This window comes from Platalea leucorodia (genome assembly GCF_965183815.1).
Source record: "Platalea leucorodia genome assembly, chromosome: 4".
Taxonomy (NCBI): domain Eukaryota; kingdom Metazoa; phylum Chordata; class Aves; order Pelecaniformes; family Threskiornithidae; genus Platalea; species Platalea leucorodia.
Window position 1 is genome coordinate 25,453,843 of NC_138826.1, and position 1,066,218 is coordinate 26,520,060.

Genomic DNA, 1,066,218 nt, shown 5'->3' on the forward strand with positions numbered 1-1,066,218 from the left:
TTGCTTGAAAGACAAGAAACAACAAGTTACAGAATTACAGCACAAGACTGAGATCTGCCAGCTGGTGTCTTCAGGCAAGCTTGTCTGTGTGTTGAAGTCTCTTTTGTACTTTGTTCCCTATGCACAAGTTTAAGGGCTTCTTTATGCTCCTGTACAAAAGGCCCTACTAGTGGGAACTTAAGATTCTTTTGCTCTTGATTAAAAACCATAATGCATCAATTTCTTTATGTAGTGAATTAACTAAGTGATTCTGAAATATTATGAGTAAATTTGATTTTTGGATGCTTCAAAGTTCAAATTACTTTGTAAACCATAAACAGACCAGAATTTTAATAAAGGACAGTTACTGTTAAGAATTGATGCAACTGTGAGGTTTGCATAGTGAACAGTTTGTCTGGCTCCATCAAATAACATTGCAGGTTGCTTCTGTTTATTGCAGAGTGGGCCCTACTTTGCTCAGCTCAAAAACAGTTAAATGACACTGAGAACTTAGAAGACCAGATGAGCAAAACAGACAAGGAATCTTTTGCATTGCCTGTTCCCCACTCCCCACTTTTTTCATTTTTGAGAAATTCTTGCCAGTTTTTAAGGGTCCCAGGAGAGCAATGTTGAAGTTTAAAACTCCAAGTACATGCAAAAGGTGTGTGAGTAGGGAGGTAATATAAAAATAGTACCAGGTTCTGCTAGTGGTTTCTCAAAATATTTTCTGATGAACAGAATTACTCAGGAATTTGGCACCTTGGAAAACATCCATTCTTTGTCACATGAAAAAGATCTTGACTTCTTTTTCACAGTTTAGCTACCCTTCACAAAAGTTGTCAAATCAAAGTTACTTTTCCATCAAGCGTGGATCATGAGCTCCTGAGTTTGTCCAGTATTAATGTGTGTCATGTTCGGAGTCCTATCTAGGTCACTGTTGTTTGCTTAAGGGATAATATTTGAAAGTCAGTAAAGAGGGTTTGCACATCCAACTTCCAATTCCCTCTTATACTTCGGAAACCCTCTGCCAATGTTCTTTGAAATTTTCCTTTGTTTTCTCTGCTTGTTCCCTTCACTGAAACATTGTGTGTTTCTTCCTGCAGTCTTTACTCCAGCCCAGTTTCCACTGAAGTAAAATAGACCATTCAGTAGGTGAATATTTGGTTCCCTATGTGAGTTTTTTTTTTTTAAATAGCTGTTGCAAAAATTATGCTAGTGACACTTACCAGAACTTTTTGCTTACCTACATGTGAGCTGATGGATGTTCGTCTAGATCACAGAAACCACTGTCAATGTTCCAGTCCTTATGGTGCAGCTGATTATTTTGATACTTTTCAGTTCACTGGATAGTGTAAGGCATCTTTCTTTCAACTAGTTTTTGGTTGATTTGGTTGGAACTCCCAATGACGACATGGCTTTTAACCAACAGTAATGTTTTTTCTGGGTCTCAGTTCTGAATCCTATCCATTTAGATGACTGGTCTCATTAAAATCTTCCAATGCAAACAGTAGATTTGGGTTTCATTCAAATAGTAATGTCCTGAAGTTGAATTTATTATAGGACCAGCATTCTGTACAAAGTTAACCCCAAGAATAAAAATATTTATGCTTGGCAAGAATACCAAAGTTTGTTTGCATTACCTTGTCCTGTAATGTTAGGTCAGTCACCATCTATTTTACAGCCTTGCACCAGCATGCATTGTTTAATGAAAGAAAAACATCAGCCTCCCAGGAACATTGAGCAATATTGGCTTCTTGCCTTAATAAAATGAATGATGACCCATTATTAATGAACATCTTACTAAACTATCTAGTGTAATGACACATGACTGTCTGCACATCTTGAATACTACCTTAGATACTTTCGTAGGATCTACATTAGCATCTGTGAAAGAACAACTAGTTTCATTGTTAAATTCTGTATTGGCTCCTGTTGCAGTGAAATTCGTAGCCTGGTTGGATGTCGGGTTGTCTGGGATAATTAGTCTGGGGAATCTGTGCTTAGCGTTTGATTGCTGTATCTCATTTCCCAATATTTTGGATGAGAAACAGCAATATTTGGCTGCTGAGAAATGCTTACACTTATGAACTAGAGCCACCTTTTCCTTTCTTATTTAAAGTTTCTCATTCACATTTCTAACTATCTCTGATGCTGTATCATTCACATTGGCACAAATTATACTGTATGCCTCATTGCTCAACTGTTCATGTTTATATCATACAAGTAAAGACCTATTTGACTGAAAGTCTTTCTTATATTTGAAAGTATTTCATTTCCTCGTCAACATTAGCTGTAATATCACAGTACTGAGAAGCTAAAAAATGGATCTAATCAGACAGAGCTATGAGACAAGGCTCTCTGTCTTTTCCTATAAATAAATTGCTATACCAGGGAGGATTATAAAGTCACAGGGCAAGCAGGAAAGTTTTAACTAGCTTTTGGTTCACGAAAATTATTTCTCACTATTGATAAAGTCTGTGTTACATAAGCTATGCACTTTCATACTAGTTTTCCATGCTCTCATTTTTCTGTTCTCATTTATCATATTGACAGTACTTTGCAGGAGTAATGAGTTATTTCTTGAGATCTTAAACATGAATGGCTAACTAAGTTAAAAAGAAAATATATCTGAACAAATAGTGTTGTCTCTGACACTACTACTTAATCCTTTAAGAGCTTTCCTCTACAGGAACCCAGGGAATTCTACATATTTAAAGATACAGGAGAACTATGTCAAACTAAGCAATCACTTCTGGATTTTTTTTTTTACACCCTGCAGCTCATCTTCTGATTCATAACTCTATCTTGCAACACAAGTTATAAGTCAAATTACATTCATAACGTAGTGCCCTCAACAGCATCATCACTTGGATGACCTTTATTTAGAATTAAAGGAGGATTTTTTCCCTCCCCAGATTTCCTGGGAGAAGTTCTCTGTGTTTGTGTGTTATAAATTGTACTGCTCAAGAAAATTTTATCTCAGGACAGTTCATATACCACAGAAATAAATGAAGATAGGTAAAGAAATATTGCTTCATCTGGCTTCATGTAGGAATATACAATTCACTAGCAGCAAAAAAAAATCTTCCTCTCTAAGTTCTCTCCCATGCAAACTCACTAAAACATTCCTCTCTACTCAATTTCAGTGTCATCAAAATATACCAAAAACCACTTTGGAAGTTAGTCTGGTTTTCTACTTCAACTGGCAAGTAAAGCAATTGTTTCTCAGTGATATACATTGGAGTATTTTGGAATACAAGCTAATGGGGTGGGGGAGAGGTGGTAGCTGGACTGGGTTCCTCACGTGCCTCTGTTGAACAGCTTCGTATGTTCCTGTCATGGACCTTTTTCACCTGTGTAAACCCAGAGGGGACAATGGGAATGTCCTGGAATTTTACTGGCAAGAGCTTGCTGCCTCTGTGGGACCTTCATTACTAATGGGGACGAGTTGGGGGAGGGGAAAGAGCAAACTCAGCTTGGGGTGAGTTTTCAGAGCTGGTGGCTGGGAGAAAAAATATTTTTCTTGTCTTTGTAAATTCATTATATTTGATCTAAAGTTATTGAAAGACATGAAATGTGGAACCTCACAATAGCGTTTTTACAGTAACTTTGCAGAGCAGACTGACATGGCAAATCCTTAAAGGAAGCAATGTTGCTCATATCCTGCATAGAGCTTTAAAAATACACCCATGGTTTTAAGCATTGCTCCATGGTTTCCTGAAGATAAATATTTATCTGTTCAGGTAGATTTATGCCTGAACAGCCAATATACTGAAGGATGGATTCTAATCTAAGCTTCACTACTGCAAGTCCAAAGTAACTCTGGAGTCACTGGATTTCTTTCCCTGTCCATGAGATGGCTGTTATAGCCTTATCTGACTTTCAAATCATATGTTTATGTTGTCATGGCCCTTTTGAAGAAGAATTTAATGGGTGCTTTCTTTAGTCCCAGATATTAAATTGATTAGGATAATCTTAAATTGTCTGATGGTTTCATTTCTATCTCTGACTTGTCATGCTGTAAGAGTGGGGTTTTGGGTGGGGGTTTGTGTTGTTTAGTTTTTAAAAGGGATTGTACTTGCTGTACAGCTTAGAGTTAGTATTCCGTAGTCCCATGTGATGCATTCTACTCTCAGTTGTGTAAGTGACCCATCTGGGCCACTTAAATAAGAGCAAAAAAGAAAGAAAACATTTAAAAAATTCCAATAGGTCAGACATATTTACTGAACTACTGCATCCTTCTTTTCCCTTTCTTCCTCCACTCTTATTGCGTAGAATGCCTCTCCTGTGTGTATATGCTTTATGGTTTATCTTTTTTGCTGGCTTCTTGTGATGAACTCTTAAATCTGGTTTGGTTTTTTTTGACTATCCAAGTAGGATGTGTCTTACTTAGTGCTGTTGTCATCTTTACCTGTAATCTTTAAGAAAAGTTGTTTTGGGAGATTTAGTGGAATTAACTTGTTTTGCTGCATTCTTCATGGTTGTCTGTATTAGATCTGTAATGGTTTCACTATTTCTCATGCTACAACATGTGAAGCTGACATGCTTATATCAGTCATTTTCCTTTTACAGTTTTTGTTTCTTTAGATGGAGTAGAAGGTGTGGATAGCTGGGCAAATGGAAAAGTAAGACATTTTAATTGTTGTACTCATGAAATCCATACCCTTTTCATAAATGAGACTTATCAAATTTGGTTCTTCTGATGCTGGAAGTAAGACCCTCCTTTGAACCACTGATGACACAGCTCAGCATTGCCTTCTGGAGAAATTTCACTTTTGCAATAGATGACAGTAAAGTATAGATAAGAATGGTTGTTTTCACTGGCAGCTATATTTATATATATATTTTTTAATATTATATTTATCTATAGCAGTTCAGCATTATTTTTTTAGTAGTTACCTTGATGCTCTCTTCTGTAGCTGTATAATGGATCAAAATTGCTTTGTTAAATCTAATGGGCAGATATTAATTAAATTGTGAAATTCTAAACTAAAATAATCCTCCTTTTATACCAAACCAAAACCAGTCAGGTTGTATTACAGCTTCTTCCTACACCCTGAAGCCTCTTATCACTGTCTGTCTGCCTTCTATGCTGAAGCCTTTGAGCACCTCCTAGGAAGCTGCCATCATCTTTCAGGCATGGTGAGAGTCACTGTGAATGAAATCCAAATCCTTTGATGAATGAGATCAGTCGTCATGTTTGGCTCTGATGTCAGGAAATTTCATTTGGTGTGGTGTATATATTTAGCCATCTTGCTTTTCATCCAGTGCTTTATTGGGGGGAAAAAAGGAAAGTTAACTGACTTTCCTGAGATCATTTTTAGAGTTATGCCAATTTGAAAGCATGTTGCTACACACTCCTCTTTGCTATAATAAAACTCCCAAGAGTGGTGTTTCTAACAGGTTGCAGACAAGGATGACAGTAGTGCTAAATGTAACATAATTTGAATACTCAAAACTTCAAATTAGATTTTGCATGATTCTTATTTAAATAGTGATACAAGGATTCTGAGGTAGTTCATAGGGAACAGTTGGAGAACTGTCCAATAGATACGTTAAAAATGTGACAATCCCCCCCGACTTCCAAACCAACCTCCAAAAAACCCCCAAGCCCCAACCCACTATTACTCTAGGTACAGCATGATGTTAAATCTAGAACTAGTGATTCTCAATGTTTAGTCAATCATTTGAATAAACTAGGAAAATATGCTCTCTTATTTTTTACTTTGTTTTTTTCAGCATCACTTGTTTAGGAATGTTATGAAACTTATTGCTTATAATGAATGTTTTTGGATTCCTGGAACTTACTGTATGGTGGGATTTTTATTTGTTCACCTACAGTCTTAATTTATTATTAGTATGCTTTGAATACCCAGTTTAGTGCTTGAGGTTCAGTGGGCTCCATCTTCCTAATCACCTACTCTCTGTTAATTGAGAACTTTTTTTTGTTTTATTGGACTTGTTTTTAATTAACATTTAAAATGCAAATTTTTAGACTTTTACATTGTTTACAGTCATCTCCAAGTCTCTCTTCCATCTAACTTATCATATTGTTTTAAAACAATTAGATTTTGTTAATAATAATGAAGAGCACCTCTTTAATTGGGATCTGATACTTTTCTTTTGACAGTAGTGGACATGTTTTTAGGCTTAAAAAAAAAAAATCTGAACAGCCACTGTGGGTGGCAATTCTTTCATCTAGAGTTATGTAGAATATGCTGCAGTGTAGTAAGGGCACATCGGGGCTTGCTCATGCACTGGAAGCTGTACAGGGAAATCAGAATAAACACTTAGTGATTCTCTATAATGGCATGGCTACACTAACTCCAGTAACCAGTCTATGTTGAAAGCTATATTGAGTATCTATGCTGCCTTGCAGTATAGATGTGACCAATTTGCTGATGGAAAAGCTAATTACCTGGATACTGCGTTGATGGAGACCAAAGGCATGGTATGCATAACCAATCAATGCCTACATTAAGATGCCTCAGGAGGAGGAAACCTGATTTTTCTCTGTGTATGGATGATATCCTGAAAAGTCTGAACCCGAGAGAGTAAAGGGGTCCCAAAGGTGGGCACTTTAAATCACACATCACTTTTGAAAAAACATTGTGTGATAGAACTACATGGATTTGTGGTTGCAAGCAAATGCTATTAATGAGAAGCGTATAAGGTATATTTATTTCTATTTAGAAGTAAGTGTGTGCGTGTACATATATATATATATGCACACACGCCAGAAGAAGGGTTTGCTCCCCAATATATCATCTTTACAGTTGCTTGGCATAATTTTCCTAGAATTATTAATTCTCTGAACTGATAGCTACTTTTCATCTCTTACATCACATGCTGTAAACTGGGAAAGAAGGCATGTTTCAGTGGAAAAAGAAGAGATCATTACGAATGGACAGTGAGATTTACTGATCTACAATGTTAAAAACTTAAGTCTGATCCTTTTATACGCCTGACCAAATACTTATGTGTATATATGTACATATACTGCTTTATGCTAATTTCTGTATTTTTTGAATAATTGAGGTATTTTCTAAGAGACTTAGCTTAAACTATTCAAGGTCACTTTCAGTACTTTAGTTTTATTTAGAGTTTGTTTTTCTGTGATTCACCTATCTGTGACACTCCCGTGTAGTCTGAAGATAGTTTCCTTCCATTTTTTTCTTTCTCAGGCTTTTGTGGTTCTATTGTATGAAAATTTATGTTTGTTTTTAACTTAAATTAGTTTCTTGTTTCTCAAAACAATTGCAGGAAAAAATTATGAGTGAAGTTAGCTATTAGCAACCAGACTGGAGTTCAGGTTAGTTTCTATGCTGTTTGTATTGCTACAGCTTCTGAAAGCCTGATTGCTGTGGCTGGAGTCAGCAGGATTCCTCACGAGGCTCAGGCGTTCAGTGTACAGAAGATGGCAGTTGAGATTATGACCCCTAAAACACAAAGTAGTGCCTTTAATGTTCTCCACCTGCCTGCTGTTAATCCTACACAACTGGACAGTTCCTGACCTGGTTCTTTAGTGAACTGAGAAGTCAATTGGATGCTAGTGTAAAAAAAAAAAAAAAAAAAAAAAAAAAAAAAAAAAAAAAAAACCAACAAAAAATGATGGTCCTCTACTCACAGTTGCTACAGAGCAGAATGCGGTAGGTTTTTATAACAAGTCTGCTGCATGCTTCTCTAGTTGCACTGTGTCATCTGCCTTTGGAGTCTATATCAGCATGCTGTGAGTCCTGTCATGGAGGATTAGGAAAAAACCCTTCCAGGAGAGATTACATGCATTCCTGAGCCACTGCACAGAGGAGTTAATTAGAGATGGGGGAGGAAGGCGGGAATGAGGCAAAGACTGTATTAGCCATCTAATTTGGAAGAAAACTGTTGTATCAAATCATGATTATTGCAATCATTGTACCTTTGATGAGCCTTCAGTAAAAGCTGAGTATTCATCAGACTACATAAATTAGAGAGAAGAAAAAAAAATTGCATGAGGTCATCTAATCTGTCCCCTGGGGCCAGTCTCCTGTGGTACAGTTTCTAATGCTTGTTGAATCTATTTCTAAACACCTCACGTGATGAGGCTTGCTTCTCCATGGGTAGCTAGCAGGGGAATAATGTACGAGTGACTGGGAAAAAAATAAGACGCTGTAGTATTCTTGTAACAGTGGCTGCAAGTGCCTGTGTTGAGTGTTTGAGCTTGCCTAGTATAGACATGAACAGACTGAGGAAAGTGTTGTATGAAAGCTATGGCATGGAGCCTTCTCTGAGCCCAGCCGCCTCATTGCTGTGGAGTTACCAAGTGTTGCATCTACCACAGCCTTCCAGCAGCCAGTCAGTTCTCACTCTGGAAGCTTTTCCCTGATGCTCATGCTAAATGGTCTAGGTCAATTTCAGCTCATTACTCCTTGTTACACTACTTTTTACTGAACTAAATAATTCTTCTGCCTTTCTGATGCTTATACCCATCAGATATTTGTAGACCCTAATCATGTTCACCTCCCTGTCCACCCCCCCTTAATCTTCAGTGAACCAAGTTATTTGTCTTGGAGTCTTTTAATCTTTCCCTGTAAATCAGTCCCTCTAGTCTCTTAATCGTTTCTGTAGCTCATACCTGATCTCCCTCCAATTTATCAGTATTGTTCCATTAATGAGGCACTCTGATGCTAACATAGGGGTGCAGGTGAGCAGTAGTTACATCAGAGACATAACAAATTATCTTACTGGTGACCATCATCTGGAAGGAGTGGGAAACACTGAAAATGAATCTTAATGACTAGCTTTGTTTGGATCTATCTCACTGTATTTGTAGTCTATACATGCAGATCTTTGCCATTTCCTCATTGTTTATTTGCTACTCAAACATGTTTCCTTAACAATGTGTATTTGTCCTCTGGATCAGAAATGCAAAAAGAGTTATTGAGTAGAGGAGCATGCAATTTCTGAACTCCTATGGGTACTGAAAGAACTTTTGCAATCAATTACATAGGAAAGTTTCTCTGTCCGTTTCTGCCAGTAGAATTCAATGGCATAAATATTAGCAATTAATAAATGCGAAATCCAGGGGTAAATTGAATCCCTGTGTGAACATCCTAGAGAAATTATATCCACGTAGTCAAAGCTTTTCCCTCTTGTATCTAAATATGTACATGACTCACGTTGGTCTTAAAATGGCAAAGTCATCAATGGATGTTCAGCCATTTGACACATACAGTAAAGTAAATAATAACTTTCTTTTCAGGATGAAGAATTGAAGTGCAGGTATGCTAAGTGACTTCCCCAGAACCAAGGTTGCAATGTGTGGCTAAGCTGAGAATTGAACCCAGTTTCCTTGATTCTCAGAGGCATTATATCAAAGCATACTGCTTGCTCTCAGTTGGCAGTTTGCTGTCGTTAGTGGCAAAGTGATATGTTTCAAAAGATGTTTTTGAGGTTCTCAAAGCATTGAAAATTTGATTTCAGTTTAGTACAAAGAGAATCTTGCTCTTGCTTCATTACTTCTAAAGACCAAATATTCTGCCAGCTTCTTGAAACTTACAGATAAATTTTGCATGTGTAGGAGTGTTTTCATGGCTATAATTTTTACCCTTATCTTTACTATTAGAATTAAGGCAATCTTAACATTTTGGCTCGCTTGACAAAGCAGGCCTCACCAGCATGACAAGACTGAGAAACACTGGCTTCATCCTTTCTACCTCTTTGTATTCTAAATCATTTAAATTCATTTGAATCTTTTGAATGCTGCATTGCCCTTTAGGAAAAATGTATTTTGTGTTTGGAGTGCTGAGTCACTATGCTGTGTCATGTGAAATCAATGCGATTTTCTCCTGCAGTTCTAGTAGGTATAGCATCAAGGTAATGCTGGACAGGCGTGGTGGGTTATTGATCCAGGACTGCTGGGTTGAATCATCTTCCTTCTCTTACTACTGGAGCCAAAAGAAAGAGGCTATGAAATGCACAAGGGATTTTTTTTTTTTTGTTAGATATGGCATAAATGGCTAAATAATGAAGCATGCAGGAGACGTGTTCAGCTTCTAGGCATAAAATTTTAATTTAAAGCGTTTGTATCACTTAGTTCATACTCTCTTGCAAGTGCTTCCAGCCAAATCACAGACATACCTATGCAGAAGACGACTAGGGCAGGACCCAGAGCTTTCACTCTGCCCACATGATTCTCGGTTCTTTGCAGTCAGGAATACTTTAACACTGGCAGTTCTGGGCTCACAACGCTATTGCAGAGATTGGTGTAATTCTTGGCAGCTTTCTGGAGGGTGTTGCACATCAAGCTTAAGAAGAGGTGGTGGTGGAGAATGGCAGCCAAGGTGTCTTGAGAATCTTTAGGAGTCTGAGACTCTGAAGATTTAGTGGTAGCCTAGAAAAGGCTCAAAGGACAATAGATTAGTCACAAGCTTTCTATTAAATCAAGTCTCCTGGCTCACGCAACCAAATCTTTTTTTCATCAATGAAGTACTTTTACTACTCCATCTCTTGACACCACGAGCCAGTCAGAGTAAGGTCCCATGTTGCATTTTTGGCTTCTTTTTCTTGTGCCATCTGTTATTTTGGTGTATTGTTGAAATGTTGGTGTTGCTATTGCACATGTGAGAGTAAAACAAATAGACAGGGCATACTGTGTCAATATGAGATGCCAAAACATGGGCTGCATTTTAAATTAATTTTCAGTAGGTTGAAGCTAATGTTTTTACACGGTTTCTGAATTTGAGCAGAGTGTCAAACTGACACCTAATGACTGACTTTCTGGGCAGAGCTGGTTTCTGAGAGTCATTCAGGTATTGGCACAGTCTCTCCCCTTTTATTCCTTTTTCAATCCTGTATTTCTCATGGGGCTGAGTTTGCCTATCTCATGTTCTCATTCAGCTCATTGAGCTGGTTAATTCTTGTTCAACCTCTGTCTCCCCCTGCCTCCATCATGGGATTCTGAGGTTTCTCAGTTCTGCAGGCTGAAGTTGGATGTCCAGAGCATCAGGACTTTGGGACATCCAGGCTCATATCGTGTATTCTTACGTAGTGTGTATAGTTGGCCCTTTCTGCATGATTCATGTAAGCTGGGTTTCTTTCAGTTGTTTTCCTTTTTCTGATTGTTTCCTCCTGTCCCAGCAGGTCTGAATTCTGTTTTCACTGCTATTCTCCTTCCCTTTTCCCCACTGATTTGCAAAGCCTGACTTCTGGCCTGCTTAGCTTTCATTCTCATCCGCTCTTCGTTCTTCTGTTTGCCTACTGAAAGAATTAATGACGGCACACCAAAAGAGTAAGTGAGACTATACATATTAAAAGCACACATGTTTTTGTTACTGTTATATAAAAATGAGTACTTACGTAGGAGGCATTACATAGAGGTAGGCATATGGTGAGAACGGGCCGCTTTTTTGATGCGGGAGGATACCTGTCTAGAATATGCAATGCAATTTCCAGATACCTGAATGTCCGGGGAATGCTGGAATTGAATCCATATTGTTAATAGACTGGAGACTAAAGTATATGTCTTCATACCCCAAAGGATACTGAGGAAAGATAATTTGTTGCCTGTTTGTGCTCCTGTGAGACTATTGGAGCACAGGACTGATTTATTAGATGCATAATTTTTGAAGAGAAGCCTGAGCAGTGTCTTGAAGAGAGAGACTTATTCCCCCCCCCGCTATTTTCCTTCCCCACCCCCCAACATATACGCGTTAATGTTCATCTTGCAATCATGGCTGGGTCCTGTATTGGATATTGTAGTGCAAATAGTCATCCTTATGATACATGCTGAGAATTATTCATGGAAACGCAAAACAGTTGAGGTTGGAAAGGATCTCCCTGCTCAAACCACGGTCAGCTAGAGCAGGCTGCTCAGGATCATGTCCAGTCAGCTTTTGAGTAACTCCAAGGATGAAGGGTTCAAAACCTCTTTACACAGCCTTTTCCAGTGTTTAATCACCTATACAGTAAATTTTTTTTGATTCATTAAATGGAATACACTGTATTTCAGTTTGTGCTTGCTGTTTCTTGTCCTTTCACTGAATGCTGTAGAGTCTGGCTCTGTCATCTTTGCTCACTTTTATTGTGTATTTATATACATTGATAAGATCCCCCTGAGCTGCCTCTTCTCTAGGCTGAACAGTCCCAGCTCTCAGCTTTTCTTTGTGACAGGTGCTCTGGTCCTGTAATCACCTTTGTGGCTTTTTGCTAGACTTGCTCTAGTCTGTCAATGTCTTGCCCCCCGGGGAGCTCAGCGCTGGGCACAGCACTCCAGATGTGTATCACCAGTGTTGAGCATAGGGGAATAATCATCTCCATTGACCTGCTGATAATTGTCTTCCTAATGCAGCCCAGGGTGCTGCTGGCCTTCTTTGGTGCAAGGGCACATTGCTGGTTCATGGTCAATTTGTCTGCCAATGGGACAATCTAGGGGTTCATTTTTGTAAAGCTGCTTTCCAGCCAGTCGACCCTCAGATCATCATGGTGCATGGGGTTATTCCTCTTCAGGTTCAGGACTTTCTATCGCCCTTTGAACTTGACGTGATTCTCATTGACCAGTTTCTTCAGCCTGTCAAGGTCCCTCTGAATGGGAGCATGATGATCTCGTGCCAGCCACTTCTCCCAGTTTATTATCTGCAAACTTGCTGAGGGTGCATTCTGTCCTGTCATAATAATAATAATAATAAAGATGTTAGTACTGGTGTCAGTATCGACCTCTGGGGTTACACTATCAGTGACTGGTCTCCAGCTGGACTTCATGTGCTGATCACAACCCTTTGAGCCTGGCAGTTCAGCCAGATTTCAGTCTACCTCACTGTCAATTTATCTATCTCTTCTTCAGTTTGTCTGTGAGAATGTTATGGCACACAGTGTCAGAAGCCTTGCAAAAGTCAAGAAACAAAATCCACTGCTCTTCCTGCATGCACTGGGCAAGTCATCTTGTTGTAGAAGGCTTTCAGGTTGGTTAAGCATAATTTCAATACCCGATTGTCTTATCAACTTGTAATAATATCTTATTTCTTGATATCTTATTGTGAATATATGCATTATTTTGAAAACTATTACATTAAAAAAAACCCAACAAACTCAACACCAGGGATATGTGTCTTACAACTGGAAGGCTAACTGTCTAGACTTTCAAACTCATAGGTTTTTCTTCTGATGTAATTGATGGCTCAGGTTACCATCTTTATATAAATATAATAAGTCTTATGGATACAGCAAGGCTTAAACTCTTAGTGTTTTCTTTCTTGGCTGAACAGAATACAAGATAACTGCAAAGTATTACTTTCTCCCTTTTTGGCAGTTCTTAGGATGTGTTTTTTCCTCTTAAAATACAGGAACTGCGAGAAAGGATGGTATATGTTTAATATTCATTGTGAGTTGTAGGTATTGGCTGTCTGTCTCTTTATTATTGCTAATCAGAGCTGCATGGTTAATTTCCCCATAAGTCACAATGAATATTTACCCTGGAATGTGTCATTGTCTTAAGTGAATTTAAGGCTGCTGTCTCTTGCCAACAGGATATGTTTCAAGAGACATCTGCTTATCCTCAGAGTCTGGACAGTAGAAAAGAGAGACAAGGAAACTGTTCTACACTTTCCTGCAGATGCTGTATGTAAGCTAGACTTTTTAAAAACCTTCTCTCAGTTGCTATCACTGGTGCAACCTCACCAGTAGTAGCAGAGGCATAGGGATGCTGGTACAGCTTACAGCCACTGTCTCTCAAGCTTTGTTCACTTTAGAGCTAGGTATCTCTGCTGTTTAAATGCCACTTCCTGACTTTTAGTGCTGCTAGCATTGCGGATTCCAAGTAGAGCTGCACAGATGTGAAACAGTGTTCAAAACTGTCAGGGTGTAGTGTAGACAAAGTCATGTTGTCTCAAGCAGAGCTGGACAACTACGTAAAAAGTTTGGGTTTTCTTAAAGTTCTTTTTCAATATTTTAAACAAATTAATTTCTATTGTGTTCAGGCCCCTTCTGTGATAACTCTGTGCATGCTTTGTTTTTATTGAAACAACAGTAGTAGTATATTTGGAAGCATTTTAAATTTAGAAAAAATGGATTTTTTTGGTATCACTCTAATTGCTTATGCTTGTCTGGTTATGATTGAAAAGCAAACTGAATGACAGGGAGATCCAGCTTGTTCTGAGTATTCAACACTTGTGGTGGGCAACTTGCAATGATACTACAAATAATTTTGAGCCATTAACATTATGGAAATAATATTTTGTTCAATATGCTCATAACACTTTACGAACAGGGAAATGTTTTAATGTATTCATTTTAAGCCAATTTTCCTAGCTCTGGTTTCACCTCTCGCCTGATGAGGCTGCACTTAAGATGTGAGAATGAGAGTTAATTCTCTCTGACCTGTTCAGTATGCAGTGCCTCCCGTGAGATGACATAAGGGCAGTAGAGGTGAGCACCACAGTGTGGTGGCTGTACTGCAACTCAGGAAATTACATCTGCCTGAGTTCCTCCTGAAATTTCTGTCATGTGCAGTGCTCTTCTCTTCCCTGTCCAAGCTGTTGTGGACTAAAGTGATGTAATATGGAATGGGTGCTGTATTCAAATGTTGTCATGGGTATATTAACACTTTGCATGGCTTTCATAGTCAGGAAACTGCATCTTGGGACCCATTCTGATGAGAGGAATTTCATATGGAAGATTACGATGAGAGAATGGAGTTATCTTGCATTGAAACTATTAAAGCGTGTTTGGTTTTTAAAGACCAAGGGATAGTAGACAGCTAGGACAGATCAATTCATAATGGAGATCTAGGGGGAGATCCTTGCTACAGTAATATTGATAATAGTTGATGACCTCAGTGAAGGTAAGTTTGTACCCTCTGTTGTCATTGAGTATGGATGTGCTCATGTTGCATATGTATGAGGGATACACTTATAGGAAAAGGGTGTTAGATATAAGGTAGAGTTCTGCTGTCATCGTGATTTAGAAGAAAAGTGATGTATAGAAAGTAATGAATGCCTATTGCAGGAAGCTTTTCCTACCCTTTCCCATGCTTGGAATATGTTTCCTAAATGGAGCTACTATTTCTTTTAACCTGTGAAGCCTGTCTTGAAGTATTAGGTCTTGCTTACTTCTTGCTCTCTCACTCTCTCTCCCTTTCTTTCATCTACTCCCACACCAACGTATTATTTATCCTTTTGAAGGATCCATGAAAAGGATATGTCCATGCCCATTTATTCTGCCTTGCAGGAAAAAGCAATGAATGCATAAATGATGTTACTTTATATCCAGGCACTGTAAAGAATTGAAAAATGGTTTTTCAAATGAGTGCACTGGAATTTGATTGGGGGAGGAGGGGGAAATCTGTAAACTAAAAATGAAATTAGCCAAAGGTGTAAAGTCTTAATTCAAACCTGAGCTTAGACTTTTAATGTTCACCTCGGGAGTGGTGTTTTTTTTTTTTTCTTGGTATGTGTTTACAAGGTTGAAACCTCAAATGGAGGATAATCATATTGCTGTTTTCACTAGTGCAAAGTTAAAGAGTGAGTCTATATAAAAAGACTTTTCTCATAAAACATGTAGAGTGATCTATGAACAAGTCAAAAAGAGGGGTTTGTGTGACTTTTTTTTCCCATATATCATATGAATAAGATGTAGAAGTAGTCTTTCAGGTTTTTTTTTTTACATAATTTTAAAAAGAAAGAGGTTTGGGCAGGTAGAAAAACAGGGAACAGGCTCCTGTTTGGTTTTTTTTATTCAATAGGAAAGTCTCTCTGCTGGCCACATCCAGTGATAAGTGAAAATGTAATGGAATTAGAGGGTAAAATGGAATTTCAGTGGAATTAGAGGGTAAAGCCTAGCGAAGAAGATGTATTTGAAAAAAGAATGGTGTCAAATAGTCTTTGTACTTCCCTGTAACTCTTAAGCTGAACACATACTCTAGATAACCAGTGTCCAGTAAACATTCATCGGACTTCTGAGTGTCTAAGTAATACGTAAGAATCTGTAGTGAGCATTTGGGCTCCTTAAAAGGGCCACCAGGAAGAGCGGTGAAGCATTCACCAGGAGAATAGGTTTGAGGGATGTTATTGATATTTAAGGCAAAAGTAAGAAATTTCCCTAATTCGTGAAACTCTCAAGGCTTCACTCTAAAGCATGTGAAACGTGGAAGCATGAGGACAGTCTTTTTGCAGGTCACCTTGGGGGGGGGGGGGGGGGGGGCAGAGGAAGGAGGAGAACTCAGTGTAGACAAGGAATGGGAACTCAGTTTCAAAGCCTTGTGATATATCCTGAAGAGCAGACTGTCATTTTAAGCAGCCTTGTGCCAAGCTTGTTTGGGGACCTCCTATTTTGTCTTAATCTCCCAGCATTTTAATTCTTTTTCATAAGCAGTATCTAGGATGTGAACTTTGAACATGTTTTGCCTGATTACTGTAGGACAGGTGTACAGATAGGGTTGAATAAATGCCGTGAAAATGTTGTAGTCACAAAATGGCTATAGATGTCCTAATTCCAGACACTCAGCATTATATATTAGACAGCAGCTCTGCTCAAACAGTAAAAGAACACGTCACTATATATCCCCGTCAGATTAAAAAACTAATTTGAAAAGATTAATGTATTCCATTCCTGTTAGCCTGAATCAGATACCGCTGTGCCTACAGCAGCACTGCCTCCTGATTATTGAATTTTTATGGCCTTGTAATTAATTGCAGATTCCCTGTTTTGTTCTATTTCTTTTTCTCTGACATTTTAATTTCAACAAAAAGCAGCGGTCTCCATGCAGCCTCTCTCAGGAGATCCTAATGGCCTATAAAACAAAATGACTTATAGATATGGCACCCACTTCAGTTGGCTAGCGATTGTTCGAAACCTTGCTGATCACGCGGAATTTAATTTTTTCCCTTCCTCTACTGTACTTATTTCTTGTCTATTAAATTGCAGCTCCAGTGTCCTGACTAACAAATGGATGTAACAAAGTGCCACCCTTCCGTAATACATTACTGTTGCCACATGCAAATTTTTTCTTAAAAAATTGCAGTTCATTTTATCTAATTATAAATGAATAAATGACTCTTGCACATGAATAGAATATTGTCCTTGACTCTGCATGTGAGAATTTTATGTTCTGGTAAATCACTTGGATTTATTATAAATTTAAAGAATCAAATGTGGTTTAGATTCATTTTGCATTTCTTCCCTCCTTCTCCCCAAAATACTGGAATGTGCAAAAATGATTTATTTCTGTGCTTTAGAAAGGCATGTTAGCATGACTCACCATCTCCAAGCGAAACTCCTGGAGTTACTGAAGGCTAGTAGTAGTGAATTATTGTTATTTGTATTACAGTAGTGCCTTGAGATCAGAACCCCATTTTTCTGGGCACTGTACCAACACATAATGAAAGATCATCTTTGCCCAAAAGAGTTTATAATCAAATGAAAGCATCCCCAAAGGGAGGGTTGGTGGTTCGTTGTATCTGGGAAGGGAGGAAAAGGGTGGTGGGGATTGGCAATCCCAGTGTACTGGCGGATGGTGGGCTCCACTGGGGAGGCTCTGTCCTGGAAAAGGGCAAATTGTGTGGGGAGCAGGGATGGCAAGAACCTGGGATTGCCAGAATGTGTCCCAGCAGTGGTGTCACAGGCTGCTGGAAGTGTTGTCTTTACTGTCTGCTCTGTCTGCACCTTCCCTGGGTGAAGCTGGGTCAGTGGATCTTCATTATTCACCCTCTGGGCTACCTGAGCTGTTGTTTCATTAGCGTATTCCTTCAGTGTGCTCCTAGGAACTCCTGGGCAATGTTCCCTCTCTGCCATGAAGTAGTTGTCAAAGTGAAGGGGGTGTGAGGTGGCTGCTGGAGTAAAAGGGCTGTCTGAGAGCTGCTGATGAAGAGCTGCTTGCATTAACTGGCTTCAAAGCAGCTAGCTGAATCATTTGTAATCTAACCACAGCAGCGCTAAGCTTGGCATTGGGTGTGAAACCTGCTTGCAAACCAGAGCAAATTAGCCCCTGTGCTGCTGAAACAAGTCTGTTCTTTAGTTTAAGTCTAGCTTTCCACAAACATATGCGTGTTGTAACCACGCCTGGAGGTCATGACAGTGCAGTGGCTTCAGTGGGTGCTCAGCTGTGCAAGCTTGGTTGCAGAGAAAGGACTTGTGTCTCCACGCTAAGTGCCTTCTTCCCAGGCTTGGAAACTAGAGGCAAAGGCATGTGTGGGCGATTGAAGCAGAGTGACAAGAGGTCACTGATCTAATTCAGCATGTATTATCTTTTAAGTATGTGCTTATCTAAATGGTAGCACTTAGGGGGATAGTCGATACTGACTGTATGCTTCTGGTGTTCCCACACTAGAAGTCCCTAGATGATACAATAATAAAAATGATGGTTTTGCTGGATTGGAGTCTTGCTTGCTGCTTCTTTCAGATTCCGAACTGAAATGCAGGCAGTAATCTTTTCATAGCTATTGCAAAACTATAGAGAGAATTCCTGACAGGGCTGGCAATTGTGTGTATTTCTAAGAGGAGCTATACACATTTTCCATCATGTCTCCTCTGTCATGGGTGTGTGTAAGACCAAACAGACAAAAAAAACCCCAACCAATTCCCCCTTCCCTGAATTTAAAAAAGAATAATTAAGACAAAACAGTCTTTGTAAACATTAATATGACCTTTGCACCTCTGCTGTTCTCAGTTTTCGTGAGACATCTGTGCAAAAGCTGTCCTGCATGTTCATCTTGCTAAAAAGGACTTCCCCTTCCTTCCATCTCTGATCCTAACCAAACCTATGTGGCCTGGTGTCCTTCACCTGGGGTGTCTTGTCCAGTTTGTTTGGGCATCTGAATGGTGGCAGGAGCCTTGGTTGTCCCATTCCACAGATTCCTGGTTGGAGTGTTGGACAACGTGCTAGTTGTGATATGTATTATTATGATATGTTCAAGAGGTCGCCTGATCTCTCTCAGCAAACACCCAGAGAAGCAGTTCCATTTTAAATTTCATTGCTTGACCTAGGCTAATACCTAGTTCAAAGAAGCACTTGCTTGCTCAGGGAAGGGAGGGAGAAATCTGAATCTGAATTCTCTCAGTGCCAGGAGGCACACAAGGCGCGAACATCGTTCTTCCACTTCGATCGGTCTGCGGCTGCGTGCTCTGGAGTCCCAAGGGCCACAGCGCAGTCTTCTGTTTGGCTTTTTCCTCAAGACATGACCGATCCAGTTCCATCTCCTCCTCCTCACTTCATTACTGATTTTCTCCATCTCAGAGTTGATGCTCGTTGTTTCTGCAACTTTTTTTTTTTTTTTTTTTTTGTCCGGGAGGAGGTAGTTGGCCTCCTGCCCAACCCCCATGACTTGGAGGGCCAGTGGTTTTTCTGTCAGGGTGGCCTTCCCTTAGGCTGCGTTGGTTCGTGGCACCTTCTTCAATTTTATCCGGTGCACCCTCCAGAGAGGGATCCCCTATCCTCCACCCAGGGGACGCGCCTTCTAGCTGTGCAGCCCCAGCTGAAGGAGGGAGGGAGAAAGAAAGAAGCTATTTCCATGGTATGCTTGAATGGGCTCTAGCTAGGAAATTCTGGATAATGCATCTGTACCAACTGGAATCTCCTTACTGTCTGCTGACAGTTACCTGCTCTCTTTCAGCCTGGGGAAGACAGCATTCATGAATGGATGTTGCGCAGGTTTTTGTTGTTTTTGTTTGTTGTTTTTTTTTGGTTTTTTTTGTTTTTTTTTCCCCTAAGCTGACATATTTAAGAGTTAAAATCTGCTCTGGTGATATCTATGAAGCTGATCTTCCTGTGTGACCTACTTAGTCTTTTTCTCTGTATAACTGATTAATTGTAGGAGGTTTTAGTGCTTGAATATTCCCAGCAGAACTTGATAGTGTGATGTGGCCTCATAGTAGTCTAGAGGACACATCTTAGCAGCTCGTTTCTTCATGGCACTGAGATGTTTTCCAGGAGACTTTAAGCTGATTCTACTCTGTTACTGCTGCCCTGTGTAACTCTGGCTTGGCATCTCATTTTATCAATCTCTTAAAAAACTTGGTACCATAGCTTCTGTCTATCTCGTGTCTATCTTCACTTTTCTGGGGGTCAAAACTTCTTTTATGGTTTCCTATGGTCAGTCAGCTGAGAGAGGACATCACTAGTGGCTGCGCGTGTGCTGCGCGTGCAAGGGACTGTATGCATTTGCTTGCTGAAATTGTTTGCAGAGCTGGTTCTGGAACAGCTGGGTTAAGAACCACCCAGTCCAAGAGGAGAAACAGCACCACATGACACAGGCCAATGTTTAAGTTGCATCAAACGTGTTATTCTTTTTCTAATATTCTAGTGCAAGAAAAGCATCTAAAATACTACTTGTAAACTTGTAGATGTCCTTTATCTGTGTTGAGGGGGAAAAAAAAAAAAAAAATCACCCTCAGAAGACCGCTTGCCCAGACCTGGATACCAAGCTCAATTCAGTAGTTTAAATGAGGTACTCCTGTATTTATGTACTGTCTTCCAACCAGAGGTATAGAAATATTGTGATTACATTTGCTTCTGGCTGTTTAGATTTTAAGAAATGCTTTATCATCTGTTGTCACTTTATCAGGCTTTGGTTCTGCTGTTTGGTACTAGGAATGTGTGTAGAGAAAAAAAAATTATAGCATCTGCAGAAAAAGAAAGATACAGGGGTAGGCTGGTGGATTGGGAACTCCCTGATTGCAGCTGCATGCGATGTTGCCAGAAGGCCCTAAGCAGGTATGTGCTGCAAAACCGAGTAGACGAAAAATGTTTCTGGATCTATAAAGCTTTCATCCCACAGTGCACTTAAACATCAGTTATTTATTTGTGCAGTTTGCAGCAGAAGTTTTAGCGTACTGTACTGTATTTAACCAGATCAGAATTGGTATCTAAAGGATTGCATCACATGGAAGAAAGTATAACCAACAATTATATTTGTGACTGGAGAAACAGCAAATCTAGATTCTAGTTTTCATTCCTTCAAAATTGACTCTGTTGAAAAAGGGATTTTCCGGACTATCTAAGGGAATTTTGAGTTCTTTTGATTTATGCTTCTCTGATTCTTTGATTTGTGCACAAGTTCAATAAGACTATATAGTGGAAATAACAAGAAGAATCCTGGTTAGGAAGCACTTTGGTGTTCTTTGATTTGGTTCCTTTTTCACCCAGAGTGGTTTCTCCTCTTTTTTTTTTTTTTAACTTTTAAAGAGAAAAGTAATCTAAAACCTATCATTTTCATGTGGGATTTGGTGTATTTTTTCAGTTTCAAATAGCTTAGCAAATCTTTGCTTATGAAAGCAAGAAATCCCAGTGCTGTTCTTGCATTAAAGGTAATGGTGGAATTAAGTTCAGGTGTGACAAATCAAAGGCTAAAAAGTGTTAGGAGAGAGCTGTTTAGGGAGAGTAAAGCATAACTATTTGCTTAGTTGTTGATATCTGGACCGAAATGTCGTCTTTAACCTCAGTGGCTTAGGATTAGGTTTTCTGACAACATGTGTGTTTTGGTGGTTTTGTCACAGAGTCTGAACTCTCCCACAGGATATACTAAATGCTTTTTTTTTTTTTTTTATTCTGAAAAACTGAGACATGTGGAAGCCTTTAGAAGATGTTTCAGTATGAATTTATGAGAGCAGTGTGTGTTTCATCCACAAGAGACAGCCAGAAAAGAGAAGCAGAAATAGTTGTAGGAGAGGTTCTGATGTGGATTCTTCGCTGCCATAAAAGCTATAACCCTGCCTGAATCATTAAAACTGTGGATCCACTCTGGAGATGAAACAGAAAACATAGTGGGTGATGTGTTAAGGGACCAGGCCATGTAAAAAGGAACAGGGCAGTGGTTATGAAGAGGACGGAGGAATCTGACCTTCCACCATCGGATTTATTATTTTAAAGAAAAATTGAAGTCAATATAAAAAAAGACTGGGAAAGTGTTTTTGAAGTATTTTCTTCCAAATGCTGTAACTGAAGGAGGTAAATTCTAATCAGTTAACTTAAGAAGGGTGAATTTGTAATTAGTGGTAATAAACAAGCCTATTATACAGGGTTTTTTTCTGAGCAGGAGTTAGTTATGCATAGTGGAGATGAGTTATGGAGTTAGGAATGGTATTTCAATTTATATGTGCTAGAGTTTTTAGAGGTTCTTAAAGCTTGAGCAAGTGTTTCTTTCCTTAGAGCAAATTATGCTGTCACTTTGATTTTTGCAAAGCTAGAATAATAACTGTCAACTGCTGGCTGTTATCTTGGTGTAAGCGAAAGCAAAATTTGGCCCTCCTTGCAAGAGTCGTTCTTAGTTTTCAGCTAACTTGACCTGCCTTTGCATCATGTTTTCTACACATGGATAGTTTAAACTGTTCTTAGTTTATGGTGGGGGTTAAAGAATTTGAAAAAGGCTGAATTTACTTAATTTGAGTGTGTTACCATAACACTTTATATAGAGCCTTGCATCTGACTGATTTTATTTCTGTGTAAATTCTGGATGGTATTATTTTTCCTAGTGTAAAGGGTATGCAAGTAAATTTCAAAAGATAAATGAGCCTTTGCACTCCAATATAATTTCTCTACAATCCTATGTCTTATTTATACATTCAGAAAATAGACAAAATGGTGATGCTTTTGCTCACAGAGCCTTCAGAGTGTATAAATAACATGTATTATTGCATATAAATTATATTGGAGTGCAGATGCTCATTCATCTTTTGAAATTTATCTGCATAGTTTAGCGTTTCCATCCACAAATGCTTGAAACCAATCTGGCACCCGCAGGAAGTGATACGTCTCTGTGCCAAAAAAATGGCACTAAGGGAAATGTTGTTCTAGGAGTCAACTGTGACATATACTCTGTTTGCCACCACGCCCACAGATAAGAATTTGTCTAATCAAAGGGACTGAATTGTTGGTCCTCTGGTTATTGTGATATACCTGTCTTCCCAGGTTTTCAGGTCCAGAGCTGTTGACTTCTACCAATACCTTAGCAGCTAAAGCCACATAAATTAGACCCTGTACAGCCAGTTAAGCACAAGTGTGCTTTCTCAGTATCATATTCTTTTCCTTTTGCTAATTCTCAGTAAATAATTTTATTTTTTGCATCACTAGTTCCTGCAGGCTAACTGAAGTCCTTAGGCCAGGTTCACTCCAGCAGGTGCATGAGGTTAAAAATTACCTGTGCATCTGAAATAAAACATGTTACTATACCTCTTTTAGAAATAGAGCTAAGAAGACTGTAGGGCTGCAGGATGAGTGGAGACAGTGAATAGGGGTAGGGGTTTTGGAAAGTGTCTTTCAGAAGGGAGTAGAGAAATGGGAGGACCGAATCTGGAAATAAGCTTGTGTGTAGAGTAAGAAGTGGAGAGATGAGGGAGGAACCAGACACAGCTGCAGGGGCATTGCAGCAGTCTACTTTATTACTTGGGTAGAAGCAAAATATGATATGCCTTTTTCATCTCTTTCCCTCAGCTCTCTGCCCTACCTACCCACCTTTCATCCATCAAAATGCCTTTAGGCAGAATATGCAAAAATCCTTCATACTCCCTGGGGGCTGCTTTGTGAACAATCCTTTGGCAGATTCTGCCACTTGCATGTTGCACAGGTTTGTTGAGCCCCTCTCCAAACAGGAGTTGGAAACCTGCAAAAAGCACGGAGTAAATGCTGCTGTCTTGTGGCTGCTTTGTGTTGCCAGAACGTAGAAAGGATGGGCATGAATGCTGCATATAAGAGGAATGTGTGGCGGTTTGGTAGGAAATGTGAGGATGGGCAGCCCAGCAGGAAGCACAGGCAAGAGGTCTCTGTCCTGTTGATGGTGTGGAGTTCCTGGTACACACAAAGCTCAGGAAAGGCCAATTCTGGCCTTATCAGAATAGGTGGAGCACAGCTATTGGGAGATACCTGCAGGTAACAAAAGGGAAGTTTGGTGCGGAAATTGGGAAAATTCAGAGCTAGTCAGAGCAGTGGGTTCATGCATCCTTCTCTCCACTTAAACGCTTCTAGAGCTATGCACCCTACACAGGCTGCCTAGGAATCATGTTCTGTACCCACTGAGGTCTTATATTAGACCTGCTTGAAATGTATTGCCTCTCAGAGCTCCTCAAACTGCTCGTGGCTTCAGTTTGTGGTGCAGCTGTTTTTATTTCATGAGCAGAGAGAAGTTCAAGGGGATTGAGGGTGAGGCTCCTTTGGGAATTCCATGAGGTACTGTCTTTAGGCAGTTAAATGCTCTTAAAAATTCGCCCATAGCATATCACACAGCATATAAATGATGTGGGACAGAACCTGGGGTCTTTGCTTCTAGTCTTAGCATTTGCCAACCCATACAAAATACTGCTTCTCAATTTCTTTTTTCACTATCCCATTCCAATAATACCATTTATCCAACCCCACCCTGCCCAAGGTAGAACGATGAAATTGCGCAGGAAACGCATCTTCCCAAGTAAACCCTGTGGACTATGTATGTTCTATCTTGTTTTTAAATACTATAAATGCAGATGTGTGTGAGTTTTATTGATTCTTACTCCCTCCCCAGTACACTGCTCTATTAATAACAAATGCAACAATATGTTATAAATGCTCAGAACACCAATGCGTTAGCATAAAAACAGCAATAAATTCCCATACTTCGCATAAAAGTGAAAATCCCTAATAGTGTGCTCTGCAATTTGCCCACACTAAGAGCAATCAAGAACCATACATAATGTAAAGGTGCTGCTGCGAGCAGCCAGAACATACAGGATAATTTCATTTTGCTTTCAGAGGAGCTGATCTTTGAAGAGGTCCCTAATGAGATTCTGCTTAGCTCAGAGTAACCTAAAAAATGCTGCTACAGTTTAGCTCTGTACCTTGCATGTAATGGTGGGGTTCAGAGTAGGAACCGGTAGTTACGACTATGTTAATAGGTTTATGCTTTCTCCATCTTATGTTAAGATCTGGAACTTATCCTATAGCCACATAATGAAATGTCTATTAAAAAAAGCAGGCAGATGGATTTGCACCAAACATTAAACTTTCTTATTTTAAATGAGGTTGAAATGTTCAGTTTAATACTGTAATTTCTGTAAGTGTCTGGTTTTGGGCAGTTGAAAGTGTGAACACTGAAATACACTGTAATGTAATGATGCAATGACAAACAAGTTTGAAGGTTTTGCATTTGCCTGTCTATCTGGCCCCTCATGTCATTCGCGTTTCCCAGTCTGAAATGCTCAGCTATCCAAACCTCTACCTGTGTTCAGCTCTGAAATATTTTGTACGCTTGGGTGTTACATTGCTCTCGCTTATGTCTGCATTACAGCAGTTCAGCTTCCATGTGTACAAAGAATTCATCCAGACTGCGAGCAATGTAAGAGCTGAGCCAGCCAAGCGCAGCTCCTGCATTTTGCAGTGCCTCAGACATTTCACACTTCTCCTGTCAGTGTCTCATTCCCTGGGATGCCCACTGGTGGGGCGGTCGGTGTGCAGTGACTGTAGCTTCTTACAGTGGTTGCCCTGATGTTTCTGGAGTACCTCTTTCTGAACCTGCTGTTTCCTGAGGTGTGTGTTAACTTTGTAAAGTGGTCGGTTGGTATCAATACACTCTTTCTGGTTTTGTTTGCGTATAAAAGGATCCTGGTTTTGTGCTGGAGACCCTGAGAGATGGCTGTTACGGGAGTAAAGAATATTGTTACGTGTAAATTATTTTAACTTGGACTTACTGTTTAATTTCTCTGGGATAGATGGCATGGGGATGATGGTAGTGTTAGAGATTGGTGGCCTAACATCTGGTGTGTTTAGTTTTTGTTTATGCTGAATTTATCCCTCTTAGTGGTGCACACGTGCATTCTCTGTCCAGATGTGGCCTTGCCGTGACAAGGTTTTGGAGCCTTTGGTTGTCTTTACAGGTAGATTAAACTCTTTTTTCATTCTTTAGGTTAGTTTCCTTTTTAGAGGAAACACAAAGCTGCTGTTTATTTACACAGCCTCTAATAGATGGTAACATTACACCTTCAAACCAGTTGCAGTGTTGTTATATTGCCATGGTACCTAAAAACACTGAAGAGGTGCACAGCCTAGTTTTGCTGCTAATGGTCACAGTGCTGGCACTGATGGAGCAGTTTTAATATGAAACTGGAAACAGACCCTTTCTGAGGTCCTCTGAAGAGTATTCAGATAGAAGGAGCAGGGAAGCAATTTGCTGCATTTTCTGGGTTTACTAAACAAGTGGAACAGATAGACTTGAGAGCTGTGTTTTAACCAATGAGAACTTGTACCAAATGAGTCAAGGGAAGGGCTTTATTACTACTTTGCTGGCAATAGCACTCTGTGTACTTAAAGTTACATGAGTGGAAAACTCATTCCCATGGGGAAGAAATGTGCTCTAAACTATAGTGTGTACCTGAATTGCTGTTGTATAAAAATGCTGCAATAGGGTTACAGGAGCTAAAGATCTCCTTGTGTCAGGAATGAAACCCAAGAGGACAAGCATAAATACAAATAATTCCAGCTGTAAGCACACTATTTAAATGGAAATCCAGGTTTAGTTTTATTCTGTGTCTTACTGACCACAATTACTACTATGGTAGTTTCTACAGCTCAGACAGTATGTTTCTAGTACAGTATACATGACTTGCTAGTAGAAGGCTCTTAAAGCACCATACAATTTTATTTTCTTTTTGAATAAGTATTTTAATGTAGAAGTAGATTGATTCATAATTCCGTTAAGCCAGTTTCTTTAGGATAAGTGTTACTGAAAGCAGCCTTTTACTCAAACCGTTTCTGATGATATGTGAATGAGAAAGCACTCAGCTAAAGCTGAAACTATTACGTGGTAATTTTTAGGAGATACTGTAGCAGCGGTGCAGATGTAAACAGACAGTATTGTGGAAGCATTTCTGGACATACTTGATGTATACCAGCAATGTTTGGTACGGTACCATGCTGAGATGTTCATGAATACCTTAGTTTTGAGAGTTAATGCCCCTCTTCTCATAAGCCAGCATCCCTACCTAATCAAACTTTTCAAAAGAGACTCGTAAATCTGAGTCCTTAGAAGCCAGCTGGGGATACCATAAAGTGTAATCTTTTATTGCAGGCAGGATAAGACTGTTGAAAACTAGTTGATATTTCATTGTCAGCTTTCCAGGAACTGCTTACCTTTAGACCAATAAAATGTGTGAAAATGGATCTTCTAGTCAAAATTAACCTGTTACAAAACAAAGGGTGAATCTGAAGTTTTGCATGTTGGGAAAACTGAAGTATGAGAGAGCAAAACTCACCGCTGACACAGTAACATTTTTGTTGGGTTGTAGTAGTGGGTTTGTTTTTTTTTTGTTTTGGTGGTTTTCTGTGTGGTGTTTTTTTTTTTTTTTTAATGTGTTGTCAACTATCTAATATGGATGATAGCTAAGGTCAAGTCTCATATCCCTACTTCTAAGTATCAGTTGCATTTGTAGGTTTGACAATGGATAGAAAAAGGGAAACCAGGTGTGAAATGACTAAAGGCATTGATTCATATTTGTGAAATACTGACTATCTGTAAGTAGTTTCAGCACATGTGAATACAAATACAAGTTTTTGCAGAGGAGGTACAAATGTTTTGGATAGTAGCTGAAAATGCAGTTTTATCTTCCTTTTGCCTTCCCAGACCTTAGGGTTTTCGGTTATGTTGTTTTTTTGTGGTGGTGGTGTGCATGTGGTTGTTTTGACCTAAACCACCATGTGAATGCCTAACTTACTGCATTATACTGATAGTGTTGTGCTCTCCCAGGAACGCTGGGGGTGCATCTTTTCCATTGACCTACTTGAATGCAGTTAGGAATAGCAGTCTTACTTACAAAGGTTCATCCCATATGCAATCCCAGCAGGGGAAAAGAGCACTGTATGTCACTGTATAAAGTTAGTGGTGTGACCCTCTTTATGCCCAGAGTGGTTCAACTGGCATTGGTGGTCCTGTCCTCGAATGGAATGGGGTTAGAACTTGGCCTGGGTATTTATTCTTCACCCTGATAGGGATGTAGGAGATAAGCTGCCTTTTCAGGGTTGAAAGATGTTGCTTAAGCAAGACTTTGTTGAAAAAGTCATTGTATAATTATTACCAAAATGTAAGAGAAAGTTGGATCACTTTGAGTATTGTCAGAGGTGGGAGACATCTGGATCTCCACACGCCATTCATGGGATTGTACCACGCTGCTAACATTAGTAAGTTTGTCTCCTCCTTTCTCCTCTCTTCACCTCCCGGGTCAGGCCTAAGTTTTTGCCATCTGTCTCTGGTAACTTGTCTTTTATGCTTCATGATAGTTAGAAGAAATATTTCTTTTATCTCCTAGTATCTCAAACAGTGTAAGAGAAAGCAACACTCTCATGCTGACCGGGCAGTCTCTCACCTCTAGGTTTATCACACACTTTTTTTTTTTCCCCCCCAGTTCAGTAGTGTCCAATTCCGTATCTGGGCAGAATCAGCATTCATTTTGCACCTCAGAATGAGGTGAAGATAAGTTTTTTCGGTATGGCATCTCAGTCAGGGGATCTGTAGCAAATTGTCTGGATTATCACAGTCTTTAATTTGTTCTTCTTAACCTGTTAGTGTGTGTTGGTGATAGTTGCTGATGACTTTGACAAGCTAGCTAGCATGGCTATTCAGTCTGATTTTAGGCATCCTGGAAAAGCAATACAAGATGTATATTTTACCTTGCTTTCTCTAATTCAAATATCACTGCAAAATGTGGACTGTTGTAACCTTTAGACTATCAGATAAACTACTCATTGCAATTTTAAAGCCCTCTGGGTGAGTAAAAGAAATAGCCACAGAAGAAATTGAAGCCCAGCAATAATATGTGACAATGGTTATGATGACTTCGCAATATAAATACTTTCCTCTTTTAGGGACCCATAAATTGCATCAAGATAATGACTGTATAGTCTCCTAACTTGTCTTTTGCACAGTTCAGATTGAAGGCCACCAAAAAAAAAACCAGCACAGGATTAAAGCCAAAATACTTTTTTTTAAAAAAAAATCTTTCTCAAATTTGCCTGAGTCTATATTCTATTAATTTAACTATCCTAAAATGTTTTGTGATATGCACCATGCTTCTAAACTGTGTAAAGGGAGATGCTCCCCCAGGCTTTCATGGAAATTATGTTTATAGTACATGCTTCTGTTTTCTTCTCATTCCCTTAAGCAGAAAGGTCTTCACTGTACATTTTGACTGGCAAAAATGTATACATCATTTAAGTCATTACAGGTCGACTGCTCATTTGTTACAATAAACTATATCATCCTTGCTAGGAGGCCAAAGAGAGCCTGTAGCCATGAATATACATCTTCCTAGGGTAACTCAATTCAAAGCAGCAGCATGCCATGGTAAAGTATTACTTAATTTATACTGCTAATGTTTAACATTGATTCTGTGTGGGAAAATAAAGCCCAACACATTTTGAGAACCTACATCATTAAGGTTTAATAATTTAGACCTAGTTAATGTGATAATGAATTTACTGACAACTAAAGTGCAGTTTCAGTACTTACATTTCTAGAAATACTGACTCTGAAACTAGGTTTTCTAGGCAGAAAATGTATATTATAGGATTGTTTCTGTAATTTACCCGTCCTCACCCTCTTAAACCATAGTGAAAAATATATCTTTAGGTATGTTTACTAACTAGTGGAATACAATACTTCTTTCACTGCATACATCTGGTGAACTATATGGTACTAATGGGGTCTAATAGTGTATTTGTGTGCTAAAAAACTTCTTAATTGATGGAAGCTGCTTAATATTTTTAAAATGTAGTAAAAAGAAAGCTGTTATTGTGGTCCCAAGTACAACATTTGGCTGCTGCAAGTGCAGGAACCATATATCTGAAGTGAGCTCTCTCTGCTGTGCATTTGCATCCCCCCCGACCCTGTCCCACTCAGGGCTGCTGTCACAACTATTGTGTTGGCCCGTATCATCACAAAGTATTTGACAAAATGATATGTAGGTCACTTTCAAAGCTCTAGGAGGGGGAGGGGGTATTTATTTTTTTAAATCTGACATAGTGTAGTCCCTCTACCTCCCTCTGACCTTCCTATGTCACTGCGCAGACTGCAGCCATCTTCTACTGCCCCTGTGGGTGTCTTATATCAATCAGGCTTCCTTTCAAATGGCTAAAATAATGGGTGTCCTCCACATGTCCGAATGTGTCAAGGCTTCTGCGATATAACTTCAAGCAGGAGTCAGGGGCGCTTGGCACCTTGTGGGAGGTACTTACTCAGCAGCTTGCTGTATGTGGCCTTGTTGCAGGATGTTTCTGAATATCCTTCGTGTAGTATCCTTATTTGTTTTGTATAATGCTGCTATTGGGAAGACAAAGGATAGCTAGGTGTTCTGTAGCAGGGTTTCCCCAAAATTTTTGTTGCCCCATTTTGCTAGAAGTGGCAGCAGTGGGTGTGTTTGGTTGGGGTTTGTCTTGGGGGGTGGGGGGATGTTGTTACTGCTGTTTCAAGCTTCAGTAAGCTTTGGATCTGTGATAGTCCATCACCTACTTGAAGTTTATAGCTCAAAAGCCATTATTGTGTATGACCATGAACAGATGGCTATTGCCTGACAATGTCCTGGATCAGATTAGAGAGAGCACGAACCCTGATGTTGGGTTTCACGTAGATGCACCTGTAACTTTTGGATGCTATTCAGAGAATTCAGTGTCCACTCCCAAAGAATTTCTAGGTGCTTAAAATAGTGTTAATGTTTTCTGGAGTGTATAGATGTGAAATTGGATTAATGACATATCTGAGTGTTCCAGTTCTGTCCAGGAGAGGGCAGTTCATATTTATACTCAACAGACAATTATTCTCAGTTCTTTAAGGATATTATTGTTGTTAGTAGTATGGCTGGTGGATCCAGATGAGGAAAAGTTCACCTAATTTATTTGCACCATTCTGCATTTCTTCAGAGATATTACTGACTTCAGTTTAGGAGCAGAAGGTAGTACAGACATGTGGGTTGTAGGCTGTACAATTGTTTCCCTGGTTCTTCTTTAGATCTGATCACTGAACAAGTTATTTTGTCTCTTAATGTATATTTCATCACCTTTTTCTTTCCACTCCTTGTGTAATTGCTGTATTAAGGTTTTCAGCTTTTGGCTAGAATGCTGTCCTAGCGTGTGCTTAGCTTGATAGAGTTTGATTCTTGGTTCTTACAGCAGTATAAATAATAAGAATAAAAGTTGAAAAGAGAACCGCAGTCTTGCAAAAAAGCCTGTTCACAGGAGACTTCTGTCCTTAAACCATGGAGTGAAAGAGTCCAAGCAAACATGCAGATCTTAAGGCAGATGTGATCTAAGCTGACACATTCTGTTTTGTGGCTCACCTGCCGTTTGTGCTAAAATTCTAGCTATAGCTGTATTTGAGCACCACTCTCTGTACTTTACCTGTTAGAATGAAATGCCATTATGGGAAGCAGATTTTCAATGCTGCTAGGTGCCCGTCAATGAATTTAGTATATCTGAAATAATTTACTTAACTCTGGTACTTCAGCAGATAGTACAGTTGCTTCCATTTAAGTGCTGCGGACCAGTGCTGTCTTAGCAGACTGGACAAAAGCCATTTTTGTAACCAAATCCTATGTGCTTTTCTTGGCGATGTAAGCTGTGCAGTGTTGTCCTGATCATGTAGGTTCCCTCTCCAACGTTTTGCCCCCTGCAACCTCTCTTTCTACCCTGTAAAGGCTTCTTTCGTCCGATTTGTTGAAATTGCCTTCCTTCCCCTATGCTATTAGGAGTTTCAGTTTCTGTTTGAATCTAAAGTTTTGTAGAGCTTTTATTTCCTCTTCTTTCTCTCCCAGTTCCTATTCCCTATGTAATGCTGTTCCTTAATAAGTCTAGTATGTGGCTGGCATCAACATAATGTAAGAGAGAGACCCTTGTGACTTAAACTGCCTGCAGTGTGCCATAGCAATCGCTTCCCTGCTAGGAGCTAGTAATGCAGGTAAGTCTTTTTTTCATGCAAGCTTGCAAAATAGCCATATGTGGTTTTCCGACTTCTATTGCCAAATCTTGTTAAATGTCATTAAATATTTGCTTTTCCTTTGTTTCATTTCCAAACACGAACTTGGCAAATTTGGAGGGTCAGTTGTCTGTAAGAATCATTTGTCTTTCCACAAACCCAAAAGACAAAATTACTTTGGAGCTGTCTAGAAGCTGTGGTGGATAACAATTGTTGAATTTCCGTGGAACGGTTAAAGGTTTCTCCTTACCCTCAGTCTGCAAGCCCTTGTTATACAATGGAGGTTGCTATGTGTCTAGCACTCAGCTGCAGTCACTCATGGTCTGGTTGTTACTATACAACATTAGGCTATCAACTTGGTTGGGTAAAGAATAACAAAATGTTTGCTTTTCCCATTTGGACACTAGCTCTCTGTAGGGTGGTGCTGCTTACTTGATACTTAGATCACTGAGTTACATAGCCTGCTTTTGAAGCTGAAGACCAAATTCATGTCCTTTCTTCTATCATTATATACTGGAAGCAACGCCTTTAAAGGCAAGGTAATTCACTTTTGGAGGTAGACTAGTATGAGAGAATGGGACTGTCAGATTCTTCAGTGGCTATCAGAGATTGTAGCAGATGTTGCTGATGTGTGGCTAAATCAATTTTACCTTTTTTTGCTGCATTTGCTTCCCAAGACTGCTGGCAGCTGCTTTGTGACTAGTTAAAAAGTGAGCTGGAGACATCTTGCTAGAACAGACCAAGTATCATTACCATGTACAGTATTTCAAAAGGAGAAAAATCATACATTTATTTCAGCTAATCTTATATATGAGATGAATGTGCTTTTCATAATGTTACACAATGTAACCATAATAACACAGCCAAGATGGTAAATTCATTTTAATTCCACAAAATTCATAATTGGTGACATTGCCAGTGGGAGCAATTGATCTCTGCTTTCCATTTGTTCTTGACTGTTTCCACTTCAGTGAATTAAAAGAATTGGGCTGTTGGGACCCCACCCTCTGCATGTTCATACAGCATATTATGCAAGAGCAATAGCCTTCAGAAAATTGCTTGTAATAGACAATGCCTGCATTAAATAATAAAAGGCGATAGTCCCTGGCCTGACTCAGTATTTTTATCCTTTTCAGGATTTTATTATACCTGATGCCTTTCTGTTCTGTGGTGGAGCTAAGGAACAGGTGTAATTCAGTGTAGCTAAATTGCATTATTTGAAATTAATGAGTTCTGTGTTTTTTCTTGTAAATTAATACAGTTTCTAATAAATCAAAAGAGAATGTGCACTTCTCTGTGTTTGCCTGCATATTACCTCAGTGGGGATAATTAACATCTTGTGACGGTGAAGTCATATGTCAAATCTGAGATCTTATTGCCAGCCTAGTGAAAATGATGTTGCTAGTGACCTATATCATGACCTTATTGATGCAGTACAAGTTCACCCATTCAGGATGCTCAAATCACAGTCTTGTCACTTCACAGTCCTTCCTGTTCTGTAGGAAAGGAATAATGTTAATGTATCTAAAATAAAAACAAAAAATCAGAGGTAGTTAATTGGGTAGACATTAACATAATACCTTTTGAAGTGTGTATAATTATTGTTCTTCTAGTTTTTCTTAATGTTGTTTTTTCTGTTTTTTCTTAAAAAAAAAAGTACCCAAACTATTTGTATTGATGCTAGTTTTTAATTTTTAGTATAATTAGGGCTAGGTTAAACTACTTGCATCTGAAGAAAAGAATCATGTTTAAGGTGTATTACCAGTAATGCTCACTGCGTAGCACAGGTTTCTTGTGCCTGACTCCTTCATCTTCAAGGAGTATCACCAAATTATTTTCAAGTGTCAAGCATTCAGCTAATTATCTTGCCAGCCAAAAGCACAAGATTATGTGTGTATTCTGGGTCAAAGACAAAAGAGGAGAAAGTATTCTGTTGTGGCTTCTTCATTGTTCTCCTAGTTTCATTAGGATTGGAAATGCTACTGAATAGGTGAAGCATTTAAACTTTCTTTGATAAAAGGTTGTAGAATCATGTAAATTGATTATAGAAACTTTTGGTCATCCAGCTTGTATTCTGTCCATTGATAATTCTTATGTTGATCCCAGTTCTGGATGGCTTGGGGTGCTGGTGATGGGAGATGGACCCTTTCCTCTTTAGATGAGAGTTTATGAGCTAATACTCTGAGTGCTTTGGCTTCCTCACACAAGAGGAGGTCATGCACAAGTGCAAGTGAGTAGGCTTCTTTCAGATACTGAACATGGAGATGAAGTGATCCAAAATTAAAAGAAATGGGATGTTTTCAGCTCCTGTGAAATAAGACAAAGCTCTTCGGAGGGGAAAAAAAAGCTCAAAAATATCTTCAATTGTAGTCAGCAGAGTAGTTAAGAATTTACTGAGTGTGACTATGTGGCTAACTTCACATCTCTAGATTTAAACAAAAGAGCCTCTGCCTACTTGAAGTTGCCTGTGTACTTTTTGTTGCATAAAGCCAGTTTTGATAAGTCTAAGTGCCACTTGCCACTAGGTTCGTATGCACTGGCTGTCCAAGAAATGATCTCGTTTTCAAGTGTCAGATGTTTTACCTTCCTTTTTAGCTACTGATGATTTTTTTTTTAACTATTAAGTTGTAAGGGAAACCTGGTGGGTGACCTGATTGTCCTTGATGTGCCATGCCTGCCAGAGTTTGCATGTAGTCTCATACAGTAGCTTTGAGGTGAGAACAGTCTTAGTTTAATGTGTGTGTATACCAACTTAATTGTTTTTTAATAGCAACTTTGTTACCTACTTAAATGCTTATCACAGTATATAGGAATGGAAAAACAGTGTTAATCATTTGAACTGTAGTGTTTACTTTGAGTGTTGGTGCCTCAATGGCTGGAAAGGTGCAATCACTTATATTCACCCAATTAGCATAACCAGCTGTGTCTATTCTAGCTGATGAAAAACTGAGCAAGAAGAGACCACAGTGAAAGAGCCTAACACTAAACAGTGGAAGATCTTTTCATAAGAGCATTATGAGTTATGGTCCTGCATTCTCTGTTAATGTTGTAGGTGGAGATAGAGTACTTATTACCCATTTCCTTTTTCTTATCCTTGCTTTGATGCCTGGACTTTTCTGTTCTTTAAGTTGGGCTTGCACTACTGGGCTTGCTGAACTTTCTAAAGTTTCTTGATGAAAAATACTTTACAGTGATCTACATAGAAAACATTCTGTTGGTTCTGTATTTCTGCTTGCAAAAAAAGTCATCAAGTATTGCTTTGTGTAGTTTAATAGCAGTAGGCCAGATTCCAGCCTCAGTTATACCAGCTGAAATCTAGAGTAGTGCTACTGAAACCTGTAAAGCTGAGATTCATCTTCAGTTGTACAGCTGATATCTAGGTACTTTTAATGTAATGTATTGGTATTTGTATCATTGTAATTTCTTAAGCATCTGCAATCTGTTCCTCCTTCTGTTTGTGGATGGAAACAACCATATTTTTATTTTAAACTAGCTCATTCTTTTTCTGACTTGTCTTTCCAAAGTCTCTTTTAAAAGTAGTATTGGTACACTCATTACCATGGACATCCATTGACTTCTGTGTCTCTGAAGGCTTAATTCATTTCTTCATGTAAAACAAATAGTCTGTTGGGTATCATCAGCTAGGCCCTACAAGCACTGGGCTGCCATTAGATCATGCTCAAATATCCTAAAGCAGGTGGATTGTGGCCTGGCTTCTTAGAAGTGGAAGTCTGCCAGCTTTTATCCTTCAGGTCTCTTTCCAGCTATTTTTGGGATGCAGAAATAATTGGAAAGACTCTTTAGAGAACCCTTTCTTTTTCAGATAACCATCTCTTAAAGATACCGCTACAAATACCTTTTTAAAAAATCTCAGTCCTACAGTTGCCCTTTGGTTGGTGTCCTGGCACACAGACAGTGCTGCCTTTGTTGTTCCTCCTCATCCTGCTCCAGGACAAAGTGACATTCTTTGGGAAAATGTATAGCACTATGTGCTAGATTTCTTTTGGAAATCAGAAATAAGGATTCCTACTGTTGGACTTAAGTAGGTTTTATCTGGAAATGGGTGGATTTTTTTTTTTAACCTCCATATGGTGTTTGCAAACCATCAGATTTATGATGGTTTCTTGGATTGCTAAATCTGGCCCTAGAATGACTAAAGATCCCATGTGAAGGTCCCACTGCCATTAAGTATGTCCTTCAGTGGCCCCATATGGGTTTATTCTCTTGAATCAGGCCCCAAGTGTTTTATTCAAAGTCACTGGTTGAGTGCAAACCAGAACCCAGAACCTGTGACTCCTAATTGTCCTCTACTTTTCTTTTAACTAGAACACAACTGTTAGGCATAATTCCTCTTCACTTCTTCATAACAACTCATCACCTCTAGTTTTCCAGTTTAACTCCCTGGAAAATAATGTGGAAGGAGAAATTCCCACTTCCCTCCCCCCGCCCAAGACTTCACAGCATTTTCTCTGCTTTTCAACATGTGAAAATTAAGTGTCTGTGATTTCATGTAAGTTTTTGTTTGATCATTGCTTGCTCTTGGTCCTTCAGCTAGTGTGCTCTGTGCGAACCCTAGCTACCTTCGAGGCTGAGAAAAAAGCCTTTCAGTCACTTTAAGAGTGAAGAACTAGCATTTCCTAGCTGAAAAAGACAACTTCTGCAGTTTCAATTAAAGGAATTACTGGGATTAGGAAGACAAAGGCCCACTTCTGAAATCAGCTTTAGCAGCATTTATGAGGATCAAGTGATCACTTCAAGTCTCTCATTCTTTTCTAACTGGCTGCTTCTCATGCTCTGAAAATGTTGTGCTGTGTTTGTACTGAGAATGGAAAAATATGTTCAGGCTATAGATGGTTGATGAAATGAACCTGATTGACCATATAGCTGGGGAAATTTATATGTGCCTTTTATCCTTTCCAGCTGCATACAGTGGTGTTCTCTGAATTTGTATGAGTTTTAAATTAACTTTTATGATTTTTAAAGGAAATTTAATACAGGGACTAACTTTGATTGCAGAGCCAAGGCAACTCTTCCAGTACCTGCATCTCTTGCTGTAACAGCTAGCTTTACTCAGATTAGCAGAGTCAGCATCTTTCCAGTAGATACTGAGTTAAAGTAGCAAGTCTGGCTGGTTAGTGCCGGAGACTGGGAAAATTGATTTCTCAGGCTGAGAACTGATTCCTGTAAGACCAGCTCACATTTCTACTGCCTTAGGAAGCTCTAATGCTGACCTGCGTTTTGCATGTGCTTGCATCTTCAGCACTGTGCCATCTAATCCTCCTAGAAACAGGTTGGATGGATGCGATTTAAAAATTGGAGGATAGGTCTGTTAAGGCTCGCAGCTGTGATGTGACTGAACCTGCCTAAGGGAAAAAACAAACAAACAAAACCCATCAATTAAAAACACAACAAAAAAATCCCCCACACCTCAGTTCCCTTAAGCAGGCCATTAGTCAACACCCAGAGATCTTAAGTCAAGTAAGGAGTCTGACAGACCAGTTTCTAGCTCATCTTTTTGCTGTAGTTTAAGGTGTTACCGTGTCCATCTGCCTGCCCCGTTCCTCTGTTTGAGAGTTCTTGCCCCCACAGCAATTTTGGCAGGCTGTCATGTATACCTATGTGTTAGCTGTTGCATTTGGCAATTGATACCACTAAATTCAAGCACCAATCACAATGTGTTTGGGCTAAGATAGCAGATGCTAAAGGGGGTTGGCTGGGACATGGGCATGTGCTCCCCTCTGCTGACTGTTCCCCAGGGCCAGTAATAGGCTGAGTGGGCAGCAGCATGTTAACCTGGAGCAACCGATGTCTGGGTGAGCAGCAGCCGGAGCTGTGCGTGACTGCAGTTTGTCCTGGCATTGCGTACTGTAAGATCACAAGGTAGCAGCCACCTCCTTGGTCCTGTGTCCAGTCCCCCAAACCTGCTCAGAGAATAAGTTGAGTCATCCTCAGCTGCTTCAGTGTCCAGACATTAGTGTCACACTCACTGTTATTAGTGCTCAGATGTATTTGTAATTAACACCTCTTACTGGCTTAACAATGACCAGACTACAGCATGCTCTGTTACTGCCTTTCTTCCAGGAAAAGATTGTGTGCTGCGTGTATGTTTATACAACACAAAAATTGTTCCTTTTCCTGTCAGAAAATGGTAGTCAGGGAATCTTTTTTCCTTTTTTTTTTTTTGTGGGGTGGGGTGTGGTGTATCTATCTATTTATTTATTTTTCTCTTACTGATTCTACCATAATATATAACCATGAGCAAGAGTAGAGCAAACAGGGTCCCTGTATGTCCTGGTAAGCTAGCCTACTTGGTTATTAAGAAAAATTACTGATGCAAACAATGCTTTAATGTAAGGTACTTCTTAATGGAGCATTTTTAGATGGAGGGGAAGGCAGGATTTGTTAGCAGCTAGGAAATGCTAAAGCCTTCAGAAAAGAGGGTGCATGTGTGTCCCCCATGCACATATTTAATATATGTTTTTTCAAACTGGAGATGTCTTCATTCTTGTATTAATATTCCTGCATATGGTTACAGGAGTAAAAGTGCAAGGGTAAAAATACCTTTATTTTTCTAATAGTGATTTGCAACCCCAAGACCTCTTAAGTTGCAGGCTGATGGATCTTAACTTAGTGACACTAACATGGCACTCCCAGAGAAACGTGTTGTGTAATGCTTTAATCATTAATTACCATCATTCATCATGTAGCCTTCCTTTTAATGTCCATTAGCATCATATGCCACTCATGAATGCTTGTAAATGTATAAATGTGCTGGTAATCCTGCTGAGTAGGTTTACATTAACTGTAAATTATCTTCTTGACCAGTTGGTTGGCCTTCCTGGTTGGTGGAGTCGTCTTATTTGTAGCATTAGCAATGAGTTTGGGAAATGAGATACATAGAAAATATGTGCAGGTCTGTCTTAAAAGCTAGGACCAGCTGGTGCTTGGGGATATGTTGTGAAGTGTTAGCTCAGTTGTGCCAGCACGCGTCAACATCTTTTGAGACAAAAACCTACAGTCTGTGATCCACATGGCAACGATCTTGTAGAGATCACCTAACACTTACCAGCTCCACTCACTTTAAGCCAGTCCATTTAACATCCCATAAGCCTTTTAAAAAAAAAAAAAAAATCAAAACAAATGTAACCGTAGACAAGCTGTTGGGGAGGGGGAACCAACCTGAAAAGAAAGAAACAAACAAATGCAAATAGGTGAATGCAAACAAGCAAGAGGGGCCTTTGCCACAGCAGCTTGTGAAAGCCAAGCAAATGTGCGCACATGCCCGTTCTTTTGTTGTGTGATTTTCCTCCTCCACCCCCCGCCTTGTATAAACATTATGTGGGCACACTCCATCTCCAGGAACATAAAGTGGCTTTGGTGGGAACAACGTTATGTTCTGTATTGTTGCATTAATGATTCATGTGAAACATGCAAATCAAAATATAACACTTGACTACGTGTCATTAGGGAGCAGTTGAGAGAACCATGACAGAAACAAATACAGAAGTATCAATGTGTTGCATATTTGAAACGTTTAGTGTGAAATGTTGGTTGCTTTTTACTGACAATCAGCTCCTTCTCTTGAATTAGCACTGATGTGCGTTTTTTTTTTGTCACACAGTTCAAAACTGGACAGTCTTTAAAGATAAACTTCCACCACGTACAGAAGTACTTTTACATAGCAAAGTCATGCAAGATGCACTTTGCTGTTTGGAACTGGATTTGACAGCTCACCAAGCAGCAGAATATTTTCAATATAGTCCTCGCTGTACTGTCTTTGCTGGTTAGATGGAGCATGTGTTTGTTTGCTCCAGGAGCCATTGTGGGATGCAGCTAGCCACCAAAGGCTGGATCCTGATTTCTCATGTGAATGCACAAGGAGTTTACAAGATGTGAATTCACAGCACATTTGAAATTATTTTATTGACCATGAATGTACCAGGAAAGTTTTTGGGTGGTTCTTTGTTTCCTTTAAAAGTACTTATTTTTGGTGATTGCCTGCTGGCATGAGGCTAGATTTTCACCCCTCTACGGTGCATCAGCAATTTTCACTTGACAGATTCTTGAGAAGACAAGCTGACATGTTGTCACAAACACTCACAAATATTTGAGCAGTTTGATATTTTACTTGCATGCTCAGCATCAGGTTTTACATAAAACTCCACTAACTAAGGGACTGTGTCTATTGGCTAGTGTCAAATCCTGGTCCTGCTGAAGCTGATCACAGGGTTTCCATTGACTTCAGCTGGAGGAACTGGGTAAGAATATGGGCTTCATTGAATGAGGTCTGTGAGTTTATTTGAAATTCAGAGGTTGTGTCAGCTAAGTCCTCATTTCTTAGCAAAGCTGTTTGGGATAGCAGAGCCAGATTTTTACACGGATAACATGAGAAGCAGGGTCATTCATATGTGACTTTGAGGCACCTGTATCATGGCCTGCCTGAAAGGAACTTGTTTGCACAGGTCAACTCCTTGGAGATCTGAAGTCCAAACTCTACTATTATTTCTGTGCTCTTTGGTTTTTCTGTGCAGTCCCATAGTGTGGCTGAGTGCTGGGGAAAGGAGAGAACTACTCTTTCACCAGGTGCAGAGGGAAGGTTGTGCGAAGTTTTTCTGCCAGAGCACAAAACTTATATCTCCTGTTTCATTGATGTGGCAACTGTTACTATCATTAAATTCACTGACAGGAGGGTAACACACAGAGTTTTTATCTTGGGTGCAGAACAACAACTGCTGTCTTCACAGAAGGCAGCAGTTTGTCTGAGGTAGAGCTACTAAATTTGTTGGTTTTAGCACAAGTGGGACATGGGAAAAGACATGCTCTTCCCAATCAGCTTTGTTCATTCTGAGATTTCTGCCACCTGTCACGGTACATCCCAAGTGTTGTAGACCTCCTTCCCCCGCCCCCCCCCCCCCCCGCCCTCCCCCCCCAGTCTGTCACATTCTCCTCATATCCAGAACACTGAATCTAGAGCTGTAGCAGACATGGCCATGGCAAAGCTCATTTTTTTTTTTCTTGGAAGAGACCTGTGCAGTCTGGTGAACTGGTGTTCTTCCCACTTGCCACCACCAAAGGTACAACTCCGCTGCTTTCCTTGTATCTGGTAGCCATGCTACATTGAGCCTGGTAAGGGAATTGCTTTCCTTGCTACAGGCTACAGAGACTTTCAGTTCAACCGAACACGCAGTGCCAAGGAGTCCAACCACAGTCCCAGGAGCTGTGTTAATTGCTCATCTAACTCAGGGGTAGAAAGGTCCAACAATGAATTATGATGCTATCCAAATTCTAGTTTTCCAGTTGAAAGCGTAAGTGGGACCATGGGACTGTGTCAACAATTACCTTAGGAAAGGAAAAAAACCTGGAGTGTTCAACAGATGTCTTGACTATCCCCTTTTGGGAGAGAGCAATCCTTCCGCTTCTCTTTAGCAGACTCTGACTATTTGTTCATGCTTCTCTGGGGGCTTATTTAGTGGTTCTGGAAATATTTTAAAAGACATTTAAAGGGGGTTGACAAACGTTTGACCTGTTTCAGTGTCCATGAGCTGAGTTAAATTATGATGGTATCCTTTACGTGCAACCCAGAGGCCTGGAGTTTAAAGCTGGGGAAGACTGTAGGAATGTTAAACCCATTTCAGTGACAGTATCCAACATATGTTCTGTCTGGTTGAAGCGTAAGAGTGAGGAAGTGGTGGAGTTACGTGAAGGTTTTGGATAAACCCTTCCTAATGGTTCAGGTATGACCAAAGCTTTCCAATAAATATGCTGTAGTCTGCCACTGCATTCCTGCTGTTCCAAATGTTGTCTTCCCTGCTACCTGAATCTGCCTGCTTGCAGAGTTTGCAGCAGGGAAGAGAGGCACTATCTCTGCATATAGAGGAAAAATAGGATGATATTGCATTCAGTACTCTCCTTTCTATAACACTCCTCTATTTGTTAAAAATAAAATAAACCTCAAACACCACCCCCCCCCACCCCCAAATTCTTTGCTGATTATGCTGAGGTGTTTGCTGTGCTCTGTCCTTGGCTTTCTCAGCCAAGTCTCTCTTTTGGGGCACCATAGGTAACTGCTGCCAAACTTCCTTCTCTTCCCTGGCAGGTTTGTTTATCTACCTCTTGACCTGGACCATGTTCATCTCCCTGCTCCTAGACAGTCTTTGGGTTTGTATTATGCTGGCTCCTTTACATTCTTCCCCCCCTCTTATATGGCCTCTTCTTCGCAGCTATTCTACCAGGCACTATTATCTACATATATGTACCTCTGTGTCCTAAACCTCTGTCCTTTCTTCAGTGTACTGTCTGCTCTGCTTTGACTTGGTCTTTTGCCTTGTCTAGGTAAGAATGCTCCTGAGCCTCTGTCTCCCATTTCTTTGCTATTCTTATTCATAACTTCTTTTCAGTTGTAGCTACTACCTACTGACAAGCTTGGGGGCATTGTGAATAGTGGGACAGCAGGTCTCACTTGAATTGGTGGAGTTCCACTGGAGAATTTCAGCAGTGTTTGCACAGTGGGTCCCCATCCCTGTCCAGCTGATGTTTCTCACTTAACTGTAGTTCGTGGAAAAAAAAAAAAAATCTAGTTTATAGTTAAATTAAGTCTATCTTTGCCTACTTATTGTCCTATTTACCTTAGTTTATCAATTTCTTCTGTATAAGTTGAAGAACAAACTTTGTGTTAGTCAGAGACTGACACAGATTGCAGTTGCTCCTTATAGAAACTCAAATTAAACTTGTCCAAATATGACTACTTGCAGTTAACGTCAAAAAATTATAATTAAGCATCTGAGTCTCCTGATTTTTGGAAGATTTGACCAATTGCAAATCCAGGTGAAGGGGATGGGGCAGGAAATCATCTCAGGAAAATCAGGGTACTTTTATTTAAGTCTCTAAATAAGAACTGGGGTGCTTATATTTTGCATTTTCAGGTTTTGCAAATGTTTGCTGTTGTGTACAAGTTTCAGTCTGTGTTAATACCAGGAAAAAAAGTCATCTCTCACCCTCATCCTGTGCCCTCCTCAAAACAAAACTCTAGAATAACATTTGCCATGTCTGAATTGTCTCTGTGTATTGTTTAACTTCATTTCCTGCCAACAAGGAGAACCATGACCAAAAGGAGTGAAATGCTGCAAGATAAACTTCTGCATTAGGCTGCCAATTAATCAGACTCTAAGTTTCACATTGTTTAGGAGAGGATCAGAGGATTATTATCTGAGAGTGACCTAAACTGTGAACTTTTCAGATATGCCCTCAAAATTCAAGTTCCCTTTCCTTCTTGGAGGCATTGAGCAGTACCTTTTCTGAGATGTGCTCTTTTCCTCCTTACTACTTGAAGCACAGCTTTCTAATGTGAAAAATATTTTTGTCTCCTCCCCTCCCCCTGCTTCAGCTGTAACAACACTGGATGTTTGCTTGGCTTGGGTGGGAAGGTGGAAAATTCTTCCAAAATTTAGAAACAGAGAGCTTTCTGATGTGTGCAGTAATCTTAAGGCAGTAAATTCTTTTTATTTGATTTTAAATGCATAATTTAGTATACAATATAAAAATGTATCCAAGGGGGAAATGAATTTTTTTTTAATAACATACTTCCCAAGGCGAGTGGCAAAACGTGTGTGTTGATGGGAAAGGGAGGGGATAAATTTATATCCTCAAGGCACGACTTGTGGTTTTGAATAAAATTGAGATTGGTGCTGCTGTTGGCTTAGTTTCTTCTAGGCAGAGATGGGTTATACTGTTCACTGGGAATTCAAACACAGGGAAATTGGGTTCACTTACAAGACTTTGATGATGCAGGGGTTTACTCCACAGTTCACACTACAGAAGTTATTGACTTCTCTGCAGCCTAGAAAGAAAATCTGGAGACTGGGGATAAGTTTTTTGCTCATCAGGAAAATTGTGTGGTCCTGATTCTGCCACATTTCTGCATGTGAGCCACCCCTCTAGCACCAGTGAGGTTCCCTGCGCAATTAGGAGTCATATAAGGGTGATGGTTATTTTGTTTTCAGTCAGTTGTTAGAGTTTCTTAGACCCTGATCTATATGGCAGTGATAAAGAATCACTTTTCTCCAACATTAAACAGACTAATTGAGAATAAAGAAAATAAGTATTACCTTAAAACTTTGCTTGTACATCTTTCTTTGGGGAATGAATTGCTTGTATTCTGTCCTATCTGGCTGCCTGCAAGAGGTTTAAAGAGAGCATTTGTATTTTCTCGTGCTTTGGATCAATTCATACATGTGTTTGTAAGTGTTGGTGGTTTTTTTTTTGTAGATGCATTTTTAAACTCAGTGATGCAAACTGAGAATAATAACTTTGATTTCAATTTAAGTTTGATTTATGTTCATTTAACCTGAACGAGTAAATAGTCTTAATTTGAAAGCGAGTCTGTAAAAAGTTTGACCTGTGTGTCTCCCATTCACAGTGGATTAAAAAAAAAAAAAGTCTACAAAGTCTTGATTGCCTGAACTTAAAAGAATTTGAAATCTAGACTTGTCTAGAAAGTATATGTGTTTCCTTCTAGCAGCATTCATCATTTCGTGATTTCCTAAGTGTTGCTATGGCATATAGTCCATGTTAATTAATCTTTTAATGAAATAAAAATAATTTTTAAACTTATTATTTGTATACATGAAACAAAAAAGAAGTTCAGTTGCATTATCTCTCTTGGGCATCTAAGAGTTTGGGAATATTACAGCACCTGGTTTCCACAGTGCAGTGTACCTTAAATCCGCAGAAGTTTGGAGTTCTGGAGAGGTTGGCAATCCGTAGCACATCTTCACACACTCTCTCCAGCGTGCACTGGAGTCAGGGAAAATTGCGGCCTGTATGGATTTGCTTGGAATAGAATCATATAATGGGATGGTTCTTTCTAAAATAGGTTAAATACAGCAACTTCTGGCAATATTGGTCCTGTGTCAGAATGCAAAATTTTAAAATAAAATGAACAAACGATGAAGATAAAGGCTCCAGTCAAGGCCTGCCTCCAGGAAATGTTGGGGCTGGAGAGCTAGTGGAACCATGCCTGGTGTAAAGGTGATTTCCCCAGTGGTTAAAGCCCACACAGAGACATGGGAAGAATGAGCTGTGAGTGAATCACGCTGCCTTCCACCTACTCTAGACTGCTAAATGGTCTCAGAGGAAGTCACTGCAACTAGCTAAAGACATGGCATGGCCTGGGGTGACTCTAGCTTGCTTTAGGGACGGCTTCAGCTGGGTGAGGTGCTGGGCAAGTGCAGCCACCTCTTCCCCTCCTGCTGTCTGCAGCTGGGGTCAGGCTTGTCCCAACAGCATGGGATTTGCAGCCTGCCCTTCCTTAGCTTCCTGCATCGTATGGCACGAATGTATGTTCTTCTTAATGTGAAGTGAATTAATCCACGGAGTGATGTTCTGTAATGTTAGATCTAAACATTGGTCCACCTGTGAAACATGGGTAAGGTAATAGTTTCAATTCCCTCCCTTTTGCATTATTGGACTTTCTTATGGGTTTTGCTATATTGCTGCAGTGGTATTACAGACCGAATGCCAGATGTGCAACTTCAAACTGCGGTGCTGGGTAGCCTGATATTGCAAATACCAGCTTATATGAATTACATGAAGTAAGGATTAAGTTTTCTGTTGTTTTCATTGGTTTCTGAAATGGCTCTTTTCCAAACAGTTCCTCTCTTTAAAATAACTTCTTTTTACCTTAAGATTTGAAAGTGAAAGGCAATTCGGGCCTAATCCTGGCTGTATAGGGTTCTCTGAGCTTTCAAAGTCGGCCGTAGCAGGTGAGGGGGAAGCAGAGCCTTGTAAGACCAGGTGTCTGGACTATTTTATTTACCACACATTGCATGTACTTTTGCCATTTTGTTCTATCAAGTCAGTTGATCTGTTTTATGCTGAGCTGTAATGAAACCTTACAGCCCGAATGCTTTAAATTGTGCATCAGATCATGTGCTTCAATCAAATAAGGCACCACCAGTCTTGTTCTGCCCCTGGTGCATTGTGGGAATCTCTTAAGATGCTGCCATGCAAATTCTCCTCACTGATGGTCGGCAGAGGGTGATATTGTACAGTAGGTTGTAAATCTGTGAGGTGCAGTACCTCGCACAATTATCTGTAGCCATTCCTTAGATTTTTATCATTTTAATCCACCCTTTAGAGCTATTACTTAAATGATATAGACATGGGTGGTATAATTAGAATGTGCTGTATCTGCCATTAATTTATAACATATGATAGGCTTATAGATGTCATAAAAGTGTATCTTGAGAATGCTGTGAACTCTGTTTAACCCTGATGTTTCAGAAAAGTTTCATTTTTTTTTTTATGGCCAAACTGTTTCATCACTGCAACAAGATCTTTCTTTCTTCTAGAAAAGATGCTTAAAATGAAAATTCAATTTCCTCTCTGGTCTTGATATTCTCTTCCTGTGCTGGAATTGGCATATGCAAAGAAATGTCATGTTGTTACCACAAACATCAATGCAGCTATCCTGGCTTGGATTTGAATTTCACTAGATCCAGGAATCCTTTAAGTTTAATGCATGGGAAATTAATTTACAAGATCAAAGTTAAATTTGTGCCTCTTGACTGCATCCATGTTTTCCATAAAACTTTGTCTTAGTGAAAGCTATATGTTGTGTGAAATACTGTCTGTCTGTGTATTTGTCTCCCTCTTGTGGCTAAATAAATTTTTAGGCCTGTTACTTTGAAACAACTGGTTTTATTCTTTAGCTGAGATTATTGAAGCATTTGTTTCTATACTTAGTTGTTTCTTGTAGATATTTTTCTCATATGCTTTCAATTGATGTGTCCACCAGCCTGTCAGATGGTAGTGCCCATCTTGTTGTTTACAGCCTAGATTTTGACATTCTCTAAAACAGTAAAATGTTGAGTTATGTGTTGCTGTTTTTCTAACAAGAACCGTATTTACTTTTAGAATATTCCATTGACCCGGTTTTATTTGATGACCCAAAATGCTGGTTAGTAAATGAAATTAATAAAGTGGGGTACGGCTGTATGCGCTTTGTGAGGAGGGAAGTGCTGAGTTTTGGAAGTGTCAAGAGTTTGGCAAGATTGCACTTCTGTGCAAGGATGGCTGCATTAATATGGCTCTTAAACATCTGGTTCGGAGTAAGAGAAGTATGAGAGTTTGCCATCTCTGCTCCTGCAAGCTGTATGTACACTTCTTTCTGAGCTTTCCAGAAAAAAGGGTTTCTGACACATTTGTAAATTGAGAGGCCACTATAGCTGTCAGTTCCTTGGGAGGAGAGTTACCTAGCCTGAACAGAGTGAAGAGGGATTTTAAAAGGATCTTTTCCTGTAAGTCTTCAGTGAAACTGGGCAGAAAGCATGTGACCGCACATCAGACAAAATAATTTTATTTAAAAAAATCCTATGTAGTCTTGTAGAACAATCCCTACCCAAAAGAGATCTAGGATTTTAATATGTGGCACTTTAACTTTCTGTGGATCAGCAAATTAGTTTTGACTTAGGTGTTGAAACTCCACGTTAGTTATCCTCCAGCAATTTTGTAATGCAACTGTCCTGCTTTGTGTCTCACTTAACACCACAGTTGCTGGTGGTAAGTTTTTCCTTGGGCTTCTAGCATAGCAAACCACACTATTTGTATTAGAAGGGGTAGAGATGAGTTGGAAAATTTTTGTCTCTTGCAGGCCAGTTGCAGCTGAAAGGCCTTGATACGTTGCATAAAGGGCTTTTCTACACTGCAAAAGCTGTTCCTGGCTTCCACACCTTGAAATTAATATGTTTATCCTGAAAGAAGAAAAGAGGACTTGGTGTGCCTGAGGGGGTTGTCAGTTCAGCGTTAAGACCCAGCCATCAGATGTGTGGGCACATCTGAGTCTCCTATCTAATATGTTGTTATGCACCTTCACGCTTGACAGTTGGCTGTGATGCCTATGTTTTTACTAGTTGCACAGTCAGGTACTCACATGCACTGAGATTATACTTGGATCCTAGGCTTTGCAGGGAAAATTGGATCCAGTTCCAGCTACAGCTGGCTCTCGTGTAAGTAAAGAACTGTACCAAACCCCAGATAACTGAATACCTCCCTGCTTTGCACCAGTAAATTCCTGGCAATGAAGTTCCTATTTCATTCAGTGAAATAGCTCATATCTCTGCAGTTACCATGCTCTGCTGCTAAACTACTCTGGTTTTCCCCTCCACTCCACAGCTCCTTTTAAACTGCAGTATTACTCAAACTCTACAACAGGAGACAAGGCATCTAACAACAAATCTGTTTTTATTTGTCCTCCTATCAAATCCCCCTAAATCAGATTGTGACCAGACATGGAGTGGAAGTATCCCAACCTTTTATAGCACTCGCTCTGTGAGATAGGGAGGAGGCAACCTCTAGTCCTAAATCTTCCTAGTGCCACCCTTAATGACAGGGAGAGCAGGGTGCCAAATTCTATTATGTGCTGAAAGGCCCCTAAGTGTTATTGTAAAGGGCTTCTGCAGACCCACCATACATTTTCATCTGAAGGTTTTTAGGCTTCCACTGCATGGGAAGAAGCTGGTGGAGTATTTGTAGTGTGTACCTGCCATATTTTATAGTAAAGAGCCCTTTCTGAGCAGCTCTCCTTTTTAATTATACCTTAAAATGGTATTAAATGTTGACTCTGTTCATGCCAATTGCTGTTTGGTTGTAATCACTGCAAGAGCTCTTGCTCGTTGGGACATCAATTTTCTTTTCATCGATGCTTTGCTTTTATGTTTGGAAGGGAATTTGAAAGCATGTAGGCTGAAGCAGAAAATATTGCTGAGGCACACAGAATGATAAATTTCTCTTCTGATACAGGAGAGTTTAAGGAGGAATATATGTTTTGTTCCTTTTAAAAAGTTTTCCCTGCTAGATGATGTTTTGAGGAAGGTGGGGGGAGAACAAATTTGTACTTTTATGTGGTGGGGGAGAGGAGGGTGTATGTATGGGTTTGGTTTTTTCTGTCTCTTAAAGTCTACCTTAAAGTGGATATTTTATTGCCTGCTTCTCCTGACTTACGTATATTGGTAATTGAAGGAGAGTGCTGAACTGCTGGCCTAGTGCATTATTTGTGTTTTCTGAGTCTCCAGGATCTTGAAGGAGGTGATTATCCCAACAGCTGCCTCTTGGGGAATGCGAGGGGAGAGGGGAAATTGCCTAGTTGGGTAGATGGGCTCACCTCTGAAAGGTCATGAAGAGAACGAAATGCTGATGTATTGATACCTTATGGACCCTTTCTTCCCAGCTTGACACAAAAGGTAACTAAATCGAAAGAAGACTGTGCCGTTGTGGAAAACAGTTCACACGTATTTCTGCTTTTCTTTCCAGCCAGCCATGATCTCTTTTGTGTATCACCTCTTCCTTCTTCTGGTGTGACTTCTCTTCATTCTCTCTACAAATGTGCAAGAGGGAAAACCATTTACTGTAATCAGCTTATCTTGCTTAGCCTTTAAGAGTGTTAATTTTTCAATATTAAATCTGAATATTATACTAGGATCGTTCTTAATGGTGACCTTTCGCCTGCTTGACTAACTCGGATATCGCAAAAGCTGCAGTGCAGCCCTGTGGCACAGGGATGGTGGCTTCTAATGGGGATTATAAATGAGCTAATACATTTCTTCGTATGTTTGGGTTTTCTGAGAGCATCCTTCACAACATATTCAATAATTCAGTAATTTGCAGCCCTTCAATCACAGGGACATCTTAGATCCTTTTTTTTTTTTTAAAAAAAGTATATTAATTTTGAAATTTTCACTTTTTTTGAGTCTAGGCATAGTTATGTGTGTACTGAATTTAAGCAGACTTGGTACATGCTCTGTAATAAATTCTCTGTCAGGATTTAGGTCTTTTATTTGCAGGAGTCAAATATTTGTAATTTTGGGCAAATGTTTTAATTTACACTCATGCTTCACCCTCTCCTGTCCCACTCAAGCGTGTGCCCCGGACACTAGCCTATAACACGCTTTTGTTGTCTTGCCACGTCCTGCGTCTTTGGCTGCACAGTAGTACACTTTCAGGAGGAGCTATGGCCCCACTACGACGTTTCAACAGCCTGGTAGGCAGAACAGTCTCCTGGGAGTAAGGTGTAGGTTTGAACCATGGTCTCTAACTTCCTTGGTGAGTGCTTTATCCACAGTGCTATTCTGTAAGTAGCTCTTTCAGGTGTTTATGCTTGGGGTAGAAGGAAAGTGATGCCCAAGAGCTTTAGAAATGGGAAGATTTCCCTTCTACCCGAATCCCTGCTTCACTTAAAACTCACATCTGATCTCTGTACTAGAGTGCAGTTGCAGAGCGTAGTTGTCAAACTTGGGATGTGCATGAGTGTTTCACCTCGTGCTTTTGTCCTTATCCTTGAGGTTTTGCTTGTCAAAGTCAAATGGCGGTTTGCCTCCACAAAACTGAGGGCTAAAATATCTGAATAAAAAATGTGAGGGAAGGCAGGTGAAAGGGGAGAGAGATGTGTCTTTTAAAAAGCCATGCTATTCCTGCTTATTCAGAGAGAGGCAGGCATGTAGTCAGGATGTAGAAAAACATGATCTCCATAAAATTAGCAGAGAGACAGTCTCTAAAACGCAACATTCAGGAATAATTACAAAGTTCAATGTTAGCTGGAGGGAAAACTTGTTTTGACAAGCTATGCGTTTAAACCAATATAGATTAAACTTTTTTCTTCCTCATGTATATTCTATTACTGAAGAAATTTCAGAAAAGGGGAGCAGGGATGTGTGAAGTGTGGTGAACCATAAAGCGTCTTGGGATTTCAGTAATTTATGATGAAAACAAATGTGATTGATGAAGTTACATGTCAGCTGTAAGTAGGACCCTAAAGCCCCTACTGTAATTTGGTTGGAGACAGTCAGCTACAATGCACCTTGATCACATCTTGATAGCATGTGGCCAGGAGTGAAGAAAGCAGAAGGCTTCTTTTTTTTTTTTTTTACTTTTAAACAGCCCCCATTTATTCACAAATTTGTGCCTGGAACAGCTTTCATGTAAATCATTTCACTATTTATTTCAGTTCAGGTTGCTTAATAAGTTTACTTTTTACTGATTTAAAGGGCACAATTGACATTTTAGCTGCAAGAACATGAGAAGCATGTTAAGTGCTGGTTGCTTGTTTCCATTAGCCCTCAGGAACAATATAGGCATCCTGATGCTTTTTAGTGAGGTTCGTGTTTAGTGTGGATGACTTCCAGCAGAGTATGTACTCTGGACTCTCTGCTGAGAAACTGTATAGGACAAGTCATTCTGTACATCTAATCCTAATAAAATCAATGGAGCTGTATAGATTTACAGTAGTTTAGGATTTATCTGACTTGCTAGCAGCAGTCACATCTGCCCATCTTCCAAAAAAGGAGATTAAACATTTCCTAGAGTCCAGTAGATTTCTGTTAAACAGTGGAGTGGCAAAGATGCTTCGAGGAAAAAGGAATCTAATTTTCTCCCTTCAGCACCTCCAAATCAAAAGAATAAATTTCCCTCCCTCATAAATGAAAACAAAATCTCTCTTGACTGCTACTACTTCAGCTGCTGCAGGTTTTGAGTTACTTGTAAAACTTATAGCTTTCAAGTTTTCCTCTCCAGTTTCTGATGCAGTTTGCTTAATGTCACCAAGAATTAGTGCTCCTTACATAGTGCATTTTGCATTGTCACATATTTTTGCAAATAATTTTTACTGTGGGAAGTAGTAAGCTTAGAGAGACCCTGTGGGCTTATGGTAGAACAGAGAAATGTATTCTGGATGTACAAGAGCTTCCATGTGAAATATCTCCTTTGGATTGATATCTTTAAGTTTTTTAAATACTGCTCTAGAATAAGTACATCTGCAGCTGATTTGTGTAATGTTGGTCTTAATGCAAGCTTGCATGTGAAGAGAAGTTTTGCTTTTTTTTTTTTCTTCTTTGTTGGCTTTTTTAATGTTTGCACTAATGTGTGAATTTTTGCAGCCAACAGTGGAAATTTATTGGGAAGAAAATTCATTAGCTGGAGAAGTGCTTTTTTCTCCCCCCTCCCCCACCCTTTCTAAAAAAAAAAAACGTTTGAAAATTGGCATCCCGCTTCTCTCAGCTGTGGACCTCCAAATGATACTGGGGGAAAGTCAAAGCAGCATCTGCACTCAGGCCTTTTGCAGCCCTAGTTCCGCTCCGACACCGTGCAGCACTGGGAGCAGCAGTAGTCATTGCAGTCTGTATTGATCCCTGCACTCGATGTGTAACTTCTTTTGCAGGGCTAGGATGTTTTCCTAGTTTCTGGAGTCTGCTCTATGTGTACCGCAAAGTAGATGAGCTCTGTGAGGAAAGAGGCTCCTTTATCTTAATTGTTTCCTTTCGTATGTTGCTTTTAAGGCATTACAATCTGCTTACAATTATAAAGTGTCATTTTTCCTCTATAGGATACCACTTTGTATGGCATGTAGCAGTGAGCACACAGTAAGGCATAATTCAATTTGCAGAAGTAGCCGTAAAACTGGTGCGTCCTGTCTCCAAGTGCTGATGTAGAAGCCTAAATAATGGTCTCATGCCTTGCTCTGTTTTTTTTTTTTTTTTTTAATGTTGTGTAAAGGGGTCAGCTATAAATCAGCAAGAACTATGGAAGCCAAAAGTGCTGTGCTGATTTACAGATAACTGAGTTCCCAGGGCAAACTGGAAAGTAAATAGACCATTGGCACCTCCCAGCAAATTTTGACAAGTGTGATAAGCAGTTTCCAAGCACTGCAACTCTGTTACTAACTCTACTACCAAAACTAATTTTGTTGTATACAATTAGTATATACACATATACAATTAGTATACACAGTTTATGTACCAAAATGAATATGTATGTAGGAGAAATTATTCATGTCACTATGAAATAATTTCCTAAATAGTTGAGAGTCTCTACCTAGACATACAGTTCATATAGAAATTGATTGTGAATGTTTCAGGATAAGGATGCAAACATACAGAAAGCCTTATAATTGTTCTCTCTTCTTTACTTGCCTTATTTCCTTTAAGATTCTCTTTTGTTGATTTGGGATTCAAATCTTTCTGAGACGATATTGAACTTACTCTCAAATTTTGTATGTGATATCATAATAGGATTTCAGGATTTGGTTTAACAGACTTGAGGGTAATATGAGAGATGGAGAAGCAACCCTGCCATAGATTTGATGTTTGACCTTTGACTTTTCTGTGCCTTAGTGCCACAAAATGTGACATGGAACATTGTCCATAGATGTCCAGTGGCTCTGACATAAAATGTGACAAAGCTGAAGTATCATTACCTACATGCTATTTTTTATATACTTACACATTTGTTTATTTGCTGTAATCTCTTTCTGAATTATATTCTTTCTGAAGTCATATATAAAGTTGGTTTTGACTTTCTTAGTCTTATTTTGTGGTTTCAGATGGTTTTGGTTTTATTTGTTTGAGGGACTTAATTTGTATTAACTTTTACTCATTATAAATAATAGATAGTATGCTAGTTCTCTTTCCATCCAGAAATGTCTCTTCTCTAGAAAGCATTTTACTACAAAGATGCTATGCAAACTAAGAAAGATTAATTATAACGATGGTGGAGCATAATTGCTAGAGGCAATCTGATGGTTTCAAATTGATATTTAGAGCATACCAGCAGATCAACAGATGTGGATCTAAATGAGTGACTTGGAGCATAAGGCAGTACACTGTCAGGGAAGTATGGTGGACCCTGATTATTAATAGGCTTTTAATTAATGGACATTCCAGACAAACCTGTTGTTATTATTGTATGTCTAGCTGGATTTAGCTGGTTACAGTCTCAGACCATTCCTGCCAGATCACACATTTTTAAGAAGAAAATTAGATTAATATTTGTCTTTTGCTATTCCTCTCTCGCAAGATCTGCCTGGATTGTGGCTTTGCTTAAGCCAAGAGAGTTTCAAGGACTTTATTAGGGATGCCCTCATAGATAATCAGGGAGGCAGAACACAGTCTTGATCTTAGATGTGGGTTTATGTGGCCAGATGAGCCTGCCTCCAAAGTTTGCAGCTCATCTGTACAAAAAGTGCCTGTGTGGTGTTGGAAACCTATGTCTGGATTATTTAACACAGTGAATGACCATACTAAAGACTCAAAAAGCACGAATGGGATCAAGCCAAATGTAGTGATACTTGGAAAGTGCATGTAGTTTAAAATTGTGTAAAGTATCAAAGTTTCTATCCTGTTTCTGGGAGGACAGGGCTGTGTTGTGGTCCCTGCCATCCATAAATCAGTCTGTCTTTCCTGCAAAGGAAGTTTGCACTTAAACAACCCATGCCTAGAGACAGCACGTGACCCTGTCGGTGTGGGTATGGCATCGTGCATTTGTTCTCTGATCGTGGCTGGCCAGCTGTGTCCTGCTGGCATGGCAGGGTGCTGGAGCCCCTCTAGCTTGTTGAGATTTGAGTTCCCTAAATATGAAAGTAAAAATATGAAAGTCTTATCCTTAGGGTATAAAATGGTGTAGTGTAACTTACTGCAGTAGAAGATCTGGCCCTTCTTTGTGTATGTCTTGCATCTGTGCCTGTCTCTAGTCACAATGTTGTATGTTTTATAGAGTGGATTATTTATTCACAGATTGTGTTTTCAATATAAATATTTCTGTGTTTCCTATTCAGCTTCACTGTTGTTTGTGGTCTACTGTTCTTTGTGATGTTACTTGGCCAAAGAAGTTTTGTTCACTGTATATCTTCATGTGGAACAGAGGAATGGACCGCATCTATGACAAGTCAGCTGGTGTTTTTATGGGGACTGCTAATGTAAAGAGAGGGTTTGTACAATAATTGGAAGTAGGAGCAACAGCAGTGAGGTTCTGTCTCCAGCATGGATGGTATTTAGCTTCCTGCTAAGTTAATAGCCTGTCTGTATAAGGGACTCAAGCCATTCCTTTTTGTCCTATTGTTTTTCCCTTCTGTGTCATTTCTCTTCCTCTCATTAAGTCACTGAGTTAAATTAAGGACTAGTTATCAAAGTTATTCGTGTTTCTCTTCCAGAGACCCCTCTGTTAACATCTCCCATGCTCTATAAATGTAATCTGATGCTGCTTCTTGGTATGTGCTTGCATGCGCGCTCCCTCTGCAACTTGCCTTTCTATCCTTTCTATACTTAACACATCTACAGCATTTGCTTTAGTAGCGAAATCCATTTTCACCTTGGTGTGCTCTTTTTTTCTCCTCAGAGGAAGGTGGATAATGGTCGTGCTTGTGCGTCCTTGTAGCACTGACCTCACCTTTCTGTTAAATTCTTCTGAGTGATGAAGATAGATTTTATATTGGCAGTATTTAGCTCTCCTACCAGTATCTCTCTCATGCCTTCCTTTTTAAAAATTTAATTATGACCATGTGCAATTTTTCTAGGTGGGTACTGCATCTGTGTCATTTGGCTTCCCCTGCTCTCTTCTCTTTTCTCTGCTTCCTCTTGGTTTCACTCTACGGAGCTCTCCTGGCTCTTACTTACATCTCTGTCCCAGCTTTTACTTGCATCTCTCTCCCTCTGGCTTTCATTTGTATTCCAGAGTTACTGAAGACAGGAGAAATAACTGTTTAGTGAGGTTAATGCTATGAAAAGGACAAAGATACTGGTGCGTAGGAGGAGGGAAGGGTTTAAAGCTGCCCTCCTGTAGGAAAGGCAGCTGGTATAAGAAGCAGCATGTTGTATGTCTGTTCAGTCCTCTGTGATGCTGTAGACTTTAGTTTGTACTTGAGCCCAGCTCTGCACCTTTTCTTTTCAAGCATTTACTGTCATTGCCAGAATAAATTGCATAGACCAAACAGCAGGTATCAGACCTGCAGCCCTCCTAAAACCCTGCTTAGCTTTTCATACGCAGCATCTCCATAAGATTTCTGCAGTTCTGGCATTGAATTGATACTTTTTATGAGTGCTCCCATCCCAGATGGATCCACTGAAGGAAGGTGCTTCTTGTGACTTAGGGTTATTGCTCTTGAATATCAGGTGCTACTTGAATCTGCACATTTCTGACTGTTCTTTTTCTCATTTACACGTAGTTCATTCTGGGCTAGGTTACTTTATCCCACATTAAAACTATTCAGTGGAATCAATGTGCAGATTTCAGCCATCTGTGTCCCTGACAACAGCACACTGGTGTGTCTTCCCTTGGATTGATGGTGTCCTGAGGGCAGGAGAAAATGATGTTTATGATGAGCTAAACAACAGCTTTTGAAGTGATGGTTCAGAATGCACTGCAGGAAAAAGAAGAGGGAAGAAGCCACAAATGTAGTACGCTAAAAGAATTTGAGGCTTTCAGAAAGCACAGTTGCTATCCTGCCCCTTCATTCATTACTAATTACAGTGTTTTGTGTCTCTTTGTAAGATTAAATGCCTACCAGTAAAAGAACAGAGGAAGATCACAAATGTAAACCCACCCTTGTCCTTGCTTTCTGGCTCCCTGCTATTCCAATGGAGAAGTCAGGGCAATTGTGTATTAAGAAACAAATTGGTAATTCTGAGACCAGAGACCCACTTTGTATACCAAGTTTTAGCAGGTCCTGTTCCATCCCAGTAAGCTAGAAAGGAACCAATTCACAGATTCTTTGAGACTGAGTTAAGGTGAAACAACACACAAGGTCCAAGTAGTAAACACACTATTTGATGCACGACCCAACAGCAAACTGTAGTCTCTTTAAGTCAAGCCTTGCATCAAGTGTTACAAAATCTAAAGAGAGTCAGCGAGCCACTATTTATAGGCCCCAGCCTCAGCTCCTGGAACCTCTCTCAGCCCAGTTCTGGGAGTGGCTGAGACATCTGTCAGTCAAGAGGAGTGAAACCAGGCCCCTCCCCATAACTTGACTCCCTCTCCTGGACCTTTCCCTAGGGGTATGGTCTGGGCTCACATTACAGGGGCTTATCCCTTACTGGAATTTAAAATATGTCAACCTTTGAAATGCCTTGTAAGTCATTAGGCAAAAATGCAACATTCTTGTAATGGAAGATGGTGTCTTTCACCCGATGTTGACTCGCAAGGGAATGCTTCACCTGTTAGGTACGTTGTAAAAAATATTTTCTTCAAAATATGTGTATTTCCCTGGGGAAATTTGTTACACAAGAGATCAGGGCTAAATGCATGAGAGCTATGCCTTACATGTACCGGTATGTGAGTGTGTGTACATGTGTACTACTTTGGGCCTTGAGATAGCAAGATAATTTATCTCCCTTCTCTGATTTTTAGATGACTTTTATTTTGAAGACAAGAGCTGCATTTTCCATTAATATTTGATTTTTCACAGTGATGTGTCACCATAATTTTCCTTAAGAGCGTATGGATGCAGATTTCTGTCTTGGTGGGTTGTTCTATGTGTAGAGATGCTTCCTAATGTTATCCTGTCTTTAATCTGCCAACCCTGACAGGGAAACGTCACGTTCCTTTTATCTGTCAGAATGAAATCTTCTCTGAAAAGCTCCTGGATTTCAATTTTAGAAGCAAAAATAAAAGCAAAACCAAAGTGGGAGTAGTAATCCAAACCCTTTCTGGCTAGGATTATCGATTACCTAGTCAAGTATTGGATAAGATGATTTGACTTCTGTCAGTAAGATGGCATTCCCAAAGCCTTTGGTACCAAAACAATTTCTTTTAAGAATTCCCGAAAATGATATTTTGCCTCTGATTATTCTGGCGTCTAATTATCCTTTCAGATATATTGCTGTGCTAGCGCAGCCACGTGACAGCATTCCTCAGGAATGGTGTGCATCACTTGTTTGGAAAGTGAAAAGCACTCCAGTGCTTTCAAGTGTATTGTGAACATCAGAGAACTGGAACCATTTAATTTCATTCCTCCAGTACTGCTGAAAGGGTAAATATTAAGACAAATTATAGTGTTGGGTGTTATTTTATGTCAAATTGCTAGAATACCGTAATAAGTTAAGGCTGTTGATACTAACTCTAAGCATGTGCAACCTGAACACTCTTTCTAAATACCCTTGGAAGGATTCTTCTTCATCACCTTGGCAATACAGCGTCAGCATCTGTAACTAGATTCTGAAATCACTTCAGCTGGTGGTTGCAGTTGTTCTTCTTGAGGTGGCATACCTCCTTCAGCTAGCAAAACTTCTTCCCCACCCCTCCCTTTTAAATACTATTGTTGGTCTTTGTTTTGCTTGAGTATGGAGGAAACTCTTTTGGAGGAGAGGGATTTATAAGTCAGGCTTGCACACTCAGTAAGTTTATCATGCTTTGTGCTTTTATCCTTCTGATCTGCTTACCGTATAGAATTTAACATTTAGCTCACTCAATCAACATGTGCTGTCATAAATAAACCTTAGGGCAAAGTGATGCTCTAGAGACAGTGGGGTTTGGATGTTTATAATTGGAAGCAGAATCAGGTCCTTGACTTTCTACAACAACTTGCAGTGACTCCATGTCAGAAGTAGTTAGTATGGACCTTCTGTAGTGATCCAGGATGTGTGCAGGCCCTCTAATGCAAGATTCTTCATAGACTTATACAAGTAGAAGTCAAATTTGACTGAGACTTGTACAGTTACATGAATAAAAACCAAAGATGTGGCTAATGTTCTAGAGGGCAACAGGGCATGCTCTGTTTTGAAGCTGTGTAATCCTGCCTCACATCTGACACTTGTTACTGCTGGAAGGACAACATTCTGCAGCCAGCCACAGCTCAGGAATACTACATGCACGGTGGGTGTCAGGTCCCATCAGGTTTTGGACTCCTGCTACTGAAGGCTGAGTATCCTTCATTCCTTCTAGTATTTGTGGAAGCTGAGGCCACTCAGCATCTTGTTGGTTCAGGCCTTGCATTCCCCCATGGTGTTGGAAAACATCAGAGGGATAGAGGTTTCAGATGGTAATTGTCTCATTTTCAAGCTCCCTTTTTATACCCCAGTCTCACTTCTTTTTTACGTTGTGTTGTAGTTACTGCTGTAAAAGACAACAAAAACATGTTTCTACAAATACATTAACAACAAAAGGAGAGCTAAGGAGGATCTCCGTACTTTATTGGATGAGGAAGGAAACATAGTGACAGAGGACAAGGAAAACGCTGAGGTACTTAATGCCTTCTTCGCCTCAGCCTTTAATAGGCAGACCAGTTGTTCTTGGGGTACCCAGCCCCCTGAGCTAGAATACAGGGACGGGGAGCACAATGAAGCCCCCATAATCCGAGGGGAAGTGGTTAGCAACCTGCTACACCACTTAGACACACACAAGTCTACGGGGCTGGATGGGATCCACCCAAGGGTACTGAGGGAACAGGTGGAAGTGCTCACCAAGCCACTTTCAATCCTGTATCAGCAGTCCTGGCTAACTAGGGAGGTCCCAGTTGACTGGAAGGTAGCAAATGTGATGCCCGTCTACAAGAAGGGTCGGAAAGAGGATCTGGGGAACTACAGGCCTGTCAGTTTGACCTAGGCACCGGGGAAGGTTATGGAGCAGATAATCTTGAGTGCCATCATGCAGCACATATGGGACAACCAGGTGATCGGGCCCAGTCAGCATGGGTTTATGAAAGGCAGGTCCTGCTTGACTAACCTGATCTTCTATGATAAGATGACCTGCTTAGTGGATGAAGGAAAGGCTGTGGATCATCTGGACTTTAATAAGGCTTTTGACATAGTTTCCCACAGCATTCTCCTGGAGAAACTGGCTTCTCATGGCTTGGATGGGCGTACTTTTTACTGGATAAAAAAATGGCTGGATGGCCAGACCCAAAGAGTTATGGTAAATGGATTTAAATCCAGTTGGCGGCCGGTCACAAGTGGTATTCCTCAGGGCTCAGTATTGGGGCCAGTCCTGTTTAATATCTTTATCAATTATCTGGCTGAGGGGATTGAGTGCACCTTCGGTAAGTTTGTAGATGACACCAAGTTGGGTGTGAGTGTTGATCTGCTAGAGGTTAGGAAGGCCCTACAGAGGGACCTGGACAGGCTGAATTGATGGGCTGAAACCAACTGTATGAGGTTCAAGAAGGCTAAGTGCCGGGTCCTGCACTTGGGTCACAACAACCCCATGCAATGCTACAGGCTTGGGGAAGAGTGGCTGGCAGAAAAGGACCTGGGGGGTGTTGGTCGACAGTCAGCTGAATATGAGCTGGCAGTGTGCCCAGGTGGCCAAGAAAGCCAATAGAATCCTGGCTTGTATGAGGAATAGCGTGGCCAGCAGGACTAGGGAAGTGATCGTCCCCCTGTACTCCGCACTGGTGAGGCGGCACCTTGAACACTGTGTTCAGTTTTGGGCCCCTCACTACAAGAAGGACATCGAGGTGCTGGAGTGTGTCCAAAGAAGGGCAACAAAGCTGGTGAAGGGTCTGGAGAACAAGTCTTGTGAGGGGTGGCTGAGGGAGCTGGGGTTGTTTAGTTTGCAGAAGAGGAGGCTGAGGGGAGACTTTATTGCTCTCTACAACTACCTGAAAGGAGGTTGTAGCGAGGGGGGAGTTGGTCTCTTCTCCTAAGTAACAAGCAATAGGATGAGAGGAAATGGCCTCAAATTGCACCAGGAGAGGTTTAGTTTGGATATTAGGAGAAACTTCTTCACCGAAAGGGTGATCAAGCTGCCAGGCTGGTGGACCAGGCTGCCCAGGGAAGTGGTTGAGTCTCCATCCCTGGAGGTATTTAAAAGACATGTAGACATGGTGCTTAGGGGTATGGTTTAGTGGTGGACTTGGCTGTGCTAGGTTGACGTTGGACTCAGTGATCTTAAGGGTCTTTTCCAACCTAAATGATTCTATGATTCTATGTGGTTTAAACCCAGCTGGCAACTAAGCACCACACAACTGCTTGTCCACTCCCCCGCAGTGGGATGGGGGAGAGAATCAGAAGAGTAAAAGTGGAAAAAAAACCTCATGGGTTGAGATAAAGACAATTTAATAGGTAAAGGAAAAGCTGCACACAAGCAAAGCAAAACAAGGAATTCATTCACTACTTTCCATCAGCAGGCAGGTGTTCAGCCAGCGCCAGGAAAGCAGGGCTCCATCATGTGTAATGGTTACTTGGGAAGACAAATGCTATCACTCTGTCTCCCCCCTTCGTCCTTCTTCCCCCAGCTTTGTATGCTGAGCATGATGTCACATGGTATGGGATATCCCTTTGGTCAGTTGGGGTCAGCTGTCCTGGCTGTGTCTCCTCCCAGCTTCTTGTGCATGCTCAGCTTGCTTACTGGTGGGGTGAGAAGCAGAAAAGGCCTTGACTCTGTGTAAGCACTGCTCAGCAGTAATGAAAACGTCCCTGTGTTATCCACACTGTTTTCAGCACAGATCCAAAACATAGCCCCATACTAGCTACTATGAAGAAAATTAACTCTATCCCAGCCAAAACCAGCACACATTGATTCCTTATTAAAAAAAAAGAAGCAGCAGCAGCCATTTTCTACATCTGTTGTATCCTCCATTCTCAGCACTGAGTTTGGACACTAGAACCACACTTGCAAATACTGTAAAAGCAAATACCTTTTATGTTGAAGTAGACTTAGGAAGATTTTGGTATGCACTTTCCCTGAATATGATATCTTGTGTTGAATTTTATAAGAGGAGTTCTTCGGGATTGCATCCCACACCCAACTGTTAAGCAGTATTGGATCCAAATACGGTTTTAAAACAGTTAACATGGAAATGATTGTACAGAGCAACAGAAATGTGACATTTATTTTACTGTGATTAGACAGTATTTTTCAATATGTTTGTCTTATTTTCTGTCAGGATGTCAGCTTGGGTGCAACTTCTGCACCACTTATACAATACCAAACTAATAAGTATATGTTCTATTATTGTTAAAAGTGAAAAATATCATAAATTGATATTTTTCCTTGTGTTGCTGATTTGTAGCTTCTGGGGTTGGTGTATCCCTAGCAACTCAGGCTTCGTTTATACCTGTTGAGAACTGTGCCTTTTTGCAAGGTGGATAGTCTTTAATATCTCTAGAAATTCGTACCAGGGAGATGCTAGTTGTGCTTCATCTGCTGCTTAGTAATCTTTAGTTTTAAATCATCCTGAAGTCTTTACACACACTAATAAACTTAAGCCTCATGACACATGATATAAATTGGGGATTATAAAGTCATTCTGCAGAACTGACCCTCTTACATTCTTGTGGCATTTTCTCCCATAGAAATTCTACTTCGGTCTTTGTGGTGGAGTCTCTCTCTGACACCACTTGCTTTCACCCCAAATTATGCTTCATGCTTGTAAAGTTTAGCCAGATCATTTAACATCAGTTACATCACTGGGTAACTGTTAGGAATCGTATTGTGTTGTCAGGATGAGGGGCCTGAAAGAAAACCAGTTGGTAGCAGGGAACCAAATAGCATTAGTAATGGTAAACAGTGCAATAGTATTATAGATACTGTTATCTGTAATTCTGGATATTTTTCTGGAACGTCCAGATCCTTTCACAGCTTTTTGTAGGGCATTTCCTTCTACATTGCTGCACTTAAAAATTATTTGGCTGAAAATCTAGTGATGTTTAATAACTGTATAATTAAACGCCATTTGTATATTGGGATGATGCCTCTTTTATACAGAGGGTGTTGAAAGGTATAATGATTGTTCTTCTCTTACTCAATTACCTTTACCTTTAAAATCATCAGTTTGATTTTTCAGAACTCCAAAAATGGTAGTATATAATCAATATCCTAATCAGACTAGTTAATTACTTTTGCAGAGACCTATTCAGAGTCAGTTGTCTGTACACAACTGAGTCTGCACTGAAGCAGGGATGCATCTGTACATAATTGTTCACCTAAACAATAGAAGAGTATTACTGGGGAATGTTTAATTCAAACGTAGCAATCTATAGTACATCAAAGCTTGATTTAGAATTATTGCTGAGGCCTTTTGAAGGTAGCTGGTATAAATGAGCTTTAATTTTTAAAAGTTTCAATATGAATTCCAACACCTGTCTTGGGAGGAGAAGGCAGCAGGAGTCATCCAGGGAGGATCTTAGCTAGGTAAAAATTAGAGTATTTACAGTGTTCCATCTTCGTTGTTCCTCTGCAAGTACAATAAAAAATAGCAATACAACAATAAAATAAAAGGAAAGAAAGGCAGAGGGCAAGCCATGTCTGCTGACCACCAGTGGGCAGGGGAGTATCAGGACCATGCAATCCTCAGCCTCCTTTCCCAGAGGAGCAGGCCTGTGGCTGTGCACCCACCTCTGAAGACCTGTGAGATGGGTCTGGCACGTTTTCCCTCCAGAAGGATTCTTTCCTAAAAAATACACTAGATTAAACAGGCTTGTGTGAAAAAGGCTGTTAGTAGACCTTTATGTGAGGTGTAAAGAGACTTGTTCTTTCTGTCTCATCTGTACTGTAGCTAAGTTTCCAGCATTTTTCTCCTTCCCCAATTTTCTTTGATGTTATAGCACCCCCCCCTCCCCACAAAACATCCTCCCTACTTAAAAAGGCCCACAGCAGAAACTGTGTGGTCTAGGAGATTTATTTTATCACGTTTTTGCTTGTGACGTTTTAACTGTGTGGTTTTATTTTTTAATGCTAAAAAGTATTTAAAGGAAATGCTTGAAAAATGCTCCTCAAAACACAGTAATATATTACCACCTTCCCTTTCTCTGTATTTTCTATGGAGTGGCATAGCCAACTAAAGGTTTCTTAAAATGATGTTAAATGGTTCTGGGTACCCCAAGAATAACTGGCTGTTAAAACATTCAGCCTGCTTATCTGTATCAGTTTGCTGTTACCCTCTGAGCTGACCTCCTTTCTGATTTGTCACTTCTGTTGGATCTTGATTAACAAGGGCAAAAGAGTGAAATCAGCTTAACTCTGAGCACAAGTGTGATATATGCAGAGGTATCCTTCCCTACCCTGAAACTATTTCAAGTATTTTTGCACTGTTTTGCCTAAATCTTAAAGGTGTTATGATACCTAATGGTGGTTTATGGTGTGCTTTGAGATCCTTTGGTGATAACTGCTGTGGTACTGGTGACTATCATGATTCCCAGTGCTAACTGTGTCCTGGTAATTATGTTTCCAAAAATCTAACCAAGGTATTGTTAAAGCTTTGTATTCCGAGTGTTTTGCCTGAAACACCTAAATGCAAGCGAAGTTGTAACACTGAAAATTCCCAAATGCTAAGCTCTTACTGAAGATGCACAAGCAGAAGTCTCAACGGGGCAGGTTTAAGGTTCAAGTTTTTGGCAAAAACCCCAACCCACCCAACAACCCCAAACCATGGTATCAGAGTTTATTGACTTGGATGGCTGTTTCACTTGACTCTCCTCAGCCAGTTATTGAATAACATCAGAATGCAGTTTGATGAATGGAGCCTGGAGGTTTATTTGGTGGTAGGAGAGTGGAAGAGTGTTGATGTTCAGGACGCTTGAATACATCCTTGCTTAGGTTAACAAAAAAAAACCCAACACACCAAAAACCAACCAACCAAACAAACAAAAAAAAAAAAACCAAAACCAAACAACCCAGAGTTAAATTGGTGGATCTGCATTCAAAACTGTTTTACAGAGTAGATTTCCTAGGTGAAAGATCCACGTACAAACTCCAGCAAACAGACTCTTCACTAAAAGCTGCAAAAAATAAAAAAAACCCCAACAACAACAAAAACAAAACAAAAACAACAAAAAAAACCCAACTTGAAACCCCACAAAGTCCCACAGCAGGGGTTATAAAGTCTAGGAGATTTAGAGCCATCCCATTTCTGCTCATGACCTATTTGTGCTGATTACTGACAGCTGTACTGCATTTCAGAAAGAATAGTGGAAGGGTTAGAAAATTGCTGAAAAAGTGGCTGAATTTGTTGAGTTTACATTCACTCTGGGAACGAAATGGAAGAAGCATAAACTCTGAACCGAAGAGTAAAATGTTTTGAAAGCAGAAAAATTATCAGCAGCTTAAGGATAAGCATAAGTATGTCTTATGGACACTTCTCTACTCGGTTTTAACAGGAAAGTACAGGGGTGTTGAGCATGAAGTTCGGTTCTTACAAGTCTGCCACTTCTGTGTATTTTGCTGATCATTCTGGGCTATCTATGAGGTGTAATTGCCTGTTGGCTGGGTCATAAATACCTGAGAAGTAGACATGAAAGAAATTGTAGTAAGCTGAGTGCAGAGAGACTGGAAAAAACATAATTGAAAGGAGCTCAGTACTGGCTACTGTGTCCATGTTGGAGCATGTCTGAGGAAGGTCAGAGGAGTAAGCAGCAAGCACTTGGACAGGTAGACCTGAGGTGAAAATGTGCTATTCGTGCCATCTCTGAAGTATGCCAAAGTTGCACTGAGTGTATATCAGCTAAAGGAAGAAGACAACTCTCTTACTTAAGTCACAGTTACACTGTTCTTGCAGCATAGAAGCCTGAAGCAGGGTGTGGCCAAGATTTTAGAGAGATAAAGGAAGGCAAAAAATTTCATGCTTGGGCTGCACACCACAAAAAGCTATATGTAAACTTAAGGCTATGTGTCTTTTAAGCACTTTGGTGGGAAGATTTCAGTCTTCCCAGATACTTAACCCTCAGCCAAGGTAAGCCAAAGCGGGTTCACAAGGTTCACAGCCAAGGCAGAGAACCTACCTCATTATGCAGACTGGAGTAGGAAGCCAGGCATTTGGATGGCTTCCTGGCTGTTATGGAGTTTAAAAAGACAACTTCTGTGTTGGTTGCAAAGCAAACACTCTAGGGTTTCAACCAATAGCTGGTAGTAAAGGTGACCTTGTCAAAGCTTCAGTATAAACTTCCCTGCCATAAATATTTTTCTGGTAATTTATACATGTAAATAACTCTAAGCCATGTCCAGACTACCCAGGCTGTGGGTGAACTTTTGTGAGTGCAGAGATTATGCTTTGTGCTGTTTCCAGTGCTAGCTGGGGAGTGCTGTACTACATACACTTCCAGAGCCAAGCCAGCTCTAGTTCAGGGATCTCAATGGTCCATATGGTGTTTGTTTTTTATTTTTGGTTTGGGGTTCTTTTGTTTTTTTTTTTTTTTTTTTTTTTTTTGTTTTGTTTGTTTTGGGTTGGTGGGGTTTTGTGGAGGGTTTTTTTTGGTGGTGGTGTTTTGGGTTTTTTTGGTTTTGTTTTTTATTTTTGTTTGGTTTTTTTTCTTCTTTTACAGTTCAGTTTTCTCATCTTCTGTAGTCTGGGGTTTTTTCCCCCTTCACCACCCAACTCCTTTCCACCTGTGCTCCTCACATTCCTCGGGATAAACCAGCATTGTCTAAACAGCTAATGATTAGGAAAAAAGTAACCTTTGACTTTGGGAACTCTTCACACATCAGAACTGATCAATGCTATTCAGGTCCTGTTGTTTCTGCTGTTCATTTTTGCTGGGTTCCAGAGACCAAAGGGCTCTCCAGTATGTGTTCTGTCTTGGACAATTAGTCAAGTGTCCCCTAATAATGTCTTTCATGTGCACTCTTAGCTGCTTCTCCTGCAAATGTCTGAGAAAGTTTCTTCGATCATCCAAAGCAGAAGTTCCAAGTGGCTGAAAACTTTTTTTTTTTTTTGCCTTTGCAGTCTGGGAGCATTATAGCAAGGCGAAACATCAGTTTTTCCAAGGCAGAACTAGAAAGCCCATCTCACTTACAATATCTGACAGATTATGTTTGCATGGCTCTGTTTGCTTATGCATTCAACCTCTTTCTAAACCTCTGCTACCAAATCAGTAGCAAGTGTAAATGAATGTAGCTTTCCAACTTTGACAAATACCTAGCAAATGATAGGACCAAGCAGAGAGAGAGTCTGGGCTCCAGCCTTTGCTTAGGACTGCTCCCATTTTTGAGCACCTTTAACTTTGCCATCTCTACTCATGCATGCCCATTCATCCCAGCTAGTATTCAGTCATAATTTCCTATCATGTATTTGCCTGGGGTTCTCTAATCATTCTGTGAGGACCTTCATCTTTCTTTTAAAATGTATTTTGGTACTCGCTTAAGATGGCAGTGAATAGATTTTAAGGGTAACATGATTTGCAACCATGCTTCTGTAAAATCTCTAGAGTGATTCCTAACAGCCAGTCAAAAAGCATGTCCATTTTCTCACTTCAATAGTCATTTTAAATAGCATCAAATTCCATGGAACAATTTCAGTGGAAAGTTGGCCCCACACAAACTTGTGTGGGTGCCTTGTCTGTTTAGGGAAATGAGCATTTTCCCTCTACAAGATCCTGTGAGACCAGCATTCAGCAGTCAAGTATGGGTAGAGCTTGAAATAAACAATTTGTCTTTGGTTGACCTGCCATGCAAGAGGTTGTCAGGGAAAAACTCGTATAGCACAAATTATGTCCTTTTCAGCATCAAAAAATGTTCTGACCAACTGAAAGAGACCTTCATAAAAATGGCAGAATAATTCCCTGTAAAAAAATTTACCCCAGATTTTTATGATTAAAAATGGATTATCAGTTCTGCAATATTTTATTATTTTAAAATATTGTCTAAATAACTTGAAGAGCTCTTTGTACATTGATGTTCATGTTGTCTATTCATGGGGAATTTTTCCCATTATTTGATGTGGTTTCTCTAAGGAAAATAAACAAACAAAGAGAAAAGTAAAAGCTAATGACTAGTAAAGGCCCTTGCCTTTTTTTGCACATAGGCTTCTTTGTTCCTATGAAGAGCAGCCATTTTTACATAGACTTGTTGGCATCATATTTTCAAAAGCATACTTGCAGAAAAAAAACCCGTATTTGCACATATAGTACCCTATCTTGCGGTTCCTGACACAAACATCCCCTGAATAGACCTGCCAGTTGTATATGTGGGTCAGACTTCAGTCAACATTGAGCCCTTGGATAATACAACATCTTTTTTATGTGAAACTTTTCCACAATGGTGCTATTTTATTACAGGAATTTCACTCATAGCTTGGCCAGCTGAAGATGGTTAGTAATATCTGTGCTATTACAACGCAAAGACTTCTTTAACTTTAAATCGTAGAGACCCTAGAGGATTTAATGCATTAATTTCACTAAACATGATAATTTACTACTTCTTTGTTTATATCTTTTAATAACAGCATCTTTTCATTGTTGTAATTCTTGTGATAGAAATACTTTATAAAAAGCCTCAGGTGATTTCTTTGTGCCTCTTTTCTATCCAGGTGTAAGGGGATATATTTTAATGGGAAGTCTCAAGACCATTTTTCTGGTGTATGTGTTTCTGCACTTGCAATACTTGATCTCTGCTGCATGCACTGCTGACTCACTTGAAGGTTTCAATAGTGATCTCTCATCAATCATTAAAAGAAACAAGATTACTGGGCCTAAAATTCAGAGTAATTTTTTTTTTTATCTTGGCAAAAACATTTAATCTTATCCAGCAATCTCTGCATTTTAGAGTGCCGCTTTGAAATAATGTGTTGTGAAGAATGCAAGGCAATTTCTAAAAAGTAGCTACTATAAAATATATTGAAAATGTATCTCAGTTCAGGGTGCTGAATGAGCAGTGGAGATGAAACAGGAAAAGAATGTCAGTATTTTAAGTGTGTAGCTGTTAAGTGGGTGCAGGTGTATATATCTGTGTTCAAGCCTGTGTCTTTGTGTGTATCATCCTGTGGGGCTTTGTCACCCACGAGTAATACCAGTCAGTGAAGTATGCAGTGCTGTGTGTTGGGCTGTGGTCACAACTGCTTCATCTCCTACCTGTTCCTTTACTTCATCTCTCTCCATTTAGAATAGATCTGCATCTATCCCTCACGAATATTTCAAAAGTGACTAAAATGGCTCGGCAGCCTCTCAATTTTCTTATAGAAACTTTCTAGGTCTGAATCAATTGCTACATAATAATAATCTCAGCAAGTAACAGCTGCAGTCCAGGGATCAAAATTTATATTGCGAACTCCAGTATACCTTTGCGATACTCTGAGTGAGCAAATATTACTGTAATTATTTTACAGAACAAGCTGAAATAGAGTTAATTGAAACAGTTTGCTTGGAGTTATCACAAAAGGAGCTTGTGGGCATGGGCAAAAAGGTACTGCATCTCCCTTTTCTTAGACACATATTGTAATGGCAAAGTTGCAAATTAAAGAAATTCCCACCCAGCCTGCTGGCCTGATTGATACATGTGTGACTGAGGCTTAAATCTAGTTCTCTCATTCTCCTGGACAAGCAAATGTTATATAAGATTAAACTTGGATGGAAAGTCTTGATTCTGGCTATTGAAATAATTTGATGAAACTTAATCGATTTCAGTGGCAGGAACTAAGTGGCCCCTTCACACTTAAAATGAGCCAAGTGAGCCTGGCAAGCGTCCCCTTGTCATGAGGATGTCAGGTTCTGGCTGGGGCTGTACCTATGAGCCTGTTTCTGTCCACTGCCAGCTTCTGTTAGCTATGAACTCGCTGAACTTTCTCCTCACCATCTGCATCTCACCCGTGCCTGTCCCTTGCATCTTCCACTTTGATCTGCTCAGTTCTTTCACTCTGTCTTTCTGCCTTTCTGTTTGCTTCCCCCCAGTTAGCATTCCTTCCTCCTAACTGCACATTCCCACAGGAAAAGAAAATCATAAAGCTATTGTGATATTTGAGGTCAATGTATAGCTTTATGTTGGAGAAACTTCCAAAAGTGCCTCTTCTCATCTCCTTTTTCATCTCTATAGTAAGTAGTGTGTGGAATCTAATGCAATGGTCATAATAGATAATATCTTCTATTATCCATTGTTTCAAAGTAAAAGATTGGACTGTTAACCTGTGAAAACTAACATTAAGGTTGCCTCAGTCTTTTCCAGACATATTACTAAAGTGAGTTTTAATGAATTGGTATATTCAAAATAATTTGGAGTAGCTGGAAACTACATTTGAAAATGGTAAAGATGCTTTTTTTTTTCCTGATGCATTCTCCAAAAAAACCAGTTTTTAAGCACCAGCTTAAATTACTCTGTCATGCATATAACCTTGGATGCAAGTTGAAATCAATGAGACTAAAATTCAAATTTAAGATGTTTTTATTCAGCACCTAAAAATGCATGGTACTTCGTTTACAACCAAGAATCAGTCCTTCAAGAAAAGCATCATCTTCTGTAAGTGGGCTCCAATTTCAGTCTTTCACTGAGGAAGTGTATAAAAGCATATGATTGCCTTTACCTGTAAACAGAGACTCAGGATGCAAAACTGTAAACTGGAAGAATGCTATGTGTTTGCAAGGGTCTGCTTAATGTTTAGTTATGTGAAAGCATTGTTTTTAATCTTTTGGGTCCATTCCAAATTCTTATTTTCTCTTCTGCTCTCTGTGTATATGTAATACATAGCATTACAACCTGAAGTTTAGGTGCTTTGTTTCTTTTTACTTCATAACCTTTCATAGGCCTTTGCAAATTAAATTTGGTAATTGAAACAGACAAGTTTCTTTAACACAAATTATAGCCTATCTTAGAATGCATGATCTGTTTCATAGCCATTACTGTGACTAAGTGGGTTGTGTGGCAGGAGACTCAAGACTCTAGCTTAATAAATCATCACCCGCTTGGTCAGTTTTAGGCATGAAAGAACAAAAGCATAATATAATTTCTGGTTCAAGTAAAGGATTATCAAGAAAGATTTGTGAGTTGTGTGCAACCCCCTAACCTTCTGGGAAAGAAGGCATTCTAGGACTCACTTATCTTCCAATGAATAAATAAAACAGTCTTGCCAATTAAAAATCCTTTATTGATAACCTGTAGATTTATTTTGTGCCATAGCTAGAATGTGGGTATCGCAAGACAAAGTTTAATTCAATTGTGTAGATCTCTCAGTGGGAGGCAAGCAATGTGTAAAAGAGCCCTTGCTTGCTTTGAGGACATGAGGTATTGGAAACTTCACACAACTTCCCGATCTCGCTAACCCTGTGATAGACTGCGAAACCATGTTAGTAAGAAAACAAACAACATATACAAATTATAGTTGGAGTCCAGCTTACTGATTTAGAGTTTCAAAAATACAAAAGATATACGCAGCATCAAATGGGAATTTCTTTAGTGGTTAAATTAGGGTCTGGAATGCACGCAGATAAATGAGGATGGTTTAATCATAGATGAATGAAGTTTAACTTATTTAAATGGCACTCTCTGTCTCCGCTTCTAATTGTACCATATGGCATCACCTAATAAGAGCCAAGTGCAGATGCCAGTTACATCACAGTATGATATATTATAAAGCAATCAAATTTGAAGTTAAGATTTATGATGGAGCTCTTCTTTGTTAAAATCAAGCAAACAAAAAAGCCATCTGATCTATTACGGTCACTGAATAATAGGGCTCTGTTTTAAAGCTCCTGTTCCAAAGACTTGTCCCTCGGCATGCATCCTGCATCCCTAGGAAATCTCAGAAGGGGTTAAGAGCTGAGGGAAGGATTCCATGCTGTGACCAAAATACTCTGCTCAGGAAGGACAAAGTGGCAAGATCCTGAAGTAAGCGGAGGGGTTGCTCCCTGCTGGTGTGCAGCTGATGGAGCTGGAGCGTCCATTATCCTGTTGCTTCTGTTAAGTGCATTTAGGAACCCCATTTTGGGATTACCACCAACTTTCTCTCCTCTCCCCACACACCCATGGCTACATGTTAAGGAGGAGGTGGAAGAGACCATTCTACTCCTTTTAATTTTTACCCCTGTGTAACCCGTGCCAGAGAGTTTTGTTGGTGTTGCAGGCACTAGGCTTGATCACACATGACTGTGAATATCTCTAAGGAGATACTCAATCCCAAAGACCCCAAAAGTGCTGGAGAATACTTTGCATACTTTCATCTTTGTCTGGGTAGTAGTATATGGTTTTAAGAAACACAAACTTGAAAATTAAATTAGGTGCTAGTAAGTTTCCTAGCCTGCCTGTGTGTACATCATCATTAAAAATTAATAACTTGATCAATAAGGCAATGTGTGTTTCCTACATTGTCTTCTCATTATTTACATCCAGAATTCACAGCTGTATTTCAACCAGTCACAGTAACTCCTCAGAAGCTGTAAAACTGTCATTTCTTTCCCTGCTTTGTTACAGGACAGGTGGTGAAATTCAAGTTTTTATTTTACTTTTTTATGGAGAAAAATCAGCATAGAGCTCTGCTTATTTCCTTTTTAATATCTCCAAATGATTACTGAACCCTTTAGAAATACCAGGAATAATGGCAAAGCATTTGTAGTTGTTTCTATGGTTAGAGGGGAAGGCATTATGGTGGATCTTCATTTGCTTGAGTTTGTCTAAAACTCAAAATAGCATGGTAACAGTTTAAGAAATAGCTACTTGGAAAAAACTTTGATTTTTCCAATAAGTTTGAGTTTGAGGGACCTATTCAGTGTGTTTAAGAATTGCTCTTTAGAAAAGCTAATCTGATATTATTTTAAACAGTTTATCATTCAGTATCAAAGCAATGTCCCGCTGGAACACCAGGAGGACATCAGCATCCATATGCAAACAGAAGGATTCAAACTGTAATTTCTGCCATTGCCAGTTAGGGAAGCTTTAAAATAACAGTCACCAGGAATAATCTGCAGGTGAAAAAATTGCAACACGTGTGCATTCTGACTGTCATTTGACCTGTGTGCAAGCATGTAAATCTCCCATTATTCCCAAACTGAATAATCCTTGAATAAAACCAAAGCCATCAAGCGGAAATAATAGTCAGAGCTATGTAGCACTGACAGTACACAGAGCTCACTCTTCTCTGGCTTTTGTTGCATGGCTTGCTGAGCGAGGGGTGAAATAAAACAGTTGCACGAGAGTGTGTGAATCTTCAAGTACAACAGAATGATCTGTCCAGACTAAAAATACGGGGAAAGATGAAACAGGAGGAAGATTAGGGTTGATGTACAGGGCCTGAGACAACACATCGACAATGCTTTTCTCCTGCTGAAGAGAAGTGTATGGGTTTGATCAGGTGGGTCAAGCTCTGAACTGAAGGATTCCTAGTTCCTCCTTATGTCTGCATTTGGAGACCAGGGTATTCACAAAGCTATTTTGTTACAAAAGTAAAGAAGCGCCCTGGCAAACTTATGCCATATGTGACAAGAAGCAGATCCTCCTGAGTGGAACAGAACATACGTTTTCTTTTCAGATTTACCCAAAAAGAATTTTTATTGATCCTAATAATTTAATCCAGGTTCCCTTCTCTCTCTGCATGTTATTTACCAAGAAGTTCAATGTATAAACTCATTTGTTTACTTTCTTTTGCTGTTAAAAAGTTAAGCATAATTATGGTTCAGATTTTGGTCTGCCTCCTGAGACTGCCCTGTTTGAGCAAATTCTCATGATGATTTTTCTGATACCTCTCTCTGAGAGTCTGCTGTTGTGCTTTCATTCCCTGGCGTCTCCAGGCTCCTTTTACTGTCAATGGAGAGAGAGAGAGAGAGAGAAATTTTCCAGAGTGGAAATTAAAAGCATCTAAATGATCTTCCTCTTCTGAATCATCCTTTCCAGAGACTGGTCTTTTCCATTGATTATAGGTGGCATGCAAAACTTGTGTTGACAAAACCAGTGCCATTTCCCCGGGAAATTTTTGCATATCCAATACAACTTTAGGTTTGCTCTCTTATAAGTTGATTTATCGCATCTTTCCAGTTCTAGCTGGGGATATCTCTGGGAATGAGTGTAAGTAGTCAAAAAAAGCCCAGGGACTTCTGTTGGGGGGGGTTGCCAGTGAGAAATCTTTTATTAGGCTGTAAGGTGATGAGCCTTTGAAAAAGTCCCCATGCCTTATCGCAGTAAGTAACCCCTGGAACAGCTGTATCTCATGAGAAGCCAATGATCCGCAGTTACAGATGTGTTTGGTCTGTGTTTCTGTGGGGCTGTAGCTGTGCTGTGGATGAAAGGAGGCCTGCTGCCTGAAGGAGGTCCTGATTAAAGGACATTTGCATGACAGCTGAGTTGTACCTAATAGTACTGCCGAAGGCGCTAACTCACCAAGAGTAAAAGCTTCAAGATGTGTCCTTAAGCAAGAGGAGGGCATTATTAGTTTTGTTATTTTTAACGAGAAGGGAGCTGCCAGATTCATGTTAGCAGATTCTGGTTAAATCACTCAGAGCTGATTTTCGAGGCAACTGGAGCAGATGTCCAAGTGTCACTGCAATCATGCTGCCTCCCAAACTATAACCATTGCACAGTAGGCAGAACTGTGGTTTGTGGTTATCTCGGCAGACTCCTGGGCTTGCAGTTGGAGGGTGTTCAGGCAACTTGTGGCTATGTGGGCCCCTGGCTTCCCATGCAGTCTCCTATAGAAGATGTGTTTCAGCTGCCTGAATGCTGTGCCTGCTGTACCCAGCTAGAAAAACAAAGTCTCTGTGCCTGCAAAACCTGTATAACGAGCATTGTTCTGACTGACTGCTCCCTTCCAGTTGATTTCAAGCATCTCTGGTAGAGTCATTTTCCTCTCGTCACCCTGATGTTGTCACTTACACCCACACACTAATTGAAGCACCTTCCCATCATCTACCACGTCACCCTTATCACCAGAGTGATCCTCCATCTTGGCTCTCAGTCCTTTCCAGCCAGCCCATTCCCCATGCACTGCTCTGTCCACTCCCTCTAAATCTCCTGTCTGCGTGCACAGCTTAAAAATGTCTGCTCTTCTGTCACCAAAATTGAAGCAACCTCTTATAACACTTTAAGGTACAGGCAACAAATTCCAAAAGAGAAGGGGATATTCAGACTTCAATAACAAAGAAGATTCAACATATATTCTGTATATTTTGGAAAGATCCATGAGTTTTGGGTTAGTCTGGGAAGTCTTACTGACAACAGTGAATGTTTCAGTGGAATCTCATTGAGCATCTCATCTCACTCAAAATTCAAATTTTCTCCTATGCTATTTTTCTGCTGTTTACAACCACTGGGTATTGAAATCAATAATGTTTAGTTTAGTAGAGGACAATTTGTTTCCAAATTTAAAGTGGCATTTTAAAATCCACTGATAGAAACTTTGTTCTCAAACAAAGAGAACAAGACAATGACACTTAAAGTACTTTTCCTCCTGATAGATCAACAATGGATTTTTTTTTTTTCTTGACAGATATTATTCTGAATACCTCCCATTTCACCTATTTCTCTTCCAGCTGACTTTAGATTCAAAATTACCCACCAATCCTTACTCTACATATCACAGCACTAGAACATTTAAATTAACTGTGGCATGCTCGTTGATAGAACAGAAAATGTGATGAGGTCTGTGTCTCTGGACTGTCATAAACTCTTTGAGAACTCTTTACAAGATTTGTTAAAAAATCTTTTGAGGAAAGTTTCCCATTATTTGATCTGGTTTTGGTCAGTATCCGAGTCATGGATAAGCACATCTTATTTTCTTTAACCAGATGTTTTATCTGTCACATACAATGACGATCAGATTAGGTAATTCCAGGTGATCTTGTCAGTTTGTTCTATTTAAGTCTTTACAGGACAGGCAACCCTTACTGAGGCAGTGCAGGAAATTCATTTGTCTTCTGTTCACTGTCATGCTTGGCTGTCACAGAAAATAATTTCTCACAATACCATATGTGCTAGAACCATTATTCTGCTCTATGCTATATCACGTTTATTTTATGTTGATTGATGCTTGGTTTTCACATTTTAGATCAAGAGGAGAAATTTCATAACACGTTCTGAAGGTGTTTATCAAATCCACAGGTCTTGCCACACTGTGTCCCAGAGAAATGAAAATAAATGCAGTTGGTGTGTAGTCTGCGACCAAGCATTACCATTTGATACAGGTATTGCAACAGTAGTTTGTTCATTTTAGGGGAAAAAGGAGGTCTGTAAAACATGAAACAAGTTGGTCCTCTCTATGTATTACATGGGATGAATGAAATTCTTTGGAAAGTATGTTGGGAAGAGATAGATCGCCTGTAGTTTGCATTGACTTGAACTGCACATAGACTAGATATTTAAGGGCAGGACTTGACATGCTACCTATAGAAATGACAAGAAGATTATGATTAAGTGTTAGCTTTCACCGTGGATTACAAACAAATTTTTAAGTCCTAGAAAGTGGCATTCGGCCAGCTCAGGTTCCTGCACAGGCATTAATCTCACTGTGTGACTCTTCTGTGAATAGAGACTCTTATGGATCATGTGATTCAATGTTAGAGCTGCAGAACCAGGCCCTAAGGAGAGAAACGTTTTCAGCTGATGCTTCAAATGGTCATCCCTATACCATGTGTCACTTCATCATCGGGGCATTTTGTTACCTTCAAATAACATTTTAAAAAAAACCCACTGGGTTCCTGAGAACTGCTCAGTGCACAGGTAGCCAGGGTTGCCACTTGAATTTTGCTATTGCAACAGCAATTAAGGATAACTAAGATCGCGGGGGAAATAAAACCTTTGGCCTCAGTATGGTTTCTGTTCTTGATTTTTAACATTTGCGCTGGGTGAGCTGCATGCCTTTGAAAGAGGAGCTTGTTTTGCTTTGGCATAGTCCTCTGATGGCACCTGACCCGGACAGTGGCATCCGTGCCACTCTGTCTAGTGCTATATCTGCTTTCCACAAGCTTTTGTGCCCACACACTCCTTTTTGTCTTTCGTGCCCCTTTACACCATTTAGAACTGCCCTTGTCCACCTGTGAGGTGCCCCAGGAATAGTTGATTTTGACCTTCTGTTGGTGCTACCTCCAAGTTACTTACGCTTCTCAATAGCTCTTGTCACAATGAATATAAAGGAAATCTTTGTTTTTTGAGGTTGCTAAACCTTTCCAGATTGCTGGAGGGATTTTCCCACCCCACTTGCCACCCCTTTCTTGCTAGGGAGGGAGCTTCTGCTGTGTACAGGGATCTAAACTCCCTGCAGGAATTAAGTCCTTCAAATTCTAGCAGTCATCAGGCAGGGATAGAGACAGATGGGTTTTGATGATTTTGCAGTCCTTGTTCAGAGCAACAGCTTGCCCTTATTTCTTCCTTCCTTCTTGTGGATGTAGTTACACTGTGGGTCTTGCTGCTGCAAAATGTTGCGGTTCCCTCTGGACTGGCTGATCCTATATGGCCGCAAGAGAAACTCATATAAGAACTGCCTGCAAAGGTGTGCAAGATAAAGTACTCCTCTGGCTTGAGGAAATCCTTTGAAACCCAGTGTGCTAGAGGTTGAGAGAATATACCGTGGTTTACAGTTTTTTTAGGTGTGTGTGTACGCCTGTACTTGTCTTGTGATTATGCTTTTCCCGAGGCATGTGCTATTGTCCCTTGTCAGAGAACTGTGTAAGGAGCCAAGTCAGGCCTTGGTCTGACTCAACACAGCCATTGTCTTGTCCCTATGTGTTACAGCAATGGACTGTGGACAGACCATGCTCCAAGCACTCCTGAGAGGAGGAACAAAGAAGAAAAGGGATCAAGCTCTCTGATAAAACCCATCAAGACCTGGTGTTTTACCAGATCTTCTGCTGTGTTTTTTTACTTGCTCAAGTGTCCTGTTAGCCTGCAAGCTTGCAGACGTGATCTGGATATTCTTGAGTGGCTCAGGAAACCATAATTTTTGTTCTTTTCCCCAGACATGACCCATTTCTGTCTAGGATGATCACTCCATTCTGCATCAGAGCATAGGCTTTTGGCTGCTGAGGTATATGTCAAACAGGACTGATTGCTTAAAGCCAAGAATAAATCCAAGAATTTATACATATTTAAGGAGCCTCTCTGCCTGGTCTGCTCGGCCCTAGCAATTTGATTACCTTTTCAAGCCTGTCTTTGCAAGAAGGAAGATCAGTTTTTCTTCTCCCCTCCTCCTTCAAAAATAATATTCTTTATAGCATGAAAAGCTGTCATGTATAGTGAAGGGCCCAGGTGCATGCCATCAATGCTGGGTGGACTTATGCCAAGGAGAAGATGATATTAAGACCTGTTGCAGACAGAAGAACGGAACTTTTTTATTTTCTTTTTTCAGAGAAAGGATTCTACCAATTTATTTTACAAGACCCGAACTCGCCATCCCTACTGGCAAGTATGAGTTTTATTGCCCAGTGTGGGAGCATGGGTATCATGTTAGCAAACTGACCGTGGTACATCTCTAGTAAAATAGCCAGTGGTACGGACTACAGGAGACCTTGTTACTGGGTATTGCTTAGCAACAACACATGTTTAGGTCACACACTTTGGTGACATAATTCATGCTAGGTCACAAACTTGGTGACATAATTCATGCTGGGGATGAATAGGTAATATCTATGTAACACACTTAATGTTCAAAACAACTAACCCTTTCACTGCCTTCTGGCAGCACCATTATCTTTCTGCTTTCCTTTCTTTATAAAACAGTGTTAAGGATGAGAAATTTAAGTTTTTCAGAACCTGGAGAATGGTGAAGTTTGTTCTTCTACAAAAATTTGTTCAGATGGAATTTCTGTTCTTATCTGGCTAAAAATATATAGGATGTGTCATAGTGAAGAGTCATTGTTGCTGTCAAAATCTTGACCTTTTTCCTGATTATTTTTCCTTTTTTTGCATGTTTTAATGTTGTGTTTTTACCTTACAACACATTATCATGAAGGTTTTGATGTTATAGAAAGAAAGTTAGAATTTAGTGTGGTTAAATGGGTTTTAAAGATCATATCTCAAAGAGCTGGCTTTCCTGCTGTTAGCATTTTGAGTCCCTTTTCAAATTAATAGGTCAGGCCTACCCATGTTACCCTTCTGTCACAATGATCGCACCTTTGCAATGGAAAGGCATGTTTGTGGCAAGTGTTTTCACATGATGCTTTTTTTTCTGTAGCCTGAAAATTGATTTTCTGAATGTGTTAGTTTCTCAACTTTAAATAAGCATGTACTATGATACTTTATGTTATGTAGAAGTTCTAAGGGAGTTAACAAAGAATTTGTTGAAGACTACTGTAAGGATATAATTGCATCCCAAGAACCAAGCAGTGTGTATGTCTGCAGTGACTTCTGGAAGAGAATATTGCCTAAACACTATTTGAGTCTGCCTTTGTCCCAGGGTGGATACGTGTGTGGTTTGTTCTTAAGAGAACAAACAAGTAATACAAAATACGCCTGCCCTCAGCACCAATTTGCGTTAGTTCTTTCAAAGCCTTGAGGTGTTCTTGCTCTTGGCAGAGAAGTAAGAATACATTTTTTTAAAACAAAATTGCTACTTTTCCTTCCTAACTAACAAAAAATGTGAGGTTACAGGGTCCATCATCTCGTTCAATATATGTGATCTAAATATTTAGGAAATGTGATGTGCGTCTTTGGTGTCCTCTGTTTTGGAGTATTCCCTAAGGCTGAGGTACTTCAGTGTGATGTTTGTGACTTTCTCATGCAGTGATTTCACTTGCAACTCAGGAACAGTCCTAATAGGTCTCTCAGGACAGAAAACAATATTGTGTGTTGTGGTATGGCAGGGATTAGCTGGAGTTTGAATACTTTTCCTTTCCCCTCCTTTCTACCTCTTTGCTCAGGCAACTATTGAAAAGTAGTTTTAATTGGCTAAAATTTTATTATTAAGCACAGCTTTCATAGCTGTTGGCAGGGTACTGCCCTCACCCACAAAACTGCACAACTGTGATTCTGAAATAGGAAACTGACCATTTCTTTACTTCACACAAGTCAAAAAACAGCATTAAGAGAGGTTTCACTCAGGCTGAGCTTTGTAAAGGGATTCGCATTTAAATCAGAAGGGAATTGTAAACCCAATATTAGCATTTGAGTATCATGTAAAGCCATAAAAGTCACAATTTGTATCTGAAGCTTGTAGATTCATTCGGAATTTGTAACTTTACCAGGTAAAATATTTCTGATTATATGTAGTGTGTGAAGTGTTAACTAGCAGCTCACATTGGTATATATGTGAGCAAGTACTGTGAAAATAAAAACTGAGACCTGCTCACTGCATCCAGGAGACAGGGTCAAACTCCAGCATGTTTTAACTCAGACAAAAGCGTCAATGTCATTAGTAGGTGTAATTAACGCTCTTGATCTATGATGAAACAGGCTTAAAATATCTTGCTTATGAAAAGAAACAGCTTGTGTTCTAGTTTGTGTGGAAGAAGCACCTGGAGTTGGGCTCATCTGCAACTATTGAAAGAGCAATATCTTGCTCTTCATATATTGCACATCATTTCAGATCTTAACGTCTTCCTGCGTGGTCTTGTCACAGCCATCCTGTGACACCACTGGGGAAATAAAGACAGAAAGAATGGAGGTCATTTGTTCAGTGTCCTATAGGAAATGTGTTGGAATTGGAACCTGGCTCCCCTGAGTCCTGCTCCTTTGTCCTGATCAAAAGATTGCTCTGCCTCTCCATAGGCATCTAATGTGTGTTTCAGCTGTCCCTCCCTTCTGTGGGGCACCCTTTGTTTCAGACCTAAATTTAACTCCATTTCACACGCAGCTTGGCTTTTCGTGCTGCTGTTATAAACTACAACCCGAAAGGCTGATTCACCCAGTGGTAAAAACTGTTATTGTTACAGCCTGGAACACGATACTGTTTCAGAAACTGAGACTTATCATAGAATCATAGAACTGTTAAGGTTGGAAAAGACCCTTAAGATCATCCAATCCAACCGTTAACCTATCACTGCCAAGTCCATCACTATACCACGTCCTCGAGCACCACATCTATCCGTCCTTTAAATACCTCCAGGGATGGAGACTCAACCACTTCCTTGGCTGGCTGCTTTGCTGTTGCATCAAGTTTTTTTGTAAGTCTCTCTTTATCTCTGTTTCCTAGTCTGTGTTGATTCCTTTATTGGATCTTACTTTACCATCTTTCATCACGGGAAACTATGTGTGTGCATTTTAAAAAATAAATGTTGTATCTCTAAAAGATACATATTTTTATTGCTATATGTAGACATTTGGGGTGTAGGTGTCATCCCTGACACAGAACACCAGCCTAGGTCTTTCCAAATAATTCAGTGTTTGGATTGGTGGGGAGTGGCGGGAAGGGTTGTGCGCTTAAATAAAAGAAACTGTTAAATTGGGAAGCTGACAGAAAACATTGTGCTAGAGACTGGTACCTAGGCATATCAGCCTCTTGGCTGATGGCTGTATGTCCCTTATTTTGCAGGCCTTTTCTCTAGATGTCTTTCACAATGTGATGGTAGCAACACACATGGATTCAAATCAATCTTTTCCAGAACACCTTCTTGAAAAATCAGTTAACCTGTGGAAAGGGAGCCAGCCAGAGACAGCTTTGAAACTATGCATCTGATCTGAATACCTACGTAATGCAAGTCAGACACAGACTGCATCTGGCTGTTATCTTTTGAATGAACCATTCCAATCCCTTTCTATGTCCACACATGCTCTTGCAGGGAAAATGCAGAGTTAGGTTTAAGTCTGAAATTATTATCTTCTGCAAATACAAATCCTAGATCCTGAAAGTCTCCAGCTTCTGAAAAATCCATTTATAACACCTGGTACTGGAATGCCTTGAAAGTGTGTCTGTGAAGCCTCATTCCACTAACCTAAGCAATTTTTTCAAGCCTCTTTTTTCTAAGGTACCAAATATGTCCAAACCTTTTAATGCTGGGAACCTTTGGATCCAAATTCTAGTCTTGTGCTTCATTTCTAAAAATGCACTAGTTGCTTCTCAGGCTAAGATCAGTGAATGCACAGAGCATTGCCAGGGACAGCCCTTGTGGCACAAGGGAATGTGTATTCATATTTCTCCAATGTTGATCTTCAGAAGCACATCAAGGTCTTTCCCCACATCTCAGCTGATGCTCACAAATTTGGAATAGTTCCCTGCTCAGGGGTAAGTGACTTACAAAACCAAAATCTGATGGAGTAGCCATCACAATTTACCAGGAAGCACACTCTTCTAACTGCACCTAATTTGCAAGAACAGTATTGGAAAATGGAATGAAGGGAGAGATTGGTTCATTCATCAGGAGTTTTTGTTCATTCGATAAATGGCAGCTTGTCCAGGTGCTGTGTTAGAAATCAGTTTCAATTTGATTAAATAATTGGGGGAGGAATACATTGCCCCACTCATTCAAAGTCCATTAGCAGTACGGGGGAAGCTACCTGCTTCCCCATAAGACATGCAGGTGTTGCTCATATTCTGACCATTATAAATTGCATGAATGAGGATGGGGCTTCAGGTAGTGTGTGTGTGATGGAGCAGGCAAAACAATCAGAATAAATCTGTAGGAGGAGCCTCCCCTCGTGTAGCGTGTACCTAGTAGTGATGCTAATTGAGATCAAAGCTTCAAAATGGCACGTACAGTGTAGCAGACTGGTTACAAGATAAGCGCACAAAGAAGTAATAGAGGCATGGGAAGGACGGTGGGTTCTGAAGCTCATTGGGGAAGATGAAAGGAGGACAAGGCAATTCCACCTAGTGGTCTAAGTGACAGTTTAGATTCTCAAAAACCCATTCGACTGTCACCCAGCCCTGAAGACACACAAAATCCATTGATGTTAATGTTGCCAAAGCCCCCGTGAAAGACCAAAGGAGCTGCTTGATGTTGGGATTGCTGACCAATTCAGGGCCTTGCTTGTATCTGAGCCCACCCAGACTCACAAATTAAGTGTTCATGTGCCCATTCATTGGACTAACACCAGTAGGCTTTCTCAGAAGACAGGTTCAAGGTAAGACCTAAAACCTAGGCTGCTGGTTTAAAAGGGAGCACATGCTCTTCTAGAATGTGTTGGAAAAGACTGCAGTCCTTCCTCGTTTCTGAAAAATGGGACTGTAATTCCAAGCTTCATACTCATGGCTGTTGGTTTTAAATGGTAGCTACTAAAGTCAAGGTCTGAGAAGATATCTTTCTAAATTGCAAAGAGGAATGGGAAGTCAGAAGACATAGTCTCCTCTGAACTCCCTGTTGGCAAGCTCAATTTTCTCCCTGTTCAGGATGCTGGTTTTAGGCGCCCATTTTTTTTGTTGCTTTCCTCTCTCCATGCACAATGAGCAGACATTATAACAAATATTAGAATACAAAATTCCTGCAAGTCCAGGTCTGTCCTTCTGAGTGCTTCAGTGCTCATGTTCCCTTCCAGGATAAACAGAGGGAGCTTTACTCCTTTCAGCTGTGATTTTTACCTCTTAACATCACTAGTGCAGTAGAAAGCAAGTGACCTGGTTATAAATTAAGGTCAGAATTGCTGCGTGTGTACACATGGTTTCTACTATCAGATAAATACATAGATAAACATGTGGTAGCTATTTTAATTAATCATACCCTGGGAGCTTTGCCCATTGTGTTCCCAAGAACAGTGTGCAAGATATAGCACTCTAAAGATATTCCACACGTTGCATTGAGTGACCCCTTACCAAAAGCATGGCTGAGAAAAACTGTAATTTCCTTGTTAGAATCACACGTCAGCACCTTGCCAGCTACATTCTTGAATGCTCTTCAGCATTTTTTTTTTTTTTTTGCACTTGTTGCCTACAAACACTGCACATAAACCCATCTACAGGGTGAGTCATAGCATTATTCTGTGTCAAACCTCTTTCTCCGAAAAGGCTGTGCTGGAGTCATTTGATGCTGTGTTTGCTAGTGCCCTGGAGGCCTCCAGGCAATCCCCAAGTCAGCTGAGTTCATGTTACCAGGGATAAGTGAGCTGGCACTCAGACTGCATGCCTGCACAACTGTGACTTTTTTTCAGTCATAAAGTCACTTCCCAATTTATGTGGAAATTATACGCTGCTCACCAAATATAGGAAACAGGTCATATTGCAGTCAATATTTTACAGGTGTTCTATGGCCAGTTCTGTTTGTGACTCATTCAGAAGTTCCCTTTGGCTTTGATTCTTCCTAGCTGGGCTATTCACAGAAGACAGTGTTTGTATTTGGCATATAAACTTGTTACAAATGGGAGTAAACGCTAATTATTTACATGATAGATAATTGCCTAGGGGAGCAATGCTCATCTGCTTTCCTCTTTTGCCCTTTTCTGCCTCTGTACCCTCAAAAGTCTGGATTTCTGCCTTGTGCAACAAAGTTTCTCAAAGAGTCAAGAAAGTGGAAAATACTGAGAGGCTCAGGGAAGAAACAGTTTCTGCACAGCACTTCCTGGGATGTTGGTTTTCAAAACCTTGAGGTCTATGTAAAAGCCAGAACTTTGCAGAGTGAGGTTTTTCCCTTTTTACTATGGATCCAAGCTTACGCAGCTCCCTTCATGTTTTTGGGGAGCATTCATAGAATCATAGAATGGCTTGGGCTGGAAGGGACCTTAAAGATCATCTAACTCCAGCCTCCCTGCCATGGGCAGGGACGCCATCCACTAGACCAGGTTGCTCAGGGCCCCGTCCAACCTGGCCTTGAACACTGCCAGGGACGGGGCATCCACAACCTCAAGCATGGCTTCCAAGAAGTTCTAAACTGGAGAAAGCCCCTTTTAGATGAGGGATTGCGGTTCTCCAAAGTGTAGATCTCCAGCGAGACTGTTAAAAAGAGGTAGCAAACTATCTGAATAAGAAGCCTGTCTATTTTTGCAGGTCCTTTTAGTCTCAGCTCACTCTCAAATGATTAGCAGGGTGTCTGTTGTCTGAAGAAGCTGTAGTGCTTTATGTGTAGTTGGCCTTGCCTGCACTTTCAAGGCATGATCAACCAGGTTTTCCCCTGGACCCCAGAGGACTGTGTGATAGGTCTCAGCATGAGAAAGCAGAACAAGATCCTCCAAAGGGAGTGTACTTGTTGGTTCTCACCATGACGGGAGTGAAGTTATGCTATCCAGAAGAACACTCTCCTGCTACTGAAAGCTCAGCAATCCCTGATAATTTAATGAAACTGAAGCTGAAAAGTTAATGTTTAAATTCATTCTGTCTAAAAGAAGCATTTAAACCATAAGTCTTTATCTCTGGGTTTTTTTACTGATAACATGAGTTGTTTTATAAGCTTAGAATTCACATTTTGTGCAGAGAGAGCTTGAAATATCATTGGGGGTTAGGGTGGCTATGTTGAGAGATGCTTTTTAGGAGTGCATTTGAAGACAGAAGGTGGGACTTTGAAGACTGAAGAGTACTTTTACACCCATAAATTAGAGCTCAGCAGGTGAGAGGCTATGATTCCAGAAAGATAAAAATCCTCTTTGCAAAAGAGAGAAAAGATTTAACCTTTTACAGTTTCTGTTTGGATTTGAGGGAGAGTACAGGCTGATCACTAGACGTAGTGATGTCTGGTGATGTTACTAAATGTATCTATTGTGAACTGGATATATCAAGTTGCACAACTGGTCTCCATTGTTTGGTGGCTGTGCCAGCACACACAGTGGTCACCAGCATGTGTATTTTTATGCTATTTCATTTGTGCGCTCCAATCACTTTGTATGGACATTAGCCTGCAATGTCAGCTCTTTAGGCCTTTCAGAAAAATAGAAAAACATCATAGGGATGGAATAGGAGCTCACAGCAGGAGCTCACTTTCAAGCTGGGAATCCGCTCAGCACTGGAGCGGTTCAGGACATGGGAATGTTGGAAAAGGGTAAAATTCATATTGGCAGATTGCTCAGCTGGAATAGCTACTGTCTACTTGAAAGCCCGGTCATTCTTCTGGAGCCACTTTAGGTCACTGCCTGTAATGTCAGTAAAGGCAGCCCAACAGTCGATGAAATCCTCCATCAGATTCGGTTTCTATACGTTTCCCTTGGTGACATCAGGAGAGAATTTGAAGAGAAAGCTGACAGACCTATTATTGTACTGGCACAAGATATGGCTGTGATCTTTCTAATGCGCCCAAAATAAGCCTCATCTTTGAAAAAGAGTTACTGTGTATGTCCATGGCTCAAGGGCAGACCTGAGAACACTCTCAGTCCTGAACAAGATGCACAGAATGAAAAAGCCATCATGCGTCTCCCTTTCCTGTTGAGGAAATTTAGTTCTGTTCTGGAGCCAGAACCCTACAGCCTACATAGGAACAGAAGTCCAAATTACTGAAGTTATTTTGATAATGCTATCATGTCTAGGGCAGGCTTTGAGAATGCCCATATCAGGTATGTAAGGTCTCTGGGGGACTTTTGGATCTCATATGTTACCACAAATTTTCTAAAGTTTTCAGTCCATTTTCCTTGCGTTCTTTAACACGAGGCCACCACAATAAGAAAACAGTATTTCCCAATAAGCAAAACTATTTTATAAGCGTGAACACAGTTCCTCTGTGTTGGTGTCCTTCTGTACATAAACAGCCACATTTTGCATCCTGCATTTTCCTAGTTTTTTGTTTTTTTTTTTTTTTTTTTTTTTTTTTTTGTTTTTTTTTTTTTTTTTTTTTTTTTTTTTTAAAACAAGCAAACAAACCCCAGAACAACAACCAACCAACCAACCAAAAAAAAAAAACCAAAAAACAAAACAAGCCACAAACCATCAATGGAGCACAAAGAAGCTCTGCTGTGCTAGCTAACCAGCTAGCATAAGGTGTGGGAAAGAAATTAATGTGGCTTGTTGTGACTGATTAAAAGGGGCAAGGAAGGAGCATGGGGAACAATGAATGCATGCTGTGTGGAGTGTGCATAGTTCCGGAAAGTAAGAGAGTGAAATGCTGCTGAAATATTGATAGGGTGGATAGGATCTGGAATGATTGACGGCATGTGTGTGTGTCTTGGCAAGTTTAATTGGATTTGTTGGGGTAGAGAGTAGAAGAATGTGGTGCATTTCCTTTTATGCGTTTCTTTCTTTCAGTCTCTTCTGTCCTATAGAATTGACATTCAATGCATATACTTTTCATTGTCCGCATAGAAAACCTGGTCTTTATTACCCTAAATTTTAAGGTTGAGGGAACTGCGTAGAGGGGATGTAAAGCAACTTTCATTGCATTTTATTTGCTACTTGTCTTTACTCTTCAGTGAGTACTCATGCCTAGTGAGAGTGGTAACTTGGAGGGGAAAAGAAGAAAAAAAGAACATATGATTGAATAGTGGCTAAATGAATCTCAGTGTTATGATGCCAGTCATAACAGGAATTCTGCCTTGAGGACTTGCTGTGTATATGCTTTACTTGAGTATTACTGTGTTTTTGTTTTTGGCTTATCATCAGTAACCAGATTCCTCTCATCTTGCCATGAGATTTGAAGCTGGGACTTTAGGCACAATGGTGTTAGGTTATACCTAACCTAAGTGATGAAGTCCAGTTCCTCTATAATGCTGATGAGCCCTCCGCCTGTTTAGCCTCCTAAATTCTATTGAAACAAGCAGATGTTTGTGGGGAGCTACCTCAGTTGCTTTGATGGTCAAAGCCTGGATTCCCAACAAGTTGCCAGCCACAGTGCATGTGGGCTTTCTTCTGCAAGGCTGTCTTTCAGTCTTCCTATCTCTCTCCTGCCTTTCTAGTGTGAGTATCCTGTGCTTTTAAGCAGGACTGTTGAACCATCTGTTCTCTCCCCAAGTCTGATTTCTTTTTACTCTGGTGTAAATCAGGAGTTCCCCTGATGTCAAAGCTAGTAAGCAGAAAACCACCCTGGATTTCTGAGTCCTGTAGAAAGTTTTGTTTGTTTGTTTTTATTTAATAAAACAAACTGCTTCTATCAGTTGTTTGTTTAATATTTGCATTGAACTTACTGTTGTTGAAAAGTCCCAGCATGGGGACTGCGTGGATGGCAGCTGTAAAAGTTTTACCTGCACTGCTGGGCTTGTGTGGTGGGGTCCTGACCCGGAGGGACACATCTGTGGCAAGCAGGGAGAAAAAGGCATTTTGGCCTCCCAGTTCTTTAGCTTTTCACTGGTATAGGTTAACAAGCTATCTAGTTATTTCACACAGGATGTGGATCTGGAATGGACATCATGTCTGCTGTCACAAGTGAACTTCTCCAGCTCCGTCTTAAAATTAGACAAGTTTGTCACTGTGATTCCAGTTACAAAGTTACTCCCTCCTCTGGCCTTTGTCTGATTTCGGTTCAGGTCTTGTATGTCGCAGAGCTGATGCTGAGGATGACAGCTTACAAGGTGTTTCAAAGAGAGAACCCCAACTGCTGCTCCTGGGCTCAGTGGGAGAGAAGCCTGCCTTCTGCAGAGGTGTGAGTGAAGGAGCAGAGAATTGAGGAGGGCTTGCGTTGTGTGGGGAAGACTGGGGACAGAGGACAGTGCATTTCATCAAAGGGTAAAAGTTTTCACTTGCTCCTGCTCTGAATTTAGCTTAACTCACTAGTCAAAGACTTGGTAATCCCTTTTCAAACTTGTGAGCTTTCCAGGCCCTCTGGCACATGCTTCAGAGTTGTTGGTGTTCCACCTCTTGCCTCTTCCCTTCTTTTTGCTTCACCCTGCCCCACAAGCAAACTTAACAGTCTGTGAAAACTGGTGGGGTAGGTAGGTATAGGGAGGGGGGACTTAATGACATGTTCATTCATCTTGGAAGAGATGAAGCCAAACGTGCCTGGCAGCAGAGTATTTTTGGAGCAGTTCATTTTCAAATAACAAGCTTAATGTAATAATGTAATTACACAGCTCTAAATTCAAGGATGTGTTTTCGCTGAAACACAATAGAAGCTAAGCTATCAGTCAGATACTTAATTTTCATTGAAGTAACAGTAGTTTCACTGGCAGAAGTATTTCTGAATTTTCCACTCTTACTTACTTAAGGCTGCTTTTAGCATGAGATAAATACATCTTCTTGAGACTGATTAAAGGACACTCTAGGGGAAAAAAAGGCAGAGTGTAGGAGAACATTCACTGTCTGCTTGTTTGATCTGATTTGTTTTTATTAGTATGTGTGTTAAATTCAATTTCTGGGAAAATTTATTGATGCAAGAAACCACACATCGTTTTTCTGCTCTGGATGTTGTACCTCCTTTCTTATGAAAAGCCTGAATTTCAGAAAAAAGCAACAGAGGTAGCATTCATGAAGAGTCAACCAATGTCTTTATTACTCCACTAATCAACAAACCTCCATCTCCTTCTTGCTGTAAATCTGCTCCCATTGCCCCAGATGTTAACTCTGTGGTCAGTTCTCTTTAATCTTAGCACCCTCTGCTGTGGACAGCTATAATAACATCGTATTTAATTATTCTTGGTTTATAAGTAATGTATCTTTTTGTACCAAAGGACTTAACAAATGCAACACAGCTTGTGTCAGTGGAGCTGCGTGCATCTTGTATGAAAAATGTATTCTCTTTCTTGTATTAATCTGGAAGGTAGCTTTTTTTTCCAAATGTTTACTGAAGAAAAGATGTATAGAATATAGAAAAAAGGTTTTAAAATGTTCTAGATTAGGGAGGATCCCAAATCAAAATCTTACTCTTTGCAGAAGAGAGATGTAGGCATGCAACCATGCTTAAGTTTGGAGATCACCTCCGGGCTGTACGGGCTATAACAAAAAGTTTATATTTACCATGTTTTCTTCCTGTGGAACATGCACTGATCATACCACTTCTACCTCTGGTGTCAGATTTTCTGCATGAACAGGGGCACATGGGTTAAAATTGGCTTTGGCTCTCCCTTATCCAGACATTCTCTCTTGCCACCACAGTCCCTACCTAGTTCTTCAGGTCAAGGTATCACTTGTACCAGCGGGACTGGACTAGGATGTGGCCCATTGTTTCTTCTTATTTTTTTGAAAAAGATACCACTTTGAAAGTGTTGAAATGGACAAGAAGTGAAGATCAAGTATACGTATCTGCCAATTTATAAAGAGAATTTTGCAGGGATTATATTTTAAAAATCAAACTTAGTTATTGTATCTTTCCAGTAACCAGTTCCATTTTTTAATCTGTCAGTGACAGGAGAGGAGCAGATTTGATTTCAGCAGAGTTACAGCCTGAAAACTGAAGGAAGAAAACTATTTATAGTATCTAAGCTATGGTCAATTCTTCCACATTTGTTTACAGACAGAAAATCTCCTTTTCCTCCTTAATGAAGCTTTTTGCCATAGATCCTCAGATGGGAACACTGTTTCCAGTGACCCTTTCTTCTCTTTCTTCTTCCTCATCTCATATTTAGAATCTTTCTCCCACTCTTGTCAGGCTAGAAGGCTAACAAGATGGCTATACCAAAAGGATGCTTTTGAAAAGTGCAATAATTTCAGATAACACATAGGCAGTTCTCTGTACTTTCAGTGCTTCCTTTAAATGCTTAAGTATTTGTTATCAACGCTCCCTTCATATTTTCTATTTTGTCTTCTAGAAACCAGTATGTGTAACAGCAATAACAGTATGAATCAGTCATTTCCCTTCTCACTTCTCCAACTCCATCTGCTGATCACTCATATGAGAGCTCTAACAGCAGAGCTGCTTCTGAGGATTGTTGAAGATGTGGAACAGTGAAAGCCAGCTTGTCAAGCCTCCAAAAGCAAATAGCAGCAGAGATGAGATTTTGAATACATTAGTAATAATACCGTATTGATCTCAAAACACTTTATAAACATGAACTAATTAAGCTTCAAAACAGTGAAGTAAGCTTGCATTAATAAAGCCCATTTAACAGATGAAGAAGTGGAGGTAAATAAAGGGTAAGTGAAGTGACCGGAGTCAAGTGGTGAGTCAGAGAAAGATGTCTTGATTTCTAGTTGTTCTGCCTTTCATGTGATCTCCTTGAGAAAATTTTTGTAGTGAAGCTTGCAGCCATTTTGAATTGAATTGTTTGGGACATTTTATAACAAGCCTGAGCATTTCTTACAAGAATCAAGATTATATAAAATCTTGCAAAAGTAATAAACATTTTTAGTCTCTCAGGTCCAGGTTTGATTGACAAGGGACCATTTCTGAAAGCAGAGGGGGGACAGCAGTGGCCATGGGGTTTTCTGTGTTGTGAGCCTTTCTTTTCTCATTTGAGTTGCTCTGGTGATGCTAGCTGGATTGAAAACTGCTGTAACCTGCAAAATGGGAATTCACGTGGGTTTGACACTGATGTCATGCACCTATCCCACCCTTCCTGTGGGGAGGAGTAAAGCCTTCTCAAGGGATTGCTCTGCTCCGGTGATCCCGGCCAGTCTGTGCAGCCTCGGGGGCTATTATAGAGTGGAATGGCTTAGAGTCAGTGGAGCAACCCTGGCTTAAAACCAATGTAACAAAGTGGAGGATCAGGCACAGAGTAAGTGAATCATGCAGAGCAGTGTTGACCCAAACAGAGGATGACAGCTTAGAACAGGTTCCTCAGAGACATTAAGTTATCCTTGGAAAGGCAGGTCTCAAAGCCAAGGCTTATACTTTCTTAATGGGTTTCATTAGGAAGAAAGGAAAGGAATTGGAAAAAAGACGTGTAGCTTAAAAGGGAACAGCTTCGGCACAGTCTAAAATTTGTTCCATTTCTCAATAAAAGAAGCCAATCCTGCCTTAAGATTCATGTCCCTTCAAAGTTCAAGGAGGCCTGTATTGTTGGCCTGCTCAGTCAGAACGCTCCAGCCACTTATTGTATGTGGATTGCACTCCAGGGACCGACTGAAAAAATATGATTTAGTGAAAGCTTGTACCCAAAACACATCATTGGCCTCTGATCTCTGAACATTTAAATATTTCAAGCTTACAAGCGGACGCTGTCACGAGGACAGACCCTGATCCCTAGCTGATTCTAGAACATCTGTTGAGGCATTTACCAAGTTAATAGATTAGCTATGAGAATCAGGCAGGTGTTTTTCACCAAAGCCAGAAAACATCAAAATCAGATTGCCCTCCAAGTCTTTCAGCACAGGCAATCGAGTTAGAATGACTCATAGAGTCTAACAGATAATAAAACACACATAACATTTGCTTTAAGGTACAGGTGGGGATATTTTGTACTGTGCTTAGGAGAAAGAAAAACTAACTCTATTTGGGAATAGAGTAATTGAATGCAGATGGGAGGAGGCAAATGAAAGAATTTAGCAAATATCTCAGTGGAATAGCTAATGGGAACGAGACAGAATAGGAAATTAAAAATTATTCGAAGCAGATGGACCATTCTTTGAGTTTTTTAAAATTTATTAGGCCTGCGAAAAAAATGTGTCTGTTTATTTTCCACGGCCATGAAATTAATGACTTGGTGAGTTGTGCTTGTGCAATTTTATGACTGCCATGTCATTTGTCATAATTTGGGTGCTGTTTGATATGGATTTATGAATATTTCCTCCCCCCAACATGATTTATGGGTGTTGGTCATATGTGAATTAGACTGTCACCTTTAGTATGAAAAAGTACAAATGACAGATTATAAAAAAAAAAAAAAAAAAGTGCTCAAGTCCTTAGTGCTGGAAAGCAGAGTTCACAATCCCCTCCTCTGCTTCTTCATTGGAAGTTTTTGTTTGGAGCTGACAATTAAATGTTTGGACTTGAGTCAAGCATATGGGAATGTTGAGAGGGCTTGAATAGATCTGAACTCATCTGAACTTCACCTGTGAAACCCAGCTTGAGTCATCCTTTCATTGTACTGTTCATTTAAAAAAAAAAAAAAGTATATATATACACACACTACTTGCCATAGGAACAACTGTACTGGAGCAGTAAGTTGGCCTGGCAAATTTGCTGTCTTGCTTCCCGTGGTGGCTAACTCTGGGTGAAGCTTCCATGAAAAGTGAAAATAATCTCACACGATATGTCCAGTTATGTAGCACTGCATAGTTGGAGGAGTGAAGTTAAAGGACATACAAGCCAGTCTGGATTTCTGTAATAATAATAGTATCCTAGGTTGAGATCTAAAGTACGAATTTTTATACTAACTGTTATCGCTTCCACCAAAACTATTAGTATTTGCTATTTGTTTTGCAACATGTAACAACAACATACACCAGTTTAGGACAGGAAAAGAAGCACATATGCTCCTGGATTTGAGCCACCTGACTTCAAGCATACAATTGAGGCACCTAAATTAGTACCTAATCACCTGAGGCTCCCCCATTGATGCTGGAAAGTGGTATGCACCTCCAGAGGGCAATTCGGCCCACACATCTCCATCCATTGACTATGCAGACAGACTAAAACAGTACCCTTTCCTAATTTAGCTCCCCAGTTTGGTGTAGAAAGTCGCATGGGAGGAATTAGAGCCCAGCATGGGATATAGCTTTAAAAAGAAGAAACAATACACCTTGCATGACAACAAAACATTGCTGATCATCTTTCATGCTGGGCTAGCAAATGTTTCCTTTACAGGGGAGTATGACTGGTTCATTCTATGGTTCTTAGACAACCATATGCTGAAGCCCATTTACTGAGGCCCAGACAACATTGCTTCTCCAGTGGGAGGCTGGTAATTCTTAGTAGTAAGTATCTCTGCACTTGTGGGGAAAGGATGGATTACTTCACAGGGAGCCACCGGGGCAGTTTTTGCATGTCTGGATAGCACCTATTACCTCTAAGGGTAATTGATCTCCTCCTTTTTTTTTGTTTTTTGTAGGTAGTCAAGCTGTGTTAGCAAACCAGTGTCATCTCTGCTGTTGTGATGGTAGCTGAGATGCTTTGCAGTGGTGTTATGCAGCTTCACAGAACTGGAGTTTCCTGCAAAAATAAACCAGGATTATCTGTACTGAATTCAGGAGTGAGGTTCAGTGATCTTAGCTGACTCATCAGGAAACCTTCACAGCTATTGGAGAAAGCTCGACTTGTCAATTGTGGTACGTTGATATATATCAGAAATATCCCATTGCTTGGGCCAATGAAACTTTTTTCCATCTAGCACATCTAATCAATCCATTCACAGGCTTGTATGTTACTTTTATTGTACAAAAGTAGCTGATTGGTAAGTTGTCTGGCAGTTCTAAGGGGAAAATTTTTCATAATTCAGAAAACTGAAAAAAATTCAGTTTCAGTCAAGTAAAATATTTTGCTTAAATGAAAATGAAATGCTCTGCTTGGGATTTACCTATGTTTAAGAAGTCTTTTTCTTACTTGAAAAATGTTTCCAAGCAAGCTCCTTTTGAATTTTTTTAGAAAACTTTTTTTAAGGTTACCAAATGTGAATCATCTCAGTCCTTTTCAAACATTTTGAGTTTTGTTCCTTTGTGGAAATAAGTGAGTGAAAATGAAGCAAACTTGCAGAACCTTCTGTTTCACCAGGCCTGTGTTCATTCTCCCTAAAATGTTTTGGTCAAAGCATTGAGCCTAGATTAATTCTCCTAGTTACTTTGCCTTTTTTTCTACTTACCGGATGGATTCCCTTCTAAGTTTTGCATTATGTTTTGCCATATTTTTAAATCAGTGAATTAAATATGAAATCCTTTTCTGTAAAAACAATTATAGTAGGTTTGGGATAGAGGGAGGGGATAATATCTGCTGTTGGATAAGAGTAGCGCTCTCACCGATCTTAGATCAAAGCTGTTTTGACCGTATCTGGCATTTAAAAGGCCAACCTGCTCATACCCTGTTACCATAAAGAAATTTGCCAGGAAGGCAGGTGTCTAACTGTACAGGCAATCAGATTACAGAGCAAAGTAATCATGATTTCTGATTTTGAGCATAGCTTGCCACATTAGCACATGTATTTTGGAAGAGGGGAAGAAGTAATCAGAGAAAGATAAGGACAAGGGTGGAGATTATTTGAGACAGTACAATGCTAATAGGGTAGTAAATTTTATGTAGCTTTTATTAAAGTATTTTGTTTTCTTTATGTCAAAACAGAGCTATCTGAAAATGAGAAAGTCCCTGAGTTTGCTTTCATTTGTTTTTAAGAGTTACCAAAATGTAGCAATGTGTTTCTTGGGAGGCACCATTTGCACACACACATCTGCAACTCTGGGTGACTCACAGCTGCAGAGTTTCTTTAAGGCATGCATGCTTGGCTTTGACATGCTGAGATTTATGGTGAGATTTAAGTTCTTGTACCAATGGTGACGTTTCCTGAATGGTTTTTCATCCAGATGGTCTCTGAGAGGATAAGGTTTAACAAGATTTATTCACTGAGAGGGGGCAATGTGAATTAAAATTACAAGGGGTACTGTATATACACTACTTCTTTCCCATTCACTGCCTTACGAAATGTAGAAAATCCTCCCTCTCCATTCCCCCCCAAATGAAGTTAAATGGAGTTGCTTCTTTCAACATATAGTTCCACTCTGAGTAGATTAGGGCTCTGGCAAACAAGTGCTATTGATTTTGTTGGGGTGGAGGAAGGGGTTACTGCCCTTAATTTTTTTACACTGCCACTTTGCCATGGTCTTCCACCCTACTAGTGGAGGCAGCAGATGCAAGCAAGTGTCAGTTTATCAACTGTCATAGCTTGCAGACCATTGGCAGTTAAAATTAATGTGCTGGCTCTGAGCTGTATGGATGAAGGCTGGACCATGTTGCTTTCTGATGGCTCTGTTTCAGCTTCTGGTGGGGGACCAGTGCAGACAGCTGGGAGAGTTAACCTCTTAAGCCGTTACCACTAAATCCAGCACAACCTCTCTGACCGAGTTCCAAGTCTTCAGCCTTTGAGAGCCGTTAGGACTAACAGCACTGTTTGGGGTCCTGAGACTGTATCTTCACTGGGTTGGTAGGCTCAGTTAAAGTCAGTGGAGTGCCAGTGATTTATGCAGGCTGAGGATCTAGGCATGGTAATTCAAATTGTGATTGCTGACCTAGATTTTCTGGAAATTGCATGTATTTTGCAAACAAAAGAAGTGATGTTAATTTCATGTAAAAATCTTGTATGTTTTTATAAGTTTATTGACACACAGTGAAACAATTAAACACATGCTTAACTGCTGCAAGTATCTTCACCAAAAAAACCTAAAAGGTATTGCTCCTGTGCTTAAAGTTAAATGCTTTGTAAGCATTTTGTTGGACAGGGAAGACTTATTGTTTTCTGGGTTTGTCTTTTTAAAATACTATGAAGTCACTATAGAAGTTCTAGTACTATATAGGCTTATTCAAGTTCTGCTTAAAAAAATAAAAAAAGGTTGGTATTAAAAGATCAGTATCTTTTATCCATTTGTTGTTTTCCTCACTTGCAGGCTGATTTTTTTCCCCCTGTATCTTGAAGTATTGAAAGTATCCAACTGTTAATAAGTTGGCTTCTTTAGCAGGATCAACACATTTCAGTTTGAATACCTTTGAATCAAGCCAAAACTCCAGTGACAGAAAGCAACAAGTTCATCCTAGAGGAGCATTTGTAGAAAAATACACTGTCCTGCTTGATAACCAGAAAGAACACTTTTGCCAGTGTATTGCATTTAGGACTTTGAGCCTGTTCAAGAGTTTGTGAGTTTTCTTATTATTTTGCTTTGCTATCTTATATTATTTGGAGAAATATCTTTCACGCATTGTCTGCTGCCAGTTGAGCTCTAACAGACAAGATCTTCACAATCAATGACTGGTCTGGAGTCTTTCAGTTTCTGAGTTGTCAACTTGTCATTCTTTTATTTTTGAAAGGTAGCTACTCAGTATTTCATAAAATCATTAGCACTTTATATTGTCTCAATTTCATCAGCCTCGAGTATAGGTACTGAAAATCACAAATTATTTGTGAAATCTTGGGCTGGGCGAACAGCATCTTTTTAAAACAATGGAAAATAACAAGTGAGAAGACTTTGTGATTGTTCTTTATGGCTAAGAATAGACAGTCTGAGTAAAATGTAGAAGGGTTAATAATTGTAATGAAATAGGCTTCATTGTATTGTTGCAAGTCAAAAATATGCCTCTTGCTGCAGGGCTTGCATTAATATTGTTTGAGAGAACTAGCATCAATGTACTGTAATAGACTTTTATTAATAGGCTAGCACAGTCATCAGTCTCTGGGTTGGTGTGATGGCTGAATACAGTGAACATGAGCATCTTGACAAGCAAGTAACAAAACCTATCAATCACTTTCAGAATGAAGATGCTGTGATAATTATGTTTACAGTGGTAATAAAATACGGATAAATAAAGTGTTCAAACCCATGGAAATTTTAGGGTCCATAGTGAATATCCTATGAAATATAAAAGATGGCATCACCATAAATTCACCTAGCTGTGTAGACTGAGATCATTATTCTCTTGACCCATCTTGCTATTTTTAGAATAAATTTCATGCATTTTTCATTCTGCACTGTTCAATGGTAAAATCACTCCAAGGCTAAAGGCCTAGCTTGCGTTCTTTTCTTGCTGTAATCATGTGCAAGGATGTTCGGTGCCCTTCCTGTTGATGGTGCTGATGCCCTCAGAACAGCAGTGTGGCGGCATTTTTTAATTTGTGTTAGTCACTTTTTCTTTCCAGTATTGGCCAGATAAAGAATGGGGTGTGTTCTGCTCCCTTTTATGCTGCTCTGTGTGGGCAGTTGACGCCATTTATTTCAGTCGAATTACTCTAAGTTTATCGTATAAGGAAAAACAAACTTCCTGGTCTAGTGGCTTCTGGTGTCAATGAGTCAAAGTCTCCTAGACTGAGAAATGGTCTGTCATGTGACTGCTGAGAAGAAAAAGGTCCTGATTTTTTTTCCTGTCCTAGGGCCGTGTCCCTGGCAGGACAAAGAAGCCTTATGTAGTGGGAATCCATTGCATTTACATCAAGTTTCAGTCTCTTTATAACGGTAGGTTAATCTGTACTTTAGCATAAGGAAGAACAGGGCCTAGTCTGAGTCACCAATCTGCCCCACACTAGACAGCGTCTGAATTTTTAAAATTTTTTTATTTTTAAGAAAATTTTTAAATTCAGTTCCTGAAGAAGGTGCTAGTTTGATAGTCCATGATACTGATGTCTTTGTGCTTGACTGTGGCACAGCCCTCCTCAGGCAGCAGCAGAGAAGGCTTCTCCTGCCAATGTGCCTCCACCCTGGCCTGTAGTGGGGGAAAGGTAACTTTGCTTCCCATGCTTCATTTAATTCTTGGCTCTGCTGAGAATGGCAATGGAGTTGCCAGTTGTGGCATGCACGTTTATTGCTAGGAAGTGAGCCAGAACCACCAATCCATTTTGCATAGACACTGAACAGCAATGGGAAATACTTCTTGTTCATTACTAACCTAAGCTGGATTTGAACTGAAGACTTGGAGGTGAAAGACTGTCTCCCGTTCCTTAATCCCCTTAACATTTCAGTCTGCCTCATAAAAATTTCTAAAAACAAATGTAAACCTTGTGTATAAAATGAAATCCAGGAGAGAAAAGAAAATCCAGGGTGAAGACTGAGTCTGTTTTCTTCTTCAGCAAGCTTCTTTGCTAGTAGTGACCCTGGAAAATTGTTCTCTGATTATTCTCTTGAGAGATTACTCTAATTTCTTGCTGCTGTAGATGGCCATATGATCAACTGTCATCAGTCGCTGCCCGATGATGGGTCATTACTTACGAGTGCATACTTGGGAGAAAAACACATGCGACTTCCATTAGGAGGCAGAGTGCACCTATATCAAATATGAAGTATACAGTAAGTTCTCATTAGTAACATTTCAAGACTGTCCTCCTAAAGTTCTTAGCACAGAAGCTGCCTTCACAGTGGAAGAACTGAAACTAAGAAAGATTTGCAACTTACAGTCAGGAAAATGAGTATTCCTGTAAGTAAAAACTCTGATTTTTAGCTGAGCATTTCAATAGTAGAGATTGGCTTTATTGAGGAAGAAAGGTAAAGCTCATTCTCTTCTGTTCTTTGCTTCAGGACCTCCTAGCTTGAGAGAGCTTTTATATTTTAATTAATTCATTTAATTAAATTAAGTTACAGCCAGTATAAATATTTCCTTCTTGTTCTATTTCAAAGTTAAGAATGCCTGCGTGGCACCATGGAAAATGCTGCATCTCATGGGTACTGTATTGGTCAGGAAGTCTGGATGTCTTCAAGAACATAGAGAATAATTTTAGTGAAATTTTTAAATAGATTTCTTTCATATTTTCTAAACATCCTAGCAGCAATTCAAATTGAACAGACCTTCAGCTGAGTAAACTACTGAGAATTAAACAAAAAAGCAAGCACAGCCCTGCTATGCTGAGTGGCCTTTTGAATGGATTCTGGAAGGACAACCTCTTTCCTATAAAGGCGAAGATAGCTTCTGTCTAAATCACAAGGATTTTCATTTAGGCTTTCAAAGTGAGATCTGGTAGACCAAGAGGAAGAAGGTTAGAAAGAGGTGAAATTGGAAGAAGCAGTTGGTTTTTTGGTTCCAGAAAATGGAGGATATTGAAATATGTAGAGATAGGATTGGATGAGATTCAGTGTCATCTAGTCACGTTGCTGTGTCTTCCAGTCTGGCACTGAATGACTCTGGGTCTGGTGCATACTGTTGTAAATGAATAGATATACCCATAGGTGTTCTGTGAGTAGGATTGGTTTCCATGCTTCCCCCTGGCTTCACTGAAGTCTCATGTCTGTGTGGAAGACCTCTTATGAAGAAGTCTGAAGACCAGCAAAGAAAAAGGAAAGTTCACCCTCTGACTAGTGCTTGTTGGTATCTTTTATGCAAACTGCCAGACACACCATGTAAAGATGTACCGATTACTGGAATAACCGCATTTGAAATGACTATCAGACCACTTATTTTTAATCCCCTCAAAGTCAGTGTTGAAATTCTGTAGACATGGAAGGGAGTGGTCAGCTCAGCCCTCGTGCTGTCCTCATGTATGCAGGTAGGACCATGCTTTAGTGCAGAGAGAAGGCTGCACCTCAGAAGCTTTAAATTAACTGGCTTGGTTGACTTAAGTTGCTCAGCTGTGATAGTCTGAGCCCTTACCCAAGACCCCACTGAAGCCTGCACTGCTCTCAGTATTTGAGCTTTAAGTTAGTTTAAGCTACTTGGAGTATGTCCCCACCTTTGGATTACAACGGAAGTTATTGCAATGAATGACAACTGCAACCATTTTGCTTGAAGCATTTGTCAGCTGAGCTTTGGCCTGCTTCCTGATCACAAATCGGCCCTGGATGATTGCTTGTAATATGCTGTTTAACACTGGAATGTGCATTTTGGGATAGGATCTCTTTGGGAAATATCATGGTCTCTACACCTTCCAGCTTAATGCACTATGCTTGCTCATCTGTATTTATTAAGTTGTATGGGTTTAGACGGGGAATTTTATAGAGGAAGTTCGAGCCGCAATCTCATTGAAACGTAGGGAGAGCTCAGTACCTCCTTCCCTTATGTTATAAAATTGTAGGTAAAAGCCCTTTGCAAATTGTTCTGTTTGAAGTCATTTAGGGCTACATAGATGGCAGGTACAGTTACCAAGGATTCCTAAGGTGGTCAGCGGCCTGATGACCACTGAAAGTCAATAGGATTTAGGCTCTCTTCTGTATCCTCCAGTCACTACATTGTTTCTTCAGACACTGAAGTGCGTGTGTGTAAATCTCACCCCTAGTATTCTTGAAAATCCTACCCTTTAGCTGGTGTGCTTCTGCTGTAGATTAACATAACCGCCTCATTGCCCAGCTATAAGTAAAGCAAGACTGCAGTGTTACCAATGTATATTCCTCTCTGGCACCATCTAGTGACTCCAGAACTAGGCTTCCAACCACTGCTCTCTTCCCATTGGAAAACAAGATGTGTTTTCCTTTGGCAATAGCTTAAAATTCATTTCAGTGTGGATGCTGCTCTCATGAAATGAACTCACCTTAGAGCAATGGTTGCAAAGCCTTTTGGGAGAAAGCTTTGTAGTATGGCTCTTGTACTAACAGTTTAGATTCGTAATTCAAGGTGCAAAACTGCCAAAGCACATAAAAAATAATGTGAAGATCTTGTTACAGATATTTTGTTACAGTAAGACTCAAGAATGGGTACGTGTGTGTGTCTGTGTCTGTTTTAAGACTGTCATAGTCTTGGAGCATCTTTTCTAGTCCTAATAAAATAGCTGAGAATGAAATGAGCATAGTTAAATTATAGAATGATTCAGGGCATCATGTTGTTAATAATGTAGAGAAATGAGATATAAAAGCTTTTACTCAAGCATACCCCAAAGCAAATTTAAGTAGAGCACACAGCTATGATGCTGATTGTTTTCACAGGTGTTGGCACCATATGAATTAAATGAAGAAAAAAAATGGTGAAACATTTATGACTCATTAGAATTATGTGGTTTTCTATCCTGTCCTAACAACTGAAAAAAGGTGTAATTTACATTTGCAGCCAAATGGCGTGAAGTAACGTTATACTTTACCAACATGAAAAGAGGAGACTTCCAGATGACTACTATTCTGAACTTCTCTAGTTCTCAAATCCTGGATTTTCAGTTTTTCATGTGGACTTTTGAGAGCTAAAATTATTGCCCCATAAAAAAAACAAAAAGGAATATGGTAACTTTGAATCTATGGAACATGTGGTTTCAAGGAGCTAAGTGCCGTTCACTACACGTAACACCTTTACAATCAGAATATTTCTCCTTTTCATCAAAGAATACACTTGATAGATCCAAAGAGAGCCACATCCGTGGTTTTTTTTTTTAAATAAATAAAACTCTGCATCCTCCTTTTCCTCCTCCTTTTCAGAGTTTAATTTTTTTCTATCAGAACTGTTTTGCTGTAGATGTTAAATATTTACATGAAGGAGGTATCCTGACAGGCTGATCTATAGCAGGAAAGCAACAAATAAACAAATCCATGTCTACAGTATTTTAGATTCTGGTTTCCTGAGCTGCTAAGTGTTTATTTTTCCTATTGTAAAAACCTGCATTGAAATACATTCAAAATGGAATTCACATGGCAGCTTTCAGGCAACATCTAATGTTTTAACAAAGCTGTAATACAAGCTTCAGCTTCCCATACACTGCATAGTTGGCTAAAAAAGAAAGCAGCTGATTTATCAGAGCCTCTGTGCTGTAGATGAGTCTTCAGAAAAAGAACATGTCGTACTTTGCAACTGAGACTTTTTTGCAAACACCTAATAAACCAGAAAAAGAAACTTTTACTGGGCTTCATGAGCACATTTTTCTCCTCTCACCAGAGCAGCAAACCCAAATTGTAATCCTACTTTCATTTATTTCGCCCTCCCCTGAAATTTCTCATAGCACAAACTTGCTCAATTCTGGCTGGCTAATTTGCATCTCATGGCCTCCAGTATCTCTTTAGGAGGTGAACTATTAAAAATACATTAGCCTGGTGTGGATGGTAATGGGCCAAATGCTGCTGGTTTTGAAGGCAATCTGGGAAGCCTCATGCTCTCTCTGACTCTTGATAGCTGTGCAAGTAAGTTGTTTGCTTTTGCTGTCCTTGGACTTTAAAAGTTCTAGCAGCAGATGTAGGTGAGATGATTGTTCTTCTGAAAGTCTGGATTGAGAAAAGCACTTTTCTTCCTTTCCAAGCTTGCTCTAATCTTTAACGTTACCCTTATTTCTGATCTGCCAGAACTGTGTCCTGTTAGCATCCAAAAATGTTACACATAACTTTGGCTTGCTTACAGAAGATGATCCAACCACTAACATTTGCCTTCTGTAGCTGAATGCTGAAAGAAAAAATAATCCACATTTGAAATGTGAGACTTTGCTGCTGTCAGTTTCTGGAGCTGATTATTAGGGCTGTGATTTTTATCTACTCACTTGTACAGTAATTAAAAGCAATTCCCTCATCAGTTATCATCCTGTGAAGCCAGCTTTTAAGCAGTGCTTGATGTACAGTTTATTAACCTAAGCCCACGTTGAAGGAAAGGTGACATAGTTTAAAAAGTAAGAATGAACACATCTGCTCTGAAACAAAGAGCTGAATCTAAAATAGATGCTTATTGTTAAACTAGCAAAAATGGCAATGTGATTTTAATTGGCAAAGTAGGAGTAATCACCTGGCTTGTGCCAGGTGTACACCTTCATTCTGTCCACTCCCATCTATGTCCTTTTTACGTGGATTCTTTTCTGTGTGGATGTATCCTGTCATGATGGAGTAGGTGGTTAAAGACTTAAGGAGGAAATCAGGGAATCAATTACTGTGGCATACTGAAGAGGAAGAGCTGCCTGACAACCTTTGCCGTACCTTCTAGCAGGTGTTGATGAGCACAAATGCTTATCAGCATCAGCTCCAAATCCAAGATGTTTGATATTACCTGAATACTGTACCTCTAGCTACCAATGTCGTAGCTGAGGGCATCTTTATTGCAGGAAAGAGATATCAAATAATAGGCAATGAAGATCATGATATTTACCTGAGATAACTTTCCTAGATGGGTGCTGGAGACAAAAGATTAGGCTGAATGAAGGCAAACCAAAAGTGAGCCCAACTATGAATCTATCACACTGGACTTTTCTTGACCGCTGAAAACAATGTGGAATCTTGTGAGAATGCTCAAAGATTAGAAAAAAATAGGCATTTAGAGAAGGAAATTGAAAGTGGATCAGAAGCCCCTAAAGCGTTGCACGCTTGCAGAGCACCTAAAGCACCGATGTGGGGCTGCCTGAGAAAGGGGTGTAGAAACAGTTCTGGTGTAAAGATGCGGACTGCGGTATTTACTGATGGAGTCCTGGTATACGCAGAAAGGGGAAACAACGAGGTGAAAAGTTACTACTGACTCTGCTCCTTCAAATGGAGCCGTTCAAGGCAGTCCAACAGAACAGCATGGTGCATGACAGGCAGTAAAGCAATTTGCAATCCATGGTCAGCCAGAGAGAAAGGAGTAAGTGCCACAGGAGATTGTGCCCACCCCCAGCCACACTAGGAAGTGAATGAAGAACTGCATGGGTTTTGTTTTAAATGGAACTGAACAGTAATCCTAGGGGCTTTAAGAGCTGAGATCATGCAGTGGATACATATTTCACACCTGGGGATAGAGACATGCCTGAGATGAGCCAGGAAATGTATCTACAGGCCAGGCATGAATACCCAGTTGAAAGCATACATGGAACAGTGCAAGCTGTGCAAAGCATATAGTGATTGACAAGAAACGCTCCATGAAATCCCAGCCCAGCCCTGGGAAAAGGTCAGAACAGACTTGTTAATTTCTAATGAAAGAAACTTTATGGCCACAGTAGATTACTAACCCAGTTTTTGGAAGGTGCACAAAGAACAGTGATCAGAAAACTGAAGGCACAGATTTTGAGATGTGCTATACCTCACTCACTGGGACCAAGTGAGAGATTCCTGATACCTTTCATTTAAGCATTTGAATGTTTTGATGCCTTTAAAAATTTCTGTAGAAGATTTATATTCCTGAAAATACACAAGAGAATAGGAAGATGGCATCAGCCTTGATGGCAGCCAAGAAACTGATGGCAGTGTTAGATAGATAATAAGGGTGTTCGTCCTAGTTATTCTGAACCTCGTAAATGCTAAATACTGCCATGATTTAAATAGAGACATGTACTCAGACACTGGTCTTGCAGTCTAGGTAAGCATGTCTACTAAAGTCTGGGGCAAAAGCAATTGATATCGTTTCTTTACAGTTCTTTGGAAAGTGAGCAAGCACAAAGGACCTAAAACCTAGAGGTTACTATATGCAGGAAGGTATGTATGAAATTAGCGATGAACTTATTACAAAAAGTAACAGCAAAAAAGTTGTTATTGGGTGCAGGATGTGAAATGAACAGAACAAGCAGGAAAAATGAAACTTGAGACACCATGCTGTGACTGGAATCAAAGATAACGCCAGGGGATCATAGTCTGTTAGGCTAATGTAAGCAAGACAAAAAGGATGTGAAGTGTGTGATCAACACAGAGGATCAATATGACACAGCCTTTTGAGTGCCCTCAATAATAAGAAAATAGGGAAGCTGAACAGTACAGAGAGAACTTGGTGCCTTCATCATTGGCATCCGGTGTTGTTTTAGCTATTACAGAGTAGCCTGCCTGGCATCCATTTGCTGCCCTGGTGGAGTGTTAGTCTGCTTTAGGTCCTGCGTCATATCTGCTATTCCCACACAGATGTCCTGGATGCCTTAGGGCCTCTCAAATGCCACTAGGCACCTGTGCATTGGACAGAGGAATCCTGGCCTTCACTTTACAAAGCAGCATGCTCTTGAAGGGCCAAAACAGCGTGGCAATAGTCACAGCCAAGCAAGGCAGTGATAAGCAAGTTGGAGAAATCTTTAAACAGGTAAGTCTGTGCAATAATTATCTTCAGCTTGGGTGTTTTAAGGCTGGCTTTGGGCTTAGCCCTGCAGCTTCCTGCCTTGGCCAAGAATGAATCGCCTGTGGGGAGCTGTAATTCCCAGAGCAGATGGGAGCTGTCAGGTTCACAGTCAGAAATGATGGAAAGGGATACAACATGTAACAGCTCCCTTTGGGCAGGAGAGATTAGGGGGGGACAGGTGCGTCTCTCCAGCCAAGGAGAGGATATCGCAGATAAAGATGCTTCAGGAAGATGCTTTAACAGGCAGTCAGGTGTCTATGTCAAATACCCAGAGGAGAAAGCAATTAAAAGAGCTCTAGTTGATTAAAAAAAAAAAAAAAGTTGAAGAAAATGGAGTTAGTCTGAGAATGAACTTAATCATGAAGGTGCCCTTGAAGTTTATCAGACCACCTAGAGGTGCAATATCCTAGGCAGGCAGTGAGCTCTCAGAAATACCCTTCATCTAATCTTTTTTTTATCATTTTTCCCTACCCTAGAAAGATTGAAGTGTTTTGGTTTGGTTTGGTTGGAAGGCTGAACTAGCTTGCCTGGGGGAATTCGGAGAAATCAGAACATTTTCCCAAAGAGAAGGTAAGGCCCAGCCACACCTTGCAACATCAAATCTTTAATCATGTACCTGCCTGTATAGCAGCAGCAATATTCATTGTTTCCGTAACATCATTCATGCAAGAATTTCAAAGCACTTCATAAGCACTAATTAATCAAACCTCACAAACACTCAGCAGGCAGCAACTTTGCCCACCAAGGAAGCGTAATCACTTCTAAAATGGAACATGATGGCAGTTTGATATCGTATAACGTGACGCAACAGGTCAAGGCAAGTAGAACAGGAGCAACTGAGGGCACTTGGGAAGTACCCATCCTTAAATAGCTTTGCAGATACAGCATTTTTGTTACACTGGATATGCTCTGTGGAAATATTTGGTAAAAATATTTTTGTGAAAAAGCAATTTTTGTATTGCACCCAAAAGAACAATTTGAAATATGTTTTTTAATTCCTAGTAGAGTTCCTAATGCTTAAGGCAAATACCTACACTTTGCAGGGGCAATCCATCAGAATGCTTTCCTCTCGTTGTGGGAGCTATTGTTTCCATCTCTCTAGCCAGTGGCACCTGCAGTCCTAGAGATCATGAAATAAACCACTCCTGTGTGGTTCTTGACCCCCCAGGTGCTGCCAGTTGAGGTTCCCCAGGGGGAGAAGGAAGCTGTGTCAGAGACTGCAGGTTCTACCTTCAGTTTCTCTACATTTTGAGGGACCACCTGGCACATTTAGTACTTTACCCCTGAGATGGGTCTCTCAAAGCTATGATCCCCAGCCACAAAACCTGCTCCAGTGCAGAAGCCACAGGGCCTAAATTAGGGCCTTCTCTTGGCCCAGTTAAAGCTGTCAACATTCCAGTTGACTACAATGGGAGAAAGATTGGGCTGGCCCAGTTTCTTTATGTTTCTGCCAATCCTATCTTGAGGGGCAGACTAATTCAGATGTGTATATGTTGCTAATACCCTGAGTGTGTATCTTCTCAATTAAGCATATGTTGAACAACCTTGAACTTTTCCTGTCTATAGGTAAAAAAACATCCCTGTAGTTTAGGTCTCCTATCCTCTCACTTCTCACCTCTTTTGGAAGCAAATGGGACACCGATTTTTTTTTTTTTTTTTTTTTTTTTTTTTAGATCATACAATAAAATTATATTGTACTTGTGTAAAACAATGTGCAAACTATTAAGTAGAATAATGAAATGCTGGAAGTTAAAACAATAATCTTGGATGATTTAAACCTTGCTACGTTTTAAACGTGCAATATGTTTGCAAGAATGAATTGGTCTTTGGGGCTGAATAAATAGTACAGATATCCAGCCCATTTTGGAAAGAACAAGTAATACCTAGGAACATAATTTAAACCAGTGTTGTAATTAGCTGGTCATTTCACATTACTGGAGTTCTGGTCTTGTTGTTTGGCTTTATAAATGATCCATATAGTTGTCTTCTAATTATACATGATATGTTTAAGAAAACCCAACAAAAACCACCAAACTGTTTGGATGAGAATCTTTCCTTTGGCAGAATAGTGAAGAGTAAATTATTTAGATGGATTGTGTGGTACACTCCCCATTAATATGCCTTTGCAAACTTATTTAAAAACCCAAGATCTGGAGGCTCCTTTAACCATACCTTCAGGATATCATAATTCTCCCTGGCTTCACTTCCTGAACATGAAGCAACATGGTATTTTAAGTCAAAACTCATCTCACCGTACATCTAACTGATAAATAATGCATATTACTGTGAATGCAAAAACATGGCTTTGTTCCTGATTATGGTAGAAACTGTAGAAGCAGAAACTCTATTATAGAAATTCAGTCAAATTTGCCAGACTGAATTGAGAACCTAGGAGGACTGGACTTTTCCTTGGGACTTGTCTTCTGTCTGTAGTATAGGATATGAAAATCTTTCTGACTTTCCTACTTGGTCAACCATATGCCATGCAAATATTGAGATGGAAATCAGAACGGTCTTAAGGCTGCTCTCACTTACCATCACCTTCTTAACACTCTCAAGAAATCATTTCAGTTCCCTGGAATCAGGGAGAGGGAGATGTTCCTAGTCACAGTTCCCTTATAACTCCACCTGTAGCAGATTAGTAAGTGGTATGCTGTAGAGGAAGGCATTGTAAAGCTGCCATGTGAGTTTTTTTATTTTTGTTTTCCGAATCCAGCATTCTCCCAACAGACCCTGAAGGTATGGGTACTTGGTTAAACTGACTTTTTGTCCATTTTATTCTTGCTGATTGCTGGAAAGTAGCTACCTCAGGAGGTCAACATCTGGCCCCAAATTTGAGTTCTATGCAATAGAGTGAGGATTCTTTAGTAGGCTGAATTATGTCATTAATATCAGCATGTCTGCAAATGCAACACCTCAGTGAAGTCATTTCTAGGGAGATTCTAGATTGTGAACCATGATGCTGTATTGTGAAATTTTGGCTGAAATAGCTGTCATGTAAAAGGCTCTCTGAACATATAGATTTCAGTCCTCTAACTAGCCCCTTTTTACCAAACTAAAAATTAAGAAAGCAGTCTTTCATGTATTTACCTCTGTTTTTTTCTCTTGGCTTTACAACTTGATTTAAAATCTATGCTAATTATAGATTTGCTGCAATTAAAAAATACATTTTGTCTGTTCATATGCATACCCTAGAAATTAAAAGTTGGGGGTGAAAAATGAAAAATTCATAGCCTTGGATATTGAGAAAGTCAGACCTGCCGTCTCCCCTTGAAGTCATCTAGGTGAGGCTTTTTGACATAATGGAAGCATCAATGAACTGCTCTTGATTAAAAGTTTGACAGGTTGACACTATCCCCCTGAAAAGGAAGACCGAGGTTGAAAGAAAATGTTAATACAAACAGAATTTCATTAATATCACAGTTTGCTGTAATGGGGGTCTTTTTTTTTTTCTCTCCCCACTGTTATTTTTGCTTAGATGGTGTCATTACCTTTTAAAGGGGAAAGACACTATGCTTAAGCTTTGTCTCAGAAACAATGTCATACTAATGGAATGGAAGCTTTCAAGTAAAATCTGAAACAAACTGCCTGGAACAGTTCTGACTCTCCAGGCACAAATAAAACCAGTTTTAATAGGGTGGTTCCTTTAAATGCAGGCTCTGTTCATTGAGCCAACATTTATTTTGTAGAGAGAATACAGAAATTCATTAAACAATATAAAATAATCAATATAAACAGAATATCAGAATGGCCTTACATCTCTCAAGATCCAAAAATATAGCATCACTTCACTTTATTTACCTTCTGAGACCTTTTTTTCTAATGTGGTAACTGTTAGACTGTATCTGCTCTGCTCAGTGTTAGGGCTGTCATGATGAAAGTGCATAAGCAATATAAATAATAGTTGTTGGCACATGAAAGGAACTCTGAGTGGATTGTTCTTTTGGAATCTAACCATCAGGGTTTTTGTTTGACTCTCAGGGATCTTTTTTTTTATTATTTTTTATGTTTAATCCAAAAATTCTTATAATCTTAAATTGATTATTTGAAAAACCATCATTCTTTTAATATTTACATTGCAATATAATATTTATAGCTTGATGCCAGGCAATTCTTATACAATTCAGTAAATATTTATTAAATCAGACTTGTTTTTAAAGACTTATAGTTTTGTAACCACTCTCTAGTGCTAATACTCTTTGAAACGGAACGTCAGCCTGCGCAAGTCAGTTTCTATATTGTCTTTCCATTCCTTGTCTGCAGTGATCCTTCTTGACTTCTTTTCACTGCTGAATAGTTAAATAGTTTAATCTCTTTCAGATCTCTGCTATTATCAGGTTATATAACCTCCCACTCCATTCCCACTCATCACCTCTGAAATGTAATATTTGCACGTGGATTTTTGACTTCTCATTTGAGATTTGCAGAGGCCTTTAAAGCATTGTTTGAACCCACAACATCTCTCCTCGTGATGCATTTTTAATTCCTCATTTACAGGCAAGTAAATTGACTTACTGCGAGCTTACAGTCAATATTTTCCTGATATCATTTAATTGCAAGTGTTCAGTTTTTAGATGCACAGCTTGAGACATTTACCACCTCACTTGCAGACTCATTCTAACTCTTTTTTGAAGATGATGAATGTTGAAGTACTGACTCACAGTGGAAAGCAGACTGTGTACATCTTCTCAGTTTGGAAACCTAAAACCGAGCCATCTAAATCAATGAACTTGATACAATGCTATAAACAGCTTACCGAGTCACCAACAGAGTCAGTAATAGAACTTGGGCATCTGCTTCACATTTTCTTGTTCTCCTGCTATGCTATTCCTCTCTCCTTAAAGCATCAGTGACAAATTAAGTAAAAGTGGACATGTGAGGAGTATGGGGAAAAAGAATGTTGAAAACAAAGCAATTCAGAGCATTTTATCCTTTCTATCCAAGTCAATGGCAGGTGTTCTACATCCTATTACAGCCTTGATAGCGTGTTATGTTGCATCATTTCAGCATACTTGCTTTCAGACTGGATGGCTAAATGTCAGTTCAGATAGCAGTTATCCAATCCAAATGAACCACAGTTGGATGGCAGCAGGTGAACAGAGGAGTGTCCAATTCAGGAGCCTACACTACCACTCCATACATGGAAGGCTGCAGATATATCAGATATTGTTAGTGGAAAGAAGCAGATGTAAACTAGGAAATATTTTCCTGTGATTTTACAGTTCTTTCATGATTGATTATGGGTCTACACATGATGGAGAAGAGAGCTTTTCAGAATAAATATGAACAGTTCTGATTATCCATCTTCCCGTTTATTGACACAAAATGGGCAACAGACAATGTGTTATAAGCAAAAAATGTTTCACTACATTACGAACCATTTCTTTGCTAAAACACCCATGAAATCAGCCTCTTGGTATATTCCCCAGCAAGTTAATCTGATCGTGATTGGCTCTGAGCGAAATGGAAATGAGAAAATTCCAATAAGCATGTGAACATACAAACTGATTTTCAACCCATTTTAAATACAGGTTGGCTGAAGACATTACTTGTATAGGCGAGTAAGCGAAAAGCTGAAGTGCATCTGAATGTAAAAGCCAAAATCAATTTGATTTTAAATGATTTTCAACTGATTTTAAAAAGCAATGGTGTGGAACTTATGTGTAAGGTTAAAAGGCTTCAATTTTATTCCCTTCAAACTAAAGCAAGCTTATTTTTTCTCCTTTATTCAATTTGTTATTTTTTTATCCCACTACTCTTTTCAAGGACCTGTATATCACTTTACCAGTTTTAGTGAGACTTATTGGACCAACAATGCAAAGTATTTTTATACACAGAACTGAACACCAGATGGGACTCCATGAATATTATATTATTTATGATCATTGAAGTAGAGATGCCTTAAAACAAAAAATTATCTGGTCTGCTGTTGTATAGCCTCATCTTTAATCTAGCTGCAGGTTTCTTCATTGAGTAACCCAACAGACTCTGATCAAAATCCCCTTTGAAAATAGCAAGAGCTCTTCCTGCTGAATGCAGTAGGCTGCTGGTCAGACTGTGATTACCATTCATTCACTGAGCAAAATGATTTTGCGATACAGGATCCATAATGAGTCGGAAGAAATCTGGATTCAATTTTTGTCCTTGTTTTGCCCACTTTTGGCAATCTTGAGCAAAACATTTGTTCTCTCTCAGCTTTTGTTTCCTAAACTATAAAGTGAGAGTAATATTTTTTCTTTCTTTTCTTTCATATTTTGTTATCTGTCAATTTAGGCTTTACTGGTTTTGGTTAGGGGATTGATTTTTATTGCATGTGGAGTAGCAGCAAACCCTGCTTGTCCCATTTGAAAAGTGGGTTGTAGCTTCTTACAGTGCTTGCAATATTGTGGTGCTAATTAATCTGGAATTCCAGAAGTATTTTGATCTAACGGTGACAGGGAAACATAAGGTACTACAGCTCCTCAGGTTGGATGGACAGACGCTAGCCAGGGAATTCGAATTGTTATAAGCGATTGCTGCTTGTGCTTTGGAAGATGCTTCTCAATACAGATATGATGAGGACCCAGAATTGTGGTCAAACACAGGTTTAAATTATGTGGAGAGTTATTCCACAGCAAAGCTGAGCAGGATTTAAATGAGTTTAAATTGGAGCAGAATAGAGCTTGCTGAAAGCTTTGCACAAATATCCATGATTAAGATGGTGACAAATGTGTCTGTGCTATTAATTGTAGAATCCTGTATCATAAAGGATTCAAAAAGCATAATCCATTTGTCTGGCAGTATTTTAAATGAGGAGTAAACAAGCTAATTTCTGAGCCTTCTTTACATCACTGTAAATTGAAGTAGCGTTTTCTCCAGAAATTAGACTGTGCAAGTGTCATGAGATCGTTTGTATCCTCTCTCTCACTTTCAGTCTCTCTCTCTGCATTCCAGTCCTTATGGCTTCCTACTCTATGATTTAGGTTTCTGTTTGTATTTTTTGTATTATCGCTAATGTTTTTGCACAGTGTAATTAAAAAGCAGCTTCCTTACTGAATGCAAGGACTCTGAGTCAGTTCGCCATATTTGATACACCCCTCACAAAGCAATATGATAAATTTTATATATGAAAAGAGATTAAGGATAAGGCCTTTGGAAAGGATAAATTTAGACACTTATTTCTGTATTTATCTAATTTTCAGTGAAAGTGCCTAAGTTCTTGGTACTTGGAACCAGCTTAAGTATCTGAGGGTCTGAAATCTCAGTCAACGCATTTATCCCTTCACTTCCATTTAAAGATTCTCTGTGGTACAAAATGTCCGTTTTCTAATCTGCGTATTTACTCACTGTGTGCTTTTACTGCCATTTTAAACTATTCATTATTTTTAAAGCTTCTGTCTCTGCAACAGTAAAAACTTAGTGATATAAATAGGCTACTAAAATGGCCATTTAGCTAATCCAGTTTCCTTAGAGTAATACAGTCACGTTAGTACTTTCATAATGTCCTTTTTGAAAACATTCAAACTATTCTGAAAAAATACTTGCCAAGCTGAATTTTCTCAAGAATTTGGTGCAAAATCTTTAGTTGGTGGAAATGCTCTAAAGATTTTGTGCAGGTGTATTTTTGTGTGCCAAAATACTGCTGTTAGGTTGGTGAGTAGTTTATAGGGTTTTTTTCACTTCTGTATACCTACTCAGATTCACAATTGCAAAAAATTCTGGGACAATACTGAGTATGAAGTGTATGATATGAATCTATAACAGGTTCGCACCTTGAAAATTATACATTTTTCTTGTCCTTGACTCAAAAAGACCCTACATACAAGATTCAGAAAAGGTAACAGCAGTGAGCCAATTTCTGGAGAGGTTTCCATATTAGAAGAGGCCAAGTAGCATGAGCTTAGAAAAGAGGTCCAAGGGCTGCATAATTCCTCTTGGTAGAATCTTAAATTGTATGAAGAAGTAATAGGGAATGCTTATTCTCTGTGTCTTAAAATTGTAATAGTGCTTAAACAAATGGAAGCGCTTTTCCACATAAAAAAACATTAATAAATTGTGGAACTCTTTGCCACAGGATGTCATAAAAGCCAAAGTATAATTAGATTAAGAAAGCAATTATCTAGACTTGTGAAGTGTATGCTTGTCCTTGCTATTAAGAAACAAAATCCTTACTACTGAAAACAAAGGTCTTGATACAGTCTCGGCTCAGGAAGTCTGGAAGAGCTGAATTACAGGATACTTACCATAGAAAGGAGCCCTCTGTGTTATATAATGCTGAAGCATTGATTTTCCAGAAGTTTTTGGGTTTGTGTTTTTATATTCCACAATGAAATTTGATGGAATGTAGGAAAATCTTACAGCGGTGTTATGCCATCGCAATTGTTGCACCAATTTAAACCTGTCACATAGGCACACTGCATCAACATCAAATATAGCTCCTTTCATTTCCAAGTATGCTGATAATGTACTCTCTCATTCTGGTACATGGCAACTTTATTTCCTGTCCACATTTCATACCCCAGATAATACCCTGTGTATTCTATAAAACAAATGTGGAACATATAGCAAGTAGAAATGGATCTGTTCACGTGGGTAAACGGGCAAGATTTTAAATTTGACTCCCAGTAGCATATGCACGCACCTACATGCAAATGTGAAATAAAGCAAGAATGCCTAACCTAAGGCCTGCAGACTCACTCCAAAAATACCAGAGTTCAACCCTGGACTGTATTCATCTTAACGCGGGACTGAAATCCAGGGTGAGACCTAATGTCCCAGAATTCGAGTCATCCATCTTATGTTGAGGAGCATGTTGTGACCAGCGATGATTCCCCCCCCCCCCCCCCCCGCCCCGAGAGCTAATCTGGCATATAAAGAATGAGAACATTAGACATTTGCTTCTTTTTATTGCAAAGTAGTAGCTGGTTTTTGACAGGACAAAAGTTGGAGGAGGATTGCACTACCAATGTACTTTGCCTATTGCTATAAGGTATTGTCTCAAAAAAGCAGAGCCTACCGTTAGCCATTACTTTCCCTTCTCATAGAGCTGCTCTGGATCAGCCAGGCAAGTCACTGGCTGCTTAGCATTTTGCACGCTACCAGCAGAAATAGTTAGTTCCTACAAGCAACTCACCTTGACAGAGGTGGCTGCACGTTTTTTCCAACTAGTGTTTTTTATTAGAGTTTGACTGTTCATGCACTGGAAGTGCTGACTCAGCCCATGGCTAGAACTCCCCATGGTTTGGCAGTGTGTTGCATATTTCAAGAAAGGAGAAGTCATTCTTTTTATTATTATCTGCGCATGAAGTTGTATCGTCAGTCTGGACATGCTTCATGAACCAACAGACTTCTATTGTGCCAGAATGGAGTTGCTGCATGGCAGAGAATGGTGAAAAAAGCTGGTTTTGTTGGTTAGTTTGTTGGGGTTTTTTTGTGTTGAGTCTTCTAAAAGTAAAACAACTCAACCTTTTCAGGCTGACTCCCCCTTCTCTAGTCCTCCACACAACCATTCCAGTTAGCCCAGCCACTCTATTGAAATATTTTTTTCTATTAGCTATAGCAGCAATAATACATGAAATGTCTTTGAGCTTATGTGTCATCAGGGAGAGGAGAGCTCACCCACCAAAAGGTGAGCAGCAGCCAGCTTTCTTGCTTCACCTTGAAGTGCCCCTTTACTGCATGTAAGCACCTGTAGAGGCTAAAATCACCTGAAAGTGATTGCCTGGATAACCAGTACTGGTGAGTTTGGGGCTTTGAAAGGTGGGGGAGGGCGAAAGTTTGGGTGCATAAATAAGCTGAAAAAATCCTCACTGTCAAATGAAATGTTCCTCTGCTTTATCACCATTATTTTTAGTGAGATTTTGCATTATGGTACCTTGAGTTTTAAATTAAATGTCAAATATAATTTGGCACTACAAAGAATGAATTATGTGACTGCCCTTAGAGAAAATCAGAAGGCTTAGCTCTGTGAGTTAAATTGGTATCTGCCTTATACTGAGCTGATGTGGGCTAATTGATTAGGATCTGACAGGATACCATATTGCAAATTCAGCACAATCTCTTCCATTAAAAAAAAAAATAGACCTAAGGTACCTTTAGGGAAAAGCAAAAAATCTTCTGTAAAACAGAATGGGGAGAGGAAAAGAGTGTCTTCAAGGACTCTCTTTTGCATTGATGGTTTAGATTCCCTAGAAGCCCACACTTCTTAAAGGTACAATATGGATGTTAATGTGCCCCGGGTCACTTTGGAAGCAGACTTGCAATCAGATTTCAGGTTCTTCTGGCCTAATTTTAAAGAGCAGCAAAATATTTTCTCAGATAGCTGACTAAATCTATCTCCATAAGAACTAAGATGACAAAGTGCCACTTTACATCATTAAAGGAGGGTAATACATTTTAATCAGCAATTATATGAGGAAGGACAAACCAAATGCTATAGCAGTGGGTCATTTTATAAATTCAGTACTTGTGGCCCTCTTCCTTTCAAAATGCATGATGTTATTTCCTGGAAACATCAGTCTTAAAACTATTGTCAAGTAAACAAGCCTTGTGTTTCTCACAGCCTTCATGTCTGTGTAGTCTGGGTTTAATTTTCTGTTAAGTACGGGTAGTGTTGCGGGGGGAGGACTAAGTTTGAAGTTCTAATGTAGTCAGGCTGGAATCTGTCACTCAGCTTATTGCATGTTGATGACTCAGTGCAGTTTCAGCTGTAAGCAGACCATGATTTATGGACACCAAGTGAACTCCTGCGGCAAAAACCAGCCATGAGATCAGAGCAGCAATAGGGCCCTTTTTTGGCAGGAGACAGCGCCTGCATTTTTCTCATTCATGCCAAACTGCTTTGCACGGCAATTAGCTCTGTCCTCATTTAGTCTCCAGTCCCGAAGGGTAATGAAAGTCATATATCATCTTCAAGGCTGCTAATTATCCAGCTCAGTTACAGGTAGGCTTTGTAACTGTGAGAAGGGCCTGTCTGCTTGATATTTATTGCTCTTCCAATAAGCAAGCAAAGGAGGGGGGGGGGGGGGGGGAACTTTCCTGAAAGCTTGCCCATACCCCTTGCCTCAGATCCTTGACATACCTTCTGCAAATGTGCTAGTCAAAGGGGAAATGTCTTCATTCCACATATCCATTTTTCATGCTGTAACTAAACATTCAGCAAGAACAGAGAGCAAGTGCTTGAAACATGAGAGAACATACATTTAGCGTGAGCTTGTCTCTAGCCATTTGCTTGTGGAAAGACAATCTTCTGAATACACAGCCATGAAAACAGGAAGAAGGGCAATAAGGAAGAATGAGGAACTTCTTTCTCCTTATCCACTCCTTTCTCCTCCTAGTCCTTCAGCACACGCCACAGCAGCATCTTGGGAAAGCGATGGGGTTAGAGAATGGTGATAGCTTTACTGAAGATATAGCAGAGGAAGCCTAGAACTCCATATTTGAACCCTCTCGTTATCAGGTCTGAAATACAGTAAAATTCAAATCTCTATCCAGAGTGTGGGTCCTGCCTGACTTTCTGTAACAGGCTGAACCAGGCACTTGACAATTTCAGTTGTTTTGGATGCTGGTATTAATAGAGCCAAGTCTTGCAACTAGGAGCTGTCTTTTGCTGTTGTCAATATATTGGCTAAATCAATAGTCCAGGTATTTGAGTCCTTGCTCTGCCTAAGGAGTGAAATTCTTCCTAAACTTGGATGAAATCCTGCTATGTTTTTTTAAAGGTTTGGTTTGCCTTTGACCTCTGTTTCATTTGTATTTTACCTCTTCATTTCATACTTATTTTGATCAGTAAGCCTGAAGACTGCAAGGTCCAAGACTAAGCAATCTTTTGCAGTGCCAGGGTGGCGATATCTCCAAATCCCATCAGCCAGTGAAGGAGTTGCCAGATGTCCTCTGTAACTGCCCAGTAATATCTCACGCTTTGTATGAAAAGCTCACAGAAAAGCTTTCTCTATTATTTCACATCAGTTGCATGTTTTTTTTGACACTGGTGGCAGTGGCTGCTAGGAAAAAAGCTATTGTGCATATGCAGGAAAGTAATTTTGCTAGCGCCAGCACAGGGCACATCAGTGCATACGTCACGCAGCTGACCTGTGTGTGCACAGCATGCATAGAGTGACATCGCATCTCAAGGCATGATGTCTGATCTATCTGACATTATCAAGGCTCCCATTTACTACAGGGTCCATTGTCTCAAAAATCCTCAAGAAACCTTGTTGTGTAGAAAGGCAGCTATCAAAGTAAGCACATGGAAAGGGAGAGCTGGGGCAGAAGCAGCCAGTAAAGCTCAGCAGATAAAGAGCTTTGGCTGGCACTGATCTGTGGCTGGAGGTACAATGGGCAGAAGGAGCAGAGATGTTCATCGTTTGTGCACAATGAGAACAGTATGTGACTATACTGGTAGAAGGCAGAGGAGATATGGACCTATTGTCATAGAGAGATGCTGAGAAGAGAGTACGCTGCTAGGTATACGGCTCTTCGGGTGGGGAGCTGAACTGCAGCGCGGTGGGAGTTCTGCAGCCTTTCAAGGCTTTGAACTGTGCTGTGGCATTGGGAGGGGCCCAGCACTACTCTGATGCCTCTGGGTATCTCCGCTGGGTTCAACCAGGCCTGACTTTCATTTCTGTCAGCAGCAGGAAAGCACTTAGAGGGTGGGGATGTGAAAGAAGGGGAGGAAGTTCCTTATTCTTTTTTACAGCTCCTCTTCCTGTCTTTGCTGTTGTGCAAAAATGGAGGATCAACTTTCATGATCAAATGTGATTTTATTTTTCTTTGCACTGAGAATGGCAGAACATTTTGCACTGTTGTCACTATCTTCTTAGCCTGGAGGAAGCACTGGAAAGCTGGATGAAATCCAAGAGGTTCAAATACTGAGATTCAAAGGAGCATTGCAAAGGAGGGGGTGCTCATCTGTCATGTATTGGCAGATTCCCTTGAACTGAGTGGTACTCATCTGATTTATACCAGTCACAGAGGTGCCCTGCAAACCTTGAGATATTTGTCTGCGTTGTCTTTGCCAAGTTTCCAAACCTGTTGACTTGAACTTTCAGTAGTTGCATTCCAAGTGCTCTCACCCCGCCCTTCCTGGAAATAGGTACCCACACAGCTCCTCTTGACGGCCGTGGGAACTGCTGTTGTGTATCCTACTGCAGAACAGAGCGCTGGTGTCTGTATCCTGCTGTCTTGCAGGATCAAGGCTTGAGGCACCGTGCCACTGGTGGTGACGTGAAGGGCAGTGAGTTGGATAGAAGTCGTTGTTCAGCATCGGAGTGGTGATCTATCTAATCTGATATCTTGGCACTGATAATGGATAGTGCTAACTGCTGTAGAGGAAGCTGTCCCTTTTTCTCCTATCATTTAATTCTTTCTCCGATACAGGTTTAAATTACTCTTTTTACTCATAGCAAGAATTTCTGTTTCTAAAAAAAAAAAAAAAAAAAAAAAAAAAAGTTGATTTTGCACTATTCATTCTGTAGTGCCCTAGACTTTTCTTTTTACACCTCTTGAAGTTTTTCTGCAGTCTTCCTTGTGAATTTAGCAGAGAGGGGGTGATGGAAAATAGGAAGAAACAAATGTTAAAGGCTTCATCCAAATCCTGCTGAAGCCACTAGTGTAACTTTTCCACCATTTGGTTTAGATCTGCCTCCTAAGCTAGCTTTCCACATAGTGCTAATTAGCATGACACCAGTATTAAATATAGTTTTGGAAGTAGTATTCTCTGAGATGAAGATGAGAAAGTAATGAAAAATGAATGTTCAAGCCTTACGGTTCTCTGTCCACAAAACCTTCTCTTAGAATTTCATTTCACTTGGTTTATTTTTTGCATTTATTGTCCCATCTCTTGAAACAAGCATTTGTCTGACCTATATCTGTTTCTATTTGTATTAACAATGACCGCAGTATCATAAAGGCAAGTATCCTAAATGATTATTCTTTATCAGTAATGTGATTTGTTGTTTTGCAGCAAATAACATGGGAATTTGTTTCCTCCCATCAGCAAAAAGGGGTGATACTTGGGTGTAGTTTTGTATCACCCATGGCTAATCTATTTCTAAACTGCTGAAAAGGTGGTGAAAGGGTGAGTGTCTGCCTGCTGTCCTTGCTGTTGTGTCAGCAGCAGCCCTCATCCAGCTGTGCCGGCAGCTGTGCTGGGGAGCAGATCTGGCTGACTGCTGAGGCATGCAACCGCACATGCTGACGCAAAGCGTGGAGGAGACACAGGTGAGGTGCTGGAAAGGAAGGTCTGTCCCTTTCAGTAGCATTTCAAAGTTCAACTAGATGAAGCTGACCATGAAATCATATCCTTACTGTAGCCACATCTATACTCTTTCTGTTTAGGCCTCAGTTTGTTAGATGGCTTCTTCAGCAGGTGAGGGAAAAAAAAAAGAAACATATAGACATGCTTAATGTGTATAGAAACATACAAGATAACAAGACACCTTTTTTTTTTACCCCATCCATTGAAACAGTTAAAGTCTTCCCTGTAAATACTGCTGCTGTTGTACATTCCCAATATACCAGATTGGTGCAGCTGCAAATGGAAACTAAAAGACTGTTGCTGGCATTGTGCGCTTTGGATCCATCACATACAGGGATGTTCTGAAAAGATACGTTGAAGGAGTATTTTGAAGCAGGAGTTTAATTCAAAAACAGGTGTGGTTGAAAGGCCACGTCAGAGGAGCCTGAGAAAGATACAAAAATCAAAAGTCTTTGATGAAGATCTATCTCAAACCTCTCGCCCTTGTTGCATGGACCCTACGCAAGCTTCAACTGCTCTCCCAGTATCTAACCACAGCCTAAAAAGAAAACTACTGTGCGATAATTTTACTCTTCCCTTTCAGATGAAGCTGAAAAAAAACAATATGGGGAAAACTCTATTTGTGGCAATTGAACTGTGGATTTTCAAAATTGTTCCTGAGCATGAATTGACTAAACTGCCATGGGAACCTTGCTCTGCTCATCCTTGTGGTGAGCTGTTGCGATAAGCCTCCGTGTTGAACAGTTTCGACTGCAAGAGAACTCCAGACAGTTATTCAGCACTGTATAAAAATTCACTCAGAGAATTCAGGTCTTCAGAATGTTTTTGACTAAAATTTCTCTGTGTTTAAAATTAGCAGGAAGGAATAGGCATGGTGTCATCCTTCGTCATCCTTTAAACCTTATTTTCATGGAGAAATGACTAAAGATTAAAGAACGGGCTGTACAAAGCACTAATCAATACATGTGATAAGGGAAGATCATGCAAAAGAGAGGTCTGCAGTGTGAGGTACAGGACATAAGAGTATTGCTTCCTCCTTATGATGAAGAGGTTTTTTTCTTTTCTAACTTACATTTCTATGCTCAACAGTAAACGTATTGCTTCTCTTTCTTTTGTAACAGGCAATCATTACAAATTTGACCAGCTTCAACAGGTAAGGCATCAATCAGGTCTTGTCTGGTAAATGTTAAACTCACTGTCAGGACTACAAAGTCTTTGGCATGTGTATGGGGGGAAGGGTTGGGGAGCAATGTTTTACCCAATCTCTTCTTATATATTCTGCTCTGTATATGTTCTTGTACTATGGTCATCTTTCTAATGTCATCTACATGTCATTCTGCTTTATGGCACAGCAACCAAGGTCAAAGAGACGCACTACATGCACAGAGCAAAAGATGCTAAGGTTTCTGGTGTTACTTAGCTCTTCTGGAAATTTGTTCTTCGTTTCATAAAGAAGTCTTGAAGAGCCCACAAGAGATCTCATCTCTTGTGCGGATGAACTCTGGCCTTTCTATGGAGTGTTCTATTGGGACAGAGAGCTATAAGTGATGATTATGGTCTTCATCCTGGTGGTATAAGTAAGTATGCTGGAAAAAGAAAAAAAGATTTTGATCTTGGTTTGAAATTTTATGAAAAGTCATTGTAGGTAGCACAGAACAAAGGTTAACATGCTGACAGTACTACTGATAAAACATACAGACGCGCCCTTTTATGGGAACCAACTAGCCTCCTGTGAACTCCCAGGAGAATTCACTTAAGCAATACACAGTAGCTGGCTAGAATTAAAGCGAGTTAAACGTGGGTTTATTCTCTGCTGATTTTTTGCTACTGAGCTTTTAAGGGAATAATGGAAGGCTCTCTCTCAAATTAAATATTGTGTGTCTCAGCCAGATAGGGTGCCTGTTGTTCATGGTTCTCTTTCTTAATCCAAGAGGACCACCATCCCTGGGTTCCTCCACTGCAACACAGAGTGAATCCTGGCACTTCTGTGCCTTTCCTGCTTTGGGAACACTGGTGAGATAAAGGTGGTGAGTAAAGGCCAAAAGTATTCCTGCTGTTTGAGAAAGCTTCCCGAATATGCAAGATTTTTTTCAAGCAAGTAGGGTGTTATTTCATGACTGCTGTTCTGTTCTGCTCTGCTCAGCCTGTTTAAGGCTATTCCTAGCAAGAGTAACAGTGATTCTGTACCTGGTAACACCACAAAAGTAAGCGTGGCCATGCGTAATTCTTACCTAATTGTGTTTCTAGGCTATATCTCTATATAATTAATTAATATGTTTATTAAGTGAGAAGGAAAATGTTTTATTTACTAATACAGTAAGCAAACTACCAACATACCTACATTTAGTGAACCATCAGTGATAGCAGCTGTTTTCAGATTCAAACATTACTTATCACATTGAGTAAGTATACTCAGAAACAATCCTTTTATTCCTATCTTGCTTCATATAGCTGGACTCATGTTTATGTGGTTTTCAGTCTCCAAACCAAGGCAACCATCCAGTTGTCCTCATTCAAACCAAAACAGAATTTTCTTTTAACAAGTCCATTGCAGTATTTGTTCAATCTAGGCTATTTCAATATCATTGTTAAGAAAGAGACAAGCAAAGGAACACCTCTTCCTCTAGTTGGTCCTGCAATCAGTGCCATAGTATTGTATCATAGCTTTGGCCTGACTCTTAGGAACAGAGACTGGAGAATCCACTAGTTCCAATGTCTCTGCAGTACAAAAATTAGTACCTAATTTGGGGCAGGGCTCAATTATGGCTTGTGGTAGGTAGCTGTCCAAGAAGAGAGCGAGAATTGTAGGAGCTCTTTTTCTCTCATGGCTTCCTGAGTGCACTCCTACCACTCTGATTTCTGCTTTCTCAGCTCCTGACACCTCATATATATCTCTGTCCCAGTTGAGACTTATTGGCAGAGGAATGGATTCAGAGCTTGCCTTTCAGCTTTCCACATCGTTCCCAGAGGCCTACATGCCTTGCAGGCAAAATACCTTTTGTGCTTATTACTGATACAGATATTTTCAGCCCATTTATGGATACATCAATACTAAAAGTGCTGAGACATAAACTGGCTCAGCATGAAGAAAGTCTGGAATCAGGAATGGCGGGGAAGGACAGTGTATGTATCCGTGCTCGCTTTGTAGAACATTGCTTGGTCTAAGAAATATCGTGGTTGTGCAAACACAGCCAAATGACCTCTAGATCTGAGCTCTTATCTCTGCACATAATCACATGGAATAACCATTCAGTCTGCATCCTGAAGTCAGAATCTGAAGTACTCAGTGAGGGAAAATTCTCATTGGAGTCTGGCCGAAGGAACATATAATTTTGTCTAAAAACACTGAATATGCAGTAGCAACTCTGGGTTGTCAAATCCAGCATAGGATTATACCCTACATCATATGCTTCAGTACTTTATACAGACTATGTTTAAATTAATTTTTAATTAGCTCATTATACAGATAAAAGATCTGCTCATCTCAAGTTTCCTAACCACAACTTTGCCTGCAGGTCTCTCTATCAGACAGTTGGATGATGCCAGAACCCATCTTGAGCTGGAAGTGCACAAACCCCGCAGCAATGAGACTAATATTAAAAGCCCTGATAGTATCAGGCACCACCCTCCATTATATCACGATTGCATTTCCATCTGCATGCCCAACCTTCTTATATACTATAAAGAGCTTGTGGAGGGTGGGGGTTCGTGACTGCTGGAAAGCCTACATGCCATGGAGAGCCAAAGCTATTTGACTGTGCATAATGGTGCTACCCATAACCTCTGCAGAGTTTTTGATGATTAAGTGCAAGTTCAGCCCACCCAAAGTGATTCATAATGAATTGTTGGTCCAGAGATTGCAAACCACAGATCTTCTCCCTCTTATGGTTGGCGAAGATTTTGTAGACATACATGCCTAGTGAAGTGTGATAGGGCCAGTTACCTGTAATAGTATTACCTGCTTTGGAAATACCTTCTCTCCCCTATTCAAAATCTGTCCCCTATTGTGAGATACGCTGTATATGTGCATAGCTTGCAGTATGAATAGGCATGGCTGAGAAAGTACTAGCTTTACAGACCTGGAATTAAGGTATGTATAAAGCCATTTGTTTGGGTTTGTGCAGGAAACATGTGGCACAGTGAGGAACAGACCACAGATCACTTAAGGTCCAAGTATTGTCCTTAACTAGAGATCATTCATATTCCCCTGGTACCTATGTGTTAACAGTCTCTTCGTTAGATGTTTTTAGTCCCATGAACATATTCTTCTTGGAGCTTCCAACCTACTCCAGTGTGACACGCTGACAAGAGTTATAATGAGATTATTCAGAAAAATTGTTTTTTCTTTTTTGTTTCCTTCCATTTGCTATTAGAAATACCCTTAGAAAGCTAGTTTCCATGAGACCAGGAGGGAATGCACATTTCATGTGTTTCAGTATGAGTTTTTAAGGATAGCTGCACTGCAGGAGACTACTTGCTTCAGACTGATCAGAGGGAAGTAAAGGCTGCCAATTTAACTTGACACAAACTGTAAACTTGACTCAAAAATTCTTGTGAAAAAGTGTATGACTTGTTCTTTACAGTAGAGCAAATTTTTTTGAAGAGATATTCAATCTCAAGTTAATTTCTATGAAATCATCTTCTTGGCCGGTGTAGAACCACACCACACTTTGGTGACAGGAGGTAATCCAGCTGCAAAGACTCCTTAAGCTATTGTCCAACCGTTCACACCTCTGGAATTTCATAATAAATTGAATCAACTGAACACATGGGGGGCGGGGTTGGACAACGAACAGATCTGAATGAGTAGTGACACCAATGACTCAGTCTCTAATTTCATTCCTTTTCAGATTATTTACCTAGGAAGAACAGGGCAAGGAAATGTGTAAGGATATACGTGCTGTTTATTTAGATCTGTAGTAGGAAGGTAATTCCTAAGCAGAAGCTCTGCTATGAAGCAGAGAAAGACTGATTTGCTACAGGGATATAATGAATTTCTTTATTTTAATGACATTTCTTGTCTTTTGTTTTATGTGTAACAAAAGCAGATAGTGACTTTCTTCAAAGTCCATCTGTTTGAGATCTTTCATTGTTATTGATTTCCATTCAACTCCTCCTAGCTTCTCGGTGTGTTGATGGCATTCAAGGGCCAAAGCTTTATGATATATTTGCTGTGGTTTTATCAATCCCGTACAAAGCCTCATCTCTTCTCTAGTTCCTGATTGTGGCAAGCCTGAGAATGGAAAACTAAGCTGCACTGAAGCATTTCAATATCCTATTCCACTGCAAACTCACATTAAATTTGCTATTCTCTTTGAAGTCAGCAGAAAAACCCTGACTGACATCAACTGAGTGTCTGTGTTTCTGACAACGTTACTGCTTGCCTGGTATAGCAGTCCCTGTGGCCACTGAGAGTGAAAAGTAGCTGAGGCAGTTTCTCAGAGGTCGGGAATACTAAGAGGCCAGATAATTCAGCCTCTAACAAGCCTGGCATCCTCTTCCCCTGTTCTTTTCAACTTGTTCTAACCTGTTAGTACCATTGCCACTGTGTCACAGGTCTGTGCCGAATTGTCAGTAAGCATGTGAACGGGGGGATGGAGGTAACTGTTGGGCATGAAAGGGGGGAGGTGAGCAAATATTTTGCTTGCCAAAGAGTGGGAACTTGCTCTCAATGAACCTGGCTATTTCTCTGAATATAGATGTTGCAGAGGATTTTCTGTAAGAGACAGGCATCCTGCCTCCAAAAATAACTTGTGCCTGATCTTTCAAAACCCTTCGTAATGTACCTTGCCAGTTATATGTTGCTGAGCAGGAGGGTTGAGAGGATTATTTCAGCTGTGGCAATCAGTTTACACCTTGAACCACAAGATCGGATTACTTTTGGTATTTAATTTTGAAATATTTCCCCCAGATGTACTGTACCTTTGCATGTTTCCTGGATGAATTTCATTTTGTTATTTCCTGCTCTTATTTCTAAGCTTTCTCAGGTCTTCTGTGTTATTTCTGTCTTCACTTATGTTTGCAACACTTCCTAATTTAGTATCATCTGCAAATTTAATTATTGTATCAGTTCTTTATATCACCTGATCAGTGGTTTTAAAATATTACTTAAATATTAAAAACTTGAGTTTAACTCAATCTCTGCAAATTTCCCAAGGGGCAGTTCCCTCAAATCGTTTATTCTTGGGGATTTGTGTATGGTTAGTGTATATGACACTATGGATGTGCATAAGACTACACAATAGAAAGTGCTGGTGTCAATTAATGCTTTCTTTGTTCTGAAAGACTTAGTCTACAGACATCTCAAAGGTATGAAATAGCATAAATAGGGAATGGGGACATGGATGTACAATTGAACATGTGAGTTTTCTATGGGAAGCCTCTAGCAAAAGTGAATTCAAAGCTGTCACAAACATACTTCATGTCATAGGTGAGAACATAAAGACTACAGTAGGAAAAGAAGATTCAGATAGTCCAAACAAGCCTGATAGTTCTTTTAAGGAGCAGAAATAGTGAAAGAAGTAGTAAAGAAAGAGGTCCAAGGGCAGAGTTTTGTGGTGCTCTAAAATGGCATTTTGAACTTGATTTATAATAAGTGGAAACCAAGGAGTTGAAAAGGAAGAGTATGAAGAGAAAAATATTTGAAATGGCCATTGAAACAAAGGGAGTAAGAAAGCTGTGAGACCCAAAATAAAAAAGATATGTTGATGTAGCTGAGGCAGCAGATGACTAATGTATGAACTCTGAGCAGTAGAATAAAGAAAAGTCTGAATTTTTAAAGTTTTTAGACCCAGTTTTATGCTAGCATCTAAACAGAGTTGAATATTTCAGGTGACTTTCTATTAAATGATTTACTAACATGTAATGTATGGTACGTCAATTCATTTTTTTAAAATTTTAGCTGTTCGGCAGTTTAGTAAGAGTTTGGCAAGTTCCTTATGCAACCTCTTTGTTACTGCTTTACGTAACCTCATGGTTCTTGCAGGTTATTTTTTCCTGTACTTGTTTGACTTCAGTGGAGATTCCTTACTGGGCTGACATGTCTTTATGAATTGCTTGCTATTCCTTACCTTTTGTGATTGCTTACATTCTTACTACAGAAGAAAGAACATATTTTGTTTACTGTTTCTCTATTTACACAACACAAGTTGTCTCTTGTGTTCTGAGAGGAATTTTTATTTAGTGGCTTTTAGATTATTATTTAATAGCTATATCTCCAGTATAATGGATCATATTTCTCAATTACTGCCACTTTGTGTTTTAGATACTCTATTAGGCCTAATCGTGAACTAGGTGCTAGGTGCTGAGCAAACACAAAGTGAAAGCACGAGCTTTGTCGCAGTGAATTTGCAGCTTATTGAGTGTTGTCACGCATTCATCTGTTCTGGTGTTTGTAACTGATAACATTGTAGTTTACGCATCATTAGTGTTCTAAAACATAGTCTTCACCAAACTGGAGATTTTAATGAATATGCTTTGGCAGAATGAAACTGGAAAGGTTCATTGGGTTCCCTGACTGTGTTTTTAAACCAGTCTAATTTCCAAGACCACAGGAAAGTGATAGTCAGATAGTATTTAAACCAAAATGGTGCTGTTTGTACAAGAGCTTGTCTTGATGCCCAAAGATTTTTGTGCAGGTTATTCAGCATTCACATAGTCAAACTACAAGCATCTAGTCTGTGTGTGTAAGCTAGGTGTCTAGCTTATCTATATATTTGATAAAGAGAGACAGGTACCTACGCCTTCCTTGTGCTCTGGAAGTTCCACTTTCACATAAACCTCCTAGCCTAGGGACCTAAGGGAAGACTGTATCGCTGTCACACTGCTATGTCCAAGCAGGGGTCTGAACAGGCAGAGTCTCAGTAGTGAACAATTAAGTTTATTTTTTTTTAAGAGGTATATCATTGAATCTAGAGCAATCATCCACAGCTGTAATCACAGCTATGCTTAGGAGTTAGTTTTATTGGGAGAGGGTCATCAGGGAAAGGAGATTAGCTTGTAGTTTACACAGAAAAAGAGTCTGTGTTGGAGAGGGTCAGATCAGGAGCTTGTCTGTAAATGAAAGCCCTGCCTTCACTAGGCTACAGTCCAGTGGAGGGGAAAAAAAAAAAAAAAGGCTCAGTGCATTTCTCTGGGAACCTCACTTACTAGGCAATTTTAATATAGCTGTTACAAGCTCCCTTTAAGCCAGACCTTGGGTAAGGCCTTAGAAATGCTCAGCTGTGCCATGTGGCTTGTAACAAATATCACAAAGTATTGATTTATTCCATAACCACTCTCTGCCATGTGTTATGTAAATAACGATGTTTGATAGAATGTGTGGTTCTTCATGCTGTAATGCATAGGTCTTGGGGAGGTCTTGAGTCAAAAGATGAAAGGCCAACTGCCTCCAGTTGTCCTCAGGATGTGTGCATGACACTGCAGCTGCACACACATGCACCAAGCCCTTCCCTTTTGAGTGCATTTTATAATGATGATTTTAATGTTTTATCTGGTTCTGATCTGGGCGCGTATAATCTTCTAATTACATAACTTTGAATTTTCTCAGGTTGTCTCCATCTTTAACGCTGTTAGTAATTCTCCACTGGAAAAACTAAATTCACAGTGCTTTCACTGCACATGCTTATATCTATACGGATTTAACCTAGAAAAAAACATGCAGTCTGAAAACACCACTAATTGTACTCCAGCTTGTAGGTTGCAGAGCAGCCTCGTTCTGTTTTCCCACAGCCAAGAGAAGGCCTCAAGGCCAAAATGTCACCTCAGATTTCTTTTGATCTCAACTTATATTTTATTAACCCTTTTAACTTCACTGAGGGTGTGCAAGGAAACATGTATATTCCCTTTCATATAAAACCAGCATTGTCCTTACATCTTGCGTGCAAATGTATGGACAGTTTTTCATACAAAGGATTATTTAGATGTAATCTATACGCCTTGTGAGTTACAGATAAGAAGGGGCGGGCAGCATTTATTCTGCAATGTTTATGATTTATTCCCCTTTTATTTTCTCTCTTTAACTCCATCCAAATATTTCTGAGAGTCTTAGTGAAATATAATACTAGAAGCCTTTAATGGCACCTTTTCATCTCACAATTGCAGAGTGCTTTTCAGGGCTTAATTAAATTTTACGGCATGCCTTTCAGGTGAGTGTAATTTGAATGCATCCATTCCTGTTTGTGAGGAAACTGAGGCAGGGAGTGGTGATTAACTCAAGGCTGTGAGCCAAATAAAATGTCAGAGTGAGAATTATGGCCCAGGAGATTTGATTAGTATCATATAATTCCAGCATGATTTGGTTCTTAAAGATTTCATCAAATAGACGACACAAACAATGGCCGCCTGATCTGGCAGAGGAGTCAAATAGCTTCTCCAGACTCTTCCTTTCCTTAGCCTTTTTGATGACTAGTGGCTTATGCCTCAGTCCAGTTTTGGAGACTCTCAAATCTTTGGGCGTGCCAGATGTTTGCTCAGCCCTCCAACATGATCAGAAGAAAATGAGTGAATGGTTACATTCTACCTCCGTCATCTTCTCAGCATATGGCATAGGCCTTTCATCCCTTTCCATTGACACTCCTGTTAGGGTGGGATCTAAATGCATCCATCAACTCCTAAAGCCATGGTTTTCTACAAGATAAACTCTGTAACGTGAGTTGTAAAAGGCATGGGGCTCCTTGCCTAGTCCTTGTTAGTGGTGAAGGGGGAGTTTTTCATCCCTCTCCTCACTGAAAAGTATTGAAAGCAGCCTGTCCTCTTCTGCAGGTAGGCTGGTGGAAGGGAAAAAGCTGCTGGGAGGAAAGTGTTCATTTCCTCTGCACATTTATCTTACAAAGATCTTTTATAGGTTCAATCAGCAGCAGCTAGTACCCAAACACGGTTACAGACGATGCTGTAGAATAGACCATAAAGCATCATATGGGAGTGGGTTAGGAAAGTGGGAAGATATACTTTCTGAGCCCTCAGTGGTCACGGGTTGAAAATCATACCTGCTTTGACCAGAGCCTGACTGTGAGGGGAACGGAGTTCTGTCAGCGTCTCGTGCACGTCTGGCTCCCCACTCTGTGCTCCTGTCTGAAGAGGGGATGGTATTATCTAGCCTGTCTGGCAGACCTGGAACTGGTGTACGCTGGAATTTATAAAGTGGGGTATGGCCGTTTCTTTGAAGGTATGTGAAACAAAACTGAAATCAAACACGTGAGAGATCACACAGATACAGTCTGCAGGCCAAGAGTGCCCTTCCCTTTGTACCAGTCACCATGGTGAGAAAAGCTCCTCTGGCTGTGAGATGGACTCATAACAAGCAGAGCAGTAGTTTTAATGAGGTAAGGAATCCATCTTTGGGACATCAGTGGTTTGAATTAACTTTTCATTCTCTCAGCAGAGAAGCCAAAGATTGAATGATGTCCCTTTGTCACGAGAAACTGGTCTCAGACCTAGGGGAAAGAGAGAGGACACTCTTGCTGTTGAATGCACAGTCCTTCGCTGCCTGGCTCTGCTGAAGCCTCATCCGACACTAGGCAAGCATTACCGCATCTGGGCTTTCCAAAGCCTGAGCAGGACTTGGCAATCCCAATGTCTGACTCCAGTCCCTCCAGGCAGGGTATGCAATGTGGTAACGCAATATGTTTTCAGTGTGCTATATAAGACAATCGGTCAGCAGCCACCAGGCAGGTATAACGGAGGTGAGGAGATGTTTTCTATTTACAGCATTGTCAGCCTGGTCTCTTAAAAGTACTTACCTGAGAGTGAAATGGCTCCTCACTATGCAGAGGCCAATCTTCCATTGCTGTTTTATGAAACAGGCACTGCATGGTTGGTCTTTTTATCAGAATAATATAATCAGAGTACAAATGAGGCCATGCAATTGCTGAACAGTTTTTGCCACTTATTGTTGGTCATCTTTCTAATATCTTTCTTTTCTCCTTCATGCTGACCTCTTCTAATAGTGAAGTCAACAGCTGTGCCCATGTGCACGGGACATACTTTGACAGCAGCAGGACTCAGCTGACAGACTCTGGAATATATTATTTCAGCAGCGTCATCTGGGTCTGTAACTGGCTCTTCTATAACTGTATTGAAGGTTGAAGGCCTTGGTTTTTTTTTTTTTTTTTTTTCTTCTTTTCATCTTCTTTCCACTACACCAGCGTTGCAGAGGGACCTTAAAGTATGCATAGGAAAGCAGGCCTTGGGGACAGGCTTTACTTCAGGGTTAGAAACCCAGCTTTTTTTAATTTACAAGTGCTTGGTTGTGTGTAAATCTGTTTCACTACTCTAACTTCACATCAAAGTATTTGAGCTGTGCTGTACTCAATGAGAGCAAGAGTGCATGTTTGTCATTGCTCAAGCAAAACAAAAATACCTTCAGGAACAGGGAGACAGAGACCTGAGCGCAGCACGCCTTAGAGGATTTGCCACTAATTTCAATGACAGAAGGGTTTGGGTTTTTTTACGTTATTAGCATTCCCCCAGATTAAAACCCCTGCAACAAACGCCATTTTGAACCTCACTTATGATTGAGGCTATTTCACAAGGATGCTTAGGCTCCTTTGAAACCTCTGTGTGGGGTTGAATTAGTGACTTGGGAGACTCGAGGCCACCAAGAAGGAGTGCAGAAAGTGCCCAGGAGCCTAATTCGTGTCTAATTTCTGCTGATCCCATGCTGGGTAAAGCAAGAGGAATTCCCTGTGAGCAGAGAGAGTGCCCTCAAGATCAGGATGCATCCCAGCTCTTTGGTGAGAATGATTCCAGAGGAGTGTTTAAGTGTTTAGTTTTCAGGAAGATTAGCTGCACCTTTCATTTGTCCTTTGAAGATTATTTTTGTTCTGTAAAGAGATTTTAAAACTGGCAAACCAGTGCACAGGCACATGTAAAAAACAAGAAAACACAAGGTTATGGGAAGAAGCTGAGATTCTATCTGTTTTATTGAATGATCCTGCAATACAGTAACAAGGGGACAGTCGCATGCTTAATCATCTCACTCTTACAAGTGGAAACGATGCTTGACAACAGAGTGCACTGATATGAAAGAGTTGGGGAAAGAAAAAAAAAAACTAAGGAACAAAATAAGCATAAAATGTAAACAAAATTCTGCTAGGACTATTTGTAGTGACAGATGCTTTGGTAGATAGGGCAAAAAATATATTCCTTTCTCCTAAAGGGAAATAGGTGGAAGTCCATCAAATAAACTTTGTCCTGGCATATTTTATTTTTGCACGGAGGAAAAGGAAAAGATCTTTTTTTGATGTGGGCTTTTTTTTTCTTCTGCTGTTTTTTCCTTTTCTGCCATACCAGAAAAAAGATCATGGAAGATAAGCCAGGCAAAAGAAGGAAAAAAAAGAAAAAAAAAAAGGAGGGGGGTAAGGAGGGGGGAAAAAAAAGGTTACTCTGAGTATCAGAGAGGGGGCTAATTGTCAAGGTTATATCTCCAAAGATGATTGATGTGAGGCTGGGTTTTTCTGTCAGCCTGTCACAAAGCAGGAATGTTTAATGTTCTCATTATTGGTTACGCTGTTGTGTATATTTCTCTGTCAGCACTGCGGACCCATCTGAACTGCCAAGGCACTTCAAAGCCCTGCAGGTCATTTATCATCCTCCTGACGCTGCGAATGTTCAGCCTCAGCTGAGTGCCAGGGATTTGTTATGACTTGAGAGCCAGCTGACAGACAGGTCTGCTGCAAAAAGGATTCCTTTTTGTCACACTGCGAAAACATCAATGTTCCTATAATGGCCTACAACTGTCAAAGGGGACTGCCACCTGACAGTTGTGTGGTCTCACTAATTTGCAGCCCGGTGACTTGTTTCCTTGAGTTTAGATTCAGTTACGGTGTCACATGCAAACAGGTCACCATCTGTCGTCCTGTGCCGGGGGCACATGGTAGGGGGTGGAGAGAGAGAGGAGGAAAAGATGAAGTGGCAAACTGGGGGTGGGGGAGATGCGAGGGCAAGAAAAAAAAAAAGGCTATGCAAATCAAAGCCGCATCTTTATTTCAGATTCCCGTTTCCTGAATGTTTCTAGCCCACCACAATGTGAATCTCTGAAAGTTGTGATGAAAATCGAGGCAGGGAAAGAAAGGACCTTGCAAACAGCCAGAGCTAGTGAGAGAGAGGGGGGAGAGAGAGAGAGAGAAATATCAGGGCTTTGTTTCCTTTCCCAGGCCATGACATGATTAATCGTTTTCTTCTGATCTAATTTTGGAACATGAAAAACAGCACATTTGTCTTGAAGAAAAATGATGTGCCGTACTGCGCAGATGGAAATTTCGAGCAATGAAAAAGATTAAAGTGAAATTCCACTCCTTAGACCTAATCATGAGTTGTAGATTATTCTGTCGTTCTAACCAGATGGTAGGCTTGATTCCACAACCCCCTTCTTATATTAATGAATACTAGACTGTTATATTTGACTTAGGTAAGTGAAATGTCTATCAAGCCTAATGGACTGCCAGCCAGCATAACACATGTTGTACCACTGAGGGTCCTTGCTGCATTTTTCATGTTTTATACTAATGTAGAACATTTTGTTTCCTACTGTTTTCCATCATTGTCACTGTTTGCTAAATATTTTCACATGTAGGGGGAAAAAAAGTAAAAAACTTGTGTCCAGAGCTAATTTCCTCACGTTGGTTGCAGCTATAATTCTACAAGTAAAACAGTCACCCGAAGCAATGCATACAAGAACTCAATAGTAACTTGATTAAGTTCCCAGTCAACAAGACTGCACTAGGCTGTATGTTAACAAACCTAATTATAGGCAGCATGGTGATAAATTGTGCAGGGTGCGTGTAGCACATCTCTGAGGTCATGTCTAGAAAAGAAGTTTTGCCTCAGGGGACAGGGATGGGGTGTCATTTCTAAATAAAGTAAACACGGGTTCACTGATGTTTCCCATTGGGTTGCCTTCCGCTTTCTGACAAACGTTTTTCTAGCAGGGGTGTCCCAAGAGATCCTTGCGGGAAAGGAAGAGCGGAGGAGCAGAGGAATGAGAGGCTGGGGGATTCTCTTTAACCTTTCCAACTGTGCAGTCCTGTGACCGCCATGTAATTTGTACCATGCTTGGACTTGTCAGAGTCACGGGTACTGGTAATCATATGTCAGGATGGATGCCACCACTTGTGCTCAAAAACCATGTTATCATTTTCAGCATTTAGCCAAACAAAGTAATACTTGTCATGTGTGCTGAATGTGAGAGTGGAGTGGGATCTTTTCCTTGTACGTAAAGCAAAAAGTAAAAAATCTCGGGTTTCTCCTGTCAAAAAAGCAACAGTTGTGCCTTTGTTGCACGCAGCATGTGCGTGAGTGCCTGCCCCTGGTTCTGTTGGGGAGCATGCCACCAGGTAGGTGAAGTGTGCGTGCACAGTGCTAAATTTAGACATTGAAAGAATCAACAGGATGCGTGGATCAAGTTACTCTCTGCCTAGGAGAGAACAAGTCCAGAAACCTGAGTAAGCAGGGAACAGTTGTCCAAATCTGGACTTACTAAAGTGTGATAGATACAGTAAAGTTCATTTAGGCTGAACAAATCCTGATAAAGAAAAGCAAGGCACCAAAGTACACCTCTTAATTGAGTAACTAGGATATTTACATTTGAAGAGGAAAATCTTTTTGATAACGGAATGAATTTAAAGCTTACATCATTGCTTTAGTGATTTTATTCTCAGTTTTTTGAAACTATTTCTTAAGGTTAAAATCCCAAATGCCAAAGGACATGCCTTCCTCAGTGAAACTACCGTTGATGTTAACTGCTGAATAAAGACTTTTGGGTTGTGCCATAGAATAAACTCGAAATGGCCCTCCATTGTGAGTGCCCTGCACTTGCGACCCTTTTTGTTGACAATTTTCCCTTTTTCTCATACACATAACATTTTTTGAAAGGGTAAGGTGAGGAAGTCCTGTGCAGAATGCCTGTGTTTTACTCGTTATATCTTGCCCATACTAAAAGCAAACAAATTGGAAGACTTAAATTAGTATGCCTCAAAATGTTTTTCTTTGTTATTAATTTTAATTACAAAAAAATTTTTTGTGTTTGTACTGATCGAATCTGCCCAAGAATACAAGCTAAAATACCAAGACACTTTCACCACATTTCTGTTATGATTTGATTTAGATTATGTCTTAGCCTTCCTTAAAGCTTGCTCTCATGGGATTAAAAATTTTCCTTGATAAGAATTCCTATGCAAAATGTTACATGGCAATTTTTTTTCAATTCATTTAGGACAAAACTCCCACTTGCCCTGTATTTCTTGAGAGCAGTATAGAGGAGTAAGTTACCCCTTAAAAATGATCTGTGCAGATTACTAGTCTGTGTAGTTCATATCCTCTGGGGAAAACTGGCTTTTTGCAGTGTTGCTTCTCTTCTGCGCAGGGCGTGTGGAGCTGAGTTGGCAGTGAAAGGAAAGTAATTTGTTCCTGACAAGGGCCAGTAGCAGACTATTTCTTCACTGGAAGAAAGTGACAATCAAGCAGGAAATTGCGATTGCAGTTCCTTATTTGAACTGATCTTTCTTAGGAGCTGGTAGACATATCTTAACTTAGCCTTTAGCTTGTTTTCCTCAGTCTCACAGTTTTGCTTTCCGTGAAATGTCAAGGACCTCGAATTCCTGCAGTGTTTACAGTTTGGCCTGTGGAATTTGTGGCCTGCTCAGAGTGTCACAGCTTTACAATTTTATCGTGAAAGTAACACAGGAAAGGCAGGCATTGCTCTTGCCCTGGTAGCATTTCCCGAGAACGACGGCAGCTTGGAGAGAGGACTTTGATCCACTGAGGAAGAGGATAACACACCTGAAAGGGACAGCAAACTGTCTTTTGTTGTTGAATCCTTACTAAGCCAACTCATTTCCAAACACAGGGTGGGTGGGCTGGCTGGCTGGCTATGCTATAGTTGTATGCAAGCCCCAGAAAGCACTTGTCTTCCTGGAAGAGTATATTACAGCCTTTCTATTCTGCAGTGTGTTACCACCCTGCTGTAACTTTGACCGATGGCAAGTGATGGGAACAGGAAATAAAGGTCCACAATCTGTGCTCGTAACACTGCCCAGGAGGGCAGGACCTCGACTGCATAGAGCAGGTTTGGAAGAAGGTTACCTAAAGCAGGGTCAGCAAGAGGTTTGCCAGTTTCCATGTGTCCAAACTCTGCATGAGTACTCGGAGCTGGGGTGCTTGTACTCGTGTTTCAAATCAGTATGCCTGCACAGGCCTCGTGGCTCTGAATCAACCTGATGTTAACTGGCTTCTAGTATTTCTTATGAGACAATCACTTCCTAGTGTGGTGGATGCCCTTCTGAAATCCTAGACCATCCAAAGATGGCTTTTGCACGCTACCTTCACACCCCCTACTCTTCTTGGTTGCCTGCCTTACTTCTGAGAAAATGACTCTCTCTATCCTTCTGACCCGAGGCTCAGATCATCGGATGCCAAAGCTGTTCCCCTCCGGGCAAAGTGGCTCCCTCTGGTGGGACTGGGGCGCAGGAGGAAGGAATATGCTCTTTCTCCTCTGAACTGCAAAACCATAGCTTACAATAGTTCTCGTGAGAGGGGTGGCAAGTCTTTTTTTTTTTTTTTTTTTTTTTCCCAAAATATTTATTTCCATTTTACACATATTCCTAACTTCCTGTCCTCCATGCACTCTTCTCGCTTTTGTACCCTGTAACTTTCATCGGTTTGTTTCTTTCCTTTCAGATGTGCTCAAGGCACAGCAAAAGTTGATACAATCTAATACAAACTTCCCTGTTTGCTGTATCATAAAATGTAGTGCCTGGTGTGTTCATTCCTCTCCTGTCATCAAGTGCCAGCTTCGGCAGCGCTTAGTACCTCCAGGTTCTTCCTGCTGTCATTTTCACTTCCCCCAAAGGACTAAACATTTAAAAACTGAGAAATGCTAACTGAGATCCTAAGTAACACTTGAACCACGCTGATCTTGGGTAAACAGTTCCCAGAGTGTTACCATTCCTGATGTTGAAAGAGCAGATCAGTGAAAGAAGAGAATGTGCATACAAATTCTCGGTAATCAGGCAGCCAGCTAATTTCAAATATTGAAAGATTCCTTTAGAAGCCATTAATTTTGTTTACATTTAAACTGACACACAAGCTAATGAGCCTACCATTTACTCATGAAAGACTTTTACCCAATTTTTAATAGGAGCTAATAGTTTAAGGCTTAGTTTAGGGAGAGGAACAAAAAAAAATGTAAACCTGGATGATTTTTCTGTCTATTTCTTATATAAGTATTTATATATTTAAGCTTTTTTTTTTTTTCATTAAACTGTTTTTTGCAGTTTACGCAACAGACAAGTAAGAGGAAAGGCTACCTGTCACCCTTTGGGTAGAACTTTTTTTGCCCCAACATATGCCTGTGTAGGAGGTGTTATCAGGTGCTGAAGAAACACCTGATCTTTTGTTGGCCAGAAGCCAGCCTTTCAGCATAAGAGTGGACATATGTTTTTATTGAAAGGTAAAACCTAGGTCTTCAGTAAGCAGCAGCATTTCTTGCTTAAACAGGGCTTTAGACTCCTATCTCCTTCCAAAGTATAGGTTGGGTTGTGTCAGGGCCCTGATGGGCCTTAATGGCTCTGGTGAGGTTCACCTGGGACCCCCACCCACAACCCTTGCCTGCAGGTCCAGGAGCCCCATTTCAGCTCAGCCTTGGGCACCTAGCTGTTCCCTAAGTCAAGTTATAGGTGTTCCTGTGCCATCCATCTGCTGCTCTGGATTCCTGACTGGTTTTCTGGGGTGGACTCCAGACCTGCCCTGCAAAGTAGCTTTGTTTCCTGCCCTGTGTCCTGAGTGGACCTTAGACCTGTGTCACAGACCCATTTCCAGTCTTGTCTCCTGGCTAGGCTCCCTGGGAGGATCCTGCACTTGACTATTTATCTCACCTTGTCTGGGACTTTCAATGGACCCCATCACAACCACCAGTCCAGTCCTGTTCAGACAACATGGAGCTGTGCTCAGGTTACCCTCATTTCCCAGCTTGTTCTCTGCTTGGAGAAGCCCTGCTCTTGCTGCTCCCTGATGAGTGGCCTTTTTTAGGATTCAAGATCAATAAGTATGCAATGCAGCAGGAGAGCTCCAAGCCAGCCTTCCTTTAGTCAAGGTCTGGCCCCTCCGTGGCCCCGTCCCATGTTCCCTGCTATGTGTGGTACAACTCTGCTCAGGGCTCTTGCACCAAAGTTGAAGACTTCTTCTCATGCCCATGAGCATGGGTTTTCAAGGGGCTGGGGACAAGTCCATTACTGATTCTATTTGGTTTTGCACCTGTATAAGTAGTTCCTGCTTCAACACATAATCTTTTTGTTTTATTTAGGCACAGAACTCTTTAACCTGCTGTGTGACTTTGTGCAGATTCAAAACGGTCTCCCTGTGCCCATTTGTTAGTGGAAGGAGTAGAGTTTCCCTGATGCAGTGCCAAATTTATATAGAATTTGAAATGTTCTTCTAGATGAGATGCTGTATTCTGTAATCCTCAAGGAGAGCATAATTTCTTTGGGGATATATATAAATATACTGGTATCTGAAAAAAACTATTTCTGAATGAAACAGTTGAACATCTAGCCTGTATTTCAGCTTCTGTTGTTGTTATTGGTTTTTAGAAGCATATACTCACAGTAAATTCATACTAAATTTCTCAGAAAATTTGACAGAAGAGTACTTGAAGAAAGGCTTCAGCATTATTGGTGACTAGCTAACTTTAGCTGACAATAGCAGATGACTGTGGTGAAATACTGATGTTTCCTTAGTCCTGCCTCTTCCTCTTTCTGGGGTGTTGGTTCTGAGAGCACTTATTAGCCAATGGTTTTACCACATTGCTAAAATTAATCTCCAGACTGATGTAAATTTAATTGCAGAATTCTACTTTTATGGAGAATAGTAGCCACTGGAAATAAGGAAATCTTTCTTACTTCTATCCTGTGACATGAACGTTAATAAAGTCTAACCCAGGTTGGTGTCAGTGGCAAGAAAATATAGGTCAGAACTGTGATTTATATGATCAACTATCGAATTTAAACACTAAGTTCTTGTTAACCTCAGTGACAATTATTTAGCTAAATCCCCATATCCTTTCAAAGATATGCCAGTGTTCTACTACTAATTTTGTCATGTTCATACATAGTGACAGATTCTATAAAACTACTTTCATAAAAGAACAAAACCCCAAAGTGCCATACTGATGAATATCAGTAAAAACTTAGCAGACAATCTGATTAGATTTCCTGTGGTAGAAGTATACTATCAAACAACATAGAGGTTTTGAAATGCAACACCCCAAAAGAAATACAGTAGGCTGAAAATTCCCATAATGAGAAATCCATGAGCCTAAATATTTGGTGTTTCTGATTTGCTCACTTCCTCAGGTTAATGTTTCTTCAACATGTTTCCAATTCTTTTTTTTTTTTTTTTTTCCAGCTGAATTGGTAGTTGTACTTTCAAAGGTGATGATTTGCAAATGATGATTTCCAGCCTACTGTATTCTGTGTATGGAAGAATGTCCATCAAGATGCCTGGAGGTGACATTAGTAGTGCAATCATTCAAAACGCAGCCTGACAGCATTTCAATCAATTCATTTTTCAACACTAGACATCAAATATAGATTGCAAACCAAGCACCTGCTCTACTTGTAGTGTGACATCAAATAGGTTAGCCTCGGGTCCTAAGACAGAGGCTGTCTCTTGAACTGCTACATTAAGAAGTGACTTTGGCAATGATACTCTTGGAGATTAACACTCCACCAAAACTGGCTCTCAACCTACAATGCAATCTAATCCCTTTACTCCTTGTATTTCTCTCTCTCGGCACAGCCCACAGGAGCTCTGCGTCTGCTAGATGAGTCAGCCACAGAGTCCAGCTCTTAACCATGTACTGTAGAGATTCACATTTACAGCAAAGGTGCGAGCAGAGTGGCAGCCTTACGTTTATAAAAATTTGCCCCGGCTCTGAGCTCCTTGGGGTCAGCTTCCTCCCTTTAGTAGCAGCTGCACTGCAATACCCCCAGAGGCACCTTGGGGTGTCAAATTTTGCAACTCTTCATGCTGTCTTGGTGGGTGTATCAAGATCTGCCTTTTTAAACCAGCAGGGAAATCACTAGGATAATATCCAGTTCTTGTCACACTGCTCTTGAGATGAAGAGGTCTAGCTACGCCATCCCAGGACTTTATTGTCTTTTGCTGGGGATCAAGAACAGGTCAGTTAATGGTGCCCTTGTAAGTTCTCATATCACTTTTGTAGTTTGGGCTGAAGTAAGGTCTATTCCTTGACCCACAACAACCTATACTGCATCTGCTGGATCTTCTGAGTCAGATCCACAATTCCCTTTAAATGAGAGGACAACTAGCTACAGTAAAACACCACGGAGGTGCCTGAGCAAGCAGGCAGGCACTGCATGTGCCCAGGATTTCAAGTTCAGAGGAATAAAAAAGGCATGCCAGCACTCATAAACCTTAGAAGGATGGTGTGAATCCCCCTCTTTCTGTTCTGTTTGCTATGAGGCTTTGGTGCTGTGGCATAAATCAGGAGGATGAACAGCTGGGAGATGAATCAGATGAAACAGTACTGGAAAGGCATTGTCAGCTGGTCATAACAGGGGCGTACCCAAGGGCATGCAGACCACTGTGCAGCACAGGTCCAGTTTGGGCCTTCTGAGGGGACCCTAGGAGACAGGAGTGGGGACCCAGGTGTGACAGGTTTATAATGAGAGAGTTTTGATGTGGCCTGGTTACCACATGCCTCACCACCACCCCTGCTAGTGCTGTAGAAGGTATGTCCCTGTAGGCATAAAAGATGAACACCTGGTTCAGTCCTGATTCAATCCCAGGCACTAGGCAGGATGGTGCTGATCACATCAGCACACTGATCCTACAGTCAGGGATTGCGGCTTCACGTTTCTTATACGGGGCAACGTCTTCCTCTCAGCATACGCAGTGAAACACTTAACAGGTGGTCTCACCATTAGCGTTGAGCCCACAGTGGGCAGGAGGTTTGTGTCCCCTCACCCTGCAGGAACCGCCTGCAGTCATGTTCCTGGAGCTCCCCAGAGGGCACTGCCTTGGTTATTGCTGCCACTCTGGCCGAGAGACGCTCCACATCAGGAATGCAAGTGCAGCGGGAGACATAGGTCCCATGTGGCACAAAAGAGGTTATTGTAGGGCCCAATAACCTTCACAGATGAATCAAACAGCTGAGTAGAAAAAGCTGTCATAAATATTTGCAGTCCTAGCAGAGTTAATGGAGGAAGAGGAATGCTGTCTTAGAAGATGATGCAGTAGAAGCAGTATATGGACAGACTTCAAGAAAGGTAGGAAACCGTATAGAAGTAGGAGAGATTATTCAGAGCTGCTTAACTCAGTTTCTTTGGGCTGGAGGGGTGCTTTTCCCTCTGAGGAGTGACTGAATCTCTTCCCAGTGGAAATGTTGGGCTCTGGAGGTAGACAGACTAGATGCTGGTAAATCCCTGGTTAGGGCAAGGTCCCTGCAGGCCTGCCTAGTCTGCTCTTTGGGACGTTCATCTGGCTGGTGCACTGTCCACATGCAGGCTCACAGATGGTAAAAGGACTCACAAGGCAGCCTGAGTGCTTGCTGGGGACACAGATGTGCTCTGAAGATTGCTTTGGTATTTATGTGAAATGACTGCTTTTTATTACAAAGTGTTGAAACTAATAATAAATATTTATAAATTACTTTAGTGTATTAAATTGTTAAACAAACACAAATATTTCTTAGGAAAGTGAATAAACATATAAAGCTACATTACTTTGTAAATGAATTCATTAGTATTTATTAAAGGAAATTACAATCAATTATTAAGCATTATGATGGCTTGCTTAGAGAATGGATATATTATTTTCACTATTATTAATAACTTCAATTACTAACTTTAAGTACTGGTGATTTCCCCTACATATCCCAGGGCACTAATTTTTATACAGCATCTAAAATACACTTAGTGTTTTTGTTTTGGGTAGCTTTGTATTACACAATAAATAGTTGAAAATAAAGTTAATTTCCTAGTTGCTAAGTGGAAATAGAAGCTCTGGGTGTCTCTTAATCAGTTATGACCTAGCTGGGGACAGCTGGTTTATATTGTGCAACAAGAAATGTATTTTTCTAAAGTCTTCTGCATCATAACCAAAATGCCAAGAGGCCAGGTTTCCCCCTGCTACTGATTTTTATGTCCTTTCTACCATCAAACAAGAGTTTGTATGCTGAAAAGCCCGCTGCCTTTACACCTACTGTATTAAATTGGTCTAACAAAACATATTGCCCCAAAAATGTCTGTAGATTATGATGGTCTCACTGTTGGACCTATAATTATCCCTGATTTAACTATCTTATATATACTGCTATTACTATATACTTATATATAATATTATTACTCTATTACTTTATATAAACTATTAACTATAGTTATTCCTGACTTTTCCCCAGATATAACCTGGCTGCCCCAGGTCTTGTCTTGTAGATCTCAAGTAGTTAGACCTATTACACAATATTCAGACAATATATTTTCAGGTATCTTCATTTGTCAAGCAGATGCATCACCTGAATGTAGTTTTTTGGCTTGTCACCTCAGGTCTTCCTGTCCCCAAATTTGTGCTCTACTTCTCTTCCCACATAGAGCACCTCTATGGTCTGATCTCTCAGGTTGCTACTTCTGACTTCTTAGCTACCTGACTGATGTGCTGTGCTTGGGATGCGCAAACTCTCATGTGGTCATGAGCATTTTCACTTCTCAATTACCACAATTAACTTTGCCCCTGGTATCTTGGTAGAAATGGGAGTGCCTGGCCAACTGTACCTCTGACCACCCCACCCTCTCCTGTGGTACTGCAGCGTCCCCTGAACTCCAGTTGTCCTTACAGTCTCCCACAGGCCTCCTGCTGATGGGAGCAATGGCAGCTAGGAGTTGTTGCTATCCCTTCAGTGCCCAGGCAATCAGCATACAACCCATAGCCAAAGTGAATGAAGGTGCTAATGAGGACACCTGAATTGATTTGGTGGTGATATTCAGCTGCTGAACCAATCACCAGACTATAAAAGCAGCGAGGTGGATTAACAAAGTATTTTGTTTAATACTGAGGAGCAAAGGCATTGTCTGTGCATGGTAGGGTTGCTTTATGATACCTCGTAAAGTACTTTATGCTAGAGCAAAGCATGGTTATTCTAGTTTTACTAGAAGTGGGATTTAAAAATACATGTAATTAAATTTTTACACAATCTTCTGTGAGTTGCTAAATAACTTCGGTGCTACTAAATGAATAGATTGTGGATGTTGTGAATAGGTTTGGCTATCTGGAGGGGGGTGAGGGGAGGATATTATAGTAGGGCTCTTTTTAGCTTCCTCAATTTTTTTCTTATATTTTCAACACAGAGAAATGAATGAATTCTTCATGAAAGTTGCTGGATGGACAACTCCTGTTTATCTTCACAAGTCCTGGAGGAATAGCAGGGGATTCCCCTGCTTTGCTTCACCTCTTAGGCTGGTCCCTTGTGTGTGTCTCGCACATAAGGAGCTCTGTTTGATCACTACCCTACTTTTCTGTTGAGACTGTCTAAGGTAAGTGTTTGCTTCATAGGGGTTTTTTTCCTCCTTTGTTTTTTTTTCTTATTAGGAGTGGTTAGCCATTGAGTAGGTATGACCAAGTCAGCTGATACAGATTGAAGAATGCTGATGTGATGTTAATAGCTTAATTAGCAATAAGTGTGCAATTTTACTAATGCTACCTAAATAATCATTTTGCATTGAAGTATTTTCTAAGCAGGAATATAAAAAAAATTGCCTGGAATTTGCTATATGAGGTTATGTGATGAATGTACATTGATTCAGCTGACCTGTTATTCTATTAAATCCCTTATTGTCATGCTTTTAGTTCTGATGCATTTACAGTAACGTTTTCCCTCTAGCAGGGTTTGACTGAGATGGGATCCTTTGCCTTCCATTGTAACAATTAAATATTTATTTTGATTTTTTTTTCCACATTTTAAACAGTAATTTCTTGTTGCAAAGCGCTTTGATATGCTCTGCTCAGATGGAAGACATTATAGAAGAATTCTGTTGCTGTCAGAATTTGAGTGAATGCTAAAAAACGTAAGTAATTATTCAAATTTAGAAATAATTTAACTTAAGCTGGATTTGTGCAGTTGTTGCTCAATGCAGTAGTGTTTGAAAGACTTGGTCACAAACTGGAACCCTACTGTGGTAGAAGCTGTGTTGACACTGGACAAAAAGGTAGCCACTGCGCTGAAGCGCTTTCAGTTTTCCCACAAACATTTAAGCAATTAAGTTGGAGGTTCAGTTTGTTTGCTTGCTTTAGTGCTTGCTCCAGCTTTTTTGTATTCTTCTTTCCTGAATGATAATGAAGATTTATGTTGAATGCAGATGTGCTTTTAATTGCCTAGAATACACATAGGTCTTGTTATCTGAAGGCTTCATCTACTGAAGTTAAGGAAAACCCTTCCCTTTACTTCTCTACTCTGCAGCAAGTTCTCTGTTCTTTGGCTACCTTCCTTCACGTTCTTGAACACATGTACAAAATCCATGGTAAATCTGAATGAGGGCAAGTACCAGTGACTAGGAAAAGTATATTTTAAAAGGGGCATAGCCATCCTCGGCCTGTTCTAGGCAATCCTTACCTGACCTCCAAAACCAGAACTACAGAATGTGGCATTTTCAAATAAGGCAAAAAAGTTGTGGCTGTTTCAGTGCTATATTTACCTTGTGTGTATAATTGCTCTGTGACATTGGAGGCAAAATTAGAAAACCAAAGTCATCGGTGGTATTCCAGAAGGGACTAAGCTCGCTCTGCTGGGACTGTTCAGCTTCACAAAAATATTGTGTTCCCAGCATTCATCTACTAAACCTGATCTGAAGGTCATTTAAGGTCTGGAGACGATAGAAGTTTTTCTGTTTGCCTTGGGGGCAGAATTGGGTCCTAAATGATCTAAGGCCTTCCTTTCCCCAGAAAGGGGCCTACATTCACTTGCACAATTACTTGGTGTGAACTAAATTTAAACTCTGTAGCCAGCTAATAAATTTAAAACAGTTTAATTTGTTTTTCCTAGCAACAGTTCTTTAACTAAGGCCTGTGAGATTCAGAAAGGGAAATGTGCATGTCTCTACACGTGTGTGTGTGTGTGTGTGTATATGTATATATATATATAGTAGTAAAGCTTAAATTGTAGTTTTGAGTACTTTTGATATTAATTTGCTCAGTGTATAGATACTAATGTAAATAACTCCATAGGATTTTTCCATGATACATAAAGGAGAAAAACATCTGTTTGCAGACCAAAAAAGATGAAATCTAAACAATTGAAGACTTCTGAAGTTGTTTTTTTCCACTTTTTCAGGGTATGAATAGCAAAGGTCAAAGGTGTATGCTTTTGCTCATCTCACTGGAGTGTTAAATACTGACAAAGTAACTGAGTAAATTATTTAAGTATGTACTCAGCACTAATTATTCTATGTTGTGGTTCAGTGAATTCAGAAAATGAATTCCGCTGAGCAGATCTCTACTTGCAAAAGGTATACATTTCGTTGGGTGATGCTGTATTTCCTTTATGGCCTGAAAATTACCCAGTGTTAGGTAAAATTTCAGTACCCTAATAAGTATTTTGCACTAACTTATCTATTTGGTTAAATGTTTTTCCATTAATATAGTAAAGCTTTTGTCTGCTCTGTTAGCTGCCAAGGTACATCTAGATAGTAATAAAGGCCTCTGGTAGCCCCACAGTCTTTTGTAATTAACTTGGTTTGGGTTTAGTGTCTTGTAAGTAGCTGTAGTGGCCCTAAGCATGCAAAGGTGTTGAAAATAAGGCATCATGGTGGGAGCTCAGGGGGAGGGGGAATGAAATAATCAAATGGATTAGAGAAGATAGATGGGGAGAATTAATATTAGTAGTGTTGGTTGTATTCCGTTTGTATGTATAGTTGATTCCAGTTGGTTGGATATCTGATACAGTCAGTATCACATCTGCGGGTGGAATCACAGAGGCAAAACAGTATGCGCTCTGCCCTGAGGAACTTGTGCTACAAAATGTGTGTGTAATGGCCAAGGGAAGGAAAAGGAGGTAACGTTACTTCTGCTGTCACTTGACAATTCACTCCTCTCTAGATTCACTCCTCTCTACTCTCACGTCTCTGTGAGAGCAGCTTTGCTAAGTACTGGACTGAAAATTAGCAAACAATGCTTGAGGGTGCCTGCAGACTAGGAAAAAAATGTGACAACTGTGATTTTCACTTGCATGAAAAAAGCAGCGTTATCTTTTATAAAGGGCTGTATAAAAGGCAGAAGGGGCAGCTCCACAGCTGGTGTAAGCTGGCATGGCTCATTGACTTCAATGGAATTGAGTTGCTTGCTACCAGCTAAGGCCCCAAATGCCACTCAGGTATTAGGACAATGTGTTTGATGTGCCCTTTGATCATATAAGTCAAATTGCATGAGTTATTCCTCAGAGTACAGAAGAAAGTTGTGGTTTCAGAAACTGCTCGCTTCCCCGTGAAAATTCACCGAAATATTTGCCCTAAGAGTCCTGGAATAAAGTTAAGAAAGCATCAGAAGCCACAGACTTCTCCCTGAGGAAATTTATAGGAGGGAACTGACACACAAGCGTGAAGCATATTCATGATGTTAGGGTCAATCTCATTCACTTTGTCTTGGCCCAAGATATGTTTCCACCTGTTGTTTTCTATGCCTGTGAATTCCCTGAAACTGCCATAAGTATAAACCAAATCCATTTTTGTCTGCAAGCAGTATTTCAGCCTTTTAGGCTTGGGGATACTTGTTCTGCTTATTAGTTTTGTGCTTTAGGTGAATTCATACAGATGGTGAGATAGGGCAAGAAGATTTATGTTTAGATTTATTGGGGGAGCCTATTTTTCCCCTCCTGGCTGACATCAATAGGGTTGCGTGGTCTATTCACTCCATCAGAAAGTGCACCCTGAGAAAGTACGGAGAGGGCCCTGATTGCAATCCTGCCTTCGAACAGGTCACCACTCCATTGTGCTGGAACAATAAAGGTTTTATAAACAAAGTCTGACTAGAAAGATTGTGAGTTATGACACTACAAAGAGCCTTGCTGAAAGCAAAACAAGGCAAAAAAGAAAAAGGGTAAGGCATAGAAAAACACTTATAAACATTAAGTTAAATCCCAGGTCTTGAGTGAGACATTGATCCATTGATGTCGGAGGAACTGTGCTACCTTACAGCAGTGCTGAAGCTTGTCTATTAGTGTTTACACCACACAGTGTATATGCTGTATAGTTAAAGTGAAAATAAATGTGTAGGCAGACAAGTACTTAAAAACCTGATTGCTCCTGACTTCAAAGACATTGCTTGCATGCTTCAAGATAGGCATATACTTGGGCTTCTTGTTGGGGACTTGAAAGAGGCTGTGGATGATGCCCTTCTACTTGCATTGCCTATCGCAGTCATCTCACGTTACCTTAAGTTACTATTTCCAATGACCATCTGTTGCCTTTCATCATAAATTTAGCACCACCCCTACAGACTCTCCCATTGGCAAGGCCTGCTACAGTTACTCATAGTGGTAACTTACGTGGAAGTATTTTTGCAGTACTGGAACTTGCTCCTTTGAGGCATGACTGTCTTTTCACTGCACAACGTGCAGTACTTGGTGTAACAGGTGAGTGTAAAGCAATGTAAGCGAGTAATCGGCGCCACTCTTAGTTGGGGTGGCACAAGTGACAGATGCTCTGGGAAATACAGAGCACAAAAGGAAGCCTCTTGAATTCAAATAGCTGATGTGTTGAAGGCATTCAGACTTGTATATATTTGAAATTAAAAATAACTCCACTAAGGTAATCTGGTTAACTTATCCTTTGTGCACAGATATTTAAATGGTCTCTTTATCTAGGTATTATTCAGTAGAAGGGAAATTACCAGCATTTCAATCCATCCCACCAAAGCCAAGAAACTTTCGCTCTTCAGAGCTGTTCTGTAAAGGTAAATTCCCGCCCCCTCCCCCCCGCCCTTGGAACTGTAGGTCTCTGAAAAAGCAAGTTCATATTACTTTGTTATATGAGCTGCTAAAGTTTTTAATTTTGGTTGCTGGTGCCCAGAGGACGAGTAATCAGTTATTAAGCTAATCAGCCTTATGTTGTAGTGCATTGGTTTGAGGTTAGTGTTAAAAACCTGGCATAAGTATTTGCAACCTTCCTGTGTTACTGGAATGTAATGCTTTTCCATGCAAAGATCAACTTAACAAGCAGATTTAATCTGACACTGGGGGGAGAGGAGGAGGGGGGTCAGGGCAGAAGGGACTGAAACCCTCTGCATACTAGACTTCCACCTCTATGACTATGGCAAGCAATTTTTAACAAATGAAAGATTCAGAGTGTATTTTAGTAAAACAGGTGGTCAAAATGCTAGGCAATAACAATTTAGAAGTTGCCACTTTTCTTCTCTCTCTTTTTAATGTATCTATAAAAAGCATCCAAGAAGGCTGTGTGCAACTATTTAGAAACATTATAATTAACTAGCTCTTATTTGTTAATAAGTGGATAACAAAAGATTAAAAGTATCCACTTGCTATTTTGTTTTGCTTTTTAACTAAATTTTAAATGGGTCTTGAATAAGATTTGTTAGTATGATGTCCGTTTTCTAAAGGTGCCAAGCAAGTTTTTGGACAAAAAGCAGGGAATTTGAATAGGACTGAAAAATAATTATTGTATTGTACGGAAAAACACTGCAGTTCAAGCTTCCAGCTAGATGAAGCTGAAGTCCAGAGTCGCTTAGGATTACATTAGTTCCTAGTGAGAATGTGTTCACTGGTTTTTATCAAGAAACTAGATGCCAGAGTTTCTGCATCAGGCTTGTTTGGGGCGGGGAGTGGGGGCCATCCAGGTTTATCGAGCCGAATTCTGCATTCTGCAGCCTTAATCAGTCTGAAGCTAATTAGCAGCCTCTACGCAATAAGGCCACAAGTCATTAATCATGGGAGATGAGAGCAGTCAGCCCCCCATCCTCGACGTTTCAAGGAAAGTTTTCTCTCGCACTTTTTTTTGTGATAGGGCTTCAAAAGTCGCAAGATTGCTTTTCATGGTCAATAGTGTGTGAAGTATAAGCCATGTCTTGATGTGACAGACAAGGAACCACTGTTCAAGGACCCATTGGACATTTTTTTTTTTTAAATGCTGTCCTCTAATAGAATGGAGTCAACTGATGACTTTATTTGCTTTGAGTTGAAGCATAGTTCAGCTGGGAATAAAAAAAAAAGTGTTAACAAGTATGATTTTTGTTAAAGGGAAGTTTGAATTTTTTACAAAGCCGCTTAGTTCTTTTTAAAAGTTACAATCCTTTCTTATGCGCAGCTAATGAGGAATGAAAGTCCTTTCACATGCCTAATAGTTTAGTACAGTGTGTCTTGAAATCTAATGCTAACAGCCACAGGCTAAGCACTCGGAAACCCTTGTAGGGAAAAAAAAGAATTCTTGAGGTTATTGATCAAACTTCTTCCAAACAATTTAGAGTAGTAAATTTAAATAAAAAGTTTGTTCTCTTAAGTGACACTGAGAACTAGATTATGCATTATACTTTATTCTATTTTGGTTTTTATGTGCAGATATCTGTATTACTCACATAATAAAGGGATAAACATCTGAAATAACTAGATACGTTCGTGGAAACATTTTCTGTGATGGAAATTCTGCTTCCTGTATCTTTCTTACCCTAATTTTTCTTTTTTGGTAGTGTGTGGGTGATATCTGTATTCCTGATGCACGTCCCTAGCAGGTCTTACTCTTCTGTGGTCCATAGTGTGTCCCTACACCTGTTAATAGCATCACCATTTCAGGCTGAGAAAATTATGATGATATTACAGCCATTTAGAGCTGCTGGCTTGGACAGGTGGGGAGAGGAGGTGATTTTATAAGTAACAAAGATGTTCATACAGTCTCCTTTTGCTAACTACTGAATTTCCAGTATAAGCAAAACTGTTTCTTCCAAGGACAGGTTTTAGAAGGATTTCTTGAAGACTTAAGTGTATCTCTAAGGCTTCCTGGTTATCATATTGGCCTCCATGGGGTTTGTAATTTTACTTCAGGAATTGCAGTAACACTGAGGGCAGCTAATGGTCTTCTCTATTCAACTGTCTGGGAGTTCCTTGTCCTAGCAGGCACTATACCAGACTCTGCATCCGTCCCTGTGCCTGGAGTCATCCATGGCAGACTGGGGATGGCCACTAGCAAGTGTTAGCTTGAGCAGCAAAGCTGTACGGCAACATAGAACTGCACAGCACTGCCAGCAGCCTAGACACACTGAGGCCTATTGCTCCTGTATAAGCAGTTCCAGTTGTGCTTTGATTTGCCTGTTTCCCCTGTTTGTGGAGTCAAAATAATGGTGAAACCCGTTTGCTTTGGGTTTTTGTTGTTATTTTGGTTTCTTTTCCTGTTATCAGTCTTTGAGATAAAAACAGTGAAAGTGAGGAAAGAAAAATTATAATTAACAGACTCAAACAAATGAAATCAGAGTTCTGTCTCCAGAAGCTCAGCAGGCAGCTATCTATACCTGTAATATGGCTGTATGTTGGTGTGTTTATTTGTCTGGATTTTGTCCTTGGACCACTCTTTTAATTCAGTAAGAATGATGTCTCCAAGCTGTTTCACATCTTGTACTTATTCTGGGATCCAGGAGTCTGTGGGGATCATCAGATGATCATTTTGGGTAATGGTAGGGAGGAGATAACCACCAGTTATAAGACTGTGGCTGAAAAGATAACTCCAGGTAAGACTTCAGAGTGAGAAGGCCTGTGTTTTGGTGCCTGAGTAGTATACCTTTATTTTGACATGTTGTTTCCTCATGGGAAAAGGGTTGGGAAGTCCTGTTAAGTGCCACCTTTTCATTGTATTTTTGGTTGCTACCCCGTCTCCCCACACATGCGTACTCCTGTGCTCACTCCTTGCTTTCCAGTTCTCTGTTTTTGAAATGTGAATCCAGTGACATTCCAGTTCAGACCAAGCTTTCAGTTCTGGCCTGAGTGGGCCTCGCAATTAGGCAAAGTGTGTTCATGCATCCCTAACAAAAAAGCCCCCATGCAGAAACTTCAGCAAAAAAACCCTAGGAGCACTGAAAGAGCCATTACATTCCTCTGGTTGTATCAGTGTGATGGTACACATTTTGAAAAGTTCCCCTAATATATCTTTAAACCATAGACCATAGCACTGGTTATGGTCTATTGTATCAACTCATACATTTCAACGAGAGGGCATTTTCTTTCTTTTCCTCACTTTGTAATACTGAGGGGAAAAAATATGACAAGCATCCACAAGAAAAAATTTGTAATGAAATCACATTAAGGATTTGACCAAGCCCACACAAGCAGAGAGTTAAGACTGATATTCTGTCATTACCTCAGCTCATTACAACTTGGGGTTTTGTTACTCATGTAGTCTGCAAGATCACCCGCTGTCTGGAGAATCCTGTACTACCTGGAAACAAGAGGACATGTTATGCTGTAGCTTTACCTCTGAAATTTCCTTGCTTTGCCAACTTTCCTCAGTGTTACCATAAAACAGTTTTTTGGTGACTTATATGTATTAATGGCATTAATTAAACTATCAGCACAGCTGAATGGGAGAAAATGTGTCTTCTGAACTTGTTTCTTGAATAGGAGTAAATGCCTCATTAATCTTAAGCATCAACCCAAGAACACTGTGTTTGTTAGATAGAATAATAAATGACTTTACAGGAAATACACAATAGCCGATGCTGGAATGCATCCATTCATTAGTCACTGTGCATAAATATCCCCTTATTTCCATGAAGAGACATTTAATGGAGGGCCAGTCTGACAAACATGCACAAGCTTTCACTCACTCACTGAGAAAACGGAAGGGAGAAAATGTCATACAAATTTGCCTGCTGAACACAAAGCATCACACACCTTATCATGTGTGCTTTTTCTGCTCCTTGCCTATCTTTCATCAGATTGAAATGTGCATTAGCAAAGGCAAAAGTGTTGGAGGCATTATAGTTATTTCTGCCTCTTGGTTACAAAGTCTGTCTCACTGGTGTGTCATCTTGGAGACAATCACCAAGTTCACTCATATTAATGCGGACTCAAAGCCCAGTTCGGTGTCTGGTAAAGTCAAAGTAAGGCTTTTTGCTTCAGAACCTTACAGGAAAATATTGTTGGGTTTGTTTTTCTAATCAGTGTCTCCCAAGATACTAAGAAACAAGCTTGTTTCAGTGAATAATAGCATAAAAAAAAAATTAAAAAAAGAAGAGTTGCTCCCCACCCTGCTACCCCTGCTTTCTGTCAACCTTTAAACTTGTATGTGTTTTCTAGTCTTGTAACATAACTGAGCCAATGAAGAACCTCTGGCAAACAGGTACATCTACAGCTGTTCAAAAAAAAGTTAAGCCTGTATAGTAATTGTGTGGAGGGGAAAGCAAAATAGTCAGAACTCCTGTTTTTCTCAGACTTGATTCAACGCACAAGAATCTTAGATGTATTACAGCAGTGCCTAAATAATTTGCTTGGTATGCTCCCTTGTTTCTCAATGCATGCCTTAATGAAATTTGACTAAAGGGTTACATTTTAGTATAATAGTTCTTAGAAAACATTAACAGAGTGTTTGTATGTCCTTTTGTGTTTGAGGTCTATCCAGTTTCTAAGGCTAAATTGACCAGAAAGACAAGAAAACCTTGATTTATGAAACAAATTCTTAAGCTGGTGATTGCATTGTGTACCAAAGGTATCCGTGTGCTGTAACAGCACCCATCCCACTCGAGAAATCAAAAATCTTCCATCTAAGCTTGCAGGTGCCTTGTGTCGATGTATTCTTCATTGCTGTCGTCGTGTTTCATGCTAGAATACTAATCAGGGTGCTTGGATTTTAGCCTGCACAGGCTCAGCCATATAACATAAGGGAGGACAAAGTTTAATTTCTTATACTGGAAGTTTCTGAATGAGTATGGATTTGAAAAACTGCTATGCGTGATTTGGTGAATCTTCTCATCTGAATTGAGAGCTTGGCCACACTTTATGATATTGTCAAATCAAACATTTTTGAGCAAAAGATTCAAGCTGAGTACTGTGGTAATGGGAGGTAGTGCTTATTTTTCTACTGGCCTAAATTTGCAGTCTTTGCTCAGAAGTCCTACTTGCATGAACAAGCATCAGTTTGCTTACAGAATTAGAGCCATAGATCAGCAATGAATTATTAACAAAGTCAAGGGAGGGAAAGTTTTATTTAGAAGTAATACATAATGATGATAGCCTAAAGTTTCAGAGGTGGGATTTTTTGAAACTGAAAATACCAAAGAGCTTGGTGTTCCTGCACATTCGTCCTCTGAGAACTAGGCCCACGCCAGTCGGTCACAGAAATTACTACTAGGCTAACAGTTCACTAATAATGACGGACAATATTAGTACTTTATGAAGCGAGATGCAAATTTAAGTTTCTAACCAATTTTTCACCATTAAAGACCCCAGGGAAACCTCACTGCAGAACTAAAGAATTTTCCCTTTTGTGATTGTCAGATTTGCTTTTGGGGGGTAGCTTGCATTTTTCCTGCATTACACTCCTGGTATGGTTTCATGTGGGCAGGTATACCGGTACTGGGATTTAAGCGTTCACATCCTTCAAAATCTGTCCCATTGTTGTACTATAATTATATTTCTATCCCAGGAGCAGCTACATTCCTGAGACCAGCTGAAATCCTTTCAATATATACAACACTAAACTGAATTACACCAAATGTAACCATCTTAACATTGATTAGACAGGTATGCAGCTAATAAAACACACCATTACCCTTTTCTCCCAAGGGGTCATGCTGTGCAATGGTAGTGGATCATTTCCACTATTGGTCCCAACAGGTCAACCATAGCTGGAGCCAGAAAATTCCTTTTGGAAGAGAAGGGCAGAGTCGTTCTTTACAACTGGAATGCTGGGTGGGAATCCTCTGGACTCCATCTGGAACAGCTTTGACCAAACAAAGGCCCCAGATCCGCTCGCAGTGCAGTCGGTGGGAATACTGCCACGGCATTCCTTGGGAGCAACATTAGGCTTCGATTATGGTCACAGCAAGAGAGTAGTATATGTACAGCTGCCAAAAAATATTAACAAATAATTCTAGAAATGTTTGTCTCTGCTTTCCTTTCTTTTCATTTTTCTTTAAGGCAACTAACAGAAAATGCTTTTGCCTGTCAGGAAAGAGAATTAAAAGAAGAGTTTAAGGCCCAAGCTCCCTCTGCTTCCCAAGAGAGACAGATCAGGAAAGGCATGGCTTTCAAAGTGCTCTGAGCCACTTTCCCCTCTTGCAAATGCAGGGTTATGCAAGGGCCTTGACAGCTGCTGGTGTTGCCCCTAGCCCTTCTGGGGAAGCACAGCATTGCTGACTGCAGCCTGCCTTTGCCTTTCTCCGTCCAGCCATGAGGGTCTACGCTGGGACTGCCTGAGTTTTACGGCCAGGAGGCTGTTGGAGCGAGCTCAGCAAAGTAATGGTGCAAGAGGTGAAGAGCAGGGGCCACGTTGCCCTGAGTCTCCGAAGAGCCAGAGAGCAGCAGCACCTTTCAGATAGCCCTTTCCCACCAAGGGCATTCTCCTCAGGCACTTGATGAATCTGCTCCATGTTCTGTGCGTTAGCTCTGCCTGTGCCTTTTTTATTAGTATTTCACAGCATGTGTGCTCAGAACAGCTTTCTTATGTTGTAATCTTGATGAACTAACTTTGTAAATCAGAATAACCTTAACCAGGAGGAGAGGATAAAGCAGACTCTGCGGTTGCTGAATTCTTTCTTGCCTGAAACAATTAAATGTTTTTTAGACTTTTAGATATTTTTTAGACCTTTTTGACTGCTGATTGGAGTAGAAATTAAACAAAAGAGAGTACAGTGCGAAGAACCAACTGCAGAAGAGTTTTCCTTAAAACACAGTGTGGACAGATTTAATTCCATGAGATAGATTTTAAAGGAAAAGTGGCATCAATTATGTTGTATAACTTCCTACAGTTATGTGTTGTTTACAAATATTAGTCTTATGCTCCTGAGGTCAACAGGTTTTTTTATTATTAACTTCAATGGAAGTACAGTAGGATTTTTAAAATGCTTTGTCTAGAGACCTTTATAATTATTCCTTTCCTGTGGGGCCTTTTAGAAAGGCCTATAACATAGATTTGCCTTTTTCATAAGAAGTAATTCAAGAGATGCCTCTTTCTAAATTTTCTAGCTGTATAATCCTTTATACAGGCTTCAATGCTAACCACAGTGTGAAAGCTGAAGCCTCGAGTCTGGAGTGCTTTGTATTTTGTCCCATGATGTTTCTTCCATAAGCTACAAAGGAGAGGCCTTTCCCAAAATGAAAATATTTGAGAGTATGGTCCCGCTAGTCCAAAGACAAGTCAGGATAGTCAGTAAGGTATGAGAAAAAGAAAGCCAAAGGCCAAAATGAATGCTGTCCATTCTTCTTATGATTGAAAATGTTATGTGTAGATAGTGGTGAAAACATAAGCATATAAATAGCTGCTGACACCAAAGATCTCATTGCAACTAGATAAAATTACTTTGGTTTCTAATTCTATAAAGACTATTCAGAAGCATATAAAAATCAGTAGTTCTAGACTGCTCAGTATCTTTGCATCACATCAGCCTAGGGAAGCGAATGTAAAACCAAATCATTCTCACTTGCTGGGTTTCAGATCCACTTTGTCATCACTTGGCAGTGGCAAAACGTGGCATAAACTTCAGAGCAATTCAGAATGTAGCTACAGCTTTCTTACAATTTAGATCATTCACTCCAGCTACTCAGAGTCATCAAGAGACTGCTTTGGATGTAGAAATTAGTGAATTTCATTTCATGTGTTTTGGAAATACCTTTCCAAGCCCACAAAGTGGGGAAGAGTATATGTTTACTCATTCACTCCTCCTCTGCGCTTACAGAGGCAAGTACTTGCTGTCTCTTAACTGATCTGTCAATTGTCTTTGATGCAAACATCAGGGTACTATGAAACATGGTAGCACAGAAATATGCTTGTGGGGTAATGAAGGGAAAAGATCCGCAACCGAGCTATTTGGTCTAGTCTAGTTTTCTAAGATGCTGTAGGATATAAGGACAGTCTGTGGTGTCTGAGAAAATCAAAGTGAACACAGATGTGCAATCCCTATTTGTTCAGCTTCTTATCAAGTAGATGAGAGAGATTGTGGTGGGTATATATCTAGATGCACTTGAAGAAGGGCTCCTACCCTCTACTCATGGCTCTTCAGTGACTCATTATGTGGCTCAAAAAAATTGGATGACACCATATTTTTGATCTTGCATATAATCAAATACGCATTTCACTTTGCATATTTGTTTTGCGTAGGCAATTGGCATGCTGTTTTAACTGTTGTAAGTTCTTGCAAAGCAATGCACAAAGAACTGCAGCTGTGCATGGTATGATATCTGTTGCAGGCACTATGTATATGTTCACGTGCAGAGTGCTGAGACTGTGATCTCGGTGTGCTACACTTTACACTGCTTTTAAGTGCATGCCTGTTGTTCCAGCTGTGCTGGCTGTCAAGCAGTGGCTGAGCTATGGTCTTGCTGTGTCTGTCCGCCTTCTAGAGCTAAATCCTCCCGCTTCTGCTCTAGGAGTTCAAGGACCGACACAATTCACACCCCTAATAAGGAGTTATGAAAGATAAGGCACTCTGGTTCCACATCTTTTTTTTCCCCCTGCAAGCACAGATGCACAAACTAAGCCTGTGACTAAGCGTCATTTTAACTTGGATTCAGCAAAGCGCTCACTCAGGCTTGATCTTAAGCATACGGGTAATCCATTGCTATTTAGCAACTTAAATACACCATCTTTAGAGGGACTAAGCATGTGCTTGGGTGCTGAAATGAGATCTTTGGGTTTTTAAAATAAATTCATGCCTAACTATAAGTACAAACAAATGCTAACGTAGATGGTTAATGATGCTCTAGCCAGAATTGCTCATCCTTGCAGCTGTACATCAGAGTGTAATTTTAATTAGAGTTTAATTATCTTTTCATTTATTTTATTCAGCAAGTAAATTTATACCTTGCTGTAAGTTTTCTTGGGAGCATAAATTAAAGTAACATTAATAACATTATATTTGTCCTAATTTGTGTATCTACGCTTATTTATCTGGGTTTTTTATTAGTCATAATGAAGTATGTTTGGAGAACTGAGGCAACTAATCTATGTATAGAAGAAAATAATGCTAGGCAATATCATTATAATAATAAGAGACTTTCTGATTTACTGAATAGGAATAATAATATCATAAATTTGCGATTAGGGTTTTTAATATATTTTAAAAATTAATTTGAGGGAAAGTTGTCTGCATAACAAGAGTTTAAGTAGAAAAAAGTCTGTATTTGACACTGGAAATGAAATTGTGTAAAAATGAACCTGATACATCAAAAGTCATCTATTAATGGAACTTAATGTCAACCTAACTTACAATTATTTAATACTTCATTACGCAAATTAGTCTCTTCCAGAAGATATTTCTGGGAAAAAGTTTGATTCGAGCATTTTTACCAACTTAGGGAAGTTCAGATTGTCCAAATTTTCCTATTGGAGTGAGTTAGTCCTTAGACATAATGCCACATAATACATAATTTAAGAATTTGTATTTCTGCTGACACATCTCCTCCAGTCCAAATAAATGCTTTAAAATCATTCATCAATATATGAGAAAAGTGGAAAACTTATGAGCCTCACTGTATACAGCAGAAATCTCAGGCACAGGGAAACAAGGTACAATGAGTGTAGATAAAGTGACCAATAATTTGAATGATCAAATTTTTGTACGCTTTACTTAAAATGTCTTAAGAAGTCAACTTATCTGTAATGGACATGTATAAACTTTTTCTGCATCTTCTTTTGTCTTTCTACAGTCTGTGGATTATTTCAAAGCATTGCTTAGCCAGCATCCAGATTAGCGATGGGCGGTTCTATTGTGTTCCTTCTGTTTTGTAGTTCTGAGTTACTTCTCTCTGCATGCCTGAGTCAGCTGGCCTCACTTCTCTGAGGCATCTGAAAGTTCACAAGACATTTTCTCCTTTTGTTCGTTCTTCAAATTTTATAGATTTTTGGATGGCTGCTAACGTAGGAGGGCTGAGAGTCTTCTCAGATGCACATCACTTAGAGAATGATAAATAAACTGTCTGCTTCCCCCCCACCCTTTAGTTTCCACATTATGAAAAATAATCTCTGGTTTGTTTTTGTTTTTTTTCCCTTCCCCCCTTTAATTCTGGGATGCTATCTTTCTAGCCTCTCCAAAGTAGCAAGACTTGCTGAGGAGCTAGCAAGTGCTTTTCTACTTTACTTCCTGTATGGCAAAATGCCTTGCACTGTGACGTGATATCTAGTCGTAGATTGCGTCTGCAGAAGGCACAGGATTCTTGCTGTGGATGTCCAATGGTAGGCAAGGTACTAAGGGATTGGAGGGGCTACATGGTGCCAGGGACCAAGGCTAATTGTTACGGAAATTGCATTTCTGCAGGCTGCTGTGAGACTAGAGGGTGTCACTGAGTAACGCAGATAGGAATAGTGAAAACATTGTTTAGGAAGGTTAGGACCAACCCAGCAAGGTGTGTAGTTAGTATTTACCAGGACTGTGTTGTCTGTTCTGCATGACCAGAAACTGATGGTAGGGTGGGTGATAAACCTCTGCCTTGTAACTTTAGAGTTCTAACAGAGCCTTTCTTTGACTAAATTCCATGTTATATTCCTCCAGGCAGTCACGAAGTTGACTATAAAATAAATGTGTTGCAATGATAACTTTAGCCTTAACAACAGCCTGTCTCTCCTGTAAAGTGACAGGCCATTCTTTCTATTCCCCAACTTGATGGAGCCATTAAGCTTTGAGTCTCTTCAGAGTAGCGTAACACAGAGAGCAGAAACTGGGTAAACCAGGTTTACAGAACTTTTGCAAATGTTTTAAACATTTTCCTTTCTAAGCCACACAAGTCTTGCCTGAGGCACCATTCCTAAAATAAAATTAGGCTTCTGAAAGATTTATTGGCTGCTTTTGGAATTCAGCGTAGTCGTCTTTTTGCTCATTCACATAATGAGGCAGTTGTGAAACCCTGACTCAGGGGTTAACTAAGCCCTCTTCAAGATGGGGGCAAATAGGAATGTGTGGTCACACGCATGCAACTGAGCCTCTGCATGCAGCACAAACTGTGCTGGAGAAGGGCGATGCGTAGCACCCCCAGCTTCCTGCTCTATCCACTCCTGCTGTACTCACGGTGAAGACTGCTATAGTCCACAGGTATCCATGAAACAACTGGTGCTATATAGGGAATAAGGAGTTGCAAAGGCATGCGGAAGCAGACCTGTGTGGTCCCAAGTGATGGCTACCCTGTCCCCTAATACAGCTCATTCTTGCCTATAGTGACATTCTGATCTTTCTTATTTAATTGCCTCTGCGTTGGCTCTGGTTCGTAGTAGGGGGTGATTAGAGAACCATGTTCCCCTGCTGTGTTAAACAGTCTTGTCTTAAGTGAAGTGTACCAAGTGCATTATATTTAGTGTTGTATACTTCACATAGGAAAAGACTACAGCAGCATTTGAAGCTGTTTCAGTTGATTGGAGCTAAAAGACCAGAACTTCCTGCTGCTAACTGCCACTCCCAACCCCGTGCAATTTCAATGTCCTGTTTTGCTGAAATCAGCCCCCCTCCAGGTTGTTTACTCATCAAAACTGGTTTTGCGATATAGAGGACATCAAATGCATTTCAAAATGTGGAATAAACTCCAAACCAGATCCAGGAAAGGGTGTGTATTTGTGCACACAGCTTCTGTGCCAAAGATGCTTTTTCACTGAAATCTTTCAATAAACACTCTGAAAAGTGTTGGGTTTTTTCCCCAGCAGTGCTTGCCATAAGATTGATTAGATTCAGGTGGCTTAAAGGAACTAAAACTGTTTCTACTCTGCACCTAATTCTTTCCCTTTTGTCTTCCTGTGCAAATACAAATAACTAATGCAGGCAAACAGTAAATTGCAGTGAGCAGTGGAAGTGCTAAATGGTAGCAACACTTAAAACATTGCTGAAATTCAAAAGAGCAGCTGTTAGACATTTAAACCTATCATTCTCTTCTGAACATACATCAAATTTATTTCATAGCACTGTCATAAAAATGTATGAGAATGTAAATGCTTGAGTGACCCATTAATCTTTTGAGTAGTAAACATAAAATCTTCTTAACCCCAGTGATGATATAACCATACTTTATTTTGAATGAAGGCTTTATCATAGAAGTGAAGATGTTCTGTGTCTTCCTGTGGTGTATAAATAAGAACAAATTAATATTAAAGTCTGATGTCTATGAAAAGTGTACCATTATATTGATTGCAATATCAAGATATATGTAGTGAACAAAACTACACTCAATTTGTGATGAGCACAGAAAATCTAATAATAAATACACAAAGAGCATAATCTTGTTACTCATTGACAGCAATCACCAGTCTGATGCTGTTAGCATTATTATTTACTAACTAACTCAATAATGAGTGTTTGTTCTTACAGAATTGTCCATAAAACCTTCCTTTTTATGCGTGTCAAATGATAAACCTGGTTTCTAAGCCATCTTTGTGGTGAAAAGACACCCTTAAATACTGGAACTGTTTGTTCATTTCCGTGCATAGGCCAGCCAGCTTGTTTCTAACCAAGCAAACCTGTCATTTATATCAGGGTGAATTTTGCTTCAATAAGGACTAGAAAAATATATCTTTTGGCTCCAATTTTGGAACATTACTATTCTTCTATTTATTCAAATTCTTTTATATACCTTCTATTGCCTCTTGAAGCCTTGTTTGAAAGACATCTTGACTAGGCTTTAAAGCCAAAGGTATTGCTCATGAACAACAAACTGCTTTCTTGTTGCAGAGCTTGATTTAGCCTTGGTATAAATAGGAGAAATTCCATTAAACTTCTGAAGTTGTCCAGTTCAAAGCATTGTGCCCACAGGGTAAAAAACTGGGAGAGTTGGAAAACTTCTATTAAATAATCAGTTTCATCCTCCCATCCAGCCAGGATTGTTTCCAGCAGTACACTAATATTTCTTAAGCAATGAGACTTCATGTGTGAGGAACTTAATTTATTCATAAAACATTTGAAACATGCCCAAGTAAACATGGGAAAATTTAGGTCCATCAATTTTTAGTGATATTTGGAAATGGAGGTGATTCCAATGGGGGGAAAAAAATGAGAAGTAAAAAATTATAAACCTAATATGCAGATGACACCAAACTGAGTGGGGAAGTAGACACTCTGGAAGGGAGAGCCACCCTGCAGGAAGAGCTGGATAGGCTGGAAGAGTGGGCTAACATGAACCTTATGACGTTTAACAAGGACAAGTGTAAGGTCTTGCACCTGGGAAAACACAATCCAGGAGTGCAGCTCAGACTGGGATCCACCTGGCTGGAGAGCAGCTCCATGGAAAGGGACCTGGGGGTCCTGGTGGGCAGGAAGCTCAACATGAGTGAACAGTGTGCTGCTGCAGCCAAGAGGGCCAATAGGATGCTGGGTTACATCAAAAAGGGCATCACCAGCAGGGATAAAGAAGTCATCATCCCACTGTACTCGGTGCTTGTCAGGCCACACCTGGAATACTGCGTACGGTTCTGGTCCCCGTTACACAAAAAAGATGTGGACAGGCTGGAGGGGGTCCAGAGAAGGGCCACCAAGATGACCAAGAGTCTGGGAAGCCTGCCATATGAGGATAGGCTGAGAGAGCTGGGCTTGTTCAGCCTTGAGAAAAGGAGGCTTAGAGGTGATCTCGTCACCATGTACCAGTGCTTAAAGGGGAGCTACAAAGAAGATGGCGACTCCCTTTTTACAAGGAGTCACATGGTGAGGACAAGGGGTAATGGGTACAAGTTACTCCCAGGGAGATTCCAATTGGACACGAGAGGAAAATTTTTCTCAGTGAGAACAGTCAATCATTGCAATAATCTGCCCAGGGAAGCGGTTGACTCTGCTATGCTGAACACGTTTAAGACTCAGCTGGACATGATATGGTGCTGGGCCATCTTGTCTAGATTGTGCTAGAAAGGTTGGACCAGATGATTCTTGAGGTCCCTTCCAACCTGGTATTCTATGATTCTAAGTAGTTTAACAGATGGAGATGAGCTGTATTAGTTTAACTACAGATGCAAACTAGCTACCAGGCTACAAACTGCATGACAGGCAAGTGTCTCTAATAAAAAAAATTTCCACTACATTCAGCATCTTGCTCTCTTCCCACTGTTCCTTGAAACTGTCTTTGAAGGACATCATATTATATTAACTCTCCCTTTGAGGCGAAGTGTGTCTTGGTGAACAACAAACTACAAGGTGTAGGGGCCTTGATGATAAGTCAAAAAGATTATCTGAATCTGAAAAGCTTACCTTAGCTTGAAAGGCAGGTTGCAAAAATCAAGCCATGGAACAGAAGCAGTACATTAGAAAGTAGAATCAACCCAGACTTTCATGTGTTTTGAGACCTCCCTTCAAAAAGAGTACGAAAGTCAAACCAAAATATCATTGATGTGATTAATGTACATGGTAGTTTAAGCCTTGTCATATTTCTTCAGTATTAGTATTAAAAATACCCTATTACTACTGCCTAGCTTTGGAACAAATGACTGGCTTTAACCAGCATCCTAGAATGAAGGAAAATTTTTGAGGAGAGTTGGGGTTGAGGGCAGCAGGCTGGAGGAGCAGACCAGATATGCTTCACCAGCCAGACCAGAGCCATCAGAACCCAGGCTAGCACTGCCTGCACTTGTACTGTAGCACAAAGTCCTACAAAATCAGGTCCCAGCAAATTGGAATGAGGTGGTGTGGGTAAAAGGCTATTTATAGAAGTGGCAGAAAGGAAAGGTAAGGGAGGAAAGGAGTGTTTCTATGAGGTACCCTAAATCTTCCCACATGCTAGACTTCTACTTGTATTTCACAGTCTGAGAGAAAGGGGAAAAAAAAATCTTCCCATGCAACCCACTCATCCTTTGCCACAGCATGGAATGTTGTTGCTTCCAGTAATGAGGTCAAAACAAATAATACTGTTCTTTATCTGTGGGCAGCAGAATCAATTTTGCTTACAGAACTCTAACAAAATTTCATTCTTCAATATTACACTTAGTACTTTCATAAAATCTGAGTTACGATATTTCTGAGTTTACTCATGCTTTCCTGAATTACCTTCCTCTTATTCTACCGCTTTGGCACCACATGGTTGGTCTGGGTAAGAAATGAAGAAAAAATGGTTACACGTTACGCTGAGCGTAGATACAAAAGTATATGGAGTGTTGGACAGATGGCATTGTTGTAAGGCAACCTTTATAGAAAAATAGCTACTCATTGTGACTTTCAGTCTTCTCAGTGTTCAAGTGTATTTAATAGTATTGCAGTGTTCGTAGTGGATCTAACTACATTCCTGGGGAAATTCCCACAGATCTTTCTCTTTTTGAATAAGCTTGCATGACTCATAGCACCTGCAGGATACGGCTGAGAGATGTTAGAACACCTGCCAGTGAGGTTAGGGACAACTTGAACATACTTGATGAGGTACTGTGAGGTCTAAGCTGGAATTATGAAAAAGACATCTCTGAGATTAAGACCACAGTACATGAAGGAAATGCAAAAGATTGGGCCTTAAGACAGGACAGGCTCTAGAGGTAGCAATGCTGATACAGGCATTTAAGAGGAGCAATTCTGCTCTCTTTATCAACTTTTTACTTTGATTAAAAGAAAAGTTTCTCACTCTGGCTGAGAGCGCTACTGCAGTCCTTGAGAGCTCAAGTGAAAGTATTGCTCTTGCTGGAAGGACACTCATGAGTTCAACAGTATATTCATTAACCAAAAGCAAAGAACTGCAGATAACAAAATAGATCTGAGCCAACAAGCCCTTAATAAGATCTTATTAATAAATGACAAAGCTGTCTGAATTTTGATACCAATCTTTCACACACACTGTAATTGAGACTCAGGTTTGATATCCAATGTATTCATGAGCCTTCACCTGGGCATGTCAGAGCTTGCATGATCTTTTGTGTAGACTTCTGTGATGCGTATTTATTGAAGGCATGCACATTCTTCTGTTGCCCATCAAAACGAGAACTCTAATTTAAAAATGAGCAACAGCACTTAAAAATGTGCAACTCTTAAGGTAAATGTTTTCAGCAGACTATTGTGTCATGCCGGAAAGGGTTCCCTCTCAGCGGCCTTGCAAGTAAGTGTAGAGCTGTGATGCCTGAAATTATAGCTGGAGCCAGGCTAATGTCACTGTGCATTACTTCGTCAAGCAGTGCCTGAGCTCTGCTGGAAGATGGCTCTGTGGCTCTTCCCCTCAGCCCACTTCACAAAGAAAGAGCTCCCTTCAAGAGCTAAAAATTGCCTCCTCTTTCCATTGTGAAATCAAACAATTCTCCCACACTTATGCGTATGTGAATGCAGCATCAGTTAAACAGTTCTGGAGTCTGAATACACACACACATAGCTGTCAAAATGTCATTGCAATTGTGCACAAGATTATCCTTCTCCTCTCAGGTGCTTTTCCCAAAGTGCCACAGACTGAGGACTCAGTCATGGCATCTTGTCCCTTGCAGAATCTTCAAAGTCAGCATTGCAAAGAGGCGTCTAGGGCAATGCACATACCTGAAGTGGTCACTCTCAGCGTCCTGCCTCATAATTCTGTGGGTGAATAAGGCAAGTGAATAGGGCAGAGCTTTTGATTTCTTTTAATCAAAATGGAGTTTGTATTAGTCTAGAATAGACTGGACCTTCTTCACATAAAGATACCATCAAAGATACCTCCTTTGACATTCAAGTCTCCATAGAAATATAGATGTTTCTCTCAGCTATGCATTTTCAGTATAGTTCTGATTTTCTGTTTATTTTTTGAATACCCCAAGTGAGCCACATCAGTGCAGAAAAAATCTGAATGGTCTGTAATAGTGGAAAGAAGAATACAAAAGCAAACCTTTTCCCCACTTATCTGGATATGGTTTTTCCACTCACACATAAAAGGAAGGACCAGTCTCTGGTCACCAGTCTTGCCCACCTCTTCTCTTTTTTTTTTTTTTTTTTTTTTTTTTAAGCTAATGTAGAAAGTTATTGAATGCATTGACTCCAGTCTGTCTTGAAGCTCTTGATAAATGCTCCTTCACTACATACTTAAAGGCTGCTGTGACTCGCTGTTGAGTATCAATTCCATTTTTTTTCACTTTCATTTTGCTTGTGTTTTTTTGTTACTTTTCTAGTCACCTTCTAGAGTTACTCAAGGCAATGAGCTTTCTAGCAGGACAGTTCGTAGTAGCCGAATATTTTAATTAGGTATTGGGAATGTTTCTTGAAAGTAAAGAAACCTGTAAATGTGAGAATTTAAATCAGAAGACTGAATCTTAAGAATTACACCTGTCTAGTCGGGGACAAAAAATTATCTAAAGTTTGCAATCAAAATTGCTCTAAACCCAGCTCTTATGTTTTACTACAGAATACTTTGCAACAAACTATCTAAGACCAATAACTCTTTGCAGAAAGTACTTAGTTGGAAAACGTGAATTACGAGTAAATTAGAGAAAATCACTATCTGCTGGTGTGCAATTTGCTAGAATAAAAAAAGAGATGAAATGTATTGAATATGTTACTTGTTATGAATTATTTGCCCATTACAAATTGATGCCCTGCTCTTCTCATGGATCTGAGCCATATAGTATTTCTCATTTTCTCTTCCTGTGCAGTTTATTAATATTCATTTTTCCCAGTTTCTCCTTACTTGCAAATCTTTCTTTTGCAAATGAAACAACATCTGCAACTAGCTATAAATATTTATCACTTGAGAATAGTCATGACATAAAGACATCTGAAGAGTGAGATTGGAGGACATTTGGTGATTGTGGGTCACTGATGCTGCAAAATTTAGAAATACTAAATCTGAAGTACAAATTTACAAGAACCTGTACTGTAAGGCATACAATAGCTCACCAAAATAGTAAAGCCTCTCAGACCCACCGCTCACCTGAAGAGATAAGTTCCTATTTATGATTAGGAACACATTTTTAAATTATGATGGTTTACTGTGGCATGTAAAGATATCTATATCCTTCTTTTCAATTCATGTTTTCTCTGTGGGGGAAAAATACTTTTGCATGGGCTAGAGAGCGAATATACTTAGAAACAAATCAATGCTATAGGTTTGTTCTGGTCAAAAAAAACCTATGAAGTGGGACAGTGACCCTCACCCAAATATATCCTTCAGTATTTAAGGATTAAGGTTGAGCCTTTCAAAAGTCCTTTTTAAAATGAGAGGATATCATAGCTAATTTAACCAGTCACTGAAAAATTTACTCACCGCTTGAACCTGAAAGGTGCTTTTTGCTCACTGCAAACAAAGCATGACAACAAATATACATTGAGAAAAAACAAAATTAGAGAGGTTAGCGCTATCCAGATTTTTCTAACCACATGGCCTTCCCTTGCAGAGCCATTGCATCAGAGTTATGGTTGGGTAGGTTGTTTCCACATTCTTCTGCTCAGCCTCTCCTGGGGAAATTGGATCCTTTGTAGTGAGAATTTACAATGCTCTGCCCAGATCAAGGCTTCTTCACTTAGTGAACTTAGCCACCTTTTATAAAATGGATTTAATTCCCATTCAGAAGATCAATACAGAGTCTATGTGCTGCTGGTCCTGAGCTCAGAAGTGAATCTAATTCCATATATGAAAATGGGGTTTTCCAGAAAGTCAGGATCAAGCATTAAAGTGCAGGTATGGACAGAGCTCTTGAGACCACAGCGTGAGAAAGATCAGGGATGCAGACCGGCAATTCAGATACAGCAATGGGTGAAGTCTGCAGGTCTGAAAGCTCCTAGAGGATGCTGAGGCACCAATTTCCATGGCAGTTGCATGCTAAGATTAAACCATTATTATGCTAGTAAAAAATCCTTTGTCCTTTTTACTCCCTCCGGTTTTCTGTGTGTGGGTATTAATGGAAAGCAGATGTTGGAATTGGCCTGCAAAACAGAGATGTTTGAAACTGTTTTTGCACTGACAACCACAGTTTCAAACCATGCGGACACTCTTCTCATTGCTGTTGACCCCTGAGTGCTTAGCGACTGTTCTTGTAAAGTCACTGAACAGTCTCACTGCATTCAGGGAGAATGATAAAAGTGCTAAATGCCTATTTCATCTGGTGTATACCTAGCATATTCTAGAAATTCTGGAAAATCATTTGCAAGGTAGGACCTGAACCATCAGCTGACTCCACTGGGACACAATTCCTTAACTTTTTGATGTATGCACCGATAAAAGTCCTTCCATGAGCAATTGTTTCCAGGTACAAGGGTGTATGAGTGAATCATTTCTCACAGTAATGACAAAACGCAGTCCCTAGTAAGCTAGCTAACCCTTAAACACTCACTATATAAAATGTCATTTTTTACAGCTAAAACTTAACAGGGAATTTGGGGTACATGCAATGTAACTCATCAGACTGGAATTTGCTCAGGACTTCTTGCAATGGAATTTGCAGTTGTCACATTTGTCAGGATGTCAGCTGTACAAGGCAGCATCTCTCCAGTAGGTAGTAGTTTTGTTAGTGGGCACATTTATTACTGGTTCATTAGTGATTCAGAAGGGAAAAATGCTGCTAAATTAATAGCTTTAATCACTTCTTGCCACAGCCTGCACTTTCCTTAGAAACTCCCCAATCAAACATATTGACCCAATTCTCTCTAGGTGTAACTTCTCCAGACACAGAGAAATAGCTCAGAGAGAGCTATTCATTGCAATTTGACCTGTATTTGTCAGTGCAGTGTCTCAGTGCACCAGGGCTAGAAAGGAAATGAATGAATACAAATATTTTGGTATCATGGAAAAGCCTGCCTATCCTGCTTCTTCTTTTAAGATACATATATTATGAGGAGATGTGATGATGGGTGACAGAATCTCTCTCTTATCTGTGGTCAAGCCACAGTCACACCCTTCCAATTATTGTGTTGACGACTTTTAAAACTACTAGCTGAAAGCATACACCTCTTCTGGAGGGAACAGCAACAAAAATGAGGGGGTTTTTTGTTGGACTTCTATAGAGAAATATGCACCAAAATTTATATTTTCTTAGACCATGTGAAATTTTAAGGCAACGAAACTCTTGGAAGTAATGTTGAATATCTACCAAAAGTAAACTTGGACTAGCTTGTTCTTTGGTGATTTTATCAGCTTCTGCTCAACAGTCATCCACTAAACAGACATCTAATCTTTAAGGTTCTGAAAAAGTCCATAATGGGACTACTCGTGTTGAGCTTGTAATAAAAATTAAACAATACAGGGACTTTCATATTTCAAAGTGAATTTGGAGGATGTTAACTTCAATGTCATCAGCTGCATTTATGGCCACTGTATCCAGCTACTCTAGGACTGTGTGTAAGGGCATCTTCAAAATTATGCCTTTGGCCTGGGAATAGTTCATCATGTTTTTCCAACAGTTCTCTTCTGTCCCAGGCCAACCATCAGTGCAGCAAAAATTTGGATTGAAATAAATTTCAAGAGAATGTTGGGTGCAAATCAGTTGGGTGTGGAATAATTTAGAAGTCCACTCTGCAGCCTCATGCACCCTCTCTAGCAGGAGAACTTCTTTCTCCCCTTCCCCTTCAAGTAGTAATATGACTCTGAAAAAGGACTTTTCTCCACCTGCATCCTTGCCCACCCATATTGTACAGAACTAAATAATGCTTTTGGAGATTAAAGTACTTGGGATTGGAAATCTGGAATAAATTAAAAAATATTGCACAATTATCAAATTAATGGGGTTCACACCTTGTGATATGAAGAATCTGATGCTCTCGGCCCAATTAGGGAAGGAATACAGGATTCTTGACTACTGGAACATCTCAGTTAGCATTTGTAGCCAAATGTTGGCTTACCTGTCTGTCTCAAAACTGTTTCTTCTTTTTGCCCATCCTCACTGTACTGGATGTTTGATGACTTATTGTAATCACAGACCTGTATCATAAATCAGGAAATTGGTGCTATGAATAACAGCTAACAAAATTAATCTCTGTTGTCCTACAGTCCCGTTTCCCTTTTCTCTTTATTTGCTTCTCTGTTGCAGACCTAAGTCTGATCATTCAATTGCTGCTTAAAGATACAAGTGTAGCTCTTCTCTGGGATGGTACAGAGAAATGAATTGGCTTGAAAAATAGATCTTGGCTTTCTTACTTGCAGTGATAGAAGTGACAGGTGAGCCACCACCACATCACTGTGTTCTACCAGATAGATTTTTAAAGTGTAACTCTAATTTCTGTTTTAGTCTTTTCCAGAATAGATTAATATGATGATAAAACAAAATTTTCAATAAACTATCCCAAGGCTGTAAGTGAGTCAAAGAACCCCCATTCCTAACCTGCCAAGAGAAAGGCAGAGAGAGATCTTCTGGCAAAACAAAAGCATTTAAAATGTCTGGAACCACTTGAACTTCTCTATCTTATGTAGGGAATGAAGCAGCATACAGGAAATGTGCTGAATCACTCGCTGTCCCTTAATATACTACTACATAAAAGGTCTTTGCCCAGACTTAGTGGTGTCTTCATTTTAAAGGCAAGCAATTAGCTGAAAGGAAAACTGTAAAGCATGTCTTTCCCATTCCACCTTTGTACATTACTATATATTCAGGCTGATAGAAAGAACCTGACTCAGAATAATTCATTAGCATTTTAAGGGTTATATAGCATATTCATACTGTTAACAACAGAGCAAATCAACACAAGGAGAAATGCTAAACAGTATAGTCTTTTTTTATATGGTGATCTTCTAGAAAGTTCTAGTACATGGTTTTAAGATCCCAACTCCAACAAACCCTGCCATGTTACACTGCTTCACTGTAAATACAAGTTAATTTTTTCTTCAATAAACCCATAAAAATAACAACCACACCCCACTGATTTGCCATTAGCAATGGCGTCCTTCCTTAGTATGGTGTCATTTCACCTTTCCGCCTTCCTGTTACCTCCTCAAGAACTGTGCCGGCTCCTGAGTTTTGCTCAGAGAAGTGCAGGGAAAATGGAAGTGGAGCAGTAGGTGGAAGAACACCATTGATTGTTATTCCCTCTAGCTTCAGCAGCTATTCTCATGTGAGTAAATGCTATGCACTTAATAAATTGCAAATTGTTTGTGGTGGTAAATGAGGGAAGCTGCAATTCAGCTAAGCTGGGATCCATGTTCCTGAATGAATTTTTTGGGGGGTGGGGTGAGGGGTATCGGGGAGTCTTATTCCAAACCACAAACAGTAAGAGGATCTTTACTATTTATTTTACAGGGAATAGGTTTGAAATTACACCAAGTAGCTGTGATTTTAATAATTTATTAATGATTCTGGATGGCTAACTGGAGACATCTTAAAGCAGAAACTGCTGAGCTGCTTTTCTCTCAGAAAGGAACACTCAAATTCACAGCCGATTTTTCAAACCTTAACCCAGGTCTTGCTGTAACAGTTTGAGATTAGTCTATATGCACACATTTGTACTACTTTGAGTGTATAAGACATTTGTGTTGTAGGCTATTTGTAACTATCCGGACTTTTTTTTTTTTTTTTTTTTTTTTTATAAAATCCACACTACCAGTAAAATAAAACTACCTAAACTCAAACTGGAATTGTTTGCACTAATGATGTAGAGAAGTTAATTTACCTCTATAGCTTTCAAGCATAAGATGGAATAAACCTCTCGTGATCTTGAGAAATGCATAAACTTCTGTGCATTTTCCTTTTAAGTCTTTAATATCTGCTTAAGAATTAAGCATTAACTTGAACAAGTTCACCTTAATCATTCATAAGGAAATAGCAAATGAAAGAGCTTTCATTCCCAGAATAAAGGCGGGGGGAGGGAGCACACCAATAAGTGAACTTCATTTTAGTTTTGACACTTAGAAAACTGCATGTTTAGCATATCACTTGGCAGAGGTTAATGCTAACTGTCATTGGAATGAGCTGATGAAGTAATGATTAATATAGTCAATGTTTGCAAATGAAATTCCCTGGTAAAATACAAATAAACCAAAGGACTTCTTAAGATGGTCACATTTGAATTTCTCAGTTGGAAAAAAAAGCAGGATAAGTTAGGAGTGGAGTTCTTGCTATTTTTCAGTATTGTTCAAGCTCCCACCCCCATTTTTTTTTTTTTTTATTACAAGGCCAAAAAATTACTGCAATAGAATTTATCTTAATCTGCTTCATAGTTTTTAAGCAAAACAGTACGTTCAAAAGATTAAATAAAACCAAACTTTTTTTCATTGATATACCAATGAGATTCCACTCCTTACTTAGTTTATATGGCAGACAGGTTTATAACTGCTAAGCTAGCATCATGTTTTACAGCAATTATTTAAAAAATCTTGCGAAAGTGGGCAGTAAATTTAAGTGCTTTCTAACAGCTGTCTTCAAAGGCCATCACCCCATATCAGATATTCAATAAATCCTCCATTGCAACAGTGAGTGCTTACATCATGCCAAAGACTATTTTAATTGTTCAATTTGGATATTAAATGCCAGGTGAATATTTATTTATTTATTTATTCATTACAGGTTCTGGCCTTCTTGTTACTGAAGTTATTTAATTTACTAGCCAAACCTAAATTACTAATACTCAGAGACTATGTCTAAGCCTGGTGGTTCTGTTCCTGTTTTCAGGAAAAATAAAGTCAAAGGAGCTGCTCAGTTACATAAAGTACAGCATCTCTATTAGTATTTGTAGACTAATATTAGACAGTTACTCTACAGAATTTTATGATTCTTATGAGTAAAATATAAGGAGGAATTAAAGTCATGCCAAGTCATAGAGGACACAGCAGCTAAAAATTTCCAGTAGCCCCTGATGCTCGATGAAAGCTCGATGGTGCAGTACTATAAGACCCAACATGCTGCTTTCAGTCCTAGTCTGCAAGAGGGTCCCTGAATCCTGAAAACACAATGAGCAAGGACTGCAGGTCACAGCAGTCAGATATTCCAGGTAGTCTCATAGCTCATCAACCCTGAGCTTTCTGCCTAGGAGAGAGGACGCAGACGTAATTTAGGCAGGCTTCTACATTTACTAAACTTGTAAAGGAACATCAAACTAATACTGGGCTATTTCAGAGGTTGTTACCATAGCTGGCGGCCAGTGGGTCCAGTATATTATAACTCTGAAAGAAGAAATAATCTCTTCTTTCCTTCTTGCACTTCCCAAAGTTAAGAGCAACTGCATGTCTTCTCTTGGGGGCGTATTTGTCACAATTAGGCAAGAGATATGTACTACAGTGTATGCCTTTTCTTCCTCATTTTGGCTTCCTTCCCTCCTGCAAAGTAATAGGTCTGACTGCCTAGTGTGCTAAAAGAGTCATATTTCAGCAGCACCCCAGGCTGTGTGTCTGAACAGCAGGTTTTTCCTCTGTTGTTCTATTGAAATTAAGTGCAATGGTTTGCTTTGTTCAGAATATTTTCTGTCTGGTTTTGCCTGTCTTTGTTTTCATTGCTCCATGCTAGAACTTCTTGGCCATTAGCCTAAATAGGGGCACTGCCACCTTGGTGAGATTCTGCCAGCCACAGCAGGAACCACAGTGCAGCAACTAAATGTGCTTTCTCAGTCAGAACCGGTGTTACTCAAGGATCCCTTTAAACTGATGTTGTCTTTCTTTCCCTTTGGCAGAAAAAGTTTCCCCTCACCTGGAAATACTCAGTCACCACAGAAATAGTGCTTGCATGCCCTAGCCATCAGGAGCACTGAGACGTAAAGTGACTACTTCCATATACAGAATGAGGCTCCCAGGTGCCAGATGTAGTTATGGGTAACTCCAGTGATGCTAGGGATGAACTTGTCCCATTGAGTTATTCTCTTATAAACGTTCACTCAAGGATAGAAAACACAAGTAGGGACATATTAAATACTGTATTTCTATAAAAGGCCTGATCCAAAGACCAGTGGAGTCAGTGGGAATCTTTCCAATAATTCCTGTATGCTTTGAATCAGACTATAAATGCTTTCAGCCAGGAATGTGACTCGGAACCAGATCCTACGATGATCCAAGGTCATCAAGACAACTCGCTTCAGTGAAAAAATATGTGAGGGGCTAGAATGCTTTGATATCCTTGTCATTAACTTTTACACTGTATAGACAAACCTTTTGCCTTATGAATGACATGAGAAAGATATGACCCTGGAGAATAAGGATTGAGAGAACAGAATACAACCAGTTTTGTTTTCCTGCCATGGGTTACTGTATTGTTCTGACTGTGCAAGATCCAGACCTTGGTGTGCAGCAGTCAACTGAGAACCTTTCCCTGTCCATTCTTCTTAGTTAGTTATGGGGGGGTTTATAGTTTTAGAACTTACTTATCAGTCCTGAGTGTGTACTTGGGCTATACTCTGTAATACAATTTACTCTTCCAGTTACTGTATTTCTATCTGAGAAACACAGCCATGAATGAACGTGAAACTGTCTATTAGGTGGGATCAAAAGCACTGTGCATCATCAGGAAATAAGGTAAGAATGAAATGAAAACATTTCTTAGGGGCAGATAAAATGGCTTACAGAGGTTTCAGACACTAATCCAGTCAACCAGCACTGTGATTACTGGAACTTTTACAGAGTAGTTTGACAGGTTAAAGTAGCAAGAACACTGACATATATTTATATTTTTATTTAGGTTACTTAAACTGCTGTACCTCAGGAATAATTCTTAATCCATCAGATTCTGAATACAATATAATAAAGCATAACTTAAATTCTGCTGGGAAAATGCCTTCCCTGATACCTATAAAATCTCACGCATTAATGTTCCCATATATTTCTAAGGCAAATATAAGCAAAATAATCCATTAGTATTCAAAGAGGGAAATGTAATTAGAAATAAAAATGTAAGATAAACACATCCACCTTCCTAAAAAGAGATTTACATTAAAGAATAAGATGAAAGTGTTTGCTCTTAAAGCTTTTTTACTGGGTAATTTCTAACAGAACAGACCTCTTTTTCCTCTTGTTTCACATAGCTGTCCCAAACCAAGTAAGGGCTATATTTATCTTCAGTTCTGAATTTCTGAACTTGTGCTGTCGTTCAGCAGCTCTTCTTGGATAAAATACATCATCATTTACTCTATTAGAAAATACATGTATGGATGTATTATGGAATTTGCATTCCATTACCTTGGTTTGCATGCCATAAAACATTTATTACACCCTTGGGCTACAGTCTTAATAATGACTGGGTGAAATGCACTAATGTGGTCTTGGCCTTGCTATAGAACAAAAGATTAATGCTCTTTGATGTCACCCAGCTAATAGTTGTGCTCGCCAATTTGTCCCTTCAAAAGACATTACAGTCACACAGACAATCCCTGTAAGACTAAACTGAGCAAAAAATGTTTAAACCAAACCACAAGCTGAAGCCCAGTTAACCAAATAAGCATTACATTAGATTTTCATCTCTAAAAATAAAGGTATGCAAGTTCCCTTCAGCAAGGGAAGAAAGATCTTCCATGTTTTATTTTATCCTCTCCTTTTCTGATTATACCCTGCTGACATCAAGTTTAAAAAAAAGCCATCAATATTTTCTTATATTTTATGGCAGATACAAAATAACATTTTAGTTAAGCTCCTGGAAGACATATATCAATACCGTCTACAATCCCAAGCCTCTCAGGCCCTTCTCATGTAATAAATTTCACTTGCCTCTGATAAAACTATTGAATTTTTTATCTACCTGCTCCTCTTTAGAGAGAGGAGGAGGAAGTTATCCCTTTAACCTTAAGAGACAACTTTGAGATTTTTAAACTCTTTTGACAAAATGCATAGCTAATGTTGGTGTAGCTTATAAAAAAACCAATTGCAATTAAACCACCCTGTCATACCAGCAAAAGTTGCAATCTTGCCAGACTTCATGAATTGAGCAGTGGATCAATATTTGGATGACAGACACCAGGGGAAAAACTGTAAGGAGGAGCCTTGTGGTGCAAGAGGCAGGCATGTCCCTGAGCCAGTGTCCCAGTAGCAGGGGGATGTCTGTGCTGCTGGATGTGCCAGCTTTCTAATGATCCTAAACTGAGAAAGAAGGCCTGGTTCACCATATGATGTAAATCAGCATTGCTATTTTGAAAGCAGTGGAGTGACAGTGACTTACACCAGCTGAGTATTTTGACAAGACTATATTATTTGTCACACTGTGGTGTGTTCCAGTCTGGAGATATGGCACTATGCCCGTTTGAATTTTCCAAATAGTTTCAACAGACAATTTTCCTGCTGCTGCAATTTCATATTTTGACAAAAATGGTTTTGCAATGTCCTTTCCAATGGAAAACCAGCTGCTGGTATTTCCAACTAGAGGTGGCTGTGCTTCTGGGATGAAGGAATCCTGTATCTGTTTGTAATTATGTAATGTAACACACTAGATATATAATCAGCATGTACTAGATTAAAATCCTTTCAAAGCTCTAGTGTATTGACTGACAGGCTATCCAAAAGCATGCTTATATAGCATAAAAAATGTATAAAGCTTTCAAAAACACTAAAGTAGTGGTCATAAGGCAATCCTTTGCAAGCAGTTGTGATTAACGTAGTAGATGAGCCACAATGAACATCTTTTTTTTCTTTTTTTGTTTTTCTTTCATATTGCAAGAGAAAGCACAGTCTGTTTTAAAAGTCCCAGTGCACAGGGAATATGGCAACACAGACAGAGAACTAAGACTCTACGATATCTTTTGATAAATAGATTATAAAAATGAGTGAGAAATTGATGTTTGTTGAATGGCAGATAGAAAATGTCTTTTTATAAGTAAAGTATAGCTCCGCAAATAGTGCTAAATACAGTGTGCCTAACACTGCCTGCAAATGAGATGACAAGGAAATAATCCAGATTATGTTCTTTTTCCCAAGACTTATTTTGAAGTAAACGTTTTTAACACTTCTCTAACTAAATGGCAGGCCTTGTGTTGCTGTTAGTGTATCTTATACGTATCAGATATATAACGTATGAAACATCAAGCATTAACAGTAGGGATAGATATCAGCAAATTTGTTTAGATTAGCAGTTTTAAAGGGAAGTCTTTACAAACCTCCACAAGCCTGTGCAAAACTTTAATCATTACGTGTGCATAAGCATAAAAACTTTTCTGTTCTAAACATATACGTTTTGCATTACAAAGGTAATATCTTCACTTCAAACCCCAAACCCTGAAGTAAAATGTAACAGGACCAGCCATGCAAATTTGGGGACCTAATATGGGGAATAATACAATACTTAGTTAAACAGCAGGGAAATTAACAATCTAAATGCCAGGGCTTTTTAGTTGGCTGTGTAGAATGACCTTTCTTTCTTCTTTTCAAAATGCCAGATTACCTGTAATGGTCACAAGACAATTGGACTGCAACCTTAAAAAAAACCTCTACCAACACTGGTGCATGGGTCTGTGCAGTACCGTAAGACATTTATTTCAAAACCAATTTCAAGCGACTCGCAAGTGCCACTTCCTCTGCCTGGTTGGATTTGTGATTTAAGTCTCTCATCTAAGTCCTAGTTAAACCTGCCTCTCCTCAACTTGAGTTCTGGTGAACTCAGGGTCTGGTGTCTTTGTGTTTGGAAGCTACTGAACTGTCTCTGCCTGCCTGCCAGATAACTGCTATAGGGAAGAATAAAGATATTCCACTTCCACGTATAAAGTAGGCTGATCTCTTCATATTTCTCCTCCCGTACGAGCAACATATCTCTCTTAGCAACTGCGTTTATGCTGGCTTCTGCCTGTGTTTCTGTTTTCCCTTAGGCTGACTGGCGAGTCAGAAATTCTGCTGGTTTGCAGTTAGACTAGCAATACCTAATTGTAGAGCCCAAAAGAGAGAGGCCAGGCCTGTTCTGCTCCTCTCCACAAACCCTTCCCAGCATGGCAGCCAGATGTGACTACTGTCTGAGTTTGCTATATCACAGCGTGATGCTACAGCTCAGAATCACAAAACATCTGCCCCACGAGAAGTTGATCATTGCTTTTATCCCAGGGCTCGGTGGGTAACACACGTTATCACTGTCAACCTTGATTCCGCAGTCTCCTTACACAGATACGTTCCACAAACAATGAAATATCTTTGCAAGACCAAGTTTAACCATTAATTGACTACTACTCAACCAGCTTAAGGTCTTGAATCAAAAAGTGGCATGACAGAATACAGAAGGTTGGCTGGAAGCTCCTACCTCCTTAGGACTTCTGTGTACTTCTCTATACTTCACTAGGAGTTGTTTCTCTAAATCAACTACTTCTCAGGAAACAGAGCATCTAAAATGCTCTTCTCCCCCAACAACCCAAAATGGTATGTTATGGTTAGTCCTTGCTGTGATCCTATGTTATTTCCATCAGACTCTTGCCTACTCAGTAAGACAGTCATTTGTTTACCTCTCACAATTTTATATTCACTGTATGGCCACAGACTCTATTTCAAAACTACAACTGAATTATCTTTTTCACCTTTCTCCCTTTTTTTTTTTTTTTTTTTTTTCTTATTTTATACACACAGAGTTCTGGCATGGCCAAAAAAAAAAAAAAAAAAAAAAGAAAAGGTAAAATTGTCCAAGGTGTCCATGTTGAGACATCTACAGCTTTTATTTCCCTCAGCATTTGGCTTTTTACAAAAAGGATCTAAAGTTCAAAGTGAAGCTCCAGTCAAAACCAAGTACAGCTTGAATTGGCCAGTGTTTCATGTTGATCACTTGAAGCTTAAGGAATAACACAGCTGGTGACTCCTAAAGTCTTAAAGTGGCTTGTCCAGCATCATATAAAAATTCTTTGGCAGAAGAAAGATAAGCTCCAATTCTTAACAGTGGCATTCAGTTGGTTTAGCCATAACTGCTTTTTTCATGTGTTTTAACTAGTGAAAGAGATGAGGTAAGAATCCTGCCACACACGAGGTTCATTGCACTGGCCTGGGTACAGCATCCAACCTGTGCTCTGAATAAGGAAGTAGTTTTATGGAATAAATAGGATGCTTCATTGTGTACATGGCAAAGGAAGCAAAATAAGGCTGAGTGGCTAGTTTGGTTTTCATTACCTAAATCTTGACTGATGGACTTAGAACTAATAAAAGATGACTTTATTGTTCCACATTTAAAACAAACATTTACAGCATAACTGCTAGTTTATCTTCAAGGGATTTTAGATTATTAGATCAATGCACAGACTGCTAGCATTTAAATTATCAAGTGGTTGCCAAAGAGGGCTATTATCCTCTCTATATATTAGTCTTTAGAAAGGAATTAGACGCAAACTTTGTCGAAGAGTTTCACAGACAGCTGTTGACAGGGGAGGAGATGAGACCCAATATTAGGCTCAATTTCCAGAATGTGAACTGCAGGAATAAGCTCCTCTGCCCCTGTGAAACTAGCCTCCTGGCTATACCTTTATACTCTTGCTCATCCCACAATTCAATCTCCTCCATCTTCCATCTGCCATTCGGAGCCCATAGCAACTGCAGAGAAAACATTGCTTAATGTTTGCACTCCAGTCAGAAGCATGCATCAGCGCTGCGTAGCCTGTGTGACTCTTCTGGCACAAAAGGCACGAAGGGGATGTGGGATGTAGGTTATACTTTACACAGTGAGCAGAAACCAATTTGAGTGGCTGTTCTTGACGCATGCACTTCATGATCAAATGTGCATCCCAAGGGTAAAAAACAGTATGTCCCCTGTAATTGTAGGGTCTAACATGATGTGCAAGGATGGCACAGTAAAGCTTTCAAAATTAAATTCTTGCTTATGTCTCATACATAGAGCCTACTGCTATTTCTTAGTCAGCTTTGAAGTGCCTGGTCTTCAAATCAACTCTCTCCTGCTTTTCCATCCATGTGGTGCCACCAAACTCTAGGATTTAAAATCTCTTCCTTCAGCCTTACCCACTGCAATAACTTTGGTAAGTAATGGTTTAAAAAATCTTATATTTCATGAAAAATCATTTTACTTCACTTACATACTGCCGTTATTAGTACTTGAAGTGTCATACATTCATTGTGCTGTTGATGAGTTAGTTCTCTTTTCTGCCATGTATTATAATGCCTTCCAGGTCACCAACATAAGTAAGTTATTCAAATTTTAAAAAATCACATTCCTATTACAGAAGTCATTGTATCCTAGAATGGGGACTTGCTTTGCATGAGAAAACATCTGTCCACCATTCATTCATAGCTTGAAAACAGGAAATTCTAACAGAAGGATGGCTTACTAAACTTTTTCTGCTTAGGCTATCTCAAGGAAAGTACAACAGCTCTTATGGCATAGCTCAATCTAGGAATAGTAACCTATTATCTATTCATAGCCAGTAATGATCATCTGTGAGCATGAACCTTGCTTTTCAGTACAACGAGTGCTGACTTGGCCACAGCCCAGTACGTTAATAGTAGCATCACTGTTTAAACTGGGGGAAAAAAAACAACTCTTCATGGAGTGCCTGTGTTTGACAGGGCCTTTGGTTTAGTAGCCATTGAGTTCAAGGAGCTCCTGCGTGTTGAAAAAGTTGAAAAGGGGTAAATAAAACCATTTGCTGTACGGCTGTCTTCTACTAATAAGTTTCTGGATACAAGAATCACTGCTGGCAGGTCAGTGTGCATCTTCCTTGCAGACATGTAGATAGCCCACTTTTCCATGTGGTAGGTAATTTTCAGTGTACTTTGCAGATCATAATATTTAACAGGCAGATTCTGAGAAAGTGGGAGTGTTTTTTAGGGATGCATATATATCAAAGTTGTTGGGTGTTTTTCTTCTTCTTGTATATGGAATTTGGAGACACCTCTCAGTTACTTTTTTTTCTACAGACAGAAAGATAGTGGTTGGCCAGTTTGGCTGAAAAAAGGGCAGTGGTTCACTGACTGAGTTTTCAGCATTTTTCTGTAGAAGACTAGGACATGGGTTACCTCTAGCAGGTCATCAGGACACATTTCAAAAATCCATCTCCTGCAATGGGTAACAGCTGGTACAGCTGCCTCATATCAATCTTGTGCTAAGCCTGACAGAGATCAAACTCGGAAATTGAGGAAGAAGGGCTTTTGCTGCAAGGCACAAATGCATGCAGTTCATTTAATTATTTCAGGAAGTCATGCATACTTTGCTCATTTTGGACCAAAACGCATAATCGTTGTATCTTTCAATTGCTTTTTGTACAATAAATTACAAGATGTTCTTGGCTTGCCTCGGTATCTGGTAGGAATGGTATGGTTGATCTTTGCCGAGTCACTTCTTTTACTTCCAATAAATTTTAAAGAATGTTATGGGATGATTTTTTTAGTAGGCTCTTTGTTATGGGAAACTCTACAGGATGGCGTTCTGTGCAGCTCTTTTATTTGATGTGTATGTGAGAACGTTTGAGACCGTAAGTGGACTTATTAATGTGCAGATGGCACTCAGCTGTCTGTCTCTCCTATCACACCAGAAGGTTTAATCTCTTTGCTCTTGTAGAACCAGATCACTTGGGAGGCTAAAAGGCAAGCTGGGCCAGCCTCAATTCAGATAAAATGGAATTTGGACAGATGGGGGGATGTTCCTGAAGATGATTGCTGACAAGGCAAATATTCTCTCTGTTCTAAAGTATGACTACATTTTTATTTTCCTCTGGCAAAACCAGTATGTTCTTGTGACTTTCTGTAACTTTTTCCAATATTATCAATTTGCCTGCACAGGCCATTGAAAGAAAAACAGAACACTGGTGCCTCAAACTGCAAGCTGTGATGGCCAACTCCCGGCAGGAATAAATATCATACCCCCAGCTTCTCATTGTATTCCAAATTCTGTGCAGAAGAGATCATCTAGAGAAACCCAAAAGTTGTCATAGTGGCCATGATTTTCTTAGTCTGTCCTAAAGGCCCATCACCTAAATGAAAAGTGATATAACTGAAAGTATATGACCTTAGTAAGTCCCATCCGTATTGCAGTGAGGAAGGCTGAAAACTGCTGGAAGCATGGCAAATCATTGTTAAATATACCTCAGTTCTCAAACTGACTCGTTTGGCATATCTAGTCAATTTGGAGCAAGTAAAACTTAGACTTAACCTTTAGCTATATGAATCAGTGAACTCCATTGTAGTCTGTGAAGAGCCAGTGATTTAGAAAAGCTGGTTTGCCCCTATGCTTTTCTTGATGCAAGCATGCATAGAGCCATAAGTAATGTGTTTATATACATTAAAAATCAAGGAAGGAATAAATAGAGTTCAAGGAAAAGCATGACAGAACAGAAAACCCTTTTCCTACCTGGCACATTCCTCCATTGCAAATAATCAGTCGATGATATGTGCAATGAACAAAGAATCACTGCATGAAAAACTGCAGCCTCCCACAGTTATTGCTTTCCTCACACTTCCTGCCAGAACAAGGGAATAGAAGGCTTTCAATTTGATGTTGACGTTATTTCCTTGAATGGTTTTGTTAAAGTGCTGAACGTACAGTTTGTTTGCTAGCAACCTTTGGATTTACGAGTTGCCAGTCCTGGAGACGTTACTGTTTGTCATGCATTTTCCTCCTGATCTCCCTTCTTTATTCTCCTGCTTTCAAACTTTTTAAAGTCTTTCCATTGCTAATACTCGCTCTGATGCTAACTGGTAGTAATAGAGTGCTGTGCAGCTGTGGCACTGTAGCTTCCCTCTGGATAATGCTGACCGCAGACTTAGCAGCATGTGCCAGCTCAGCACATCTTGATAACTCATAATCCCTACCATAGGTTTTTATAGTTTGTCTGGTCTACTGTAAATCTCTAACTCACTGTCATCGACAGAGCTCTTGACCTGATTCATAGGCACCAGGAATTAAGCTCCTGTCACACTCTGTTAAAAGACGACTCCATTTATGCTGTAATATTAGACAAACAAAAATAGATGCTCTTGAATATAGTGAATCATAGAACAGCATCAAAGGTCATGTTGTTATTTTGAATCTTATTAATTAAGCCAAGTGACTAAAAAGAAGGAATTATAAAAAAGAAACCCACAAAAAAATAAACCCATGCACTAGCCAACACTTAGAAGTACAGGCAGGTTATATTATCTTTTCTACTAACACATCTGTAATTTGGGGCAATCTAATGTGTAATAAGAAAATCATGTACATGTACATTACTAAAAAGAAATAGTTCTGCATTTTTCCCCCTCTCGTCTTACTGTGAATGTATAAGTTTTGTTCTAGTGATAGATAGTCCTCAGTCCTATCGCAGTTTGCATTGGTTCTCAGCTATAGATAGATCCTGTCCCTCTAAGAAAAAAAAAAGACCTCAAAAGTATTAAAAGAAAAGAAAGAAAGAAAGAAAGAAATTAAATCATTTTTGACGTTTTGACGCAGCAGAAATTAGATAGGTTGTGCTGTAAAAAGGAGCCTAGTCCAATTCTGTCTAGTTTCTCATTAAAGATCAATTTGTCCAGTAATGAGGACCCTGGATAGGGTACCAAAATACCAGAATTTTATTCTGGATCAGACCTTGGCTTTTCATGGGACTTCTGTACTGAGGTTTCACTTTGCTGTGCTTTTGATTTTTACCGTATCATTTGTAAGTCTTGCCCACTCCTATCTTAAGGTCCTAGGAGACTGCCTCTTGCCATGTGTACTCACTGCATCTGGCCTAGTGGAAGCTCTGACTGCAGGTGGAGGAGCAGGATGCTGTAATAAAATAAACTTGATCTTCAGGGGCTCTAATATAAGACAGAACCATCGAGTTGCTTTGAGTAAATCATATTTAAAAATGCATGAGCTGACTTTATTCAATCATTCCAAACATTTTGCCTTTGTTACATGAACAAATATAGACATTTTCAGCTGAGAAAGTGAAGTGGTTTTGATAGATACACGATATAATAAGAAGCTGATCTTCATGGAAGTCTTTTTGTATTTTTAGTTATCATATTTGCCAGCCGGAAATCATTTGATAATTAGTAGATTCCTTGACTTCATAAGGCTAATTAAACATTCTCAGTATACAAACATGATTCAATAACAGAGGCCTTGTTTGAGGGAGTACAAGTTTCTTTTTGAGAATTACAGAGGTTCCTATTTTGCATTTTTTGGCAAATGGTGCTGAACTATAACTGCTCCTCCAGTTGTATTTTCCTGAAAAAAATATGGCTTGACTGACCCACCTATCACATGAAGACGTTAATGCTCAGAAAAGTAGTAGTAGTAGTATTTCAGACAGTTCCCAGTCCCCCTAGTTCAGTTATCTTCATGATCAAATTCCCAAATTGTAAAAATCTGGTGAGTAAAAATACATAAAATTGCAAAGTAATCACACAGAGATGGAATAATATGGCGTTTGTAAGAGAGAAGACTACACAAAGACCACATTACACAGCCTTTCTGCTGTAAGTAACTGGTTTTACTATAATCAGTAGCTGATATCTGAAAACTGGTTTGTGAAGCAAGTTAGTTATTTTAGTTCACGTGCAGAGGAGCTGGCAGAGAAGGGGACAAGTACTTCACGATACTACTCGATCTCCTTTGAGCAAGTTCAGTGCAATTAGTAAGGACTAAATGGGCACACACCAGCTCCTTGGAGGATTTTTTGCCTTTTGGCTGTGATAGAAGGGCACTGGCACACAGAATAGTGAGCACAGTGTCTTCCCCTGTCTATCGTGTTGTCAATCTAGGATTTCAGTTTCTGCAGACAATGATTTAGCTTCTTTCATTCATCTTAAGTTCACTTGAGAACATTTGTTTTGCACTTTGAATTGTAGAGGTATATCTTGTCATTAAAATAACTTTATTGAAAATTTGGCCCCATTTAACCTCACAGACACATTTTTCCTCTAGTGATGTCAAGATTAGATGATGTAGCATTTTAATTTGTCATAGATATGGCCTGACAATATCTAAAAAATCGAAACACTTAACTGCATAATTCAGTATTCTAAATTCAGTGACCTATCCTTGGTGTGATACATATGATCTATAGCACTTCTGTCTATATCTCTAAGGCACATTGGTGCCAATTGATGGTGCTAAGGAGACACAGAAGGAAAGACAGCCACTTCTCTGGTATGTATTCCTTCTAGCCTTAGGATACAGCAAACCTTTGTGTGAACTCTCTAATGCTCTCACTGCACTGATCGGAAAGGAGAAGATCCAGCAGTTCCTCACCCTCAAGCCATGCTGAATTGGGTACAGGTTATTCATGCCAGGGCAGTCAGGGATAGGGTAACTGCTGCAAGGCTAGCACTGCCTGGAGACTTGGATGGTCATAGGTACTGTTTCATGTCTTGGTAGCAAAATCCTTCCATTTGGATGCCTCTAGCACTGACAAATGCAGGATTTCTAACATACCTTCACAGACGGGTAAATCTCAGTTTCTCTTGAAACCTGCTGATAAGGACCTTGTCTCAACTTGGGTCTTTTGAGTCCCCTGCAGGAATAAACAACCCATTGGGACAGGATGGGACAAAAATGTAGCTAATTTGTAGCCTGTTGTCTCCATAATCCTAAACCATTTTAACCATAACAGAGGCAACTGTTAGAATTGATAGATACCAATCTCTCCAACAGAAAAAGGGTATGGACTACTTGTTAGTCTGATGCATGTCAGCTGACTAAGTGCTAAAGCTCTGTCACTACCTTAGCAACATCATTGCATGTCTTATCTTTATTACAGAAACAAATTAATGAAAAATTATATAGATTAAGGCAGGTAATATTCAGATCCAGTTCTCTTCTGTAATAGAGAAGCTATCTAACAATGATAATTTCCAAATTCCGGTATGTTTCTCTGAACGTTCTGATTTGATATTTCAGTGTGCTGTCACTGGAAATTAATTGCCACTAATTAAAAATGATCCAGTTAGGACAATTGGACAATAGTGCTCTGGAGATTGCTTCATTCCCAGAGGTTTTAGTGGCTTGCTGCTGCACTGGTTCAAGTCTTCAGAAGGGTGCTATACATCATAATGTCATTTTACATTGTTATTTCTCTGAAAGCAGCAATTTAAGAGAGTCTCCAGTGAACCTTGAGCAACTTTGCACTAAAAAGAAAAATGTTACTGTTCAAGATCTGTAAAATATAAAATATAGATTCAAAGAAATCACTTGACATGAATAGTAGCATTAAATTTGTGCCATTATTTGCATGTAATATATAATGTTGTAGTAAAAGGCTAACAAAGCATTTAGGCTGCTCCGGGGCTCATTGATTTCTCTGCACCTTTGTTCAAACTAGGTCAAAAACAATGTTGGTCTTATTTCATCACACACATTTTCTCACATTTGAGACATGTCTTAAAGTGATATAACGCAGTTTAAGCCCACAACATATTGTGGCCTACAGCACCTATTTAGAGAAAAGCACTAGTCTTGTTTTGGTTTAAATTACCCTAACCAAGCAGCTGGCTAATGTGAACTAAACTTCAGAATATATAGAGGGCCCATTTTTTAGTAACTTGGGCGAACTGAGGGCTTAATGGAATAAGGCTTGCTTTCATGTTAGGGTGAAGGCCAGTCATTTAAAGAATTATGAAAATGAACCTTGTAACCAGTGCAAACGTGTGGCTCTAACACAGCTAAACAGCTCATTTGATATTCTGCCTCACCACTATAAGCAAAGCACAGAGCCTACTAAAATTAGATTTTGTCCCAAGTCCCAAAGCAACAAATCTTACTGCTTGTGCAACCCATACTTAGCAAACTTTATTCTGTGAGGAAATAGAGATGCAGAATTGAGGATCACTATAGTTCTCAAAGAGGAAAAAGAGGCTATTTTTAGACAATGATGAGGCTTTTAAACAAATCGTATATAGTCCTGACATTTCACATCATTTCTCCTCTGTGAAACATGTGTTTTATCATTGAAACCAGCTTATTTGTTATAGTGTGTGATCTTTCCTCCCACTACAGCACAGCTGGAACATCACCTCCTCTCAACATATTTTGCTTTTCTTAATTCATCTGATTTCTGAACAGGACCATCAGTCAGTCTTTGAATAGGTTTGATTCAACACTATGTTATTTCATTTTTACACTGCCATAATAGCACAAAAATCAATAGAGTTGCACTGACATACAAATGGAGTAACACATTGGCAGATTAGACCTATTGAGTCTATTTTGCTCGCAAGACTGCTAAAAATGGTTTTAAAGAACTTCAGCCATGAGATAAGCAGTAGTTTATTTTCGTACATATAATCCATCCTGTGTTCTAATACTTGTGCATTAATGGAGAATGAGTGGATTCTTAACTTTCTTGTCAAGAAAGTTTTGAGGAAAGTTATGTTAAAAAATGTGTGTGTTTCTTTGTACAACAGTAATCTCCATGTCTCTCACACAGACAGAGAACTGATCACATACAGATATGCTAATGGATAAACTACAGAGCCAAAAAAACAGAGACAAAATGCTGATCCCGCTACAGTAAGTTGCAGTTTTACCTCTGACTTTGCTGGAATTACGAATTTATCACAGGGATCTCCTTTCTTTATTTATCCCAACTCAGCCATACTAACCAGTGTACACAAGCACATGCTTCCACGTAAGCATGGCATTATTATCTTCTTCATTAGATCAACAGAAATCTCAGTGTTTTTCTGGGACTATCCCAATATCCTCTTGCTAAATGCAGAGTGAGATTAAGCAGACTTTACTTGCAGTGTGTTTTGTACACACTGAAGCTCAGGCTTTGGCAGACTTCAAGAGAGAGAGAGAGAGTTCCAGAGTGAGTCAGTAGGAATGTTTTGTCCATCAAGATGTTTGAACCAGACAATAAAAGCACTCCAGGCAGTTGTAAGTTATAACCACTAGAAGATACAGAGAAAAAGGCAGTCTCAGAGATAACTGAATCCTAGACAATGTACTTTGGTTGGAAGATAACTCATGTCACTGTTGCTGCAGTTGGTTTTTAAAAAGTAATCTTTTTCTATTCAAGGCAGGGAAGAAAATCACTAAAACAAATAAATGACTGGGTAAAACTTAGAGAAGTCTCACATGCATTAGCCTTTATTTTGTTGGTAGACAGATATGTTTTGCTCAGAGGGCTGGTAACAGATCATAGAGTTAAAGAGGGAAAGAGTAGTCTCTCTCTGCTTCTCTCTCTCTCCCCCAATCCTCCTTGTCTCTCCCCCCCACCTCTTTCTCTCTGCAAGTTTTGAACCTGATTCAGGCTGTGGTCTGACGTTGACTGCAGAAACTGCTTTACTAGCTTAAGACAAAACTCCTGCTGGTTTTACTTCTTCCCCTGCTAAAGGTTATTGCCCCCACAGCAGTACAAAGTTAAGTGGATTACTTCAAACAGTCTTCTATGGTAGGTTAAACTGCCTCGGCTGACTTTGCAATGAAGTGGGTGAAGATCACTCAGCTGCCCCACTCTGCTGGCTCTGCAGGAAGCTGTGGAGAGCAGCACAAACAGCTGGTGGCCAGCACAGAGCTGGTGGCCCAGCTACCTCTGCAGTGAATGCCTGAACACATCCTCAGTATGATCATAAGCAAAAGTTAACAATTTTAAGTATAATTTGTGCTAGATACTCTTTACTAAGGTCTCTGTGGCACTGGAGCTGTGTACTTCCATACCCATTCTGAAAGAACAGCTCAGGATTTCCTTGGTTTTAATCCACTCTCTCGAGCAGCCTCTGATGGAAGAGGTAGCGGGGGGGGGAAAACCTTGACAGATTAAAGCCCTTAGACCCAGCTCCCATTTACTGAACTTAAGGGAAGTTTAGCTGAATAAAGATAGCATGGTTTGATCTGTATTAAAGAACTGTCTTATGGTATTTCAGAATCACTAGGATAATAATTAAAATAATTTTACGTATTACATATACTACAGATTTCATCAGAGACAGACATAGAGGGACTGGATAGTCACTGTTAGTACATATGTGACATTTCTCTAACTTTAATTAATAAAAATTATAGGAAAATAGTAGCACAGAGTCCCATTCTTTCAACTTCTCAGTATAAACCTTCTGGTTTTGTATTCTGGCAAACCAGTAAACAGAAATCTGGTTTTTGCAAACATTTTAAGGGCTCTACTCCATGGTCTACAACACCTGGTGTATCTCAGCTCTTGGCATAATTTAAACAAACAGGCCATGTAACACATCTCTCTCTCAGTCAAATAAAGCAGACTTGGTGTGCTGCCAATTCTGGTCTCATTTATTTGCTAACCCTGGCTTGTATTTATTCCCTGAATCATCAAACACGTTGCAGAGAGTGACAGGAGCAGACAATATTACATCTAATAGCTATATAATAATGTAAATAAAATATGGTAAATCATCAGGTACATTACTTGCCTGTTTTTAACTACCCCACTTCATTTTGTGCACTTGAACCAAAATTATAGTAAATGAAAAAGCTTTTTGCACACAGCAGAGTTAGAAAGAATATACCCATTGGATACTGAAGCCCTGTCATTTACATTAAGTGAAAAATACCTTTTACATAAAAATACACCTGGATGTAATACAAAATTTGCTGCATGGGCCTCATCCTATGCTCATTATCGTCTGTGGCAAAATCTCTTCTGACTTCAGTGACTCAGAGATCAGCCCAGTACTGCCTAACTGTGGAATACAGTCTTGTAAACAGTAACGGATGTGAGGGTCTGCGATATGCTGGAATGCTTTCCAGTGTTGAGTACGAGTTACTGAGAGGATTTCTATGATCAGAGGGAGAGAGGAATTAAGGGGGAAAGAGGGGAGGAAAGCAATGTTCTGAAGTTAAGAAGTGTGAAGGAGATCACTCTCAGTTCCTACAGGGGAGAAGAGTTCATGGTCAACAGACCATTGTGTGGATTAGATAAGCAGAACAAGTGTGTAGGTGACAATAAAGCCTTGCATTTGTTTAAGGTTTGTGCTTTAATGAGATTTGTCTAGCTAAGGTCTAGCTCAACTTTACATCAGATTGTTTTCCACTAGAGAGTTGATTTAAGCCCTCAGCAGATGAAGGGTTGGAGCTGACAGGTCACTTAGATGTCATTTCTAACATTAACTATTGAAGAGAGGAATTATAATTTTTATATCTGAGGTATTGCTGTTGAAACACATTTCTGAAAACTGATTCCATGAAGAGTCTTCAAGAGCAGCATGCAAATAATGAAGGGAAATTGACTGCCTGAAGACTTTTGTGTACAGTTTCTGACTATAAAGTTCACCAAACACTTACTTTCTTCTGTTTATTAGTTGGCCATTCCTGCTAGGTTAACATGGGAAGAGAAGACTCTGCAGTACTTGGGGTTGTGCCTTGACCACGTAATTGGAAAAGTAAATGGTTTCCCTATGATCAGAGTTGGAATCTGTGCCAAAACGACTGAGCTCCATTCAAAAACCCCTTCTCATGAGTCATTTTGTGGCGATGCATGTTAAAAGAGATGGCAAAATACCAGGAGTAAAATAATCAGCACACCTCAGGCTGCTAATAATAACAAAATAAGCTTTTCCTACTGTGAAGCTGGCTCCTCTGTAGAGTCTTCAGATTTACATGAGCTTCCTATGCAAAAGTCTAAGTCAGAATCAGGCCACTATTACTTTTTCTTTAAAAATGTACATCAAGAGCCCAGTTTATCTCCTGCCCTAAAATGTAAAGAAGCAGTGCTTAAATTTCCACTTTGTTAGCTAGTCCCAATGTCCTTTAGCATGTGTCTGCAATATTTTGCATCTGAAAAAGAATGAATGGCAAGGCACAGTTGTAGAGGCTGGAATTCAAGAATCATTGGCCTCACTACTGAAAGCCATGAATCACTGGCTTGACTGTTCCAGGTCCAACTCTAGACACCCCTCTGTCCCCTAAACCCATCACAATGTATTAATTTGTGCTGAAGCTACTCATGCATTGTGCAATACATTCATTTTTACTCTCTTCTACTCATGCATTGTGCTCAAAAGACGCAACAGATTTTTTCCTGCTGTTCTAAAAAGCAGCAGAGGGCTGCGAGTCCTCACAGGTTTGAATGGAGTACATGCTAGAGAAAACAACTATTTCTCATCTTCAGCTTATCAGTTAGTTCTCCGGGATTTCAATAGCCATATTGAGGAGGAGACTATACCCCTTTATTTCTGAGGATTTAGCTCCTTCCTCTATTATGTGGGCTGGGCAAAGAGCATGGCCCTAAGTATTCTTCATGTGATTTATTCTACATTGACAACCACTTAAGTGGAGGCAAAGTTAGACCCAAAAGGCACAAAGTGATGAAAGCTGGAACTAAAAAATAGCATGACAGTCAAAATTGCTGAGTTTCACACAGCCCCTGCTCTGACAGCATTAGAAAACTCTTGGTCTAAAAGAATCCCAAAGAGCCCTCTGGAAACCCAATCCCATGACTCATACACTCTCCTTGAAGGCTTTTTTCTTTCCCTCTAGTAAATGACACTGAAAAAAACCTTGTGGACTTCACCACTTGCTGCAATTTGACAGCTTTTAGTCAAAATGTTTTCCATTTACAAGAGAAAGACTTCTCTATATCCCAATCAAAGTTAAATGCATTAGCATCTGCAAGTCAGACTGGACTGTTTCTGGTTGGGTCATAGGCTGGATGATCCCATAGAGGTGCAATGCCTCCTTGGCAGGGGATGGGAAGGGATGCAAAGGAGTTGTGCTTCCTCAGGAACTTCATGAAGAATTAACTCTGGTGGCTCAGGCACTGTTTCCCAAGGACTCCCAAGAGCTCAGATGTCACTTAATGAATCATCACTTCTGTGTTTGCCCAGTTCGCTAGACTGGTTGAAAGACTGACAAGCCCATGCCACTGCATTACCTGCTGCAGGTGAAGCTAGGAGGAAGTGTTTGTGGTCACTAGGTATATTACGATTGTTCCCATGCAAAAGTAAATGGGAACAAAGGACTACCCTTTCCTTCCCAGAAGCCGCCTGTGTTGATTCATAAAGGCCAGATGTTATCTGATCTTCCCACAGGGATTCGGTTAAGAATGCAGTCATGATCTCAGACCCTGAATACTCAAGCTCCCTCTGAGTATTACACAGAATGAAAAGTTAACAGAGCTACTAAAAGGAGCATGCACTACACACAAAAATAAAACTTATTTGAGGACAGAGGTGTTGCTTTGATGATTGCTTTTGAGACTAGAACTTCACATTAAAATGAAGAGCTAGAGAATTGTCCATATAATCTCGGAAGTATTTTTAAGATAGCTAAGGTTAATCCATTGAAACCAATTAGTCTTTTCAAATTTGTGTGTTCAAGACCCTTTTATAATCCAAGCAGTATAAAAAAAAAGTGTTTCCAGTGTTTTCCAACTCCACTGACAACAGCTAGGAAATGGGTCATCATGTGTGTGCTTTGATCATCTTCTGTATGTATGAAAAGGCAATAATAAACTGATTTATTTTTTTCCTCTGGTGTAAGAAATGGCATTCAGAAGGAAGGAAAAAAAAGGAAGAGAACAAAGGAGCATAGGCAGGCCTTTTCTAAGTGATTTTTCTAAAATAAAAATTCAAAATTAACTAATTCACCTTATAGCAAAGGTTGGCTAAAACTACAAAAAAAAGGTGAGTTTTGTTCTAGCTTGTCTTGTCTTCAGTGTGCGGTAAATTAACTGCAAGGATCTCTGTGTTTGCATGGCGTATCTCTGAGTACTTTGTAGGCGAAAGAAAACTTTGAAAGGAAACTTTCAAGCCAAGAGTGCAATAACGAACTTTTGTGTAGTTTTATATGGTTTTGTAATACAGGTTTAACAAAGGGTGTATTTTCTCTTCTCTTCAGTCTGGATTTCCCTCTTTTTCAACAAGAGAAAATTAAAGCTGAAAGATTGTGTGTTGAAGTCCATGCTTATGTCACTGTTAAGTTTGCAGGTGAGAAAATGAGAGAGGCTAATTTTGCTCACTGATGAGCTATGTGTATTTTGTATGTTTATATACAGTGAGTATAAAAAAATGTTTTCTCTTTTCCTTAGATTTGAGTTTGCAGATCTGGGACTGCTCCCCTTGCTACTATGCGTAACAACCTTTCATCTCTCTAAATTAGAAGCTCTACAGTCAGCTGGGATGAAAATGAAGGTGTCAGCTACAACGTTAGGGTTTTCTTCTACGTGACCCAAACAGTGGCGATGTAGATTACTCATCAGGAAAAGCTAGTTCGAAGAAGTGATGTGGATCATAAAGCAGGCACCAATTTGTCACTGCGTAGGTGCATAAACCTATTATACTTTACATATCAAATGGCCAAAAGGAAAACCAGCTGTCCGGAGCTTTTTGCTATGTTCATAAGGTCTCTGTCACCTTGGTACCTTTATGGAACTAACGCTGCCATGCCACTAGATACATGTTTGAGGTATATTCCACTGTTTTTTTCACTGTATTATTGATGTTACAGATTGAACTCTGTATATCTAGCTTATGTTAATTCCCATGGCTTCTTAGCACTTTTTTATAATAATAAAAACTCTTCCTGTAGTCTAATTATTGCTTCAACCTGTATCCTTTACATTGACTTTTAAAAGCATTCTAGACTTCAAATACAACCTTACAGCTACAATGCAATAAGCAACAACCTATTCCACACTGGTTAACAAGTAAGAAAGTAATGATTTTTTTCACTAGTTATTACAAACCTGAGCCAAAGTCAAATTGACAACATACTGGTCAGAGCTTTAGGGCCTCAATGTCCAGCACTGCATATTCCACCATCATTTTCACCAGTGCATCATGGTAGTAAAATGATAACTCCATTGTATGTTGCTTTGAATATCCTTCAGCATACATTTACATGCAGGAGAATCCAGCCTTGTAGACCAGTGTTGGATACCCCGCATCTTCTAGTTGGCTTTATTATTCTCAACTATTTAATGGTCATTTCCTCAGTAATCATTTCTGCATTTCTTCAGGTAATATTATTAGCTTGTAACTAGCAATGTTACTAGCATTAAAACTTTGTTTTGCAGTACGTTGTGTAGTAGATTGATTTATTAAGTTGCACTAACATAAAACAGCAAACAACATATATGCATAAAAATTAAGATGCTTTCTATTCTTAACCTTTTTTTACAGGTTTTTAAAGCAGCTTTTCAGCTTGCCTCCTTTCAAATAGCTCCTAAATAGCGTAGTTTATTTTGGATGATTGATTATAGGAATCTTGTGCATGCAACCAAATTATGGTATTTTAAATCATGTCTTCTTTTCATTTTTACAGAATGAAATGATCTTTATATCTTGACATGTTTTATCATTTTGAGACTGAACCAGTTATCTGTATGAATTCAATGTGTAGCTCTTTAAACTGATAGAATATTATCAGGACTTATTAAAAATGAGCACAGCTTCCTAATACAGCTGTATTTCAAAAGAGGAAATAGATTAACAAGTTCTCTGTAATGTTATCATTAGTTAATGGTATTTTTAAGGTCTTCTGCTAAAAAAGTTAAGATGATATGGTATTTTAGTACTACAGTAGTGGCTCTTATGTGAGTCCCACTGCTAAATACCTTACACAAAACTCTCAGAGACGTTTTTTATCATGTATTTATTAAAACTTGTTCTCTGGGAGGACCAAATAATAAGAATAAAAATAATACATCATTTTACTCTTAGTTATCGATTAGTCCTATGGGACTGTCCTTATCCTTTTAATGGTGGTCTTTGTCCTAATCCCTAACAGGCATAAAAGTGAGCTATCAGAGGCACTCCTGCTGTCTTTTGCACACTGTGTGTTTGTGTTCCTTCGTTTCTTGCAGATAAAAGTGAGGCATTCCATCTTTTGTCTTTTTAGATCATAATTATTTTTGCACAAGTGCAGTTTCTTACTAAGACTTGGTCTACATGGGAAAATTTTGGTAGCACAGCTATATCAGAGACTATTTTTTCCCTTTACTTTATTCCACCACAGCTGTGCTGGCAAAACTTCTGCTTTATATGTACTTATACCACCAAGAAGTCCTATTGCCAGTTTTTCTAGTATTGCTTGAAATACAGGTTTGTTTCTTTTGCCTACCTAAACCACGCCCCTTCAAGGACAGATTACTTTCATCTTGGCTTTACTAGTAAACCTTTGTAAGAGTAGACATGCCTAGGAGGTACTAGGACACAGTTTTGGAGGAGGACTAGCTCAATGACACCATGATCTCACTAAGACATTATGCAGTAGCACAAAATCCTATGAGAACGATGGGGGTTTTTTTTGTCCTTCCTCATCAGTGATACTTTTAGTCCTCTAACCACCACTGATGAGCTCCACAGATGTCTTCAGCCTGTCAAAGATTAAGTAACTTGTTATGTAGGGCTTCAAGTATGGGAGTACTGAGAATAAAAAGGACAGTGACAGAAAAGGGAAAGTCTTCACAACCCCAACATTAAAAACACACCATAGATAGATAGAAAAAACAGATTATTAAGGATTCCTGGTAAGTAATGTGACAATCTAAGTCTTAAAATTTTTAAAAGCTCTTTAAAGGTCAGTGGATTCCAGTAAATTTGACATTAGGACTTTGAGGTTTTGAAATTAATGTACTTATCGAAACATTTTATTAGCATTTTTTATTCTGGTCAATAGATGTGACTTTTACAAAAGTAGATCTTTGTGGTCTACTTCTTCAAGCTGCCATTATGTCAATCAAAAATTAGTCCAGCTAAGAAATTATTTTGACAAATAAATGAAATGCTTTTGTGGTTGGTTTAGCATTTTCCTCAAGTCCCAGCACAGTCCAGGAAGTATTCTGCCTTCTCTCTTAACCAAACTTACTGATTGCTATGTGTCAGCCACAAGCAGTCTCTAACATTGTTTTTGCCTTGCCCTTACAATCTTACTAAGATGCATCTTAACCCACACTGGCTTAAAAACAAATGCAAAAGGCAGTGGTTGCTGCTAAAATTATTACCCCAAACATTTCCCTGGTGAAACATAAACACATATTAAATAACATGACATTAATAATTGCATAAAAGGAATGTTAAAAAAATAGTTTCAGGAGAGAGAATAAACCATTAATGAATTACTACATTAGTGAAGTAGTTTGGGTAATAGTTGAGATGTTTGCACTAAGTTGATAAATGCTGTGCTACTAAATCACTTGCATATATCTTCTTTTCTAGCCTTAGTTCAGAGTCCTTTAGATCTACAAAGGTTGTAGATAATTTTTGCACCCACTCAGTCAATGACTGGCAATGCGGCATGTAGCCGCAGTCATTCATTCTGTCAGTCAGCAGCCCTTGATAATGTGCCTGTCAATATAATTCAGTGCCTGTTCAAGGAAAGTGACACTTTGAATAGTGGACACTTTTCAAAAGCATTCATACAGGGTCAGTTCCATGATAAATAAATATATTTTGTGTTTGGAACAAATAGGCAATGCGCAGGAGCTGGAGTCTGAGCAGAAATACAAAACCAGTCTGCAGGACACAATAAACTGCAATGAAAAGTGAATATCATAAATGCAACTTTGTTTTTCATGTTGTATTAATTATGGGATAATGGATAATAAAGTCTTCAGGATCCTACTTGGCTCAATGGAGCTCTGATCCATGACCAGGGGCATTATGCACTACTACACTACAAATGAGATATTAGAATAATACTATCAATAGTTCTCTAAACCCTATAAAAAAGGGCACGTATTTTCATTGCTGAATGAAAAACACAGGCAGAAATCTTTAATTACCACTAACGGCATGTTAAAGAAAGTATTTATATGGCATACAGCGTTTAGTTTCTAGTTTCTATTAATACAGGCTGAGAATGTGAGGAAGAAATATGTGATAGTGACAGGATTTTTAATGGTACCTCACCTTAAATGCATTTTAAAATATGTAAATCAATAAAAAAATTATTTGTAATAGCAGACTAAGAGTGCTGGTTAGCCTTACTGCTGAATGAAATGTATGCTACAAGCCCTATTACCATACATCGTGGGAGCTGTAGTTAGGATTAATCTGTCAAAAGGGATGGTTTAGTGTTGATGAATATGACATGTGACCATTAATGATGTTGATTTTATCTCCTGAGATTAGCATGATTTACTTCAGATGGATAATAATGTCATTTGCTTGATGCAGTAGATCTGTTTACGAGCTGATTAAATTGTAAGGCCTTGCTTCATTTCATGCTATTTGGTTTACAGCTTCATTACTGCAATCACAAAAGCTGTGGAAATGTCCCACATCCCATGTCACAATAAATCATTGTTTAAGATTGCAGCTATGTATTTTAGCATTTCAGTTTTGCACGGACCATGCATTCCTTAACAAATATGTGATTGGGAATACATTAACAAGATATTCTGGAACATACTGCTGCAGAAATGTAGAAAATCAGCCTGAATCTTTTAATTGAGATTAAGGAAGCACTTGAGTAATTAGCTGTAACAAATTACCTTATTATTTAGACAGTGAAGTAAACGTTTTTGTTGCAAGAATGATTATCATAAATCTGCAGAAAAGTGACAGTCAAACAACCATAAAGGAAACTTGTAAGCAAACTACATTTTCTGCCTATTACCTTTTACATTTAAATAGAATTTATCAGAGACGTACTCTAAAAAGAATGTATTTGTTGTTTAGGGTTAGTGTATGTTACAAGCTATACCATCTGTAACTACTGCACTGGGAAGAGTATATGCATGTAAATCACAAAGAAAAAAAAGAATCTGTTAATTATAATGGCAAATGCTAATGTTGCCATAGTTAAGGCTGTGTCAACGTTTTCATTATAAACCCAGTTATAAAGAAAGAAGGGGGGGGGGGTGATAATCAGCCATCAGAGATTGCTGTGTGCTAAAATTTTGTATACAAAAGGGCACACTGAGCTCTCACACCATGTAAATCAGAGGTATCTGTGAAACCATGCTTGCAGTCCCGGTGAGAGGAGGACCAGGGCCAAGCTCTCAGCTTGGGAGCAAGGGTGACTTTTTGTTGCAATAATTTTTTCACACTTCACATAAAATGATATTGCTACTTTTATTGTACAAATGAAAACAATGTTACCTTTATCAGTCAAATGGCGCTTTTCAGAGCTTATGCCTTACCACTGGCTGAATTTGATAACTACAGTTGATTAAGTCTTGGTTGATGTGCTTAATTTTAATGAAAGTTTTTATAAATTTGAAGAGCATGCTTAAATAATTAGCTTAAGTTGCATGTTTTATTGTAATAGAATGGAATTTCTTTTAGTTCTTTCCCTTCTTTTTTTTTTTAAAACTCCCCAAGTTGGTTCCCAGTGGATTTCATGGAAACATCTCAAGTTACTTTACATGTGAATTCTGCTGGGTTATAATATGGTCAAATGTGAACTTTGTAGTGTATTTGTGAACTTTTTTTTCCCCTTAGCTTTTACCTAGCAAAACTCCACTCTCCACCTCAAAACACTTCAGTTGGCAGATGAAGAAGTGGTAACCCCAAGAGGAACTATACTCGTGTATAGTCATACACATGTACCTGAATGATATTCTAGGTCAGGCCTAGAGTATCCAAGGATTTCCAAATGTGTTGCAGCAATGACCACGGTCAAGATTTTTTACAAATGATTCATGACTTGGCTATTCAGGTCACCCAACCTGAGACATTTTGAAAAGCCTAGGTTTTTTCTTGTTCGTTTGTTTGTTTGTTTTTAATGGCTGATGTATGAAACATTCTGGAAAGTGGATTCTTTCAGGAGAGTTCATGCTGTGGATTTGGAAAGAGGGGACATCTCTAATGCTTGCAACTCAATTCTGTCTGGTGGTTCAGGGACAGATTTACAGAGTTGATTTAGTTTTCCAATATATTGTGGCTGCTGGGCATAGATCTACCACCTTTGACTTTTTGCAGAGCCAGTCCCTGCTGACATTGATAAAGTTAATGAAAATATTCCACATGTTCAAATGTTGATATTTCCAGCAGCATTTCAACTAATCAAATTAAAAGTGATAAACATTTTCTCCTGATTTCCACATAGCTCTAAACATACATTAATGAAAACATATCCTTGAAAATAAATGGATGGATAAGTTTATTTTTTACCAAAAAAATTTAACTGCTGGGGCAAAAAGAAAAGGCAAAAAGAGGAAACCACACTTCAAATCTTCATCGCTTCAGGAAACGTTTGGTAATATATTGCATCCCTGCTTAAGTTGGCTGAAATGTTATTACCACAGTTTCACAGTTTTATGTTTTATAACTTTGAAATTAAACAAAACAAAGGCTTCCTCTCTTGATGAGCTGCACCTTTTGACAGCAATTTGGTTTCTGGCCAAAAAGAAAATGCAAAGGCAGAATTTTTCAGGGTGCACATTTTTTTCACTGATATTCCTGTTGAAACTAAAAGAAGAATGCCTTTGAAAATCCCAAGTGCTGTCTTCACTAAAATATATAATTTCACCACCCACCTGCCAGTGATGGTTAATTTAATGTAATTTATGAATAGAAGAAAATCCCTTTCTAACACTATGAGGTGGAGAGGCTATCAGCCAGGTTGATGGAGTAATGGTAGTTTTGTAGAGAGACCTTTAACCTGAATAGCTGAAGTCATCTCTACAGACTTTAGTAACCACTATTCATATTAAGAAGGACAAAAGTAGTAAGGACATATAATTTCTTAGTTCCCTTACAATCTGTCCCCAATCTGCCCTCTACCATTCCTTAGACTCCATGACGTTTGGGCAATCTATTTAAATACAACTAATGAATTCTGGTTGATGCTTTGAGGTTGTTTTTCTGAAAATGATGGCACTGTGTAATGCATATGTGTCTACCTTACTGATAAAGCTGCTACCATGGCAGGAGTGAAGATACCATTTGATCTTCGTAACTGAACCCTGAATAAACAATTTATACATTCAGAAAGTTGATGGTTGCTGGAAGATGTTTCATCGGTCTTCTCTGCAGGTGCCTTCAAGAATGATAATTATTGAAATAGGACAGAAAGAAGTAAAAGAGGGTTTAAAATTATTCAGATGGGTGCAATTAAAGGACAGAAGTTGAATCTCTGAGTGGAAGAGGGGAAAACCTATGCAATATCTTGCAACAGGAGAACTGGTTTACCTGCAGGTCTGTTCACTGATTAAGGAAGCAAACTAATCTGAAAATAATAATTTTAAAAATTGTGGTCTACAGTAGAAGACAGCTTTAGGCCAAAGAATTTTCCAGACTGGTGTTGAAACTCAGGCAGGAGAATACACTTTTAGTCTGTCTTTGGATCTTATACTTCTACATAGAATATTCTTAAACGCAAGGCAAGGTCTGCAGATAGTATACCTACTGCATTTGAAGATCTAAATTGTATATTCCAGGTCGCCTACATAGCTGGAGCTCCTGGATACCAAGAAACTGTGGTATTTTGGAGGACAGTACTTCTCATAAGAACTTACAACAACTGGATTGCGGAATTCAGGAATTTGCCTCCAGCAAACAATTTATGTTCTTTCACAGACTTGCTGGTGTCAGCAGAGTCAGGCAGGCATGTACTGGGACCAAATTTTAAGAGGTTCTTTAGGAATCAGCACATGCTAAATCCTTGGCTGTTCTAGAAGGCATCCAAATGGCTTCTGAGGAGGGTCCAAGTTGTAAGCAAAGAAAATCTACAAGGCAGTGCGTGTGCATGTGCTTACACTATGTCCATTGTGAGCCTCGTTATAACATTTAGAGGCTGCTTGATGGCACTTACAGCAGTAAGTTCTGGGCCGCTTTAGGAATCAGAACCATGTGTCTTCTGAAGAAAGATTCCTAAAAGATATCTTGTTAGATTTCAGGATAAGAAAAATCTCTATGATGATGCAGTCTGATTTTCTGTATTACCAGGGCCACAGAATTTCATCAAGGAGCTCCTGCATTACGTGCAACTATGTTTGATTGAGCCAGCTAAAGAATATGAAGAGAAATTGGGGCAGACAACTTGTTATTTTCCCCCTTCATAGAGTTCAAAAATAGGTTTTGCAAAAAGCAATTGTGCCTCCTGCAATTATTGCATTACCTCTAACACAGAGACTGCCGTAGTCAAGCCTTTTAACGAACAAGTTTTGTAGAATTTAGGGTCTCTGAAGTGTAAAGCCACAACAGAGTGTGGCTCTTAATGTGCCATATGAGCATTATGTTACTTGCTTTCTCTGTCAAAGCTGGCATGTATCAGAATGCAATAAAAGAAAAACTATTTCATTCAAAATTAAATGGCGACATCCAATTAAAGAAAAGACTCAAGCCTGAAACCGTAAAATCTATTGAAAGTTTCTTTCTGTTTTAGAGGAAATGTACCAATTGCTAATGGCAGAGTTACTCTAAACGATTGGCTACTAGTTAACTATTATGTGTTCTAGCAGGATTTGTGGTTGGATTTTTTTTTCATTCCTCCTCCTCAGAAGATTTGGAGAAAAGAACAGAAAACTATTGAAAAGATTTGCTTAGTCTTTTATCTTTTGAATCAGTGTCATACTAACAAAAAGATGTTTTGAAGTCTTTAACCATTAATTGACTAACTGGTTTTCTTTAGACATAAAACTTGTCAAGGCCTTGATTGTTGTGAATCCATGGTGATAGATTCTGGCTGACTGCCTAAGTACAAGGTCTCTGAACACTAGGATAACACTTTTTGAAACAATTTGGGCTTATCCCCCATAATGTCATTTAAACAAACTTAATTGACTAAAACTTTCATTTTTGTGCATTCTGTATGAGGTACTATTGAGAGAAGAGGCCTTTTAGGAACAGACCCTAAATGACAAAATCTGACCTCTACCTAGCCTTAGATTTCTCAGTTCTTGTTTATTTACACAAAATAAGCCAATATTAACTGCATTAAAAATTCACTATAAGCAGAAAGCCTGTTATATACTCTCATTTTCCTTTAGTGAATAACCTTTAGAATGGGTCCAAACTGAGACTCTCTGAATAGCATAAAATTCACACACTTCTGCAGTAAGACTAATCATTATCTTCAGATAATTGCCCATGCATGTCAGTCAGTAAGCTTGTTGTACATGAAAAGAATAGAAAGTTTCAGACTGAAAGTTAAGACTTGACATTTTTTTGTTGCAGTGAAACTTTACTGAAGAGATGCTCCTGGGATGATTTTCCTAAATTTAGAGTTCTGGACATACTCAGAATTACACATCCATCTCCATGTAATAGCAATTTGCATTTTCCACTTCTCTTTGACTGGTAAAATAACTTGGTTTTGAGTGGAAGTAGTATGTCAGATTTAAATAATATACAGGAGTGATAAAACTGTACTCTAACACTATCTCCAGGGAACATGACAACTCTGGAATGACTGTTTCATCTCTAGGAAGTCTCCAAACATCAGAAGGTAAAAGTTCTTAACACCTAATGAGTTTTGAAAGGCCCACACAACATGAGTTGGTGATAGTACTCTACTCTGTAGTTGCCAGGGCCCTCAGGGCTCTAGTAGGCCTTAATGGCCCTCACCAGTTTCACCCAGGGTCTCCCTCAACCCCTGCCCACAGGCCCTGGAGCTCCCTCAGTCCCTGCCTGAGCTAGACCATAGAAGTGCCAGTCTCCAGCCTGGCCATGGGCCCCACTGATCCTGAACTTGACCCATGGGCTGACAGCCTTGGCCTTACCTTGTCACCATGGACCTGCTCAGACATCATGACCTCAGTTACAGTCACTGGGTCTGATCCTGACCTGCAGATAGACTGCCAGCTTGACCTTGGACCTGCCTCATCACCACAAACTTGTCTGGTGGTCTGAACTCTTGGCTGACCATCAGCTGCTATCTGTGGTCCTGCCCTGCTTTCTCACAGGGACAGCCAGGATCCTGCCCTTGTGACTGTGCCATTGCCCTTGGTTCCACATTCCCTGTTGGAAAAGCTGCCCTTGCTGCACAGTGGTGCAAAAGGTTTTATCTTACCAAAACAATATCACAGATAGGACCCATAGACCAATCCTTACTCTGCTGTAGTCAAGGTGTGACTTCCAGTGATGCTGGTGATCTTTTTGTTTGGGACTCTTGCTAAGAAGCCCATCCAGTGAAGGAAGCTCCTGTTAACAGTGTACTTGTTTCATGACCAGAAGATTTCTGTCTCACAATTCTTTTTCTAGAATAACCACAGAGTTTTAACACAAACTTCCCATTTTCTTGTAGTCTTTCTTAAATAAAAAATTATTCCAAGAAAAGAGAAGTTTAGCCTAAGCAGCTTTGTAATGAGTTAAAAATCATATGGCTGAGTTGGGACTTGGTGTTAACAGGCATATTTCACTACAGACAAAGTCTAGCTGCAACCTAGAATAGTGTGGAATAGTTATTTCTGTCTCTTGGATGCATAGATGTACTACAACTCTACTGCAAACCTAAGTGCCAAGCAGCCACTATACTGCTCAAAGGGTGCCAATCAACATGCCGGTTATTTCTCCTAAGAGAACGCAACTATTATTAGGGGTTGTTGTTAGTAAGGAAATCTTTCAGATTTGAGGGAATTTATTATATTTCATTTTGAATTGACCTAGGTTTTTCCAACCAAAACAGAAAAAAAACAAATCTCAATCTTCTTTTGGGCCCAATGTTATTCAGTATCTTCATAAGTGATCTGGATAATGGGATCAAGTGTAGCCTGATGAAGTTTACAGATGACACCAAACTGAGTGGGGAAGTAGACACTCTGGAAGGGAGAGCCACCCTGCAGGAAGAGCTGGATAGGCTGGAAGAGTGGGCTAACATGAACCTTATGACGTTTAACAAGGACAAGTGTAAGGTCTTGCACCTGGGAAAACACAATCCAGGAGTGCAGCTCAGACTGGGATCCACCTGGCTGGAGAGCAGCTCCATGGAAAGGGACCTGGGGGTCCTGGTGGGCAGGAAGCTCAACATGAGTGAACAGTGTGCTGCTGCAGCCAAGAGGGCCAATAGGATGCTGGGTTACATCAAAAAGGGCATCACCAGCAGGGATAAAGAAGTCATCATCCCACTGTACTCGGTGCTTGTCAGGCCACACCTGGAATACTGCGTACGGTTCTGGTCCCCGTTACACAAAAAAGATGTGGACAGGCTGGAGGGGGTCCAGAGAAGGGCCACCAAGATGACCAAGAGTCTGGGAAGCCTGCCATATGAGGATAGGCTGAGAGAGCTGGGCTTGTTCAGCCTTGAGAAAAGGAGGCTTAGAGGTGATCTCGTCACCATGTACCAGTGCTTAAAGGGGAGCTACAAAGAAGATGGCGACTCCCTTTTTACAAGGAGTCACATGGTGAGGACAAGGGGTAATGGGTACAAGTTACTCCCAGGGAGATTCCAATTGGACACGAGAGGAAAATTTTTCTCAGTGAGAACAGTCAATCATTGCAATAATCTCCCCAGGGAAGCGGTTGACTCTGCTACGCTGAACACGTTTAAGACTCAGCTGGATGTGGTGCTGGGCCATCTCGTCTAGACTGTGCGAATTCTTGCCTAGAAAGGTTGGACCAGATGATTCTTGAGGTCTCTTCCAACCTGGTATTCTATGATTCTACAATTATTTGAAGACAATTTTCATGGAAAACTGTTGTTCCAGTTTCCAATTCATGGAATACATATTCAGACCTAATTATTTTCTTAAGAAGTATTATATATATTTATATATATATATAAAATCACATTTTTGCTATGAAGAATTTTGTTGTCTTGACTTCTGTGTTTAACTAACCACTTTGGTGTTAAAAGGCAAACATTAGTAATGTGGCTGTGAAGTTTGTGAAGCAGCTAATAATGCGACATATCCACAAACTGAGAATGTTCTTAATGTCTGAAATAGTAACTTTGAGACTGTGCCGCTTTGTTAAGTCCATTATCTCCATCAATAGCACTTGTATATGTGATACCTAAAAGGTATTATTTAATTATTATGTAGGTCTTGTTTGACTACAAAGGCACTGAGTACCACTCAACATGAAGGCGCAGTGTCCTTAGGCTAACTTTTTTATTTATCTGGACAAGATAAGATTTTCTGAATAACAGTGTGTCTTGCCATTGTTTTACAGAATCAAGTCTACTGAGAGCATACGGCAGAAAGCTTAACTACACAGTTGCAGAACAGTAAAAGAGGGTGTCTTTGAAGGAAAAACAGTGCTGCCAAAGATGCTGCTAGGATGCTAAAGTGCCCAGTGATTTTTATGTTATTTTGATGTGCTGCATCTGTACAGCTGAAAATTAGATGCAGAGCGAAAATTACTACTGAGAAAAGGCTCAAGGCCTAGTACCAACAAGAAGAAAGCATCTGCCACCACTGAAAAAAAGGATGCGTAATCCTTTTGGGGCCATGTACCCCATCTCCACAATGACTGGTAACTTGTGTGAAGGAGTAATGAGGGAATGGAGTGTGCTGTTGTAGCATACTGTTTATTTACTGTTGTTTTTTTCTAACTTTATAAAATAGTTTGAACATTATGACAGTTTTCTGATATAACTTCATGACCCTTCCTTTTTCCCCAAACACTTAATCCTTAACATATTTTACAATTAAACCAATTTATTAACAAATAAAAAAATATTGAAATACTGTAATGAAAACCATTACAAGAATCCCTTCTGCCAGTAATAAATAACAAAATGGAAAGGTATGTGTTAAAGGAACGTTAATATCAGGCAACAGTCTCACTGGTAGCGGTAGTGGAGAGCTGAGTGGTTGCACGGGAATTAGGGAGAACCAGGAACAGCTGTTCACTGCACAAGTTCGTGGACTTGTTCCTCATCTGTCAGTCCCTGCACAGCTGTGAGCGTGAAGGACTATCCACAGGTACCCATGTATGTTAAAGCAGGGTTCAGCAATTTAACTTAGTGGCCAGTAGGGTACTCCTCCAACTGCTGTCAGTTCTGCTCCTTCATCTCTGGCTCAGCATCAGACAATGAAGGGGCCGCAGTTTCATCGCTGTTTTCTCACTTCTCTCTCGTTTTACACTTTTCAGTTCCTCGCTGAATGAGAGGTGCTGGTTCAATCTGCGTTACAAGTCTTTATGCATTTCTTGCCATAGGTCATCTAAGAAAAATTTCCCTGTTGGTTCCCCATCTGCTCTCCAGTAATCTGGGTGTTTGTCTCAGATCTACCTAAGGTAGAAAGTCCTTAGCCCAATTTTTTATCATTGGAAAGACAGAAAAAGCCTTTCCTTCTACACTAAGCAGCTTGCAAGGCCAAAAGTTGATAATTTTACATAATTAATATGTCTTTCTTTCATCTCTGATCATCCACTTTTTCAAAAGCTGTTTTAGGCCAGTTTACTAACTCACAGACAGACCAGTAATTATTGTAGATTTAAGACACCTAAAACCAAAAAACTGTCAGGCCTGACTATTGCATAAGGGGATCAGACTAAAAGGCTGACACATTACTACTTTTTCAGATTAGCGAAGCCTTGGATGTAGGCTTCCTTCCATCATTCCTAAAATGATGCTAATCCCTAGACCTAAGGTTTTGCAATTCTATAGCTGGACAGCACCTATGCTAAAAGGATTTTCCATTGCTGCTGTCTGCTTAGCAGATTAGTTATAGGAGGCAACTCTACAGAACAGGCCATGCTTGACCTGCACAGAATGTCCAGCTCTCTCGAGTTTTTCCTGTTTAGAAAATTCTCAAGCATTAACAATTAGCAGTGGAGAAACATTAAAATTATGTCTATGTTTTACTAACTACAACATCTGCATTTTTGCTTTCTGAAAAGGGGAAGACCAGTGGCCTGAGATGGTTGTGACTAAGGAACTTCTTAATTTAATCTTTAATTTAATCCACTGTGACACAGCATAGACTATGCTATAAAGCTAGCACCAGTAAAAATATATTTAACAGTATAGCAGTAAGACAAAGTTATACAGTGAAAGTGCATGAAGAAGTATGTACTCATGTCTCCTATAATCTCAGCTTTGATTTTTTTTTCCTTTTTTTTAGTAATCAATTCAAGTATAGCTAGAAATAAGTAGCTGATTTTAAAAACATTTACCTTGCTTTGAAGCCATCTGGGCCCACTTCAACATGGTGGGCTAGAGGTTATAATGGAAGAAGAGTGGTGACAAGGAAGTAGCATGCCTTCTCCCCTCAGTGAAGTTAAGGCATTTCATAATGTGATACACCATAAACAATGACTCTGAGAGTCACAATCTGGAAAATCCTCCAATGTATAGAGCAATTGGTCTAGAACAATAGTAAAGATGACAACTTCTCACCAGCTAAAGCTCTTTATGGCTTCTTCTCTACCTCTTGCCCCAGCAGACCCTTGGTATTGTGTCCCAGACCTTCCCATTTGCTCAATATTCTGAGTCCTATGACTTCCTCTTGTTCCTGTTTCTCCCTCTGCAACCTATTATTCCCTAGTTCTGCCTTGGACCATTCCTTTTATGTCCTAAAACTCACACTGTGCTGCTAAAGACTTTGCTTGTGAGACTGCAATCTCCATGCTGATTGAAGGGTGATGAAGGAGAAGGTAGGACATTCTTAGTCCTTTCAAGAGAGGAAGGAAATAGATAATTTTTAGAACTGCTTTGGTCCTTTATTATGCAGGATCTGATGCTGAAATTTTTAGTTCTCTCAAGCCTATGGCTAATAATTTATTCTGTCACCTTCTTGCACAAGCTTTCATAGAGAGCACAATTGCAGCTGTCCCTCCTGAAATGACACTTTCTGCTCTATTCACTACCAGAAGGCAATCAGAACTCACGTGTGGTTCTCCGTCCTCCTGGCAGCTCATAGAAACATCTGACCAGAGACTGCTGATGCACAGGCAGCCGGAAGATGCAGTGTGTTATACAGAGAAGGAATGTGGGAATAAGTAAACAGAAGGGCCAGAAATCCTCACCTTAGGGAACTGTGGAACTGACACTGGAAGACTGTCAAGTCAGTATGTCCCCAGAATGAGAGGACATGGGTTCAAGCCACACATAAATCCAGATTTCAGAGGCTTGAGCTCAGGTAAGATTCTGTATTACAAGAAATTTGTAAGGAAAGTACAGGAAATCTACAGCGATTTCATGTATTTAAAATCTGTTCTCAATCAAATGAAGACAAATTAGTTTCAACAGGAAAAAAAAAAAATCCTTGACAGGATTCCCAGAATTTTGAATGAAGAGGTTTCTAAAAATTCAAGTTTAAGATATTAGAGTACTTGAAAATTATTTCAGGCTGAGGCAGGGTGTGAATTTAATGGTAACAGCCTTACAAAAATATTCTACATATAGAAGCTTATCACATAACATGATTACCTTATTCTACTTTGTATTCTAGAACAAGCATGTCTGCACAAGAAGCTATTCAGTAAGAATGCTGCTTTTATTCTTGAATAATTCCATGTGCAGTCAAGCCTTTAGTCAAATCAGCACAACTCTGTATGTAGATAAATTGTCAGTCTATCCCTGCTTGCATTTACAGGAAATCTGTATCTCTGTTACTAAATGCACCTGACAGATCTGAAAACATCACATTTGTTTGCAGAATAAGCATAGATCTTACAAGCCCCTGCCCTTATTAACCTACTATTTCTTGTTTCCTTTGGAGATTTTATGAACTGCATATCCTTTGTATTTTGTGTTCAATGTCATTAGCAAATTAGTAATAAGTGCTATGGAGAGAAGGAAAACCTTTTTCTTCCCTTGTTTGCTGAATAGCCAAAAGGGAGAGTTTTTGAGTGTGACAATGCTCCATCAACTTTATATAAAAGTCCAGGAGAAGAAAGCAAAGTTGCTTTTCTTCTGGGGGAAAAAAAAAAATCTTTGTTCTAGTTCAGTAAAAAAAAAAAAAAAAAAAAAAAAAAAAAAAAAAAAGTTAGACCTTTTAACCATAAAGGCTTTCCTTTCTTCACATGGTCTAAGTGTTTGTGTTTGTCACCTGTGTTTCCCTACTTCTGTCATGAGTGCTGTCTCAAAGCCTTAATAAAACATTAATGTCCAAGCCCCAGAACTTCCACTGTTACATTTCTATCATTTATCTCTGTTACTGATTTTAGCTGTGGTTACTTTTTAGAAAAGTAAAATAGCAAGCTATACATTTCAAGGAAGACACAAGATTAATGAATGTATGCAACTGGAACCTGCTGCTCATGATTTAAAATATCAGTAGGAACTCTTAATATGTAGTTAAAATTGTTTGTTTTCTATTTTGTATACTTTTTGTACCTCCACTTTAATATTGTTCTCTAATACAGGCTTTAACAATTCATGTACAGACTGGGTAGCCTTATTAGCATCTTTCCCTGAATAAAGAAGTATATCTTTTAATTCAACTGTGCCTAAAAGTTGCCACCACCAAATGGCTACTTTCTAGTCCATAAGAAATTATGTGGTGCTGGCTGTTCAGGCAAGTTTAATATGAACTTGCCCCAGCTGTATTCTCAGCAGTGAGCAACTCCTGAAGAGCCCATGAAGACTGATCCGCTTTTTTTCCTACTACAATTACCTCTCCAGTACCCGTGCTTCCCCCAGCAGACTGGAATGAAGAGGCCAGTACTATTATCACATTTACAGTTTACATGCTGTGGGCAGGAGTCCACATCCCTGTTTAACGTCACAGCAGACTATAGATATCAGGCATTACACAAACCTTCAGTGATAACATTTCTCAGAAGTGCGTGAGCCCAAGAGCAATTGGGTTTCTTGCTGGGGAGGTCATTCTAGATTTCCAAAATAGGATCAGTGAACAAGATAATTCCTCCATTTTGGATATGTTCTTGTTCTTTAAATATGTATCATCAGCCTTACCAATTATTGGCTATTCTGATCTATGACACAATAAAATAAAGATATGTTTAGGAATGATGCAACCCATACTTGTGTCACTCCACTCGCACAAGCCCAGTATTCATTTCAGAGAGCATCAGCTCCACAGTATTCAAGGTAAAAACTGCTTGGGAAAAGAGTAATTACTAAGGCCTGGCTGTCTCTCATTTGTATACGTGGGATACTCAGCATGTGTGGAATCCAAACCACCCTTCCTTCATCCTAATAAACACAGGGTTCCTCAGCTGGCTGGAGCCAGGGGAGTAGCCAGCACACAGGGTGTTTAGACCTCGAGTTTTCCTCAGGGCTGTCATGTCAGTAGCACCTTATTCACTACATAAAATGCCCATTCCCACATGCATTGGCTGTAAAAGCAAAGCTGAAATGGCTCCTGCAGCCACACGTGCCGCCTGAGGCGGCCTGCACAGGGCTGACAGACACTGCTGGCAGCTGGGGCCCAGTGGGGCCAGGTGGGCTTTCTCCTCCAGGGCCTGCAGCCCCATGTTCTTCCGGCAGCAACCTCCCTTCCCCCCGGCGGGTTCTAGAAGGTTCCCCACCGCCTCCCCTCAGGAGGAGCCACACCACTGCCTCAGCTCTTCAGCCATGAGGGCCCAAAAGCACCTGTGGAATCAGCCATGGCTGCTGGAGAGGGGGAGGATTTTTGTGTCCCCCCTCCCCAGTTACTCGTGAGAGGAAACCCAACCTGACTTGTAAAATGCCTGGGCACAGCCACTGCAGGCATCTCCCAGACTTTACAGCCACCTCACAGAAATCTGCAGGGCCACCAGCATCCATCACCAGCGTAGGGTGCTGAGTAACACTAATTGAGCAAATTGAGAGAAACTGTGTGATTCAACTTGCTCACCTGGGAAAAATCAACCCTTGTCACAGCAGGCTCCTCTTGAAAAGGGAAAGAATGGCTGCTAGGAGGTTTTGGTGTAGCTAGACCAGCATTCGGCTGCCTGAGAAGATAGAAGTAGGAGCCATTTTCTGCTACCCGTAGAGCTGGACAGTAAGAAGCAGGTGCTGAGCTGCAGCTGGGTTGGTGCAGGCCTGGTTCTCTGCATTCCCTGAAACTCGGCGTAGGCTGCGTGGCCCTGTGGGGGAGGCCATGCACGAGAGCAGCAGGGAGCACCTGTGAGGACTGCAAGCAGGTCAGTGACTAAGCAGAAATTATATTACTTTTTTTTCTCTGAGGAATTTTTGTTCTCCCGTTACCTTCTTTCAGACCTTTTTAAAGTATACATCGAGAAAAATCCTTTCACAAATCATCATCTACTTAAGTCTTCTTTGGTTCAAATGTTATTCCCTTGGTTATTGAAAGTAAAGTTTCTTTATAAAAAGCTATTTTCCTTTAAAACAGAGGATTTTATGTTTGATATCAAGCTAGTCTTTATGTTGTTTGCTGCTTATGTATCTTGCAGTATGATGTTTCATTTTAAGGAGGAAATTTTTTTGGCAAGATTATTTTCTTCAAAAATATAAAAGTTGATTTGTTCAACTTAAGATTTTATTGATTTGCTAGTCACTCATTTTCCATGGGAAAAAGTCATAGTTTGTCAGGATGGTTTTCCTCTTCAGAAGGAAGTTTTGTAACATTTTTTTTATGTGTAACGTGGTTGGCTCTAACTGGTTGTTTTGTGATTTACTTCTGTTGTTAAAAAACAAACTGGGGCTTCTTAAGTGTTAGAAGGAAAAATACACAGTTTTTAGACTATTGTTTACCTAACCATTAGTATCATGCAGTTTCTTCTATCACAAAAATGTTATTTAATCATTTAATTGTGGTAGATTTAATCCTATCTACCAGCTTCTCCATTGTAAGGCTTTAGAACAGGAAAGCACTTGTTGGGCTACTGAGTCCTCCCCTCCCTACTGCAGACATCACATCAGGTAATTCTTTTAATTGTGTTGTACTCTATCTTAACAACAGTTGTGTGGTTTATTCCCACTATTCCCAGAGGATGGCTGTTACAGAATGTGATTGCTTTACAGCGCTGCTGGTGAGCCATTTCCCATTGGTACTGACTTGGGATAGAGTCAAAAACAATGAGCCACCACCATACACTTTAAAAAAAAACAAACAACAATAACAACAAAAAACCTGCCAAAACCCACAACAACAACAACAAAAACCCTGCACCAGCCATGAGAAAGGTTCATCACCAGTGCTCTGTTGGTTAAGAACCATCTTCTAATTTCAAACTTAGTTTATTCATGGCCAGCTAAAGCCCATTTGGTCTTGTGCCAAAATTCTCTTTTAAATTAAATAGTCCTTTTTTTTTTTTTCCCTCTCAGCTTTTTAACTAACACAGTTAGACAGCAATCCTATCCTTGCTCAGCTTTTGTTATAGTAGACTAAACATATCAAGCTTGTTTAATCTCATTTCATAAAATAGGCTTTCCATTGCCCTGATCCTCCTAGTAGTCCTTCTCCTCTACCTGCTCTAGCTCCAGTTAATCTCTCAAATGCAGGTGACCAGAGTGTATGCAGTATTTCAGGTGAGTTCTTCCCAGTGCTTTACACAATGCCATTACTTTTCCTTGTCTCTGGAAGTTACACCAGCTGCCTTAGCCTGGTGATCCATAGCCGTTGTATTTTAGCACAGCCTTCTTATTAATGTTGAAAAATGACACCAATGATGCTTTTTTAGCCTAGAATGATAGTTTGTTTTTTTTTTTTAAATCAGAGAAAGTTATTTAGTGTGCTGTGATCTACTTTGAATAATCCCAGACTATATCTTCTAAATATTTTTTTTTTCTGTGCCTTGTTACTTTCAACTTGTCATTGCAAAGTTTTGGCTATTACTGGGATTAGAATGATAAACGTATCAATCTCAGACATCATATTTCCCTTCTTAAAATAGTCTTTATTAGTTTTGTGCCAATTTTGTTTTCGTTAAGTTTGGTAGAAAGTCCTTGCTACTATTGTGGTCTCACATTCTAGAGTTCTGAGTTGGGGTGGAGATTAACTAGACTCTTGGAGTTTAGAGCTATACCAGATTTGGTTTTGTTTCTACTTCACCTGATTTTCATTCTCTAGCATCATTCCTATTAGCTTTTTCCCTTTCACCCCATGCTCAGTATTGCTCTTTTTATTTAAATTAATGCAACATTTCAATTTGAGGTTGGGAACATGCCTGCATTACCCTTAATCTCTACTGCATTCCTTCCTTTCTTTCATTTTATTTATGTAACTGAAAAAATACCTTCATCCATTTTAATATCCTTTGTGAAGCCTAACACAGCTCCTCTTTTGGCAATTCTTACTTCACCCCTACGCTTCTAAGATAAGGACTGATTAGCAAATAAAAGCTTTTCTCATGTGTTACTTTTGTTTCTTTTTTCACATGTAACATGTTTCTTGAGGTGATAGTGCATCCAGTTAGGCCTGGAGTACCTTCTTCTGGGTTTCTTTTTCCTTTTCCTGTGTTTGGAATATAGATTCTTGACCACTTTAACATTCTTGATGTGAAGTATTTATAAGACTTTGCTCCCTACTCAAGCTATTAGCTCCTCAGTCCAGCCGACATGACTACACCAGGTTTGCCCATCTGAAATTGAAACCTTTAGAGACCTATTTCATTTGTGCTCCTGTTTAACTTAAATCAGTTTTGTCTGACTTGATCCAGAGCTGACTTCTACAACAGGCTTATTTCTAATATTCTCATTACTTATCAGTAAATAAAATATAAAGCATCTTATCACCTCTTATTGCTCTGATGAGGATTTGATTAAGTGCGTTGTACATTGCATCCAAAAATAACTGGATGTTACTGGCATGGATAACATTTGTAGTCCATTCCGTCCCTGTTTTTGTAGTTATAAACAACTGCCCTTAGCCGCCACTCCAGGAGAAGAATACCTGTGTCACACTGCACACAACGGACCATGGCTTGTGGAATGCCAGAATCTAAGATAATGTTTCCCATGCTTTCCTATACTGTAGTGAACCCTGCTAATAGTACCACCAGAGTTAAGGTGATTTTTTTAAGAGTCTCGAGCACCTGTAGTTCAGCTCCTCTGAAAATCAATTTCTTAGCCTATAAAACGGATTAGTCTCTAGCCAATCTTTAACTTGCTTTTTGAGTAGGTATGCATATGTAGCCCACTGTTCACTGTGCTATGCCTCCCACTCTGTGTCTGCATCTGGCCAACAGCGGATATGAGTATGCTACAGCTGCTTGCTAGGGTATTTAACTTGAGGTGTAAAGGTTTGTGATTTAGCCCTGGAGGTCCCAGGTAATGAGCAAGATGATGATTATTACACTTCCAGAATTGTATGTACTAGCATTCCTAAGGACAGCTTGCGATGGGGGTGTGGAGAGCACAGTTTCCTTTTATCTGTTCTACAGCTCACAAAACATTTTTTTCCTAGAATTAAACTATTACAAAATACATCAAAAGAGACTTCACAGAAATATGCTTGCCCTCATTTTAATGTCCACAACAAAAAACCTGGGATAATGTTGCACAAATGAGTTTAACATTTAATAGATGATGAAATAACATGGTTATGCAATAATTGTTTTCAAGATGGAGATGCAAAACTCACTACCTCATTCTGCTAGTACTCAAGTTAGTGCATAGACTAGTCTGTGTATCTATGCATACAAAAACTGAGTTAAATTACTGAGCAATAGAACTAAATTATTGCATTTGCTTCATCAAAGATGATTAGCTATTAGAAGAGATGTAAATATTTTCAGTAGTGCTCTGCATAAACAGGTTATTCTTTTACATGTAGAACCTTTCATTTTCCTTTATTTCCTTATTGATTTAAAGGATTTTTTTTTACTTAATTTTAAAATTACTGTTCTATGATTTTTCTTGTGAAAAGACCTGGACAAGTCTTTTCTGTGTAAATAATATATACAAGGTAAAAATGCACACATATTACCCATCACTGAAATGCAGTGATTTCTTGAGTAAAACATGAGATGGCTGATCAGACAGATGTGCTAATTAAACTCCCCATGCTCTTATTACCTTGAGAAGCATCAGCTCAAAGTTGACTGTCTGTAATACAATGGCCAAGACCTACTCTGTTCTGTTTTGCATAACATCTGAAAGTACATATGTTCAATGTTTTCTTTTTTACCTGTTTACTACTGATCTATCTTGCATGGTCTCTCTTCGAGTTTTGTCATCTGAACCTTCTCATCACAGACAGAAAACTAAAATTCCCACAGTTTGCTCCAAGGTACTCCCAAGGCCCTTCCCAAATTGTCATGAATTGTACAACTGTGTTGCACGTATTTAGTTCTTATTTATATGGAATTAGAACTTGTAAGCTTTAGGGCTTTTTTGTCCCAGGAGAAATCCTGCCTGCCTTAGGATTGTTAGGAAACTTCCGCTGATTTCAGGCTGACTAGAATTTCACACTAGATTGTGAACTTAGAGTGTGTGCAAGTTTAATAGCTTAAAAGTATAAATGTAAATTGACACAATCCCATTAACCAGCAAACACAATTAACCATGTGGAACACTATGTTTATGCAAGTTTAAGTGTTTTAGTTAGAACAAATATTTTTTTCCCTTACAAAGTTTAGCTTTTTTCATAACCTGTGACCTGCTATATGCGCAGCTATGATGATTCACAAGTACCTTTTCTAATAGGGATAAACTATACTGGTGTCATCTATCAGTAGTGGTAGAGTTTACTGGTATTTTTACTTAATTTGATAGTATCTACATGTAGGAAATTGTACCACTCAGTCACTTTAGAAATAGGTAAGTTTAAAATAGTATAAAAAGTGTTGACTGTCTATTGAGGAGGTAAGGCCTGCTATATCACTTTTCCAACTTATTTAACTCTAGAACAAGATAGTGGCACTTTGAGTAGCCAGTTTTCTCAGAGAATTTGTCAGTACCTGATTTGTAGATACATCAACAACCATTTGTTTCTTGACCAAATGATACAGTTAAACTAGAAAAATTAGTTGCTCCATCTGGTCTAAATTCCTTTCTCAGTCTTTTTATAAACCTATTGATGTATGTAGGATATCTGCTTTTGATCAAGCATAACATTTTACCCTAACTCCGTAAAGTCAGCCTGAAGACCATAATTATAAATGTGATTAGCTCTCTTCATAAAATCTGTTTGACACCTCTACTGGAATGTATTTAGCAGCTGATCCTTCTAAAAAAGAACTTATTTCTACTCATCTGTTTTATCTGGAACACATTCCCTCGGCCTGCTGGTGCAATATATATTTAAGGAAATTTTAATCTTGCAAAGGGAGGGGAATTGGGGGGGCAGAGGGGGGACGTAGGACAAAAAAAAGTCATGTGAATGTTCTCAGACTCATGAGCTCAAGTATTGCATGGTGGAAACTGGCTATACAGTTATTGTTTTCTTTAAAAAAGTCAACAAAATGACCTTTAAATCTTGTTGTAAAAATACATGTAGGGACAAGTAAGATTTTGACTGGCTTTGTTTTGGTCTCCATCAGTGAATTTCTGTGGTAGCGTGATAAAGGCAGGGGTGAGCAGCAGTGAGACTGCATGTGTGCCTGGTTAGAGGGGATGGTCACCAGTGGCTCTATATAGGGTGGGACAAAGTAACAAAAATACAGGCCAGAGAGGAGAAACATTCTTACTTGCACAGCCAAAACTCTGCTACAAGAACCTATTTTTCTGCTCTGTATGATCGATGCATGCAGTGGAAATACTGCCTTTTTACTAAGGCCTTGTCAAGCAAAGCTTGCTATCACCTAACATGCCATGGTGGTTTCTACTTTCTTTTAAAAAACGGTGACTTGAAGGTCCCTATTCAGGTAACTATTTATCTAATAACTTAGTGGCTACGGATCTGTATTTTTTTTCCTACGCATGTGAGTACACTCATCTCCTCTAATTACCATCTAGGGTGGAAAGGGGATGTCGAAAGTGTTACTTTGTGTGTGTAGAATGTTTGAACCTTTTTCTTGGGCAAAGAGAGAGTAGGTGGGAACATGATTAAATCTGAGCACTGACTGGGAGACCTGAGCTCCGGGCTTTGGCAAGCACCATAACCAGTAGACTAAATAGTCTTGTTCTTTCCTTCTCTTTTCCCTCTGGCCTGGTGCATTTTTATGCAAAGTGAAATGCCTTCAAAGGAGGGGTGGAGATTTTTTCCACATTAGAATAGCCCGGTGATTAGGAACCCTAGTAAGAAGTGAGAATTGTGGATTTGAACACTTTCAGATCTAGGAATTGATACGTATTCCTCTGCCTCAAGGCAAGTACTTCAAGCATGGAGAAAAGTGCAGTAGATGATGGCAGCAGTTGATCTTTCCTGGTACGAAAACATGTGTCTCCGCAAAGAGGATTGAGGGCTGCGGATTGTACAAGAGGGGAGACATTTCACCACAACAGTAAGGTAGATTGGCTGTGCTTGAGAACCTGGGCCCATGCTTATTAACTTCAGTAAAACTAAAACATTATATTGCAGCTGCAGTTTTAGGTCTTGTGATGGCTGAAAGGATGTTAGGAGTGGGACGGCTTCCCTTGCACAGGGTGTGTGTCCTCACACCTGGGCCGTCTGTCCCAGTCCCAGCTGAACTGACCCCTCTAAAGCCACGGCAGTGGATGAACTGCAGTGGTGGCCTTTCCCAGACAGGGTTCTTTGCCTCGAAAAAGCGGAGCTGCTGAGAACGGCCCTTCTCCCGGGCTTGCCACAGCGGGAAGGCCTTTCCCGGCCCAGCCCTGCCGGCGGGGCCCCGAGCTGGCTGCTGCTCGGGCAGGGCGCCCGGGTGCAGCGCTGCTCCACCGCCTCCCACCGGGAAGGGAGGCAGGGAGCAGAGATGCCCCGGCCTTTCTCTCAGACCCCCTCTCAGCCGAGAGGCAAGGCGCCGTGAGGGCCGTGCTGAGGCTCGGCGGCAGGGTCCCGGGGGGGCCGGGCGCGTCCGGGGCCCGGAGCCCTGCCCTGCGCCCGGGCTGCCCGCCCGCCGCCCCGCAAGCGTTAGGCGCAGGCAGGGCGCAGCTCTCGGCCTTTAGTCCCCTGTCCTTCCCCTCCTCCTCACAGTATAACTAATGACGGCGTTACGAGCAACTGATGCGTTTACCTTTGCAAAACGTCTTAGTGGGTAGCAGCGTACGTGAGTAAGAAGGCTGGGCAGCCAAGGATAGGGTACAAACGCTGAGCCTGTAATAGGAAGGCTAGGTTCATAATTACCGGCATTCTGCTGTCCTACCTAAAACAGTCAGTTCTGCACGTCTTCTGTGATCTACAGTAATTATCCCTATTCATTTTACAAGACTCTTGCGTCACTGAAGTACCTTGAACTGAATCCGCAGGAAACAGCCGTCGGAGAGGACGCCGACTGGTTAGGTCTGGCGGTAACGGCTTGCAAATGGCCGTGCGAAGGCGCACCTCGCCGCTCGGGAGCGCCGGGCCCCGCCGGGGAGGGGGCTTGCTGCCGGGGCTTGGGCTGCGCAGCCCGGCTGCCGGGGTGCGGAGCGGGGCGGCGGGAGAGCGCTCTAAACATCAGCCTCAGCTTTTAACGCTTTTAAATAATGATCACGGGGCTAGCGTGACAGGTAAAGGAACTGGAAATTAGCCGATATTAAGTGAGAAATCATTAATCAGTTTAAGGCTGGTTGGGTCCAGTTTTCTTAAGGTGATTGAGGAAAAAGGGAGAAGGGTTTGAGGAACCTGGAGCCCGTGGACTCACTTCGAAACGGCATTGAACTTCTAGTTACACATCGCAACTCCATTCCTAAAAATAACTGCTGTCCATCCATTAACGTAAATGACTTGCAAAGTGTTTCTTAGCCTGTTTGATCTCGGTCGCCCGGTAGCATTTCGTGCCTTCCCCCTTCTAAAAACAATGGGAAAATGTGGTGTTTGCATTTAGACTAATTTTTCACCAGCGATAAAGGGGCTGTTTTCTGTAACAGCGCAGATTATTAGAAACTTGTAATTTGCAGTTCACATTTGCCATCAAGATCACAGCAGGGGGAAAAGAGGCTGGAGTCTGCAGTAGCTTCGGCAATTCCCGTTCACGGGTTTCATATGACGACGGAAAAAACAACGCTTTCGGAGCAAACTTGCTCGAGTTTAATATACAGTGACTTCAGAAAGTGTAATAAAATCAATTAATGTTGCAAAAGCATTGGCCGAAAAGAAAGCGGCGAAAGGATTTATGGAAACGTAATGGATTTACAAGCGTTTATCCTGCGACTTGATAAACAGCAATGGGAAGCCGAGATGGTGAAAATAATTAGTCCCACAGCCTCAGCGAATATGAACAATTTATTGTTACAATTTTATCCTTTCAGTGGTTATTCAAATTTATTTTTTAATTTTGTGATCTGAAGCGCAGGAGGATTAATCTAAAGTTTGGTCTCGGCTTCCTCGGGGGCTGGGATTCTTCTTCTGACATTTTCTCTCTTCGCAAAGCAAAGCGTGATCTGTCATTTGCCAGGGCTTCTCCACGCAGAGAGCTCATTCTTAGTTTTTCGGCATGTGTTTTAAGGGCTATTATCATCGGCCTTAGTAACCGGTGTTACCCGACGGGGGAAGGATCAGCTGTTTGCCTCCCTGTGCGCCAGGGTTTTCTCTCCTTTTTGGTTTTCAGGCGCGTTTTCAGCGAAACTTTGAAAGAGCCGCGATCGTAAAGAGGCGGCGGGAGCAGCTAGCAACGCTAGCGCCGAAAACTTTTCTGCTTGCTCTCAGAAGTTTGTAGCTCTATTATTGCAGAAGAAACGAGACATCTAACATGGAGTAAAGATTACAATTTCCAGAAGTCAGAATTTATTACGGTTAAACTGTGATAAGATCCCATCTGTTATGAACACATGTAGCACCAATTGTTTTTCATACAACTGCAATTTATTTACCCTTCAGAGTGAATGAGATTACAAGTGTGATTAAAAAAAAAAAACAAAACCAACACCACCACGGTTTTTGTTTCGTCCGGCCTATCTGTTTTTATCTGGCTAAATCCATTTATACTGCAATACTTCCCTTCGGATTAGATCAGAGATTCCCTCTGCCCCGAACAGGCGATTTTTATCGCGCTCGGGACCGGCGGGCCGGGTGCCGGCGGAGGCGCGGCGGTGCGGGGCCGACCGCGGGGGGGCCGGGGCCGGGGCCGGCGCCCTCCGCCGCGGCACCCCGCCGCCCCGCGCCTCCGCCGCCGGGCCCGGCAGCGCCGCCTGGCGGGCGGGAGCGCGAACGGAACCTCGCCGGGCCGCAGAGACAAAGGGACGAAGCCGCCTCTTGCCTCCCGGGGAGCTGAGCTGCTCGGCACGAGGTCCCCGCGTGGGTCTCCGCGTAAAATGCGCCACGCTCTGGCCTGCGCTGCAGGGGAGCAGCGGCGTTTATTATTAGCCGGAACGAGAACCTGAAACGGTGGAGGGGGAGGGGAGATATTTTTGTGTTTCCATTGGTCGTAGTAGTTTAGGAGCGAGGAATGTGCCTGCTCGTCGTCTTACCCCATCCCACAGAAGTAGTTTGGATCAAGGAGCACGCGCTTCGCAAAATAAAGCAGGAAAGACTAAGCAGTTAGTTACACAACATAATAATAATAATACCCCCACCACCACCCGTTCTTACCGCGATAGCCTAAGAACGGTAATCTAATTTTGTTCTCTTTCAAACTGTTTCAAGGCATATATGTGTGTGTATATATATGTGTATATATATCCTCCAGGTTTCAGTGGGCGTCTTTCTGCTGCTCTGTTATCATTATTTCTTGCCTTGATGTGACGTTGAAGATGGATGACTGCATTGTCAGGTTGTCTTTAATTCATCTGAAGACTTAAAAAAAAAAAAAAAAAAATACACACAAGGCTTCTTACAATATTCAAAGCCTGAACGGATTTACTTTTTTCACATAGGGGACGGGGTGGCTGGGAGGGGGGAAACAGTTGATGAATTTCAGACATAAAGAGAGAACAAAGTCTGTGCATCGCTGTGCGCGCACACACATGCACAGAACAAGCGGCCGGAGGTGGGATTTTTGCAGCAGCAGCACCTGGTTGATCTTGATGGAGAAATACTCAGCATTAGGACAGTCTTTTCGCATTTATGCACACATAATCTGCTCAAATTTCAGCCCCGTCTCTGCTGCCAAAGCATTCCACCTCCAAAGAGGTGGGAGCATACAGATTCAGGGTCCGTCTTTTTTCTTTTGACGCCTTTATGCTTCATCGCAACAACATTTTACCTTTAAAAAAAAAAAAAAAAAAACAATCTGCCCCGAATTTCCTAGGACTGAGCTGAGAGAGAGATTTAGCAGGGATTAGACACCTCCGATCAGGACTGATTGCTTGCCTGCCGCAGGTCTGTTTGTGAAGAAGTACGGGCTGCGCTTTGTGGTGCTGAGAGAATCGTGGGGTGTGGGTCTCAGCCTGGGGTTAGAAATGTCCGAAATTATACCCAAAATCTGGATGGAAAGGAGATCTGATGCTGGCAATTCCAGCGATTTTTCCAACTTTAGATTTGTTCCTTAAAAAAAAAAAAGGCAACAAAACCAAAAACAAAAAAACAAAACACACAACAAAAAATAAACCGAAAACCTTAAACGGCGCTCTACTGAAAGCCTGTAGTGAGAGCCAACAGTATTAAAGCAAAGCAGCATTTTTCTCCGTCTTTTCTAAATATGCAAGAATGAAGTTTGATCCATGTTTTTACAGAATAGGAATGCACGTTTACTTTTGTTTTGGAAAGCCTGGGCCTTTCAGGACTCCACTTGCCTGGGTGATTTCGATTGTAGATGCGGGCAGTTCATTACAAACCTCGGAGAAGAGAGAAGAGGGTCAGCCCCCGTCACCGCATTGCGCGTACCTTGCTGGCTGCGTTGAGGGTAGTTTCAGAGGTAGTGGATGGGCAGCGAGTGACTTTCCGGTCTTAGAAAATGGAGCCTCTTATCGCTGAGGAAAATCTTCCCGTCATAAAGGCATCACTGTATTTTAGCTCTAGCATACGTTTTGCACTCTAAAATCAGGCAAGCAAACGTATATGTATGTGTTTGGTGTGGAGTTGTACGCATAAGCCAAGATACATATGCCCATATAGGTTCAGATATATTACAGGAACTCCTTTGCTGTCTGTGGAGTCTGGTGTTTTATTGTTTCATAAAACTAGCTTAATTACATTTCCCCATAGATAAGATAAACAGAACCCTTCTTTTCTAAGCGCTGCTTATCAGAGGTATTTTGTCGAAGTGGCATCCAGAGTAAGCCTTTGAGAGGGGATGGAAATGCATTAATTTTTATTTTGGTTCTTCAGTTGCACTTAGCATCTGACAAGAGTTGATTTAAATATTACATGAGTTTATCTTTAATGTTCAAGAAAGATTTGTGAGAAAGGCGAAACTGTTTAATTTAAACTAATGTATGCCTGACTCTGGTCAGATTGATCAGAGTTTTGGGGTTTGATGGGTTTTGCCCTTCTGTTGCTTGTCCTCTCGAGCTGGTTTTTCACTGTGAAATTATTTTAGTTCGGTGGCATGGACCAGCGGCTGCTGTCAACTCCACAACCCATCCAGTTAGTAAGAACGGGGCGGGGGGGGGGGAAATAACAAATGCAGTCCTTTTACCTAAAAACATTAATGTCCATAAGTCAATCTCTATTAGGCAAAAAAAAGCAAATTTCCTAGATTAATATCGAAATCCTATGTGACACTTGCCAGGTCAAATACTTAACAAGCCTGGAAGAGAGACCTCCTTACCACCACTCTACATATAAAATAAGCTATTTTAATTTTTCATTAATCTCGGGGACATTATCTGAGCAAAACGGTAATAGTAACGTTAAGTGTTCATTTCATCACTTGCATCAGAACTCTTTACGTGTATAACTTTTCAGAGCTGAAATTCACAAAACTGCAGTTAGGGCTCCAGGATACAGAAATCCCTCTCGCGCTTTTTTTAAAATAGCCCCTGCGACACCTGGTTGCTGATGGGCTGTAGCCAGCGAGGTCCGAGCTGCAGCTGTTAGAAATCTGTAATTGTAAAATACGTGAACAGAAGAAGAGCGTGTGCGGTGGTGGTGGTTTTTTAATCGCGGCAAACCTGTAATAGTTGCTTGCACACCCAGATGGAGCCTGAAATGTAATTTTCGTCAAATTAAGGGTGGCTGAAATCGCGAAGCGGAGAGGGCAGGCTGGCCGGGCTGCCCTGCCAGCGCACGGCAGCCGGGCTGCGGGAGAGGGCGTGGGGAGAGGGTGGCGAGCCTGTTCTGCCTTTCGCGGACTCGCTGGATGAATCCCCCACCACCCTCTCCCCCATCCCCGACCCGCAAAGCCCTTCTTTCGATTACTTGTTGTATTCGCTTCCTATTTTATTATTAAAGTTTACTTGGTGCAGTTAACAGCGCTGCCCTCCCCTCCCTTTCTCTAACTCACCAGTTCATAACGACAGCTCATTTTACATTCCCTAAAGCAGAGATACGCGATGGTCCCTTTCCCATTTAAGGGGAAAAAAAATACATGTGGTTAAAGCAGAAAGCATTTCCCGTGCCGCTTTCGGATCAGCGTCCCAAAAGAGGCGCAGCGCGGCCCAGCACCCGCCGATCCCGGCGTCCCCGTGTGCATCCCGGGCGCGGCCCCGGCCCCGGTCCCGGCCCGGCCCCGGCAAGCGCGCCGCGGCGGGTGCCGGGACGGCCGGGCGAGCGCTGGAGCTTCATTAGCTTTCTGCTTTTCTCCCCTTTGCACATTAACGCTAACTTCCACTAATTATCTGGAGCAAATGTATTAGACTAATTAGCATCTGGGCACCACGGGAAACTTTGAACAGTAATTATATTGTGGGGGATACAGAACGAGGGAGAAACCCCAGTGATTTGTCAAGCAAAGTCGCCGCTTGCAACTTTTCCCCCTGGCAGCGCGGCGCGGCGGGGCCGGGGCGAGGGCAGCCCGCAGCGGGGGGAGAGGGGCTGTGCGAGGGACGCAGGTACTCGGCTCCGCCTGAGCCGCTCCCGGCGAGCGCCTGGCGGACCGCCGGAGCGGAGCCCTTCGCTGGCATCGCCTCCACGGGCTCGGGTCTCTCTTTTCCGCCTGCCTCGGCGGCAACGGTTTGTTCCGCAGTTTTGCTAGCTGCTCTGGCTTTCCCGTCGCAGCCCCCGCTCCTACCTGAGTGCAGGACGACGAGCCGGAGCCGGGCGGTGGCCCTGGGCGCTGGGGAGCCCGGGCTGGGGAGGCAGAGACGCGGCGCAGGCAGGGGCAGCCCCTCTCGGCATCACGTCGAGTTTGGCACTGCACTTCAGCAAAGAGCAAACTCGGACCAAATAATGGATGGGCTTCTTTTTTTCCCCCTTCCCTTCCTTTTTAAAAGAAAAGGAGTTTTCAGAGCAGTCCGATTTTTTTTTTTTTTTTAACGTGATGATCATTTGTGCTGCTGTACGAACTGAAGAAAGAGATTGAAAATAACTGGATGAGATCAAACGGCGCTTCCCTAATTGCTTCTGAACTTCTCATTTAGAAAAAGAGACGAATAGTTATGCATTACACTGTAAAAAAAGCTTTCAGATAATCTTCTTACTCTTTTACAAATAAGTCCTGCCTTCCCCGTTTCTTTCTAAAGAAAGAACGAAGTCTTTTAATTGAAAACCAGTTTTAAAAAAGAGGTTTTCACAGTAAAAACATTTTTTTAAAAGTTAATCTTCCTTAGGAAAGTGAAAGAGATTTAACCGATTCTCAGTTTTCCTATTTCGTGCCTATGAATTCTACTGATGGGGAAAAAAAAAATACTCCCGTCTGATTTTTTTTTTTTTTTAAGAGAGCCCTGGGGTTACAATAAAAAAACTTTCGGGTTTTCTTTTTTATTTTTAATTAAAATTGAATAAACGCTTAAGGAGAAATTAGCAGTTGCCTCCATCCAAGACCTACTCGGGTTTTTATAACAGAATCAAAGCGTATTTAAAAAAAAAAAAAGTAAAACCTTTTAATACATCAAATATACGGAATTTTAATCTTTAAAGCGATACATTGTCTATTTTAGTACATGACGTAAACCTTACTTAACCCTTTTTACAGGGTGGACTTAAAAATTAAAAATAGTTAAGTGTTCCTTTTAAAGAACAAAATAAGGCAAATGAGGTTTTTGGAATAGAATTGTTTTTGTTTTTCTTCCAGAATACATACAAAAAAATACCAATTCTCTTTCAAGGGTATACACCTTAAAAATAATTGCAATTTGAAATTATAACTGACAAATTGCGAGTTGTTTTTTAGTAACAAACATGCATGTAAATTTTTTTGTTTCAATGAGACATTAAATAAGAACGTACAATACAATCATAGCAATTTTAAAGTAACATTAAAGAGAAGACCTCTATCTTTTTATTTATATTCTACAATGGGTGTTCCACTTTTACCTATTGAGCTCAGTTAAGTAATGCACTTTATGATTCGTTGTCCCGCTTGAAGCTAACATAAATAAATACAGTGCTCATGGATCCAGTCCTCAAATGAACACTATTTTATAAAAAGTCAGATTTTTTTTTTTCTTTCCAACTTTTATAAAGTTATGCAGGGCTTCCTTCCCTCACCGCTAGACTCTGTTGTGTTGTGTTGTGTGTCAAAGCCCCGCTGCCTGCACTCACTGGTACCCCAGGGCCGAGGCTGTGGTGAGTCTCTGCCCGTAGAGTGCGTAAGGGGAGTAGTAGGGTCCGGTGGCGGCGGGCACGGGCACGGGGGCCCCGGGGGTGGGCAGGGGGCTCTTGGAGTAGGGGTGGTAGCGGCTGCCGAGTCCCAGCGCATGGTGCGGGCTGCGCAGGGCCAGCGTGCCCGGGCTGCCCGGGGCGCCCGTCGTGGGGATGTGCATGTGGCACGCCATGGCCGCGGCCGCCGCGCTGGCCAGCGACGAGGAGCTGGGGTAGCTGGAGAGGAGTTTATCGGTGCCCGGGAAGGCAGTATGGGTCCGCAAGTGGCTAAGCAGCTCCTCCGAGGTGGCAAAGCGCTTGTCGCAGGGTCCGTTGGCCGACACCCAGTTGCAGATGTGCGGCTGGGGGTCGTTGGGGAGCATGAAGCCGTAGGGGTACAAAGGGTGGCCGGCCAGCGAGGGCGGCGTGGCGCCGGTCAGCGAGGAGTGGACGCTGTGCAAAGGGTGGGTGGGGTAGACGAGGGGGTATCCGGACTTGAGGGCCTGGTCGTGGGCGCAGGAGGCGCCGGCGGCGCCTGCCAGGTGGCTGGCGCAGTGGTAGCTCAGGCAGTACGGGTCTCGGCACAGGCTCGCCGTCATCACCGACGGCGGCGACGCGCCCGCCAGCGGGCTCGACCCCGCCGGCTTGCTGCAGCCCAGGCTGCTGGCGGCGGCCAGCTGGGCCCCCACCAGGCTGGAGGATTTGGTGGGGTCCAGCGCCACTCCGTGCGGCAGGAACTGGGGCGGGTAGCCGGCGTAGGCTCCAGCCAGCGTCCCCGGGTAGCTCATGCCCGCCGGGGGCAGGGGGAAGACGGTCTGGCCCGGCTTGTAAGGGGAGACGGGGGCCACGAGGCCGGAGCCCAGGACGGAGGTGGAGGAGGTGGCGGTGGTGCTGCTGCAGGAGGAGGCGGAGTCCGAGGCGATGGGCTTGGAGCCCGGCGTGCTCTCCTGGTGCTGGTTGACCTCCACGTTAATCCCGGCACAGCTCACGCTAATCCGGCTGTGGCTGATGCTGGTGGAGCCCGGGCCTCCCTCCGAGCCGGAGCTGCCGCTCTTTCCGCAGCCCTCCGAGTCCTTCTTGTCCTCCCCGCCTTTGCCCTCGGCCGGCAGCAGCCCCGGCGAGCAGGCGGAGGCGCTGGAGTTGGGGCTGCCTGTCCTTGGGGTGAACGGCTGGCAGGTGGCGCTCGGCACCCGGAATCCCGACTTCTCCCCGGCCGCGACCCCCGCGGCGGGGGCGCCCGCGCAGCCCGCCGCCCCCGGCTCCTTCTTCTCCGCGCCCGGCTTGGAGTACGGCTTGAAGCTCGACTTGTCCTCCACGCCGATGTCGCTGAGCTTCAAGGGGCCCGACTTGGAGTCCTTGTCGCCTCCCGAGCCATTGGAGGTGACCGAGGAGAGTTTGGAGGAAGGGGACGGGTCCGGCTTCCCTATCTGCGAGCAAGTTTGTGCCAAAAGGGCCAGGGGACTCTTCTTCGCATCCAGCTGCGGAAATCAGAAGGACACACAAAGACAGAGGTTTAATCGGGGGTCTCAGAAAAACCCCGGGGCGTACCTAGGGCACTCGTCCCGTACGTTTTCGCAGAGAACAGCCTGGAAGTAATGAACAATTTTGTGCGCATTCATCACCCTGACAGCCCCCTCCCCTGCATGCACCATTTTCCACAAAGCCTTTAAAAAGGGCTGGGGCTTTTCGTATCCCTGCGAGCCCACCGCGGCCGCCCTCAGCGCCCGCCGCTTCCCCGGCAGCGGGGGCAGCGGCCCGGGCGGCGCGGAGCTCGGCGCCTCGGCTCTCGCCGCTCCGGCCGTGCAGGCGCACAAACCCGCCCGTGAACTACAGCGACTGCAGCATTTCTGCGCCCTGACCGCTGACACTATTTATAAACAGAGCCCGAGCCAGCCGGCGAGCCGGGCTCCGGGGGAGAGCGGTGTCCTCGCTCCGCAGAGACCTTAGTGAAATCATTCATTCCCACGGACACACCCTTCCCACCACCCGCTCCCTTTCGAGTGTCGGTCCCTCAAACAGCGAGCTACGCAGCGGGGGACCGACAGCCTCGACAGAGGAGAAAAGGGACGAATAGGGCCCCCGAAGTACAAACGCCTGTCGGTACTTGAGAGGGAGCGGTCGGGGAGCTGAAATAGTTATCCTGCCGCACCCACGCTTGAGCCTGTCCCTCTCCGCGCCCCCCCCCCCCCCCCCAAACGCTCCCTGCAAAAGCAAGGTTGTTTGGCACTCGGAGCGCTGCTTAGTTGCGTGGCCGGATCGTGGCCCCAGAGCGGGTCGTTTCCTTCCACTCACCCCTCCTCTCAACAACAAAAAAAAAAAAAAAAAAAAAAGGCTAAAAAGAGCAAAAATTAAAAGTTAATTTAGACAGGAATGCAGAAATTAGCCCAGTAAACATGGAAACAATAACCAGGAGCGGTTCCTCGCACTAACTCTAGATCAAAAGGAGCCCATTTCCTGGTGTAAGTGCATTTCAAAGCGCAGGAAAGTGCCGAGGGAGGCTGGCGGAGCCGCCATGCACAGCGAGCGCCCGGGCAGGGAGGGGAGAGAGAGCCGGGGGGCCGGGGCCGGCTGCGAGGTCCTTACCTCGATGGGGCTGACGGGCGTGGAGGGTAAAGGCTGCAGGTATTCGGGGTGTAAAATGTGTCCAGTCCGCGCCGTGAGCATTTTCAAGACTTTGATGGGAAGGCGGTTGGCTTGGCGTAGCGGGTCCGAGGGGGGGACGGCGTGGAAGCAGGGCTTGGCGGCGGCGCTGCTGCCGTTATTCCCAGCGTGCCCGTTCGGCCCGGCGAGGTCGGCGGCGCTGCGGCTGCGGCGGGGGCTGCCTCCGGGCTCGCTGAGGCTGCTGCTGCGCTTACTACTTCTTATAGCAGAAAGCGAGGGCGATGTGATCATGACCCAAAACCTCGCATGAAAACTGGGGCAAGTGGCGCCGCTCGCACTCGGAAACGCTCGCTCGCTTTCTGCGGGCGAGGAGGGAAAAAAGCCACACGCCCCCCGAGCAGGAAAACAAACATAAAATGTCCCGTGGCTCTCTCTGGCGGGGAGGGCGTGGGTGGGGAGGGGGAGGGAAAGGGGGAGCCGGCCGGAGAGAAAGAGGAGGAAAAAAAGCCGAGTAATCCTTGGGCTGTGCTGGGGGCGGGGGTGGGGGCTGCGAGCGTGTGCCGCTGTCCCCCTCGGCCGCTCTCGGCTCCCCCGGCTGGCGCGGCGCGGAGCGGAGCGCTCGCCTCCGCCGCTCAGCTGTGATGCGAGCCGCTGCCCATCCAGCCCGGGATCTGGCAAAGAAACTCACTTCAAAAGCAGCTGAATTAGTCTGAGATTAAAGCCTTTGCCGCCTTCCAATCAAATGGGACCCCGAGGTGATTGGAGGGTCAAGGGGATGTGACGTTCCCTTTTCTGGGGCTTTTTTTCTCTGTTTTTAATGGTCTCTCGCTCTTTTTTTTCCCTTCCCTTTCTCGTCCGCCTTCCCTCTCCCCTCCCCTCCTTCCTTGTTTTCGCTCCTAGGACGGGCTGGGCGTTAATTCTGTGTTTCACATCACGCGCTGCGAACGTTTTTCTTCCTCCGCAGCCGCCGCGGATAGCCCGGCGGCAGCGGGGGCGGCCGTGGGGCAAAGGGCGCCGCGCCTGCCAGGGGGAACGGCCGCGGGGCTCCGCCGGCCCCCCGCCCCGTCCCCCGAGCGCGGCCCCGCCGCACGCACACCGCCCCGAGCACGGCCTGCCGCCGTCCGTCCGCCACGCACGGCGCTTACAGGCCCAGCCCGCGCCCCCCCCCGCCAGGGTCAGGCCCGCTGGGACAGCTCGGTGGCCTCCGCCGCGCCGCGTCCCCTCCAGGCCCCGAAGAAGGGCGCCGGGCTCTTCCCCCGCCCCCCTCCCGCCTCACAACGCGGGGGTAGGCTCGGACGAGAACCTGCAGAGCGCCGGCCTGCACGTCGCCGCCCGCGGCGGGCGGGAGCCGGGGCGCTGCGGCGCGGCTTGCGGCGGCGCGGGGAGCGCGGCGGGATTGGGGGAGGCCGGTCGTCACACGCGGGGCTGTCACGCACCGCCCGCCGCCGCCTTTCGGGTCTCTCCGCCCCGCCGTCAATTGTCAGTGCTCCCCAACCGCAATCAATCAGTTATTTGTCAGCCCCTGTCAATCCGCCCTTGATTTATGTCAGCTTTTGTTGCTGATTACAAGCCTGGTGTGACTTGAAGGGGAAAAGAGAGAGAGAGAGAGGGAGGAAGGAAAACAGAGGGAGAGACGGGCTCCTCGGGAGAAAAAGCCATTCAATTTACGGAATAAATCCTTCGAGTAAACTCGATTTGTGTGCCAGCCCCCGGCAGCCCTGCCCGGCCCCGCACCGCGCTGCCCTGCGCGGACGCGGACGCGGAGGGCAGCGCGGTGCGGAGCCGGCAGGGCTGCCGGGCTCTTCTTCCCCTTCCCTCCTCGTCCTCTTCGAAGAAGAGCCCTTCGTCCCTGCACCCGCCGGGCTGGCCCGGTCGCCGGCACCGGGGGCCTGGGAAGGCGCCCCCTCGCCTTAGCGGGAGTATCGGTTCGCCATTTATGTGTTTGATTTCAGTGGGGCTGTGTTGAGAATCTCGTGGGTATGCACACGGTATCCACCCGGGCGTTATATACGTCCTGCTTTGTGTCTGTGCGCTCCCGAAGCGTACCGAGTCCTCTGCCCTCAACCCCGGTTTTACCGCGCCGGCGGATGCCCCGAGCGGAGTCCGCAGCCTTTCTGTCGCTCCCTGGACTGCCTTTTTCTTTTCTCTTTGTACTTTGCATCCCACTATCCCCCCACCTCCTCATCCCATAACATTTTTTCACAGGCAAAATGTGTTAATCAATCTTTTACTTTTGTTTCCGGATCTGACATGGTGGCCCACACAATCTACAACATTAACAAAAAGGTCACTTAGAGATAAAACACGTTTGACAAGTGAAGAACAAGGCAAGTGCTTTAGGGGTCGCGTCCAATTCCTGACCTGGACTCCGACCAGAACAGGCGCTGATCCTGGAAGGGGTGGGCGAGAGGAAGGACTTTCACTTTCTCGCGTTTATATCTGCTGAACCAAGTCCTTTTTCTTCCCTTGAAACACCGATCTCCCCCAGTCCCTAAACAGATGTGTCAGATAGCCTTTAATGATCTTCTCTTCTTACGACGTAGACATAAGGCAGGTTTTCCTAGATATCCCCCCCCCCCCCCCGGTAAAACGGTACCCTTTAAATCCTGCAGTCAAGTAAGTATATCTGCTGTCTTTTATTAAAACCACTTTACTCTTTTACTATAATATATAGAGTAGGGTAAATACGCGGAACTTCTCTAGCTTCTATAAAGATATAATTAATTTTAACAAACTTTTTAATTTCTATATTTTCTCTGAAAGCATAGGGCTTATTGCCACAACTTTTCAGTGGAAAGTCATAAACGTACTTTCATTTTGCAATCACCGCGGTCATCTTACAAGATGGTGAAAATTGAAAGGTTGGGGGGGTAGAGAAAGAAATCTTGCATAAAACCCGACATTGCAGTAGGGCTGACAAGACCCACAACTTGCCCTCAAGGAACTCCCCCCCTTCCTTTATATAGAGTGGAAGTGACTTGAATCTGCCCCAGGTTTTCCCCCAGTTCTTTCTTTTGTTGTCAAGTCCAATTGATAAATGGAGTGCAGTAAAACTCTGGAAGAAAAAAAAAAAAAAGCTGAAACCTTCATTTGTGTTCATTTGCATTAAAGTGCTTGGAACAGCTGTTTTCCTTACAGGACCGGGGAGACTCTTATCTGTTTTCTCGTTGTATTTATCCTGCCTCCCAGGGTGAAAGACTAAAGATTAATTGTCTTAAGGTAGAGTCAGCTGTGGGAAGGCTCCCCCCTCCCCATTTTCCCTTCCCTCTGTCTCTTCTTGTGGAGGTGAGGGTGATTTCGGGAAGGGGTTGTTTACTGGTAAGCCAGGGAAGCAAAGGCGATACCCGGTACATGTGTAAAACAGGCAGCGCACCGACGGGAAAAGCGAGGGGAAGGAGAGGGGGAACAGCACAAACCCCATTCTTTCTGGCTGAAGTAGAAGCATCAGAGGGTAATTTAATTAGTAACTTCAGAGGACAGCTTTTTCTTTTTTTTTTTTTTCGCTCAGCCTTTGGAATGAGATTTAAATCACACTAAGTACTGTAAACTTTTTATGTAGAAGCTTGTAAAAAAATCAGCCCCAAGACATCCCCTCCCCCTTGCCCCCTCCAAAGCATTTCTGAGCCATGAGAGCTTATTCCCTGCGCTTAACGCACGCAGAAAACGATTCCCGGCGAGGGTCTCGGAGTTGGGATGCACCCGCGTAGGATCGGGCGGGCGGCGGGGCTGCAGCTTGAAAGCGGTGCGCAGTTTTTGTTTTGGCTGCTGCGGGCTCCTTTCCTCTCTTGAGCTGAAGAAGATGGATTCCGTCCTGCTCGTTACCTTCGCGAGGGATCCTTGTTTAATGAGTCCGTGCAGACGGTTTGCTGTTTGGCATTTACTTGTGTAGTCTTGTTGAAGTTTTGGTGCCGTTGTTTTTATTCTCCTTTAAAAAAACCCAAACCAACAAACCAAAAACCTAAGGGTTGGAACCCGTCTTCCTCCTCTTACAAAGGAAAATTGTAACTTAAAAAAAAGGAGAGCAAAGGAGGAATTAATTAACAAGTGCCAGTCCACACTTTCCTTTACCTACCAGCTATTGGCAAGCATGTCAAGTCGATTTTATTTGCACACAATGGAAATGATTTATTTTCTCTTAAAAAGGAGTGGGCTGGCAGATATTTGAGGAGGAGAGGAGAGCGAGAGCGAGAGAGGAAAAAAAGTTTGAAAATGCCTTGAACTATTCACTGTCGAGATGGCTAATCAGTATTGAGGCTCGAGGGCACTCGGGCAGCTTTTCAATGCGGTTTTCCTTTCATCTCAAGCTGGATGGAGGCGCTCAATTAAAAGCCTATCAGTTTGTAAGTAAATCAACGCCTATCAAAGTTGTCACATCAAACAAAACGATTATTATTGCAGCCCGCCTCCCCTATTAATCTCCCTCTAAAATAATCCGCTTGACAGGTCAGGCTGGCGAGCTGCAAACCCTGGTCAGGATCACCCAAAAAACCCGGACTGACTATTTTTCCCTCGGGAGAGGGAACTGCAGAAACCTCGGCACCAGCGTGCCTGCTCTGCGAGCTTGCTCTCTTGCCATTTAAGTGTCAGCTTCTGTAGATCATGTTGGAAAAGGGCGTTTAGTCTTTTAAACTGAACAGCAACAACCCTACAGGCCCTTTCGTTTGGTGGGTTTTTCTTTTTTTTTTTTTTTTTTTCTTTTTCTTTCCACCCCCTCTCTTTTCTATCGTTTAGAACAAGGTTAAGCTTGTAATTAACAGAAACGTAGTTGCTGAGTTATGTCTGGGTTATATTTCCATGCGTAACACAATTCAGCTACCTGTCTGTCCGTCCTGTGTGTCAAATTTATTTGCTTTGGTAGTGCTTGCGTTTCACTATCTACCCCAAGGCTTTTATTAAGGTATGCATTGCAATAGATTTTTATAAGCGGTGCATCTCCTTTTTTTTTTTTTTTTTTTTCTTTCCCTCCTCCCAAGAATGATAATACTTCGGATAAGAGATGCGATGGGTTATCAGAAATACCGCACCACGAATTCGTACATTTGGGGAGAGGCGCTTTTTTTTTTTTTTTTTTTTTTTTAATACGAGACTGCATGTGCTCAGATAATAGCTGATGCATCTGCCCAGGTATCCTGCAGAGGTGTGGGGTATTTCTTCCAGAATGTTATTAAAACAAATAGTTTGAATGCTTGCCAACAGAAACTAAGATTTCCAAACCTCTCCCCTGTTTGCATAGTACTTGAAAATATTTACCCTTATGATTGTAATTACTTTCCTAATATATATAAGCAATATATATTTTACTCTGCATGAGATGTAGGTAATCGTTTTATAAGCGGTGATAATTTTAGAGCCATCTTCAAAATAATAGTCACGTTTAAGTGAACGTGAATTTTAGTCGCCAGTGGTACTTTTACTAAACGAGTAGAAAATCACTTGTTTGTTTGTTTGTTTGCTTACTGCTTTCGGAAGTATACCTTCTCCTAAAATGTTTTCGAATGAGTTTGTCTAATTTTGTTCCTTTTGTTACGCTGAGATAAGGAAGAGATTAATGCACCTAATAAAAACCCCCACCTTTCTCTTTTAAGCCCTTTGATAGATTCCCCTATTGACGTTGTTTCATGTGTGGAAATTTTTACTCCCGTGTTGAAACCCTTTTACAACAGCTATTTTCCAAATCTATCCTCTTTTACGTTTAAGGTGTTTCTTATGCAAACAGCTTTTATTTTAAATAAGCCTTAAGGTAACTTTCTAGAGGGCGAGGGAGAGAGCAAGTCAAACGAGTGTGATGACACGGGAAAGGCTGGGTATGTTTCCTGTTAAGTGCATGGAGATTTTTAGTGTCATTTCACGTTATTAAACGTACTACGACTAAAATGATCGAGCCCAAAGCAAGTGAACATGTTTCCTATTTCGTATGTATGTACTCGAACTGGTATTTGCTGCCTAGATTTTAAGAGTGAAAAAAGAGTCTTTCAGCTTCTGTAACAACCTTGATCTGATCATTGAATCTCAGCAATCGTAAAGGCATCTCTGTGTTTGTCTTCCGCGAAAGCCTGGAGGCTACGGGAGAGAATTATACCAACTAAGCACATATTTGGTTACAGTATTCCTCCAGAAATTAACTGTGGCACGCAAATGGAGGTGATCTTCAGCTTCGTCACTTGGAGCCCAAATGTGGAGTGAGTTTATTGACAACTGTGTTACAGAAACTGTGCAGATCAAGCAGATTCGTCTTCAACAGCGTCAGGAACAACGCCTTTTGAGATACGAGGAAAAGTTTTAAGGATATGGCTGGAAAAGGCATTGGAACCCCAATAATTAACCTTGTCTAAACACCCAAATGACAAATGAACAATAATCCTTGACGCAATTACAAGAGAGCTACGTTTGGGCGTGGGGTAGGGGCAGGGAGAAGCATGTAATATATCTTAGCTATCTTCTTGAAACAGTCTGGGTCCACGATCCGAAAAGGTTAAAATAATCTTAATTTTAATAACTATTAGCTTGTTTTCAGTCATCCCTAATGATGCATTTAGGTCTCCTCTAATCCCCACTGCTTTCATCTTTAGCTTTTTACACCCTAAAATTAATTCCACCTAAAGTACATTTTTCATTTTGTACTGTACTAGCGACGTGCAAATAATTTACATCAGCGTTCATCAGGACTGTCCTGAAGTGATGGATCATTTTGTTGAGTTGCAGTAAAAGTGCAGAATGATCTATAATGATGTAATATATACATTAAAAGGGTGTCTGGATGATCAGAGTTTTGCTAAAAATGTAAAAGGGCTTTTTGATTGATAACAGGGTTGCTGTTTTTCTGCAAAGGCTGTCACAGGCTGACACAATGCTTGAGTTATTAGGGCAGAGAAGGGCAACCATAAATTTCCAACGTCAGGCAAAAACTCTCTTTATTGTCTATATGATGGATGGGCCTCCGTACTAGACACCAAATACTTCGTATCACCCTTAAATGGGAACACATTTTTCGTGGCCATAATTCATGTTTTTTAAATAGAAAGTTTGAAATGCCTGCCTATATTTCACGATCCTGACATATTTATGAATCACTCCCTGCATGCAAATATAATTATTTAAAGCACTGAGGTGACATATGGGTTAGAAATGTACCAAATGCTGTTAGCGGAGTGATTTTTTTTAATTCCCTAAATTGAACACCATAGAAAACTCTGCCTGTCTGTTCAGATCAATAAAGTCGAAGGTGAAGTTTTACTGATTTTGTCAGTGCCACATACAGATATTCGGTTTTGATTAGGTGAAGCTGACAAAAAGGGAGTCTTTTTGCAATTACCATTAGGTTAATGAAAGAAACACTCATCTTTCTCCTGGCACCCCCGCGCAGGCGTACGCGCTTTCCCCCCCCTCTCTCGTCGGGCGATGAGCTAGCCGGAGGTAAATTTGACAGGCGTTATTTTTTTTAGAATTTGTTTTCCGTCCAGCAGCGCTCGTCTCGGAGGGAGCGGGGGCTCCGCCGCCCCGAGGCCGGGCAGGGCGGCCAGGCGCCCGCCGGGGCTGGGCGCTCCCGCCGCCGCGGCTGCCTGCCCCTCTCGCCCTCGCCCCTTCGCGGCGGCCGCAGACGAGCCCGTCTCTCCCGGCGTCCGCCTGGAGCTGCTCCCGGGAAGCCGCCGCCGGCAGAGAAACCCACCGCCTCTCCCCGCCGGCACCGCGCCCCCCCGCCGCCCGCCCGCTGCCCGGCGCCCACCGGCAGCGCGGGGCAGGCGGCGGCGGTCGCCGTCCCGGCGGCGGAGCTGCCCTCCCTGCCGGGCACGGCGCGACGTTACCTGCCGACCTAGGCGGCGGGCTCGGTTCGGTCACACCGACCAGCGGCAGCACGGATTAGGCGGCCGCTCCGCCGCTGGTTTGTTTTAGTTAATTACGGGGAAAACCATCCCACCCTCCCGGCGGGGAGGCCCGAGCAGCAACGCCTGCAAAAGGACGCGGCGCGGCGCGGCCCGCGGTGCCGGTGCCGCCGCCCCGAGCCGCCGGGCAGCCCCGCGGCCGCCGACACTTCCGCCGGGGCGGGCGGAGCCGCCCGTCTGCGCTCCGCCCGCCGGCTGCGCCCGCCCCCCGCCGCCGGGCCGGGGGGAGCCGCGGTAGCCGAGAGGGAAGGGGAGACGTGCCCGACCCCCAGTAAGTACCGCGGGAAAGTGTTGAAGCGGGTCGGCGCCCGCGGTGGGGCCGGCACCTGGCGGGTGAGGCTCGTCGGCGTGGGCCTGTGCCTCTTGGCGGCGTGCGGTGAGCCCCGGGCACCGCAGCCCCACCGCAGCCTGCCCCGCGCTTTGGCTGAGCTCCTCCTGTCTTGGCCGTGTGAGCCCGCAGACCCAGAGCCGCTAACTCTGCCTGAGGGTCTGGCCTGTAACGTACACCTTTGTATTTATTTAACTGAAACTTACGTTATTTTCGACAGAGCTCAAGCGATGTGAGCATCAAAATCACTTGGTATCTTGAATGTTTTTTCCCGTGGACTTGTAATGTGTAAATGTGTAAAATGTTTGCAGTAGTCCAAACTTGCTATAGCAGGCTGACTCTTTGCCCATAAAATGTTAAATCAACCATGACCAGACTCATTTTCCCATGTCAGCCAAGAGGACTCTGTAAATCAACACATTAGGGCTTCACTGGGTAGGAGCTGCGTGTGCTTCATGCAAAATGGCCCTGACAGCCGCTCTCTTGGTGCCGTGGTTGTCAGCCTGTGGCTGACTGCAGAATTGTCATGTGGCAGCGGGAAACCTTGCAGGTAGAGTGTAAAATCATTGGCGATGCAATATGCAAGAGACCGAGGACTGGCACAGCAGAAGGAAAAAGCACAGGTTGTTTTACCTTCTGATGTGATTGTGTTTTTAAGACTCACAGGTGTTTTGCAAAGCCACCAGCCTGAATGGCTTAGATGAGCCTGTGCCTCCTGTGAAGGCCTCGTTACTCGTATGGGGGCAGAGATGTTCTGCAGGCACTTCCTACCATCTCAAGATGGAACCCACTTGGAAGCCATTACAGAAAGCTCATCTCAAGGTTATGAAAGGGCGTGTGACAGCTATACCTGGATGCCACTGAGCACAGTGGATAAATACAGGCCATAGGTGACTGTGCAAAAACAACCAGGACAAACTCTTGTCTTTGTTCAAGAAACAAATAAACAAAAAAATCGCCCTCCCCCTCCACAACTCTAAACAATATGCTGCATTCTGTAAAAAGCCTCAGCCAGCCAGCCCTTATCTAAAGCACTATCTCTGGGTAAGGGTTCAGTTACTGGAAAGCTTATTTCTGGGTGCTAGTAAGTTGAAAGGAAAAGGAGACATAGTATAGCATTTAACAAAATAATATAACCCCTTACTACCACACAACCAATCCCAATAGTTATACACATTGAATCAGATTAGATTCAGATATCAAGGTAGAGCTTTGTGCTATATTTCATGAAAGGGGCCTCAGCATAGAGAAATCATTATCCGGTGCTCCTTGCTGGATTGCCTCCCACTCAGAGGAGTGACCCAGCTATGACCCAGGCTCTGAACACTTGTGTGTAAATTTAATTTTCAGCATTACATCATTTCAACCGGAATCTCACCTCTTTGCTCACTGTTGTGCTATGTGGCTTACCTGGAGGTAAAGAAAGAAAAGGAGAGGAAGAAAATGTGCCAAATATTAGGAAGTGTAAGTTTAGCTTTAAAGTATGCACATAGCCACTTCTACCCTGTGGTCTAGTGAGACAAAATGCGTAAGCCACCAGTAAGCTGAGAGGAAAAATCACATGATAAGTTTACAATCCTACCAGATGTCAAAAGGAAGAGTGTTACTTATGAAGTGATGATACAAACTCTGCTTACAAATTTTCCTCTGTTTTAAAAAAACAAAAGTCGGAAGGCATTAGTCAAACAAGTGTCTGTAGCAGCATTTCTTCTTGGTCACTACTCTCAATACCTGAAGAAGGTCTGAACAATGAAAACTTGTTCTTCAAAATTCAATGTACTTTCTCCTGTGGTTTTTGCATAATTGCTGTTTTTCTCCAGCAAATTTTTGGAATATGAGTTTATGGAAATCAACAAAAAATAAAAAACTAAGTTTTGCATTGTGGAATTTTCCCTGTGAGAATTATCTGTCTCAATGAAGATACATTTTTAAGGGAACTAAAGCCAATCCTCTTGCAAAGGCTGCCTGTTCTCTGAAACATTAAAGGGTTTGAAGCAGACCAAGAACAAGAAAGAACCAGGCACACACCCTTCCTCATCTAACTGTAATTTTTATTTTTCATTAACTGAGCAGAGAGTTACCCTTTATGTCATTTCTTTCCCATAAAAACCATATTTCGTTCTTCTTTTTCTATTTCATTCACAGAAAGTTCATATCCTCAATGGATGACAAAGTATGCGGAAGCATATGAGTGTGAAGAGTTTTTTTCCTGACCAGCTTCATTCAGGTACTCCCACCTCTGATAAATGTACTACCTTTAGTGTCAGGAGTAGAGATTAAAGGCAGCAGGAGCTTGGCCAAGGTCACAAGTCCTTACAGTAAATAAGCAGTCTGTTCAAGTAAATTTATTAAATTGTGGCCACAGAAGAACAGAAACTGGACAGAGTTAGCAACTCTTACATTCCATTTCCAGGTTTACCATTAACAGTGTGCAACATTATTGTGTGGCTCTGTATCTGTAAAATGGGATCCTGGTACTTAGTTATCAATTACAAAGAGTTTTAATGAGCATAAGATAGTAAATGCTTTAATGCATTACCATAGCATAAAAACACAAGAACTCAATGTCATGTTCCCTATAGAAAAGCTCCGACACTGTGCAGTGTGTCTTGCTGTATAATAGCAGACTCAAATCAAGAGTATCATCTCATTCCTGTTTAGGGTGCCGTGCTCTCTTGTCAGAATTAAATATGCCGGTGCTGCTGCAAGTTCTATGTTTTGCATTACTCAGTGACCAGAAACAAACATGCTTCAAGGTTTCTCATTCCTCCACCGATTTTCAAATTCATGTAATGATGTAATACAATATATGCGTGTAATGATGACGTATATTTGGTCCTTTGAATCGGTAGTTGCCACATGTTTCTATAATATTTGAAATTAGTGTTCTTGTTGTTTTCTTTGGATTGATACAATATGGTGTTTTTACCTGTGACCTTGAAATCATGAATAAGCTCCATGCTAGTACGACAAAGGTACAAATATATTATAACCTTGGTAGTCTTGTTTGAATGTTATTAATATACAAGGGTAAAATCAATTAGCAAAACACCATTTTTGAAATGTAATTTATTAACGCTGTATAAAAGCATTCTTCGGTTGAATAGCTCTAAGACAGAGATAATATAATAGCATTGTGGCTACTTCAGTTAGGGCTTGCATCTTCTCTCCGTGGACTAAAAGGCAAAATTTTCTCATTTACTGCTACATGAATGAATTGGAGTGTGGTAAGCAGCTGTTTTGGTTCAGTAATCACCCATCGTCTCATTCCCACCTTTCTACCATGATCTCAATGGGAAAAAACAAACTTAAGTAGGATGACTTCATATGTATTATGGGTATTTAATATCAAAGTATGTTAATAAGAAAGAGGAATGGTTGGATCCAAATTATAACATCTAAGAAAAACAGTAAACATTACAACTCAATTTAAAAAGATGCTTCACTTTCCCTAGACTGTTGGTATCCATTTATATCTGTTATTGTTAATAATATTAATAAACCAAAGGAGAAGATATAAGAACCTGATGCCATTTTTTGTTACTCATCATGAAAACTATGTAGAGTAGATAGGATTTTTAAAAGGGTACATTTCTAATTACAGCACTCATATAAACAACCACGGATCTGTAATGGGCTCTTTACAGTGGAGGTAAAAGCTATTCTTGGCCAGAACTGCCTGCTTCTTTCAATATGCCTCTTAAAACCACTTGTGTAACAAAGACAATGAGAAAAAGTTTCCATGGGGCTCAGTTGTGGAAGTGGAGATAAGTTCATCTTGATTTTTTGGGCTGACATTTGAAATTTCTGTGACTTGGGTGGCATGAAAATCCCTGTCACATGCAGTAGCGAAAGACAAGATTAGCTCAGTTGGGTTCTGGGTGAGCAACCTGGTGTAACCGAGAAGTCAAAAGGAAATACGGTTCTTTTCTGTGGCAGGATTGTAGTTCTATTTATATATTTATTCTGGAGTAATGAAAGCAATAACATTTTTACAGTGAATAGTAAATAATCATGGGATGCCAAAATACCCAACCCAGGGTAGGGTATATTTATGTTTGTAGTCTATACACACAAAAAAAGTATTATCTCTTGGAGAAGTGTTGGGCTAAAGATGGTTTGGTATCTTCTACACAGTCTTGGCTGCATGTCTCTGGATAGATCAAATGTTTATCAGTAGTGCCCTTATGTCTTCCCAGATGGCCTAGGTATGCTTTCTTGTGGAATATTATGAAGTGTCCCAGGTGAAAAAATGATTCGCAGCACCCACAGATTTCTCCGGTTACCTGTCCTCAGCGTGGGCACTAGAATATCAATGGATCTGTTGCACTGGGGACTTTCTAAGACCTTGTAAGGCAGGGTGAATTTCATCCTCATAAGATTAAGAACTGAAACAGACTCCTGAAGTACAGAAAAATTAATTTAACAGTTATAAAGACGTCAAATTGATGACACCAGAGAATGAAGTGCAGAATGTCCTCCTCTGCCTTGCCAGAATAATTAGAGAACAGTTCATTCATATCCTGTCTGTTGATTCTGCAACCACACCAGTTGCGTGACTGGACTTCTGTGACAGAGATGCCCACTAATTCATCTCACAGGTTACCTAACAGCTAGAGTGTGGTAACATCTTTGATACAGACTTTGATACAGTAGCCAGTGGCTACTGGCTCCATGTTTCATTTTCTAAATGTAAAGTTATTTGAATTTTTTACCTCTGCTCGTATACTATGTGGCTGATTTTGAATCTTTGCCCTTTACTGCTAAAGATTTTTAGTTCACCTTTAAGTGACAAGTTCAGATATGAACTTCTTGGCTTTTATCAGTTTAGGTCAAATTGTGAGCAGAGTTTTTTTGGATTAAAAATGCTTAGTCTTCCACCCTTCCATTCCATGTAAAATAAAATTGCCTGAAGATATCCACCATAATCTAATCTATGATATTCTGATAGGTACTGTATACTATCAACTTTAACATTTTTAAATCTTAAGTGAATATCTGCTATCACTGTTTAATACAAATAGTTCTGAAAGATTATAAAAATATTTAATGCATAATGCATGTCACTCAGGTATTATTGTCAGTAATGGATGAGGAACAACGTTTGGATAATTTATAAAGGTAGACAAAAACATTTTTCAGTAGTTAGTGTTGTCAGGGTGTTGGTTTCTAATAATAACATTTTGGTCATAATACCTTTTTTAGCATAACTTAAATGACTTCACTTATGCAAATTGGTGAACTAACTTGAGTGCTTTTATTCTACCTGAAACACTAAAAGTGGCTTGCATTATAGAAATGTGTATAAAACCAGTTTAGCTCTTTTGCTTGCTTCAAGTCAAACAGCAAAACAGATAACAATTTTTCTCGGTTACAAAGTAAAGGAGCCCTCCCCTCACCCCTGTGTGTGACTTGTGAGGTGCCAAGGAGTTGCAGAGGAACCTTAACGATAACTGGGTTTCCGCTGACAATGGGGAATCCTTAAATGGCAGAGATTTACGGAGACAGCAAATACATCAAGTGAAGGAGGGAACATAGCTCAAGCACGTTGTGGGCTGCAGTGGTGCTGAACCTGGTGTGACTGTTCTCATTGAGGGTGAACCGTCACGCTGGGGACAGGTAAAAAGGTTTTCTTTAGTTTCTACCATGACTTTGAGGTGTGCCAAGCCTATCAAAGGCTGTACCCACCCTGTCAGTTTAAGATGCTCTCAGGCTTTGGTACCCCAGTTGTGTACACTGTTTGCTTTTAGGCTTCCACCTGCAACCAATAACTTCCTTCCTGCTAAGAGAAAGTTTGGGGCCAATTTAACAGGCAGTTCACTTCATCGGCTGCTGCCCTGGGACAATATAGACCCACACTGAGTTTCATTTCCTCTACCCATGTGAGGTATACCAATTATATCCAGAAGGCCTTGGAGATTCATATGTCCCCTTAGTGCCATCAGACATGCACCACAAATTTTATGTCTCATACCAGATTATAGAAATCTGTCTGACTGCAATGCAGCCTTTAATTTTTTAGCCTTCTGACTTACTTTCAAGCAACAAATAAACAAAACTATGATGTTGTAAGGGCACACAGGTAAGAAGTGAGACCTGAGGAGGTTAGGTCTGCTGGAGGTAGCCCAGGCCTATGCTGAGGAAAAGTTTCTTAGTAGCGCACAAGAAGAGGTGACTTGGTGGCACCTCGACATGTCTGGTTCTGACCACAGAGACAAGCAACTTGAAGGATAAACCCTGAAAGCCACCTACTTAAAAGATGAGGATGTCAGTAAACCACTTGGGTAGCTCTGCATAAGTATCTACATTATGCAGAGCTGCACTGGATTTCTGACCTGAAGACCACTGCAGAGCCATCTGGATTCCTTAACTTTTCAGTTTAGGGCCTGATCTCTGTGCTAGGCTGGGTGAATGTAGAAGCTGAGCCTCCACAGTTTTCTAGGGACAAAAGGAGAAGGGGCTGTTTTCTGCCTGTCTCACATCTCCAGGGTAGCAGTGTGACAGAAATTCCAGGACGAGACAATAGACCAGCTTGGGTAAGTAAGTGCCCTGATTTTATTATACCTGTTTGAAGTTGGGGAAGGAAGGAGAACATGGGCAGCTTGTAGGGAATGTATGCTATATGGCAGTGGACAACCAAGCAGAAGGTGCCCATTGCAGAAATTTTCTGCTCAAAGGCCAGAAATGGCTTCAGGAATCCCTTAATTCCATATCACCCACAATCAGGAGAAAAAAATGACCTCTTTAACCAACAGTTTTGCAGACTTTGTTCATTGCTTGCATAGTATTCACTGTCGTACATGCCTATACACCAACAGTGACACATCTTAGCTCACTAGCAGCCAAGCGCAGGGTGTGCAATCTCAGCAAGCAGTATTGTGCACGTCATCACTAGTGCACAGTATGCTTACAACTTAAACTCACTCTGACAACCATCTGCATTTGTGTTCCCACTGGCACCTTCCCCACCTGTATGAAATTTCATAGCACCATTTTCAAAGTGGTGCCACACAGTTATGTATTCCTGAACATAACAACTATAGGTGACAAGAATTCAGGTTATTGAGCTTACATGGGATTCCAGTGGATTCTTCCCTCTCTCTAACATCCCTCTCGTGCTTTCCCCTCAGCTTTGTGTATCAGTCATATTGCTGGCTCACTAAGGCGTAAGATCGTGTTTCTCTTCTGATGCTGCCACCCTAGCTTGGAAAACATAAGCCTCAGCTCATTCCCACAGCCCCTTCAGTAACATGGATGGTCCATTCACTCAGGTGGGAAGGTCACCAATTGCTTTTTCCTGGTGTGTAGTTTCTGGATGTAATGCAGCCTCATTTCTAACTTTTTGGATATGGTGGTATTGGAATTCCTTTGTTGGAATTCACGTGGTAAAAGAGGGTGCCCATCTATCCCAAGATAAAACTTCTCAATGTAACTGGACATGTTCTTCACCACTTCTGTAGTAATCAGTGTAGGTCAGCAAGACCATAGGTTGGTGTCTCTTCTCATTCATGCAATTAAAAGAGCCAGGTGGGAGCATCGTATTGGGTGGATGACAGTCTGCATGACCTTAGGAACCTCTAGCTGATAGGGACCACACAGGGTTAGAAAATGGATGTTACAGCCTTCCACTATGACATACTGATTTTCCCTCTTGAGGGAGCTGAGGCTGCCAGACACCACAGCGTTATGGCCATCCTCTAGGTATCCTCTAACAGGTTTCTGGAACACTGGGAGCTGCCACTAATTAATTGATACATTGAGTCAGATTGCTTTTACAGAGCATACCTGAGAGGTCACGTTAGACACAAAGCATTGATTAAGTGATTACAGTATATGCAGAGTACTAGAATGGCCTGTGGCTGGAGCTGGTAAGGGACAGTTGTGGCGCCAGTTTGGAGATCAGCCCACCTACATAAATAGCCCTTGGAGGGTTTTCTCCTACAGGGGCATTCTAGGTATCTGGCTCAGAACCTCAATAACAATCATAGTGACTCTAAATTGAAAGAACATTAAGCATGCTAGGTCAAGCATGGAAAAAAATGAAGTGCCTGAATGGAGATTGCCTCTACAATCTTGGTTCTGTCTGTCTAGTTCATGGACATGATGACAGTCTTGATGATGATAGAACATGAAGATCAAATGGTATCACCTCTGTGTGATCCCTGCCTCATTTGGTGCAAAATCTGCAACAGAGTGAATGCCAAGGGACCAAAATTTGTCACTGACCCCTCTGAGAGGAGTGGTAGTATAAAACCAAAATAGCACAATATGGGAAAGTAGCATATTTTTTTCTTCACCCACACAGAACATGCAGAAGTCTGATACAAAATAAGAAACCTGTAGTGGTTTCTGTATCAAGTTAGAGGACTAAAAGCAATAAAGGATTGTAATTTAAGGTAATAATAAAAATGCACTTCTAAAACAGTAAATTTTGAATTCTAGATATTAGTACTGAAGGCATACAGAAAAATTACCCACTTATAATTACTAATACGGGTTATATTTAGGATGTGCACCTGGAAACACATTGGTTTACCATTTTATAATCAGTGACAGCCTATAGTACCTCAGAAACAGGATAAACAGAATGACCTTTCTCTATTCTGTGTATTGAAATCAGAATAGAAAATTGAAATAAGATTATTTTCTAGTGGCATTAGACTGACAAGTCTGATAGAACTAATGTGATGTGATATTATACGGTTATGTTAATTGGATACCTTCATTTTTACTGTTCGAGCAAGCATAAAGTGGCCTGGACCTGCTCTAAGGTAGCCAGCTGACAAAAAAAAAACTCTCCAAGTGGTACAAAGCTGAAATTCTGTTCAGTTCAAGATGTTTAGTCTGGCTTGGGAGGTGGGGAGAGGCAAGGTTTGTATGGACTATACTTCTATGCTACTGTTTTTTCTTTGGTCTCCAGGACCACAGCTTGTGGAACTTCTTATAGAAATCTCTTGATCATATGTATTCACCTCTCTCCAAGAAATTTGTAAAGCAATAACTTGTTTGACAAGAAAAGGTAAAAGTTCTGTAAGAGCCCAAACTTTTGTCCATTTCTTTTGCCTTTTATTTTTTGTATTTTCCATTCTACAAGAGGGAAAAGATTTTTCATTTTTCATTTTTCATTACACATAGAGAAGCAATTGTCATTCTCGGGTTTTATCCCCATTCCTGAGTGGTATTAGCAAGACAGCTAACCTTTCAAGCTATCCTCAGTGTAACTAACTGTAAAATTGGGATATTGATGCCTAATTGAGATGGGTATAGTAGGGCTTAATTGATTATTATACGTAAAATGTCATGAAATTTGCAGGTGAATGACACTTTAGAAATGCTAGGTATGACTTTCTTTATATTTTAAAATAACCAGTATAAATAACACTAAGAACTCTTCATTATGAACAATTTTTACAAACATGTTTACTTTTATCTTTCCACTGAAAGACGAATTATAATACTGTACAGTGAATAGAATTTGAAACAGTAAAAGTAGAAGGGAATTAACATGCGTTTGCATTCACTAGAAGGGGAAGATGAACACTAATAAAATTTCCTTGTAGATAAAACTTTGAAAATATTATTTTCAATATGTCAGTTTATGGGCCTGTATGATGAAAATATATATATTCCTGTAAGCAGTCATTAAGCTTAAAATGAATCTCTAAAACCTTTCAATGGACTTGTCAAGTCTTTTTGCTCACTTACCTGTTTAGTTGTTGATGAATGTTTTGGTCTTTGTTTTTCTGCTTAAACAGAACAATTTTTAATTAGTACTATAAAACAGACACCCTCAAACTTTTCAGGTAACAAAAGATATTCAGACCTGTGGTTATCTTCTAATTAGAACTTCTTTCTGTTTGTGACAGTGTAGACAGTTCTGTAGCTTCATTAACATATGCATTTTTTCATGATGAAAAATTAACAGTAGGGAAGAACTGAATTTAGTATCTTGCTATCCTTTCATATGATTTAACATATGGAATAAGCAGAAATACTCTCCATGCTGCTGCGTCTTTGAGGTTATTTCACCAGAGGTTTTTTTTTTCTTCACTTCATGAAGAGTTTAATGTTTTTTTCAACCCAATTTTTTAAAGTCAGACTTGTACTAAACATAAGATCAAAGAAAGAGGAGAAAAGTATTCAAGTTAGCCATTAGGTCCAAGGTAGTCAGGACAGCTAGAGGCTCCACTTGCTGTATCCAGGCTTCTGTATCTGAAGTGCATGTGAAACTTCATTCTCAGAATACGTGGCTTCAGTGCCATGTCTGAGGTGCCAGAGAGCCAGAAGGCTAGGTGAAACCTTTCCTGGCTGTGTATCACCAGTGGCATGTGAACCAGAGTGCACGTTCTCAAGAGAAGAAAATGAAGTTTTAATTCCTAAAAACCTTAGTAAATTATCAATAAATATTTTAATAGGAGGTTAATGAATTGATGTCAGGTTAAGCAAGCCAACAGACACTGCTTATAGCCACCCATGACTGCTACTGCATAACCTCATCTTCAACACATGGTTCTCAGGCTGTAAAATTTTGCAGATTCTCTTACTTACTGGTTAGTAGTGCTTTGAAAACTATTTACAAACAGAACCTTCTTATAAAGTACAGCCTAATGGTTGTTTCTTTCTTTCTCTTCTTATTTCAGTAGGGAAGTCTAAGACAGCTGACAAACTGGGAAAAAATGCTAGAGACTTGGCTGGCTAATCTGGGTATTTCTATCCCTTCATCGTGAGAATTAACTGTGCATATTTCTCAAGAGTTTTGAGCTGAGAATAAAGAAGTTTTGTTGGTTACTGCCAGTTCTGTAAGAGCTCAATTTGCAAAGCTGTGTTTTATTCCTCTGTCCTGTAGTCCTGATCCATGATGATATTTGTTATGACAGCTTCCTTTTTGCTGGGTTCTGTCACATAAATCGAGTTACTCCACCAAAAATAAACAAAGGTTTTTTTTCCTCAGAGAGAGAGGAAAACAATTAATGTGCAAAAGTTTTATGAATAATAAAACTGTAAACTTCCTGAACCTTTTTTCTTTGGCTTGGTATGAAGTCTTTTGTAATATTGCTGTGACTGAATTTTAAAAACACAGCATCATCTGTGACTAGATCTCTTTTAGCCTTCACTTTTTATTACAGAATTCACCCAGTCTTGTCTTAACAAGGTACAGAATCTTCAGTAAGTGACCCAAATGTAGCATGGTAGTCTAACTCACTATGTAATCATGTGAACTATTATGTCACTCAGATACACTGGTATAACCATTACTAGAAAGAAATCCCAAACCAGATCCTTGTGGTGTTTTTTTGGTTTTGGCAAGTTAATGGTATTGAAATATGCTACACTGTCAACTTCGACATTGAAGTCACATGAAGTCACACACCATCACGGTGTGACTCATGCTATCTCAGTTCTGATCTGGAGACAAAGGCTGGGAGAGTTTGAAGTGGTTTTATTCTCTATGTCCATTCAGTCATTGCTTTTTTTTTTTTTTTTTGCAAATATGCCAAATCTGGTATCTGTTTCTGTGCTGATTTTGTAATGTAGACATCTCTCTGCTAGAACTGAAATAGTTTGTTCATAACTAGTCATATATGTTATCCATCACCATCAGCTGATAGTAGCTTTACGCATCTGACTGGGATTCCAGCAAGAAACATAAGCATGAAAAGCTTTATATTTTATTGTTAACAGTTCGTCTTCATCTTTACTTGAGAGCAACAATTATTAATCTGAAGCTCTGAACTGTTCTCTTGTGATTGTGGAAAAATTCCCCAGTATGATGGCCAAATATCAGCACATTTTCGGATGCTTTTATATGTATGGAGTCAAAGCTGGATTCCAAAATTAAGACAAGAATTTCCTTAGGTTTAGCATTGGTCTGCCTCTAATAATCTCTGCAGTATAAACAGGAAGTCTCTTTGGTTTTAGTCTGCTATTTCTTTTGTGTTTCTCACCAAAAGAAGGCTTATCAAAATATTTTTTTTTTGTTATTTGGACAGATGGCTTGGAGACTAAAACATAACATACAGCTTATGGAGTACAACTTTGTTCTCAATGAATGAAGCATTACATTGGCTCAGCTACTTTCCTTCTTTTCACTTTCCCACTTGGATAGTGAGAAGGGTCTAGAACAGGTTTGTGGAAAGAAGGAGTGGGATAGTATTTGGAAAATTGTGATGAATCTAATCCTAATATCACAGGACTGCTTGACCCAGAAGTTGGAATTTTTTCTCTGTATTTCCTTTTCACAGTAATAACATTTTCTTGTTAAAGAGTGGTTCCTGCAGAAAATATCTTACCAACTGCACTGGTCTCCTTTGTTCTTCCGCTAGCTTGCACATGGTTTTCTAGTTCTTGAAGAACTGAGCATTATGCGACTAAATTGTGTTAGGTGCAGGACCGGAGAACTTAGGACAAAAATGTCTCGGAGGACCAGCAGGTACTATAGAGGCTACAGTCTACAATTAGGCACTCTGTCTGCTTAATCTTTTCTAGGAAAGGGGATTATGCATGTTATTGGATTTGAAGGATTTCTAAGTTAGTATATTTGCATGCAAGGAGAGTGGAAGAGAGGAGTAAAACACTAAAGTCACCAGCAGGAAGATTCAAGAAGAATCAAATTTAACTAAACCACCTTGAATTCCCATGCATTTTCTCTCATTTTCAAGAAGTGTAAAACCTGTTTCTTGTAGTTGTCAGGTTTACATATCTCTCTATATATTAATTGACAATATGTTGCTTGCAGAGACTGTACCTCTGTAAATTTCAGCTTTCAGCTCTTCCCTCTTGCATCATGTGTGTGCATGTTCTTTTCCTAGTAATGTCTCCAGATGATGCAGAATTAATGCTAGTTGAGCTATATTTATCCCTCCTCACCCAGAAGGATGGGTGGATGAAAGTGGTGAGTAATGGGAAAAGTTGCTGGTTAACAAACTGCAGAGGATGGTGGCTTTTGTTTGAGCTCTGTTCTTTCATAGCCATCCAAATTGTTAGCAACTTCGATATGTTTCTGCGGGAATCTTTGGTACTTAAAAGGTATAATGAAAACTAGCAACTGGCTTTAGAACTGAACAATAGGGAACTAAAACTTCTGCTCCTTAAAATACAGAAGTTATTCCATATTGAACTGTACCATGTTGACTTCTGATTGGACTGTATACCTGCTTACTGCTCTCTTTTCAGCAGCAGTATCATATATCTGTCATCTGTGTGGAAGGCTGTGGTTTTGCCCTTTGCAGGTATAACCAGCTCAAAGATGTAAGATTAAAAAATGGGGCCATGAGAAGCAGGGAAGGAACCTGTTTGCTAATGTCAGGTATTCCCACACCTTGGCTTGAACTCCTTCCTGATCACATAATCTTCTGTTGGGGTAAAGACACCTGTCTTGAGGGGCATAGGGTCTTAGGGGCATAGGACCCCTTCCAACATGTATTTTCAATAGTATATGCCTATTTATAGATAGGTCTCTCATTATGCAGTGTTGTTGGCAAAATAAGATGCAGATTGTGCCTCTTTGGATTAATTGAGTGAATATAGTTCCTTCTGCAAAAAAACCAACCCCCCAAACCACCTCTGGCTGGCCTGGTATTTCAGTTCTACATTGAACTGCCAAGACAGCTAGAACAAGAGAGATCAGCTCAGCTACAAGCTCCTCTGGCCTCTGCAGCCACTTCCTTTGTTGTTTGATCTTTGTATTCAAGCATTTCCTGCAATAATTTTGTTTTGTCTTTGTGTGACAGACAGTCGCTGCCCCAGACATTGTGACAGAGACCTGAAACAAGAAAACACCTCACTGAACTTCTAAAACCTCAAATCTGTTATTTAGAATAGAACTGCAATGTTGGATGGCCTCAAATCAGACTTTATCCTAGCTTTAATCCTTTTTTTTCCTCAGCTCCAATTGTTGCATTCTTATGAGCAAGCAAGCATCAATGCACAACAATGTACAGTTGCCTCAGTATTGCAATTTATTTTCCCACGATAATACAGCTAGCCAACCTGAAATTCACCTGTACATAATGATTGTAGGGAAGCATAGCACTTCAGGTTTGTTGTGAGTCAGTCATCTTAGGGTTTGAAAAAAATAATCTGTGTGTATGTGTGCAACATATAATTATAGGAGAAGAAGGAGCAACAGCTTCCATACAAAGATTATTGAATTCTTTCAAATTAAAAAATTCTTATGATCTTTTATTAAGTGCTCTGTGCCTCCATGGTTAGCAACAGGCCTTTGAAACTTGTCAGGAGGATAATCCTGCCATCCTCTATTTGGCTTTATGAAAGAAACATTTAGATTGCATGAATTGTAAGCTACTGAAAAATACCATTTCTTGTCCTTGGTTTGTGCTATACATTTAGTTTTGGCAACATGTCAAAATCCTGCAATAATGTACAGAGCTTGAGGATGCCCCATGTCAGCATCTTTCTTCTGCGTGCTATATACTGTAAGTGGGACACACAAAGAATTGTAATCACCCTTCAGCTAGGAATATCCTTTTGCCTGCAAGTATTGTCCACTGGGAGCAGAGAAATAATGGTTCTACACTTGCTTCTTTTCCTGACTGGAAATAATAATTTTTATTATATAATACCTACTGTGCATTTACACCAAATAGGACAAACCAAGACAGAGTGTTGCCTACAGTTCGAGTATCAGCCTAGGTCTTGGGAGGTGTAGGTTCAGTTGCCTAGCTGACTACAGATAATGAACATAAGTTTTTACACAAATAAATTAGCCTTCCTGTGCCTCAGTTCCTTTTCTGTAGGATAGGAAGAAGAGGAGTTTTCTCTTTTCCTGGCATAGGGTGAGAATAAATGCATTCAAAAATGCTAGGTGCTCCAGTAATACAGTGTATTGAAAAACTTAGTGATATTTTACTTGGTTGAGTTAAATTTAATTAGCTCTGTTCATTCTATAGTCTAAAGGAAACAGACTCCCATATGTGAAACCCCCCCCCCCCCCAAACGCAAAAAACCCAACCCTGTACCATAACATATATTATGAGAAGGCAGAATTAAATTGCATAATGAATTGTTGCTATGTCTTAGTTGCTGAGCGCGTCACTTATTAAATGTAATTCTAGCCTAATAGCTGTAGTGTGCTATATAATGTAACATAAGGGATTTTTAATTGTATTTGGGCTGTACCATGGTCGACAAAACTGTCATTAACTTTAGTGGAAGCCAGATGAGATTACTGGATAAAAATTTCAGGAAAGTTGGTGTTGGTTTTTTTTTCTTCCTTCTGTCATCAAAGCTTTTAGGTTGTTCTGGTTTTTGAAGACTCTTAGCTTATAGTATATTGCATTATAAAGCCTATACAAAAACTTACCTTAAAAGAATGCTAACACGATTACAAAGTGAAGCTTTTCAAAGACATCAGAAAATGCTGATCTTCAAGGTGCCTTTGCAATAAAACAGTGAGCGAGCTTATGTCAGAGCTGCATTTATTCACAATCCCATGTAGCCTCACTGTGCTCATACCACACTGCTGCCATATAATAGGAAAGTAATAATTAAATATATCCCAGAGGTGGTTTTAGACATAATTCTGCTTTGCCTGGGGACAGGGGAGGAATCAAAGAGTCAAAATGCAAGAGGTTTTCTTAGGAAATATATCAGATTGGACACTCTGCTTCTGTGTTGCAGAACACAAAGTCCTTTTAAAGGATAAAAAAGCAAAGACACTAGATTAAAGTAAAAATATTAGCCCTCTTTTCTCTTGTAGGAGTCCCCAAAAGAATGGAAAAATGTAAATCAAAGCCATTAGTTAACAGCAGGAAACTCAAAGCAAACTCATAGGTATTGTATGGGCCCATGGTAGTACGGGATAACCAATTTTCATCGGCTGCTTTTATGGACAAATGCATCCTGCAGAGTTTCAAACACACAAGTGTGGGCATACACTTCTGGGGAAAAAAAAAAAAAAATCACTCTACTGTCATTTTAATTCAGCAGCGAAAGAAAGAAAGAATTTGGCTGTCCTTATCTTCAAGTTTTATAGCACTATATCACACTGTCACACTAATATAGTTCAAGAAAAGGTGTACTAGTGTATTGAGTGTACATGCATAACTTGCTTTTCAGATCCCTTTAACTTGTTTATCATTGGCTGTTAAATGTCTTTGTAAGTGGGAATATAAGAAATATGTTGGAGATAGGAAAAGAGAAACCTAATTTCCAGCAGTTCAGTTTAGGAATGGCAAATGATGTCATCAATACTGCATTTCTTTCTGTCATTGTTAATAAGATTAAACTACATACTTTGTTCTATTTTATCTTCTTTCCATCATTTTTTTCCTGTGTGTTTCACAGCAGAGAGTGCTAGTGATGTTATTTCCTGGGAGACATCTGAAGTTATTAGTCTGGACATTAAACACCATCTTCAACTGTTTGTGATTAAAAACAGGTGCAAGTGAAGCTATGTATGAATAACATGTTCCTCTGCTAATACGGACAAAAATGCCTGTACTACAGTCAATCTCTTTCAGCTGAATTGATTCAGTTTGTATTAAATGTCGTATTGCTGTGGATACTTATCGACAAATATTTTTAGACATTTTCATTGTGAGCGTCAACAAAATGAGTTATATGGGTAAACTCTGAGCCAAATTTTCTGATGGTCAAGTTGGAAGAATTCTGTGACTTTTCTGAGATTTTTTTTTCTGAAATGTTTTGCTTCAGAAAACTCAGTTTGTTCAAGCACACCATTTTGTCAGGAGAAATTGTGTTTTGTTTAAGAAGACAATATGTTGTTGTTTGACTTATTCTGAAATGTAAGATGATTGTATTCATGCGCATGCAGACATAAATGCATAGTGTGCTGTAAGCTGGAAAACAGATCATTTTGATTAACTCAGTCTGAAATATTTTTATAACTTTCAGTTAATAAAACATTCAGGATTACTACTTTTTTCCTTTTATAAACTTTCAATGTTCTGTTAAGATAGGAGAACAATTGTATACATAGGTTTTCTATAAAATTATATAATTCATTTGGTGCTTGCTGCTGTGCCAAATTTACTGGCATGTATTAGCTAATTATTGTAATCAGTCAATGAGATTTTGTAATTGTAGCTGTGTATACATTTTAGGCTAATGACTGCTAAAATGACTTAAAGCTCTGTTATTATGTGAAGAACTTAGAAAAAGGGACAGATCTGATGGGTAGCTACCATGGTCCCAATAAATCGCTTCCCAGTTGTTTGGAGGATGGTTTACAGGTATTATCTTATTTTGAACATCTAGTGCTCTTTATTCAAGGAATGGGTCTGCTCAATTTGTAATATATGTATGTGTGTGTATATATAAAAAATATACTGACTGTATTAGTAACTCATTTCTTGTAGCTATACACAAGAAAACTTTATTTATTTGTTAAAAAAAAAAAAGTTGGTTTTGTCTGTCTGTAACTCATAAATCAAGCAGTTTTGGCAATATTTGTTAAAAATCTAAGGAAATCATATTTGAATGGCCCATACAGAATTGCTACCTTTACTTGTAAAGGCAGCTCGATCAAAGCTAAAGAAAACATTCAGACGATTCAGGTTGTGTGGGGCCAGGACTCAAGAAGGTAGTCTTTTGGGATGCTCAGAAGAATGAATATATATTGTAAGGTGAAAAACATTATAAAACCAGAGGCAGCCTCACAATCATCTAGAATCTGTGCTATAAAGTGACACTGATGATCAGCAGGCTCAAAAGCTAAAAAAGCCCTCCTGTATTTATATAGCACTGTAATGTATTTTAGCTCCATAATAACATGAGACACAAACTAATGAGAGCATTGACTCATAGGTTTGAAATCTGAGACAATGTTATAACTTCGTTACAATTTCAGATTAGATGTTACAAAATACTCCTTCAGCAGTAGACAGTTGCAGCTGTGAGTTTTCATTCCTTTTGAAAATTGCGTGCAGGTGATGGGTGCTTAGAAATTAAGGAATAAAACAGAGACTCCGAAAAAACAAAGTTTGAGAAATTTGCCAGTCATCCTGCAGGAAACTGGCAGCAGAATTAGGACTTTCAAGATGTAAGTTTTCAAAGTCTAGGGAAGCATCATAACAAGACAGTCATCTCTCTTCTCCATTCCTCTGTTCTAGAGAGTTTTGTTTTTCAGTTCCTGTACAGTATAATAGGCCCATTTTGTCACTGCGGTTGGTAGCACTCCCTGTTTGTTACACACCATGGGATTTGGATCTATTATTTTATCCATGGCAGATAATAATCTAGGCCATGTCTCTACAAGAAAATGTTGAACTGGTTTCAAAAGAATGATTATAAGCCAGATGCACTTAAAACAGTTTGCCACCTCCTTAAGTTGTTTTTGTAATTTACAAAATTCAGCTCAACTGATTGAAGAGATGATAAAGTCAATTTAAGTCACCCAGTTTAGGGATCTGCACCTGCAACTTTTCCCTCTAGACAAGGTCTTGCCTAGTAAGTAGGAGGATCAATGGCAGGTTAATGCAATTGGCAATGTAAGAAGCTGGAAAAAACAGACCTGTTATTGTGTGTGCTATTTTGTAAACTATTCAGGCAGGAATTTTTTCTTCGTAGATATCTCTAAAGTGACAGCTAACACTCTACTAAAATTAATACCAATAATGTAGATAATGATGTGCTAAATTGTTTTCAATATAGTTATGCCGATTTTACAGGAGTGTGGTATTGAACTGAATTTACTCCATTAAGACAAATACAGGTAACTATAGCAGTGGGCCACTTTGTGCCTTGAGCTCTATGTGTTCATTCTGATGGGAACCGCATGCTTGTAAGTAAAGGAGAGATAAAAAGGAGTAGATCCAGGAAGAGGAGAATGTATTGCTTTGTTTAAATTTACAGTTCACAAAGTACTTGTTTTCCTTGGCATATGCTATTTAGTATATAATCTAGTAAAATAAATAAAGGCACTGATTGTTTGAAGCATGCTGAGTGATGACCTGAACTAGCAAGTATGCCTTGATGGAAAGTTCTTACTTAAGAGAAACAGAACTTTTATTCATCGGTGTAGGACCAGCTTATTTGCTGTGGATGAAGGGTTTGATTCTTCTCTGTTTTACACAATACAAGGAAATTTAGATCCATGCAAAGCAATGGAGTGATTTGTTCATTGACTGTGTTTTGATTTTTCTACCTGTTGGTCCATTTCTATTTTTAACACAATACATTAAAATAACAGGGAGGGAAAAGCGGTACAAAATGGTTTTTTTTCTCGGCTGTTTGCTCTGTGTTTTCTGTCCAGCATTCAGCGTAAAAGGAGGAATGGCTCCAGAGAAGGTCTAATGCCTCAGCTGTACCAAGAACTGATTCTGTTGATATCAAGAGGCAGAGCAGCAAGTACAGTATTAGTTTCTGCTGTGTTTCTGAATAAACTGTAGAAAGTGGTTTGCAGTGTAGAATACGTATCCTCCTGAAACTTATTTCCCCTCACAGCATGTGCCTCTGCTTTCAGCAAGAGCGAGTTATGCTATATTAGCAATAAAGGGGAAAGAAGAGCTAGATTTTTAAATGTGCTTAGGCAGTGAAGAGGCAGGTAGATGACTAACAGGATTTAGGATCCAAGCCTGAGAAACCTAAGTATCTTTAAAAGTCTCACATAAAATTCTTACAGAAAACCTTCAGTTTCCCTACTCCACCTAACTAGTGGTAACCTACCATCATGCCATTATTTTAATTAGCAAATTCTCATGCCCTGCAAGGACTGTTTTGACACTGTTTTGAAGGACTGTTTGTTATTTCTGATAATTCCAAAGATATTTCTGTTTTCCACACAAATTACCCTTTATTCTCTAGACAAAAAATATCCCTGTGGGGATGCGACCCTCTCCGGTAGATAGCATGGGTTTATTTCTGCAAGCGCTGCTTTACCAGTGACATGCATCTCTTCAAAGGCAAGTTATGCTCAATGCCACGAATTAATGGCCTGCTCAGTAGGTGGAAAGCCAGTCCAGGTGACCCTCCCAGTCGGCTAGCTCCTTATAGGGAATGAAATCCAAGCCCCAGTTCCTCTGTCACTGTCACACCTATCAGCTATTTCCGTCACTTCTTCCCAGGGCCTATTCCACCACTGTCGTACCCCAACGTGCGGTCCCAGCCTGGTGTTGACAGGCGGCAGGCGGCTACGTGACGGCTGGACCTGCACCCCAGGCAGGGCACCGCAGCGGGGCCTGCCGCAGCCGCCGGACAGGGACGTCCGGGGCCTGGAGACGCAGACCCTCGCCCCGCGCCAGCCCCGTGCTCTCGCCTGTCGCCTCCGTCAACGTCCTGCGGCCTCAGCGGGACGCTCCTGCCGGGGAGCCCGCGGCAGGGCCTCAGGGCGAGCAGCCCGGGGGGCCGAAGCGGCCGCCGGGGGCGGCAGGACCCCCGCGGCCCTCGCCGGGGCCGCTGCGGGCGCGCTCAGCCCAGCCGCAGCTGGCGGCCGGAGCCGCGCGCTGCAGCCCCCGCCCGCGGCCCGGCCGCGCTTCCGCCCGCGTCAGCTGACTGCTGCGAGGAAGCGGCGGCGGCCCCGGCCCGGCCCAGCCCCGAGCCCGCGGAAGCCCCGGCGCGGCCGCCCCCGCAGCCATGGCAGGGGTCGTGGTGAGCGGAGCCCAAGTAAGTGTCCGCGGCTCGCAGGGCCCGGGCGACGGCGGCCCCACCTGCCGGGGGCAGCCCGCCCCGGTCGGCGCGTCCCCGCCCCGGCGCTGGTCGTGGCTGCCCGAACTCCACGCCGGCTCTCCCGCCGCTCCGCCGGGGCGCTCGCCCGGCCGGGGTCGGGGTCGGGACTGTTCCTGACCGGGGGAGGCTCCCGCGGGGGTGGGGGGCGGCGGGCTCGCACGGGGCCGGGGCGCTTTAGTTTCCAGCCGCACGTAGGCACCGCGCCACGGGACGCTGCTCAGGTATCGCCCCTCTCGCAAGCACGGGGCTCCGAGGCCGCCGCCGGGAAGGAGCCGAGGTGCCGTCCCTGCCCCGGGGGGAGGCGGGGCGGCGGGGGGGGAAGGCGGGGCGGCCCCTGGGGGTGTGCTCAGGGTGGCACGGGTTGAGGGTGTGCGTGTGGGCAAGGCAGCTCTCTTTCTTAACGGATAGGTAAGGGAGCAGCGGGGTAATTGGTGACAGGGGATTACCACTCTGCCACTTTTGCTACTGCCGTAGCCTGCTCGGATGCAACAGGCGTCTTTCTGAGGCTTTGCGGTGGGAGCAGCGCGGCTGTAACAGTTGACTCCCGTGCAAGATCTGCAGCTGGCGGCGGAGCCCGATGCGGGGTCCGGTGGGCAGAGGAGGGTGTCGTGCTCCAGAGCCGCCTCTGGTTGCTCTTGGACCCTGCCGCTCTCAGGTGTGAGTAGGCTGCGGGAATAAACTGAAGGAGAAGGACTGAAATACGCTAAGTGTTGTTCCTGCTGAAAGTAAACACTATGTATGTTTCATTTTGGTTAAAGACAGAAGCTGGGAAGTAAAACATCCTACTGGCCTTTACCCAGAGCCTTGTTTGGCCACTGAAAAATTTTCTGGCTAAGAATTGATGTCATTACTGCTGAGCCTCTGGCTAAAAATAGCAAAGTATTTTCTTTTTTTTTTTCCCCAAAAAAGAATAATTGAAGCTTATCCTCTCTTTGAAAATGGTTTGCCATTAAACCAGGGTGCTGCCCATCTAATTGCTTCTTTAATCTGGTCTCTATTTCTGTGTGGAATTCATGTAATTGTGTGTGTGATATGGAGGCAACCGGCTAATTTTGCAGCTGCTGCAGGAAACTGTTCTTGTGGTCTCTGTGGTGCACTATGGCACTGAGTAACATGCTGCCTTCTTCCCTCGAGCATGCCTTGAGCCCCTTTAAGTAAAACATATTCTTAATTTGGCTATGTGCCTAACATTCAATCTTCTAACAGCGTAGAGTAAAATATAATGCTCAACTGACTGGAAATATTCTCCAGATGTAATTCCCTTCGGTGGAAGGGAATACGCAATATCTAGAGTTCATACATGACCTATTTGGTGACATTCTTTAGTAAAGATGTTACTTTATGAGTTACTAAGATTACAATATCATTATAAAATGATCGCAGAGATTAAATGGTAATATCCTCTGAAACTATAGCAGAAGAGATTTGCAACTGCTATTGACTGGTTAACTTATGTTTTATACAAAATATTTAAAACATTGTTTTTTCCTGAATTACATTCAGTGTGTTGAAGAGTCTGCAAGAATGTCTGAGATGTCCATAGCCTATCTGATGCTGGGCTTTCTGGGAAACTTTGTGAACATTTCAGTGGTATATTGAGGAGGGCACCAGTACTAAGAATGATTGACTGTGACTAACCTGTATTAGATTTGAGTTGGAGAATTAGGCAATGAAAACATCTACATCCAGTTTTTAATCCCATGTGATGTTCTGTGACTGGTATAGAAAAATCTCAGAAATCTCCTGTTACTGATGTGCCTTGCACCCAAAGAGCTGAGGAGTCTTGGGAGAAGTATGCTTGCTCGCATCTCTCAGTGATGACATCTCTGGATATGTACTTGAAAGCTCATTTTTAGGGTATTTGAGATGGATGCAAAAGGAAAAATACTGAATTATGTACATTTTATTGCTTTCTGGGTAAAATATTTTGAACTGAAACAATGAAAAGAAGAAATGTTATTCTTCTGTTGTCCAGACTATTGAAGTCTTGTTGTATATCAGCATTGTTCAAGGATTAAAGAACAGGAGAGTGGGGAAATAACTCTTGAGAACTTGTTCAAAAAGGCTTATTTTCTATTGTATCACTGGCAGTTGCTGCTGTTCTTACAGTAAAGAGAGTTCTTGGGTATCAGAAGCAAGTTCATGTATGTGGGGTATAGGGATCTGAAGTTAAATGCACTTTGTGTATTTTGTGGAAAAATAAATCTATTTGTTTTAAATTGAAAAAGGTGCTTGTACTGTGAGTGTGCTGAGGTGGACTTTGTGGAAGTAAAATTCCTTTTACAAGGCCTCAGCATTAAAAGGTCACGACAACCATATTTCCTCTGCAAATATGCTTGTGAATAATCTGTTTGTAACAGTTGTGCAAATGTATTTGTATATTATAAGAGTTCAAAGGCTGAAGCTTTGCAACATTTAATGTATTTTGCCTCCTGTGTGCTCCAAAATGCGTTTGTATGAACTTTTTTCTTCAACTTCTGTTCTTGTGGAGCTAGAACATTTATGGCCAGGTAAGTTTCTGAAGCAGTGGGAATGCCGGCCAGAGTCTCTTGCTCCTTCTCCACCACTCCTCCTTGGGTGAAAAGCAAAGAGGTGATCTGTGCTCTTGCTGTGTTTGTAGCTGCTCAGGATGGTCTTGCACTCCTAGTGTTAATAGGCATCGTATTTTAGTCTTTTCTATTTCAATGTGTTACTTTGAACAAAATGCTTAATCCAAAGTATTATTCTGCTGTTAATGTGGTGTCTTTCCAACGGTTTGCAAGCATTAGTATAAAGAAATCTACCATTCAGTGAAGAATGAAGCAATTTTTGTATGCATACCTGCATGTATGTTGTAAAGTGTGTTGTAGTTGTCTTGGATGAAAACTGGAGAACAAAAAACCATATTTAATTCAATAAATTCTGCAAAACGGTTTCTGTTATGTCCAAACCATTAGGACGCCAACTACCTAAACCAGTTGCTTTCCCTTTTGTCCTTATATTTGCTAAAGTCATGTGTATGTCTGGTAGCAGAGTTTATTGCAAAAGCAGGTAGGTTTAACAAGTGAAAGAAGTTGTTAAATTGAGCTTCAAGCTACCTGTTTTCTGCTCGTAAAAATTATTTCACTGTTGTCAGCTTTATCTGTTGAAGTTATTGAACAAAATGAATTAAATGGGATGCAATATAGTATTATCAGATTGCAATCATTCTTAGAGCGTAAGAGACTGGGATGACTTGCAAAAGCACATACCATCTGTCTGTTCTGCAGAGGAGTCTCTACTTTAAAAGAAAGTGAAATACTATCAAAACAAAGTTTGACTGACTTTTTTGTGTATTTTTGATATAACACCTTTTAGACCAATGGGATATGGTCTTGAAATTGACTTTATATTAAATATTTAGATAATAGCAATATCTTATAGATAGCGGTCTAACACAGTGTTGAATTCCACTTAACTAGCAAGTTGCCATTTAAGGGCAACTAAGATTCCTTTAGCATAAAATCTGAAATGTCTGTGTTTATATTGATATTTTGAACACTGGGAGGATGAGCCAATATAGATGTGTAGAATTCATGACAATAGGTTTGGCAGGCTTTGTGGGGATTCTTTGAAGAAATCAAACGAAAGACTTCTAAGACAATGCAGCGAAGAGAATAGAAAAAGTTTAGCTGTTCTATTGTTTGTGTTTTTCTGGAAATATTATCACTCACTTCATCCTGACTTAAAAAAAAAAAAAAAATCTCAGACGACTGTATTTTTGCCACCACTAATTCTTCCTGTGTTTACTGGTGGGTTAGATGGGCTGGTGTGAAAAAGAAGAAAGACATTCACAAGTATTTTGGGTATAAGGAGAAGTGTGAGCTGCACATAGGTGTTGAAGCCGGAAATCTTAAGACTTACATGACTCTCTGAAAACAGCTGCATGCTTGGCTTTTCAGATCTTGTGCAGCCCTCCTGCTCTGTCCCTAGCATATCACTGGCAATAATAATCTCCTCAAGGAATGGTTATAAGAATGGATTGGCAGTACACTGCTTAGGTATTTCTGGACCAAACTTTCCAAAGTGATCTTTTAGTGTGTTGTGTACTGAGAGGCAAACTAGGAAGTCCTTTGAATGGCTTCTGATCTTTCAAAAAAAATTTCTTCTGGAGTGAGTCAGAATGGTAATACAAAGTAATGTTAGATCAAAGTATTAACAGTGGAATAGAAGAAATGAGATGTATTTGATCAAATTATTTTTACCTGAAAGGAGACAACACATTGTACATAAGACTATAGATGTAATGAGTATTAAGCTGATTGTATCAATAGGAAAATGAGATTGTGATAGATTCTATAGTAGTGAAACTGGTGTAGCTTAAAACTGTAAAGAATATTTACTATATTGTGTGTTGTCATTTATCAATGAGACAGAATCTGGACAGGAAACTAAATAATCCACTTATGAAATGTTTCCTTTTTGTTTCCAATTCTCAGGTGTCCTACATTAGTCAAGACTGTGAAGAAATTCCAGAATTCCTAGGAAGAAAATATGGACGTATGGCAAAAAGGCTAGATCTTAGCTTCAACTTGTTAAGGTATGTGGCAATGTATAGATTTTCATGTGCAATATGGGACACCAACTCCAAAATAGAATTTTTTTTTTTTTTTTTCCAAAGTAGAAACATACATGTATGTCAGGTACATTTAGTTATCAAGTAGGTGACACTGTTTTATAGGCAATGTTTGTCTACTTTTTTTGCACACTTGGAGCACAAATAACCAGGTGAGTCTGAAAATTTCTCGAGTTAATATAAATGATGCCCAATGAGGAGCTAATGGTTTGTTCTCTGCTCAAAATGGAAAATAAACATCATTACCTGAAGAAGTGAAGAATGGGATCAAGAGTGAATTGTTCTTAACCAAAATACAAGTAAGTGTGTGCTTCTCTCCTTTTTATTTGTAGATCTCTGGTTATTACCCTAAGTGGTTTGTAATACCCTTTTCCCAGATGATATTTTTTTGCTGTATGGTTTTATTTTTGGGCAGCTGTGTAATTAAGTGCTAAAACTGAGTGCAGTTAGAATTCATAAATAAATTCCAATTATTTTAATATATGGATTGATTTAGAATTCTATAGTATTCCCATTAGTTATTACAGTATCCTTTTTCATTTAATCCTTGTTGAGATAGCCTGGTGAGGTTCAGCAGTGTATCTTTCAGGTTGGCAACTCTGTAGGTAAGTAGGGAAAAAGGAATGGAGTGTAGCTGTCTTTAAGAAAAAGCACAGTTTTTCAGTGGTAGGGCTGGGCTCTTTTGAGTTTTCCTTTTATTTTATCGAGGGTAAGCTTAGAGTCTGCTTGTGAGGAGTAAGACACATAAAAGTAGTGTGCAGGTGCCTTGTTCTCCTAGGGGGAACAACCACAGGTTTTAACTTACTTAATACTCATAAATGTTATGCTGAGCCAGTGTCAACTCTGAAAGACAGATTCCTACATGGAAGAGGTAGCAGAACAAAGGAGGCACTAAACAATCTCTGGATTGTTATTGTCTTACACTTCTCGCTGATGACTCTGTACCTATGGAAACTGTAATCAGAAGAGAGAATTTTGCTGGGGAAGGGGATTGAATGAGCATTTTTTCTTATTTTTGTGAAGATAATTCAAGTTTTGCATGTGTATTCAGATTTAATGTCATCAAACAAGACTGTTCCTTCTTTACACTTCTGGAGGTACTGCCTCTAAGGAAAAAAAAAAAAAAAAAAAAGAGTTTGTTTCTTTAATTTAATGCATGATTTGAAGAACAGTTCCTCTGAGTTCATTCATAAAGTAAAATAGTAACATTAAATCTACATGTAATAACCTAGTAGAAAATACCACTTTAAAACTTTAAGTCATTAGTTCATGTTTTCATGGAGAGCTTAATTGGTAGTGTATTTCTCAAATATGTGTTTTCATCCCTTCTTTCCTTCCCTACCCAAAACACTATCACTTAGCCTATTTTTCAGAAGGGATATTATTTGGTTTTATTAGGGCTTGGGGAAAAAAAAGTGTGTTAAAATCTTTTGTGGGGAAATGTGAAAGAAAGTGCTAGTTTTTGCAGTAGCTGCAGCCAACTTTTGATGTAGGATAGCTTGCTGTTGTAAAGCTGTAAAAGTATTCTAAGGCCAGAAATCAGATCTGGGAAAAGGGGAGAGGTGGGGGATTTTTTGTTATGTGGTTTTTGTGGTTTTTTGTTTTTTTTTTTCTTTGTTAGCTTAGGTACTACTCTCATCACATTTAGTATTAGCTTAATGTTTTCTTATTTGAGATGTGATAGATTTACTAAACATGTAGAAACTAATAATGAAGTATTTATTATACAGTAACTGTTCAGACTGGTCTGCATTCATATATGAACACTGTGCCTGCATACTGTAGAGAGTCAGATAAGATGTAGAATAAATGTCATAGCCTTAAATGAATGTGAATATAGAAGAGATGTCTTGGGCAGTTGTTGAAGCAAGTGTAAACAGTAAGATCACTGTTGTCTTTAAAGAAATATTATTGCTTGAAAAATCTGACAATGCTGTAGTATAGTGATGAGTTTTATGATTTTTATCAGTGAATGCTTAATTTGAAAAGTTCAGTTTAGTATGTTGTTTTCAGTGGGGAAGAAACTCTAAACTTAATGTCTCTTTAGAAAGGAGTTTGATTTTCTAGAAAAAACTTGCTATCTGTTGGTAAAGGTATAAGTTGAGTGAAGAAGACCAAAGGTGATCAAAATCTAGGAAAAGATAAAGAGAATATTGGCACAATAGTTATTTGCAGTAAAGATCTTGGTTTTCATTACAATGTGATTCGTTATTAGATGTGAGTGTGTGTGTTCTTTGAAAGAAAAAAATATTTCAGTGGTCACTAATTTTATAGCCTGTATTTAAGCTAGAGAAATGCTGAAATATTCAACAGTTACCTGTCCTCAGTGTTAGGCAGTAAATAAGTACTTACAGACCTTTTTTTAATGTTATTTTGCATATAGAGTTTCTGTGTCCTGTCCTCTGTAAGTAATGGCTACTGCCAAGTGTATTTTGGGAAGGAATCATCCTCCTGTAGCAGGCAATAAATTCTGTTACGTAAAAGTGTCAATAGAATTTCTGACAACATAACAAGTACATTAAGAATTTAAGAAATTGAGATAGAGGGAAGATTTTTTTTTTTTTTTAAATTTTGTGGGCAGCAGTATTTGCAGTCATGTTATTTGATATTGTTATCATGAGCATAGTTGCACGGAGAGAGATATCTCTATGTCGTAGTAATGTGTTCAGCTTTGTGGTCAGTTGGCAGCAGGCTCTTCTTGCTGAAGCGGTACTGTACTTTTCGAACCAGAAGTCGTGTGCAGTTGTAGACTTGCAGTCTTTACTGTGCACGCACAGATGTGCTTATCCACATAAGAGACTCTTATCAATTTGTACTGCATGATATAGATGTCACAAAACTTTCTTATGCAACTGATATAATGTAATACTTGATTGAACGATTGCTTTAGTGAATCATACCGATTTTGATACCACTGTAATGTAGATAACTTTGTTGCAAAAGTCAGGATAGATCCAGGTAAGTTATTTGCCATTTAAGGCTTTCCACTACAAATGTGTGTTTTCAGAGGCTTATCCAGGTATACTGGAAAAAGGGTGGGAAGACTGTCTGAGGCTGTTAGTAAAGTGGGAAATTAGTCAAGCATGCTATATTTTGTGACTTACGTGCAAAAAACTTTTGCCAAGCTTGTCCCTTAATAACATATTTCAAGAAATGCTGTTGTGTTTTTCTAGGAAATATAGCTTATTTTGTACAAACCAAGGATTTTCTCCCCCCTTGCCTCCCCCACCCCCCCCTTTTTAAACTTGTTGAGTTGATACACATTTGGATAATAATTTTTAAAAATTTAGGGATACCTTCTAATTAATTATTGGTTGTTATGGCACTTCTGTCTGTCTTCTTTTTTTCTGCAATGAAGAGTAATTATGTGGACTCAATGTTCTTAGGTGTGGTGGTTTTGTTAGTCAGATTTCTCCGAGTTTTTTTCTTTTTGGGTATGATGTAAACACATAAATGTACACAGGACCAGAGGACTAAATTGGAGGAGGGGAAGGTTGTTGTTAGTTCTTTTGTATTGGCAATTTAATAGAGAGGAAAATGTCTATTTTTCACCAATTTTTTCTGACTTCAGGATTTTTCCTAGGCTAGACCTCCTTTCTCTTTATTAACTAAAAATTAGGGCCTGTGTAGATGCTTAATTGTCTTTGCATCAGATGTGGTAAATCTAATAGCAACGCTTGATTAAATAATCACAAAAAGTTGTTCTTCAAAAGAATTGTCTGTCTTGTTTGCCTTTGTCCAAGAACTAGTGTCTCTCCTTGATTACCCTGAGCGATGCGTGGATCCAGCTGTCTGTCTTCTGGCAGCCAAAGCAAAGTGACTGTTAACAGTTGCAATGGTTATGCATCTCCCCTTTTCCCTGGGAGGGAAAGGAAAGATAGAGGTGAATGGCAAAACGGAAATTTTTATGGGGATTTTGGGGGAAAAAAGAGAAGTAACAACAATTTGTTGTGTGTAAAAACTGGTGTGCGCTTAAAAGCATGCTAGTTGTAATCAGCAAGATACGGTGCCACTGGATTGCCTCCTGTTTACACCTCTGGTGGATGGAAATCCTTCAACCCCAGACCACTATAGTCCACTTGTGAATTATTTCTTCTCATGCTGTTTTCCTTACAGGTTTTGTTTAAATATTTTCTAATGTCTTTTGTTTCCTTTTGGGACTAATGGGGGGTTGTGAAGAAGATGGAGCCAAACTCCTGTCAGATGTACAGCAAAAGGATGGGAAGCAGTCATCACAGGTTGCAGCAGGGAAATTTCCAACTGTTTGTAAGGAAAGGCTTCACGATGAGAAAGGTTGAGTGGAAGAGGTGCCCAGAGAAGCTGTGGAATCTCCATCCTGGGTGATGTTCAAAGCGCAACTGGACAAAGTCCCAAGCAACCTAATCTAACTTTGAAGTCGCCCTGCTCTGAGCAGGGGATTGGACTAGATGACCTCTTGATGCCCTTTCTGACCTAAATTATACTATGATTCTGCAGCTTTATTGGTGTGGTCATCATCAAATGGCCTGAGTTGTAGCAGCTCTTTTGATTTGATATTGGTAGTGATTTTCAGCTATTTTAGAAATGAACTATTTACACCGTGTGTTTTCAATAAGGCATGTTTCGGGAACAGAGATGTTTTACTTTGGAAATCTGCTCCTGAGTCTCTTGTGGCAACTGTATTTGATAGCCTGCCCTGATAACAGAGTACTGTAAAGGCCACTCTTTTGTTTCATAATATGTGGAAAGCATTCCCTGGTTCCCATTTAATGAACACATAGAGTATGGGAAGGAAAGTCACTGATGCGTTAGTGTTAGTGGGAGGCTTTACTGAAAAGGATTTCAAGGGGGAATGAAAAACTACCATTGGTCATTGAAAGTTAAAGATATCATTGGAAAAAAAAAAAAGGTAAATAATAATCACTGGTGAAGGAAACAAAGGAATAAATAAGAAGGATGTAAGGTAGGAGGAAGTAGAGATTTGGATGAGTTTTTTTTTTTTTTTTTTTTTTTTTAGATGCATCTTGCTGTCTTGTGGAGAGAAACTCCCACCCCCTGTTCAAAGGTTCTTTTATTTGTCTTAGATAACTTACTTTGTGCCAAATTTCTCCTTTCACATTAAAGGCTAAATGCACTCCAGTGCTTGAATAACAGATGTCAGTGTTTTTGTACAAATAGGTGCCATGTTTTTATAAATAACATCTGCAGTTTGATTCACAGAGAAGCCCATCTTCCAATTTTGTCCTCAGTAGTTTTAAACATGTGAGTTGTTTTCCTTTTTCTTGCAGAGATTTCTTCTGGGTCTAAGCTATGAGGTGAAAGGGAGAGCGAATCTTTAATCTTGGCCAATGAGGGAGGATTAATCCAATAATTGTGATCGTGGAGCTACAGATATCTCTTCCCTCTCTCTAGGGTGCAGATTATTTCTGCTAGAAGCATGAATAATTTGCACAGTGTGTGCTTGTGCATATTTTCCACTGTCCGATTAAGAGGGTATATGTATGAAAACATCCCCTTGAACTTTAATCCTAGTCTGGAATGTTCCTCCATGACTTTTGTGAGGCTGAGGCTTTGTAATATTCTCTCTGTCGACTAGAGATTGTTTGTTTCTCTCTTCTGCCTACTGTTTTCTTGCCTGGGGCAATATGCAAGTGGCAGCTTGAAACTGGACTTCAATTTTACAGGATGTGGTCCTCTTTGTGAGTTGAGTATGTGAAAGAGAGGCTTTTTTTTTTCTTTTTTCTTTTTTCTTTTTTTTTTCCTTGCCACCTTCCCAATCTGTGCAGCAATAAGACATGCAGAACAGGAAGATGAACAACAAAAGAGAAATGGAAATAAAAGCCAGAATTCAAAACAAAGCATGACATATTTTTTAAAAGCCTTTAGACTGATCTTTATAGCATTTTAAAATGTTGAAGAAAATGCACTATTGTTAAAACTTTTTGATGGTTTTATTTATAAGGTAGAAAAATATTTTCACCATAATTGGGTAACTCTTAATCGTAGCAATTGCATATTTATCAGTGTGAGGGGCTGTTATTAATGTAGCTGTCATGCACAAACACATTTCTGCATTAAATCCATTTAGTATGTGCATTATTTGGTCTAGAATGTCACCAGGACATCAAAGCCCCCTTAGGCATAAGAGCACAGTGCCCTGCTGTGGCTGCAGAAAGGGCTTGATCAATAAATGTAACATGTTAATGCAGAGCAAATAGAATAAAAGATTTCTTTGACAAGACATGAAAAATCACCTTGTGGCAGCTGGCATGGTGATGCCATTTCAGCGGAGACACTAGCAAAGTTGATCTGACAAGTAAAGAGGAGAGATGATGGTTATAAGGTGCTTTTGTTTCAAACTTCTTTCTTGACCTGTCAGGTTTTGAAGGAGCCTGAATGGCCCTTTTTTGTCATGTGAAAATTGTAGTCTTAGGCAGTTATGAAGCAGTTATCTCTTCTCAAATTGTGAATGCTGCTGTTTAATTGATTCACTTAGCATTTGAAACTGTCACGCATTAATAATTGCTAAATCCTGTAGATACTGCTCCAGTGTGTCATGCTTAAATGTGTAGTTATCAGAAAATTAATATCCTTAATGAACCGATGCTTTCAAACTAGCATTGCATGAAATCTCTTTTGCCCTTTCATTTGCTGAAGGTGTATCAGCCAGTTTTCAGAGAAAACCCTCCCGACAGTTGTGTGGTTTTATTTATTTATTTTTTTGATGCCCGACAAATGCCAGCTTTGCTTTGGGTACATAGTGTGCTCAATGACAATAAATATAGTAATTATGCTGGAGTTAGTAATTAACATAATTATAGTCAATTACGACAAATACAGTGCAGAGCTAAATAAATGAGGGTGAGAAATTAGCAAGCTAATTGATTTACCTTACTTGCTGCTTTTTCTTGCAACCAGCAGTTGCAGATTTTCTGCAGGAGGAAGAGTGTTGTTTACAAATAGCTGATTGTGTTTTGAAATGATTCTGTCTTATGGCTCTCACTCCTGTTTCTTTTACACTGAGGTGAAGAGGATTGAAATATGGGGTAGTGGTTAGAAGGAGAAAGGAGCTGCTGTTTTGTCCTCACTGAATGCTTTGAAGGAAAATGTATGTACTTACTTTAATTTTAGATGCTTCTTACAGTATCGAAGGGAAAAAAAAAAGTCATGATTCTTTACAAACAAAACACACTGCTACAGAAATTTTGGTCATATATTTTAATCCCCTTAGGTGTGGCCTGAATTATCTAAGAGACATCTATCTATCTGTGTGTTTATTGACATTAGAGAGATCTGCACAGCACTGGGTAGCTAAAGAAAGAATTCAAATTGTTCAAGTAATCCAAGTATGTTGAAACAATATGCCCTTGTTCAGCCATCAGTTTCAATAATTTGGAACCACTGGACCAGTAGAGATGCATAGTATCATAACATTTGTGCACATTATAATTGCCTGTTTTGTTTCAAGATGATTTATAGTATGTTGTCTGAAATAAGTGTATTGGAGCTATGCAGTTAATCTGTTTCACTCTCCGTGTTTTTTTGTTTTCTTTCAAGCATGACCACAGTTTACTATGTGAAAAGAGAATTAATATGTTTAAGTATTGAAGACTTTGTATTGCTTTTTTTTAAAAAAAAAGAAAGATGTTTAGTAGTAGCTGAGATTCCTTTCTTACTCTAAGAAAACAGTGGTTTACAAATGTTTGTAAATTTTATACTTGAAATAGTTCACTGTTTCAAGGTAAATGGAATTGTGTTTAGAGGTTTCAGCCACGAGATAGCATTTTCCACAGCTAAGCAATCTGAAATGTATAAACTCTTGATAATTTTTCTCCTACTATTGGAGTAATGTATCAAGTTGAAATGAGTAGGTTTGTAGTTTGAGGTGGATACTTAACGTTTACCCATATGGGATGTCCTACAGTAAGCATAAGATGCTGTTTTTTAAGTAATGTTGAAATGTTATGAATGTCTGAAAATAAATGTACACTGACACTGCCAGCAGTGGTCATTCTTTAGAAGCAATTCAGCTGGAAATCAATTTGCTAAATGAAATACTTATATACAAGGAATCCTTTAAATTATTTAAAATTTACAGATGTAATGGTATTTCAGATGAAGTCTTACATGTTTATTAATCACTATGGACTACGTTATGCATAATTATCTTTCTAGTAAAATAACTATGAAATAATCTTATCCTACTAGATGGACTGAAGACAAGGGTGATGGTGGGTTCACTTTCTACATGGGTGATACCTTGGGAGTTGTGTAAGATAAGGTTTTATAGGTGTATGTCTGTTGTAAAAATGGAAGGAGAGTATTACCAGTAACAAAAAGGATTTTAGACTTCAAATATTAATTCTACTTTTTATAGTTGATAGACAATCAAAACTAAATCTACTCCTTGCTCTCTTCTTCCCCTCCTTTCCCCTCCCACCATGCTTCCCCCTTTTGAAAAGAGGCATTTCAACAGGAAGCAGATGTGATCTGGGTAACGTATAAGGAAAACTTTTTTTTCCCCCTTTGAAAACTTTGAATAATATTAAGAAATATTATTAAGATATACCTTATCTTGCATACAATAGCCATTCCTGTGTTCTGTTATTTTGTCAACTTTAAATGTGACTATAGAATATTTGCCTTTACAAAGTATTATCTGTGTGTATTTTTGTCACTTGTATATTTTCCTGCTGTGTTTTATTTGCAGTCATTGGTTTATTTTTGACATGAAGGGGACCAGTGAATGACTAATTTTAAAAATATCAAATTAATGGCTTATGATATGTATTTGAATATCTCACTGATTTCAGCATACTGTGCCAAGAATGTAAGTTGTTTTTTTGATGGATAAGTTATTTTTCCAAACTCGGTAATATGTAAGGCCAAACTTAGAGTATAAATTGTTGTATTTCAATCTTGTACTGGTGGTTGTTATCTTCTTTAGTCCCAACAGCCTCTCTTCTTGTCCATTGATCCTTGCTTGACTTTTTATGGCCACATAGCCACTAACGGACTGTGAAAACACTGTAGTATATATACCTCTGACCCCCAGTGCTGGCCATTATCCATTGATTTACTGTATCTGACAGATCAGAACATAAGATTGTTTTCTATTCTGCTTTTCTCAGGAAGGCTTAACATTGTGGAAGGAGTTGTCTTGAGAGTGTATCACGTGGCAGAACTGGGCAAAAGCTTGTTATCTGAACCTTTGGCGGGGGCCAGTCAGCGTGTGTTTGTATTGGTTAGTGGAGAATTCTTGGGGGGATTACTAGAGCTGTTAAATCTGGTAAAAATGTTAAACATATTGCACAGTTTGACATTAAGTAAAATAAGGTTGTGAACTTGAACTGTTACATCCTTAAATATAGCTAGTGAACATTGCTGTGATGGATGATGGAAGTTGGTTTTTTTGGTGACATCCATCTCTAAGTGGCTGTTGCAATCATAAGTAAAGGTGAAATCTGTACTCCTGAACAAAGGTGAGTAACAAACTCCTTGGACTTGAACAGAGATTGGATGTCGTATTAAGTATACATTGACTCAAGGCTGTTAAGACCTTTTGACTGACGCTGAGTATTTCCCAGTGAACTGATGTTTGCATCACATCATTTTCTCTATGTACAAATGAGCAGGGAGTGAACTGCTTTCTCTTGATCTGGTTTTCTGGTGTGAGATTGAAGTTGGGTTTTGGAGTGATGCTGGAGGCGAAGTCCACGCAATCTGCACTTGTTCTCTGGGTACCTGGAGGGCTTAATTCACTGGCACAGTTAATCCAGGTCCTCTTGTGAGAACTGTAATCAGTCTTAAACAAAAATTAGTTTTTGTTTTGAATTCCATTCTGAATGACAGAAATCTGTGTCAGATTGAGATAAAATCAGTTAGTTAATAAACGGAAGACTACTGCAATCTATGGAAAGTATTGGCATTTGGAGAAGGAATAGTTTGATGCGCTTGTTTTAGATTTCAAAGAATGTCAATAGATTGCAAATAATGACTTCTCCTGCATAGTCTATGGTTATCTGGATTTTAAGACTCAGAACTACTTTTTTTAAAAGAATATTGGGGGTTAAAGAAAAGGGCATGACGAAGAGCATGTTATAAGTATAGTAATCTGATGGACCATTCTTACTTTCTGACTTCCTTAATTTCTCTTACTCTAAAACAGTATTTCCTCATCACTGCTGTTGTGAAACACGAGCGAAGGACTGCAGAAATAACTGTTGTCTGAGGACAAGGAGCTTTATTGAAGGGAAGAACCTGCATTAATCCTGGAGCTATTGTCTCTGTATTTTCCTCTCTGTTTTGTTGAAGGTATTTTCTTCTTTCTTTAATGCAATGCACAAGATTCCCAGCATCTAGTTGCAGATGTAAAGAACTTGACTAGTTTTGCTTACCAATCACTAAATAAGAAGGGTGTCTCTCCTCCAGTATTCAACAAACCTGCTGAGTGGTCATGGTACAAATAGCTAGTTGGCATTTGGCAGGTAAAATCCTTACAAAGCTCCTGTTTATGCATTGCTTATTTGTTATATGTTGTCTTGTGTGGTCTGTGCCATTTTTGAGATCTTGCATTTTACATAAATCATCTTTACATAAATTATGTTAGAGATGATTTTTCAGTTTAAAAAGACAATCCCCAAACCCTTAGCTCATGCAAGTGTGAAGAACGAGTATCATATAAGTGCAAAAGGGCCATGCATTTTTCTCAGGCTCAGGAGCCAGCATGTCAAACCAGACATGCTATACAGTAATTATACTGTCTTTAAGGTCATACTTAATGCAGTGTTATAGCTCAGTTGTAGGCTTTACCCATGAACTGGTGCTGACAATCATGCAAAGTTTTATGATTTTTATTTCTGTTTTTGTTTGGTTTCTCCTGGTATTTCTTTTTGACCATGCTTGCCTGAGTGAGTTGCTCATTGGTAGAGTTGGAAGATAACTTCCTTTCTTTATAATTTCTTCTCCATTTTTAACTTAGTTTGCCCACTGAGTCCATAAGCGGTAGCAGTGAATGTGCTTTGTATAACACAGCCATAAGAGTTTGTTCATTTTCAAAACTATCTCATTGCTCATGTTTGTAGGAACTCTTGCTATGGTGAAAGACTATAGAAATCACTTAAAGGAACACAAATAAAATGCAAAATATTTAATGTTAGGGTATCGTTTGTAATGCATCCAAAACTCAGGGAAGTTGACAGCTCTTGCAAATTGGACCAAACTCAAATAGCTTCTCTTTAAGTGCTCAAGTCTCTAATGTTTTCCCTGTGCAGCTGGTATATGAGCTGTACTGGTATATAACAGTACTTGAATGTGTGCACACCTCCAATTCATTTTTTCGTAGAAAGCATAGTGTGTGTGGGATGCTGTTGTCAGAAGTAGTTTACTGGCATTTAATACATACATGCACACACAGACACACACACACAAACCAAGATCTTCTATTTAAACATCTTTATAATATATGTATAATGCCTTTATATATATGTATAATGTATAAATTATATTTTTAATAATAAAAATGTGGGGGTGATACTATAGTATTTGGTCTACTTTGATTCAGCACTTTGTCAATGATAACCTTCTCATACTCAACCTAGAAAGAAAGAACATATTACAGGTTACTAACAAAAAAAGATACAACATATCAGACATGGGTGATTGGGAGACATAACTGACCTTGAGGGAACTGGACCAAAATGGGAGCAGTCTTGGAGTGAAAAAGTACTTGAATAACAAGAAATTACAAATTTCTATCTCCCTTTTGATTGTTTTATCGAAACCTACCTACATTATTACAGGTTTTTGTTATTTTTAACCTCTCTACTTCTTTCTTCATTCCCTCATCCATAAGCTCTCAGAAGTACTCGGTATAGGTCTTGGCATCAGCTCTTATTGAGGCTGATAGGAGGAAAGTTACATCAGCATGGTGTTAGTCCAGTGGTGACTGATGCATATTTCAGATTATGAGCTGTTTGGCATAGATACCAACTCACTGTGTTTGGGCTTGGTAAAAGTTAGGCTCTTGCTCTGTTGATATTGTTGCACTGAAGACTAAAGTGACAATGTTTGGCTTATTGCTTGTCAAGTCCAAACTTAATTTTTTATTTTTGTAAAACTAACAAAGGAATTTAAAAATGGGGGGGGGATTGGGGGAGGGGATTTTTTGTTTGGGTTTTGGTTTTTTTTTAGCATGAAGCTTATGTGCTCAGTTCTCTCAGCTGGTTCAATTTTATATAATGTATTGGACTGATGCAACCATTTTGAGTACAAATGCTCAGTCCTTAATTTTTTAATTTGCATGAAGCACCATTTTTCAATGCGTGCTTTGCTGAATGTTAAAAGATGGGGAATATATATAGTTAAAATATACTTAATGATATTGAAAATGTGGCTCATATTTTATGAGCCAGCTCTGCATTTGCCATTTGGCAGGTGGGCTGACTGGTGCTGTTTGTTCCTTGTGAATATGCCCAATGGAAAGACATCATAGTGCTCAGTGTTTTTAAATTACATTCAGAAATGTGAGCTGCCTTTCCCTTAGAATGTTAATCTATGATCAGACATGTTGACAGGGAACTCAGTTTATAAATTTAACAGAAAAGCTACCTATTACCTGCACGTAATAGTTTTTTAAAATCATCATTTCCAACCATTAGTCTGAAGATCAAAGTTAGTATATGTATTCTTTGTAAGAGAGGCATGTACTTGTGGTGACTTAAATGAGTTCTTTAGTAATTAGTTTAGATATTTATTCATCATGAGTATTTTTCCCTTTTCCCTTTTCCCTTTTCCCTTTTCCCTTTTCCCTTTTCCCTTTTCCCTTTTCCCTTTTCCCTTTTCCCTTTTCCCTTTTCCCGATTTCAAACCCAGTATATTTTAATTTTAAATCCTTAGGTGTTTGAGAGCATCCAGTTACCTACTTAGAGCAACAGAGCAGCTTTTTATGATGAGTATATGGTTAGTGAAGTTTTATTTTGGTGGCAGTGGTTTGAGGTTTTTGTTCATCTGTTTTTGGTCTCATTCTCTTTTACCAAATGCTAAAAATGCATTTTGTCTCTTGAGCGTAAAGCCCAAGGAAATGCAGCAGAATTGTCCTTGAACCATTTTAGATGTGAAGGGTCCAAGACTTGCTGCAGTGCCATGACTCTGCAAGGCCACGTGGCCACAAAAGCACTGGATGAGGATGCTGTGTTTTAGGCTCCTAGGACTTTCAAGACCTTTTAGCTGGAGAGAAAAGATGAAAACTTGACCTAGTTATGTAACTAATAAAGTGTACTGATTATTTTAAAGTACTTAGAGGCTGAGGGAAAGGTGTTCTAGATGTGCCAGGATTAATAGTATATTGAATATTCAGAAAACTCTGCTTCCAGCACAGTTACGTTAAGGTAATTTGACAGTCCGGTGTGTGGATGTTAAAATTACAGCTGCTCAAGGATCTGAACACTTTATTTTTCTACTTATTATCTTGCATTTAATACACTCTCTATCTTGGACAGTGAAGTACTTTGGAATAGCACAGAAACAGTCAAGAAGGTGATTATGTTGGAATGGCTTTGGGAAAAAGATGTCAAATGCTATATTTTCTAAGAAATGGAAACTAGCCAACTAAGTGAGAGGCTGTGTATGTGTCCAGTTTACTTCCCTCCCTCACTCTGCCGCCTTTTCTTCCTCCCCACTGCCTCCAGCAACTTAAATCAGCAGAAGGCTGCTGAAGGTGCTGCTGAGAGATTTGGGTGCAGGTGCAACATGAGGTTCTTGCTTTCTTGCAGATGCTCTCTCTTTTGTTCACTGTGTTGCTTGTAATCAGGAGCCAGGCATTAGCTAGCTCAGCTGTTCCTGTACAGTATTGGTTCCAGTTCTACCAGGTGCACAATTAGTAAATTGTCTTCCAGCCTAAGTGGGGAATGTCAGAGGGTAGTTCTTTCTCTTTCAGTGTTAATTCTTTGGCTTCCTTTAAATAAGTCATATCAACAAATGGTCTGTTACCACCACTAATAATAGGGCTTTTGAAATGTGGACATATCTCTAATGAGAATCTATCTCAACCCATTTAATGCGGGCTGCTACTTTGCCACCGAATTACAGACTCTGGTCACTGCAACCACAGGTGGCTTGAAACAAGAGCTTCACCTGCATTTAAATGACTGAGCAACAGAAAATTTTCTAAAGTTAAGGCAACTAATGCATTGCTGTATCTTTTGTTTTAACCATCATTTGTCTCACTTTCTACTAACTGGTAAATGGAGGAAGAGAGGACATATGTCACGCTAAAAGTGAATGAGCAAGTGTTTCTTTGTGCGTACAGCAGATTAAAATCTTGGTTGCTATAGCCCTAGTATTTTAAACCAAAGTAAAAGGGTGAAGTCAGCTTTAAGGTACTGTCTTGCACTTTTTTTTTCATTTTCTTTCTGCGTGGGGACCGAAGTGCACTAGAAGCAATTAAGACTAATGTGGGCAGGAAAAGTAGTGCTAGAAACCCTTCAAGATAGCTGGTAGGTATGAAGTTGATACTTATATTTACAGCATAGCCTATTACTATCATATAACCTGGAATGAATAAATAATTCCTATATTGTAGCAGGTTCATCTTAGCAGTAGGCAGAATAGTGTCCGAACTGGTCAGTAAGCTTCATTGTATACACAGAAGCATCAAATGTTTCAGGTTCTGTACCTTTTGTTTAATGCACTATGAGGTCATAGTCTAAATCAGATTTCCTGAATGATTTCTTGACTCCAAATTTCCATACAGCTCTCATTCTTTGGGGAAAAAAAAGGAAAAAGGCTTCTGCACCCTAGTGAGTGGAGTGAAACCCTATTCACACCCTTTTTTCCTAGTAAAAAAGCCCAAGAAAGTCTACAAGAGAGATATGTAGGTACAGACCTATGTTAAAGGTTTATCTGTAAGTTCCTAAAATCAAATAATATCTGAACTTAGGTCTGTGTCAAGAAAATTTGATTACTTAAATTATACTGCTGCTTTTCAAACCTTTTACCACTTGCAGAAAATAATAGATATTTCCTTTCACTAGATTTTGTATGCTGAACACAAGTGAGATCCTTGATGTTTGAGTCTATCCAGTTGAATAGAAATAACCTTACTCATATTATAGAGTGCATTCACATCTGTGCAGGTATGTAGAAAGCTAGGTGTTACTCGTTTCCATCCTGTGCAGGTCTATTTTTCTGCAATGTTTTTAAATCTGTTCCGTGTCTTTTTGCTACAGAGCATTTTATTTATTTATTTATTTTAAGGCTTTCATGTCTTTTTAAGTGGGCATTGAACAGAGAAAGTAAATTGCTGTTAAAATTCCCTCACTGGTGATTCCAGTGAAACCAACCACAACTAGTGTATTAAAAACAAACAAACAAAAAACCCCTTGCTTTTTCTTCATTGGTATCTAGCTAGCAGAGTGCATGAGAGTAGAGAGCTTTGACCCCAGAGAGCTTTGCATGATAGACTCTTTTCAGATTCTTGTGTAAATCACACTAAGGCTTCGTGTGTAAACTTGACAGTACCTCTCTGCGCTTGACATTGTAACTTCAAGCTTTTATGTTATTTAAATATACTAAAATGTACCCTGTATAAAACTGCAGGTGCTGCTACACTTCTATTAGAGCACGGTAACGCTTGCCTTGGAAAAACTCTGAGGCTGGTGAAAGAGTTAAGCAAAGCAGCCAGAAACCATTTTCAGCTTTTACTTTGCAGATACAACCTTTTAAGCATACCTACATTTACCTGCAATGGCAATCGTTTTGCATTTTAATGACAAATCAAGTACGCTAACTTGCATTTGAAACGAAAGTGCCTTAAATGTCTCTGGCTGTCAGAATGAGATGTTAGGAGCTTGATGAAAAGAGAACAAAGAAGACAAAGTATGAAGCCTAGATACAGAGCAAAATGAAATAAAACCTTGTATGGCCTGTCAGGGGTGTCAGTTGATATTCCTATCTAAAGCACATTATAGTATTACTTTGCAGCTCATAGCTTACTCATCTGTCTTTTTTAATTCATCACATTCTAGCCCACATCTTTTAAGTCCCATGTGTCAACAATGGAAGAAATCTGTTAATTGACAAATGAGTGTCACAAATGTGAATTGGTGCCTTTACATCAGAGGCAGGTAGTCTCTGTTGTTTTTTGTCGGCTCTATTATTGGCATAAGCCAGTGTAAGACATCTGTCTTTGCCAGAATGAGAGATGACAGCCAAAGAAGGGCTGTCATTGTTTTAGTGCATGTTCATTCTGCTGAGATACTGTATAAAGATAAAATGTCAGTTAAAAGAATATGAAAAACTATCGGGAGGAAGTCCTTAAATTACTTGGGAAGGGGATCCGGGAATTGGTGCCAGAATTGAAATCCGAACATTCCAGTTTGCATCTATCACATCAATTTAAAAATAATACTTTCTGAGTAACTGGGTCAGTTTATAAGGCTTTTAGGAAAACGTTATGTTGTGTTGGCATAATTAGCTCATAAGATGGAAGGAAAAACATACCTCCACAGGATATGAGTTTATTTATTACAAGTTCATTTTTCAGACATGTATAGAATTGTCTCAATAAAAATATGCTGTGTAGCATCTCTGGCGTTGATTTGCATCTGTTTTGAAATATTGAAATTGCTCCTTTCCAATTTCTTTTTCTGTTATGGTTCTATTTTAGATTGATGAATAACATAATGAAATAAAAAGCATAGCCAGCTGTGAGTTGATGAGACAATTAATAGGAAGAAGATTATTAACATAGTTCTGGGGTGTCTAGAGGGTGTACAGTGTACAAAAGTTACTCCCAAATCACTAAATCCCTTTATTGCAATAAATGACTTTTTAATATTGGATAGTGAAAAAGAGAGGAGGAAGATGTTTTAATGGAGGAGGTGGAAAAGAGGGATAGAAAAAAAAATGTCATAAAAGGCGGCCATTTTCCTTTTTACTTTGGATCAAAAGTCATAAGACAGATAGATCAGCACATTAACCTTCAGCAACTTTAACAGCCATATGCTATAGGTGCTACAGGACACTCCCTGTGTGTCTCACTCCTTCCAGAATAACCTGTGACTTGGGTCCTAAATGACCTGGTCTGAACTTGGGGGTTTTTGAGGCTATGTTGACAGAATCTGGTGAAGGACTAACTCTTGATCTGTAGTGAGACTGGCTGCATTGAAGTTTCAAGACGGATGTTTCTAAACAACAATTTATTAAAAAGCTTATTTTTAAAATTACTTGGTTTTGAATTTTAAATAGAGTTGTCACTATAGTAGATTTTAAAGTTATCAATTTTGATACTACTTAATAGAGGTAGAATTTTCATTCATAACTGTAGGATTTGTCTGTGTTTTTTTTCTTTTTTTTTTTAATTTTAATTTTTTTTTAAAAAAACTTGCTTCCAGCAACTAGTTGAGCAGCAGAAAAAATGTCAAACTGATGTTTCTCTCTCCCCTCCCCACCATCTAATGTGGGCCTCTCAAATTTTGTTTGTCTTTGATAACTATGTTTATCTCCAAGGTGCCTCCTGGCTGTTTTACTGCAGTCCGTGGTTAATGTTGATTGCAGTTTTAATTTTAATTCTTGAGACCAGTAACAGTTAAATACTTCTAATAGGTGCTAGTAATTTTATGGGTCTTTTGTATCTTAGGGTCTAAAAAACTAAGAATGAGTAGCATACAGCTTCCTTTTATTTTAACTTTTTGGATAGAAATATTGTGACTTTGTAAATAGATCTTCCTTTAAAGAAGAATGCTAAGAGAGAAAGTGGTTTGTCTCTTTAAAGCCTACTTTTTTTTTTTTTTTTTTTTTTTTTTTAAGAAAAAAAAGCTAGTCTTTTCAAAGTTCTTTGGAAATCATTTTGGAAGATTATAATCCATGAAATTTAAGAAGTATTTGCTGCTTGTATACAAAGGTTTATGCACCTAAATTGAACAACTGTAATTTTATTAGTGGAAGCCTTGTTCTTCTAATCCCATCCTTCACTGATTCTAACTAAATGTTTAAATTTCCAGTCAAAAGCCATGCTGTTGGTGGTGTTATGCAAAGTGCCAGGCATATCTTTTCAGGCATGGTTTTTAGTAGTGTGTTCTCAAGTTCAGTTTCCTTTGAGAAGTGGAAAGACAGCACTGTCTCCATTTTACAGATGGCAAAACTGAGATGTGAGGAGGCCTTGTTGATAAACTATAGATGCCAAGTATCATTTTCAGCCCTTCATACCAGCGTGCGTAAACCACTTCTGCGTCTTGTCAGGAGTGATGGTTGATACCTGTCCACCTGCCAAATCTGTAGTGCTCCTAGAGGCAGTTTATTCCCATGTGCTACTTAGCTGCACTTTATATTATCTGATACTGGGTGTATCAGCAAGGTGATGATACAGCTGAGACTAAAAAGAAAGTAAAAAATTGAATGCATTTTAGACATGGAAGAAATTTTTTTGCCTTCAGGTCGATCAGGATTTTCTCATATTTGCTCCCTTCTGGTTGAATGGTATATAATTACAAAAATAACAACAGTAACAACAAAAAAGATGTAGACTGAGACTGTATCTTCTATTTTTGGTGGACTTTCTTCCTGTCCTAGCTAAAAATTGAGATGATCAGTAAGGGTAAGTAGGAAGAACAGATCTCGTATCTCTAAAAGAAATGAATGAACTTCATTGTGAAAATTCATGTGCAGGAGATACAGTTGGAGCTGGTTAGGATACCATCCTGTTCCATACTCAGTGCTTACTGCAAGATGCCAGGTAGAGCCTACAGAAAAAATTCAGCTTACAGAATTCGGCTATGGGACCGTGTGTTTTTATGACAGTATTGTCGCTGTTACGTTAACTCTAGAAAGGGAAGACACTGGAATCTAAATACAGAAACGTTGTACATGTGTGTGCATGTACCCTTTTGGCGATTCCTCCTTCCCAACTACCAGCTGTCATACAAAATCTGAAACAGACAACAATTTATTGGGTAGTATTTAGAAACATGTCAGTGGTAACGACTGGATCTCTGATTTCAATTATCACCTACTAAATTTAGGCTAATGTAATGCATTTGTAGACCTGTTGAATGCACTTGACATCATGTTTAAAACATTTGAAACTGCACTGTTTTTTAATATCATATGTTGACCACTTTCTTTTTCCTATACACATCTGGTGCATGGCAGCAGGCATCCCATGTGACCTATAAAAACTTCATTTGTGCTAGTTTGAGAGTTTCTTTTTTTCTTCAGATAATATTTCAGCTGACGAGAATAAAGTAGTCTGAGACTACAAGACAAAAATTGGCTTAATGAAACACTACTCTAAGATCTGTAATTCACCATTTTTTCCCCTTTGCAATCTGTGTGTAAACAGCATTTTAAGCTTTATTCCAATGGCTTAGGTTTACCTTTTCATTGAAAATCCTTGGGATTTAGGCACCTGGGTCACTTGGGTGCTCTTAAAACTATTTTAATAACAAGTTACCTATAGTCACTATTTTTCTGTAGAATGAGTGGGTGAGATTTACGGTGGAATCTGTGATTTTACACCGTTTCTATTGTTAAATTAGCAGAGATTAATGTTTAAATTCAAATTACTTTTGAGTTCTGCTTTACTTACTCTGCGAACATTTTATGTGCTATTATTCCAGGATTATTGAGGGGGATCTTTTTAAAAAAATGTTTCCTTTTCCAAGTATTGGAATAGTTTGTTGGAGTGCTGCAAAATAGGTTTCTATCTTCCAATCTTATATTCTTTCCCTACTCATCATTCTCATACATATTCATTAAATTTATATGCTGATGTTTGCAACTCTGAGCTTGCCTTCTATCTATTGGAATAGTAACTGTTGAAGGCATTTGTTTGGTAGTACTCAAGAGTACTACTCATCACAGCTTTTAGTTTGTCTTTCACTGTTTTTGTGAAAATGTTATGAGCTTTTAAAGTTACATCCACATCTACATGCAAGTAATGTAAGAAAATGGTTTCCAAATATGTGGAGGCTACTTTGAATAAGTTCATTGTCCACATCTTGATAGCTGCATAGACAAACTTGGGGAATTTCGGAAGAATAAATATCCTTCTCCTTTAAAGCAAGATTCCTGCTTGCTTGTACTAATTTTGCTTTGTTGTGGTTTCTCATGTCTTGGAATGTCTTTTTTCAGTAGTATTCTCCATGGTGGTTGGCAGGTTCTTTTTCTTCCTGCCCAATGCTTCCAGACATCCTTTAGCTGACTTATCCGTAAGAATCTCAAAATTATTTTAAAATGAAATTGTTAAAAAAAATTCTAAGCATGTTATCTGTTTCTGAAATACAAGTCAGAATAGCAGAAGCTTTTCAAAAGGCTATTGGAAACATGCCTTCTGGGAGAGAAAACAAATCTTGGAGATTAAATTTCAGTAAAGTTGGCTGTAGGTCTTCTGGTGAAATGGGTAAGGATGTAAAGTCTTACTGATGATTTGTCATTTTCAGAATTGCTAAAAGTGTCTTGTATGGTAGGTTTCAGGAATAATTTCCTCTGACGCTTATTTTCTGTGGATTTTGTTTGGTTTTGGTGTGGAAATTGTCTATGATTCCTTAGAAATTTTCCAAGCCAAGCATGGATGTAGATGGCATCCAATAATTGCAATGGGTCTATGTAGTGACTTCATGGTGTAATCGAAGTTACTGTAGAAAAGGAGCAATGTTTCCTATTCTGATTTAAACTTGTCCAGTACAAGCCTAAAACTCATAATTGATCACAAGCCACAGAAAATGCCTATGTAACTTTATTACATCCAGGCTATATATAGGCTATATTTATTTTCCTTTCATAGAGATACATTTTTCTCAGTGGAGGATCCCTTTAACGTGAGCCCTGCATTGTGTTTATTTTTCCTTGGATGTTTGAAAAAGGAAACCTAAGGCCTGAGAAGTCTTCAAAATATAAATTTCAATCATAAACTAAGAACAGACTAAGTTTTAAATAGCTTGCAGAACTCGCTTTGCTCTGTTACATATTTCTTGATTAGTTTGGGACCTCCTGATGAGTGGATTCTGTTCTGTGCCATCAGTTCTAACAGGCTTTGTTTTCCCTCCCAGAATGCTGAGATTTTGGAAGATTGCATGGTGGATATTTCACTTGTCTGTTTTGATATGTTCTAATGATAGTATATTGGTTTGCAAATAGAGGGAACTCCTCTGCTGCTCCATTTTGCTAACCTTTCTGCTTGCTCTGTACTTAGTTCTTCTCAAATCACTCCTGTGCTGCCTGACTGCCACCTTGGATGACCCAGTTTTGGACAGTTTTGCTGGCTTCCACTTTATTCCCACAAATTCTTCTAGTCTGTGTGACTGCAAAAATGTTTTCTCTGCTTCCAGGTATCTTCTCTCACTTGATAGCGTGGTGCCTGCCAGCCATATGTTTCTATAGCACCTAACTGTACTTTTGCCTTTTCTTTAAATCAATAGCACAGTTATTGCTTTCAATACATCAAGATGGAACTTCTTCACAAGTATGTGTTACTCTGTTTATTGCAAGTCTGTTGTAGATGGTGCATCTGTTGTCCACTTGCTATGTCAGAAGACTATATATACTTGAAGATTAGAGAGGGAAAAAAATTTAGCGTGTTGCTGTTTTCTCCTTGTTAAAGCTGGTAGGTCTAATATAGAAAAAGTGCATGCTACAGTCATGAACTTTAAACTAGGAGGCTCAGGAATTTTTATATTGCATAAGCAGACAAATAAAATGTATTTTATATATCTGTAGAGGAGGAAGGTAAATATTGTGGTATTGACTGTAATTTATAAGCCCCATCAGTTATAAAAGTCTTGAAGCGTATTAAACTTAAGCCTTATGTTAAGGACTCTGTCCTATTTTCTTGTTACTTCTCACAAATGCTTCATCAACCATCATAGTCCTGTAACGTGATTTCTGTGTAGTAATCAGAGGTCATTGTGGAGAACTGTAATCAGAATAAAAACCAGTTTATACTTTGTGGACAAATAATAATTAGTTGACTAAGAAGAAGGAAAAAGCATTACACAATTTCATGAAAGCCAAAAAGAAGGGACAAAAGTAGAGAAGGGTGAATGCTTATTTTTGTTTTTAATATATGGTTTACTTTCAGTTCATGACTTCTGTCACACAGTGCTGTCCTATTGAATGATCTGAATGTGCTTCTGGCATAGATTAGGTTAATCCTTGTTTTAAATGTGAACAAATATGCATTTACTCCACTGGAGAGGAAATAAGATGACAACTAAAGAAGTTCATGTTTGGAGAGAATAGAAAGGAGTTTTATATTGATATTGGCTTTGCATTTTGATAGTGCTTTGTGATGCTTTCTCATTGCATGACATGGGTTATGTGAAGACAAATGACCTGGGAACAAAAATGGCCTTTTCTGCCAAAGCTGGAAGATTGTTCTAGCTCTTCTTCCCTCCTTCCCCTTCAAAGAAGTCCAAGGAAACTGCTGACACTGACAGAAGAGGAAAATATGATTTATGATGACATCATGTATTACCCAAGCAAATCTTCTTTTGAGGAAGATTGTTTTTTATGATATGTTGAAATAAAGGAACAGTGAATCATACTTGAAGGAGTTTTGGTTCAGATTCTTCTCCCTTCTATCACCACCACTCCACCTCTGCTTTTCCTTTTCTACTTTGTCCGTCTTTGGGGGTCTTAATATTGATGCTAGCTACAGAAGGTTGTTAAACAAATTCTCTTCAATCCTTAAACATAGCTGCTTCATGTGTGTTGACGTTATGCAAGAATAATCTCTGCCATGTGGCTGGAGGCCATACCCAGCTACTGCTGAATAGCATTGGTACTGATTTACTGGCTCTAACAACATTTCATTGCAAACTTTATTTGGAGGTAGTATGTTTCCTTTGCTGAAGAACTGTAGCAGCCTCATCTACTAATGGAAATTGGTTGTTTTCAAACAGTATTCCATATATACAAATATGACTTAAACTGGCCTTTGTCTATCAAATGCTGTGAATAAGACCAGTCACAATATTTGTTCAGATGATGATGACGTCATCAGCAACAGAGAAGAAAGCAGATGGATAAAATACAGACAATATTCCAACATTGAATAGGTCAAAAAGAAAGCTAGCTGGTAAAGTTAGGTGGATTACACTAGTTTTACAGATAATGCTAGGCAATAAGGCTAAAAAGGAGTTGAGGTTAGTTATGTGAGTGGCCGGAAAGAAGTGATGACTTGGTGTAAGTCTTAGACTGTGACTTGAGCAAAATTCTCAGACCAAGTACCAGCATCTGGGCTGAGACACGGGGAGAGATGGGAGGCCAAGTGTCTGTTGGCTGCTGGGGTTACAAATGATTCCAGAGAGGGGGATGTGACACAAACCTTGTAAAAGCCTTTTCCTTCAAAGTTAGGTCAGAAATGGACATTTATGACTGTTTTGTGAAGTTCTTTTAGTTTGTCCTAGTTCTTAATTCCAAGGAAATACAAAATATACAGAAACAATTGTGAAGATGTCCAAATTGGGGCTTAATAAACGTTGCTTGGTTCTTCTATAGTTGATATTAGTTAGCCAATTGCACTCTGCCTAATGTCTGAGGGCCCCATGCATTCTTTTTACTAAAAGAAAAGTAGCATAGATTTAAGTAGCTGTTTATACAACACATCTTGTGCTACAAAACAAAACAAAATAAAACCCACCCCCGATGGTACAACCAAATTCAAGCTGACTGTGATGCCTGTATTCATACTGAGCAATCACTTGTTTTGTGAATTTTTTCTTTTTTCTTTCCCCCCGCCCTGTTCTGTAGATTGGGCCTTTGATATAAGGTAAGTATCTAACCTCTTTTTCCTGTTATGTACCCTTCTGAATATGCCATGCATGCCTTTCCAACTAATGCTGTTTTGAGAAGGAGGGCCAGGGTTTGCAGTGGGACATAGCCTTTTCAGAAAGCAGTTTGAGACTTAGGAGTTCTGTGTTGTGTCAGGCAAGATACTTCTGATCAGTTTGTCAGAAGTGTTTTGCCACTGCAGAAACACAGGAAGAGGAAGGTGCAGCTGTCTCCACAAAAGCAAAATCTGGAGCCTCACGGGTTAAGTGGAAGTGTGGCCCATGAGCAAGGCAGGGTCTTCAGGCTCACAGTGAATTCCTAGCTTGTTCAGTGCAAAGCATTGACTCTCTTGCCTTAACTTTGCCAGGAGTCAGTGCTTTGCAGGGAGCTAAGAGTTAATGTACAATACTTCATTTCTGTACAAAGCAAGTGTTGCTGTGTGGTTGGGAGTCCTATCCCTCATTTCCCCTCACTTTGAGCAGTGGTATGATACATCTTACTTTGTAATTCTTGAAAAGTCAGCTTGATTGATTTTTATGTAATACGTGTTAGGCCTAAACCTTTCCCCAGTCTCCTTTTAACCTTGTCAGATTTCTCTCTCTCTCCTCTTATTTTGAAACAATTAAACTCTTGTAATATAAATTGATTTACACCTCAACTTTGGTAATTATTTTTGAGAAACATGAAGGAAAATAATGCTTGCAGAAAAAACTCAGGTTTTTCTTGGGGAGACCCTACATATTGTGGACAGAGCTATGAAGACTGAGTCCTTGCAAACTTTCAGTTATCCTGTAACTTATTCAACAGAATCTATATAAAGACTACAGCAAAGTTGGTAAGAATCCTTTCATCATCCGTAGAAAACACATACCAGCAGAGCAGTAGTATAAGTCTGTCTATACTATAAGGTAGACTGCCATGGCACCTGAAAAGATGACTACTTTTTCCTCCAGTTAAATGATAGGCATATAGAATGCACTTAACCATGTTCTTAATTGTTTTCTAATACAGGAATGGAATTAATGTCCTTATGTGCTTTGCTGAGTCAAGATCTTGGTGGATTCCTGTACTCATGTTTCATGGTGTTTACTCTCTACCGATGTTCGTTCTTTCTGTTAATAGCGATAAAGTCACAAAGCAATTATAATCCCACAAGCTGTCCTTTAATAACCTTTGTCATTTGTCAGAGTGCATTAGGCCCTTGCAAATTTTTACAGACAAGCTATTGGTCTTCATGAACTAATAGAATGCTCTGATGTGCCAGCTCATCTGACTTGCCAAATTGCTGGTGGTTCAGAGGGGAGCTCGCTTCAGTTTAAAGAAATATTTTACACCTCTTCCTATTAGAGCAAAAGATTTTAAAACAAGATTAAAACCTGACTTAGCAACAATCAACAAACAATGTTCATTTGAACCGTCTCGGTCTTCCAGTCCTGCAAAGCTTACATTTTCGGCTTTTCAATTGTCTTTAGATGTGAATGTAATTTATGTTAAACTAGAAAATGCATGATGATATTCATGTGCTAAATTGTGGTGGTCTTGTCATAAGCATGTATTTATGATGCTACACCTCTGTGACATCAGACACTCTTGGTTATACTACAAAGGTATAGTGTGATTCTGTCTTCTCCAATTATTTTGTTTCTTGAATTAGTGTTGTAACTAGCAGCCAAGGTGTATTCCTCCTAGTAATTTACCAGCATGAAGTGGATATTTGGGGTTGGCACGTTCTTAGGTTACCTGCTATAAAGGAAAGTATGTGAGAGGGAAAGAGTAACTACCTGTAAAACCATTTAATGTTTTCTGAGCTGTCTACTCTTAAGGATTAAAAAAAAGTGATAATTCTTTTGCGGCTGTGGTAATTTAAGTATATACATGTCCCTTCACTCCTGACACCCCCTTCAACAGCTAGAGAGCTCTGATGCTTAGGGTACAGATTGCGTCTCTACTTCAGGGACTGCTTTCTCCTTGGTTAGGTCATGTTGAAGCCTGATGGATCGCTTTTACTTTGTGCATGTGTACACTCCAGTATTCAGTTCTTGGGTACACAAGGAGACAGATTAAGTATATAGAAGCCAATCAAATAAACATGCTTTGCTGACCTCTGACTGGAGCTGGGATATAGCAATATGTACAGTTTGTAATAAAAGTAACCTGTGTTCTTTTGAAATATTCAAATGTATTTTTAACATGGTTACTACGTGAAAAGTAAAGCTTTAACATAATCTGCATCCCACGTTTCTAGCTGTTCCGACAGAGTTAGACTAGAGACTATGCATGTCATTAATGAACAATATAATTCACAAGGAATGCATTTAAATCAGCAGGTAAGCAACCATTACAAAATGTTATTGACTTTGCCGGAAATCTTTTGTATTGTACTCTCTGATATCCTCTTTGGAGCAAACATTATTATTTCTTTCTTTTTCTTTTTTTTTTTTTTTTTTTTAATTGCTTATCCCACCTGTGTTACTTTATTATTGTAACAAACTGGGTAAACTATCCGGCAGAGAGATTTCAATATTACATTGATGCTGTTTCTGTTACGTCTTTGCTCTCTCTGTCGCTTGCATGAATATGCACATATACATATTCTGCTGCAATTCTGTCTCATTGTTGAGCTGTTAGTCTCAATATTGTGTGTGTGGCTTTTATTTTTACTTTGCAAATATTCATCTGGCAGCTGAAGACAAGTATTTTGTTGGTGGATTAGAAAAGTTCAAGGTTCTTGAAGTTTGCACGTCCTGTGTAAAAGACAGGTCAATTTTTTCACTCTGGGCATCTGTCTCTCATAAGTTCATAAATTGCTCTTGAAGCTAGATAGAAAAAGTACTGAAGGCAACATCATATTTAAGAGTTTAAATGTGCTGATTGGAGTGTCTGAGAGTCTAACCTCAGGCAAAAGGTCTCCAGTTCAGTCTTTTTGACTGATGTGGAGTGGTCCACTGTTAATAATTTAGTTTTGAGACCTACTAAATGAAAAATAGGAGACTCATAGCATCAGTATCGCTGTTGATCTTCTCTAGAAAGTATGAACTTGTATTCTGATGTGTGTTTCCATTCTTTACACACTTAACTGTTCTCTATTGTAGCCACTGCATCTGAACTTTTTTTTCTTAATGAGCAATGATTCTATATCTACAGAACACATAGCTTGCACTGCAGGATCTTATGTTCATTTTTAGTCTGCTCTATTTGTGTATTAAATAAAAAAATGGGTAGCACTCTGCCATTAGCCATTTTATATGCATCACTCCTGACCATGCTTGTGAGTAATCTGCTAAAGATTTTCCAAAATAGTGTATAGTTTTTATAGATTTTGGAGATGAGCACTAATTCTTCTGAAGGTAAATAATTATGTACGTTGTCATTAGCTTGCTGAAAAGCTTTTTTTTTTTTTTTTTAAAGTGATTGTGAATATGAGAGAGTTGAACAGCTGCTGTAAGATTTGTAGCTCATCCAAAGCTCTAAGAGTGCAGAAGCAGTAGTGAGGAAACTACCTTTTCTTCCACTGATAGTTAAGTTATTACTTTTAAAAACTTGTCTAGGTTGACTTTCTGTATTGTTTTTCTTTGAGATGTTTCCCAGTAAGTAAAATGTCAAGTAACCTTGACATTTTATAAATTATTTAAAGTAAGATAGACTCTTTTGAAACTAATATCATTCTTCAAAAGTACCACTTAATACCCAGCCTGTATATGGGGTATGTACTTAGAATAACCCTGAACGTCAGGTTTTAAGTGCTTGTATTCTAGATCCATGTTGAAAAAAATATAAAAGTGCTAGTGAGGATCAAAACAAGTTTTAAACTCTTAAGCATTTACTATACCTTTGGAAATGGAATGAACTTTGGTAGCAGCTATTATCTTGCTTACAGTTCATATAATGTTTACTAAAATAAAGATTTATAAAACTGAGCATTTTAAAATTGTTCTTCAGCTTCCTCAGATCATGATAACCTAGTTTAGCTGTACTAATTTGAAATTGGTGCTCAAACAGAGGAGGAGGGAGGGGTAACTGGGCAATCACTGTGGCTCCAGAAAGTATGTTTTTTGTCCTTGTTCAAGGCGGGTGTTTTCCGTTAATTGCCTCAGAAGTGTTACTGCCTGTGCCTGGCATTTGCTGAGACCTACACAGAACATATAACTGAACTACATATAACAGAATAGGTTTTTAACATTTTTGTAATAAACACATATACACTGATTTCCCTTCTCCCCTGCCCTCACCCAGAGGCTCACTTGACTTCAGTCTTTTTAGGGCATCTGTACCATGTGGTAATTTTTTTTTTTTTTTTTTTTTTTAATGAAACCGCAAGTTATAAAATAGAATCCCAGGAAGCTGCATGCTTTCTGTTTTAATCTGATCATCAGAACACTGTTTAGGTTTTTGTTGCTGTCCACTCCTGTTGAATTTTTTTTTTCCCTATCTGCAGCTTATATACTTTCTGCCTCTCATTAAAATCTACTCAAAAAATTGAATAATTCTATGTGAGATGTCTGTAAATCAATAGACACCATTTCTGTATCAGTGTACCAGGCTTTCCCCTTAAACAAAAAGAATGTGCTCATGGTTTGGTAGGGGGAATAGAACTTTCTCTATAGAGGAGAAGAGGAAGTATATTTCTTCACAACTGAAGATAATTAGGTTGTTGTAGTTGTTAGGTGATCACATTAGCTATTTAAAAACACATCAGGAAAGTACACAGTGCGCTTTGCCTGCCTCTTCATTTCCTTAGATGATAACAGGGAAAAGAATACGTGGAACAGGACTCTCATTTTATTTGGTACATAATACTCTAAAATTGAGCATGGTTACCAGAACTTGCAGTATGGGAGGTGAGAAGGTAATGAGACAAATTTCTTCTCCTGAATTTGGAGATTATTTTTGTATGCATAAATGTGAATTTCCTTAAGGTATTCAATCATGTTCCAACTTTCCTATTGTGGTATATCAAGCATACTGTAAAATCGGAGAAATCGACCCTGTTTTTTTGCAAACTGAGATGCCTCAGGGCATATTTGTGCTGCTTCTGTGACATGTGGACCGGTCTGAGGTAGCTTCTTGAACATCTAGGCTGAAGGAGGCAAAGAGCACATCAGGCTGCCTTCAATCTTGGCTTCCTATGCAGTCTTCTGGGAGAAGTACTCACAATGTCTACAAAAGGAACTCATCATAAGTGGCTTGAATACTTCCTATCGATTAAACAAAAACTGGTGTCACAAATCTGTTGAAATGAAGAAGTCAAATATCTAAGGAACCACGGAGTATCAAGATACTTGTTTTTATCCCAGTGATGGTTTTTGGCTGTTACTTCCATGTATTGCTGTTTGTACTGTGCTGACAGACTGAAAAGAAAACTGTGTCTCTAATGTACAAAATTTGTAATCTAGATAGAACTTGTAAGCCCCATTCTCTCAAATTGAAGCACAGAACTTAATTCCTCTTCAAGAAAACAACAAACTCTGCATCTCTGTTCCCATTTTTAGCTTCTTTTTTCATTCCAGTCAGTGAAACAGAAAATAATATTGGATACTGGAAGGGACCTTATCTGGCTATATCTTAAAGATAGATCCTGAAATCTGGTTGTGGTGTCATTATTACAACTGCTGCCTTTCTCTCTTTTCTGTCTCCTTCTTCCCCAATGAGATTGGCCTGAGTGTAATATTTCTGAATGTTATGGGAAGTGGTTCTCCATCCTTTTCACAGCACAGCATTTCAAACAGCAGTGATATAACTATTACTTGACATTTAGGCTGAGCCTGTACCTCCTTGGCTTTATGTAAGTGTTTTCTTTTTTTCCTAGAGCCTAAAAGGACCTTTTTGAAGGCTAATTGTACTTCACTGATAAGACCACATTTCTTATTCCCATCCTCCCAATTTTTTTTTTCCTATTTGACTCTCTAAAAAAAAATTCTGATGGTTGAGTTACGCACAGCCAAATTGGCCAAATCTTCTCATCCTCCCACCCCTATAATCATAAGGTTGATTAGCCAAAGTGATGAATAAGAAAACGTGGATGCTGAATACATTACTTAACCTCTCCTTGCCCTACACTTGCATTTGTAAAATAGAGACTGAAATACTAAACCAGACAGAAGGCTGAAGCTTAATGCATGTTAGTAAATCACTTGCAATTGCCAAAGATACTACAGAAATACCTTGTTAATGTTATCTGAATTATGTCATTGTTTGGTCAAAAAATAGAATCAAATGTGTTCTTGCTTGTGCTGCTGAATTTATGGTTCAGCATATTGTTTTCCAGCTGTGATGATCTTACAACATGCTAAAGTTGGTAGGGGTCTGTGTTTTGATAGCATTGGTGCAGCATTTTATTATTAATCAAAGACAAAACCATTTCTGGTCCAAGAATTACAAAGCATGTTATGTACTTGCTATATAGAGTTAAATTTCTCTTCCCTTGTTCCCCAAGTAAATTGCAAATTAACACTAATAAATCACATTGCAGCAGTTGGTAAGAAGTGAAAGTATTTTAATAATTAAATAGTTCTTTTTGCCCCCCCCCCCCCCCCCCCTTCCTTTTTTTATGTGGTGATTTTCTAGGATCAAAATCAGCGTGTCTCATGCAGGCTACCTATAATATATAGTTGTTTCAAATCAGCTTTACTTACTGAGCTTTTCTAGTAATGGAGCTCTGTCAGCAGAAAGCATATGCACCAGCAAATGATGAATGATGGACTTGTGTCGATGGAAGCTTGAAAGGTGCTTCTGTGGTTAGATGGATTAGTCTGAACCAGGAGTTCAAAACTCCTCAAGTGTAATTGTTTCAGAGAAAAGGTATCCCTGGATTGATAGGAGAGAGTAAGCACTGAGTTGGAGGAAGAACTACTTCATCAGATGAAAGTGAGGGTTTACGAATCCACAAGAAGGATAGGCTTTGTTGTCATGAGATTGCTTGCTTGATATTTCTGTGAGTTTTCTTTTTTTGTTTTAAAGTGAAATTTGTAAAGATTTAACTTTGTGTCAGTGAAACATACTGATATTTTGGTATTTTTCTTACAAAATTAGCAAGCCTAATTCCAGTTATGTGGCTATTGGCAGCAGTAATTTCAAAACAACCTGTTATTTTTTCATATGCTTTCTAAAAATGTTGATTCTTGTTTCAGTAGTCATTGTGTTAGCTATGAAACCTCTTTAATCTGCTATAGTTGTTCTATCAGTTACAGGCTGATTAAGATAATTAGGGTTAACTTTCAACGCAAGACATTCTTGTGTAAACTGTCTGTAAATTGTAATTTTATATAAATAGTATTCTAATACTCTAGTTCATTGTTAAATGTATTGTGCTCTCATATTGTTATTGTGTATTGTATATCTCTTTGGGAAGAAAAAATTTACAGGGGAAGAAATTTACATTAGGAATTAAACTTTTGAAATATTTTTCCTGATTTTTATGTATCGTTTTGGCTGTGCTTTAAATGGGTGTGCCATAAGAGTGTTCAACAAAAGAATAACTATAAGCAGGGAGGCTTTCACTGCTCCTCAGTCTTTCCGTTGTGCCAGTTTTTCCTTCTCTTCTGCTTCTTTGCAATTGTTAGCCTTCATGTGAACTGAAAGGTACTTCAAAACACTGGAAGAAAATAGTCTGAAAGCTTCATGCGCATTTGCTTCATAGTAAAGAGAAGCGAAGAAGTTGAAGACTTTTTCCACTGACAGGTGTTTGTGTGTCAGAGCAATGAATGCTTTGATGGCAAACCCACTTGCTTTTCTTCATTGTGCTCTTCTTTCTAAATATAATAGAGAAAAAAAAAAGGCAAATTCTGACAACAAAAACAAAAATTCTCCAAACTGTATAATAGAAAGCTTGCTTTATTTATTTTTTTTTTTAAAGAACAAATTTAAATTATTTCAATGGCTATTCATTTTCTTTCTGTGTGGGGAAAAAAGATAGAAGTTGTAGGAGTGCCTGGGAAAGGTGAAGGCGCTTGTGAGTTGTATTCATCATGTTATAAAAATATTGTCATCTGATGATTGGTTGATGCAAAAATGCATTGTGTTACAGATTGCTGATCCTCCTTCTTTAAAATAATATAAATTGTTAGAGCCCCATCTTACAGAGCATAAAACTATTGTAAATCACTGCTTGTTTTTAAAAATTGTTTTCACATTTTTAAATCCTGTTGTGCAAGTATTTTAGCGTGGCACGTGTCTGTCTTCCTTTTTTGCTTAGTTCATAATCTGACTGAAGACAGTAATTGAAGATTATTTTGCAGGTGTTAAATGGTCTGATCTTTGGTTGTTTTCATATGTTAAGCCATGCAATGCAATTGCATCATATGGAAATGTAGATGCATCAACAGCACAGTCAAAATGAGCATGTGGAAGAGATTAAAAACAAGAGTTGAGAAAAATACAATTTAGGTAGTAAGCCTGTTCTTTCAAACATAAGAAAAAACCTTCCTATTTAATATGAAAACACAAAATGTAAAAAAAAAACCCCAAAACAACCAAACCCCAAAAAAACCCAGAACAACAACAACAAAACCCCCCTAGTTTGGTTGTAATTAAGTTCATTTTTTCTTTCCGTTAACAGTGGAAGCGGTTTGAATGATGGTAAAAATGGTGCTAAAATGAAATCTAAACTTATGTAGACAAATGTTTGACAGAAGTGCTGGGATATTCATCCATGCAGAAAATAGAAACAGATGCTATGTAAATTGTGCTGCAGACTAAAACTGACCCAGTAGCATAAAACAGCCTTCTCCAGGAATACTCCTGATCAAACCACAATGGGCAGAAAAAGCAAAAGTGTAACTGTAGCATATTAGGTTACTCTGAGTGTAAAGTGAGCAGAAAGCAGGTTTAATCCAAACCAGTTGTCCTCTTCCACCTCAAAGCAATTTCAATATACATGATCCAGTTTTCGCTATTTAGCTTTTATGGATAACTATGAAAAATATTGTCACGTTGTCTTTGATGGGCAAATGAAGTATTATTTCAGAATTTCTGGAAATCTTCACTTTTCTGTACAGTATGTCTAGAAAGTTATTTTATAATACCCTTCCTTCAAAGCCTGGTACAAAGTTTTATGAAGGTCAGGATTTTTTTATGTTTGTCTTTTTATTTGTGTCACCTAATGTGCAAGAATTCACTAATATCACATTTGAAATGGATTGCCAAGTAATGTAACTAGACTTCTGAAAGTCTCAACATATAATATTGTACCCATTAGGTCCTGCAAGTGCAGGAGAGTGAGGAGTGTGCTCCTGGGTTCTTTGAGTCACCCGACGGGGAAGGGAGCGGGTTTCTCCAAGCATGGTTCTATTAAGCACAGGGCTGCAATAGCAGCCACATCCCTCCCTGTAGTGCAGGATGCTCGTGTGTCAGGCTCATCTAGCCTGCAGACCTGTCATGGGGGCCCTGTATCAGGTTAGAGGCCAAGGTGCGTGCTGCAAACACTGTATGTGAGAGTTGCAGCTGGGGGGTATTAGGGAAAGGTCAGATCAATGACTCTTCAGAGAATGTGCAATCCCCAACAGTTTTGAAGAAGAGCCTGAGAAGACAAGTTAGGTGTCAGGGCACCTGAACAGCGGATGTTTTGCCTGGTGAGAATGCACAGACCGGCTCCCCAGAAGCTCTTGTCATAAGGAAGGTGAGTTTTGCATCTTGGCTGAAGCTGCTGCATTGTTGCTGGCCCTTGTGCTTTTCTGTTCACCCCAAGAACTTGAGGCAAATCTCTTGTAGAAATAACACAACAGTAGGAAGGTGCAAACAGGATTGCTCTTTGTGTTACATCGCATAATTGCATAAAAGTGTAAATTTTAAAAAGAAAGTATCCGATATTGAGGTGATGTGTAAATGCAAATTTTGATCAGGCCTTGGCATCGGCAAGGTTACTGCATAGTTTTGACTGCTACCTATATATCAGTGATATACCTGTAAGTCCAGGAGCGCTGCTTGGAAGCTAAGATAGCCCAACAGCAGGAGTTCTTGTCGTGGAAAAGAGGAAGATCTGAGTAGCCAAAGTACTACAAAAGTCTTAAGGGAGTAGTGGAAACCCTTGCCAATGAGATGGGAGATTTAGCCTGGGCTGTCTTTTTAGTGGTCCCTTTAAAAAAGAAAAAAAAAAAAAGTGTGACCTGAAGTCACGCTGCCTTTGTCTCATGTGAAACTGTACCTTGCACTATTTCAAATCTTTTCAGAAGTGGACTGTTTTCTACCCTCCCCCATAGCTTCCTCTTGATGTTAAAGCTATAAACCAGTGTTATGCCTGAGTGGAGCTAGTCACAGATGCTCTGCCAGCATGTGACTGGTGTGCCTGAGCTTTATCATTCCTGCTAACTGACCCTTTTACTAAAAGTTTAATAGGGGATAAATTCACATGTGAATTCATAATCCCCTCAGTTGTGCCAGAAGGATTCCTTAACAAGCAGGCAACAAAGAGAATCTTATACAGCTAGACTTTTTTATTCTTCCTCCTCTTCATTCTGTTTCCAAATTTACTGAGTAGAGTACTTCAAGGATGTGTCTTTAACTGTCATCCCAATATTTATTTGTGCATAACCTAAACAAACAAAGGCAATATATTCAATGTGGCTTTCAGAGCAGCTCTATGCATGGAATTGAATACATTTTTGAGCTTTTAAGTACAATAGGTGGAAATATTATATCTTCCAAATATTTATTATTTAGTATTTCTACTTATTCGCTGTAACTTAAAATTATGCTTTCATAGCATGTATCTCTTGAAACTTAAATGAAATGTTTATTGTGCGATATTAGTTCATGGGGGCTTTTTTATTATTTCAGAATTTTGTATATCGTTTGCTACTCTTACCTAGAGAAGCATGTAAATGCAGATACTGCAAATATTTTTAGTAGAAAATGCTTTTAATCAACTTGGTTACTGTTATTTTGAGTTTGAAAAAAGAAAATTGTTTCTCTTGTAATGTTCTGTTGAAATGCCTTTAAAGTGATGATATCATCACTTTAATATATTTAAAAGCTTCAGGGTTGCAACATTTATTGAGCAATGCTCATTGAAAGAATATTGTAGATGTCTGGAAGCTTTCTACTGTTATAAAAAGGACACTGCTTTTTGTGGTCTCTATAAAATAAAGCTTAATTTTTTTTATTTCCTATTATATTTCTGGCATGGAAAATGAGGAAATATGCGTCATTTCTTTACAGTACTTTGTTTTCTGAGCCAAAACCTACTGGGGTATGCTAGCCTGAATGAAAGGTCCTCAGAAGCTCTTGTTCCAGAGCTCCAACTTCCCATAACTTCATTGTATATGCAACCAAGGTGTTGCAAAGAGATGCTTCTTCTGGCTAAATCCTGCCTCTCCTATCAGTAGGCAACTACTTTTAAAGAAAACTTTTTTTCCTGTCAGACCTGTCACATTCTAGAGTTCTCTGTAACTTTAGAACTTGGCATTTCCTCAGTGGAACCAGGAAAATGTGGTTTTGTTCTGTTAAACTTTAATGGAAGTAGGATGCAGCTGTCTTTGGCAGGAAGAAATTCAGTGTGAGTATACTGTCCTAAGGTGGGGGGAATATGTGTGTATGGGGGGTATGTGGGGTGTGGGAGGAGGTGTATTTGGAGTGAGAGCCAGGTTGTGAGATCAAGAAAGTCGCCTGCGTGGAGTCTCAGAAGTTAGTAGTGAGATGTTGCTGGCCATGTCTGATTCTGATGCTGGGTTTAGGTTTTCTTTTTTGTTTGCTTTTTATTTTTTTTTTTAAATAATTTGAGACATTGTGCACTGAAATATTTTAACTTCTGAAATACAATGGATGCATTATCTTTCAAAAATTCAGCAACTAACTTCTCTTCCCTTTCCTCTCTGCTCTCCCTGTTGTTCTCCCCCACACCCCAAATAGAACTGTTTTAGGGACTGAGGATAAATAAAATAATTTTCCCCTTAGTAGTTCTTTGGAGTTGCAACATCCTTAATTTAGAAGGAGCTTTTCTGTATTTTGTGATGATGGTCTGTAAACAAATTTAAATTAATCAAATTTGGGCAACTGATACTAGAAAGTTTTGGCAGCTGCCATTAATGACTTTGAGCACCTGTATGGTTGCAGCATATGTTACCCAGCCCACAAATCTTGAGATTCAGACAGGTCATAGCAGCAGCCAGCTACTAGTTGAGGATGATAAAAAGAAGACCAAGTTGAAAGGTGTAACAAAGCTAGGTTGTTTTGGTTTTGTTTTCAATTTTTTTATTTTTAGCTCTGTGACTAAGTGTTCATAATCATTCCGTATTTGGGACCAAGTGAGATACTTTTCTCAATTTACAAATGAAGCTTTAGAAAATAGGCAGAGCCCTGAGACACTTCTGAATTCAGTTCCAAACTCTGCTCCATTCTCTTTGTTGTTTAGGAAAAATCAACACCAGATAAGAGAGCTGCATGCCCTAAAATACTGCATTTTAGTTGACTGAGGAATTGTTGCTTCAGAAAAGCAGCCTTAGCAAACTTGGAATTTGGACCTCTTTGCAGATCAGAATTAGGCAGAAAACATGCCTGCAGTGTCCTCGCAGTCACTGAAAAAAATGCATAGATGATTGTGTTGCTGAATCTTCATTTTGATCCTATACACTCATTGATCTCAAAATACTTATTGCATTTTATGGTTGATACAGAGGTGTTAAATATTGCTGTTTTGGTGACATTGTTCTTTATATCTAGTACTGTAAATAGAAAGCCTGGTAAGTATACCTTACTGTAAAGGTATGATTTACATTCTAAGATTTTAAATGATATATGAGCTTTCAGTATAAAAGTAACAAGGACAGTTTGGATAACCATTTATGAAAGTGATTGTTACATTAGTAGTTTATACAGGCTTCTTAAACGATAAGCATTTCTACTTCTGTGCAAGACTTCGATGCAAAATGTACAGCAGTGTCTTAAACTGCTCAAAAGAGATGATTAAAAACTTCCCCCAGAAATTAATACCACTGTATTTTTCATAGTATCTCTGAAGTTCACAGTGATTTGCATTGATGGGTAGGAGAATTATCAGTCCTACAAATACCATTGAAACCGTAGCCTTATGAGAAGGTTAATTATGAATTAATTTCCTAAATCAAAGAAGAATATTCTTCCAGGAATATGTGGTGTTTGAAAAAATCATGTGTCTTTTCACACTCTGAAGTAGGATGCAGTTACTGGTTGGGTGTTTAAAGTGCTTTTGGGGTTGTTTGCCCACTCAGACAAGAATGGGTGTGGATTGTCAAATTGTCAGAGCAATGTCCTAACAATGATAGGTATAGAGGTGTGAGCAGAGAGGACTGTTTTGCACTCAAATTTTGTGGCCTGAACCTGTCAAGTAATGTCACCTGCAGTCTCCCCTTCCTGCTGAGCCCCAAATGAGTATCCCTTTATCATGACGTAGGGTTGGTACAGTTCTTACTGTCCTGTTTTTCTGTGTTGTTTTTAAAACCTGTCCCAACAAGTGTCCCTGGGAATGGTTGGAGGAGCCAATCCAGTATCCTGTTGCTCCCTGAGCACTCTGGATCCTGGATGCTGGGTGCTGTAATTGTACATAAGCAGTTGGATGAGAGTAATGGAGTACGTGAAAGGGCATCGCCTGGAAGGAAAGGCTTGGGATTCTTCAGGACTAGGACCTGTGGGGTCTAGTTTGAATCTCTAAACACTATTTGTAGGGTGTAGGTGGTTAACTTTCACCACGTGTTGTTTTGGCAGGCTGTCCTGCTGCCTTCCTGTGGTCTGCTGGAACTGCTGCTGTTCATTTTCCCTTGGGTATATTGGACATAACTGAGACCACTTCTATGCTAGTGTTTTTGTTTGGAGCAGCAGTGCGATTTTAAAAGCGAATCCCCCAGAAGTCCCTGCTTACTGATCATTGATTTGTTCCACAAAGTGATTTAGGCATGTGCAGGCTAGACTCTTTTTGGAGAAAACTAGACAAAACTGAAAGCTGTGTTCTAGGTTTGCACAGAATGAGCTTTAACCTCTAGTGAAGACATAATGATTGAGGCCTTTGAACATCTTCAAACTATGTGGGTAGTGGCCTTGTTACTCTTACCACACTTTTTGGGGAGAGGATTTAGTGGGAGATGCATAATGGAAGAAGTATCTTGACAGATTATTGGAAATGTGAGGATGAAGATAGCTTTCTGTTTCTGACAGCTAAGTTGTTTTTAGACCAGAATTGCTTTGTTACTGTGCTGGGCAGCGCATCCCAGCTTGTTGTTCAATAATTACTACAAGTATACATGCATATGCATGTAAGTTGTTTGTTTGTGGTGCACACTTTGTTACAATGATGAATGTCATCACAGAAAAGCATACAAGAAAATTAGTGATATATACTGTGCTAGTTGCAAGGAGGCCATCTTGTATGGGCCTTTTTCCAACTTTTTGTTCCTTAGGGCGACTAAGCCATTAATAGTAAATTACATTCTGTTTACGATTTTAGTAGTTCCTCCTCTGCCGGAGGATCTTGAGGCTCTTTTAACTAGCAGTCACTTAATCTGTACTCATTTCATCCACCTCTGAAAAGCAACAAACCAATTTAAAATTCTAAACAACCAGCTAGAAAAGAAACCAAATTAATTTAACTTCATCTTCTAAACCTTTCTCCTTCAGTGATGAAATTGCTTGCAATTTTTACAAAGCTACAACAGCATTCTTTCAAAATGTAAATATCTTTGTCATTGCCATCTGTGTGTTTTAGGGTGTGTTAAAACTCCTCTCTTGCACCATGTCACAGGCTTTTTATAGGCCCCGTGTTTCTCTGGGTGTATGGCACATTGCCAAAGGCTAACTATATTGCCAGTAAAATAGTGCTTTACAGAACTTTTTTGGAAATTGCACTTCCACTCTTTTATTCCAACTAGTTTTTCTTTATTTGGCCCATTTTTTTAATGCTTTCAGTGTAGCTGGTTCATGCTATATACCCAATAGAGCAAAAATATAATTTAATACCCTAATCCTGATAAATGGGCAATAGCACTCATGGTATACCTTTCCTTTATCAAGATACAAAGTTTTCTGAAGAATTCTGTTTCATGTTATTAATACTGAATTTAATTTGGTATCTAATGAGTTTTTAACCTAAATTAAATAGGTATAGATTAATTTTGGCCTTTTTTTTTTTCTTGCTTCCATATACACTTTTCACAATAACAGTGTATTAGAGGTAGCTTTGTAATTTAAAGTGTTTTACTTCTTTACCATGTTGTCAATACCGGTCTAAAAGCACTGCCCAAGTCATGCTACAGTATTGTACACTAATATCATTGGTTTTGATGTTTAAGCTAAGACTGTAATTTTGGTTTTTAAACTTTCTGGTTCTAGGTCTGTAAATGAATTTGCAAGGGGCATGAATGGACAATGAAGTTACTGTGTTATAGACTTAAACCACGCAAAGTCTGATGTATGTTTTATAATCTATGTTTCGATGCTACAAATTGTTCTCTTGTGAAAACAGGTTATACTTTGCTAGCTAATGGTTTGTCTTCTGACATAGCTACTGGTGTACTAGTCTTCAGGAAAAATGTAAGCAAATGGAAGCTATGAAGGTAGTTTTATTGGCTGAGCTGCATGGAAACAGAGCAGAAGTCGTCTTGCTACTCTTAGAGATGCTGCTTGTTTGCTGTGACTGGTAATAGTACCGCCAGCTATTTGTCTTGAATTTCTATTCTTTATCGAATTTTTCTGTGCCTGTGATGGTGAAACAACTAGGAAGAGTTTACGCTGAGAAGATACATTCATTGTGCTGTGGCAAGTGACTAACTTGTTTTCTTTCAGTGTTATATTACAACTTTTCTAATACCATTGCGGTCATCTGTAATTGTTTGGGTGTCTGGTATGCATTATTTCTAGCCATTTTAATGAAATAGTACAGTTATTAACTATGACTACTGGTTTATAGTGGCTGTAATCCTTGAATGTTGTCTGTTATTGTAGTTTAGGACCACTTTGTTAGAGCATTAGCCACCTTCTGGTTTGCATCAAGGTGGCTGTCTAATGGACCATTAACTGCTAGTGAGGCCTGGGTCCTTGGGGACTTGCTGGGTACAGCAGTTGTGGTATGAGAAGTAAAGCTCATAGAGCAAGCAATCTGAATATAGTGAACCCTGTAGCAGTGTAAAATGAAATTACTCTATCCTCTTAATATCTTGGTTTTTGCTATAACACTTTGTTGCCACAAGTGCAGCGTGTGTTTTAGATGCTCTGAATGGGCAGGTGTTGATAAAGTGGAGCCTCCTTGAAGCAAGTGCGACTGTTCTCTCCTCTGTTTAGGGTGATAATCTTGATACTACTTCTTGGTAAGGATTCATCTGTTGCTGGAGAAGATTGTTCTTATTCTCCTCACTAACTTTGAAGATGACACATTAACAGTTATAGGTGGGGTATGCGTGTTTTCTTCCCCAGCTTTTTCTTTTGTGTCCACTCCCCGCCAACTCTCCTCCAAATAAGTGCATAATAAGTGCATAACTAGCACAATATGAAGAACAGCTGATGAAACAAACTTCTGGGGAGGGGGAGTTCATGTCTGTGTGTATTTTCTGGTAATCTGCACTTTTCTGGGGCCCCCTTCCTGTATTCCCAACCTTCTAACAGTACAGTTAGCATCTAAACTTCCCTTTGTGGGAGATGCTTCTGTGGTTAGGTCAGCCTTACTCCTCAGCCTCAGTGTGATAGTTGAACGCAACAAAGAGAGTCCTCATTAGGTTCCTAATTTAGAATATCCTTTTTGGTCAATTAGGACTTCAACTTGCATCATTTAGAGGTTGGTGAAAGGTGGTGTCAGATGTCTGAGAAGTGTTCAGCTCTTTCGAGATAGCTAAATATTTGGTCGTCTTCATCTTCAGTCTTGTTTATGAGATTGTATGTGTTTTGTGTGTTTTTGCCAGATGTCAGTTCTAGATGTCTTTACCTGTATTTTAAAATTCAGCTGAGAGACGACTTCTGTGTCTCTGACCTTGCTGAAATTCATGTGTCAGCTGATATATAGTAAATGTCACAGTTAAGGATAAAACAGTGATTTTTACTACAAATTGCTGCCATGGTTTATCAAGTATGAAGTCAGCACTTTTCCTTAAGTTAGGATTTCATTTGGCTACCTTTTAATTTCAAAATGACAACATGTACTGAAAAACACTGCTTTAGTCCCTCAAAATATGAGTAAGTAAGTGTGGACTGTGAAATAATAATTACAGAATTGAATCTTATTTGCAATGGGATCAAAATACTAAAGCTCTAATGCTTATGCAACAAAGATCTATCAGTGTTTGGCAAATAATGAACCTCCCAACACCTTTCTCAGAGGTAGAAGTACTCCTTCAAGCAATGTATATGAAGAGATATAAATCAGTATAGTAGGCTGTAGCTGCTATTGGATTAATCTGTTTAAAATTGAGATGGGTATGTGCATGTTGGTTTTGACTGACATAAAAAAGCATATAAACAGTTTATTTTCAGCAAATACTGTCGCTCAGTTATTTGACTGGTCTCTTGGCTGGACATACCATTAGCTTATTTGTAACTTAAAATTGACATATTTATTCTAAATAAATTAGGAAGATAATGCAAATGTCAATACATTTTGGGTGGAAAGGAAGAGAAGGAAACAGGAACTAAAATAATATTTAGAAATGTCAGATTTTTCAGAGGTGAGGAGGTTGGGGAAAAGGAAAGTTGCATTTAATTAGCTGTAACTGCCTGCCCACATGTTCCTGAGCACATGGAAGTATGGTCCTGAAAAAATGACACAGTTCTCAACTGCACCCTGTTGATGTACAGTTTTAATTGTGTCAGGATTTAGTTACCAGACTGACACACACAGCTATGCTTTAAAAATTCAGGATTTGTATCTCTTTCATTGTCTGGTACTACTGAATTATGAATATATTCTGTCACTGTTAGATTTTCCTAATCTGTAAAATTACCTTAGTGTAAAAAACGTTATTGTTAATGTGTGTTTGATAATTACAAAATTGGTAAAACAAGCATTGCTGCTTGACTTCAAGGAGTTCATTTGACCCTTTTGACGCAAGGCCTTGGCTCTAAGCAGCAGCAAATTAAGCTGCTGTTGTTTTGCCTTCCCCCCCCCATTAGCAATCATTCTGTTGCACACAGTACGTGATAAATCAACCACAGGAGCTTTAGAGTTGCCATAACATGACATTACCTATCAGCTCGTCAAGTCTGTGTTGACTCTGCGCCTTTTAGGCTGTATATTTCTTCAAAGTCTAGCGCCAGTTACTTAGTCAGCTCTAACTAATTTCAGAGTGGAAGGGAAACTTTACTGGAGTGCTGTTTGGGATCTGCTTTTTAATCCTGGTCTGTTTAATGTTTGCCTCCTGACATTCTAGGCCAGACATCATTTTAATGGTATGTGTGGTGATAAAGCCAATAAACTGTCAAGATGATTGATAATCTAAGCATTATAGCAATATGACTTTCCTGTTCTCCTCTGTGCTTTAGATGATGGTTTCCAAATTGAATTCTTACAGTGTGCTGTATGCTTGTTGGAGAGTCTCTGAACAAACGGTTGGAAGGAGCTAGCCTGCGCTAATGCAGGCTTTTAGATTTCTGTTATTTTTGGAAGGACTTTTAATTTGGGAAATGTTAAGTGGGAATTCTACCATTAGAATAGGCTTGGTCTCTAAATTTTTGAAATTCTGTTATTTTTATGGCCACCTGGGATGAATCTCAAAATTTCACGTGGCCGATTCCTTTATCTGTACTGTCTTTCAACTAGAGATAACAGAGCGCAATGCAATATGTGCGTGGCTTCCAGGTTCCCTTAAGCAAATTCAGCGGCCGTTTTTTGTCATGTTAATTGAAAGTCATTGATCAGACTTGCTCACTTTTTATTTTGGGGACCCTGGAGGCACTTGATTTGGATTATTTTTGCATGATGCCTAAAATTAATGGTTTTCATCTTGTAATTTTGTGCTGGCCCCTGGACAGTGACAGGACCAGAATAAAAGCATGGTGGATATTTGCGTTTTGGAACTGCTCTGTGTGTGCCTCCTTTTGTTTAAGTTTGCCAGTACATCAGTTTCCTGGTTATATTTATTTATTTTTCTTTAAACCAGAAGTTAGCACTCCTGCACTGGCTGAAGAAATTTTACACAGGTAATCCTCATTAATGTACATCGATTGATAAATTCTGCATACTTTCAGTGATCCCTTGTGGAGTGAGGTCAAAGCCACTTGATATGTTTACTTAAACTGTGTACAATTCCCCCCCCCCCCCCCCCCCCCCCCCAGCTCAGTTTACTGTCTGGCCATTACAGCCAGACCCCAGATTCTGAGGGTTCTAATACAAACCTCACTTGAATGATATTTAGACTTTGGGCAACTAAATACTGCTTCCCCCCTCTCACAAGTTTTGCTAGAAACATTTCCCTATTGGAAATTGTTGATTGTGTTTTATGGGTGAATGTAAAGTTCTGATGCATTAGAAAACCAAACCTTTATTCAGTAGGTTTTCACTGCAGGGTCAGCCTGAATGACTGGGATTAACCTGGTTTTGTTGGGAACAACCAAACTGAAAAGTCATGTATGCATTGCTGTGCCCTCACCAGTGATGCACCCACCGCTCCCCACATGTGCTGGAAGATGTGTCCCTCAGTTGTTGGCTTCTGGGGGTAGAGCCCTGTTACACTTCCATTCCAGTGGAACTGCTGGCGAACTGTTTCTCTAGGCATTGGGTGGGAGACTGTGGAAAGGCACTAGGAGACCCCAGTACTCTTTTGAAAGCCCTTGTTCTATCTGGAAAGTCAGTGGGTTAACCAGACTGGTGAAAGGCTTTTTCTGTCAAAGAACTAGACATTTTATGTAGGAACTAGATTAAAGATGGTAGCTCGAGAGCTTTGTTAATTCTGCAGTGAAGATGCATCTCTTAGAGCAGTCAGACCTGAGAAAAGAATCTGTCCCTGTTTGTACCTCTAGGGTAGCTCCTCTGGCTGTTGAGAGCCACTCTCCAAAAGGAGTCTTTTGCTTTCAGCTTTGTCTTTGTTCCTCCACCTTCTCTCCTCTTCCTACAGTCATCGCATCTTTTTTCCACTGACAGTTAGCCAGTTCAAGTTGTGCTTCTTCATGTTGCCAGGATGATCTAGTGTGTTGCTGTGTTCGTAAAATTGCACGAAAGCACTCTGTTGAATAAAGAGGATAGACCAGAAATGACTTTGGGAGGTATTCCGCAGAATGGATTGGTAGGGCACTTGGGGGTTTATTGCATTCTCTTGTGAGTTAGAGGAAGGAAACTGCAGGATTTAATCCAAACTTAAGAACAGACCTGATGTACAGTGAATCTTTCAGCTGGGCTTCAGGAGAATTCTGTCTGGGTTTTAGGGATCTTTCTAAGGTGTCTTGTTCTGCTCCTCTACTTTTTGGAGTGCTTGCTTTTTACTCAAGGAAGAACTGATATGTATCAGTAGTGTTTGCTGGTACTGAAGCCTTTCATCTTGGGGGCAACTGCCAGGCTCAAGCCTTGGCCAGAACAAATAGAAGGTTCTATTAAAATTCAGGCAGATGGAGAATGGGTGTTGACAGATACGATGGCCAGATTAGATTTGATTGTGTACTCCTTGAAATTATGTTCCTCAGAACTGCTGGGCCAAATTCTAGTTGTGTAACTCACCTGAAAAAAATGAAGCTAAACTGGCTTTTTTCTTCTCAATCTAAAGTCTTCCCAATGCAACATTGCACTGGTTCTTATCCGCAAGCATTAAAGGCTAAAGCTTAATTTACTTTTGAAAAATTAGAGCTTGTGTTTTGCAGAAACAACTGGGCAACAGTGAACTAAGTACTATTACACTGTGCCATTACAATTTTATTTGGTCAGCTTTTTTAAGACCCTTACAGTCAATTTAATAACAGTGCTCTCTGGGGAAAAAAAAAAAAAAAAAAAAAATTGTTTCAGAGTCAACTTCTTTACTTTTGCTTGCATGATTACCTGTGGTCTCTTCAATTTTTTTGTAGCAGTGATTATTAAAAAAAAAAGTTTAATAATGGCTTGTCTACTGAGGCAGGTGAAACCTTTGTTTTCCAGAACACATTTGGTCGCTTTTGAATAGATTTCTCTTCTCCCCAGATGTTCCTAGGGTAGCTTGACTTTTTCTTTTTTTTAATTTTTTTTTTTTTATTCCCCCCTGAAGGTTATATTTCCCCAAGAAGAGTGGTGGGGGCCAACCGTATAGTGGAGTGATAGAAGCAAAACAGGAATTCATAATGTGAACAAAGGATCTTAGACATGCAAAGAAGGATGCATCTAGTTAATTGGTTTCCTCCCCTGTCCTGTAATGTCTGAGATGGTGTACACAGCTTCCTGGTGTCTATAAAACTTTTGTCTTTTTTTAAAGCTGACTTTTTACTTTCCTGGCATGTTATGTATTGATAGGAAAGAAAAATGTCTGTAAGTAGCATTATTTGCTACTATTCATCTGTTGTATCTGTATATATATGTTATAATTATTGGGAGACATTACATTTTTGATTATTTAACAGCTTTAAAATCTGTAGTTCTTTGGCCAAATATGTCTGCTGTAATCAAAGGATTACTAGTAAAGCTCCCCGTTGTTGAGTCAATTTATACTGTGGGTTTTTTTCCCTCAGATGACAGGGATATGGTTTGGTGTAGATATTATTTCAGCCATTTTGCCCCGGGAAAAACATTAGTAATTTATAAATAAAATATACATAAAAATAGGAGAAGTCAAATGTAGATTTTTCACAACAAAGGCATTACTAATTTCAGTACTGTGATGTGAAGTTGAATTAGTTTTAGTTACTGATTTATGAACTGTTTATTTTAGAACTAGGAAAGTCAGTTAAATTCCTGTAACTTGTGTAGAAGAAGAGTCCTGGGTTGGGTTTCTGATCTATAAGAAAAGGGAGCAACAAATATCTTAATCTTGTTTTCTGAGCTTTTGGTTGCATCTCCAAGTGATACTACTCAGCTAGCAAACTGAGCATGTGCTTTATGTGACGTGTAGCTCAAGTGTGGTTCCATATAGCTGTGTGGATGTGAGAACTTGCAGAAAACTGGTTGGTTGTTTTGTTGTGTTTTGTTTTTTTTTAATTTATTTTATTTGTTTTTCACAGCTGTTAAACGGAAATTGACAGCATTCATAGTAAAAAACAAAACAAAACAAAACAAAACCAACAACAAAACAAAACAAAAAACCAACCAGCATTATCCAAAAGAAATTTTTTATCTATTGTATCAGGTGGGATTTGGGAAGAATTTTCAATTTTTTTTTTTTCCCTTCTCTCTGGAGTGTGGATGAAACTGGGTGAGTTGTGAAGGCAGCTTGTTAAGGTCTTACTGACTATCCAGAACTGTGAACATAAAAAGTAGAAATTTTTACAAGACCTTTCTAATTCTGTATCTGATCTTCCATTAAATTTTAATCCTGTTATTTTGGCTAGTTGTTATCTTCTGGTTGTTTTAAAGTGATAAATCGCTACTTAAATGTAGGCTTTTTTTTTTTTTGGTAGATTTTTTTTTTTCTTTAGGTATTGTTTTATTGTTAGATATTTTCCTTTAGGTGTTTTTTTTAGGACTTGTTTACTTCATTTGTGGACTCTCGTCAGTTCAGAAACATTGAGAAGCTGTCTACATTGTGTTTCTGCAATGTTTTCTGAACAGTGTGGAATAACCCCCCAAATTACTTGTTTTCAGAGTGTTTGCATATTTTAAAGCTGTTAAAGAGCTGCAAAATAACAGGAAGTTATACAAATTTTTTTTAAATGGCAAAGGATCTGCTGATAGACTGAAAAATGGGGGTAGAGTGGGATGGCAAGTCTTGGAAATCATATCCCCAGTTGAAAGTCTCCTTAGTGATAGCTGAATAAGTGCTCTAGCAAAAAGAGGAAAACCATGTTTATTTCATCTCATCTTTTAAAATAAAAATTACAAACTAATGACCATTGATCAGAATGTATACAAGTAGTTGTAGAAAGAGGACCTGAAGTGTGGTAAATCATTGGTCAAATGCATTTAGTGAGAAGGAAATATTGTGCGATAATTGTTTTGCGGGGTCCGGTTCTGGCCCCTGGGAAAACCCAGGTCCTGCACTGCCCCATGCAGTCTTGTTCTTCTGGAGGCCAGCATGTTTGGGTTTGTGTGATCTGTCCATGGTAGCTCTGCTCTACTCTCTTCCATTGCCTGTCCCAGTCGTGTTTCTTCCAGGCCTAAAGACATGGTTAAATTACACAGGGTACTGCATGGTTTCATCTGAGACTGTGATAAAGCAAAAGAACACTTCTCCTCTATGGGAAACTCTAGAGGAAAGGATTTGGAAAACACTCCCCACTCCCCTTTTCAAGTCAACTAGTTCATTTCTGGATGTGGCCAGTAACAGGACTGTGAACTTGGTACTTGGAAAATGAATGACTGCTTTGTGGCTGTATATTTCTGCTATAGTTTTCCTCTATGCTCTTTAACAACAACTGTTTGAGTATTGATCTGCTAGTGCCTAATAGCTTAGAAACACTGTGAATGCAATATGAGGATTAAAAAGCTATGCCCCTAAACCCAAAAGCATTGAATACATATATATTCCTCTCCCTGTGATTTAGTTCTGATTGAAATTTATGGTACTGGTCATGTGAGTAAAATTACAGGATGGTGACTCTGAGTGCTTTTTATATGACTGGAAAAGCATATGGGATACACGAACATGATTAAGTGAACTATATTAAATTGCTTACTTTGCAAAATTGTTCACCAATTATTAAGTTAGACTATTTAGACTGTTTATACATAGAAGGAAAACTGGATATGGTTCAAAGTAAACAAAAAATGCTTTATTTTGCTTAGCTGATCAATAGAAAAGAACAAGTCTATGTGGTTTTGCTTTACATTTAAAAAAAAAACCCTTACCATAAATTGTTAGGCATGGGTTTTTTTTTGTGTCAGTCAAAATAATTTTTCAACAGAGCATGAAAATGGAAGACAGAGAATCTGAATGGTTCTGCTTTAGAACCACACTGTAAGTTTTTTGTTTTATGTAAATAGAGATTGATGGAACATTTTACACAGAGTGCAGGTTTTTGACAAAAAGTATTGATGGTTGCTTTCAGTAAGTGTTACTGGAGATGACAGAACATTGCATTTTAAGATGAATTACAGTAGAAACTCCCTCTTTGGGAATGTCATACATTTTATTTCATCTGTTGTTTTGAGAACGAATGACTAAAGTCATAAATACCACAGACTGATCTCTCTTTCCTTAACATCTTATAGATCTTGCATTAGTTTGCTGTGCTTAGTAGAAGTTATATTAAAAATAATTAGGTAGATCCGTGGTTTTTGCTAAGATCTGCTTACTGTACTTTGTGGGTTTTTGTTAACTTGTATTGATGCTAATCCTAAAGGAATGGTCCTTTTGTTTTTTATATTGGCTTATATTTAAACCTTCAGAAGAACAAAATGCTTTGTCTGATGCATTTGGAGGCAAACTAAATTTAGACGTCTGGGTTGAGTGGCAGGAGACTCCTTTTTGCAAAGGAAGTTGATCAACTTTACAGCACCCAAGTGCTAAATTTTTAATTAACACTTCCAAAAGCAGTTACATTGTCTATAAACAGAAGAGAGGTCTTAAAAATGTTTTGCCCTGCTACTGTAAATAGTTTTGCTGAAAACTCTCTTGAAGAGATAACAGAGAACCAGACCTATGAGATGACTGAATTCCTAGTACTGAAAATGCATTCTTTAAATGTATTATTTTTTCCTGTTCTTGCAACATTATATTGTCCAAAATTATTTTGAAACCTAGATAGATATGAATCTTTTTCATATGTTGATTCTTTTCTTTCACCACTTAATGGCTTCTTTTACCAACCTGATGATAGCTTGGCTTGGATCCGTGCCCTTAGCTGGACTAAGGAACATGTCATGAACCCTGGCTAGTTGGTTGTTTAAAAGGCTAAGCCCACCGCTTCTCTGAAATCCCCCATGTGGCATTCCGTATTTGAATGGTGAAAAACAGCCAGGTAATGATTAGATACCATTGCATAGACATCTTTTTAACTGTTGCGTGAACTGAGTAAATACACAGAAGAGTCATTGTGGAATTTGTCTCTTACATTGGACTGAAACTTGTCAGTCAATGTCTCACAGTATTCACTAGCTTATCCTCTTGTTTAGTTTACAGATCCTCAATTGACTTCTCGATGGCCTCATTTTCCCTGCAGGTTGCTGACCTGAGCTGGAATACATGGAAACTTCTCCCTGGCTGCTTTGCTCTAGGACTGTCATTGTTTCTGCTGTGTCAGTGTCCAGCAGCTGGGCCTGAAGCACATCTCTTTCCCACAGGTAGAGCAAGGGTTTTCCAGCTCCCTCACTGAACCATGCCTTTCTCCGCAAGGAACGTCCTGGCAGATTGCAGCAGGCTGTTGTTTCATAGCAGACTGTTGCATGGCAGGCAATGTTGTGAAATGAATCATCAAGCCTTTTTTAAAAACATCAATTGATTAATGTCTGGATATTCAACCTTAGTTGGAGGAAGGGAATTAATAATCAGCTGCTGTATGGAGAGAATGATCCTCTACTGGTGTCAGGCTTGAGGAAAAGATAACAATTTTGTGGAAGAAAAAGGCTTTTCCGTATTCTGTAAATGTCCTAAAAATTCCAAGTGTAGTATAGTCCGCTCCAGGACAAGATTTGAACAGATGCTTCAAGGGGACCTTAACCCATGAAATCATCCTATCCTGCAGACAAAACTCCACCTTCTAACTCCTGAATAAATAGATTCTCATGACAGAATAATTCATCTCCAGTCATGAAAGCATCAGCTTTAAACGACAGCTTGTAGAGACCCTGTGCTTGTTAGGGCCAGATCAGCAGCCCAGATGCCTTGGATGTAAACTCATGAAGGGAAGATTAATTTATCTGTCATCCTATGTTTTGACAGTTGTTGTAAATCTGATTTAGCTCTGAGCAGAAATAGGGGGACCTTTGAATTTATAAGGATGATACTAAGAAAACCTAACCTAGACTCTCTGAGCCTTGAAGAAACAAAATGTACTTATGGTCAGTGAGATCTTAAGTAATCTTCAGGCATAAAACATAAAAAAAAGTGGTGGTGGGGAGGGTGGGCAAGGCTCACGTTCCACAGTCACTAGTGTGTGTGGTGTGCCCACTGGAACTCTCTCCGGTGAATAGAAGTAGAAGCAAGGCTCTGTGTTTATTGATCTATGGTAGCAGACAACTCCATGAGCCAAGTGCGTGTGCTTTTTTTAAAAATATGTCGGCACTGTTTTTAGAGCTTTTCCTTTTCTGACATTTTGAACTTTATAGAGGTGATTTTTTTTTTTTTTTCTTTTTGAAAATTCATAAAGCTGTCAGACTGATTTATTGTGGACTGATACTGTGCAGATTTTAAACATCTACGGCAGTACATTTGTAAAATCTAAATGAAAACTCTAATAGTCATGACCTTATTGGAGATGGACTGTTGTCTTATGATAGGAGCATTTGTCTGTGGAAACAAAACAGGTGGTTAAAGCTAGGAAAATTTTTTCTTGTTAGTGCTACTCTGCTGGTGGCTTGTGCACTGTGGGAGTTGGGCAATAGCATGTGTCTTGCCTTCTTTCTTATTCCAATTAAAACAACTCCAAATTAAACATAGTATAATAGCTGTGGAAATTTCATTTTCACTTTCATATCAAAGAATTGAAAATAAAATCTGTAACACTGTTTTAAAATCTGAGCTCCCTAGGGTAGAATGGTGCTATTTTTGTTAGGGTAGTATAAGGGCATCTGCAAATACTGTGGTATCTGCTGTGTATGTTCAGTGCAAAGATGGCTTTAATCTTTATGGAGGTGAGTCACTGTTGATTTATGCTGAATTCAGACTGTATAAAACTTCTGAGAACCTGCCTGTAGTATGTTACCTTACATATAGCTCAGGTCTCTAAATGCATATCATTACTCTGCAGGACTAGATTGCAGTGAAGTACACGATTTCCATCCGCTGGTAAGTCGGAAACTGTGCCTTTGCTTGGTGATGAGGAGGTGACCTGTGTGTTAACTGCTTCTGTGTTGGGCTAGAAGTGAACCAGTGAAAAATCACTCTTCTTTCTTGAAAGCATAGAATACTAATAAGCTCCTTTCCTACTTCTTTACTTCGAGCCTGCATCACCTGCTAGTTCAGGACCTCACATCTGATTTTGTAAAGCTGGTGGCGAGTTAGGGACATCACCCTGTTGTAAGCTTTCAGTGTGTTAGCAAAAGTTGTTCTGTTGTTACTCCCTGCAAATTGTAGGGGCGTTAGCTCAGCCCAGAACTGCTGTAAGGGAGCCGTGTCAGTGTGGCCTTTTCCTTCTGGATGAGTGTACAGCATCCACTTCAGTGGAGGGACAACTAAATTACTGCTGCTTGCTTTACAAGTAGTCCAAGAGGGAACTGCTCTGAATTTTAATGAAATAAAATGGTGTGGATCCCCACACTGTTGATTAAATTGCTGAATGAGTGCGTGTGTTAGCAGAAAAAAGTATGAAAATAATTTGTGTCCCTATGTTTTAAACCTCTTTAAAAAAAAAAAAAAAAAAGAGGGAGGGAGAATTGTCCTGCTGTCTTCTCTAGCAAGACACTATTTAAATGGAAATTATTTGAAAAACCAAAACCCCAGCTTTTCAGGTGTGCAAGTCAGAGTAGTTGTTGAAAAATTCAAGCACAGGTAGATTTTATGCCAAAGTAGTTACTTACACTCTATGAATTCTGAATGGCTTAACATTACACCCAAGATTCCCTAGGATTTTTTTGAAGATTTTTTTTTTTTGACTCATAATAAGGTAGTAGCTTAGTTAGAATTCCATAATTTAGGTTTGGTTTAGAGTGCATACATGAGGTTTTTAAGATTTTATTACAACTACAGAAATAAAGACGAAGGCAAGTGAAGATGGCGTTATTTAACTGAAGTTAGAATCTGAGACCAAAATCTTGAGGTAACTTTTTATTTTTAATACTTCAGCTTGATTCACTGAAGAACTGATTTTAACTTCAGGTGTAGTCTTTACTAGACTTGTAGAAAGAAAAATGGCACACTGTCAAATTCTCCTGAAATAATTTCTGCACTTACTCTGGGATTGTGTAAAATTGTCACTGTTGCAGCAGGACATTGTTTTGACAGTGTCTTGTACAACTCGGAACAAAAAAGTCTTTGCTGCAAAGAGTTTACAATCTAAGCAATAATGCTGTAAGGACTTTCCAGCTTCCTAATCAAATGAAGCTTTAAAATCCTTCATGAATATTGTGTTAAGGTCAGAGACATTCATAGTAACATGCAAAAATATCAGTTTGTTCATAACAGTAGCTCTGAATATTTTTTGTCTCTGGAATAAAAAGCAGAAAACTATATTGTGTCTAATTCTTATACTGGCCTGTCATGAAAATAATAAAGATAGCTGTCCTAAAATGAATCTTCTTACTTACTACTATTTTTTTCTCACTTTTTTTTTGTGTTAAACTTGATATAGAAGGATATGAGTGTTAGCATTAGAGTCAGTTGTGCCAGCCGCTACTTGAGTATATGGTTTATTTAGGAATGTAGTAGTAATGAACTTAGTGACCTGTACTAACTAACACACTTGTTCTTATTGTGTGCAGTCATCTTCTCTAAAACATTCTCCAGGTTTCTGTTTCATTGTGGTGCAAGCAATAGAATTTGCTAAATTTTGCACAGCTATGTACTAGACTTGCTCATGAAATGGCTAGGATGAAACTTTATTGTTTGTACAGGTGTAGTAATTGCAGAAATTGAAAGTACAGTATTATGAAAACTTGGCCCAGCGTGTTCCTATTGCTTAAAGTAGGAGGTCCGATTTTTACATTGTGGTGTGGTGAGATCTGAGTATTTGAGGAAGGAGGATCAGTTGTGATGTGACGATGAATACTGATAGTGTTATCAAATCACCATAAAGAAGGCATTTTGATATTTTATATTCTCCTCCCGTTGTAACTGAAATCAACTACACAGCTGAGATGGAGAGGCTGAGTGTGTTTGTGCTTACAGTCTTTAGCTCTGGATGGTGTGTGATAGTGTGGCGAACACATTTTTGCAATTCACCTAATTTATACTAGTAAAATGAATGAATTTTTGTGAAAGGTGGGATCTTATTAAGGACTTCCCTAATTCTAATGCTTAAAGAATCTAAGTAACCTCTAGGCAATCCACTAGTCTCTCTTATTGATTGTTTTTGCCTGTAAAGCAGTGTCTCAAGTGTATCTATCTCAGATATTTCATTTTAATGGCAATGAACAGAGCAAAGTTATTTTGAAAATAGCTGAGGTGGATGGCCTAGTGTGCTACTCAAAGGGGAACCAGTCTGGGGTCACAAAACAAATCAGTAGTAGGTGTTACAACTGTTGAGCGCTGCTACAGAAACCTGTTAAGAAGGAGTTGCATGAATTGACTGGATGAAGGATGGAACTGCTTTAAGAATTAGATTCTAGAAAATCTTTGGCTTTAATTTCTATAACACTATGAAGTGTTGCTTGTCACTGACTGAACCATATAAATCTTTCTCCAATTTTCACAAAATTTCACATTGAAAATTTTTTTTTTTTAACATCCTTTGGGCAGATCAAAGTAGTTTTCTGTTCTGTGATGCTACAGAGAAACATTATTTCAGTGAAGTGTTGCTTCATGTGTTTAATGGGACAGGATTTTTACAAAAGCAAATGAATTCTTCTAGAAGACAATATACACTAGACATCTCTCTAAGGCAAATAAATTTGCATAAAAGAATTTTTTCTTCTGGATAATTTAAGCTATTTCGATCAGGAGATAATTAAAAAAAAAAAACAACACCACCAAACTTTGCACAATATTTCTAAACATTTTTTTTTTTCCCACTTTTAAAGGCACAGTAGGGAGCCATGGGAAATGTATTTTCATCTAAGGTTGTAGGAGGAATACATATTGTTTGTTTAAGGCATCAGGTATTGAGAAATGGCAGGGTGAAAAGTTTGACCTGAACTGCCAGATCTGATCTGCAAGGGGGTAATTGAGTTGCCATGTTTTTTTTCTCCTCAGTTTAAATCAAGTTTTGCTATAGCCCATTTAAGTGTCAGACTGGTAGCAAAACTTGACAACTTCAGGGTGCAAGCTTGCTTTTGATCAGGATTTACATGCAAATCATTTTTGCCTTGAACTGTCAACTCCTGTTTTGACACTGTGAGGGGAGGTGCCCCCATTTCTTCCAGTCTTTGCCTTTCAGGCCATGGGGATGATGGTCAATGCAGTTGGCGTGTGGAAGAAAATTATTCTAGTAATATGGTGGCTAAACTTTTTATATCTATGTATTTTTTTTTACCCCCTTTCCTGTCAGTCAGCTGTTGCAGCTGGGCTTCTAATCTCCTTTTTGCCTAGAAGAAAATCTAACAATAATCCTGAGTTTGATGTCAGAGAGAAACTAGAGAATTGGGGTAGAGGGTCACCAGTGTACTGGGGAATGGGTTTAAGCTGCAAAACAACACAAAGGATGCTGACAGTCCACATTTTCCTGGGCTTTAAACAAAGTCTTTGGTAAGTTTAAAGAATCTTCTCCTTGCATGACTAAACCTATTGATGGTTTAGAGAAACAGCTGCCTTAGAAGGCTTAAGACTGAAACTTCTTTCCAATTTTACTGAAAACCTTAAGATGTTAAATTTTTTAAACATTGTATAATTGGAGAAAAATTACAGAGGGGCCTATGAACTATGAATAAACTATGTGAATGAACAGTATGTCTTCTTTCTGCGGCCATATCTAGTAAAACTCGTGTAATATACCTTTTAGATTAATTTAATTTCCATTTACACTTTACATCTGGAGCTAATCTTTCAAGAAAATCCCACACAGGAAAGTAAACTAATAAAACAAAAGTTGTAATTTAATACTTAAGGGTTTCCAAAAATAAAATCAATTTCAGAAATAGACTGGTGAGACTTTATAAAAAAAACGAAAAACCACATAAAATTGCTATTTATATTAAACTGAACAAACGATGCAAGAAGTTACCTCTTGCAAGTGATGTTGCTATTCTGTTTTCTAGTTAAACAATTTTTTCTTTGTACTATTAGTAGAGTAGGGACATCAAACACACTGTTTCACTGAGGTGGCAGTCCATGTCATGTTTGATAATCTACATATGAAAGCATAACTTTTAAAGTCAAGATTTTGAGATCGAATCTGCTTTATCTGTCTTGGACCTTATTTTAGCAGACAAAAACCTGAATATGCTAACGTGTGCTGTGAAATTTTAATTGAATTGTTAATGACACTTTTTGGAGTGACACAACATGTGAGAAACTTCCAAGAACCGATCATGGGAAGCCCTTTTTCTTACTGTTACAAAACAGAAGACACTGGGAACTTGACAAGTCCAAGTGTCTGAGGCCAGGGGAATAATTGATAGCAGGCTGCCTGTATCCAAGGTCCTTTAGCAGTAATTGCAAGCAGGATCTGACTCTCTGATCTCACCAGTGGTATTCACCATGCCAAAACGACCAGGCTTTGACAGATTGCTTTCCTACAGTAATAACTTAGGCATGTTCCCTTTCTCACATGAGGCCACACATCCCTCCCACTGGAGAAAATGAGTTGAAAATGAGTTGCTTCTTTTTTTAACAGGGCACTGTTAAAATAACTCTCTTCTATTATATAAGCCCAGTAGTGCCAGGGGACTAAATTTATATGGTTATAAACAAGAGATATTACTTTAGAATACCTAAATGTAATGTTTCACTATTTCTATAGGATTTCAAAAGTTTTGAAAATAATGTGTGAGGTTTTTTCCTCCTCCTTGCTCTTAAAAGAGACCCAAAATGCCACATTTTATGTTTAATTGCTTTCATCTCTCTGAGTTTTATAAACTGAGTGCTGACTTGTATTCAGATTTATATCTTGGAGGAATCCAAGTCCCCAGAGGGGGACTTAGAACTATTATTTATTCTGCATAGGTTGAAATGAGACCTATTTTATTTGAGATTTTTAAACTCTCCCACTGTGTTTGGTCTCTGTTATTTTTTGAAACTTTTATGTGTTGTTTGTTTTTTTTCCTTTTATTTTTTATTTTTTTTTTTTTTTTTTTCTTTTTTCTGTAATGTCATTTTGTCTGTAAACTATGATTGGAAGCTGTAATGTCCTAGGTGATATATAGCAGTTATGGATTTACACTCCTTTTAGTGACAGGATTTTACTAATTCTGATATAAGGACCCCTATGTGCTACTCTACGGTGGTCTGTGTTCTCTGGCATAGTTAAAAGCCTGGCAGCTCCACCCTATAGCTGTCTAAACAAGGTTTCTCACCAGGCACTAACATCAAAAGAACTACAGTAAGCTAAGGCTACGGGAAATTGTAACCACAATATTAAGTTTATAAAAACTGAATATCTACTACAATGACTGGCATTTTCATTAATGCATGCAAACCTCTAAGAAGATTAAGGTATGTTTCCATAAGTGTTAAGGGTGGATGGTTTTATAACTTTCAACTGCAAATAAAAAGCGGTAAGAATGCAAGGTTCTTAGCTGTGAAAATAAATTGTATGCACATGGTAGAATACTTATGGTCACTATATGGCATCTAGTTAGTTACTCCGCGGTACTTTGGAATAAAGAACTCTAAAGGTAGACTTACATTCTTTAGCAAAGGTAAGAAAATCAGAAGGTAATGTCATGTGGTTGTTGCTCATTAACTCCAAAATCTGTGAGAGACTGCAGACAAATTCAGGTGATCTGCCTGTAAATGCCATTGGAACCAGTGAAGAGGTTCTCTTAGAGTCATTATGACATCGGGGATCCTATCCTGTGGTCTTGTTACAGGATGTAAAGAGCTAACTTTAAATTTTTTTACATAAGGAATGGTGGGCCATATACTTGTGGGTTTTTTTGTTTGTTTGTTTTTTTTTTGTTTTGTTTTGTTTTGTTGTTGTTGTTGTTGTTGTTTTTTGGGGGTTTTTTTGGTTTTTTTGGTTTTTTTTTTTTTAACTCCTTTGTCTCCCTTGAGTTGGGTTAATCTCACTTTTTGTAACTGTAGAGAAGAACTTGAAAATGATTACTGGAAAACTTCAATCTGTGAATGTACTGCTGTAGATGCACAAGAAATAACTTACTTTCTTCTTCAAGTATGTAGCTTTAAAGTGAGATGAATTGTTCACCGTATACCTGATGGGTCATGTAGCTTACTCATAAGCTTCTTTAAACTTTAGGGATCATGTGAACACTTTTGAGGATATTCCTAGAGCTTTGACTTGCTTTGATTGTAGTAAATAAATCTTTATTTGTAATAAGGTGGAAAAATACAGAACAAAAATTTAGCTGGGATATTAAAAATAACTAAGTTTTGGGGTCAAGCCCGATTCATTAAAATGAGAAAAGCAGAGGGGAAAGTACAGCTTGGCACTGATTTTGCAATAATAATTTATCCGCACCTTGAGCCCATCCTTTGGACAGACCTTTGTTTGAACTGCAGCTGGCTTGGTTTATCTATGACCTGCTGGGAGCTGAGGTTGTAATGAAAAACAGTTATTCTTTCAAATTACTCACAAGAAGAAGTGCCTATTTTATCAAGTGCTCTTCTTAATTTGGCACATGGTAAGACTTTTAATATTTATTTTTTCTCCATTAATCACACTGTATCTTATAAGAAGTCTAAACACAGTGATGAAATACTGTATATTTTCCTTAAAGCATTCTGAGGACAAACGCTTCTCTAGAGAGCAGCTGTCAGGAGCTCTTACCGTTAATTAATGAAGTTATTTGTTGAGGTTTTTTTCTGCACATGTTGCCATATTATGAACTTTTCAAAATTCTTTTTGGATCAGGATTGAGTTTCATAATTTTCCAGACTAGCTAGCGAGAGGTTTACAGGACAAAAATGAATGAGGAAAGAATAATGGTTTAACAAAAATAGAAATGCAAAATTTGCAGTCCTTTCATTGTCTAAAACAAATTAAAGATGACAATTTACTTATGAAATAAGTACATACAAATGGAGATTGACTTAGAGTTATCCTGGTTGTCTTTTCTTTGGATATAACCCTACTTTTTGTTAATGTAAACTGTATGCTCAGAACTGTACAAGGTAAACATAGCTGCTCTCCTGTTCAATCTGAACAGCTAAAGATTAAATACTACTAGTTTCAGAAAAACCTGAAGATGATGATAACTTAAACTGTGTCTTTGCGTGTCTGCTACCAAATAGCAGAACTCAGATACTCAAGCAAAATGGGAATGCTAAATTAAGATGAATTAATGTATATACATTTTTTTCATTTCTAAGGTCTGTGATTTCCTGAGATATTTGAAGAAAGTGCTTCTGTTCCTTAGGTAGGAATAACTGACCCTTTGAAGTCATACATCTGTTAATCCTTTAAGATCGTAGACTTCGTGCGTAGGACATAAATTCTAATAGCAGATTTCTTGTAATCTCAAACCATTAGTGGAGTTGTTATAAGCAGAGGTGTTGATTCATACAGAGCTTGTTGTAAGAATCAGGACTTACGTTTTTGGGAATTCAGACAAGTATTAAACCAGTGGGTTGTTCATGCATTGCATTAACCATGTGATGCTAGTACTGAATCCTGAGTTAAATTCCCTGGCATTATTTCTGTTTCCATTATTCTTGCAGTTGCTGTTTACAAATCTAATTTATGTCTTGTCTCCTGTTTTAAGATATTTAAAAAACCCAAACATGACTAATAATTTAGCACTGAGAAATACTGATGAGATTTTCAGTACTTCTAAAAGACAACTTTTTACAAATGCAATTTGATTGTCCTTTCATTTAGATATTTTCTACATGGGAAGGTTGGAAGACAAGTGTCAGAATTATTCTCTGTAAATGATGGGAGGAAAGTAGAGATTTTTACATATAGGCACGTTCTTTCAGAGAACAGAATGACATATTACTTGGAAGACAAGGGAATGGATGTGTAATAAGTAGTTCTTCCTGATGTTGTTAAAGGATAGTGCTGACAATACCCTCCTTCCACACTTTCTCTAATATTTTTGTCCTCATACAAATGTAGCAGTGGTCTACTCACTGTTTTGTTATGCATCTTCTCTCATTGCTTTAATCCACAATTAAATAGTCTGTTTATAATAACCTCTTGCCACAAAAGGAAGAAATTGAATCTGCTGCTGAAGATGACATTAGAATAAGAGGTTTTATTGCTCCCTTTTGTTTTGTGTAAGCTGGGAAGTTTTGATAAGTAGGATATGATGCTGAAATATTGTTGGTATATTGTATAAATGTTGAAGACTTGGTGCAAGATGAGCCCATCAAATACTGTTGTAATCTCCTCACTTCCTAGCACTGACAGATGGGGTGGGCTTTGCACCACAGCGTTATATCTTGTGCCTTGTCTTGGTTGTTCAGTTTGCTTTTTCTAAAACAGCGTACTGGAAAAATGTAGTGGCCTGTTTATATTAGGCAAGCATTAAAATGATTATTGGGAATTTTAGGGGTTTGAATTCTCATATTCTAAGCTAAATGCCTTACCTTAAGATGTTTGGGAGCATGTTCAGTATGACTTTAGCTCAGTGCTGGTACAGAATAACCCTGACAATGAGTTGTTGGAGTGGAGTAGCTAGGACAGCTGTTGGTGCAAGTTCTTGCCACGTTTTTACAATAGCGTCATCCAATCAGAGAGGCTATTTAGTAATGCATTGACTTCTACTTTAGTTTCACTGTATTAAAAACATAAGCTTTATGGATGTAATATGTCCCTTGTTATATGGAATGTTGGCAGTGCTTTCAGGCATTATATATATTTTGTTTTTTCTCCCCTACAAAATCTGTAATATTTCTTCAAAGTGGCTTAACTTCCTTCCTGTTTTATTTGTGGGTTAAAATTGCACAGTTTTGTTCATTTTTAAGCAAGTTATTTATATATCAGTGCACATTTATTGCGTTGTACTAATTACACGTTTTGTAGAGCCTGTGCTGTTTTATCATTTATTTTGTAAGATACCATTACGTACACAACATATATCTATATTAGGCACACAAGTCCAGGTTGTATTGCAGGTGCTACCAAGAACCAAGGAGAAATCATAATAAATAGAATTTACTATGGGCATGAGAGACACAGGCAATTAGGCAAACCTGGTTGTAAACTTGTAACCAGTTCTAAAAAGTGCCAGTCATAGCTTTATCTACTGCGCTTCCCATGCTAGAAACTATTGAGCTGTTTTTTCTACATCTTTGGGAGAAAAGATATTTTCATCTGAAGAAAGTAGCAGTGTAACTGCAAGGTGGCTTCCAAAATACACTTCATCTTCAGTTTGGATTCTGCAACTTTTAGTATTTGGCACTAAATCTGATTATTTACACTCCTCTAAGTGGTACACACAGAGCATCAGAGTTTGTTTTTAATATGGTTCACTTTGTTAGGAAATACATTTGAAATCAGCATATTGATCTAAATTATCAATATGTTGATATATTCATCAATGAACCTTTTAGTGAGGATCACTAGTAACATTAGTTGCCTTATGTCTGTATAATTATTTGTTTCCCAAGATGTTTTTGAACAGTATTGACTCCAACATGCTGTTTTAAAGTATGATTATCAGTTTCCTTTTCCTTGTGTTAGGGATGCTTCTGCAATTTTTGGCATGAATAATTTTTCAGTTTCATTCTTACCTAATGTACATCACACAGCACCTAACAAAAATTACATGCTTTGAGCAAAATTTAGGTGGGATTTCTGAAACTACTTGTCTCCTAAATCATGATTGTCATTGAGGTAACTGGAACTACAACTACTTCATCCTACACTGTATTTTTCAGTATCAAGTGACTCAGTAAAATTAACAATGAGCTCTGAAGGCTTGCTCAGTTTCATTGTTTGAGTTGAATTTTCTTGGTTTAATGATTTCCCATTAGAAGAATACTGTATTTGGACTTTCTTACAATGTCCTTTGTCTCAGTAGAAGTGCTGAGAAGATGGAAGTATTTGCTTAGAGAATAAACAGTCTGGTTTAAATACAATGATTTTATTTCCTTTTTTTTTTTTTTTTTTTTCCTGAGAAGTGAAAGCAGAGCAGTATATTCTTTCGTTCAGGCACAATGTCATTGTTATAGTATATTTTGCATTAATTCATGGAGGGACACTTGCCTAAATTGCTTTCTGTCTCTTGTGGAAGTCTTTGATCCTGGTGACAGTTCGACTGCATTAGTGAGAGAGTATTGGTTAATCCTTTGCTTAACTTGTTCTTTTTGGCACAGCCAGGGGCCTTTCCAAAGATAATCTGTCAGCATAGGCTAAATCCTAATCAAACAGGCCAAAAGAGGAGCTGGGAGATGTGTTGTAGGCTGAAGAACTCCTTTTGGGACTAGATATTTTTTTGATATGGTATTTTTTTTTTTTTTGTGTAGTCTGAAAATTTAGGCATGTATATAAACTCCATCTAGTCATAAGGGCATGCATCCTCTTTGAACACATTGGTTAAGGGGTACATTTCAGATGCTATAAATGCTGTACATCTGCTTTGCTACCAGGAGTCAGTTTTGGTAGGGGTCTGGATGTTTTCAATGCTTTTAGTCATTTAGTATTGAACAATACATCTGAGTTTCTAGTTTCGTAAGGTCAAAAAACAATGAAGACAAATCTTTCATGTGAAAAATGTGGTATCTGAAAAACCTGGTCACACATGGATGGCTAAGTTTCTAAGCCAAAAAACTTCTTTTTCACTGCAAGTGACTGAAATAGGAAACTATCATCCAAATCAGGAGATGTCTAGGTTACTTTTAAAGCTGATCCTGACTCTAACAAATTACCAGCAATAAAGCCTAGTTTTTGCATTTTGAAGAAGCTTCATTTAATTACACAAGACTTAAAGTAACAATCAGTATCCTTGACTGCATAGCATAAAATCAATGGGTGTACATTCATCTACTTTTGCAAAATAAATTGGAATAACAAAAGATCAGGAGAGGTCTTTTCTTTCTCTAAAATAAAAGTATATCTTGATATTATTCATTATTAGTAGAGAGAAACTCAGAGCTGTTCTTTCAGAATTGAAGTGTTTCAGTTTCTTTGCAGAATGGTGCTTAAAAAGTGCTTATTAATGTACAAGTGGAGGGAAACCTGAGATACATTTTTCCCTCTTGTCAGTTCAGCAATCAACTGTAATAAGAGCTGATGTAAAATTTTCATACACTTTAAGGCATTCTTTAATGTCTTTATGCTACTTGAAACACTTTCCATTTTCATTTCACTTAACAAGCATATTGGGATATTCTTTATGCAGATAAAACAAGCTTAAATAAAGTTGTTAAAAGTGCCTGCAAGTAAATTGCTTGTACATTCCTTTTACCCTACTTCTCCCTCCCCCTACACTTAACATGATTAAACTGAATATTATAATATAGTTCATGCTAAATGGTTCTATGATTCATATCAACCTTATTACTGTCAGCTCAGCCAAAACAATTTCACTTTCACAATCTTATGCTACTCAGCTATGTAGTGGTATTATGGCAAACATGGGATGCCTGGATTGAGATGCAAATGTGATTCCTCTTTCTAAATAACATTTCTTCCCCTGTTTCCACTTAGCCAATTTTTCACGTGGTTCCGTGTTTTTCATTTAGATTTGGTGGATGCCTTAGGCCTGTGCCAAAATAGTCCATTGATATTAAATAGAAAAAGTGTAGACTGATGAGCTTCCACATTATTTAGTTACCCTAAATAATGGACTAAAGGATTTTTTTGGGGAAAAAAACACACATCCAAACAACCTCAAAACCTACCTAAATGGTTAGCTTTTTGGCATCTAGACAGAGATTACGCTGATTGTCTAATCAATGTTGTCTCAACTAATAGAAGGAGAGGGGAAAGTAACGGAAGTCATCTCTGTCTGAGCTTCTGATACTGAAGGGTTTTGTTGATGAAAGGGCAATTGGCATTTTGTGATCCAGAGAGGATTTGGTTCTGCCTGTACATGGCCATACTCTTTGTATGCTGTTCAGGTTGGGAAGAAGTTGTGAAGATACTTCTGAACTATTTAGGATACCCATTTACTTGAGAGCCTTTCCCATTAATCATATTGCAGAGAATGCTTTACAATGGTATTGATTTTTTAGATAACTTCAGAGCCAATACCATGAATGGCATTTGAATCTGTATCCTCCACATAGGTTCCATGTGTCTTACACTTCTATTAGAGCTAGGGTGATTTCATGGCTCCTAGGGTGGCAGCTTCAAAGGGTGTTAGGGATCTCTCAAAAACTGTAAAAAAGACGGGACACAAGGAACTATCCTTTTGTAGTATCTATTGTATAGTGCATGGAAAAATTCAGATCACAGAGGTGGAGTTATGTGCTCAGTAGACACAGATGAATTTTTGTTAATATGTTGGGCATAGCTTCTAGAGCTAGCTTTGAATCTCAACCAGTTGGGAAATATGATACCTCGCCTTCTCTTGCTCAAACCACATCTCAAGTCTCTTTTATGGCTTTTTGTAGCTACATATTTATGTGAAGAGCAGTATATGGTTTTTGGAAAGAAGAAAGAGTTGCTATCTGTTGTGAATATAACAAAATACTGACTGACTTGTTTTCTTTGAATCTTTTTGGACTGCTTTTTTGCCCTTTTCCCCCAAAAAATTATTTTCCTAGTGTAGAGAGGGAACTTCAGTCTCAGAGGGTTAATTTTTCTCTTTCCAGGACTTACGGACAGTGGATGGAGCCACAAGGTCTTTGGACACTTCTTTGGACAAAGTCTCTTGGATTTTACCGAATTATTCTTTATAGTTCTAGTGAAAAGCTGCTACTGGGTGGCTGCAGGAGGGAATACTCAGGGTTTTCCGTCCTGATTGTAACATGGTGTGCTGACCCATGCTTGATCTATTAAACGGACGTTATATACCTGAATTTTAGGCACCTGTTTTTGAAAACTGTGGTATGTAAGTAATCCTAGTGAGACAGGGATATGTTTGACAGGTTGTTGTTCTGTCCTTTGGCATGCTATTTTGATTCTTCCTCCCACTTATTTTGTCTGCATTTTTTATTTTTGTTGTGTTATACTATTTAATGTTTACCTTTGTTTATGTTCTTTTTTGTTAATTGGAAATACTAGTCTCATTAATAGGAATTTCATATCTTGGCCTACTCTTAAGGTTTGACAAATAATTAGAATTTTTTTTACACACCAGTCTGAGAGAAGTTTGGATGATCATGGATATCTGTCTCAGAAATTTCTGTCAGCACATAGTGAGAAAAGTGTGTTGGGATACATAAACTCTGAGTTAGGTTCGCAATGTGTATCGTCAAATAAATTATGCCTACTGTTTGAAGTAGTAGGAATAAATATGCACTCTTCAGTTTGAACAGTGAGTGGCAGTTTTCTGCCTGGGCATAGGAATTCTCTTGGGGCTTTTCATATGGTGGCAATTATTTCCCTGGCTGCATTAGCATGACTGTGAAGCAAACCAAGTAATAAATTAGGAAGATGGAGCTGAAGACGTAGAGCCTCAGCCTGGCTAAACTGTTTTGAACTATGCAATCATATCTGTGATGGAATAGAGGAAGGTAAATAATTGTTTCTATAATGTGGTGCTAGTCAATGTAGTGCGCTGTGACACTTTGGTTAGCTACTATCTTAACAGGTAAAAGAATAAACATGTTGGGGGAGCGCGTGGCAGGATCCTGATTGACTGCAGCAGCAGGCGATTAATGGGCAACAACGCTCTGACAGGAACTGCTGACAAGGCGATAATGAGATTAGCACCTTCTGATTCTTTTATTAACAAGTAGCCAAAGAATCATTTGGGCATGTCAGTAGATAATGATGGAAATTAAGGGACACTCTGGAACCTTTGGGTAACAGATCATACACCTAGTGCTCTGCAGGGTAACTTGCAGATTAACTGAACCATCTCCTTTTGCATATGTAATCGCTGAATATGATGGTATTAGTTAGAGATAATAAGAGTGGATGTATTGTTTCATTTATTTATGTATGCTAGTGATTCAGGCATATTGCAATGCAACAGTTCATTTTATACATGGAGCACTTGCTCACTTTGAAAAAGTATGTTCATCAGTAGTTTGTACCAATATGAAAAATTTCTTTTTTCATGGAGCTTTATGCTAGGAGTGATGATTTTGAGTTATTGTTTCTCAGTTAGCATCTTTTCCTCGATGTGATGCTTGTCTTGGTCATGGTGTGTAAAAACAATTACTTTTGGGGTAAGAGAGTGGGAAATGAGTATGAATGGAAGGAGGTGTCTGAGGGTTATGGGGAGGAGCGGGAATGAAGAAAATGGAGAGAGCTGCAGATAATTTCAGCATGTGAATACTTGAGAGGACTAGAGAGTGGCAAGAAGTACAAGACTGTAAGAGTAAGGAGATGTGAAAGGGAACGGACAAAATCATATTGAAGAGTTTATTTTAGGTCTGGGAGATAGTGCATTAGTTTCTGGGCAGAACCTGGAAGAGAAATACACCTGTTAAAGCAAACAGCTCTGTCGGCATCATTCTGGTGGAAGAGTAGGAGAGAGAAGACCAAGGCCTAAGGAAGACAAAAAATGAAAGAGTAAGAAAGGACAGGAATAAACATGAACATGATAAAAGAGTTAGGCTGTTTGTCTTGGAGACCGTTTGGCATTTTTCTTATTTCACTGTTGTTCTGGCAGATATCACTCCATAGAAGTTTAATTTTCCTTATGGTCATTTAGGAGTAGGCGGGAGAAGGAAATGAATTGTTATTTTCAATGGTTTTCAAATATTAATAGCTATAAAGGTATTTTATGAATGCATTTAATTGACTGTTTCATTGACATTAATCCCACTTGACAAGGAAATCTGATAAGAATGTTGCCATGATTTTGCATTTGACCAAGTTAAAACATCTTAATATTTATCATCATACTCTAAATTGGCTCGGAGGCTTTTTCCTAGGGGCTTACATTGATGCAATTACTCAGGTTGTACGAATGTGAACGGAAGCACAGATGCGCAGACTGACATGAGTTAACCCTCCTTTAGATCAAAATAATTTCAAGATATAACTGATACAAATGCTTACTTCTTCTGTCTAATTACAGTCAGGATGGCTGTTCTCCACAGAAAACAAATCTGATTTTGCATTAGGGTTTAGGTTCGCAGGTCACATAAGTACTCTTGAAAAAAACTACTCAAACTTTTCTGGAATCAAAGAAGATTTTGTAAGTCTGGAACTTCCCACCCTGAGGATATCAGAAGTGCTCCATGTGCCAGGTCCCAGAACTTCGCTACCATTGCTTTCTTTTTTTTTTTGGATGCAACATGGGCTTTAATTGTGTTCATGTACTTGCTAAAGATCAGTGGCAAATGCCACTGTCATCCTCTTCAGTTCCTTTTTTTGTGTGTGTGGCTTTGAGAGTCTCACAGTACTCTGCTCAAACTTATAATAGTCTTGAAATCTCCATTATTTGGATGTTGCTGTTTTCTTGAGCAGCTGATAGCTCAGTGTTAGAAGGAAATCAGCAGTGCCAGCATAGCAGAGAGAAGGCTGTCTGCTTACCTTTATATTAATATATCTCTAATCATTAAGAAAATGAAAAGAGGAAAAAAGGGAGCCATTCTGAAGTCAAGAATAATGGCTTGCTTTACAGCAGTGTTTTCTTGACATGGCAGAGCTTGCTCATTTGTGTCTCAGACTTTCCTGTTATTCAACCAAGTAAAATGGTTGTCAATCTGTTTTAAGCAAAGAAAATTGAACTGGGTTTTTCAGGAGTATTGGTTGGCTTAGTTATGCCAAGCTGTTTCTTTGGATGGTAGTAATAGATTTGTGCTTCAGCAGTATCTCTGACACAGTTGACTAGTTTTTAGGTTTACTTTTTTTTTTTCCTTCCCTGAGAAGCAAGCTGCCACCTGTACCTGGAATGCAAAGATGCAATCCAGTTGCTCCTCTTAAAAAGCATTTTTTTAAAGAGAAGATATCTGATTTGGAATAGTTGATTTATATTTCACTCCTGTCTGTCTTTGCTAATTTCTCTCTTAGAGGCATATTAGAGTAGATTGAAATATTTTATCAGTAACAATATATTAACAGGGAAAACGATCAACCTGGGGCGCTGGTTCTCATAATTCCTTTTTAGATCACTTACTTTCTTTAACCAGTTTTTACAAACCAAATGTTAATGCATATGCTTGATTGCTAACCACCTCTGGGCATCAAACCTGTTTTTTCTTGAGTGCAATAAGTGATTATCCAACTCATGCTGCTCAGAAAAAGAGGTTTTGTTTTAATAAGCAGTTTGCAGTTTGGCACACAATGCTGAGGAAAGCAACATTATCTCCAGCAGTAAACTCTGCAGTCATTGCAAAGCTTGACAAGAAAATGATTGAGTCTGTTTGTTATACCTTTGTGGGGCTGCCACTGCTGCTGATGGAAATGTTGCTGTTTATTCAGCAATGCAATAACACTTTCTGTAATTTATGGATGCACATTCCCCAGATTACTAAAGGTAATATTGTTGACTAAAGGAAAGTATACGAATGGATAGTTTCAGTTGTTCCTGTCCTTATAAAAGTGATTGACTGTTCACTTTGCACTGGCAAGAATTTGCACAGGCTCTTTCCCTCTTAACAATTACAGATTTCCCTTTCACTGACAGTTACAAATAACACAGAGGGTTCTAAGTGGCAAAAATGTACTGACTTCCACAGGTCCAAGGGAAAAAATCCTAGAAATGCTAGAACTTGCCCCTCACAGGTTGTATTTATACTATTTAGCAGCCCTTTTCCATCAGTAACAAGTTCTGTCCCTATACGCAAGGAACTTAAGACTTCTGTTTTGTTGTATTTCTACACATAGAAAGGATCAAAAAGTTGAGGGCAGTGTGTGTATATCTGTCTCTCTCCTCCTGTCCACCCCAACACATTTTCTGAGAAATAATATGTATTCACCTGGGGGCCCTACTGTGGCCATGTAAGTTAAGCAAGGCCTGTATATGCTGTGGAATTGGCATGGGAAAAAAAAATCAATGTAGTACTTACGGTTACCAAATCTGGGAAGCAGGCAACTCCAGCAATACTAAAATTCAAGCCTTTGCTCTTCCAACATAAGAAATTGACTTTCCATCTCCTGCAGACGAGTTCTCTGTTTTGTCCCTCCTCAGTGATGGCTCAGGTGCTGGTGCAGTGCTTCAGCTGCTTTAGAGCCCCTCTTCCAGTGGCTGTCATTTTATGAAAAGTTTTCTAAACCCGCTTACTTCTTGTATTATTTCATATTCTTCTATAAAAGTGATGTTGTTCTGTGTTTAAAAATGTTAGGACTAAAGGAAGATTTGAAGAAAAAAAAAAAAAAAAAAAAAAGATGATTCCCATGACTGGAAAAGGAGAATGCGCATTCTTTTTTTCCAAGACATCCAGCCAAGATGGTCGAACCTGAATACTAACTTACTGCCCATAACATCTAGTTAACTGTTGATTATCTTCAGGTAACTACCATAGTCCTTTTGCACAGGGGTAATGGTCACCATGGGAGCTATGGAAGTAACTTATCTTTTCCTCCTTCATAAGGCTGGGTATTTTGGGGAGCAGGCCAGTGCAAGTAGTTTTGAGACATACACCATATGTCATAAGTAGTTTATCTTAGCTGACGTTTTCAAGAAGCAATGTGGTTAACCTTTGTTACCAGTTCGAAGGTACCTGTTTTGAAGATCCCATGATTTCTGATAATTCTGTTTTATGTAGGTGTTTGTTCCTATGCCTCAATGGGAAGTCTTCAACAGCCTGCTTAAACTTTCTTTCTTATCATTTTGCACTATCAGGGCAGTCCCCAGGAACAGAAACATGAGTAGCAACTGCGCTGGAAATATCAGTGAAGCTAGGCTGTTAGTTTTCTTGAAAAGTTGCCTGTTAGAAAAAAGCTTTTGTTGAATATTAATTTTTAATTCAAACACTTTCTAAGTGCTAGGAATTTCTCACCTGTGTTGTTTATTTCTTTTTATTTGTAAAATGGTATTCCCTTTCCTTCCCCCCGCCCCTCTTAAGCAAACGTAAGGCTACTCTTAAATGTCCACATGAGTGGTGAGAGAGTGTAGGGATGTGCTGCTGTGTTGTTGGTTTTTTTAGTTTGTGGGTTTTTTTGTTTGTTAGAACATTTTGCCTAAGAGTGTTCCTACTTTCTACACTAAATCATCACAGAAAGGAAACCAGGGACTTGTCAGTGAAGTACTCGACTTTTCAGTATCTTAGATTAGGTAGCAAATGTAGAGAGAGCACATGGTAGCTACAAATGTGAAATAGCACTCAACTTGTGCTATTGTAATTTGCACTGATCATCAGCTTGCTGTATGTGTGCAAAGTGACTTGGACAATTAAAATTTCCAGTAATACCTGAGTTAAAAGGAAAGAAAGCCATTTCTTTGAGGTCTCATTGGCTGTTTATACAAATGTTTATACATTTTTGTATATATATATATACACAGTTTATACAAATGATACATGTATTATTAATTGCTTTTATTATCTAGCAGCTTAGTAGAAAGCTCTTACTGTTGAATCTTTATAAACTATGATTTCAAGCTGCTGAACACTTTCAGTTTTAAGTAAAACACCACAAACGACTTTTTCTGTCCTTAATCACAGGTACAATTTCATTAATATAATTTTTTCCAGGTTTAAAGACAGCTGATTTAGTACTTCCTGTAGCATCTCCTGTGGTACCTGGAACATGGCCTTGTAGGGAGTTCTCAGAATACTTTAAAACTGCATAATTATAAACATCGTATCAATTTCATCATCTGTGGAGTCAGAAAGACCTTTTCAGAATTACTGTATTGCCTTTATATTCCTTTGTAAGGGTTAGCATTAAATGCTGTGCTTTTCTCTTGCATAATACTGCTTATGGAAACACTGAACACTTAGCATTTTAGCTAATGTCTGTGTGGATTTCCACCAAAGCTGGACAGCAAAATATAGCTTGAAAAGTCTTACTGGTTTCCGAAACTGCAATTTTGCTCTTTTAACAACTCAGCAAGAAAAAATAAAACAAAATAGCCTCCCAAAGTAAACAAGAAAAACCCTCTTGAACTTCTATCAGCAAGAGTGGCATTGACTAACAGCTCTAACGTAATGGATGCATAACAGCATTGCAATCTGGGATATTGTTTAAATACCGTAAAAAGCCTTGCTCATTTACTCTGTCTGAGCACTGTAGAGAAAAATGGTGTGGTAATCCTGCCATAGCAGGTGGTACTACTTTCATATCAGTATAAAATGAAATTCTGTGGATGGCTTTTTTTTTCCTCGTTCACTCTTTTTAATCTTTAAATAAGACGATTGGTAGCCTGTTGGCAAGAAAATGGGCCCTGAATTTTTATTCAAAGTTATACAAGGATGATAGTTGGAATTTTTGGCAGGAGGCAAGCCATTGCTTTTCAGAAAATGCTGTCAGGGGAAGCTTTTTCTGAGTTACCTGCTGGGTCCAAGCTCTTTTATGTTGTTGTTGTGACAGGTAGATTTATAAGGCTTGAAATTTGTACAAATCAGTTGTCATTCAGTGCAAGCTGTCAATGTGTCAAGCTGTCATGCCTGCTGTGAGGGGATGCCTGAGGGGGTGTACAAGGGGGCAACCATGGAGAAAGGAAATGAGTTCAAACAGACCTGAAATGGAGCTCACTTCTCTGGGTTTTCTGCCCCTGTAGAGCTGGCATTGATTTTTCTTGATGTTGAGCAACAGCAAACCTTAAATGACATGTTGTTAGCAATCTAAAGTTGCTGTTTATTGTCTTTTAAATGGCAGCAAATCATGCAGAAGAGAATATAGTGTGTGTTTTTGAATTGTGCATGTTTAGCAGCATCCTGTTTGTGTCACTTTCCTGGCCTGGCTGGTTTCAACTGGGAGAACTGCTGCTGCTGAACTGATGAACACAACTTTATGTAGTATTTTGCAGGCATGACGTGAAAAGACGTTTTGCAGTCTTCTTTCTCAGGACTGAAGATCATTAATGAACATGAAGTTAAAATGGGAGCGTAGCAGAGGTGTTTAAGCAGCAGAAATGGACGTTTGATGTACTTGCATGTATTAGAAATTACAGTATGTTAAGTTGGTTTATTGATCACATTCTCTGGTTCTTGGACTCAGTAAGAAGATGCTTAATGTAGCTTCATAAGCAGGATCAATTGTTAAATTCAAGCCACCCTACCCCGCCAGCTGACTGCTGAGCAGTACTAATTTGTTCATATTGTCAGCTTCCAATCATTTCTAGAGTAAACCAGCGTAAAATGTGAGTGAGTTTCTTAATCACTTCATAGTATCTGTGGAGCTCCTACATGTGAAGTGTTTTCATTTGATCAACACTGCACACTTGCTTTGACTGTGAGCTGTGATGGTAAAGTCTTACATAGCATAACTCCTGTCATGTCACCTTACTCTTCCGGGTGGCAATATCAGTATATGTTGCCTAGCCTGGTAAATATCATTAAGAGCTCCATCTCTTGAACGATCGAGCATTTCATGTGTGTGACCTGGCCTCCCTCCAGACTTTGTGTTCTCTCCACATCTGGACAGGCTGTATTGGCTTTAATTAGTCATAAGATTTTTGGCCCATTCAGTTGATTCTTCATCCATCAAGCAGTACTGGGAGGGGGAAAAAAATACTGGCTAGGGATGGAAACTGGGAAGGTGACATTTGAGCAACAGTCAGCGTCTAGAGGTAAAAAAATTAATCAAAGATTTCCATATAGCCGTTACCAGCTGGCATTCATGGCCTCTGAGCCGTTGAGCTAAAAAGTCTACAGAGAGGCACATGGCGCAGCTGAGTTTGTCTTGTAAAAGCGCAGCTGTCCAAAACATGACAGCTACAGCATTAGCAGGGCCATTAAGAGGTGTAGAACATTTCCAGGGAAATGATTTGAAAAATGACAATGCTGGCTCCTGTGTGATATTAATTATACCCTGTGCTTATGGCAAATAAGCTAAAATAGTTGGCAAGAAAGACAAAATGAGGTGTCTTGTTTCTGATAGTCATTTTGATCAGTCATAGTACAAACTGGTATAGCTTTTTAAAGAAACAATAGCACTAATGGACAAGCAACATTTCTAGATTAGTTCTTTTTGAGCTCTTCAAAATAAAAAGGCAAAGCTGAAGCCTGTAGGAAAAGGTAGTGCATGAACCCTGAAAGCCGAAATGATCACGACACTGTAACGTCTTAGCTCTGGGCCATATGTCAGAGAATACTTACTGCACAGCTCCTAAAAGGCCTCTGAAGAATGGCATAAGGCCCATAAAGTGAAAAAGTCACATATGAAAATAGGAAAATTTGGTAATGCAGGAATCAAATGTCTTGAGTTGTCCTATAGTGAAGAATGAAAGATTCTGACAGCATGTAAATAGTGCTGAAATAAGATGAAAAACTACATTGTGTGAACATAGACTGAGAAACAGGTATAAGCTAGATGTAATTTTGATGGTCCTCTAGGAAACAATGTTATACATTTGTTCCTAATAAAATGTATTTATTTGCATACTCTGCCTGTGTGCTTGTGGATGCAAAACCATATGCAGCACAAAATTTATGCTAATTAGTAGGGTCTTTGGAATAGTCATGATTATTTTTCATATTTAGTATTTTGCTTCTTAATTCCTTTGAAGGCATGCATGCTTCTTGTAAAAGAAGAAATACGGCCTTGACTGCCTTGACTTCACCTGGAAATAATTTTCAAGGTTTTGTGTCTGTATTGGTAATTCTATGTCTGCTGATGGCTGTTCATGCTATTAGGCTCACAGAGATGGCCAAACATGATACCAACTCCTTGACCACCAAATGGCTGATGAGGTTTCTGTGCTTCCTGTAGCGTCCATTCTGCCCACTTTCCTAGAAAAGGTTTGGAGCAGGATATTAGAGGGGAGCATACCTGTTAAGAAGGACAGGACCAAAGCACCTCGTCTGAAGTGCACACAGGCTGCATTGTCTTGCTCTTCTGTTTGCTCTCTTGCGAAAGCGTTAGTGCTGTAGCATGATAAGTCAGTTGAGGGGAATGCTGTAATTGAAAGCTGGTCCTATTTACTTATTTGTTTATTAGTAGTTTTGGTTTTCTGCTGGATCACTTTTCCTAAACCAGTTAAGCATGGTATTGGCTGACCAGAAACTTCAGCAAGTAAGCATTTCTGTTATTAGCTACAGTCTTTCTGTAAAGCTTGACACCTTGTTTGGGTGGTGCACGGAGGTCAGCCAGCTTTCCTTTGTCTGCAGGTTGCTAAAAAGTCAAGCTTTTTTACTTTATGCTGGGAGTAGTTAATGCTATCTGCTGTTTGTTCCAAGGAAGGATGAACCCAATGTAACTGTGGCCTTCTCCTAGTATGAAATACAATATTCAGCTTGGTTATTCAGCTTGGATGATGGGAAAGCCAAGCTGCTTGGATTTGCCAGCTCTATTATCAAGCTTATTCGGTTAAAAAAAAAAAAAAGATTATTTAAACTCATTTCTTTGTCTAGGTTGTTGGTATCTGTATTTACAATGGAAAACCTATTGGTATTATGTAGACCTGAAAGGGGGAGACACTTACACAGTGCAGAGGAGTATCTAATGATATTGGTATAAAATTTTAATGCTTTCAGGCTTTCTTGAACTGATAAAGCTAAGTTTAAATTCTGAATCTCTATTAGGGGTTAGAATAGTCTCTTCCTGGGAGACAGTTCACTGTGCTGCCACAGTGCGCTTTTTCCTCTCCTGTGAGACTCGCTGCTGCCAGTCAACGTGTAAATTTTAGGTGGTCCACAGGTCTGATCCTGTTAAATTAATCTCATAAAGAGGCTCATAATAAATTACAGTTTGCAAATAGCCTGTCATAAATGAAAACACAAGTGTAATGATGATAAACTAAGCATAGTTGGTAATTCTAAATTCTTTGTATTGGAAGAGATTTCCCCCTGTGTAGCAAATTCTATTGAATAATGTTGAATTTATGTAAATAAGTACTGCCTTTCTCCCCCGGGATAATGGAACTTCAAAACTTCAGAATTGCAGCAGGGCAGGGCTTTAACACCCTGTGGAGACAGAGACCCAGGATCATTCCTGAATTCGTTTTTTTTCTATGCCTATACATGAAAAGAACCCCAATTTGCTGGCTTGCCCCAGGAAAACTATTCAATAGGCTTTTCTCTAACACTGGTGAGCAATGCTTTTTTTCTTGGTCTGTGGATCAAATACATCACACTGCTCCCTGCACTGATCCTGTAGTTAAATTACCCTATATAAACAACTCTTTGTTATTCCTGCCTGTGAAAAATGTTGTGTTCTTTTGGTAAAGAAGAAAATAGACCTGGAAATAGGAGGTCACAAGCAGGTCAAAGTGTTTAGCTGAAAGGCTGGCAGAGTTTCAAGCAGTGAAGTTTTGAGATCTAAGATTGAGATTTACTTGAGATGGAGGTTAAGTTTTGGGTTTTTTTTAAGTGTCTGGTCACAAGATTAAGGGGGAAAAATCTACTAAGGTCAATGTAAACTATTTGAAGAGATGTTTAAATGTTTTGGCTCTGTTATCTGTTAATCCTTCCCTGAATGCGTTGAACATGAGAAATAATATGTAGTGTTAAACCACCAAGTGCAGAGAAAATGTCTTAAAATTACAGTGTGTAGCAAATTAGAGACTACTTGCTTTTTCCTTTTTCCAGAGCTGAGGCAGACTGTTTTTCTTTTACCTTGTTTACCTTGAAAACATGCTTTAATGCCTGTGGTGTTTCTGTTAACCTCCTTGAACTCTTGTGATATCATTCATGTGATTTGTTATTGAATGACCTTTCCAGGATTTTACAAAACATGACCTTTTCTTGTCAAACATTCAAAGGTTTGTAAAGAAAGGCTGTCATGGGGACAATACTTGTTTGGCTAATTATAAGTAATGTTTCCAAACATCTTTGAAAATGCAGATTCATATTTCTGCAGCCATTGATTGTTCTTTTTTTTAATAGTAATGACTATTTAAAAGAATTAATGTGTGCAATTTCTGAATAAGACTTAGAAGTTTTGTATTAGTACAGTATATAACAGTGATCGTTGAATAATTTGTTCACTTGTTCTGAGACTGTATTGCTATAAGTGATATTATTAAAGGGAAATATAGTTCACCTTTTCAGTAAAAAAGTATTTTCGAGTAAATCATTAGTTTAGAGTGTTTTAGGAGTAACTGATAATAAAGTATTATATGTGCCAATGTGCTTTGATTACAAACCTTGTCAAATGGGGATAAATGTAATGAAGATACTGCTACAGTTTTGAATCCTTACAGCTGTTTTCAGGTGGCTTGGAATTGCTTTTTCATACTTTGAGAAATATGATAATACAGTCTAGGGCATTCTGAGATCAGACTCTATACAGAGTGTTGTTCCCCGCCCCCCCCCCCCCCCCTTACTGTGTTTAGTTAAAGTGTGGAAAAGTCATCTCTTTTTTTAAGAGAAATATAATAGCATAAGGGGAACTCCTAAATTATTTCCACTGTGAGTGCAGCAAAAAGGAAAGTAGTTGAGCAGTGGATGCAAATTGCTTTATAACACATGAAAAAAAAATCTACTAATACAACGAATACCGATTAATACAATATTGATTGATACAGTACAAAATGAAGATTTTTAATAAAATTACTACTTCTCTTTTTTTTTAATGAAGGAAGTGGCTAGACATGAGGTGACTGTGAAAAGACTCTATAAAAAGGAAATGATAAATGTGAAGGAAACCTGCAAATATTTCACTTATGGAAGTTTATTTCGGAATGTGTGGGGTTTTTATGATTTTGTTGGTTGTGTTTTTGCAAACATGTCTTTTGTCAAATGTCAGTCCACTAATGTATTGACCTAATATCAGAGTTCCTTAACCTACCAGTGTCCAAAAATGAGGCTTTTATAAACTTATGTAAATAAAAAAGACTGCAATACCAGGTGAAACACTGAGAGGAAAAAAAAAAAGTAGGATCTTTTTGCAGAACGTTCATCCTTTAACTGAAACATGGATCTGTTTGTATTTTTGGAGGTATGTGCAGCATCTTGTTATAACACCAAGGGAAAGTATTTGTAGATGGTAGCTGATGAGATTTTTTTTGAGGTTCAGTTGTCTGGTAATTCACAGTCTAATTTTATCTTTTCTTAAAACTTCACTAGAGGTAGAATAGATGTTGTTCCTTTTCTATGAAAAATGTTTGCTTTTCTCTTCCCAGCTCTCTCCATCTTTCCCTTGCAGAGGAATTACTTTGTTTTTTTCCTTTTTTTTTTTTTTTTTTTCCTGTTGACATTAGGCACAGTATTGCTCTGAATTACCAGTATACAAAGTGAGGTGCGGTGTCAATGACATGCAATTAAGTCTGTTGTATAGCCCTGACATTTAGCACTTATGTTATGCTGGGTAGTTTGGTTTGTGAAGAGCAGGAAGTGGTCAGCGAATAACACAGCAGACAGGAAAACTGAAACATAAAGACCACTCATAGAGGAGCTTATAGTGAAGCATTTTTTCGAACTTGCTAACTTGCCTTTAACAGAGAGATGTGGTAACATATGCACCTGTGCTGTTCAGTTTTATTGAAACTGCCATAAATAAGTCTTTCTATTAGCATATGTCCTCCACCCTCCCAATCCAAGAAAGTTTCACTTTCTTGAACTGAGGAGATGACATGACTTGTATAGAAATCCATTTCTCTCTCATGTATTTATGTAAAGAATTATAATAAAAAATAAGATGATGTGACATTGATGGTTCCTGCATTAAAACATATCTGTTACTTCCAAGATGTCTGTCTTACTTTCAACTTCTGTCTTACTGGTTGACGGATATTTTGTCTTGCCCAGTGCTTTAGGGACCTGAAGATGTATGTTGCTCTACTTCTGTGACAGAAAAATATGTTAGGGTGCTGCCTCCAGGACAATGTGGAAATCTAGAATGATGCCTTTGGATTTTGAAGTTTTAGTTGGTTTTTTCCTCCCTGTTGCACAATTGCAAGAGGCTGTTTCTCCTCCTCTCTCCTCCTCCTTTGTGAGAAGTCTAGTAAAAGAAGAGGGAGAAAAGATCAAAACCAACAAACTCACATGAATTACAGGAGTGCAGAAGGTGCAGTTCCTATCTAAGTAGCTGGAAAGCTGAGGAAGAAGTAACCAAAGACAATACCCTTGTTTGCAAGAAGTCAGACAATCAATTAGCAAATATATCCAAGGAAAATTTGGAATCCTGTGAGTAGCAAGATTTACCAATTCAGGCTTTAATGGTTGTGCTTTCTGATGCCTGGAATTCAGAAGTCCATGTCTGAAATCCGTACTATTTGCAGTCAGGTCATTCCTGATGTATGGTGTCAATTTAAAACCTAAAGATTTCAAGAATATTTGATGTACAAGCTTATTTCTGAGGCGCTACAGCCAGTTCTTTGTGTGGAGTTCTCTCTCACTTCTTTATTATTCTAGCCCATGAAACATTAATTAATCTTCTGAAATACTGTCACACCGCAGCCCCCACCCCCATCAGTAGCACCTTCTCCACTTGTTGCTCTGAAATGGCTGCTTAACACACTTCAGTTTTGTGATATTTTATGTTAAACTTAGTTTCTACTTCCATTAAGTGAATGTTAGACAATGTTTTTATGGGATCTGATGCAGCACAATGTGGTACATATTCTATGTCATTTGAAAGGAAGAAGACTTTTTGTGACTTGGCTGTCTATGTACTGGCTTATCTGCCTGTGTTTTTTTTTTTTCCTGGCTCCTGTTTAAAGCAACCCATCCAAAACAGACCTGTGGCTCTTCTGCCTTGCACTCTATTTTTCAAGAAACAAAGCTCTTTCCAAGCTCTTTCCAAGTAGTGCAAGTGGCTCTGTACTGTCTTCCATGGTACAGTGATGCATCCATGGAGGCTCAGAGAAGCTATATTTTTACTGTATATAGGACAAAAAACCTTGCTGTAAGGATCACAGCCGGCTGTGGAATTGAAGGAGAAAGAACTGTGTTCCTTTTCCTTCTCCTCCCATGCTGCCGGTCCTGAAACACAATCTTGTCAGTGGTCTTAGCTGTACTGGGAAGTGCATTGCTCCAGGTCAACAGCAGAAGACTCTCTGAAGGCCTCTCTCTGGCCTGCGGACCACTGTGATGATGGAATGATGGTGGTGATGAAAGTTGCCACTAGTTTTTAAGATTAAGTATGGACAACCTTTGTTCTGGCTAGCTGCCTTTTCTTTTTGTAATTGAAATTCTGTTAAACTTAGAAGGTAATTGATAATGACAAAAGCAACTATGTTTCGGTTCCTAGAGTTCATTATAGTTTAGCCTGTATAACATCCAAGGTTTTAGTCTTCCACAGAACAAACCCCATCTGGAAAATATATTTACTGGAGAATCCTCTGTTTATCTAAAGGCTCAAAATCAAAGGACAAAATGTCTGTTAAATAATTAACTTGTTTGTTTCTATGCTGCCACTGACCATTTAGCGTAAATGGATGTATGAGATAAATTCAGACTAGTACTACTCTTAAAATTCTAGAAGTGTTTAAGTTTATAGTTTCAAAAGTGTTTCCAACTTTTTTTTTTTAAAGTCTTTAGAAGGCTTGGGATAGAAGTATTTTTCACTTCTTTTACGAGACTGTTCTTGAGAGCCAGGCAATTTGTTGTAAAAAACATAAGAAATACTGAGAATGAGGAAAGTTATACATTCCGTAAAACACGTTCCTCTTAATACTTATCCACTACTGCCTTTGATCTTTCATAAATCAGCCCAGGATGTCAGTCTGTGAACAATGTTGTCCGATAGGTTATTTCAAACATACTGAAGGTGTTTATGATGGGTAGTGAGATTTCAACTATATAGTAGTCTAGCTTTGTACAAAAGAGAAACGTATGACATAGAGCTTAATAGCAAATTTATGTATTCAAAGTTTATACAATTCCTGATGTGCTCAACTTGAATTGAATTCTTTAGAATTCTTAAAAATTCTTCAAAAAGATATTTTAAAAACAAATATTATTTTCCTGTTCTTAATTAAAATTTGTATAACCATTAAAGAAGTACTAAATGTGTGTTTTTGTTTGTGTTGCTATTAATTTTAAATATGATTGTAAGATAGCTTGAATACAGTACTATAATAACTGTTTTGATCTGTGTAAACTCTGAGGCCAGATGTTTGTATCAGAAATGCATTTGGACTTATATTTGACCATTTCAGATCCCAAATATGAAGGTGGGTGAAATTAAATTGAAATGGCTAGTGATGAAAAGAATGAAAGTGAACAGAAACAAAACTTGAAATGTCAAAAGCTCAGAATTTAAATGAAGGCGCTCTCTTTCCACTTTCTTTCCTCAGTCATTGAGCCCCTTTTTTTCTTTTCCACATTTTAAATGATGCAATAAATACCACATACTGGTTATGGAATACGGTACCAGTTACTTCTGCGTAATAGAAATAAGCTTGTCCATTCCATCCCATCTCTTCTTTAAAATCTTGATCTCTGTGCTGCCCTGCAGTTTATTCTTCTCTAGGGAGTATCTCCATTATAGATCGTGTGTGTTGGGCAGTAAACTTGCCCCAAATACCAGAGCCAAAATCATAGTCTTTGTGTAGACTGTGTAGACTTCTTTTCATGACTGTAATATTTTTGGGTATATCTATAATCAAGTATATTATGCTAAGTTGAGAATGAAGGGGAGAAAGAGTATTACATGCTCTAAGTAACTATAAACAGTTAGGAAAAGTGTATTTTGTATTTATAGTTCAGCTGTGGGGAAATAACCACTGAAAGAAAAATGTGAAGAACTTTGTGCACTTATTGGCTAATGGATGTCAGGCAGCGTGGTGATTTGCCTGCTTTATGGTTATTGAAAAATAATATACAGTGATTATGCAGATTTAACACCCAAACAGTCTATGGGGAATAGCATAAATGTGTGTGTGGGGAGAAAGCTATAATTCAGTTTCAGAATAATTCTGATTCAAAGTGGAGCTGAAGCGAGCTGTACTCTAACAGTGGGTGAAGAGACCTCTTGCAGCCTTGGCATTGTGCTCTCTTCCACCTAATTTTACAAAACAGGCTCATAGATAAGCTCATAGGACTTATAGCATACATGATAGGTTATAGAGTTGTTGCAATGAACTTAGTTGCTCTGAAAATGTGTATGCTGGTGTATCTCTTGGCAGAATATTTTGAAAATGTTCTTAACCACATGTGTTTCTGTGTGAAGGTGCTGTTCAGCTACTGGTTTATTTATGGCAATTTATGGGAACTGAGCATATTTCTAAACTGGACAGGTATTGTAGGGAAAAATAAATTTAACCAAAAACTAAAGTGCAGGAACCTAAGTGAGTGGCTTCCATTTCAGAGAGACTGCCATCTCTCCCTTCCACTCTTGAGTATAGGTGCTGTGAAGAACTGGAGCTGTATGATTAGTAATGTGGTGGTATTGAGGAATTTGACTAGGATTGGAGTCCTCTTTCTGGTAGATAGACACACGTAAAAATACAGTTCATGCTCCCAAAGAGTGCACAGTGTAAACACAGGATTAGAGACATTTTTCACCCTTAACTATAAAACTATCATTGTCCTGGAGATCATTGCTGTGCAGCTCAGTGTAGAGTTTATTTTTGGAGGGAGTAAAGAGAGCAAACTGTGAGGTGTTTTTAGAAACAGAAGACTAATAGATTATATGCAAGCACAATTGCAGCTGACGGGTTACAATCCTGGCACCAATTTACGTCTAATAGTCTGGCATGCATTTTCCCTCTTAATACTTTCAGGAAAAATCTAGAATATCAGCAGAGGACAGCCAAATAAAAATGACTGTTGGCTAAAAAAGTTGGAATCCATTTCTGACTCCATAAAACTGACTTATGAAAAGGCTATGACAGAAGGTTATTTCATTCACAGATAAATCTGCTCCCTAGGTCAGTGTCTGTGACTGGTGGGAACTGTGTGCAGGGTGGAATAAGGGACAGGGTCAGCTTTAGGGAACTGCCCTGGGAAGACAGGCGTGTGGAGACTCAAGTTAGGCTCTTTGAAATGGGCAGCATATGGATGAAGGTGACTGACGGGTTTATTGCGTGTATGAAAGCTCTTGAATTCAAAGCTGTGCTGTAGAGCTGGGTAGTGACTACAAAAGACACATCAGTCTTCACTCTGAGCCTCTGAAACTTTACATTGGTGTACGTTTACCAGCAGTTTTCTACTAGTCAGACAGTACAGTAGAGCTAAACCCTGTGTTTTGAGGGAAAAAAATACAGAAGAACCTGTGGCAAGACTATGTAGGATGGATTATTTTAATACTGAGATGTCAGGTCCTTCCTTCTTTATCCTCTCCCCTACTTAAAAATGAAGTCTAAAATAATTTATTTTTCATAACAGTCTTCTGTGAAGGAGAAGGGAGGGAGCAACAAGAATGCCCTATCTGTAGTAACCTGATATATGTTATGGTTTCCATCAAGTGCACAGTTTGGATTCTGCTCAGGTGTTAAACTGGGGAAAAACTGCATATGTAGTAATTTGGGCATTCTTTTCTTAGGAAATTTTTCAGTAGCAAGAAAGAAGGTGCTTGCTAATTCAGAAAATCTTATTTACGAATTACTAATTAAAGAATCTGTCATTCTTGGTGTTTTGGGCATTGGTCATGATACAGTATCCTGTCACTTCAGGGTCAGGCTTTGTAAAAGAGCCTGACCCAGGCTGGAGTGGCTCTCCCCTCTGCACTGGGACCATGGCATTCATGTACTTACATGGAAAGCCATATTTGAGCAATGCTAGTCAAAGGTTAAAAAACTCATGTAGAAAGCCAGTCTTTTAACTGCCCAGCTCCTTAAATGCATTGTGCTCCATGCCCCCAAGGACTAAAATCTTGTGTTTGCAGTTGGACTTCTGCCAAGAACTCTTCATTGACACTATAGGTTTATAGTTATAATAAAAAGGACGTGTGTACCGATAACATGTTATGTATCTGAGTTAAAGGTGGGTGTTGAGGCCAGGGTTTTCAGTAGTTTGCTATCTGGAAGCTACCAGTTAAATATCTAGGTGAACATAAGGCTTTTTCAAGCATGCAGTGGCAACTGTTGGCCTTTTGAAAGTGTGGCACTTTTTGGTTCAGACTTAAATAGTTGTTTGAGTGATGTATTAATGAAATCTAAATTAATTTGATTACTAACATATGCTTTTTCATATCTTTAGAAAAAAAGGGGGGACAGTGATTGGAGCCAAAACCTCACCACCTGTGTTCATGTTAATCTTGATATTCATACCAAATGATGCGTGGGGGTGCATGACTTGGTTTGCTGGTTCGTTTTTAAAAGGGGAGAAGATGGGGCCTATATGTGTGAGGGGAAACAAACAAGCAGTCCTGTCAGTCTTGATTAGTTCTGAATTGTTGATAATTTTCATAGACAAATAACAAAGAATTTCAGTTCGCCTTTCAAGTAGTGGTTATAAGCAGTAAGAAGCTGCAGGTATCTTCTGCATTTTTAAACTTTTGTTTTGGTATCTTAAGTGCCTTGGGATTGTGGGCACAAGACAAGTAACAGTCAATGAATGAAATAAAAAACCAATTGCAATATGTTCTTTTAAACTAAAGCCTTTAGAAAAAAAAAAAAAAAGAAAAAAAAGACATACACATAAGAAATTTCAAGAGTTATGATTTTTGAGTTAAGGCCAAAGTGTCAGTTTATTAATCCTCTGAAATCTTTGATGGAACAGTAAACACTGCGTTTTTGCATCTATAAGCTGTCATTTGTTTTCAGCTTCCTTTTTTCCAAGATTATCCAAAGTGACTTTGATGATCCACTCCTATACAGCTAAAGCTTAAACCACTGAAATGATTATTCTTATTTTTGCTAGGTTTTATTTTTTGTCTTGGGCATAGAAAATTAGCACTGCATAATGGTTTTTAGATATGTAAGTTGTCACCAATGTATTTTTTAAAAAGTTTTAAAACTTAAGAGTATCTTTTATGTTAGAGAAAATAGTCATTAAATGGAAACTGTTTATTTGGATACAAGCCCTGAGTGTGCAGGAGACATGTTAGTAAGTCACTGACATATGGATGTGATCGCTGTTTCTTTGACCAGATTTGGTTTCTGCAGAGTGCGTGAGAAGGGAAGATAAATTTTGTCCTAGTAATACTGTAGTGACTCATAAATAAATGGTTACCCTTTGGTGCTTACAGTTTTCATTAAAGCGGCCTGAGCTTTGTTATTGACACCATAGGTTGCCTATTCAGGGAAATGCAGTAAAATTTATCAGTGTGCTTTCTACACCTAATAAATCATCCAAACAGGGAACCATATGGCAGATAAGACCTTGAAAATGTGGCTTCAGCATGTGAAGAGTCAAGTTGCTGAAATCTTGAATGATTACAGCTCGTGCATTTTCCCCTGGAATATCTTATAGTTATTTTACATGCCATTTTCTTGTTCACCCTATTGCCTCTTTGTCTCTCTCTCTCTCTCTTTCTCTCTCTCTCTCTCTCTCTCTTCCCCCCACTTCTTTTTCAGCAGTACTGTGATTTCAGAAAAAAAGTCAAAAGCAGATAAGACATTTTTATAATGCCTTGCTGGTAGGAGAAAGAGGGGCAGGGAGGAGCAGAGACTGATGGGAAAGGATGATATATGTGGCGGCTGTGTCCCAACTCTCCTCTAGCCCATTGTCATTAATCATGGCTATTAGTTTTTTCAGAGCTGCCTTGTCTGCACGGTGCCTCAGAAAAGCCATTGTTTTTTCATACCACAGCCCAGGGAAAGCAGTGGGGGGTTGGGGGGGGGTATGGACTGGACCTTCTGTAGTATTCTTTTCTCCTGTCTGCCTGAATCTCTTTTTTTTTTTTTTCCTTTTTCTTTCTTTCTTTTTTTTCTTTTTCACCCCCTTCCTCGAAGGGAAAAAGATCTCAGTTGGCTGTTTGTACCTGCATGTAAGCACTTATCTGGTGACATAAACACAGGTCAGACAATTGTAATACATATTCACTGAATAGTAGCTTTGGTATGCACTCTGCCTTTCTTAAGGTGATTTTTTTGAATAATGCTGTAGATGACTGGACTTGGACACCTTATAATCGGGGGGCATCAGCAAGATGTGAAGACCTATCTATGGTACATTTTAAAAGAGGCATTTTAAAATCTTGGTGTTCTTTCTCCCCCAGTTAAAAAGACAGTTTTTATCTAAAGTTGTTATGGTTCTGCAGTTGCTATGTCCTTGACTGCTTCTTGAGTAGGCATAGGTTGAAAGGAAAATCTTCCCTTAAAAGTGCCCTCCTAATGAAAACAAAAGCAAGTGGAGAAAAAAAATGCAAAACTTTCATACTGGCTAGAGAGATTAAAATGTAGTCAGTCAAGCAGCTGTCAAAAGTTTGCTTTCAAAACATTATAATTGAGTTTGTTGTTCTAAAAAAGTTTCACAAATATATGCTCTGTAAAATATACAAACAGCACTAATGATAATAGCATTTAAACATTCATGGGTTGGCAGCCCAGGTTCAGCAAGGGTTTATACCTTGAAAACTCAGGCATGTTACTTGTACTAGCAAAGGCAAACTTGCTCTTCAGAGGTACAAATTTTGATTACATTTTATTACAGAGAAAAATAGCACATTTGGAAACTATCAAATTTTGGCTTTTAGAACATTACAATATGAACATAGGTGTATGATCTAATTACACTTCTGCAGATTAAAAGGAACAAAATGTTAAAGCTTTCAATCCTAAAGCAAGTGGTCTTACTATTTGTATTTTCTCCTATACAATAAAGCAGTAATAGCTTGAAAGTTAAGGATATTACAAACAGTCAGTGGCAGCTGGTGAAGAGGGTACTAATTGCTTAGAATATTCAATATTATAAGTACCTGTCTTTTTGAATCAAATAGCGTGTTGATCCTTGTGATTATAAAAGTTCAAGTGCTTCAATGTCTGTGGAGTTAAGAGAAAACTTCACGAAATGGATAAGAAAAAAATTGTTTTTTCCATCACTGTTTTAGAGAACTTCAGTATTTGAAACTTTAAACCAAACACTGCTAACCACCAGGTGAAGATGAAGCTCCTGCTATAGGATAGCAAACCAGTAGTGCTCTATGAAAGAAAATGGTTCTTGCTATCATAAGCCATCTTTGGCGCAAAATGTTTTTTCTGTTTGCAGAATTGTCTTTTTTATGATCAAGAGCCTCAGATTTTTAGAGCAAGTACACTTCTGACAGACCTGCTCCATAGCATACTGGGCTTCTTGTGAAACTTCTGCTATATATAAGTGATTTCCCCCCCCTCCCCCCCCCCCATCTATTTTGCTAGTATCTCTGTGGAAATATATTTCTGTATGAAGCCCTAATAACTTAGTTTGCCCAATTTGCCTGTGAACACAGAAGAGGAAGGTGGCATCTTGAGTGGTTTTTCATGTAGGCTGAGACTTGTAAAGCTGTTAATATCCTACACTAGGAATACAGCCTCCAGGGAGATTGGTTTTAAAAACTCGGTTTCTGTGGTTGCCTTAGTTATGCTAACATGGGATGATTAAAATTCTTCCACAGGAAGCAAAACCTTTTTCCACTATACTTTAAGACATCCTATCACTAATGGTTTGGGCCAGTGGTTACCAAGCCCTTGAATTAATAAGAAATTTATGCTAATTACTTTTCTAGAGAAACTAGAAGATTGACTGTTTTACTTTAGATGTTATTAGTGGAAATTTTGCTAAGTTGAAGTTTCCCCTGAAAGAACTAGGCTGTGGGTATGATCACTGTGTCTGGCTTGATTGGAGCCAACAAATGGGCATACCAAGACATTCTCCATGGTTGGATGGGCTCTCTGGTTTCTGGTCTATTTTCTGTTTTTTTTGTTGTTGGTTTTTTTTTTTTTTTTTTTTTTTTGTTTGTTTTGTTTTGTTTTTTTGTGTTTTTTTTTTTTTTATTTGTCTAGTAAACAAATACAAGTTTTGGTTGAGATTGTAGTCAGTATCAGTATTGGATTTTGGCAAAAGGATTTGGAACTGTATTTAGGCCTTAATACTAAGGTGTACATTTCAGCTATCTGTCAGTACCTGAAAGAGGGTTTGGGGAGTGAATTGATATGATATATCAATATTTGCACTCTCGATGTAAGAGTTCGTGTTTCCTTCCTGAAAACATGGTGTAGAATGAGCAAGCAGTTGATAACTTTTCAGCATTCTGAGTGTTTTTCTTCGGTGTGTTCAGAGTTTCCTTCAGTTTTGTAGGATGCTGAGCCAGTACAGCGTGGCGAGGTGAGGCTTCAGTTCTTCTGTATTATGTATAGAATATACATATAGTTCTATATATAGTATAGAACTATTGCCAGTTCTGTGGGATGGTAAGTGTTATAATGTTCTTGGGGGAAATCCTTTACTTACACACCTCTTAAACATAAATCCACTGACTGTATTGCAAGTGTCTCTAGAGTTGCTGTATCCCCTGAATTGCATAGTTTTCACCCCCAAACTTCACTTTTGAGTGCTGTCATGCACTTTTAAATCTTCATCTCCATCTTATTCTGTTAATTTTTCCATCCAAACCTGGCTTGTTTTCCCCCTCTGTTTTTTCCTCCTATTGTCTTCTCCAGACGCTTGTCTTTTGCTTCTCACAAGGAGATTACTCTAGACACAATAGTATGTACTCTATACTCTTAGTCGTTCGTGCAGTTAATCTTGTTTTCGACATCAGGAAGGAAAAATCCCCGAAACATGACTATTACCAGATTTGCTTCTATCCTTGTGACCATCAGCGAACATCAGCCAGCTGGCATGGAAGATATATTCTTTTAAATATCAGGGCTGGTTTATCAGGGATTTTCAGAGAGAAAACTGTTTATACATCCTTAGTTCCTTATTCTGATCTTGGCCCTCCAACTTCTTAACACCTGAGCACAGGTATGCTGTCTTATTTCAGGAAGAACAATTTAGAATATATTTTGGATTGTCTTAAGATAGCAGTAAAGATGGGTGTGGGAAAAAGAAACGAATCTTTTCTCCCTTTAGAGACAAATTATTTTATATCTGTGTGATGAAAGAAATGCATATGCATGGCAGTACAAGATACAGTAATCAAAATAATGCAAGAAAAAATAGCTCAATCTGTAATTTGTTTTAATGAATTTGCTTTAATACATCACCAATTTGATTACATTCCAATCACTGAGTAAGGAAGTATGTTCTGTGAGGGGAAAAAACCCAATTGTAGTGGTTTACGTGTAGTACTTTTTTAAAAAATATAACATCCATCTAGCTTGTGGATTATTATTCCATTGGCTTAACTAATACTTTTTTTTTCAGAAATCTCTAGTGATGAACAGTAGTGCAATTATTATTATTACATTAAATCAAGAAAAAAATCAAGCCAAAAAAGATTTGCCTTGGCATATCTGAGAAACTGGAAGCCTGAAACAGCATTAAAATAAATAAATAACGTTAGTCTGGTAGTATGTATACACAGCACCATGTGGAGCTTTTTCTACAATTTTTATTTTCTGCAAAGTCATATGTTTTTAGCTGTGATTGTGGTCTGTGCCAAATGGTTCACCTTGTCTTGCGTAATGAGTATAAACAACTGGTCACTGCACTGACCAATGAAACTAATAAAGATATATGGCACTGTGCTTGCTTAGGGAGTCACATACACAGTCTTAAACTATATGTGACATTTATTCCAAAGTAACATGGTTCCAAACTCTCTCACTCTCTGCTTACAAATTCTGAAGAAGAACAAACTATTTGACTGATGGTTTGCGAAATTTAATATGCTTAGCAAGTGAAATTATTGCCTACTCTAATGCTGTGTAATTATTAAGATACACTGCTTTTAAAAATACCAAGTGAATAATATTGATTTAGTGAACTGCTATTTAGAAAAATGCCAGCAAAGGAGGAATATTTTATTTTAGCTGCCTTAGAGCTGTAATGGGTCTGTACTGAGATATGCATGTGGAAATAAATTATGCACAAGGTAAATTTCGTTATACAGTACCCATAATATTAATTAAGCTGTAATTTTACCAACAAAGCTTTAATTTAACAAATAAACAGGAATCATCTGTACTGTTCTTTGAAATATACAACTTTGGGGCTGTAATAAAACATTCAGGAGCACCTGCAATTAATTTTAAAGCAAATAGTGTGACTAGCAACTTTAAAGGGTAATTGTAATTTATAATTTATTTATTTGACTTATACTGGATATAATTACAGTTATAATGCATTATTATTTTCATACAAATGTTAGATCTATCTAGTTTACATTTAAAGTGGGCAGATTGGTGTAATAATAGCATATATATTTTCTACTCTTAACAACATGCAAAGTAATAGATACAGATGGACCATTGTCAGCCAGAGCAGTTCCAAAGACACTTTAGCTTACATTAAAATAGATGCATGTATTTTCCCTTTATCAAGACATTTATGCTGTGTTCAGAAGTTCTGTGAATGCCACATTTATACAGTAAATCTCCTAAACTATTGGTATGACTGGGTGATATTTGTATTGGAGTATCATGTCTTATGATTTTGCTGGAAATGTTAAAAGTAGGTGATTGTGGCTGTCCTGGTTGCCATTTTTTAAAGAAAATTTTCAAGACCATTACACTTTTGAAATTCTATTTATGATTTTTATTTGTATTTTTGTGTAGAGAAATAGAACGGAGAGAAATAACGGTGCAGAAAAAAGGAAGCAATTATATGGGCCTGTTTTGTTTGTGGCTAACAGAATGCTGAAGTGGCAGATTTGCAAATTTGTAAGCGAGAAAAGCTTAGTGTTCATCTTTATCAGCCAAAGTGGTTTCTTGTTAGCTGAGCAGCAAGCTAGAAAGCGACCGATTTTGACAACATAATTTACATCTTTGTATAAAACTATTGCTGGCAGCCGAACTAATTTGCGCTGGATTAGGTTGTTTGTCTCTGCTGCTGACTAACCATGCAATCTATCAGGGACCGTTTTCAAATATCACTTTTCAACTGTGCCCTTGAGAGGAGGAATTGATCGGGAATATACAGAGCAAAATTACTCCAATAACTTTATAGAAAAAACAATTACTGAATCATACAGATGTGAATAATTCTGAAAAGCTGAAATAAATGTAATGAATTTAGCTCTGTGTCTGTCTTTAACGTACACGTCCAATGTATTAACATAAAACACCCTTTTGTTTTCTTTCTGTTACTTTGAACATGAAGGATGGTTTGCAGTGCATATATGGATACTTAAGTATACAAGCCTTCTGAAATACAGTCTTATTTGTGTTTGTGAGATTATCTTTTCTCTTTTTCAACCACACTTTGCATTTCCTTCCCATAGAACACATAGGAACGTTCTCTGGTGTGAAAGTGCAGAATAACTTTGCCAACTTTTCCAGCAAAATTATTAGTTTGGGTTCAATGATACATAACAGAAAGAAGTGCTACCAACACAAATCCATGCATACTTTATCATATATTCTACATACAGACATACCTGCAGTTTTATAACAGGGGAAAAAAATTATGATTTTCTTTTTTTTTTTTTTTTTTTTTTGCTATGAATGTGGCAGTGTTTTCTTCTTCTTCTCTAAGATTATGAATGATAGAATAATATAAGGGAGGAAAAACTGGTTTTGCAACTGATAACCAATCCTTAGTCATTTATAAGATGCTCTAGATTATCTAGCAAACAAAAAACCATTAAGCACCTATTATTTTAAAGCAGTGGGTACATTTTTCATCACATTTCTCTGATGAATTTTCACTTGTGCATCCTGCTGGAGGTAATTAATTGCTTTCAGTTCAGAGGAGTAATAATGCAATAAATTATGCTGGTATTTCTTGTCAGGGAAGAATCATATTGCTGCTTCCTTACTAAAGCAGGACTAATAATAATCTAGCTGGAGTCACAGACTCCAGAAAGTGCCTGTACCATTAAAATTTATGTAAGGAATCAGAAGACTAACTACTCCCTAGAATTACATTAAAAATCTGATTCTTCTGTGTAAAAATGGCCTCTTGTGATGACAGCACAAGAAATGGGAGGCTGATGCTGTGTCTTAATGTATATTCCTTTTTTTTTTGACCTTGGGCATGTTACTTAACCTGCTTATGCTTCCGTTCCCTATCTGTGAAACAAGGATGACGGTAGTGGCATTCACATTGACCTTGAGGCTTTACTACATTAACGTTTAAGTTGCTTGATAATGTAAGGAACAGGAATCCAGGTAAATTTACTGTTTCATGATTATCGATGAGTAATCTGCTAACATTATTTCTCTGGATTGCAGTACTATAATAAAATTATTTTAGGTAACATTGTCATATCAAAATAGTTACTCAGAATGAAACATAAGTTAAATAGTGCTGCTGTTTTGGGTTGTGTTTCATTGGAGGAAGAATGGAGAAATGCATTAATGCCTAGAGAAAGGATGTTCGAGATGATAGCTAGTGCAGAGCTACTGTGCAGACTGACCAATACTTAATGATAATAATGCCTTGTTATCATTAAGGTAGCTTTCAGCCATATTGTGGTTTCCAGGTTTGCATCCTGAGTGGGCAGGTAACATGTAGCGTTGAGTGATGTTGCAGCATCTCTCAGAAAGCAGCCTGGACATGACTGCTGAGACAGACGATCATGCTTGGAAATAATCCCTGTTCTGAAGTTGCAGACAACTGTAAGGTTGGTAAGCCAAGCAGTTAGAAGTAAAAAAATACTAAACTTGCATCGCTGTAAATGCAACCTATAGTGAATTTTTTTAAAACTTTTTTTTCAAGTTTTCTACCGTATGGTGGCTTTGCCAAAACTCTGTCACCTTGACTTTGCAGCCACAGTTGCAGACACATATATGGGTAACTAAGTGCTCTCTTTTTTTAAAAGAAAGTTGAAAATAATAAAAGATTGCATCATTGCATGCTTCTTTATCAGGGTTGGAGTCTGCGTAATGGATATATCACTAGAGGGATTGTAACAATGGCATGCATGAGTTGTCATCCCTCATGTTGGGTAGGTGCAGGAAAAAGATCAAAAGGGGACATGTACTACCAGTCAATTCACAGGTATTTGTTAACAGCAGACAAAAACTTGGGAACCCTTCTGTCAGAATCTGGAATGGAGTTTAATGTAGTAGACACAGTGAAGCAGAAAGCTTTTCTTTCTACCTTCACACTTCACCTCTTTACCTTCCTGCATCTAACCGTTCCTCACAATTCCCACTTCCTGGGTTCTTATTGAAGTCATCCTGGTTCCCACCTCCATGTCAGGTTAGTTTCTATTGCCTCCTGTCTTTCTCTTCGTTGGCTTACAAATGAATTTCTTAATTTCTTTACCTGATTTATCCTGTTCTCATTACTGATTCCTTACTCAAGCTTCCTGAAAGGGTGCTGCTTTGTCTGAGCAGGGGGAGTAGAGCTTTGTCATCAGAGAAGACTGAGTTTGGAAAGTTAATTGTGAATGTTTTTCAGATTTCAAGAGAGTATGGATGAGTCTTCTATGATTTCTTCTAGAGGCTTTGATTTGATGAGACTTTAACAAGGATAGCAAGCATGCTAAGCAATTGATATTTAGCGAAGTTTTAAAAAATACCCATAAATACTGGTGAAATTCAATGTCCTTATTTAAAATTACCTGGACAAGTTTTAGGAGTTCAAAAGTAATGCCTTAAACTCTTTGACAGGATTGACGGGCTGATGGACAATCTGTCTTTCTGAGCTGTCCTCCTTTCAGGAATTCTGTTCTCTGTCTTACAGATTGATCATCACAGCATCTGGTAATTGGGCACCTGAATGTTTGAAAGTATGCTATTTCACTTTTAGCTAATACAACTAAGATGGATACTTTTTATGTCATTCTGAGTAGCTTGCAAGTATCACAATTTTTAAATTAGAAGATACAATGTGGATGAAAACTTTGTGTTACTTTCTTGGGGGTTAAGGTATCTGGTATTTTATGACTACTGTGAGAGAAAAGTGATCTAAAAAAATCTTTTCCATAATGTTATTCCCAGGTTATTTTTGGTCAGTAGCTTGCTGAATTTTTGACTTTGTGCATCTGGCTTTTTTCCATACCTTTCAGTTCTGCCTGAAGGTTTTGGATTGGAGGGAAGGGAAGGAGGGGAAGGCCTGTGGGCTTTATTTGGAGGTGGAGAGGGAGGATTTTTTTTTTTGTTCTTGCTCAGTGAGTGTAGTACTCATGTAAGAAAATTACTTAGCTTGCAAATGACCTAGACCAGAGGTATTGAGAAGTAATTGCCATGTTTGGCATTCGGCTTTGCCAATACTTTAGTGTTCGCCAAAGAGTACTGCAATTTGTTCCAGTTTAGGGCCTTTTTTTGCCAAGAACTACCAGAAAAGCTGAATGATTACTCATGGAGTGGGAGTCTTATAATGAAACCTGAGTGACAGGAAGAGATCTGGCATTTCATTGTCCCTTTTGACCTAAGTACAGTTTCAGCTTGACCTTCTAGGTTAGAGAAGCTTTTGTACTACAACACTCTTTCACTTGTGTTGTATCTACTGTTGTGTGCAGAAGTGATAGCTGGTTGAATGGCATTCTTAGGAGTTGAGAGGCACAGCTCTGCGGTCCTTTGAGGTTTTTGTTTGCCTGTCTTTTTGGGTTTTGTTTTTTTTGGGTGGGGGGTGTTTGGTTTTTTCAATGAAAGATTATTACTTTTTCAGTGCCAATGATGCCTGTATTTGCTTGTATTTATACAGCTAATATCCTATTTGATTGTGAGCTGAGTGAGACATTATGAATAAAAAAAACCCAACCTGTAGTGTTTTTTTCTATGGATGATTGCTGCACTGTGTGTACTCCCTCTGCCATCTTTCCATGCAAATTTGTTTTAGCAATAGGAACTTGCAAGATGAAAGCCTTCAGAACTACCAACATAAGTTTTCAGCTTGTGTGGAGAATACTGCATTTCCTATGCCAGTTTTCTGTGAGAAAGTCGTCTTGGAGGGAAATGAGCCCAGAGAAAAACATCCTCCCACCCGAGAGACTGAAAAAAAAAATCTTTCAGATTGTTAGGTCTCAACCTAACACTGGTAGTGCATAGCATCAACCTTTCTGGTGATAAACTGTTCCCTCCTCTTAAGCTGCTACATGGCACTAGAAAGCTGAGGGCAATAGACGTAAAGTATTTGTCACAAAGGTGTTATCACTTAACTGTCTCTGTTATAGGATTGATGGCATTTTTAAAGGTAGATAAGACTTTACCCAGCTGTTCCAGTTCTGTGTATGGTGTAAAGCTTTCCCCTTTCACTACCTCCAAATTGAGCAGCTGTTAATAATTTTAACTTTTGAGATAATTATAGGTCTGCTTTCAAAGTGGTGATGACATGTGGATTTTGAAAGAGTTGTTTTTGCCATTCCATACCAGAGATAATGCCAGCAAATATTTATACTAGTCTCTCTGGGGGCTCTAGCAGGTGTAAGAGTGCCTTTAGGAAATGCCTCGGTGAGAAGGTCTCATCTAAACTGAATCATTTTGAGAACCCAAATCATCATCAAGTAAAATACTCCAATTACATACTATAAAAAATGGCTGTTGCCTAGACTGCTTTGTGTGCTCAAAGGGGCACTGCCAGGTTGCTTCCTCTTCCTCCTGTCTGTAGTGCACTCTTCACCTGATAACTGACCCAGTATATCAGACAGTTTGACTGATATTTGACAGACTTCTGCTGCAGTATTGTTGAACAGGGGAAAAAGGTTGGTGAGCAGTTATTTAGGCTTGTGAGTGCACTCCTGACATGCAATTTGGATATTTATTCAGTGCCTAAAGTACATGTTTTGAGGCAGGGTGCAAAAACTGATTCATCACGGGATGGCATATTCTGTTTTAGTACTACAGACAGTGCAAAAAGAGAACCTTTTTTCCAGTAGATTTGAAAGTTAGTGATCTGGGCAGCTACAAAATTCTGTGACATGTCAACCAGAATGAGTTCCTATGTGAACAGCAGTAACTCGCCCATCTTCAGTTCATAGGTCTGAATTTTCTTCTAGCTACTAGTGAGGCTTCTCGCTAATCATAAAATGTGTCGGGAAAGAACGTGGAGAGTAGACTTCAATTGTACCTTTACCTTTGACAGAACATGGTTGCCCTCACTTTATTGATTGATGTCAGACAATTTAGCAAGCCTAGTATTTTCAGTTACATACATACCAAGTTAGTTAATCTAATAGTAGGAATCTTGCAAGTTGCTTTTTTACCATTTTCATAAAATTCCAACCTTTTTGCTTGTATGCGTTGTTTTTTAATTCATGATAAATAGTTTTGAGCAATGAGATCTGAGTTACCTTACTCTGTAGAAATAGTCTGTTGCCTTTGTGATCCAGCCTTTTAGCCTCTTAAAAGCGTTACCTCATCCTCTTAAGTCCTACTTTGCTAGAGTGAGCAAAAGATCCTTTTTTCCAGTAAATAAATCTATCCTGTGACTGCTCATTTTAAGACTTAGGTTGAGCATTGTCCCTGGAGTATGGAGCATACTGAATGGAGAAATCTTCCCGAGTTGCCAATGCTTTCGTTTTGTGAATGTGATAAAATTAGACACTGCTTTAAGTGAGAAGTCTGTCATTTCCCTTCCTCTCCCGGTTTTTCTAAGTTCCATATTAAGCTTCAAGCCCAGTGTAGTGTTGTGAAAGTCAGGCAGGTGTGCAGTTAGCAAAGCTGAGAGGCTTAACATCTGTGGGAAAAATCTAGGTAAAGATCCTGTAATAATTTTGAAAAAATGTGGTTTACTGGATATTCACAGTGAACCGGCAAAACCCAGGCTTTCTTGGTGTCTTCTGCACTGCAAACTGCATAGAACTTGTGAGATCCTGAGTTTCCAGGAACTCTGTTAAAGTCTCCTGTGGATAAAGTGAAGGACAATACTTCACACTGGTGAAACAACATCCATACACAATGCTCTTGTGCTTGATGCACAAGACCAAAGATCAACGATGGACAAGATCAAAAGACTCCTGGGTCTTTTTCCTTTCTTCTTTACCAGCCACCTTTGATTTGCCTCGTGATGAGGGCTTCTCAGAGATGCTCTTTTGCCATGGCGCTAAAGGGGTTGACTAGAACCTGATCTCATTTGGCCAGTGTGGTTAGCCAAGGGCTTGCTGTTGCTAGCCAGCTCGGTCTCAACACTGACCTTACTGTAGGCTCTTTAATCTGTCAGGCTGTCATCTCCAATGGCATCAGTCAGGATCCCTTTGCCAGGCTGGTTGTTGCTAATTCACTGCTGGGAAGTGTATCAACATCTTATTCTGACAAAGAAGGTTCTTTAATGTTGTTGTTTATGCAGACAAATAGTTAAAAATTTCCCATCTAAAAGATTAAATATTGTAATCGCATAATTAGAAAAAACGTTACATGATTTAACATCGCATTTTTCTATTTATATAAGTGACAACTAATGGTTTCTTTTTTCTCCTAGCTTTAGGAAAGATTCTTCAACTTTGTAATTTTAAAGCATTTTCTCCTACACATGTCATTGTTCTTTTTAATAGGATCTGCCAGAACAACTCTGAGCAAAAGCTCTGCATTTTCACATTATTATCTCATTGTCTATCCCTAGTGTTATAGCCTTACTGTGACTTCCTAACTAATCAGCTATTTCAACTTTCATTCCATAAGCTTTATGTCTGAGTGTAATTAAATGAGCATTAAGTCCTTTTTTTACTAGCAAAGCCTGAAAGTTCTGATATTACAGTAATAAGTGTGAAGTGAATTTTGAATGGCATTTATATCCTTTCATGGGCTCTAAATGTTTGATTTGCATAACTAGTTAAAATGATATCAGAGCAGCATATTGATTTAATTCCATCTCAGAAAACTGTTAATTAATAATGATAATAAATGTGTCAGTCCTTTATTATCTGCTTTGAATTGGTGATGATGTCTATATTAATACTACTTCAGTAATAGACCTCTGCTGGCTATTGTTGGCAAAGCTTTGACGGCTTGAATAACTAGCAATCAGAATTTATAAAATTTATTACAGATCAGATTTTAAAAGAATAGTCATTTTATCACATGTGTAATTTTATTAACACCTACTACTTAACATTTTATTTAAATAAATCACTAAGAACAGAAACTGGCAAGGCTTTTGAACAAAGAAGAGGTTTTAATTTCTTAAACTTTTTTTGTCCTTGCAAGTTAGATTTTAGTGAGTGAACACACTCCCTTCATGTAAAAGAGATAACTGAAAGAACTATGTACATTTCAGTTTTCCTTAATGCCTCAACAGGAATATCTTTAAAAAACCCTAAATATACCTAGGGGTATTTTGTGGAAAAGAGATGCTTGGTCAATAGAGGTTTTCTTTTTATTGTTGTTATTTTGGTATATGTTTTTTCTAATTTTGTTGTGATATGTGTTACTTTGACTCCTTCTTCTTATTTCAGAATGAAATTAGATTATCCCCTATTCATTTTTTGCTATCACTGTTTAATGTTAAAACAGAATTGGTTTAAGGTCTTACTTTCCTTCTTCCCTTTTGGAGACTGGCAAGAGTCTCCTTTATTCATTCTATGTAAGACTGGATTTTGGTTCCTTTTTCAACAAGAAACATTAACTGTCCTAATATTCAGCACCACACTACCTTACGGAACTGCATTACAAGTGTCTAGAAAGGAAAGCACTCAGCTTTTGGCAGCAGATAATGTTCTGTACATTCTTTTTTAGATGAGGAAATATTTAGGAAGCTGACTTTGGAGGCATTGGATTTGGTTTGCATGGACCCTTAATGTATGCCTTGAATCAACTTTTAAAAAAATGTATCTTGTCTCTTAATGTTGATTACTTTCCCTGCAGCTAAATCCTTGGGCTCTTGAATTTATACATGCGTTAGTTGTACTAAAAACTATCTAATCTGAAAGGATTTGGGCTAAAAACTAGAGAAACAATTCAGCTGCCAATAAAACTTAATGTTAGCAGCACCCAATTAAAGACTTGCCTGCCAAGTTTAATACTCTGATTGCAATTTTAATCACAAAAATGTAATTCTTATGTATCTGAAATGTTTGATTCCTTACAATGCCTTTGAAAAATCAGGGGTTAATGACCTTTTCCTGTAGAGAGCTACAGCTGATTAATATGAGTAGCTCTAAGGACAGGAAAGTAGGGGTGACAAAATAATGATGTACTTCTAGTTTTCTAAGCACGACACTTCTTTAAGTTACCTGCACGCAGTGTTGTGTGGACAGTGGCAAACTTGCTCTGATGTGATCAGACACCATCTGAAAATAGTTACATGGCACCAAACCTGCGCTTAAAAATTCGGTTGAGACGAAGTTAAAAGCGCTGTAAAGAAAACCAAACTTGGATGTTACAAGTACCATCAGGTTTCTAGAGACTTCTGGTTTTGTTTGCACAACTGTGATGATTGCTGTGACAACAAAACTATCTTTTTTTGTTTCCTTACAGTGAGAGCGTATGGCTATCAAAAGATGCATATAAAAAAGGAGGGTTATTTATATTAAAATTTTGACTTTAACCAGTGAAATTCTTTGTGTTTCTGGGAAAACACTACTGGAAGTACATTGCTTTCTGACAATTCTTGCTTACCAATTGAGCTATGTTTAGAAAAGTGTTGATCTGATTTTACACAATGGTAGACCAAACCTCTTAATCAGACGTCAGATGTGATGTTTAACCAGCACTATAGAGCATGGTGATGACTCAAATGAAAATACTGAATCTCTCTTTAAAAGGATGGGCAGGAAAGCGCGATTTGAATAGTGAATGCTCTAAGTCCCTACTAATAAATGCAGATTTTAGAAAGGATCTACCAGTCTCCTACACTGTGTTTCAAATATTGAGATCCAAATTTATCCCCATATAAGTGTTGACAGATGGTGACTATGTCTTGCTTGGATATCTTGCTCTCCCTCTTAAGAAGCTCTGATCTGTTCTTTGGTGCTCCAGGAAAGCGATATCATATGTCCAGCTTTGTCAGATCACATTCATTCACCCCTGATCCACCGCTGATTTAAAGTTTCTTGCTCCTGAAAGAATGGGAATTTGGTCCAATTCCGCTAAATGCTTTGGCCACCTGGTTTTCATGGGGTTGATAATTTAATTCCTTTTCTGAAAGCCTTGCTCAGAAGTTGTTACCCTTTGAAGCTGGGGGAGAGACAGTGCGGAAGTCTAAGAATAGAGACAAAATGTTGTGTTATGTTTCCTTTGTCAGTGGGTTGCCCTTTTATGTATTTTCTTAAGTTCCTGACAAGATGATGTATTTTGAGATGAATAGCCATCAGTTACATTTAAAAATGCCTTTTCTCTTTCTGTAGTGCTTTTATAAATGACAGTGATCTTACCCAGTATTACTGGGTCTCCATATGATCTTTACAGAAATTATAACTAATTTTACAGAATTCGTCTTTGCTGTATTTGTTGGAGGCAATGTTAAGCAGAGACCACTGCAGCAGCCTGTTATAATGAGTCACAGAGAACATTATTGGCAATTGAAACTTCATAAAGGTAATAGAAGGGGTTTAACTATCCATGCTGGAGTTTATCCAGAACTTTGGAGTTAAAATCCGTTCTGTTTTTTTTGGTGGTGTTTTGTGGTTTTCTTTGTTTTGTATTGTTTTTTAATGCCAGTTTTAGATACTTTACAGCTACAAGCATCAAGAATCTTGACTTACTGAATTATGGGTTTGTTTTTTTTTTTTTCCCTTTTCCACTAAATTTTAACAACCACACTCTCACAATGTTGATCCAGAGTGGGTGAGGAGGCAAAGCTAGACAATGCTTTGCCTAGGAAATTATTTTAACTTGCACTTAAAAAAAAAAAAGAAAAGCTGCATAAAACACACACACCCAACCCAACTCCCCCTTCCCCAAGTCGTCATCTGTCCCCCCCGATTTTATGTGCACATTGAAATATATTTATAGTTTTCTCCACTGGCATAAATCAGATGTAGGTGACAATATATCCAAATAACCTCTTTGATGCATGGTTTTTGTTAATAATTATGTGCTGCTAATAATTAACAGGTGTGTGAAAAAATGAATTAGTAATGAGAAGAGAGTTTGTAAGCCGTCTGTTATCATCCCTTGACAAATGCAAGCAAGGGCATAAGCTGAATACAAAGGCCCTTGATTATAGTTTAATGGGATTTGATAAGTTAACCCCTTTTGTCACATAATGATGTTGAGCTTTTATTGTGGGAAGTTTGCTGTCTGATAGTAACAACATCTTTTTTTTTTTTTAAACCCAGCCTTCTTAAAAAGAAAATAGTCAGTAAAATATCTGCAGTATTTGGGACTTCAGATTTCGAAGTCTGTTTTTGCAGTGACTTGGGAAGTTTTGAAAATTCTGTACAGTAATTGTTCAGTGGTTACTGAAACAGAAGCGTTTATGGGCTCTTCCTCAAATTATGGGAGCAAGTGGATCCATAAACTGTCTTAGGTATTCCCTGAATATCAGTCCTTCAGACAATGAATGCTTGCAGCCATTTGCAAAAGAGACTATTGTGCCAGGGAAGCACAAGGTTTCACAAGTGGCAGTTTTGGTCTCTTAAACATGAAAACCATGACAGAAAGTGTGATCTTGATTCTGGTGTGGCCTTCTAAAAATGCTCAGAAAATTCTTGTTTTCAAGAGCTGGGGGCCTGTTTGTGGATAAAGTTAACAGACAAATGATGCAAGTTGAATAATTTCAAATTTTTCTCTAAAAAGAAAAATGTCTGTTCCATTTTCCCTGGATAATTTTGTCAAACCTTTGTATTGTTTTGGCTTATCTAGTATTTGGTTTTTTAATTATTATTTTATGATGCCTTAATCCACTGTTTTTCTAAGGTCCTTCTCTTTCCATTCTATTGGTTTCAGTGTTCAAAAGGCCTCTTTGTCTTTAAATGTGTGTAAATAACCATTTGACTTCAGAACTTGAAATTAAGATATTAAATTTATGATGGAAGAATATCTGAAAAACTTTGTACTATGCTCATGACAGTTGGCTGGCTTGAAAAATGTAATATACTTGACCTAAAAAGAGATCTGGAGCTGCAAAGCTGGATGGCTGCAGGCACTTCTATTCAATATTTAAATTGTGTTCACTTTTGTGTTGAGAGACAATCAAAAAAAGCAACTGCATTGTTGCTGCTATTCCTATATTGTCATCTTTGCTGGCAATAATATATACATAAAACATTGGGGATGTGATTTACAATGAGAGGAAGAAAAGCTTAGAGGGTTTATGAAACTGAGACTTGCATATTTAGTGAGAACCAAAGTCTGCCAAAATTTAGTTTGGGACTGTTGGTTTTGAGGCATGGTTGTAGGACAGATCTGTCAGTTTTCTGTGCAGTAGCTTTGTGTTGAGTCAACAGCGTCTTTCAGGAAGAGTCTGGAGAAAAAGATCTTGTGTTCTTAAATTCTTCAGAAGAAAGCTGCACTTGAAATGTCTCAAATGCTGATTAAATTTTCGATGTTTCACTGGCAGATTCTCCTGTTGTAAACTCTCTAGCAGAAGGTCACCTGTGATTTGAAAGACAGATATTAGTGTTTTCTGATCAGTGCTCATTCATGGCGTGTCAGTCAATGCAATATTACTGTTTTATTCTAAAAATGGTGTACTGCCTATTTAGGTACTAGAGGTTATCAGACAAGATCAACATAGTACCTGAAATCAGTGACTGCAGTGCTTGAAGAAATGAGCTGGTACTTATCCTGCATGAACTCTTCTGAAGTGTGGGGAGCCTTGCTAGCTAATGAAGCTCACAGGTCTAGCACCAACCCATCCTGACTTAAAGACAGTCTTTTGGATCTTCATGTAACATGGAAGTTGTGTCCTGTAATATACTGGGTTAGCATTCCACTTTTTTGGGAATAGATAACTTTTCTGAAAAGTAAGTGTTCTTAAACTACTCCAGAGATTTGCGAGGATTTCTCGTTTGTTATCTGAAGGCTGGATCTGACTCTCTTGCTACCGGCAGTGTTTGCAATTTGGCATTTGTACATTTGTATTAGTTAACAGAAGGGAGTTCCAAGCTGCTTAGCTTGAAACTCGTGCATGTTTGTCATCTTTGTTCCTTTTTCGGAGTAGTTTTCTGTGATCCTTTTGGGGAAGAGGAATCTGCCTAACTCATTTGCTTCCCAGAACTGAGAGATATAACATTGCACAAGACTGCATTGCAGTGCAGCGCTGTTGGAAACAGTCACTTTGTCTTTTTTCAGTTGAGTGGCATGATCTCCGGAAAGTGGTGAAAGCTCATACTGACCTTTAGCAGGGCCTGCAGGACCACACTGCCCATTGGGAAATTCGGTCAGTCTCCATAGTGGCTTGTTGCATAGACTGAGCCTTAGGTTTGTGCATCTATCTACAAGTTAGGTTGCTTTGGTTTCAGCGAGGTGCCAGTTACTCTTGGCGAGTCTGTGAGGTGATCATGTTTTATAATTTTGAAATTTCAAAGTTAGTTGAGAACGTGTGTGTTGCTAATCTCTTTGGATGACTCTGAATGCTCTTTGAGAACTCCCTGTATAGGTAATGAACCAAACCTGCTCAAACCTACTTGAGATCAGTATCAAAGCAAATGCTCACAGTTGCAGTTTGCTGTGTTTGTATAATATATGTAGTGAATGGCGGCTCTTCAGCCTTTTATTACCACTGCTTTTGCACAGTGAACTAAAATATCCTTCTCTTTATCTTCAATTCTTCATTTCCCTTTTTTCATAAGCAACTTCCCGAAGGGGAGCCCTGCATTTGTTAACTAGTGTTCAGTGACTGGTGCGTCAGCTCAGCTGTGCAACATGCCAACACTAACTGCTCCTAAATAACATCTATTTGCATAGTGCATTGAGAGCTGTGAACTCTCCTCTCATTAAGTGTGTGAGAACTCTCGCTCAACCAGAAACACTAAAAATTGAGCTGCACTCCTGTGGGGTTTTTCTACTGTGAGCCCTTCCAGTGTATTATACCACTGTGACACTTTCTGGGGTGACTGATATAATAACGTTGCAATGAAGGAAAGGAATAATCTAAAGGGATCTCATGCTTTGGCTTCCCATTTAAACTGTTTCATATGCTCTCCCCCATTACTCTGTCCTCTTATACATTTCTCGATGTGGGAACTTAATGTTTTTGGTGATATTTCAACAATAATCAGTTAATGGTGGAGTAAGGAGGAAATGAATAATCTATTGAAAACACCCCATTGCCAAATTCAGCACTCTTGAACTTCAGTTTTGCAGTTCTTTGTGTGAAATTATGTAGTGATGTCCAGCAATATTTTATTGCAAGTTATGTTTTGTAATACTTGAGCAATATATAACTGTGATCAATGTTGTGACCTCAGGGAAATTGCTTATATAATTACAGAAAGTTTACAGTAGTAAGACAAGGAATGGGGGAAAATATATCACTGTAAAATATAAATATGTTTAAATTACATTTAGGTTTTGGAATAGTTCCTTGCTTGTGTTTTACAGAGTAATCTGTGATTTAAATCAGGTTTAGTTGTGGGTTTTTTTCTAAATTGGGTATTATAAATCAAGAGTAGTTGCTGCATATAGCACACAAGAGGATTTCTTATACATTTTAATGTTGCATAAGTAAGAAATACCAGTAGTTCAGCAGTAAAATTGCAAATGTAAGCAAAAGTGAAGATTTTTCTAAATTTAACTAGGTTGCATTTGTTTAGTAAACTCTAGCTATAATTTACTGTTTTATTGCATTTGCTGTTGAGAACTTGCTAGCTTTAAAAAGAGGGGGCGGAAATAACGGAAGCAGCTATGTTATAATTGCTCTGGAACTGGGGGGAGTAGATAGAAGAGGGGAAAATACTAAACAGTCTGCATACAATAGGTTAAAGTAGAGAAAATAAATCTTGCCAAGATAATATGCTTCTGGAGAAGTGTTTCTCTGAGACTAAAGATCTTTTAGCTATGTGCGTTCTGTATTTGTTGGATAGCACAATTCCTAATAAAAACATCAAACTCAAGATGCTGTAGTTAAGCCCTCTTAAGACTTTGGAGGCATGAAAGATAAGAGGCAGCTTTTATTAGTGAGTTTCAATATGTAAAACCCCGAAATTCAGGTAGTTATACTTTAAAACAGAATAAACACATTTGTTTTGTAACTAAAGAAGGTTTAAAACTTGATTCGAATTTGCCTTATAGTTCTGCGTATGCATACTTTATCTCTGGCTAGATTTCTATCTCTCTCGGTCCGTTAATATAAAACCTGGCTTAGTTTAACTGTGGTTTGAAAGAAGTGAACGCTGGGATTGGGCTGGATGATGTTGATTAATAGGTGTGCGAGGGTGAAAGACTCCAGGGCCAAGCAGTAGGTCCATCTTGGTGGCATCTGATGTTGATTGGCTTTGTCCTGCGCGGCTGCGCTGGAAGAGCGGACATTAAGATTAAGTGATGCTGTCGTGTTGAGGAGCGCTGCACTGCATCATTCTGGGAAGAGACAGCTGTGGTGGTTAATCCTTCATCACCAAGGGAGTGCTGCCAGCAGAAAGATATACAGCCAAAGATAACCCTCCATAACTTGTGCTAAAGATCAGAAAACTTTGAATTCACATCCATCTGCTTAGTCTGGGGTGAAGATGAAAGATAGGCAGAATAAGAAATAAAAAAAAAAACTCCTGTGGGATTAATTTTAGACGCAGTATGCAGCACACGGTGAAAAGGAAGGAGCTAAATTTTTACATGTATCTTAAAAGAACTGGACCATTCAGAATCCAGAAATTTAATTTTATTTCAATTGCTGTAATGTTCATACTCATGATGCTCATTTAATATGTACACTGCATCTTTTCTGGAAGCGGTTCAAAGACGCCGGTGTTCATAGTGTAAGGTTTAAAAAACACAAGTGTCTATTAAAGCTGCACTTCTAACTGATGCACAGGAATGGATGACAATGGAGCTTTTAGCATAATCTGTGGTAGAGAACTTTGTTATTTACTTTTATACTTAGCAGGTCAATTCCAAATTATTATACATCAGATGAGAATATATTCTGTCTCGAATGGTTGTGAACAGAGGCAGCTATATTGTTATGCATAATTTATTCATACAAAGTGAGAACCATTACAAAGACTAGCTCAAGTTGTCATCTTTGGAAATTAATTGATATGAAAGAATAAGATAGCCAGGAGGAAAATATGTACAAATGTATTGCTTTGAATGGTATCTTCTAAGCAATAACCAAATTAATAAAATACAGTTCAATGGCAGTAGTTAGTGATAATAATTTGGGGCATTTATCCATTATTTTAATGTAGACTGTTGTTTTAACATGCATTTAAAACCTTGAAGTAATACTTTAAAAAAGTTCTGTATTGAATGGTGAAGAAAAGGGGGCAGCACACTTTGTGTTATTATCATGGTGATAGTTATTGCTGTGAGGATAATGGATTATTTCTTTAAACAGATTGGTGATTGGCTGGGGGCGGAAATAGAAGACCTCCCTGTTACGTGCAGAGGAGGGGAACATCAGCGATGGGCAGGAGCAGCGCTCACCAAGCCTGGCCTCTGGTCTGCTTCTGCTACAGCTGTTGTTTGGCAATGAGTGATTCGGTGAACTTCATGTTGTCTATTTAATGTCTGCGTGCTATAGGTTGTCTATTGAAACAACTGTAATAGAAGTTAGTTACTCGGGTGGTATAAAGGCTTAGTTCTTGTTAATAAAGTCCTTTAATTAAATCCCTTCACAAAAATATAGGCACTTAGACTTATTGTTCCAGCAATACAGGTTTCTCGTCTACCTGGGCATAGTGAAGCTATAGGAAAGCCTTCTAGTCTTGGTGCCTAACTACTTAATACCTGGGGCAGATTATCTGCCCTAACTCAATGAAATGGATTCTCAGTCAATGTCCATGGGAATTAGGCACCCGAATGCTTGAAAAGTCTGGCCCAGAGGGTTCAGTGTTCTTGTAGGTTAGTATTTCATATGTCACAATTACTGCTGCACCACACTTTGTTCAGAGGCTGGGAATTGTTAGCACTATTAGAGTACTGAGAAAGAACATGTTTTCATATGGGCTTTTGAAAATGCTCCCCCTGCTCAACATGTCAGGTCCTTCTGTTCTAGAGTCATGGATGCTTCAGATAGAGTAACTGCATTTTATCAAATCCAAATTTTCTTTAGAGTTTGGCTAGCTATAAAATATGAATGTTTCTTTCTTAAACTATTAGGTATTGGTGTCTTACAGCGTTAAGTGAGATACTTAGTTGCACTTTGATGGTGGGTGAAGTATTTTAGTTGGGACCTGCTGAACTCCTTTGAGAGGAATAATACTATAGGTGTAGGTTGTCTTGGATTAAGAAAATGAGAATGAGAGCTGTAGTAAATCTGTTGATGTTTTCTCAAGTGTGTAACGAGATAGTGTTTTAGTTTCTTTTTTTTTTTTTATTGAGCATATTCACTTTCCTATAATCATAAAAATACCAATTAAAAGAGAAGAACATTTCATCGTTTGCAGAGAAACAGTTTTAGTTGTATCAGCAAAGTGCCCCTTGAAGCTGTCTGCACTTCTTGTCTCTCACGCTTCTGCTCTCAAATGTAATGAATCATGTTCCTGTTTTTTTTAGAAATACTTGTATTAATCTTAACAATTGGTGTTTCTTGATAAATTCATCCTCCAGTTGAATCTTAGGTTATGACACCTCTCAGGTAAAGGTGTAATATATATTAATGTGTCATTTGAATTTAATTAAAAATAATGAACCAATGAATACCAGTTGATATCATATGGGACAAGTATTTCTAAGCAGGCTAAGTGTGTTAGCAAGTTAATTTAACTTTTTGGCAAAAATCCTAATTACCTTAGTATCTGCATTACAGTATTATCTTAGAAATCAAAATGGCATTTTTGACTGTTATAAGTGAAATGGAAAAAATTAAAGTTTGGATAGCATTATGTATTGGGAGGAAGAAGTATATGCAAATATGTGAAAAATGACCACTGTCTTTTCTTAATAACTAACTGTTCTGCAGGTTCACCAAAGGAAGAATAAGAAATAATGCCCACATTGTAGCAGGAGGAATATAGGCTGAATATAGGGAGAAATTTTCTCACAATAAATACAGTTAAACATGGGAATGGGCAAATGAGTGCAGCTTCTCAGAAGGGTTCTTTTCTTTTCTCTTCTCTTCTCTTCTCTTCTCTTCTCTTCTCTTCTCTTCTCTTCTCTTCTCTTCTCTTCTCTTCTCTTCTCTTCTCTTCTCTTCTCTTCTTTCGACTGCAAACTGTATAAACTTGATTCTATCTACAAATATGGGATGGATGAGGTGATCTTTGATCTTTTGAGGTCCATTTTTAGTCTTGCTTTTCTCTCATTTAAAATTTGGTGATGGCTTAACATTGCCTTTTATAAGTTCTGGCAGTTTAGAGGTTAACAAAAATGAATGATTCTTTGTATGCTCATATATTTGTCCAAATCTAAATGTTTAACAGAACACAGGTTGAAGTGAGCAAACTTGTTCATGATGAACGCTAAAAAGGCCAAAAATTACAAAGGAATGGGTTAATACATTGACTAATGTTGTAGGTTTATAAGAACTGGCCCTTCTCTTTGTTCTTTTTTTATCATATACATTTATCATGTTCAACCTGGCAACTGAAGCAAATAGCTTTTTAAGTTGTAAAAAAATGAATCACTGTGCAATTTCTTGAACTGTATGATACAACCAAGCCTAATAATATTATACAGCAGAAGTTGTAAGCCTTGGGATATTTTGCCCCACTTTTAAAATTAATATTTTTTTTTTAAATGAGCCATGACCTTTTGCTACTGTCTGTATGGAAAATCAAAGAGCATTCAGATGTGTTTAATGAAGCTGTAGTTTCCTGTCCAAACTGGTAAGGACTAATGGTGAGTGCTTACTTTCTGCTGCTGCTGCATAAACCCCAGTATATTTAGAAATGGTTGAACTGATGGATTATGTGAAGATTTGGGATGCAGGCTATTTGACTTAACTTAAAAGCTTCTGAAGAAGTAACAGAGAAAAATAAAAGTTTGAGCTTTCTCCTTAAAAAGAAAAAGATGCTGCGGGAAGAATGTTCCATCCTCTCTGCACTGTAGACCAAAGGGTAAAAAATAATATGTATTTATTGTGTCAGCATATTTTCACACTGCTGGATGTTGCATGTTTACAGCTGGTTCTGATGCAGCTGTCAGGGTATGATTGATGAGCGTCATCATTTAAAGTGTAAAGGAAAATGTCTTGGCATAGAGGGACATGATGAAGTGCCATCTACCAGGCATTGTGGACATACGTGGTCACCGTTTCCTTTTTCTCCTTCCTCTCTGCTTTTCTTTGCTGCCCTTGCCAGAATCTACAGAAGTCATCGGGAGCAGCTCAGCCCAGCCTCCAGCCTTCTAATATCACTTTGGTAGTTGTCAGATCATATGAAATGTCAAAATTCATGTGGCCTTCGTGAAGAGATATATTTAGTACAGCTGCTGCATACCTACGTAGTACCTCTGACATTGACATATTAGTTATGCTGTCTTTTGCAATCTGATATCTTTAAATTTGCCACCTTGTTAAGTTTTGATTAATGTGATTCCATTTCACTAAAGTAATTGGCTTGGCCTGTTGTAGAAAATAATCAGCCTTTCTACGGAACAAATGCTAGAACATGCTAATGAGGGAGTGAGTTCGTTAAATTGATGGTGTGGAGTGACAGTTATTAATGATTGTTATGATAAACAGACGAGTGCGAATTGGGATGAGTTGGGCAAAAGTGACAGTTTAAAAATAACGTATATTGGAAAGTACTAACGAAGTAATATACTGTTAGGAAAACAATCATGCAAGTTGTCAAGGGAAGAAGTGTAATTATACAGCTGCACGAGCTGCCTGGGAGGACAGGGACCTGGCTGATAATGGACACGTTTTTTGTTGGCAAGGGGAAAATATGTTATGGCAGAGAGGAGTACAGATTGATAAATTAATTGGCCTTTCTCATTGTTCCAAGAGCAAACTTGGCCAGCAATAGCCAAGCAGATTAGGTAAATAAATGAAGTGACCAGCTCTTCCTCTGCATCTGACCCATTCCCTGCCCTTTCTTTTTAATCCACCTGTGCACAAACTGCCAAGCCCAACTGCCTAGGGTGGCAGTGTTCACATAAATATATCTTTCCTGGAAATATTTATAGCTTTTTAAAATGAGATGCTTTGTATTATGAAGATTTTTATCTTAAGATGAAGGTTAATTATAATAAGCCATTAGCCTTATGCAAAGCGGTATGAAAGCAAGATGGAGGATGCAAGTGTGCTGATTTTTAGACTGACCTCCCTCTTCTTTTAAAGTAAAATTTAAGCAGAGCTATCCATCTGAAAGCTTGCAAGAAAAAAAAAAGGAAGATATTCATTGCTAGTAGGGGTGTTTCAGAGGTAGAGGTATAGTGCCACTTCTGCTTATTGTTGCATAAGTTTGGCGCTAAATGGCTTCAGGTTGTTGGCTGTTGGAGAAAGACATTTGTATCTCTGAGACTGACAGCAGTGCCGTACATAATTCAGCTGTCAGATTGCCTGTATAGTTGTTTCAGTGAAAGAGCAGGGGATAAATGTGGTATATTATCCTAATAAGTATAAGGAGATACAAAGTAAGTAGGACATTAAAAAAAAAAAAAAGGTAAAACAGGCATCAGAAAAATTCAGTATGAACAGTGAGACTCCAACTGCTTATGAAGGTTGGAGCTAATAAGAATACTAGGTGGCACATTGTGGATCACTTCAGTCTCTGTTCTAATGCAGAGAATTGTGGGGATACATTTGGGCAGGCATGGAACTGAGTAGTCAGTGCTGTTCCACTTCTTTTTCTTGCTTGTTTATAGTGCCTTGCATTTAAATATTATCTTTCCTCCATGGAAATGTGAGCAAATTACCATATTCTTCATAAAGATGGGGAAGTGATTTTGAAAAAGTTGGCTAAGAGAAAGCATTGTCATCATTGTCAAATTCCAGCTGCTCAGGACACACCAATGAATAGAAGATGGAGAAGAGTTTAGATTTTATATGACAGGCTACAGCCATATCAGCACTGAATGGAGCCTGTAAAATGCTTACTTAGCCATTTTGCTAGATGTTTTACGGGATTCAGCTTGGTCTTGGTCTTGCATGGGCTCCAATAATCATGTTACCAGTTCCTTCTGACAGCCCTCAAGAACACGATCTGTTCACTAATCTTGCCATGTTTCCTTCGCTGCCCTAGCTTTCTAGTTTTCTGTCATAAGTACTAGTTTGTGAACACTGCTTGTGAGCACTGATTCACCAGATACAATCATCTAACCAAAATGAGCAAGGATAATCATCATCTTTATTTGATAATTAAGTCTAAGCCTTTCTCCTAATAGTTTGTTATGAGTGAAATCCCACTAGTCCTTGGTTTTCACTGTTAGCGAAAGGAAGAAAGAAAGAAGTTTTGGTTTCCACAGAACTTATAATTTTCCTAATAGTGTCATAGATTCAATGTGTGTCAGATATAGCTTAAGAAACTGCTAATTAGTAGCTTAATGCAATTTATTGCATATAGATTCTATCATACTGAACTTCATTGTTCCATTCAGAACATGCAAATCAGTGACTAAAATGCCTTTTTTTGAACAAAAATGTACCAATTACCAAATTTCTTTGTAACAGAAGAAAACGGGCATTAAATTCCAAACTATACGGCACTTCTCCAGATGATGAAGTCTTGTTTTACCATCATATTACTTCTTGAATGGCTTTATGTATTAAACTATTACCTAAGCTTTCTCTTTCAAACCAGAGTATAAGAAGGAGAAGCAGCCTTAAGAAAATCTTCATTTTAGCATTCACAATTTTGCTTCTGGCTCTTGACAAACTCTGTTGTTTACACTTTGCTTCCATTGCCAAACCCTTGATTTAGGCCCTTAGTCTTGTCTAGTCCAGAGGGATAGTATTGCTTTTGGTCTCTCTGACTTTTAGGATGTGCCTGCATTGACGTTTTAGTCTGGATGAGGCTTATGCTTTTGAAGTACCTCTTCTGCTCTTCCACATTTATTGAATTGCATTTTGCTCTGCAGAATCTGGATTCTTTTCTAATGAACTGGAGGATGTTAGAGCATCTGATGTTCTCTAGCTGCTGCTGGGCATTCAGTCTGTGGAAACAGGTTACATCAAATACATATTAAAATGCATCTAATGTTGGACATTGGGTCCTTGGCATCAGATGTTTTACTCTGAAGGTCTGCTCTGTTTGGATCTCACTATTTGGTCATACAGATATAGTCAGTCTTGATAATACTTTAAAGTGAATCTTCACATGACATTACTGTTCCTTTGTCTTTTTACTTAAACCCATTTTTTCTCTTCATTTCTGCCTAGCTGCACTGCTCACTTCTGTCTAGTGAACAGTATCACTATTTATTTTGGGACTAGGGGCTGGCCAAAGTGGCTTGAGGCCACCTTTTGGTTATAAAGTTTACTTCTGCCTTTGTACTGTTTTCCATCATGCTTCTTGAGTTTGACCATCTACTTGTACGTTAAAAATTCTTTTCTTGTTGAGACCACTTAAAAAATACTTGCTTTTTATTATTTTTATTATATTGCCTCCTCTGTTAACCTCTTAGATTGGGTTCTTTTTAATTAAGTCCCAGAAATTATATTAGTAATTTAAATTATTTTTGTCTTGAACAAAACTTATCCCTGAAGGAGCTTAACCTTCCTGTCTTTGTGTTGTGCTTGACCCTCATGTTTTTTACGAAAAGGATTATAAAACCTTTTGAACAGGAAAGATTCTTTGGTTGAAAAGATACTTATATAAAAAAAATGATTTTTTTTTTTTCCTTTTCCTCTCTAAATGCATGTTGCTTGCATTTTCAATATGGAAAAGTAATTGATTTTGTATATTTTCTATCCTAACAAAATTACTCTTACAGTGCATTGGCTCCTAGGCAAGGAACTTGAATTTGGAGGAGCTCTCATTTAACCTTTTTGTTTGGACCAGTCTTCACATAGCAAAAATGCTATGAGAAATAAAGCCTTCTCATTTCTTTGCGGTAACAGCAAAGCCAGTTGACTGGATGTCTGTACAGAAAGGTTTCTTCTATGAGACTGAAAACTTGAGTGAGAGTGGGTAAGTGGAAGCTAGCTGCGACATGGATACTGAGAAATGGTATAATCTACTGTTTGGGTCTAGATTTATTCCACATTCTGCAAATGACCTCTCATCAGGCCATAATGAAGTCATGGCACTACTGTAGCAACACAACATTTCCCCTATGATAAAACAGGAATGATATTTGCTTTCTTTAGGTAGAACACTTAAACTTCTATGCATTAATATCATGTAGCAAACTTAAGTGTGGTTGTAGGGAATTGGCTCTTGAAGGGTAATATGTTGAATGTATTTTATAAGCTAAGGTTACTGAAACATGAGATCAGAAGGTTTTAATATACATCTCTGTACAGATGCAAAATAATAAGTTGCTAATTTAATCTGAACAGCTATTTACAATTTTAATGTGTACATAGTAAAGAAGTTTTTACTTTCCAGGCATTTTTTTAAGCTTTTTTAAAATCTCTAAGGGGACAAGTTTTCTAGATATTCTTAGTTTTAAGTGAAATCTGAGTTTTCTAGGTTACACTAATCTTAAATTCTGTTCTGATGTTGTATGCCATCCTCATGGTCTTCTCTATGAGAAGACCATAGCAATATTAAACAGTAATCAAAACAAAGATTCATAAGAGGTGTCTGCTGCTTTTTCAGACTCTCAGAGGTATAAAAATGCCTACATTTTAGAAGGAGCTATCATCTTGGGTTTTTTGTAAGCTAGAAAGGTTTTAATTTTGTATCTTTCAATCACTTCTGAGAAATCTGTTTGGTAGTCTTTTGGTAAATCTGACTTGACTTGGCTTTGTTTGATACAGCATTAATAACAGCTATTTCCCTAAGAAGAGATGTTGAAAGAAAAGAAGCTACAGCTGATCTAAAAGTTGTGAAGAGGCATTTATTTTATCCTTATTCTGAACAGTAGAGGTGTAGAGAAACCTTATTTTTTGTTTATTTGTCATGGTATAAGAAGGACTTACATAGTGAATGGTAGGTTGTTTTGAGTTGTAGAAGGCAACATTAGGTAGCATATGGTTCACAAAGTGAATCGAGTCTGTGTCCAAACAATATGTATAAATAATTTACATCAGTATTAGCAGGAGTCACACATCCTCAAAGAACAGCATGTTACAGCTATGCACAGATTTCTGCTTCTGACAATAGCTTTGCTTTGTAAATATAGACACCTATTATACTAATTCTTTTAAGATAATTACGGTGTACTTCTCTGAGGCTTTTCTTTTTTCCTTGTCAGGAAATAAAGCATGTGTTTTTAGGTTGTTACCTATGGAGACTGAGTGCCAGCGCATGTGTTGTGTGATCTCCCCAACTAACTGTGGAACTGGTGAGTTAGCTCCTGCCCAGGGGAGTGCATGGAGTTGGTGGAAGTGACCAGGTGGATACCTCCCTGAGGTATCCAGCTTTGGCCAGAGGGAGGGGCCCTGCCAGCCTCTCGGCTGTAGAAGGGCTACAGCATGACTCCATGCCATACTGAAGAGAGAATCGGCTCGAAGAACAGGCAGCGTGAAGTCTCGTGGTGTCAGAGAGAGGGAGCTCGAGCTGCAAAGGAAGACCTGCTATTCTGTGGACACCAGGCAGGCACTGGATGCAACTGTGTAGGAAAGCAGAAGTGATTAGTTCAGGTATTTGTAGAGTCATGGGGTTGGAGTGGATCTGTCAGGAGAGATGGCCTCAAGGGGAACTGCTGCAAAAATGCCCATTTTGCTTTCCTCAGGTGTATAGAGACATGGTCATACTTCCAGTTCTCCTGTATTCAGTATTCTAGATCCCTGAATATCTGCTTTAAGAATAGCAAGTGGTAACTATTAGATGAACGGACAAACAAGCCTTCATCAGGCTGGAGGGGAGGCTGCAACTGAGAGCTGGGATGGCTCTTGTCGCTTACCAGCCTAAATTCTACTAAAATGGTCACCTCAGATACACTCTTGACCCACCCCTCTTCCCTCAAGACAATCCCAGCTGTGTCAACCTGGCATTTTAAAAAGAATGTGCTGGTTGGAAAATGATCACTCGCTCCTTCTAACTGCTCCTCTGATCCACTTTCATACTGTGCTAAGCCAGAAGGTTAGCTGTATTTACCATCTCTGTGCTATAATGAAATCATTATTAAAATAATGAAAATGACCTATAATTAATTTTAAACAGGAATAAATACTGAGGAAAAAACAAAAGTCAACCATGCCGTGAAAAGTGACTGGTGTCCAGTTGGTCATCCTTCAGTTTTTCAGGTGTGGTCTTCTTACTTTTATATATATAAACTGGGAGAGGAGTTTTGAGGAGATGCTACAATAAGAGTCTGACAGGAGAGAAGTCACAGCTGGGCAAGAAGAGTTTTACTTCACTGTGGCTGCCCTTTCATGCCTGTGGTCTATGTTGCCTGTTATCTGGTGTAGACAGGTGAGTTTTACTTCATATGGTTGGCAGTGATGAGGTAGCTGATAGAGGCACAAAGACGATCAAAGGGACTTCAGAGAACTGGGGCGATTACTTGAAGGATCAGGAGCGCAGGTAGTGTTTTCCTCCATCTCGTCAGTAGCCAGGAGGCATACGGAAAGGAAGACCCATCTCATTAACACGTGGCTCAGAGGCTGGTGCCAGAGGTGGAATTTTGGGTTTTTCAATCATGGGGCAGTTTACATGGCACCAGGCCTGCAGGAGTCAGATGGGGTTCACCTGTCACAAAGAGGGAAAAGGATTCTGGCTCAGGAGCTAGCAGGCCTCATTGAGAGAGCTTTAAATTAGACGCGAAGGGGGAAGGGGATAAAACCAGGCTTGCTGGGGATGAGCCTAGGGGTGGCATGCCTGTGTTGGAGAAGAGATCTATAGCCCAACTGAAGTGCATTTACACCAATGCCCGCAGCATGGGCAATAAACAGTAAGAGCTGGAAGCCATTGTGCGGCAGGAAAACTGGTCACCATCATGGAAACATGGTGGGATGAAACTGGTCACCATCATGGAAACATGGTGGGATGACTCACACAACTGGAGTGCTGCAATGGATGGCTACAAGCTCTTTAGAAGGGATAGGCAAGGAAGGAGAGGTGGTGGGGTAGCCTTGTACGTTAGAGAGGGTTTTGATTGTCTAGAGCTCAATGAAGGTAATGATAAGGTTGAGTGCTTATGGGTAAAGATCAGAGGGAAGGCTAATAAGGCAGATATCCTGGTGGGAGTCTGTTATAGACCACCCAACCAGGATGAGGAAACAGACGAAGTATTCCACAAGTGGTTGGCTGAAGTCTCACAATCTCTAGCCCTTGTTCTCGTGGGAGACTTCAACTTACCAGATATCTGCTGGAAATACAGCACAGCAGAGAGAAAGCAGTCTCGGAGGTTCCTGGAGTATGTGAAAGATAACTTCCTGACGCAACTGGTAAGCGAGCCAACCAGGGGAGGTGCCTTACTGGACCTGCTGTGTACGAACAGAGACGGCCTGGTGGGTGATGTGGTGGTTGGAGGCTGTCTTGGGCTCAGCGACCATGAAATGATAGAGTTTTCAATTCTTGGAGAAGTAAGGAAAGGGGTCAGCAAAACTGCTACCCTGAACTTTAGAAGGGCAGACTTTGGATTGTTTAGGCATCTGGTTAACAGAGTCCCTTGGGAGGCAGTCTTGAAGGGCAAAGGAGTCCAGGAAGGCTGGACGTTATTCAAGAAGGAAGTCTCAAAGGCGCAGGAGCAGGCCGTCCCCATGTGCCATAAGTTGAGCAGGTGGGGGAGAAGACTGGCCTGGCTGAACAGAGAGCTTTGGCTGGAACTCAGGAAAATAAAGAGAGCTTACCACCTTTGGAAGAAGGGGCAGGTGACTCAGGAGGACTACAAGGATGTTGTGAGGTTATGCAGGGAGAAGGTTAGAAAGGTGAAGGCCCAGCTAGATCTTAAACTGGCCACCACCGTTAAAGGTAACAAAAAATGTTTTTACAAATATATCAGCGACAAAAGGAGGGCCAGGGAGAATCTCCCTCCTTTGTTGGATGCGGAGGGAAACATTGCCACGAAGGATGAGGAGAAGGCAGAGGTACTTAATGCCTTCTTTGCCTCAGTCTTTAATAGTCAGACTGGTCATCCTCAGGGTTTTCAGGCCCCTGAGCTGGGAGATGGAGATAGGATGCAGAATGAAGCCCCAGTTGTCAAAGAGGTGGCAGTCACCGACCTGCTCCTCCACCTGAATGCCCACAAGTCCATGGGGCCAGGTGGAGTCCACCCGAGGATACTGACGGAGCTGGCAGAGGAGCTGGCCAAGCCACTTTCCATCATTTATCAGCAGTCCTGGTCAACCGGGGAGGTCCCAGATGACTGGAAGTTAGTAAATGTGATGCCGCTCTACAAGAAGGGTCGGAAGGAGGATCTGGGGAACTACAGGCCTGTCAGCCTGACCTCGGTGCCGGGGAAGGTCATGGAGCAGATCATCTTGAGTGCCATTATGCGGCACGTGTGGGACAACCAGGGGATCAGGCTCGGCCAGCACAGGTTTATGAAAGGGAGGTCCTGCTTCCCTAACCTGGTCTCCTTCTATGAGAAGGTGACCGGCTTAGTGGATGAGGGGAAGGCTGTGGATGTTGTCTACTTGGACTTTAGTAAGGCCTTTGACCCTGTCTCCCACAGCATTCTCCTGGAGAAGCTGGCTGCTCATGGCTTGGATGGGTGCACTCTGCGCTGGGTTAAAAACTGTCTGGATGGCTGAGCACAGAGAGTGGTGATGAATGGAGTCAAATCCAGCTCACGGCCGGTCATGAGTGGTGTTCCCCAGGGCTTAGTGTTGGGGCTGGTCCTGTTTAATATCTTTATCAATTATCTGGCTGAGGGGATTGAGTGCACCTTCGGTAAGTTTGTAGATGACACCAAGTTGGGTGGGAGTGTTGATCTGCTGGAGGTTAGGAAGGCCCTGCAGAGGGACCTGGATAGGCTGGATTGATGGGCCAAGGCCAGCTGTATGAGGTTCAACAAGGCTGAGTGCTGGGTCCTGCACCTGGGTCACAACAACCCCATGCAACACTACAGGCTTGGGCAAGAGTGGCTGGAGAGCTGCCTGGCAGAAAAGGACCTGGGGGTGTTGGTTGACAGCTGGCTGAACATGATCCAGCAGTGGCCAAGAGGGCCAATGGCATCCTGGCTTGTATGAGGAATAGTGTGGCCAGCAGGACCAGGGAGGTGATAGTGCCCCTGTACTCGGCACTGGTGAGGCCGCACCTTGAACACTGCGTTCAGTTTTGGGCCCCTCACTACAAGAAGGACATCGAGGTGCTGGAGTGTGTCCAAAGAAGGGCAACAAAGTTGGTGAAGGGTCTGGAGAACGAGTCTTAAGAGGAGCAGCTGAGGGAGGTGGGGTTGTTTAGTCTGGAGAAGAGGAGGCTGAGGGGAGGCCTTATTGCCGTCTACATCTACCTGAAAGGAGGTTGTAGTGAGGTGGGGGTCAGACTCTTCTCCCTAGTAACAAGCGATAGGATGAGAGGAAACGGCCTCAAGCTGCACCAGGGGAGGTTTAGGTTGGATATTAGGAAAAACTTCTTCACCGAAAGGGTAGTCAGGCATTGGAACAGGCTGCCCAGGGAAGTGGTTGAGTCTCCATCTCTGGAGGTATTTAAAAGACGGGTAGATGTGGTGCTCGAGGACATGGTTTAGTGGTGGACTTGGCAGTGCTACGTTAACGGTTGGACTCGATGATCTTAAGGGTCTTTTCCAACCTTAACGATTCTATGGTACAGTGGTGTACACTTCCTTTATCGGCTGAAATTTTTGCCCACGTTTTGGATTTCAAGCTAAAAACCTTAACAACATTTTCCTTTTTTATTTTTTGGTGGGGTGTGGGGTGTGTGTACTGTTAGTAATTTTGGTAACTTGTGCGAAGTCTGCTAAGCAATTTTGAATTTATTTGATGAGTCAGATCTATGCCTTCCTACAGTTGTCAACTATAGGCAGATATGCATACCTGTGGATTAGTGGAAGCATTGAGGCAACTGTTGAATTTTTAACACACACAGGTGGTTTATCGTCAGCATTATAGGATACTTTTGTCTTTCCTAGTACCTCATATTTATCAATAGTAAAACAGAGAAATCCTAGAACCAAAAGAAAAAAAATTAGTCTACATTCTTTGGGAAAAGGCTGTTTCTTTGAATGAATGTTGTACTGAGTATGGTTATATATATATATATATATATATATATAACCATGTGTATATATATAACAATATATAACAAATCAGTGATAAAGCAAAAAATGAGTAAAACCCATAATATATATTAAAAAAAAAAAAGCAGAAGTGGAGTGGTGAGAAGGAAGTACTTTTGTAGCAGCTGTTTCAAAGCATGCTCAGCATTCCTGTTATAACTGACTGTGTCCCAGGAATTGTGAGGTCGGCAGTGAAGCTAGTTGCCTGCTTTGGGAGACCATCAGCACTGAGTCTTTGTTTGAGTCATGTTTGTTGCTGATTGTATTCATTTGAGTAGCAGCCTGTGCACTTTCTCTAAGATGCTATGGCCTAGGGCTGTTAGGGGAAGGACAAGTTTTAATTGTACATGCCACTATTCAGCCGCACTCTATCCAGCAGCCCACACACTGGCTGGAAAAACTTTTCTGGGGAACAACTGTTGAACTGCTGCTCAGGACCCTATTCTTAAAATTGAAAGCTCTCAATTATGTTTTTCCATTCAAGGAATTGGAAAGTACAGTTGCTCTTTTTTTCTGCTGTCCATAAAGATAGTGTTTTTGATGTCATTGTCTCTGTTGGAAAAGGCAGTGAAACATAAGCCCTTTTGGCAGAGTTTCCACATACCTTTTATTTTGTGAGGATGGGGTTAGTCTCATGTGAATTTCCTGTTGTTTCAGACTTGCATTTTAGTCAGCATTTTTAAAAGCTACTCTACAGTACAGGAGAAAAAGCAAAGTTGGATGTGAAAGAGAAGTGACATCTCTCTGAGCTGATTGTCTTCTGGCTTTCAGTACATACTGCAATCTTAAAAGAAAGCAAATGACTGAAATAGGTTATCATTAAGCCTTGCTTTTCAGCAGCAAATAAGGACCCCCACCCCACCCTCTGCCACAGCTGAAATCACTCAAAAGGGGTAAAAGATTTTTCTGTTCCAGGTGTTTCAGTTTCAAAGACTTATATAGCTTCCACCTGGAGCTTATTCATAAGTTCATGCGTGGAATACATTTCCCACTTCCGGTGAAGAGGACTTGAGAAGAAGAGAGTTCACTTGCCCTGTAGTTCAGCACCTCCAAACAAGGCTGATGAACTTGAAGAATTCAGTAAAAATGTTTTGGAACTGAAACACACAGGGGTGCTCTGCCGTTGGAAAGAATTGGTGCCTCTTTAGTCCCTAAAAAGAAAGAGGTTTTTAAGCAGGGGCTTGCGACTGTGTGCTGCTACCGAAGGAGGTAATGTTAGCTTTCTTGCTTTACATGTTACTTAACTGTGATTTGTTTTGGTGAGGTATAGCATTGCTATTTCATTGTACCTGAAAAACAGATGTTTTGCAGCAACCTCCTTTGCTAGGAGTGGTGTATTCTGAGAATTAGAAATTCAAGGTTTTTGTTTTCTCTTCTGGATTCTTTCTGGAGAATGGAATGGACTTGAGTGTATGTTTTCTTTAAGTTTGTTCAGCCTTCATCAGAGAGGCTAGGTGTGATTCACTGAAAATGCAAAGCATAGGCAAAGACATTTTGGATTTCTCCACCTTTTTTATGTAATGCATCCATGTTCTGGAGAGGTCATCTTAAGTTCATTTATGGGGCATATTTGAGAATAATTGTCTTTTCTGCTGAGATTGAGGGTGCGGAAAAAAGGTCCGCCTAAGTTTTGAATAACACTTTTCTAGTTGTGAGCAGTAAATGTCTTTGAGGCATCAAGCTATCATCTAAGAAAAATGATTCTTTATTGTTATTATCTAAATATAATTATTCCTAACCTTTGCTGATGTTTAAAGATATGTAATAGTGTATTTTGTGGAATTGAATAACTTAAGCTTTGTAGAGCACTGGGGTCTCTTCATGATCAATCCATACTAATCTCTGTTTCATTATACAATAAACTTGGACAAAATGACAGCAGAATTCTTCATACAGTTGTATTAGGGATGATATTATTAATTGATTCCAGAATTAACGGTGTTATCTTAAGGGTGAAACAAGACACATACAGTGTCTATTTTTGGGTATTGGAAAACAGTTCAATTTTAGTTACTAATCCAGGTGAAGATAAAGGAATGAGCTTCCTATTGAGCTGACATGAGTTCAGAATTCATTAGATTACAGACTTTCTTTCAAGCTTTACATGGGATAGTGAAGGGAGAAAACCTGTAGTAGTTTTTCTGTGCCTTATTAGCTGTTCTCACTGTATAATGTAATGCAGGAAGTACTAATTGTCAGTCATATTGATTTGTTATGGAGAGTAAAACTTTGAGGAAAGTTCAATTCTTTTTGTAGCAAATACTGGAGGAGAAAAAAAAGTGGGCTAAAAATGTTTGGTGTTTTCTAGGGATGCTACTTCTGAAAAGCAGAGATACGTTACAGAATTCAAGTGGAGCAGTGCTTGATAATTCTTATCCGTGGTCAAGGAACTCTCATCAGACATTAATTAATGAATATTTTAATGCAATAATCAAATAAGGTAGTATGCTTAAATACTAAAAGTTTTAACAGAGTATTTTGTAATAATTACATCCAGTGTAACTTGTGAAATAGACTCTAATACAGTCACAAATATTTAGCTGATAGAATTTGTAATTGTCAAACTGAATCCATCTTTGACAAAGTAGCATTACTGGTTCCATGGTGTGTTTTAGGAATGTGAAGTTTAAACCATAAATTTAATTTGTTTACTACTGTCTACCTCTCCTGTTTTTACTATGAATGCTGAATACTTGTTATAGAAGTCTTATTTCCATCACAGCTTCTTAAAACAAATGTAAAACAGCTTGCAGGCACTTAGAACTTTTCAGGAATATCCCAATAAGATTGACTAATATTCTTTAATTTAGGCTTAAGAAAGAATGGAAAGCTGTATGCATTATTTATTCAAGGTATTTATTTTAATACTAAATTTGAATAGTAGTACGTGAAAGGGTTTTGTTGCTTTCTTATTTGCCATCTCAACGGTTTAACAGATGTGAATATCCCTCTCTTCCGGCTTGCAGAGGATTTAGATGAGATGCAATAGAGCCCTTTTTTCCTAATAATAATAATGATAATCCCATGGTGTGAAGTTGAAATCTAATCCTTTCAGGAGTTTGTTTTTGCTGTGCTTATTCTGCCTGATGTTAGCTCAAGTGAGTTACATGAGAGAGAGAATACGAACGTGAATTATTCTCTCTGTGTGTGTATGTGCATTTTGCTGTATACTTATACAAATTAGGTATGTTACAAATGGTTTTAAAGAGGAATAAATCCACTTTACAACACAGATGAACTAAAGTTTTGCAAGCACAAAAGAAATAAAATTCAAGTTCTATACCAACTAAAAGCAAAGCAAACATAGAAAATTAAGGTAGCATTGTTAAGTAACACACCACAGCTCATGGAATTATGTTATATGATATCACACTTTAAAGTTTATCTTGTTTGCAACATTAATATATTAATATTCACTTGACAACTTTTAGTATTAAGAACTTTGCATACACACATTTTCACTTTGAGAATCTAGGTACTTCAGCAGGTACACGTAACTGATAAATCTTTTTGTAGTTGTCAAAACAACTTTGTACTTTTTCTTTTACAACTAAAAGCACTTTGACAGTCTGAAACCTGGTATATCAATAGGGAAAGCAAACAGACTATTCATTTTAGTACCACATTTCACTGAGAGTTTTGACATTTTTGAAATATATCACTTCAAAACACTGAGACACAGATGATTAAAGGTTGTTACTGGCAAAAATGTTGTTGGTTATCGATGTTATTGATATCACACAGTGACATCTTTGCATACTGGTAGAGTCGTCTTTGAAAACCAGGGTAGTTTGACCGTATGGACTCTATCTGCATACCTCATTGTAGTCTGTGCACTAGTTTCTATGCCTCGAGGGCCTCCAAAAAATAAATAAATAAAAATGCTAACCTAGTTGCTGCTTGGTGACTGTCATTGTTTGCAGTCTACCTGTCAGTTCTCAGTTTTGCTGATGTGTGGAACAGCATTGTCCTGATGTCTGAAGTCACTCACAATTAACTTGAACTAGAGATGCTGCCAGGGTTGGACTGGTTTAGAAAGATAAAACAGGCTACGGTGACCTGATATTTGTTTTTCAGTCTGGGAAAATTCCGGTGTGTTTGTTCATAGCATGCATTGTAGTCTGAAATAGGATCTTCGCAAAAACACTGTGTGGTGCCAGTTTCCCCAGTGCAGTCATGCTGGCTTTTGGTTTGTGATTGTTTCTATGTTTAACTGGATAATTTTCTCTTTTTAAGCTTTTGAGAAATCACAGATGTTATTGGGAATGTCTTGCCAGACACCAAAAGTAAATAGAAATATACAGTTGTCCTTCTCTTGTAGAGTTTCACAGCCGATGCAAGAGCACACTCCAATGTGGTCTTGTAGAAGAAGATAACTTAAAAAACAGTGGTGCAAGCCTGACTTTTTAATAGCATTGTTAATATGGAGCTCAATCCATTGAGGTAACTTGAATACTCTTTCTGTGCTAGGGAAAGAAAGAAAGAAACATAAAATAAGCATGCGTTGCCTGACTTGAATCTGGGGTGCTGTGGAGGTGACTTGCAGTGTGTGCACAGAGTGTGCTGGAGTCTGGGTGCTCAATCTGTTGCAGCGGCAACTTCTTAAGTCACATGCATGTAATATTGTTTTGCTCACTATGTATGCCCGGATTAGTTAATCTGGGACAGTCTAAAACTTTCTCAAAGTTCCCTTGAAAGATGAACCTTCTAAACTTTCCTAGGCTAAAGTTTAGATTTAGTATTGATTTACTTGTATTCAGATATGAGTGTGTGTGTGAAAACTTTTCTAAGTGTTAATTAAAATATGTTCATAATTCTTTGCATTTTTAAAGAATTTAGTTGTCTACTTTTGATGCCGTTTTTTGTATTTCAGTGAAACTTTGGAACCTTTTAGCTGAAAGGTCACTAAACAGTAGAGTCTGGCTATCTGTTTCGTTTTGGCTGTCAGTTTTTGTAACTCCAAGCCTTCTGTGTAGTATATAAATTCTTCAGCACGCTATGTGGTTTAAAAAACAAATGCAAAAAAAAAAAAACCCAAACCCACAAAACAGAGAAAGTAACTCGGGGAAAATTACCAATCGGTGTTGAATACATATACTTGTTTTGAGAGATCTGTAATCAAAGATAGTCTGTGGAGAAGAAAATCACCAGCTCTCAATATGTAGAATATATCTAGCACAAAATTATTTATCCAGCTTTCCTTTGGCATGGATGAGTAACACCTATACTGATTTGTCTGCTTACTTAGTTTTTTGTTGTTACTATTGACAGAAAAAAACCCAGAAACATAATATGAGAATGATTGATTGTGGGATGGAGCCATAGGCTGACTCATCCCATATAAAGTAATGACACAAATATTAATGGAAGCACATTCGACATGAGCTTCATTTTTTCAACGGAGTTGTTTGGACTCCTGAGACTTATCCTAACAATAGTTCCAGACACAATCAATAATAATTTTTATTGCTTTTGCAAAGTGAATTTGAAAACTGTGTAAGTGAGGCTGGATATCTGGAGATGAGTTGCTTTAATGATTCCACTGCCAAACTCTTGGCAGCACAATTAGATGGTTTTAAATTAAGCCCATTTCTAAGCTATGGATATCTAGGACTGGAGAGGTGTCCTTAGCCGTGCTAGGCTTTCACAGGTCATTCGTAACTTACTAAAATTCTTGTAACAACTTCAAAGCTGAAGTATGCTAGCAATCTTTATGTTGACTTTGTTACAGAATTTCATGATAACTGCCTGTCCAGGAAGAGTTATTTAATGGGTGGTGGTAAAAATCAAGACTGACACAAGCTTGTCTTACTAGAAATTGAAAGATTGTTCTCAGTGAAAAAGGGAAAACAGTTTACATACCGTGCTGCTTTTTCAGGTGCCAAAATTTACTCATATGGAACTAAACAATGCTTTTCACCTGTCTGTGATTAATTGATAGGAAGTTCAGATACTCTTGTATCTCTAGATAGGTGCCCATCCTTTAGCTGGAATCACAATTCAGATATTAAGAAAACTTCTAAATCACCTAACACTTGAGTATTGTGTAGAATTTCTAATAGAGACATATATCTGAATAGGTGACTTCCTCATAAGGAAAAGATTTCTAGATTTAAGTTGCGGAAACATCAAGCACTGCTGCTGGACAATGGAATGGTTGTACAGTGAGGTCCTGACATAGGACCTCTTTCATTTCATTTACCAAGTATTTATTCTCTGTATGGAAGTCTTTGAAAAGGTGTTAATTTACGTGGAGGAAAAGGATTATTTGCAAAACAGATGCTGTGTGCCTATAGCTTTTTGTAAGGCTGAAAATGAAGTGCCTAAGAAATCTGTGCTTTATCAGAAAGTATGTCGGAGTTTAAGATGTCTCCTAACATTATATAACACAAAAGCAAATTTCCCAATATTGGAGTCAGTAACGCTACAACCAATGAAGATTAGCTGAGGCTTTACCAGATTATATACTCAAACATTAAGAGGATTTGTCAATAGCAAATGTAGAGTTGTGGGTGTTGTGTGGGGTTTGTTTTTTTTGTTTGTTTTTTTTTTTTTTTTAATTAAATGTAGATGAGGTGAAATTTACCTTTGGAGAATAAATATGTTGAGTTGAGAGAAATTTGAAATGCGCAAAACATTCCTTTTGTAAATTTTTATGATTATTTCTCAGATATGAGCCCTATGATTCACATGTGGTACTGATTTTGTTGTTCCCACTGTTGCCTTAATATCCATTCCTTTGATGTTGCAATGAGATTGTTTTTGTTTGTTTTTCTTCTCTCAGTAAAGTCATTTGTATGTACGAGAGTTTCAGCTCGAGAGACAACCAACCAATATTTTCCTAGCGCATAAGGATGTAACTCTACATTTAAATTTATTGTAAAACATTATGCTCATCTGTAATTATATTACTTTAAGATAAAGCCTTCATCCGCTCTAAGATCTTTTGATGTCCCTTCCCTGCTGACTCTTTTTTCTTGTTCCCACTTACGTTAATGTGAAGAGACAGTTGAGTAAATGCACAATGAACTTCAAAACCTAGTAATTGTTTTTCAGAAAGAATGAAACTTGTGAATTAGATATGGATTGTAAAAGAACACCAGAGCTGATTAGTGTTCGTTCGGTTTGCCTGCTGGACCGTTCTGACACCTGTCTTCCCGCTTTCCCCATAAATGCCATTGCTGATCCCTCTATACTGCCAGTCACATGACAGCCAGGGAGAACTTGTGGGTGGGAGTTAAAAGACTCCCAGTGAACCTTGTCAGGCTTAGCAATTCATGAAACTCAACATAAAAGGCAACGTTAAACAAAGATGAGTTGAATCCATTTACATGCAAACTGTAGTTATCTGTATGAAAAAAGCCGGGAAGGGGGGAATGTTGAAGGGGTTACTATTTCTTTCTTCCTTTTAGGATGTGTAGATAATGAGTTGTGTAAGGCTTAGAGGGAGGAAAATAAGCCAACTTTCAAGGCATTGAAAAATTGCTTTTTAGGAAAAATCCTTTTCATCCTAACCATCTGGTTGCATCTTGTTTACAGCACAGTGTGCCAGTTTGTGCTTATTAATCATGCTTACACAAGTATCTTAATTACTCCCTGTGTAGCTGCTCTGTTTTGAACTCAGAAGTTGACCTTTCTCTTTTTATTCCTTTAAACCATTAATCACACATAATCAACGCCAACGGGGCAGAGCCATGGAGAAGGCTACCCAGTTTCCAAAAGCACATGCTAGTCCTGAGAAACCATGTAGACCAGAGTGACTGCAGTGCTATCAGTCAGGCATATCTTAATTAATGACTGCTTTGTGTGCGTGCATACTTACACGCCTGTAAGCCAGTTCTGTTCCCCCCTTTTGCTTCCATCTACCAAGATAACAGTTGCTTTCCTACTTTATGATACTGGAGATCATTTTAATAAGTCTCTGTATATAAAGGACCTTCAGAGACATCATGTGACTGAAAAGGATCTGGTTCTCTTGTCTATGTTCTGTGGTTGCTTCTGTAATAATTAAAATTTAGAGAGGATATAGGATAGCCAGAAACATTTCTAGGCTCTGGATTCTTCTAGGATAAATAACTGTGTTGGTAGATGGTGAAGTTTTAAAAAATAACTGGAGTAACAAGTGGATTCCTCTTCTTCCCTGCCTTCCTTATTAAAAAAAAAAAAAAGAAAATAGAAAGGGGAGAGAGAAAAAAATTGTTTGAAAGAAGCATGTGTGTGAGAAGACTGAAGGAATGGAATTTCAGAAATGGCAATCTGGTTTCTAGTGTACCAGACAAATTATAGTATGCAAAAGTAATTTTGCCTGCCCTGAAACTCTTCAGTGTGATGAAAATTTTATCAGTATTCTAAAAAGAGAGAACTATCCAGCCTGCTCGTTTAGTCAGCTTACATGTTTATATACCGGGGGGGGGGGGGGAGATTTGCAAGTATGACTTGGATTTTCTCTCTATTGCTGTTGGATTTTTGTTGTTTTTGCTATAAATACTGTATTTAGAATTTATGCTGTCTGATCTCAGTTGTGCTTACTGGAGATGAGATTTCACTTATAGAAGCTTTAACTGCAGTTGAGGCTCTCTTAAAAGCCTTATGATTATGCTATCATAATAAGCAGTTTGTTTATTTTTATTGCCACCATGGAAAAAGAAAATATCTCCCAACAAAGCACAACAGGAACAGAAAAAGATGAAAAACCTGTATCAGAAAATTTACATCATGAAAATTATTAATATTTAATTCAGGTAAAAGCTTTGCCATTCCAAACGCAGAAAGAATGCACAGCTGTCTCTTCTTATGTTAAAAACTACTTGTTCATGAACTGAGTATACGGTGTGTGAGGTGAACTGTTTCATCCAGTCTAGTGTATAATTTGGCCACTTCAAACAGGCTTTTTCTTTTATTTGAACTTAAAAGTTTATTTGGCCTTTTTGCATATTTTGGGTGTCTTGGTGTGCTTGCACTTTTGATGTTTCCTAGAAGGTTTCTTGAATGTTGTAAAACGGTTTAAGCACAAACAAGCAAGAAAAAGTTTCTTCTGAGAAAAATATTTTGAGAACCGAAACTGAAACAGTTACATTTTGAGTAGGGGAAGCCCTTGCTGGCCTTAAACTATAGGTGAGTCTCCCTGCCCTTATAGGCAGCTAAAGACTTTTTCTAAGGACAGATTGTAGGTTCCTGTAAAACAGAACAATTTTGTTGATTAGATTCTGTATTGATAAAATATGCCCAAACAGCAGGGTGAATAGGAGATTTTTTTTTTTTTTTTTTTTTTTTTTTTTACTCATGTGGCAGATAGGACCAGACTAAACAGGCATTGCTGGATATTTATTTTTTGGCAATTTTATTCAAAGTTGGTATAAAAAGAGAGGAGATTGTGTTAATTTATGTGACAAGATTGCAGGCTTCTGGTGCGTCTGAACCTTGTGATACTTTAAGTGCAGATGTGAGTCATGGTGGTAACTTCATCATGGTAGCACAGTCACAAGGAGACCATGCTGATGACTTTTCCTTGCTAGCAGATAGCCTGAAGATGAAAGGTGCCTTACCAGCAATGTAGCCCAACTGACCAAATGTAGTTATCTTAACCAAAAGACTCTAGTAGTTGAGGAGTTAGTGATCCATGTAACAGTTAACCTGAGTAGGGCCAGGCCTGTGCTGTGCTGCACATGTGCCTTGGCCTTAGGATAAGCTCAGCCACTGACTGAGGGAGAGGAGCCTGCGGGCAGCTCCTACTCGGCACCAGTGATTATGCCACCTGCGTGGCCTTGCCTTTATCTAAAGCTGCAGCAACAAGCTCTCATGTGAACATCCTTTTTATTTGACAGTAGAAATGATAAATAGAATTGTTTTCATTGAAGAAAATCCTATAAGAACTGAAATGAACAAAATGGGGTAACTTTCCAGGGACAGGGATCAGCATGGTGTGCTGGTATTTTTTGTTTATAGTTTAGCTCCCATAAATAGCATATTGGGAGATATGTTGCAGAGTCTGAGTGCCTTTCTTACTGGGATCATAATGAACCAGCACCTCCTGGTGTAACATGCAAAGCGCTTGGCTTTCCTAGGTAGATCACTACTGTTGCCTTCCTGCGTGGCTGTGTTCAACTGACTGCTACTTTGTGCTTATTTCATGTCTCTCTGCTTTGAGCATTTAAATTGTAAGTCAGAGGACTGAGTGAGAGGAGATTCCGCGATGGAGGCATGCATTTTGGAATGTTTCTTGTTCCTCTGTTCGTACAATGCCATTATGTTGAGAAGATAAATTGTAAGAGTTGTTAGCCTGTGTAATGAATAGTTACAGTGAAAAGGTAGAGGGAGATTGATGGTGGGGCAGTAAAGTTACCTTTCATCAGAAGGAGCTTTTACTACCTGAATATTTTTCTGGTAGAAGCTACCTTTCAGAAATTTCAGTCAGTTCATCTGCCTGTTGACAGCTTTTAATTTCAAGTAAGCTGAAAGGATGATGATGACGTTATACAGAAGAAATTCCCCTGATTTGTAATAAATTAAGAGAATGTAGAAACAGTTGTTTCCATCAATGCCTATTAAAATGTGGTGACCTACTGTACCTTTTGTTTTACATCTTCATTCTGCCTTGTTCTTCTGCTGTATGGCTGATAACTTTGTTATTAGGTCTTCGTGTACTCTATTGTTTCTCCTCCTCCAGATTATTTTATAGCCTAATATTATGAATTTATCTCCCTAATCAGGAGTGAGGTTGTTTCCTGAATAAAATGCCAGAGTTTTCATCACACATGCTTCTAATGGAAACATTTTGTTTCTAGTTGTCGTATCATTGAAGACAGTAGTGCTTTATTGCCCTCTTTCCTTTTCAACATGTTTTAATCATTGCTTTTACTTCATGTTCATGATTATATATTTGAGTTTCCATTCATGTGATTCCTTCTCCTTAATTCTAGTGTCAGATTCTAATGGAAAATGTTCTTATTGCATATTCTGGCCTCTTGAAGTTGAAATAAATACATGACTGTCTCAAATGAATTTTAATTGTCTTCTGTGAAACTCTTCATTGGTCTGCTCATTGATGAGTCCACAGCAGATCTAAAAGGGAAGAATGCCTATGTGAAACGGATGTTCTATAATTTTAATTAGTCACGGAACAATTTGGTTAAAAAAACAAAATGCAGAAATGTACTATTTGAGTGCTGGAAAATGGCCTATGTGCTCAACTTAATGTTCTTGGAACTGTGCATCTGTGGTGACTATATAACTGTAGTGTTGTGCCAACAAGTAGTTGTCAGCTTCTGTAAGTGGACACAAGGACATCCTTCACCTGGAAAGTAGTGTTGTGTGGGGTTTTTTTGTTTGTTTGGTTTTTTTTTTCTTTTGCCAAAAGCAATCATTTACATATACATACTATGGAAAAAAAAGTGGCCCTCAGCTTTGTACAAAAGGTTAGCTTTACCACTGTGCAACAGACTCTGTTGTTATTTTGGTAGAGGAAAGAAAAACAGAACCGTTTTCCTATGAATGTTTAAATATTTCCTTTAGATTTAGCAGTTAAATAAACTAGCTGTTTCTATGTTAAATTTCAAGTTTGATATAAAGATGGAGCTTCATCTAAGGAAGCTGGATTGACTGCATATCCTGTTGCCTCAGAGAGATATGCTTAAGCCTGGATTCTATAAAACTCACAGATACAAACTTGGGAGGTGATGTTTTATATATCATTTTCCTGGCAGCAGTATTCATTGAAAATATTTCTTCTATCATCACTGACTACTTGTTTTCACTTCTGTGTCACCTCCTCAGCTGTCCTAGCATATCTGACAGGCAATGTACTGTGCAAGCAAGCCTGAAAAAAAAAAAAAACATTGGGAGGGAGGTGGAAAGACTGCAACATCTTAAACTGGTGTCATCACTGAAGACAGCATGCCTGCAAGCTGCAGCCTCAGTTCTGGAGGGTTTCTTGGTCTGTTGGTGGGGTAGAAATACAGAGATATGTTGCTTATTTTGGCTTTTTTTTCTCCCCAGAGTTTTTGGGCTTCATGGTAGAACTAGCACTTGGATAGTTGAATCCTGTTTGTTTATGTTTTTTCCATGTCACTCAGAAACCCTCAATATAAGTTTTATCTCTGTATCCATCTATGTAACACATCTGTAGTACAGGATGGATGAAGGAATAATGTATTAAAATGGAATGTTTTGTATGATTGTGTTATGATATGTTTGGAAAACATCTTTGTTCTCTAGTAAACACTAGAGGCTTGAATTCTAGCATGAGAAATTATTAGTAAAAGAAACAAAACAGATGAAAAAATTTTAATAAGCATAAACCACTTCCATTATAGCTAGCATTTCATATTGTGTATTGAAATACGATTTGATCTTAAAATGGATTCCTAATTCTCTAATTAAAATGCTTTGTTTGTAAAAAGCATGTTTTCTAATGTTGTCTTGCATTCCTATGTTACTTTTCGCCAATAAGCTGAGTAGGTACATTAGGGGTGGGAGGAAGCCCATTAGAGCTGACTAAATACGCACGAATCTTTTAAGTGATTGTGAGTATGGCGAAAAGGATATTGTAACAGGTAGACTGATGAGCTCCTCTTATTTCTCTTTTTTCTTCCTTTTTTCACTGGTGCAGGTATTAACTTGTTCATAATATGTATATTATATTGTTGCCTAGTGTGTGTATATATTCCTTTGAATATGGGAATTATTCCCCCCAGAAATAAGCAAACAAATGAAACCAGCCCCCCAGACCCTGAGTTATCTGAGTTCTAAATTAGGGATTATCAATATTTAGCAATGTCTTTTTTTGGTAGAGTCCCTGGTAATATGCTGTGGTGTAGATTAGAGTCACTTGAATTTTATTACCTTAGTTGCAGTTGCACTGGGGTGATGTCTCTAAGCATCATACTGGTTCCTTTCTGTATGGGATGATATCATTGGAAGAAATGGTATGTTTTTGAATGAATTACTAACATTGCAAATTAGAATTAACAGAAGTAATCAATGCCATCCTTTACACAATATTGGACTGAATTGTAAATCAGCCAGCTATACCTGTTTATAGACTCTGAATCATTTTGTGGATTATCTCAAATGTTGATCTGTCCTTGACATCACTTTGGTGCCTGTGCTAAACCTTTGGAGATGATAGCATTAGTGCAGTGTCAGTTTTGTTGTTTGGAAGCCTTCCTCAGTCACATTGCAGTCTGAAGACAGTCCAATATAAGAGTACACAGATGTCTTTAAAACTTGGCTTTAACCTTCAAAGATTAGTGAAGGATAACAGAATATTTTTTTTGCATTCAGAAATAAACTTAAATATTGATAATTTTTTTAAAGGACAGCTTGAAAGTAGAGACTATACTGGTGAAGTACTGCTATGGGTAGCAATCTCAGCATGGTTCTTGATTTCTCTCTCCTTTATATTGTAGCTAATTTAAGTATTGCAGATTAAAAAGTCTTGTTAAGACTCACCTGATAGCAGCATAACACTTTAAAAATAAAATATAATCACTTTTTTGCTCTTAGGATCACTTAACATCAAACACTGTTTCATTAACTAAGAGTACCTGCTTCTAGAATTAGGAAAATATTCTCTTCTTGATAAAATAGTGCTATTGTATAACTTTGTGCTGTCTTGCAGTGGAAAAATTGTGATAATGGTTCGGAAGAAGGAAAATGGATGTAGTATTATGGTGGATAACCTAGCCTTAGTGTTCATTTTCAAAAATCTGAAGTGGTTTTTGTACCAAAACTGCAGCCTGTGTTTTTCTGGCTATCAGATAAAGATTATTCTGGATCTTGGAGTTATTAATTTGTTTTAATATTAGAATTCTGTTCTTTCCTCTTTCTTAAACTTTTTTTTTTCCAATTTATTTGCAATAAAATTTTTAGAGAAGAAATGATCACAAATAGTTACTGTACAACCAACCCTTTTACTGGAAGTTAATGACACTATTTTTGTTGTGATATAGTGAAGTCAAGTCACTGCAGTGGAGAAACCTGCCTTCCTCCAGTCTCCGTATTCTGCCTTCTAGTAGGGTACTGTGATGATACAGTTTGACGACACGTTTACTGAAATACATTGAGGATTTGTTTAAACATGTTTCAATGATAAAATATGCATTTAATCTCATGGCTAACACTAAATGGACTCTTAATTTTTCTTCCCAGTTGTACTGAACAACATTGTCATGCTGAATGACTGTGCAAGCGCTACAGTAACACTTTCCGAAGCTTTGGAAGAAATTCTACCATATTTTTTGACGACTCTCTGGTCTATAGCAAAACAAATAGAATTGACTGTTTCTTACTCCCAAGGGTATTTGCATTAAACAGAAGAATAGGGATGGGGAGGGAGGGGCAGGAAGGAACAAGATTATTTAGCATGTTAATATTGAGCTGTATTATTTCAGATTAAAAGTCTCATAGAAAACAATTCTTGTTTAAATCCTTGCTAAATTGAGCGATCTCAATGCATGAAATTAGCAAGTTTGTGCTAGTATGTCCTGCGAAAGACAATTGCCCATCTTGGGATAGGTGGTTAGTATTTAGCTCTTCCTATTTGCAATGGCGTAGAAACTTGTCAAATAAGCTTCATGGGAAAAGCCTAAAAGTTGCACTATACTGTGGCATCAGTTCTTCGTTTTATTCCATCTAACACAGAGCTAAAAATGCCACACGCGTTAATCTAGATGGTAATTAATATAATCATTCACTGTTGATGCATTGTTGATTCTGCAAAATCTGTGGGCAGTTTTAACATGCAGGCAGCATGAATTGCTTTAGTTAAACCATGAAATGCCTGGTGCAAGTGAAATTCTTTTTTGCTAGATTCTTTGCTAAATACAAGCCACTGTTATAAAATTAAAGCACCAAAAGATAGCTATATGCTTTGACTTGCTTCTCTGCTCCATATAGTCTTTCTAGAAATCCTTCATTTGAGATGATCTTGCCTATTGCTAGCTCTAAATTGTGTTTCTATGAATTTTTCAGTTAAAGGTATATTCAGGTAGGTTAAGAGACAGCAGTACTATTTCGGCCTCTTCTATTTGAGGATATCTATTCTTGCCTCCTATTGTCCACACTGAAAACCAAGACCACAATGTGGTCTGTTAAACAGAGTGTAAAGAAAGCAAATAGAAAATGAGACTAGGCAGAACTGTGGCGCAAATTCTAGCCAATTATTTCATTGGAGGTTTTTGTATTTATTTACACTAGTGCTTCTATAGTTTGGCTTCTATTTGTTGTGCTGAGTATTTAGCTGTACTTTTATAGGTTTGCCTTTGAGAATAAGAATCATTAAAGAACAAAGACCTCCAAAAAACCTAACCCTCTGGTTTTCTTCCAGAAATTTTCTTTTGTTTGCTGTTGTGGTAATGATATTTTTATTTTCTTAAAGGTGTAAAATATTTAGGTTATTTTAAAATAGACATTGGCAGTGCTAAATGTTGAATTAATGTTCTAAAACATGTCGTAGCTGTGGATTTCATTTTGCTACTGAAAGTCTATGGCAGCCATAGACTTTATTAAGAGCACAAAAATGGTAGGTTACAGAGCCTTTTCTCCTCCAGGCTGTCTCCTCTAATACATATATCTATGGAATTGTAGTAATTAAATTCTCTTTATGTTTTATGATTTCAGTTGCATGAGTTGAATCTTAGCTAATTGTTTAATGAACAAATGGAAAGTTTTCTTGATCTTAAGCCATTACTGTAGGCTGACCACATTTTGTGTCTAAGCAGAAAGACCAGTTCATTCTGTTTTGTGTAGTTGACACTTCAGAAGTATGTGACAGAAGTATATGGTACATACTGGGCTGCCCCAGTGCTGATAGGCCTGTCCTGAGAACAGATAGCAATGTTTTTTAGGTTGTTGAGTGATTTCATTTACTATTTCCCCAACTGGGATCTTTCTCCTGTGTCAGTAGGAACAATCCACCTGCATCTAACTGATGCTGTGTGCTCAACTCTTGCTTGAAGGAGCCCTCTCCTCTTATTAGAAAGAATTAGAACAGCAACAAACTTGAGTAGTACTTAGTGAGAAATAAAATCCATGTCAATTTTCTGTGAGTTCATATAATGATAAAACAGTTTCATTTTTAATGCGTTGCTTGTAAAATCATGAGTTTGCGTTTTAACATGCAGAATTTTGAAGCATCAGCTCTGTAGCAAGAATTGATCTGTTCTGAAAAATAACATTGAACATCTCAAGGTTCTTAAAATAAGGTATTGTTAAAAACGATCGTTTTCCTGAATGAAAATGTGAAGTTACATAAACTTTTGGAAAAGAAATCTGAAATTCTTCTTTTGTTGTTAATATTTTGCATAGCTTTCCATATGCTTTCTGCTTTTCCCTTCTATACAAAATATTATTCAAGACATAGTTAACTACAGAATCCTTGTAACTGAGATGACTTCAGGGAATCTAAGTACTGGCTGTTATTTAATGGGTGTGGTAATTCTCCTTAATTGGGGTACTTTCTTGTGATTTTGTAATGCTTCCTATTTGTCTGTGCCAGCCTAGTTCTTTGCTCTTTAGGAAGCAGTTTTCTACTTTGATGTGCTGCTTAATAAACAATCATACTAAACACCACGTGATGGTTTCTGGTTGGGGTCCAGGTCTTATTTTAGTGTAAGTGATCTGCTTTCCAGGCTGTAAGTTCTGACTGAGGGATAACCAGACTCTTCCTCTTTATAAGGCTCTGGTACTGCTGAGGTGACAGCCCTGCTTCCTTCTCAACTTTGCTCCATGGTGGGACCCCTGAGGTCCTGCATCTCCTGATTTCTTCGACCTCTCACCTTTGGAAGACAGGCATTACTTTTCTTGTGGGTTTTGCCCATTCAAACACACTACGATATGTGACTTCCAGGTTTGAAAAGATTGGCTCATCCCTGTCTGAACCAGTTATGTGAATGCAAGTAATTTTTGCCCTAGGTGGGTATCCAGCTTCTCTTGGACTGACTGTTTTTATCTAAATGTTTAAGCAATCAGTAAAGATTTTTTTTTTGTGGTGTGAAAGATTTAAATTCTGATTACGTTACTGAGTCTGGTAGTCTGGGATTATTCAGATATAGTTTAGCAGTTTATGATGCAGTGCTTGTAATAGTCAGTACTTGCCTTTGTAGAAAGCTACCCAGATCCTCATTTAAGATATGCTGTTTCAGTTACTAAGAAGGAATAGACCACAAGTTTACGAAGCCCCAGCTGTATGTTATCTCTGGACTCTTCCCATAGATATGTGTAGTGAGGATATATGCATGTCACTTTACATGGAACTTGCGTGTATAAAGTATATACGTGGAGTAAAAAATAAAAATGGAGTTTCTTTTAGAAGTTCATTTCTTTGCTTTATTCTCCTAAAATGAACTTCCCAAACCTCTTGATTGCCTAGCTGAATTATATAATGAAGAATAACGAAACCTTGAAATGATCATACGTGCCTTTATGGTAATGGGAACATTGCTATTAATATTTTGTTTATCCATAATTCAGTTGTTTGGAATACCTTTCATTTACAAGGACTCTCCCATACTTCTCCTTTGAAGTACAGGCTGTGAGTGTAAGTATACTTTTCTGGTAGTATTAATAAATATTTGCTTGACATTTGGTCTCATTGATCTTTAATCAGTTCTTAGTATTTGTGATAACTAAAGTTACAAAGTTGAAATAACTTCCTTTCTGTACAAAAACATGAATGCTGATTTCTTTTATTTGTATATGCTTTTAAAGATACTATGCCATGTCATTTATTTCATTTGACTTAACCATTAGAGAAGATTAAAGGTGGCTTATTTCTTAGACATATGTTTAACAAAGAAGGATTTTACAAACATCTGTGCAGAAACATACAACATCTTCCTGCTTTCTTATCAGTAAATGCAGCTGTTCCTGTTTTTAAAAATCAGATGAGTGTGATAATGTGGAGTAGCAGTGTTTGAAGGCTTCATTTTCTGATATCTAAGACATGTTTCTTTTTGCTGAGCTTGGATAGGTATAAATAAGAGTGATAAATTTACATCTAATGTTGGTGGGTTTTGGTGGGTTGTTTTTCTTTTTTTTTGGTTACGGGTTCTGGTACTGTTCTGCCAATGTCATCTGCTAAGTGAACTGCAGTTTCTCATCACGTATATGCTGGGCTAAGAAAGTCAAATTAGTCTATACTCTGAATAGTGTTAAGTTGTATACAATAATTCAGCTGTTTACATGATTTAAAATCTCTATCAAATTTATAAATCTAAAAAATATATACATAATATAAATTACTGATAAGAGAAGGAAGGTAATTTCTGCTTTTCACAAGAGGCACATTACCAAAATCCAAGCCCAAATTTGTCTTTTTTAGTCATTCTGTTCTTAGTTTAAATGTACTTAATCTGTTTGCTATTGGTATTCACACATCTATGCAAGCGAAACAGGAAACATCATTGTTGGGAAAAATAGATGTGCAAATCTGTTTGTAAATGATTAAGTTACTATTTTAAGTAGCTAAATTAGAGTTTTACCCTGCCATTTTTACATTTCATTTCAGTTTTGCTTTGTTTCTTTATTTTTGAGCCAAGTGATGTGATATGATGTTAGTCTTCAGAATGGATAAACATAGTCAAGCAGAGTAGCCACAAAACAGTGTCTCATGAGAATCTCTCTCTGGCCGAAACCACGTAAACTCATGGCAGTATACGTCTTTTCATCCAAAACCCCTCTCATACATGTCGGTTGCAACATGTTATGGATAACATGCAGCCGCCTTATTAATAGTAGGGTAGAATCTTATCTGTGTAGTCATGTATACCTCATCGCCATGGCACATAAATACTTCTGTTGTTGTGCCAAAATTTTTTTTAACTCGGAGCTTCACAGAATCTTTAAGGATCACAGATGACCGCTGTTTCTTAGAGCCACTCCAATGTTCTTTTTCAGGCCATATTGAGATATTAATTCAAAATTTTTTTTTTTAATTACTGGCAGTATAGAGCAAGCTACATGGTTTACCTGTATTTGTTTATTGCTTAGGTCCCTGGCTGAAGTATCAAGCAAACCTGATCATGCTTAGTCTGAGCTCTGGTTGCATCATGCCTGGAAAGTTGTCTTTTTTTTTTTTTTTCTAGATGGCTAATAATTTTTTCACGATCAGATGGTGGTGTAAGGAAATCTGGGAAATCTCAAACGGAAAGCTGAGAAAGAACCAAGTAAAGCAGATGCATGCTTAAAAGTCCAAAATATTATATGCTTGTATTTCTTTTGTAAAAATAGTATGAATCTTTAAAAGGTGTTAATCAAAACATCAGGTGTCTAAGATGGCACTGTGATTTTTACACACACGATCTTTTTAAAAGCACTACGTGTTAATTATAGCACTCTCTGTGAGGAAAAGAAAGTAAGCGCTTCACAGGTTTTGTTTTGGTAGTTAGAAAGCTCCTTAAATAGCTGTTGTAAAAGCACAAATAGGTAATCTTGGTGGAGGGGAAGTTTATTTTGGTCTATTATGAGTCGATTAGAAAATCAACTTAAGCTAAATCAGTTTGCATTGCCCTCAAGTGAAATAAGAGTGTAAGTATAGGTTTGCATCCATGTATCTATAATACTTCAAAACATATGTTTTTCGTGGTGTAGTAGTGAGGCTTTTGTATAAATTCAGTCTTAGTATTCAGCCATTGAAAGTACTGTTTAGAAAAGTTTGTGCGTTCTATCAAGAAACATTAACTACCAAGTCCTGCAATTGCAGGAAGTCTGTTTTACAAATATGGTGGTATGAATTGCAAGATATGACATATTCTTCTTGCTTCTTTCTAGGATCCTTTATATTATCTCCTTTATTGTTTCTTGCAGAAGCTCATTTTTTGATTTAATACCTTGGAAAAACTATGTCTTATTCTGGTTGTTCACCTTGAGATTTGATGAGAAGTGGGCTAGCTGCTTTTTTCCACCACCCATAAATTCTTGCCTTACAAAAGTCTGCTTGGTACTGTGGGGCTGAAATAGGGAGCAAAATCAAAATACTGTTTTCAAACATACAGATTTCTGATTTTAGGAGCTTTAAGATATTCCTTTTTGACTGCTCGTGTCTGAATTCATCACTATTAAAGTTATTACTGAAAGTTTGGATTTGCATTCCTATTCCCCAAACCAGATTTAACTCTTGGTTGTATAGCTGGAGTTCAGTATACGAAAGTGAAGAAAGCTTTTCTTCTAGTGTTCATATTTGCTATAATCAGATTTTTCAACACTTCTATTATTCTTTTCAATGCAAAGGAAAGGAATTTTACTGCTATTTTGCTTTTTGCTATTACAAGATATTTAGTGGCAGGCATATTTTCATTGTTTGTATAGTTATAGAACTTAAGGTCCTGTATCCCAGGTCAAGACCCCAGATAGGATATCTGTATTTTGGATTTTCCTTTAGAGCAGGCTGTTTTATGCAAAACTCCTAAAGTCAGGTATAAAATGAGATAAGTCAAGCTAAAAATCTGTTTTTCTTGCAGGGGGAGAGGAGGAAGGCATATGCTTTTGTCAACACCTGTAAACTGACAGCTAAATAAAAATAGACTGACAATGCATGTGCAAGAAAGGGGATAAAAATTGCCTCAGTCAAAATGTCTTTACAGGCAAGCCTTAAGACGCCTTTTTGCAAAAAGAATGCAGCATTGGAAACTGAACAAGCTCCTCCTTCAGGAGCTGAAATGATTAAAGTTATTGCTGAATCACTAAAATATGTAAAGAATAAATCTTGTTTAGAAACAGGAAGCCAAATATTTGGCCAGTCATACTTCGGTTGTGCTTTCTAAGACTTCCTGTGTTGTTGGTGCTTAAACAGTAGTTCTAAATTAAATAAATGCTGGATACTACAGTATGATAATTATTGACTTACTGAAGAGATCTACATTCCGTTTTTTAGCAGTGCTTTCTACAGCTGTGTTTCACCAGTACTAATATGTTTACCTGTATCAGTTTATTCCAGAAGTCTTTGTTGTTTATCTTATTTTTATGAAGTAATTTTATTTTTATTAATATAAGTAATAGAAGATTTTGGCAACTAGATAGACAACAGACATGCTGTCTGTTTTCTCTTCTTCGTTTATTTTTCTCTTGTTAAAGTCATCAAAATGTTGACAGCTGCATAACTCTTTTTAAAGCTTTCATATCTTGACAGATATTACAGATATTTGTCATTTTACTTACAGTAAGTGACAGCTAAATTAGCTTTATGCTGTATTGGAGGATATCTCAGATGTAGCGAGTCCAGTCAAATTTATATTGCATTTCTTTAATGTGCAGCTGATTTTTGAGTGGTTATTAAGGAATGAACAGCAAAGAGGTACATGAAGAATGTGAAAATCTTGAGCTAGCAGATATTCAAGGTTAACAGATGAGAAATATGTTTCCCTTTTATTACTTCTATCATGTTGGATAGTCTAGTTTTTCCTTCATTTTCACTTCTTATTTCAGTTAGATGTGGGGTTGAATATCTATACATTAATCCTTCTTTAATAGATATCCACTTCCCAGCTGAGTACTTAAGGCTGCCAGCAGACAGTGTAGGTGTTTATAGGTCACAGTGGAAGCTACTGAGTGGAACAGCATTGATACAGTAGCACTGTACCTACCTACTGTATGTGTAGTTAAGTATGGTTCATCCATTGACTGACTGCAATATAGATTTATTTCAGAATGTATATGTACATTTCTTTTTCAAAAGTTTGGGTCAAATTAAGGATGGGAAGAGAACAAACGGAACTACTGAATGGAAAAAAATCTTTTTGCTGTCAAGTAACTTATTCAGTAATGTCACTGTACTTTTTTGTGCTACGCATAAATACAAAGCACAATTAAAAAAATTGCAGCAGTTTTTTAGAGTATTACACTAAGAGTGTCTGCAAAAATGTACTTGGCGGGGGGGGGGGGGGGAGAAAAAAAGAGAAAGAGCTTGTTGCCTTTTATCCAGATAGCTTAATTACACAACTGAGTGTTTCTTACAATTGTCTGTTTAAATTGCTGTCAGAAATGGAGAATTCTGTAGTATGATATTTTCACATTTTAGTATGTTCAATGTATTGCTAATGATAGCCAGACTTTCAAATTACTATAAATGTATCAAAGATGAGTTATACATGTTCAATGTGTTAACCTGCTCTATTCTGTTACTGCTGTCTTACTCTTGGGAATCCCGTTAGCATTTGGGCAATTAGTATTTGGAACAAGCCCCCATAAGGTCAGCTTGGTGTTATTCAAATCAAAGTAGAGGAAGTGAAACAAAACACCAGAATTGTAAGAAAACAACTTATTTAACAGTGTAATATACCTTAAATACCACTTCTTGCTAACTAAGAAAATTTTGGAAACCTGGAAAGTAGTACTTGTGTCTTGATCTTTTTTTGGTTTTCTTTTAAGTCACATTTTTCATGTTTTTTTGGAGGTGCAGCCTTCTCTGAAACTAACTTATGCTTAGGTGGGCTGAAGTTTAAGTTAAGCAATACAGTTTCTCTTACAGGACCACCAAAGTAGGGGCTCTGTGTGTGTGTGTGTGTGTATGTATGCACCACTTTGCACGCTGAGGAGAGCAAAACCAAGAGTGTTGAAGGAAAAATTTTATTTTCTGGGATTACTTTGGATACTGGCCTGAATCAGGCACAGACTTACATCTGTTCTATCTGAAGCTGATGCTGAAACACCTACTGACCCCTCAGAGAAGAGAAGAAGGTTTACAGCAGTGTTACAGAGAATCATATCTTAAGTAGGACATTGCCTTATGTTCTGTTTAAAGATATTTTCTTTCAGTACTACAGACACAGCAGATATGTGGCAGGGAGTAATATTTATTAGTAGAGAATTTCTTGAGAAAGTCTCTGAAGTGGAAACAATGCAGAAAATTACAAAAAGCTGGAATAGAGCTTTCACACTCCGCCTGAAAAGAACGTTTGCTTTATAAAAAAATATAATGCATAAGAATTTTCAAGAGATGGACATATGCTGTAAAGCTTTATCTACTTTATTTCACAGCACTGAAGGTAGGCATTTCACGTAATCCTGAATGCCAGTAGCTACAGCCAGTGATCCTATCAGTAAATACTAGAATTTGATCAGTGTTTTCTTTCTTGTTCTTGAATGAGAGCTTTCTGTAGTCCAGAAAAATTATATAGCTTATTTAGCTCTCTCTAAAAACAATAATAGGCCTATTCAGATTTTATCTGTAACTTTACTTTGTGTTGAGCAGTATTTGTAATGCTGTCATAAACTATACTAAAGCGCTGTTTCCTAGGCTTTAGTGATAGGATAAATATTCCCCAGGAAAACGCAAGCAGAACATGCGGATTGTTTAGCATGGGTTAAATGCACCTATCTGGAACATAACTATGTTAATATTACATCTTTCAGATTTGGCAGGAGCCTTAAGAGTGTAGTATTTCAACATTGGTTTTATAGAAACTTACTGCAGAACTGGACAGGATTAATACTGGATGAGATATATCACACTTAGTACAGTATTAAATTCTAGCAGTGGAAAGATGCAAACCAGTTCATAACCTTACAAGAACAGTGTGTGCTACAGTAATCTTGGTAATACTGTACAGTCAAATTAACGATGAATAAATGTTGAGCTCTGCTTTCTGTCAGAAATAGTACTCATGCAGTCTCTTGTCAGTCTTTGTGCATGCTGTCCTGAGCAGGTCACAGGAACGATCATAAGACAAAAAGATGTAATGGATTATTCTGGCTGCATAACACATTATAAATAAGGTGTTAAGGACCTCAATAAAAACAGGCAATTTTGCATGTTTCAGTTCTTGGGTGAGCAGCTTGAGAACAGAAGCATGTGTATGTAAGAGTGTGGGAGTACCTCCCTCCAGAACATCTCTGTTTATCAAAATTATATTAAAATGGAAGGCTGGAGTAAATCTCATTCTTAGCCAGTAGGCAATTGATTCAGTATAGGCTTTTTATTTCAGATTTGACAGAGGAGGCGAGACCCCAGGGGACATACCTTACAGTGCTACAACTTTTACCATAAAGCACATCTGGGATCTATCAATCAATAGCTTTCCTTGTGCAGGTTGTGCTTCCTTTGTACTTTTACACTGCTTTACTGGAGATTTCTGTCACTGTTTATCAGTGGGTGGATACTGTCAGTCTCCACCTTCTTTCATTCCAAGGGTTACCAGCATCCGTTCTTAGGAACCTTATCACCTTCTTTTGAGGTGTTTGGTGATGTGTTGGAAAGAGATGGCTCTCTTCTCTCTGTATAAGCTAATAGGTCTTCTGTCACTTCCAATTTGAACTACCGGGGAATCAGAAACTGTTACTTTACATTTTCTTCCCTGGAAAACAAAACAAAAATGAATGAGACTCTTTCTTTCAAGCTGCAGCGGAATGAATTTTGAAATTTAAACCCCTTCCTTTTCTCTGAATAGAAAGGTAACAAAAGACTTGGCTTTGACCAATCAAACTGTTGTACTTTTTGGGCAGGGGTGAAAGACTTTAAAACTGTGATTACTGTAATGCCTGCATCACTACAAAACTTTGTCTTAGACCATTTTTTTCAGAGAGGAGAAGGGAGCAACTATAAGCACAGTGAACAGCATATTTATCTCTTTGTAGACATGCGGATGTGGATAGTTTGTGCAGCATACTTGTAGCAATCCAAAATATCTTCTTCATAGCCCCATGGGGCCAAAGGCTTCTCTTTGGCCTTTGAAAGCCCTCCCTGTAAGACTGGCTGAGGTAAGGACAAGATTTGTCTTTTTGGAAATTCAAACTGAGGCCAAATGAACCAACCACTTTGAAAAACTTAGCGTCCAGAAGACTGATGTACATGGTTATTCAATTCACTCATTTCTGTAAGAAAATATATTTGGTTTTCAAAAGTATATCGGCCTTTATGGAGTGGAAAAATTGTGTAAATAATATAGTGATTTTCAAAAATTCTATTTATTAGTTATTGCTGTCTCAAAGAGAAGGGTTAGTGTTCTAGATTCCCAAGCTGGGACTGTGTGACAGGAACAAAGAAGTAAAATAGACCTCAAAACAGGGGAACCTCATGTAGGGTGCTTGAAGAGATTTGTTAGGGTTTCCTTTTTGAAGTGGCAATCTGAAACTCTGAGAAGAAATGTGTGTCCTCAAAGTTTTATATTAGGAAGAAAAAAAGTAAAGGCTGGATTAAAAGTTTTAGCTCTCTGCATTTGATCCTTGATCAAAATGTAGACCAGGCTAGTAAATGTTTGAAATACGGTTGTTAGAGGCTCCTCTGAATTTTTATTAGGCATTATGAAATATTTGTTTTAACTTTGAAGAGTGCATCAATTAAAAAGAGACGGTGCCTCAGAGAAATGTTTACAATAAATGTCAAATGACTGAGCTGACCTCCTATTTATTTGAAGTGTTAGTTCTGAGGCAAGGTTATAAAGTATGTTGATGAGGAAATTGGGGAAAAATTTATTTAATTCTTGCTATCTTTACAGGTAAAAGATTTATTTCCAGGATTGTTGTTCATGTTAGGACTATACTTGCAGATCCCAATCAACCTCAAGATAAAGTTTTAGGGGACACTGTATATGCTAAAAAGGTACCTTTACCAGAGTGCTGCATAATCTGAATGAAAGTTAAAATCTGGTGAAAGTAACTCTGTTTTCACTGTACATGGAGAAATTCAGACAGACGTGGGTTTTTGCAGTATTTTGAAACGCTGCCTGGTCCCTGACTTTTGCTGCCAAACTGCCTCTCAGCAGTCAAAGAATAATGCATTTTTCTTAAGAACTGTAAAAGAAACGTAAAAGAAGTTAAAGTTTTCCTCTTTGTTTTTAGCAATTCAAAATGGATCTGAATTTCACGGAGAGGGAAAGATTATGTTTATATATATATAAATATAATTTTTATATATCATAAATTATAATAATTTATTTATATAATATATAAAATTATATAAATATAATTTTTATATATACATATAAAAGGGCAATATTCATTTTGCTTGGCTCTACAGTTTGAAAGCTTATATTTTAAGGTATTGAACTACTTGGAAAAGGAAAAAGAATTAAAATAAACTGTGTCACTTTTTTTGCCAGACTTGCATGCTGTGATTGTTACAGCTCAATGAAATCAACAAACTGCTTAGAATAGTCTTGTTTACCAAAATTTACCTGTTTACCAAAATTTACCTGTTTACCTGGTCTTGTCCCAAAAACGCTGTTTTGTTTTTTAAAGCTACAGTTGCTTAGAAAGTGGAGATGCTAAAATATGTCTTTTTGTGCTGAAATACCATTTGCTCAGAAACTAAATGCACATATATATATATATATATATATATTTAATGTTAGTTAATGAGATTTTGTTAGGTAACCAGTAAATGATGGTCTGGAACCTTGCTGACATTCATATGTGGTGATTGCCATTGGTACTTTATCTCCAAAGTAGATCTAAAACATAATTCATGAGATCTTTACACTTCTTCATATTTCCCAGTTATGTTTAGTGTTTCATTGTATTTTAAAATATAATAGTTCTTATGTCTTAGATTTTGTATTTAGTTTTTTCTTTTTATCTGCTAGTTAGACTAGTCACTTAAATTCCATTCTTTGTAGTCTCCTAGAGTTCAAAATAATGCATACTTATCTAGCCAGACCTAAAACTAGTTCAGCCCTGCCCTACTTCTGGGGTCATTCCTGTACATATAATGATACCAATAAATAAAAAGAAATCCTGAGACACTTTTGCTAGAGGCAAAAGACAAATCTACATGAAAGCGTTTCTAGAGTCTATATATTCCTTGTTAGAAGATGTAAAACCTTTCATGTTTGCTTGTTGGTTTGTATAAAGGGAGAGTTCCTTAGTTCTCCATGATGCATGTGACTTCTTTTGTCCTGACAACTAAGGGTGTTAAGACAAATCCTGGTTTTACGTTCCAGGTACTTGCTCTCTTTCTGGCATGCTGGCAAAGCTTTCTTTGGTATGGAGGATATGAATGTAACCAAGTGAGGTCAGGAGCTGGGACTGGAATTCTTTGAATGGGATTCTCCTGATGATAGGTGTTTTTGCAACGTCTATATAAATAGGAATATTTATGAAAATATTTTGCACAAGGGCAAAAATGGGAAAAAAATATGGGCAGCTAGCAGAAACAGGGCTGTGATGATATGAGTTACTGCTATTTTTAGCAGAAGTCAAAACAGCAGAAGTTCTTAATAGATCCTTCCTATTGCAGACTTACTCTGTTGCTTGTATTCAATGTAATAATGGTAGATATGTTGCCCTTTTCAAGACTTGGGATGCTTGTATCTCCCACAAATCTTGGTTTGAGGTTTTGGTATCTTGGTGTGTTCCAGAGTTATTTGTGGTAGGTTTTGACAACTGTTGTAGGTAGTTTTCTCAGCTAGTTTTTTGTTCTTCAATTTTATGTCTGTGTTTCATTTTTCAGATTAATTCCTTGTTTTTTTTTTTTTTACAGTCTCCAAAAAATCTGTAAGCTCTTTGGTTAAAGGTTGTTGCCTCAATTTAACTTGGTTAAATTTAACGTAATTTCATAATAGTCATAGAGGTTGCTGCATCTTTGGTGGTGTGACTTGACAGCTTTACCCCTCCCTCCTCAAATATAAAGCTGAAGGTGAAAACCTCTGAGACTGGCTTTACTCTGCAGGAATGTTTCTGTGCAACAACCAGTGTGACATAGTGGCTCACTGTCAAACTAGGCTGAAGAATTTTGGACATCTCAACTCTTTCTATAGAACAACTGCTCGTCCCCTCTTCTTGCCTTTGTACACTTGTCAGAGTTCTTTTGATACCCTGTCTCAGGCCTCTTTGTTCTTGCGTTGTCTCAAGAATTCTTGTCAAGTGGCAGTTTATCTTCAACTTCTCCCCATTTTGTTGGTATTTTATTCTCAACAGCCTGCAATTAAACTAACCCTGTATAGTCAAACAGCAACTAACTCTGAAGGGTCTAGTAGTAGTATTCACAAATTATGACAAAGCACGTCTAAAATGGGGAAGATGGATCACAAAAATAGGATTGAATGCAGAGTCTATGCTGCTGGAGTCCTCGATATCTGCTGTGGGACATCTGGTCAGAGATGCATTCTGAATGGTACTGTACACTCTAGTGCAGAGAAGAAAGACCAAGGTGGAAAACAATGAAACAAGGAAATTGTTTATCTTAATATTCGCACTTCTGTCTAACCTAATATTGTTCAATACTAACAAAATAGTTGCAAAAATAAATTTTCAGAGCTTGGCAAAAAGATGCGTGTGCAGCTTCATGTACCTCCAACTACCATAGTGCACAGTCACAGGCAAAACCCATGCTGTTCTAAAGGAATAACGTTGTCTACTTAGACAATTTACTTCCTTCTCCCTCACCCCTTCTAGCACTTTCAGTCTTCTCTACAGAAGTGTCCATGTCTGTAATCTGATTTTTTTTTTTTGTTTTTTGTCATGTATGATGCCATTCTAACTTTCCAGATAGTCCTTAGGCTACAGGTCTTTCTGTGATTAGGCAATATTCTGGTCTTGAAGGTTTGCCCTTGATGTAAAATTTAAATACACTGTAAGTGGGTTTTGAGAATTAGGTTGGGGTACATGATAGGAACTTGTACATGGGACTTCTTTAGACTTCTGGAAAACAACTTTGGAAAGCAAGTTAATGATCACAGATCTTTGGGTAACTTAAGCTCACTGTGACATTTTGCTCGTGAACGCTTTTTGACTCAGAGGTTGAGAACCTGTTTGTCTAATGAAAGTGACATGCTCTGTGGTTTCTCTGCATGGACACTGTGTTATCTGAGTTCTGTTAGTTCCCCTAGTTCGATAGAATTTAACTAGAAATATTTGCTAGGTTAATCACAGCACATATTTTATTAGCTGAATACAGTTGTGTGTAGTCTAGGCTCCTCCTTGTTTGGACATTCATCAAAAGTTTGATCCAGAACATCGTGTCTTCTGAGCGCGGGATGTGCAGTTGATGACTCGGCATATTTGGAGCGTGCAATAAAAGCAGGAACAGTCACAGGAATGCATTTCATTTTTGCTCAAGAAATGGGATGAAGTAGATGATTGATTGAGATCCTTTCCAGCTCTTTGCCTTTGTATTTTCTATACTATGATTTTTTTTTTTATATGACATAACGCTTTTTGGTATTGTCATGATTTTGCATGTTATTTCTATTTTGAGTTTTGTGGCTGTTTTTATGAATAAGTTAGTGATGTGAACAAGTGAGATTTTAGATGTAGGTGGAATTTATCCATAGAAATCAAGGACTAAATAAACAGAGACACCAGTGATACCTGTTGCTTTAGCCAGGTAGCTTTCTGCTTTGTAATGAAATTTTCCCACAGTTTAATGCATGACATTCAGGCCGTCAGTGTAAATAAAATGAAGTCATGTACGTCAGTGCTTCCAGAAGTTAAAAAACAACAATGGCTTCACGTTCTGTACCTTAATTATGATAAAAATCATGTTGGGCAAAATATCTAAACTAACAGAACGGCACTTTCTTCCTCATAGCTATGTGGAAAAATGGGACATGGTAAAATAATCCAGGAAGTAAACAAAATATCTGTTTCGATAATTGTATTACATTACATTATGTTACTGTATTCTGTATTAGATTCAAGAGGAAGACATACAGTCTCATACCAAAGGCCTCTAAAGATATAAAACAGAAGAAATATTTGATTTCATGTGAAATATAAAGAAGTAACATAACTGCCACTGATGACAGTGGGGTAGAACAATTCATTTTCAGAAATTATCCATGCTAAAAATGATTGCATAAAATATTTGCTGATTATCATAATTTGGAACAAGTGGGTGGATTATGGTTTTGGGGTATTTTGTTTCCCAAGTGGCTTTATTCTCCTTTCAGAGGAGAGTAAAGAGCATGAAATTTGCTGTGAACTTTAGAAATCCATTTCTGTTGTTGCTGTATCTTGGTTGGTGGGTTTGCTGGCTCTGCATGAGAAGAATTTATTTATTTATTTATTTATTTTTTTAAGCACTGATGCTGGGACACCTTACTTTTTTTGAGGAGCTGTAATTCTTCCTCTATTTGAAGTTGGGAGGGCTTTTCTGTGTTTTCTTTCCAGGTAAAAACAACCATGTGTTAAGCAACACAACACATGACAATAGGAAAAATTGGGAATTTTTCTAGCAGGTCCACCAGGGTGGAAGAAAATTAGGTTTTCCAAACTGTTCTAAGGGAAGGTGCTGCTGCATCTCTGCAAGTGTCTTTTGTCTTTAAATGCTGTTTTTAATGATGACAGAAAATTGACTGGGGATTTGTAAGGCAAATGCAACATGTAGAATTCTGACTTCAGGGTGGGTTGTGGTGGTGGTGGTGTTATTTTGTTTGTTTTGCTATTTGCGTAATTTTGTTGAAACTGTGAATGTCTGGGCATTATAGGAAGTGGACTCATGCAGGAGAAAAAAAAAAAAAGGAAAAAAGAAAGTCAAACTAAACCAAGCTGAATTAAGTACTCCTTTTAGACTGTGCATTTAGATTGCAGCTGCCAACTATTTAGAAAGCTTACCATTGTTGCATCCGACTTGCATTTCATATGCTTGACTCTTCCTAATGTTAATAATACCCTCCATCTTAAATTCCAATGTGTCAAAGGATTATCTCTATTATGTCTTCATATTAATCTTCATATTAATCGTGACTGTAGTTTTGTACTTTATATAGGCATACACAACCATATGCTGCTTTAGTGCAAAACTTGCCATCCACAAAAATATTTTTTCTATGTTGCTCCTAAAATAACTCTTGGGCTTGGATATAAATTTCTTTAAATTAATTAGGAAATAGCTATTTTATTTTTTTAATATAAAGACAGGTTTTTATCACAATAATGAATCATTGCAAGGGTGATTGCAATCATAATTTCGTTCCATAAGTTACAGTTAGAGATCTCTTGCGATTGCTCTTTCTTTGTAGATCTGAATTACATACCGTTCTGTCCGTCTAGCTATTTCCATATGAAAATCTAAACTCATTAGAATAATATCCAAACCATGGTATGCTGCATTATTGTTCTGTTTAATAAGCGCCTCGGCTGCTTCTCACAGCAATGCTATAGGCTGGTTTTCTATTTTTTGCGGATCACTGCCATTGTTTGCTGAGTGCCCATGTGGGAGCACTTTTTGTGATCTAGTGCTTTTGCTTGTATAATACTGATTCAGAAAAACAGCCCGCTTAGAGAGAAACATTAATTAGGTACAAAGAAGGCGTTATTCCATGCTTTGGGGGTGGGGGGAAGTACAGCAAATAAATTATCTCCTATTTGTGCAATGTTTTATGGTTGTCAGCTGTCTGTTGCCAAAGAACCCCAATGGAGTTAAATGCTTGTGACACCTTGCCCAGTCAAGGTATAGGAAAAGCCTGTTATGGAACTCGCTTTGTGACAACCTGTGCTAGTTTATATTAGCTTAACCAATCACTTTTTTCTGTGCTTGGCAAAATTTGTTAAATTAATTCAGTTGCAATTAGCAGATTTATGGGAAAGTACCCTGTTATCCTTTAATTGGAGAGCATAAAACTACAAACTGAATCTGCTGGTTCTATTTGTGTAATAGGCAATCTATCTACGACAAGGTTTGATCGATGGAGTCGTATGATGCCCTTGCCTTGTTTTATATTGGCTGTCAGCTCTTAACTGGGACTGAAGTATCTGGGTAACAAAAATTGATATAATGACTTAATGCGCCTTATTCTCTTTGAGCTACATCAGTTTAGAGCACTTCTGAGAGAAAAATGTCTGGAAAATATCAGGGAGTCATTTATCAACCTGTTTTCATTAGCATACTGCCTAGCACTGGCAAGGATTTGAATAAAAAAAAAAAGCAGGATGGTACAATTTATTTCAGGTCTCATATTTCTTGGATGAAAGGAGACTTCTAATAAATGGAAAATATAGAAAGATGCATTTCTTGCTGATTTTTCCTAAATAAAAGCAGTACAAAAACATGTCTTCAGTTTGATTGATAATAACACGGGAAGCATACATGTACGAAGATAATCAGAAAATTAGCAACAGTATCCTCCCTTACTATGTTTTGTTAATTTATTTGAGGTATACCGCAGAATAAACCTCATGTCTTATATGTGTACATATGAAAATTTGTGTGTGGGAGTGGTAGGGGGTTGTCACTATAGAGGGCTTTACAAAAACGTAAGATCTGATCTCTTTAAAGATAAAGCTGTTAAGCTATTCAAGAGTCTGCTGAAAGTGAAGTGAAATAGGTACTGATCAAAATGTTTGTATAGTGGGCAAAACGTGTGCACTGTATCAAGTAATTTGTCCTACCTACTCTATGATGCTAACCAGAAGAGGTAATAATAACTGAAAAGCAGTTGTGTGCAAGTAAGTCCTTTTTTGCATGAAATTTTTATGCATCAGTCAGACTGCATACAGTGTGCCTAATGTATAAAATAAATTGGTGCATAAATCAGATTATGAGCAGCATGCAGGCAAGTCCACATTTGCACACAGGAATCAAATCCAGACATGGGAAATTCCCATTTTAACCTCTAGCATGAGGATTTATCAGGTGGCAGTTGCATGCTTAATTTTCTAATAATAAAAAATAAAATGTGCCCTCCTCCCCGACAAAACCCGAACGCAATGGAATACAGAAAGGCCCTGAAAATAAAGGACTTGTGGCAATGCAGAGCATTATCTTGTGACCCTTTCTATAGCTTCCAATTATGTCAAGGATTTGGAATGCCAATCAATAGAAAGTGATTTATGATTGGTATAAGCAATTGCACATGGCTTTACATTGATCAGTATGTAGATTCCCTGACATAAGAAGTTATTATCTATGACAGATACTTGTCTAACTGCTAATTGAATTGCACATTTTTCCATCAGTGTTATCAAACTACCTCCAAATATAGACCATAACTTTGTTGCTCTTTGCATGTGAAAATAAAACTATGATGAACAGCAAGTGTCAGCGTATAGGTTGTCTGACAGTAACCACTATTTATCGATGCAACTTGTGCTTGCTATAGATGACAATATCACCCAGTGTTGCCATGACAATCCCAATGAGTGTTGGGTCCATGATATTTTCTACAACTCAGTAGAAAATCTATTAAATCTAAGTTATCTATTGCTTGTTACCCTGTAAACTGTCTCCAGGAGTGCAGTACTGGTGCTCTAGTAAGGGAGGCTTTGTAGTATATGGATGCTTCCCCTTCTCCTTTTATCCCCTGATATTTTTTTTTAATCATTCTGATTAGGTGGTCTAAAAGCAGTGGTATTCTTATGCAATGGGCTTTTATCTTTCCAAGAGTTTTTGGTTGAAATTAAAATTTGCTTGGTGTCCACTTGCTCAAATGCTCAGTGGAGTTGCCATTCATTTCAGTGTTAAGGAATGTTAACCAAAACATTACAACCTATCTTACTGCATACTGCCAAATTTATGCTGATCCTTTGACTTACCTACCTGTTGAAGCTTTCCTTAATGAGCCATGAGGTCTTTGAATACAAGATACACAATATTGAGCATAACAAAGCCTTGTATTTGATTGGTACTCATAGAAGCATGTACTTCATACTTGCTTTCTGTACTTTTAACTGTTGTCTTTTCTCTGATCTGACCCCAAACAAAGGGCTGTTTTTTTTTTTTAACTACATTAAGCTTTTGTGCTTGAGAATAGCAGGCTCCATTCTGCAGTCTGTCTGAACCTGTTCAGTAATTCCATTTTCTTGTAAAACTACATAACATTCTTAACAAGAAATTGTCCATCTATGCATCCCTCCCAGGATAAGTCTGTGACACCCATGTTGGTGAGTGAACAGTGCAGACCCTGGCATAGCTGCAGGAAAAAGATTTGCAATATACCATGGAAGAAGGACCCCTAAGAAACAGTAGGTCTGTTTTGGACTGCAGTCTTTCTCTGCTGCCTCTTTCCAAGTTTAAAGAAAAAAAATTTTTTATAGTTTCTTTTCACATAATACATGTGTTTAATACATACATAAGCAGAGACACACAGAGGCCCTTTTGGCCTTGGATTAACACAGGGCAAAGCCTGAAAAATAGAAATATAGGGAAATCTAATGTTTTCTACATAATGCTTTCACAAATTTTCAATCTAAAGTTTAGGATTTTTTTTTCAAATTTAGTTTGGTACAGGTTTGAGATGTTTTCAGTGTCGAATAATGTCTCACGTTTGGTAATTATTTTCTTTCATTTTTCAAGGGTTGTTATAGCCTTTGAGAAATTGTACTGAGTTCTGAAACTCACCTCTCCACCATGTTTTAACCATGTTTCTAGTCACTTGCAGGATAAAGTAGCAAATGAAATGTAGCATTGAATGTAAAATTTCAGTCATTTTCTATCCAATTGCACTACTGTATAAACAATCTTTTCTTCCTCTCTAAATATATAATTTCCATAAAATAAGCAGGTGCTACATCTATTGTATCACATTCACTTTTTTTGTTGTTGTTTTTAATTAAAAAACTTATTACAAGTTTCTAGATAATGTGACAGCAAATAGAAGAGATGAAGACTTTTTGGATGTATCAGAATAAAAGCAATTAGAATCTCAGTTTTTGTGTACTTGGTATTTTCACACATGTACAGCTAATTAAACAAGGGAGACTAGCCTTGGCCTTTAATTTACAGCAAAAGATATCCCTGTGCGTGTTCTGAGAGGAAGTCAGCATGATGTGCTTTGTGTATCATCTGGTACATAAGTGTTCAACTACATAGTGTGCAGAACATAATGTGTTTCATTAGAATAATTTCCTCTTGTAAAATTCTTAAAGAACAAAACCAAACAAACCAACAAAAAACCCAAACCAAAAAAACTCACCCCAAACCCACAAACCAACCAACCAAAAAGAAAACTACACCAAAAACTTTTCTGAAATTATTTTTAGATGTCACTTTCTGTTCTTATCATGTCAGCTTTTTAATTTTATTTTTCATTTTTTTTAAACTGCAGTATGTTATCTAAAACTTCTGGTAGATCACAGGCCACAGTTTTTTCTCCTGACTGGCAATGTCCCAATGGTAGGCTCAGTACAGAGGACTGTATACCTAAAATTCATGTAATTTTGGATTAAGGTTATGGAGTGCATAAAGATGGGACAAAATGCAAGAGACATGCATAGAACAATTGCTCTTCAGATTTAATGAAGCACTTCTTATCTGAAATTTTCCAAGTGTTTTTTTTAGAATGACGAATTAAGCTTTCAGACTGAATCTACCAGTTAGTGGAAAATATTATTGCACTGTTTTTTCTGTATACTGAACATCCTGAGGTACTGAAAAGCTGAGACTAGAAATAAGACAGAGCAGGGATATAGTTCAGAGGCGCTCACTTTTGGTTTAGGTATCAGTCAGTGCAGTATCATTTATTGTCATGGTTTCTGGGTTTGTATGCAAACTTTTGTGCACAGTTCTAGAGTGGTGAGTCCTAGATGTACTGTATAAATGTGTTCTTTAGTTCATCTGTGTGTCTCTGCTTATGTATGTATTAAACACATGTATTATGTGAAAAGAAACTATAAAAAATTTTTTTTCTTTAAACTGGAAATTTGGGGGGGCGGAGGAACTTCTGTTTTAGCCATTCCTGTATGTTCTGTATTGAGCATAGCAGAGAGAGTGTTTTGAGTACTTACTGTGTGGGCGAGGCCTTTCTCTCTCCACAGCAGGTCTGATTTAGGCTGAAATATCTGGAAAAAAAAATCCTTTCAAATAATCAAAGAATTTAAATAAATGTGATTTAAAAATGAATAAAAGGAACCATTTTTTTTCAGACTGGACAGTATGCAAACTAAGGACAAAGAAAACCCTTTGCTAGTATAATACTCTTTTTAGATCCCTGCAGTGAAGTCGGTATACCATCCTTTCATTGTTCCCCCCCTTTTCTAGTGAAGTTACCGTTGATCTCCAAAACAAATAACTTAAGAACTGCTTTGATTTTTGCCTCTTGATTCCAACCAAGATGCTCTTCTGCTTATTTTGGAAGTGGAAGAGAACATAATCTGCAACCTCTTTTCATATCCCCCCCCCCCCCCCCCCATCTTTTCACCAGATCAAATCATCCTCCTTGCTAAAGGATGTGTGGTCCGGATGTAGTGCCGTGTGAGGCTGTGGCTGTCATGATCAAAGATTGGGGATTGTGGAGCGTATGATTAGTGAAAGTAATGACTATTTCAGGGTTCCTACCATCTGAGACAATGTAGACAAGCATATCTTTTTCAGAACACTTATAGTGAACCAAGTTTTTGGAAAGGACTATCCTAATATAGGCACCCATAATCTAAGAATAAATATGACCTCCCAAAATACAATTTCTGTTGGCACATGTAAAAGCATTTACTGCATTTTTAATCAAAGATGCTTGGCCTCTTTCTGGTTTTATGGCATGACTTCCCTTTTTATTTTGTACATCTCAACAACTGAAGACCATAGGAGAGCTGAGAAATCTCTATCTGCGAATATAGAATTTGTATGTAACTAGTATGGATCAAAGGTTGCTTTTATTTTGGGTGATGAAGCAAAATGCTCAGGTATTTTAGAGGTGGGGCTTGTGGAGTTCACATGAGTTCGGTGCAATGTAATCTTGACACCTAAATCCACAAGAAGCATGTAGCCTGTATGGATGATCAGGGTGGATTCAAAAGCCGTTCTTTGTACACATTCTTTTTTAAGGAAAGAGAAAGGGTATAATTTGTTAGTTTGCAGGTCCTTCAAATATATTTGAAAAGGAATCAGGCAAGTGCATTGAGGATGTAATGGAAAAGTCTGTTAGTCCTCTCACAGAGTGGAGAAGAGTGGCAAGAAGGTTGAGATAGCAGAAAATGGATATCTTAGGGCAAAGCTGATTTAAAGACCATCCTAATGCATCTTAGGTGTGAGAAAACATTGATTCCATTTGCTATTGGAATTGAAAACTGTGGGAACAAGAAAGAGGCACATGACATTAAAACTAGGTACTGGTTGTATAGAGTTTGTCTTCATAATGGAGCTGTTTTGAATGCTTTCCATTAATAAATATATTTTCAGCTGAGCAGTATAACAGGTCATATAATGGTGTTTCAGTGTGAAACAAAATTTCAAAACAGTTTGCATTAACACACTTGTAATATAAAGACGTACAAACTGAAACATTTTATATTTATTAAGACATCTTACTTGTTAACGTCTAGATACATAAGCTGTGTAGTACACTTTGCAAATCTTTGAAGAGTTTTAATAAAGCATCTGATGAATTGCATAGAATTTCCAGTGCTGTGGTGTTCAACAGTTTATAAAAACACATGGGTGGGCGGGAGCTATTGAAATTGTGAAATGAATATTGGTGGTTTAGCAATTACTGTAAATACCTCAAATTTTTTCACTTTTCTTTCCTGTCAGACTTCACCTGCACAAAATCTCTTATCTTTCTGGAAAATATATACACACTAGTGAGAGTATAAACACATCATTACACTTTCATGACAGATAAGCTTGCTCTATTGGAGTGTAAACTCATTTTTCTTTAGGTGACCTTTAAATAGTATTGTGCTATTGGATGGGATTTAAATCAATAATTTTGTCAAAACAAAATACAATGTTTTTCGGTTTTTTTCTTTTACCATTTAACCAGTTCTTTAAACTATCAAGGAATAATGGATTTCTGTGTGTTATACTCTATGAAAAAATACTCTAAAATTCACTTAACTAGTCTGGGGAAAAAAAACCCAAACCTCTCTGTTGTTGTTAGTACTTAGTTTTATGTTGAAAAATGTTGAAACAGCAGGATAACATACAGTATTACTATAATTAGTGACTTAATGCCTCTTCTGCATTCACATTGTAAAACAACAGTGTCCCAGGTGTGAGAAGGTTAAAATGAGAAGTACCCAGTAGTTATGAAGCAGCAATAATGAGTTTCCTTCTACTTACCATGGATTTGTGTGATATACAACTTGCAATTAAGCATGGCTTGGTGATTCAGTGATTAATGTATATACGACTCCTAAAGGAGCAGCACAGGCCTCCCGTCACATCCTTCATGATGTTTACAGCTGGGTACCTATTAACAGGAAGATGGAAAGGGCCATTTACAATTCAGTAACCTTTATGACAGTGAACTCTTTAATCAGCATTTTATTTCCTTTGTAACACTTTAGTCATCTACAAATGTCAGAATAAAATAGGGCTATGAAATATTTAGGATCGGCATGTGGAAATTGACTTCCTTGATTTAAGCTGCTGTGTCTTTTCATTTTGTTGTTTTGGGAGCTTTTACTTTTATTGAAAGACAATTTATAACTAAATGCTCCCAATAGTGACTGGCATTAGGGCCAGAGAAATTACAGAAACCCATGTTCTTGTTCTGTAGAATGTTGATGGTTGCTGTGTTGAGTAATAATTTATTCAAATAAAAGCATTAGCAGTGGGGACCACTTTTCAGAATACTGTTTCAGTACAAATACAGCAGACTTGGGGAGCTTATGACAAAATATCCCAATGTACTCATAGAAGTAATTAAGTATAGAGTATATCCTAAAATAATTTGTCATTTATATGTACCTGTGTGCATGAAATGTGCATAGTGTTTTATGATTTTCTTAAAACGATTCCAGGGCTCTCCAACTTCCACAATAATTGTCTTGCACTTTGTGTGATGACAATCATCACTCTTTAGCACCAGGAAGAAGTATTCTCCCTGCCTGAGAGAACTGCAGTAGAAATACAAATCCTTCTAACCAAGTATTTTTGTTGGTACATATGTATGCTGTTTGTGTATAGGTTATAAATTGGGATTTATCAAAATCTTGCCATAATATTTAATTCTTGACATCTAGAATATTTTAAGTCAAAGTATGGCTCAAGCATTTTCTAATTGGTAATGTAATAATTTTAGAATCAGCAAGCTGGAAGGGGCTTCCTCTGTCCTGAAGGGCAGGGCTTCCTCCTCTTGGGGACATTGGGAACTTCTGACCTAGTCCTGAACTGTATTTAAAACATTGCAGTAATGCTGCTTAGGCTTGCAGCATTAAGCCCAGCATGGTTTTTGTTCAGTTGCCTGCTGCCGTGTTGTAAAATACTGACCTAGGTGACTGGAACTGTGCTTTCAGGGTTATTTGTAATTTTGTATCACAGCTGCAGATTGGTAACAATGAAGGTAACTTCCCCTTTTGCAGGTGTTAATGAGGTTTAATGCATTTGAGAGATGAAGGTTTCACCTGCTGGTCTGTGAGCAGGAGCTATGTCCTGTCCTTATCTGCTTTATCTCTGTATAGGTAGTGATTTTGTGTGCTGTAGTTTATTTTTAAAAAATGAAAGGGAAAAGCCCTCTTAAAAATATCAAAGATCTGAAAGGCTTAACAGGACAATGTTGAGCACAGTTTTAAATCCAGACCTTTTCTCGCTGAAACATTTTGCTTGGAGAAAGTATTTGGTCGAAGAAGGGCTTGTGAGCCCCAAAACTTATCTCTTTTCTCAATGGTATCTATTGGTCTGGTGGAAGACATCACCTTAAATAAGAAGCCTTATCCCCCAAGTATATATTCAAACTCTAGAAAAGTTATGCAGGCTATGAATGCTTGGTATTTTATGTGCTTTTCAAGTTACAAACTGCGTTGCTGTTCTTTGGTTAATAACTTTTTGTTTGGCCTCTTTACTTTGGAAGCTGTTGAAGTTGCATAAACTTATATATGTAATTCTGAAATACGGCGATGTTCAAACCTCGTTTATGTATCTTGATCATGACCATACTTTCTTAACCTCAGTATGTTTAGGTAACATAGAGACTAAGCCAAATGGATGTTTCATTGAGTTTCGAATTGTGAAGACCAAAGAAAAAGACTGATTTTTGACCCCGAAGTTCTGTATTAGAGACAGTATATCTAAGAGATGAATGACATTATAAAAGGTGGAAATTTGAGAGTGTGCAGTAGTGAGGATGAGGGGAAGAAAAGCACTGTATGATTTTCAGCCAGTTTGATGCAAAATGAAGACATACCCTTGATATGAAAGACTTTATCAAACTGAAGTTCATGATATACAACTGGGAGAACAGCTCTTAGGAAGGAAGGAAAGACAAGTTGGTAAATTTATTGATTAAAATTGAGGTGCCATGACCCTTACTGAGCCATGAAGGTGAGTGCTTGTCAAGCCAGAAAACAGCTGAGTGGTGATAGTTGCCACCTTTGGCAAGCAATGGTGGGAGCTCATCGGGTGATGGCTGCAAGCTTGGCTAGTTGTGTAGGACTGGTGCATGCGTGGGTCCACAGACATGAATTCTGTGATGGCATTTTTATATTAATATATCTGTTTTTCCTATTTGTCATTAAAAATTTGTGTAATATTCTCTTGCTTTGGTTAAAAGATCCCTCTTCTTGATGTGTAGTTGGTATAACTACAGTATAGGGCCTGAACTCTGCACATACACCTGTTCTGCCTGTTCCTAGGAATAATATAGATGCAACAAGGGTTGGCTTAGCATAGCTTTTTTTAAAAATATATTTTAGATGCATAAGACTTAATTTTGCATATACAGTGTTTAGAAAGACCTAGTAAACAAACATAATTGGTAAAATTAAAAAGCAAAAAGGGTAAAAAATGCTGAAGATTGGTGTTCCAAGGAAGACAATAAGGAATGGATGGATGGTGCTGCACAAATTAGACATGGACGAACTGTCCGTTATCCTTGGCTACCCTATTAAATAGGAACGTATCTGAAAAAAGTATGAAAAAGTTGGCGATGGTCAGAGATGTAAAATAGCTCATGTAATTTCAAGGAGGATGCCTCAGCGTGTGACAGTCAGTATAAGTTCATGGTTTTTGATGATGTATTGTCCAACTGTACTGCTCTAATATACCTTGTAGTATCCTACTTGCTGTATGGACCAGCTTTTCTTGAGGGATGTAATGAAATGTATATTATTTCTTTAAAAATGGCGTAAAAGGTGAGCAAGAGGTTTAAGTTAAGAGAAAAAAGTGTATGCAGGTGGTGACAATGAGCCTAAGAACTGGCATTGTATTAATTCAATGCTGTCTGCATTGCTTGAAAATACAACTGCAAGTTTAAATGATAAAGAAAAAAGAGATGAAGTGGATATAAACAGAGTATACTCTTTTGCCATGAGTACTCCAAAAAGAAATAGGTTTATTCTAACTTTAACATTCTACCATCCTCTGAAGAAAAATCCATTTTTAATTTGAAGAAGAAAACCTGTGTCCCATTTGGTGATAGACTCAGGATACCTTGTATGTCTGTGTTTTTATAATTGGTGGGCCAGCTGAGGTAAATCAGGAGAGCTCTCTGCAGTATTAATTCTGGTACTGACTCTTTTTAATTTTTTTTTTTTGTAGTATCTTTTGTATGAAGAACTCATAGATGTCCTAAATGTTAAAAGCATTTTAAGAAGGTAGATACAGGAAATAACTCATATTAAAAAGGGAAAAATAGAGATGCAGGTTTCTTTTTTTCAAAGTTTGGTGTTTGGCTTTGTATGTGGGGGAGAAGGGGTAGTGGTTTCCCTGCCTGACATCCCACTTTGAAGGTACAGCTATCCTACTTGGTGATAATGGAGGAAGCAAACAAACATGCAGGTAAGTGCCCCAATGTGTAATTGAAGAAGGGAAACTCTGAAAGTTAATGCTACCAGTCTCAACTGTTTGGGGCCTTAACTTGAGGCTTCAGAGGCTTGGGGTTTTTACAGGTCTCTTGCAGTTTCACAGCTGTGAAACGTTGCTATGTTTTTGCTGGGATTATTTAAATATTTATCCTTTCTTGCTACTTGACCTTTCCTGCTTGGTTCTGGTTCCTGTGGCCAGCTTGCTTTGTGTTTCATGAGCTCAGTAAACCGTGGCCTTCAATTCCCTTGTTCTAGTATTTTCACTTAAGACCAGGAGTGATGAGCAAAAGGTTTCAGGCTCAATCCTTGAGCAAAGGGCCGCTGTGACAGGGATTATTATTTATTTGTCATCTTGGATGTAATAAGCTGTAGGTACAGCATCGAGAGCCCTTGATTTATTGCGCTGTCGACTGCCACTAGCAGGACGTCTGCTGTACCATGCAGGATGAATACCACACTGTCAGCTCTGTCGATCTGTCTCTGCCATTGCGCTCTCTCTCATAACACATTCCCATTTCATGCCAGAATACATAAACAATCTTTCATTATTTTGATGCCTTTTTCATATTTGTTCTTTACAGAACATAAAGTTTGAATTTATGGGTTTCCTTTACATTATTTCAACACACTCCACCATTTTCCGGGTTTGTGGTTTAACTCTCAGAAATTGGCTGCCAGGTGATTTAGTTATTTTGGCTTTCTAGTTTTATAGTTATTTAATATCACAGTGCCAGATACTGAGAAAATGTAGTGTATAGCAGGTATGGGATTTGCAGTCAGACTCTGTCATCAGCAAAACATGGCCATGGGGACACAATGTGGAAATTAAAAGCTAGGCGTGCAGAGCAGGAAATACTCCTTCCAACCTTCATTTTTAATTTATTTAAATACTTTTCCAAAACATTTTTCCTTAGATGCTGTTATGAACGTAATGGAGACCTGTTTAATTGGAAAAGAACATGTGAACAGTGAGCAAGCCATTTCCCTTGAATAATTGCAATTAAGGGAATTTCTAACTTGGTGGCAGAAACGTTGCTCTGATTCTTCTCTTATACTTTATTGCAGGTGGGGAAAGGGGAGGAAATACTGTCCAGAAAATTATCTGCTTCGTACTATGCATTCTTCGTGCTTTACAGCTGTGATCTACATCTGTTAATATCCTCTAATTTTGTTTACCTAAGGGTTTTTTCTTTAATACTCTGAAGCATATTATTCATCGAACTCTGAGGAACTGAAAGTCATTGCTCAAATGAGTGAACTTAAATGTCACTATAAATACAGCAAGTCAAATATGAATATATGTCAAAATAGTTAAGAATGTGTTATAAAAAAGGCTTATGAGTGGTACTAAAAAAATTATTGCAAACTGTGCAGAGCATGAACCAGAAAACGTAAAGTCTTTCTGCCAGCGTAACATCTGTACATAACTTTGGTTGTGTGAACGGCCTTTTAGTCCATGGGCACAAAATTAGCCTGTAAAGTCTTTGGGGAGGGTATGGAGGGGGGGAAGGAAGGTGTCATCTAACCTGCTCTGTACAGTATGCAATGGAACAGGGATCTGTTTCTGACTGGGGCTTGAGATGCTACAAATGATTTACCCTGATCAGTAACATTCCTTCAAGTTACTCATGTACATAAACATTTACAAGGTAGTAATGCATAATTATTTTGTGATATTACCCTGTGTTTTCTGTTTGAGATGTATTAACGTCTAATAAAGACCTGTTCATTGCTGTGTTTGTGTGCAAAGCTTGCAAAGTTTTTTGTGTTCAAGGGGCAAGTGTATAATTGCTCTTAAATTTTCTTCTGTTGAATAAAGTAGGGCTTTTTTTTGTCTTCAGTGAAAACATCCTAGTCTTTTTTTATATATATAAAAATATATAATATATATTTTATATATATATAATATATAATATATATTTTATATATATAATATATAAACATACACACACCCCCAAGGAGAGAGAAAGCATGGCTGTGCCATCAATACTATATCTGGTAAAAAGAAACTTGTTTTAATTGGCTGTGAAAATAGGCATATTTTTCTAGGATGTGAACAAATGTGGATTTCACTGTATAAATGCAAGACAATAATTGTCAGTTCTTCCTCCTCAATACAGCCTATATTAGGACAGCTGGGAATATGCTTAGCTCACATTACATAGTGAAGATTTGTTCTAGCTGCAAAGAAACCAGAGTTAATTAATATGAGAAATTTGTTTTTGTGTCCCTGGTAAAAAAGGCTGTGCAGGTTGGTGTTGTCAGCAAAAGCTGCTTGTCACTTTGACCTGCTCTGTTAAGTGTTTGATGTGTTTTCTCAGAGTAATCTGTGAATAACATTACATCCAACCAGCAGAGAAACAGAGGGAGCGATAGCAGAATTAATATCTGGAAGCGTTGATAATTATATATCAGAATCTAATTTTTAGCACAGAAAATGTGTTAATGACAGAGAAGAAAACAAAAACCACTAGCTTCTCCCAGCAGGATCCAAAGTGTCATTTATTATTTCTCAGCTGGATATCTATCAAGTTTATGGGTTAATTTTTCTGTAGACTGTTATTTATGGGTTTTTGTTTGTTTTCAGCCATCATTACTAACAATACGGTTAATAGCAATCATTTGTTATCCGGCACCAGCGGTGATGCTTCAGATGCGAGCAGTGAACTGAGAATACTCATTTGGTAGCTGAATAAGGCTTTGACAGGGCCCATTTATAACAAGCTCATTCCATAATGTCCAGCCTATTAATAAAATTTTGTTGCTGTCTAATTAGAGATGTCTGATGTGTATAGTAGCACAGCAAAGAAGACTTTCTTCTGCTGCTTTTCAATTCTACTGTATCATACCTGAAACATATCTGAGACCAATGGTTCAGGAAATAAACGTTGGGTGTTCCTCTGGGGTTCAGTCTCTCCTAGTAAGTGAAATGAAATACAAGTTGTATGGTAGGAAGATCCTGGTCACAAACACAAATGTCTTGGGAGAAGGTCGTTATTTTCATTAGCTAAGATAGCCCGCAAGTGTCTCTTTTCTTCTTTTGTCTATTTTCTTTTATTGGCTTAATGTTCAAGTTTTATCTAAAAATAACTAATAAAGTAAAAGTAAATTATGTATGTGATGTAACAATTAAACGTATACATGGACACAGAATGTGATTTTTGGTTGGGTGTGTTAGTATGTCTTTGAGGAAAGAACAGTTTGGTGCCTGAGGGAAGCAGTTTGGTGAGAGGAAAAAAGCCTGGGCCTGATTGTTAGTTTTATTTTTTTCTTCATTCTGTGTCTCTGAGAAGTGGCGAATCAGCAGCATTTTCTGAACTTAGCAGTAAGGGGATGGATAGTAGTATAACTAGGACTGAAAACAGAGCTTCTTCTAGCCCGGCAACTCCCAGAATATTTGGAGTGTGTTGTACAGCTCATAGAGCGATCATATGTTTATGTGAATAGGATCTTTCATTCAAACATCAAAATATTTCATTAGCAGTGAACTAAATAGTGCATTCACAAAGTTGTTGTGAGTGAGCAGTTTGTAAACTAAAACACAATCAGGCAAAGAGATTTATCCAAGGACACAGAAGTTGTTTGTGGGAAGGTTTTAGTTCCTTAGTGAGTGATTTCATGCCAGCTTTGTATTTCTGTTCCCAAAATGACCTGTCAGAAACATTCTTGTTCCAGTTCGTTTTTACAGGTAGAGTCAAGTACATGATAATGATGAAAATGAGTTAATTTTCATTTCATAAAATGCTTTTGCTTGCTTAACTACCGATTTAGTGATAACGTATACTCTTCCAGCCTGTTTCTACTTTGCAATGCACAAATGGAATGTTTGAAGAACTTTGTCATTTGTAGCTACTGCTGAGGTGATTTTTTTTTTTTTTTTTAAGAAGCAGTACCATGTTTTAGCAAGTATCTAGATACTAATTAAAAGAAAAATACTAATAGGAGTTATTGCATGCTTAGAATATTGCATTTCTGAACTGAGAAAAGGAAGCGGGGAAAACACTGAAGAATGATTTAATATCATTTCATTGCTAGGTAACAATTTGTTTCCTTTGTCATCTTTTATGTTTTTCCAGTTGAATTATAAATTTTTGTAAATTACCTTTTGAATAAAGCCACATCTGGTTTTGGTGTGTTATTTTCCCAGAATGTTGCTTTTAAGACAGCATGTTTTATGCAAGAAAATTATATGATATTTTAACTTAAAGTTGCCATGAAACTGCTGTATGGATTTCAGCTGGCAGAGAATCTGTATAAGCTGGTGAGGTGGTATTTTTTTTTTCCTAAACTGCTCTTGACATAGAGCTTATCAACCCTTAATTAGTGATACATTTTCTCCTTGTGATTTCTATTGATGTTTTGTAGAGCTGAAGATGAATTGAGCCTCAACCTGACTAGAGTACGAATTGTTTTAGAAAATTCAGCAAACATCTCTCTCTCCCCTCCTCTGTCTGTCTCTCTCTTTCTCTATTCCTCCCGATAGGAAAGGTGAAAAGCTGCACGATAGAAATCAGGTTCAGTATTAGTGGTTTTGCTTGCCTGTGCAATAGAAAACGACAAGCGTCAGGGCCTCAGTCAGCAGATCAGGGAGACGCAGATGGGAGGCGAAAAGCTCCCTCGTGGCAGCAGCCTTGCTTGGATGTGATTGTGAGAGCCAGGATGAAGTCAGCACTGACAAAGTGTGTGGATTGATGGATGGACAAAGCTGGGAACTGGATGTGAGAATGGATGAGGGCAGAGGGGGAATTTAACACAGACAAACAGAATGAAAGACAGAGAGGAATTGCCTGCTAAAGTATTCCAGCACTCAGAGCCCACAGCAATTTACTTACTGCTAACCGAACACAGGAGGATTCTTTGCATCTTTGCAGATTTTCTTGAAATATATGAAGAAACCAAGCAGCAGAAGGAGCTAACAAATTCCTGTTAGTGCTTTTTATTGCCATCTCTCTCTCTCTCCTTGTCTTGAGATTCACTCACACTCAGTTAATTCAAACTGAGCACTTGATTATTTTCAATAAGTTCACACAGTATGCTAGAGCAGAATAAATTTTCTTTCCACAGCCGTTATTTTAATGTTTCCACTAAATTTACTTTAATCAGTTATTGTTGCTTTTGCTATCGTAAATAAAAATATTTATTTCCCTTACAAACTGTGCTCCTGCTAGGAGGCACACCTTTGGATACTGCATTCAGATGCATGGTAATAATAAACCCATTATGTGCATTTTCTTTTTAAAGAAGAAGAATCAGTTGCTTTCCCACTCATGTAGCTTCTCAGTACCACAATATTATTGTCTGTTTTTAAGAGAAAAACAGACCTGTAACTTTAGACTACTACAAAATTTTATTTACATGAGAGGATCACAAGGTGGTTTCTGTTATTTCACTGCTTACATAAAAACAGAAAAAATCTGACTTACCGTACTGGAGCAAATCAATAGATCTTAATTTTATCAACTGCCTTAGTTTTACAAATTTAAATATCATTTCAGCAAAGAATGCAAATAAAAATGAAGGTTTAGATACAACACAGTGAGCAAAATATTTTCTGCTGGCAACTTTGAGTGCTTGTGTTGGCTCCAGTGGGATTCCTTTAGACTCACACAGACACTTCAAAGAACATGATTTGGCCCAAGCTATTACCTCCTCCTTCACCTCAGCATATTATGAAGAAACCGAATGTGCTGTGCTAACAAGACATTTCCATGTAGTGCCCTGATGTGCTTTCAACTGGGGAAAAACACAATTGATCGGAGTAAAGAGAAACTGTTCCTCAATTGTTGGCTTCAGTAGTATGTTGGAAACAGCTATTTACCAAGTAATATCATGTGTTTAATTGAATTTTAACAAAGGCAATTTAGTCTTATTCATGTCAATGTATAAATTGCTATTAAGATAATTACAGTATTTTTTTTTACTGACGAGTTTTCTGGAGTATCCATGAAACACACAACCATTTTTAAACCGGAGAATTTGTCTTTATTAATAGAGTCTCCAAACATATCCAGGGAATTATTTTGGACTTAGAAAGATGCATGGAAGTTATGTGGGAAAAACTAGTATTGTTCACGTTGTATGATATATGTGCTAATCTGTTTTTGAAGCCTGTGGTCACCTATGGTGTTCTCCGGATGTGGACACTGAATGCATTGTGAGTGTCTTTGGAAGGCACGGGAATTGCTGGTGTGAGCTATTTCTATCATCTGCTACTTTACCCTGTACTCTCTCTTTGAGGACTCTCTAATCGGGTGGAGTAATTCTGGTCACATGGATGGAAGAAGGAGATGCTGTATATCCCTTATGCAGTGTATGCTTACAAATTTCTTTCTGGAAAGAGGAAGCAACTGGATAATCTTTGTCTTTTAGAGCTTTTTGGTTAGGAAAGGCATCATTATCAAAGATGACAAATATGGGTGCTATTCTTACTGCAAGTAGTAACTGGTTTCTTAGGGCATAAGAGATTTTGATTTAGATTAAAAACAAAGCAAATGCAAAATATGGAAAAGTAATTTGGCTAACATCAGGAGGTGATTTGCTGCATCCTCTGTTCTTGCAAAGAAGCAATGCTGTGCAAAGTTACCCTGGGAAAGGGGATTTAATCTTGTTCTGGTATGGAGTGGAGTTCTGTGGAAGAAAAACCCAAAACACTAATCTGCAGTTTCTCCAGTTCTAATCTTCCATTTTCCTTAAATTTTTGAATTAAGAATGAAAGTGAAAATTAAGATTGTGTAATTCCATGTCATGTGTCCTGGCTGTTTAGATGCGTGATTGATTTATATATATATATAAATTGTTTTTTCCTAAAACTATAAAATAAAACAGCAGGGTTCTTACTGTTCTGGGCAAGTTCTTTTGGGAGTGTGTCAGGTCAAATATTACTGTACTTATAGCTATACGCAGCCCTGATATAAGCCCCTTATGCCTTGTCAGGAGCGACCCCTGTGGTATGATATATAAGAAGAGAACATTAATTCATTTGCTAGGTAACATTTCTGATAAGTATCTAAATAAAAAGTACTGCCAGTCATTTATGTAGGTAAGTGTGATTAGAGGCCTGTCCTTCTCAGTGTAACTGTATTTTTGAGGGTTTACTTAGGTTATTTCATTGAGATGGATTGTGTCAAGATGTTTCTTTAGTGTAGATTGAAGAGTCTAATTTTTATGTTGAACATGGATGGGTATAATATATCTGATGTTTGCAGCAATTTTTTGGCATCTTTCACACTTTGCTTTATTTTTCTATGCCCCTGTATTTCTGTAAATACAGGGATATGATATTTGTAAGTGCTACTAGTGGGAAGTACTAAATAGAGCGTGTTGGGCCTGCATTCACCATACCCTTCAGTCATCTTTTTTGTAGTCATCCCATTTAGGTGTCAGCATTAACTGTTAAAGCTAAACTAATGGCACAAACTGATCTTCCTGTTGTGCTTTGCTGAGGAGAAGAAAAATGTCTAGTTCTTTTATAAAAATAGATCATTTGATACTTTCAGAGTAAGTACTGAAATGCTTTGTTTACATTATAGAAAGCTGTTAAGTACATTTTAATAAACTTTTCTTTGGTAAAATTATTATACTCTTGGAAAATTAGTGTAGTGCTGTGCCGTGGTCATTCATAGGCAATGTGAAAAGACAGTTTTATTTATTGTCTTCTGTATTGTCTTCTGTTTCCATGCCAGACACTAAAGTACACAGGAGTTTTGGGCGTCTTCAAAATAGGCTTCTCAATGGAGAGTGAAAGATGTTTGAGGTTTGACTGCCTTTTTGACAAATCCATGGCTATTTTGTAGGTAACTCATGAATTCTTCACCATGTTAGTTCCTCATTTAAAATAGTGAAATACCACTCTGCTTTCTCAGGTGGAACTTACTGATGATCAAATCACTTGGCTTTGTTAGTTAACATGTTGCAAATTATCCCTTGAGTTAATGGGTTACTTTTGGGCCAGGTCTTCTGGGTGTGCATTCATTCATAATTGTTATGTACATGAACTCATGGAGACTTTGCTTTGTTAATCTGGCTGAAGTGGAATTTATGCCCCAGGTTTGATATTTAAATTGAAGTATAAGAAAGGAAGGGGGGGGGGAGGGGAAAGGCATGCTAGTACTCGACTTCTGTAGCAGTGATAATTTCCATATTATAAGTTGGAAATATTTATTATCTTGCTGATTGAAAAAAAAAAAAAAGTAATCTTCAGGCACTGCAAATAAGTAGAGACAAATGACTTCCTTTTTATTGAAATTTTTACGTTTATTATGTATCCAATCTGATAGCCTCTACTGCTTACCTTAATTTTTATAAACAGTAATGTCAGTAACATATTTCCTCCACGTAAGAAGAAAGCAAATCTGTTTATAATAAATCTTAGTGTGGTACGTATGCTATCATTTCCTTCATTTGACCTTGGTGGAGCAGGCTGATGGGGCAGTGAAAAGTATGATATGAAAAATGAGTGAACAGAGCGAGGTGAGCAGTGAATCAGTCTTGTGTGTGATTAGCTGTGAAAATCTCACAAACATGACTCTGAGTCACTTTTCTTCTTTCTTTCTCGCCTGTTTCTCTCTCAAAGGTGTTTCTTTTCTGTGTATATTAGTCATTTAGAAGTTAACTAACAGAACAGAGGCTCTATTTTAATACTAGTTGTGGTTTAATGGTTTTAGGTGATGAGAACAACAGTAAGTGCAGCGTGTCTGAGGGTTCACTGTAGAAAAATCACGGTCCATTTAAATTTGTATAGATCTATTGCTAAACAGTAATAGTAGTAGTCATTGCATCACGTTTAGAGACATGAATGTGACACTGATTTCAACATGGTACTGCAAATCTGCAATTATAACTGTAGATTCAGTGACTCATCATTGAGATCTTATTTTGCCATGTCAAATACTGCAAAAACAGAATTCCATTACAATAAAACAAATCTCATTTGAAGTATGGATATAGGCTGTGCAAGTCTTTGCTTTATTAGAGATGCATTGTATTTTCTTAGCTTGTTCTATTTTGTGTCTCTCTTCCTGGGTGGTGTGTTTAAAATCCAGCTATATGAATGGTCATGATTAGTTTTCCAAACTAGAACCGAGATGACTTTAAATTTGGGGGTCATCTTGTCCATATGGAAATTGTAAACCTTCAAAGATGGCTAAAATAGTTTCTCTATGTTGATGAATACTATTCAGTCTGTGTTACTGCACTGAATATTGCAGCCGTTTCAAGCTGATACCATGACTAAACAATATTGTGAGATACTTAGGAATTATTCCTTGTATAAAGCTATGTAATATGTTTTTGTATATGTAGATGAATTCTCATCTTATTTTGGTTTTGTATGAAGCTTGGAACATTAATGCTTTTTTGCAGATTTTTGGCACTGGACTTAGGGCACTTTCGTACCTTCTTGTATCAACATGAAAAGATCAAATCGACTGCTTAACTGATGCTGGTGCAGTTCCTTTTTGTATGAGGCCTGTTAGCTCTAACTCTGTCCTGATGAGTATCTCTTGAGCACACACCTGTAGATGGTGTTTATGACTGTTCCAGGTGAGGGGACCACTGTGGCTTTTCTTCGTCAGGCCTGGAGCAGGTATTGGAGACCACCTGAGCAGATGCTTGCTTAAAGGTGCTTTCTTCTGCCTTACTCTGCCAGCTTGGGTTTGGGATTCTTGAGGGATCTCAGGATTCTCAGTTTCTTCCTTCTGGAGATGTGAGAGCAGGTCAAGGCAGGCAAATAAAGAAGGCCTTTATTCACAAGCATTTGAAAATAAAAGCACTTATTCCTCTGGATGTTGTAACTGTGTTTGTGGGATTATTTTTTTCTTTCCAGGCAGTTCATTGTCTACATGAATCTTATTCCTGAAATTTAGAAATTGTCTCCCATTTAGAAATTCACTCCAATTTAGAAAAAGTGCATCCTCTGAACCCATCTCTGTCCTGGTTTCTGTGTAGTTTACAAACACTGGCACATTTACCAGGTTGCATGAGTGTTTCTTCTCACCCTGACTGATAAAATCACACTGGTGAAGGTGCTAGTGTCATTCAGGTGTATATTATCTCCTTTAGGGAACTGGTTACACATTGAACCATCAACAGTACTTCTGGCAACGTAAGGTGTGTTTCCAACTCTTTCAGGTGTGGTAAGGCCAAGAGCGCCTTTCTTTTCATATATTTCGGGTAGTTTTTGGAAGATGGTGATCCGTACCAAAACCAAATCTGTTTTCACTTTTAGGTGCCATGCCCTTTGTACAAAAGGACTGTGACAAACCGTAACAGAGATGGACATTTTATGAAGGGCATTATAAACTGTAAATGATAACTGACTTGATTTTATAACACTTAGTGACTAACTGTTGAACCCATTTAGTGAATAGGAATATTTTAGCTTCTAATATCTTTATACCACAATTGTATAATTTTAAAAAAGAAATCTTGCAATCTCGTTAGCTTGATTGCTGTAAGGGATCACGTCTTTTTAATCTCCTAAAAATGGAGTAGTTGGTAATGGAACTGTTTACCATTAAGGTTGCTGAATATATAGAATTGATCTGGAGGCCTGAGGTTTTTTTATTCTGGTAGCTGTTCTTCTGTATAACATCTTCCTTGTTCAGGTATTAATGTATGTGTGTTTTCCTATTGAAAACCAACTTTTTTTAGCTTGTGTTTATGCACAGTGAGCATAAATACATTTTTTATATTGGCTTGAATTTCAGCCTGATGTATCGCCTCATTAGCAGCTCCTGTTTTAGAAAATATTGAAAGACCTGTCTTGAGGGGCACAGAAATTAATTTTTCAGCTATTAACCTGCATTATTAACAATCTCAAATAGATCCATAAGTGAAGGTATTTATAAATTATACTTTGATTGAAATATAACACTTTTTACTCTTCTGGCACAACTCAAGTGTAATAGTGGATATAATTTGTTATTTTCTGGTAACTCAAGTAGGTGGAAGTGTATTTGAAGAAGGAATGGTATTTTCACTAAGGCCCTATACTAAACTAAGGCCCTTTTCCTTCTGTTCTCATCTTTCCCTCTTTCTCCCCACCCTCCCAGCCCTCCTCCCACCTAAAATCCCACCTGTCCCTTGCGAAAGCTTTTTGGCATCTCTGCTAATGAGCTGATGCTGTCAAATTCATCTTTTTTTAAAGAGATTCAGAATCTGTTCTCCTGAGGTGAAATAGCAGGGCTTTCAGACTGTATTCTTCTTGTAAAATATAACCTAGATCCTTTATGATGAAATAGGCACTTTAGAGGCACCTGGGCTTATCTTTCAGTTTTTCTGCTCAGCTCTGTTATGCACAAAGGTCTTTTTCTAGGTGACATATCATGTTGTATTCCAAAGTACACTTTCTTTTAATTTACAACTTAATTTTCAACCTAATTCAGAAGATTGATACTATAATGCTATTTGCAGAAGTATTGAAATGTCAGTAAGTTTTATTGTAGTAATAAAGAGAATTCCATATATCACGCACTCTATAGGGATCCTTGCTTTTTGCATAGATCTTCATAGCAACAACCAGTGGCTAAATGCTGGCAATCATTAATTTTTAAAGAAGACATGGTTATGATGAGTTGAGAAATTAAGACCATAGTGAAGAATGAACTTTAATTTTTGACACTTTTCGTTAGAGTCTAAGAGGAGACAGAGGTGGATTGGGGGGAGGACGGGGGGGGGGGGGGGGGGGAGAGAGAGAAAAAAAATGGCCCAAATCCCAGGTTCCTAATACTTAAAATGCTGTCTGCTCGTAAAAGATTTCAGTCAGGGAGAGGCCATCTTCGAGCTTCTCTTAACAAATGGGTATCAGTGGTCCATGAAATAATCAATGTCGATAATCCATCCTAGGGTCTGCCAATATGTTAATGGCTCTGCCGCATCGTTATTGCTACAAGGCCATAAATCATTTCCGTACCAGAATGCTTAGCAGTCGAGGACTCAAACCCCTAGCCTGGAATAAAATGCTGTCTCTTAACAATTAATGTCTAAACATTTTGCAGCTTTGTGCCTTGATTGTTTTCAGATGCTAAAAAAGTAAGTAGGACAGATTGTAAATCAATAAAACAATAAGACAAAGTGTTTTAATAATAGAAAGACTCGAAGTAAATCATAGTTCTGTGTTTATTATTGCTTTGGAGGTTATAAATAAATAGTACCAACTGGTAAAGGTTTAGTTAACAGGGAAAAATAAGTCTGGTATTGACGTTTTGGGCATACGTTACATTATGTTTTCACTCCAGAAGGTGAGGGAGATGAGGGTTAGCTTTATTATTTCTGCTTTTAAAATGGGAGAATGGGAGCGAAGAAATGTCTGTATCTTTGAATTGTCATCCAATAGGAAGAAGGTCTTTTCTACTCTGCCCAGCAATACATCAGTGATCTGGCTCTGCGTCTGGCGTACACCAGCACACAGTCATTGGTACGAACGGCTGTGCTGAGCTGCTGGCAATCACAAGGGGGTCTTATTTAGAAAATAGACTTGGATCAAACTGATCTGACTTAGGTTAGTTTATGTCAATTTAGTTTGCTATTAAAGGCAATGTAAAATGTGATGGTAAGTCATTAACTCTATATTGTATAGACATAGCTTATTTGTGCTGCTTACTGTCTCTCGTTCTTCAGTTGTACACTAGGCTGTGTTTTGGCGGGATGGTAGCCAATGAATAAACAACAGTCTAAGTGTGAACATTTCTGTGCGGAAGGAGGAAGGGTGCATGTGCCCTTCTCTCTGCTTATGCTTTATCTCTGTGTTGAGACAAGGAATTATATATACCCTTTCTGTTCCAAACATTAATACTGTTTTATTTGCTCATTTTTAACTAATGAAAGTGGAACTTAACGTACAGTTGTTTAACTACCAATGTGTTAATTATCACAAGTATGCTGAGTTTACGTAGTATACCGTTAATGACTACCCATGGGGTGGTGAACCATTTTCAGCTGCAGGTAAAACTAGTATTTATAAATAAGCTCTTAATGAGCTTAATGTATTTTCTTTAATTTTGATCTATTCAGATCCCAACATCTCATTTCACACAGTACAAAGTTAGTCCCATGTATGTCTGTATGCAGTGAACACCATACCTTCATGTTAGGATAAGAATGACTAAAGAGAGGTGTGTTTATTTTGAGTATTCAAAGCAGCCTAACTTGTCAACCTCATTAAGGTCTTATTGTTTTCGTTTGTGCTACTTTTGTAATTTTTTTATTTTAATGCCCATTTGCCAGGAATGAGATTTCATCTGAGGTAAAGGTTTTGAAGTTAGAGTTTTGCATGGTAATATTGATCCAACCAACCCTATGTGTTGGATTTACATACTGTGTTGTTCAGGCTAGGTCAGAGCTAGTTTGTTACCTTGAACACCCCCACCCCCCCCAACTTTGTTTAGGAGAATGCAGGGAAGAAGGCTAATAATAGTGGAAATGACAAGTGAGCTCATGGATTTATTTATTTCTTTTTAGAGCACTGACTTGCCTAGCATTAAGCAATTTGAGATGGTCATAGTTTATTTTGGTGCTCAGGATGTAAGGGCAGGAAGGAGCCAGAAAAACAGTGGCTCAGTATAGACAAAAAGACAATTAAAACTGATATGTCTCTTAATAGAAGTGGCAACAGCAGCCAGGATGGAAGTAATTTATTCAAAAAATTGTCCAAATGCATAAACTGCACTGATGTATGGTATGGTGGTGGGACAGTGGAAAACGTGATAGTTGTTTCCGTTGTGTGAATTACTCAGGCAGGATGCCTTTGTGAAGTAAGGGGGTTTGTTTAATGTTCTGACAACAATTTAGATCCTGTTATGGTTATTGCAGTGTAATGCAGTAGTAAAAATTGAACATGACACACCAGCAATTTATTATTTGTGTGTTTTTTAACCTTGAGTATTGGATTGTTTGTCCAAGCATATCCTTTGATTTGCTATGAAATTTATTGTTGATAAAAACAATCAGATTTCCATTAGAAGCAAAAAAATCATTTTTTTTCCATGAACCATAGATTTAGGAAAAATTCAAGCTCGGCTGCAGGACTTATGACAGGTAGGCTTATGACATTATATGGTAATTCAGCATGAAAGAATAATTGTGACACTCTACTTGGTGCTGGAGTATAATCGTGCTGTGAGGTTCAATTCACTGAAAGGCCAAATTATCTTCAACTACATTAGTCTGACAACCTATAATGCTTTGCAGAGGCAATTTGTAGATGTTTCACAGAATGCCAGCAAACATGGCTTACCATTATGTTACCCATTAACAAATTTATGTAGAGGGAAAAAAAAGTAACTTTTCCATTTTCTTAACTGTTTTTGAGCTCTGGCATACAATAAGTGTGTACTGGGTAATAGTAGCGTATGCTTTGCTATTTGGTGTTGGTTTTTAAACCTACAAGGGACATTACAAGACAGATTAATTTTTTGAAGGGTACTTTTTCAGAAATATTTATATTTCTTTTACACTTTAACAGCAATGTCCTAGCTTTTGTTGGAAGAATAACATGGAATCCAAAAGAAGGTAAAAAAAAAAAAAACAAAACACAAAACCAAAAAAAAAACCCATAGCATATTTTTGCCATAAAAAGTAAGCAGTAGTGAACAACTTGGAAATACTGCTGTGTTATACCTTAGAGAGACTTTGAGCATGTGTGTGATTTTTCTCTCTTGATCAAGCGGGAGTTGTGGCTGTTAGAAAATGGCATGGCCCTGACTGCCTTATGTGCATGTTATCCATCTTTACCATCCTGAACTTCTGAGCGGCTGTGGAAGGGTGTCTTTTGATTGTTTGAGAATGAAATTTTTGTTTCCTTTTAAGTCACAATATTTTCTAATTTTGCGTTGAAGCTGATTTCAATTTGATTGCTACTGTACTTCCAAAGAGTGGAATCAACAGCCATGTGGCAGTCTAACATGTGGCAAAGTCAGGATGAAGATCAGTTTAAGGTCCGGTGTCTTGTGGTCCTCATCAGTACATGAATTGTATACCATTGCAAAAGTGGATTATCCCTTTCAAGGTAGAAGTGCTGGAAAATGCCTATGCACCAAAATTTATATTAGATAGTATTTTAGAATTCTTAGTTTGTCACCCGTGTCTTGCAATAGCAAGGATCCCCCAAACATGGGCTACGGAGGTGACGATGATGTACCTGACGAGCCGGCAGTCAGAGGTGATGGAACACTGACTCTTATTTGGCTGCTTTACTGGTAAGCAAAGTGGTCACTCTGTAACTTAGAGACAAACATCAATACAATGCAGTCATTTTTGTCCATTTCCCTGAAATATAATTTAATGAATTGGCTTGGCAGAGCTATCTTAAAAACGATGTAAAGAAGCTGATATGAATCTGCTTTTGGTTAAACTCTATTCTGAGTTGCTCTCTTGGTATCTCCTGCTTGCCATCTTAAGACTGGCTATTGTAATGTCCTTGAGGCATTCCAAATATTTTACTAATTTTATAGGTGAAAGTAGCTGGGATTTTGTTTTTGGTTGCAAAATGAGGAGGGATTAAAAAAAAAAAAATTGTTACTGCAGAAGAGTACCTAACTAATGTTTAAGCTGGGAAGAGATAGAAGGGTTGTGTTGTTACTTTGTATCACTGAAGTTAACCTTATTGTAAAATACCAACTGTCTGCATGAGCTGCTCTGGAGAAATATTTACTAAAGTACACAAACTGATTTTCACCCTTTGTCATCCTCAAAGTAAAATACAGCAATACATCTACCTCCACCACCTGGAGGTAATTCTGGAAACTAATTCAATGGTATTTGTAATTGCAGACTGAGTTTTAGGACTGCTCATAATTAAGCTACTATAAGAGTTTAGCCATTGAACTCTGCTGACAAAATCATAGGTCTTATATTGTTTACTAAATCTGCCAGATGCTTATCTCCTTAGTGTTTTCTGTGAAGGAATTAATCCTGGAAAGCAACTGAAAGAATTGATGAGATTTTGATTTTGGAACAGTGTCAGACAATTGTGTGTTTCGGAGTTTCCAAGAAGGTGACATGCTCTTTTCCTCTTGCTTGTAGTTAATAGCAAAGAGCATTCAGCGCTGCAATACCCAAAGGGAAGGGTTTGAGTGACTGCATAGGGAATGTGGATTGTTATCATTCCAGTCACAGGGCATTGCACGAAATCACAGGCTCTGTGCTCTTCAGTACTGCCACTTGAACGTAGCAGCCACTGTTACTCCTACACTGCTTTTATGGTACATATTATAATGTTTTATTTGATAGTGGTGGTTCCCTTGGTGTGTCAGGCTTTGTTGTTGGTTGGGTTTTTTTTTTTTGTTTGTTTGTTTGTTTTTTTTTTTAAGTACTAAGCCCTAAATCTTCTGTTCAGGCAGTGGAAGAAGTCAGATGAATTTACAAAATATGTTCTATTAGAAAATTTTTCACAGAAAAATGGGGCTTGGTAGGAAGACCGGCCCATATAAAAATCTGGTCATTCTTGTAAAGACCAATTGAAATATTTTTAAAATTAAATATGCATTTTAGGCAACTTCAGTCTTTGGTATTACAAGATCCTGACTGCAATCCAGCAGTTGTAAGAAAGAAGAAAACAATCTTGATTAAATACTGTGTTGGGCAAAACTTGCTAATAGAGGCATATGAGTAAATTTTGTTCTCCTTAAGAAGAAAAGATGCATAATCCTCCCTTCACTGAAAACTCGCCTGCCAGAGCAGGTGATACTGGTTGTTTTTCCTTGCTTAAAGGAATCCATGACTGTATGTAAAATGAAGTTGTCTGCATCACTAGCCTAATCCTCCACTGAGTTTCTTCTCATGCTCACAAGAAATGCATAGATGCATGAGCTGAGGCTGTACTGGAGAACACCAAGGAACCCAGAACTTGTGCACCTCCAGCAAGAACTTTCCTGCCCTTCCATTCAGGACAGGGTCTCTTCGATGCAGTATCTGCCCTGTGATGAAAGACTTCAAAGTCTTTGTTACAGGGTGAATAATTTTTTGTCCATGATGGGGGTACAGAGTTAACCAACAAACAGCAAGTGTCTTGGTACACAGTAAAGCAAATAAAAATTACAGTAATCTTCCAGTAGATTTTTTTTTTTAAGGATCCCTGGTTAAAACAAAACAATGTGAATGAAGTAAAAGAATTTTTTACGCAGAGAAAAGCACTTAACCTTCCACTTTGTTGTAAATATTCCTTTTCAGTTTCAGTGTGCAGAGTACTTGTGTATTTGATACCTGGTTGTGTCAGTATATTGGGTCCCTAGATGTCTAGAAGAGGGACTCTGCTAAAAGGGGAGGAATTGCTTCCAAACTTGAGGAAGTTGCTTTTAATTTTTATGGGAAAGACTTGAAGGAAAGAATGAAACATCAGGTAAGAGGAGCATTGAATAGCTTTATAATGGGAAAAGGCTTTTACAGAGGAAAAAAATATCATATCAAGTAACATTATTTTGCAGACTATAGAGTCCCAGTTGTATAGTTAAGGACATGCTGCAGCATTAATGTTTACACATAATGCTTTCCAAGTAATTTAGGCTGAACTGCTACTGACTTACTTAACATTTATAGGTCAACCACCTGCAGAAAGGGCATGTAGGTAGATTATTGTTGACTTTATGGTTATAGAAGGTAGCTAATCAGTGAGCATGCTGGGAAATAACTTGTTATGCCTGGATAGCTCTAACACCAGGCCCTACGATTTCTTATGGGCACAAGGTAACAGAATAATTTCTCATGACTAAGGCACTTGCTGAGAGGGGAGGTGGCATGTGGTGGGGATAACAGGTTTAAAAAAGGGGAGGGGAGTGGCTACAAGATTTCAGAAGTAGATTACAAGTGTAAAATCAAATAATTTAATCATCCTTTGCCAAACATACTATAGTATTTGCAGTGAAGTTGTTGACTCAATAAGCAAATTTACCGACTCTGTATTAGGAGAACGAAGCATTCATGTTCTGACTGTTGCGTGCTTTGCAGAGCTATTCACTAGACCCTTGTGAGATATCCATTCTTGCCTGTACTGACACAAATATTTTTTTTCCTTGATCATGGAACATCGAATAACTCTGGAATTTTTTTTTTTTCTTTTAATTTTGTAGCAAAGTATTTGAAGACTAATCGTTTTCCCTGCTTTACTCCTGTTTTTTTTTCCCCATTACTTGTCTCTGCAGAGGTACATGTACTCCCTTGTGTGCTAATTGACAACTTTTACCTTTTAAAGTTCACGGTAAAAGTCATAGACTAGAATACTTAATGAATCAATTTGCTTAATTTGGTTTGGGCCCTTGGGTTGTAGTGCAGGCATCATTGCTAGTATTCACATAGCTGTCTCAATTCTGAGGTTCCTCTTATGAGAGCAGGAAAAAAACAGGATGCTTTGTTTATTTAAGAACAGAGCCCCCAGCTGAAGTCTAGAACATCCAAAGGTATCCGTCCATATTTAGTCCTGTATACTGGACCTGCATGGGATGCATCTCTGACAGATGCTAATGTCTAGAAACCCTCAGTTAATGTTGGTCACTAATTATAGCTTTTTTTCCCCCCTCTCAACTGTTCTCTGCTTTTCAGAGATTTGCGTGTATGCTCATGTTACCCATATATAAACACAGCACACACACAAAGTAAACTTAAACGTATTTCAAAGGTTTTGTGTTTCAATTACATTTGAAGGCATGATATATTCAGTTTGTCTTTTCCTCTCTTCAGCTATGTTCACACACAGTATTTTGTGCATACATCTGTACATGTGTGCTAATAAATGTAGTATATTCTTTTATAGCTAAAAATGCTTTTTCAGCATAACAGTAGAGGAAAAAATATAAAAAGGGATTGCAGTGATCTATTTACATATCAAAGAGTGGTAAACTGTAGGAGATATACTTTTCACAGTTAGTTTCTTTCATGTTTGTACTGTATTGACTATGAAAAAAGATATTCGGATGTGTAAAGCAGTATAATTAAATGAGTTTTTTTTTTCAAAATGCTAACATTTTCTAGCTGATAGTGTCACATTATCAGAAACATTGTGAATATTTTAATGAACAAATTTGTTTTCTAGAATTTCAGATTCTTATTTTCTCTCTGGAGATGAATGCACAGAGTCCTCTGTAATGATGATATGTGAGTGTATAACTTTTCAAGTGTCAAACTGCAAAAAGCAAAATAAATGGGTTGGTCAGATGTAAAATGATTGAAATGAAAGATAGAGGACATCTCAACAGTCGTAGGATTGCTGATAGTGGAAGATGACCACAACTATAAGTTTAACTGAACAATACCTTTATTGAATAAAATTGTGGTAAGACCCCAAATGTTTTAGGATAATTTAATCAGAGCCTTGAATTACAGTTCTGAAATTAATATTATTCTCCATTAGAATTGTTATTTATTTTTCCCCAAGAAAAGAACTAGGTTCTCATAAGCAGCAATAAAAACATCCTAGTTAGGAGCTAAGTTCTGTCTTTATAGTACTGTTGCTATTTAATTTTTTTTTTATGCTCACCAGGAGGATGTGTGTTATATTCATGTTTGTTCAAGCAACTAGATAGCTTCAGTCTCTTTTTTTTTTTTTTTTTAAATGTGAGGATACACAAAATGACTCGTTTCTTATTTTCTACTTGAGCTTCTTACCTGTTATAGTTAGAATTAGTTGGATTTGAATTGGAAGTGTAAGCTACGTTTTGATTTGTGCACTCATTTGTTAAATAAATCTACCTTAAAATGCTGGATATGTAACAAATAAAGGTAAGTTTATCAAATTATGTCAGCATGCTTTTTGTGAAAAAAACAGCCTCTGAAAAGTAATATTACCTGTAGTGGTGAACTGCATTCAGTAGTTTTTAGTCACTGTTCCTTCAAACTGTAGAAGTGGGTCTCACCATTTCAGATTTCATTTGTTGGTGAAATGAAAGAGAGAAATTAGCTGCTTTTCCAGTTACCATTGATTCATTCTAAAGTTTGAGCTGCTCATTGATCAGAAAGTACTCAATATAACTTCTTAGGTCATGTCAAATAGAAGAAAGTATTTCTGTCATTGTGTAATAGTCTATCAAAAGCTGTTTTGGCTTTCTAACAAGTTCTACTTCCAGGTGCTAAGCTGGTGGCTTCCTCCACTTGACTTGTTTGACTCAAGGGATTGAGTAGTAAATGAGTTGTTTAAATTTTAGATTTGTTAAAATCCAATTTATTATGAGATTGCAGTAAATCAAGACCTTATAATATTAAGGCAGTAATTTGAAGTTCTTCAAATTTTAAACATTGTTTCTTAAGAAAGAGAAACAAAGCAGGTAAATTAAGAACTTTTTTGTGGGGGGAGGGCAGGTTGTGTTTATGTACTAGTTGTCAGTCTACTCTGATGGGACTTCCACATTAAAAGCTAACATTCTTGCAGCAGAGCGTGTTGGTACTTCTATTGATGGCCTTTCCAAGTAACTCTTTGTAGATTTACATTAGCAGGATGCAATAGCCCTGGGAATAAGCATGCTATCTGAGTATGGATATCTGTATAGAAAATGCAAGTGTGAGGCCAGTCATTCTGAAAACATGTAGTAAGTGTCATATGGTAATTTCATTTAGAATACTTGGAAATGGGTAAGGTAAGCCCTAATGACAACACTTAACTTGTTCGGGTTGTTGGCTACTGCTTTTTTATTATGACTGTTTGTAAATAAAGACTATATCCTCATGGGATTAGACTGGTAAATTGAGCAACCCAAAGGCATGGTGCCTACCCTTTTTTTTTTTTTTTTTTAAATTATTTCTGTCTTGGATACAAATGAAAAGTTTTGTGCTTATTTTTGGTTTTCCTTTTGGTCAGATAAAAGGTTGATTTGTGACTTGGCTGAGAGGGGAAACAAAAACCAAGCCTAAAATACTGACCTCTGTTCATGCTAATCTATATTTTTAACTGTTATTTCTGAGGGAGTGATTTATTTACAGTGACAGCTTGTTACTTATGGTAGCTGCTGCCAGCTTCTGAAGTAATCTGATAACGTCAAATTGTGAAGGGAAGCTATAGGCTTTGCCTTGAATGACTTGCTATAAATCATGTTCATAGCTGGTGTGTATAAGGATGCTTGGGTTGATACTGATAGAAATACAAATCAAATACAACATATGGTAACCCAGTTCAGAGCCAGAGATTCTGGATTAAGCCTATTGGGTTCATATTTTTAAATGAAATGAATCAGGCATCCCTGCTTGTACATCAAAACTTCAAAACTGGGGATGATGCACCAACTTAAAGGCCAAAAAAGAAAGAAGAGAATATACAGAAAAGAGTTAACACTGAATGACAGGCAGGTTTGAACGTTCGGGGGGGGGAAAAAACCCATAAGAAGTAATGGACAAAGCTGCCTGGAGAGCTCATCAACAGTCAAACAAAGTGACGGCCAAGGAGCGAGTTCAAAGTCACCAATACAACAGCGTATTACGGCTTCCATGGAGACAAGTGTCAGTGCAGAATAAAAATTGTGCTGATGTTCTCATCTGGCTGTTGCAGCTTTCATATCCACAGCTAATAATAAAATTAGTTATGTGGTTTTTGGTTCTGCGAGGTGTAAATTTGTTTGATTTATGCATTTCCTGAAGAGGGAAAAACAGAGAAAAAGTCTTGGAGAGCAAATGGTCATTAGCTGTGTAGTAAAAGCGACAGTTGTGTTATATTAGATAAACCCATAGTGCCATTTTAATTGCAGTAGTTGGACTAACAGTGTGACATCTTCCGTGACAGCCAAAGTGAAGGCCACCAAGTGTCACGTGTCATGTGAGGAATTAATATTTAGAACCTCCTTTTTTCCCCACCTCTTATACGATCAAGCTGCTCTTGTGCCTTCAGCTTACAGTATGGAAACAACATGTTCTATTCTGTGGATATATGTAATTAATTTTAGAAAAGTAGGCTGTTTCCGAGGTGTTCAGGAAAACTGTGCTCTACAGACTGGACTGAAAAGTCCACATTTCTGAAATAGGTCTATTGAGAAGGAGAAGCTGCCTTCACCGGTCACTGATTCTGTGTTTATTAACACTGCCTACTGGGGGAAAAAGGGCTTGGTGCTAGCCCTTTATTACATTTCGTATTTGGCTCTGCCTAACCAAAAAATATGGAATTCCTTGTTGTTTTTGATGCATCTCCCATTCAACCGGCATAACTCAGACTTTGTGTAAGAAATACTGCTTTTTTCTTTAAAGGCTACCAACAGCTCAGACCACAGTGGAGCTATCCTGGAACTTGTTCTTCCCTTTTTCCTTGTGCCCAATTTCTGGCTTTCTGTCTCAAGCTCTCCCTTCCCTTCCCTGCCACGTGCTTGTCACTGTGTCCAGACATGTAATAATGTGGTGTTTTTTCAAGTGTGATCCTCACGTGCATAATCAGCTCATCAGAAACAGATGCAAATTACCGCAGAAGAATTTTGCACATATCCTTATTTTTTTCTTATGGGAATTAATGAACAAATCCTCTTTTTGTTTGAAGATAAATAATAATGCCACATTTTGTCAGAGGTAGTGGTAACTGGTAATTAATACCACAGTGTTTTATATCTCCTGATAACCAGGTAAAATAAAATTACTTTCTGACTACGAGGTAAAACTTAAATGGTACTGGCACTGACAAACTGTGAAAGGAAGGGAGAAGTCCCCTGTGAGAAGATGAGTTTATTATACAGATAAGATTTCCATAATAACGGATAGTGATTATGGGGAAAGGCTGAAACTCCATTAACTGAAACAAATTACTGTGACAAAGCCAGAGGGAATGCTTTGCCAAACTTACAACTCCTTTCATAATATTCAAATGTCTGTTGGTGCACAGTAACCAGCATATGGACCTACGAGTCAGGTTTTGGTCTCCTTTGCTCCCCGCCGCTGACACAGCTACAGTTTTGTATAGGAAGTGAGCCCACTTATCTGGGCGTATGGAGGATGTACCTTGCTAATGTATCAGTGAAGCATCAGGCGTTTTCCCTACAGAAATGTCACCCCTCTAATGCCACTGTTTCTCTATTAAGTGAATCTTAATTGTCAGAGAAATATATGAAATACATAAGCTCTAAGGAAGTGTGGAGAACTTTGAATTTATCTGACCATGACAACATAGCATTCTGACTAGGATTTATATTTCTTGCTTTGGCTAGAAAAGAAATCTAAAACGCTGATTCCATTTCTGCATGTATGGTTATGTGTGCATACCTCTTTCCAGAAGTGACTTGTGTATTCTGCATGCATGAACACAGACAAAACTATGGTGGTTGTTCTCTGATGGCTCTGTGTGTGTGTGTGTGTGTATGCAATACATTTAAAAGGTGCTTATGGCTCTCTAACTTGTATTATTTGTGTAAAATACAGTAAAAGAAGTTATTTAAGTATAAATGTTGTCATCTTTGTACTAATTTTTGTGAAAAAATAATATTGTAGTAAAGGATTTTGTGTAAAAACTGTTAGAGTTTGCAGTTAGAGCTCTGGTAAGAACAGCAGGCAAGACTATAAGCTTTAATTTATGTTGTGCTTTGGACATTTTTCAGAAACTATTTACCCATTACCTCTTAGGTCAGTGGCCTAATAATGCAACAAAGCACTTTTTGAAATTGCAGATAATTTTCAGTGCTCAGATCTCTGTGTAGTATTGATGGGGAGGAAAGCTGATTAGGATCTTGGGAATTGTGGTTGATGGGAACAATCTGGAAGGAGTGAAAAATTATTAAACACACACAGCGGGAGTTGTAGGATTTACCATTGTCGTGCAGTGCTATTAATTCTCATTGCATCGTACAGCAGCTTGATTGCACACTGTGAATACTGTTTATTGGAGAACGGGTACAATTTTGCTGCAGTTGTTGTAATGTAATACTAAATGCTAATTAGACTTCTAACAATAATTAGAACCTCTTGCTAGACTTAGAAATAGAAACACTCAATTGAATTTACAGAAACAAAGACCTTTAAGCTATGCCAGGAACAGTATCTGTAGCAGCAGTATCAACTTTGTAAAGTTATGTGGGTTTTTTTTGATTTTTTGGGGGGCTGGGGGTGGGGTGGGTGGTTGCGTGTGTGTGTTTGGGCTTTTTTTGTTTTGGGTTTGTGTGTTTTTTTTTTTTTCCTTCCCCTGGTTTATACATTTCACTTACAGGACTACAAACATGTATTTTTACGGTGAACGTAATGAGCTCATTATGTTCTCAATAAGGTTATTTTCTTAATGAAAGGGTAGAAAAAACAAGTAAATATTAGAAAGAAAACTGCAGATAAATTTGACATGAAAAACTGTTAAGACAGATTGTTGTTGAGTGGCTGGTATTACTAAGTATAATGCACTATTTCTTTTAACTATTTGGTAATATGAAAAGGAAATAACAAGACCTGAATCCAACATCCTGAATCAAAAGCTACTTCTTCCCAGCCTCTCCCTGCTAGAGACCATTTTTTTTTTTTTCTGAAGATCTTTGAAGACCTATGTAATTATTTTCAAACATGACAATAAAGGTGAGCTTTAGTTCTGAATAATTTAGTACTCGCAATATAAACTTTCTTTACATTTTGGAAGTAAATGTAATTTTTATTTTATTTTCAGTGAGTGTTTTGTTGGAATCAGTAGTATGCCAGGATGTTAACAAATGCAACTGACAGGGAAAATGCATGGCATACACATTTTGATCTTGTTTGCTGATAATTTTGTTATTAGATATCCATATATTCACAAGGCTAAATGTACAGAAGATAAAGGCCATTAACCTGCATCGCTGCTTTAAAAAAAAAAAATAAATAAAAAAAAAAATCAAGTAATCTTTTCCATCCAAACCAAAGTTTTATAGTGCATATGTTGAGAAGATACTGAGCTTGGGTTCCTGTTTTGAAAACCTCTTTTGTATTAATGAAAACAGAACCTAGGATTCTTGTTCAAAACTTGCTTTTAAAGGCTTAATGTAGATATGCTGAGTTTTGGTTTAAAAACTGTCTTTTATAAGTTGTCTTTGAATAAGAAAATCAGGAGCCTTTGAAAAAGAAAAAAAAAAACCAACAGTGGAAATGGTTTTATCATGGAAATACTGGAAGAATCTTATGTACAGTGCTACTAGCGTGCAGCCATGCTATAAGCAGTTTGCTATCCACTACAGAGGCTCTAGTTATATTGAGCATTTTTATCATATTTGTGGCAGTTGTTATACTTCCTTCTGTTCCTTGGTTAACATTTCATCATAATATATAACCAAAACTGGTCACAGTGCTTCTTGCTTTCATCATCTTACTGATCTTCCCTAGGTTTCCATCCTTGTAAATTTATCTAGTGCCACTGATAATGGTAAGAAACTTTCTTATGGGGTAACTTTATGGCACACCTTGCCAAAAAGTTTGATTTTTTTTTTTTTTTTAATTTTTTTTTTTTAGTGAGGTTTAATGAAATGAAGCTTCCCAATACTTTTCAAGAATGGAAAGAGCACTCAAAAGCAAACCTGTTGCTTAATATTTTCAGTGACATGGCTTCAGTGTTTGCACACTCCTTTTGAATTTATCGGTACATTTTCACCCTGTAATTTGTCCTCACCCCCAAGCCATGTTTGAACATTGCGTAGTACAAGATAGTTGTGCTGTTTAAAAAATAAAAAATCCAGTCCTAACATTATTGGTCATGTGTTGCACTAAATAAATAATGAGTGGTTTGTAGTTCATCACAAATTATTATAATGAATGCTTTAACTTATGGTTATTTACCTGTACAATTTTGGCCCCAGTTCAAGGTCATAAATTCTATTCTGCAACTTGTGAGAATGTCTGTTTACAGAAATTAGAACCTTAGCAAATGAGATTTTCTTAAATGTGCCTTCTTTATGACATCTTACTATCTTTTGAGTGGCCTGTGTTTTTCTTTAAGGCTTCAGCAATCATCTGGAAAAGATTTAACTTGAGCAAGACAGATTATTCTGTTTAATTTTCCATTAGCAATTTTCCTTGCGCAAGTCAATGTCACCAGCAAAGAGAAGGTTTGCTGAGATATGACACCCTGCTGATAGTAAGTTTTAGTCTTCTCCTCAAACACTGACCATTACCTTCCCATTATATTATAGGTGTGTTCGTGCTCTGGAGGCAATCGGGGTCAATCCAGTATGGCTGACATGTTATACGTTTTTCTTGTAGGGTGTCACATGTAGCCCACTGTACAGACTGTGACAAACTGCTGCTGTATGACCTGGTAGTCTTGGGTCAGAGCGAGAGAAATTGGTGTTGTACTAAGATGTATGTTAATACATATATTATTTATATAGGCATTAGTGAATGCTATTGTTGTCTCAGCACAAATCAAGGTCCAGGCCATGGCCTTGGGGCTTTCAGGGGCTCACTTTATCATGTGTTGTGATTTCCACCCCCCCCCCCTTCTTTTTTTTTTTTACTTCTGCTTATGAATAATTAAAAACTTAAATTACTTGCCATGTTCAAAATTCATATGCTGGGGAAAATAGCTACATGAAAATTAATTTTCTGTTCTGTGAGACTGACGGGAAATCAATTAATCTTGATGTATTATTTTATGCAGAACAGGGTGCGGGAACCAGCAGAGAGAATGGCTACAGCTGTTCTTGTTGGTCGGGCCATATATTATTGTTGGCGGGTTTGACAGCTTCTGAAGGAAATGGCTGAAGGGTATCAGGCAGGTGAATCAACTGTAAAAATTTATTGGAGGATACAAACTGTTTCCAGGGGACTGATATAAAACTCACACTTGAGAACTGAAGTATTGAATGTTTTTGTGACTGAAGCAGCTTGTTGTCAATATTTATAGCTTTTCTCTTTGTTACATGTCCTATTTGTTTGATTAACTAGTCAGATGTTAGTGTCTGTTTGTAATTTATTTGTTGTGCCTTCTGTAGCATTTTTGATACATAAAGATTTACCGCTAGGTAAATAAAGCAGCTCGTGCAATGCAATATGCTAAATAAAGTGACAGAGCTGTTTACAGCATGTTACAAGTTTTATAACTCACTAGGTAGATCAGTAACTTTTGTTTACCAGTGTCACTGTTAAGTTGAAACATGTCGCAAGGTATTAAGTACTGTGGGGTAAACAGATCTCCTTTTAAATAACTGGAGATTATAATCAATATGTACCTTAACGGTAAATCATTTAAGAGAGTCTATAAAGCCCTCCATGTAAACCCATACATAATGCAAACATTTCCAAAATAAAATGAAATACCTTCATGCTTTTTAGAATGTGCTTTATATTTACCTTCCTTTCCAATGTATCTGCACCAGTTCTCTTTATAAATAATAAAAGGGAGAAACACTAAAGCAGCCACTAACAAGCTGTGTGTTAAATGTTGGTCCCCGTCTGGATGTGCGGGGTCCAAAGTTCTAGAGCAAAGCTGAGTCTCATAACAGCCTGTATGTTGTAATTCTTAACTGTTGGAGAAAGAGACTGAGTCTCCCTGGCATCACTTGGTGGGCTGGGAGCAGCCTGCTCTGAATCCTCCTCGAAGTGCAGCAGGTCAAAGCTATTACTTGATCAGAGATCATGACTGCAGCACCAGGGAGTCTATGGAGTGGGATCTCTGTACAACTTGTAGGTGTAGGAAAGAGAGATTAGTTCCCACCTGTCACCATCAGAGCTTCCTCTCCGGTGCTCTGAAATTGGAGTGTATAGCTACGTACTATTAAAATGGCATGTAGTGGAATATCTAGACTTACAATACAATGAAAACCAAGTATTCCTGATGGAGAAAGGAATGAGAGATGGCAATATTGCCAAAACCTGTAAATAATCATAAAGAGCATGTCTCCTACAGGTTATTTCATATATCTCCTTCCAAAACAGACTACAGCAAGAAATGTGAAGCTGTAGGTCATGTGAAGCTGATGTGGTGAGGGAAGGGGAAAAGAGGTTTGGATTTCCATAGGGATAATTACTGTGTGTGCAATGTCGAAATTATTAGTGGTGTCTTCTCTCATCTGTTCTCTTTCCAAATTACTAGGGTTTTTTGATCTTCAAAATAGACTGTGTATCTTGTTCTTTTAATCATTGTCTCCTATATTTATGCTATTATTAAAAGATCCTTTCTTTCCTTTTTCCCATGAGCTATGCACATTTAAGAATTTGTTATGCACATTTAAGGATTAGGTAGTTGTACACCCTACAGTGCTGAACCTGCACTAAAATCCACTGCCTGGAATTCCTGTATCCCCGAGCCCCGTGAGGTTTTGGCCTAGAGGTTTCCACTGAGGTGTCCAAACCCATAGTGGAGCTCTTTGTTTTAGAAGTCTACAGCAAACTTCAAGCATTGCCATATGTTATGGGTATGAACGCGGTAGAAAAATTCAAAGCTTTGAATAGATTTTTCAAGATAATTCTATAATCACAAACCATTTTATCAGCAATAAGAAATATCCAGGGTATTAAGGAGTTTTGCAAATGAATCATAAATCTGGTGTGAATATTGGTGGGGGGGAAGTAGGAAAATAAAGTAAAAGGAAATAAGAGCTGGGAGATTCTGACCCTGTTCTGGAAATATGCTGAACTCTTAAGACCTAATTAGAAGTGTTGTTTCCCTGTGTTACAGTAATGAGTGAATTAAACAAGATCCAAATATTAGGGGAAGGAAAAAAAAAACTTTTAAAAGTTTATAAATATTCTAAAGATTAATATTATATGAGTTTGGAATAAACTTAACAGTTTAACTAAGGTGAACTTTACATGTCCTTCCTGAATTAAAAAGCTATAAAGAAAACTGAAGTTTAAAGTAATTGTTAATGAAAGCTGGCCAGCATGACCTCCTGAAAATATGAGCATTTGCTGGTCCAACTTTCACAGATGTTAAACATTTGGTGATGTTACTTGGGGCTGCTTGAACCACATTAAAGTCCAGCCACTAGAGTGTTGAAACAGTTGGGCGCTATAATAAAATATACATAAAAAGAAATTGTGAGACATTAGGTGTTGTTTGGTGATGACATTTAGGAAATTACAATTTTTCCATACATCATATTCACATCTCCATAAGTTGTTTAGATATTTAAAGTAGAAGTGGTATATATATCGTTTGTAATTGCTACTACAGTTCTGGCAGGTGCACATAATTTAACAATATGTCAAATATGACAAATTATTGTTGAGTTACAATATAGCCTTAATAAGAGCACATCTGTTCGCGCTATACAGTATAGAGGATGCCTGATTTAAAGAGTTTACTTACTGATATTGTATTGTTTAAATATTTAACAGGATCTTAGACACGAATCATAAAAAATACAGAGTAGTGTATAAAAATGAAGAATCTTACTTGCAGTAATGTTTTTGCTGCTGTTAAATCTATTCATCCCATCACAAAGTTCTCCTGTATTCTTTAAATTGTGTCATCTGCACATGCATGTATTGTGTATGTCTATGCAGAGAAAGAGCTAGGAACAAAACCCAACTTATCACAGACACACTGACACACTTGGCGTAAAATATGGGAACTGTTAAACAGTGTATAGGAGTCTTACAGTAGTGCTCAGGCTGAAAAGTGGAAATTACTATGCCTGTTTCAGCCTCTAGACAAATATAAATAAGTGGGGCATACGCTTTCATTGGAACTGGTTAGAATTTCAGGAAAGCATCCTGGCACCTGAATAAACTTACTTAGCTTTTTTGTTCTACTCAAAACACTAGTGCAGTATTATGTCTACAAGCAAGCATGGAAGTATTGGTTCTGGTGTTGCTGATCAAGATCCGAAGAACAATTTAATTTTCTTCTCTTATTTCACATATCTTTTTATCTTGCATCATTTACCTGTTGATCTGGCAAACAGGGAATTGTTTGATGCTTCTTAAGCCAAAACAATTGCTAGTTGCTTTATCTGTTTTGTCTGGGCACAGCCATACTGCACAGTGCTAAGTACTGCAAAGAAGCCAGAGTTTGCTCAGGTGACAAAGCTGCCTTGGTTGATACTGGGAGGATTTCCGTTGCTTTATATTCCTTCAGCAGAATGGGGCATTATGGGCATCATTTTTTGCTTTGTTCATCAAGGGGGAAGGACAAACTTTACATTTTCTGTATGCTTTTTAAAGGGGATTTATCATACCAATGGTCGTGATGAAATTAAGTGGGTTTGACTGGTGTCTGTCTTTTACCACTTCTGCTATAACCATTTAGTTGTAAATGAGTCAAATTTTACTTAGTCCTAATGCTAATTTGGCATTATTTTATTACCACAGTTATGTTATATTTTACCATAGAGTAGTGAACCAATTTAAGTAGCAGCTGTGATGGTGGAATATCTTGTCTAAGCACAAATAATTCAGGGAAGTTTTCGGATGTGATATTTGATTGTTGTTTTACTTATGCCTGAGTAGAAATCCATACCGAACCGAAAAGAAAATGTTTCGGGTCTTTGCATGCGTGTAATATTACTTCCTAAGAAACATCACACTGTGGCTGAAGCCAAGTCCATCTGGGTCATCATTCTCTCTCTGACAGTGGCAGCAAGTTGCTATTTAGGAAGAAAAGGCAGGTTGGCCACTTGCTGTTGTCCAGCTCCCCAGCATCCTTGTATTAAGGATGTTAGGGCATACATCCCTCTGCATATCCATTTATTGATCTGTTGTCCAGGAATTTGTAGAATTCCAGTTTGTATTTGCTGCAACTATCCGCATTCACAACCTGCTGCAGCAGAAAGCTCTAGAAGTTCACTAGTCAATTTTTAAAGAGTACTTTATTAATTTTAAGTTGATCTCCTACCAGTTTCACTGAATATCCCAAAGTTCCAGTATTGTGGAATTTGGTGAATAACTGTTCTGCCTTCAGCTTGTTTGGGTAGCCCAAAAAAGTGGTTGGCTGATACATGGAGAACTGGGGCTATTTTCATAGCGCTGACAAATCTACATTTCTCTCCTCTGTGTTTGCTCTCTCACACACTTGCTCTGGTGCACTGTTTCCCATTTTACTTATAAACTCAAGCTATATAGAAATAATGCTGCTCTTAAAGCAGTTCATCTTTAGAAGGCATTAAAACATCCTACGGGAGATGACAGAGTCAGAAATGAGATGTAGCCCATGCTAAGGAAAACCTAGAGAACACCTTGATAAAATGCAGTTGTTTTAAAATGCCAGGCTGAGTATATCTAGGTGTATAGGCTGTAGAGGACAATCAGGTTTCATCAGTTGCTTCTGCGTATTTTTTTAATTGTATTTTTCCTAGCATTTTGAGAAGAGACAAATTAGTGCTCTGTGTTAGTGCTGTGAGCCTTGTGCTGCCTGTTCCTTGCCTGGCTTGTCCCATTGCAAGGGATACGCGTGCCCTAAACTTTGCTTGGAAGGAAACCACAGACATGTCTCACGTTCGTGAGGGAAAAACATCTTCACCATGTTGTTGTTCATTTCAGCTTTGGAGTTCAAGTCAGATCTAATGTATGTGCCAAACAAGTTTTCTGTTATCAGCTTAAGCTTGCTGTACTCACTTGAACATACTTGCCAAAAATAAGTATCCGCTCATGCCACAGGATAGAATTTAGGTTTATAAGGAAATAGTTTCATTTGCAGTTCAACACAAGTGAAAAATAGTTGGTTTATAGTTTTTTAATGAAATTTCTAAAAAGTTTTTCTTCTTAATAAAAGGTAAAAAATACTTTTGATGTTTTTTAGTGTTTATTTAGTATTTCCTATTTCTTGAGAAATAGTAGTGTTTTAAAAATTCACTTCTGAAATGTGGTTGTTAATTGTTTGAAGAATATGATCTCATTTTTTTTGCATGTTGCTCTTAAGATTTTCATTTAACATAAAACACTGCTTGCTTTTCTCAGGGGCATGGTATCTCATAACTGTATGCCCTTCATGCTTTATTATGCAATTTAGTTTTTCATGTCTCTCATTTATTAGCAGTAAAATGACTTCGGAAAAAAATAATTCGATTAAGAGGCTAAAATCACGATTAAGATTAAAATTATAGTTAATTAAAGTGAGTTTCCTGATTTTGTAAAATACATTTAGTTATGGTATTGAGTAAATTTTGAATACTTAAAGGAAGCTCCTCTGTTTTTCCCAAAGCATTACAACCTTCAGAATTGCTAGCAAAGATACATTTGTTGTTTGGTAACTTCTTTTGGAATCACCCTTTTGATTAGGTAGTGGCCTTAGAAAAATTTTCACTGTGAGAGATCAACTAATACATTCTGTAACCGTTCAGCAGAATTTTTCACCAGATAAGATATCCATTTGCTTATTCTTTCAGAGTTAATAATTTTGAAGATTTGATATATAAATTCAGAGCAATGCTTCAGTGGTTTGATTAAATATCTGCTTTGTGTATCAGTTTATACCTTTATCAGATAAGCTTTGCTCTTATAAACTACTTTTAAGCTTTGCTCTGCTTATAGGAGGAAACCTGACCTTTCTGATTCTGAAAATAGTAGTGTAATATTCCTAAACATATAAAGCAGGAATTTTACTGGGAAAAACATATTAAAATTTGCTGAAAATCTTGTATGGAAAACAAATGAACAATAGGAACAGGGTCAAATGCATGCCAAGTGAAATAGGCTAAAAATAAGTTGATTGGTGATTATTTTTTTGTCCTTATTTTAACTGCAAGCTAATAGAAGCTGTTGTAGATTCTCCCACTAGTCACTGATTTAAAAGTCAGAACAACATTTTTGTATAACTATCATGGTTTTTGTCACACTTGGTTTTTCAAGCAAAAAACCTCTAATCCCAGTGTTTATTCATGCTAGATACATTTAATAATTTGAAAAACATTCTATGTTGTACTATGGTTGAGGAATTATGAGACATGGTAATAAGTACTATCTAAGATAGATAGTAGTTTGTTTTTCAAAAGCCAAGAAAACGTGAAACAAATAAATCTTTAACTACCTTAATTATATTGAATTGAAGCCTTTTTTATTTTTCAGGTCTGAGTGAGACTAATATCCTAAAATATTAGTAAATAAATCCTGTGTTCTTTAAGACATTGCAGATGTAATTTTAGTAGCATTACCTAGAAATATGGTGTATGTTTGACAGTTTATTTATATAAGGATTGTCCTAGTAGTGATAAAACCTACGCGTTATTGAGGTGGAAAAATAATATAGTAAAGCAGTTTAATGATATCCTCGTTCTTAGTTCCATGACACCTGACTGCATCACCTGCATGAAGACTGAAATACTTGAGAGAACAGCAGACATGGATAATGGACTACAGAAAACCTGAATTTGGGAATGTGCTTTATATTTAGCAGAGGAGATGAGACTTTTCTTTAAGTTACAGTATCCAAAGATGATGTAGTATTGGAACATTAGTATATTTGTTTGAAAGGCCACATTAATTATAACACCCATAGGTATCAATCCAAAGCATTAAACAAGTTCCTATGACTTAAATTCATGCTTTAAAAAAGAACATGTTTTCTATTTTTCTTGTAAAAGTTGGGGATGAGGATGAGTTCTTGATATTTGTTTCATTTCCCAACACATAATGGAGGTTGTATTAGAACAGATTGTAAGACTAAATGCTTTTTCATCTAAAACGTTGAACGTGTTCTCTTTCAGCCTAACTGCATATAACAGGTTTTTTATGTTTTTATGGGCTTTGTTGGTTTTGTTTGTCACAGTTACAGGTATTAGTTCACTAGTAAATAATGACTTCTCTTTATTAAGAGAGACAGATGACTTATTACATGTCATGAGCAATCCACAATCTTTTTAAAGCCATATTTTTAATGCAAGCTTTCCCCTTGATGTTTTTTCTTTTCTTTTTGCTTTGTGTGTCCAATGAGATAGACTTCCTGTATAGCAAAGTCTTGTAGATTAGCTCATTCATCAGCTGTGATTTGACACTGACAACTCAGCTCTCTTTTAATTTTCTTTCCCTCTAGAACTATTTTGACCAACTTGAATGCAAGCCCACCTACACCGGTGGTGAATATAAGTTACATGCAAAGATGCATTATTCAAGTCATTGGTCCTTGTCTTGCAAGTGGTTCTGCAAGTGTGGTGCTGGCTGTTTCTGGATGGCTCTCAGTAAAGACTGAATGCCATAGACCTTGGTGATATCTCAGCACTCTCATTAGCCTCCTCCCATTTCAAAGCATGCAGACCAGTGCTGTCCATGCTGGGTTTGCATGCTAGTGGTGACTTAGGTACTTAGCTCTGAGCTGATTCACAGGCAGAATGTTGCTTCCTGGAGGTGCAGTAGGCAAAAAATCCCTCCAAAAGAACAAACCAAACCAGCAGCAAAAAAACCCCAAATACCTCAATAAGAAAAATACTGGTGTTTCCTGAAAACTTTGTTGTTGCTTTTCAGCTGTTTTATGTCAGTATTGAAAACAAAGAAAATGAGTTACCATCCACATTAGGATACGTGCATAGTTCATAGCATTAGTAACTGAATGGATAAGAATCCATTATACTAACTGGTTGTACAGTCCAGTAGATTACATGATCAATAATGCACATACTGCTTATCTATAATACCTTTTAACAGCTTCTAATAATTTATTAATGCTTTATCTACTATATCCAATATTTTATCTTTGTATGCGTATAAAACAAGTGATATCGATGATTTTGCATCTTGCTCTGTATCCTGGGTTTCAGGAGTTCCCAGAATTGAGAGTGCTACTTTACGCTATCTGAAATATGACTCTTAAAGCTTTCAGGGATATTTTGATTTTTGATTCTGTAAAATGGATGTTCTCAAAATATGCTTCTACCTAATCATCTAATCCATTGCTGATACTTAAACCGTGTTTACATGTTTCTAATCTCTATTCTAGCATTTGTGTTGTCCCTAGATAAAAGAATGCAAAGCCTTGCCATGCATATTGGTTTTGAATGCAGGTAGATCTCCATATGGGATTCAGGGGAAAGTGTATGCCTCACGAGACTGCTCAGACAAGACTGATGAAGGTGATACAGAAAACAATATGATCAAGGAATTCTGCAGAGGGGCTCTGATGTTGTGTGTTATGGCTTGCTATGGCAACCTGCTGCTCTGTGTTAAGATTTTTATAATGATAATCAATTGCAGCTAGACTTAGAGGTTAAATATTAACATGAAAATTATTAAAAGTTGCAATGTATTGTTTATCTAGTTGATCAAGTTGAAAAACAATGATTTAGGAGAGCCTGCAAAGCTTGTCTATTTTTTTATTTTCTGCAGTTTTATCAGTTGGCGTGGTAAACGGTACTATTAAACTTCACATTTAATTGTATAGCATTTCCTTTGATAAATCAGTGTCGTCTGGTGGCAAATTTGCCCTTTCAACGTGTGGGGAAAAAAGCTATATAAATGAATATACAGGCCTAGAATGCATATATAATGTGCTGTATTATCCCCTACCCTCTCTTCAAAGTTCTGGGAAGGAAGTGAGCAATGTAAGTTAAGCACTTACTAGGTTAATGGCACTTTTCAGCTGATGCTTTTCCTCGTAAGTGCTGCTACTTTTCATCATGGATAGTGGCGCTCTGAGTACCAATACTGTGTTCCTATGAAAGGTGTGAGACTCTACCCCTTTGCAGTTTGTTGTAGTTGCATCAGGAGTAGTTGCTGTGATTTTCTATGACTGGAAACCGAAAACATTTTGTAAGAAATCTGTTTAAAGCAATATCCAGCTTATGTGTATACCTTCCTTCTTTGGTAGCTGCTTAGTCTAACAATAATTTTTTTTTTTTAGTTTTCTGTATATAAAATACTTGGAGTTCTCCTTACAGAGTCTGATCCTCTTTTCTTGCATTTCTCTGCCTTAGACAGGGCCTCTTGAGTTGGTGGAGTTACACATTTTGCATCTTTTTAAAGCCTTGGAACAAACGAAACATTCCCCTGAGGATGAACTTTTAAAAGACTGCTGCCCCGTCCTTATGGAGGGGGAGGCATGTGGCAATATAAAGCCTTTAGCCTCCCCTGCCTGTCCACGTCAATTCCAGTCCCCACATGATGATGCAGCTACAGCATCTGGTAATCTCCCAGCACCATAGTTCATAACTACTCTGTTGCATCTTTCCCGAGGATCTGTTCTTGCAATCCCAGTGTTATGGCAGAGGGCTTATCCAGATCATGTCCTATATATTATACACAAAATAGATAAAAAGAATGAAGTCGAGGTTGATGGATATAAAGATGGTCTGTTGCTGTGAGGACTGAAAAGTAGGTTCTGCATGGGGTTATTAATGAGTAGTGTGTTAAGCTGAATACCATAGTTACATACTTGATTGTAGATGGTGACTTCTGCACTTGCTAATGTTTAACTGTGAGTTAAGTTTCTTGGGTTGTTTAGTCTGAAGAAGAGGAGGCTGAGGGGAGACCTTATTGTTTTCTCCAACTACCTGAAAGGAGGTTGTAGCGAGGTGGGGGTCGGTCTCTTCTCCCTAGTAACAAGGGATAGGATGAGAGGCCTCAAGCTGCGCTAGGGGAAGTTTAGGTTGGATATTAGGAAAAACTTCTTCATTTGAAAGGGTTGTCAGGCGCTGGACCAGGCTGCCCAGGGAAGTGGTTGAGTCCTCATCCCTGGAGGTATTCAAAAGACGTGTAAGACGTGGTGCTTAGGGACATGGTTTAGGGGTGGACTTGATGATCTTAAAGGTCTTTTCTAACATAAACGATTCTGTGATTCTAGGTGTCTGTATTACTGCCTCACTAACAGCTACTGTCTTTTTTGATCCATGTTGGTGAGAAGAAACTTTTGATATAAAATCAGCATGCCGTCATATATTGTTATCTTCAGCTGGTGTTGGGGCTGAAACATTAGCATGACTTAATTTGAGGTATGACTTCTTTTGAACTTCTGATATATTTATATTTTATTTTTAAATGAACTTAAGCTTCTTAAATTCATTCCAAAGCCATATGCCATCAAGTCTCATCACCAGTCACTTAGATTCCTAATTAACTTATACTCTATAGACCCATTTCTTTGCTTATATTTCTTTCAAGTTTCTCTAATGTGCTGTGAGTTACACTGGAAGGAACAATAAGATTTAAAGGAAGAATTAATTTAGAAAGTTGGGAATAGAACAGATAAGGGAAAATGAGAAAAAGCAGCTTAGTATTTTGTCTTGTAAATGGCCTTGCTCTGGTAGACCAAAGAACCCATTTATTCAAAGAAAGGAGGAGTGTTAATGAAATAGATCATGAGCATAGCTATTACGGTAATGAATTTTAACACTCACTTTGTTATATGATATTTTATTTATGAGCTTCCTGATTATTCAGATAAAGACAAGAAGTTTATAGCACTAGATTATGTCTTGTTTTCATAAACATATTTAGTAGTTTAATAAACATAATTTATTTTTTCTCCTTAAAAATCAGCAAAATTTATGAGAGATTATCTTAGGGTTAATGAAGTCTAACATTAAGGAAATATTACCCTATAATATTGGAGCCTTCAGTGCTAGAGTTGTAATTGCTTAATGCTTCTTTCTACAGGCTATTTTTATATAGTACATGCTTTGTACCATTAATCCTATTTTTACATGTTACTCTTAAGCCAATTCATTGGAAAATATATATCAGTGTTTATATTTTTCAGTCACTGCCTTCATTAGAAGTTATAATACAATTTTGATAAAAGAAGAAAAAAAAATATCATTTTTTCATTATGAAAGGGGCAGCATGTGTATTTTAAAGAGCGTTGTTTTGTGGAAGAGTTATGTTGCGAGTTTACTTTCTTGTCTTGAAAAATATTGAAGTGTCTTGGAACTCCTGTACTTAAATTTCTTTGAGATCCTGTCAGTAATCAGTTACAAATGTAAACCAATTAATAATCTACAGTGGAAAAAATTCCCAAGCAGAAAAAAGTCTCAGAGATGTTAGTGTGTGAATCTTGCTAATTAGCAGCATAGTAGTTATCTAATTGGCATCTTTAAAATGTAAGATTGAAGGTATACGCAGGAAAGAGAGCACCTCACAGATGCACTTATTGCCTGTTTTTCTTAAAAGAACCCAACTAAGGAAAACAAGAGAGTGCAATGGAGGTTTAATTTCATATATTAAAAATCACTCTTGTGAATAGTTCAACCATTGTGAAGAGAGTTAACATTTTAAGACATTAGTGCTTTTGGAATGTAAAAATATATTTCAAACTGTAAGAAAAAACCCAGAATATGCAGCATACTGACTGATCATTCTGTATTGATTGGCATTGCAGAATTGTTTGTAGAGCCGTACCCATAATGCATTACACGAATCGCAGTTATACATGACTTAGAGCAATAATTTGGGGTGATCTGAGCAGGGAGTTCATCTCTGATCTTTAAATAGATACATTTTTCAGGCTATGAATATGACTAACAGGATATTTTATGATTGGAATCAGTTATGAAGGTAAATATTAAGTGGTATATTTCAATAAATTACATCAGTGTCCACTGAAAAACAATTTAATTTTCTGTGTGTGGTAACCTTGTTCTTGCATGCCTTGCATGTGGCATGTTAGGAAGGAGGCACACAAAGGAATAGTGGAAAGTTGGGAAGCAACTGGCAGGTAGGTTTGCATTTTTTCAGGTTAATTCACTTGATGAAAAGCTGCTCTATGTGATGTGTCATATATCAAAGGCAGGGCATCAGTAATCTTTGCTCAAGGGCACGGGTAACAGACAGAAAGACATGTGAATGAGATGGAAAAAAGCAACTCATCCTTTTCTGCTAACACCACGAAGGAGATAAAGGAAGATTTATGAGTCATCTTGGACCACATACCAGCAAGAAGCATACAGTATTTTTCACATGTTCCAAAAATTGGTGGTAGAAGGTAATCAGACTGTCACAATGTCCATCAGGTACTTTATGAAGAAATTGGGTCCTTTGGGCTTTTGATTGCATAGTCAGCTTTTTCTTTATCCTGTAGTAGTTGTATTTTTTTCTTTTCTGAAGCAAGTAATTTGTAAGTTTAAGAATGCTACCTGTGTGTTTAGATGCTTTTAGTTGTTAGCGTTGCTAATGACAACCAAAATAATAATAAGCCAACCATCTGCACTAAGCTGATGCTTTGTTTTAGCTTCAGATTTTCAGGTAACTTATTTAACTAATCTTACTAGAAATACTTTATGGGGCTTTCCCAATGTCCAAAAGTAGTTATGTCTAATAGGAGGAAAATATTTTTGATACTGAGAAAGATAGAAAGTAATCTCATGCCTTCATATAGGGCTGACTGTTGATGTGTGGTATTTTGTTATTAATTAATATGTTCTAAAAAAGAAGTTGGGAAAACCAGCGTGGCTGGAAAAACTTTTTTTAATTATATTACAACAAAGATTGCCAATGTGGTATTTAATACTTGGCCATCGGAACCATATGCCTTTGTTGTCAGGACTTGATAGCTAAAAATATGATCTTGTTAAAACTGATAGCAAACTTCTTCCGAAGTATTGATCCTATACTTTACACGGGCCCTAGTCAACCAACTGGACTATTTTTGCAGAGGAATGAAGGGAGAGCGGGATTAAACTGACAAGCTAATACCTTGCATATGCAGATTTTAAAATGCAGCTATTCATTTGCATTCAGCTTTCAATTAAGCAGTATTTTCAGAATACTTCACTTTTGCCTAATGACTTTCCTATGCTCCTGTGTTGTTTTTTCCATATCTGATTGATGAATTTGTCATTTCTGTGTAACTGTTAGTATTCTTTTCATATTCATGTAGCTCACATTTCAGTTTCAAGTGATTCACATCATTTCAGATATTTATCCACCTAACGCAGTTCAGAGGATGCTGTGAATGCCTGTGAACGCTGTTCTCTCTGGCAGGGCTTGCCCCTCCTTGCTCCCCACCGCCGCACTGGATGCTCCTTGGGGTGCCCATAGGCTTTGCTGTCTCCCTGCCTGAGTCCAGTTGGTGGGAGCTGAGCAGAGTTTGGAGCCTTACAATGCCATTGGGATGGACAACCTCTTGCAGCACCTTTTCTTGTCTAGCAACTGACCTCTGGGACCAATGCCAACGCTTTCTGCTCTCCCACAGTTTAAACATAGCCTTCCCAGTACTGCAGATGTTCTTGGTGCTCTGGGTCAATAGTTTAGCTTCTCAGAGGTAGATGTTAATAGAAACAAGGAGACAAACTTTGCACAGTACTGTGAAACATGATTGCTCCCTAATTAGTGATGTTCGAGGTATATTTTCTAGGCAAAATTATATAGTCAACACAGACTTATGTGCTTCAATCTCTTGAATGATCTTTGGGCTCAGAACAGTGATTTCTGGCAAACTGGAATTCTGTTATGGTTTTCCTTCAACTTCTTGAGTCAGCTTTTTGTCCTGGTCTGGTCCCATAGTTTCACGTGATAGGTGATTCTTGACAAAAAAGCTATTTTGCGTGTTTTTTGTTTGTTTGTTTTTTCTCTTTTTCAAAATGAAAAAAACCTGTTTAATTTTTTCCTTTCTTTTTTAAATCATGTCACTTCCTTTGGGGGGTGAGGTGGGAGGGTGTTTCCACTGTGCTCTTTCATGGTGTTGTGGGAAAGGAGGTGGGTCTAGAATTTATCCAGCTCCACCCATCTTTTCTTGTCATCCCTTTTGTTTTGTCACAGTACAACCCAGGAAGGTAACAGTCCCAGTCTACTACATATATATTAATGGCTTGGCAGCAAATAGTAATTCCCCATATATTCAATAAATACAGTTTCATAACAACTTCACAAGTTGTGTGTAAGTTTCTAAATGGCCAGAACATACTGTAATTTTATCATTTCCTCAGAGTTGATTTTTTTTTTTTTAACTGTGGTTCATTTCTTTTAATTGGAATCTTGCATCAAAAGTGAAGATTGATTTCTGAAGTGAAAATTATGTGCTGTTTTCCTTCAAGCAGATGCTTAAAATACCGGACTGGAAAGATCTGAAAGTGCTCTAAAACAATGTACAAAAATTAAGCTGCCAGGAGGTCTTGGCAGAGTGCTGTCTATTTTATAAAACTTTTTCCTTTTATGGGGCAATAAAGTATGAAGTAGATCTTTGTAATGAGAAACTTGCTTATCTTACATTTATGCTGTGATAATTTCTTTCTCGGTGATCCTGTGCTCCTTGTGCAATGCATTGTTTTGCCATGAATTGATTATGGTCTAACTAAGGAAGTGGTAGAAATTTGATTGAATCGACTTTTGCAAACTCATCTAGCAGTGTTTGAAAGGGACACTCTTGCGTCTGACATACTTTGACGTACGCTACTCTAAATATAACTCCTAAATACAAAATTAATTTCAAATTGGAGAGAAACCTGTCCACACAATAAAGACAAGTAAAATACACAGCCAGACAGCAGATGAAGAATGTCTTTTGCAGTCCTGGTGTACAGAACATGGTACGTGCATCTCATGTGACACTAGCATAGTTTACTGTGGGGTAGGTGTTGGGCTTCTTGTTCTTCTAGTTTTGTTTGTTATTAATGTGATATTATCTTTAGAAAGCTGTAGTTTTGTTGTGCTAGGAATTACAGAAATTATGTAGCATGTATAAAGACCAAAGCAGTGTGCATGAAGAAAGAAGACAGCTTTAGAGAGTCTGCGCTTGTGTGGGGATACCCCTAAAATATGTCGTGAGTTCTGTTTACTTGGTATCTTGTAAAGACACATTTTTAAATTTTAATGTATGTTTTTACTGTGAACGTTTTTGGTTTATTTGATTTTTGCATGTTAGTGCCAAATGGAAAGAAATTTCTGAAAATTTCCTGATGGACTTCTAAAGCTCAGTTTGGCTGCAGGTGAGACCGTCAAATGTTTTGCAGTGCCAGGGTGGTGATTTATTTACATGACCCTCTAATTGTTCATTATAGTTATCTCAACAGAGAAGGAATAAATATCATAGATTAAGTAGTCATTCAATGTACAATTTAGGATAGCCACAAAATGGAGCATGCACATGAGACGTGGTCTGTTTTTCCTTCTGTAAATAAATAAATGCATGTATTTCCAGTTTCTTTTAAAGAAAAAAAAAAAAAAAACAACTACCACGCTTTAATGCTTTTTTCCTCTTTCCTCCTTCCTCCTGTTGTACCAAAAGTCAAAAATTGAATATCTGTCACAACTTCTTGGTATGTTGGAGAGCCTGTATCAGATATGTGTAAAACAATGGAAAGTTAATTATAACAACTGTTGCTGAACAGCTCAGAGCAAGGATTTCATGTGAGAAAGCTTGCAGTACAGAAATATAGTGACTGACAGCCAATGCACTTTCATAGTTAACACTACTTGACTGGTAATCATGTATTTGAGATTCTCCTTGTTGCTCTTCATTTCACTAATATTTCTGTGACCGTTCTGTGAAGCACTTCACCTGTGTGTGCCCTGAAATGCATGGAATTGGGGAGCTCTGATTCTTAATAGTCAATGATATCTTCAGAGACTCGAGTATAAAATAATAGGTAATCTTCAGGTTTTGAATTTGTCAATGATATTTACTGAAAGTTAAGAGACTATGATGTCTTTCTTATGGTCTTTGAAAGGTGCTTTTTCAAACGTTTAAAAAATTTAGTGGATTATTCAGCATTGCTTTCTTTCTGCAGATTCTGATTTGCCTACCACTACCAATTTCAGTTAACTTTTTATTTTCTTTAGTGACAGCAAGTCTCTTCAGAGACCAAAGATTTAAGAAGTTGCTGACCCTTAATGATGTACCTATTATTTTAGTGATGTGTTTTCACTGTTCTGAGTTAGTAACAGTCTGGTTTATCATAATGGCAAAACAGCTGTTTTTAAGAGCATCTCACACTAGGTTTTGTGAAGGCTTCTTGCTGGTGAGAAACCAAGTGTCAGGGTTTGTGGAGTTATTCTCTGGTTAGTTTTCTCATCTCCTTCTCTGTTCTATGCCCATTCAAGAGTGTGGACTTATTTGAAATATCGCCTGCTTTAATTCCTTACTCATGGATCAATCAAATTCGATAAAACTTCAAATTTAGATATTTGTTTTTAAAGCTAAGGCTTCTGAGCAGAGCATGTGGATCTCAGCACAGCTCTTGTATGTGGGATAAATTGTTTGCTGGAAGCCAAGACAGATATGTGTTTTCTTCTTGAAGGTGCAGTGGAGGAGATGAGAAAATAATTATTTAATCAATGTAAGCTGAGTTTTGTTGAGTGAATAAATGTTGATAAAGGATCGTGTTTTAGTGGGATAATTTTTAATTACTCCATCTTAACTCACTAGTGGCTAAAACGAATTGAAGAATCTTTTTGAGTTTGATAAACTGAAGGAGGGAGATTGCTATCTGACTGAGATCACCTTATATATGAGCCATATAGTGTAGCACAGCAGTGGTTCTCTGCATACTGGGGCAACTGGCTGGCAGTCAGTTGATCCCTCTTGCCTTGTGAGGTTGAAGAGGTGCAGAAGGGCTGCAGTGTAGATGCCTTTTTTGTGTCAGGTAAATAGGAGATGGGTGAATGTGGAGAACAGAAGCTAGTTCTGGCCCTGAATTGATTCAGTGCCCAAGTACATTTGTGGGTAAGTGTATGAGGTCTTTTCAAAATTATGTGATCACTTAAGAAAAATCTAAATTTCCAGAACTATAAAACAATGAGGAATGTGCACTCTTTTGTGTAAATTGTGTATTACAGTCAGTAGGGGAGAGCTCTACAAAATGGCATTTGTGGCTCTGTGTGCCAAATCACTTCTTGTTTGCGGTTGTTCCCTGATCTTCTGCCTGGAAATGTACCTCAGAGTTGCTGTGGAATGGGCTCCAAGTTAACCTGCTAGACCACCTTGTGTGGTATAGTGGTATCTTGTCAGATACTACAAGCTAAGCAAGATTTGGGCTTGATTAGCCCTGTGAAGGGAAACCCTTAGGGAAAACCAATGTTTCTGAAGGAACTTGCCCTAGTGACTGGGTAGGTGAGCTCTTCTCTTAGAAGTTTGTTTTGGTGGGCATTGGAGGACTGCTGTTTTTCATGTGCTATCTTTAACCAGTATTCTGAGTAATCATTGGAGCATATGTCACTCTTCAAAAAGCTATCAAAAACCCCATATGTATTTTGATTAAATACCCTGAGCAAATACATAAATCATACCTACTTAAGCACTTTCTGTACAGTCAGTTTTAATTTCCTTAGTCTCCCATTTCATTCCCCATGTGTGCTACTATACTATTACATATACTCTACCAGCCTTAGTGTTGTTGCACTTCTAGTAGTAGCTGAATTTTTTCTATTCCTTCCTAAGTAATATATTTTGAGATACTGTAGAGTGGAAGGAGTTGAATAAATGTAATGATGATACAGTTCTGCAATTGAGTAGGTTTATCTTACTGATGAGAAGTTTTAGAATACTAGAAGATTAGTGGTGTTCAACATCTACTGTTTTCTGGCTTTAGATATTTTGTTTTAGAAATCAAACAGTTTTGAGGAAAAAAAACATAACATACTATTTTTGGTAGAATAGCCTGCAATTTTAAATATGTTTCTGAAGGTAGCGACGGATTACTGTAGCATAAAGCATCCCATTAAAAAGACTTCCCACAAATATGCTGTAAGGTTTACTGTAGCTATTTGCTGTCAGACGTACCAGCAGCAATGTACTAATGCAGCAAGCACAGTTAGAAAGATGTTAACCTGGGTTTCTTGCTGGAAATGGATTTGGTGGTTTTATTTGCTTCTGTATGCAGCAAATTTTGAATAAAAGGAACTGAATATGGTTCATGCAATTGAATTTTTAAGACAACATTGTAAATCACAGAATTATAAAGAAGTGAGAAAATCCCTTAATTGCAACAAGTTTCCCAATGCATAAAAGGACTATCTGGCAGAGAAAATTGGCAGTGTGCTGGTGATCAGATGTAACAGCTGGAACACTTCTATTCAAACTACTTTAGGAGTAATAAACCTAATAATTTATCCGCAAACTGCTGTGATAGCTGTAATTCTGTTTTGTTAAAAATCTCTCTTCTCTATACTTATATATGCTTATATATGTTCCTATTACAACTATGAAAGAGGTTAATGCTTTTTTTTTTTTTACACATTACCAGCTTTCTGTGTCAAAATATTTTCTCCAAGGTTTAGGATAATTGGAGTTTCATAATGACACCGAGAATTCCTTTATGAATTGCTGCTTGTTGCTAGTTCATTTCCTTATTAATTTTCTGTCTTTCAATCAATATCACTTACTGTGTTGCTTGGTATGGTACATCTTGAAAAAGGCTGAGAATCCTTGTGAAACTGGGAAGTTCCTGTACTTTCAATAGCAATATTTTGCTTGTTCAGATAGTTGGGGGGTTTTTGGCCAGAAACATGTCTTAGAATGCTGCTTACAAATAAATACTTTTATTTCTTCGTAAGTCCATAACCAGAGTAAAAGTTAAAATTTATCCGACTTGGTGTAAATAGGATAACCAAAATGCAGGGGAAAAAATCCAGAATAAACCCAAAAGAGTCTACATTGCTGTGACTTTTTAAAAACTGTGGGTTAATCCTTGAAAGAGAATGGAAACAGTATTATAATTATATCGGGCTGTTGCTTTCAGACCTCATGTGTTGCAGGGCAAACAAAATAGAAGATGGCTGACTAAGCTAGGTTGTTTTTTTGGTTTTGGTGTTTTGTTTTGGTGGGTTTTTTTGTTTTTTGTTTTTTTGTTTTTTTCCTAGCTAAAGTGAAATATGGATACTTTTCCTGGTACTAGACAATTCTATGCAACACTTAAGTGCGCCTCACTTCACCCCGGAAACGTTCAAGGCCAGACTGGATGGGGCTCTGAGCAACCTGATCTAGTTGTAGATGTCCCTGCCCATTGCAGGGGGATGGACTAGATGACCTTTAAAGGTCCCTTCCATCCCAAAGCATTCTATGATTCGATGTCCCTGATCGTTGCAGGAGGGTTGGGCTAGATGACCTTTAAAGGTCCCTTCCAATCAAAACCATTCTATGATTCTATACTATGTCTGTAGGCTGCATTGCAGAGAAGCCTTGATCTGAGTGTGATCTGTCCTTATTCAGATGGTCAATGGAGTCTTGTATTTAACTCCACATTCACCCATCTCCCAATTCCCTGATGCAAAAATGGCATCTACACTGCAGCCCTTCTGCAGTTTTATTATTACGCTGCATTTCCATTCAAAACCCCCCAGATTATTTACATTTATTTACCTTACCTTTGGTTATTTACTTGTTATTTACCTTTCAAACAGCTGTCAGGTCAGGATTGAATATGAGACTATTGTGTGTTTCAAATTGCAGTACACAGGACACATTTAAAAAGATGAAAAATAGAATATACTATAGAATGAATAATAAAGAGGTGATAAACAGCAGTGCTACATAAATATCTACCCTTCTTTTTTGATTCTTTCTGTTTGAAAGCAGTAGCAAAGAAAGAAAATGGCAAATGGTCTTTCAAGACACTTATGCTGATGTGTTAACTTGGCATCAGTGTTTCACTGTCACCACAAAGGGTCACCTGGCTTCCCCCTGGCTTTTTATTCCTATCCTCCCCCTTGGTATTCTTCTGAGTCAGTTTGGTATGGCCCATGCTGTGCCTACACTGGCACCAACGCAGGAATAAAAAAGTGGGACCGTCAGGAATGTGTGGAGACAAATAAGGGAGCTGGAGGAAGAAATACCCTTTTTGGCTGCAGCGTGGAGTATTCTGCATTAAAGTCTCTTTGGACCTGAAGAAAACTATTATTAATAGCAGTGTTTCCCATGCAGATGTTTTCTGTGTCGTATGAAGCATGACTAATGTTCAGTGTCCTAAATATCTTCTAGGAGTCTTGATTTCTATAAAGAACTGTGCTGCTTGAGTGAAATAGTCTAAATCTTTCTCAGTGTTTAACGATACAGTTGGATTTCAGGCAAGTTGGGGCACTTTAAAGATGTCTGAACTACAAAGGCTATGAAGTCCCACTTTAAGAACAAACAAAAGAGTGTTTAGATGCAGCACCACCTATATTTGTGATGTGAATTTAACCGTGGCTTTTGAGTGTCTGAGATCAAAACAAAAGGTGAGTAGGTTTAAGACAAAAAACAGTATCTTGCCTAATTAATCAATGGCATAAAAAAGGAACAAAATGTCATCACTGAAAATATTTTATATCTGCTTGCACAACTGACGTTTGTGAGCTAGTGGCTTGTATGAGCTGGTGTAATTGATTTCCAAAGTGAAGCCACTTCTCTACTCTTTTTTTCCCAAGAAACAGAGGTTAATGTGTAGTCAGAAAAGAATAGAGCCATTGCAACTTATCTGTTTAAAAGTAGTATCAAGGACATGTTACTGTGACCTTCACTTCAGTATAAACGTTTATATCCAATTACTTCTGGGCAGTAATTTTGAATTACTTAAGTTTTGGACTCCAAAGTTTACTTTGAATCTGTGATACTCTTCAGGACAGAGAATCTCCATCTACTTCATGCTGAAAGGTACAAGAGAAACACACTGGTTTGTTTCGAGTATTAATGTTTGGATACTTTTTTCCGTGGTTTTGAACAGTATGTCTGTGTGCATGTTGGTTACTTGTATCACTGTACAAAACCATATGCTTAGCAGAATGCAAACTTCAGATTTAGTTTAGCTTTTGCATTTCCTCTGTCTTTTCAGGGTTATTTTTTTCTGTTACAGAAGACATGATGTGTTAGTACATCACACTCTACTGATTGCCTTTTTGTGGAAGACACTATTGTAAATTACGAGTCAGAAAGATTATTTAATGCTGTGAGAGTATTGGAACAATCTTGAGTTTTCCTCAATTAAAGTTTTGATAATAACGTTGCCCAAATAAGACTCTTAATTGTGAGATATAAACCAGATTGTCTGGATTAGTCACATGATGTACAATATGTAAGTGTGTGTCATATATATGTGTCAATCCATCTGATGACAATTTACCGATTAAATACATTAAATGTAGATTTGATTTTTTTTTTCTCTTGATCTTTATTTGGAGATGACATCTAACAAAGTATTGCTTACATTTTTACATGTGTATCTAGTAGGTAAACTTAAATCTGGTAAAGAGCAGGAATCTTTTAGCATTACTTACCAAGTTATACAGAAGTTTGTTTCTCTTCCTGTGGATCTCTTATGAAAACAATCCAAGCTGCTCCTTTTTAGACCTCTCAGTGAAATAGTTTTAAGTGTAAATGGTTGATCTTGGAGTGCATTATAAGTCAGTATTGTTCAACATGGCAGTTTATTGATGGTAGTCTTTAATTATGTCCATGCTGTCAACCTCTGCAGTCCTTATTGCTTTGTTGTAGATCAGATACAAAGTGTGAAGTTTTCAAAGCTGTAGAGATGAAAGAGTAAACATATTCAAACAGTTCATTCAGATATGCTTAAGGAGGAAAAAAAAAAAGACACTACTAGAGCATGCAGGGAAGCCAATGAAAACCTGAAAGCACTTTTTTCTTTTGATTACAGTGACAGCCTTAGAGTTCTATCACAGATTAATCTTTATTTAAAATGGAAAAATGCCAGAGAAAGAGTATGATTAAGTAGTTTATTAAATAATGGTAAACAAACACAGATTTACAGGCCTGAACTTTATTAGATACATGAACAAAACCATAATTTTTCATAAATGATTGCATGTGAAGTTTAAGAAACTACAGTACAAGGCCTGCGCTCCCCCCCCCCCGCCCCCCCGAGCAATGGACTCCAAACTGGTTTAGCTTTTCATGTGGATGAAGTTGTGATTGCCACTGGAGGACTTTTCTACCAAAAGAGGAGGCAATAGATTTTTGGTTTCTTCCTAGCTTTTACCTATGAAGGCATAATTAAGGGAGATGTCATGGCTGATCCTCAGTGTATTCTCTGAAAGGCAACCAGCAAACCATCATGGAACTGAGATCCTGCTTAGCTATATCTTTGTTACATACTTGTGTTCGCTTGGATGCTCCAGGCACTCCAACCAATAAATATTGTCACCATCTCCACTATCCGTACCCAGACAAACCTTTTTCAGAAAGATTGTATCAACTTAAGATCTTTATTAAAATGTGAACACTTTGCACTAGCACTTTGCTAGAGCATCAAGTGTTAATGGTAATCAAGAAAATAGTGCAACCTAGCTGCAAGAATGATATCACTTTTTCTCTGATCTGTAGTGCCAAAACTTTTCTTGCGCAGTGACATGTTTGTCCGTAAGCCGGTTTCCATTTTCTTCTTACTAATGTTTTAGTACCTTGTGTGTTCTTTTTCATTCATGGGGGCCCATTCTTACTTATTTCATGCTGTTTACAGTCTGGGTATGTTTCATGTTTATCTTAATATGTTCATTTTCATGCTTTTGAGAGCAAGTTCACAGTCGTTTTATGAATAATTTGAGATATGGCTATGGCAAATTCAGAAATGCAGTTGGTGCTCTCTTTTTACTGTCACAAATACAGTATTTGGGTATTGGAAATGATATGTGGTAGGAAGGACTTTTCAGGGGGATGTCCTCAGTAATATTAAGCTTTGTCATGATTATTTTTTTTTTTTTTTTTAGCAGAAATAAACAAAGTAATGTGGGGGACTCCCGCTGTCTGTGAAACATGTCTATGAAATCACAGCCAGCATGGAGAAGGGGGGACAAATTGTTCAGTCCCCTTATCTGTAAGGATGAGAAGAAGTAGAGGGAGGGGGCTACGAGCCAAGTTCAAGCAAAAGTAAGTGGTGCAGTGTTGTGGATGCTAGAAGTTTGCCTAATTTGAAGATGAGACGGGGCAAAGTTTTTCGGGGAAAAAATCTGTTGAGAGTTATTAAACATGTAAACCATACTGGATTTGGGAAGTTCTTAAGCTGAAATCAGTAGGAAGCTGGTGGAGCATCATATTTGGTTGCCTTATTCCTGTATTTGTTTCCAGACATACCCTTTTGGCTACTGTTGGACAAAAGTTGCTGGACTACAGAGACTTTTGCTCTGACCTGGTAAAGCTGTTTTTATGTCATAGTTTCTTCTTATGTGGGATGGAAAGCCTGAGTGGATCACATCTTCAGCCAAACACCCACAGTTGTTAATGCTAGATTTTTTTTTTTTCCCTCTATAGATTGTTAGCTCTTAATATTAGATTGTTCCTAATAGTTAGAACAAAATATTTAAAAATTACAAAACAGCTAACAGTCCATTTAGAAATTAATGTGTGCTGGTTTTGTTCTTTCCCACAACTATAGAACCTTTTCCACAACCATGAAATTTCCTGAATCAGTAGGCAACTAAAAATGAAATGTTAAATGACAATTATTATCTTGGTGATATTACAGATATACCGTAAATAAATACCCACCCCCTACCTTTGCCGGACATCTTCAGAAGGGGATGGTGCTTCTGTCCTTGCTTCTGTTGTATGGAGAGGCAAAATGAGACTGTCCTTTTACCTCTGTAATGCTGTTCACCCTCTGGATTTGCAAGGCTTCCTTGTCTTCCCTCCTGGTAGGCATGACTTCTGTTTCTGGTGTTACTGATCTTGTGCTATGGGTTTCAGAAACAGGAAGAAGCTGGGGAGCAAGTCATATTTGGACAGTTGGAAAAGCGAAGAGTCCTATTCCAGGCCCTTCATTTCTCCAGCAGTAATATTGGCTGTCTCTCTCTCTCCTGCCTTGCTAACTGAATGGTGTGGTTTTGTGAAGTTATGTGGTAGAGGTTAGCTACCTGATTATAAAACTCCAAGATACCTTTGTTGTTGTGAATGATCTTTTTTTCAGATGGCTTAATATGGCTGCCTAGTACAATGATAAACAGAAGTTCTGTGATGGACCAGAAGAGTAAATTGAGTCTTAGTATCAGGAAAATATTAAGATATATTATACAGCAGAATATTGATCCCCAACACCCCACCCTGGGCGAAAAATTTTTTGGGGAGGAGTGCTGCACTGGCAGAAAGAATTGTTCCTATTACTTTATTAGCTAGTTTGATTGTAACATTACTGTATGCATTACTGTTTGTAACAGTAGAAGTTGGGCAACTTACATCAATAGCATCAAAAAGCATTTGTTAAGTGATATGCATCTGTGTGCTGAACTGACTGAGATCTGTGAAATGTGCCAGTAAAGAAATAATTGTTTCAGTCTGTGATAGATTTATTTCTGAAAGTAATTAGTATTGAGAGCTGTGACAATGGTGTACGTATCTTGCTTTCTTATTTTTAGTTGGAAAAATTAACTGTTCTTTTTTTTCATGACACTTGTAGGTGTAGGTTCTCATTAAAAACAGGAACTGAGCATTCGCTACTTTTTGCACATTATCTGGCGGCTTCTTTTGGCCAGCTTTCATCTCCTCTTTCCCTCTCTCCCTCCTTTTTTATTTTTTGTAAAGTAATAAAGCAGAAAGCGACAGCAGGATCAGCTTAAAGTAACAAACGTATTGGCTTTGATTTTGTATGTGATACTGCAAATGCAACTTCCATTTTACATTACTGTCAACAGAAATCGCATTAGTACGGAAGCAGCAGCCCTTGCTTTGGGATTTCCCCGACTGGTGTTTGGGGATGTTGTGTAAGGGAGGACGCCCTTCTCAAGCAAAGGGTCACTTCACTGCTGAGTTCTCTTTATTTTTAGTAATAACATCCAATACAATTGAAAGTGGGGTCAAGGTGAGGCTAGGACACTTTCAAGAAGAGGACTAGGGAGAAACAACAAACAGATGTTCTTTGATGATAACTGTTGAAGAGAGAGAATTTGGCTGAGAGATCTGTAGCTTTCACTTGTTGAGAGCCTTTAACTTGAGCCAGTGGTGCTGTTTTTCACCCCCCAGAGTAGTAGTGTACCTGCTGTTGCTATCAAGCCACTTGCCAACAGTGGCATCTGCTCAGTGTAGACATCAAGAATTTGAATGTCAATATCTTTTCCTTGAAATGAATGGGAAAGTATTTGTCACTCAGCAGCAATCATTCTTCAAATAAAAGGTTAGCCAGACAGAGCCCTTAATCAAAGAGTCGGTCTTTTCTGTCAGCAGTGCCTTTTAAATAGCAATGATGAAGGCTGGCTGTCAGTGAATGACTTGATGAGCTAGGTGATTGATCTGCATAAATCATTTTCTTTTAACATTGTCAGTGAAAAGTAAATTGGTGGGAATTTGGGGGGTATTAGCTATATTGAAATTAATATATAATATTTTAGCTGTGTCCTTAGTCTCAGAGTTTCCATTAAAAAGTGAAAATTACATAGGATCTTAGCCTATATTATCCTAATGATGAAGTATTATTGTTATTGCAATTACCATGCAAATTAAATTCAAAAGTTGAACATGTAACAGATTTTATGAGCTGCAAGAGAAATACTGTTAGTAAAGGAATTACGAGGAAGCTGTATCATTTAGTTAAATTTGCAGAAGCTTTTCATTTGAAAGACAAAAATCAGGAGTGTGGTTTATAAGTATAAGCTTAAGATTTTAATCATGTTATCTGCTTCAAAAATAACAATAGAGGTAATTTGCCCAAGTATTGGAAAATCTCATATACTGGAGGTTTTATTGTCACGGTAAAGTGCATTCTGTCAGTTTGTCTGCGTTAATTTCACTGCTTTTTATGTAGTGATTTTTTGTTGTTGTTGTTTTGTTTTCTTTTGTTTTCTGGAGTGTCTGGGGCATATGTTACTAGACTTTTGTGGTGATGGCCAGCACATGCTGCTCCTATCGATGGCAGCAGAAGTTCAGTGTCTATCCCTACTATTGGTTTTAATTAAAGCTGTGGAGTGAGGGGAGACTTTCAAAGATGCAACTCACACCTAGTGTTTTTTTGTGCTTTTGAAATCTCTTTACAAATACCGGTTTGGGTCACTAAGAGAAATGGTTGTTTTTGAGGCTAGGAAACATTTCCTACTTCAGGATACAGTTCAAAAGATCACTTAGTTGCTTTTTTTCCCCCTTCTTCAGATTAATTTTTATTTTTGGCGTGAATGTTCAAAAACCTGTGAAGTTACACCCACATGCACACCTCCTTACCTCCACCCTGTCCCTAAAGGCCCATAATGATCAGCTGGATGACACTCCTGTGTGTGAGGACCTATTCAATGAAATATATATACACACACTGCAAAAGACCTGTTTCAGAGAAATCTACATCTATGGGGCTCATCGATCAGTTTTCAGCTTTTTAATCTTTATTTCTAAAAACCTTTATTCAGGTTATCTGAATTGCTGCTGCCATCCCACCCTACCCCAACACCATAATACAGGACCTGAGCTAGCAGGACTGAGAAATACAATCAACACAAAAAAAAAAAGGTTCTCTCCTTCCCCTCCTCCCCCTGCTCCCCATTTGAAAACCTAATTTTATTGATTAGGTATCAAAGTGTTTGAAAATGTACTTTATATGTCTTCATGCACTGCCTGTCTACCTGATATATCAAATAAATTGTTTAAAAGGACATTGTTGACCTATTCAAATTGTAACATTTACATTTCTCAAAGGTAATTCCCAGCTAGTGTTCTTGGATAACTAGATGTGTATCTGGCTAGGTAGGAATAGAGTTTGGATGTGTACAATTGCCTCATTCCTGGTGATGTGTTCTCAAGTATCTGAATGTGCAGTAGTAATGAAACCAAGTGTGCATGCATTACAAAGTACATGCACAGGCATCACTTGAAGTTGTAAATTTATATTAAGCATATTCTTTGAGACTTGCCAAAATCATTCTTGTGCACTTGGAATTTTTTCAGTTTCTGCATTCATTTCATTCATTTTGGGATCTATGCTTTGTAGCAGATACAGGGATGGGTTAACCATAGAGGCATTATACTCTTGATTTTCAGACTTGCTGTGGATAGGTATGAGTGATTATGGGATTTGCTGGTGTGAACTTAGTTGGAGAGAATCCATTTTGTCTGTGGTGTTGCTTCATTTATATACGGTTGGGTTGTTGTTTTTTGTGTTTGTTTGGTTGTTTGGTGTCCCCCCCCTCCCCCAAGACTGATGTATTTAAAATGCAGTTTGGAGTAATTGTCACTGAATAGTAAGTAACTGAATATGTAGTTGCAAAATGACTGTTGAAGCTTATTTTCCATGTTGTTCTTAATTTAATTGTATTTCTTTTGGGCCTCTTAGCACATGTGGCAAAAGCTTGATATTGTTGATCCTATCCAAGTGCATGACCTTTTTGTCCTCTTACTGTGTTTGGTGTTACAAGTCAGAAGCGTCCAGTTTGGCTGCAGATCTTGCTGTTGACTAAACTGCTGATCCAAATGACAGCAGCAATCTTATAATTCCGTGGTTTAGCTTTGTTTACATGCCTGCAATGGACTTTTGATATACCAAGCTTTATCTAAGATTTTATTTCATCTTCAGCAAACAATGCAATAGTTTACTGAATAGTTACTAGATTGCCAAAGTACTTAAATTCCATAGCCTTTGTTTATACTTTGTCAGTTATTGTGTTTGTCCCTTTAACTAATAGCTGTTCTTGCCAGTATCCTGCTAAGTTTTGCTCAAGCTTTTAAACCTATCACCTTTCTCTTATCAGTTATTTGTTGAACCTTTGATTGTATGTCTTTATCTAGAATCAATGAAGAGAGCTTCATGACAAAATCTAAAATTTAAGGCTTCTTGTTATTAATCCAAGATTTTCCACAGCTTCTTTCTTCCAGTCCTGCTCCTGCAAGTCTGTCTCTGCCTAATTTGAAAAAGAGTGAAAGACAGTGGTAAATATCCTTCCTTGATTCTGTTACTCTTGTGAACCTTTCTGTTCAGTTTTGCTGGTGGAATTTATGCAATGTGCCCTGCCTCTATAATGAGTTTGCTGTTATTCTTGGCGGTATATTGCCATTAGTTATTAGATTTCATCAGCCATTTAAAACAGTGAAGTTGTTGAATAATCTCTCTCTTAGAGGCAAAGAACTTAAAGGAAAAAATGTTCCAAAATGAATGGAGATGGTGGGAGTGATTAGGAGGAGAGTATTGCACAGCAACTTGACTGCAATGCAAGAAATAAGACAAGTAGCCAGTGTGAATGGAGAGGTAGGACTGCTCATTGAACTCCTCCTCTGGTGAAATCTGTATCTGTAGTAGAGCCTTTAAAATTACTGTGCTACGTATGAGACCAGTTCTACCTTCAGATTGCTTGCGTATCTTCACAACTTATTGAGAGCTGCATGCAAGGATAGGATAACAGAACCCAGCACTAAAACTACTTTCGGTCATTAGCAGTGATGATGAGAATAGTTAGTTTGGGAAGAATCTTGGAATGGCTTTATTTTTTGTGTATTTGGAGAATATCTTTTAATGTCTCTCCTCTGTTTCTGTTGCTGCTTATTTGATCTGAATGGATTATTTTTTTTTTTTGTCTGTTGTGCCTCTCAGTGCAATGGCTGTTCACTCCTATGTACCAGAAGAAGCAGCACTGCAGCTGTGTGTGTGTGCCTAATCTTTTAAGAGGAGTGACTCTGCTCTGCCTGCTTTATTTCTCCTGCTCTTAAATGGTTCTTCTGAGGGATGGCTCCTCTGGGCTGACCTTCATACTCATTTGTGTTATTTTGACTTAGCATGGATATCTTGTGGTAGTAGTATTTTTTTCCTTTCATACTCATTTGTGTTATTTTGACTTAGCATGGATATCTTGTGGTAGTAGTATTTTTTTCCTTTCCCTCTTCCAAGTGTGGACATTGGCTTTTTTTGTGGGAGGTTTGATCAGCTCTGCCATGTGCATAAGCTCCACCTGAAGCTGAATAAATCATCGTGTAGCAATTCTGTGTATTTTTAGCTCTTATGATGTGTCCTGTAACTGAAACTTTATGGGTTTAAATATGCTGGGAATTATGAATAAATACATCTTAAGAGAGGAAATGAGCTACTTCTCCCTATGAAGATGTCCTTTCCAGGCTGATCCTGCCCCTTTCAGTTTACCTGGGAAAAGCAGATGTAGGCAGCCCACTCTGAGATGACCCTTGGGGATCCTTGATGGATCCTTGACAACAGCTGATAATTATTAGATTTCCTGCCCATATTTAATTTCATGGAATGAAGATACTACACTGTGTGTTTAAGAGTTTGTAACGCTTTATCTGTAGCAGCCAATAAAAACTATAAATACACAGACTGCTTTTGCTGGATGTGAAACATAACAAAGTCTGGTAAAGATTTTCAGTTTTAATACTATTATCTTTAATACTTTCTTCATATAAGTGTTTGTGTTACTATACCTTTGTTTTATAAAATAATATGAAATATGTTTTATTTTCTCAGATAGTTACCTGTTCCATCTTGCATACTGCTTTATCAACGTAATATGAAAATTATCAAGGAAAGAATTGTTTTTGTGAGGATTTCTTTTGAAGAAGGGCAAACTATTTGTAGATTTTCTTTTCATAAAAGCACATAACTAGTTATCTTTGCTGTACTAAAAATTGGTAATCATAAAATATAATTAATAATATTTTATCCTAAATAAACTAATCAGATTGGCTTGGTGTGTCATATGCAAAAGGAAATTAATAGTAAGTACACAAACCTGGTAGTTTGCGTTTGCAAACTTATCTGTGTCTTCACAGCATTGTGATTGTAGGTGCCATATTAGTAGATATGTCTCTGTGTATGCATGTCTGTGTTCTCATCCTCATTGTTCTTCTGTTAACTGAAAATCATATATATTTATTGAAAAAAACAGAGAACAGTTTTCAGAATAAGTCAACCTGATCATTATTTAGGTATAGTAGTACATGCAATGCTAAAGTTGAATACTTCATTTTTTTAGCAGATGAATTATAAGCAATAAACTGTGGCATCTCATAAAAATTCCTGTTCAGCAGTGAACCCTCTGATTTTAAGGCAGTTCCTGGCCTAACAATCTGGTCACTTCAATCAGTAATTCATCACATGGCTTTTTATAAACTGTTTAAAATGAGATTGAAAGCTAACTGATAAGCTTGCTTTCATTCAGCCTAGCAAAGGTTGAGTGAGTGTTTGCTGGAAGTTGGCAAAGTCCTCTTAAAAGATCACTTCCTATCAAAAAACCTAAAGGGTTGCACAGATGTGTAGTTAAGTATTCATTATGAACATGCAAATAATGCTGTCCCAAAGGAACATTCTTTGATTTTTGAAACTGCTGTTGCTTTATTTGGTAACTGGCATGAAACATGCCTTTGCATTGATAAAGTGTCTTTCAGCAGATTTTTCACAGAGAAGTAGAGGAGACCATAGGAACAGCCAGTTTTCCCCATTTTGTGTAGACATGACATAAGTGTTTAGGTGAAATTATAAGCATCTGAGAAATTAAATAAAACTAAAGAACATTTTATTTTGTTTGAGTTGAGGATGGTTAAAATGCTGAGTTGCCTACTTGTTTATACCATGTCTTTAATTTTGACTTCTACTGACATAAAAAGGTATGAGAAACAAAAAATAACAGGAACAGTAATAAAGAACACTATGGTTTCACAGGCTTGTTTTACCAAGACTTGGTACTGGACTCTAGTTAATCTTGGCTATAGGGGAATTTTCTCTCTGAGGGGTATTTTCTGGAAAAAATGTTACCTCTAGGTAATAGATCCCAAGCTGCAAATTTGGGTTTATTTGATTCAATTTTATTTTTGGAGGGCAGGGAGGAAGAGGCTGTATTGTCTTCTGAGCCATGGGCCTACTGCTGCAAAATGCTGACTTTTCTCCAATTAAAGTAATGCTATTGCTTAGGAACAAAAGGCTTTGTAAAACCTGGGTCACTTCAGTAATTGAGTTTATAACACAGTTCTGCAAAAAGTTATAGGAGAAGGTAAAGTGAGGTGTGGGACTAAAAGGTTGGGGAAGAGGAGGAGGAAATTCATAAGCAGGTTTACCAACAAAAATACTACATCCCTGTAAACATTCCCTAAATTCTGGTAGCTTTTAGCACCTTGCTGACGATCCAGCTTCTGCAGCAGGTGCTCTTTCAAATCTTTTGATCTACACCCTTGCTTATTTTGTAGTGTATTAAGCATTGGTTACTGCTTTTCCACAACCTTGGCAATTAAATATGTTTTGTTAAAAACAATGTCTGTGTTGATAATTGTAAAAGTACTACTTGGAGACTTGTAACAGTTTAGAGAGAAAAAAAAATCTGTGGTTTTAAAATCCATTAAAATGGATTACATGATGTGCACTGTTCTGGGAGAGTTTAAAAAACACAGGTGGTTCTTCCTACATGATGCAGTTGTGACTTTTTTTTTTTTTTTAAATTTGCTTAGTTTGGGTTTGAATTTTCTCTCCCTTCTTGGAACCCGTCTCGCCTAAGGATTTAAACAAGATTACTTATACTGTTAGAATATCTAGGATTGCCTGCTTGTTTGTCCTTCTAGTTTGTTAATATTTTTAAAGGCCACTGTGAAAATGTAAAAAAAGAAGCTGCCTTTCTGTAAGGTGTGTAGCTGTGTGTGTTATGAAAATGACTTTTAAGTCTCGGTCAAGGTTTGTGAAAGTGTATGAGGGGAGAGTTTATAAATTATCCACATTCAGGAGAAATCTTGTCCTTTTATACTTAACAATAGATATTTCCCTGAGATTGCATTCTATTTGAAGAGTGAATGCTCAGTTGTCCCTTTTTGATTCCTAGGGTAGTTGTGTTGGCTACTCTAATGTTACAAGGAAGGCTTGTTAGCTTGCTAGAATAAAGTAATATAAACCATTCACAGGGTTTATGCTTAAAGTTGTTTTTTCACCAGATGAGTTGTGGGTTACGTTTTATCTATCGTAGGATCTCTTGAATGCTGTATCGTGTAAAAGAGCAATTCTAACTTTTTTTTCTGGCTGTGAAGTGCTATTGCTACCATTGGTGGCATTCTCTCCCCTGCTAGCACCTCCAGGATGAAATGCTTCATCTGACATTGAACTCAAAGTTCTCACATAGCAATTTGTTGAGGGGGGGAAAAAAAGGCTAATCTTTTATTCAGTGCTAAAACTTCCAAGTAAAGGCAGAAGAAAACTTACTCTATGTTAGTTCTGTCAACAAGAGTTAAGATTTATATTACTTGTGGCTTCATGTCTTATACTTCTGGTTAAGGTACTGCAAGAAACACACTGATATTTAAAGAGCACTTATGGAAAAGTAAGTGTAAAGATGGCAGCTTCTCGCTCAAAGATTCACTCCCTCTTTGCATCATGAATGTGTCCCTCTTATGGCGTCAATGGGGAGATGATGTGGCTGCTTCCAACTCCTTTTAGTTATGTGGAGCTCAGAAACACACAAGAGCATGAGCTAGAGTCTAAGATAAGTTATGAGTGGTTTTATACTTCAGCTGATGTGGGAACAGAAAAGAACTGAGCTTGACTTTCAGATCGGGGGATCAATTTGCATGGCTGTCAATTACCGAAGACACCGATGTGGTAATTACTGAAGAGTTGAGAAGCGTGGAGTGCCACGGGGCCACTTAGCAGTTGCTTCTCAGAGGACATTTGTACTTTCATAGCAAGACTTCCTGGAGTAAACAATGCATTGGATGTCCAAAGATAGGTATCATATAAAGTCTTGGCTTTGCAATTACTAAGCAGCTACCTTATAAAAGACAATTTCCTTTAGGGTCCAAAGGAAAATACAACAATTTGTGGCAACTTTGAAACTCTTCACTGAGTTGGTTTTGTTCCAATTCCCCTCCTCTGTCTTGTCAGCACTGTAGTTCTTCCTTGTTTACAGTTTAATTTCTAACCATTTCAACTAACCATGGTACAGAGGCTACAATTACTTCACAGCTGCAGTTGTACACCAGGCTTTGTAAGAGACATGCCTGTTCTCAGAGCAGGCTTTGTGTTATTTGCCATTGCAATCCTTTGTCTCTCTAAGCCAATTAAAACATTGAGTTGAAAGAGCTCGGAGTAAATGGAAATGGCTTCCTATCACCACTCCTCCAGCATTCGGAAATGTACTTAACCATGACTTTACGTTGCCTCTTTTTGCTTAAAAAGATACATGCAAGGGTATTCCAGGATCAGTTTAATTCTGGTACAATTTTTGGTAGGAATATGTCAATAAAAAGTTATGTATCAAAAAGATCAGCTTTATGACTTCCTTGGACTTCAGCTGGAAATTATATTCATTAAAAAAAAAAAGAAAGGAAGACTATGGCTTTAAAAACTGTTGTGAGGGGAGGGGGCATACTGTACATATAATCATGTTCATGCATGCATACATACATATTTGATATGGACAGGCAGTCATATTTTCTTCTACACAGATCAATCATTGTCTTTCAATTCCTGTCTTGTCTGGCATCTGCTGACCCATGCTTTAATTCTGTCAGGTCAGAGATATACGGGCCTTTGTAGTGCGCTTGTACTTCATGTCATGTCCCAGCGTTGTTGTACATCTTGTTTCAGAGATATTTTGCTGTAATGTTCTGTGACCTTTTCCATTGAGTGAGGCAGTTGGAGAGCCACTCAGTGCGGGAAAATTGAGCTGTTTTATTCCTCCCTAAGGAGCCTCATGTTTCCTTTCCACCATTCATTTGAAAGCTATCATTTTCTTGATTTTATAGCTGAAAAACACCATTGATTCACTGGATGCTAGATGCTAAGAGTCTTCCTATTGACATGCCTATTGACAGTTTTCAGTATATTCTGTGTCTAATTATCACTCTTGGCTAAATGATACACCTTGTGGACTTGAGAGATGGAGTCAATAGCTCTCACTGTATTGTTCCAGCAGCCCCTATTGAGGTTGGTGTCAAAGCACTGTGATTTATGCAATCAGAAAGAAAATTTCTGTTGGTGTACTGCATAATTAAACAAAGTACAGAGTGACTGGTGACAAAACCAGGTCTGCCAAAGTCATCAGCAAATGAGAAAAGATCTCTACAGTAAATGGCTGAGACATTGAAGAATCTCTTTTGGCATCTTGCGTTTTTCAATTTTCAAGTGTTCGATTTTTCTTCCTGGTATGTTGGAGAGGGTTTTTTTTTTTCTACTTTCCATCCCTTCCATTAGATAGTGTTAAAAACTAAGCATATTAATTTATGTCTACGTTAGTAAAGTTATGCTGCTAATGCTATTATAGATGGGAGTATTGGTACATTTTACATGATCACTTTTAAATAAAGAATCTAATTATGTGGCTTGCACGCTGAGACAAAGAAGCAAAGCGACTGCTCTTGTATTTTGGAAAGTGAAACTGTTAGCATTTTATCTGCATCTCGTTGTTGGTCGTTAATGTTTATAAATGCTATTTTTATTTAATGTGATATAATGTTTTGATTTGCTCTGAAGTGTTTTATCTTTGGAGAGAGAATATGAAGCAACCATATAAGGAAAGGTGCTCCTTTTGCATACGTACAGGCTTGCGTATCATCTATATATATGTATTCAAATATGTGTTCAATGAATTAATACATTGAAATCTTAAGAATAGATTCCACCACCCACCCCACCCCCCCCCACCCCCCCCCACCCCCCCCGAAATGTAGCAAATAATATAGCTCAACTTTACGCCCTGCTTTGGAATTTAGGTGTATCTAGTTGTTCTGGGTTTTTTTTTGTTTGTGTGGTTTGTTGTTTTTTTTTTAAAGGTATTTTGGCAGATGGAAGAATTTTGTGAAGCATCTATAACAAAGTTTCATTTGCATGGTATTTTATTTATTGATGGTTAGTGGAAATGGCTTGAAGCAAGAAGAGTCCTTATATGCCAAGAGCCAAATTGACAACTCCATAAAAAAAGTGTTAATTGTATTTTTTTTTTTTAGTCTTTTCTAAGCAATTTCTTGTGTACTTATGGGACCATGAAGGATCTCACTCAAGGCTTTCCCAGTGAATATGAAAAATAGCATACTTGCCAATTCTTCCCTTGTCACTGTTGTGTGTTCTTCTTGTATTCACTGTGGAAGAAGGAATTTGAAGGCTGATATGTGACTATGCCAAGAAATCACAAGACGTTTCTGGAACCACCCAGAGATGAGCTCCCATGCTGGCTTTCCCCTCCTTCACAGTAGTACAATTACTTATTATCACTAAGGAATAGGTGAGTAAATGATAGAGGGAGGAAAAAAAATTAAAAATCTCAAAATAGCATTGGTTTACTGTATGCTGTTCAGTCCCCTCAAATTTTACTTTCATTATCATAGTAGAAGAGTGGAATATGCCAACAGACTGCTCTGGAAACGCTCTGTCTAAAGCTATTAAGAACATGAAGATAAGGACATCCAATTATAAACTCTGAAGAGCAGTATGGACAAAAGACCTAAGGGCTGCTGCTTTTGTTTTCTTCTTTTTTTCTTTTTTTCTTTCTCAAGCATGTGAATTCATGCTAAATTATATAATGCCAGATCAAGCTGCTGCTTGATTCCATATGTTTCCAATGTATTTTTAACCAGATTAAAGTATATATTTACACCAAAAATGCCTTACACTGCTACAACTATCATTTTTGTTAAGACATACAGATATATTCTGTAATAGATTCGTATCACTGTTGACTCCTTTGCCATATTTATTCTTTCTTAGCAGATCTGAGTACTGATGAGTTGAAACAGAGATTTGATTCTACAGTTACTATCCACTTTCTTATCTTTTGACTTTCTTACCCATTGACGTTTGGCTCTTGACTGTTAGTATCACAAAGTAAATATTAACTATATTTAGTTCCCTTTAAAATAGGATGCCCAGATACACCAATACAAAATTGTGGCTGCATCCTACTTCCCACTGTACGTATTAAGACCATGCAGAAGTAATATTGTTTCTATGGTTCTCATTTGTCATGTAGTCTCTCTAGGTTTCTTCTTTTTTTTTTTTTTTTTTTTTTTTTTTTTTTTTAAAAAAAATCCGATTCACAACTTCAAGCCAAAGAATCCTGCAGCTGTCATTATTATACAAACAAGCTTGTGGAAAAACAGTGCAAGGCCGAACTAGCAGCAAGCATATGGAGTGTTCATTTTGGAGTGGTAGATGGGAAAGAATGCAAGGCTGTGTTTTCCCTCTGGGATTGTCAAGAAAGGTAGAGCCCTCCGAGAGCGAATCCAAAAGCACAGCAGATCAAAGTGTGTTTGTGACTGGAATGCCCTAGGGTTAGTGCAGTGTGAGGTGTAGCTTGGCAAATCACCATGCTTACAAACAAAAAAGTGTACTATATTCAAATCTTCCTCCAAGCGTTCCAGTATTTCAAAATGACAAATTATTGTTTTTGTTATTTCTGCATTTGGAATTGTTTATGCATTTCAAATGATCTGTAAAGTGAATTGTGTGCACTCAACAAACTTTTTCTTTAAAGTAGGCGGGTTGGAAAAAGCGATGCAGTCACATTAAATGCCAACTATTCTGCTCTTCATTCGGTTAGACAAACAGTAGCCTAAAAAATGGCAGTAGATTAAATTGATATAATGACAAGAATTCATATAGTATACTGTAGACGGGTAGAGGAATAATGCAGTGTCTTTGAACTAATGTAATGCACTTTGATCTGCTATACATGAAAAATCTAATATACCTGTATTTGTGATGATTCCAAACAGGCTCGCAATATGGTAAATGCAGTTTTTATAACCTGCTGTTTAATTTTAGAGACTGATCTATTTCATCTAGGCAGCATTTCTTAAAAATAAGTATAAAAACATGTTTGTTTGTTTGAATTGGACCTCTACTGAAGATTTCACAACAATGTCTCATTGCTAATATGTGTATTGAACAGAAAGATTAATGGAATATATGATGACTTGAGGGGTTTAAATTATTCATTTGATGAAACCATGTTCTTTTGTGGAGAGGGAAAGCCTACTTTTTCTATATTTAAAAAACATTCACATTTTTAAAACTGTAGCAATTTCAAGGTTGTATTTTTTGCACAAGGGAATCATGTTGGAAGATAAAAGACAAAGATAAAATTCTCCGATGTATTAAATATAGGAACTTAGTTGTTCAAGTATGCCAAAAAATTAACAGGATTTTGTTAATTCTGTTTTCAGAATCAGTTAGTGCGGGTTTTTCAGAGAGGTCTTTCCCTCTTGAAATTTTCCAAAATGCAGCATTATTAGGATTGGATTATAATATCTTCATATTTACTAGTACCTGATTTCACAAGTGGTTTCACTTGAGATCAGTGGATACTAAATGGAGGGTAAGAGGGTAAGATATTATTGGTTAAGGTTATTCACATTACAGTCACAATTCAGTCCATGAAGTTAGTTATGGCTTAAGCCCCTGACACCCCCACATTTTTTCCTTTTTTTTTTTTTTTTTTTTTTGAGGACTGTTATTGTTCTAGTCCATAATTAGACCAGCAACAGGTCTTTGCTATAAGGTGTTAAAAAAAAAAAAAATTGATACATAATATCAGACACTGTTAATATTATTAAAGATACCTAGATTGATAAAATGAACGTGGTGTAGAACATCAGCTCACAATACTTTTCATTTGCTCTAAAGTTAGAAGAAAACTTTACTAATGGAAATAAAATGTGTTTTGTGGTAATTTTTTACTACAGAGTTAATAACTGTCTTTATTTTAACAAGTTTTATGATAATATTTGAAGTTCACTATTAAAATAGGAAACAGTAAGGGAGATAAATGTTAAGAGTTATTACCTCAAGCAAAATCTTACCCTGTTCTTGTTTTGCACAAGAGACTGTAGTGTGATCTCCATACTTGAAACTTATAGCCACATTTACTGGCATATTTGCCACCTTGAAAAGTCCAGCTGAATAGAGCCATAGTGACAGTGCAACCTCACTTGATGCCCTGTGGAGTAAATGAACTCTGAAAGTGTTGGAAGAAAGGAACGTAGCTTATGATTTCATAATTTTCCTAATTAGTATTTCTTCATGTCATATCAATGATGAAGTGTATTCTATCAGATAGTGATACGAATATTGTTTGTGAAATCACTAATTTCTCCATTCCTGAGACAGACACTAAATTGTAACATAGGAATTTAATCTATATCAGAACCACTGCAACTCCACAGGAGTTTTTATTCTGGCCTCTTGCTTTCCTTATGCCTGTTAGGTATCTCTCACTGTCTTCCTGAGAAGGTAGCCATCAGAAAAATGAAGAGCAGAGACTTGTGGGTTTCCAACTCACTTTCAAGCACAAAACCTACTTAATTTTCCTGACGCATTTTGTTTTTGTGGTGGTTTTTTGTTCTTTTTTGTGCTAGTTCTCCCCTCCACGCCCCTGCCCTGTGTGTGTGTATTTATACACGTTGATAAGATTCCCCCCTGAGCCTTCCCTTCTCCAAGTTGAACAGTCCCAGCTTTGTCTCTTCTCATATGAAAGATGCTTCTCTTTCTTAATTATCTTTGTGGCTCTTCCCTGGACTTGCTCTGGTATGTCTGTGTCTCTCTCAGATCTAGACCCATCACTCCAGATGCAGCCTTACCACTGCTGAGCAGAGGGGACGGATCACCTCGCTTGACCTCCTCGCAACATCCCTAATGCAGCCCAGGATTCTATGGGCCTCTGCTGCAAGGGCACACTGCTGGCTCCTGTTCAGCTTGGTGTCCACCAGGACGCCCAGGTCCTCCTCTGCTGAGCTGCTTTCCAGTAGGTCTGCTGTTCAGCATAAACAGCAAGATTTTGCAGTGGTAACACCTGTTTACAAGGAAGACCTTTTGTGGTTTTGGTAGTGTAGATGAGATTTGGCTCAGGCAAACTCATTAAAACTAAGGAGTAGTGGTTTCACTTCTGACATTTACTTCGTGTTTAACTTAATGCTTATATACCACAGTCGTCATTTACCGGTGATGAAGCCAGATCAAGGTGTCTGATCCCATCTCCTGTCCTTATTGCAGCTATGTTGTTTATGATCTGTACTCTAAAAATCATCTCTCTCTCTCAATATATACATATATGTCTTTTTTTAACCCAGATTGTTTTACTGATCCAGTTTTAGATCATGATTTCACAAAAAAACCTTGAATTGTTGCAACAGAGAAGACTAATCTGTGGCGAGACACTGAGCAACTGGGGAAACGGAAAGTGAGAAATGATATCATGAAAGCTAATCCTAAGTCCATCCTTTCATCATTTAAGTTATGCAACGGAATTCAGTTTCATTGTTCCTTGTATAGTAGTAGCGAGGTATTGCTGGTGCTTGCCCTATAGATGCTGAGGACTCTTGGAGAGTTGTTCTTCTTTTAAACTGTGACACCTAAGGTATCTCTTGTGAAAGATCTCTGGAATGACATTGTGTTGCAAGAGTTTATATTTTTAAGACTCGATCATTTTCTTAATAGATTCCCTTGGGCCCTCTGAGAGCCTTCTATTATTTCCAGTATTGAAAATGTGTACCTTTTTATGTAAATTTGTGATGGTAGGTCCCATTTGTGCACATCTGGAAAGGAAGAAGAATTCTTGCCCCTTTTGGCACCTACTTTGGGATGCATGGTGACAGGTAGGGAAAGAAGAGTTTAAGTACACACAAACCCAAACTCTAATCTTGGTATTGCTGAGAGTTACTGCTTTGGCAAAAGTGGGAGAAATGAATTTGATGCTGGTGGTGGCAACTGGCAGTACTTTGAAATGACTGTAAATGTTTGATTTCCCCAGCAGTATCTAAGGTCAGTAAATCCAGTCACAGCTTTCATATTGTTGTATGGATTCATGCTTGTTAACTATTATGGTTACAGCTGAGATATCTACTGCCATATGTGATTTCACTGCAACTTTGTTAAGGGCTGTATGCTACTGAGAGTAGGGAAGACGAGTGGGTTGGCCAGGGTTTTATAAACTTCCTTCATATAATGTCTGGCCTAGCTTAGCAGCAGTAACTCAGTGGTGGGTTTGGCTTGTCATCAGGGCAAACATCCTGGCACATTTAGATGTACAGAGTACCACCTTTTACACAGTCTTGAATATAGCAACCTACTAGCCAGTCTTCTGCTCCATTTGAGACAATTGGGCATACTTAAGAGAGACCCCGTCGTGTCAGCAATCTGCTGTTTTGTTATGAGCAAAACTGTTAGCTACTTTAGCTTTAAGTCTTTCTTCTAATATTTTCCTCGATTAAAGCGAGTGTGATTCTTATACTGCTGATTCTCCCACTTCAGGCTGCAGACAACTTGTTGTCCATATGCATCTGGCAACTTGCACAATCCTGGCTCTATCACTATGCTGCCTACTGCTTCTACAGATGTCTAGTGCTTTCACTGCAAAAAGGAGCCTAGATGTCTGTAATAACAGTTGGAAATGAGGAGGAGCTGCCAGCCTGCTTGCCTTTACTGTTAGGCACTGATGTTGTACCAAGTAGAAATGGAAGTAGAAGCCACCAACAGAGCACTTAATAGTGGCTGAATAATTCCACAAATTAACTTATCTTTTTAAGCAATATTGTAGACACTGGTGGGAGGTGTCAGAAACCTGATTTAACATTGGTTTTGGCCCCACTTTGTGTGGTATTTGTACTATGTGACCTCCAGAGGTCCCTTACAACCTTGATTATTCTGTGACTTGTGATAGGGAAATGTATCCAAAATACTCTTTGTATGACATAGTTATGTATTGTGGAAAAAGTCTGGCAGGTACTAGTATTTTTCAGGAGACACAAGCTGGTAAACAGCAGCCCTTTATTACCCACAAATTAATAGCTATTTGCTAATTACTGATACCTCTTTCTTCTACCTAAAAAAAAATCCTACTGCTTAATGGATATATATTTAATGAAATAAACCATACTCTGTCTCTTCAGGACTAGACATTTTTTAAAATGTTCTAAATTTAAACTGAAATATTTGCACAGGCTCACCCTAAGGTTCCTGGCAGGTAGTATGGCAAAGTAGCAATAGTAATTTTCTTTAGTATTTTTATTTTCCCAACTTTTGGAGATGATCATATTCAGAAAGCCACCGCCTTGAACAAAAATAGTCATATTTTGACTGAAGAGAGATTACCAACTGAGAACACATAGCATTTTGACAGAACCAGATCAAAATGCTTTGAATTTTGGAAATGATTTTTCTCCTGCTATTGAGTACTCTGATAAAAGAGGAACAGTTGTCACTTTGAAAGCAGTGTTCTGTACATAGTGAGGATTTCCAATTAGCACATTTTAAGACTTGTATGAGATGATGCTTAAAAATGGGACATTACAAAATGAAATTATGTCATAGCACTTTCTAATAGAGTTCTGAGAAAAGTCATTGTATGGCAGTGCATTTCATGTGCTTGTCTTAAGGCACTGATTCTTGCTTTCCCATTCCAATTACACGAAACCTTTCATAATTATCCGAGTTGCATGTAAACAGTATTGCAGATCAAGTAACGGGCATATCGTATGCTGCATGACATGTATGTGGCAAAACTCGTTTGAAATACAAACATTATGGAATAGTAGTCAGAAAATAAATATTCAGTACTTGCTCTTCTAAATGGTAATTGCACCAGCTAGGCATATGTCTAAGGGTAAAGAGTCAGAGTCCTACCAAAGTGGTGGCAGATGGACAAAGGCAAAAAGTTAAGGATGTGCCAGAGAATAAATTAGTTACATAATGACAAATCTGTAGCTGATTGTAAGCTGACTGGCTGTAGGTTATGAACAAGCTTACCATAGACAGCTCCTGCAAATAGATCTGGACCTAACTTGTTTAATGCCTGAAGAAGTAACTATGGAGATCCTGATGGCGAAATGCTACGCTTTAGCCTCTAGGTAATATTAGGAGGGATCACAGAGGACCTAATTATGCAGCCCACACTCACATTGCTGTGTACTTGTTAGAGCAGAACTCCTGGACTTGAGTGGGGTTATTTCTGTGAGTAGTCTTCCAAATAGTGATTTTAGTGATTCATTAAAGTGTCCAGGTATAAAACTGTTTTCTATTACAAACAGTATTTCTCAGCTGAAGATAGTCAAAAGCATTATCGTTCATTCTAAAAGCAGTATGGATGGTAAGTGTAAATGAGATTTTATAACTAGTTGTCACTCTTTTGCACACTAAGTTTAATTATCAGAAAAAGAAATATCACTTACAATATTTACATGAAAGGTTAAAGACACGAAGTACTTTATTATGCAAACAATGACATTTTAACAACAGGATGCATCCTGAAGGGAGCAGTTTTTTACCTTTAGCTTTATTTGCTAGTCTCTGACAAGTCACCTTTGAGCAGATAGTATTAGATGGTTAATGCACACAAAGCTAGCTTTTACTTCCAGATTAGATCTTAGAAAAGCATTCTAAATTTATGAATGCATCTTACAAATTACATTCTACACTGGGAGAAGTAAGGAATGCCTTTTCATCTTAAACATACTTTTCCAATATACGATATTTAGCAAAAACAAATGAGTAGTATAAACACAACTTGTACTGCAAGTCTGACATAAACCCATATGGCACTGTCAAGTTAAAAAATACCTTTCCCTTAATGGTGCCTTGTTTTTCCTTTTGGTTTCTTTAATAGCAGAAATACATAATGGAACAGTCTTTCTTAAGAGATCATTGGCTTCATACTGTCCTTTTCATGTATTTTTGAGAGCTGGTTTTGGCTGGGGAAGATAGCGGCTGTATACCCTATCAATTCAATGGGTCTTCTGTTTGTAATATAGTGGCTTAGGCTGCCTGGTTTGTGTTGAAGCATGGGGAACTTTCCTGCAAGTTCTGTCAGGATGCCTAGCTGCAGCTGAACAGACTCCACTGAGGAGGAGCCGTTGTGTGCAATCTTTGCCCCAGAAAAGGGATCTTAGCATTGTGCGAGCACAGACTCCTGGATGCCTGTTGTGTCAAGATTCATTCTGAGCAGTAATGACTTGCTAAGAAAGTTTGTAATGTAAATAAGACGCAGTCTATCAAGCTGAAGATCATGAGATAAAACCAGAGCAGAGTGGAATTGTTACAGATATTGTGGTTTAGTCATTCGAAACAAGCTAGTCTTATATTTGTGTGGCACAGTGTTCTCCCTTGTATACATACCTTAGCAGGCTGAGGTTGAGGGGGTTCCATCCTAACTCTTATTGATGCTGTGAATACTTGAACTTTTAAGACTTAGTTTTTCTTGACCACTACTTGGGAATTCAGTAAAACACATCTGTTTGTGTTTTCAAAATGTTCTTTGGCAAGTTATATGCCTAAACCCACAGGAGTTTGAGGGAGTAACCTAGCCCTGCCTTGTTTGTTTGGGATGTTTTCTTTTTATCTTCTCTGATGTTGTCTGTTCTGTTTTGAATCTGAATACAATGAAAGAGCTTCTGTCTTTAGTAGTCTTTGACTTTGATCCTGCTGTTGTTTCCCTGTGAAAGATGGAAGGAATCTGAACCTGTGGGTGTGCTTGTAGAATCAGGGCTATCAGTTGGGACTCCAGATCTTTGCATTAGAAATTTGCTCCCTTTTTCTCCCACTGTTTGTGTGCTTTGCTCCTAGCATTTTGGGATCCGAATGTCAGCTCTGAAGGCTTGATGTTCTAATGTTGCACAAATCATACCCAAAAGTTAAAAAGCAAATACAAAGAAATAGTAATGGACTCTTCCAGAAATAAAGATAGGTGACTGGAAATTTTCTGGGCCCTGAAGTGCATGTCATCTATCTGGCCGTTGTTGGTTTTTCTCAAATAGTAGGAAGCTAGAAGAGCAGGGGGAGATTTTTCCTGCTGTGATAATGATAATTTGCAATTTAGAACTCAAAACTAGCAGATCATCTCTTGCTAGCTTCTCTCTTTCTCTCTCTCTCTCACTACTGGAACAGGTTGCTAACTAGTTTTTTTGTGTTCTTGTGTTTATGTTGCAAAAGAAAATACTGCAAAAGGATATGTAATGTAATTTTTGACAGGTTTTCAAAAAAACTGAGGCATTACTCTAGAGATGAGTTGTCTGTTGTGTGTGTATATGCTTAGGGCCGTGGTGGTTTCACAGTAGGCCAAGCTCATTATACAGGCAGCTCTATGTATATTTTTGTCCACAGCTGACAATTTGCTCATTTTTCAAACCTGTTGAACCATCTTTCTCTGTGCCAGGAGATCTTTCTGCCTTTAATCTTTTTTTTCTTCCTTTTTTCTCCCTTAGTACACTGGGAGTTTTCTGGACCTTTGTTTCCCCTCGTACCAAGAGTTGAGTTTTGTGCCTCATGTTCTCCTTCCCATGCCAGTACTCCCCCCTTTTTTTTTTTTTTTTTTTTGTCCCTCTTGCCAGAAGTTCCAAGAGCAATCTCACCCCTTCCCTAATATTTTCGGTTGATTTCCACCCTGCACCCATGTCCTGTTTTGTTTCTGTGTCCTTTTGTATCTTCTTGTAGTTCAAGGAGCCTCAAAGAGTTTCTCAGGTGTTGGGGCTGACTGAATGAGAGCCAAGAGCAAGCAAGTGTTGTTACAGCCCAAGCAAGGCCTCAAGAAAGAACTGTGTGTTTGTAACATTCATTAGCAGTTGTATTTCCTGTGTGTATAGGTGCTTTTATCTGGGAATCCAAAACGCTTTACAAATATTAATACAGCCGTATAACACCTCTTTGGGGCAGGTGATAACATGTGTCCTCCTGACTTCTTGTTTTTGTAATTTCATTTTCTTAACTCATTATGACGTATGAGATTGAAGGCTACATGCGATGCTGGGAGCAAATGAGATGAGTTAATCTTTATTCTCTGAGAAGTTTGACTAGAATAATTAGTTGGGTTGATTTGAAATGAATTGCTAAGAGATATTTAATCAGAATTTGAGTCTGTTACAGACTGAGATGGGAACCCCTTCACACTTAAAACATTTGTTTACTCTAGTGCTCTGCTACACAAAATTTATCTAGGAAATAGTAAAATGCAATTTTTAAATAGTTGTATTTATATAGTTATATTCTTGATTAGTTTTGCTATGAGTGTTCTTACTCCATAATGAATGTCTTTTCCAGTCTAGCTTAATCTATTTTTTCAAAGTGTATTAAGTTAAATCAACCAGGAAGCAACTTTGTTATTACAAAATAACATTCTTGAACAATTACAGGTACAGATCAGACTTGTGTCACATCTCAGCAGCCAGGAGTAGACCAAGCCTTATATTTATCAGGGGTTTCTGCTTTTTGTCTGGAATTTCTCAGAAAGAAAAATGTATATCTGCTCTATGCAGTGCATTAGGAAGTGAGCTAATGCTTCTGGAAAGCAGTTAACATGCTGAGCGTGCAGAGCACCAATTGTTCACTTCTGTGGAGGCATCTCTGGGACTTACGGACTTACTGATACCTGCCTGTGGTTCTGTCCAGGTGTTCACTAAAACCCAAAACTCCTCAAATTCCGTTCCAGCAAAATTTGCTGATGGAAAAGGAGGGCACACGCGGGGCAAGTGGACCAATAATGCTCTACTTGCTATATGAAATGGATGAATTACAATTTGTGAAAGGGGGAAAAAACAAAAGTAAATATACTCTTTAAAGTATGTGTGTACTTGGAAGGCAAAGTATGAGAAAGTGATGATTGGAGAGGTTTTTATAATGAAGAAAACTCTATCAAGTAGCCTTTTGTGCTAAATCTGTCTCCAGAGAATGTGTTGTACTTGTGCCATATATGCTCAGAAGATGGATGTAGCATTGGCAAGGTTTAGGTGTCATACCCTAGAAATGATCCTAGAGTAAAACTGTGCAATATAACTCTTCACACAGTGCAGCAGTAGCACTAAAAATTGTAAATTCTTGCTAATTCATGATGCCATCCTTCCTTTATTGCAGTAATGAAAATCATTTGCCATCTGTGCTGGATTAATAAAATAAAAAAAAAAAAAAAAAAGATTTGAAAGCATAAAATTATACCAGAAGAAATAACTTTTTTGGTATTCAAGTTGTTTTCTTAAATATATTTAAACTTGCTTTATCCCTTCAAACTAATAAAATGGCCTCTTTATAAGAGACAGACCAACAATGGCAAAATGCTTCTGCTAAACTTCATTCTTTGAGTGTAAGGTTCTTACTGCCAGATAATTGCATTTCTGGCTGAAGTTCTGAGCACCAGTCATGTCTCTTGCCCAGTTAAGTCAATGACAGGTGTGTGGTCTGTCTGATTTTGTAAGGATACACAATGCTGACATGTCCTATTTAAAAGATGTGAACTCAGGTGTGTCTAAAGTAGAGGCTGCTTCTAGCACACACAATATTTATTCTTTATATGTCAACCTTTTATTAGTCAGTGTGAAATATTTATATGTGTCAGTCTAGATTCATGTGGTGACTTTTTTTAAATAGGGTTGTACAATAAAACTAGATGAAAACAAAATTTCTCTGAATGCTACTAGCAAGCACAACATTATTGAAGAACTTTTTTTTAAAGACATCACAGTGTAGTAAGCATTTAGAGTATTTCGGTTGTCCTATTTCTTTTGAGTCTCTGCTGAAGGAAAGAGCAGTATAATTTTTCTGCGAGGGGTATTGCTGGGCCTTCTCAAGTTACTTATAAAGTGCTACATAACTTGAAAGCATTGCAAGATTTGGATCTAAATATACCTTTTTAAGATTAACTTGAGTTAATCACATGGGAAATTTTGTTTAACACATTGAAAATTTTGTTTGTTTGTTTCCAAAGAACACAAGAAAAGAAATTACTGAGTTTCTCATCCAAGAATGTGGCATGGCAATCAATGAAAATATTTATGCCATTTTAATATATATTGTTGGAAATACATTTATATGAACAGATTCAAGTGATTCAAGCTGACATTATTTGGTATCTTTTTCATCTTCTCTTGTCAAGTGTTGGAGGCTGTTAGGGCAGTCCTGCCAAATGTTGTTCTTAGGCAAGGCAAGTCTGGAGTTATGGAAAAATAACACCTAAGTTTAGAGTTTGATAGTGGGATTATTTTTATGGATGTTGTTTTATGGCTATGTATCAACAAGAAAACAAGGAGAATTAAGAGCACCTTTATCTTCAACTAAGCAAAAAAAAGACCTCGTACCCTTGGTTTTATCTTGCCCTTAGAAACTTGCTGTTATCTATCTTTTATTTAGTTGTTAAACTGGATGGAGCACGTAGACCCCTTGTGGTATGCAATTTTTTACTGTTGATGCTAGGCATCAGGTGGTTCACAGGCAACAGTACTGAGCAAGGTAGCATCATACTGCTGATCAGTTTTGGCCTCCATTTTAACTTCATTTTATTTCCTGGGCCACATCTATTCTGTTATCACATGCCACTCGGGCCTCTGTGTGTTTTTGGGATTTTTTTTGTTGTTGGTTTTTTGTTGTTGGTTTTTTTTTTTTTTGTGTGTGTGTTTTTTTCAGATGTGACTAGGGAATCTGACAGGCAGCCTATCTGAAAACGTGGTCATGTTCACTGCATATCCTTCTAAATTCATTGGAGGAGTTGGGATCAAAACCTTTGGGAAGAATAGGCATCCATATCTTCTCTGTTATATTCTCAGGCTTCTCTGGCTTTCATCTTTGCCCAGACAATTTTGGTTGTCAGATGTGAGATCTCTTTCATTGTTTCCCTTGCATATCCAGCTTTTTCTTGCACTTGTGTTGGGGCCTGCCAGGTCTCAGGGTCAGTTATCCCCAGGGTCTTTACCCCATCCTGGCTGGTTGTTGTGTTCTCTTTGCTCAGCTGGTTCCCATTCTCCCCTAGTACCCTGGTTCTCCATCTACATGGCTGTCCTCTCATCCCCTCTTCTTATTTGGCAGAGTATTATTTAGAGAATTGAGTAATGTCAGAAGCGAGCATGATTGTGTTATTGCAGTATACTTGAATATATGCTAGAAGACTGCATTAAAGTTGCACAGGACGGTCTTAATTTGACACTTCCTAAATAACAAGTGCATTTCTTAACAGCGTGCGTTTGTGGTTGCAACATTTCTTCAGATCAGTGGGGAACTCATGAGCTTAAGGAGGAAACCGCTGAATACTGAATGGAAAACTCTTCTCATAAAGTCAGGTTTGCCTGTTGTCATTAGGACAAAACACTTAATCTCAGAATTTCTGAAGTGTTGTATGGGTTGCCTTTTGTATTGTCCAAACCCGCCAAAACTAATTTGCTATATATCCTCCTGTTATGAGTGTTTTACTATCCCACTACCGAATCCCAGTACCAAAGACTTCTTTATTTTATTTATTACTTTTTCACAGTTGTAAATAAATGGAATTGGTCCAGATTCCTCAGTGTGTCTGAGGGCCTTTGACAAAGTTACCTGTATACCTTGGCGTGGAAGGAAGCAGCACACTTAACTGTTTATAAGATACAAAACTGGAGGAATCCTGATCACTTGTTGAGGTAGGGAAATGACATAAAGAGATTGGTAGAGATTAAAATGAACCTGGGAAAAAAAAGAGAAGATTTTCACTTGGTGAAATTCCAGCTATCACATCAGAGAGAGGGCTCCTAAACAGTCTCCCCAGCACAGTCAGTCTCTATACAGGGATAAGAAGCTAGAAAGCAGTTATGGGGAAAATTGTACCTGATGATTGATAAGGGACATCCAATTAGATGAAACCTGGCATGAACAGTGAAATTTTGGGAACCATATACAGGCAAATTATAGTTTTGGTGTTTGTTTTGGGTTTTTTTTGTTTGTTTGTTTGTTTTTGGTTGGTTTCTTTTTTTCTTCCCTGTAGCACCAAGCCATACCTATCCACAGTATTGCTTTGTTCATGACATGTATTTCTGGAAAGTGTGTTTGAGGGGACATGGAGAAAGAGGGGAAGTGCAGTTACAAATACAAGGGAAGAACTTTTTAAAAGGATAAAGCAAAAATACGAAGAGTGGCATTTGGATTAAAATTATAGCTGGCTGTAAGGAGGAGAAAAGTTTAAAGAATCTGTTTTAGGATATGGAATTGTCCCTAGTGGAAAGCATCAGAATTAAGTTATTTGGATAAACTGCTTTTTGAAGTGTATGTTAAAGAAGTCACAAATATCCTCTGTCAGCAGTTCTTCCAGCTTCTGCCTTGCTATATCCTGTCCCCATTCACATTTCTGTGATTTCTGTGTGTAAGATTACTATGTGTCAGATTGATTCTGTAGCTAAATAAAAAAAATGAGCTGCCTTCATTGCTGGATAATACCATACATTGGAGGGGAAAAAACAGAAAAAGCGAGAATACTTGTATAGAATCTCTGATTCAGTCCATAGGAAACTTAAGGCGAGGCTTAAGACAAGACCTTTGTCGAAGAACTTAAATCTTGTCCTAGGTGCTGATTTTTAATATTTCATGAGTGACTAAGCATTGTTTTCAGCTGAGATCATCTTATTTGTAAGGGTCTAAAATATATTAACCCTTTTGCTTCCTCAAGGAAAAAAATGAAGTACAGCCCCCATAGCTCACAGGCATTGTTGTTCCATAGAAAAGCATAAACTCAACCTGCAGTAAAGGAAGAAATTGTGCGATGTTCTTGCAGGTAGCAGAAACAGTGCCCTTCAGATGCTTTGAATTGTTGTATCATTTACATTTTGTTTCTTTGTGATGCTTTTCATAATTTTCTTAAAATATACCACACTTGGTGCTATTGAGAAGAAATAAAATGTATGTAAGATGAAAAGAAGTGCTTTACTGCCAGTGTGCAGCTTTTAGCCCTGACTTGTTATAAAGCTAAGAGACAATTTAACATTCGGGATGGGGAGAGAAAGGGGATTACCTAAGGGATACTGTTGTTGAGGAGAGTGTAATTTTACTGTCAGATATGCTTGGACTTATTTTTGTCAGAGTAATTTGCAGTAATCTATGAATCTATGGGTTATTTGTGCTCTGATTTTCTCAAAAGTACTGTGATGTGTTTCTTGAGACCTATTGTACAGTTTGAGTTAACGTATGTCTTAGACTGTACCTGCCTTGCAAGTTCTGTAGCCTCCCTTGCCAGTCATAGAAGGGTGCACTGACATTTGTGGACTTGTTGGGACCACTTGCAAAGTAGACTGCTGCTCTTCAATTCTGGTGGGAATGAGTGCTCACAGCGCTCACTGCTATTCTGCATGGGTAAGAGCACTATCATCTTGGTTTTCAGCTTCTGTTGTTTATAGAGGTATGGAATTGTACTTGTTGCTTTCAATATTGTTCTTTTTCCCCTCCTCTTCTTTTTTCTGTCAAGTGATTAATTATGTCTATAAATTTATTTCAGAAAATCTAATAAACTATCTATACTTATGCATATGTAAGTCATGAGAATGAATGTGATGGCTTTTTATCTACATAGTACAAAATACATCTATCGAATTTAATACTGCTCTAATTTTAAATTAGCAAAAGGTGTCGTCTTCCCCCCCCACCCCCCCCTCCGGAAACTATGCTTTGTGGCTTAATCAGTCTGTCACTTAAATAAGGATACAATTTAAATTACTGCAGTTATATTAAATCCTGTTCATTTGTATGTTTTATGTATTTTGTAGGCATATTTTTAAACATCTATTGCAAATACATTTTAGAATTCTAGTAGAAAATTACTTTTTGTGTTTCTGTAATGATCCCCTTGAGGTTATTTTTGCATAAATCCTTTCTTCTATTTTCAGATACAGATCTGTTTTACAGTAAAGAAAAAAGCATTTGTGGTAAAAGATGTAAATTAATTTTTTTTTATTAAAAAAAATCCTCTGTGGGACCTAATTTCTGAAATATGATGATCAGAAGCAGTCTCTTTTTTTTTTTTTAAGGAACTAGTAATTTGTATATTTTATTGTAATTACAAATTTCTTTTTATAACAAAAATACGCAACTGCTATCAGTTCTTTTACAGTGTTCATTATAGATATCTAAAAAGGAATATTTTCTATCTAGCTTATAAATTTGTCATGGACAATTTTCTGTTAAGCATAATAATGGATTCCTTGTACTTATACCTCAGAGAGCCTGAATAGACATTTGTTGCAATTTCTATTACATTTTAGTGATTCCATTTTTATGTATTTCATTTGACTTACTATGTAGTTCTTCCCTCCGCCCTTCTTTTTATCCGTGTTGAGACATCACAGGAAGTTCTCACTAAACTTGGGCAAAAAATTGATTATTGAAATTCTTGATCTTCATTTTACACTGTACTAATTTGTGAAAGGGTACACCATTGCATGCTGATCTATGATAACTTTTATTGAATTTGAGTATATTTTCATCTGTATTCCATAATTTCATGCATTTTTGTTATGGAATATAACTTACCAACAAATGCTGCTTTGTGGTAAGTTTGCCAGTCAATATCTCTGACTCAATGCCTTCAGATACGGTTGAAGAGAGCTGATACTAGTTTTTACTTTAACATATTAGAAGAGCAGAATATAACTTGCAAAGGTTTTAATTTTCATTTATTTAATGTTTTGATGCCTTCTAAGTTATGTGTAGAGTCTCAGGAACAGGATCAAGTAGCATTCCATGTCTCTTTTTAACCTGGGTATAATAATTTTAGGATTTATTTTTTATAGATAGAAGATTTTTCTTACGGAATAGAAGTCCAAAGTTCCTCACTTCTTTTTGTCCATAATTATTTTATTGTGAACTATTACAAAGTACGTTATTCGAGGAAAATTGTTGTAGAGCTTCTCAGAAGGAAGGCAAACTATGGCAAACTTTATAAGAACTTTTTATAGAATCTGCTTTTTTCCCTAACCTATTTATTAAAAGGGTAACATAAAAACAAGAACCATGACACTCCCCTGTATCTTAGATGCCTATCTTGCAATAAACATTTTTCATAATAAAGGTAATTCATATTTTAGAATGTAACGTGCTTCATCCAACGCACCCACTGGGCTCCTGGATATAACTACTACAGATGAACCCAGAGTAGCAGTACAGACCAGAAGGGGCTCCCAAAGGCTTGATCAGCAAAGCACAGAAATACTATTAAGCAGTGGCAGAATGCCTTGACAAAAACCTCATTTAATCTACATAGTTTTTGGAAACATAGAAAATATTACCAGATGAGCCTGAGAACGGTCCACTGTATACTGCATCAGTAAACTCATAAAGACATATTTAGGAAAATTAGTATTGGGATGAACATTTTAATTTTTCTGTGTACTAACTCAAATGAAAATTGTGAGTTGCTCTAAATTCTGAAAGATGTTCCATATTTAATATTTTCTGAGCGCTTTCTTTGTATTAGATTTGATTTTTTAGCTCTGATTACTCGCTAATATTCTTTATAGTCCATTTTTCTAATTGATAAAAATATAATGAATTTGACATGCATTGTTATTCACAGTTGAATTCATTCCTAGAATGGCATTTGCAGCATGCATGTTTTCTGAGAAACCTGTCTTTTCCTTTAAATATTGGTGTGCTTTAAAGGAGGAAAGCTGGAAAATGGAAGGCAGATGTCCACTGTGATGTATTGCTGGCCTGGTACCAAAAGATGCTGAGTGTCCTGTGTCAAGGCATTGTGTACATCACAGAATCAGTCCCCTAGCTGATCGTAGTGAGACATAATACATCACTTTCATGAGAAGACTGAACTACTCCTGTTGGTATAGGATAGAATGTTTTTCTGATATGCTGTTGAAACACTGTATTCTGCTGTGTAGTGTTTTGAAAATACTGTACATCTGTATGCACCATTTAGATTTGTGCATGTGAACTTTTATACAGTTTAAATGCATGTAGTATTCCATTTTCTAGTAAAGTTACCAGAGGAGTAAAAGAAAAATTTGCTGGGCCTATTCTTCACTTAGCTTTTTATTTTTAACAAATGAAAAATACGTAGAGCAGTTGTCATTTGTTAAAGTGTAGCAGAAAGAGCGAAACAGGCCAGTGGATGCTTCATCAAGAACGCTCATTCAGAATGATGAATGTGGCTAAACACACATTTGTTCGTAAAACTTGCAGAGTGGATGAGCATCATTAAGCATGAGGAATAGGTGCAGCACGCTGAGAAGAGAGTGGAGCAAACAGATGTTGTGAATTTTCGCAGACATCCTTCATCCACCAGTCCATCATTAATATGGTTGAAGGTGATCCTTTCTTTTTATTTAATAAGCACAAACAAAGTGTGTGTGCTATAATACTGCTGAACACACTTTTTCTAGAGGGACTAGAGTTTAGATAGAGGGCTACAAAAATGCAGATAGATTTACTGTTTACTCATGGTGATAGCGTGTCAGCCTCATGAGCTTGCACGTATGGTTTGACGTGGCTACTTTCTTTCCTCTCTGAGTGCCTTTATTTGACAGGCTTCCCAATATAAAGGTCTGAATGTGCAAAGGATGCCCCAAAAATCCATTTGATCTGTGGAATTAATCTTTTTGATGGTTTAAGTGCTAACGCTGATTTGTTGCTTCTCCGTTCATGTGGGAAAATTCCTTTATATATTGTCATCTTTCCAGGAATTTCTTAAATTTTCAGTATTGGATGTTAATTGCAATGTATATCTCTGCATCAGATTTTAAATCCTGATGTCCAAAAGGGTTGGAGGAGTGCATTTTATCTTTTAAAGTTCTTCCGATCTTTCTTTATACTTCCTTCTGCAAGGATGAACTGTTACATTAAGGTATCTTTGAAGTATACTTTTAGAAGTACGTAACAATCTTCTTTTCATGATGGAGAGCTGGTTTTGTGGTGGTCATCTACATCTATAAAATGCTTATCCTTAAGTTATCAAAGTTTTTTTTTTTATGTACTAGTTCATGTTAATTATTAGTCATCTACATAAAAAGGAGAGTAGCCTTTCACAGCAATAGATGTGCTCTTACAAACAAAATGGTGCTTAAAGGTTTTCCCACGTACTTGCACAAGCTAGGCATCCCCTCTACTCCTGAAGTTCCTGCTAGTTCCTGGGAATTCTATGTGTGCTTAGCCTTGCACAACAAGTGTGTTCGAACTATTCACATGTGTGAATTTATGCAAGTACAGAAAATTGTTTACAGGACTACAGCTTAAGTGAAAGTTGCAGGAAGATGACCTTGAAACAAAGTGAGAAGAGAGCAAAAATATGGGAAAAACCTGATTTTGAGGTACCATAACCATGAGACGTGATACAGTGATCAGCCATGTTTCTCTGTGTAAAGGCATACTTCCCCTCTATAGACATGTCCCAGGATGGAAATGATCCTCTAGAGTATTTTGCACCAGCAAATTAAGAGTAAGTCAAGCAATCCTAATTATCTCTCCACAGAGTAGAAGGAGAGGGGGAGAAAAACAGTAACTTGATAGTGCCACTTACTCTAATTTGTTCATCTCCGTGTTTTGTTATATTAATTATAATTTTCTTTGTTAAATTTTTGATGGCTTTTGAAGTGTTAGTGAAGATGTTGCATAGAAATATTATTATGGAATGTTATGTCAACCATGTTAAATTCCTCTCATTAGGGAGAAACCGAACAATCTTTCGTATCTTTTCTGAGGTTAATACAAATAGGTGATTTGTACCAGAGGCAAGGTCTTTAGCAAGAAATCCCAAGAGTCCTTTTTGGTTCTGCAGACTTTTGAATTTTGCAATATAGAACTTCTAAAACCACTTTCTTTCTTTTTTTTTTTTTTTTTTTTCCCCCTCTGTTTTTATTTTGCAAGCTTTATTTGTCTTTGGCAAGGCATGCAGGGTTGTTTTTTTTTTTTTTTTTCCTTGTTTAGTTATGAAAAAACTATCATAGATTCTTCTTAGCCAGAAGATTTTTATCATTAAAGAGAGATCAGCTTGTGTCCTTGTTAATATTATACCTTTCTGTGCTTTGATTTCAAGTGACTATTATTGTCTAGTCAGATTTCTGGGCTATGCCAGTTGTTGTGCTTAATTGCTTTCCTAAAAAGAGACTTTCACCGCAGTAGTGCGCTGTGCTTGTGGCCACTTCTGCCACCATATTTTTAGTCTCCTGGCTGGGAAGGATGTACAAACTGATATTTTATATCTGGAGAGAAGGAATGCTTTTAGGCTTGGGGACTGGTCGATATTCTTCTTGAATACCAGCCTGTGTCAATGACCTGAGTAAATGTCATGGGTTTTGAATTATGACCTATTTCTAAAAGTTTGCTTTAATAGGCAAAACCTTTGGCAAGTAGAGAACATAGGCCTGTTGTTATAAGCTGCGCATGAATGTGAACTTGGGGCTAGAGAAAGAGCCCAACAGGCTAAGTAGAGGCAATTCCGATATACTGAAAGTAGTAACTTTTTTTTACTGACAGAGTGGTAATATGCAAGATTATTTTATATTCTGCGTACCATGTTAGAAGACTTAAGTAAAGAAGGGTTTTGAGGTTAAAAGTCAGGAGGCAAGAATTCATTCAGGACGGCATAGATATTCTTGTGCTCTCTCTCTCTCTCTCAAACTAAATGACTTCAAGGAACGGAATTGCAGTGATTCAGGTTGATAAATTTGCTGTAAGTAGGTTTTTTGAATATTATTGGGAGAATTGACAGAATTTTTGTTCTGATATTTTGCAAATCGTTTATCCTGTCATTCACGGGTGAGTGTCTGATTGTGGGGGCCAGCTCTGCTTAGACATTCCTGTGATTCCCCTGCCTTTAACTGTTAATATTCTAAATGGAATTTAAAGTCAAATATATTTTGTGTAGATAAGTAAAAATGGCTGGACCTGTATTTTCACAAGGTCTCCTCCTCTGAAAACAGACATCCATATAAATTCAGTACTAAATATATAGACGTATATTTTTATACAAAGTGTGTTAAAGGCAGAACATATTCTTTCTGTTGTGTGCCTCTTGTGTGCTTTTCCAAAAGCATCTAGGAAGTCACCTCATTTTTACCTCTTCAAATTTCCTTTTGAAATTCTTCTAATACATAGCGCATGCAAGGTTTGACAGTGGCCTAACATTGTGGTGTTGTGTAATTTACTTTTGCTCTACCATCTTCCTTTGCTTATTGTTTTTCTCCTGTTTTCACAGCTGCACTTTTAAGCTTTTTATTCTATATTAGATATTTCTCTGTGTGTTCTGAGACTGTAAATTAATAAGCAGTAATGTGATGAGCAGTGTCACCTTATATAGTCCTTACTGTTTGTTTCTACATTTTTATTGACCGCAGGACACTTCGGTTGTTTCATTCTTATTATAGTTGGGGCTGAATGGTGGACCAGATCAGAAACTGACCCATGTCAAAAATGATCTATGAAAAAAAGGATTCTTAGTCGACTCATTTCCTTATTGCTGCTTATCACGCAACTCCACAAGCAGTTGTTCCAATTGAAGGGTTAGTGTGGAGGTATTAATGAGTAGCTGAAGCTGAAGGTAGTGGGCCTGCAAGTCGTCTTCAAACTACACTGTGAACATCCTAGGCAGAACTGTCTAAATACTACTTCCACAAAATCATATCATATTGAAGTTATAAATTTGTGGAATAGTCATTTGTCTGTTACAGATGTTCTAAAGGGGACAGCTTTCTGTGTACAATTTAAAAGAATATTTAGCAATGTTGCTTTATTCATGATGGCTTTTCCAAGTAGACTTAATGTTAAAAAAAAATGTACTTTATATTCAATAAGGAGTTCCCAGTTTCAGTGTAAATCAGATATAGCTCTTACCACATTGTGCCTCGGCCTCAGTCAGCACACCATTTTCATCTGCTAAACTTTATGGAAACATATGCTGGGTGGACAGTAAGCAAAAATGTTTTCAGGATCCATCTTGATGTGCTGATCCATTCAATTTTATAGTCTCTGTAAACACAGTCTGTAGTTCATTTTTCGTTGAGAAACATAAAACAGAACCTTCATAAACTGAGAAACCTGTAGGGAAGTAAAATTGATAATGCGGGCAATTATTTTAGATGTTAATCGGGGCCCACATGTAGTAGTTTTAGTTAGAATTTATTAGTAACACGTGAATGGAAGTGTCTATGTCAAATCAGGATGTTTTCTGAGATACTGAATTCTGTATTGACCTAATTTTAACCCATAATGTTTTTCCCAGTATATGTTGTGTATTCCTTTTTTGGAGCTTAAATTTACAATTAGATTAATTTTGATTGGCTTTAGGGTTTGTCATACAGACAGAGAGAAGAATACAATTCTTGAATTCCGTCAAAGTTAATGCCAAACTACCAAACTGAAACAGTTCTTCAATAAATTTTAAGTATTGAAATAACATACAAATAAAAGCTCCTTGAATACTCTGAGATGTAAGTATGCCTGTCAAGTCTAAATCCTTTTACTGATAGATTAACGGTTCCCCCAGTAACCTGAACCTTTATCAGTAATGTGCAAATTTACAAGGAAATGATTGGATCAGTAGCCTGTATAGGTTGACACCAGTCTGAACGTTGCATGCCAGCTCCAACGTTTGTGATACAAAACGATGTGTGTGCATGTGTAGAGATAATCTTCCTGCGTGGGGGTATTGGGTATGTTCCAGCAGCTTTCTCTTTAGTTAATGGGGTGTGTGCTGGTATGTGTGCATGTGCTGATACTAAACTAGGGGAATTATATGCAAATTGTGGTGATGGTGGATGACATCTCTCCCTGCCTGAAGAAAATGCTAGCACGGAAGTTTCAATTCCTAATTCTAGAGCTATTATTTTTACCCTGTAAGGAAGGTATCTAAACTTTCTATGCATGATTCTTTTCTTTTTGTTAGGAGGGGAATAATGATAGTGGCTGACTTGAGAAGAGGTAAGAGAAGACAGATGTACTAACTAACCTTAACTAACGGGGGCCACAAAGTGTTGTGTAAATGCAGATGAGAAGATTACTGTTTAGTAATAGGAAAACCTTTCAAATTATGGTAAAGGGAATCAGGGATATGCACTATTTCTCTTTCAAAATCAGTATCAGGATATTTGGAGGACAGGCTATCACTATTATGTTAAATTGTGCTACCTACAACATAAGCTTCTGTCTTTGCTAAAGCTGCCAGTTTTTATAAACCACTGAAGACAGAAAGGGTTTACTAAGAATAATGTTGAAGCCCAAAAGAATCCTGCAGCCTATAAATCTTAATAGAGGTTCTAAGATTCCAATGGGCTGCATGTGTCTCTTTTACCCAACCTCACTCCATCTTGGCTCCCCTGTGATGACTGCAATTTTCTTGAAACAGAGGCACAGTGACTTGAATTTACTCGTGGCACTATTTGCCTACAAACAGGAATACATGCATATAACCTATGCAAATCAATAAAAGCATGTCAAGACCCCTTAGATCACAGTACTCTGCTAAAATGCAATTTATCATGCTGCAAATGAGAGTAAGAGACTAGGTAACAAATAGTGTCTGATCATTTAACTAGCACCTGTTGTCATGCATTTGAAAACTGCATTTTTCATTTGACGTACAGTAAATTGCATTTTCATATATATTGAATGGAAAGGGGGGGACTTCGGGATGTACATATGCGGGATTTTATGAACAATGGAAGTTTTACAGCTGCTTGCTTGAAGAGGTCATATTGGAGTCTAAAAAACTATTTGTTCAATTGTTGGGAATGCAAAAATGACTCTAGCTATTTAGAGAGAAAAATACAAAATGAAAAGTTTCAATGCTAATTCATAGCATTGATAAATGTATAATTACTAAAAACTGTTTAAAAAATCAAAATCAGACAGCAGTGTTATTTATTTATTCTAAGAATGCACCAGCTTGGGGAGGAAAAAGGAAACTTTGTGAAGCACCTTTTCTCTTTCTCTTGTGGACACATTCCTCCCCACTGCACCCCCTTCTTATAAGACTGCTTTTTTTTTTTTTTTTTTTCCTTAATTGAGTTTTATGGTTGATTGCAAACAATAACTTCAGATATGTATATGTAAGGGAGACCTCTACAGAGTTTGGAGATTATACTAGTGTGCAAAGATAAGAGATGGATTTCAGTCTTGAAGCATATCCCTTTCCAGAATACGTAGAAAATTTGTTGGCTGGTATAAAACTTGTTGCTTTTGCTGAGATGAATCCAGTTATGGTTTGTGGTGGATCTTTTACTTCATTACACATGGTCTTGGAGACACAGGGAAAATATGTATGGCAATTCCAGGGTGATAAAGATCTTTTCCCCTTTGCAAATGCTCATGGATTTTGCTGCCACAGTTGAAGTAAACTAATCTTTAGAGCATTTTCTCTACATATCTCTGTGTTTTTAATGATATGTAGTTCAGTTCTTGGACTTAGTGGACATATTCATGTAGGTATCATAGTTTTGTTCAGCACGGAAAAATATTATCTCTTTGTTTTACCCAGTACCTGGGCCATTTCTCACACCTTTGTTTTGTGCTGCTGTTCTCTGTGCATTAAGGAATTTAGTTTCTTGGAAAACTAGTGTGGGTGTGTTGGGGTTTTTTTTAGGTTCACATGACTTATTAAATAGGTCTGCTTGAGAGTTTCACTCAAGGTTTTCATTTTATATTGTCTGTCCAAATGAGAGATTCAGGAGACTTCACTTGCTCGATATTTGCGACAGATTAATCCAACTTCTTTTATGTAATAAGCATGTGATTCAAATGCTACTAAGATCCTGAACTTTTACTGTCCTGCTATTTTCACATTAGTACTAGTATCTACTATATTAAGTAATTACTATAGATTAAGGTTTTTTCCATCCAGTCTGAATGTTGGCCTAGTGCTGGCTATAGAAATGGGTTTCTGAAGTGAATGAGCAGTTTTATATGTTCTAGAACACTTGCGAATTTTGTCTGCAAGTTGAAAATTTGAAAACAAACTGAACAAAAAAAAAAAAAAAATCCTTCTTTTTGTCTCCTGCAAGGAGAACTGTTACACAAGAATATTTTTCATATTATGTTTTAAGGATTTGGTGTGCTGTAATCAGACTGAAGACTTCCATTAAAAAAAAGCAGATTTCATTGATGTACCTACTTTTTTGTAAAAATGCATTCATTAGTAGTAAAAAGAGATTATACCCTTATATAAATGCAGAAATTTGAATAGTCCTAGGAGGTTTGAGTGTACAGACAATTTTTAGTAATAGAAGAAGTGACAGAATTTTGGTGAGTTAGGTGTAAATGCTTATTTGAGAAAAATCCTTTTAATGCTTATTAACAGCAAACAAAATTCAAGCAGTGTAAAGACAAACTGGTTTGCAGTGTTTCAGCTTGATTTTACTAGCAGTGAAATGTAAATTGTGTTATGGTGCAGAAAACTATGCCAAGTCATGGGTTTTATTTCAGATCATTAGTATGATGAGCATGTTGTGTTTATGTGAACAAAACTGATGAACACTAATCTGAATGGCTACTTAGTAATTTCAATCAGTTTGTAATTATTGTTTGGCAACAAAAATACCAGTTTCGTCCAATAAAACTGGTAGCCTTATATAATTATTTTCCTAATTCTTGCATTCTAGATTCTTGCCTTAGTGTCATGTGGTAGTACAATTATTCAGCTTTTACTTTTCTAATTTTAATGTCCCAGTGGGTTGACCTCAGCCTATGGGCAAACATATACGGGAATCACCCTTTGCACGCAGTGGGGCGTATGTATGTGCCCGAAATAAAAAATCCAATTTCAATAGAGTGGAGGTGCTCCAGAAGTGAACAATTTATTTAAAAATAATTTAAAAAAATTATTAAAAACTTTAGAGAAATGACTGGTAAACAGTTTACTTATGTAAATGGAAGTGTTTAAGGAGGGTAGAGTCTTTTAAGTGTGTGTAAACGACGTATTTTGAAATATCACATTGATACTGTGTTTACTTTTTTGGAGGGAGGGCGGTGGTGTTTTGTTTTTCACACTAAACACCGCTTTCTTTTGGAAGATATGGAAGACCCCTCCGAATCCCCAGTTAAAGCCACGCATACCTCAGGAAGGTCCATCACCAGCATGCGGAGCTGTGCCTGCAGGGGCATTTTTGGCGGTGGGTTTCTTTCAGCTGCCACCGCCGACCCCGCGTGGGCGGTTTCTCTGGGGGCAGCTGGGCCGGGAAGGCCGGGGTGCGGGTTGTTAGTGCCGGCTGTCCCTCGCCAGGCTGCCTGCCCCGGGGAGGGCGGCGGCAGGCAGGGGACAGGCCGGGCGCGGAAGCGCTGAGGTAACTCCGCGGCCGGCGGGGCTGTAGGCGGGAAGGCGGCGGCAGGCCTCCGCCCGGGGGGGGGGGGGGGGAAGCGAGCACACAGGGGCGGCAGCAGCTCAGGGCTGTTTTTCGTCCCTTACTGTACAGAGGGGGGGAAAAAAAGTATAAATTTCTTCTGAAGGCTCATCGTTTCCCATCTTTTGACACCACACTTGCATGTGGGGAGAGAGTAATAGCAGTGGAAACCACTGCCGTTGTCCTACTCCGTCTCTGCCTTGAAAGGTGACAGTTTTTTTTTCTTGGCCTGGAGATATTGAGGTTATGAAGAAAGCTTGGATATCTTTGCTTTTGCACATTTAAACTTGAGGTTTGTTTAAGGAGGAATGGATGATATTTTCAGGAAGACTGCCACGAGTGCGTGTGGAGGCCCCAAGGAATCGTTTTCTGTCTCTCTAGATTTAATGTTTTATTTCTTTCACCCCATCTATGCTTAGCATTTAAAACTTGGATAAAACAGAGCAGAGACTATTGCCCTGTTAGGAGAAGGTCCAAAACTATTCCTTAGTATGTGGCGGTGCCTTTCTGGTAAATTACTGGCTGCGTACTTCACCTGAGTTTTAGAAAGGTCATGGACCTACATCAGAAGGTCACAATCCAGTTTGAAGCAGTTAGCCCAAGGCGGGCTGTATAGAAAGCCCTCAGGAAATCAGAGGATAAATGCATGTCAAAGTGCAAAGGTGTAAAAATATTGAAATGAGATTTTTGTGCTCTGTTCACCAAGAGCAAAATAGACAACTAATTTCCGCCCCCCCCCCCCCCCCCCCGGAGGATTTTTTTTTTTTCCCAAATGATTGAATATGATTTGGTGTTATTACTTGCTGATAAAACTCCATTTTTGTATGTTTAAGTTTCAGTCTGATCTATTTTCTTGTGTCTAGAATACATTCAGATGGTTTTAAAATGAGAAATATGCCAACTAGAATTGTTTTGGTGCAAAGATTTCCATTTAGTTAGCAGAGAGAAAGAGAGAATTTTTTTAAGTAAAGCATCTCTGAATTGCTTGCAGAGGGAATGGAAAACACATATTTTGAATATTTTGACATAGGAGGTCAGATGGAAAGTGTTTCATTTTATTGTTTCAATGTTTCATATTTATTTTCTATCCGCACAGTCTGCCCTATTTTAAAACTTCTGTAAAAAGTAGTTCTTGCAACTAGCCCCTATGACATTCATTTGTAATACTGAGCAAATGCTGTGACTTTGCCAGCTGTGCTTCTTTTTAGTGTAGAAGGCCCCAAACTATTCTTGATACTTGTTCTGAAGATAAATTAGTGGCTTCTAAATAATGCAGTGAACCCTAATTCTCTTTGATTAGTAGCGAGTTAGATGATAGCGACCCATTGAAATTGGTCATCAGCATAAATAATGAGTGAATGAACTGATAAAATGCAAAGTCACCGGCCATCATAAATCAAATGAAATCCACTTTCTCTGGAAGTCACTGAAATTAGAAGTCCATGCTCCTATTAATTATTTTGCCTTCTGAAGACGACAGTGTTATAAATCAGCCTTGAAAGGCACTTCACTTAGGAAGCTGGAAGAGTAAGACTGCCTGCAAATTGTTTTGTATATGCACCTAATTGTTTCTTAAGTAACCCACCTTTTGTAGTATGACTACTGAAAAGCAGAAAGTGCACCCAAAAGTGTAGATTAATGAAAGCAGCAGATATTGCTGTAAGAAAATTATTTGGTCAGAATAATAGCTGTGCCTTATGCATTGGTCAGTCTGAAGCTGAACCTACTGTTCTTGTTAGGCAGGGTTCCTCCAGTCAGTTTGGGCTTGAAGTGATTCTCATTTATTAGCTAGATATAATTACATGGCAATAAGAAACTTGTTAATAAAAAAGTCCGGAGCAAGAAAAATGGGGCATGCACACTGGTTTAGTTCAAAATTGTGCTGTGCATTTGTCTAAACAACTTACTGCAAGAATTTGGAATAGCAGGTAAATGTTTCTTGCAGAAAATGTATACATATTTCTGTAGTAGTTTATGTCTAAACATTTATGTGTGTGTATATTTATATATGGAGACTTACATATACATGGGTGTTTTCCAAAAAGACCATGCTTTCTCTGAAGTAACTGAACACTTCTTGCACAATATCTTAATTTTTCTTTGTTGTGCTGGGAACTCCTCACGTGTATCGTCTGATCATGCCCAAAATGTGTCTTTGTTCATCCCACTAGTCATTTAATGAAATACAAGTAGACTTGCTTGGAATCAGAGAGAAGGTGAATGGTCACAGAACTTTCCTTCGAAAATGTAGAACAATGGCATTACTGGCTAGGCTGTTATAGTTCCAGCTTTTTATGTCTTCTCTGATCTAAACTGATTATAGATGTTGAGGTGATGTGGAAAACACTTTATAATAGGTAGGTGAGAAAGACTGAAAGGTTTAAAAAAAAAAAGGATAAAACTATATACAGCAGCGAAAAACAGGGAGAAGAACATGTACGTATTTAACAAAAAAAAAAAAAAATATATATATATAAAAAAAATGATATATATGAAAGTATTGTGTAGTAAAAGGTTACACTTGGTACCAGGCTCTTACCTTACATATGCTTATCTGATTTTATGTCAATACATGATCTGTGTACTAGGGAACCAATTATGGAGAGAGCAAGATATATAAATATGTATTCTGCGGGAATTCTACCTCTTTGCACAAAAGATATGACTTCATGTTATTTTCTACTAAGGCATCATAAAATATATACCATGATTTCTTATGCCTATACAACTCTCTGCTTGCTTATCCATATTATCTGTGGAAAAACTGGATGGGAAACAGAGTTGAATGATTTCCCAGTTTCCCACAAATGCTTTGGCACTCCTGGAATATGAAAATCATTTAAACTGCAGTATTCTACACTCCTCTCTTCTGACTTCATTTATTTATTTATACATATCTATATGGTATAGTAAGTTTTTTTTCCTATTTAAAAAACAATGTAATTTTCAATGGCAATTTTCATTTGCAGTTCAGCATGGTGGATCTTCTGCTTATAAACAGATCTGGTAACTGGATAGGTTCTTGTATGGTTTCTAGCTGTTTGTGTGCATTGAAAGAGTACCAAAATGCAAGGCCACAAAACTGGAGTTTGCACTTATGAAAATGCCTATCTCCTTACCCATGAAAATTAGACTTTCTCATGTTATATTTGCACATTAATTCTCATTTCATAGGCATTATTAATAAACACTTCTGGTTAATCGATACAACTAAAAATGCTAAAATATTACTCATTGCAGGAGTTTGTTGAATTCTGAAACGTTGTCCAAGTGAGTCTAGAGTACCTGTAGACCAGACAGGATTGGCTAATAGACAGGACTGTCTTGGGAATTTGCAAATGTTTATTCAATTTAAGATCTAAATACATTTAAAGGTTTGTTTGTCATATGGTAGTGCTTTAATTTCTGATGCCTTGTAACTTGTATGCTTGTTGAGACGTACCTTCAATAGCATGAATCAACTGTAAAGTTCTGCATTTCCGCTCTGTTCTACAGTATACAGTTTACAGCATCTCCACCCCCCAAAACTACAAGAGATTAAAGCATGCAGATACAGTTGTTGGAAACAGCAGTACCGTTAAACTACTGGTACAAAGAAAGTAATATTACTCTTCCCAAAAGGTTTGAGCCATGTGAGCTGTGGAGACTCTAAAGAGAATAAATCCTTCTCTTTGAGTTAAAAATGGGAAGGAGAACAATCTGTATGAAGCCACCAGATTTTTCAAAGGACTTCTGTCTCCTCTCATGGCAATTAGAAACAGTTTTCACTGTTCTCAGCCAAAACAAAATAAATTGGGTGAAGTATGGAGGAATGAAGTTATTAGCAGGTATAGTAAAAACTTGTTTATCTTCTGACACAAAGTAATGTTTTTAAGTGGTTATTGTATGCAGTGTTTGCTTAAGTATGTTACACATTGCTAAATGAAAGAGAATGCTTTTAGAATCTGGATCAGTCAAAATTCAGATCATTTATGAATTTCTCTGCAAACTCTGCTAGTGGGCAAGGCTATCTTTGAGATTTGAGCTTTCAGTTTTATTGTCCAATATGTTTCTGCAATGATTATTTATAATCTAGTGATGACGAAAGGCTGCTAGAGCATAAAAAATTCTTTGTTGAGAAAATGCAAGCAACTGTACATGAGCAATTGCTGTGGTAATTGAGTTACTTATTTTAAAAATAAACTTAGGTTGTATTAGATTTGCTTGGACAAAGATATTTGATTCGTATGTCAGTACTAATTAGCAATGGGTGAGTGTAGGGAGCAGTCCAGTAACTCGTTGAAAATGTCAGTTCCAATGCATCATTGTAGATACCTCTTTCACATCTTCCCTGAAGTGGTCTGGTGTCAGCGTTTCTTTTTTTTGATTGTTGGTGTAATTATTTTTGAGTGCAGTGGTCTGCTATGAAGGAGACTTCCCTTTAGTTAGATGTACTTTAGATGAACTTGTGTTCTTGTTTTACAGACTTGTGTATAAGTTGACAATCAAAAGAAGTGAAGTTGTGTCTTTACTGAAAAAGCATTAGTCCCCATGCTGCTTTAGAAGGTACCTTATTTTAATTGCATTGATCCACTCTAACAAGTCCTGTACGTCTTATATGTTATTTGATAGAGGGTGCTACTGAAAAGTCTTTGACTTGCTTCTGTCGTTTCTCGTTAGGAACGAGATGATCCTCGGAAGTAAATTGCTGTCTTATGCTTTGATACAAGATGATGAATTTGATTCTCTTACCAACTTCAAGGACAGTTACTTAACCTGTGTAGTGTTTTTTGTTGCAAGGCAAGTTCAATAAATATTTGAACAGTTCCATTGTGGTCTCTGTAAGAGAAAGGCAATGTAAAGAGGAGTCTAGAAGATGGCAAGACCTACACAATTCTTCAGGTCAACAACAGTAAATGTTGACTGAGAGGGGAAAATTGTTGTGGTTTTTTTGTTTTTTGTTTTTTTAAATTTTTATAGGGGTAAACTTAAGCAATTAAGTAATTTCCTGACTATGGGAGTAAGGTTTCACTGTAAGGCTTCCCAATGAGATACTGACAAATAAATAAAATGGAATCTACTGGAAAGTTTTTAATAGTTGTATTGAAAAGATAATATCCAAGTTTGGACATTGTAGAAGTATCTGATGACAGTATTACTAACTAGTCTGAGACACAGAAGGCTAACAGTGCTAATCCTCTTTACATTGCAATAGTACGTGACACTGAACCACAGAGTACTTGAAAAAGGAACTTATGCGATAGCAGAGGAGCTCTCAGGGTTTAATGCAAAGGACATTCAGTTGTTTGATTTAATGTTTAATTCTGGCCGCAATAATTAATCTCTAGATTAAATATCTACTTACTGACTTTTGAAAGTGTCTATAATATGGAAGTGTGGATTTCGCTACTCAGCTTTTTGACATGCCTGGTTTAAAGAAGTGTATAGAAACTTTTGTTTGTTGCCTAGGATATAATTTATTTCAGAGAGATTTGGTTGAACGCTTGTGGATTAGAGATTGAAAACAAACAGCCATTGGCTACAGTATCATGGTGTGTATTTCACTGCACAGCCATTCTAGTAAAAACAATGTTGTATCTCTAAATAGTACATAACCTTGATGATCAACAGAAGTGACCATTTTAAGACTGGTCCCCAAACCCAAGTGGAAAAGCTTTTGCTTCTATGCCGATAACCCTAAGTGGTGTAGGCAAACCAAGAGAAAAATGTTGACTTGCATTCTTCTTGTATCAGCTGTTCTAATGCCATCTTGTGCCTATTAACAGAATTACTAAAACTTGTTTCCACCGTGACGCCGTGGGTTTCAGTTGGTGGAACAACATGGTAAGGCAATGCAAAAGACTGAGCCAAAATCCAGTTCCGAGACTTAGAACAGGTTTTGATTAGTATGTGCTGTAATATTTTGTACTATTGTGGGCTGTTTGTGGTTTACGTGCTTTATTAGTCCTTAAAATGCTAACAAGCTTTAAGGATCTCAAAATGTGTTACAAATCGAATCGGGGACAGAGCCTGAAATAAAACTGGCATTTGTTGAGTCTTTACTATGTTCTGTTTGTTATTGTAGCTGTTGTGCGTACATACCACTTGATGTTTTCAAAATAGCATCTAAAATAGATTTAGTATTGCAGTACAGGAAATCTACCTCTCTAACCTGTAGTTAAATACTTGATATCAATTCTGAGATGTTATTAAGAAAACATGCGCTGTCGTGAATTGCTTTTCAAAACATTTGACTTTTCTAAAAATTTGAATTTATACAAGATACTCCACCTGCTTTTGGAGCTATTCTTTCAAACAGTATCTCCGAATTGTCCACTCAAAGGGCTGAACACATACTTTCATTTTACTTTGTATGCTAATTAATAATGTAATTTGATTTGTTATTTTATGGGGAAAAAAATGGTTGTATGTTCTTGACAGTTGAGTAGAAAACCAAAATAAAAATAACAGGAAACTTTGAATGATTAAGCGAATAAGGAGTTAAGTTTCTTATAATTTTTCTGGTTTGATCCTTGGTTTAAAAAAAAAAAAAAAAACCAAAAAAAAAACCTGCATGTAAATATATTTTTATGTATGCTAAGCGTAAAGATAGCTCTGTCCTACCATATTGATTTATTAGATTCTCTGACATTTTAGTTGTGGTCGTTATGTTATATTTATGAGATGAATGTTGGATTCCCTCATTATGTTATCCTCATTTATTTTACATACTTTTATGGTTGGTTGTGCTCAGCTTTACATTTAAAGCTTTATTGCAGCTGTTAGTGTTGGGGGGAGGGGGAGGCAAGTACTTATTGATCAGAATTTACATGTTTACTGTTGTAATCATGATTTATTTAATCTCTTCCTACATGTAAGTATATGGTCTTTCTCGGAAATAAAATAGTATATTTCAGGAGGTCTCTTCAACTGAAAGAGGGTTTTGCTTAGGAAGTTAGCAGTGACTGGACTTCTCTAGGGGAAGATGGTGAACGCTTCACAATATTGATGTGGAAATTTTCCCTTTTATAAAAAGATGCAAGTGATCTTTATAATTTCCTACTTTATTTGCATTTGCTGTACACTTGAGATAAGGTAATGCTAACTTTAGAAAGGATTATTTGTCAGAGGCTTTCCTTTGTTTAATGATCACATGACCACTTCGAACCTTCCTTGATTTAGTTTAACGACACAATGTACTAGTCCTGTGTGTCCTTTTTACAGCAAGGGAAATCGAAGCCCTGAGATTTGACAAATATGGCTGCAACTGGGGTACCCTTCATGAGAAGCTTTAAGCGAACCCAAGCTAGAAGTGTGCTGAATGTTTACCTGCCCTTCTGCAAGTTTCTGAAGTGTGCTGGGAAAGGGATCCCACCACAGGGGTAACATCCTTCTGAAAAACCTACATTCAAGTAGCTTGAGTAGGGTGAAATAGTATGGTGGTGGTGGTCAGAGCAGTATTGTGTCTGAGAACTTCTGTCATAGCTTTGCTAATGAAATATATGCAATTTTGTATAGCATGTTGGGATCTGGCCCATAGTTTATAAATGCCTACTTTTGAAGGTGGAAAGAATTGATGTGAATGTTAAGTAGCTATTTTTATGTAAAACAGACTTGCTACTGTAGTACTTTTACTCTGTATTTGATAGTGTAGTTAAAATTTGGCAGCGATCCTAAGAAATAATTTCTTATATAATCTATACCTTCCTTTTGATTTTCTAGGAATAATTTATTTGGAAATGCCGTGTGCTATATAAATTCATCATTGTTTTTACAGACTCCGAGTGTAGTGAGCAAATGATTTCTAATCAAGATTTCTAGGTTACTGTTCATAATTAAGCTTAGTATTGTGTATAATTCACTATACCACATTTTCCAGTGACAGCCACGTAAATTAGATATCATCACAAGGGTTCTGGAGATTTATATTGTTATAAGGATACACTGTAGCCTTTTCCCATAAACTAAAGTGTGTTTTCCTGGCATGTAAAAATTCTGTAAAAACCTGCATTTTGTCACCCAACTTTTGAGCTAATGTGTATCCGCTGTGTAGTCTGCAGGCATGTTTTACAGCTCTTCTGTACTTAGTGGTGCTTCTCCCACCAAATATACTTTGGGTAACACTGAGTAGATAGCACAAATTGGAGGGATTTATATCTTGTAAAGCTAAGCATAAATTATTTTGATTAATACATCTTAATATCATTCTTCTGTAGAACTGTATGCACAAGTACAGGATGTACTCTGATGTTAAGTCTTTTATTGTGGAATATTATTCATCCCCAAACTGTCCTCTGCGTCTTCTGGCATTTGATTTTCATTGGTATGATTTCTGACTCTTTTTTTAATATGCATACTTCTGAAATACAAATTAGTTTTTTTCTAATGAATCATTATCATGTGCTATCATCAAAGGTTATTAACTGAAAACTTGAGAAAAAGGCAATGAAAACTAATTTTGATTGTTAATGGAAAGGTATTTTTAGTCTTAAACAGCTTCCCTCAGCAATAATTATAGTTATGCCTCTTGGGTGTTTTTGGACTTCTAAATTTACATCCAGCAGTTCTTTTTCATTTAGTAGTTAATCTTTTACAGAACACTGCAAATTCATACTTCTACCTAACATTAGGAGAGTCGAGAGAGTATATTCATCTATCCATCCTTTTAAAATATAGATACAGGTGTGTTCTCTGTGTTACTAAGAAATGGCCGTGTCTACACCGTGTATGAGCTAAAGCATTTATATTATTGTGCAGTTGAGTTCTGAGTGTCACTTCTAGATTTGAAAAACGTGAATTCAATCAGTTAATATAATTTATAAGGATTAACAGCAAGATAATTAGGTATCCTTATTGAAACAGATTTCTGGTATTCAGTCACTAAGATACAATTTTTGTAGAAAAGCAGAAGCATAAAGAGTATTAATTTGGGGGTTTAGAAGTTAACATAAGGTACAGGTCATAGTAATAAATAAAGACTGTATTAGTTGAGCAATATTTCACTACTGAAGTAGTTATTAAAAGATGAGGCTTTTTTCCTCCTGCAGTATTTTCATGTACAGTTGTTAATCACGTGTTTATGTATACTATTTGAGGTGTAAATCCTCCCCTCCCTACTGGAAGAGTTCATTTTGAAAAGGGATTGGTGTGTGCTTTTTTCATCCAACTTCCAGCAAAACCTTGCCCATGTATTTAAGGTCTTGTGATTAAAGTTCTGGTCCTCTAATTAAAAGCAGAAATATGCAAGTAGCACTAATCTGGGTGTCTGAACTTTTTTTTACCTGAAGTATGTTGTTTTTCAGAGTTTAAGAAATGGTTAAAATTAATCCTGTGTGCAGTTACTGAGAGAAGAAGCAGGCAACAAATGTCAATAAATCTAGATCTGTTTGAAGCAAACGTCTCTAAATCTTAGTCTTGACTGCTCTCTGGTAGTGTCAAGAGCTGCTCTGTAAGATGGATTTGAGGGGAGGATGAAAAAGGTACCATATTAAACCACAGCACTGATAAGTTTAGTTAAGAGGCAGAAGATGTGTCCTTGCAGTGACATTCAGTGGCCGATATTTGTTTCCCTTTAAATAATATGCTGTACATCTATGAGAATGATGGCTTGGTGTTTGTGACATTGCATCTTCACCAAGGTTACTGGCTTCAGGACAGGCAGTCTCCCCTCTCTTTCTCTCTCACACCCTGTCAATAAATATCCACTTGTCTGAGGAAGTGAGATACAGATTTTACAGCTGACACCAGAGCATCTTCATTTCCGGAAGCAATGAGTTTCAACACATGTGAACGTTAAGTAGGGGAAAAAAAATTAAAGGGATATATCTTTCAAGTCTTTGTCATAAGAAAGCAGTTATCGCTTTCAGACAACAACATCCAAGGTTTGGCAATAGTATAAAATTTAAAGTCTTCCAGTGAAACCAAAAATTTCTATTGTAACAGTCACATATTAAATTTAGCCCAAAGCTTTGTCTTGAAACCAGATAAATATATTCCCCTTTCCGTATTATATATTTTTATATATGTATATGTCCACTTTAAAAGGGGAATGTAATTAAGAACAATATCATATCTACACTGTGATTTTTCTGCTCTGTTAATTCAGGGTGTTCACGGCCTGTTATTAGATAAACTTCTTCACTATTCTGTTCTCCCCAAGCATGCAACTTCCCCAGCTCTCAGCTAAAAAGGAGGGAGAAGATACTCCATACATACAAATGTATGTATGTACAATAAACCAGGGATGTGTAACACTGGGATTTCTACTACAAGTGGAGATTTGGAATGAAAAGTTATGTAACAAAATTAACAAATCTCAGTCAATTGGAAAAATATCTTAAATTTTCTAATCTGTAGCCCATTCTTTCCCTGAAGAAAAAAGCAAATAATTCTGTGGAAATAATTTGTTCATTTACAGTTTATTTAATCTATAATTCTAATTTATGTCAGCTTAACATCTGTGAATAAAGAGACTCTCTTGCCCGTTCTTCTCCCTTTTGTTTTTTATTTTAAAACTAAAATGTGTTAAATGTAACTAATCAGTCTGATTTATTGTTAGGTGGTACCAAGTTTCTAATAGTCTCTCTTGCTCTCCCTCCCCTTCTCCCTACTCTTTCCGCTCCCCAACCTCCCCCTGACCTCCAGCTGAGCACTGATTGTTGTCCCAGTCCTGATTTCTTACCACTAATAGTACCACTGCAAGGGGTAGAATTAAGTGCTTCATAACATTTTTCAGCTGCTTAATGGCTTGTTCGCCTCAATACAATAGGCAGCACCTATCCATTCTCCCATGAGGATACAGTTAGCCATTACAAGAGCAGAGATGTAACCATATCCACAGTACTTTTTCAGTGTGGGAGCAGCTTTTTCTGGCAGACTTTTATAGCACTTGCATCAGGGGCTCTGAAGGTTCATTTGGCTATATCGTACAGATGTGCTGCTATGAGCAGGACTAAGGCAAGCTGTTCTTCTGAATATAATTTTCTGAGCCCTTCTTGGGATTTCCTGCTTTGCATCAGCTTCAGGATATGTGGAATACTTACAGTGTGTGGTATTGGGTTGCTAAAGACTCTTAATCTCCAAAAAGAAGCCTCTGAAATGTCCAGCCTGAAAACATACGTTGCTTAATACTAAAAAATGTGGATCAATTGAGAGCTGGTGTTTCCAGTTGAGAATCAAGTCCTGGAATCTTTCTACAGAGCTGAAAAATCCTATGCAGCATAGTGTGCTATGTCAGGAATGTCTCTGAGATTTAAACTTTTATTTCCCAGTGTAATAGATAAGTGTATCTCAGGTTATAATACAAATATATGATAAAGGTTTCTTTAAGTATCTTGAATGCACAGATTGCATTTGCAAAGGTGGTGTGTTAATAAAAGGTGTCTGTGTCCTCAGGAATTTCTTATTACATTGTTGCCTCCGCATGTCTTGCACAAAATTTCTATCTAAATATGAGGAATTGTTTAGATTCAGGACTTTCTAGGAAAACCTTGCTAATAGGCTCTTTGGAGGAAATTGTCTACAAAGTTCTCAGTTATGAAGCAAAGTTTTCAATCTTTAAAAAAGTGACTTACATAATTCTGCTATTTTGAATCACAAATATATGATAAAGCAGCCTTGGTTATCTGTTTGGTTGCAAGAAAACCTGGAAAGCATTACTTTTCTCCTATGTTTCTAGAGAGCGTAAGTTGTGTCTTTTGAGTCCTTGTTTCTTGATGAGAAGCCACCAAAGGCAGTGATTTCCTTTCGTCCTTCTGCCTCTCTTAAGTAGGAGAGCTGAAGGCTGGTTGCAGCCTTTTGTATGAGGCTTAAGAGATTTGATGTAGGATTGGTAGGTGTCACTCCAATTATGTAAGTTAAAGCTGCTTATAACATGCTAGAGTATATGAAATGCTGTTCTGTTTCTAAGAAGATGTGGGTATGGGTTAGTCTTGTTCCCTATGTTGAGTGGATAAAGAGGTTAAAGGTGAGTGGATCTCATCATCAGCACTGGATTCAGGCTTGACCTGTTGTTTTTGAGTCAGAATCTAAATGGTGTAATTGTGTGCCTCTTCAATATTTGTATCCATACAAAATGCTGTTATGACCAACTGTCCTAGAACCTGTGACTTAGGCACTTTCTCTCTTGGGTGTTCAAATGTTGCATGAAAGAGATATAAACTGAAACATCATAATTAAATGAATAGAACTGTGGCAGTTGATGGTTTGCATTTTTTTTATCTGCTAAATGTGGACCTAGCATGTCCTAACCATATTAAATGCTATAGATGTGTAAAATTGCTTTGAAAATATTTAGCATAGCAAAAGAAATTCATTCAGCTGCTACAAAATTTACAGTATTTTCAGTCAAGTTCACCAAACTGCAAATTAGGAGCTGTAAATTAATTGGAGTATCAATCCATTTCTTTCAGTTTTGTGTTACTACTTGTTACTTTGTGATCTTGTAGTAAGCAATTACGGATGAAAAGTGTAGTAAGAACCTTTCAGCAGCCTTACTGAAAACTCCTGTGTGAGTTAAGTTTTAAGATATTTATATTCTTTCTGAACTTTTCAGAGTTGTAAGATTCAATAATAATGTGGAACTGACAGAATAAAAGAATTTTATGTCTGAAAGCAAGCTCTACAAAGAGCAATGAGGTGCTCTTGCTGAAGGGTGGAGGATTAAGTTTCCGACACTCTTTAGTTAAAAATCAAAACAAAAAACCAAACACAAACAAAAAAAAACCCAGATCCCACAGCTTCTTAAAAAAGAATATGTAAGAAACCCATGTATGCATGGAATAAAAACTGAATGGAAATTAATACCAAAGAAAACACCAAACCTTATGCATAAGATAACTGTGTAATTATTGCCTACTACAAGGATGAGTAGTCCCAAACTTTTGTTCTCTTATAGATATTATGGATTACTTATAAATTCTTTAAATAGTCTTTCTCCCCTATCCCCAACAAGTAGTCTAGATGTACTGTTTGTTTAAAAGTTAAATTTTAACCTGTGAAATGTCTATAAAATCATATGATGGCTTTATATACATTTTTCTGGTGTGTTCAAAGTATCTGCTGACTGTTAGTGACAAAAATGTATCTTTTTTTTCTTTTTATTTTCTATTAGTACTGCAGCTTTGAGAGGGGTGATAATTGAATTAGCGTTATATGTCGGTAAAGAGAAGTATTAGTTTACAGCTATAGGGTCAGGTTTTAATCCTTCTATTGCATCTTTGTAATCCAATCTCCGAGTTCTTTAGAAGTGCCCATTGACTTAAGTTAAAGCAGAATATAGCTCACAATAACTGTTACTAGTGTTGTGCACACCATACTCTGGTATTTTAAGTCTGGCCTGAAGATCCCAACCTGCATTTCAAAGGTGTTGGCACGTACAAAACTACATATTAACTGTAAAGTGATAACTACAGAGAAAAATAGACAAATATTTACTCCTTACCACAACTTCACATCAAGCTCAGGAAAACTTATCTATTTATTTAATGTGCTTGTCAAACACAGAACCACATTACCTTCTTTCAGGTGTTTTCTGTACCCGTGTCTTTGTTAACAGGAATAGCTCTGTCTGAGAGGACAGTACATCCTTAACATTAGGTAAGCACTCCTTGCTATGTCAGTAAAGGTTTTGATTCTCCAATTCCCAACCATAGTTCATTTCAGGTAGAGCTATGTTATTAAAAAAAAGAATATCAGACTGGGATATCTAATTTAGAACTGAAATTCAGCCCCTGCACTGGTCCAGACAACTTCATAGAAGTGCTTTGTACATGTATTGAGGGGGGTTGATATTGTTATTTTCAGAAATATTTGCACAGGGCTAACAGACCCTAGCTTATTATTATTGACTCTAGACTAGTAATTAACAATTCTGGAGGCCACTAACAGGCTCTGGTAAAAGTAGTTGTTCACTTTCAAGAATTCTCTTACAGACATGTTCACGGTCATTGCAAATGTTTCTCATTAATTTATTGATGTATGTTTTCAATTGATAGACAAAGGGAAGGGGGAGGGAGGTCTTCTATTAAATTGTATGTTTTTCACTTCGAGAAATGGTGAATTTTCACAGTGGTTCACAGGGAGTTCTGTTCAGTTACCGCTTACAATAAGATGTAATGCTACCTTCCTGTGCACCATTTTGAGTGGTTCATACCTGCTCTCTCTAGGGCCCTTGATTACTCATCTGTTTAGGGGTGCAAACCTAAATACATAATTTGCAAAGGAAATGTGATGCTGCAATAGTTACTATATTATCTGAGTCTTGAACCAGGGCTCTCTTCACTGAAGTTTTTTATTAATATGATTATCAAGAGATATAACAATGCCATAGTAACAAAATATACCTTATGTTTACGCTATAACTGAATTATTCTTGCTAATTATAGTAAGTATTTTTAGTCATTGATATATGCAGCCACTAAAACACTGCATTTATCAGCTGAGTGTTTTTTCTCTTTGGCTTTGATGTTGCCAGTGTATATTTAATCTCAATTTATTTCTACTAGTCATTGTTATATAAAACCTAATGCATGGAAACACAATATTTATCCCAGCAGCTGTTAAAAATCTGTGGATATGGATTAATGTCAGCTTTTAAATGTGTAGTGCTTTCGTTAATTCCATCCAAGGACAGATGATATCATCCACTAGGAAGGAATATATTAAAAGCTGTCAGCCAGAAGGTAGTAAAAGTAGGTGATATGTTATAAGGAGGACTAAAAGGTCATTCAAAGAAGAGATATTGCTAATAAGTCAATTAAAATTTTCAAGCTGACATTTTACAAATTTCTATGTAAGCCCTAAAACGTTTTCAAAGCTAGCAAAATTCACATCCAAGATTGGAAAAACAGGGGTCATGCTGAACCGGCACAGTTCTTTCATGAAATGAGCAAGTTGGGAGCTGGCTGCTTTAGGTTAAGTCACTGAGCAGATCAAGCTTGAGAGGGCCAGTTGTTTAGCCAGGTTAGTGTTGTCTGGGCTGTATTTGTAAGTATAATATGTGAGTATTGCTTATGCATATGTAAGCAAATTTATTTCAATAGATGCCTTCTGCGTTGTCTTGCTGTCCTTTCCAAGGCTTACCTGGATTACGTGCAAGTAACTACTTCTATATGGCTAGATAGGGATTGTGTATGAATATACTTATTTAGATTACATTCAAATGTGAGAGCAAATTCTTTTAAATTTACTGTCCAATGAGTGGGCAGTCATTGTATAGTACATATTGTGGCAATTTATTCAGGATGTGCTTTGATACTATCCCTTTGTCAGGTTTCAAGGCTCAAGATTAAACGCCAGTGGAGGTGGGGATGCAATCTATGTCAAGGAACTAAACCCTCACTTCCAACTTGTGGTGTTCTTCCCTCATGCTAAGTTTGGTAAAGTTTAGGTAAAACATGAAGAAAAAAAAAAAAAAAAAAAAGAGGCTTAGTCCTATTAAAGATATTGGTACATCTGACTGCCTCAGTATAAGAAAAAAATACTCGAGTACCTTTCAGTACCAGGCTCAAAATTAAGAAAATCCAGCATTAAGCCTATTTCTATGTTGTGTTCAAAGACAAAGAAAGGGAAGTATATTTGATGAAAACACGAAATGCAATTTCTCTTCTTTAACATTATCTTAAATCCAAAAGATGATCTTTTTTCTCTCTAACCTATGGAACAAGTTTTATACAATAAATACGAAATGGACATTTAGATTTAGTATTGGTTAGGGCCCAGGTTAAAAAAAAAAACAACCAAACACCATAGTTTGTAACTTGAAGTATGTAGAATAAAATATATTTTCTCCATGCAGTTGAAATAATTTCTGCACATTTGTTGTTGTGAACTCTATAGCCATACAGTGACCAAAGGGTACTGTATTTGATTTTGAACACAGGGTCTAAAACATACAAAAAGCATTCTGTCAACTAGAGCCTTAGGCATGGGATCTCAGAGACTTACCTCTTTCCACCTGAAATGTAGCTCTGGCTGCTTTTGACAATGTTCTTTTTTTTTTATGCCCAGGTTGCTTCACATTTTGTGGGGTAGGGTGACAGGGGATTTTTTTTTTTTTTTAATCTTTATTATACTTTTCTCATGTGATATTTAAGTATCTTGATTCTCAGCTATTCTTAGGATACCTTTTTCTCAGATAATCTGAGACCTGGACTATCTGCATCATTTTTGGTAGTGTGGAGATGCTTCTTATTGACTCTTCTACTTATCAGTCAACAGGGGTATCAGCTGAGCAAGTATTTCGGTGATGAATGATCAGATGGTAGTAGTCAGATTTTAGTTTCATATCTGAAATAGACATTTTCTTGGTTTGCACACTTTGCCTGATAAGATTTCTTTTTTTTATGACCTTCTTACAGAAGGTCTGTTGTCTTCAGATATTCTCACTTTTTAAAATGTATTGTGCTTATTACCAGAAGATAGCCTGACTGTATATTTAAATCTGCATATTACTCTGTTATCTAGAAAAGGTAGTTGCATCGATTTCACTCTAGATTCATAGTATAAATTACCTAGTTCAGTATACCAATGCAAAAAGAAAACTAATGAATCAAGCCTCCAGAAAATATGTGGAAGGTCTACTGCAAAGTCTTGAAAATCCATCAATTTTACTTGCATATGATTACAGGAGTAAAAGGAAAAAAACCTACCCCAAACCCACAGACATTATTTAAGAGTTTGATAATAATACGCTTTGTCTGATACATAGTGTTATTTGAAAGATATGTTTATATGCCCGTGACTCTGTGCATACACACTCTACGTGCATATCTATAACACAAAAATATTATATCATGTCTGTATCCACTAATCTAACATGATTAGGTTGGCCCTGCTTGTTTCATTTGACAGGCAGGCAGTGACATCAATCAAAATTTCTGCCATTCATGTTGCTTTTCACAGTGCCAGTGAGAGTCCTGACAGGTTTCTTTAAAGTGCAATAGTCATTCATGTATATGGATCATTTCCATATTTAATCTGTGTTTATTTAAGCTTGTATGATAGTGTACATTAAGAGATACCCAGGTGTTCTCGGTAATCTCGAGTGTTTTATGTTCTGAACCAAAAGGTGATTTGTTTGGAGATTTGGACAAGTATTTTTTGCATGTGACTAAAATATGTCATGTGGAAAACCTTTGTGGTGTGGGGGTTTTTTTGTTTGTTTGGTTTTTTTAAACAAATAACATTTGGAATTTTTTCCTATCTGACATTTCATTTTGTTTGAAAAGGAGTGTGAAATATTAAGAAAATAATGCGTTTAAATTTTATTTCCCTGAAAAGTTGTAGTAAAAAAATCCACTTGTATTTTCAACTTATGTTTTCTATTTTTCCCCATTTCATATTTCCCTGAAGTTATTGCAAAATAATAAATGTTCTATGGTTATCAAATCCAATGAAACCAAAGCAGGAATTCATCTTTATCAGGTAATCTGTTGTCCTGAAACCATTCCAAATATATCTGACAATGTGGAGCCCAATTTTGCTCCATATAGGTACATAATTTTCTTCTGTCCTTTCCTAGAGCTGCAAATTAGGGTAAAACAAGGAATCCAGATTAGGCCATAATTACACCGGTGCAGTATGTCTCTGGCTTCAGCCTGTAGTTCCTATACATCCGTTGCACCAGAGCTGTGTTCACTCATTTCTAGGAGTAGAAGAAAGGTGGGAGGAGGAAAAAGAAGAAAGAAAAAGTGTAAACCTTGAGTGGAAATGCAGCTGAGGTCTCTGATTTCCTGTTGAATTCCTGTTTCCATTACACTGCCTCTGCAGGTTCTTAGCTCCTATGGGTAAGAGACTGACAGGGCTGAGAGGTGTCTGTGCTCCCAGAGAGGTGGTCTTCCACATGCATGTGACTGCAGCTCAGTTGGGACAATACTTTCTGCTATTGCATCATCTCCTTAGAACCATGTCCTTTATTTTTAATTATATTCTTTTTTGTGCATGTGCCTGTTTGGGGGGGCAAGGACACCAGAAGTTCAAAAGACTCCAGGGTGCGTTCTGGCACTATACTAGTTGATAGTTTGAAAGTAGAGTATGGTGGCTTATTTTTGGTATGTTACTAATTTGGTTAATTTTAAATATCTCTTGAACTCTTCCAGTTCTTTTTAAACTCTATCCTTAGGCAATTGTTGACAATTGATGCTTCCGCTAGAAATACTTGTTTTTCTCTAGCAAAGCTACTGGTATGCTAAATGCAATTTTGGTGGCTAGAAAACTACTTAATGTATTTTACAAGGTTTTTAGATGAGGTGGAAAAGACATTTGTGTAGTTTATATAGTATATGTTGGATATTGTATACTGTTGTCTCCGTTTTTATCTCAAAGTATTGAATTGTTTAAAGCAGTTATATCAGAAGTTATATCGTGGATGACATAGATGGCACCCAGATATTTAATAGATGTCTTCTGATGGATATTGATGCATTGTGACTTTAACAAGCATTTTGGTTCAGCGGATTGATGAGCTAAGAATTGTTTTCTGCTGATGATGCACTTGATGGAGAGTTACTTCTGCCTTAAGTTCTAAACTCAATTTGGCTTTTCCATTGGGAAATATTTCTGTCCTCTCTGACTAAATGCAAAATGCTATTTAGAAAAGCACCTAGTCTTTATTGGTGGGTTTTTTGATATTTTGTTTGTGTGCGTGCCCTGCGCAGGGCACACAGTTTTAGAGGGAAAGAAGAAGCTAAAGCAGAGTTTACTTCAGATACTTCATTGCTGAAGCTTGCAAATGTAGTGAATAGACACTGACAGTTCTGTTACTAAAAAAAAAAAAAAAAAAAAAAAAAAAAAAAAAAAAAAAAAAAATTAGGCTGTCGGAGTAGCCATTCAGTAATGGATACAGTACCGTGACTGAAATATCTACTTTTTAAGTGCCTCCTGTGCAGTACCAAATGCGAATGTAGGTGCCAAATGGGAATACCCTCTACCACATATAAGATGAATGAGGCACTTCAGAGTGGGATCCAAAACAGCTGGCAAACTGAAAAGTGCATGATTGTAAAGCTAGTTCACATTAGAACTAATCAAAATAAGGTGCTGCAGATGAGTATATTCTAAATGAAACTGTTATTTAACTGAAATTTCTTCACCTGTGTTCTTTCTTTGGAAACCACCCCCACAATCAAGGAATGCTTGTCATGTAAAAGATTGTAATAAATTATATAAATACTACTTCAAATTTTTGCACTTCCTGTCCCCTCAGGTGAATGCTTTTTCCCTTTTTCTCATTCCCTTCCTTCCATTGTTGTTGTGGCACAGTGAGTTGGGTATTTAATCCCCACCGCCTCTCTTCCTCTTCCCCCTCAGGACAGTAACAGTATTAGGAAAGGAGAAATGGAAACTGCACCGTAGTCTAGGAGGTCCCATACCAGCTAGTATGCTGTCCAGTAAAGTTGTGTAGTTTTGAACCATGCTGGTCGCTTCCAGTCTAGTAATACTGGTGCAACCATGGCAACTCTGCTTAATTCTTTTTTCCAAAGATCGTGTGATAAAGAGTAGCTGGAACAGTAATCTGGCCTTTATGAATTAATCCTTTGTTCTGGTAGCGCTTTTTACTTCTGCTTTAACAGGGGTGAAAATGCTGTTTCCCTAAATAGCATGCCCAGTCCACAGAAGTGTTTCATGTATCTTTGAGCAGTGTGAATTCACTGGACGGACTCTACTAGATCGTTCTCTGGATGTCATGACAGAAGGTTGACTAGGAATCTACGCAGGTGTAATCCTAAAATAAATTTGGAGAGGACGTAAGAAAATTTTGGACTCAAAAATACACATATTGTGTGGGAGAAGCGTGAAAAGAATTATCTGAAGTTGTTTTTTGGGTGACTTTTGAAAGAAATTACTTTAAAAGAAAACATGAGGGAAACTATGATTTAAACATGTAACACTCATTTAACGCCATAATGGGGGAAGGGGTAGATATGATGGCTGCAAAGTATTGATTTTATTTGTGAAAATTGTAGCGGATATAGCTAAACTTACCTGTATTTCATGGGTAGGATACTTTTTTTTTTCTTTTCAGTAAAGAATTATGAGGTGCCACTAGAATGTTTGAATATTATTCATGTTAAAGCAGTGTATGTTTATCATGATTTGCTTTGCAGTTTGCTTTGTGGTATTTGATTTAAAAGCTCCATATAATTCTATTTCTTATCTAAACTGTGTAAGTTGAAACCCCAACTGCAGATGTGAATTGACACAGGAAAATTGCAAGATTCTCATCATGCATAGAGTGATTTTTCCCAAATTTAAACATGTAATCAATAATATAATGGTACCTAATGGTCTGTATTTCTGGCCTGCTGCATCAATCAGTAATTGTATTCCAAATAGTGTATCATTTCTGTAAATCAATGCATGTCTTAGTTATTGACATAGTGATGACATCTACATGTAACATAAGAAAAAAAACTGTGTCTCAGCACAAACCAAGTCAATCCCTCTTAAATCAAGCAAAGTTTGGGATGGATTAAATGATGCAAACAATTTCCTGGGAATAATTCTTAGAAGCTGTCCCCAAAACTGTTTTACCTAATCTGGTATGCTACCTTTTTGCGTGTTTTGATATGTTGAATCAATCCAATTCTTAAAATGATGGAAAGATTATTCTTTACAAGAGAAATAAACTTAATAGCATTTAAGTGCGCTTTAAGTGTTGTAATGAATTCTCTGATTCATACATTAGTTATGTAATGGTCTTGCAAAACCACTGAAAAATGCCCCCTTTCACCACAAAAAATAATTCTTCATTGTTTTTATTTTTTTTATTTTTTTCCTTTTTGCCCTTAATAACCATAAATAAGGCTGACTACTCTGGATTCTATTACTATGTAAAAGCTATTTTAAAACATCTAACCATCTGCTTAATGGCTGGTAATACGTTTCTAATGGTCACTCTTGATAAGATACTTTCAATTTGCTGAAGTAATAGTAATCAAACAGCCAAGTACATTCTGCAGTGATGTGGCTGAGATTATTCACTACTTTCCTATCAGCAAAAGGGTTGTTAGTCTTTCATAGAGAAAGAATAGCAGCTTTGGAAGTTTTCTGTTTAAACAGCATATTTTCTGGATGAGAAATACGGATCTGAAATGTGAATTTATCAGATGTTATACAAACGGATAGTTTTCAGTGTTTATGTGTCCAGGTGTTGTGGCTACTGTGGTTGTAACAGGTCAGTTTAATTAATAATTATCCTTTTTTTTTCCTGGATGATACATACTGAATTGCTGTCATCTAGGGCCTTGCATTCTTTTGTGTGATCCTGGCAGCTGGTGACGGCTCTGCAAATTATGAGTTTCTTGGCTTAAAACAGACTAAATTGCAGACAAAACAAGCTATCAGCTGAGTAAATACTGCACCTCTGTTTGGCTTCAGTGAGAAGAAGGAGATTAGTGTGAGTACTTAGTGTTCATAATTACTAGTAAGAGGCAAATAGTAGGCTCAGGCTGACTGGAGATTGTTCCATTATATCCAATTAACACCCACTTGATTATTGTTAATTACTTGTGTTGGATGACAGAGGAGTAAAGATGTCATACTTCAAACATACAAATACCATCTGGGTCATCAGTATGCTGACACTGATAATATCGTGCTCAGTCTCAGATGCTACTAGGTATTTTCTCTGTACAGTTTTTAGACTTCGTTGCTTTTATTACTACTTAAAATTCTCCTTAAATACACCGTCTAAATAAAGATTTTTTTTTTTTCCTTAAAAAAAAAAAAAAGAAAAAAGCTCTGTTTTTCCTACTGAGTTCTTCAGGGTAAAAAAGATCTCTCAACAACACAAGACTTCTGTCGATAATAATTTTTTTGTAAAGGCCTTTTTATGAGGTAGCCAACTGAGGTTGAGACTCGGAATATGTGGTGGAAATGGGTAGAATGTAATGTGTTTGTTATGCCAGTGTCAGAGTTAGGATTTTCAAATTTAATATGTTGGGATATCCAATTCCCTTAGACTTCTTCAAAACCTGAAAAGTTCAAATATAGTGATGTACATAAATTTTAGTGTCACTTTTCTTGGTTACTGGTAATGCATTGTGATAAGTGACTGAAACTAATATCATAAAAAGTTGAGTTCCCCAAGTGCAATGAGTTAATGAAGACCTTTCTCATTTTACGTTGTAATATATATTTAAACAGTAAAGGAACAGGCATTAGAAAGTCTATTGAAATAAGGAATTCCAAAGTATATTTAAAGATTTAAACAGGGAATTGAATATCTTGACTAGTCATTTGGAATCTATAATGTTAAAATAGTCTCCTTTTAAAGGGCATTCTCAGCATTAAAAATCACCTTCCAAATACTGTAAATATATATATTTTATAATGAACAGATATCAGTGAAATGGAATATTGTCATAGGATAATAGGTTCTGGCTGATGAATGCTGAAGCAGAGCCAAAATGCTCAGTTTTAAGGTATGAGACATTGATCCTGTGACAATCTTTTATTACAATTTACTTTTATTTCTCTTATGCCACTTGGTCAATGTGGATACCATCATTTTGTCTGAAAGGGACACTTAGAATCATAGCGTGTAGAAAACTGTACCTATCTAGAAGCTTCATATTATGTTGTGCTGCTACTTAGAGGATCACAAAAGAAACAGCTGTCAGACTCGCTTCTTACTTTTGCAAAATAATTTCTGCATTACCAATGTTGGGTCTGCTTTATCAATGTTGGATTCAGCGTGCTTCTAATAAGCAGCATTTAAAGATATGTTATCCAGCTTTATAATGTAGCAAAGAGATAGGTAGGACAGCACATTTTTGTATTTGTTCTTCCTTAGCAGTGCTGAGCTATCCTTTTGTGAACTTTTTCTTGTATTTTGTTTTAGCCTTTTTTAGTGTGTCAAGTGACATGACAGTCACTCCTCTACTTTAAGTGTATGACAGCTGGACACAGCTTACTGTGAGGTTTTCCTTACTGTAAACTGTATGACTCAAAAATCTTTAGTGGCCTCTGTTTTTCTCTTGTGTTTGTACAGTGCCCCACAGAGTCTATTCCTGACCCTTGATTGTACTGATTTCTAATCTGATTTACACATGCTAACCTGAGTGCTCATTTCAGAGCTTGGCTAGAACTAAACTATATTTATCTATATTCCTGCAGTAAATAGACTGAATTTGCAGATGAGAAAGGTGATGTCAAAACCTCCTGAAATTCACTGTTTTTAACAGAACAAAGCATGATGAATTAGGTAGTTCCTCCTGTTATTTTCAGGTGTTCTTTAAGGGAGTGCTTAGGAAGTTTTACTTGATTTAACTTACACATAACTAATTCTCAGTTCAGAGCAATGGTTTAGAACTTGACTGAATGTCCTTTTTGTGAAGTAATTATCCTGATTTCCTTGCTAAATGTTATTTTATGCATTATGTTTAATAGCCTCTTTTTCTTTGGTATGGTAGAACAGTGATAGCGTCTTCTATCACTTAGGGACAGGATATATCTTCTGTTTGGTTCATTCACAGATTAGCATTCAGGCATTAGAGCAGTGTTGGTTTTTTTCTGCACATCTTCACAACTGATGTATTAGAACAAACTGTGTAAGCTTTTTAACTCGTTGATTTTTTTTGCTTCTGTGTCTTCTAGATACTTTATCTAGGTGGCAAGATATACTGTGTTGTTGTGCCTCTTTGGATGATGTTGTGTACCTTGCCTGGATAGGGATATTAGGGACTTTGTGAATAACTGAAGTCACTTCTATACAATACTAGTTTTGCAGTACTTGAACATCATGTCCATCTAGGATACTTTTCTGATTATGTTCATAAATGCTTGGGAGGCACACTGTGTATCTTTGAGCGCATGAATGTGTGATTAAGAAGTACCATTCAATTTTTTGTGACAACTTCAGGTGTATATTGTTTGCGACACCACCTATGTCGTTTTAGTAGTGCAACATTCATTCGGGATCCTGATTTCCTATAATGAAGAACATCCCATGCTTCCTTGAGATTTAACTTTCCTGATAGTTTTTTGATGGAGATCTGGTAACTCAGTGGTCCAATAACGGATGTAGAAATCATTCCCCTGGCTCAAATATGCACTGATGACTCAAGAAAACAGTCAATTGATGGGTGAGCAGATATTCCAGTGCCCTAGCTGTTTAGTACTATTTTCGTTAGAAGACAAAGCTGAAAGCTAAGATAATCACACTTAATTGTATGTGTTAAGGTACAGATAATATATGAATCTCAACCTAGTAAACTACCACCAACAGATGAGCTTGCTCTCTTCACCGCTGTGCTGAGCAGAGCCCTGATACAACAGAGTATCAGCATATATTGTATATGTTCTAATAATGTGTAGTGTACTAAACTGTGAGGTTTCTTAATACCCAGCCGTACTTCTTATTGTTTGTTGGTGTCCAGATTCCAAATCTGTCTGTTTAATTTTTTGGAAAATGTTTCTATAAGTTTCTTGGTGTGCTCAGTCACTAACAAGGACATTATGGCATAGACTATGCTTTCTGATAAATCTCTCAATGGGTTTGCTTTGCATTATGTGTTTCCTTCTGCAGTCTTCTATGATATAAATACAGTTTCAATGGTTCTTTCCTCTCTCCCTCAATTGTTTTTATGAGAAAAAAAATAAAGAAAAAGCAATGTTTGTTGCAAAGTTTGAGTTCTGTGACAGGTTAACATGTCTTATAAATTCTAGGAATTAAAGCTTTGCAGTAGAAAAATTGAAATGTATTCATCCTGTAGCAAATTGAACGGTGTTACAGTATATGTAAGGAAATTCTTACCATGATTAATACTGCATTGAGACTTAGAGAGTTTGATTCTGTCAGGAAGTTGAAAGAACTTTTAAGCAGAATACGTCTTATGAAGGGGGGTCCAAAGTATATTTTAGCTTTGCAATGAATGTGTTCTGTGCATGTGAAATTAACTGTTTTTGAATAGTGGCATGTATGATCACATTTTATACTCTTACATCAACTGCAGAGGAGATAATATGGCAGCAGTCATGAAGACAAAGAACAGCTGCGTGGTTCTGTCACTGCCCACTTCATGGGACATGGCACCAATAGGTAACCTGTTTCTATGACTAGACTTCAGCCCCATATGTTGGAATCCTTTTGTAATTTAAAAAATGCTTTTTGAGCCTTTTTTACTCTGACCACACACTGCAAAGGGAAGATTTTGCTGTGATGGACTCCAAAACTTCAACCTCTGTCCTTTGCCTGACTGCCACTTAAACTCATGACAGGCATTCCAGATCTAAGGCAAATAAGAGCCCTGCCCTTATATCAGGTATTTTCAGTGAGGATTTTTAAGAAGTACAAATTCCTGATGGAAAATATTCCTGTTGAAACACAGGAGCCTTAAATTCCACCTTAAGAAATCTGGAAAAAGTTGGTTTAATGTTACCTCCGGACAGGCGGGCTGTATATAAAGATGGGTGAGGTGTGGAAAATCTCTTCCCTCTTGCCTTGCCTTGCCTTTTTGTTTATATTTGTTGGATGTAAGAATAGTTTACTTGTTTTCATTACATGAATCTTCGAAATCAGAAATAAGGATTTTCTTTAAAAAGTAAATATTCTTGTTTTGACTTCAGTACTTTCTAAGCCTACTGAATCACTATTTGTTTAGAAGAATAAGGATATTATGTATAAAATTACTTAAAAATTTCATAAGCCTTCCTCACTTTTGAAGGATTAATGCATCCTAATGATGCATCAATATCACAAAATTATTTTTCATATATTTTTCAAGGCTAGCTGAAAATGTGATCTCTGACTAAAAAAAAAAAGCCACATCTTCCTGCTCCTTTTTCACCTTTTCCCTTCCTCCATAGCATTTTAGATTAGTATGCTATAAAGTTTTGTCAATTTTGAATATTTCTGACATTTACAATTTTGCCAAAGAGTGTGAATTTGAGCCTTTGTTTTTACAAGCCCCGGTGAACCAAACTGGAATCTTTGTAGGAAGATAGTGTGGGTTCCTTTGCATTTGTTTTAATGCAACCGTAGAGATGTAGGATTTATATTACTAATAAAGATCCCATAAATGTACATTCAGAGCATCTGTGTGATTGTACACAGTGCCTAAAGAGAAGGTCATTGATATGACATAGATGATACATTATATATGATTATTGTTGCAGGCCAGTCGTGCTGTATGCACATAGGACATTTTGTACATTAAAGTCCCTTTCAGGTCCTTAACCTGACCGATTTAAGCAGAAAGCCCCCGCCCCCCTCCAAACCTTACTCAGTCATTTGTTAATACTATAAATAGTTTTCAGAAGCTGAGCCATCCTGCTTTTATTTACATTGCTTCCTTTGCTTGCCGTACTAAAGAGGCACATGACTACCATGATTTGCAGATAAGGGTGAGCTGCTTGAGCCTGGTTATGAGAGAAAACTGCTGACACTTGAAGATTTACTGAAAGCATCTTACCTGTGCAGGCAGCACGGTGCAGGTACCAGACTGAGGAGTCCTCTGCCGGGAGGCAAGGCTTATTAGCTCAAGCTCTAGCACTGATGTGGTCAAATGCTGAGGGAGCAGATCAAGTTTGTTTGTAAGAACTGTGGGCAGAGGGGAAGCTTCTATCAGTCTCTGAAAATCCGTAGTCACACCAGTAGAGACAGGAACTGAAAAAGCTCTCCTTACTTATCTTGAGTACTGTGTGCAGTTTTGGGCGCCACAGTACAAAAAGGGTACAAAGCTACTAGAGAGCGTCCAGAGAGCCACAAAGATGGCAAAGGGTTTAGAGGGGAAGCCGTACGAGGACCGGCTGAAGTCACTTCGTCTGTTCAGCCTGGAGAAGAGGAGACTGAGGGGAGACCTCATCGCAGTCTACGGCTTCCTCACAAGGGAAGGAGGAGGGGCAGGTGCTGATCTCTTCTCCCTGATGACCAATGATAGGACCTGAGGGAACGTCGGGAAGATATGCCAGGGGAGGTTTAGGTTGGACGTTAGGAAAAGGTTCTTCACCCAAAGGGTGGTGGAGCACTGGAACAAGCTCCCCCCCGGGAGGCAGTCAAGGCGCCAAGCCTGACAACATTCAAGAAGCATTTGAACAACGCCCTCAGACACATGGTGTGAAATTTGGTATTGTCCTATGCAGGGACAGGAGTTGGACTCGATGATCCTTGTGGGTCCCTTCCAACTCAGGATATTCTATGATTCTATGATTCTTTGCCTCTGTGTTTAAAGATCAGGAAAACACTGTATAATTGAATTCTATATTGTAAGTAGAACATCCTGAACATAGCTCTGAAGCATCTGACATAGATGGATTTAGTACCAATCTTTTAATTTTTTTTAAGTTAAGCAAAAACATTAATACTTTACTGAAAAGTTCTTATTTATACATATCCGTTACTGCATACATGACTTCAGGTTATTTTGAGCAATCCTTAAATTAGGACTTAATCATTTGGGGGAAGATGACATGGGTTTAACATTGTCACATCTTTCATCATTATTGCTTCTTTCTTAAATAATATAATTTGTGACAAATGTGAACATTAATTACAGTTAACAAAGCAATGTAATATGAAGTGTTCTTATTTTAAAAAACATCCAGTTAGTGAGATTACATCTTGCACCAAGCTTTAAGTCAAAGTTCAAAAGTCAGAAATCAAATACCATCAGTTATCAAATTATGTTAATGGTTCTAATGAAAGCTTCTGGTATTTTGCTTGACACTGTGTTGCTATTATGGTAACTAACAGGACAAGAAAAGCTGATGGTCATGAAAAAATTAAAACTGACTGCTAGAGGTTGGTTTTTTTTTTTTTTTTTTTTTTTTTTATATTTGACAATCTGTTTAGTCACCCATAGTTTCCATGTGGTGCACTCAGCTTTTTCATTAGGCATAAGAAGGGTATAAACTATATTTTATAACCATTTCAGCACACTATACTTCCCCCTCCTTAAAAAACACTTTCACATAATAAGTTTGAGTTGCAAACCGACAAAGCAAAGAAAATTAAAGGCTGACATTTTGTCACAAATCTTTACATGAAACTCTGCAGCATTTACTAGATACATTGACCTGAAATCTCTGTATTGTTTACAGAGTTGACAAAAGAATAATGGATCGCAACTTCTGTTATATTAATTTTACTTTGTAATTACACCATTTATAAGTTATAACTGCAGGGAGCCAGCACAGGTAGCTTGCAGGGATGTGATTGGAAGCCTGCTCACTAAGCACAATGAAATCCAAATCTGAACCAATGAATGCAAAGTTTACAACTTTTATGTTTTTATAATATAAAATGGAGCAGATCAAAAAGTGCGCATTTTGAAGACAGGGTATAAAGAGTAGATGTTTAATGTATTTGAGGTTTGATTGTTTTAAATTCTTGCTAACATGAATGAATACCTGCGACATCAGACTTTTGGGTATTGTCTATGAACTGTGGAAATTCCTCTGTTTAGTTGAGGCAGTGCTAGGGAGTGTTGTGCTGTTTTAAGTCATTGAGCAGACGTTTCAACATCTTACTGTCATTGTGGAATGGCACTACTTAAAGCTGTCAAAAAAACCCACAGAGAGAGACCCATTTGTGATATCACTGAGACTTGCATGTGACATTTGCAACTCACACTGTGAAATTTTGTCTTTGAAAAAGTTGAGAAAATGTCTACGTCTTGACCGGTGTTGTCCCGTTATAGGCAATTCTCTTTCAATAAGAAGCTAAAACAGAACTGAAGTTTCACTTTTCAAAACTCTTCCTGTAATTTCTTTGCTGCTGTGTTAACAGCCAACAAAAAATGTGATTATCAAGACATATTTGAAAAATGGAGTAAATTGTACCTACAGTAGTTATGCTCAAAACTTCTGTAATAGATGGGAGCTTAGCTGATGGAGCTTGACCTGTGAAAAGATCATTGACTGATGCATCCTTTGTTAAAGATCTAGGCTCTTACTAGTAGGAGAGTTTGTTTTTTTTTTTAATGTACTTTAACTAGCTTTTATTTTATAGAAGATGCAAAATAGCGTCCAGATATCAACATATAAACAATGCTACAAATGAGGAGGATAAAGCATTTGGTTTACTTAGCGGCAAAACTATGTACAAAAGATCACTGCAGTAATTTAGCAAGGGCAAGTTTTTTACTGCTTTGCTATATGGTAATACAGCCAATTGCAATTAGCATGGTGATTACCTGAATAAATCAAGTATGGACGATGTCAATGTCTGGGACTTGAAATTGTTGAGGGGCAGTTCTATTTTGCTGTATATTGACTTGAAGGGTTGAATGCCGCAATAGAGAAATTCAAATGATTCTGAACCATGTTGTATATTAATATGGTTCAGTATTAGCTGAAACTTTCCAAAGTTTCCTAAGAAATCTGAAGGATTGATTTTTATGAAAATAGCACTCCCTTTTTTTGATAGCTTTGAAGGATCAAGTCTTAATTTCTTTGACTAAAATTATTTCATAATATTTTGTGAAGTAAATTATAGCATTTATTTAAAGATCCATAAGTGTCTTGACAAACTTGCGCATTTTAATTCACACACTTTAATTACTGATGGGACTTTGAGCATTGGCAGTGTGTTGGTAGTTAACAGATACTAGATTAAAGAAGAGATATAAGTTCTTTTACTTTTATAAAGCCCAAAATCTGAAGTTGTAATCCAAGATAATATAAAAATAGAGGAGATTCAAAGTACTGGCAGTACAGCATAGATAGATTACAATTATTAAAACTGTCAAACACCCAATTTTAAGAGAAGCAATGAGTTAATTGGGCCCAGATTTGAAGACACGTCCATGTAAACATGCTAAGAGAATTTCCAAGTCTGAGGAATAAAAAATAGTCAAAACCTAAAATTAAAGTCAATTAAAGAAGATAACACTCCTGATGACATTAAGGAATTTTCAGTGGCGGAAATAAGATTGGAAAGTATGTGTGTTGGTTGAGCATGTTTTGTGGTGGGAACGATGTGGAATTGGGGATGAGTGGGAGGAAATACATAGATGGTAGGTAGGATAAGCAAGCCAACTTCTGAGGATCGAAGAGCTTCCGTGTAACTATCATATTCCTTTCAAATTATACCTACAGCTAATCATGTTCAGTCACCAAATTTTGAAATTGGTGGCCATTAGGGTTTGAATTTTTTATTCTTGAAAGCAACCTCTCTGTATATACATGGGGCTGAGAAATGGCCCTTGAATGATGAGCAATCCCCATCTTCATTTCTTATGGATATATTCTCCTGTTAACTTGTCTGGCTGCCAAGACAATGAGCTCTGAGTGTATTTAGTCAGTGCTATGCAATTGGTGTCTCAGGCGTTCTACTTACGTTTTCTTTACCTGGCCTCGCGTGAGATACCTGAGTTTGGACAGCCCTTTGCAAAAAGTAGATTGCAGGGATTTCCGTTTACATGTAGAAGTTTCTCTGCATCTTGTGCTATACCTCTTGATAACATAGATGGAGTTCCAGTTGTTGAATAGAGAAAACAACCCTTTGCTTATTCCCTTCATATTTAAGTATGGTGAAAGGACAGTGTGCTATTTTGATACCTCTCTCCTCCAGGATTTTTTAATTAGAAGATATGCTGTGAATATTTCTAAAATAGAGGCAGGAGGAGCCCATTGGCAAAAAGGAGAGAAAAGGACAGTGGGTTTATTTATTTTCTTTTTGTAATACTGGGAGTAATTAAATTATCTTGCATGACTTCCCACTGCTGCTCCCCCCCCCGCCCCCCTAGACAGAGAGAGGTGCTTTTGAGTTTAGAAGCAGTGGAATCCTCTTTTAATAATTTTGAACCTAGAAGCTAAAGTAAGCATGATTCCTGAAAAAGTGATCAGTGTGGAAAATCTATATACAGAAACTTTTGTGTGTGTGCAACGCAGAGGTTTAAGACATACATTTGGATCTATCTGTGATGATGATCTGACCATAAATTCACTTGTTGCAGTCCAGAGTGATGTTCTTGTAATGGTTGATCAGTGCAGATGGTAAAAGCTGCAGTAAGTTAACAAGAACCTTAAAGTTAATGAATAATCTTCACTCTATATAAAGTGAGGGGAACAAAGATTATCTAGAAGAGGAGACAGACGTAGCACCTTCTCATTTCAAAAAGTAATAAAAATAATAGCTGAAGATGTTAATGTTGGAGCATGCTACTGTCAGTAGGGTCACTGAAACCTCAGCCTATGTTTCTGAAATTCAGTATCGGAACCAGTGTGAGGCCAGTTCTGATGTGAGCTCTTAAACTTTAATGCCAAGTGTGCAATACACTATACTTTGCTATGAACACAATGTAAGCAAAACTGTATTGTTAAAGCTTTGACTGCACTAGTTGTTTTGGGGTTTTGTCTGTTAAAAAGTCCATTGCAAAACTGCAGTTAAAAACTACAAGAGAATCTTCAAGTGCATGAAATACTTTTTGTTTCTAATGTATTTAATAAATGTAGGGAGATGTGTGCACATCTGGGTACAAAAATACACCAAATTTATTTCATCCACTATTTACTCAAACAGAAACTGATAAATAATACTTTCACATTTTTGTTGTGTTTTATTTCTGCCACACCAGGGGCTCAAAAAATGAATGTGTCAGTAAAGGATTTGACAGTGTGTTACGACAGTCATCAATCCAGCAAGCCCTGTAGCCATAAATAAGCTTCATACAGTGCCACACTAAAGAGGACAGTTTTTCTTCTGCAGGACATTGAAAATGTCACGGCAAGGGAATTGTTTGTCCCTGTTGCCACGACAACGCCACCAGCAGTTATCATTAACTTTCACACCAAGATTTTAATCAGCGGTCTTTGTGGCATAAGACGGAGACAACATCAGCCCAAATTTTCGAAGCCGTTATTCTAATTATGACGAGAAGCTATAGATTGATGAGCTTAGTTTTCTGCAAGGACTGGTGGCAGTTAATTCCTGTGACCTGTGTGCCTCCAGTAGTCTCTTTTCGAGATGGAGTCTTGAAAGTTCGATTATTAGTGACAGGTTGTAAGTGAGAAGAAGCTTATCTCTCCAGAGAGTGTTGATAACTTGAGACAAGGTTTAACTAGGAAGTAGTGAGACAGTAGATGGCAAAAAAAAAAAAAAAAAAAAAAAGGCACCTTCTCTATCTCTGGCAAGCACACTGTAATGAGAAAATACAGACAGCCGCAATTTCGCAAGTTGTAAATTCTGGTAGCCTTCAGTTGTAAATTCTGGTGGAGCCTGTTTCACTCAGCTATCTGATAATGTGTGAAAATATTTGTCCTGCTGCTTCTCCTGCATGAACACATAGTGCTTTTCAGCAAAAGCATTAAACATTCAGAGCCTTGGTATATGCAGTTCCATCAGGTTTGTAAGTCCCTGAAAAATGAGAAGAAATATGACATTTCCTTATGTAAAAGGGAAAAAGAAAAAATAGAAGCACTTACTGCCTCATTTTCATGTGTATTGAGACTGGCCAAACCAGTATTATCATTGCTGTTAATATTATTTATGTGCAAACAGTGTGCTCAGAGCTGTACAAGTCAAACAAGACATGTCCTTGCTCTGAGGGGCTTGTAATCTAAGTAGACAGACAATGCAAAATGCACTAGGAAAACCCAGAGGAGAATTATGTCTGAGTTTATTTCATTTATTTGTTCTTGGTGATCGGTAGGCAATGTTATTTTTGCTGACTAGAATCTGTGTTTGCGGAAGGAGTGTTGTCAGGAAGGTGAGGGCCCTGCATGTGTATTGAATGGGGAAGTATGGGAGCAAAAATGTGCGAATGGTCTGCAGAAGGATTTATTAGTGGAGGAGAAAAAAATTGTTGGGCGAGTTAAGCATCAGTATACTTCTTTCCAAGAGAATAAATGGGGAGACAGAGAGGCAGAGTAGTTATTGAAGATCATACAGTTAGGCAGTGGCAGAGCTGCAATGATATCTCAGTATTTAGGAAGCTCTAACCAGAGATGGATACTACTCTACTGATTAATTGCCTTTTGTCTCTGATTTCTGTTAGGGATTAAGTAACTTGTGGAGCTGTACCAACTAGGTAGAGAACTAATTCTGGGAGATCCCTGACTCCCTGCTATTTCTTCTGTTATTTGCTTTGCATTTCTAAAAGCATTTTGGCGAAATGGATGTATAGGAACGAAATCCTGCTGAGCTGCATGAGAGAGGTTTTCTTTCAAGTGGTCTGGAAACACTTGAGCTACTTCTAGGATCTCCGGGTCTCATTTAATCAGCAAGGTCATGGCAGATAGGTTCATTCTTAAATGTGTTCAAAAAATCATAAGCATAGCCAGGTACTACAACGCCTAGCAGAGCAGGGAGAACAGTGGAGAAAAATAAAAGAATAGAGGTATATGGTCGGCTTGAGGAAAAGCAAGGACTGCAAGAAGCACTCAAACATGTTTACCATAATTAACAGTAGTAATGGAAATTGTCTGTTGTATCACTGATTCTGCTGCTCATTAAATCAGAGATGTCACTCTTAAGTGCTGAGTGCTGTAAATATGAAAGCTGTTGATTTCATTTGCTATGGCAATTAATAAACTGCTTCAACAGAATTCTTAAAATTGTTTCCTAGTGGAAAAAAGCTTTCAGTTTCTTTTAGTTTCCTCCTTTTCTCCCCAGTTGTTTCATTGCTATGGTTGGCAAGCTGATGGAAAAAGACACTGAGACTTGATAACGTACATTGTCTTGAAGGTTCAGCAAATCACATGATGAAAACTGTTCTTTTTAATAAGGATTTTGAAAGAGCCATCTGCTTTTGAAGGATGAATAGTGTTCAAACTTGCTAGCAAACTAAATGAAAGCAAGTTTTAAAAATCTTGAGTACAGAATACTTTCTCTAATCTGTTGTATTGCCTAGCTTGAGCTTTCAGTGAGTCTTTTGTCTGAAAGTGTTCAAGTCTTCACTGTGGCCAGATAGATATAAATTGCAGTTGGAGTTTGACCACATTTTCAATGCGCGTGCCATCTAGTTGTACATAGCCTTTCCTAGCTGGGGGCTTGCCTGTGCTAGGGCAGTGTCTTGCCAGTTGTGCTGGCGTAAGTCTGCTGGCAGAGTTTCCTGGGGGAGAGCACGATATACCAGAAGAATGGGCATTTTCATCTAGTGTTGTTGAACCTCCTTGAACAAACTCATTGTCATGCCATCCTGACCATGTCTATACTACAGGTTTTGCTGGCACAGTTGTAATGGTATTTTTTTCCTCCCACTCTTTCAGCTGAGTTAGCTGTGCCAGCAAAACTTTGTGACTGCTTACAGCAATGCAGCTGCTTCTGTCTCTAAACTTCAGATTCACAGCTGTAAGACCCAGTTTTTTTCAGTGAGTCAGATTTTTCTATTTAGAAAAGGATAGAAGCTGAATTAATATTATGATGAAACAAACAAAAAAAATGTAATGGGCATATGAGTATTAGGAGGTGGGGAGGGAATCCCTTTCTTGAGGTTATCAGTATGTACTGGAGACAAGCAAAAGGGGATGATCATAAATGAGGGAATATATCCTTAAGATTAAACTAGATAACGAATAAGATATTCTTTCATCAAGAAGCACTATTTTGTATGGTGATAGCTCTGGTCCACAATGACAGTAAGATTCACAAACTATATAAATAGGGCATTACAAAGTTAAAACTATGAATTTATTAAAAAACTCTTGCTTCTTTTGCAGAAACCTAACCCTGATTTCAAATTACTGTGAAGACAGTGGTGCAGCCCAGTTCTCTTTTAAGTTGCATGTTGTATTCAAAGGATGAGTTTGAAATTAAATATGTTTTGCAGAAGCAGTGGGTTGCTGCACTGCTGTAAGTTTTTGGCCCCTGATTTTAATCTATTGAAAGTTGCTGTAACCAATGGAGCTATTCAGCAGTTTTTTTTTTTTTTTTTAAAATGCCTGTCTGTCCTTGTTAATTAGAAGTGTACATATTGGGAAATTAACTATGAAATACTAAAAATGATAAATTATTTCTTATTTGAAAGTATAAATTAAAGGTTTAGTGTATATAAAATTTGTCATGTTTAATTGCAAGTTCAATTAAAATTCAGGATAATGATGATTTATACAGGTTTCTGTGTAATTTGATATTCATTAGCTTAGCCAGACACATGCTGATATTAGCTCGTTAATTATGTTTCCTTTTGTTGAAAGCAGCCTTGTGAAAGCAATCTGCTCAAAGTTTTTTAAACTCATTCTGCTAAATGAATATTTGGCAGCTGTTCATGTTATTGAGATGGTCACTGTGGCTTCACTTCACTCATAACAGCATCAATCATACCGACTGTATGACAAACAAGGGTTTCTCGTTACAAACCCATTTATGAAGGTTATGGTTGACATTAAAGAGCTATTGCATGGTAGCATGATATTGCTTTACCATAATGTTAGAGTATAACTACAGCTAGAACTGGCCTCTCCCACACAACCAAAACAAATATAGTTTAATAAGAGGGGAGAAGAAAAAGCTGTTTCAGATGCAAGTAATGTAACCAGTGTATGAAGTGCTGAGGTGCTTTCACATCTCTGGAATGTGGAAGGCAAGTTACTCCACACTGTAAAAGCTGTGAGATGTTAGTGTATAAAAAGCAACGTGTGTAGTCTTCTGGGCTGTTAGCTCAGTGTTCTTCAGGTGTTCTTAACACTCTCTTCTAAGTGGAACTGACCTGAATAATTTTAGAGATTGATGTGACGAAGTAGATCCCAGTGAGACCTGCACCCCAGTTTGGGAGGGGAGCCATCCTTTGTGAGGAACTGGAACTCTGGAGGCCTCTAGCCTTTGCATTAAGTAATTTTACAGAATTGTTAAGGCTGCGGGGGATTGAGCATCTTAATGTTTCAGGATCACTAGAGATTTTTATCTGAAAATATTTGAGGTAAATGCATTTACTGTTTAATGAAAAGACAAGTATAGCTTTGAAGGATTGATGGCATGAAATGTAATCCTTTTGTTTCTACTAAAAAGAAAATGCAACAAATGTACTGATGGCTGCGGCACTCAAAAGGAGTTATCGTTTCTTGTAGTGCTTGCTACAGGACTGTATGTGTATCTTTATCTTGGAGTGCTGTCTAGCCTTTGTCCTTTTCATTAGCAGTCAGCAGTGTTGCAGACCTGTTTGGATTCTCAGATCTGGGGAGGAGATCTTGCTTCTGGAGTTCATGATTCAGTTTTTAATCTGCTGAAGTGGGGTAAACTCATGGACTTCAGGAAGAGAAGTAGTGCTGGACCGACGTACATGTTAGACTTTTTGTCACCTAAGAGAATGAATGTTGAGACTCAGGATCAGAGTGATGGACTGGGAAGAACTCCCTTTTTTTCTGTCCCTTTCAGAACTTGCTCTTGTGGTGTGCTCTTCCTTTTTTTTGCATGTTATCATGCCATCCAATAATGGTAAATCAGTATTACTTTAAAGGAAGGGGTAACAGCGAAAATCAGTAGATTTTCCTCCCACCCACCTACATCCCCCAAACATTTTTGGGAAGTGCTAACTATGAATTTAGTTAAAAACTCCTCTTAAAGGGGAGTTTACAGTGTTAAATCAAGTGGGAGTTTACCTGTTGATTGCCTTAGCTTGGACCAAGCCATTAGTACACAGTGGCTTTGTGTTGCATTGATGGTGGGTAAATCACTGTTACTTATCAGTCAGAAGAATTTCACTCATCTGTGGTTATTTTTCTTAAAACAGCTCAGCTTGGTTAGCGTAAAGTTACTCTTATATCTGTCAGCTTTCTTGTATAGTGGTGTAGGGCTAGTAAAGACTTTTTGACAAGACAGTTCATTGTTGATTCTCTTAGAGGTATAGCCTCTTAGGTAATAGACCCAGGTGGTGTGTTTCTGTAGGCAGTATGCTAGTAGCTACTGTAGGCTTGGAAGAAGAGCTCAATATGAGACGCAGATGTGATAGAACAGATTTGCAAATCAGATATTAAAATATTTTCAAAGGGGATAAAAATTTTGCAGAATGATAGAAACTTCTTAACGTTCTTTCCCTGACCCTGCAAAGTGCCTGGCTTCACATTTTTTGCTTTACTTTTTAGATATCAAACATCTGCTTTGAAAATGAAACTAATTTATTTTCCGTAATTGTCCCAAATTCTTTTGATTGTATGGAATATTGTTTCAAGTCTTCAATTGGATAAAAATACCCATGGAATATATGTCTAGGGCTGACTGTTAGGACAAATTTAGATGCATGGAGCAGTTTGAGGGTTGTTGGTTTTTAGGTGTGCACTTAACGTGTTTCCTCCTGTCTAACTATAGAAGTGACTATTTTAAATAAAATTTTATATAATAATAAGAATGTGATAAAAAATATTATTATTTTTCCTTCATTATTTCACTGTGAAAAGAGCTATTAGAGTTCTGTTTGTTATGAAGTGTTGCACACTGATCCCCTAAATCTCATATCCTTGATGAGGAAGCAATAGAATGGTTGTATTTTTTTTTTATGATTTGTATGTCCATCCTTTAATTTAGTATTTCTCACATAAAAAAGGCCCGTGAAGAACCAAGAAGATACAATTCTAAGCAAGCATAGATAGCAGACCTATTGACTGAGCCTGCCATTTTTTACCTAGTTATTTTGAGTAGAATTGCATTTAAACTTCTCTTTGATAGCATTTTGATTAGACAGGACAACATAGAATTTCCCAATCAAGTAGTGGACAATATTTTAGGAAGTGTTCTGGAACAAGTTTTGAATGCTGCTGCTTTTCCTTTAAATCAAAATGGTCTATAAGCATATGGACTAAGTTTGCTTTGTAGAAAAAAGGTAAATCTCTGGGATTTGGGGTGTGTCCCCCCGCCCCTCCCCCGTTTTTTTAGTAAGTTTAGTTTTAAGTTGCGCCAATATGAGGAAATAATTATTTTTTTTTTCTTCCAAAAATTACCAGTTAGTAATTAGAATTTTTTTTTTTCTTTCTTTCTTTTTTCAGTGGATTGGAAAACCATTTTTTTGTATATTGCGTTTAAGGGAAATAAGCCTACTTCTGCTGTAGAATAATTCTGTTATAAAGCATAGAAGAGTTTGATTATGGTATTTGTTGCTGTTTTGATTCTCAAGATTTTATTAATTTTAATGTTCAACAGAAGGAAGTATCCCACTGATTATAAGTGACAGCAACATGTTTATAGAAGCACCTGAAAAATCACTGTAGGCATTTAAGAAAATCTTTCATCCCTAGTAGCAAAACCATGCCAGTAACTGATTGTTGAGCAAGACCTTGTCAGCTTTTTATCGCAATACGTTGTTGGGTAATAGTTTTAAAATTATTTATAGAACGGAATCCCAGCTGTACTGAAAATACCATCATTTAATATGTTGTCTGTGATTCTCATTAGCTTTTTTTGCCTAAGGGTTATGAAGAGAACAAAGGTTTGGCTGTATGTCTAAGATTGAGCACTATATAAAATTTTTGTCAGGGGACTTGTTGACCTTATGTATAGTTACCTCTTTCAGAAGCTCTTTGTATTATGGCTGCAGTTGCTATGGAAGTTGCATAAACCTAGCAACAGCCAGCGTGCCCTGGCACAATGTATTTCAGAAGTTTGGCCTCTAAATGGGTATGTTTGCTTACTGCAAAGTTTACCTCCAGTACAGTATAGAAATAATGATTAATCAAGTGAACTGTGTATATAAAAAGCATAGGCTGATATATTTTTACATATGTAGCATATACCTGCATGTATAAAATATGGGAAATCTGTTACTCCACACAGGATCCTACTTTCTCTACTGATTGTTGTTAAAAATAGCAGCCTTCAAGTAAAATAATTTATTTATTAACATTCACAACTTCTCTGTAACTTCAGGTAGAATATTGCAGTACCTTTTCAGTATCCTTGCATTAGTTTTATATTTTTTTTTTTTTTCCTTTTGATACTTGTTTTCTTGTAGTGTGGTAGCCTCTCTAGCTCTTTCATCTTAAACTGTAATGTTCTACTGTTATAAAAATATTGGGTTAATCTCCTAATATATTCAGCCTAGAGCATCACTTTAGTGACAGTAGCTGTTCTGCATCTGGCAGTGCTCCTGGGAAAGGTAGACTTGAGCAACAACATTATGATTGCTGCCTGCTTGTATGTATGGCTGACTCAGCAGCATGTGGTTAGTCTGACTTAAAGGATAAGACAAAATCCTAGTATTACCCTTCTCCTCAGGGACAACTGCCCTTCTTCATCAAGAAGACAACCATTCAGCCAGAAAGACTGACTCCCAGAAATTCACCACAATCACTTTAGTCTTTTAAATTTCAGGTGGGACTAGAATTGATGGTGTTGAGGGTAGAGGCTCAGAGCCTTGAATCTTTATGTTTAAGTGAGTTAAGCAAAACTGCTGGCTCTGAAGAAGTCTCTGTATTTCTTTTTAACAGCTAGAAAATAGGATAAATGAGGAAGGGAAAATGCAGTCACTGTTGGGGGGGGAGACATTTTAACCCTTTTGATGATGAGAAACTGAGTCCTAAATTATTATTTAATCCTGGATGAATACTATTTGTGTGTTTGTGTCAGTGTGTGATTGGTTTTAAAAAAAGATATAATGAACATATAGTTTCTATAGTAAGTAAAATTGTTGAAGAGAGCCTTAAATCTAAGGCTTAATCTACTGTCTTGTTGACAGTAGATGTCAACATACCTAGTAAGCTGAGTTGCACATTTTTGTAAAAATAAAAAAAATATAAAATAGTAGTTAAGTGAGATTAAAAGAAATAGTGCAAAACCAGACTATCATTTTCTATGAAGTGCTTGGTTCATGACAGATAGTGCTGCTCCTGTTTACTTGCCATCAGAAACTGTACCCACTCAATTGGGTTACCCACATTTCTAGAGAATCTTCCTTTAGTCTGTATTCATTCATACAAGAGATCAGTGGAGCTTTCCTAATGCTATAATAATGTTCTTTGAGGTATCTCAGTCTTTGAGATGCTGAGCATTATTTGCATTTCAAAACTGCACTAACGTGTTTTAACATTTTACAAATAAAGCAAATCAGACAATGGAAGAATATCAGCAGAATACCAACGCCTTGGTTTTTTTGCTTTTATTATTGAATAATTTTAATAAAAATGTAGTAATAAGCTCCAGTATTTTATCAGACTACTGTATGAACGTATTCTCATTTCTGCTCCTTCCCCGGCAGGTGTTTCACCTGGAAACTAGAAAAGGTAACAGGTCAACAGAGGAAACAAACATGTCATCCACTGTAGCTAATTTTATGTTTTGTAGTGACACATTTAGAAGACTGTGGCAAGTTTCAGAGCATGTTGGGGTAACTGGAGCTCGTGCTTGCACTTGATTGTTAGTTCTGTGCTCTTGAAAACATAATGTGTTTGAAGCAGAGCATGGCTTTTGCATAAGCAGAAGTGTAGAATTTTTTTTATGGAAGGAGGAAGTATTCATTGTTTAGAGCACTGCTGTAACCCATAGTAATAGGCTGTTGTGAAATCTGGAAAATTCTGCTAGTGAGAAGGTATCATCATTTTTCATTAGCATGTTGAAAGTAAATTTTTCTCTGTCACCATCTTTCTGGTACATGTGTGAATTTAATCTCTAAAATAAGCGGCAGGAACTAAAAGGACATCAGTCTTTGTAACTCCAACTTGTTGTTTACTCTGCCTTTAGAGCACCACCACTGATGAAAAGGGTGCGGTCTTATGAACACAGCTTTTTCTAGCACTCTGAGGGATGGCTGCTATTCATTGCCTTTAATCTGAAAATGGGTTAAAATCACTTTATGTGAAGTGTAAATGGATGTTTATTTCATAATAGGAACTCGTATCTTTTTTTTTCTAACTTTTCCATATGCATTCTCGGTCTTCTTCACTTTGTGGAAATCTGCTGCCTCCTTTTACGGTGCACAGGAATCTAACCTGCTATTAAAAATTAGGTTATTTCAGCCATAGTGTATTTGTAAAGTATATCTCACCTTCAGCAGAGAAATGGATAGGCTTTGTCTGGTTTTGGGAATATATTTCTGTCTCTTTCAGGGTATGTAAAGCCTCAGAACTTTAATTACAAGTATTGGGATGGTGAGTATGGTAAAGAAGGGAGAGGATGACTTCTACAGCTGAATGTTTATCAAGCTCTCAGAGAATTAAAGCAGTTCCATGAAAGAACCAAGACATCATCTTCTAAGTCAACCTGATAATTCTTCCATCAATTAATGATGATGTTTGTATCATAAGGTGGGAATTACTTAAGAATAATTTAAAATTGAAAAGAGAGTGGTGTGGAGAATGTGTAGGTTGGGGTTTGGGGTTTTTTGGTTTTTTTTAGATTGTGATAGAAGAACCTGCAATGGTTCCTTGGTTATTTGTTTTAGTTTACCTTTAATGTCCTTTGGGATGACTTATATGGTGTATTAAAAAGTTTGTTTTCCCTTTGGACCAATGAGCATAGCTTGATAAACTGTAAAATGCCGCTTCCCAAACAAACAAATCCCCAAACCAACAAAAAATCCTCCACCCTTCAAATGAAGTGGGTGACAGCAATATTAGTTCTCTTTTAGTTGTTGGAAGAATATAGTATTTTTATGTGGTTATCGGAGGAGATGATAAAACGTTCTAAACATTGCTAACAAATGTGTTTAATACCTAAACAGGCTCCTCTGCCTTGGTGGCGTGTGAGAGATGGATTTCGAGGAGGTACCACTGAGGTCTATGTTGTTACAGCGCTACTAACTAATGACCCTATGGCAACTAGTCTATATATATATTTTTAGTCTGTTTATGTGTGTCTTCATGTAAAGTAATATGAGATACAAAGGGCAAAAGCAGATTTTTTTTTTTTTTTTTTTTATGGTGGTGTCTTTGAGACAAGTTTGCTAGAAAGTAGAATAGCAAGATGGATAAAAGGCGGAGATAAGTGACCCTCTCCATTCTACTTTTTTAGTAAATTGTACTATTTTTCCAGTGCGTGAGGTCATTGCTCATTTTCTGGTAGAAAATGGATGTAATGCACAAAAACCATAACAGCAAAGTGGAGAAGATATGTTTAAAGCTGACCTTAACTACAGAGGGAACATGGAAACTCTTAAACTCTGTTCTTCCTTTATCCTGAAAATTGACTTCACAGATTTGTGGATAATTTTGATTTACAGATTTTCATACCCAAATATCACACTCCTGGGCAGTGTGATTTCCTACAGGAAGCTTGGGCACAAACGGGATTCAGAAAGAAATAGTGAGGTTCTCTGGACCCAACTTTAATAACCTTCCCAGTGGAACCAATGCACAGAGGTTTTAGTACCAGTACCTGCCTCTTACTCTACAGTTTGAAAGGGAAGATTTCTGTCTGGTTTTGTAAGTGGTTGTAAGACACATTGTCCCACATAAGATCTGACTGAAGTATCGTCACAGTGAAAATTTGAAAGAACCAATTGTACGTAATTGAATCAAACTAACTCGAAAGGAGAAAAGGAGGTTGCAAGCATCAAGCTTGCTTTGCTTTCACTGAAACTGGATGCCTAAATGTTGGTGGTCTTGAAAAGGTCTTTATTTTTGTTGATGTTTTTCTTGGTTACTAGCTTCAAATAGCAGTTAAAATTCCAAATATTTCGAAATACCAGTTGTAACCCAAATTTAAGTTGTTCTGTTAGTTTTTACTTCCTTGTGGAGCTATTTCATGTTTCACTGTCAGTTGAGCCTCTTTCTTATTGGCTTATTTTTCTTTTCCACAGAATAAGAATTCTTTAGATTATCAAACAAACAAACCTCCCCCCTTTAAGTCCCTCTAGGTTTGTCTATGTGGATTCAATTTATAGATGGTGGATAGTGATGGCTGTTCTGGTGGCTAAGATGAGACACTATGAAATATGTGTTATGGTTGCTTTTCAGCAACTTTTTTGAAAAAAAAAAAAAAATTAAGTACATGGTATCATTAATGTCCACTTCATCCTGGTTTATATTTATCTTTTAAAATTGCTCCACAAGTAGTCTAGCATCTAAGTTGGAAAATGACCTGTCACAGTGCAGTACAATAGTTTCTTTAGCACCCTTTATATAGAGATGAACTCGCTCAGAGGCTAAGAAAATGCAGCGAAGGGTAGTGGTTCATGTTTGAGCAAAGGAGAACATTCTGAAGGAAAGGCAAAGATGTGAAAATTTAAGAATATAAAAATGTACAGTGAGCAGTTGTGGAACAAGGGAAAAGATGAAAGGAAAAAAAAGAATAATGAAAGAAGTAGTTGTAGTGGAAAGCTGTGATAGATGGGTTTAGTGCACTGTTTGAAGAAAGGTGGTAAAGGCCAGGGTCTCAATGGAAACTACTAGAGAAAGCAAGTGGAAAAACCTGTTTGTGCTGAGTTGCAAATTGGAAATGGTAACATCAGTAGGTTACTACAGAGGTTTAAAGAAGGTGTAGTATCTTTAGTGGGTTGCTTGGGTCAGAATGACATTCTTCAATTTCTTCAATTGACATGAAAATAAGAATGTTTTAGTAACATAGGATAAATGTAACTATTGATGTACTTCAAGATCACTTATACTTTTGCTGATTTGTATTAATTTACATTCACACATTCCCTGTTTTTCTTATTGGGTTAGACCTTATTCGTTTTAAACAAAACTTAGTGTAAAATTAAGTAATACATCTGTTTATCTCAAGGTTCTTAAAAATTTCAGAAAATTCACTCAGTGCTTTCATTGGAAGGGAAAGAAGGGTGGAAGGATTTGGGCAGAGTAGCTCAGTGATGTGGGATAGAAGCAGGTGTATAACTCATACCCTATGCGCTTTCCAGTGGTCATGTTCCCCCTGAAAACTGGAGCCAAAATCAGTGACATATTACTACATAGCGGGTGGGACTGAGATAATATGATCAGCTTGCGGGTAATGTAATATTTGGTTGCAGTTGGTTAACATAAGGGAAAGAGTTTCAGAGTTTTGGAGGCCTCTAATAATCATGATGGAGAACTTGGAAATTTGGTGTGCATGGTTCAAAATGGGAAGAATTGCTGTTTGGAGAAACATGATTAGGAGAATGAGTGTAAAGAGTACCTATTACCTGCTTTCATGCAAAGCCTCTGTAGTATGGGAAAACCATTCAGAATAAACTTATCTTAAATAGATCTGGAAAAGATAAATCATGCTAATCTGTAGATGAGCAGCTCTCTTTCATTCACTACTTTTGTTGGGGATTATCAGATATTGTTTCATTGAAAGGCATCTGTGTTGAGGCTGTTTGACTGAACAGCTGTGGCTGGCTTCATTTAGTGTTGTCCTTGCCTCTTTGCTTTAAATAAGTTCCAGAAGTCTGAACTTTACCTCTTCACATGCTTTTTAAGAAATGACAGGGTGAGTCTGAGAAGATTTTACCTGAGGGTGAGAGCTTAGCTATGCCAAACAGACTTAATTCTCTTTCTTGTTATAGTCAAAAGAGCAACTTCACTGATGCCACTTGAGCTACATACTATGTTTGCGTACTTATAGCAGGTTTTAATTGTATTGAATTGTAAAAAACGCACAGTGGTAACTGAATGACACTTGGGAGAAGCATTACTTACCACTGACTGTTGCCTGTGCTTTTGCTACAAGGAAAAGCCAAGTTACCAATTGCTAAGGGTAGGATTTAAAGGCTGTGAGCTACTGTACTAAAATATGCCATTAAAAAATTTGCTTTTCACACGAATCCCTATCTTCCAAGCATTTTGACAGCTTGATGAACTTTTCGTTTATACCTGTGTCTGTTTATGTAGATTTATCTTCCTGTATGTAAGAATGCAAGCCTTTGTGTATAAAACACTGCATGGAGAGCACAGTGGTGTTTATCACCGGACATGTCTACTGATTGTACATTAGTAAATCATTCCATCTGCCTTTATATACAGAAAAGGGTGGGGGAGAGAGGCTAATTCTTTCCTTGGTTTTTAAGTGTGTGTCTCTGAAATTGGTTATGAGGCTTACATGAAAGATATTCCTCAAGAGAATGTTATTCCTGTAGGGATTTTTTTAGTCCAGCAAGAGAGAGTCACTGTGGCATGGGACCAAGTTGTAGGCCAAGTGGAAATACAGCAAAGTGATTTAATAGAAAAGGTAATTCCTATTCAAACTGGATGGTCCCTTATTCATTTCCTCGGATTATCATCAAATTTATGTCACCAGCAAAGGAGCTTTATTGAGTTTCACAGATATATTCCTTTTGCTTTCATTGTCATTAGTTGGCACACTGACATTTTCATATGTGTCTCAGCTAATGCCTCAAAATTACTCCATCTACAAATGTAACAATTGAACAGATAATTTTAATAAGATTCAGCTTGACTTCAGACTGCACTCCTTCCTTTCTTTATAGAATGCAAATTGTAACCTGTTTTTAAAGCTGTGCAATGCAGTGAACTTTAATGGGATTTGACAACATCATATTAAGCACAACAACTACGCATAATGTACCGAAAAATTGGACGTGAAATTGGAAACATAGCTGAGAACAAAGTAAATTTACATGGTTTGGTAGTTTGAATGTCTGATATCATATTCTCTCATGCAAGCTCCATAAAAAGCAAGGGATTTAACAATGGATATCAGCGGAAAGTGCTTTTAAAGTTAAAGCTGATGGATGGCTTGTCAAAAAAAATAATTGCATTGGTTGGAAAGTCGGGATGCGTGCTGAGGGGGAGAGAACAGGATATACAGAGAGGATGATGGGAAGTGACAGTGGTCTGTCAAGAAGCAGTGGCTGCCCAGAGAAGTGTGAAGCCAGAGCTATAAGGTGGCAGAGTAGAACAGGCTGTCAGAGCGGGAAAGTGGCTTTAATACCCTGAAAAGCAAAGGAATCCGCCTGTCAGCCTTGCTCAGCCGTGCTGAAAGAGGAAAAGAACATGGCATAAAGTTAGAGACATTAAACGGGAAAAAAAGAGAGGCCAACGAAAGCCAGTAAGGAGGGGTGGTGAGCTGTTATGTTTTTAAATAGACAAATGACACATTTCTACGTGCAGCAAGAAAGCAAACTGTCTAAGAAATTTAGAACTGATTAGAGGCTTTTCTGAAAAAGAAATACAGGATGATCAGCATCTATTTCTGGCATTTTTAAATGTACCACGTAGCCCTGTGACCTTCCCTTCACTTCCATCTTGTGTAACTGTACTGGCCCATCACTGCTATGAGAGGCAGAAATGGTTTTGTTATGGAAGCAGCTTTGTCCCTGTATGCATTGGAAGAACTTGGTGCTTGAACCAAAATCAGTTGTCTCAGAGGTCTCTTTTTCGCCATTCATAAGGTATTAGCTTATAATAGCTGATTATCAACCTAACCAAACAATTTTTTCCTTAAAATTTTTTAAATGTTGAGATTAATTCGGCTATACGTCATTACGATTTATACCTTGTACTAGTGCAGTGCCACACAAATAGCAGCGCCTATCGATTTTAAGAGTTTTCCACAAATGCTGGAAAATTTATTTACATCTTAAAGATTGTAGGAAAAAAACCTGAGTAACTGTAATACAAGTTTTTAAAATAAAATCAGTGTTTTTCAAATACAGTTCTCTGTAATCATCTGTTACAAATATATTTTAAGGAGAAATGAAAAACAAGTAAAATATAAAAATTAAAAAATCTTTATATATATGATATATATTTGGTATAGGATAACACATTAAAAGGTGCTGTGCTACATAGCTGCTATATAAGAAAGGCATTAGAAACACAGTCCATGCTATACTTTTTCAGTCCGTTACCTTAACTTTTTCTGAAGAAATCGTGTCCAATAGAAAAATGCAAATAAAAGGCAAGATACAGCTTGTGCACAGACATTCAGAAAACGCACACTGCGTGTTAAAGACGTTCCGGAATACAACTAGATCTTGAAAAATACGGAGTGAAATGAAAGCTGCAAGGAAATATTGTTTGGTAGATTTCAACACTTTTCAGAATTTGACTCAGTTAACAATTGTGATAGAAGTTATTAACTGCAATTAAGTTTGTGGATGTTACTTCGCAGAACTTGTTCTGAATGCTACCACGGCTGTGTTTGAAATAAAATGCAAGTTAGCAGTTCTCATGTGCAATAGAAAAGGAAACAAAGGTCACAGTTTTTGATCATAAGTGGTTCCAGATTTTGGCTTACATCTCAGTTATAATGACAAGCTAATTCAAATAAGGACTTGTTAATGCTTCAGTCCATACATGCTTTCATGTTTTATTTCTGTTGCAATGTGTTGAATAGGAGAATTAATTTTCCATCTACAAATACATATTATCTAATTAATAGAAAACAATTGTGTCATGATTATAATAGAGACTAAAAATCCGTATAATTGGCTGCTCTCATAGCATACTTACTCTTTCTGTTGGTCTGAATATCATGTGTCCAAAAATGTATTACATCCTGAAGTAGAAGGCCCCCAGTTAAAATGTTGTAAGTGTTATGTTACTAGTCCTTTCATTGAAAGAACAGCAGAAAATCAAGAATACATTAACGCGGAGGAAAGATCTAGAGTGTTGCTAGGCATTTTAAACATATTTTTTAAAGAAAGCGTATTGAAAGACAGCATTGTTTGCGTTTGAAAATCAACATGTTCATTATTCTCTTTTAGAAATGTATTAAACATTGAATGTATATGCTTCGGGGTTGTATGATGGCCCCAGCTCTTAAGGATTCTCAATGCTGGACCTAAAGGGCATTTTGGTTTTTTATGGGTGCACTTTCAAATTACATAATGAAAAAAATCAAATAAAAGTTTTCACTTCTCCCTTCTCATGTTAGCACCTAATATAAAGTTGCAAAACTAAACAAATGAGGAAATTACAGTAATCCGTGCCTTTTATGTTTAGATATTTTGTGAGCTTCTAAATGGCAGGTGATCTTACAGATTGTATGTCTTTATCCAGGCAGTTTTCCTATAGTGTCTGTTGCCAGTACATGTGAATACATTACAATATATATAGTCTAAGCAAATGCATGAATGATAAAGCTCTCTACTTGGACAAAATGAAAAAAAAAAAAAAAAAAAAAGAACATTCCTTCAGAGTTTGAATAGCAGCATTTGCCTGTCAAATAAGATACTTTCTTTCTCCCCTTCTTTAGTCAGTAAAAGTCCTAACTAGAAATGAATGAATGCAATAAAATGCGCTGTATTTGCTAGGCACAAAACGGCAATGTTAGAGCTAGAACTGCAACCTCTGCTTGTTTTTCCTTACTCCTTATACATTCAAAAAATCCGCACTGTTGCTTGCAATGTAGTGTTTTGTGTATTAATAGCTCTTTTGGTTTGCAAATAACACCTCTTTGTGTCACTTTGTGGTTCCAGAAGGGTCACTGGTTTTTTACACTTTAGGAAGATTGCTGCTGTTATCTGTAAATCTGTTGCTTGGACAAGAATGGAATTACATGATATGATTTAAAACAGTATCAGCTGTATTTTATTCTTTTCACAAGGAAATGACCTCTTACCTTATACAGCTTAAATAAATAAATAAAGCTTCTACGACATAGAGCAGCAAAGCTTCTGCCTTTGTTACCTCAGGAGTATCTGAATAAAATGTCTTATTAAGCAAGATGTAAGAGCAATGAAGAGAAGAATCAATCAAATTAGTTGACATCTCAAGCTTGGAGCACCAAGTGCTAGTAGTTATCTGTTTAGTAAAATGGATTTAATGAGAAATATAAATGCTGGTATTTAGATGGCTGTATTTTGGTAACTTGAATATTGCCTTCCAAAGTTGTATAATGATGCAATATTACAAAGTTTTAAAGTACAGCAGGAACTGTTGAAATTACTTTTGCCTCCCTGCAGCAAGGTTACACACAAAAATGTGTTGGGCCTTAAAGAAAGGAGAGCAAATACTGGATTATCTTTTGTAATGTTATACCCCAAACCCAACAGAGATTGGGTTTGTCTCATAACACTGGTTGTATATGGAGTTTGCGTATTATTAACCAGCATATCCTAAGGTATTCAGCCACTCCTGTGGGCTCACCTACAAGGTCTGAATGCCGAAATTGGTGGTTAAACTGACTCTGAGAAACCATGATGTATGTGATTTTTATAAATATGTTGCATATTTGTTGTCATCCTGTGTGAGAATATTGCTTATTTCTAAGCAAAATTATTTCTTACATAAAAATTCCATTGACAGAGTAAAATTTGCACCTTGGAACAGGTAACTCCTAGCGTGCAAGGAATCAATTTTCTGGTGTTGAAAATGCCCTGACCTTCCATTTCATTATGATTTACTGCTGATCTGCCCACCCAAGATCCTCATATGACTTTCATCAAAATAATTTTGGAAAATTTATTTCTGTAATACCCTATGGGGTATGTAGTTACTTACAAATAGGAAGTAGAAGATCAAGCTTCCTGTTTGAATGACTCCAGGTCAAATTAAAAACTGTGACACAGCAAGAAGTTTAAATCATGCATCTCAAAGACCCTGCCTCTCTTCTCTCACTTCCAAAGTTTATATGTTTTACTTTCTTTTGCTGTATCAAATATACCATGTCCAGGTGTATGTATCCATATATATGTGTGTGTCCCAGTATTGTGGAGATTGGTCAAATGCATCAGTCTTTGTAGAGAAAACATGCAGAAAACAGTAGCATGTGATATTGCAGCAAAAGATGTGTTAACTTGATTTGTGTGTCTTTTATGGCTTTGGTAGGGAGCCAGACACTATAAAGAAAAGCCCCACTTATGGTGATCTAGAAGGCAGCAGGATTTTTAAGGTTTTCCAGCAGGCCTCTGCTTAGTAAGATCTTAGAAGAGAATAGTTGCTGCTTAGTTTGCCTGAATTTAGATTTTCAGGTATTAGAAATAAAGGATGGGAGAAGATAGAACTAAACTGGGTATTTTTAGCTGGGGTAAAGGATCAGGTTAATGGATGTATTGAATGTTAATGAAAGGAGGTCTGCACAGTGCTTGAACTTGTATCAGTGGTACTTACAGTCTAAGTTTCTCCAGCCTGTAAGTGCTCCTCTTGCTAATCATTCCTGCTTAGGGTTTTAGCTCGCGTACCACAGTTTGGCTAGTATAAAGCATTCTGTCATGTTGAGAAGCAACAGTAGTAGGAGCTTGCATCTTTCCATTTTACTTTCTGGGAGAAATCACCCTTGCATGATGTGCAATGCACTCTTTTCCCATTTGTGTTATTTAATAGGAAAGGGCTAGACCTGCACATGATATGGGGCAGTGCTTTTGTAATTGAAGCAGTTTGGGATCAGAGCTTCTGGCCTAGTTCACTGTAGTGAAGGGTATCTCTTAGAAATTTGGTGTAGAGATTTCCTCTCTCGTCATGCCCTTAAAAATCTGGGGGTGGGCATGTCTGACGGCTAGGTGTTAGATATTGACTCATCTCTAACCTGAGACAGGAAACAATAATAAGAAGCTATTATTGTGGAAAAGCTAGTTGCTACTAGTTGCTTTTGTGGGAAGCTCTAATAAACTTCAGGCATTTTTACCTAATATCCAGCAATGACAAAAGCACCTTAATAACGTTGTTTGCAGGCCTGTTTGAAATATTAGTAGAGGGGCTCGAAGCTCTGTGAATTTGTTCAACCAAACGTGACTGTAGCCGCATAAATAACAGATACTAACTTCCTTTTCTTTATTGAACAAGTCATGTCCTGAAGGCTTCTGTAAGTCACTATGAACCAATATTCTGCTTAGAAACTGGTTTTATTGTAATATAACTTTATATGACTTAAACCTTGTCAAAAAGGTCATGCAATCCATTACTATTTCTGTTCCAGTTAGGTGCTGGGTTTTTTTTTAAACATAGAAGTGATTTTTTTTTTTTTTTTTTTTTTTTGAGCACCTTTGTAACAGAACTGAATTTGTTATGTTAGATTCTTCTCTCGCATCTAGTTTCTCTTAATACAGCAAAATTTTTTTTTGGCATTCTGTCCCCCCTTTCCCCTGTGGTTGTGTGGGGTGTTTTTTTCTTCTGAATTTCGTGTTTCCTTCAAGCAAGTAAGGACCCTAAAGATACAAGGGCATTGAAAAATATAAAACTGGTCAAGATGGATGGCAAAAACCACCATGCATAAATAAAGTACCCTCCTTCTCTCTCTCCTTCTCCCCCCTCCCAAAACGAACAATGATTGTGTGGTTGAAGACCTGGCTGAATAAGTGTGTCAGGTACTGATTGGAAGAATGATAAATGGAGTGACCTAACAAAGGATTGACTTCTCCAAAAGACAGGCCTTTTTTAATGGATGGAAAGGGAGGAAGCCTCATTTAGAAGGGAAAGGCTGTTGGCAGTGCAGATATGACAAAGGGGAAGTCGACAACCATTGATTTACGTTCGGGAATGACAGTTGAAAAATTCAACAATAATCATGACAAATGAGAAGCGATGCAGTCAGAGGAAAAAATGCCAATACGTTAAGCCTGAGAAGAAATGCCAAGGTCACAAGGAAAGGTTCCCAAACTTCTGCCTTTGACAACCTTAATGGAAATATTGGAAAAGATGGGGTACAGGTTAAAAGGTATGGTTTGGAAAGAGGAATTGTAGGCGATGCTAATTAGAGTTTGTTCTTTTCAAGGAGGTCGTGCATGTTGCCTACAGTAGTGTTGAGGCGAACTGACCGTTAACAGACTGTTATCCTCCAGAGTATCATTTTTTTTCTTGAGGAACTGCTGAAATAAATTAATAGCAACAGGCAAACAATCATGTTCATTTTAAAATATCACTTTGTTGCTCATTGAATAAAGCAGCTCTGTAGTGTTGTTGTTTTTTTTTGTTTGTTTTTTTTTTTTTTTTTTTTTAACCCTGGTCTTATGCATACTATGTGACTTATTAAAAAAAAAAAAAATTGAAGTATGATATAAATAAGATTATAAAAGATTTAGATGGACTGTTAGGTCAGATCTGAATAAATAAGTCTGGCATCTGAGAACTCTTTAAGAAATGTAAATCTAAACACAGTAGCATAATCTTGTTGTGAAGAGATTTTAAAATAAACAGTGCCCCGTTTATTTTTGTTTTTCAGCTTATTGAAGCAGTTAGTGAGACAGCAGACCATGTGTATAAAAGAGTTTTCTTCTAGTGCATTAGGTTTACATTACATTATTAAGTAATTTACAAAATTGCAATATGCAGATAGTCACTAGTGTAATGAAATGAGCAGATCTCTTTTTACTTGGAAACCTGAGAAAACAGCGTTGGTGAGAGAAACATGCCAACCCATCATATCTTATGGAAATGAGTAGGAAGGCAGTGAATATCAAAACCTGTTTTGTGTGGTATTAAGTGGCACGAATTGCTTTCAGATGTGTCTCACTTGGCAAATATTCCATGATATTGATTTAAAAAAAAATCTCCACCCAACAAAACTGCCTTTAGATGGGGCTAAAAAAATAAGTTTCTTAATGAGAAGGAATGATCAGCTTTATAATAGCTCTTTATTGTAGTACCTCTTTCAAATTTAACTCATTTCAAACTCCTGACTTGTAAACGGTTAAGCCCTCACACACAAGTACTCATTTAGCATGCAGTGGTCATTTTAACCTTACATGTACTGAAGAAGATTATACATTTAAAAACAAATCTGAAATATGGTCTGGGCAAATAATACCTGAGCTTGAGGGGGAGAAAAAAGACATGGGGGGGGGAGATAAAAACAACCCCAAAACAAAACTAGAAAGGTTATAAATTGCTAGGACCTATTATTTGAGGTAAACCTGGATCTATAATGGGTTTTTACTAGTCCACTTATACCTGGGGCTGTAAAGTGGAATATAAGGAAACTAGCCTCTTTAGATTAAACATTTTCTAATCAGCTTTATCACTTATATCTGAATTTATCTTATTTGAGGAAAATGCCAATATATTAGCAAGCATATATGATACACAAGGTGACCCTACCAACTTAATGACATAATACATTATCCTTAATGAAGTCAATATCTTGTCTTTTAGCTGTCTGTCTATTGGGGCGATTAATTGCAGTGTCATTAAAGTTAGCTCTCTTTTCATTTGAGCTTGACAAGTCGCATAAAACTAATGTTCTTAGTTATCAGCCACTGGAATAGGATGGAGGATGGAGGGAATTGTAGGACAAATAAGGGGGTACTGCAACAGCTAACTTGAAGGAATTTTTCCAATGACTGTTTTCCAAGCCTTCTATTGCCAGCTATGCACTAATAGTTAAAACATTTGAAACGGAATGATCCAGATTGGGGTTTTGCTTCCGTGTATTGAGCTTGAAAGAGAACATAATGAACAGCAAACTATTGGAGGCCACTGTGTTATTAAGACATCAGGACTGAAAAATTTGCAGAAATAGCCCCATGAGTAAAGTTAAATGAGATTACCTATCCTAAGTTAATGCAATAAACAATATAAAAATATGTATTTTTCTCTTACTGTAGAGTTTCTCATTTATCAGAGTGCGAAATAAATATAAAGCAATTTAGGAAATGAGTTTATATGAAATAATGGGTTTGCATCTTTGATAAAACAAGTTCCAGTCACTAGTGATGATAGCAGTGAAGCTCTGGTGCCCAGTGCTAATTGTAGCGCAAAAGCATCACTCCCTGCCTTCCCCCTACTTCTGAAACTACAAGACAGGATGGCTGTAATTTACAGTGTGTTATCTTTGTCTATAGCGGCAAGATGATATGAAGTAAATCAAGGTACGAGTAATGAAAGACTGAAAATTTATTCCTTGGAGCACACTTTAAAGTGTAGTATCTGTTATAGTGGCACTGCCTGAAGACCCTGAAATGAGACTTGGATGAAGGGCAATAAAGAAGCATAGAGGCTCATGTTAATGTTGTTTGTCTGAGGTTAGTAATTGGGTTCCACTGATGAGTTGTGTGAAGACAAAGTGAGAATCCTAGCAAGTATTGTAAATCTTACATTGTTGGAACAAGAAGCAATCCTAACAAATATTGATCCTTCCTGTGCCCAGAGGCGAGGAAGAAAGCAGCATGCTGCTGAGCCAGTGTTGTTTCAATAGCACCAATTACCTTAGTGAGGCTAGTGCTCTGCATGAAATCCCACCAGGCTCACAAATTGTGAATTATCAATGATTAGGCTTTTTAGATACATCCCCTAAAATCATGCCAGGTTAGCTTTCTGTATCAATTCTCCTTTCAGTCCCCAAAATGTATCTCTCAAAAGCATTTATTTTCAGCTTTTAAAATGCTCTGGATATGTTTCAAGTACATCATATGCACTTAATCCTTTTCCTCCCATATATCCCCTTCTCCCCTGCTACCTACCCCCCTCCCCCCCCCAAAAAAAAAAAAACAAAAAACAAAACCCAAAACAAAAACAAAAAAACCACACCAGGACAGATCTCGTAACGCTTGAAAATATTCTTGGCAATATTTATCAAAGATTTAACTTGTATTTTGTTGTTTCTAATTTACATAAGCTACTAGAAAATACATGCATTGAGACAGTTTTAAAGGCTTATTTTAATAAAAACTCACATTCTGCATTTGAAACTTTGGTGTACTTTTAACTCCAAATTCAGATTTCTTCTAGAGAAAACTCTCAATCATTATTAAGTAATTTACAAAATTACAGTGTGCTAAAAAATTGATGTTTGACTCTAAATTCATGTGTAGTTAAATGCCTCTGCTTCCATGCTTGCTTTCTGTCTTGTCTCATTTGAGGTTATCTGTCCCTATAGAGTGAGGCTGCTAAAATGCTGTCTGAAGGAAGGACTCCTAGTAGGGTGTGAAGGGGAGGGTGCCAATAGTAGTCTGGGGGTTCAAACCAGTGATGTAGCGTCATGACAAGTCCCTGTCCTGATGAGCTGCAGGCGGCACGTGCATGCTTGGGGCAGAGAAAGGGGGAGTCAGAGGTCAGAAGCAGACACAGGAAGAGATCCTTCTCCTGCCATCTTCTAGCCCTGTGCTCTATCCACTGGAGCATGCTTGTGTCTTCTAGGGTATCTGTGGTTATTGATGACTTTAAGACCCGTAGGAGCTTCATAGGAGATTTATTGAGAATCTCTGCTACGCTGTGTGAAAAGGGAGGCCTAGTAAGGTAGAAGAGTAGTGCATTAACGTATATAATTGCTGCTGCTTTGTTGCTTGATGGTAGGCGTTGACCTTGAGGTTAGCTACTACCTCAACCTATCTTTTGGGGGATACCCTGCAGTGTGACAAACCTTCTTGCAGGAGCTCTCTTCAGTAAAGACCTGTGCCTTTTATCCAGGGGAGTGGATTTTTGATCCGTTCCTACCATTTTTACCTATATCCTCTCCCATGTTAACTCTTCTATTTCTCTTATGCTTGCTTTTGATTTCTTATTATGTTGTATTTGCTGTATTGCCAGGCTGACAGATTCTCAACTGAATCAGTTCAGAGAGTGGCAGGGCAACCCCTTGTGCCTAGTCCCCTATGCTGTGCTAGCTGAAAGGACATGAAGGGACATCAGGGAAGGGTGAACAATTTGGATATTTTTTTTTCTTTCTTTCTTTGTAGGTAGCATACTGTCACTGCTCAAGGTTGGCAACCACTAAAAGGGAGCTAGATAGACTGGGGTGCGTGCATCTGTGCTACAGGAGTGTGTCGGTTTTGGGGGGGACCCTACTTGGACTGAGTAGGCTGGATGTGAAGGTTCCTAGCACCTGATACCTGGTTTTGAAAGGTTCTGTAAATTTTTGCACATGAGCCTACCTGAAGTTCCCATGCAGGTTTAGAAGATGTTATCGTTGAAGGCTTTGTGTTTTGAAGCATTTTCTTGCAGAAAATGAGAACCAGCATCCACTGTTTCATTGTACAGTTCTTTTTCAACTGATCACAAGCCAGCAGTAGTTCCAGTGATTTAAAGTAGTTGGTTGATAGGTTTAGGAATCTGTATAAATGCTATCATATCTGCACCAATAGCATAATGAGAAATTCATGTCTTTATTTTATAATAATCATAACATAAAAATGCTGAGCATTACTGCTGAAACAGAGCTATGAAGCTGGCGGCCTGTATATGTGCTACTTAATACTATTTAGTGTGTATTGGTATAGTACACAGAGCAGAACCCTCTCTGTGCTGAAAACATTTTAATTGCGAGTGCAGAAACCACCAGTCTATTTTCAATAGGACTACACAGAACTTTATTGAAACTGTGTTTTTCCCTGGGGCTCAGACATCTGTTGGAAGGAATTCTGCACTGCTTATAATATCATCAAATATATTTTTATACAATATTAAACAAACTGGGGCCTTGAGAAAAGAAGGTGGCTATAGTAATGGTCAATTTGCAGTATGAGATAATTTCCCAGTGTTATAAGAGACTCTTAATGAGGAAAGAAACCATGGAAGTAAGTGCACCAACGAAATTTGGAATATAATTGGTTTGTTTTCTTTCTTTTACTATTCAACTGCATTTGTCCACCATTCTTGAGTAATATAGTTTTCCCAAAAGAAAATGCCCTTTTTTTTTTTTTTTTTTTTTAATAATTTGTGGATTGCTATATGTCAAATTGAACTACAGGTGATCCTTAGGCTAGAAGCTGACTGACAGTGGGCTATAACATCAAAGCTGCAGGCTAAGGGAAGTTGCGTTTTTGCAGGAGTCAACCCTTTCTATTTAAGAAATAATGCTTTTTCTTTGTGAGTGCTAGTCTTTGAATAAACTGTATAGCTTTGATTCCCTCCCCTCCCCCCAATACACTTTTAATTGTTTATGTTTAGACATGCAAAATCTGTGATCCTCCAAGCCCAACATGCCAGCAGCAGTTCCCTCAGTAACTTCAATTTTGTATTTAATTCTAAAGGAGGACACAAATAATTGTGATGACAGTTGTTCAGTGTTCTTTAACTTTTTTTCTCAATCTGCTTTTAGATTTTCATGATGGGATATGTGTGTTATCAAGCTGAGGTTTGTGAGCCTTCCTTTTCATTTAGAGCTTTCCATGTTTACTTACCCTGGCCGTTGTCCCACTCCATTGTCTGACTACCACAAAAAAATGTACGTGAGTTTTAGTGCAAAAGGCTGTTCAAACTCTTCAATTAGCATAGAACATAGCTGGTTATTTCCCGTGTTGAGTTTACTGGGGTAAGTGTAGAAGACTAATTTCCTGCCTCACCTTCGATTTAGTTCTTTTTAGAACTTGCAAATGATTTAAGGCATTCTGATAATTAATCTCTGGAAATCCAGATGACTCTCAGTCCAGTGCTGTACAATATCATTTCTTCAGTTTGCACTGCCACCCTGGGACACAGTGAGTCGCTGGCATGTTCTTAGTGTTTACACCCAGATGTTTAGACACCTAGACTTTGTTTCTTCTCGCAGCTTTCTGCTGTTTCTGGACCTGGTTCTGTGATCTAAGTTCCAAACTCAGTAAGCTTTAAGGCTAGGATTTACCTGTTTTAATTAACTTGTTAATCATTTGGACAGGCATCAGTTCTGGGACAGAAATGGATGGATATTTTGATTAATCTTGGTGACTAGTTCTGCCCATTTTACAGTATTCTTTTCTTACCATTTAATTTAATATATATAGACTAATTAATTCATAAGTAGTTTCCTTGGTGCCTTACAGTGCTCTGGGAAGCTTTAAACATCTACCCTGTCCTGACTGCAGCTACTGAACAACCTCACTCTTTCTAGAAGTCCAGAAGTCTGAGTAATGCACAGAAGCATAAACCAGCCACCAAAGTTCTCCCTTTGTGCAGACTGTAATATTCCTCTTATACCCTATGCAGTATTGGAAAATAAATGCTTTTTCCTTTGATGCAGGTAATCCATAGCTTAAGTTTTCCATCCTGTCACTTGCAAGACCAAACTTTCTAAGGGAAGGCAGAGAGAAGAAGCAGTCTTGCATGCTTCCCATCATCTGGCCAGTTGCTCTGCTGGAATGAAAGCTATGCGACTCTCTCTGGCAGGCTCATAAATGTCTTTAGCTGCCCTTTTCATTTGTGTCCTTGGACTCTGCTACCTATTTCAGGACAAGGCCAGAGATCCATTGACTTTATGACTTGGTCCTTATACTCTATCCAGAGATGACTGTAGAATCGGGTATGGGCAAGGCTATTTAGTAAAATGTGTGAAATGGTTAATGTACTCCATGAAATTTTTTATTGTGCTTTTGAAAAAAATTTTCACATTATTCACTAACACAGCAATATATTTTTTGCATGCATTTGTTTTGTTTATGTGTAGGGAACATCTTGAGAGAAAGAGCTGAGGGGTAGGGGGATGAGAATACAAGATGCATTGCAGAAATCTAAGCAGCCCAGTAATATATTATAGATAACATTGCTGTAAAATAACTGTTCTGAAGATGCAAAAAAATGTTGGAAAATTCACAGGTTTCCAATGATTTTTAAGCTAATCACTTCATTATTTGAAATAGAAACATCTGTATTGAAGATGTTTATTATTTTTTCTGTGCTTTAATCATACATTTTACCATGTGAGATTTCTCTTGAAAGCAGAAGTTTATTCCAGTTTCCTTCAGGTAATTATACCAATACACTGGAAAGAGTCTTCTGGACTAATAGTTGTATATATTTGAATCCTCCAGATTTGTGATTTTTCCCCACTGCAAGCAAAGGATTAACCCATCTCCCCCTATACGTGTGTATCATTTTGCATTTTGCACTGCAAATTAAGAACACAGACTACAAACCCTGTGTTTATTGTACAGATAGAATGATATTTTTATATTTTTATGACACAGATAAGTGGTGAGTATTCATTTTTGCCACCTAGCCCCAGATGCCCATCATAAGAGTGTAGCTGTTAATCATACACTGATCTCTCTTCCTAAGCCTCAACAAGAAACTAGGGACCACTAAAAACATGCTCCCTTTCATTAAAGAGGAAATTATTACCATATATTTTTGTAATAACCAATAACATTTCAAATTACTCACATTTATAGCTTGTAATCAAGTTTATGTTTAACCTCTAATCCCCGTGAAGTAGGTAATGACTGGTTTGTTAGTTAACCACTCATGGGAAGTTAAGGGCAGTTAACAACCTACCAAACCAGTCATTAACTACAGTAGTGACTGATTTCTCAGGTGTTATTGGCATTATAAGCTTCCTTCAATGGTTTGTAACAGAAATATTAATTTGTAAAGGAAAAAAACATATTTCAGTTACTACACTGTGACAGGCTGAAAAATAGTTTCATTTTATTTCCTTTCTCCTCTTGTCCCCACCCCACCCATACATGCACTAACAAGTACGTAGAAGACGGAAGGTACTGGCTGTAGTCTTAGACCATGTCTATGGGTCCTTTCAGAACAAGCACAGTGGCAAGTATGCTAATAGGATCAGTTTAGACAAATGTGGACAGCTAGGGTTTGAAGCACTCTTGGATGAGATTTCCTGCTGGTAGGTAAATATGTCCTCCCTTGGTAGCGCTTAGAGCCTGTAGCAACAGTGTCATGGCACTGGTGTATTGTGATATAAATGAAGATGATTCAGCATGACATGTGCTTTAATTATGTGTTTCATTTAAATACTTTTTGTTCCATATTATAAAGCATACAAATTAAATGGTAGTGTTGCACAAGCGTCATTTTGACGCAGAATGAATAAGAGTAGCCTGTTTATTTAGGTAATTTAGGTATCACACAGAGGTTAAAAGTAGAGTCAAGCGAAAAATTTTCATTGCTTACCTAGGTTAGCTTTTTCTTTGGTTTGAATACTTTAATAATGAATTAGCTAGCTGTTAAATACGTAATTTATCTAGATGAATAGCTTCCAGCTTTTCTAGAACTGCACAGCAGTGTGGGTTCATACAAGTATTGGAGCTTGCTTATACTAATCAGTTTAAATCATTAAGAGCTTTCAATAAGTGCCTGGTACATGATCTCACATTTGCTTCATGTTGTAATTAATTTGAAGCCCATATGAAGCTTAATTAAGAGGATCCCTTTTTGGATCCTGGGCTTTAGAAGGTGTTTGGTATGTTCTTTATCCCATGAGTGCTAAACTTACAGAAAAAGAGACTCTCAGAGTTTTGGAAGCTTTCATGCTGCTATATCCATATTTGGTGTACTCTTCATTTTAGAGTAAAGAGTATTTTCTCCTCTTTATGTGAGAGAGATCAAAAGGAAAGGCAAAACGTAGTGGATGTCTTTCCTCAGGCTATACCATCCAGGACTTTGGTTTCAATATGGAAACATTTGAATTACATTTAAGCTCTCTGTAGAACTCCCATTGAACCTCTGTCTTCTAAAGAGGGGAAAAATCCCCAACTTTGTTGTCTTAGAATAGAAGGTATCAGCATGAAACAGTTGAAATGCTCTTTTGCATCTCTTTTTATTGCACTGTTTCTTGCTTAACTTCAGGTCTTGGCCTTGTTCCCTCTATTCTTCTGTTTTATATAAAATCTTCCAATTTGGCAGAATACTTGAAAATGTAAAATAAAAAAAAAAAAAAAGGTAGGAAACGAAAAGTACTCTTTTAAACTGAACTTTCTGTTTTAATGTACTCTTTTCTGTGTGTGAGTTATAAGCACTTGTGGTAAATACAATCTGGAGTTTAAAATTTAATTAGCAGATTTCACAGCGTGTTCTGTGAGGGTTTTGTTTGTAGTTTAAGTTATCTTAGGGAAACATTTGTTTTACTGGAAAGCAATCTCACAGGGCTAAAACTTCCAGCCTTATGAAATGTAGGATGCGAGTGTGTGTCTTTTCCAAAACAGGCTGTGTATGTATAGCCGCCCCTACTTGGAGTCAGTGCCTCTGGCAACCATGTCCATACAGTTCCTCAAGCTGCTGGAAGCTCCTCAAATGCTTCCAACAAGGATGATAATTGATGTCTGCTACAGCTGTATGTTCCATGTGGAGTGGACATCTCCCTGATAGGTACCGGTCTGAATCTGCTCATTTCACATTGGTCATTGAACAGCTGTCAAATAGTAACAGCTTTAGGTCGCAACTAGCTTGGCCCACATTTGAACCAGTGACCTAGGGGTGAAAGGCATTTTCCGGCACTATCAATCCCCTCAGACATCAAGTCCCCCTCATAGGCTTTCCACTGGAACTTCCACCAGATAAATTGTGTCTGTGATTTCATTTAATGTCATGCCAGATCTTGCAAGAAAAATATCTCACTGACTTGTCAATGAAAGTTCTTTGATTTGTATTTAACAATATATAGCACCACTTTACAAAGCATCACATTTTTTATACCTTGGGTATTACATGGGTTAAAGATAGCCATACTCAAATTGTAGTTTTGCAGTTACAGGCTGATCTACTGTACTGTATGTCCCTTTGGGGAAAAAAAATGCGAGTTCCAGCAACAGATTATCAGAAAATTCCAGCCAAACTGCAATTGCATTGTGATAATGCAGTACTTTGTTACTGAGCAGGTTAAGAACTGATATCCCCATTATGTAGCCTATCATGAAATGAATGTTATTGTTAAGTATAAGGACAGGACATATTAGAGGTATCTTTTATTACATAGTCTTCATTATAAAAGAACAGCTAGTGCTAAAATATTATCCATATGATAGGTAGAGGTACATTGTTCTTGTGCTGCTGTCTCTGATTAAGACTAGGATAATGCACGGTTCCTGCCTTTTATGTCCATCAGGAAACAAGACAGACCAAAGTAAAATAGATGAGCGTATGTTGGCAAAAGATTAAAAAGACCAGTAGTAAAGTCCATTAATAATTCTCATATTTAGGATTTGCTTGGTACTGTACTTACAGAATCTACAACATTTAATCTCTTTTCAGAAAGATCAGCTGAGAGAACCTTTTTCCTCCTCTGAGTGATAGGCCTAGATTTTCGGAGGCAGCACATTTGTCTGTCAGAGCTCTTGGCTGGTGTTGTGATTTAGTTTCCGTCAAATGATGCTGGTGTCCGGTTGATGATATAGCCTTGCTGGATATGGGGAAATTTGTTACCTTTAGCTTTGACAGGAAGATAATTGCTGATGGTTAACAGAACTGTGCAGAATCCATTGGTTTTGCAGCAACACAAGCAATGGAATCTGCCTCAAGAAGTCAGTCTTTTCACATAAACTTCTGTAGGCTGCTTCTTCATAAGACAAATTTTATTTTTTGTTGCACCAAAGTATATCCGTGTATCAGTAGCTTTGGAAGCTTATTGACCTGAATAGAAACAGCTCATCTTACAATGACAAAGACTTGATGTTGTAGTGTTATGTTTTTTAATCATAGCACTTATGATTTTTTTTTTTTTAACAGCTGTCAAAAGAAGGGGAGGAGTCAGTGATTGTTTGCTTTTGCTAAGTGAAAGCATCTCCTGTGCATACAACTTGTTAAATAAAAATGGTGAAAATATTAAAACAGGTCTCAGAATTAGAGTGGAATAGGAAAAACAAACAAAAACAAAACAAAAACAAAAAGCCAAACTTAAGATAAAGGAGTAAATATTCAGTTAATACAGAAGAGATTTTAAAACCCACTTAAAATGCTAGAACTGATCTGAAAGGAGTTACCATAAATTATGGTCAGTGGCAATATTATGTGATCTCTTGCTTAATTTTCATCTTTTTGTGGACAAAGGCTTTACTGGATTTTTGCCAAGAATACTATAATTGTTTGCAATATTTAATCACTATATTAATATGCCTTTTTCCAGATTTCTTGTGGGCATAAAAGAAAGCATCCTTCCTGTCTCCCCATGCTTATTTCTCAGGCCTGGACTGTGAGATACAGAATTGCCTGAAAAGCTTCTCCCTCTCTTCCACCCCTATATGACAGTGAAAAATAAATTGGTTTTTAATAGCAGGAGAATAAAATCTCTAAATAGAGTGACCAGTAGTATCACCTTACTTGTCTTATTGATAACATTTTTTATTAGTCCTGGACTTCTGGAATGGTGTAAACAAGGATGAACTAGACTGATATTAGTAAATATCTCTATTGGAGCTCTTTTTTCAGTAGAGAAATTCTGACAAAAATAGGATAATATTAGGCTCATGCAGCAAGGATTACCTGGTCTCACACAATATATGTAATATATGCAGTACTTTGCTTTCAGAATTACTATTGATTTTGGAGGTGTTCCCCTTTAAAAGGTTTATGCTTGGATTGACTGAAAGCTAGGCTCACCTTCATACCTTTCTTCCCGTTCACTTTTCTTTATAACCTAGCCTCCAAAAATTTATCTACTTACTACCTTCATCGCTTCTCTTCAGTTTCCAACATGCGTCCTCACATGCTTTTTTTTTGTTTTGTTTCCAAAAGTTGCTTTTCCTGCACATACTTTTAAATCCCCATTCTTCTTCTCTACTTGTTTTGGGCTGTTTGCCTGTCTGTGTCCTTTCCTCTGTCTGTCTCCTTTGCTCAATTCTAGCCTGCAGCAGCCTTGGGTGCACAGCACAATGAAAGCTCAGGTTCCCCTTATGTGTGTGAGCAAATTTCCTTCGCATACATTAAATTGGTGAGCCAGAAAATGTTAAGATTACGGCAACTGCTGGCACTTAGCTTTCATGCCTATATCCTATTGTCCTGGTTTCAGGTGGGATAGAGTTAATTTTCTTCCTTGTAGCTGGTATAGTGCTGTGTTTTGGATTTAGGATGAGAATAATGTTGATAACACACTGATGTTTTAGTTGTTGCTAAGTAGTGCTCACACCAGTCAAAGGTGTTTCAGCTTCCCATGCTCTGCCAGGTGCACAAGAAGCTGGGAGGGGGCACGGCCGGGACAGCTGACCCAGCCTGGCCAAAGGGCTGTTCCATACCGTACGGCATCATGCTCAGCACACAAACTGGGGGAGTTGGCCGGGGGCAGCAATCGCTGCTCAGGGCATCTGTCGGTGGGTGGTGAGCAATTGTATAGCATATCGCTTGCTTTATGTATTATTATTATATATTATTATTACTATTACTACTATTCTATATTATTTGACTTCAATTATTAAACTGTTCTGTTCTCAGCCCATGAGTTTTCTCACTTTTACCCTTCCAATTCTCTCCCCCATCCCCACCGGGCCGGGGGGAGTGAGCGAGCGGCTGTGTGGTGCTTAGTTGCTGGCTGGGGTTAAACCATGACACCTATATTCGTATCTTGTGAGGAAAGAGATTTGGGATTAAACTGCCCAATCATTCCTGAAGGCACAGAGTAACCAGCTAGTGGTTACTAGTGAAGGCCAAGGTCATTAGTGAAGCGTGGGTCCTCTAGCATGGGTCCTTATTAGCAAGTTTCACCTGCCCTCAAAGGAAGCAGTGCTTTCCACTCTGACAGCCATGTGATTCCACCTGCCAGGATCACTTGTGAAAATAAGAGCATGGGGGAGGGGGAGGAGAGAGGAGGAGCACAGAGGCCCAACCTCCCCCCCCCCCTTTTTTTTTTTTTTGAGAAATATTAACCATATAGTTTACTTTCCCATTTTATTAAGGAAAAGGAAGATTCATGAAGTAATTTGAATTTCTTGGTCATTTAATTAATGTATATTTTTATACCAACCCTGAATTACTACAGATTTTGTGTAAACTGGTTGCCATTATGCATTAATTTCTCAACAGAGCTGCGATAAGGAGTTTGTCATTGTAGTCCAACATGCAGGAAGTGTTTCTTCAACACGGTACAAATGTTTGACAATACAGCTCTTTCCCCAGCAAAGAGCTGTGTTGGTCAGGACTCTGACCTAAGAGTCTGACTTAAAAATTCTGTAATTTACCCGTAGCTCTCTTGAATTGCATTTATCTACCTTGTATAGGGCTGGTTTAGTAGTTAAAAAGATGTAGGTTATGATGTGCAGTGATGGAATAAAGAGGAGGATTTTACTGAAAGTGCCATGTGGCAGCAGCTCAAGTTTAATGACTTTTTAAATAGCTTATGGGAAGAAAGGAAACTGTGTTGTATTCTTAGTGAGATATCACCAAGATCTAAAATTAGAGAAGTTATTCTGAAACACCTAACCTTTCCCCTGAAAAACAAAGCATGTTTAAATTGCATGTTGTGCCTCAAAGTTTCAGTCCCCTCCCACTGCCCCCTCCCCCCCCAACTCTGCATCGTTTTATTTTCTTTACTTGGTTTTACCACTGTATGACCTCATGTTGTATTTTTTCTGAATGACAATGAAAGTAATTGAAAATATTGATTGGCAGTACAGTTAAGTTGTCAACACAACCATTTAATTTGTCAGGAGGACTTGTTAAATTGTCAAAAATCATATAAAAAAAACTCCTTCAGTCACTGATGATATACATTAGAGATGTTCACGAATCAAATGGGCCATTTTTGAGATAAGTGTTGAAGAAAAATTCTGAAATGGCTTTCTCCAGATTTTTTTTAAGGTCAGATTAAAAAAGAATACCCAGTGAATACCTGGCTGGCAAACACATTCAGTAGAGTAACTGGACACAATATTACTTACGTATTTTTCAACAGCACCCTTACATGCTTTGTATTTGTAACAATCTGGGTTGAAGTTTGGCATTACTTCTGCAGCAAGTGTGTTTATTTCAGCAGTTTGTTTGTTTTAATGTTTGGGTACTTTGATCTCAGGTTTTATATGTAGGCTGTACAGTAAAAGACAATGCTATTAGTGTTTTATGGACCTTATCTCTGTCTTAGGATAAATGTTGCATTTTGTCAATGTGAAACTATGCAAAAATCTCCTTACACACAATTTGAATCTGTACACGTAAGCCGTACCAGTATCCAAGATTAAGGTATGCTACACTTCAAATAAAACTGTACCAACTTCTCTGTGGTGTCTTGTTTTTTCTTGTTAATGTAATGGTAATTTGAACTGTAGGTGAGATTTTCTAGGCTGCCTCAGGCAGTCAGTTGCACAATTCTGGCTGGCCTCACAAATCCAACCAATTTATAATGCAATTCAGAGGGAAGTGTTCCTACTGACCCAGGGCATTTCTACAATTCTTCCTGTAGCTTTCCTTTTCTTGGGGCTGGTGGTACTCTGGAAGATGTCAAATGTTCTTGTTTTCCATTGGTTTTGCCAAGCTAACTGGGGGAATTGGAATGTGAGTTCCTTAATTCACCACCATAATAATGATATTTCCTACATTAGGACTCTGGTAAAGGAAGGTTCTTAGCTTTTAGTCCTGCAGGTTGAAAAAATGATGGATTTTGTTGTAAATGTATTAGAGAAAAATCTTTCATTTTTTTTTAAGGTAACGAAAAAGATTCATAACTTTCTCTTATACCTTGGTATTTGGTCCCTGGTCTTGACTTCACAGAAAAAGGCGTTAAGAAATCTGCAGATTATGATTAGAAAATATGAGGAGCTACATTTTAAGATCAAAATTCATATAGTGTAAGACAGTGATATTATCAAGACTTTCTGAAGATATTAAATGATGTTGTGATCTTAGTTGTGGACAGTTGTAAATGAGTTTGTGGTCCATATCATCATGTGTTCTTAAATGAAAAGCATGTGGATGTTGCTTGCTTTTCTCTGTTGATCAGGATGCTGTATTAAAAGTCTTAAAAAATGTTTCAGGCTCATTTTGCCAATCTAGGCACAAAATGTACTTCCATCTCTTTTTTTTTTTTTTTTTTTTTTTTTTTTTCTGCCAGGCCCATGCCCTTTCATTTCTATCTAAAGGGATTTTACTTACCTGGCAAAAAACCAAGTAGTCCTAGTATGTGGAGTTTTGCATATCTGTGATACTTTGCAGATTTGTACTTTTTGTAAGTACTTTGGGATGTAACACACTGCATAAATATATAAATACACACAATTAATTATTGCAGCTTATTTTCTTTGAATAAAAAGCTTTCCCTTTTTGTATTAGATCTGTAAGGTAGTTTGTGAAAATACTAATATTTAAAAAGTACCTGTAGTATTTACAGCTGCAACTCATTTTTAACAAAATAGACTGTTCAAAACTGAGACCTGTTTCTCTAAGCAATCATTCTTCAACATGAAGAGCCATTAAGAGGGAAGCAGAGATCAGATGGTCTGCAGCTGGATTTAGGAAAGTGGAAGACTGATGAATAAATAAATAAACAAGCCCAAAGCACAGCAGAGGGGTTTAGGGAATAGTTAGCAATAATAGCTTGTCTTAGGTCAGAGAATTTCAACCTTATCACATCAGTGTGTTAAATAACATTTTCTGAAATATGGTTTTGCCTTTTCAGGTTATAAAAAGTCTCCTCCTGCCTTCCCCCAGTGTGGAAAACCATACCATCTTCCCTGTGACAGTCCATGCCCCTCCTGCCCCCAGTACATACATTTAAAAAAAACCTACAGTATTATAATACAATTGTCAATATACCTTAATTTATCAAAGATCATTTAAGAAAAAGCTTGCATGTTTTATAAGCATGTTAAATTAGCCACGTGTTCATTATATTGGAGATTTTACATTTTAATTATGATTTGTGATGTCCAAATTATAGGTCGGTGTGTATGCCTTTGTTGCAGTGGCTTTCTCTTCTCTATCAGTTCATTTGAGCTGTAATATTACTTTCTTCCAATAAAATTTTAAGCTCATCAAGCCAGGACAGGAAAATTGTCCATGGATTGGTCTCCTACTGAGTTCCAAGTATTAAGAGGGGGGTCGGGTGTCTTCAGAATTGCTCATTTTGCTTGCAGGATGCAGAGAAGCTTTGTGCCAGAGTCCTGACATACGAGAGAGAAGCAGCTCTAACCTGAATGTTGGAGAATCCTGACCTTAATTGTTCAGGACAGGGACAATGAATCTTGATCCTTGGAACACTCTTAGCTATTCTGGGAAATGTAGTCATCTCAAAGTATGACAGTTTGGTTATTACTGATTAGACATATTTCAGATGAGATTTCCAGGGATCAGTGATTAACATACACCATCTACAAGTAATATTTTTTCAGGGTCATATTCTGCGGGGAGCTTCATTACCTCAAATCCTTCTTAAGTCCCTGCTTTCTTATTTAGCTATTGGATGGATCTTAGTACAAAAGCTTGCAATTTCTTCCCCCCCTTCCCCCTCCCCCCCGTTTCCCCCCCCTTTCTCCCCACTTTCCCCCCCTTTCTCCCCACTTCCCCCCCCTTTCTCCCCACTTCCCCCCCCTCCCCCTACCCCTTTTTTATTGGTTTGTTTTTTTGCCATGACTTTACAGTCTTGAGTTGAATTGTAACTCACTATTGAGTATACACCAATTTTAAACAGGGCAGATAAATATTGTATGCTCAACTAAGCAGCATAGCCTTTCAGTCTACTAAAAATGCAGGTCTTAGCATGATTCCTTGTTCTTCTAGTAACCAAAGAAGCTTACTTTGCTCAGAACAGTGTATTCTATTAAAAAAAAAAAAAAAATCCAGTATATATTCTGCTCTTCTGTGTTCTCACTAGCGTTTAGAGAATAAGCAGAGAAAAGCAACATGTCTTTGTCCTCTATACACTTCATAAAGCACATTGTAAGCATTTTACAAGCATAAAGTATGACGTTTTTGTTCAGTACTTCACATTTGAGGATTGTAACTAACCAATCCTTTTATCCAGGCCTGATATTCTCTACTTAGTTTGTAAAGATGAAGATAGAAAGATGGACTCTTGCATAAGAAAACTGGCCTAAAATTTATCCTGGGGTCAATTTCTACCACTGTGTCAGGCTTTCATGTGATCTTTGACAAATAGTTCAATTGCTTGTGCCCCGGTTTCCTGTGCATAAAATGCAGCTAAAACTTCTATTTGTTGATAACTGTGTATACTGTGGTGATATTTATGTAGGTCAGAGGCTTGTTCTTACAGTCTGGTTTTGGCCTCTTAGAGTGACTGTGGCCTTGGTCTTGGATTGTAGTGCAAACCACATGCTGATGTCTATAAAGAGGTTTTTGTCTTTGAGGCACCTAGGCAGTCTTCACAGCAGGTAAAGAGCTGAAAGAAGCTGGCAGAGTAACAAATTAGTATTTGTCTATATGTTTATATCTGCAGTTAAATAATAAATTAAAAGTTTTGCATAGTTATTTGTAAACCTCACACTAACAATGTCTTGGACAAATAGCATTCTAATGTGCAAAAGACCTTGCACTGTTAGGTTTGCTTATTTGTGAATGACTGATCCATTGCGCCATCAAAAAATTATAGTCAACGCAGTTAACTCAAGTGACACAAATTTTGGACTCTTACCAAATCACTGTTTCGCTCATCATTGATTGCTGTTTGCTTATTTATGTTCATCAGTTACTATTTGTGTTGTCATTCTTTTATGGCTATGTCAATGTGATAAAATCATATATGTAGCTGTCTCTCTTGCATCCCTTGTTAAGAAATCTGTACTACATTTTTCATTGTGTCCTATATTTTTATATCAACTGCTCACACAGGTGCTGGCTATTCCCTTTAGAAAAAAAGTATGTTCCATCAAAGTATTCAGTTATGGCTTCCTTACTTATGACTGTTGTTTTCTGAAGAACAGACTCTAATGTGGTTTTTGGTTTATTGTGGAATATCTGGCACCTATTAGCCTGTAACTGTCAAAAAGTGATGAATTAGTGATAGTGACTCACACTCGGTCCTTTAATGTTATCTACACCTGGAAGTGAGTTTAAAACTTCTTTCATCTCCTTTTGGTACGATCTTCAACAAAATTCAGATAAAAAAGCATCCCCCACACTAACTCTAACTCTGCAGTCTTTGAACCCGGGACTTGGTGACAAAGCAGTATTGCATTAATTCTTGCACCATTTAGTCTCCTTATCTAATAGCACAGGCTTATTCTTTATAACTAACAACAATGAAGGGTGCCTTTAAGAAATCTCCAGTGAGCATCGAGGCATTACAGATTAGGTCAGTAGAACTGCTGCTAGGTTGAGCATGATGGATGAGTGGGAGAATGAGTTTCTGCCGCACGGTATTGTGAAATCTTTTCATTGTCACCAACGGGCCTATGAGGGGCTGATGAATGAGGGAGCAAGTGTCAGAAACGCCCTTCCTTGCCCTGGTACACTTTTAATATCTCCCAGAGCTACAGGATGAGTATTGATAAAAGTAAAGTTTAAAAATAACCATGGAGTGATAGGTAGCAATGATTTAAGGAGAAAGTGGCGATGGGGTTAGAGAGGGTTCATTTTCTAAAAGTGCACAGAAGAGAGGAAGCTGAACTGTGTGGATCGGAGAAGGAGCAGGAGGCTTTTTATAAGAAGCTAATGTGATGAGGATGACGAGTTCCTTGATGGATGAGTTACTTCCATCTGCTTGCAGTATATGTAATAAATAGCTGTGCTGATGTTTGACCTCTTCCACTTACCAGCCACATCTTTGTCTTTTGGGATATTCAGGAGGGAACTGTCCATTACGGTCAGGGGGAAGGGGCAGTAGGGAAGGGAGAAAGAGTGACCAACGTACAGAGCTTGGGAGGCATATAGGTTTGCATATAGGGCAAGGGAAAATGGTATCAAAGTTGTATAAAGTGAACAAGAAATTGTTCCATTACTTCCTGTGCAATGTCATTTTAGAATAGGAGGCATATTTTGAAACGGTTTCCTGCATAAAAATCTTGCAAAGTCTGATTGTTCTTGTTCTGGATTTGTAGATGAAGATATTTTTTGCCTTGACTTCTCTTTTTTCCAGATTCTTTTTTGTGTCTGGTCCAGGGAAAACTTGACAAAAGAATTGTGTTCCTTAATGTAAACATTTAGCTGTAGGGCAGCAAGAGTTCTTGCTTATGGATAGAACATGTCTCTGCCTTTGGAAAATTTTATCACAAAGATAGACAGGGATGAGCGAAAGACTTCTTTTGCTTGTGGAGAACTTCATTCTGGAAATAAATAGTTCATTATAGCTTCAAGAAGTGTGCTTAGAAACCAAAATGTGCTAGATGGTTTTAGTGTTGTCAAAGCCTTCAAAAGTAATCTGAATTCCTATTTTTCTATTGATTAAGCTTGAAATGGTATGTCAGTAGAAACATTGGGTGAAGAGCCTGAATGAATCCTGTGAGTGTAAGGAAGTCAAGGTCTTCCACTGCAAACATTAAAACTGATTTCCCCCGCCTTTCCATTGAAATGCCTTTTTTTCTTTTTCTCCGCCCCGGCTGCGCCCCCCGGCCTGAGACCAGGATTTCTTCTCCTCCTCTGTTTCATACAGAGTGGATCACATAGTCCTGGAGTAATGATATGAAAGGATTCCAGATGACTTAACATTTGTTTGCATGTGTAGCTGATGTAACCTCTTTTTAACACATGGCTTTTTGTGAAACTTATGGCTGAAAATATTTTTGAGCTCAGCTTTTTTTTCATATTAAAACTCAATTATATGTCACCTAATGCTAATATGAATTCAACAGCACATGTTGTAATGGTTCCCATGAAGCTACTGTGATGCCTGCTGTGAAGGGATATAAAGTACAGACATATCTGGATGCTCAGTGATGGATCCATAATATCATCCAATACATTATAAAAATCCTTTTGAAAGGCTGTGTTTATTCAAGGCAGGGGGTTACATTTTGAATTTAGTTTGTTTAATGTTTAAATGTTCTAATTAATAGCAAAATAATTGATAAAGTTAATTTTCAAGTTACATGATAGAAACTGTTATCCTTAAAAATGAGGACTCCTTTGCATGAGTATGTATATTGTGTATATGTAACCGCATTAAAATGCATAGTGGTGGTTATAAACAGGAGTCCCAATTGTACTTCATGACAGTAGGCTGGGTTTCAGTGGATGAGAGACAGAAGTTAAAATCTGTTTTCTCCTGAATTGCCGACATCCAATGTTTACTTGGCAGATTTCTTCTCTGCAAATGGTTTCTTTTTTCTTTAAAGATGGTATAAGAATGAAGCAATTTGACATTTCCTGGTTGAGCAATAATCAGTTGTTTTTTCTAATCACCTACAGTTGCCATACTCAAATCTGTCTTTTTGTCTTAATGTTCTCCCAGTCTATTGTGTTTCTTTCCACTTTGAGATGTCTTTCCTGCCTAGCAACTGTTCTTCGAAGGGATAGTGGTGATTACTTAAGTAGTATTAGTTAAGTAACAATACTAACATTGCATACCGTAGTAGTAAACAGTAGTAGTATTACTTAATTAGCTGGGGAGATCTAAGAATACCATCCTCCTGTGGAGGCGATGTGGTGGGAGTGTGCGTAGATCTTCTCTTATTGTAGTCACAGTTAGTTGAGACATTAGAGAGGTGAGTGTTCAGTCCATCCTTGGTAGCTCTTTAAGTTGGATAGTTTCTCTGGGTTTCCTTTATGGTCAGCGGGCACCAACAGGCTCCTTGAGTTCAGAGCAGAAGCCTGACTTAGGTCCCTTGATTCTCCCCCCTGCATCTATGGCAGAGTCTATTATTACCAATAAGTGTATAGTAAGCTTGAGGAAATTACTTAGATATTCTGCATCTCATCCTGTGAGGGAAAGAGCTCAAAGCGTCTTTTTAGTATGGGTTGCTTAGGCTCTGCACGCACAAATGCTGCTGTGCATGTGTGTGTTGGAAGGACAGGGAAGAGCAGAAGATAATGTCCAGAATGCCAGTTTCCCCTCTGCTTCTCTTGGAAGGGCACGCAAAGGTACATTTGCTTCATAATCTAGCTGTCATTGTGGAGGATATAGGAGTTTCTTGATAAGCATCAGGCTGCATTCTTGCTATAGCAGTTGCTGATTTGAGCAGACACAAGCTCATGTCTAAGCTTAGGGGGAAATTAAGACCTTAATAAGTGGAGCTTACCATTTCTGTGAGTAGACCTGTGATGCACGTCTTGTTTTTCTTCTCCACCATGAAGCAATTCTTGTTCACCAGTCTTTTAGAAGAAGATTTAGAGAGGCAGCCTAGTAATTTTAGTGGCTTTATTACCTCCAAAATATTTTGCATGAGGAGGGCTCTAATTCCGTGTGAACAGACACACACTTTGAACATTCAGCAACTAAATTCAAATTAAATCCAACTGTTGTGACTATATCCTTTTTAATTAAATTTGTTTGCATAGCAAATATGCTAATGAATTTAATAGCTACTGGTTTGCTTTCATCATTTAAGTCTTTGGTATATTGCATGTAATTTCCCAGTAATGTAGGTCTGCGTAATGATTAGCACTGATATTTACCCCATTTTATTAATGTTAGTTTTACGACAGTGCTGGAGATAATTAGCGTTGCATTTTTATTTTTCTGCAATTCTGCATTGTTGAATTGAATTCTAATGTGTCTCTCTCTCTGATTGGTAATGTGGCTGGGACTTAGAAGAGCAGAAATAAATGGTGGAAAAAATACCGATTAAGTAATAACTTCAGCTCTAACCTAAGTCTGCTTATTTAATAGGGACAAAAATTAATAGCATCTAGATTCTTGTTTATCTACCTAATATGAATTGAAAAACCAATTCCTACATTCTCAGTAGCTACAGTAAAATGCTTCATTTTATACCTGCCAAACTACTCAAAGATATGTTTGTCTTATTACGAAGACTAAGTGTAGTAAATAAGGGTCTGAATAGTTCCTTTATTGTATTTCTTTGGCCGTACTATTAATTTGAAATATTTAATAAAAATCAAGCTGCTTTTCATCAAGCTAATTAACTCAATTTGGTATGCGAACTAATTTCCTTCTGGCTGCGCCATCATTCACATATTCATTTTATTGAACTTTTCTTTCTTAGGAAATGTATTTCTATTTGTTTTATAGAGGATAGTTCTGTGCTTGGAGCTGGAGGTTATTTTGTCTTAGTGGTCACATCAATTAGAAGTGTAGGAACAGGTTTCTGTACAACTTCTTTTGACTAACTTTTGACATGGTATGGTTTTAACGAACATTTTTAATTTTTCATTTGTTATTTATGTAAGAACTCTCTTTCTCAAGTTTTAATTTCAGTACTGTTAAAAACAGTAATCCGACCCAAAATGGACCTCAAAAAAAGGTTAATTGTATGTCTTGGTTGGTATAACTGACACAGATAACTGCACAGACTTAGCAGAGCTGAGTAAATATTCCAGTTGCCTCATATTCTTTCCCTCACACTCTTCTTAAACCTCAACCTATGAGTTTCAGCTACAGTCTTTTGCAGGTATGTCTAATTCACTTGTTCCATTCTTGAACCCCCAATTAAATTACTGTATTCTTTAATTACAGAGCATCTTAAACTGTAGCTTTGAATTTAATTGAACTTTTTCATGCTCCTTGCTCCCTAGCCAAACAATTTGTACAAAAAAAATTGAATTAACAATCTGACTTTTTTTGCATTGATTATTATAACATTAAGAGAGTCCCAGGAGTTTCCAGGCTGTAAAAAACTAAATTGTATAACATTACTCACAATAACGCATATGTTATAATCGCAAAGAACTTACTTAAAATTCAATCCACTTTGGCATCATTATCATGTATCAACATAATAAATGAGTCCTTCAGAGCATGGTAATTATAATTTGATAAATCATCAGCAGAAAATTAACTGGATGTCAAAACATTCATTGGAAAGGGTGATGAATCGAGGATGATTGTGGTGATGAATTGTGTTAATCTGCACAGTATGAAGCCAGCGAAATGGCTAAGCAGCCCAAGATGGATGGGGCATAGAACCAGCAAGGTCAGGACACAGAGCTGCAGAAAGGAGGGGAGGAGGAATGAGAGAGACAAGAAGGAAAAGAGGATTGTTTAGCAGGGACATGGGGAAATTAACCCTTTTCCCTAATGGTTTAAAGACCAGAGAAAGCATATTAACATAGTCCAGTGAAGTGCTATAAATACCCTGCACAGTATGGAGAATGCTTTAATTGAGAGGAATATATATTTCATTAAAAATAAAATGTCCAGTGGAAAATCGGGTGTGCTGCCACCTTCAGTATTGTGCTTATGAAGGAAAATGGCTGTGACTTACACATGACTCCACACAATAACGCATAAAGGTGTCTTTTCACTCTAATCCTTTTTTTTGTGAACACGGCTGAATGCAAGTCAGTAATATATACTATTAGTATGATGGAGCAGAACAGCTGGAGAGCAGCTTTCTCATATTACATGAAGAGGGATGGTCAGAATACCCTGAGGGTTAAACATGGCCTGTTCCCTCCCTACCTATTCCTGTAATTCAGGGCAAAGGACAATTAGCAATTTCCTACAAGTCTGTAAATGAGAATGCGTCTACAAGACCTTGTCCTGCTTTTATGTTTTTTTCCAATTCATTTAAAAATGCTGCTAAGCTTTTACACATAAGAGGAAAGCTTGGAAAGAAAATGGTATGGTTGTAAATCTTGCCAACTTTTTGAGTGTAAACTTTGAAAACGGGGTGTCTCTCTATCAGTTGCCTAGAAAGAACGAAGTTGTAGTTATGTACCTTTCCTTTTTCATTGAAGAAATGACATGTGTTTTTCTATGAATGTCACACAGACATGTGAAAACAAACAGTAATCGTGAGTAGTCCTTCTGCCAATCCTGTAAATGAAATACAGCTTTCATAAGAAGGAAGGTACATGTTGAGGGCATCCTAGTGACATCTCTCATAGAAGGTTTGTATTGCTTGATGCCTCTCTAGTTAGGTGATAGATATGTTCTGTGCATACATTTGTTTTATTCAGAACAGGTGGGTTATAAAATGGTGGTTGGATTTTAGTTTTGGTTTGCTTTAAAAAAGAAAAAAAAAATGGTCGCAGATTTGATGATGATGTTGACTCTTTGAAGAATTAGCCATACCAAATCCTTAACGTTCCTAACTGCATTCCTTGCCATAGTTAGTCAACTATTTATTGTATCAATGAAATGGTTTCATGTGGAAATAGCTCAAGGGTTTCCTTCCAATTAACTTATATTCTTAATGATAACTGCAAGTCAGTTTGCTATTCAGGTGTTTCCATAAGGCAGTTTCCCTAACATTTTTAAAGACAAAAATACTGTGATTGGAACAAACCATCAATGATCAGTTATGATGAAACTTTATTGACATAGAGCAGTCACCTGATGAAGAGGAGTAAAGCCAATAGAGGAACATGTAATTTTTCTTCTGATAGAGTCATGTAAGGGTATCTTCATGTAATAAATTAGAGAGGTCCCTATGCCTAGTTTGTGTGCTGACTTCGAAACAGGTTGTCAGAATTCACCACAGAAGTTAGCACTGAATAACCAACTTTCTAGTGCTGTGTTTTTTAGATAAAAGTCACTACTGCTTTTTTCTTCTATCCACTACTGCAATTTCTTTTTTGTATATTTTACACCTGTTTATTAATTCTGCTGCCATCACACAGTAATTGCTGAAGCTGAGGAGTGAATATGGAGGCTGTGCTAGCAGAGATTAAAGATACAGTATAAACAATGCTTCGGTGGTTGCCAGTGTTTTATGGGTTTATTTTGACCTTTTCAGAGCTCATCTGGAAGATTGTAAGAACTGATATTTAAAAGTACCAACTACTTGGAACTCCTTTGTAGACCCTAGAAATCACAAGTTGTAAGTGTCTCTGAAAACTGAGGACCATTGTAGTTAAAAAAAGCAGTGGCTGAATGGATCCCTGCATTAAGTAATGTAGTCACTGCTATCAGTGGTGCTGCACATGCTGGCAAGAGAGGAGATTCCCCCCCCCCCCCCCCCTTTAAAAAGACAATGTGAACACAGCCAAAGAGAACTATGAAGTGTATTTGGCTCTCTGCTGTCTCTGTCTTGTTAGTGGAGAGGTGTATACTCCTATCAAGTGGTTTTAATGACACTAACCGCTATATTTGCTGAAGAATGGAAAACCATCTTTTTTTTTTTTTTTTTTTTATTATGAGAATTTCCTGTGGGTCTTTAGATTGTGGAAGGGCTAGCCTATAACACCAGAAGCTTGTAAGGGTACAATACAATATAAATTGGCAGTTCAGCCTCTCTAGTCAGCCTATCTCAGAACAAGCTGATTTAGAGACATATCATGACATACTTGGAGAAATGTGCACTTTAATTATACATATAAATAAAAATTTTCAGTTAAAATCTAAAATTATGTATTTCATTATATATGTTTATATATTACATATGACTGAAATAATTATTAGAAGTTGTTGCTATATGAAAACAAACAAGCAAATCTGTGATTGCTAATAGTTTTTCATATATGTTTCAGTTTTTGGTGTGACAATTGCTATGTTCAGAAAGACTTTCTCAGACTATAATGCTTACTCTGACCTATTAAAATTTATCAGAGCTGATATCCAAGCTGTGCTGCACAGCACGATATGGGCATTTTGATATTCTGACCCCATCTCTGAATTATGACATTTGATTCCTGATAGATTCCATTTACTTCCAGTAGAGGAAGACTCCACTTTGCCAAAAGCAATAAGAAGTTGCTTCATGTTCAGTACCAAAACAAGACAAGTTAACCTCTGAACTTTGAAAATTAGTTCTCCAAAAATGTGAAAGGTACTAATAAAGATGGATTTGATGGATAAAAATGCATAGAATATGGGATCTGGTTCATTTATTAAATATTCCTAATAATGATTAAGAGAAAGCAGCCTGTTTTCAACCCGTTCCTCTGCATCAACTTGCCAATACATCTAACAGCAAAAGACATCCGCAAATACAAAAGAAAATGGACATTCTTTTGAATGGTGTGTTAGCATAAAAAGTGTATATAGCAGAGAACCTCCTCTAAAGGCTTCCCCAAGGATAGAGAACAATATAGAGCAAAGAAGTAGTAAAACCCTGTGTTATGTATTCATCTGAATTAATGCTATGTTTGGAAAGTAAATTTAAGTTTTGTTCACAGTTAGGATAGAAGATACTACAGATGTACCATATGATAGATAAAACCTTGTTTTATATTCCTAAAAGAAGGGGTGAGGAGAGTGTGTGATTTTTTTTCACAACTGATGCTACTAAGCCCGGCTTATTAAAGGTGTTTCAGTTGGATTGAGTAGGCCATGTTAGTCTGTTTCTTGGTGAACAGCCATTAACACCTTTGCAATTAACACAAACTGAGACCAGAGAATAGATGCTTGGTTTAGGTGAGATCAATCTCTTTAAAGTCTACGTAAATTAGACCTCCATTTTTAGTGTCTTGTCTGAGAGTGCCTCGCAGTAAACAGCATTGTAATTATTTAGTTGTCTTTGAGAATGAAGATATGAATGAACTCTTGACTAGTTTTGAACATAACCCAGCAAAAATAGTGGTTATATTTAATCTGATATTTTGACCTGTGTGACATCTGCATTAAAGCTGGAAATCAGTTGTCATCTATATATCTTTTTGTCTTTTTTGGGGAGACAATTCTTCCAAATGAATCTTTCCTGCCTAAGTTCAGATGATAATGTCACTTAGGATGGCTCCAATGGATACATGACAATCAATGGATTTGGTTCTGTCCCCAAGCACCACAGAAGGGCTAACAGAATAGGATATTTGGGATCTGTCTTAGCAACTGAAGCATACACTCCCGAATGTCAATATTAACACCATAACAAATGTGAAAGATGTTCTAGTTGTGAAAACCTGGCGGTGACACATGGATACTAGAAAAGCTTTTTCCTAGTTGTTGAAAGCCAGACAAAAACATTTGCTTCCCCTCCCTCTATTTTTGGCCTGTTTTTCCTCTTCAATGAGGTAGGATTTTTTTTTCTTCATGTGTATACCACGGGCAGCTATGTGTGAAGGTAAGGGTGGAAGTGGGACAGGGTGCGGTTTCATTGTAGAGCTGCTTTGAGCTTCTTGAGAGGAAATTTCTCTTATCTACAAATTTCCTCTGATCTTCATCAGCATCTGTGTCGGGGTGATTCTAACAGCATTGGTTAGATGATTATGTTGTAGTCTCTTAGAGGCGTTAAGGGTTTATTTAGTGCTTGTAGATTGATGGCTAATGGGCTTTGTTGGCCTGTTTAAATGGAAGTTTCCTACAATCTGATATTAAAATGGAGGCTTTGAGTGAAGCTTTTATCACTCTTTCACCAGTCTCATCAAGAACTTCCTTTTTCTTGCTAGAAAGGGAATTTCATGCTGTGTATTTCTAATCCAAGTATTACATCAATCAGCAATCTAGAAGAAGTTTGTGGTTCTAACAAAAAGAGCATTTTACATGCTGTGAAGTGGTTTCCTAGTCTGGCATTTATGTCTATCCCAGACCCTATGGAAACTACTTAAACTGGAACTTGCCTTCGATTTACTATGCTCAACTTTTATGACTTGATATCAGACACGTTTTCACAGCTGCTTCTCAATTCCTTTCCTGCAATTAGAGAGACTATACGCAGGATGTGTTTGACAAGTGGGCAGTGTCCAAATCCATGTTCCTTGTGTGGCATTAAAATGCCAGAGTAAACAAATCGGCAATGAGTGTAATTGCCAACCCCAGCAAAAAGGAATATGTGCTTGTTGTACAGCACATTTGTGTTGTAAGCAAATCTCAGTGCACTTGGCAAGGAAGTCTGTGCCCATTTAAAAATGAGGAAAATGAGGTAGTAAGAGGTGAATTGTCTTAATGTAACAGGCTACAATTATATTCCAGTCTCCTGTATTTGGAGTAATGTTAGACAACATTATCTCCCCTTTAAGAAAAAGCAAAAAAATAAATCAATTACGTGTGGTAGTCATTTCTTCACAAATAGAAGAAAATTCTGTAACCTTAAGACATTTTTGTGAACTTCCTGATTATTGTTTGGACATTGGAACAATTGAAAAAGTGGGGCACTTCAGGAAGTGATACTGACATGTAATAGATGCTGATCTTCTGTTTGCCATTGGGATAACACCCTAGCATACAGGTAGGAAGCATTGCCATCATGTCAATACCATATTATACTGAAGTTCTGACTAGATATATGTCCCCTGTAGTACTTTGTGAAAAAGTAGTAGTAAGCGTTAATTCCGATGCCAGTTCTGTGACAAAGCAGTCATGTCAATTCTGATTCTTAGCCAAATTCAAAGTTTGATAATCACTTCCTACTTGAAGCGAGAAGTGGCCACTGAGAAGTGGCAGCTGCATTTCAGCAATGGCCCAAGAAACTGGAGTTTAGCTAGGACATCAGAGCAAACCTAATCTGCCTTGCTGGTAGACCAAGAGCAATGCTGATAAAGCCATTTTGCAAATATTCTTGAATTCACTTGTTGGTTAAAATTTTGAAAGTGTGGTGGAGAAGGGTTTCATGACACACATGCTCATTATATATTGCACCTTTTTTGATTTAAAGATCCTTGGTGTTATTTTGGTTTGATATTTTAAGAAATTATGATTATGCACAAAGGCAAATTTTGGAAGATAATGGCTGTTAACTATTATTTCTATAGGGAAAACAGTCATATGTATAAGTCTTATTCAGGATTTAACCGTGACTGATATTGTAGGACAAGAGTATATGTAAGTTAAAGGTTAATTTGTTTCTGTTTTTTTTTTTTTTTCCCTTTATTTTGCTTTTCTGTTTTGTTCTTTTTTTTAAAGAAATGGGGAATTGTGAGGAGTTTTTTTAATTGCATAAAATATATTTTGAATGTAGAATGTGGGACTGAACTAAGTTTTTGCTTTCTGTGTTTCAGTTCCAATGTTGACCAGAAGACTTAATATACTAGTTAATGTACATAATTCCTAACTCAGTGAGGTGGTCAGCATTCATAATGCCCATGCGAGTTGTAATTTTTTTCAGGTTCAGGTCACAGCTTTATCAGTGCAGCCTCAGTTATTATAGTCGTTTCAAAAGGAAAGAAAAAAAAACTTTATCAAAGTATTATGAGGTTTTGTTCAGAGTAGAAGGCAAAGTTTTGGACAACTTTTTCTTTCCCCTTAAGCTTTTGGTAACCCCTACCTCACATACTGACAGGGACATCAGTGCTGTCTGCATTTTTTTTTTCTTCAAAAGTTTTATCTCTCCTTCTTTCAGAAGAGTAATTTTTGAGGCAGCCATGACAGCTCTGTCATTTCACTCACACCTCTAAATTTCTCCTTCTGTTGTCAGTCAGCAGACAGCAGTCACAGTATCTTGATGATTGTGATTGATGGCAAAATATAGGAGAATTGTAAAAAAGGGCATTGAACATTATGTCTAAAACAATCATTTTATGCTTTTATTTTCATAAGTACAATAAGAAGTTAGTAAAGCACCTGTTTACCTGTAGGTCTTACATTTATTTTTGCATTTTATACAATGGTGTGGATATACCTATAGATATATCTGTAAATATTTTTTTTTTTTATCATAAACCTAAGTACTGAAAGTTGTCTGCACATTTAGTCTCAGTTCGGTATGTATAATATTTTGCCAATGTTATACTGTTTTTCAAATTTCCTTTTAAATGACTAATTTCCCATCAAACTCTAGGGCTTAAATGACAAGCAAGGAGCTGAGAGCAATAGCATAAAGAATCTTGAGTCATATTTTCCTTGAAAGAGCATTATGTGTTCTTGGAAAGTAAAACACATCAATTATATTGTAAGTAAATAAAACACATTTTTGGGGAAGGAGAAATGACTGTTGGGCTTTCATGTCAGCAAAATTTCTATACAGAATGGGATAGAAAACACCAAAGAAAGCTCTTTTTTTTTTTTTTTCCTAGTCGGTCCTGTGCATGAAATTTATTACAGATTATTTTTAGGAAAAAAGAAACCAAGCTTTATGAGTTTGAGTGCTGTACAATGGCCATTGGATTTTTTTCCATTTATACGAACTAACGCCTATTGAACTTTGAAAATCAGCATAGTCTAGTAGCTGGTTTGTGTGCCTGTTAAACAGCAATATTTGAGGTCAAATAAACATCACTTGTACTCCATTACTACTACATTGTCTGTACTGATGGCTGTAGTCTTGTTTGTTTACAGGCATCTGTATACAGTATCTATCTTCTACATTTTTTGACAGCTATATGAGGCAAAAGGACTATTTTTGCTATGTATGATGATCAGTTGTGTGAGTTTGGTTGTTTATTTTTTAAATGCTTGCAAGTGACATAACTGTAGGCAAATTGTTTAACGTGGATACAGTCATACCATAAAAAAGAAGTCTTGCTTGGCATATAACTTATTCTGAGCAGGGAACTGATAAAAGTTGTACCTGCAAAAGATCTCTTACTGATAGAAGCTGCGTGTCCAGAAGGAAGTTGATTCTAGGGGTGGTATTCTGGCAGCTATACTGGCAAACCCTTCTATATCTCGGTCATGTATCAGGAGAGCTGTCATGTTACCCACCAGTGTGCAGTAATTATTAAATGTGGGTCCTGAGGCACCTTCTAGATGATGGCTGGTAACAGTTACGGTCTAGGATTCTCAGAGGGCTGAGAGATATTTACCTGCTCCTTTAGGGATGAGAAGTGAAGATACTGGGGAGAAGCCAGCAGGCTCCAGTAAATTTTTTGAAGAACGCTGCTAAGTGAAGGAGTAGAGATTAATCTTTTCCATTTGGAATAGGTCTTAAAAGTGTCTCTGGCCACAAATTTAAAACATGCTCTAGTGTTATCCAGAAATAACTTGAAAAACTTGTCTTTGCCATTTGTTTGAAATGAACATTGTGCACAGCTTCAACATGGGGCACAGATTCCCTTCCTCTGCTGTAATGGGAATGGGTTGTAGCATTTACTTTGTCTCTTCATGGCATAATCTTTCTTCGAGCTTTCTCTGGTTTTAGTCCCTGTTCTAGCTGAAAATTCAGGAGTTTGTGAAACTCGTGAGGTTAGATAATAAGTTTATCTGCAAGACAGTATAAAAGTATATTCTACTTTTAATAGCACATGTGCATCCCATCTGGGTTGGGCTGGTCTACAACATTGGGGACTGAATTGTGTGTATTCCAGGCTAAAAGATGTGTGGCTCCAGGAAAATCTTACTGTTTTCAGTTTTTTAGCTTGTTTGCTTGGGACCGTTTGCAGAAATGCAAAAAAAATGCCCTCTTCAAAGGACCTTGTCGTTTTTATAAACATTCCCCTATTTCTTGGGAAACTGTAAGGTAGCATTTTACTTCATAATAAAGTAGTCAAATTCAAGAAATGCAAACATTACTAATGACACATATACAGTTGAAAAAAAAAAAAGAATATTAAGTGAGTGAATGCAAAAGGTGAATCTAAGACACATGAATCACTGGAAGCTCTTTGGCACAAAAATTACTCACAAAGTTGTTTAAAGACATGAACAGAAGGGTTGGGGGGGAAAGGAGATTTGTTTTATATAGCTGTTTGATTTTATATTCAAATTGTAGAAATCTGGTTTGATGATCATTTTTTGAACATGGAATCATGGGAAATATTTTGTTTTCCCTGAGAGCCAAGGCGATGTATTTATTTCAAGTTTTATTAAATGAGTTATAAATTTTCCTAGCAATTTACTCATAGCTCAAGAGGTTTAATTTGCATGTGTTGCCTTTTACAATATGCTTTTCGTAATGTTGCAGATGCTTCTTCCCTAGCTTCAGTAAACAACAGGCAGTTGGCCAGGTTTTTGACTGAACGTTTGCCAACTCTGGGAAATATTAGTTAACTCTCTAGTGGCCACTGAATGATTTTTAGCCGACTTTATCCAAAAGAATCTGTGAAGATTAAAAATAATATGAAGTAAAAAATAAGGTACAAAACCAGTAATTTGCTGGACTAAACACAGGAAAAGAGGTTTCTTTCTCCATTATAACAATTTCAGATTTTCTTTTTTTAATGTTTATTTCCAAAATGGTTTGTTTTCAGAAATTTATTTGAAAATGGATGATGATGATGATAATAATAATAATAAGCATTTTTTCCTTCAGATTAGTGAAGATTCTTTAGTCTTGGAGGCACTCAAATACAATGAGGTTTACCCCTAGTGTTCTGCTCTAATTTTGAAAAACCTACAAGGAGAGTCTTTTCTTCAACACAGTCACCCAGTCCATGGCAGGGATATTTTGCAGGTGGGATGGCAGGTTGTTTCATGAGCAATGGAGGTTACATGTCTGGTTTCCTGTGGATTTATGCCCTAGAGTTGACAATGCAGTAGAGCTCAGCTCCCATCATTTGTGTCCCCTGTGGTGCTTTCAGCTTTCTTCCAGGATTCTTACGTACTTTTGGGGGCTGTCTCTTGAGCAAGTCATGTCATATTCTCTTCCAGTTTGGAGCTACCTGCTTGCTGATTGTTCAGCTACTGCCAGTGTAATATGTGGTGACCAAATTTATGTTTCTTCCTCTTAGTGAGAGATTCAGTAGTGTTTCACTCTTTCTCATTCAGCCTCTCATCATTGTGGTATTTCTAGTAATGTAATGTGATTTCAAACTTGGTTGAAGTTGGTGAATTTGTCCCAAAGCTATGGTTCAAAACACGTATGCAAGGATGATTTGTCAGCACGCTTTGCATAAGGACATAAGGAAATGAGGCCAATCATGAATAAAAAAAGAAACGTCAAACATCTTCAGCATCTTGCATGACGTGCACTTGGAAATAATTACAGGCGGTCCCATGATTAAATGCTGTTAGTGTAAGTGAGGCAAAAGGACAGGCTGAAGGAATGAGTGGAGTTTGAATTACCTGACTTGACATTCACTGCTCTTGGAAAACTTCTATCTGTGGGTCCGTGAACACATTTTGGGTAACTGTCTTGAAGAGATGATCATAAATGAAGCATGGTGCAACATCCATTGAAAGGGGATGAGGCTTAAGAGGTACAAAATTCTGAATCCTTTTGGTATTTATCCAGGTTACCCAAGGCTCTTTCTTTGGATATCTGAGTATGTTTTTGTTTTTATTGGTGTTTTTGCTCCACAAGTGCTCTGATGATGTGTGGCTAGCTTTTGCCTGAAATGAAATACAGAAAAGATAACACATAAACCAGTGATTCTTCATGCAGAAGTATTACACTCAACACCTTAAGAATGTAATGGACTAGAAGAAATGAAATATTCTGAAGAGCAGGTGATTGTTTGTACACACCCTTCCAAACTTCTTTTCAAGCTGTAAGGCAAAGCAGCGTCTATCAAAAAAAAAAAAGGAAAAAAGGTTGTGATTTTACAAGTTTAGTGTTAGAAAAGTTACCTTGTAGTTTCTTCAGCAAATTTAAAGTGAGGCTCGAGTGGTGCCACTGTTAGGATCCAGAGAAGACGAATATCAGATGATTTGTTCTGTCTTTCGTACTAGAAACATGGCGCATGGCTAGCATGATGTCATAAACTGATGTCTTACTGCGTCCTGCAGGAATTATGTGCCCTTTTACTTTTCTAACAAATAGCACCTATGACCCATTGAATTTCACTTAGACTGGATGAATCTGTTTTCCCCAACATTTCTCATTTTCTGCTTCCCTCTGTCTTTTCCTTTATGTGATACTGGGGAGGGAGGAGTGTTGCTTAGCAACCAGTTGGAAATGGTCAATACAGGTATAAATATTAAACCTTTTCAGCCATAGTGAGTTTATGGTAGAAAATGGAAAAGTGTTCCAATTTTTCCTCATGAAAATTGAGGTAAAGTGGTAATGTAAATCCTTTTTGATAATCAGGACAAAATCAGGACCTCAGTTTCTCTGAGTTTGACCTCCTGTACATGGAGAAGGAAACTTCTTATTCTCTGGTAAATAAGAGGATGCCCATGCAGACCTCATGGATCTCCAGTATGGTATTTTGCGTGTGGGGGGGTTGGTTTGGGTGGGGTTTTTTTGTTTTTTGTTTTTTTTTTTTTTTTTTTAATTGTGTAAGAGTCCAAGACTGTAAGTTTGGAGATTGGTACTAACTCAGTCATGTATTATCGCTACTTACTACAGATATAGAAGTGTGGTGTTTTTCTAAATGTTTTTAATATGCTTTATAATTTTTAGATGGAAGACAGTAGAAAGTACAGTACATCACTACTTGTTGCCTTACCACAGAAATTATGTAAGAACAATAAACTTCACTATTGTGGTTTAATGCTACTGCTGAAGAGGGAGAAAATATGTGCCATCACACATGGTTTGAAAAATGAGTGTATTACTTTAAGGGAATGCCTGATGTTGGTAAGGCATTTCCATTATAATACTGATAAAATCCAATCTTAAGGCAAGTAGAGGGACTTGAAACCACAGCTAACTACTGTGATCTGCTTAAAGCAATCAACTGAAAGTGTATGTCCCACAGTATGCGTTTATTTAGTAATATTATGTTAGTGGCTAGAAGACACAGTCAAGACCAAGGCCTGTATTTACCTAAGCACCAAACATTTTGTGCCCTGTAAGGTGAGGAGAGTGCGTGAGCAGTAAAATACCTTGCCAAAGATCATTTATTAATCATTCAACTACAGCAATAGAAGCCTGGCCTCTGGCTCTCAGTGTCCCAGTTGCCCAACCCACGCTTCTCCGTTCAGGCAGCATCATACCATTTGAGGCTGTCTGCCCCATGGATGTGCATGGGTTATTGATCTCAAGCGTTACTGATTGCCCAAAAGTGTAAGCTGGAAAGTAATTGGAAAAAACACGCTGGTCTGCTAGCTTCAAATCTGACTGGAAGTTGTTCCTGGAATACAGTGTTTATAGAAATGATATGTGCAATCATATTCCAATCATTTCATAACAAGGAAATGAGAATATTTAAGATTTTTCAATAGTATTTTCTTGAAAAGCAGACTGTGAATTTTGATTGATATGACACTTTAGAACTATAACTGAAACTGTATTTGTTACAAAGGAATGACCACTGAATCAATTTCTTTAGTATATATTTCTTTAGACTTGCATCATTAATATTCAAAGGGGAATGACTTTTACATTGTGCTGCAGTTTATACTAATGTGGGTTCATTTGCTTTCATGTTATTAAATCACTTTTTTCTATTGGAAAGATAAAATGAAGCAGAATTGTTCATGTGCTGCATATAACTGTAGCAATGTGCAGTTTGGTATCTACTGCATTTCCAAAGCAATAAATACATGAATAAAAAATCAAAGAAAGGAGGCAGGATTTTCCTTTGATTTCCACAGACACAGCCTGCCGTTATTATAACAGAAATCTAATAGGGAGATAAAAATTTGCTTGTATTTGCCAGCTGTTTAATGCAACAACTAGTGTAGTCTGTATTATTTCTAAGATGATCAGAAGATGTAAAACCACTTCTTAGCTCAAAATAAATATATATTTTAGAAATAGATTGAGTCTTATTATATCAAACACATACTTCTAAAATTATTTTCTGTATATAACACTTCAGGTGTTTGGCTCAGGCTGTATGTTTCACTGCAAGTCTATTTAAAACGATCAACACTTTTCTAAAAAATCAATTAAATGCAGTTTAGAATTCTCTTCTGCTTCTATCCCGCAGTCATCCACGTGTTTAACTGGGTATATGTGACTAATCTCTTTGAAGTGATTGAGAATTATACTAATAAGTAGAAGTTTAGAACACACATGGCTTTATTATCGCTTTGTTGACTTAAATTCTTTAATGGTTTCACTTAAGAAAAATTCATGGGCAGCCTGAATTCTACCTAGGAGCCCATTTACAGTGTTTCTGTTTGGCTGTATCTGGTTGTTCAGAGGAAACTTGCCAAAAGGAAATGCAACCCTCAAGTTGCTGTCTGAACATGGATGCTGCCTCCTTGGAAAACTATCAGGGTCTTTCTTTTGAACTGAAAAGTTCATGTTTTCCTCCAGGTTTTAATGGAAGTAAGATTAATATTTCCCTATACACCTTACCTTTGAAAATGCTTTATAGATATGTGTGAGGTGTCTGTACTGAAACCATAGTTTAGTTTAAAAAATAAAAAGTTTTCCTTCTACTCTCCCAAATAATCTTGTGAGCTATAATGTAATATTTTTCCCTTCGGTATCATTTGCAAAATATCTGTAATGAATCTTAAAGGGGAAAAAAAAAAAAGTCCTTGCCACAAAAAGAAAACCTTAAATTATTATTATTTTTAAAACTAGGGATGCACTTATAGGTGGGAAGAGTTAGACTGGCCAGTCTTTTTAGTAAGAATTTGTTTGGAAAACAGAATTTTCAGAAAATGTTGTTTTTTAAGTATATCATTACAGAGATGGTTGATGTTTTATGCTCTTACGCTCCAGTCTGGGAACACTTTAAATTTGTATCTTTATCATAATGAATTTCAGCAAATTCTTGAATCTGATACCAATGTAGTATTGTTCATGTGTCTATACAAATAAATTAATGTAGAAAGTTCTTCATAACTCCTAATTCTCAATTTTTGTCAGTATTTTAGGCTTTAAATAGTTTGCTTATATGCTAACATTCATCAACAATGCTGTTGAGAAATGTGCCAGCTTTATCAATACCTTGTTTTATTTTGGTTTATGATGTGTTTTCTGTTTCTATTTTAAATTTTGTATCTTTCCTTTCACTTGTAATATCTCTTTAGTGCTTTGAATTAGAAGCGATAGTTTGGAGATTCCATGTAAGGGTCAATAGCGAAAGAAAAATGCTTAAATATGGTAAAGAAAATGGTTTTGTCTTGATTTTATGTGTTTCCTACATTGATTAGTGGTGAACTGCTGTCAAGGGCTCAGTCCTCTGCAAGCACATGCTGTGTCAGGCAATGAGTGTATGCACGCTTACCATACCTGTATTACTATTATTTTTTTAATGACTCTCAGTGGTTGATTAGCTGACTTTCATGCTTGATGTAAAGCTGCACACATCACTTATGTTATTCTGGAACCTTTATATCAAATTGTGTAGGCAAACATTTAAATATTCTGATAACTTCTGGATCCAAACCAACAAGTTGTGAAACAGCTAGAAGAGCAAAAGAGCCAAACTATACTGAACTGCCTTGGCAATGGAGGCTTCAGTCATGGAGAAAAGAAAAAAGAGAGATGTAGATCCTGTCAGTATGTACTTCACAAGGCCTATCCCACTCGCAGTGAGGTGGTGAGAACCTGATGGTCCTGCTGCTTTAACAAGTACTGTCATTTGTCACTGTCTTGACATACACATTTCTCCGTGAGGGACACAAAGAGAAAGAAGGCATTAGCATCTTTCATGCAGGAAGAGCATTGTTGGTTTTTGCACATTGGGAAGCATAAATCTTGGTTTTGCCACTGAACAAAACTATTCCTGTTAATTCAGCAGGCATCATTTAAATGAGAGATCTGAGAAATGAGCTGTGGATGCTTTTTATGAAGCATCTTTTATTAACCTCTATTTTCACCATAATATGTGTTTATAGTGCAAAATAGTAACATTGCTGAAATTTCAGGAAATATCCTCTGTAATTAATACTCAGTTTTCTCCTGTGTGAAGGCAGAGGCTGTGGAAGTAGAACAGAACCAACTGTGGAGGTTGCTACTTTGGGGGTGGGGTGGGGCATTCTTTCCTCTCTTGTGTGTGTGGCTTGTTGTGGCTGCTTACAGTGGTTACTATTTCACGATCTTCACAGCTGTAATGGTATGTCCTTGTCTATACATGCATTTTTATTTTATTTAAAAAACGATTGGAAAAAAAAGTTTTGAGGAAACTAAGTGTTTAAGGGAATTAAGTGTATTCTGTGACACAAGATGTTAGGCTTCAGGCACGCTGACAGGAGTAAGGAGATGTGAGTTAAACTAGCTTAAATGGGATCAAGATGCCTGGACTTGTTTTGATTCTGTTCGCTGATAGAACTTCATATGAGATGCTGAATTTAAAGTTAGGCTTTAAAATAAAATATATTAAAGTGAGGGGAAAGGGACACTAAGACTTTCCTTGACACCTTCTGTCAGTAGGACAACACGATACGTATGGTAAGGTTATAGATGTAGTCTTTACAAACATCTTGAGTTCCTTAAAATATTTCATTTCAAAAGAGATTTAGATAGGTATGTCCTAATGCATAGCCAGTTAACAACATGTGATCTTAGATTCCTCCAGATTGTGATGCTTGAAAAAATTATGGTGACCCTAAACACTCCTGAGCATCTGTCCCAGCTGTAAAGATACAAAATCAGGCTATAACTTCAGGTTCTCTTTTTTTACTGAGTTTTAAGATAAGTCACATATCTTATCCCATTCCAACTGCAAAGAGAAGGAACAAATTAAATTATTATGGCTCAGCTGATGAGAGATAACTTTTTAAGTTGCCGTAAATTTGTCCCTTCCCTATTAAGGTGTACATGTACCAGGGGAATTGACAGACTGAAGCCCTTTCAACAAGACTGGTCTAAATTAATATACAAAGTACATGTCAAATGATGGAGCTATATCTGTACAGCCTTATCCCTCCTGAGATTGTGTCGTTCCATGCCTTTTGTCCAGAAACTGTGATTTTTAAAGCTGCTCCCATAGATGTCTTTGGAAAACTTTTATTTTGTTTTGACACTTTCTCAATTTATACAGAAGGAGCAGTCATAGACTGGAAAAGGCTGAGAACAGAAAAAAAATTAGTAACAAAAGACAGAAATGAAAGAATACATAAAATATCAAGTGATTGGGGGGGGGGGAGGGGAGAAAATGGACAAAAGAAAGAAAGAGTGAGGCAACCAGAAATGTGAGATTAAACCACTGATTTCTCTGAAGCTAATATAAATCAGGTGACTAAACATGGGGAAGAAAAAAATCACTAAGAACACCCCTCCAACTGTATGCATAATTGCATATTATAAAGATAAACACAAGTAAGTGAAGTTAAAGATGCTAAGGCACCTTACTTTTTGCCCTGCTTCCCACCGACCCCATACCTTGTCAGTAATATTATTGTGCTTCTCTGATTTTGACTTATAGTGCATGCACTGGTGAATGACCAAGGTTTAAACATTTGTTCAGTATTAGCATGTATAAGAAATGTAGGATACTTTCATTAATTGGATTAGAGTTATATGTGTTTCATTTAAAAGCTGCAGTGATCACTAATGGAATGACCTTGAAGTCATTATCTGTTAAGAAGCAGGAGAAAAGATTGTTCTTCATGTTCAGTTGTATTTGTCATTACTTGTGAATATAATTTTCAGATAAAATATAGTTCCAGCTCTCTAACTACTTTTTTTTTTTTTTTTTTAAAGCTAAGGTTGGATGGTCTAAGTTCTTTCAGCTATTGTTTTATTTTGTCACACTGACTCTAAATAGTGCATTTTTTGGCAAGCTTTCTTTGTAAGCTGTGTTTTTTTAACCAAGAACACTGAATACTGTTCACTATTTCCTTTTTTCCTTTTGAGTCCTCCTTTTTTAAATTTTCATGTCATAGCTTTTACAAAGACAGTGTAGCCAGGAAGGCTACATATATTTCAGATACCATAGTGTTACTCAGACATCCACCAGTTGGTATTACAAAAACGTACCTACCACGTGGTTCAGAGTACCATTCCTTTGGGTTTTGTGCTTTATCTAAACAAGTGTGTAGCAAATGAGTATTGCACTAGGTCACTAAGATTTTCAGTCTTGTTGCCCCCTGGCACCTTCTGACATGCAGATCTTTTTGCTACTGAGAGACCAGACTAGTTGCTGTGATTCACATCATCATTTTATTTGTCTACCCCTGTTGAGCTTGCCACTCAGCATTTGCAGAAATGTGTGTACACAGAAGAAAAAAAAATAAAATTACAGATTTAGTAATAGAAGTTATTTCTTCACCTCTCTCTCAGAAAGGTTTGCTCAAACAAGGATCAGCAGTAACATTGTATGACTCAGGTGATGAGGTGCACAATGCAACGTTGACTTCTGACGAAAAAGACAGAAGTAGTACATCCATAGATTTCAGGGTAAAGAAACAATTTCCTGAACAGCAGTTGTATTACCTAGTATCTGGATAAATCCTTAGGCATAGCAAAGTTTAATCCTGACAATTTTTTTGTTCTGATTGAATCAAGTTAAGAGCATCTTTGGATTGACTTTAATTTTACAACTCAGCACCATGGCCAGACCCAACCCTGTTGAGTTGGGAAGAAGCAAGCCACACCATGAAGAGACTGTACTGTTGTTCCAGGAAACAGAGTGAGCATGTTGTGTTATTAGTGAAGAAACCACATCTTCTTCCCTTCAGTAAAACTCCCTCTGATTCTTTGGGATAGTAATGGGGCTTTCTAAGAGCTGAGGACTGAAATATAGTAGTGCTTTTGGATATACTGTATCTCTTTAGGACAGAGCTTTTATCTGTCTTATATAATGTATTGGGTATTAGTAACAAATACAGGAGTTTAAAAAAAGAAAAAAAAAAAAAAAAAAGTCCTGGTTATCTACCTCAGCTTGGTGGTGAGTGTAGCTTATTTAGAAGACTTTGCAGGTGCATTGCATTAGTTGACCAAAGCAAAAGACAATAAATGTGGCCAGCTGGTAACTATTTTAAAAAGGAAGAAACAAAAATGCTCTTTTCTGAAGGAAGAGGAATTAGGTGACTGATGAGGAAGTGCTTTCTAGGCACGTTTTCATGTTGAATGGTAGCATCAAAACTGATTAATTTAAAAAATCACTTATTGTTCTGGTAGGTTTTCATTAAGATCATAGAAAATCCAGGACAGCATCCCTTCTTTTTCTTAGTATCATACTTGGTTTTAGTTCTCATTTAATATTCAAATTTCCCCTTTGTCACCTTACCAACTGGGCATTAATTGCTGATATTCACAGAAGAGGGGAGATGGATGAAATACTTCAGGTGAGTCATCTGATCTAATTTGGAAAGGTTTCTGTGAGGAAAGAAAAGTTTTTGATTTATAAGGGAAGGTTGTCTGTTATCAAGATATACATGTTGGAATTTATTATCAAGAATCTGCTTTTAATTTTAGAGATTGTTTACCTAAACTACTATATGTCAGAGCTCAGGACAAATTTCTACTTAGCATTTAATTTTAGATACTTGCCATAGTGGACAGTAAAAAATGGGTCCCCAGAATTTGTGGCATCATTATGAATCTTACCTTCTGGCAGCCCCTGCCCGCAGTTCGTCTTTGAAATCTCCTTGGTGCTTGTTAACCCTGCTCTGACATGTAAGAGCTCCCGTTTATTTATTGGACTTTGCCCATTTATGAAAAAGTACAGGAATTATTAATGGTTTAGTATCTATTAATGCATTACTTGGGTGGAATTCAAATTCCAGTATTTATGGTAAACCCCTTTATAATGAAATGAGCATAGAAACAGGAAGGCTGATTCTTAAAGTTAAGTATCTTTTGCTATAAGAACAATTGTCTGTAAAATATGGTCTTACCAGCTTTTTATTTATAACCATAAATAAGAAATAAGCACTTTATGTATGAAGGGAAATGATTAAGAGTATTTGTGTAGATGATAAAGAATAAATAACCTGAGTCAATGAACCGTATATTGGGTACAATGTCATGGACTCTGGTTTTCTGTAGAAAGCTGATATTGCTCTCCATCCAGCAGTGAGTTCCTATCACAGGACTGGGCTCACGTGGTATGCCAGAGCAGGTACCAAGTACACCTTCTGTATCGCATCTGAACATCCAAAAGCTGAAACTAACCCAGGGAAACGAAACTCTTATGTGATTTGGTTTTGATCTTAAGGGCTTGATTTTGTTCTCGCTTACCTTGGTGCAGTGCGGGAGGAATTTATACTCTCTTGCACTCTGTAAAAAACCCATCTTTTTGCTTTCTCTTGAGGGAAGCGCATGAAGTCTTGGGCTTTGATTTTCATTGATAGCATCTTTTTCTTTTTAAATTATAGTATAGAATATAATGACAATAATGGGTTCAAACCAAAGGTCCATACAGCCCAATACTCTGTCTCTGACAGTGGTCAGTAGTGGAAGAGAAGAGTACAAAACCAGGGAAACCTATAATGACACTTACGATGTGTTTCCAGTGATTTGCAGAGACTGGGTGAGAGAGAGAGGCCTTAGTGCATTTGAAAGACATCCTATTTATGAGAGCACTGTACAAAAAAATCAAGCAGTGAGCAATTGTGCTGTATATAATAGATGTTAAACTGGGAGAGGACAGAGATAGCCATGTGAAGCAGAGTGGATGTATGTTGTAGAGTTTATAAATCAAGAGATGATGCAAAAAAGGGAGCAATTCTGTGTAATGTAAATAGCACTACAGCTTTTGTTCATTCGGCTGAACTTTTCACGCTGTGTGGACCATGTGAAAGAAGTGCTTTAAAGATAATGGCGTTTCTGTATTTTTATAACTTTTTAGCAGTGTTTTATTCAGTGAAATGTTAATCTTGAAAATATTCGTCATCAATGCTAAGTATGAACAATAGTAATCAAATTCCATGGCTCTTCATATAAAAGCTGAGCCCATCCATCACAAAGCATGCCTTATGGCTATATATCAATTTTAAGCATTAAAGTTACACAGTATTATCTTAGCATTAGGTTAACTGTCAAATAAAAATAAAAATTAATAAGCTGGAAAAAAGAAAGAAGAGGAGACATTCCTCATTTAAAATCCTTAACTGATTTGGCATAATTGAAATGTCTTTTAGCAGAAATGTTAGCTTTAATTCAGATAAGACTCAGCTTTCAATACCATTTTTATGGTAGTCCAATAATTCCTGGGGTACAAAACTACCAGGTATAAATGCTGATAAAGTCCAGCCTTCTTCCTCGTATCTCATTGACAAGAAGCATATGTTTGGAATTAAAGAAGATCCAGGCAAGCTTTCAACCTTGAGATCTCTGCCTCTTTGCTCAGAGAGGTTAGTGAGGTTTAAAATTCCACACAGTCACCACTTTTCAAACTTCTGCTGCCATTTCTGTTGCAGTCTGTCAGAGACATTGTGGAGTTGGGGCATCTGGCTGCAACATTTAAAAAAAAAATTGTACAGAAGAGCTGAACACTGGTTTTGGTTTACAGTTTAGTAACTGTTAAAGCAAGTGTGATAGATTTTTGTCTGGTTAAATATACATCTAGGACTAGATGGAGTATAGCTTTCTTTCTCTTTTTTTTTTTTCCTCCTTCTTTCCTGTTCTCTAGGTACCCTAGATAAGATATTTACTCTCTGAAGGTATCAGAACAATATAATATTGTTGTTATGTTCTCATTTACTTGACTTTAGTTGAATGTGATATGGGAAATATCATCTTTTCCTATGTCTTTTCCTAAAATTAAGCACATCTAAGGAAAGAAATTGTGCAAATTTCATCTCTTATATTCCATTTGAAATACTAAAACCATATGTATTTCTTTCATCTGACTTGTCTTAACAAGAATCCAATGCAAGGAAATATTTTTAATCAGTCAAGCCTTTAATTTTTCAAGCATTGTAGGGAGGCAGGCTGTTCATCAATGTTGACTCTGCATTTTTCTAAATTGCTTGGTTTTGTCATCACAATTATTTTGTATATAATTTCAATATATTTTTATGGCACTTAAGTCAATATGTAGCATTTTCCCTGCTCTTGCTTATATTTATTTTAAATTTGCTGAGTATATCTTGCTTGTGCTGAGATTATTAGTGATAATATTGTAGTCTTCGTGAAGTTTGCACATTTCTTGTAAATGCTGAATGTCAGAGTACAAAGTTGTAGTAAAGCAAATTTAAAAAAGCTCCTTCTCTTGGTTCACTTTAACACTAAAAAACCCCCACCTTGTTGATGGTTCTATTTTTGCTGGTAGTCAGGTTTAAGCTATAAAACAAAAAATATCTATGCGGAGTAAGTTAAGTTTTGATCTTGTCATTTCTGCAAGATCTGTCTTACTTAAACAGCTTTTAACATTGCAAATACATTTACAGGTATAATAGAAACAATTTTCCCTTTCCTACTAAAAGGAACATATTGGTGTTGTGAATATATCATATTCCTTTCACTGCTTCTGCTATTTGTTCTCTGCTTTGTTTTGAAGAATGAGAGAAGCTTGGGTCTCTGTCCAGTGAGCTAATGAATAGGAATCTATAGAAATTAAAATAGTCTCTTTCCATCTCTAATTTAAAATAAAAAAGTAAGCAAAAACATTTTTCTTAATGTACTGTGAGCTTGAGCAATAAGCAAATATTTCTGTTCTGCTATAAACCAAAGAATGAGCACCAAAAATATTTTGTCTGATGATGGTGGGATGCAGGTGGGGTAGGAGTGATGATATATCATGTTGCATTGAGAAACAATCAGGTGAAGCAGTATGCTGGTAGTTCAGAAAGATCTATAAAACATTAATATCACTGCTAAATAAGTTACTTAACCTTGTGCTATAAATGCTTAAGATTTTGTTCTTTTCAAGTGTGATGACAAAAGACCAAAAACATTTCTAATGGAAATGTCTAATGCATTACTGTCATAAATGTTCTCTCAATGTGTATATATAGAAATAGAACAATGGGCTACAATGTACTGCATATTCTGATAAAATTCACTTAGCTGAATAAGCGATCTTAAAAGCACCTGTTTCAGACCTCTACTTTATATAACTATATTTTGTTCACTTTTTGACTGCTCTCAAACTTGGCTGTTGTCTTGTTGTTTGTGTCCTATGTGAGTATTTTATATTGGCAGAGATCTTTAATAAAAGGTTGCTAACTCCCCTCTCCCAAATATTAATTGTGTAATAGACATAATTTGACATGATAAAAAAAAAAAAAGACAAAATCCCATAAAGCAAAAGGTTGAAATAAATGGCTAATTTTCACTGTTCTGAAAGATTGGTGGTAGGATAACTCACTGGTTTGTAGCTCTGTACCAGTAGGGTAAGTGACAAGATAATGACATTTGTTGCTCATGATATTTTTTAGGTTAGTTATGACCCTTTTCCAGCTATAATTAGGATAGGTGTGTAAGCAATATGACAGCACATGAAATTCATTGTTGATGAAAATAACGCACATTAGTTTGAAAGAAATGGTACTGTTCACCATCAGACAATTCAGAAATAACTGTCCAATTATGGAGATTGACCTGAGTTTTGCTCCATGTGAAAAATATGAATATGCAGAAGGAATGAAATAAAAAAAAGACTACTAAAACTTTACAGTGGCCACTCACCTTACATATAAAGCTGTATTGAATCTGGTCACCTTACCTAGATTTATAAATATACATGACAGGTATAATAACAGTTTGACTTTGAGTATAACAGATTATAAAACTAATTTCAAAATTAATTATCATGTAAAATACAGTATGTGTTTTTGTATTGATTTAAAAACAAAACAAAACAAAAACCCCTAACCCCAGCACTGAAGAGGGCTCCAAACTCTGTCCTGTTAAAAACACACTTCTTATTCCCAGTCTGGAGTTGGGTAGCTTTCTTCTCTAAGCGTTCAATCTTTTTATACTGTCTGTTGTATTGAAGAACCCGTAACTGAAATTTCATACTCTTTGTACACACTTGCTAACTGAATTCAAGTCACTCCTTAACTTTATTGTACTAGTGTTGAAACAGATTGATCTCCTTGCGTTTTTGACATAAGAGATGCTACCTACATTCTAAACTTTTCTTGTGCTTCTTCTCTAAACCCTTTCAGTTTATCAGCCTTCTCTAATTGGGGATGCTCTGGCTGACAATGATATTCACATCTTATTCGCCCTTGTGGCAGATATAAAAGAGAGTTTCCTTACTCCTCAACATTTTTATAAATATACACCCAGTCATCTTCAGTGTTGTTTTGTGTAACTCGGGAACAGCGGATTACCCATCATGGCCCTCAGGTCATCTTAGAGGTTTGGAAGGTCTCCACACAGCAGTGTGTTCAATCATGCCCTGTGCTTCTGCAAGAATGAATTTACATTTAACAATATTTTAAAATAAATCGTTTGCTTTTCCAAAGGGGTATTACAGAACAGGAAAGACTTCAGTACAACAGGGATGATAAATGGTGTGAGACATGGCAAAATTCATGAATGGAGCAAGAAGAGATTATGATAGCTTTATGTTAGAATGGGCACAAATAAGAAAATAAGATGAAAACTATTCATTTGTCTGGAAAAGATAGATACAGAATGCTGTCTTTATAACAGCAGTAAAAAAAAAAAGGGAGTTCAGTTAAACAGGCACATTTGCAACTGGTAAATGTTTTCATTTGAAGGGTGACTACATTATGCAGTTTGGTATGGAGTGTTATTGGTATCAAGAAACAGAAGAAAAAACACCTCAGAGTGTTGATAAGATTATATGAATGATAAGAAAATCAGCTATTGACACAAGGGTGTTCGCAAATGGTGAAGAAACTCATTTCAGAGTCTGAACCAAAATTAAATTAGCATGAAATCTTAACTTCTGCCTACTTTATTCCGAAGTATTTCATTAATGTTGCTTAAGACGGTGTGGGGAACAGTATGAACTGAGAGTGACGATTTTAGTGCAGTTTTAACCCATTAACATTAGGTCAATCTAGCCTTGTAATAGCATGTCAGCATTTAATATACCTGTGTTTAAGATTGAGCTAATTTTAGGGACAGAAAATACTGGGTCTTGTGGAAAGGGAAAAATGAATCATGAAAGCTTTTGGAGCTTTCTGAGCCATGTCAGTTCACAAAGGAAGTGGGTTTTGCCAGTCTCAAAGTAGGTAACACAGCCCATTTTCTCTTCAGGAAATAGTCAAAGAAGGGTTTATAGAGACTCTTTTGGGGGTAAAATTAGAAACATGTTTAAGTATCAAGAAACAAAGTAAATCGCCAGGTAATTCTTGGCTTTATATATGAGAGTCCCTCCAAATATGACAACAATAAAATTTACAGAACAAATGAACAAACAAATGATGTAATAGCAATTTTTGTCATGTCCTGAATCAATCCTACTTATCTATAGTATTTAACATGAATTCTACTTGCAACGGTGTTGTACCTGTTAGGCAGTTTCATAAAGGCACTATGTTTTTTATATAACATTTTGTCCCTTTAGAAATTATCATGACGCATGTCAGGAGCTTTCACACTGAAAAAAATATGTCACATTAGCTTCCAAGTTTCTGATTGTCTAAATAACACAGTAACTCAACATACAGCTGTCTGGCATTTTGACAGTACAATAACCCATAATTCTTTCTGCCACTCAACACTTCAAGGTTAGCATTTTGTAGTTTGCTCTCAAGGAGTATTCATTTAAATTTTCAAGAGGCGAGGAGTTGAATGCTGTCTTATACAGCTCTCCTGATTTATTTTTTATTTACTTTTCTACTGTATTCAATTTTTTTTAACCATATATATATATGTATTTTATTTTTAACCTGCAACTTTCCAGGAGGCAGGATGTTCATCTACATCTCTGTTTTTCAGAATATTGGAAGCAGTGAGTATTTACAGGAGAACTTCCTATAGCAGGAGTTTATCGTACAATATTCGAAGCATCGCCTCCCTTAGTATATTGCAGGGGACCATAGACTTGCTTAGTTATTGAGCAATTTCTTTACGGGAAAATGTGGAGTGAATCAGTGGCCTTTGCGAAGAGTTGCTTTCAGTTCCAAACTTAAATCATGGGATTTTGAGGCAAATGAAAATTTTGAAATTCATATTGAGATGTTTGAGCGAAGTCTTGTTTCTGAACTTAATGTAGTTTAATCTTGTTGGAACTAACTTCTAAATAAAATGCTTAATGTTAGGCAATTCCTTCAGTCTTATACGCTCTCAGATGCAGAGACTGACTTTACTAGAGGTTTTAATAGCTCAGACTCCTCAGTGACAAAAGAAAGAGTTTTTCTTACAACGGGAAATTTCTGTTGATAAAATGGGGATTAGTAAGTAAGGAGAGGTCTACATTAGAAATAATGTTTATATTGTAGATTTTGGTGCAGATACCATTTTAAATTTTTGGTGCAAGTTACTCCTTAGATAAGTGTTCTGGCCTGCATTGATGCATACCAGTACGCATGTCCAAAGACCTTCTACCATGTCTAACTGAACTTCTTGGGAAAGAAAACACAGAAAGATAAGAAATTCTGAACTTCATCTTTTTTGGAACAATCCACCTGGGGCAAATTGTTAGAATTGTCCCATTAAGACAGAGCCCCAACCTATATGTGCAGATTCATGGTTCAGTGAAGACGTTCAGGCATAAGGCCAAGCATTGTGTTATTTTTGCAAAGATCAACATATTAAAACTTGACCTACATGTCAGAACCTCAGAAACAGCAATGCTGTTTACACTAATTTTCTGGCTATTTTGAACTTAGCATGTGTATTTATGGTCACAATAATTACTGTATTAAAAAATATTTAGGCTTTGTTATTAGAGTGTGAATAGGTTTTATATATTGTAAGTGAATGAGATAAAATACAAATATACCATGATTTAGAATACAGGAAAAACATTTTTTGTTATTGAAAAACAAAACAAACCAAATTCTCCATGCATTCCCCTCCAAATATTCTCTGGCTATCAAGAATTAATTACATCTTTTAAAGAATCAAAACCCCCATGTATTACTAGCATGTGTGTGCACGCGCAGAGTATAAATATGTCCTAGAAATGCACAAGAATTCATTAAGTGGATTTTTTTTTTCTTTAGTGCGATTACTTTTCATATGGTTCTGAGAGGAATATAATTCAATTTTTTTAAGTCTCAGGAAAACAGGGTAGTTTTTGAGCTCTTTAAAAGAGCAATTTGACCTGTTTTGACCAAAAGAATTGTCAGCAGCATATCTGAATAAAATGGGGTGAAATTAAGAACTGTTTAAAATTCACTGTTGAGAAACAAACCAGTCTCTATATTACTGCCAAGTTCCTCCTGAACACCCTTAAACTTTTACGTGATCACTCCTTTCTTCTCTTGTGCTATTTTTTCCTTTCACTTCTTGAGCTGAGCTGGAAAAGATTAAAAGATTGAAGTAGTTAAAAAAAAAAAAAGTCCTTAACTAGTAGTAAAAATAATGGAAATTGAATACTATTCCAAAATGCACCTGAATACCCAGGTAAACACACAACGGTTGTTGTAAGGTAAGGCATCTGGGGGTTTCTCACCAAATTCTTGCTGAAGTACAGAGTTATAACTTCTCAAGGCATAAAAATATGTCTGTGGCTAGTGCCTTCTTCAAGGTATAAACCCCAGCGGATAGTATGAAACATAGCTTAATAGAGCTTTATTGTGCTCCCTTCCCTTGTCCACCTTTGCTTTGTCTTTATCTCTTGCTGTCTCTCACTTGCTGAGTTCTTACTGTCATTCTCATAAGTTTTGATTGCTCCTTCTATTGTTACTCTTTTGGACAGGCTTTCTCTCCCTCTACATCTCATCTTTATCTTCTGGGGAACATCATTTCTGCTTCAGGGTTTTCTGTTCTTTGAGCAATATTTGTACATGATGGAGAAGATGCTGGACCTCAAGATTATGTAAGTGACTGCGACATGCACGTACCTGTAATCGCGTGACAGATGATAAGCTGGATAGTGGGGTGTTTGTCAAGGGGGAGTAGAAATATTGCCTTGCAGCTAAAGAGCGTGCTCCTTATCAAGCCTTTGTTGATCACAGGGCTGCAGTAGAAAGCGCGTAGATCCTGACTTGAGAGAGAGCCCTGTTGTGGCAGATACAGCCAGTCAATGGGTGAAGCCACTGAGCTGTGTCTGACTTCGGAGATAGATGGACTGAGAGAGGGGCCATAGCTGTTCATTGAAATCCATAAGGTACAGGTGAGAGGGTGGTACAAGATGTATCATGAGTCTTTTCAGAGGCCTCTTGCTTTTTGGATTTCTTACAAGATTTCTTTTTTCTGTATCTGGAAGATGCCAAGTATTTTTTTCAGTTTGTGGTGTTTTAAGTAACCTACTCTTTCTATTTTTGACTGTCTCATAAAACAGTTTGCCGTCTATATGACCTCTTTAAAATTTTGCATAGAATAAAATAAATTTGTTCACGAATGCAGTATTGACAATGGGGGAAAGAGCAGGTGCACGTTTTGTCTACTGCTGGGATGGTAGCTTGTAAATCTACAAGAATACTTTTGTTTAAAATTTTTGTTCAGAAGAATAATAGCATGTTCCAAAGGGTACAACTGATGCATTTATTCAGCTCACCTGGCAAAAACTCCTATCCTATCAATATGTCATCACCATTTTGATTTCCAATACCTTTCAGATGTTTGAAAAACCTTTGCCTACTCTTCTTATACTAAGCCTATATATTAGTTAACTCTGTGAACCTGTCACATCACGTCTTGGAAAATTGATTATGAAAGCTGTGACTTAGTGTTTTGTGATGCACTTGGCTACCAAAAATAGGCTTTAAGAAATAGATGCCATAAGGAAAACAAAAATTAAAAAGGAAAGCATTGGAGACTGTGGATTTTAAAACATATATAATTATATGTTTCTTGGATGTATTTTGATTAAAAATAAAAATAAGATTGGAACAAAGCAAGCCTTTAAGTGTGTGCCTGCAGTTCCTCTTCTCCAAGTAATTGAATATGGGATTTCTTCTCTAACCCTGTTCCAGCAAGAATATGCACTGCTTAGGTATTCATTTCAGTGGCATTGACAATACTGACAATATAATTGACCTAAAAAGTTCTGGATTTCCTGTTAATGCACTTTAGAAATGTACATCAACTACAAAAAAATCATTTCTATCTACATTTCACTTGATTTCCATTTTCAAGAAAGGAGGTTTCATCATTATTATTCTATTTGAATAGCACTGATATCTTGAGAGATGGAAGGAGACTTCTATTGTATGCAGGAGTACTTTATTTCGATATTTTCTTTGTCTGATTATACATGATAAACACACATTAGTGACATTCCGTGCATGTTTTGAAGATAAATGGGATATCTCTTTAAACCATTCCTGACACTTCCTAACCTGTGGGCTTAATGGCATATTCTTTCTTTGATTCAATAATTTGTCTGTCAAAAAAGCTGTGCTGACATTCTCGTTGTTGTGGGACTGAAATGGAAAGAAATCTCTTATCTAAGATAATTTTTGAAAAATCGAGGCGAACATTTTAGGATAAAAATGTTTTAAAAATGATTTCAGTTGGAAAAAAAGATGTAAGTGTTGACATTATACCAACTGCTAGATGGCAAGTGATAAAAGGAAGAATGTTATCTAAAACTGTAAGTCCCCTTGAATTAATTAGGGAATGTGTGAAATCTTAGAAATGAAGACAGTTTCTACTACTATGCCTTGCATAAGTATTAGTTCTGTCAAATAACTAGTAACTTTTAAAATAATGGACTATAGATGTAGCTAAAAGAGCCTGGTTTGCCAAACCTATGTCTCTTCTCTGTGTAAGGCAAATATTAATATATGCATGCACATATGAACATGTACTTGTGTATGCATATTGTCTGTGTATGTATTGATACCTATGTGAATGTACTGGTACGCTCTCTATCTAAAATAATCTACTTGGAGCTATTTTATTTACAGAACTGATGTAGAGAGGATTCTTTTAGACATACTATGCAGAACCCTTTCATTTTTCTTAGTGCAGTCCTTTCTAAGGTGCTGGTGTAATGTGGAAAATGAAGTGCATGAGCTCTGCGTGAAACAAAAATAGTCTCTCCTCAACCCCCAAACTCTCTGGTTTTAATCTGATCAAGTAACACGGAACAGTATCAGAGGCCAAGAGTTCAAACAGTGTTATATGATTGTGGAAGCTGCTTTCATGCTTTGAAAGTTTTCACTTGAACCTTGTGCACCAGGTCTGAGTTCTGTCTGCTGGGCACGCCAGTTTTACTTACCATTTTTTAGGGGCATGACAGATGCAGCAATTCTAATAGTTTTAACCTTCAAATATTATGCTTGTATGAGAGGTAGTTTAGTCAATAGGCTCCACAAGAGAATTAACTAATTCTGAGCATTTGATTAAACACTCAGGTCTTGCTTTCTTCATTGTTTTCCCTGAGTTTCATTTTTGCCAATGAGCACTCCTCAGCACTTTTTCCAGAGCTGAGGATTCCTCAGAGCTCCTGTCAAATGTGCCTCTGGCTGGATGGCTGACTAACAGGGATTGATCTTGCACAGGGTGTCTGCCTTAATTTGTCTTTCCTGATGATTAGTCTTTTCCCGTTTATGTTATAATTGTGAAAGGCTGACCTGGTGACTGTAGCCTATAAGTTACGATTTGAGGCTGAAGCTCCTTAGTTCACAATGCTCGCAAGGGCTGGAGAGCTACAATGTGTTTTGAGATGCTTGTCGCCATGGTGGAGTTCAGAGAACTCAGGTGGTTTAAATATATCAGCCAACCAGCAGACCTGCTCACACAATATGTGGAATTGATAGGGAAGGAGCAAAAGTGATAGCGAAAGAGGAAAAATGATGCAGACCTGTTGTGAATTAAGACAGAGAATAACAGAATTACCTGGAGTCCTCTTTTCCAAGATTCATAACAAGTGGAGCAGTCAGACTCTTAGCTAACTATGCTCAAAGGCAAAGAGAGAATATCGTTTTTAGCAACAGATGTAAACAAGATGAAAACCCCTCCCTCAAGTAATTCTTACCCTCCAAAAAAACCCCTTGAGCAAAAAACCCACAAACCTAATAAAGATGCAAGGGCTGTGTTGGTCTAAATGAAACCAGGGAGTTAGAGATCAGAACACTGAAATGAACTTTTTTTATGCACTCAGTTTGAAACCTGTCTACCCTGTAGCTGCCACCATTTGTAAATTCTAGTTACAGTGCTTTCTAGATCACCTGTGACACCAGAGGGGAGCCCCTTTGGTCAATCTCAGCAGAAAGGTATTCTTTGTTCCTGTGCTTGCATGGTTGAACAACAGTTCTTGAGATGTTCTAGGGGGTAGCTATCTTGGGGTGTAATCAAATAATTTACTAAATAGCTGTATTTAGAAATAATGAAATGTGTATTGCCAGCTCGATAGTCTATTACAGTTTATGAAAATGTCTCTTAACTCTCTAGTAGCATTGTTCTTGAGTGTAAAGTTATCAGGTGTGCTAACGTCCTCTCAATTAGTCCTGTTGTTGTGCTATGTGATATATTTAAAATAGGAGATTATTTTCAGGAAGGATGTCTGCCAATATCTTTTAAAAGGAAAAGATGGGTTTTCCTAGTAGCAGCACAGAATCTAAAACCTGTGGTCATGTTATGAGATTTCATTGGCTGATTCTGAAATTATTCATAGACTTTTTGGAAAGCACAGTGTCATATTTACATATGCTGTGACTTTTCCTTCACAGCTCTTTTTCATCCAGATGGAATGAAGTCTAAGGTTTGAGTGGTTTGGGAAAGAGTGTTACAGATGTGATACCTGGGAAAAAGGTGGTAGCTTTCTTTCTTGACAGTGGTGAAACTTGTGCAGAAGCTGAAAAATCTAATTCAACATGCTATCAGCATTAATAAGAGATGTTTACATTTCTGAGGTCCGACATCACAAATGTTAATCCTTAAACCTAGACTTCATAGTTAAGCAGCAAAATTTGCTGGTAGATTGATATTTGACTGAGATTTTTTTTAATACTAGTAACTAAGATTAGGATCAATGTAAATGTTATTGTAAGCTTATCTATTTTTAATCTTTTCAGTTGGAACCAGAACTGGTGGTGTTTCGTTACCATCAATATGAAATAGTAGCGGTTTCTAAATGTCCTCTGGAATGAGACAAAAGCTGTTGACCTGATTGCATATTAAACCTTAAGCTATTATTGCAGCACTGTTAACAGATTCCATTGATGTGAAATGGCCTGCATAGGGTTGACTGATCTGTCTTTGCACTAACCAACTGATGAAGTATTCAAATAAAATGATCACTCATAGATCCCTCAAAGAAGGAGTGGGGGAAAGAAGGGGGAGGGGGAGCTCCACACAATAAACAAAGCAAAAGCACTCAATCCTATTCAAAGACTTATAAATATTTAATAATCATCTGTCTACAGCCAATCTAGAAAAAGAAATCTTTAAATAGACTATTCTAAAGGCCGAAACCTGAATTTTAATTGAGGTGGTTTGAAGTACATATTAGTTAGTCTGGCCAAAAATCTTTCAAAATGTAAATATGATAACTGTAGGCAGATTTGGATTTTTGGTGTGGCAAAATAATGCTGCATGAGACAGTATTTTTTGCTACTGGAAAAATACTTTTAGCCTGGTCACTTCTGTTTTGACTGAAGGTAAATCTCAGCTGCTGTGATTATGTACAAAAAATTCTATGTCTATATGTATAGATATTAAAAAAAAAGTGAAATGGCATGATCTTTAGCAACATTAACAAGTTTTTAAGAACTGCCTTTATTATCCCCGTCCTTTCTCCTAGGTCATATCCCTGAAGGCACCTGATTCAAGTGTCCCCTTGGATGAACCTCCTGTATCTCACACTAGCCAATTTCGACAGTCTAAGTGCTCAAATTGAGCCATTTTGTTCTCTGTAAAATAAACCCAGGCCCATTATGCGTGATTTTTCATTCACACACCCCTCCCCTTCTCTTCATTTTCTCCCTCCTCTCCTTACTACAGCTCTGTGAATGTGGAATGGCAACATTGTGAGGACTAGTGTTTTCACTCCAGGCATGTCAACTTCAATCTGCTGCGATTTGGTGTGAAATCTGTGCCATGGTGTGGGGCAGAAAGGTCAACCCCCCCATAATTGATGTTGCTTATTCATCTGCTTCCCATGTATTTTTCTCTCCACACACTGGCCTTTGTTTGGATAAATTGTTTGAAGATTTACTGTAGTTCTTAAAGCCTGAGAAGCGGCTCCTGCTGTACAACTTCAATGTCCCTGCTAGGCAGGAGGCTCAGCTAGGATGACACATAATGGCATTTAGACAGAAAGATCTTTTTCTCCCAAGACAAAACGTAGAGGACATCTTCTGGCATAACAATTAAGGCAATTTTCAGACTAATTTACTATGGAATCACTTTGTACAGTCCCCTTGTATACTGATATTTAATATGTTAATTGCTATTAAAACCTGAAATATTATCTTAAAGAATTCATAGACTTCAGCAAGTCAGTGTATATCTGGAGAGAGTGAGAAGGCAGGGATAGAGAAGAAAGAGAAACTTTTACAGAATGTGATGATTTAAATTCCACATAGGTACTTTTCAGATTATTAAGGAAAACCCTCAATGATCATAAAGAATCTGAATGTAGTAATTTATTGTATTTTGGGTCATCAACCTTTGTTCTGCTTATGTTAGCAAATGGTATCATTTGAGAAAGGGGGGGGGGGGAAATGCTGTTTAGATACTTGGAGGGGCATAATGGAGATTTGAAAATAAGTTTTAGTAAATGTAATAATATTAAAATTCCTTGCATTTTCAGATTTCTAGTGAGTATACATGTAAATATTTGAGCCCTGTGGTAATAAATACAAGGACATAAACCTACAAACTTTAAAGAATGTCTGTGTCCTTGTGGCTGTAGTCCTGAAAAGGGTGCATAATTTACTGAAAGAAATCCTTAAAAATAGGAGAAACATTTGCTTCTTTAGTAAAGAAAAGAAGGCAAAGGCTTTATCACCTACTAATCCTGCCTGTAGATTGAATAAAATAGTTTGAAATAATTGTTTTGATTCCCATTGACTGAAGGCTAGAGTAGCTTTATTGGTTAAGCTGTTAAATCTGCTGTGGTTTAAACACTTTTATTTCCTGATGCACCCTTGCTTCGGATGACCTTGAAACGCATTATCTCATCCTTTTTTATTTTTCGGAAGAAAATGTCTATTGCATCAGATCATTTGAAGCTGTCTTAAAACACTGAGTAAGTATGCTTTACTACTATTCTTCTAATCTTTTTCAAGGATAATATGAAAGTATAATCCCTGAGTATTTCTTCTGCGATCTACTAGATGGTGCCAGCTCATCTTGGTGATTCACTAAGGAGACTCTACCTGCAACTAGTAAGCAGAGTCTAAATGTGTGTGGCGCTGTGAATATTTCTTTGGTTTAGTTATGGAATACAAATAAACTGCATCTGGAAAAACACCCAGCACTTTCTTACTAAGGCGACCAATACAGGGCAATGCTAAGATGTTGAAATTTGGAAAAATTGTTATCTTGATCAAGAATAATGGATTAAAGAAAATCCTGTTAGAATTGAAAGTAATTGACAGTAAAATTCAAATAACTGAAGTGTTATAGAATGCCCATTACTTAGGATCTAGAGCAGGTTTATGGTAGTGCACGCACCCAAAAGCAAACCTCTCATGCAATCATACTGGTTTCATGCTGAGTGTAATTGTATTCGTGCACTGAAAATCTTACTAGCTGCTTTTTCAAGCTCAAATATAGTTACTGCAACATTTTTGTATGAATATTTTGCTTTGTAATATCTTCTTGTTATATGTCTGTCATAACTAGTTTATGTGAAAGGAGTATGCAAAGACTCTTATAGAATTTGTACATATCTTAGTACTGTGGCATTTATTTTATGGATTTGGCATTTCTGTATATTCTTATTAGTCAGGTTTTGTTTGTGCTCATTCTTTAAATTAAAAATGCCTGTCATTAACTGAAATCTTCCAAAAAAACCTACATGTCACCTGTCATTTTTAAGACCACCAGTATGCATCAATAATTGAAATTTCACTTCCTTTTTATTCCTCTTAAATAATACACATGCAGTCTTGGATGTATGCGGAATTGTATTTTGAACAACAATAAATCTGAGATACAGACATCTGTAGGAAAATAATGAAATATTTCAAACAGCTCCACCCAGTATATCAGACAGCGTGACCATTGAAATATTGGTGCAAAGAATCTATAGTGTTGAAAAAACAGCAGCACATACCGAATTTATTTTTACATATGTTCCATTTTGAAATGGTGGGGCAAAAATCATGTCATATCTTGGATATCTGCAAACAAAAGTTAAATGAAATGCTTAGCAGAAATTACCGTTCCTTTAGCTTCCTAGCTACTTTAATCGAGGCTGTTCTCATCCCTTGTAATAGTCAAAAAAGTTTTAATTTATTCACGTTGTTCTTCCTACCAAACTTGGAATATAACCTTGCAGCATAAGGCTAATTTGCTCTCCTTTCTTTATTTACAAGTGGTTAGAAAGCCTAAAAATATCGTATCACTTTGCAGGGTAGCATGCCTTTCCTGTCAGGTGAAGAAGCAATATTTGAATTTACTTCAGATTATTTTTAGTGAAGTGGCAGCTGTAATGCAAGAACAACTGCTTCTTGTACACTTTTGGAGGTGCACTATAGTGGGTCTAAACAATCTGATAGCCTGGATGGGTGTTTTGCCAGGGCTCCATTTGTTTAAAACTTTTAAGTGTTTTGGAACAGGCTGGATTAATGGGAGAATTAGAAATACAAAGCGTGTTAAAATCTGGGTGACTGGTCTTTCTCGTGAGCAGCCTTGCCAAAAACAAAAAACTGTACAGCTCCCAGGACTACAAAGCACATATTTCATGTTCACGTCTATGCTTTATTGTTGCATATTTGTACCCGCCTTTTCTTTTTGCAAATAATGAGTATGAGGAACATGCAGAGTGTTTTCTTCCCGGGCAATTTAGACCTAACAATTGCAGAAAAGAAAGATTCTACAGTTTTGTGACATGGGAAGTTGGATTTTGGAGGAAGGTTTGTTAGTGATAGGAGGAATAGGTTAAACAGATTATTTATTTATTTATTTATTTATTTAAATAGATTTTGTCCGTTGTATATAAATATATGAGACTATATATTTGCCCTGTAGTTAGAACACATGGTAAATATGGAGACGAGCTGCATTCCTAAATTGTGAATTTTTAAGACTCTCTACGTAATAAATATACTTTATGGCATAATTTTTGATGTCTGTGTAATACTAATCCAAACCTTGTCTACTCTTGTAGTCTTTGTAATTCCTATCCATTTTGTAAGTGGTAGACCAAGTCACTCTGAGATGGCTTGTTACCTCACATACATCTCTGCCTATCTTGTATTGCTAGTAGTGAGACAGATATATCACACTTTCTTTGGGAGTAGGATTAGTCATATTTGTTTAAATGAAGCATGAATTCAGTGTTGGTGAAAAGTGCTGGACTGACAACTCTTGAAGATGAGCTCCTGGATCTCTGTGGAACAGGGAACAGAATTGCTTTGCTTTACCGGTGTACCCTCTGCCCTGACCTTGGGCACATCACTACTAATAATTGGGCAAGTTTAGTTTCCAAGTTGATTTTTGAACCTGTCTGCTGCTTTGAATCTGATGGCAAACTGCCAGATGAATTTGCTGGAAATGAACCTCCTCTTTGGCAGCTGGACCAAGACTATAGAAAATATGTTCGCTTTGTCCATGAAATAGTCTTCAGTAACAACTTAGGGCAGTTTAGCTTGCTGCAGTTCTGCTTCCTGCCTTCCCTTCCAGCTCAATTTTAACTGGATCATATCCTTGAACTGCTTAACCGTGGGATTGCACGATAGTCGGTATGTAGCTGAAGGGAGGAGGAGGTGAGGTCAAACAGTAAAAGCAAAGAATACGAATATAAGAATGTGTCAGTCTAGATTCAGATTGGCTTAATTATTCTGACACTGTAACATTGCAAATTAGTGGTCTGAGCTTGGTTTAAACTAATAATTTGGGGTGAAAATGTCTAGCACTGAAGTCCTATTATGGCCAAAAGCACCCAGCTCAGCTGTGTCATTCTAAAATGAGTTAAAATAACATATATGCAAACAAAGCCTTACACATTCCTACAGAAAAAAATATTTCTTCTAGCCTTTTCATTTTACATTGAAACTGATATCATAGTGAGTTATGAAAAAGACCCTTGAATTGTTTTGTATGTGTGATATGGTTATATTGACCATATTGCATTAATCTTGCCTGTTGTAGTCCCACTATGTTTTCCAAAAGTTGGGTCCACCTGTGTCTGCTTGTTGGCTCCCCCCCACCCCGCGTTTTTAAAAATCTCACCCTGAATGAGTTTTGTAAATATTCAGTCTTGACTTCAGCTTGCATTGCGGTGTCATCAATTATGACAGACTGCTGCCTCTTCTCTCCACTCTTCATCTTTTCCCTGTCAAAATGCACCCTTTGGCAGAATATTTTTCAAGGGCTAAATGTGAGTCTAAGGGAGTCACTGTCAAGGTATTTTTCATAATTTCAAAAATATTTTTCTCTTCCTCTTGTTTATAATTACCTCTTGGAAACTTCAAATTGAAATGTTTCTTTACTGGTTTTTCATCACATGCACACTGTACTGAGATGACAGGGCAGATTTGAAGGTTATTGATGTATTTTTTAGCCTTTGGGGTTGGGAGAGAAGAAGGGAAAAGACTTATGGCATAGTATATGTAATATATTTCCCCCTCACACCCCTACCTCAATAAATACTAAAGATTTTATATGAGTACCAAAAACTGGTCTGAAATCCCTTTCGTGGGAGGGCTTTTCCTCCCTTCCTCCGAAATGTTAAAAGGCCAGCTGCTTGTGGTCCTTGCATCCCATAGTAGATGAATAATGAAACCCTAAGGCAACAGCAACTGTTTGCAATCTGGAAAGAGCCACGACTGAATACCTAGAGAAGACTGGGACTTTCTTTGTCCCTTTTCTCTGCTGTTCTGACAACTGGGGATTTGTTTAGATCCCAAGGTATCTAAAAAGCTTGTAAGGTAGCCAAGCAAGTTTTGCTCACCCAGAAGCCTATCAGATATTTTAATTTTATTTCTTGATCTCCTTAGTAAATATTGCAATAGCTTCATTTGCATTGTTTCTGAAGCATTAGACATGACAGTCATTTTCCTCCTTTTGCTATAATATGTATGTTAACTTTGCCTACTGTGCAGCCAGCATATCATTTTATTGTGAGCTTCGTGATTATGGATTTTCTTTTCTGTAGTTTCATCTCTAATTTTTTGTTTGTGAGACAGTTTTTGCTGTTAATTGAAAAGAAGGTATCTCTGATGAACATGAAAGTAGTTTGTACGTGCAAAACCAAGAATAGACAAGAAAAGCTCAAATGAAAGAAAAGTGATATAATAATTTAGGAGCTTATAATTTTGAAGCCAGTCTAATTATTTTGCCCATTGGGGTGATACTTCAGCGTTGTCCATGAAGCAGCTCTGCTAAAGTGAAAGATATTTGCTCATGTACCCCTCTTCTCTGCAGCTGCCTTTTCCCTGAAACAGGTTTGGATTTTTTGCTTGTACGTTTGATTTTTAATAAAATATCTTTCTTCAAGAGATCTGATTTCGTAAGGTGAAAGACCCAAAGACTCTCTAGAGAGTGTTGTTAATGTTGATTTTGCCTTAAAGTTATAGGCTATTTTAGTAAAAGGTGAGAATATGGCAGGTTGCTTCTATCACATTACATTAATATCACCTTCTCTTTAATGATGTAAAATGCTGATTTGGGATATGGAAAGATACATACATGCATACATACATATACACCTCTTTTTCATTAAATTCTGTTTTCCTCCATGCTATGGTCCAAATTCCAATTTCTTACAAATTTCAGAATTCGTAATTTTGAATTTAATTAGAATCTAAGAATTTAACATTTGGTAAACATGAAAACCTGCACCCAAGATACATTACATTGAGTGTAGAAATAGCTGTGCTGTTTCTAAAGGCTACTCTGGTAGAAGAGACAGTGTAAATATGTTTTTGCATGGCTTACATAGCTGCCTAGTTTTGGCTGAGCGTTCCACATGATCTGTTTTGTTTGTGTGTGCTAAGAGCTGAGGTATGGTATTCTCTTAACTCGTGTTGGTTTTGCAGGGATTGCCTGACATGTTAAGGCAATGGTGACCATGCACTAAGAAGGTAAGGAGACTAGAACCATTACATTAGGTGATTCACAGACTGTTGTTTTAATTTTGCTTTCTTCATTTAGCATTTTGAATCTATAACAAATTATTTGAAAGACTTGTGTTTGTGAAAAGCCTTTTTTCAGCATTTCCGTGGCTGAAAGGCTAATCCAGTCTCCTGCTTCTAGGACTGTTGGTTATTGTGCATGCATAGAGGAGGAGTATGGCCTGCTGTTTAAAATGGGGAACTACTAGGATACCGAAATGCACAATTCCTGGCCCTGCTATATAATTTCCATATGACCTAGGACAAGATATGTCAGATGAAACTTACTTCACAGGGGCTTTATGTAACTGAACTGATGAGATTGTAGTGCTTTTAGATCCTCTTGAGGAAAGTTACAGAAAAAGAAATTACTACTGTAGTAGAATAGTTGTGGAAGTAAAGTAGAAGAGCTGGCACAATTAGGAGACAATTTATTGACTTTCCAGCTATTTAAAAACTTTTCTAAGTTCAGGTTAGAAAAGTTGATGCACTGTTGGTTTGTTTCTGTCCTTGATATGCACGTGCAGCTCCCATTAGTGCCAGCAGGAGCCCTGTGCTTGCATCGCGAGAGGAGAATAGACCCCTGTGCCTGTAATGATAAGTTAGATAGCCTCTTGTGGCTCTGTGTGTGATTTCTGATCTATTGTGCCAGAGATACTACAGCATGAGAGCGAGCTGCTGTCATTTTCAATAGGAAGTGAGAACTTTAAGAGCTTGAGAACTGTCCTCTTTTTTGAATAGCACTTTTGCTGCATGAAGTGTAATTTATTTTTATCACAGCAGGCATAAAGCTTCCAGGTTTTCATAAAGAAAAATGATCCATATAGTGCCCATTGCGATTGAACGATCATTTGAAAACCTGTAAATTCAAAACACAGCCCTTTCTCAATGCAAAGTATTGTTCCCTTTTGCTGCAGCTTTTAGTTTTTTTTTTTAATCTTGGACTTTCATTAGTACTTCAGACATACTATAAAACAGTGTTTTCATCTCAGTAATTATTTTTCCAGTCATCAGTTTGCCTGTAGTAGGACACATTATTTAATTATAGTAACAAAAACTTCTTCAGACAGGACTTTCTGTGCTTTCAAAATCTTTCATATCAGGGGATACTTCCTAAATTTTTTTTTTTTTTTTTTTTTTTTTTTTTTTAAGTACCAAATGTGAATCAATCATTAAAATTTGGGAAGAAAGGGGAAAGGAGAGGAAAGGGTGGGAGAAGGGGGAAGAGAAAGAAACTGTTTGTATCTTGCCTGATACACAAACACACAAAAAGAAAAGAAAACAAAGCAAGACCTATTATTAGTCCTACAACTTGTCAGTTTGATTAGTGAACGGTTGCCTCTCTCTCCTCTGAGAAAACACTACATCTTTAAATGATGTCCATTCTTAAACGTAGAAACCCTGCATTGTGTCTGTTAGTGCATAATTGGACTGTCTTTTAATACAAGCAGAGGCACTTGTTTCTGAATATAAACCCTGCACCTCAACAGGTCAGGGAGATAGCAAAAACCTGTTGTTTGGCTTTGTCTTGGGGAATAATGGAGTCACTAATCTACTTGATCTCTGGGAGTCAGATAAAGAAGAAAGTGAACGATGCATACATTTCAAAGATGGAAGGCACTTGTAAAAGCAATTTCTTTGGAGGGAAAAAGTAGAGCAAAGGCTGTTGGAAACCTTTTAATTAGTACTAATTACCTCAGCAGAAAACGTTGGAGGCTTGAAAGGATTTGTGTCAGCAAGTGAAAGATCAAAGATTGCGGCGCTCGCATTTTAATCTGTTGGCTATAAAAACGAATAAGGGGGTGGTAATGGGGCCCATGAGAATGACAACCCAGGTGGTGGAGGCCTTAATCCCTTCTTTACTGCTAGCGCCTGAGGCCTAGTTCCAATTACATAATAAGATGATTTAATTTTTGCTTTAATTTTAACAAAAATTAAGTTTATTTTAGCCTTCAGTAAGGATGAGACAAGGTTTCCAGACAAAATCCTGTCAATTTATTTCTTTTAGTGTTTTAAGTCCAAGCCTTTATTTAGCCATTTTTTTCCTAAGTGGCTGAAGTTGCTCTATAAAAGGCCATGAGGCAGCAACGGTGCTTTGATGTGGTCTCTGGAAATGGGGAGGGGCTGGCAGCGGGTGACTGGTGGCCACTGTGGCGGCGCTTGGAAATCCGGTAATGCCATAAGTGTGAACCTTCTCGATTTTATTTATTATTTGGTTGGTTTGGTGGGGTTTGTTGTTGTTGTTTTGGTTTTATTTGGTTGGGGTTTTTTTTTTTTGGTTTTTTTGGTTTTTTTTTTGAAAACAAAGTGCCTAATCATGTCAGCAAGGAATAGTTCATAGGCATGCTTGATGTGATAGTCTCTTCACTGTTTTCTTTCAAAACACTCCAGGCGGGTTCACATGATCATGTGTGAGGTAAATTACATCTTTATTTTTGTTGCTTGAGCAGATTATGTGCCCCTCAGAAATCTAATTGTCATCAAATTCCTCTACGGACAAAAGCATGAGCATATGACTTAGGCTGAAGATAGGCTGATGGCTGTAATGTAGACTTCAAATGGATAAATTTGTGTCTCGCAATCTCCAGTGCTTCCACACAGCCAGGCCCAGCCGTTGTGTTGAGGGGGGAGGTGGATCCATCTTGAAGTAGCATTGGGCTTACAATTCAACTCAACATGCAGTCAAGTGTTATCTATACTCAGTGAAGTGGTAGGGTTTGAGTTTTTTATTAATTTGACTTGTACAAAAGGTTATATTATTTACACTCTAAGGATTCAAGCATAGTAAGTTGTAGCTGCTCATGTATTTATTTTTATAGGTAATTGGACTAAAAAACTGGAGGCAGTGGCAACACAAATAATCAGGCCTCTATTCTGGGCTACACCTTTAAATTCCTCATTCAATATTTATTCAGCAACTAAAGCTTGAAATAAACTTTGAACTACATACTTTATTGAGTTTTATATTGTATTTTTATATTCAAATGTGTTTTATATGTTAAATGTGTATATGACAGATAATTGTTTGACAGGGTGTATATAATAGCACATCCTCAGCTATTAGCCTCTTCTGCTTGTAATTCAGCCTTCAACCTCAGGTTCTTATGGTGTTTGATTTTATTCTGGCATGATAGAAAACAGTGTTGATTTTTAAATAATATTGTTTTGAATGAAGTCTTGTGGTCCCTTAGTAGGCTCTGTATGTATTGGCATGACAGTGAAACGTGAAAAAAACCCAGATATCGAAGTTCAGTGTTGTCTTCCTTTTGCTTGCCTTTTCCTAATCTGTGGAATATCTGTTGTTTTTAAGAATGGTTCAAAGCTGTGCCAGGGGAGGTTTAGACTGGACGTTAGGAAGCATTTCTTTACCGAGAGGGTGGTCAAACACTGGAACAGGCTTCCTAGAGGGGTGTTTGATGCCCCAAGCCTGTCAGCGTTTAAGAGGCATTTGGACAATGCCGTAGTAATATGCTTTAACTTTTGGTCAGCCCTGAATTGGTCAGGCAGTTGGACTAGATGATCATCATAGGTCCCTTCCAACTGAAAAATAGTATATTCTCTTTCTTGGGCATAGAAAAACAACTGAACTGAGACCTGAGCCTCTTTCAAGGGCAGTATAGGGGAATAACACTAGCTTGTTTTTTCGAGATGGCTCTTTCCTGTCAGAGTGCTCCATCGTGGGCCATGGTGGGTGACCGTCCCTGTGAAACTGCTCAGAAGGACCCGAGGTGCTACAGGGTTACCTGTTGCTCTAGGACATGTCAGGATGGTCCCTTTACTGTAACATGATTCTGGGACTTTTTGTATTGCTGTCTGATGTGAAGAGCATTTGAATATGTACGGGCATATAGTGACCAACTAAGACTGTATTGATACAACCTATGTTTTAGTAATTGTTCATCATCATCTTCCTCATTCGTAGCCTATCAAATCCACAGTTGTGTATCTTTTGAAGGTGGGATTTATGCTGGACTGTACTTTCCCAATAAGATTTTAGACAATCTTATTAATTTTAGGGATTGAAGGGGGAAGAAAACCCAACATGAAAAAGCCTGCCATAGATTCTGTAGTCCATCCTCTTGGACTGTAAGATTGTTACCTGCTGCCTTTCCATGCTAGTGTTTTGTATGCTTCAATTTTAAATATAGTTGCTGTGTAGAAATGGAGGACACTGACAGGAGGACACTATCCGGCATTTTTTGTGATGTGCACGTTCCTTTCCTTTTTTTTTTTTTTTTTTTTTAAAGTTATGTATTGATTTGGAAGAAATGTATTTGTTATCCACCATGTACATTTCTAGGAAATTTTATTTGCTTACATTTCAGAGTGTGATAATCTTTGTAATTTCAGAGGCTGAATTCTAGAGTCTTGTTTTGACCAAATGCTTTTCACTATTAAATACTGTATGCTTCCATTGCTGAGGTGATGTGTTAATATCACTCATTATTTTGCATAATATAAACAATGAGAAAAATACCCAAAATAAGAACCAAAATGAACTTTAAAGTAAACTAATAAATTTCTTTGTTTTGACCGTGCATTTATTGTTAACTTGTGTAAACACTTATGAAAACAATTTTAATGCATGTTGCAAGAGTTGCATTGAAATGCAAAAAACTCCAATTTGACTATACAGATTTAATGAACAGATTATTATGTTAAAGCATTATCAAAAATCAGAAAGATGTAAGCACATGCTTATCTCTGAATTTGAACTCACATACATAAATCTTTGCAGGATTACCATAAGGCCCAGTAACACAAAAAAATTGTACAAACATTTAGTCCTGAGCGGTTATCATGCAACAGTGTTTGACTAAGTGCAGTGTGTGGTAATGATTCCCAAAAGTCATGGGTTGTTTCCTTGCTTTCTGCTCTTTGCAAGGGTGATTTATGAGTTTACAAGTTCCTTCCCAAACTCCATAATTGCCCCGACAGTTCCCCAGATAGACTATATCCAGCTTGGTATAAAACAGTACTCATTGCAGCTGGGCCTTCTAATTCATCTTGAGTTAGGTACAGGACTTCTTGTTCTTTTTGTCTTTATTTAGATTTGTTATCTCTCTAGAAGCACTGTACCATGGTAATTGGTACTACCTTCCCCTCAAACACCAGATATACCTGAAAACAAAATAAAGTTCTATTTAGTAAGACTTAGCCGAAAGCTTTTAGTTTTAGGAATGGAAACAAGGACAAATATGAAACTTGGTCTTTGTGTATACTTAGCAGGTCACCTTTCCACTTGCTGATCAATCTTCTCTAGGATTCCTGGAATGGATTCCAGCAGGTACCACTTCGGGTCCAGGTGTCTCAGCAATGCATCTTCTCAGTCCTGCCATCAGTTCTGATTTAGTGCTGTCAGAAACCAGAAACTTTGGTGGTCATGTTTGGAAACTGTTGGTGATTCTCTGTTTTGTATCAACAGAGTGGCTCCTCCTTGCCCTGAACACAACTATTTTTTCTTTCTCCCCGGGAGTGTCAAACTGGCCAGTTACCTCCCACTCCAGCTGGACTTGTCCTTCTGTACAGGATTCATACTGTCCTGCTAAGTATTATACAAGACATACATACATTTCACAAATGATCTCTGGTATGCCGCTAGCTTTCTAGAAAGAGATGAAACAGGATATAATGTTAACACTGATGACAGACTGAATAACACAGTTACTTTGTTTAAACAAGCCCATGAAAAAGCATTTCCCCTCTTACAGTTTTTCTGGTGTTGCAAGCTTCCACTTGCATAATGTACAATTCACTGGAGATTGCACAGACATAAGTAAAAGAAAAAGTTGTCTCTTGCTTGTGTATACTTGCATTTTAGAGTAAAGCACATCCATGTGGAAGATGTGCTGTTTAGCAGTTAGGTAGTCTCCTTGAAAGGATTCTAGTTATTCTTATTTGACTCAGTCGTGCATAGATCTTGTATGGTTTTATCCTAAGTTTTATAGATCCTAATAATCTGTTTACTAGCTTTTGGGGCCTAAATGCTAGTTACAGTAAGGAAATCTGTTACAAATAATGGTTTGAGTGCAAAAAGAAACATTGAAGAGTAAAGATGAAAATTTGCCTTACACTTGGAGATTGTTAAAAGATTTTTAAATACACCAAAAGTCAAATTTCCTAAATTGTTATTAAGGTACCTAAGTGATCTGATCTTTTTAAGGCACTAATGTCCCAGCTTTTTTTTTTTTTTTTTTTTTTAAGGTCTATAAGAACTGTTGTTTGCTCAGTACATTTAAAAATAAAAACATTCTAGTTTCAAAACTAGATGTGTAGCTTCCTGATTCAAGCACCTGTGGTAACAGAAAGCTTAAGCCTGCAAAGCTTGAACAGTCACCTTTTTGCTGTCCTTGGACATCTCTGGACTGATATTTTGCCTTAAATTTTTTTTTTTTTTTTTTAAGTATACTGCAAACTTAGTATGCAACAAGTGCTTGAGTGTTAAGGATGCTGGTGAACAAAATGTTTAGGAAGAGGATATTAAAACTTGTACTGTGATGAAAATAAATATTGAAGGACAACCTAGGTCTTTGCACTGGAAACATAAGGGTGTAAAATATCCTTGAACAAAATTTTTAAATATATAACAAATTTGGAAGCTTGTGTGAAAAATTTTGTTGGTGCAATTGACAAAACTCTTGTTTCAATAATCAGCAGCTATGTGAATTTTGGAAGCTTACCAACAGTGGCTTACGTGTTGATTCAGTTACTCATATTTGTTTGAGCAAGTGTGCAGTTTAAGATCTTATCAAAAAACATGAATACAATGAATCTCACTTCGGTACTTTATTAAATCTATTTAAATATGCACTAAAATACTTCAGAGACATCAAACTGAGGATACCATTGAGCGTTTAGAAAGAGATGAATGCAGTGACCGTTAAGTTTTAATTGTCTCTAATCTCTTGCTACCATGGCAATAAAAATAAAAACTTTTTAGAGGAATATTCTATATAATGCATTATTTGCTAGGAATATTCTTAGTCAGCAAATCCATGTAAGCAGGAACATACATTTTCTGCTCTTCCATCATCTTAATATGTAAGTTGTATGCTTTTAATAATATTTGTGTTCTTCTTATCTGCATTTAACAGCATTTAGAAATCTTTCTTAGTATTATTGAAAGCTGAAATATTTTTTAGTCATCTTCTCCTTCTTCCCCTTTTTAACAAATTTCATGAGAAAATTAAAAATTTGAAATTAATCTACTCTATCTTATTTTGCTGTGCAGTTCTAAAGTATTCTGATGAACCTGGATAAGCTGATGTGGCCTTCAGGGAGAGACACATCAAATATAGGCAGACAGCTCCTGTGTCTGGTAACAAAGACTGAGGAGGTCAAAACTATCCCAACAGGCCTGAGCAGGTCAGTCAGAGGCAAATGTTGGAAATAAAATTTGGTGGGGAGGGGAGTAAGGGGCCTGGGTCAAGTCCTGTTCAAAAAGTCAGCTTTGTCAAAAGCTTCAGTCACATTCTTACCTACAGGCAACCTCTGCTGATCCCAACTCATTAATCGAACTGGAGAGCCGTCTTGACCCTGGCTCCTTCCCTTTGAAGTGTGGTGTCCTCTGCAGCATGAGGAAATAATTTGCTGCCTGATTCAATGAGCCATCAGTAGAGCCAGCAGACCTAATGACATGTGAGAATATTAACCTCCTACCACGAAGAGCTGTGAATCTTGAGAGGCAGTCTATAATTCACCCAGCACTCCTGAGCCTTCCCGTTCTGTCTTATTCTTCCACTCACTTTCTCACTCACAGGGAGAGAGAGAGAGAGAGAGGAGAGACCCTCTTGTCGTAAAACTTTATTTTCTTCAGTAGTGGGAGCCTTACTGAGCTGCTTGATAATAAGTTACTTTCTTTTTGCAGTTGGATAAAATTTATACTGAAAACTACACATCTGTCTTGCATATAATCATTTCTGTTTAAAATATGATACAGGCTACATAACTGACATCAAGGGGGTGGTAGCATGAATGCTTACCCAAGTAGACTATTTTATGTTTCCTTATTTATTTTTCATCATCAAAGGAAAAAAAGTAAAAAACAAGAAAACAAACATGCATAACAATGATGTTATTCTGTATAATGTGTTTTCTAGCTGCCCTCAGTCAAGAGGATCTTTCTGCAATCCTCCTCTTCCTTCTTTTTTTTTTTTTTCTTTGTTTTTCTACCTAAAGGGAAAAACAGTTCTGCCTGGCCAAGTACTGTGTGTTGTATGCACACATAAGGGTGTGTTCTTGCCCTTTGATTCTTAACAAAGAAATAGATTGTTGGTCTAATCTCACTGCTTTAAAAGTCAGGGCTGTTATTTCTCTTGTTGATTTCTTTAGCATTTTCAGTCATAGATTCAGGTCTCAATGTCTGGTAAGCTTCAGAAAGTGAGCCACTGTTATTCATGTGGCTAAATAATGAGAAAGGAAAAGCAAAAATGACCCTGTGTGTATATGCTATTCACCGTGAAAATGGTGGTGATTACCAGACTTTACGCTATTATATACCCATATACAGTAAAATACTGTAAGAGTTTTGTTTTTAATGTCTTTTTGTAGTGCTGACTGGTGCTGCAAAAGGTCAGAACTTGGAGGTTACGGGTACAGATGGGGAACAGTATCCAACATAGCAAATCCCAGACCAAAAGGACTATTGCTGGCAACTTGCTATTGTCTGTGCTAGAAAGGTTTGGGGTTTTTTTGTGATAACTGTACTGGCAAATTTCTCGTATTTGGTGGAAACATAGCTTGCAAAAGCAAATGCAGTTACACCAAGTGTGACCACTTCTGATGGTAAAAGATGTTTCTCCACTGGGAGTGAAAGTTAGCAGTATAGTTTTGTAGCCAAAACTTTTCTGGTGGAACTTGAGCCTGAATTCTGTTGGGTTACAATTAGAGGGTTATTTTGATTCTGAGGAGTTGTTGGTAAAACGTTTGATGTGTTGTGTGGATCTAGGTACAGACTAAGATACCATGCAGACGGGATAAAGGATGTTAGGGAGACAAAGCAGAGTAGGTAGCAGAAGGAAATAATAAATAAGTGGCAGTTATATGTTGTTTAGAAGTACTACAGTGTCTGTGGTATGCGCATATGTAGATCCCTGTGATTTTAAGTTGTTCTAAAGATACTTTTTAACATCGAGGAATTCCGTGTTACGTCCATTAATAATTCTCTGCTATCATGCTTGAGCAGTCTATTAGTCGTTCTCACCTCTTATAGCTGGTCACAAAGGCCAGTCTCCTTGCCTCTCTCTGCTTCATCTTTTTTATTAAGTTTATTAAAACTAGCCAGATTATACTTTCTTATGGCACAGGCTGTGCTTGGTCCATTCATTATGGTTTCTTATCTTGGCAGGCAATCTGAATTGAACGGCAGCTAGTCCATTATGCACATATGAAGCCCATCACTCCTCCAGCAATGGCCAATTCATCAAACATTTATCTTTTGCCCTCTGAGCAGTGCGTCAATTTGCTTGTCAATCCTCAGCCTTGGTTGTTGTGGAAGATGGGAGAAAAATTACTTTTCTTTTCCCCCTTCTCACTGAACTCTAGTAGTCAAAATGGGCTTTACTCACTCTACAGGCTTGTTACTCCCCCCTTCTCTGTGCAAAAAGGGGAGGGGTCAGGTTACTATCTGAATTGCAGAGTGACAGATTGATCCAAGATACAGTAAAGCTTTCATTATGGTACAGCCTTTGCAGTTGAATTTGCTCATGTTTCCATTATAATACTGTTTTTTAGAGGGTTTATAAATAGGTTCTTAACTTGGCACATGGAGCTGAGCGGTGCTTTTAAAAATAAATACATTATAGGGTTTTAGGGTTTTTTCTTTCTTTTTTTTTTTTTTAACCAGGTAGATTTATATTTTGTAAACCCTGACTTGTTCTTTTGCTATTTCTAATCACTAATACTTCCTTGAATTCTTTCGAGTTCAGAAAATGTCAGTGTTTGCATTTTTCTTAAAATGCCATTTGTTTATTAGGACTGAATTTCATGTTAAAATTGGGGAAAAACAAATGAATCAATAGACACTCACATCCAAGTTTTTCTCCTAACTCCTCTAATCTTGTTATTCTTCATCGAATACTTTCAAGAAATTTCAGCAGAAGGATGCTTAAGTCCATACTTAGGAATATTATTGAAGTGATGCATTCATTGAACCTCAGGGACTTCCTAGTGGTGGTTTTTCCAGAATCCCCTTTGATAAAATATGAATGCATACAGTCACTTGCTCTCTGTTTGGTAATGTTTAGCTGTGTTTTGCAAACTGTATTTTGTTATATGATAGTTGTTCAATCATTTGATGACTAAGAGCTCATTTTCTGATCCATTTTGTATTGTTTTAAAATATTTTATATGGTTTATGGGAAAACCGCCTTGCCACAGGTGGTGGCAAGTGTTACACTGATTGTCATTTTATTTAAATTTACACAAAATTGTAAGAGTAATATAATATAAGATCTTGGCATGTTTAATCCTAAAGACGTAATCTAAAAACTTCAGCAAAAAGAAGCCTAACATAAAGGATAAAGCCTGAACTGTATTAATGGGCTATCCTCTTGAGTAGAGCTGTATTAAATACACATAGTGAAATCTGAGACTTTAGGATGTTCATTAGAAGAGAAGTTGAACCCTGCCCCAGTCAATCTGGTTGCTTCATGGTAGAGTTAGGCCAGGAAAATAAATTATTTTCTTTTTTTTTTTTTTTTTTTTGACTAGAGTCTTGGTAGGAGAGAATGGTGGTTAAACAACTGAATGGTTGACTCTAGTATGTTTTTGTGGGCTACTGAAAACTGTAATTGGGATTTGTAGTTTATTTCACCGGTTAAAAAATCCGCCCATCTGGGGCACAGCTGTAACAGTTTATTTTATCTTAACGTTGCAATTTCTTCTTATTTCATTGCAAGACTTTGGACAAATAGGCTACGTTCATCCCTTCCAAATATATATACTTCACTGAGGCTCACCTGAAGGTCTGATTCACCTTCTGGAAGTGCCCCTCTTTTGTCACTGGCTGTAAGGAGTTATGAATAACTGGGCTTCTACAGATGGATGAGATAAATCTGCATTGTTGCTTTTCAGATAATTCCATCGTTTGGGGAGCTGCTGCTTAACAGCAAAATCTCTCTCAAGAAATCCTGTATTTCTGTTTTGTAATTGGTAAGAAAGGGTTTGAAATGCTGTGAACTTAACATTTAGAATTCAGAAGGCCTCTTATCTCGTTTTGTCTATCTGTTTATTGACTCTACTCTTGTTTGTGTTTTCTTTGAGGTTTGGGGGTGGGTGGTGGCTTGGAGGGGTTGAGTAGTTTGGGCTTTTTTTTTTTTTTTAGGCAATGGAATTTGCTGCGTAAGACTCAGACCAAGACTATAAAAACCAGATGAAGATTCTGGGGTTTCATGAATCCTCACCATTTTAATGTGCTTACATAGCTCTAGTTTATGATTGTTGTGCAAGATGTTTTCACCCCAATCTTTTTGGTAATAAGGTGTCCCATGTAGTCTTGTATACTTTCAGTGTATAAGGAAAGGGGATAAACGAGGGATGGATATTCATTTTATTGTATGTCTGAAAGTTAAGTATGACCTTTATATGAAAAGACAGAGGAACTAATTGTAGATCCAGTTCATAACACAGGTTTAATCTTTTCTTATGGAAATCTCTTCTTCCCAGGTATTTAATGATTCTGCTCATTCATTTATTTCCACTTTCTCTTTTGCTGACCATATTCACAGGTTTGCCTTAAGTTTTATTCAAAGAGCTGCTTCAAGATATTTTCTATCTAGCAACAGAAATCTGGAAACAGATTGACTGGAAGTGACACAAAATGCTACTTCTAGATAGCCTTTTGCAAAATACTGTTAGGCAAAACAAAGCATTTCACATTTCATGTTTTGGAAACATTGGTAAGCTTGTTCCCCATTGAACAGAACTTCACAATTCCTGTTCTGTGCCTTGTCTAGTCTAACTTGGGGCCTGGCCCACACTAGAAATGTTGGAGGTTCTTTACTTTCACTGGGGTGCCTTTTTTTTTTTTTTTTTGTTCTTGTGTTGTTTTGGATGTATTATCACATAGAAAAATGGGTATAAACATTAAGTAGGACTGCAGAAAAGAAAAGCTATTATGCTTGAATAGTGCAGAGGTCATTTTTTGATGCTTTACTTGTAGTTTATCTGCCATTACTATCTCTGCATGCAGGAAATACATAAACCTTCGATTCGCAGTATTTTTGTGATTATAATAATGATGAGTGGGTTTTTTTCTGGAATTTGAACTGAATTCTAGCCACAGTATTTTCTTTAAAGCAGATTATTTATTTTCTGTACTCACAGGTGAGAGGTGTGTTTAGAGCAGAACCCCCCAAAGCAGGTTTTAGAGTAGAATTCTGACAGAGGCCTCAGGCCGAGGGACTTGGCACAGAAGACTCACTGAACCCATTCTACCATCAGAACACAATTGGAAATGGCTTGGGTTTTTCCCCTTATTTGTATGCTATATTTCAGATTAAATGGAATTTAAAATTGAACAGGAATCAAAGTAAGTCAACCCAAAATGATGTTTTGCATTCCCAGGGAATTATGCAAACTGTAAACTTACACGTGTCTGTCTTATGCTTTTATATATATAGCATTTATTTATTGCTCTTTGTTTTGTTTTGGTGAGGTTAAGTCAAAGGACTAGAAGTCAGGAGCTCTGGGTTTTATTCCTTGTCTCTTAGAAAATTGCTGGAGGTCACCTTTCGTTAGTCACTTAACCTCTCTCTGCTTTACTACAAAATGGAATTTTAAGCTCAGCAGGTTTTTGAAGAGTAATTCATTAATGTTTAAAAAAAAATGCTTTGTGCTCCTTGGCTGGCAGGTGCTGGAGAAATAGAAATTACATTTCTGTTCTTTAAATACTGAAATTATCTAGTACTAGGGTTCTCATGTTGATTCTGCTCTCCTGTAATCTGTTAAAACATAAAAGGCAAGAAAAAAGGTATTTTATAAAGCTCTTGTTTTGTAACAGCTCTGCCTTTAACTTCTGGTAATGGCTATCTCTTGTCAACAGAGTGCAAATCAATTTCAAGGCTAAAGCCAAACTCTCTCATTTACATATTGTTAACTGCTCTCTCTTTTCCTGTTAAACAGGAGGAAAAAGTCATTACATATGAGGCAGCTGTCTTATTAATGGAGGGGTGGGGTAAAATGTGAGGAACACTTCTTTTTCAGTGTGTACTTCTGAACAGCTTGTTCTTCTGGACAAGGACAACTGAAGAGTACCAAGGTTTGTCCATTACTTGAGAGGCTTCTGCTTTTTTTCATTTATAAAATCTTGTGTTTTCATTGTCAAATATTACCAAAACGAAGAGCTGCTCTTTACTGTTATTGTAACCAAATCCCCGTCAGGCCAGAGGGACCGTATGAAATAGTGTAGTTGACAATTACCATGAATACACATAGGGAAAAAAAAAAATCTCTGCCATGACATTCCTTTATGATTAAAACTTTTTTACAAACCATGAATGAATTATGGAAAAGAAAGCTGGAAGAAATCATACTGATTAGCCAAAGGACTTGGATAAAATGACATTTCTGAGACCTTTGTATTCCAAAGGATTATTTACTGTCTGCTTACAGAACATCTTAAGTCGTTTTGCAGGGGGAGTCAGTTTCCTGTTTAGCGCAGTGTTTTTGTAAGCTAATGAGGGCAAAGCGTGAGCCATAGGCAATGATGCTGCAATATTAGCTGTGACAGGGAGCTTGATCATAATTATCTTAACGAGGATAGGGTTAATTACAGTGGAAACTCAAAGTTTCTTCTGTTTGAATGAGGCGGCACGGAATACGTTGTGATGTTGTGTCGGTTTGATGTGACTTTGGAAATTGCAATGGAAATCTCTTGGCAGCACTTGCTCTCCTCTGGGAGCAGAGTGTGAGCCCTGCAATGAGGTAACTGAGATGGTACCTGTGGGTGAGACAATGGGCAGCTTTCATGTCATTAGAGCAAGGAAAAGCAACCTGCAATACACCTTAGTGATGTTTATTAGCCTTTTGAAACGAGGGAAAACAACGGCTTGCCACTGCCCCTTAAGCATTGGTTGTATTGTGGTGGTAAGATTGTGTGTTTGTTTTGATATACCAATACAGGGAGACATTTTTTCTTCTGTGAACTACGAGAAAACAGCACAGATTTAATTTTAGACCAGTTCTCTTTCTTGGGGGATTTCCATCTTTTTATACTCATCTCTTTTAGGGTGTTTGTGTGCTTCTTGCTATGCTGTGTATATATACACACTCCTTTCCTGTTTTGTAAAGGGCTCATGAGGAAATACTTGGATTACATTAATATAACTATCTCACCCTCGTTAAAAATAAAAATGCCAGTATACTGATTTCTGCCTCAGCTTCTCAAAAATGCTTTCTATATAGTAATTCACAATGGCAATCCTTTCTTAGGTAAGTGATGTTATCTCCCATCTGCAGGTGGGAAATTGAGGCACATAGAAGTCACGGGACATGCTGAAATTTGTACCATAAAACCTATTGTGTGGATTGTGCTTAAAACTTTTAAATGGTGGAGTACAGCTGCTGGGCAATATTTCCTTATATATTATCATGGTAGAGATTGTTGCCTTGAATTTAGTAGCTAGTATCACTGAATGATAGCAAATACATTTTTTTCTTTTTTATTTCTTTACCAACTGTCTTACCAATTTTGTTTTGGTGCTAGTTTTTTTCTTCTGTTTAAGATGAAAAAATAAGAATTCTGTGGATAGCAAAATAATATATGATGTAAATTTATGTTAATGGCTACACCCTCCCTATGTACTGTGGCAGTCCCTCCCATCTCCATGGACTCTGAATTTAGGTGATTAAATCACCAAGTGCACACTGCTCTGATGACATGAAAACAATTAATAAGCAACCCCCTGTGTAACACGGCTCCTTTTTAACTGAGCAGCTAATAACGTTATATGGCAAAAATTATCAAAACCAGACAGGTGTAAGGAGATTTGCGCACAATTTTCTCTGCCTGTCTATGAAACTAGTACCCTTGTGTTCAGCCCAGGCTTCTGAAAGAAAGGCTGTTTCAACAGGCAACTCCCTCTAGTGTTTCAAGGCCTTTTGTCCTACTTCATGGCTTGTCATTTTGTTTTATGCCTCCCCTGCAGCAGTTTTGGATGTGCGCTTTCTTCTCCTTGCCAGTTGCCAACCATTTGCTGATTCTCATGATAAGAGTATTATATTTGCGTAACATAACTCAGGAACAATGTGTATTTTGATGCTGACACTGACCAGAGCCCAAGCAATGTTTTTTCACAAAGGACCTATTAACATCCCATAAGACTCTGTGGTGTTGACAAGAAGGTGGCCTTCTCTGAACTCCTTTGGCAAGTCAAAGTCTTACATTGAAATGTGAGGTTTGGAAATAATCCACTATTTATATAATAAAGAGTATTTAAGGGGAATTTGCTAAACTAGGTTTGTCAAATAAACTGAAATGAAAACTTATAACAGCTTGATAAACTCACTGCTACTTCCTCTGGGTTATTTTGCCTTTTAAAGGTACTTGGGGGAAAGCACTGTATGAAATGTTTGCTGATATCTCGTCTGATCTTGACTTTGGCAAAACCAAGTCTGTTGCGACCCTTTGCTGAAATAGCTAGCTTAATACAGCATGCCAGCACAGCTCTTAATGGCGTACAGTTTATGTAGGCTGAATCGAGTTTTTCTGAAACAGCTTGTTAAAGGCAAATGCAAAATGTGCGACTGTTACTGTGGTGGTTGTTTCAGTATAATGTTTATAATAGAGGCTTTTGTTCTTTCAGCTTCAGAAACTGTAGTCTCAATGCATTGTAACGATACAGATATGCCATAGGTTGTAGGCATGGCAATTTTTCTTCCGGTCTGGCTGCCCAGCATCAAAATGGCATTAGTAATAGTTGTACCTCCCTTTCAGAATGCCAAGTTAACAGTGTAAGTACTTTGGAGTCTTCGGACTGAAATACACTGTTTCAATGTTGTGCAAATGTTACTTGAATATTCATAGGTTAGTGTACAGTACCAAGCGTAAAGGTCACAGACTTGATTTCTTTTGGTTGTTTGAACCCTCTAACTGTGATTTATAAGTGGTCAGTAAGTTGTATCTACAAAAGCAATATCTTGTTTTTGTTGGACAGATGAATGTTAAATTGTCTAATTTGAAACCCATATACTTTCTAAAAATACTTTTATTTGCCTCCAGTATTAGTGCCTGTAGAACTCTCTAACAGTGACCTTGTCTGTATTTTGACTTTTGCCAAAAACTAGGGGAGGGTGAGGAAATCCCCTCAGTATAAATGTCATTGGAAACTGAATAAATAGTATAGACTGCATCTCCCTTATTAATCACATTTTATAAAACAGCCAGGAGATACAGTGATGATCTTCCCACTGGTAGGCATAGTAGATCAGCTGTCAAGTCATGCAATCTCAGCATATCTTTAGGTGTCTGGTAGGTGAATGAGCTGTGAATGCGTGTCTGTGCGTATGCTCCATATACCATGTGTCTTAGTTGATTAATGTGTGGTTTTTTTTTTTTTCCTGTTGGAATGTGCAAGCATTAAGAATCAAGTTTGGAATAGATGCCTTAACAAGGTACCAAAGTGTTCTTTTTAGTTTTTTTCCCTGCACTTTTCTATCAGAGGAATGAATACCTCCAGAATCTTGTTTATTTACAAGCCATCATCTGCACTTCCATATTGTGAAATGTTCCTTTTAAAATCTGCTCTCTGCAGTCTGACCTGTGGCTTGACAGTGGGACAGTAAGTTCCGAAAAGAAAGCAAATACCTTTTCTGTCTGGAGTAATTCTGCATTTGATTTTGTAAAGAACATTTTATTTTGTTTGCAGGGACTCAAGAAGCAAATTAAGTGGTTAATAAAAAGGAAAAAAAATCCCTTCTCTATTTCCTATTATTGCATGTAAGGTAACTGCTAAGAAATGATACTTGAAGTTGTATTTATTATTGTTAGCAGGGTATGATATTTCTTGGCAGAAATGATGGATGACAACTTAAATTTGTGTCCAGGGAATGAAGGTGAACTGTGACAGAGTTATTTATCTTGGGAATGGAGGTTAGGGTCAGGCGAGGCTGGGTGCCTGAAGGCACAAGACATTGACAAATTCATCCTGCAGGCCCCATATCTGAAGCCTTTTGTTTTGGATCCTGGCTACTCACTAAGTGACCCCCATCCTTCATCCTGCCAGCATGTGAAGGATGTGTTGCAGTGCCAGCACTCCCCTTGCCACTAATGCTTGTCATTCACTCTTCTGACAGACCCAAACCAAAACTATTCCCACTCCTGAAAGGGAAGGTTAAAATATTTATTTCAGCTCATAATGGCCTCCCTGATTTAGTGGAGTATCATTTTTCCTGTTGCCTTTGTCGTTTGCAGGTCACTAGAAGGACTGAAAACATTCAGTTACTTGGAAGAGCTGATCTTGGACAACAATCTACTCGGAAATGACCTTCTGTTACCCAGGTTACCCCACCTCCATACCTTAACGCTCAACAAGAACCAAATATCCTTTCAAAGAAATACCTGCAAAATGTCAAATGAGTTTTATGTGTCAGCCAAATTAAAGTATGTGAAATATAGTTCATGTGCAGACAAAGCATTCTCTCGTTTGGCACCTGGAATACTTCATAGTAATTTATTATAGGTCATTCATAAATGAAATGCACCATTATATCTTCCTGTTGCTCCATTTTAGTGAGAGATCTAAGTTATGGCTCTGAAGAAATCTTTCTAATAGATAAAATAGAGAAAGAAAATAATGTCAGTGCTACCAGTGTGCAGCAGTTCCTGTGTTTGCTTGGGGTTCTGTTGCAGGCTGACCTCTAGTGGAATAGAGAGTGCAGTGAAATGCTATTAAGTTTTTATACTTTAAATAGCTCTTAAAACATGAAAGTAAAATAAAATTAAAAAAAAAAGCCCAAGAAATGTAATACCTTTCTCTGTTTTAATGAACTTGGTAATATTCACAATTTGGTAGCTGCTGTGCAACCGCAGCTGTAAAAGCAAGTCACTGTATTCTTGGTGTTCCAACTCTGTATAAATCCATCTAAAATGCTGTCCAAATCAAGGTTTTAATCATCCATTTAAATACTTTAATGTATTAGGTCCATTCATAACCAATCAGGCACTTCTCTATATGCCTGAAGTTAGTGCCTGCTCAAGTTTATTCAGAATAAATATTTTAGCATTTGCTTAAGTACTCTGCTGAATCAGAGCCCCTAGTCTGTAGGCTTGTAGATAATGGTCTGTAAAAACTAATTATCTGTAAGGGCTGGGCATGGACTTGATTATTAAATAATTTTCCCATACTTTGACCCTTCTGGAGATTTGAAGATGCGTAATATATGGTTTTACAAAAGTGAAGGGTGATCAAATTGTGGCCAAAAGGCCAACTGAGGCTTGCAGAGTCTTAGAGCACAGACCATGAAAGCCCTCTTCTTGTAATTGCAGTGTGAGAACAAGGCTGCTCAACTGCAGGCTTTTATTACAGACAATGTAAACAGAGAGCAATTTACCTCCTACTAAAGCAAAATCTTCCTACTGAGGAGAATAAAAATAACTGCAGATTCTACGATTTCTGCACTTATTTTTGACTCTATAAATAAATAAAAATCAGCAGAGTAACTTTTATTCTTCAGGCCCTGGAAATTTGCTAAGAGTGTCTCTTGAGCAGTGACAAGCATTACTACTAGGTATTTGGCTAGACTTCTGGTTAATTACAGGATTCTGTGGGGTGAATTTGAGTAACTGGTTTTATTGTTTGCTGCCATGGTAAAATCTGAACTGGGCATGCTTTGATGAAGAATGTACAAGAGCATTTTTGCTGATGCTATGGGTGGTGGTATGTCTGGTGCAGCATATCTTCTTCTACAAAGTGTAAAATGTAAACTTGGCCATAAGACCCAAAAGCATGTGAGTGTATTTGTCCTTTCGGGGGTGTCAAAGAGGAGCTTTGCACTTACCAAAAGGATGGCAGGTGTATTGAATAAGAACTCAGTGAACAAAATCAGAGGGAAAAAAATGAACTTGACAGTAGTATTCTTTAAAGACTTTCTGCTGGTCTCACAGACATACTTAAAGTACTATTGTCAAGTGAGTAAACTCTTAAAGTCAATGATAACATGATAAGAAGGATTTGACCTGTCTTGGGATTTTTTTTAATTCAATCTTAAAACGATGAAGTTAGAGCTTTTAGAGTATTGATCTACCCAGGTTATAGAAATAAGGTATACATTTTGTAGTGTGCTGCCGATAATTTAACAGGCAGAGGAGTTGCAGAAATGCTTGTAAAACATCTAATGTATACAAACTGCCCAGGGAAGAAAAAATAACCGCTGTCCATCATTAACATTTTGAGCCCTAGGGAGTAGTGATCTCTTGTAGGGAAGATACAGCAGTCTTCAGAAGCATGGAGACCTTCCAGATTCCTCTCTTCAATGTGAGTACCATATTTGAAAAAAGGTCTCTTTTGAACTCGAATCACTTCTTTTAATGAATGGTTTCTTTATAGAATTCATTTGAAAATGTTCAAATAAAAATGTACATTTAATAGAACAATGAAATACATTATAGGAAAGATTGTTTAGTATATGACAGTTGCACTACAGAAAGGACACAAGTGAGCAAAGGATACTGATCTGAAACAAAACTTCAGTTGATGGAATATTACCACGTATTCATAAATACATACATATGGACAGAGAGAGATGAAAACAAACAAAAAGCCAAATTGACCTCTGTGAAAACTGGAATAACATGTAAGCTTTAAAACTCATGTGAGAGCTTTCCTGGGTATCTCTTAACATTACTGTACTCTTTGCTATTTCTCTCCTTTTATTTTGGCTTCATTTTGATCCAGATCCTGTTTTGATAGTTCTGGTTAAAGCTTTCTACTCCTTTTACATGGTCCACTTATTGTGTGGTGTTGTATGTGTAAATAACATTTGGCCCCTCCTAACATAATGTCTGGATACACAGTACAAATATGAAAGCTTATCTCTGAACCAGGTAAATACTTAGAAGAATCATCTAGTATTTTTTTTCTTCAAATAGTGGTTGTGTGTTTCAGTTACAGTTAGGCCACTACCAGTTTTTCTACTAGAAGTGGAAGAAGGAAGTTTAAGTATTACTATTTTAGAAACAGTTTCCTAGTGTTATACTTCAACTTTTCTGTAATGTCTCATCTGTTAAATATATTTTACAATGCAGTCTTTATAGCTGAAATACATAAACGATAGTTATCAACATTGTGCCGTATTGGATTACATGTCTCTAACATGTTTTTTTTCATGTGTATAGTATGTTTGTTTTTACAAAAGTCTGATTTACTTTGGGAAACATATCTTAGTTTCTCTATCAGACACAATGGGTGGCAGAAAGCAGTACAGACTGAGACGGATGGGTGGTAGGTAGGAAGTCGGTTTTGGAGCAGCACTCATGACTGCAATCACCTATGCTAGTAATGGGAAGCCTCATTTCTCCTTTTATGTGTGTTCACTAGATAGTAAGAATCAGTCAGGAAACTTCTAAATAGATTTATTCCTCTGTGTGTGTTATAGCAGTGTGAGGTTTCATGGCTTTTCATGGTGCTGATCATGGCTGGTGTTACAGTGGGACTATATAGTATAGACATTTCAATTTCCTTTACATTTCAAGCTTTTTAGTATTTGTTAAAACTACTCAAAAGGGCAGCAGTGATAGTTTGTCAAATATATATACCTGTATGCTGAAAATTAGTTGGTGTTCACTGCCTTACTTCAAAATAGACAAGTCTGATAATGAACCAGATCTGTGATTCTCTGAAGTTAACGCCTTATTTCTTTACTTAGTCCAGTGAGCTTGTCATCTGTTTAACATACATTCTATATACTTCTGAAGAACTGATACCAAAATTGATTTAGAATGAAGGTGTTGAATGCAGATGTAGAATGCAGACACTGAATCTAGGTCTAGGTTTTGAATGGTTTAGAGGAAAACCAAAATATTTCACACCATAGAGTGGGAAATCTAGAGCTGGGCAGAATGCCCATGATAGTATATACATTACTTATGGCAAGAGGAGTTAGCAGTGTGGTTCAAGTCTAAGGAATTATGTGTTCTTGAGTCTTTGAAAACAGCATGGATCGAGTACCTCAACTGAAGAATCTACCAATAAGTACTTCTGGTATAATCTGTCTTCACAAAGGTCTCATCATAATGCCTAACAGTTACAGATTTGTTTAACCCCTGAACTGTAGATTGTAATTTATTTTGCCTTTGTGCTTGTTCCAACGTTATCCTGAAGTGCTCGAAGACCTAGAAGTCTCAGTCTGACCAGAATCTCATTATGTTAAGTGCTGAGGACTTGATGTTTAGATTGAATAAATACATTAAAGACATAAATTGTCTCCTGTTATGCACAGATCCCTATCTCCACTAAACAAAGATGTAAGCTGAAATGGTGCAGCAGTCTTCCTGCATATACTTCTGAGCCCTCAATGCCACAGTTGTGGATTTGGCTAAACCTGAGTGTGGCTTGTTAGAGAACCACAATACCTGATGAGCCAAATATCTTGCTTCTAGAATAAAGTGTACCTGAAGTAAAAATTAAGTAATGTAAATGCATATGCCGCACATCTACGAAAGAGGGAGGTAGTCTTCAGTCCAGGTGATTCCTTATCCTGTTCTACAGCAGTGCTTGGACCAGTTCAACTCCAGATGTCAGAACTTTGAAAAAAATGGTGAGCTGCTGCTTTATTCTTGGTTATCTTTGTGTTGCCTTGGGAACCTTGAGCAACATTTGGGCAGAATAGTGTTTAAAAAAGAAAATCCAAGCGAAAAACAAACTTTGAAAGAAAGGACGTATGGTTTCAGGATGGACCTCTATAGAGAACTAGAAACGTAATTCGATTGCAGGAACAGAAACATTTCTCCTTCTTCTCATGTTTGTATACCTAACAACATTGAAACCTGGTCTTCAAATCTGCAGCCTTCGAACCATGGGCTTTCTGAAATACCCTTAAAAGCACTAGCAACTCCAGCTACACAGAGAAAACTAATGCTGCTCCAGTAGGCAGAATGGGATTTTTTTTCCAAGTATTCACTATACAGGAAGCTCTCCATGAGATCTATGGACTTAGTTAATTACCACCTGTGCTGCACCTTTTCTTTCTTGAGCAAAATGGTTTTAAAGTCAGTGAACAAGGCCTTATCTCAAGGTCTATCTCCCTACCAGATAGGGTTCAGGCCAGAACGCGGCATACAAATGACTGTGTGTGACATCCTATTGCACATAGAGAGGGGGAAGATGTATACTTGCATATTGCAAGCTATTTCTGTGGTTATCCAACCTTGAAGACCTAGCACATTCTAATGGAAAAGCGTTCAGGTGGCAAAGATCTTTTCACACTGTATTCAGAGGAGAATTGGTAACTTCTGCTTCAAGGCTATTTGCCTGTGGAATAGCTTGTGATTGCTACATCGTGTTTGTGATAAATTTAATTGAAGCAAATGTTTCAAATGGAAATAAATATAGGTACCTTGCTCATTTATGACTCTGGTAGAAGTGCTATCCAACTGTTTTAATGTTAGGTTGATTGCAGCACTTGTATGATGGATGGTTAGTTGGCAGAAGACTTTTGAATGACAGTTTTGGGTCTTTCCATGTGGCAGTCTGGAATTCTGTGTGATATTTCTGATATTCTCTATGTACATATTTCAGAAATATTTTCAATGTGAAGCTGGTTGCTCTTTACTTTGTCTTTTTGCTTCCAAGAACTTGCAAAAGCTCTAATCATGGAAGGTCATTAACACAAAAAGCTCTCCTGCAACTCTCTTGGGGAAGTGGGATGGCTAAAAATTTGAAAAGACTAAGTACAAACTTTTTGAAAGAAAATGGTGGAGCAACTTGGAAAGCACTGAGAGAAAGAACAGGAGTGGTTACTTTTCTTATAAAGTCAATGTATTTGAGTGTGTGACTAGTAAAAAGAACTCTTCGCAGAGAAGAAGGTTACAGAAAGAAATCCCAGATTCTTCTGCATAGTTCAAACTATATGCAAAAAATAATTTAGTGGTGAGATAGGAAATAGGTATAGGTTAGTTTGTTTGAACAGTTATATGTTAGGATAGATTTTGTATAGAGTTATACAGAATAACTTCATTTAGAAACTGTTAGCAAAGGCTGTGTTTCTGCATAGGTTTGACCAGCAGTTGTCCCTGAAGAGCAACGATGAATATGGTTATACCAAGAATACTGGTAAGAGAGGAAACAGTACGGAGTTTGGGGATGACCAGCATCAGTCCTCAGCACTTAAAGCAGCTGGACCCTTATATTGCTCTGTATAAAGGATTCACGCAGTGTCTGTGCCCTGGAAATAGGCTGAAGGTACTAGTGAAAGGACGCACCTAAAGAGACTCTTGAGAATACAGAGGTCTGGAATAGTGGAACGCGTGAGACATCATCCAGTAGTTTCTGTGTGAATTCACACAACCTTTCAGAAGTATAACAGAATGGTCTTTTTACTATGCTGGCTGTCACAAGACACAGATTAGCATCAAAATGACTGTTCCTGCTTGTGAGGTTCTCCTAAAATTGACTAAGCAAAGTGGCATTATACTATCCACTCAGAGTTTACAGCTTTGACCTTGTTCAAATGTAATATTCCCTGGGGACAGTTTAACTTTGAATCACACCAATCCTTCCTTGGCAGTAGTCTTGAATACTGTGGAACAAATCTTTAAAGGGTTTGTAAGGGGCCATAGTCCAGGCTACAGGATTTTCTACAAAACAAACAAACAAAAATGTTATGAGCTGGCATAGAAAGTTAATTCTTAACCAGAGAAGGGAGATGCATCATTTGCTTTGGGCTTTTGCTTGTTCTTTTTGCCTTCTGGAGAACCTCAAAAACTATGGTATTGGGTACCAGATAGTGAGTGAAAATAGACAATTTAGAACATACTTATTTGTAGGATATTTTTGGTTGCATAAAATGTGCAAAAAAATATATTGCTCTGCAGCTTAACTGGACCCACCATAGTACTATATTTTCCAAGTAATTCTATTGCTAATGTCTAAGTGTTGCTGGTAGCACTTGTTTTTCTGAACAGAAAATATGGTGACATGGCTGTGTATGCTTGTGCATATGTATTCTGTGAACTGTCTTCTGTAAATATGCCTGTATGGTATACATATGTGTAACATAATGAGGCTTACAAAAGTTGATCTGAGTATGAGATACAGCCAGTTCTTGTAAATGTTTCCCTAACTTAGACCTAGAAATAGTGCAAGAAGTCAGTATAGTCTTTTGATGAGGATAAAATTTTAAAGTATGTCTAGTATGCTTCTGTTAATTATTCATGGAGGCCAGATTGTGTTTTTGGAGGGGACCATTGTTGTATAATTGCTGAGAATTAATGCTTTAGCTTGTGAGCTAAAGCGCTGAAGAGTTTAAAATTATTATTGTTACAAGTTTTTATTTTAGTCAATGTCTGTTAGAAAGAGAGGCATTAATAGATTGGTAACGATGACACTGTTGAATGACGAGATGGATTGCTACAGTAAGGCAATTTAATTATCATAGCAGTGACACTTTAAGCCAGTTTTCAAACAATAGACTATAGTTTAAGTATTTGCCTCACTGTTACGTATTCACCTGGTGACCAGTGACACTGACTTCAGAAAGATCAGTTCAGGCCTGTTGTCACAGAGCTTTAAATAAATAAATAAATAAATATTCACTAGCACTGTCCATGGATTTAATTGCGGCTTTCCTTTTCGGAGAGAATGGAGCTGAAATTGGTATTAGAAATGGCACAGCAGGATTTTGCAGCTCTTTGGCTCTGATTGCACCAATATGACACTCCTTAGGCTGCAACAATAAACTATAAAAAGGAAGCTGTCAATAAAATTTCAGACTACTTTTTGATTTTCTCTCTCTGTATTTTCCTAGCGTTGTTTTAGAAAGACTTTACACTTTTTTTGGCATCATATAGTTCCAATATTGTGATTAAAATAAGTATATGACATGCTAATTAATTAAACAGTACACTAGAAGTGCACCATGACTTATGTCTCATCTCTGAGAAACACTTAATCACAAGAATCTGAACAGGGTATCATTTATTTTTTCCTACATGCTTTGTAAAGAATAACTGTGATGGCGGGTGAATGGGGCTTCTTGGAAGAATAATCTGTACCTTGCATTTCGTTTTGTTTTTAAAAGGGGTGAGAAAAGATAGTTAAAGTTCTAAAGAACAGAAATGTTAATTATTTTATTTATGCTATCACTGCTGATTCTGGCACAAAAAAAGTTGACTGTCATAAGCCACAGGTTAGTTTGTTCTCAAGTGTTGCTGGTGTCCTGTTATTTTTGGTCTGTCCAAGCCTGCAAAGCTTCAACTTTTCTGTGAGTTAGTGACCTTCTACTTTTCAGGTGATTATGTCTGATTCTTGGGGTTTGTCCTGTGCACATGTTTCTGTTTCTGTTGCAGCTGAAATTGAAATAATTCTAGGATGCTAAATATCTATTTCAGTAGAGGGATAACAAAGAAAAGATCTGGGGAGTCTCACACAGAACTGCACGGTAAGGGATCTGTGTATGATTCCCGGTCATCCTTGCCTGGGATAATTTTTAGGGGGGTGTTTCTGCATCTGAAATCAATGCTAAGGGTTTAGATATGAGATATCAGAATCTAGATACTAATTTCCAAATTTGGGGAGATTTAGATTTTCGAGATGCAGATTATCAACTACTGTTATTTACCCAAAACTCGGTGAATTTGGTGTCTCTCCCTTTTGCTTTCCATAGGACTTTGATGCATAGTCTTATGCTTTTTGCAAATCTAACCTGACACTGCTCTTCATCATTACATATCTAAATACATTTTGATATTTGCCCCTAAGCCTGCATGGTCGGTTGGGAGTTAGAATACACGTCATACTCCACATTCAGCAAATTGTTTGGGAAGAAAGCTTCTACACCAGAAAAAGCTCTACTGAATTGACAAGCAAAAATTCTGCATGTTTACTCCATAGAAGAAGCAAAAAGTTTGGGTGTTATTTGTTTGGTTGGGTTTTTTTATTTTTTTATTTTTATTTTTCCTTTCGATAGGAAATGGCCAAATACAATCTAAGCCTTCCAATAGCTAACCCCAAGTGTGTGATTGCTGTCATGGAAATAACTGTCTTTTGTAATAATAAACTGTTTCTCTCAGGGAACCTTTTTGCAACTTAAGCAATCCTGCAAGAAATTTAAGTGTTGCTCCTGGCTGAGGAAGGGTGCCAGATTCAAGCACTTCTCTAACAGTCTTAGGAAATTTTTAAAAAGCCTTTCACTAGAACATGTGTGGAAAAACAGTTTGTGACCTTCCCATCCCAGTTACATACTTCCTGAAAGAACCATGAAAAAGTTTATGTATAAGCTTGAGGTCCAGATATGAGAAGATGAGAATTAGCACCAAATTTTGATTGGGAATTCATCCTGGCTAACAAAGATTTATATCATATGCTGCTACAAAAAGACAATTTTCCTTAGGGTTTATTTGATTGCTTATTAGCATATAGCATTCCATAACATGGCTTTGCCAAATTAAAAGTTAGCATTTTTACTTTTTTAATTAATTCATAGAACTAATTTCAGACACTCATTTTTGTCACTCATGCAAAATATTTGAGTATGATTACTCAGACCTTATGGGACAGAACATTAACTATGATTGTAGATACACTGATTTTAATATATTAGAATTAGTAGTAGTCAGCATGACCTTCATGTGTGTTTGGAAACAAAATAAAATTTCAGGCTTACAAAAGGAAGACTACATTTTTAACAATGAAGCTGCTCTTTCCATTCTGTATTGCTTCTGCTGCCCTTAAGATATTGAGGTGAAGAAATAAAGTAAATTCCATCAGCTAAAAATAACAAAGATAACAGAAACACATAAATCAAGTATAAATAATAGCAACACAAGTGAACTGAGGATTTAAAACAATAGTTGTGGTCTCTAACGGCAGGAGTGGATAAAAACAGAGCAATGAAATGTCTTTTAATGGTTTTGAATAATTATTACTTTGTCAAAGTCAGTCAATTTTTAAGCATTGAAAACTTTTTACATGCATATGCATGGCATCCTTTTTGAGAATCATGCCTTTTTCTTTGCATGTAAATTGAAGTAAATAAGAATGTATAGTTCAAGTCCTAGAGACTGTCACACTATAACAAGATAATTTGCTTTATTTGATCAATCAACAAGGTGCAAATGGTTGAATATTGTTGTTATGCTAAAACCTTTAAGCTGTGATTTCCAATAGTGCAGTTGTTAAAAGATAGTTTAACCTTTGTTTGCTTGTTTATTTTAACATAGTTTACAATATCGAAGGTGTATCATCATTTTTTATGTTCTGAGGAATATAGTTAAGGTAAAAAGCCTCATGAACACCAAAATATAAGGTTATTTTAATGAAAAATTTTATGCTTTCCAAGACTTTAAAGCTTCATATATAAAATACTTGTAACACTGGAGTCCTTAAGTTGCACTTAGTGAAGCATTAATTCACATATTCTGATTGAGTAATTATGAATGTGTTGCTGTGACACTCAAAGCATTTACATGCTGGGAGTGAAAGTGGGTTGTTGTGGTTTGACTTTTTTCTTTTTTTTTTTTTTTTTTTTTTTTTTTTAAAAAAAACCTCATTTTCCAGTGGACTGAATATATTAGTGATGAATGTGCTGTGAAACTAACTGTTTGTTTCCATGCTGGAAAAGTTTCATGGCTCCAGCAATTGCTAGCCATTTTACCACACTGCATCCATCATTTTGTCAAAGTTTTAAATGTTTTGTAGTGAACCACCTAGGAAAGAAAGGAGGAGAAAAGAATGACAAAATGGCCAAATTCTTTCATTCCATGCCAAAAAACTGACTGATGTTTATCCCTGTTTGCCCTTGGAACAATTAATGTGACATTTTCCTGAATGCTATACTAAATTTGATCGTCAGTTATTGAAATGTATGTTTAAATCAGCAATGACGCAACTCTAAATGCTTTTTTCATTAATGTCATTGAATCCTTAACCCACAACCTTTGACACATAACAGAATTAGAAAGCCTTTTGGACCATTTGGCTGAAGTTGTGCCCTCGCTACAGTATCTCAGTTTGCTTGGAAACATGGCCTGCCCAAATGAACTGGTCTGCAAAGAAAAGGATGAAGATGACTACCAGAGGTACAGGTTAGTGTTTTAATTTCTAGATATGAAAAGGTATGTCAGTTTTATTACCAGAAAAATACTGAACTAAAACCAACTTAGAGTCTCAATCAATCATCTGCTCTATTCAGAAAGCATTGTGGCATATTCTGCCGTGAAACACCTGAGAATCTGAGTAACCCCATTTCAGTGAGATCACTCTGAGGAACCCTATTTCAACAAATATTTCTGTGCTGTGCAGCACATTTTTGAGTTGAGCAGGTGTGCATAGCATTTCCTGAATGTGGGTGCTCATATGTGCCTACTTACAGCCTTTCCTTCTTTAAGGCCAAGGTAAGGCAACATTTACATATACTAAGGGTGACAGTCAATAAAAAAAAAAAATCACTACGCTCAGCCAGTTGCATTGTCTTCTGCTAACATTTGATTATGGCGATGAGTTTCTTCTACTATAGTTATCAAGGCACTATTAAAGAACACAGAAGAAAGGACTCCTTCTGTACTGTCCTGCTTTACTCAGAGCAGTTAGTGTTTAGATTCAAATAAAAAAACCTCAAACTATCTCTATAATGTAATTTTAATGAGCTAGATTACACAAAAGGTCATCTGGAAATTAATATGGAAGTCTGATAAAATACCACATGTCCAACTGATCCAAGTGAAATACTGCTAAAAATTACACGGGTTATTTTTTAAAAAATAAAAATACTCGTGACTGATGATGACTGTGAGTATAGATCCAGAATTTACAGAATGTTTGCTGAAGTGACATAATTTTCATAGCTATAACGTTTAAGCAAGTGAGACATTGATTATATTAAAAAAAAAAAAAGTCATTGGATTTCTTTTTCCTTGTTCACATCTGATAAAAGACTTCAGTCTTTGTGTGCTGGCATTTTTCACATTGGCTGAAAATGGCTGGCTGAGGCAAGTCAGAGAGCCAAGCAGCACTGGTCACCATGCTGCTGACCTTGCAGAGCCTGAGCTTACTTTTTATTAGCAGATCACCGTCAGTATTTAGAGTTATATAATAAAACTCTGATTTTATCTTCATGTAATCCAAACTCTGCTGTAGGAGTTAGTATCGAACAATACAAAGTGGTAGAGACTAAAAGCAGGTTTATTGGGAAGTGGCATGAATTTGATGCACCAGTTTATTGCTCATAAATGCTGTAGATTGAATCAGCAGCACAGATGTCCCAGGTGTGCATATTCTTTTTCTTTCGTTCCAAATTTTTGAGAGGGATTTCTAGGTTATCATTAGCCTAAAGACTTTCAACTTTTGAATCCAGCTCAACTGTTGCATTTTGGTTTTCACCAAGTAGAGCAGCCTAGATTTAATAAAATATTTTCCCATTGCTTTCACACTTAAGTGGAAGGTATGCCTACTATCCAGCTTATGAGAGTCTAATAGTGCTGTCTCTATGTAAATTTATGTGACATTTGCACTAGAGAATTGCTTGAAAAATGAATGATATTTCTACAGTTTACTGTTTTTCACTTTAAGTATGTTTTCTGACAATATGTCTCCTATTAATCATTTAAGCAAAAGTAGTACGTTAAAGGAGCCATTCAGAGGCAAGAACCCATGGTTCATTTAGTTCTGTCTGAAAAAATTCTTTATTGATTGACATCCTCTGTGGTTATGTGATGTAATATTTATAATATGTCACATAGCCATACATCAAAACAAGCATGTCTTTTGTTTCATTTCAATGCAAAAATGTTGATTTCAGGGAGGTCAAAGTAGTTTTAGGTCACATTGTGGCAAACCACCGTGTCAAAGTGTGGAGTGATTGTATTTATGCATCTGCTGGAAACTGCAACATTGCTTCCATTTATTTCCCCTCAATTTTTCAAAAACCTGGATATTTTTTTCTATATAAACTAGGTTAATTAAAGCTCTTTTAAGAAAGGAGAATGGGCTTCTAATTAGTTGAATGATTTATGGTTCTACTGCTATAATGAAAGCTTTCTGATCCTTTTCCATAATTATTTGTTATATTATATGAAATGTGTTTGCCAGACAACACTAGGCTCAAAAATGCTCAAAAGCATCTGTCTATCCATCTATCTATCTTTAGGGGAATATATATTCACCTACATGGTGGAACCAATTAAAAGTACTCTGCTAATTTTACCCTGAATAGGGTAAAATTCAGTGTTTTGAATACATGTTCTGAAGCATCTTGGACACAACTTTTTTCTTCCTTCCCCCAAACATACAGATTTATCTCTCAGATTTAACAGCAGCAGCCTCTCCTGAGTGAGGAAGTGTTTGTACTTTATCAAATGTCTTGATTCAAATCCCAAAAGCAAACATTTGAAATGGCCCATTTCAGCATTTTTTTTTTAATGGTTTGAAGTAACTGTTTTCTATAAGATTTTTATTTCTTTTGAGAAAATTTGTCACACAGAAAGCATCAAAAGATGGCTTTACAGTAAACGTGAATTATGTAAACATTTTGCTTTGCCATAAACTTTAACTGGTTTGGTTTTGTTCTGAGTAGGAACTTCTTCTTGTAATTTTTTGCAGTGACCATTGGAACCACAGCTTCATTTTTCATTGAGCTTTAATTTCATTCCTACTGAGTTCAATTAGAGTTCAGGCTATTTAATTCCTCAACCAGAAAGAGAAAGGTGCTAGAAATCAAAGCTTTACTTAATCTTCTCATTCCAACAAACTGAAAAGATCTGTAAAACCCCCAAAATCTGAACCTTAAAAAAACGTGGAAAATCAAATTTTTAAATACTGAAGGCCCAGTGATTTACTATTATACAAGTAACAGAGATAAAAAGTAATATTACCTCTTTTAAGAATAATTAGGTTTTATTATAAATACTTGGAAAATGTATAAAACTGTGCTTTTTTCAAGAAGTTGAGATCTAGTTCCTCAGGTAATCGATTGGTACACCATTTTGTGTATTGATGTGAAATTGATAATTTCAATACTAAAGCTTTTCCCTAGTTTTTCAATAAAAATAGGTTTCATACAAAAATGTTGTTGTGACTTGTTCTCAAAGTAGATATTTTTTTCCTAAGAAGCATCGTAATATTTCAGTGGGATTTCTTTTTTTTTTAGAAAAAGAAGAAAGAAAACCTATTTTTTTCCATCCCTTGTATTCCTCTTTACCTTTCAAATGTGTAGCAGAACAAATTGATGAAAACATTTCTATGTTTCTTATTGAAATTTTTGCTTGGACAGGAAAAGAAAATGGAAAGTTCCCTTCTGTGGTATTCTTATAAGCAAATTTGTTTGGTTCCTTTTAAAAACTCATGGTTTTTTTCCATCATTGTAAAATGGCTTTCATTTCTTTGGGGGGGGGCAGGAGGAAGTGCCATAAGTTCTTACTTTTTATCTAATTTTTTAAGCTTTCTATATTGGGAGGTGATATTTTGTAAAGCTATATCTTGGGAGTGAGAGCAAGGGAATGCAGAATATCTAAAATATAATGGCGATAGGAAGTTTTTAAAAGCTTTTGGCTCAAACAGGAAGCAAAAAACAGAAAAATAGCTTGCAAAACAGTACATACTCTAAAATAACCTATTCTACAATCTCTACTTTGAAGATTGCGTGAAAGCAAAGGTCATGACCCGGAGATCAAAGTAACAGAAGTCAACACAGTAATTGCTGGTTGCTTCTCTTGTACCCGCACTTGGTCAGTCCTGTGGGTGTATTGTTTGCAGTGAAAACTTCAAACGTGGTGTTACTGAACTGTGAAAAATCATCTGGGTCAGAATGTATTACAAAGCATTTGCTAATGCTGCAGGTGACCTCACCTATTTTCATTAAAGTGATATGATTGTGAAGGATGTATGCCATGTGTGAAGTTTTCAGTGCTTGTTCATTCTTCTTTGCTCCTTATTGACATTTCCTGGAATGATGCATTCATTAAGTGCTGTTGACATGGAAACAAGGGCAAGTGGAAACAAATGCCTGAGTTTATTTTAAATTAGCTTAAAAGTACATATAGTAGATATGCTATCTTTGGCAGGGGGAGCAAATGATGATAACCTTATGAAGTCCTCTTAAGATACAACAGCAAGAAAGGAAATGCATGCATTTTGTATGGATTAACTTTTCAAGCTAAATCAGCTATTCCCATCCCACAGGTTTGATTCTGTGAAATGCTGGGTCCTCTTATAGCATTTTCAGTGTCCTTGCAGTTTTGTTTTGTTTTATTGTGGTTTTGTTTTGTTTTAGTGTTTTGTTGTTGGGGTTTTTTTTGTTTTGTTTTTTTGGTTTTTTTTGTTTTGAGACAGAACCTACTCATGTATTCTAAATAGTCTTGTTGAATTTGGATGGTGATATAAATACTTAAATACACATTCAAGAAGCAGTAGGAGACTAGAGGTCCTCAGTAATGAAAATAATGTTAATATACGTCATCAATATTAGTGAACTTAGAGTTGAGACTCTCTTTTAGCAGGAGGGATTGAAGTCTGTGGTACTTCTGTATATGTTTTTTTATGTTCTTCATAAGATGACTAGGGCATTCCCTTACATCTGTATAATCTATGAATCTGTGCTACGTCACTGTTTGCATGAGGCCTTGTCATTTCTACAGTACCTGGAAGAAAAAAAACTGTATTTAATAGAAATCAAATAGCCACACAACTTCCATCTGAGATTAGCCACTGTAAGGATTTATGAGCAAGGGCTATTATAATGTTGTTGTTCAGCCAAATAAATTGAAGTCCATAATACCTGAATTTGTCCATGCTAACACAGTAAGTCAAGCCATAACTATAATTATTGTTATATGTGTAGAGAGATATTTTTCTAATTCACAGAGCTGTTTGCTACATTGAAGTAGAGCAGAGGATGTTAAAATATTAGGAGGCGGTCTGGATTGCTGAGTGACTTGAGAGCCCCTCAGGATTACATGGTTATCACCAAGCAGTGCCAAGGTTGCACAGAGGCTATGTGATCCTCTAACATACCTCATGCCAACATAGATCATAGAATCATTTAGGTTGGAAAAGACCTTCAAGAAAATCAAGTCCAACTGTTAACCTAGCACTGCCAAGTCCACCACTAAACCATGCCCCTAAGCACCACATCTACCCGTCTTTTAAATACCTCCAGGGATGGAGACTCAACCACTTCCCTGGGCAGCCTGTTCCAATGCCTGACTACCCTTTCGGTGAAGAAGTTTCTCCTAATATCCAACCTAAACCTCCCCTGGTGCAACTTGAGGCCATTTCCTCTCGTCCTATCGCTTGTTACTAGGGAGAAGAGTCTGACCCCCACCTCACTACAACCTCCTTTCAGGTAGTTGTAGAGAGTGATAAGGTCTCCCCTCAGCCTCCTCTTCTCCAGGCTAAACAACCCCAGCTCCCTCAGCCTCATAAGACTTGTGCTCTAGACCCTTCACCAGCTTTGTTGCTCTCCTCTGGACACGCTCCAGCACCTCAATGTCCTTCTTGTAGTGAGGGGCCCAAAACTGAACACAGTACTCGAGGTGCGGCCTCACCAGTGCCGAGTACAGGGGCACTATCACCTCCCTGGTCCTGCTGGCCACACTATTCCTGATACAGGCCAGGATGCCATTGGCCCTCTTGGCCACCTGAGCACACTGCTGGCTCATGTTCAGCCAGCTGTCAACCAGCACCCCCAGGTCCTTTTCTGCCAGGCAGCTCTCCAGCTGCTCTTCCCCAAGCCCAAGTGCAGGACTCTGCACGTATCCTTGTTGAACCTCATACAGTTGGCCTTGGCCCATCAATCCAGCGTGTCCAGGTCCCTCTGTAGGGCCTTCCTACCCTCCAGCAGATCAACACTCCTGGCCAACTTGGTGTTGTGTGAGGGTGCACTCGATCCCCTCATCCAGATAATTGATAAAGATATTAAACAGGACTGGCCCCAATACTGAGCCCTGGGGAACACCACTTGTGACCGGCCGCCAACTGGATTTAACTCTGTTTACCACAACTCTTTGGTCCTGGCCATCCAGCCAGTTTTTTACCTGGCGCAGAGTGCACTCATCCAAGACATAAGGAAAATGTTGGTTTAAGTTTATGACCTGGCTTCCTTAACTCTGTACTGAGGAAGTTTTGTTGCAGTTGGAAATTCTGCGGCTAGCTATATGCTGTTTGGTGGGGTAAGGGTGGGGATAGGTGTTAAAGTGTTTCGTGGTGCAGAAGAAACAATTACGGGAGATAATCTAGTTCAGTGTCATAAACATGTTTGCTCAATCCTTCTGATTTTTGTTTTCATCTCTCCCCATCTGAATGCTGATGTAACTTTGCCAACTTCAGGTTATTTATTATTTGTAGTTTACAATAATGTAACTGAGAGCATAATCAGGCCTTCAAAGTTTGAAATAGGTATATTATTTTTATGTTCTGTGATTGTCAAAGAAAGGAAATACAATAGCACAGAAAACAGAAAAATGAAAGTAAACACTTTCTGAAACAAGGAGCATGTTGCAATTATGATACAGGTAGAGCTAGACATTTCTGTATTCTGGGAAAATATTTCTCAGTTTTTCTGTGCCAGATTAATTTTGCGTTTTAAACTTAAATACTGATGCATATAGTACAGTTTTATATTCCAGTTTTTGTTAATAATAAGTACAGAATAAAGGACTATACAGAATCTAGTTCTTAACGTAGTCTTTCACTAAAGGTTCAGTGAAAGAGTTTATTTTCTCTGAAATGCTAAGTATACAAATTTACTATACTTTTCTTGTAGTAGAAGGAGAAAAAAAAAAAAAAAAAAACCAAACCCAACATTCTTTCCCCAAGTAATTTATTGCCACTTTTAAGATTTTCTTATAGCGTGGCTCATGGGTGATGCCATTATCTTTCAGTATCAGGAGGCCAACCATGTTCTACAACTTGTCTGCTTTTCCAAGGGAGGTAATAAATGAATCAAGGCCCTTAGATGCTATGATATTATGTGATTTTTTTTGTGGTTGTTACAGCGTTCACAGCTCTAGAATAAAAATTTCATAGAACTGTCTGATAATAGTAAGGAGTAGTGTACTGAAACTCATTAAGACTGAAGGAACTTTTATGCCTGAACCTAAATGGCTACAAAAAAAATAGATCAGAATGAAATTACATAGTAGCTATTTAACAAAAATAAGGAGTTGACATAAAAGTTATTTACACCTGTGTGTTTTGGATCAGGATTGACAAATTTCTTGCATATGTTTAAAATAGATTTGTTCCTTTCTCCCATGTGATCCTTTAAGGAACACTTACACATTCTCTTTGAACCCTTTTGCTTCACCTGTGAAATTCTCTCTTAAGATTGTGTGAACCATAACTGATTTTTGGGGAGTGATGGAATAACCCAAGGACTGTGTTTTAAGTAATGACTGTTAGACAGTAGAGAACTAGAAACATATGCAGAATATACCTGCAAGGTAACTGATAGTTCTTAGTATCCGTGTTTGTAAGGCAGAATTAAGATGACAAGCCTGTGATTCATTAAGGACTGTAGAGTGAGTCAGTATCAGAGACAGTATTTCTTTATATAAAAACTAGAGTTGTGTATTGTTTAATAAATAGCAATAGCTGATCTCAAAGCTGTCTTTGTTCTGTCCCTTTCTGAACTCTAACATGTTTCTTCAAAGGAAGGCTTTGCCCCACTGAGCTTTTGCCCATGTCAATAGCAGCTGAATCCCAAACTCACTGCATTCCTTTGCAAATGCCCCCTCAAGCCTGTTCCTCTTTTCCAACATCTTGACAGGTCTGTGTAAAAACCATTAAAATAATACTAATCACATGTAACACTTACAAAATCGGTAAATGAATTGTTAATCTTTATTGTCATTTTCACTTAACTAAGACTGAAATAACATGAAATGTGATATTCTCTGGTCTTTTTCCCTCTCTGAGTGTTCCTGTTTGTGTGTGATGGATATCTGTTATTACCTTATTTTCACAGGACTCTTGGCATTGGGAGTCAAGGAGGGGAGATGACTGGACAAAAGAAGATATAACTTTACTTACATAGTTAGTTTCTTTAATTCTTCATGAATTAGAAGATCAGTTTACAGGCAGTGATAAATGGATCTCTAAGCACCTTCCTGGTGTCTCTGGTTTTTTTTTTGTCTCTCTGGAGATCACCTTTATTCTCATCACTGAAGATAATAACCTTTTTTCACACCACTGCAAAGATGTTAAAACCCAGTAACAGCAGTCTCAGAGCACATGCAGCAGTGCTAAGTTTCAAAATGATTAAAAAAAAAAAAAAAAAAAAAGGGGGTGAGGGGACAGGGATACCCTGCCCCCCCCCCAACCTAAAATAAACCTTTCTAAACTTATAATGTAAAATTTAGATGGCTCCTTCTTCATTAAACAGCATTCTCTTAACAAGTCTAAAACAGGTGCAATGTGTCATGCAATTTATGGATCCTAGTACCTGCCATAAAGTATTAAGTATTTTATGATAGCCGCATTCTGTGTTATTAGTAGCTGTCTTTTTCTGCAGCCATTGGTGTTTGATAATAGTCTTAAAACACCCAAAATTACTTACCTGCAAGCAACATTCCAGATAGTCCGTGTTGACAGTTTGAATAAGTTTAGTGCCCTTTTGTTGTACTTTACCTTCAAAACAAACTGATTGAACCATCAATAGCTCCTGAAAGCTGACAGAGGCATGTCATCTGGTCTAACCCTCTGATAGTAGGTTATCTGTGGGAGTTAACCTTCCTGCATTGTTAACTGAAATGTTTTATGTACTATGCAACTTAAGGATACTGCTGTGATAACCTTAGTAACTAAGTCATACATCACAGTAAAGAGATTTTGTGCAACAAATAACCCTGGATTAAATTTACAAGGGTTGAATTGATATTGTAAAGTGTTCATTCCAGGGCTTTGGTAATCCTTTCCTGTATTTTTTATGGCAAACTTGTGTTACATTTAGATTGAAGCTGCATCTTCATATTTCTAGCTAAAATATATCCAGGAAGCCCAATATTTTTCTTCAGCCATTTAGTAAAAAAGGTATCATATTATTTTCATATAATACAGATTAATTTTATCCCACATTTAGTCAAAGGAATATGAATAAATAGGACTGTATTTTGAATCACCTTTTAAAAGACTTAATCATTGATATACCTTTGTTCTACTGGTGGGATAACCTTTATGGTACTTACTTTTTAATATTTGCTCTCCTTAAGGAGTGCAAGTTTAAAAAAAAAAAAAATCAACGCCAAACGTGTGTAGTTTACTGTTTGGTTTATGTGGGTAGGGTTTTTGGTTTTGTTTTTGGAATTGGCAAGTACTGGTGCTAATTCTGTTTTTTGAAGTGCAGTCAGGATGGCTTAAAAATACAAAAATACATTTGTATCAAGGAATGCTATTATAATTTTAAGCTCTTTTGAAATGATTGAGAGACTGACATTAGGGCTGTGATCCAAAGTCAGCATAGATGACAGTGCTGTCTTAGTCTGTTGTCATTTTTGTTGCAGCCTGCTTTTCAATAGCATATTTCATTCCATCATTAAACATTTGCTGATTTTCTAATACTGATGTTTTCTTCACCTGAATATTCATCTTTTCTCACCCTACACTTAGTGGGTGTCTTTACTCATTTTTAGCTTCACTCTTCTTCACTCTTGACATATTGTTTCCTTCTGTACATGTCTTCATTTGAAAGAATCTGTTGTCATCAGAGTTTTTCTGCCAGTAACGCAAGATGGATAGCTTCTCTTCCACTGAAAGATAAGGGCCAGCAAAATGCCAGGGAGGACTGGAAGGGCAGCCAGGAAAGCTGGGAGGAGTCTGAGAATGTGTCAGTCTGCTAGATCTGTAGCTGTTATTTAATAAATGGTCTTAGGACATGTTCTGTTTTGTAAAGTGACTTTTTTCTTCTTCTAATATCATTGAAAATCACAGATTGAGGATTCACATTTAAATTGTCTGAGCATTTTAGTATTAGCATGTTCAGCTGATTTGTTAACGATTTATGAAGCTGTTGCCTCAGAGGAAAGGTGTACTTCACGGAAATGTTTCTTTGCAGCATTAAATTTTGCCTGGTTGTAGAACGGGAGTCTTGTAGTCTTTTTCACATGTTTATCTGGTCTTCAGAACAGTATTATGAGATAACTCTAAATCTTACCTTTTAAAACACATTTTTTGCGTGTTGTTCTTTTTCAAAATGTTATGTTACGTAGAGTTTTCTACTACTTCAATTTCTTCCTCCCAGTGTCAGAAGGGATTGGTATGATTAGGAGGCTCTCTGACTGGAGTTTTATGCAAAGCAGATAGTCATGAGGAACATTATCAATCACCTTTCTACCCCCTGCCAGGAAAAGTCTGGCACTTCCCTTGCTTTGCAATGTCTGCTTCACATTTGGTTGACTAAATGTAAATAGCACGTACTTGAGGTGGTGAGATATTTTGATTTGCCATGGTTGTGTGCCTTACTTTGTTTCTGATCTGCCATGTTCTGTTCCTCTGCAAGCAAGGAGCCAATGGTATTTTTTTTGAGGCTAAAAAGCTGCTCTACTTTGAGTAAAAAGGATAAATAGAATACAGTACTAATGGATCGTAACAAGAACTTTGAATTCTTAAAATATTTTTCATAAAAGTAGTCTCTTCCTGTGTGCTTGTGCATTTAATCCTGAGCTGGGATCCATATACCATAAGGACACCTTGTCTCTCTGGCAGGACCAAACTGGAATTCTCCTTCCAAATGATGCCTGTGTCAAAATATAGTCCTGGAAAGCAGAGACTAGGAAAAACTCTTCATGCTTTCTCTTGGCAAATTCTTTTTCTTTAATGTTAAGAGTTTTGAACACTGACATACACTCCTTTCAAGACAAAGGATGGTGTTTTAGGATGCATGGTAGAAAACAAATTACACTCCTCCCTAACTTGCTGTTCACATGTCTCTAATGTTGCTGATTACTGTGTTTTTAGGAAAATATAATAAAAATCTGAAGAGGTGTTGGCAAATGAATGTTTTCTGAGAATTCTTTCAGAGAAGATAGATGACAGTTTCCCATGTTCTCGGATTGGTTTTCCCCTGCAACGTAGGATGGAATCTTTGGAATCACTCAAAAGTCCTTTTTCCAAACTGGCAATTCAAAACAATTTCCAATTTATTCTATTTCTGTGTGTACCATATACCACACTAATACCTATAAAGAACACACATGCCCATGGTGATAATTTTCTTATCTGTTTGATCCACCCAGTATTAAATTGTTAAATTATTAAATTAAAGTTTCATTTGAGAGATTAAAGTAAGTATAATAACTTATTATATAAACTATGTTGCATGAAAAATGTGATTAGAGAGAGGAAACAAAGGCTGTTGATGTTTATTGCTGTTATTTTTTAGTCATTTAGTCTGTGAGTATGTCTTTGTTTATTATTGGATTTTAACTATGTACATTTTGCTATCTGTCAGGTATTTTGTCCTGCACAAATTGACAAACCTGAAATTTCTTGATACTCGGAAAGTAACCAGGAGGGAGAGAGAGGAAGCCTTGGTAAGAGGTGCCTTCATGAAAGTGGTTAAGCCCAAGGATGCTAAGGTAGGAGAGTAAATGGAAGAAGTAACAACAATGTGAGTCATTAACACTGTTTTAAAATTACTGCAAGAGCTTGGCTGTGTCTTTTGCTAAAGCAACAGACAAAACCTTTCAAATGAAAGGACTGCTAAATGTGGTCAGGTGAGGGACAAAAGCCTTAGTAATTTTTCTGTGGTTTAATATCAAACTTTACATCTGGTTAATGGACTGTGGTTATGTTATCAAATTTCTGGTTTTCAACCTCTTGTTTCATGTAACAAACTAACTAATATGTGTCACTGAGCTTAAAAGAATATTTTTACCCTGTCTAAAGATATGTAACAAATGTGTGATATGCTTTTGTGAAAGAATGCAGTTTTTCTGACAAGTTGTCCCCTGCCTTGTATGTTAAACACAAATATCTATTGCAGAGCTCACACCTATGGTGTTTATTGGCTTTTAGTGGACTAGCTGATTCTAATTTCGTATGATGTTACTTAATGTGGTAGCCTGCTAATAGCCATTGACAACATCAGAGAGACAGTTTCAGTAATCTGAGCTTTTGATACCACTTGCATCAACTCTGGGCATATTGCATACTGCTGGTGCAAACAGAATGTGAATGTGAATTCTCCACTTGACCTTCTTTTTCCATTGTTGATCAATCCACAATAACAGCAATCTGAGCTTCAGTGTGTTTTAGTGCTGCAGATCTTTTTTACTCCACTCAAGTTTTCAGTGTGCTTGCTTTCTGTTTGCTGTTTTGTTCTCTAAAATATACCATCAATAATTTATTGCATATTTCCAATAATGCTGAATAATAATGTAGCAGTTATGGAAATGCACTGTTTGGTAGCATAACAGTGTTGCTAGATAAATGCATTATCACAAGTACAATTGCAGTGCATAACAAATTAATTCAGACTGATTCATTTATAACTACTAAAATGTTAACAGTTCTGATACAAGCATAGCTTTGATATATTGTTTACCACTGCCTTTAGTTATTTCAGCTTCATATATGTAGTAAATGAAATAATTTATTTCTAAGCTGTTGTGGATATCTTATTCACAGCAAACTGTCTTTACTGAATCTGGCCAAATGCAACAGCTGAAATGTGTTAGAAATAGCATACGTATTTTGTCATCTTTTATAATTCTTCTTATTTATTCAGATTTTGGATCTGGTGAAGTGTTTTTTTTAAATTTAATTAGCAATTAGATTTTTTCATTTAAGAGACTGCTCTTTGAATTTTAACCAACTTAATAGTGTAAGAGAAGAAAAAAAGTGTCTGTTTCTTAAATTTGAAGTTCCTTTTCTGGATGAAACCTCTTTATAAGTCAATAGCTAAGGGTAAATTACTTCACAAATGTAGGGATAACATCTTTATCTTTTATATCCGTAATTGAACCTTTTGTATAGTTTTGAATTATTTACCCACTAAATCTTATGATAAAACATACATTTATTTCAGCAAATTTGCAGAAGGCTCAAATTTACTGTTGTTATTGCCATACTAAAGGTGTTTTTTTCTTCTTTATAAATGGTTTGGTACAAAGTGCTGATGGTAAAATCATTGTAAGTGCTTTTCATGGCATGAATTAATGCTTCTTAAGGTGCTACAAAATTACTCTCATCATACAATACTATATATATTACAGAAGTGGCTAATTCAAAATAAATATTAAATTGGATGCAGAACAGATATTATAACCCTCTTAAAATTGTTTTGAATTTCTGCTTGTTTCCTAGGATATTCATGCTTATAGTACACATGTGTGCAAACTCTTTTTATGTCTGAGAACACTCATAATAGTCCTTTCTGCATATGTTTTCAGATGCAGATATGTACGTATATAGCTATTTGCAGCTATACTCAAAGACCATAACAAGCAGCATTCCTCTATATATCACAAAGATGATGTGCACGATAACTGTACGTTCAAATTCTATCATATGTTATATATTGAATACATAATGCTTTTTTATTCTTCAGTGTTCAGGTTTCCTGAGTCTTGCACTCTCTGTTCATCAGTTCCCCTCTCATATACTTGTTGAGATTTTTGACCAGCTTCAACCAAACTTAACAGACAGCTAGTGGTAATATATCCTAAGCTTTCTGAAACTAGTTAGAGGAGAATACATCTTGATCCAAACTAAGAGGAAGACTACAGCACATCTGGTATTGGTCATCAGAAAAACTTCTTAAGAAGTTGACCTAGTGATATAAGACCCTGCTGATAGTGAACTTCCTAAGAATTTTTTTTCCTTCCCTCTAAGGTAGTAGCCACTGTGTCAGCCAATGCTTGCCAGGAATGAAGTTGGAGTGATTAGTATTTATCTTGGTGGTTGCCACATGGAAATGTTGTTCTTCCAGGTGTAGTAATAACGGTGACCCTATCAGACTTGCTTTTTCAGGAGAAAAACAAACAAACAAACAAACAAACAAACAAACAAACCCAAAATCCTAAGTTAGGTGCGTTTTTTTTTTTCCCCATTATGATATGTTGTCTACTTTGACTTTAGTAAGGCCTTTGACACTGTCTCCCACAGCATTCTCCTGGAGAAGCTGGCTGCTCATGGCTTGGATGGGTGCACTCTGCGCTGGGTTAAAAACTGTCTGGATGGCTGAGCCCAGAGAGTGGGGGTAAATGGAGTCAAATCCAGCTCGCGGCCGGTCACGAGTTGTGTTCCCCAGGGCTCAGTGTTGGGGCCGGTCCTGTTCAACATCTTCACTGATGATCTGGATGAGGGGATTGAGTGCACCCTCAGTAAGTTTGCAGATGACACCAAGTTGGGTGGAAGTGTCGATCTGCTGGAGGGTAGGAAGGCCCTGCAGAGGGACCTGGACAAGCTGGATTGATGGGCCAAGGCCAGCTGTATGAGATTCAACAAGGCTGAGTGCCGGGTCCTGCACTTGGGTCACAACAACCCCATGCAACACTACAGGCTTGGGCAAGAGTGGCTGGAGAGCTGCCTGGCAGAAAAGGACCTGGGGGTGTTGGTTGACAGCTGCCTGAACATGAGCCAGCAGTGTGCTCAGGTGGCCAAGAGGGCCAATGGCATCCTGGCCTGTATCAGGAATAGTGTGGCCAGCAGGACCAGGGAGGTGATAGTGCCCCTGTACTCGGCACTGGTGAGGCCGCACCTCGAGTACTGTGTTCAGTTTTGGGCCCCTCACTTCAAGAAGGACGTTGAGGTGCTGGAGCGTGTCCAGAGGAGGGCAACAAAGCTGGTGAAGGGTCTAGAGCACAAGTCTTATGAGGAGCGGCTGAGGGAGCTGGGGTTGTTTAGCCTGGAGAAGAGGAGGCTGAGGGGAGACCTTATCACTCTCTACAACTACCTGAAAGGAGGTTGTAGTGAGGTGGGGGTCAGACTCTTCTCCCTAGTAACAAGCGATAGGACGAGAGGAAATGGCCTCAAGTTGCACCAGGGGAGGTTTAGGTTGGATATTAGGAGAAACTTCTTCACCGAAAGGGTAGTCAGGCACTGGAACAGGCTGCCCAGGGAAGTGGTTGAGTCTCCATCCCTGGAGGTATTTAAAAGACGGGTAGATGTGGTGCTCGAGGACATGGTTTAGTGGTGGACTTGGCAGTGCTAGGTTAATGGTTGGACTCGATGATCTTAAGGGTCTTTTCCAACCTTAACGATTCTATGATTCTATGATAAGCAGGAGATGGTACAGCTTATTCAGCATAAAAAGCAGACTGATGATCTAAAGAGGCTGTGATGTGGGGAGTTGTTTTCATTTTAGTCTTGACATGAAATATTTGGGAGAGCAAAATACCCCACCAAGAAAAAATACACAAAATGAGAATAAAAGCAAGAAATTTCCATCTGACTAGCTTGTGTTTACTCAAATGCTAAAGTATCTAGCAATCACCAGTCATCACTAAGTCATAAATATTTTACTTTGTATAAATTTTTTTACTTTCATTTTTCCCTCTTTTTTCTTTTCTTTTTTTTTTTTTTTTTTTTTTTAAACAGAACACTGCACTTGTGCTTTGCTTCATTTCATCCTTTGTTTAAAATGCATCTGTTTGTGATGTGACTGTCTTATGGAAAGATGCAGTCATTTATTAGAAAACAGTTTAATGTTACAATGCAGTGTTCCATCTCGCTATGTAAGTGAGCTAAACTTCATTATTCTGTGATGTTTATGTTTTCTTTTGTCAAAATATTGAACATTGTATCATGCCTGATTTTAATAAAGATTGGGTAAGCCTGGCTGGATAAGAGGCATTGAGCCAGACGAGGAAGCCTTGTTTAATGACCAGACCATGACCTCATTTCACTGGCATAAGTGTAGATCAAAGTGGAAGATGCCTGTCCAGTGTGAAGTGTGTTTCTGGGCATGACAGCACTTCACATCAGAAAGACAGCTCAAGAATACGACAGTCAAAATTGCTTAATTATGTCCCAGCTTTGTAATTATTCATCCCTGCTTCTACAAAGAGTACAGTTGTCATTTCTTGACATAATTATTTAAAACTGTACCTTCCTTTAGTTTATAGGTGTATGAATTGTGCTTCCAGCTGTTTCGTCTTTAAAACTTAGAGATGCAAAACAGAATGTGATTTGAGAATACATTTCAAGACTCTATATTTTTACATTGCATATAATATAAATAAACAAAATGAAATTATGATGTATCAAAGCACACCATAATTTCGTATTTTAAAGGTCTATATTCATGATCATTTAATCTAGATGATAAAATGTGGATATATCTATTGTATCTAAAGTGTGTTGCTATGAATAGAAACACACTGTCGTAGGTCTCTTTAAATATAAATTTAATTGCTTAATACTGGGTCAATGCACCTGCTTTTATAAAATAAATATATTTCTTGGTATTTTGCAACCCGTCTGCCCAACAATTATTTTTTAGCTTACTGTATTTTTATAGCTTACTGCATTTTTAAGGTTAACATTTTTAGCATTTTTATTTATAGTGACAAAAGCAAGCAGTGTGCATTTGGTCACATGTAACAGTCTTGCAGTTTATAAGACCAAATCATCAGCGGGTATGCGTGGGTATACTTCCAAGTAACCGACTTGTTATGTGGAGTTATTCTGCTTTCTTGCAACTATACCGAGAGCATCTTGTCCACTGGGTATAAAGGAAACTCTGTACAACAAAAGATGGCAGTATAGGTGTTTTGAATTCCCCCTCCCCCCTGCATTGTTTTCATCACAAGTTATAATTATAAAACCTGACATAGTATTTGTTCTCTAAGGAACTAGGATGGGGACACTTAAGCAGAAAGGCAAGTCCAATATTTGCGTTTCATGTAATGAGTCTATGTGATTCTTGCTCACACCGTTACTTGGAGGGTAGAGGGAGATTATTTTATTATGATAGGAAAAATAAATATTTAGGCAATACAGTTTAAGAAATAAGGTGAGCTAAAATCTACAGTGTTGTTTTCAGATCATTGTCAGTATTCTTGTGTTTAAGCTGGTAGGAAAAGCTCATTATCAAAGTGACCAATGCTGATATATGCTTTTTTCAAATTCTGTTAAAATCAGATGAGGCATAAGGAGTGATTTTAGTAATTTTTGTCCTTAATTATTTAAGAAAAATCATATTTTTCTTAAATAGATATATCTTACCTGCTTCCAAGAATTTAGGCAAGGCATATAATAGCTTGCTGGCTATTATTAAGCTGACGGAGCTAAATTCAGTCATTTTAAAATTTTCATTTTTAAATCCTATTATCTCAAATGAATGCCATGATCCAAAACTAATGTAAGCAAACATACCTATATAAAAATTTTATTAAATAATTGTGTGTGAGTGATGTTTGCATTTTTTTTCTAAACTTGTAGATTTTACTTATTTTCTAAAAGTGGGGCATGGCATCTTGAACTAAGCCTTTCTTTCGTCTGCAGGGGAATAGGTATGATGATTAATGTGGTAGAATAAGAAATAAGAAAAGTGTTGTGAAGTTCCAACATTAAGAAGTCATCCAGGTGCTGGAGAACTGAGAGATGACCTTAGGTTTTTTTCTTTCTGTTTTCCGATTCCTTATGGTATACCGATCCACATTTTCAATTTTAAATTTAATTTGGAAGTTTAGATTCTTGTATATTTGTATTATCCAATTAGGTGAAAAGAGGACCAGAAGAAACTTTTGGATATGATCCAATCCTTGAAAAATCAAATAGTATTTTCTGCCTCTCTGTCTCTTAGAGTATCTCTATGTCCCCTTGATAGTCACATTGCAATAATAGCTGTCTGTTTGGTATGTGTATGTGTACATGAACTGACCACGAAGCACAGTGAATCCAGAAATGGAATTTGAGCTGTGATATTCATAAATTCAAGAATACTTTCTTCAGAAGACTTTAAAAAGGTCACTAAAGCTGTCCTCAATTTTTGTAGCAACAAAAAATCAATTCCCAATATATGGATATGTCTTGATTCAATGTTGAGAAATAAAATCTGCTGTCCCATCTCATGGTGCTTGTAGGGTAAAGCAGTGACGTGAGATTTTAAGAAATGGGAAATCTAATTACTGTAGCTGTGCAAGTGATAGGGGGCTTAAGGGTGTGACTGAAAAGTTATATACTAGACTAATAAGCAGAAAGCTGGTAATTCATCAAATGGCTAAGGAAATTCTATAGAAGACACCTGTGAGACACTGTGGAGAATGATATGTGGACCTGTGAACATACAGTTACAGTATATAAGGATGCAGGTCAACAAGCAGTGCTACTGTAGTTTGGATCTTGCCTAATATATAGTCTTTGGATGAAGTAATTCAGTAATTAGCAATATGTGTATTCTTTTACATTTCCTTTGATTATATATCAAATTAAATGTGCATATGAAGGAGAGCCATAGACTCCATTCTTCGGTTCAAGTTATTGTGCAATAGATTCCATTGGTTTTGCATATGATCAATAGCAGACCAGTATTGCACTTGCTACATAGCATGTTGTCCTTGTGAAGAAACCTAAAAATAAATTTGATCTGGCTGTGAATTTGTGCATCATGTGAGGAAGTTCTAGCTCCTGGAAAAGGTGGAATTAATAACAGGATCTAGAGCAGTCTACTGAGGCCAGTCAGTAGAGTTGCCTTCAAAGTGCCTGCAAGGGCAGGTGGGTTAAAGCAAACTGAAAGGCAGGCTTGGGAAAAAGCAGGCAACAGAGGGAAGAGAAGGGTCAGTATCCGAAGAGGAAGCAAAGACAGTTACGATAGTAAAGTTGAAGATGGGAATCTGAGCTGCAAAGAGCTTGGAAAGTAAGAAGCTTGCGTGCAATACTTGAATCTGCAAGCTAAGGCATTTAAAGAGAGTTGATTAGTTTTTTGCTGTATTTTGTGTCTTCACTTATGACAGGTCATATGATTAGATAGGAAGAACCTCAGTAAATGAGAGAAAAGCAATGAGTTTAAATAGTGGGGACTAAGCTGCAAACATGCAGCTGCTGAAATAGCAAAGGAATCTCTTCTCTTTGCTTAGCCTGCTGTAATTCCAGCTGTCAAGAACGAAGAATAGACATGTGTGGGTCATATGTGTGTTAGGGTAGGGGGAAAGACTCTTCTCATTGTTTGTTCTTGTGGTGATAATTCTTGAAAAACTGATACATATTTAGTTCTTTGGGAAGGTATTATGTGGACTACATTTCGGTATCTAATTGCTATTGAAGATACAGAATACAAAAGGTGATGTCTCTTTCCTAAAATTATTCCTTTAAAAAAAAGTATAAGATTGTCATGAAGCCAGTGTCCTTTTAGCCATTAATGATCCCAATGCACTTTTCACATAGGAAGGGGTGTTACTCCTGGAGCCCTGGCCTGATTCCAATTCAGGTAATTACATTCTGCCTCCATGGATTTCTCTGCAGTCTCAATTTACTAAGGCATTCTTCTCCACCTTCTGCCCTAAACTGTTATGTAGTGTTGCAGTGTGCTAGTTAACCAGCTGCTACTTTGCACCTGAAAGGTGTCTGTCTTTCAGTAGTAGTGAGCAAATTGATCCCTTTGTAAGACTTATTTAATATTTGTAAAGCACTTGGATGTTCTCTGATGAATGGTAGTAGGCACTGTATATCATTAACACATCCATTTAATTGAAGAAGCTAGCATGACAACTTGTTTATTACTGCTGGGGATTTTTTTGTTGTTAATTTTTTTTTCTATTTGTGTGTTCAGAACTATGGAAACTTCAGTTACTAGATGCTGTAATCATATGGTCTGGCTTTTGTCCTGTGATCAGCCTATTCAGTCTACTTAACAAAATGCCATTCAGCAGAATATAATACTGTGATATCAGACAGTAGGGCAAGAATCATGATTGGTTTAAATTCCCAATGGATCAATATGGCTAGAATTTTATCCTCTACGTTTTGTTTATTTTTCTTTTGGAAATGGAAACACTGCTGTTGTACAAGCAGAGCTCACTGCACTCTTCTGTAGCTCCTCTTTTCAGAAAAACTAATGCAATGGATCTCATAATCAGATGACACCACTGTTAGGCATAGGAGTTGTTCATATGTTGCATTTTGTCAAAGAAAAAAAATGCGTTTAATATGGCATTGGGAAAACTCTGGGCCAGCTTATGTCTATTCTTTTGTTCTTATAGGTGATTCTTTTTAATTCCTTGACTTTGTGGCACTATGTGTCTCAGGTGCTCTCAATCACGTTGATGAGTCATTCCCATTGAAACAGTAGTAGTTTCAAGTGTGATGGTTAGAATATATGTTAATTCCTAGCCATGAAACAAAAGTCCAATTATAAAATATTCTTTTTTTTTTTTTTTTTTATTTTCCTGAAAGCTGCTTCTCACAGCCAGATTTCTGAGAGAGAAAAGCAGTGGCAAACTACCACTACCAAAGAGTGTACTTGTAATTTTGTAAATGTGAAGCAGCTGGTTCAAAAGTTGGAAAGAACTGTCATGGCTGAGTTTATATTTATTGCTTGTTTTGGCTAGAATTGGATGTCATATAGTTCTCACAGCAAGCTCTGGAGTGTATATGTATCCTGTGTTAAGACCTGGCTTCACTGTTTCACTGACCCATTAAAAGGTCACTAGCTGTTAGAGATAAACGTGGTCACAAGGGCCACTGCAAATGAAGACAAAAATGATTTGTTGTTGTGATCTTCTCAGTAGCATATCTTGCAGTAAGGGACAACATGCTATCAAGATCACGACGTAAAGAGAGTTGTATTTTACATTAACTTAATCAAGTTCATCGGCATCCTTCCTGACAGAGGTCATACTGCATGGTTTCTAGAAAGGTGATTCTCACATACAAAGCAACATTGTGTGAACTTTTAAATAATTTTTTTATGTCATGCTCACAATTATGACTTGTTCTGTCACACCAGCTTATGTGGCCACATAATTTTAGGTTGCTGATATTTTGAGAAGCTTTGAAAAGCTAAAGGTTCATAGAGTTTAAGATAATAATTATAGAATCATAGAATGGTTTGGCTTGCAAGGGACCTTAAAGATCATCTGGTTCCATCCCTCCTGCCATGGGCAGGGGCACCTTCCCCTAGACCAGGTTGCTCAAAGCCCCATCCAACCTGGCCTTGAACACTTCCTGGGGGGGGCATCCACAGCTTCTCTGGGCAACCTGTTCCAGTGCCTCACCACCCTCATAGTGAAGCATTTCTTCCTTAGATCTAGTCTAAATCTACCCTCTTTTAGTTTAAAGCCATTATCCCTTGTCCTATCACTGTGTGCCCTTCTAAAAAGTCCATCTCCAGCTTTCCTGTAGGCCCCCTTCAGGTATTGGAAGGCTGCTAGAAGGTCTCCCCGGATCCTTCTCTTCTCCAGGCTGAACAAACCCAACTCTCTCAGCCTGTCCTCATAGGAGAGGTGCTCCAGCCCACTGATCATCTTCATGGCACTCCTCTGGACTTGCTCCAACAGGTCCATGTCATTCTTATGTTGGAGGCCCCAGAGCTGAACGTAGTACACCAGGTGGGGGTCTCCCAAGAGCAGAGTAGAGGGGGAGAATCACCTCTCTTGAGCTGCTGGTCACGCTTCTTTTGATGCAGCCCTGGATACAGTTCGCTTTCTGGGCTGCAAGCCGCACATTGCTGGGTCATGTTGAGTTTCTCATCAATCAACACTGCCAAGTTCTTCTCCTCAGAGCTGCTCTCAATCCATTCTCTGCCCGGCCTGTATTTGTGCTTGGGATTGCCCTGAGATAATAAGATTTGTTTAACTAGACATCCATGTTCAATTTAACATCCATGAAATTAATAATTCCAAGTCACATTATATAGATTATTTTAGTTGTTGTCATGGCATCTCTGCGTACTCTTCTGTTTTTCAGTAGTCTCTTCTCTTGTTGGTAAATCCTAGGATCTAAATTACTGAAAGCTTCCCCCAGTGTTTACAGGATAGTTTTTCTGTATTTCATGGTACTTTTCTATTTCTCTGCTGTAAATTTCCTCTTTGATTCCTCTTGCCTTCTTCCCCTCTCCTTGATTCTTAGGGATTATGGAGGCTGAACAGAAAGTATTTATTTGGAGCATTTTACCAGATCTTTTTGATTCAAATGACTGCATTCTTTTTTTCTTCTTTTCTGCCTTGAATTACTACTTTCCTTCATTAACGTAAATCTTTCAAGAGACTTTCTCTCATGATGTGGTTGACAGCTTTGTGGTAGTGAAGTTTCTATATCCAGACCAAAGTAGTAAATAAACAAATAAGAAACAGAGTGCCTTCAACATGTCATTCTCTGCAAATTGTTATTCCCCTAGTATTCTTTGGTTTTGCTTGCCATTAGCAAAATGGTTTTGGCTGCACAATGACATTTTTAATGATGTCTGTGATAACGCTGTAGTCCCTGATTCTACAAAAGTGGATTTTATCTTCCATGTGTTTCCTTTTGACATCAGTGGGATTGTGGTCAAAAAAGAACAGTCTACAGCGATCTGCAGGTTACAAGTTCAGGTGTGAAGACCTAAATTATATTGAGGGATAAAGAACCATGTCTTTGTCATATAAAATGTGGTGCAAGCACATCATATAGCATCTTGTTGTGAAATGAATGCTAGATTGTTTTTAGTGTTGCCATAGTCAAATTAGATGGATGGAATGAGAGGACAGGAACAAAAGGGCAGGTAAGATGAATGCACCTGGTATTGGCTAATATTTCTAATCACTTTGAAAACAATGCAAGCGCCTAAAAATAGCAGTCTACTGCCATTTCAGATACCCTGAAGTATACAGCAGGTCTCTGTAGGGATGGCAGATAAGTGTCTATGGGAGATGCAAGCTTTTCTGGAGCCACCACGGGAGGCCGGGCCCAGATACTGTAGGGTGGCTAAAACGGCAGTAGAAGCTTATGTTTAAGCAACTGAATCCTGCCTTTCTTGTTGTGCTAAAAGAGAGACCGTGTGCTGCAAAATATTGACAGGTCAAGAACACCACAGCATTACACTAATAATCCTCCCCCTCACTAATGTCAGATAGAGTGTGGTCCAGGAGGCACATAGGGCTGGTAGTGATGAGGTCATCTCCTAAAAGCTCAAGCATATCGGTCATTCTCTCTTCATTAATGACTAAGAACATGACCAATTTGTAGCTGGTTTATGAGTTATTTCAGGAAAAAAGAATTAATAATTTGTTTTCAGAGAAGGATTAATATTCCTCCCCTTGTCTCCACCCTTACCAGAAAATGTATAGGCCAAAGGGGTATTTTGCAAGAGATCCAGAACTTTTTTCCTAATGAGTTTCTATATCTTCTCCCTTTGTCAAAGAAAAAGGATGCAATACAGTTTTATCTGCTCCCTTAAGATCATATTGAACTTACAGATTCTGGTTCTAGTTTCTGAATGTTAGTTGAAGCTGATGTTAACCTCATTGTATTAAAATACAGGGAGAATAATCTTATTGAATTCTGTGCCTGGTTGCAGAACACAGTGCTAATTACAGCTTGTCCTAATCAGGCTGGCCATTGAAAATCTTACCCAGTTTTGAACAAAGCAACAGATTTTCAATTGACATCAGGGACAGCGGAATAGTCTTTATGGTCAGTTTGCACACCTGGAATCTTTATTGATCTAAGTGAAAGGCATACACAAACTTATCCTGATCCAAGCACCCTTTAAAACTCTTAAGAAATCTTCCACCAAAATCACATTATGATTTCTCTGAACTTTGAATTGTCATTTTTTTCTTTTTTTTCCTTTTTAAAATTTTTGCTGTCCACTTTACAGACCAATGTTCTAACTTTCTTGAAAACGTTGACTGAAGAGGATTTTGCCCATCTTGCAGACAATGGAGCTGACATAAAACATTTAAGATTTGGTGACTTTGGTTACGCATCCTTGTTTCAGGGGAAAATGAGGGGTTCATTGTGTGGATAAAAAGCTCAAAAACATTTGTGACTGGGGACTGGTGTTCTGTTTGAACGAATTAGTAAGATTATAAAACTTTTGCAGTAAATTGTCCTAATTTATCTTTGTTATTCACAGCATCCAAGGACAAATTGTTTATAGGAAAACATACAAATTGTAATGAACTCTGCCATTAGGAACTTCTCTGATAGATAATTTCAATCATGTTTCAAAAAATGGCATTGCTTTGAATCCTGTTCTGTGAATGATTTGTTTTGGAGCTGGGGTTTCTTGTGACTTTAGCAGGCAGGGAATCCATCCTTAAGTTACGTGCATTTAATTTTTAAGTTTATTTAAGGTATGCTTCCGTTCTAATGTATCAAATATCATTATATCAAGGTGCCTAGTAATGCATGTGCGTTGTCCCAAAGATGATTCATTTGTCTTTCAACCATGGAGGGGCTTGAAAACCTTAGGCATCCTTTCTTGTAAAAGAACCTGTGGGATATTTGCTTAATGATTAAATTACAGTTGCCTTTGTGTTTCTAATTTATGAGCTTGAAGCAGAAGGAGATGAAATTTTCTGTTACGTCAATACAGCAAACTATCCTACATATCTTACTCTGGCAAGTTTCATTAGGAAATGTATCATCTGGCTTAAAATAAGAAGCAAATTCAGGATTGAGAAATTAAGACTTTCTTTTTTTTTCTTCCCACATTGTAAGACTAAATATACAACTTTGTTCACATAACGGTTACAAACAGTTCACTGTGTAGGCCAAATGCTCTCTAATGCAGTAAAATTAAGAAATAATATGCTTTGAAAGTGATTTATGAGTGTGGTTAAACTGCCAGATTTACAAAGAAATAGTTCAGATCTTGGGAAGCCTCAGGAGTCACGTCAAAAATGAATTTGACCATGATTTAAACTGCTACTTTTCTTACATGACATTTAATATGTGTACTTTGGAGGCCCATATGTCTTTAATAAAATAGCATTAAGTTTTAAATATGATATGAATGCAGTCAGTTTCTAAATTCATAACCTTTTCCACAACTCCAAAATGCTAACCAATAAGGGAGTCATACATGCAATAAAACATAAACCTTAGAAAATAGTTTTTTATTAGAATGGTTAGACAGTTGGCAGCTGTGTTGTAATGTAATAAATACATGCAGCCAATGTGGGTTTATTAGTCTTTGTTTACACTGTAAGCAACTGGGACCAGACAACTAATTATAACTGAGGACCAAAGGTCATGAAAAGTATATTTTGTCCAGTGAACGTGTACTTGCTAGGTGAACCTTATAATGCTAAGAAAAGTAATTTATTAAATAAGAAACACTATGGTACGCTTCCCAGTTGAATTTGTCTGAGAATATAATGTTTATCAGAGTCATATACTTTAAGACTGTTCTGAAGTACTAAGTATTTCAAAAATTATGAAAAGACATATACAGTTTACAAAGGATTTCAGTGTTTAGCAAATGGTGGCCAAAAGAGTTTAGTGTTTCATGAAAACAGAAATATGTGAGTCTGGTCTATGCTGAAGTTTATACTCAATAACAAAAGAATGTTAGCATATTTTGATGGGTATTTCTTTTCAATGTGAGGTATTTTATTAATTTTGTTAAAAAAGTGTATTTTAAGATTACTTTCTGAAACAGAAGCTAGCCCACAGCAAAACCAGCTTTCTAGATAGCTTGAGCTTTTATTGAGAACAACAGATTCTGGTTTGCTTGCTGAGTTACCCATTTATTCAACATGCATAGAACAGTACTGCAACCCTGATCACATATTCTAGGTAGTCTGACATTCTAATGAAAGCTATTGAAATGGTGTGGGAGTCAAGAGAAGACAGATTTTCTGTTTACTCTTAGGAGTGTGTGGGGGTGGGAGATAAAAACTTGATTGATTGCGGTATACTTTTTCCTCCAAAATGCTTTCAGTGATTTGATTTCTGGTTAGTGTGGTTCTAGAAAAATGGCAAAAAGTAAATTAAAAAAGTCTGCTTTGAGATGTATTACAAAGCATATATTCAAATGCTAATCTGTAGTCCTCCAGAATTATGGGTCCCCTAGAGCATCCAGAAAATTATTAACAGCATGTAATCCAGCTCAGTGTGAATGCATCTTTACTCTGTTAGCCAAATCTTTACATAATACAAGTCATTCTACCTATAAAAGCACAAATATGTTATTGTTCTCAACAGGCAATTTAATGCAGCTATAGGGAGGAGAATAAGAGAAAAGAAGATTACAAGCTAGCTGATCATGCTTTTATTTCTCTTAAATCTCTCAGCGTTTCTCTGTGGTTGTACTTGTTTAAAGATTGTACACAACTGTGCTATCTATATGATTTGGAAAGCAAATCAGCCGAAATATGAAGTTTCAATGGGTGTAGTTTTTAGGGGATTTGATACATTTATCACAAATATACATTTTACCCCAGAAGCAGTGCTGAACCTGTAATTTTTTTTGCTTATAATTCTTTTCAAGCCTTAAGTTTTGCTGTAGAAAGCTCATTTATATTTGCCATGAAGTTGTGCAGCTTCAGCTGCAGAAGAGCTATTAAAGTTAATTATTTTCTGGAGGGTTTTATCAAAAGGACTATTAGTGTGAATACATACAGAAAGTATGTGAATGAGGAAGAAAAACATTTTATTGAAATAATACACAGCTATCTCCAGTCATGCTGTGGAGTCAGGATCTTGCTTCAATGGTATTATGCGAATGTGACTGAGTTTAACTGGTAATTCTTGTAAGCAAGGAGGTGGATCCACTCTAGCATAAGTGTGTGGATTGTGGTTGTCTTTTATTATTGCATTCTGCTCTTTTTTTCCCTGCTATTATTTTGCCACCAGACTGCGGCTTGTGACTCTCACTGTAGTTTTTCATCTATATGAAAATAATAGTTTTGCTCTTTGTATTGCATTTGTTATTTTCAACTAAGCATGTGTCGTTATGGTGTATGAGGACTACCTAATCACCAATAATTGGAAATCTATGTAAAACATTTAGATATGAGTAAGCACTCAGATGATGATGATGATTATTATTATTATTATTTCCAACAGAAAACGTAAAATAAATGTTTGTGTTAAAGTGAAAGGTGGAGGTACTAACACCAGAGAAGTAGTCTCTCTAGGAAAAAGAATGGAGTGGTAGAGGCAATACACTTTCCTGTTCTACCTGTTCTCGTCAAGCCCATCAAGCACGAACTGGGAAGAAACTGTACATAGTTCTATGGAAAAATAGCATTCCTGAGTTTGAAACAGGATGTCACTTGCATGTTTTGCAGTTAGCTACAGGTCAAGTCCCTTGGACTGTTGAACATACAGCATAAAATATTTGTGCTGCTGGGTCTTAGAGCTATTCTTGGAGAACTTGCTCACTTTGCATGTATTTTGGCAGGAGTTTTGTGCTTTGTTTCATATTGCATATTGTTCCAGAGAGGTCTAACAGGCCACAGTATTAATCCATTGCCCCAGGTCTGCTCGAATTTATAACTATGTTGCTTTTCTATAACGTCCCCCAGCTTTTTCCCTTCCTCTTATGTGATGATTTTTCATATCTTTATGATCTGAATAAGACTCTACAGTGCTATTTACTTGTAAATAATGAGACAAAGATGATGTGTGCAATTTTGAAAGATGGAATGCGGGACTAGGCAAAAGAACTGTATGTGTGGCACAAAATTCTTCTTTCATATGAAGAAAACCTTTGAATCTACTTTTACTCCTGTTGAGTAGACTCTGAAGTAGTCTGCTGTGTCAATGTGAGCAAAAGAAACAAACGTAGATCTGTGCCATGTCAAATGATCTTTTCAAAGCAGAACTCATTAAAATGTCCGCACATGTGATTCTAGTTTCAAAACAACCAAACAATCATTCTCTAAATATAAAGAAATATTGCATTGGCAAGATTTTCAGCAGGAGCTATACAGGTAATTTGCTGATAGGAGTACTTTGCATTTTATTGTTAATCTCTGACAGTAGATAATTCTTACAAATTGGGAAAATAATTCAGATTGTGAAGAGAAAAGTATCTTTAAATTGAGTTCATGTACTAGGCCAGAATGTAACATGGCTTCTCAGTACAGGACACACCTAACTTTCTGGGAAGCATTGCTGCAAGGCCCTTGACGATTGCAAAGTAAGGAAAGAAAAAGAACAGAATGGATTTTATTTTCCTCATTTATTTTTGAACATGAAACTGGAGATGTTATTTTTCATAGCAACTTCTTCATTTCAAGGCAACAGCAACATAGCTTTTGGGTCTTTTTCTCCCCTATATGTTTACCAGTTACTCTGGAGAGAACTTCTGAAGAACTGTTGTTTATGTGAAGTGCTCTTTTTCTCCACCCTCTCCTCCACCTCCCCCCAAGTAGAAATGAATAGATATGTTGTTGGTAGAGAACTTACTCAGTTTGTCCTCTTGAGGTCAAATTTTGGCAAGTGGGAAGTCTATTTTTTTATTTGATAAACCCCTAGTGGAATATGGTTTGGCTTGTAAAAACTGCTGTACACAGAGCCAGTGGTTGTCTTGTCCTTTACAGCCTGGTCTTCTACCTTCTGCCCAGAATGCAGGGGAAACCAATGATCACTGGCTGAGGCAGTGTCATAGTAGGACTACTGAAAATTTATGGAGCTCTAATTAAACCTAAAATGCACTAATTCAAGCCCTATAAATCTTGTGTAATACCGGTACAGTGAAGTTAACATGAGGGCTGGTGTGTCCTGGGAGAACAAGGCACATGCCTAATATTCTTTGCAGTTTTACAGCTGGGAAGCAATTATATTACAATCTAAACTGTCCAGTGATCCCAAAGAAGATTCATGGAAATTAATTTCAAGTTTATTTTCAGTCAGGAGATGTTGAAATGTTCTATGTAGATAGACCAGCTATTGCAAATTTGAAAGATCGGGTATCTTTTATTGGCTTATATGTGGAGAAAACATTCAACTGAAGATTTTGCCTATACTATAGTTACCTGAAGATGAGAGTAGTTGCTTCCAATCCCTGTATTGATAATAATTATGAAAACACTGTACTATCAGGGTTGTGTTTAGCTGGATACATGATATATCTGTCCTGTGTGGCAGAAAATATTATTCTTTCCTGTGCCCTCTTAAAGAAATAGATTAATCAAATACTAATATGCCATGTAAATTGAAAATGGTAGCTACTTGATCTCAAGATGGAGAAGAGCTTAAATTGCTGGTGTATCATTTTCTCACCTATAATATTGGTGTGGTGGAGTAGTTTTAGTTGGTAGAAGCTTACTGTAGTGGGAATAAAATAAATCATTTACTTATCCTGTGGCTGAACTTCTGGGTCTAGGCTGAAGGGCTGCCCCTTTGTATCTGTCATAAAATCCTGCCTGCAGTGCAGTGGCTAGAAACAATTTGCATTATCAGTGGAGACAGAATGTCATGCTTTCTCTTCTGCACTATTCAAAGAAATACTTACTTTTCTGATGTAATTTGTATTGGAGAAGGCTTTTTTTTTTTTTTTTTTAAAGGGAGAATGGACTGCAGGTTTGGCTTTCAATTAGGCTTTCAGTGCTGGTTCTTCTGTACTCAGAAACAAATCAGGAAAACAGCATAATCACTTTTTCCTTTGTTAGGGCATGGAAAAACCTGTCTATCAAGAAAAGCAGATAGGCCAGATAAGAAGAAAAATCTTATAAGGCATCCTGCGAGTGTAAGATATCACTATTGGAAGGCTGGTAGCGTGGCCCTGATGTGAATCTTGTGTGCAGATTTAGACATATGTTTGTGTCCTATTACCAGCCCTCCAGGATTTAAGAGGGTTTTTTTAAGGGCTAAGAGCTGCATTGTCTTTACAAAATCTCTTCTTTCTCCAGGTTCTGTATATGTTGAGAAGTCTTTTAAAGCCCTGTGTCAGATCTGCTCTTCATGTGAAGTCTTTATAAATATTTATATAACCCTACTGAGGAAGAGTCAATCCATTAGAATGCTTTAGGCTAAGATTAGCACTCGTGAAGCCTGTTTAGCCAGATAGGAGTTTGCTTTATTTAATAACATTAAAGAGATAGTAAAAGAAAGCTTCTTTATCAGATAGTGGTAAGATCCATGAAACAGGTTTATTAATGGCTAACTATCAAATTATACTTGCCTCAGAATTCATAGAAGTAGCAGAGTAATTGCTTATTTGATTTGAGGCAGATTAGCATGTTTGTTAATGTCGAAGCTGCTTCCCATGTGTGCAGGCCCTTGATGAGGTCATCAGCAGCCAGCCGTGCTTTCTTGACTCCCACACCTAATGGAGCAACGCTGGTCTGAGATTGTATGTCAGCTAATGCTGATTTTTTTTCTTTCTTCTCAAATACATATTATTCTTGATTTTATGGTGTTCATGCAGAAGTATCTTGTGATTCATAGTTGACTCATGCAGATATCTATAAATCAATGAATATTTGCCACAGACAACTTGCACACAGTAAAAGTGGAGTGAACCAGCATCAAGGTAGTGATATTGGGAACTGCTGATCTGCTACTGGTTCAACTGTATGCACATAAGGGACATCAGCCATTGCATGTGTGGATGTCTCTTTATAGTAACCATCCAACCACAGACCTCTGAAAGAACCATGTCCTTTAATGTTATATATATTTATTATCCCTGAGTCTCTGGTATGTTTTCAGAATCTTACAGTATTCTCTTGGCAGTAATATAAATGAGTGGGGTGTAGCTCCTGAAAACATTATATTGTCATATTTTAAGTGTACCCTTGAGTTGAGGATTATACAGTCCAGAAAACCATTCTTGCTATTCCTTTGTTCCCTTTTCCTGCCCTGTATCTAGAACATGTTGGTCCCAAATTCGTTCTATGTCACTCAGAGAAAGAGGATTTGAGAGACAATTGTTACAATGTGAATCTTCATTCCTTCTAATTACTGTCTCTGAAATAACAATTGATGAATGCAGTTCCTCAGTTCAGAGCCACTCCCACCACACACATTGTTTTTTTTCTTTTCTTTGGAACAAAGATATTCAGATCTCCCTTTTCTATCTTTCTCTACCTGTCCTTGCTTCCCAAAGTAGGGCAGATTGACTCTCATATACCCAGATGGTAGGCTTTGGAATGATCTTAAAGATGATGTCAGAAGGGCACCACCAAGTTACTTTTCTAGAGTGAGAAAATGCAGTAATACGGAAACATTTATTTTCTTTGCAGTCACAACAGTTCGGGTCAGTTTGCCTTCTGCTGTGCCTCCCCTTTGCCACCCCCTCAAGAAGAAATGTAAGCTGTATTAGAAAAGCTTATATTTTCAAGTAGAACTTTTTCCCCGTTTAATGTGCTTGTTGCAGCCCTAAGAATATAAATGCTGTAGACTGTTTTAATTTCATACATTTGACTTTTTTTTTAATGAACCTCCTGCAGACAATTCTGGAACCGCTAACTACAAGTTTTATAATTGACTACTCTGTTGGTTCCTTTTGAGTTTTCTTCTGTTAACTGGGCTTTTTTTCATTTGTATTTGATTCTCTAACTAACATAATTACAAGAAGTAAGTCTCAAGTAGCAAGTGTAGGATTTTAACTTTTGATTTGTTTACCTTAATTTAATTTTCTGAACACTTCTGAAGTTAGTTCAGTACAATAATACCTCCATGTTCTTCCAAGTGAAAAAAGTTATTTTTATTTCTCTCATTCTCTTTCTTTCTTAACCGACTCTAAAATGTAGTAATTTAATTTGTGAAGAGGAGATCTGCTGTTTTTTGTCACCTTAGATCTGCACTTTGGTAGGTAATGAGTAGACTAGACTAGAACTGCAGAAGTTGCTCTTGAGAAGTGAAAACAGGTTGTAGCTGTGGAGAGGTGGTAGCTGGGAAAATCTGAACAGTTTGTTGTTTAAAATAACATGCCTATAAGTTGCTTTGAGCAGCAATGATCGAAAAAAGTTTAAAAAAATCCAAGAAAAATATAAAAAAAGACAAGACTGAGTGTTAACTGGATGGGATGAAGCTAGAAGTGTAAGGCAGCTTATATTTATTTGTCTTGTAGGATCAGAAAAGTATGTCATCTTGAGTGAAGTTAAGAAAATTTTAGATAATGCAGATGTTTCCATTATAGAGAAGTTGCACAGAAGGAAAGCAGTCTCTGAAACCTCCTTAACACAAATCAATTAAAGCATTATGTTTACTGACCACTTCAACTGTTGAAATACACCAAGTTAACACACATTTATGAAAGTTAGCGACTTTTGTTAATTGTAATTCAATAGATACCAGTTTGTTAACAAATTCTGTGTTTTGAAGAACTACGTCCCCAGGTCCAGGTAGCTGGTGATTGTAACTCTTTATGCCTGTTTTAAAGTACTTCCGGGTGAATTGAATCCTGTCTAGTATTGAAACCTCTTTAAGTTCTATTTAAAATGTAGCATTTCTGTGTAAGCCTTGTTCATCAAAAGTGAACATATTTTTACTAGAAAGTGTGTGAGTGTTGTGTTTTATCACTGCATTTGTCTGACTAATATTAAGAAAGATTGCCCTTTAAGTTTTACATATCGCCTCAAAGATAACAAGAGGTCACACAGCAAGCCCCGCATCCACAGATTAGTTGCATTTGAAAAGCTGAGTCATGTTTTTCATATAAATCATGTGGAATGGCCCATTATGAACACCTTGTAAAACTCAAAAGGCTTTATGATTGTTAATAGCTTCTGCAGTAGTGATTTACTGGCTAATTTGAGACAAAATATGTTGCAGCATGGGCTAAGAGAATGTGTTATCCTATCTGCATAAATAATAGCATGTTATTGGTTGTGCACTTCGTAAGCAAGTAGAATGTCTATTACCTTATATCTTCCAAGTAGATTTGACATTTCAACTTTTACTTATGACTTAAATCAACCTGGTTAGTGACAAACTGTAAAGTTGAATCATGCATTAATTTTTTTCCCTGCATGTTATCCATCACTGTACTAACCTGTGAACTAAATGTAAGTTGTAACAGTGATAATCACTCTGTAACTGCAATTTATTCAATTGAAGACCATCTTATTAGTGTAAAAATAGTTTGAAGCGACATTTTTATAATGACTGTGATAAAACTTTGATGTATCCTAAATGTGTGCAATGTAAGACATTTATAATGGCCCCAAGTGTAATATTAACACAGCCTTTTAATGCATGTAAAAAGAGATCAGTTAGTTTTGATTATATTACCCAATATAGGTTAGATTCTCTTTTGGAGTTAAAGCATTGATTGCTGGTTCTAAATGTCAAAATTAGTAGAATTTCAAGACAGTTAAATGAATTCACATCTTTTGAGATGTGCTGGACAGGTAGCATTGCAAAGAGGAGTTAGATATTCAGTTCATACACGTGATGGCCAATGTCACTTTATCCCCGCTCTGTACACATGGGCTCTGCTAGGGTACTGTGTCCTGTATTGACAAAAACCTCGAGAGTTGTAACTGCCATGTCAGCTCAATTCTCATCTTCTCTGTTGGAAGTGTTAAAAACATAACGTTCAAGCAATGAACAGAGGTGAATACTGTCAATAATACAGATGTTGGTCTCTGAAGAATGTTGTAATGGGATCTTGCCCACTACAGATCTGGTGATAGATTCCAAATGATAGATCAAGAGGTAAAACGATGAATATCCCATCATCCTGTGTGGATTCTTGAATATAATGGGATTTTCCACTTTTTTTTTTTTAATTTGTTATTTAAAAATATTTACGTTATGCCTTTGTAAATACAAGCAAGAATTGAAATTCTCAGAACAGCTGAAGTGAGCAATAATGATTGGCTTTTGTAGAAAACTTCTCCAAAAAATATGAAGTGATGGGAAAGAATATTATCAAACACTTCAAGTTCAAAGATTGTCTGATAACTGCGTGCCTCTATATCTGCTGAAGATTTTGCAAAATTCCACAGAATCTCTTCTGGAGATTCAAAGTTTCTTTATATTCTTCAGACTTTAAGACTAAAAGCCCCTCCTGCCCTTCATTAAAAGCAAAGAGATGCCTTAATGTACACTTACATTACTAACACATGATTTTTCACTTGGAATGACATTATTACATTAATGTTTCTTTTTAATCCTTCAAGTGTATCACTTTTCCTAAACATTTCTTCAGTGACCTTCTTATCTCCCACGAATTCACCTTTTGTCAGAGAATTTCCTTCATTTTTCTTTTTTCTACCTATGATTAAGTTTCATTAGAGTAACCAAGCACAAAATTCCTTGTATTTCCAGGAAATCCATCTGTATTTGATAAGGCAGTAATTGCAGGTAATTTTTATTTCTGTGTAAGGTGACGAAATAATTAATCGTATTAACTGTTTAAAGTATTGTTGTTAGATTTTGGATTCTGTATCCTTTAGATAAATGAACTTGCCTTTAGAGTGGTTGCATAACAATTTCTCTGAATAAGAATGACTTTGTGGTGGTCTGTAAGATAGTTGTGTTGGGGGGGGAGGGGAAGGGACAAAAAGATTCTACTGAAAATAGTGGTTATTTAAATGTGTAGTGCATCAAGACATCCCCGAAAGCCTGTTTGATTTAAAGACTGAAGTTTCAAGAAATCACCTAATTGCCAGATGACTCTGTTGTAGGAGTATATTTCTCAGTGATTTTTCCCTCATAGTAAAATTTGTAATAGAATAGCTGCATCAGTCATTCAAACAATTGTATGACTGAATCCTTTCAGAGTTGATAGTGGTTATGGATGAGGTTTGCTAAATGTCAAAAGAAGCTAGTATTTTGGCATTATATAAGGCACATTTTTATTTGTATTGACATTTTAGGCATAAAATTCTTCAGTTTATTTACATTTCGTGAGAAATATTTTAAACATTAATTTCATTTAACAATATTAAAACTATGTTACAGACTGTTGAATAATTGTTTAGGTACCTCTATGCTTTGTTTGCTATGCAAGCCTCATAGTCTCTTTGTGAAGTAGGTAAGAGATCTGGATATAATACTGTTGAGCTGAAGAGCTATTGTTCATCAGAGGACTCATTCTAGGATGATTATAGTAGAAAATCATTTCCCATAAACCTTGCTGTAAATCATTTGAGTAAAGCCCACTACGCTTATTATAGGCGGCCTGTCTTATCTGGTGATGGTCTCAGTAAGCTGTGATGGGTCACTGGCAACATGTGGAGATTCAATGGGAGTCAACTTCCAGAGTTAAGATTCTGCTTTCATATTCTTGGATATGCGAGTAGTCTGAATTCCATCTCAGGAAAGAAATAATTAAGTTTACTTTCCAATTAAGATCAGACTGCAGAGTAGCAATTGGCTTCAGAAAAAGCCTACCATTATTCAGACTAGAAATTACTCTCGGTGGCCAGGTCTTGGCAGATAGTTGGACATCACTATTTTTGGAGGGACCTGCTGCCCCCACCTAGTACAGAATGGAAAGTTTCATAGCTAGTTTAATAAATTTGTAGTTAGGCTTGTCAAGATTTCTGTTATGTCCCTAGTTCAAAAGCTTTATATGTACCAATAACAAATAATTTTGAACTTAAACATCTTCCCCCTCTCCCTGCCTCGAATCTCTGCCTAAGACATTACTGAAAAATAAATGCAAAAATGGAATGATTTATTTGTACAGAGACGACTGTAGAGAAAACTGCTGTGATATTAGGATTGCTGGAAGAATTAGCTGTTATAAACCACAAAAACTTGTACATATGATGAAGAAAGTAGCTCAAAAATAATGTAAAATCTGAGATAAATAAAATGTGCATTTACAGATACATTTTACTTAAAAATGTAAACTAAGGAATATAATAAAAAAGATGCTAGTGTTGAGACAGAAAACCGTTAACATTACACTATTTCTCAAAGCTTATAGGAAAACACAAAGTAAAAGGTAATTTTTACTAAGAAAGATACAGAAGTTCCATTAAAATGGTTTTTATCAGAAGATTTGTATGAAGTTCCCACCTCATCACAGTAAAAAAATAATCCTTCCATAGGTAAGAAATAACCACTGCTTGCCTCTACAGACTTTCATCAGCTAAATGAGGTAGTTACCTAACAGTTAAGGACAGAGGAAAAAGAGTATGAAACAGGATAAATTATAAGTCTTTGAATATGAAAAGTGAAATTGTTAAGTGCATCTTTTTAACCACAAGTAGAATGCTAATGTATGTTTCGTATTAACTTTATGCTAAGCAAAATTGCAGTGTGTAGCAGGAGATAACATCTATAGGCTGATTAGGATATTTTCTCCCTTTGTCAGGCAAAGAGGGGACATGTCTATCTTTTGAATGCGGTAAACAAAAACAGAACTTCATAATTTCAGCAATGAAACCCAGTTTGATATATGCTACAGAAAAAACAGTAATTTAAGAATAATTCAACTCCCATTAGTTTTTTTTCTTCTTTTATCTCAGGTATCTCTGTCCACATAGTATTCAGAGGAAGCTGAATTGCATTCCCAGTTTCCAGATCAGCTTCCAATGAATTATTTTTGTGGATGTCGCTTTGTGTGCTTTTTAAATTTTTATTCAGACAAGGTAGATTGTAACTTGCTATAATAGTAGCATGGTCTCTGTCTAATGCACCATTAAATGGTGTTCTAATTAGTTCAACAAACCTGAATGCTATCAATGCCGCTGAATCGTACAGTTTTCCAAGTAGCAGTAGTTTTGACTTCTAAATGCAAGTCTGTTTCTTTGTGTCTGTACTTCACAAAGTACAAATACCTTTGAGTGTTGATGCCTTACAGGTTGAAATGTGGACTACAAACAGTAATGAATATTTCTGTCTTGAAACAGCAGCCACATTCCTGTGACAAAACACAGTATTCTTTTAAGCTTCTTCCTCCCATTTCAGTGAGTCAGAGTGTTGTGTTATTGTTGAAATGCCTACAGTCTTCTTTAGAGATTCCCAAGTCAGAACAGCCTAAAACTTTCTCAGGACATGGCTGACAACTCCTATGATTTATGAAGTGAGCAGCATGGGAAGGAAAGAAATTCTTAACAGCAAATTCTCCCTTTGACCATTTACCTTAACAGATACAATTTTTACAGTAGTGACTTTATTTCTTAAATCTCTGAAGCTGGTTAGAGGTTTAAAACTTCAAGGAGAAAAAAATAATATATATATATATATATATATATATATATATATATAAAAAAAATTTATATATATGTATTCCCAGTTCAAAAAATAACCTTCTCTGGCTAAAAGGGCAAGGCAAGAATAGTACTGAGTGGCTGGTTTTCAAGTGGAAGCCTCAACTTCTATGCGAAATCTGCTCAATTTTTCTGTGCATTTGGGACTATGTTGTTGCGTCTTGAAAGCTTAATAATGTTTATATTGTGCACAGATGCAGGAACTGTTAAGAATTCATTTTATGTTGCTACTGTTCAACTCTTATGCATCAATATTGCTGGGAAATGTGGAACGGTTACTGAGAATTTCTGCATTTGTGGATACATGACAAGACACCTGGAATCTATATAGCTATTCGAATCTGGTATTTATGTTCTGAAGATGCATGCCACCTTTATGGTGCTCCAGATATTAATCTCAAGAGTCAGCTTTCACTTTGTAAGGTAAAATCGCGATACCTCTAGTTGCTGTATCTGTAACAGGGATAATTATGGCTGTGCCTACATTGTAGTTTTGATTTGGGCTTAATTTAGGCTTTGATTTTTAAGCTTTGACCATGTGAGTTTAGCCTCTAAGTTGTTCCTGGGAGGTGGGTCCTGACGACTGGGATTCTGCCATAAACACTGCCTGTTTACATGCCCCTGTTGCTCCCTACTGTTCTGGCTAAGCTTATCAGATTGCAGGCATGAGCTTTCATGGACAGGCAGGAGACTCATCTGAGACTGATGCTAGCACTTGAGTGTCTTACGTTTAAATACCGTTGGAGCAGAGGGTGAAGATGTGTGTGCTAGTCACAGCTGAGAAGCAGTCATTTTTGCTACCCTGCAGAAAACAGCTCCTTTCTGTACCTATGCCTCCTCTGCTATGCTGTGTTCTAAACTAAGCTGGTTTAAAGACACTGGTAGAGCAGAGTCGTCGTTCCACTGACTTTATTTGGGAAGCAGGAACAGCAGCACTATTTCCTACCTGAGTTCAGGGCCCATTTGCATAAGCACAGTGACCTTCTTCCTGGGAAGGGGTGCATGTTGATCTCGATTCCAACTTGGTCCTTTGTGTTCCAGCTTCCCATAGATGCAGCAAAGAATGAGTATGTGTGCAGTCAAGCTCTGATTTTTATCTGAGAAGCAGCAGCTAGAGCTTTCTAAACCTCCACAGTTATGACTTGCTGTTTTGCGTGTCAAATCTCAGCATAGCACCATAGCCCTGAGATTCACATAGCTTAAAGGGGCTTAAGTGGGGGAACACATCCTGGAGTTTAACAATATAGAAATATACAAACTGTGGCACAATCTGTGCTCAGAGTGGGGGCAAGTATACAATACAGAAAAATAGCTTGCATGTTCCCCCAGGAAAAAAATAGGGAATTATTTCTCCTGTTTCTTTTAACCTAAACCAACTCACTGAGACTGAAAGAATATAGTCACTTTCCAGGTAAAGCTAGTATAAGACAATTCTTAGAAAGGCATAACACTGTAAAGGAACTGTCTGTAAACTGATAGACCTCAAAGAGATATAATCAAAATTAACTCAGCGTAAGGGTAGGTAGACAGTTGCATCTGACTTGGTCATATTTTTACAGAAAAATGTTTAGGACTCGTGAAGTGGATCTAATAAAGAGACCAAAATTATAAAATCGAAGCAGCAAAAATGGTTCCTCTTGCATTTTTTTTCTCTTCCTCATTCCAGACTCTTAACACATATTTAGGTGTTATCTAAAAAGCAATTAGATTACTTGTCTTAATGAATTAATCTTTGGTATTTTTTCACGTGAGCTTTATGCCACATTTCTAGTGCGTTCCATTCATTTTTTAGGAAGGTGTGTTTAGTATAATCTGTATTTATTTTGTATGTTTCCTCTGTTGGACTTCAGCCATATAAAATATATGCTATGTTTATTATGCCCTTTGACTGCAGTATTTCAAGGACTTTCCCTCTTGGCCCTTCTCTTGGAGGCTCCTTTCCAAGGGTTCTTTATGTCCAGGCCTGTTAGATTTTACAAACTGGGATGAAAAGATGTGTGTTTGACTTGCCTCCCTTGAATGCATGTTCACTTGTTTCTGAACTAATAATGTGGCATTTGGAGCTATTTTGATAAAAATTTAAAAATTCTTAGAAGGTTTTGTGCAAAATGGGCAGTGGAGTAAAGCAAATTTGCCACAAAAATATACATGTACATATAAAGTATTTCTGTATTGTTGAAATCATTATGCGTTATCAGATACTTGTATGACTGACAAGTTCTGAAATTAAACTGGTTTTAACGTACACTTTAAAACAGTTATTTTATAACCATATCATTTTCAGGAAATTGTAATTTTTTGTTGTATGTTTATGTGCTTTACAAAGCTTGTAGAATTTTTAATTGACTCCTTATCCAGAGGACCTTGAGGCTTCCTTTGTGCTGGAACAGCAACTCAAGTGGTACTAAGAACCAAAGAGGCTATAGCCACACAAAAATTAACTTCTGAGGAGAGGTACGAGCTGAGTTACAGAGCTTCTTATGTTGGTGTAACCCCAAGGATAGTATGCTGAAACAGTGTTCACTTAGCCTAAATTTGGGATTTGCATTTTAGGACTCTTAGGTTGCATTTATTATTTCAGCTGCTTGTAAACTCCTCAAACAGCATTCATAGTTTCAGAAGAGAGGGGATGTGACTGTTTCTTGGAACAAGATTGCTTTTCCTATACACTGTTTTAAGGGGCTAATATTAAGTATTTGCTTTATGAGTAACTGCTCTTTCTTATCCTAGGGCTTCATGGTTTTACTATAAATTTTACTAAAATAAAAATAATAGCCACTTTTCTGCAATTTTATGTTCTGTCTGTAAATGTGAATTAGCTACATCTGAATTTACTTTTCACAAATACTGAAGGACAGTGATGTGGAATGCATCTACAAAATCAGGTACAAATAAAGGAAAGGATCATTTTTATTAAATAGAAACATTAAAGTGATAAGAGCACAAATTGTAACAAAGCCACAGTTGAATAAGCTTTTGGAGAAATCTGGAGGAATTAAGAAAAGGAAAGAAATTACTGAAGTTCCCCCCAAAACTCCTACTTCCTTCTGTTCTCCCTCAAAAGCCATGTGGGTCTCGCAACCATATTTGACTTTAAGGTTCATATCCAGTTTCAGCATGTCAGAATTTAAAGGGCAGTTGATACACTGTTGGAAGCATAGGTGAGTTTAGACTTTTAAATCAGTCTGGAACATACTTTCTCTCGGCTCACACCGTGTACTGAATAGACAAGTGCAAAGCTGAGCAGCAGTGAAATACTGGTCTTGCCTCTAATGCAGCAGGGATTGCCTTTCATTCCAATGGTTAGGCCTGGATTTACAGGGGTGTTGAGGCAGATTTTAAGAGGTATCTTGATAGACTTAGAAATCCAGCCCTGGTTTCTCAATACCCGTTCCAAGTCAGTGGGAGTTGTGTTTCTATCTGCCTGAGGAGTTACTACAAATCTTGGCTGGCATGTGTCTCAATATCTGTACAGATATAGATCTTAGTAAATCAGAACATTCTCCTACCAGTGGAGGGGTGATTGTGATTAATGCTATCCTCTACCAAGGTTGCAAGTGGGGCAAATGGGTTTGAGAAAAGCTATGTGAAGTTGGAAAAGGACTAATTTTAGGAGGAGTGTCTTCATGGCAGTGGTTAAAGAAATGATGGATAGGTCTTAAAGAAAAAAATTGTTCTTCCATCTTACATTGTTCTTTCAGACACTCCAAAGGTTCATTTCTTTCCACATTTATGCCCAAAATGTGGACTGTGCAGTCCTTTGAGAACCCAGGATTTTAGGAACAATGTTAAATTTTACTTGACGTCTTGTGCCTAAAATTGTCAAAACACTAGGCATTGTTGATTCCCAGCAAAGTTAGTGAAACCTGGGAATGCTTGACAGGTAATGTGTTGAAACCCCATGAAAGTATGGTATACATTGGCTTAATATTTACTAAGCAGATGTGGTCTTTTAGAATGAAGAAAAAAAAAATAAAAATGAAACAACCTGGTATATTTAACAATACAGATACAATTGCAGTGTGCTGTAATAAGTATATCAACTTATAGGAGACAGTATGGATTTATTAAGGTTTATTTTACAATCAATCTCTGATGCTTTGGGATGATGAAATCCTAGTTTAAATTCCATTTATTGAACCTACTAAAATAAACTTAACAGGGAAATAGCAGCATTAAGGAATTGCTTTCCCTAATCTTCATTTGGAGATTGCTATTTTCTTGACAAAGTGCTGCACCTGGCAGGAAAGTCAAATCAGTATTTGATAGATGTAGCCTGTTTGAAGGTATTAATGAACAATTTGAAATTACAGTCATTATTTACTTTATGGGAAACCTCTTAGAGAATATGATTTACGCCAATGACAAGCTTTTTGGTGCAGTATAAGAATCTAGAACTGCAGACTAGAAACCAGAGAGCTTAGACTACAGAAAGTTCATTTAAAAGTCATGTTTCCAATATAAATTACATGCAGTTGTGCAAACATGTCAAAGTTTGGTAAATTGGATTTGTTTAATGTAAACAATCTTTGACCAAAATAATAACATAGCTTCAGAAAAAGACATTATGCTCCCACTTTCAAAAAGTTTGTATAACTCAATGCAAGAAGGAGGTCAACTGTAATTCTATGGAGAATTATGATTTATTAGATCCAAACTCCATAAAGCAAGCTCATAAACATGTTTTAATTTCTTTTATTGGCCAGTGTTCTAGAGACAGTATTAATACACAAGAACATAGATACATTCTTTTTCATTGGTTGAAATTGCTTGGACATCAGGGTTATAATAGGTGCTATTAGAACTAACTGCTTAAACAAAGAATTAGTTTGTGCAGGTGTTGGCTAAAAGAGTGGAAAGAAATTTAATAATAGCCATGTCTTCCAAATGCAGCAAAAATCAGTGCATGTAATTTTACTTTTAAAAAGGCATATCTTCAATGTGAAGAGGCACCTACAGTTGTAGCATCAATAAATATTATTTTTGGATGAAGCAATATTATTGCCACTCTCCAGAATTCTGTGCATGGGTAGGAGCTGTATAATCAGAACAGAAGTGGCAATTACTTTCCCAATGAATTTAACATTTCATATGTTGAGCATGGGAGAATCTGAAATTTGTATGTAGGCCTAGAACCAATACAATTTGTATTTTTTTTTTTTTAAAACGTGTATAAATTTGTGAACAAGATTGCTGACAATTAATTACAGGCTTTTGGCTGAATCTCATGAAGCGTTGAGTATTATGGCCCTAATCCAGGACATTATCATGGCATATTGTAAATAGTTCTGTTGATGTCTTCAAAAATTAACCTTATCCTAAATTCCTAGTTGTCTGAATGAAGGCTTTTCAAGATAGAAACTGAGGTGAATTATTGAAATTTTATGATTGTCATGGAATTGAGGAAGAATTCTTCATATCAACCTGGTTCAAAAGAGTAGGGTCCAAAAACATGGGGCAATGAACAGTGGGTTCTTTCCAAAGAAGTCTGTGCAGTGTCACAGTTTGCCAAGAGGCTGCCAAGGGAATTAAAGGTCAGTGCATACCAAAGTAATGAGTCTAATCTAATCCCTGGAAGAAGTAGGCTTTCCAGCTAGAACTGGAAAGTTTAATTACATTTTGAATTATGCAGATTCAGGAGATATATTTTCCCATGAACTAGGGAGGCTGGGAAGGGGCTGCAAAGTGAAAACCAGATGAAGTTTGTTGTTACTGGTTTGAGGAGGGAAAGAGAGCTCCACCAGTCAGGAGATGTCTGAGGCATCTGTACTGTCTTATATTAATATGGTCTGAAATGTCTGCACTGAATCTATCGGGATTTTTTGAAGCAGAAAAGGGAACATAAATTCACATTGACCTTACCCTCCCACAAAGCAAAGTTAAAACTCACCGTTACAGTCCCATTATTAGTTAATGAGTCATTCATCTGCAAACCTGTGCTTAACTGAGACATGGGGCTTACCTTTTACTTTCCCTTTAAAAGGGGAGAAAACATGTATGGCTGTTCCAGTTTATCAGCAGTTAAAATGGCTAACTAGTATGTATTGAAGCATGCAAAACTGTGTGGGCTCAGTCAGTTTTTGTGTCCTCATTTATAGGTCAAATCCCATGCAACTTTACTTCTTTTGCAGTTCCAGCTACCACTTGTGTGTAGATTCTCTGGAGAGAGCTTTGGTTTAAAAGGAAGAGAAAATGCTGCTCTGTTGTTGACATTGGGGTAGCCGTCAGGGACATTTTGCCTTCCACGGAGGTCATAAGTTGTCACTGAATCCCATTGTTGGCAAGGAAGGGTCTGGTTTTCATGGTATTGCTATTTGTTTTGATTTGGTCTCCTCCTGGGTGCACAGATTATAGGCCAGTAAACCTCTCTTTCACTGACTAGTGTGGGAAGTTCCAGTCTCTCATAAACCTTAAATAAGTCTTAACTCCAGAATGCTGCCTTTTGGAGATTAAATTTCTCAATGTTTTGCTGTGTTTTTAGCCCAAGAGTGCTGTTGACAGAAAGCAGTGTTTTTATTCCCTGATTGCTGTCTCTCTTTATAATTTTTTTTCTGTTGCATTTTTCTGCATTAGTGGAGGTATCTGTGTTTGAAAAAGGATTACATTAGTCAAAACTTGAGACAGATGATTTGCCCCCTTTCCTTACTGACTGACAGGAGCCTAAGCCACACATAATCTTTTGCAAAATACAGCCCTTTTCCAGTATATCAGAAATTTCAGAACCAGAAGATTTAACCTCTTAATATATCTAATTGAAAAGCTGTTGATTTTTGACAGTGCCAGCCAATAGTGGTATAAGCTGCCTGAGATTTGCTGACATTGATTTTTTTTTTTTTTTTAACTAAACAGATAGTTTTCCCCTATATTTCCCTTATTTAGGATAATTTATAGTCTTTACTGTAGTGAAGGAAAAAAAAAAAAAAATCATTGCTTTAAACCTGAATTTTGAACGCTGAAATTTTGGAGTAGGAAATTTAAGCAGATCACCAATGTTCTATCGAGAATTTCCTGTAACATAGATATATCAAAGGCATAGCATGTCTGTGTGGCTTTCAAGTACTCAAAGAGAGTCTTTCAAATATTTTTCAAATGCTCTGAAGGAAGATTTATCAAATCTGAGCATATTTCAGTCAGATGAAAAATTGTTTTGAGTACAAAGTACTAGAGCTGCCTCTTAGTGCAGATGCTTGTGTCACATTTTATTTTTCTTCAGGAATAGCTTCCAGAATTTTCACAATCCTCTGTCTTGTGTTCCTCCGTCCTGACATGAATCTGTAATGCAAAACTGATACAGACTTTCTGGAGAGTTATTTCCTAAGACCTTCATTGATAAAGCATTGAAGTAGGGTGCATTCTGCACTCCAATCAGAATTTTTGTCCTGCAGTAGTTCACAAGTTCACAGGTAAAGTTAAAAGTTACTTGCTGCTTCTCTCGCAAAGAAAGCTGTCTGTTTGCCTGCCATGGAAACCTTTCCTGAGATTTCGTAGTTGTCAAGGATGGGTTCAGAGTTCATAGAGCTGTTTATTGTGCCCTTTTTGAGGGATAGAGGCTGATTTGCAGCACTATTTAAAGCAAAGATGCCAAATGAAAGTTCCTCGTTTTAAGTTTGTGCTTACACAAAGCTTCTTTGTGGTTTTTTAGGCCTGTCAGACTTGTCAGGCGTGGTAAGAAAAAGTATATTGTTTCCAGCACTTGGATTCCTTTCCTTCTGACATCTGCCACTCTGTAAAGATGATAAATTCCTGCCTCATTAGCCAGGGGTGTGGGATTACAGGCTGACAACACATTAATCACCAGCTTCTGTGGCAGGCTGACTAGCAATAGGCATTGTTAACAAAACTTTTCTAATATGTCACTCTTCTCTATGACAGCCTGTAATCAATCATCTTGATTGACAGTGCTGATAGATTACACTATTTATACTTTGTGTAATGAAAGATAGCGTTTCCACCTACTGTCATTTCTAGGCTAGCAATGGAGGATCACTGAATAGAAACAAACACAACAAAAAAACCCAGGCCTCAGCTTGGCATTGTGAAGTTAAGTCAGACAGTGTTGTAGGTCTTTTGTGGTAGCTTTCAGATGAGGTGTATTGTTGGGGAACCTGGTAAGCACATGCCTTTAAGTAACTCTTGAACTGAGTGTTTCTTTGCCGTCTTTGTTGCAATAAGCTGTCAGGTCAAGTTCAGGCAGGTAGGAGACTGTGTTAATCATACGGTGGCTATAGCTTCGTTTTTCCATCCTGTCTGTCTTCTCCCACTGACACCCACCCCCAACCCCAGCCAAGATGAGAGATGATTTAGATGTTGATGAAGTATGTGTGTTTCATGATTTAGAAGGCAAAATTATGCGTGTTTCCCGTAATTGTATGGTGCAGGAAAAGTAAACACAGGGAGGAAGTGCAAAGCCAACTTGCCAAGACACAGCAGAATCTGTGTTGGGGCTTGTTTGCCTTTTTAAACTTAGAAAATTAGAAACAAGATCAGGATTAAAGTGCATAACCAAATTAATTTGGTGTTTTGGTTTTGATATAGCTGTTTCTTGTTCTAGAATCACTTCATTATTACCCTTAATTATTCTTTACCTCCTGAAATTATTTCATTCGGCTGTAGTGGAAGATTTAACGTAGACAATAATAGGACGAGAAAAGTTCCTTGTAGCAAATGTCTGTTAGAATGGATTTTTTTTTTTTTTTTACAGTTGGCTCCTTTAATTTCATGTTGATTAAATACAAATAAATGCTGCCTTAATGTTATTATAGGGGCTCAGTTATCTTTATATATCTTTATTTGTATATGCATCCTGAGAACTTTAGTAATATACTTTATCAGTAAATTTATTTCTTTATCACTCTATCTGCCCCTATAAGTATACATGTATTTTTTTCTCATTGGAAAGGTTTATGCACTCAATCACAGTAAGAACCTTAAAATCAACCTTTGGATTTGAGGAAATAGGAGTTGGAGCTTAAATTATAGTACTTAGGAGTTGAGCTAAATTTAGGCAGTTGGACAGGAACAGGGGTGGAGAAGATCGTCTAAACTTTAATCTCCCTGAGAAGAGTTTCATTGTGAGGCCACAATGATTAATGAGAAACCTGACCATCTGATTAAGCCCCTCTGTGTCACAGGACATGATTAGTAGGTGACAGAGACTGTAACAGTATCCAGCCAAGCCTTGTTTCTTTCACAGCTCAGACTGTTATATGATTAATGTCCCCAAGGGCTATCTCCAGGTCAGGCAGGGAGAACCTGTCAGAACAGGTGGAAGTGACAAATTCTGCAGAAACTCCTTTTGCAAGAGAGGCAGCACGCAAGAATGGATGAATGGGGAGGATTCCAGATGGGCTGGTTGACCTTTCTGTACTCTGAACAGACACCGAGAGCATCATGGGAATGAAACATAGTAAGTATCAAAAAACTGCAGATGTTCCATAGTTATTGAAGAATTATAGCATTGCCAAGTTGGGTTGGTAAAATGCACAACACATCATGTTATCGCCACTGGTTTATGCTTTCTGATATGCTACAGGAGACTGTAGATCTAGCGTGTGTGTGTATAGACTAGATAAAATACCACACACTGTGTTTTATGGCAAGAAGGGAAGATTCTTTGCTTCAGTACAGATAAGGCTTGATAGAGTTGATGCTTTAGGGTAGTGTTTTCCTGTGCTGGTATATATAATCTATCTCATTCTCATCAATACTGCTCCATTTAGGGCAAGACAATCTTGGAAGTTAAACTAGTTTATAAAAATCCTCATTCCTTTTTATTAGGTGGTGGTGATCTAGTAAGGTATTTTATATCTTCCAGAGTACTTTTACCTCTTAGGTCATAGGTTCAAATCCCCAGCTTAAGTATCCTGACATGCTCTACCTTGCGATATCACACAACACAGAATTAGCAAGCGGATTCCTAAAGTATCATCTTTCAGATAAACAGACCTTTTCGTTTTATCATAGGAACGGTATAAAATACCTTTGTAGTACTACAGAGGCAGAGAAGGGAACGGTAACACTGGGGTCCTTATGGAACTCCCTCCAGACATGGTTAATATTCAAAACAAAACCTAAAGTGAAACCACAGAATAGGATTCCCCCCCTCCCCAAATGAAGACGTTTCTTCTGTGCAAATTTGATTGCTGTTATACCATTGTTATTAGCGTTTGGTACTATTTTTAGCCATTTATCATCTTGCTTTCTTCGGCTTCTGTTTTAGCATATGCAGACTATCTTCCTCAGTTTAACTGTAATAGGTCAATTTTCTTTTACATAATGAATGTTTTTTTCTCAACCTTACATACCTTGGAGAAGAATGGCTTCTTTCCATTTTATAGATGAAAATGTGGAGTACAGAAATCTGACATAGTACGGTCAAGCCAGCACAAGTTAAGTTATTGTGCTCCAACATTAAAGTTTTGCACTTAATTGAACTTCTTTAGTCTGTATTTTCATCACTTTAAGGGGGGGTCATTCTGAATAAAGGCTTTCATTTCTGTCGTTCTAAGACTTACTTTTTGTTCTTTGCCACTGTTTAAGCTGTCAGAGCCAGCTTTGGGTATGGTAAATGCCATGCTCCCTTGAGCAAATCGGCTGCCATATGCTATAATTTACACTTTCTGAATCTTTATTGGTTAGGCAAAAGGTCATTTTTCAGAGTGGTTTTCCCAATATAGAATTAATAGAGGAAACAGACACACTTCAGTGGACCAGTGACTGGAGATGGCAAAGCTCCTCTATGTGCATAGTCACAGAGTGGTAAATAGAGAGAATTTAGGTAAAAATAAGCTCTAAAAGCTACAGAGGGAGCAAACCAAAATCCCTCACTTGAACACTCCAGACTTTAAAGTCCAAGTCAGTTTGATTTTTATTTTCTATTTTTGTTAAAAAAGCCACAAATGCACAAATCTCTGGTAGCATAAAGATTTTAATAGCAATTTCAAGTACTATCTCTTACTGTGTTCCCACAAAAATGATAGACTTTGATAAATTGTGACAACTTATCTTGTAAATAGTTTGCCTAGCTATTGTTTGTTTCAAACTTTGCTACCAGTTTTTCAAACTCTTGTCACTGTATATCCTTTCCTGTAGGTTGATCAGTAAATCAGAAAGTAAGCCTGGATATGAATTGCTTGTCAGATATAAGAGGAGACAAGACTGACTTCTTAACCGTCTGTGCAGCCCTGGGGGGGAAATGAAAGCTGTATCAGTAAGCAAAATGCATACAATTTTACTATCCAAATGAGGTTAAAGAAGGACATGTTAATTTTGGGGGTAATCTGCTAATCCAGATGCAGAAAATCAGTATCATGGTGGAATATTCCAAAGTGACCCAAGTCCTTCAATGAGCTTTAAAAACCTTTGCCTTTTTGAATGTGATTGCATTAGCAACTTATGTCATTTGTCTCATACAGTGTGGTGCCTGAGGCACTCTAGCTGAATTTTGAATTACCCTAATGATTCTTAGGAGTAGGGAGGTGCAGGCATGCATCTGTTGTATTTCGTAATACGCTCAGGTGTGTTTCTGTTGTTATCAGTAACACTAATGAAAGCTTAATGTCCGTTTCCATAGAGAGTTGCAAGGATGTCTCTGTTTCCTTAACTTGTAGGATGCGTGCTTATAGTGTGAAAGGATCTTGTGAAATAGTTGTAATTAAGATGTATGATTCCAAGACTGATTAAACATTCCTGTGGAAGAGCACCTGCAATAGAATGGACATAATGATCCAGAGAAAATGCAAGCTGCAGCTGTAACAGAGCTAAAACACAAACCTATGTCTCTACAAAAAAGTGCATTAAATTTTTTAAATCTAGTGAATATAGTATAGGGCATAAAGGGCCATCCATGTTGTGCATACAACTTGTACAGTGATATTTCTCACCAGACCTGTATTGGGCCTTGTAGAGAACTGCTGCTGCATTGCCTAATGAATGGATTGTGCAGGCGTATTTCTGGTTTTCATTTGAGATATTTACTGGCAGTACCAGGAGTGGGAGGAGGGAGAAGAATCATTCTCCTCACTAGCGTAGCTAAGCCCACAATGAACTTAATGTGCATGCCTGCTCCTTCAAAAAAAAGCCTATTTCATTGAGGACTAGCTGCAACTATGCAAGCAAAATAATTCTTTGAGCTGGTGTAGCTGCACAGAGAGGACTTGTGTGTAGAGCGTAGAGCTGTTCTGATATAGCTGTATCTGTAAATTCTTTCTAGTACACATAGAGCCACAGTTTTTGACAAACTCCGTGTGTGCATGGTCAGCAGCCTCAAAGATACAGCTAGGTCTGTCTTGCCGCTGCTGCATTGCCACAGGAGATCTCAGCTATTCTTCACAACCATATCCTTCTTTCCCAAGAGAGAATATGAACTGAAAATGAGTTGCCATTTTCATCATATTGCGGCTTGCGGGGACAGCATAGTGCTCCATCAGCAGGGCTGAAATGCTTGGGTTCCTTGTAACCACAGACCTGAGCTCTGGCTGAGCTGCTGCTGTGGAAGATAACTTCAAGTTTCACGCAGTTTAATCCCAAGTAGATACTTTAAATGCATCTCCTCTCGTCCATCATCTTTACAATATATAATAACGATGAGGACAGTTTCTCTTGTAATGAAGATGAGTTTGTCCCTGTATTCTTGGCCAAATTAGGAGTAATGCTAATTGTCAGCCTGTGAACATGGGCACAAAAATGGCCATTTTAAGTTTTGGACTCTGGTGATTAATATATGTAGTAGGTAGAGGAGATCTTGATCATCAGCTTCTTTTTGTTATGGGGAAACCCAAAATGTGGCTTTGGGCATTCCTGAATGCCCAAGTACTGTAACATGTCTGGATTTTCTTTATATTAGCAGGTTTTTTTAACATACACATTTATAGTGTAAATGCTGCTGCACTTCCTTTCTACCTGAAACACTACTGTGCTAATAACTGTCTATAATTTTTCTTGGCACAATCCATTATGAAATTCAGATCAGGACTGTGCAAAAGAGAATCTTTCTAATACTATGCCAGCTACCATACCACTTTTTAGCAGTTTTTCAAAGAACACAGGGCAGTATGCCAATAATGAGCTTAGAAAGTATGTATGAAGTTCCTGATAATGTGACATGATTTTTTTTCTTACTTTTGCTCTTCATTTCATCTTAATTAGTCCCAGTAGGAAAGATTGATTTTTTTTTTTTTTCTTTCTTTCTTTTAAAGCCTTGTAGCTAACATCTGTTGGTATTCTTGGGGTCATTCTTGCACTGTCCTATGTTTGACATTTCTTGTAAAAGAAGAGGCATTTGTTCATATTGACATTAGCTGCCTCGGTATCTCTCAGTGGTGCAGATGGCCTGTGAATAAAGACATCAAACTAATAGGCAAGATGACAAGCCTCGATAGTGCTGGTGCTCCTCATGCTTAAGTGGCAGGGCAGCATAGATTGCTTTTGCTGGGGAGGTGCTAGGTCTGCTGGCACTAAAGCATATGGAATTAGTTAAAAATGCAGTGGGATCCTGGGAAAAGAATAGTACCATGAAAATATACCCTGGCTGGCTATAGCAGTTTCTTTTTTTCAATGTAGTATGCCAATGTAGTATATTTCCTATGGCAACACTTAAAGAAAAGTGCATACATATGGAAGAGAGATCCCTAATTTACTATAGGTATGTAGTGATTGTGACCATTTAATACATCAGAATAAGGCATTGCTGAAAGATTTCTTCTTTACATTGTTTGCTTGTGTGGTGGTATTAGAAGAAAATGAGTGTCTTGTGTGACAGGAAAGGTAAAACAAAAAATGTGAATCTAAATGAAGATGCGCAAGATGCATTGTAAGTGCATATTAAAATATTATTGTGGGAGTGTTTTGGAAAATGTCATAGAACCCCAAATATGGAAGGCCTGTTTCTTCCACGGTGGACATTTATATTGTCCTCTGGAGAAGGCACACTGGAAAACTTGGCATTTCAAAGTCAGCTGATTATTTCTTGGGGTAGAATAGAAAGAAAAGCTGGAAATTCAAAGTCTAACAAACAAAGCATGAAAGAGAAAGATAATTAAGCTCTCAAGAAGCAGAAGATTAATAAGTTGCTATAATTTTAACAAGGCAGTTAGTTGGCAGAGCTAGTGGCTTGGGGATCCTATGTCTATATGATGTGTAGGTACTTTTCGTAGGGCTCATTTGGGGTAAAATATAGCTTAGGAAAGTTCAGAGAAATCAAAGGGATTTTGCCTAATCTGTGTAGGCTCCAGATGCAGGGTTTTTAAAGGAAGCATTTACAAAGACTGACTTTAAATACTATTGTCACTGTGTTAAAACTGGTAAAAGGGGGAAGGAAGGAACAGAGCTTTTCCCTCCCCCTACTTCTAATGGGAATAACTTTATTTTAAATAGAAAGACAACATTCTCTCTTCTCCAACAAGGTTTGACACACAAACACTGTAAAGTTAGTAAGCTCCTTATTATAAAGGAAAAGCAATCATGGTTGAAATATTTCCATTTAATGCAAAGCAGAAAGTGAACAAATATATAAATAAAAGCCAGATTTTATTTTTAAATTCAGTTCCCATAATCTAGGGTATATATAATTATAATTGGGTGAAATTGTTGTTAAAACAGCAAAGCAAAGAAGGACAGTCACTTAAAAGTATTTTGGGATCAACTTTGACCACATAAAAACAATATTTTCTTCAAGTTGTACCTCTTGAAAAATCATATTTCAATTTACCAGAAACTCAGTGAGCAATGCAATCAGGAATGATCATGTGTATTGTTGCAGTGTGTTTGAGCCTACTGTAGCTGGAAACTGCAGGTTGTGTGAGCTTAGAATCATCTGCTCTCACTTGCTTTGGACAATGTTTTTGAACTTCTCAAGATGAAAAGTGATTTCAACTACTTTAATAAGGGATTTTAACAGTTTATTTGCTGTTTAATAGGGCTCTGAAGGCAAACACCTGCATCAAGAAACATTTACATTGGTGAGGATTTAGGAGTGTTTGTATCTGTAACGCATAATGATATAAATGTTGCTGATGTTAAGCAATACTGTATTTCTGCTCTGCCTTCTCTCCTCATCTCAACTTTAAGAATTCATTTTTGGGGTAGCCACATAATAACTTTTCTATGAGGATCCCAGAACTTTTCAAACATGAATTAATTAAGCTTCTTCGTGTACTACTTAGAAGGAGAAATTTGCAAATTACTTTTGCACAGTTTGTTGAGATTACATTGCATACATTAGATATATGAAGTGACACGGGAGCAAAATGTTCAAGCCCGGCAAACTTTCAAAAGGTTCAGGTTTGAAGTCATAGAACTGCTTATTCCAAAAGGTTCAAAGAGCTACCTGGTAACCAAAACAGACTTGTTAAAGCAGAAAGTCATACAAGCGGGCTTGGCAGTTGGCATAGCTTCTGGGAGAGGTGTGTGAAGCTTCACATGCAAAGATTTTCATGCACACAGTTGGTTCAGGATGGTGCAAGTCCAGGGATGTTGGCAGAAATGGTGTCTTATTCTATATCTGTCAGATGTTAGGCCATCTATCACACTTGAAATACAGCCATGACTAAGGCTTGTTAGTGTTCAGTTTACTGAATTAAAGGACAGTTTTTGCATAAATGGTCTTGCATATCCAGACCTCTTAGCAGCTGAATTACTCCATCTACAGCTAGAGAGTTGCTCTTTAGTTGCTTCTTTGCCAGACCTGTTGCCCTTTGCACACCTGCTGAGATAACATTTCCTTCTTTTCATCTTCTCCTGGTGTCTCTTCTAAGCACTTCATATGGTGCACAATATTGTCCCCAAAATACGGGCCATCATTGGAGGGACCTGCTTTGCTCTTTCTGAAAATGAAGGACTTTTTCACAGATTTCATTCTTTGCATTTTTTCCTGTATTAACATTAGCAGTGAAGGTAGATCTAATAGACCTATTAGGACATCATCTGCTGTTCTTTAGCTGTTTGTGGATGGCTGATTTAGCTATTGGCAATTTATTCATATATATCTTATTGTGACATACTGTGAAGCCACATGATTTTAATAGGGGAATTGTGCTATTCATGCCTGTATCTTGAAAGTAGTGCTAATTGCACAGTCATAAAGAAAACTGACAGCCGCAATGATGATGCTTCTAGACCATGTGGCAAATTAATCCTGAAAGTGAGCAAAGTCTTCAGTTTAATAGTCACATAGTAGGCTGTCTTTCACTATAAATATGATCTGTTTTACACTAAGGAATCTTTAAATCCCTTTGTTACCGATGATTCCATAGTTCTTAAATGGCCCTCAAGGAATCTGCTTTTCAAAGACTTTCTAGTGCTCAAAATACATTTATAATATGTCAGAAGACATCCTGAAAACCTGAAAAGAGACTGATTTTTGTACAAATAAGACATAAAATTTGTATCTTCAAGTTTCATTATATGCAGGCTCAACATTTCTGGAAAATAGCTAAATTTCATTTATGCTGAAGAAGCTGGAAAGCTGAGAGAAAGTGTAGGCAAAAAACACATTGCTAGTTCTTGGTTCTAGCCAGTAGAACTTAGATGATTATGGATGTACTTGAGGGGTGTGTGTACAAATAGGTTTTATAATCAGTGCGTATGCATATACATACTATATGTGAAATCACACAATATATCATTTTAAGAAAGCTGGCTGAAAAATAACTGTGATTAAGATTGATTGCAGAGTATTATTTTGCTTGTAAGTCGAAGCTTCACTTAGAACAGAACTACGGTCGGAGAGAGGCTAGAGAGATCTCTTTCCTTAGAGCTGAGTTTTCCAGTCCAAGTGTAGAGCTCTGCTCTGTCTTTTGGAGCTACTACTTCATCTCAACACACAAAAACCCCAGGCATTGTCAATAAGATATGGATTTTCATTTGTGGGTTTATATACTGCTACTTCTTCCTACTTTAATTTATTTTGTTAAGGGCTTGTTACTGTATTTTGCTGGGATTTATAAGCAAAAATTTTCCACATAGGCTGCATTAGGCCTCTTTCAGTCACATGTTCTTTTATAACTTAATGCTTCCATTCGTCCCTCGGGTCAATGGTGTTAAAACTAAAGGAGGGTAGACTTAGACTGAACATAAGGAGAAAATTTTTCATGATGAGGGTGGTGAAACACTGGCACAGGTTGCCCAGAGAGGTGGTAGATGCCCCATCCTTGGAAACACTCAAGGACAGGCTGGATGGGGCCCTGAGCAACCTGATCTAGTTGAAGATGTCCCTGCTCATTGCAGGAGGGTTGGATTTAGATGACCTTTAAAGGTCCCTTCCAACCCAAACTATTCTATGATTCTATACTGATGGGTCTCCTTTTAGAGAGAACTTGTTCTGGTTTAAAGTGACTTTGACATAGCAATGGCTTTTACTTAAAAACATCTTAAAGATATGCATTGTATTGAAATGAACTAAGTAGGTGCTCGTTAATCTGCACATGGATGTGCTCTGGATGAGATGCTACTTGCTGTAATGGCTGGTTATGTTCTGCTATTTTGTACCAATCAAGTTATGATAAGTTTTGATACAGTAAGTGAGCCCTGAGCTCTCAGTGTGATCATTGTACAATACTTCTGAAGTACCGCGAGGTGTTGCATGATAGGAAAGCTCATTAACTTTAGAGTGTTACTAAAACCTCCTTTAAAGTATCCTGATGTAAACCAATAGAAAGTGTGGTTTATACTTTTGTTTCTTACATGTGTTAAATCTGAGTTGTCACGTGCCACTTTCATATAATTAATTTCTTATTCTAATAAGTAGGTTTTTTTGATAATGAGACTCAGCATGCTTATTTTTTGTACTTATTCAGTCTTTGTCTCCAAAATGTCCCAGATAATTTTATAGCACATAATTTTTGAGCTATGCATTTGCACAATGATATGTTTTGCTGCAGCTTCTTGTGATATTCTAGAGGGACTGTACAACACCCCAGCAACAATTGGCTTGATGTGATCTGAAGGGTGGAGCCCTACCAATGCTGGTTTGCTGAACTGAAGTCTTCAGAGGCAAATCCAAGGACTTGCATGTATCTTGAATGAAAGGATTATGTGACAGGTGCAAAATGAACACTGGGATATCGTTTTCAGATATGCTTTCTGTTTTTAATTGTGGCTCTCATTGCCACAGGATGTGATGGATGCTGCAAGATTTAGAGGGTTCTAAAATATGACTGGTAATAGTTATGGTTATGGACACACACCACCACCACCACCCCCCCCAGATGCACATAAAAACAAAAAAAGACTTCAATAGTTAAGGATTTATTTGAGCCACAGACTCATGAAGCCTTGGAGAATACAATGGGAGAGTTATCACAGTATACTTGAGCTGTTCTGCCTTCCCAAGGCATTCAGAATTGACCAGGCCACTGTCAGAGAGTGGCTGAATAGACCTCTTTTCTTCTGATCAATACAGCTGCTTTTATGCTTAGTTTACTGTTTAATAATTTAGGAGAGGAGTGAGGTTTAGCGATCAAATATGGACCACTGCATCTCAAGGTGACTTAGTGTATTCTATTACAAACTGGTGGTAGTTACGTCCTGTTGTTTTCTTATTCTCCATGGCTGGTACATCCAGTGAACATATGAGACAGTTCAGTGCTGGAACTGGCACTAATTGGAACATATGTTGTCAATCATGGGCAAAGAGCCGATGAATACTCTTTCTCAATAAGGATAAATGGAGCAACAAATGAGAGATCTAAATAGAGTTCTGTGAAAAATGATGTTTTGAATTATGTAGAGGCTTGTGTAACCTTATTCTGGGATGTGCCATTTACAAAGTTTTCCATCACCTCAAATTTGCATTTCTTTTTGGACTTGGACAAAAGTTTGGCCAAGCCTCAGTATTCAAACTGGGCTGAAGTTGCCAAAAGCTCAGGTCAAAACCACGTAGAGAAACAATCTGATGTTGCAATATTTGCTACACAGGACAGCGGTTGGAATTGGAAACTATTACACTGGATTAAGTTTAAATAAACCTGAACAGCTGTGGCCCTGTCTAGACAAAGCAAAAGGAATCAATCAAGGTTTGATATTTTTATGATGAATATATTTGATATCAAAAATCTGTGCATGAGTTCATGTAGTTCCTCCCTGTAAGCTGTCGAGAGTTGTTAATAATGTTATATAACAATATATTTTTGTTCTTAATTCCATTGTTTTGCTTCATCCTAACCCCTTCATTAGTTAAAAATAAATAAATAAATAAGCAAGCCCTTGTTATTAAATATCCTTTGTCATATAGAGAACAGCACAGGAATGTGGAGAAGCCACAGGAAGAAAGAACTTGCATTTCTTGCTTGGCGCATCATATCTATAACATCTCTAGAGGAAGTGTGAAGAGGAAACATGATGTGCCACTTGTATTTTAACACTTTCAGCAATAATGTTTCTTCAGTGGTTTACACTGCAGTGTGCAAGTACATAATGGCTGAAACTAAAATGTTCTTCTCAAGCTGAATCTTTACTGTGCATACTGCCCTTTAAGTGTCATAGCTATTGAACAAAAAATGAAGTCATATTCAGAAGGCAGCTAGTGTTACCTCTGTTGCAATTTTTTATAGTGCATCTATTTAGCAGACTATTTACATTTGATTGAGTTCCAGTTTTATTACTTCTAATTTTTGGTTGCTGTTTCTCTCCAGCACTCATTATTAGTTTTGCCATATATTTTTTTAAAATTCCTTAACTTTTTTGCTATTGTAAAATGTCTTTTCCATACATTAAAATCTGCCGCTGTGTATGTATACAAAACTAGCAGTCATCATTTCTTAAAACAAGGAATAATCTCTGTTCCTTTGAGTTTTAGTTTGTGAAATATGGATTTTTAGGAAGCTTTGTTATTCCCAAAAGTAGCTATGTAATTTTTTCACAACTTCTCTTTATTTGGATAAAGAAACAGGGTGCAGTTTGAGTTACAAGGAGATTTATCTGGTACAAATCTTTGCATGGTATTTGTTTATTGATTATGATCTACTTGCAAGTAATCCAAGTGTCAGGTCCTCTCAGCTGAAGCCACTTGAAATGTATATTGGGTGTTTGTAAGGCTTTTTAATCCAATTGAAAGAACTGGGAGACAGTGTGAAAAGCCTCAAGCAATAACTGCTTCAAGTAACCAATCTGCTTGTATTGCTGAATGAATTGCTGATACAGATACAGCCTGTGTGTCACATTCTGGAAGGTTTTGGTCTATTATGTTACTAGCTTTTTCTAGTTACTGAGAATTGTCTCATTTGTTTCAGACAGTTGTCTCATAACTGTATCTATTCTTTTCAAGTTAAGATTAGCTTTCTTGTTAGCAGAGTCCTTTGAAAGAATTAAAACTAAGACTTTGATCTGTGTTGTATACGTTAAAACTGTTTATGTGTAAACCAGTCTACAGGGTCTTCAAAGAAATTTGGTAAGTTGCTAAAGTGGATTTAAAACTTTTAAAGGTCTATGAGCAATACAGACAAGTTCTAACATATTCTTAGCTCTTAGAATTGAACCTGGAAGTGTTTGTCAAGGCTTAGTCCCTCTACTTAACCAGTAAAAGGCTTAGTTCTCACATTGAAACTTTTACAAGTTTTACTTTGAGGTGTACAATATATATTTGCTTCGTTTTATGGAAACAGCAGAAACATGCTGCAGCAAAGCTGTTGCAATAGCTTGTTGCTCAGGTGTGTATTTAAAGAGTCACGCTTCTAGTTTTGGTCCCAAGCTGCATTTCTTTCTTAACTGTAGTGATTTTGCACTCTTTGAGAGAGGACAATGTTTTAAAACTAAATATGGCACGGATCTGAAATTTCCACATCAGAAAAAGATCAGAAACATCCTTCTTTGTTCCACTTCTGTTAATCAACAGAACAGAAACATACCCACATACCTGTTATTAATTTTACTTTTCAGCTGAGTTTTGCAATTGATATGGTGAATATAGTTCTGAAAGTCTATATTATATATTTCTGTCATCAAAACACATTTGTTTACATTTAGCAGATTTTTTTTTCCTATCTGTCTGTGGTCTTCAAATATGTATCTACTGCACATTGGATATTTTTATTTCAACTTTGGTGAGTTTTTGCTGCTTCTGCTGTTGCTGGCACTGGAGACAGGTGTCTCTGCATTTTGTACTAATTATTGGAGTAATGAAAGAAGATGGGCCCAGTTATTTTTCTGAGGCTGTTGTCAAGAGTTAGTTGTCTCAAAAGGTAAATATTGATTGAGAGGTGTAGCATTTTATGATACCTTTAAAGTGCCTAATGCACTGTGATACTCTGCCAAATGATAGTAAATAAATTTTCCCTTTAAGAGTGCTTATTTAACTGAAAAAGTCTCTTAAAGGCTTGAATTAGATTCTGACTTACTGTGTCATTGTTATACTGAATATCTGTGTTGTTTTTAACAATAATTAATGGTAGCATGACACAGAAAGAAGTACTGTGTTGTGAACATGAAAACTACTGTATTTGGATAGTCAGTAAAAGAAATACCATTTAATTCAGGTCTCAGTTATGTTAGTTATCTGGTTTACATGGTTACTACCAAATGAAATCGATTGAGACTGTAAGAGAGTAAATAATCTAACATACGTGAGACGGAGATGCTTTTTCAGGAGTCAAAGGTATGAAATTTCATGGATCTTTGTGAAGTCCATTGAAATGCTCCTTAAATGTTCTGTTCATTAAGCATATCTGTGGCTTGGGACAATGCTCAGAACTAATGGCTGAAGGACTAAAGCTTGTGTTCATTACACATAGAATCATAGAATAGTTTGGGTTGGAAGGGACCTTTTAAAGGTCATCTAAATCCAACCCTCCTGCAATGGGCAGGGACATCTTCAACTAGATCAGGTTGCTCAGGGCCCCATCCAGCCTGTCCTTGAGTGTTTCCAAGGATGGGGCATCTACCACCTCTCTGGGCAACCTGTGCCAGTGTTTCACCACCCTCATCATGAAAAATTTTCTCCTTTTGTTCAGTCTAAATCTACCCTTAGTTTTAAAACCATTACCCCTTGTCCTGTCGCAGCAGGCCTTGCTAAAAAGGCTATCCTCATCTTTCTTGTAGGCCCCTTTTAAGTATTGGAAGGCGGCAATAAGCTCTCCCCGCAGCCGCCTTTTCTCCTAGCTGAACAACCCCAGCTCTCTCAGCCTTTCCTCATGGGAGAGGTGTTCCATCCCTCTGATCATTTTTGTGGCCCTCCTCTGGACCCTCTCCAACAGGTCCATGTCTTTCTCATGCTGGGGACCCCAGAGCTGGATGCAGTACTCCAGGTGGGGTCTCATCAGCGCAGAGTAATGGGGCAGAATCACCTCCCTCGACCTGCTGGCCACTCTTCTTTTGATGCAGCCCATGATACGGTTGGCCTACTGGGCTGCAAGCGCACATTGTCAGCTCATATCCAGCTTTTCATCCACCAGTACCCCCAAGTCCTTCTCTGCAGGGCTGCTCTCAATCCCTTCATCGCCCAGCCTGTACTGATACCAGGGGTTGCCCCGACCCATGTGCAGGACCCTGCACTTGGCCTTGTTGAACCTCACGATCTTCACATGGGCCCAGTTCTCGAGCTTGTCTAGGTCCCTTTGGACGGCATCCTGTCCCTCAGGCATGTCAACTGCACTGCTTAGCTTGGTGTCATCTGCAAACTTGCTGAGAGTGCTCTCGATCCCACTGTCTATGTCATTGATGAAGATATTAAACAGTACTGGCCCCAGTATGGACCCCTGAGGGACACCACTTGTCACTGATCTCCATGTGGACATCGAGACATCCACATGATGCATATATAAGCAAACATTAATTTCACTTAGAGTTTTTAAATACATAGCTGTTACTGGTAGCAACCACAATGAAAACATAAATTTAACGCAAAGGAAAGAAATTGGGCACCACTGAAAGTGAAGGATGGGCAATCTTGAGTAATTACCGCATAGTTAGGGTTTATGCTTCTCTACTCTCACAACTGCTGTTCTGGTGAACTCTCCACCCTTCACCTGTGTTTCTTTACTCACTGTTTTCCCCTAAACATTAGATGTTTTACACCTGGTATTATTATATTTTTTTTAAACTAGCCGTGAATGAAAGCTATGTGGTATCCCCAGCCTCCTTTTTGGGCTCACTGACTCACAGGACTAAACATGGCTGAATAAGACTATTGTCTAAGTGCCAGTTTCACAGTGGGGTAAATCTTGAAACCTCAGATGAATCTTCTTCATTGACAGGAACTGCAAAAACCTGACTTGGTCATGTAAACATTTTAAGTTTCTGTCTAAACATTTTTGATACTAGAGCGGTGCCATTTGTGCTTGCTGTTTCTAACATCTAAGACAGCTTTTCTAGGGCTTCAGAAGTAATACATAAAGAACATTTCAGGACTTGGCCTTCCCATGGAAGGGCTTAGCAACCAGGGAGCGGTTATAATTTCTGTTCTTGCATTTGTAATTATTATTAATTGGAATATCAATTTAATTAAACCGCACAGAAAAACAGGAAGAAGGACTGGGATTTTATGGGTTATGTGAGCATATGGAACATGGAACCTATGTTTCATATTTATGAATCCATAAAGGGTAATATTATGTAAGTGTACATCTAGACATCTTAGACAAGCCTGGGTGTGTTCTGCCAGAATGAGCAAATATTCTTTAGAGCTTATTGAATTCACCCCAACAGGTTAGCTATCTGGTTCCTTAGTTCTGCTTGCCTGCCTCTAGCACTGTCCAGGGTTCACAGGATGACCCCAAATCCCCAAAATGCAATAGGGAATTAGTGTAGTGTTATGCCTGGGGAAGACCTGTTCATTAATGTCTTCAACATGACATTTTATTATGCTTGTCTTAACGTGTATAACTGCAGAATAGTGTTATTGGTCAGAAAATCATCCAGTCTTGAATACCTGTCTGTTTGCTCTGATCTCCTGTAGAGATGAAAATAAATGCAGAAAAAGCGTGCAACTTGGGGATGCTTCAGCGACAAACATCTGTTTCCAAATGTGCTTTGCAAGCTGAAATATGCTTTTACCCGTAGACCAGCTTAAAGAACTCGTTAGCATTTTTTCCATAGCAATAATAATTGCGTTATATATTCTTTAACAACAACAACAAAGGAATGCAAAGACCTTGCGCAGAAAGTACAGATTCTAAGCCAGTGTAAAAAGCACCTCCATTAGCTGCTGCCTTATGAATCATAAACTGTATGTTATATTTACTCTTGTTATAGTATATTAATACAGGGAATAGTAAGGGCAGTGTCCAACATCTATCACTATAGTAAAACTTCATTTTGAATCTAGCTTAAGTAATTGCAGCTACCTTAGATCCTGTATCCTTAGAGATGCCTCAGAATGTTGGGTTACTTGTTCCTAAGTACTTTTTTCTTCCCCCTCCTGCCCCACCCCTTTGGCTTGTTGATTGAATTTCTGCACAAGACAATGAGGCAACAATGACATTGTCTTCATCTCTTGCCATTCACCCAGCTCTACGGGAAGCGTTAAAGGCAGGCAGTTGTGATTTGGCCACATGTGGCGCCCAGCCCACTCTGTCCTATAGTAGAGGGTACAATTTGAACTGACTTTCCAAGAAGATTGCTTCCTGATCCTTCAAAGTTGATGAAATCTTCAGTGGGATTTTTCATAGTGTGCTTCTGTCCTGGTTATTATGGGAATAAGAGATGAATTTTAAAGCTGTCTAGTTTTAAGTAGTAAGGGGAGTTTGGTATGTTAAGCTTGAGTCTTCAGTCCTAGTGGGATGCTCAAAAAGGCCAAGTCCCTTGAAGTAACACAAAAGATCCAGGATTCCATTAATCTCAAAATAGAAAATTGTAAGGGTTTGGAAAGAGTTTGAAATAATTACATTCTCTATTATGGAATCGTGTGGTAGAACTTGATATGATGGAGCATGAGGAAGGTTGTGCGCAATTTTGAGCATTAGGCAAAAGTGGACGTTTCTTGAGGCAGGCATGCTTTCCCCTTGCTTGGATAGTTGTTGGGTTGTGTGGTTTTTTCTGTTTTTTGTTTTTTGGTGGTTTTTTTTTTTTCCTTTCTGTTTTTCGTAATACTTGTTGAGACCTGATACTTTAAAATTCTATATCTGCATTCTTCTTTGTCCTGTTAGCCACTTGGCTCACAGTTTAGAAGATGATGCTGAAACAGTAGTGGCGTTGTAGCACTGATGATTTAAGGATATATGCAGGCCAAATTTATAAGGAAAGGTAGTACTTCTGTTAGCCTAGCTGACATAGGAAAATTTATTTTAAATACTTCTAAAAATATATCGATATCATCGAGCAAGGATATCTTTAAAAGCAGATAGAAGTTTTCTTAAGATCTTTTTTATTCCTGATCTGTTCCTAATCTTTCTTTTTTGGCACGGACAAATAAACACTTAGAAGGTGGATATATTCTCCAGTCACTGTCCATCTGCAGAACAATTTAAAGCAGTACTTTTCATGATATTTGTGAAACATTTTCTTGTAAACTTAAAACCTGAGTAGGCCCAAGAGCAGCATAAAAACAATAGAGGCAATTATTCATAAAATATTTTGTTCATACTACAAAATAAAATTGGAGTCATGTTGGCTTTCTCTTTGGGATGACTACATGAATGCTTATGCTACAAATGTCCTTTAAGGATTGTTGAGGCAGTGGCAATCTCTCTTCTGAACAAAAAATCTGCAGAGGAATATGGATTTCTGTACTTTACATAGGATAGCTGTTTAATGCTCTACAATGCTAGACAATGTGTTAAACTTTCTGGTTCTCATTCAGAAAGAAATATTTTGTGAACTAGCTCTGAAGTTGAGGATATGAGGTGAAGAGCGTTGGCATGAAAAATGAATTTTCTCCATTAAGTTGTCTTGCTCTTTGCTGCTCAGTAGACTTGAGGCATGTTTACAGGAAAGTGGTAATCTTCATGGAAATTTGTTATACTTGCAGGGATAGGAAACATGAATGCTTTTCCTCACATTCATGCTGAATTTTTCTTTAGAATAATTTTATTTTTTTAATAAATCAAAGGAGAAACTGATTTAAATGAAAGGTTACAAATTACATACTTCTCTGTATGAAATTGTTTCATTTATTAAAGTTTTTCTTGTACTTCTGGTGTCTCCATAAAGTTATGGTGCTTTTCCGTTCTTCACACGGAGAGGAAAACATTTGCAGCTGTGTTTATCTTCTGGCCAGCTCCCATTGCTTTGTATCTTATATATTCTTGTATGAATGCTAACAACTCTAATACAGTTTCTAAGCATCTGTCCAAATAGCATCCAAATAGCAGAGTGTTACATTTCAGCATAAAAATGGAAGCTTGAATAGTAATAGAATCTGAATTGTTCTTCTCCTTGCTCCAGTCTGGAAATCAGGTTTGGGGCACCCTGTTAAAAGAAATTGCGGTCAGCTTAAGTCTTGTTCCCCCATAAGCTGCACCAGTTCATAAAAGTACAAGAAAGCATAATTGCTGGTGATACCAACCTGCACATTTTCACCAGCATGGTATTAATTTTAAGTCATTTACATGACTAAATCAGTGGTAATCATTAGATGATAATTTTTGATTTGCAGTAGTATGATAATGAAGAGAGTGCTTCTCTTGGGTGCTGCACTTGAGATATTTCATGATCTGTTTTTAGGGGGTTTTATATGATTTGATCAATTACATTATATAGTGATAAATTTATTCTGTGTAATGTTCGCATGCTTAGAGCACAGACTGTAAGTCAAAGGCAATACATTTTCATCAGCTTGTTTGAGCAAGTGACTGCCTTGTTTCACCAACATAAAGTTAGAATAAAACATTCCATTATTTCTTTACATGCAGCAAAGCTTAATTTAATTAGTAAGCTTATGCAGTTTGAGAATTGCCAAAAAGGGTGATGATGCCCAAAACAGTTGTCTAGAAAGCATGCTAAGTAGTCAAATGCTCAATAAAATTGGAAATTAATTAATGGTGTGGAATCCTAGTTTATGAACTATGATGATTAATATCAGAGGAAAGTCTGATTCTCTAGTTCAGTAAATACAGTGCTGCCTTGTAATAAGGTAGAGGATCTGACTAGCTCAGGAACCAGATTCTAGGTAGAACTGCCTCTAGGTGAGATGCTCTACCCTTTATCTGTTTGAAGTGCCAGCAAAAGCCAATTCACACCATTAGGAAAAAATTACTGCCTACACAGTAGCTGGTGAGAAGAACCTTGTGCTGCCTAGAACCGTTGAGTAATTTATGTCACTAAGGACCAAGAATAATTTTCCTGGAGTAATCAAATTTACTGAGTTGAACTTCAAGGCAGCAGGATGTCAGTCACACAGGATTTGGAGTACCAGGAAATGAAGGACAATCTCTCAGAAATGAATAATTAAATACCATGCAATGAAATTAAAATACTGAAGTAGATTGTGCAAGCATGATCTATTCCTATTCACCAGCCTATTGCAGAAAAGTTTTGTTCAGGGTTTGGAAGAGCAAGAATCTTGGTGAAAGGGTAGAAATCTATGGGTTTATTGGTTTTATTTGATTCAGTAGATGGATCCTGAGAGTGCTCTATAGCAGAGTGCTATGTGTATATCTTTTCTCATATGTATTTATAAAACGTTTGGCGTTCAGTGTCAAGTGCTTATATCATCCATTACCTGTGTATTTGAGATGGTGAACATAATTTTAAACAGTTTTCATTATTCATCATGATCATATTTATCAATATATGTGTGTATATATATGTATTCTTGAGGCTATGTATATTTATGATGGTTTTAGCTAGAGATCAAGGGTACTTTTTAATTGTGAGGAATAGTTTATCTGGGAATCAACAGACTGGATAAAACAGTCAAATTGCTAGTAAAAACTTGTCTGTGATATGGGCTCAACTTATCAGTCTAATACCAGTCAAGTTAGAAATGAAGAAAGGTAGAGCTGTATGTGGAACCTTTGACATTTGCCAACTTGAAGCCTTGCTGTCAGAAAAAGAGTTGCCAGTTGGAATAAACAAAAAGCCTTTTTCAGGGCTGATAAAATGTGCTGGAAGTGGCAGCTAGATTAAAGCCTCCACATCAAAATGAATGCAGAAAAAGCTCTTTACAGGACTAAAAAGGAGATTCAAGTTGTCAGCAGCCAGTCTGAGTCTGGCAAACAACGTAAAGCACTTAGGGCTAGAGAACTTTAATTGGAGCTCTCTTCAGGCTAAACAAAATTTCTTCGTCTTCATCCTTGATAACTCACTGATTGGCTTCTGTTGTGCCGACAAATATTGATATTAACTTTGACAAGAGTTCATGTATGAGTGCCATGCAATCAAGCCCTATATTGTTATCTGAGCAAAAAGTTCAGTCTTGTTGGGTGCAGTGGATAACGTGGGTGATATATTGCAGCAGTGGTTCAAAAACAAGATTGTTGAACTTCTGTTTCTTTATATTGTGTGGGTGCTGTTTTATATAAAAGAACCTTTGAGCAATAAATTTCTTTATATTTTATCTTTCCCTCACAGCAAAATCATTGTGTATGATTTTTAGTAAGGTTTATTACCGTTATGAAGTGAACTGATCTTGGCAAGTTTTGTAGATAGATCAGGAGTGTTATTATAATCTATTAGTTTCAGTGTCAAGAGAGTTTTAAAAAAGATAATTTGTTTCAAAATCATGCTCTTGTGACTTGAAAAATTAATTAGAAATATATGCTAACCAATGGCATACTAAAAAAATGAAGTATATTATTTATGAAATGCATTAGAATTTGATCAGGAATGTTTTAGAAACAATATTTTTGTACTTTGATCAAAGTCTAATTATTTTGACCTTGAGTGAAATTATTCTTTAATTTTTGTCTTAGATTGTAAGGAAAGATCCCTGTATTCCTGGTAATGACTTGGTTTATTTTCTCAATTTTATCTCAATTTTTTTCTCAGTGTATCTCATGTATACATGATGGTGAGGCTAAAATTTAATATATATGTATATATAGTATGTAGTTATTATTTTTGGTGGAAGCAAGATATACTGCACTTGACTAATCAGTGAAAACAGATGTTTCACTACAGCAAATCTATACTATTACAATTAGATACAGAGATGAAACTCTATTTAAAGTTTTGCAAATGTTTCATTGAATCTACAACTATAAATAACTACATTATTTGAAGTAACTTTATGTTCTAGAGAAACTATTTAATTCATTTGTCATATTTGTCAAAAATAGATTTTTCATAACCATGAAGCAAAATGCGTCCTCTTTTGGAGGTCTGTTTGCCAATGGTTTTTGTGATCTTATTCCTCTTATGGGAAGTGTATAAGTTCCTAAAATATGGAGAAAGCTCTTGAAAGTTCTTACCATTAAAAAATGTAAATAATGTTCTTATAAGAATGTTTCTGCTTTAAAATCCTTATGTGTTTTATTTGCAGATTTTAATTCCCTTGCCAGGAAAAGCAGCATAAAATTAAGAATAAGACAACTTCAAGACATATACTTCTTTGATCTATTTAAGGCCTTTTAGATAGGCAACTAACAACATTAGCTTTAATTATATTTTTCATGTTCTTTGAGTATTTATTTCTGGTAGTCCTTTAGACCAAGGCACCTGAAAAATTCCAGTTCTTACTGGAGTTCTTAACTTTGGTCTGTTTTTGTTTGTTTGTGGTTTTTTTTGTTGTTGTTGTTGTTTTTTATTTGGTTGGTTTTTTTGTATGCTTGGCATCATACTTTCATAGTTTTGATTTTTCAGGTTTGTTACTTTTTTCTTCTCCATGATCTAAGCTTCGCTTCTAGGAGCATTTCGGAATGGAAGTGACAGTAGCTCAGATCTCTGTCTTCCACTTCCTTCTTGCTACTTAGATTAGCCCCAGACAATGCCAGAGGTATTTTAAATTTTGGTTCATTCTGAAAATCACTGTGACCATTGGTTTTTGATAGCTATTATATAATCAATTGTCTCTGGTCCTCACTAAGATTGGTTTTGAAACTAATGGGGACCATTGGACTTTGGACTAGGCCTTTTGTCTTTCTGTTTTCAGTGACAGATGAAGTGAAAGCTTTTCTCTCCATGAAGTCCATCTGTGTTGTGTTTGGGAGCGTTGTGCTAGTAAGCCAAGGATTTAGAAGGCCTTTGAGTTGGCAATATTGAGTAATTCATGGAGGAAGCTCTTCTGTGTCAATGTTGATGAATCTGTGAAGCACTACTTGCTTGGATTTGCACTGACTATTTCCAGCCCAAACTGGGAAGATATAGAAGATCATGAAGATATAGAACATTATCGACACAAAACTTCCTTTAACACTTAACTTTCACCTCCACCCACGATGGAACAATGGGTGCTATGCCATCCTTCAACACCACTGTGTCTCAATTCTGGTGTTCAGCATCTTGTCAGAGAAACGCTGTTTCAGTTGTGGTGGAAGGGCTCAGCTCCAGACTATGTAGAATGCTTAATTACATTAAGGGTAGTGTCTAATGTTGTGAGATTCCACATCATCCAGTGTTTAACAGGTTTATATCTTCCAATGGATTTCCAGAGTAAATAGTAGCTAGCATAGATTACAAAGAACTCCTGTAGCATGCTTAACTGCAAGAGGAAAAAAAACAAAACAAAACAAGTGATGCAGTCACTCACGACCTCACATAGTAGGCCAATGCCCAGCTAGTTCCTGAGCATCCTAAACCCACCTCTTTGCTGTTTAATTGCTGAGCATGATGTTATATGGCATGGAGTATCTTTTTAGCTAGTTTGGGTCATCTGCCTGGTTGTGTCTTCTCCCAGCCCCTTGCACACACCCAATCTGTTCGCTGAGGGAGAGAGAAACAGGGAATGACTTGATGCTGGGCAAGCACTGTTCAGCAATAGCTAAAACATTTGTTTGTTGCCAGCACTGTTTTGGTCACAAACCTAAAACACAGCACTATGTAAGCTGCTATGAAGAAAATTAACTCCATCCCAGCCAGACCTAGTACAATTTCCTACTTCCCCCTTCTTTGCCCCTGCCCTGAGTTTTTAGTTTTAAAATGCTCTGTTCAAAGCCAAGAAATATAAACAGGTTGAGAGGTGTAGTTAAATGGAATAAAGATAATAACCAAAGGAAAAACTCTGTGTATTTATTATCCTAGGTTGGTCAGAACCTAACTCACTTGACAGATAATTGCTTGACAAGCAGTGTCTTTGATGTTAAGCTTCAGTGAAGTAGAAAGTAAGTTCCTCAGCTGTTCCCCAACAGTCTTTGGGTGGTCTGTTGCTGGCCAATGCTGGAGCACCCTCTCACCCTGCTGAAAGGATTTTTTTGTGTGTGTGACACCTTGAATACACACAGTTACACACCACTTTCTCTATGAGGTCTTGGGGAAAGAGAGAATGGGAGGAAGCTAGAGCAGCCAAATACAGTTTAAAATAAACAACTTCTAAATTAAAAAGAATGTTAAATACAGATCATCTGCTCAAACCATGACAGCAGATTTAATTCCTTCCTCCTTTTACCTGATGGAGATGCGCCTGCAGGGCTCGCATCAATTACCTGTCGACATGTGGAAAATGATTGATGAGCTGCCTCAGGCACTGGAGTATACTTTGTCAACCACTCATAATTTATACATCTTATCTCTGCCAGAACAAAAGACAGGACAGCATGCACACTGAAAGAAAAAAAAGAAAGGGGGAAAAAAAAAAAAAGAGAGAGAGAGAGAAGGAAAAGAAAGAAAAAAGACTGTTTGGGTTCCAGTATGTAGCATGAGTTGATAACATTGATGGCTATCTATTTGCTCCCTCATCAGACATCTCCTGCCACTTTCTACTGTGGCTTCTTGGGTTTGCCAGGCTATCCGGCCATTCTTTGCTGGAAAGATGCTGACATAGAAAGCATGGAGCAGTCTAGAGTTACATTTTAATTACACTACTATCTACAAGAGTCTCTGGAGCACTGATGTTTGCTCTGACCTTTTGTTTTAATCAGCACTCTCAAAGCATGCTGTTAACCACCACTGACAGAGATTGATAATTTATACAGTGGGGTCTTCTTAAGAAGCGTTCATTTAGAACCATTACAGAAATCAGATACTTTTACCTTTGCATTCAGACATAATTTTAGAATGTGCTTCAGATAAGGTGAGTCTTACAGTAACATAGAAACTAAATTTGAACTTTGACCTCAAACTGTAATTCAACCCAAAATAATATTTTTTAGTATTTTTGGGGGGATAAAATATTATTTGTATTTCTTTGAGGCTCTTGAAGCACTTTCAGTCATAATCTTTATTCAGTACTTGCTAAGGACTTGCAGATAAGCCTCATATTCTAGTCTTTTCAGGAATAGCTGTTAATTTAGGGGGAGGAAGGGGGATTGTTTGAGTGCCAACCCGAGACAGTGTGAACAAGGCTACCTTCTGAAACACCTGATATTTAGTATCATTCAAGTGTCTCATACTGAAAAGAAAAAATCTCTTATGAGTTCTGAAAATTTTATTTTCTAGTTTAATATATTAATGAAATTTAATGTGATCATTTCTTTACCTGGATAAGATAGTATACTACCTGTTCAGTGTCTACTACATTGGGAACAAAATAAATCTTTTATAGGGATATTACTCTGTGTTTGCTTGGAAAGCTGTACTGAAGTCGTCTACAAGTCATATTCATCCTAGTGTGTGATTGTAAGCATCTGTGCTGTTCTGAACCCACATGGTAATAGTGAAGAATTAAAAAAAAGGTTAATACAAAACCAATCTGTGTTGAAAATTTAATGATACAATGTTTTAGAATATTGGAAGTTTTAGTAAATGTCATGCACTATATGTGCACCTGTGGTATATCAAGTCCAGTGCTACTGTAGTGGTAAGTTTAGTTTGTATAGTCATATTTTCAGGTGCTTCTCTTGTCGTCTGTTGTCACCTTACCATTTTTAGAGGCAGTTGCCCAGACGTGTCAGGATGTTTTACAGATTTCCAAGAAATATTCAATTTATGTGTACGTTTTTTCTGACACTGTGTTTCAGCATGTCTGGATTGAATGGGGTTATGAGGCATCTTGGGACCATCTTACTATAGAAGCTGTTGGTCTGTAGCTCAGCATTTGAAGAATTAGGTAGTGTAACAAAGAATGCTTCTGGATATAGACATCATTTTATTAGTCATAGTTTTACTTTACACAGTGAAAGCATGAGCAAAGCTTTCAACCAAATAGATCTATTTTGTCTGTGTTTTTTCCTTTAAACTACTCCAATACAGTTTTCCTCCCTCTATCCTGCTACACATCCAACAGTGGATCAGATTACCAAGTTGCAAAGAATTAAATCAATTACCACAAGCCCAAACCTGCAGTCATGCATGGACTTCAGTAACAATTAAGTATGCACAATAGCTGCTGGTTGTTTAATTCCCACATGACTATTCATATATTGTTCAAAATGCTATTTGGTTGTCTTAGTAGAACTGCTAGAAAAATGTGACTATTTGTACCCTAACTAAATAGAAGACTTCTCTTTCCTGATAAAAGGATATATGTGTTTGTGCTTCCTTGTTACCAAAATAGACCTAAAAATCAGACTAGGTAAATGCAGAAGCAAACAAGAAAGACACTGTTTTCTGAGACTGGCACTGTGACCTTGCATAGAGTGACAGCCAAACAGGTTTAGCTAAATAATATGAGAAACTGGGACTGAAGAAAGCAAATTAAAAGTTTTGATCAGGCAGGTCATTTTGATGATTACAAGTAGCATTGTAACACTGCTGCAACCCTTTTAGTAAAAATAAAATAGGAATTGCTTACTCAACTTGTTAAACCCATGAGACTAGTAAGTGGTGAGACAGAAACTTACTTTTGCCCAAGTTCTAAGCAGTTGTAAGCTTGCTTTGCTTGTGCTTCAAGCTGAGAAAAAGCTAATAAATGTAGTCAGTGTGAGCCTCACCCTGTGAATCCAGCTTCTCAGCAGGATTTATTAGCTTCAGTATAGCAAAAAAGTAATACAGGTATATGATATTTTTTGGTTTGGTGTGGAGAGATAAGTTCCTTTCTGTCTGTAATGCAGTGTATAAGCACATTAGTCTTGTTTAGAGAGGGCAACTGCTGAAAATCATAGAACTAACATGCACTGATCAATATGAAAAAGAATTTCATCCAATATTGCTTTGAGAGACAAGATTATATATTACAAAGACAGTTTAAAGAGACAGCAATTTCCAGTCAGTGGGGGCAAGAGATTTCAATGTGAGAGAAACACTTGTTTCTTCCTTTGCCATCAACATGCTATATGACATTGAACAAGCTACGTATATCTGTGCTTTATGCTATTTTTTTGTCTGTCTTGTTAAGTTAGATTGTATGCTGTTCAAGGCAGGGCCTGCATGCTATTCTGTGATTGTGAAGAGCCCCGCACTGGCGGTATCTGACCTTGGATAAAGCATGTAGGTGTTGCTCTAATATGAATGAATAACAATAATGGTGTCTTTAGGTAATAGGAACTGCACTGCTCCTGTTATGTAGGACAGATCGGTAGCCATCATTTGAAAATAAACCAAAAAAGGTCAACCAGCTTTGTGAAAATCTTGTCTAATTACTAGGGTTATAGCTGCTAAGCTATGAAAATAGCACATTTCCTTCATTTCTGTGCTCTTTCATCCTTCTGTGCTGCAGTCCTTCATTTTGGGAGTAGTCTAAGGAAGCTAATATCCCTTGCCAGGTAATGCCATGCTTATGACTTTTTGTAAGAGCATGTGTTCTTATCCAGCTTCTGTGCATGGTGTTTTAGAGATGTGTGGTACACCTTCCCATAGTTGCCTCTCTATTTTCCTGTAATCCTGCCCTGCTCCCCAAGCCTGCATCCCATTGTCTGTGGTAAACCAGTCCTCATAGATGTCTGAAATGGACATGTTTTGTTTTTGTTTTTTTTTTAAAAAAAAAGGTGTCCTTACTTTGTTTTTAAGTATTTTATTTCTTCCTAGTGCTGAGCTGCTTTTTTGTTTTTGTTGTTTTGTTTGACAGGCTGCATGCAGATAGAACAGTTTTCCATAAGGAATTGAAATCATACATCAAATGTATTGTTTTATATGTAAGCCACTTGAGAACAATGAAAGCAGTTGCTGGAACCCAAATACCATTACAAATAGATTTATTGTAGTATGTTTTCTCCCACCTTTTTCTAGAAGTTATTACTTTAATCTTAAGAATTTATGTAAGTAGGCTTGTAGCTTTTATATGCTTTATGCATTCACTTTTGAGACTTTTTAGCTATTTAGTGGCATGGTGTTTAAAACAAGTGTTATCAAGGAAATAATTTCAGCTTTACATCATTTTTTTTATATTTCCCTCTGAATGCTACATATAAAATAGCCAGATGGTAATATAAAAGAGTTATAGTAAATGTCATGGAAACTTATCTTCACAATGCCCTTTAGCTTGGTGTGTTCATCTCAACCTACAAACATCAAGAAGAGATAAAGATGTAATATCCCTTTGTCACAAAAATTATATAAAATTTCAATGTCTTCAATCTTTAAATGTATCTAAGAAAAAACTTACTAGAAATATGTGCAATTAAAGTCATTCCAGCATTTGTGAAATAGTAGATATGCTTTTAAACTGCTCTCCCCTCCTCAGCAAGAACCAAGCTGTTTTGAAGTGAAAATAATTCCCAAACTATAATTATGACAAACTAGATCAGATGTTCCTAAGAGAATACATCTTTATTTTTCTGTCATTTTAATATTGCGCCTAAATCGGATCTCAAAGGGGGAGAAAGTTATTTACATATTATTGACCCAGAACTTAATACATTCAATAAGCATCAAAATGGAACAACACATTTCATTTACAGCAACATATTAAATGCTTTAGTCATCATACTGGATGAACTAGTCTTGATAATTTTTTTTTGTTTCCTGGTTTCAGAGGATACAAGATTGCCAATTAGTCAGGAAATATATTTAAAGTTCACTGTGTTGATAGATGAAAAAACTGCTGATTAGATAGTTGTTATAAAAGGTGGTGTGTTTCCCTAGCATTTCTCACACTTTTCCAGTCCCAATAGACACATGTATTAAAATGGTGTCAAATGGAGTTGTTACTGATCTTAATTTATTTTAAGTGAGCTATTGGATGAAATGTACTGCTGAACAGAAATTAACTGATAAAGCTGACAGTACAATAGAAACGCAGCATTCTTGTTGAGTACTCAACTGATGTCCAAAAATACTGGAGGTAATGTAAATGGTAGGTTGTGAAGCCATACTCTTCATTGTTAACAGACACGAGATTATTAAACCACTCTGAGTTTCCACCTAGAGGAGGTGGTTACATTCTTCCAAATGTTGTGGCTTTCTACAGATTGACATGAAGAAATTAGAGAAGTAAATATCTCGGTGAAAAAATAACAGTAATGATCAAATGAAGACAAAAACCTTGAAAACAAATTAAGAAGGCTAAAAAAGCAAAAATTGTAGCTGTGTTGAACTAGACTGGTAATCAAGATGGTGTGATTGAGCAGTGAGCAATTTCCTGCTGTCTAGGGCAGTCCTTACCTTCTCTGTGAGAGTGGCACAGAATTAATTGTTATATTTCAGAAATGCATTACTTGGGAAAAGAAAAAGGCTATTTTACTTTATGAATCTAGTTGTCATGTATCACTATTAAAGTTTGCTGAAGTGATGTCAGCAGAATCTCAGATTTGCCGTTAAGTAACCTTCTGCCTTGAAGTCTATGGTGTATATTTTAGTTAAAATTTGGAAGAAAGTGAGGTACAGGTTTAATGTTAGTCCCACTCCTGCCTTACAGCTACCAGAATATATTTAAAAAAAAAATAATCTTTTGACACTTGGTCTTGTTGAATTTCTTAGATTGAGGCTGAAAACAAATGACATCAGATGCCAGAAAGCAAGAGTGGACTTTCTGCTTGTTTGATGACAACTCATTTGAACTTCTTTGTTTCATAAGGAAATCAAAATGATACCTAACCTGTACCTAAGTGATTCTACTACCTTGTACTTTAGGGTAGATCCATAAATAGATCTATGATTTGACAATTCTTCTTTTTTACTTCATGAAGAATCTCATGAGTGCTACTTGCTACTGCAACAGTTTTGTTAAGATCTCTTATTAATTAAAAATGAATTGCTGTTGAACAGACAACAGCTGTTCTGTGGACACCACAGCAAACCAAATCCAGACTACTTCCATGGCTACCTACTAAAAAGTCTGGAGGGAGGGTGAACTGAAATAACTGTATAACAGGGCCTTTTGGCATTTTCTTTTTGGCTTTTACTTTATTAAACTTTTCTGATAACAAGTCCTTACTTTCACCATGTTCCACCGTTTTTTCCCCTGAACCTTTGGCTTTAAACACTAAGCTTTCCATGGCCCTTCTAGCTTCCACATCTTCCTTAATATTGAGGGTAAGAAGTTATTTCTTTCTGTCTGAAGAAACCTGCAGGTAATATCAACTTCTTTACAATATTCTTTGGAGGGAAGAAAAGATAAAACCACCCACTGTTGGCCCACTGCCTTTACTGGTCAGTAAAGCTGATGTGAAAAGGAAACAGACGAGTAATGCTTCTTCACTCTACTCATTTTGTGCATATTTTTTCTCAGGGGCATCAAAACGCAGAATGCGGACACAATGAAATCATAATAGATCTTGTAATGAAAGACAGGATTGGTGATGTCAGACCCTTGTATGGGTGTGAGTCAATGGATTCCTGTTTAGTTAACCTTGATTTAGGTTTTTAAACATTAACCCTTTACAAGGAAGTTTTCATGCATACCTTCGGTCTCCTTGGGATTCTCTGGTTGTGTGATAAGTGTTATATCCAATCTTATAGAAATTTTGCTGATTGGTTTTGGCTTTGCAGTTGTAAAAATTAAGTTCCTTTTTTTATAAGAAATAACTGTAGGCTGAGAAAAACAGCACATCATCTAGGCTGAGCTTGTTACATACAGAAAGGGAGGAATCATCCTCCCTCTTTTCCTTTTAATCCTGGAGCAAATGATGGACACAGCAACTCAGAACCTGAGCTCCCATTTATTTTCCAATATGTAACAGAATTTGAAATGTAGTTTCAAGTTCCAGGCCAAGAACCTCAATTAGTGCCCTGTGGCCATAGAATATTCCTAAAAAATTGAAGTTGCCAGGTTAGAATATATTTCTGGAAGTAGCCAGTAGCAAAAAATCACAGGAGCAAAATGCACTAATTCCTAATAAAATGTCCTGCTGTGCTTGGCCACATTGTAACTAATAAAGAGATTTTTTTATACATATGTGTGATATAATATATAAAAACAATCCTCCTTCACCATATAGCTTTAGAGGAAAATGGATTATCATTTTTGCATGCACAGCAACAACAGTTAAAAAAAAAAAGGAAAAAGGAAGTCTGAATGAATGATGCATGAGAAAAATGAGCATGTAAACATAATTTTCTGTTTCATTTTTTGAACATATGAGTAAAAATCTATTCAGACTACTATTTTCTGTTAACTGGTCAAGAGAGACATTTTTCTCTATTCTTTCAAGAAAATTTGGATTGAACATAAGTGCCCCATAAGTGCATGATCACTTTCATGGAAGAAACTGTATTTCTGTCGGTATAGTAGTTCTTTCATTTGATTCTCATTTTCAGTCTCTCTAGTTTCTACTTTAGAGAGTTGCAGAACCCAGCATCCTGAATCCATTGTCTCTTTATTGTGATGCACGCAAAGAGAGCATATCTAAAGTATAAAAAAATTGGATTGCACATTCGAAGTGGAATGAAAATGATGCATAGAGAAGTAGATCATTTTATAGGCTACTGTTCTATTTTATGGAATGATAAATAATGATGTAAAATATGTTTTCCTTTGCCTGTTTAAATTGCTTAGTGTACATAACTGAATTTAAAATAAATTCAAAAATGAGTGCTCAGCCTTGCTGAAGGACTTGGAGAAGTGCTTTATTCTTACTGTCTTTTCTAATAAATAAGCTGCTATGAATACAGCTTCTTGTTTAGATCTTAAATTTTAACTGGACTTTGACAGATTTAAATTTAATCTGGGCACTGTAAGAGTCTATACTGTCACTATTTGTCTGCTGAGTTTCAAGTGACTGATTTCTCCCTCCCATCCCCCAGCAGTTTTCTTTACCTTCCTTTCAAGAGCCAGCTATGCTATATAAACTGACTGACTGATTTCTTTAAGTGTATAAACTTGTACTTGGTCTGGCTGGGATAGAGTTAGGGTTTTTTTGGATTTGTGACTGAAGCAGTGTTGATAGCACACCAGTGTTTTGGCTGTTGTGAACAGTGCTTGCACAGCGCCAAGGTTTTCTCTCTTTGCCAGACAAGCAGGCTGGGACTGTGCAAGGGGTTGGAGGGGACATAGGTGGAACTAAACTTTATAATGAAATCAGTAGCATCAATTAATCTAATTAATTGGATTTAAAAACTGTGAAGAGATATTGCAACTCCACCAAGAAAACAATGTTAAATCTATAACTTCTTCCTTGCACATGCACTTTTCCTAAGCATGTGGTGTTAGTTCAAATTAAATCTTTTCTAAAGAAATGTTTACTTTGCGGGTGGTGCATCAGAAAAAAGGATAGGAAAGCTCAATATTTTTATTTTGGTTTATGGAGCGTGCCTTGTATTACCTTATTACTTTGCCTTACTCTTTTTTTGTCTTTGGAGTGACTCAAGTTAACACGAATTGTTTATTCTGAGATTAATAAACTCAAAATGGAGGATATAGATCAATAGAGAGTGTTAAGGGATTACTAAATAAACACATTGCTATTCACTTTTCCTGTTATTTTCAACTACATTCTCTTATCATATAAAACTATTTGAAGTACTGAGGATTGATGCTTGTATTCATTCTTCGATACTAGTGTTGCCTAGCTGTTTTAAGAAGGGCATTATTTGGTTTATACGTGTGTGTACACAGACATATATATGACAGCGTTGTGACAGAGTAAATTAGCAGCAACATCCTTTGGGCGCTTTTCTTAAAAACAAGACAACTCCCTTCACTGGACACAGTGACTCTTCTCACAAGATCTTTTACCCTTGTGACTCACTATTTGTGAGATGCGTGCCTGAGTTAACAAGAACAAATGTATGTGGCCAAGAGAAGGTTTTGGTTGTTCCAGGGATTTGAATGCTTGATAGTGTAGATGTGGCATAAATGTCTTGGTTTTCACTTGATTTTATTTGCTCTTAGAGTGTGTGTCACACTTGGTTATCATTTTTAAAGCTTCAGCTGTGAGAGAATGATACTGGTGTGAGAATGATGTCACAGCATGAAAAATCCAGAGAGGCTTTTCCAGTCATTATTCATTTAAGTACATTTCACCCACTAGCAGAGATATGGACTAGATGACCTAATATGTCTCCTCTGCCTCTACCTTCTGTGACTCTATGAGTGATAGGGCAGTACAGGAGATCAACAGTGAGTTTATTGGCAGTTGCAGAAAGACAAGGCACTAAAAATGCCTGCACATCCTCGATGTGGATATACGATTGCGTGTGGCAGTTACCTGTAGACATCACACTTGAACACTGGGAGATTACTTATTTCCCTCCTTCTGCTGGTCCCCCAGGAAAATATGGCTTTCAATATTGAAGTTGATACCTCTTAGTTACTCAGATGATCAGTTTTCATTGCATTCTTAAAGTAAAAATGGTATGCTGGCACGTGTGAGAACTGATACAGAACACTTCTTTAAGTTGTCTCTCACCTCTTAGGACATCTGGAGAAGAACCCTTACCTTCCTCCCTGCCCTCACATTTCAAATTTTACATCAAAGCTTTTTAAAGAAATTGTGATGGGCAAGAGGAGAAACTGTTTCTGAAAGGTATTATACATTAAAATAAGATCTGCCCGGGTTTGATATTCAATCTGAACTGGGCTTAGAACTCGAAAATTAGAAGGCTCAGGCAAATTCTACAGTATTTCTGTTATATAGCACATTCTGTATTTTGAGATATATACCAAGAGAGGTTTTAGCTCAGAGTAAATATAATCCATCAAGAGCTTTCAAAGGAATCTATAGCAGTTAGTTACTCAAGTTTAATTGGAGATTTGACTTGGAATTATTTCTAAAAATATAACATTAAAGAAAATAATTGTTCTGATTAACTGTCCAAAATGTGATTGCATTTTTTTTTTTTTAATACAGGAAATAACATCAAAAAACAGTGTTGAAACTTGGGAGAATTTGGGCACAGTAAGGGAGTGTTCTCTTTAGTCTCCTTTGAATGCCCTTGGTAAATTCAAAAAGTTATTGCAGTGTATAAGCTAGTCCATATAACATCAGCATATGATCTGGACTCACCAATGCAGTTTCAATTGCTAGATGAAGGTTTTTTGAATAAACAAATATCTGAAGAGTCCTCGCAAAGTGAGAGCAGCTTTGGTATAAGGAGTTTTGCCATGCCTTAGAAATGGGAGGGAAGAGGCCAGTGTCATATGCTTCTCTGCTTACTTCACGTACTAAATATCTTTCTCTAGGGCTCCTTATGAGTCTTCAAAAAGCACTATCTTGAATGCATAGTGGAAAAGTGCAAATTGTATTCTGGTAGTTCTTGTATTACTTAGTCTACTTTACTAACCTTTGGGAAAAAATGGAAAATTTACATTGTTTTCTCTACAAGTTGCCCTGATAACTGTGGGTTTCCTTATTTGTTGAAAATGCATCTGATATTGACACTTCTCAAAGCAGAATTATAGTTCTCTGTGAATGGAGTTTGAAGCAAAGTTTTGCTTTGTGACTTAGGAGATATTATGCAGTTGATGGAGAAAATTTAAATATTGTAGAGATGGCATATAGTTGATGGATGTGAAAGTAGAATCCTGAACAAGTTTGTTCTTGCAGAGGAAGATGAGGGTCTTTAGCAGAAAATGTGGAATGCTTTTTGTGCATGATCTCACCCTAAGTTTTGAGCTTGTTCAGTTTTCAGATTGTCAAGCTGTTTGTTAGAACAGACTTTCTTTACCAGTCATAAAGGTATCAGTTTGGGGTGTGTTGCATTATGGTAGAGAGAAGAATTTAAGTAATATAGAATGGCTTTCTGCTCCACCTTATCTTCACAGACATTGCAGGGAGAAAATCAAGCAGTGAAGCATACAAAAAGAAGCTATGTAGTAGGAGGATGGATGAGAGGATGGTATTGTATGGTAAAAAAAGCATGGACAGGAAGCTTAAAGGAATATTAATGATGATTTGAGAGGATAAGAATATCTCGACTAAAAATGTAAAATTCAGTAAAAAAAGGTCTGTAAATAAGTTGTATAACAGTATGGAAAGAATAAAGAATTTTTTTTGACATTATATACAATATTGAATCCATAGCAACAAGAGGAAGTTTTTATTCTCATTTGTCAGTAACAACAAAATATTTATGTACTGTGTTGTCTTGTTAGAAGATGCGGCTACTTATGGCATTACTTATGCGATTATGCACTTATGGCATTATAAGCTGAAGAAAAAGTTATTTTCTCTATCTTATTATGGCATTTGCTCATGTGTTGCGAGGTTTTCATTGTGGTTTTCTTTTTAACATTTTCTGTACCTTGCTGTATATCCCATTTTATTAGAGGTTTATTAGATTTGTCCAGTATGTTGGGCAGCTGATGAAGGGAAACAGACTATTTGTGAAAGCTACTACTTTTATTTAAACAGACAAACAAATAAACAAAAACTACCTAACAAAAGAAAAAGCAAGGTAACTCAAATTAAAGTATATATTTAATTTGTCTGTGTTAAAGTTTGAAAATGGCCTAAGCCATAAAGGTGCTGGACTATATTCTGTTTATCAACTTTATTGCAGGGTTTTTCATTCAGGAATCATAGACATTTATATAGGATATTAGGTATCTGTAGTAATCTGTGGAGAGTAGCTGGGAATGTTCATTAGCTCATTTAAAGGGAAAAAAGCGAGTATAACTTGCTTTAGGTTTAAAAGCCGTCACAATTTTTTTAATCTGAAAGGCGTCTGTCTCAAATGTAGCCATTTGAAGAGAAGGATAAGGCCTGTCAAGCTACTTCTCCTGGGCCGCTTGTGTTAGTGCTTCGTCTGCTTTGTTTGACATCTCTAAACAACTCTTTAAAAATGTCGATTTTGGCATGCTCCACAAAGAAGAACTGAAGGGCGTTGTTTAAGTTATTTGGGCCTTCTCTGTTTTTCTTTCTGTGGCACAAAAATGTGCATTTTTTTTCCTCCGCCTTTCCCCCCAACAAATGTGTGTTTTAGCCTCAAATGACCCCGGCATCTTAACATGTCAGAGTGTTAATAAAGCGCTGAGGCTGTCATAATGTGGGGTTAAATAAAGTCTTCATGAGCTGTCTATTAAGCTGATTTTTTGTTTGTCACTTTCTGTAGTTTCTTTATGGATGCATCTTGTCTTGGTTTGTGGGCAGCCAAGCAAACGGGCTTTGTCTTTGTTCACTGCTCTGTTTAATTCTCCCCCTCATTCATTAATCATCCCTTTGACTATTTATACCAGTGGCAAGTATAGCTAACACACTTAACGTTTTCCTTTGTCTCAGTGGCACTCTTTGTGCAGGCCAGAGGAGGGCTAATTATTAACTGTAAAGTGACATTAAAAACCCGTAGATAAGCATACAAATGCTGCATCCAGTGAAATGCAGCTTTTTTCTTTTTTTTTAACCTTCAAGTGGTTGTGGCCAAATGAATTTTTCTTGCTCTGTATAGTTGGGAGTTCACAGTAGCAGTGCCAATGTCTAGATAATTAATGAAGAAGCTCTGTTAAACCCAGAGAGTCTGCCAGTGTCAGGTTTTTTAGTTTCATCTCTGGACAGCTTAGCTGGATAGTTTGTGCCTTATCAGGCAAAAGCAGGGATTTAAATTGCTGCTATTTAGTTGGAGGCAGTTCCTTTTCTCTTTAAAGGTCCCATTCCTGTATTTATTAGTATTCTGTATACACAAATCTTGGAATGTGTTTTTTGTTTTGATTTCTTACAATGTGAGAGTTTTTAACGTTTTCTTTCCAGCTCCCTTCCTTTTATGAGTTGTCCTGAAATTAGAAGTTTGGTCTTTTTTTGAAACACTGGTACTGATCACACCTTCCTTGCTTATTCAAAGTCTTTCTGACCCTCTTCCTTCTCACTCATAATTTCATGATATCAGCACGACGACTATTCTGGAAAGACTTCTTTGAAAGGGTAATATTTAGAAAACGTGTATGTTCTAGCTGTTTGAGGGAACTCAAGATGTCACAAGGTCTTTGGTGCACTAACCATCTTTGTATTTTGTTTGTACTGTAGCGTCTGCCTAATTCCATCACTTGCTATAGGTTTGAAACAAGATTTTCTATTTTTCTGTGCCTTGAAAGTAAAGTGTTGGTCTGTGAGGTGGGTTCAGAGAGATTACTGCAGGATTTGAGTTATGTCACAATCAGCTCTATTAACTTGGAAGTATAAGTGACTTTTCCATTGACTGATGCTGCGACTGGAGCCATGTGTTCATGGTTAATCATCATGAATATAACACATAGATGAGGTCTGAAGTTACAGCTAATACTTTCAATGGGTGAAAGAATAAGGTCCAGTAGTGATCCACTGAACAGAGTTTGAGCATTCCTGGCTTGTGTCATAGCTAACATTTTTCTGGCTTTCTGTGTGAGCAAAGATCCTACTGAGTGAACATAAAGCATAATATCCACTGAGACAGGTCTTTCATAACAGAGCTAGGATGAGGTTATGCTCTCTTATTCAAGCCTGTATATAAATGAATAAACCTATTACTTCATTCTATTGTTATTGTCAAATTAAATGTCTTTAAAAAAATTTCAAACAAGCGATAATGTTGTGAGGGTATGACAGGGCAGTCTGCTTCTTGCTAACTTAGGCAGATTACAGCTCCAGCTAAAGCAGTAGATCAATAGTTACAGATTGCTTTCTGCATGTTTCAGATAGGAAATCGGTATGTTGAATACAGAGAATCCTTACTTAGGATGAAATTGTGAGTGGTGGGAAAGTTTTCTGTTTAAAAAAAAGTATGGTGATACAGTAGACTGTGTTGCATAAATATCTTTGTATTTGTTTTAAGTGCTGTGTAACTGAACAAGTTTTAACATTTAAAAATAAACCACTTTAGAATGTTGTGGTTTTGGTTTTTTGGTTTTTGGTTTTGGTTTTTTTTTTTTTAAGATCAAAGATTGCTTCTGTACCTCAGGCTATTTTCTTGTTTTCACATGCACTAAGTAAAACTCTCTCTCCCTCTGCGTTATAAGTCAGCTTGAATGAGCTAAACAAAATGAGTTTTGCTATGTTATTATGGAAGAACATTTACTTTTCCAGAGTAAACTTCCAGCACTTAATTTCTTATTATTTTGCCAGCCTGAATGCTGATATATTTCATATCTATTTTTAGTAGCAAGGTCCTGAAAATAAGAATTCTTATTTAAGGAAGTTCTCCTGGCACAATGAATCAAATTGATCTTCAGGCAGGTAAGCATCCTGATGCAAGAAAGCAAAGCTTATTGACTTTTCATTAGCTTTTGAGTGTGTAGTTTATACAAGACTGGGCCTGTCTTTCAGGTAGACTGTCAGCAGCCCAATAACAAAAATGAGGTGAGAGTCTTTGATATTTTAATATACTGAAAGTAAGAGATAAAATCTCTGCACAAAGAGAAGTAAATACAATTAATTCATCTAACCTGAATATATAAGTATGCAGTACCTCAGCCTATGGCATGGACAGGCAATCTCTTAGATGAGATCATACCTACTTTGTGATAACTTGATTCATTTAACAGAGATGTTAGTTTTAGCAAGGTAACAGTTTTAAATAATCTTACAATTTCTTTTTTTCTGGATTCGGTTACCAGAAAATGTTTGCTGATAACAATCTTATGGAAGTATACAGTACTTTAACAGCTAGAAGGCTCTTGTGAAATGGTGCTGGACTTCTGGCATTAGAAGATGCTGGGATCTGATTGTAAGGAATGTGGAAACAGTCAAATACAGATATGATCTTCTCTACCCGAGAAAAGCTGTAATGATATAATAGATGCAAATGACCATAAATATTGAGTTGAAGGAGCAGTATGTGATACTGAGCTTCTTACACATTGTTCCGTTCTACTGACGTCTCTGTTGGGTTTGCTTTTGAGTCAAGTAGATGAAGTCTGTATTCACAGATTTATTATGCTTATTCATTTAAATGTCCTATGCAGTTATGGATCCCTTCATTTCTTATGGACTGCATTTTCTTAGTTGCGTTTATTGCATCAACACCACTACACAATATTGGCATTTCTGTACACTGAGAAAGCTGTGTTGAGAGAGATGAGTCCATAACTCAAGTTACATCGCACTGAATACTTGGTGCTGTGGTGAATAAATTTTTTAAAAAATGCAATCATTCTCATATGTCAGCTTTTTCATGAAGTGTTTCTCTCATCGAGAACATTTTTCACATTAAAATTATTTATGAAGTGTTTTTAAAAAATAAATAACAATGATTTACACAATGTCAGCATATGCACCCTGGGCATCCTCTGGCATAATCAAGAGTGTCGACTCCTGTGACCCAAGGGTGACAATTTTGATCAGCTTTGCTTTACAGTTCTTTCATCCTATGCAAGTGTGAGGCACACTCATGATTAGCCAAGAGGCACCAGATTACACCTACATGCACACATATGTGCATGCATTTAAAATAATTACAAGGTGCCGGGATTAGGAGTTCCATAAATTTTTGGCAATGAGGTTATTACTAATTTTTCATTGGAGAGCTTTTTTATGTCAGACTTAAAAAATCAAGATAGTCTGGTGTTCAGGAACTGTGTTGGAAAGCTAGGGAAATTGTTTCCAGTTCACATTTCTGCCTTTGACATGTTATGTAACCTTGGGCAAATGATTTAGTCACTGTCTACCTCTGTTTTCTTTCTCCTTTTTCGTCTTGTCTGCTCAGCTCTTAACTTCTAAAAGTCTAGAACTGTTTTCTATTATACTTCTGTATTCTACTAAGGAGTGTAATCATTAATATAAGTAAACAATAATTTTATGTAAAATATTAAACCTTCCCAATTGCTGTTATAAATATTGCTGGCGGTTGGTTTTCCTGTAACACTTTTTGATATAAAAATAGCTTACAGAGATCAAAACTGGAAACTGTTAAATCTTCTTTGGTGCTTAATGTTGCTAGAAGGTATAGTCAGAAGTTTTTATGCCTTAAAGGCACTAGACTGGACTAGACTATCAAGAAAATGGAGGTTCATCTTCCAGTCTTGAGAAACTGCTGAGATAGAGACAGAGACACATATGTGAGATATGAAGAAAAACAAGAAAAATCAAGACACTTCTCAAATGTTTGGCTCTAGAAAGAGAGTATGTATTAGAAGTTTAATTGAAGAAATATAAAAGGGAGAAAGATTCTGTCCAAGTCTCAGGTATTTCCATTTAAATGAATAAACGATGACAGAGAAACTATAAGTTTCCTTTTATTTGAAAAGTTTCTTCCTCTTCTGGTTCTTACTGAGTCTAATCCTACTTTAGGAGGTAGAAGGGCCCTAAGCATTGACCTTACTTGAGTGTTTCCTTTCCTTCCCTGTGTAATGTTTTTTTTTTTTTTTTTTTTTTTTTTTTTTTTTAAGTTAAGCTATTTTCAAAATTTGCAGAACTGCACAGATTGAATTGTATCTATGCACAAAGGTTGCCAGCTGGGATTTAACGTCTTTTCCATACACGTAAATCTTTACTTCTTTCTATTCCTTCACAATTCAGGCAGCCACGCAGCCTGTTATTGTGACTTTGCCTTTATGGTATAGATATTTTTATTTTTATTTCCCTGACTGTTTAGCCCAGTTATCTTTGACAACACTGGAATAGGATTGAGTATAAAACAAATTAACAGGTCACCACTTATGCCCACATAGGGGCAGGGAAGAAGTAAAGAAGCAAGAAATCTAACTACAAAGTAATTTCAGCCTTAAGATTTCATATTTGTTGAGTTAAGGTCACAAACCGTGCTGTTTTAAAAATTAAAAAAGGGGAGAGAGGACTAGATTTACTTTCCTCTTTCACTTGTCACACCCAATTATAGTTATTAATTTCTGCTCATTGTATATGGATGCTCTTGAGTTTAATTTAATATCTTGACTCTTGAAAAGATTAAATCCAGGCAGGGACTACATGACTGTCCTTGAGTTTCATTTTCTATATTCAATCTTGCAAATATTCCTTGTTGTTGAATAATAATCTTGCTTTCCAGTGTTTTAAGGGTCATCATCTAGAAGGAGTTTGTGCAACTAACTCACCTGAGTTCAAGGAGGCATAACCTAGGCATCAATATTCTCTAGTTTATGGTAATTATTCTTTCATTCAATCAGTTTTTTCATGTTTAGGAAAAGTGCATAAATGAGATTGTTGATAGAGGACTAGAACTGAACACGTGCTAAGTGGTGCCTTGATGTATCATAGAATCTAGAATGCTTTGGGGTGGAAGGGACCTTTAAAGGTCATCTAGTCCATCCCCCCTGCAATGGGCAGGGACATCTTCAACTAGATCAGGTTGCTCAGAGCCCCATCCAGCCTGTCCTTGAGTGTTTCCAAGGATGGGGCATCTACCACCTCTCTGGGCAACCTGTGCCAGTGTTTCACCACCCTCATCGTGAAAAATTTTCTCCTTTTGTTCAGTCTAAATCTACCCTTAGTTTTAAAACCATTACCCCTTGTCCTGTCGCAGCAGGCCTTGCTAAAAAGGCTATCCTCATCTTTCTTGTAGGCCCCCTTTAAGTATTGGAAGGCGGCAATAAGCTCTCCCCACAGCCGCCTTTTCTCCAGGCTGAACAACCCCAGCTCTCTCAGCCTTTCCTCATGGGAGAGGTGTTCCATCCCTCTGATCATTTTTGTGGCCCTCCTCTGGACCCTCTCCAACAGGTCCATGTCTTTCTCATGCTGAGGACTCCAGAGCTGGACGCAGTATATAAGTATCAAGGACTCTGTTATTTATACATACATGGCAGGTGGATCTATGTCTCCTTGTAATACTGTCAGAGAAAGATAACTGTAGCTTTATTTTTCAATATGTTACTTGTGTTGGGCTGCTTGTTGATGGATACTATAACCTTTAATTCCAGTACATGATGTCAGAGAAGTGAGCTGTTTAGTTTAAATGCTATACATCTCATTTGTCATTTGTGAGTGCTGGGAAATTGAGAAATCTGAACAAAAATGTATCCATTTGTGCAAAAGTAAAAATATTGCATAATTCTATTTAATATTAATACCAGTTACTTTAATTTTACTGTAAAGTTCCAATATGTGGATTTGGATTTAATCATGAAGCACTATTGATTTTAAAGCCTGTTGAATGAAGGTGCTTTTCTAGAACTGAAGACAATTCCCTATTTAAGGGAAGTTATGGTCAGGAGGGAAGGAGGAAAGTGCTATTGGTCAAGAGGAATAACTGGTAGGTCCAAAAAGCATTGAATATAGTACTGTTTAATTACAGAGATAAAGATGTAAAACGTAATACTTGTGTTAGGCTGCACAGCAGAAGAATCTACTTTTTAAAAGGTTTTAGGTGAGCTAAGATGATGTCTGTAAACTTGGTATTTTTCGGGACAAATTATTGGCTTGACTTGCTTGATCTTCTGTCAGTTACCAGAGAAAAGGGCAAATGTCTAGACCTTAAGCTGGGACAGAGTGAGAACTCCAGACAGGATTCCTGTTTTTTTATATGTGCTCTATAAAGAAGTGGATATTAGTTGCTTCAGTCTCTGAAGTAGATACCTGTTACTCCAAATGGAAAGTTCTAAATGGTAATTGAGAACCTCAGCAAAACTAGCAACTTATTAGGTTTTACAGCCTAATATTATCATTACAATATACAATTGTGATTTTTTGGTTTGGTTTTTTTTTTTTTTTTTCTTCAGGAGATCTAGGCTTAGCTTTCCTAACAACAGAACTGCTTGTGAATTACTTTCTTTCCATAGTGCTCATTTCTCATTCCTCGGTTTTTAGCCAAGACTGCATACAAATAATTTCTGCTTACATGCTACAGAGTATTTCATAGATTCATGAAAGATCTTGCCTAATAACCTACCTTGTATGAGAATGAAACCTCACATTTTATCCTGAGTGCTTATAAACTGCATAACACCTTATTACTACTACTATTAGTAATGATAACTGTACAAACATTGATGTTATATTGTTCTTCTAAATCTTGGTCCTGCAGAGTGTGGTTGTATATTTCTTTTTTCACATTCTGCGTAATTCTCGTGCAGAGATCACTTGTAAATATGAATCCTCATAATGTGATGCTTCCTGATGCAAATATAGGTATTAAAACTTTAATCCCAGTGGACATCAAAAGGAAAATCTGGCATATAGGCAATAATAATTTGTGTATCATTGCTGGTCAGACACCACTGTTACCCTCCCTTGTTGTATGGGGTACATACATAACAATAATATATCTAACATTATAATCTTCCAACAATTTTCCCTCTTTGTACCTTTATTTTTTCCCAATAAGCTGAATATGGATGTCATCACCACTGTGTTGGCAGGGTTAAAAACATCCTTGTTTATAAAAATGAATGAAGTTTGTAATATAAAGGAGGAATAAATTACTTTGACATTGTATTGTATCAGGCTTTCCAGTTTTGCTGCTTAATCACTTGTCCTCACACTGAGGTAGAGAGAGGAAAAAAATCTTTATACCCCTTCACTGCATTTTACTGTTGCAGGGGATGGGAGAGGCTAGGAATTGTAGAGAAATGGGCTGACCAGTGATAATTTGTTACCAAAACTATGGTGAGAAATATTATTCTGTAGCAGCCAACAGACTTCACCTGGTGTCTGTTTTCACAAGCCCCAAAAGACACATCTTTAAGGGAGAATGCTATTAGCCAGTACAGATTGAACATCTTCATCAGCAGTGCGAATGGAGGCCTATTCTGTAATTGAGACGCATGTGGCTCTGTCAGCAGGTGATGGCAGACAGACACACCTGAATGACAGTGTGACAGGGAGCAGAGACAGGGGGCCCCATCTAGCCACTCTTACTGCCGGAGTGATGAGCGCACGGGAACACAGTCTGTGAATTATCAGCAGGCCAGAATGAGATGAGGCTTAGGGAGGGCTGCCAGACAGTTTGCAATGTGCTACACATTTCTTTCAGCAGTTACTATTTTGCTATGCATAGCCCCTTGCTATTAAGCAGACAGAACAGCTCATATCCTGTGGAAGGATGATAGATATGTCAGATCACTGAAAAATTGTTTGTCTTCCACAGGTGTATGGGATGCCTTCTAAAGCAGACAGAGCACATGACACTTTTCAACACTCTTTTCGATACTGATTTGGCATTCAGGGTCTATCAAAGGAGAAATCTTTCACATGCAATTATGACAGAAAATAAAGGTGATGAAGTGTTGTATACAAAGAATGGAGAGAGATCAAAGGACTGTAATGAAAACTGATTACAATAAAAGAGCTGCTTCAACCCTGAGAACTGCACAGAACTGCTTGGGGCATGACAACACACACACTTGCATGCACAAAGGAGAAGTTGTAGATAAAATCACAGACACTAATTCATAGGAATAAATGAGGAAAACTGTACATAGCTGCTTGCTTGGATATCATACGGCATATTAAGACACTATGTCGTAATGACATAGTGATGTGAAGCCACTATTCTAACTTGGGAGAGTCTGATCGGACCCTTTTGTAAAGCCTTCTTTACTGTAGTATCGGTATAACGTGAAAGTTTGTAAATTTATAACTTCTGATAAGATTGTAGGATAGATGACTGTTTTCAATTCTTCTATTGTTTTCTTGATTAATCTTCTGGGGACCACACACAGAATAAGTCACTCATTTAAGATTAAATATTAGCAAGGAGACTGTTTAGTACTGTTAGTTGCATAGAAATGAAGAAATTAATCAAGTTTAGTCATCTGTCCTTTTGACTGCTGTTCTGATTTAAAGCCTATTCAAATGAATTTTCATTGACTTCATTGTGTCTTTCCCAAATTCCCGAGTTGAGTATTGAAACCATTCATTGGCCAGTTTCAGTTAAGTGCCAAGCAGTTTTGTTTCCTATCAAATTTAGGGAACTTTATGCTAAGCACCTTTCACATGGCTCAAAAAGTCTTGTGCGATTGAGTACTAAACAGATTTTTTTTTTTTTATACATGTATTCTTTAATAACTTGCCAGTGTCTTTGTAGTGAAAGACCTATAATTTTACACAAGGTGAGGAATTGTCACTCTTTGCAACTGTGTTGTTTCAAATTTTTATGCTCTGCCAAGATTTCTCATAAATAGTGAGCTTAGCTTCAAACCCAGAAGGAAGAAGCATTTTTGAAAATGCTGCAGAGCTTACTTTTTTACCCACTTATATTCTGAATGAACGATTTTATTTTTAGTCCCAAAGCAGAGTCTGTTACCTGGAGCAACATTGACTCAAAACACTTATTTTTGCTAAGAGTTTTATAAGTGATTTAGCTCCTTGACTTGTGTGAAACAAGAACATTTCATTGTTTGAAAACTCAGCTACAGAACTAGCAATGTTACCCACAGCACCGATGAAATTTTAACTAAATCCAGAAAAGCAGCTTACCGGTCCTAATATCTTTCAAAGGTCTGGCTTCTCTTCTCAAAATTCTATTCTGTCTCCATGAACATAAGGCTTACTACTACTTATGGCAATATATTTTGCCCACCAGTTAGTATTTTAAAAATACTGTCTCCCATAATAGGCAAAACTACTGCTTTTTCTCAGCTCTTATGTCGTTCAAAAGTAAGGGCTTTGTAAGGGCTATGGTGCATCCCAGAATGAATATCCAAAATGTAATTAGAAATGTGCTTGTGTAAAGTGCTGAAACACTCTACAAAATTTCTGTTTCATTAGACACCTATTAGTGTGTTCTAATGAATGCTGGCCATATCAGAGCATTTTCTGCCCCCCCCCCCCCAGTTTATTTCTTACTGTTAAATACAACTGTTAGAATACCAGACTTAAACTCTGTTTGTTGTAGTTTCTCCCTTTCTCAGGAAGTGTTCCTTTCTTTGTGTCGCTGTCAGAGCCAAGAAAACCTCTCTCTAGAGAGGTCAGTTTTCAGAGAGGTGACCCTTGATAGTAAGAGTGTCTTTAAAAGTGATGGCAAAATCAAGCCCAACCCAAAACAAGCCAGAAGACTTTGATAAATTCTCATTTTTGCTCTTAAGTTATTCCAAATAGAATGATTGTAAGGTGACTCCCTCTTTCTGTGTTGGTTGATTGAATAACTTCCCCTGGCTAATGATGGCTATGGCCATCTTATATCATAAGCCATGTACCACTGGCTGTGGAGAATGTCTGTGTCTGTTGCATCAGGCATTTTGAGTTTTATTATTTTTGGCAGACCTTTCAATACCATTTAGACTCATGTTCTTAATTTCAGATAAGGAAAATACACGTAATTAGCAAATGGACTGGGCTGATTGGAAAGAGTTTTAAGGCATTTCATTTGATACAATGGTCACTCTTTTAAGGATAGTTATTTAAAATCACCAAAACCATAGCAACAGCTTATGCTCCAGAGAAAAGGACACAGCAGGCTAGCATTATCTTAATTTTTGTTGCCCTTTTCATGACCGTGATACTAATATTTCAAACTGAGTATCATTTGGTTAATGAGAGATTTAAAGTACAGATTGACAGAAAGTGAAGCTAGTACAGATTCAAACAAATTGACCTCTGCAAGATTAGCTAGCTGAGCTTTGACTTAGCCTTCTGAGAAGACATCTCTAAATTTTTAAAGGCAGAAGTCAACTTATTTTGCATATGAATAGCCTTTTTTTTTTTATTTGTATAACCTAAATCTGCAAATGCAGGTGTTACCGAGCTTTCAGGGTGAAATGAGTTGGAACAGATTTCTAAGTGTTGTATACAGTAAACAAATAGCATAAAGTACATCTACAAAAGTACACTTGGATATTCTAGGGGGTGTGTGTGTTCCTCTCCATTTAAACTGCATAAGAAGTTCCTGAAATTGTCAAATATTGTTAATCTGAAAAAATGCTTTTGTCACCTGTATGTGTAACAAAATTTTTGGAAGCTGGACAATCAGTACTATTCACAAAAAAAGCTAATCTACATTTCTTGAACTAAAGATACTCCTACTGCTTAGCACAGTAGAAGTTGCAATGCTAGCAAAAATTGGCACTCAAAGTGTTAGTCTTTCCTGTATCTTTAAAAGATATCCTTTTTAAGTTATGAAAAAAGAATGTTGACTGTCTAATGTGCTTCCTGAGAGGGAAATCTATTGATGTTTTTCATAACTGAAGAACCAGCACAATAAATAGCAGAAAAATCTTGTAAATTAATTGTGCTGTTAGTCGCTCTTGTATGTTCCTAGCAAGTTATAGTACTTGCACTAAAGAGCACTAATTCATTGTTAGGTCTCTGTCCACTGAGAAAAGATCTTCTTGAAATGTCCATATCATGTATTAATGGTTTGAAAACCAGCGACTCATTCGTTGAAATCTCTAAATAGCCTGTACAGATCCCTTCCAAAGTGAAGAGCTTACAACTTAACACACGTTGTTCAATCTTTGTGTACCTTGTTCAGTAGCTTCAAAAATAACTTTATATGGAAAACAAAATGTGCTCAGAAAGTAATTTAATTAGATGATTATTATGTACTAAGGTTCACTTATATTAGTAGATTGAGAATAATTGTCATTTTTTTTAAAAAAGATGACTTTTAAAAATAGCCTTCATGATTCTTGACAGTGGTGGAGAGATGCAGTGAGTAATTCTGGGCCTATTGTAACACAATAAGATGCTCCTGTGTAGTTTAGAGCTGCTAAATTAGGTTTTAAATTACATCTGCTTTCAGGTATGGGGAGATCTAAGGTACCTGAAAGCCTTCTCTTCAGCCCTCTTTTACAGTTGCACTTTTTTTGGAAAGCAGGTGATCTTGGGATGTCTGCACCAATTCTGTACTGCTGTAGCACTCTCATGTAGCCCTATGTGCTCAGTGACGCTCCATTTTCAGTTTCCTATAGTGGAGGTGATACATAATGTGCCAGCCACTGGATTGGGGCCTTTACAGTAAGTGTAAACTTTCTGCTAAATTTTGTATGTATTACTATGTTACAGTTCCCTGACAACCCATTTATATTTCTCTGACAAATTCTTTTTAGTTAAAATTTTCTATTTTTACATGTTAAGTTTTTGGTGTATGAAGGCAAAATATGAATCCTTTTTGGTGTGAGATAATAAAAGACTACTTTTACACTCGTCCTTTCAAAATTATCAAAATGCATATCTGAAGTTTGCAAACTAAACATTCCTCGTGCTATTTCTCAGGAGCCTATGGTCTGTACTAATTTTGGAAAATGACTTTGTGGCAGAAGGAGAAATAGTCATTTATAAAGGCAGAGTATGAAATGCCCTCTAAGTATGTTTATATAGAATGTTAGCTTTGTAGTAACTGTATATTGTCAGCTTTTTAAGGTTTTATTTATTGTCTTCTGCAGTGCCATATTGCATATCTTTCAGATGTGCCACTGTGTAATTGTAAACAATTTAAAGTATGCTTGACCTGTATAAAATACTCAGAAAAACATGGGCTGTGAGGGTCCAGCAGACCAAAGCTTTAGGGGGACTTGTGACTTTGGAAATATCAGTCTTCATCTGTTGAAGATAATGCCATTTGTGGATGTTTGTAGAGATGCCAAAAATTCCTTCCCAACCACATGCCTGTAGTTGATTTGGCTCTTCTGCTAAAGAAGCAGCATAAGAGTTGCTGAAGTGAAGGGAAAGTGCGGGAGTGCAAAAAGCAGCCCAGTCTGAGAAACTGAGATCAAAGGATCCCCTGTGGCTTCTAATCCTGGCTCTGACTTCAACTTCCATTTAATTAGAGTCAAATCACTGAGGCCTACATTTTAAAGTGTCTGCTAATTTTGGTGAGTTATTTTTTGGCTACCTGACTTTGAGATATGTGGGGTTATTTTTCTTTCTTTGTGCATCTGCATCTTTCATGAACTACATGGAATTATGGATACTCAGTACCTCTAAAAATACGGTAATATCTTATTCCACATTAGGCTAAGGATTGAAATGCTCTAAACCTATGGACTTGTTAATGTCATCCCTCTCTCTTCTCTGGGTTAATTCTCCAATGTTAAATTCAAGGGAATCCATAAATAAGTGATTGAACAGTTATTCAAATATACAAAGTTTTTGCTGTTGTTTTTTTTTTTTTTTTTTTTTTTAAATGAGCACTGGGTAAAAGTCCTAGTACAGTTTCTATGGCCAACATATGTTTTCATAGAGATATTATATCTTTACAGTTGCAGCCTACAAAACTATTTAACTTTGGAGAAAGTCACCTCTTGCCTCTGTGATGCAATCACAATGCTTAGAGGAAGAATTTTTTATTTTTTTTTTTTTAAGAATATCAATCATGATAAGGCCACACTTGTCTGGATCTATGTTATTGTACAATAGAACCATGGTATGCTGTATTGATGTATGTTTGTATACTGCATGGTTTATGCCTAACAACTTTCATGCATTAAAGTATAAACATAAAATTTACTGCTCAGGAGTAAACCCAACTTGAGGGCAAGTTAGATCCTAACTGTGGACAAGGTATGATATCCTTATTTTTTTATCTTCTGAATTTTGCTTTTAGAATGATAAATTTATATTCATATTAATGAATGTTTGGGCACAGAGAAAGGGAATAGAGGTCTATAAACAGACCAAGTTGCGTCTGCTCTCTTTCTGCATTTGTAAGGGTTATTCCTGTACCTCATGTATACCTACTTCTGTGAACGATATCTGCATTCTCAAGTCTTATAAAAGTCAATTTTGTTCCTAATTAAAGTCCTAAGCATTTAACATGCTTAGTCTCCTCCTTCACCCTTAAAGGAAAAAAAAAAAAAAAAGTTTATTGCTTCCTTACTGCTAGGAATACTAAAATCTGTACAATCCAATAATACCAATGGCTCCTATGTAGTGTGACTTATTAAAATGAAATTTATTGTCAATTTAACAAAATACATTGTTTAATCTTATGCTCTGTATAGCTTTTACAAACACAATGTGCATCTTGTTAAAAATACCTGCAGATAATGTGATGTTTATTAAACAGATCTCTTTTATATTACTATGAAGTACTAGTACTCATTTGCCATATCCACGAGAAATTTTATAAATCAAAAATAATCTGTACTCTGAGGTGTGGAATATTGTCTACTATACTGAGACTGTTTATATTGTGAGTCAGATGGGCAGGACAGGCTTCTGGCAGCAGTCGTCTTTAGCCACTGAAAAGGTGTTACTAGATCTTCACTCCCATGTAACTCAGTCCAGATCTGGGGTAGGGATGCCTCTTTAAGTGCCCAGACAGCTCAGTCCTCATAATTCTTTTGCTTTCCGCACTTGGTCTTGAGAACATAGTATCCCTTGCACTGCTGTTAGCAGGGCCTTCAGTGTATATATTTTTCATATTTTTGGTTGAAATATCACTCCAAAAGAGTGAAAGTTAATCAATTCCTGGACTAATTCAAAATGAGAATTTTTCTTTGAAAAAAATCTAGCTATATTGGAAAATTCCACTGATAAATATCGAAACTGCGAAAACCCAAAAGGCTTTTGTAACATGGAAAGAGAAGTGCGATAGCCTAGCTAAAATACAGGTTGAAGGAATTTTCAGTCATCTCAGAAGTACTTAATTTTCAGAAGTGCAGCCCAGCAGCACTTCTTAGTTTATTTCTGTCTTGGGTATTGCAATCTACATTTATAGGGAAACAAAGTGGTAGTTTTCACTTTTTGTCGCAGCATGGCTGATTCATTGAGGCATTAGAAGTGGTTAATGACTATCAAGGTACCAACATTTTGTGGTTGGAATGTAGAAGTAAGCAGTCAGCAATTGGTAGCTCAAATGTTTTATTGCAACCTGTCTAGTTTAAATAGAATCACCTCTTTCTGTCAAGTAAACACCAGGCATTTTATTTTACTCAAATACAGAACTCTTGGTCAGTATGAAAGTTACTTTTCTGCATCAACAGGGTGTGAAAGATTTCTCAACGTTTACATGCAGTCGTCTACTGCGTCCTTTCGAGGTTGATTTGCTGTGATAAAAAGTTAAAGCACATTTGAAGAGTGTCCTGGAAAAGGGCTGCACTGATCTCTTTCAGATCAAAAAAGAAAAAGCAAAAACAGAACTAGGAAACCCAATAAAAATCTTAAAGGTCTGTGTAGAGTATAGGGCTGGCTTTCTGGCATAGCTCTGTTAAGATTTGGACTGCATCTTTTCACAGCTTCTGAGTGACTGGACTTGAATAAAGCACATCACATGTGGTGATAGGAGCTCTGGCTGTGGTGCAAAGGACTCAAAACTGTGAGCAATTTAGTTCTGTAGCAAATCTGCATGGGACAAGTGTGTGTGTGATGTGGATCAGTGTTAGCATGTATACTTTCTCAAATTTTTTTTTTGTTCTTAAGAAATGACAGTTGCCTTATATTCAAGGCTGTCTTGTGTTCAGACTGATCAAACTAGCTCTCTGTCTCTCTGTCTCTTCCATCTCCACCAGAGGAGGAAGTGAAGATCACTGAGCTTTTCAGTCTAGTACTTGATTGATTGATTCTTCATTGTCCAGGAGATAACAAAGACTTGATGCTTCAAAAGTAACTTTCTGGGTAGCCTCCACATGTGGTTTCTGAAACATGCTTGTGCAGCCCATTAACTGGGGAGGATGTTTAATAATTTTGTTGTGTATGTGTCGATGATAAAGCTTACTGAACTTATGGCTTTGGCTTAATGTTATATTGGTGGCTGAAAACTGTGCTAGTGATAATGGAGCTCCACATCATGCTTCCTTGTGCTCCAAGACAGAGCTCCTTGGAGACTTCTTCAGGAAAATACCATTCTTCCACACAGAAGTGCTGCTGCTGGGAGAAGGAGCTTCTAGGGTGCTTTTGAAAAAGACAACCCTTGCTTTACAGGTTTTATCATATGGATATGCTGCTCTTCTACACCCCATATATACTCGCAAACTTTCCTTGGAGCTGCTGTAATCAACCCTTTTGTTTCAGAACAAATGGCTTTAAGCAATTAACTTTTTGTGAGGCTTTACTTAGTGTTTGTATGAACACAGTGACAGGTAGAAGCCAGTTTAAAGTCATGAAGTTGTACAGTCAAAGCCGTAGTATTTATTTACCGTGGCACAGTCTCTCTGGCAGTACAAAACTCTGAATCCTGAAATACTTGCTGCCAATTCAAAACATGTGCTCATTCTGCTGAAGTTCCAGTATGTTTATAATGAAGGTATAAAGAATATTTTTTCAGTTTTTAGTTCAGCTGTCTCACCAGGCTTGCTTGAGCTGTAAGCAAAGTAGTTACTTGCCTCGAGCAGCAGGCAAATAGGGAAGGTAAAATCACGGCTTTAGGCATATGTGAGCCAGGCACCCTCTCCTTGTTAACACTTCTCTTTGCACCACAGATATTAACTGGTTTTTCTCTCAGATTGTCTCACTGATTAGCATAATCTGGCTAAATTCCTATCAGCTTTTCTCAACTAGTATTTAGATCAAATGTTACTGATTCTGCTTCAAATGCGAAGAATGATACGCATGTCAAAAGGCTTGTTCAGTTTTCATAACTGTATCTCTTGGTCTAATAAGTTATTACCTCTACCATTCTTTGCTCTGCTTATACTGTATTCTTGCCTATTGCGTATCCTTGAGTTTACAACAACTCAGTTAGTTGCCTCTTGATATAATAGCAGCCTTGAAGAGGTAGGGTTCATCTTTTTTGTTGGATTGATTTCCTCTGCTGCTGTCTCTTTGAGAGCAGTTTCCTTGGTTTTAGGTTTGCTGTGAAAGCTTTGCTACCTAGTAGTTTTTGTCTGCTAGGGAATATGAGGACAGGAATTTAGTGTTCCTAAATCAAAGCGTGGTGCCCTTGAGCAGAAGATGCTTTGTTTGAGTAATTAAAAACAAAAGTAAATTTTACTAAGGTTTTTTGTCTAGCTAACAACTGCATTGCTCGGTTGAATTACAAACTATAGTCAGTTTATCTTCCTGGATTTACACTGCTGAGCCTTTTGTATTTCAGGAGCTTCACATTTTCTGGACTGTTATGACTTTATATATATCTTGTTGCAACCCTGAGTGGCTTTCTACACCAAGGTTTTCATAAAATTTCTCCTTGGTGAAGCACTGCTATGGTTAGCAATGATCAGAGTTGTAGTATAGAAAAGGCGTCAGCATTTTTACCACTGTGTCATCTACTGTTTCTCAGACTGACCCCGTAGTGGTAATATTCTGGCAGCTGATAGTATCTTGTCTTTTTTTAGTATCCACATTGTTGTTCCTGTTAGCAGTGGTGTGCTGGTGGGAAATTTCAAAAGAACGGCTGTTGTAAGCAAGCTAGAAAAAGCATACTGTCAATCTGCAGAATAGAAGAGACAGTACCGCTAAAGAGAATGACTCCTAGTTTTAAACACAGTACAATAAGTTTATACCCTTAAAAAAGGAAACGGTAATTTTAATGTCTATATTCTCTGAGTGGTTGCCAGAGCAAATCATGAAATCCACATCCACTGTTCCTTCCATGTGTTCACACTAATAGCAGCATACTCAAGTGTTCAAAGTCTGCTCGACCTTTTTTAAGGTATGCAGTAGAGGGAGAAGGTGGTTATTTTTTCAATCAGGCAAGTGACCTCTATTTGGATTTGTTGACAAATATGAGCAGGCCTGTTAGTATCCATAAACCTAAGTGTAAAGGATTGGCTTCTTAAAGTGATTCTTGAGTGTTCATAGGCATTGGTGGAACTATTACCGGGTGGCAAAAGATGCAGTTAATTGGTAATGATTAAAGCTGTCTGAAACTCGATTCCTTGCATTTTTAGAACACATAATTGTTCTATGTAATCCAGAGCGGCACTACTCTTTCATCTATATGAAGAGATCAGAAAAGAGAGATTTACAGCTTAGTTTGCCCCAAGCCACACATAGCTGACTTAATTTTCCTTTCCAAGGGAATTTAAAGATTGTTGTTGTGACTGGTTCTTGGTGGATTATGTGTTATTTTCAGGTCACCTGTGAGTTTTTGTTAAATGATTGATTGACTGAAATTAATTATTCTGTCAGGACTGTAATGGAGGTAAGATTGAGGACAGTGATAAGTACAAAAGCTAAAGCAATTCTTATAAATGCACTTATGTCTTTTTCAGTTTAAATAAATCGGGCAGAATACATATATCCTTTATGGTGTTTTGTGTCCTTGTATTTTTTCCCTGCATAGCCAGAATGTTTTCTGTTTGGGGATCCCTAGCTTTGAAGAGAAAATTCAGCCTGCTTACAATGGAACAGTACTTAGCAGTCAAATGTGTTCTCTGACATATCCTAAACATCTGAAGTCAAATTCTCTTTCTCTGTTGTTTTTTTTTTTTTTTTTTTTTTTTTCTCAGATAAGCCTTTTTGTTCTCAGTCACAGACTAATTTCAATTCAAGTTATGGATTAAGTGAACAAAGTGCAGACAAAACACACAAGATTAACAATTGATTTAACACTGGAAGTGATACTGGAAAAGTAGAAACCTTGTATGAGTTATGTTTGTTAGATTGACCTTCATTTAAAAAGGGGAGAGGGGAGAAAGACAAGGAGGGACCTTTCAGCTCCTTATCCATGTCTAAAATATGCCTGGTCCATTGACCTCTTTTAAACTTGTGGCAAGGTGAACGTATTTTTGTTGGCTGTTACAGGAGATGGGAGTTAGTACTATATGGCAGAAAGGTATATTCTGTGTTTTGCAGGTGTACAGTTCTGAGGTTATGTGACAAGTGCGGAGGGGCTACCTGCTATTAATTTTTACTCTTGAATCGTGTTGGAGATATCTAGGGTTTTGGATTGGAATCGTTTTAATTTCACTATGGAATGCAAGGCAGTGATTTAAAGGCAGGATGAAATTGTTCACCTAAGACCTTTAGGCCTTTTGGAACATTCTGGTCAACGTAAATATGTTTGTTCTCTTCTAAAAATATTTTTTTTGGGGGGGAAAGTAATGTAAAGGACATATTTAAAATGTGCTGCTGTATATCTTACTTTATGTGAAGGTTCTTATTAAACAAGCGGTCCTGTTCTGTTCAGGAAGAATGATATCAAGTGCCATGCCTGTCTTTGTGAGTTTGGATTCTGTGATTGGTTTATAGACATTTGGTCCAGTTTTTTCTAGCTTGCAATAACAACTAAACCTAACAAAATCCTTTAATATGCTGTATATAACTCTGAAAGTATTAAACTGTTAGTGAATCAGTGAGTTCATCAGATGTACCTATTTTACTGATTATTGACTGTTCTCTTTTGACTAATAGTGTGAGATAGAAGGTCTCTAGAAGCGTATATCCATTTTAGTCATTTTAACCATGTATCATTAAAAAGAAGCTGTGTTAACAGTGTAATACTGCACAGGCGCTACCACGATGGCAGATGATCACATATGTGTTATCTCTCTCAATAAAGCTGTTTTGCAGCTGCAAAAACAAAAGTTTAAAGGGTAATAAAATGTTCTCTTGTACAAGTCAGTGTGTTTTTATGATTAGAGTGTGACCCGCTTTCCCCTTGAGAGTCCCAATATATGTGTGGGCAAGGGTTCACTGAACACAGTAGTAATCTTTCTCATACTTGTGCATAGAAGATGCCAGAATTTTCTTCAGTTCATACTCCAGTAGTAGGTGAAAAGAGTTGATTCATATCTTGGTTCCTGAAGACACAGAGGCCTTTGTTTCATGTAATTTTTTTTTTTTTTTTGCATTTTTTATCTATTCAGTTCATCCTTATTCCATCTTTTTGATGTCCATGAAGTAATAGTTTAAATAGCATTTAGGAAGACAAGATGTAATGCATTGAACAGATCTGTTCATGAGATCTTGAATCAGGTCTGCACAGAATACTGCACTTTAAAATGTAATAAATGCTTTTCATGTGAGATTTCTAATTTATAGTATATCTCTTTCCTTGAATTATTCTGTAAGTTTTGGGCATACTACTATAATCCTTTCTTTGTTGTATATTCTTTAAATTTATGTTTTGTTTAAAAATTAGAAAAAAGAAAAAAGTTGGTCCAGTTTGGCACTATTGAAAAAAATCAATCTTTACTGTATAAATCTACTGTAGTCTTATGTATTTTAACAGTATTAAATAGTTGTATGATAGTTAACTATAGTCAGGAAACCTCCAAAATTTGTTTCTGCAAATTACATTCATTGACGGAATCATAAATGGAACAATAGTTTGGTCCAGTGTATGTTCGACCTAAATTGAAATTGATATGTAATTTATACATAACTAAGTTTTGTGTGTGTGTGTTAATGAAAAAGGGCTGCTTATTTTGAAAAACAAGCATGAAAACTGAGTGTAACTGTCCTGTTATTTGTGACTCTCAATATTGGAACTTATATTTAAAAGCAAATCAAATGCTGTGAAAAATATTTAAAACTGAGGTTTACTCTAAGATTTATTGCTGGTCAGCACATCTTATAAAAATCCTCGTAGACTGCTCATTGTCAGTCTTAGATACATTGCATAAATATTTAGCTGTAGATAAGACTGTGTTTCTTGAAATCCAACATGTGTCTGGGTTACGTTAGCAATATTTTAAGTTTGCTTTATTTTTAAATATAAACTGGAAACAATGAGAGACACTTTTGAAAACTTAAACACAGAAAGAACATTTTAATTTTTAAATACATTAATCATGTTTTTGAAGAGAGGCCTCAGTCTTGACCTCGTTTACAGTTCCAGCAGCTATTTCATATATGCTATTTTATCTGCACTGCATTATTTGCACTGGGTTTTTTATTCTTGTAGATTCTGTTATAACTAGTATCTTGTCTAAAACTGGTCTGATTTGAATACATCTTCAGAAAATCTGTGTTGGAGAACTTGCAGATGTGCCAGTCAGTGGAGGTGGATATGTGGTTAGTGCAGCCTTAACCAAGAAGTGGTTAAGATGTTTGCCTTGCATGGTCCTTTTACGTTATCAGATCCCAGCCAGTTCCAGACCGGAGCCTCAAAGAAACTCCACAGAGGACAGTTATTGAAATCTCCTGCCCCTGGGTAAGGTTTCTACTTAACCTCATCAGTTAGTTGTTGACTGATGCATAAAAGCTTATGTTCCCTTGGAGTCTGATCTAAATGTGCAAGTCTGTTGGGATAGCTGGAAATGAATGATGTACTCAGCATTCGAATGTGTAAGAGAGACCATGGTTTAACAGTAATTTGATAGAAAGGAACTAATATTAGAGTCCCCACTAAAACTAATATGCTTAGTTAGAGAAATAAATTACAGGTTTTCAGAACTTTGTGTCATTCTCAGGCATCTATCTGTTGTTTAGTGGTACTTTGCAAGCTTCACAAACCAATTGTATCACCTTCTGGGGAATTAAACAGAATTTTATTGCAGGCTTTTTCCTTCATGTAGGTATGTATGAACTGTCTGGGACAAGTCACTGCAGATGTGACTTAAATATATTTCTTGATCTTAAAATTTACCCTGTTGAAGCTCTGGGGTTTGTCATAATTGAGCGATCAGCTCACCTCACAAACTTCAGAGTGATCTTATACCTTTTAAACAGATTCCAGGGATATTACTTTTTTGAACTGTCACGTTGAGCATCTGAAATTAGAGCTTAGGCCCTTATGTATATCTGTTGTAAGACCCTTCCAATTCCTATGCTTGCCTCTTAATTTTCACCTGTTTTCCCAGTTCTGTTACCTGCAATTTTTGCTATGGATTTTGTCATAAATTCTCAAACTGGAGCTGTAAGTCTGTCATTCTTCTCTGAAATAAGACCAGGATGCTGTCATAAAGCAGCAAAAACTTTGATGCAAGAGAAACCAGTTTAATGTTCATTGATTCATTTAAGAAATTCAGTTATTCAAAATGCAGAACCAAAATGGTATAGAATCTGAAGAATAAGTGTGCAAGTTAAAGGACTGTTTTGTGAATCAACCCCCTCTTTTAATGCCTCCTTGGTAGATATGTATGACCCATTTCCTGTAGAGTTTAATACAACTTTTTCAAAGATGTCACTAAATAAACTGGGATAGGAAATTTGTTTGAATATCACTGTCAGTGTTTCACTGCAGAAAAATACCATCCAGCATGTCGATGAGAAGATACTAAACATATTCATGTGATGTCAATTAGTATTTTGCTGAGGAAATCTTGTGATCTGTGCCCTGAGGTGTAAATTACAAGAGTTACTCAAGTGGTAGATGTGGTTAAGAGTGTTAACAAAGTGGGCCTTCAGGGTGAGTACAGCTGATTCAGCAAGCTACAATTACCAGTTGCAAAGATCTGTTCTCTGTCTTTGTGAATGATTTGTCCTTCTTCCCTTCCTCCCTTCCTGCCCCCTCAAAATATGAGAGCAGGACCACAGTATCTTTTCATAATGCCTCAAGAATTTTTCTTACTTCACCTTTAGTTTGAATCGAAAATTACAGCAAAGTGTTAGACACTCACTTATAAACATGAGCTGTGAGGTCAATCCAGTGGATGATAAAGTACATGGAAGTACTGCTGATGACCTGCATACATCTGGATTTGGATCTGTGTCTGTTTGGTTCCAAAAACCTTTTTCTTTGGTTTTCCGTCATCATAAATACATCATTTTGCTGCATTATTTGGTGGGTATACACTCACATTCATTCCTAATGTTTTTCTTTTTTTTCCTTTTTTTCATAAGCTTCAGTCCACAAAGTTAAAGTGCCATATTTTTGCCTGTGCTCTTTGGCCATTTTGTATTTAAGCATTTCATACCAGGATCTTGATATCTTTTAGGCATTAGCAATAAAGTCAAAATAAAATGCTTCACATGAGTGTTAGCCAAGAGATGAGAGAAGATTTATATTGCCATGTGACTTATGACTGTAAAAAAAGTGGGGGTTGTAAGCTTTAAAAGCTCTATGAGAGAGCTTTCTGGGAGAGCAAGAGTTGCATCCTCTAAGGATATCAGGCATTTACCATAGGAAGCAGAAGAATACCAACACATCTGAAGTTTACGAAGTATGTATTCTTATTAGAAAATGTGACCCATCTGGTGCATGGTGTTGAACTGTTTAATTGGTTTGTTTTGAATTTGATCTATGTGGACTATATATCCTATTAAAAAGAAACCCCAAAACAACAACAAACACACAAACCCCAAACCGCCCCCCCACCCCATGTGGCTGAACAGAGAGAGAGGAAAGCTCTTTGTTTACACTCTATAGTACTACACTCACTGTTGGTTAGGTGAGACCCTCTGGAGGTAGTGAGAGATCAGTTCTTGCTTGAAAGCAACTGAGCCTTTGTCATCAGAAAGCCCACCTAAGCATAAGCTGAAGCAGGCAAGGAGTGAAAGAACCAGCAAACAGGGAGTTTGCAGCAGGAATAAAGTCATGGGAGGCTGTTGGAAGGAACAAGGAACAGACAAAAAGACAGCCTTCGTTAAGTAATGGAAAGAAGCAGGCTTCTTCTGAGGGAGGAAATTGTTTGGCCTAGAGAACCATCGATGCTGCTGGTCTTGAGAGTAAGAAAGACGAGAGACCTCACTCTCTAGACACAGTGTGGGTCCAGGATAAAGGAATGAAGATCCATTGGGCTGGAAGTGGGGGAACTTCTTTAATATTGAATTAAGATGATACTTTTGAATGCCATGTATTATCTTTTTAAGAAAGTTATAGTATAATGACTCGTTGACAGGCTTACAGTATTTGTATGTTGAATTATGTAAGGCTATTGAGCAGCCAGTAGGAAAAACCTGGCAATGGGTTTAGATAATTAACCATGCAAAAGCAGTGGTTATCCCATTCAGAAATAGTTGTAGGCTGTTAAAGAGAAGTTGTGTTGGGTTAAAATGACTGTTACTGAACCATTTTCTCCAAGCAGGTGGTCATCTTCTGCCTTTTGAGTTCTTCTGGCTAGAAGGATGTCTACAGTGGGAAATCAGTAACTTTGGGCAAGAAGGAGTGGCAAAGTGATAACCTGTGAATCTTACAACATGAACAGAAAGTTTCTCTTCTCCCCCCCTAGGGAGACTTTTCTCTGCGTGGGATACGCATGCTTCTCTCTTCTGCTGCATTCTTATTTAGGTAGCTGCTGTGAGTACCACAGCTTTAGATCCACATGGAAACTGAGACATCATTTGCTGTAATGTTTAAAATTCTACAACACTTAACGCTTCTGTAACGCAACTGTAAGAACTGAATGAACTGTGGTCACCAGTCTAAGCCACTGGTCCCAAGTGCTTCAAGGGAAGACCTAAGGGACTAAACTCACTGAACCCGCAGAATACTTATCGCTGGCGTGTGAGGTTACAGGCTTGATGTTCTGCCCAAGTTTTCAACTCAGTAGCAGCTCCGCACCCATAGTGGGAATGACAAGACAGGTGCATTCAGAGAATTAACAGAAAAGGTCAGTTGTTCAATGAACTGTTACTTTGACAAGTGTTACACCTATCTTTTAACATCTAGACAAACGTGGGTAGACAGCCCACTGCTTTACGCTGCACTCTACGCTGGGTTAAAAACTGGCTGGACGGCTGAGCCGAGAGAGTGGTGGTGAATGGAGTCAAATCCAGTTGGCGGCCAGTCACAAGTGGTGTTCCCCAGGGCTCAGTGTTGGGGCTGGTCCTGTTTAACATCTTCATTGATGATCTGGATGAGGGGATTGGGTGCACCTTCAGTAAGTTTGCAGATGACACCAAGTTGGGTGGAAGTGTTGATCTGCTGGAGGTTAGGAAGGCCCTGCAGAGGGGCCTGGATAGGCTGGATTGATGGGCCAAGGCCAGCTGTATGAGATTCAACAAGGCTCAGTGCTGGGTCCTGCACCTGGGTCACAACAACCCCATGCAACACTACAGGCTGGGGGAGGAGTGGCTGGAGAGCTGCCTGGCAGAAAAGGACCTGGGGGTGTTGGTTGACAGCTGGCTGAACATGAGCCAGCAGTGTGCTCAGGTGGCCAAGAGGGCCACTGACATCCTGGCTTGTATGAGGAATAGTGTGGCCAGCAGGACCAGGGAGGTGATAGTGCCCCTGTACTCAGCACTGGTGAGGCCGCACCTCGAGTACTGTGTTCAGTTTTGGGCCCCTCACTACAAGAAGGACATTGAGGTGCTGGAGTGTGCCTGAAGAAGGGCAGCGAGGCTGGTGAAGGGTCTAGAGCACAAGTCTTATGAGGAGCAGCTGAGGGAGCTGGGGTTGTTTAGCCTGGAGAAGAGGAGGCTGAGGGGAGACCTTATTGCTCTCTACAACTACCTGAAAGGAGGTTGTAGCAAGGTGGGGGTCAGTCTCTTCTCCCTAGTAACGAGTGATAGAACGAGAGGAAATGGCCTCAAGCTGCGCCAGGGGAGGTTTAGGTTAGATATTAGGAAAAACTTCTTCACCGAAAGGGTAGTCAGGCATTGGAACAGGCTGCCCAGGGAAGTGGTTGAGTCTCCATCCCTGGAGGTATTTAAAGAACGGATAGATGTGGTGCTCAAAGACATGGTATAGATGGACTTGGCAGTGCTAGGTTAACGGTTGGACTCGATGATCTTAAGGGTCTTTTCCAACCTTAATGATTCTATGATTCTATGATTTACATTATCAGTTACTACACAAAGGTAGTGTAGACTTCATCAACGTTTTCTGTTTCCACCATATAGAAGCTACTGTGGTATCTGGTGTAATTGTCTGTAAAAGTGAAATTGTTTCCAGTGGCCACCATATAGATGTGTTGTAGAGATTATGGAGTATAATGTGTGCATATATTATAATATTGCTTTACAGGTGGTTATTCAATAATGTTTCTTAATAAACAAAATATGCTGAGACTTAAGAAGGGAAATATTCTTCTATGTTTTGGATTCTAGACTTGTATGTTGAGCATCTCTGGTTTTGCATGTTTCTCTTTATTCTGTAAGTCAATAATAGGTGTGTTTTGATAGCTGCATTTTCCTTACATTTGGCTTCCTAGTTCTGAGCTGGTTCTGAGTAGGAAGAAGTTTTCCTTCTGAAATGATAACAAGACCAGTGCCGACTGTCAGGTATCTCAATCTTTTGCTCATTTCACCTGGCATTACTAATTGATGGTCATCCTTCTGCAGAAAATTATTCATATCTGTCTTCCTTTGGGAACTCTATTCTCTACCAGAAGCCAAATAAGCTTTTCTTCTATTCCAATCTGAATATTTTCTGATGTTTCTGTTTTCCTCATGTGACCCTCTCAGTAGCTAATAACGTTTAACCCTGCTTGCCTTGAGACAAAATGAGTAGATGATGACTGAAAAATAAACTTAAGGATTAAGTGATACCAGTTCTCTGTCCATTACTTTCATGCCTTGGTGAAGGCTGTACCTTTATTGGGGAAATGAGAACACTGAATTAAACGTACTCAACATCTGTTTCTCAAGAGACACTTGAGCAGCGTGGAAGTAGCACTTTTCCTCTGGTACTAGCAAGGTCTAATCCCGTGACTGTGTCTCTGTCAGTAGCAATTATCCAGCTTTTGGTTTACCCATCCCAGGGACTTAAAGGAGTGGGAGAATGGGTCTTTGAACTGACAGGCTAACTAGATTTACAACATTGGAGAGCAGAATTAATTCAACAATTTTGGAATCTCTCCCTCTGTTCTGTTTTGTTATGTCTTCTGTTCCAGAGATGTCTTCTCTCTCCCTCTCTCTTCCTCTCCCTCCCTCCCACCCTCTTAACACTACTCTTCTCCCTCCCCCTCTCCCCCCCCCAATCTAATTTTAGATTAATTACTTGCACGAAAAAATCATTGGAAGTACACTTTGAACAGAATATTTTTTCCACGTACTGAAATAACCATACAGTTAGGCTAGATACATTCCTCATCTTGAGAGATGTTTGCAACTAGAACAGTTTTTTTTTTTTCTTTTTTATTCAGGTGTAACTGAAAGGGTTAATATGAACTGGTAACAATACCATTATTGAGTTACCAAAAAAAACCCCTACATAAATAATTTCTACAAAAGAAGTTATTTCCATGTGGTTTGCAACTCCCTCCTATAATTTTTAGCATCTTGCTTTTGTCACTTGTCACATTTCAAAAGGCATTTCTTTACATTGAGAAGAGCCTGAGAAGTATAAATTCAAGAACATATTCTCATAATAGTGGTAAAAAATATTTTTTTTTTCAAAATTTAACAATCTAATTTTTGTCATCTGAGGGTTTGTTTTTTTGTTGTGTTTTGTTTTGTTTTTTTTTTTTAAAAAAAAGAGAAACTATACAAACCAAAACCAAAAAAACCCAAAAGACAAACAACTTGAAAAACTTATGAAAAGAATATTTTGAGTATTCAGTGACTGCTTCTTTAAAGACATCAGTTGAATCTGGAGATAAAGCACATCTGAGATCTCAGTTTAGGACTGTGATACTCATAAGTGATACCATCATTACCAAAGAAACACAGATTTCCTTTTGTCAGCTTTCTATGTGAAGGCAATGATATTTTCCTGCAAAGGGGAATGTTCTGTAATAAGATAGAAGAAATAAAAAACAATCTGACCAAAATAATAATTATAATGGCCTCAGTTGTAGGTGCATGATCAACAGAATCTCAGAAATGGAGTGGTTGAATTGGTGAGGAAACTTTATGAAGATCTGGGACAGGTGAGACTTATAAAACCTTGACTTCATTGTTGTGAGGTATCAATTAGGTAGATGTGATTGAGTAGGAAAGGATTTAAGCTGTGCTTGATTTGGATCTTGGGAGCTGTGATCACTATGGTGGTTGTTAGTTTCATTAAGTTACTCTCCTAGTCATGTTCCCATGAAGACTACTGAATATTTCTGTTTGAAAGTTTGACTTCGTTGCTGGAATTTAACTTTTGATCCCTGTAAAAATGGTCTAATAGGAAACAACCGTTGTGATAAGTGAAAGGTTATCTTGTTGTCCTTGATTGTCACATAGCTTTTACATCTCCTGCAAATAACTTGTCTTCCAGGACCATTTTCTTGTGCTGAATCATTTGTTCATTGCTATCACAGAGAACTGAATTTTACATTCTGTTTTTCCAGCACTGTATCAGCAGAATACTGACAGGGTCTGTGCCTCTGTAGCTTGTGAGGTTTGTTATGCATAACTAAAATAACCTAAAGAAACTATTCTTACAGTGTTGTCTTGTGCCTACATTAAAGAAAAACAAAGACTGAGAAAGACTTCTAAAGCCACCTGCCCCTTCCCTGTGGTGGAGGCATACTGGTAACTCAAACTTGTAGATACAGCTCTGTAGTGAATTTGAATATGAAAAATGTTTTGGATCTCTTAAAGATGGATATTGGCCTGGAAATTCAGTAAGGACTCAATATTTCTGCTTCTGATCATGCTTGAAGGTCAGAATATTCAGCAATGAATATTTTTGTTTTAATAATTAGTTGAATGTTTTTAATCACAGATTTGGTCCCTCTGTCGTTCAGTTCCAGCCTCGGGGTTTTGTTGTCTTACTCTTCACTCTTCAAAATCTTTTTAAGAAAGCAACTTTCCTTATATCACAATAATAACAGAAGCTATTTTTTAAGAAAAGTAATGCACCTTTGAGTTGGATTACTGTCACAATAACCTTTAAGTCACGGGGCATTAACATGGGTAGTCATTTACACATTAGTGCAGCCAAAGAAACACAGCCCCTAATGGACGGGTGTAATGATGCTCAGCCCACAATGTCACACAGTCGACAGGCAATTTTATTTAATTATAACATGGTATTTGCAAATTAAAAAAAAACCCAAACACACAACAAAAACATAAACAAAACAAACCACTATTTTTGTGTGGGAACTGTAACTGGAAAACATTTCCGTAATGAAAACTAAAGGAAAATACTCTAATCACAAGTAATGGAGTGTAATTTTCACTTGTTTGTTTTTCAATGTGACACATCCTTTGTGACTATTTAGAAAATATTCTAGGTGTTGATTTTATAACCTTTGACTATAGAGTCATAATGTGTTGAATGTAGTAAGTATTAAATCCCTTCTGCCCCTTTCCTGTTATGAATTTCATGGATGAGGTAATAAATTAGGCCATTTTGCACCATTGTATATCAAAATTGTTTAATGAGTTCTTTGAGTTAGTGAAATCAAATAGCTCTATTCTTATATCTATCATTATATTTTTTGTTTATCATCAATTCAAAACAGAATTTTCAGTATAAAATGTAATGGGTTATCCATTAGAAGTACAAAAACATAATCAAACACGCTTCATGAATCTGGACCTTATGGAAAGGAGAAGTCACAGCAAGGATGTGGAGGCTATTGGCTCTGTATTTTTTGTAATGACAAGTTGCAATGTTTCTATTTCAGTTCTTTGCCGAGGTTTGTGAATTTTATGTCAAGCTTTTTTCTTGTTCTTTTTGGTGCTCTTTGGGTTTTTGTTGTTGTTGTTGATTTGGTTTGGGTTTTTTTTTAATACCCTGTTTAAGTAAAGCTTTCTCTCCCTAGCACTCGGGAGGGAACTTTTCTGTAAAAGTGTTGGCAGTTGAGCTTGGATGTTTTTTAAACTAAGACAGACAAAAGCTTGAAAATAAAAACATATGTTTGGTTTTTTAAAGAAAAAAAAAACAAACAAAGAAACCCAAAAACTTGTCTTGGTATTATGCTATATATTTAATGAATTATTAACCTCCAAGACTATAGTGCCTGCTTCAGCGCTGTTAAATTTTATCATGTTAATCTTTTGCTGTGAATGTGAATATGCTAAATTCCATATAAAATTTCAGAGACGGGAAAAAACTTACGAAACACAAGCAAGTATATTTTATGAAAATCATATTTCCACAGCAAATAATTCAATCTCTTTTTTATTGGTTTGTTTTTCATAGCTCCCACAGGCATTCGTCTATAGTGTAATCCACCTTGTAAATACGTAGGCTATTTTTAGCTGGTTTTATATTTGTAGGAAATGAAAGTCTGAAGCTGAGAAATAGCATCCTTATTTTCTCTCATCACTTACAATTATTTCCTCTTCAATGTACTTTTCTCCTTTCCTATCCTTTAAATATTCTTTTAAGTGAGCTTGATTAAAATGATTAAAAATGAGGATTCATGCAGGAGTGTTCTGTAACTTTACTTTTAAAATGAAAGCCTTGTCATGTGACGTGGTCATTCGGGAACATCCTAGCCTGTCATCCAATATGTAGTGCTGAAAAATATCAAGAAGGATAAGGTCCAGAAGCAGGACAGTATCTGGAGCCGTGAGGCCAAGGCTGATGGTGCATTCTGTGAGAATATATGGTGAGAGCAACGAAGCCAGCAGCATGCACATTCCAGGAGCATAGCAGTATCAGAGCAAATAGCTGGCTTAAGTTCTTGTGTTACTTTCCAGCATAGACAAGATTCAAATCACATCTTAAAAAATGAGTTCCAAGCCTAAGTTTTATTGAAAGTTAGAAACAGTTTTTCAAATATCCAAATATGTCCGTTAGAAATGGGAGTACACCCACCTAATTTACATGGAGGGTTTTGAAAACATTTTATTGAATTTGCTGGTTACAGTAGTATACATCTGCATTTCTTGTAACTCCATCATCATAGTCCTTATTTGCAGTATTTCAGTGTTAATATTAGGAACTTACTTTGCTTTATTGTTAATCGACAGTTATGAGATCACAAAGAAGGCAAAAAAACTTACAGAATAGAACCAAACATATTTTGTGAAAAGCACAATCCCAGAGCAAGAAATTTAAGTAATTTAAATGAATTAATTTTATTGGTGTTTTTGTTTTTCCTCCATAGCACTCCTCTTAGTAGTGTGGTTTTGTTTCCTTTTTATCAGTTTTCCTGTTTAGAAATGTGCTTGATTATATGAGGAAACAATGAAATGACAAGTACAGTTTTTTTAGAAGATGGCTTTTTATTAAAAAAAAACAAAACAACAAACTATAGCTAAGCCCACTTAATGGCTTTTTAATTCTTACCTGAAGTCTATGTTGAGAGCTTAGGCTTACGTGAGACAACTGTTCACGATGTGAAATCTGGACAATGAGCAGTGTATCAGTTGACTGTTTATTAAAGATGAAAAAGAATACTTTAAGTTCTTCAGATATGCACGTGAAGTCCTTGGATAGTACTAATAGTGACAGCTATAACCTTTAATACCTAAGGAAAAATAATTCACTTCGTCAGATAATTATGCCAAGAATATCTTGTCATGTTTTCCCAAAACTAATTGCAAACATTGATATAACTTTTTGATGACTGAAGATGAAATCTCTCCTCCTTTCTAAGTCATTAGCATTTAGAAGTGTAAGTAGTACGAACTGAAGAGATGTATGTGTAGTATTGTTAGGACATAGGTGACTGGGTTTTGTATTTGGAGCAGAGAATCCTTATTACATAATGCTGGATTTACACAGTGAAGCATGCTGAGAGTTGTGCATCGTGAATGTTGAAGGAAAGCTTTTAAATGTGATTTATCCATCCATCCTATGATTTATACGTAGTGCAACGTGCATGTCCTGCCTTCCTGCTAAGTTTTGCAGACAGCACTCGCTCTTCTGCACTCTTGCACAATGGAAAATTAACACCAGTAGGTGGAATAAAATTGACCAGTCTTGAGAATGCATAATGGGACCACCAAGAGACAACTCATTTCAAAAACACATCAAACCATCTTTGCAGTTCTGATTTTTCAGGTTCCATGTCATGTGGAGCATTGGGCATCCTGTTCTCTCGCAGGTCACATTGACATATAGGTGTTGTGCAGTGGGGGGATTTGGGTTTGCGTATACCCAAAATTATATCAGCAGTGTTCTTTTTTGAGTAAATATGAGTCAGAATTCTCAGAGTCAAGTACACTTTTATGTCTGGAAAAGATCTAGCTTGCTGCATTTAACCTAGAAGAATTATTCCTTAGGTTGCAGTCTAGAGAAATCTGCTGAATAATACTTGTTTGACCCTGGGCTGCTTAGATATTGGGATCACAGAAAAAAAAAAAAATATAATTCTATTTTCCATTGGATTGCTTTGATAAATACTTTAATTGTGTATGTTGGGGGTATCACTTGAAATTGGCAAAACCTGCGGTTTCAGTCACAGCATATTCGTGTCTTAAGTTTATTGTTGGATTCCTGTGTGACAAAGCTTGACAAAGAGTTTATTCTTCAATTTATTCTTAGATAGAGACTTTGTATTTTTATCAGCTGATTGAATCATGACACATGTTATTTGGGGAAACCAGAATGCTTCTGGTTATGTTTTCGTACAAATTCTTAATGTGACTGGATGCAATTAAGGTACTATAACAGTGACAGAGATCATACTGCCTCTTGGCAGTGTCAAGCATTATACAAAATAGTAAGGTAATAATTAGCAGATAATAACACGTGTATCTCTTTGTGCAGATAAAATGGAGTGTGAGGTCTACAACAAATTGTACTTCCTACTTTTTGTTAAAAGCCTGTTTTCAGTGCCTACAACTTGGCCAAGCATTGACCATGCTGATTGGAAAACATAAATGCAGCTTAATTGCATTTAGGAATTTGCTTTTATGTGGGCATTTGCTAAAAATTCCCCTTCAAACTTGCTAATAGAACCCATCTTTTTTGAGTCTCGGACATTTCCTTGTGTCCTACAGCGGCATGTGCAAGCCACTCAGTAGTCTCTTGTCTGGTTCAAAAAAGTGCAGCAGCTAGTTTTGCCTTCATGATATACCTCTTGGCTGTGCATAGCAAGGTACTGATTATCAGGGTTATTTTTGACCTTTGCAAGATATCAGTGTTATAGTATGTAACTTCTTTTAATCTAGGAAATTGCATATACTAAAATATCTTTTAGGTGATGAAATTAAGTACTCAGTGTTTGTGCAATATTAGAAATAGCTTCCTTTATTTTTTCCTCCTTGTGTGCATTGCATCTTATGTCCAATTTATAATTATACAGCTACAATTTTCTTGTCTTGCTAGGTCTAAGCATGATGCATATGTGGATAGGAAGTAAATAGAATAGATTACTACAGAACCAAGGAGACTGTCGTCTTGTATTTCAGATATTAACCAGAGAGAAAAGGTTTATACTCTGTGCTTTGCTATTAGATTTGCTAATATTGCTGTCATGTGAAGAGTAGTTGTACAAAGGAGGTTTCAATTACACTTGCACAAGCAACATTAATCCTGGCATTTCTAATTGCTGAGGGTTTTTTTTTTATATATTTTATTTTATTTTGCAGCCTCTTATAGAATGTCTCTTTATGTGCATTCTATCTTTATGTGTATTATCTAGATGGACGGATACAGGTAAAATTAATGAACACAACTGTAAACAGTAATAATTCACTTTGATGACAGTTTTAGCAGGGTATAATTCAAATTCTTTTTCCACCTCAAGCAATTCTTCAAAACTGAGGGCTAATGTTTTCTCTGAAAACAAAGTCTTCAATAACCATCACAAGATCTTAGAGAAAATCACATGGGATATTGCTAGAGGGCAGGAATGAAATTCAAACATGACACCGATGTATGACATGTAACAGAACTGCAAAGTAAATAAAAGAATCAAAACAAGCTCTCTGTCTTGGGAATAATTATTAAATAATTTTCGATAGCTTGAGAAAGGTGTGTGATTGTCTGTTAATGTGGTGCTGAACAAATATGAAACAGAATACAATACCTAAAAAAGCTTGTGAGCTAAACAGAGATATGATGAAATCAGAATTGAATTTGAGCTTCTGGCCGAGGAATTTTTCAGCTTAAATATATATTTCCCAGGGTGCTGGAGAGCCAGCATCATCGTTAATGCATAAGAAATGTTCTCAGATTTCTTGGTGAAAAGATTTATATGTGTGCAAAGGTTTATTTTGATTTATTATTTCTTTTATTCAGATAATGGTGACTCCTTAACGCTCTTACCTTGCTCTAGTCCTATACATGGTATTTCATTTCTATTAGCACATAGTATAATCCAACTAACTGTCTTATTATGATGATATTGATGATTCTGCTGTGATATTAGCAGTGCTTCAGTCTTGAGAGTAGGGGATGACTAAACCAAACTAATACAAAATGTATGCTATTGCACTTGGTAGGCATATTGGGCAAAGTATGCCTAACTGGGAAAAAATAGGTTTGGAATTTTTTTTTTCTGGCTTTCAAATCCATTGCTCAGAACTATTGAAATATACTATCTCAGCCCATTATTATTTTTCTCTGAGCTCATTTGAGAGTCTGCAGTATATGTAACATTCTAGCAGAAAAAAATAGTGTTTTTGCTTTTTGGTAACTCTTTATCATGCAGTTTGATTTTGCTAATTCTGAACTCTTCCTTTAATTCTTCATGTCGCTAAATTATGAGATGTTCCAGAGCCAAGCCATCTGGCTTCTATAAAAGCTACAGGCAGATTGAGGACATCTCCAACTGCTTTTATTGACCAGAGCACCTCATGAGCCTTTAATGGGAATAATGAGGGTGGGCAGAAAGTTTGGTTTTCTTAGCTTAAAGTGCTCTTACTGATGGACCTCACAAGTGCAGTCAGCTTTCTACACTGTGTTTCATAAACCTTTTATGACTGCAAGAGTGTAAACAAGGTAAAGGTCCACTATGTTTCTCACTGAATAAAAATGATATCCTGAAAATTTGATATGCATTTCTTTATTTAAAAAAGTTCTTCACAAGCTCCATATGATATTTGTACTATAGTCACTTTGAATTGAAATGTCCCAGTATTTAATGACTTGAAATGAAAGAGAAATAAAAAAATCTGTCTAGGAGTTGAAATACAAATGGTGGTTGGCTAAGACCTTTTTTCATGTGTTTATATCTGCTGTCTGTCACAGTAAATTTAGGTAGAAAATGTTCCTCGTATTTATAAAAGACAAAGCCTGTGATGAAGTTTTAGCAGTTTGGGGAACTGTGCAGTCACTGACAGTATTGCTGCATTTAAAATCATTGGCTTATTACAAGTCCATTATAAGTGGCTAAGCTTACTCTCTAGTCTCAATTTTACTTTCAGTATCATTTACAGAGAAGAGTTGGGATATTGATGACTGTTCTTGACAGCATTTTGCAGCTGTGTAGAAAGTTTTTATTTATGAATTGGAAAATGGCTTTTAATGTTATAGCAGTAAAAAAAATGCTATAGGTAGAAGAATAGGAATAGTAAAGCTTTCTATCTTTGTTACTTCTTGCAAGGTGCCCAAGACAGTGATCTCATATTTAGGAGCTTCTTTGTCTTTTGAGTAGATGAAGGCTTGTTGCCTTGAGTAAATGACTTATAAGAATATAGTTATAAATCAGGGCTCAATAGTAAGATCACAAATATAAATCTTCAGTTGTTTCATTCATAATATGAGCCCCTTGCTTTCATACTTCTTTGAAATCTCTGTATGCCCTGTCTACCCTATGACATCTTGATGCAGCTGATTAATATATAGAGCTTTATGACCCTGACTGTCTAGAAGCCAGGGCATGGCCTAATGTCAGGCACCTTCGAGGCTTGATTGCAGAAGACATACCTTAAATGATTTTAATACCTGTTAAGTATTATTGACTTGATCCATATATTTCTGTAGTTTGTTTTGCTTCAGGTGGTTTTGGGAGGATGCTGAGGTTAAAAAAACAAACAAACAAACAAAAAAAACAAACAAAAAAATGAAAAAGAAGTACCATTAGCATCCATGACATACGGTCCAAGAAGATACAGCCAAATATCTTAGTCCTCCAGAAACCTGAAACTGCAGCATTTGTAAGCTAGTGTAAGAACAACTTCAAGCCTGCTGAAATCAGTTATATCTATTAATTTAACAAAATGTGGCACATCTTCCAGATGAGATACTGATGTGGGCCAGTGCTGATGACTATGTGAAGCATGTGGGCACATTTCAGTAGTAGCCTCCAAGCATTAACATAATGGCAAGCCTTCACTGGAAGGCATTAGAACTGCCAGGGAGTTCAAGAAATATCTTCATTACATCAACAGATTGCCTTAGCTGTTGTGCCCCAGTCAAAAATTGATCTACAATGGTCAGGTAGATTTGGCATCAGTTTCAAACACCAGAATTGCGTGTGGAACAAATAATGCAAATCTCTTCCAAGTTCTATATGCTTCAATGCAGTATCTGCCCTGAACAAAAGTAAGACACGAGTAATTTTTTTTCTAGAAGTAGTTTTGTACAAATGTTTAGTGAGGAAATAGAACAATGAGACAGCAAGGAGTTTCACACTGGTGCTCTGCTTACGACAGCAACAGAATAAATTGCATAAGGAGAAGAGTTCATCCATTTTGTTATTAGATAAATTCAGAGCATTTTATTTCTGCAGCATAACCATCTAATCTGCATTACAGACTAATAGAGAAATTCAGAGTATGAATACACTGTTACACGCAGTACATGAGTAAAGCATAATAGGAAAATAAAACAGATAGAAAAGAGTGGGCAGATTTACCACCTACCACCCAGAACTCTGTCTGACATCATCACTGGTTAAATGAGAGACAGATCTCTGCTTTGGCTTAATTACACATAATTTGTCTGACAGTTGAAATACAAACCTAAACAGTCAGTCAGCTAAAGATACACAAAATTAAGTATTTCACGCAGTGTCCAACCCCTTCAATCTTTATTAATAACTTAATTACATTAATTACACCATGGTTTAATGTATTGGTAGTACAAGAGGGGGAAAAATTATAGACTCCCCTAAGTAATGAGCTGCATAGCAATTCTGTTAGAATTAAGACTATTAGCAAAATGCAAAATAGCAGTATTTGTAAATATATACTCCACAGTTTATAATTCCTGTTGTTCCACCCCATAATTCTTTTCTTTAGCAAACTCCAGCAGACATCATTTTGGAGGTCAATCCAAACATGCCAGAAACATTATGAAGGGAAGACTGTTTTCAGGCTGAGTGGATATCTGAAAAACTTGGTATTTCCACTACATTTTCACTCCTTTGGGTTTGTTGCTGTTGTTGTTTAGAGGGTTTTTTTTGGCCCTATCTTCAGCAACCATCTGTAGCACTAAAATAACACGAATTTTCCTTCTTCTGTTCCATTCCATGATGCAACACAACTGTCTTGCATTGAAGTACTGAAGCCTTTATATATCAACTCACATCTAAAGACAGTGTGGTAGATCCACGTAGTGGATCAGGTTTACTGACCTTTAGCCTCTTGTCTAGGTACTACTCCCCTTGAACAGTATAAATGTGGGCAGTTCTTCAGAGAAGTTATGTCTGTTCTAACCTTTTGGACCAAGCAAGACTATATGAAATAGCAATTTGACAGTAAATGTTTACAGTAGTTAGGTACATCTACATTGTACCTTCTTATGGAAGCAGGCTGAGCATAGTTATATAGACTATAATAATCATGATTAAGAGATATTTATAAATATAACTTCTCTATTTCACCTATATTACTGTACACATCTGACAGTGCTGAATTGTAAGGGTATTTACTTTCTTTGTCATTTAACTAGAGAACTTATTTGAATCCTTGAAATAAAATCGGAGTATGTTTAGTTTAAGTAGAAAAAAATAATTATTTCTGAGTTGTAAACTGCTTCAAATCAAAAGGATAGCACCTCCTTAATGGCCAAGTTATAGCTGGGATATTTGGTTAAGCATCTTTTGTAATCAAATTAGAATTTGCATCTTAAGTTAGGTTTCTAACTTTAAAATGTCTTTAAAAGGTTCTTTCTTTGAGGCGTTACCTTTGGAAAGAAGGCCCATATCCCTTTCACGTGATTCTTTTACAGTGAATTATTCTGATGACTGCAAATACACTTTCCTACAAGAATATTCCTGTAAACTTTTGTAAATTATTTCAAGATGTAAAATTATTAAAATTATTTCTATTGTCTCCAGAATAAGGTTTGTCTTTATTAAAATGTAGAACCAAGTGTTATTCACAGGTGAAATGTTACTATACCTCTTGGCTGGAACTGATAGGGACAATTTGAGAGATCCTGCTAACTGTAACATTTTAAAATTTAGAGATACAACAGAATGGAAAGGTATTTAAAGCATTCATATTTGGGCTTGCTTGAGTAGTCATTCAAAGTTAAGGAGTCAGTTGCATTTGCAGTTTGTCAAGGATTTTGGTGCTTTGTCGTTTCCATGCTACTTCACTGAATGTGTCAGTGTGTCTGCCTGGGAGACATCGATAACTAAATCACTGAAGTGCCTGCCTGAAGTGTTTGACTATTGTTCTACTTGCCATCTAAAGAAGCTGAATAGCTCTATGGTATACACTGCATGAGCTACAGAAAGGTGCTTTTCTTATTCTGCCATGATAAATTATGGACGTGTCCATTGTAGTCACTTTATTACTGTTCTTTCTTTTACTATAGTCACCTGTCATCTGCCGTTATCATTCAGATCAGTGATTTGATGCTTATTCTTTGAAGATTCCCTAGATGTGATATTTTTCTATTCTTTAATACTTCTGAACTTTTGAATATCTAGTTAAAAAGCTGTCAACAGTGATAGATATCTACATAGATGTCTCCATATTGTCACAATGGTGATTCTGCATACCTTCAAAATTATAATGAAAATATTTTTCATGGTAGAACTGTTCGATTAAAACATACTATCCAAGGTTGCATGTTTGGGCTAGAAGTCGTCAAAGGCATGCTACATAGACTGCTTATTTGTCTAGGAGTAATTCAACGGAGATGGCAAGAAATAAAGAAATGCTCTTTGCTTATTTGTACCCCAAGACTCTCGATCTCATTTTCCTAGATTTTAATTCACGTACTCTTAATAAATTTATTTTGGAACTGAAAAATGGAAAAATTATCACATTAAAAAGAAAAAGAAAAAAAGGAAAGCCTGTTACTTTAAAAATTAACTTTCCTGAAATGGAAAACTATTATTTGTTTAGCTTAGTCGTGTTTGTCTTTAGGAAATGCTGATGCATATCTGAGAATATTGCTGTATGTTCCCATTGAAAATCTTGAACTAGCATGACTGTATCAACTAGAAAGTGTGAATATGGTCCTGAATAGTGCAGCATTACCTTTATACTTCTTTTATTGAACCCTGATTAATACAAACAAAATTTTTATTTTTTATTTGATTTTTGGAATGTCTTTTCTTAGTCTTCTGTAGCCTCAATCCTGGGATTGTATATGGGTGAATACAACTGAGTGATTTGTTAATTGTTCTGCCTAGTGAATGGTGCTACAATACATACTGTAGACTCTATAGGAGGTATCTTTTCTATTCCTTTCATGATAGATTCCTAAAATTCATTTAAGTTACCTTAGTGTTATTTTTGTAACATGGTAGAAAGAGGAAAACTCTGGGAAACTTGCATTTTGAGGTTGTTCAGTTTTAATTGAAAACTGCTATCTTTTTTTAAAATAAACTTAATGCCCAGTTTAGAACTCTAGGCATGGAATTCCCAAAGGGAGTTCTTTATGCAGTGTTTTTTAGAGTCCTAGTCTTTATTTCTTTTAATCAATGGGTACAGAGTTACTGTTTCCTGAAGACTATTGCATGAGAACTATTTATAGTGAATTATGAGACACAGCACATGTGTAAGTTCTGTGACGATTTTCATTCCTTTTTGTAAGATTGTCTTGATGTTGTAATGATACAGGGAAATAAATATAGACAAATAAATACAAAATATAGCTGGGCATAACTATTTTTTATTAAAGAATGTTGAGTTTCTTTTACTTGAGTTTTATTTTGCTGCAAAGGCATCTAATTTTGAACTTTGTAAGACATTCAAAATGTAGTTAGGCTGCTGTTTGGTGTTTGGATTTGTGAATCTAGATGAATTATGCCACAGAGTAACAGTCACTGTATAAATCTGCATTATGGCTGGCTGTTAAAGAAAAGCAGTAGGAAAATAGTATATTGAGAAAGTATGACAGTATTTGCTTTCTCAGTTTCTTTTTAACTTGCTCCTTCACTGAACCTGTTGGGTATTTTCCTCTAACGTTGATGAATATTGGAGCAGTGAATGTTCAGGTGTGTCCAAGGTTGGATCAGAGCTGTTTGTCCAGCCCTGAAAAAGCACCTGTATTTGAAGTGGATTCTGCTATTGTAATATTTGGTGAATAGGATTTCACTGGGAACTGATCTGTGCATAGTGAGAAATAGGTCCTTTTGCACACTATTTGTAATGGAGTGGAAAATTACATTTGCCATTGCAAGAACAGCCCCATTAGTGGGAAAGCAGATTCTCTCGCAGAGAGCTAGAATGCACCTCAGGCAGTGTCAGGGTGACAGTCCAAATAATGGGAGTTTGGAATGAACCAGGAGATACTAAAATGAAAAAATGCTTCTCTTCATACATTGTGGTTCCTTCATAAACTTATTGCTACATAAGGAACAGTTTGATTTAAAACAGAATGAAACTAAAAAACCTCACACATTTGAACAACTGTTTATAACTTGTTTTGAGGATGAAGCCTGCTGTTGTGAGAAGGAAATGCAGTGATTTTCTTCCTACACCATTATCTAAACCAGTGTGAAGCTACTAATGTAAACAGGAATGCTAAAGTGTTGTTAGAGGTTTTTTTGGTTTTGTTTTTAAATAACACTGCAAGTGTTGCCAACTCTATCTCAACCATATGAATACTTTAGGAATTGAATAAAGGATCTTCTGTGCAAGTGCAAGCATCTATGACATGGTGCAGCCGTCCCTGACCTACCATTTCTAACACCTTTTCTTCTCAGTGAAACTATTTTAATCTTACTCCACCAATGAATGATTAACTTCTGAGTAGATGTATAAAAGGAATGGTGTCAGTTGTATTTTAAGCTGCTTACAAGTCTCTGACAATGAAGATAAATTGCAGATGCTGGCAGTCCAAAGAGCAAAAATCGTTTATATTGCCTTGATGCTTAAAAAAAAAAAAAAAAAAAAAAAAAAAAATTAGAACTCTTAATGACTCTGAAATATGTAATATAAAGAACACTAGGACCGCAATTCACTTTGCTTCTGTAAATGTGTTAGAGGGCTAAAAGAAGTTCAGTAGAGCTAGACTGTGCTCTAGAATGGCAGTCACACTTGAACTTATTTAAAATCTGCCATTTCCCTATTGAAATTGTACCTTTGCTGATTGAAATAAAAAAAAAAAAAAGGGAAAAGTATACACCAGAATTTTTTTTTGTTTTGACTGAACTGTAGTAACTGACAACTTCTGCAAAGTCCACTACAAATGGTTGTGAGGTAGCAGTGTAGAGAAACGGTAGTTCTATCGTACAGACCAGTTTAGAGAGAATTAAAAGGTCTTAGGTTTCATTGTCATTCTTCTGTCAGAGTTACCCGCTGAGTTTATAGTCATTAACTTCTCTAGGAACTGATCTAAATGGTAAAATTCATATCAACATTTGAATGAAATATTTGCTCCCAAAGATTGCTGCAAATAATTAAGCGTATGAGCCTCGATGATTCACAAATCCCAGGCCACTTAGACTGAAATATCTGTTAGGGTTTTCTTATCCATGCCCTGTTTTGCAACAGAATTTCTCTGTAGAGCATCTTACTCCTGTAGTAATTTCTGCTGGCATTTTTCTTATTAGTGTTAATACGTGATGATTCTGTGCTTTAAGTAAGAGCTCATCTTTATTTTTTGGATAAGAAACTTTAATCATTAGAAATTAACAAATTTGTTAAGTCCAGTATTCTTACCTGTGCTTAAGGTATGAATTAAGCACAAGAATTGCATATGGATAATGCAATTAAGTTGCAGCTTTTTAATTCAACTGAAAAGGTAGGCATCAGACATTAGGTATAGTGAATTTGTAGAGAGAATGGGTTTTGGGTGGGGTCACCAAAAGTAAGAGAGATACTTGATCTTCACACCTGTTACAGGAATGACCTGATTTTTGCTTTGTTCCTCATCTGCAGCATACCTCTGACCTGTCTTTGTCTTAGGAATGACACCTTCTAGTTACCAGCTTAAATTTCGAATAGGTTCCCTATTCTAACACAGGTGTGAGAGGATTGAAACTTGGGAGTAGTTAGTATTTGTAGTCATTATGGGGTCCATCCACCTTCTTTTTGGTCCTCCTCAGGAGTGAGATTTGTATGTGTTGGCTACTGTCCTCAAAGATATAAGGAAATGCTTAGTGTCAGGCTGATTTGTATGTTTCTGATAAAAATATTTTTCATCATCAGGACAAATTACCACTGTGTTAGGTTTCCATTGTATTTATTCCAGCAGTGATTCTAAGGTGTGGTTTATGTAGGGGAGTCTGCAGTTTGCATTATTGAGCAAAGACTGGGGCTTTCCTTATCTAGATCAGATTCTTCCTTTGGTAAGTTGGGATAAGTGGGATAAAAATACAATAAGTGAACAGGGCCTGATATTCATGCCTTGTGAAAGGCTAAGTATAGAGTATAGCATCTTTTGATTGTTACGAGGGTGTCTTGACAATCTGAGTGAGTGAACACCAGTTAGCCTCTGGGCCCATTAAGGCAACTCTTATAGTTCATGATGGACAAATGAGCATCTTACACAAATTTTAGTCTTTGTTGAAACGTAATCAATTTTTGAGCTAAGAATATCTTTATCAAAGGGGAATATCCACAGCTGCACAGTGCAAGCCCCTGTACTGTAAGGTTTTAGACTAGAACTGTAATTGAAATACTTAAACAATCTTGTTAGCGATAAACATTTTTTCAAGTGTTCTTCAAAAACTTAAAATCTTGAGAACTTTTAATTGAAATGATATATTCTGGTTTTATTTTCTCTGATAAGAAGGTGCAAACTGTGTGGGGTGAAATAAATATATGTTTCTGGATGACACCATCTTGGCATTTCTACACATTCTTTTCTAAATATATTCTTTATCTTAGCTGTCTTGAAATACTTTTAATATAATTAAAAGCACAGAATGAGTGCCAGACTTGTCAATTCCAACAACAAAGTGCTGAAATTTTCAGTGAAATGGAGAGATCCATCTCCCACACATTGTAATGAATAGGTTCATAAAAGGAAAATAGTTTAATTACATTTTAGTTCATGGATTGTTAATAGGCTGGAGTATCTAAATTGAATAATGTGATTCTGGTAATAATTATGTGTAAATGAACTTGTTTAAATGATATTTTACAGCTTCTTTATAAAATTACAGCTAGAGGCAATCCAGTGATAGACAGACAAAGGCCATGCAAAAATTATCATAAACTATTAGCTTGTTTGCAAAGGGTTTTATGTTAATCTTTTAATACTTAAAGCACTCTGCAATTAACATATCACGGGGAGCTGCCTTGCAGCAAAGGCATGCAAATTAAAGTGCTTAGATAAAAAGCCATTCACATAAAAAAAATCAAAGAAAGGGTGGCATAGCACTCAAAGGGTACTGGTTTTATATTTGAGATTAAGGAGGTGTAATGATTGTGTTATCTAACTAGGGTTGTAATTAAAGCTTTTCTCCTGCAGACATGACAATAGATACAGCATTGATTTCGGTGTTTTAATTGTGAAAGTCATTTTATTTCAGGGCAGAAGATATGAATAGCCTAAATCAAAGGGCTAGAAGATTGCTTTGTTGATAGTACTTGTTCAACAGCTGCCTTGTTGCTTAATACACAAATGGGGAGAATGGTGAAAGAGATCCTGGGAGGTGCTCCGTATTGTAATTCTCCTGCTGGTTTCCTTTCCTTTCATGAAAAAGGCAAGGATCTGTGTACGGATTGTAAACAAGCAATCTTTTCATACACCACCAATGTTTTTCCTCCCTTAGTTTCCTCTGAACAAAAGAAGTCATAAAAGCCTTGAACTAACTTTTACTACTGCTCTTTCCAAACTACAAAAGTTTTTGTAATAAAACCATCATCTGCTCTCAGAGATATCACACTTTTAGTGGGGAACAAAAAGTCTCCATGTGGCTGTAATTCCTGTTATCAGAAATGCCACTGTAACAAAAGGGATGTGCTGTGGGGAATTGGATGTTAGATTTTATTTACATTATGTTTGTGGCTGTACAGTCTCCACAGTGTTAGATTGGGAAGGGGTGACTTTTTTTTCCCCAATCACTACAGTAACAGCGTAGAAAACGAATGATCAAAATAAATACATCTCGCTAGATTCTCAGCTGGCATACGTAGCTGTCGTCTGCTCGTGCTAGCAGGGAGTTACACACTCAGAATGGGCAAGGCCTAGGAGCTGATGTGGGAATAAACTGGACTCGTGGATACAGCTGATCAATTTGAAAAACATTTTTATCAATATCGCTTATTTCTTCTCTGGTATGGAAGGGGTTAATTCAATATGACATGTCAATGTGGCTTATTTCCTCTCTGATGTGGAAAAAGTTAACTCAATATGTAACTACATGCATGCAAGAGGAATTGTATCGTTTTTCATTGTACTGGTATACTTGAAGTGTCTACAGCCTTTCTATTATAGACAAGATGTGTGTGTTTTCTCTTTGCTTAACAGAACCAAAATAGGGTTTAAAATGGTGCAGGGTCTCACATAATAAGAACTATCCCAAATTCCCTTGGAGCCTTTCTGAGAGACTCAAATACAGAGAAATAAGTCTGGCTTTCTGCCAGTAGACCTGCACATTTCCTAATTTGGGTTTAAAGTAGGAGCCTGTATGTAACAAGAGAAACCATTCTCTTGTAATTATAAGCAGTAAGGAGTGGTGACACTTTGTCTCTGGGACTACACTCCACTGCTGGTCCCCACCCTTATTGCTGCTGGGTTATATTGGGTTAAATTCACATTTTTTCCCCATAATTTTCAAAGCCCTCCATGGAACTGGCTCAAACTATCTAAGAAATTGCTTTTCTCCAACTGTAGTGACAGATTCCCTTGACAGCTACGTTTCACAGGAGCTATGAAACTGTCAACCTTGAGGATGATACTTGTGAGAGCAACAGACAGAGCTTTCTCAGCAGCTGGCTCAAGGTTGTGGAGCCTAGTTCTGGAGGAGGATAGAATGACCACAAATCTCGCTCCTTTCAAAACTGTAAATTTTTCTCATTCAGCTGATGCTATCCAGAGCCAGAGGAGAAACAGTGATGATTAAAGTAAAACGTGGAAGAGACTGCAGACAGAAAAAGTTCATGCGGAAAGCAAAGAGACAAGACCATCTGACAGGTTGTGTAGCAGGGTGGTTATAACCTTTGTTCAAATAAGACATACTGAGGAGCATGGCTTGCTTATTTTGGAAGCACTGGAAACAAAAATGTTGTAAAGATCGTCTGAGATTTCTAGCCTGACTTTTAAGCCAAGGGCTTCAATAGATTCTGTTTATATGTGGTGCTGTAGCTAAGATGGTATAGCTTGATGAGCATTTAGGAATACAGTGTGGTCCCTATTTATTCATATTTATGCATGTATATATAGACTGTTGAAATTCATCTCTGTGTGATATTATTAGTTTAAAAATATTTTAGATTTGGGGATTTTTTTGTCATTACAGCCAGCCCTGAATGGAAGAATTGCACAGCTACCTTTGCGTAAGCTTCTTTACTACCCCTCCCACCTCCGAACGTTTAATGGAGTAGTAACTTCTTGCCTGAGATATTTAGAAAAAGTCTGAGGAGAAATAACAAAGATCTTGTGAGTGTTTTCCAGTAGATAGTGTAAGAATTTCCAGTGTGGTTTTTTGGAAGGTAGAGATTTTTGTAGCTGTTATATAGACTTTATTGAATCTTACCGAGGTTTAATCTTTATTCTTACAAGCTCCCATATTTGCAGGCTTCTACCCATCTAATTACAGAGGACTTTAAGGTAGGATACACTCTCACTGGATCTGGCTCTTAATTCAGTATGAAAAGTCAGACTGAAGATAAAGATATGTCTAGATAGGTTGTGGTAGATTTATCTGTAGCCCTGTGTGGCTGTTTTCAATATTTACTTTTTAGGTGGGGAAGATTATAGGATAATACTGTCTAAGAAGGCACACCAGATAGCATAAAAGCATTTTAGAAAACTTCTCCCAATTAAAGAATTGGTGTAACCTCTTTGCATATAATCAGATTATTTCTAAAAAGTATTCCTTGCTTCTGAAAAAAAAAAAAATTAAAAGCTGTTTAACTGCATTAAAATTATTTAGCAATGCAGTGAAACCTGTTATCAGTAAGATCTTTAAAGCATCTGCAGAGGTCTTTGAACAGGGCTTTGTAGATTTCTTTTTTGTTTATTTTCAAGAGACATTTTCAATATAACTCCAACTGGAAAGGTACATGATCTGCATATTACTCTATAGGAAAAGGAGTTCTTGGAAGCCAAGTGCCTTAGGCTCTCAAGAACTGTACTGATGACTAGGAACTTGCCAGTAGCTTGAGTACAGCAAAGGGCTAGCCAGGAGCTTGAGTCTGTCACAGGGCTAGACTTCTGAGAAGAAGAAAAAAAAAAAAAAAAAAAGGGTTTACAGTGCCTCTCATTAGGTTTATGTGTATATGGTAATTGACACAAAGAGATGCACATTTTGAAAGCATTCCAAGAGTAATCTCCTTTTGTCTAAGTGGTAAAGTTCTAGTCAAGTAATACTGTCTGCCTGTAACTTCTGGCTTTGGATTTCTCCCAGGCTTGAATGCTCATTACATTTAACCTGGAGTCAAAGATCTGATCCTTTTCAGACATTATTTCTCATGTAAGGCCTTTGTTGCTCTCCCATGGATACAGCTCTCCTTTTGGGTTAGTAGTTTCTCAGTTAAACCAAACCTTTCTATGAAAGTGTATTCCTCTGTTATGCTCTCCTGATCAAATTTTCTGTGGTTTTGTTAGTGTCTTTAGTGAAACATACTGAATTCACTCCCAAATGTCTCAGGCTTGGTGTTTTTTCAAACACAGCATCAATTTGCTCTTAAATTTTCTAATGAGGATGTCTGCTGCTGAAGACACTGTTACTTCACTGGGACTAAAGTTGTTTTGCTGAAGTTTCTTTCTTCCTAATAACTGATGGGAAGAGCGCATATTCAGTGCTTTGGTCAATGGCCATCTGTGCTTGTGCTTAATGATTGCTTATTATTGTCATGTCATTGCTCTGAATTCTGAAACTCAGACTTTGTAACTGTGCACTTAGTAATAACTGTCTTCCAAGTTATTGTAGGGAAAAAACCTAATGGATGAATAAAATGGCCACTGCCATCTTTAGCAGTTGTTAAAGATGTAGGGTAAGACAGAGGATGATTAGTATAATTCCAGTTCATTCAGTGTTGCAGAAAGAACATGAATTCCTTAGAGGTTATGGAATTCCTGCATCATTGAACATCTCAGTTTGTGTGGATCAAGTCATATGCCATATATCTCCCATATCAGGGACAATGGAAGGTCATCATCCATAATGACTCCTATTTCACTGGGTAACCTACGGAAATCAGTACAGCTAAACCCTCACATTAGAACGCCTTTATCTTCAGAAAGCTGCAGTGGAATAAAAAAAGGGGGGGGGGAAGGACTGTGATTTTAAGTGTGCTATTGAGTCATTACGTTCAGGGAAACTACTTTCTTCATTTTAGGTATGTGCCTAAGCTTCTGACTGTCTCACAACTCTGGATAAGACTTTTGCTCATAGAACTGGCTTTAAGTTGACTACATTTCTGGAATATATCAGATGAACTTCTTTTGCAAGATCTGACCCTATGAGTTATCCTTACTGATAATTTCCATTTTAGGGCTGAGCACTTTTAGCTCCCCATGCATTAGAGCATCCTATGGAAAGAATTCTTCAGTGGGACTGAACTCTTATTCACTGGGAATTGTGAGCTCGGAGGACTTACAGCACTAGATCCTGAATCAACAGGCCTTTGGTTTTCTGACCAAATTTTGCTTTACTTTTCTGAGCTTTGCAGTGTCAACTTAGAAGTATGTGTTAAAAAATATTTTCTCTGAGTGGCTTGCTAACTACCATGTATCACTATGGGCTATCAATTTATTTTACAAGAAGTTGGAATGTCAGAAATATAAGATCATTCAGGGTTACTAATGGACATTTTATGTAGCACTGACACGGGGATTTGTTATCTAGAAGCAGAAGCAAGTGCTGACTTCATTAAAGTGGAAGAAGAAAAGCCCGCCCAAAGAAACAACAAAAAATCCTATACCTTATTTATCACTTCTACTCTTACTTTTTAATGCTGGTGAGTTTCTTATTAACCTCACCATTTTTATTTTGCAACGTGTATGTTCATGCAGCAATGCAACTTTAACAGAATAGTTAATAGACATGATGACCCTTTTTTTTTTCTTTGATTAAAAAAACATTATTCCTCCTGTACATTGTGGGTTATGAAATAGTCACAACTATAGAAAAATTGCAATCAAGGCTTGTCATGGATTACATGATTTTTATGGTATTCTGCAATTTTTCAGGCCTAGTTTCCTTCCTCAAAAATTTTTGAACCATAATATTCTTAGTTTTTTCTTATGTGAATCTCTCTAGGCTTCTACTGGTTGGTATTTTGAAAAATGCTAGTCTTTTTGGTGCAGGAGATGGAAAGGATTGCAAAAAAGCAGCTTTAAAATTGCTCCAACAAAGTTTGAAATTGAAAGCAGGAGCTAGGACAAATATTAGGAGTGACTGAAGTGATGCTGGCTGGGGAAAGAATTGCTGGAGGACTGTCGACGTATAGCCATAGCCTTACAGAGTGTTCCACAGTTTATAAGAACATGCAGTCATGAAGTCAAAGTCATCACAGATGGTAGACTCATCACAGACCTGCATGCGAAAATAGGAATAATCACTATCTCTTTCCCTCAAAGCAACATTAACAATTCTTTATGTATTATGGTCAAAGCATGTGTTTATTCAATACAAGTCTCTTTGGTAACTCTGTTGTCATTAGTCAAGTTAGAGAGTTCCCAAAGAAACTAGTCTTTCATTCAAGAGACCATTTCCAGGGCAGGACAAATATGAAGCATGTTCGAGCACTGTGTCTACAGCTGAAAATAGATGGTCACCAAGACTGGAATATTTTATGTATTAGGAAAAGGGTAATAACTGGAAAAAAGTACTCATTTCAAAGTACTTATTCATATATAGATTATGTATCACGTATCCCAGCCATGAGCAGACAGGCTTTATTGTGCTTCCACCAAATTCTGGTCTTGTAGTCTGTGTTTGTCCTGCCAGATTCCGCACATACTGCTACATTTTTCCAGTAAGAATTGTAATTTCTTTTTGCAAGTAGTTGGTTTTGGGTTTTTTTGGTAGTTGTTTTTTTCCTTATGAGCTAGGTGTCTGTCCACAAGAAACACAGAGAGAAAATGGTCTTTGTTGTCAAAACAGAAACATATTCCTGGGCAAATCCTGGCCCAGTCTGTAGCAGGCAGGTGTCTGAGAGGCACCTTTGTGCCAGATCAGTCCTTGGCATTGAATCAGATGATGTGGGCCCATCTGCTGTGTACCGATTTTCAGACAGAGGTGTTTTTCCTTCACTTGGCCATTTCTGAGTCTTCTGCAGGATTGCAGTTTATTTCAGCTTCCAGAAACCTAAGGCAAGCTGTAGTGCTGAGATAGAAATATGCAGTACACCTGCAAAAATGGGAGTAATCCCACTCTTTGATGGGGGGTAGTATGTTTTATAGCAGGTGAATGGAAGTTAGGGCCTTTTTTTAGCTGGTTCAGTCTGTCTGTGGTTGCTATGCCTTGACCAACAGAGACAGAACTAAGAATTTATGTCGTCTTCTAGAGAGCTGTCAGTGTCTCGTGTATATATGGCAGCTAGAAGAAATGAAAAAAATTGATGTAGAAATTTAGCAGGAATGTTATGGGAGAAATGGAGATGTGGAACAGTGGATAGACAGGAGGCAGTGGGATGGAAGTCCTCTAGTTCCAGCCCAGGCCAGAATCTTTGATCGTTGAGATAGTTTGATGTCCTTGAGCTTGCGGGACAATTCAGTTGTCATTGCACTCTAAAAGAAACAAAAGTAAAGAGGCATGGTAATTAACCTTCCGCTTTCAGGTCAAGGTTGGTAAGCAAAGGAAAAGTTTTCCCCACTTTTCAGTGTATCTTCCTTCACAGTAACTTTAGTAATGTCTGTTCACCTGCACCAAGAGAAAAAAAAAAAACTGAATTGAGGAAAATGAATTAAAGAGAGAAAATTGTGATCTAGCATTGGGCTCAAAAATGAGCTGAATGCTTAGAAAGGAAAAAGCTTACTAAGCAGTTCTAACAAGAGAAACAAACAGTTCTGTATGTTAACTTCACCTTGTGTTTAGTCTGAGAGGAACAAAGCAATGCCTGGAAAACACAGACAATATCCTCCCCCATGTAGCAGCACAAAAGATGGGTGGCACCATTATGGTGGGAAACCTGCTCAGCTCATGTAACACCTTTCACTTAAACTGTGCAGAATAGAAATCTCCGAGTACATAGAAATGCTCTTTTGAGTTAAATAGCAAAGCTGCACTGAATCCTTCAGTACTTGCATTTATAACAGAAATAGCCTCCAGAGTCGACTGTTTATTTATCAATTGTTAATTGAGTTGATGTTTACTCATGATTGCAAACAGATGATTAATTTATAGCTGAGTGTTATTACTATGATAGCGAAGAGATCATTAGAAAGAAGGATTATAATAGGGTTCTCTGCACTTGTGAGGCTAATAATAAAGATTGACTAATATAATTAGATAAAGCTTTGTAACAAATACTATTAAATTGAATCTGGACTTTATTTAAATGCACTGGCCTGTTATCTAAAATGTATTAACAGAGTGTGTGGGTTAAGTAGAACCCCTGCTTACACTGTTTACTGTCTCCTTCAGAGATTAAAATGGCTCTATACTCGTTGGTTAAATTGCAATATTATGCTCTATGCATGAGTATTATTTCTGTTGAAAACTCTAAAAAATATTATTGTAACAAAAGAAAAATATGATATTTGCTTTCAATTTTATCATGGGATGATTTCCAACTTTAATTTTGATGATAGGTTAACCAAACTTAATTCAAGAAGATGGTATTAGACTTCTTCATTTGCTGAGCCTGGTAACTCTTTTGCATAATTCTATTTAATGGAAGTCAGAGTACGACTTTTGTGGGAACCCAATGACAATCTTACGGAGCATTTGATTTTTTAATTTTCACAGAAGCATGGAAGGCAACAACAGAAGCTGAAGTTGGATGGGATGAAGCATTTCAAAATGTAGATCTACCTCACTCCCCCTCTCCCCGCCCCCCCCCCCCCCCCAGCTTCCCCCCCCATTTTTGGAGCAGTGTATATTATTTCATGAAGCTATTCCAAATTGGCTAGAGCTCTATAAAGATTTATGTGTTATCTTCCAGAATGAGTTTATCATGGAAAGGCTCTTCTCTGGCCCATTTTTAGTTGTGGGTACAGATGTAATGTGAATCTAGTGTGAACAAGAATAGGTGAATATTTTATTAGTATTTTAATGTAGGATGGGAAGAGACAGAACTTGCAGCTGTAATGTAAACATCATTCTAGCAGCGGCATTTCAAATTGTTTGAAAATGCAATGGCATCATAGCAAATAGTGAAATAATATTACAGGGGCTATAAAACCAGGCATTTTTTTTAGAACCTTAATAGGTTACACACTCTTAACTACTCTGTCGTTTCCTGAAAACTGAATGCAAAATTTCCACTCTTTATCATGAGATTCTTTATGGGTAGAGAAACACAGTTCTCACCTTCTGTGGCCTGAGTGCTTGAAGACTTAGCATCTTCTGGAGTTGCTTCAGCTACAGACTGCCAGATTATGAACCCTCAGGCTATGCAAAAATGCTCTCATCCTGATAGGTACTGAGTCTTAAATGAAGTGTCTTGAGATCAGTGCTTGCTAAGCACCTATCAGTATCTGTTTCCAGTTGACCACAAAGCATTTCTGTGCTCAGCTGAGACTTGAAACCCTTATAATATTTATAATGGGAAATGAAAAGTTCTTGCCCTGTGGTTAGAAAGGGCTCCCACTGGGCTGTGCAATTACTGTTGTGCTGCTCTGCTAACTGTGTGCTCTGTGCTCAGATACACGATACTCTTCACAGTTAGCAAAGCCGACGGGTCTCCTGTCACGTTGCCACCCCTGTCCAAAAGTTACTGGGGTATTTCAGGTTAAAAAAAGTCTTTGGGTTATTTTCATTCTGCTTAATGGAATTTCTTTGTTGGAAGAAGAGATTTGCAATAGATTAATTTATATAAACTATTTGATTACTAAAAAGACATTTAGAAGAAATATTGAAATCCTGAGCTTCAAAAATAACAAACTGGACAAATGCTTGAGCTACAGGTTCCTTACACAAAATGCTGTCACTGTCAGATGAGTGGGTGAGAATGTGAAAGTTTAAATGCTCTTCATAGAAATGACTCGGAAAGGATTAATAATGGCTCAAAATAGTCTCAGGGAGATTCTGGACATGTTCATAGAGAGTTTCCACAGAAAGGGTCTGCTGGTTTGAGCCTTGCACAGCAAGTGAAGAGAGCCTTTTCATCTTGACTGACTTGATGGGACATGGGATGAAGCAGACTTTAATCACAAGTGATTAATAAATCACTCCCAAAATATGATTTGACTTTCCTAGAGAAAGTCAATTTGTTTGAAACTCTGTGGGGAAAATAGAATTTTTTAATGCTTTGTATAAATCTGTTGGCAAGTTTTAGCATTATCAGTTTTCACGAGCGCTCTGTCCCAGGGCTGTCAATTTGACTATGCTGAAAAGTAAGTTGTCATTCTCAAACAACTCTTGTCACCTGCTTGCCTTCTGAAATAGTGCAAAGGGAGGTATTATAAAAAAGGTGGGATGAGAAATGAAGAGGGAAGCATCCAAGAATGGAGTCGAAGGCAAAATATGTAGAAAAAAAATGTAGAAAAATAACATTTAAAGTGGAGTTTGAGAAATTTTCATGTTAGAAATACATTTGAGGAAACAAATGCAAGTTGGTAGAGACTGTGTCATGTTATTTAGATTTTGTTCCTTTATGAAAGTAAAACATGTTTTGTTTTCCCTGTGAAAAATGTGCAGTTTGAAGCCCAGCACACAGGATGGGTTTTGAATGGGTCTCAAGGAAGCAAAATAGCCACTTGTAGGCAATTCACAGAAACCCAGTGCTACTGAAGGGAAAAACTTGGCTTTCAGATCAAATTTGTATGGAAACAGCTCAAGGTTGTTTCTAAGAAGCCAAACCCAGGCATAATTGTATTAAGTACTGTTCTTCATGAACTGATGAAGGCTTTAGTTTTCAAAAAAATGTAATAATGTTGGTGGATCACCTTTCGTAGAGATTTTAGTTTTCATTCTAGAATTTGTCTTCTTCCAAGTACCTGGTACTAGCGGTGCTTGTAATCAGGATCCCAGTTGCAATGGACCACTAATTTGTGTTTTACATTATTTTTACTCCTACAAATTCTGTGTTATGGTATAAATGAAAAGACTTTTCTACTATTAATAATATTAATAATGTAGAATTGAACCTGTTAAAAAAAGGTCATTCTTGCTTTATTCAACTTTCTGCTATTTCTTTGGATCTAGATCCTTTATTGTTAGGTTATATACTCTGGAGACATTAAACAAGGGGGGGGGGGAAAGTAGTCATTCTTTGTAGAAGTTTATGAAAACTGGCACATAGCTGGCATGAGAAAAGCTGTCATGATAATCAAATCTTTGATAGATTTGACAATTATATACTTGCACAGATAAATCCATGCAATCCCAAAAGACATCAAATGGGTACTTAAATTTTCTCAAATACAGACCATTTTATTCAGTTGCTGAACATTAAGCGTAGAAGAATTAGATAATTTTAGCTAGTGTATATAGAGCAACTACAAGTTGACTTGTTTTGTTTTCTTCTGATCTTTTTCAAAGTTTCCAGGCCAGCCTTTCGCTGAAGAATATACAATATTTTAGTTGTTTGATAAGTCTTGCAACAAGAAAAGAATAAAAGGCGGCATAGTACAGCTGGTGTTTTTAAAGTAAGTAGTTGTTTGACAACCATAGAGATATTATAATTGTAATTCATTGAGCAGGGCTCTATGAGGAAGCAGAAGTCCCTGTTGGAATTACTCCACAGTTTCCCAGCTGTTATCTGTTTTCTTCACACAAGGAGGGCTTGAATTGCATCTTAAGCCTTGAAGAATGTATGGTGCGCTGGATATAGTGTGTATTTAATTCTGGACTGGAAAATGAAGCCAATGTAAACTCCAGTTATTGCTGGGCCTTTTCATTTCTCTGACATCAGACACAAAAGGTCATGACTGCTTATGTCCCATTTAAAACAGCAGTAAAGATTCAGAAAACTAAAAAATGGCAGTGTCTTAATCAAACATTTCCAGAGCAACAGTCTGTTTACAAGTGCAACCTGTAGCTCTGTTTATATTCATATGCCATTTTTTACAGTGATGAGATTTGCAGATATGTGGAAGAAGATGGCCCTCATCTCCAAAATCAAATGGTATTTGAACAGTCTTCATTCCACATTTATGGGAGAGGACTTTTTGAAACAAACCATCTTGTAAGCCTGTTGTCTGTCTGACTGGGGTGGAGCCATGGGATTGTGTTTTGCTTTTCTAGGACTGAAATTTGCACAAAAGGGTGGAGCAGAAGTGATCAAAATCCCAAAACTTACTATGGAGTTGCGATCCAGTATGCACTGTTATCCCTGTTGAGCCTGCTATGCTTTTTTACAAATCAGAAAAGCTAGTTTAGGATCACTCAGTCTACGAAAGAACTGTGGAATGAAGGATTAGCTCAGCTGATGTTTGTTCTTTCTAATACTTTCTGTTTACATTAAGGAAAGGAGGTTGTCTTTTGTATTACAGTCTCAAAGAGTGTGTAAGATTGAAACAAGATGGGTTTAAATGAGAAAAAGACAATCCTTTACAACAGAGAAATAACTTCAGGTATTTTTTTCTCACTTAAAATAGAGAAGTAACAGAAACTGGACCCAGCAGAGCTTCTAATTGATTTGGAAAAGAAAATCACTAAATGCCTATGCATATAGCTGAAGACATATATTAATCAGTATAGAATAAGTAAACTATTTATTCAGCCTGGTGAATAGTAGGAAAAAACCCACTTAGATTTAGAAAATTATAGTGAAATGTGTCCTGAAAATTATTCACTGCTGGTACTGAACATTGTCATCTCATATCATGAATTTGTAGTATAAATTTTCATATCTAATTCAAACATTAGAACTGCTGAAGAAATTTTCATTGACAACTTCTTTAAATTAGTATCATTGTGAAAGAGCTATTAAAGAAGGCTGTAAAATGAAAACATACTTGAGATTTTTTTTTTTAAATCACTTGATATTTTTCACTGAATGTTTTACAACATCTTACATAATTAAATGTTATTGATTTCAGATTTATTAAATATGTATAATAGCTAGAGGAACTGCTATTGTTAACTAACTATCCAAAATGTAATGAAAATTTGGCTCAGGTGATAATTTTTTGCTTGTATTGGGGGAAAAAATGCAAAAATTTGTTTCTCTAGGAAGACACAGATGAGAAGTTAGCTTTTAATTAACATTCTTCCATCTGTCTCAAAACCAGACAGTAGACCTGTATTACTGGTAAAAGATATAAGCAGATATTCCAGTATTTCTCTTCCGTTTCTCCTCTTTCTTAACAAAGGATGAGAAAAAGCAATGAGCACTAAGTTAGAAAAGCCACGTGCTTTACAAGTAACTGAAATTTGTAATATTTCCTAGGATAAGGTTTAGCATGTTGGCACCTTAGACTTCAGGATTTTAAGACTTGTTTAATACAGAATGCTGGACAAATCCTTTCAAATATAGCCTGTGTGACCAAGTCTCCATGGTCAAAGGGCTTGTTCAAGGAATATGATTTTGGATTCTGCATCAGCTGGAGCCATATTAATGTTTTATTTCTAAAATGCTGGATCAGATTTGTGTGTATTGGTGTCAGACATAGTCTTACACTTATTTGATGTATTTAATTAATTTGAAAATACTCTCTTTTGTTTGGCGTTCATTTATGAATGTCCCAAATGCTAAATAGAAGTCAAAGTAAGGAATTCCAAAAGAGGCTGAGCAGATAAGCTGTCCACTTTCTGCTCATTTTCAGTGAACTTTGACTGTTCAGCTCCCCTACGCTCTTTAAAAATTCTAGTCAGTGTATGCATAGAGGAAGAAAAAAGCCAACAACTTGCTGATGAATGCAGTGACATTTGGTTTTAGGAGGTCATGTAGTGGGGAAGTCACAGAACTCTGCCCTGTCTATATAAAACATGCTTTACTTGGTGTCTGAGTGCTTAGCTAGTGATGGATGATTCAGTCCAAATGTTAGCTTTGTGTACTGACAGTCTGTCTCTCTGATATACTTTGAACTCTGGATGAATTTTTATATGGCTTTACATGAGTACTCATGAAAACAGGAGCAAGTTATTTCATTGCCAAATCTCAGGTGGCCATCCTGGTGCAACTGCTATAATTTTTGTAGGTGACTTGAGAAATATAGTTATTATCCAGCAGTGGGGAACAATGAATGTGTTAATGGCTAGACTGGCAGGGCTGCACTTGAGGTATTCCAAACAAACACCTTAGTCAGCAGTCACAGGTGGGAAAAAATACCTTTGACTGTGAAAAATATCACAAATGCTTCATTCATTTTTTTTTACAGTACTTCGTCAAATAACTTTACCTGAGGCTTAGTCCTCAGCAGCTGCACAAAGGTTTGTTCAGAGAAGGCTGAACTGGTGTAGAGGGAAGAAGGAAAGAGTCTATTGAATCTTTGAGCATGGTTTCCAAACTCTAACCATTAGCTTTCTCTTTGTAGGGAGTTGCTCTTGATCAATCAAGAGACCAGAGATATTTTCCCTTCATTCTTAATGCCTGGTGTTTGCAGGATCTGGGCTTTCATAGTCTATCTTAAGCAGAGGTAGTTGTAGAATGTCTTTATGAGAGATTTGTTCCTGGGAGAAGGGCAAAAACTACTAAATTTTCACCTGCTTCTGCAGAAAAACCATGAAGCACAAGACCTTGTTTCTTCAGGCTCTATTAAATCACTGGTTACTTTATTGAAGGAATTGTTGGTTACGGGCAATGTATTACAGCTACAAGTCCATTTCTCAAACAAAAATAACCATGTGATGGTGAATATTTGAGAGCTTTGTAGCACAGAACAAGACCTAATAAATGGTATCTTAATGCTGAAATACACCTGTGTGTTGAATGGGCCATGTAAAGGAGAGATGTGGTGGAAGGCATCATGGACACATGATTTCTAGCAAAATAGGCATCAATGCAGAAGCCCTTTAAATAACGGAGATTTTGTTGCAGTCTAGCCCTGACATCTCTACAAAGCTCTCCTTTTCCTCCTCCAGTCACAAGTAAATAGTAAATAAGACATTTTTGGAGGGCACTGAGGTGTGAGGTTGTGCAGTGAGAGAGGGACCTTTTACCTTAAAAAAGGTGAGATGGAAGTGCAGCAGGCAAGAGTACAAGACAGGGGCCAAGTGAGTAAATCCCACATGAAAAGCATAGCACTGGAAAACCCTACTGTCTTGCCATCAACTGCACAGATGTATGGTCTGATTGGTGTAAACATGTTAATTACAATTTCCCGCATCTCATGTGATAATGAACCTTTTCTATTTTAAATCCTATCAACTGTGGGTTTAATTAGACTTTTTTTAAACTAGACAGTTTTGTTCAGATCATGGTGGTTACAACCAGAAGAAAATTTTGAAATCTATTTTTGAAATGTTATTAAAGAGGAAATACCCCAAATCAGTGCTGCTTTAATTATCTGGATGAAAGAAAAGTGGTTTCTAAGTAGATTGCTTTCAAAATAAAATGTTTCATTTTATTAATGTTTAACCAAGTCTGACATATACATTTTCAAATTTTTAAGGCATGTGAACAAGACCTGATGCTATTAAACACAAGATTTCTTAAGGTTTTAGGCAACGTGGTGTGCCATGTGAGCCTGTGAAATATCATTAGTGATTTTCAAGTTGACACTGAAATGAAAGTTAAAACAGCATTTGTATATTGTACAGATTAATGGAATCAGAAGTATCTCTAACTGTCCTGAACATGTTTTAAAATCTACTGTAAACTGCATTCATCTATAGAAAGCTGGATCAATGCTTGATGAGATGATGATAGTACTGTTTGTGTTAAGACTAAGCGAAGTTAGATTTTCCCAAGAAGTGTTTTCTATATTGTAATAGCCTCTGGAATTAGATTTAAGCAGGAAAAGAATACTGTTTTCTGGTGCTTTTTTTACATTTACTGTTGATTACAAAGATTATCAAGGCAAACTTCTGTGGGGTTACTAAATACTAAAAATACTAAATCTTTTTTTAAAATAGCTTGGCAAAGAGTGTATAGATATTTAACGTCTTTAGCATATATCTTTGATTTCACCGTGTTAGGGTTGTGGGACATGCTTGTCTGTTTTAGACTCTTTGAAGATGCCCCATAGGCTTCTTTCAGATCAAATCACACCTCACAAAAACAATTAATTGAGTCCAAGTTCCTCTTTTGTTGGTCTTCAAAAGCATTAAAAATAGTCACTGAAAATAAGCCGTCCTTTTAGGGGAGATACAGTGCGAATTGGATCTCTGTGAAGCTGTTTAGAAAACACGCTTCCTATTTAAGGTTATCTTCACTCATTTCTTTCAGTATCATGTGAACATTTAACAAAAAAGCTGACATTCCTATCATAGTGCTGTGTGTATTCTTCTTCTGTCCTATGCGGCTATTTCCCACATTTGTCAAGGCAAAGGTTGAAGGGGGTATGGACAAGGGAAATAGGTCTCCCATTCATTCCTATCTGTCAGGAGTTCACTTTGTCATGATAACATTCAAGGAGTATATTTATCTATCCTGCTACTGGAGGTTAAAGCAAGGGTAAAAAAAGGAGAAGGGAAGAAATCATGTTTTAAAAGTTTACAAATTCTGCTGCAAAGACTGTAAACAGAGAGAGGCTTGCAGTGGAATGTGTAAAATACTGCTGCATTGATAGCGATGGGGCGGCTAGCTGCTACAAATCCGCTCGTATAAACAGAGGAACTCTTGCTGCAGATTGGGTCTGTTTTGGCTTAAAGTCTGAGGAACACATTGCTTTCAAAGTGAATTCTTAGGTGTCACTTCCCATAACTTATAGCAGAAGATTACAAAGCTACTGATATAACATATTAGTTTGATGGACAGAATTATACCCCCAACGCTTCCTGCTCTCCCCAATGACGCACACTAACTTAGTGTGCTGTGACAGCTGCCTTGATTTACCACCAGGCTGGGAGGCCAAGTGGGAGAGGGAACATTCACATGAACGCAGGGGCTGATACTGGCCCACAGCCTAGTTTATAAAGCTGCCCTGTAATTCACCACAAATGTGTCACCATTAAAAGGGAAAAAAGGATTGCAGATAATAAATACTCTTTAATTTATTAGCTAACAACAAAGAGATCAGAGCCAGTTGTGATGTGATTGTTTGACATAATATTGTCAAGGAAAAAAGCTAAGTTGACCAAAGATGTATATTACACATTCAAGCAGATGCATCAACTCTTGGCTTGTCACAAGCGGAGCTAAACAAAACGCCAAACAGAGGAGAGAACTGGCAAACAGCACAGCCATTTATCTCTGAAAGAGACATATTCAAGAGCAAGTGAAATAAGACATAGTTCTTTGGGCTTGGTCAAGGGCCAAGTTCTAACTATTATAAATTAAATGTTTTGTGTATCGATTTGGCAACTGCAGCAGCTCTTACCATCTTGGTCATGGTAGGAGAGTGTTAGATTTTCCTGTCTCCTTTTGCCAGAATGATGGCTTTTGTTCTGGGGGACAATATTAGAATGTGTCCATGCATACCAATAGCTACAATGAGTGCTATAAAAAAGGCATATAGGTTTTGCAAATACAAATAAGAGCTGTTAGGCTAGGCACCCTACAGAATTTGAATTTTCCAAAGAAAACTTTAAAAAGTCATGACTCTCAAAATCTCGCTCTCTGGATTGTTTGAGTTCACAGAATATAGTCATCAACAAAATTATTTCAGGTTCGTATGCTTTTAATCTGAATTTTGAACTTCATGTAGTTTATTTTGAGGAATCTTTGCTTTTTGTTTTATAGAAGCATTGTTTATGCCACCACAGTTATCTTGGTGTCAGCATTTCCATTATAAATTATGCTTGAGTGGTTTGGATGTCAGCTGTAAAAATTTTTGCCCTGGTTTGAAAACTGATGCACAGAATCAGAGCATGCAGATTATATGTTTATGCAAGCACATGCACACATTTTTTAAAAAAGAAAAAGAATATTTAAAATTAGATTCATTAATGTTATCCCAGAACATGAGTATCATGTTATACAGTCCCAAATGTGTCTCATCAACACTGCACATTATATTCTAATATTGGAGGCAAGTAAATAACATGCACAGCCCCAGCTCTTGGTTGTTCGGTGCAAAAGTGGAGTAAATTCAGTGGAGTATCTCCAGATGTATTGTAGTCTAACTGAATGCCAAAATTTCTGAATGGTGTAATGTAATCTACATTCTATATGTTACTCTTATACACACACTTAAGATCTGTTAAACATGTAAATCTGTAGCTGAAAAATATGTTGATCGAGCCAAAACAATGTTGTTCATATTGTTAGAACAAGGAGCTGGGGAATCAGGTATTATTTGGGGTGCTTTTATGTGTGTCTTTTGTAAAAAGAATGTAGTTCTGTTCTGTCACCTCTCCACCTTTCAGAAATATGAAAATTTAAGAAGTGTTATGTTACCTGTGTTAAATAGAAAATGTTAATTTCTGTGAAGATCATGCCAGCACAGGACCTGAGCATTATTTAAACTGTCAAGCTAAAGCCCAAACAAATTTCTTGTACTACATGATCCTCATGCCAAGCTTTGCACAGGTATAAAAATTCTCCCATAGTTAAAGGTCTGTGAAGTTATTTGCTTCGACATCAGTAACATCATCCTACAAACGTGAAAAGACTGAACTGCTGGAATTTTTTCTGCTTTTAGTACACTGACATTGTCTTACAAACTTTCACAGATTGAATTTGGAATGGAAATTGAAACTCCATATATATTCTTCAAGGATTTGCCCTTTCTCCATTTCTCTTGACAGCTAGACCATACAGTAGTTCTCTGAAATAGGAGAGGAAAGGTATAATGCACAGTGAAGAACGGAAAGAGTCTCAAGTCATCCCCTCCCTGTTGGGAGGCTGAAAGTTCTCTGGATGATCCAGGTCAGCAGCTCTGAAGGTGAACATGCTTCTTGGCACAGTGGCATGCAGATGTGTACGGGTCTCTACAGTAATGTGGCTTTTCAGATCTTGTGCAGCCAGGATATAGGAGCCTCTGCGGAAGTACGGATGGAGCAGGGGGCCTTCCTGCAGCAGTTTGTAGCACATTTAATGATTTCTGTCCTCAGGCCAATATAGGCCACGTTTCAGCAACCTATCTGTGATGAGTAGTTAAGGGAAACTTTTCAGATGATATCCTAAATTAAAAAGAGAGAAGAGGGCAGGCTGTGCCAAAATTGATAACTTAAATTGCTCAATTTTGATGAGCAGGGCAGTCAATTCCCAGGGAGAGGGAACCAGCATGTGCTAAACATGGAAAAACATTATTTGGGATAGAGAAATAGCAGTGTGGAGTCCACTTTGTGGCATTACTCAGGATAATTAATGGCAAGTCAGATGGATATATACCAGGAAGTACTTTACCATTTGTTAGAGGTAATACATGCAAGTGTTTCATATTTGTGCAAAGACATAGGGAAAAACAACCTGTGCTTTAAGAGTCTGATGGTCTTGCAGTCCATCCCTTCATTCTCAACTCCAGGGACATAGCTGCAGATAAGGCCAAAGTTCATTTTCTGCTTATATGGCAAATTAATTTTGATTTTATGCTGATTTTCATTATTAACATCATAGTTTTTAACAATCATGTTGATAGTTAATAATTTCTTACACCCTTGTCTTCTGAGTCAAATTATTGTTCAAATCTCAAATGTTTTTTAATAAAAAGAGGCAGACATTTAAAATTTCTGTTTCTCATGTCTGCAAAAAATCCCTCAAACATGGCTAAATTCCCCCCCCCCCCCCAAACTAAACAAATACAGAAAAAAAGAAGGAATCTACAGTTCACTAGTACTTAAAATCTAAAGGCTAAAAGCCATAGAACTGTTTCAAAATCATACATCCTGATTTGCAGGGATTATGTTCTTTAAATGGAGAGTTATGTGCTTCAAATGTTTGGAGTTTGCTGTTTTATATCCTTATGAAATGGAATTCCGCTTCTTATTACTTAAATTCATGAAAGAGAAGATCATAGAAAATATGAAAATGAAATATAATATATAGGAGTCTCCTATAGTTTTCAAAAGAAACATTATAGTCTTAACTCCCACTGAATATGACATTTAGAAATTCAGACACAATTCAAATGAATTCAACAGCACACTGTGGTGTCTTCTAGGAATCATTCTTTATAAAGTTAAAGACTAAATCGTACATGTTCATGCTTATTAACAGTAACCACATTATATTTTACCTCACTGCTCTTTAAATATGAGGTAGCTTACAGAAAATTAATGCAGGAACAGATGAAAAACAAATCACGTTAATACCACACAAATGCTGTAAAAAAAATTAGAAGCAGAATGTAAAACCATACCAAAACAGATACTATGTGTGCTAGAACACATGACAAAATGGACGTAACAGATGAAGAAATGGATACAACATGCTGAGGGCTTAATGTAACATACAGCAAAATGGATATAACTCATACTGAAATAAATAAAACATAGCATAATATATATGTTGTAATGAATTGAATAAAGCAGATAAGAGAATTAATTCGAAAGTGTACTGAACTGAATAAAATGTAACAATATTATGGATTGAGTCAAATAAAAATATAACAGATTGTATATTGAAAATAAAAAGGGTGGATCTAAACCATGCTAAGTTGAAATAAAGAAAATACGCAGTGCGTAGAGCTTGGTAAAACTCTGGGTACTAGTCCATCAGGATCACATGACTCATTTCATCATTTTGGCTGTATGCCACAAGCAGAGAAAATCATTAAGGTACTGAGTTTTGGATAAAGAAGGTGTATGTTTCATATCTGGCTCTACCAGACAAACTTAATTTGATTTTATCAAAGTATCTTACTCTCTCTCAAGCGCTATTTATCCCTCCTTCTCTTGCCCTTCCTCTCTCTCTCTCACCCCCATTTATTTACCCCCTTTTCCCCTTTCCTCTTCTCTTCTCTCTCCCTTTCACCCTCTTTGCACATGCTTTCTCATTCTCACATGCTCCTTTGCTTGCCTGCACGCTTTCTCTCTTTCACTTTTGCTCTTTCTCTCTCTCCCCTCTCTCTTCCTTTCTCTCCCCCTCTCACACCCTCTCGATCTTTCACATGCCCTCTCTTTCTTGCGCTCGCTTGTACCTCTTGCTCATGCGCTGTCTCTTTCTCTCTGCCTCTCTGTATGTTGTCTGGGTAACAATGATTCCTGTATCCTGGTTTTCTGTATATTTTGAATATATAAAAAATAGAGATGACCAATAGAAATTATTACCAGGTTAGATATAAACTTGATTTGAAGTCAGATGTGAAAACCCCAATATTTTGTGTGGTGATGATGTACAGAAATGGAAATTGCACAAAACCCATCTCTCTCTAGGCTATCCTGTTGGCATCTGAGCAGCAAGCCTCCCTGCTCCACTCTTTTCATGTTTGTCAAAACTTGAGTTTAAATTCAGATGTGGAGCCCAAGTGTGATTGGAGCACTGTTCTTCTAATTCAAGCAATAAAAATCAGACCTGAGGTCTAGATTTTACTCGCTCCATATTGTGAATGTGAGATCCATGTTTTGGCTATATTATTGGGTACAGAGATTCACTGATCTCATTGTTTTTCTTTGGTTTGATTATATCACAAGCTTTAAAAAAAAAACCCTGTACATCAAGCTTTGCCAAGACAGATTTTAAAATTTAGGTTTTCTTTTCTTTTCTTCTTTTTTTAAAAATTCACCCATTAAAAGTCTTAAAAGTTGGAAGGCCAACAAGCTCCTATCTTTGTAGTTTTATTTCTTAGCTATTAATCTCAGACTGTAAATGAAAATTGTATTCCTGCCAAGGCTGGCTTCAAAAGTTTGCCCTATTAAGTTCATTTTATTGTAATCTTTATTCTAAATGAAGTGTTCATTCTGGTTTAACCAGAGCTGATGATGACGTGATAGTTTTCTACTGAAGTAATACTTGACATAGGAAAGAGGGACAAGAGAAACTTGGTTGTGTTTCATATTGGTGTTGGTGTGGAAGGAATTTGACTTTTGTAGCTGTTTGGTCACGAAGTATTAAAAGGAAAGCAATGTTTATGGATTTTTATCTTCAAAGAACATCAAAGTGTGTGTATCACAGTAGAATACCTGAGCTTCTCTTCCAGTAATGAAGTTGGCATGCTATGTCCATGTTAGTAAGTACCACAATGCAACAGGATATGTAGAGCAAAGTCATTGGTGCTGAAGACTCAGTAATCCCCACTGTAGGCATTGGAGTAACTGAGAGGTGGAGGACTTTGTTTTGTTTTCTGTATCTCTAGAATACACACAGAGTAGTGTCTGGATAAGAGAGTGCACCATATTGAATGGCTGTTTGTTAAAATTTGCAGAACATTTCTTTCCTCTGTATACAGTTTAAAAATCACTTTATTAGAGAACACAAGTAGTTCTATCAAAATTCTTGAATATGTTTTCCAATAAATATACTCTTAAATAAATAAATACTGATTTAAACAGAAGCATGATGCTATTAGATGTTGCCCCATCTTTCCAGGAACATTGTGAAGTATTTGAAAGCTGTGGTGGGTAAATCATTTGGAAGTGTAAGTGTTGAAGGTAAACAGGTTCTAGGAAAAAAAAACCCATGGGGGTGAGAAAGCCATCTGTGTGCTTTTTTTATTTGGTATTGCATAGAATCCTCCTATATTTAGTATTTCACATGATTAAATAGCTGGTTTCTAACTCTGCTTCATTTTGGGGTTGCACTGGAGAGGCTTGTTTGAAAGTCACTGTAGGATGTTAGTCAAGATAAGTACCTTCAGCTGGTGTTTTCTTGTGAATTCTTGAAGCTTAACAGTAGCTGCATAAGGAAGCTTGAAGAATGCCCTATATGCAGTAATTTTTACCAGCTTAGATTTTGTTTTACTCCCTAACACTTAAAAAAATTTTCTTATGAGCCCAGGTGGGCTTTTATACAAATGAAACAGAAAGAAATTTTGAGCTGTGAACTCCAGCTGCAACTCTGTCATCTTCTGCTAGGATGTCCTGTGAGTTTCCTTTTTTTGCATTATATTTTACTTTATTTTTCTGTAGATTATGCATTTAAAAGTTTTCATCTCATTGCCCATCATCATTCTTTCTGAGGGGTAACTGACAGCATATCAGCAGAAAAGGGAATAAATACCCTACTCCTAACTTAACCTTCTGTGCTTGTATCTCTGACACTGGTTGACCATTCTAATCTATTAAACAAGCATTAGTCAACTGTATACTGAAACAGCCACAACTCTCCATCAAATGGAAAGACATTAAGCTTTCACAGCAGGCATCAGACAGCCTTCGAAATGTAAAGGAATCTGTTGTAATTTTTAAACATTCAAACTGTATTAATTCCAGTGACAGTTATCCCTTAAGTCATTTCAGGCAGTTGCACACTTCTCAACTTTCACAGCTTTCATGTGGAGATCATGATTTTATTCTGATTGAAATATTTCCCCCATCTCTCATACTTGTATTCATACTGGGAATGTTTTGAATCTGAAAAAAATACTTAATAAGTTCACAGGTAATGGATTAAACAACTAGTAGTTCCTTTTAATGGCACTTTAACTGTGTCTCTTATGATAGTCTAATCCTCTTGGTTTAAATGGATTCGCTGGCTGATACTGAGTAATTTTCAAAGACAGACCCACCATCTCTTAGTTCCAGTGTAAGTTTATTGGATATTTTTTAGTAAATTCTTGAGGAAAAACAAGTCAGTGAACTAAACAAAAATATTTTTTTTGTGGCTTGCCTGATCTCTTCCGTGTCCCTTTCATAAATTCTTATTCAAAAGCCATTAATTTACATAGAGGAATTTTAAGAAGTTGTCTGCTCTGGATTTGGAAGCCTAATCTGAGGAGTGTATTGTTTGTGTCCTGATCTAACTGTTCTTTTCTGGAGCAGCCGAGGGAGTAAATGAAAATTTCGTGTGGTTAAAGAAAACGAACAATCAGAAGGCATATGCATAACTTCAATGTAATGCATCTGCTGTAATAATTTTTGTGAGCCAGTCTTACAGTGGCTTTGACTGCTGACCTCTGAGAACTTAGCCATTATGTATTACCAGTCTTGAATTTACTTCTCCAAAGAGTGTAATCTTTGCTTGAACTACGAATCATCTTTTCCCTTTGCCCTTTTCCACCACTGGGCTAAATTACCACGGTGTATTTAATCATTTTCATTTTTTTCATAGTTTTCATTTTTGACACTGGGTCTGCATCAAGGACATCACTTAACTTCATTTCAAACTATGGCCACAATGACTATGTCCATTTCCAACTACCATACACCAGCCATAAATCAGGAAAAAGTGCCATGCTGCTTAAAACTGCTGAAATGAGCTTTTGAGCATTATGCTTACAAGAATGTCAGCCTGTCACAGAGTAAATCAACAAAGTGTCCTTAAACCTTTGTTGCATCACGGAAATCTCTGACTTCAAGCCTGGTTATTCATTTTACTGCCCTATTTCCTCCCATTGCAATGCACACATGTGATTATTATTTTGTTTGGACACTACATCGTGCTTATTTCTACTTTATTTATGGCTAGTAATTATAGGTTTTATTGCTTACTCCTCTTTAAATTTTGTCTGAAAATATTAAATGAAACTTCTGGTGACTTCTAGGCTCTAAAAGGCCACAGATTTACATTAATGCTCTAGGAACTGTGAGTTTATTTTACAATATTATTAGATGCTAATTCTACAGATTTTTAGAATTCCCGTTCCTGCCTTTCTTGTAATGTTTCATCTCTGCCCTTTGAGGTCAAAGTTCATGTGTTGAAAGCAATCATCCCTGGAGATGGCCACTTAATGCTGATGCTGAGTAGTAGTGCAACATACACATCAGATTTATTCATTATATTTGCACTATTTGAATCTGGCCTGCTGTTATTGGGCTTGTCGTTCATCTCTGAATTACTCTGTGTACTATGAAAATTTGCATGAGCCCAATATATTTCTTATTGTTTGCTGTTCACTGTCATTGAAAATCACTTTTGTTATGTCCAGTTATTGATAATCGATCTCTAAGATGATATCATGTTGAAGGTTATCCCTGGACAGCCCTAATCTTTTGTAAGAACGTTCTAGGAGTTGAGTTCTTCTCCAGTATAAGAAGCAGCTGTATTCCACTATAATCTTTAAAATAGCCAAAAGCTGAATAGGAGTATGTGGCAGAGTCAAAAATTCTGGATATTATTTCCATTGCCAAGCAAAAATTTATTCCTGTTACTACTGAATCCCAAGGAGCTGGCAAAAAGGAGATTGTTCAGAGGTAGTTCATTGTGGCTTGAAGTAGTTAGGGGAAGTGACTTCAACACAGTGTAATTGATAGTGATTGCTTAATTGGGTTTTGAAATTTTCTTTCTGTTTTTGTTCTGTTCTCTCTGACAAAATAGCGTTGAGGGTAATTCCTTTTTTTTTTTTTTTTTCCATGTATCACAGAGCTCATATAGCAAGTTCAGTGCATCAAAATAGATCAGAATTAAAGTTTGCATTTTCATGCTTTACAATGTTTCGATTTCTACTAAGCTTGAGTTTAATCTCTAAATTTGTTTATGAGTGATCAGTTTTAGGGTTATGTTGGCATTCTTGTGATATATATTATTGTCAATTGTTAATGTTTAAGTAATTTAATCTTCAAACATAATTTAATATTAAATTAGATTTTGCACTAGGATTTTTTTCTTCTTCAGTAGGATTAAAAAAAAACCACCCAAAACCATTTCAGAAAATTTGATTATGAAATGTGTTTGGAGAATCTTCAGATGAAGATAATTTGAAAATGAGATAGGGAGGCTAGAGCAGTAGAATGACAAGTAATTATTTTAAAGTTCCACTCTATTTAATTTATAAATTAAACAACAGTTTACCTGTACATTAATAACCAATTCATTCTGTGATCAAAGAGTATATATTTGAATTTTGTGGAATATACCTTACATTCTTCATGAACAGTAACATATCTAAGTCATGGTTTCATGAGTGAAAATTTCAATTTATCTTTAAATGTGCTCTAAGTACTACTTTGGGAACATATTTTTCTACATGGAGAGAGAAAGAAATGACCTGAAGGCAGTGGTATTCTGAGCTGTAATTGTGGGATGTTAGTTTATCTTAAATCTGTTTAAAGTAGCTGCAAAGTATTCTTACAAGATGACTGCAAGTCAGTCTTGACTCTCTTCTTTTTTGGAGTGTCTTCGTTTAACAGTCTTTTGCCTGTTTCCTTATATTTGGCAATTGTATTTGTTCAGGTGGATAGGGTTGTCATACAGGGTGCATAACGGTGACAACGTAAATCAAGTGTTAAGTAGGCCATATTAATTTGCATAATCCTTTTGCAAATCCTTCTAGGTGCATATTTGTTAATGACTTAGATACAATATTAGGAGAATATGGTAGAAAAAGCATATTAATGGAAGCCTAATATGTCAACTTTTAATTTGTTCACAGCTAATTTTGTTTTAATTATAGATTTACTAGCAAATGTTATATTGATAAACAACTTTTTAAATCTGGTAACATTAAAAATGAAATATAATAAATAGTATAATGTATACAGTTAATAAAATACTCCAACAGTACTATCTAAAATGATTAACAGGTTATATCTTAAACTCATACAGAATAAGCAAACACTATACTGCCTTTTCTGAGTTTATATGGGTTACTGTTTTACCTCTGTCTCTAACTGTAGAAAGTTCCTCATGGCTCAAGTCACTGAAATTACACAAAAGAGCGAACTCCAACATTGCTTAAGTTATTTGGAAGGATGTTTTTGTTCCATATTCTCCTCCCTAAACTGATGTCTTTTTTTTTTCCTCTTTTGTACTAGTATCTTTTTCCTGGGAAGAAATTTAATTGTAACTTTTTCCTAAAATGGTTATTGAAATAATTTTTGAGCCATTGCTTCCTCAATGTATATCATGATGCAAAAGGAAAAATATATGTGCAGTAATTTAAAAAAATGGCAGTTTCTGAAAATGTCTTGTTAGGGCTCAATTAATCTACAAGCTTGAAAACAAATCTGGTATTTACATAGCAGCATTGGGTTTCTAGTTGGTTTTGATTTACTGTATATCGTGGTGATTTTTCAGATATAGAACCTGAAGAAATCTTGATTTTCCTAGTTGCTTGCCTGTGTTCTAATGTTATAAATTTTAAAATAATATTACATGTGGCTAATTAGATGTTTAGAATTGCATTTTAACAATCTGTTAAATGCAAAAATGTATCATTTAGGCAATATTTTTTTAGTGTGAATCAGCAAGTAGTTTTTGCTGTCATTCATACGTACCAGTAGTGGGATAATCAGTTAAGTTGGACTTAACTTTCTCAGGAAAAGACAGAGTTTATGTACGCTCAAATGCTGAGTGAATAGGACAAGACTATACTTAATGGTTCTGTATCTGCACCAGTCTCCTCCTCCTATGTCTGTTCCTTCCACAGTTTGTCTCCTTCTCACATTTTCTGAGAATTCACTTCACAGGGCCTCAGTGAAGAATATATCAAAAAACATTTTTAGAAAAGATGTAAAAGTTGGGGCCAACCTATCTTTGCACAGCCTAGTCCAGCCTGGGTGTCTAGTTCTTGAGTGTTTTTTTTTTTTTTTTTGGAAATACCTCTGCCATGATAACAGAGTCCCGTTGTGCTGCCAATAAGGATACCGTCATGTTGCAGTCCTCAAGGACTTAACTGCCTGGTCTTCTCAGTGGTTCAGAAAAAAAGAGAAGGGGACTGTGACTGTGCTAGAGGAACATAAAATATAACAACTATGAACACTATGGAAAGCAAAGGAGTACTGATGATTAATAATACAGTGCAAATTACATAAACTGTCTAAAGTATTGCTTCTCTATTAGTTCAGGCAGTGGAAGGAATTTCTGTGTGGTATATCCCCCCTGCCTCTCCTCCCTATTTTTTTTACCTTGCACAGTCTGTGTCAGAGCTCAGGACTATAATGCCAATTTTTGATTTGTGTGTTTAAATTTATCCACTCAAATGGAGAAAGATGGGGTACTGCTTCTTAATTAAGTAAATTTACACCTGGAATGAATTACTCTTATATATAAAGAAGGAAGTGAAGCATTCTGAAAGATTGCTTATGCTCCTTTAAACAAGCTGTAATTTTACCAAACTGAATAATTAATCAAAACAAGATTGTTCTGCTCACAGTATCCCCAGAAATGAAGTTTTGTATTACATTACCCTACTTCAAAATAATGCTCTTTAGTGGAATGCAGTTACCATCTAGAAATAAGTATGTGGCCATTTCTATCAACTAATTGTTTTAATTCTTTATAAAGATGGGCATTACCTGTGTTACTTCCAATTAATCTCTGGCATATGTTACTTGAGGCATTAGGACACTGATGAACCTTAAGAGACCTGCAGTAAACTGATCCAGTAACAGGTCACATCAATAGTTTCTCATTCCGTTTTTTCCTTGTTTTCTGCCAGGACTTTGAGCTCCATATCCTATTTTCAATATAATCACTAAATGGCTGTTATGTAGTGTATTACGTTATACTCCTGCGTGGATGGACTTCTGTAACATGAAAGGAGATTTAGCTTCTAGGTCTCTGGAGCAGACACTGTCTGCCCTTCTGTCTGTGTGTAACAGTTACCTAGCGAAGGCATGGAAATTTTACTGGTACTTGTAGATGATCTCACAATCTACATACACAGTGATGATAATCATATGATCTCATTGTATAAGTGCCTTGTTAAATATAATAACCATGTTCAGAATAGAAAAAGATGTGGCTCTCTGATGATTTTATGCAGTTTATTCAGTAATATTGCTGTAGTTTTAATTACACTTTAATAATATTGCTAAAACCTGAAAAGAAATTAATGGTGTTCTATGTAATATCTAGAACAAATATGTTTTCAGCTCACAAGGAGTACTTGCCAAAAACCTATATATGAATAAGGTCATATTTCTTGTTCCTCATTCCTCTTTCTCATTGTCTCCTAAGGGACAAAATCAGTTATTCTTATTCAGCTAGGAAGATACCTAAGTATCTGGGCATCTTTCGCCTATTCTGGGCCTACGTCGTGTCTTATAAAACAGGGTTTGCGTGTATGGGAATTGAACTTTTGCTACATGCAGTTTAAATAAAAATTTCCTGGCAGAATTAATGCTGCTGCCATAGTAAAACACCCAAATGTGGACAAATGAGAAGAGTAAAGAGCAGAGGAGGAGAATGTTTGACAGAGATGGTAACAAGGAAAATACAATACTTAAACCTGCAAGTATAGATGCCATTTGATTTTGGTTGGTACCTTAGGGACACAGCCTTGTAAGTTTACCTCATTCTTCCAGAACTTAAGTAGCATGAATCCTCTGTAGTTATCTTGTACTTTAGGAATGAGGACTACAAGTCAAAGTTGGGATGCTTTTGCTATTGTATAGATATGAATTAAATAATGGAATATGAAATATAGTGGTTTTAGTGTTTTGAATTTTGAGTGAACTTACATATGGCATCATTAGAAGTGAATATGTAGATTTTCCTCAATTGCTTGGTCATTCCACTTTTTTCTTCTCTACCTTAAAGAGTGGTGGGAAGGGATTAGATGATTTTGCGTTCATATGCTTCTCTTTCTTGAAGTTTTTGCTTTGTTATGGGAAAGATAGTGTAATTGGTAGGAGATCAGTTAATAAAATTTGAAATTTATATTGTGGCTTGGTAAATGCAATTATTTTTGATGGCTCTCATGACTATAGTGTGAGGGGAAGACACTATACAGTTTAATAAAATTTCAACCAAATTGTTATTTTAGAAAAATATTAAGCCAAATTATATGCTTATTCCAGCAAGTAGAAGGATCCCACATGTAAATATGATGCAGAATATGAAAATTTCCTTTTTTCCCACTTCCCAAGGAAAGGACACAATAAACAACACTTTTCTATGATCTGTGAAGTCGTCTCCAAATTATTTTTTTTTCTCTAAAATATTTAAGTAGCTCAATTTAGTTGTAGTAATTATCAAATGCATAGAATTCTGTATCTTTTCCCCAAGCATTTTTTCCAGATTTCCTTTAAGGATTTCACAAATTCTTCTAGAAATCTTGAATGCCCAAAACATTCAGTGGATGCTCTGTCTCTCTTGGGATACTCAAGGCCTAGTGAGTAGCATTGTATCAAACTGCAGATGATATGTGAAATAATAATAATAATAATAATAAAAGTTTATTCATTGAAGAGAAAGTGCACAAGGAGTACTTTAATGTTTACCATTGTAACGTAGTTTGGATGCAGAATACTGCCCCTCCCACCATCCCACCCCTCAGTTTATAAGGTTTAGCCTGAAAAGTTGGGTTTTTTTTTTTCCTTGAAGCTAGAGTATGGTAGTTTGTTGTCCATTTTGAAATTGTTTTGATAGAAGATTTCTTAATTATGCATACTCGTTCTTAAGCAAGTCTAAGATATTTTTCAATGTAATCACTCTGAATTAATCAAAGCATTTTTTCATGGATTTTTTTTCTTTTTTTTTTTTTTTTTTTATTGGTACTGTCTTCCCAAAATTCTGTGTCTGGTTGTATAGTTTGTGTCTACTTTTTTTGCCCTTTTTTTTCTTCTCTGGCCATTTCCCATTTTTTTTACTGAAAAGTTCAATTTTGTCCATATAGGAGAGAAGTGTAAGAAAGTCCTTGACTCAGAAGTACCTGATTATTTGATTACTGATTATTACTGATTACTAAAGTAAAACTTACCTTGTATTCTTTTGCAACCATTTCTAGAAAACTGAGAATAGTCACGTAATATTCTTGAACAGCTTTCATAACTAATTTCAGAAATGCAAGTTCAGAAAGAAACTAAAGTCTGCTTGTTTTTAAGCATGTTCAAAAGTCCTACTTTCTTCAGACAAACATCTATCTACTTTAGAAATAAGGATAGACAGTGAGGGGTATTTAGATGTTCTATTATTCTTACATTATTCCTTGCTAAATGGAAAATGCTTTGAAATGTTTTTCTTGTATACTATTTGAAGATTGTTCCAAACGCCATGAGCCATCTATCTCCTAGACTTTGTGTTTGTTTTTTGTTTTCTTTCCCCCTCCCCCCCCTCTCTCCAGAACGAAAAAATGTCTTGAATCAGTCATTAGAAGAGTTCACAACTCATGTCAGACTAGTGTAACTCTCAGGAAAATGTCTAAAATAAACCAAGCTGACTCTTCTTCAAAAGAAAATGAAAACAACAGCCCTTAAAATGAAAACAACTGTCCTTCAGACTTTCCACCCTCCACACATTGTCTTTGATCAGGACCATTAGACCTCTGGTTAAGGTTAAGAGTGTAGCTTTGTAACATTAAAAACAAAAAAAAAGGCACAAAGCCAAAACAGCCCCCCGCCCCTCTCCCAACAATCTGGAGAAAGTCATAGTTTTACTTTAGCTTTTGGTTCAAACTGCAAGAAAAAGCTGCACAGTATGGCTCTTTGTCTTGTGAGCCTGTGTAGGTGCATATGAATGGCACTGTTCCTTTGTGACTGTGCTCTGTGGGTGGTGTGGAAATGAATTTTGGTCAATTCTGTCATAGAAGACTCTTCATCTTTGCTCCGTTTTGCACCTTGACATCTTGTTCCTTGGCTGTGATAGGACCTTAACTCCATCAGAACTTTGAGGAAAATTTTCCTTCTTTCCTTTCAGCGTTCCCCCCTCCCCCAAAACACTTATCAGTTTGTGAATCACATGGTTTTGTTAGATCATAAGTTAGAACAACGAATACAAAATAAAGAAACTCAGGAAGCAAACCAAATACAATTAAATTAAGTTTGTCTACATATTTCTCCCTATGCCTACCTCATTCTTTGGAGCAGGTCCTTTCCTTCAGGCTTGTTCCTTGACACAACTTCTTGGCTTTATAGATTCTAGAAAATCCATACAGTCCCCCATGGACACCTTGAGGGCTGTGGCAGAACTTGCTTTCTGTCAACTTTAAGGCCTGGCTAGTCGTCTTAGTGATCTGCTAATCTTTTTCTGTAGCAGATTCGCTTATGGCTGAATCTCCCTCTCTCCTTCAGCTCTAACCTGCATCCCAGAAACTTATCCCAGTTATGTGTTCTTGAATGAGCTTAGTTGCCCATGGCAGTGGTGGTCTCCTCCCCTCAAAAGGGTTCCATGCTGTTATCCAGAGGACTACAGTGAGAACAAATGAAAGTTCTTCAACTTCCAAGCTCCCCAAATAGTTTTGACATCACCCTTAAGTGATCAGCCTTTCCTAGATATTTTCTACTACGATTTCCCATCTGCCACAGGTACAATTAGTATAGGTTTTAAAGTTAGAGTTCCCTTGGTGTAATTAAGGGTACTTTTTTTTCCAGGAGTTCTGACCAGTGGTGCTTGCTTCCTGAACTGCTCTGCCATAATTGTACTTCAAGTTATTATATAAGGCCCACCTATTTACTCAAACTCTTTGTAATGAAGAGAATAATGGGGGGGTGGTATTTGCAGATTGTTTTATTTGACTCTTCTTTCTCAGGCATTTTTTCCCCCCTTGGAATTGTATGATGAAGAATTTTTGCTTTTTTATGTTGATTATGCCATTAATTATTAACCTTTCAAAGCTTTCTACAGCTGATTCATTACATATTAATGAAATATATAATATTTATATCTTAATTTTACTGAAGACAGACTAACAGAATTGCATGCAAATTAAAAAAAAAAATTAAAAAAGTCATATAACCACCACTGTCAAAACATTTTGTCCATGTTGTTACCTAGGGTCATTACCTACCTCTAATAAAAGTGAACCATCTATATAGAGGCAAAAGCCACTCCGTATTTTAATTAATACTCTAATTTTTATCTGTTGGAAAAGACTGTTTCATCTCATAGTTAGCTGTGACTGGGATATATTTGCTTTCACTTCAGGAAGAATGTGTGCATGGGGGAAGAGGGTGAAAGAAGGTTAAAATAAAAATTATGAAGTACTTACAAATGTGCATGTTCTCATGCAGACCGGTTTTATGTCTATAATAATCCAAAGTAAGTAGCTGTATTCATGCCTCTGTCAATCTGCCCACTTTGATTTGTATGGAGGGCATAGTTCTAAATTTTGTCTTGCACTGCACTGCTGAAAATGTTTTAACTGATGTGAAGACACTTTGGAAAGAATAACTTTTATTCATTGTTGCGGGGGAGAAAACACCGGATTATCTCCACCCACTAATTATGACTACCTTATATGTTTTTGTGTGTATGCGATAAATATGCATGCAAAAATGCAGTTTTAGAAGCTTGAAAATAAAGTAATCTTAAAAGCAAGCCTAATTGACAGTGTTTTACTTACTATAGTTCTCAGCTTTGATAATGAGCCATTTTTTCCCCCAACAACAGTTCTGTATCCTTTTAAGCACTGTTTACATTTAAACACAGTGTTTTAGAGGAAAACTTGCATATTTTTTTAGGAGGAAATGTCGTATTTCTGTGAGGCTTCTGTAATTGTCTGAAGTTTATTTCTGTCCCCAGATGTCAGCAATCAAAATCTGCATAAATATATTTTGTGTAAATCTGTTGGCAGCTGCTCTCCAGTCAGGTTCCTCAAGATATTAGCCTGTCTTTGAGTTTATGACAAAATTAAAAATTATTCATTAAACTGACCTGCAGTATATTCAGTAACTGTAAAATTGCCTTGCAGTTCTATTTGGTTTGTAGATGTGATCACGAGTAAATTTTTAACTTAATTAATTGGCCGTTTCTGTTGACAAGAAATTTATGTGGTAATAATTTGCTCGAAATAGATGCCGACTGTAGGAAATGAGATATCCATCATAGGCTTGTGTTCCACCAGCTGCACAGTGGCTATTATGAAAGTATTTCAGGCTGCGACGACCCCACTGTTTGTGCAGTCAGGATTATATATACCCACGATCCATTGCCTGCCTGAGAGGCGCTCATGGAGGTCTATGATAACAAAGACTTTGTGATTTATGGCTTGCTGTGAAAGCAGAGCTTGATGAGATTAAACAATTTCATAGCACAAGTGTTTCTTAAGACCTGATTTGTAGTTGCAAGCTGATGGTAAATCACATTTATATATCTGAAAGCATGCTCAGCAGAGGAGTGCAATTACAGTTTAAGACAGCTACTTTTTATTTAATTTTTATCCTGGTTTTGTCTCTTTTATATCCCCTTCGTCTGCAAACCATTCACCTTCACAAGTCCTTTCTTGGTTAGAAGGCCAGAGACTGAAGTCACTGATGTTCTTCCTGTCTTGTGTGCACTCTTATTAAAAAAAGAAATGAAATATCTTCGAGTCTTTTCAGACTAGCTTTTACTGGTTCATCTTGGTTGAACTGGATTACTGGGTTCAGCCACAGTTCTTGATTTGCTATCATGTTCAAAATCAAGCACACTTTTAGGCAATTTCTAATCACACAAATACATTTAAATTTTAAATACTATGGTTAGAATATAGAAGAGTAAAAGAAACCAGTTTTAGTATCTTGCACTTTGTATTTTATATTTAATAATTTTTAGATTCCTTTTTTCTTTTACACAATAGAAGACTATTTCTAGTAATACCAACCTGCTTTGGGTTTGAATAGATATTGGCATTATCAGTGACATCTTTGCTATGCTTCATAAGCAGCTCCTGCTAAATATTGCAGCAAAGCTGTTTGCATCAATATTAAACCATGATTTGTGGGGCTGAGTGCTTCAAAAACAAAAGCAAATGCTTATGATACACTTGGATTAGATGGATATGTTTATTACTCTTTTGACTCAAGATCGGGTTGGAGTCCAACATAAAATCACCAATAAAACTGAATGGTTTCGGCTGTTGCTACAAAAAGACTTTCATGTTGGTGAACACATTAAAAAAAGAAAAGTAGAACAAGCCATGGAGTGAGTTATCATTTAAACTCTTTCTCCATTTGCTGCTATAATAGAAGACCTAGTTTCTCAATATGCCAGATATTTCCTGTGGGGCTGTGAGCAGCTCCTCAGCTCCCATCTGTTCTCCCCAAAGGCTCTCATCATCTCTAGTCAGCAGGCCAAGGTTAGTTTTGTATTGGGAGAGATGGTGAAGAGAAGTTTTTCATAACGCAGTTTCTGCATTCTGAAATCTTTTGTTTATGCATCACATTCCTTGGAATAAATTTCTGTGCCACAAAGAAAACCAATAATCCTATTACAGGATCAAATACAGGGAGAAGACTGAATTTCACGAGGGTATTATTCTTTAAATTGCTTTATAATAAGTCAGCGCTGAAACCTCATAAGGCACTTGAGAGGTAAATGCATGCTCATACAGATGTTTAGAAGTTAGAAATCCTAATGATGAGAAGTATAACTCAAATATGCATGTTGTTTTTACGGTCAGTTTTTCACACCCGTTTCTCATCACAAACAGTCCACTTGGAGTTAGTTGTTGGAATGATAGAAATTGAGATGTCTTTGCCATAGCATCTAGGAAGTGTTCATAAGGGACTAAGCTTAAAAAAGAAAGTGACTTACAAGGAATTTTTCATTACTTTGCATATTTTTTCCCCAAATTTTCAACTGAATTTCCAAGTTTAAAATTTTAGTCAGGCAATAAATTATACACTGGAAAGTGCAGAAATATTGAATGGGTGTATTTAAAGTTAGATCCGCTATTCCATAACACCCCTCCCCCCGACATATTAATTGTGAAATAATAGAATGGAAGACCATGTTCATGGAATGCCTATGTTTTCACATTGCAGTGATAAGGTTTTGAAAGTATGTGGGGTTTTATCCAAAATTATTTGAAATAAAAAGCTGATATTGCCTTTTGTGGATTTTGGATAAGCCCCGTGATGATTCTTATCCAAGGTTTTAAACCACAACATAAAAATTTGAGAAACTAAAACCTCATGGCATCACTGTTAGACCAATATCTGTTTTGCATATGCAGTGACTGAGATTACTAATCCGTTTTGCCCCAGATGATGATAAATTTCTTCTAAATAAGACAGGAGAGTCGGCAAAATAGGATTTATAATAAGGTGGTCATTTGAGCTATAGAAAAAAGCAGTTTTGTACAGAAAAAGACAGGCAACTTGCCACCACTGCTGTTTTTTATCAGGGACTAAGTACCAGATTCTACCTTCTCTCTTTAATCAATGGGAGAAAGATGGGAAAACATATTTCCCTTGCCTCTTGCAACCAAAGTGAATTACCAGCCCTCTTGCTAGTCATCCCTGCTAGTTTCCCCCCCCAGGGTTACTTTTCCTAGAGGAAGCCAGTGCACCAGAATGTGCTATAGATGTTTGAAGAGCTGATGTAAATGATACTATGCAAGGTGGACTTAAAGAAAGGAAAAGGAATGCTTGGCTTCTCCTGATGTTAGGCAGATGCCTTGGGTTCCTTCAGGCTGTACAACACATCTGCAATGGAGATGATCTCTTTATTACCAGGTCTGACTCTCCTGTTTCATTTTATGCTTGCAGAAAACATGCCATGAAAAGGCTGCTTAGTGCTGCACATATTTGTTACCTACTGGAAAAAAGTTTAATCTATTTTATCCTCTTAAATTTAGGCTAATCCACTTCCAGTTAGCCTTTTCAAAGGAACTGACATAATAAAAAATACACTCAACATGCATTCAGTCCTGTGGAAGTTGAAATTTGGCAGGAATATGGTGGCTTAGGACTGCATTTTTTTTTTTTTTTTTTTTTTTTTTTTAATATATATAAGCATTAGTGTTTCCTCGATTAGGATTCTGACAGATTGTGGTATCACACAACTATGCTTTTTGGAGAAAGATGGGGGGGTGGGGTGGTGTCTGGGGGCTTTTTTGATTTTGTGTCTGTTTTTATTATTAATATGTCTGCCAAGAAGCATGGCCAAGAGTACATGATGATTTGTTTGGACCTTTTTCTGGTGATTGGTGATTGTACTAATTTAAATCTCTGAACTATTTACTTGTATAGCTTTTAGAGCCACACCTACAATGTCATTCTCAGTCATAAGGATTAAGACAAAATGTTTCAGGTGAAATGCTACAAGCAGGTGCAATGTCACAACTGACAAAAGAAATTTTTCAAGATCTTATTGGTGACCATTAGTATAAACACAATTTGCAGAATAGGCTGTAATAATATGGCTCTAATATAATTTTAAGTTTCAAAATCTATTCCATTTGGTAAATCTTACCACTTTCTTGTGTCTCAGTTTCTTTGGCTGTAAGAAGTTCTTATTTGTGAAAAATTCTTTCTGGATTTTTGAGCCTCCCTACATGTTGAAAACTTTTTCTTTGTTTTTTAATTTTCTTTTTTCTTTTATTCTTTGTTCTTTTTTCTTTTTTCGTTTTCTTCCTTTCTTCTCTTTTTTCTTTCCTTTTTTCTTTGTTTCTTTTTTATTTAATTCCTTTCTTTTTTCTTCCTTTCTTCTTTCTTTTCTACTCTTATCTTCTATTTAATTAGGAATTAATTATTAGATTTTATTCACATTATTTTCCTTTTGAATGGGTTTTAAACAAAACAGTGTGTTCAGGTGGGCTTTAGCCTGCAAACAGAGTAAAAGTTTTCTTCTCTGAAGTGAATAGCAGCCTCAGCCTAGTGTATCAAAGCAAAGAAAACACTAAAAGAACATGACAGAGCCTTGTAAGAAATGGGAACCCAGAAACACCTGAATCCCAGATGGCAAAAGCGGGTGTTTGGCAAAAGCTGTGTAGATATCCGGTCTTTTGAAGTCGTTCTCGTTCTAGCATTCCTTGGGAGCAAGCTAAGACGTTTGACCAGACATGCTAGAATGGATCAGTTCTCATCCTCAAGCACAGGAGAAAGTAATTTCATTCTTTCAGGTGCTTGCCCATCTCTGATGATAATAAAAATAATCTTGTGTTGTATAGCTAGAAAACTGGGATGTATTTATGCTAAAAAGAATGTGGTCCGGCTAGATTTCATATTTTTTAACTCATTGTTTACCAATATATTTTCTGAAACATAAACCAGTAATGTTTGCAGCATGATGGCGCTTTGGTCTTGACTGATTTATTACTGTAGCGTTGTTCGTGAGTTATGAACTTTGGTGACAGCATTTGACATAGTTTGTGTTTAGCTAATCTTGAACATTAAAAACACTGAAGAAAGATATCTGTTTCTATTGGAGTCAGTGGCAAAAGTTGCAGCATTTTGTTCCTAAAATTAAACAAAAAGAAGAAAAAGCAAAGCATTGGGAAAAAGCTGTGCCTGGAAATAGGGTGAATCAGAAAGATAAGTTGCTTGCTTTTTGTACAGCTGGAGACTGTGGCCTATTAGAAAATAAGTTTGCATGCTGTGTGTGTAGGTAGTGTATATACACACAGTGACAAGCAATCCTGTATAGAAGAACTGAGAATTCAAAAGACAAGACTGACAAATGGGGGAATGGGGAACAGACATGCAGAGAGCTGAACAATGAATGCAAGGTTAGTGGGAATGCCAGGAGTGGGGCGTAAGACTCGTGGTTCTACATCCAGTCACCAGTGGGTCTACTGCTAGACAACGCGCTGTTGTGTCGTGCCTGTCATTCCTTCAAACAAACAATGGTTTACCTTGTTGGGTGCTCTAAGACTGCGTTGCCACTGAAAGGAATGGTCCTCTTCTCTACCTGTGTTTTTGGCTGATGGCGGTACAGTGAGTCAGTTTAGTTTGTTGACCTGATGGAAAATTAACCTTCTTATTTATGTATTATTTTTCTTTGGAAGCTTTCAGATGGGTCAGAGAGGTCATCCAGCATGCTGTGTGCAAGTACCCGCTCATGGGAAAGAATGGAAATGCATTTCAGGCATGACTGGGAGGGCAGGAAAGCCTTTTTTCTTGGTGGCAATGCATCTTCACTGGCTTAATCCAATTGTAAAATTGCATTTTATTTTTTTTTTTTTTGACACAGAGCATTATTGTGCATCTCTAGCATGACAGTGACTGTCCAGTACAAAGTTTTAGCTCATAGTAAATACAAGGTAATTTGATTTAGATCAGCTGTCTTCTAATCTAGATTAAGTTGACTCAAATTTCTTCACACTGCCTGTGAGTTAAGAGCTTGCCCACTGACAGTTATGGGAATACTGGTGATGCTCCCTAATTTGTTAACTCAGACATTTGATCATGTGCCAAAGCCAAAGGGGGGAAGTAGTAAGTGAATTGAAATACATTTTAATGATAAAATTCAAATCTTGTTTGACAGTGTAGATAAAGAAAAATAAATAGGCATAGAAATTATCTTCATATACATAGGCAACTAAATTTGTGTAAATCGACAGCATACCATTAGAAAGAGAGAGAATAATATAATTTGAAAACTCCCTCTGTATCTTTTGTTATTAAAGTGGATATCGAAATATGCGGTGTTTGATGTTCATTAGATATTTTCCTTATTTGGAAAACAGAGTTTAGGAACTGTAAGATTTAAAAACCTTTGATTTCTTTTACTATTTCATATTCATTATGTGAAATAGTAAGGCTGAGATAAAGCTTACAATAAAAGGAAACAAGACCTCATTTGAGCATCATTACAAATAAATTTGAAGTTCTCTCCTGTCTCAGGATTGATGTTACATTTGCTACATCTGGCTTTGTCTTTCTTTTCCTTAAGTTCTTAGAACAAATAATACATGCCCTTCATCTTTAACTTCAAATAATCAGTTACTGACACCTGGGATAATGTGATGAGCAATGTAAATTTTATACACATATAATAATTTAGAATGTCATCTTAATCTATTTATGATCGGCTAATGACTGAAATGTTTTACCATTGTGTGGGATATTTTATAACTGAAGTTTTAATGGGTGAATCAGTAACACCTGGCTGTCTGCAATGCTTTTCTTTTCCCCCGTTAGACATTTAAATACGTCTCTGGAAGGCCCAAGGGGTGTGATGTGACATATAAGCTCTTAAAAGGAGGAAAATTAGTTCTTGATACCATAATGATCAGTGGGATGAACGTTTGCATACTTAGCATTAATGCTGTTAAATGTAAGAGTTTGATTAAGACTCTTAAGGTTTTTTTTTTCCTTCCTCTTTTTTAATGCCCTTTCTAGTTTCACTTTGTGAAATTACAAAAGGAGCTGATGTTTTTGCTTCTGCCTCTGGAGGAATCTTGAATCTTTTTATAGACTTTTCTCTCTTAGTGCCATTGTCTTTGTTTTCTTCTCAAATCATCTATGACACCAGCAGAGCTTCTAAGCTGGTAAGTATATTAGACACCCAGGTGCCAACAATGCAAATTCAGTGAGACACTGCTCCTAACAGAATATCTAGTATTGCATTCTTACATCCAAAAATATCAGTTCAGTGGCAGTCCGCTTTCTATTATTGCATGAAAACAATGCGTTTGTAACTTTTTATTCCTTGCTCTTTTTCCTTATAAATATTACGCATTTTCCATTTATCCATTTTAGATTTCATACCTTGTCATCTGTTTCAAGTTTGAAGTGTACAAAGCTAAGAATGATAAAATCGCAATAATTACAACTTCTTCTCTTTAAGTGACTAAGTCTATGACTTTTGTCTTAACAAGTGCACATGCATATATACTCACGTTGTATTAATTTATTTTCTTGCTTTAGTGTGCCTTCTGGGTGGATTTAACTGTTGTTTTTATGAGGTAACACTGAGGGTCTCGGCAGTCTTTCTACTTAGTGATATCTATGATCTGATAAATTTCTAATAAGACCTTTTTTTAAAAAAAGAATGCATATCATGCATCATTTTCCAGTTGAGTAGTTAGCCTTCTGAGGCATTTTGATATTGCAGAGTTAGTCCTATAAACTGTAGGATGACAGCTAGTGGCATTCTTCTGAGAAGACCATAGCCATTGTGGTAAACAGGAAGATGGCGCAGGGGAGAACTGTGGTGTTAGTAACAGAAGAGTTGTTAAATATTGGGAATAAAGGTATACTTTGCGAAATAAGTAAAAGGAAACATTTTTGTTGTATTCTTTACTGTTATTTTTCCAGAGGATACTCTAAAATATAATCACATTGTGTGCCAGATGCATCAAGGAAGAAAACAGGTTTGAAATGTGGGCAGATTGTCTTGCTCATGTATATTTTGGGAGGAGTTTTGTTGTCTTTTGGAGCTTCTGTTAGGCAAATGAATGGATGACAAGGAATAGCTAGTTTCTAGAACCATTGGCACCTTCCTTGTCACATTTTGTTGTTCAGGTGAAATATGTAAGAAGTGGGTATCCAGCTTTGTCTCAAGTTATATGGTCTGTGATAGAGTTGGACTTCATAAATTTTAGTGCCTTGTGTATTTAGAAATGTGATTTAATGGTCATAATTAGGTGTTTTCTACAATACTTTCCTTCATGCTCTATGGAGGAGTTTCATGGTAAACTTTTGATCCTCAATTCTCAAACACTTTCTCCACAGAATGATCCTGTAATTACAGTTACTTTTAAGGGAAAAGTATCTAAACGGAGCAATTTTCTGTGCAAGAACGAAGATATTTTATCTGCTCTTACAAGTGTAATATATAAGCTTTATTTCTGTTTGAATTCCACATACCTTGGCTCTGTTCATACTCACTACGTGGCACTATTTCCCTTTTCCTTCTCTTCCCTGCTGTTGAAGAGATGGTCTCAAGTTTGGAGTAGAAACGAAGGAGACCTTTGATTTGTAGAAACTGTCAGATGCGTATTTGGTCAGATAGAGAAAAGAAATGACTGATATATGTTTCAAAAGTCATTTGGACAAAAGTCATTTTAGGTACCAGTTATCTAAGAGTACGTGAGCACCCAAGAAGTGAGGCTGGCCAACATCACTTGTTGCCTTCAGTGTAAGACATCGGGATGCTGGATTTTGGCTCATCTGTTGCTAAGTGTTAGATTGCTAAATGCAATGGAAGGAATAGTGTGGCCGCACGATTCCTTTCCTTTATTCTTGCTGCATAGGATATATTTTGTAGGAATCTATTAATTTTTGGCTACTTTATGACAGTTAGAATTCCTGGGAAGTTAAGAAAGGCTGACAATTTTAATTCCTCTTGTGATGTCTCCTGTTGCTGTCTGTCACCTTAAGTGTTTTTATATGTACACCACTTAATTTTAAGGCTCAACATGTGTTATAAATAAAATAGATGTACTTCCAGTGTACTGATTTATAATGATCAGCAAAGAAAGTTAGGCTTTTAATCTTTTCTGTAAAGTAATGAAAATAACATTTTTTCTTTTAATTATATTTCTTGGGAAGCACTACTTCTGATCACTGCAAATAGGTAGTGAATTTTCATCTTTAGTTGAATGACAAGAGAAATAGCACACTTCACATGGGTCTGGAAGGCCAATGTATTATGTATCTGTGATGCATGGCCCTTTTCTTAATGGATTTCAAAGCATTTTCCAAGGCTGATTAGGAATCCAGAAACACACAGCTGGGGAAGCCTTAGATTTCTCAATTTACAGAAAGAAAGGAAGAAGGAGCCAATGATTTAGTAACAAGCTAGAGACAGAAAACAGACATTCCCTTATAATAAGGCTCCTGCTAATCAACGGACATTCCCTTTCTAGAGAGATGCTAAAACAGTTGTGTTCCATTTTACACAGAAAACTTATGCCCACAAATACTGCATGTATGCCCTCAGGCTCTCACAATTGCATGTTTATTTTCAGAATCAGCCTCCAAACACATATAAGGGAGTAATTTGATCCTTTTCCAAATCAAACTCAACATGCAACATTTGATATTTTTAATAGTTTAATGTGCAAATAACTATACAGATGTTGTTTTTCCAGTCTTCTTTATTATTAAGTTAGGCTTTGTTTCTGAGTCTCAGTTCAAATTGTAAACAAATTATTTTTGCATATGGATCAATGTAAATTTAATAAACTTTATTAAAAATTTATATTAGAACCAAGATACTCTTTTTCTATATCATAGTATTTTCTAGCTACATTAGAATGATAAGTGTAATTTAAATATAAGGGGTTTTTTTGCTATTAATAGTTTAAGTATCAAAAAACTGTGGATGACATCATACAACAGCTAGCAAGTATTACTTTTGGTTATTGAGTTATTTATACAACTGCATTCAAATAAATGAATGATTTTAAAACATTATTAATTTCTGACCATTAAATGTGATTTTAGTTTTCTTTGTGGAATGTTTTTAATACACGTCATAATTTTAGGGATTTTTACATTATATCTTTTGTATTCAAAGTGTATTCAAATACTTTACAACTACTTAGAAAGTAAATAATAAGATGGCTCAGAAAACAATTAAGTCTGTGCTCCAATTCCAGCAGGTTCTCCTGATGTGAAATATTGCTATCAGTTTTTAGATTTTTGCCTTTTGTCTAGTACTGTTTCTGTTGCTTATGTCTTGTACAAGGGCCTTTCTGACACTCATGGGGGAAACTCCTTCTGGCTCTTGGTTCTCGTCAAAACAGCTCCTCACGGAGAGTCTTTGCAGCTTTGCAGGAGCATTCTGTGTTTCCCAGGTACCCCTACAGAAATCTTGAAGTGCAGGTGCCCCAGGGTTGCCTGCAACAATGCTTTTGTTGAATTTCTCTTTGATTTGAATTTCCTCCTTCCCTGAAGGTATTATGAGTTTGCCAGTTACACTCTGATTTACCTATTCCCCAACATCAGACTGTCTTACTGGTAAAATAAAGATCTGTATTAAGCAAGATTTAAGGCTAGGCATTTAGGTACCATGCTGGAAATGAAGATTACAAGTGATATTAGTATAGCCTTCCCTTTCTCCTGCATCATAGTCTGGCCTTAGCTTCTGAACACTCTTCCCGGCTGGTACCAAGAAGTTCCCAGGTGAATCTAGTCAGGGCTTTTGCTCAGGGGTTCAGGTACACACTCATCTTCTGTGTGCTATTTTCTGCCTTGTCCCTAAAGCTAGGTCAGATGGCTATACTTACCAAATTCTCCCCATCTTTCTCTTTTATCCTAATCATTGTTTCTACTTCATATCAAATACCTCTGCAGCTGTGATGACTCACATTTCTAGTGTCTTTAGGAGTTTAGGCCTTAAGCAGAGAGGTAGATGGTTTAAACATCTCTTAGTAAAATGGAACGGTTTTATTTTGGATTCTTTGTGACTATGAGTTCTTTGTTCATAGCTTTACTACGGCCTCGTTTGTCACACAACCTGGACAGTCTTCCAGCCCCAGTTGAGGCCTGCCAGCATACTCCTATTAAATCTGATGCAAAACATCAGTCAAGCATATAATCTTGTCAGGTTCTTGATGTCTAGACAGGCAGTTTCTAATGCACATGGATAATAGGTGTGGCAGCAAGTTAGTTTGCCTGGGCATGCTTCTGCAAGGCAGTTCCTTCTTCCCCCTGTATTTCCTGAGCTTTCTGTTTCGCAATGAGCATAAAGCACACAGGGAAATGTTAGCAAGAAGCAGTATCCAAATGAGCCTTATTTACAGTAGTATTTTAGCAGAATGTTTCTTTTCGAGGGGATGAACAAAGCATTAGAAGTTCTATACTTCAGGCGAGACTAACACGTAAAGGTAAAGTTTTGAAGTGAATACTCGTGTTCTCTTCAAGTTGAAAAGCAGTTAATAATTCTTCATTTTAACCTGTCTAAAATCTATGATGTGGTAAAGTAGTTTTAGACAATTGAAGACAAACTTTTAAAACAGCAATTATATTTTACTAAAACTTAAAATTCTTTAGGGAAGGCATATCCTATTTAGATTTTATGTAATCTGACACAAGGATCTCCTCAATTGTCTTTTATTCATATAGTATCAGAAATAATATTATTTGCATTATGGGTTTTAGGTGCTTGATTTTGTTAGGTGCAGATAATAGATTTTCCAAGAATGAGTTTCCCTTTGTAGGTTGCATTCCAAACAGATGTGCAAGATCGAAGAGAGGAAGGGGTTGTTCTGTTCTGCTGCATGATCAAAATTTAAACGCATGAAATACAGGTTTATGCTCTTTCATTTAAATGGGATGCTGTTGTCTGCTAGATTTTAAAAGTAATGAATGGAAGTTCTATGGTCTTTTTGGGTTAAGAAGTCAGCATAAGATACTGACTGGTTTATGATGGGAGATTGAGGCATCTTGTTGCTGCTAGGTTGAATTCATGGACTGAGGAATAAATAGAGAAAAACTTAAAATTCTAGGGTTTAGTGCCTGTACTTAGAGTGAAGAGAAGGTTTGATTTTGCAACATATGGGTATTAGCAAGCCATCAAATGTCGGATCCTGGACTGTCAGCTAGAAAATAAACTGAGATTTGTGAAGTGCATCCCTGCTACCATGCCACTCAACTGAGATAACGCATGCTGCATAGTGGCTGAGGGTTACGTCCCCCTTGCCCTTCCTTCTCCTCCTCCAACGTCTTTTTATCATGTATCTTCAAATATATCTATCTGGGCATGTAGAAGAATACTGGGCAGCTATGGAAGCTATGAAAGTGTTGGCGTTGTTCTTCTCTTGTCTACAGAATAGATGAAATACAGGTTGCAGGGAAAAATAACAAAATAAACTAGGGAACCTAAAAAAACCTTTTACCTGGGATAGTATGCTAAAATTCATGTGGAACAATCTGTAAAATGAGTAAGAAGTCTTTAGAGCAGAAGTTGTTTTTTGACCTTAAAACCTTTTGACCTTCCTCACATACCTAGTGCCAGTTCTTTACACTATTAAATAGCCCCACTTGACAGAGAAATCCATTAGTTCTTCATTAGTTTCAACAGTAGTACTGAGAAAAATATTAAAACAGAGATGAAGGTGTAGGGCTGAGGATCACTGCCTTATAAAGTCTCTTACATTTGGACATCACTTGTGTTTTCTGCAACATGAACGGTGAACATTTTTTGTTAGGCTCAAGCTATGTAACTAGCAGTTTGCTGATCACTCATTCTTTTAGGTTCATTTTGAGCAGATGAAATTTTCTGAGCTAATTTGGTTTATATTGTATTTGTCCTTTTTGGTGTGACTGTAATGTTTCTATAATTTTCAGAAGAATTCAGTATTTTTTTAATGGCTGAAGCACTCATTAGAAATGGAGGGTAAGGCAACATTAAGTTTAAAATTAATGGAATTGTTTATTGCAGTTTTACCTTTGTGTTACCTGAAGCACAGAATCTTTTGTTTTGTTTTGTTTTCGTTTTGAGTCCTTTCATCCACAGAGAATGGGGATTAGCCTTTGGCTAAAATGGTGCTTTCAGGCCCTTTCAGCATTCAGTAACTGTTTACTTATCCAGGTATAAATGGGTGAAAACACAGTTAAGGCTCCCAGCTGCAAGGTCAGCTACCTTTTTAAAATTCAACCTCATGAGCTCCATTCAGTTGAGGGCTTGCTGGTATGAGCCATTAACTGCCTGTTGCATGTAACCTTCCCTTGTCTTACACAGAGCTGCACACGAACCTCTGGTACTGTACAACAGACCCTCGGTTCATGCCATGCAAGAAACAAAAGCAGTTTAACTTGTGATCAGCGATCATATGATCCATTTACAGGGTGCAAGCTCAGTCAAGTAGAACTAGTAAATCATTAAAAATTCACTCAACACCATTCCTGCCGAGTAGGACATCACAATAATATAATTTTCTCTAAGTTGCCAGTCCAACACTATTAGCAGCTTTGCTTGGTATAAAACAAGCTTTTCAGATCCTAAATTAATTTAAAAAGTATAAAATCCATGGCAAAGCACAGGATATTAGTTAAAACCTCTAATGCATGGGAAAAAAATGATCTCTTGGACTAAAACTGTCTCTGCGGAAGCTAAAACACTGGGATATGCACACTGTAAAATGACGGTAGCTACTATGACTGTTGCATCAGACCTACTTCAGGAAAACACTTAAACTCACCTCAGTTCAGAATGTCACGTAAGAATATGGTTAAATGCACGCCTGAACAAAATAAAGCTATGTAGAGGTCTCCAGCCCTGACCAAGTGGTTTCTGTATGTTTTGCTTTTACCGATTATCATACAAAGTTTCTTGCCTTTTTTTTTTTTTTTTTTTTTTAAATTTTTGCAATGCATTTTATCCAACATCTGGAATCAGCACTTTTCCTTGTTTTTATTAGCTTGGTTAATTTTTCTTTAAGTGTGGTTATTTCAGAAGGCAGCTGCTGTGCATGAAAAAATAACTCTTTTTCATCAGTCTTCTAATGATTTTAGTTATTTGGGGAAATGTACTTTGGAGCCATATTAACTATTGATGGATGAACCTTGCTGTTTTAATTTCTCTTGGATGAGTATCCAGCATTCAGAAAGATACTGACTGCTCCTTGTTCTGTGAAGCTGGTAAAGTCTTGCTTTAAGATTCATTCACTAAAAAACGGTAAAAGTTTTTAAAACAAACAAGCAACTTCTTTCTTCTGTAGATGGAAATGGAGAGAAAGGGAGTGGATAAGGTAATTCTGTGGTATTAAAAGTAGGAAGAAAAAGTCAAGTACATTCTGCAAGATGAGAAACCAGTAGATGAGTATTTGTTTCACTGAAAAGTCTTCTGCTTGCTTCAGTTTCATGCTTCTTTTTCTCAATGAATCTGAGCCTGAGGAAAAAGGTTCTGTACAAGTAGTAATGGTGGTGTGTGATGGTTGCCTTTTCATTTTAAATAGCTGAGGTGGAAAAGATTTTTTTCTGTCTCCAGGTGGATTTCTGATGTTCCTGTATTTGTGGCTGTTCATTTCAGAGAGGGCGAGTGTGGTTACAAAAAAATATAACTTTGGAAATATGTTAACATGTGTAACGGGCTTTTTTTCCCCCCCTCAGATGAAAATTGAGGTTAAATTGTTCATACGTTAAGTACTGTGTTTACGGTAACCATTACTTAGTTAGCTGTTTCTCCTCTTTCAAAATTATATCGATAAACTAACAAATGGATTGAGAAAGCATTTGTATTAGCTTCTTTCACTAGTACAGAAGAACACTTAGCGGTTCTATTTCAGGCACATGCTTTATAGAAAAAAAACCAACATAATTTTAATATCCACAGAGCAGTTTGAAAAATAGGAACTTGAAGAAAATAAGATACAGAAGAATCTTACATATATATTTTAGACAGCAAAATGAGATGGAGGAGTCTTAATCAAGTCAATGTTTTAACCAACCTAGGACATGCCATTTTTCTCATATACTGATGTACTTGCAGTTCTGCTAAGTACAAATGCCTAAACCTCTGTGTGTTAACATGGGAATAATTTGTGAAGTGATGCAACAGTTTAAAGATCATGCTAGTGGGAATAAACTTAATACCTTTAGTGTTTCAATAGGAAATTAATGAACTGATACTAGCCTACAGGTGTCTACTGCAAGTGAAAGGCATATGTCTTCCGATCTTCTCTAGCCAAAGTGCATAGAAGTGAGACTACTAAAAAGTGACCGTCTGTTGGGTGCTCCTCTTGGGAAGAAATATGAAATAGCAAATGTTGGGCATTTTATTTGGTACATAACTGGACATTTCTCAGGTACTCTTTGTAATAACAAAATAACGTTAAAACCAGAAATTCAGTACGTATAACTATGTAAACTACTGGGGACATTTTTGTTTTCCTGCTGTGTTGTATTGCCCTGTGCTGTTAACACGTAATCTTCTGCATGTGGAATCAACAGGAGCTTTGACTTCAGTTTTTTGATTTAACATTCACTATTAGGTGAGATGGTTATTGAAGGCACAATTTAATAATATATTTTGCGGAGGAAAGTGCAGTTTTATTGCAGTAATAAAGTATTTCTGAGTAATAAAATCATATTGTATCTAAAGCGCCAGAGTCAATGGCAAAAAAAAAAAAAAAAAAAAAAAAGAGGAAAAAAGTGTCCTTTAGCACAAAGGTGCTTCAATGAGAGAAAATAAGTGAACTCCAGATACAATAGTTGTACTTCAAGGAACTGAGCAGTTCCAGTACTTTAAATAATGCTGTTGGAGCAATCATTTTGCAAAGTGTAAAACATTTAATGCATCAGTCTGTTTCTAATAATCTAAAGGTATGAGTAACAGAAAATGAGTTCTGACATGATTAGTCAAAATATGTCATTTTATTTTTAACTTGGATGCTTTATGCAGTCTACAGATATAATATTAACAAAAAAAAGTCATGCCAGGAGGTAGGTGCTGAGACCAAAGTCCAATGCTGAAACAACAGAATGTTATGAATAATCTTTTTTTAGCATTTCTTCCAAAAGTTTCTGAATAAGTGTAACTGGAAATAAATCTTTCATTTAAATCTCAATGTCTGAAGATATTTGCCGTAATATTTATTTTTGTTATTCCATGCATGAAGCCAGATAACTGGAGCAGAGGAGTCAGAGATATGAAAGCTGTCTCTGTTCATTTTGTTTCATTATGTTGTCTGAGAATTTGTGCTTATAGAACAATTAACTCAGTGTTCTAGAAAGTAGACCTAAACGTTAGATTTTCTACCACAACCCCCATCTTCCAATTCTGTATTAATAGACAAAAAAAAGAAGAAAAAGAAAAAAAAAATCAAAAACATTCGGATAAGCATTTTGCAGTATAATTTGTATAAATCCATAGAAACACAACTTGAAGAATTTATTTCCCCTCCTCCCCCCAAACTATTACTGCCAACAGATGCCATAGCAATGGTATATTTTCTGTTGCTATGTCAGAGACTTTTATTTGGGCTATGATCTTGAGGCACCTGTCAGAATGGAAGAAAGTGGTCAGAATATGATATGCTGGTCTTGTGGGCAGTACAGAGCTGACAAACTTTTCACATCAGGTTTGTGTTAAAGTCTGCTATGAGAAGTTCACAAATACACTTAGCAATGCAAAACTGAGAGAGTATCTAGAGTATCTCCCCTTCCTCTATAAGGCTACCAGTTCTGTTTCAGATGGGTATGCAAATTCTGGTTCTGATCCCTCCTGTTAAATTCTGACCCTATGCAAACAGGAAAAAAATCTGCAAACTGATGCATTTGGAATTGCCATTTCTAAAGCTAACACAATGTAGGAAATGTAACTTCTGAAGAATACGTGAGTCATGTTCAAACAATGGGAAGGACTATATCTCAGAAATATGCTGCTGTGCCTTAAGAAACCACTGTCAATGCAGAATCGCAGACAATGACGAATCTTTATATTTGGTTGGTTAGCTGAATTTTAAACTCACAGTATGTCTATTGATCACACCAAAACAGTAGTTCAGGAAAAAGGTAACTCCATTTATGTAAGTACAGTGAATAATTTTGGATCATTTTCATTTTATGCCGCTGTGTTGTGAACTTGGTTGTACTACAAATGTGAATGCAAGCAGCTCTTAAAATTATCCACTGTATAACCCAAGTTTATTTTCTCTTTCTGTTTAATTTCAGTTCCATAGTAGTTTTACTTTGTCTGAAGTAATTCTGAGTTGTCTGCTTGTGGTATCAGTATTGTTTCTACCCAGTTTTGTATATTCAGGGTGGGGAAAAGTGAAATGTTCTTTCCACTCCCTCTACCCACCCAGTTTTACGGCCCATGCTTATATCCGTAATTTTCAGGGTTCCTTTGATATTTGTGCTATTATAAAATGAGAATACCTCCAACTTCCGTGAAAAATATTACAATTCACAATGTATATATAATACAATTCACAATTCATTTGTTACATTCTGTAAAATGTGTATGCTTTTTCTGAAAGTGTCATTTTATTGTCAAGTGGTAGATTCAACTGCTGGTGAAAAGAAAGAGGGACAGATGAGAACAGGAATGGAAGAAGGATGTCTTGTTCCTTTAGTCCATCTTCCCTTTGGTCAGCACAAGCTGTGGGCTTCAGTATTGATAACAACAATGACTTTCATTTGTTTTTATGATGTAATTAAGCAAATATGGCATACATTATTTTGATTAAGAAGCTAGAATAGTACAAATTCAACATGGCATATATTCAGTGAATTAAGTACCAGTGAACAGGTTTCATGTTGATGAAGTAGACACGCTTTCATGGAGATCAGTTCTTTGCCTGGTGCTGTGTAACCTTTACATTAGTGAGATAAAACATAAAATCATTATATTTTAGTGCACACCTCTGATACTCCTTTAAGGTATCAAGTATGAGGGGAAATTTTAATATTATCATCGTATTTGTTAGTGGTACAACTGCTACTAGAACACCATGTTTAGATTTGGAGAAGCCTGTGGTTCTAGAAAGTTGCTGGGAGACTGAAGAGAGAACTGAGGGGACAAGGCAAGTGATTTCTTAGAAGACTTGATAACATAAGTTATGGTGAGAAATTCCAGGAAATTCTATCTATCTTGAGTAACCAAGGGGGCATGAAGAGGAGAGCTGATCACAGTATGTCAATAGTATCACCTCAAGTGAACAGGAACATGAGCAATAAGATTCAGAGCTTCCATCTAATTGGCAGTGGATATGAAAAGAACCAGCTGTTGTAACAGAAGCTTATGCACCTAGGGTAGAAAAAAGAAGAATTTTAATGGCAACACTAATTTGTTGGAACAGATTTCCTAGAAGTGTGACAGACTGTACATAGATGGCAGTTTTTCAGCCAAGACTGGAAGCACTCAGTACATGTCAGCTGTGTAAGTAACCATAGTAACACCTGAAACCCAGAAAAGTTCAATACTCCTCTAAATGAGCAGTGACTCTGTCAGTCTTACAAAAAACCCTCCCCTCATCCCTGAATTGCAGTATGTCCTGAAGTTATGCAAATTTGGGGGAATAGTTTCTAGAGCTGAGGGAAAGACTTTGTCAAGTGCTTTCTGCATTTAATGGATAGGGACCACTAGTTAGAGCATTTCTTCAGTGGGAGCATAGAAAGCCTCTCAATGAGGCAGAACCCAATGCATTTTAGGACAGCGTTCATTAAATCCATCACCTCAAGAAACAAAAAATTCTCACTTCCTGGTATTTCATGACCAGACTGAACGCCAAAAGTGCACACAGAGCTTGGAAAAGGACTTTTGAGATAAAACAAGTCTTCTGCTGTCTTTTCTCTCCTCTCATGCAGGTTGAAGGTATCTTCCAAATAAAATTAAAAAATGAACTTCACTTATTAATAAGTTCAGGAAAAGTAATTATAAAAATTTATTAGCTTAATTATGTTATGGAGTTCACCTCCCTCTTGTTATGCATTTCTGATATATAAGTAGTGACAAGAAGTCTCAGACAGCTCTGAACTACTGTATGTAGGACATGTCTTTATTTTGGATAGAGTTAAACTCTAAGGCATTAAAGCTGCAACAGTGTTTCTTGTGTACTCCAGTTTTGCCTTAGTGATTTTTGTTTTTAACAAATTTATATAATTATATTTTGACAGGTATTTTTAATTGCCTCCCCCTCTTATAGTGACTAGTGTCTCCCATTGTTTTTAGTTTATTTTGAATCACTAAAAACTAGGTAAATATACTGATGTGTTACGGTCATATGGCTCTGCAGTTTAATGCTTTTATATCTGAATTCTTTATCTCTCATGCCTTAATTTGTGAAGATCCTAAAATTACTTCCTGTTCCTGTGGTTAATAATTCCCATCAGAGTTTGTTTTCTAAGCAGGTGCTTTACAAATTAATAATATATTGGTTAACCACATGATTTATATCCCCCAAATTCCTGTATTTGTATTGTATTGTGTCATGTAAGTCATAAGGCCTAAATGCTCTTTCCATTACAGCTCAGCTTTAAAATTGGCTGTGACATTGCCTTCTTTTGGCTATCCACTGTGGAAACAAATCTGAACATAGACACATTTTTAAAATCATCAGCTTTCAAGAAGGTTTTACATATTGACAGGTGGTAGCTGAAAAGCCAAAAGGAAGATGCAAAGTGTGTCTAGCATACATGCTGGGTCGTCTGTCTGGGAAAGAAAAAGTCATAGAAAAGGGAAATCTCACTTTATAAACACATGAACAGTTCATCCTGCCAACTGTCAGGACATGACAGGGGCTCCAGTTCTTCTAATTGGGATCCAGATGTGAAACCCTTCAGAAGATACTTTTTCTGCCTCTTGCTCCCTCCCCACTCCCACACCCCCAAACCTTGCAAAGTTTATCTTCAGTCAGGTCATCAACTCTATTAAGGAAGAAAGAAGTAGGAACAGAGGTAAAACCAGAAATCTGTTCTGTATTCTTCCTTTCTTTTTCTCCTGACAGTGCTGTTCATGAGTATTTCTAACTGGAACAACACTAGCTTCATCTTTGCCTCCTCTCTGTTTCCTGTGAACACGCTCAATTAAATAATATTTTTCATGTATCTGGAAAAAGTCCCTTTAAAGGTTGCCATTGTAGACCAGTGCTCCTTATTCGTACTTTATTGCCTGATGACTTTGATGCAGTATTATCTTGTATTGTGCTCTTGTATTATCATGATGATACAGCACAAAACTATGAGGCAATAGGTCTTTTTTCACAGACCTGTTAGTGTTTTTTTTCAGTTTTCTCATGACTAAAAGTACCTTAAAAACCCATTGGACATTGGGCAAATATAGCAAATTGCACATACAAGCCATTTCAGCAAAATCATCCCTAGAAATACTAGGATGAATGTCATGTTTGAGTTACTCATATGACATTTTCTAACAGGAGTTGTGTTTTGGTTTGGTTTGTTTGTTGGTTGGGGGGGTGCGCATGTGTTTTTGTTTTTGTTTTTTTTTAACATCATTTTGTACCTGCTCGTACGTTCTGAAGAAAATGATGCTTCCATAGGTTAGCCCCCACAGTAAGCAATACCCACACTAGCTTTAAAATTCAAACCTTTTATTAGACTACCTTTTCCACTGGCAGCTTTTGTTACATTCTGAAATCCTTCAAAAGACACTGTAGAACATGCAGCTATCACATAAAGTTGATTTAATGTTTTCCCAGTCTCTCTCCCTAACTCAAGCTACTTAGTGCAAATAAAATTTTGTGCCAGTCAGCCCAAGATGTGTTACAGCACTGTTAAAGCCCAGCCTGTTAATTTCAAATGTTTTGCACTGTTTGTGTGATGCACGGATTTCTTGGAAATAGGTTTCCTTTGGCAGTATGTAGTTTTACAGTACAGTCAACAGAATGTTGCAGAATAGCAATTATGGGAATAAGGAGAATGCACAAGCTATTGGAGTGATCACTTTAATGCTGATACATTTTTTCTGATAAAAGCAACTCAGAGGATATTCAAGTTATTGTAGCAATTAGTTTTTCTAAGATGTCTATCTATATGAAATGTTTCATGGTAGGAAGAAAAAAACCCAACTCTGTAGTAGAATACAAAGTTTATTACATTTCTAGACTACATTATCCTTGTCAGCTAGATTAAAGCATTCTCCTAGTTTCTGTCCTATATTACCATAACAAGTGAGGAAATAACGTAGTGTTGTTACACAGAGCAGCTTATAAATTTTGACATAAGTGTGAGAGAAATCACTTGAAATGTGAAGCAACCAAGAGGAATAATTAGGAACAGCAGAATGATCTCAGTAATATGACAACAGTTTCTAAAGCACCCCACAGGACTGAAATCATCAGGTTTGCTTGACCTATATCTTTAATAATACAGCTCATTGCCCTTGTATTGAAGCTAGAGGGTAGGACAAAGTATGAGCTTTATCATGTTTTAGGAGAAATTGCAAAAAGTTTATTTATTAACACAGCACAAAATGGCCCATTTCTATGATTACCAAACAGGAAAGCAAGTTGGGCCACAGTTCACCACACAGAACGCTTTATAGTCAGGCTTGGCTGGCAAAAAATATTATGTAACACTCAAATAAGATAAATGGCTGCATTGGCAGTGGAAATAACCTTCTGTTTAATTAGAAAATAAGAGCTATATGGGACAATAAAAATGTTTACTGCTGCCCTCAGTCACTGTTTAATAAATATGATAGTGCTGAAGATAATGCTAAGTGTTATTTATTTGTGCAATATCATGGGCTCAGTAATTGTTCATGTTCTTGATAGTTACCCTGCACGTAGAATGAGTCCATTTCACATTTTCTTTGTTTAATTCTTAAAAAGGGAAGAGGATTTTTTAAACTTTTAAACTGCTTTTAAAAGCCAAAGATGTGTGATCAAAGTTCATTCAACTCTCAGTGGTGCTGTAACCAAACTACTGGTTTTCTTAGCTTACCTTCAGGATAATTAAGCTTTGAAATGAATTGTTTCATATTTTTCCAGCTGGATTGTCTGTCTGCCTTGGATATGTTTCTACATCTGAGAGAGGAGAGCATAATTCGAATTTTTAGCTGTCCATTTCATCACAGCTCTCTTTATCATTAGTATAGTTCTAAGGTCTGATTTTAGCATGGTTTTACCTTCGTTTGGCTTCATTTGGAGTTTTAAGCACTAAACATGTACAAATCAAGTCCTGCAGGGCACGGTATAGAAGACTGGTGATTTCAGTGAGGGCTTCTCTCTCAACGGAATAGTTTTTACTAGTAAATTGAGTATCTAATAGTGTTGTGTGCATATGTATCAGAAATTTCCTTTCTCTGTAGAGCATGTTTATTAGATATGGACATTGTTGCTCGTTCCATGTATTTAGGAACATACACATATTTATCAAACGCTTGACAGAAAAGCAGGGCATGGGATGCATTTCTCAATATACTTTTAACAGGCTTGGTATCCCAGCCCTCTTGCTTTTGCTCACAATCTTTATATTTTGAATCTACAGTAAGTACAGGGATTTGAAAAAGGATATCAAAGACTTTGCTTGGTTTTATCCAAGGGGAAAATTCAGAAGATGTTTCATCAACAAGTTTTAACCCCTCCTTCCTCCCCTACTTCTCCCCCCACCCCCAAATGTAGACTGTATGTCAAGAGGCAAACCAAACCAAACCAAACGCCCTTTTCTTCACACAATTCACTTTAAGCTTCAAAATCCTCCAAAATCCCCAATCTCCCTTTGCAGTCTGGTTCCCACTCTCCAGCTTTCTTCATCTCCCTCTGAAAGAAAAAAGCTCTTCTTTAAGGGACTGATAGGTTGTAGAGCGATGCTTAGCAACAACATTCCTGTGCCTTAAGTAGCTGCAAGCCCCTAGCTGAACCCTTTGATGTGACTGTCAGGGCAGATTTATTTTGTTTTAGCACATTGTCTACTTGTCCAGATGTATCAGAAGATAAAAAGGAGTCATGTTTACACTCTTTTTGGGAGGGGGAGGGTGGGGAGGAGATGTAATTAAATAGCATTTTTTATGAATCTGAGAGATCGAGATGAAGAACACAGGAATTGGCTTAAACATAGAGGAGAAACCCACTTGCCTGCCCTAACACCTGACGTTGTAGGAAAATGAAGTGTAAAGCCATAGCACAACGTGTTGATTTGTTTCTGCTGAGGCCTTCGACTTTATTCTCTCATGTGCTGGTAGTTCACGAGAGTCCAGAAAGGCCTACTAGAAAGTAGTGGTTGTGTACCATAGACTCTTTCCTGTGTGTCTTACTTACTAGATTTATTTGTCCAGGTTGAAAATAACTCTGTTTTTCTCTAGAATGTTAGTGTTATAGATCACATATCCCAGAACTTCTGGCTGTGGTAAGTGGCTGTCAATCAAATACTTTAAAAAAAAAAAAAAAAATTGAGCCTCAGTGATCTTGGATAAACAAATGTGCAGTGTAAGGCAGGCCTTGCTGAATTCTCCCAGAGAACAAATACCACAGATAAATCCATTTTTGTTTATTTGCTTTTAACTTGCACATTTAGCAACACCATTCTGAGCTCTATTAATAACCTGCGGTGTGCAGTGACGAGTCTGATTCCAGCATTCAGTATGCTGTGGGTATGCCAAGTGAATAAAATGCTAGTTTTAATCTGCTGTTAGAAAAGTTACTCCATTTGCATTTTAAATAGGTTACACTACAGCACCCCCTTCTGCTGACTAAGTAGTGTGACAAGAGGTTTTAGAAGCAATTCACTTTTATTCCCACGACAGAATGAAGATGTCTTGAAAGCATTTTTAACCTTCCCATTTCTTAATTCCTGTGCCTATTAAGCAAGGACATCAGTACAACTCAAAAATAGTCATTAAACTACTGCTATCTTACAATTTTTAGGATCTAGCTTTCATTTTTGCATCATTGTCCATACTTCTGAAAAAATTAAGCAAGCAGGGGACAGCAGAACGAATAGCAAAGCAAAGTAAACCCTCTAACGTTGCAAACAATTACGCTTGGTCAGTGAAAGATAGATGCAGTTCTGCATTCCTCTGATTGTCATTGGATGTGCTTGCAAGTGATGGTACTATGTTACTGATTTACTTTATGGAACATTTTCAGAGGTTCCTATCCAAAAAAAGCAATTTACCTTGCAGATTCTGTCTTTGCTTTTAAAGAATCTATGGACATCAGATTGGCAAAAACAAGTCTAAAAGTTCTGAATCATCTATATTTCAAAATACAGGTCTATGAAAAGTAATAAGTAACTGTATTGTATGTAATGTGTATTTGAGTTCTGCATCTGTGTTTATATGTAGCTTGTATACTGTTGCTATGCCATAGAATAGCATAAATCTCGGTAATTACTCCAGTAGTGCTGTGTTTAGTAGCTGTGATATAATCGGTTGAAAAAAATATTGCAGGGAATGACTGAAGGAAACTTGGAATCTAATACATTATCAGTGTACTTCCTTTCACATAAGTGACTTACTTATGCTTTTGCACCTTCTGTTGAAGTTGTAATATCTAAAATACTGTAAGTATAAAGTCCTGTAAGTATAAAGTACTGTTTTTTCACTCCTTCATAGCTGTTGGGCAAGGAGTGAGATGCAATAAATGGCATGTTTGGGCATTACTGAGGTGGGAACTTAGAAAAAGGTTAGCATCTGCTAGTATGTAGAAGTTCATTTGCAGTTCACTTTACAAGACACCTCAAAGAATATTTGTCTATGACAACTCAAAATTCTCTAGCAAGAGTTACAGAGTTTTCTGGTTTGGGCTATGACAGGTTTATTTATGTTTTTTTTTTCCTTGCACTTTATTTTACTAGAGTGTAAGCCTATTGAATCCTGCGTACTGTAAATGAAAAGAAGGTAGCATGTGTGTTCCCAGGAGGTGAAGAAGGTAAAGATGCTGCTAAAGAAATGCGAGATAAAATGTATACTTCTTGCTTGCACTTACTTTCCCTAAGTCAGACCAGGAGTCAAGACCAGCAGATTTTCCTTTATTGTTTTATACTTTTGGGGGTCTTTTGTCAATTTCCTGATTTTCATTAATACCAGTCTAAGAGAAGAAAAAGCATTCAAAAATCTATTTTAGGGATGAGTACGATTTAGCAACTTGAAATTTATTTTGTAGTGTGATTTTAAATGGATTTATTCTTATTTTAAAACCTAGTATTAAGTTTTACAGTGAACAGATTGCTTGTTGGATTATATTAATGGGTATTTCTTTCATTCACTGTTGTCTTGCTAGGATGTGTAAGTGCTCCTTTAGGCACAGATCCTGTTACCTACCATAATGAAAGATACTGGGCCACTTGAGCAGTGAGGTTTAACTCAGCACAAATGAAAATATTAGAATCTGGTATATGATTCAGGAGAGATGGTAGCAGTGAAGTTACTTTTCTTCAACTCGGTAAACTGAACTGAGTGAGCAGCAGAACCTCTTGCATCCTTCTGTTTTTAAATGTAGGTAGCTAAGATACGATTTTTAAAAAGATACAAGGGAAATACTATGCAATAAGAAGTCACTTTTTTTTCTACTGAGATTGAAAAAATAATGTTAAGAAGATGCTAAAATTCCTGTCTTTGAGTGACATAAGTTGAAAAAGAATGGTCTTGGAAGTCAAAAAACCTATCGGGTGTTTTTGTATGCTATATGTTACAGTAGAACAAATCAATTCAGGCTCCTTAGATGCAGTCATTGCCTTGTGATTATATTTGTGTAAAGTCTTGGAGCCTTTGATCAAAGAAAGGCATTTGTGACTAGGTCTAATCCAAGCTCTTTAAGGTGTTTAACTTGCATGGGGGGGAAGAGGTTGATAACAGCTGGGATTTAAATTTAGTTTTGCTGAACTTTTGTTTTGAAAGGATTTCTATTATACACTGCTTCCTTTTCCATACAGAAGATGGATCATCGAGTAAACCTAAAAGGGAAAGAGGATATGGGAGGAAATGGGTGGGGACTTTGAATTAATCTTCTGAAGAAAAATGTTTGATCAGTGGGTAGGAGAGGATGAAAACCTCTGATGTTGACAGCAGGCAACTTTCTGACTAGTGTGTGATTGACAACTTTGATGCTCCAGTGGGGAGCGAGTGTCCAGCCGTGCTCAGGCATCCTCTGTCTGTGGGTGGTAGTGTTAATAATGTGGCAACTGGAAAGATTAATTGTGGACAAGCAGCAGGATTACGAGGAGGGCTTCACAGGTCTAAAAGGAACAGTGGTAGGAAGGCCTCTGATCTGTCAGCCCAAAAGGAAATTAGTTAGGGCAGGCTGGAGCAGGCTTAAAAAAAGGGGGGGGGCAGGAGGAGGGGGAAAATGGAGTAATGGGAGAAGGGAAGCATTTAGGATATTAAAGCAATATGAAGAGGATATTGAAAAAGGTCATAAGGGGATGGGGCCAATGTTCTTGAAAGACCTTAATACACTACATCCTCTTACACTACGTGCAGAGTTCAGCTTGTTTTGCAGGGAACTGCAAAGTGACTTTTGTAGTGGTTAGAGCTGCCACATTCGGTAAAACCTGTTACTTGTTTTCAAAATGAACCTGAGTATAAACTCAAATTAAGAATTTTCACAGATCTCTAAATGAAAAATATATAGGAGAGAGTTTACTTAAGCTGTTTCTGCAAGTTACTAGCTGCTATGTGTTTTACTTCGCACTCTTTTTGGTAGAAGTAGGGATTTTGCCAATAAATTCTGTGTTACCATTAAAGAGGCTATTCATCATGCTTACTAATGTTATTAATCAAGATACACCACAGTACTCTTAAAATGAGATCATTTTGATAAATCATGTATGACATGAAAAGACTTTATTCCTTTTAAGTGCAATTTAGACTGTAATTTTTTTCCTCATTTATGATTCATGGGAGAAACATGGATAAAATTCCCTTGCACATTTACACCTTATCTTCAGTAATAATTCAAAACTGCTCTTAGATGGAATTTCAAGGTCTGATTCACCAAAGCTGAATGCCAGCTCATTATTTTCTGGCATTCAGTAGTCCAAAAATAATGTCCATACATTAGGTGCTTTTCACAATAGTTGAATTTGGCTGCACACCAGACGTATCGATTACACTCAATTAAGCCTAAATGCATAAGAATTATCTGATGTTCATTTACATTTTTGATCCAGTTGCACCCTGCTTTCAACCTTGCAATTTAAAATTAAGTGAAAACCAAAAGGTGAAGTAAATTCAAGTGAGAAGTGGTAATCTCTCTTATGTGAGAATAAGGGAAATATATTCTGAAATGCTTTGAATCTTCATAAGCTCCACTACTTCTGTTAAATAAGCAAAATTGTCTTGCCTTTTCTTGTTAAAGGTCATTGGAATTGGAAGGCCAACCAAAATATAAGATCACTGTTCTCCATGTAGTCCTAGTACCACAATAATTTGGCCTAATCTATTAATAGCATCACATATGAAAACAGGCTGCTAAAATGACTGGAATGAATATTTTTTAAGTTCAAAGTCACACTCTTGATTATAGCTGAAACGCTTGTGTTATTTATTAAATTTAAAAATGTCAGAAATGGGTTGCAACATTTTTTGCTAACATAGGTATAAATATTAGATAATTTTTTCTTTATTCTTGTGTTTAGAAATATAAAAAGGAAATGTCTAGTAGAGAGATATAATTTGGAAAGCAACGTCATTTAAATTTTACTGTTTCTCAAACCATGGTTCAAAGAGGATTGGCTTATCTGAATTGCAGTCCCCCCTTTACTTCCTTCAACACCCGAAAGTATTTGAAGGAATGTGTGTGGTTGCCAAAAACAGCAGACCACTTGTATTTTTGAACTATTGGTCTCTACAAATTTGTTTCGATGCAGCAGACGTACACAGGATGTTCCCTTACTGGTACCATCCAAATATTGGGGTTTTTATTCCCTGAAAAGTGGAATTCAGGGATTAAACAAATGAAACTTTTCTTTAGTCTAATTAGATTCCCCGACTCTTGAGAGCCAGTTGCCAGTGTGTGGCTGACTTCATTTTCTTCTAAATGTTACAAAGTGTTATTCTCTTTTTTTTTTTTTTTTTTCTTCCCTTCACACTTTACTTTGTGTTTGCATACTAGAAAAACATTTTTCACTTCCACATCATACTAACAGTTATGCGTCACAGACTTAGAAGGTCAGACTCCCGACATTTTTTTGAAAAATTATTATTATGAGTATTAGATTAGTAGGCAAAAGAAGCATAAAGCCAAAAAAATCCCTTATCCTACCAATACCTGCCCTTAAGTTCCTTTCTTGTCCAATGAATTCTCTTGATTATTAATAAGAAAAAAAAAAAAATAAAACAACCTTGGGAAAAAGATTACCTATATTTCCCTAGGAAATTTTTTCTAATTGAGATACTTTTATAAAAATAAATTTAAATGGCATATTAGTTCAGAGTAATCAGATTGTGTTTGTCTTCTTTATTAGGACTGGTTAAATTACTATTTTTAATTTTTTTAAAAAATGGCTGCTGATGAAAGAAAGTCATTCAGATCTTTGCGACATTCAGCAAAATATGAGAACCACAGTTAAAGGCATGAGATTGAGACAAAAGTGGGCGATACCCTTTTCCTTCCTTCCCATGTTCCATCCAAAACTCATCTGCTATGTTCTTCTGTTTTTCAGTACCGTGGTCAAACGTCTAAAACCAGATTTTAAAATAAATCACTATTTCTATGCTGGGTTAGGAGGTTATCTCAGTAAACCTACAGAGATCAGCCAAGTTGTGATACATCACACATGTGTTTCCCCTTCTCCCCATTAATTAAAGTGACTCTAATCTGTGCTGGAGGTTTAGTAAAGGCAGCTGCTAACTCGTAGTTAACTATGCTTGGATGTGGAGCAAGGGAATTGGGAAATCCCATTCCATCAAGGAAAGCTGTCTCTCCCACTTCAGCATGCCATGCCACCTGTTGGTTTTCCAGAACATAACAGTGTATTGGGATCAGTCTCAAACTCAGGCTGGCCCATTTGAGACCTCTAGGCTAGCTCACAGTTAGGGAGAAGAAAGCAAGACCTTTTGTAGCCTGCCATATATAGTGGTCCTGTCAGGTCCTGCTTTTGCATATTTTTCTAGTCTCTTTCTTTATCCCTTCTTTCACACTTTATCCCTTTTTTTCACTGCCTGTATGGTTCCTGAGTTAGTAGAAAAGCAAATGCATTGTAAATAAAGTCATTCTTCCCTAACCATTCCCTAGGATGGAAAGGTTAAAGACTCGGTGTATTGTTGCTTCCTGTAATATTTTCTGCTATCACGAGGCTCTCAAAGACCTCACAGTGAAATCAAAGCCTCATTGTGCTTGGTGCTCTGCAAACTCCTGGGAAGAAACAGTCCCTCTCAAGCAGTGTTTTGATACTCTCTGCAAGCATGTCATAAATTCAACCCCAAATGGATACATTTAAATCTTTTTCTGTTACTAGGCGGACTATGTTCCTCATCACACATTTATAGATGACTTTTATATATATATATATATTTAATCTGTAAACAATTAATTTCTAGTTAGTTATGTCTAAAATTTTGGGGAAAAAATTTTTGAGGAGGAGTTCCATGGAAAGTTTCTGTACATTTTATCACAAATGTCAACAAATCATGATGGTCCAAAATACTCATGGGTTAAGACACATGAGTTGCTGCTGTTAGTGTTACAAAGGGGTTGAACTGACACATTGCTGACTTATTGGTTCACAGATATTTAGGCAAGTTTTCAAAATATATATGAATTATTGAAGACTGGTGCCATTGTGTCTTTTGGGGAAGATATGTGTGCCCAAGAGATCCAAAATGAGTCCTTAGTCTAAGCAGACGTTTATGCAGGCATTTCTTAAAATTATAATAAGCCATGTATCTGTTGAAGTATGATTAATTTTAAGCATTGAGTGCATTTGAGACAGAATAAACTTATTAGGAAAACACTACAGTTTGTTTACATAAAAGTAAAAGTTTTTCAAAAGCAAGTATGAGTTGATCCTTTAAGCTGGAACTATACGACAGATTGTCCCATTAATCATATACCTTTCTGGAGGAATGTTTTTGTCAGTTTAAAAAAAATTGATACCGCAGTGATTTCCCTCATTCTTAATTGTAGTTTTCCTGCAGCTGTATTAAAAATTTTTTGAAATGAATCATACTTTCTTACTAAATCCAGGTTTTGCATCTGATAATGTGATATGTACCATTGGGCTGATCACTGCAATGTCACAATATTGTTTTCTGTTTTTATTTGAATGTAAATCACCAAATGAGAAGCAACGAGCTTTCAAATTGCTAAGGTCATTTCTCTATGACCTTACTAGATGACTTTGACAAGTGTTAAAACTGTGATGAATGGAAATAAACAACAGTATCACAGAACACAAGAATTCTTGATAATTGTGGGTCAGACTTAGAGAATGAGTATCATGCTGTCCCCAAGAAATTTGCCTCTTCATTGCTTCCCTGAAAAAAATGAGTCACACTCTGAAATGCTGGAGATCTGAGATATTCCCATACTAGATGAGAAACATGTTGCAAAGGAGAAATCCCAAACACTTAAAATCTTTCCAAGGTAACAGATACATGAGAATCCTTAGTTTATGTCTTGAGCTCCCTAGTAAATAATATGTTCTTAATTATTTTGGTTTTTGCTATCACATCTCATTCTGCACTCTCCCATCTCTCTTTCAGATGATGGCTTGATCAAACTAAGATTTCTCTCTGTGACATCCTCTGAAAATATTTTGGAATTAAATGTATTTAGCTAAGGAAATCTTCCTTTGTATGTATGTGTGTATTGAAACAATTTTACTTATCACATCTTTCCATAAGCGCATTGTATATCTACTGAACCCTTGTCAGGAACATGCCGACATGCTGCTTTTCTTCCTGTATTGTAAAATTTGTCAGGTATAATACATTAATGGCTACTACAGTTACTGGTGTGTATGAGTGTATAAAGAATTTGTGGCATGCCTTAGAAATAAGGGTAATATTAGTAGAGAAATACTAGGATACAAATAGAAGAATATCAACTATCAAATTAATATTTGATAATTAATAATATTCTGTTATAGCCAATATAGCCTAATATCAAGCTGCATCTTACTCATCAACAGAAAGTAATATTTCCTAAACAATCACCATTGCTTTAATTAAAAATACTCGAAGTTTATGTTTCAGGGTTTTTTTTTTCAATTTTTTTTTTGTTTGTTTGTTTGGTTGTTGTTTGTTTGTTTGTTTTTTTCCTACTGCAGCTTCCACAGTACCTGTAATTTTGATGAACACGGTTTGAAAATCTGGTACTCTTTTACAATCTATTTAGTATCAAGTACAACAATTCTTAGCTCAGACAAAACTTAGAGGTTAATATGAAGACAGAGATACCTCAATTTAGCAAATGTTTGATTACGTGCATAACTTAGGCTGTGAGTAGTCTAACTTTATTGGCCTTGTAACTTCTATACCTTGTACTATGATATACTTCAAAATTTGGATTACTATAATGCTTGCAAGAATACAAGCTTCTCCTGTAATAATACTGTTAGAATTTCTTTACTGAGCTACGTGGTGACCTGTTCCTATAAAACTGAAGCTACCACCCATTTTAACCAGCTTTCCTCAAAGCTATTTGTATTTGTAGTTACTTTCCACTGCAACAAGAACTTCTGATACATATGTCACCAATACTTGAAGACATAACTGTCACATGTCAATGCTGTCACTGTCAAAATATTCCTGTGAATATTAACAGTAATACAATCTATACAAATCTCTTCGGAAAATAGCTTAGGGCCAAATGTCAGTATGTGGTAGGGAAAATAAATAGCTGTCTTTCTGGTGGTGCATAGTCTTACTAAGAAACATGGTTCAGAACTCTAGCCAATGTTTGTGCAAAACAATCCTAACCCTGGATGATATTCCATAGAATTAAAATTGCTCTAACTGAATGCTTAGCTCAAAGGTAATGAAAACTGTTCTATATTTGACAGGGAATTATATACTGTACATAAAATAACAGCAGAACGCCAATAAACAAACCCTCCTGTTCTTGCTTTTCCTAAAATTGGAAATAAAGCTAAATTGCCCCTTCACTCCAATATCCTTTTTAGAAGCTCTTGAATTTTGCTAGCTCAGTGGTATATTGCTGAAAAGGCAAAGTCTCTTCCAGTAATTTTAGGAAAAGCTATCATCAAGCTGTCAACAGCCTAAATTGAGATTAAAAGTACCAAAGAGAAACCTTCACTATTATCAGAGTCCCAAATAAGTACACTTGAATAGGCAGATAACATCTAGAGTGTACAGTATGAGACCACTTATTCCTCCAGCTTTTGGAGTGATTTACAGGGATGAAGTCTTATGTTAAATAGTTAGTGACATTTGTCATCTTGTCTTACCCAGACCAACCAGGCCCAAAGAAAACAGATAGTTGTGAACAGATGCCCGTTCTTGGAATTCATTTCAGATGTTACATTACTGCGTGTTAGGGGCATCTATCTCATCCTCTGAGATGTTATGTGCCCGCAGCTCATATTGGTCATCAGAGGGAAGATTTCCAATAGTCTTCATTGTCTAGGGCAGATTGAGCTGCATGTTTACAGTTCACTAAAATCAAAGGATTATTCACTCTAGCTGAAGGTGAGTTGTGTCTGTAACATTACCTCTCTGAAAAGGAGGGTATGTTTTCATGGGTGAGAAAGCAAAGGTAGGATTTTCTAGATTTTTATTCATATCTGATAAGTAGCATCCTTGCTGTTTAGGCAAACCTGTCTCTATTAAAATGTTTGTGTTGATGCGTGATGCATCTTCGTGTTATGACCTGATTTTTGCTAGAGACAAAAATGGCACTGTAACTATGGTCTGACATAGAAACTGACAGCTGGCCTCCAAAGGCAAAGGTTTAGTATGCTAATCTACTCAATCATTTACCTCTTAATATTTTAATATACTATCATCTAGGAGTCCAACAGCTATGACAAAGAAGATTTCAAAGTTACAACCTTTAACAAACTATTACTATGACTAATTTTCATTATTGTGGATTTCTGATTGTTGTTCTCAGGTTTAGTCTGGCAATTAAGATTTGAATTAGTATTTAAGCTTTTTCTTCTCCAAAACATTATAGCCCTATTTTACACTTCTATTTTAACCAGACATTGTAATCTGGTTTTGAATTCAATTCAATTAAAAAAAAATATAAATTTTGAGGATATGATTAATTACAAAATAATAAGTAACATTGAGGTGGATTCCTTAGATTGACTTTTGCAGCTTATATGCCAATATATTATTAGGAAACAACCTGCACAGAAGACAGCAATTATTTCCTCAAGACTCCCTTTTGCAAATTATCATGAAATTCAAGAAATAGTTTAGCTTTTGTATTTCTTCTCTTTATTTGCCTTACCTTTTCTATTAGAAATTACCGTGTAACTTTTAGTGAACACTGTCCTTTGTGCATTCTGTTAAAACCCATCATCTTTTTTATGTACGTTGCAATGGGTAGATTGTAAACACTCCAGAGCAAACTCTTTACCTGAAACTGGACATGTCACTACCAAGATATCAATCGATCTAGCTTAAGCTAAATTTTAAAAACTGTGATGATGATTCATATTCACTAACACGATCCTTTATTTTCATCTCTCCTCCTAACAATGCAACGCTGCTGTATAACTAAAAAGCAAGATGGTAAATGTGGCTTGACTTGGCTTTATGTTCCTCTTTCCTTCAAATGAAACCTCCAACTGGATGAAAATGAGTTTATTGCAAACTATAGCTCCACAGTCTAATATTTTTAAATCGGAATCATAGGATCTTGAAGTTTATATTATGGGAAAGATTTGGGTTTCCTCTCTTCTTCCTTAACATTTTGCTTTTAAGGATTCTGAGCAAGTCTTCTTGATACTTACTTCTTTAAATGCATTAGACTTCTGGTGTGGGTTTTAAGTGTTTATTATTAAGAATTCTATATACTTTTCCACTTTTTTGCATTATAGGCATTATAATTTTTAAGAGATCCCTTCATTTAGTTCACAGGGCAGTGGAATGGCAGAATCAGGTTTTTGCTTAGTTTTGAAAAGTATGGTATCTTATCCCAGCCAGAAATGTCTCCTTTCTTACATATGGACTCCATCATAACTTCCTTCAGGTAAATATTAATCTGTTTCACCAAGAGGAACATTTTTAACATTGCCCAAAGATTTCCTGATAAACATGGTAATTTTTTAAAGCTCTGAGTTGTACGAAAAGATTCTTTTAGTAATGATACTTAATATCATTGTGTAAACTCTTGTGAGTACAACTCAAGCAAATTAATCCTCCATGGCTGGTGACTCTGTGCACCTGTAACCACATCATAGAACTCATCTTGCAGGTGCAGCCTCTTTGCATAATCATTGACTTTCACTCAGAGTACTGATATAATTTGTTTTATCACACAGGCCTTTAGTGATGCTGCCTCCACCTCTCCAGAGATGCACTATACACCTCTGCCTTCAGGATCCAGAGACCTCACCAATCACCGAGGTATGAACTAAACTTTTATTGGTATGAACTGCTGCAAGGTGGTAAGCTTTGCTGTAAGGCCTTCTCTGTATTAGTTACTGCCTCATTGGCACTTTATGGAGAACACTATGCCTTTCAAGCACTAGATGTGAAAACCATACCTGTCAAGACTGCAGATTTTAACTTGTATTAAATAGGATTTAAAGGTAGTCTACTGGGAAAGCAAATAAATCTATGGATAATAACATTCAGTGATATTTTTTTGTGTGTGAAAGAAAAATGTAAAGAGATTAGAGTACTTAAATATTGCTAAGTAGATGATTACATGCAGCATTGGTAATTTTGAGAGAATTTGTAAACTTTCTAATGTTTGTAAAGAGAGAGCTTTTTGGCAGTTTAACAATTTAGGGCTATAATTTTGAAATGTTAACACGTTTTCATTGCAATAAAAAGGGATTCTTCTGTGTTTTTCAACATTAAAGGTGGAGCAGTGTTCAATTTCCTTTTTCACCAATCCTTAGAACTTAAAAAGCACCTTGGGCAAATTCTCAAATTCCTTTTGAATACCTATGGAGCAAAAAGTTCAGGGGACAGGTGAAAAACTGAAGCAGTCAGGAAGGGTGCATTCCAAGCTCTTTCACCTTTGTTTTAAAAAGGAGAAATTTATAAAGCTTGCAGCATTCTTCAGCTTGAAACTGGAACAAACATACTCTTATTTATTTCTCACATTACACATTGATTCCATGTTGATCACGTAAACCATTTGTGTAGAGGCAGGTTTTGTATAGGATAGCAGAATCAAAGTCAGTCTTACATTTATGAATTGACGGTAGCTTAGTTTTAGTGTATGTTCAAATTCTGCAGAAGATTGAGGCAGCGTTAATAGAATGCCTTGTTACTTTAAACCTTCTGAAAAAATCAGGCAGGCAATGCAACTGAACAAAGATCCATGATTCAGGTGGGAAGTATGAGGAAAGCAACTGATTAGACTTTGTTGCAGCCTATATCACTGTTGTTGTGCCAGGGCTAAAGATAGGCGTGAAGCTATGTTCTGGATGGTTTACTGAAAATCAGATGTCCTGAAAGTACTGTAGTGCATTGTGTTCTGACAATGAGCTCATGTGATAACTGGTACTTTTTAAAGAGAAAGGATCAAACCAATATTCTGGATTTGAGCACACACCTGGTCTTCAGAGATTAAAAAAAAACCAAATTAAAATAACTGCAAAACACCCCCACCCCCCCACCCAGTTCCCAAGATATGTTGTGACTTTGATTTTCAAGTAAGCGTATTGGCTTTGAGATTGGATTTCTGGTGTTGGATTAAATGGCTAGGGTCTAGGAAGACAATAAGTAGAGTGACAGAATGTTGTAAATGCCTAAGTTCTATAAAAATACCTAAAAAGTACTTTTAAAAGCCAGGTATCCTTAGATCTGTTTATTTAGATGATAGTGAATTCGAAGGGTGGCTTCATGGCAATTTTTGGAATCTGACTTGGTAAAAGAAATGCCAATAGCATTAAGCATCAAAAGTTGTGTGCCTGCATTATTGATTGGATTGTCTTGCAATAAAGCAATTGTGTGGCTCTAGCAGGCATTGCAGACGTGTCCATATAGGTGTCCATTCAGAGCTGGAGCTTACCAGGTTCTAAGTACCACTGTCTTCACTAGGGTTTGAGAATGCCTGCTCTCTTGCTATAAAAGGGGAAAATTATATTCCTCAAATTATCAACTTTTTACCCTTAGCTGTTCACATAATTCTTTATTACTTCTGTCTTTACTCTTCCCAGAAATATTCTGCTTTGCATGCTAAACATGTGCTGAAAATTTCCTTGATGATTAAGCACAGTTATAAATAAAGTGAATGGAGAAGAGAGTGTCATCCAAAAAAGGGTAAAATTGGCCCTAAAAGAGACATTGTTAGCATGATCCAATAAGCTTTATATATATGTGTATAGATATATATAATATATTCACAAGGAAATAATTATGAAAACTTTCCAAAATTCCAGGTGTTGTAAATAAAGCTTGGAACAACCTGCTGGCAGGGCGCATTAACTCAATCAACTTCTTTTATACAAAGAAAAATCTTGAAGTTCACAAGCCCATAAAAGATTAATTGGAGTCAATAGAAAAATCTCCAAGAAAAGAATGAAATACTTAAACATGCTGTTTTAGGTTCTGAATATCTTCATTTTTTTCTTCACTGAATGCTTTCAGTGTTGTAAAAAATGATTGAATCAGCTGTTTCATATGTAAATATTGGCAGTTTTCAATGCAAACTGGAAAGAAGAATGCTGTAAGTTTGCGAGTGCTCTTATTTGTCCCTGGAGAAACTTGTGTTTACCAGAATCTGAAAGCCTGGCAAATGGTTTGGTATCGCTGTGAATTGATTTTTGGGGGATTGGGAGGGGGAGCTGGAGCAAGCTGAATGTATTTGAATGGTACAGTTTTACTTGGACATTTCTCACTCTATTTAGCTATGAATTTTGCAGGAGAGCAAAAATATATAATTCTGCATGTGTTGCACCATGCATCTTATAGCTTTCGTGTTCATGCATACAGTATATTATTTCCGGACAGGGTCTGGTCTTTTTGGGTTGACTCCGTATTTTGTACAGACAATATTCAGGAATTGTAAAAATCTCTTGCTCACTTTCAGAGCCCTCAGAAACACCATATGACAGTGTAGCATCAGTGTGGAATGATATGGAATAATTACTGTAAATATTATATCAAGCGTTATGATGCTTCAGTATAGAAGTACACAAAGAGAGCAATAAATATTGGATACACATTTTTAAGCTTTAGAAAATTTCTCCCCATCTTGGGAAAGTTGTTTTCCCTTAAATTACTTTGTTGTTTAGACCCACTTTTCTAAGTTGAACCTTTACTTGGTCCCAGTGTTCATATTTTAGCAGAAAGTATATTGGCCTTCTATGCAGGTTTTGGGCACCTGGCAGCAATATGACTTGATTCTTCATGAGATCTAATTGCTGTCCTATTAGCCAAGCCTTCCAAAGTGGTAATTTTATAGCTAGCTTTATTTTTTTTTTTGATTCCAGGACAATGATCTCGAACTCCTAAGGGTCTTTCCTTGGTCTTTGTTAAACTTTGCTAAACTAACATTTTGTATTTCATTTTATATGGTTTTAGATATCAGTGTGAAATTTGTACCCTTCTGTTCCTTATGACAATTTATTCACTGGGTTAATATGAAATCTTAAAATAGAGGTTTCAATTACTTAACATAGTTGAAATCGATGGAAAAAGAAATTTTAAAATTGTAATAATGTAATTTTAAAGGTAATTTGCTTGATGTGTGGAAAAAGGATCCCCACTCTCCACCCGCCTCAGGTTGTATATTCCTTTTTCATAATGGCATCTTTGGTAAGGAAGTTCCTTTGTTATGTGTAAACATTCAAACTCAAATTGCCTTCTAAAAAGAACAGTGCTTTCCAGTTGGTGGGGAAAATAGTAATTTATCATTCTATCTCTTGAGAAGCAATATTACTAAATCATGACTATCATGAAAATCTGGTTTTCCCATATAAAAAAAAGTGCTGGATGCCCTTTGTATGAACAGGTATTTTATAACGTTGTCTATTACCTGATTTACTTGAAAACTGATTTGTTTGCCAAAGCCATTTGGTTTCCAGTAACATTTTACAAATGACTCCTTTTCTTGTGCTCTTGTTTCTGGGAAAAAACAGTGGTAAGTCTGCCCCATAGCTTACTGGTAAAAGGAATAAGAATCAGTTTCCATTAAAAACTAAGCCTGTATTTATGTAAGTAGTTTTTTAGAGCCTTAGCTTGGATTTATGCCAAGGTTTAACGGTTCCAATCTATTCTGGCTTGTAAGAACTTCCTGAACAAATCCACTGTCCTGTTTTGGTGTCTATTCAGTTAATTATCCAAGTGTTCTGGTATGTGCAGACATTTTCTCTCTTTATATTTGAATGATGAGTTCCCAAATGAAAAATTGTTATTTATTCTACCAATATGTTTGAGTCAACTGACAGACACATTTTCTTATTTTCTGAAACGGTCTAATCTGAGTTTGAAAGTCATAAACTGCATTCAGAAGCAATGCCCAGAAATCAAGGGACGGAATATTTTTAAGCTTCCTATTAATGCTCTGAAGGTAATTTTACAAAGCATTTTTGAACAAAGGGAAAGAGAGGTTCCTCCTGCTTTGAGTTTCTCTTTTTGTCTAACAGGGGTGTGCTGAAGATTTGTTTTGGAATTAAGATCTTTCCAAACTTTGGCATTCCTAAGCAAGCAAAAGCATGTAGGCATATAATCTGTTAGAGAGACACCTGAACTTGATCTGAGTTTTTTCTGTGATCATTATACTATGCTATTGTACTCAGAGTGTTTGGTATATTAAATTTTCAGTAATGACTGGTATGACTATACAGAATGCATTCTGACTGATTTTTAGGGTGTACTGTATATAAAAGCCAGCTACTAGCTTTGTAGGAATTGAGATATGCACTAGGTCAAGACAGAAATGAATTTACAATCCAATAGGAGTTAAAGGAGACCTAGTACTTTCAAAATTTGGTGTTGAAGGAAAAAGGTAGAATTTTTTGAGAGCCAGAGGGAGTAATATAATTGATGTGATGCGTGAAAGCCCCAGACTATCCTCCAGGGATTTACCTGTTCTACCTCAATTCGCTCAGCCTGCTCATACTTTAGAAATAAATATTCTCAGGTTCATCTGGAACTAATAATATCTATCAATCCTTCAAGAATTGGATCTAGAGTTTTAAGATAATACTTTAACTTTCTTAAGTAAAATTATAAAATTGACACGTACTTCTTAAGAACTTTGTGTATTAACATTTATTATTATTTTTGAAGGCTTTCAACTCAATACACATGCACTCTGAAAAGCTATGCTGTCTTTAAATCACAGACATAAAAAGAAAAGGAAATCGGTTTGCATAAAAACTTACTTCCAGAAAGATAATTATCCTGTTTATATGATCATTGCAGTCTTCTCTGTTGTTGTTATTGACACAGTTGTTAGGTACTCATTGTGTTTTCAAGCCAGAGGCTTATTTAGAGTTTGAAATTGATTGCTGGGAAAGTCACAAAGCAATTTATGTAGCAACTTATCATAATTAGTTCGTTTTCTTAATGTGAACTGCACTTTATGCTTATCAATTGATTTTCCTGTATATCTGCATAAAGCAGCTCATTGTGTGCTGTCCAAAAAGAGAATAATAATAATAAAAAACCTGTGGGTAGTACTTTATCATTCAGTTAATCTAAGGAATCCTAAACAATTTTTAACAAAAGGTGTCTATATATGTATGTAAGAAGTATTTTCTTTAACTTGTGTAATAACTAAGGATAGGATGAATAAGAGAACTGCAAGCGGATGCAATATATGGAAGTTCTGTATCAGGCAAAGATGCTGTGAAAAGTGAGAAATTTTCTTTGTTGGTTTATATGAGATGTCCTTTGGAAATACCATAGTTTTTAGCTGCATGACGTTATGGTGAGTGATATGCAGTCGCATACCTCTTAGGCCAAGATCTTCTGAACATGAGATGAATAACCTTAAAACAAACAAACAAAAAAAGTTCACAGTAGCATGGAACAGACAAGATCATATTTTCCAGGGGCAGGAACACTCAAAAATAAGCTGTGACATTTCCTATTAATGCCAGGAAATATGTCCCAACAGTGAGTGGTACTGTGCTCATGACTTAGCCCCAAGGGGAGTGGGTGGAAATCCTCTTCTTTTGGCACTGTGGGAGAAGACTAAAATAAGGAGTTTGTTATGAGGGGGAAAAAAAAAAAAAAGGAAAAAAAAAATCTCATTTGGCTTTCCTGTATGAAATGAGAAATTGGGTTCTAGTGCCTTGCTTAGTTTTTCAGTTTGGGGAATTAACTTTAATGGAAGCACAAGAGAAATGAGAGAAGCATGGAAAGCAAGGTGATGGTAAAGATGAGTGCCAGTGTGAGGGAAGACTTGGTTAAGAAAACATTTTGTTTTCCTGTCTTAGCTAGTTTCTCTTAGTTAAAGGGATTTGAAAGAGAAAATCTGTCAGAGGTAGATTGGAGTCCTTGCAGTCTGGACGTGTGAGAAGGTAATGTCAGATGTTTAAAGAACTCTGTTGTGAGCTGTTTCTGGTGCAGTTGAGAGAAAGGCAGGCCAGGCCTTTCTCATAGCCACTGCTGGATGGCCCCTGCTTGTGCCCATAGTCCTGCCAAACCTTAGACTTGGAGATGAGGTGAACAGTACTGACCCATGTCTATTTCTTCAGTGGCGCAGCTAATTTCGTACCTCTAACTGTGATTTTTTTTTTTCCCTTCCAAGCTGCACTCTAGTTTACCCGCTGCCTCAGTTTTTCTGATGTGGTCGCTTTGCGGGGAGAAGAATAGGTAGAAAGGATGAGCGAAACAATGTAGGTGGGGAGAAATGCTAGAAGGCACGTTTTCTTAGAGAGGCTTACTGCCGTGAAATGCTTCCATCTGATAATGGAAGCCCACCTGAACTGATATTTGCCCTGAGTCTGCAAATGCATTAGACATCTGTCCCTGTTGTGTGAATTGACACACAGTCACAGATGCTGCCTTTCAAAGGAATCAAGAGGTCTAGTACACATACACATGATCCATTCAGCTCTCTGCTGTGGAGTGGTTTATTGCTGGGCAGTAATGAAAGAGCAGATTAAGGAGGGTCTCATGTAGTACCTCTCCTGAGCCCTAATCTCTTTGTTTACTGGAATAGAACCACCACCAATAGCAGTGGTCTTTTGTGGACCAATTTACCTCACTTGCTCGGTAGTGATAGTCTCTGCCAGTGCCTGCATGTTTCTCTGTAAAGCACAAAGACTTTCCCAAATGTGGAATAAATTGTGGTTGGATTTGAGTGTGACCTTGACTAATATGGTTCAAGAAATACATTTTCTGGGTCATTGGATTCATGTTCTTGTCACTTACAGGGTCAACAATTTCTTGTCTGTGTATACAAGGAATGTTGGATTTGAATCAGGGTACTGTAGATTATTAAAACTTCAGCATAAAAATGTACTGTTATCTTGCTGTATATTGCAATCATGAGAGCAACTAGTCATGTGAAACTACGGTGGGGAGAATGAGTTGGGGATGATATATAAAGTGCCTTGCAGTTTTGTGCAAAGTCTTTCTTGACGGTCAGAAAAGTTAAGATTTGGTTTTAATGACAGCATATTTTAATTTGTGAGCCTTCTCTGTATTCTGTGGTTTGAAAGTGAACCCAAGGGGTGTGACCAAGCTGACCAGCTGTAAGTTCTAGGAGGATCACTTCCTGGAGTGCTATGTCTCTGTGGGAGTAAAATACGGGTGTTTCTCTGCAGCAAGACTTTAAAAGACAAAAAGAGACTAATTAAGTGGTTAATCAGACTTAAATTAAAATTTTATTAAATATCTAAGGAGTTGGACACAAAATTCCCATTCTGCATCTAACGGGAATTAGGAGTCTAAGATTCAGGCAGCCTTTCAAAATTGTCAGCATTTTTTTTCCGAATATTATAGAGACTTTCATTTTTCCACAGTGCACATTCCCCAGTCTGGCTGTTGAAGATCTGACCATTTTCCATATTTTTGTCACTATTCCATAATTTCTGAGGTTTTCATTGCAACTTTTCCCATATTTGCCAAAACTAACCTAGCAGCCTGGGCCCCAGTCACCCATACAAGTGTCATATCAGAGGGAATATGATTAATGAGGAAAAAACTGTAACTTCATATTTTTGGGTAGACTAGAAAGTGTCTGATATTTCACAACATAGCTCATTTTGTCATGCTGGCAATAAGAAACCATGAGAATGCTGAAGCTCCAAGCAGCATGACTATAAAGTGGCAGAAAAAAATAGAAAACATTGGCTTCTTTAAGTGGAAACCTGGGATCCAGAACCATAAACCTATCTAAAATTTTCTTTAGATATGTAGGAGAACTAATGATGCAATGAGTCTGCAATTGGCAATTTAAAAAAAAAAAAAAAAAGTCTGCTAAGTTTGCCACTTGGCTTTATAATCTTTTACAATAAAGAAGTCCAGTCATGGGCCACAGCCCTTCCAGAGAAATCAGGTTCAAAGCATACGCAGTGCTGTGCAAATACAGTCTCCTGAGAGATCCCCATGTTTAGTTAGCCCTCCAGCCTAGCCTGTTTTTGCAGGAGTCCTCCAATTTTATCATTCAGGCATTTTTACAGCCTCATTGGAACAAATAAACAAACATCTGGAATCATGTGGTATATTTAATTAAAAACTTTTTGTTTGCCCAGAAATAGTAAAATCATGAAAAATTGCCTGTCTCCAAGCTCAGAAAGGCCAAACGATGAAGCTGTTGGCTACAGACAGTTTTACAATGTATTGAAATTCATAGATATGCACACCTGCTACAAGGCCCCCCCCCCCCCTTTATTTTGATTCATAACCATTAATGAGTGTTTAGAGCACAGATTTTAACCCTTGTTTAAATGTGAATTTGCTGTTTTTAATAACATATAGACACGTGTTTCTATATTCCATGCAGCCTGTACTGTTCTGTAGTACACAGACAGGATAAAGCTTTATACTGCTGGTTAAAAAAAAAATCTTTACAGTACATGTTCCATTTGAATATTCTGTTATTTGAGCATGTTTTAATTCCAGAGGCAGTAAACATCTGCCCCATGCTAAGAGTCTATGTATCAAATGATGGAAAAGTGAAAAATAGTGTTTCCTCATTAAAATTAGAGTCTGTAATGAAAATGTAAATTTTCATTTTTTCATTTAATGCATTTTTTGAGGAAAATTTCAGGAGATTTTTGATGCTTTCGCAGATGAAAGTGTTGCTGTCATCTAAGATATTACTGTATGGTCACAAAATATTCTACAGACGAGGATTCTTATTTATGAAAACTAATTTGCCTAATGGACTGCTACCATTTTGGATGCACATATGTAGGCCTTTGAACATATGGGACACAGAATCTTATTTTTGAGTTTGTACATCTCAGTTTGTAAACAGCTGAACCCTCTATTGAGAAAAAGAAAATTACACGCACAGAGAAAGTACTACTGCATCTGAATATTTTTCACTATTCTTCTTACTGCTTATGATTAAAATCATTTGGACATTCCATTTGGAGCTGCATTTCTCTGAGGATTTAGACTACTTAGCAGGATAGGATGCTTACATGACCTTGGCTGCTGTCCTGTGGTTAGTGTTACTGAGCTGAATGAAGGGGATGTGGGTGTCATCAGAAACAAAGTACTAATTCCCGCATAGTGAATACATGTAGAAGCCTGCTTTAAAATTGGGGGCGGGGAGGAGACGTTTCTTGCACAGTCAGAAGGGCAGCTATCTGCATAACAGCAAGGAAACTATTTTAGCCCCTTGTGTTTTAGTTCTTTATGGTGCCCACATCTTGCTCTGACATGTCCGTTTCTTCCAAACTATCAACAGCCAAAAAGATGCAATGTATTTTGCGTTTCTTTGTTCGGTGTATGTGCTGTGCAAGGAGTGGGTAAAGGTTCCTTTCTTTAATTTTGCCTGCAGGAAAGAAGGGGGGTGTCTCTGTGTGGTTTCATTGTGTGTTCTTATGCAAGAAGAGAAAGCTGTCAACATTTTATAGGATATGAATATCTGTATTCATGATCTAATGATGTGTTTGCTGATCAAAGTTTCTTTCAGAGCTCTGAAAGCAAATGTTAAGTAGGTTGACAACTTCCCTTTTTTTCCCTGTTTTGTGATATTTTTGTGATCTGTTAGTAGCATCAGTGCTAGAAAAGTAAATGACAGAAAGTACCATGATATCCTTCATTAGCTTTGTGTGCCCTTAAGCAGAGATCGCACCTGGGGAGAAGGGGAGGAGACAGAGAGGTGAACAATAAGTATAAACAAGTGACATTGTTTTGTGTCCCTTACCAAACAAAGGATGGCTGATCCTTTTTTGTTGATGTTCATTGTGTTGCCTTTTACAGTTTGAGAGATTTTGAAAGTTATTGCTATTTACACAGGATGAAATTCTTTTACTGCATGATTGACAACATTGGTGTGTTTTGTAAGACCCCTTTACGAACGCTTGTCTATGACTCTAAAGTGCCTAGTAAACCCAGGCAACCACCTGAAAGACCCCCCACCTGTGGCTGCATAAAACTGAAATAAAGAATGGAAAATAACCCATTGAGTATGCACTTTCCCACCTACTGAGAGCAAAATGCAATGCAGTGCAATTTTAGTGCTTGCGTGCCACTGGGGAAAATAGACTCCTAAAATCACATAGTGAAGCACTGGAAAAATTCAGTGAATTTGTACTAAGCTCTATGTTATAAAACCTAAGGAACCGTAGACTTTGCTTCTCAAGTGAAACAGATTTGTATTGCAGTTCTGTTATAATGTCTACCGAATGTAATGATGATATTTAGCACAGTAGGCTGAAAAAATGTAAGGCTAGTGAATAAGAGTCCTTTCACAGGAATGCTATACAGAGAGGGGTGCAAGAAACCCTTGTGATGTCTACTTAAAGACCAAGCAAGACTGCAATCCCTGAATTTGTTTTCTTTTACTTTTGCTCAGTGTCAGGTCACATATAGAGAGGTGGAAAGAGCACATGGCCCAAGTTAGGTCTTTCAAAACCATTTGTAGTAGTAGACATGGCTTCTCACAATTAATAGAGAGCTCAATTAGCATGCATGTCTGCTCCGAGTGGAGTTAGAATACGCGGGTACCAAAATTACAGGGCTACCATGCCAACATGCTGGATCTCCCCACACTAGCTTAGCTTCCTCACCAGCAGCTGCTGCAGTAGTGGCAACTCTAGCAGCTTTAGCGCACTGTATTTAGTCAGAGATGAGCTTAGAAAAACTACATCTATCCCATCTCTACCTCTTCCTCATAGGAGGGCGGCAACTCCCAGATGGTATTTTTGCTGAACTGTGAGTGGGAGCAGCCTGTCTTAACAGTCATTTTTGTTTCCATGAAATAAAAGGAGCAGGCTCGATGCAAATAATCCCTTGGGCCCTGATGGAAGAGCTGGAATCTATCTTAAAGCAAAAAGACTGGCAAACACTACCCCCCCCAAATCAGTGAAACGCACCCCACTGCCCCTCCCAAACCCACCCAATTAATTAAGTTGGCAGATTGTCTCCTTCTTAAAGGCAGTGGATGATAAATTCCATGAAGGGAAAAAAAGAGAGCAACTTTATAATAAATATATTAAATAAAAGCTATTAGATCATTGAGAAGTAATTTGGTGCTGTCTAATGCCAACCATTACTGATATAAAGTACATAATGTGTCAAGAAAAAGAAATACCAGGTGAAATTACAGTAAGGTAAAAAAGAGACATGTAGACATCCACTCAGCTGCTAATCGTGGATGTAAAGTTTGCCTCTGCCGTGTAATCTGATACTAGATAACAATGACAGTAGAAACGTGGAGTATAGCTGAAGGAGTCCCTCTCCTAACTGTTAATCATTGCACTGCTTTCTTTTCACTTTTGTTCTACACTGTCATTATAAAAAGTAATCCCTTTCCCAAGGTGAGTTTAATAATAAAGTGAAAGAGAAGCTGTCAGCTAAATTATTTTCGGTGTTGAAAAATCTGTTTGCAATAACGGAGTATAATGTTTTTATTCAGTGGTCCCACAAATGAGCAGAATTAGAAAATCAAGAGATGCTACAAAGGAGAGAGTGCTTGAAATATTGTTAATGTCTGTAAATTCTCTTATTCTGCCAACCCTTATGTGCTTTTTTTCTGCTGTCTGCATGTTTAGGGAAGATAGCTGTTCAGATCTGGACAAAATGAGCTAGTTAAAATAGATTGCAAGACTTGTAAATGGCATTCATTTGGGAGATACAAGAAACATCATTCAGGCAGAAAAAGTTCCCATGAGAAGTTAAAATATGAATTGCAGTTAAATAAATAAAGAAAAAAATGCAAAACGCAGATATCTTCTGCAGAATACAAAGAATACTTGAAAAAGTTCTAGTGGTGACTTGGTCAGTGAAAATAGATGCCAGCTTGCTGTGGCTGATACGGTAGCTAGAAATGCACTGAGTGGGAGATCCATGTAAGAAAAGTCACAAGCCGGGATGCACTTGTAACCTTAAATCATGCATCCTACAAAGAGACAGTATTTTCCCGACAGATTAATATTTAGGATCTAAAATCATTCGTTGTCAACATACCCCCTAAAGAATCTACAGTGTTTCACCAGGGAGCCGAATCTTACTCTGTCATTCTTTTTTTCACTACCACAGGCAGGAAAGGTGAAGCATTAATACAGCTACTGTGAAGTTCTGGAGGTTGTTCAGGATCTGTTCTTGTGTGGGACACCAAATACGGAGCTATTCTGCAGAAATTTTAGAAAGTGCCGGTTTCTAAGTTAGCTTAAAAAGTTGTGCACTGCTTCAATCCCATGGAGACAGTTTGGGAAGGCAGACAGCATCTGATTTATAAAATGAGGTTTTGACAGTAAGGAACCCGGTTTTGAAATCTATGTAATTATTTTGGTTGATGTTATAGGACCTATTTAAAATTCAAACAGAATTATTCTCATAACACTGAATTTTAACTGGTTCTTTCTTCAGAAAGTACTTTTAAATAAATAAAGGCGCAACAGCAAATTCTAATCAGTTTGATCTGTGAAGTTCAAAGTCACTTTAGAGTAGGGAGTGAAATGCAAAGCAAAAACCAAAATATGGATGGTCAAGCTAACATTTATAGTTTTTAAGTAAAAGAACTAGTGCATTCCTTATCTTAAGTTTTTACTTGTTTCGTTATTGTTTTTTCTTCAGGGGTTTGGAATATTTTTCTTAAGTTCCAAAGCAAACTATTTAATACCAGTTTGTAGGTATTTTGAACTGCCGTAATTTATGGATTTTGAGAATTTTTTTTTTCAAATACTATTCTATTATTTCCTAATAAAAAAAGACATCTGATTTTTGTTTCTTGTCAATTCCCAGATTTCATAAGGTTAATACAAAAGATTTTTCAACCAGTCTAGGGAATCGTTTCTCTGATCTGTAGGTTAGAAGTACTGTGTTGGAAACAAATATCTTAGTACAAGAGGGGACTCTCTAGGCAGGTTCTCCTCCTAGCTGTAGCTAAACCTGCAGAGATTATGGGGAGGAAATCCATACACATGCTAGGCATCTCTCTGCTTTAAAACAACTACCTGCAGGTGTTTTAGCTGTGCACATATGGCTGGATACATGATGAGGCTTTTCAGATTTTCAGCCAAGTCTTCACTTGCAGGGTAATGAAATATTGAGGGAGGGGGGGAAACAAGATACATATACATGTAGAGGTTATGATGTCATATGTAGTGAGTTATTGCTGCATTGATACTTCTCATAAGTTTATTCCAAATCAATTGCTGAGCAATATTTTTGTACTATTAATTTAAAATCTTTGAGGACAAGAGATGCTATGTATGCATACATGTAATATGCTCTCTGTATTAGCCATTGTCTGCTGAGCTTCTGAAGAAAGCACCTTCATCTCTATAGAGCTTCCCTGTCTACTCACTAAGCTACAGCTATATTCCTTACTACTAAGTTCAGGCATCTTGGGAGCAAATTTAGGTCAGTGTGGAAGCATCTAATATTCCTTTCTCTATAGGTAAAACGTAGTCAGCTTGCCACGTATTTTTGAGCATCACAGCTAGACAATATGTCAGTTTTGTATCACGTCCTAAAGTATAACCCCAAGTAGCTTAAAAGTTTGTTGACAGTATATTAGGAGAGTAACTCAGAAGGAGAATTACTACTTCAGAAGTGTGAACATTTGCTGTAGTGCCTAGATAGATACTAGGAAGCCTTCATCCAAATATTGATCTTGGGTATTTTGATCTTGTTTGCCAAGCTCTACATGGCAACAGAATAAATGGAAGCTTATGAGTGAATTCTATCCAAGACGTATGCAAGCTTTCTGCTCCTCTTTTAAAGTAACTTAAATGTTTTGATTGATCATCATCAGTACTAATATTTTGGTGATTCTTGATTTGGAAATAGACTTGGAGACGCCCAAGAACAGCTTGATGAGATTTAACCTCTCTAATGAGAGCTTGATAGATAACATGTTTAAATTAGAAGGGGGAGGGGGGCAGTGTGAAACAGATCATATTATAATTTCAAACGCAGTGAAATATGTCATTGAAAAGATACTTATGAATCTTAAATCTTAGGATGGCTGTCAGATTTCTTTTAGTCTATGAACAATGGCAATCATAATTTGGAGATGAAATACGGTCAGAGCTTCTGTCTCCTTGACAATCACTCCAATATTTAGACAAAAAACGCTGCTCTCAGATTTCATTAGTCAACTCATGCTTTTTACCTTTTCCCTCATGTACCTCTAATACCCTGTGAGAAGCCTAGACAAGCAGAATTGAGTGTTAACTCGTACAAACATAGAAGAAATTACATATGAGTATGTAAAGCCAGAGGAACTTTAAGGCCAATCCCAGAGATTGCTTGTATGACCCAGGAAATAATAGGGTTGCATTTGATGAGTTTGGGTGTGCTTTTGAGCAGTTACAAAACCTTCTCTAACTGATTTAAAGCTTCCTCCTACATTTTCCTATGCTTGTTGCATAGCTGAATTAAGGTTTTTAAGTTCATTTTTTCATATGTTGTTGCCTTGATGCTTAATAAAGAAAAGGGAAAGAAAGAAAAAAAAAAAAAAAAAAAAGGAAAACTATCAGCACTGGGAAAGGCTTGAAGAGCTGCATTGGCTAACAAGCCAGAGAGTGAAGAGATTCTGATTAACAAAGCAATCTGCATTTATGAAGTATCTTTTATGTAGGGTTTCTCTGGGCACTTACGATGCAATAATCTGTGGAGCTTGGCTAAGCAAGTCAAAAAGCTTGAAAGAATGGGAATTTTGAAAGCAGGGAAAGAAGGGAGCTTGATCTAATGTCATAAGGCAGGGAGCTTTGGAGCCTTGGGGCACAATTAACAAAGGCTCTGGCACCTGCCGTCTCCAGTCTTTGTTTAGAGAAAGATTTAGTAATTCTGCTCATGGGATGTGTTTCCTTTTCTTGACTTCAACCCACCGTGGTGCAGAGTCTGTCTGAATATCTGTGTGGTAGTAACATGTCATATGCATCCTCAACTCAGGTGAGAGTAATAGGGAAGTGTTACTTACTGAAGCTCGCAAGAGAATGCCTTCTTTTTTGTCTCTCCCCTCCCCCCCCCCCCCCTTTCCTTCTTTTTAATATCAGAAAGGTGGTTCTAAGAGAAAACAAGCAAAGGAATTTATGCTGCTTTTCACAGCATGATTATTGCGGAACTTGCCAAGTTTTATTTTATTTATTTATTTTTATCTGCTACTGAAGTAAACGGCATGTCTACTGAAAAGTCAATGCTGGCCACTACTGTTTCTTACTGAAACACAGGAAGAATTTTAATGACATATATGCTGCTTTGGAGAAAAGTTGAGCAGTTTGGGTACTACTATGTTTCCTTTACTGTCCTTGAGGATGTTATGCTTTCTCGTTCTGAATGTATAAACAACAGCTGTTTTCTCCTACAGCTATATTGTCACCTTATTTGAATATCATGAAATCTTTTATGGGCCCATTGCCAAGCATGTGTGTAGCAAGAAGTTATCCATGGCCCAGTGCATTTACTTAGTTAATAGACAAGATAGGCAGTAAATAAAATAAAGAAAATACTGTTTTCCTTTTATATTTGAGAAGGTGAGGCAGAAAGCACCATGTACAGTGGTTAAGCCAAAATGTCTGTGGCACTGTATGGACTTAAGTATCCTAATTCTTGGTCCACGGATTTAATAACTAGAACACCCCATCCAATCTGAATGTTTACGTCAAAGGCATACATGCTTCTTAGATAATTTTAATGGTATGTCATTTATCCCTGCTGTCTACAAAGTGCTTGTTTTCATGGTATCAAGTGTTAGTACTCCTGTCTGGATCATTCTGACTTTCCTATGTCACTTATCTTCAAATTTTACAATCTGGCATTATATTTGTACATCTTTTAAAACTTCCCACAGGATAAAATGAGCATATTAAGCATAGTCCGAAGCACTGTATAGTCATTGCAGCTTGTGTTGTTCCATACATAGTTGTTAATCCTGATGATTAAATCTCATCAAGTATAAAAATAAATAAAAGAAACAGGTGAGTGGGGATGTAGACAAGCAGATGAGAATTAATAGTGCTGGGCATCTGACATCACTATCCTGCCGAACATGTCAAGGAGCCTTCAATACAGGTAGGCTACAATTTTCCAAGTAGCTTCTAGAGGTTAGTTTCTTCTAAATCATATAGAACTTTCTAGGAGAATCTAATCTGTAGTGGGCTGTTGGGTTTTTTTTGGTGGTGTACAATTTGCATTTTAATAAATGGTTTCCATTTGCATGCGTGATATAGTGCCCTTAAAAAGATTTTTTTTTTTTAATTTTATTTTTGTTTTTATTTTACTGAAGGAACCCTCTTTTTCTAACAGCCTTTCTTTTCAGCAATTACAAAACACAGTTTCAGGAAAGAAGCAATACCATATTATTTAGTCTGCTCAAACCCACTCTTCTCTAAAGGTATTGTGAAGAGAGTGACAGCAGCCCAGCTCAGCTTTAATGGGTAGGTGATGAGCAAGCCAAGAGCTTTTTCATCAAAGCACAAGTTTTTTCCTGTCCAGTAAACCCAAAAATCGAAATGAACCACACTATACTTTTCTGAGTTGTTCACAAAAATAATTAAGTGTTATGTGATCACTTCTGATGCTGTGTCATTTCTTTGTTGAAGCTGATGCTATTATGGCTATAAACTACTATAGCATAACAGCTGTTTATCAAAATATTCATGAAAATTTTCTGTGACAGAAGAAATGGGCATACTTGTAATACTGTTTCCATGGAAAAAGATGCATGTGCTTAGATTTAGTCAAAATTATGGCATACTGTTCTAAACTTGACAGAACTAGTTCAGCACATAATCCATAAAAAATAGGAACTGTGGTATTTAAGCACTAATTCAGTGCATATTGGTTTGTATGCAAAAACTCTGTTTAAGATATTGCAAAACAGGTTTTCTTAGTAAATGCTACCCAAGCTATGGCATATATCCCAGTCCTGGGATATGAGTAAGGTCTTTATCTGGGGTCCAAGCTATGGTTCCATGGTTTGCTGTCTCTGCCCAGTATAACAACTAGTGGATGTTACATGCATTTTTGATTGATGAAGTATTGAGGAGGATTTGGGAATCTAAAAAACCATATTATTATAAAGATTACAGAACAGTGGGAAATGGAGCCAGGAATGTAACTATAATTTAGGGTAAAGAGTAATAATGAGTGCCCATAAAAATAAATAACCATGATGTTAAATAGACTGCAGATCATTTGCACCTTGAGGCTTTTCTCAGATTTTGTGCCAGTAAAGAAATGTGGTAATAAGCCCTCATGTTTTTAGCCAAAAGAGTTTCTTATGCACAAATTTTATTTGCTTTAAGTCATTTGAATAGTCCCAGAAATATTTAGGAGCATGAAGGGGAGGAGAGGAGGAAGATGAAGGCAGAAGTCATAAAAAGCCTGGACTACTTTGAAGAAGTACTTTATGTTCAGATTGTCCTTGATCATATTTTTTTTTATATTGCTTCTGACTCTTTCATAGCTGATAATGCCATTCTGAAATCTGTTCTGAGCAGTTGTAATTATTTCAGTTCTATTCAATAAGAAATCATTTTTGATCACTGTAGACATGCAAAATGAATCGGTGTGATTGCTGGCCAATTCTTATAACAATCTTGAAAGTTCTCTCTTAGCTTGTCCTTGTCAGTCAAAAAGAAAAATACTTTGTGTCTTTCTTCCCCCTTAGAGGCATGTTATTGCATGTAGATACTTTGGGCTACAGAGTGAAGGTTAGCTTTTCCTATACTATATACCTATATTCTATACTATATACCCATATACCTGTATACCTATATATACTATATTCCTATACTCCTAAAGCAGGAGAAAGTATAGCATCAGCTTTCATCGTTGAGGAATTAAAAGCTTCTGTCCAATGTATGGCCTTACTTGATGCTTCTGCTTTATCACAGAAGAATTTGATAAAAATTTCCACACTGATGATTTTTAAATAACATTCATCCATGTCAATATTTATTCACAGCCATGTTGTAATCAGATTTGTTTATAATGGAGTAGAGTCTGTATGTGCAAATCCACATTGGAACCACATTTTGCAGCTTGCTTTCTTTTCATTCTTGAAGTTTCATAGAATTTGTAAGTTAGTTATGTGTTTAACATTGCAGATCAGTGATTTCCATCTTCTGTACAGATTCAGGCAGTTTACAAATCACTTGGTTGTCATACTGTTGTGTAAGAATTTTTGTGGATGTCTTCTTTCTCTCTGACTAAATTTATTGAGCCTCAGTGAAAGGAAATTTGGAAGCAACGCATTTTTAGTAAAGTGTTGTTAGTTCAGTGAGAGGTGGAATGGCCAACAGCTTTCTCCATACCTCAGGTTCCCAAAGCAAAAAGGAAATTTATCCTCTCCATTGAGGTATAAACTAGTTTATTTTCAGTCATTTATCTGCAAAGTTGATGCTCACCATAGTAATTCATCAAACATTTTTGTGAAGTGTATCTGGCAGGACTTCTTGGCATCAGCCTTTGTAATTCTAAGAGTTCTTGCATCCTCTGGGAACAGAGTGACTCTCTCTTCTTATTGCACATCTGGAAGGAATGTTGCTGCCTTTTTGTTTCAAGAGGGAGAGATTGTTAGGATAGTGATTTCACCTTTCTAAATTGTGTGCTAGTATCTTCAAATTTTTGAAGATGGAAGAGGAAAAATGCTACTATTTATAAAATATATTAATTGCAAACCATAAAATAATAGTTATTGCATAAGAATAACAATGGGAGCATAAAAAATAGTGGGAAAGATTTATTAAGTGTTATCATTAAATTAAAGATTTCAGTAACTATATTAGTACTTTATGGGGCCTTTCATGAGGACTGAGAGGCTAAATTCTGTGGGTATATTTAATGTAATGTGTGTTAACCCTGTTGTGGTATTTAACCTCATCAGGCACTCTGGTTAAACAAAACATAGATGCTTACTTCTGTTGAGTATAATTGTCCTTTTTAATGATCTAGAAAGCTTAGTAACACTTTAGACAAAAAAAGAATTTTCATTGTAAATATAAGATTTTTTTTTTTAACACTGAATTTAGCTATTAGAAAAAGTTCCCACCTAGTATTCAATTCTATAGCCTTGTCTGAATGACAAGAAGTGTCTTAATTCCTTGTTGCAAAAAATCAGTTGTGAATGTTTATGCTTAATTATTTAAATTATTTATTCCAATAAAAAGAAAATCTGAATTCAGTTTACTAATGTAAACATAATTATCTAAAAGCTGATCCTCCTAATCCAGCAAAACATCTGAACGGTGCTTTTGTCTTTTGCTGAATATAGATGGTTTTAAGCATATACCTAAAAGACTTATTGAACGAGAGACTATTTATTGGAACAGGGGTTAATGCTGTTTGCAAGCTTTATGTTACTAAAAATCTTGAAAAGATTGAATTTGGTTTAATATTTCAATGAAAAATGGTATAAGGCAGAATGCCAACAGGAGATGCATTAATAATCCATAAACCTGTGGTAGCCAACTAATTTGGGACATTATAGGAAATCTTGGCTTTATGCTGGCCAATATTTTTAACATGACTTTCCATCAATAAGTGCAGGATATACTAAACTGGGTTATTAATCTGCAAGGAAGAAACTAACATTCAGAGAGATCTGATTTCTGTTCAGGAAGAACTTTTCTTTTAGGAATTAAATTTTAATTCAGTTTATTAAAAAAAAGGAGTTCTATATTGTTATCGTGGACTCCAGCAGAATGTTTTCACACTACTAATTAGTGACAAAATGTCAGTAATCTTTCATAAGAGAGAGTCTTTTTTCTTCCATTTCTGATTCAGTCTCCCACGTCTCTCTATTCCTGACTGGAAGCCTTTGCATAATGATCTAATATGTATTTACTACTACAACTAATAGTAAGTATCATGATGTACGTACACACTGTATTATCAGTCTTCCTTCTTGCCTCTGCACTACCATAATTAAGTGGTCTATGGTACAAGGAATTGTGAAATTGAAAGTTCAACATTTTCAACAATATACTGAGAAGCAGAATCCAAATATAAATCAATTAGAATAGTTAGTGGACATTTACAATCTCACAATGTTCACTGTCCTTGGCAGATATGTTTGTTTCCTTGTGGCTTGCCAACAGGGTTTCCTATGTTGACTGCTAAAATCTGAAGTATCTCATGTGGCTGGTATTTGGCGTTTGTTTTTAAATGAACACAGTGAGATTTTAGGCTAAATAACGGGTTAGATTTGATTTCAAAATTCCATTAATTATTTTTTGAAATTTGCTCCAAAATGTTTTTAATTTCACCTTGTTATTTGATGGGAATGTCATATGTTCACCTTTGCCATAAGGTTTCCACAATATTGGTCTGAATTGTCATATGAACAACTGTTCCCATGTTCTATATCCATTCTGGAATATTCATATTCAGATAATTCGTGTTTTCCCACCTGTAGTCTTGTATGCTATTATTGTTTCCATAGCATAGAATTATCTTGGTTAAGGAATCTAGCTGCATGAAGATGCTGCTGCCTTACTAATATGAATCTTAAAAATGCAGCCCTTAGACTATAAGAGATTAATATATTCACCTTCAATAAACATGTTTGAAAGGATAAATTTTATCTATGGTTTCACATTCCTTCTCCTTAATATCTATGAAACAGAATGAAGGTTTCCTCCCATTGTTTCACTTAATCAGGTGAATTAGTGTATTCCAACACATCTGTGTGTGGGTTTTTTTTTTTTTTTTCTTCCATCTTTGTTAGACCAAAGCTTAATGCTTGTGTCTCATCCCTTTGGGCTCTGACACTGTTTCCTGGATTTTCCCTGTCTGTTTCTAATGGCAATGTATTTCATCTAGGAAGATTTGAAAACAACACCACTGTGATATGCAACGTGATCTGACAGTGACAAGAAACTGTCCCTGTGGAATTGTATCCATTACGCCATCCCTCTGAGACTTACATTCCCAGGCTCTTAGTCTCTCCCTGAACATTTTGCCTGAGCTGACTCATCTGAACTAACTTCTGAAGAACTTAATAACTGTCCTCAGGATTAGCATCAGTATGAAGAATATAGCCAATATATTGACTGTTTTGAGAAGAATGTGAAATCAATAGGTTTATTATAGTCCTTTTAGACTGCAAATTCTTGTACAACAGCTTGGTCACCATGGCTTCCATGACTGCTGATCTCTTGCAGGAGACTAACTAGTATTTTGACTGTATTCTGCATTACTGCAAATAACATTTTCAGAAAGCACTGCATCATTTGGTAGAAATTTCTTTTTCACCTGTGTGAAAGCTTATTAGAGGCTTGCTGATAGGAAACATGTATTGGAGTAAAAATTCATGATTTTACAAAATATTCCTATATAGTTTTATTAATTTTATACATGGGCTTCCCTCTTGCCATAGCAAAGTTTTCTTTTAGTGGATTCTACAGTGCTAATCTCCTTGGAATTTAGTGATTATCACACCCAAAGTAGATATTAAGTGTGACATTCCAGAAAGGATTATCACCTTCTACCATCTAGCTAAGCAGGAGCTATGACTAGCACGTTTCTTTTCAAAGAGAGAATGGACAAATGAGGCATTTCTAGTTTCAAATCATACTGCAGCCACCACCACTAGAAAGAGAGGAGGAACTTTCTATGAACACCTGCAGGCAGCAGAACAGAGATACCTCCAGGGGTGGGTTGTGCTCTTCACGGCATTCACACTCACAAGAAATGAATGGAAAAACAGTGTGATTAAGGATGATGTTTATTACCAGTCGTTTATGTTCTTGATCCATATATAACTCATCAAAGAAATTACATACCTTTCCCTGCTTGATCTGAAATAGTGAATGTAATAGTGCTTATTCCATGAAGCTTATAGAGTTTTATGGTTTCCAGCAGGGGTACCCAAACAATGCCTCCAGCCATATGTGGCCCTCTAGACCAATTTGTCCATCCTCTGTTCTATTTCTGACTGCTCCCTTTCTCAAGAGTCCCTCCAATGATGGCATGGAGTACAGTGTAGCCCTGATGAATTGTTCTGGCAGTGACAGCCCATTCCTGGCTAGTCTTTTTCCCGTGAGCCCTTCAGGAATGGGCAAAGACTTAGCTGTGTGAATGTACTATAAAGTTAACACTAAAGTCTGGACTTACTGCTCATGTACAGATCAACTTATATTGTGTATGTGCTGTAGCTCTGGTCACTTGACAGAGGACTCGATCAAGCTAGGGCTGACTGCTGCCACAGAAAAGTTGGATTGAGTACTCCTGGTTTAAGGAGTGAGTGAAAGCTGAACTTTCTAGGAATACGTTTATTGTCCTCATTTTCCATTTTAAAATGAAAATTCTGATGCAGTGTTTGAAATCTAAAGAACTATTTAAGATTTAATTATAGTACGTTCTTTAAACATTAAATACAATTAAAATCAAGTTCAGTAGCATTCAGAATGTAAATAATGAAAATTTAAAACAATGAAATTGCTAAATGGTAAAAATTTGAATTTGGAATAAAACATTTTAAAATTCATGTGGAACTTTTTGAGCTGTTAGCTTGCTACTGTTTTCTTGCAAAAATTCCAAGGTTATCATCCAAACTTTTGAAAGGATCTTTCTCAATCTTGAAAATACCCTAGGTATGTAAGAACTTTATCATACCCAGGCATCATTTGAATAAAGAGAAAAGTTCTTGACTTTTTTCTGGTACTTTTACATTATTATAACAGTAAAAAAAAAAAAAAAAAAAAAAAAAAATCTTTTTAACCACCCTTTAGGGATTCACTTGGCTTTATGTTTTTGCTGTAAGGGCAGTCTTAAAGTTATTTCTGAGTTACAGTACCAGTGTTTAGAATCTGCCTTGTGTTTTACCTCCTTAAGTGTAAGGGTATTAAGCTAAGGGCAATTTCAAATATGTTCTTCCTATAGTAGTATAACAACTAGTTGGCTGTCCATCTTTTACAGTAGTCAGTACACTATGAAAGGAAATTGTATTCATATTGGATTTTATAATAGATAATAAACATAAATAAGTTTAGGTTTAGAACACTCAGGAAATTACTGCTACTGATGGTGTGTTTTGTATTCAAACAGAGAAGCGATGAAGTTTTACCTCATATAGCTGCTCCAGCCACTGTGCTCAGTTCTAGTCCAGCAAAGACTTTGGTAAAGAACTTTTAGGTCTTAGTGAAACAAAAAGTGAAAATTAATATTCCGTTCTAAATGCTGAGCTGTTTGTTTTTTGGTTTTGGTTGGAGGTTTTTTGTTGTTGTTTTTGAGTTTGTTTTTTTTCCTAGGGATTTATTTAATCTCATTTTTTTGTGGTCTAAACTATTATAATAGTTCTGTTGTGTAGTTAATTCTGTCATTTATTCCTCTGGATTTTTAGAGAACTGCTAGAGGAATTGATTGAACATGAAGTGATCGAATATTAGTGCAAGTCTTACAGTAGATATTCCAGTAAACTTGTTAGCTGCAAGTAGGAAAAAAAAGAGTTCTATATCGCACTAATAATTTTTCCCACTTTCAAGTAATGATGTCTATAAAATATGCAATGTATTGAGCATTTCATAAGATATTCAGAAATCTATCTATAAAGTATAGCATAGTTTGAATACTAAAAGTTAAATTGGATTCTGAAGCAAATGAAAAAGCACAGGTCTTTACAGTAAGATAAAAATGTAAATTTTATAAAAGAGCATCAATACAAACATTGATCTCCTGTCTCTTTATAGTCTAGTAATTGCTGAGGAAAAAGTGTCTTCCTATTTGGATTACAGCTTTCACGGGCATGCTGTAATCACTGGAACAGGGTAATGACTTAATCTCCCTAAGGAGTTATCCCATTGTAGTTTTCTGAGAGATGTTAGGTATTTACCCACATGGCATACACCATGAAATTCAAATTGAGCAATGAAAGAGATGTGATTCAATTCTCTACTACCTTCTGCTGGACGCAATTCCCAGAATGACAGTACATGTAAAGAAAGAAGTAAGATAATGTCACAGTTTGACTGAAGTTATGTGCTTCCTGCTGGAATGCTTGGATATCATTCTGATGAACATGAATTGAGTGTGAACTGCATGTTGACTTCTTCACTTGGATCCAAAGGAAAAGTAGAAATAAATGATGGGAACGTGAATGGATCATCTTGTGAAATCCCATATGCTGCCTAAATTTTCTGTGCACTTGTCCTTTCCCATATGCCTATTTCAGTATTTCTGTCTGCCAAAGTAGTGCAGACTACCTTTTTTTAGTTATGGGTCCTTTGGATTTGCCCCACAACCCTTTGTCTTGGTAGCATTTGCGTAGTCCAGTCCTGTAGCTCTGCTTCTCTGTTTGTCTCTGCCAGACCCTATACTACTTCCATCTCTTTTATCCTTTAGCATCCTAATCCTTAGTGCAAGATTTGAGTGATGCTAGGAGCCGCTTATGATTTTTTTTTTTTGTTGATCATGGGGAAAATTATTTGTGAGGACATAGGGGAACTAAACAGGCTAAAAATAGAATTCTTTTTGAAAACAATGCAAGCTAGAATTTTAGAAGAAAGTGAATGGTTTAAATAGATTCACAGAGATAAAACTAGAAAGTATGTGTATGTGTCATGACACCCAGTGATATATGTGAGAGTGAACAGGAAAATTAGAAGGTTACAATATGATAGGACTGGAAAACAAAGGCAGATGCTTGAGGACTGGACATGCGTAACCCCTATATTACCCTCTGTAAGTGTCTCTGAGAGATCTGAATGTTGTAGCTTGAGTAACTTGTTTGAAAGATATCTGTAGACTGTTAGGAGTTCAATATGTGGTAACGAATATGGTCAGGTGTCTAGAAAAATTGCCTTTGCACAAAAAGAAGATTTAGGTAAAAGATACTTGGTATATCTTTGCTAAGCAACAGGAAGAGCATTGGTTGGATAAGGAGGCAATGCATTTGTGAGTAATTAAGTACTGTGTATATATAAGCAAGGACACAGACAAATCATCCACGTCTTTCGGTACCAATGAATAGCTGAACGGTAGAATAGAATGAGAAAAATAAAACTAATATCCAGGAACGGATGGGGAATAAGTAAAAAAGAAAATAATGCAGGCCTACCACAGAGAGCTATTGAAAAAAAAGTGAAAATAATGTGTATCGCTGGCAAAAAAAGAGTCTGTAACTGTCTAGTGAAAGGAGGCAGAATTATCACTGGGATGAGGAAATGGAAAGAAAGTGAGTGAAGTAAAAGCAGAAGCTGAGTAGTGGGAAAAGCTGCAACGTTATTACCTGCAGAAAAGCCTTCTATATTCAGTTACAGAACCTTTACATTGAAATGGACTTTAGCTAGCAAAGATCAATATTTAAGGGAGAGGGAATTCAGAGCTGACCACTTAAATGCCTGAGACATTACAGAAAGAAGTTTTGAGAAATTATTTATAGTTCCTATCTTGTTTGGCTAAACAGTGAAAAGGAACAGGAATACCCTTTGCAATCCATAGGAATGCAATAAATGTTGATGAAAATGTTGAAAGATTAAAAGATTTTATTAGTCTTTGCTGCAGTTTACCAAATTTTGGGTTATGTCCCTAGAAGACTGTTCTTTTTAATGTTTTCATTTTTAAAAAAATTAATTAAAAGTGCCCTCTGCTTGGTTGAAGTGCTTTTGACATTTTTAGGTGTCATCAATTGGAGTGAATAGAAGGTTCAGTATTTCCCCTTTCCTATATTAGAAACACTGGCATAAGAAAATTCATACAAATTCTATACCAAAACTTGGTTTTGTACCTTTGGATAAGTGTGGAAGTTTTATGCTCAGATATCGTGAAGTTTATGTGACTTTTTATCTGCATAAAATTAGAGCTGTTTTTATTACTGTCTTTGCTATAACCCCTCAGATTTTCCAGTCTAATTTAATCTATCTTTAATAATCATGACACACTGACAAAATATGAATTGAATTATCAAAGGATGTCATAATTTCTATCATGCCCATTTCAAGCTTTCTGGTTTGTCTGGATGAAGGTGGAATTGTAGAGATAAAAACAAACAAACCTCAAAAAAACCCCTCAAAAACCAAACAACAGAAAAACATGCTCCAAAGGCTTCTTTTGAAAACTCAGGACCTCTAGTTGCATGTCAACAAACTGATCTGAAGCTATGTATCTGGTAAAATGCAGTAAAGAATTTTTTTTTTTTGTTTTTTTAAATGTCTCTTTCTCTGGAGAGAAATTCTGATGAGTCTAAACCTCTTTTTTTGTTGTTGTTGTTGTTGTGTTTTTTTGTTGTTGTTGTTGCAATCAGATTTTCTCTAAATATAGTGCGCCCTGCAGGTAAAAATGATTTACTTCTATATTTTGGACATCTGAGTTCTATTCTACTGTTGCCAGTGTGTTTTCAGCTGTGCCAAAACTGAGCAGGTCTGTGGTTCCTTTGTAACATCAAAACGAAGACATTTATCATTGAGATTTATCATGGGACAGCCAGCCAGATGGTTTGGTATTTTAAAGGTGAACTGTTTGGGTCTTGATTAGCTCATGTGATCTTTTAGTTAAAGACAACTATATCAGCTGCTCACTGGAAAGGCTTCCCCCCCCCCCCCCCCCCCCCCCCCTTTTTAGTAATGCGGAAAACTTTAATATAATAGCAGATGTGGCATAGATTGTCATTTTAGAAAGCAAACCAAGTCCTAACCAATTCTGTTGATTGTATTCCAATTATAATGTGACCTCCTGTTGCTTTGCATTGAAGCAGCATTTATTTCAGACACATGCTGATAAACAACATGCACAATAAATGACCCTTTAGAGGGGCAATTGAAAGACTCAAGTTTGGAATTTTTGCTCATACCAAAGGCATTTCTTTTGCCAAGTCTGTAGTATTAGGGCAGAAGGAATGCATTTCATTATATAGAGACCAGAGTTATTGGGAACAGAGCCCTGTGAGCTTTGAAATGCTTTCATTCAAACTATATTCAGATTTTAAGTCATTATTGATTATGATACAGACTAACCATTGTAAGGCACTGAGGAGACAAATGAAAGACTAGACTCTTGTCTATTTTCCTACTAAAGTTAGAAGAATCTTCAGCTGGTTGCGTGTTTTGGTACTTATTGCTAACAAAGATGAGAATGCTTATTTGACCCTGAATTGTAAATCAGTTTGGAAGTCTCAAGAGAAGACTATTTCCCATGAGATTTCTAGTACTTCCTGGTGCTTGTCAAAGTGGAAGTATCACGACAGTATCTTTTCCTATAGCATTTTGGTACTTTGGATTCTGGTCTTTGCATGACTAAACAATGCAGAGACGGGGAGAAGCGGGTATTTCTTCCCTTGCATCTGAATTACTTGAGGGAATTTTCAGAGTTTGTGCAAGATGTGAAAAGGAACTGAGGCAAGGTTTACAATGACAGGTAACAGCTTTCACGAGAGCAACTGATGTAGAAAAAAGAAATGTTTAAACTTTTTGGACACACATGCCCTTCTTCAGGTCTGTTGTCAGGCCACAAAACTTATCTGTTTGATCAACTGACAAAAATGAATAAAACAGACAAAGTCTGGGAGGAAGACCAAGCCTGAAGAAGGGTATATGTGCTCAAAAGCTTGTCTATCTCTTTTCTCTACATTAGTTGCTCTAATAAAAGGTATTATTTCCTGCTACAAATGATATCTTGCCTAGATCCTTACAGTTACATCTGCAACCACACTACTGTTACAACAGGCAATGGTGACATTTAAGTGAAAGACCAAATCTGATTGTTTCTCCCTGCTCCTCCCCCTGCCCTTAATTTTACCTGATTCATTGTTCCCTAATTTTCTATTCTAATTCTGGTGTTCTTAATACTTTGATGTATACTACAGCTTAGCAGCCTTGCAATATCTCTGTCTGGCACATGTCAGAGTGGAAATGGGACTGTTGGCCTGAGTGGCTCTTTGTACAGCATGATCCCAGACTAGAAATTAAGGAAAGGAAGTATGAAGTCCTAGCTGATGTCTAAGGTGAGCTATACATGACCTTAAGGGTATTGTTCTTTCTTTTTTATATCCAACAACTGCATTTACAGAATCTTGATAAATGGCATCAGACAGATTGTGAAAATAATAAGGCAACAGACAAATTTTTAGTGTCTTTAAGGGTGATAACAGGATTTCTGTGTTTATTTTTTCCATTCTTTGTCTTTAGAGTCGAGACCATGTATTTCAATTAAAACAAGTATTATTTCTATAAAAAAATAAAATAAAAGGGGCATGGTAGCAATATTAGATTAATTGATGTATTATTATAAAAGGTCACCTGGCAGTAGAAAGGGGGGTATCAAACTCCTCTTTTACCTGCGACCACCTCCGCTTGGAAAGTAAAAGCAACAGCAGATTGATACATTCTGCAGTTGTCACTCTTTACTCAACATTTCCAGTCTTGGGTACCATTGATGATATATAAAGGCACTGATATATTTTAGGCCTAAAACACCTGAGCAGCAGCCTTTCCCACTTACTGTTTCTTGCTTTGTTTGCCAAGTAGCTGAAGTCCATGGGATTTGTCCTGCTCACTCTTGCATTTTTGAGTTCTTTCTCAGTTGGAAGCTTTTGCCATGCAAGGTTGGACTGCATTCAAGTCAGAGTTTATTTGTTCTGGGCATATCACTCTTGGTCTCTTTTAAGAGTAGTTTAAGTAAATAGAAAAATTCGTGTTGTTTTCACCTCTCATTAGAATCTTGAGTTTCAAATCATTAAATGTTACTTTTTATTTCACCATCTCTTTTTTGATAATATTTGTCCAGTTGCAGCCGTACAGTCTTCAAAATCATTTGCTCCCCCAAGCCCTGCTATTTTTTTTTTTTTCTGATTTCACAAGAAATTTGTCATGTGAACTGAGTCTCAACTAGTCTATGAGATTGGAAAATTGCACACAGTCATAGCCTGTATTGTACACAGTTGACTGAAATTAAATCTGTTCTTAATCAAAATTACTTCATAGATCTCCAAACTGCTTGGACCTTCTTATAAATTCTGTGGTCTTGGAGAGTAAAATTAGACTGTATGTAAAATCTGTTGCTGGATCAGAACCAGCATTAGATTGATTATTCAGAAAAATGCGTATTTGTTGTTTTGGAACAAATATGGAAGAAATGATAATACATTCCTGTGGGTTGACTATGTTTCTGTAAATAAGTCAAAGCTTCCTTCCAACCTTAATATTCAAGGACCAATTTTTTTTTTACTCAGAAGAGGCAGCAGGATTTGATGGTTTGATTCCCCCACCCCCCCACCCCCCCAAAAGGCAGGCATTCTTCTTCTATATGTACCAGTGGTATATAGTTAAATGTGTTTTGGGAATTGAAGAAGAAAATCAAATTATTTTCTGCTTAATAGCAAAAATTTCGAATTCAAAGAAAAGAAGAAATGTGCTGACAAATTTCTGATGTAGGGTTTTTTCCTAAGTTTTACTTTTCTGTCAGACTGCAAAACAAGAGACAGAAAGGAATGCTTTATTGAAATAGTTTGCACTGTTGATAAGTCAGAAGTAGAAAAGTTATTTTATTGACATTTCCATACTGTTTACCTGTGTTAAGTCTCATGGGCTACCTCTTGGCTATCAATCCTGGTTCAGTAGCAGATACTTCTTTTAGATGACATTCAGATCATTTTATGATTAGTACTAGGATCTTAATTCCACATTCACACCCATAAAAAGTTAGAAATTTCTCAATTTTTTACATGTCCACTTGCTGTCAAGAATAATTGGAAAACTTTCTGCATTGTTGAGTCAAGATGAAGTACTATGGAGCACAGTACTGAAAAATCTTTAAAGTGTACACTCCACCCTCTTTACTCATTTAATCCTTGTGTTTCCTTTCTGACATTAGTTTTTTGACAGGAGGAGCTGTGTCAAGTTTTTTATGGAAAAGTGTTTCATTTAGAAAAGAATGACAGAATCTTAATCCTAATTTTAGTAATTTAAGGCCCTGTTCTGTGCAATGTCACAGCTCTCTATGTAGTTTTTAAAACTTGTGATGTTTAGTGATTTCAATAACTTCCTTTTAGAGTATTTAGAAGTCAGACAAGAACGTATTATGCACAACTTTGTCTTGTGATGATAGTGTAGCAGAGCAGGGATGCAGCAATGCCTCCTGCAATATATATTAGAGGTGAATTTGGCATGCAAATAGAAATCAGGAATATCACATTAGATAATCATGTCAGGTGTATATATATTTAATACATTTTAAGAAAGTATCAAGTAATATTTTATTTCCAAGGGTCTCTTCATTATTCCTTTGTGGCAGCTTGTATCAGTATGTGTGTGTATAAATAAAAGAAAGATGGAAAATAAGTTAGAAGAGATGGAAAACTAATGATTCAAGAAATCACATAGCATCAGATAATTCTATTTTGAAATCACAGCAGTAGCACCCAGAGGCATAAACTCCCCAAATTGTTAGTAAAAACCCCCTTTGATATATCCAGTGCTACAGACGCCTGAAGGCACTCTTTTTTATTAGTGCCTAATGTTTCTTGAAAGAAGCATTTAGCAGACATTAAAATCCATATATACCTGTTTTAATTTTATAATCCAGTTTCTTTGACACTTATTTACTGATGCTTCATCTTGCTGTTTGGCTTTAATGTTTGGTATTATCTTTACGGCTTTGAGTATTTCAGGATTCTCTAACAGATTGGTATGTGTAATTTAGGCAAGCAGTTTTTATCCTGTCTTCAAGACTGTCTTTTACCTTCACCCTTTCCATACACCTTTTTAAATGCCCGTTTCCTGCCTACTGGGCTATATGGCTCTCAGTAGAGCAAACTGAAAGCCTGGGAAGCCCATATCCGCATTTCTCAGCCACGTCTCTAATATTTTACAGTGGGATTTCTTTTCAGCTGTAGATGGTTAAACTAAACTCCCTTCTGTTTCTCTCCTCCAGTCCCATGGCACAAAGATGGATTAGTGTGTGTTTCGACAAAATGTTCCTCATATGCCTTTTCAGCCTTTTCTCTGCCATCTCATTTATGCAGAAATATGTAGTCTAGGATTGTGTTCAGAAATGCAATTGGTCTTAAGAGTCTTAGACTCAAAACATTCTGGTCACCACCAAGTGAAGAGGTAGAGAAACAAGTTAAATGGACAGACATTACTAAACCGCTCCTTTTGAAGAATCAGCTGTTGCTCCTAATGAATTGGGCCCTCTTCTAGCTTTGCCCACAATAAGATTCATAAGTGTAAGCTCTCTATGCAGGAAAATATGTCTTCAGAAGTGATACACGAGCATATGTTTTCATCCTACTGAAGTGAGACTTAAGCATAGTTTTCTGGCAGACTGGATGGAGGGTTGGGATCTCACTTTTCAGAAGTTTTGTTTGGGCTGGGCTAACCATGCTGAAGAAATGTTGTTGGGAAGGGACCAGCGTGCGGGTCTGTCATTCTGCTTACAGTGAAACCTCCATCAAATAGAGAATTTTGTGGCACTTTTCCTTAAAAAGGACAGAATTTGTTGCCCTGAAGTCGAATATGTGAGCATGACTGTGAACAAGGGAAGAAAGGAGGAGCTGCAGGGAGAGTGATTCCTGAGGTTTCAGATATTGGCACAAGTTCCCCTTTGTTTCACATCTGGTTTAAAATGAAGACATCTTAGAACACAATAGAAATATTCTCACCTACTTTGTCATTCATTCAAATTGTGTCAATTTGTCAAAGAGAATTTTGATTACGTGTCCTCTCCCCCTTGCCCTTTGGAAGACTAAGGGATAAATACTTGGATTGTGATAAAGTTCCTGAAAACAAAGTTGGATCCTGACAGAAAAGCACAATGCAACTTTTGTATGGAAAAATCAGGGTAAAGTGTCATTTTAATTTGAGAGGACAACTCACTTCAGTTTAAGAATTTGATTGGCTGATGAGTTTTGACAAGCAATGTCACTTCAAGAAGATTCAGATGAATGAATTCCAGAGGTCACATCTAACAGCTGACTCCAAAATACTGTAACTTTGCCTAGTAATAGATTGATTTGAACCAGAGGGGAAAAAAAAAAAAAAAAAAAGAAATGGTATGTAATTATGTGGTTAACCTTAGTACTTAGGGTTTTTTTCTGTCTTTGCAAAGCCAGTAATTTAAGGTGATCAGAAAAGCAAAAAGCCTCAAATTTTCCTTTTTTCATCCGTATAAAAACCCATCTGATTAATGATGGAACTCAATAAATTACAAAATAAAAAATTGAGCTGGTAGATTTGGTTTACAGTCTCGTGTTATTTATTTAAAAATTGGATTGCACTGGAAAACTCCTGACTGTGGGCAAAGGAAGTATTGGTGGATGGTTCAGAAACTGGGGAGACGCATAATCGTATTATTTGTTTCTATTAATCTGATATACTGAAAAGGAGAAAGTATCATAATATTTTTGCAACTGGAGGATGGATAGGTAAGGAAGAAGCAGCTTGATTCCTAGCACACTTCCTTTAAACTGCTGCAGTAATTCTGTGTGTCAGTCTTTGGGCTTGCATATGTGACTTATGCATACTTTTGTGTGGTAGCTGTTCATTCAAGCCTTAAATTTGTATAGAAAAGTTGTTGTACATCGATGTGGAACAGTATGATAAATGCTTCTCTTGGTCTCTACTCTTGTTTAGATTTGACTTTGGATCTGTTGTGGTCAGTCTGTGATAGGGTCAATAGGTGTATTTTACAGCAATCTGAGGAACAATCCAGAAGTAATCTACATCTCCAGATTTTGGCAACAGGGGGTATTATCAGTTTCGTTCACAATATTTTCTTTTATACTGTTTGGTTATTCTTTTAAAAGATCACTTTCTTTTTCTGCTATATCTTTATTTGAATTTTATTACACTTCCCTACTAGTTTGTGTAAGGCAAGCTCATGAAATAGGCACATGGCCCCCTGAAGCCATGACAAAAGGGATCATTAGAGTCCAAATCCTAAAAGGTTGACAGTATTTGCTGGACAAATTTTTAATCGACTATAGGTCACTAAAACAATGTTTCTATTTGTTATTTATTTCTTATGGCTTTTGGTTTCCCTACCCTTTTCCCAAAACATTATATCCTCATTTAACATTCTCTCTAACAAGCTGTGACTTGGGAAATGGTTTACAGGGAGGAGTTATTGCCAGAAGGGTTCCAAAAATACAAACTGGTGAAACTATTTGAAGTAATCATCATAGCTCAAAGCTTAGATTTTCCCTCTAAAGTGCTTTTGAGCTGGAATCTGCTGTCTTTGAAGCCAATGAAGAGGTTTGCTATTGACCTTATTGATTAACCAATTGGTCTGTGTTTCCACAGAGTGGGAATGGCAAAAATGCATTTATTTACTATTTTTGGTATTACCAAAATTAATAGAATTTTCAGTTTGATTTATTTGCAACACTTTCTTAATAAGCTATAATTGGCATTACTGAGTAACATACCAATTTTTCTTCTGTCTAGTAAAAGAATTTAGATTCGAGCTCTAATTCAGACAACAACTTTGTGCCATTGTTGGGCCTTCAACAGTGACATGTCAGATACCCTTAGTTCCCCCTCCCTCCCATGCCATGGTCATCATTTTTCTCTTTGGAAGTCTGTATTTCCAGAGATATGTCCAGCTGGCAGGCAAGTTTTAGGTAAGACTTGGCTGCAAACTATTTTCAACAAATAATAACTCTTATTGGAAACTGTGTGTTTTCCACAATGATGGTTTTAATATCTGTGTGTGTGTGTGAGATGGGGTGGATAAGGAGAGTGGGGTAGACAAAGATATACATTAAGGTGTGTTGGAACAGTGCCACATGGAAATTGTAATTTGATTCCCTCATGTCCTCATTCTCTTTGATGGTCTATGAGTCTCAGCTGGACTAGAAATCTATTTTATAGACACATTTCTCTCCTTTGCAAGTCAGTAATGTGTCAATAAAGTAACATAGAACCTTTTCAATTCATTGGCAATTAAAAATAATTGAACAACCTGGGAAATTTCAAAACTGCTTTAAACCAATATTGAAAATAGTTAAAAAAATAGTGATACAAAACATTGGGTTTTTTTCAAGATTTATTTTAGTGTGTCTCCCTCTTTTTACCAAATTTGAATCAAACTGATGCATTCACAAAACACTTTAGTGCCACTAAGTCTCCATTTTGTTACCAAAGGAATTTTGTGTCAAAAGTTTTGCTTGGCATTGAGCACTATATCCTGGTGACACAGCAATTAATTTTATAGAAAAGAAACATTAGGAAATATATTGACATATAAGCTGTGCCTTACTCATCTCTTTTGCTTTTAGTATTGAAAAGGAGAGCAAAAGGCCAATTTTCTATCTTTTTTCTTTTCTACAGTACCAGTAAATTGTTTGTTCAGTACTTACAGTGTGTTGACCGTCACTTGGTAGCCAGTGTTACAGAAAAGTCTTATGTCAAATGCTGAATTTTGCTATCACCAAGTTTTACATCCTACGTAGGAGTAGCTCATAATTTCTTTAGAGCTAAAACCTGAAAGATTTATTCCCCACCCCCCCAATCTTCTCCTTAAGGAAAAGTTTAGAGAGCATCCAATATTCTCTAACTATATTTTGAAAACACTGTATTTTGCACAGTATCTCTGCATTTTCAGCTAAACAAGGGATTATTTATTTACTTATTTTCCTCCACTTTAGATTAAACTGTAATCCATTCTGTACCTAAACCGTATTTCCAGTTTGTTTCTCGTTGATATGTTCTTCAAAAACTTCCTTCTAAAGGTTATTTGTGTTACCAGAAGGACACAATGAAGAGCCTTTATTGTATGTTTCATTCAGTATTCAATACTGAATATTTCATTCACTAATAGTATTTTATATTATTTCATGTAAGTGCTAAAAATCCATGGAAGTGATTGTATCTTGTTTTTACCTTGTTCTTTGTTTTATTGTAACAGTTCCCTGGTCATTTACTTGTCTTTCAGGTCATCCCCTTATTATAGGTTTTTTGTCTTCAAGATTGGATGCACAATTTGGGGATCTCATTTCCCCTTTTGGCTACTTCTCTTAATTGTCATTCATTTTTTTTATTGTGTTTTCTGGAGTGTGTCCCAGTTCCATCTCTTCTGTAGTTGATATTATCAATGTCACACTGTCCACATTAATTACTGCTAGGTGGAAAACACCTAGCCATGTGTACCTCACATTTTGTTACTTGAATTAGGTGCCTTGCAATCCATAGCTCTGAAATATATTGAGCTGATATCATGTGCCTGGCCCTGTTAGTTTCAAAGCAATTTTGGCAATAAAAATGTTTTGTGGTTTTGGGCATGACATTAACATTTGTTTTCCCTTAGTTCTTGTTCCATTTCCTTGATAAAAAGTCTTTGATGCCCAAGGGGGTGACCTTTTCCTTCATATTTCCATAAATTGAGTATTCACATAGTTGCTTAAGAAATTACATGTGTAGCCTGCCTGTTCACAATCTGCATTTTGGTCTCTGTGCTTTGACTGAGTTTTGGTGGCCCTGTTTTCCCTGCATTCATGTTAGGGTCTCTCCATGTCAGTCATATCTCAGTTACCAGAAGCTTGCAGGACAATGGGAAGTTTTAAATTAACAACTCACTTTAAGAGGCAGAATTTTACAGCTGTCACACAAGACATTTTGCTTCTCTTTCCTAGTTTAATGGCTCACTACCTGCCTGGTTTCTCAGTAGCTGAATAACTGCCAGTCCACCAGTTATTGCTATACTATTCGAGGTTTTTTTTTTTGTTTGTTTGTTTGTTTGTTTTTTTTGGTTTTTTTCCTCCTCTGGATCTTGATTACTTCACTGTTTCCTTTGTGCTGCTGGAATCTAACCTCAGCAAAAAATGCTTTTAACCATGAATGTTACTCCTGGAGAGAAGTAGGGACTAACATCTTCCTATTTGTATCTGCAGTCATCTCCCAAGAACTTTTTTATACCCCTTTGCTGATACGGAGGTGAACACTTGAGTCAAATTCTTTTGAAATACCATGCTGTGGGAGGTCTTAAACTTAAATACAAAATCGTATAAGCTTTCTACATGCTACCCAATTTGAGATGGGATTCTTTCAGAAGCAAAACATGGTAGACATAGTTAGCAAGATGTAAACGTATAAAAAAGATGGGCAGACTAAGCTGTTGTTAAAAGGATGGCATAATATCTGACACATCATAATTTGTAAAATTTACTACATTTGGAAAAAAGAAAAGATATTTTTAGGAGTGCGCTTGCCAGTGCAGTTCACTCCCCCGAGTAACCTGTAAGTATGTTTTTATGAATAACTTTTTTTTTTTTTTTTTTTTGACAGGAGAACAATTTCAGTAAATTAGATAACTGAAACCACGTAGATGTGCGGTCTCAGTCTGGCAGTATCACTCAAGTTACGTGTCTATGCACATGTGGAATCTCACTGTAGTCAAACAATGGTGCAAAGGCTTGCTGACATCAAGGATGTTATTTGGAGTTGGGATCCATTATTTGGGATGGCTTCTCCACCCTACGTTCGAACAAGGAAAATGCAGATCCTTCTACGGCATGATTTGCCATAGAATCATTATGTCATACTGATTAGTGTTTGTATAAAATAAGAGATGTCCCTCATCACAAGTATACAATATAATTTAGTCTAGGGCACTAGCATCATATATTGCAATTCTGGGACTATTGTAAGATAGAAGTTTTTGTTTTCCACCTGAAAGGTAGACATGAATAAAACATAATAAAAAGTTAAAAAGAAATTAAAAAATAAATTTATAAGCTAGTTTTTATAAAGAAAAAACACAGACCCAAAAGAACAACAACAAAAACCCCAAGAAGCCTGCTACTGTTCAATGCAGTCGTTTAGTTATTTATGTTGATGGTTTATCTAACAACAAAACAGATGCATTATTTTTTGGCTGTTCTCTCTTTTAATGTAAGGGAATGGCCAGTAAAGGATTAGGATTTGCATTTGTATCAGTCATCCTAGAGCAGAAATGGACTGTGTCTACGTGCCAGGCGATGGAGGATTAGTAGGTATTACATAGAGTAGGGAGGTATATTGGGGAAAGGAAGTTTCTACAGAGAAAAGCAAGACGAAAATGAATTTCTATTGCAAAATGAGAGGCTTGGAACACTGTTCTGATGTACTTTGTTCAGCATTTCACTGGAGGCTTACATGGGTTTGTATATGTTAGAAAATACCGTGGCAGTATGTATTAGCTGTGTTCAAATTTTGGACTAACTTTCAGTTTGCCGTGTGTATGTATATATACAGATGCACTTTTGGGGGATGATGGAAGGGCAGGGAAGATGTGATTTAAGTCTCACAAGTAAAAAGGACTGCACTACTATGGATTAGCCTTTGGTTTCTTCAAGAGTTAAGTACTTCCAAATGGAAACAGGGTTGAGTTCAGAAATTCTCACTGCTTGCTTGCTTATGAGGAGTGTATGAATATAATACGTATAATACATTAAACAATAAAAGTAATAGCCTCTAAGGGAAAGGGAATTATTTTCTTTTCAAACCATGATGTCATGGTCTTACCTCACCTTTAGTTTCAGCCAAGCAAATAATGTGTACTGAGCTCTCTATCATGTACCATTATAATTAGCTCTGTCAGGTCTTAGCCCTGCAACCCTCATGCAGATAATATGATAATATGTCTTCATAACCAAGTGACCTTACATGCACAATATTTCTCCCCTTATGAAGATTGCATGTCAATAAAGTAATTGAGTCTCAGAGGCTGCAGCGAGTGAAGATTTAGATGATTGGACTTTCAGGGCAGTGATGTATGACCGTTATTATTCTACTTGTCAGAGAGCTGCATACAAGCGAGGATGGTCAGAAGATGACAGGGATGAAAGGTTGTGTTTCATTAAAAAAAATATTGCTGTTAATCACCACTCTATTCTTTTCAAAGTCATGGAGGAAAGAATCTCCTTTTTCATTTTAGCTCTGGTTAAGAATTTAAACATGAACATGTAGCAGGCTTTCAGAGCCCAGCTATCCAGCTTCATTATTGCTTAATTAGGGAAATAAATTATTATTTCAGTTGATAAAATACAACAAAATGCTAAACACTAGGACCACCTCTATACTTTTATCACATCGTTTTAAATTAACATTAAATACATCATGTTAAGCTTTAAATCACATTTTGTCTACAGCTTTAAGTAATTATAACAAGTGCTATGAAGCTTGTACAAAATCAAACTGTACTGAATTCAACTATTTTTGCTTGTACTAATTTGTTTGGACAGTTGCAGTGCTTGAAACATTTATATTTCCATACTTTGTAAAAGCAAATATTTTTTTTCTCACCAAGCTGTTTTGTAGCTGTAAATTTATCTTATGATATCATAACAGCTGGAAACTTGTAGCTTGACAAGGTTTTGTTCCATATTTAAACAGCTCAGAAATTATGTTTGAAACATAGTATATTTCTTTCTCTCTGTGAGACTTTTCTCATTTTGTTGCACATTATCTTGAAAGTATCTGCAATATATTTTAAAACAGATTATTTATGCAATCATTTAGTTAATAATTCCTAATGATTTATATGTGTAGCAGACCTTTCTTATATACATAAAAAAAAGACCAAAACAAGCCCAAAATAGTATTTACTGGTGAATGCTATATAATGAAATACGGATGTAGGTTCTGGAAGGCTGATGAGCAAAGAAGCTTGACAGTGCTTTTAGTGACTGGAAAATCCTAATAGAAGCACATCTTTTCTGAAGAACTAGTTTCAGAAGTCTTTAAATCTTCACAGTTAGAAAATTGACTGAGATATAGCAGCTCTGACAGAGGCAGAGCTTATCAGATGATTTTTGCCTGTACATAATAAAGCAATAATTTATTAACTAAAATTACTCGCTGCATCTTTTCAGGATTGACTCCCATAGGGACAATTTTACAAGCACAAACAACAGAAAAAGAGAATGAAATCCGTGTATGAAAAGTGACAAAAATCAAGCTCTTTTACACTTCCTCCTGAACATGTTCTTAACCTAGCATGTAATTGTAAAGATGCAGAGTCAAGTTTGTTTGCAAACTCATCTTCACCATTATTAATGATTTTTTCAACAGTAATGCTCCATGTGTAATAGGCCCTATTGTTCTATGCACTGTAAGAAAAGGAATATTCTCTGTTCCAAGATAAAATGGGTATTTGAGTAAGAAAATAGAATCCAAAAAAATTACAAGTGTTTAATATTTGTATTACCATGTTGTTGGTTAGTGGGAGTCAGGAGCACAAGCCTCAGTCTTGAGTTCTCTATTAGATAACCTGACCACTTCTTCTCCTCTTCTTCCTGTGTATGTGTGTAGCATTATGAATACAACTGTTGGTAAACCAAGCAAAATTCATAATTCATACTTAAAGTTGGTGTCTCTTGACGTAGGCGTTCTTGAGTCAAATCACTATACTGTTAAGTCAGCCACAGCATTAACAAGAATGTTAGTTGCTTTCACTGATGTGGCTGTAGAACCGTCTTTAAAGCACTGAAAGTCCTGAAGTGTTCACAATGCACAGGGATCACTAAGGAACTAGAGGGGAATGAAGAACTTATCAAAACTAACTTAAATAGCAATGCAAAAAGAAGAGTCAATAGCCCATTATATTTTTATATGTCCTTTTAGATAAGGGAAGACGACTGATACCTTCCAGTCAATGGAAGACTGACATGAGTGATCTGACTCCTCTATCAATGTGACATCTGACTCGCTGTTAACAGTTATTGGTGTTGATAGGCACACCCCACACAGAGAGCCAAATGCAGTTGTTTTGATCCCATGTTCTTTTATTTCTATCTCTTCTCCCTGTTTTCTGTCACAATGTCATGTTGAATCATTGTTTGGTGGCACATGCAGGACCTCTCAAGTAGCAAGGTATCAGACTTCAGGAACTGCATTGAAATGAATATAATAATGAGAACCAGAAGGCAGAAAAAACCCACTTCTCAGGGAAGGAGGCAGCTAATAAGTGGTGCTAGTGGATTCTGGGGAGAAGAACCAGAGGTGCATCCTGTGGACAAGCAGGTATAAACTGGCTGGTCTCAGGGTCCAGTTACAGGCATGCTGAGAAGATCAGTGCTGATGTCTGTCACTTTATACACATCAAGATGCTTATTTGAGAAAACAGAATAGCCAGTGGTTGTCTTGTAATCAACCCTGGTATGAAGAACAGCATAATATTAAAAAGAAAAAAAAAAAAAAAGGGAAAGAAAAAAGTATTGTTCTTTTTAGATTTCTATGTATGTCTTGCTAGCTCAGCTTTCTGTATTCTCTTTGAAGGGAATTAGATCTATATCTTCCTCCCCTGTTGCTTTTACTAGGCTTATTACCTTATGATCCCGAACTGTCTAGATCCGTGCATATGTATTCAACATACAAGCATCATGTGTGCTCTTTTCTCACACTATTTAGGCATTTAGTTGGGACTCAGCTTTCAGATTAATTAATGGTGCTTTCAGATCAATTAATGGTGCTTTCTGTGTACGCCTGTTTGGAGGGCAGATTACAAATTTTCCTTCTGATTTTGTGAGCTTTTAGCTGGAACTTTGGATATTTGTTCCATTTTGTCTGAGTCAAAAAGTTTGACAACGATGAGGAGTTTGAATAATATCCCAGCTATAGCCTATTTTTGTATGTGTTGATGTGTATATATACATGCTTGCATGACAATAATTCTATCTACAGTAATAGCAACAGCAATGATTGATGTGGCCTAAGTGTTTCCATTTGCTTATAATTGTATCACATTTTTTAGCTATATGAGATAATTTAGTGTCTTATTTCTGGCTGGAGGAGAAGGTTCTTCCAGTATTTTTTTTTTTTCTTTCCTAATATTTAATCAGATAATCCCATTGTTTTTCACATGTTTATAGATTCATGCAGTCCAAAGCTATGGAGACTGGCTTGATGTTCTGTACCTCACAGGCTTTGCATTTCACATAATTATCCCTTTACTGCACTCAGTAAGTTGTATTTGCTAATGCCTGTCTTCCACAAATGCACTGGCTTGATTCAAAAATGTAGACTCCACCGATTTACCTGATGGTCTGTTCAAATTGTTAATCACCATATTATAAAAAACGTGTCTAATTTTGTCTGGCTTCCACTTGCAGCCTTGGGAGCTACTTTTGTAATATTAATACTGAATATTAGCCCTTTAATATTTAGTATTTTGTCCTTGTGTAGGGTAGTTATGCAGTGTAATGAAATAGCCTCCCAGTCTTTTTTTTAATAAACTAAAAGCATTGTACTGTTGAAACCCCTCACTGAAGTATTTTCTCCAATCCTGAAGTATGGATTGTGGATCTTTTAATCACTTTTTCTAGTTTTTCAACACGCTTTAAAAAATATGGCCATCAGAACTGTTTGTATTAATCTAGTCTCATGAATGAACAGAAGTAAAATTATTTTTCCACACCTACTCTGTTCTATTCATTTCCTCTCCCTATCTCTTTAACCCTCAAAGTAAAAGCAATTACTTTAACCCATCTTGCTTTAACATCATGTTAGGACTTTCTGTTGAATTGTTTGCCCACCATCTTCCCTAAATTATTTTCAGAGGCTCTGCTTTGTGTTATACAGTCTCACATTTTATGCATACGGCTAGTGCTTCCTCAATCCCTGATAAACACCCTTAGATGATGATGATGCATTGATGACTGGCATATCAGCCAATGTATTTAACTTTTATTTTATTGCTAAAGCGTGGTACTAATTTAGTATTAGTTATTACAAAGTGAATTCGTATCTCCTTTTCGCTTTTTCATCAAAACTGAAAGCATCCATTACTAATGACTTGGACAAGGATCTCTTTTGTTTGTAAATCAATCTCTACCAGATGCTTCTAACACCGCTGGAACCTGGAAAGTATTCTGTGCCGAGGCAGAAGTAGGAAAAGGCGAGATGTTGGCATAATGCAATCCTAGTGTTCATTCACCCACCTTCCAGAAGTGCCCAAAGATTGTGCCAGGAGGCTAGATAGGTTGTACTGGGGCAGAAAGTGAGAACGCCCTTGAAGCCATTTTTTTCTTCCTTCCTCCTCATCATTTTGAGAAAGTGTATAATGAGAATCTGCCTCGCTTTGTCTCTAGCAGCATGTATCTTTCCATATAAGTATATACTGTACTATCTTTACTTAAATTATGAATATATTTATCTGTTTTTCCTTAATGAAACAGCTCTTTCTTCTAATCCTTTCTGCTTCCTTTACCTTGAACTTGCAGCTTGCCTTGGGTTTAGTCTTTAATGTAATTAGTTTGTAACAGAAATAAAAGTGATTGGTGGCTTACCAATGTTTTCTTCACACCCATCTATTTTCTTTTCTGCCTTTTAGTACTGGGGAAAGAATGCACTCTTTCATTAAATCTAGCACAACTCAAAGGTCACTTTTAATTTGCATTTTTAAAAAGAAACGTATAAAAATTAATCAAATACTCTTGGCCTAGTCACAGACAAGTCTAGGGACAAAATGTCTTAACTTTCTTGTTTGTCTTTTCTAGATACAATCAATTTACTTATAAATGTACCATGTACCAGTACCTAAAGGGGAGCTACAAAGAAGATGGAGACTCCCTTTTTACAAGGAGTCACATGGTGAGGACAAGGGGTAATGGGTACAAGTTACTCCCAGGGAGATTCTGATTGGACATGAGAGGAGAATTTTTCATAATGAGAACAGTCAACTATTGGAATAATCTCCCCAGGGAAGTCGTTGACTCTGCTACACTGGACACTTTTAAGACTCAGCTGCACATGGTGCTGGGCGGTCTCGTATAGACAGTGCTCTTGCCTAGAAAGGTTGGACAAGATGATCCTTGAGGTCCCTTCCAACCTGGTATTCTATGATTCTATGAAATGACTTTGCTTTGTAATCCCAGTCTCAACACCACTGCCTTTCACATTTCAGGAGTTATAATTACATGCAGAAATGTCTGTAGTTTTCAAGATGGTGACAGGAAGTCTGCTTTACAGTTGTTTAATATTAAAGAGAAATTATCTCTATGGTCCAAAAGTGTTCCACCTAGAGCTATCTTTTAACTGTCCCTGCTAGAAGACAGTGGAGACCTTGCAAAACTGAATGACTTCTACATGATGATGATTTTGAATGGAAAAAAGACTAGCTGGGGAAGTTATTTACATTTCCATATTTATTTCTTCCTCTAAGTTTTGCTAATTATATTATTTTTGTATTTTAAAATCTCTTTACAACTATCATGGAGGTTACCAAAAGGGTGATTTCCAAAAACATTGGAAGTAGTGACGTTTTACTAATCATCTGGTAGTTAAGCTATCTGACCTACGGAATGACATCCACAGGACACAAGAAGACACTGAATAATTCTTTCTTCAACAAGATGATATTGGCTGCCAAGTGTATAACTGGATTTTTATTTTTGAGTATGTCTTTCATTTAAATATCCTCTTCTGGCCAATTCTTAATATATGCAAAAAACAGGTGCTGAAAAGGCCATGCTGGACTGACCAGCTAAAAGTGTATGCAGGAAAACTGTGGATTTTAACAAAGAAAACTTGTAGATTTCTTCAGTTGGGTCAGCTTCACATAGGGCCACTCACAATCTTTTTGTGTGACTCAGCATTAGAATTCAACCATTGACCAGGAGCATTTTTTGATGTGTCTGACATATTTTGTCAATCGAGATATCCCTGTGTAGTAACAGTTGTTGGCTGGAATTCAGTACTATTTCTTTATCAGCCTAAGTGCTATTTTTGAAGTATTTAACTGTGTTAAAAACTAGATAACATTTTTTAAAAGTTAACAGTGAAGATACAATTCAGTTTCTTTAAGAAGTTGTTTTTATTGGTGTTTTGTGTCCCTCCATTTTTCCTCACTTCCCAAGTACTTCTGTGGTTTAGAAAAGAAATAAACCACAAATGTTTCTATCCTGTTGCTTCCTTTTAAAATCTTAGTTTTTAACCAGTTTTTCACAGATAGTCTTTGATACCTGCCAGAACAGTTACTCATCAGAAAATGGATTGTGTGAGTATCTGATTTAATGAAAACATATGTTATATCTGTAAGCCCCTGTGGCCTGCCAAGCATAACATTATCCAGATCTTGCTTGTGTGTTTGCATTATTTGTCAAATTCTTTGATAATAGTGTTCCTTCACTCAAAAAGATATGAAGAGCCCCCAAAACTGCTGCTGTAAGTGGTAGCCAGCTGAAACTAGACCTTGAGCTGGTGAATATTTTAAAAGCTGAAATGTACCGAGCTGTGACTGGCCACAAAAATACACTCCAAGTTTTTTCTCTTTGCGTGCTGTCCTGGGAAGAGGTGCTAGGGAGGATGTCCTCTGAAGACTCATCTAGAGGTAGTGAGAGCATATATCTCATATATCTCATAGTGAGAGCAATGTATCTGTTCATAGCAACTCCAAGCTTTAAGAGCTTCTGCTCTTCAAGGTGAGTTGGAGAAGCTCATGTGAATGAATATTACAATAGAAACACATGATTGTTCAGTGTGTGTTTGGCCTGATCAGTGAAGTGAATCAGCCCTGCTTATGTTTACAAATAAATAATTAGAAAATATTTATATGCGATATCAGAATCTTCTAATGTAACATTTTTCTTAGGTACACATCTGACAAATCTGGGTGGCTGCTTATTATTACACAATTTTAACATGTAGAATATTCTCAACTTCTTTCAATGTTTTCAAGGGCCTGTGTTAGCGCCCTTACATGGGCAAATAATGCTTTTCACTTGTAAGGCTCTTTTTATTTAGGGTTCTCAAAATACTTTACAGTCTAGAAATAATTCCTCTAGATTTGATGTTGATGGGCGTTGCTTCTTGGTAATCTTGTTTTAAAGCATATAGCATGTCAGCTCTGTGTCAATGCAAACTAAGAATTGTAGCACGAGTCCTGTACCATGGACCTTTTGCAGAAGGTTAGTTAGGTTACAGGAATAATGTATCTTTTTTTTTTTTTACGGAATAGAACCAACTGGTATATCATCATAGTACCATCATATGTATTCACAGAAGTAGAAAATCCCTGCAGTTTATGGGGTATAGCTGTTATCTTTTTTTCAGTAGAGTTCTGTTGTAACTATGACTATCAGGAAGAATGTCTGCAAAAGTGACTTGTGAAAGTGCTGTGCTTAAGCTTCAAAACTTGAGCTGAAACTCTTCCAATTGTTGTTTCATCAGCATGTGCCCTGTTATACTCACTGTGGACCTTCTAAACCACTCCATCTGAATTATTTTCTGTCTAGCAGCAACTGCCCCAAAGAGGAGAGTGATTCTGTGTTCTGGCACATGAAGATTAAAAAGCTTGCTCCACTTAGAAGTCTTAGGCTTTCTGACCCAACCTCCAGCACAGCAGAACAAAGCACAAGTACAAAGGCATTTTGACATCTGAGTGCATGTAGCTTCTATATTAAATCAAAGGCGGGTGGTAGAGTATTCTGATAGCCAAAGCAGAAGCAGCAGGGTTGGGAGAGTGGGGGGAGAATGTTTCTTTGCAAAGCTGATGTTTGCAAAAATAGCAACTTGGATCCAGCCTATTTCCTCCTTAAACCTAGAGATTTGAACACAATTGTTGCTAATCAAATACAGTAAAACAGCGGGGTTATCTTAGTTTGTGACGATTGTGGGTTCTGTTTCATTTATCAATACCTGAGGATAGTGCAAATAAGCATAACAAGAGGATGAATATGACATTAAGTTGCATGTTTTAGGCAGATTAATTGCAAGTGGGAATCAGAAGAAAGGAATCTTATTTTATGTGGTAATATCTTACAATACAGGGCTCTTTCAGACAAGAACAATAAAGCACAAGATTTTGGAATGATAGAAGTATGTGTCAGCAATCATTGTTTTCTCATTGGATTTATGATATTTTGTTGTTCTTTACACCAATGAAAGTACCGAATTATTCAATGAAATGCTAGTACATATTCAGTTAATTATATGTGTAAAAAAAAAAAGTTAAAAAAAAATCCGAGAAATGATAAAATTCAGTGCTTGTTTACAGTCGACTAAAAAAATGCAGTGCTACCAGTTCCTGAAGGCAGCTGAATTTCTGAATGTGACTGAAAACTTAAAAAGAATATTTTAAAAATGTATAAGATTTAATTGTTTAAAAGGGATTTGAGAAACAGATAGGCTTCAAAGAAAGTGTAAATAAATAAACTTTGCTAAGGAAATCTGGAGGTATTAGTTTATAAGTGGAAATGGAGAAGCAGCATCCTGTCAGCATTGGAAAGGGGTCATTCTCCAGAACAGAGCAGAATTTGACCAAGAAATTCAAATATAGTTTCAGTTGTGTTGATACATGCATGGAAACAGTGCAGCAAATAACTTTTAGTTAATCTTCTGGTGCCAAATTCAAACTGATGAATACTTATTCCTTTAAAGTCAGTGATGTGAATTGATCAGAGATGACGTTTTTCATGATTTCTCTCTTTCTAACTAGCTAGGCTCTTGCAAGCTAATCTAAAGGGTGTGAATGGTTTTTTGGTTGATGTATATTTTGGATGTCAAAAAATGTAACATTTTATGGTCCTTTATTCTACCTCCTTGCCCCATTTTTTCCTTTCCATAATATTTCATTTGAAAAGTCATTAGTGGGAATGATTCCCAGCCAGCCAGGAGGGGTGTGGCAAACAGTTTTCTCAGACAGTATTCAGTCCCATAATATTGATTGTGATACACTCTATGGCTAGGAATACTGTAGTTGATCCTCCTTAGTACAGGATAAGCACATGAAGCTTTCTGGTAAATATGAGAGGGCTCTGTCTGTATCTGATATATAAACAGAAGGAGAACATAATGTGGCAACTCATATATCAGGTGTTGTAATTCACCTCAGAGATAATGCAGTGGTTTTTGATGTTGTGTCTTTACTTGCTATTGGAAATTTGTAGAAAATTATAATTCTGAGCAAATGGAGTGTCTGGGAAACTATATTTGGAAATTTAAATTTTGAAATGAAATGTTGTGCTGAATTCCATATCTTTACTTATAATTCAAATATAAACATAAAAATATATTGATATTTAAGCAGAAGAGGTAAAAACAAAAGCATGCTATCCTAACAAAACAATCCACTGCAAAGGTGACTGCTTCCTTTGTTTTCACTTCTTCATAAAATATCTGTCTTAGACAAGAAGACTTAACTTTATAGCCCTTTCTAGCTATCATAAATTGAAAGTAGTGTTGCATTATTATTATTATTAATCTCTGCTATGTAAAGAAATACTAAAACCTAAGAAGCAAAGGATTTTCTATAAGATAGAAAGAAACATGACATTTCTTACTGTTCTCTAGCTACTGACAGGTTACTGCCTTGACAAAGAATTATATTAACAAATGTCTTCAACTAGGAAACTGGATCTGAGACAGCACACTGAAAGGACCTGTAGGAAGGGGGGATATGAGCCAGGATTATCATCCAGAATTCAGAAGAGGAGAGAGAGGCCTAAAATGACCTGACATACCTCTCAAAGGGAAGCTGTATCACTTGAGGGCTGATGCTCCAGCCTCTGTGCCACACACTCTTCTGTGCTCCACCTGCCTGGGATACAGACAGGGCTTTTCACAGAACCAGTCAGAGCATGACAAACGCTCGTTAGGTTTAGGTAGCTAATGGGTCTGATGCCTCATGGACTATTTCTATTCTTGTGTCTCAACTAAGTCATTCTGCATTCAGATGAACATCTGTGTAGACTGCTGTCATTCAGGATTTTAAAGGACACTACTTTTTTTGACGGTTTGTTTCGGTAGCAATGGAGCACACGTTTTTTTGGGACCTATTTTCAGCAGCCTAAGGCTAGGAAGCTCCATTTTTCAACAAGATTGTTTACTGGAAAGAAAAGGCTACATGATCTTGGTGACAACTTGAAGACCATTGTCTCAATAACTAGTGATAGGACTCTGTTACAGACAGGGCAATGCTAGCAAGAAGCAGCTCTTTATTTTTAACTGTGATGCTGTGATAGCAAGCTTGTAAAATCAGGATGGCACTAGAGAAGAATAAAATGTATTAGAAGAATTATGAAGTCCAATCTTGTGTGCTACACTCTCTCTCATGTTAGAAACCATTTTTGAGAGTGCAAGAAATGTGATCTGTGATTTAGACTAAACGACTTTTAATGAGTTCTAGTCCTTCTTTTGCCATCGAAACATATGATTTAATCTCTCTAAGCCTTTGTTTACTCTTTTAAGCAAAGTTAAAAGCTTCATATGGGAGACCTGAAATGGACATTTGTTTAGTAAACATGTATGAAATACCTGAGAGGTGGTTCTGGAAAATGATAGGTCATTCAATATCTTTGTCGATGATCTGGATGAGGGGATTGAGTGCACCCTCAGTAAGTTTGCAGACAGCACCAGGTTGGGTGGAAGTGTTGATCTGCTGGAGGGTAGGAAGGCCCTACAGAGGGACCTGGACAGGCTGGACCCTTGGGCCAGGACCAACTGTATGAGATTCAACAAGGCTAAGTGCCGGGTCCTGCACTTGGGTCACAACAACCCCGTGCAACGCTACAGGCTTGGGGAGGAGTGGCTGGAGAGCTGCCAGGCGGAAAAGGACCTGGGGGTGTTGGTTGACAGCCACCTGAATGTGAGCCAGCAGTGTGCTCAGGTGGCCAAGAGGGCCACTGGCATCCTGGCTTGTATGAGGAATAGTGTGGCCAGCAGGACCAGGGAGGTGATAGTGCCCCTGTACTCGGCACTGGTGAGGCCGCACCTCGAGTACTGTGTTCAGTTTTGGGCCCCTCACTACAAGAGGGACATCGAGGTGCTGGAGCATGTCCAAAGAAGGGCAACAAAGCTGGTGAAGGGTCTAGAGCACAAGTCTTATGAGGAGAGGCTGAGGGAGCTGGGGTTGTTTAGTCTGGAGAAGAGGAGGCTGAGGGGAGACGTTATCACTCTCTACAACTACCTGAAAGGAGGTTGTAGCGAGGTGGGAGTCGATCTCTTGTCCCAAGTAACAAGCGATAGGATGAGAGGAAACAGCCTCAAGCTGCGCCAGGGGAAGTTTAGGTTGGATATTAGGAGAAACTTCTTCACCGAAAGGGTAGTCAGGCACTGGAACAGGCTGCCCAGGGAAGTGGTTGAGTCTCCATCCCTGGAGGTATTTAAAAGATGTGTAGATGTGGTGCTTAGGGGCATGGTTTAGTGGTGGACTTGGCAGTGATAGGTTAACGTTTGGACTCGATGATCTTAAGGGTCTTTTCCAACCTTAACGATTCTGTGATTCTATGATTTTATTGCTGTTGCTGGAGCTGTAAAGCAAACAATAGTTTCAGGTGTTGTGAAAAGTTAAAAGGTATTTAGAGATTTCTATTATCTAATTCAGGTTCATCAAAAATATTGACTAAAAATGCATGTTAACATCAACTTTTGTTAGTTCTTACCTAAATAAAATCCTAGCATCCAATAAAAATTTGGACATCTGGGTGTCTATTTTATTATTCAGTGTTTATTCCTGATCAGTCTTGGATGATTAGAAGCATAGCATCCTTAGCCAAAGAAGACGGTCCTCTATAAAATGCTTTTTATAATAGTGGAGTCAAGAGTTAATGCTATCATTTTATCTATTTCAGAGCACTGATTACTTCAGCAGCTTGGGGAGAGATTTGCCTGACCCAGGACTTCCCCAGCTTTCGGTGTTTCTTTGCTTAAGAAAAATGTTGATTCAGTGATTGTAGTCTTGTATACACTTCCTAGGAAGTTGCAGCCAAGAAGATTAGTAGTACTGACCTTCATATAGGAAGAATAAGATGGTCGTCATAATTATTGATGTTTCTCTTTGGTTACATGAATCTTTCTAATTCTTGTGCTGCTGTTGCCTTTCTCAACTGCTTTCTGCTTCTCATTCTGTCTTGAAGTCACTTTAGTCTGATGACCATACTGCCTGCTGTTACTTCAACACTTTTTTTTTAAAATTTGTTTCGCTCTTCTGAAACATTGCTCATGGTGCCACCTGAGACTGTCTTTAATCTTTTCAAGACCAGTGGCCATCCGGCTTCAGAGATGAGCAAAACAGTGATGTGAAGTCAGTAGCAGCACAGTGTTAGCCCAGTTACTTGTTTAAAAAAAAAAACACCCCAACACCTGAATTCCTTATCAGAGAGAAAAATAATAATATGTGTAAATGGTATATATCATCCATGTATAGTAATGAGAACAGTTTTCTAAAGTTCTGTTGGAATTGCTAAATTGCTGCATGCATTGTGTGGAGCACAAGTGGTTTTAAAAAATGTCATTGTACAACCCATGGTAAACATCTCTCTTCAGCATGGTATTACTGTCACTGTAGTGTGGCCTAAATGATATTATTTCATCATCTACCTTTAGCAGTAGGTTACTGCTGCTTGTGCTGTAATACTGCTGCTTGTGTAACTGTGTAACTACTGTAGCATTACAAAGACTCATGAATTAGTTTGTCCACCACATTGGTATCATCATATCTACTAAGGATGTGTAAGTTCAACCTCTATAGAAGCATTAACAACACTACAGGAAATAAAAGGTCATATCAAACTGAATATAGGCAGCAGCATAATAGGGGCTGGCAAAATAGAATAATTACCTGAAATCCGATTTTGGCATTATTTCAAAATTGATGAAGAGATCTTTAACCCTGAGATTCTGAAATTAACCCTGAGACTTTTAAAACAAAATGATACCCTCTCCCATACACCCAAAAACCTTCTTACGTAGGATTCTTTTCTTTAGATTTCTTTCTGAAATTGTAATATAAATTCAGGTCAATTTTCAAATTTGTGTTAAAAAGCAGGAAGGCTAAAAGCTTACACAGATACCTCAGAAAAATAATGTCTTGATTCCAGCTAATGGAGGTTAAAGACAAACACAGACTTGGAAAACAGTAGGATTTACAGTGCTACTGTTTCAGATACACAGCCACGTTACTGACATAGGAACATTAATGCATGCATTCATTGACACATTTTATAAGATTTTCTTATTCAAATATCAGGTTAAAAAAAACCATGCATGCCTAGTTTGTGTAAATAAGGAAGCGGTTTGTTAGGTTTTTTTCACAGTAATGTGAGCTTAAATTAGTGCATATAAATAAAATTAAGCTTTTGAAAATCATAGCAATATAGCTGAAATTCAGAGTTAAAATAGCGGTATCACAGATATTCATTTTGTGTTTAACATACCTTGAAATGATCATCTTTGCCTTTTATCCTTAGCTGAAATTTCTTAAGGACCTTATTTTCACAGGAAACTAAAATCCCATCAACTTCCAATAAGACTTAGGATGTACAGTGCATTGGAATATGGGACCAATGAAAAAATGCCTTGATATTTTTAAACATTTTTTTCCTCATGTCCTCCTGGGGATTGGATAAGGTTTGATTTAACTTGTGCATATATAAGCAATGATATTTTAGGATACAAGCAAGCTTACTGGGGATGATTACTGGTCTTGTGTCACTGACCTTCAGTTATAACATTGGAGCTGCTTTATTTTTAACCTTGAAAATAAGGTTGCTGAGATCAGGAATTCTACACTGCAGCTGCTTTTTTTTGTTTCTCCTAGGTAAGTAAGCACCTGCAGAATTGAAATGTTGCAGAGAAATTTACTTGTGCAAGTATTTCAGAAGATACTGGCATTCTTACCAGATACTGAGTCTCAGATAGACAAGCTCTTCATATGCTGTTGAATACCGGAAGATTACCTGGCTGTTGACGATCATTTTGGGTTATGGCAGGAGGAGATTAGCTCAAATTTATAACAGCTCACATTTTCCATTTTTTTCTTGGTTTTCAGAGTGGCATGGAAATTATATTTGTGAATCCCTGGGGACTCTCACATTGGTGTCACTTTTCAGATTTTCCCAGATACATCTAAATGTGGACATAAAATGTAATGGAATGAAATTGAAAAAAAAATCTGTTTCTTGGTTCTTTATTACTGAAGAGTTAAGAAAGCGATTCCTCAGGCTATTACACAAATCTTAAACTGGGAATAAATGTTAGAATGAGATCAGATTGCTTAAGGTTCTTTTGCCTGTGCATCTCTTTATCATATCAGAAATATAGCAGGCACATGTGCTTTGACCATTATATGGAAAGGTTGAACCCCAATAAGAATTTGGATAAAATGTTTATTTTAAGACCAATTTTATAACAAAAGCTAAGTGTATTATATGCATATGGTGCCAAAGATTCTTTCATCACCTCACTTACACGTTCAGCAACTCTTTATCCACCTCAGTATTAACAGCAAAATATGTGAAAAGTATAGGTGAGCAAAATATATTGAAAAAATAGAAAAATTAGAAATTAGAAAATAGTAATTTTAAATTAGCAGTAAACAGGAATATGTTGAATTAAACAAATAAGTTACATGAAGTTATTTCTGTGCTATATTATATATAAAAACTGTGCATTAAAACGGAGCTGGTTACACTCCTTGGAAAGTCTTGTGTAAGTGGTATATAATATCAGTACAAAATACAAAACCCATCAGGTACTTTCTCTAGCATTCTCATGGTATGTCTCCATGGATGCTAATATTGTAAAGAACCTAGATAATGCTGCTGCCTATGAATCGAAGTGACAAAAAGCATTTCAAATATTCAAAGTGAAGATTGACTCAAACTTCATTTTTCCAATATTTGGAATCACTCAAAATGGAGAACTGGGTTTTTCCAAATACTCCTGGTCTTTATGTTGAGCTGCATGTGATCATGCCCACTCCTGAACTTTGGAAAGGGTATCTTCAGATACTGATGTCATGGCTTCGATTATTTCTTAGAAATTTTAACGTATATCTAAAACTATAAAAGGAGAGAGCTTTTATCGTGCTTAAAATTATCATTGGAATTTATATTGAACTCAATTTAAGATATGTTGGAGAAGCCAGAGGGAAGTAAAAGGCTTTTTATAGTCAGTGGTATTTCATAACATTCCAGCTGGCCAAAATGTTGGAGAAGTGTCGGGACTTCTCCAGTATATATGAAAACTCAGAACAGATAAAGGAAATCTTTTACTATACAACAATCTCTTAAAAAACACCAGAAGCTTGCTGAAATGGAGACAAAAGGCGCCAACAAGGTAATTACATTATTTATGTATCTTTTCAATGTCACTTGACAAAGAGAAATTTCTCATATACAATTTAAATAGTTCCCAAGAAAATTGTTTTGAGGAATGGCCACATTATACTTTTACAAAGATAAGAATTCTGGTGTGTAGATGAAGTCAAGTGGGGAGGATGCTGAGTGACTAGTCTAGAGCAGGTTCGAACCTCTCTCCTATCCTTTCTTTTCTTTGTCTTTCAGTCAAAACTTCCCTTTATCCCACTTGGAAGAGAAGGATCTTCTTGTAATCAACTTTCTTCCCTCAACCTCCCCAATGTAGTCCTGCAATAGTGATCGTAATTTAGTCCATGTATATGTATGTATCTTTCCTTTTTTTTACTTCATAGTATCTCTTGTAGTGTATTAAGCTGTGTAGTAAGTGATTCCTGATTCCTGGTACACTGTTACTGGGAAGTCTGGACTAATATTTGACAGCTGTAGCTTGGAAATGTGTCTGAACTTGCTGTTTTGTGTTATAGGTTAAAGGTGATTTATTGCATTTGATTTTTGAAAGGTGCTACAAGAAATAATTTGATAAATAATTGCTCATAGCAGGGTAATTAACAGAAGATACTTCTAAGTTCTACTAAATAGTGCTATTGCTATTCCAATTTAAAGATGTTGGCTTTGTTTCTAAACTATGTGTATGCCCTTCAGTGCCTGTTTTAGTAGGAGGAGATGTCAAATATTAAATCTCCATCAGTAGACAGGTGTGCATTATTTACAAGTTTCTAGCTGTAAGAAGTGTAATTGACCAGTTCAATCCTTACAATATTTTGAAATATGAAATGTGCCTATTCCTCTAAAATTTAGATATTACTTTAGATATTAAATTAAAGAAATTACTGATAGAATTATTAACATTATTATTATTACTTAAATTCTATGTTTTACAGTTACGCCACCATGGTTAGGATGTTGTGCCAGTATGTAGTTGAATCTGTGAAAACTTGTTTTGATACTTGCAGAGCACAAAGTGGTGACAGTAACTATAGTTCGGATTATATTATATGTGCATTTTCAGTTACTCATAACTAAAATATTTACAAGCCTAGGTGATTTTTTTAGTTACATTTTATCCAAAGGTGAGCATTTTTTTAAAATAAAAAAATAAAAAATTTTCAGTGGCATGGAGATGTAAAGAATTTGAGGTATAAAAAGAGAAGGAATTCAGGGTACAGAATGAAAATCATTTTTCTTAAGGGGAACATCTTTGGAAATTCCAAAGTTGGTTTGGATTTAATTTACTACATGCTGAAAATTATCATTCAAGTCTCAGATTTTGTGCTGGATTTCAAAAAGCATTTGTATGAATTCTTATGTTATGGTGGAGTTAACCTGAGTTTACATGCCTACGCTATTTCATGAGCTTGCTAGAAATTTGTGCTCAGTCATCTACTGTATGTCTGTTTGCACCCCTCTTTGGGTGTGGAGTAAGCCAGCTGTCTCTCCAAGGAGGGGAATTCTGCTAAGAGGAATTAGCTTGAATGTGAGCCTTATTTTGATGGGGGTCAGGATGGAACACTGTTGTCTTAAATCATATGGAACCACACACACAAGCCTGCTCTTGGATTCAGTAAAAGGAGTGGATATAGACTAATCTTTAGGACTATTTACATTTCTAAAAATGAACTTGCAATTAAAACTGTATTCAGGAGGAGACTGGAATAATAATAATAATAATTTTAAAATTGCATTTGTGTGAAAACTTCACTTTGGATTGCCAAACTCAATAGTAATCTGTGCAAACAGACAGTAACCACTCAATTCTCATGAATTTCAACAAAGGACAGGTTTTGTAGCAGTCAGTTATGGATGTTTCAATTGCATTTTCAGAAATCCTTTAAGCATGTAACCCTTACAATAAGGATGTTAGCTTCATGTGCATACCTAACTACCTGGTAAAAATTATCCAAGAGATATTATAAGTGGAAGCAAGAGGTTTCTTCCTATGATCCTCGCTCTTTTCCACACAGTAAATGTCTGTATTCTATCTAATCTAATGTGTTGGGCCAGGCATTCCTTTGACTTTTAGCCAAATATTTCAAAAGTGAGGTGTTGCAAAGTGAGCTTTTCTTATGAACTAAAAGAGCTTCAAAGTCTTTGAGAGTGCAATTTATGGTTTGTTTTTTGAAAATAAACAAAATAAAGACTTCCCTATCAAAAATATTTTAAAGAAGATGTTAATGTTTCACTTTTTATCTAAAAAAGGCTCTATCATTTAATTGTGCAAGTAGGAAGAGCTATGTTAAAAATAATATTTATCCTTAATTTTCTGCCTTTGCTTACACTCAATTATAGTTTTTTCAGATGAAACTTTCTCCCTGTAACTTTTCATTTAGATGTGAAAGAACTTAGAATGTTCTACAATAGTTAGATTCAAGGTGAAGTTATTTACTAAATAACTTGGAAAGCCTTGTAAAATGTACAGTGAACTCCTTTCGCTTAAAATTACACCCATGCCTGTCATGCCCTCCCTAACTTGAAGGGCAGATTTATGTGATCGCCTGCACAGAGATTCTTTTCTGACACGTGCTAATAATTTTTATGACTTTTTTTCAGAAATTCTATAACAAAATAGACTATAGCTTTTTTTTATACTGAGTAGTAATGAGATTTTTATATCTGTATTTGTTACTTTAAAAGAATGAATTCTTGGTTTGTTCTTAAGATCATGATCTACATGGACACTAGTGACAAAATTTAGTAATTACTCACTTTCTTCTCTACAAAGTGTGTAAACAGATCACTGTTACCTGTCATTAAGAAAAAGAAAAATTCAATAGTAGCAAGTGCAAGTAGCAAATATTTACTTAATATGTAATTATTGTTAAATATTATTTAAATACTTAATTAAGTATTTATTTAAATGCTAATATTAAATGCTATTTAAGATGTTAATAAAATAAAGAAAAAGTTTATGTGAAGTAGCTGGAAAGTAACTTAGTATTCAGATGATGTACAGTATTCTCAGAGAAATAGTGTGGTCTCATTTGACCAAGATACATGAAATCAATTGGCCTGAGCACACAGATTGGTATTAAAATTTCAGGAAGGGAGCATTAATTTGGATGTATACCTTTAATCTGTTCTTTCCCTCTTTTAATATTTTCAGTGTATTCACTATTTATGCGAACTATCCATACATTTATGTAGTGAAGTGTAGAACTCCAGAAGTCCTCATTTGGAACTCAATTCAGTTTTCTTTGCTTTCCAACAGCTTTGTACTTTTTAGCCAGAAATAGAGAAAGTGACAATATCTGCATGTAACTTTCAATTCTCTAGAGTTTCCTGATATTTTTAAGACTTTAAGGTGTGCAATTGCTATTTATAAATCTGCAACTTGGATTAAGTCACTATTAATATGAAGATAAGGGACACAGATCTTGATGGGCTGAGCTAATTTAAGCATCTTAAAGTTTCTATATCTGAAAGTAATTTTAAGTGTCTAAAAGTTCTAACAATGGTCATGTTTCTGGTGTATAATGCGTAATTTACTAGTGCTTATACTAAATATATGCACTGCTGTCTCGAGCTTTATGCTTGTTTTCCCATATCAATAATAGATGGGGCATAAAAGAACTTGGATCAAATTAGCATTTTTGTCTGTTAAAGCAAGTTTTTCATATAGCTTCACTATCAGGATTCTGCTTGTTTCATTTCCATAGTAAACTGTCTTTCTCATCAGAGCTAGTTTTATTTAGTCTCTTTCAATCAATCCCCCTCCTTATTTTACAAAAGCTTGTTTTGTTTTAAATAATGAGATTTCTCCTCATTGTTTATATAACATTGCATGAGTGTGATGTAACTTTGTATAGTACTCATTATACACAGTTTTGAATACTTGCTTTGATTACTTCCAAAACTGGTGATTTTAATGCTCTATTTTCTAGTATCCTCTGGAGATGCTTTCAGCTAGGGCTGTTGCCTTCAGGATCTTGCTGTCTAAGCTATTCAGAAAAGCTAAGAATACTGAATCATCTTATATCTTGGTTTGTTCTTAAGATCATGATTTGTTCTTAAAAATTATCATTATTATCATACTGACAATTTAAATTATTATTATCATTAAAAAAATCATGGTTTGTTTTTAAAATCATCTTAAGACCATACATCGTCTTTAATATCAATTCTCCACTTGTCAGTTCATTGTAGAACTGAGTCAAAATTGTTATTATTTCTGCTTATTCCAGTAAGTCCTTTTCATCTTCTTATTTAGCTGAGTTGGTGGCTCCACCTTCCCCTCCAGCTCTACAGTTTTTGCTCCTTGTTCTCTTCTGGGTATCTGAAAGTGAACAAAGTTTCATAGCACCAAGAAGGTGATTTTTAAAATCTGAGTGACTGATACTATTTTGATATTTTTAGGTATATTTTAGCTGTCTCTTTTATACAATGTTGATTTGGTGTTTAAAGAATGTATGTAGGCTTGAATCTTGAAAACTGACAGCAACTTATATAGCTGATTATAATTGTATGAATAATACTGCATAATTCATATACTTCTAGTGAAGCATAGATGCAAGGGCTGATGAGATTCATCTTAATGTTTTCACTAATAACTAAAAGCTGTATTCATGCAGCTGAAGGCTGATATGGACCCTAATAATTAATCTGCTACATATTCTTACTGCAGTGTCCATACTTTATTGCTAATACTACCTTTTATGGTGCTGTAGTTTTTTTTCATTCTTTCAGTTAGCTAGCACACTTGTTGCTGATGGAGATGGTTTTTCTACTGTAGGACTAAGATCTAACTCATATGTTGTCACATCAGCATCAATTAGACTATAGTTGTTAGTATCCTGAACAACTGCCACAATGGTTTTTGCCATTGGACTTGGGGGCATGAAGAGAGCAGAGCCAGTTTTGCGTGGGGAGGTGTTCTAATATAAAGGTCTCACAGGTAACTTTCTATGACTGTGTTCTGTTTGTACCCATCTGTATTTCAGCTCAAGACTCCTTCTTCCCTGTGAGGAATCCAAACAAACTTGGCACTTCAGTATTTACCATTTCTGTCAGTATTGGTAAATACGTAAGTCCCCCTGTTTTGGAAAGTGCAATATCCCATGTGCTTTGTAGCTGTGTTAGAAACAACATAAATACTTCTGTATAATTAGCTTTATATATAATGTGCATGAGGAAAAGAGAATAGTTGCCTTAGTTAGACACTAATCTTTCATGCCTGGTCCTTAAAACCTACCCACAGTGTTACTGCTACAATAGCACTTGCTTTTTATCCCTTTCTTGCCATGAGAGTTATGGGATGCTGTATCAAGGAAGTGCTTTTTCCCCTTTCTCTGTCAGGTCATCTTCATCTACTGTGGTCATGTTAGAAAGCCTTTGCCATCTCAAAGGACAATTACTGCTTTTCTCTTTATTTCAAGGCCTTTATCCAGCTCAGCCTGGTAAATTAGTATAAAGTGCTTGCTCAGAATAAAACTGGAATGATGTGATTTTATTAAATGGGGTTTGCAAAGGCTACCGTAAAAGTGAGGAGTGATTTTTTTTCAGTCACTTCTTCTGGACCATATTCAAGTTCATGTCCCTGAAAGAGCTTAAAAGAGCTGCAAGCACTAATTGTTTGTTTAATGATTTGGCCATGTTTATAAAAACTGCTAAACTAAGTTTTTTCATTACGGGTTTGGGTCATTGCTGTAAAACCTCTGTGTTAAACAGTTAATCATAAATCTCAAGTCTTTATTTTTGATGGTACTTTTTGATATTTCCTAGTACTTGCACAGCTATCCACAATTGCCATTTCTGGCAAGCCAAGAATAAAACATAACTGATGGGTAATTGCAATGATTAATTTTACAGTCTTGTTTTTGATTAAAAACATAGTGTTTCACATACCGCTAGTAAATATTCAAACTGTTACCTACTGTAAATTGCAATTTTTTTAACATGTATCCCCAGGATTTCAACATTGGAACATCTGTTTTATTTTGAGAAAAATATGATAAGCATCTGTTTGCATGGAAGATGTGAATGAAACCAGACCACATTTGTTTGCAGTGTTATGGATTATCTGGTCTTACACTGTTTATGAATAAATCATGCAGGATGGATAGCACTGGTAACCACCACAGTATGTTTTATACTTGGTTTAAAACATAAATTTATGTATTTGTGATTTTTCCTGTAGACACTCAAAAAATTTATGTTTTAAATAAAGAAGAAGCCTGTTGCATTTCTAGGCCAGTATTTAAGCTCATGGATACCAGAAATTCTTTTAAGCCAAGCCATGCCCACTTCTGTTAGTACATATGAGAATATAGGGTGAGACTTAAAAACAAAGCAAAAAAAAAAAAAAAAATTACTGTGATTTGGGAAAAAATGCTATAATATATTTTATTATTTGAGAAATAGTGTGTTCTCATGTAACTGGACTGCAACATAATGTACATGTGGATTGAGTTAAGTTTGCATGTGTAGCCTGGAAGACACATCTTGCAAACCCTTATGCCTGGTTGTGGTACTTACTGTCATGAGTCCTTTGTATAGATTCCAAAATAGTTCATATTCAAGGGAGTGGGTGGATGTACAAACATTTTTGTGTTCAAAACAATGGGGAGATGCTCAGGTTTGAACAGGCCAGTAGTTTGTACAAGTGTTTGTGAGTTGTGTCCACTTGTCCAACAGTATCTGTACTAAAATGTTTAAAGAGTTCTGGCTGAATTTGGTCATAGCTGTCAAACTAACAGGATCTGTTGGTTCTGCAATATGAAAAGATGATGTTCTACAGGACAGTTTATGGGCTGATTTTATACTTAGTAGCCTGCCAATACCATATGGGTGCTTTGGTATTGTTGCTCTGTCACTTCTGATGTTCCTTGGAGCCAGCACTGCTGGGCTCAGTGCTTTCAGGATACCTTTACAAAGGCAACCCAGCGAAGCCTAAAACTATCTTGTAAGAATATGTAAACTTTTTGGTGCATATGTAGGCTGAAGCCCAACATGCATGAAGGATTCCAGTGGAGAAACTAGGACTCTAGACCTAATACTAACCACTGGCTTTGTGAAATGTGGACATCAAGTTCAATGCTTAACTGTTAGCTTCACCCATCCAACTACGAGCTGATTTAAGGCAACTGCTGCCTGTGAGCGGTTAGTTACTGTCTTTCCTTTGATGTGCTGCATGTGACTTTGTGTGGATGACATGTTACATATTAAGATGTCAAAAGTTAGCACAAATTTGGTGGGTTAGCATGAATGCTGGAATGCGTTTGGAATGGAGTGAGATCTCCTAACCATGTATGCACACCCTTAATCTTAGCCACTGATTTATCTCTTTAGATGCTTGGCTAGAACTGGAGATGGAACACATATTTCAATTAAGCAAGTGTGTCTATATTATGTATTAGGTAATTGAGTTTCTCTATCCAGCAGGAGTCATTTTTTCTGGCAAGTTGAATCTTTCATCTTTCCCCTTGTTTTGGGGCACTTTGAGTATCTTTCTTGTTATGGTTCTGGCTTTGAGGCTTTTTCCCCCCCCACCTTCTCATAGTTCATCTCCTCAGTCAATTCACCTTCAAAACAGACTGGGCAAAATCTAGTGCAATATTTCTCTAACATTGTAAGTTGGATGCAGATTTCTTTATCCTGTCTTCCAGTGATGTGAAAATACATTGCTCTTTTGTAGTCTGTTCCAGGTAGGCTGAAGTTAAAAAGGCAAGTGAAATAATTTATATGCACATATAGGAGATGGGAAAAGAGGTTTTGAATGGAAAATTGGTAGGGGGAGGTACTGGGTAACTTCGTATCATGTTCCTTGCTATGTTTTTTAATCAGTTAGAACAAAGAGGGCCTTCCTTCCCCAGTAACTCCAGCTGTTAAGAGAAGCTGAATCCTTGCTGTAAAGGGCCAGTGGAGAATTCCTTTTATGGGAACACTTGTTGATGTAAAGTGGCTGGGGTCAATGTTCAGGGCAGCAGGATCTTTCCCTCTTCTGCCACAGCTTTCTAATAGCAGGAGGAAGGGGGGTAAGGTGGAATTTTACTGTACTCTGTCAGTTCACAGTTGATTTAAGGTTCCTAGAGGAACATGTGCTAGAGAAACAACGTAGAAAATACTTATGTTCTGACAGGTTCTGCAGGAGCAGAATAAAAACTCTCCCTGCTGTATCTTTCCTGTGCAGCAGCCCAGCTCAATTGCTCAGAGGATCAAGCCAGCTATTTTGAGATTCTTTCTGAAAAGCTGCTCTTTAGATATAAACAAGTGCTTATATTATATCAGTTTAGATGATACACAGTAATTACTACAAAGTGCGAGTCTTTATAAAGGTATCAAGTATCTGTGATTTAAACCATGTTTTTCAAAATATTCCTATATATTTGTTGTTTGGGAGTAGAGAGGAGCAAACAAAGTAATTGACTAAAACAGTCCAGACGTTTTCATTTACGTCTTTGTACCACTTTAGCTGGATATTTAAAAGTTTTGTATGATTTTATTACTGTGCTGTACTTACCATTTTGACAATACTGTTGCTTTTTAGTTAAGATAACTACAGACTGGGGGGGGGGGGGGGGGGTAGGGTATATCGGAGTTGACAAAGCAGTTCGCTAACAGCGATCTTCAAAACTGACTAAAATAGTCAGACTCTTGAAAATTGTGGCTTTAAATTCCTGAGAGTTAAAACCAGTACACTTGGAGTTTCTTTTTTTTGGTTACTGGGTCTTGAACTTTTGGGTTCACAGTCCTAAAAAGTTTAGTCCTAAAGCACTTCTTGTGAAAATAAATAATTCCTTGTTACCACATGACTCGAAGTTGAGGTTTAATGAGGAGCACTAAACTGAACAGAAATTGACAATATCAGAACTGCTTCCTTCCCAAAGGAACTTTTTGATGGGACGAAGTGCAGAGACTATGTTAGGACAGAGAAGAACGGTTATTGCCATGGTTGAATACTGAATGGAATGGACTAATCATCAGCAAATCCCACTTTGCTAGAAAGGTCACATTTCTCTGCCATGTTTTTCCATTGGTATTCCAAGTACTTCCCCCCACCTTCCCCCAATACTTAGGAAAAAAAATAGATGTGTGGGGTAATTACATTTCCAGTACTTTAATTTAGGCCAAAAATCAAGTCCTGGAACAGAAAACTTCCCAACACGTACATTTACTCTTGGAAAAGTTATTTCATGAAAATCAAAGCTTTCAGTCAACACATCAAGTTTTTGACTCATGATGCTTTGAAGTAGCAGAGGTGATGCCTCAAGCTCATGAAGTGTAACTGCTAAAGCAATTATAGAGCAGTGTTAACATGATGAGAAAAAAGATCTATTCTTACTCAGGCCAATTTGGATGAATTGATACAAATAAGGAAAATTCCAGTAACAGTTTAATAATAAAAATTGTTGTTGAAGTAGTGATCAGTGTTTGTGGTTTAGCCATCTAGCTTTTTATACTATAAATATAAAATATTTATAGTATATTATATTATAATGTTTCACAAAATACATAATAAGATATATTTTTATAATACATAAAAGGAAAATAACTGTGATTAAAAAAGGTCTTTTATTAATGGAATGATTTTTCAATGAGGTTCATGTTAGATGCAAATGTGTGGTGAGATACAGTTTGAGATTGAATAAAACACACACACACACACACACACACACACACACACACACTTCCTGTAATGGTTCTTGTCAGTAATGATGGTTTGTATTTTCAAGAGCTTCTTTTGTTGTTGTGATTGATAACATTTTTCTCTCCTCTTGGATCTGTTGCTGAGATGTTCAGCTGAAGATGTTTGCTTAGTGCCCTGTGGGATGGTGGAATTTTGACACCGTAGGAGGTGTATTTTTTACTCTTCTCAGTCTGTCTGTCTTCATTCTTGCCATTTCCATGGTAGTTTTGTGATGGGACCAGTTCACTTTTGCCTCTAGTGTAGGCATAACTCTCCTACCTGGTATGCACATAGAGAGAGAATGGAGTGATGACAAGGAGTTATGTGTTATTACAGTGCTGCTTGGCCTAATTTCTTGTTCTAATTCTTCCTTCCAGGAGTCTCTGGCAAATGTGCTCGAGTATAATGGTCCAGGCAGAAAGTCTCCAGACTGAAGTTGTGAATGCTTGAAAGTATTTATTCACATGTTGGACAGAGAGTCTGACAGCTCATGATTATGTCTGTGATGACTTAATTGCAGGTGTAGAAGCCCTTATCCATAAAGTCAGTTAGCACCATATTAATCATAGACTTGCAAGTGTGGAGATGCTTAAGTCAACAGAGATAGTTATGGTTGGATTGGTAACATCACCTGTGGTGGCACTCATCTGCACCATGAGGGGAGGCACCGATGAGGCATTTTACCTTGGAGGGGATACAGAGCCCAGGCATTGCTTCCACCTCTCCATCCTGTTGTGCTGTGCCCCGGAGCATCTGGAATATGAGCTCAGAGGGTGCCAGGATCCCCACTTCCAGCTTAGGGCAGAGCACAGGGGGCCAAGGAGGTGCTGAGAGCTACACGCTGTAGGCTGACAGAGGTCAGTGTCCCAATTTGGGGATGTATTGTAGGAAAGATGTGGGGCCAAGCTAGGTGGAATTGTGTGATACAGTTTTCATAGTGGAGATGTACCTGGAAGGTAAGAAATGAAGGACTGTAGGAGTGGGCATGATTTTGGTGGCAATTAAAGGACTGGAGAGGAGAGAATATTATCTGTTTAGGATGCACCAGCAAAGCACAGGTGGGTTAGGATCCTGTTTTGAGTGGTACACCGTAAGATGCTGGGAAATGAAAGTGGAAGCCTATCACTTCCAGTAAATGCCTGGCCAATAACCAGAAGCTGTCATTGCTCCAGTGTGTTGCTTGTACTGCCAGTGGTGCCAGGATGAGTCTTTTGAGCTGTCTTCACTTGCTTTCTAAGCCAGACTTACATATCTTATTCTTAACCTAATGTTCTTGCCACATTATGGACAATTACATGTTCCTCAGCCAGGCTTTGGCTGATTTTAGCAACTAACGTGTGGGTTCAGCCTTTTCTTCCTTTTCTGCAGGCAAGCTATACATTTACAATACATTTAAAACAAGGTGAGTGAGTTTCGTGTAGGCCTTGGCAGTCCCTTGGAAAACAAGGGGAAAATGGGCACTTCCTATAAAAATACATATCAGAATAGGGGAAAATTTCGCATGATCGACCCTCCTACCCTTTTTCTTTAGCTTATTGTGTTGCTTCCAGAAAGGATTATTGTTCATGTCCAACACCCAGACCATGTTCAGGACATATCTGAAACCTGAATTCCAGGAAACAGTTATAAGAAGATAATATGGATTTTATTGAGTTCTAGGTTAAGGTTCAGACTGCTAAAATAAATCTTAGGAGTCGAAGCCATGTTATCTAATATTCAGTACTGTTTGCATTTCCAGTACTATCAGTCTTGAGACTCCACTGTGTTTTTTTACTTACATGTAAACATTTAGATGAACATTAAGGAGCTTATTGATTTTCTATACACAGAATGATTTATTGATACTTTTCTCAGATTTCATAATATTTGTTTACTAATAGCTCCATTGATTTGTTTTCAGCAAAGAACCTCCCCAAACAACAAAAAACCAAACCAAACGATGCAAAACCTTAGGAAACTGAAGGTCTTCTTTTTACATGTAGTATACCTGTGTGCAGAAACATGTACTTAGAAATAATAGGAACATAGATATTTGTAAACCAATGTAGTAGGTTCTGAATATGAAACCACAATCTCTGCTAGGTGCATTCCTGCAAAGAGTTGCCAGGAACGTGTGTCACTCTTTGTAACATTACCATTGGCTGCAGTGGTGGCTTTGCAATTTAATTGTTCATATTTGAAGGAACATTTAACTTCCTTTGGGACTGAATGCTTAAAGGAGGCTGATCTTAGTTTGGGGCTTTTCTGTGCGTGTAGGCAGGCTCACTTGTGGGATTTTGGGCAAGTTCTGCCACCTCCCTTTCTGTAACAGCTTGCAGCAGCTTGTAGTATATATTCCATCACTTGAAGGCAGCTTCCTCAACTTCATGAAGTATGTGAAAGTTGCAGCTTCCCAGCCTTGTTTCATCTTTACTTGAAGACTCCCTTTTAAAACATTTTCATTCTGCATTTAATCTTTAGTATATTGAATAAAGAATAAGACTACCTTGTTACCTAAATCAGCGCAACAATGGCCCATTGTTTGTTACAGTATCTTCAGATGATTTATTTCTTTATTTAACATATGTTAAATTCAGCATTTCTGAACCTCCTATTTTGTATTTACTTGGCAGGCAAAATAATAAAAATATTTAAACACACTTTGAATTTCCTTTTATTGCTATCTTGAAACTTCATGAAGGAGACAGGTAGTGGGGCTGCAAGCTTCAAAATGTTATGAAAGTTTTTAACCTCATCTGCACTCACAGAATGCAGTGAGTTCAAGGAGACGTAAAATTGAGCATCTACTTTGCAGTTTTCAGAATTAAGGCTGAATTGTGTGCTGAAGTAGTGTTTGTCCTTTAAAGGTAACACACTGGAGAAGAGAGGTTCCACTGACTGTTAAGTTCCTGCAAGTCAATATTTTGTTCCTAATATTAAAAGGAGTATATGTGTTTTAATATTGGAACCAAAATAATAGTAAAAAGCTCATTACTGTCTCTCGCAGAATGTACTGACTTCTCTTATATTGCATTGTGTGAGCAGGGGTAGCATGGAACTTAACTAAGTGAAGCATTTTGCCCTTAGTACTGTATCACTCTGTCCCACAATACAAAACCTAATTAGTGCGTCCAAAGAAGCGTTAAATAGATTTCATGCTGTTTAATAAAGGCATTACGTGTTTTTGTCTATTGCAAAACATTAAAGGGAATGTTCATAGTGTATGTTTCTGCTGCCTCTTTCACAATTAAGGTGCAGTTTTACATTGTATCTGCCTCAGGAAGGCTCAGTAACTTTTTTGCTCATCAAATCTTTCCTCTCATTGTTATGCTCTATTTGTTTTGGTGTTATTGCATAATGGTATTGAAATAGACTCTTAATGAACATCTTTGCTAGCCATTTCAAATTGGGGGGGGGACAGCTCTTAGCACTAGAATATATCAGGCTGTCATGACTTGAGGTTCAGTAATTCTTTTTTGGTGCTGATCTTTAACTAGTAATTGAGGAGGAAGAGTTTACTTTGTGACATCTGTAGCCTGAACCTTTTCATTCTTGTGAGTTCTCATTAAAATGTGAGATTTCTTCCCGAGGGTCACCATTACTGTCAGGTTTGCACAGCCCTAATGGTGACGTTTTGTTCCTGATTTCATCCCTTAGCTGGCCTTGTCTGGCCTAAAGTGTCTGAAGTGCAGACCTTCTAGACTATATATGCTGAAGTTCAAAAGGACTAAAATACTACCTTAGGGAGGGGTAGAAAGGCTTCTTGAATTCTGCCAAATCTTGCCTTGTTGTACATGAACCTATAAAACTATCTAAGCAATTCATTAAGAAATATCTCATTGCATCTAGCTAATCTGTTGCCTGCTTGTTGGTAAGGTCTCCATTTGACTTTTTTGGTTTTGTGGGTTTCTCTTTGGCTTTAGCTCAATTTCTTCAGATGTGTTTAAGTGATCTGTTTTGGGGGTTTTTATTAGGAGGTTTATATGAAATGTTATACATTAGTCATCTGTCTTGCAAAACATTTCTAAGACTTTGCAAATTGTACTGAATTAATCTTCATAACCTGTATTTTATCTAGCTTCATGGCAGTCTGAATTGATGTAAAGCCCCTAGCCCACTGTAGATATTTGGTTTAGTGATACGTGAACATAACTATCATAGCATAACTTCCGCTCACAGTATTTTGAGAACAGGTACTTTGCCAGCTCAATACTTGTCTGGAAAGCAGCTAAAACTGTACCATAGCACTTCAAGATCAAAATGCTGTGGGAACTGTTCCATCATTATGCTCTCAGCTGTTGATGTAATATATAAATTTGTTTAGGCAGCATTTTTCTGCATCTTGTTCAACTAATTGGCATAAAATAGGTCTGATTATTGCAACAGTCTTTGTTCATAGTGAACACAACTTCCCATCTTGGAGTCACCAGCTCCTTAAATGTATGCTGTTTCAGGAATACTGAAACAGCTAGCAGCTCCCAGAAACACTGAAAACATAGTAAAGGGCAACATAAGAAAACACTTAATCAAGTCCAGAGACAACCTGTGTCCTTATGTTGTTACTTTGTGTGAGCATACAAAACCACACAAGTAGGAGTGTGATCTGAAGGTCACTGAGTGCAGTGAATTTTCCAAATGTTATATAATTAAAGAAACACCTGTGCCCCAGCCAAATAACTTCATGCTGATCTGCTGTGAAAATGTTGTGCTTAATAACCCTAAAAATGTCTAATTTCTTACGCCCAGTGGAGGTTGCAAACAGAGCAGCAGTATATAAAACATGAGACATTAGTTCAAGATGTCTTAAAGGGTCTCTTAAGATTGATTTACTAGTGTCCCAGTGTGCGTTTCTTAGTTTCTGCAATTATGTTTAGAACACTTCAGATGGGACAAAATGGGATTTAAGACTGCCGATGATTTATGAAGACTTAAATTCTACTCCTGAACTCCTGATGTTCTTAAGCCAACAGAAGTTTTAAAGGAGATCACAGGTCACACAACCTTTCCTAAGGAGAAAGTAAAAAATCCATATCGCTTGATATTGGTCATGATATCAGTGTCCTCATTTTACACTAAAAAGAGTGCTGTTGATATGACATCTGAATGTTATTGGTTTGTATCAGGAGGGAAGAAAATCAGTGCCAAATTTCAGAGTTTCTTGGAGGCATGTAAACTTTTCTATACAGAAGGAAGGAAATAAGAGGAAGGAGGGATGACATTGTTAACATTTTAGGACTATGAAGAATCTGTAAAAAGTTGGAGGGAAATCCTGCATTAGTGAAATAAGATTCCAATGGGAATGGAATACATTGAAAAAGCAGGAAAAACAAGATAAATGAAAAAGCAGGACTGATAAGCTGGATGGATATTTTTCTGTCTCTAAATTTTACATATATGTTTCTTTGAAACCTTCCCCACTTCGGCACAGTAGTGCCAAACTACTGACTCCTAGGATGTGCCACCAAGCACATGAGGGCAGAGCAGTAAAAGGTGTGGTGATAATTCTTTATTCATAGTCATTTCGTCTCAAGGTGCACATATCTGTGCATGTTATAAGTGCAGAGACTTATTTTGCTATTACTGAACACATTCCAAATTTTAAAGCAGATTTGTAAGGATAAATTGACAAAGGACTTTACAACTGAGAAGTTTTTGCCCATGACTAGTACCAGCACTAGTTGGAAGAGAAATGCAGATCTACCTCTCTCCCTCCCCCAGTCTAGAGCATGTCCTTACTGTTAGTTCAGGAAACACTGTTAACTATCTGAGTAATTGTAAATGGCTAAATTATATAGACTAGGCAGTTTGTGGGAAGTCACTGAATGACTGATCTGGGCTAATTAACTGTTCTCATTTAGTCTCTGGTTGCTTTTGACAATAACTGAAAACCACTGTGATTTAATGCTTGCTAACTGGAATTTCTTAAATGAGTAAAGGCCATAAGCCAGTGAGTGGTAGTGATATGCAGGCGTTCATATCTCTAAACCTGCACATCACCTGCTAAGAAAAAAGAAAAATCATCTTATGTTTGAAGAGTTAGGGGTTCAAATAGCTACAAAGACAGTTTTATACTTATTACTAGTTCCTAAAATGTGTGGTATGGAATAAAGGTCCATTGAAAGATAAAAGATGGTGGTGGTATTGAATTGGGTAAGCAGAAACAAACAAACAAAAAGGAAGGTGGGTCCCAGATCCCTAGCAGTGAAGGTGCCTTTACAATTCACTGGTATTTTGTGTAGTAGTCGTCACCCATCTGTATAGATCAGAAACAGAATGAGGACCTGTAGGATAGTCATTTACCAAAATTGTGTTGAACTGTGAAGGTGAAGGCAGCATCTTTGCTTGGACCAGGAAACATATGCATGCACACGCTGCACTCTGCAAAGTGCAGATGATTCATTTGTGAAATTATTTATGAATTCCGTAATTATGCAGGTAGCCTACTTCCACACAGTCTGAAGTTTCCAGTGGGTCCTCTTGAGTAGCTCTTGACAGACACATGCTGAGGTATACATTCCTGAAGTTACAAAGGTAGGAATAACAGTGGCAAGGTCTGAGGACACTGTCTGTTAGCCAAACAAAGATAAAGGCACAAAAAGCTTTTTGGATATCTAACAGAAAGCAAAAAAGTCAATGCTGCGTATGCCATTAGCCATATTATAATAGCCCTTTAAGCTAGGACAATTCAGTATGTCCCCTACCCTCCCCAGACAATTTGCTAAATCCTCCAGCGTGCTGCTCTTCCAATGATCTGTTTCTCTGTATGTAAAGCAGACAGAGCATCAGGGTCTGAACAACTGTCCCCTTTTACCCGTTCTAAATTTTTCTCAAAATCTGTATCTTTACTGACCATCGCTACCTGAATACTAACCTTTCCATGTTTTTGAGTTATCTCAGATTTAGATATTCTCACTATCATTTTGTTTTTATGCATTATAGGAATTTGATATTAGTGTTCATATTCCTGCTTTAAATTCATAATGGTACAGATTGTGTTTACAGTTTATCTGTTGAGTTATAATTCTTCCTTTTTAATACTGAAACTCTTCTGGCATAGCTTGTTTGACTGTCTTCCTTATTTGAGTATGGAAATGTATGACCTTTCAACCCTCTATTGCTGTCATCATATTCTTCCTCTTTTTTTTTTCTTTTTTTTTTTTTTTTTTTATCCTGGCAATGTCCTTCAATATACATGCCAAAGGTGTGAGGTCATCAAGGATATCCATAACATGGACGTGTTATATCAATTTAGTACACACCTCATATGGCTTCCTTCTGTGGCCTTATCCTGAAATGAGGCATCTTCTAGCCTGCTCTTCCTAGTCAAGACATGAGATTTTTGTCCAAACAAGAGGATAGTTTAAATCAGTTTGATACTTTCTTTTTATATTCCCTCCTCTGAAATTTGATAGGCAACTGTGTATTGCCCTGCATCTGGGTGATGCCACATCTGCTTCCTTCAATTTTGTTGTAGTTTGTACCTACAAAAACTCAGGGTCTGATTGTGCAAGATGCTCTGGGACCATTGTAAAAGATTGCTACTTTTCCAGAGAAGTTGGAACCTAAACTGGCAAGATGTAGGAAGGATGCAGTAAAGAACGTGATTATATTGTTGCTCTGTTGATGTGGTATGAAAGGGGATATTTTAAAACTCCAAATGGAGTTTGGATATGCAGCCACCATTGTATCTATCCTTGGTCCATCTGAAAACTCTTCTACCAGTGATGACATAGGTCATAGAGAAAAAAATGACTCACTGGGATTCTGCTCTCAATTTTATCTAGAAGATAGTTGGTTTTTCCTCCCCAGGAAGGTATTTTTACTACCTTATCCCTCATGCTTATAAGTCTATGTACAGATCAACCAGTGAGAAATGCTTGCCTTCCACACAGGAGTGAATTACAGAACCACACTGATCTGAGCTCTTTTCAATGCTTCATGGTGAAATCCGACAAATCAATTAAGCTGGATCATATGTGTACAGGCATGATTGTCTTCAAGCTATATAACCAGATCTATATGTGCCGTAGGTTGAAATCAGCTCATTAAAAATGAGTCCATACTTTGCCTTACATCCTCACTGAGTCAGGCCCTAAAAGGTGAAGCATCAGCATTTATAAATAAAGTGATTACAGTTTATGCTCATTTTAAAGTAGTGTTGCATATTAGTTTAAGAAATCTTCATAACTGATTTTACTCCAGAGAATTAAATTCTTCCAAAGTTACGGTGCTTCACAAATTGTTTTACCTAGATTTATTTGCAAAGCAAAATGTTGAAATCTATTTTGGCATACTTTGAAAGCTAACTTTTTTTTTTTAAGTGAAGCTTTGACTTTGACTTCTTTAACTGGATTACAATGCTAATTTAAGAAAGGTGAAATTGAGAGAAGGCAATGTAGCTGAATGCAAATGGATTTATTTTGGCTTTTTCTTTTATTGAAGATACCAATATTATAGATTATGTTCTCAGGTGGACTGAACACAGATCTTAGGATGTTTAAATCCTTTCTAAAACAGAGTTTTTGTCCTATACATCCGTAGTAAGTTGTTAATTGAAAAAGTGCCAATAAATGGTGTTCAGGAACAGGGAATATATTTCTTGGATTTGTAGGGTGAATAAAATGGTTTCTGTACTCCAAATGCCTTTCTCCAGGAACAATTTACATCAGTTGTTAACAGCTCCTAACTGCACCCCCCCCCCCCTTTTTTTTTTCTTTTTAGACACCTAAACAAGCAGGCTGATTTTTCAAATATGAGATACTCAGCAGCTCCTAGTCAGTTTGGCTAAGTCATCAAAAGTTGTTGGACACCAAAGCAAGGATTTAATAGCTTAGTTTTAAGCACTCAGTTTTGCAGTGTTGCCTAGTAGAGAATAAATAAAATATTTGTAAATGAATAGTTGTTCAAAAACCAAACAGACTTTGAGTACATCAGAAATAATGGAAAGCTGAACACTTCAGCAAGATGAATATAGTGACTAGATTTAGTGTTTGAAAGAACTTAGGTCAAAGCAGTACCTGAGAAAACATTGTTTCTGCTGCGGTTGGAATAGGAAGTGATTTGGAGATATATTATATGCCTTTACGTGATAACTGTGCGAGTGCTCGCTTTTTAATGGAGTTCACTGTAATCTACTCCACCAGCCCTATTTAATAAAAACCAGTATAACCCCAATACTGCTTCTTTTATACCCATTAAAGGAGTAGTTCTAGTTTTTGCACAGTGAATTCAAGCATTTGACTTGTGTTCTACGATGTTCTGAAATGGACCTTGGATCCTGAGGTCTTGAAAGTTTTATTCAGAGTGTATTTCTTATATGATGTACTTGCTGCTTGGAGGACAGATATGATTTATGGCACCCAGAGATTTTGGTCTATTGTAACATTCATGTAGGAAATACAGGGCACTGGTAATAGTAACAGAAGGAAAAAAAGTACTAGGGAGGGAAATATCAGAAAAAGAGAAATTTTTAAGTTCTGAGGATGGGGTTTATTATTTAAGTATCAGACATTAGCCAGTACCTTTTCAAAATGATGCCAAAGTGTCTATTTAAGAAAGTGGTTATTAAAGAACGATGAATAATCAAACATCGGTGTGGCTTCATGCTTTTGGCTCAGGTACTGTGTGCTGATTCATGAAAGCAAATCTTAGATGCTACCATGTTTTTGAACCAAGCACAGAAAATGTGGTTTGCCCTGCAAAAAACCCTTGATTTTTCCAGTGTAGAGAGTTATAGGCAGGACTGGTATGTGCACATATACGTCAATGTTATAGAAACCAGAATGTTGAAGCCATAAGGAAAACAATTTTTAATGCCCTATAAATTTGTAAAGATTACTGTGTTTTCAATTCTGTTATTAGTTTCTAATAATAGAAATTATCTATCCTAAGGATAGATAGATAGATAATTAAAAATCCATATAATAAAATAATACACCATACTCTTTTCATTTTTTTCTAGACATACCATGTATTTTTGACACACATTTCGTAATTTCTGTTTTAAGAATAACATGTTTATAAAAATGTGCTCTTCACCTACTGTAATTGAAGTTAGTAGTTAAAAATTTTGATAGATGCTAATATGGTCTACATTTCCTCTAAGGGAGAGTTTCCTCTTGTTTCTTTGCTTTTATTTATTAATTTGAAAAAGAATACTGCAGTAATCTTGCACATTTTGTATTCTGTTTCAGACAATAGTGATAAGCTAGGGTTTTTTATCCGACCAAATGAATTGATAAATACAGCTGATTCAGAGCATTTACATAATCTTTCCAATGTCAACAGTCATTTAAATTATCCTAACTTTATACTGAATCTCCAAAATCCAATTACCAGCTAATAATAATTGTCAGTTTTACTCTAAACCTTTAATGATAGGTCACAAGGGATGTTGTACCAGAAGGATTAAATCATTGTAGACTGTAGCTATGCCCAGCCTTAAATTACTAACCTCTTATCTCATGGTAACAGAGCTACTATATGTTTTGTCGCCATTTTTGCTAAATAGAATAAATGTCACCAAAATTAATTTCATCTTTCTTAAATTAGCTTCTTAGTGTGATTTCTCACTTCAGTCAAAATTTATTTCTTGAAGAATTTAATTTCCTTCTTAATCTATTTTATTTGAGAAAGAGGAGGAAGAACATTCAGGAACAAATGCCTTTTAAATCATTCTGCGGCTAATTTTGAAATTTACCCTTCATTAATAATTGCTGACCCCTGCAGGATTGAGTTTTTTAAGTCACTGTATACTTAAAATCAAACTGGTTCTGCCTAGTTCATCCTGGCTGTATTCAAGGCACTAAAAGATAAAAGAGGGTAAATCGTGCTTGTGAGGAAAGGTAGCGCTTAATCATGTAAATACAAGATTTCCCATGTGATGGATGATCCAAGGGAATGCTGTAATTAGATGGTTTAGTTTAGTTGCATTTATTAGTTTTTAATCATATTAAGGACACATACAAGTGAAGGAAAATAAACTTAATGTAAGGAATAGTATATAGCTGGAAGAAATGCTGCCTTGAAAAGAAGGCATTGAGAGTTGGCATTGTCGTACAATATAGTGATAGCAATTTCTGTCTGAATTGCTAGCATCCTTTAAAATATTTCCAATGATGTGTATTTTAAAATAGTTTTTTTAAAATGCAACTGTTGGCTTTCTGTTACATTTCCCATTCTTTTGGTTTTGATGAACTCAGTCAAAAACTGTAATAATTCTTTTAAGGAAAAGAAATTGAAAGGATGGGGCAATTTAAAAAGGGAGGATTCAAAAGATAAACCTCAAGTGATAGGCTCTGTCTGACATTATCACTCAGCTGGTGTTAAGTAAAGAAGACAGTATAAGGCAAAATGGTGTGGGGGAAGGATTTTTAATGCTCATAAATAAATTCCGTTTGAAAATATTGAAATCTAGGGGAAGTATATTGTATTGGCTGGAATAGTAAAATCTATTAATTGCCTATGATTTCCTTTTGGAAACGTGTTCCTGTTTAAGAATCTATAGTATAAAGAACAGAGTTGACTAGAAAAAAAAAGAAGTAATTTCTTCTGTCAGCTGCACATGATTATCAAGGTTTTGTAAACTTAATTAGTAGAGAAGAATATATCCAAAATCTGATTAAATATTAGTGCCAGCAGGGCAGAAAATTAAACAGAGCATAACCATTAATAATCTATTAAATGTTCTATCAACTTTGAACAGCTGTAGCAGTTGTAATCAGGCATTTCTTTGTGGCATCCTACAGATTTGTATAGGACTAGGAAGTCACTACTAGATTATTGCAGTGGGTGGAAAGTCAGAAGTGTCTGTCACTCTTCTGACTGTGGAGGGTATCTGTGTATAGGAAAATATTTGGGTTTGTGTTCAGCAGAACTGTCATTTCCACTTTTACTTGAGGTGTTGATATCTGTCTGTATCATAGCACTGTATTTGTGTCATGATATTTGTCTGTAAGATGACTGAAATATGACCTTGGAGAAGAGCATTGGAAAATCCTTAGAACCTTTGCAGAAAAATGGCTACAGTTACTACCTTGCCATTTCTAAAAAAGAAAGCATACCAGTCAGGTTGGTAAAATGGTAGGTTGCTTTGCAGACAGAATGATATACTGAAGAATTGAGCTTTTAAATCTTTCATAGAAGATGGATGATACCCACTAGCCAAAATACGTGAAAACAGAAATATAGATAGTCTCCAAAAGAATAGAATTAATTGTAACTTCTTGGATTAAAATAGGAAACCAAATATGGTTGTTAATTTCAATGCTTTTGAGAAAGCATTATAGGGACTATAACTGGTGTGTTCACATCGGTAACCAGTCCTGTGCATGATGGGGAACTGCAGCAAGAAAAAAGAAATAAGCTGGTGAAGAACAAAGGACCTTGATGATCACGTGCTTCCCAAAATATAACATAAGAACATGCAGAATGCTTCCCCTGGTTCAGACCAGCAGCCCAACTGGCTCAATATTCTCTCTTTAAGTGTGGCCAGAAAGCAGATGTCTGGAGAGGAACTGAGCAAGTATATACGATACTTCCCCTTAGTACTCTTCCAGCATTTGACTTTCTTCAGCTAAGTTTGTTTACTAACCTGTAATGGATCTCTAGTCTCCCTTGGAGTTCATATAAGCTTCTATGCCCAGCAGCCTCTGGCAAGGAATTTCGCAGGTCTACCACTTGTGTAAAGAGCCATATCTTTCTGTTTGTTTTGAACCTGTTTCCCACTGCTTTCTCTTGATGAGCCCCAGCTCTTGAACTGGAAAAGACAGTTGAAACTTAATCTCTCCTCACCTTTTTTAAATCATCTGCAATTCTGTAGGCTTTCAGTAATTTTAAGCCTCAACCTAGTATGGCAGGATTTCCGCATGTTAATAATTAAGCAAAACTGAACATGTGTATGCCTAGGTTTCTATATGCGTCCTTGAACAAATTTTATATGACATAACCCTATATGTATAATTCAGAAAAAAATATTTCGTATCTTTCATCTTTTCTTTGTTTGTTGCTTGTTCTATTCCAGACTGTATTTATGTAAAGAGGGCTGTGGTCCTAGAGTACCATCTCCAGAATAAGTAATTGATCTCAATCAATCTCTACAATCACTGATACTGCATGTAGTAGAAAGGAGGGCTCTTTCATTAGTCAGTCACTACTTGCTCTCAAGTCCTTCTTCCCCTGCCTTTATGTAAAAACAAAAATACAACAACTACCACCAACAGATTCTGAAAGTGGAAAGAGGTTTCTCCCTTTGTAAATGCCCTTTCTTTATTGGTTTGGTTTTGGGGTTCTTTTGTTTTTCTCTTGGGGGTATTGCTTTAATGTTCCTTTGGAGTTTGTTTGTTTGTTTGTTTGTTTTTAATTTAAGGTTTGTTTGCTTTGTTTCCACTTAATAGAAATGGAAAGAGACAGTATGACTTTGGAAAAACTGAAGTCTTTACCATTTATGAAACCACTGAAGTCTGTGTTGGAGTGAGAACTTAGAAAGGCTACAAAAATGGGCTGAGGCTGATTGCATGAGATTCAACAAGGCCAAGTGCTGGGTCCTGCACTTTGGTCACAACAACCCCATGTAACGCTACAGGCTTGGGGAAGAGTGGCTGGAGAGCTGCCTGGTGGAAAAAGACCTGGGGGTGTTGGTCAGCAGCCAGCTGAATATGAGCTGGCAGTGTGCCCAGGTGGCCAAGAGGGCCAATGGCATCCTGGCTTGTATCCGAAAGAGTGTGGCCAGCAGGACCAGGGAAGTGATTGTCCCCTTGTACTCGGCACTGCTGAGGCGGCACCTGGAACACTGTGTTCAGTTTTGGATCCCTCACTGCAAGAAGGACATTGAGGTACTACAGCGTGTCCAAAGAAGGGCAACAAGTCTTACCAGGAGTGGCTAAGGGAACTGGGGTTGTTTAGTCTGGAGAAAAGAAGGCTGAGGGGAGACCTTATTGCTCTCTACAACTACCTGAAAGGAGGTTGTAGTGAGGGGGGGGGTTGGTCTCTTCTCCTAAGTAACAAGTGATAGGACAAGAGGAAACAGCCTCAATTTGCGCCAGGGGAAGTTTAGGTTGGATATTAGGAAAAACTTCTTCACTGAAATGGTGGTCAAGCATTGGAACAGGCTGCCCAGGGAAGTGGTTGAGTCTCCATCCCTGGAGGTATTTAAAAGATGTGTAGATGTGGTGCTTAGGGGCATGGTTTAGTGGTGGACTTGGCAGTGTTAGGTTAACGTTTGGACTTGATGATCATAGAATCGTAGAATTGTTTAGGTTGGAAAAGACCTTTAAGATCTTAAAGGTCTTTTGGAAAGATCTTGAAAAGATCTTAAAGGTATTTTCCAACCTAAACGATTCTATAATTCTATGAAATAAAGTTGGGAATGGAATAGCAGGGTGAAGTTCTGACTTTAATTTATGCCTGAGAGCCAAGGTATAGCAAAGTTTTGTAAACAGTTCATGATAAATAATAACATGCTTTACATGTTCTAAAACATACTCAGAGCAATTTTCCAAAATATATTTCTGGTCTAGCTTAGTGATACATTTTGATTTGTTAGAAAGTGTTTACCGTGCTCCCGTGGTTGTAAATAATCAGACTAATTTGGGCAATGCTAAATGTTTTCTTTCAAATTCTAATTGTAACTGGGTTTAGTTGTACTCACATCCAGATAAAAATCATTTTTGTAAGATTTACGTGCATATTTCCAACCTGGAAAATGTTCTGGATGGACTTATGTGGCATCATTTCTAAGAACAGCTTTTACAGTGACCGTAAGTAATCCTTATTGCATTAGTCATTTATCCTTTGTTCCTTTTTAGTCTTTCCTTTGAGTTGTTTTTCTGTTCATCCCTATACAGGCTAGATTATAAACGAAAAAGATTGTTCTGGTTTATCCTTAAAAATCCAAGTCTAAGTATTTCTTTCTCTCATCTTTTCACTTGTGAGTACAATTTACTGCACAAAGGCACAATCCCAAATGTCTGCACTGTGCAATGAACTCAAATTAGGATTAAAGATTGTCAATTTTATTCTGAAAAGCAATGCTAGGATAATATTGGCCATCTACCAAAGCTGTACAGGCTTGAAAAAGTTTTGCTGAATGTGCACAGAACTCCATTCAAGCATGGGCAGTTCACACTGGCAAAGGTCAGTTCTCTTTCTCATTCTGTAAGGCCTCTAATTTTTCATGATTAGTGTCTTTAAAGATTGCTGTGGGGGTTTTGCAGGAGCTAAGGAGTGGACACTGGTTTGTAGTATGATGGCACAAGGACTGTTAAATATTTAGAGCTAGGTGTCAGGGAATATCTGGAGATTCAGGAGGGTGTGGCAAATGCTGAAAAATTGGAGCATTACTTTCTTGCCTATAGAAAACTGGGCTTCTCACAGAATAATGTATGTAAAGTCCATGCTGGTATGATCATATAAGTACATTTCTCTTTGGTTTGCTATGTGAATATATGCAAAAAACATGGGAGTTATTCAGTTTGGGGGTGGGAAAGAAGGGAAATTAATTGTATGGTAATAAGGGAATAAAATATGTGATGGAATTAAGCAAACAGGATGAAAACCAAGTACTCGAGAGTGAATGTTACATTGCATAATGCTATGTAATATGCATGTTGTAGCAAATAGCAATAACTGACTCCTTACTGCAAGTTTGCTATTTTTCCTCCCCCCCTGCCCCCGCTATAGTTTTACACTGTCTTGGGATGCCTTCTTACTTTCGGGTGGGAGTTATTTCATATCACACTGAGTTATGTTCTATTCGAGTTCTTGACCTTTTTGTGGCAAGGCTGTAATGGAAACCTTTCCTGCATTATCTTTTATAGTGATATGGCTATGCAAACATGGATATGTCTCTCCAGTGAAGAGAGAGCCTATGACAACAGATGGCATTTTTCTAAATCTAGGCACAACATCACCTTGAACAATATAAGCGAAATCTGTGGTGTGGTGGTCACCACAGAAACATCTGTACTGGTTTGCCATGTTACAAATTATGGGCAAAGTCAGAAAGTTAAACTGGGTCACAGCTAAGCTGGCAGAGGTTAGCTTAGCTCACCGTTGAAGATTTTGCAAATTCAGTCAACTGACTTGGTAGTGGAGCAGATGAGGGGTCTTGCACAGGCTATTCCACTAGCTCAGATGTAATGGTGGTGACCCTCAGCAAAGGATGTCAAAAGCAGTTAGAAACTGAGATGGGGATTAGCATCCTAAATAGGCACAGGCTTTTCTCTAGTGACCATTTATCATGGCTTGCAGGATTGATAGATTCAGCAACAACGCTACATTGTAAAATTCAATATTGTCCTGAATGTGGAACATCATCAAATAGTCTGCTTCTGTGCGTCAATTCTTATCCATGCCATGTGTGCAGGGATAGCTCTGAGTGTTTGGTTTTAACAATAGGCAAAATCTGAAATATTGGAGGAAAGGGCTTGTAGGGGATGTCTCAGTTGAGCCACTCACCAAAGTTCACTAACAACAGCTAGCTCAAATCTTGATATTCCGAGCCTCTTGCCTTTATATATGGTGCTGTTCTAAGTATGTAAAAATCTGCTCAACTTCTGAAAGCAGTTTAGCTGCATTCAAATGGAATAGCACCAAAGCTAAAAGCTTTTCTTCACTGACAGACCGACTAGTTAGGTGTATGTCAAAACTGCTGCTGTTTCTGTAATGGTATAGTGACCTGGATCTCCTTTATAGTCTGTTGCAAGATGTAGCTGTGCTTTCCCTTCAGTTATTCCATTGGGTATCCTGTCTATTGTTGTTTCCTTTTATATGGTGCTTATGGCTTCTCCAGCACAAGGAAATGTGAAAAGAGATGCAGTCACATTTTTTGAGTCTACATTTGTGCCATTAATCAGAATATATTTCCTTCTGACCCTGAGAACATTCAGGGTTATCCTAGGGCTTGGTGATTGCAGGTGATTCCTCACTCTCAAACTGCCTCCACATATCTCATTTCCAGACATAACAAAGGAAACATGATATTCATGGTACATTCCCTTTCTTCCTTTGAATGTAGGTGAGTAGGCTATAGACAAATCTTTGCTTCCTTCTCTGCTTGCTATTTCCGGCAGCGAAGAATCTGCTAACCTGAAAGGCAGAAGGACTTGATGCATCCCTATCCTAGCAAGCAATAAAGAGAAAGCTTCTCTGTGCACCAGCTATTCCCTGCATGGGCTAATAAAATAGTTTCTACTGCTGTTAAATCGTCCCAAGAGGAATCAGAGGAGTAGAATTGTGCGCTTACTCTTTGTAAGGCCCCATACCTCATGTAAATGGTTCCCCAGCCTTTAGCCACTTCCAGTGTGGTTTCAGTCCACCAGTAGTTCTGCCCAGAGCCAGATCAATTATGCTTAGTGAAGATGTGGATGTCTATTGTGTGAAAAATGAGAAACCACGTGACAATAGACATCTCTTTCTTGCAGTGCTGAAAGTTTTTATGTGGCTTAGAGAATTTTGAATAGAAGTTTAACAAGCTTGGGTTGGGTAGGGTGTGTGTATAGCTTCACTGGATACAGTAATTAAACACAATACTGGCTGGCTGCTGAATTTGAAGCGGTTTAGATAATATGACAATGTCTTTTCAGTTCTTACATAGAAGAGATTTACTATGCATGTATTATAAACCTGTGATTTATAAACCTCATTGACTTCATTAGTCCCCAGGGGCTTCATTCTTGTTAGCCTGGAAATGCCTGTTAATTTTTTTTTTTATTTTTTTTTTTTTTTAAATTATGACCTTATTAGAGTGAAAACATGGCTACAGCTCCTTGCCTTGTGTAAATCAGCCAAGTCTTGTGACTAACCCCAGCTGAAGATCCAGGCTGTAAATCAAAAGCCTGTCCTTTCTAGTTGCCTCTTCCAATCCCAAAGGCTGGTCCTAGTGTTAGAAACATCCTCATACTAGTATAAAAGGGTGTTTCAGTAACTTGTTTTGTGTGGCTTCTCCCAGTTAATGCAGTAGTCTCTCAATGTGCCCAAGACTTAGGCAGACACATGTATGAGAAGTAATGCAGTAAACTTCTTCAAAGGAGGAATTTGAGGTAGGATGTTTAAAAATAATACGCAGAAGTGCTGAAGGCTGGGGCTGCAAAAACTGTGAATAGTGAGATTAGGTTTCAGTCTGTCACATTTTTTTGAGTGGTAAGAGGAGCTTCATATTTGTAGTTTTCTAAAGTACTGCAGTTAATCTGAAGAGCATCTCATAAAAGTTGCTCAAGGTAAAGCAGAAAAATGGCTTTGCTAAAGTTGTCAAATTCCACTTAACAAGTGTCTTTTTAATGGTCCATTATTCAAATTCAAAACCATCTTGAGATTATTGTTGGATTGTGTCAGTTGCACAAGTTGTTGGGGGTTTGCTCTTCATAACAGGTTTCTTTTTCTTTCTCTGTTTTAAGATATTGAAAAACCCTTCTACCTAATCTTTTACACTAAATCCCAAACAGTTTTATTTATAGTTGCCAGAAGTTCCTAATGTCTTCTTAATTAGAAACATGTGGTGAAAAAAGAGACAACTTTTAAGCTGACACTATTTTTGAGTTAAAATCTGGCATCCCCTTTCTACTGACAAGCCTGACAACTGCAGCAGCAATCACCTCATCAAATCTCTCCATTGTGTCTCTCCTGGTTTTTGGCATCCTTCCTGTCTAAATTTTTATCAGATGAGTGCTTTTTTCTTGGCAAGTATTTTAAATACCTTAGTGTTGCTTTATCTCAGCACCGTCAGCCTTTGCCCTTAATGTCATTTCTCACATGTAAGACTGTGGCAGAATTCGAAACAAATTAGTTAGGAACGTAGATTCAAAGACCAGTTTTTCCTCTTGGCTCACCAGTCTCTTCTACCCCCACTTTTTAACCACTAGCATGTCACAGATACCACAGGAACACTCAGTTTTTAAGATGCATTTTTGATGCTTTAAATCCTCAATGCTACATCTACCTTCTTTCTGCTATGGCGTGTCCTGTGTTGCTTTTCTTTATCTTGCCTCTTCACACCATTGAAAGGTTTTCAGCTGGTGATATCTGGATCTTTAATCCTGAGTTTTGGGAATACTCAGTAGGCTATGTCAGAATAAGAATCTTTAGGTATCGATGCTTTAGACCACAGCCAAACTAGATATCCGTTCTGCATCTTTCCTCAAAGCTGGGCTGGAAGAGACTTTCTTGCAAGAATTCTGGTATTTTCTCTTCCAGTTGCTGTTGATTGCAAAGTTGATTCTGAACCTTGAAATTCAAATGAAACCAAGGAAAATGTTTTTTTGGGAAAGTTATCCAAATAATTTGTTTCTTCAAATAAATGCATAAATATTGGATGACATTTGCAAGCTGAATTTATATGAATAAGGATAATTTTGGCATGTGTCCAAAGAAAATTCTTGTTTATCCTACAAGACTTCAGTTATATGTCTTTGCTAAAGATTAGAAAAGTGCTGAATCTCAGCTGACTTTTGTAAGTAAAGGAATAGAAAAATAGAATTCTGTCTTCCCCTTTAAATATTGTTTAAAAATGAAAAATAAGTTTCATGGAAGCAGTATCCTATCGGCCTTTTATTTCTCAGTTGAGGTGTATGGTTTATCAGACTCTTAGAATTTATGGTTCAACACTCAGCCTAAGTTGAGACTGCTTTTTGTAGCTTAGATGGAAAAAAGGAAAGAAAGAGGGGGGAAAAAAGGCAGGCAAGGAAAAAATTAACACAGTTTTTGAGCCTTTAAACACATCCATGGTTCCCAAAGTAGTGTTACAGAGGCAGCCTTATTTTGCGAGAACCTGATCTAAGGATTTTTAGAGTTAACCAATCAGCGAAATAGACTTTGACTACAAGGAAATTGACAAGTAATGTGGGCTTTTGTGGTCTGAGCCTTAGATTTAAATGTGCGGTCTGCAATGTAGATAAAATGTCCTGTGTGAAAAATGAAATGCATGGACACAACTAGCAATCATTGCCCACATATACTGTGGATAGGACTCTTTAGAAGAAAAAGCATTGTCACTAGGACTTTATTCTATATAGTACTAGAAAGATGTTAAAAATCTTTTTGATACCTTTTTATCATTTAACTTCTGTGACTAAAAGACTATTAGCTGCTTGTTAAACAATCTGACTGTGCAAGTCTTGATTAAGTTCCAGTTGTTGCCCCACCAGGGTTTTTTTTTTTTTTGTGAGACTGCTGTATTAATATAAAAAGCGAGATACAACTGCCTTGAAATGAGTTTTAACCCTGAATAGGTACAACAAAATTAGTGACAGTATAGACAACTCTAATTGCTGATGTCAAGGATAGCCTCTGTGGGCAAGGGCCCATGTCTAGTAATTTCTGCCCAATAATGAGAGTTGGTACCAGTGGTGGTGGTTGTGTCTGCAAAACTGAATCCATTTCTTATGGAAACCATATCAACGTTGCAAAATCCTATTTAGAAGCTGCTGGATTGCCATTAGGTTTTAATGTAGTTATTTTTACATTACTAAACAGGCTGTATTTAAGCAATTGAGTTCAGCGATGAAAGGTGCTGGCTCCAATTCCAACTATTTCTGTATTGTTAAATTGGTCCTTCTTATGCACAGTTGTTTAGGAAAAAATATTTCTCCTCTTTCAAAGCCTGCATTGAAATTAAAATTTTGATTGAAAAGAGGAAATTTATTTACCAGATTCCATTTTGTTTGATACTGGCATCTTCATGCTGTAGGAACACAGGAAATAATAATTGTTTGTTGTCTGGGGTGGGGTTTGTTTTGGGTTGTGCTCTGTTTTGAAATTAAATTTTTAAAGATGCTGTGTTACTATAGAGATTAGGCTTCTTTGATTGCAAAAAGCAAAATGAGGTGTTCAGGTTGGGAAAAAACCCCACATATTCAAGTTATTCAGCCACTTTTCAGAAGGCCTTCTAAAGCAAAAATCTGTCAAATATAAGTTGTGCTCTTCTAAATCTACTTTCAGAGGGCACAGTCCATCGTAACAGCTCTTTGTAATTTGTGAATATGTGCTGCAGTGCTGTCATTTTATGGATGTTCTTGAAGTATGCAAAATGCTGTCTAAGAATGTGTCTTTTGTGGATGCCTGGCTGTCAGTTTGTCCCCTCCACTGCATGGGAAAGGAGTGGAGGAGAGGCTAACTGTGCTTTAAGATGTAATCCATTCTGTTGCAGTAAAGTATTCCCTTGGTGTATTATGTTTGCAACCTGTGTTATACTTGAAGGTTAAGTTTTTTGAAATGTGAGCCTAAAATGAATTTTGCACAATCATATTTTCAAAAATAAATTAATATAGTAACTCTCACTGAGAACACTGTAAGTTGCCGAATGCTCAGCAAATGAAACCCCTCTTCAGGGTGCTGTGAACAGGCAATAAACTTCAAATGGTTTTGAATTTGAGTAATGGAGCATTAAGGAAACATACTAATTAAGGTAAATTTGGCAATTTTATTGGAGCCAGTGTTCTGAATTCTTTAGTCAATGAAGAGCAGTGTAAGCTGCTGGACACAGAGCATTTGGAGATGCTGGCTGCTTCTTTTCATTGCCTAATGGGAGTTAAGCTCTTCTGAATATCCAGCTACAGTTGTAGTGCTAAGTTCTTTTGAAAACACCAGCCATAAATCCCAACTTAGGCAACTAATGAAGTGGGCTCATTTTCTAATGCTAGCACCAACCCCCTGTGAAGGCAGTAGAAGCAGCTAAGTATGCAGTGTTCATTTCTATAGACACACATCTAAACTCTAGGGGCAGGTGTTTTAAAAGTGGCTAAGTGCTAGGTTCTAAGGGCAAGATCAATGTGGTTCAAGCTTTTAAGAGTAAGAGAATAAGGCATAAAATGCTGATCAGGTGCATAAGTGACTGAAAGTCTCTAGCTGTCTATGTTTTCATTAGTGAAGTTGCCTAAGCATTTAATGCTCTGCTGCTGCACGTGTCAGCAGAGGCCGCCATTTTGGCTGTGCTGAGGCTTTGATGGCTGAGTCCTTTCCCCGGCCCCTTTTGATTTGCAAATTCTAAGTCCCTTGAGAGTACCAGTGCATGTCTGAGTGGCCAGCACGCAATTCAGTGCAGATCATGGCAGTCACAGACACGTTCACTCCAAAACACCAGGCAGAAGGGTAACGGCATGCTATTCACAGGGTTGGAGAGTATTCTGAATGTCCAGGAGAGAAACGGGATTTTCATCTACCTCTCCAGTGCTATCTGACAATTTATTTTCCTCCTCCTCTCTCACACATTCTGTTGAGAATCCTCTCGGGTAGTTCTCCCCTTATGCTGCAGGTCACAGCGCTCAGTGATGTGCCCAGTTGTCCTGATTTCAGCAAGTGCACCCAGGCCACACCCCAGCTGAGGGAACGTGTCCCCCACCATGGGGCTCGAGCTTATCCCACCAGAGGCTGCGCAGGAGCTTCTTGCCCAGATGATCAGGGAAATGGAGCAGAGACTTGTTTCTTCCCAGTATAGAGATGTGCACGGGGACCAGCATTGCAGTATATTGCAGTATATAAACACAGGTTTAGCCTCTGGATATCTGTTTTTCTTTACGATCACGTTATAGGGATCTTAGGTGCTAGCTTTTAACTCAAAAAGGCGTAATGGTTCTCTTTGTTGCTGGTTTAATATCTTTGTGGGTTTAGGCCTGTGTATGACCTTTTTACTCAAGCACCTAAATTAGTTAAAAGTAGGATTTAGGGACCCTTGTAAATTTAATTGTAAAATACTTTAAATTCATTTGAAAATATCATATGAACTCTCATAAGATTTTCTTTGACACTCATGGTATAATATGCAGTTGTTTTAGTAAATCATGTTGCAGAGGAGTAATCAACCATTAAAATGCATGCAATCCTGCTTCATAGTGTAGAGCCTTCCGATGACTGTAGCCTCAAAAGGTGATTCAGTCACCACTTTGCATCACAGTGCCATGTTGTTACTTAACAAGAAAAAGTATTTTTGGATGCTTTGTATATGACAGCCAAGGCTTTAACTGACCTGTCCCATGGAAATTAAGATGAATGGTAACTCTCACGTCTGCTACCAAATGTTATTTGTAGTTATTTTCCAGTCTTACACAGAACATGTGCTGTGAGGCAAAGGCCGTGGCACAAATGGACAATCAGCCTTCTTTTGACTTTCTGACTCTGTCATTTTGAGGCTCAATTTTGATGTTGCTTAAAATAGCATGTAACTATGTGGAGAAGAGAAAGTTACAATCATATGTGTTAATAGAGGAAAGTATTAGGAACTGAGATGCTCATTTATTAAAAGATCTTGTGGAAGAGCAAACCAAAGCTCTTTGTTCAAAGGGAATGCTTAATACAAGGATTTAAGACCAAATACACTTCTTTTTCAGTATAATGTAATGCTGATTTGTAGAATCAGTGCACAGAAAAAGTATTATAACAATAATGTTGTTGGAAGAATGTTAAGCACATCTTTATGAAAAACCAACATCGCACGAGCAGTCTTATTGCTGGTATTGTTCTCTTATTGCATTGTAGCATGTGCAACATCCAGGTCACTGCCAGTGCAAACCAGACAAGCTTAAGCTGCGATGAGTGATACTGAAGGGGGGGCAGGGGAAGGGGGGGCTGTGCGTGTGGATCTGGATTGTCTCAAACTCAGACCCCAAGCAGAGATCCAGTGCTGGCAAATACAGCAAGAGTCTGTGGGGAAACTCTGCAACTGAAGTCTGCAGGGAATGGGAAAGAGTAGTTCCAGATAGGCCACCTTGACAAAGGTATTAGGTGTAGCAGGACATGCTGGTGTTCTGAACACATTGACAGTTATGAGCTTTTTAAGCAAATGTTTCTCATTTCTTTTTCCTCTTTGTTAGTTAAGTTGGATTGGGTGGCTGGTGCTGAAACAATTTAATCCTTGTCTACAAAGCAATTTATTGCAAGTTATTGCATCCTATTGCAATTGATTGCTTTATTGTTGTTGGCGTGTTCTGTGCTTTTTCTCTTAGAAATTTCATTTTGCAAATGTAGTAATAATATTTTACATGTGTAGAGTGCCTTTCATCACAAAATACTTTACAAACTAGATAGTTTTTGCAGTCAGTTGTTTGAAAGGAACTTATGCTGGTATCAGGATACATAGCCATCTTTGCCCATGTAGTCCATCCAGGCTGAGGCTTTATCATACTATCTACTTTCTTATAACCTATATTGGCACCTGAGTAATAAATAGCTGACTTCCCTTCCTGGCTCAGATGCATTTACTGCTGTGACTCAAAAACTGAAGTACTTGCTGGGTAGGGAAACAGTTTCAATTATATTGTCTGCTACCCCGTTTGCCTGATTGGCCACTAAACTAAGAAAAAAAAGTGTAAGAAAGGAAATTGAGACCTAAACAAATGTATTTTTAAGTCCTGTTATTTTTCTTTTTGTGCATTGTTTTAGGCAGGTATGATTTTTAAAAGTGTTACTGGTCTAAGTCCTGTGTTTATTTGACCAACTTCTGTTGGTTTTAGAATTTAATTATATTTATATTTATTTTATTGTGTGCTATGGCCTAAAGCTAAGACACTGTATGAATAAATTTGACCAGCTAGAGGTAAGGGCACAAGACTCTGTGCTCTGTGGTAAGCTGGCCTTAAATTTGAGAAAACCCTTGGAACTTCTATGGCATTCAGTGAAAGAACTGAATTAATTTAAACTGAACTGCACACAACCTTTTAAAAATTGTATCTGCTACATGTATGGATAATACTACTCTTAAATATTCGGCCTCTATTACTTACTTTAATTCAGTGGATTTTTTGCTGTCTCAACATAACTTCCATGTAAAAGGAAAGGCTAATCTACTGGTTCAGACAAAAGACTTAAGCTCAGCTGATCTGTGTTCTGTTTCGTTTTTATCATGTTCTTGCAATTTTTTTCTCCATCTGTAAAAAGGAGATGACAGCACTTCAGTTGCCTCGTGATTGGTAAGGATAAATACGTTGATTGTGAGATGTTCAAAATGATTGAGACAAGTATGTAACTAGGCCAATTTATATATAGAGATGCTTTCAAATTAGAAGTTGGGATATTTTGTCTTGGAGAAGTGTGGAGGAATGGATTAGCTATCCTGCTTAAAGTATTTAGTAGTGAAATGGTTAACAAAATATATATACAGGCAATGTTTAGGTTTCAGAGTTAACACCCTATTGAGATGATTGAAAATAGTTCACATCTTGCTGAACTGTCATTTTGAGCTGTCTGCCACTTTAAGAACATATTGCTGCCTCAGTTAACATATGGTTCGAGTTGATACAGTTTTCTGTGCAACCATGAGAGCTAGACACATCATTATATGAAAATGAAAACAAATGGCTGAGTCCTGAGCTCACTGCTTTAGGCCCCCCGGTGTAAGCATGAGTTCAAAGCCACCTAGTCTTCCCATTTGGAGATTCCTGCAGCATGAGAGAGTCCGGGTATGATGGTGAGCCACAATAGCCGGCTCCTGTGCCACAGAGCCATGGCACGCAGCCTGTAAGGGACGTTCCCAGGAAAGAAGTTTTACAGCCTGGGCACAATGGCAAATTATCCCCTGGGTTGCTGTACCTAATTTGTCAAGATTTAATTAGATCCTGGGATTGGTGAGCCTTCCTTTGGGATTTCTACTCCTTTACCGTATCACTGGTGTTGCAGATAGGTTGTACTTGGCACGTTAAAGAACTGAACCCTAAGCTTTTGCTGCATCTTAACTGTGTTGTAATGTAAGTTAATGCTAGCAAGTAGAAAAATAAAGGTTAAAGTTTCAAAGGAAACACTCTCTTTAGTGAGCACCATGAGGTAGCTTTTGATATCTGCAGAAGTGAGGTTGAAAAATTTTCCACTGAATTTATAATGGCTCCATTCTAGGATACCTGCAATTGTTTTGCATACTAAGATTTTTTTTCTGATGTGATAGAAATTCCATGGTTGTGCTACAGTTTGCTTTGCTTTTCTTAATTTAATTTACAGTTTTAGCACTACATCTTTTTTTCTACTTAGGCCAGGTAAATTTTGCAATATTTCCAACTCACTTGTTATCCAGGTGTTTTCATTGCTGAAGTTCCTGGTACGTCTCCTGTCATAGTAGAAAACTAATTCACTACAAACAAATTATAGTTAAATTATTTTAAAGGTCTAACTAAAGCTGACAAAACCAAAACAAAATAAAAACCTGAAGCTGAGAGTTCATCTTTTCCTTGTGCAGTGGGGCAAGGTGCAGACTAGAGTGATTCAGGTTATGCGTACAGCATAAAACTATCCAGATTTGGATAAATGGACTTTTTTCCTTGTACATATGGTTTTGTAACTGGCTCGTTTCCCAACATTCTTTTTGACTCAACTTTCAGATTCAAAGGAATCCAAATATCTGACCAAAACTCATTTAATTTTCTCCTGCCTATTAGAACTAAGTATTTGTGCAAAATGAAACCACAAATCAACTCAGGTTTGCTTGTGAGATTGATGAACCATAATGAATCTTTCGATGAACTCAGTCTAAATTTCAGGCATGTAATAAAACAGAAAAGTATATCCAAAAGTCACTTTGAGTATATCCCTGCATAACTGCTGATTTATTTTTAGGTCGCTTATTTTGGGGCATTTACAAGTCAGTCAACTGACAGAGAAATGCCGCTTAGCAATGCCACCTGCAGATTGCCTGTATACATACTGGTATACAAATTGCAGAGGCATGCACCAAATGGCAGATTTTTGGCTGATAAGATAATGGCAGGGCAGCATCTATTTCTTTGGAGCTACACTGCTGGAGGATATAGGCCAAAATCTCTTGCTGCTCCACAGATTAGGTTATTCAGATACCTCGTCGCCTCCTGTGTGTTCCTTGGACTTGATTAGAGCCTGCTGCTCCCCGCTGTGCCTTAGCAGAGGATGTCCTGCAGCGGGATCACAACTTGCTATGGATGTAAAGAGGCCAGGTGGGACTGTGCAGGCAGGTTGAGCGTGGCATCGGCCTTACATTGTGAGGATTACAATAAACAGGACAACACATTCGCATCACGTGTTTTGTCATTCACGCATATAACGTTTGCCTTTTCCAAATCTTTGTAGAAAATCTTTATTTGGCCAAGTTGGCAAATTATCTCCCAGAGTTCCAGGGCCATGTTTTTGGTTGTCGTCTTCAGTCCTACAAACTTTCTGAAGCGACATCCTTGTGTAGTTTACCGTATTTGTTCTTCTGCACCCATGCTATGGCTGGGATTATGCTGAATTCGGGTCCTCTCTGCAGGGTTCACTTCACCCAGGTTGATATTTAACAGTAAGCTGATCACTGATATTAGAAGCAGATTGTCTCATTCTTCCTTGTTTTCAAATGTATGCATAAATCCACATTTTAAAATGGCAGCACAGTGACTATTGCTGTTAGGTAGAGATCATTACACCCTAAGTGATGTATTAGGCCTATGTGGAGTTTTCTGTGTTTGTTACAAGGTGCTATTATGCTTGTGTTCCTGTCTGCAACAGGGAACCTGTCGGATTTGTCTTATAAGAGATCTTCATTTTTGGAATCTAGATTACTGCCGTTAGGCTCAATGAGTCTAATGCCCTACCACTCTGTGTTTACCTAGCAGAGTGACACTACTTTATTTATGGGTAGCAAAGAGGAAAGAAACCAGGATGCATTTCATTGATCTTTCCATGTTGTAAATGTAAAATTCATGTGCATTTTTGTTTGCTTTATAGCTGTTCTCTTTCCTTTTCCTTATTTAATATGCACTTCATATTGTGCCAAGGGGTCAGTAGGGCAAATCAAGGAGCCAGATGGCTTACCTCTACCCTAAGGAAACATACCAATATTTAGCTGGGCATTTTACCAAATAAAGGCAGGACTGGAATCCACAATAAACGTGAGAGTTGGTTAAAACTGCATCCTTTTCTTAGATTCACAGCTACATCCTCCTTGAGGCATGAGCTTTTTATACTTCACTGCCACTTTCTAGCTTTCTCCAAGTAACTGCATCTTAGAAGATATTAGAGGGGGGTGCAACTCCTTTTATTTATGGCCTTTGCACAGAAACAAGTTTCAGTTATTTTAATCTGACTGAAATAAGAAACCATAATCCATGGATGAAAAGACAGTGGACAAACTCAGTTAAATCCCTAGTACCCTGAGGACGTATATTTTGTCCATTTCTGATTTTTTATGTTCCCTTTTTTGTGCTGTTATTCCCAACTTTAACTTTTGAAAAGCCAAGCAGTTTAAGTGGCTGGGCCTGGGGAGCTTATTTGTATGCAGCACAAATTTCAGGATCTGTTCCCAAGCCTGTGCAGAGTGAAAAATGGCCTGCATTTTCTTGATAGCCCATGTGGTTGTAAAGAATAAATGGCTAATGAATTACAGATGAACATTGACGCAAATTAATCTTCCTGATGTCCCTGGGTTATATGGCAGCCATTTAAAAGTTTAATCAATACACTAAAGTTGAAAACATGCAGGCACTGCAGTTGTTTGGATGTAATAAACATCAGAGGGAAACGGGAGGCTTGTACCCAGTCCATGTATCATAATGACAGGTATTTATGTTTAATGGACTAAATATTTTTTATTGGAAGAGAGCAAATGTCAGCTTAACTTTGTAAGCCCCGCATTCAACTTTCCTTTGAGGTTGGTGAGAGACGGCTGACATGTCATTGAAAATGAAATGTAAAAAAACCAATTGAGACAAAGCGAGGATAAGGAGCTGTTTTGCCGACGAGATGTTGCTTTAATGCTCTGCAACTATTCATTAAATAAAATGTAAACTCTACCATTTCAAACGTTGCAGTAAAATGGTTTACTAGGGCAGACTTTTAATGGTTATTAGGGAAAACAAGAGCCAACTGCTGCCAAATATTCTTTTCTGGGAAACATTTTATTTGAAAAGTCTTTTCCTGAGTTACAATTTCAGAAGATTTATAATTATGGAGCAGTCATTCCCCCCTCCCCCTTTCCTTTTTGAGACAAAGAAAAACAGAAAAATAACTTTCAGAATAACCATTTGATGGTCCTTTTTTTCCCCCTTTGAACAGAGTAATAGCTTTATATAAGCTTCCCAGAGGCTTGGATATTAATTGCACTTGAAGTCAATAAATTTCAGAGCCATGTGTGTCCAGGACTTACCCATCATTGCTATAAATGGGGAAGGAGGCTATACAAGACTGCCAGATTCACCAGGCCTGCATAGTTGCTTGGCTATGTGAAAGACCACATGAATTTTTTTTTTTTTTTTTTAGATAAAAAAAAACGTTGTTGTCATATCATTTGGTCTTATAAGGAGGCAAACTTCTTCCATGTTAAACAAAAAGCTGCAATAAATGGAAGAAAGAGGGAAGATCGTGTTTTACCATCTTTCTGTAATCTGTTTTAGTACTCTATTTGTTGGCTGATCTTACCTGAATGGATTTTTGATGGTCTAGAGTGGTCTCATGAAGCTTCTCATAATGTGTACTGTGGAACCACTTCAGAAAGGGAGGATGGTCTCAAGCCGATGGGTCACTGTTTGCTTCTTTGGTGATTGGTTGAACTGGTTCTCTCTTGACTTTGTCATCTCTCTAAAATATTCCATTCAGTTAAATAATTGCTCTTAATAACAGTGCAGTGAGTCATCTGGTAGAGGTTTGATGCCTGACCTCCTACTTTGTGATCTCCAAGTGTATTGTGTTGGCTTTACCAAAAACTGTTTAAGGCAGAAAAGTGCATTGGGGGCGTGGCAGAAATCTCATATTACTACAGAGGCACCCGACATATCTAACTTCTGTTTGGCAGGCAGGCAATTTTATTTTAACAGCAATATCTATCTCAACATCTCTTTGTTATGTGGCAACAGGTTCTACTTCAGATAAGGTGGCTACTAGCATTGTAAATAAAGCCAGATTTGGCTAAATAATGTTGTAGATGGATAGTGTCATGTTTATAAGGATCATACATTGCTTCCTGATAATAAAATAATTGTTGAAGAAGCATCTGAAAATGTTACTCTTGTCTGCTCCTTGGATGATGAACTATTTGCATTTTTGAGCAAGCCCATAAATAAATACATGTTCACACCATGAAAAGTAAAAGAATGAAATGAGTACATTGGCCAAAAGTCTGTGAAAGCTGAAGAACTCATAGTGCAGCATAAGGTTGAAATAACGCAAAAATGGCCTTTTTTCCTCCTATTCTGCTGACCCTGTGTCACTTGTCCCAAATAGAGTAGCTTCCTAGTCTTGAGGACCTAGCATGGCCTAATCTGATGATGCTTCCAGACATGCTACTTTCTCCTGATCTTACATCCTGCAGTAGAGAGTGGGTTGCTCCTTCTGTTGTATGGCTACACCGGACTATGGCTAGGATTTATCTGGAATGCAGTGCAAGGCAACTGAGCCATGACATACTGGTTTATGGCCATTAGAAAGGGTCTGTTGAGTAGTTCTGAGCTGACTTCAATGTGACTGGTGAAGGGGAAAGTTGGAGCCTTATTATTGTCATAATGAAACATCAAAGACTTAGAAGGAGGGTTGCAGTGTCCTGCTGAATTAAGTTACGGTTTGGTTCAGTTTCAAAAATTGTCTTCTGTTTCATAAAGCTCAAAAGCAGTTTTCCAAAACTGCTCAAAAGCAGTAAGCTTTAGTGGCATGTGAAGTAAAACAGCAGGTATCTACAGCAAAACATTAACAAGATTGCACCAGACAGAGGTGGTGCTAGTAGAAAATTGGAGGTAAAGAGTGGGTGACATTAGATTGATTCTCTCTGTCAGATGGAAAACTCTCTTTTCAGTAACTATTCACAACAAAATATGAAGTCCTCTGTAAAATGGTACATTGGGGAGTACAAGCTGCCACTATCCAGCACACTACTCCCACAGCAGAAGACATAATAAGTTATTTTCTTGGTCAACCCATTATAGTATTTGACTAAATTACTCCAAGTTAGATTTTTACAACAGGAAGCTTGAATTTCAGACAAAGAAATCCCTTTTACTGTGGTTTCTGAATATTTAAATTCTGTAGAGAGCCTGCTGCTATGTATTATAGGCCTAATGGATAAAATACAGAAATAAAATAAAATCTGCTGTAAAAGATTTCTTTTAAAGCAAAAAGCAGAAAAGGTGAGAACTCCAAGGCTTCACATTTGAAGTGAGGTTCAACTTCATTGAGAGAAAGTATCTAAAGATGCATAAAAAAATATTGTCAAATGACAGAATTATTAGTGATTAAACATGGCTTTTTGAGAGCACTTTTCTTTCAGTTCAAAGTTACGTGGGTGTATATATGTACTTAAGTACAGCAGCCTCACACAACTGTTTTGAAGATTTACCAGCCCAGACACACAAATCTACGTGCTTACCCTTTGCCTTAATAAGTGATGATGAAAAAAATTTAATGGTGTTTTATCTGTCCATCAAAAAAATTGCCTCTGACTACTGGCTGGTTAATGTTTTGCAAGGCTGATATGTACCGTGCATTTAAGTACATATTTGTGTTTCGTTTTTTTTTCCTACGTAGTACCAGTGCAACAAAGATAGATGGTATGTCTGTCATATAGTCAAAATCATTAAATAATGATACAAAACTATTAATCTAAAATAATTTTAATCTAAGTGAAAAAGAAGGTAGGAAACCATGATTTGGCAAAGTACCTTTTTCTTTACCATGTTCATTTTTAATTCCTCAGAAATATGAATGTGATGTTAAAGGGTGAAAGCAGTTTGAGAATTATGGCAGTTGCAGCCTGCTTTGAACTGGGACCCACAGCCCTGACAGCTATTAAAACCTGAAGTAACTTTTGGTTCTGATATTTGTATAATGAGCGTATGACAAAAAAGGGGTTTAATTCTACATTATCCTGCAGGTGTAACTCTGCTGTCTGTCAGCTTATCCTGTATTTTATTTTGATGAAGAGATAACATTAGGGAGAAAAAAAACCCAAAAACTCTTCATCAAAAAGCTTAACAGGAAAGAAAAAAGTCTCAAGACAATGTCATGTATTGCTGGTTATTTGTGATGGTTAAAAGAATTATCTGAAAACAAAGAAGTCTTTCACAATGAATCTAAAACACAAAAGCTTTAATAACATTTACATCTGTGTATCATCCATGTCTCCAAATGCAAGTCATGAATAACACATAAACTAGAGCATATAGGGAACAGAAGTGCTAGCACATCATTTAAAATCCAACACACCCCATCGTCAGTGGAATCAAATACACAGCAGGAATGGTTCCAGTTGATAGACACACAATGAAGTCATTGAAAATGAAAACATATTAATTATGTTCCTAAAGGTTAAGATAGTAATGGCTGAATTCTCTAATCCTGGAATAATATTAATGCCCCAAATCCATGCAGGAAAAGTGTGTAACATTCCAAAAATGGTAGAAAATTTAGTTTTGAATTCACTTATTTGTCTCTCACCCATGACTGACTCCACAGCATGGGGGGGTAGCAGGGAGAAGAGCAGGAAGTGCAAGACAAAGACAAAACCAGGGAGAATTACCAACAAAAAAAGATGTTCTTGGTCCAAACAAGCCACTTGCACTACATGAGCTAATTGTAAGAATAGACCATTTCTAAACTGCAGCTGTTATGTGCTTAAGCAAACCCTGCTGGGAGAACTGCTTTGTAGGACACCTCTGCTAACACAGACACACAGAGAGTCCTTTAATTCAAAGTGCAGTGTTTAAGGGAAAGCTTTTCCGCTTCCAAATTTTCCTTATTACAGGATGTGATCCTAGCTTGTCACTCTGACATAGGTTTTCCCTTAAATGTTTTCTGTTTTCATTATCTTTTTGCCTATGTTAAATCAAAACAACGGAGCCTGAAGGCTGTGTGTGTGTGTGTGTTGGGAAATGAGTAAGGCGGGCTGAGGGGGAATGCTCAGGTTGTGTGATCGAAAATGATAGGTGTCAAAAAAACCCACAAAACACCTAGCTTGGTTGTGGTCATTTTCTTTATACGACAACATCTTTTTTGTTTGTCCCTGGGGACTAGTAAGATCACTCGTATGGTAGTTAATTTTAGATATGTTCTTTTTCTACTCTTCTATTTTATTCTGCCTCCCCCAAATCCTCATCCATGCATCTTTGACACAAGACTATTGCACCTGGGTTCCTAACTATATTAACTCCATTGTGTTGGTGTGCTGAGTGCCCCTGATCCTTAACATCTTTATGCTGAAACCCAAATCCTCCCAACAGCAAGGGGTTAATTGTCTGCTTTCAATGCATTTTAAAACTCTCAGCTCTTGGGAATGATGTTTCCATGAGGGTTGAATGTAATTACAAAATAATATAGGCACTCTGTCTTATTTTCAGTGAGTGATACTTAAGTCCTTGCTGCTGTTGCTGCATGTGCTTATATTGGGGCTCTACCTTCAGTGTGCTTGATGCGAGGTATTTGCAAATTTGAGCCTTTGGGCTTTAAATGTTGTGCTGCTTCTTCTGTTCCTTATTCACTACAGATTATGTATAATTGATGACCTGCATTTACAGACATGGGTGGTATACAGATGTAAATGTTATTATAGCTTTTATATTTTATGTTCTCTCTGAAAGATCATTTTGTCTTTGAATAATACTCCTGTTCAGATTTTGGGGGGTTTATCTCTAAAAGAGAATATGAAATGGATATTGCACATCGTATATTTCTTAAAAGTAATTTGGAATTTTAGGGTATGGGATTGGTGGTGACTGATACACTGCCTGGATGAGATATATCCCTTTGAAAATAACAGCGCCAGTACATGCCTGCATCTGTCTAACCTCATAATTCACTTTCACATTGGGTTATGGATGTCTGCATTCAGTGAGTCTATCTTCCCTTTAGGTATTATTTCAGCCCTTTGAGATAATAAGGAAAGTTTAATTGCGTTGTTAATTGATTTTTTGCACAACATTATTACCTTGATTGATTGCAGAGTTGATGAAAATGTTAGACACAGGCAGTGTAAAGTATCAGCCCAGTAAGGAGTGGGAGCCTTGTGGAGAATAGATAACCTTGATGTTAAGAGCTATATCCTTCAGATATGTCTTCCCTTGACATATTGATGGCCCTTGAAAAGGGAAAAGCTGATTGTATGCAGAATGTAATCATTAAACCCACTTCAGCTGGCTGTTGATTAATTTGTTTTTTCCTGAAGGATCTAGTTAAAGAGAAGGCCTCACTAGTATCAACAGCAGCCATTTTCCAAGCTTCAGATTATTCTTAACCCTCTCCTAGAAGAAAGAAAAATGATACTGTCTTGGTTTAGACAGGCAAATTGTCTGAAAACATTCAGTCCAACTGCAATTTGGGGATTATAACACTCACTTTACCCCGTTAACTACTGCTTCCTCTATGACCTCTCCTCCCCCTGCCTTCAGTATTCAGCTTTGCCACAGCCACAGCTAGCAGAAAGTCATGTTTGATGTTTTCTGAGTAAGGCCAGTGTCTGTCCTCAGCAGAGATGCCAACAGGGATGTCAAGCTTGTTTTGCCCAAAGACTGAAATACTTCAGTAGCATAGAGCTGCTTCCCAGGAGCCTCTCTGAAAGGACAAGAGGGTTCACTGCCCACACGTAAGTTGTTAAGCTTTTATTATCCCTGAAAAGATCTTTCTTGTATAATTTTTTGTTATTGCTTTTGAGATCTTTGAGGTCTTCAGTAGGGTAGTTGTGCTGTGCGTTGCTTCTGTCAGAGAGCACAAAGGATGCTGCGGAAGTCGGTGTGCCCAGTACTTACTCCTTCAGGATAGACACTGTTCGGTGCCACCCTAGGCTTAACAGCAGCAGCCAGGTACCCTGCTGTTGGATAGGTTCAACCAAACAGTGACCGTATGTGACTAGCTTTCCCACTGTGAATTCATGTGATGGTCTAATCCTGGACTACCTGCTACCTTCAGAGCACTTTCTGTTTTAACGGCACCCACTCTGAAAGTGAAGGTGAAGAGTATTACCTGTAAGAGCCATTGCCTAAATGGCCTTTCTGTGGTAGATGGGGCATCCTTGGCCGAAAAACATTCTCTGGATTGAGGGACAGCTTCTGTATTAAACATTTCTTCCATTTGTATCAGCAAATGACCCAAGGCATCTAAAATATTGATGCAGCTTTAACCAAGCGATTGAATGTCTTGGAAACAGAATGTGGTGGAGGTTTTATCCTTCAGTTAACCATTTAAAGGATATTTGGTAAAGTAGTAGGTAGCAGGTTATTGCTTCCTGTTTAGCTTGGTAGTCTCAAAGACAGTTGCTGTTAATTTGTGCTTGCAAGTGATAGTGATCAGTGTTGCTCGATTGTTTGGCCAGATGTGTTTTATTAGGTCCAATGTGCACATTTGCCAGTTGGCTCCTTTCTAATATGGGGACATGTTAACTTACGACATAGTCAAGTCTGACAAATTTGAACCAGCCAAATAAGTGAGTAATATTTCAAGCTGTCAAAGCGAGTGAATACTGATTAACTGACACACTCCAAAAGCTCTCACCAATATCCGTGCTCCAGTGGAAAACATTTACTAAGCATAATACTTGTTAGAAAGTCTTTGGTGCTTTGACTAAACTTTAATGACTCCGACCCTAATGGAGGGGTTTTAATGTGCCTCTCTTGAGCTATTTCTTAGCCCCCTATCTTTTATCTTTAGCAAAAGCTTCCATAGAGGCTAAAAGTGCACTTGTAAACTATGTTCTGCTGTCCACTGTGATTTAACCTTCAGCCTCCCTCTCATTAGCATGTTTTTAAAAGGAGGCTGAGGAAGGGGGAAAAGAGTTGAGGATATGAAACAATGACAATGTTTTGGCATGCAGTACTAGAGGCAGTCAATGTTTGGGAAGTAGACTATGGCCAGTAAGTATTTAGCAATAGCAGATGGTGTTATATGCGATATAGCATAGAAAAAAGTTCTGCTAAGAGGCAAGCCCAGACTTAGTCCAGAGAACTACATATTTGCTGAACACTTCGGATGTCTGGATCCAGATGCTTTTCTGATTTCATTTGGTGCTATATAGCAGCAACCTATAGAGGAGAGAAAGGATCTCACCAGTTGTGTGGGGTCCGGATGTGTCTTACCAAGTGCCAAATGCCTTCAGCTTCCACTAGAAATTAAGGGTATCCAGGGCCTTATAGTATCAGCTTCTTAAAAACTGCTTGGTTTTGTATTAGGAAGAATCACAGCAATCGTATCATTAGCAATTAGTTAAATGTTTCCTTTGTTTCTGAGGAAGGGTTTATGGAAAGGAGCAAGTAATGGCATGCAAAGAAGGTTCCCTTAACTGTATCATAATGTGACAGCAGCACTATTTCATTATGCTCTTTAATTTTATTTGAGAGACTTTCTTTCCCAGCTTTAAAAATAAAAAGCAACTTGTCTTTATTTCAGATGACTCTCCTGAGAAATTTCAAACCAATTGAGCCAGACTGGATTTTGTATGGCTTTTTTTTTCCTAATGTGAACTCCTCCAGCAGGAACACATTTGAGATCCAAAAGCAAGTTTTACTCGTGAGATGAGCCAAATTTATGTCTAAACTCTCCAGAAGGGCCCTGCTGCTCAAATTTTTTTCACATAAGAATTTGTAATTTTATTGTAATGCTTGCAGACTTTCCGAACAATTATTCCAAAAGTTTGCTTTCTGCCCCATAAATCATGGTACATTTGTTTAATTCTATCACAGTTACTAAAAGAGCTTACTTCCCTCTTTTTTTCCCCTTGCATTTTACTGCTAATGCAATCTGTGCATGGTTAAAGTTTGTGAAGTACAATATAATTATACTCACTTTCTGTTTTCTTAATGATCCTGTCATTCTTTATGGTTTAACTCCATTGCTGATTAATGTTAAGTATTATTAGTAGAATGTAGCCCAAAATATAGAGCAGCCTACAGAAATGCCATTTTTGCAAATGTTAGCCAAATTAACTGAGAATCTTCTAAGTTAATACGGTGAGTGTACACTGAGCAGCTGAACTTTAGTATATGGTAGGGATGGGATTTTACAACCTCCTTTTCCTCCCCTATTCTGAATATATTAAAAGTGTCTTTTAAATCACTTCAGTGATCATACTTTTGCATTATCAAAAATAATAGAAAGATCGTTCAAAACAGCGCTATAATTTATATTGTGAATGTGAGAGAATAACAAGTGCCACCCCAGCTGCAGTGGAAGCCGGTGGTGTAGACGAACGGCCACCTCCCCCCCATACAACGTTTTGAGCCTTTTGTTCAGACCAATACCCAGTGACATCCTTTTGTAGCCATCTGTATACACACACTGATGCTCACTGAGATTAGCCCACCAGAAGTCAGGCTCCTGGGCGAAAGGCTGAAAGCAGAGGTTGTATAAATATAGGCTTTGATCATGACAGAACAAGAAATTGGCTGCAAAACTAACAAACAGTATTGCTTTAATTGTCATATCGGAATATTTAGTTTGCCGGTGTGGTCCGTTTTTTAGACAAATGCATGCTGCCCTCTAGTGCTGATGCTCTCGGCTTGAAGCTGTCTGACGGGAGGGAAGCCAGGCAGATGGGTCTGTTTTGGCGGGGAGTGGCTTTTTGCCTGGTTACTAGAATTGCTAGTCCATTTTGGCGTATTTGGTCATTAATAGAAAGCAATTAAGCTCTTGTGACATTGGTTTAGAGATGAAGGGTATTTAACAGATGTAACCTGACTTGCACTGGGTATTTACAGTACTTTGTTCTGCTTTTACTCTACTACTTTTATTTAGACCGTATACGAGAGAATGAGATATATGAAGACGTATTTAAAAGACTAAAAGAACTGTGAACCCATACTTCCTTTCCTCCACCTCTTTCAAGGGTATTCAATGTATCCAAGTTTAAGCATCAGTTCACCCATAATATCTGGCATACTGATGCTTTCTGTGCACTTGGGTTTCTTTGACTGCAGTACCTAGCTGACTATACAATTTATGTTTCTGAGTATTTAAAAAAATTTGCTTTAAAATTTCAACATATTCAACAAGAAATATTTCATTGTAAAGTCGGCATTACTTCCATCCATGACATTACTCGAGAGTGCAAAAATGGTAAAGATGCACTGAAGAGACAAAAGCATTTGATTTTTTTTGTTTGGTGATCTTTGCTTCATTTTCACTAGACAGAGACATCCCCCCCCCCCCCTTTCTCTGATGGTGGTTACAATAAGCATGGAAAGATTCCAAAGAAATCCCAAGTGTGGGACCTTAAATTGTAACAATGATACCCAGAGGAGTATGGAACTGGTTAATGATTTGAAGTATTATGCCCTAAATGCTCCTATTTTAGCCAACAGTAGAGAATCTGTAGACAGCACATGCCCAGATCAAAGCTGATCATGTCAATGTCATTGAAGGAGGGAGAGATACCCTCCTTTTCCCCCTTCTCTCCCCCCTACCCTTTTTTTAAACAAAGTATGACATCTGAGGAACAGTGTGTTGATTGTTCCACTGCCAGGATATGCATAATGGAAACATTAGCTCCAAGATAACTTTTAATCTGTCAGCCTAATGGCTCCTTAATGTGTAGAGGGCTTTAAATGTATGTCAGCCAGGGCTGTATAAAGTAATATAGTTTGTGGCCTGACTGGATCTAGATGACTCCGCACCATGACACAATATGGTTTATTATTAAGTATCAGCTCATCAGCTTATTCCCACGGACTTGGACAAGCTTCTCAATTTTCCAGTAACAGATTATGTGAGAAAAAGCTTGCAGTGCATTTTTTTCTTTCCTCTTTTTTTCTTTTACTTTTTCTTTTTTCTTCCTCCCCCTCCCCCACTTCCAAATTACAAGTTTCATCTCCAGCTGCATTGGGAGCCCTGAAGTGTATTTACAGCAGGCTGCACTTTATCACACATCAGCTTGACTGCTAGTTTACACTGAACATTTATGCAGCTCCCTTGGCCCGGGATGCAAACTTCACATCTTTGTATTCCTATCACCTTCATTGCAATTTTTTCCAACATCCTCTCCCTGTTGACTGCTTTCCTTTCCCTCCCCAACTCTCACTTCCCCACATACTCCCCCTTTTTTCCTCCCTTCCTACAAACAGGCCAGTGAGACTTGACATGTCACAGTACTTGTCTGTGAAGGATACTTGCAATAATTCAGTGTTTTAGTTTGCCTGCTCTGATTCCTCTCAGCTCCAGCTTAGGTGTATAATTCCAACACCATTGCTGTAGACTGGATACAGATTTGATTTTGTGCCTTTCGGTAATTTCTTTCAGTCTGAAAGACCACTTTGTGCCCCATGCTGCAGGGTGTCCAGAGGAAAATATTATCACTTTTTGGCATCCCTGTGCAGGGAGCAGAGCAAAGAGGTAATTCATCTCTCCTGAATGTGAAGGTTACCTTCCTTTAGTGTTGTTACCCACAGAGGGAGAGGCGAATCAGGATCAGCAGTTTGCCACTGAAGGAATGTCCTTCTCCAGGAACCCTGCAATGGACTACATTCCCTAATCCATGGGGACCTCTCTGGGAGTATTTGGGGACCAGTCTCTGAGTATTGTGGCCATGGTGTGGGAATTCTGCTTTGGCCACAGTGAGCTCTCTCCTAAGCCTTCTCAAGCACAACTTCATCCCTTTATGCACAGATAGTTTTGGAGGAATTATGCATTATTTTTGCTTACATTTAGTGTTTCTATCCTCTTAAAAATAAATTAATTAGTTTATAACATAAGAGAAGTTAATATTTGTGCATTTGTTATTTGAGCACTTGTGAGTATTTTATGATACTATTTTAGGGAATTTTTGTTTGGTTTTGGTCTGTTGCTATGATATTTCAGGTCTTTATAAGATAACCCTTCTACAGCATTCAGCTGTAGCACAACCAAAGGCATTCAGGTCCTTATCTGTCGTATGCTCCTCTTTCTGTTGTTCCCTCTGCACTGATTTAAGGAGTCTGGATCCTGTGTCTTGACTCCAACCTGTAGTCTGGCATTCTGGAAACTGCAGTTGCAACAAACAAATTTAATTGTAGTAGTCAGAGATCCTGTCACATTAGCAAGGACAGCTGCAACTCTTCTGTTCTTTTCCTGTGTCACATTGCAGTTTTTGAGCTTGAGCTTCTCCATACTGACAGTGGTTTGTTTGCTGGGGCAGGGTGAAAGTCTGAGTGGACCTCTCCGAGTTACACACTTGGCAGCTTTTGGGAGGATGTAGTGACCCAGGTTATCCTTTACACCTTTTCCTATCTTCCAAGTGATCTTCTCAGATTCCTGTGTCAGAGAATTCATAGGCTGGATCATGTTCAATAGAAACAATTGTTCTGTTCTACCAAAAATCAACATGAAGTACAAAAAGTCTGTCTACAATTCCCTCCCTTCTTGTCCTATAAGTTTATAGTTATAAATTTTTGATTAAATTTGGTCCATTTTAAGAACATGAACCAACAACATAACTCAACAAGCACTCTTTTCTGCTTTTGGCTCTAACAGATCTCCAGAAGTAAAGGATTTCTTGTTTCTAATTGCTCAAACTATTGTTCTTGTTTATAAAAATGTATTTCTACATAAACAACTATGAAGGCCCAACTATAAATAAATAAACGTCTACAAGTTAAAGCAGATGGATGAACCTTAGAAGACTGACTGACTTGGAAAAACACTCAACATTTTTGGAAGAAAAAAAAAAAATCCTTTTTTTTTGCTTTTCTAAAGTGTCTCCCTGACATTACAGCCACAAGACTCAGTAGAACTGAAGGAGTACTACTTGAGTCCAAGTAAACTTTGTTTAGTCTTTTTTTTCCTAGCACTGTCAGATATTTAGCATCTCTCCTTTCCTCTCTTCCCACCCCCTCCCAGGCCCCCACCCTTGCGTGCTGTGAAGCTTTGCATGGATCTGTGCTCCCCAAATTTCAAGCTGATTTGGCTGAATGTCAAGCTAATGTTTTTGCAGGTTTGGTTTGGGTTTTTTTTGTTTTTGTTTTCTTTTGGTTTTAATGATTCATTGAGGATTACAAAGCAAATAATATGAAGGAGCATGTTTGGAAATATGTTGATATTTTTTACAGTATTCAGTTGATTTAATGTTCTTAATGATGAAGAGACAATAAATAGCTCAGGTACAATTAGATGGAGTGATTTTTTTTTTTTTTTTTGAACTAAAATGACTGTGAGAGTATATATCATTTAATTCTCCTGATTTAGCAGAAGAAAATAACCTACGGGTTACTGAAGGTGAGAGAATTAGGCTCCTAATTTCTTGAAAATCTCTAGTACTTCATTTCTTATAGAAAGTCAAAGTAGAATTGAAAATTAGTTGTCAACTAGACAACCAGATAAAGTTGTTAGAATTTCGATGAAGATAAATATAAAATGAAAAATTACTAAACTCCTGTACAAAAGGATTTGTTGTTTCAAACCAGCTTTACTTATCCATCAGAGGAAAAGGTTTTTAAGAGTTTTAAATTAATTCAACTGATGGAGGTGTTTTGCCTAAATCAGTAGCGTTGTAGACTTGAAACTGTTGATAGGTATTTATTCTCCCTTAAATGTTGTAGGTAGGGAATTATTTTCCTTTAAAGGAAGCTTTTATTAATATTTAAGGGAATTTTGCAACTTCTGTTCATTAATTGTAGAAAATGCCCAAGTGCCTATGAAAAAAATTATAATGGTATTGATATTTCATCCTGAAGGGTCTCCAAACAATTTACAGATTGGTAGTATAACCACACTGAAATGCACCCAGCTTCTTGGTGGAACATGGCAGCTGTTTAATAGCCCATAGCAAAACTATACAACAGCAGGTTGTGGAAAAAGAGATGAATATGGATCAAATACAAATTGGCAGTGGAGGATTTAGGTACTGTACTCAAATTAAAGTTAAGAAAAGTGGAATTCCCCTAAAATATTGAGTCTGTGTATGGAGTGCTACACTTTATCTGACCACAGCTCCTACTATGAGGACCTGTGGTTAGCCCATGTGAAAGACAGGCAGAGGATTGTATGCTGAAATGTAATCCCTGATGTATACTGTAGACCAATGTGTTTGACAAACAAATTTAATTGTGAATACTTTGCTGTTTGCACTTGCAGAGGGGCTTATTAAAAACATTTGATGTTAAAATGGGTGCCTGGGGGGGATCTTGGGCAGATGTGGCAATAGCTTTTGATAGGGGTGGCAAAAGTTTTGGCTTGACTACTTAGTTTTGGTAATTACTGTTTAAAGAAAACAGAACGCTACTGGAGAAGGCTGTGTTGCTAACAGCTGCCCCAGCTGTGATGGCTGAGAGGTGTTTTTTTAATAGATGTAGATCATTTCTTTGCTAGGGAAAAAGGTGAACCAAGAAAGGCAACAAGATGCTACCAGACAACAATTCCCTTATGTCACTATTGGCCTGAGCTGAATTTTGACCTGTGACTGAGGCTGTATGATCTATAGGTCTAGCAAATCCCATTGCAACTTCTTTTTACCATTTTCCATATAATACATGAAGATCTGCAAACTTTTTTTGCTCTAAGAAAGTGTATGGAGGTCCAACTGCATCATAGCTCTCTGCAACGCATGCCCAATTTAAAAGGAGCAAACATGACTTTAACAATTGTTAATGTGCTTTAGTATGCATGTATGTATGTATTTATTTATTTGGATAATTGGGTTTTCCCTCAGCTAAGGAAAAGCTGGTGTTGCTGACATTACAATGTGTTTGTGAAAAAAGACTGATACCACAACACATGCAAGCAACTGCAAGGCCATTACTCACCCAGCATAATTAGAACATCCATTCCAAAGGGGGAAAACATTTAAAAGATAAAGAGTGAATTTAAAAATGATTCTTCCCAATGCATTTTTTTCATAATTATAGTTTTAACAGCTTGTGGTGATGGTAGAAGCAGCCAGTATAAGAAAAATTAGAAGCCTCATTCGGGGAAGATGATCCCTCAAGAGACCTTGTGTTGTCATTTCTTAAGAACTGCAAGCAGAAACCTCATTCAGGATGCTGTGTGTTGTTTTGATGTATAGGGGGTATACTTAGCTTATTATGGCCAATGCTGGATATTTTAATTAGAAAACACCACAACAGCCACAGATGTATTGTTTCCCCCTTATTCCTCCCCTTGTCTGTGTGCAAAAATACAAGTGTACTCGTGCTCCTGAACTGCAAGGAAAGAATACCATAGCAGATAGGCAGGAGAGAAGCAGTAGGTTTCCTAAATTCAGGTGTGACATATCTTAGCATCAAAATTCTCATTGCAGCACACCAGTCTTTTTGTAGTTCTCCGAGTTTTCTACGGTTGCCAAAGGGAGGTGGGAAATGGAAAAGGAAAACAAAACAAAACAAAAAGACAACCAGTCACTGCATTTAATTTATGAGCAAGATTATTGTTTTACAAATAACCTTCATGATAAATAAAGTCTCGTGGCAACAATTTCAACGGTGCTTTTATCAAGACTCTCTGAGCGGTGTGTGTACTATGCCTGGCAATCGAATCACAGCTGTGTGCCTGGGCAGGGGATCTCTGCGGAGACAACACTTCCTTAATTTAAACAATTGTAGGCTGCAGGAGTTCAAAAATTTCAGCTGACTTTAACTGTCACTAGCCCAAGCACCTTTATCCCCAGGCGAGCAGCAGCAGCTGGATTTCATTTCCTGCTGCCAGACTGTCCGACATCTTTGCTGAACATCCCGGGAACTGAGCGTCTTTACTTTAAGGATTTTATTCAAGGTGACAGCTCCTCACACTTTAGTGTTCAGATCACCTCAAGTAGCTGAGATATCAGTGAAAATGAGAGCACTTCTCCAGCAAACTCCAAATTTAGATTGACTGAGGTTATCCTTAGGCCTCTAGACCCAGCCTCCATGACAGCACAGGCCTGCCAGTAACTTTAAAACTACAGTGGAGTTTGTAATGATGTCTGGGGAGAAATATTCTGCTGGAGCAGTGGAGGATACTATAAGCGATAGGAAATGATGTCAGATTTAGTTAGGGCTGGAGACAGTGTTAGAATATTCTTGGCATAATATGGCACCGGTATCTCTGTCAGCATCTCTGTTTTCTGTCACCGCACACAATCCCGGGCCTGTCTGTAGTCCTGACAGTGTCTTTTCAGATCAGGTTATTGCCAACTCGGAGACTGGCTCAGCGCAGCACCATACAGCCCCCTTTGTTTGAAGTCTGCCCTTTTGTCATTAATGCACTTGATGTCTATTTAAATCTGACTGTGAATGCAGTATCTGTTTTCCTGTCAAGAGATCATTGACAATATTAATACCTCATGTCCTTGCCTCATTTTCTAAGCGCTGACACCTAGCTACAGTCTCCAGCATTCATCAAACAGCACTCTCTCACCAGCATCTCTATAAACAGTCTTGCTTCCAGTCCTTAAGAAATGCGGCAGACCTCAAACAAGACTTTTATCAATGCCAGTGAAAAAGGAGTCTGAAGAATGCCATTAATAAACTGTTCATATCCTTTACATTTAGAGCTCTAAATGGCCTTGTTACCAACCTAATGCCTGCTGCAGTTTGACTTGGAATATCATCTGTTTAGGGGGAAAAAAAAGCTTGCTTTTCATTAGACACTTGGTTAGGAATGACAATATCATCCCTTGAGTGTGGAAACTGCTCCACTAGTGAAATTATTGAAATTGAAATTATTGAAGGAAGCTCAGTGGAGGAGGGAAAAGGGATCAGGCACTGTACTATATAGTCCCCATTTGTGTTATCCTGAAGAGGAATGTGTTTTTCACAACAAATCACAGGCCTATCAATTTTTTTTTTTTTCCATAGGAATGTGTTACTATCCTGATGTCTTAGAAGGAAAGAAGAGCATGGGTTAACATTAATCTTGCACAGCCCATGCCTTCCAAGGCTTTAGTTGCTTGTCTGATGGACGTTATACTGGAAAAATAGATGCAAAATATAAAAGCTTGCATACTTAATTCATACTGCAGGTGAGGATGGTATTTGCTATGTGAGTCCTGGAAAGTCAAAACATTGAGGATCTGCTCCTCCCCCATCTTCACCCTTTATGTAAAGCAGTGTTTGTCTCCTTTGGGCTAGGTTATGTTTGCCCTCATGGGGGTGAGCTATGTACTTCAGTGATTGCTGTGTTGAGACACTCCCAAGGTAGAGGAGACACTTTCACCTTCCTTCCGTGCATGGGAGATGACTTTAATTTGACTATATGTGCCTGTGGACATAAAGAACATCTCTGCTAGTAAAATTTAGCATCTTTGCAGATGTTCACAGGTGGGATGTGACTGTGAACTTACGCTTTCACATACCACTTAGTACCACCAGAGGGGATGCTTTTGAATAAGGTAGTGAGATCTGCAGGTGTGTGTCTCACCCACAGCAGTTACGGTTTCCTCAGACATCTTGCTGCCTGTACCCACTGAGAATAGTGTGCCTTGTCTCCCAAAAGCAGTGTTCTGGCTAATTTTTGAAAGCATCCTCTATGTACTGATATTTAACATAATTTATAATTGCATCTTGCTCATGGGATGTTGTTTGCAGAGCTACTTTGGAAATGTTTTATTAAATGTTTATTTGTGAGTCTGGGAAAAACGCTGGAGTCTGGCGGGGCTAACCATTAGGAAGTCCCAAGTTCTAGCCCACGTCTGTCAATGACTTGCCTGTGGATTTCAGCTGGTCACCTCAGTTCTCTGCCACTGCAAAGCAGGGATGGCTTTAGGTGTTTGCAGGATGACTTTGTGAAGGTTTGAAAGGTTTTTCCTGGATCCACATTAAACTGCAACTATTTGCTGCTTTTTTCTTTTTGGTTTTAATCATCAGGAAAACCCTGTAAACATGTAGCAGGGAGATTACAGAGAGTACAAAATGTAACTTCAACCCAGACTTTCTGGTTTTCAAAAGCAGGAGAGAAGTACTGTGATTTAAAATACAGTATATGATGTTTCAGTGCTATGCCATTCCATTTATAAAGACACTTGTGGATGTATGTTTAACAGGATAGCTTGTGAAGGTATTTGAACACGTTTTCCCAGTAGATTCAAAACTACCGACTGAAATGGTAATACTGAATATTTCACATGCACAAACTTTCTTTTGCAGGACAAGGGAAAACTCTTCCCTTCCCTCCTTCAAATTTCCCTAGTTAAGTGCTTTATTTGTGTATTATGCGACTGCTGTCCTAATTGTAATTAATTTCCTTTTTATTGTAGGTGTTTTGGGAAAATGCCGCTACATTTACTACGGAAAACATTCTGAGGGCAACAGATTCATCCGAGACGACCAGCTATAAAACACAGCGTTGTTTTGTGCCTCTTCTATCCCTCCACATAAGAAGCACAAATTGCATCTAAATTTTAAGCATGTAACTAAAGTCCTCTAGTGCCTTCTGCTGACTTTGCCAAGCCTGTCAAGATCATCCTTCTATCTTAGTCTGAGTAGTCACATAGAGATTGACATGATTGCCTTTAAGCAGGTCCCATCCACCAGTGTGACAGACAGCTGCAGCCAAGCACCCAGCCTGACAGGAGGAGCACCGTGATGGATTGCCTGGTCCAATTGCTGCTCGTAGAAGAGCAGGGGTCACACCTGGGGCTTCAGTGAGCATGCTCCATCGGTCGGCGCCTTAGCAAAAGCAGCGTGTTTATCTCCATCTTGCCTACTGAGTGAAAGTGGCTGGTGATATCAAAATGTTTATAAAGAGAGAGGCTATAATTTCAGATGAAAAAGCCCTTATCTGTTCTTATTTTTTTCCCTGTGGATTAAGTGCTTGTGTTTCTATCATCTCATACATGCTTACACAAATCCTTTCACAGTTTTGTTTCTTTTTCTGTTTGGTGTCCTCCCTCCCCTCCCAAATGAGCCTAGATTGGATTATTTTTTCTTTCAACAGGGAAAAAAAAAAATCCTGAAAATGTCAGCCATGCAAAGTACTATCAATTTGTATATTTGTTTATATGCAAAGGAAAAATATTTAAGTAATTTTGCAGACAAACAAAATTTGCTAATTCTTAAATTACATCTCAACATTTACTAACTCTGACCTTCAGAAAAGCGATCAATTTTTAATGCCGTAGAATAGTGGCACAACTTAAATGTATATACTTGGAAGAAGCCCTTGGTTGTGATATTGACAGTGTGTATTATTTCTGGTTTATTGCACAAGATATTTTTAACTTGTACAGAGGTTACATTTAGAATTAAATGCTTAGATTTGGAAAGAAAAAAGTGCTTAAAAAGAGTGATATAAAATAAAATTGCCACCAGATGGATATGATTATTCAGAGGGGAAAAAAGTCAATAAAAGTAACTGATGGAATTAACATAATTAACAGCTTTCCTAATACATTCTAGAGATGAGTTCCGATTAATCCCTTTTGATGTCTATGGAAGAAAAGCTATTGTCAAATTTTCAGTGGAAAAAATAAAAATGCACGGCCTATTTCCTGCTTTTCTGATAAAGAGGTTGGGCATATTTAGAATTGTGAACTTGTTACTGTGAAAAAAATCCCAATACTTCATACATATATTGTATTGAGTGCTAGTAGAATCAATAGGATCGGCCAAGGAATATGCGAAGATTCTGACTTCTGGGCTTTTCCAAACCCATGCATGTTGATGCCAGTTGCGAGCCATCACTGTCCGGCTGTGCTTCGCTTGTTTGAAATTACTTGGTGGTCTTTATTCACTTTCCTGGTTGAAAAAATGTCAGTTTTTAGAAGTTGCCTACTTTTGAGGGGCTATTATCAGCTAGTGTTGCAGGTGGAAGTGAACTGGATATTGAAGCCAATTGTGAAATCAGGTTTGACCAATGAAAAAGAATAAGACACTGGCAGGGTGACAAAGGAAAGCTTGCTGCTGCTGAAGGTTTTAGTCCTTACTCAGTAAATGGAAGCCTTCACTCACTCTGAAAGTCTATAATAAATCTTTAACAGATAGTTAAAATTAGTGATGAACACAGAACGATCCAGTTCACATCACCTGTGGTTCAAATTGAGCTCTGAGCTGTTTGCCATACAAATCGATGTCTCGAAAGTGCGTTTTGGCCACTTGTAACGCCTCTCTTAATGTCATACGTGGCTACAAATGAAATGCCAATTCATATTAGAAGTCCTAGGGGATATTAGATAAAGGAAAACTATGTGTCTCTTTTTTTAATCAAAAATATCATTAGAAATGTTTAGGGCACTTGTCATCTCTCTTGGTTACAAAAATAACAGCAATCCTAGTTTGTTCATATCATATTGTCTGTTTTGAAGTCTCCACACATTTTGGCTATGGCATATTACAAGCAGCAGGGTTCTGAATAGGGGTGTTCAGAATAACCCAATGTCACTTTCAGTCTGGTTACATGTATGTTCTTGTCTTTATAAAAGGCTTTAACCCTGCCTCAAACAATAAACAGCACTTGCAAACTGACCGCATGGTTTTTCCATCTTTATTTTGCTTGTTTACTTTTCCTAATGTCAAAACCATTTGTATCATTTTCAGGAGTGTTTTCTTCCCAGCAAAGCTTTGGAGGCAAAAATATTTTTGGAATGAGATGTGATCAAAGTCTCTTCCATTTTGGTTTTTGTTTTCACTTGGGAGATTGTATACCTATAGTTAGATATGGTAAAGCCCTAATTAAAATTTGCTCAAAGGGACTTCACACTAAATGTCACTGATTCTGGAAAATCAAAAGGATAATCTATGAATAATTATTTTATATTACTAACATGTATTAGGATATTATTTAAAAACAAGCATGGGTGTTTATTACTGTTTATGCTAACATAATTCTTTTTTAATATGCAGAGCGTTTTATTTTCAGATTTCTTCTGCTGAAGTTCTGTTTTAAGAGCTGGCAAACTTTTCAAACCTGGGGTTGCTATCTACACTTCGTTCCTTCCCAGTGGGAACTGCACCTGAATTTCTTAACTGAACTGAGTATCATTTAGGATGAAGGTTGCAGTAAAGTAATCAAAGAAGAAATTACACTCTCTCTTTTACTTCCCCTTCTCTATACATGGCACATCTTTCCTTCTCAAGATTAGCTAACTAGGCTATTAAAAATAAATTTGCCTACAAAGCTATAAGGATTTTAAAATGTGTATCTTTCCAAGGAACCACTGCATTCTTAGTTCTTTGTGTTGTCACAAGAAAAATTTTGGCCAGCCATGTTTCTTGATCGTTAACAAGGTTTGAGATCCAAGGTGTGTTTGAATAAGTAATCTTCAAATACCACAAATTTTCTAAAAAAATATCCAAACTTCAGTCTTATGTTCAGTCTTGTGATGACCAGTACTTTGGCTTTTGGCAGACATCACGTCTTCACAAATGAAGACTAGGAGGCAAATGGTTTTACTAGGAGCTGCCTGTAGTAGCTGTGCTGAGTGCATTCCTAACTTTATGTGTTGAAAATGGCAATTCCTAACCTTTTAATTAAAAATAAGAAAAAAATCGAAACTACAATATTGAAGTGAAATTTTAAAGATAAATGACCTTCAGTGAAAATCCTACTGTTATGGATACACAGACCTAACTTGGAGCAAACTGGCTCTAATTGCATGTGTTGCATGCATAAATGATTTATGGGATTGATGAAAGTATGTTACTACTGAAACCGCTTTTGTCTCCTTTGTTAGGCCTGAGTCTCTCAATACTTATTCTAGTATTTGCTTTACTCAAACCGTGAGTCCCTTTGAAGTTACTGTTATTATTCAAGAGAGTTAGGGTTACTAGTATTGGAAGGCTGGTTTGCAGCTCCCTTTTTAATACATTTGGTTCTTTGAGCAGAGCATTACATGATTGCTGAATGTTCAATTCTCACCTCTTCTTTGCAAATGAAAAATCACTGTATGTTGATCTTACGTTGCTCCCATTTAAGTCAGAAGTAAGAAACAAACCTGTCTGTGCTTTTGAAAATTCTTTCTGTAAATTACAGGGTTCACTTGCTGCCAGTGGATATATTAATATATTTTATTCTTGCCAACAATGTGAATATGTTGGGAAATGTTTACCCCCAGCAGAACTTTGCTAGATACAGCCTTTGTGGTGAGGTTCTGAATCAGCCCATTTTATACTGACTCAGACTGAGTCTTACCACATATTTCTTCTTTATGTGGTGTGATAGTTGGCACATGAGCCTCCGCTTGCCCAGTTTGGGAAAGTTTATTCTCTTTACTCTGTGTCTAACTGTCTGTCTTTCTGCTTTGTTAAACAGTTGGCATATGTGAAAGAAAGAGATGAAATTCAGCTTTCCAAAGGTGTAGCCATATAGCCAAGATTGAGGCTGTATGTTTGGCGTTTAGGTTTCTAAGTATCCATTTGCAAGTTCAGTCTGGGGAAACTGACAGTGAATCAGGTGATATGAAGTCAGGGGTCTTGCATGACTTGCTAGCTATTGTCCTCTGTTCCTAAAGATCTCTAGCTGTGTCCTTGTCTGCTTCAATTGCTGTGTCATTGCTCTGCAAGCAAGTGATGGCACGAAATAGGTAAGTGCTCCCCTTTTGTTTTTAAAGTGAAGTTTCTGCTTCACTGCTTGTAGTACAACAATTGAAATGCATAGTTTGCTTTTTCAGTGTTTTTATATATATACACCTGGTAACTGTTACATCTCACTGACTAGTCTTTCTGCTGCTTAGTTAAAATCTGTTTTCTGCATTCCTTTCTACTTCTAGTAATGGGAATAAAACAAAACAAACAAGTTATGATTGTGAGAAAACAGCCATCTAAAGATGCTACTGTGGGACCATGCCTATGCTAACAACTCTGTGTGACAGGTGAGCATTGTTACCCACAAACATGTCTAAATGGCTTGAAGGACTGATATGTGTTATGCCTTCTGGTTTGGAGCCTTCTTGGAGTTAGCCTGTGACTGTGAACAATAATATAGCCTTTGATTTTCTTATGCCACTCTAGCAGTATTAGGTGGTTAGAGCATGTTGTCTTACCTACAGTTAATGCTCATTTTACTTACAATATTATCCAAATAACATACCAAGGTCTTGGATTATATGAGAGTTAGGCCCAAGAAAAATGGCTTCTCCCAATCATTTATAACCTGTTCTTAAAGAGTCTTAAGAGTATTTTCTTTGGCGTTTGTTATGTGAGAATGTTCAGGATACACCCAGCACTCCTACTTCTTCAAAGCTGGTTGAATTAATGTATTTTCCATATGTGGTACTAAAGCAGCTGAATCTTTCTGAAAGTTACCTTTTAGGTTAGGTGACTCTGATGGACTTGCCTCTGGTGGTGGTGTCAACCTGAAGCTGACCCTTTCTTAGAGCTGCTGACAATTAGATTAAGCTTTCAGATCAGGATTTTCACAAGCCTTCAAGGAGCAGCTATCTGTAAGGACAAGCTAAGTCATCGTCATGGCACATTCACAAAATATCATCATCATCTCAGCATCCTTAGCATTTTAAGGCAACAGCATCTTGGAAAATATGTTTGATTCTAGGTTAGTTGTGTTCATAGGTTTTAACATAAAATATATTCGACGTTATCACATTACATGCAATGTTTGGGCTGCGAGAGCAAGTTCCTAAATGCGTTCAAAATATCCTCCCAGCGCAAGTTTAAAATTTCTTGCAAATATTTTGCATTCTGATTGAAAGTTTTGCTGCCAATTCAAAAATGAAATTGTGAAGTCAAGGATTTTTTAAACCTAGTTATATCTTAGTCCAGAAGTTTTTTAACAGATCATTTCACCTCTTATCCCCAATTCCATAGATCCTCTTAGAACAGAAATAATTCCTTATAGTATTATAGTTTTATAATAAAATATATAGAAAGGAATCTGTTTGAAAATGTCAGTATTATGTGTAAGTTTTAATTCAGTATTATATTTGGAAGTAAAGAGAAGCTTTACAAGATCTCTTCAGATCATACTCTGGAGAAAATCAGTGGCAGAATAGTGAAGCTTAAGAAATTTTACGTTACTTTTACATTTGAATGGGAAAAATCAAATAAAGAATACCAAGGTAACTGAGACTGATATTGTGATATAATTTCTATCTGTAACTGCCCTCCTACTTTTGAATTAACACTATTTTTGCAGTTGAATATTTAAGAGTCAATATAGGGAAAACAAAGGAAGGAGATTTCTGAAAACAATCTGCTTATTCATTTTATAGGCTTCTCTGATTTTATAAGACCTTTGAAACAATGTGTGCACTCAATTATCTAACATTCAGTGTATCTACTGAGTAAGCAGACAGTTGTGGACTTCAGGGAATTTTGAAACACACGTGCTGCTCAACCTTAGCAATTTTCTTTTACCTAGGAATTGTTTTCAGAAATTCCCATATAATGAAATTTCTGTTTAAGTTGATAGCTGTAAATGAGGGCACAGTTGCTTCATTTCCTTTTGACAATAAGCCAAATTCATCCCTGGTGGAACTCCATTGATTTAACTCTACTTGAGCTAAGCTACACTGGGGATGAATTTGGCCCAGCTTGAGATTTTTTTATTCATCTTTTCTTTAATTTCCTTTAGCTTAGTAGTCAATTTAGGGTTGGTCAGAGGATTACAATGCAGGAGAGGGGAAAAGCAAAACTTCTCTGCTCAAGAGTCATTTCCTTTTTAATACCCTACTGATTTAACCATGACTTGTAATGTGTTTCAGGTAGCCAATTTTCAACATCAATTTTGGAAGAAAGTTCACTATACTTTGAGTCTCCTTCCTTGGCTACTTCCCAAACCACCAAATCACCACGTACTATACAATGTACATATTATAAAAGGCAATGAAATGTCAGTGCTGGGAGATGATTTGAATAAACTGTGGTTATCAGCTGGTGCCTGGTATGGTTACCTTGAGCTCCACTGATTACACACCTCTTTGACCGTTACTTCAGATGATGGTGGAGCTGCAAGATCTCAACATCTGTAATGCCTAGCATACCTTCCCCCAGCTACTGCTTGCTGTACTTGGCTTTCTGGGAGTCTTGGGTGGTTTCTGTCCATGCGGTGCTCATGCCAGTTTTTTTTTGTTTGTTTGTTTTTTTCCTTTTTTATAAGTTTTGGTTATTGTGGGTTCACACCCAATAAGTTTCAAGTTTGAGCAAAAGCTGAAAGCATCATTCAGCCAAAACCACTACTGAGCTGTACGTGGTTTTCATCTGAAGCTGTAAATCAGCTACATTCACTGAGGGGTTAGCAAACCTGGCCTGAATGTCAAACCTCTAGCAACTCTCCCAAATCAGGCTAGTTCTGGGTTTCATTATTAAAGGTTTGCACAGCTCTAGCTAAGCCCTCATTTTCCACTTTCAGATAAATGCTTTTTCAGCTGTATTTATGAGGCTTAAGAGTAGAAAAACCTACCAGCTGTTACTGTTAATCACAAGTTTATATCATAAGCACATTCTGAGTCTTATCCTCTTTCTATTCATGTCAGTGGCAAAGCTTTCAACATCAATGGCAGTAGGAGCAAATATCACAAAATATAGGAATACACACCCAGTTTAAAAGGAGAAAATAGAGGTCTGCCTTAAACTAACAAAGCCAGGAATAGGATGCTGTACCTTTGAATGTTTTTCTCCATTTGTACATTCACTTTTGCACCAAGAAATACTTAGTGGCAATGTAGAAGCAAGCACAAGTTTCTGCTTCATGCTGGAATGATTTGCATTTTCTTATGGGGCGTCAAAATACACATTAAAGCAGGGCCTTTGACATAAGGAATCAAAATATGTGATATAAAAAATGAGTGTCTATCACCCATGCTAAGAAAGAAGCCTAGATTCATTAGTTCTGAAGCAGCTGCTGGCTGATAAATTTCTGGAGCTTTACACGGTGGAAACTTTCTGTTATCTATCAAAATGGAAAATAATATTATTTTACAAAATATCTATTCCAAAAGTAATTATATTTAAGCATTTAGTAACGTCTGATGTGTTTGGTTTGTGTTTTTTCTCAAATCAAAACATGAAGGATTTAATCTATAAGGCATTCTGCTACATCTGCCATTAGGATTTTGAGGCTTAGCAGTTCACATTTTACCTAACTGGAAGGCCAGCTTCACTGAAATTTTTGAAATCTGAACAAATGCTCTAGACCTGCAGACTGCTAATGAATGTTTTACAGGAAGGTAGAACAGTAGATTTCAGGACTATGAGACAGGATATGTGGTTTCAGTTTGTGCCTACTTCAGAGGTTTACTTTTAAAAATTACTAAAACAAAAATATATGTCCTAGTTCATTTGGTAGAATGCAGAATGCTACCTTTCATGAGAAGTCTCATCTCCTGCTGGGATGCCACCTCTCTCACAGAGAAGAAAGGCAGTGTCATGAAAGGTTTGGGAATCTTGTTTATCCTTACCTAACCATCGCTGTGTAATTGAAGTTAATAAATATATTCTGGTCCTGACCACCTTTCTCCTTGCTACTCACTCACTGTAAATTCAAAGTAAATTCTTGACTGTGCAGTGATAGTTCTGATTATTTGCTTTGTATTAACTTTTTCATGTAGCCTTCAGTGCAGCACAGAGAAGGTGACTGCAGAAGTATTTGCTTTTAAAGTAACTTACCCAGAGTTTATTAGAAGTCAATGAATTTTTATGTTTGGAATTATGGTCTTTCATCTAGCAATGAAATAAATGGTGAAGCAGTGCCTGAAAACCAAAACAAAAAAAACGAGGGCCCTGAATGTCAGGATTGAATGCACGGTGTGTTGGGTACCTAGCAAAGACTGGGCACAGTGCTGAGGACTGGAATGCTCATCCATCCAGAGGGAGAGTGGTTGCATTTTACTTGAAGATTTGGCAATGCCCTCTGCAATATCTCAGGTTACCCACTGCTAAATGTGCATCTTCCGTCTGATCCCAGCTTTCTCCACAGTCAGATGTAAATAGGCAGAATGCTTCCCCTAAAAAGCAATCCATCTCTCTACAATCCCTCTAGGACTAGCAGGGAAATGGGCATATATGATATATTTTAAAAAAACAAGATTGAATTACATGTTTGCACATATGTGCAAGCTCATGTGCCATCATTGCATTTTTCTTCATTTTTTTTTTTAATAAGTTTAACCAGCAGCCCAAATAGTTATTTTAAGATGATAAAATTTTTTAAGTCCAACTGCTAGTCAAATCCAGCTGAAACATAGCCAGTTGAAATGGGCAAAGAGAGCCCCAGAGTAAAATTACACAGTGTTTAACTGTGTGAAACATGTCTGGCTGCCCATACACAGTCACAAATAACTCTAGGAGAATCTGAAGAACTTAGGCTGCCCAGGGAAAAGGAAGAAAAATGACTATTTATTGTATCAATTAAACCCAAAGGGAAAATGTCATAATCAAGGAGTCCAGAGTTTTAGGCTTTTTTTTTTTTTTTTTTTAAGTTTGAAAGACAAAGAAATCCCAATCTGATCTTAAAAATGACATGTATTTATTTTAAATGAATAATGATGTTAAAAGACTGCTCTCCTCTTCTTCTGTATTGTGTTTTCAGCTCCTGGAGTCCCGCCCTGAGACCCCTCAGTGTCCATTAGCAGATCCATTTTCTGCCCTTAAACTATGTATTCTTATCAAAATGTTAATTCTTCTAAACCTTGAAAAAAACATCCTGATACACTGTGTATTTTATATGCCAAATTATTCCACTTTAATGGAAAAAGAACAGAAATGTTAAGGAATTCATTTGTATCTGAGTTGTGCACATCAATCTTCTAAGGCGGCACATAACAAAGGTCAGAAATAGCCTAGTGCTGTGTTTTGTGTAGCGCATCATTCTATGAGAAAATGTGCCCAAGTTCCTCCTAAAACATTGTTTTCAAGCATGGTTACTACTGAATATATTTCTAAATGACAAGGTTTATTTGTCTGTATTTTGATATGTTTAGGGGAAACTCGGGCTGACAGTTAGAGGAGCCAGGAAGAGGGAACCACAACAAGTTCCACCCAAACACAAAATGTCATCTCTTCCCTAGCTAGGATACAGAAGCATCCTGATGAAAAAAAGAGCAGACATTTAAAAGTTTCTGACATGTGTCACAGATGCAGCCATTGAGCCACTGTTCCTGATGTAGCTCAAAATGACAGCATCCAAGCCATTGGAACTGGCTGCGGGACATTCAAAGTTTGGTGTGTGTCGCATTTAATCCTTGTCATGGCACATCTAGAGAATAAAAAAGGCAAATGGACACAGGCAGTAGTGATAGTTCAAAAAACTTAAAATAAAGCTTCCCAGTCTAATTGATATTATCAAGCTGTGCTAACATTTATGAGCCACCAAGTAGACAGACAGGAGGTCAGCACCCTTTTTTTCTGCAATTTTCCTCCAAGTCAGAAGGATAAGTCTTTCAAGCTTTCTTTAAGGGTGACCCAAATACATGAACTCTTTACTCAGAAATAGCACTGACTTGACAAAGATACTCCTTAATAATCAAAACATATAAAGACAAAAAGCCTTCAACCACCGATGAAGCAACTTATTGTGCATGGCCCATGTTATTTATTTACACTAGCTTAGGATCCAGCCAATGATGATGATTATTGTACCAAAGAGTTGATAATTTATTGATAGTACTACCTCTGGATATTTTACAACCTTCATTTCTGATTATATCCTTGTAAAGTTGAGGTGCAGGCAGCATAAAATAACAGTCTTTTTAAGTTCTGTTGGCAGCTTCTTTCAAGTAGTGAGTCTTTTAATGCTGGCCCAAAAAGTTTGTGTAAATAAAACTGATTGTCTGCAATGGCTCAAGGTCTGCAGCACAGATCACTCGCATCAAGGGCTTTGCATCTAGGTTTCCAGAGAATTTATAATCAGCAGCCCATTAGCTTGTCATTGATTGCAGGGGATGAGTGCCTGCTCCTCATCTAACTTCCAGTTTAACATAGGGGATACTTTTCCATTTAGGTGAGTACAGAGGATTCAGTTTTAGCATTTTCCAAATACAATCAGCCTCTGATAATGCGAATCCCCTGGCAAGTTGGAAAAAAACATATCTTTTGTATTAAAAAGTCAGGGGTACCTACAGGCTATTGAACTGGTTTCTACTTAAATCTTTTGGCTACCGAGGCATAGTGATAAATCAAGCATGGGTTTAACAGTACTTCCTTCTGTATGTTAAAACAGACTTGTAAGACATTCATAGCATTATAGACATTATGGTGGTGGAGGGGAAGGTTCACTGAAGGAATGTGTTTAATAGACACATTTTTTGTGCAGTTTTATTAGAGGATTGGCAAATATATTTGTTACCACCCATCTATCCATCACATTCTGCAGAACGAATGTTGTATTGTTTTGTTGTCTGAAGTTCAAAAATATTTTTTAAACAGTCTTTTTTCTTTTTATCTTTGCATCCAACAGACGAGTGAAAAGCTTGAAAACATTGTAAAAAAACATATATTGCTATGTTTGTATCCTAGGTCAGAAATATGAAAACAATACAGCCCAAAAAACCCCTTTTTTTCCTCTCTCTCGTAAGACATAGCTTTAGGAGAAGTCAAGTTAACATGCTAACTTCAACCCAAGCTCCGAATGTTTTGAGGTTCTCTCTTTGACAGCCTTAATACTAACTACACTGACATTCAAACTTGGTTGACTTTGTTGCCCTCTGGAAGAAAAGGATGCTCAGAATTGGACTTCTCCATTTCACATGATTTCTTATGCCTTGGAAGGGTATGTTCATTAGGTTTTCGCCTGGTGAACCTCTTCCTGTGTCTAAATTAAAGAACGGTGAGGGTCATAGTTCAGTGGGGAGGCTGCAGCAGGCACCGGTGTTGCTGAGGAACAGAGCAGGTAGCTGCTGGCTTGCCCACAGAGACTCTGTGTGTAGGGCAGATAGTCCCCTTCAGTACCAGTGAAGAGGTGAACAGGTTAGCTTGAAGGTCTGTCCTTTCTGCATGCAACAGGTAAATTGGAGCTCGCATGGAACATTGGGCTTGCCTCCTGGAAGATCTGCAGTCGAGGCCCGCAGGGATACCAGAGCGAAACCCAGGTAATATATCTTTCTTAATGGCATCTCACAGAGGAAGCAAGCCTTGGTCGTGTTTCAGCTGTGTCTAACAGCATAAATGTAAATCAGGCCTGTTCTGTGACAAGTCAAGTTGCATCTTGAGAGGCAAACAACATCCCTTTGTCCCCGTTTACAGTGGCACAAGGTGGCTTCATTGCTGGCAGAGAATAACGTTTGGAATTGCTTTGCTGAGGCTGTACGTCATTTCTGTGTCATGCAGATCGGTGCACAAAAGCCTTGGAATGGGAGAGTGTGGTGTAAGCTGAGCTGGTAGATTCTTTGCTCTTTTTGGTGATACTGTAAAGTCCTCCTGTTATGCTGCTCAGATTGTGGAAATGTTGTGGCTGCATATCTACCTTCCCCAACAAAAGCTTTTGTATGTACGATGTTCTTACACACAGCGAAAGTAGAAAGTAGCAACAGAAAATTAAACTAGTAAGAAAAGAAGTGTAGAGGGGAAAAAGCATGGGCAATGCCTCATTCTTTTACAGTAATGACAATGATGAACAGTATAAAAGGACATAGTGAGTGGAAAAATATTTTTTAAAACAGTTTTGCTGATATTGGTGGCTATAGTTGGCAATCTTTATAAATTATGTATAAGTGTGTAATGATCTTTGGTAGTAACTGTGTTCCACAGGGCAGAGTTAAGGTTGTGGCAGAAAGCCCATTCCTAAATTTCTTTCTTATTTGTGCATAATCTTTCTGTTGAAGACAGGACGTGGTTATTCTTTCCCTCTATCGTAAATGAGTTATCATCTCAAAGAAACTAGACTAAAGTGCAGGAGAGAAACTCTTCATTCAAATTATCGTGTTGGATTCCATCCACTCATTTTTTGTGTCATCGCAGAACCTGTTTGCATACTTGACAGCAATATAAGTTCATTATTTCTCTCTGCAACAGAAACTCAGTTTTCTTTTCTGCCAGATAATTCCAGAGGATTTATGTGAGCTACGGATTTCCCATTTGCCTTAATGGGAGTTACCCTGCGCTGTACAATAGATTGGTGGCACAGTAAAGGAAGATAAGTCAAAAGACCCCTAGAGAGCAATGCTGATTTTAAATATTTCTCTTCTGCTGTAATAACTTCCATAGCATCCTATGCATTATGAAATGCCTGATTGAGTTAATTTGCTGCCTTGTAAAATAAAGCCATAATTATCATTATTAAGTGTAATTAACTGTACATCTGATCACTGTGAAGAATAGAAAAAGACAAATATAACATGAAAACACTTTAATATCATAATTACTGGTCCATTTGTATTGTCCTTGTTAAATATGCATATGCTAAATAATTTGATTTAATGTGTTGAGCTATGTTGCACTTTGCTTATCCTATCCTGATTACAAAGACCCCATCTTTTCTAGGAACATTTTTGGCTCAAGACCTTTTTTAATGGCAGCCTGTGGGAAGGGACAAAACCGAACAACCCTGTGAAGTTTGCTGGGGCCACTCCATAGTCTCATTTCTTAGACTTGTACTTTCTAAGTAAAAATTTTTTTAATAACTTCACGTATTTAATCTGTAGAGTCAAGACCTCTAATGGCAAACTTAGTCCAACAGAGATTCAGCTGGAAAACAGTCTTTGCTAGGGAACAGGAAGGAAAATAATGTTATGCTATATTGTCTTGTGCTGTAAGTCACAATGTTAACAACCAGATTTTGTAGGTTAATGGAACAGCCTTGACTGCAGGTCCAGAGTGGAGTTACTAGTTTTATTGGTCCGTTGAGGACCCTTGCTACCAGCACTGGTTGTCTGGCTAGTGAAAAAAGTGGAGTTTCAAAGTTTTTGTGGCCTTCAAAATGTCAATCTTAGAAAAAGCTTTCCCCTTTAAGCCTCATAAATTCAGATGGGCCAAAGCTTGAAAGACTTCCTAAAACTAGATAAAATGGACTGGATCTTTTCTTCTTTTGGGAATTAAGCATTTTTGTCTGCATTGATTAAAGAGTCTAAATTCAATGAGATTGTTTGGGAAATGAGCTAATTAATGAGAAAAGATTTCAGGATTTGGCACTTTTGTAGGAATGTCATGGACTTAATGGGATTATTGACCAGGGGAAGAGGTTGCAGGAGCTCACCATAGGCAGTTTATGTAAAAGAATCCATTTAACTTGCCTCTGAAATGAAACCACTGTAATGATTTCTGAGATCTGCCTCTTGTTCTGGTCAGGTGCCATCTCTTTTTCTGCAGCACTATTATAGCAGCAGCATTTGTAGTATTTTCTGCTTAACCCAGAGTATCACTGATTCCCAGAAGCATCAAATTTCCAGTCTCCCTTGAGATCTGGTAGTGATGTGCCTGAGGTTTGGGGTGCTTTGTTTTGGTTTATTTCTATAACAGTCATTTCAGTAAGGGAAAGGTTTCAGCGAGGAGCATCTGGAGGGGCACTAGTGGGAAATATGCCGACAAATGGGTAAGCAACTTACTGTGGTGCTGGACTTTTTCCTGTACTCTCTCACAGAGGTTGGTTACCTTTTTTAATATAATAAAGGATGAAATGGTTAAATACATCACAGTTTTGCCAATAATAGGTGTTGGTGTATAAGTCTAACTGGCAGTCAGACTGCCCAGGTTATTGATTTTACTGTCTAATGGCTGAAAGAGATGTTATCTTGATTAATTAGAAGTCAAAAACAAATGCATCTTGCTTCTGTTAGATCTCCTGGCATTTGCTTTCTTTTTTTCCTCCCTTGCCAATGTTGTTGTACATGTACCTTTAAAATGTTTTAATCTAAAAAGCTATCAAGGTCAGCAGTATACAAGCCCTAGTGACTTTATTTCAGCTGTCAATGAGTCCTTAAAGGATACACTGATTTTTGTGGTAGAAGGTACTCTTTTAAAGAATAAGGCTATTCATTTAACCTCAACAAATGAAAATCCAGTAGGCTATTATTCTTAGTGCTCTTGAAGTAACTTATCACCTCATTATACTATTGGGCAGAAGTGCTGACATGCTATCTGAGTATTAATTATATATTTACTGATGGTTTTACAGGAAAACATATTTTTCTCTTTTGGAGTATTTAGTGTTCTGCAAAGGTGTTTAGCGCTTAATGTGAATAAGCTTTACAAAGACCACTGCAACAGTGAAACATGAAAAAGTAGACAATTTTCTATCAGCTACTCTGAATTATGATCTGTAAGATGACAGAAAAAAATGAGAGAAGACGGGGAAAAAAAAGTCTAGGGTTAGTCAGCAATAACAAAACCTGTAGAGTTATAATATATCATATTAATAATCACTTCCTGGTGGTTTACATGCTCTCAGAATGCCGAGCACTAAGGAAAAAAATGGAATCTTGCTGCATTTATGAACAATTTACATCTCACAGAGTTTACTTCAAGCACATGAGTAGTCGTTTCTTTTTACTGTAGTTGCATTTGTGTTTAATATGAGCATGATCTAGAACTAAAATTACCTTACAAAGTATAGAGCAATACAATATATTGTACATGCTGTTGTGAATCAAAGTGAAATTGCCATGTTTGCATTTCATAACTTCAGAAGAGATCCTTGTTGTCACAACTGGTCTGATTCTGAAAATTGTGTAAAAATACCAGGGACACATTTCATATCTTTTCAAAATTTTGGGAATCCCATAAATGCAGTAGCTTTCTGCTCACAATAGTGTGTAATGTGTAATAGAAAACCACAAAGCACTGACACAAACTTTGCTGCATCATCTACTCAGCAGATGGTTTACATGACTTGCTTTCTTCTTATTTTCTCCACAATATTTTAGCATACAGTTAATCTGTTTATTGGGTTCTCAGTTCTCTCCTCTAGGTCTTGTTGTCATGAAAGATAGTGTCTAAAGAAAGATGGCCTACAGCACTGCACGATTTATAGGTGCAGAGTTGTTTAAGTAGCCAATTTGTAAAGCTTCAGGCTCAATTTATGTGCTGTTTTTCCCGTGGACTTTACCTAGAAAAAAGTGTAAAATGCACAAGGCTTCTACTCATCTACAGCCCCCACTTTGCTTGGCAACTTGGTGTTCACAAAAAAAAAACCCAGGAGCCTGTTCAGTCCAAGCAAGGAACTGCAAGTGTTTCCTGAAATAGGGACGTAGAAGGACAGGATGTAAATCAAGGCAGCCCTGTGGTCATTTTAATTGGCATTCTTACCATTTATGCAGGTCCATGCAACTTCTTACTGTGCTGTTGAATAAAATGAGAAGTTACCACAGCAACTGCAACATCTATGGCCATTTTTGACTGTAGGCCTGCTGAAATATTGACCTCAATTTTATTTAGCTGAAATTCACAGTACAATTTCAGTAAATTTAGTGCTGCTGATAGCTGTCAGATTGAGTGCGTTGGATAGCGGGTTTAGGTAGCGGTAAGATTAGCTATCTTGCGTTGTACTGCCACCAGCATCCCTTGTCTTTTATCTGAAAGAGCTTCATCTAGGCAGGGGTATAATTCAGTATTTGTTTTTTATTTGGAGACTGCCTGTGAGGAGGTGCCTGCTAGTACCAGTTGTAATGCTGAACCCTGTTCTGTAAAAACTGGACTTAAATTCACTCTATATCATCTGTACATAGAATATATACAGTATGTATAGGGTTGTTTCCATCCAGAAGAGACATTGACTCCTTGCGCTGTTACCAGCCACCACATCCATTTCGAGTTCTTCGACAGACAAGGAACTGAACTGGAGGGCAAATTAATAGATACTGAGGAGTGCATACCTAGGTCGGTGTTGTGATCATCATCATTTTTATTGCTCTGGCCTCTATGTGAATGGGACCCAAATCTGTTAAGAATTGACAAATTCTGTCACAGTATAGGTGTTCCAGGGTCTACTCTTTTAAAAAAAAGAAACAAACAAACAAAAAACCCAGAGAGGCTTAAGACCCTTATGGTTACAAATAAAATATTGAATAAATATATATGTATTTTCATACATATAAAAATATTTAAAAGTGGAAAAGAGCAACTGGCTTTGGGTTAAGTGGTGCATAAGAGTTTACACCAGCTCATGTTATGGCATGAAGATGCAGGGGCCCTGAACAGGTAAACATCCAGGGCAGCAGGCTGCTTTAATGTGATCCTGAGCTCCGATGGAGGTGAGTGTGTCATGTTGACTAGGTCATTGCTTTTCTTCTGGCATTTCCCCTCATTTCCAGGATGTCTCCCTGCTCACAGAAGCACTCCCAATTTCCTTGCTCCAAAGGAACATTTTTTTCTGGGCAATGTCACCCTCCATTTGTGGAGTAAAGGGAAATAAAAGCTGTAAAATATTGATTCTGGAAGTTTACATGAGGGAAATAGAAAGTCTTTCTTCTGAGCCTTGGAATGGCTGTCAGGGGCCTGCCTCAGCTGTTAAGATGGGCCCAGCTAATGCAGTCAGGTTCGCTCCGTCTGCCATGGCTTTGAGTGACAGCTATGGCCCAGTGCACATCCACTGAAAACTAGCATCAGGGAGTGACATACAGTTTGATAACATAAGATGCTTAGGTTTTTTGGCTCAAGTGAGATGTTCAGAGCTAATAGCCCTGTGAGCAGAGTTTCAGCTGTGATCTGTACCTTGAGATATCGGTTGTGTCTGGCTCAGGAAAAAGGGGAAAGAATGAAAGCTTATTTCTAGAAAGGTTTCCGATGAGCAGCATTTGTCATTGAAGGGGAAGATGGGTATAATTAGCTTGTCAGTCTAGTTTGGGCTGAGCTGGCTTTCTGTGGTAAGAAAGATGGACTAACTGCCAGAAGACCTGACAGGCAGTCGATAATGCAGCAATTAATGTCATAAATAATTCTGGAACCAATTATATCAAAATGGACTCCAAGCTTTAAAAAGGAACAGAATTCCCTTATTCTTCCTGCTAACAGCAAGAAGCAGCTTTCATTTTTCTCTGTAATTACTTTTCATTGTATATAGCAATAAAGTAGGGCTTTTCTGTCCATATTTAAAACTTGTCTTTTTTGCCTTCCCCCGCCTCCTGAACACTCTTTACCCCATAGGACAAGGTTGTTACAGCAGATCTTTGCTGAGGTGAATGTATAATCTTTTCACATGGCTGTTACATGATAATTTCTGCTGCACCTAAATGACGAAGAGCCAAGTTTTCTCAAATGTCATGGGCAATGACAGCAGAAAGCACCAAACAATGGCATTTGGAAATAAAGACATTTGTGAAATAAATTGATTTGTCTTATTATTTTAAAGGTTGCTCTGACTTGCTTACACTGAACTTATTGATTTTTTTCTCCCCTCTCGCTGTACAGTTACAGCTACGGAAGCTGAGCCAAGCTATTCCCTTTATGCTGCAAACACAATTCAGAACAGCCCTGTGAGTTAACGGGCATTCCCTTACAAAAGACACTGAGTTACAAACGCTCTCTAGAGTGATATTCTCCTTAGCTGTTTCTCTGTGTGCTTTAATACATATGTAGATAACACAAAGCCTGTACTGGCAAAACCCCCACAGTACTGCTTTTGCTAATAGTCTTTTCTGTAGTCTCGTCTGCTGTTTGGTTTTTTTGGGGGTTTTTTGTTTGGTTTTTTTTTTTTTTTTTTTTTTTAAATGGACTATAGAAGTAGTAAATTACTGTAGCATTCGTTCACAGCTTTGTTCAGAGCCTGACAAACGCTTCCAACTTTTCAACTATGGTGGCATTTACTCCTGGGAGGTTGGGGAAAACAGTTCATGAAGTTCCCACTGTTTTAAAACCAGAAACATCTGTTGGTGTCACATGCAGTTTGTTGGCTGGGTCCAGGAGTAAAGAAATCCTGCAGCCGATCATCTCTCTCTTTAGCAGTAGGTGTCAGTATGGTGAGTGGTAACTACAACAGAGAGTTTTAGAGGACACATGCTAATTAGGCCAGCTAACAAAAATATAAACACTGACATTTACCATGCTTAAAACCAGAAACGTGTCTGCTGTGTCTGCACATTGTTTCAGACCATGACAATAGAGCCATAGCTAGTTTAATTAAGCTTTCAAGGAACAAAGGCTTTCAGATTTTGGAGATACAGCTCCCTGTTTTAGCAGGAAGAATGGGAGAAAGAGTGAGAGCGATCTGTGATGTGTAAAGCCCAGGCATGCAGCGGTGCAGAGCTGGGAGAGCTGTGTCCCCTTCCAAGCCCTGCTGCAGGGATGCTGCTGAGTGACTGCCTGGAAATTGGCATGTCTGTCTTCACGGCTGCCCCAGGCCAGAGGGACAGAGAATGCTCACCTTGCGAAGGCAATGTGCATATTAACACATTTAAGGTCTTTTTAAGTACTTGGAGATTGTCTGTAGGAAAGGGTGAAGGAAATGCAGTATTTTTGAGAGGAAAGACCATCTGTTTCACATCTCATTAAGAATTATATCCTGTTTCTACTCTGCAGCCCAGCAAGGCCTGAAAACAAGGAGCTGTGTTTAAACAATACTACCTCAGTTAAACTACAGTGTATATAAATTAAACTCAGTTTTGGTCCAAATGACCCACCTTTTACAGCTCACAGGAGTTGTCACAAAAGGTAGCGGTAAGATTTTGGCAGAATCTTTGCAGGTCAGCTCTGTAGCCCTTCAGTGGTCTTGCTGTCATCATTTTCTTTGCTATGCTGCTGCATTTTTAGCGAAAGTACTTCACTTTCCTCACACGTCAGATCATTCAGTGTACTCTTTCTCTTCCATAGAAAGGAGGTTTCAATACTTGTATTCATAAGAATGATTTCAAGCATAAAGATAAAATCAGTTTGATCTAGTCTGGTAAGATGGTCTAGCAGGTAGTATCACTATTTTGTCTGCAGAACTCCTACTGACCTCCATTCTGGAGAAATTCAGTTCCATGGTGAAGTGGACTTTATAAACAAGCCAAGTGATTTAGCACGAAATGGCACATTAAAGGAGCTTAATTTACCTACCATCATCTGTGATGCTACCCTGATAATTCAGCTTTTCTATTCTAACTGCTAATATCATTGATGCTACTGTAGGAAACTTATGGCTACGTGAGCAACTACTATGCTTGAAACAAGTAGCAGATTTCCAGTTCATCAGGAAGGTGAGTTGTCCAAGAGCAATTAATATTACCTACAATTACCTATAGGTAATATTACCCAATATTACCTATTCTAGTATCACGGCTTGTACTTCTAACAAAAATACAGAAGGATTTTTTACTTTATTCTTAAATAGTTTTAAATAATTATTTTTATTAGGTCTATTTTAATGATTCCTAAAGAAAGAAGTGAAAATCCTATGAGATGTTTCATAGCCCTGAAAGGCAAATGCAGGGTAAACTAATGGCACTACTTACTTAGATATTGCTGCTCCTTTATCCTCTAAATGCCTGAAAATAGCTCTTTGTAGAGGTGAAGTGCAGAATCCAATGACTTTAGCACCTTGGTTTAGCTCAAGATGGGAGATATTATCTAGTTTTATTATGTGTGTGCCAGGGTGTTATGTGTTTTTATCTGTTGCTTGAAGTTGCACACTAAAATTCTAAGCTCTTATGGCTATTTACTACTGTGACCATTGAAATCGTACATACTCATTATAACTTAGTGAATTTGGGCTGATAATACAATAATGACCAGGTTTTCATCATGAACTAGCGTAAGCATTCTTCTGGATTAACCTTGGGGTATTAAAAAATACAGTGCCCTGTGTCTGAAACACAAATGCAGCAGCAGGGATGTTAGTGGAGTAACACAACACAGAGAAATAGGAAAGTGAGGAAGGGGCAAGGACTGACTGATTTACATAATCACGTAAATTTTTAAACATACTCCTCCTCTTTCCTTTAGGTCTAATTAGCTGCCATCCACATCAGAGTGGGGTTTCCTCTGCCTTTTACCTCAGACCCTCTTTTGCTACGTCACTGTTTGTATTTCTCAGATCTAGATTGTCAGAAGGGCCCAACATGTCCAAACAATGACAGATTTTTCTGAAGCTCAGTTCTCTATCATGCAGCTAATTAAGAAGCCAAGCTGATGGTGGACAGAGGATGGAAGGGAAGGGGGGCAGGGGGAGGATAGATGGAAAAAAGTCTTACTAGTTCAGCATATCTAGATCTTTGAAATCTGGTTGTACATATCACAGACATTGATTCTTGGGGTTTGAAAACCTGGCCTTCATTAGGTACTTAAGTTGGAAGCGAGGAACTAATATTGTTCTCTTTGGAGCATGAGCTCGGAGGGCAGTGACTTTTCACGTGACTTTGTACAGCACTGTTTCTGAAGGGATTTTTCTGAATGATTTTAATAGAAACAGTAAATAATACAGCATGAGTGCACAGGATATGAGTTTCTCCCTAGCACTTTTGTTACTCAGAGGAGTGTTTTATCTTCTACGGTGTCTCCAGAAGCCAGACAAACATGCATTTAGTTTTAAAGCATCTGTCATACTTTATGGCTTTGGTAAATAAGCATGCTTAAAAACGTTTTGGTTCTTGGTATATATTTTCTTTACTTTTCTGAATCTTTCTAGATCAGTTCTTGAAATTGCAGGAAATGATCAAGGAAAAAAGGGAACATAGAACAGGTTAATTGAGAGCGTGCTAGTTACTTATACTAGCAAAACCTAGTACGTACCATACTGTGAGCAGGTTGATGAACTTATCTTTGGCTAAAAAGAGGAGGAAAATAAGTCTTGCTGAAGAAAAAGGAAATTGAAGCAGGTGTGTAGAGTGCTGTCTACTGCAGCATATAGGGACTGTTGTCTACCAAAGTACCAGACTGTACCAGCTGAGTTATGAGGGATGATGCTAGCACTTCTGTTGATGCTGATGGTGTAGGCTCTGTGGAGAGCTGGTATTATTAAATGCTGCAATTTGTTTTATTTTACACAATTCTCGAGTTGAGGATGGACATCTAAGTTAGTCTTATTACAAGATTACACATCCTCACCAAAACTCTGCTCTTGGAGTTAATTTTAGGTTTGTAATAGCTTTGGCTTTCTTGGTTGTTGACAGAAAGCTTAAAACCTAACCAATCCTGCGCCCCTCCATAAAATCCCTTCTAATGCTGCTACAGAAGTTATACATTTTTAATGTTTTGATTTTTGAAGATGAGTAACGCACCACAACTTGAATTCTTGGAATCAGCAGTCCTGCCTTTCTCTGGGTGAGGAACAATGTCAGCTTAGATGAAAGATGAAAAAGATGGGGTCTTAGGGAAATCTTAAGTCTGCTTATGGCAGAGGAATCTGCTACTCTGAGGTAAGACTCAAATGTGAAGCTACACTGGGACTCAGCGAGCTCATACCTTCCAGAACTGAAAAAAAGACAACACAGTCAAAAAGTATACAAAGAAGTGCAAGAGAGTGATTCTGAGACTGTCTTTTCTCATTAAAAGTAGAATCTGTTGATAATATAGGGCTAGCTACCTTTCTCTCAGGAGATTTAGTGCTTGCACGCTGTTTTTCTAAATAGAACAGTAAAGTCACTAAAAGAATTAGGGCACTCTGAGAACATAATGATGTTATCTCATCCAGTTCCTCTTCAGAGTGGAAGGTAGAAGGGTGTTAAGTTACTACCCAGAGTATTTAAACATTTTACTTTCAGGGACTTTTGCAGGATTAATGCAGATATCCAGTAATAAATTTGAATTTCACCCATGTTTTCTCCTGAGGTGCCTTTTTTTCTTGGCAGACTCCAAGTGACGTTAATTGCTCCTGATTCAACATTAGCAGGATTAAGTTTTCTCTCCTCCTGCTGATGGGGTTCAGTTTCTTTCCTTTGGTTAATGTGTCAAACACCAATCCACCTCCGTCTCCCCTTGCCTCTCCAGTAACTAACTGTGTTGAAATACATAAGACAATAAGAGAATACATTGTATAATCAAGAATGAAAAATAATATCATCTACCACAGTAAATCATAGCCAAACAACACAGTTATAATAGAAATACCTTTCCTATGGCTGATCCACTAACACATACTTAGTCAGATAACAAATAACTTATTCTTGGAGAGAGTGCCCTGGATTTGATTTATCTCTGAGTGTAAGTAAATATGAAAAGGCTGCCAAATCTGCCTATATAAATCTCAGCTGTCTCAAAATGTCATGTATGGGGGAAGTGAAAAATTAAGAAGGTGTTTCTGTCCTAATAGGGTATGGAGGCAAAAAGTTCTGCTTTTAATTCTTCTTAGGGATGCTATTTCTCTGGTTGATACCTGGGAAGAATTAGAGCAGAGCTGGAAAAAATACATATACATAGTGCCAAATTCTGGTCTTATTTTTGCTGATGTAAATCTGGAGTAGATCCACTAAAGACTCTGGAATTAGTCTGGCTTTGTCCCAGTGTAGCTGACAGCAAACTGAGAGCCTTTCAAATTAAATAATGGTAAAATCTCAGTGTTGTTAAGATTTTTCATTTTGGTTATAGTGGCCATTGTTTGTTTGAACAAATAGAACAAAAAAATCATCTGAAGATACTTATATACTGCTGCACAAGTGAGAATAGAAAGAGGACTGGGCCAATGTGAAAATCAAGGGTAAGGAAATAGTTTCCATAACCATTGTTTGCATATGTATATTCTTGTCTGGCAACACCACACCATGCTTAAGAGTCCGTTTAGACAGGAAAGAAAGAGGAGGCATGCAGGGCTGGGTTATGCCACTTTAACTCAAGTATTGCATAGTATCATAATCCCGGCACAAATCCTGCCAGTTTGTGAATTCTCGCCCATGGGCTTTATATTTCTCTCACTTAATTCAGTGAACATCATTGGAGTTACTCCTGACTTGTACCAGGGTGGTGAACGTCAGAATTATGCCCTCTGTCTCCTGCATGGGCTGGTGAACTGGATGCTCTGCGTGACAAAGCGCGTCAATTAGCTTGAAGTTCTTGCAGAGCTTCAGTCCATATGGGATTCAAAGGTAGTTTGTTACCTCTGAGGTGGGGGGTTTTAGTTAAACGTGTCATCCTGCTCAAATTCATTAGATGAAAAGTGAGTATCATCTTACGTTACATAAGTTCAGCTGGAATGTATACAGTGTCAGCAGTATGGGAGAAGAAAACATGTGTTGAATACATCTAGTGTGTCTTGGGTCTCTGAAGGTCACTCCACTAAAGTAATATATAGTGCTAGTGCTAGTGGCTCAAGGTCAAGTCAGCTTGCTTTTCATAATGCATAAACCTGAAGCTCGCTCAGACACCAATCATCTGACCTAAACCTTGGAACAAATATTTTACTAAGTAAATCAGTGAGCATGCTGGCATTTCTATTAACCTTCAATGCACTGGTGACAGAAAATGAATAATGATAAATAATAACTCAGGCCTGTAAATCATGCTTAGCATCAGACAAAAAGAAAAAAAAAGGAAAAAGAAAGAAAAAAGAAAAACCATCTGCTAAGCTGGACAAGCCTGTAGGGAGAAACCCACAACAAAGGGAAACGTGCTTTTTCCCTCCCACAGCAGTTCCCTGGACTTGAAAGTTGGGGGTGGGATGGAGGGGGCTTTGCAGAGACTGGTGAAGGAAACACTTGAAAGTGAAAAGCTGAACGTACACAAACTGCAGGGAGTCAGAGTAAGAAGTGCTCAGTTACACAAGGTGGTAGGATTGTTTGGCAAGCCTTGAAATGGATGAAGTCTTTTCTTGTCCTCCTCTCCCACTGTCTGACCGTCAGCAGCTGTCTGCTGGTAAACGGAAGATAACAGACCTACAGCAATTTACCAGGGTTGAGGAGCCGCTTGTTTTTCTTCCCCAGTACTCTTTCATTTCCTTTTCTTCTGTTTTTCCTTTTAGTTGTTTTGCTGTCGATTAGGGTCACCATAGCCACACAATGGCCTTAAAAAAATTAAGCCCATAAAGTAGGAAGAACTGAAGCACTTACATTTAGCTACATCTCCTACCCTGTGATACCTTCAGATGTTTCAGCTTCATTCAGAATTGCTCTGTTTCTCAAGTCCTTTGGATTTTTAGTCAGTCTAATTTTAGACAATACGAATCTGAACATTAATTTATTATAGAGTTTGGTAAAAGGAGGGTTTTTCCTAGCCATGTTGTTTAAATAATTTGCACTTCAATTTGCTAATCAATTTGCACTAATTTGCTTAGAATCAATTTGCACTAATTTGCTTAGAATCTATTTGTTTTTCCTTCTGAACTATTTTTGATAAAAAAAATAAGTGCTTGATGAATCAGTGGTTCAAACTACATGTTGTGTTGAGTTCATCTCTCTGGCTGGCAACGCGTTTGTAATGGATTGTCGGGTTGGAGACCCCGAGCACACTTTGTGCCTCTGTTACAAGAAGGGAACACAGCATGCATCACATCAGGTTGCTGCTGCCAAAAACCACACTGGACTCTCATTGAGCACCCTTGTCCTTTCACAAAAAGGTGTGCTATGACCCTGGGATGGGAACAAATATAGGGAGCAGAAGCACAGACTGATGTTTGCTTTCTGCAGGATCACAGCAGGAGGTATACTCAGCACCTGTTATGGGTTGATAGGAAGAATGTAACAAACAGTTGTGGCTAAGCACAATTTGTTACTATGCTTCAGTCTATTGTAGAATCACAAAAAAACCCAAACCAGCCAAATCTAACCCAGATATGTGAGGAAGAGTGAAGTCTAACTCCTGAGAGGAGATGATAAACAGTTAGGGCCTTGAGTTCATATCTGTAATTCATTTTTTGTCAGAAATGAGTGTAGAGCAGAGTTAGAACTTTTCAAAGAGTAAAGGCATTTTTTGCCTTCACAGGACTTCAGTCTGAAATGCAGGCAACAGCCAGCCATGATATTCAGATTTGTATCTGAGTTCAGACTCCCCGACCGGTCTTTGTCAGAAAAATCCCAAGTGCTTGAATCTAGCGTTCTTTTTGACCATTTCTCTCTTTTGACCAAAATAAAAATAAATGTATCGTTCACCAGCTGGCCTTGTGTTACTTCCAATGTTTGTGTATAAATCATATTCCCAATTGGATTACAGTAACATGATAACACCACTTACAATACAGTCACCATCTGACATTATAAACAAAAAAATGAGCAAGTCTACACTGCTCTGAAGGTTTTTTGTATGTATACATAAAATTCTATCTTGGATGCAGCTATTAATTTGGGTTCTTTTCTCTCCACATGTAATTGTTTGTATGAAACTCATCCTTGCGCCTGACCTCCAGAAGGCTCACTACTCAAAAAATTAATAATAAATTAATAATGCTTGTTGCAATCCAGATGCAGGAAGTCCAAATTAACTTCTCTTGTACCTATTGTATTCTTCAAACTGAAATGTACTTCTTGATTCAGTGCTCTCTGAGTAAACTAAAGGTACATACAAATACCTGCACTTCTAAGTGATTCTTGACAAGTAGAGAGTATTAAGTTGAGCTCTTTGCACTTTGAAAGCTTTTCTCTCTGTTTAGTTACCAGCCAATTCTCATTTGAGGTCTGATGTTTAACAAAATGTGTGAACTATTGACTTTGTGTATGGAAATTGTTAACAAGTGAACAAAAGAAGGAAGAGTGAACTGCCTTACTAATATTTAGGACTAAAGATAACCAAAGCTAAAATCTATAGATGATACAAAATATTTTAACGGTGCAATTAGAAAGACTGAATGATAGTCTTGGGATATTAGACCACCAAGGGGAATCCAGCATTTTTATGATGTCACATGATCACAAATAGAAGCCTTTTTAACTGAGTCAGTAGAACTTCTCATCTGTCTTTCCTGTTTTGGTTTAGGTATGGTGCAATTCTGTGTTTGCCCTTTTGCCGTTAATGCTGTAAAATATTCTTCATGTTGAGTGGAGAACTGCGATATCAGGCCCCTAAAATACGTACATGATTTGCTAAACACTATATCTGTATCAACGGAAATGCAAAACTACCTAAGCCTAATCTGGGTAGCTGGTGAACCATTTTATTCTCCTGTTGGAAGATAACATGGACTGTCTACCTTGCTTCTGCACACCAGCTTTCATTTCAGATTGGCTGCCCTTGATCTCCATTGGCAGTAGGTATCTGTTCCCATCACTGTCTTTCCCAGCCTCCAAATATATTTCCTTATAACTTTGCCTATACTTTCTTGTTCATGTCTCCTATGATAGTAACCTTCATAATAGCATATTACTTTTGAGATTGAAGTCTAAAATGGTACATACACCATGATGTCAGTAAATCTGCCTTAGTGAAAATGTATTAAGTAGCTCTATTTACTATCTCTTTCTGGAAACCTACTTTCTTGTCAAATATTGCTAATCATATAGATATCAGTTCCAAAGGTAACTGTTGCTATCAGCACTTAAAATGTTTTATCTCTACCACTTCTGTTTTGTAACTGAGCTGTGCTGAGTGAATGGCAAAAGATGCTATTTACAATATTTGTTGCATCATCTGTTTGTTCCTGAGAGAAACTCTATTTACTGACACAGATTAGATAATAACATAGCTTAATTTCATATATGAATGAAAAAATCATTGAGTCATTGCCAGATTCATTTGCTAGATGTATTTTTAGATGTCTCATTTTAATTTTCTTTCACCTGCATAGGCGGTAATGCATAGAGAAAACAACGAATATGGTTATGTCAGTTTGCTTTATTTGCTCTTGTTTTTATTTTGCTATCACAGCATATAATAGGCCACCTATTTTTTTATAGATCAGTTTCCGCATGTCTGGAAATTTTGCATTGTAGCATTGAGACACGGTAAAAGACACTACCACCTCAGGTTATGGATGGAAGCCAGGAAAGATTGCAGCAAAGGAAAGCAGTCACACACTAAATGACGGCATATTCACCAACAAGGATGGACATCAGTAATAGTGACTAGAAGATGACTCCTGGCGCAATGGAAAAGGTAAAACACTTTGTAGATAAGAACGTATGCTACACAGCTCCAGCTACACACAGAGGGAAAGCAAGCTGTGCCAGGTCCTGAGCATGCCACGTGTGAAAAGATGTAACTTTAAAAACAACCTTTGTATAACTGAAGGGAAATTGGTTTTGAAGCAGGCGCTGTAGGGGTCATATTGGCTATTTATAACATAGTAGGTTAGTCAGTTTATCTCCATCGACATACCTAAACTCTTATTTGATTCTCATTACTCATATGCTATAGAATACAAGAGAAAATATGGAAAGCCCAGCATTTCTGTGATTGCCAAAGTACCGGGTGTTTAAAACCAATTTGGAAGGGGGCCTTAACATAAGAAAATTAAGCGAAAAAGAATGCCATACACCAGCCTCTTCATGCCAAACTCCAAGCAAGTAGAATGAGTAATAGTCAATTTCTAAACTTTGTCTAACATCTTTGTTTTATTAAAGGTCTGTTCTATGAAAAATGTCACAACCTCAGAAAAAGACTTCAGCAGATTATTCCACTAAAATGGATGTGTGGACACTACTTCCAAAAGAAAACTTATTATCCTGAGAAATTACGTAGAGTTAGATGCTGCATTTATACACATGCATTTCACAGATCTCTTTAGGAAAAGTTAGCCTTATCCCAAAGAGACCATCACTAAGCATAATTTATTCTGTCTTTTGCTACATCCTGACTTGCCCTTGAGAAGGCATTGACCATTAAGTAAAAGTAAGCTTAGCTTGTATACGTTAGGTGTTTGATGTTGACCATTCCCAGTAAGAGACTGACAAATTAATTTTTCAAATCTCAACATTCTGTAACAGGATTGGTTATGTAAACCTTATCATCTCAACCCTAATTTTTTTCTGAACAGAATAGAAATAGTTTAACCAAGACTGCATAAACTCTGAAAAAGGGTAATAAAACAGGCTGTGAATAAGAGTTTATATTATTTTCTTTGTACTTAATTTAGCTATCTTATGCATTTTTCCTGAGGTTGTTCACCACTTTGGGGATTTTTTTTCTTTTATTTTGTGCCTGAAATGAACTATGGCTGAAAATAATAATTCAGTTAATATACCGTCAACAATAAATAGATTTATATTAATCTAATAGTAATACCTAAAATCTACAGAGATTTTTTGCCTCTTAGTTAATTTCAATTGGTGAAAATAAATGAATAGAAATCATCTGCTTTCTATAAATTAAGAAACTAAAATACAAAGAGTTCAAGTGTTTTGCCCAAGGTTTCACAGAAAATTCTCACCAGAACCATAAATTATTCTTTCTATTAGCTGCAAACTATAATGAAGAAATGAACATATAGTAAAAGAGGAATCCCAGTTTGCTTAGCTGGGAAGTACTTAGCCTGATATCAGTGGTACATTTTTCTTTCCAACACAGCTGTTGTCAGTCCTATGCATTTAGACACACTCCCCCAATGAAAAAAAACCACAGGAATCCAAGCTGAAATAATCATGCACAAATGAGCACTCTGACCTTCTTTTAAATTTTTGAGGAAATTGCCACTAACCAGATATACGCAGATAAGGGGAAAAAATCCTTAGTAATTAGTATTTACTAACCACTTTACAATGGGACTTTATCAATTTAAAAATGACGGTCTGTAGTTAAGATCTGGTGTGTATTTTTAGCCATTTAGATTTCTATTGAAAGGACAGTGGGCTGAGCAGGGTTTTTTGGGCACGTGGTGATTAGTTACCTACCTTTATCAAAATCTTAATACAAAGCTTTAACATATCATTTAACTGTAAGCATGAACATAGCAGGGCTAGGGTGAGAGGCTGGAGCATATATGGGTAAGCTTTCATGGATAAATATGACATCCAGAGAGGTAGCTGTCATTTGGTAGTGGACATATCCACAAGTTATGTGCTCCTTATCACATAATTGGGGACCTAAATTTAATTGAGCATTGCTAATGGGAGAGACAAAACCTGGTCCTTTACATCTAGCCATCCCTTTTCCTGATAAATTTGCCCTAGTGTGTGTACATGTGTGTAATGAAAAAGAAAGTTCTAATTAGAGTAAGGCACAGCATCTTATGTCTTCTCATGAAAATCATGTTATATATGGGAAACCTTCTAATAACTAATCATTTTCATCTCTATAAGCAGACTTGCTTGCCAGTTCTGCTGAGTTCATAGAATGAGCCTGAAGATTTTGCTGGAAATACATTTTGATTTGGGAGAGGAGTGAAAAAACCCAGAAGTTTTCACAAAGAATTAAACTTGTAATTATAAAGGACCAGCAGATTGTTTTCCTCTAGTGTTTTTTTAAAAAAATTTTTTTAAAAATTATTTTCTGAAAAAAATGTATGTGTGAAGATGATGCTACATAAAGGAGCTTCTTTTTTTTTTTTTTTTCAAAATTGCCCCCTCTCTCCAAATTTGCTTTTATAATTATAGCCGCTATTTTTTTTTTTTTTTAACACGGATCTTCAAGCCCCCATTATAAGTTTCTTTGTGCATCAAATTGTTCAAAAAACAACACACTTACAAGAAAATACAATACACTTACAAGGAAGACAAATATTTGTTTCATAACTGAGACATCTTACAACTGGTTGGGGGTACATCTAGCTTAGATATTGACAAAAAGCATTATTTTGTACATGATACCCATGCATATCTCTCTCTAATGAATTCAGTAGTGTTGATGTTGGGATAATAATTGTTGTACGTAGTATCTGTCTGCACCCCAAAAAATGGATTTTTCCAAATATGAGAATGATGGACTGGGTTTAATATTAGGACAGAAGAGAAAGTAAGTGTCTTGTGGCATTGTGTCTACCTGCCTTACATGTTTGAAAATTCCCAAGGTAATAATATACATTTTATCTTCTAGAATGTTGATGCACTCTCTGAACTCTCAAAATAATACATCAAGTACCCAAGCCTCAACAGGCCCTGATCCAGCTGAATGTTAGCTGGAATTTTCTGAAAGTACTTTCATTAAAATTAAACAGTGGCTGCTTCTTTTGCATTGATGGGTCTATGACTGATAGCCCTGAAACTCATGTCACAAATAAATGATTGGCCCTTCAACTATTTCACATGTCTTTATAGACAGGCAAATGTGATATATGGCAACCACAGACATCTCAATGAACATAATCATGATATCACAATAGATCATGTTACACTAGTGTATGTTCAGGTCACATAATTTACCATCAGCGGTGTGAGGATTAACAGGACTAAATTATATGGATGCTGCATAGAACAGTTTGGGTGCATTATGCTGATGCTTTGGACTTTAAAATGTTAATATTGCAAATGAAAGGTACACTTTGTGTATCATAAATCTAAGTGTCTATTCTTCCTGTGTGCTCAATAAATACACTTCTCATCAACTTTTAATTATGCTGTTTGCATTATTCTGTCCTGAAGAGGATAACACTCTGTAAATCATCCACTTCTAATGTACACTACAGCATAAGTTTAGTTAATTAAACCATATATTTTATTAGTACTTGCACTTCCATCTTGTAAAACTGCTGGGAAAAAAATAATATAGAGAGGTTTTTATTTATTGCAGCTGAATTTAAGATGGCATTAGAAAAGTTTAACAGGTTTAGATGTGCATATTGCTGTTGCCTGATAGCTTACTTATGAATATCCAATCTCAGAAACTTAGTGTCTATCTTTTGCTACAAGAGTGGGAAACTTCTTGAACAAGTTGACTTTCCCACAGAACCACTTCAGTTTATTTAATGGTCGGTATTATCAGAACTGAATCAGGTATATGCTCATGCATTTACATAATTTGTTATGTTAATTCACCAAAAAGAGATTTCTTTTGTAAAGAAATTCACTGTTAGTGGAATTAGGAGATCCTTTCTATTCATCTAACCTTTGAGTTTCCACTGTTTTATTGGACCTAATGCCACCTCCTGTTGCTAAAAGCACAGTTTTCAGAGCAGAGCCATTTTATGGTCAAATGTAGGTGCTAGTACAGTAAGGAGTCATTCCTGTTTGAGGATCCCAGCAGGTGCCATGATACATATGAAAAATAGTAATAAAATATTGTGTGACAGTAGCATAATTTCATGAGCAGTGTAAACACTTGCCATAACAGTATAACTCTCTGAGGATTAAAGCCAGCTTTGGGTAAAGTCCCTAGTATTTTCTGTTCAGATGTTAAAAAAAAAAAAAAAATTAAAAAAAATCTTTTTAACTTCTAGGCACAAGTGCCCAGAGAGAAGATTTGACTGCAAGAGACTGTGTCTGGTTGACATAAAGACACTATAACACTGCCAAAGATGATTCTGAACTAAATCCCCTGAATAACTTAGCGCTTACCTCCCTGGCTTGAATGTCTAAATAAAATTTTTTCAGAGGGATTTTATCTGCAGAATGGTTTGAAATTAAATGTATATTCAGGATTCTCTTCCTTGAAGCCAAGTAACTTTGCTTCACCTACAGGGTCTACAGTTATATAGTGTGCTGAGTTGGAAGTACAACACTGCTGAACAAGAGGGAGAATGTTACATTTTGCTCTCTAGATGGTCTTTTCCTTATCTCAGAAAGGTATTAGGAAAAAACCTCAACAAAATGGCAACTTCCTAACATCAAATTACAATCATATTAATTGCAAGAAAAAGAAATATTAAAAAAAAAAAAAAAAAAAAAACAACTTCCCAAAGAACAGCAAACCCAAGAGTACAGTGTTCAAGAAAATAGTTAGTGTGGTGTAGAAATCACATGATTAGGATCAAGCTAATGGACTATTTCTCACTATTTATTTGAGGCTGTCCTTTCACATGATTTCAGGATTGTTGATTGCATAAAAAATAGAAGTTAAAATGTTATCCTTTTCTTATGAGTAAGAAGGAAAGGACTGGGCAATTTTCAGCCCTGTGTAATAAAGACTAAGAGATGAAGAGTGAGCAATTGCTTAAAATATTCTTGAGTGCTCCAGTCCTGCAGATTTGGGCAGTGGAGATATGTCTTTTGTATAAATATAAGACCACAGTCTTGTTAATAGAGTCCTCTTACCTCTGGCTGAAATCACTAGGTCTTGGCTCACATGTGATTTAATTAAAACTCCTAATTTTCTTGCACTTGAATTTGATAAGGACTTTGGTATTAAGCTCTTCGTGTATGTTTCTTGACCACTGTCTGTATTGTCTTGTAGGATGGTTCAAATTAAGAATTTAGCCAAATGAAAGAGGCTCCTTTTCCACTCATAATTCTACAGCACCATGCTCTAAAAAAAAAAAGGAGCAACTTCTGCAAAATAAGTGGGAGTTGAGGAGGCTTATTCCTTGATATTACTTCATAGTTGATATTGTCTTTTTATGTCAGTCTCTGCTTTTTCTGTATGTTTGACTTCCATACATAGAAAAGGGACTAGGTATTAGTGTAAGGTATACTAGGACAGGGAGCTATTTCTATGTATTTTATTCTCTTTTGACACAACTACCTCAACATGCTTTGTTACATGGTAAGTCATGGCCTGGCACCATTGGTTAAAACACAGTGACATTAGCTGGTTTCTTCTATGTTTGTTTGATTTTGCACAAAAAATACATATTTTTTTAGTTCATATGCTGGCATGAAAGCACAAGGATATAAAAAGGAAGGCAAAACTATGGTTGTTAGCCAGCAAAAGCACTTAGAAAACTGGTGAGTTTTAGGGAGGCCTTTAAATGCTTGTAAGGAACTGCAACTCCCTAGGAATACTGGCAGGATATATGTTTGGTACAGTCTGAAACAACATAGGAAGGTTCTTTAGTTAAGAACAATAAAAGCTTCTTTTTCTCCTAACTACTGCTGAGGTAGTTAAGAACCCCGTATACTTTTTATACCCCTCGGGGTGCCTGTGTTTTATTGATGGAGTAGACTCTCCTCTAACCCCAGCGTACACTGTGCTGTGGCTAACATCAGCCTGGCCTGGAGCTCTGAATCAGCATGCCTGACTTTAAACACAAACAGCAATGCTGCAGCTTGCTGCAGACTATGACATTTACTCACATTATTATCACCAGCCAGAGAGGGTCACAGGAGGGAGAAACTGCTCTTTCTTTTGACTGCGGGGAGGGGAGCACTGTGCCCCCTGAGGCAGTCGTTGCCTCTGTAATGGATGCCAGCTGACTGGGGCTGCTCAGTGATATTCTCCACTCGCAGAGCACCTACAGCTTTGATTTTGTGCACGTAGGGTCGGTGTGTCAGGGTCTATGATCCTGAAGCGGTGGTTGCGGGCTGAAGTAAGCTGATGTTCAGAAATGAGCCTTTGCAAAGCAGCTCCACTTCCTCTCTCTCACCAGTTTTTACAGGCCTCTGTTCCCTCTTCAGGGGTGTTTTAAATATGTTTTAAATGTATTTTCCTTCTACAGACAGCAATGAACTGAAATGCTTCAAGAAAAGTGATTCCTTTCATAAAGTGACTGGGATGTCTTGAAATGTCAGAGTTTCTCTCCGAGTGAGGACAGTTGGCAACATCTGCTGGGGCCGTGCTTGCGCCATGTTGAGGGCTCGATAAGCCCCACAGATCACCACATACAGGGAACATTAGGCTTTGCTCTGAATGCAAGTGCTCAGGGTTACAACTTAAACACAGAGATTTTCTCTCTATCTGTCCTACACACACATGTGAGCACATTCATTATTTGTATCAGCAGTGCTGGGATTTGGGGAGCTGGGGGAAGTGAGACTGAGGAGTTAAATCCTAACGGGGATTGCAGGGCCTCAGCTGGAGAATCTCCACAAGCTTCGAGCAATCAAATGCAGCTGAGGCCAATTTAAAACAAAACAACAACAACAAAAAATCTGCCTGTTCTCATGGCAGGGGGAAATGGGGATTTGCAGAGCTGTTCTCGGAACAATAGCTCTAATGGTATAAAAGGCGTGCTGGGAAGTTACCCCCTTTTAAGCACATTAAGGTATGTGTTGAGTAGGATGTCTATGCGTGCAAGTGTGTGTGAGAGAGTAAAAGCTGGGTATTTGTTTGAATAAGAAACCCAGAAATAAACATGTAACATCAGAGGAGTTTTTCACTGTTTAATTGGAGTGCCATCTGATATTTCTTACAGTGGTTATTTTCCAGCCCTGACATAAAACCTGAAGGATAGGGGGGAAAAAAGAACATCTGTCCTTCTTTTTCAAAATATGTGGTTTCTCTGACCAGTAAAAGCCTTCTTGTTTTACACTAGGTTTGTTCAGGATGTTGAAAATCAGATTTTTTTTTTTTTTTTTAATTTGCTAATTAAATTTCCTCTAAAATTTTGCAAGTAACTCAGAATTGCATTTAGTAGCATTCTTGGGAACAGTTACTATATTTAGGATTTAAGCTTTGGTAGGTTGAAATCAGTTATGTAAATCAATGGATATGCACGTTTTTTCCCCCCTGTTAAGTATATGTACCAGAACTAGCGTACTGATATCGATATTTATGGCTAAGTGCTTTTTAATCCTCAGTGCTATACTTATTTAAAATTTGCTATTTCTGCTTGCACTAATGTCAACAGACTGATTTGTTAGATTTATGTAAAATGTGTAGTAAATCTTAACACTAAATTTTAACTGGTCCTTTCAGCAGTTTGAAAAAAAGTTTCAACCACTTTTGTGGGGGAGGGGCTTGGCTTTTTTACATTTGCTTCACTTTTTCTCTGCTTCAAGGTAGGATAAGATAAGTCTCAAGTGATTATATTACCAATTGTATCACACCATCTTACACTGTCTTAAAATGCCCTGCATATATCTGGTGTCTTTGTTGAAGAGAATTCAAATTTGAATATCATGATAATTGTACTAAACAGAAATCTACGTTCCTGATAAAATCCAATTTGCATTCTATCTTTTTCTTTTTTTTTTAAGGGAAACCTCATGCTATATTCATTCAAAGCTTTCTGAAGCTTTGTTTTTCCTTAGAAGATGTCCTAGATTTTATTCTTTAATGTTGTTCCTGATTTATTGAATGTCCATGTTTCCCTGGATAGTACCATCTTTTGAGTTATACATCATCCGAGTGACTCATTCCGATGATGTATTGCATTAATACATCATCAAAGCGCCTTGCTCTGCTGTTGCACTAATGATATGTTAGTATAATACATCATCAGAGTGAACTGCACTGATGATGTATTACTTAGATGGTGATGGCATTCTGTGAAGAAAAGGTTGAGGAGCAGGTTCAATACAGTCACAGGAGAAAAATTAGTCAATACAGAGTATAACTGTTTCCCTGGTAGTGATGCTGATGCTAAATTAGCACCATAGCCCCTGATCTGTACCCTTGCAGAAACACTGAGACATGCATTATCCCCGAAAGCAGAATGAATTCAGAACACTCAGCTAAAGGATTTTACAGAAGAGAGGAGAGGTGTGACTATACATATCACTGGAAAGGTAAAGGTTATACATATAGCTATAATTACTGGCTACAGAGAGATCGAATGAATCAAACAGGGCCAAAATAACACCAAAGTCTACGTATGTTCAGAAGCTACCTCTCTGTTGGAGAATGTGACACAGAAAGACAGCGATATAAGGGCTATAAATATGCTGTCTGAATTAAAATAGCTGTCATTTAGAAACCTCTAACAGGAATATTAAAATATTCTGAGGCATCTAGGAAGGCTATGGCCATAGTATTTTGTCTTAACTTTTAATTACATACTTATTTTACTCATGCCATGTCAGAATAACAGGCAGAACATGTCACTGCCTCAGTGCTGCATACTCTCTCATGAGCCCTATGCGCACTCACGAATAAACAAAATTTCCAAGTTAGGTGTACACAGCTGGTATACATAGAAATTAAAAGGCATTAACACTATTGCTCTTCGAGTTGCTTAAAATTGTCTTTGTCAGAGACTAGAAGAAGGAAATTTTGTATGTGTATGTATGGCTGGCAATCCACCTGCAAAGTTGGACTGTATTATGCTGGCATCTTTCTAGAAGTGACATTTTACATAATTCACACTTAATTTTTTTCACATGTACATACCTATCTCTTCAGGTTTTAGTTTTTGGTTTTTTTTAATATAAAATTGTATGCTCTCCTTATTGTTTTTGTTTAATTCAGAATAATGAATTATTGGCTTTCTCATGGCTGGGGTTGTCTGACTTCAGAGAGGGCAGTTCCTTTTTTCTTAATCGTGGTAGTGTCAGAGGGTTCCCAAAATGATCTCTGGAAGAAGGTGCTGGAGCAGCTACTTTCTGAGTTCACTTTCCAGACAGGTGGGGGTAAAAATAGTGTTAAAATGAAAGCTGTCAGGTTTGTAGAGAACAGAAAGAAGGCATTATACCCAGATTTATTTATTTAATACAAGGGACAGGCTATGATATACTTTTCTAAATAAGAACAAAATACAATACAGGTACAAAAAGGGTTGTGGCATTGTGTTCACATCCCTGCAGACCTTGCTTTCCCATCTTCTCCCTCATTCTGCTAACTCCTAATTCCCTCCTTCATTTTTTTCAGCTTCCTTCATTTTTTTTCAGCTGCTTTGCAGCTAGTGCCACTTGGGCTTTGTGCCCCACTATTCCCTGTGCCTCATTTCCCACCTCAAGCAGAGCCTGGGTGGGCATTTCTCTGTGATATGAGGGAGCATGCAGGGCCTGTAGGTAAGAGCACCCTTTGCAGGAGGCTCTGAACACAGCATGGTGCTGCTCTCCTTGCCCCAGAACCGTACTTTGGCTGGGCTGGCAACGTGTTCAGCTCCTGGACTGGGTAACTTTCAGCTCTGAAACTGTGGGAGAAATTTCCTTTGTAATCATGGATTCCTCTCTATCATCATGCAAGTGATTCCCACACTCGCCATCGCCTTCAGTCTCCTTCTTGATGCCAGATGAAAAAGAAATAAAGTGGCTAGCACTGTTTTTGTCTATCCAGGGACCTTTGAAGAGTGATACCACAGCAAGGGTGGACAAGCATGCCACTGAGGCGCACAGCAGTGTGCGGTCATGCCTCCTGACAGCATGAAGGGGAACACTCTTGCCTTTCTCAGCAGTCTCCTTACAAAACTATTTGAGGACTCCTGTTCTTGGCTGGTTCACATGGTATAATATAAGCTTCGAAACCAGCCCTTCTTTCTTCTGTTTCTTTCCTGATCATCTGTCTTCTACAACTTGAAGAAAGACAGAGCGGAGTAGCTTAAGATACTCTTTTGTTCTCTATCTGTCTTTTTTTTTTCTTTTATTCTCTCCTTCCTTTCCTTCTATCTCATTTGTTTCCCACTTCTGCTCCAGCTCTTTCTTTGTATAGGTGATTGCTTTAAACTTGAATTATGTGGTCAAGATACACTTTAGATATGAGTTAGCTTTTAAAATAAACCATATTGTACCAGTTCTCAAAAAGCCACAATACTTTGTGGCAATATTCCCAAGATATTTATCAATGCAGCAAGTCATTGTTTCTCATTACTTTCAAATATTGCTAGACTCTGCTCTCAGGGACTGAAATCATTGTTTCAAGCTTTTATTTGGAAATGAATGCTTCAGAGCTACTCAATATTTCTATCACTACTGCAGGTATTTTCAGAACAGCTCTCTGTTCTGATCCTTTACAGTGTCTTCATAAGAAACAGAACATTAGAAAAGATTTTTAAAAAATCAGGAAATTAATAAACTTATTTTTTGTCTGCAGATTTCTGATGTTACTGCTAGACAAAATAAATGTGATGGTGTTCCATAAAATGCAGCAGAAACAACTGAAATATTTTAAAAATTAAGTTTTCCATTATATTTTCAGCATTCAGATTTAGTATCTGCTTTGTCATGTTCCATTTGTGGAGTTGCACTAAAGTCAGATGATATTGCAAACACTGAGGCTTATTTAGGAAAACTGCAGATGCTATGAAAAGTAATGAGGTTCCCACTACATATGTATAAAATATTATGAACCTTTTTCCTGAACCTGTTTCCTTGACTTCTGTATCCTAATTAGTGGTAATGACTTTTAATAACGTAAGAACTAGAACATACTCTTTGAGTCTGGACAAACTAAGCCTTGGTTTTTAATGTGGCTCATACATATGTGTTTTGTATCATCTGAGACAATCTGCCATAACACCGGACAAAACAAGATGTCCTAATTTTTTATAAATAAAGCTTGCTTTCTTTAAGACAGAAACTGCCAATTGCAGAAATACATGCGTTATTCATAATTTATAAATAATAAACACTCCTTTTGGCAGGCTGCCATGCAGTTCCTTTTCTGCTCAAGGTCTAAACTGTGAATGAGAAATGATGTGAGAGTTACAAATGGTATGGCTAAGGGACCTGGCAGAGTTTGAAGTGATATTGGTGCCAGTCCAAATCCATGTTAAACTCTGTGAGGATAGGCCAGTTCAAAGATGTAATACAACTTACTGGAAGTGACTATATCAATGAAATGTAAAGTGAAATGTATAGTAGTCTTATTGCCATGTGGTAATGACAGAACATCATCTGAGACTTTTCTCATTCCTGCCTTTAATATCATTGTGGAGATGCAGATAAGCAGTTACTTGTGCATCTGGATTTCAAATGGTTCAAACTTCAGTTAGCTTTATGTTTATAAGGGCAATGTTGCATAAAATGAACCTTTTGGGGGAAAAATGTGGGGGGGTTTAGGCATCAGACACACCATATCTGGCAAACCATCAGACACACATTGCTTCGAACCTGCAACTGGTCCTTCTGAAGCAATTTGCTTTCCTTCTCTGGCCTCCTTTGCCCTGGCTTACTTGCAGCTGTAGCTTGGCATTGCCTCTGGTGTTTCCTTCCTCTCCTACTTGCCCTGCCAGCACAAAGGGGATACCCCATTTTTAATGGGTACCCTAATCTGCCTTATGTCATGTGAGCATCATGCTCAGGCTTTTTATGTGACTAGTGGGCTGGTTTTCCTGTGCCAGTAATCCCAACACTTTTCTTCCCGCTCCCGGGGGGGTGGGGAGGTGCCAACCATTCAGGCTTTTCTATTTGGCTTTATCCGTGTAGAAAGGTGGGGGAAGGACCTTCTTTCAAAAATGTTTATACTTCTGTCAAGTGGTCAGCATGTCACACTGCTCTCAGAGCCTTTCTGCACCTGAATACTTGCAAGGCTGCACTGTAAGAGGTCTGCTATAACAAGAACCAATGCTCTCAGATTTTTCTGAGACAGTTGGGTTTAAGTAGGCTCTAGCATTTTCTTGCCTACTCTGAGAGTTTTCCTGGGTATATTTCCTATAGCCTATTGCTACACTGTAGTGGTATATTTGCTTGACCTGGTTTTCTGATACTGCACAAAACATGTTCGTCTCCTCAGAGAGAATACTTACAGTTTAGTGAATTCTTTTTAAGTATTGACTTTAAGTGAATTAAGAGTCTGAACGTTATTTTTGCTCATTTGCGATTTACCATCTCTATGAAGAATCAGTACATCTTTCAGATGCCCTGTCTGCTACTCTCCCACTTCTGTAACCCAATATCCTCTTCCTGTATAATGTATATACTGGAATTGTAATTCTCCATTGATTCAAAATAAAAAAGTCCATTGATTTTTGTCATTCTACAGTTTCAGAAATGGTTTGTTACATTGACTAAAGGCCTGAGCTGAAGCTCACTGAAGTCAACAGAAGTCTTTCAGCTGACTCTTAAGCACTGGATCAAATTCTAAAATGCAACTCTTTCTACTACAAAAACAACAGCAAAACTTTTTCAGATCATCAGTAGAAGAGTGCTGTAGGGAGAAGAATAAATTCGTGTGTACACACACATTTTCCCTCAGGAATGTTCCCCTAGAATTGCGGACAGCAGTATAATAAATCAATTATCTGATAAAACCAAACTAATTAATATGCAATTATGACAGATGTCAGGCCCATTAATATGTAAATATTCATAAACTACCTGACAAATTGCACATATGCAAGAAGAAATCTTTAAATATGAACATCCCACTGTGTTTGCTGAACATAAGGGCAGGAAGTTTCTAATTTGGTTGGGGAAAATAGCAACATGTATTTCAAAATAATTTTGCTTTCGTTTATCAAATATATGTTCCCGAGAGTGAACAATGATCTGTGATGTGTATAAATAACGTCTTTATGTATCTCAGCACTCCAAAACTTAAAATGTTTACTTAAAATTGGCAGAACTAATATAAATCTGAGTCATTCAAGCTATGATAACATAAAAAAAAAAAAAAAAGTTCAGTTAAGAAGCTGCAGTTCTTCACCAAGCTTACTAGTTTCACTAGTTAATGATTCATTAATTAGCAAGCTGGGTTAATTGGTATTCCCTCATCAATCATTAATTTTTTAATTAATTGATCACTTGATTTAATTGTTAATTCATTGCACCCATAACCAGATTTACACATTAACTACTTTTAAGGTAACCTAGAGAAATTAATTTCTTTTCTGAGTTAATTATTAGTTAATTCCCTTGGTAATTATTCACTAGCTTAATTATTTTCTACCTTATAATCATTATCTAGTCTTCAGTTAATAATTGTATAAACTCTTTTCTCTGTTAATTTTTAACTAGACATCCCTTATTAACCATTAAATAACCCCATCACTAGAATGTCTGTTCCAAAGCTCAGTTTACCGATGTCTGGGCTAGTCTTATTGCCATGCAGCAGTAAATTAACCCTGCATTTGACAACTTTGTTAAATGTAACAGGCCAGTGTCTGAGCTGGACTGCATGATATCTCCTTTACTAATGATTATCCCACTGTCAGAATGAAAGTGCGACTCGGGAATGAGTGATATTCTGTTTTCAAACAAAACATGAACATAGTGATTTCTATGACACTTGTCTCCTTTTTTCAAGATGTCTAAGACTGAAGTTTTCCCCCAGCTTTGCCGCAGTTGCAAAGGAGACTTCAGACCTGTGGCTATTAAGTCCAAAAGGAGGAATTTTTTTCAGTCAGAGATAACTTGCTTAAGAAAGTGTGGCAAGACAGATGAACAGGAGGAGCATTGTGGTATCTCCAGGGCAAAAGAGTTTAATGAAAATTTTTCTGTCAAGATTTTTTTCAACATAGCAGAGAAGGGTAGCTCTCATGAGTAATTAAATCTCTTTGTCTCCTAATTTAAAAATTTCATGATTGTATGGCTGGAGACCCAATCCTGCTTTGAGACATACTGGTGACAATTTCTTCACCTGCACGCTATGGATCTCACATAAACAGATATAACCAGAACTGGTTAGAGTTTCTCTATTAAAACATTCTTCTAAAAATACAGAATCTTCTCTAAGAAAGTAGTTATAAAAATGTAGCTTTTACATTGTAGAAGATATAGGCCATAACAAAAAGTAGTACAAGTGCCCATAGAGAGAAGATAAATGCTAGGTACCTGTGAGGCACCTAATCTTGTGAAGCAATCAGTTGGATTGGTGCAGTATAAAATGCTTTTGCTATTTTTAAATGGCTGTATTTTCCTTTATTAGTTTTCCAGTCCACACACGCTATCCCCATGTTTTCTTCTAATTTCTTGTGGAAAAGAATGATGCAATTATGTTTTCTGTAAAGGGACAGATGCTGTGAAGGGTTGAATGTTTTTCATCTAACTCCACACACAGATTCAGACTGTTACTGGGAATACAGCTTAAATGTTTCCAGACACTAATATGATATTTTGAAATCCATTATTTAACATTTTATTTGAGACATTTTAATCAAGCTTTTGAAAACTGTAAGTTACTCCATGGAGTGTCAGAGGTTTAGCTGAGAAGAAAGCAAGGGGAACCTAAGTCTGAGATCTTCCAATACCACATCTGGGTTGCATAATCTGTCTACCTGACAAAATTGGTGCATTTTGAATTTTCTTTTGGAGAGGTGGGCATTTGAAAATAAAAGTTAAGCAGCTGACTTCTTAAAAGTGACATTGCAGAGTCATTGAGGTTTCAAAACACCGGCATTTATATTAAAGTTATTAATTTTTTAATTTTTTTTGACCAAAAGAATATGTTTCAAATTGGGTAAACATGATTTCCTAAAATAAGAAGAAAATTACTTCAGAGCTGGTGACTGATATGAGAAGACAGAATGCAACAGAGAATAAATTGAAGCACGTTATATGTTAAACACAATTGCTTGAAAATTTATGAAAATATTGATAAAAAATTAAAATAATGTTAAGTCTGCTGATTTTTTTGTAGAAAAACTTAATTTCTATTGGTTGCTAGCAATTTAATCTGTTTATACATATATTTATATATATATAAAAAAAAATAAAAGTGCATATGTATACATTCGAGAGAGTGAGACGGAGATGCGTTTTCTTTTCCTTCACAAAACTGAAAACAGACATGTCTCCATAGTGTTTGTAGCCCTTTTGATATCAAAAGCAACTACTGTACAATTTAAAAAATCTGATTTTGACTACAACTGTCCTGATTCTTTTGGGAAGTAGAATAGGAGCAGGATGTGTGTGTTGTGATGGATGTTCAGAGCAGAACCTGTTCTTAAGATTTCAGCTTTTGAATTAATTTCAGTATAATAAGCTTTTAGACTTCTCAATGACTGGCTTTGCGAAGCAGTGATTTCATTCCTTGGTTCAGGTTTACATTAGTATCTAAATCATGATGGAGACCTGATTTCATCCTCTTTCATAGTACTTAGTGTAATAAAGAATAAATTGTTTCAGTCAGTAATATTACAGCAGGAAAAAAAAATGAAAATTTAAGTCTCAGGCATAATATACCTGAGTTAACAAAAAAAGAAAAGGAAACACTAGCTATATAAAAATCATTTTCTAGAGGAGCAAACTAATTTGTTAAAAAGAAAGTGCACTCCAAGTTAGAGGTGTTGTTATATTAGTATCAATTTGCTGAGCTTCTGTACATAGAGACCAAAAACATTTTCTCAATATGCAAGGCTGAATCTCTGGTCTTTGATTGAGAACGAGTGTGTGGCAATAATTTGTATAGCAAAGGGGTGACAGCAGATAGCAATTTCCTTGCCCTTTATATTTTCTGTATGAGAGTTCAGAGTGGGTGTCTGGGTAAATGAGAAAGGGAATCGTTAGCAGTTCCAAACAAGGAAATGAATTAAAACTCTGTGTAAAGAATTGGGACAATGGTGTCTGCTTGCTTCAGTTTAGTTAAACAAATACGATGATTATATTGTACTTTATTTACTTTTGATTACTAAAGGCTTTTCCTAAATTATCCAGGGAAAGTTTTTCAAAAGGGCCCAAGTGATTGAACATAAAGTACTGCTGGTTAACCTAAATACTTAAAAAATATTCTGTGTGACTTTTATTACTTATAAAGCACCATTTTGCAGCGTATTAAGGTGCTAAATGTTGTTATACATAGCAATTTGACAGTAATATCTGGTACTGGCCTTTCATTCCTTAACAACTGGCTGATCTAAATGTGAAACACGGTATACACCTTCAACATCCAGCAACAGTGCCATCAATATCATCTGGATGTTTGTTACATAGATCCTCTGAATGTTCAGGAGAGAAATCCCCATATGCCTACATGTTAACTGTGCCTTCAGCTTGGCATCAGAGATATCTTTCAGCGGTGAAGAAAAACTGTTACAGAAGCTCTAAAACCATGCATGTGATTAAGTGCAGATCTAATGACTATGCAAGAAATTACTTTCATGGTCTTAAAGACACTTCTTTTTGAAGGTAAAACAAACCATGAAATTAGATGATAACAAGGTAGAGATTTATACATATAATCCCTTCCAGGCAAAGCTCTGGATGAATTGCAGTCAGAAGAAAACTGTCTTAAGATAGCCAATATAACTAGCAGAATATTAAAAAAAAAAATCATGAGTGATCAAGGAACTAGCATAAAAGGGGGAAAAAAAAATCCCTAAACAAGTCAGAAGCTAATGAAATTACTTTAGAAATACAGCCTTCGGTTATGAAGACAAATCCATAAACAGCCCTATGGGCAAAAAGGAGCTACTTAAAGATTTTTGTAAAGGGAAATAAGAACAGGGAAAGTGAATAAACAGATGAAAATCTGAAGAGGGAGGTGAATTTCATCTGTGGCCAAATGCATCACAGGGCAAACTAAAAACAAGTTGTTAAAATTAAAACTAGTTTGGTCGGTACAAAGGCAATACTTTGTTGCATTCATTCTTTTGTTATTTGCAAGTTGTCTGCAAGCAGCTCCTTCAATCTTTTACCATGCAATTGTTTTAAAGCAGTGTTTTGACTTTCTAGTGAACTCAGTTTTTCTTAAACAAGCCCTTGTTTCAAATTTTTGTGACACGTTTTTAATGTTGTCAAGTTATCTGACTCCATGGAAGAAGCTTAGCGCTTGGACAAGACGACTGTACTGGATCTGCACATATCATGAAAGAAAATGCTATGAAACTTTGTTTAAGGGGAATAGGAGGTATTCATTGTTCAGATGAGCATTTCTTGTTACTAGCTTAGGCTAGCTGATATTTCAGGACCAACTTGCTGTACCTACTCCTTCCTTACAATTCAAACTTATCTGCTACTATTTCAATACCTTTCCTCTGGTAATGAATCTCCCCGTGCCAATCTAAAATATCATGCTTTGTACTAAGCTATAGCATTTCCAAGCAAACAAATCTCATTACAGCTTTGGTGCTACAGACTGAGTGTCCATAGCATGTTATTCTTTCTTTACAGATTCTTTTCCCTTACATGATGTAAGGCATAAAACAGTTTCCCCAATATGTATTGGAAAATGTATTGGTCTTGCTCTCCAGGTTCAAGGAGATGGACAAAGTGGCATTTCAGTATTTTCACAGGCAAGCATTACAGCTAAAATGAGGAATTAGGCCTATCTAAGTTTGTCATTCATACCTTTCTAAATGATGTTTGTTTCTGCTAACAGGTTTCTCTAGTATGGTATTGCAGTAGATTATGGAATGTATATAATCATCTGCAGTTAAAATATCTGGTAATATTTTCAGTTCTTAATTTTAGTGTTACCTGCTAGGCTTTATACATAGCTTAGAACCAATAATTTGTTTATCTCACTATTTATTGCTTCATTTAATAGCTGACAAAAGAAATATCCTATCAGCAAAATCCAAGTCAAATAATTTCCAAGGCTACAATATCATGAGAGTTTAATACTGAACGTTGTACTTACTGGTAATACAGAACTACCATTACTGATACCATTACTGACTGCAGAATGCTCTTCATGAAAATTAAGATATTCACATTATGACTTTTGAGTGCTTGATTTCACATCTGATATGGCTGAAAAGCGTAACTTACATGATACTTGCTTGTGAAAGTAATAAAGAGGATAAAAATAATTCTGGACTATAATGTTTCTCATATTCCTTTAATTTCAAGGAACAATACGAGAAATATTACTTACTTTTTTACAAAGGAAGTTTATGGCAACAATAGCAAGATGAAAAATTATTATTTATATTATTTATGTGTATTACATATAGATTTCTGTTGGCTATACATGGAAGCAGGCTCAGAATTATACTTTTTTCATATTTGGTTTGTCTAAACTTATAGCTACAATGGAATAAACTTTGAGTGGTGTAACTGATGACGTAGTTCCTTGTTAATTCGCTGCATCTGGTATAGAGGACTTTTATGAAACTGAGTACACACAGCTGTTGTTAACAAGTCTGAAAGTATTCAACTTCTAAAATGTATCACTTCAGTAAAAGTAAGAGAGGTAGGGGTCAATTAAGCTGTAAAGCTTTTGTATATCAAGTCATGGTCAGATAGGTAAAACAAAATGCCTGGCACCAGCAGCTAGACATGAAAGTCTGAAAAAAAAGCCATTGTATATGATTATTCTGATTGAAGTTTGTTGCAAACAAAAGTGTAGAAATATATATTTTTGTATTAAGTGGAATTATTTTGATAATTAGGCCATTATTTACTTGGTGGGAGGGAGGCTTATCTGTGAAAACTGATTAGGCAAATACTCTGGATGGTTGTTTAAAGATTTTAAAAAGGTTCAAGTCAAAACTAAACAGAGATTGGTCTATGATATATGACTGTAAGCTACATTTATTAGACTGCTAACAATACATTTTGTTATTATGAGATATGGAAGTAGAAGAGAGAATATGTTACACTTTGGATTGCAAGTCTGAGAGCCAGACTTGAGCTAAAAGATGGTGTTAGTTAATCCAGCTGTAAATGGGTATCTGATCTTTTGGGCTTAGGAGTTCAAGGCAGACAGATATTAGGCACTCTTGCTATAGCATTCCTTCATGTACCTTTGGGTTCAGTGACCAATATTTTTTTTTTAATAAGATTAAAGCAATACTGAAATGGCTGGGTAGCATGAAATTATATAAATTTCCCAAATATTTCCCAAAAATATTTTCCTGGGGGGGGGGAAACACGTACATTGAAATTAAGATATGTATTCATTTTATTCTTCGTAAGGTAGAACTAGGATTTACTACTTTAAAGAAGTAGCAGTTTTCTAGACGCAGCTCTTAAAAATAAACAAACTAAAATTGTCTTTCATTTTTTTTCTTAGAGTATAGAAAACTGTAAAGAATTTTGTTAAAATTAAACAATTTAAAAATATAAACTGGAGTCATACTTTTCAATATTCTTCTCACATACTTTACTCCAACCTTTTTTTGGGGGGGGAGGAGCAGGGGGGAACAGGAGGGGGTGGAAATCTGTCTAACCTGAAACAGATCATTTTGTCTGTATGGGATCTTGTGTAGATTTGATTAACACTACACTGTCAAGTCTTTAGGGTCAGGGCAGATTGTATTAGAAGCATGACAAGTAGTTAATGAATTTGCATTGACTAATCCATACAAAGCTAAAGATTTTTCTGTCAGGATTAATGTCCAAAAAGAGTAGGACACACTATTTGATACATTATCTTACACTGAATCATACTGTTATTGGACATAAGATTAAGGAACTATGTTATTTTGTCTCCTTCCATAGATATACAACTGTTTTTTGCTATGACACTGATGTATAGTCATTGCATTAAGAATTCATTTAATCATCAGTAATGTCCTGTTGTAATTCCCTGTATATGGTATGTGTACTTGCGGCAACTGGATAAGTACCGAGTCTTGCAAACATTCACTTTATAATAGTTCCTGCTGTGTAGCTGTTCAGAATGCAGCATGGAGTCAGAGATGCATGTTCCAAATTTTGATCTATGCCTTCAGTTTGAGCCAAACTGTTAGAAGACCCGGTGATGAAACATATTTTAAGCTTTCAGATGCTGTCTAGATATATTGTGATCAAAGGAGTTGCTGTTTCTTAAAAATTTAGTGGCCTAAGTGAAATGAACACTCGGTGATCCTGTGATATTTCAGGAGGCAGATTTTGGTGAAAAGAATTGCTGGAATGCTTTTTCCAGGGAAATTAGGCATGCTAGTCTTGTGAAAATGGTAAGAAGAGAAAGGGTCAGCCTTTGGTTCTGAAGAAGAGAAAGGGATTAAGAAAGATGTCGTATCAAGTTTTGAATAAAATTCCAGAGACTATGCAAAATAAGCAAGTGAAGAAGTGTAGCACCCTTCTCATAAGGGATGTCCATTTAAACACCGATAAAGAAATTACAGTCCACAACAACAGTAATAAATACATGAAGGGAGCACAAGAGGGGAGAAATAGAGCAAGATATTCTAATTGAACAGTTTCTTCTTTATTTTTAAAAGGTAGTTGTTTTGTTTGGACTAAACCACATAAATGGTTGACAAACTGAGGCACTCATCAGATCTAATGCTGTACCTTTAAATAGTGCCATTTGTGCTAGTTATGTTTCTAAGAGGGCAGTGAAAAAAATATAATGAATTTGCATTGAATAAAGTTATTTTAAAAAAACATCGTGCAAATTCTTAGTTGACATCTTCAGTAGATCCAGTTGTGTTATATATAGGAATGTCTATGTAAACAAAGCAAAACTCTCAAACAATGAAACAAACCGATTACTGTGTTCAAAATATGTTCAAATTAAGTATCAAGGCAAAATACATTTCTCAGCAAGAAAACAGGTGATTTGGTTGTGTTTTTTGGTTAAATTTAGAAGGTCATAGCTGGATCATTCTTTAAGAATATTTCTTAAGGAAAAACATGAATTATATAGATTACAAGATATATTAATATTCAGAATCAAGGCTTTGGGTTTATGATAGTTAAATGAAAAAGGTAGTTCAGTTCTCAGTAATGGCCAAAACCAATAGAATATTAGGATTTACTAGGGAAAGATTAGAAAGTAAACAGAAATTATAATGCTTCTGTACAAATCCCAACGTATGCCTGCATTTTTAGCACTATGTGCAGTGCTGATTTTTCCAATTTAAAAAAGATGAAGTAAAATTAGAAAAACTTCAGAAAAAAAACCACGGTCAACATGGATGATGTAAGGGATGGAACAATTTCCGTGTGAGCTAAAAGCTAAACTGAGTGGGAATTTTCAATCTGGAATGAGAGAAATGAAAAGGTGTGCAGAGACAAGAATATGAAAAAAGCTTGTCAAATTGTTCCAGACATAGAAAGATGAGTAATTATTCACTCTCCCTTCCAATATGAAACAAAAGTTTCATCAAGTGAAAGTAATGGGTATAAACAAAACTTGTGTCTATTCAAAAAGCAAACTTAAGCTGTGGTACTTCTTTGCCACAGACCCTTGTGACTGCTTAAACTACATATGGCTTTTATAAACTACCTGATAGCAAGAAAGAAAAGTTCTTCAAATGCTATGAAGTCCAAAGATGACGCATCTAGCTCAGGGATTTGTTGGAGATTGGATGAATGTGATGGAAAGATGTTTATGTGCTTTCCATTATTTTGTAAGAACTAGTAGTAGATGGGAGTTATTTGATTATGAGTCCAGTTCTCTCTCCCTCTGACATCTAAAAGAGTAGGTTCAGATCCTGTGAAAGAATATCTGTAATCAAGTCCTCTTATTTTGTCTTGTTTTCCCCTTTTAGGAGATAGCTACATCTCCTGCTTCAACTAGTTAAGTTGCTCTTTGGGAAATGTTTTTTTGTCTGAGGCCTGAGTCTGGTTTAGTGCATATATGAAGTCATTGCACAGGAAATGTCTGGCAACATCTAAAAAGCTTTAGTAGGCTCAGTGCTGCTTAAAAGAATCTAGAAGAATAATATGATAATATAAAGGCTAAAAATTAGTTCATGAATAATATTGACCTATAAGATAAGAGCAATGGAAGGTTGTAAATTAATATTTAGGGCACATCCTTCAAAAGTGGAGAATGCTAAATGTGATTTACCTTGCTAGTAAAGCTGTGGGCTGTGTGGATTACATTCATCATTATCACTTATTATAGCCATCTCAAGATTAATGTCACAGGCTGACACCAACCATTTGGCTCCTGAGGTGAATATGATCATATGCTTCTCGTAAATAGTACTCATTCATATCTCCAGACTTCTTATTCTTGATCAACTCTGCTGTAAATACCAGTTGCCTACTTCTGTACCACATGGTACATCACAGTGCATTTAAGTATTGTATTTAAGTGCTTTAACAGCTGCTGCAGCTTTTTTATCTGTGTACAGATCTCTGTAACTTAGATAAATCAAGTGGTAGCTATCTCTTCAGGGAGAACTTCACCACTCCCACTGCTCAAGAGCCTCCTTAGGCTCTATTATATCTGTCTGCTCCTCAGTTTCCCATTCGAGACCATGCAAATCATCCAAGCCAAATGTTATCTCTCTTTATACTCTCTAAATGTTAGAGAGTTGGGGTTTTTTGTTTCTCCCAATTGCATGTATACTTTGTGAAATCATTGTTTTCACACCTCTTTATTCCTCTGTTTTCCCTTTGAATTTTTTAGTTTGGTGGGTTTGATATTCAATTAAAATAATATTGTTTGCAAATCTGAAATGTCAGCTATTACAATGCACTGGTTTAAAAAGTATTTAAAATAATTTTACAGGTTAATGTTTGGGGGGAGTGCAAGGAGAATGAACTTACCTGTGGAATTTAGAAGAGCTATCATTCAGTTTCATGGGATATTCAGAAATCTTGGGTATTCTTCCTTTGCCACGATGCCCTTCCTAAGATTCTGTAGCTATTTCTTTAGCAAGAATAGAAAAATTTGTGTAATAAGTGTTGTGCTGCATCAGAGCACTACAGATAACATTGCTATTTGCATTCTTTTAAGACATATAAAATTGAGGCAAATGAGGTAATGATAATGGTGCCCCATTAAACTTCTGGGATCTGTAAGGGCAAGAACATATTTATACCTTAGTCTAGTGTGGTACAGCATCCTGCATGCTGGGACACAGGGAGAATTAATTCAGGAGCATTTTATGATTGTGCCCTGTCGTGTGCAACACAGTCGTACTAGAGATGAAGGCTGTAGTTCCCATGGCCACACCTGTCCCATCCATACCTGCCCTGTTAAATGCTCTCTGTAGCTTAAAACATGTTTACTCTGTGTCAGTCAAAGTCTCTTATGTGGTGCAGACTGTTTATGGGTTTTTATTAATAAACACATGAAAAGACTCCTACTGCTTTCCCATATGGAAAGCTGTTATCACATGCTTTAAAGACAAATATGCATTCATACTGGTTATACTGTTGTTTGGGGTTTTTTTTCCTCTAGTTAATCAAGCAGCAAGAAAACAGGGAAGTCTGGGTTAGATGTCATGAAATTGTAAAAATACAACCGAAAACCTCCTTTGGCACGTTACTTCCCACCACCACGTATGGTGCAGTGGAAGGGAAGAGTCCAGCTCTTGTCTGCAGCTGCCTTACTTCTCAAGGTAGTCAACAGCTGTTTAGCCCCACAGATAATAACACAGATAATAACTGGTCATAACACAGTTGTAAACATAGGGACAGATGACTGTGGACATCTTAAGTTCTTATTAGATTTAACTTAAATAGGGCAAGCCAATGCAATTCTACGCAAAACTGCATTTTTTCTCTAGTTTCAGTTGTTGCAATCACTTGTTAGTTGGCCCATCAGTATGAGCCATGGTAAAACTGTAGCAATGCAGAATGCAATCAGCTGGGGTTCAGTAAGTAAAAACTCCCGCATTATCACATCTTGTGGCTTTGCAGGTTGCTTTGTCACTAGGAAAGACATCTTTACTAGAAAGGTAGTGCAGTGCTGGAACAGATGACCAACAGAGCTTGGAGAATCCGCTTGAAGGCTTTTAGCTATTGCCTAGACAAATCTACAAATCTACCTAATCTACTATTTGTATAGTCTGCTTTGCAAAGAAGCATCGGCGGTTCTTATCATGGAAGCAGAGGGGTTCATCAACACAAAAATATTAGAAACCTCCCTAAAATCTTTTGTTACTGCTCTGCCTTACTAGTTGCACACTGTGGCAGATTAGTGCTATCGAGGTTTAGGTCTGTTGTACAATCAAGGAAACTACAAACTTGTTGTAACATGTAATGACTTACAAAAGGATTCATTACTGCAGAGTTACTCTGTGTTGCAGAGTTCTCACAAAGTTGTGTGCTTGAATAGTAGCCCTCTGGGGGGGGTTGCAGAAGTGTGTGTTTGGCAACAAGGACGACATGTGACGAGAGGCATGCAGGAAAAAGGTACAAGGTCCTTTAAAAGGTAATGGATGTCTTTTTTCTGTTTTCAAGCATATACCAAATAAATATTCTCATCTTGTTAAAGAATAACTGATACCGTCTTGGTTGGTACAATACTGATCTCTTAAAACTTTTACATTGTAAGTGTCTGTGCACTTGTGGAAGTGCATGTACACACACACTACATGTGTTAAATGTATTGGCACATTTTCTGTCGAGATTCCCACCAGTAGAAAAGCATTAGAGCTACCACTGAATGTGAGGCTGGTCTGGATAACTTCCAGAGATCTCTTCCAACCAACGTTTCTAAAATCAGTCTCTGGGTCACTCTTCAGGAAGAGCTGAATACTGTCAGACTAGAATTGGTTTAAGACTGTCTTAAAGGTCAGAGGCAGACAATTCTGTAGGCATTTTGAATCATTCAAGCACATTAACAAACAACAGTTTACACACTAAGAATCTTTGTCTTTCCTAGGGATTTATTTAACTAGTGGGTCTCCACACTTGCATCCAAGTGGCACGGATGAAGCAAGTATGTGGCTGTCTACGTTTTTGAGACTTGCTTTAAAGTTATGTAAGGATTTTAGGGTAGACACTACTGTTTATGTTTGCATGGTCCATGATTAGTGTCTCCCAGCACTGTTATTTTGCAAATGAAAGAATCCTGCATTTACACATTTATGCAGTCTTTGCAAAGCAACCTCTGTAATGCTGTGACTAAGGATCCAGGGAAAAAAAAAAGGGAGAGAGAATTATATCTTCATGGCATGACAGTAAAGTTACTGAGGATCAAATTCAAGAAATTTGCTTGATGCAAATGGGAATGGTGAAGGAATAATTCATATATATATATATATATATTTATTTTTTTTTTTTTAAATTATGGGTTGCCAGGCTGTTTTCATAGTTCAGTGAAGCTGTTATTTTGCAACTAAATAACATCATTGTTAGTGCTTGTTCATTAATATCATCAAAGACTGGGCTAATTTCTGTTGGCTCAAACTCCTCTTAGTCAGGAGAATTTATAAAAAAAAAAAAGTCAGTTTCTTTTTTTGTATTTCTCTTTGCTTCTATGGAGTTTTATTTCTAGTATTTATACAATGACTTACTGAGGACCTTTGAATATATCATACATTCACTAGCTGTGGTATACAACGTAGCACAGCAGAGAGAGAATGCACACAAAGATATGGATAGAAAATCGTTATGTGGATTTCACCACTTAACATCAAACTGTAATGAATCTAGCAAAAACTCCATTGTAGATCTTATTAGATTTTAGATACATCATGGCTTATGTTCAAGAAAATAGAAGAGGATTTCATAACATTGCTGTAAGAGGAAGCTGTGTTATTAGAAGGATGAATTTTTAAAAATTATTTTAAGGTGAATGTTTATTTGTGTGGGCTTGCAGCATTATTTTACTGTCTAAAACTAGGGTTTTTTTTTCAGAGCTAACTGATTGTGCTTGCTTAGACTATGTTTTAATTGTGTGCCCTTTCCTCTCCTTGCCCATTGTGAACATATGGTATTGCTAATCTAGGCTGAGATTTTTCTGCTATGTATAACTTGCCATACTTAATGTGAATGAACCAATGCAAAAGAAAGCTGTTTTAATTGCGCGCTCCTTTCCTGATGAGATTTCAGTTCCAGAAGCGTATCAAAGTCAGAGTTCCAAATGCTAAAATTCACTACCTCCCACTTTTTGTACTGTTTCATCATATAACTATAAAAAGAAGCTTCAGTTTTCTTTTGATTAGACTCAGGTTTTTAAACTCTAATTGACTTTGGGGGAAGTTGGTAGGGAGATGTACAGAATTAATGTAAACAAAGAAAAAAGTGAAAAAAAAAATTTTCTAGTGGAAGTCTATATTACTGATATGTATGTGAATTTATACTTTTACATACAAACATGGTGAACTTGTAACTCAGATTGGTTGTTCTGGTACTGTCTGAATAGTGATTCAAAAGGGGAATGCATTTTTCTTGGTCCATCGAGGGAGTTTGCTGCTGCTTTTCATAAGTTCACGCAAACTGCCAAAGCCAATGTCTGCCTTGCCCTCCTTATGTCTAATGCACTTTCTCTATAAACCCTAGGGATTACACCAAGCTTTTATAACTGGCAGCATGGCATAGCAAGGGAGGAAGGCAAGGGGAGAAAAAAAGATATTAAAGCTTCTTACTAGGACACCAGGACCATTGCTCTTCATCAGAGCTGTCCTTGTGAAACAGTGATCCTTCTAGCAGCCCTTGGAAAGTCATACTTTTATCACTAAATGGAAAACAACAGTTATGTACTGATGGATGTTCAAGATTACAGTATTTCTTATTCTCAATTTTTACAGTTTCAAATAAATGTCTCCCTTGTTTCCTGGTGTCTTACTGGTCCCAAAGACTACCTTGAAGTGAGTGAAGAAGTCCTTATGAATGCTCACAGATTTGCTAGACTATCTGTTTGTGTTATGTTTTTTTCTACTATCATAAGAAGTCAATATTTCATTTACACCTCTTTCCTCTGAAACCCCAATCTCCTTCATGCTCTCAATTTTCTGAATTTTAGAATCAGGGTGGGTTTATCCAGCTTGCTTATTTACCTGTGAAGAAATTCCTTTGTCTTATCTTGCTGGCTTTTCGTTTTAAAGTTTTAGTCCTGCTTATAACTAGCAATTGATGCTTCTGCTCTTGCTTCATGACTAAAACCTTCTTGGAAAAAAGTAACAGATCTCTATGATACTTTCCTCATAGACACCAACTGCTCCTGCTATGCAGCCACAATTTTCTATTCTTTAGCCCACCCTATTCCTTTGACATTACCTAGAATTTACTGACTGCTCAAAGAAAAAATTGTCAAGTGTAGACATCTGAATACCTTAGGTTTAGTTTTCAGGTCCTGCATATATTTTTGAGGGAGTAGACTAAAATAATATATGGGTATAGGCTGTGTACTATAGTTATTTATTAATCCTTAGGTGCCTCCTTCCTAGACTGGTATTGAAAGCCTTAAGTGAGATCTCTAAATTCTGTATTGAATGCATGGGAAATGTTAGGAATCATATTGTGGCACCTATAGCAGATTCCCCACTGAGTGGGAACACAAGGGTATAGGAAATTCAGAAGAGAGGAATGCCTGACTTACATGGAGATATGCATCTCCACAAGGAATATGCATATCTTCATAAAGATACACATAGCTCCATAAGGAATGTAGAGTCTTTGTGAGGATTGGATTTTTGAGTCTCTAAAATCCTTTCTGAGTTGTAGAGGAACAGCATGCCTTTAAAATTATATGCATCCCAAATGTGGAAGATATAGTTCCAGACCCACTCTTTTCGCTTCCACAGAGCTTACTGGTTCTTTACCAGAATCTCCTAGTCCTTAGTCCTGCATAGGATTTTCTAGCCTGTAGGTACCCTCCTGGCCTTAAGGATACACCACCCATTTTGCATAAAAGAATTACAGATTCATTGGTGGATTTAGTGTACATGATCCTTCAGCCCTGAGGCTTAATGGTCACATGTGGCAGAAGATGGAAGGTTTCAGTTCCAGCCTCTCCGCAGGCACAATCCTGTACAGTGGCCAGGTGAAGAAGTTTTACTTTGCTGATTGTTATGAAAAGTATTCAGTTGTGTAAAACTAAAACAAAACCATGGATGGATGCTTTGATGGTTCTCTTCTAATTAATTTGTTAAACTATTTAATTCCACAAATCAAAGAAATTGTGATACAACGTATGACTGTAAAAATGCATTTTTTCCCTCAGGGAGATCCCCTTTGTAGGTGTGATCTACAGAGCAATCCAGCTATCAGATTTTGCATTGTAAATATTCCATAGGTTCGTATGAATTGGCTGTAGCTGCAGTGGTGGTAGTTTGCAATTACTCTGTGTGCATTTATAATATCATAGTATACTGAAAACAGTATACTTACTTACACCATATTTGAAGCTTTGTCCTGTTGGGGTTTCTTTTGGGTTTTTTTATTATCATTTTTTAATGGTCTTTTTGTTAACATCTCATGATAGACGTTTAAACAAGGATCAAAAAATATGTAATGACATAGAATTAGGATCACTGTGAGAGCAGGGCATGGTTTTAAAATGTCAGTGCTTATTCAGAATGAGTTTTGAGCACCATGCCGAACTGATTGCAGGACAGGAAAGATTGGTGGGATTTGCAGGTCTAAAGTGTTCCAGTAATGTGACATAAAATAAGCAGAAGTTAATATGAACTCTACCAATTTCTGTCAAGCAGGTGGTAACTTTTCTCTTTCAGTATTGTAGCAACCTTTTACAAGTCTGGATTTGATGGCGGCGCTTTCTGTTTTATTCACTAGTTTTAAACCAATACAACCAGGTTGGTTTCAATGGAGTATCTCCTGATTGACATTACTGAAACACAGAAGACTCATTTCTTACGCAAAATAAATTTCACACACTGTTTTCAGCTTTCCTGTTATAGCTGTCTATTCCATGTGTTATTGTCTTTTGCAGTAATTTTTAAATTTCTCCTTCTTTTATCCCTACACATGTATTTATTGATAGGTGTCTCATTTGTTCAGAGACACGGGGAAAATAGCTAGAAGACTTCTATTCCTAAAAGACTCTTCAGTTTCCCTTTCTCACAAACAGTTAAAAACACAAGCAAAGAATGAGTAAGAATAAAATGTTAAAAAAAGCTATACGGATGAATCTCTATAATTTTCTCTCAATATTTCCAAGATAAGGGAGCTGTTAGATTTACATCAGATCATGCTTCTTTATGAGTAGTCAGTATAGTCTCTCTGCTGTCATGAGATCATGTATTAAGAGTTCTTTTAATACAGATTTTTTAAAAGTCTGTGTTACTACCCAGATTTCTCTCTCTTCTTGCCTAATAAGCAGCATTGATTTTTCTCCTTGTATTGCAGATCCCTTTTGCTTACTTTTTTGACTTCGTGCCTTTATCAGAATCAGCACAGCTTTTAATGTAACTAGTAAGCCTGTCATCAGGGACTTGATGGAAGCCTTCCTCAAATTGTAAATAAATTATACTTTATGTACGGCCATTATCGTCTTTCTCTAGGGGTTTCAATGGCTCCAAGCTTTTGTGGTATAGACCATATCCCTTTAGGCAAGATATCCCTTTAGGATATTTCCCTTCAGGCAGGATATGCTGATTGTAGTCATTACAATATTTCTTTGATTATTCTCTAAATTACCCCTCATTACTGTACATTTTCTTTGCTTTTCTCATTACAGATGTAAACATTGTGTGTCTGTTGTGTTTTCAGTCATCCTTCCATTCAACTCTTTAAAATACAGCTTCTCTTGGTGATTTTTGATGGATTAAAAAAAAAAAAAGCCATATTTCTAGCCATGTATGTTAAGTTTAAAAACACAGGGAAATCAGAATATGGTTTGTTATTTAATTTACTCTGCTTAAGTAACTGATTAGCCACAATAGCATATTAAAAGCATATTATGGCTCTGTTGGGAACTGTTATGAAAGAGGCCTTGCTCTACATCTTGATTGTCAACTGACCTGGGCTCTGTCAAAGCTATAATAAGAGAAGTGAATTCCAGAGGTGAAGGGCTTTTACTGAGAATTTCCTATCAACATACCCTGACATTTATGTTTAGGGACTCAAGGGTTGCAGCTGACCTTAGCTGTTGTGGTGGAACACAAGGGGAGAAGTAGGTTACTTAATTACAGTCATTCAAAACCTTACCGATGCTTAATAAGTTCTGTTATGATTCCCATTGGGTTACACTATTTCATGGACATGAATGCTGTTGTCTGTTACATCACATCCTATGGGAGCATATGAGGATTTATTATGGAGAGTAAAATTTGTACAGCAACATGTTAAGCTGAAATATTCAGAAAGTTCTTATGACCTTAATGACTTTATTTTTAGTTCTTTTTAATGTAAGTTATGCCCCTAGTACATACACGTAACAGATATGATACATTTCTGTCAGTACCAGTCTGTAATTTCTCCACTATTTTTAACAGAACTCTTGAAGGTTCACAGAAATTTGAGTCTCCATTTAAAAAGATCTTTTTTCTTCAATGCCTATAACAGTCCAAAGACCATTTATGAGTATCAAGTGTTCCTCTTGTCATCACTTTTCATAAGCTCATAGGTTAATCTTCATTTCCAGCAATCTTTTCACACACTGTCCACATATAATGTAGTTTATAATCTCTTTCCACAGAAGATATTACCCTCGTATTTGAATTTGTGCTCCGAAGAACTCATGAAAACAGATTCTTGGGTAAATTTCCTCTTCCTTTGAGGGACTTAGGGATTTATAAAATTCACTGGAACTACCATTTTTCTGTGAAGCAGAATTAATAAAATAGTTGCTCCTCCTGCACATCCCCCCCCCCCCCCGCTTGATAGTGTTGAAATTTCTCAGGAGCTTTAGCCATGCTTTCAGGAAGAAATGCGGCACCACGTGGAATTTCAATATTATTGTTCTAATGCTGAACTAGTACTACTTTGGATGTCAGACCAGGCAGCTCATAACATTTTAATAATAACAGCTAATTATTGAGATATATCTTTCCTTGTTGTTGCATGGTCAGTCAGTAAGCAGTAGTGATGGTCATGAAAACAGAGTCCAAATTAATCCATGAGATAGTACCACAGTTTTCCTTCAACCATTTCAGTAGCTGATGGAGTTTCTCCTCTAAGCAAATCTGGGACCTGTGAGGGATGAAGATATACTTTGATCACCATCAGAGACTGCTATGTGTTATCCCTTTATTTTTTGTTTATTAGTTTATATTACCTTTATGTGGCTACATCCAGGATGTTAACAGGCTAAATTATGTCAAACTAAGAATGTCAGAATAGATCAGGTATGACTTTCCCACCCTCTTTCAGTGAAGCAACAAATCTTTCCTTTTGAACCTTAAGGTATAGTCTGCCAGTACAAAGGAAATGTTTGCTTTAGTCCTTATGATTCTTAAAGACCAATTTTTGAGGTGTTTGAAGTGGCTACATGTAGCATCTTACTACCTTTTATTAGACACTGTGTAGTTACTATGTCATTTAGGTTGAATATCGAGTGGGAGAGAGCCTTCAGTCTCTGTTTGCCTGGTGCTGTCACTACCATCTTGAGGAAATTTTGTTTGCCACCTGGGAACGTACTTGATAAGAAAATAAGGTCACTTACCATATCATAAATTGCTTCTTTGAGGTGTTGCAGTACCCATAGCTCTTCAGTTCTCCATCCCTGAAGGTATTTAAAAGAAGGGTAGACGTGGTACTTAAGGACATGGTTTAGTGGTGGCCTTGGCAGTGCTAGGTTAATGGTTGGACTCGACGATTTTAAGGGTCTTTTCAACCTTAACGATTCTACGATATTATTATTATTATTATTATTATTATTATTATTATTATTATTATTATTATTATTACTACTACTACTGCTACTGCTACTGCTACTGCTACTACTATTACTACTATTCTATTTTATTTTACTTCAATTATTAAACTGTTCTTATCTCAACCCATGAGTTTTCATGGGTTTTTTTCGGGGGGGGGGGGGGTAGGGGGCGGGGGCAGGAGTGTGCGAGTGGCTGTGTGGTGCTTAGTTGGTGGCTGGAGTTAAACCACAACAATAGTAGAGTAAAGGCTCTTGATGCCTTCCTGTAGAACCTAACAGGTTTAAGCAGATGTATAGTTCTGAAGAACACTATTAGTTTTAAAAACAGCCTTTCTCCCAGTCAGGGCTTTTGTTCTCTTTGAGTCGCAATCTTCATGGAATTTGCAAGAACATTTGTAAGACTTGTCAGACTTAATTTATGGGGCCAAAAAATTCAAATGTTACTCTTGGAGGACTGAGGTCCTGCTCACAGGAGAAACCTGCCTTGAGTTGCGAGTTGTGCTTAATGATTACAACATCTCAAAGACCCTGAAATAGCAATATAAGATAAGCAGGGGTTTTCTTTATTCCATAGAAACCCTGTCCTTTCCTCCTAGTTTTTCTGACTAGCCATCTCTCTATCTCTTGGTAGTCCTGGACATAATTTCATTTCAGTTCCTGAAGGCTTTTGAATCTGTGGCAGTGCTTCAGGATCAATGTGGCTTTGCTGCAGGTAAAAGGTGCTTGGTCCTAGCTTTAGCTTGACATACATGGATTATTATGCTAATAATTTTAGGCTATTTCTTTGTCTTGTGAGTTTGTTCTTTCTTTGCAAGCCTCAGAAAAGGATATTCTACAACTAAAAAAAATGTAAGTCACTTAAAAAAATGCTACTTGTTGCTAAAATCTATTTGCTTTCATTATAGAGGACCCTGCTAAAAGGGATTATTAAATGTTTACACACACATACAAATTTATACATGTGTGTATAAAGAAAATTATTCTTTAGAGAACTTGTTCTGTGACTTCAAGGTACAAACTGACATGTTTGAAATAGAAGTCTAGATTTAGGGTTTCTGAAGCAACAATATACTCAAAATTATTTTATGCTAAGAGTATTTAAACCTCCAAAGTCAGTTCAAGCTTTTAAAGAAAACATATGCTAATATCCTCAAATTCTGCCTTCAAAATTAAGCACTTTTTCTTTACACTGAACAATTCTAGATTTAGGCAACAGAGGTCTGATGTTTTAGACTCCATGACCTTTGTTTTTGGTAAGATAGGATGTCACCCTTAAAGATTGGTTGTGGCTTTGGAGGAATTATGTACTACAGATTTTTTTTTTTGTTGTTATTATTATTTTTTAAATAGCAGCACTGCTTGAACAAGAACTTTAAATAGGCATATGTAAAGCATCATGCCAAGAGACACATTGTTCACAAGATTCTTCTCCAATAGGCATTCTTTAAAGGTTCTTTTGTTTTTTAGTTTCTGTTTGATCTACTATGGGATAGTTTAGTAATAATTGCAACCTTTATTTGTACACGAATGTCAGGAAAGGTATATTTCTTTTCTCACTAATTCTTCTAGTTGGTGAGGGCACCATTTGAATTAAAATTAAAATATTGGCTCCTGATAGAGACAGTAATTGTCATCACTGATGATTATGAACTACCCAGAAGAGTTCCTGCCTAACAATCAGGAAATGACTCAATTTTGATGTTATCTATGCTTGTTAGAAACCTGAAAGAAATGCCTCTTCTTTATTGTCTTTCAAGATCCATGTGGTATCACAAATACAAGTTTCTGTCTTCTAGGAGCTAATGGTTAATGGGAAAATATCACTTAATTTTAAGAAAAATCAGCTTTGTTTTTTCAGTTGTTGGAATTTTAGTTTGTTTGCCTTTTTTTTTTTTTTTTCGCTTTTAGAATAGTCTGCCATCATGTCAGCTTTAATTTGCATGTAGAAATACATAATTTTACCTCATTATTTTTTGGCTAACTTGAAGTGGAGTTTCAATCATCATATAAAATGAGAGCGCTCTTAGTCACGTTTCAGAATTAATATATAAAATCCTGTCTTTCCCCAATGTTCTTTCTCATGCGTGCATATACTGTCAGATTAGAAAGTAATTCAAGATTAGTGAAACATGGTCAGATTGATTAACAACCGACAATTAAATCATTCCCCAGTGGAAGACCTTAATACTTTTCAATTCTTGCTATTGGGTTGTATAGGTCTAGTACCTATTATACAGACTGCCACCAGGGACATAGGGAATAGTGTTAGCTGTACTTTGTCACACTTCAGCAGAGCATGCTGGAACACCCTGGACATATATCTGTAAATGTCTATGATTCTATGCAGAGAATCTTTTATGCAAAGCATTTATGTAAAATATATCAAAATAATAATATATGATTATCTATATCAATGGAAATTTCATGCTACAATGGTAAATTTGTACTCGAATAACAAATTTTTACTTCACCTGAACACAAACTGCACAAGCTTACTGATGTGTATGTCCTTTACCCAATTATGTAAAATAATGAGCACTGATAAGAACCTTTTGTGCCACATAAACCAATCAAGGTAAGGGTGCAGTTGTCAACTGGTGTAGAGAAACACACATCAGAAAACCTAATGTTGAAAGAATTAAAATAAGCACTGCACATATGACTACATATGAAATGCCACTAATGAATTTAGAGCACAGAATGAGAATTTCAGAAGGAAGTCTAAGAGTCTATGTATTTCCTGTCTGAGGCTTGCTCTTAAAGCATATGTTACTGGGAATTCACTCTTAAAATATTGTCTTTTCCTATTTGAAGTTGTGTGAGTGAGCAACTGTTTAAAATTTTCACTGCCTGTTGAATGAAACCAGAATCAAGCACTGAAATATTTAAATGTATTCTGTATTTTCTAACTTGTGTGGTTATAGTTCGAAGCCTGCTAGATTTGAGACATAGCAATAAAAGTCCTCTGTCACATGCAGCACAGCCAGCATTGTGGTAGCACTGCAAACTTTCCCTGTCTGATCTGTCAGCCTCTGGAGGGCGTGATGCTCAGCAGCTGATAAAAGTGTTGTATGCTGAAACCAAAATTATGGGTTCTAATGAACCTCAGAAATGCTGCTGTCTTTGAAATGTGACTCCCTGTCCAGTGAGAAGTGGGCTGTTTTCACAATATTGAACAGCCGCTGGATGATAATGACCTTCAATAGCTACAGCTTGGGGCTAGATTTGAGTTTGATACTAAGAGGTGAATAGCTTTCAAACTCAGTACCAGTCCCTTGAGCTATTTAGTCCTTCCAATGACTTATTTCTTGGTAAACATAAATCCCCTTTGTCCTCATCATGCTTGTTACTCTGCAGCAGGTTTTGTACAGGTTTTGTGTCATATCTTTATGGTAGATTTTCTGTAGATTTGAAACCTATTCTATTCTCATTCACATCATCTGAAAAAAAAAATAAATCGTGCTCTTGGAATGAGGATTTGTTTCAAAGTCCACCAACATCAATTAACTCTGGCTTTGCTGGGTTTTGAGGCTTCAGTGAGAAGAATTCGGGCAGCTGCATATTTCTTCGTCCTTTTCCTCAGTGCAATCCACAGCTCAAGCTCAGTGGTGCGGTGTATATTTCTCAGAAATCTAACTGGTTAAAGTCAACTCAACTCTGTCGCCAATCTTGTGGGTAAAAGTACATCTTTAAAGCAATATGTGCATGAGTGGAATAAAGAAAGACAATCTTTCAATTTTACTAACAGCTCAGATTTTGTCTTTAACCTAGATAAAACATTCTGCCCAGGATTCTTCTTTCCTCCTTATAACTTCTGTCTTCTTCTTGATTGAGTAGGTCAGTAATGTAAACTGATAAACTGCTGAGAAACATGATGTGGACATGAAGATTTTCATCAAGCTCATCAGTTTAGAATGGCCTACATGTTTATACATGTTTGCTTTATATTGACTATTTGTTAACCTTTTTCATGATAGCTATAAAAGGTATATACTGTGCCCCAGTATTTTGGAGGATGTACTGTGACACTATGTATTCACACTAAAAGCTACAGCCCTAAAGCATCCTTAAAGTAATGTTCATATTGAATATATCCTTTCCTTACCTGGAGTAGCACCCACATGTGTAGGCTGGCAAGTATAGAATATTTTTTTCCTTTGAACGTTTCCTTCACTTTTTTTTTTTTTTAAATGACTGGCTGATTATTACTGTATTTAGACCATACTTTGTCTCTGCATATTTACTCACTCAAAATAGTGTCCTCTTACAAATAGATTAATTCAGATTCATTCAAACATAGCTTGGCTTGGAATACATATTTACGTTGTACTTGATTGTAAAGACCCTAGTAGATTGCAAGCATTATCAAACTAAGAATATAAACCATAAAACCTTGTGTGCCTTTGTTGTTGTACTTTAATTCTGTTAATCGCCCTAGGTAAAGATTAGCTGCTGTTGTCAATTTAATTCAGCTTCAAACAAAGCAACAAGGTCACTTTTTTTTTTTTTTTTTTTTTAAGCAAACAGGATTGAGTTGTCATGTAGTTCTAATAGGCAGCACAGGGAATCATTAGTCCACCTCAGCTCCCTGACTGATGGGCATTTCACTTCAGTCATCTGACTGAGCACTAGTGGCCCAGTACTATTGACACCATGTCAGAGCTGAGAGAAGATGCCTTAATCGGCTCAGACACTCTCTGCATTGATTTGACAAGTTGCTGTAATGACCTTCTTGTTTTTCTGAAGGATTACTGTTTACCCAGGGAGGTGCTGCTGAACGCATGCACTGCATTGTCATGGAAACTATTATTGTTGCATCTTGATCCCATTAATGCTGTGGTGTGTGACACTGATATGAGACACTGAATATTTCAGTGAAGCACATTCCACCTCAATAATACTAATCGCTGACCGTTCATTAGGCTTACATGATTTGCAGCTAGTTCTGCAGAGCTTGGCCAGCAGGAATTAAAGGGATGTGGTTGCTTAGGGCACTTTCCTGCTTTGTTTGGGTATTTTATGAGGCCTGGGTAGCTTCTTTACTTTGAAGGAAGAAAGTGCCACTGTTTATTTTGTTTGTTTATTTTCTTTTCTAATTTTTGCTCTTTGACTTAGGTAGCTTGCCAGTAATTTAGGGTGCTTCTGGTTGAAGAAAGAAATAAGAAAATCAAGATGAGAAGGAAAAAACCCTCATACTTGAGACATGTACATCCATCAAGGAAAAACAGTATTTTGGGGAGGAGAGGGTTAGGTGATGAGTGGAACTTTTTCTCGATCATGTTGAAAGTGTAGCAGACTATAACTAATTTTTTTTTTCCCCTGTTTCCTTGTAGCTTTAAGATAATGGCAAGTGGAAGACATATCTCACACCTTACAACTCTAAATTCTCTCTTGTTCAGTGCAAGCATATTTTTCTCATCCATTTCTTTCTTGCATTTGGTATATGAGTGTGTGATCCTTACTATCTCTAGAAATTAGTTTCTTAGTACACCACATTTGGGAACAGGCTGAAACAAGCATGGTTCCACTAGTGATTTAGGCCAAAAAGAGTGAAAAAGAGCCACTGCTATGAAGCAAATAATTCTAACAGGTTACTCTGTAAGACATGATAGCTGATTTCTTGGAAAAGGCAGTATAGCAGGCTCTCTAGATATAGCAGGCTAGATCTAATGATTAAGCTGCAATAGAAGTGGTTGTTCTGACAAATATGAGCAATTTCCTGTACATCGATTTTTGATGAGAAGAAAAGAAAATCCCCAAAGTTTTTTACGTGAAGGATCATCTTTCATACATGGCTTAGTAATTGGGAAATATTGTTTGAAAACATGTCGATAGAGGATGAGCTCTTAGCTAGTGGCCATGAGCTGCGAATGAAAGAATGATGTGCTAGAAGTAGCACTTTAGGAAAAGGGGGTTTCATTTGAAAATTAAGAATTATTTCAGTTTTATGCTTCACTCTTCATCTTACATGTTGCAAGGCTACCCAGGCTTAGAATCTGTTATATCTTAAGATATCTGAGTGAATGAGATGTTGAAATCAGTGCCTAGCTGCAGTAGCACCTACCATTTCTTTGCATTCGATCCAGTACACAATCATCCAGTCATCAGCTAATAGTTTGGGTTATTGAAAGATGTGTCTTATTGACTTCCTTGTTTAACCTAATGAATAATGAAATGCCTTTCACAATATTTGAGAAAGTACTGAGTAATATTTCCCGCACCATGCAATCAATTTTCATCTGATCACACAGTCATTAATATTTCTGCTTTGATTCCCAGTTTTCTTGGCAAGATATTGTCACACAGTTTCTTAGCACTTCATTGCATGGTACAGTGTATTGAATGCTCTTTGTGGCATTCTCCTTTGAGAAAGGTGTGCAAAAATCACAGGTTTTGAAAGATTTATTTCTCAGAACACAACCTAGGAAGGTTTTCCAGTAACATCATCTGGAACCAAAAATACAAACATCTAAGGTTTTTCCTGTTGATTAACTATTTCAAATGCTGTACTAAGGTCAAAGATGATTATGGTTACATTTTCCTTTCTGTGGAGAGGAATAAATCCTTCACAAGTATAGAATGTCCCAAAATCTTTTGAGAAGAGTTATTATTGAAAGGCAGAATATGCGTTTCTCTGTTCACATTTATAATTATTTCTTGGTGGTCTCTGGGGTCATTCTTAACATGGGAAATGTTCTCTTCATGTTAAGAAAATTCTTTGGTTTAGGGTCTGCTCTTTAATTGAGCCAGACTAAGTGTATAAAATGAGTTCTGGCTTAGAAGATATTTGTCAGGTTGAGATTCTGAGCTTTTGTTTGCTTGGAACTTCCTAGTCCTCCATTGCGACAATGAAAATTCTGGATAGCAGTAGTTTAGCATTACTTTAGCAGATGCATCTTGCAGTGAGTAAGCTCTGGAACTAGTCAGCGTCTGAGACTGTAAGGAAGAATTGTCTTTCTTGCTTGACTTTCACAGGTACAGAAGTGTGCTTGGTTCCATTAGACAGAAGAAATTATCTGATAGGGACAAAAAAAAAAATGGTTCCTTTATCTTCTGCATTCAGCCCAATATACAGGCAGTTGCTTGTTACATAAACCAGGAAACAGAATCCAGGAATTCTTCCTTCCCTGATCTAAATGAACCTGACATTCTCTTATACCACACACGCTTACTTGCTTAGTAAAAATACAGCCTTAGGTTGTCAACATTAAACAACCAGGCATAAATAAATATAATTAGTAGTATTCCATATTTTAAAATTCTTTAGGGGTTATATAAGTATAATTAGTAGTATTCAGTATTTTAAAATTCTTTAGGGGTTAATATTATGCATTTAGAAATGTATGAGTGAGATACATATTTCATGTACTAAATAAAATGTGTTTCTATACAGTGAAGTCAGACAGGAAAAGACAAGAATATATGTTATGTTGAAGTAGATTATATGGAGTTCAGTTCAATAAGTATTAAAATTACAGACTCCAGAAGAGATTCACTGTAAAACTGCTAGTAGACAGTATGTTGTCTGCTGTATCCATATTGCATTACCTGCAACTCAAATTAAAGACTAAGTGAATGTGGGATTATTGTATCACTTTAAATTGAAACATATTTCAAAGTGATAGCTGAGCATAACTGAAGAATACCTATATGGCATCAGAATGTTGATTTGGCCAAGAGGGATACTGCATGCAGCCAAAATAGCACTTAATAACATTGAAATTAGCAGTGTAATCAGCTGGGTTGGGTTTTTTTTAGCCTTAAGGCTAAAATAGAATATTTAGGCTTAAATTTTTTTGCTTGCCTATCTACTAAAATTTGCCTTGGTCTTTTTCAAGAGCTGAAGTGGATTTTTTTACATTTGAAGAAGCTTTCTCTGAATGCTAATTTTGTGAGTCTTCAAAAGTAAAGGCATTTTTGAGGCCTTTTCTATTTGTCAAGGTCAAGCAGCCTGTGCCTAACACTAACTTGCTGTTTAACCACTCAGTGTATTTGTGTTTCATTTTTAATAAAGATGCAAGATCTAATGAACATTTATCAATCTTTTTGATGCGGTCCTTTCAGACTTGCTATTCAAGCGCTAAACATTCAATATCATCTTAAAAGACTCCTCCCTAATCAAATCAAGGTTTTACATGCCAAAAGTGAAAATCTTTGTGTGAAAATTTTTTTCCCTAGAATGTTGGCCTTTTGTCCTTTTAAGAAAAACTTGATCCTTTTCAAGGATGTCTGTCTATTCTGTTCATTTTTTTGATATGAGCAATACACACAGCTCTTGCTGACTTATGCACAATAGTTGCATTCAGAGATTAATTTTAAAATCCACATCCGAAAATCAATAAAACTGCATTCTACATCTTTAAAACCTGCCTTGAACTTTTCCTGGTAGGCTTAAATGGTGATCCTTGTTAGAGCTTGATATTCAGAGAGGCAAGGAAAGGGGGTATTTTTCCGATTTAAACCAGCCAGTAGAATTGTATAGAAGGCTGGTCCTGGGGCTTCTTTGAAGTGGCATGGTTCTGCTCTAGCAAATTAAAGGACTTTTTCATAATCTAGATGCAGTTTAACAGACTAACAAATAAGTTCTCTTGCTTTACTCATTGAGTCCTTTCTTAGAGAGCTGGTTCCTATGTTTGAATAAAATACATGCATTTGGAACCACCAGATTTCTACTGCAATTTTAAAGCCAGTTGTTGTATAACTGTTGTTCTGTGAAAAGACTAGGTCATGACAGCTAAGCACTAATCTTTTAGAACTCCATATTTGATAAATTATCTCCAAAAGCTAACAACTGAAACTTCAGGATAGGTCTGCTGAGAAGAAGCAAGGTCCGGGAAAACAGCAAGACAAAGTTGTCCATTAAGCTTCCTTATTCTGTTGTGGTATTTCTGCCATTCATACAGTCTTGCTGTTACTACAGTTTAAAATGACATTAAAGAAGCACTGGCGAAATATTTCATATTATTAGGTACAAAATGTGAACTTTAATGCTAGTCTGACAAAAAGATAACTTGACACTACAGGCAAAGTAAGACAAACTGCAAGTAGACCAGCTGCTGCCTTGCATCTGAATGAGCCTGGAAGATGAGAAAGATGATTCTTCCTACAATCAAGCCGTGAACCTGTCTCGACTGAACGTGAATTGCAAATCTTTTTTTCCCCCAAAATGTACAAAACGTTTACGTGTTAAAAAAAGAAGTCTTTTTTTTTTTTTTTTGAGGCATGAGTCAGCGCTTGTATTGATTGTGTGTTTTACTTGCCATGTCTCAACTGTCTTAAAGGTCTGCTCTACCATAGAATAGTCTTAGAAGACTGTTGTTATGCCTTGTATTCACGGGGCTGATTCATCTCCCCTGATGCTCTTTTAAAGTGTGATCAGCTGTATCATGTACCAGTTTTTGTGCCACTATAAAACTGGTGAGAATGGAAAACAGGCCACTAGATACTGTTTCTGATGAGATATATTAGACCATATCTATACTCAGCCTGTTAGAGGCTAGGTTTATACAATTAAAACCAGATTGGACAAAGAGCTTGTAAATGTAGAATGATGAATAAGTTTTTACTGGTGTGACAGTCGGCTACTTGTTGTAATTTCAGTAGCCATTTGAGATGATTATTTTTGCCTGTAATACGTAATTTTACATGGCCAGAATATTCAACATGAAGCCACAGAAAAGACAACAGAAGTTTTCCAAAGTAAATCCCTCTTACAGTATGCCAGAATTTGCATTAACTGCAGTGACTAGTCCCAATTTGAATAACTGTTTGATGCTGGCCAACCACTGTAACAACTTTTTTCAGGTGAGACTTCAATAGTCACTAGATTTCTGGTTTCTCCCAATGAGAATATACTTGCTTGCTGTAACCGGTACCTCCACATTTTCAAGCAGAAGTTCTAATTACCAGTCTGGTAGCATTAAAAGATTCCTTATACCAAGATTAAAATTTTTAGCAATATTTCATAACATATGAGATATAAAGATTGTTCCAGCTGTATATTGTGCACAAAGTATTTAATTTAATTGGTTCTGAATTTTCTTTTATGATGTTTTCTCTTGTTTCTCATAGCAGAGTACCAAATATTCCCAAACTGAAGTCTGACCAGTTTTCATTTTGCTGTTTGCAATCAAGTATCCTGTAGCTGTCCGACTTTTCAAGCTGAATAACTATGAATTTTGCCAGTATTCAATAGATGTATGTTCTATCATGCTTCTCAAAAGCTCTATTTCCCTTTTGTGGATCTTTTCAATTCCACTCTATTGTACTTCCGATGAGGCAAAAACATACAATACTTCATACAAGGGCATCCTATTGTGCAGCACAAAGAAGCCTCAGCTCTTCCAAATAATTTGTATAGGTTTTTATTATTATTATTCTATATTAATTGCACTTCATTTAGTAGTCACAGAAAATAAGAATTTCCCAAAGACATTTCTGTTGAAGGCAATTGGGAAAGTATAAATCTGTTAGCAGTTAGGTGGAGCTCCTGGAGAGTAAGAATACAAGCAATTATTCCTCTGAATATTTCATTGAAAATGTAACTTTTCTGGCACACTTAAAGCATTTGTTTAGCTAAGGGGAGTTGGACAGTGAGTTAGGTTTTTTCGTTTGGTTGGTTGTTTCTTTTAAGGAGAGCATTTAAATACATTATTGTTTGTGGCTCTACCAGACCTACCATACTTCATATTGCAGTGTGAAATCATTTTAGGCAGCCATAGGGAACAGACCTAGGTCTCCCTGTGTCTTTTGTCATCATTGCATAGCAATGCATAGCAATAAAAAGTTATTACTTTACAGAGCTTTATTTTTGCCTCTTTGTTCAAATCATGCTCTTTTTTGTTCCCCAAGTTTTTTGATTCCTTTAGTACACTTGATATTTTCCCTTAGTTGTATTTTCGCCTTATGTAACTGGACAGCACAAGATGCATTTAATTGCAAAAGCTTATGTAGAACTTTGTGTCCAGGATCTGGACTTTAGTTCAACTCATGCCTTTATGACACTGCTCCCTGAGGTACTTTTTCTTTCAGCAGGACGCATCATGCACTCTTCAAGCTTTTCCTGCATTTGGTTATTTAAACCTAAGTTATGACCATGCAAACAGGTGTCCAGAAAGTAAACAGGAGTGCAATCACGAAACAGCAATTGTGCTGTGGTAGTTGCCAGCATACATGGTAGGTGTGACATAGCTCAGGGCCTTGGGTGAAGGGGGCAGGTGACGATGTATTTGGTGGTTTAGCAGAACATCCACAGCTGTGGCTGTGACTACAAAGTAAGGAAGCTCATGTGCTTCATCACCTTAAGGTAACGCTTTTATATATGCTACTTTTTCTTCTTCAAAGCAGGAGGCCTGAAAGTATTCTTGGTAGAATAACCTTTCAGGTTGCCAAGGGTCTGCTGTAACTCCTTTTGAAACCAAGAGTTGGTTGTGGCAGAATTCCTGGCTTGACTTTCCTTTCTAGTGTCAGTGTGAATAATTAACAGGCACATCAAAGTCAAGATCAAGTTTGGATTTTTTCAGTCCATATTTGTGTTACTACCTTTGCTTGCATGCTTTTGAGCAATTGCAAAATTTTCAATGTTTTCGTATTTCATCCTTTTGCAAGATTCCTTCTAAGGTTATTAAATCATATTCTATATATGGTGAGGATCGTGGGTGGGTTTTTCCCCTTTAGTAATATGTCTAAATAATACTACTTGATTTATTAATTTAAATGTTTCATTGCTACTTTGATCTGTTTCCTTTGCAACTTTTCCATTTTGTTTGTTGCTGTGTTTGCTATTGAATTGCCTCGTCTTTATAAATTAGTAGACCTTTGACCAAAGCAGTATGGTGTTTTCTGCTCTCTTTTTCAAAGTATTTTTTTGAGAATATTTTCAATAACTTTTAATATTCTAAATTTCTTAAGAGAAAACTCGCTTAGATTAACTACTTGTAGTTTTACTAACACATTTTGGCAGCACTTTCAATTTCTTTGTGGTAAGAGAATATGTTTGGTGACTTTTCTTTGGCTATGTCTATGTGCTGCACAATCTAGAGAACAGACATTTTCTCATTGTTTTGTGATGGGGCTTTCACATCTTCTGTTGTGATGTAGCAGCCTTTAGAATTTATCTGCGTATTCTACCACAGAGCAAAGAGTGGTACACCTGCCAGCAAGGAAAGGAAAAGAGCTTTTGCTGTTACTGCGGCTTGCAGTTCATCGCATTGTGCCATGGAAAATGTTATTTATTGATTGTGCTGACAGTGGCAGTAAATAGAGCTAAGTCTGTTTTACATCGCTGATGAGAATGTGTATCTCATAACTCTTGATGCACCCTCTGACTTCAAATCACTTTTCCTTATCCCCTTCCCCCGTTTAAACCAAACACATGTTTTTCTATTTCATTATATTAATTAATACAGAGAGGAAATAAGAGAAGTCATTTTTATTGCAAGTCTTCTTTACTTCTTAGTAAAAACTAACAACTATAAATTCCATTTCATCTGTGAACCCTGTTATAGATTGCATTATTCACTCAATTGACTGTAACAGTTAAGACGATTACCATCTGTGATCTAAATATATGTTTATATTGGAATGCAGAAAGTATTTAATTATTAATGCCGCCTTATAAATCCAACTCTCATTTAGATGACAATACAGTTCACTTTATGACAACCAGAGTGTAGTCCAGTTCTTGCTTGTGTTTGATCATTGTCTGCAAGTTGCAGACTCATTTAAAATGTCTTTGAATAAGGCATACAGTTATGCATTAATCTTGCATTTTCATAGGTAGATCGCATGTCCATGATAGATGTAAAATCATACACTAAAATATTCATGCCAAGTTTGTGTAAAGGACTGTGAAATATTGTATTTTAATCGCAAGGAAAAAAAACATTTACTTTGCAGTAGTTGGAGTAACAGTTCATGAACCTGATTTCTCAAAGCTATGGAGAACCCATTGTCATTTATCTAAAGAAATATTCAGTCAAACAGCATTCTTGAAGGCTTTGTGATACATAAGGGCCAACAAGTGGTCTGTAGTCCGAATCTTGTTTCATCTTTGCTTTCAATCAATTTACAAATGCATCTTCAAGGCTAGACGGATTTTATGGTACTATAATTTCAATTTCTGGGTGTCTGCCATGCTAATATATTGATTTGTTTAAAAAAAGTCAAGAAGAGCTAGTATGATTTACAGGACATTTTCTGGTCCCTTTTTCTGATACCTTTGCATTATTGTAGAAAAATAAAGAGACTGGGAAACGGCATATTTCTTATAGTGGTTGGAAGTGTCTCCAGCTGGCAATAGGTGGAGCCAATGGTGTTATGATGCCCTACCAACACCTCTGAAGCTCTCCGTGGTAAAAAGTGATGCAGGAAGAAAGAGCGTGCACTGATGGGATCATTGCCTAACTGAGTATTCCTTTTGGAGCACAAGCATCTAATAAATGTAAGATGAGTCCTTGAAGATCCTAAGCTGTACTGGATCTTAATATTGCACTTTCATTACTTTCAGAAGTTTATTTCTGCTCTAAGTAATGAATCCATTCTTTATCATTCTTCCCTAAAAAATTTGCCAGTTCTTTCTTTATTACAACCCCTGTAATTGATCCTGTTTAGAAAGACACTGTAACTTAGGTTCAATATCATGTGTTCTGTGGTGAGAAAACCCACTGCCCCTTCCCCTCTAATGAATGCCAGAATTATCACAAAGCTATGCCCCATGAATAATGTATATAGACCAATTAAATGAAACTGCTATATTAATTCTCATGGGAGGTATCTGGTGGAAATGACAATCTTGTGGGCAATGGCAGTATGTTTTGACACCTGAAGCTAACCGCATGTAGCTACTTGTAACATTTTGAATCCTATGAATTTATACCTTTTGTTTTCAAGCAAATATAATAATTGTAATTCTAAATTATGAGTGCCTGAATTTATTTATTTGCATTCTCTGAGACTGTAAAATAACTTACACTGCCAACTTTCAATGAAGTGTAAGGGGCCTGACTAATATTGGATTCACTCAGGAGGCAGAAGTAAAAGAGTCCAAGTGAAAGTTTCTGTCTGTGAAAAGACATATTAATTTGGTATCTCCATTTCAATAAAAGTAACGTCTGGAAAACAATAGACTTTTAAAAGTTTTACTGAAGTTGCTGCAATCCTGACAGATGGGGAAATCTATTCCTCTCTGAACATGACTCCATCACTGGTTGAGAAATGGTAAAGGTATGTAAAGCTGTGTCAGCCCTATAGCTGGAAGAGTAAAGTGAGCACAAGTGCTGAGACATCCTGTTCACTGCAGCCTTGCCAGCTCTGCTCCAAAAACAGTACAGAAAGAAATCTCTGCTGCCATGGAACTTCCAGTCCTGAGCAGGTAAGTCTGTTCAGCATAGCCGTACTTAACTGTTCAGATCCCCAAGCTGCTAGAAACCTATAACTATGCTCTTCATGAGCTTAAAACCAATAATCCACAAAATCAATTTGTTCTCTCAAGAAGACATCTCGAGATGAAAAGCTGAAATTCAGCTTGCTTATTCAGCTTAAACCACATATGATGCTTTCTAGAACAGCCAATGGACAGAGTAGTCCAGGGTGGGATTTTCAAAAGTGCTTAAGGCATTTAGGAGCATAACTGACACTGTGGGATTTACACTCTTACATGCCTCTGGCACCTGATTAAAAAAATCCAATTTCAGCAGATAGTACTCTGGACTGTTACTGGGACTTAAGTTCTGTTGATTCAGCTATGACCTGCTGTTGTGGACCTGCTGTTTCAGCACTCTCTGTGACTCTCATCCTTTATTGACCTATTTAGGCAGGCATTTTCAATGACCTCTGGAGTTATGTCATGCAATGGAGTGCCCATATCTGACTGGGTCTTTATTTTGAAGAGATCAGCTTTGGATTGCATAGTTTAATGAAGTGATGTCTATGTCTTAGAATAGGTTTATGATGGGCGTAGCAGAGACCTGGGTTTTGATTGTGGCATCTGAATAAAGCTACAGTTCAAACAACAATATTGCCTTTCTTCATGAGATTAAGATGCTTAGATTGTTCTGTGAATGTGAAGATTTTTATTTTCTTTTATAGAACAATTTTAATTGCAGCTAACAATTTTTTTTATCCTAACATTTTTTGTGCTTTGAGTCCCATTACCATACTAAGAATGCTCTATGGATTCATAGTCATACGAGGAATAAATCTCACTTGAGCATTAATACAATAGTGAACACATAATGCTATATAGAGTACTTCACTTCTGGGTCACTACCTTGATTATTGAATGAGATTATTGACAGAACCTAATTATCATCTGACAGTTCTGTGTTGGCCTATGTGAAAACTGGTGATTCCAGCCCAAATGGTCACGTTGCAAAAAAGCCCCAGCTTCCTGTGCTGCTCTGAGAACACACTTAATCTTGAAGTAGAGATATATCTAAGACACTTGTTTGCATGTTTCCTTCATCCACACTCCTTGGTCTTTGCCTGTGCATTTTAAACCCCAAAGCCTTCAGTGGAAGGGTTCTCTCCCTCTGCGATGTTTGCACAGCATCTAGTGCAATAGTCACAATACCTACCTAATTTCCGAAATAATCTGAGAAGCTGAACATGGGTCTTAGCTTTTCAGGCGTATTGTTCAAACTAACAAGTAAATACTTTGAGACGTTGTTTCTGTCACTGCACAGCAGTTTCAGCAGTCAGCAGATGATCAACAAGTGTGTCTTTAATATTCAGACTGGTCATCCATGGGGTTTTCAGGCCCCTGAGCTGGGAGATGGAGATAGGATGCAGAATGAAGCCCCAGTTGTCAAAGGGGTGGCAGTCACCGACCTGCTCCTCCACCTGAATGCTCACAAGTCTATGGGCCAGACGGGATCCACCCGAGGATACTGAAGGAGCTGGCAGAGGAGCTGGCCAAGCCACTTTCCATCATTTATCAGCAGTCCTGGTCAACCGGGGAGGTCCCGGATGACTGGAAGTTAGTAAATGTGATGCCCTTCTACAAGAAGGGTCGGAAAGAGGATCTGGGGAACTACAGGCCTGTCAGCCTGACCTCGGTGCCGGGGAAGGTCATGGAGCAGATCATCTTGAGTGCCATTATGCGGCACATGTGGGACAACCAGGGGATCAGGCTTGGCCAGCATGGGTTTATGAAAGGGAGGTCCTACTTCCCTAACCTGGTGTCCTTCTATGAGAAGGTGACCGGCTTAGTGGATGAGGGGAAGGCTGTGGATGTTGTCTACTTGGACTTTAGTAAGGCCTTTGACGCTGTCTCCCACAGCATTCTCCTGGAGAAGCTGGCTGCTCATGGCTTGGATGGGTGCACTCTGCGCTGGGTTAAAAACTGTCTGGATGGCTGAGCACAGAGAGTGGTGGTGAATGGAGTCAAATCCAGTTGGCAGCCAGTCACAAGTGGTGTTCCCCAGGGCTCAGTACTCGGGCCGGTCCTGTTCAAAATCTTCATTGATGATCTGGATGAGGGGATTGAGTGTGCCCTCAGTAAGTTTGAAGATGACACCAAGTTGGGTGGAAGTGTTGATTTGCTGGAGGGTAGGAAGGCCCTGCAGAGGGACCTGGACAAGCTGGATCCTTGGGCTGGGGCCAACTGTATGAGATCCAACAAGGCTCAGTGCCGGGTCCTGCACTTGGGTCACAACAACCCCATGCAATGCTACAGGCTTGGGGAAGAGTGGCTGGAGAGCTGCCTGGCAGAAAAGGACCTGGGCGTGTTGGTTGACAGCCGCCTGAACATGAGCCAGCAGTGTGCTCAGGTGGCCAAGAGGGCCAATGGCATCCTGGCTTGTATGAGGAACAGTGTGGCCAGCAGAGCCAGGGAGGTGATAGTGCCCCTGTACTCAGCACTGGTGAGGCTGCACCTCAAGTACTGTGTTCAGTTTGAAACCTGAAAGGAGGTTGTAGTGAGGTGGGTGTCGGTCTCTTCTCCCTAGTAACAAGCGATAGGATGAGAGGAAATGGCTTCAAGCTGTGCCAGGGGAAGTTTAGGTTGGGTGTTAGGAAAATCTTCTTCACTGAAAGGGTAGTCAGGCACTGGAACAGGCTGCCCAGGGAAGTGGTTGAGTCTCCATCCCTGGAGGTACTTAAAAGACGGGTAGACATGGTACGTGAGGACATGGTTTAGTGGTGGCCTTGGCAGTGCTAGGTTAATGGTTGGACTTGATGATCTTAAGGGTCTTTTCCAACCTTAACAATTCTATGATTCTATGTGACTTAATATACTTGTCGCATCAACATTAGAAGAACTAACCAGGGACTAGAGGTTGTAGTCTAGTTTAGAACATTAACTGAGAACTCCTTTGTGGAATAATTAACTGAATATTATGCAAATATTGGCTGACAAACTCAAAAAATGAAGGGGAAAAAAACCAAAAACCAAAACCAAACTTTGTCGATTCGTATACTTCCCTAATAGAAGTCTGCCATAGGAAACTGCTCAATCCAGCTATAACCCACATGTTACATGCTCAGTTTCCTTTGTCCAGATCTTTCATGAAACAGGGAAAATATTTGTACATAATTTCAGCATATTAAGATAAGGAGTACATTTTATTTCTTCTCAGAATAGCAACAGATGTAATTACTTCACACAGAGCCTAAGCATCCAGAAATTTTCTGAAGCCCGGCTACATCTTATGTTTGTGGCATAGCTATGTCTTGCACTTAAAAGCAGAAGAGTTGCATATGTAAAGTTTTTGTAAGTGGCTCAGAACTCAAGCTTATTTTTCTTCCTCGTAAGCACCCAGCATTAAATTAAAGGCAGTTCTGTAAACACTAACATGAAGAGAAGATTAAATATTTGAGCCTCCTTGTTAATTACAACTTTTGATTAAGCTTTTCCTTGAGGTTGGCACCTACAAGATCAATTTTGTTTACATCTGGAGAAATTTAAAAGGGATATATAAAGTGAGCCAGTAACATCAATGACATTATTAGGAGAAGCCTGCTGGAACTGAGTATTAGCAAAGGGGAATTCTGGAATCTCTTTTTTTGTACATACTTTCTTAAATAAAGGAGACAAAGCAAACTAATCTCTCAACATTTAGATGAGTCACTGTGTCACTGTCATCCTTTTAAGAAAAGGGAAATTGAAAGAATTGAGGTGCAGAAGAACCTCATTTATTGATTCCTTCTTCAAAACCCACAAAGGCTATATTATTCAAGGACTTAGAAGTTAACTTTATTTTCAAGTCAATGAATTGCTATCAAATCATCAAGTTACTATGTTGTATATTATCTTCTGTTTATGGCTTTTGTGTGGTTGAGCATAAGTCAATTTTCCCCCCAATTTTCTTTACTGGCAAGGACAACAGAAGGGTGTTTATGTTTGTTTTTTTACTTTCAAATTATATATCATATCATGAAGGATATACAGCCAAGCACAAAGCACACGCTTTAGTGTATAAACTGTACCATTGCACTGTATATGCCTTGAACATCACATGCTGACATTACTTTCCATTTTTTAAAGAAATGTGTACTTTTATTTCATGTTGACAGTTCCTTTCACACTCCATTTTTTCAGAGAGTTCTAACAGTGCTTCAGGTCTGCCTATAGATTATTGTTATTGATGTTACAGCTTTGCTGATCAGAAAGAGTTTGTTAGTTTTTTCCCACCAATTAACTTTTTTCAAAACTCAGAAAAGATAAATATAGTAATTATATGTAATAATTAGAAAGCCTTGTATAATGAAGCAAGAATTTTAAGATTAATAAATAGCTGAATGTGAGCCTGATAATCTTCTTAATTAATCACTAAACTGTGGAACGACTGCAATTCATATGTCAATCCAAGCTCTTTTATGGAAGTGATTTGAATCAATTGCTAATGAAATTGAGAAATTTAGAAGCAGCTTTCTGACTTTCAAGTGACAGGGCTCATATTTAACTCAAGAAATGTGACAGTTAATGACAACATAGAAGTAGTGTGAATTATTTGCCAGATCATGTGAGAATTACAGCGTCAACCTATTGAAATAGCTCATAGCTGATCAGTGTGAAAATAAACAGTCATAATGACATATTTAGAAATCTATGATGCTGCTTTAAATATAAGAGATTCTGCCTGAAATAAACCAAGGACATAATCCTACAAGTATAACAATGATATTTCAAGAATTATCCTACTTTGCCACATAGACAAATTTACTCTTACTACTGTTAAAACTGTAATCCTTTAGAAATTATCATTATCTTTATTAAATCAATTACTTTAAACTGTCAAAGTAGTTTCATGGCTAATTCTTCTTTTTTAATGTAATTAACATGCTTACTCTTACTCAGTTACTTCAATTTAAATGATTCTGCTGTTGAATTTGTTTCCTTAACTTTGCACTTCCAGCCACACTTTAATTAATTAAAACTTCATCCAGATATAATGAGACAGTTATTGTGTCTTAATGAAATATCAGTGGAAAGTGGACTAATCAATAATTAATTTAATTAAGGTGTATATGCGACAATATTGCTATATAATTAACTGAAAACCACATAAGTAACACATGCATATTTAAATTTTCATTAATAAGTTTGTTAGGAATTTTAGATCATGCTGTTTTATGGATTTACATGAGCTGTATAAAATTAAAGTGTTTGTCAAAGAGATTCTGATATACACATTAAATGTAATCCTGAATCATTTTGACAGTCATGTAGCAAATTTAGGCAATTGAAGCCACGCTAAGAATGAGTGTGTGCCTTCTTGGAAATGAGATAAAAATCTGCAAGAGATTTCTTTTAACCTTTGAGAGTCAGATATGTAAAAAACCCTATGAGATGAAGTTACATGTGAGAAAACATATTCTGTACTTGAAAAATGTGCCTTAGAAAAGATTATGAATAATGGAAGTATTTTTGCAATTCCACAGCTAAAGCTGGATCATCCCACTAACATGCTGTTCAGGCACCCTACTTATTAAGGACTACGTTCTATTAATATTCATGAAGTTACCTCATTTGTTCACTGTGAATGATTTTTTATGAGAATTTACCAAAGAATCTGCTATTTAAAGGTGCTGCTAATTTGATACATTTGCTAAACTTTTAAATTGCAAATGAATAATACTCTTCATGTTTCCTGTGTGTTCAAAAGTCATTCTGGTTTGTGTTATTAATGATTATTTGACCTAATAGTGACTATTATTAGCAAGGTATTTCAAATCCGTAAAGTTTTATAATTGAAAAGATAATCTCTTCCTTGAATATCCTTATCATATTCTAACTACCAGATGTTCAGCACAAAAGCTTGACTTTATAGAGGACTTTTAAAATTGGGGTACAAACCTGACTCAGACCAAGAGTCTCTAAGTTAAAACCTCATTATTATATATTAACAATTGCTAATGAAGAGTTTTACAAGGTTAAGTAATTGTCATGAAGAATAGTGGTGTTTTTCATAATAGAGTCCAATCATATTTAGCAGATAGAAGACTGAGAGATTCATGATGATGAATGTCTTCTACAAAGTGCAGCCCCTATTTTGGATCCATGTCAGATTTTTAAGTTGAGTTAATGTGCGCGTTTTTCCTCTTTTTAGGTGAAGCACATTGATAGCTGTTCTGTTGTTTTTGTTTATCAGGAGACCTTCAGCAATCTTGGGAGCATGCAGTCCTCCTCAACCATAAATGAGAATGAATTTTTTTTCAGAATTCTATGCAAAAAAGTGAGCACAGGTACTGGCCTGGAATGGTGCCAGGACTGTAACTAACTCACCAGCTAGTTGTTGTCGAAGGAATGTACCTTTGAGAGAATGCAACCAATTTTAGGGCTAATAAAGGGAACAAAGAACTACATCATCGAGACTCTCCCTATATATATAAGAAATTCAGATGTAACATGAAGTTTCTAGCCAATAAAGAAAGGGGAAGGTGTGAAAATATTTTAGGGAAAAAAAAACACATCCAAGACAACCTTAGAATGAGGAGGAAAAAATTGTCAATATCAACATTGTGGCCCTCACAGCAAAGAAGAAAAAGAGACACCTACCATCAACATCTTACTTTTATTGGAAGAAGCTGGTAACATCAAAATCTTGCTGTAATACACCCTGCTGACATAAATCCTCAACTTCAGGATCTGGAAGAGTAAGTATGATAGCAGTGAAAGGGGTAGATACGGGGAGTGTGTATAATAATTTCAACTGTATTATTCTCATTCTTGTTCTTATTCTTATTCTTATTCTTATTAAGATTTATTCTATAATATTGTTCTTTATTTTCTTTCTTCTTTCCTATCCTTTTCTGTAATAGACTTGAGCTAACAGTAATTCTTTAATTAGACAGTTATTATTTTAGTTACAATATTAATTCCTGTCTTTTTATGCAAAGCAAATTGCCTTTTTGCCCATAACAAGATTTTTGAATGTAACAACTGAAAAAAAAAATACTATATCAAACAATGATAAAATAAAAATTCTCCTGAATGTCGGTGATGTCTCCTACAAGATGGAATCTGGATGTCTTGTACCACACCCAGACTCTCCAAACTTCCATGAGGCTTCATGGCAACAGAAGTGGAAATAGATTTACACTTGCACTGACCCGAGACTGAATATTTTGGTGCAGTTCGCTGAGCTGCTATACTTCTATTTAGATCCATTTGAGCCAAATCTAATGATTCTATTGTAAATTTCAAGGGTTTGTTTGTTTGTTTGTTTGTTTTTTCATTTTGGATCATAAACACTTGCAGGGCTTCTGATTAAAAAGGTCGTGTTTCAATGGAAAATTACATTTCAGGGGAATCATTTCAGTAAAATATTTTCTTTGCTTATTTAAAATAATGGCAGAAAATGCCTGAGTCAGTTCTACTAACACTAAAGCATTCTTATATAAAACTAAACAATACTACAACATATACAACTAACACATACAAGTCCATATCAAATGAGCTGAAATAGTTTTTAAAGAGGTATTTGGAGATAACTTAAGCAGTTCTCTCAAGAATTAGCTCAATCCTGCTTTATAAAGAAAGCATGCCACAGCATGTTAAATTTACAGTAACAAATTAGAGTAAAATGATTTTTTAAAATAATTTCTATCTATGCAGAATAAAGGTGATGTTTATTTTCATGCCTCATGGATCATATCTTTTGTCTCAGGAAGAGCTGCAAACATATGTTAAGAAATAAAAAATTTTGACATCATGGGATTTTAAAATGAAATTTTAATGATACCTCTTTGGTGTTATGAAATTAGTGCATGCCACTCTTGTGCCATTTATTGTACAGGTGCTTTTTTTAGCTGAGTTCAGGTTTCACCTGCAAGAAGGGAGTGTTTTCAAAAGTTAATTTTTCTCTTTCTGAAAGAGGTGTTTAAGATGTAGGGAGAATTAATTGTCCTCAGTAGCTCTCTTTATATCTCAGTTTTGGAGGGAGACTGAACAACTAGCTTCCAGTTCCTGGCTAAATTTAAATGGCTTATATTAGGTGAGGTGAATCTTCACCTATATTGCTTGCATATTCAGTATATGGTTGGAAGTAATTTAAGTTAATAACAGCTGGGATATGGTTTTTTTTAAAGTTATTTCATGTTGATACAATAGCTTGAACAATAGCTTTAAAAACTACTCACTTCTCTGGCCAACTGTTGTGAATCAGTACACCCATTAATTAAATGATTAATTTTTTTATATGTTTAGCAATGCAGTTTTTTGGATTGGAGTCATAAGGCAATATTCTATACAAGCTTTGATTAATAAGTGTTATAATATTTCTAACGGATGCAGTTTACATAGACTTGTCATATAACCACACGCTTATACTGTGAAATGTATAGGCCTTCTTTTTTACACCTATTAAGAAGAAAGATTGCAAGACTTCTATTTCAAAATGGTGTATATTAATTATACATTATTTATTCAGTATAGCTTATTTAAAAAAAATAGTTGAGCAATTTCTCCCCCAGCTCCTCTCCACTTTGTTAAATCACAAGTTTCAAACACTGGTCAGTACTTTTCCAGGAGGCTGTTAATCAAAGTACTAGATAAGACTGATTTCTAAATACTTTTTCAGAACCTCAGATTCCTATTCAGCTTTTAAGTTAGAATAGACTAGTCCTCCCTCGGCATCTGAACCTGTTATTTAAAGTGGAAAGTAATACTGGAAATTGCAGCGTTGCAGAGATTGTAACTTCACAGCTGATATTGAAGAACTGACCCAGAGAGCTGCACCTGGTTGGTTTTCTGACCTCTGTTCAAGCTCACATTAGCTCCTATGAAGCCCAGGTGTGATCTCACAGCATGGGACTGTGAAGACTCCATCCAAAACTGAAAGCTTTCTCCTGCTGGCAGGTCTGCTGAGCAACTGAACCCCCAGCCACAGATATCTCCTGGCAAATGCAGAGTCTCTGGTAAGCTCCCACCTGGGGGGGTGGAAATCTTCCCAGGGAACTGCACTCCAAACTTGAAGAGTCCCAATAGCCTACATCCAGGTTTGTCCTCAATATCAAACACTTGCTGTGTTTTAAGAATGTAGGTCTCCTGCTCAGCTCTGTTAAACTCCAACTCGTCTATTTTCAGGTCTTCATTCAGTTGTAATTGCGTCTGTTTTACATACAGGTTGATTTTCCACTTGAAATACAGAGGGTTTCCCCTGCAATGTGTTTCAACATGCTACAAATACTGCCTTGGTACAAAAAAGAAAGGTCTTCCTATCACTACAGAGATAGCAAGCTTTGAGCGCTCATGGCTCTACAATGTCCCTCAGTGAGAAAGGGGACTCAGATGTCACCTGAAATACATCCAATAGTAATTTCAGGACTCTGCCTGAGCTGAATACTTAAGGTGCCTGTCACCTTCTCAAAATCACATTTAGCACAGAGAACAGGTTGTATATGTGTGACTTCATTACTCCAGGAAGACTAACACATTCAGAGAGAATTGGGCAGTTCCTTTTGGAGCAGGAATATGGCAGACAGAGGCAAGCTACCTCCTCGCAGAATCCCAAAATGCATGGTATGGTTCAGCCCATTTTGGTACCCATGGGTTAGCATTCTCTAACCACTGAGCATAGAGGCTTGTTCCATTCTGTTCTTGTGACTTCTTCCACCAGCACACTTAAGCCCTCCTTTTGGAGCCCTTGGCTGTTAAGGCCTGACAGTTATAAAAAACCCTGCAGAGGTCTCATTTCCACTGTCAGGAGCTTAATGGAACCCCCAAACCTATTATTTTGTGCAAAATACAAGTTTATCTATAGTTGAAACCTCATTAATAGTAGTATCTCAAGAACCACATTAAAAAATGTAATTGTTACTCTTTTGCTAGGGAAATAATCCCCACAAGTTGTAATAGTAAATTGCTTGAAGTAGATATAAGGGAATTGTGTTGGCTTCAGTTGAACATGAGATAATAATACAGTATCTGCTACACAGAACAATTTATTTTATAACTGTAAAAATAAAACCAAAGAAACCTCTCCCCTGCCCCCCGGTAAGAATACAAAATATGTAATACGTCATGCATTTTTTCCCCTATGTGTTTTGCTGTAGATCTCAGGGTTTTAGGCAGACTGTTTACCATGGGGTCTAGTGTTGGGATAACATCTGTGGAGAGGCAAACTTTTTTGCATTCTTTCATTGCTGATGCCGGGCATGAAAACCTAACACTAGCATAACTTTTCTTCCATACCAAAGTAAACTAAATTTATTCGCTGAGATAAAACAAGGCAGCAAATCTAGGGCAGTTTATTTTCATGCCTTGTAGCAACTGGAGTGACATACTGCTCTTGTTGACCCATGTCAGAAGAGACGGGCTTCTGCACCAGTCTTAAGATCTGTTTGCATTTACTTGTTTCTCATGAAGTTCACATGGTATAACTCAAATACTATAAAAATAGTGAACAGTAGATGGTTTTTCTTGTTCCTGCTGCCAAAGCAGCATTCCTGTTCATTTGCCTCTTTCAGGGCTTGATGGTCCACTTAGGCTCTGTTTCTAAACTTGTCCTCCTTTTGCTCTCATCCCAGGAAGAGACTCATACTCTTCAAAGTATCATGCAGAAATATGAAAAAATATTCAAGGGGGATGAAAACGTTACAAATTTTTCTCATGTCACAGATTCTATTATTTTTGTCTCTTTATATGATAAATATTTTCTGGCAAAGAACTGTAACATACTGTGTCATACATAGAGCCTCATAAGACCTTGGTAATGTTAACTTTTTTAATGCTCGTTGACAAAACGCAAAAGGGCCTTCCCAATCAGGCCAACCCATTTGGTTAACACAAACACACAAATGTCTTTTTGTAGCTCTAGCATATGTGAGCGTGATGTGGCTACCTCTGTCCAGACTTCCCACTTCTTAGTCCCAGTTCATATTACATCCTGGGCAGTTCTCAGAAGACAGGCATATTTCCCTTCCTGGTACCAAAGCAATATATCTTAACTGCTCTCTTATGATGCTGTTTGTAGTAAAGGTAGTATCAAAGAGAAATTACTGCCCAGAAACAATTTAACTATAAGGGTTATGGGAAAAAAAAGAAAAAACAAATTGTTCAGTTTTCTTACTTTTCAAGCCTAAGGATGGTGATATGACATTAGTCCAATTTTCTGGGTATAAAACTAAATTAAATCAATGCTTAAAGCTTTCCTTGAATATGCCTCAAATTCAGTTCATCTACCATTACTGAAAAGTATCACATTTAAGTCTTAATAATTCTTTACACTAGAGTGCTATTAATGTCATCATTATTATTATACTTCCCTATCTTCAATATATTATAGCTGTTAGAATTCAAGTACAAAAATCAATGGGAAATTTGCATTTGATATAAAATATTCTAATCTATCACAATTAATTTCCTTCCCTGAATTATGTTAATTATCCTCTTCCCCACCTGGGAAGAAACCCCTATTGCATTTTGGCTAGATTTAGATCTAAAGCTCGTTCCCTGAAGTGCAAATCTTTGATAAAAATTCCATACTTACTCTCTCTTTTCTTCTGTCTTTTGTACACACAGCACAATGAAACATTAAATGAAAGGTTTGGTTTGACCAACAGTTTTTGAATACCGAAGACATCTGGTCTTCCTTTAAATTAAAAAAAACATACTCCCTCAGCTCTTGCCCATGGGCAATTAAGCTGTACGTATGCAATTTCAAGATTAAAAGCAGCACTGAAAACCCACTCATGATTGACTGCTCAACAGTTTATACACATCTAAAAAAATATCTTTGACATGCAGTTTTCTTTCAGTTCTTTCAAAAATTAATTTATTTCCTTCTCTTCCTAGCTTGAGGAGAACTTCTCATCCCCAAAAGTCCTAGACACTCTTCTTTATTGAGAAATCATTTTACATAAATGTTCAGTTATTGTTTGAGGACTTACACTCCTGTGAGTGAAAAATTTAATGTTTGATTTATCATAAGGACAATTCCTTTAATCTGTTGACAATCAGCTTCATACTAATCATTGCTGGCTTTTCCAGACCTTTCCCCAAATGTTAGAGTAACAGAGTTTGCATCAGTTACCACCATTTGCACTGTTTTATATAAGCCTTTGTTATCTACGCTTTTTACTTTCCCCTGTGAATTTTACTTAAGGAATCCTTCTTTCCACCCTGTTCCTCGCATCTGACTGATGCTGTGGTCATTTCAGTTTAAAACACACTCCCAAATTCACTGAAATCTTTATGGCCAAAATTTTTTCTCTCCTCCAATTTTGTTCACACAGATGAATCTCATAGTGCATGGTCATGAACCTTGGCCAGTCTGGGACCTTGAAAGAGGTATATGTAGCAAAGCAAAGAGATCAATTGAAAAAAACAGTTCAGTTCCAGTTGTGTAAGAATGGGCTTTAGCCTAAAGGTTTAGGCTAGTTATATATCTGCTTCTTTGCCCATTTTTAATGGCTTATTTACATGATCATAAGATTACCACCACCAACAGAAAAGAGTATTAATGCTGACATCTTCTCACATGCTAAGTTTCTTCTGAATTAACAGCCAGGAAATGTACATTACTTAATATTTTTTCCCACTGGCTTGCAGTTAGTATATGAAAACTTTCTAGTGTAGTTTGTTTGTTCCCCTTTGTACACCAGATCTGGGGAAATTTTACAAAGGACTGTTGAAATGTCACCACATCTCTCATTTTAGAATTTGATTTGAAATTTGACTGAGGTTATGAAGACAAATGTGGTTCTTTTGATTGTAGCCAAAAGATGTGAGGAAAAATCTAGTTCTTTAAACATGTAGTTTTACTGGAATGTGTTTTCTTGATATTTTTGCTTTTGTACAGCTATCATTTACAAAGAATCACAGGTTCAGAGGCTAGTTAACACAGGAACTGTTCTGGCAAGGAAGATTCTGCTAAGTTCAAAGTGGCCCAGTGTTATAGTACATTTAGGTCATTGATTACAGTGATTATGTAGTTTTGTTCACTCCTCTGACCTCATTTAGTATTTTTTTTCCTTAGCAAATAGCAGATAAACACTGAATAATTAATCTTCCTCTGGAATTCCTAGCAATTACATTTTTGAACAAGGAAATGATTGCTCGTAACCTACAGGGAACAGATAGAAATTTCTGTGTATTTAACCTATATTTTTGTACTTAAAAGGCAATATATTAGACCAATAACGAAAAGACATGGTTTTCTATTAAATGTTTTTCTGTGAGTATCCTTGCATGTATCTGAAGTTCATTAAAATAAAAGGCTCTTCTGGTGGCTGCTTGATACAGTTCAAACAAACACTGCTGGGGTGGGTAAATGACATAAGGACTGGAGATTTCATCCTTGTTTGAATAAATTTGCATAGAATGAAAAGAGTTTTGGAGACTCCGGTCTTTCTTGAGCAGAAGAGCCTCAGCCTCACTTACATACAGTGCAATGGTGTTTGCCCAGAGCTCCACATGCTTGTGTTTGCAGCGTGTTTAGCATGCTCAGGGTTATCCTTTGAGTATTCAAATGGCAACAGACTATATTCAAAGAGTACTCAGGAAAGAGCATAACAAATGTGTAAGGTAAGCTGTGAAATACAAAAGTGATGGTGTGTCTCCAACCGTTTTAATAAGGAGATTCAACTTCAAAATACAGTAAAGGGCTGTGAACAACAGAAAAGGAACTCCAAGCTGCAGCACACTAGCAGCATTAGTACTGCCTTGTTCTTATGCAATTCTGAACCATTTTTTAAAAGATTTTACTGGCTGAAACAGATGTTTCATAGACATGAAACTGGTTTGTTAGTGAGGCTTAGTAGCATAGAGCTAGATTTATTGCGTCTAGTCATATGGTTGTGGTAGCTCAGAACTGGCTTCATAATCATATCCACAGTAGCAGATCTGGTGAGGTTCATTAGAGTTGGATTTCAGTTGACTTCTTCCTCGCTTTGAAAGATATTCACTAGATGTATGACTAGAAAATTGCAGCAGTTAGAGCTTTTGCATTTAAGAATTTGAGACTTCAACTATATTTGCAATTCATGTTTCAAAGCATACAACTGCTGCTAACAAATGAGATGTGGCTTATTTTTACATATTCATGCTTTCAATCATCTTTTTACTTTTGGATGGAAATGAAAGATACCTGTGATTCTTTATTCCCAGGGGCATCAGAGTGGTTGTGAGAGAATGTGGTAACATGGGGGGAGGTGACCAAAGACACATTTTAATCCGAAAATAGGAACGTGAGTCTGGAGATAGTCATGAACCACATTTTCATTTGTGATGGAAAAGTACCTCTGCAGATATCATACTCTGCCCTTGTTTCTTCTGTTGATACATAGTACACGTAGCAAAGGGCAATGCAATTGCATTGGTGCTGGTATGTCACAAAATATTAGCAATTTCTTAAGCAGGTGCAATGCAACTATTAATCAGCAAGATGATGGGGAAGACACATTATTCTGGTCTAAAATCAGTGTTAACAGTCCCTTGTTTATGGAAGGAAGTTCATTTAATCAGTTTCTACATGCGTCTAATGTATGTATCACAAAAGATGTGGAAAATTTCTGTCTGCTGCCCAAATGTTTAAAAAGAACTAGCTAAGACCTCTGCACAGTAAAGGCTGATTCTCAATAGGTTTTGAAACTGTGGAAGTTCCAGAGAGCTAGAAGAATGCTTGTCATTAGAAAGGGTGAAAAGGATGAAATGTACTGTCAGCCCCAACACTGATCCTGGGAAAAATAAGGTTTCTGTTGACATAGGACTTGATTAAATTAAAAGATTGTAGTGCAGATCAACAGGTTTTTATGAAAAACACTGAGAACAAAAGGGGTAATGTCTATAAGAGGAATATTGAATGAGAAGACAGGCAAAATCTTCTCTGGATACTAATGCAGCTGCTTCTGGAATATATGTCCGAACTTGGTGTCAGTTAAGAAGAAAATAGAAAAACTGGAGAAGGTAAACAGAAATGCTAGACAAACGATTAAAGGATTAGAAAATATGCTTTATAGTAAATGTCCGTTTAGCTTACAGGAACATGGCTAAAGGACTGTCTGATATCATTTGCAAGTATATCCTCAGGAAACAAGTTTGGTAGGAGTTGCAATGTTGCTGACTTCCTTAGAACTTCAACTCTGATCTGAACACTTTTTCCTATGCAGACTAACTGCACAAGTATAATGAGAAACACTGAACATGAATTTTGACTGATTTTTTTTTTTTAAATTTAATAGTATTTACTTAGACTGCAATGGATTTTTCATAGTGAAAAATTAAAATCTTTTCCCAAATGTCCTAGTTCAGTAAAAAATTAGTTTAGGGAAGTCTCAGAAAAGGGTCTGCAGTCAATGTGGGAATCAAGTGACATCATCAGTATCCAGAAGATGTAAAAGTGTAAGGAAACTGAAATTGGCAATATATGCTGGCTCAGTTTGGAATTACTATTGCTCTTATCTAAACCCAGAATGAAACTAGCTCTGTTTTGGGATTCGTCTTCCCTTCTCATGACCTCATCATCCCACATTACTTGGAGACTTGATAAGCTGTTTCTTGAATTTTTCACTAGATTTTGTTGTGTACGATACATCCATATATTAATTGTCTCAGATACTCAGGCAGCACAAGTTTGAAGTATGTCTCTGTTTCCATGCTACATACATGTGAACGAAACTCTGTGTGATAGATCATGCTCAATGCCTGTGCTTGGTTGTCCAAGCAGCTGCTGGTTTTGAATTGCCAATCTTATCTTGAAGAAACATGTCTTGTTCAGTTCAGAACCAGGTAGCTTATCTCACCTCTGAGACTGCACATCAACCTGAGGTCTGAAGTGAAATGACTTCAGCGCTATCAGATCAATTTGCTGTGAGCAGCCCACATCACAATACCAGCACACATAATTCAGCTGGCTTTGGCAGTTTGCTCAGGGCAGAGCTAGGCCTACATTTGCAGGAGCACTGAATTATTTCTTCTCCCTGGAGACGGAGAGTCAGAAAAGATCCCCTCAGGTCAGGGCTGAGGACTCAAAAGGAAGCCCACAACCAGGCAGCTAAATTTTACTTCAGTATGCTGGGCATTCAACACATTTCAAGGCTAAACCAGTGAAGGTCAAGAGGCTAATCGTCTCAAGAACAGACGATCATAGAAACTAATGTGACACATCCAAAGGCTGCATGGGGCTTACTGATTATCCTACTTAATAATTGCTTTCTCTTAAATTAGAGTCCTGTCCTTTCTTGGCAAATAGTAACATTTATTCTGTGAGTATCCAGAGATGTGGTTGATCAGCTTGAGAGAGTTTTTTTTTGATTTTCCTTTTTAGACAGAAATGTATTGCCCTTCACAAACTTATTTCATGATAAAGACATGCTCGACTATTTTTGACATTTAGCATGCATGTAGCAATACAGGCAATATATTGTTTTCCTTTATTACTGACAATCAAGTTTTACTTTCCTTTCTGTAGCAATAAAAAGTAACTTTAGCAGTACATCTGTCAAAATATTTACCTCCTAGGCCACCAAATTTGATGTCAGTATCTGCTTAGTATTTTAATTTCTATGTTATCAATACAAGAGGAAAGCAGATGACAGTAAGACAGTGCATTATGCATCTCACAAGTTACAATAAAATAACAATTTCAATTTGTGGCACATCTTGGGGTCTCCCCTTAAATGTGTGCGAGTAATAAGTCAGATTGACAGTGATCTTAATGCTTAGAGGACTGATGTATCTAAGTGCTATGTTTCTTTAAGGTAAACACAGGTGTTAGTGCAGCACTTTTCAATGACTCCTTTTAATTTGAATCACTTTGGTGGGTATTGACAGTTGTCAGGTGGATTAGTTTTTTTTTTATTTGTTTGTTTTTAACCCCAGGTGCCATGAGTTGCTCTCAGACCATAAATAGGCACATAAAATAGCCCTTAAAATTACTAACAATTATCACTCTGTTAGTCAAGCTCTGCGGAGAGTTTAAGAACTGAACAGGTTCAGAGAAACTTAACTTTTTTCTGTCTCCCGCCTTTTACCAGGTAAGTCTGAGAAGGTGGGTGAAGGGGAACTTGTTTGGTACATTAGCTAAAACTCATTTGCTAACACCATCTTCTCTACCACCTGCTGTGAACAAGACAAGAACCTCTGTTTGCACTGGGGCATACTTAGTATTTTTCTACAGCTTTAAGTGTAATTAACATATGGGGTATACCTGTGTGGGATGGGGGAGGAAGGATAAAAAAAAAAAAAAACCCACAGATTTTTTCAAATGCCAGAGAGATGTTGTATGAAGGAAGCATTATGGATGAGAGATGGTTAGAATTATTTTGCTAAGCCCCTACCCTCCTTGTGCTCCTGCTCTTGTTATCAGCTCTGAGGCAGGGAATATCTATTCTCCTTTCATTTACCCGCATTCTCTCTGACACCTTTCACTTACCCACATACGTTGTGTTCCCCATGGAGTTTTTTGTCTTGTTGTAAAAATGACACTTTCAGGGATATGACTGTAGAGGCTGAAATGTTGATCACCTAGCATTAATCATTTCTGGAAATACCAATCTCTAAAGATGCTAGTCCTCTGGTGTGCATATAATATGCATGGAGAGGGACAGACTGATAGGGTGTGTGGGAATGTGCGGGACAGGGGAGGAAGAAACAGCACATATTTATTCTTGGCCATTTTGGCATTGATTTATCCTTTTGTGGTCACATTTTAAAAATATTGTTGATTTCCCACTCCAGTTAATTAACTAGAGAAGTTCTCCTCATTTGGTGGTGCTCTCCACTGGTTTTATTAATAGTAATGAAATTTCCCCTTGTGCCTTTACTGTCAATGTTCGAAAGCACATCTGCAGGGAAGGCTTTATACCATCAGTCTGGAATCCCACTTCCCTCTCAGCTGCTTCTCTCCATATTGATGGCATACAGGATAAACAGAACAAGTTAATTTGTAATCTTAGGTAGAAAATGATAGCTGCGCTGTTTCTGTCATTGAGCACTCTGCCAGTTTAAACAGCTGATTAGTCAGCTTCTGTGGAATCGATCTGAATCAGTTCCACCTGCATGCACCCACCAGGAGCCACTTTATTGTAAATCAATCATTCTGAAAACATCTCACAAAGGGGTCAGTCCTCACTAACAAGCCATCAATTTAAACTGTCTGTCTGGAGCACTCTAGAAATTAGAAGTGCAACAAACATTTATTCTAAAATTATGGAGAAGTTATTTTTTTTTAAACCACAGCCTGTAAGTATTTGGTGCTGGTGGTGATTTTCTTTTTTTCTTTTTTTTTCTTTTTTCTTTTTTTTAATTATTCATATGCATCAGGTCACTTTTCAGACATCCCCAAAGTGTGGGTGCTTTCTCATAGTAAAAAACAATAGGTTGAGAATTTTAACAACAATGGATGGAATGGATGGCCTTTATTACTAGAAGGCAACATTAACAGTAACTCAGAGACTTTATATCCTGCCCTTGCGCCCCTTGGGTGTTAAGATCGATCCCCAGAGTCAGAGAAGTTCTCCTTATTCTTTGACATGATGAATTGCTAAATTTTGCCTGTGCAGAGAGTGGGTCTTCCAGCTGGCAGTGGTTGGAGAAGCTGCCCCAGGGGAGAGATACAGATATATGGCTTGGTCTCCAAACTCTTCCTTTAAGACACTTCATACTGCCCTAAATAAAAGAGAGTGGAGAAGGTATATTCTACCTTTTTCTTTTTTTTATTGGCCTGTCTGGGCATTTCACTTATGTCAACAAAAAAGCTGTGAGAATCATGTTTTCAGGTTGAGTGCATTGTTTAGAATCTCTGGAGTCTTATTCAGCTTGAGAAAAAAATATGGCAGCACTTAGTTTGCAAGGTGTAGTGCAAAATACTGTGTACGATGTTATGCTGTGTAATTACACGTTGCCATATGATTGCATTGTCAACACTGTGTCTGATTACAAGGTAATTGCTTAGTTACTAGCTTTGATGCAAAGCCTCTCAGAGACTTGCATATTAAACAAGTGTCCCACTCTTGGAAATATAGTCAAAATAAAAGTTAAATGAGACCTCATGTGATTGTATGGAAACTAATTTTACACTCAGATGATGCTGGGCCTGATCTATCTCTGATTAACCTCAGCTGAAATCCTTTCATTTATCCTCTCATTTATTGTAGGATACTTTGTTGAGATATCTCTTATCAAATAGTGTAGATTATTCACAGCAAGTCTGGAGCTTCAGCTTCTCCCTCTTGCAAGGTTTGAATGTGAAGAGGTTTCATACATTTAATATGGCTGTACATCTTGCTGTCTTCAAGGCCACACATGTGACTTCTACAGTTAGCCTCTCTAACCAGCCTTACTTAAATTTTAAAAAGTGATAAATATGAACAAGGCGGCATCAGCTGTTAATTCACATTACCTTTTGACTTTTTGACTATACAGATATCCCCCCAAAACGTACCATGTTACTATTAAAAAGTGGAGTGCCAGGAATTTGGGTAACATATCTCTTACATGTACTTTGCTAACACCCATTTATGTGTCAATTAGCTGTCACTGAGGGGACTGGCTGTGCCTCTACATTAAAGCTTCAGAACATGCCAATGTTCCCTTCCCTTTCCCAAGCACAAATCCTGCCTTTCCTGGCCCACTGGTCTCATGGAGCTTGGGAAGCCTCTTCCTTCTCTGTTGCAGAAATTCCCTTCAGTAGTCTGTTAGGAAGGGAGATGAGTGAAAAATCTGCGCAGCTGCCTTCCCCCAGCCTTGTATCCCTCTGGCTTTTAGGCCACAGAGGGGAAAAACATAAAAAAATTGCAGTAATCATGTCCTTAGGTGTTACACTCAAGATGCTCTGAAACTGTGGCAGGATTGATACTACTAAAATTTGGAAGCTGTGCCAGAGCTTATTGATTTCTAATCCAAGACATCAAACAAGAGAAACTACTTTGGCAGGTGAGCGAGCTGTTTCTGGGCTGACAGAGGACAAGATCCTCTTTCTTGTATAGAAAGTTCTCATGTGACTTTTGTGTTGTTAGGGCTTTCTCACCTTTCTTCAAAAGAACTTCATCTGTCTTTCTGGTCTGGCTTCTTTTAAATGAGACTCTTGCTTCTCAGCTGACTTCCAATGCTATTTTTAGATGGATCTGGTCCAGCTGTTTGCTGAGTCTGTAAAGGTGCTCTGTTTAAATTACTTCCTCTAGTATGACAGGCTTGTGCTACACAAGCAAGATGACCACTGTTTGGTCTCATCAGTCAACTCACATTTTCACACAAGTAATATTTTGTTCAGTGATGGCCATGATTTCTATTTAATTCATTTTGTACTATCTGATCATCAACAAAATCCCTGAGCTCATTTGTCATCATGATATTTGTAACGACAGGTTTTGAGCGAAGCATGAGTACCAGATAGAAACTGCAAGAATGGTTATGGTTTCCTGGAAGGCGAATGATTTCAATCCAGAGAGGAAAAAATAGGAAAAAAAATTCTCTTACACCAAGTTAGGAAAAAAATTGGTTTCTGTATGTGTACTATTCACTGTCTGCCCATTCCCTTCACAGAATTATGCTGTATATCCTTACCCCAGTTCCATGGACTACCATCAGGGTGTGGATCTTTACTTCTACCTAGTCTTCCTGTGGCTGCTGAAACTTGTAAAAATCACCATTAGAAGCAAATTCCCCATGAGCTAGCAAACTATGGGTGCGGTCAATGTATGTCTCCGTGACCATAGTAGCGGATTTCGCCACCTCGGAATCATGAAAATCTGGATATTCCATTAGCGTTGCCCAGAAGATAGTCTGTATTATCCAGTGAAGCAAATACACTTACAGAAAATGTACATTAAATCATATATACGCCATAATGATTTTAAATAAATAAAAAAATATATATACTTACAAATAATAGAAACTTCTAATTACCAGAAAGATGACATTTTTTTAAATACCTGATTATGCTACCCTGATTCTTCGTGAAAAGGTCTTCAGAAGAAAAGTCTGAGAATTAAAATTAATAGTTCTACTGGATACTACAAATCATAACTAAACTATAGAGGCACTGATGTTCTGGCTCCTGAGATATCATGATATATATACCTGGTCTGTGACTAGGGCTCCCAGGACCTATGGCAATATAAATAACAGCACATTATTACCTATGACTACGTTTGGTTTTTCAGCTCACAAAAGTAATACTGCCAATAATCTTCCCAAAATTCTGTGCTTTCTCTCTCTGATACAGTTGTCTACTATCTGACGCTGAGTTCTGTGTCCTGTCTGTGCAGGACAATATGGCTTTAATTACCAATTTGGTTTATTACTGCTATTTTAATATAACAATCCTGATGATTTTACAGTGTGTACTCACTTGATCCTACATATGGAATGCCTCACTATAGGCACTTGAAGATCATCATGAAAGCTGTCTCTTGGAGACAGGGAAGAAGGAGATGTTACAAAGCAAGGACTTGTCTGCTTGTAGTGATCCCAGGGTAAACAGAATAGGAAAAAAGGTAGTCTGGGACAGTTATGCAGCTCAGACTCAGTACAACAGAAACACATGCAAAGCAATTTTAAGCAGTGCGATTCTGATTCTGAAAGTAGAGTACAGGTTAAAGAAAGCTAAGCTATGTACATAAGCATGGGCTTAATAAGGCAATAACATAAGCTAGTGGAAACACAGACGCATTAATGAAACACTGACACAGACTAGTTTGTCCTGCTCTGGTATCCTACTGGTCATCTTGCGAGAGGAGAATGTATTAATGGGCTGTTATTGGTAGTTCTGCAAATTATCTTTGGCATGTTGCATCAGTTATGTAGTGACTGCTGGGTGCTTATAAGGATCTTGTTTCTCTTTGTGCTCTTTATAATAAGGCAAATGCTTAAATGAACAATGCATTTCAGTATCTCTTTCCTGAGTTATTTTTGGCTAATTAGGACTTCTTTCCTCTGTGTTCTTTATTTGTTGGTGTTGAGTGCTTTGCACTACTTTGTTAGTATACTTTTTACTACTGTCTTCTGCTAGTTAGCAGGAATGTTATGCATTGATATTATTGGACTGAATGTTCAGGGGGTACAGCAAGAGGGTACAAATATATTCTTTTTTTGTTGTTGTTAATGACAACAATTTTTAGAATGTTTAAACTGGAAGATGAAGATGAGGAAAAGTGCAAACATGGTTACGTTCAGATCATTTCATTATCACAAGACACTGAGTTATCATAAACTGCAGTTGTAATGCCCATGTTAACTTGATACTGAATTGTAAATGCAACAGTTGAAAATATAATGAAAATCGCAACTACTATGTGGTGAAAAAATATTTTAATAGAAAGACTTGTCATTAGCTTATTGAGGGAGATTGTTGATATCTTTAGGCATCTAGCTCATGGTAGCTACTTCTGAAAATTTGATTTGCAAAATCTCTCTGGAGACTCTAGTCTGACCCTAGTGGCTGTCTTACTGGCTGTGTTTCAGTGCATTTCAAGATGAAATGAGACAACTGAACACAATGTAATATGCAGAGCCATCTATCTTTCCTTCCCCATCAAATAGTTGATGCATTAGGGATATTTTTTATGCTTTTGGTCAGGAAACAAGTAAGGAGGTGACTAGCAAAGACACAATAATGTGTGTGACGGGGCAATGTGGTTTTATTGAGCATAACAAGGTGCATTTTTTGGGGGGGACCCTGGAATGCAAGATCACACTGCGAGATGTGCACACTGGCAGTCTGCGAGACTGTGCAGATATCTCTTGAGATGTCCAAGTTCCCTGGCATGAGGTGTTGACTTCCCTAATATAAAGCAAAGCCCTGGGCACATCTGCTATTCCAATAGCCTCCAGAGTCTGGAAGAGCTGCATTAACCAAAATAAAACAGCTCAGAAGAGCAAGGAGTTGCATTGCACGTACAGTGAAAGTTATTAGCATGATGATAGCTTGTGCACAAGGGACCAAAGGGCTGAAAAATTAAAACAGCTCCATCTGGAACCAAAGTAGAAAATCACAAATTTCTTACTGTATTTAGTACACAAGGTGTATGTTCCCTTGGTTGGCTTGCTTAGATTTCCAGTATAAAAAAGACACTTTAGTAAAACAGTGAAAAACTGCCATAATTTTAATCCATACTTATCCATATTTTTTCCTAGTCCATTAGTGGTTAGAACACTTTCTGTTGTAGCTCACCCACACTCCAACTGCATACACAGTATAGCATTGAAAATTACTCCATTATATGCCATTTGGGGCTTCATATTTATTATCTTGCAGCATTAATTGTGCTCAGTTTGCAAGCAAAATAAACTACATTTACTTTAAATGCCAATTCTGCAAATTTGACTTGGGAGCAGGGAATAACAGTTTCTTTTTGGAACTGTATTTTGACCCTGGCAATAGAAGTTGAGAATTGGCAGAAATTTCCATAGCTCAGTTGAAGCAATTCTCTGGTCCAAAGTCGAAATAGAGAACATATTTCAAAATAGTATGGATTATGTGTGAAATAAAAAGGATTGTGCTCCAGTCACTATGGTATTTCAGAACCAGTTGAGCTACAATAATAAAAAGTGCTAAAATGTATTTGTATCAGTCAAGTGAGCAGATCTAATTTAGGGTATATGTGTAAGAAGAGATAAGCAAATTCTGTTCTGTTACTTTGGTTTAAGTCTTTTATTATTCCATTGATTTAAACTGAATTTCTGTGGACTTATGCCAGTGTAACTGTGATCACATTCAAGTCTGTGAAGTAAAACTCAGCATTGACATGAATGATGATCTAAATTACACTACTTGATCATTTAAAATATCTTTTTGATCAACCAACACTTGATGAACTTCTTATCAATGTTATTCATATCCTGACACATTTTGACCCAGACTACTGTCTAGCATATGTAGCCATTTATTCCAGGCTGTATTTTACCGAATTTGACTTCAAGTGGGCCACTTCAACCTCCTTTTTGCACTGTACTTTAACAGTGTTGAGTGGTTTAACAGAATTTGGACTGAAGGCTGAAGGGCGGCGAGAATTAAAGAAGGTAGGATAAAGATGATAGGATAGGGAATAAGATAAAAAGACTGTGAAATCTGTTCAATTTTTAAAAGGCACCAAATAGCGTCTTTAGAAGCTCTGTTGTCATATCCTTTGCTTATATTAGAAATCCAAATGTAATATTTATCTCTGATGAAGACCTTCATTGAAGTACTTTGATTTGCTTATTTGAGAAGAGTTTGTTTTTTCTCAGGTCTCAGCCAGTAGTTTTTTGGATGAGATGGACTGCTTGCTGAATTAAAAAACAAAGAGGCAGAACTGCTCTTGGGAAGCTTTGTATTGCTGTTATTTACTGATATGATATTATTATTGGAGTAAATGCAGAGCTGTGTGTAAAGAAGAATAATTCTCTGCTCAGGCATCCAGTCCAACATAGCACTCTACAAAAGACTACTCTATTAATTACAAAATATATTGGTCTCACTAGCAAGAGCAACAAGACTGATCAATCCTCCTCAGCAATGAAAAATCAGACAGTCTAAAATGCTAGTACGACAACAATGTATAGTTTGGGACCTAAGAAGTGCAGTGACAATAACAATAAAAATCCCCATTTATGGGGCACTTTATCAAACAAACATCTCAAGGCACCACACAATAAAAACATAAGAAAATGAAATCTAACAGACCTGTGGGCTTGATTGAAGGGAAATCATTGATTCTTATTCCTAAAAGCATAATGAAAAAAACCCTTCATCTCTTGAGGTCTAGCATAAAAGTTAGAAATATGCTTCAGAGGCCTAGTACTAATATCCTGCAGAAAACTTCTTTTCTTGCTGATTCTAGATTTGTTCTGGCATGGCACAGAATAGGGTGCCTGAAACAGTAGATTGAAACTGATTTAGAGAGTGTGGTTATCACCTTCTAGTCCAAAAGGTAATTCATGATTATAGAAATAATGCCTTAAATTTGTTGAATACTGCAATAGTTTAGCTCAGATAATTTCTTTAGCTATTTTCTCTCCTTTTTTGATGTACTGCCTTCTGTCTTTGTTTCAGATTCATGCAAGTGGGTCTACTATACGACTGTACCAAGTCACAAAACAGTTCTGTCCTTTTTCCTGCTCTCCCAAGTTCCTTTCTGTTGGTACTGGATTCCTGTCCTTCACCCAGCTGCATGATGCAATTACGTCTGTAAACCCAAATACAAACCTTTTTGTCCATTCTTCTTATGTAAGAGCAGGCACACCAGAGACTCTGTCAGCTTTCCTCTTGGCAGACCTGATAGGTGAAGAGACTTAAACATAGAAAATATCATCACTAATGACTCATTCCACTGCCCACCAGCATATGAGTTGGAAGTGAAAAAGTTCGATTAGTCATTGTTGTAAATTTCTTATAATTTAGACTGAAGCACTTATTAGTTCAATGGAGCTTTCGTAGGTAAAGAAAAGATTAATACATGGAAACCAGGGGTTTGTTGAAGCTTTATGTTTTGATATCATAAGCGCAAATTTGATTAGCTAAGAAAGGTAAAGCAAAAATATACACAAAGTTTTTATGCAGTCAATTTCTCAATAGAAAGGGAAATAATATATAGTTACAAGGCTGGTAAACTTCTTCAGACAGGCTCTAAGTAGGTATATTTAACATTTGAAAAAAATTTTATATGGAATGTAGATATTTATTTTATTGCCACTGATGCCTTATGTCTAGGAAGAGCAGTTCTGTATTTAGACAGAACGTAAGTAAAATTTCTGGACATTTGTCTTAGTCATGCATTTAGACAGTGTGGACACTGCCTCACCAGGAGCTGAAGCAGTGTGAGCTCCAACCATGTCCTCTATCCATGGTTCATCTTCCCTTCAGGCAACCAAGAGTATGTTTCCCTGACAGGTAGCAACTGTTGAAATAGAAATCAAAGCTTTCTTGGCTCAAAGCTTGTGCTTCATGAACTTCAGCACCGTGAAACACAATGAATGGGCCAGAAAAATTTGGCAGGACACTGCGTCCAAAGACTGCCACAGACTTTGTGCTAGATTTTATGGGTCCTGGACACACAAAATCAGCCAAACCAAAACTGAATCCAGTGCTTCCTGAGGCTGAAGGTCAGCAGATGCGGCTTTACATCTCATCTACGATACCAGTGCAGCTGGAGAAGCCTGTATGCTAACCAACCACTACAAGCTTTCTCTGTGCCTATGCTTCAGACATAGCATGGGTTGACAACCTGTGACAATCAACCTTTCAAATGGTTCAGGTGGCTGTCTCAACCCTGAACTGATTGACCAAGAAGCTGTGGAGGTCTCTGCCAGTTCTCTAACAAAAAAAAAAGGCTACCCTTGTTTCCATGCTCAGTGGGATGTCCATGTCAACTATCAAGTGCAAGGAATAAGCAATAAGCTTAATAGAGCTCTCCACCAATATCCTCTTCCTCAAGTTCAGCACTTAATGACATTTCTCCCATGTTTGCTTGAACAATCTGTTATGTTTAGTCGTCTTTATTTGTATGAACCCAGACACTGCGTAGACAAGAAGCCAAGTAACAAAGACATCTGTAATGTCATCACCATTGAAGAGTTTCATCAAACTGATCAGTCCAAACTGCATTAACTCTGCTGTGTGAATTCTGTCTGAGCAGCACAGTTCAATCCTAGAAACTGTTCACTAGAAACAGAAAACAGATGACAATCCAGGCAAACAGTGCCTATGCCAGGTGGCAGTCTAGAAAAAGAAGCTGGTAATCTGCACAAGTAGTGCGTTCTTTTGTTCAGCAATGTAAGGCAAGCATTGATACAGAAAAGCCTATAAATAGCTTTGACTTCTCCAACTTTGCAACTAAATTTAATTTCTGTAGATATTAAAGGGGCACTTGCAAAAGAGCAAATCTGTTTTACTAAAGGTAATGGATAAACATTTTTTTTCCTCGTCAAGACAGTTTAATCTCTAAGCTATTAATTTTTAAAAAAAACTTATTGTTTTACTCAAAACATATTGTAAAATACTAATGCATGTGGCTTCAGACAAGTTTGTAATAAGCTTCTGTAAAAAAGTGGCTGAATTTTGTCTAATTTGAAGTCAATGGAAAACGAGAAAGAAACAGATTCCTGAATGTACTTTGCAGCACTTGCAAACATTCATTGAATTCATTAACATTCATTAAATACCCTTGCTGGAATATTAGTCACCATCAAAAAGTACTATGCTGACTGTGTGTACTGATAGTTGGAAATGTTACCTCTAGATTAAAGAGATTACAATAGGTTTTCCTTACTTTGCTGATCCAAATAAACTGATATGAACAAACTTCTATTAACTTCAGTAACCTGTTAAAGGAAATTGTGTTTCAGATCTCTGGGACCATTCTCTAGTTCTGCATCACTGCAAAAGTTTCACGGATGTGTGTTTAGGCTAACTGGTAGGGCATACTCAGAACAGTAGCAAGTATAATAAGAAAGGGTGCTCTCAGGTTCTTGCTGAGGTAGAATGATCACGAAGGAGCAGATCCTGGTCCACCTGGATGTCTTTTTTGGCTTAGCAATGGTGGATCCAAAATACTGACAAAACCAGCCAGTTTGCATAGGCATAAAGTATCATCTATTTTAGAGATGATAATTTGCTTTTTTCTAATTTGCACTGGAAAAAAGCAATGCTTCACTGGGGAAAATCTTATATCATAAAATTAAGTTTGACAAAGTTCAGCCTGGGGCAGAACCACTACTCTAAACTTTCAGTCCTACTTTACATTCTTTCCTTATATGTCTACAATTAATATACCTTCTTGTGGCTCCCAAGTTATCACCTTGTAGGACCATCAAGAAAAAAGACAATTTTTGCCCCTTTGGGTTTGATGGAGTTTTGCAAACATGCAGTGTTTCTTTTTGCAGTCGTTCATATCCTACCATGGTAGTCATACTGATCTGATTGGTCAGAGAAAACATCAAAAACTTTCCCTCCCTCCAGAAACCAAAAAATTGAACAGATCTAATATTGTTCATATTTAGTGTTGATATAGTCAGAGACCTTTTTGTTTTGGGCTTGAAATAGAGCATGTGCTACACAGTACATGCAATGGCTTAATCACAAGTCTTTTCCATTAAATGTCAGCCTCATCTCTGTGCCTGGGAAGATCATGGAACAGATCCTTCAGAATCTATGCTAAGCCACTTGGGGGACAGGAAGGTGATTCAGGACAGCCAGCATGGCTTCACCAAGGGCAAGTCCTGCCTGGCCAACCTAGTGGCCTTCTGTGATGGAGTAACTACATCAGCAGATGAGGGAAGAGCTATGGATGTCTTCTATCTGGACTTCTGTAAGGCCTTTGACATGATCCCCCACAATATCCTCCTCTCTAAATTGGAAGGATATGGATTTGATGGGTAGACTGTTTGGTGGATAAGGAATTGGCAGAATGATTGCATCCAGAGGGTAGTGGTCAATGGCTCGATGTCCAGATGGAGAACAGTGATGAGTGGTGTCCCTCAGGGGTCCATACTGGGGCCAGTGCTGTTCAATATCTTCATCAATGACATAGCGAGATCGAGTGCACCTTCAGCAAGTTTGCAGATGACACCAAGCTGAGTGGTGCAGTCGACATGCCTGAGGGACGGGATGCCATCCAGAGGGATGTGGACAGGCTGGGGAGGTGCGCCTGTGTGAACCTCATGAGGTTCAACAAGGACAAGTGCAGGGTCCTGCACTTGGGTCGGGGCAATCCCCGGTATCAATACAGGCTGAGGGATGAAGGGATTGGGAGCAGCCCGGCCGAGAAGGACTTGGGGGTACTGATAGATGAAAAGCTGGACATGAGCCAGCAATGTGCTCTCGCAGCCCAGAAAGCTAACCATATCATGGGCTGCATCAAAAGAAGTGTGGCCAGCAGGTCGAGGGAGGTGATTCTGCCCCTTTACTCTGCTCTGGTGAGACCCCACCTGGAGTACTGTGTCCAGCTCTGGGGTCCTCAGTACAAGAAGGACATAGACCTGTTGGAGATGGTCCAGAGGAGGGCCACAAAAATGATCAGAGGGATGGAACACCTCTGCTATGAGGAAAGGCTGAAAGAGCTGGGGTTGTTCAGCCTGGAGAAGAGAAGGCTGCAGGGAGACCTTATTGCAGCCTTTCAATACTTAAAAGGGGCCTACAAGAAAGATGAGGATAGCCTTTTTAGCAAGGCCTGCTGTGACAGGAGAAGGGGTAATAGTTTTAAAACTAAAGGAGGGTAGATTAAGACTGAACATAAGGAGAAAATTTTTCACAATGAGGGTGGTGAAACACTGGCACAGGTTGCCCAGAGAGGTGGTTGATGCCCCATCCTTGGAAACATTCAAGGGCAGGCTGGATGGGGCTCTGAGCAACCTGATTAGCTGTAGATGTCCCTGCCAATTGCAGGGGGGATGGACTAGACGACCTTTAAAGGTCCCTTCCATCCCAAAGCATACTAGATTCTAAATATGAAAGAGTCCAAGGATGTTCTGCCCCAAAAGAGGGAGCTGTCACATGTACAGTTTGAGAAATCTACATTTTAATAATCCTCTACTTTGAAAGGTAAAGGTCCTTTAATGACTGATTTTCATTAAAAAAAGACTTCTACTTATAACTTTATTAATGTTCTCTTTTAACACACCTCCTTCTGCAGTATAAGATCTTTTTAATGACAATGAAACATATATGCAATGTTTATGATCTGATTTAATGCCATTTTTAAATGAGAAAGTTATTAAAACATGAATCATGTTGCAGCTAATAAAAAATGAGCGGAATCACAGGAGCAAGGCCCCAGTCAGAAGGCTGTGGCTCTTTAATGCAGAAGTATTTATTGTGTGATGTTATTCAATGAATCACAGGGACTAAGCTTTTAGTTCTTTATGAAAGCCTATATGGGAGGAATGAGGTTCAGACTAGATGCATACATGGGACTCTGCATTTGCGTTTGAGTCTTACAAAAAACTGTATCTCAAAGAGCTTCAAGGAATTGAATACATTTCAACAAATCGACTACAATGCAATGAATGAGTTGCATATAAGTAAATTGCCATTTGCCTTTACAGTTGATAGAACATTTAAAGAGAGGATATCTAAGCAGTAGGCGCTGTGACACATGGCACACCTATGAGAGCAGCCACCTCTGGTTTGGGGTTTGAAAGCCATGGGGACAGACTCCAGGGCATGTGGGTGGAGCAAGGAGGAGAGAGGAATAGGAAGCTGAAGTAGCCGAGTCCTTTGAACTAACTCTCATCATTTTGTAGCTTTAGTTAATACCATGAGGTGTCACCATTGGCACCAGTACAGAAGAACCAATAAGCAGAAAGGAGGGGTGTGCACCAAGAGGGAAAAGACTCCTCTTTTCCTTTTTTTTTTTTTTTATGCATAGGTCCATCAAAACCTGGCAGCCTGCAGTGATGGGAAAGATACATAATATGATAAAGCTTGGTAACTGGCATGTGTGATTGAACAAACCAATGAAGAGATAACATTTGAAAGCTTTACAGCTTGGAAAGCTGTTAGCAAGCTGGTGTCCCCTTCATCATTTTTAATTTTACTTTTACTGCCCTTCATTTGCTTTGACGGGTTGATGTTGCCATGGTGCAGTTGAAATTCTCATAAAAGTGCTGTTACCCTTTCAAGATGGCTATTTTTTCCTAGGGTTTATACCACATTTTATAGTTATGTCAGAAGGTTTACTTGGTTTATGAATTCTCCAAGCTCTGAGACTGCTCTAAAAACTCTGGGTTGCAGTTCAGCTTTTGCCTTTTAATTTGTGAGATTTAACAACCACTACATCAGTGTGCTATATCCCTACATAATTAGAAAACTCATTTAAAATGTATCCTTTTGTTAATAAGGGTAAATAAAATTTCAGCTTGTCCCTCACCTCTTTGATCTCTAGTTTAACAAAAAAAAAAAAAAAAAGGCACTTTTTTCTGACTAAAGCTATGTGGTTCCTTTTTATAGTAATCCCCAACTTTTAAATGATTTATCTCATGTAGGAAAATAATTTTAAAAGGTCTTTTTACTCCCTATGAAATACCATACCCAGTGTTCACAGAGATACTCTCATGCTTGCAGTGGAAGTTGATTCATGTCAGATGTGAATTGGTCCCATGGTGCTTTTGCAATCACAATTAATTTCCCCTTTGCTTGCTCTGTAGCAATTCACGTTAAGGATCTATGGAGTGAAATTCTTGTCAATGGTGTTGTGAGTTAAACTTTTTGCAAGATCTTTTTTTAAAATGAACGTACACATTTTGATAAACTTGAAAGCCTGTTAGTCATTAAGAACTGTGCTACATGGACCTCTACTCAGTGTGAACAACAGACCAACTTCACAACTTGAGTGGAACTTTGAGGTGGAAGAGGATGGAAAACGCAAGAAGAGAGTGAAGTATAACCCAGTAGGAGAAGGGATTTCAGCTTTACATTAAAGTCGAGAAAAATTGTTCAGAAAAGATAACCCCTGTAAGGGCAGCTGGTGAGATTCTTTCATTAATTACCGCTTCTGTTATTGTTTTGGAAGAAAAAGTGAATTTAATAAGTGTACTGTAGCTGGCATTCATAGCAATACTGGTGCTAAGGGAAGGAAGGAAAATTTCAGATGCAACTCTCTTCAATTGGTATTTATTGCCTTCAGCAGAATTAGAAGCAAAAATTAGAAGCTCCAATTTTGCTGTCTCTTCCAAAAAGCCCTCCTGTAAGGCTCTGGGAAAGATATTAAAGACCGCACAAATTAATCCAGAGACAAAAGCAAGTTGCACCTAGACATAACTTTCGAATAATCAAAATTTTTGACGTGCTCAGACCTGGTTTGGTCCAATTTCTGGCACTAACATAAAATTAAAGGAGCAAACAACGTATAAATGTCAAATAAGATTCAACAAGCAAACAGAGTAAGACCCAGAATTGGCGTCTTACTACTACAGGTAGTATCAGATACATCAATTCTTGTGAGTAAGTACCTTGCTGGAACAACGTGTTGAAAAGCAACAATTAGGCATAATTTCATGATGCTTTGGAGAAAAACTAAATAAAATCTCAGACATCTACACCTCAGGAGGCCTACACTGTATAATGTGTAGTCCAGCTCTAATAAGAACAGCTATTATTAATGCCTTTCACAACTTTGCTTTTATTTTCTTCCACTTACTTGTTTTACACTGTAGTGTACTGACCAGTACTGTCATATATATATTATATTTATGCACATCACAAGGACTGTTTCCTCACATATGACTGAGTTATATCCTCTAAGCAATACAAGAACTCAGCTAGCTTTTCTGGATTTATTATGCACTAAAGTAATTTCCCCCAAATTTGAATGATACATTTAAAACTCTGGAATTTAGAAGAAAGCTTGTCTTTGAAAAACAGAAGATTAGAAAATTGCATCTAGGTATATGAGTCGTCCTGCTATAGATGTGATCAGGTCATCTGAATAAGGAACTTATATTTGCTCCCATTTACACTTGTAATTTAGGGAGGAGTGAAAGGGAAGTGAAAAACAAATGTTCTTGATTCAAAGGTATTATTACAGCATGAAGCAGTTTTTTTCCTCCTAAGTTAACAGGTTTGTTCCCATCACCCTTGCCAGAGTCCCATGCAGCTCTATATTGTTATTTTATTTTAGCTGAATGACAGTTTAAATGTCATTGTAATCATGATCTGTCCTTAAAACTGTGTCATTTTGTTTTGGTCTCTTGTTAAATACTTTCCTCCTTAATTGCCTTTTCATTCAACCAGAAGACTTATAATGGCAACTACAGCACAGCTGAAAAACAATTCATTGTATCAGTCACAGACTCTCATAATGGAGCACCTTAATAAGAGCAAGTTCTGTACTTCTTGAAGGCACAAGATAAATTAGGTTCGTAGTCCATTATTTGAACAAGGGTATCTGACTTATGGCAAATCTATCTGAAAGAGTATTGTAGAATTGTATTTTATCTTTAAGAAATGTGTTTTCTAAAAGTAAGATATTTACTTCTGTTGCAGTAAAGGATTTAAACAGAATTTCTCTCTAATGTTTGTTGAATCATACTAGAATGATGAGGTAGAACAGACCCATACATCAAACAACCAATGTGAAAAACTTAGCGTTGTATTTTATTTCAGGAGGGAAGGCTGAGTACAGAATGCCCAATGGTTTTGCCAAGAGCACACTCTCTCTTTCTTATTTACCAAGCTATATATACAATGAAGAAGGTGACAGCACACTCAAATTTTTTCTACTGCTGAAATTTATGGATGTGCACATTTGCTTTTTCTTTTGCAAAGAACATCAGAATGGCAGTGCTGGAGACTTCATTTCTCTAGCTCTGTAGAACAGCTATAATGTAAAGAGAAGCAAGGCAGTTGTTTGATGTTTTTTTTCTGTAGATGCCCTATCAGTTTGTCCTCTTTGTCAAGTAAAGAGCTGAGAATGGGTGAAAAGAGAACCCTAGCTTTCTTCCCAAGCCTGTTTTTTGGGGCTTTTCCCTGCTATGTAGGAAAAACTAACAAGTACCACAGGTAGTATTTACTCTCATGGCCATTTTCTAATGAGGAGTCTTCTACCTTAAGCATTGAACTGACACTAAGAACTCATTTTTTGGGTGCCAGTCAGGCATCATTGGACAACCACTGGGTTTTAGTATGACCTGGAAGGGATTCAGACTCACAGTTTAACATCTGGGAAATGCTATAATGCACTGAAATTTCCTGTACAAGTTCCTTTGGTTTTCTCTCAAATAACACAGATTCAATCTTCTCATGTAAACACTTGCTCCTAATCTTTACCTGAAGTGTCAAGAGGTCAGCCAATCCTTTCTTGATATTTCTTGATCCACAACTAGGATACAGATAAGATTTGAGGCAATCAGTTACTCTTTATACAAAGTTTCTTAAGGTATAAATGGAAAGGAAGCTTACTGTGATTTTTGATCCCATCTTACCAACCCCTTCATTCAGCTGCCTCAGCATCCTTGGTTGGCATTTTGAAATCCTGCTCCTGGAGTAGGGCTATTTCACTTAGAAGAAATAGATGAGATGGGTAAAAAAATATGTTTATTGTAAGGATGTAGCTCTCCATTGTTGCTATGTTATCTACTACTGTAATTCCGTGTACAATTTTACTTTCTAAATACAGAGCCAATGAACTGTGCTCAATCACTCACAGTCTCCTTGGTCCTAGTGACAAGGCATTCTGTAGACTGACTGCCAAGTCAGTGAGGTAAAGTGGAGACTTAGGAACAAAAGTAAGGTGAGTCAGTAAACCCTGGCTGCAAACGGGTCTACTAGAAGTAGGGTTTCATAAGCATCACGCTGTTAACAGGAGATAAGTTCAGTGGTGCAGTTTCTCCCTGTCATGGATACCGAGTGCCTACCTAAGCAGGTGGAGATAATGGACCACATAAGTCCTTCTGGTAAAGCAGCTTTGATTCAAAGTAGTAGATATGTGATGTAGGCATTTACAGTGATTATTGGAAAATCTGCAATAGAAATGATATATGTGGAAGCAGGGAGCAGGAAGACTGAGAAAAGCCTTACAGCTGCTTCTCACAGCCATTAAGGGTCCGTAGCTGTTGGGTGCCTTTCTCTTCTTTCTCTCTTGAATAAGGAAACAAAGTTCAGCTGTTTCCTAAATACTGGGGCAGATGCTGCACTGCTATCACACCTGCAACATTGTGCTCTGTTTCCTTTGAGTTGCAGACACCAACTTCTGGCCTAAGGATCTGCAAGTGAAATTAGGAGTGCTGTGCATCCATGTATAATTACTGCTGTTGTTGCAAGACATCTGACATTTAAAACTTAAGTTTATGAAGCCACTTTGGGAACAGGTTTCCTGCGTTGTGAGAATAATTAACTCCTTCCTTTCTTGAGACTTTTGATTTCCATGTGGCACTCCTCCCTCTAGTATTCCTCTATGCTTTGAGTGCCTCCTGGATCAATCTGTCTGTCTTTTGTTTTTTCCACTGATTCAGGATGGCAATAACCAGCTAGCACATCTCCTTCTGAGTGTTGGTACTTCAACACATGGGACTCTTCTGCAATGTAGGCTAGAGGTAAGTTCATCTTTTTGGCTTCTAAAAATATATTTTTACCAACCAAGATTTCAGCTGAAGTTCTGGACTGTTCCATGTCCTGGGGAGACAGATGCATCTTCGGCTGTACAAACTAAAATAAACATGAGATTTGGGGTGAAAAATGGCTTTCTGAACAGATGAAAGAGATTTTGATGTCTGTTGCATTGCCTCATGAGGAACAAACAGATCTAAAATGAACGTGGCCATTAGATATGTCATGGTTACAATGCAGTTACAATGCAATTGTAACATGCAGTTACAATAATGAGTTTGTCTGTAAGGTACATAGCAAATTTCATGGAGAACCCTCTTGAACATGCCAGTGAAGGCAGTTTCCAAAATGCAAGAAAGATCACCATAAAGAATACAGCCTAATGTCTAGCACTTTGAGACATTCCAGTAAGAGTGCTACTTCTATTAGACTTTCATTAAGTTTACTCATGGTGATAGAGACTCTTTCCATGATGTGGAAAAGTTACCACAATTTCTTACAATTTTGAGTGTTTATTGTTACTTTTTGAGTAACTCCTTTCTCAGAAGGAACTAAGAGGCCTGCTGTTTTACCACATTTGTATATTGACAAGTTTAGTGGATCTGTGATGCGGTTGACATGATGTTAACTTCTGCAACCAAATATTTTACAATACTAAAGCTTCTACTGGCATCCAATATCAAAAATATGATTCAAAACAGAAGAACATATATGGTATCATGATGCGAATAGAGGCAATATTATTGCTGGAAAAAATATTCTCTGGGGAAAAAATCACTAGTGTTGATTTTCCCTCAAAAGCTTCACAAAAAAAGCATTATATTTGCCATATTGATGATATAGACCTCATCTTATGCTTTAATGGCATCCTGTTGACCTCAGTCATATTAATTGAATGCCTCTGTATCATAAATGGTAAGATTAGGATCACAGCAACAGTTGTACACAGGGTCAGCTGTGCTAAATCTGGCCTTCTTTTTTATGTGCACATGGATGCTAATGTAGTGAGCCTCTGATCTGGAGGTTTATACACTGGAAATAATAATAATAATAGACAGACAATGTTTTCTTGTTTGCCTAAAATATATGCTTCTCTGGGTTGGGACAGTGATAGAGATTTTTGGGATGATCAGTGTTCAGAGGTACAAATGTTTGTTTTGCATGATTTTGCTAGGCTGCTCTAAATGAAGGATAGGTTATTACAAACAGTAAATACAAGGAAATTGTCCTGTTTCATTTCTGAATCCAAAGTTGTTACATTTCTGAATCCTGTGATAGTAATTTTGTTCTCAGCTTTTCCTCTCCAGCCTCTATTGTATTTTGACGTGTCTGTGCCTGGTTTTATATCCAAGGCTTCCTAAGATTGGAGTTTGGTGATCCTGGGAGTGTGTTTCTGGAGAAGATTTTTTCTTGAAGGAAATTTATCATGAATAGCTGGGTGGATTCTGGTGCAGTTGAAGTGTCTGATACCAAGGCAAATGACATTGCTTGAAAATGATGGCCGTGAAATGCAAGTACACCGCAAATCACTCAGCTGCAGAGTCTTGGAATAAGAGCACTGCAGAGCTGATGTATGGACTGATGTTGCCATTTAATGTGGTTTCCCAGCAAACCTTTCATAAAATTCATGACTGTAGCTGACCTCTGTTACTGTGTTCCTCTTAGGGGGGAAAAAAAAAAAAAAAGGCTATAACCCAGCTCTCTATGGCAGTGCATTGAAAAGTGATGTGTGATGTGAAGCAAGGTGAGGGGAATCATGTTCACTTCACCACAGACACTAGAGGTGAGCCTGTAGTCAAACAGTTGATTAAATGTCACAGCATATTCGACAGTCTTCCAGACTGACAAGGTTCTATTCTGACCAGCTTCAAACTAGAAGACTGATTCAAATCATATTTTCTACCAGCTTTACTTCATTGCCAGTGTTGCTTTACACCTGTGAAAGTAAAAGCAGAATTGGCCATCAGCTGCCAGCAGGAAACATACAGCTTCTTTATGTTATTATTACCACAAAATACAAGACAAGACACTGCTTATAGTATTTTGCTCTTGTATTACATATAGTTATTCGGCTTCTGGTTTATGCATGGCTGTGAGTGATGATGTTTTCTGAAATAAGCAATTTTGGTCTGTCCTAGAAAGTCTTGGCTTCTTGTGTAAAAACTGATATACTATTTTTCACTTCCACTACAGCTTACAGTCAAGGGATAGTTGCTGATGTTGTATGTTAAGTTAACTAATGCCACAGCAAACTGAATCTGAGGCAAAAGGACTGACTGACATGATCATGTCAGATCATGGCCACCTTCAGAGAGAGCAGAAAGCAGTGCAGGTGGGGGAAAATGTAACAGCTAGAGGTGCTCAGGTACCATGGAAATGCGAAGAGGCAAAAAGTATCTAGACAGACAGCGTACTTAAAAAGGAAGGGAGACAGATGCTGAAGAAGCACTTGTTTTCCTCCTTCCTCTGTATAAAACAGTAAATCAAAATCCACCCCTCATTTCCCTGTCTTTCAACTTCCCACTCTCCTCAGAGTACCTCTTTAAATTATGAGAGCTGAGAAGGCATAGTCTTTCATATATAAGATGATTCCCATATTTTGGGAAATGGAAAATTAACAGCTACTAGTGCACACCTTTGTCACTTTCACCAGCTAAAAATAATTTAGCCCTTCCAGTCCCTCAGATCAAATTTATAAACAAATGTGTCCATAATGCTTTTGTCCACATGCGATTCTCTACCCTCCTGATGCAAATGATTTGTGAATACAAATTGAGGGTACTATGTGTCTCCTAATCACCTGTATGATCTTGATACCCACACTATCTATCAGTAGAGCATGCCACATTGTATTTGCCTCTCTAGGAGGGTGATGTATTAGTCCCTAAAGGTCTGTGGCACAGTTGAGAGCAATTGCTTTCTTCTCCCTAACTCCACCTTGTCTCTTCCAGTGCATATGTATGTGTGCATGTGTGTATAATGAGAGAGGTAAGGCAAGAAGATGTAGAAAAGAGCATGTTTCCTTAGAGGAAAGGAATATCTCTTGTTCTAGTTCAATGATGATGAGTTAATGATGTAGAGCTTGTCTAATTAACAATGTGCCTAAAGTTTTTTCTGATTAGCTACCAAAACTGTTCTCCCCAGTAGTTATTTGGTAATATGTGGTGGCAACTGCAAGTCAGAGCTTCCACAGTTCTATCCCATTTCTAGCCCAAACAAGCTGCATGTATAGTAATACCGTGCAGTGGCAAAAAAAAAATTTACAATATAATTAATTTCTTTTATTCTAGTTCTCTCTGGGCTATATAGTCCCTGCCTGTTGTTTTATTTACTCCATAGCTATTCTCGGTTTGTAGCTATTTCCTTTAGCTTGTAGCTCTTAGGTCAGTCTAAGGACAAGATGTTCCTTCCAGAGATGAGTTGTGAACAGTAACAAGTAGGCTGTGCAAATGCTTCTTTTCTTCTGTGTCATTCTGAAAACCTAGCTTGGGAAAAAACAAAATCTCCTTCAGCTCAGGATTTAGGTCCTAAATTCAGATTTTGAGGTTGATATCATTCCTTTGATCCCTCTGAGTAAATTACAACAGAATAGTTGCAAGATGATCCAAAGCCATGCCCATGTAAGCTGTAATTCTCCAGGTTAAGACTGTTTTTTGTAGCCACTAAAACGTACAGGACAGAATTAATTTTTGTTTTTCTATTTTGCTATATTTTTTTTGTCAAAAATTTAATGTTATTGTTTCTATTTTTAAAATAATGTCTTGATTCATAATCAATGTTACAGACCTTGCATCATGCTGGAATCATCTGTACTTTGCTAGGACATTTATACAAGTGTAATAGTTATGGCTACTGTTCTAAATATTTGCTCCATGAGGGCAGAGAATTTTAACATCCAGCCGGAACAATTGATTAGTAGAAATGGAAAGAGTAGTAGTATCACACTCAGCTCCTCTTTCTCTTTCTTCTTCGGGACAATATAAATGTGCTGGTGGTGCTAAATGCCTTCATTCATAAGCATGTACAATAAAGATTAGTCTTTAATTATTTCTGGCATATGTCCTTTAAATTCAAAGCCTGTAAATCGCAATGGGCAAAGGGTAATAGGTCTTAACAGGTTACACCTCCCAAAGGATTTGTTGATTGACATCAAAATTGTTTCCCCTCCCTCTCTTCTGACTGACAGGGTGGCAGGTGTGAAGTGATGGCAGTGTGCTGTAATAACGTGTCAAAAGACCTTAAATCAAGACTAATGTGGCTTCAATGATAAGCTCCCAAATGTTTGTATGGCAGAAAATGGAACTGTAGGGCAGATTCATCTTGGGACTATTATATCTTTGCACTTTCTAAAAGTGCTTTTTAGTTCGGGTCCTTGGATGATTAGGGGGCAGAGGTTTTACAAGTATTTCTTCTTACAAAGTCATTGTGAGGAGAAAAAACATTTCTATGCTTACTACTGTGAAGAACTTACTTACATCTAGTGGGGTTTTTGCAGTGATCTTTTAATAGAAATGTAATCCAGAACCTGAAATATATAAAAATATACTTGTTTTAGCAGCTACTGATGGTCACTCTTTTGAAAAAAGCTCAATATTTAATGCATGAAGAAACAGTAGAAAGGCAGTGAGCATAAATAAGGGTCAATACACAGAGAGACAGTTACACGTAAGCCACCTCTGATGTGCAGTTTGTACAGAATTTCCTGACCTACAGGGAAACCTAACTCACAGTCGAAAGGATGATGGGTCATTAAACCTCCATTTTATTCTACAAGAGTGAGTCTTTGCATGGATAAATATAAAAAAATTGAATAAAATAGCACAGAAGCTGCTGAAGTCCAGTCAAATGTGATACAAAAAAACCCCAGAGACTGTGTAAAAAGTCCAGCAATGGTCTGAATTCTGCCCTAAAGGGCAGACAGATGTTCTCTGACCTTTCCAAAGTTTCACATCAGGGCCTTATTCCTCAGTTTTTGTATTTGGGGGTACTTGAGCAGAGCACTTGAGAGTACAAAATGCAAATTTTTGCGTACAAAACTCAAAATGCTTTTACACATTGTTACAATGTCTCTCAAGACAAGAGATTTTGCATTTGTAATACAGGTTTAACCAGAATGTTATGAATTTTAATGAGGAAAAAATGGCAGTCCTGTTGATTATTTCTCTTCTTTGGAAAGCAATTTTTGTGCATTAAAACTGTAGGGCATTTTAAGATAATCATTATCCAGAGAACTTCATGCTGAAAATTTATAGAAAACCTGCAGTTGGATTTTTGGCATTGTCTGTATAAGTAAAAAATTTTCTGTATTAAAAAATGCAAATATATGTATTATTTATATATATAAACAAACAGGAAAATCATTTAATGATAGGTACAAGGCATGGGTGTGGGAAGACACATTTTTGCTTTTAAGTTTACTACTCAGCATTTACACAGGATGCTAATGATGGATGGAAAACCACCACTGTTTCATAAATGGTGTGATAGCTGATATTGAAATGTGCTGGCCAGCACAATCCAATTGGAACTGAATGAATGTTATAGGAATACCATATTAGTGTGGGGAGCATACAAAGGTTAAATTAGAAACTGCGTACAAACACCGAACAGGCAAATTATTGCTTTGGCCTTAGACAACATTCACTATGGGTAAGAGATGAATCATGTTGGCAGGGCAGGTGGGCGAAACTTCCAGTAATTCCTCATGTGCCATTCCAGATCTGTGAGAAAACAGAGGGTTAGGTTATCAGGGCTCTCTAAATAAATTCAACTGAAAATAAAACAATTTAAGATTTTTTACTTAATGCTTTTATGTGTGGCCTCTTGTTTTACGTTCAATCTGCCCGGTGACAATTAGCTAGGACAAGAGGCACAGGAGCGCAGGTCTTTATGGAGAATTCCAAGGAATTTTGTACTTCCTTGGAGACAGCATTGTTCAGGGGAGTTTCCCAGTAGGCCTGTATGGAAATCTTTTAATTAGGTCTCAACAATATGATGACAGATACTGGAAAGAAAGAAGGACTTGTATGGTAATACTGCATTCCGGGTCAGAAAAAACCCTTACCACCCTGCGGTTTCTGGAAATGCCCAGAAAAGACCTCTGTTGCAACTTTAACTGCCTGCTTTGGTACTTATTCCTGATGAAACAGGCATGAAAAAATTAGGATAGAAGGCAAGCCAACTCAGGCAAAAAATGAAATAAATAAAGTAACAAAGCAAAAGGAAAGCCAAGACAGTCTCTTTACATTACAATTGTAGGTCAGTTTAAGAAAAAAAAAGACCCCAAAAAATTCTTGCTGATTGACAGTAAAGTAATGGTCATGGCAACTTTGGAGAAACCTGCTCTACCCACTTTTCAGAGCACAACTGGGAGCTATTTCTGACAGAGAGGATTCTACACATACAAAGAGAAAAGAGCTGATTCCAACTTTTATACAGTAACATAAGTGAAACTGGACTTCTGAGAGGGGGAGGAAAGGGTCTGTGGTAACGGACATAAATTAACAAAAAGGGTGTAAATTAAACACACTTCATAAAAATTATTGTATAAATAGGTTGGCTTGAAAGTAGGAGTATTAAACAACAGGAAAAACCCTTAATATGTCTTAGTGCTTGCTCAGTACTACAGCTGACAACTGGTCTAGAAAGTGAAGAAAGTGTTAAGTTAACAAAGAACTAAATTGTGTCACTAGTGCTGAAGAAGATACATGGAAGCATCTATTTCTTTGAAGAAATGAGCTGGTTACAAAGAGTGAGAATGAAACAGGTCTTCATGTAGTGTGAAGCCATATCTGGCAAGACACAATATAATATGAATGAACACTGCCAGACTGACTGCTCCGTTTGCATTATCCATTCACAGTTTATCTCCAGTTTTCATATAGCTACATTTTAAAGATGACCTCACTCTAAGCTCGCAGTCACTCTTTATCTCCCCAGCTTCCCAGCCACAGACTTCACACGTATTTAATCCTTATTTCTTAAAAAAGCCTCCACCACAATTCCCTCCTCCTTATCCCAAAGCAAGACCTAACAAGTGAGCTGCCATTGTCCCCTTCCTCCCTCCCTCCTCTGCAATCACCCTTTACTAAACACGCACTCTGAGCTTCATAATTTTAGCTGCTTACATACAATGGTCCCAAACTTAGGTAACTTCTACTGAAAGTGATTCTAACAGTCCCAGACTCTAACAGGATCCCAGTCCCTGCTCCAGGGGCCTAGAACTAACCTTTCACTCTGTGTTGCTAGTTTCTGTTTTCTCTCTTCTATTGAAAGGGACTGAATTTCCTTGCTGTTTGATAGCCTGTGTGAAATGACGTACTAATTTCATTTTATATAAATACATATACATATATTTATATATATGTCCCAGTGGACATATATATGGTCCACCTTGTTCTGGTTTACCCAGCAATCAGGAGACAAGTACTGAATGCCTCTTGAAATTTGTTTCCATTGCTGAAGAGGGTAACGGAAACTGGAGGGGTGTCAATCTTCCTGCTGTCTCCTACCTATGACAACTTTAAGATAAATAATTAAAAAAAAAAATACAACAAAGCAACAAAACACTGGATAGTCACTGCAGTTTGTAGTCCACTGTATTTAAACGTACACAGCCTCTTTTTACCTCTGTAAAATTCCCCATGCCCCAGTTTCCTGGAAGCATTATGGTCCCCTGGCCCATGATCATGGCCTAGGAGCAAAATCTGATTCACAGTCCTGATTTTCAGGTTAGGGTGCCCAAATATGCCTACAATCAATAAATGACAATTACAGTCAGTAATTTACATTATATACACTATTCAAATGGCAGTACACTGCTAATGGCTGTGGAAGAACATTTCCTTTTCACCATCCAAACACTTAAACTGAAAAATGGGGTTTGAAAACTTTTTTTCCTTTCAATTTCCTTCCTTTTCTTTATTTATCTTTTTAACTAAGTTCTTCTTACTGTGTTAGTGGAATAGCAATAATAATTGAAAAAATCTGTTAAAAATAATTGGCCTTTCTTTTTCCCCAAAGAAGCTTTTTTTTTTATTATTTTTTTATTTGGAGGAGGGGGTGGAATGTGAGAGCTGGTTATTTTGTTTGATTGTCTTTTTTTAATATAAAATACTGTGAAACCATGCACCGTGGTGAAGTCTCAACCCTCCACCCAAGCAGCCATTTCAGGAAATGTTTCCATTGGAAAAGTTGGTAAAATATGACAATATTCTTAAACCTCATTTTTCCTCTGAAGCATTACTTAACCCTCAGGCAATAAATTTAATAAGTGAAGTGAGAAATGGACCCTTTTAGTAAGGCTTTTAACTACACATCTTAATGAAACCTAAACAAATGGTGTCCCTGCCACTATGTTGGTTGCATGTGTGTTTATGTATATTATGAAAGCAAAATAAATATTTTTCATACATAGAGATTTATTGTTCTATGGTAATTTCCAAACAGTGTTGGACTATAAACAGACAATTCTTTCTTTTTAAGAACTGCAGTTTGCTGGCTTTCTTCTTTACGTGACTAATGACCACCACGAGGGGCTTCACAGCTGCTTGGTTTGTTACTAGATCCAGAAAATATGTGGTTTTGCCTGCAAGGACAGTGTGTGCATTTTAAGGTATGTTTATCTCTATTTGACTTGGTTTTTGTTTGTTTCTTTCTTTCTTTAAAGACAACTCACATCTCTGAACTCTGACACTGGCTAACCCATGCTGTAGGCTGTGGAAACAGAATTTTCCTACGTCCAGGCACCCACTTTGCATTAGTTTTAAATCCCTGCATGCTACTCTTGTCCCCCCTCCTTTCTAATTCTAGTGAATTTTGTGCTTTATAAAATCAAGCTGTTTCAAATATGAATAAATCTGTATGTCAAACCCACCCTCTTCCCCACAAATACAAATCTGAATATGAATGTCAGAACCCATGCACATGCCTAGTTTCTGTATGAGAGCATTCTGCCTATCTGGAGAAGTGATTTGACTTCTCTGTATTGCATTAGACCACTGTCATTAACAACAGAGGTGTCATTTTGATGTGATCTGTGAGGCAGTAGAAGCTTTGAAGTTGAAAGATAGAATAGACATGGATAAATTGTGCTCTGAGTATGCTGCTATTGCACCATTATTGCTGGCAATTATTTCACCAAGTGACACATCTGATAAAAAGTCACCCGCCTTGCTATGGAAAGAAACCACAGTTTGCTGAAGCACATGGTAGATCTGTCGATTTTAGAACCTGACAAAAAGCTTATTAGTTTTGGCCTGATCATTCTGCACCAATCTTCAACTCTTTTGCATTGTTTCCCTCCCTCCTTGTGTTTTCAGTTGGTTTCCTTTTCTGAGATAGCACTTTTACTTTTCTGTTTTAATATTTGGCCATTTGCTCTCTCTTCTCCATACCACTTTCCCCAACACACCCCTTCCTAATGATGTTCTTCATATGCCTCCCCCTTCTCTCGCCCCTTCCTTAACTGTCTTGAACAATTTTTCTTTCTTTATTGGTCTCATAAAGTGGGAGTTTTAGAACTTTTTTTTTTAATCTGCAGGGCATGTGAAATCTAACTTCTCCAAATAAATAGTAGCAGATTCCAGGGAATTAAATTTCAGGTTAAACACAGAATACAGATTTGCTCCTTCAGCTATGCCCATGGGCTAAGTTCTTAAGCGGATTTGTATTGTGGCGTTCCACCTAAGTAAAGACTTCAAATAAGGGGAAGCATTTAGAGCTACTTCCAAAATTCCCATAGGAATTTATATTGATTCCTTGGATGATGATATGTCTGTGATGGAGAAAAGGAAACAGGAGCATGCAAGCAGGAATCTTTTAACTGTGTGGTCAAGAAAAAGGTAGATGAAACTACATTTTTAAGTATGTAGGGTAACAGGGCGAGATGAAAGGCCATAATTTATCATCATATGTTTTTATCTGACTAGCAAAAAAAAAAAAGCCAGTGGATGTATAGCAAGAGAACAATTACATTGTTAGAGGATGAATCATATGTACATTAGAAAGGAGTTCCTTGTCACATTAAAGGATTCTGGGCGAATCGCTCTAAAGCACAAGTTTTGAGGAACAAAGTCATGGAAAGTATAGAGGTATCATAGATTTTAGAGGTTTTTCCAATTTCTAAGCCAAACAACAACTTTGTTATGACACTAGCTCATGTTCTGTGCTTTGATTATTATATTTTCCTGAATAAGTGAGCTGTAAAAGAAGGTGGCCTCAAGCCATCCACCTTACAAAAAGGTCTTTCATCACAGTACATCAGAACTGGTCTTCAAGAGTATGTGGCATAGATTCATTCCACCTAAACTCAAGTGTCTCAGATATCCAGTTACAGTAGGCTCCCTTCATTGGCAATCAGGACTGATAATCATCTTCAAAAGGCAGTTTACGTTAAATAACTGCTGTTTGCTGCGGTGAGCATGGTCCATATGCTTACTAAGCATGCTAAAGGTATTATGAAATGAGACAATGGTAGAGTCCACGGAAAGCAATCACATCTTTGGAGCAGGCTCTCTGAGGCTTGGACATACCAATAGGTCACTGTCCAATAACGTAAGTTTTATCAGGATTGCGCTACTCAGTCTGGAGGATTTAAATCTTCAAAGTCTTACAGACAGTATTATTTTTGCTCTAAATTAATGGTCTCAGTCTAATTCTTATAATTATGTCTTCACAGCCTTTATAGCCAAGGGACAGGTGATTTAACCAGCAAAGAGTCTCAGTCCCACTAGGAATAGGCCTTTAGGTCAGAGGTGTATTAATGACAGAACTGCTGGAGGATGATGAGCTGATCCTGCAGCCTCCAACAGCACTGAATTGATTACAAGGGACTCTACAGAAAAAAAACTTTCAGCTAATAACTATGCAAATCATACTGCAGATACAGCTATTATAATGACTGCAAGCACTTTTGTTGTTTGTTTTGGAGGGGGCTGGGGCAGTTGTATCAAAGCCCAGGCCACATATAAACTCTCCAGTGGTCACTGTGTAGCACACCACAATGATGTTTGAAAGGGGCAATAGGAATAAAGTTTATATCCCTTTCTTCCAGAACCCATATCCTGTACCAGCTGAGGTGGAAAAGGTCCTGTTTTGTAGAAGGCTTCTCTGATCAGTATTCTTCAGGTGTATCCTAGTGGTAGGAAACAGTAATGCAAGTATTAAAGCTACCACATACAACTAAGCTACATGTTATTGGGAATAAAACAAAGCGTGTTCTGCTGCTAGTACTCGGTACTATTTGCATTAGAAAAGCATGTTGTAGTTAGGCATGTCGTACCCCGACCCTTTTCATTCTGAAAGGGATCTCCAGGTGTATCTTGGATATTTCTAACAAGGTGGATGAAAACCATAGTTTATAACAAGTATAGATTTTCACATTGTTTATAGAGACAGTTTTGATTTGTTAGTTGCAAGCAAAGGGTGTGAGGCTGATAATTGACTTGAACAAAGAATGTGAACTAGAAAGGACAATAATCCTTTACTTAGGGCTTCTTCTGCACCCAGCAAGCAGTGTCTTTCATACTGGGCAGAGCAATGCTTTTCAGTGAGATTCGAGATGTCAGAGAAGCATTGCAAAGCCCAGCTTGCTGATTTCCCTACAAAACACCCTGCAGGCATTCAAGCACACATTAACAGAACTATTTCTTGAAAGCCCAGCTACAACAAATTGAATCAAATGGCTGTAAGGAGTTTCATTGCTTTATGCTATGATCTTCCCTGCAAATTCTTTGGACAGAGTCCAAGTACAAGAAAGCATCTGCAGAACTTAAAGTGATGAAGTAATGTATCTTTGTAGAAACAGATCCAACACTGCAGGAAAAGATGAATGCTGAAGCAATCAGTGAATTTAAAAGGGTTTCTTTGTCACACTTGCCATCCATGCAAATGACTGAGTTACCCAGCTACCCAAACCTCTACCCAGCTCCAAATCCCCTCTTATTAAACCTCTCCAGCTCCACTGTCAGATGTAATTGTCTACACACCTAAGCATCTCTTCTTCTTCTCCTTCCAGGTTGCTCAGTCAGTCCATGAGTTTTTAAATAACTTGATAATTTTAATAATCTGCTTAGATTTGATTCTGTAAAATGCTGTTTCTCAAGAAGTAATTCATCAGCACAGGAGACTACATGGTAGCCTAACGTGATGACTTCCTGGGTTTCCCTAAATTCCACTGTCTTGTACATTTTTATTATTTCTCCATTGCATATGTCCATATATGGGATGATGAAAGCACAGGAGTTTGCATTATCTGACTAGAATATTGCAGAAGAAGCAATGAAGTTTGCACATTATGAAAAGACAGTATGGAGATGGTTGATCATGTGCGGTGAGGGGACAGGAAATGAATTTTACAGCACGCTTCAGAAAGTCTGTCATAAGGAAAAGTTATCTCTGAAGCCATCTCTTCCTCAGTGGGAAAATATTATGTATGTGTAAATCATGGCCTTTCTTGGCTTTAACTGGTATGACCAAAGTTATCTTTGAAGTAAAGGAATCAGTCCTGTTTCCATCAATTCCAAACATTAAACCACAATAGTACTGGCTTTTAAAAAAGCCTTGCATTCAAGCTGTAGGCCTGGGACGGAGGGCTGTCTAATTAAGCCTGCACACAAGGATTATGTATCCTACATGTGAAGTCTTTGATCCATGATAAAACCAACATTTACTGATTTGTTTTGCACTGTCCCTTGAGATAAATGTATTTCAAAAATATATATTGTATTGTATCTGATGTCTAACTAGAAGAGTTTGCTGGATAACGCTTGAATGAGTGCACTGAAAAAAATAGATATGTTTGCAGTTTCTCAACAATCAGAAGTTTCAAATACAATATATTATTTTACAAGTCTTTACCAGCTTCAGAAATGGAGTTCCTCCTTAGAAGGAAGCTGTGAGACAGATAAGCGACAGAGGGAGGATAGATATGAGGCTATCACTTTCTACATTTTCTCCTTTTGGTCCATTGATGGGGATAGTAACAGTTTTTAATCCCCTGTCAGTCACCATTTTTTGAAGAGGATGAGGAAGGAGGGAAGAACCAGGATCAAAACTTGCATAGTTTTATCAAATACTAACCATGAATCCACAACTCCTTTTCTTCCAATACACTGCAAAGATTTTTCTCACTTGATTTCACTCACTCACATCTGCAATTTGTCTATCATCTCCTTAGGATGGAATGAAGTGATAAATTCTCTCTGGGAGCAAATCCAGGCTAAGAAGGTGCAGGTCCCAGCCATGCAGCCTTTCCCCAGACTCTCCAGATATGGTTATACACAAGAGAACCAGCAAACAGTGAGCGAGTTATCAAGCAGGCCCAGCAAAGGGCTCTGGATGAGAAACCATGTTTTTGGTTTGGGCCCAAAGCCTCCCTTTTCCACCCATGCCCTGAGCAAGATGCATATGGGTAAGTGACTCCCATCCCAGCTTGCTTAGGACAATTCTGAGGACACCATCATGTTTTGTTTTGTTTTTTTTTTTTTTCCTTCTGGTCAGGAGTAACTTCTCTCTTGCACTGTAGGACAACAGAGGCCCCATTGAATACGAGTGGCAGGATTCACTTGTGTCCTTTGTCTGTTTGCCTGGCACACAGCTTTTGAGGCAATAACATGTTAAGCTTTCTGAGCCTTTCTGAGGCTATTCAGCTGCTTTATTCCAAGTTACATCACAGTTCTTACATACATCTAGAAAAGAATAAGGTGGCAGGAGCTGTTGAAACGTCTTCCATTTCAATGACAAGTTACATTACTTCTTTTTTTTTTTTTTTTTTTTTTTTTTTTAACCTGTTCAGGTCATAGAGGTTTTTAGATTGGCTTCATATTCCCGATTGGAATAGGACCTCCTTGCAGCCAAATACTGTGGCACTGGCAGTCAGTCTAGTCCCAACACATTTGAGTTCCTCACACTCATCAGTTATGCTGCTTCTGCCTTGTCAGGTTAGTCTTTGAATATAAGTGTAGGACTTGGTAGTCTGGCTCTGCATTACATGATAGCTGCATGCCAAAGCGCACTTCACCATTAAGGTCCTCGCAGTTATCTAGATGAGCCAGCTATGCTGTTAAACTGAGGCTCCCTCACTGTGCCATTCCCCGCCCCACCTTTCTTTCCAAAGGGGAAAAAATTCTTTGGTCAAGTTACAGATGTGCTAAACAGCCATTTATTTGAAAGATATATATATTTATTCAATATATATAGATATATTTATTTATTTTACACATATAGATAGATATATGTGTGTGTGTCTGTAAAAAAAATGTTTTGCCCTTTAGGCCAGAACGACTCATGTTTACATAAAAGCAGAGTACAGGTTCCAATGCCTTCTGCCAAAACCTTTTGCTACAAAAAGCTCAGTGCTGTGAGCCCTATAATGTATTACAGAGGAAGACTGATCAAAAGTGTCCTCATGATAAGGCT

The 1,066,218-nt window shown here is 37.7% G+C and overlaps 2 protein-coding genes across 2 annotated transcripts; one reads left to right on the forward strand and one right to left on the reverse strand.

Moving 5' to 3' along the window:
• Window positions 1-222,508: 222,508 nt before the first annotated feature.
• On the reverse strand, window positions 222,509-225,578 carry ZNF503 (zinc finger protein 503; the record flags this gene model as incomplete). Its single annotated transcript, XM_082308834.1, has 2 exons — window positions 222,509-224,164; window positions 225,270-225,578. 2 exons carry the CDS (start codon window positions 225,576-225,578, stop codon window positions 222,644-222,646), a joined length of 1,830 nt encoding a protein of 609 aa, XP_082164960.1. The 3' UTR covers window positions 222,509-222,643.
• Window positions 225,579-254,008: 28,430 nt separating this feature from the next.
• LRMDA (leucine rich melanocyte differentiation associated) lies at window positions 254,009-943,449 on the forward strand. Its single transcript, XM_082311396.1, is given in 7 exon segments — window positions 254,009-254,078; window positions 258,599-258,699; window positions 634,019-634,151; window positions 644,715-644,845; window positions 656,200-656,326; window positions 834,240-834,324; window positions 943,087-943,449. Coding segments are annotated over 7 exon segments (687 nt in total). The 5' UTR covers window positions 254,009-254,048; the 3' UTR covers window positions 943,167-943,449.
• The last annotated feature ends 122,769 nt before the right edge of the window (window positions 943,450-1,066,218 follow it).